This window comes from Lissotriton helveticus, chromosome 5_1 (assembly GCF_964261635.1).
Source record: "Lissotriton helveticus chromosome 5_1, aLisHel1.1, whole genome shotgun sequence".
Lineage (NCBI taxonomy): Eukaryota > Metazoa > Chordata > Amphibia > Caudata > Salamandridae > Lissotriton > Lissotriton helveticus.
The window spans coordinates 1997289577-1998335633 of record NC_136065.1 but is presented as its reverse complement, the minus strand read 5'-3'; the positions used below and the strand labels follow the sequence as shown (position 1 = coordinate 1998335633).

At 47.3% G+C, this 1046057-nt stretch overlaps 2 protein-coding genes across 3 annotated transcripts; both read right to left on the bottom strand.

Annotated features, from left to right (window-relative positions):
• Window positions 1–93133: 93133 nt before the first annotated feature.
• LOC144756151 (E3 ubiquitin-protein ligase TRIM39-like) lies at window positions 93134–620058 on the bottom strand. Of its 2 annotated transcripts, XM_078645728.1 has the most exons (8): window positions 619710–620058; window positions 587348–587768; window positions 469799–469894; window positions 380510–380740; window positions 359211–359233; window positions 351701–351813; window positions 206614–206640; window positions 93136–94063 (listed from the first exon to the last, which is right to left on the bottom strand). In XM_078645728.1, exons 1-8 carry the CDS (start codon window positions 619763–619765, stop codon window positions 93498–93500), a joined length of 1533 nt encoding a protein of 510 aa, XP_078501854.1. In that variant the 5' UTR covers window positions 619766–620058; the 3' UTR covers window positions 93136–93497. The 2 variants fall into 2 exon arrangements, with proteins under 2 accessions (XP_078501855.1, XP_078501854.1); XM_078645729.1 differs by lacking the exon at window positions 206614–206640 and having other exon boundaries at window positions 93134–94063.
• Window positions 620059–749335: 129277 nt separating this feature from the next.
• On the bottom strand, window positions 749336–920072 carry LOC144753941 (E3 ubiquitin-protein ligase TRIM39-like). Its single transcript, XM_078641469.1, has 10 exons — window positions 919851–920072; window positions 917431–917555; window positions 912907–913199; window positions 885152–885247; window positions 872814–873043; window positions 870470–870493; window positions 868662–868774; window positions 832112–832138; window positions 815037–815609; window positions 749336–749512 (listed from the first exon to the last, which is right to left on the bottom strand). The coding sequence occupies exons 1-9, from the start codon at window positions 919904–919906 to the stop codon at window positions 815065–815067; spliced, it is 1509 nt and encodes a 502-aa protein (XP_078497595.1). The 5' UTR covers window positions 919907–920072; the 3' UTR covers window positions 749336–749512; window positions 815037–815064.
• Window positions 920073–1046057: the final 125985 nt, after the last annotated feature.

Here is a 1046057-nt window from a genome sequence, read left to right as displayed (position 1 = left end):
TGTAGAGGAATGAAGTACTTGTTTCTTAAGGATGGGGAAGAAGTCAGCGAATTTGTTAAGATCCATGTCAGATGCTTGGATCATGACGTTGGCGTTAACCTCTCTGTTACTAGTCTGTGATTTCCTTGTATGGGTTTCTAGTTCCTCAGCGCTGGGCCACCTTCATTCCCCTTTCACCCTCCCCTTGATGCCTGAGCCGGTCTGCTTCCATCTGTCTCATGCAGGATCTCACTGCTTTGTTGTTGGCTTTGTTGCTATGTTCACCGTCAGGGCAGAGGTCGGAGGTCACAGTCCCCTCTCCCCCAAGAGCCACGCAGCAGGGGATTGTCAATTCCTCACTATGTGCCTGTGAGCGTAATAGTGCGGCAGACCCCATCTGGCACAAGTTTACAAGGCCCATCTCGCCACCAACTTGGAGTCAGGCACTAGATGTTACAATCTAGGGCCTCTGCCGGGATTGATTCCTTAGTTGGAGTTGCATCGGCTCCCCGTCCCACAACCCAGCAGTCCCACCACCCACCCCTGCTCCTGTGGGTCATCACAAAGGTATGACTCTGGACCCTCAGGGTTGGGCTGTGCATTCCGCCATTTCTTGCTGTTTCTAGGGGGTGTTGCACACCTCTGATCAGGGCCTCAGTGCTTTACTGCTGCACTCACTACAGCGGAGAGGGTAGGAGGTCCAGTCCTTTCTCCCCGGGAATCCCACTGCAGGAGAAGGTCAGGTCCACGTTATGCACCCAGGAGCAGTAGAAGCATGCCAGTGTTTGCGGTGTCAGACCGACTGGAGAAAGTTCATGGGGCCCATCTCGCCGCCATCATAGAGTCAGGCAATGGCCGTTACAATCCTGGGCCTCTGCCGGAACTGAATCTCCAGTCGGATCAGCACAGTATCCCGTTGCGCACTCCTAGCAGTCCCGCCACGTACCTCAGTTCCTGTGAGACCTCACATCAGGTAGGGTTCTCAATCACTCAGGCTAGGTTTTTGTTGGCCAATGGAGCTAGGGGCTCTTTGGTTAGAGACTGCTTACGAGCAGGCCACTCGTGTAGGGGAGCAAGCTCCTGGGGTTAAGGTCAGCACTGCAGGGACCAAAGATCAGCACAGGAGCTGCACCAGCAGTGGTAGTGGAGCTGCCGGGTGCGTCAGGGACCCTGTGGTTTACAATGGAGACCTTCGGTTCGGCAGAGTTGCTGGAATCTCGGGCAGGGAGACTGCCTGAAGATGACCACTGGCTGGAGAGGTAAGTTGCCTTCTTGGGGGATGCCTGACACCGTCGGTTGGCACACCTAAGGCCCTGGAGCATTGGGTGCTGTGTTTTTCTTTCGGCGTTTTTTTTTTTACCTGCTCCGGTTGCGGTCGGGGGGACCCTTCAGGTTGACGCTGCAGTCGTCGTCTTGAGGCTTGAGGGAGGTCGGGGATCACCAGATCGCTGGTCAGGATCACTGAGAAGACCTTCCTATGGTGTTGGGCCACTCGAACTCGGGCCATGGGCGTCGGGTGCAGAGTGGTGCAGAATCGCGGAGTCGCCTAGATCCGGATTCTGTAGTTGAGTCTTGGGTTGAGCAAATCCGGTGCTCAAGGGAGACAGAGTCTGTAAGGTGAGTGTAGGGCAGGTCCTCCAGGCTCTGGGGGCTGCTGGATATACCGGTTTCTTCACTGTAGGCAGCTCTGAGTCGGGACAGGCCGGTAGGGCTTCGGCCAAAGCAGTTGGTGTCCTCTTCTTCCTGGGTCAGCACGGCTCTTCGGACCTTCTTCTTTCTTTCTCGAATCTGAGGAGGCAAGGTTTGGGGTTGCTCCAAAATACTAAATTTAGAGGCGTTAAAGGGGTGTGCAGGTCGGGACAAATAGGTCCCTTCCTTGGGGTGGGTACACCCCCTATTATGCCACCCTCCAATGGGAGGGGGCATGAGCCTCTCTTGAATTGGCTAGGTCCCCTCATCTTCAAGGTAGAGGGGACTGAGATGTGTTCTTCACCTCGCCTCCCCCACCTGAAGGGTTGGGTTGGCAAAGGTGGCCATACCTCTCCTCCTAGCTTGGTTTTCCCGCCGATTCTCCCACCCAAAGTGGGGGGCAGAACTGGAGGGAGACAGTTGCTGGGGGCAGCAAAAGGCAGGGACAGCTTCTATAGATGGCAGGCCTTTGAAGCTTTCCCTTCGTGGACCCAGCCCATCCTGGGGCAGGAGCCATGACACCTCTCCCCAGGATGGGCTTTGTTTCTGGACCCAGAGAACAGAGGCTCTCTACCCAGAGGTCCAGAAACCTGTCTGGTGGTACCAAATGGCGGGCAGCTATTCAGGAACCACACCAGGGCTGCTCCTCTTTCAGGGGACATCTCCAAGATGCCCTCTGAGTGCTTTTTACATGAAATCCCACACAGGCATCAGTGTAGGTTTAATGTGCTGAGACGTCTGCAACTAAACTTCCCAGGTTTTAGTAAAGCCATTATGGAGCGGTGGAGTTTATAATGACCAACTCCCAGACCATATATTCTTTATGGCTTTCCTACACATACAATGTCTAAGAATGGACTTAGACACTGCAGGTGTTCAGGGCCCATGCCACTATACCCTCACCTGAGGGCTAGTGCACCCTGCTAGAGGGGTGGCTTACCGAGGCCTCAGGCATTGGGTGGTAGGCATGGCACGGAATTCAGGGATATGTGCCATGTCGATTCATCACTTTTCTCTGCACCAAAACACACAGCCTGCAATGGCAGTGTGTGGGTGAGTTCAGCACATTAGGTTCAGCACATTAGGCAGCAGCACATTAGGTGCTGCTGCCCTTAGAGTCCTTGCCTGGTTAGAGGGCCTTCCCTGGTCACAGTACCTTTGGTACCCATGGTTCCATTTACCAGGGGCCTACCTGTTGCCACAGAAGTGCCAATTGTGGGTACAAAGGTACAGTTTTGGGGAAAGAACAAAGGCCCTGGTAACATGATTGGCAGGGACTCAAGGCCCATCAAGTTGTTTGCATAAGATGTCAGGCAAAAAGTGGGGATAACCATGCAAAAAGGGGCATTTTCCTACACCTGGCCACTCATCCCTGACATCCGCCGTTCCTGGAACCAGACAGGGCCCAGACTGGTCCAGAACTCGGACACACAAAGGGCGAAAAAGCCAGGGGGAACTCAGGCAATCACAAACAGATCTACAGCACTGCAAAACAGAAGACCTTTAGAAGAGAGTATATCAGTTCTCCATTTAAGAGACCTGATGTCAGAGTATTGGGTTGTGTTATATATGGCTTCATGATGTCACTCCTGGGTCCACTTTACCACCTGGGAGAGATTTATAAGGCAAGACATCTGCAGGCAGGAGTATTCATAAGTGCTGTGCAGGTGAATGGTAATGTGTCCTTTACAGATGATGGCTATGTAGAAACTGGGCATACACTCTAATTCTGACAGGTTTTCACATTAAAAAGTGTGGCTATATCTGAAGAGGGTCCCTATCTGTCTAGCACACAGAGTAGCTTACTATGAGCCGAAGCTAGACAACTTTGATCTGCACCCTCTGGCAGCAGTATGCACATAACAGCATCTAGTTGATAGTGTACAATTGTATTCAAGCTATAACAGCAGAGGAACAAAGATGTGCACAATAATTTTCCTGTATTTACTACGGCTTATTTATCCTTGCAAATAATGGACACTATACCAGACTGTCACTGTACTACTACTATAAATACAATCATATTATTAATAAATGATGCAGTATTATTTCTGTTATTATCATCATCATTATCATTATTTGGAATACAAGTAGTTGGTGACGGTGGTTTAACTAAATTTTTTGGTAAACATATAATTTTGTTAAAACTGTACTCAAAACAAAGTATTCAAGTGGGGGCAGAAAGGGCGGGACAGGAAATCGGAAGCAGCCCTGTCACAAAGTTAAAACTATCCCTCTCTTTCCTATCTTTTTCGATCCATTCCATTCTGTTTCTCTCCTCTCTCAAAACTTGCTGTATCATCTCTCTCTCTTCCGGTCTCTCTTCCTATTTCTCTTTTTCTCTCACTCCCCCTATATCTTTGTCTCTCTTTTCCCTGGGAGAGCTGGAGAATGTGTCACATGCGTCAGCAGTGACCTTCACAAACCGGCCTTGAGTGACACCAGCCCACCGGAGAAATGTCAGGTGGAATAAATGGGCAGTCCTGCCCTGGGGATGGTGCCTGTAGTGATTCATGGATGGAAGCTGAAGATATGCCACCAGTGAGAACATAAACTGTGCCTGCTTTTAGTAGTTCCTAAATGATCATTGGTTGGAAAAAGGCCAGCTTGTTCCTCTGCTTCTGTCAAACGCGCTGCATCCCGTTTACAGGTGGGGAAACTGCTGGGTTTCCATCAGTGGAGACGCAGCTGACTCCATCCATGCAAAACCTTCTCCAGGTGGCCTTTCCAAGATAATGCAAGTGTTATATGGCCATTAGGGTCATTGTCAACATTGGTAAGTTAGCATGAGATCTGCTGCCATGATGCTGCTTGTGCGCACATTACTACATGACTTTATTTTGAAAGACTCTGTTTATGACTTTCACATGAGAACTGTCTGATTTTCGCTTTCCCTGCTAGTTCCTGAAGTTTAGTCTGAACACGATGTGCAAGGTCGATAAACAATGCCCATTGTTATTCTGATCTGGTCAGTACCTAACACCTAGACAAAACATGCTAAACACAGCTGCACTGCTGGAAATACCTGCTTTGACCTTACGGGGATGCGTGTTGTTCAAACATACACTTGGAGAGAGACCTTTCCAGGGAGAAGAGCTATGCTGTGCCTATGAAGTTAAGCTTCTATATAGGCACTAATGTATGGTGTCTGCTGACAAAGCCCAGAGATCTTCCTTTATATAATAAAACTGGACCTTACCAAGGAAAGGGTGGTTAACCCTTATAGTCCTTTTTTCCACTGTCTGTATATGATAACATCCCCCTTTATATTCTATGGAATTGTAACAATGCTAATTGTTCTGAGTTTATGCATTTCGCTGCTGCTAGTGGCTCGTATACTGCATTATAGAGCACAATAGTTAAAATAAACATTTTGAACTATTACAGTGACTGTCAATTCTTATTGGGGACAAGGTCGAGTGAGTGAGCGAAAGGGTATGTCTTGCTACCGTGTTTACTGAGAGAGTCAGGAGTGTTGTACAATCATTTGTAGCTTTGTGATTATGTAGGAGAACGAATGAGACACCATAGCTAGTCGGTTTTGGGATTTTGGGCACTAAGGTGGTAGCAAGATACAACCCCTATATACCGAGGTCCTGTTTTCCTGCGCATAGTTCTGTGTATGAGCAGAATCCCTGCAACATGGTACTGCCCACGTTTGGTCTGGTTCTTATCTGAGAGACTCCTGAGTAGTGCTTGTGCTTGGCCACAAAACCATCACTTCTGCTTCCGGAGACGCTGGTGGCGATGTTGCCTCCTATATTCTGATATTTTATAGGTTTTTCAAGCTTTAATTTGGTAAGGTCTTTTTCTTTCCTATTACCCCATAATTGCACTGCCACGCATAGGTTGTTATTCTCTAACTACTGACCATGGTTGTTATTGCTCCGCCTAACCGAGCAGCAGTCACAGGTTATTTGACTCAACATGGAGTCCCTAATGCTGGTGTTCCGCTCATTATTGTTATGGAAACGGATGCAGCTTACCGCTTTGAGGTATTTTATTCTTGGGTCACCTTTCCGGCAGTCAATGGAACAGATAATTTGTATCACAAATATACTACCACAGCCCTTCCTCAGAATTATCGTCTTTGTAGGTCTCTTTGTAGGTCTCTTGGAGTTCCGCTTACGGCTTGGCAACACCAAATATGGTTTAATGGCACTCTTCCTGACAGGATAACACCGATCCGTTTAGTATCGATAGATGGGGCTGAAGGACTGGACTTTTAACAGTACCAGCGGTGCCAGGGAACAACACCTATAACCTTCATGGGATACCTGTTTCGGCGCACAAATTACAGAGACACGGGACACTTCCTTCGGCGTCAAAGATCTGCGTTTATTACTGCAGGGAGGCAAAAGTCACAAGAAGTACAACAGTGTGTAGGTTCTGAGAGTCTGCTTCAAATTGTATACGTTGGTTGCTCTCTTTTATACAGAATGTTGCCATTGCATAACATGTGGACAAAAGATTACAATCCGGTTCCCACAGTAAACTTCAAAAAGGGTCGCTTTCATGTGTTCAGAACCCCGGAACATAATTACAATAGCCATGCCGGTTCCCAACTGTAAAAGTACATCTTCCCACCAGTAAGCACACCCATTAGAGTTGTAAATGACAAGGAAGAAGAGACAAGAGCAGCTGCAAGGAAGTCAGACACGTGTAGAGAAAAAGAGTGTGGGGGTAATATCGGAAACATGATCGTAGGATCAAAGAGTTGGATCCCATCTCCTGCACGGCTGTCACAATAGGCCGGCACGACCAGATTACCCTCAAGCTGTGCCATCTGCCTTTGCTGTGTCATTCCTCCGGCCATAAAGACGCATGAAAGGAATATGCGTCTTCCGCAAGGCTTGGGAACTAGAGGGTCAAGGGGCGAACAGTTACCTGCTCGCTGACTACGTGAGGGCAAGAAACAAAATGGATGCCGTATCTAAAATGGAACCCAAGGGTTCAGACGAAGAACATGTAATATTAGACGAACCCTGGCAGGTAGTGTAGCGAAAATTCGCACACTTGCTGAACTCGTCATTTGCGGTTCGTAGATACCAAACTCGTCTATATTCGGCAATGCCCAGAACATCGTAATAATTTTTACGGAACCTCAGACGGTCCTTTTGCCCTCATGTAGGCAAGCACTAGTCGGAATCATAATCGATTTCGATACTCATCAGATCACTCAGATGTTGTTGATACATTATTCTATCCTTCAATGCCTCTTTGGTGACAACAGGCTGTCTTATACACGTCGTAGCACAAAGGCCACATAAGGCAGGACCACATTGCACACAAAGACAACATGAGAACAGAAATGTCACAACAACCCCTATGATCATCAGAATCTTCCAACCCCAAGTCGATATCAGACCCCAAAACCATCCCAGAAGCGTCCAATTTCCTTCGTCCATGTGTATGGACTCCGAAATTTTGTGCAACTTAGAGATGGCTTGATAAACCGTTGGAGCGTTATCAGGTATGAATATGCAACAGCTCGAATGGATGACAGTACAAACCCCACCTCTATCTGCTAGAATGATATCTAGAACCATACGGTTCTGCAACGTCATCAGTCTGTCCGCTTGGAGCTCGGTTGTCAAATTACCAAGGGCATTTGCAGTTATGTTGGCAGTTGATTCTACTACACGAGTTAACTGCCTCAGGTTCCTGCTATTAACCATCGGTCCCCAGAACGGTAGGAAACCCTTAAAGAAGTCTCCCGCTTCTTGTCCGGAAGTATCTTCTTTGCTAACCACACCTCTTACAATTCTATTTCTGTGATAATCAGAGGCCACAGTGAAAGTTGGAGGCAAAAGATTTGCAATATAACAGGTACCCGAGAAGTCATGAGGTAACCACGTATAAGCTCGATCATAACATACAAAGTAGGTACCCTTGGCAGGCAGGAAGACAGGGGAAGAGAGTGTCGGTAAGACATATGTCTCGGTACAAGCACTCTCCCCAAACTGAGCTCTCGGATTTCGACCAAGACCTTTTAAGCAGAAATTACCAAGGTGAGGTACAATCCATATCGGTGGCGAGCTTTTAAGCTGTCTCTCACCCACTGATAAGCTGTACTCAGCTTCACTTAGTTCCTTATATGCTCGCACCTCTTCCTCTGGGATGAGCGATGCGTCAAAAATATCTCTATCTAAGTCTGCAATAGCTCTCGCCAGAGTCTTGTGGTACGGGCCAGGACCAGAGTTTGCTGAGCGCGGTTCTCGATGGGGGTAGGAATCTAGTGCGCTACGAAACATAGTTTGTAATGCTCGAGCTGACCCTTGTGCACTATAAGGCAGAACTAAGTACGGAATACCCTTATCCATGGTATGTGGCATTAATCCACACACCCAACAATTGGTAGTGTTTACCACTAACTGATGCTGATGCAAGAGTTGAATAAAAGAGTTGTTTCTGAATTCCGCACGTCTGACTTGTTCGTGTTGAGGCAGAGGATAAAAGGAATGTGGAGAAACAGTAGAAACGAAATATAGATCACGAGATGGAAGAGTAGGTGTAGCAGAAGACAATAAGAACTGAGACCCATAATATATTCCTCCTACTAATAGCATAGATATGGTGAGAAACAGTATGATTATTTGTGAGAGAAACCATTTTGTATGACATATTTTCTGTAAGGTAGATCTTTGCGCCAACATTTCTTCCCTTCTCGACAGCTCAAATGATAATTCCATCCCCTAACGACCGTCCGCGACGTTCTTGACGCACTTCGTTCTGTGTAGCGGTTATCAATTCCCAGGAGTTCCCAGAAATTGATAATAGAAACCAACCTTGTGTCGATAGCTGCTAAACAGAAGGAAGTACCCGCACGGCCTTACGGTCAACCTGGATGGTAGGTTCTAACTAAATAATGTTCTTGGCTGTACGGAAAAGAAAAAGATACACAATATATAATGTCCACTGTTTTCAGAGCAATGTAGAACCTAGAAACAAAAAAAAATCTTTTTATTTATGACTTGTTCGAGGACGAAGAAAATATCGGCTACTTCCAGAGCGAGTCTGATCTTCAAATAACGGGTTGGACGGCAAAGGAGTGTTCAATTGTTCAGGCGATTGTTCAACAGTCAAGTTTTCCAAGGTTGACGTAGAGGAAATTGTTTGAGGGGAATCAGCAACGGTGTCAGATACAAGCCGAGCTTCACTGAATGGAACAAAATGTGGTGTAGTGTCGGTCTCACAAGAAGAAAGACCTCTTTTCATCCAGATGTCTGACGGCAGAGGAAGCGGGACTCGCTTGGTGTGGGTAGCATGTACCCAGTTCCGACGTCCGTGTAATCGAACCGCCGTCCTTGTAGCCAGCTGCACTTGAAACGGGCCCACAAATCTTGGTTCAAGGTTTCGTTTCCGTCCGTAGTTTCTGACAAGGACCCAGTCCCCTGGTTGAAGTCGATGACCAGGACCCTCTGTTTGTGACGGCAAAGACTCAAAGACCTGTTGATGAATCAAACTCAATTTAGCAGTCAGATCATAGAGATAATCAATCAACATAGGGTATTCAATTCTGTCAAATTCCTTTGGTCTTGGGACTCCCCATACATTAGCAGGACGGCCGAACACAATCTCATATGGGCTGAGCCCTACTCGAGAGTGTACAGTTGCCCTGGTCGACAGGAGAGCCAGAGGCAAAGCGTCGGGCCATGATAAACCAGTTGTTGCCTGAATTTTAGCAATTTCAGTTTTAAAGTGCCATTATATCCTTCCACCAATCCTGCTGATTGTGGATGATTTGCACTATGAAATTTTTGTACAATCCCTAACCCACGACACACACTCTTCATCACACTCCCAACAAACTCACTTCCGTTGTCCGACCATACAACCCGAGGCATTCCGTAGCGGGAAAAATACTCTTTGAGCAAAATTTTTGCCGTGGATAAAGCCGTATTATCCTTAAGGGGGTAGGCCTCAATCCACCTAGAAAATGCACACACCACAACCAGCACATACTTCAAATTATTACATCTCTCCATGTGGATAAAGTCCAACTGGATAACTTCGAAAGGGTACGTAGGAGGGGCAAAATGGCCAGGTGGAGTGGGAGTGCCCTTACCAGGATTTTGCATCAAACACACCATACAATTCTTAACCACTCTCTCGGCGCACTTAGTAATCCCATCATTCTTCCATACATGTGACAACAACTTGCATATGCCTTTCGTGTTGATGTGCGCCATACCATGAGCCATTGTAACAACAGCGAGCACATACGCATCCGGTAACATCCATCTCTGCTTCTCTGATAGATCAACCCAACATCCATTCTCATCCAATCTTCCCGTGCTCTCTCTCCATTTTGTCCTTTCCGTCTCAGTGGCTTCATTCTGTATTCCTTTCACACTTTCAAATGTGTCTTCACACATACCAGTCTCTGTTGGCCATCTTACTGAGCTCGTAACATACATTCTGTTTGTCAAATCTTTAGCCGTCTCTTTAGCCGTTTCATCCGCAAACGCATTTCCACGACCCACATCATCTGTTACTTTCTGATGTGCACTACATTTGACTATGGCCACCTGTTTAGGTAATGTGAGTGCATCTAAAAGATCATTTACAAGCTGACCATGTTGAATCTTCGTGCCATGCGACGTAAGGAATCCTCTCTCTCTCCACAGTCGTCCAAAACTATGTGCCACACCAAACGCGTATTGACTATCTGTAAACACATTCACCCGTTTATCTTTAGACAACACACACGCTCTCGTCAAAGCAATTAACTCAGCAGCCTGAGCTGAATTCTGACTTAACCTTGCGCTTTCCACAATCGTTCTCAATGTAACTACAGCATACGCAGTTGTCACATCACCATTCGGTAACTTAAAACAGGAACCATCCACATATAAAGTACCATCGGGATCTGTCAATGGAGTATCTTTTAGGTCAATACGACCCTTAGTTTCCTCTTCAGTTCTGAGATAGCAGTCATGTACTGCTTCACCACTTGATTCTGTGTCGATCGGCAGCAATGTTGCTGGATTCAACACATTACATCGTTTTATCCGTATGTGACTGGCCAGCAACGTCAACTCATATCCAGACAATCTTGCGCTCGTCAGATGTTGAGTTTTCGTTCGATTCAATAGAGTGTCGACTGCATGCGGAACCATTACCGTGAGCATATTATCCATGACTAGACCTGCGGACTGTCGAATGGACGCCGCAGCTGCCGCTGTTGCCCTTAAACAACTCGGCAAGGCTCTAGCTACTGGGTCTAAAGTTGAAGAAAAATAGGCACATGGGCGTTGCTTATCACCAAAAGGTTGTGTCAGAACACTCAACGCGCAACCATCCCTCTCGTGAACGTATAGTGTAAACGGCTTACTGTAGTCAGGAGTGCCCAACACAGGAGCCGAACACAACGCATCACGCAATTCCGAAAAACTTTTCTGACATTCTTCAGACCAAGGTACTGGGGATGGGACATCCTTGCACGTAAGGGCTATCAATGGTTTCGCCAACAATGAAAAATTTGGAATCCATTGTCTGCAATAGGACGTAATACCTAAAAAGGCACGAACATCTCTCTGAGTTTTTGGCACAGTCATTCGGGAAATCGCTGCAATTCTCTCTGGGGTCAACCTTCTCCCTTCTCTTGACAATAAGTGACCTAGATAGGTAACTTCTTGACAACAATACTGTAGCTTTGAAGGCGATACCTTGTGGTGTAAGTTATGTAGATAGTGCAATAATGATACTGTAGTCGTTTTGCAAATAGCTTCTGTATCAGCTGCCACTAAAAGATCATCAACGTATTGAATCAAAGCTGCACCTTTAGGTAATACAAAGGCATCAAGCTGACCTTTAAGTGCTTGGCTGTAGATTGACGGACTCTCACAGTAGCCCTGTGGAGCGCGTTTTAGCCTAAAACTGCGACCACCTAATGAGAATCCGAATAGGTCTCTGCTTTCCTCTGCAATCGGGATGCTAAAGAAAGCATTCTTTAGATCGATCACTGTGAACCAGGAGGCAGATGCCGGAATCATTGTTAGTAAAGCCGTAATGTCAGGGACCACGGGAAATTGTGGAACCACTATTTTGTTCACCTCTCTTAAATCTATAACGAAACGGTACACAGGAGGTTTAGTTGGGTCAGTTCGTTTCAGAATTGGCAATACAGGGCTATTACACACATTTCCACGAGTTTCTTCAACAACACCTTTTCCAATGAGATCATGAACGATTGCTAACAGCGCTCGTTCACCCTCAAGAGAAATACGATACTGAGGTAAACGCGGTAATCGCGCATTTGGTTTTAATTGAATCACATAGGGTGGAATGTCTAACAGGCCTACATCATTAGGACCTGTGGCCCATAAGGACGCAGGGAGGGAACTCAATTCCGATGGGAATTTATCGACCGATAAATACATTGGAGAGATCACTCTCCGTCCCAATGTAAGCTCCACTCCTTCGGGGGAACAATACAATGTTGCATATAATCGTTTCAACAGATCCAGGCCCAAAAGATTTTCACCACAACCTGTAGATAGAATCAGTGGAGCCGTTAGCTCACGAGGTCCAATCATAAGAGGCAAAGGACTAGAGACTGGGTTACTAACAGGGGCGCCAGAGAATCCAACGGAAACATTCGTTAAGCCAGACAAAGGTGCGCCAGGGAGTTTTGAATGTATGATGGAACTTTTTGTCGCACCAGTGTCTAACAGAAAAGGCTCAACTACACCCAATGTAGCCACTGCAACGTAAGGCCCACTCTGATCGACCGGAACTGACACTACTCCCTCTCTTTGTCGTTGGCTGTCCTAGTAATGGTCATTTGCAACAGTCTCATGCTCTACGTAATAATCATCCACATTATACTGTGCAGATCGAACTGACCCCGCATTTCGCTGGTCAAAATAATTATTTGCATCCGATTGATTTTGATGACGATCAATCTGATTGTGGAATGAACCACGACCTCTACCACGTGGTGCCTGTTGAGGACCACCACCACGGTTTCCACGTGTCGACACACCATTCAGACGGTCTCGTAAGGCAAGACAATCATATTTTAGGTGTCCCTCTTTCCTACAATATGCGCACTGATTATACCCAAGTGAAGATCTATAATCAAAGTTGTCAGAGCGCGACTGTGTCCTATCGGGCTGTGCTCGTGGTCGATACTGCTGTTGTGAATCATTTTGGTTTGATCGTGGAGGGTATGCTTGCTGCAACAAAACCTTTGTTTTGAGCTCCTTAGTTTTCTTTTCTACACGATCACTTTCTTCCTTTTCCCTATTCTCATAATACTGGGCCGTTGCTAGTATTTGCGCAGGGGTTGAAACTGCCCACGCACTCTCTGAATTCTTCAATTTGTTGCTTAGTTCAGGCAACAAATTCGACACGAATTTGTCAACGAATAGTCGCTGGCCTCCCTCAGCGCCCATGTCCTGGCCGCTGTGGTCGACAAACGCTTCCTCAAACCTTGTAAAGAAATCTGAGACACTCTCGTCTTTCTTTTGCTTACAGGCTGATAACTTATCCCAGTTCACCTTCATCGCTGGCATGAGAGTTTTCATGAGCGTAATTATTTTCTGAGGCAAATCCAAGATCAACTGCTCAGGTTTAGCCCCACCGACTTGTAATGCATCAGCTGCTAGCAGTGCAGCCCAATCACCCCCTAATTCAACTGCGTGATTGGCTTGACGAATTTTAGCCCAAACTGGTTGCGGTACAACATTGCCAAACAACATGTCGATGTCGGCAATATTCATAATAGTAGCTTCCACCAGTTGTGATAACTCCTTATAATAACCAGCCGGATTTTTACGCGGATCGGGTAAGGATTGCTTCACTTGCAAAACTTCTGATCGTTTCCATGGAAGATGTATCCACACTCTTCGAAAATGCGGTAGCACCACAGGGTTACCCTGCGGATCTCCAGGCACCCAAAGTGGCGGAACCTCTCTCATGGGATACTGACCAGGAACCGCTTTCCAGTTCTCAGTGGTATCGTCTGATGACACCCGAGAATGTGCTGTGGGTCTGAACGCTAATAAGCGTTCCACGGCACGTCGTACATCGTCTCCTATAATCATACCGTTCGAAAAGTGACTTTGAAGTTCAATTATGTCGGACGGTACATTATCTACATCATCATTATACCATTCTTCCCTCAAAAAGTTACACATCTCCTCAAACACGAATCTCTGCGTAGGCTCATTAAACTGAGAAAACGTATCAAAGACTACACGTGGAGTGTAATTAGCAGGATGTCTTATCCACCTATGTGCCATTGTTACTAACGTCTCTTTCTCCCTACCACTAGGGATCTGACTCCGTCTCTGAGGAGTTTCAGATAAATTAGACGAAAATAACGGACCAGAAAGAGGTGAATAAAGGGTAGCAACAGAGTTAGGAACACGCTTACGAACTGAAGGGGAAAGAAAAACAGGGGCAACAACACTGGAGGTGAAGGAAGGCATAGTAGAAACGGACAAAGTAGTCGGAGTAGCAGAAACAACAGTCTGCGAAGGTACAGGTACAGGAGCAGTAGGAACAAGAACAGGTGGTGGAACAAACATAGGGTTAACAGCGGGCTGACCCGCAGCCGCTGGAGCAACAAGAGGACCAACAGGGGGAGCTACAGGAGCAGCTACAGGAGCAGTAGCACCCTGTACATAAGGAGGTGGTGATTTCATCAAATATGATAACAAGGAATCCTCCTTTAAATCTTCTTCTTTCTTTTCTAATTTATTCGGTAAAACTGGGTAACATTTATCTATTTTCATGTGATGCAGTCTAGTAGAGATTTCCATGTCTTTTTCTTCTTTGTCTTGTCTACATTCTTTTATAGCTTGCATTATAGGAACGAACTCTTGCTTTTGATCCTTTTTAAGTTGTTTGATTTCTTTCTGCTTGGCCTCTTTACGCCATATCCGAAAGGAATCAAACATAGCTGGCCTCGCTTTCCTTAAAAATAGTTTAGCCTCAAGATTATCTAAAATCGAAAGTTCAAAAGTTCCATGTGGTGGCCATCTAAGATCACCGTCTTTCTTTGTATAACGGACCCAGTAATCATTATATATTATAGGACCCACCCCATGTCATGTATCGGAGTTCCAACTGGAGGTATCGGACACGAGTCCTCCAACCGGGAATCCATCGCGCAACATTTGAAAATACGAAACAAACCACTATGGCTAGGCATCATGCACACTAACCTAGTATCAAACTTCAAGGATTACCGAAGCAATGAAGCCTCGTGTAAGTCAAAACCCTCGGTTTTTGGCAATTGCAACTGTCAAATAATACTAAGGACCAATACTAAGAACCACAAATGCAATGGAACCATGCAATACAACAAAGCCTTAAGGCTATCACAAAGCTCGGAGAGCTAACCACAAAGCCTGAGGAGGCTATTACAAAGCTCGGTGAGCTATTACAACAAAGCCTTAAAGGCTAACAACAAAGCTTTCAAGAAGCTAGAACAACCACTAAGGACTGGGAGCGACCCACAAATACTTAACTCAGAACTTCAATGGCGTCACCAGGAAGGCCCGTCTATCGTCTCGCTTGTACATAAGGTCTACGCCGGGCGTCGAAGACAGGTCGACAGTCAGGGCATCGGTCCGTCGCAGCCGTCAGGAGGCGGGAATCTTCGCAGGGAAAAACTTCGGGCCACTTATTTCGACAACACGATCGATGAAGCGGGGTGCACCTTCCCTCGGAGATTTCACACGAAGTTCCTCACGATCATCAGGCTTTGGACCGGTACCGCTGAAGTCGCCTCACGTTGGGCGCCAACTGAAGGACTGGACTTTTAACAGTACCAGCGGTGCCAGGGAACAACACCTATAACCTTCATGGGATACCTGTTTCGGCGCACAAATTACAGAGACACGGGACACTTCCTTCGGCGTCAAAGATCTGCGTTTATTACTGCAGGGAGGCAAAAGTCACAAGAAGTACAACAGTGTGTAGGTTCTGAGAGTCTGCTTCAAATTGTATACGTTGGTTGCTCTCTTTTATACAGAATGTTGCCATTGCATAACATGTGGACAAAAGATTACAATCCGGTTCCCACAGTAAACTTCAAAAAGGGTCGCTTTCATGTGTTCAGAACCCCGGAACATAATTACAATAGCCATGCCGGTTCCCAACTGTAAAAGTACATCTTCCCACCAGTAAGCACACCCATTAGAGTTGTAAATGACAAGGAAGAAGAGACAAGAGCAGCTGCAAGGAAGTCAGACACGTGTAGAGAAAAAGAGTGTGGGGGTAATATCGGAAACACGATCGTAGGATCAAAGAGTTGGATCCCATCTCCTGCACGGCTGTCACAATAGGCCGGCACGACCAGATTACCCTCAAGCTGTGCCATCTGCCTTTGCTGTGTCATTCCTCCGGCCATAAAGACGCATGAAAGGAATATGCGTCTTCAGCAAGGCTTGGGAACTAGAGGGTCAAGGGGCGAACAGTTACCTGCTCGCTGACTACGTGAGGGCAAGAAACAAAATGGATGCCGTATCTAAAATGGAACCCAAGGGTTCAGACGAAGAACATGTAATATTAGACGAACCCTGGCAGGTAGTGTAGCGAAAATTCGCACACTTGCTGAACTCGTCATTTGCGGTTCGTAGATACCAAACTCGTCTATATTCGGCAATGCCCAGAACATCGTAATAATTTTTACGGAACCTCAGGGCCACTTGGCCTGTTTTAGCTGGGTACACACACCGCACCCGAATTAGCTCACTGCTACAGTTGCGGAGCTCCGTGTATTACATACTTCCTTAATACGTATACATAGAACTGTTATTAGGTTTATGTTGCGCAACTTCCAGGTGGGACCACCTGGCGTTTCTGCGCAACCACCTGCACCTGGTGTGATCATCAGTCCCTTAATGATACATTCTGCGATGTGCAAGCATCCACAAAATAAGGATGAACTTCCTTATTGGCTTGCTGAGAAGCTGTTTTTCCAAATACCACACCTGTGGAGAAACACAGAATATTGACCATGAGTCTGCCTAAAGGCCTTGTTCCCGAATTAGCTGACACTTGGGGTAGAGTGTTTGCAGCGGTATATTCAATGTGTTTCGGCACCCCCTCAATGACCGTTCTTCCTTCCATGATTACACGTGTTCAGTATGAACATGGGGCAGAGGTGGCCCTGGAGTTGGTAATGAGACTGGTGGGTGTGTTCAATACTCCTATATGATCCTTGGTGATGCTGTAAGCTTACAAGTGGCACAACGCTTGGAGGCTGTTGCTGACGCAGACAAACAGCGCATATTGCCGAAGATTACTGCTAAAGCTTATAAAACCTTAGGGCGCAATAGTCTGGGAATTAAGCCTTTTACTCAACCACACACGCAGGCTCAGAATCAACAAAAAGCCCAAACTGATAAAGATGGGCGCTCGTTATTTCCTAAAAGGAACTGGAGAAATAAAAAAACAGGGGCAGCAACATCAGAAGCAGAGTTTCGATGCTGGTTCACCGACACCCGAGTCTTCCGAGCATACTTATGACTTGCGAGACCGTGCGAAAATTAAGACTCCTTTTAGATTTCAAGTCCCTGATCAGCGCTCTCCTCGTTCTTTACAGGACACATCAGACTCTCAAGTCGGTCGTGGGGAATGCCAGGATCATGGCACGCAACAGGGACGGGATCAACCTCAACAGTTTGACGTTAAAACCAAACAAGAGGATCTGCCTTGATTAGGATCCCCGTATCAGAAGAAGAAAGTTGGCGCTTTAACAGCGAAGTGTGCCTCAGACGGTGAGAACGTGTCTTCTAGACTGGACATTTGGCAGTGACTCTGCTCGACAGCGCAGCAGAGGTTACCATAGTGCGGGAGGCTCTGCGTCCCTCTCTGGAGGCAAGAGCAACTCACAGCAGATACACGATTTGCCCCCTGGATAGACTGTATGAAATTGTCTTCCAAATTGAAGGTGATATACAGTGTACAATAACAGCGTTTTTTTGGGAAGATCTCACCTCTTCATATGACATTTTATTGGCAGAGGTAGATTTGCCTCCACCATTTGTGCTAGCCGCTTTTAGAGGGGAGGGCGTGACACTTCCGAGTTTTTGTCGTTACGTCACACGCATCAGAGTGGGCTTTGGCCCTTTCCCCAGCAGTGTACCATAATCAGGTGGGCTGGGATCACTGTTCCCGCTAATGTGCGCGCACGCACACCTCTATTAAGGCGAGCGTGCACTTACGTATGTGCAGCACGCACACACAGGACATCCCGCGAAATAGTCGCGCCGTTCGGTGTGCCAGTGGAAGAGTCGGGGTAAGGCTGGCTTTTGGGCCTGGGGGCCTGCGGCTGTGGAAACTTGCGGGGCAGATTGTGGGGTTTTGTCTAAGTATTCATGCTAATCACAGCCCCTTCACGAGATGTGATTAAGATGAATACTTCGACAAAAGCCCACAATCTTCAGAATGTACACGCTGTTTTTTTAACTTGCTCTGCTCTTTTGTTTGTAAAACGCGGTGCGGGGGAAGATTGTGGGCTTTTATCGAAGTATTCATGTTAATCACAGCTCGTGATTAGCATGAATACTTAGACAAAAGCCCACAATCTGCCCGCACCGCTCTTTACAAACAAAAGCGTGGAGCAAGTTTAAAAACACAGCGTGTACATTCAGAAAGTACACGCTGTTTTTTTTTAACTTGCTCTACTCTTTTGTTGGGTTTGTTTGTAAAACGTGGTTCGGAGGAAGAAATTAATAGGCCTCTGTAGACATAGCTGCCAAGGTTTCAAGAATGCTATGTGTGACATTTTCATAATTTGAGTGTAATTATGAGTGACATATCCACAAATATGAGTGACACTTTATAGCAAGCAAATGAAGACAAGGTAACATATAAATATCAGAAATTACAACCATTTAAGCACAGCTGGTAACGTTTCAAATTTTTCTTATGTGTGACATTTTTATGGATTCAGTGGATTTTTTAGAGACATTCAGTGACTAAATGTGTGACACTTGAAGTGACTCTTTCTTGCAACCAAAATGATGCAATGAAGTCCATGAAAACAGACAAAAATCAGAAATCACACTCATTTGTGCAACAAGAAAGTCGAACTATGCAGCAGGTGCTTTTAAAGCTATTATTTAAATTTTAAATAATCAGCACCCTGCACCCCAACCTCAGCTCCAGGTGCGGCTGAACCACAAGTACGAAAGGGATCTCTGTCACAAAAGCAGAAACCCACTGAGCTATCCACATACAATACAGTTCTGTAATGGTGGCAGACTTTCTTTATATCAAGCATATTAACAACCCTCTACACTACTTATGGTGAGAGTGAAAACTGCCAGTAGAGAAAACTGTGACCTCTCTCCAGTGGGAACATTAATCACAGGACTTATCTGTGACTTTCACTAAGCAAGTCTCTTAGTGCTGGAAAATTAAAGCCTTCTGCTTCGTACTGTCAAGCAGGGATATTAAATCTTTTGAACTAATAAGTCAGCAAAACTACTATTTCAATTAGACAAAACTACTGCATTAGATGGCCCTGCATTTATAGCACAGACAAACAACTTTAGTGTGCGCATTTGCAGCATGGCGCTATGCTGTGCTGGAGGCACCTCCTCATTCTCGTACTAAACATTCTAACTGTCAACAGCAGTAAATTATATTAAAATGTGACTTACTAAAACCCTTGATGGAATTATCCACTTAGAGGAGCTGCTGGTGTGGCATTGTTAGTCTGTCTCTTCTTGAGAGTCAGCGAGCGAGCCGTTCTGCACTGCCTTAGCGAGTGCCAACAGCTCTCACTGTGTGTCACGGCGCATTCTCGGCGCCCCAAGAGAACACTGACGACTTTCACGGCTCCGTGTAGACGGAGGCGTCTGTAACGGAACTACAGTTCCCCTGAGGCCGTGGGGGACGTCCCGTTGATGACGTCAGGTGCACGCTGGAAGCCAGATTTAGTGCTTCCTGAAACCCCCGTCTCTGCCACTAATTCCTGGATTGTTTCCTGCATTCTACCGCGTCTTCTGGATCGGGTAGGGGTGCCTTGCACCACTTTCTTGGTCCCGCATTTATTCCTGGGCTAGGTTTCCGCTGCTCTCTTGAGCGGATCTAGCCTTTTGATCAGCCCCGTTGGTTGAGTCTCTTCCGTGACTCTTGCGGGGCTGAGTTTTCGTTTCCCGTGGTATCCCCGTTGGAAGAGTCTCTTTCCTTGACTCATTGTGGGGATACGCTTGTTGTAGAGAGCGTTTGGTAGCATTCTCGGTAAAGGAAATTAGGGCAGCGCAGCCTCGTTGGTTGAGTCTTCGTGACTCTTGCAAGGTTGCTGCTTGTACTCTAACCTTTTAGTGGTATGTACCTCGCAATCTGATTACTAAGCTCTGCACAGCTGTGCAGGGGCTTAATGGATAACATTGCCTTTTATATTATTGATTCGTCCTTGGCAAGTATGATGTAATACAGTAAGGACCGGCAATTTCCTTATAGTACTATCGAGCATTTCTCACTAAGAATGAGATATACAAAAACTGTTACGGGCTGCTTATGATTAATGAATCTGCCAAGACTTGCTGATAGCCTATGTATACATGATTCTGCAGCCTATTATACGTTCTTTGGGCTAAGCTCATTGGCGTTTCTCTCTACTTGTAATCTTATTTAGCAGGGGCAAGTCGAGCTCCGTGGAAGTTAGCTCCTCACCCCTGTTATTAGCCACTAAGAATCTCTAGGTAGGCCCAATGTATGATCTCACTTAAATGTTTGTTTGCAGGACAAATGTATAATGTTGTTCTTTCTCCAGATCTAGTAGAGACAGTGGCTTAAGCAATTCTACCCTGGAATAGAGTGCAGTTATTTTACTTAACAGGTATTAAGGAAGGCAATGCCATATAAAGTATACTTATGTTGGTAACTAGAAACACTGTCACAGTAGGAAGTAGTTATCATTGTGTGTTTCTCGTTACAGATCTCCTTCCCTGCAGTTCCCTCCCTTTCATTCCCTCACCTGATCGCTCAAAAGAGTCTGTGACTATAATCAGACCTGAGAGATATCAGGAGGTGGACCACTCATAGCATCGTAAGTCTCCGAGGATTTTAGGACCTGACACTGTGAGACTCATCCAGTGGTAAATCTGGGTACAAGTTAGAGACTCCATGGGCAGGGCACAGCAACAGTACATGGCGAGGTCATGAGGAGGTGAGCAGGTGATCGGTTCTCGAACACCGGCATCTCCTTTAACTCTCAGCCATGCAGCAAGATGATGTGCCGCAGAACAGCAAGGAATTCCTGGGTGCCTTACTGGCTGGCGTGCAGTAAAATGAACATCCTTCCACAGCCTGGGCCCACCGGACACGTCTCCTCCCCAACCAACAGTGTTTCCACGTGGGACTTGATGGTACCTGGGGAACATCAAAAGATGGAATCAACTCAACTTATCAAGTGGACCAATGAAATCACACCTAGGGTATTCATTCTTAGTGAACAAAATTCCCATCAGTCATCGACCTCCCCAAGACAGCCCAGAGGGGCGTCTGGAGTACCGACGGGAAGAGCGCTGCTCCTCTTACCTGCGCTGCAGCCAGGTGAGGTGGAAAGTTTCTCTCCTGCCACAAAGTCAGGAGAAAGGTGATTCAATTCACAATCAGGTGATACAATACCTTTTTATTTGTTTTTATTATATAGCAGTAGCGCTAATGGTCCTGATGAAGCAGCAGGATACCTTTTGGCTCCGTTTAGTCTGCAGAAACATGTTGACCTAACATACTCATTAGTAGTCATTTGTTTATACTACTATTCTCGCACTCTTTTTATGGTTTGGGAGTGAAGAGGTGCACATTAAAGTTTTTTTCACCTACTTCACGATCCAATTTTACTTGCTGATACACATTTTTCACTTATTAATTTTGTCACAATTTTTTTGCACTGGAATTCAGTATATCAAGTATAGATAGAATCCACCTTGAAATTCTCGGAGTCACACCTTCTAATCCCTTACCTCCTTTAAATAAATGCACAAGTGCTTTATGATCAGTTCGAAGTCTAAATGGCAAACCCCAAACAAAGGGGCTCATTAGGATGGCGGACGGAAGAGCCACCGCGGCCCTGGAGTAGGCGGAAAAAGCCTTTTCCGTGTCCGCCTGCCGCGGATACTCCGTCCGCCATATCAGGATAGGAAAACGTGTCAAATTTCCGTCCGCGACGGAAAAGCACGCTCCGCCGCCGAACTACACACGAGACCGTGGCGGACGGAACACATCCGGAGGCCACGCCGTACGGACTGACGTCGAAGACCGTCCCCCAAATCAAGATGGCGGAAAATACACATAAAACCGCAGCGGAAAAACAACCTGTCTGAACACGGCGCAATCCCCACTGCGAAGACAGGTGACATAGCAGAGATACCCACCGCAAGCTGACCAACACCATGGACCCAGCGCTACACGCTTTCCCGATGCTCTTCGCGATCCACCACGTCCTAGTCATGGCCCACCACGGACGACGACGCAGGTAAGGCACAAACCATTGGCTGTCTGCAGGGGAATACCAGTAAGGGACGTGACGTAGGGAGGGGGAGTGTCATGTTACCGAAACCACTGATGAGAAGCAAATACAAATACACATTAGTAGTACGCAAGCAGGAATGACAACGACAGACCACGAGACCTGATAGACTACCTTTATTGTACAAAATAGGGGTTAAATCACAGTGTATGCGTGAGCATGGGCAAAGTGGGCACCACAGCAGCTACATCATTGGCAGTCAACGAGAGGGCAGAATGCAGTATCAGAGCATCAACAGGGCATTGTGCAGTACAGAACAGGTACATCATAGGCAGTAAACGAGAGGGCAGAATGCAGTATCAGAGCATCAACAGGGCATTGTGCAGTACAGAACAGGTACATCATAGGCAGTAAACGAGAGGGCAGAATGCAGTATCAGAGCATCAACAGGGCATTGTGCAGTACAGAGCAGGTACATCATAGGCAGTAAACGAGAGGGCAGAATGCAGTATCAGAGCATCAACAGGGCATTGTGCAGTACAGAACAGGTACATCATAGGCAGTAAACGAGAGGGCAGAATGCAGTATCAGAGCATCAACAGGGCATTGTGCAGTACAGAACAGGTACATCATAGGCAGTAAACGAGAGGGCAGAATGCAGTATCAGAGCATCAACAGGGCATTGTGCAGTACAGAGCAGGTACATCATAGGCAGTAAACGAGAGGGCAGAATGCAGTATCAGAGCATCAACAGGGCATTGTGCAGTACAGAACAGGTACATCATAGGCAGTAAACGAGAGGGCAGAATGCAGTATCAGAGCATCAACAGGGCATTGTGCAGTACAGAGCAGGTCCATCAGAGGCAGCACGTGAGAGGGGCTAAGTGCATCAACAGTCCATTGCACAGAACAGGTCCATCAGAGGCAGCACGTGAGAGGGGCTAAGTGCATCAACAGTCCATTGCACAGAACAGGTCCATCAGAGGCAGCACGTGAGAGGGGCTAAGTGCATCAACAGTCCATTGCACAGAACAGGTCCATCAGAGGCAGCACGTGAGAGGGGCTAAGTGCATCAACAGTCCATTGCACAGAACAGGTACATCATTGGCAGCACATGAGAGGGGCTGAGTGCAGTATCAGAGCATCAACAGGGCATTGTGCAGTACAGAGCAGGTACATCAGAGGCAGTAAACGAGAGGGCAGAATGCAGTATCAGAGCATCAACAGGGCATTGTGCAGTACAGAGCAGGTACATCAGAGGCAGCACAACTACGTGTCCCTACCAAACCGTCACAGGGACCACAAGAGTGCCACGCAGTTCTCAATGGACACACCATGTGAACTAACATTTGAGTGAAGTGTACAGCACCTCACATCACAGAATCAGGGGGACTGCGTGAACTACCTGCCTCGGACACACTGCCAGCACCAGCAACAGGAGTGTGAGACACAGCCACAGCCCGAGTGACACACACATGGGCCACGGACCCAGACACACTGGCAGCACCAGCAACAGGAGTGTGACACACAGCCACAGCCCGAGTGACACACACATGGGCCACGGACCCAGACACACTGGCAGCACCAGCAACAGGAGTGTGAGACACAGCCACAGCCCGAGTGACACACACATGGGCCACGGACCCAGACACACTGGCAGCACCAGCAACAGGAGTGTGAGACACAGCCACAGATGTAGTCACTGACACGTGAGCCACTGACCCAGACAGACTGCCAGCACCAGAAACAGGAGTGTGCAACACAGCCACAGATCTCCTAACTGACATGTGAGCCATAGACCCACATACCCTGCCAGGATCTGCAACAGGAGAGGGCACAACTGACACTGTGCCACCATCTGATACATGAGAGTCAACTGCACCAGCGCCACTGGGACAACTGAAATGATGAGCCACAGGGCTGTATGGGCCAGGAGGCAGGGTGGGCCTGGGAGCTGGGGATAGCTCACCTAGAGCCAAATCGGGGTTGGCAGGTGTCAATGGTGTGTGTCTGCGTTTCTTAGGGAGGTGTGAGTGCACCCTGGACAGGACAGGACTGCCAAGTGGTGGGGACTCCAAAGAATCACCACCCAGCATAGGTGGAGCAACTGCTGCCGGGGATCTGGTTTCGGGGGACGTGCTGGAGCCTGCTTGTCGTTTGCTCTGTGCCTGCCGCCTGGACTCGGAATGATGTGTAATGGGGGATGCAACAACAGGGGACACCCTCCTCTGCTTCTGACTGGCCTGGATGGGAGTGGAGGTATGGGGGGACTCCGCCGCGGAGACATCAGTGTGGCGTTTAGTAGAAAACATCAGCCTCAGTGCAGCCAGGGGTGAAGTATGCCTGTCCTTGATAGCGCCATTGTCCATGCTAGATGCCTTGTCCGTAGGATGTGCCTTATCCTTAGGTGGAGTGTTGTCTCTGGATGTAGCCTGTGCCCTGCTCGCCGCCCTGTTCCTGCCAGCAGACTTGTCGTCTGTGGTGCACCTGTCTCCAGCAGACACCTGCTCTCTGTGTGTGTCCCTGTCCTTGGGAGTGTCCCTTACCTCTGCTGTGGGCCTGCTCTTGGGAGACTCCCTGCTCTTAGTAGGTGCCTTAGTCTTCTCACTGTCCTTGGGAGTGTCCCTTACCTCTGCTGTGGGCCTGCTCTTGGGAGTCTCCCTGCTCTTAGTAGGTGCCTTAGTCTTCTCACTGTCCTTGGGAGTGTCCCTTACCTCTGCTGTGGGCCTGCTCTTGGGAGTCTCCCTGCTCTTAGTAGGTGCCTTAGTCTTCTCACTGTCCTTGGGAGTGTCCCTTACCTCTGCTGTGGGCCTGCTCTTGGGAGTCTCCCTGCTCTTAGTAGGTGCCTTAGTCTTCTCACTGTCCTTGGGAGTGTCCCTTACCTCTGCTGTGGGCCTGCTCTTGGGAGTCTCCCTGCTCTTAGTAGGTGCCTTAGTCTTCTCACTGTCCTTGGGAGTGTCCCTTACCACTGCTGTGGGCCTGCTCTTGGGAGTCTCCCTGCTCTCAGTAGGTGCCTTAGTCTTCTCACTGTCCTTGGGAGTGTCCCTTACCTCTGCTGTGGGCCTGCCCTTGGGAGTCTCTCTGCTCCTAGTAGGTGCCTTTGTCTTCTGACTGGCCTTGTCCAAGGAACAGTCCATGGACATGTGAGTATCCCTTGCCTTGGGAGTACCTTTCGTGTTGAATGCCTGTGTAGCTCCGGAAGGCATGTCCCCCAACAACACTTGTGGATCCTGTGTGTGTACTCCAGTGCATCTGACGTCGTCTACGTGAACAGATTTAGCTGATCTAGGGGATGGGGTCTGTGCCCTGCGTGCCCTGACGTGCTGTCTGACGCTGCTTCTAGTGCAATAACCTGTATTTGAGTCCTGCTCAGAATAATCACTACCCCCTGAGACATCCAGCGGTGTAGATGGTGAAACAGAAGTAGCACCCTGTTCGTTCGACTGTACTATTGCAGACGACACACTGCTTGCCAATGACTGCACTGTCCTGTGTAGACCTGCAAGATCGCCATGCATCCCTTCCATGAATGCCACCACCTGCCCCAACTTCCTATCATGGTCCTGGAAAGCATTTGTCATATTGGTCTGCCCCACACACAGCTGTCGCAGCAGATCAACGGCCTCAGCACACAGTGCATTTTGGCTCACCGTGGCAGGGGCAGCGGTGCCTGCACCGAACGCCACTCTGCTCCCCCTACTCCTCCGGCCACGAACAGTACATGGTGCAGTTGGCGGAAGTGTGGGCCCTGTGTGCTGTCTTACGACAGAAGGTGATGAGTGCCCACTCCCAGTCTGTGACAACAGTGCAGGCTCACCAAGAGTGTCCGACGAGGAGGACGATGGTGTCTCCACATGCGAGTCCTCAGGGACGGTCCTGTCCCCCTCTCCGGCGCTGGCCTCCTCCGTGTCAGTCTGCGTGTGTGCGAAGTCTGAGCCGGACTCATTTCCTCGGCTACTCTCCACCGTCTGTGGCTGAGTGTCCTCTGTCAAAGCTGAAATGCACAGAAAAGATGTGTGAGTCATGGGCACACTCACGTACAGAAGGAACAGGATAGCCAAATCACATAGCAGACAAAGGTTTAGGAGCCCTCATCCTGCACATGGCCCACCCCTACCAGTCATCCTCACATTTTCTGCCATGGGGCCATGGACCACTAGGGGATGTGCTTTTACACTCAACTACTAAGCAAGTGGCGTGTCAACATGGCGGACCTGGATGTCAAATGAGTACCACCCAATGGGACCAAAATGGCATCACAGGCATACATACGCAACACGGAACTCAATAATGTGTCTGTGCACCAATACATGCATAGCACTCACAAGTTTCCTACACAGACAGTATGCTCACCGCTAGTTTGCTGTTGATCGGCACTCAGACGTTCGGCCAGTTCAGGATGCGTCACTGCAATGATACGGTGCATGAGAGGGGTCATGGAGCGTCGGGCCAGACGGGGCGTCCTTGGAATCAGGCCCAGTGTTACTTCCGCTACATTCTTGCTCAGCCTGGAAATGTCGTCCCAGCGTTTGTGGCAGTGTGTATGTCGTCTGTTGCACACCCCCAATGCCCGTACTTCCCGTGCTATGCTCCTCCACAGGTCCTTGCGAAGGTGCAGCTTGACCTACCATGATGGGAGACAAAAGGGTGTAAGTCAGTGGACAGGTGGCCTGTCACACACATAGGGGCAAGACGTTACTGTCAGCAGCCATGCACAATCAGGAACATATGTCTAGCCCACACTACACAGCTAAGATAGAAATAGTATTTACAACAAGGGGTGGTAGGGTATACTCAGATGTGAGTCCCTTGCTCATTGCACCATCAGGATTCAAGCAAGCTGGGCCGAAGACGCCTGAAATGGCAGAAACCGGTCCCCGGAAGCTTGTTTCCTTCCCAGTGTAAGAATTGGCTTTTGTAGTCTGGTCTGCCCTGTTCCCATGATGCACTGGGCCAGGGACAGACTAATTTGCATACAGCCAGGTTCTGAAACTGGGATGGTGCAATGAGCTAAAAAACGGTGTTGGATCTAGCCCTGATCTCTTGACTGGGTGAGAGTACTCTGCTTAATTCAGAGACTCTGTCCATCACCACCCCTTGTTGTAAATAAGATAGAAATAGGCCTGATCATTTGGCCCCCTCATGCACACCAACATGTCCCACACTGCACTTACCACCCGTCCCGGTGCGCCGTAGAGGCGTCCATAGTTGCGGAGTACACCGTCCACGAGGACATCAAGCTCCGCGGCGGTGAAGGGTCGAGACCGGATCTCTTTGCCTCTCGACATGGCAAGATCACGGAGTATGGCACTAGAGCAGCAGTCGGTGGTCAGCTCAGCAGCAGCAGCAGGTCGAGGTGATGGTCACAGGCAGCAGTCGGTGGTCAGCTCAGCAGCAGCAGCAGGTCGAGGTGATGGTCACAGGCAGCAGTCGGTGGTCAGCTCAGCAGCAGCAGGTCGAGGTGATGGTCACAGGCAGCAATGGTCCCCAGGGTAGGAAGTTTCATTTTGGCCAACACACATATATAGGGCCCTCAGCACGTGTCAGTGGCATACGTCGCCAGCAATTGGTCAGCCCTGGAAGCGTGATCGTGAAATGGGCCAATGACTGGCCCTGTTGTTGCGGTGCACAGCTTCCGCTACTTGCGATTGGCCGTATGCGGCCAGCGTCCCTCTTCCCATTGGCTGCATGTGCAGGGACCGTCACGGGCACACATCGGCAACCGCACGTGCAAGCCTCAGGCACGGATGCTTCAGTTGCAACAATGTACTATCACTGGCGCCTCCATGGCGGTGCACGTACACAGCGGGGGAGGTGCAGGCCTATACACCCTGTAGATGTACTCAATGGACATGCCAGTTCATGACCCCCCTTACAGTCACCTTGCATCATCCACCGTACACCGGCCGGAGCGGCCGGCCCATGAACAACCGCCGTGCCAGGCCCTGCCCAGGACCGCCGTGCCGGCCATGGCAACCACCGCCATTGCACGGCCCTTCCACTACCGCCGTGCCAGGCCCTGCCCAGGACCGCCGTGCCGGCCATGGCAACCACCGCCATTGCACGGCCCTTCCACTACCGCCGTGCCAGGCCCTGCCCAGGACCGCCGTGCCGGCCATGGCAACCACCGCCATTGCACGGCCCTTCCACTACCGCCGTGCCAGGCCCTGCCCAGGACCGCCGTGCCGGCCATGGCAACAACCGCCATTGCACGGCCCTTCCACTACCGCCGTGCCAGGCCCTGCCCAGGACCGCCGTGCCGGCCATGGCAACCACCGCCATTGCACGGCCCTTCCACTACCGGCGTTCCCTGGCGGTCCGTGCAATGGCGGTTGTTGCCATGGCCGGCACGGCGGTCCTGGGCAGGGCCTGGCACGGCGGTTGTTCATGGGCCGGCCGCTCCGGCCGGTGTACGGTGGATGATGCAAGGTGACTGTAAGGGGGGTCATGAACTGGCATGTCCATTGAGTACATCTACAGGGTGTATAGGCCTGCACCTCCCCCGCTGCGTACGTGCACCGCCATGGAGGCGCCAGTGATACAACATTGTTGCAAATCGACCATCCGTCCCGGAACCTTGCACATGCACTTGCCGGTGTGTGGGCGTGACGGTCTGTGCACGTGCAGACAATGTGAATGTCGAAGGCGGCCCGCGTATGCCCAGACGTAAACAGCGGATGCAGTGCACCGCCATGGCATGGTCAATGTTTGCATCTTAGCCGATGATGCACCTTGTACCATTGTCTGCAGCTGCCTGCTCACGGTTGTGTGCGTGATTGCGTGGCTACACATGTCATGCTCCATCCCATGTGTGTCCATACCATGGCCATCGGTGAGCCACAAGTGTCCATCACGTGTGCATGTCCACATCGGGTAGTACCCTACACAATTTTGTCGTACCTCACATGTACACAGTAGATCCCGTATGTATGGGCACCTGTGAATCAGTTGTCAGTGAGTGGTATGTGTCAGATGATGACTATGGTGGGGGTTCTGTTGTGTACTGTACATGTGTGTTGCCTATTGTGTCCCCATGCATGTGATGTCCGTATGCCCACCATTCCTGGTGTTGCCATTGGTGCATCATGATATGGGGGGGTGGGGGGGTGTTTAATTTAGTATGTGTGCATGTACTTGCATGTGTGCATGTGATGTTGGGCCTACACATGTGGGTCATGTCACATGTCTGGTTGGCAGTGATGTTGAGGTGAGACAGTGTGCATTGCACATGTTGCTAAACATCATGTTGCTAGTGGATGCACATTGTAGCTACGTCGATCCATGTTGTCCTGACAATCAGAGGAGTCACACATATGACAAGCATACACTGGATACTACATGTTGGTAGAGGGCGTTGACATGTGATTGAGGTGCACACACATGCGTTGTATGTTAATTGACTTCCATTCCATCTACTCCCACACAGGAGGGCTCCAAATGTCCATCGCCCATACACTGTGCTGGAGGATATGGTGGACGAGGAGGTGATCCGGAAATTCAGGCTGGATCGCCGTCGATTGTTGGAACTTGTGACCCTATTGTCTCCTCACCTGCAGCCGCGAAGAACCTATCCAGGTTCCATGACACCCACGCAAAAGGTGATGGCGGCACTCCATTTCTTTGCAACAGGCACATTCCAGTACACAGTTGGAGATGCCGGGGGAATGTCACAGGCCATGTTCAGCACGGTACTCCGGGATGTACTGACAGCCATGATGCTGTACAAGCATGACTATATACATTTCCCTCAGGCGGCGGACTTGGCAGCGGTCAAAGCTGACTTCTATGCCCTGGGTCGTATACCACACGTTGTGGGTTCCATTGATGGCACGCATATCGCTATCATTGCACCACGGGCACGTGAGCAGGTGTATAGGAATCGGAAACACTTCCATTCCCTGAACGTGCAGGTGGTGTGCCAGGCCGACAACATCATCTCACATGTGTGTGCAAGATTCCCTGGCTCTGCACATGACGCCCACATCATGCGGAGCAGCATGGTCCCCCAACTGATGGCTAATCTGCGTCCAGCACAAGCGTGGCTTGTTGGTGAGTATGCTGTGGTGACAGGAGTGATATCTGTGTGGCATGGTGTGCCCCACAATGCAGGTTGTGATGTTTCTCTCTCTCTCTCTCTTCCACCAACACAGGCGACTCGGCTTACCCAAACAGGCCTTGGCTGCTCAGTCCCTTACGCAATCCCACTACACCTGGAGAAATGAGATACAATGATGCCCATGGTAGGACACGTCGAGTGGTAGAACGGACATTTGGCCTGCTCAAGTCTAGGTTTCGGTGCCTGGATAAGACTGGAGGGGCCCTGCCTTACTCACCAGGCAAAGTATGCAAGATCGTGATAGCGTGCTGCATGCTTCACAACCTGGCTGTGCGCTATAACATTGAACTGCTCTTGGACCCTGATGAACTGCAAGTTCCTCGCCCTCCCGACCCAGCCATGTCAACTGATGAGGATAGTGGTGAGGAGGAAGGTGTGGACCAGAGGCGCCAGATCATTGATCGCTACTTCCCTTGATTGTGAGTGTGCTCCTCTTGTGCTGCTTGGGTATGCCCTGTGAATGTGTGCTGGTGTTGTGGCATAGTGGTGTGCTTCATCTCTGTGTTCTGCTATGTGATGCATGCATGTGTGTGTGTGTGCTAAATTGTGGCCAATGCACGTCTCCATGATGTGTGTCGTCTCATCCATTACTGTTGTGATGCGTGTGGGTTGTTAAATGTTGCACTGCAGTGTGTTCTGATGAGTGTGATCATGTTTCCTGACGTGTCTTTGCGGTTTCTATTTTCCCTAGGTCACTCCCGCAGCGCCATGATTCTGTACCAGTTGGATACCTGTACCTAGTAACATCTGTTTCTGATGCATTCATGTGAATAAACATGGAGGCAACACATGATTGAGTGAGTAAGTGGCTTTTATTTACAAATTGTGCATGGGTGTAGGTGCATATTTACAAATGAGTGAAGGGGTGGGGGAGTGAGAGTAGAAGGTTATGGCAGATGAAATGTCCGTGCGGACACCACATAGGGTGGTGTCTGCCTAGTACAGCAGGCCTGTGGCAGGTGGGACCGGATAGTTGGCAGGGTGAATGGCATGCGCAGGTACTGGTACAGTCATTTTCTGTTCCTCTTGGAGCGTGTGGCAGCTGCTTCCACACTGCTGTCGCCCACTTCCAGCCTCGGTCGGCCCCTCCGTCTTAGTGCCGGTACGGTGTCAGCTGGTTGCGCTGGGGCATCGGGTACCACATCCGCCGCAGGTGGCGGTGGTGGTGGCGTTGGCGGTGGCGTTGTTTGTGGCCTGATTGTCCTGGTGAAGATGTCCACTAGTTGGCCAAGCCGCCTCTCAATGGCCCCCAACATTGCAGTGTTATCTACAAAGTCCTGGTGGGCCCGGTCTGCCTGTGCCTGACCACGTTGGTAGCTCACCTCCACCCTGCCCAGTGCCTCCAATGACTGTTGCACTGGATTGGGTGTGTTGGTATCCTCCCGTCTTCTTTGGCGTATGCTCCTGCCTGCCGGATCTGGCCTTGCATCTCTGCCTTGCCTCACACTCTCCCTGCGTGGCTGGGATGGCGCTGGCACGGCGTTGGCCGTTGGGTTGGGCAGGGTGGCAGGGGCAGGAGTGGTGGTAGTAGTGGTGGTGGTGGAGGTGGTGCTGGTGGTGGCTGTGCAGGTCACAGTGGCCGGTGTTGTCACAATGGCAGAGGCCGTAGTTGTTGGTGCAGGGGTGACCTGGGAGCCAGATGGCCCTGGCTGGCTGCTTGTGCCGGGATCATCCTCTGCCCCGGAGGTGGCTGGCCAATCATCCCCTGAGACGTCTGTGATTGGCGAGTCTGGAGGGCGGGTGTTGCTTCCAGCTGTCAGATTAGGATGACCTGCAAAACCAAAATGTGAGGATGAGTAATGTGGACTTGACAGGTTGTTTTCACTTTTTTGGCCGATTCTGTCTGCACTGGTACTCACCCCACCCACCACCACCACCGCCATCCCTATGGACATGGGGGCCTGTTGGGAGTTGTAGTTGCATCCCCTCACACCCACCACCACCGCCATCCCTATGGACATGGGGGCCTGTTGGGAGTTGTAGTTCCATCCCCTCACACCCACCACCACCGCCATCCCTATGGACATGGGGGCCTGTTGGGAGTTGTAGTTACATCCCCTCACACCCACCACCACCCACCACCACCACCGCCATCCCTATGGACATGGGGGCCTGTTGGGAGTTGTGGTTCCATCCCCTCACACCCACCACCACCGCCATCCCTATGGACATGGGGGCCTGTTGGGAGTTGTAGTTCCATCCCCTCACACCCACCACCACCCACCACCACCACCGCCATCCCTATGGACATGGGGGCCTGTTGGGAGTTGTGGTTCCATCCCCTCACACCCACCACCACCGCCATCCCTATGGACATGGGGGCCTGTTGGGAGTTGTAGTTCCATCCCCTCACACCCACCACCACCCACCACCACCACCGCCATCCCTATGGACATGGGGGCCTGTTGGGAGTTGTGGTTCCATCCCCTCACACCCACCACCACCGCCATCCCTATGGACATGGGGGCCTGTTGGGAGTTGTAGTTCCATCCCCTCACACCCACCACCACCCACCACCACCACCACCACCGCCATCCCTATGGACATGGGGGCCTGTTGGGAGTTGTGGTTCCATCCCCTCATACCCACCACCACCGCCATCCCTATGGACATGGGGGCCTGTTGGGAGTTGTAGTTACATCCCCTCACACCCACCACCACCCACCACCACCACCACCACCGCCATCCCTATGGACATGGGGGCCTGTTGGGAGTTGTGGTTCCATCCCCTCACACCCACCACCACCGCCATCCCTATGGACATGGGGGCCTGTTGGGAGTTGTAGTTACATCCCCTCACACCCACCACCACCCACCACCACCACCACCACCGCCATCCCTATGGACATGGGGGCCTGTTGGGAGTTGTGGTTCCATCCCCTCACACCCACCACCACCGCCATCCCTATGGACATGGGGGCCTGTTGGAGTGATTTCGACGTTGGTGAGTATGTGGACTGCATGCATGGGTTGGGGTCTGGGAGATGTGTCTTCACAGTTGTGTGAGGCACACCATGTAGTAGTGCTCGTGGTGCTTGGTTTGTACTTACCAGCCTCTTCTCCCTCAGGAAGTCCATCAAGGGTCTCTGGGTGGATGATGGTCATCACCTTGTCCTCCCACTCGGTGTAGGGTAAGGGCTCCGGAGGGGTTCCACCGCCTGTGTGATTAGCCCGGAGATAGTTCTTGGCTCGTATGGCTTTGACTCGGGTCTTTAGATCGTGCCACCGCCTCTGGATGTCCTGCTTCGTCCTCGGGACGCTCCCGGAGGCATTCACCCTGGTGACTATCCGGTCCCACATGCTGTTTCTCCTGGCTATGCTGGTCTGCTGCACTAGGGCCCCGAATAAGTGGGGTTCCACACGGATAATCTCATCTACCATAACCTTCAACTCGGTGTCAGTGAATTTTGGTTTTTTTTTTGGTGCCATGGTGTGTGGTGCTCGGGGTGTGGGTTTGCGTGGATGGGGTGGTGCAGGTGTGTGGTGTGTAAGAATGGTGTGGTGGGTGTTTGTGTGGTGGGTGTGTTTGGGTGTGGGTTGTGTGAATGCTATTTCTCTTTGGTCTCAGTTCAGTGGTGTGTCCTGCTAGCAGCTATGCTGTGATGCAGAGGAGTTGTGGAGTGGGTGGGAGTTCTTTTATGGTGTGTGTCTAGACCGTGTCTGAATGGTTATTGGCAGTCAGGTGCTAGGTGGGAGTGTTGGCAGGTGTGGATTGTGTGGTGCTTGGCGGTGGATCATTGTGTGTTGTGATTGGTTTGGATGTTTTCGGTGGGTGGGCGTTTTTTTTCGTGTGTTTGGTGATAAACTTCCGTGCCAATGTATGGCATTGGTTTGACAGTAGGGATGTTGTTTGTGTTGTCGTTCCGCTGTGCTGCACGGATTCTCGGTGCATTTGTACCGCTGCGGACGTGGATGGCGGTGACTACCGGGGTACTTGCGGAGTTATCCTAATTGCGGACACGGACATTGCGCAGGTATCGCGGGGGTGGTGGATGTATTCGCGGTCATGTGCGTACGCGGCGGTCGGTGTTTTTACTGTTCCGTCCGCCTGCCGCGGACTCAGGTGTACTCCGACCGCCGCGGACGGGGATTGGAGTGCTCCGTACGCCGCGGTCGGCGTTTTTTGCATGTTTTATCCTAATTGCTGTTGCGGATTTTCCGCGGACAGGTCCGGAGTATCTTGCCACCTTCCGCGGCGGACGGTACACGTTTCCGTCCGCCATCCTAATCGACCCCAAAGTATCTAAAATGTTTAATTCCCCAGCAGCATGCTAACGCCTCCTTCTCTATTATAGAATATGATAATTCTGCACCTTGTAACCTCCTGGATGAGAACCCTCATCCTCAATCACTTGTGTGAGAACCGCACCAATACCAATTGCACAGGCATCTGTAGTAATAAAGGTCCTGTCCAAGACTAGGTGCCCGTAGAATACCTTCTTTAACACACATGAATGCCTCTTCACACTCATCACTCCAAATAAAACTCACACCAGATTTCATCAACGCTCGTAATGGTTCAACCCTTTCAGTAAATTTTCTGACAAACTTTAAGCAATACTCCGCTAGGCCTAGATAACTCTTGAGTTGATCTTTATTAATAGGAGTGGGAGCATTTTTAACAGCGTCAACAATACTTTTGTTTGGTCTGATCCCTTCCTTGGATATCTCATGCCCTAAATAATTCACTTTCTCCTTCTTCAGTTGACACTTTTCCTTCTTAATAGTCAGTCCATTCTGACGCATACGAATCAGAACTGCATCCATCACCTTGTCATGATGATCATGATCTTTCCCCACAATCAACACATCATCTTGGAAACAGCGGACATCTTTTATTCCTACAAGAACCTTCTGCATGACTCTTTGGAACACTGCAGAGGCAGACGCCAACCCAAACGGCATTCTGCAGTAGCGGAATGCACCCAATGGTGTTACAAACAAAGTGAGATGCCTGGAATCCCCATTGAGGTCAATTTGGTGGTAAGCTGCAGACATGTCGATTACGCTAAATACACTTCCTCCACCCATGGCAGTCAGCATTTCTGATATGTTTGGCAATCTACCCATATGTTTTTGTTCAAATCGCGCAAGTCAATGCACAAACAAATCTTTTTACCGCCATCCTTAGGTGTGACAACAATGGGGGCCAACCATTCTGAAGCCTCTATTTGCTCAATCACCTTCATTCTTATTAGCTTATCAAGCTCTTCCTGTAGTGGACCTCTCATGAGATGCGGTACTGATCTAACTTTGTGGACAACAGGTGTAGCATTGCTTTTCAAAATAATTTAGTGAGAGAAATTTTTTAATTTCCCTAGTTCTTCAGAGAAGACATCAGGATATCTTCACATTATCTGAGCATCATAATCATCAACATCGTGTACTATAATGGAAGTTACAGGTTCAACAGCATTAGGATTCAAGATTATTCCTAGATCATTTTGGTGTCGTCACCCTAACAAATTGGACCCCTGTTTGGTCAAATAAACACGACCCCACACTTTCTTAGTCTTAAATCCAATCACCATCCCCTCGAGACCCAAAATATCTATACTCTTTCCCTCATAGCCTACAGCTTGGGGAAAGAGTATAGATATCTGGAGTACTCCAATCTTCCTTATAATTCGATACATTCCAAGATTTAAAATACGTATCCTTAGACAAAAGGGTATACAAACTGCCAGTCAATTAACATTCTTATACTCTTAGAATCTAAACTAATGCTATAATGCAGCTTTTCAAGCTTGTCAGTACTTTTGGACATGATGTTATTATCCACACTATCATCAGTAACAGGGTTGCATGAGTCTACATGAGAAATAACTACGTCATCAATGCAAGGTATAATCTCATGTATGCTCTCGCAGAAGTTATCAATATCTTGTACAGAAGACAATTTCGTCCTACATACTTTAGCAAAGTGGCATCTCTTCCCACACATCATGCAAATAGTGTTCCTACCCATACATTTTGTACTGGAAGCTATGTGTCCCGGTGCACCACACCGATAACATTTAATGGGACGTACTCCAGAAGTAGGAAACTTATTATTTTGAAAAGAATTGCTAGTTTTTAAGACTCTTGCTAAAAGCTTTTTGCTTAAATGTTACAACTGTCTTCGCTACTTGTGTTTCCTCAATGCATCCATGAATCTCAGAACCCTTGGATGTTACAACTTTGGATTCAGAATCCTTAACTACAATAATAGAGTTTGTGCACTTATCCATCTCTTTGATCCACTTATCACTATGCTCAAGACCCTTAGCTATCTGTATTGCTTCTTCCAAACTAGGATCCTTTATAAGTAATTTCTCCCTCACTCTCTTATTGTTTGTACATATAACGATCTGATCACGTATAAGTGAATCAGTTAACTTTTCGAACTGGCAAGTTAAAGACAAACCGCTTAACGCAGCAACATAGCTTGCAATATCTTCATCACACTTTTGAACCCTACAAAAGAATTTATGTCTCTCTAAAACTACATTTATTTTGGTAGTGAACCTTGTCTCTAACATTTGTAAACTCATGTCATAGACATTGCTAGATTGCCCATCACCAACTCCAAGCGAAACGTCTGAAAGATTTTCATAGAGACGACGTCCTTCCACCCCCAGATTGTGTAATAAAATGGCTTGCTTACGAACTGGACGGTATTTGTCCGCACCCGACGCTAAGATATATGTTAAAAATAATTGTTTCCACTCCTTCCATGGAATGGCAGGCTCTCCAGGTGTGGGAAGGAAAGATGGGGGAGCAGACAACCCTTGATCACCCATTGTAATAAGCAAGTAATGTTAGCAAACAGCTAATAATGATTACAGCACATGAGCAATAAATAATGACACCTTCCAATAAATTAGTTGTCCTGCAAGAAAAATGTTAATAATTTTTTTTTTTAAAACGAACTAATAAAGTAAATTAAAATAAAAACCTCTCGAGTCCCCTTCAGCTGTAGGTTGGTATCCTTCAGTTCAATTAGTTGTTTTCATTCGTTATTTAGCATCTAATTAAAGAACCGAGAATAATGTTCCTCCAATAGCGTATACGCTATAAAAACCAATGAGGATTTTCCCAAAGTTGTAAAATGGTCACCAAGTTCACGCAGCGTCGTCACGCTGCATCGTCACACTGCGTCGCTACGTCCTCACGCTGCGTTGTTGCTCCGTTGTTTCTACAGCCAATAGAAGTAAAGTTCCTTTGACCTCACGCGTACAGTCAGACCAACGTGTAGAGAGATCTGAATGCTCGCGCTGAAGTCGGGCTACACTTTTAACGATGTTTTGACAAACTCCAGGCTTCACAGCTCATACAAAACTTTAGATATACTGCTAAGTAGCCTTGCACAAATTCACTAGTAACTCCAAGATAATGTGGCAGGCATAATCAGATTGCAGGTTCAAAATGACCATCCAGTCTTGAAAAACAGGATTTGCAGATAGAAAATTTGAAGTATAGTAGAAAGTGTCTATAGTTAGGACGAATTTAAACAGTTGCAAGGTTTTTTCCAAGTTATATCAGAATTCAATCCACTTACTTACAACGTAGAGGATGATTCTTTAGATTTCTCTATAATCCAAGGGTGAAGGTATAGGTTCAGTATCTGCCCCTTGCGCAGAAAGAAATTAAATCCAGTTTCCCTCGTCGCCAATGTAAAGATGAGCTTCACAAAGAGTTGCGAATAATCTTTATTGAGAGCTGACATCTAGTACCTCCAGCTTCATCCAGCATCTGCTCACAGCCGCACTACTGTTTCCAATCATAACATTCCAACACCATAGAAACAAGAGTACATTCTAACTTGCAGAACTCTACACAATTCAAAACTACACTGGATATTTCCTAGCAGCATACCAAAATGAATATACAGAAAACAAGCAATCATCTGGGATAAATACATAATAACTGCCGGGAAACACAGGGATTATATCAACCATCACAAAGAAAAGACAGATAAAACAAAGGGAAAGGAACATAAGTAGATAGTTATTGCTTCTCCTTCCAGGTAGAAATGGGTTCCCATATACACTTTCCCAGCCTTCTCCCCCTTTTGCCCTTCCTTGCGTAGATCCCCTTCTCAAGGTTGTACACTGAGAGCAACCTAGCAAGCCATTGTTGAAAGGTTGGTGGTACTTTGTGTAGCCATGCTGTTGCGATGCAGATACGCAGAACCGACATGGCCATAAATATAAAATATCGTGAAGGACATTGCATATCTTCGCCATTTAGACCTTGTATTATTATGGACGGTGTAAGAGAAATCTTAATTCCTAGGGATCAGTCAAGAAATGATTCTATAACACTACGCAATAGCTGTAGCTGGGGACAAGATGCGAAGACGTGAACTATTTCTGCATATGAACTATCACATCGGGGACATCTAGTGCCCATTGTTCCTCCACACTGTGCTATCCTTGCGGGCGTATAATACAATGAATACATTGTTTTATAAGGTTGGGCCTGTAACCCTGCAGAACATAGGATAGTTCGTCCTAACTCTAATGAAAGTTGAAAACAGTCTTGATCTATCCCAAGTTTATCAACCCACTTATTCTAGTATTTTCTGAGGTCATCCTCTTTCATCGCAGTCAGCTCAGTATAGAACCTTCATATGGTGCCATCTGCACCGCCCTCAATAACATCCATTATTTTGTTTTTCCCAAAGCCAGCTGGCCCACCCTTTTTATTTGCTAAGAAACTCCAAATTTGTAAGTACTTAAAAAAGTTCCTTCTGTCGATACCATAGACTCCCTGTATGTCGGAGAACTGGCATATTCCATTGGGCCCCATCAGATCCTCCAGTTTCCGAACTCCACGTCGCCCCCATTCTGCCATTACTGAGTCTGCGAAAATTTCCACCGGGAGGGTATGATTCCTACATAGCCTAATATAAGCATTAAACCTACCAAGTCCACTTTTTTTCCGGAACAACGCCCATACCTTATAAGGAGCCATCAAGGTTTTAAACCTAGTTCTCTTAAAATAGCTAGGATCAGTGTATTTTAGGAAACAGTTCTCTGCCTCTCCGCCAATCAATATCGAGTATATCAATAGACCCTGATTTGACCTGCGGATCAGCCGCCGCTCCCCAAACAGACCACTCATGTACTGAAGGGCTGCCTCCCAGTAATACATCGTAAAATCAGGGACGGCCCAGCCTCCTCAAGCCCTAGGTAAAGATATGAAATGTAAAGCCCTCCTGGTTTTCCCATGTGCCCATATAAATCTGTTGATCAACTGCTCCAGTGCGGCAAACCATTTAGCCTCAAATGTAAGTGGAATTGCCCTAAAGAGATAAAGAAACTTGGGCAAAAGAATCATTTTTACTATGTTACAACGCCCTATTATGGAGAGATAATGCATTCTATCCAGATCTTTTTTAGCTTTAGCTATTATAGGTTCGATGTTCCTATCCACAATTTTATCCAAATCTGCCGAAATGTTGATCCCTAGATATACAGCGGAGTCCACAACTCGTGTACCGTTGCAAACAGACCCCTCATTCTTAATTATCTGAGGCTCAGGCATATCCTGACACCCGACCAAAAGCCAGAGCTTCTAACTTCACCACAGCTATGGCGTCTGCAGATAACGGGGTTACTATTGCAACGTTATCAGCTTACGCCAATGTTTTAAATTCTAGACCTTGAACTTTTTTAGGAGGGGTCTTATTATTTGACTCCAGCTTAGGGATTAATGGGTCGATATATTGTGCGAATAGCAACCGTGAACATGGGCATCCCTGACGCGTGCCTCGCTTGATTTGCAGGGACGCTGTGTATCCTCCATTAACTGTGATTCGGGCTGTAGGAGCTTTATACAGAGCCTGAATAGCCTTGATGAATCCCCCCAATACCGCACCACGTTAAAAGTCGACCAAAGGTAAACCCAGGAGACCCAATCAAATGCCTTTTCGGCGTCCAGCAGCATAATCGCCATGGGATCTCCTGGGACTTCAGTGGCATCAAAGAGAGTAATAACCTTCCGTACGTGCTGCGTAGTAGCTCTCCCGGGGATAAATCCATGCTGAGTAGGACTGATCAATTTACCTATAACCTTACAGAACCTAAGAGCCATAGCCTTGGAAAAAATGTTTGCATCAGAATTCATCAAAGTTATTGGTCCATAAGACCCTGGTCTGTAGACTGTTTACCTATTTCTAAAATGACTACTATATCCGCACCCGCCCAGGAGCTTGGAACAGAGATTCCTAGCTGAGCCTACTGTACTGTATCAATCAAATCAGGAGTGATTGCCTCCTGGAAAACTTTATAAAATTCAATAGGGATCTGATCGGGACCCGCAGCTTTACCCGATGGGAGATTGTTCATAGCCGTGAAAATCTCTTCAGGAGCCAAAGGTGCGTCCAGTACCTCCCTATCTTCCTCGAAGAGCAATGGAGCAGAGATGTCCCTGAGGTACTCTTGGATTTCTGAGAGGTCTTTTGGCTGTTCATCATTGTATAACATAGCAGAAAATGGTCTAAAAACCTCTTGGATCCTATCCGGATCAATGACTATCCCCCCTTGCCGTCCGAGATCCCTTTAACTTCCCCATAAGCCGCTTTCTGTCTTGTACGTACCGCTAAGGTATGCCCAACACGCTCACTTAATTCGTGGCATTGCTCCCTTCTTGCCAATAAGGTAGCAGTCGCTTTACTAGCTATACTCTCCCCTGCTTCCGCACATGTAACTTTGAGCAATGCCTGATCCAGAGGTGCCCCCAAGATAATTGCTAAGTTTTAATTCCTCCTATGCATCAGTAACTGCTTTAGACAATTTTTTGGATCTTAACTCCTCCTGCTTTTGTCTGTATAAGCTAAAACTCAGCATCTCCCCGCGAATACCCACCTTAAAATCATCCCAGGATACCCCAGAAGAAGTGCTACCTCTATTGATTTCCCAATACCCTGCTATCCATTCCTTCATGTGTTGGACATATCTTTCATCTTTTAATAATCCTTTCTCAAAAGTCCATACTCGCTCGCGCCTAGCTGTCTTTGTAGTTTCTAATGTTAAAACTATCAAGTTATGGTCAGAAATAATCTGAGGCAATTTCTCAATCTGGCATCTTGACAATAAACAATTTGATATAAAAAAATAATCAAGCCTAACACAGACCTTATGTGGAGCAGAATAATAAGTGCTACCAGGGTCATTGGGCTTCAAAGCTGCCCAAACATCTACTAAAGAATTGTTCCGAGCCAAGCTAACATTTGTTCGACACGTTCTTTTTTTACAACCCAGATAACGATCTCCTGGTTCCATGCCCAACCTCCCCATCCCATTTATATTGAAATCTCCACAGAGGATAACAGGTATAGGCCATGAGGCTATCTCTAGGTCTAAAAATTCAAATATGTCCGGGTCATCCTCAGTTGATCCATAAATTGAACCCAAAGTAACCATTTCACCATTATTCATACATTCCACTAAAACCCATCTGCCCCACTGATCTTCCAATTTTCTCTTGACTGTAACATCATTTCTCCTAGAGACTATAGCAACCCCACTAGTTGTAGCCCCCTGTTTTGAATATGCTATGCGGTGGAACCCCAATTGCTCCAGTAAGTGCCCCTTTGTCCCCTCTATGTGTGTCTCTTGCAAGCATACAAAGTCGACCCACATTGCTCTTAAAGTTGCTGAAACTCGTTGTCTTTTAAGATGATCATTCAGCCCATATACGTTAAGCGAGACAATCTGTGTGCTCATTAAAACACATCAAATAGCTGTCCCAACCAGTTATCCACTAAATCAGTACTTAGATTCCTCTTCTTACATTATAAGTTCCCAATTTCTTTATTTTTAATCAGTTTAATCAGTTTGCTATACTTCCTGTGTCCAGCCACAAATCCCAGATGCCGTGCTGTGCTATACCCTGTGTCCCCACGGACTCCTCCTGGACCCCCCCCAAGCCCTCCCCTCCAGAGCCCCCTCCCCCCTTACAGGCAAATAGGTCAGCAATGACCTATGTGTGACAGCTTGAGCCGGCAGCTAAATCGCAACCCCCCCTCCCCTTGTGTCCACCTTGGTGCTTGTGCCCTCCTTAATCTCATATACCGAATTCCAAATTAACACCAATACACGACGGGTCTTCACCCTTGTTTCCCCTTCTGCTCCTTCAGCTCTGCCAAGTACAGTTGGGCCTTAATTTCGGAGAAAAACATTCTGACTTGCCCCTTAACTATCACTTTGAGTTGCGCTGGATACAGTAAAAAGGCCTCCCAGCCAAGTCCCTGAAATTGAGCCATCAGCTGCCTTAGCCTCCATCTCCTTTCCCCGGTGATATGGCAGAAGTCTGGGCGGGCAAAAAATGTAGTACCATCAAAAGCCTGTCTGGCATCGGGCCTTGCCTTGTCCATAATTTCCTGCCTGAGAAGATAGTTGTCAACATACACGAGGATTGCTCTGGGTCTGTCAGTTTGAGACGTAACATAGCCTTTCCTTTGGGTCAGGGGGAACTGGTGCACTCGCTGCACCTCCTTCTCCCAGTTCCAGGAAGCCATCTCAGGAAAGGCCTCCTTCAGGTGGGTGAAAACAAAAGCCCTAACATCCTGCCCTTCAACCCCTTTCAGCCACCCCCAGCAATCTGATGTTATTTCGCCTCTGGCGATTCTCAAAATCCTTGAGCTTCCACTGCACATCCAACACCGCCTCCTCTTGTGCCTCTTAATGTCTGCCACTTATTGACATCATCCTCTAGTCTTCCTGTTCTTTCCTCCACATGGGTAACTCTGTCCGCCATATCCTCGTACAATTTATTCATCTTTTTGAGAGCCCTGTATTTTCTTTGTTGCCTGCTTTGCTCTCCGGCTCTCTGACCTGGCTTCTCCCTGCATTTGTTTCAAAGTAGTGTACAGTACGTCTGTTGAGGGGGTCTGTAGTGGACTACTCGGGCTATTCTCTCCCTCTTGCGGATTTATTACACCATCTTCCTGATATAACTGAGATGTAGCTGAGTAATCCCAGAGAAGTTTTTTAGCAGCATCAATGCGGGATGGACTCTCTATCGATTTAGATTTTGATTTGGGCCTGCTTTTCTGGTGTGCGGTCCTAGGACCAGCAGATGCCCTTTGCACCGATGAATTTTCTGCTGAATCTGAGTCACCTGATAGACTACCCTCGCTTGAAAGAGACGAGTCCATATCATCATTGAGGGGAAAAAAACAGTCCCCTTCGGGTGAGCCAGTGATTGCTTTAGACTGAGCAGGTCTCTGTATCTGCCTTGGAACTGCCACCCCTGGGGTTACTGGAAGGATTTCTGAAGGGATTACTACCTGAGTGCCAGGGTTAATTTTAATGGAATCATACTCTTCTCCCTTTGCCTCCACAGGAATGTCCAACTCGGATCCCCCATTGTTATTACTCATGTTGTCCAAACTCAAAGTACTGAGAGCTGCACATCCTACCTCCACCTCCATCTCCACCTCCACCTCTAGGCTCAGTGTATCCTGTGCGCGAGGCCTGCCTGTCTTATCCGGGAGTTCTCCCTCGGCTCACTTGGACTTTCCAATGGCCCAGTTCAGGATTGCAACACTGTCATCACTCAGCCGAGCGTCAATGTTTCCGCGTTTTCTACTGAAGAAGCTCCCGAGGGCTCTGCCGGCGCCGCTGAAAAAGACTCAAACAAGGTAGGCTGACGCAGCGTATTTTCTTTAGATTTGTTGCCGCAATCCTGCAGAGTCTTGGTAGTTTTCCGAATTGCACCGCCAGCTGGCGCATCCTTGTTGCAGCTATTGAGAGCGCTGCTGCCGCTGAGTGTCCTCTGAGCCATCTGGATTCTTAGAGGCCGCTTTTCGAGCTTGCCCAGTGCCTCGCAGAGACGTAGCCGGTGCTGATGCATCCTTCTGTACTTCTTTAGGATCATTAGCGTCACTCTGCTCCTTCTGTTGTTTGGCTGCTCTCGGAGCCATTCTGCTATCAGCACTCCTCCGGCAGTAGTACGGCCAAATCTGCGGGGTACAGCTATCACGGACAGAACGACCTCTCGAGTCCAGCACCGCAGCAGTTCGTGCCCCAGAACACAGACAGGCAACCGTTTCAAACAGATAGCGATAACCAGCATCCTACATCCCCGCGTAGATCAAAGGAGGGGGGAGAGAACTGTGACTCCTTGCTACGGCCGGTCAGCGGCCATCTTGACGCATGGGTCTACACTGGATATTTCCAATGGTTTCTATAGTCACAACTTGGCTCCTGAGAGCCGTGACTTGACAGCATTTACCGCCGTTGGGAATCAGAACAAATTTACACGTTTGCCTATGGGGTATAAGAATAGCCCTGGAGCTTTCGCTGCATGTGTTATGTCTCTGACAGCATAGACACTAATACGTTCTCGTACGTTGATGATAATTATCTGACGGACGATGAACTGATGCCGCATCTTGTCTGAGTTGACCAAATGATTCTGTTGTTTGCCGACTATGGATACAAATTCAATTTCAAAATCACACAATGCACATTTTGCAGATCTTTTTTGGGGCTACGAGCTCAATAATGAGGGTAAGGGCAAGGCCCCCACTTTCTAGAGAAGTGTGCACAACTGCAACCTCCATCTACACTGAAGAAACTTCATTTTTGAATTTCGGGAGGATATATATCCCCGATTATGCCCAGTGTATCAAACTGCTTTATGCGTTGATACAACCAACATATTCTTCTGCTAGCTCGCTTCCAGGACATACCTCTCTACTACTATCTTTGCAATCAGATTTGCTAGCTACTAACTACGTGTTGACATGTGACAATACCACAAATCTGATATGTATAGTACCGGGGACAGTGGGTTTCACTTACTTGATGCTCAGAGGGAGGCACAGTATCTATTGCATACAAATCACATTTGTACACATAGGCTGAAATGCGATTTTCGAATGTTGAAAAAGTTTTAAGAGCAGTCCAAATGGCGATTCTGAAAGAATGCTCGCTGGCGCGGGGGAAACTTCTTATGATCACGCCTCTCCTTGCTTTAGAAGCAGTGACTGGCTCCATTTCCTCCACGAGATGTAGCCTTGGCTCCCAATTGTGGGTCATTCCTGAAATCTCTTGGGAGGAGTTTGACAAACTAACTAGGCAGATTAAATCAGGCTCTCCGGCTGATCCCCTTAAGCCTGCCCAGTTTAGAGATTCTTCTCTGTGCTGTCTGGCCCCGCTATTCAATCTTATTAATGCCTCTTTTTCATCTGCTATCGTTCCAGCTAAATGGAAGCAGACTTGGGTCTCTCCTATATTAAAAAAAAACACTCTAGACCCTCTGAAGCCTGAAAACTTCCGACCTATTTCCCTGCTTCCCTGGGCTGCGAAGATTGCTGAGTCCCATGCTAATTCAATCCTTACCAACATATTGAATGCCAACAACACACTGGATGAAACTCAGCATGGGTTTCACGCCGGTCATAGTACAGAGACGGCTCTCCTGGCTATGACGGAGCACCTTCGTTCCACCCTTGATCACGGTCAAACGGCGGCACTGGTCCTATTGGATCCTAGTGCCGCCTTTGACACTGTCTCCCATCAGATCTTGCTCCGCCGGCTCGAAGAGGCAGGGATCACGGATATGGCTCTTGCCTGGTTTAGATCCTTTTTGACTGAGAGATCATTCCGTGTTTCTACTCCCTCCTTCCTTTCTAGGGTTCATGCCATTGAACAGGGTGTTCCTCTGGGTTCGGCATTGAGCCCCACCTTGTCCAATCTTTACGTTCAACCACTTGCTGCGGTCGCCAAAGTGTGGGACCTTAACATCATCTCATATGCTGACGATACGCAGCTAGTGGTCGCCCTTACGCAAGGTACCACCATGGATCATGCTAGATTCAAAGCCGGTCTGGCCGCGTTGGCAGAATGGATGACAGCTAACTGTCTACAGTTAAATGCTGCCAAGACAGAGGTGTTATTGGTCGGAAGGAACACCCATTTATGGGGAGATCATTGGTGGCCATCTACCTTGGGGAAAGCTCCTATACCTAAGACGGAAGTGAAAAACTTGGGAGTCTGGTTAGACTCAGCCTTAAGCTTCTGTACCCAAACAAAAAAAGTCGCCGCCACATGTTTTGGCATATTACGCAGCCTGAAACCGATCCTGAAATTTTTAAATCCAGCTACTAGGCAGCTGATTATTCAGTCTACGGTGTTGTCCAGACTGGACTACGCATGTTCACTGCTGCTAGGTGCTTACCAGGCGGAAATTGCCCGAATGCAACACATTCAAAATGCAGCTGCCAGGGCCTTAGTAGGCCTGCCCCGATTCAGCCCTATCTCTGCCACTATCCGGAAACTTCATTGGCTTCCGGTAGTTCAGCTGATACAGTTTAGGACCTTATGCATTTCATTTAAAATCTTAAGGCTTGCCACCCCCAAAATGCTTGGTTCGCTGCTAAATTTGTATGTTCCTACGCGGGCTCTACGCTCGGCTGGTCAAAATCTGGTCGAAATACCCCGGTTCAAATGAAGCAGAGCGGGCGGACGCTCATTCCGCTTTCTAGCAGCAAAACTATGGAATGCTCTACCAGTCCACATTCGGGAACTGGAAGGTCTGTTTGATTTCAGGAAAGCCATTAAAACATATTTATTTCCTTTGAAATAACTTCGTGTCTGTATGCCTACCTTGTGGTTCCCAGTCTTTGTTTCTTTCCACTGGATTCAGCGCCGGGACGTCCCTTCGCTGGGGCAGCTGAGCGCTTTACAAGACATTATAACGTAACATAACATAACTTAGGCGAGTGTACCAATGGGCTACTTCTTTGACATCTGCTGTTGTCATGTTTATCTTTGATCCTGCTCTTCAGACACAGGAGTTTTTACAGTATGAACGTGTTCATCCTCCTCCGTTGTCGTTGCTTTCTTTAGATGAGTACAAATGTATCATTTATACTGGTGACTCGGCCCCACTGGCTGTTGATTCCAAACACGCTTATTCAGTGGCTTGCGCTATTATGACTGGTTCAATTGTCAATGGAGAATTTAAGTCTTCCATAGTGCATACACAGGCACTTGGGGACTGTACGGCGCTATTGGCGGAGCTGTATACTCTTGTTCTTGCCATCGAGTTTGCTGATCCTAATCTGAATACTCTTATTGTATGCGATTCTTACTACTGTGTTCAGTCTTTTAATGACAACGTATTCTTTTGGTCACAAAATGACTATAGAGACTCTAAAGGCAGCACAATAAAGCATAAAATGCTTTGGGTTCGAGTCACGGAACTTAAAAAAGTCTGCCATACGCACAGGTTATACATACTCATGGCCATCAGCATGTGGGAGCACATGCTGTTGGTAATTCTTTGGCTGATGAAGCAGCCAAATCTGCAGTAGCCACATATTCCGTAGCAGCAGTTACAAGGTCCATGACTAAGATAGATAATGAAATTTTGGCAGCAATTGCTGCTACAAAGGAGGAAACTGCTTATCCGCAGGGCTTCCCTTCGAAGTATTCTTATCATTTATCTCCCAAACAAGTTCCTTATGCTAAAATTCCATCAGTTGGGGATCGGCTGATTCCCAACAAGGACCGCAGGCTTGCTTTGATCATTGCCGCACACGAAGGCATGGCTTCTGCACATGCCGGGGTGTCTCCGGCAGTTTCTATTTTACAACAATGTTATTGGTGGCGTGGTTTAAATAAACAGACCCATAGTTCTGTACTTTCGTGTGACATTTGTGAGCAAATCAAACCGTCTACAGTCTCTCGCCCACCGCAAACACAGCTAAGTATTTCGAATCAGCCATTTGGCTGTGTATATCTTGATCACTGTGGTCCATTCTCTTATGATACTGCATATAAATACATTTTTGTTGGAGTTGATTTGTGCACTAGATTCCTTTGGGTTTGGCCAAAACGCAGTGCTGACAGCTCGAAATGTCATTAGATTTGCGTGTCTTTGTCGGGATGTTTGCCTGTGGCACCTTCCATTCTGACCCAGGTCCAGCGTTCGTCTCTAAGGCGAACAAGGACGCGATGAAGTAGATGGGGGTGCTGGTGCAGTTTTCGTCTCCAAACAGGGCAATTCTATAGTGGAGCGAAGGAACTGTAACATAAAGCAATTCTTTAACAGCTAGGGTACTTGCAGGAACTGGCTGGCCAATTTGTATGGTGTTCAAAGTGCACTTAATAATCTCCCTTGAAGATCTCTGGGTGGGCGGACCCCATACGAAATGCTCTTTGGCATTAAAATGTTTGTGCCAGACCTTGATGGTCTAGACGTTGTGGTGGCTGCCACAACTTTTGACGTAGATAATCATTCTACTATGTTACAGGACCTACAAACGACCTGTGAGAGCTACGGAACTGAACATTTACCCTCTTCCAATGATGCAGCACTACTTATTCCGGTTGCCGGCTGGCTTCCTAAGATTGGAGATCTGGTACGAGAAAAGCTGGAGAACATAAAATAATTTGGTCCTTCTTATTGTACACCAGTTCCAGTACTTGGATTGAAGGGTACTCTTACAGTCATTTTACCACCTTTACCTGGTCGCAAAGACAACAGAATAGTGTATCAAACAAGGACCCCCTGAGCAAAAGATTATTTGCACTCCTAGGTCAGGGATAAATCATATGTGTAAACAACAACCTAGGCAGGCTAAATGCTTGTCAGAAAAACAATTTAAAGGCAAAGACCATTCTCAAAAAATGCGATATTAATTTTTAAGACAACAGATACAGCTCGGTGGAGAATGTCAAGCTACACCGTCTGGCCGATTCTGAATAGTGTAACACCTGCAGTGTCATACAACGCTATCTCTTTGAATCCGGTAGCTTCATCCTCTTTGACCAATCCTCGCATCACTGATGGTGAGATGTAAACTACTGTTGACCTTTTGCCTGTTCTGCCTCCATCCTCTTCCAATGCAGAAGTTGTGTATACCTACCCTGCGGATGAGTCCCAATGTGGAGGGCAGAATAGCCCTCGACATCACGCTGATGCTGCCCTACCACCTCTACTAAACATGGGTGCAGGCGGTTATTTTGGGGACTGTGGTAGCTTCTCTTATGACTCATCCTCCTTGTCTTCCACTGTGGCACTTCCACCAACAAAATTAGGTATTTTCATCTCTTGGTTCAAAAAGACTTACCTGGTCCCCCCATGGACATACATCTGGTTGGTTTTTATCCTGATTTTCCTCTTCATGTCGACTAGATTAGTGACAGTCTTTTTCTTACTCATCAATGATCATTATCTGCCAGAATGCTCTGCTGTGAACTTGGTAGATGGTATTCTGGGCCCTCATACATCGTCCCATATCATGAAACGTGACCAGGGTCTTGTGAACATTTCGGCTTTCCCGGTTGCAGGTGGCATAGTTTCGGATAAAGTAGCTTTAGAAATTCACAGCCCTACTGAAGTCCTCAAGATACCATACATGTTTTGCGTCTCCTTAGGAGATGTGGTAACACAGGACATCCATTCTGATGATTGGGATGTGCAAGCAGAACATTCATTGTTTTCTCATTTAAAGTATTGTGCTGCTTTTGATGCTGAAGATTTGTATTTAAATTCTTCAAATTATGCCCGATTTATTCTATTATCAACACTATGGGCATCATTTCTTGCATAAAACAAACATGTTAAGAACATTGTCCTACTCCCGTACAGGGGAGTTCTAAAATCCTTAGAAATAAATTCACCTATTTCACAGATTAGGACACGTCTAATCCGGAATCCTATTTTTTCAAATTGCAGTTGTCATCTGGACCCAAATTTATTTTAACCCACACTAAATTAATCTATTCCAATTCCTTTAGAACTGAATTGGTCACACAGGGTTATGATCACTGGAAAGATACCATTGATTTAAAATCAATTTGGGGCACTAAGGCTTGGCAGGTTCAGGGTACTGAAGTTTTACATCATGCCTGCCTAATCCTGTCTCAAATATTATTTCTAAGTGATACAGTGCACTAAACCACTTGCTTTGGCTTGGCAACTGCAAAAAAATTAAATATATACCATCCATTCCGTCTTTAGCGGAATATGACAATTGGCGCACTCGAATTATACGATCGATGTATTCCAAGCTTTGTTTCGAAATGACACTTTGTGTCTCTCAGGTTAACCCATCCGGATGGTTGGTGTGGCAAACAAATTCAAATGCATGTCAACTGTGTTTTTATAATGTAACACCTGGTTTCACACAGACTATGCCGGATCCTCGTTATCCACATTCACATTCGGTCACAACATACTCGGCGGGTAAATTATGCCATCAATGGTTGGAACACTCTACTTTGTCATCAGTAAAACAACACTTGTCACTCTTATCGAGCGACATGAATTTGGCTGATTTTATCTTGGGTCCTAGAATTCCTAGAACAAAGAGGTTTATTTATGCAGCTTACAATGAAGTTTGGAAATTTTCGCAGATTGAGGCATCGCTTTGACTGCGCAATATTGATCTAGCAAATTCAGAAATAGTCTTTGCTGTGGTTGACAATCGCATCAATACACTTTCTTCACGCATTTATACCCTGGATAATATGGTTTCATCTGTTATTGATATTGTTCAGAATGATGTATCTGTGTTATTTCATGGTTAAAATCATTTACGATCAGTTATGCAGTTTGCATGGACGTTACAGACTCTCAAAATGGGAAAAGTCTCTTGGGATTATTTGAATGCTTCTGCTTTGTTTTTACCATTTAATCTTACTGATAAACAGAGATTTATGTCCATGAAAGATGCTACATACATGCTATTACACATTGAACAATTGGAACCCTTGCCATCCTCTTTGGCGGAGACAGATTCAGCTGTTAGGTTAATTCATGGGGTTATCTCTCTCCCATTCTCGCTGTTTCAATTTAAATCATGTATGAAACATTTTACGATAGGCCGCTTTGAACCCCTGGGAAGTACATTTCTCCATGAATTATGGTCCCTGCCTTTCACTTACAGATGTCAACGGGAAGATAATGACGTTTTCCTAACAGAGGAGGACTGTGATTCAACAGTAGGACATTCCTTGGTTTGCAAACACATTAAGTTGCATGGCACTTGTAATGTATCAGCGCCTAATCTTGCTTGTTGTTTGAAAGGGACTCACTTCCCAGCAATAATTCCCGCTTTTACCTTGCTTACTAATGGCAATTATCTTATTTTGAACAACCATGACTGCAGTGGTTTACAGACAGGAATCCCGTATTTAGTAACAGTTTCAAAACGTGTTACTTGTTGTAGCACTGTGCTTTTTCTGCCCCAGCATGGGAAAGTAAATGGTTCTATTTGGCCTTCTATTCCGACTTTGAATACAGATTTCAACAAATTAAGCAGGCTCAAAGCGCTATTGTTTCAACAAGAAGTGGCTCTCACTTCAGCTCGAGAGACCTTCGAGTTGCAGGTGACTAGAAAATCTAGCAAGATTCAGTCACTTCTGACCTCAAAGCTCCGACTTCATTTTGGGGAGCTTATACATCAAATATTTATTGTGTCGGGGGCGTGGCTAGCGACGGAACATGGCGGTGGCATAGCCGTGAAGTTTCGTGAGTGAGGCGGCTTCCCCACTGAAATCCGCACACTAATACGACAAGCTGTAGCCTCCAACCGGAGGAGCCTGGGTCTAGGACCGAGCGGAGTCCAGCCGGCGAAACCCTGGTGAAATTCGTATGCCGGGGAGTGAAGCTGAGGAACCCGGCTCCTGAGGGCCTTGAGCTGGCGGATGCACCGAGCACCAGTATCCTTAGAGCCGGGCGGAAGTGCAAGCGACGCGGCAGGAGGAAGCCGGAAGTCCGCGCTGGCGGTGGACTCCCGATAAGTCTCGGCGGAGGCGACGACCGGGACCCTCCCTCTCCCATTCACAGTGCCACCGAAGCCTACCAGCGCCGGTGCGAGTCGTACCGACGGGACTGAACGGCGGGGGAGCGCCCGATGTAAGACTGATCGGGGCCCTGGAGAACTCGTGGCCCCTCACGCACTGCAGCGGTAACAAAGGAGTAAGGGGCAATTACCCGACCCGGGGGACATAACCGACAGTCGCTCCCTACTATCACCACTGGAGACTGCGGTGAAGTCGCAGTGCGACTTATCCGGACGCCGGGGGCAAGAGACATAGCGAACTGCGGTGACGCAAAGCAGCCGAGGGTCAGTGGCGAGCCATTCAGCAGTACTGTGGAGGCACCACACTGCGCTATTTACCAACACGGCCTCGTCCTGGTGCTCTTACGGGCTCACGCCCGAGTGGGGAGAAGCCACTACATGACATAAAGACTGCGGAGAATCAGGCGGAAGGGCACGAACGACGTGGGGGGGACACAGGGCACCCTGACGCAGCAGGCGGGCCTACAGAATCTTCCAGCAGCCGGAGTGCGACGAAGAAGTGCTCCCACGAGACAAATACAGTCCCGGCGGCATTAACAGAGGAAGTGGCCATAGACGGCCCTGGTGGGAAGGGGGACTGAGGCCAGTGATCCTACAAAACAAACGCCGGGTAAGACCTGAGGCGACGGCCACTAACGACATCCTGACGCGCAGCCATTGGTCAAAATTTCGGTGCTCTGGGGTGGTAGGAGGTCGTGCAAACTTCAGCACGGCCTGGATTCGGACTGCGAAAGGCACCCCTGAAAACGCACTGCAGAGACAGCGGCTAACATGCACCACTGGAGGTAATCATGGCAGGAAGGGGCTCAAGAAGCAACGCATCGCAATCTAGGCTGGAAAAATTTGCCTATGACAAACATGCCCCCTCTCAATCGGAACCTCGCACATCCACAGGGAAAACGCAAGAAGGTGAGGGATCCAAGAAAGCAACGCTCGAAGATGTAATGAAGGTATTGGCACAGGTACAAGCGACGGTGGGATCCACAGCTACAGAGGTCTCCCTGATGCGTGCTGACTTTCAGAAAATGGGCGAGAGAGTGAAACAGGTTGAGGTGGTCACAAAATCCTTAGTGGAGGATGTATCGGAATTACAAATAGCAATGGAACGTGTTGCGGCGGAGAATAAGGTGCTAAAAGGCAAGCTGGATGATCAGGAAGGGCGCTCCAGAAGAAACAACGTAAGGATTATTGGGGTGCCGGAATCGGAGGGCACCCACGCCATCGACCTATATGTGGAAGAACTGGTCAAGACGCAGCTTCAACCGAAGGGACTGTCGCAATTCTTCTCCGTGGAACGAGCGCACAGAGTCCCGGGGGGAAAGCCCAAGCCTGTGGCCCCCCCGAGACCAATATTGGCGAGGCTCTTCAACTTCCGCGATTGCGATGCCATCCTGCAAGCGGCGAGAGTGGCCACACCGATTCAAAACTCCACACTCGCTTTCTTCCCAGACTACACTGCGGAGGTATCGCGTAGGAGGAGGACCTTCCTTGAAGTCAAGAAGGAGTACTCTATGCTATTTCCAGCACGACTAAGAGTGGTGGCAGGCAGTAAGGTATGGTTTTTCAACACACCTGCGGCGGCCCGGGATTGGCTGGAGGGATGGCAACAAGTAGGGTTGCCCCGCCGCTCGAATAGGACTAACCGGAACCAGCAAGGAGGCAGCCAATCGAGATCCCAAACTTCGGGCGGAGATGACATGGCCCGGTCTCCTGCACAGGAACACCTTGAAGCAGAGGACGGGGTGGAAGAATGAGCTCCCGACACAGTGATGACACTTTTAAGAGACATTGCCGGTGGGGTCAAGCTTGGACACTGACCTGGGGGAATCCGGAGAGGGCAGGGGAGCCATCTGCTCCGGAGGACACTTCACCCCAGCAAGCAAGTAACTGTTTATGGGATGGGAGAAGAACTCTGCTGAGTTGGGGGGGCGGGCAGTTCCAGGTCCGTTAAGCAGGGAGGCATGGGGGGGTTGTTTAGTTGTTAAACAGAAAACGCAAGTTAAAACTAGGAACACAGTTGAACACACTAGGGAGGGGGGAGCGGGGGAAGTTAGTTTTGCTGGTTTTGGCTCAAGATGTACTCGCTATGATGCACCACGACACACTCTACCCACACAGACTCACAGACGGCAACAGACGCAAGATACCACAATTGAGGCGACCACCGGCCGTACTCATAGGACCACATGATGACGCATCAACCCCAAACAGCAGTCACTGAAGATGTGCCGCGCTCCATGGCGGTGCCTCCTCTTAGGCAGCTTACATGGAATGTTAGAGGTTTAGGGGACAAAATAAAGAGAGGGCTGGTCCTCCAAGCAATTAAGCGCCAAGGCCCCGCAATAGTGTTACTACAGGAAACACACCTCACGGGGACGGCATGTCGTGCACTCGATAGACGAGGCTACAAAATGGCGGCGCATGCGGAGTTCACGGCGGGGTCACGAGGAACGGGTGTCCTAGTGAAAAACTCTTCCCCCTTTATTGTGCTACAACACAAAGTAGACGATCAAGGCCGCTTCGCGGCGGTTCATGGGCAATGGGAGGGTAAACTCCTGAACGTAGTGTCCGTTTATATTCCTCCAGCACTACACTCCATAGCATTGCCGGCACTAGGGGAATTCCTTCTGAATCTCCCGACGGGAGATACGATCATAGGGGGGACTTCAACGCCATTGTAGACCCAGCGCTAGACACGTTTCCCGTTAGGGCATGCGCGTCGGGCTCCTCTGCCTTCCCAGGCTTCATGGAGGCATTGGTGCTGAAAGACCCTTGGGGCCATATCCACCCCACAGCGAAACAATACACATATCACTCGCAGGTACACAATAGTCTGTCCCGTCTTGATTACTTTTTGATTCTCGGCGACGGGATGAGACATATAGACACCATCAACATACTCCCCAGAGGAATTTCAGACCACTCTCCTGTTTTGATATCCCTCACCACTAAGGAGAAGAAACGCGCGAGAATCTATCCCATCTATCCCAACTATCTCACGATCCCCCAGATCAAAAAAGACCTTAAATCTGCAACCAAATTCTACTTTGCAGAAAACAAAACGTCGGTGAACTCCCCCTCAATTCTGTGGGAGGCATATAAGACGGTACTGCGGGGGCGCGTGATTGCTTCAGTCACAAAACACAAACGAACATACCAGCAGGAACTCTCGGAACTGGAGCTGGCACTCCAGGAGGCTGACACTACACACATGGCTGATCCCACGATGCAAACTGCACACATACTGAAATTGCGCCAACAGCAATACCGAGCCCACCTCGAATCGCAAGTCAGGGACAGCATTTCTAACACTGCACACAGGATTTATGACATCGGGGATAAGGCGGGGAAAATACTGGCGTGACTTGACACGAGAAGAGGCGGTAACAGAGGAATACACCACCTGCATACGCGTGAGAGGCAGTTGCAGACACACCCAGAGGACATAGTGCACACTCTGGCGGAACATTTTCGTGAAGTGTACACCCCAGAACAGGCGATCACGGAGCAGGCAGCGATGGCCTCCCTCAATGGCATAGATATCCCCACACTTCCGCCAGAGGCTATACAAGAGCTTGAGGCGGATCTGTCAGGAGAGGAAATATAACGAGCAATCCAGGCGATCCAACCTGGGAAAGCGCTGGGCCCCAACGGGATACCCATAGAGTGGTATAAAATCATGTGAGAGACTCTTAGTGGAGAAGTGTGGCTCAGGGGTTAGAGGCAGCAGACCCGGAAGCTGAGATCGGTCCTGGACCAGGGTTCAATTCCCCGCCTCGGCGGGTCTTGGGCTAAAAATTCCACTGACTCGATAATTCTCGCCCCGGTGCCTCCTCGACTCACGGGTTCACACTCTGCGACTCTGGGCAATAGCTTGCTTAATCTCCACAACGGCCCCTCGCGGCGGGATGCCTGACTTTCACCTTGTGGATACCCTGCTATCTCACAGGGGAATACCAGGAAGGGTTCCCTAAGCAAGCGCCGGGAAACCCACTGCGGGTAGCTGTGCGCTATATAAGCTCAACTACATTTACATTTACATTTAGTAAGCCTCTGCTGGCAATGTACATGGACAGCCTGGAAAGGACGGAACTTCCGCTAGACCAACGTACCGCGATGATTGTAGCTAAACCAAAACCCGGAAAGCCACCGGCGGAATGCTCCACATATCGCCCCGTTTCCCTTCTCAACGTAGAAGTAAAAATTCTAGCGAAGCTATTTGCTAGCCGGCTGATGAACCACCTGCAACGGTTGATCCACCCAGATCAGTCGGGCTTCATGCCCCACAGGAGCACGGCCCTTAACCGTAGGCGGGTACACGGGGTGATAGTGCGCGCCCACTCACTATCGGAAGCGGCGGTGATCCTTTCTCTAGATGCCAAGATGGCGTTTGATTTGGTGGAGTGGGAATACTTATTTGCTGTCCTGACCCGTATGGGCTTTGGCCCCAGGTACATTTCCTGGGTCAGACTCCTCTACACTAATCCAGTTGCTCAGGTTATCGCCAATGGTCACATTTCGCACACGTTCCCGCTGTTGCGAGGGACAAGACAGGGCTGCCCCCTGTCCCCCTTGCTCTTTGCCTTAGTACTGGAGCTACTGGCGATACTGATTAGAACGACACCATTTCTTAAAGGGATAGGATGGGCGGACGGCTGGGAGGACCGAGTGTCCCTCTATTCCGACGACTTGCTGATTTACTTAACAAATCCCGGCGCTTTTAGCGATATGTGACACCCACGGAAAGACGTCGGGCTATACATTGAACTGGGCAAAATCAGTGATTTACGTGTTGAAGGGACCGAGGCCGGTACTGGCACCGGACTGCCCCCTTGCACTGACATCGGACTCCTTTAAGTATCTGGGCATCTATATCACACATAACGCCCCAGACTTCTTCGACAAAAACCTGAGGCCCCCCTTGGAACGTCTCCGAAGAGATGTCAGACACTGGGCGGCCCTGCCATTGACCCTCCTTGGGCGAGCGACCTTATACAAAATGATGGCACTACCAAGATTCTTGTACGCCCTGGAGAATACACCATACTTGATCGCACCGCGTTACTTCAGGCAAATAAAGGCGTTAGTGTCCAACTTGATATGGAGTAATGGCCCGGCGCGCATTGCACATGACAAATTGACAAGAGACTGGTACGAGGGGGGCATAGCCTTGCCGGACATACAATTATACTACTGGGCGGCACAACTCAAGATTGTGAACCAGTGGGTGCACGTGCCGAGAGATGACCCGGCATATAGAGCCAATTGGGCGCAGCTAGGAACGGACTGTATGCTGTCACCGCTGTACAATAAACAACAAGTCTCGCGACTATGGGGACCCACAAAACACACGATCACTTTATGGCACACGGCGCAAGCAAAACTGGGGTGGAAGGGGAAAATTACCAAACTAACCCCTCTCTGGGACATGAAGACCCTGGGGCAATTGAGATACAGCAAGGGATTTTCACAGTGGGATTGTATAGGTATCTCCACAGTGGGTGATTTGTGGGAGAAAGACACAGTAATCCCGTTAGAGCGGCTACAACAAACATGGACTAGGCCCGAACGAAACTTATAGGTACGTTCAAATCAGGCACGCGCTACTACAGGCGATACCGTCGGGCACTACGGTGCCAGAATCCTCACCACTGGAAGATAGTTTACTTACTGACTACATGCAACAGAGGGCCTCCTCGCTCACATACAAGAAATTGATTAACAATCTGAAGGACCCCACAATGGCGTTACGAGAGAAATGGGTGGGAGATGTAGGAGAAATTGACGACACAGAATGGAATGCGGCGCTAGCCTCCCCAAAAGTGGGCATATCGGCAAAATTCAGGTTAGTACAGCTCAAAATCCTACACCGCATGTACTATACACGGTGCATGAAATACACAGAGCACCGCACCCCTTCTGTCTTCGCGGCTGCGGGGAGGAGGGTACACTGTACCACACGCTTTGGGACTGTCCCCGCATAGTGGAATATTGGCGGCAAATCATGCGTACTATCTCACAAGCACTTCAAATCTCCCTCATTCCTGAACCACGCAAATGCCTGTTGAACATTTGGGGACCGAACGATTTGACCAGGTACAGGCTCATATGGGCCACATTAGCTATTATGGTAGCGAAGAGAGACATTGCACAAAAGTGGGGAGCCTCAGACATACCCACGACATCCATGTGGAGTAAGAATATGGACTTCTTAATGTTTACGGAAAGGGCGGTGTATAAGATTAGAGCCTGCCCCCGTAAATTGAACAAAGTATGGTCCGCCTGGAATGTATACAGAGGAGAGTTGTGTGAGGATGACGAATTGAGCTCGGATGAGGACGAAGAGTAGGTCTAGAGGGCGCGGGTGGGTGACTCAGCTCACAGAAGAAATAAGAGAGAACCGTGAATGGGGTATGGCTGGTGGTTAGTCGAGGTATATAGAGGTACTAATCAGTGGATAGAGGTAGTGATGGAGATAGCCGTTGAGTGTGAATAGCGATATGAGCCGCAGTTTTGAGTTATGGTAACTGACATGGACATTATGAAAATTAAAAACGATAAGGCCTAACCACTGTTAAACACGTATTAGAGGATGTTATGAAGGACAGGATTGTATGACGCGCTGCCGGACCCCAGGGTTGTCGGTCATATGGCTGTGTACTACTATACAAATTGGATGTCGAATACGTATGTGGCGGCCGGCCCGATGGGTTGTAGGCCCTGATGTGTAACTATTCCCTCTGTGAACAACTTCAATAAAGGTCTTTGGGAAAAAATATTTATTGTGCCTGACACCAAAGACCTTCAATCAATCAATCAATCAATCAATGCATTTATATAGCGCACTACTCACCGAGAGGGTCTCAAGGCGCTGGGGGGGGGGGTCCGCTACTGCTCGAACAGCCAGGTCTTAAGTTGCTTCCTGAAGGCGAGGTGGTCCTGGGTCAGGCGGAGGTGGTTCGGGAGGGAGTTCCATGTCTTGGCGGCGAGGTAGGAGAAGGACCGTCCCCCTGTGGTGGCTCTTCGGATGCGGGGGACGGCGGCGAGGGCGTGGCTGGTCGATCGAAGCTGGCGTTTGGGAGCGTAGAAGTTGAGGCGGCTGTTGAGGTATCCTGGGCCCTGGTTGTGTAGGGCTTTGTGTGCGTGGGTGAGGAGTCGGAAGGTGATTCTCTTGTTGACCAGGAGCCAGTGCAGGTCTCTCAGGTGTCTGGAGATGTGGCTGCGATGGGGGATGTCCAGGATGAGTCGTGCTGAGACGTTCTGGATCCGCTGGAGTCTCTTCTGGAGTTTGGCGGTGGTTCCGGCGTAGAGGGAGTTGCCGTAGTCCAGACGGCTGGTGACGAGGGCCTGGGTGACCGTCTTCCTGGTCTCGGTGGGGATCCACCGGAAGATCTTCCGTAGCATGCGCAGGATGTTGAAGCACGACGAGGCGACGGCGTTGACTTGTCTGGTCATGGAGAGGGAGGAGTCCAGGATGAAGCCCAGGTTGCGTGCGTGTTCTGTTGGTTTGGGTGCGCTGCCTAGGGCGGGGGGCCACCAGGAGTCGTCCCAAGCGGAGGGTGAGGATCCCAGGATGAGGACTTCCGTCTTGTCCGAGTTCAGCTTCAGCGGCTGTTTTTCATCCATTCGGCTACCTCTTTCATCCCTTCGTGAAGGTTGGCTCTGGCGGTGGCGGGGTCGTTGGTGAGGGAGAGAATCAGCTGGGTGTCGTCGGCGTAGGAGATGATGTTGAGGTTGTGCTGGCGTGCGATGTCTGCGAGGGGGCTCATGTAGACGTTGAAGAAGGCAGGACTGAGCGAGGAGCCTTGAGGGACGCCGCAGATGACTTCGGTGGCTTCAGATCTGAACGGGGGGAGGCGGACTCTCTGTGTCCTTCCGGCGAGGAAGGAGATGATCCACTCCAGTGCCTTCTCCTGAATTCCGACGTTGCTGAGTCGCTGCACTAGTGTTCGGTGGCAGACAGTGTCAAAGGCCGCGGAGAGGTCTAGGAGGATGAGGGCTGCTGTTTCTCCGTTGTCAAGCAGTGCTCGGATGTCATCGGTGGCTGCGATCAGGGCGGTCTCGGTGCTGTGGTTGGCCCGGAAGCCAGACTGCGAGATGTCGAGGGATCCGTTCGTCTCGAGGAAGGCGGCCAGCTGCTTGTTGACGGTCTTCTCGATGACTTTTGCAGGAAACGGGAGCAGCGAGATGGGGCGGTAGTTCTTGAGGTCGGTGGGGTCGGCTGATGGCTTTTTTAGTAGAGCGCTGAGTTCGGCGTGCTTCCAGCTCTCCGGGAAGGTAGCGGTGTCGAAGGAGGTGTTGATGATGTCCCGCAGGTGGGGTGCGATGACAGTGTCTTCGGTGCTGATCGGGGTCCAGGCACGGAGGGTGGTTGTGGGGGGCGGTGGTTCGGTCGTGGCGAGCGTCGGTTGAGTGCTGAAGCTGTTGTGTATGTCCGCGATCTTGTTGTGGAAGTAGGAGGCGAGGGAGTTGCAGAGGTCTTGCGAAGGGGTGATGTCGTTGTTTCCGGGGTTGGAGAGCTCTTTAACGATGTTGAAGAGTTCCTTGCTGTTGTGTGCGTTGTTGTCCAGTCGTTCCTTGAATGCGGTTTTCTTGGTGGTGTTTTCGGGTGGCGAGCTTGAGGGCAGTCATGTTGTCCGGTGTTGGGTCTCTGCGCCAGGTTCTCTCGAGGGCTCGGCAGTTCTTCTTGGAGCTCTTGAGTTCGTCGGTGAACTATGGGGCTTTCTTGCTACCGGGTCTGCTGGGCGGGGTCTTCAGGGGGGCGAGGTCGTCTGCACAGTTGCTGATCCACTTCGCGAGGTTGGTGGCCGCCTGGCTTGGGTTCGTTGCGCTGGTGGGAGGGTTCATGCTCAGGGAGGTTGCGAGCTGGTCGGCTGTGATCTTGTTCCAGCTCCTGCGTGCAACCTGATGCTGGTGGTGGTGGATCGTGGTCCTACTGAAGCTGAAGTGAACGCAGCTGTGGTCCGTCCAGTGGAGTCCGGTGGCGTGGCTGAAGGCGATGTCCTTGCTGGATGAGAACACGGGGTCGAGTGTGTGTCCGGCGTAGTGGGTGGGGGTGGTCACCAGCTGCTTGAGACCGAGGTTGGCGAGGTTGTCCAGCAGGGTGGTGGTGTTGCGGTCGTTGTTGTTCTCCAGGTGGAAGTTGAGGTCCCCGAGGAGGATGTAGTCAGCGGAGAGGAGGGCGTGCGGGCTGATGAAGTCGGCGATGTCTTCGCTGAATTGTGTGCGTGGTACCGGGGGTCTGTAGATGAGGGTGCCTCTGAGGGTGGTCTTGGGGTTGACGTGGACCTGGAAGTGCAGGTGTTCGGCGGGTGCGAGGGTGTCATCGGTGTTGGTCGTGATGCGGATGGTGTTCCTGTGGATGATGGCGATGCCTCCGGATGATCTTGTAGCCGTCTGGGATGGCGATGGCGATGTCGGGCGCTGAAAAGGCGTTCATCCAGGTTTTCGTGAGGAAGGCGACGTCTGGTGAGGTTGTGTCGAGCAGGTTCCAGAGCTCGACGGCGTGTCTGTGGACGGAGCGGGTGTTGAGCAGGATGCATTTCAGGTGGCTTCTGCTGTTGCTCGGCTTGGTCTTGGTCGGTGCTGGAGTAGTGCAGGTCCGGATGCAGGTGAACTTGCAGGCGTTGCAGCAGAAGGGTCCGTGGGTGCGTCTCGGGGTGGCTCGGTAGCATCCCGGGATTCGGCCGGTGTTGAGTGCGTTGAGGGTGGCGGCGTCGTACGTCCGGCGGGTGGGCTGGGGTCTGCGAGGGCCAGGGGTCCTGGCACTGGGCGCGGTCCAGCGCAGACGGGCTTACCTTTGGCGCACCTTCGGCGCTCAGTCGGTGCTCCCGCTGCGCGCGTCCGCTGCGCGGTCACTCTGGGGGCGTCATAAGAAGGGGGACGTGAGGGCGGGTCAGCTGGGCGGCGGGAGCGGCTCGACCAATGGGCCGGTGGTGGGCAGGGCATGTGGCGAGCAGCGGTGGGAACTGGCGAGCGGGCGGCTCTGCTGTGGCTGGGCCGCTCGGGGGACCAGGAGGGCGTCGGCGGTGGAAAAAAGCGGCAAGGCTGGCTGGCAGGAGCAGGAGGCGGCAGGAGGAGCAAGGGGGTGACCCGGCCTGGTGAGAGGTGCAGCGGTCACTCCCGAGCACTCTTAGCTGTCCCCTTAAGAAGGGGGACGTGAGGGCGGGTCAGCTGGGCGGCGGGAGCGGCTCGGCCAATGGGCCAGTGGTGGGCGGGGCCTGTGGCGAGCAGCGGCGGGAACTAGCGAGCGGGCGGCTCTGCTGTGGCTGGGCCGCTCGGGGGACCAGGGGGGCGTCGGCGGCGGAAAAAAGCGGCAAGGCTGGCTGGCAGGAGCAAGGCTGGCTGGCAGGAGCAGGAGGCGGCAGGAGGAGCAAGGGGGTGACCCGGCCTGGTGAGAGGCGAGGCGGTCACCTTGCTCATTTTTTTAAACTTGTGGCATCCGGCCTTGTGACTTACTTTCAGACGATATTTGGAATAATGGCGGCTTTTATTCATTCTATTTTTTCTAGCGTCTGAGTTTCCCTTGTTATAGGCAGTAGCTGATGGAATCCTGCTTCTTCTGTCCCTGCTACGCAATGGCAGCTCATCATGTGGTAATGCACAGACCAGGCCAATTGCCACTGTACCGTGATCGGATGCAGCAACTTTTTAAAAGCTTTCCATTAGCAACGCTTTGCGTGAGTTATGGATTAGCTTTTCGCTTTACCTACTTCACTTGCACGCAACACAACCTGTGTTTTATTGTCAGCGGTGCCCCTTTTATTAGGCCTTGGATTTATGCCTCTCGAATAAGTCAGGTTCAGACCCGGATTTTAACCAGTTAATGGGTCCCTTAGTCGCCCATGAGCAGGCCTGTTCTGAGAATGGCCGTATGGCGCGTGCAGCTGCACTTGGAGTCTTGGCCGAATGGGATATCTGTGCAGCTGCGCAGAACCTCTTGTGACGGAGTTTCATTGAATATCACGCACGTTGTCTGAATATGCTCTTGAAGCATCACGATACGAGGAGCATGTCTGTTCCCTCAACCTACTTAACTGGATGGCATCCCTGTTTTCTACTAACGATAGGGATGACCTTTTGGAACGAATTGCTATCTTAGGTTCATGGACTTTGATGGATTTACCACCTCCATCCTAAATCACATTTACCATGAAAACAACAGAAATGTTCTAAACGACGTACAATTATTATTCTTTTTTTTGTTAAATTTTTCCAATTTGTTTTTTTGAGCACCTTTGAACTCTGCTGAACTTTGAACTCTGTTTTGGTCTTTTGTCTAAATGCTATGACCTTACCGGGAGATGGGGATGTTATATGGCCATTAGGGTCATTGTCGACATTGCTAAGTTTGCATGAGCTCTGCAACCATGATGCTGCTTTTACGCATGTTACTACATTTATTCTACTGTTTATTCTGCAAGACTCGGTTTATGACTTTCACATGAGAACTGTCTGCTTTTCGCATTCCCTGCTAGTTCCTGGAGTTTAGTCTGAACAGGATGTGCAAGGTCGATAAACAATGCCCCTTGTCATTCTGTTCTGGTTAGGCCTTATAGTCCTTTTTCCGCTGTCTGTATATTTCGACATCCCCCTCTATATTCTATGGAATTGTAACAATGCTAATTGTTCTGAGTTAATACATTTCGCTACTGTTAGTGGCTCGTATACTGTATTATAGAGCACAATATTTAAAATAAACATTTTGAACTATTACAGTGACTCTGCAAATTCTTATTGTGGACAAGTACGAGTGAGTGAGAGAAAATGTATGTCTTGCTACTGCAATTCCTGAGAGAGTCGGGAGTGTTGTGTTCTGGGTTGTCTAATCATTTGTAGCTTCGTGATTATGTAGGAGAACGAATGAGACACTATAGCTAGTCGGTTTGGGGATTTTGGGCACTAAGGTGGTAGGAAGGTACAACCCCTATACACTGAGGTCCTGTTTTCCTGCACATAGGTCTGTGTGTGTGCAGAATCCCCGAAACACAATCTGGTCACAGTAACAGTAACCCTGACCTATTTAAGGTGGAGCTAACACTACAGATTTTTCTCGACTGGAATTGCCATGCGAAGAGTGGCAGTTTTGGGTAGGAAAATCAAAAACAATTCTTTAGTACTCAGGGAGAAAACCTCCTTGGCTCAGTAGAATGAAACTCCGCTCTGGAGGTTTCAATTTGCAGAATAAAACAGAATGCAGAGTGACTCCAAGGGCTAATTGGCTGGCCTCCTTATCTGAAGCTTCAGGGACACAACAGGCTTCCATTAACCTTGCTTCTGCACCTGGACTCTTCCATCTATGAGTTTACTCAACGAAGTGGTGCCACTCCAGTCTTGACCCCTTGGAAGTGGTCCTAAGGTGCTCTGTTAGCCTCTGTCTATCCTGCAGAACCGATGTACCTCCTCTGCTTCGTGGCGCAATCATGAAGCAAAACAGATAGTTTGCCGCTGTTGAGTGGATCGACCCCGTTGCAAGGACCTGCTTCACCCTCACAGCATTCAATTGCCTCAGAACCACTGCTGCACGACGCATCCTCGATGTAGACCTCTGCATACCTTGTCGACAGCAGTCTTGGCACCAGATTCCGCATTGAAGGTCTCGACTGCATGATGCAACCTCGATGCCAGACTTCGCCATGCAAACCCTCTTCCACGGAATATTTAACACCGACACAAGACCGTGCATCGCCGCCTCGCCCGACCTTCGAAACCAATGCATCGCTTCAACTGCATCACACATCTTCAAAGTGGATCCTTGCAACACTCCACAAATCAGGATTTCAGGTACTCTTATTTAGCAGGTCTAACTGGGTCCCCGTAGCCAGTCTGCAATTCATCGCGGTCGGACTGAACTTCCAACTTTGTCCCGGTCTGGTGTGATCAGACATCCACACTTGGCACTCATGGTTGCATATCTCCGGTCCTGATGATTGGATTTTGTCATGTTGGTCTTTTATATTTTTTAAATTACTCTATTTTTCAAAATCTGTTATGAGGTCCTTTTGTTGTGTGTTTTCACTGTGTAACTCTTGCAGTATTGCACAAATACTTTACACATTTAAGCTTGACTGCTCTGTGGATTGAGCACAGTAGCATGAGCGACGTGACCTGTGCTGAAGCAGGAAACCAGGAAGCAGAAAGCCGGGGGGCGGACCATGGACCTCTGAAGCAGGTACTCAGGAGGAAAAGGGGTTGGGAGTCAGATAGTTTGTATAGCTACTGCTGCTGCCGCTGTTGTCTTGGCAGCAATCGACAGCAGGCTGTAGTCAAACCGCAACAGCAGCGTTCTACCCAGAAGTGACACACCAGCCAGCCGGAGCAACGCCTTTGTCATACCCCTCTGTTCCTTCCTCACCTACACCCGCACCTTTCTCTCACTGCTGTATCTAGCCAAGCTGCCATGACAGTTCAGCAGGGATGTATGACGTTACAACACATGCTTTTACCACGCATGCTGCTACAACGCAGGTTTTACTACGCATCCCATTACAACGCATTACACTTTGGGGTGCTGGATAGTGAATAGTTTAATTTACTATTCCAACTTCAGTCCCCGTGGACACTAGGGAAGGTGTTGGATAGTAAATTAAACTTATTCCTTATCCTAGAGCGCCCCCCAGTGTAATGCGTTCTAATGGTATGCGTAGTAAAACCTGCGTTGTAACAGCACTGCGTGGTAAAAGTTGCGTTGTAAAGGATGTTTCCCGTTCAGCAGTCTCTGTGGCTCCCCGTCTGACAAGAGGGCGGTCAGCGAGATTCACTTTTGACGGTTTGCCTGACGGATTACCCAACGGAACTGAGTAGGAGAAAGGGGAGGTAAGGTCAGAGTGTGGTTGTAGTAGCTACAAGCAGCTGAGAGTGAGGCCTTCGCGGATGTGGTGCAGCTAGGTCTGGGTGCGGCTTGCACTAGACCCGGTGAGCTCCCGCACAAGGGCCGCTTCCTCTCCTTCCTTTTCGCCGAGTCATCTTAATTGTTCAGTCACTCTTGCTCCAAGGAATGCCTAGGGACTGATGGTTTCTCTATCAGAGTGCCTTTGGATCAACCCTGCTGTTGGCTCGAACGGACACAATAGTTAAAATAAACATTTTGAATTATTACAGTGACTCTGCAAATTCTTATTGTGGACAAGTACGAGTGAGTGAGAGAAAATGTATGTCTTGCTACTGCAATTCCTGAGAGTCGGGAGTGTTGTGTTCTGGGTTGTCTAATCATTTGTAGCTTCGTGATTATATAGGAGAACGAATGTGACACTATAGCTAGTCGGTTTTGGGATTTTAGGCAATAAGGTGGTAGGAAGCTACAACCCCTATACACTGAGGTCCTGTTTTTCTGCACATAGTTCTGTGTGTTTGCAGAATCCCCGAAACACAATCTGGTCACAGTAATCCTGACCTATTTAAGGTGGAGCTACCACTACAGATTTTTCTCGCGTGGAATTGCCATGCGAAGAGTGGCAGTTTTGGGTAGGAAAATCAAAAACAATTCTCTAGTACTCAGGGAGAAAACCTCCATGGCTCAGTAGAATGAAACTCCGCTCTGGAGGTTTCAATTTGCAGAACAAAACAGAATGCAGAGTGACTCCAAGGGCTAATTGGCTGACCTCCTTATCTGAAGCTTCAGGGACACAACAGGCTTCCATTAACCTTGCTTCTGCACCTGGACTCTTCCATCTATGAGTCTACTCAACCAAGTGGTGCCACCCCAGTCCTGGCCCCCTGGAAGTGGTCCTAAGGTGCTCTGTTAGCCTCTGTCTATCCTGCAGAACCGATGTACCTCGTCTGCTGCATGGCGCAATCATGAAGCAAAACAGATAGTTTGCTGCTGTTGAGTGGATCAACCCCGTTGCAAGGACCTGCTTCACCCTCACAGCAGTCAACTGCCTCAGAACCACTGCTGCGCGGTGCATCCTCGATGTAGACCTCTGCATACCTCGTCGGCAGCAGTCTTGGCACCAGATTCCGCATTGAAGGTCTCGACTGCATGATGCAACCTCGATGCCAGACTTCGCCATGCAAACCCTCTTCCACGGGATATTTAACACAGACGCAAGACCGTACATCGCAGCCTTGCCCGACCTTTGGAACCAATGCATCGCTTCAATTGCATCACACATCTTCAAAGCGGATCCTTGCAACACTCCACAAATCAGAATTTCAGGTACTCTTATTCAGCAGGTTTAACTGGGTCCCCGTAGCCAGTCCGCAATTCATCGCGGTCGGACTGAACTTCCAACTTTGTCCCACACTTGGCACTTATTGGTTGCATAGCTCCAGTCCTAATGATTGGATTTTGTCATCTTGGTCTTTTTTTTTTTTTTATTACTCTATTTTTCAAAATCTGTTATGATGTCCTTTTGTTGTGTGTTTTCACTGTGTAACTCTTGCAGTATTGCACAAATACTTTACACATTTAAGCTCAACTACTCTGTGGATGGAGCACAGTAGCGTGAGCGACGAGACCTTTGCTGAAGCAGGAAGCCAGGAAGCAGAGAGCCGGGGGCCGGACCATGGACCTCTGAAGCAGGTACTCAGGAGGAAAAGGGGCTGGGAGTTCCTATAGCTACTGCTGCTGCCGCTGTTGTCTTGGCAGCAATTGACAGCAGGCTGTAGACAAACCCACGACAGCAGCGTTCTCCCCAGAAGTCACACACCAGCCAGCCGGAGCAACGCCTTTGTCATACCGCTCTGCTCCTTCCTCACCTACAACCGCACCTTTCTCTCACTGTTGTATCCGGCCAAGCAGCCATGTCAGTTCAGCAGTCCCTGTGGCTCCCCATCTGACAAGAGGGCGGTAAGCGAGCCTCACTTTTTGACAGTTTGCCTGACGGATTACCCAACGGAACTGAGCAGGAGAAAGGGGAGGTAAGGTCAGAGCGTGGCTGTAGTAGCTACAAGCTGCTGAGAGTGAGGCCTACGCAGATGTGGTGCAGCTAGGTCTGGGCGTGGCTTGCGCTAGACCCGGTGAGCTCCTGTTCAAGGGCCACTTCCCCTCCTTCCTTTTCGTCGAGTCATCTTGATTGTTCAGTCACTCTTGCTCCAAGGAATGCCTAGGGACTGATCGTTTCTCTATCAGAGTGCCTTTGGATCAACCCTGCTTCTGGCTCGAACAGACCCTCAGTTTTCAGAGTCGCAATGCAGCAGGCAGTATAGAGTACAAGAGTACCCACTACGAACCACTATCTACTCCGAGCTGTAATTTATTCTTGTCACTTTCACAATCCAGCGCCATTTGGGGTCAGAAGCGGCTGGCCTAGGAGAGAAAGAAAGGCAGTGCTCTGTCTACGACCAGCGAAAGTGAACAGGTGCGTGGATAATGACCGCCCAAAAACGTCATTCTGGGAGATTTGTCTCCTTAAGAGTCTGCAAGAAGACTAAAGCGAACCCCTTGAGAAATATGTAGATACAGCCAAACATCGTGAAAGGTCTCAACGGTATTTCTACCTTCTTCTCCATAAGGGAGTCAGGGCTCAAAAAAGCGGCTACACTGGTGAATAAGTCGCCTCGGGGGAACATGCAGGTGGATGTTGTAGCTAAAGTGGATAGCCGACCATATTAAATTAAATTTCCACATTAGCCGCAGATGATGAGTCTAGGTTCGTGGCAGGAAATGGTATTGCGCCCAGAGAGGGGGGCACTCTACCTGAAGATTTTACCCTGCCTGATCTAAATATGGCCTTAGTCGCTAATCGCCCTCAGGCATTTAAACTACCCTCTAATACCTCTCCATTCCCTAATCCAGGGGTTGTGGTTTGGGATACTCCATCTGGCCTTACCGTTCAGATGCAGCTTGTCAGTAGCACAACGAGTGGATTACCTCTATTTGGCTCTAGGGTGTCAGTTACCCCTGATCTATTTCTAAGTCTGCATCTGCCATACAGTCAACCTGTGAATAAAGCTCTTCTGATTCCTTGCACTGTTTGGAAAGAGTCTTGTCCTATATACTGGCTCTTATGGAGAGATCGATAGCCAGCTCCGACAGCATATTGGACTCTCTTTTACCTCTGACCAAACTTGCTCTCCTAGAACAAAGAACTCGAACAGGCAAAGCTACCTCACCTTTATCTAATCTTTCAAAAAAGTTTGTCTCCTCCGTAGAAGAGTGCCTGCCGCCTTCAAACCATCATATTACTGAATCAATCAATCAATCATAGCATTTGTAAAGCGCACTACATACCCATGAGGGTCTCAAGGCGCTGGGGGGGCGGGGGTGCTGCTACTTCTCAAACAGCCAGATCTTGAGTAGCCTCCTGAAGGTTAGTAGGTCTTCGGTCTGCAGTAAGCAGATGGGGAGGGTGTTCCATGTCTTGGCAGCAATGCCGCCGGCGATCACTCTTTGGATGCGGGGGATGGTGGCGAGGGTGCGGTCTGCGGAGCGGAGCTGGTGGGTGGGGGTGTAGAGGCTGAGTCGGCTGTTGAGGTACGCTGGTCCGGTGTTGTGGAGTGCCTTGTGTGCGTGGGTGAGGAGTTTGAAGGTTATCCTCTTGTTGACAGGGAGCCAGTGCAGGTCTCTTAGGTGGGGTGTGATGTGACTGCAGTGAGGGATGTCGAGGATCAGGCGTGCAGAGGCGTTCTGGATGCGTTGTAGCCATTTCAGGAGTTTGACCAGGGCTCCTGCGTAGAGTGCGTTTCCGTAGTCCAGTCTGCTGTAAATGTAAATGTAAATTGATACTTGTATAGCGCACTACTCACCCGCAAGTGTCTCAAGGCGCTTGTACGAATACCGCTGTGGAACCCATCCTGGCTTTCCCTGTGAGGTGTCCACTCCTGGGCACCCCCAAGGTGGAGGCCAGGCATCCTTAGGGTTGTGGGGGCCGTTGTGAAGATTAGGCTAGCTATTACCCAGAGTTGCAGAGTGGGACTCCATGATTGGAATAGGCACTGGGGCGAGAATTATCAGGTCCGTGGAATTTTTGAGCCGAAGACCCGCCGAGGCGGGGAATTGATTGCTGGTCCCGGGCTAGACCTCTGCATCAGGGTCTGCCGCTCTAACCATTGAGCCACACTTCTTCTCCTGCTGTTGACGAGGGCCTGGGTGACCGTCCTCGTTTCGGTGGGGATCCACTTAAAGATCCTGCGAAGTATGCGGAGGGTGTTGAAGCAGAAGGAGGAGACAGCGTTGACCTGCTTCGTCATGGAGAGGGTAGAGTTGAGGATGACCCCTAGGTTGCGTGCGTGGTCAGTGGGTGTTGGGGGTTTTCCTAGTGCAGTCGGCCACCAGGAGTCGTCCCATGCCGAAGGGGTGGATCCGAGGATGAGGACCTCTGTCTTGTCCGAGTTCAGTTTCAGTCAGCTGTTCCTCATCCATTCGACGACGGCCTTCATTCCTTCGTGGAGGTTGGTTTTGGTGGTCCTTGGTGAGGGATGGAATCAGCTGGGTGTCGTCTGCGTAGGAGATGATGTTGAGGTCGTGCCGTCGTGCGACGTGGGCGAGCGGTGCCATGTAGACGTTGAACAACGTTGGGCTGAATGGCACCCCAGATGGGACACTCCCCCACCTTACGCGCCGGCGGTGCGTAGCAGCCCTAGTCCCCTGCCACAGCCGGACGGACACTCATGCGCATCCACAGGAACGTTGGGCTGAGGGATGAGCCTTGGGGTTCGCCGCAGATGATCCCGGTTGCTTCAGAGCGGAAGGAGGGTAGGCGGTCGCTCTGTGTTCTGCCGGAGAGGAAGGAGACGGTCCAGTCCAGGGCCTTCTCTTGGATTCCGCCATCAAAGAGGCGTGTTTGTAGTGTGCGGTGACAGACAGTGTCGAAGGCGGCTGACAGGAGGATGAGGGCTGCGGTTTCTCCATTGTCTAGTAGGTTTCTAATGTCATCGGTGGCGGCGATGAGGGCAGTTTCGGTGCTGTGGTTGCTGCGGAACCCAGACTGGGACGGGTCCAAGATGCTGTTCTCCTCGAGGAAGCTGGTCCGTTGTTTGTTGACGGCCTTTTCGATGACCTTCGCCAGGAACGGGAGCAGGGAGATGGGTCGGAAGTTCTTGAGGTCCGCCTTGGGTTTCTAGAGTAAGGCGTTGATCTCTGCGTGCTTCCAGCTCTCCGGGAAGGTCGCTGTCTCAAAGAAGATGTTAATGGTTTTTCGGAGGTGGGGTGCGATGGTGCTGCTGGCTTTGTTGAAGATGTGGTGTGGGCAGTGGTCTTCTGGGGGTCCGGAGTGGACGGTGTTCATGATCTTAATGGTGTTGTCATCGTCATTGATGTTGGTCCAGGCGAGTAGGCAGCTGGTGCGGGTGGTGGTGGAGGGAGCGGGGGACTCCGTGGTTGCCGGGGTGGTGCCGGTGTTGAAGCTGTCGTGGATGTCTGCGATTTTGCGATGGAAGAAGGCGGCCAGCGAGTCGCACAGGTCTTGTGAAGGTGGGATGGGCGTTGGAGGGCTTCTTGAGCGGGGCGAGGGTGTTGGCGCATTCGTTGATCCACAGTCTGAGGTTGCGAGCGACAGCGTTAAGGTGGGTCGGGTCTGCAGGTGGGACCCGGGCGAGGATGGTGGAAAGCTGGTCTTTGGTGACTTTGCTCCAGCAGCGGCGTGGCAACTGCTGGGTGCAGTGGTGGGTTTCCGGAAGGTGAAGTGGATGGATCGGTGATCGGTCCAGTGAAGCTCGGTGGTGTGGTTGAAGGAGATGTGGGAGCTTGCGGAGAAGATTGGGTCAAGCGTGTGGCCAGCGGAGTGGTTGGGTGTGGTGATGAGTTGTCTCAGTCCGAGGTTGGCGATCAGGGTGGTGGAATTGGTGTTGTTGTTGTTCTCGAGGTTCCAAGGCATATGTTGACCCCAGCTGTGCCTGTAGGGACTTTAGTAGTCAGGCTGGCACACCCTTCAGCAGTAGGACGATTTGTAAGGGGGAGGATAATGTAGATATGTTTGAAATAAACCAGCCCTTCTCACTACAGCAGTTTTTCGATCCTGAGGTTTCATTACTTCAATCTATGAATATTACAGGTTCTAATGTGACGAAAAAAATGTAGCAATTTGCTGCAGAGGTCATAAAAACGGAAAGGTAAAATAATTGCGTCCAAATTCAGAAGAAAAAAAGGGAAAAAGCTATGTAGAATAACTAAAATAAAGTAGAGATTGAATTTCAAAGACATCATAAGAGCTCTCCACCCCTCTCAAGGGGCTTTCATGACTCAGCCTCATAGTCTTAACCCCAATTCTGATATATTTTCCTCATTAATAGGGGTAAACGCTATCTATAACCCTATTGGGGATTCACTCTCTGGGGTTAGTCTGGCAAACAGTTCGAAGTTAGTGCCTTTTTCTCTTGATTTGTCTTTTATCTTTGATCATGAGCTAGTCATGAATAGGTCTTTCCTTTTAGGTTGTTTCTCAGACATCCCGAATTACAAATTGTGCAGAGTAGTGATGTTTTTCTGGTCCAAATATTAAATCGTGGTAATTATGGCGGTGCAAGTGTGACCTTTTGTTCAAAGGTTATGTTATGTTATTAAAATTTGTAGAGCGCGCGTTTACCCGTAGGTGTCTTGGCGCTATGGTCGGGCGAGGAGGTCTGCACTGTTGGCTAGTTCTGGAATAGCCAGGTTTTGAAACCTTTCCGAAAGCCGATGAGAGAGGAAGAATTTCTGAGCTCAAGAGGGAGCGTGTTCCAAAGTTTGGAGGTGTAAAAATGAAAACTACGCCCACTCCATTGCACAGTGCGGGTTATTGGTACCTGGAGAAGTTTAGAGCCAGAGGACCGAAGATTCCTGGTGGGTTCATACCAGGAGAACAGGTTTTGAAAAAAGATTGGCCCTTTGTTGTTGAGGGCCTTATAGGCTATGGACAGAGCCTTGAATTTTATCCGTTGCTCCACCGGAAGCCAGTGCAACTTGCGGATTTCGGCGGTGACTGAGTGGGTTCTAGGGATATTGAGAAGCAGCCTGGCGGCCGAGTTCTGCACACTTTGGAGTTTTTTGAGACATTGTTTTTGGGCATTTCCTAATAATCCGTTGCAATGGTCCAGTTTGGACTGGATCAAAGCTGTGACAACAGTTTTTCTGGCATCTACTGGAATGTATGGGAGACTTTTTCTGATCTTTTTAATAAGAAAGTGGCTTGCTGACACAATAGCATTGGTGTGATGAATTAAAGTAAGTTTAGGATCAAGCCACACCCCTAGGTTCTTAACTTTTTCCGCCGGTCTAGGGGGTTCACCCATCTCCAATGGCCACCAAAGGTTGCCCCAGCATGGTTGAACATTGCCAAAAGTCAAGATCTCTGTTTTAGAGGAGTTTAACTTGAGGCAGTGGGTGTTCATCCAGCAATTGACCGTACGCATGCAAGTTTGAAATTGTGCAGAGGGAGATGATTCTTTTTTTTGTATTGTTATGGCAATCTGAGTGTCGTCAGCATGGGTGTATGTATCCGATCGATAGGCATCCAACTCAACCATGAGTCTACTATCTTTGAGGAAAGAGGATAGCAGAGCCAAAGCTGTGCCCCTGATCCCTATTCTCTCGAGCCGCTCATGCAAGAGAGAATGGTCAACCGTATCAAATGCGGCTGATAGATCGAGGAGTATGAGCATGGCTGTGCCGCCCTGATCCATCGCCATCATGATCTCTTCTGTAGCTTTAATCAGTGCTGTCTTCCGTACTATGCTCCCGGCGAAAGCCGAACTGAGATGGGTCCAGCAAGTTGTTGTCATTAATAAATTGAGTCAATTGAGAGTTCATAATTTTATCAATTATTTTGGCTGGTAGAGGAATTCTGGCAATAGGGCGGTAGTTATTAGGGTCAGTGGGCTCCAGTGAGGGTTTTTTGAGCAATAGGAAGATGGAGGTATCTTTCCAGATTGAGGGAAAACAGCCAGTCCTGAACATGGAATTGAAAATATCTGTGAGACCTGGGCTAACCACCTCGCCGATTTCTTTAAGAATTATCGAAGGGCAGGGATCAAAGGGGGATCCATATTTGGAGTCTTGGATGTATCTGGCTACGGTCTCAACAGAGACGGGAGAAAAGGCAAGCAGAGTGTTGGTATTATGCCCACTGCAAGAGGAATCTGTCAATGGTAGAGGGGTAGAGTTCTGAAAGTTATTGAAAATGTTCAATACTTTAGTCTTAAAGGCTGTTGCAATATTATCGCAAAGCTCTTGGTCGCACTTAATTGCTGGACCTTTTAACGAAGTGAATATGTTCACCACTAGGAAGAGTTCCTTAGAAGAGTTTTTTGCTTCCTTGATTTGTCTGGTGTAGAAATCATTTTTGCTAGCTATTAGATGATCTTTATAATGCGATAGTGCTGTTTTGTAAGCAGATTTCAAGTTGGGGCAATACTTTGTGGGCCAGCGTCTTTCTAATTGCCAGCAGCGCTGTTTTTCTTGCCGAAGATCTTCAGAAAACCAAAGAGCTGATTGGTTTTGTCTATTTCCTGAAATTTTCTTTATAGGAACGGTAGTGTTAAATGCGTCGTTAAGCCATTTAGAGTATTTTGGGGCTGAAACTTCGGGGGACCCTAGGAATGAGGGGCAGGACTTTTCTAACAGGGAGTGAAGGGATTGATTATCCATGAGATCCCATTTTCTTTTGGTAGTAGTAGCGGTCTTTGGTAGCTTGGACGATCCCAGGGGGGTAAGAGGAAATGCAAATTTGATCAATGCGTGGTCAGACCACGTTAGAGCCAGCGTTTCCATAGGCGCGAGGTTATTAATAGAAGAAAATAAACTAAGGTATGGCCAGCCTCATGGGTGGGGGGTCTGAATTTTTTGTTAGAGACCTACTGCTTCCAGGGTCTCTAGTAGTGCTTCTGTCTCCCTGTTGGCTTTATCCTCGAGATAGAAGTTAAAGTCTCCGAGGATGGTGAATTCATCATTTTGTAGACTGGATTCTAAGAGGCTGTCCACTACAGAGATCTGGGCCTAAATCTATTTGCTCACCATGCCATTCCAGTTTGGACCCAGCCATATGCAAATCATTCTTGACCCTGCGCCCAATGGGAACAGACCAGCCCGAACTGCCAAGCCAGGTCCTCCCTGGACGACTGGAAACAAGACTCCTAGGGACGGTTTCGAGCTTTCAGCTCTCATCAGCCAGGATAGCTTGACTCCAGTGGCATGGAGAGCACGGGACCCATGTCTGGGCATACCCGTCCCACTCGGGGTGACAAATGCAAAAAGAACAATTGATGGACAGAATGCAGAACAATGTCATACATTCACCCCAGTACAGACATCTGGGCCTAAATCCATAGTTTTTTTGCTCACAATGCCATTTTATTTATTTGTACCGCGCTAGAATTGACTCCCGAAGGAGTATCTCTGCGCCCAAGGCAAAGTGACAGACCAAGAGTGGAAGAACTAGAGATCTTGGGGAGGTGCTGGGATTGGAACAAAAAGTTTTTAGTAGTTTCCTGAATACCAGATGGTCCGTACAGTGCCTAAGGGAATCGGAAAGATTATTCCAGAGGCATGGGCCAAGATAGGAAAGTGCCTTTCCACCCTGTTCCGCCCTTCTGACAGTAGAGATTTGAAGAAAGGACTGATTACTGGAACGGAGGGTACGTACTGGGTTGTAGGGGACAAACTTTTCCGCCAGATACGTAGGACCCAGGCCGTGTATGCCCTTGTGGACAACACAGCAGGTCTTAAATTTGATCCGTTGACGGATCGGCAACCAATGGAGTTTTTCCAGCAAAGGGCGTGATGGAGATCTAGGTGGAGCATTTAGGACCAACCTAGTATTTTGTACCACCTGGAGCCTACTAAGTAGGCTGTCATTTGCTGATATCAACAGTCCGTTACAATAATCCAGGCGACTGAGCACCAGGGCCTGAACATGTGTTTTCCTAGTTGTATCCGGTAGTAGAGGAAACACTCTTCGGAGTAGTCCTATTACATGAAAACAGGACCCGGCTGTTTGGTTTACGTGTTCTTTTAAAGAAAGACCTTGGTCCATCCACACACCCAGGTTTTTCACCGCCTGCTTAGGGCTGGGGACGGGGCCTAGATCTATGGGCCACCAGTCCGGAGTCCACAGCAGTGTGGCTTCCCCAAAGAGCATTACCTCCGTCTTTCCCACATTGCACTGTAGGAAATTCGAGGCCATCCATTGCGAAACAGCCTTCATGCCTTCTGAAAAGGATTGTTTAACCACCGAGCTGAGTGACTTAAATGGGAAGAGGAGCTGAGTGTCATCAGCATATGACACTGGTATGAATCCGTATGATCTCATAAGGCTGGCCAGGGGGGCAACATAGATGTTAAAAAGTGTAGGGCTCAAACATGAGCCCTGTGGCACCCCCTTTGTAAGCCCTACAGATGCAGATCGAAATGAGCCCATACTAACACACTGTGTACGGCCTGATAAAAAGCTCCTCATCCAGGACAGCGCCGAACCCTCAAGCCCCACCTCTTCCAAAAGGCTGAGCAGAATGTCATGGGATATCGTATCGAACGCTGCTGACAGTTAAAATTGCACCAAAATCATTGAGTTCCCCTTTTCCTGGAACATTTAGATGTCATCCGTCACCGAGAGGAGCGCTGATTCGGTGCTATAATTTGGCCTGAAACCCGACTGGGAGTAATCCAGGCCTCCTGTTCGCTCGATAAAGCTCGACAGATGGGTATTGACGTGCTTTTCCGTTAGTTTGCTCAGGTACGGGAGGAGAGATATGGGTCGAAGGTTGGACAATTCCGTCCAAGGGATGGTAGAATTCTTACAAATGGGTCTCACCTAAGCCATCTTCCACTCCTGTGGTACACGACTCTCGGAAAGGGAGAGGTTGACAAGGTACTGGATCATGGGACCGAATGACTTGCCTAAAGATGGCACAACTCTTGCAGGAATAAGATCTAATGGGGATCCACTCTTGATTTGACCAACAGAGGTGGAGGTGAGGACCGTTTGCGGAGTTTAGCCATGCCAAGCATGGCAAATTCTATGGCAATATGGTCGGTCCAATTCACCTGTTTAGGAGGAGTTGGACAGAATCATGTCTAATGTATGGCCCACTAGGTGGGTGGGGCCCTTATTATGCTGTGTTAGTCCTAGTAGGGATAGATCGGCTAGAAGGGACTGAGCCTCTACGTTATCCACCAAATCACTATGTACATTAAAGTCCCCCAGCAATAGAAAGTCATTGCCAGATTTAATGTGCGGGGCCAATGCTTTGGCTAATGAGATGGCAAAAGTCATACAAGGGCCCGGTGGGCAGTAGACTAAGGCCCCTTTCCAGCCAGCCTTTGTGGGGGTATTGATCCTAAAGACTATTCCACTTTGGATCCAGCCATATGCAAATCAGTCTTGACCCTGTGTCCAATGGGAACAGTCCAGCCTGAACTACCAAGCCAGGTCCTCCCTGGACGACTGGAAACAAGCATCCTAGGACCGGTTTCGGGCTTTCAGCCCTCATCAGCCAGGATAGCTTGCAAACAATTTCCTATGCACACAACATATCAATTTAGGTACAAAGTATTATGAACATGCATCCATTTGGTTTTTAGTCCTAGAAATTAATATTTCAGTTCTTCTTTTTGAGCAATTTCTGTGATTTATTGCTCGAGAGACCTTACGCCAGCCGACACGTGTTTCATCAGAGTACAGATTGCTCTGACTCTTCAGGGCTTTCTTGTAATGATGGCGTATGTTGTATTTCCACTTAACCGGTGATAATTCCAACCCGGTAAGGGTATCTTGTGTGCTCACTCGTTATAACTCTTCTTCCCTCGTATCTTAAAAGACAAGTAATTATCAAATGAATGCCGTATCAAAGGGCGCATGGGCGGAATAGTAGTGATCACTATGATCCAATCGTCACGTTTTGTTTAAAACCGGTCCAGAGTAGACTAGAAGATCTCCTAAGGCCGTGTTTACGTATCACCAAGAAGTCCGAATGTTCCTGGACCTTTAGTTATGCCCAGCCGCGAGTCCGGCGTCCTTTTCTCAATGGTGTAGCATCGATGCTACACCATTGAGGAAAGGACGCCGGACTCGGGGTCTAGTCTACTCTGGACCGGTTTTAAACATCATTTTTCGTACTAAATACAATCACGCTCTTCTGACATCAAGAGGATGAAGAGCTCTTTCTGCTGCCGAATCAGGTTGAGGAAAGAACACAGGTAACTCAACTGATTGGTTGATATGAAAAGCAGAAACCACTTTGGCAAGGGATTTTGGGTTGGTGCAAATAACTACTTTATCTTTATAAAGTTGCAAGAAGGGTTCTTCTAAGGTTAATGCCTGTAGCTCATCAACTCTCCTCAATGATGTGATCGCAATGAGGAAGGCAACTTTCTATGAAATAAACTGTAACAGACAGTTGTATAATGGCTCAAAAGGTGGACCCATGAGCCGTGTAAGCACAATGTTTAGATTCCAAACTGGTGCAGGAGGTACCCTGGGTGGTATTACTCTTTAAAAGCCCTCCACAAAATCTTCAATTGCTGGAACTTTGAACAAAGATAGATGTTGCCTGTTTTGCAATTATGCGGCTACTGCTGCAATATGCAAATCGAATGGAAGTGTAGGCTAGGCTAGCATGCTGTAGATGCAAAATTTAACAACTGATGTTTTGAATAGAGGCATCTAGTGGATCAATATTGTTGTTCATACAAAATATAACAAATCTTTTCCATTTTGCTGCATAAAATGCTCTGGTAGTAAACTTTCTTGCTTCCTTAAGAAGTCATACACTCTGGTGGTAAGTTTAGAAACTATGACTTCAGGAGCCAAATCGCTAGATTGAACTTCTTGGAGTTTGGGTGTCTGACTTCTCCATGGTTCTATGTGAGAAGGCTGGAATTGAGATGCAGCTTTTGATGTGAAACTACTAATAGTTCCAAGAGTGTTGTGAACCACGGTTAACGGGCCCGAATGGGAGCCACTAGAATCAGGGTAAGGGATGTTTGCCTGAGCTTCGGAACCAAGAAGGGAGGGAGAGGTGCGAAAGCGTAGGCAAATATCCCTACCAATTCATTCATTGGGCCTTGCCTTTGGATAGAGGGTGTGGGAACCTGGAAGCGAAGTTTGGGCATTTTGAGTTGTCCACTGTGGCGAACAGATCTATTTGTGGGAATACCCATTGTTGAAAGTATGGAAGGATAACTTGGGGATGTAGTACCCACTTGTGTATTTGTTCCCTCCTTCTGCTGAGGTCGGCAATTTGATTGTTCACTCCTGGGAGGTGCTCTGCCAGAAGATGAACTCTGTGATGAATTGTCCGATGCCAAACGGACTGAGAGAGCATGACAGTTGCAGAGAATGTCTCCTCCCCTGTTTTTGTACATAGCTGTCATATTGTCCGTGCGGACTAGGACAACTTTCCCAATGAGGTGAGACTGTAAATCTTTCAGTGCTAGATACACAGCTTAAAGCTCTAGATAGTTGATGTGAAGACTTTTGTACTTGTTGTCCCATAGACCTTGAATTGTGAAATTGTGAAGATGGGCACCCCAACCTTTGAGAGATGAGTCTGCTGTTAGCACGATCTGTGGAACAGGGTTGATGCAGGGCTGCCCTTTTGATAAGCTTTGTATGTTACACCACTGCAGAGAGCGATGGGTGCGGCTGTCTACCAACACTAGATCTGTTAATTGACCCTAAGACTGATTCCACTCACTTGCTAAACATTCTTGTAGAGGACGTTTAACCTTGCATGAAGCACTATTGCACTGCATCATTCCTAACAGTTGCATGAAGGTCCAGACTGCTAAGTACTGATTGGTCTGAAACTGTAGTAGCAGAGTTTGAATATTTCGAATTCTGGCTGCAATGGGAGAGGCTAGAGCTGTGCAAGTGTTTAGAGTAGCTCCCGGATAGGACTGCATTTGAGAAGACTGAAGTTGAGACTTCTGTGCATTGACCGTGAAACCTGATTGGTAGGTCTAATGTAGTCTGAGTGTATTGTAAACAGTTTTGGTGTGTGCTGGCTTTGATGAGCCAGTCGTCTAGGTATGGTAAGACATGAATCGGTTGTCTTCTGAGATGTGCTGCCTCTACTGCTAGACAATTTGTGAATACCCTGGGAGCAGTAGTTACTCCCTATGGGAGTACTTTGAACTGATAATGTTTTCCTGCCATCACAACTCTGAGATATTTGCAATGTGCTGGGTGGTCCGGTATGTGAAAGTATGTGTCTTAAGTTCAGTGTGGACATAAAATCCCCTTCCTGTAGAAGTACTTGTTGAAGCATGACCATGTGGAAATGTTCTGATAGTATATATGGAGAACGACCTTTACAACGCGGTTGTTACACCGCGATAGCTTTACAACCTGGTCATTACAATGCAACTTGTTACAACAACTTGCGTTGGATGGCGTGCTACACTAAGGAATAGTATGATTTACTATTCCAACACCTTCCCTACTGTTACGTAGGCTGGAGTTGGAATAGTAAATCATACTATTCCTAAGTCCAGCGCCCCTAGCGTTTTAACGACTTGCGTTGTAACGAACGCAATGTAAACTACTGCGTTGTGAATGTATGCGATGTAACATCATACATTCAGTATGTACAGATTTAACGTCCTTAGATCCAGAATTGGTCTTAAGGAGCTGTCCTTTTTGTGGATTAGAAAGTACAGAGAGTAAACCCCTGAACCTTGGTACTGTAACGGAACAGTTTCTATGGCTCCTTTTGCTAAAAAAGTTTGTACCTCTTGTTTGAGGAGCTGCAGGTGTTCTGATGAGTTTGTGAGTGCGAGGTGGAATATTGGGAGGGTTGCTGGTGAGCTCAATGCAATAACCATGTCGGATAATGTCTAGCACCCATTGGTCTGATGTTATTGATTGCCAAATAGGGAGAAATTGTTGAAGTCTCCCCCCAACAGGTGTTGAACGATCGAGGGGAAGTATAGGCAAGTCACTGTTTATTGGGGGAAGGGGAGTTACGCATTGGCGTGCTTTTGCCCCTGCCTTTGAAATTGTTTCCTCTGTACCCTCCTCTGTAGAAGCCTCTAGAGGAAGACGGTTGCGTGTTTGACGTATTTGAGGAAGCGTTAGGGTCTGAGGATGTAATTTTGGACCCTCCCCTATAAAATAGGCAGAGACAGGAGCCTCTGCTTGATGCTGACTAAAGCGCTCCCATGGATTTTGCCATGTCAGTGTCTTTTTTCATCTTTTCTAAAGCCTCGTCAAATTGAGGTCCGAAAAGATGTTGTTTGTCAAAGGGGTATTTAAAATAGATTACTGGACTTCTGGTTTGAAACCTGAAATCCTAAGCCAGGCATGTCAGCGTAAAAGAATGCTGGAGTTAACTTCTCTCGCTGCAGGGTCAGCAGCATCTAGGGCATATCTAATAGAAGAATTAGGTATTTGTTTTCCTTCTTGGACTAGTTCTTGTGCCTATTTCTTGTGTTCTTCTAGGAGGTATTAAATTAGGCCTGCCATCTGGTCCCAGTGTGTGCTATCATACTTAGCTAGTAGGCCCAGTGTGTTGGCAATGTGCCAATGGTTAGCGGCTTGAGCAGCCACTCTTTTACCCGATGCGTCAATTAATTCAGACTCTTTATCTGGGGGAGGTGTGTCCCCAGAGGTCTGCGAGTTTGCTCTCTTAAGAGCATTAGAAATTACCAGTGAGTCTAAAGGTAGCTGTCCTGTAATAAAAACAGGATCAGATTGTGATGGTTTGTATTTCTTCTCAACTCAGGGTGTTAAATTACGGGCATGAACAGGGTCCTTAAAAATCTCATCTGCATGCCTCATCATGCCTTTCAACATAGGGAGACTTTGACTAGTCCTATGTGAAGACCCTAGTGTCTCAAATAAAAAACGGTCATCTAAAGCCTCTTTGTGCAGTGTCACTCCATAATAAGCTGCTGCTCTTGAAATCAGCTCTTTATGAGATCCGTTATCATCTGGAGGTGCTGGTTTTGTAGGGTATATATCTGAATCATTATCCATGGGAGGATAAATATTATAATCGTCCCATGTATCTGTTGGTAAAGTAACATTGTCATCATCATCTACTAAATCGGGCTGTGTATGAGGAGACCCCTGTGGTGTTATGTGTAGGGTATCTGAGCCTGGCAGTGTGGTAATGGTGAAGCAGGGGGAGGTGGAGGGGATGGCAAAGTAGGGTAGGTAGGACTTGTAGCAATGTCCTTCTTCTTAAGAGGAACCTTATACCCATATCCTCTGAACAAACTTTCCTTTTTGAAGGCGCTTTAGCTAAAAATGTGTCCAGTATCTGAGTTGATGTATAGCTTTTTCTGTTTCTGGTCTAATCGGTCCTTCATGACATCTAAGATCGGTTCCGGGTGATGAGGGGGATCTTCTTTTGATTTCGGCACCACGGGTTTCGGTGCCCAACCAGACTTGTCCTTTTTGTCCTTTTAAGCGGAAGGTTTTAGCTCTAAACCGGCCTGAAGCTGAAGATTTCAGCTCTGAACTTCAGCTCTTCAACTCTTGCTCCACTTGCACATCCCGAACCGGTCAGCCCCCCTGAACATGGCCCACCAGAGCTCATTTCCAGTCATACAAATAGGCATTTAGCAATTTGGAACCCCCTCGATATCACTTCGCTATGCAATATTATCAGTACTATCAAATCTGGGTCTCCTATGGATCCCATCCCCCCGCAAATCCTACATGCTTTGGACACCACAAGCCTCAATCTCATTGTAGAATTGCTAAATATGTCCCTTAGGGAAGCCGAGGTACCTAATTCATGGAAACATGCTATGATAGTCCCTTTGTTAAAAAAGGCAAATGCGGACCCGGAAAATCCCACCAATTTCCGCCCCATTTCCCTTCTCCCGGTTTTTTCTAAAATCTTAGAAAAACACATTAACACGCAACTCACCATATACACTGAGTCAAGAAACCTCCTACATACCTCCCAATCTGGGTTTAGGGCAGGATTCTCTACAGAATCTACACTCTTAGGTGTTTCTGAGATCATTCGTAGACAGGTCGACAAAGGGGAAACCGTGGCACTCATTTTGCTAGACCTAAGTGCAGCATTTGATAAGGTTTCCCACTCCATCGTTCTCAATACACTCCACTCCTGCGGGATCACCGGTTTAGCCCTCAAATGGCTCTCGAGCTTTCTCTCGGACAGAACTTTTCAAGTTCTCTCTCCCACATCTACCCAATTCACAAATCGCAATATGGTGTCCCTCAAGGCTCTATCTTGAGTCCCTTACTCTTTAATCTGTACATCAGCACGCTAGCCACCTTTGCGGAACAAGCTGGGCTTACAATTTACTCTTACGCTGATGACACCCAGCTTATCTACTTACTTTCCGCAAACTCACACTCCACTTCATCCTCATTACGTTCTGGACTCAATGACATTGCCAAATGGATGTACGACAAAAAAACCTCAAACTTAACGGGGGTAAGACCGAACTCCTTCTCTTTGGCAATAACACCACTCTGTGGGGCCCCCAACATTGGCCTCCTCAGATGGGTCCTTTACACGCACACTTCAAATCTGCTCTCAATCTCTGCATCATTTTTGATGACCTTTTGACTATGAAGCAACAAGCTGTCAGAGTTGCCTCTACCTGTTTTGTCATCCTCAAATGGCTCAGGAAGATCATATGGATGCTTCCTCTGGACACACAAAAAACCGTAGTCCAAGCTCTAATAACATCTAGACTGGACTACGGTAAGGTTCTGCACCTAGGTTTCAGTAAGAAAGTCATTCGCAAACTTCAGGTAGTACAAAATGCCGCAGTCAGATTACTCTGCAAACTACCTAATAAATCCCCTACTTCAGCTTCCTTACGAAACCTCCACTGGCTCAGAATTGAAAATCGCACTAAGTTCAAAGCCATGTGCTACATGCACAGAATCAACTCTGGCACTGCTCCTCTCTATCTAAAAACCCTAGTTCACCACTACTGTCCCCCTCGTGTCCTTCGTTCTTCCAATCAGCACAAGTTCCAGATACCCAGGATAAAAAGAGCTAGAATGGGCGGTCGCTCCTTCTCGTACCTGGCTCCAGCACTCTAGAATTCTCTCCCCTTTCACCTTTGTACTGAACCTAGCTATCCCAAATTTCGCAAAGATCTAAAGAGTTGGTTGTTCAATCAATAGGCTTCTTAATTACTTGGCCCTGTGTTCCATTTCTGCTTTGTCCTTCACTCGTCTTGCTCCTAGCGCCGGGAAACCTTCGGGTAGCTGTGCGCTCTATAAATTTAAATATAATAATAATAATAATAATAACCAGACTTGTCTTTCGGAGTGAAATCTTTCAGATCCGAAGACGATCTGTCTCAACTCGATCCTGAGCTGGAAGGCTTGACTATTTGTTTCGGTGCCAGGCCAAAGGGCTGGGTGTTGGAAACTTCGGCTCGGTGCCGACCAAGGCCCAAAGTCAGAGGTGGTGCAGAGGCCTTATGTTTAGTAGAAGAGAGTTTATGTGGTAAGGGGCTTTAGTACTTCCGGCACCCTGTCCTTCTGGAATCCTATTCTGGCACTGAGAAGGCCCCGTCTTCTTCCGCAGCTGTAGCTTCTTCCTATTTGGATGCTTCTCCGAAGATGTCTGGAGTGTGTGGAGTGGTTTGGCGATGCATTTCTCTTCATAGAGTCTGGCGATCCTGAACAGTCTTTTTCAATCGGAATGACCGACAAGCCTCACAATCTTCTTCCTTGAGCTGGGGTGAGGGGCACAAGTTGCAGACTTGGTGTAGGTCGGTGCTAGGGGACTTGGATTGGCACCAAGAACAGCATTGCATTGGAGCCCGTTCCATCTGCAGAAGGCTGGACTGACACAGCTATGTCCGAAGGCCACCCACAATATTTTCGACCGACGATGAAGACTTTCCCGAACGCATCGATACGCGGAGAGAGGGAAACACGTACAATAACAATACCGCCGAGGGTACAGTGGATTGCGTACTGAGGGGAAACCGAAGGACGGTTTCGATCCGGGGCGCAGCAATACACGTCCAAACCCGATGGCAGAAGGAAAGCAATCTTCAAAGATACGTCTGTAGGATCCAATCAAACAAATGGCAGAATGGACTGGAATAATGAGGCAGCCTCTAAATTAAAAGAGACTCTAGTAATAATAATAGATGACCATCAAATATCAGGAAACCAACAATCTTCTCAGTTAGATCTCTAGTTTTCTTTGGTTGAAATATGGCCACTCTGGTCGCAACTTGTGATGTCAATTCAGTGCCTCCTCGGCGAAGGCCTCTGCCTAGATCTTTACTTCTCTTAAATAGGGAAATAAATAGCCTAGTGAGGGCTCAATTCCTGAACTTCTCCCCTGATCGCTGCAAACTAATCTTCCCACTAAAGAGGAAAAGATTCAAGAAAAACGCTCTCTTAGGAAGGTAAAGGAAGACTTTAATTTGATCCGCCTAAAAGAGGTACTGAATAATGCCAAAAAGTACTGGGAAATAACATCAGATTGCTGTGGCTCAAAGGCAAAAGCCCTCCCTATCTCCATAGGAGAGGAAGACTGGAAATGTTATCTAATAGATGTGGCTGGAAGATGTACCTTCACAGCTGAATGCGTCAACCCAGACTTAGCCAATGATAGTATATATGGCAAAAGTTGATGAGGCAGAGATTTGTAAGGATGGAGACCCTGTCTCTGACACCATATGCAGAACCTCTTCCATTTTGCCTTGTAAGTTTTATTAGTGCTCGGTGCTCGAGCCTGGGACAAAACTTCTCTACATTCCTTGGAGAGATTCAGATGGCGGAACTCTCTGTGTTCAGGAGCCACGCTGTCAAGTGCAGCGATTTCGGATCCGGATGGAAAACTTGTCCCTGATTCCTCGACAATAGGGACGGAATTGGTCGTAAGCGAATTGGATGAGCCTGGGAGAGCTGAAGGAGTTCAGTGTACCAGAATTGCCGGGGCCACGCCGGTGCAATGAGAATCATCCTGCATGGTTCCGCCTTCATTTTCCTGAGTACTCGAGGAATGAGGGGAATTGGCAGAAAAGCGTAAAAGAATGCGCTGTACCAGGCCATCGAAAGGGCGTTCCCCAGAGATCCCTGATGGTGAACTTTGCTTGCGTAAAACCGGCATTTGGCGTTCACCGGAGAGGCAAAAAGGTCGATGGTTGGTGTCCCCCAGACCGAGAACACACTTTCCAGAATGGACTGATTCAATTCCCATTCGTGAGTCACCTCTGTCTGGCGGCTCAGGGCATCCGCCCTGACATTGAGAGAGCCAGCCAGGTGTTCGGCCCTCAAACTGATGCTGTGAAGAATCGCGTAATCCCAGATCCTCTGAGCTTCTTTGGACAGAGTTTGTGACCTCGTTCCTCCTTGCTTGTTGATGTAGTGCATGGCCGTCGTATTGTCCGTCCGGACCAGCACTCTATGATTTTGGACTCTGGGAAGGAAAGCTTGCAAAGCCAACCGAATGGCCGTTAGCTCCAAAAAATTGATATGGCACTGGCGCTGTTTTGGACTCCAGTGACCGCTGACTTGAAGCTCTCGGAGCACCGCTCCCCAGCCTTCCAGAGAGGCATCCGTGGTTATGATCAGGGGAGATGGCGAAATCCTGAATGTCAGACCTTGTGCGATATTGTCTTGTACTAGCCACCATTCGCATGCCTTTCTCATTTCTGATGTCACCAGCACTTTGTCGTTGAATGATCCCTCTGCTTGGCACCATTGTTTGTCTAGTTCTTCCTGCAGAGGACGCATTCGCAGCCTGCAATGTGGTATTAATGGTATGCAGGATGACATCGACCCGAGCAGGGACTTGTATTGTTGGACTGAAAGGCATTTCTTGTGGAACACTTGGCGAGTTGATACGATCAACTTCAGTTGACGGTCCTCCGAAGGACGAGCTGTGCATTGCGTCGAGTCCAAAATGGCCCCAAGGAACCTTGTGGATCTGGAGGGCCGTAGAATTGACTTGTGTTTGTTGAGCTGAAGGCCCAGGTGACTGAACAACTGTATGCAAGTCGAAACAGCTTGAGAGGCCTCCTTGAACCATGGAGCCTTGACAAGCCAGTCGTCCAAGTATGGTAAAACCTCCAGGGATTGCTTTCGTAGAAAAGCTGCTACTGGTGCCAACACTTTGGTGAATACTCGAGGTGCAGACCGAAGGCCAAACGGAAGCACCTTGGATTGGAAATGGCTCTTGCCCACTGTGAAGCGCAGATATTGTCTATGAGCTGGGTGTATTGGTATGTGGTAATACACATCTTCTAAATCCAGAGACGCCAAATAGTCGCCTGGGTTCAAAAGAGGAAGAATTTCTTGGAGAGTGACCATCCTGAAAGAGAGCTTGATGAGATAAGTGTTGAGCTCTCGTAGGTCTAGTATGGGCGCCACGTCTGCCGTTTTCCGAACCAGGAAGAACCTGGAATAAAAACCTCTGACCCTCTGAGAGAGAGGCACCGGCTCTATTGCCCCCTTGATGAACAGTTGGTGGGCTTCGAGGTGGAGCAGTCCCAGATGTTTTGAGCGGGTGGTGCCCGGAGCTCTTGTTGGAGGAAGATCTTGGAATTCCAACGTATGGCCACTCTGAACAATATTCAGGACCCACTGGTCCGATGTTATACACTTCCAGCTGTTCAGACAAAAGGATATCCTGCCCCCCACTGATGTGGCTGAGAGGGGAGGAACAGTAGGTAGAGCCAGGAGGCCGCTATTGCCTCTTGGCATTGTCTCGTCCCTGACGGTTCTGACGCCCTCGCGGAGGTTGCCGAGAGAAAGACGCCGATTGTCCCTGCCGTTGATTGGAATATTGAGTCTTATAAGACTGCGAGGAATATCTCTGTTGGGTGTTGCCTCTATACGAAGAGAAACCTCTGCTACGAGCGACTCTAAATGGGACCTTACGGTAGTTGAGTGATCCCAAAGACTTCGCCGTGTCCGTATCTTTTTTAATACTCTGCAGGGCATCATCAACATGCTTACCAAAGAGCATCTCTCCATCAAATGGGAGGTCCAGGATCTTATTTTGGACCTCCTGACGAAACCAGGTGGCTCTCAACCAACCCTGGCGACGCAGCACTGCTGACCCTGCTAAGGCACGAAAGGCCGTGGAAGCTATATCCATAGCACAGTCAATAACCTCCGAGGATGATTTTTCTCCCTCCATCAGTACTCTCTTGGCTTCTTGCCTCGTTGAGTCTGGCAGTTGTTCCACAAACGGCTCCATGTCACACCACATCTGGCGATCGTATCTGCCTAGAATGGCGAGAGCGTTTGCTGCTCGAACAAGCAAGCTGGCCATGGAAGAAAACCTCTGTCCCACGCTATCCAGGCGCCTACCATCCTTGTCTGGAGGCGTAGTTAAAGGCGTTGATGGGTTTTTGGATTTGCTTTGAGCGGCCTGTGAGATCACCGAATCAGGCTTCCGCTGCCCAAGAAGACAAGCTGGGCTGCCCTCTGGAGCCTTATACTTCTTTTCCAGCCTGGGAAGGACCGGAATAACTGGCTGGATTTTGCATGATCTTTTTACCTTCCTCCCACACATGCTCAATTATGGGAATGGATTTGACCGATCTTCTGTATTGTTCCTTGAAGTCATATAGGAAACATTCAGTCTCTTCCCTCGTAATTGGCAGGCCAAACCTCTTTGCTGCTCTTTCCATGAGGTTATGGAACCCCCCTATATCAACTGGAGGGGAAATTGAAGTATCCCGGCCAGTGGCGTGTGGTTCTTGTTGCCCACTATCACCTTGATCCAAGTCTGGGTCCGGCACTGGATCATTGAAGGGATCCACCTATACATCATCATCATCCGAAAAGGTATCCTGCTGAACAGTAATGGCAGGTTCAGGATCCGACGTTCGGGAAGGGACCATAGGTATGACCGCTGGTGGTGGAAGCGGCACCACTTGCGAAGGAGGCGGCACGACAACTGGTTGCGCTTGTGGCAACACCTGTGGTGAAGGTTGCGCAGACTGCATTGAAGGTTCCGAAGGAAACCTGGTTCTATAGCCCTGCAGCATCATCTGTAGATCAGAGATTAGAGAGGCGGGCATGGCCACCATGTCCTGTCCTAAAGCTGGTGGACGTCGCTCCTGAGGAACATAGTGATGCATCTGTTGGTCATATGTATTCTCATAATATTCCTCTGTGTCAGTCTCTTGTAATTTGACATTTAAGTCTGAGGGACTGTAGGCATCCCCATAATGGCCTCCATCTTCCTCTTCCTCCTCCGACTCGTCATCCAGAAGCATTGTCGGTGGAGGCGAAGAAACTCGTCTAGAAGAAGCCATTTCAGGTGTAATTTTCATCTTCTGCAGAGGAAAATGCATTTTTTGACCCGTCGACGGAGCCGTGGTCGACAGTGCGGCCGTCGTCGATGGAATCGTCGACGGTACAGTGGACCTCGTCGACGGAGTCTTGGATGTCGTCGATGGAATGATCGTCAACGGTTTCGTAGACAAACTCGTCGTCATTACCATCATTGTCGTCGAAGTCGTTGTCGTCGTCGACGAGGCCGTCGACAGAATCCTTCCGGAAACCAACATCGTCGACATGGAAGAAGTTATCGTCGACAAACCGGGAACCCTGAACGACGACGAAGTCGTCGACACTGAGACCGCTACCGACGACGAGCCCGTCGACGGAGCCAAGGAAACAGCGGGAATTTTCATAGAACAATCGTCGTCGACGTACCTGATGTTTTCGGCGTCGACGGACGCTGTTTTTTCTCCGGCACGGTCCCCGGACTGACTGTAGAGTGTTTGTCACCAGTCTTTTCCTCTTTGGACGGAGGAGAAGTGATAGAAACCTCCATTTTGTCCTTAGAGGCTGTACCCAATCCAGCAGCCTGTCCCGGCCTCTCCTTTTCACTTCTGTGAGGAGATTTAAGGGGACTAGCCCTGTCAGACCTGTCAGAGATCTTATGAGGGGCTTTGATGGGGGGCTCGGCTGAAGAAGAACAAGGGGGAGACCTACCCCTCTTCTTGGATCTGTGAGAGGAAGCCAGAGATGTTGAATCCTCTTCATCTGACGAGAGCACCTCCTTCCGAGTCTTCATCTTCTGAAGCCAGGTCGAAAGCCGGCCCTCCCTGTCACGAAGTGTCTTTGTAGAGAAGGTTCTACAAATCTTGCAGTCTGCGGCCTTGTGGTCCGGGTATAAGCAATATATACAGCTCTCATGCTTATCTTATACAAAAAGTCGCTTTTCCCCACAAGATGCACAGGACCTAAACAAGGCCTTCTTCTCCTTGTCAGACATGTCTTGATTGTAGTAGAAAACTGAAGAAATAACCAGTAAGAATGAGAACACTGAGCAGAGCTCAGTGGAGACTCCCTAGCACAACGTGCGGTAGAAAAATCTGAGGCTCTGAGCTCTCTCAGGAAGGTTCTATGGGGTGAGGCTGCTCTGATTGGTCCGGACAAAAATGTGTTCTCTTTTACACAAAGAGAGCGATAGGATACAAAATGAGATGAGGCCTAGGCCTATTTTTTCTCTTTTGTTTCTATGGTTGTGATACTACAGAAGCTCCCATTCCGACAACGGGGAATGATACAAAGCATGGGAATCTATGAAAGTTCCAATACTGGGGCAACATTGATTATATTCTGTTTGTACGCCCAGCCCAACTACCTCATCGCCTGCGTTTGTTACGTCCACTGTTCATACATAATACCATCAAAACTGTAGCAAAAGCTCAAGAGCTTCTTCTCTTCCCAAAGAATGAATTACTTTGCTCAAAAATATTCAAGTTTAAGTTTTTAAAGGTGTTTTTAAATTTGTTTTAATCTGTTTATTATTTTACTATTAGATAATAAGTTAAGTCCAGAGCCTCATAATAGAACCCTAAATTATCCCACCTAGGTAGGAGGATTAGGGGGCTTTGGCTCTGTCCATCAGTTACATACTTTTTATTCCTATTCGATTCATTGATTTTTTTATTACTCACTTTCTTCTATTATTCCTATGAAATTAGGTACATAATTTATTCTATTTATTTGTTATGGGAAAGGAATTATAACTGTATTTTAAAATCCAGTTTCATTTGTTATCTGTTCTCATCCTCTTTAGTATTGTTTCTTTTAGTATCCCTATACCATTCGCAGACTTTGGCACTCATCTGCTGCTGCTAGGTTGAATAAAGTTTCTGTCACAAATGTACATGCTCTTTTTTTGTTTTAAAACAAGTTATATCCTCTGTTTTTCTTATGGCTGGGACCTTGTGTGTATGAAATTGAATTTTCACGAAATGCTTCTGCATTTTTTTCTCTACAATTTAGTAATTCGCTTTTTGACATTATTATGAACAATTTTTTATGGTAAAGGTGGGTTTTATATGTATAATGTAAAATTCTGTCTTGTCTTGTGATTATCTTCGATAATTAAGTGGGCCTCATTTCGAGTTAGAAACCTTAATAAAGAATTGAATGAAAAAATATTGAGCACAGGCTAATTTAGGGGTTGCTTGAAAGTTCACCCTAAGAATTATGGTTGCTGGTTGGGAAGGGTTTCACCCCCCTCAACCAGTAACCCAATTTCTTACACAGCAAAACACACTTTGTATCACCCTCAATAAAGGCTGCTGAAGATAAATTAGTTCAACCAGCTTCTCTAAGAAGAGGTTTAACCTGCCAGGCTGCACACTCTAGGCTGATTTCCGGTCACAGGATGTAATGTCCTCTGAAGTATGAAGAGGGATGCCAATGGTGCAAAGTCTACAGTCTCAGGTAGGAGGGGGCTCAATCTTTGGGGACTGTGTTTGGGTTAGCTCAGAGAAAGGAACATTGCCAAGATGGAAATAGAGGCTTATGAAGCAGGGGAAGTTGGCAGGTTGAGACGCCAATCGGGATGTGCTGGGAGGGTCTCCAATGGGTAGCAGCAGCTTACTATCTGCGTCTCACAGCTCCCTGCTGCATATCAAATAGTTTGTCACTGCTGCAATGAGCTGCTAAGGCGGAGATTTTTTTATTTTTTTAACTTTTTAACGAGAAGTTGAAAGTTGTCCGAATTTACAACTTTGCATAACCCTAGCTGAAATATCAAGGCAGGTAGATAAAGCAGAATGTTGCATAGTTTGCCGTTCCTTGATGCATAAGTTCCTATTGCATTGCCAATTGATGCCAGTCGGCTTGCTCATAATTGAGGCTCCCGGTTTTATGGTATTTATATTTTTGTCTTTTCCCTCTGTATTTATCCATATTAATTTTTTGCTAATTTTAGGTTTTGTGAAAAAGTGAAGCTGAAATGTGTATATTTCAGCATTTATTTAACTAGTTAATGTGTACTTGTGCCTAAATGTCTGGCATGTTTCAATGATATAGGCACACTGAGATGATAAAATATGCACTTGTTAAAATATGCACTTGTAAGACAATATGTCAATTTTAGTATCACGGTTGTGCAAATCTAAAGCTGTTTAAGGCTCTTTACTAAAATCCCTATATTTTTTTAATCCCCTTGTCAGTCAATCCGCACAGCTATTGTCATGCAGTCATGATTGACAGCACATAGAATCATTCAAAAACAACCCAATTTCCGTTTTTATCCACATTTAAAAATAACTAGAGATAGGAAAATAAATGGTTTTCTGTCTGTAAAAATCTGTAAAAAACAAAAACAAGGGAGCCTTACTTATAATGCTCAGCATGTAAAGTAATTAATAGTAGGTACTAACAATATTAGCACTGAGGTTTAGACATTATCAATAAAAACGTTCACACACATCGATCTCTGAAGTTTTTTACAGGCTGACCTGCGTATGTCAGAAATGGTGTACAATCTGCACAGTTTTTATTGTGCAGTAACCCACACAATTCTGAAATTATCCAACAGGTAAAACCTGTCTAACAAAAGTGAAACCAAAATGATAGACATACTTTTGAAGTAAGAAGTAAATATTCTTCAAATCACCAGAACGAATTTCATCTTATTAAATCTGAGCCACTTAAATTATGTGGTAGGAGAGCACCAAACTATGCAGCAGGGTTGACTAAATTATGCAGCAAGAAAAGGCAAATTATTCGGCATAATGCATCACAGTTTTTGGTAGTTTTAATGAATTATTTTGGTATTTTCCTACATAATAATACTGTCTGGGCAAAGATTTCACCTTATTAGTATCCGTTTAACAACTGAATTAGGCGCATTAAAGGTGACTAGTTAGTTATCGTGAAGGGTCTTCCCCTGCCAGGAACAGGTTGCCACGGTTTTAGTAACTTTTGATCCGTTTGAGCTAGAAATTTTTTTTTGTTAAAATCTGCATATTATGCAGCAGATGATGCATGATGTTGCAAATGCAGTAAATCCATTTTTATGCTAAAAAAGCCAGCGTAGCAGAATCACCTAATTTCAGTGATCTTTATTAGATCTTGTAATGTTATTACATAGTCATTTTTAATCACCAGAGCAAAGTCTCTGCCTTTAGAAGCAGAATTGTGTTTAGTTTTTCTCCCTCATCTGCTGCCTGCAGCACACATAAACTGTGCTCTGGCAGCTTCATGCTCTCCTACCTCATAGCTTCTGAGGCGAGGTAGCCATCAGCCCTGTGCCTGTATGCAGGTGATAGGACAGTGACAGGAAATTACACTATGCACAGCATCTTTACCTGAAGACAGGGCATACTATTACTGCTCCATTATCTGGTGACAGTGGCTGACCTATATATCCCTCTCATCTGCTGCGCTCCCTCCTGTCACCGGCAGGATCTGCACTGGCCCCGCATTCATTCCTTTGTCGTTGAATCCTGGATTGAAGAAGGGCCGCAGGGTGGGGGGGGAGGTGGCCCCGGAGAAGGTGAAGAGCAGAGACCGGTCATCCACATTGTACACAGAGAGCCTGCCCGCCCCATAGTCCAGGAAGAGACCCACAACCCTGGGGGGCACACAGGGGGTCAGGAGGGTAGGAGGGTCAGTGAGAGCTTCGTATTCACCATCACTGAGCCTCACTGTCCAGAATCCACCCTCAGGTGCAAATATCAGGTTGTCCTTTCTGCTCACAGCCTCGTCACACACTCCCAGGGCCCAGCCCGTCTTGTCCCCCACCTCCACCTCCCAGTAATGCTTCCCGGAGCTCAGCCTCTCTCTCCCCAGGACAATGAGGTATTTAGTGAATCTCTGGGGCGTGTCCGGCAGATCCTGTGCTTTGTCTCCCGTCCTCACGCTCCTTCCGTCCTCAGACAGGATGAGCTGGGAAAGAGCAGTGTCCGGATCCAGGGTCACCGCAGCTGCAAGAGAGAGAGAAGTCGATATCGTTAACCAGTCATTCACAGCAGCAATTACACTTCTCCCAGTCACAGAGAGCTCCCAGCCAGGCACTTATAACAGCGCACAACCTCAAAAGTCTTGTAGTTATCAAGGGTGGGGTGTGACTTTCATAAAATAACAATATCGCAATATTCAACTCAAATATCTTAAGAAAAGAGATGCTCAATGTCAATAGAATGGATAATTATTTGTATAAATAATGAAATAATGACATTGATTAAAAAGGAACCCATTTCCAAGGTTTTCCTGTGAAGTAATAAATAATAGCAATCATTTCTGCAACCATATTCTTGGCCACAATAAAGGCCTTTTCTCTGCATCTTACTGACGTAGATACAGCTCTCCGGGAATTCCCCAGCTGTTTCTTTTTTATGTTTGAAAGCTTTATTGAAGTAAAGTTGTCAATACAATAAGGTTACATCAGCAGAACAACAAGAGAAAGGGAAATTATGGGAGAGATGAAACATAAGCAGCCGATGGCACAATGAAAAAATCAAAGCATTTTTGAATTTTAAGGGGGGGAGGGGAGGAGAAGGGAAGGGAGGGAAATAAAACCATGATAATATAATACAAGAATGAAACAGAAATAAGCATAATGAATGTTGGCAATAAAGTACAGTAAATGCACAAATATCTAGCGAATATATGGAATAAGAACGTTAGAAAAACATGAATAAAGAAAAGAAACTGCATTAGTGAAATTTAAAACCTGTAACTACAAGCAGGAGTACAATCCCCGGCTGTTTCTAAAACAGAGGAGAACCAAACATCCGTGGCAGAAACAAATGGGACTTTAATGACTACATTCAGTTTAACAATTTACATTGCATTTTATTATATAATTGGTACTCTAAAACGCCTAGCAAAAGTTGTTTTTTGTTGGTTTTCTAATTTCATATTCTTGCAACTTTTTAATGTAAAACTAATCTCAGTGCCACAAGCTTCTTTTACAGGAATGTTCCTGCAGAGTGGGTCGAATTCTTGACACGTTTATTGCAGCCATTTTGATTAATGTGACCCTGCATATTTAGGAGATATTAATAGCATTACATGACGAAAGTGCAGTGCACGCGAGATAGCCAAGGAGCAGTGGAGTGCTGTACTCTCAGACATGAGGCCCAGGAACAATATGGGTTGTGGTGTCTGCCTGAGACTTGATAAAGGAAACCAGAATGTGCTGTGTTGACTCCAGCCTATAACAGAAGAAGCCTGAGCAAAGAGTGGTTTTCTGCACAGACAAGAGAGCTGTGCTGGGAAGGCTGTGTATAACAATTGGAGAACGCTTGCCTTTGCATGAAATCCAGGGCTCTGCAGGAATTGAGACTGTGCAGAGATTTGGCTAACCTGGGCAAGGGTTGGGGCTGTGCATAGATTGGACAGTGCTGTGTTGGGATTGGGGCTGTACAGACTGGACTGTGCTGTGCAGTGACTAAGGCTGTGCAGAGACTGAATCATGTTGTTCTGGGATTGAGACTGAAGACTGGACTATGCTGTGTAGGAATTGAGGTGGTGGTGCAGAGATTGGATTATGCTGTGCAGAGACTGGACTATGCAGTGTAGCAATTGAGACTGTGCAGAGATGGGAGTATGCTGTGTAGGGATTCAGTGGGTGCAGAGATTGGAATATGCTGTGCAGAGACAGACTGTGCAAAGATCTAGCTATATTGTGTAGAGATTGAGGCAGTGCAGAGAGTGGACTATGCTGTGCAAGGATTGTGCTTGTACAGAGACTGAACTATGCTATGTAGGGACTGCCGCTGTTCAGAGATTGGAATGGGCTTTGTAGGGTTTGAGGCTGTGCAGATTGGACTATGTTGTGTAGGAGTTGAGACTGTGCAGAGATTGGAGAATGCTGCACAGGGATTGAGATGGGGCATAGATTGGACAGTGATATGTAGGAATAGAGACAGTGCAGAGATTGGAGTATACTGTGCAGGGATTGAGGCTGTGCAAAAATTAGTCTATGCTATGTAGGGACTGGCGCTATTCAGAGATTGGACTGTGCTTTGTAGAGTTTGAGGATGCGCAGAATGGCAGAATGATTACCAGAGAGTGAACAATGTGACACAGTGGAGCGACCTCTGCAATAAGTAGAGAACAGTGCAGTGTAGAAGTCTGTGCATTTGTTTAATTTATTTATTCGCTGTGAAGAGTCGAGGGTTGTGAAGAAGCATGGTAGGTGTGTGGAGGTGTATGCACTGAAGGACAAGTGTGCACAGGTTTAAGGACTGGGCAAAGTGGAAGTTTTAAAGATAGTAAAAAAATGTGGATTGTGAGGATCTGAGCCGTGTTGATGGCTGTTGAGAATACTGCAGAGACGTTATAACGCCTTCGATGCCTTGGACGTAATGTTTATGTCCCGACACCTACCTGTAGGGCAACCACCCACATGCCCCCACTGGTAATGGCAGTGGAAGCGCTTCTGCTGCGGCCCTTGATCCCCCCCTCCTCGACAATCTGATGACGTTGGCGTGCCAACGTCATAAAGTGCAGCCAGGGACCAGCTGGAAGCCGTTTGCTTACCGTGCGTCGAGGGAGATGAACAATTGTTACTTACCTGTAAACAGGTGGTTCTCCAGTATTGGTGTCTTTCATAGATTTACATGCTTGAATATTCCCCGTCGTCGGAGTGGGAGTCCCACGGTAAATAACATAGCAATAACATACTAATAATACTAATTGCACTGACTCTGCCTGTTGTTGTGGGGGCACTTTGTATTGGACGGAGGGACCAGCAAGGCTACAGGGCTGCGAGCGTGCAGGGACTACCTGACCCAGGTGTCCCTGCGAGACCGAGTCCACCTTCCGGTCCGCTCTCCCTGTAGCTCCGCCCCCCGCCCTTTACCAATTACTATAAACAGTGTTTGTCTCCCGCAGCGCGGGACGCAGCCCGGGGCGAAGACCGGGCTAAGAGCGGGCCGTTCGAGGTCTTAGAGGTCTGGGCTGGGCCATCCCCCTTGGGTCTTATCAGCTTTGTTTTATTTGTGTTAAATTTTTCCTGTGCCCTTGTTCCCTGTTGTTTTCATGATGTGTTCACGGGGCAGTCGTAGCAAAACTGCCATGGGTCTTAAAAAACCTAGTGGGACCCTGGATGACTTCCTCACAAAGACCAATTTGGCCATTGATGCGGAAATAAATAAAATGCAGCACAGGGTTTCCCTTGAACTAGATGCTGCACGTAAATTGTCTCTAGACATCGCTTCTTCCAAGAAATCATCCCTGGGAAAACTGGCCTTAGCGCTAACCCCCGAGCGCACATCTGGTCCTCGCCCCTTGCTTACAGTGGCTGATATACACCACCCGCCACCTATATCTCCACCTAATGAAGTTAAGGACTCTATCCCAACCCTTCTGGAGGAGCCCGCACCGCCTACTTATGTGGCTGGGAAAAGATCACCAGTAAAAATTGTCATGCCCAAGAGCGCTGCTAATGCTAGAAAGGTTGCCCTACAGCGAAAAAAAAGTCTGGCAAGGTCTATCTTTGCTCGTAAAAAGGCAAAGATTGCCCGTTCCCAGTTTTTTAATAGTCGACGACCATTGGGTACATCTGGGCTCAGGGAAGTAAAAGATAAAACTACCTCAGCTTTACCAGGTTGTGACATCAGCCCTGTTCCAAGTGGTGTTGTGTTTGTTCCCTCAGTAGAAATTTTCCAGGATAAAAATAAAGAAGGGCCAAATGTGGGTAGATTGAGCGGGGTAGAGGGGGACAGGAGGAGGGACGAGGAATTCTTACAAACTGTTTGGGACACACTTAAAAAGTTACTCGCCCCCCTGGAACTTAGACTTTCCCGTATGGAAAACCATTTGCTAGAAATGGATAGGACTATAGTTACACTGGCTAGCTTTAGTCTTAAGCAAATGGAAGCTAGGCTTTCACAGGATGAGGGTTTAATTTCCCAGCCATTAGAGTCAGATCCCCCGGCCCCCCCACCCCCAAGATCTAAACCTGTACCAAAACCTCGCACAATAGTTCGGGATAGTGCCATTACTTCTCCCAACCTTAGTGTTTGTCCCCTGCCCCAGGACTCAATACCACCCAAACCCAGACAACAAGCTTGCCCAGCCAAAAATATAACACCATCTAATGCTAGGGCTCAAACCAGCTCACAACAGAACGTAACACGTTTTAAACCCAGGCCACTATCTGTTGTACAACAGCCTAATCAATTGACTAATAAGAACCTGCCATTCTTAGAATCTAGCCGACTGAATTTCCGTGGTGGTTACATCGATCTACCACCAGAGGCCAGTCCATATGTCGTCGTATTAGCTGGTGTACCCACTCTCGACCTACAAACAAAAGAGAACCTCTGGTCCCTTAAAAATAAGGTCATTCATTGGCTAAACAAGAATAGACAGCTACCTAGTCACCTAAGAAGTCAGATCTTAATGGTGCGAAGAGTACCATGGGTTGGACGCACTTACAAATCCATTACTGGTGACTGTATAGTGGTGTCATTTGCTGACCCCCTTACAGCACAGCATCTTTGCTCATGGGCCCCTTGTGAAGACGATCTTTCAGTCGTTGTTAGACCCCTCACTTTTTTCTATCCTCCTCAACGGCAGGTTGGCTTGGGAGGGTCTTGGACGACAATTCAAAAGCCCAGGCATAGAGGATTTGGAAATGGTGGGCCCACCCAGAGCACCAGGTGGCAAGGTGTTTCTACATCAAACATGTTTGGCTGCTTGGATGAGGTCGATTGACAGGGGGGGGTGGATGATTTAAAACATCCTGTAGATCTCATTCCGCCCACCCAGGCACCACCTAGTACAACATGTCCCATGTTGCCTTCAGGCCCACGTTTAACACCGGACATTGTTTGTGATCGAATCTCGGCTGAGTTAGGAGTTCTAGGACACACTGAGACTCCTAGCTTTAGTAATCCAGTTAATGAAATTAAAATGGCCTCTTGGAACATAGCTGGATTAAGGGGCCGCCTGGATAACGATGATTGGGTTGACTACATCACTACTCACGATATCATCGCTTTCCAGGAAACTTGGTCAGTTGACCCCCTGTATAGAGTAGGTTTTCTAAATTTTTATAAACCTGCATTGCAAGGCCCCAGGGGTAGGGCATCGGGTGGTTTAACCATATGGATAAAAAACTCACTTGGTTTTAGCGTGAGGGAAATCCTGGTGAAGAACCCCGATCTCCTTTGTTTATTCCTAAGCAAGGAGAATTGTAAGGATATTGTTCTAATTAATATCTATGCCCGAGGTTGCCAGGGTGGTAAAAAACAACCCATCCTCAATGACTTGGAAGTCCTCCTAAATGAGCAGAATAATGAGCAGCTCGTTTTAGTGGCCGGTGACCTGAACTGCTCATTCGAACCCATCCTGAACTTTGTTGAGGATATAGGGATGGAAGATGATATTGTCTGGAACATTCCCCCGCTGGCAATAACTAAGGGAGTCAGGGGTACGGAGGCTGCTCTCCATTGGCTCGGACTCTGCCTGGAATGGGGGTTCCGGGCGGTAAACGGGCGTAGCCTATCAGACAAGGAGGGTAAACCAACTTTTAACAATGGGTCTAGTGCGAGTCGCATTGACTACATATTGGTCAATATTGACTCCTGGGATGTTGTAGTGGATATGTCAATTGAAACAAGGCCAGAGAGCGACCACAACCCACTCTCACTTGTATTTAAGGTCCCGGGTCTAGGGCTCCCCCTGGCAGAAACAGCCTGTATTACATCAGACCTAGTTTTGAGCGACAATAGAAGACGGGTTAAATGGCCGAGGGTCATAGCTGATCAGGAGCTTGTCCGTCAAATAGATGAACTGGTCCTTGAAACCAGAAATAAGATGAGTGTATTATCATCTAATGACAGGGCAAAGCCCATTATTGTTGATCTTCATGAGGCATGCTTTGTGGCCATTAGAGAATTGCTCACTAGGCCATGTAGAAAACAGAAAGTGAAGCAACCCAAAGGTTGGTATAATAAAAATTGTAGAGAAGCCCACAGTATCTTAATTGCTGCTGTTAAATCTAGAAATACTCCAGACATTAGGACAGCGAGACAGGCCTACAAACATATCATTTGGGAAGCCAAAAGGGAATGGGATGATTCATATTGGCTTGAACTCCTTAAAGCCTGTGAATCGTCCAACCAAATTAAGTTTTGGGAGTTAGTCAGGTGGGGTAGGGGTTCTGACTCACTTACACCGGAAAATTATGTTTCCTCAGTGGATTGGGTGGAATTCTTTTCCTCACAATTTAAAGACCCTAATATTGTTCAACTGGCAGATGAGCCCGTGGTGGGGAACATACCAGTAATTTATGGGGATAGGCTTAACTTTTGTACCTCGGACACTGAACATGCCTTAGGCCTAATCCAGTCTGGGAAAGCCCCAGGTATAGATGCTGTTCCAGCAGACCTTTTTAAATTGAATTTAGAACTATGGGTCCCTTATATAACAACTCTGGCAAATTCTATTGCTGCAGGGGCAAGGGTACCACAATCCTGGAAAGGGGCTGAAATACTTCCTGTCTATAAGAAAGGGGATCGATCTTTACCGAAAAACTATCGCCCCATTAGTTTGATTGATACCATTCAGAAAGTGGTATCAAGAATGGCCCTAGCTAGAATACAGGGGTGGATGGAGCAGAACAATATACTCTCCCCCATGCAAGCAGGGTTCAGATCAGGTACCAGCACCCTAGATCAGGTGTTTCGCCTAACCATGTTGTATTGGAAGGTGGTTCTTTTGGGCGGAGGTGTCATCTACGCCGCCTTTGTCGATCTTAGGTCGGCTTTCGACCTGGTTCCCAGGGCTAAGCTTTGGGATGCCCTTAGACTTATGGGCCTCCCACCTGAACTATTAGAGCTGGTTAGGCGTTTACATGAGGATAACTTTGCCCGTGTAAGATGGGGGAAACAGGGCCAGGTGACCGCTAACTTCCCTGTCGAACGTGGGGTCCGGCAGGGTTGCGTGTTGGCACCCACCCTGTTTCTCCTGTTTATTAATCGGGTGGTTGCTTTCTTTAGTGAAACACAAACTGACGCTCCCACCCTGGGGGGGTCAAAGTACCCCATGTTAATATTCGCCGATGATACCCTGCTCCTTTCTAAGACCCGGAGTGGCCTACAAGCAGCTTTAAACAGATTTGCAGAATTTTGCACAGAAAATGACCTTCAGATCAATGCTGAAAAAACTAAATTTATGGTTTTTAATAAAAATAAACAAATCAAAAGTTAATTTTTATTAGGAGGTGTCCCAATTGAACAGGTCAAAGTCATGACCTATTTGGGCGTGACTCTTGACCATCAACTTACTTGGAATCCCCAGTTGGAGGTTTTAATTTTGAAATTTGTTCGCCTTACAGGATGCTTGCTAAAGGAACAAAAAAACACCTTGACCAAACGCATTACACCAGCGTTAAAAATCTATGAGGCCAAGGTTAATGCAGCTACCCTGTATGGCGCGGACATATGGGGCTACAAAGGCTTGTCAGCGCTAACCATAGCTCAGAACAGGTTCTTTCGGAACTTAGTTGGGCTCCCGCAATCGACACCCATAAAACCTTTGCTCTTGGACTTAGGCTGTAGACCCCTGGATGAGATGGCACAGTATCGTCTTGTTGCTCTTTGGCGACGCCTTTGGACGACCCAAGAGCTTAGTCTTTTTGCTCATGAATTGTGTGAGATTAGATCATTGTGGGGTGCCCAGAAAATCCCTTGGCTGCGGGAGGTCAAACAACTTTTGCACTCCATGGGCCTCTCCGAATTATGGTCACATCCCGAATGTTCTAGGTTCCCTTCCAAAGTGGAATTTAAAGAGTTATTTTGGGCTGAAAAGAAATCTGCACTGGTCTCACTATCATCAGAAAATAGCTTAACGGGAGTGTTTTTAACACACAAGTTAACACCATCCCTTGAGCCCTATTGGGATTTTATTTGCAAAACCTTTGACCGTAAGCTGTATCATCAGTTTCGGGTGGGTACTTTGCCGATCAATTCCTTTACTGCAAAATGGGCTAAGACCTCAACTACCAAATGCCGTTATTGCCCCGACCAGGTCGAAAGTATTGGCCATCTGTTTTTTGCTTGCCCAGCATATCGATTGCCCCGACTAAAATGGTTGAAACCAATTTGTAAAACCTTAAATTGTGTGGGTAATCGTACAGCCCTGTTGAAATTACGTGACATGCGTACTGAAAAATCTGTGATGCCAAATTTCTGGGGTGGGTGTGGCTGATACGCGCAAAGAACTTGTAACCCTGTTTTGATTAACCTGTTTTTAATGTTTGTATGTTGCTTAAAGGGTAAATTCTTTTTATAGCTGGGGTTCCAATGTAAAATGTAAAAATGTTGATACTTTGCAAATGTTTTTATTCTGTGGTCTTTTATGAATTTTATTCGAAATAAAGACTAAATGAACTGATGTATATATATATATATATATATAAAACATAACAGATGAAATATACATTAGAAAAAAGGCAGTAAATGCCTAGACATAATTCCTCATAGGAATACATGAACAGAGAAAAAACACTTGTAGCCTATTCCTGTCATTATGTTGGTCCAAACTGTAGCCAATCAGGCACCAGCAGCCCTCCAGAACCTTCTCCTCAGAGCTCAGTACTTCAGATTTTCGTAGCACAAGAGTGACCAGAGAGTCTATGAGGAGGAGAGAGGATCTGAGCGAGGAGGGCGGGTCGCATGTGAATCTATGAAAGACACCAATACTGGAGAACCACTTGTTTACAGGTAAGTAACAATTGTTCTTCTCCAGTATTAGGGTGTCTTTCATAGATTCACATGCTTGAATATAGAATAGAAAGCAGTAACATCCGAAGAAAGCTTCCCAGCCATGACACACATGAACAGACTTATAAGACCAAATATGTATATAGTCATGCAAGTCATACAGTAATAAAGTAAACCATAATGGAAGAGGGAAGACAGAGGCTCACCTTATTGAAAAAGATTGCAAAGCACAGCCTGTCCTACTGCAGAGTCTGCTTCATTGATGGCACCCAAGCAGTAGTGTTTCGTAAACGTGTGCCTGCTGGACCACGTGGCTGCTCTGCAGATCTGATGCAGCAGCACACCAGCGAACAGGGCAGTTGAAGACATCGCCCTGGTGGAATGGGCCCTCACTGAAGACTGTAGAGGCTTGCCTGCCTGTTGATGGCAGAAAGCGATGGCCGAGGAAACCCAACGAGCAATTGTAGGTTTGGTAACTGGACGCCCTTTGTGGAAACGTCCATAAGCTATGAACAGTTGATCAGCTTTGCGAAAAGGGGCTGTTCTGCTGATGTAAAATTTCAAACACCATTTAATGTCCAAGGAGTGCAAACGCTGCTCCGCTGGAGACTGTGGATTAGCAAAGAAAGTCAGGTTCGTTGATGTGGAAATCTGAAGGCACCTTAGCAGGAAGGTGGGATTAGTACGAAGCACTACACAGTCAGGTTGAAACTGCAGAAATGGAGGATTTATAGTGAAGGCATGGATATCACTTACGCGACGTGAAGATATCAGCGCAAGGAGAAGAGCAACCTTCCAAGTGAGAAACTTCAAGTCTGCCTTGTGTATAGGTTCAAAAGGTGCTTTCATACGTTGTGACAAGTAGGTGGAGGGCGCCGAATCGGTGGGAATTTGCGAAATAATCCTTTGAAAAATTGGCGTATTATCCTGGAAGAACAGAGTGAGGTGACGCCATGCTGGTGGAAGCGGGAAATTGCCGCCAGAAAAACTCTCAAAGTTGAATGCGAGAGTCTGCTTCAAATTCTACCTGCTGTGGCCATAACTGCTTAAGGTCCAAGACCGGAATCTCGCCAGACACTCTTGTGCTTAACGGTCCCCCCTGCCGCCGCTAGGAACATCGCGGCCGCTGAGCGGGGGGGACCACAACCCCCAGGAACCTCCACGGCACGATCCCGCCCAGTGACGCGCCCGGAAGGCGCTTGAAAAGAACGTTGCTCCCACCGTGTCGCGGGACGCGCGCTGGTAGTCACCGGGCTGAGCCCGGGCAGAGGGCGGGCCGCCTGTGGCCGTCCGGGGCCAAACTAGGCCGGGCTGGGCCCATTCTCCTTTCCTTGTTGGTCGGGACTGGTCGAACATTAACTCAGTAAGCTGTCATCTTTCTACTATTGACTTTGGTATCCCCTGTAATCATTGCACTAGTCGCATCACTGTTTGACATCACCTATTTAGTGGATTAAATTGGTTTAACTAGATTTTTATTTTTACATCACGCATCATGGCCTCGGGCCTGTCTAAAGATAAATCTGCCTCAATAGGAGGGTCAATTAGAGGAACACTAGACAATTTCATCACTAGGGCCACCTCAGAATTAGAAAAAGAAATCGTATTGGCTGAGCAACGCTTGTCTGTTGAGCTTCTCAAACACAAGCGTTCATCTCTGGGCTCAATACAACTAGCTACCTCACCACACACCAGCAAACAAAGAGAAAATGAGGGGCACGATATATCTAGTGATGATAGTATTCCACTACCCCTGCAAGACAGAACTCCTCCAACTGACATAAACAGCGAGCTAAATATAAACGCTTCAGCCTCTCTTTCTAACTCGTTATTAGAGGTGGAAGTGCCAGCAGAGAAGCTCCCACCCATAGTAGAGACCTCCCAAAAAGAGCCTAAGCTCCCTAAGAATAACACACGAGTCCAAGGACCACCATTGAAAAAAAGAAGAAAGGGGGGGAGCGGAGCTCAAAATAATCATAATAACCAAAACAATTATGGCAAATCTGCTAAAGGCCTCTTAAATAATGCAACTATGACACCTATTTTAGTTACACCTCAACAACACCTAATAAAAGAAACACCTAGTAATGATCAAATGTGAAACATCGAACAATTACTTAGATCCCTCTTATTGCCTCTTACTGAGAGAATGAAGAAAATAGCGCAGCAATTGGGGACCTTGGAATTAGCAATCGAAAAAAATACTGGGTTAATTAAGGACTTATCAAAGACTAGTTCAGTACCTTTAATTACTGCACCACCTTTACAATCGACTGTACATAAGGAACCAAAAATAAATAAGTCAAGTAACCCACTACCTAATAAACCTCCACCTCCCAAAACACTGATGCAGAAGGAAAATATTGAAATAAGGACTAAGGAGGCACAGGTGGGAGGGCAATTCCTTGCTCCAGGAAATCCCCCGAACTTTCCTGCCCGTGAAAGTCTAGATGGGGTAAAAAAGTCTAAGAGGCTACAAGTAGATTTACCACCAGAAGCGGTTCCGTTTGTGGTGGTACTCACGGTCCCAGTATTAGAGGATGGGAAAAGAGAAGGTTACTATCAGTTAAAAAACAAAGTCGTATACTGGCTACGACAGAACTGACCGCTTCCTCCCAACATGAACAGGGAAATTCTACATGTACGGCGACTCCCCTGGGTGGGTCATAGAACAAAAGAAATTCAGGGTGATCTAATTATCATTATATTCAGAGATCACAGAGCAGTTAGATACATCACAGAATGGTTCTCAGAAAATGGAAGTAATGGCATAATTCCACACGATCTGACCTACTTCTATCCCCGACCCCTGTTGACAAATATAATGAATCCCTGGGCTCCACCCCGACATCAGGATGAACGACCCAATTTCCCTATCCCTGTCTACAATCGCTTTGCTGCTCTCTCGGGTATGGAGGGAGTGGACTGACTTCATTTCCTGAGAGCAGCGAAGGGGATTGTGGACAGAACACAAAGAGAATTATTGACGAGCAGTGACCTAAATCCATGTCATAACTTTCCTGAAATCCATCCCAACCATACGCAGGCCCAGGTCACAGCCATAGACTCTCTGGATAAGGCCATCGGGATAAATCAGGTTCACCCTCTCCCCGGGCCACCAGCGGACCTAAATCCTAAATTAACTGTCAAATCCACAATAGGCACTGCGGGATGTACTAGGAATGGAAGTAAACCCCATATCACTGCTTTATTTTGGAATATAGCAGGCCAACGCTCAAAGTTAACAAATGATGTATGGAATGGTTTTATCCACAAGTTTGAAATTTTATGTTTCCAGGAGACCTGGTCACCTGACGAGATTCACATAGAAGGGTACAAAACCTATTTTTCAACTGCCCAACCTTCGACATCGGGCCGAGCAAAGGGAGGACTAACTATTTACATCTCAAACCTACTTAATATAATTGAAATAATCCCCATTAAACTGGAGGTAAATTTTCAGGTTCTTAGTTTAACCCTAAACAAAAGAGATACCTTCCTCATAGTAAACTTCTATAATAATCTCCCTGATGGAGATGCAGTGACCTTGGTATGCCTGATCCGTTCTTTATTAATATCTTAAACAAGGAAGACAGCTAAAGAGGTGACAATTATTTTGTGGGGGGGGGGATTTTAACTTGGGACCATGCGCAGTTAGCAATCGTAACATCTGTGGGATCCTCGATGAGAGAGATAACACCATCCAACATTTCAGACACTCAACCCTAGGTAGTTCCCTAAATGAAATTATGTTCGAACTAGGCCTGGTACAAGCAAACAAATCGGACAACGCAGATATACCAATGGCTCCTACATTTCATGGGAGAGGATATCAAACTACCATAGATTATATCCTGGTTTCCAATGGAGAGAGGACTATAGATATATTATTTACCACACACGCAATCGCATTGAGTGACCACTATCCACTCAGCATTACTTTGCCCCTCTCCCATAATCCTAAAAGCAGTCTTGGCACTATCTTGGCACAAAACAACATATCACTTAATAGGTTAAATGGATATGCGTTAAAGTTGGGAAAAGTAGACCCTATAGCAATCACCAAGTCAGTGATATTAAAGGCCTTCCCCCCCATTCTGAACTGTCTAGCACCAGACACACCAGATGCAGAAGTTATTTCTAATTTTGGTATGATCATAAATGCTATAAATGAAGCCCTTTGGGTAAGAGTCAAACACAAACCAAAGAAGAGGAAGGGATGGTTCAACCATGAGTGTACGGTCGCCTACTCAAACCTAAAATCTGCTCTAAGGAAACCAGTCAGGATCCCTCATGAGATAATAAGTCTAAGGAAAATATATAATACTGCGTTAAAGGACAGGAAAGCAAAGTTAAAGCAACAACTCTGGGACCAACTCCATGAAAGCTGCACCCATAAAAACAGTACTGCTTTCTGGCTAGTGGTCAAGTCCCCTTTTCTAGCTGATAATACCAACTACCCAAAATTAGAGGTGGCAATAGATGAAAAGGATTGGGTCCACCACTTTTCTAGGATCTTTGCGATTGACACAGGGGTTGTTAACTTACAGGAACCCGATCCTGGAGACCACATAAACACCCCCTATCCCATTGACCTAGAGTTCTCAATGGAACAGGTTGCTCTCGCTTTGAGAGCAAGTAAGAATGGGAAGGCACCGGGTCCAGACGGTGTACCCATTGATCTTTTCAAAGCTCAGATGGACCTCTGGATCCCCCTCCTAACTAGAGTCCTGAACGCAACATGTGCAACAGGCCTCATGGAATCATGGTCCAAATCCATACTGGTCCCTATTTTTAAAAAAGGGGATCGGGGTTGGTAACCTGTTATCGTCCAATCTCCCTACTAGACTCTCTTGGTAAAGTGGCGGGTCGAGTTGTCCTCGAGCGTCTGCAGGATTGGGCGGACGATGGTAGGATCAATTCAGATCTCCAGTACGGGTTCCGAGAGGGATTGGGGACCATTGACCAAGCCTTAAACCTGTCTCTTTTGATGGATAAGTATGTTCACATCAAAAAAGTAGACCTGTATATGGTATACGTGGACTTATCGTCCACGTTCGATTGTGTCTCCCATTCCAAACTCTGGTCTCTTCTGTTGGACATGGGGGTACCATCGAACCTAGTCAAGTTCTTGAGGGAACTCTATTCAAACGCGACAGCAAGGGTGCGTTTCGGGCTGGGAGGAGAGTTAACAGCGGAGTTTGCTATAGAGAAAGGGGTTAGGCAAGGCTGCGTCCAGGCCCCCTTCCTCTTTACATTATACACTAACGGATTGGAGAGGGAGATGATCAAGGGGTGCCAGGACCTTCCAGCAAGGAATAACCGCCAATTTCCCGCGTTACTCTATGCAGACGACACTGTGATACTAGCCCGTACCCCCCTTGAACTTCAAAAGGGATTGAATAGATATTCCACATTTATGGCAGGCCTTGAACACAGTATTAATATTAGTAAAACCTTTGTTATGAGGGCAGGCACTGGTCATAAAGGTAAAATGAGGGACATTTTTTTGAAGCAGGAAAAACTAGCGTCCACACAGAAATACCCGTATCTGGGCATAATGATAGATCATAAACTATCCTGGAAACCGGCTATAGAAACTTTATAAGAACCTGTAACCGGGAAGGGGGGCACCCCCCCCCCCCTACACCCCGGAGTGTGTCTATAATCTGTGACCCCCCCCTCTTCTCTCCACAGGTGGCCGAAACCCCGAATTGGACCCCGGGGGCGGTCCAGTATAGCTGCGATGAGGATGACCTGGAGCGCGACCCCTTTAACTGTCCCAGCGCAGGTGAAGAGGAGGAGGGACTGATCTTTCCTTTAAAAGACGCCCAAAACCCGGACCAGGTGTGTCTATACACCGGAGGAGCGGTCAGAGAGGATCAGAGCGGAGGAGAGGCGTGGAGCAGTGGAATCGAGCGGAGAACGGAGTGCAGAGAAGAAGAGACGGGGAGAGGAGGAGAAGACAGGAATCGAGGATTTCCTTGGAGAGCGGGAACAGAGTGGTTCGGCGGATCCGCTGGTACCTCTAACCGGGCCGGGACCAAGACTTCAACGGAGGACTCCGCCGAGAGAGAGGGCGACGGCGCGGCCAGGGGAGGAGCGGACTGCGGAGAGGAGGAAGACCCGAGCAGCCGACTGCAAGACGGGCTGCGGAGACCGGCGGCAGCAACGAACCCAGGAGGGCACCGGACCCACGATTCGCCCAGCCACTCCCCAGGAGGGGCGTGGCTAACAGAGGTGGAGCCTGGGGCGCGACGGAGCCCGAAGTGACTGGGAGGCGGAGCCCGACCCGACGCCGGGAGCCAGAAGGAAACATCAAACCCCGACGGGAAAGAAGCCGGTCCCCTCGGCCTTTACGTGTGCGCCCCACTTGTACGGACAGACTGCTTCAATCATTAAAACCTTGTTTGAACCCTACCAAGACTCGCCTCTTGCCTATTCCCACCCAAACCGCCACAGAACCACTACAGCCCTCGTTAATTTTTCTAGGAAGTTGGGTAAGAGAGCTCCCCCAGAAATTATCAAGATTTATAAAGCAAAATGCCTCTCTGTGGCATTGTACGGGGCGGGTGTCAGGGGTTTTGCGGCCACGGATAGCATACAGAGGGTGGAAAACACCTTTTTGAGGTACCTTCTCTCGGTCCCTAAGAGCACGAGCACTTTTTCCTGTCACATGGAGTTGGGACTTTCCCATGTGACGGACATAGCAAAGGCCAAACCTCTTTTATTGTGGCGTCAAATTTGGACATCGGAAAAAGCAACCCTTACACAGACAATAATTTCTGATTGCATAGCCATGGAGAATGAGCATAAATCCAGGTGGCTGTCGTACGTAAAAAGGTTCTTTCACGATTTAGGCTGGAATTTTTTTTATTATGACCCTCCCCTTAATTCGTGAGGTTCCAAGGAAGGTTTTACAGGCGAAATGTCTCGCACACCTTGAAGAACTGCGACTGTTGAGCGAGGTTACGAAACCATCAGTTGTACACAGCCTGATTATCCAAACGACAGTCGCCATTCAGCCCTACCTCACTTATAACATCACGAGCTATGATCGCTTTCTTCTGGTTAGGTTTAGGATGAACCTTTTCCACCGACTCGTTGCATTCCCAATTCGAAATAACTGGGCTAAAGATCTTCCGCCCTGTCCTTGTGACGACACCTCTACACAGTCCACTCTGCATACCATCCTCTTTTGCAAGTTTCACAACGATTTTAGGAAAAAATGGCTTATTCCACTGTTACAGCAAACAGGCCACAGAACCTGTCGCCCGGCATTTCTTTTTTTACAGCTCTTGGAGGGCGAACGGCTGGTCCTTACAATAGTTAATTTCCTGAAGTGCATTGTTCGTCACCGAATGAACCTAGATTGAACTTGCCCACCTAGGGGTCATTGCAATTTTAAATATAAAAGGCGGTTTTCCGCTCCACTAGGTTATAAATTTGTACGTTTTCTTTTCTTTGGATGTCGCTAAGTGTCTTAATTAAGCGACTGTAAGTTGCAAAGGAAAAAGCTTTTACTTCCATCTTCTAAAACAGAAAGCTGCTTAAACAATGCTTTTAATTGTACAATGATGTTTTAACCCTCGAAGGTATATTTACAAAATTCTATTTCCTCCTCAAACGATTTGAGGTTATATATAACACACTTTTATGGAATGACAACTTCGTGTTTGGTTTCTCTTTTTAAATTGTAAATATTGCATTTTTTATCTTAAAGTATGCTTTTTTATTGTATAGAATTGTGTTATTGTATGGTTTTATGATTTTGCAACTTAAAATCGAATAAAGCTTAATTGAATTGAATTGAATGCGAGAGTCCAGATAGAGCAAGTTGCAAAAAGAATGGAAGGAGCTGCGCAGGCGTGGAATGAATGGGATGGACCCCAGCAGCTGCGCACCAATGGCAGAATTTCTTCCATTTAAGTTTATAGGTTTTAAAAGTTGACGGAGCTCTGGTCTGAGCGAGAATGTCTCTACAGTCTGGCGGGATGGCTAGGTGAAGCAAATTCAAGGTGCTCAGGTTCCAAGCTGACAAATTCAGAGAGGAGGGGTCTGGATGGCAAATCTGACCCGTGTCCATCGTGAGAAGGTCCACCCGAGGATGAAGACGGATGGGCTCGCACTGGGATAGAAGAAGTAGGTCTGAAAACCACGCCTGACGAGGCCATCTGGGGGCAATCAGAAGAATGTGGCAAGGCTGTCTCCGCATCTTCCACAATACCAGAGGTACCAGAGGGATTGGAGGAAAAGCGTAAGCAAACAGATTGCACCAATTCATGAAAAGGGCATTGCCCTGTGACCCTCGGTGGGGATGCCAGCTTGCGTAAGATGGGCATTTCCGGTTCTGTGGTGTGGCAAAGAGATCCAGCGGTGGATGCCCCCATCTCCGAAAAATCAGCTCGAGTGATTGTTGATGCAACTCCCACTCGTGGGTCGATGACGTGGTCCTGCTGAGGGAATACGCTAGGATGTTGGAAACTCCTGGTAGATGGACCGCAGAGAGAGTGACTTGGTGATTTAGAGCCCAGTCCCAGATCGCCTGCGCCAGATGCAACAAGATTGGAGACTTTGTTCCGCCCTGCTTGTTTATATAATGCATGCTGGTTGTGTTGTCTGTCTGAATAAGGACTGACTCTCCTTGGATCAAGAGATGAAAGGACTTGAGCGCCAGAAAAATGGCCATCAACTCCAGCCTGTTGATGTGCCAGGCTCTCTGAGGCAAAGTCCACTTGCCCTTTATGGACAGGCCTTGAAGATGAGCACCCCATCCTTCCAACGAGGCGTCCGTCGTCAGAGTAAGTTCCGGAATGATGGAAAGGAACGACGACCCTGTCGAAAGATTGGATGGCCGCGCCCACCATTTTGAGGGCCGCTCTCATGCGGGTGGTGACCCAGACTATGTCGTTGAAGGAACCGGTGACCTGACGCCACTGTCCATCCAGTTCCTCTTGACTGGGACATGTCCGTAGTCTGTAATTTGGGATCAATTGTGTTATTGTATGGTTTTATGATTTTGCAACTTAAAATCGAATAAAGCTTAATTGAATTGAATTGAATGCGAGAGTCCAGATAGAGCAAGTTGCAAAAAGAATGGAAGGAGCTGCGCAGGCGTGGAATGAATGGGATGGACCCCAGCAGCTGCGCACCAATGGCAGAATTTCTTCCATTTAAGTTTATAGGTTTTAAAAGTTGACGGAGCTCTGGTCTGAGCGAGAATGTCTCTACAGTCTGGCGGGATGGCTAGGTGAAGCAAATTCAAGGTGCTCAGGTTCCAAGCTGACAAATTCAGAGAGGAGGGGTCTGGATGGCAAATCTGACCCGTGTCCATCGTGAGAAGGTCCACCCGAGGATGAAGACGGATGGGCTCGCACTGGGATAGAAGAAGTAGGTCTGAAAACCACGCCTGACGAGGCCATCTGGGGGCAATCAGAAGAATGTGGCAAGGCTGTCTCCGCATCTTCCACAATACCAGAGGTACCAGAGGGATTGGAGGAAAAGCGTAAGCAAACAGATTGCACCAATTCATGAAAAGGGCATTGCCCTGTGACCCTCGGTGGGGATGCCAGCTTGCGTAAGATGGGCATTTCCGGTTCTGTGGTGTGGCAAAGAGATCCAGCGGTGGATGCCCCCATCTCCGAAAAATCAGCTCGAGTGATTGTTGATGCAACTCCCACTCGTGGGTCGATGACGTGGTCCTGCTGAGGGAATACGCTAGGATGTTGGAAACTCCTGGTAGATGGACCGCAGAGAGAGTGACTTGGTGATTTAGAGCCCAGTCCCAGATCGCCTGCGCCAGATGCAACAAGATTGGAGACTTTGTTCCGCCCTGCTTGTTTATATAATGCATGCTGGTTGTGTTGTCTGTCTGAATAAGGACTGACTCTCCTTGGATCAAGAGATGAAAGGACTTGAGCGCCAGAAAAATGGCCATCAACTCCAGCCTGTTGATGTGCCAGGCTCTCTGAGGCAAAGTCCACTTGCCCTTTATGGACAGGCCTTGAAGATGAGCACCCCATCCTTCCAACGAGGCGTCCGTCGTCAGAGTAAGTTCCGGAATGATGGAAAGGAACGACGACCCTGTCGAAAGATTGGATGGCCGCGCCCACCATTTTGAGGGCCGCTCTCATGCGGGTGGTGACCCAGACTATGTCGTTGAAGGAACCGGTGACCTGACGCCACTGTCCATCCAGTTCCTCTTGACTGGGACATGTCCGTAGTCTGTAATTTGGGATCAATGCAATGCACGATGATGCCATTCCTAGAAATGATTTCAATAGTCGGACTGAAACGGACTGTCTTGTCCGTGAAAGAGACACCAATTGAAGAATCTTTTGTTGTCGCTCCTGAGACACAAATGCTTTTGCAAGAGTCGTATCCAACGTGGCCCCTAAAAAGTTCTTGCAGGTTGCTGGATGCAACTGGGACTTGGCCATGTTGATGGATAGACCGAGGGAGCGAAACACCTCCTGACAAAGGCGAGTGTCTTGAAGCAGCTGTGTGCGAGACTGTGATTTTAGGAGACAGTCGTCCAGGTAAGGAAAAATCTGTACACCCTGAAGACGTAGATAAGCTACCACAGGAGCCAACACCTTCGTAAAGACGCTAGGGGCTGAACTTAGGCCGAAGGGCAGTACTCTGAACTGGAAATCCTTCCGTCCCACGCGGAAACGTAAATACGTCCGATGACGCGGGAGAATAGGGACATGGAAGTAGGCGCCCTGGAGGTCGATAGTGGTCATGAAATCCCCCATTGAGAGTAGTCGTAAGATCTCCACCAGCGTTAACATGCGGAAGGATTGGCACTATTTGTTGAAGGCTCGTAAGTCCAATATTGGCCACCAATCCAGCGTCTTCTTTATGACAAGGAAAAAACGGGAATAAAATCCCTTCCCCCCTTTGAGACTTGGGCACCACTTCGACGGCCCCCTTCTGTATCATAAGGCGAACTTGATGTAATAGTTTCCTGATGTGTGCTGATGGTGGACCGGAAGGTGAAGTGGGCGGAGGAAGTTTGATGAACTCCAGAGCATGTCCTTTCCCTACGATGTCCAAAACCCAACAGTCCGAGGTGATGGAGGACCATTGAGAAAAGAACAGGGAGATTCGACCTCCAACTTTTTGGGGTGAAGGCAAGTCATTGTCGCTTGGGAGCAGATCCTCTGTAAGAAGATCTCCCTCTATAGGTTTTAGAAGTCTGCTGTCGGGAAGACTGCTGCTGGGTGTTAGAATAGCGTTGGTTGCCTTGGTTGTAGGAACGGTATTGATTGTTTCCTCCTCAAAAAGTAGACGAGGTGCTGCGTCCACGTGCACCCCGAAAGGGCTGTTTCCGAAACTGCAAGGTTCCAAGAGAGCGAGCAGGGTCAGTGTCTTTTTTGATGGACTGTAACGCTTCATCAATATGAGCCCCAAACAAAGACTCGCCGTCATACGGCATATCCAGGATCTTTGCCTGCACCTCTTGTCGGAAAGATGTGGAACGCAACCAACCCTGTCTGCGTAGAACAGCCGCTCCAGCGAGTTGCCGGAAACCAGTACAGGCGATGTCAACGGCACAATCAATTATCTCTTCCAATGTTCTCTCTCCTTCTTGGAGATGTTGCAAGGCTTCGGCCTTTGACGCATCCGGAATCAAGGCCACATAAGCTGCCATATGTCTGCCCACATCTGGCGGTCGTAACGCCCCAAAATGGCCAAAGCATTGGCCGCTCTCACTGTGGTGGAAGCCATTGTGGAAAACTTGCGGCCTATAGCATCCATGCGACGACCATCGCGATCTGGTGGGGCAGTAACAGCAGACGCACGGTTTCGAGAGCGACGCTGAGCTGCTTGTGTAACCACAGAATCGGGTTTTGGCTGTCCAATGAGACACGCTGGAGTGCCGACAGGTGCTTTATATTTCTTTTCCAACCTGGGCATCGGAGCCGGAAGTGAATTTGGGGTCTGCATCAATTTTACTCCTTCAGCCCATATAAAGTCAATAATGGGCACAGTATGAACTTGTTTGAATGGCTGATTTTTAAAATCATAGAGAAAACAATCCTCCTCTCTCTGGACTCTAGGCAACTTGAAACGTTGGGCCACCCTATCCATCAGTTGATGGAAACTCGCAATATCTACAGGAGGAGAATCTCCTGGTGTGACCGGATAAGGGGACGGTGTTTGAACTTGGTAGTTATCCCACTCCGCCATATCGTCATCATCTTCATCTCGAACCTCACCATCTTCGCGGTCTGGAGAAACCTCATCCTCTTCGTCGGCATACACAGTCGTGTGTATCCGAACAGATGTTTGAACTTGAGGAGCAGAAGTAGGCAGAGGCGCCAGAGAAGCCGGAGCCGGTACAGTAACACGAGGCAGGATAGAAGGGACTGCAGGAACCTGTGGAGATGCCGGGAAACGTCTATTATAGTCGTCCAACATATGCTGGAGATTAGAAATGAGCAACAAGGGTAATGTCGCAGTAGGAACTTGAACCTGCGGAGTTTCCTATTGAAAATATTGGTCCTCATCATCGTTACTATAATCTTGGCACTTGATGACCAAATCAGATGGACTACGTGCTGCTCTAAAAGACTCGTGTACATCTTCCTCCGAGTCTAGCTCCGAGTCTGTGGCAATCAAGGGCGAGGGAGGCTGTGGATCACTGGTGATGGAAATCTGGTCCACAGGCACCTTGCGGTGTTGGTGAAGAGATTCAACATCGGCAGATCCAGTGGACGACAATGGCAACAATGGCAGAGAGGCAAACGTAGAAGAAGTCGCCGAAGGAGCCACACTGGCAGAATCCGGTATGGTCGACGGTAATGGCGTTGACGTTGTCTTCATCGACGAATTCGACGACGAAGATGACTTCTTTTTCGTCTATGGAGCGACCGTCGACGGGGCGGTCATCGACGATGACTTGGTCGTCGACGGGGGAGGCTTATTCGTCGACGACGATGCAATCGGAATGATAGACGGTACAGTCTTGAAACTAAGTGTTACCTGACGTCGACAAGACAGTCGTCGACGATCCAGAAGCAAACGTCGTTGTGACTGTCGTCGTTGACGATCCGGAGACGGGAGATTTCGTTGTCGGAACGACTGTCGACGCTCCCGTCGACGCAGAGGCATGTTTTTTCACAGAAACATGAGCAGAAGATGCAGTAGACGCTTGAGAGCCAGGTCTCGTGGGCGTGGACGTAGTAGGTAGTGGTGAAGACACCGCAGGGCCACAGAGAGAGACATCTTCTTCCTTTTAAGGAAAGGTGAGGGCAACTCCTGCACACTACCACGTTTAGATACTGCTTGGGAACGACCAGAAGTGAAACTTTCGGCATCAGAAAGTACACCATCCTTGTCCTTAAGTCTCTGAAGCCATAACAGTAGAGGGCCTTCCCTGTCCTTTAAAGTTTTTGTGGAGAAAGTTCTACAGAACTTACACTTTCCCACATCATGGTCGGTGTAGACAGTAAATGCACTTACTGTGTGGATCTTCTGAATAAAGACGCCGCTTTCCACAAGAAGAGCAAGGTCTGAAGAGAGATTTCTTACTTGTAGACATGTTGAAAAAAAAAAAAAACACATGAAAACCTGAAGAAAACTGAGCAGAGCTCAGGGAGAATCTGAGGTACTGAGCTCTGAGGAGAAGGTTCTGGAGGGCTGCTGGCACCTGATTGGCTACAGTTTGGACCAACATAATGACAGGAATAGGCTACAAGTATTTTTTCTCTGTTCATGTATTCCTATGAGGAATGATGTCTAGGCATTTACTGCCTTTTTTCTAATGTATATTTCATCTGTTATATTTTATATATATATATATATATATATATATATACATATTATTAGTATGTTATTGCTATTTTATTTACCGTGGGACTCCTACTCCGACGACGAGGAATATTCAAGCATGTGAATCTATGAAAGACATCCTAACACTGGAGAAGACTTGTTTCAGTAAGTCCTTCCCAGGGGAGGGGGGTGAAAGGGGGGACGGGGTTTTCGAGAGTACAGACACAGGGGGAAATGACTTTCCGCCTGCGTCTGTAGAGAGCGATTGCTGCTCCACGATCGCAGGTGAGGCCGCGATCCCGGAGCAGGAATCAACACCATTAGACACCAGGGTTTTTTTTAAGTGGTGTTTGGGGGAGCAACCTCTTAGCCAGGGGTTGGTTCCTGGGGGCATATGAGAACCATGTTTCGGCTGCTCCCTTGGGGATGATTTGGACATATTTTGTGGCTGGTGGGGGTGTCAAGACCCACTAGGCCTAAGGGATTACATTTAAATATATATTTATAAGGGAGCAACCCCTGGGCAAGGATTGCTGCCCTGGGGGTAGCATGTGTTTCTGTGCCCCCCCCCCCCCCCCGCCCCCCCCTGTGTGGACTGGCACTTGGCTGATGCTCTGTGTTGTTCTATCTATCCGGTATTTGTAAAGCTATTGCCCAGAGTCACAGGGTGCTGAACTGAGCTGCCGCCAATGCCGGGGATCGCACGTGAGCCCCGTTCTCCGAAGTCAGCTGCTCTGGCCACTGCACCATCCCTCTTCCCTTGGAGTTGGCATTTGGGTGGTGATGGGCAGACTTCATAGTGTTTGATAAAGTTAGCTGGTATTTTGGGTCATCATTGGAGATTGTAATTTTTTTTAATCCTTTTCATTCCAGTGCAAACCTTTTGTTTTTCTTGTGATCACTGTTTCGGCTCTGGTAGATCTTGTAGAGCTTGTGTAGTGCCAAGTGTTTGGTAAGAAGATGTTATTTATACTGTGTACTTCAAATGTGTATAAAGGACCTGCATGAATGTGTTTTTTGGAAATTATGTATTAATAGCAGCCTATTAAGCTTCTGTTTACATATCTGTGACATTTTCCTTGTATTTGTGCACAATGTGTTTCCTTGTATGTAATTTTCTTTCGTTTTTCTTTTCTAGTGGGATATTGTTGGTTCTTGCTGTATCTGTGCAGAGTAGATGCTGGTGAGTCTAGCTGTCTTTAGCAAGTGAGTAGTATTGTTTTACAGTATATAGGTCTCTGTGTGCTTTGTATTGATTCACTTTACCTTGCAATTGCTATATGCAAGTAGTTTTACTTTTTGTTTTATAAATCAACGCTTTGTTTATTACTTTTTTTACATAGTGTTGGGTTTGTTGACTTATTTGTCAAGTCACTTTTCTTGGTAAGGATTATGGCTAGCTGTAGGATTACTGCTCAGCAGGTTGTTGGTATGCTTTTTGAGTCTTCTTCTGACCATGAATATGAGACTGACTCTGCATCTGAGGCAGAGGAGGAAGGCCAGGATTCTGGCAGTGAATCTTCTGTTTGAGAGGAAACATCTGATGATTAAGCTACTCTCAGTGCGGTTTAAGTACAACTTTATGAGGAAGACACTTGTGTGCCTACAGTGCAGCAAAGAGGCACCTGGATTGCAGCCTGGGGCTGCAAGGCTTCTCATTGGAAGTGCTGGACTCTGGGTTGACCCAAACATGGGGCAGCCAGTGTTGCCTGCCTTTAGTGGTGTAGCAGTGTGTAGAGTGAATTCCGAAAATATTTTGCCTATACATTATTTTTCAGTTCTTTATGGACCATGTATTTTTGGATGGGATTGTTGGGCAGACTAATTTGTATGCTGAACAGTATTTGAGGGAAAAGAGTGCCAGACTTAAGACCCACTCTAGAGCTACTCGGTGGACTCCCACGAATTTAGAAGGGCTTAAGAAGTTCTTGGGTTTAACTTTTACTAATCCCTTGATGGCAACAGCTATATTTCCTGTAACCATGAGCGGTAATAGGAATTTGCTTCGTCTTTGGATGTTGCATTTTGTTGATAATGCTTTGGCTTTGCCACAAGATTACCCCGATTGTGACTGTCTTTTTGATAACCAATTTTTATTGATTTTTGGATACAACAAAGAAAACAGCACCATTCAGGACTACATCTTAAAAGGCAAGACCAAGGCACAAACATATCACATTGGCATAAAAGAATAGACATACATAGTGCCAATATAGGCATACCCTCTCCCAATCTAGAAACCATATAAGTCCAAATTAGTCTTCCATCACTCCGACCCACTTGCCCCACATTCGGCAAAATTTCTTAGGACAACCCCTGGCCGCATAAAGAGGCCGTTCCTGAGGGGCGCACCAGTCCACCCCTCTGCGGCAACGCGCCAATGTAGGTTGCAATGTCCCTCTTGGCTACTGCTAGTGCTGTATTAATGAAGAGTTTCTCAGCCCTGTTGCCATCCAGCCCCTCGGTGATGCCCAGGAGAACATGTGTAGGGCAGAGAGGAACCTCCAGCCCAAGACCTCCGTAAGCTCCCCCATTACGGACTCTCAATACCCCTGTATCACTGGGCAAAGCCCTACCATATGATAGAAGTCTGCCTGGGAGTGGGGACAGCGGGGGCAGAGGGCATCATGTTGAAGCCCCGCGTGGTGAAGACACCGCGGTGCAAGATAGGCAGTATGTAGGAAGTATATTTGGACCAGCCGAAGCCTCGCTGAGACCGCAATTATTGTAGGGGCCATCAGGGCGTCTCTCCAGTTAGCGTTTTCTAGAGTCCCAAGCCAACCATCCCACTTGTCCCGGAGTTGAGAGAGGGAGTTGGGGTTCTGTTGGTGGGTGAACGGTAAATACGGGAGATCCCTCCCCTTCCCAGATCGCCGGTCATGACCTGAGCTTCGGGTGGACTATACTCAGGCAATAAAGCGCCGTCCGAAATGTAGGAGCGGAGGCCATGGCGTAGCTGCAAGTATCGGAAAAACTGAGAGGAGTGGAGGGAGTGTCGGGCCTGCAAATCCTGAAAAGAGCATAGATGGGTACCGCTCCATACATCGCCCAGCAGGGAGATCCCGATGAGGTCCCAGGGCATGAACCCCGAAAGGGAAGCAACCTCCCGGAGCCTGGTGCCGCACCACAAGGGGGTATACTGGGTCAGCTTGCCCAGACCAGCGGGTATGACGTAGGGAGGCCCGCCAGGCCAGGAGCACTCCGCGCGTGACCGCCGCGAGAGCCTGGGGAACAACGTCCCATACAGCATCCCATGGATAGTGGAAAAACCTAGGGTGTGCAGTTCCAGACTGTACGCCGGGTCGCACCAGTCGCCGTTAAACCAATCGTGCACCGTAAGGAGCCGAGACGCTAAATAATTGAGATAGAGGCTCGTCATCCCAAGACCACCATCAAAGGGCGGGATTCGGCATTTGGCCAGGGCCAGCCTGGGCCTCTGTCCCACCCCATTAAAACTTAGTGGCCAAACCGTCCATCTCATAGAACCAAGACTTAGCGAAAGAAAGATGTGTATTTCGAAGCATGTGTAGAAAGCGAGGTAAAATCATCATTTTAAAAAGGGCTATCCTGCTTAGAGGGTTTAGGGGTAGCGTGCGCCATTTAAGGAGGTCAGCGCGGACCCGCTTAAACAGTGGGGTGAACCCGCTTAAACAGTGGGGTGACGTTGAGTGACCATGCAAGGTCGGGGTGGAGGGCCACCCAGATCCCTAAGTACTTGAAGGATTGCCGTCGAAGGGGGATCGTCGACTGCCAATCAAAGCATTCATGTGACAAGTGAAGGGGAACCAAAAGGGACGTGGCCAGGTTTAGCCCAAGACTGGAGGTGCGCTCAAAGAGGTCCAGTGCTCGAAGGCATCTGGGCCCCGATTGGGCCGGGTCCGCCAGAAACAGCAGCACATTGTCTGCATAGAGCGCGATCTTATCCTCTTCAAAGCCGGGCCACCTCCATCCAGTGAGAGAGTGGTCAAATCGAATAAGGCAGGCAAAGGGCTCCATTGCCAAGCAAACAGGATCGGCGAGAGGGGGCAGCCCTGCCGCGTACCTCTTCTAACAGGGAAGGGACGAGATAGAGCCCTATTGACAAGGACCTGCGCGCGGGGCCGACAGTATAGCACCCTTACCAGGTTGCGGAAAGGGATTCCAAAGCCCATTTGCTCCAACAGTGCCTCCAAATAACCCCAGTCAACCGAATCGAAAGCCTTTTCAAAATCTACAAGAAGGAGAGACAAATAGGGGTACAGCAAGTGTTGGTTCGCAAGAGCAAGATGAAGGCGTCTAAGACAGTGTCTAGTCCCTCGGAAAGGCATGAAGCCGCATTGATCTGGATGAACCAGACTAGTCGGGTGCGGTCTTAAGCGGTTGGCCAGGACAGAGGCGAATATCTTATGCTCAGTATTAATAAGAGAGATGGGACGATAGTCTGAACAGCAGCTCGAAGGGGGCTGAGACTTAGGGATCACTACAATGGTCGCTAGGTCCGCCTGGGCGGAAAGAGCCGCAATCCACCACTTCACAGTACATCGCCACTAGAGGCGAGACCAGGGTGTTTCGGTAAGACGCATAAAATTCTTGAGGGAGCCCATCCAGTCCCGGCGTCTTACCGGCCGCCATGCGTGAAATGGCATCTGACACCCCCTCAGGGGTGATTGGGAGGTCCAGTGCCTCAGCCTCAGATACACTAAGGCGCGGAGGGGGGAACCGTTCTCGCCGGAGGAGCTCGGGGAGCGAAAGACAAGGCGCCCGCACCAAACAGAGGTTAGCATAGTAAGCAGCAAAGCATTGGGCCACCGCTGTATCTCCCCAACCATACACTTGGGCCACGGAAGATCGCCAAAGCAATTTGGCAGCTTCCAGGGAATTCTGTCTGATTTCATCCCATAGGAATGCAAGCCTCCTGTCTTGGGCATCAGTTCAGTCTTCAGGGGGCAGTGTCTCTAGCTGGGCGGCCTGCACCTCCAAAGCGTGAGCTGGAAGTCATGCGCCGCACGGGTGAGTTTGAGTTGGCCTTTGGCGAAGCCCCAAATGGTGGCCTTCCCAGCCTCCCAGAGGTACGAGATGAGGACACTGAACCTTGATTAGTGGTGAAGCAGAGGCGAAGCTCGGCACCTACTTGGTCCTTGAACTCCTCGTCCAGGAGAAACCAGGCGTTGAGTCGCCAAATTGGGGGCGAGGACGGGGGGAGGAAGCCTATGTGCAGCATCACCGGAGAATGGTCCGACAAGCCCCTGGGAAGGATAGAAATCGTTTGAATCGACCGGCAATCCTGGGCCGGAAGGAAAACGTAATCGATGCGAGCAGGTGTGTGGTGAGAGGCCGAGGTATTGTCGCGCTGTCGGGTATCAAAGTCTCCAGGCATCCCAGAGACCCAGCCTGGCAGCCCATGTTGAGAGGAGGCCGGATTGGGCAGTCCTGGAGGCGGAGGGGGACGAGGCGGTGTCAAGGCCGGGGTCCGTAACTACGTTGAAGTCACCCCCAATAACAGTCGTTCCTAGGGGGAGGGCAGCGACCTCTGAGGTGAGTCTCTGGAGTGTGGAGGCCAACAGGGTGGGAGGAGAATAAACAGCCAGTAGATTAAGAGGGCGATCTCCGAGGGTCCCCTCCAGGAGAATAAAGCAACCCTGAGGGTCGTGCGTCACTTTACGTGTCACCAGAGGAAGAGTGCGTGCACCAGAATAGCCACTCCTCTAGACCCCCTACTAAATCCAGAGTGCCAGACTCCGCCATAGCCATGCCGCACCAGTAAGGGGCAATGATTGCCCATCAAGTGGGACTCTTGAAGCAGGAGTATGTCTGCGACTTGACACTGGGCATATCGCAGGACAGCTGCATGCTTGACCTTGTCTAGCAGGCCATTAACATTCTAGGACATTATATGGAGCGTTGGCGCCCCGTTAGAATCGCCAGACAGGGGGAAATCGTGTAAGGGACCGGGCAGCCAGAGAACATAGCAGAGGTCGTGGAAGTGGGACTGCTTCTAGAGCTCGAGGATATGGTGTCATGGTGTTGGGTGGTACGTGTTCACCTAGATGTAAAGGTGCGAGACTGGTGCGAAAAACAATAGACACAAAAAACAGAACAAACAGGGGCCACAACCCCAATACCCCACACTATACTTCAGGAACTGAAGCATCTGTCACTCGAACAATAAACAGTGAAGTGAAGGAACCAAACTAAAACGCTTGAAAACAGGGAAATTGTGGAGGACCCCTTCTCGTAGTAGGATGTTCATATCTATAGCCATCAGTGACAAGTTAGTCGTTAGGCAGAGTGCTAGCAATGGATGAAGCCAGCCAACATCTGAAGAGACCAAAGAAAGGTTTAGCAAAAAGCTCAAGCCGGCCCAGGGAGGAGCGTCGGGCTGCGGGAGAGATCAGTGTCAGGAAGGTCCAGCAAAGATGGACGAGGTGAAGCAGTTCCGGGGTCGGAGCAGCCAGAGGAGCCTGAGCACTGCCTGACAAGGGAGGTCTCACCAGGTGGCTCGGGCGTAAGTCACGTGAAGGGCCCAACGGAGAGTCTGAGCGCCTCCGTCACGGTCGATGGAACAGCTTGTCCCGCCAGGCACCCCCATTGCTGCTGGATGGGGCTCGTTTCTGGGCGTTTTGTCTCAGCGCACATTCCTCTGTTGCCCATGTCCATGTCTCCTCAGGCGTGCCAAAGAAGAGAGATTTGTCTTGAAAAACCACCCGCAAACGAGCTGGGAAGAGGAGCCTATACCGCAGTTTTTGCTTGACCTCTCTGAAGGAACGGCGCTGGGTTTGGACTTCTCGGTTGTAGTCAGGAAAGACCATAATCATCAGGTTTTTCATATTTAAGAGGATGCTTTTTGCTGGATTCGGTCAAAATAGCGTCTCGATCCTTGAAGTTGGGTGTCCTCTCCTTCTCCCTAACTCGTGGTGCCCTGAGTGTTATTTCTCCCTACCTGGTTCCTGTGCCTGGAGGTCGGTGAAAATACCTGACGCCGACTGGAGAGTCCCCCCGCCGCCGCTCTTTGCTACCTGCGGCCGCCGAGCGGGGGACTCCATTTCCCAGGATCCTTTGCCGGGGCGCCGCCTGATGACCGCATCCCTGCGCCCGGAGGACTGTTAAAACACCTGCAGCTCCCGCGTCACGGGATCGCACGCGGGTCTGCGCCGGGCTAAGCCCGGGCAAAGGGCGGGCCCTCAGAGGCCAGAGGAGGCTGGGCCGGGCCACCCCTCTAAGCTCCTGTAATAGGTGAGTCCGATTGATCATCCCCCACAATGGTGAAAAGAAATACTGTAAAAGTGGTGCCAGTCACCGAAGGATTTATTGCGTCCCAAACCTCACTAGAAAGCATGCTGGAAAATGCTTTCAAAATGGTCACCAATGAAATCGCAAACACCGAGAGGAGGATGTCAATGGGCTTAGCAAGTACACTTTCTGAAACATCTTTGCTCATTCCCAATAATGCCCCCTCACTGTCTCCCGTGGTTACGGTCTTGAAACAACCACCACCAGCTAGTTCCTTGGAACCATTACCAGGTGGGGGTATTTCCATTTCTATCGGCACAGTGGAAGCTCCCCTAGACTCAACTGCCCCTCTGACCCCGAGTAACAAACCGGGAGGTGAGAAAAGAAAAAGAGGGGCCTCCAAACCAACGGGAAAAAAGAGGAAGCAACCCCCTCGCAATAAGAGCCAGCCAACACCTCAAAGTATGTGGTCCAAAGTGAACAAAGAACTTCCAAGGGGTGGCACTGACACGAGCGAGACTATATCGTTTGATGACGTGGTTCTAGTTGTACCCCCTACAACCCCGGCAAATGATGCCTATACCTCTGTCTATACTCAGACAGAGTCACTACTTGATAGCACCAGCCAACCAAAAACCAATGGGAATTTGATTGAAACTATTGTAGACACTATTTTTAAACAAATGGAAAGTCAAATGATCAAGCAATTTAATACTATTTTTAAACGATTAGATAGGTTGGAAAATCTTGTTAAGAAGGAAGATGTAAAACGGAAGGGACAGATTAGCCTTGATCTATTGAGGGGAGATCGCCTAGCGAAAGACATAGAGTCTATTTGTAAGGTCCATATGGGGAAAGGGCCGAATACAGTCAGTACCAGTATATCCACTCCAACATCTGCACCTATTGTTACACCTAGAAGTAATACCACTGGGAAAACTCCTACTGTCAGGAAACCACAGCAAACCCAAGTTATGACAGCAGTACTTCCCAGCTCTACCAGTTCTACTAGTGTGGCTAGCAGGACGCCAAAGGATGTCCTCATTCCCGCTGTCCCAAAATCAGGTGCAACAACCACCACTGCCCCTGATAAAGGGCCGGCTACCACACTAAAGTCTGTGAAGCGCATGGGACCTACCCTACATTTACCACCAGATGCATGCCCATATGTCCTAGTCCTAGCCGGCGTTCCACCACTCAATGAAGGTCAAGGCGAGTCTTGGGTTCAGCTGAACAACAAATGTATAGATTGGTTGTGTAAATACAAAGGGGTGGGTCATGACATTTCAAATGAAATCTTGTCAGCTCGCCGTGTAAGTTGGGTTGGTCCACTATTCAAGAACATTAATGGCGACTGCATTGTGATTAACTTTCGCCACCCTGGGACAGCCAAATACATTCTTAATAACAATAATACTTACTCCGGCCCATCAACTGTCATAACTTCACTTTCACTAGGCTATTTTTATAGGCCCCCCCCAGAGATCATTTAATCAAGCACCATCACCATACCCATTGTTTAACAGATTCAGTGTTCTATCGGAGATGAGTAGCTTTGAATGACCATCACTTACAGCCCCCCTGGATACTATACAAATTGAGCAGCCGCCCATAACTGACTCTATAGCTGAAATGATGACCTGCCCTAATACAATAGTGCCCAACAAATCAGGAACACCGGTCCTACCAATTATTCCCCTAAGTTCTTCCCAGGGCACTAACATCTTAGCACCCACTGACAACTTGAGTATTTTGAGTTGGAACATCGCTGGCCTTCAAGCCAAAACACAAATTAAAGAGTTGACAGAGTGGGTTACTAATTATGATGTCCTGATGTTCCAAGAGACGTGGTGCCCTAATCCCTTACTCTTGGAAGGGTACAGCTGTTATAATCAAAATGCTCTCTCCCCTGCTATGGGCCGTCCTAGTGGGGGACTCTCCATCTGGGCTAAAATCACGGCAGGAGTTAAAACTGAATTATTATCTGTTAATGACAAAAGTTTTCAGGCTTTTGGCATACATTAGTAGGATAAAGCTATGTATAATCAATTTTTACAACAATGATTTTGTAACCCATCCTAATCCTAATTTTATTAGACTATTTGATTTTATAGATTGAATTGTGGAGGGACATAAATATGGCAACTTTGACGGCATCTGTATTGGGGGTGATTTTAATGCCCATATCCATCTAAGAACCCCTAGCTGTAAAAGAGGCTTAGAACTACTTGACCACTTAACCTCTCGTGATCTAATTAACGTAATGGATGAGGTAAAAATTAAGGAGACTGATGAACCTCAGGCCACCTATGTAGGGTGAGGGTGCTCAACCACCATAGATCATGTATTCCTATCCTCTATTTTAGGAGATCTCCTATTAAAGGCCAAGGTGGTTGATGTACCATATAGCGATCACAACCCCATCTTAATCAGTTTAAAATCTATTAAAAAACAGGGGAATGTGAGAGAAATTGGCGCACAAAATTTAGTAGCCTCCACAGACAGACTTAGGGTGGTTTGGAGGGGGGTGGATAATAAGGGAGTTTTAGCATGTATTATTAAAACGCATCCCCAACTAGTGTCAGTCTGTCTATCTACTGATAGCCCCGAACACGTAATTATAGAGGCCTTTACGGACCTTTGTAAGGCTATAAAAAAGGAAATCTCTAAACCAGTTCGAACCACCGACAATAAACAACCACGGTGGTTCGATTCCCTATGTTCTAAAGCTAATCGTGAACTTAGGGGAGCACTCACAGCGGTCCCACGTGATCAGTCTGCTGTGAGGAGATTGAGGGCTATTTACAAACATGTACTCAAAACAAGGACAGAGGAGCTATTAAGAGAACACTGGGACTCTCTCTCTCGACACTGAGGGATGTTACTGGATTTTGGAGTGAGGTTAAAAGTTTAAGATTATTAGGAACCAACATTACCCCGATAAATTGTAATATACCAGGGGATGACTGGGTGAAACATTTTTCGAAAATATATGAGGCGCCATCTAACATCATGGGCGCCGTCCCTCCACTAACCCCACTTAACATCACTTTAATAGAGGTAGAAGATGCCATCTCAGAGAGCGCAGGGAACAAAGCCCCTGGCCCCGACGGTCTGTCCATCGACCAAATTAAATCGGAACCAGATTTTTGGGCGCCACTACTCTGTAACATCTTTAACTATTTATCCCACACCCCACCGCCAGTAACTTGGTCAAATAGTACCATCGTGCCCATCTTCAAAATAAGGCAATAGATTAGACCCTGCCTGTTATCGACCGATATCTCTAATCGATAACACCTTGAAGATTTTAGGCAGGGTCCTTTTTAATAGGATAAGAACCTGGGCGGAAGATAATTCCATCTTACATCCATGCCAGCTTGGCTTTAGAAGCCACGTGGGCACTGTGGAACAATGCCTAAATCTAAATTTATTAATGGCAAAGTACACTATTGCAAAAAAGTCCCCACTTTATTTAGGTTTCATGGATTTGAGTTCTGCCTTTGATTTTGTTAATCGCTCCCGTTTATGGACAGTTTTGTTGAATTATGGTTTAGATGAATCCTTAGTTCACTTCCTGGCCCATTTACACAGCGATTTGAGAGCCCGTGTTCGTTTGAACACCCTTGGCGAGGTATCCAGTGACATTTTTATCGGCAGGGCAGTCAGACAGGGGTGCGTCTTAGCCCCCCTCCTTTTTATTTTGTACATAAATGAATTCAGTAATTGTGTGTGTAAATTAACATCTGATGTCCCGCAAGTCAATGGTAGACCACTTCCCGCTCTCCTTTATGCGGATGACGCGGTACTCATGGCCCGCACACCTAATGCACTACGAATTTTAATTTCCGGTTTTGTTACCTATATGGCTGACCTGGGGCTCTGTACTAATTTTACTAAATCGTTCATAATGTGTTGTGGCCCAAAAAAGCATAAGATCAACTGCATTTCAATAGAGGATAATGTTTTAAAATGCACAAGCACTTTTCCATATCTAGGTCTGTTGTTCGCTGACTCTGGCTCATGGCAACCGCATGTTGCACAAGGAAGAAATAAACTGAGCAAAGCCATAAACTCTGTTACCTCACTCCGCCAACCACAAAGTGCTGAGGTCAATATATCAATGCTACATATTTACAAGACCCAATGCTTACCAACAGGAACCTATGGCGCAGAGGTATGGGGCTATACAAATTGTACTAATATACAGACAGTGGAGAACCGGTTTTGCAGGAAGATCTTGGGAGGGGTTATCTGTGCCCCAACTTATTTGTGCCACCAAGAACTGAACATCAAGTATACAGAGGACTTTATAAGAACTAGACCTGCGTTGTTTTGGTTGAAAATATGGAGGAATGAAGCCGCGTCATTGACCCGTGACATCATTATGGACTGTTTAAAATGTGACCGGGCCAGTCACATACCATGGCTCGCGGCGGTGGAAAAAAGCCTAGTTGGTGTGGAACAGGGGCATCTATTTACATCTCCCCACATAATAGACTGTTCACACAAGAACTTAGTAAAAAGGGCCCTGTATAGCCACTACAACTGTGAGAGGGAAATGAAAGACCTTACAAAGCTGGTAGTTATATAGTACCTATCCTTCCAGATACCTAGTGAAAGGCCTTCTAACCTACCTGAAAGTTACTTGTGTAAAAAGATGAGTAAATGGAATAGAAGCCTGCTGTTTCGGTTCAGGGACGGAAGCATTAAAAAATTATTATGCTTCCCATTAGGATTTAATAGAAATTTGGAAAACCTAAACTGTCCCTGTACCCAAGGTGCCCAACAACCCCTTTTACACTTTATACTTTTTTGCGGCTTTTATGCTAAATACACCAAACATTTTTTAATGCCATACTTTCGCAAAACCGATCAGCTTGATTTTAGCTTTTTACGATTTACTAAGGTTGAGCTGTGACCAAGTAATCTTTAGAGTTAGTTGCTTTCTTAAATCTGCAGTCCGCTCAAGAATGTCATTGAACTTGTCCTGAAAAGTTTTGCACTTTGAATTGCTTAGTTTGCACATTTGCCTATTCTTGCACAAATAATTGCCCTTTGCACATATTATAGAAATTATTTTTGAAGAGTTGCCATTCACAGTTTCTTTTTAATGTGCATCCAAAATAGATTGATATCCCTACTCTTATAGTCGACTGTAAATACACACTATGATGAACAAGATGATTTTATTATGCGATTTTATTAATTCTTTTTATAAGTCTATTGAATCCTGTGTTTGTATGATATTGCATGATGCTGTGATTTTATGTACTTTTATGGATGTTCAATCCGAATAAAGATCTTTGACTTGACTTGACTTGAAGTTGAGGATCCGCAGGATGATCGGTCTAGTAGGGGCGCCAGGCTGCGGGCGGGGAGCAAGCAAACAATGTGCCCTCTCAACAATGAACCGGGGGAGAGAGAGCCCTCGGGCATCCAGGAGTGTAGCCAGTGCTCCACGAAGTCCGCCGCCCAACCTTGCTCCAGACCCTTCGAAAAACCAATCATGCAAAGGTTGTTGCGACAGGACCGTTTTTCAGCATCCTCGGCCCGCCGATGTAGCTCCTGCATGTGGGACTGGAGTTGAGTCACCTGTAGCTTGAGCTGAAGGACGTCGTCCTCCACGGTAGAGATGCAGGACTCCGTTTCTTTAATACGGGCAGTACCATTGCGAAGGTCCTGCCGGATCAGGGTCATGTCCACTCGAACTTCCGCAATCTTACCCTCGACCGAGGATTGCGATGTATGGATAGCCTGAAGAATGGTAGCGAGGTCCGCTGCGGCAGGAGTTTCTTTGTCTGTGGGACCACCAGTTGCCTCGGAGTCCATGGTGGTGAACCGATCCATCTTAATTTGGGTGGCAGGAGTCTTGGGCACCCTATCTCTGCCCATGGGTACTGTTGAGCAGCGAGAGAATGCAGCGTGGGCTCCGGGCGGTCAGGCAGGCTGGGGAGGGATGGTGGCCAGGAGCAGGGAAGGGTGCAAGGCACATCCAGGCCACACCGCTCCACGACCATCGTCAATGCCTTCAGCAGGACACCCACGCAGGTCAGCGGGAAGAGCTCCAGGTGCACGGATCCACAGGGGGCCAAGGTTGGTGTCAGGCCAGGACTCCCGGGCCCGCTGGAGCGGCAGGATCGAAATCAGCCACTTGGCGGCAAGGCAAGAGGTGAAGTCAGAGTCTCGGGAGGGACTAGGGCGAGGCCGGGACCAAGGAGACACCGCCACTCGATGTAGTGGAAGACCTACCGGTTAAGGCCGCAGCCGATCACCACCACCCAACACTGGGCTATCCAGGAGGGACACCCCCACAGATAGAGCCACCACTGCCCGAACCGGTATTCGAAACACCCCTTACACCCCACCAGAACACCAGGGGAGAAGGGGGGACCCCCACTGCAGCAGGCCAGCCGCCGCACTCAGGCACCGTAGCTGAAGGTCAGGCAGGGTGCAGGGGACCGTCTCGAGTTAGGGCTCCAGGACCACCTTGCAGCAGGAGAGAGGGGGGGAGCCCACATCAGCGAAGAAGTCACCCACCACCGCCCGATCACGGCCGATTCGCAGCCCCTCAGGTCAGCACTCCACCGAGCCGGATAGCAACTGTGAGCACCCCCGTCCGTAGCCCCACAACGGAGTCACCTCAGGCCCCAAGACTCAGGTTTCATGTGCGGAGTCTCAAACCAGGCGAAGGATCATGGCGGGGGTGGGGGGGGTGGAGGGGTCAGCAAGTGCCCAACGCAGATCCACCCAAGAGGGGGCAGCACCACAACGGAAGCGCCACTGCCCGAGATGGTAGTCGAGATGCCCCCTTTTCACTGCAGCACCGGGGGGGGGGGTCCACAGTCTCATGTCCCTGCACCCCGCAGTCCAAGGGCAAATAGAGCGTGGGACAACCCCAGGAGAGGGTCGCAGGATCACTCAGCTACCCAATCGACGGCCGACTCACTCCCCCTCAAGCAGGCACCCCCGCAGGCAGTCACTACTGCAGGCACCCCCTCACCTCGCTGCAGACGTCACAGGGCCCCAGACCTCCAGGCCTCCAAGGACGATTTTTGGGGGAAGCTGCCTTACCCAGGTCTCAGCGCCTGTCCAGGTGGCCAGAGAGGCCGAGAGGCACCGGGAACTCACAGCCACCACACAGCGGCGGAGCACGGCCTCTGTAGAATCCCCACGGTGGAGCCAGTGGGCGGAGTCAGTTCTGCGGCTGGGCAACCGCAGCCCCTAACGCCGCAGGGCCTTCGGCGGGAGACATGGACAACAGATCTCCTCCGCCCGATCGATGGTTGAACAGGCCTTGGGAATCTCAAATTGAAGGGGGACCGCACCGGAGCAGGGCAGGCGGCCCCCCAGGACCACCAGAGCATCGGAGTCGAGCGGGCAGCCAGCAGCGGGAAGACTGGGTCCAGGGGTCCACCGGGCAGCACCGAAAGATCGCCAACATCAGCACTCCTTAGGCAGAGCGTCCAGGGCCTGAGGCCGGGCGGGCATCCGGCTAATTCAGCACTGCCACCATTTTGAAAAGGGCGAGAGGCAGGCCCAGGAGTTCGAGGCCGCCCCTCTGTACCGCCCGGATAATTTGCCCTATTTTGGATTAGTGATGACTAATAGTCCACTGCCATCTCAGTATATTACTTTTCCTTTATTTCAGCCTATTTGTAGGGTTTTGCCTATTGGCTTTGACATAATTATGTGTCCTTTCATCATCCTACCTATAGTAGTGCCTTAGAGCGAGTAGAGGCTTTGGCCATAACCCAATTCTTTTCCGCGAAACCTTTGTTTATATAAGGGGAGGGCTGCAGTCCTCCGACTGACGCATGCAGATGGAGGATGCTTGCATTGCAATCTAACCAAGCTGTCTCTCTCTTCAGAAGCTTGGCAGACGCTTGGCTCTTTCAATGAGCTCAGCGTTGGCAGCGACCCAATTTTAGAGAGCAGAGAAGAGAGAGCAGCCTGTCTCCTGTTCGTTATGATTGAAACTGAGCCAGCCCCGGGACGCGGACGGCTCTGAAGGGAGGGGTAGGTGAGCAAGGAGTGAGACCGTAGCGAAGTTATCTCCCCAGCCCCTCTGACTTGTGTAAGAAAAATTTGGATTTTGCCCAAACAAATTTAGAGAATATAATGCAGGTAGTTTTCTTAAACTATTCCACAAACTCTGATTAGGATTTTTATAAATTACAGGGTCCTGAGAGGGACATACAAAAAAATACAAAAAAATAAAAAGAATGTGCTTTTGAATTGAAGTTTTTTCTTTTATAAGATGAGTGATACTTGTCTCTCGTTTCAGGTTGCTGGGTTGTGCGGGGGTGCATGGATGGTGCCCTTCCTTGCCCCGCCCTGTTTGTTATTTTGTCTTTCTTATTTTCAATTTCTTATGTTAGTTTGTTATTTTCTGAAATGCGGATCCAGCTGGGACCCAGACTACACCGGAGCTGATGGCGAGAAGCGGTGTCTTACGGCAGATGGCTGAAGTTCCATGGATGACAAGATCAGATGGGATTCCTCCCTGGCAAAGAAATAAATGATTCCTTTTGGAACTCTGGAGCGGTGTGTCTTGCACACTAGAGAACTGTTGGAACTGCTTTAATTTTTTTCCTTTTTCCACAAAAGAAGAGAACTTTCTTTTTGATAGAGACACTTTTAGTAAAATGCTTTTTAGGTTCAAAATTAAAATCTACAGTTGGCTGCCTCAAACATATCTGGATTTCCTAAACAAATTTTTTTTTTTGACAAAGCCAATAGTTCTATTTTTGAAAAAAAAATATATTAATTGACTTTTGCAAGTGATGATCTAAAAGGACCCATTTTTATTTGGTTATAATGATGTTTCTAACAAAATGAATTTGCAATATAATTCCTTGGCCTGCACTCTTGATTCTTGCATTTTTCCCATGTTTCCATTTCAGATGGACATTATGCCACTTTTGCAGTTACCACAAACAGGCCCCAATACTAAGTTAATTTTTCAGTCCTGTTCATGGTTTTGATTTTTCAGTTTAAAAGATGCAGTGCCACATTAATGATTTGGCCTTTGGTTCAATGATTCCTTTTGATATATGCAAATGATGTTGTTTGAAAGTCATAGGGTGCAGTATATACTTAGTGAGCTGCTTTAATAATCTGATGCCCTGTGATATACATCAATTACCATCATGATGTCCTGGTATTAGTATGCTATATATATATTGACTTTGCATTTATCTATCTCTCACTTATCTGTATAACAGTTTTGCTAAAGAATAGAAAGCAGTGTTGTGAATGATGGTGCACACATGTGCTCTACAGATTGATATGGAGGGATTAGGTGCAAACTGTTCCTTGAGTTACTACTACCTATTGCCTTTGGCATGGTCTACTATTACTTTGTTTCCTAAATTCAAATCTATTATTTTAGCTATTTTAGCTATAGGGATTTCTGGACAGCTGATTCATGTCCGGTTTATCTCGTAGAAGAATATGTACACCACATTTAGATAATTTTCTTTGATTTTCTTGCTTGATATGCATAGTGCTACACCAGCTATTTTGTAGGCATGGGGTTATTCTTGTTTTCCTACTATTCAATTGTTGTTTTGTCCACTGCCATCTCAGTATATTACTTTTCCTTTATTTCAGCCTATTTGTAGGGTTTTGCCTATTGGCTTTGACATAATTATGTGTCCTTTCATCATCCTACCTATAGTAGAGGGTGGATCCTGTAGTCCTGACTTTATATTATGGTTTGTGTAGGTACTCTGACAGAGCTAAGTGTCTATTTCATCCTTTTCGGGCCTACAAGGCCCAGAACCAGAGAGACTCCATTTTGCTTCCTGCCTCTGCAGACTGAGATGCTTGCAGGGTAAAGGTGATGTTTTTGTTATGAGGTGTTGTTCGCTCTTTGCAAACTGGAGAGAACCGGCCAGAGCTGAATCTTATCAAGAAGTGTCCCTGGGCTCAAGTCTCTAGACGAAACAAGCAGCTGATCACTGTTAGGGCGTCTGGAGCAGGGAGCCTGGTGCATGGATCTGGTGGGAGGAGGCTACTGGCTGGAACTTTCCACTAGAGGAGAGCATTCCATATTAGCGAAGTGCAGAGAGGCGGAGTTGTCAGATGGATCTTGGAAGAGAAGAGAACGGTCAGAAGGCTCTTGAAATGGCAGAGTGAGGTCAGATGGATCTTGGAAGAGAAGAGAACGGTCAGAAGGCTCTTGAAATGGCAGAGTGAGGTCAGATGGATCTTGGAAGAGAAGAGAACGGTCAGAAGGCTCTTGAAATGGCAGAGTGAGGTCAGATGGATCTTGGAAGAGAAGAGAACGGTCAGAAAGCTCTTGGGAGAGAAGAAGTAACAGTCAGATGGAGACTGGAAGAGAAGAGAACAGTTAAATGATTTACAGCAGTGGAGAAGTCAGAATGTGTTGAAGCAGTTGCCAGTCAGATGGAAGAGTTGGAGAGTAGTTAAACCAGTGGAGTGAAGTTAGCCCGTTGGTGATGGTGCAGAAGGAGAGAGCCTTGATTCCACCAGAGAGAGAAACAGACAGCAGCCGTTGGTGGTGATGCCATGGTGATGGACAGAGTCCTAAGTTCCACCAGAGAAGGACAGAGAGTTGGACCCTTCTTGATAGGGTGAGGTGTTCTTAAAATGTTTCTATTATATCTGTTCTATTATATCTGTTCACAATTAATCACTTTTCTTTCAGCTCACAATTAATCACTTTTCTTTCAGCTATCTATAGGCATGCCATGATTATTCACTTTACTTTTCAGTTCATTATATAAATGTATCATTGCGCTATATAGAGCATTAGTCATTTAGATCCTTGTTATTGTAATAAAGAGACCCCAGTCAAATTCTGTTTGTTTATTGTCTCTGAGAGAGAGTAAAGGGTTCCTTTTTAACCAGATGCTGATGTATAGAGGCTGGGAGACATCCCCCACTTGCGGGTAACTGTTGAAGACTAGGTACACTACTCAGGATCAAGGATGGTTGCAAGACAGAACATATAATTGACCCTTAGTTTCTGTGCAGGAAGGTCGGGCCCCTTGGTGCTGACAGAGAGATGGGTGATTCCTCTCTGGTGAAGGGAAATCGGCTCCTAAGCAGGAATGCCCAAATTGTTGATAGAGCTACCCCACATAGCCTAGACAGTGAGAAATAAATAATTAAATGGTTGCCGAACCTTAAAAACGAGGAGCCGACGGGCATTAAACGATGAATAGTCGGGAGGCTTGAATCCATTAAATATATAAATAAGTCGCCGGACGTAAAACGAGGAGCTGCCCTCCGACGCAAGAGGGGGTAGGTTGGCCCAGGGCAGATTACCGTGGGGCTATAAAGTAAATATCATAGGATATAAGACATGGAATTCCTTAGATGTTAGTTATATCCTTAATTGTACAGGCTTGTAAATAGCTAATAATCACCTTCTCAGGCAAATCCTCCATATACCTTGTAAATAGTCGCCTGGGAAGAGTGTGTTTGCGTGACGGCTGAGGTAGCCACGGTTGATGAGCTACCTATTCTAAAAAAAACTGTCGTTACACCCTCTCACTCAGGATCGCCAGGCAGCACTTCAGAGGAACACGCAGACTCCCAGGTGAGCAGCCGGACAATTAACAGGTCCCCGGGGTCCCAATGGCAAGCGATTGCAAAACGGATGACGGAGGGGTCCGGAGCACTCCTAAGGTGCGACCGCCATCTTGATGCTCTTGGTCACGCCCCCTGTGACCCTCTTTTTAAGGTTCGGCCTGTCCTTTATACTTTGTATATCGATTTTCCGAGATCTATTTGCCAGGGAAAGAAAAAAATGTGGAGTTGTCTTTGGTCCTGTTCAAGGGCTGATTGGTTTTTAGGCAGTATATTACTAGCAAGAGGGCATGTTATAGAATAAAAATGGATGTGCTGTCTGAGAGTAGTGCTGGATATGTCTATAATTTCAGGGTCTACACTGGTAGGGATTCTAGTATTGACCCCTAAGTTGTTCGTCCACTTTTGGAATTACAGAGGAAATTGTGTGGGAACTTGGTAGAGGACTTTTTAACAAAGGTCACCATTTATACGTAGATAACTTTTACACTGATGTGCCATTGTTCAGGGAATTGTTCAGAGTGGACACTAGCCTTTTTTTTCTTTTCTTTTGGTCCTCATACGCCAAAAGATGTTCTCGAAGTACATTCAATTGCTACCATCCACTACGCAGCGGATGTACCCCGGTCTGTGTTATAAGCTCCGAAGATCTTGTTGGAAGCACTTTTTGCAGATACCCTGATAAGGGAAAGGTCAATTCAGTTGATATAACTAGCCAGCCATGGAACTGATCCTAGGGTATTTTATTCTGCAAAAAGGCATAATCATTGGACCTTGTTTTAAAGCTTATCCAACCAAGCAATGCACGGAATCCAAAAATGCTTTTTCCTCTTCCAATGTGCCCTATCTAGATTCAATGTATGTTTAATGGCATTAATCCAGTCTAGATAAGTGGGTGCGATATCTTTTAACCAGGATTTACAAATTTCTCTGCAAGCGAGTGTAATTAAGTATAACGACAACTTGTTAACATCTCGAGAAAGTGATTCCTAATTCGAAAAAATACAAAAAATATTAGTGTTATACTAACCTGGATATTGAAATTAAACATTTTCCATACCTTCAGATACCGCACACCAGAAATTATACAAGACCGGACATGTTAAAAACATATGTAGATAGTCTGCTTTTTCCTGCTTGCACTTTGGACAACAGGGGGTAATACCTTTCGAGAATTTAAAGATCTTAGCAGGGGACCAATAAACTCTGTGGAGAGAGAAGACATGGTTGCGTTTTAAATTGGCGGGAGATACTGTAATGTGTAATAAGTCAAAGGATACTTGCCATAGCTGCTCTAGATCTACGTCCAAAATGTGATCTCCCCATAAGTGAACTGGCAAGGTGAAATCGCCGTCCTCTGCTTCTAGGATGGACCAATACAAAGTTGCTGTCTTTATCTTCCTGCTCTTCCCTTGCAACAGATTCTCCAAAACGTGTGTTACTCCCACTTGCGATCCCACAGCCTGACTCCAGCTCCTTATTTGAAGGTATTTAAACTTAGATAAATTATTGTCAGTCAAGATAGAGATCTCATCCCAGGATAAGAGCGTTCCATCGGGCATTAGCTGGAGCCAGTATTTTATGTCAGCAGCCAACAAAGGTTTTGCGAGAATATCCTTAGTCCACTCTGGAGAACCCGGAGAGTCCTAAATAGGAGCCATAGCTGTATAATATGCTAATTTCAGAGATTTCCTTACTCTAGCCCATGTAAGAGCCATATCGCTCAGCACTTTCAATCGGACCTTTTTGAAAAAGCGCGGGTCCCCATACTTATATAAGAAAACCATGTAATCCCCCTTGGATTCCTGTCAACATTTCCTTGAACATTATGCCTGCTTCCGATCCATCTGGGCAATTGAAAAGCATAATCCCTGCTTTGAGTAATAGAGTCCACGCATAGAGCTTCAGGTCTGGGGCGCACAAACCGCCTTTGCCTTTTTTCCTACCCAGTTTCCTCCATGAAATCCTGATACCCTTTGAGGCCCATACAAAAGAATTAAATTTAGCTTGGATTTTCCTTAGCTTATATTCCTTGAATGCTAGAGGAATATTCTGAAATAGAAATATTAATTTGGGCAGGAGCATCATTATTATGATATTTACTCTTCCAATTAGTGTGAGAGGAAGAAGAGAATAGGAAGATGTGTTTCTAAATTCCACACCATGCATTCGGATTTGGACAGGTTAATCTGATAGCCAGCGATCTGACCGAACTGGGTAGCTGCAGTATAGATTAACGGGATTGCCTGTATTGGATCCGAAGTATATATCAACATATCGTCTGCATAAAGTGAGACTTTTTTCCTCAATTTCTAAATTTGAAGGGCGCAATATTCATGTCTTGCCTGATTTTCTCAGCCAAAGGCTCAATATATAAGTTAAAAAGCAGGGGTGAAAGGGGGCATCCCTGTCTTGTCCCTCTTTTAATAGTTGTGTGCAGAAAGATTACCATTGACCAATACTCTAGCTATGGGATGTTGGTAAAAATAAGAGTTGACTCTACAGACATTTTTGCCCAGATTACATCTCTCCAATGCTCTAGTTAGATAAGCCCAGTTTACGGGATCAAACACCTTGGTGGCGTCAAGTGTAATAATGGCCATAGGCAACTTATAGAGAGATGCTAAATCAATTGCTCCCACTAGTGCTGGAGTCAGGTGGACACTGTAGCTTGTGGCTCACTTCACTAGTAGCATTTTTAGGAGACTGGGCCAGAGGTAAAGGCGAGGAGGCTTATCTGGTGTAGCAATGATGCCTGTTTTATTGGTATAGGTTTGATAACACAATAGACAGGGTTGGGAATCAAAATAACATTTCCACAAATAACAGAACTCATCCTCTTCTTATTTCTTTTCTTTAGTATGTTAGGTGTAGCTGGATCATCCCCGAGAGGTTCTCCATAAAACAAGAGAAAGTGAGCGGTAAGTAGGGGTTCTGAATTCCTCTCTATAGTTATCTTTCACCAACATCAGGCTGTAGGAGGAAGCAACACCCGTTTCTGTATTCGTGAAAAAGGTATGAAAGAGACAAAAAAAAGTCGAAAATTGGGTGTGTCCATTTGGAAATTATAAACTCTTGTTCAGCGATGCTCACTCTTTACTAGGGCAAAAATAAGGGGCCACAACAAAAGTATTTATTAAGAAGGATTTTGGTTACTCCTTCACCTCAGCAGTGTTGCCCTTGTAGCGGTTACAATCACTTTCCCTATTGACTTTTGGGACTAGTAGTCCCTATTTTCACTGTTATGCTCCAAAGTAAACCTGGGTATGCTGGTGATCCATAGTATGCTTTCCTCCACCTCCACCAAAGTGACCCATGCCCCAATTCACACTCTCCTCCCTCAACCCACTCCACAAAAGTACCCTCTGCCCCAGGTACTTACACGCTCAGCCGCAATGGCTAATCGGCATCCTCGAGCATCATCTACTACTTATTGGGTTCAGACTCAAGGTCCTACGGCATTGCACAGAGTGTCTCCTGCTGGGCTCGGACATCTGTTCCCTTCTCCGGCAGTCCCATCCTTTCCTCCGTTTTGGATGACGCTCTGCTCTTGGCCTCGGTTGTCTGTTTTCCTTCCTCCGGTTCCCAACTCAATATCCAGATCTCTCTTGCTTTCGGGTGTGATTCCTCCTTTTCTCCGTCCCTCACAAGCTCCCATTGGTTGCAGGCTTAGGCCGTTAAAAGAGAAAGGCGCCTGTTGTTTCTTTTTTCAACGGAGTCCTTACTCACTTTTCTTTATCAACAGAATGACATTGGGAAGTGAATTAGAAAGAGCGCTGCAATGTACCCGACCCCAGATAAGTGCTCCCTCACACCGCTCTAACGGTAAAGGTTACCCAAAAGAGCTGGTTTGTTAAAAAAAACTTGAGAAGTGACAGTGCAGTGCCTTGCGTAGTAATGGACTCTAGCTCTGACATTTTCTGACAAGAGAGATATCTATATGCTGACCACAATCTATGATGAAAGTACTTTACTTGTGAGTGTTTGGGGTCAAGTTGCTTAAAACTGTGTGCATTTTAGACTACAATAGGCACATGGGTGGTTTACATTAAGTAGATCAGAGCTTGGAACCTTACACTGCTGTTGGGAAGGCGTACGTTTGGTCTAAGAAGTTGGCCATCCATTTATTCCATTTAGCAAGCTACAATGCCTTAAGGATGCTTTAAGGATTGTTCTCCAAAGTCAGATGACATTTGTTCAGTTTCAGCAGTCTCTGATAAACAACCTTGTTTTAGTGGAACAGGCAGGAGTTCTTAGAGATGCAGTGGGGGAGGATGTGGCTAGATTGAAAGATCGCCACTTTCCTGATCACATTGCGCTCACAGTCAAAAAGGACTTTCCTGCTAAGAAATGTAGTCTCCTACTGAAGAGGTATCCGGAAGGAGAGTCATATGTAATACCCATATTGTCCTTCTAAGCCTGGGCTGTATGTGTCCACGTTTTAAATTGTACCACATGGAACAGAGTTATTTGTTCTAACCGTGAGCATAAAACTAAATTGACTGGTCTGTAACATTTTAAATGTTTGGTTCAGATTTCATGGTTGGCATTAGTGTAATGTTTAGTTAGAGCTGTTGTGTTTGTAGTTATAGTTTTGTATCTATTGCCAATTGGTTTGTGTTTTCATTTTTGCATAAAAAATGTAATGGCGGTGTGCATGGACTGGTGCTTGGCTGTAAGTGTGCATGGACTGGCACTTGGCTGACAATGTGCATGGACTGGCGCTTGGCTGGCGATGTGTGTGGACTGGCACTTGGCTGGCAATGTGTGTTGACTGGTGCTTGAATGGCGGGGTGCGTGAACTGGCACTTGGCTGGTAGTGTGCACGGACTGGCAATTGGCTGGCGGTGTGTGGACTGGCGTTTGGCTGGCGGTGTGTGAGTAGTGATTTGCTGCTGGTCACTACACACACTGCTAGCCAAACACCAGTCCAAACACTCCGTCAGCTGGTGTGGTTGCTGTGTCAGGCATGTGGGCGTATTAAAGTTATGGACCTTGAATTAAGCTGTCTGTTGATGTGAGTGTTCTAATGTGCTGGGCCTTCAGCTGGCATTGTGAATGGTCTTGTATGTGTCACAAATGGAAGGTGTATGAAAGGCCTGTAAAAAAGTTGGTGCCTTGCCGCAGACTCTTTTCCAAACTCAAACAACACTCTATGTCCCTTTACATAGAAGGGGCCTTACTTGGGTCAGGACTGGACAGGGAATCCAAAGCAGCCCTGGTAAATTTGGTCAGACAGCCCCCTGTATGTTGCGTAGCGAGTGAGCGCAGCGAGCTAGCTCAACCACTACAAGGAGGGTTTGAGGGGGTTCTCCCCCCAAGAAAATGTTAGGGGGAATTGGCAAAAAAGGTGCATCCTACAACACATTTTTCATTATATATTCAATTGTTTTAGCTTTTAAAGCATAGTCAATTGTAGGCTTACAGTGCACCAGGATACGAAAATCTTTATTGGGGCACTTCGATGGTTCCCTCACTATCACTCTCCAACAGTGCTCCACATCTCTCCATATCCCCTCTCTCACATGTATTTCCTTTGTTTTATAGCACCTCTCATAACAAATTATGCTGGTGGAGCACTTTAAATGAAACAAACATGCAGTGCAGGTACTTCCTTTGACTTTCCCATTGCGGTGCGTATTTCATAGGCACCGCCATGGGAACGCCAAAGAACCACACGCAGGCAGCGTGTACATGGGTTTTTGGCGGTGCGGTCTCCCAAACTCATAATAAGGTCCTAAGTGGTGTAGGCATTTTTTAGGTTGAGCCTAGCTTTGCAGCGCATGCGCTGCTCACTCTGAGGCATGCTGCAGTAGGGTATGGAGTGGAAGCTCTGTCCACTCTCCGCCCCAATTTGTCATTGGCTTTGTGTCACTGTCCTTCAAAAATGCTGGCTTTTGATTGATTATGAGGCTTGTTAGTCCCGCATTAGTGCCGCCCTGTCTCCATTTGTTAACAAATTACTGAGTCTTCAGACAGCACTCTCACCTGGTTGTGCACACGACTCCTGGCCAAATTTAGAGGGTCCTATTTCATGTAGGCACTGCCGGTTTCAAGCCTCCCACCTGTCCACTGTAGCAGGGTGTAAGGGGGGGGGGGAAGCACAGCAGGTGACTGGCTGTAAGAGTTTCCTATGTAATGTTCCCTCTCTATCCAAACACCATACAGAATTATGGGATCTTATCTCTACCGCCCAGCCCGAAATATGTTTCCTTACCGAGACCTGGCTAAAGCCCCACACAGTACCTGCCATTACGTTGGGTATCCCGGTGGGGTACAAAATTGTAAGATTGGACCGTCCCATTAAAATAGGGGGTGGCATCGCCATCATTTATAAGGAGGGGATTAATGTCTCAATAATCTAACAAAGAACCACCCCCAAATGGAAATGATGATTTTTCGGATCAATATTGGATCCAAAAACTTGTGGAAGGGAGCTCTTGTCTATCGCCCACCAGGGCCAAGTACTAACTTTGCACTAACTCTAGTGGAGGCACTGGCCCCGCATTTTAAAACTGGAACAGACTTCCTCCTCTTAGGGGATTTTAATGTGCATGGGGAGCTCTCTAATAATTCCGAGACATTATCTTTTCTCACAGATCTGTCACTATTAGGGCTTGTACAACATAATAAAGGCCCTACTCATCTAGCAGGTCATACTCTAGATATGATCTTTACAAATACATCCAAGATCGTATGCCATCCCTCCATCCAGGTGAATTTGTCAGACCATTTTGTCATTGATTTCTCCCTTTTAGGGATGGATAAGCCCAGTAAAAGGTCTTTCCTCCCCCCACTGTGGCGTAGACAATGGCACAAAGTGACCTCAGAGGACTTTCAGAGAACCTTTTGTTGAACCTTTCATAACTGCTTCTGATAATATCGAAGTGGCTTTATCTAAATTCAGCTCAGCCATCTCAACTGTAGTCAATACTCTGGCCCCTCTGAAATTATGCAAACAGCGCCCTCCCTCTCGTCATGAAATATGGTATACTGACCAACTACGTTTAGAGTAACAGGCCTGTAGGAAACTAGAACAAACATGGAGAAAAAGTCACCTGGAAGCAGACAAAAAGGGCTATTATGTTAGCTTGTCCACGTACCATAAAAACATCAGATTCGCTAGGAAAAATCACATAGCCTTGCAATTAGTAGAAGCGGGTAACTCCTCACAGGCCCTTTACCAGATTCTACAGGCCTTTACTAAACCTACGGCTTGTGAAAGCCTGGATGTTTTCTCACAATCTTTATGTGATGACATCTCTTCCTTTTTTAAAGACAAAATAGAGCTGATCTACGATAAAATCACCAAGACAATCTGTCCTATGAATTCCTCTCCTATAGTCCCCCGCAAGTCCCGGGTCATGGCTAGTGAGACACTCACAATCTTTCCAGCTGCCAACTTAAGTGATATTGAGGCACTTATGGGCCACATCAAGACAGGGTCTCCGCTTGATCTCATCCCGGCCAGAATTGTTTCCACCTTGGGCAACTTCCTTGTGCCTCTGATCCAAACTCTGGTTAATTGCTCTACTGCTGAAGGCCTGGTACCACAGGATTGGAAGAAGGCCATCGTAAACCCAATCCGGAAGAATTCGGCTCTTCCCTGGTCGGATCTATCCAACCTCCGCCTTATATCACTCCTTCCCTACCTGAGTAAGATGACGGAAAAACACATTAACACCCACCTGTCGAGGTTCATCGAGCGGTCTGGTGGTCTAGACCGCTCTCAATCCAGATTTAGGCCCAACTACAGCACGGAATCAGCACTCCTATCTGTGACAGATACCATCAGAATGTCACAGGATAGTGGGAGCTCTGTGATTCTAGTGCCGTTGGACCTCTCCGCGGCCTTCGACACGGTATCGCACGAAATCTTACTCAGTCGATTGAAGGAGATAGGGGTTGGGGGTTGGGCATGGTCCTGGCTGAAGAGTTTCTTATCAGGCCGCTCGCAGAGTGTCAACCTGGGCACCTTCCGCTCAGCCCCGATAGAGCTCACTAAGGGGGTACCACAGGGCTCATGCCTAAGCCCTACACTGTTCAATGTGTATGTGGCCCCCCTTAGCGGATCTTATGAGATCATATGGATTCATCCCCGTCTCCTACGCGGATGATACCCAGCTGCTCTTTCCCTTTAAAACCCTGACAGCTGCTGTTAAGCACTCAAGTTCAAGTTCAAAAGACCTTTATTCGAATTTCATAAAATTCATAAAAGTACCACACTTAGGGCCAGATGTAGGTAGGGTTTTACCGGTCGGTAACGGCCGAATTCGGCCGTTACCGACCGGTAAAAGGAATTTGAGATGTAGGGGGCAGAATCGGTAAATTTACCGTTCTGTAAATTTACCGATCTGTAATTTTACAGAATCTGTAAATATACCGGTCGGTAAATTTACAGAACGGTATATTTACAGATTCTGTAAAATCGATATGTAGGTGGGACTCTGATGAGTCCCACAAGGCCTAAGAAATCGGTATTTTACCATCAAATTCAATTTGATGGTGAAATACCGATTCAGGTGAGCATGCAAATGTGTGCATGCACACCTGTGCCATATGACAGACAGACCTGCCCTTAGGGCAGGTATGCCTGCCATATGGCCCCCGAACCTTTTTTGGGGGTGCTAGAGGGTGTCAAAGTGACACCCCCTGCACCCTTGCCAAAAATCTGTATTTACCGATCGGTAAATACCGACCTGTAATGCCCCATTCATTCCTATGGGCTTCAAAGCCCATAGGAATGAATGGAGCATTACCAGTCGGTATTTACCGAATCGGTAAATACCGACTTTTAAAGAATCGGTAAATCCACATCTGGATTTACCTACATCTCGGTACATCTATTTTACCGACTCTTAAATACCGAATCGGTAAAATTCGGTATTTAAGTGTCGGTAAAATAGATTTACCTACATCTGGCCCTAAAACAATTCAGTTACATAACAAATCAAAATTACAATCAAAATTACAGTGTTCATAATTGTAAAAAATCTAATACAACTCTCAAAAGACTATTTTCAGGGATTTTCCATCATTTTACGTACACGTGTTATAAGTCTCAAAAAAGTGCTAGTGCGGAAGATTAATTCATCTGTATCAAGGGAGAGCAGCATTATATAAGACTCCTCCAATGAAAGGGGTCTTTATTTTCTAAAATAGGGAGTTAAAAACCATTTGATATATTTTAAATAAAATTTACAGAAGAATAGAAAGTGCAGATCATTCTGTTTGCTAATGCCATCACATGGACATGAGTTATATTGTGTTGTGTGTTGGTAACCTAAGGGAAAGCCCAGTAGAAATTTCACTGAGCCCGCCCTTAGGCGAAACAACAATGATCTCTCCCAATTGGTCATGGGTAAAGTAAGGTAGGGCGGAAGTGGTCTCCCACATAATTCATTCCCCATGTAGCTCACAACAGATGATTTGAGAATTTCCCTTTCCATTCGTTCAGAGTTATACAGTGCGTACAGTGCTTGTTTGACCTCAATTTTGTCTTTGGGCTCAATCCTGCTTGGGTCGGAGAAAAGATCTCCTTTGTTCACGGCACTCAATGTTTTTCAAACGCCCGCAAGCCAGGGGATCGCCAAGCCATGGTCACATTTTAGACAGTCTTTTATAATATTTTGCGTTAAAGTGGCTGAATAGTTTCTCCAAATCCTGATCCAGAATAGAGCTAGTCTAGTTCTAATAAAGTCACATACATGGGGAGGTTTAATTCCTCATGATCGATAAATTCAGAAGATGAGATTGGGGCGCCCAGTATTTTCCTGCAAAATCGGCTTTCTTCTCGCTAGATACTTGGACTTTTTCCCAATCCCCAGACCTCAGCCCCGTATGTAGCCACAGGTAAGCACTGTAATTTTTTTTTTTTTAAATAGCTCTAGTGGTACCTATTCTTTTTGGTCGAGGGAGGCTCAAAATAGAATTGTTGGCTTTCGAGAACTTGCCCATGGCGTGGGCCAAATGCCCACGCCATGAGCCGTTCGCAGCGAAAGCCAACCCTAAATATGGGAATGTGGTTACAGATTCTAATTTATCTGTCCCTACATATATGGTGTTGAGCTTTCGTTTCCCGGGCCCACATGGCATAATAAAAGATTTTTTTAAATGTACACGCAGATCTAAGCCCTCCATGTATTGAACGAAACTTTTAACAAGTAAACGGAGGACATTTGGTGTGCGGCCGATAAGGACCGCGTCGTCCGCGTACAATAAAACTGGTACAGGTTGCCCCTGGATTATTGGTACGTCACTAGTCACCTGTTTTAAGGTTTTAGCTAAACCGTTAATATAAATAATGAACAGCAGGGGTGCTAAAACGCACCCGTCTTACCCCCCTACCAATGTTGATAGGTCCGGATACTTCTCCACCCATCCCAATCCTAACTTGTGCCTTGAGATCAGTATGGAGATAGGCCAGGAAGTTGACAAGGGCCTCATCCAGTCCATAATTCAAGAGGATTGCCCAAAGTTTAGATCTATTCACTAGATCGAAGGCAGATGAAGGATCCATGAACGCAAGGTAAATGGGAGATGATCGGGCAACACTATACTTATCAATTGCTCAACCGTCCCCACCTTGCTCCTGAATCTCATCTGACACTGGTCCAATATGCCCATGTCTTCAGTCCACTCAACCACCCTATTATAGCACTCATTCTCTGATGGGATGAGGGCAGTGTCCCAATGGATGGCCGCAAACTGTAGGGAAGACTGAGGTCATGTTATTTGGAGACGCACCCCTGCTGTGGTCACCGGACTGGTGGCCCTTAGACCTGGGCCCCGTCCCTAGCCCCAAGCAGACTGTAAAGAACCTGGGCGGTCGATTAGATCAGGGACTCTCACTCAAGGATCATGTCAACCAAACAGCAGGATCCTGCCTGCATGTAATCGGACTCCTTAGACGATTGTTTCCCCTGCTGCCGGATACATCCAGAAAGACTCTGGTCCAGGCCCTAGTGCTTAGTCGCCTGGACTACTGCAATGGGTTACTGATATCATCCACGGATAACTCATTGGGTAGACTTCAGGTGGTCCAGAACACCGCTGCTAGGCTGGTTCTCAACGCCCCTCCGAGAACTCCCTTGCGCCCTTTCCTGTATAAATTGCACTGGCTACCAATCCGGGCACCGGTGCAATTTAAAACCTGCTGCATAATCCACAAGAGCATTTATGGCTCATGTCCCTCGTACTTAGCTGAGAAATTTGTCCCATACAACCCAGTACGTACTCTCCGCTCCAGCAACCAATACCTACTTCAGGTTCCCTCAATAAGGAGGGCAAGACTGGGTGGAAAAGCTCTCTAATTTTTAGGTCCCACCCTTTGGAACAAACTGCCTCAGACAGTGTACCAGCCACTTGGCCTTTAGAAAAATGCTGAAGACCTTTTTGTTCTAATTCCATCGTTGTCTCAAATTGGCGAGCACCTCACTTGTACCTGTAGGGCGAACAAAGCGCAGAGATTCTCCTTCGGGAGTCGAGTCCAGCGCTATATAAGCCTATAAATAAATAAATAATAAATAAATAAACACCCATAAGGACTGGATCTTTTACTTCGCTCCTTACACATCATGCTTTATGTAGTGGGTGAGCACTAGTTCGTTTATTGACAATGGCTGCTTTTTGTTGTTGTATGTGCATGCTGAGCATGGGGCCTGCTTCAGGGACACCACACTCAGTTTATTTATTTGTTAACTTTTTCAGAGCGCGGTGCCCGCTTCAGGGACACTGCACTCTTTCTTTATTAAACTTGTACAATGCCAGACCAATAGCATTGTAATTAATTGTTTTTCTTGTAATCTTTTTTTAGTGCCTTTTAGGGTCCTCCCTCCTTTTAGAGCTGTGAGTCGGCAAAGCAACCGGACGCCAACAACCGCTGTGCACAATTAGCCCCGATTTTCAGTGTTCTATCTATTTGTGCCAGAACAGGGGTTGGTTTCACATTTTGTATGTTGCTGAGACCTTTTAACTGCCACAGCTGGTCTCAGTGATTGGTGAAATGCGGTTAAAGACAGAGTGGCATGAGTGCTCAGAATATTTTGATATTATGTTTCACGTTCACCTTGTTTGTGCTGTTTTTTTCCCCTTGGAAAGTGTCCAGTACCCTTGGCCCTTACATGTGTCTGTTCTGGGTTGAAAGCTCTCAGTAAAGGCCTACCACGGCTTCCACTACCAGAATAGAACAGAATAGAATAGAAGGAGGATTTATAAAGCGCAATGGCTACCCAGGGGCGTCCCAGCGCTGCAAAAGATTGGGTTGGGCAGGAGGGGCTGGATTATGTGGAGCTGAGAGAAGATTTAGACCGAGGTTTTGCTGAAAAGCCAGGTTTTAAGATATTTTCGGAAGGTGAATAGATTGGATTCTGATCTGATTGGGAGGGGGAGAGAATTCCAGATCTTGGCTAAATTATAAGAAAGCGAGCGGCCTCCGCATCTGGCTCTTCTGATGCGTGGTACTGAGATGAGGTGGGAGGTCGCGGATCTGAGTGGGCGAGATGGATGATAGGCTTTCACCAGGGGGCCGTTGATGAAGGGGCCTGTTCCCCAGTAAGAGCGATGTGCAATGCACATGCTCTTGAATTCAATTCTGGCTCTCACCGGGAGCCAGTGGAGGTCCCTCAATCTGGCTTTAACTGAGGTTCGACGAGCGATATCCAGAAGGATTCTTGCCGCGCAGTTTTGAATAATTTGAAGTTTGTTAAGGGTGGACTGTGGGGCCCCCAGATATAGGGCGTTGCCACAGTCGAGACGGGAGAGGATTAGTCCTTGGACTATGATCTGTCTTGAGTGGAACGGGAGGAGAGGGAGAATCTTGCGAAGTAGTCCCAACAGCCCGAAGCACGTGGCGGCAAGCTTGGTTGCTTGGTGGTTGAAGGTGAGAGTTTGGTCAAGCCAGATACCAAGGCTCTTGATTTGCTCCATGGGTTGCGGGGGGTTTCCCAAACAGAGGGGCCAGATGGAGTCAATGGATTTCATGATGTTATTTCCAAGGAGCATTACCTCTGTTTTGTCCCCGTTAAGTTTCAAACAAGAGCCTGACATCCAGACGGCGACAGCTTCCAAGCATTTGTATAGACTGTGGTGGGAGTTGAGGGGAGGGTCCAGTGCTACCACTAGCTGTGTGTCGTCCGCATAGGTGACAATTTTCACACCCAAGGGGCGGACGACATCAGCTAGAGGATTAAGATAAACATTAAAAAGGGTAGGACTCAGGGAGGAGCCCTGAGGCACCCCACAATTCAGAGGTTTACTGGAAGAAGTGAAATCCCTCTCAAATACTTGGAAGGATCTGTCCGTGAGAAAGGACCTCATCCAAGTGAGTGCTGTTCCTGACACTCCTATCTTATCAAGGCGGTGGAGTAAGGTGTTATGATTAACAGTGTCGAAGGCGGCACTTAGGTCGAGTAGGACGATGGCCGTAGACCCGCCACCGTCCAAGATCCTTCTTGCCTCCTCCGTCACTGCAATCAGTGCAGTCTCCGTTCCATGACGGGGCCTAAAGCCCGTCTGGGAGGAGTCCAATATGTTGTTAACTTCCAGGAAGTCGGTGAGGACAGAGTTAACATGCTTCTCAAGGAGTTTGCTGAGCCATGGTAGGAGGGAGATGGGTCGGTAATTAGAGGGGTTGGATTGATCGAGGCTGGTTTTTTTTTAATAAGGCTTTGACCATTGCTCTTTTCCATAGGGTCGCGACGATACCAGTATGGAGGGAGGAGTTGAGCAGGTCTTGGATGGTAGGTGAGATCTGACGGGTTATCTGGGTGAGAACGCTAGGGGGAGCTGGGTCGACGGGTGATCCAGATTTGACCTGTCCCATGAGTTTTTCTAGGTTAATTAGGTCAAGTGGAGGGAAGTTTTTGAGAACATTAGAAGGGATTGTCGTGGGGCCTATGTTGAGAGAGTCTGTGGGCGAGTCTGTGGGCGCGGTGGCGAGTGGGGAAAAGAGGAGTTGATGACTTCTATTTTATGGTGAAAGAACTCTGCTATTTCCTCACAATGGGTCTGAGTGTTGTTATGATCCTTTGGGGTCTCGGGAAGTTGCAGAAGGGATTTGGCTATCCGGTAAATCTCCTTAGGTTTAGACGCTGCCTTCTCGATTGTTTGTTCATAGTATTTGGCCTGCGCTGGTTGAATGTCTGCTTTGTAGTTTTTAATAGCTGTTCTATAGCTCACTTTGTCTGCTGGTAGGTAATCGAGGCGCCATTTCCTCTCGATTCGTTTGCAGGCACGCTTAGCTTCCCGTAGATCAGTCGTGTACCATGGGGCTGTCGGATTGCCCAGCTTGGGGTGGGTACTTTTTAGTGGGAGTACTAGATCTAAGGTGCTGGTGATCCATCTGTTATAATTCTCGTTACCTTGGATAGGATTGAGTGGACTAGTGGGTTTGGTGCGTTGTAGAAGGTCCTGCCACTCAGATAAAGGGATTTTTGACCACTTGCGTGACTGTTGAGTCTTCGGGGGTTTGGGAGGGAGGCAGTGGGGCAGGGTCCAAGTGAAGGGAATAAGAAAGTGATCGGACCAGGGAAGGGGGGAAGGGTTTCCAACGTGAAGGTCTTGGCAGTTACTGAAGATAGGGTCTAAAAGGTGTCCTTTTGAATGAGTGGAGCCACGAACATGTTGATGTAGTTCGAGGGCATTTAAGCTGGAGGATAGTTCTCTGGCGATGGGGTCGTTCAGGTCATCCAGATGGATGTTAAGGTCACCCAAGATAGTGAAATTGGCAAAACTGAGTGCAAGGTTTGCAGCTATCGAGGCAAGATCGGAAAGAAACTGACCTTGTGACCCTGGCGGGCGGTATATAAGCATACCAGAAAAGGTATGTGTGGGGCTGAGTTTTATAAAAAACGGAAGGCATTCACTGTCTGGAAAATTCACGGGGGTGCTGGTGACTACGTATTCTGCTTTGTGAATGACTGCTAGGCCACCGCCAATGCCTTTTTTACGATCAAGGCGGAGTATTTGGTATTCAGGTGGAAGTGCTTGTACCAAGTCAGGTTCAGAGTGTTCCTGTAGCCCTTGTCTCTGTGACGAAGAGAATGTCTGGGCTTATCTCCTCTAACATTAGGGAGATTTCCATGGAGTGTTTGGGGAGTGAGCGGCAATTAAGCAGCAGCATAGAAAATGATATGGGTTTTCAGCGTGGGGTAGAAATTGAAATCCACACTGGTTACAGGCGGAGTGTTTTATAGAAGGGTCCCATGCGTGTAGGCAGGATGACCCAACTGTCTGGTTTAATTGACGCAGGGATAGCGAGTTGTAGGAGATGGTCTGGCATGCAGGCTGAGCAGGGGGGGTGGCCTCTGGCCCCGGTCGGTCGCGGACGGCTTACCTTTGGCGCGCAAACGTCGCGCCCGCTGCGCGTCCGGAATATGCACATGATTTATACTGTTCCGAGGTGGGGACCGTGGGGGCGTGGCCTCCGGTCTTGGCGAAATGGCGCCAAGGAGTGTTTGGGATTAAGGTGCCGCTTCAGCGCTAACTCCGCTGCCTCTGACAACTCGTTCCCAGAAAGGTGAGTGCTTACAAACCCAGGAATTAAGTGACAGTAATAATTTTTTTTAAATGTAGCTCGCTCCCGGCTTCCGCCTCAAGAGCACAACACAATGCTTTACCAGGCGCCCTAAATCGGCGTCTTTAAGTAGTGGTCGGTTGTGGGCGTGGCCTCCAAAGGGGGCGTGGCCTCCGGTCTTGGCGAAATGGCGCCAAGGAGTGTTTGGGATTAAGGTTCCGCTTCAGCACTAACTCCGCTGCCTCTGACAACTCGTTCCCAGAAGGGTGAGTGCTTAAAAACACAGGAATTAAGTGACAGTAATAATTTTTTAAAAATGTATCTCGCTCCCGGCTTCCGCCTCAAGAGCACAACACAATGCTTTACCAGGCGCCCTAAATCGGCGTCTTTAAGTAGTGGTCGGCTGTGGGCATGGCCTCCAAAGGGGGCGTGGCCTCCGGTCTTGGCAAAATGGCACCAAGGAGTGTTTGGGATTAAGGTGCCGCTTCAGCGCTAACTCCGCTGCCTCTGACAACTCGCTTCCAGAAGGGTGAGTGCTTAAAAACACAGGAATTAAGTGACAGTAATATTTTTTTTTAAATGTAGCTCGCTCCCGGCTTCCGCCTCAAGAGCACAACACAATGCTTTACCAGGCGCCCTAAATCGGCGTCTTTAAGTAGTGGTCGGCTGTGGGCATGGCCTCCAAAGGGGGCGTGGCCTACGGTCTTGGCGAAATGGCGCCAAGGAGTGTTTGGGATTAAGGTACCAAACGCTTATTATTGTAAATCTTGATTATTTTCCCCTCTTATTTTGCTTATGTTTTTCCATTATAGTGAGCATGTGCTTAAACCTCATTCTTTTAATTCACATTAGTAAACAATGCTGTAATTGTTGCCTGTTCTGAAAGTGGCCGTGCAGTGAGAAGGAATAGCTTGGAACGTGTTGCTGTAGGAGGAAAAGAATCCCGCAGTTTAAACAAATGCACCCATAACATTTTACATTGTATCTATGCCCCTCAAACACAAAAGACCCCACTATATTGATTTGATAAGGCATCGGTTGTGTTCTGGAAAGCCAGGTTGTCTATGTGAAGGAGTTGGTTATGCAGTGGAGAGTATTTCAATTGGCACAGTACAGTAAATGTACTCTACAGTGGGCTTTCCAAACACATACAAATGTTTTGAAGGTTCCCATTCTCATTTTAACTATTATATGTGTGTTGCTTCTTATGCTGTTAATAGTAGGGCATTTTCTATTTGTCCTAAATGTTCAGCATATGTAAACAACACAACACACAATGTATTGTAATGATTTATTACTGTGTGAAATCCATATTTAAGAATGCAAATGCTTCAGCACAAACTACTTCCGAAGCAACTCCCTTTAGTACAATAGTGGTTTGCTCCGCCTCTTGGTATGGTATGGTATGGTATGGTGTGGTATGGTATGGTGCTGCTTCGCTTCGAGGGTTAAATGAAAAACTACATACTCTGTATAAAATACTCTGTGGAGGCGCTTACGGCAGAAAGAAGGCAACAATTATTTCAGGATAGATAATAAAGTCAGAAGGCTGAACTGACCAGGAAAGGCATGTTTCTTGATACAAGGTATGATGTTGGTGTTTGTGTAGCATTTACTACAGCTCGGACAGTATACATTAATGTACACGGCTTTAAAGGGACATTTGGTATTGCTTATTTCTTGATAGCACACACCATAAACCATAGCTGGGATAATTGAACAGAAACACTAAGGAAATTGTGGAGTGAGTTTATGCACTGAGACTATGTAGAGAAGCATCCTCTTCGTGATATTAGAGTGTCTCTCTTAGCGGAAGCATCTCCTTCATGATATTAGAGGAGTGTCTCTCTTTGCGCTCAGCATGATGGGAATGGAATAGCAATGCTATAAAGAGAAACCGATGACCCTGAGGAACCAGAATTCGATTTAGGCCTAGTGAAACATGTAGTCCCTTTCAAGTAATTAGCGTGATGCACCTACCAGGCCAATATAGAGATTCTACCACTAATCAGCACGCAATATATATATATATATATTAACTTAGGGATTAGTATACGCCATATTACACGTTTCTGCATCTAACCATAAGCAATGCAGCTTGACTCGACCTGCGCCATCTTGTGGCCTAGTCTATTTACAGTCTTAGAGAAAACCTATCATTGCATTTCTGCTAAAACCCGTTCTCCTGAGAAATAGTACAACTGTAGCAACCTGCTGCTTCTGCACGTTAGGCTTGTCAAGGTTGCAGGTGGGGTAGGCGGGATAAGTACATTCCAGGAGGCGCTGTGCGGACTCTCTCAGAGCTAGCAGAAGGGAGTCACCCTCTCGACCTTGCTATAACGAGCTGGGCTAAACTAAGGAGGCTTTGTCTTCCATATATGGTCTTTCCCCTGCACCAACCTGTACCAACTTGTATTTTTCTTTCTTAGGTAACGGTTTCGAAATGTAACGGTATATATGTGATCTCCTGAAAATGTGCCAGCAGTCTTCTTGGTGAACCTCGTGGGGTTAGGTCGCAAGAAGATCCTCTGGCAGAGTTTATGTTTGTTGTAATAAACGATTGGACCTTCTACACTGCCAACTGACTGATTATTGGTAATTGGTATCGGGGCTATTTGTAAGTATAGCTCTATTGGGTTGTAATTATTTTTTCGGTACTTCAGTTGGCGACTCCGCCGGGACTCCGTGTTGGGGTCGTCCCTCTGTAATCAGTAAGGAACGTGACATTGGATAGAGTGATCTTGATCGGGGGGGGGGGGGGGGGGGGAAGGGTTAGGATCGACCGAAGAATTTGGGGTCTGCTCCGCTCTCCCGATCGAGAGAGCCCCAGCTGCTAGTGACCCCACGCCGGAGTCCTTCGGGTGTAACCCGAGAACGGACCACGTTGGTCCACAGGAATTGGCAGTGGAGAACGCTCAATCGGACCGGAGTGCACCAGGTGAGTGATTTGTCTTGTCTTGTGTTGGATATCCTTGGGATTTGAATTTGGAACTTGGAATTTGGTGACTTCTGGTCACGGCGAACTCCAAAAGGGGGTCTGACGGGCAGTATTGAGACTGCACGGGCGGACGCCCCTGTTATGGATTTTGGAAATAACTAGAGATTGAGACCAGACGCCTCGGTGTAACTTGTGGGACAGGTTTATACCCGGCCGGACAGCTCTCGGAAACGCTGGCAGCTGAGATTGGGTAGCACTCGGACAAATCTGGAGCAGTGCTTGAAAAAGCGGGCTCAGCCAGAATAGTCCGGGAGGTGAACCATGAATGTTGCCAGATGGTCTGTAGGTAGGTCTGTGGTTTGAAGAAACCTGTGTGGCCATCCCTAGGCAGTCTAAGGACAAGACTGTTTGATTTTGGTTCTTGGGTCCTCCTAGCTTTGGAGGTTTTGTAAAAGAGTTCTCCATAGGTGGGAGTCGACAGGCTCCACCTTTTGCTCGGAATAAGTTTGTTTGTCTTTTCTGTCGATAAGAATTTGTGGTCGATTTGTTTGTGTAAGATTGAATATGATTGTAAACAGGGCCATGTGTATGAGAATGTTGTGGATAATTTTCTTTTTCAGCTAGAAGTAGTTAAATTTTAGAAAGGTGGCAATGCCGTGTTTTAGTAAGTTATGCTTTGGCTGTATTGACCCAGGAGGTACAAGACTGGACGAAAGCCAACCAGCCCCTCCAGAGGAGACCCCCCCAACCATGATTATTTATTCTGATTCTTGTATAGTGCATGGCTACCCGGAGGCATCCCAGCGCTTGCAGCTACGAAAGGAGGAGGTTGAGGAAGGACAAGGTCAGGTATCATTATTTTGTAGGAAAGAGCCAAGTTTTTAATTTCTTACGGAAGAAAAGATGGTTGGGCTCCTGTCGAAGCGGGAGGGGCATGGAGTTCCACAACCTTGAGGTGTTGTAGGAGAAGAGGCGACCACCCGTACGAGCCTTATTGATTCTGCTGACTTGTGCCAGGTTAAGCTCGTTGGAACGGAGATTTCTGGGGGTTCTGTGTGGTTTAATCAGATTGGCAAGAACGGGGGGGCCTTTACCCTGAAGATTTTTATGTGCTATACAGAGGGCCTTGAAATGTACCCGTTCCTGTATGGGTAACCAGTGGAGTGATTTCAACGCTGGTTTGGCTGAGGAGCGGTGGTTGGTGCTCGTCAGCAATCTAGCGGCGGAGTTTTGTACCACCTGTAATTTCTGGATTACAGAGACTGGGGCTCCCAGGTAGAGCGCGTTCCCGTAATCCAGCCTCGACAAGATCATGGCTTGGAGCAGAATTTTTTTGGCTATGTCGGGCAGTTGAGGAAGGATTTTACGGATGGATTTGAGCAAGCAGAAGCAGGTGGCCGCAGTTTTTCTGGCTTGTACTTTGAAGGTAAGATCGTTGTCTAGCCAAAAACCCAGGCTCTTAATCACGCTTTTGGGAGTAGGGCTAGCGCCCATAGAAGATGGCCATAGCGTGGGGGAGTTGAATGATACATTCCTGCCCAATAACAACAATTCGGTCTTTTGGTTATTGAGTTTTAGCTGGGACAAGCCCATCCACTTTGATACCTCCTCCAAACAGTCACTCAGACTCAGACATGATATGTATTGTAAACATGGTATTGGCCCCCTCCTGTTTAATACTCTATGGAATAAGTACACTAAAGATAATGTAGAACTACAGTGGCCAAAGACAGGATCTTTTGAGGAGAAGAAGATCCAGTATCTGCAAGATCGTCTGGTCGCTAAACGCAGCAGACAATCTATGTTCAATACTCTTAATAAGTGGCAGAAGGAGGCAAAGCGGAGACGCATACGGTCCGAGAAATTAATGAAGATACAGCAAGGACAGACTATAACTCAGAAAGCCATTGCCTATGATAAAAATCAGACTGAGCAAAATATCGAGTATGCAGGTAGGCAGTTTAGGTTACAAGTAGATAAAAGTTATGTGACTCGAAATGAAGTGGAAGATGAGATAGAGGATTTATTGAATGTGCGGCCTCCTCCACCGTATGCGTCTCAACGCATATATCCCGCTCTGCCTCTCCAACCAGCCACCGCTTCCCTAGCCTCCGCACCGGAGGCAGCCGTGTCTCTCATTTCTCTAGGTACTACTCGTGCCACTCCTACCTCATCGAGAGACACAGCTACCCTTATCCCTGACACACGACAACCCCCGGGAACTTCCCGTATCGTTTTGACAGCCCCGAGTCCCACATGGACCTATCAATCAGCTAGTACGACCCCCGACGATAGGGAGCGCACACCATTGGGGGAACCCGGTGGTATGAATGCGAGACGGTTGTTTACGAGAGCCTCTTTGGACTATAGTGAGAAAGAGGCTATAACAGATCAGGCAGTTAAATGAATGCGGAAAGATGTATATATGATAGCTGACTTGTGGAGTAGCATAAAGGATCTCGAACCGGTTATGCAACAACATGCTTTGCATCAAATATCCCGCTATCTTATTGATGCCTGGGAACAATGCTTTCAGGACGGAATGGCACCCCAGATATTGTATGATATCCGGGATCGAGCTCACAAGTTCGATCTTAGTCCAGTGGAAGTGTACAAAAACGTAGAAACCTTAGTAAAATATCGAGGCAGGATGTAAAAAGTCCCAATTGGGATTCTCAGCATCCCATGAGGGAAGTGCACTCTATTTTTCATCCCGAAATTCCTGAAACACGTGATGGTGGTAACCAGATTATAAGAGCTCGAGAATAGGCCCGGTTTCAGGAACAATGGGTGTATACTCCGTGGAAGCGAAGTGAGGTTCTTGCTTTAAAATCGCAATTACCTGATCCCCGCAAGAACCCCACCGCTTACTACAAAGAGCTAACTGAAGCTGCAGCCTCGGCTGTAATGACGTTAGCAGATGTTGAGCTGTTTTTCGGGTTATTGGTTCCGGTCGATATATGGCGACAGGTTCATGACACTGATCACGCAGCAGAACTAGGGGGAACTTGGAATGAGCTGAAAGATTGGGACCGAGATCGCAAACCCGGAGATAAGCCTAGAAATGAAATAACTATTTTCCCGGCCAAGATAATAGCTTATATGCACACCCTGATCCCCCCCGTAAAGTTGATTGGGATAAATTGACAGCTTGCAGGCAGACCAATAGCATTGTAATTAATTGTTTTTCTTGTAATCTTTTTTTAGTGCCTTTTAGGGTCCTCCCTCCTTTTAGAGCTGTGAGTCGGCAAAGCAACCGGACGCCAACAACCGCTGTGCACAATTAGCCCCGATTTTCAGTGTTCTATCTATTTGTGCCAGAACAGGGGTTGGTTTCACATTTTGTATGTTGCTGAGACCTTTTAACTTCCACAGCTGGTCTCAGTGATTGGTGAAATGCGGTTAAAGACAGAGTGGCATGAGTGCTCAGAATATTTTGATATTATGTTTCACGTTCACCTTGTTTGTGCTGTTTTTTTCCCCTTGGAAAGTGTCCAGTACCCTTGGCCCTTACATGTGTCTGTTCTGGGTTGAAAGCTCTCAGTAAAGGCCTACCACGGCTTCCACTACCAGAATAGAACAGAATAGAATAGAAGGAGGATTTATAAAGCGCAATGGCTACCCAGGGGCGTCCCAGCGCTGCAAAAGATTGGGTTGGGCAGGAGGGGCTGGATTGTGTGGAGCTGAGAGAAGATTTAGACCGAGGTTTTGCTGAAAAGCCAGGTTTTAAGATATTTTCGGAAGGTGAATAGATTGGATTCTGATCTGATTGGGAGGGGGAGAGAATTCCAGATCTTGGCTAAATTATAAGAAAGCGAGCGGCCTCCGCATCTGGCTCTTCTGATGCGTGGTACTGAGATGAGGTGGGAGGTCGCGGATCTGAGTGGGCGAGATGGATGATAGGCTTTCACCAGGGGGCCGTTGATGAAGGGGCCTGTTCCCCAGTAAGAGCGATGTGCAATGCACATGCTCTTGAATTCAATTCTGGCTCTCACCGGGAGCCAGTGGAGGTCCCTCAATCTGGCTTTAACTGAGGTTCGACGAGGGATATCCAGAAGGATTCTTGCCGCGCAGTTTTGAATAATTTGAAGTTTGTTAAGGGTGGACTGTGGGGCCCCCAGATATAGGGCGTTGCCACAGTCGAGACGGGAGAGGATTAGTCCTTGGACTATGATCTGTCTTGAGTGGAACGGGAGGAGAGGGAGAATCTTGCGAAGTAGTCCCAACAGCCCGAAGCACGTGGCGGCAAGCTTGGTTGCTTGGTGGTTGAAGGTGAGAGTTTGGTCAAGCCAGATACCAAGGCTCTTGATTTGCTCCATGGGTTGCGGGGGGTTTCCCAAACAGAGGGGCCAGATGGAGTCAATGGATTTCATGATGTTATTTCCAAGGAGCATTACCTCTGTTTTGTCCCCGTTAAGTTTCAAACAAGAGCCTGACATCCAGACGGCGACAGCTTCCAAGCATTTGTATAGACTGTGGTGGGAGTTGTGTGGAAAAGTAAATTTTGCCATGTTCTGTGTCCCTACGTGTTCCCCATCTTATGTTATATGTGCATGATTAATATGCATATGTATTCCCTATGATCGATTAAAGACGCAATTATAGTTGTGTCCAACTCTAGTGTGCCAGTTCCCAGTTTTCGTGAATACAACGAATATCAGGCCTATGTAAAGCTACGTTGCCACGTTTCACAGTGTGCACGTTATTCCATTGTAAAGTCCCCGTTTCTAGGCCTCAAAAGGGCCCGGACACCAGATTCAGCTCCTGTCTCCTGAATCCTCGCTGAGGAGCGATACAGCCCCCACCTGTATCCCTGACCCTTCACTTACTTCCTGCCTCACAGTGCCCGGCTTGGCCTGGCTCTGCCTCCAGTCTGCCAAGAGTATGTTATGATTCTAGTTATCAGTCCAGCCCTCCTTCCCTGCATTCCTAAGCTACTGAATCGCATCAATAGTTTCCGTCACAGTCCAGCTTTTATGTCTCCATGTAAGAGAAATACTGTATTAATGGTCATTTAATATTCCTCAACACGCACTACATGTAGAATTATGCATGCACCAGTCTTAGAGTCTGTTAGGCTTTACCCTGATAACTTTTGGATTCTATCAACATGTTCTCTAAACATCAGATACTAGATAGTGTTTAGGTACATGTCGCTCTGACTCTCCAGACTTCAGTCTCTGCTCCTAGCGCAGAAGTCATAGCCCCCAGCTTCTCCCTAGTAACACGTCATTGCCAGCTTGCGCGCACCGCTAGGTTAGAGGTCCCGGCTCCTTAGGTAGCCCCCTCCATGTTTCCGCCCCATTTATGACATATTCTGTTACGTTTACATCACATGTTCCTGTTCACGCCTCCTGTTACACCTACTTTCAGCCTTATCTTTCGCGACTGCTACAGTCCCCTCCCACTGCTACGCCTACTGTATCTACTGTAATGCAATTGTTTTAGTATATATATGTTGTACATTGTTATTAAAGTTAGAGCTAGCCATCCCAGATCTTGTCCGTGCAGGTTGTCCTGTTCCTGTCCTTTATGCTGTATTAAACCTGCAAACTCCTACTACCTCGAATCTTGCCTCTTATTTATTGAGCTATCTGTTATTGTTATATCCAGTCAAAAATAGAGGTATTATTTATTTATTTACCACATAATGGCGCCCGAACAGGGACTTGCCCTTTCCCCACGCGCCGGAGAAGCCACGCCAGCCCCCTGACCCTCTGCAGCCGTGACGGAACCATACCGTGCACGTGCAGATATTTCTGCTTCAAGTATCCCTCAGGCCCACGGAGGAGACGGAGGTTGCGGTCCAGCATCCAGACGAGGCGGTGGAGGAACGCGGCGAGTCCCGACCAGAGCCCAAGCCGAGAGTCCAAGGTCCGAGGTATCCGGAGGCCCACCCGTAACTGAAGTCCGAAGTTCGTCCGTCCGGCGTCGTAGCAGTCCAGTCCAGTCCGAGGCCTTCCGTTCTTGCTGCCCGGTGAGTACCGTTGCTGGGGTAGTATCTAGACAGGGTCAATCTAATTGTCTCTGGTCCGTGGGTTTGGGGTACACAGACCCAACACGAAGTATCCACTTAGGTGGATGCGGGTCCTGACGTGTCTCTTTATGAGACCGGTAAGTTTCGTACTGTTTAGCAGTGCATCTAGTTTCTGTTCTAGTCCGTTCTGTTCTCGAGAAATTCATGTATTCCGTTTTCAGTATTCCAGGTAGTATTCTCTCCGAACTGTTATTTTAAATGTCATTCATGTATTTCAATGTCGTGGTGTGAAAGTGGTGTATTTTCAAGTCATTATTGTGTTCATTGTGTATTGTATTGTGTCTAGGCTCCAGCCCAGTCATGCCTTTGTTTTCCAAATTACGTCAGTTAAGAACTAGAAAAGGTCTGTTAGAAGAAGCAGTTCCTGTCCCGCCTAGGGACAGTCCAGGTCATTTTATGTATCAAAAGCATGGCATAAGTGCCATATTATATCTAGATTTATGGGTGGAGTACACCAAGGAATTAGAGGAGAAGTATAGATGGCCCGTATCAGGTACGTGGGATGCCGAGTGCATCATGCGAGTAGAAGAAGTATTATGGAAAAAGAAAGCCAGACAGTCACAGAAAGATGCCATCGAGTTATGGCGCAAAGAATCTCATAAAAGAACAGAAAAAGAAATCAGGAAGTCAGAATTAAGTAGGGAATCCGCAGAAAGAGCCCAAGAAAGGGAACTAATCGAGATAGGTGAACGAGTTAAAACCGAACAGTCAGACAGACAGAGAAATGCCCTTATTAAGGGCATGTATCCTCTTCTTGCCGAGGGCTTGCCAAAAGCAACCCCGGAAGCATCCAGTAATTTTCCGCCATCATTAGTTCCGACCAAGCTACGTCACAAACCGACCTCAGCTGATATTTTTCTCTCGTCCTACTTGGACGACACAGTCCCAGAATATGCTAATCCTGTTCCGCCAGCTCCTGTAAATAATGCAATTCCTGCTCCTCCAGTCACCGGGGCACCTGTTGCAGTACCTGTTACGGTACCCCCGGTCCAGCCCGTAGTACAAATTCCCGCCACATCAGTCACCTTGTCAGCACGAAGAGTATCAGTCGACGATTCCAGCCTAGGGGCCGCAGGAGGAGGTCCTCCTTGTACGCCGCCGCCAAATAGACGTTTAGGAGCAGTCGAGTTACATGAACGTGCGTTACAGCGTACGCCCAAATATCAGTCCGTTGCAGAAATCAGGCGAGTTCTTACTGAATGCTGTTATGATCCAGTCCCAGGTGAGGATAGTATGGTTATATATTCCGTACGTGTGAGGCAGGTGTCCGAGTATTTGGTCACCCTACCGAATATGAAAGAAGATCTAGACAGAATGTATCGTTTTATTCGTACTGGACAAGATCCAGAAAGTATTGGCGAAGCCATGTCTGAAAGGAAAGCCGAGATTCAGCTCATGCTATTAAAATTTCTAATTAATTGTTTAATAAGGGAACAAGATTCCCCGACTAAAGATCAGACCGAAATGAAAGTTCTGACAAGGTGGAGTGATAATATAGCCGAGGGTAAGCACAGAACCATCAGTAGTATAGAGAGTATGTACAAGAAAATTCGTAAGGAAATAATAAGGTTACACGAACAACGCAGAGAAGCACTAGTCAGCGAGAAAGAAAATGACTTCTACTGAAGAGGTAGACGACGAGAATACCGCCAGAATAGCGTATGTAGGTAAATCTAGATTTCCAGACCGACATTTACGCCTGGAACAAAAGGAAGTCTTTCATCATCCAGCACCAGAGCAAGGTTCTCTAGAACAAGTATTTCAAGGTACCGATCACATTCTGAAATCACGAATTGGTTATAGTGAATTAAGTACTATGCATGAACAAGAACTAGCCCGATCAGCAGTCCGATGGATTACTGATTCTACCACTTTTCCAGACGAAATAGTGGCACAAATGTTTCTGAAACTGCCCCCAGCCGAGCAGCGACTGGTGGGTATGTATATGATCCAGCACCTCATTACACTGTATGCGGGTCAACATTCTGATCCAGGTCCGTTACATGATATCCTGAACGAGCTACTCCAGTATAGATGGAAAGGTTTAGGTACCGATTTAATTAGTGTCATACTAGAACAGCGCCATAAATATAGAACGTTTCTGAACCCGCATTTTGTTCACGTCTCACCCCCAGAGAGTAAACCGTTTTACATAGACAGACAGAATCCGTTACGAGAAGTACACCCAGTTAGGACAGCAGGTGGTGAAATGCAACGAGTATTTGTTTACACCCCAGTTACCAAGATGGAACTCTTAGAAATGAAGAAATTAATTCCCTGTCACGACAAAGATCCAGCAGGGTTCCACCGAGAATTAAAAGACATGCTCCGTATGGGAGAATATACGTATCCAGATATTATTAAAATGTTAAAAGTTCTGTTGCCTGCGGGCACATATGAAAAACTCAAGGAAAAGGATTGGGAGGTGGGAGAGAAAAAGATAGATTGGGCAGCTCTAGAAGCTGAAGAAAATACACGTGTACCAGGTACCGGTCTAGGAGGTAAATGTAAAGAATTACCGGAACTATTAATACAAGTTTTGCCAAGATTATTAGCCACTAAAAAGGAAGACTGGGATGCAATCTCAGCCTGTAAACAGAAACAAGACGAAGACACTAGTGATTTTTATTCTAGATTTGAGAAATGCTTTAGCATTAACAGTGGTCTCAAGACGAGTAGCGAGTCATACCCTCATCTCGAGAATTCAAGTCCACAAGTTAAGAATCGAGTTTTGAAAGTCGAAAGTACCTGGCAAGCTAATACTCCGTCCCAAATGCTCCAGATGCTCCAGTATCACCAGAATAGAATCAGAGAGGAGCAAGATCATGAAAGGAAACGTATGAAAGACACGAAAATGAAAGTACTAGTTGCACAATCTGTTTCTCAAGACAGTCAGAGGAGGGGTACGAATCAAGCCAGTCATCCTGCAGCTCCCGTTAAAGGGACATGCAATTATTGTAAACAGCCAGGTCATTTTATAAACGAGTGTGCAGTTCTGAAACACAATATAGCTACCGGTAAGACTAAAGAAAGACCACGTCCGCCTAGACAAGAACAAGTTTCACAGACTTCTCAGCCACAGAATGCACAACAGACAGTTCCAGCACCGCAGCCTATAGCTGCAACACAGCATGTTACACAGCAGATGTACCAGTATGCACAATCCGAGTATCCAGAGTACCAGCAGTATTCATGAAACAGCCTAGAGAGGGAGGTAGGCTTGCCTCTCATCGAGATACCTGTAGATCAAGAGGGTCCCTATGTTCACAGTCAAGTATTAGGGAAAGACAAAGTTTCTGATTGATACAGGGGCAAGTAGGACGACCAATAGTCACGACGAGGTTCCAGGGGCTCCGCTCTCAGGCTCAAGAAATGTTTCCCTTGGATTTTCAGGAAAGCCAATTGTAAACGAGATATCAAAACCAGTTACTCTAGAAGTAGGTCCACTGTCCCGAACTACTGATCTGTTACTTACTAAGTCATGTCCAGAAAATTTGTTAGGCATTAAGACACTGAAAGAATTAGGTGCAGTTATTTGCTGCTCCCCAGAAGGAATACGTTTGTTTTTACGTGACTTTAAGGGTCACTATGTTTTACGAGATTTTGATCCCAGATTGTCTAATGTTCCGCAGCATCTATGGGCACAAGGTCCAACTGATGTTGGTTTTATGCGAATCACACCCCATCGTGTGACTCTCAAGCATGGTGTAGTGTTACCACGAATCAGACAGTACAGATTGCCACCTGAGGCTGTAGCAGCCTTATCCAAAATTATTGACGAGCTTATGGCTCAAGGAGTAGTTGTAGAAACTGACTCCAATGTATGTAATTCTCCTATCATTCCAGTCATGAAACGTACTGATCCAAATGCACCCCCAGTATATCGATTAGTGATTGACCTTCGAGAACTCAATAAATGTATTATTCCACAGTACCCAGTTGTCCCAGATATTTCTTCTTTGTTGACAGCCATTGATTCTGAAGCCATATTTTTCACAGTCATAGACCTCAAGAACGCATTTTTCAGTGTCCCCATTCATCCAGACAGCCAGTTCCTTTTCGGATTCTGTTTAAATGGAAGGAGCTATAAGTTCACACGAGCTCCTCAAGGTTTCACAGAAAGTCCTAGTATCTACAGTCAGGCACTTAAGAGACAACTAGACAATATTCACATGCCAACTGACACTGCCCTGCTCCAGTATGTCGATGATCTACTGATCACAGCCCGTTCTGAACGTGCTTGCGAGCGAGCATCACTTACAGTTCTGTATTTCCTTGCCGAGATGGGGCACAAGGTGTCCCCTTCGAAGCTTCAATTCTGTGTCCAGCAAGTGATCTACTTAGGCCACTTACTGTCCAAGTGGGGTAGGCAGTTGACACCCGATCGTATCCAGTTAATAGCGAGTCTTCCTCAGCCCAAGACCCAGAAGGAGGTGCGTGCCTTTATCGGCCTTACTTCTTATTGCAGACAATGGATTCCTCAGTATGCATTTCTAGCCAAGCCACTGATACAGTTAACGACACAGGAGGCAGCCGTATCGACTGTTCTCCCTTGGACATCTGAACATACACTTAGTTTTAATGAATTAAAGAAAGCTTTATGTCAAGCTCCTGTTCTAGCAACACCGAACTACAGTAAGCCTTTTACACTTTTTGTCACAGAACGTGATGGTACAGCATTATCTGTTCTTACACAAGATCAAGCAGGACAATACAAGCCCTGTGCTTATTTTTCAAGCACACTAGATCCTGTAGCCCAGGCTCTGCCTGCGTGCCTCAAGGCAGTTGCAGCCACAGCACTAGCTATCAGACAAAGTGATTCCATAGTATTAGGACACTCCTTGACAGTACAAGTTCCACACTCCGTGGAAGTTCTTTTAAACCGAACACAGACTCAACACTTGACAATTGCACGTTTAACAGGTTATGAATTGACACTGTTCCAGCCACACATAGAAATCCGACGCTGCAATGTTCTGAATCCTGCTACACTGTTACCGTCAGTTACTTCAAATCCTGCCACACATGACTGTGTGGAAGTAGTTAACACCATGACCAAGCCAAGACAAGACCTGACAGACATTCCATTACCAGATTCCGACCTGACACTTTATGTGGATGGTTCATGTATGAGAACAAGTACAGGAGATCTAGTAGCCGCGTATGCAGTGACTACTGACACTGAAGTTATTGAAACACACCGTATTGACACTCTGTCTGCTCAAGCAGCAGAGCTAGTTGCTCTGACTCAAGCCTGCATACACGCCAAGAACCTGAAAGTTAATATTTACACAGATTCACGTTACGCATTCGGAGTTGTACACGACTTTGGAGTGCTCTGGCAGGAGAGAGGTTTCATGACTTCTCATGGAACCAAGATTCAGCATGGTCTCCTTATTCAGGCTCTGTTAGAAGCAATACATTTACCGACAGCTATCGCTATCATGAAGTGCAAAGCACATACTAAGGTCACTGACATTATTTCCCAAGGTAATGATCTAGCAGATCGAACAGCCAAGCTTACAGCACAGACACCAGACATACCAGTTAACAAGACACCGACATCCACTCTAGAACAGACTACTTGTATGACAGTTAAGGACCCCACTCAAGATGTCATAGATATCCAGTCACATGCTACCCCCGAAGAAATCAAGAAATGGTCCGAACAAGGAGGGGTCCAGACAGATCAAGGATGGTTGACGAAGGGAAAAGCCACATGGTTTCTCCCCGACTCAATGGTTCAAGTCATTATTAATACCGCACATAGTCCTGCACATTTAGGAGAAAAAGCCATGTTAGACAGTATCCAGAACATTTGGTTCAACAAGCATTTACGAGCTGCAGCCAAGCAGAAAGTCCGTACCTGTATGATATGTTGTCAGTTTAATCCAGGTAAAAGTGTCCCGGTGGAACAAGGTGGATTCCAGCCCCCTGACCACCCTTTTGAAGTCCTCCAGATGGATTATATTCAGATGGAGCGATGTCGAGGTTTCAAGTATGTCCTTGTAGTTGTATGCGCTTTGTCCAGGTGGACAGAAGCATATCCCGTTCCAGATTACACAGCCGCGACCACTGCCAAGCAGTTGGTTCGTGAATTCTTCCCCCGTTACGGACTCCCTAGAGTCGTGTATTCAGACAACGGCCAGCCATTCTCATCCGAACTCATGAAGCACGTTTCCCTTTTGTTAGGGTACCAGTGGAAGTTTCATTGTGTACGCCATCCTGAAGCAGCCGGTCTCGTAGAGAGACATAATCAAACCTTGAAAATCCGCATCGCCAAAGTCTGTAAAGAGAAAGGTGTGGACTGGCTAGTAGCTCTGCCAGTCGCTTTATTTTATATGCGCATGGTCGCACATTCCAGATCAGGTCTGTCCCCGTACGAGGTCGTATTCGGCCGCCCCCCAAATATGTGGGGTACACCCAGACCCCGAAGTATTACAGATGTTTCCAGTAATATGCTGACAGATTACCTAGCTTCCTTGATGTCTGCCCTACATTCTTGTCGTTCACAGGTTGCCGCCGCATTTCCAGACAATACCGAGGTGAAACCGCATGAAATCGTTCCCGGAAGTTTGGTTCTTGTGAGGAATTTCGATCGTTCAAGTCCGCTGGAGCCTCGCTGGAAGGAACCGAAGCAAGTCCTCTTGACCACCCGTACGGCCGTGAAGTTGGAGGGCCGTAAGGGGTGGGTCCACCTGTCTCACGTTAAGATATTTCACGGACTAAAACCTAAAACTTTTGCCAAGGACTGCATTTTACCTAAAGACTGCCAAAATACTATTCTCAAGGACTGTCCCGCAAATGACATTGATTCAAAGCCTCCCCTGTTAGAGGAAACTCCGCAACAGGAGTATAAAATGAAATTACGGTCTAGTAAAATAAGTCAGCCAGTTTAATTGTCTAAGTCCTCCCCTAGGTGAAACGGTTAGACAGGTTTCTGACATGTATAAGATAGACCCCCATAGTGAGAGAGTTAGTCAAAACTCAATCCGATGTATCGTTTTTCTAAGTTTCATATTATTTTTAAGCCTGATGATTACCTGCACGAGTTATGCATTTCATTTATGTTTTCCAATTTCTCATGTAAATAAGTTTTCTAATGCTACAGTAGAGCACACGTTTAGTGATCTGCCTCCTCATGAACTATCTTATCGTCTTGCTATGCGCAACAATTCATTTATCCGTATGTTGCATTATTCACACCAGACCAGCAATGCCACTAATTGTTGGGTGTGTGGTCGACTCCCCCCTTTCCAGACACCGAAGGGAGTTCTGCCACTGTTTCCTTATCCATTTTCACATAATGGTTCGTGTGGAGCATGGTCCACGTTAACGTCATCTTCAACAGATATGTCCTTTCTGAACAGTACATGTTTTCCAGACAAGCAAGGTCTTCCCCACAGAACAGGGTTAGATCTAGAAAATGAAGTGTATAATTTGGGTAATTATTCTTCGAATTTCATGGTCCTGAATGTTCAGTCTGATCCTACTCCAGACTTACCTGCTATTTCAGTACTACCAGTCAAAGGCGAATTATGTGTCAGAAATAATGGTTCCGTACATGTAGGACATAGTGATTGTACTACTATTATCAAGTATAGTAACAGTGGGAAATCTATTTTCAAAGCTTCACGTCATTCTTATTTTGTTTGTGGTCAGACCGCATATGTTCGTCTGCCCCTCGATTGGGAGGGAACCTGTTGCATTGCCTTCCTACTACCACCAGTTTTCCTAGCCCCATCTGATTATCATAGAAACACACATCTAGTACACATTAGACATAGAAGGGAGATCGAGTCCCCGATTGTCGATCAAACTGAAACTGCTCTAGAACAGTATACAGATTTTAATAAAGGATTCTTCTTCTTTATAGGACCTGTCCAGAACAGTAAGTTAATACGTAGATTACCCAGAACCCTTGAAGCAGTAGTTAATGAGACTGCCTCTGCTCTAGGTAACTTAGCCAAAGAGCAATCTGCTATGAGATTTGTCGTGCTCCAAAATCGTCTCGTTCTTGACGTCATACTGGCCGATAGAGGAGGAGCATGTAGAGTCATCGGATCTAGTTGCTGCATTTTCATTCCTAATAACGCGCCGTCTGTTTATTCAGCTATAACCCGACTCCATAAAATTGCCCATCAGTTACACCAGAATCCAGGCACCTGGACATGGTCCGGTTGGTTCTGGAGTATAATTTCTGCCTGGGGATGGAAAGTATTGTCATTTCTAGGTATTGCAGTAGCGATCATATTCAGTTGCTGCCTCTGTATACAATGTGGCCCTGCGATTTGCGGCATTTGTGCTACCTCTTGTATTCCTAGTCTTAAGTCCCGTCCTAAATCCCGTTCCAAAACAATTCGAGACGAACAAATGATACTGTATGAAATGATAGATGGTATCATGAATATTGATGTTTCCTGATGGAAACGTAGTGACAAGGAGGGAATGTGGAAAAGTAAATTTTGCCATGTTCTGTGTCCCTACGTGTTCCCCATCTTATGTTATATGTGCATGATTAATATGCATATGTATTCCCTATGATCGATTAAAGACGCAATTATAGTTGTGTCCAACTCTAGTGTGCCAGTTCCCAGTTTTCGTGAATACAACGAATATCAGGCCTATGTAAAGCTACGTTGCCACGTTTCACAGTGTGCACGTTATTCCATTGTAAAGTCCCCGTTTCTAGGCCTCAAAAGGGCCCGGACACCAGATTCAGCTCCTGTCTCCTGAATCCTCGCTGAGGAGCGATACAGCCCCCACCTGTATCCCTGACCCTTCACTTACTTCCTGCCTCACAGTGCCCGGCTTGGCCTGGCTCTGCCTCCAGTCTGCCAAGAGTATGTTATGATTCTAGTTATCAGTCCAGCCCTCCTTCCCTGCATTCCTAAGCTACTGAATCGCATCAATAGTTTCCGTCACAGTCTAGCTTTTATGTCTCCATGTAAGAGAAATACTGTATTAATGGTCATTTAATATTCCTCAACACGCACTACATGTAGAATTATGCATGCACCAGTCTTAGAGTCTGTTAGCCTTTACCCTGATAACTTTTGGATTCTATCAACATGTTCTCTAAACATCAGATACTAGATAGTGTTTAGGTACATGTCGCTCTGACTCTCCAGACTTCAGTCTCTGCTCCTAGCGCAGAAGTCATAGCCCCCAGCTTCTCCCTAGTAACACGTCATTGCCAGCTTGCGCGCACCGCTAGGTTAGAGGTCCCGGCTCCTTAGGTAGCCCCCTCCATGTTTCCGCCCCATTTATGACATATTCTGTTACGTTTACATCACATGTTCCTGTTCACGCCTCCTGTTACACCTACTTTCAGCCTTATCTTTCGCGACTGCTACAGTCCCCTCCCACTGCTACGCCTACTGTATCTACTGTAATGCAATTGTTTTAGTATATATATGTTGTACATTGTTATTAAAGTTAGAGCTAGCCATCCCAGATCTTGTCCGTGCAGGTTGTCCTGTTCCTGTCCTTTATGCTGTATTAAACCTGCAAACTCCTACTACCTCGAATCTTGACTCTTATTTATTGAGCTATCTGTTATTGTTATATCCAGTCAAAAATAGAGGTATTATTTATTTATTTACCACAGTTGAGGGGAGGGTCCAGTGCTACCACTAGCTGTGTGTCGTCCGCATAGGTGACAATTTTCACACCCAAGGGGCGGACGACATCAGCTAGAGGATTAAGATAAACATTCAAAAGGGTAGGACTCAGGGAGGAGCCCTGAGGCACCCCACAATTCAGAGGTTTACTGGAAGAAGTGAAATCCCTCTCAAATACTTGGAAGGATCTGTCCGTGAGAAAGGACCTCATCCAAGTGAGTGCTGTTCCTGACACTCCTATCTTATCAAGGCGGTGGAGTAAGGTGTTATGATTAACAGTGTCGAAGGCGGCACTTAGGTCGAGTAGGACGATGGCCGTAGACCCGCCACCGTCCAAGATCCTTCTTGCCTCCTCCGTCACTGCAATCAGTGCAGTCTCCGTTCCATGACGGGGCCTAAAGCCCGTCTGGGAGGAGTCCAATATGTTGTTAGCTTCCAGGAAGTCGGTGAGGACAGAGTTAACATGCTTCTCAAGGAGTTTGCTGAGCCATGGTAGGAGGGAGATGGGTCGGTAATTAGAGGGGTTGGATTGATCGAGGCTGTTTTTTTTTTAATAAGGCTTTGACCATTGCTCTTTTCCATAGGGTCGCGACGATACCAGTATGGAGGGAGGAGTTGAGCAGGTCTTGGATGGTAGGTGAGATCTGACGGGTTATCTGGGTGAGAACGCTAGGGGGAGCTGGGTCGACGGGTGATCCAGATTTGACCTGTCCCATGAGTTTTTCTAGGTTAATTAGGTCAAGTGGAGGGAAGTTTTTGAGAACATTAGAAGGGATTGTCGTGGGGCCTATGTTGAGAGAGTCTGTGGGCGAGTCTGTGGGCGCGGTGGCGAGTGGGGAAAAGAGGAGTTGATGACTTCTATTTTATGGTGAAAGAACTCCGCTATTTCCTCACAATGGGTCTGAGTGTTGTTATGATCCTTTGGGGTCTCGGGAAGTTGCAGAAGGGATTTGGCTATCCGGTAAATCTCCTTAGGTTTAGACGCTGCCTTCTCGATTGTTTGTTCATAGTATTTGGCCTGCGCTAGTTGAATGTCTGCTTTGTAGTTTTTAATAGCTGTTCTATAGCTCACTTTGTCTGCTGGTAGGTAATCGAGGCGCCATTTCCTCTCGATTCGTTTGCAGGCACGCTTAGCTTCCCGTAGATCAGTCGTGTACCATGGGGCTGTCGGATTGCCCAGCTTGGGGTGGGTACTTTTTAGTGGGAGTACTAGATCTAAGGTGCTGGTGATCCATCTGTTATAATTCTCGTTACCTTGGATAGGATTGAGTGGACTAGTGGGTTTGGTGCGTTGTAGAAGGTCCTGCCACTCAGATAAAGGGATTTTTTACCACTTGCGTGACTGTTGAGTCTTCGGGGGTTTGGGAGGGAGGCAGTGGGGCAGGGTCCAAGTGAAGGGAATAAGAAAGTGATCGGACCAGGGAAGGGGGGAAGGGTTTCCAACGTGAAGGTCTTGGCAGTTACTGAAGATAGGGTCTAAAAGGTGTCCTTTTGAATGAGTGGAGCCACGAACATGTTGATGTAGTTCGAGGGCATTTAAGCTGGAGGACAGTTCTCTGGCGATGGGGTCGTGCAGGTCATCCAGATGGATGTTAAGGTCTAGTGAAATTGGCAGAACTGAGTGCAAGGTTTGCAGCTATCGAGGCAAGATCGGAAAGAAACTGACCTTGTGACCCTGGCGGGCGGTATATAAGCATACCAGAAAAGGTATGTGTGGGGCTGAGTTTTATAAAAAACGGAAGGCATTCACTGTCTGGAAAATTCACGGGGGTGCTGGTGACTACGTATTCTGCTTTGTGAATGACTGCTAGGCCACCGCCAATGCCTTTTTTACGATCAAGGCGGAGTATTTGGTATTCAGTTGGAAGTGCTTGTACCAAGTCAGGTTCAGAGTGTTCCTGTAGCCCTTGTCTCTGTGACGAAGAGAATGTCTGGGCTTATCTCCTCTAACATTAGGGAGATTTCCATGGAGTGTTTGGGGAGTGAGCGGCAATTAAGCAGCAGCATAGAAAATGATATGGGTTTTCAGCGTGGGGTAGAAATTGAAATCCACACTGGTTACAGGCGGAGTGTTTTATAGAAGGGTCCCATGCGTGTAGGCAGGATGACCCAACTGTCTGGTTTAATTGACGCAGGGATAGCGAGTTGTAGGAGATGGTCTGGCATGCAGGCTGAGCAGGGGGGGTGGCCTCTGGCCCCGGTCGGTCGCGGACGGCTTACCTTTGGCGCGCAAACATCGCGCCCGCTGCGCGTACGGAATATGCACATGATTTATACTGTTCCGAGGTGGGGACCGTGGGGGCGTGGCCTCCGGTCTTGGCGAAATGGCGCCAAGGAGTGTTTGGGATTAAGGTGCCGCTTCAGCGCTAACTCCGCTGCCTCTGACAACTCGTTCCCAGAAAGGTGAGTGCTTAAAAACCCAGGAATTAAGTGACAGTAATAATTTTTTTTAAATGTAGCTCGCTCCCGGCTTCCGCCTCAAGAGCACAACACAATGCTTTACCAGGCGCCCTAAATCGGCGTCTTTAAGTAGTGGTCGGCTGTGGGCGTGGCCTCCAAAGGGGGCGTGGCCTCCGGTCTTGGCGAAATGGCGCCAAGGAGTGTTTGGGATTAAGGTTCCGCTTCAGCACTAACTCCGCTGCCTCTGACAACTCGTTCCCAGAAGGGTGAGTGCTTAAAAACACAGGAATTAAGTGACAGTAATAATTTTTTTAAAATGTAGCTCGCTCCCGGCTTCCGCCTCAAGAGCACAACACAATGCTTTACCAGGCGCCCTAAATCGGCGTCTTTAAGTAGTGGTCGGCTGTGGGCGTGGCCTCCAAAGGGGGCGTGGCCTCCGGTCTTGGCAAAATGGCACCAAGGAGTGTTTGGGATTAAGGTGCCGCTTCAGCGCTAACTCCGCTGCCTCTGACAACTCGTTCCCAGAAGGGTGAGTGCTTAAAAACACAGGAATTAAGTGACAGTAATATTTTTTTTTAAATGTAGCTCGCTCCCGGCTTCCGCCTCAAGAGCACAACACAATGCTTTACCAGGCGCCCTAAATCGGCGTCTTTAAGTAGTGGTCGGCTGTGGGCGTGGCCTCCAAAGGGGGCGTGGCCTCCGGTCTTGGCGAAATGGCGCCAAGGAGTGTTTGGGATTAAGGTACCAAACGCTTATTATTGTAAATCTTGATTATTTTCCCCTCTTATTTTGCTTATGTTTTTCCATTATAGCATGTGCTTAAACCTCATTCTTTTAATTCGCATTAGTAAACAATGCTGTAATTGTTGCCTGTTCTGAAAGTGGCCGTGCAGTGAGAAGGAATAGCTTGGAACGTGTTGCTGTAGGAGGAAAAGAATCCCGCAGTTTAAACAAATGCACCCATAACATTTTACATTGTATCTATGCCCCTCAAACACAAAAGACCCCACTATATTGATTTGATAAGGCATCGGTTGTGTTCTGGAAAGCCAGGTTGTCTATGTGAAGGAGTTGGTTATGCAGTGGAGAGTATTTCAATTGGCACAGTACAGTAAATGTACTCTACAGTGGGCTTTCCAAACACATACAAATGTTTTGAAGGTTCCCATTCTCATTTTAACTATTATATGTGTGTTGCTTCTTATGCTGTTAATAGTAGGGCATTTTCTATTTGTCCTAAATGTTCAGCATATGTAAACAACACAACACACAATGTATTGTAATGATTTATTACTGTGTGAAATCCATATTTAAGAATGCAAATGCTTCAGCACAAACTACTTCCGAAGCAACTCCCTTTAGTACAATAGTGGTTTGCTCCACCTCTTGGTATGGTATGGTATGGTGCTGCTTCGCTTCGAGGGTTAAATGAAACACTACATACTCTGTATAAAATACTCTGTGGAGACGCTTACGGAAGAAAGAAGGCAACAATTATTTCAGGATAGATAATAAAGTCAGAAGGCTGAACTGACCAGGAAAGGCATGTTTCTTGATACAAGGTATGATGTTGGTGTTTGTGTAGCATTTACTACAGCTCGGACAGTATACATTAATGTACACGGCTTTAAAGGGACATTTGGTATTGCTTATTTCTTGATAGCACACACCATAAACCATAGCTGGGATAATTGAACAGAAACACTAAGGAAATTGTGGAGTGAGTTTATGCACTGAGACTATGTAGAGAAGCATCCTCTTTGTGATATTAGAGTGTCTCTCTTAGCGGAAGCATCTCCTTCATGATATTAGAGGAGTGTCTCTCTTTGCGCTCAGCATGATGGGAATGGAATAGCAATGCTATAAAGAGAAACCGATGACCCTGAGGAACCAGAATTCGATTTAGGCCTAGTGAAACATGTAGTCCCTTTCAAGTAATTAGCGTGATGCACCTACCAGGCCAATATAGAGATTGTACCACTAATCAGCACGCAATATATATATATATATATATATATTAACTTAGGGATTAGTATACGCCATATTACACGTTTCTGCATCTAACCATAAGCAATGCAGCTTGACTCGACCGGAGCCATCTTGTGGCCTAGTCTATTTACAGTCTTAGAGAAAACCTATCATTGCATTTCTGCTAAAACCCGTTCTCCTGAGAAATAGTACAACTGTAGCAACCTGCTGCTTCTGCACGTTAGGCTTGTCAAGGTTGCAGGTGGGGTAGGCGGGATAAGCACATTCCAGGAGGCGCTGTGCGGACTCTCTCAGAGCTAGCAGAAGGGAGTCACCCTCTCGACCTTGCTATAACGAGCTGGGCTAAACTAAGGAGGCTTTGTCTTCCATATATGGTCTTTCCCCTGCACCAACCTGTACCAACTTGTATTTTTCTTTCTTAGGTAACGGTTTCGAAATGTAACGGTATATATGTATATATATGTGATCTCCTGTAAATGTGCCAGCAGTCTTCTTGGCGAACCTCGTGGGGTTAGGTCGCAAGAAGCTCCTCTGGCAGAGTTTATGTTTGTTGTAATAAACGATTGGACCTTCTACACTGCCAACTGACTGATTATTGGTAATTGGTATCGGGGCTATTTGTAAGTATAGCTCTATTGGGTTGTAATTATTTTTTCGGTACTTCAGTTGGCGACTCCGCCGGGACTCCGTGTTGGGGTCGTCCCTCTGTAATCAGAAAGGAACGTGACATTGGATAGAGTGATCTTGATCGGGGGGGGGGGGGGGGGGTGTGGTGGAGGGGGGGGGGTTAGGATCGACCGAAGAATTTGGGGTCTGCTCCGCTCTCCCGATCGAGAGAGCCCCAGCTGCTAGTGACCCCACGCCGGAGTCCTTCGGGTGTAACCCGAGAACGGACCACGTTGGTCCACAGGAATTGGCAGTGGAGAACGCTCAATCGGACCGGAGTGCACCAGGTGAGTGATTTGTCTTGTCTTGTGTTGGATATCCTTGGGATTTGAATTTGGAACTTGGAATTTGGTGACTTCTGGTCAGGGCGAACTCCAAAAGGGGGTCTGACGGGCAGTATTGAGACTGCACGGGCGGAGGCCCCTGTTATGGATTTTGGAAATAACTAGAGATTGAGACCAGACGCCTCGGTGTAACTTGTGGGACAGGTTTATACCCGGCCGGACAGCTCTCGGAAACGCTGGCAGCTGAGATTGGGTAGCACTCGGACAAATCTGGAGCAGTGCTTGAAAAAGCGGGCTCAGCCAGAATAGTCCGGGAGGTGAACCATGAATGTTGCCAGATGGTCTGTAGGTAGGTCTGTGGTTTGAAGAAACCTGTGTGGCCATCCCTAGGCAGTCTAAGGACAAGACCGTTTGATTTTGGTTCTTGGGTCCTCCTAGCTTTGGAGGTTTTGTAAAAGAGTTCTCCATAGGTGGGAGTCGACGGGCTCCACCTTTTGCTCGGAATAAGTTTGTTTGTCTTTTCTGTCGATAAGAATTTGTGGTCGATTTGTTTGTGTAAGATTGAATATGATTGTAAACAGGGCCATGTGTATGAGAATGTTGTGGATAATTTTCTTTTTCAGCTAGAAGAAGTTAAATTTTAGAAAGGGGGCAATGCCGTGTTTTAGTAAGTTATGCTTTGGCTGTATTGACCCAGGAGGTACAAGACTGGACGAAAGCCAACCAGCCCCTCCAGAGGAGACCCCCCAACCATGATTATTTATTCTGATTCTTGTATAGTGCATGGCTACCCGGAGGCATCCCAGCGCTTGCAGCTACGAAAGGAGGAGGTTGAGGAAGGACAAGGTCAGGTATCATTATTTTGTAGGAAAGAGCCAAGTTTTTAATTTCTTACGGAAGAAAAGATGGTTGGGCTCCTGTCGAAGCGGGAGGGGCATGGAGTTCCACAACCTTGAGGTGTTGTAGGAGAAGAGGCGACCACCCGTACGAGCCTTATTGATTCTGCTGACTTGTGCCAGGTTAAGCTCGTTGGAACGGAGATTTCTGGGGGTTCTGTGTGGTTTAATCAGATTGGCAAGAACGGGGGGGCCTTTACCCTGAAGATTTTTATTGGCTATACAGAGGGCCTTGAAATGTACCCGTTCCTGTATGGGTAACCAGTGGAGTGATTTCAACGCTGGTTTGGCTGAGGAGCGGTGGTTGGTGCTCGTCAGCAATCTAGCGGCGGAGTTTTGTACCACCTGTAATTTCTGGATTACAGAGACTGGGGCTCCCAGGTAGAGCGCGTTCCCGTAATCCAGCCTCAACAAGATCATGGCTTGGAGCAGAATATTTTTGGCCCTGTCGGGCAGTTGAGGAAGGATTTTACGGATGGATTTGAGCAAGCAGAAGCAGGTGGCCGCAGTTTTTCTGGCTTGTACTTTGAAGGTAAGATCGTTGTCTAGCCAAAAACCCAGGCTCTTAATCACGCTTTTGGGAGTAGGGCTAGCGCCCATAGAAGATGGCCATAGCGTGGGGGAGTTGAATGATACATTCCTGCCCAATAACATCAATTCGGTCTTTTGGTTATTGAGTTTTAGCTGGGACAAGCCCATCCACTTTGATACCTCCTCCAAACAGTCACTCAGACTCAGACATGATATGTATTGTAAACATGGTATTGGCCCCCTCCTGTTTAATACTCTATAGAATAAGTACACTAAAGATAATGTAGAACTACAGTGGCCAAAGACAGGATCTTTTGAGGAGAAGAAGATCCAGTATCTGCAAGATCGTCTGGTCGCTAAACGCAGCAGACAATCTATGTTCGATACTCTTAATAAGTGGCAGAAGGAGGCAAAGCGGAGACGCATACGGTCCGAGAAATTAATGAAGATACAGCAAGGACAGACTATAACTCAGAAAGCCATTGCCTATGATAAAAATCAGACTGAGCAAAATATCGAGTATGCAGATAGGCAGTTTAGGTTACAAGTAGATAAAAGTTATGTGACTCGAAATGAAGTGGAAGATGAGATAGAGGATTTATTGAATGTGCGGCCTCCTCCACCGTATGCGTCTCAACGCATATATCCCGCTCTGCCTCTCCAACCAGCCACCGCTTCCCTAGCCTCCGCACCGGAGGCAGCCGTGTCTCTCATTTCTCTAGGTACTACTCGTGCCACTCCTACCTCATCGAGAGACACAGCTACCCTTATCCCTGACACACGACAACCCCCGTGAACTTCCCGTATGGTTTTGACAGCCCCGAGTCCCACATGGACCTATCAATCAGCTAGTACGACCCCCGACGATAGGGAGCGCACACCATTGGGGGAACCCGGTGGTATGAATGCGAGACGGTTGTTTACGAGAGCCTCTTTGGACTATAGTGAGAAAGAGGCTATAACAGATCAGGCAGTTAAATGAATGCGGAAAGATGTATATATGATAGCTGACTTGTGGAGTAGCATAAAGGATCTCGAACCGGTTATGCAACAACATGCTTTGCATCAAATATCCCGCTATCTTATTGATGCCTGGGAACAATGCTTTCAGGACGGAATGGCACCCCAGATATTGTATGATATCCGGGATCGAGCTCACAAGTTCGATCTTAGTCCAGTGGAAGTGAACAAAAACGTAGAAACCTTAGTAAAATATCGAGGCAGGATGTAAAAAGTCCCAATTGGGATTCTCAGCATCCCATGAGGGAAGTGCACTCTATTTTTCATCCCGAAATTCCTGAAACACGTGATGGTGGTAACCAGATTATAAGAGCTCGAGAATAGGCCCGGTTTCAGGAACAATGGGTGTATACTCCGTGGAAGCGAAGTGAGGTTCTTGCTTTAAAATCGCAATTACCTGATCCCCGCAAGAACCCCACCGCTTACTACAAAGAGCTAACTGAAGCTGCAGCCTCGGCTGTAATGACGTTAGCAGATGTTGAGCTGTTTTTCGGGTTATTGGTTCCGGTCGATATATGGCGACAGGTTCATGACACTGATCACGCAGCAGAACTAGGGGGAACTTGGAATGAGCTGAAAGATTGGGACCGAGATCGCAAACCCGGAGATAAGCCTAGAAATGAAATAACTATTTTCCCGGCCAAGATAATAGCTTATATGCACACCCTGATCCCCCCCGTAAAGTTGACTGGGATAAATTGACAGCTTGCAGGCAGAAGAAAGACGAGAGTGTTTCCGACTTCTTCACTCGGTTTGAAGGAGTTTTCATTGATTTCAGCGGACAGGACCTAGCCACAGAAGGCGGGGTCCGGTTGTTTGTAAATCGATTTGTAACCAACTTGATACCCGAAATTTCTGCGCGGTTACAAGCCGCTGAGAGTACCTGGACTACCTCTACCCCCTCCGTTATACTAAGCATGGCCAAATATTACGAGCACAGGGAGAATGAGAGCAAGGATAAAGTGGAGAAAAAGGCCAAGGATCTTAAGACTCAACTATTGTTACAGCAGGTCGTTCGAGGACAGGGAGGAGGGAGAGGAGTCCGAGGGCCTGTATCTAGAGGGGTGGGAACAGGCAGAGGCGCAGGCGCGGGCCAGCCGTTAGGGTTAAATCAGTGTGCTTATTGTAAACAGGAATGACACTGGAAAGCTCAGTGTCCGTTACTGTTCGCCCAGAACGGAGCGGTTCGGGGACGAGGCCGTGGACGAGGGGGCCCAGACCGGAGTGATATGCATAGGGAAGAGGCGGCTCAAGGCAAGTCTGAACGGAATCATTTTGATAACCCTCAGGGTAGACAATACTATAATGAGGATTACGCATTTGGTGATCAGGATGGGTACGGTCACCCATAGGACAGCCAGGGACAGAGTAGGGGCCAAGTGTCGATCCCAGTCAATCAACAAGGACCCTATGTGAAAGGGGAATTGATGGGGACTTCTGAGAATTTTCTAATTGACACAGGAGCAATGAATAGTTCAGTTGCTCGATCATTGGTTCCAGGGGCGGCTCTGTCCGGGCAAAATAATGTGGGATTTTCAGGAGTTCCGGTGATAAGCCCCATCTCTAAACCCCTCCCCTTCACTATTGATCCCGCTACTATTGACTCGCCTTTTCTATTGACTTTGCATTGTGGTGAGAATTTATTGGGTCTGTATATGTTCAAAAAGCTGAATGCAAAAATCTATTGCTCCCCAGACGGTGTTTATTTAACAATACAACCCTATGCTGAAAGTATGAAACAATGTTTTGCAAAAAATGAACCCCTTCCACCTGAGTTTGATGCCGTCCCTGCCACACTATGGGCCACAGGGGATGCGGATGTCTGTAAATTAGATATCCCGCCCGTCCATATTACGTTGAAAACGGGTGTGAAATTGCCCCGTATACCCCAGTATAAGATTTCGCCGGCTGGCGAGCGAGCCTTGCTCTCAATCATTCAAGACTTGATTGATAAAGCGGTGGTTGAGGAAACAGCTGCCAATGTTTGTAACAGCCCGATTCTTCCGATTTTGAAGAAATCACCCGAGTCAGGATCTCAGGGTAATATCGATGCATATCGTTTTGTGATTGACCTGCGGGAGGTCAATAAGATTTTCGTACCACAGTACCCTGTAGTAACTGATATCACCACTATACTTACGATGATCCCACCAACTGCCCAATATTTTTCGGTCATCAATCTGAAGAACGCCTTCTTCAGTATCCCGATTCATCCTGATAGCAGGCAGATCTTCGGCTTCTCGTTATCTGGTCGAAGCTTCAGATTCTGTCGTGCACCTCAAGGCTACACTGAGAGTCCGAGCATCTATAGTCAGGCCCTTAAGGCTCTGTTAGATGATTTGGTGTTGCCCAAAGGCAAAGAGCTCTTGCAGTATGTGGACGACTTACGGATAGCATCCGACACTGAGGAAGGCTGTAAGGAGGCTACAGTTAAATTGTTGCACCATCTGGCGTCGAAAGGTAATAAGGTGTCCTTGTCTAAGTTTTAATACTGTTGACAGGAGGTGACCTACTTAGGTCATCTACTGTCGAAGGAGGGTAGGCGCGTTTGACTCCTGAACGTATTACTACTATCTCTAACATGTCTGTCCCTTGCACACAACGTGAAGTTTGTGCTTTTCTTAGCATCACCTCTTACTGTCGCCAATGGATACCTAATTTTTCTCTTCTTGCTAAACCTTTGTTGCATTTAACCACTAAAGATGTGCATGAACCCCTCCCTTGGACAGACGAATGTCAGCATTCTTTTGACTCTTTGAAATCTGCTCTTTGCTCTGCTCCCGTCTTGGGTACTCCTGATTACCGTAAACCCTTTGTAGTATATGTGCATGAGGTCAACGGTTGTTCGCTTTCAGTGTTAACGCCAGGATTTGGTGGTAAGCAAAGACCTTGCGCTTATTTGTCGGCCACATTGGATAATGTTGCCAGAGCACTTCCTAGCTGTCTGAGGGCCACAGCAGCTGTCGCGGTGGCCATCCGACAGTCGGAGGGACTCGTTCTAAATTCCAGCTTAACAGTGATGGTGCCGCATGCTGTGGATGCATTGCTAAATAAAACTAAGACACAGCATCTTACGAGTGCATGCCTCACTGGTTATGAATGGACACTATTTGCTCCACATATTACGAATACTCGATGTGCCACGTTAAACCCTGCCACATTGTTACCACTCCCTTCGAGGGAAATTACAAATGATGTACACAATTGCATATTCCGAACTGAAGAAGAAACGAAGGGTAGGATTGACCTCACAGACATTCCTCTATCTGACCCTCAGGGGGAGTTCTATGTGGATGGGTCTTGTTTCAAGTTAGCAGATGGAACAACAACAGCTGCATATGCAATCACCACCTTAAAAAACGGTAGTAGAAACATCTTGAGTTCCCCATCGATCAGCCCAGGCTGCTGAACTGGTGGCATTATTACGTACGAGCCTGCGAATTAAGTGAGGGACTCGAGGTTAACATCTACACAGACAGCCAATACGCCTTTGGCGTAGCCCATAGCTTTGGGCGACTGTGGAGGGAGCAGGGTTTCCTCACTTCTCATGGTCAGAAAATACAGAATGGCCCCCTGGTGTTACGATTGCTCGATGCCCTAACCTTGCCCAAAAAGCTAGCCATAATAAAATGCAGTGCCCATAAGGCAGTGGTGGATGAAGTGGGCGAATGCTTTTGCCGATCAAATTGCTAAGCAAGCGGCTCAGTCTACAATATCAAATATGTTTGTGATGTCTCCTGCAAGATGGGTGGAGGAATCTGATTTGTTTGATAACACCATAGTGATCGTGAAGGAACTACAGAAAGAAGCCACTCCAGCCGAATTGGAGCGATGGGAGCAGGAAGTGGGGAGATTGGATGAGAATAATTGCTGGATTGACTTGACAGAAAAGCAAGGATGGCTATTACCCAATGCTTTGGTACAAGCCGTTGTAAGTATGGTCCAGCCCATATTGGAGCTAAAGGGATTTGTGCTCTGTTGGACCCAGTATGGAATAACCCCAACATACAAAAGACGGCTGTCCGTTTGATTCAATATTGTATGGTCTGTTTACAACACAATCCGGGAAAAGCAGAAAGCGTTTTGAGTGGAAGTTTTGCACCCCCATCTTTACCGTTTGAAGTACTCCAGATGGATTATATCCACATGGAGCGCGTCAACAACCTAAAGTATGTTTTGGTGGTAGTTTGTGCCTTTAGTAAATGGGTTGAGGCCTACCCAACTAATGAGAACACTGCGTTGGCTACAGCAAAGGCTCTTGTCAAGGAATATATACCAAGATATGGTTTGATTTGGTCAGACAACGGGGGATACTTTCATGGGGCCCTCGTTAAACACATCTGTGATGGGCTACAAATACGACAGAAATTCCATGCAGCCCGACACCCCCAGTCAGCAGGAGTAGTGGAAAAATATAACGGTACATTAAAGCTAAAAATTGCAAAAATTCAAGAGAGCACTGGTTTAAAGTGGCCTGATACCCTACCCGTGGCCCTCATGTCATTACGAGTTACTCCTCATTCACGTTCTGGTCTCTCTCCCTATGAGGTCGTTTTCGGGCGTACAGCTAACATATGGGGGGTACCCAGACCACAGTCTTTCACTGATGTTGAATACCCTATGTTGATTGATTACTTGTATACCTTTACTAAAGACCTTTGTTCTATTCATCAGTAGGTGGCATCTGTACTGCAGCCTCCGCCAGAGGGCCCCGGACATCGATTGGAACCCGGCCAGTGGGTATTGGTCAAGAAGTACGAGCGGGACACCAGCATGGCCCCGAGGTGGTCTGAACCTCACCAAGTCCTGCTTGCGACGCGGCGGCGGTAAAGGTGGATGGGAAGAAACATTGGATACATGTCTCCCATCTTAAACGACTGCCACTCCCGCTTCCTTATGATCAGCAGCATTCTGGTGAAATTTTGACCCAGGAAACAGAGAGCCACTGCATTTGTTCCCTTTTCCGATGCCTGCGAAACAGAGCAAAGGCAAGAAGAGGGAGTGACGGGGTCGGGCGAACCGGTCCCAGCTGAATCCGCAATTGCCCTTAATCTGGTCATCGATATCCCAGCGAGCAGAGGTTCGGATGAAGGGAAAGTACCTTCTTTGTTATTTCCTGATCAGGAAGTTCCGGGTCATGTGCGATACAACCTACGGCCAAGAAAACATCACAGTGCCTCAGACACCACTGCTAGGAGATAAGGAAAGACTTGAATAGAAAGGGTTTGCTAGATTCCAAGTCTGAGGTACTGAGCGAGACACTGGACTGAACCCGTTGAGAGCTGGAACTTTGTTGTTGTGCTCTGTTCAGAAAGAAAGACTGACACTTGTAAACGGCCAGGTTGTACATCGGATTCCCTTGGGAACGACGTTTTGTTTTCTTGAGATGAAGTATAGGAGTCTGCCTGTGAGACTCTGACGGACACAGGGATAAGAACCCTCTGGCAGGACGGACTGCTGCGCCAGAGTTTAGTTTTGGACTTATAGTTAGGAATCTACCCTTTTGGTCGTATTGTACTCGAAGAAGAACGTCCCATTGCACCACAATATTTGCCATTTTATGAGCCAATGTTTTCTGCTTGGACCATGCGTGTGAAAATAGCCTTTGTGTTGGTGATAAGTTATATTAGCCATCTTTATGGGTGTATTCATATATTTAGAGTACAAGTATCCCATGCAAGCCATGATGTCCTCTACCGCTGCCCCGCCTGAACACTTGATGTTCACCTTAGCGCCACATAAGGGAAGACATCGCCAGACTTATGCAAAGAATGTATTTGAAGAAATGCTCCACCAAACCCACAGTACTACTAATTTGACCGATTGTTGGGTTTGTGGGCTCTTGCCATCAGTTATGCATAAGCACGATTTATTCCTTTCTCTGCCCTTGTCCTACTTAGGTAGTTGTGAAGCATGGTTTCAAATTGTCTCTGCTATGTATAACCATTATGTGGAAAACCCCAAACAATATTCGGAAAAGGACTACAGCATCATCCTAGCATACATCGAAACACACCAGGGATTTGACCCAGCTGGAAATGGGGGGGGAGGGATCACTGGACCCAGACGCTTGTATGAATTTGTATACTGCTAATGAAAACAGCACTTGGTTGAAGGACGAACTTTATGACTTTGCTAGTTTTAATCATTCTCAGTACTTTCAGCATTTCGTTACCAGAAATGTCACTAGTGAGCACAATATGCCCGTCCCTATTTTGAATACTTCCTCTGATTTTTGTGTGCAGGGTATGGGACATGTTCAAGTTGGAAATAGCATCTGCAATTATACTTATAGAATGAAAATCTTCAGCAGCCCTCCACTATTGACACCACCAAACGTGTACTTTGTTTGTGGGGAAAATGCTTACACTTGGCTACCACGGGGATGGGCGGGCAGTGCTATCTGTCCTTCTTGTACCCCCCTGTATACATAGCACCATCAGACTACCATAAAACCCACCAACTTCATAGCACCAAAGTACTTCCCAATAGACAGCGAAGATAGCTCGAAATGACAGAGGTTGACCAGACGGACACCTCCTTGCAACAGTTTACAGACTTTAGTAAAAGATTGGTCCCCTTCTGGGGGCCGATATTCAATAGTAGGGAAATAAGACGATTGTCCAGAATAGTAGAGAATGTCATTAATATCACCACCGAGATTGTGACTAATATCACTGTAGAGCTTCAGGCCACGGGACTCATTTTGCTCCAGAACCGGATGGTTCTTGACGTCATCTTGGCTGATCGAGGAGGAGCATGCCGAGTGATCGGCAGCTCCTGCTGTGTGTATATTCCAGACTCCGCCCCCACGGTTCATTTAGCTATTCAGAAATTGCATCGCATTGCGGCAGAAATGCACACTGAGAATGGGTCCTGGTCACTCTCTAGCTGGTTCTGGGGGCTCCTGTCGACCTGGGGTTGGAAACTATTGATGATAGTAGCTGGAGCAGCTGGTATCCTCTTTACTTGCTGCCTTTGTATGCAATGTGGTCCGGCTTGTTGCTCCTATTGTGCTACCAAAGTAACGGCCATGTTCGTCCCGTCCCCTGTTCCTTCTGAAACTCAGATGCTCCAGCAGGAGATTCGTGAGTTAATGGCCATCGATGAGGAAGTTTTCCAAGATTAGTACTTCCTTTAGTTAGCTACATCACGCTAAAAGGAAGGTTTGAGGAACCAGAATTCGATTTAGGCCTAGTGAAACATGTAGTTTCTAGTAATTAGCGTGATGCACCTACCAGGCCAATATAGAGATTCTACCACTAATCAGCACGCAATATATATATATATTAACTTAGGGATTAGTATACGCCATATTACACGTTTTTGCATCTAACCATAAGCAATGCAGCTTGACTCGACCGGCGCCATTTTGTGGCCTAGTCTATTTACAGCCTTAGAGAAAACCTATCATTGCATTTCTGCTAAAATCCGTTCTCCTGAGAAATAGTACAACTGTAGCAACCTGCTGCTTCTGCACGTTAGGCCTGTCAAGGTTGTAGGTGGGGGTAGGCGGGATAAGCACATTCCAGGAGGCGGTGTGCGGACTCTCTCGGAGCTAGCAGAAGGGAGTCACCCTCTCGACCATGCTATAACAAGCTGGGCTAAACTAAGGAGGCTTTGTCTTCCATATATGGTCTTTCCCCTGCATCAATCTGTACCAACTTGTATTTTTCCTTCTTAGGTAACGGTTTCGAAATGTAACGGTATATATGTGATCTGCTGAAAATGTGCCAGCAGTCTTCTTGGCGAACCTCGTGGGGTTAGGTCGCAAGAAGCTCCTCTGGCAGAGTTTATGTTTGTTGTAATAAACGATTGGACCTTCTACACTGCCAACTGACTGATTATTGGTAATTGGTATCGGGGCTATTTGTAAGTATAGCTCTATTGGGTTGTAATTATTTTTTCTGTACTTCAACCCTAGATACTATGGAACTTAAGTAGTAGGTTTCACGTTTGACTCTCGGACACCCAAGACTTGTCTTATTGCTTTGAAGAATTATTCAACATATTTTCAAGTTTCAAGATATGTGTTTCTTGCCATTCTAGCACATTTATCCATATAAATACTGCGACCAGTGCACCATAGAGTAAATAATAGTTTGACTACTTCTTACGTTGATGCATATGTTTCTAGACACATTTCTCAATGAAGGTCTAATAGCAGTAGGACTTTGAAATTATAGTTGTATAAATGTGCTAAAACAAAATTTAACTCCTATGATTGTGGCACCATTTAACTCAGGTTGCCTTTGCCAACCTAAGGGATAGAGGAGCTGCTTATACAGTATTTACAGTTGTGCCATTTCTGACTTTCCAGCTTCACTTTTATCTGACTCACTTGATAGAAGTGCAGTTTAGGTAGAAACCAACCAGAGGCTTGCAGTTGGTGTACAGTAACCTGTACAGCTTAGGTTTCTCCATAAATCTCAATTCTCTAGTAAACATGTGTAAAATGTACAGCTTAGGTTTCTTCATAAATATCAATTCTCTAGTAACCATGTGTAAAATAATACAGTTCTCATTTGGACTCTGATAGACGCTTCGCTTCAGTGCTTCGACTGTTGTTTGGAGGAGATTAGGCCATTCCCCCCCAAAAAAAACACCTGTAGTGTAACCCAACACCTTAGTACAGGGGTCTTCGAACAGGGACCCTAAATGAACCCAAAGGAGTGCGCCAGGCTCTGGCTAAAAGAAGTATCATGTTAAGTGCTTTATTTTAAGCTGAAAAAAAAACATGCGGCAGTAAGCCACTCTGTAATGGGCCATCACTAAAATTTTTAGGGTCGAGCCTGGGCAGCGCATGAGCTGCTCTGCGAGGCATGCTATATTAGAGTATGGACTTGAAGCTCCGCTCACCCTCCACCCATATTTTTTATTGGCTTGTGTCATTGTCCTTAGTAAATGCTGGCTTCTGATTCGTTAATAGGCTTGTTAGTCCCTCCTTAGTACCGCCATGTCTTCATTTGTAACCTTCTAGGAGGACTGGACCGTTTACATCTGCTGTTACCCGGTATGTCTTATTTCGTCTGTAACCACTATTTTCTTTAATTAGTTTCTCCTACTTGAGGCACAGCATGCTTTCCTGTAACATTCAGTTCCCTATGCACGCTTTCACTTTCCAAGCAGCTCGAGACAATAATGGCCACTTCTTTGTAATGAAATAGGACTCACATTTACAAGAGTTTAACCCCTTGGCCGCGGCGGAATTACCGCTAGGGGGTAGGGGGTCCGCGCAGCGCCGCCATGCTCGTGACGGAACCGCTCCGTCACAAGCCACGGGCACGCTGTGCTGGCGACAGAGTGGTTCCGTCACGGCTCCGCCCGCTCATTAAAACTGCCGCGCAGGCGCGGAATTCCAGCAGCATGGGCGTGGCAGCCGCTCCATGACGGAACCACTCCGTCACCAGCACAGCGCGTCCGTGGCTCGTGACGGAGTGGTTCCGTCACGAGTACGGAAGGGGTTAAGCAATTGGCACTGTAAATGACAATGCCTTTTATTTATGTGTTAATTATCAAAACAGATAAATAAAAGGCATTTATAATGGGAATAACAAACTCTCGCAAATGCGAGACCTATTGAATTGCAAATGCTTGTTAAGCGTGGTTGGTCGGGAGAAGCACAAACTCACAAATCAAACCTCAACACAGTTGTTAGGGTACATTTACTAATAAGATTATTTTTCTATGCAAACAAACCCTTTTTAGCAATATTAGGATAACAAAAGATTGGAAAAAACAACTTTCTAACTCATACTATGCAGTTTGCATGCAGCTCTTGGATGGCAGTTACATAGTTTACTGTGCTAGATTACCATTGTAACTTGTGGACTACGCAGTAGCAAAAGGATCTCTCTGACAAAAGCGGTAATCTGCAGAGCTATGCACATAAAATATACTTATTTGATCTGTGTGGTACACATTCTTTGCATCAGGCACATTACACCTCTTCCCTATCTTAGAGGAGTCAAAACTGCCACTAAATAAAACTCCAGATCACTCCAACAGGAAGATTATTCACCAGAGTAATCTTGACACTTTTATTGTCCTTCTGCAGCAAGTGCTTTTAAAACTATACCATATTTAACAAGCATTTGCAATGCAACAGTTCTTGAATTACTGAAAGTTTGAGCTATTGGCGCTCTTAATATTAATGCATCGGCAATAGCTCAAACTTTCAGTAATGTGAAAGTTACTGCATTGCACGTGTTTTTTTTCTATTTATTTATTAAGTCGAGCCTAGCGTTGCAGCGCATGCGCTGCTCGCTTTGCGAGGCATGCAGTATTCAGTATAGTGTGGAAGTTCCATGGCCGCTCCACCCACTCTCCACCCATCTTTTTCATTGGCTTAGGTCCTAAATGCTGCTTTCCAATTGTTTAGGCTTGTTAGTCTCTCCTCATGATGGTCATGTCCTCATTTGTATCCTTCCATGGCTACTGGCCCCTTTACTCCGAACACTATTTTCATCCCGGTCTCCCCACCACGTCCCCCACAGCAGTCCGTGACTTCTCACCCCACCACTTCCATTCGTGCCTTCTTGCCCGCCCACACTCCTGTTTCCAATGCAATAGGTCTCACGTAAATGAAAAAGCAAAGTGGGCAAAGCTACAGCATCAAACGACGAGACTGGGAGGAGATTAGAGCTGCAGTACCTGGAAGAGAGGGATGCTACAGCACAGGTGAGACGCACATGAGACGGAAAGTGTAATATCTTGATGAAAGACAGGAAGAAAGGAGTTACAAGCTTTAGACTGCCAATACAAGGCCAAGAAGAGAGAGAGAGACGACAGAAGAAATAGTATTGGGAGACAAGGATAGAAGACAGTTGCTGTTTATCTTTAGTAAGAGAGATTTAAATCGAGACAGCAGGAGGCCGTAGGTACCACTAAACAGCACTTGTTTTATCTGTAGGAGAAGGGGGCAACAGACAGCCTCTAAAAAATAAAAAAAATCGACACAGGCCAAGGCTTTCATCGTATTGAGTGGATAGGCAGGGAACTACTGGACAGTGGCTGGTGGAAGGTAGATGGATTGGAAAAATACGACTGTGAGAACAGGAGACCAAGAGAACAATGTGAAGACCAAATAAATGTGACTTTAGAGAAGACAAACACCTTTTGGAGACGAGATCAAGTGGCTGTGGACCAGACCGAGATGCACGAGACAGGAACTGGGGTGCACAGACGTCTATGGGACAAGAGCGGCCCACTGGTGCTGAAAATGTGCATAGAAGACAGCTGCTTGCCTCAGGTAGGAAATGTATGCAGCACTCTAAACGGATCATACTACCCAATATGGAAGTAGAGGGTGAGGCGTAGCATAAAAACTCCTGTGGGACCAGGGTGAGGAGGGATCATATACTGACTGCAGTGAGACCAGACGGAGGTTAAAGCATCCATGTTGTTGAGGGATCAGCATTTTGTCGGCAGTGCTGCTTATGCTAAAGGACCTCGTTGTCTTGGGTCACTGCTGAAGTAGACTACACACATTGTTTGATTTTCGAAGCTGGGAAAACAGAAGTCAATTTTGAGGGGAAAAAGGTTTCTAATGTGATCTCTTTGGTCTGGTCCCTTTAGCAGCCTGACATCTTAGTGACTCGGGCTTCCTTTTTTGTGTGATAGATGAGAGAAAGGTGTTTCTCTGTTTGCTTCCTATGAGAGCTTACAGTGGATCTCTGATAGATTTCCTACGAGCGATCTGCTATATCCGTCCCATGTGCTATTAGAATATGCAGTGAACCAGGGCAGCAATAAGAAAAGAATATACACAGCCCAATTATTACTTTTAGGCGCACCATTCTTTTATTTTTATACAATAGATTAAGTTTTAGTTTGAGCATGGCTGGTGGTGCATGTAAGACCCCTTCCTGATCAGTGTAGCAAACCTAAAACTGCAATTGTTCAAGATGTGAAACCTACTGTCACAGTTTCTGTGGTCCAATAGAAATCTTCTGCACACCCAGCACACTTCTCCAGGTACATTCCCAGACATAGGCCATGCTCACACTGTTTAAGACAACGATTGGTATACAAAATTGCAAAATACATATGATCTACTTAGCAGCCAGAGGCATTGGGTGGAGGCTGAGTATATCTTTTATTGTGGAGTCAGAGTGCACATCTTTCCTTCACTCACAAGTAAACAGAGGGGGTGACTGCAGCCCACCATTTTCTCAGTAAGGACTAGGGAGCTGATCAATATGCGAGTTAGCAGATGGTGAAGGTAGAACATGGCTGTTGCACAGCACTGTAGTTGCTGAACCTACCAACTGCTGAGTTCACAGACTGGGAGAACAAGTAGAAGACCTGTGGGAAGCATAACATAGTGCTCTGAGGGGTTAAAAACCACATAACTCCTTTGAGCCTACAGGGGGCATTAGGTTGGGTTATCAGATTGATTGCTTCAAGTCACCAAGGGCAGACTGCTCTAGTCTAAAGTGGTCACTACACAGACAGTTGTAGTTTCCTACACTAGCCAATAGGTTCATTTAAAATGGACCAGTATTACTGCTCCGCGACTGCTTTAGGTTGTAAAATGATAACCAGAATCTTCACACTAATCCTCAGTCACATGAGTTCATCTCTTCACTGTAAAAAGCAAGTTCACAGTGATCTCTGATCTCTCTCAAGCTCTTTCAGCTCATGCAGGCCTCTTCTTTAGGTCGAGCATAAAAGAGCTCTTGTATTTACTTTAGTATGTACTTCTTTACTTTAGTATATACTTATATGTGTATGTACTTTGTGGGCTCTGGAGATCAGTCCTAGGACTGGACTGCTTCCCCTTATGGACTTTTGTTTTCTGTTAGACTGCCTCTATTTAACTGTCTTGATATAAAACGACCAGCAGAGGTCAGTAAAATACCAGACTTGCTTTCTACTGAGGGACTTTCTTTTTTTTCCTGCTAACTGCCTCTATTTGATTGAAAACGACCAGCAGAGGTCAGTAAAATACCAGAATCACTTAAGCATTCTCTATAGTCCAGTCCATAGAAATGGTCTTCCATGAGCACCTGTAGATAACAATATTTTTTTCATGACCATCGAAGGCCCTGATTTTATATTTTATATTAAAACAGAGCTTGGACTATACCATTTCCCGCTGAAAGGCAATATTTCTCTCCATGTGTTCTCATACCTGGCGTGTCACGCAGTTTCGTGCTTACTTTCCTTCCATGTTAAAGAACAGTAGTTGTTTCAGCACCCAGGCTAATGTGCTGCATAGCTAAATACATATAAGGTCCCAAAGGCGAGACCAACTGTTTTGTAAGGAATTGGGGCACCCGTGCTTATTGCCTAAAAAACTGTTTTCCAGACAAAGACTCTTGAGCTGTATTTACACACTATATACAACTAAACATCCATTCAAATATACCAAAAGCAGAAAAGAAAAGGCCAAATATACCCAGAAGATCACAGAAACCCATGTACGAAATATATATAATTTTAATGAAAAAAGGGCGCTCAAATAGTTACACTCTTTACCATACAAAATACAGCACATAACATCTAAGAATTAATAAAACACACACAATGGCAGAGGAAAATATACATACAACAATTAACACAGTACACAATCAAACAATAATGTCCTCTGAAATTTAGTCAACGTCGTTTCAACCCAAGGTTGTTTAGAGGGTCATCACCAGGACAATGAAACTTCAAGAGTGGTAAGCGACCACTTAATAAAGTTTTGCCTTTATGACTGCCCAGATATGTTCGGTAAGGCTCTAAAACTTATATTATATTACGCGAGGCAAGATAATTTATTCTTTATGCCTCACACACAGATCAAATTTTTACGTGTGATGTCCTTTATGACTGATCTGATATGTTTCGCAAGATACTGTATTTTCTTTTATTTTCAGACGTATTTTGGTATGCACAGGAATGGAATCAGCCAACGCGTTTCGCCCAATAAGTGGGCTTCTTCAGGGCAAAATAATGTCGGTGAAGCAGATAGCTCTCCAAAGTGTATCCAAGAAATGCGTAGTTGGCAACAGTCTGATTTAGAAAGCGGGAACTCCCGTGTTGGAGAGTGTTTCTTGTAATAAGCAGAAAGGACCTGTAGAGCGTAATATCTGGGTCTGTAGAAAGGAGCGGTGTCCGGTTTACGTCCTTCTGCCAGCGAATCTGAAGCGCGATTCCGATACCAACTACGCATTTCCTGGATACACTTTGGAGAGCTCTCTGCTTTACTGACATTATTTTGCCCTGAAGAAGCCCACTTATTGGGAGAAACGCGTTGGCTGATTCCATTCCTGTCCATACCAAAATACGTCTGAAAATAAAAGAATACCAACACAAGACCCACTTCGTCAGTCTAATTATGTACATGTAATTTGTCTGTTTTATATTGCCTCTCCTCCACAAAAGTGCAAGATGAAGAATGTACCGTGGGAATGATCTTTGCCTGTCTGAGAGATGACGTATGAAATCTGCAGATGGGTGGAGGCATCCTTTTGGAGAATGCTTGACTGCAGTTGGCGGAAGAGAAAGTCACGCCACATGCTTTGTAACATTATTATTATTAGATAAACGCACTCTTAGTTAGGAGTTTCAGAGAGCAGAGGGAGAGAGAGGAGAGAGAAGAAGAGGAGACAGGACGCTTTTCAGCACACAGGCAGGAAGACTTTAGGAGCCCTTTGAGAGAGACAGAGATTTAGGCTGCAAAGGAGTTACAGACTCCGATGCAGAAATGGAGAGGGCAGAAGTGATTTACAGATGCAGTGAAGGAGAGGGCAGACCTTTGATGGAGATCAGAATGTAGGCAGACGTAGGTAGATTAAATGTAGGTTTAGTTCCATTCTGATTTGTGCTTTGATTAATTGGCTTTGCCAAGGCTTATATGCTCTATCCTTTGTTTCCCTTCATGGGAAATTCTCCAATTATTAATTATTGATTGGCTTATGCAAACTCACTCTTGCTTCTGGAACTTTTCAGGAGTTCTGACTGACATCATTTGAGCCCCATTGTTTTTTGAATAGGGATTATTTCCTTTATGGAACGCGCTGTTTGCAAATTATGATGCTTTGTGCTAACCTAATTTTTCTGTTATCAATTCTGTAACCTGATTGATACCCGACTACTGAATGAAGAGTCAGAGATTCTTAAATTTTGATTGGAAAATAAATCCCTTTAAAACTGCTCATAACTCTCATTATTGGCTAAAATGTTTATTTGCATTTTATGAACTGCTCATGTTTATGTAGAAACTCCCTGGTCATAAACGGTGGCAAAGGTCCATTGACCTTTAGCGGAAATCAGGGTAACGGTAATCAGAGGTAATGGTGCCACATTTCCTAGATTTTCCAAAGCGAGATTACCGTGGGATTTCTACTGGAACAAGATGGTAGCAGAGCTTTGGTTCACCCGTTGACCAGAAGGAGCAGAGTTTAGGTTAATGCCCTGGAAGAAAACTGCCCAAGTTAGAATAAGGGCCATGCCCCCAAAAAGTCCTGATTCCTAATTAAAATGCCCAGAACTTGAAGATTGGCAAAGCGGTATTAGAAGGCGGTCCAAGAAGGCAGTTACTGAAGAAGGTGTGAGTATTAATAGGGAGCAGCGCATTTGCGGTAATTTCTGATTGCGGTAAATTTTGATTACGGTAATTGCATTTGCGGTAATTGCTTCTGATTAGATCACGGTATGCGGTAATGGCATATGCGATACTTGCATTGGATTAGATTGTGGTATGCAGTAATTCCAGTTGCAGTACTTCCAGTTGCGGTAATGGCAGTTGTGGTAATTGCATTTAGTGTGCTAGATTGCGGTGGTGTACAGACTGTGCAAGGTCTTGCGGAGTGGGAATGAGTGTTGAGTGAAAGGAGATTAGGCTGTAAGCGCGCGCAGCCCGGGAAAATCTTAGGCTCAACGAGTAGCTTAAATGGTTAGGGTGTAGCAGACACCCAGAGTAATTGTCGACCATTGATTGGGGATTCGTGAGATGTCATCGACTACCCGGATCGAGATAGGGGGTGAGAATGTGTGAGTGCGTGAGTAACCGACGCTGGTCGTAGGTTGCTGTAAGTGGAACATTAAGCGATTGTAACCTATCAGTTGAGGAGATTGTCCGGTCGTTTCGTGGACAGACAGTTGCCAGTTTGCGGTAGACAATTACACGAGACTGTGGACGTACAGTCAGACTGTGGACGTACAGTCAAAAGTGATTGCTTGGACATACAAGCGGTTATTTCAGCGTATGAATGGGACATGTGAGTGAGTACGAGAAAATTGTAAAGGAGGGTGAACTGTTGCGAGCGGGGGGAAAGTGACATCAGAGTGTGCGGCGCTGTGATAGGTTTGTTGTGTGATTACCGTATTGAGATTGGATGAAAGTCTTCAAAAATTTAAACTGTAACAGGATTGGAGGGAAAAATTTTACGTTTACGGAATTGAATACAAATATTGAATTGAATTATGGCAGAAATGAAATTGTTTAAAAGTTTTAAGACACTTTTGAGAGGTAAATCAACAAACTGGATTTGGGTCGGTGACGAGACCCCACCTGATGGAACGCCTGCACATTTTATGTTAACGAATGTGGGATTGTTTTCATGTTTGTGGATTCGCCAATGGTGCAAGGTTACTGAGAAAGGGGTCCTTTGAGTTTTCCAAAATTTGGTACTTTTGAACTGCACATTTTTGACAGATTAAGAGAAATGTTATCTGAAATAAAGTCCCCATCTAGAGCTGCACAATTTGAAGCCTTAAGCTTGTGGGAATAGATGGCAAGAGACAAAGAAAGAGAGGACAAAAGGGTAAAGAATCAGATACAGGAGGAGGAAATTATAGATGATAAAAAGCCTCAAACCGATTTGGGGATGGGATAATGGATGCATTATTAACTGAGTGTCCTCCGCCTAATGTGGTCCCCAGTACAAATTCTGTTAATAGTGTACCAGCAAGTACAACAGTGGCTACTGCTTCTGTTGAACCAAAGGAAATGCAGATTGAGGGAACTCTACAGACGTTCCATATTGCCCCACCACCTGTTGATTCGGTACAGATAGTGATAACTCCAGGTGTTAATGCTCCAATTGTCACTGATGCGGTACAAATATTACAAACCGTAGCTGCACAAACAATGCGTAGACACATTTTGACTGTCCAAATTATTATGGCCTCAACTCAAGAAGCTCAAAGAATTGTAGAAGGAGTATCAGGATTTATCTCAACATCTCAAAATTCACAGACTATAGAACAGAAACTGCCCCAGACAGTTCAAGCATTGAAAAATAGACAAGAAATTGTCTTTACAGCACCAATAGGTAAGGGAGAAACAAAGTTAATTGAAGATGGGATTTTTCGACCATGGTTTGAGGAAATAGCAGGGATTGAAAGGACAGAGAACATGGTAGAAGAAATTAACCCAGAACCTAAACAAGAGAGACCACTTAATGTTTCAAATTTAAAAATGTAACTTGTCATGGAAGGTTTAGATCTTGGGAATTTGAACCAGTATCAGGAAAAAGACTTAATTTACTGGAGTATGGAAATTACAAAATGTGCAGAAACTATATGTGCTAAACAGAACAAAGTGGCTGGTCCGGTTCGTTACTTAGCAAATTTACGCCCTACCTAGCCTATCAATGCTACGTGGGCCACTCTTTGTTTAGAAATTATTTATTTTTATTTTTCCGACATAGTTTTTGTTGATTTCTCATATGACATGAAGGACACAGTTGTAAAGCAGTTGAATCAACAGACAGACATCGGTGTGCACAATATATACAAGTGACAAATTAATTCAGAAAGCAAAGTAAATCACAATACATTCTCAAAATTGAAAACACCAAGAGCCACATTATTATATACAAAACATATAGAAACATACAAAACATTCCATAAAAGCAACACAGTCCATTAAATTATATACCAATGGATAGGCAGAAACTGACAAGTGATGCGAACTTCCTGCCTATTTCAAAACACTGTGAAAAGGTATTTTTTAGGATTGGACAGCTGGGGCAGGGCCAATGATACTATTTATTCCCAGCTGCACCCTTCTTCCTTATCACAGGTTGGGGGTCAACGCGTTTCGAACCGGTGATAAATTCGAGGTTCTCCTCAGGACGTGGACTGTAAGGGTCCTTTTTCTGTAAAAAATGGGACTTGGTGTAAGTATTGTGTAACACTGGTAAAGTGATGACCTCTCTGACTGGTCACGAGAAAATGAAGGGGGTTACCTGTGGTCAGCGCACTGGGGCTGCAAGTCCAGTAACCCGGCAGTACTCCCAGACCTAGCGACTCAGACTGCTCAGCCCTCTTTCTATTGCCACGACATGGCCATCCCAGCATCCCCGGTGAAATAATAACAACGGAGACAGACCGCGGCTATTCATGCCACACGCCGGCGGCCTCCGAGTGATGTGCTTGCACTTTTGAAATCGAGTGAGTACAATTTTCAATCCTTCCGCCCGTATTACAAATGAGTTTGTCTCACGCCTGGTAGTAACGCACGTTTTTCCAACAGCGTGCCCTGAAAGAAACCTACAACCCTGGTGACCCCCGGACCCAATCCCGGCCGGGGCCCCCGCTGTCCGCCCACATTCAAGATCATTGGCAGGTAGGACTCGTGCTACCAACACCCTCACCTTGTTGTTATTTTAGACAAACACCATGAACACTGACATATAGCAATCCTCTAAACAACTCTTGCTTTTGCAGAAAGTCAATACTGCTCCAAGCCCTTTTCCACGTTCCACCCGCCCAGCAGCCCCAGTGCGCTGACCACAGGTAACCCCCTTCATTTTCTCGTGACCAGTCAGAGAGGTCATCACTTTACCAGTGTTACACAATACTTACACCAAGTCCCATTTTTTACAGAAAAAGGACCCTTACAGTCCACGTCCTGAGGAGAACCTCGAATTTATCACCGGTTCGAAACGCGTTGACCCCCAACCTGTGATAAGGAAGAAGGGTGCAGCTGGGAATAAATAGTATCATTGGCCCTGCCCCAGCTGTCCAATCCTAAAAAATACCTTTTCACAGTGTTTTGAGATAGGCAGGAAGTTCGCATCACTTGTCAGTTTCCGCCTATCCATTGGTATATAATTTAATGGACTGTGTTGCTTTTATGGAATGTTTTGTATGTTTCAATATGTTTTGTATATAATAATGTGGCTCTTGGTGTTTTCAATTTTGAGAATTTATTGTGATTTACTTTGCTTTCTGAATTAATTTGTCACTTGTATATATTGTGCACACCGATGTCTGTCTGTTGATTCAACTGCTTTACAACTGTGTCCTTCATGTCATATGAGAAATCAACAAAAACTATGTCAGAAAAATAAAAATAAATAATTTCTAAACAAAGAGTGGCCCACGTAGCATTGATAGGCTAGGTAGGGCGTAAATTTGCTAAGTAACGAACCGGACCAGCCACTTTGTTCTGTTTAGCGCTTGTTGAGGTCCAGGCTGGTCAGGGATAGGACCCATAACCTCCTTTTGTTGACTGTTGTGTAGAGCGGGCGTCGGCTCGCAAGGTTTCTCCATTTTTCGACACAAAAAACTGCTGGTCGATTTTGTGTATTAAGTACTTTCAGGTCCTGTGTGACCTGGATATCCAGTATGGCTGAAAAGGACACGTTGTCATTCAGTGAGGATCATATCCAGAAACTCCTCTCTGACCCCACACTTTTTTCTTCAGTTAAGCTCAGCAGCACGGCGAAGCAGCTCAATGTTGCAGACAAACTCATTAGACTTAAAAAAAAAACATGCGAGAACAGAACTCCATGGCCACTTTCTACTGGCCAATCTGAAAGCAGGCACTATACCTTGGGGCCTACAGATTAAGAATGTCCCAGTTATATTCACGGACGATCCTGTTTATAGAAAAGGATTCAGCTTTATCAGCACAAAATGTAGCAGAGACCTGATGGTGCACACTATCGAGACGGCCCAGAGAATTTGCAAAAAGGAAGAGGAGGAAATTGAAGACCAGCTACGAGCTATCAAAGACAATCATACCGAGACTGAAGCGAGAATCCTCCTTGACAAGATCGAAAAGGAGTTGGCGACATTTAGAGATAACACTATCAATTTCAAAACCTCCAAATTCGAAAAGGACCAAAAGAATTTCAACATCGAGATTGTGTACCCGTATCTGAAAGATGAATTCTATACCAGGGCTGATTCCACCAGGTACCTCAACACGAACCAAGGGAGATCTAGGAGAAAATTCACCACGTTTTCGGAAACTTCCTCTTCAGAATCCACGGAAGACTCTGATGCTGGGGAAGGAACCTCCAACAGAAATCCACAGAATAGGAATACCCCCAAGAGGCCTTTTTTAGGCCAGGGCCAACAACAGAAGAGGACGAGATTCAAACCGCAGTGGGAGATGACAACGCGAAAGCAACATTACAAGTCATAAACTCCTCTCCCATCATCAATATTTCCAATAAAACTTTATCAAAAGCGGAAAAGGAGGTGCTGGAATTGGGCCTCTCGTTCGTCCCCGGAACAGCAATGGATTTCACTAGGATCAAACTTGAAGTTATGGAATTCTTCAGAAAGGTTCGCCTACGGTGGTTCTTCCGGGAGTCACCCAATCAAGTCCAAACAGAGGCCTCCGGCCTGAGGAATAAGTCCACGTTCTGTCCACCAAACCACAACACTTCTAAGAATATCATTGCATTTGAACATTCTGTGATGTCGTCCCTCAATGCACTTGAGAAGAAACGTCCATTCGTACCTGGGAACTTGACAAAAATACAAAAAGAAGCCATCCACCAATTGAAGAACCAACAGGAGGCCATCATAAGGCCTGCAGACAAAGGCGGGGCAGTTGTCCTATGGTCCAAAGAGCTCTACAGGACAGAAGGCAGAAGCCATGTCTACAACCAGGAATGGTATCGCCTGATTACACATGACCCCACACCTCAGATTCAGGCAGAAATCTTCGTAATAGTGAAAAATGCCGGAGAAGCGGGCATACTAGGACCGAAGGAATCAGAATATCTCATGAAGAAACACCCTAGGACCCCCCATCTGTACTTTCTTCCGAAAGTACACAAAGACGCCACAAGACCCCCCGGACGCCCCATCGTGTCGGGATGTGATTCAGTCCTTGAGCCAATCTCTCAATTTGTGGACATTTTTTTGAAACCCCTTATTGTTCAGGTTCCATCGTATTTGAGAGACACCACGGACTTTATCAATAAAGTCGAGGGCCTTAATTTCGATCCTTCTTCCCAACTGCTAGCTACAATGGATGTGTCCTCATTGTATACACAAATACCCCAGCAGGACGGTTTGGATGTCATCGAATTGTATCTGGACACCAGACCACGTCCTCACAGGGTGCCTACTGACCTCATCGTTTCGCTTGCATCTTTGGCTCTGAAAAAAAACTTCTTCACCTTCGAGGACGAGATGTTCCTACAAGTCAAAGGCTCAGCTATGGGCTGTCCCTTTGCGCCTGAGATGGCGATTCTCTACATGAAACATCTCCGGGTTTGCCGACGCCAACATCTCACAAACTATTTCCCAGACAGGGGATTGGGAAAAACATTCGGAAATGAAAAGAAACAGAATTAGAACTATACTACACGGAACCATTCTTAAGGTGTATGTGACTAATAACATGGCTCCCAAGGGCCTCCTGGTAACCAACGCCCCCCGAATCTTTCTTGAAGATGCTGCTTTCAGGAAGGATTGGGCTCTAATAGCGTGGCACTGCACGCATGATTGGATTATGCTGATTCTGAAGACAGCCTTACGACTATCAGAAACTATTCTAATCGAGATTCAAAAAACAGAATCTCATATAAAGACCAGCATTTCTGGGTATAAAAAACGATTAGATGAAATAAATAAAGAGGTGAACGAGTATAAGGAAAACCTTACACAACAAATAGTGACCAAATTCCAAAAAGACCTGAAAAGGGTCTCCTTTGTAAAGACCTATACATACTCCGACCCCGATTTTGTGCCAGCAGATACACCTGCTTCAGACACCGATGCCTCTAGCATCTCATCCAACAGTAGCAATGGTTCAACCTCAAGCACAACTAAGCAGAGAGCAAGAGGAGGCTTTAGAGGCCAAAACCGTTGGCCTGTTTTCAATCCACCAATGTTTCCAGACCCTTATGGCCAACCACAGCCGTTCCCGGTGTACGGCTGGCAACCGCCATTCCAACCTCATTTCCAACCTCCTCCCTTCCAACCAAATCAATACCGTCCTCCTTTTTTAGGCAGAGGCAGACGGGGAAAAGGGAGGAGAAGACAACAAAACCAAGTACACTGGGAAGAGGACGAGGCAGTGAGCGGCCAGACCAGGAGCAAGGCAGGAACGAGCAAGGCAGGAACGAGCAGTGTGAGGACATAGTTACCAACTTGTCCTCTAGGGAGCTATCACAAACAGAAATGAATGTGCTAAACAAGGGCTTAGGATTCGTACCAACAGCACGCCTGGATAAATTCCCATTACACTGCGAATTGGCAAACTTTTTTAGGAAGCTTAGACTCAAGGCTTTCTTTGAGAAGCAAAGAACTACCACCAATAGTGAGAATCTCAATGAGAGCGGACTTAAGAAGAAATCGTCGTTCACTCCACCTACACATGCAGTCCCAGTGGAGATTATCGCCTTTGAACAGGCAGTCTACAACGATGTAGAAAGAATGAGTCACGCATCACTGTTCCAAAATCTAAGCCGAGCAGAATGCACTGCATTGAATGATCTCCGCTCATGTGACAACATCATAATCAAACCCGCCGACAAGGGGGGTGGTCTAGTGGTAATGGACATGAGTGCATATCGCGAAGAATGCCAACGACTATTGAGTGACACCAAAAACTACCAGATCCTTGAAACGGATCCAACTAGCGTTCTCCAATCTGAAATTAAGGAACTAGTGGAATCTGCTGAAACAATGGGAAGGATCTCTAAACAAGAGGCTGATTACCTATGCGATACTGAATGTAAAGTACCATACTTCTACACCTTACCCAAAATGCACAAGGGGAGACTACCACCACCGGGACGCCCCATTGTTTCTGGCATTGGCTCCTTATTGGAACCACTATCTAGGTTCTGTGACTTCTTCCTCAAAACTATTGTGCAATCCACATCGACCTACCTACAGGACACAAAAAGCCTACTGAGTCTACTTCAGGAAATCAACGTGGATGAAAACACAATCCTGTTGAGTTTTGACATAGAGAGTCTCTACACGAGCATACCTCAAGATGACACACTGTCAGTCCTGGAGAAAACCTTAGGGGAGATGAACTGGACATTCAATACACCAAGAGCATTCATCATTGAGTGTGCGAGACTGGCACTAAAACGTAATTTCTTTGAGTTCGAAGGGTCCCTTTACCTCCAGACAGGGGGCACGTCTATGGGAAGTGTCTTTGCTCCCAGCGTAGCTGGACTCTATGTCCATGATTTCGAACTAAAGTACATTCTCAATGATGACAATCCTTTCAGAAACAATTTGAAATTTTGGAAACGCTATATTGACGATGTCCTTGCCATTTGGCAAGGACCTGTAGACCAGTTGATCGAGTTTACAATCTGGATCAATACGTGCGACCAAAATCTGATATTCACTCACTGTTTCAGTGACAAAGAAATAGTGTTCCTTGATGTAGTCATCACGAAGGAAAATGAACGTCTAGAGACCAAAACGCACTACAAGCCAACCGCCAAGAACAACCTCCTCAAGTTTGAGAGTTTCTATCCGCGTCCCCTAAAGGAAAATCTGCCATACGGACAATTTTTGAGGCTCAGACGCAACTGTAGCAAACTAAATGACTATAAGAAACAAGCATCTGACCTAACAGAAAAACTACAGGTCCGAGTATATCCAACTAAAATCATAAACAAATGCCAAAAACGTGCCAGAAACCAGCCAAGAGAAGCCCTTCTTGAGAAGAAACCACCCAGAGGAGAGGAAATCCCACTCACCTGTGTAACCACCTTTAATGCCATCTCTAACCAGGTGTCCAAAAGCATCAATAAACATTGGTCTATCTTGCGAACTGGCAACCTCTGCTGGGACAAGCCTTTATTCTCCTACAAAAAATCGCCCAGCCTGAGAGACAGTTTAGTAAATACAAGACCAAAAACTAAACAACAAAACAACAGCAACTCACTTACAAGAATCTGGGGTCTACCTGATGTCACAGGACACTTCCGCTGTGGCAACTGCAGCGTGTGCCATCTAACGAGTGACACCAAAACTTTGAGTATTGAGATCGGCAAAATATGGAGACAACAATCCCACACGAATTGCAATAGTTGTAACGTTGTATATTTGATAGAATGCACCTGCAACAAACGTTACGTGGGAATGACGCTGCAAGAAAAATGCAACTAGACTCACAGACCATTTTCTCGAAAACAATCATACACCCAACGACATGAAGTGGACAGTGATTGAGCAAATCACTCCTGGTCCAAACCTGCAGAAACGTCTGTTCGAAAAAGAGCAAAGATGGATATACAGGCTGTCCACCCATGTCACAGGATTGAATGATAATATTCCGTGGGCCAGTGTCATGTAACTGATGCACATTTCCTTTGTGCTCTTCCGAATTTCATATCAACGCCCTGCCTCTCCTGTTGCCTTTATTATTAGCGAATATACCCGGAACAATATTGGGTTCCACACTGTCCTATCCAATGTATCATCTACCTTTGTAATTAATTTTTGGTACAATGGTAATACTGCTACGTAATCTGAGTACTATAATTCACTTCTACTCCTAATCAGTTAGCGCTAAATTGACTAAATTATTACATTTCAAAGCGCTCTTAGTTGCTTCATTCCCATTAATCATTTAATTTCACTGCTCGTCATTACCCCTTCCTCGAAGCACAAGCGTTACCTAGCAACGCATTGCTTAGTCTTTTTTCCCTTTCACTTGACGTCTCATCGCGCCAACACGCATGTGCACGACCCCGCCCTCCCCGGAAACCAGCCCGTCCCTACTAAACCCTACCGGGGGCGGCTTAACCTTAGCGGGGATGCACAGAGAGGCGAGTAGGTACTCGGCAGTTGTACCACGCAGTAACTGTAAGTGATCCTACCCTCCTTTTGGCCCGCACTCGGATCCATTGACCTGCTGCGAGCCCCGTTTTAAAACAACCACTTTTTTCCCTCTACAGAATACGTTATTTCACGTGGTTCCTTCCCTCTACCCCGTGAAGCCCTAAGACCCAGAATAGAAGTAAGTCCTGTTCACTTTGTGGCCTCCGTGTGTGTGGTTGATGTATGTTTGTCGGATGTGATTGTTTGTATAAATGAATAATACCTCACGCCGTTATTTATTCACGCTAATATTGCTGTGAGGAGCCGAGCCACGCACTACTTAAGCGAAGGGTGCTGCCGACTGTTGAATTAACGGCTTATTGATCACTGAGCACGCCGATATTGATACAGTATGCGTGTTCCAGCCTCAGGCAGGCTGTTTATATTACACAATGAGTGTGGGCACCATCATTAGGAATCAAATGATGTGTAGTTTTACACACCACTACCGTCTGTAAATTCTTCTGCATGGGATGTACAGTGAGCAAGCAGACACGTGAGAATCAGCACGGCACGACGTTACAGGCTTGTAACATGTACTTTCGTGACCCCCTTTCTCTTCTTCCACAGGTCTTTTTGCTTTTTTCACCCCTACTCGGGTGTGAAGACCCTGACTGCGACAGAATTTTGTCAGTAGTCCCAAGGAACTTTGGACTGGCAGGGCGTTAGTGTGTCCTGACCACCCACTTTCCTCTTTTTGGTCCTGATGAAAACCCGACACTCCTACATAACGGGTTGAAACATGTAGACCGTACACATAGCGATACACTTGGTCATAATATACCTCTTTTTTTTGTATCCACACACTTGATTTTAACATTGTCCAGTAACTTATAAATAAAATATTCTTTTCACACAAGTATACCAGGACAATTTTTAACACAATTTTTTCACTTCTCACACACAAATACCCGCTCCACTGTAATTCAGGTGTCGCAGCACACCCTGATGGCATTCGGCTATCAGGGTGGACCCCGATGATGAAGCATGTCACCAACTAGGTTGGTGAGTGAGGGGTTTTTAAATAAAAGAAGGACTCTCTTCTTTCAGTAGTCATCCCACTCAGAACGTTCTTTTAATCGCTTCTGATGGTACTCCTCTTATGTTTTTGTATACTTTGGACCTAGGGGACCAGGAGTACACTCCGTTCGCTTTTGCGAATTGATCCCTTACTCTCTCTTTGTTTAACTAGATTCTCTACATGGGCCAGTATGAAGAAAAGTTTGTGTTTAACAACAATCCCTATCGTGACCATATAGGGCAATGGCTCAGATATATAGACGACGTTTGGTGCGTCTGGACGGGGACTTCTTGCCTGTTGGAAGAGTTTTACAGGTGGCTGAATAACAGAAGTCCGGACATCAAGTTCAGCCTTTGTTATGACCACAAATCATTGCCATTTCTGGATGTAGAAGTATCTGTGACATCAGACGGTCTGTCATGCTCGCTATATCAAAAAAAGACTGACAAGAACAATGCTTTGCATTACAGCAGTTATCATCCGAGAAGTTTAAAAAACAATCTCCCCTACGGGCAGTTCCTCCGGGTGAGGCGGAACTGCTCGTCAGTCCAGCAGTTTGACATACATGGTCAAGCATTGATTTCAAAACTACAGGAAAGGGGATATCCTCGCAAGCTGTTGAAGCACTCCTTGAAGAGAGCAAGATGGACTCCGAGGGAGCACCTGTTAGAGAAACGATCAAGACCGCCGACCCAGAGGATAGTGTGTGTGTCCACTTTTGGCCCCCACACTCATCCTCTGCAGAAAATCATCAGGAAAAGCTGGCACCTGGTCGAAGAAATCTTACCTGATGTCGGTCAACCACTTTTTGCCCTGAAGAAGAATCGGAGCATTGGCCAGTTGATAACATCCACTCGTCCTCCGGACAAAAAAGAGACTGTCAACACCATTTTCGGTGCCAGCCCGGTTATGAGCCATAGAACATGTGGGACATGTACCGTCTGTGACCTCACAATGGAAGGCACCCTCTTTTCACATGGCAGCAAATTTTGGCGTCACAATGAACACACCAACTGCAAAACGAAGAACACAGTATACGCCAGTATACGGGTTTGAGAAAGTCCAAAAGATCGATGGTACTCTGTCGGAGATATCCAGCACCTGAATGGTCATGTTGCATGGACAAAGCACTGAACGTCACAATAGATGAACTGTGTGATGCAGGATTTGAACTGTATAAGCCACCTTGATTTCAAGCTTGAGAAAAAAGAGAGAACTGAACAAAGCTGAAAGAATGACTGAGAACTGTCAAAAGCTGTAAAAAAAAAATTAGTCAATAAAAAAAAAAAGAGGGGAAAAAAAAAGAACTGTTCTGCTGAAAACTAACCGTTCTAAGAAGCTTCTAATAGAACTCTGCACTGAACTTTTGAGTTTGGCTATATATGATCTTATTGATCTCACGTGTGAAATGAACTTGGAGTGATGATTACAAATCCTCAGAGGTGTGATGATTTAAATCATCAGAGGGAGGATTGAAAGAGCCTAAACCTGTGCTTTCTTTACTGATGGAAAACCTGCCTTTGCTTCAGAAATAAAGAACTGCATTTGAAAGGTAACACGTACATTTCTGTGCCGCAGAGAAATAAACATGAGCTCTTGAAATTCACAGACTTAAGCCAGACACTTTTATTTAGCAATTGAGTTAGATGTTGTTCTCACTATGAAAAAATGTGACTCTAACTTGTGAAAACTGTTAAATCTGCATTAGTAGAAAATAACTTGCATTTGAATTAGCACAGCATTTTCTAATGTGGTAAACAGAACCAGCTCTTGATTCAGCTTGCTCTGTTAGTTTCTGTTGACCTTAAAGATAAGCAAAGGAATGTTTTGCTCTCTGTGCGAGAAGAACAGTGGCATGATTTGCAGCTGTGGCCTTGGTCTGAGCTTTATCTCTGTAGTTGCTGGTAATGTTAAACAAAGCCACATTTAATTCTTTGCTTTAGTGGGAGTAGAAAATCACGTATTTTAAAAGTGCATTACCAAGTTTAATGTTTCTTGCTTAATTAAAAAAGGTTCTTTTACAGTTCATGTTATGTCTCTTTTAACCCCTTCGACGCTCATGAGGTAGCCTCCTCGCACGCTCATGACGAGCCCAGCTCGTCATGAACAATGGGAATCAACAATTTTCAGCATAGGAGGGGAATCATTATAGCACCCATGTGGTTAAAAGGAAGGTTAGGAGATGAAATTGTATTAAATAAGATGTAGAATGTACAGTGGGAAGGATATTTGCCTGTCTGAGAGATGACGTATGAAATCTGCAGATGGGTGGAGGCATCCTTTTGGAGAATGCTGGATTGCAGTTGGAGGAAGAGAGTCACGCCACATGTTTTGTAACATTATTATTATTTGATAAAAGCCCTCCTAGTTAGGATTTCCAGAGAGCAGAGGGAGAGAGAGGAGAGAGAAGAAGAGGAGACAGGACGCTTTTCAGCACAGAGGCAGGAAGACTTTAGGAGCCCTTTGAGAGAGACAGACAGAGATTTAGAGATGCAAGGCTGCAAATGAGTTTCAGACTCCGACGCAGAAATGGAGAGGGCAGAAGTGATTTACAGATGCAGTGAAGGAGAGGGCAGACCTTTGATGGAGAGCAGAATGTAGGCAGACGTAGGCAGATTAAATGTAGGTTTAGTTCCATTCTGATTTGGGCTTTGATTAATTGGCTTTGCCAAGGCTTATTTGCTCTATCAGTTGTTTCCCTTCATGAGAAATTCAGCAATTTTTAATTATTGATTGGCTTATGCAAACTCACTCTTGCTTCTGGAACTTTTCAGGAGTTCTGACTGACATCATTTGAGCCCCAGAATCATTTCCTTTATGGAACACACTGTTTGCAAATTATGATGCTTTATGCTAACCTAATTTTTCTGTTATCAATTCTGGAACCTGATTGATACCAGACTACTGAATGAAGAGTCAGAGATTCTTACATTTTGATTGGAAAATAAATCCCTTTAAAACTGCTCATAACTCCCATTATTTACTAAAATGTTTATTTGCATTTTATGAATTGCTCATGTTCGTGTAGAAACTCCCTGGTCACAAACGGTGGCAAAGATCCATTGACCTTTAGCGGAAATCAGGGTAACGGTAATCAGAGGTAATGGTGCTACATTTCCTAGATTTTCCAAAGCGAGATTACCGTGGGATTTCCGCTGGAACATGATTAATATCGAAATAACACAGAGAGACTCTTAGATACTCCTCATGGCAAATACTCACATAACGTGAACAAATGAAAGAGAATTATGAAGTGAGGGATCAATAAGGATTGTCTAGTTACCTGCAAAGCTGCGGGCCCATCTCCAGTCTAGAAGAAAAACAAAACAAATATATAAAAACAAACAGAAAATGCATTATTATGGATCTACAATCAGTGTCTAAAATTATAAAGGCAAATTTTAACTGAAATCTAATTTACTAAACAAGGTAATAACTCTTACCCAGCCAGGTCACCATCCCTTAGACAAACTCCCAAGTATATGAAAAGGGATATCTCAGATAGTGTCTGGATTGGCTGGAGTATCCACACAGTGTCTCTGCAAACTGGGCCAGTGTATCAAGCTACACATTATTACATTACACTGTCCTGGTCCGTCTCAGATTGGCTATAGCAATGCATCTCAGTGTCAGAAGATGTCAGGGTAGACAAAACACTACCTTTCTTTCTGTTAGCCTTGTTGCTGCACCACTAGAGGCTAAGCCCTGGCTCCTTAAATTTGCTCGGAGCCTCTAGAAAGTGTTACTTACCTTTGGCAATGACATTCGGAGAAATTGATGAGGGGCCTGCACTGTTGCCAGCCGTGGTGCAATCTTCAATGCCAATGCCTTGGAGTTTTGACAAGCCTTCAACTGCAGAGCGGAAAATGTTGGGTTTGAAACGGTGAAAACCGTCCGTCTGAATCAAACTGGCGGTGGTTTGGCATAAGATGAGCCCAGAAACTCCTTAAGGCCCTATGGGGACATAGGAAGGAGCTGCAGAGGACCAAGGTTTGCCCATCTGATCAGTGTCATCACTAGGTCTCGAAATAACCCAGGAGAGGATCTGGCAGTACTGGGCTCAGTGCCAAAGCAGAGCTAGGCACCGGCTCAACTGGATAGGAGCAAAGTCTGAAGACAATGTCAAAGTGGAGTCGGAGTCAATGGACGACTCTTAACAGTCTTTCCCAAAGATAAATGTGACCTCTGGAGCCTCTAAAGATAAACTGAACCAACCAGAGGGGGCTCCTCCCGCCTCCACCTGCCTAAAAACGAAAAAAAACAAGCATTTGCAATGCAATAGGTCTCGCATTAGAAAGTGTGAGCTATTGGTATTGTAAATGACAAATGTTTTTAATATGTGTTGGCTTTGAAAATATATAAATTAATAGCATTGTTATTCACAAAGCCAATAGCTTACACTTTCCTAATGCGAGTCCTATTGGCTATGGCATTGCTTGTTGGTAGCAAGCAAGGACAGTGCTGAGTGATGTGGTTGGGCTGAGTGATGTGGTGTTGTCCCCGAGTGATGGAGAAGTGTGGCTCACTGGTTAGAGGAGGCAGACCTGGAAGCAGAGGTCAGTCCAGGACCAGGGTTCAATTCCCAGTTCGGCAGGGTCTTGAGTCCTAAAAAATGTCCATGGACTCGACAATTCTCGCTCCGGTACCTACTCGATTTACGGGTTCACACTCTGCGACTCTGGGCAATAGCTTGCTTAATCTCCACGACGGCCCCTCGCGGCGGGATGCCTGGCTTTCACCTTGCGGATACCCTGCCGGGGTTATCTCACAGGGGAATACCAGGACGGGTTCCCTAAGCAAGCGCTTAGAAACCGCTCGGTGATTTGCGCTATATAAATTCCTGTACATTCACATTTACATTTGATGTGGTGGTGCCCCTGAGTGATGTGGTGGTGTCCCCGAGTGATGTGGTGGTGTCCCCGAGTGATGTGGTGGTGTCCCCGAGTGATGTGGTGGTGTCCCCGAGTGATGTGGTGGTGTCCCCAATTGTTGCCCCTGAGTGATGTGGTGGTGTCCCCGAGTGATGTGGAGGTGCCCCTGAGTGGTGTCCCCGAGTGATGTGGTGGTGTCCCCAAGTGTTGCCCCTGAGTGATGTGGTGATGTCCCCGAGTGATGTGGTGGTGTCCCCGAGTGATGTGGTGGTGTCCCCGAGTGATGTGGTGGTGTCCCCGAGTGATGTGGTGGTGTTCCCGAGTGATGTGGTGGTGTTCCCGAGTGATGTGGTGGTGTTCCCGAGTGATGTGGTGGTGTTCCCGAGTGATGTGGTGGTGTTCCCGAGTGAGGTGGTGGTGTTCCCGAGTGAGGTGGTGGTGTTCCCGAGTGAGGTGGTGGTGTTCCCGAGTGAGGTGGTGGTGTTCCCGAGTGAGGTGGTGGTGTTCCCGAGTGAGGTGGTGGTGTTCCCGAGTGAGGTGGTGGTGTTCCCGAGTGATGTGGTGGTGTCCCGAGTGATGTGGTGGTGTCCCGAGTGATGTGGTGGTGACCCGAGTGATGTGGTGGTGCCCCTTAGTGATGTGGTGGTGCCCCTGAGTGATGTGGTGGTGTCTCTGAGTGTTGTGATGGTGTTCCCGAGTGATGTGGTGGTGTCCCTGCGTGATGTGGTGGTGTTCCTGAGTGATGTGGTGGTGCCCCTGAGTGGTGCCCCTGAGTGATGTGGTGGTGTTCCCGAGTGATGTGGTGGTGTTCCCGAGTGATGTGGTGGTGTTCCCGAGTGATGTGGTGGTGTTCCCGAGTGATGTGGTGGTGTTCCCGAGTGATGTGGTGGTGTTCCCGAGTGATGTGGTGGTGTCCCCGAGTGATGTGGGGGTGTCCCCAAGTGATGTGGGGGTGCCCCCAAGTGATAAAAGGGATGCTCCCAAGTGATGTGGGGGTGCCCCCAAGTGATGTGGGGGTGCCCCCAAGTGATGTGGTGGTGCCCCCGAGTGATGTGGTGGTGTCCCCGAGTGATGTGGTGGTGTCCCCGAGTGATGTGGGGGTGCCCACGAGTGATGTGGGGGTGCACCCGAGTGATGTGGGGGTGCACCCGAGTGATGTGGTGGTGCCCCCGAGTGGTGCCCCTGAGTGATGTGGTGGTGTCCCCGAGTGATGTGGTGGTGTCCCCGAGTGATGGTGTCCCCGAGTGATGTGGTGGTGTCCCCGAGTGATGTGGTGGTGTCCCCGAGTGATGTGGTGGTGTCCCTGAGTGGTGCCACTGAGTGAAGTGGTGGTGTCCCCGAGTGATGTGGTGGTGTCCCCGAGTGATGTGGTGGTGTCCCCGAGTGATGTGGTGGTGTCCCCGAGGGATGTGGTGGTGTCCCCGAGGGATGTGGTGGTGTCCCCGAGGGATGTGGTGGTGTCCCCGAGGGATGTGGTGGTATCCCCGAGTGATGTGGAGGTGCCCCTGAGTGGTGCCACTGAGTGGAGTGGTGGTGTCCCCGAGTGATGTGGTGGTGTCCCCGAGTGATGTGGTGGTGTCCCCGAGTGATGTGGTGGTGTCCCCGAGTGATGTGGTGGTGTCCCCGAGGGATGTGGTGGTGTCCCCGAGGGATGTGGTGGTATCCCCGAGTGATGTGGAGGTGCCCCTGAGTGGTGCCACTGAGTGAAGTGGTGGTGTCCCCGAGTGATGTGGTGGTGTCCCCAGGTGATGTGGTGGTGTCCCCGAGTGATGTGGTGGTGTCCCCGAGTGATGTGGTGGTGTCCCCGAGTGATGTGGTGGTGTCCCTGAGTGGTGCCCCTGAGTGATGTGGTGGTGTCCCTGAGTGATGTGGTGGTGTTCCCGAGTGATGTGGTGGTGTTCCCGAGTGATGTGGTGGTGTTCCCGAGTGATGTGGTGGTGTCCCCGAGTGATGTGGTGGTGTCCCCGAGTGATGTGGTGGTGTCCCCGAGTGATGTGGTGGTGTCCCCGAGTGATGTGGTGGTGTCCCCGAGTGATGTGGTGGTGTCCCCGAGTGATGTGGTGGTGTCCTGAGTGATGTGGTGGTGTCCTGAGTGATGTGGTGGTGTCCCCGAGTGATGTGGTGGTGTCCCCAGGTGATGTGGTGGTGTCCCCGAGTGATGTGGTGGTGTCCCCGAGTGATGTGGTGGTGTCCCCGAGTGATGTGGTGGTGTCCCCGAGTGATGTGGTGGTGTTCCTGAGTGATGAGGTGGTGCCCCTGAGTGGTGCCCCTGAGTGTTGTGATGGTGTCCCTGAGTGATGTGGTGGTGTTCCCGAGTGATGTGGTGGTGTTCCCGAGTGATGTGGTGGTGTTCCCGAGTGATGTGGTGGTGTTCCCGAGTGATGTGGTGGTGTTCCCGAGTGATGTGGTGGTGTTCCCGAGTGATGTGGTGGTGTTCCCGAGTGATGTGGTGGTGTTCCCGAGTGATGTGGTGGTGTTCCCGAGTGATGTGGTGGTGTTCCCGAGTGATGTGGTGGTGTTCCCGAGTGATGTGGTGGTGTTCCCGAGTGATGTGGTGGTGTTCCCGAGTGATGTGGTGGTGTTCCCGAGTGATGTGGTGGTGTTCCCGAGTGATGTGGTGGTGTTCCCGAGTGATGTGGTGAAATGAAATGAAATGAAATGAAATTTAGGTCTTATATAGTGCATGGCTGCCCGTGAGCGTCCCAGCGCTGAAGTTGCAGAACTTCTGAGGGTGAAGACGGGGAAGGGAAGAGGTTATTGCGGGAAGATGTGGTGGTGTTCCCGAGTGATGTGGTGGTGTTCCCGAGTGATGTGGTGGTGCCCCCGAGTGATGTGGGGGTGCCCCCGAGTGATGTGGGGGTGCCCCCGAGTGATGTGGAGGTGCCCCCGAGTGATGTGGAGGTGCCCCCGAGTGATGTGGTGGTGTTCCAGAGTGATGTGGTGGTGCCCCTGAGTGATGTGGTGGTGTCCCCGAGTGATGTGGTGGTGTTCATGAATGATGTGGTGGTGTCCCCGAGTGATGTGGTGGTGTCCCTGAGTGGTGTCCCTGAGTGATGTGGTGGTTTTCCCGAGTGATGTGGTGGTTTTCCCGAGTGATGTGGTGGTGTTCCCGAGTGATGTGGTGGTGTTCCCGAGTGATGTGGTGGTGTTCCCGAGTGATGTGGGGGTGTTCCCGAGTGATGTGGGGGTGCCCCCGAGTGATGTGGGGGTGCCCCCGAGTGATGTGGGGGTGCCCCCGAGTGATGTGGGGGTGCCCCCGAGTGATGTGGGGGTGCCCCCGAGTGATGTGGTGGTGCCCCCGAGTGATGTGGTGGTGTCCCTGAGTGATGCCCCTGAGCAGATTCGTTTTTGCTTTCTGTAAAGAACTATTGCTGTGCAAACAGTGAACATGCTGCCGACAATATTTACTTATGACTGTTTGCTGTAGGGAAACAGATCAAAGGAGTTTAAAAAGGTATCAATTTCTTTGTTCAAATAGCAGTGTTAATTCGGTTGCCTAACCTTTTATACAGTTTACTGGCTCTGGCACCACGGATTGTGTCCTTGCACTTGATTAGATACGTAATCTCATTACAGACGACCAATAAAAACTGTTAGGGAAATTTTAGACAGGTTTTATATACGGAATAAGGCTTCCATTCATATAAGGACATTTTCAAATATGTTTCTTTTTGAAGTTTTATGAGGCACGACTAGGCCAAGGAGCCTGTCAGTAGAGTGCTGTGCAACAACACATCCGGGCCAGTAGTACCGAGTGAGAAACATTCTCCTTGCACAGAGATGAAGTAATGGAGAACATGCAAATAAAGTATGTTTTGTCATAAAATATGATTGATATGCACAAAACTATTATTTCTGCAGAAAGTAAAGCAAAAAAATCATTACAAATTCTAGATTCTTCTCAAAGAGATGTCACCTTGTATTGTTCATGAAGCGTTCTAAGGAGGTTTACAATCGGTGATTTAAGAGATTTCCATAGCAAGATGGAAAAGGTTATCATATGGCTATTGCTGGCTAACCTATATAATATAGTTAATAACATTGGCAATGCCTGTTATTGGAGCCCTGCCTTGGACTGCAGTGAATGGCATCTGCTACAAATGCTGTGAATATGTGCCTCTGTTGGCGTCACTGGTGGCCTGCATTCACCCATCACACATGTGCTCTCTGCATGGTACCACTGCTCAGAAATAGGATATTCTACTGTCCTCGTGTCAGAAGTGTCTGGTTTTCTTCTGTAACCTTTCAATCTGTCAGGGCTGGAGATCTATTTTAAAGCACCCTCTGAATCCCTCCCTGCCTTCAGCTGCTAGGGCCAGGGGTGGCTGCTGGTTTTTTGGACTAAGGCAGGTTGCTAAACAAGTTAATTAGATCAAGGAGATGGAGGAGAGCCGCTGAAAGAAGGCCCCAACTGTCAGGCTAAAGGAGTTGTGAAAAACTTAATTCAATTAAGTTTTCTCCTCTAAACTAATTACGCGGCAATCTGTCACGCGAGCTGCTGCTGGTTTTGCAGCCCAGAATCGGGCAGGATAGCGAAGTGAGGGGGCAGGAGGAGAGGGAGGTGAGGGCAACGGCTCGTCGAAGGATATAGTAGACCAGGGAGTGTGGGAGAGGGGAAAGAGGGAAAAAGGAGGGGGGAAGAAAGGGAAAGAAGAAGCAACACAGAGAGGGTGAAAGGAGGGGGAAACGAAATTAGGAAAGAGACTGGAACGAAAAAGGCAAAGAAGGACAGCATTGAAAAGTGAACCTGTAGAAGCAACGAAATTAGAAAGGAAGAGGCAATGAAAGAAACGAAGGTGAGAGAGAACGACAAAGATAATAAAGAAGAAACCCATCACAAAAATATAAGCAACTGAATTACAGGCTGAATGAAAAACGTTAACCAAGAAAAAGAAAGAAGGAAATACATGTTTAAATAAGGAAGGGTTAAACGATCAAGGAATAACGAAATGGTGAAATAAGACATGTAAGAAATATGAAATGTAAGGCAAGGAGGAAGGGAGCTAGGCAGGGGAAAGGTAGTAAATGCAAGATATGGATATGAAAATTGTGTGGGAGGAGGGGGCTGGAAATGCGAGACACGGCCAGACCAACGCGAGAGCAGGGAAAGACACTGTATAGGGAGATGCAGCGGGCGGTGGAGCGGCAGCTTTGAAGTCTGATGCGAGGCACAGACAAACGGTGGAGTGAGAAGTACACGTGCGGGGTGGGGGAGCGGCAGATTGACCTGCTGCAGAGGGGCAGCTGGGGAGGCCTAGACACTGTGTGGGAGGAGGGGGCTGGAGACGCGAGTATAGGGAGAGAAGCGCATTGCTTTGAAGTTTGATGTGGCGGGCGGGGGAGCAGCAGCCTTTGAAGTCTGATGCGAGGCTAATCCGCTGTTTTGGTAGACTTTTCAGACCGCTTACTAGAATCTCAATGCTTTATGTCGAGACCTAAAAAACTTGTTTATTATTGTTGTATTTTTCCTTCCTGTGCTGAGTCTTTGGGGGCGGGGCCAACGGGGTAACAAGAGAGGGGGAGTGGTGGGCACTGTTGTCAGTGCGCATGTCGGTTTGGCAGCTGTCTTAGGATGGCCAAACTGACTTGCGCACTGAGCTGCCTACAACCCAAGCTGTGTTGCCGGTTTGAGACAGCAGGCACAGGCTCACAGTCTCTCTGGGAGAGCAATCGAGGGTTCTCAGGCCAATCCTGACGCTGCTCTCATGCAGCAGGCAGGTCAGTTCCTTTGTTTTGTTTAATATGTGTATAAAAACATGCAACTGCGCATGCATTTTCTTATGTACTTTTTGCATCTGCATTTTCTTGTTATTATTTGTATTTAGCTGTTATGATAGTGCCTCTGCCGTGTTCTAGATCCTACAGGAGTTTGGACCGGCAGATGCAAGGAAACGGAGCAGGCAAGGCTGCGTCTGGTGCTCGCGTCGTATACAAGTGTTCAAACTTAATAAAGGAGTTTAAATTTTCATTTCTTTGTGAACTTCATCTTTACAATTTGACAATGGGTTGGTTGGAACACCATGAATATGCAATATCGGAGGAAAAGGGAGTATTTGCATTTTTTTCATTTTCAAGGAAAATTGGGATTGCCCTGGAATTTGTGAGGATATTTCGAGCATTTCTACTAAAATAACTACTGGAGTATTCGTGCGCTAGACAGTACCTTTTGGAGCTCTGCAGCATTTTTGAAACCACTTCAATGTTCCTTCACTGTGGCACTCCAAGATTCGTTTCAAGGATTGAGGGATTGGCAAGTAATGTTCAATGTCTGGAACATGAGGAAGCATAGATAAACAACCGTATTGTGACTAATCATGCTTCTATGCGGAGGCTGTGGAACCCTCTGCACTTGCTTGGCATATTGGGGGACGCAGCAGAGCACATATTTTTCACATTTCAGGATCACGCAACGTGAGATGTGTCGCTATCTTTGTTTTGCCCAAAGCCTAAAGGAGAGCTTATCATTTGCCGATAAGCAGCAGATTTAACGGTGAACAACCTTTACGACGCAACTTTTACAACGCAAACCATTACAACGCATTGCGCTGGGGGGCGCTCTAGGATAGGGAATAGGTTTAATGTACTATCCAACACCTTCCCTACTATCCACGGGGACTGGAGTTGGAATAGTAAATTAAACAATTCACTATCCAGTGCCCAAAAGCACTATGCGTTGTGAAGGCATGCGTTGTAAAAACAGCGTTGTAAAGGCATGCGATGTAAAAGCATGCGTTGTAATGTCATACATCCGATTTAACAGCTTTAACCCTTTGTTTTGTAGTGTATTTTCATATGCGTCTCAGTATGTGTGCCTGCAGGGAACAACATACAGAAACTGGGTGAAGTACAAGTTTTTTTGTTATTTCTTTTGGAACATTTGGGCAAATGCTGGTAATCATTGAATGCTTATTAATTGGAATTGGACATAAGTGAACTAGTCCTTACTGGGTGAAGTGAAGACACTTGTCCAGGATTTATGCTTCAGCTTTTACCCTACGCTATTTCAGCGAACTAATCACATTTTTTGGGTGAAGAAAAGACGCTGAATTTCCTTTAGAAAGTTCACCATGACCAAACAGATTTTTTCTCTTCAACCATCGCAAGTTTTTTGACCAGCAGGGAGAAGCCCATGCATGAAATGAGTGGAGTGGAAGGCTACCTTCCTAAACTTCCTCGACTCTATAGATGAGAATACAAAAATGGCTACAGGACAGGAAAATAAAATAATTTCACATTCAGTGGGGCCAGAGGGTTTGAAGGTTTATGAAGAAATGTCCAAAACACCCGGTGGTGGGGATGAAAATGTCTTTAAAGAAACACTTAAGGATTTTGATAACCATTTTGCGACTAAAGTTTGTATAGGTATTGTGAGATATACTTTTTTTTTTAGAAGCAAGCAAGAAACATATGAAACCGTGGATGAGTATGTGGGTGTGTTAAGAAAGCTGGCGAGAGATTGTAAGTTTCACCATTTGCAGGAGCAGCTCATTAGGGATCGAGTAGTTATGCAGACCAGAGATCCAAACATGCAGTAAATGTTATGGATAAATGGAGATGCCAAGCTTAAGAATATTTTACCCATTGTAAGGAAGGTGGAATTATCTAGTCGTGGGCTAGAGCATTAAAAATGGATCTAAGGAGTCATCTAAGGAGATTGAAACTAAGATTAGAGCCAAGGCAGTGAGAAAATCTAAGGAAGAGACTGCGAAAGGTCAAGAGTACCCTAAAAAGAAAGTGACTTTTACGTGCTATCGATGTGATAGCTGTTCACATTTTGCATGCAGTAAACAAAAGTGTGCAGCATGTGGTGTAACAGGGCATTACGCTAAAATTTGTAACAAAAAAGAAGGGTAATAAGGTTAAGTGTGTGAATGAAGGTTGCTCTAGCAATGAGGGAGGCAAAGTGAAAAGACTTACTATTTATGATTCCAATGAGAATGTGGAGAATTTTGAGTAGGAATTTTGAAAGTTAATGACAGAAGCATAGGGGGAAGGAAAAAACCCTTATGTTTGATGATTGGAGGTGTAGAAGTACAAATGTACGCAGACTCTCGATCTCTTTACACAATTGTTAATGAGGATGTATGGAGGAAAAATTTGTCAAACTGTTAAGAGAGAAACTTTGACAAACAGATATTTACCCAGAAAAATTATCAGGGTGAAAAAATAGGCATTATTGGGTACAGACCTTTCGTTTTCAGGTTTAAGAATAGAGAGTCTTGCAGGAAGTTATACATTTCAAGGAAGGGTCCCTCTGTTCTCGGTTGGCGAGATCAAGGAGAGCTAGACATTAATTTGAATCCTAACAATCCTGACCCTGTCATGATAGTGGGTGTGGGTGAAAATATTGGTGCAGAAGTGTTAAAGAATTTCCCAGAAGGGTTCTGTAGTGCCATTGGTAAGCTTAAGAACTTTGAGCATTGCATAATTTTGAAAAATTATACGTGTCCTAAAATACACAAATTTAGGAATATTCCCATTTCTTTCAGGGAAGAGGTAGAAAAGGAATTAGAGAAAATATTTAAGGCTGACATAATTGTGCCTATTGAGTCCTCAGAATGGATTCCTCCAGTCGTGGTTACAAAACGAAGTAATGGCAAGATAAGATTATGTATAGACTTGCGCCATTTAAATAACAGCATTGTTGCGGACAAATTTCTTCTCCCAAAATTTCGGAAATGTTAGCCTTGGTGAAGGGTGCAGGATGGTTTTCAACTATCGATCTCTCAGAAGCATATCACCAAAGACAGTTAAATGAAGAGAGTAAGTGTTACTGCATTCATCACCCCCATAGATCGTTTCCGATATAAAAGGATGCCCTTTGGACTAGCATCCGCTGCTGCCATCTTCCAAATGCATATGTTTTAACTTTTTGGTAAACCTATGAATGTCAGATGCTTCCAAGATGACATATTGGTGTTCAGAAAGTACAGAATGAACAATACAAAACGTTCAATAAAGTTTTGAGTATTTTGAAAAAAAACAGTGTGACTGTGTAGCGCTCTAAGAGCACGTTTGGGGTACAGTCTGTGACGTACCTTGGTCATGTCTTGTACAGTGAAGGTTTCTCCACCAAGCCATCCAAAATGCTCCACACCCAACCAATAAGGATGAAGTGAGATCCTTTCTTGTTTTATTTGAATTTTATGCTAAGTTTGTCAAAAGTGTCTTTAATAGGGTAGTTAACAAGACAATTGTAAAGTGAAATTTCTTTGGACAGATGCTTGCAATTTAGAAAAGGCAATAAAGGAAGCACCAATTTAAAAAAGGTTTGACCCCGAGTTGGAGAATGTGGTCAGCGTAGACGCAAGCAACAAAGGTTTGTAGAGTGTACTCTCTCAGATAACGTAGAGGGGAAGAAGAGCATTATTGCGCATGCTTCTCATGCGCTGCCCCCTACTGAAGAAATATTCTCTGTAATAGAAAAGGAGACTCTTGCTTGTACTTGGGCCTAGAAGTATTTTTGATCTTATATTTGTGGTAGGCTTAACAAAGCCCACTTTGATCACAAGCCTTTGGGTAAGCTGGTTACTACGGAGGGTCTATTTAAAGCTTAGGCCAGGATAGCAAGAATGTCAATGAGGCTTCAGGATTCCATTTATACAATGTAATATGTGCCTGGAAAGAAAAATGTATTGGCTGATTGTTCTTCCTGTAAGCCTACTGCAATGCAGGAATGTCAGGAAAGTGAGTGGGAAGATTTTCAAATCACATTGGTCCATGATCAAGGTATGACACCAGTTGATTAAGGAGAATGGAAGAAACAATAATCATTGGGTTCTACTTTACATCAGCTAATTGTTTATGGAGAACAGGGTTGGCCCATGGAGCATAAAATAGAGAAAGAATTAAAAGTTTTTTGGGAAGTAAGAAATTAGTTGTCTGTGGCACGGGGAAATGTGTAAAGAGGAGATAAAGTGATTCCTCCTGCCCATTTGCGAGTCAGAATTGTAAAACAGTGTCATGAAGGGCATGCAGGCATTGTTAAATCCAAACAAAGAATTAAAAGATGGTACTGGTGACCTGGCATCGCCATGTGTGCTGAAAGAATAATAAGAAGTTGTGCGTGGTGTGCAAACTCAGAGAAGACTCTTAAATCTTTGAGACCAAACATGTGTGAACCTACAATTCAAAAAACACCATAGCACAAAGTGGCTATTGATATTATGGACGACATTGGCTCTTCTCCCAAGTACAATATTGCACTTATTGATGTGTGTTCCACGTGGGCTGTAGTCAAAGTGGCAAAAATGGTAGATTCTGAAGAAGTACTGAAGTTCCTTGACAGAACCTCCGTGGATGAGGAGTTACCTGTGCAGATAATTATCGATAATGGGGAACAGTTTGTATCTAAATTGGCTCAAAAATATTTCAGTAAAATTGGTGTCAAGCATAGGACCACGTTTTTGTTAAATACCTCAATCATACCATTCACACTAGGATTGTACAGAGTACTTAAGAATGTTATTCATCTTGCTACCAAGAGTGGAGGCGATTGGGAAATGCAGATGTTTACGTTTTAAAACCCTGTGGATGTACAGGACCACTACCTATGAAGCTTTGGAAGCTTGCCCATTTGAATTTATGAGGGGAAGAGAAGCCAGGACTAAATGTAATCCTGAATGGTTGATGCAGGCTAAAGATTCCACCACATAGGTTGAGATGGTAAGGGAAATATTGTGGCTCAACATCTAAAGTACAAACAGAGGTTTGATCACAAGAGAGGATCTGAAAATGTTTTGATTATAGAGGGTATGTGGGTCAAAGTCAAGAAACCTTAGAAAGTAAAGAAAGGTTAGAGTCAGTTTTCTGATCCTTTGCAAGTTACCAATGTTTTGAGGAATGCAGTGTTATTAGGGGATGGTAAAGTATGGAACCTGGGGGGCGCTAGGTAGCGTCGGACGGAGATGGCCGCGCTTATGTGAGACTCCTGCCCATCTGAGCAGATAACTATCTTACATACCATCCTGAAGCATCTTTGAGGTTCATGCTTCTCACCAATGTACTCGTGAGAGTGAGAGGAACTCGCCGATACCCTACAAGCTGGGCTGCCTGCAGTAGACGTCCGGTTGCGGGCGCCGCGACCTGTCCGCGAGCTACAGCTGGATACCATCGTCCCCCTGACTCGGCTGCTGCCTTCACGCTGGGCCTGGGATTGGAGGCCTGCGGGGGCAGAAAGATGACGCGGCGGAGGTGAGCTGCGGGAAAAACTGCCCTGCATGTCCAAACTGCGAGCGGGGAGTGCCTTGGAGGTGCGGCTGGCCAGAGCTAACAGAGGGCACTGAACTTTGCAGGCAAACGCGGTGCTACTGGACCGCGCACTGAGGCCCACCCGCGGACTGGCTCCCGCCCGGCCACAACAGCTACCTGAGACCGGGGATTAAGGGCCTGATTTCGGCGGGCGGACTAAAGCGGACATTTCGTCACCGGGTAGGTGCGCACCAACCCGATTAACGAGCGGCCTCCGCAACTGCTGACCTCGTCACAGGGTGCCCCGCCCCCCCACCCCGACTGCTGCCTAAGCTGCTCCTTGCATTACTCTCGCTGCGGGTGGCGAGGACGCTGCGGCACCTGTGGCCTCCCCTCCTACCCTCTTCCCACCGAGGAGTCGGGCCTCTCTAATTGTGTACATTTGGTGCCACTGAGTAAGCCCGGACCCGTGGGGCTGTCGCTGTGACACGGACACTGCCCCTACACACGCCTGGATCGATCCAGAAGAGCGACAATGATTGTCACCCCGAGGTGCAACTGGGCCATTTGAATTTCCTTCAAACGACGTGAGGGTGGCTGGTGCTACTTTGAGGTGATTCCCGCTGGGGCGGAAGAGGGAGACGAACGCTCCAACGCCGCCATTTTGAATTGCTCACCATTTTGAAATTCTCACCCCCCCCCCGGCACTCATAGGGAGACGTGCTGGACACTGGCGGCTACCTAGTGGAGGACAGCATCACCTTAGCTGCAAACACGCGGCACAGAACTTGAGCCTTCACAAACCCATTGCCTCATTGCGCCTACGGTCCTGCCTTGCTGGCAGTGGTGTCTAGATTACTTTATGTGGGGCATCGAGCCTGACGGCCGCCTCCGGCCCTCTGCGTGCGGCTAGGCCTGCCATCGACTGGCTGTGAATTGAACTGTGTACTTGGGAGGGCCTCTCCCTTCCCCCTCACACACCCCCTGCAGCAGTGGAACTGTTTATTCTTGGATGCTCACCCAGGGACACTTTGCTGACTGGTTGCTGGACCGCATCACCCGTGTGAAAGGATCCCTGAGGCGAGGGTAACCATTGTCTACGCTCCACCACGCGTGCCGCTATTTTGCACCGGACTACACACATAAAGGTCTCCTAGAGCTTGATTTGATGCCTAATACCTCAAGGCCTAAACAGTCACTTACTGCGATTTGAGGGCCCACTCCTGGGCACCAACACCTACTGCCAAAAATGGGGCGAAATGATGCAAAGCAATCCAAGCTTCCATTTGAATCCCGCAAAAACCCCAGGTCCCAATCTGTGGACCGTTCGGAGACGGGAGCTGAAGCCCCGCCAGAGAAAGACTGGAAAGCGCTCTTACTAGGGATGAAGCACAGCTTAACATCAATAGATTCTAAAATTGACGCGCTAAATAGCAGGATGGACACTGTTGTTGCCAAACTGAGCCAACACGACAAGCTTGAAAGAGGCGGAGAGCAGAATTTCTGACCTGGAAGACAGCGCGACAACAAACGGCCGCCAAGTCACGCAAATGGACAAACTGCTTAAGATAATAGCGGACAAGAATGAGGACTTGGAGGCTCGTTCCCGCAGGAATAACGTGCGCATCTTGGGCCTTGCAGAATCTACCAACACGGGCCGCATGGAGGACTTCATAGAAAAACTTGTGGCCGACTTGTTCGGCAGAGACTCCTTCTCCGAACACCTAACCGTGGAGAGAGCTCATTAGCGGACCGTCCTCCTCCCGGTGCATCACCCAGGCCCATCATTGCTCGTTTCTTTAATTACCGAGATCGATACACGGTCCTTCGCCTGGCTCACGAAAAGCAACAGGTACCCTACGAGAACACGTCACTGGCGTTTTATCCCGACTTCACACCGACGGTACAGGAAGCAAGACGCAAATTTGCTGGAGTGAAGAAGAAATTGCAAACCCTGGAAATCCCCTACGCCATGCTCTACCCGGCCAAACTGAAGATTACACATGGTGGGAAGCAGCATTTTTTCAACACGCCGCAACAAGTCGAGGACTACTTAAAGCGGCACAAAAAAGCATCTTCCAGAGAGGCTGAATCCAGTGGCCGCTCCCGATCGCACTCTCCACTCTCACAGCATGATTTACACACTTTGAGACAGAAGCCTCCAGCGGGGCACCTTACCTCTTTGATGCGACAAACTGAACTACTTTGGTGATGTATATGACTGAATTACTTTGCTTAAAAATGCACCCACTACCCTGCTCAGACGTTCATTTCCGTCCCATGTCCGAGTACCTAGCTCACAGCTGTGGTACCTATGGGTGAAAGTAAAGAGATGAATGGGCAGGTCGGTTCCCCCTAGCGGCTCCTTCACCTTACAGGGCGAACCCCCGATTTCTCCATCCCCCACCTCTGCTTGGGTGGGAGTAGTTCTGTTACACGATGTGGTTTGTTTCAAGGGGTGGGTACTTAATGCACGGCAAGTTGGGGAAGCCGGTGTGGGAGGTGGGATGTATTGTTGGGCACATTGCAGTTAAGTATGCCGAGGAGAAGCCAGTATTTGATTCGCACACGAAGTTCAGTATAACGTACATGTTGTTGCAATTGGATGATGGACAGGCACACACTCAGCAAATGATGTATAACAAACATTGGTATGGGTCCCCCGGGTGAGACGAGGGCGCAGCAGACCATAAAGATGACCTCCTGGAACATTCGGGGCCTTAACGACCCCAGGAAGCGCAGGCAGATCTTGGGGTACCTAGATAGTCACGGGATAGCCATTGCCCTACTTCAGGAGACGCACTTAGCACCCAGCAACACTATACAGTTTGCATCTAGATGGGCTACGTTTCGGACGTTCTCATATTCTAGCTACTCTAGGGGAGTTACCATTTTAATGAAGCGTGGGATAGCTTTCACCCCTAAATAATAAAGGTATGGACACTGATGCAGAAGGGACATTCTGTTTGGTATGGGGGCGCCTACACTCATGAAGTTCTATTCGCCAACTACTACGGACCGAATGTAGATAATAACCCTACTGCTCTGCTCCTGCTGTGGGGGAAAATCCAAACGTTGGGAATAAGATATGTCATCTTAGGGGGTGACTTTAACACTGCTTTGCGACCCCAAATTGACAGGTCGAAGCCACTTCCAGCACACTACACAGTCACGCAGAGAACACTGTGCGATATAGTAGATAACAATGGGCTAGTAGATGCCTGGAGACATGCTCAGCCCACTCTCAGGGAAGGAACACACTACTCGACCATACACTCTACCTGGGCACGGATAGATTATGTCTTCATACCTACGGGAATGGCACACTTGCTGACACATGCAACTCACCTGGCCCCAACGTTTTCTGATCACTCCCCGGTCATTGTGGAACTCTGTGTCCCTATGGACTGCCCCCCTATTTGAACTGTCGCTAAACCCGCTCACCTTAGGGATACCGTGTTTAAAGCAGAGATGGAGCCGGACATTAGAGACTTCTTTAACCGCAACATATCGACCGTATCTAGTCTCACGACAGTAAGGGAGGCTGTCAAAGTTACGGTAAGAGGTTGGTGTATAGCCAGAGGTGGTGGGATCCTGAAGTCCTTCCGAAACGACCTGCATACATTAGAAACTGAACTGCGTGAGTTGGAGAAATCGTTCGCCCGCTATCCAGACGATGGAGGTATCCAGGCCCATATGCGCAACAAGATGACTGACTACGAAACAGTGGCGGATAGGGAATGCAACTTTTGAGGGAAATCACACGCTGCGCTGGTTTATGGGGAGGGTGACCGACCGGGAATGGCGCTAGCAAACTCAATCAAGCCCCCCAGATTTGCCAATTATGTCACCGAAATACAAGATACTCACGGCAATACGTATTTTTCAGGAACACTATAGTACACTTTACTCCTCACATAGAGGGGAGCCTTTAGACCTCCCTACCTATTTCAAGGACGTTGTACTGGCTTGGCTAGGAGACACCCAGCAGAAATTCCTCAATTTGGAATTGGAATTAGATGAGATCACAGAGGCTATCATGTCGATGCGCTCTGGTAAGGCCCCTGGGTCGGACGGGCTTCCGATCGACTTTTATAAAACCTTTGCTCCCCTCTTAGCGAGGCGCTCATAACTTCCCTGCTCAAACCAGGCAAACCCCCGGATCAATGCGACACCAAGATTTTAGCAAAGGTCTTGGCGACGCGCCTTAATCTACTTATGGAGCGCCTGGTTCTGCCGGATCAGGCCGGATGTGTCCCTAACCGAGCAACATTGCACAACCTTTGTACCCTACATGCGGTACTACAGGATATTGATCCAAATGCGAGGCAGTGGCGGTATTTGTGGATGCCACCAAGGCCTTTGACTCTTTAGAATGGGACTATCTGCTAGGTACTTTAGAACACATGGGGATGCCCTTCAGTATCATAAATTGGGTACGGCTGCTGTATCACCAACCGACAGCCATGATACTACTAAATGGAACCAGATCCACCCCATTTACCATCCATAGGGGTACACGCCAAGGATGCTCCTTATACCCCATTCTTTTCGCAATAGCTATTGAGCCTCTAGCTGCGAAACTTCGGCAAAAACACAATCACGGTGCACTTGTTTACCCGACAAGCCAGCTGCTCATCTCGCTATACGCGGATATGACGTTGTACATCAAAAAGCCCCGGGACAACCTTAATCCAGTGCTGCGGGAAATCACAAAATTTGGTGGCATTGCAGGTGTGCAAATTAACTGGGCTAAGTCCACAGTATTCCCGTTAACGGATAGCACGCACCCGCATCAGCTAGACTACCCCCTTGTCTGGGAACTAGAGGAATTGAAATATCTGGGTATACAAATCACTAGACAAAAAGATGCTATGATGCGCGCTAACTACAGAACAGCAATTGATAAAATAACAGACAGTGTCACCAAATGGATACGTCTTCCACTCTCAATGGCTGAACGGATTGCCCTCACTAAGGTGGAGATACTTGCAGAATCTATTGCATCTTTTTGTTAACATTCCGTACAATCCAGGAAGATTCTTCTTCGGTTCACTGAGGACTCAATTAACAAGGTTGATCTGGGGTGGGAAGCAGGCGGGCCTTAGCCTCGACACACTTATGCTACCATACCAACAAGGCGGGTTCGAAATTCCCAACTTCGAGAGATACTATGACTGTGCCCAGGCACACTTTGCCGCATATTGGTTCCACCCGCCGCCATACATGGCACACCTTGTGGTAGAAGATGGTCATATGGCCCCACGGGGGAAGACAGGATATATATATATACGGCGGTAGGGCCCAGAGGGAACGTGACCCATCCACGGTGGATTGCACCGCAGCGGCTTGGCACTGTATAGCTCGTGCCATGGACAGCCCGTTTTTATATTAGCCTAGAATGCCGCTGGAAAACGATCCCCAACTGCTAGTCACCTGCGAGACGATTTGTCGTAAAATGCTTAAAGAACTGAAGCTTCATTTGTGGGGAGACCTATATGTGCAATTTTTTGGTGAGCGACTACCCTCCATGATGGAGACCTTCCTATATACCCGCCTTCGACTGCCCCCTCATTCCCGGAGGAGCCTGAGATCTTTTCACCTCTGCATGCCATACTGCAAGCCGACGCACCGTGTCATGTTATCTCCCTGCTTTACAAACATGTACAGAACACACCGATGGCAACCCCACTACGGGCTCGTTTGGAATGGGACAGGGACCTAGACACACCGTTGACAGACGAGCAATGGGAATGAATATGCTACTTACCAGTATGCATCTGTTCTTGGCATGTAGGGCTGCTAACATTCATATCTTAGCATTAGATCGCCGCCTAGTGTTGGGTCCGGATGATCGCACATTGTTGTCCTGAAAGAGTCTTCGAAGTATCCTGAGATGGGTGGCTCCTCCCCTGGACTACAGTGCGCATGGGCATCGGCTCCATCCCCAGATTGTTTTTCGCCATTGTGGCAGAAGATGGAGTGAAAAGTGTAAAGGATGTCCATGCTAATGATTGAATACAATAGTATATCTGCAGCTGCGACAGGCACCGGGGAGGAGGGTGGGCGATATGAATGTTAGCAGCCCTACATGCCAAGAACAGATGCATACTGGTAAGTAGCATATTCAGTTCGAGGCATGTGGGCTGCTAAATTCATATCTTAGCATAGAATACATAGCAGTCCCTCCATCAGCGGCGGTTGCCCGTGCCAGCTGCAGAAACCTGAAAAAGCGTTTTGAGAACAGCCTGTCCTACAGCAGCTTGCTGCTTGGAATGCACATCAACACAGTAGTGTTTTGTAAAGGTATGTGGTGTAACCCACGTGGCTGCTCTGCAAATGTCCTCTAAAGGAATGTTCCCTAGGAAAGCCATGGATGCCCCCAATTTGCGTGTGGAGTGCGCCCTTGGGGGTATTGTTAAAGTGCGCTTGGCCTTTTGATAACAGATTTGGATGCACTTAACAATCCACCTGGCTATTCCTGCTTTGGAAATAGGGTTGCCTTTGTGTTGTGGTGAGAAGGCAACAAAAAGTTGTTTTGTTTTTCTAAAGTGTTGAGTCCTGTCTATGTAGTACATCAACGCCCTCCGTACGTCTAACGTATGGAGCATTCTTTCCGCCACCGTTTGTGGGTTTTGGAAGAATGCTGGCAAGTCAATAGTTTGGTTGAGATGAAACTGTGACAGCACCTTCGGAAGGAATTTGGGGTTAGTACGTAGCACTACCCTATTTGGATGAATCTGGATGAATGGCTCTTGGATTGTGAGCGCTTGTAGCTCACTAACACGCCTCAGTGACGTAATAGCAATTAGGAAAGCTACTTTCCACGTTAGGAACTGGAGTTCACACGAGTGCAGTGGCTCAAATGGTGGTCCCATCAGTCTGGTGAGGACCACATTGAGGTTCCACACCGGAGCTGGCGGTGTTCTTGGGGGAATGACTCGTTTCAGACCTTCAAGGAAAGCTTTAATGGTAGGCACTCTGAAGACAGAGAGATGCTGCCTATTCTGAAGATAAGCTGCGATGGCGGATAGATGTATCCGAATAGAAGTGAACGCTAGATTGCACTTGTAAAGATGTAGCAGATAGCAAATGATGTTAGGGATTGATGCATCTAGCGGGTTGATGTCATTGGCTGTACAGTAAATGACAAAACGCTTCCATTTTGCAGCATAGCATGCTCTGGTAGTTGGCTTCCTTGCCTCCTTGATGATGTTCATGCATTCTGGAGGCAGGATAAGGTATCCAAACTCTAGGACTTCAGGAGCCAGATCGCCAGGTTGAGCTGTTGCGGATCTGGATGCTGAATTTCTCCATGGTTCTGCGTCAAAAGTCTGGGCGTGAGGCGCAGTCTTTGATGCTGCACCACTGAGAGTTCGAGGAACGTGGTGTACCATGCTTGGCGCGCCCACGTTGGAGCAACCAGGATGAGAGTCATCGCGTGCTGCCTTAGCTTTCTTGCCACTAGCGGTATCAGAGGGGCTGGCGGAAAAGCGTAAGCAAATTTGCCTGACCAGTTCATCCATATCGCATTCCCCTGCGACTGTGGGTGAGGGAACCTGGCGGCAAAGTGTTGGCATTTTGCGTTTTCTTTTGTTGCAAACAGGTCTATCTCCGGATGACCCCACTGCTGGAAGTACGGGTGGAGTACAGATGGGTGTAACTCCCACTCGTGCATTTGATGGCTGTATCTGCTGAGCAGATCCGCCATCTGATTGTCCTTGCCCGGGAGGTGTTCTGCCATGAGGAAGATGTTCCTCTGAATGGCCCACCGCCACATGCCCTGAGCCAGATGAGACATCTGTGGCGAGTGGGTGCCCCCCTGCTTTTGAATGTAGTACATCGCGGTCATGTTGTCCGTCCGGACTAACACTACCTTGTTGCACAGATGTACAATGAAGGACTTGAGCGCCATGAAGATTGCCATCAGTTCCAGATAGTTGATGTGCATCTTCTGTTGCTGCGTCGTCCATAGTCCCTGCACTGTGTAAGTGAGCAGATGAGCTCCCCATCCCTGGAGAGATGCGTCCGTTGTCAGGATAATCTGTGGCACTGGCTCCTGGAACAGTCGGCCCTTGCAAAGGTTGTGTGGAGTCCACCAATGCAGAGAGTCGTATGCCCGACTGGTAACCAACACTAGGTCTGTTAATTGTCCCTGAGCCTGTGTCCACTGATTTGCTAAGCACTCCTGGAGCGGGCGCATATGTAACCGTGCGTGAGGGACTATGAAGATGCAGGAGGCCATCATGCCTATCAACTGCATGAACACTCTCGCTGGGAGTGAGTGTTGTGGCCTGAACTTCTGGATTAGAGACTGCATGCTGTCCATCCTGACTTGGTTTGGTTGAGCCATGGCCGTCAGGGTATTGATCGTCGCACCTAGAAACTGCCGGACATGTGCCGGCTGAAGATGCGACTTTGGGTAGTTCAACGAGAAACCTAGGTTGTGAAGGAGGTGAAGGGTAGTCGACATGTCCGCGGCGCACTGTTGTTCCGACTTGGCTTGAACGAGCCAGTCGTCCAGATAGGGGTAGACATGGATGTTCTGCCTCCTGAGGTGCGCTGCTACTGTCGCCAGACACTTGGTAAACACTCTTGGGGCAGTGGTGACTCTGAAGGGTAGGACCTTGAACTGATAATGCCTGCCTTGGATAGTGAACCTGAGGTATTTCCTGTGGGACGGGTGTAGTGGAATGTGGAAATAAGCATCCTTGAGGTCTAAGGTTGCTCAGAAGTCCCCTTGGTTTAACAAGGGAAGAATTTGTTGCAGTGTAAGCATATGGAAATGTTCTGACATTATATACAGGTTGAGGGGACGCAGATCCAGAATGGGTCTGAGAGATCCGTCCTTCTTTGGAATAAGGAAGTACAGGGAATAAATCCCCGTGCCTTCCTCCCCCACTGGCACGAGCTCGATTGCGCCTTTTTGCAGCATCACCACCACTTCCTGCTGCAATAAGTGCAAGTGCTCTGCGGACATAGGTCTTTGCCTTGGTGGAATGTTGGGTGGAGTGGATTTTAACTCTAGACAATAACCGTACTGGACAAGTTGTAGCACCCACCTGTCTGTGGTGATGTTTCTCCAGACGGGCAGGAACTGCTGTAGTCTCCCCCCGACAGGTGTTAAGTGGTCGGGGGGCAGTGACAGAGAGTCACTGTTTGCTTGGGGTAGAGGAGCGGGAGTTGTTGTTCCCTCTGCCGCGTCCTCTGGTGCTGTTTCCTCGGTAACCCCCCTTGTTCTGCTTGGGGTACGAGGATTGTGCTCCACCTCTAGAGAATTGTGATTGTTGACCCATCTGTCCTCTGGTGACTCCACGTGCACCTGAGCGACGAAAATTATTGCCACGAAACTGTTGTGATTGTAGGGCCCCCATAGACTTAGCAGTTTCGGTGTCTTTTTTAATTTTTTCTAGGGTGGTGTCAACATCTGGCCCAAATAGTCTATCAGGATTGACTGGCTGATTAAGTATGGTTGTTTGAATGTCAGGTTTAAACCCCGATATGCGGAGCCACGCTTGTCGTCTCAGCATGACGCTAGTGTTAATGGCCCTAGCTGCTGTGTCTGCTGCATCCAGTGCACACTTGTAGGAAGGGGGAGTCTCTGGTTGGCGCAGTGTAACACTGGCGACAAGCAGGGCCTCTCTCTTCCTCGTCAGGGCTGAGGGTTACCTTCAAGACAACCTCTGCTTACCCTCTAGGTAGTGTGGCTTAAGCAGTCTTAGGCTAATCTCTGGGGCATGTAGGGTTAAACATTTGCAATATTACACCAACACCACCAACCCACCACACAATGACACCAAACTGTATTTGTAAAAATATATGTTCTTTATATAAATCTCAAGCAGGCTTGTAAATACAGTCTTGGTTACTTTAAATGCAGGTTCCAGTTACTCTTTATGAAAAAGGCACAGTTCTTGAATAAATGCGGTCTTTTGGGCCTTCTGCCCAGCGTTAGAAAGGTTCCAGTGTCTTATAGCGCTTCAAGGCGCTTCCCGCTGTCTCCGCTCTCGAAATGAGTCACCCTTCGGGGCTCGACTCGGGGAGAGGGGGCCGCGGGCCTCGGAAAGCGTCAGGCGGGGCCTCGGGGGCCAAGAGCAGAGCGCGCCTCTGACTCTGGGGCGGCTCGCGCTGCCAAGCAAACAGCAGCTGCGAGGCTCCCGGGGTGCCTGAGATCAGACCGCGCGGTGCGAGCTCAGATTGCAGGACGCTCGCGCCGCGGAGGGGCAAAGACAGTACCTTTCACTTCTTGTGGTGATCCTCGGAGAGGGCGGCTGAAGGGGGAGCTGTCCCACGTCGCGTTGCTTCCTTGACGGGCGATGCGAGCTGCGGCTCGAGGCAGCAGGTCACGGGTCACCCAGGGCGGCGGTGCTCGATGGGGGCTCAGGTCCTTTTACTCCGTCTTCTCTGTCTTCCTGACGGCGGCGGCTGGGTGTGGCGCAGTGGCAGTACGGTCCCCAAGTGCGGGACGTACCCAGCCAAAGTGCCGGTCGCGGTGATGTCCCTTCAGCGGGGCAGCAGGCCAGGCGCTGATAGCGAGGGAGATGACAAGGGCGGCAGTCCGTCTTTGCGGGGGAATCTACGGCGCTTGTGCCCAGTAGACTCCGGTGCTGGGACCGGACGGGTCCTCCGTTACTTTGCTCTCGTGGGGCCAGGTGCAGGTGCCGTCACGGTGTTCAGGCCAGCGGCGGGCTGGGCTTCACGTTGTTATGGCGATCTGCTCACCCACGGTCACGGTGTGCAGGGGGCTTGATGCTCTCGTCTTCCTCAGACAGCGCTGCAGCGATAAGCAGCACACACAGCAGATGCTTTGGTCAGGGGTTAGCGCTCACTGTTCCTGGAGCGCTGGTCAGGGGGCAAGTTCAGCAGCAAGCCCTTGGAGATCTTTTTAGCAGAGTTTGGCACAAAGTTCAAAATAAAGCAAAAGTCTCTTGTAGTCTTTTCTTCTCCTCTCCTTTGGCAGCAAGGCACCAGACACAGGCCAGAGTCAGCACTCCTCCTTGTAGTCCTTCCAGGTCCTTCTCTTCGGGCAGAGTTTCTCTTGTAGCACAAACAGGATCTAATTTACAAGGAGCAGGGCTCCTACTTTTATACCCAGTTTCTTTTGTTCTAGCAAGCCAGGGGGGCCTCTGCATAACTGCTCCAGTCTCTGAGTACTTGTTGTGGGTACTTATGACTTCTGTATTCAGTGTGAGGGCAGGCACATCAGCCGCTCCCCAGGGGGGCGGAGCCGGCATTGAGAGGGCAGGAGTGGCCTGAGCACTTTGTTTACAAGCTTCGGTCCTTCCTGGGCCAGGTGCAGGCTGAGTCATCAGTCGCTCCCCAGGAGGGCGGAGCCAGCATTGTGGTGGCAGGGGCACAGCCTGATGCATCATTCAGGGGAAACTCCCACCACCCATTAAGGGGTCCTCCTGCTAATCACTACCTGTCAACTCCCAGCCCTGTCACTCACACACACCAGACAGTCAGATCCACATCCAAGCAGAGGCGGGCTGAAATGGTTAGGCAAGCAAATGCTAACTTTCTAAAAGTAGCATTTGCAAACACAGGATATTAAAATAAACTTTACTAAAAGAAGTATTTTATTATTCTGAGTTCAGGCATACTAAACACGAATTTCTACCATGTTCCCTGAGCCTGCTGGGATTATAGAGTGTAATAATTCCAGCAGCTCATCTGGCCTAGAAGGGAACAGGTAGCCTTACAATAGTGAAAAACGACTTTGGCAGTAATTCACTATTAGAACATGCCACACACATCAGGGCATGTTCTACCTTACACTTACAATGCACCCTGCCCTCTGGCCTACCATAGGGGTGACTAATATGAAGGTTAAGGGAAGGTTTAGGGGCTGGCAAGTGTGTGCACTTGCCCAGCCAGGGTGACAGTACCAGACTGCACGCAGGTTCTGCAATGGCAGACCCTAGACACATTTTAAGGCTGCTTCTGTGGGTGGCGCAACCAGCGCTGCAGGCCCACTAGCAGTATTGGCATTCACAAGCCCTGGCACTCCTGGTGCACTTTACTAGGGACTAACAGTGAATCCAATGAACCAATCATGGACATCAATCATATGTACACTTTACAGTAGGGAGCACTTGCACTGCGGCACGGGTTGGCCGTGGCGCAGTGCCCCGAGTAGCAGACACCATCAAAACATTGGAGGCACAACAGCAAAAAGTGGAAGGGAAACTCACGCCAAGGTGCCAGGTCTAACACGTGTCCCCTCCAGCTGAAATGTGGGGAGAACTACCCTTCCCCAGGGAGTTCCTCATCACTAAGGCGGAAAAATCTGGACAGACCATCAGCGTTGGCGTGATCTGTGCCAGGGCGGTGTTCCACCGTGAAGTCCATACCCTGTAGGGAGATGGACCACCTCAACAGTTTTGGGTTCTCACCCCTCATTTGCATCAACCATCTGAGGGGCCTGTGGTCCGTCTGAACCCGGAAGTGAGACCCAAACAAGTAGGGTCTTAGCTTCTTCAGCGCCCAGACCACAGCAAATGCTTCTCGCTCTATTGCACTCCACCTACTTTCCCGTGGAAGTAACCTCCTACTGATGAGGGCTACGGGTTGGTCCCAGCCCTCCTCAGTCATCTGTGAGAGAACAGCCCCTACACCATGCTCTGAAGCGTCTGTTTGCACTATGAATTCCTTGGAGAAATCAGGAGCCAGGAGCACGGGCGCCGTGCACATGGCAGTCTTCAGGGTGTCAAAAGCCTTCTGACAGGTGTCAGTCCAAATCACATTCCTGGGCTGCTTCTTAGAAGTCAGTTCTGTCAAGGGGGTCACAATAGTGCCATAGCCCTTGACAAACCTCCTGTAATACCCAGTGAGCCCCAGGAAGGCTCTCACTGCTGTCTGGGTCTTGGGGGGTTCCCAAGCCAGGATGGTCTCAATTTTGGGCTGCAAGGGTGCCACCTTGCCACTCCCAACTTGGTGTCCCAAGTACACCACTGAACCCTGCCCAATCTGGCACTTGCTTGCCTTGATTGTGAGGCCTGCCTTGCGCAGCGCCATCAACACTTCCCAGAGGTGCCGCAGGTGTTCTGGCCAGGTGCCACTGAACACTGCGATGTCATCCAGGTAGGCGGCACTGAACTCATCCAGCCCAACCAACACCTGGTTGACCAACCTCTGAAAGGTGGCAGGGGCATTCTTCATCCCAAATGGCATCACCCGGAACTGGAAATGCCCATCTGGTGTGGAGAATGCTGACCTCTCCTTTGCCCCATCGGTTAAGGCGATCTGCCAGTACCCAGACGTTAAATCAAACGTGCTGAGGAACCGGGCAGCCCCTAGCCGATCAATGAGCTCATCAGCTCTGGGGATAGGGTGCGCGTCAGTCTTGGTGACTGAATTGAGTCCTCTGTAGTCCACACAGAACCGGAGTTCAGGTGTGGCTCCCGGCGCAGCAGCCTTTGGGACCAAGACCACGGGGCTGGACCAAGGACTGCTGGAAGACTCAACCACCCTAAGAGCAAGCATCTTGGAGACCTCCTCCTTGATGCAGGCCCGGACCCTGTCAGTTACCCTGTAAGCCTTATGCTTCACAGGTAAGCTGTCTCCTGTGTCCACATCATGGACGCACCAATCTGTGACACTAGGAACCAGGGAGAACAGGTCTGGAAACTGCCCCAGCAACTGGCGGCAGTCTTCCTGTTGCTCAGGGGTCAGGGTGGGTGAGAGGTTAACTCCATCCACTGACCCATCCTTCTCACAGGCCACTAAGAGGTCAGGAAGAGGCTCAGACTCCTCTTCCATTCCATCATCAGTGGCCAACAGCATGCCCACTTCGGACCTTTTCAAGTGGGGCTTGAGGCGGTTGACATGTAAGACCCTTAAAGGATTCCTGGGCGTCTTCATGTCCACCAAGTATGTCACTGAGCTCTTGCGCTCCACAACCTCAAATGGGCCTGTCCACTTATCCTGAAGTGCACAGGGTTCCACTGGGGCCAAGACATACACCTCCTGTCCAGGCTGAAGCTCTACCAGAGTGGCATTCTGGTCGTACCACCGCTTCATCTCCTCCTGGCTTGCTTCCAGATTTGCCTCAGCAAGTTGTCTGAAGCGCCTGGTTTGGTTTCTGAAGGCCAGCATGTAGCTATATACATTCTGGGGAGGTTTCCTGGGAGATTGCTCCCAGCCTTCCTTTACCAAACTCAGTGGTCCTCTCACGGGGTGGCCATACAGCAGCTCAAAGGGGCTGAACCCTAGAGACTTCTGTGGCACCTCGCGGTATGCAAAGAGCAGGCATGGTAAGAGGACGTCCCACTTACGCCTCATTGGACCTTCCAGGCCCATGATCATGCCCTTCAGGGTTCGGTTGAATCTTTCAACCAACCCATTTCCTTGGGGATGGTAAGGTGTGGTGAACTTGTAGGTTACACCACACTCTTGCCAAAGGGACTTCATATACTTGGATATAAAGTTGGTCCCCCTGTCGCTCACCACCTCTAGAGGGAACCCCACTCTGGAGAAAATTCCCATTAGTGCACGCCCCACCACGGGGGCCGTCACTGTCCTCAGAGGGATGGCTTCAGGGTACCGGGTGGCATGATCCACCAAGACCAGGATGAACCTGTTGCCCATGGCTGTCTTGGGGTCCAGAGGCCCAACAATATCAATACCCACTCGTTGGAATGGCGTACTGACCACAGGGAAGGGTTGGAGGGGAGCCTTGTTCTTCCCTCCGCTCTTCCCACTTGCCTGGCAAGTTGGACAGGTCCTACAATGAGCATCTGAGCTCTTGTGCATTTGGGGCCAGTAGAAGTGGGTGACAAGCCTGTCATAGGTCTTGTCCATCCCCAAATGTCCTGCTAAAGGCACATCATGAGCCAGTCCCAGTAGGAAGGCTCTGAACTTCTGGGGTACCACCAGCACACGGGCTGACCCAGGTTCAGCAGCCTTAGGCTCTGAGTACAGGAGGTCATTCTCCCAGTACACATAATGTGTTTTGGCCTGAACACCATTGGCCTGGTCTGCAGCCTGCTGCCGCATACCCACGAGAGAAGGGCATTCTTTCTGCTCCCTGCAGAATTCCTCCCTGGAGGGGCCTCCTTCTTGCTGCCAATGGGTCAGCTCAGGCAGGTCCCCCAGTTCGGCAATCTGTTCCCCAGTAGGCTCCAGGGCATCCCCCTCAAGGTCTGCTTCCTCCTGGACCGTGGGAACTTCAGGGGCCGGTTTCCCGCGCGCCCTGCGCCTTCTCCCTAAGGCCGGTTCCTGGGCCTCTCCGTCAGGCCCCAGGACCTCTTGATCACCCCTACTGGCTGCCATTGACCGGGTGGTCACGCACGCCCAGTCAGGTAGACCCACCATCTTCAGGTGAGTCGTCTTCTCCACCTTTTCCCAAGGGGAGTCCTCCAAGTCATTCCCTAGCAAACAGTCAACAGGCATGGTTTTCCTCACACAGACCTGCAGAGTACCAGAGACCCCCCCCCACTCGAAGGGAACTTGAGCCATCGGACACTGACTCTCTGAATTGTCAGCGTTGACAACCCTACAGTAGGCATGGGGTACAACCTGCTCTTGAGACACCAGGTGATGCCTCACTGCAGTCACACTGGCTCCTGTGTCTCTAAGAGCCTCAGCTTTCTTACCATTGATGGTAACCACCTGCCCATATTTTTTAGTGTTAGAGGGCAGGTAGCTTGTAGGGACCATCTCACTGTCTCCTAGTGAGACTAGGGTCATCTGAACAGGATCTCCACCCCCCGGGACCATCACTTCTTCTCCTAAGTGAACACTGGTCACTTGTCGGGGCGGAGCACCAGTGGGTGCTGGTTTTCCAAACAGGCGACACTTGGGGTCACTGGCTATGTGCCCCGGGTCACCACATTTGTAACAATTGAAGGGCCCCTTTGGAACAGGTCGACCTGTCGGGGCCCCATTCTGCTTAGGGGGTAGGGGAGGCTGAGAACCTTTCTGCTGGTCCCCTTGGGGATTACTTTGGGGGCCTTTTTGGAACCCTTTCTGTTTTCCCTTGTCCCCCCCACTCTTCTGCTGGGGACCCTGCCCACCCTTGGCGGAGTCTCCCACTGGACCCTTGTGGACCCTGGTGCTGAGCCAGCGGTCCGCCTCCTCAGCAAGTTTCCTCGGGTTGGACAACTTGCTATCAATCAGGTGCTGGCGTAACTCAGGAAAACATTGATCAGACAAGTGCTCCCATGCAATTAAATCAAAGAGACCTTGAAAATCATTCACTTTGTTACCCTTCACCCAACCATCCAGTGCTCTGCAAAAAAAAGTCACAAACTCCACATACGTATTCCCAGGCCGCTTATTACACCCCCTAAACTTCTGCCTATACATTTCAGGGGTAAGCCCATACCTGGTCATTAAAGCTTCTTTCATATGGGGATAGGATCTCTGGTCTTCAGTGGGCAAATCTAGCAGGGTGTCCCTTCCTTCGCTAAGGAACCTTCCCCATAACCCCGCTCCCCAATCCTTCTCAGGGACCCGGTGGGAAAGCATGGCTACCTCATATGCCCTAAACCACTGTCCTATGTCATCCCCCTTAAAGAACTCTTTAACTACATCTTTGGGGATGTGCACTCTTGACTCTACCTGCACCGGCGTTGTGCTGCCACCAGAGGGAGGATGATCCAAGGCTTTCTCTTTTAGACTCATCTCCCTCATTTTCACATCATACTCAAACTGGAGTTTTCTTTCTTCCAGAGCCATTTTTTTGCTTTCAAGCTCCATTTGGCCCTTCAAATTCAATTCTGCCATCTTGATCTCATGATCCCTGGTTGCCTGTCTGTCTGCCAGCTCCTCTGGCGACAGGCCTCTGCCAAAGCTAAGAACGCTGTCTGGTTTTTCCAGACCCACAGGATCCACAGGTGCATTCTGATCCTCAGGTGCCTTCCTGGATTCAATCCAGGCTCTCATGGCCTTGTAGAACTCAGGTTTGTTTCTGCATCCTGCGTGTGGAACCTTGAGTTTCCTGCAAAAATAACTCAACTGCTTCTTTGTGTAGTCATCCAGCTTTGATGCATCCCATTCTAGCCCCTGCGTACTAGAGGCTATGGACTCTCCTCCATCAATGCTGTTTGTGCCAGGCATGTTTGCAACACTAGGGATCTTCTTCTTTAGCAAAATTAAAAAATCAAAAAGTCTGTGGCTAAGTTACTGGACTGTAATCACTATGCAATGGTCAGTAGCTAAGGTAAAACACTGCAAATGTAAATTCGCGAATCCTCACCGCTGCGTCCAATGTAGGAAGGGGGAGTCTCTGGTTGGCGCAGTGTAACACTGGCGACAAGCAGGGCCTCTCTCTTCCTCGTCAGGGCTGAGGGTTACCTTCAAGACAACCTCTGCTTACCCTCTAGGTAGTGTGGCTTAAGCAGTCTTAGGCTAATCTCTGGGGCATGTAGGGTTAAACATTTGCAATATTACACCAACACCACCAACCCACCACACAATGACACCAAACTGTATTTGTAAAAATATATGTTCTTTATATAAATCTCAAGCAGGCTTGTAAATACAGTCTTGGTTACTTTAAATGCAGGTTCCAGTTACTCTTTATGAAAAAGGCACAGTTCTTGAATAAATGCGGTCTTTTGGGCCTTCTGCCCAGCGTTAGAAAGGTTCCAGTGTCTTATAGCGCTTCAAGGCGCTTCCCGCTGTCTCCGCTCTCGAAATGAGTCACCCTTCGGGGCTCGACTCGGGGAGAGGGGGCCGCGGGCCTCGGAAAGCGTCAGGCGGGGCCTCGGGGGCCAAGAGCAGAGCGCGCCTCTGACTCTGGGGCGGCTCGCGCTGCCAAGCAAACAGCAGCTGCGAGGCTCCCGGGGTGCCTGAGATCAGACCGCGCGGTGCGAGCTCAGATTGCAGGACGCTCGCGCCGCGGAGGGGCAAAGACAGTACCTTTCACTTCTTGTGGTGATCCTCGGAGAGGGCGGCTGAAGGGGGAGCTGTCCCACGTCGCGTTGCTTCCTTGACGGGCGATGCGAGCTGCGGCTCGAGGCAGCAGGTCACGGGTCACCCAGGGCGGCGGTGCTCGATGGGGGCTCAGGTCCTTTTACTCCGTCTTCTCTGTCTTCCTGACGGCGGCGGCTGGGTGTGGCGCAGTGGCAGTACGGTCCCCAAGTGCGGGACGTACCCAGCCAAAGTGCCGGTCGCGGTGATGTCCCTTCAGCGGGGCAGCAGGCCAGGCGCTGATAGCGAGGGAGATGACAAGGGCGGCAGTCCGTCTTTGCGGGGGAATCTACGGCGCTTGTGCCCAGTAGACTCCGGTGCTGGGACCGGACGGGTCCTCCGTTACTTTGCTCTCGTGGGGCCAGGTGCAGGTGCCGTCACGGTGTTCAGGCCAGCGGCGGGCTGGGCTTCACGTTGTTATGGCGATCTGCTCACCCACGGTCACGGTGTGCAGGGGGCTTGATGCTCTCGTCTTCCTCAGACAGCGCTGCAGCGATAAGCAGCACACACAGCAGATGCTTTGGTCAGGGGTTAGCGCTCACTGTTCCTGGAGCGCTGGTCAGGGGGCAAGTTCAGCAGCAAGCCCTTGGAGATCTTTTTAGCAGAGTTTGGCACAAAGTTCAAAATAAAGCGAAAGTCTCTTGTAGTCTTTTCTTCTCCTCTCCTTTGGCAGCAAGGCACCAGACACAGGCCAGAGTCAGCACTCCTCCTTGTAGTCCTTCCAGGTCCTTCTCTTCGGGCAGAGTTTCTCTTGTAGCACAAACAGGATCTAATTTACAAGGAGCAGGGCTCCTACTTTTATACCCAGTTTCTTTTGTTCTAGCAAGCCAGGGGGGCCTCTGCATAACTGCTCCAGTCTCTGAGTACTTGTTGTGGGTACTTATGACTTCTGTATTCAGTGTGAGGGCAGGCACATCAGCCGCTCCCCAGGGGGGCGGAGCCGGCATTGAGAGGGCAGGAGTGGCCTGAGCACTTTGTTTACAAGCTTCGGTCCTTCCTGGGCCAGGTGCAGGCTGAGTCATCAGTCGCTCCCCAGGAGGGCGGAGCCAGCATTGTGGTGGCAGGGGCACAGCCTGATGCATCATTCAGGGGAAACTCCCACCACCCATTAAGGGGTCCTCCTGCTAATCACTACCTGTCAACTCCCAGCCCTGTCACTCACACACACCAGACAGTCAGATCCACATCCAAGCAGAGGCGGGCTGAAATGGTTAGGCAAGCAAATGCTAACTTTCTAAAAGTAGCATTTGCAAACACAGGATATTAAAATAAACTTTACTAAAAGAAGTATTTTATTATTCTGAGTTCAGGCATACTAAACACGAATTTCTACCATGTTCCCTGAGCCTGCTGGGATTATAGAGTGTAATAATTCCAGCAGCTCATCTGGCCTAGAAGGGAACAGGTAGCCTTACAATAGTGAAAAACGACTTTGGCAGTAATTCACTATTAGAACATGCCACACACATCAGGGCATGTTCTACCTTACACTTACAATGCACCCTGCCCTCTGGCCTACCATAGGGGTGACTAATATGAAGGTTAAGGGAAGGTTTAGGGGCTGGCAAGTGTGTGCACTTGCCCAGCCAGGGTGACAGTACCAGACTGCACGCAGGTTCTGCAATGGCAGACCCTAGACACATTTTAAGGCTGCTTCTGTGGGTGGCGCAACCAGCGCTGCAGGCCCACTAGCAGTATTGGCATTCAAAAGCCCTGGCACTCCTGGTGCACTTTACTAGGGACTAACAGTGAATCCAATGAACCAATCATGGACATCAATCATATGTACACTTTACAGTAGGGAGCACTTGCACTGCGGCACGGGTTGGCCGTGGCGCAGTGCCCCGAGTAGCAGACACCATCAAAACATTGGAGGCACAACAGCAAAAAGTGGAAGGGGAACTCACGCCAAGGTGCCAGGTCTAACAACACTTGATGGCTGCGTTGGAGATCAGTTTTCCCTCTTCTATAAGCAGTCTGGTGCCCTCTTGAAACTGCGAAGGCAGGTGTTCTAAAACCTTCTCTAGGGTGTCGTAATGCGCCCTATCATAACGTGCCAAGAGTGCCTGTGTATTTGCAATACGCCAGAAATTGGCAGCCTGTGCAGCTACTCTTTTGCCTCCTGCCTCTAGCACTTTGGACTCCTTATCCGGGGGAGGAGCTTCACCCGTTGTTTGGGAGTTGGCCCTTTTTCGGGCATTTGCGACCACCAGGGAGTCAAGCGGCAACTGTCCCCGAATGTATGCAGGGTCTGCAGGTGCTGGTTTGTACTTTTTTTCCGATACGTGGATTGACCACTCTCGCCCTGGTAGGTTCTTTAAAGATGTCCGCAGCATGCTTGAGGACCCCTTTGAGCATAGGCAGCGTCTTTACTGTCCTTTCGGAGACTGAAAAAGTGTCAAATAGAAAGTCCTCTTCTACTGGGTCAGCATGCATGTCCACATCATGATTAGCAGCTGCCCTCTCAATGAGTGCATGAAAACCTGCAGAATCTTCTGTCGGGGATGCACGTGCACTGAAAGGCTGTGGGTCTTGCCCCACATCTTGGGCGCCTTGGTCACCAATGTCATCATATGAATCTGGCTGTGCATCTGGTTCATTGATGGGGAAAGTGTATTGGTCATCTTCATCATATCCCTCACCATCAGAGTGTTCTGGGGAAGGAGTTGGGCTCCTTATTGGAGGAGGCTGGATAGGTTCCATGAGGCCTGAAGCGTCCTGGGGAAGCTTTTTCTTCTTCAGGGGGATGACATAGGAGTCCACTGGCTGTGAAGTGATCCTCCTCTTGTACAGGGTCAGTTTGCCCGTGTCTGCGTCGATAAAATGCTCAGAAACCTCTTCTGAGTCGAGTACCCGACCTGAAAGTGCCCCTGCCGTTGAAGAATCCGCCTTCTTTGGCGTCGATTTTGTTGAAAATGCCTTCGGCGCCTCTTTTGGCGGCAGAAGGAAGAGAAGTTTACTTGCAGGCTTCACCGGAACGTCCATCGGCTTCTGTGGCGATGGCATCGGAGCCGACGTAGCAGAGGCCTTCTCCCTGATTCTCTGTAGTGAAGAGGCAACAAGGGACGCGTCACTTACAGTGGCCTTTGGCACCGACGAGGAGGTCTTGACCTTGCCGTCGGATCCGACGTTTTGTTGGCCCTTTTGATTTTTGGACGATGATGCCGCAGCCGCCGACTCAGAGTCCTTGGACCGATGCGCAGACGTTCCAGCCTTCGATCCGTGTGATTTTGTTGGCTCTGTTTCCACCCCGCGTCCGACTAACGAAGTCCCAGTCGGAACCGGAGCCGTGTCGCTGGCTTTTGCGGGCTTTGCCGGTGTGGCAACGGTGGACCCGTGGCGGGCCCCCTTCTTCGAGGAACCCTCCTCTGGCGCCGACTTCGACACTGTGGAATCGACAGATTTCTTCGACTTCTGTGGACCGGAGGCCGACGGAGTCGATGAAGCAGCGGGTTTAGTCGTTTTTGGTGGTACGGCCGCCATCTTAGGGACGCTCGAATCCATAAGTTTCGGGTCGGCCATTTTAGGTGTAGTCGATACCGTAGGTTTCAGTTTCGGTTTCGATACTGGCTGCGCAGCAAGTATGTCCGTGGCCGGGCCTGAAGGCGGGGCCGTGGCTTGCGGTACGGGGTCTTGGGTAAGGCCGACAGGCGATCCCGTGACCCGATCTCTATCTGTGTAACCTTCGGGGCATAGCTCGTCCCCTGAGCTATCTTCCGCGGCCCCATAAATTTCTTCGACGTCCCCTACCTCGTCGACGTATTCAAGGCCCTGACCCACGACTCCGTCGTCGTCCTCCGGATCTGCCTCGACCTCCGTCTCGGGCGGGGAGATTTGAAGATGATGGCTCTGGTCCTCCTCTTCTTGTTCGCCGAAGATGTTTTCTGGATCCGGGGCCGCTTGTCTGGCCTCAAGGCGCACCGCGCGCCGAAGCTTGAGTGTCTTTTTGGACCTGAATCTTGCGCAGGCCATGCAGTTGTCCTCGTTATGGTCTGGTGAAAGGCATTTGTTACAGACCGGGTGCACGTCTATATGTGGGTATTTGGACCCACAGAGCGGACAGTACTTAAACGGACTCCGCTCCATGCTGGAAAGTTGCGGTCGTGTCGCAATGAGAAGGCCTCGACGTCCGAAGAGTGCAAATACTCCGCTGATTCCGACTCCAAGAGACGGAAGAACTCGAGACCGTACGCAAACAATACCGACGCAACGAATACAAGGCCTTTTGGCCGTTTATAGTTAGTTTTTTCTCGGTTCCGACAGAGAGACGTCGAGACCGCATCCGAACCCAATGGCGGAAAAAAACAATCTGGGGATGGAGCCGATGCCCATGCGCACTGTAGTCCAGGGGAGGAGCCACCCATCTCAGGATACTTCGAAGACTCTTCCAGGACAACAATGTGCGATCATCCGGACCCAACACTAGGCGGCGATCTAATGCTAAGATATGAATTTAGCAGCCCACATGCCTCGAACACTAGCTGCACACAAACCAATGTATTCACGAGTAACAATAGGCTGTGTCTTATACACTACAAGTTTCTACACCGCCTATATCACAGCCCCGTTAGACTGCATAAGTTCCGCCTACGTGAGACGGACTGTTGCCTGCGATGCGGGGAGGCTGGGGACGACTTTCTTCATCTAGCTTGGACTTGTCCTAAAGTCGCTGAATACTGGTCGCTGGTATTCAAAGGTATTTCTGATATGCTGGGCGTATCTATTACTCCCTGCCCACTGAAAGCGCTGCTGGGTTTGACACATTCCGTAGAGACAGTGCATAAAAAGTTCCTGGCGATGGGTTTACTGCTGGCTAAACGAATGGTGGTGTGCCGGTGGGGAGGGGAGCGTGCTTCCAAGTTTAAATGCTGGATTTTGACCATGTCCACATGGCAAGAACAACAGCATACATATGCGGAACTACTGCCCCTGAGGTCAAGGCCGAAAGACATTTGGGGGCCATTATCGTCCTACCTTCTTCTGCAGCAGGAGAATGAGGAGGCGGGCCAGGGGATCTAGACATTGCAGTTGAAGGTGACTCTCAGCCCGCTGCCTAGTACTACACCCAGGGCAGAATCAATACAGCACCATTCGGCGCCAGCTACTGGCTTGAGCAAGTGTCTTTAGAAGGGCTGTTACAGTGTCAGAAGAACTTGGGGTTGAATTAAATGGTTTGCTTAAGCATGATGTGGAGAGGGGTCTCCAGATTACTGCAGGATGATGCATGTCCATTACCAGTCTTGTAACATGTGCCTTTGACTCTCTGTCACCAACATCATGGACTCCGCTAGCTTCGGATTTGTTATTTGACTCGGCATAATATGCAAATGGTTTAGAGGGAGGGGAGGGAAGGGAATGTTTCTGTTTGGTATATGCACTTTTTTCACGCAATACAAGATGCTATGCATGAGAAGATGCTACCAGTTTGTATGACTATATATTCAGGAAATGCCCGATTTCATTGCATTGATGTATCGTGCTTTATACATAACTAGCAGCCCGTCCCGACGTTGTCCGGGTATGAATTGCAGCCGGCCAGTAGTATATTGTTTTGTAGGATTTCGTTTTGATAGCATTTCTTATCTGTGACAGGCCTGTGAAACGCTCTGATTCACAGTGCACTGCTGATGCACTTAAGAGTGTGCGCGTTCAGTAGCGTGTGAACTCGAGTTTCCCTACTTTATTTTTCCTTGCAATATTATATAGTGCGAAATCGACAACATGGCATGAGAACAATTTACATTACAGAAGAACACATTCATTTGTGGTAGGCACGGGGAGACAAAGCGATTTGCCTGGAATCACAGGATGTTGAGCTGATGCCGAGATTCGAACGTAGCTCCCCAGCTCTAAAGTTCGCAATTCTAGAACTTGTGGTGGGAGGTGTGTCTAAAAGTGTATGTCAGTGCTGGCCATCAATGAGGGAGACCTGTGCGTTTTTCAAATCGGTGGTGAAAAAATATGAGTATGTTGCAGGAGATGTGGGCCGCCGTGCCACCAATGTACTTTCCGGGGGAGGGTAAACACCCATTATTCCGCAACTTTCTTTCCGCATACCATCACTCCGCATACTTTCATTACGAAAGTACCATGACTCCGCAATGCCATTCTAACGCATTATATGCTTTTACCACGCATACATTTACAACGAAATTCGTTGTAAATGCATGAATGGTAAAAGCATGTTTTTTTTTTAATGTTTGAATAAGGTAAGTATGGGTATAGGGGTATAAGTTTTGGGGTACTGAGGTATATTTTTTGGGGTGTTTGGGTATTTTAAGGGTTCAGATATCGTTTTGGGTTATGGGGTACAGGGGTAGTTTTAGGGTTTAGGGATAGGTATGGGTTTTGGGGTACAGGGGTATTTTTAGGGTTATGGGCTAGGTTTGGGTTTTGTGGTATACCGGTATTTTAGGGTTCAGGGGTAGGTTTGGGTTTTGGGGTACAGGGGTATTTTAAGGGTTCAGAGCTAGGTTTGGGGTACAGGGGTATTTTTAGGGTTCAGGGCTAGGTTTGGGTTTTGGGGTACAGGGGTATTTTAGGGTTCAGGGGTAGGTTTGGGTTTTGGGGTACAGGGTTATTTTTATGGTTCAGGGCTAGGTTTGGGTTTTGGGGTACAGGGGTATTTTTAGGGTTCAGGGGTAGGTTTGGGGTTTGAGGTACAGGGGTGTTTTAAGGGTTTAGGGCTAGGTTTGGGTTTTGGGGTACAGGGGTATTTTAGGGTTCAGGGGTAGGTTTGGGTTTTGGGGTACAGGGGTATTTTAGGGTTCAGGGGTAGGTTTGGGTTTTGGGGTACAGGGGTATTTTTATGGTTCAGGGCTAGGTTTGGGTTTTGGGGTACAGGGGTATTTTTAGGGGTATTTTTAGGGTTTAGGGCTAGGTTTGGGTTTTGGGGTACAGGGGTATTTTAGGGTTCAGGGGTAGGTTTGGGTTTTGAGGTACAGCGGAATTTTTAGGGTTCAGGGCTAGGTTTATGTTTTGGGGTACAGGGTTATTTTTAGGGGTTCAGGGGTAGGTTTGGGTTTTGAGGTACAGGGGTATTTATAAGCTTCAGGGCTAGGTGTGGGTTTTGGGGTACAGGGGTATTTTTAGGGGTATTTTTAGGGTTCAGGGGTAGGTTTGGGGTACAGGGGTATTTTAAGGGTTTAGGGCTAGGTTTGGGTTTTGGGGTACAGGGGTATTTTAGGGTTCAGGGGTAGGTTTGGGTTTTGAGTACAGCAGTATTTTTAGAGTTCAGGGCTAGGTTTGGGTTTTGGGGTACAGGGGTATTTTTAGGGGTATTTTTAGGGTTTAGGGCTAGGTTTGGGTTTTGGGGTACAGGGGTATTTTAGGGTTCAGGGGTAGGTTTGGGTTTTGAGGTACAGCGGTATTTTTAGGGTTCAGGGCTAGGTTTGTGTTTTGGGGTACAGGGTTATTTTTAGGGGTTCAGGGGTAGGTTTGGGTTTTGAGGTACAGGGGTATTTATAAGCTTCAGGGCTAGGTGTGGGTTTTGGGGTACAGGGGTATTTTTAGGGTTCAGGGATAGGTTTGGGGTACAGGGGTATTTTAAGGGTTTAGGGCTAGGTTTGGGTTTTGGGGTACAGGGGTATTTTAGGGTTCAGGGGTAGGTTTGGGTTTTGAGTACAGCAGTATTTTTAGAGTTCAGGGCTAGGTTTGGGTTTTGGGGTACAGGGGTATTTTTAGGGGTTCAGTGGTAGGTTTGGGTTTTGAGGTACAGGGGTATTTATAAGCTTCAGGGCTAGGTTTGGTTTTTGGGGTACAGGGGTATTTTTAGGGTTTAGGGATAGGTTTGGGTTTTGGGGTACAGGGTATATTTATAGGGTTAAGATGGGTTAGTGTTTAAGGGTGTTGGGGTATTTTAAGGAGTAAGGGTGGGTTAGGATAATGGGGTGCAGGGGTATTTAAAGGGAGCAGGGTGGACAACCGGAGCTGGAATGTACAGAACCTGGGAAGAAAAAACAATGAAATATTGGGCACAACGCTCGCGTTTTTTTCCATAATCCCGCGCCCCGCACACGCCCCCAGCACACGATATGGACATGGCATGAAGGGCGGAACGTACCACACGCCCTCAGTGTTTGTAACGCCCCCAGCACACACCCACAGCACAACGCAGACACGCCCACAAGGGACTACTTTGCTGGCACGGTTCTTTTCCTATTAAATGTATATGGTGGGCGTCTGCAAAGCCTATGTCCTTCTGCTGAAACTGCCCTTTCCAACGCTGTATTGGGTGTTGTGATTGGTGCTTTGGTTCCTGAGATTACCCGCCTCAAAGGTTTGGGCTCTCTCTTTATTATATTAGTATAGAAGTATAGATGTAGATATAGATCGATAGATAAAGGTTTTTGAAATAAAAAAAATTAAAAAGTATGGAACCCGGAACCTTAGGAGGTTTGCTATTTTAAGAAGTGATTGCAATTCCTGGAATACAGCTGGTGGCAGTGGGTGTGCAAGATTTTAGTTGGATGAGGAATTAGTATAGAAAAACAATATTGATTCTGAGTCAAGTTCCAGGAATGATTACAGAGTGGAGGATGTACAGTTGGAGGAAGGAGTTAATGTGAAGGATATACATAGAAGTGAAGAAGTTGTTGAATCTGATCAGGGATGTGAAGAGGTTATGGAGTCTGAGGCTGTTGAGAAGATTGGTTGCAGAGAGACAGTAGACTCACACTTCGGTCGTAACAAGAGAGTTTGGGTTAATCCCTGACAGATGTCTGATTTTGTGTGTAAAAACAGATTTTATTGAAAGACTTTTAGTTTCATTATTGTAGGTATGTTTTCCGTTATTAAAAGGAGGAAGATGTTGAATATGCTACTTACCAGTATGCATCTGTTCTTGGCATGTAGGGCTGCTGACATTCATATCTATAGCATAGATCGCCGCCTAGTGTTGGGTCCGGATGATTGCACATTGTTGTCCTGGAAGAGTCTTCGAAGTATCACGAGATAGGTGGCTCCTCCCCTGGACTACAGTGCGCATGGGCATCGACTCCATCCTCAGATTGTTTTTAGCCATTGTGGCAAAGATGGAGTGTAACAGTGTAAGCGATGGCCATGCTAAGAGTAAATGCAAGAAAGTCTGCAGCCGCTACAGGCACCGGGGAGGAGGGCGGGCGATATGAATGTCAGCAGCCCTACATGCCAAGAACAGATGCATACTAGTAAGTAGCATATTTAGTTCGAGGCATGTGGGCTGCTGAATTCATATCTATAGCATAGAATACATAGCAGTCCCTCCATTAACGGCGGCCGCCTGTGCCAGCTGCAGAAGTTTGAAAAAGTGTTTTAAGAACAGCCTGTCCTACAGCTGCCTGCTGTTTTGAGTGCACATCTACACAGTAATGTTTAGTAAATGTATGTGGTATAGACCATGTGGCTGCTCTACAAATATCTTCCAAAGGAATATTACCCAGGAACGCCATGGAGGCCCCCAACTTGCAGGTGGAGTGGGCTCTGGGGGGGACCGTTAAAGTGCGCTTAGCCTTGTGGTAGCAAATCTGAATACACTTAACGATCCACCTGGCTATCCCTGCTTTGGAAATGGGGTTGCCTTTGTGCTGGGCTGAAAAGGCAACAAAGAGCTGTTGTGTCCTTCTAAAGTCTTTGGTCCTATCAATGTAGTACATCAACGCTCATTTGACATCAAGAGTGTGGAGCATTCTTTCAGCTACTGTCTCAGGGTTTTGAAAGAACGCGGGCAGTTCAATGGTCTGATTGACATGAAACTGCGAAACCACTTTAGAAAGAAATTTAGGGTTAGTGCGCAGCACCACCCTGTTGGAGTGAATTTGAATGAATGGCTCTTGTACAGTGAGCGACTGTAGCTCACTAACATGCCGTAGAGACGTAATGGCAATGAGAAAAGCCACTTTCCATGTTAAGAACTGAATCTCACATGAATGCAGAGGCTCAAAAGGTGGGCCCATCAACCTGGTGAGGACCACATTGAGGTTCCATACAGGAGCTGGCGGGGTCCTGGGAGGGATGACCCGTTTTAGCCCTTCTAGGAAGGCTTTAATGGCAGGCACCCTGAAAACGGAGAGATGCTGCCTGTTTTGAAGATAAGCCGCTATGGGGGATAAGTGTATCCGAATGGAAGCATATGCTAGATTGCATTTGTAAAGATGTAACAAATAACAGATGATGTTAGGAATGGATGCATCTAGCGGGTTGATGTGATGTTCTGTACAGTAAATGACAAAACGCTTCCATTTTGCTGCATAGCAGGCCCTAGTGGTGGGCTTTCTTGCCTCCCGGATGATGTCGATGCATTCAGGAGGCAAATCAAGGTAGCCAAACTCTAAGACCTCGTGAGCCAGATCGCCAGATTGAGCTGTTGCGGATCTGGATGCTGAATGTCGCCATGGTTCTGCGTCAAGAGCCTGGGTGTGAGGTGCAGCCTTTGATGCGGTACCACGGAGAGTTCTAGAAACGTGGTGTACCATGGTTGGCGTGCCCACGTTGGCGCAACCAGGATGAGTGTCATCGAGTGTTGCTTTAGCTTTCGTGCCACCAGCGGTATGAGAGGTGCTGGGGGAAAAGCGTAGGCAAATCTGCCTGACCAGTCCATCCGTATTGCATTGCCCTGCGACTGGGGGTGCGGGAACCTGGCGGCAAAGCTTTGGCATTTTGCGTTTTCCCTGGTGGCAAACAGGTCTATCTCTGGATGACCCCACTGCTGGAAGTACGGGTGGAGTACTGATGGCTGTAACTCCCACTCGTGCATCTGGTGGCTGTACCTGCTGAGCAGATCCGCCATCTGATTGTCCTTGCCCGGGAGGTGTTCCGCCATGAGGAAGATGTTCCTCTGAATGGCCCACTTCCACATGCTCTGAGCCAGATGAGACAACTGTGGAGAGTGTGTACCTCCACAGTTAGATCCTGCTTTTGGATGTAGTACATGGCCGTCATGTTGTCCGTCCGGACCAACACGACCTTGTTGCACAGATGTACTTTGAAGGACTTTAGTGCCATGAAGATCGCCATCAGTTCTAGATAGTTGATGTGCATCTTCTTTTGCTGCGTCGTCCATAGTCCCTGCACCGTGTAGTGGAGTACATGAGCCCCCCATCCCTGGAGAGATGCGTCCGTCGTCAGGATAATCTGTGGCACAGGCTCTTGGAACGGTCGGCCCTTGCAAAGGTTGTGTGGATTCCACCAATGCATAGAGTTGTATGCCCGACCGGTCACCAACACTAGGTCTTTCAACTGTCCTTGAGCCTGAGTCCACTGATGTGCAAAGCATTCTTGGAGCGGACGCATATGCAGCCTCGCGTGCGGGACTATGAAGATGCAGGAGGCCATCATGCCTATCAACTGCATGAACACTCTTGCTGGAAGTGAGTGCTGCGGTCTGAACTTTTGGATTAGCGACTGGATGTTGTCGATCCTCACTGAAGTTGGCTGAGCCGTGGCCGCCAGAGTATCTATCGTCGCGCCCAGATACTGCCGCACATGGGCTGGCTGAAGGTGCGACTTCGGATAGTTCAGTGAGAAGCCCAGACCGTGAAGAAGGTGAATGGTGTGGGACATGTCGGCGGGGCACTGCTGGGCTGACTTTGCCTGAACCAGCCAGTCGTCCAGATAAGGGTAGACATGGACGTTCTGTCTCCTGAGGTGCGCAGCCACTGTCGCCAGACATTTTGTGAACACTCTGGGGGCTGTGGTCACTCCGAAAGGAAGGACCTTGAATTGATAATGCCGATTCTGAATGGTGAATCTGAGGTATTTCCTGTGTGATGGATGGAGTGGAATGTGAAAGTAAGCATCCTTGAGATCCAAGGTTGCGAGGAAGTCTCCCTGATTGAGCAACGGAAGAACCTGCTGCAGTGTTAGCATGTGGAAGTGTTCTGAGAGAATGTACTGGTTTAGGGGCCTGAGGTCCAGAATAGGTCTGAGGGACCCGTCCTTCTTTGGGATTAAGAAGTACAGGGAATACACCCCTGTGCCTTCTTCCTCCACTGGCACGAGCTCTATTGCGCCTTTTTGCAGCATGACAAGAACCTCCTGCTGCAATAAGTGCAAATGCTCTGTGGACATAGGACGGTGTTTTGGTGGTATGTTGGGTGGAGTGGACGTTAGCTCCAAACAATAGCCAAACTGGATAAGTTTCCTGACCCACCTGTCTGTGGTGATGGATTTCCAGACTGGCAGGAACTGCTGGAGTCTCCCCCCGACAGGTGTTGGATGGTCGGGGGGCAGTGACAGGGAGTCACTGTTTGTTGGTGGCGGAGGAACGGGAGTTGTTGTTGCCCCTGCCACTGCCCTTGGTGCTGTTGCCCCGGTATCCTCCTCTATTCTGCTTGGGGTAAGAGGATTGCGCCCCACCTTTATTGAATTGTGTTTGTTGGGACATCTGGCCTCTGGAAACACCTCTATTGCCTGAGCGACGAAAAGTGCTCCCCCGAAACTGTTGGGACTGGAGGGCCCCCATGGACTTGGCAGTCTCGGTATCCTTCTTTATTTTTTCCAGGGTGGTATCCACCTCTGGACCAAATAATCTGTCAGGGTTTACCGGCTGGTTAAGGATGGTAGTTTGTATTTCCGGCTTAAAACCGGAGATCCTAAGCCATGCTTGACGTCTTAGCATCACACTGGTATTAATTGCCCTGGCTGCAGTGTCCGCAACATCAAGTGCACACTTAATGGAAGCGTTAGAGATGAGCTTCCCTTCCTGGATAAGCATCTTTCCTGCCTCTTTATATTGGTCTAGTAGATGCTGCAACAGGGTCTCTAGTATGTCGTAGTGTGCCCTGTCGTATCTAGCCAAGAGTGCCTGCGTGTTAGAGATACGCCAGATATTGGCCGCCTGAGCTGCTACTCTCTTTCCTGATGCCTCCAGTACTTTAGATTCTTTGTCTGGGGGAGGAGCTTCACCAGTGGTCTGCGAATGTGCCCTTTTGCAGGCATTAGAAACTACCAGAGAGTCCAATGGCAACTGGCCCTTGATGTAGGTAGGATCGCCAGGTGCCCGTCTGTATTTTTTCTCAATTCTAGGGTTCACTACCCTTGACCGTGTGGGTTCCTTAAAAATGTCCGCAGCATGCTTAAGGACCCCCTTCAGCATTGGAAGAGTCTTTACAGTCTTTTCAGCAGTTGAGAAAGTGTCAAAGAGGAAGTCCACCTCAACCGGGTCAGCATGCATTTCAACGTCGTGGTTTGTAGCTGCCCTCTCAATCAAGGCATTAAATGCCGCAGAATCCTCAGTGGGAAAGGTCTTGACGTTGTACACCTGAGGGTCATGGTCGGTGTGCTGATCCCCTTGGTCACCTGCCACAACCCATGAGTCCTGTTGTTCATCAGGCTCTGTGTTGGTAGGAAAATTGTATTCCTCGTCCTCTTCCCGGGCATCCTCTCCATCAGAATAAGTGGGTGAGGGTGTTGCAATTCTTGGAGTCTGAGGAACTATTGGTTCGACCAAGACTGGTGATTCCGAAGCAGGCCTTTTGCGCTTTAGAGGAATTGTGTATGACTCCAAAGGCTGCGAAGCTGTGATTTTTTTTTTGTAAAGCGTAAGCTTTCCGGTGTCGGCATCGATGAAATGCTCCGACTGCTCCTCTAGTAAGGGCGGACGATGCTTCACGCTCCCAGCCGGGTGAGTCGGCTTCGACACCACAGAGTCCTTGGGCACCGATCGTGGTGCGAAGGCCTTCGGCGCCACCTTCAGCGGCAACGTGAAGGGGATCGGCGTCGAAGTCTTTGGCGTCGGAACAGATGGCTTCGGGGTGGAAGGTGTCTTCGGTTCCGCCGTAGAAGCCTTGTCCCCAATTCGTTTGAGGGAGTCCGAGACCTGCTTCGTAAAGGAAGCCGATGGTTTCGTCGACCCGACAGCCGACCTCGGTCCACCAACATGGGTAGACGCGAGCGTCGATGACCTTGGCGTCCGAGGCGTAGGAGCATCCTCCTTAGGGGCGCTACGATCTCTGTTCGTGGCAGCAGACGTCGACGCCGACAGTTTCGGATCGGCGGTCTGTACTACTGGCTTCGGGGCCCCAGGCTTCGGCTCGACGCCCTTGCTTGCCTTCGGCTCGACGCCCTTCTTGGACTTCAGCTCGACGTCCTTGACCATTTTCGGCACGACGCCTTTGCCCGACTTGACCGGGTCGATGGCTTTCTTTGGCTTCGATTGCCCCGACACCTCGGAAGACGACGGTGTCGAAGGGGGAGCAGACGTCTTCGGTTTCGATGGCGCCTCAACCACTTTTGTTTTTGTCGACACCGATGGTTTCACTTTCGGTTTCGTTTTCGACAATGGCGGCTCCGCCGAAGTGTCCGTAGCCGGGCCGGAAGGCGGGGCCGTGGATGCTGGTATAAGGTCTTGGGTAAGGCCGTGTGGCGATCCCTCGACCTGAGCCTTTGTAATTGTTCGAACGGGGCATAGCTCTTCCTCTGAGCTATCTTCCACGGCCCCATAGGCCTCATTGTCGTCTCCTACCTTGTCAACGACTTCTTCTTCGTCTTGGCCTTCGACATCCGCTTCGTAGTCGTATTCGATGTCCACCGTTGGGGGTGAAATCTGCAACTGAAACTCTTGTTCGTCTGCTTCTTCGTCGTCGAAGATGTCCACCGGTGCCGGGGCCGTGCGCCGGGCCTCGAGGCGCGCCACGCGCCGAACCCGAATCGTCTTCTTCGAACGAAACCTGGAACAAGCCATACAGTTGGCTTCGTCGTGGTCCGGCGACAGGCACTTGTTGCACACCGGGTGGACTTCAATGTGGGGATACTTAGATCCACACACGGGACAGTTTTTGAACGGACTCCGTTCCATGCCGTCGAAAGTCTTGCTGCGTCGACTGGGCCTCAATCACCGAAGAGTCACACGACTCCCTGGATATCCGACTCGAACTGAGTTGGAACAGAACCGGGCACCGAACGCAAAAAATACCGACGGTTCGAAAAAGGCCTTCGGGCCTCGAAAAAGTTTATGTTGATTCCGAACTGGAGATAACGAAATTACATCCGAACCCAATGGCGGAAAAAAACAATCTGAGGATGGAGTCGATGCCCATGCGCACTGTAGTCCAGGGGAGGAGCCACCTATCTCGTGATACTTCTAAGACTCTTCCAGGACAACAATGTGCAATCATCCGGACCCAACACTAGGCGGCGATCTATGCTATAGATATCAATTCAGCAGCCCACATGCCTCGAACACTATGTTTAGTATGTATATTAACGTGCACGACTGCTTGTGCATTTTCTTATGTACATTTTGCACATGCATGCTCTTGTTATTATTTGTATTAAGCTGTCATGCTCATTCCTCTGCTATGTTCTACGGGTGTTCGGGCAGCCGATGCAAGGAAATGGAGCAGGCAAACCTCCGTAAACTGGTGTTTCAACTCAATGAAGGAGTTTACCTTTCATTTTTAGTGAACTTTATCTTTCCATCTTTTTTTTTTTGTATTATCCACCTCCCCTCCCCCCTTCCCAACGCCCGGACACCAGCCGCTCCTGGAACCATCAGAGCCCAGACTGGTCCAAAATTCAGACGCACAAAGGGTGGAGAAGCGGGTGGCACTCAGGCAACCACAAACATGTCTACAGCACTACAAAAATTCTTCAAAACTGAAGACCTTCAGAAGAGAGAATATCAGATCTCCATTGAAGAAACCTGATGTTGGAGTACTGGGTGATAGTATATTTGCCACTCTTCCACCTGAGAGATTTCTATGATGAGACATTTGCAGGCAGAAGTATCCATAAGTGCTGGACATACACTTTACCTCCGACAGGTTTTCATATTAAAAAGTTTGGATATATCTGAGGAGGGTCCCTATTTGTTTGGAAGGCAGAGTAGCTTACTATGAGCAGAAGCTAGACAACTTTGATCAGCACCTTTTGGCAGTAGCATGCACATAAACGCATCTATTTGGTTGTGTACTATTTTATCCCACAAACATTTTAACAGGCTGTAACCTAGTAGAAGAACAAAGAGGTGCACTATAATTTTCCAGTAAATACAATGGCTTATTTATTCTTGCGAATAATGGACACCGTACCAGACTATCACTGTACTACTGCTACTATAAATACAATAATGATAATCATAAACAATGCAGTATTATTGCTGTTTTGATTATCATCATCATCACCGTTATCATTATTAGGAGGGAAATATAAGGAGTTGGTGTTGGTGGTTTAGCAACATATAATTTTGTTAAAACTGTACTCGAGGGGTTCAGACAGGGCTGGAGAGGGAATCAGAAGCAGCCATATCACAAGTTAAAGCCAGCCCTCCCCTTCCTGAAACAGAATGGAATGGATGGAAAGAGAAAGATATCTCTTTCTCTTTCCATCCATTCCATTCTGTTTCTCTCCTCTCTATCTCTCATCTTGCTTTCTCTCTATTATTTCTCTTTCTCTCTCACCCCCCTATATCTTTCTCTCTCTTTTCCCTGAAAGAGAGGAAAGGGGGGCCGCTCGGCCCCGACGCACGCATGGCTGGGCCCGGCCCCCCCATTGCCCCTTCTAGATACACCGCTTCCGGGTCAAGGGTGGGACCAGCCTAAGTCCTTCCAGATCAAGGGGCGGGACCAAAAAGGGGGGGGGTTTAAGAGCCTGGGGAGCGCGGGAAGCATCCTCTTTGTGCCCGCGCTTCCCAGGCTCGCTCCTCGCCCCGCTGTGGGGCTGTTAATTTTCTCCTGTTTTGTTTTTCAGGTTACTATCGCACAGCGGCGCAGGGTGGACGGGGCTTGGCAGACAGGAGCGGCTGTCGGCGTTTCCAGACGATCGACAACCTGACGTTCTGAGGAGAAGGGGGCGCGAGTAATACGGAGCAGTGCACCGTCGAGGCGCCAGGGACCCGGCACACCCGAGGAAGTGCTTGGCAGGGCGGAGAGTTGTCTGGGAAGCTGTGGGACACGAGGTATTGTCCGAGTTAGGCGGGGGCGGCTGCAGAGCAGGAATCGGCCCATCGGAGCACGGGACTTGGCTCAGTGCAAGTTTCGAGTTAGAAAGCGAAGCAGGGTCGGCCCGGGCAGCAGTTGGATGGGGGACCACAGGGGTTTTAAAGGAGAAGTGGATAAGTGACCCTTAATTGTGTGCAGACTCTGTCCTGATTTTGTTTTAAGGTGAAAATAAACCCTTCAAGGTCTTTTATTAAGCGGAGGCAGGTTGAAATACAGCATTACAGCCATATTACTTCAGTACCGAGCCTACTTGTTGCTACCCTTAATTGGGTGCAGACTCTGTCCTGATTTTGTTTTAAGGTGAAAATAAACCCTCCAAGGCCTTTTTTAATTAAGCGGGGGCAGGTTGAAATATAGCAATACAGCCATATTATTACAGTACTGAGCCTACTTGTTGCGTGGCTAATTGATTGCGGATTCGGTCCCAATCTTGTTTTTACGGAATTAAAAACCCCTCCAGGCCTGTATTAAGCGGGACTGGCTTGACTAAAGCAGTACAGTCACATTATTTCAGATACTGAGTCTACTGGTTCCTCGACTGTTTACAGTAATATCATCATTTGCAGCAAAGTACTTTGGAGGAGATAGTCATATTTGGGGGACTGTGGTAGATTGCTGGGCAGAGCGAAAGCTAAAGTGTTTGTTACCTAATTGCAAAGGACTGTCTCGTAGAGCCAGGATTGGTTTTTAACGTGTCTTTCATCGTAGGAATACTGAAAAGGGGCGCTGAGGAACAAGTAGCAGAGGGGTTTTCGGTGGACGGCGGAGTCAGAGGACACGGGCAGGCCTGCACTTCACTGCTCCTGGCGGGCCGTGCGGCTAGAGTTCGCTCGCCCAAACACCCAGGCTAGCTGGGTGTGCGGTCACAGTTGCGTGGTGCTTACGGCCAGCCTGTGAGCCTCCAACTTGGACCAGGTACAAGGCAGATACAGCCTGATTCATGAAGCGAAATAGCGCCCGCAATGGCTGCGAAAACGCAATTGCGGGTGCAAAACACGGAATCGGCATTCAAGTACGAAATAGCGAAATCGCTAAAAAATAATAGCGAGCGGAATAGCGATTACGCTGTAAAAGTCGCAGACTCCGGGAAGTCGAGCATTAGCGTAAATGAAATAGCGACCAACCACGGAATCTGCGAATTGAATAGCGAAACGCAATATTGTCTCAATCGGCATTCATGAAAGAAATAAATTAGCGAAAAATCGCTAAATCGCACATTAGCGCGGCGCAATTTAAGGACAACTCAAAGCAGGTGGTAACCATAAAAGCCATGATTAACCAAATTTTGAAAAACTGTTAGCCAATCACCAACAGGTCCAGGCCTGACCAATCACACATAAGGACATTCAGCAGCAGCAATAGGCGTTCCACAATGCCTGGGATGTACATGGTGGTGAGGCGGCGAAGGCTACAGCGAGCAGCACGGAGGAGACGCATGAGGCAGGCACGGATTTACCGGCAGCGGGTCACCTTGCTGGGGCAAACCAGAGAACAGATTTATGCTAAATACAGGCTGAATGGGGAAATGATCACCTGGCTGATACAAGAACTCGACCCCATCATGCAGCACCCAACAAGGCGAAACAATTCTGTGCCCACACATGTGCAGGTATTGTGCAGCCTGCACCTCCTGGCATCCGGCAGTTTCCAGGGCATAGTAGCCGCTGCTGGGGGGATTTCCCAGCCCACCATGTCACGCTGCCTCCACACTTTTGTTGACGCCATGCTCACCCAGCTCCACCAGCACATCACATTTCCCACGAGCCAACAGGATTTGGACCTCACAAAACTACAATTTTATAATGTTGCCCATTTTCCCCATGTCCTTGGCTGCATAGACTGTACCCACGTCGCCATCTGCCCACCAGCTGCCACGGAGTATATGTACCGCAACAGGAAGTCGTACCACTCCCTCAACATACAGATGGTCTGCAATGCCAAGACCATCATCACTGACATTGTGGCACAGTACCCAGGGAGTACCCATGATTCCTTTATCTTCAGGCACAGCGGACTCCACACACGACTGATCAGGGGAGAGTTTGGGGAAGGACACCTACTTGGTAAGTACACTTTGTCGACAATGTCACATTGCTATGAAGTAACTGCGCTGCACAGGCAATCAACATCTGCTCCTCTCATTCAGGTGACAGTGGCTACGCCCTACGGGAATACCTCCTGACCCCTTACCTCAACCCTGCCACACCTCAGCAACGCCGCTACAATGTTGCGCACATCCGGACAAGGAACTGTATTGAAAGGACATTTGGCCTGCTCAAGAGCAGGTTCCGTATACTGCACAAGACAGGTGGGGCCATGTATTACAGTCCTGCAGCGTGCTGCCGCATTGTGGCTGTCTGTGCAATGCTTCATAACATTGCAACCAAGCGCCGGATACCAGTTGACATCTCAGGCAGTGAATCTGAGGGGGACGACCGGCCACCAGCACATGCGCACCATGCACGCGGGGAGAACCCAGCTGAAGGCCACAGACGTCGCAACCACATCACAGCTAACAATTTCTAGCCCACCCCCTTCCCCCACCCCACATATCACAATTGCATGCAAACTGTAATGATTACACAAGGCGTATGTGTGCACCAAAATAAATGTATTTGTTTGAATCACAAAAAAATAAATGGGTCTTCGTAACAACTATATACAAAAAGCAGTATTCATGCATACTGCATGAGATGCTCCATTGCAGGCTTAAGTTCAGCCTGCGCCTGTGTCCCTGTCACAATGTCATTGGCGTCTCCGGCGCACAATTCCCAGGCGCCTGGGAGCCTCTTCCTCTTCCTGGGCAGCTGGAGGTGGGGCAGCCCTTGCGCTGCGCCTAGGTGGGGGGGCCTGCGTGGCAGAGTGGCTGCTGACACTAGAGGCACCCTCACTAGCATCATCACCCCCCACAATTGCCGGAATCACAGGTGCGTGCAGTGCGGTGACCGCGGTTGTCAAATGCTCCAGCACCCGGGTAATATCCTCGCAGCACTGGACGAGTTGGTGCTGCTGGGTTAAGGAGCGGCGCGCAAGCAGGGTGGTGGCATTTGCCGAGGCATAATTTGAGCGGCTGTAGGTGGACAGCCGGCTCAGCAACTGGTGGTGGCGCCTGCTAGCAACACTTCGGTGCTTCACCAGCGCAGCAGTGTTGTGTTCCATAGCCGTCGTCATGCGGTCAATGGCCGCCGTCATGCGGTCCACCCTGTCGCCCACTCCCGCAACATTGCGGCCGATCTTCTGCAGCTGGAGCTGGATGGCTCCCTGCTGCTGCGACTGGCGCTGGTGTAAACACAGCATGCGCCGCTCCACACTCATGCATGCGTGGAAGTGGCCATTGCCCCTCCTGGTGGTCGGCCGCTGTGTAGCCGATGTGGCTGGCCCAGATGGTGGTGGACGAGCTGCAGGTCTTGCAGCAGCTGGTGTTGCAGGTGCGGCAGGTGTGGTGGGTGGCCTGGCCTTGGCAGCCGGTGGGCCTGAGGCGGATGCAGCAGGCAAGGTGGGTGGCCTGGCCTTGGCAGCCGGTGGGCCTGAGGCGGATGCTGCAGGCAAGGTGGGTGGCCTGGCCTTGGCAGCCGGTGGGCCTGAGGCGGATGCTGCAGGCAAGGTGGGTGGCCTGGCTGCTGGTGTTGGCGCTGGCGCAGGGGCTGGTGGCTGGGTAGCAGGTAGGGATTCCTCCTCCTGGGCCTCCTCGTCGATCAGCAGCCTCTCACTGTCGCTGCTATCTCCTGCACCTGTGAGGGTAAGTGGATACTCATTAGGTGCATGTGACTGACAGACGTGCAGATGTTACATGCATGCTGGGTGTCATTCCCTGGGTGGCTGTGTATTTGCGCACTTTGGAACCTTTCGGGCCGCATTGTGGTAGTACTACATTGTGGACATACTACGTCTCCCACAATGCTTCAGGGCATTTCCTGATGCACGGCATGACTAAGGGCCAATGAGTGAGCCTATTTGGTCATGGGCGGTCATAGGGACAGGGTCGCAGTCGCATGCCACTTACCTTGGGTGTCTTGGGTGGGGCGGGAGGAGTCCAGAGGGGTGACGCCAACACACGCCTCCCTCTCCAACGTGTCCTCTACCCGGTCCTCCAGGGGGGTGTTGGGTGGGACAGTCGGGCCACCTCCTCCGGTGCCTGATGCCTCACCAAGGCGCTCCGCAACCCTCTCCTTGGCACGCCCTCGGAGGTCGTACCACCGCTTTTTTAATTCCTCCAGGGACCTGTCCGCAACTCCCACAGAGTTCACACTTGCGGCAATCCCCACCCAGATCCTCCTCTTCTCCTGCTCCGGGACCCTCCGGGAGTTTGCACCAAACAGCTGGTCGTGGTTGGCCACCACACCCTCTATGAGGTTCTCCAGCTCCTGTTCAGAAAATTTCAATTTGCGCTTTCGGCCAGCGCTGTTGCTGGGTCCGGGCTGCGGGTCGTCTGACATAGCGATCGCTATTTCGGCGGGGTCGGGATGCGCAAACGGCGGGTTGGTGGCAGCTTTCCGTCGTGGACAGTCGACTGTTAGCGTCACTGTGGTGTTTGGGGGTGGGATTTGGCTGCTTCCTGGTTGTGATGTCATCACGGTGCTCGGAATGCGTCTTCCCGTTTTCCTGATCCCGCGAGAATGCGACTCGCAATCCCGTGCAATCGGGATTGCGAGCGCAATCTCGTGCGATCGGGATTGCGAGTCGCAATCCCGATCGCAGGTAGCCGGAAATAGCGATTATTCTGCGTTTTTTGTGGGTCGCTAACGGCTTTAGCGCCCGCATGCGAGTCGCTATTTTTTCTCAGAAAAGTACATGAATGCCGTTTTGCGTTTCCTCAATAGCGAGTCGCTATTGATCGCTATTAGGGACACGCAAAACGGCCCGTACATGAATCAGGCTGATTGTGCCCATAAATAACGTATTGTGTAGTCCAGGTGCTAGTACTAGGAAATGTCTAGTAAACGGGGTACGGGGAATTCGCGCATGGAGCTAATGTTTCAAACCATGATGCGCAAAATGTCTGCGATGGACACGAGATTGGGGAAGGTGGATGAATTGGGTAAGACTGTGGCGGAATTGGGGAAGAGGGTGGATGCACAGGCAGGGCCATCAGGAAGGCCCAAGCGGATAATAGTGCCACCTAGACCAAGAGGGGAATTTGAGTCCCTACCTAAGCGTGCCAGAGCTAAGAAGGGTTATAGTCGCCCCCCCCCCCCCAAGCCCCGTTTAGGAGGTCTCCGGGCCAGTCCCTATCGGAGCGCCGGCATCACCTGAGGCGCCCACGCCAGCCCCACCTATCCCGATAAGTGTACCAGTAGTACCGGCGCCTGCCACGCCACCTATAAATTTAGTCCCCACAGTGGTCCCACCAGAAATTCCGGCAAGCCCATCCCCTGGGGCGGGTCAGGTACCTCCAGAATTGGCTGCACAGATAGCAGCAGTGCTTCCTTGGCTGGGGATCGGGGGAATGTTACCTTCCCCAGCTGACCCCACGGCCGAGGCACAGAGAATGGTCGCAAAGATCATGTAGCTAGGGGCGAGGGTAGCTTGCCAAGCACACCAATTTCTCCCCAAACAGGTGCAACGAACAATGCAGGCACAGTCAAGACCGTAGCACCAACGCAACTCGCTGAAAGTGGTAAGGAGGTTGCCTTGCCAGTATTGGGCGAAGGCACGATACCGTCCAGGGGGGAGAATTTGTCACAACATGTCTCACAGAGTATGAAGGAATTGATTTGGGCTGACAAATATGTAAATATTTTCTCATTACTGATTGACAACAGGGAGTGGGAATATGCCAAGTTACAGAAAGATATGATGTTGCCTAGTGAATGGCGGTCTCAGTTGTATAAATTTAGGGTGGAAGAGACGCTCATCAACTGGATCAGGGCTTTTTCTGTGTTAATGGCAGTTACCGCTGAACGTTCCCCTGCAATGCAAGCGGAGATGGCTTGTTATCAGAGTAGGATTACAATGTACAGTGATAATCATGGGGGGGATGCATGGAAAGAATATGACAGCCTGGGACAAAGTGGACTCAATTTCTTGGCATTCTCAGTTTGAAAGGGGGCAATCTGCAGGTGCTAGCACCAACTGGAACAAAGGATATTCGCCCAAGCCCCAGCAGCCCTTTCAGCAGCCCTTTCGGTCAGCGCAAGGGGGGGGGGGGGGGGGGGGGGGGGGAGTGGCCAATAAGACTAGAGGTAATACGAGCGGGAAGGGCGTGTGCTGGGATTTCAACAGGCGAACATGCACCAGGGCACCGGGCACGTGCAAATTCAGACACGCGTGTTACATATGCGGCCACCCTTCCCACCCTGAAACGACATGGGTAGCACTTCAGGTAACAGGGGGAGAAGGAAACCAGAATAACAGAGAACACCCCCAGGTCGCACACTCCCCCATTGACGTGTCGGCAATGATTCCTTGGCTCAATAGATAGCCAGATAACACCTCCGCAACGATGCTGCAAGAAGGTTTCACACACGGTTTCCAGATTCCAGCTGTGGGGTATACCGGGACACCGCAGTGTAGGAACCAGTTGTCAGTTAAACATAATCCTGGGGTGGTAGCAAAGAAAATTGAAAAAGAACTGCGCCAAGGTAGAGTAGCGGGTCCTTTCCTTGACATCCCAGTACCGAATTTTGTCTGTTCCCCTCTGGGAGTGGTGCCAAAGAAAGAGAAGGGCGAATTTAGACTCATACACAATCTTTCAGCACCTAGGGGCTTATCATTGAATGATGCGATTGACGAGAGCATTTGTATTGTGAACTATGCGTCATTTGACCAGGCAGTGGAGATGTTGAGAGTACTGGGCCCCGGGGCATTTATGGCGAAATCAGAGATTGAGTCAGCATTTAGACTACTGCCAGTGTACCCATCTGACCAGCACCTGCTGGGTTTTTCCTTCGAAGGCAAATATTATATGGGCATGTGTACACCTGAGGCGGAAAGCCGGGTGTTAGGCGATCTGTGTGACTTTTAACTTTTATTTGAAACCCTTATTAAAGAACTTGATTTGCGCCGTATTTTAATCAGAATCCAGCACATTGGGTAACATCCTACACTGACCCCTGAGTTAAGAGTGGTTTGTGGCGGCCATATTGAGGGAACAAGTAAGTCTCAGCGCTCTAGCGCTGTAACTATAAAAGGAGATGATCACTCCTGCGAGCAGCGGCGCCGACATCGCGCCGAAGTCAAGCCTAAGTCCTGCCCGTCTGCGCCCGTCCGTGCTGAGACCGGGCCTAGGGCCAGAAATTCTGCGCTGGCAACTACTTATGCCTCTCCCACTAAGAACTTTATTCTATCCTTGAATACTCACTCTGTGCATTGTCCCCAAGCTCTTGCAGTAGATAAGTGGGCAGGTCCCATAGGCTGTCAACATTGTAAACAAAATATTGTACCTTTCATAAAACAACAGATTAAAGATACTGAGAGGACTCTTAGGGGAGGTCTTATAAACGCCCGATCTATGTGTAAGAATACTCAACACATATATGATCTGATTACGGAAAAACAACTAGACTGTTTATTTGTAACAGAGACATGGCTTAAGGATTGGTCTAACCCTGACATCGTCCTGGCTCTACCCCCGGGCTTCTTCATACAGAGGCTGGATAGACCCCACCAGCGGGAAGGAGGGCTGGCAATAATCCATCGGGACTCCTTTAAATGCACAACTATGGAATTACCAGGCATAAAAGGAGCAGAATGTCTTGGTTTCAATCTTCAAGTCCATGACTCTTTCACTTTTTCCGGGATGTTAATATACCGACCCCCTGGACAATCAACCCAGTTTCTGGAAAGTATAGGAGAGGTACTTGCTAGTCTGATTGTGTGATTCGCAAATTTTACGTTGCTAGGAGATATAAATATTCATCTGGATAACATTAGTGACCCTAACGCACTGTGTTTTAAAGAAATCTTACAGATTTTAGGATTGACAATTCAAACTGTAGAGCCAACTCATACAGCTGGACATATCCTGGACTGTATTTGCTCTAATCTAAATACAATTAAAGTGGATTCACCGCAAACCCAAACATGGTCAGACCATAAGTTTATAGGTTTCAACTTTAAAGTTGACAATAAAAAGGAAATTAAACTAACTTCAGGTAATACAAAATCAACCCCCCGCTGGGGGGAAATAATAGAACACCCAGATCTGAAAAGCTGGGTGGAAGTAGAAAAACCAAATATATCAGGGGATACGATCACCGACAATGAACACTATGAGGGCTGGATGAGAACTATTGGGGAAAGATTGAAAACTCGTGGACCAAAACCTAAAACTACCCAAGGGGAAAAAATCCGCCCCCTGGTACACAAGCTCACTAAAAGGTACATTGAGAGAAGTGAGAGTATTAGAGCGTAAGTGGCGTCGCCACTATAAAAGTGACGACCGGGAAAGATACAAAAAGGCCAGGAGAAATTACCATATTTCAATCAAACTTGCCAAAACAAGCCACTACACAAAACTGATTGAATCTACGAATAATAAGCAAAAAGAGATATTCCAAATGGTCAACAGTTTTAGGAAACCTAAAATACTGTCCCAAGAAATTCCGCCATCCCAGTCTCTCTGCAATGAAATCGCAGTTTACTTTGAACATAAAATCACCAATTTCACAAAAGATTTCCCACAGGTTAATCAGGAAGAGCTAGAAGAAGATTTCAAAGCTCTAAATGTTAAAAGTTAGGCTGAAAACCGTCAACATTATCGGCGCCCTCTTGCTCTCCTTAAACCTTTTGTGCGCGTAAAACAGCCGCCATTTTTGGACACCATGGCTTCCCGGCTCTCGCCGAGAGCCAGCGCGTCTCTCTCTCTCCCTCCAAACTTCGCTAGCAACCCCCTGCTTGCACCTGCCTTGGGTCATAAACCCCTCTTCGGCGCTGCTCTGCCCCAGGCCCTCATCCTGTTCCCAGCGCGACACCTCCCTGTTTCCCCGTCATGATCTCCGGCCCTTTTGATGCAAACCCCTTTTTCCCGTGTGCCCGTTTGTCTTCCCCGTTCCCAGACCGACACCTAGCTCTGCCGATACCAACCTCTTGCCCCTCCCCATACAATAGGAAGCTTCCCTCCTCAAAGGATCCCCGAGGTGATCAAAGCCCCCCCCACCCCACGAGATCCGATCGAAACCCGCACACTCCGTGAATCGGCGGAATACCCAGCTGCGCAATGATCACCACCTGTTGTGAACGGGGCGGGGACTTCCACTATAGCCTTGCATGGGAACAGGCTGGGAAGGGGGGATTCTGAGGATGTCTTTCCGTACATCAAAGTATCAACGAGAATGTGTTACATGTAATAAAGAGATAAACTCATGTATAAGAGGCCAGGCCTCCGGGATGCAGTTAGAGCACCTCAGAACGATACCTTCTGTCCGTTTCGTTGTGTTCTCCTCCGGAGAGAATAAAAACCCTTGTTTCCTGCCTTCCAGTCTCCAGCGCCTGCCTCTTCAATAGTTTAACTTCTGTGTGGGTTCAAGAGGCGACATCGCCGGGCAATAATTAAGGATCTTATATTCTGGTTGGTAGTGCCCCCCAGTTTGAATTTTTCCACAATTGGCGTCCCAAGCGTGGGGCCCATCAGCGACCCATGGATCCAGTGGGAGAGGTCCTGACGACAAAGTGAACGACTGCAACGATCGGGAACGCGTCTGTCCGATAGACCCTCGTCTGACAGCCGATCATCCGAACTTCACTGGTTCCGAACAGACCTCTCTCGAGTGATCTACGGTCCTGACTGGGAACCATCAGGAGTGCCGCGAGGATAACGAAGAAGAGAGGACGATCGGGCGCTGGATTCGGAAGTCAGGAAACTGTCCATGCGGTCCGGGTAAGGTCGTGTTACCACGACAAATTGCGGAAAATTTGCTTGATTGTTAAATACTAGTATTGCTCTTTTTTGTTTAATTGGAGATTCACTGTCTGCAAACGGAGAGACAACAGGCTCTCCCTTTGCGAGCAGTGGAGGATAGGTAGGGCAGACAACCGTGCTTATTTTTCTCCCCCACTCAATAGTCACCTGAAACTGAGCTGTTGTTCGCAAACTATTGTTTCCTGGAGATTCCCTGTCTGCAAACAGGGAAGAGACCACCCTTTTTGCAGATAGTGAAAAAGGTAGGTAACGCAAATCTTTGCGGACCTACTCACTCTCCCCATTGTTATTTGTCGGTCTTTTGTTATCTTGATCCACGAGGGATTCACTGTCTGCAAACGGAGAAACAAAGGTCTCTCTCTTTGCAAGCAGTGGAGGATAGGTAGGGTAGCAGCCGTGCTTATTTTTTTCTCCCTCACCCTATAATTGCTTGAAACTGAACTGTTGTTCGCAAAATTATTGTTTCCTGGAGATTCCCTGTCTGCAAACAGGGAAGAGACCACCCTTTTTGCAGATAGCGAAAAAGGTAGGTAACGCAGATCTTTGCGGACCTACTCATTCTCCCCATTGTTATTTGTTGGTCTTTGGTTATTGTGATCCATGAGGTATTCACTGCCTGCAAACAACGTAGAATAGAAATATTCTGTCCAGTCTTTGCACCTAGTGATAAGATAGGCAGTGCTGACTTTTTAGTCCCTCGTTACGAGCCGTCATGTCTGTCTTCTCCCCACTGATTGGTAGCCTGTTTAGCCCGGACCGCTTATTAGAGATGGACCATCCAGCCCCACTGGAAGGCACCCCTAATAAGGACATGTTCATGAAGCATGGATTGACCGCTATTGCCTATAGTAAACTATGGCATAAATATACAAAACAGGGTCAAGAAAGTCAATGGCCCCTGACAGGATCCTTCGATGATGATAAAATAAAAATGCTAGAAACTGCCCTAGGTAAAAACAAGACAACACCCACTATGCTTGATAGCTTCGGCATGTGGCGAAAAGAAACTGAACAGCGTAAAAAGAAAACTGAGAGTAGGTTGGAAAAAGAGCTGCAAAAAGCAGCCCACCTAGCTGCTCAGAAGCTAAAAAAGGAGATAGAGGAAAGAGAGAAAGCTAAACAGAAACTAGAAAGGGAAACGCCAAGCCAGTGTCCGGTTAGAACCCCCTCCATGCTCTACCCTGATTTACCCTCAAAACGACAAGCCAATGAGGACCTGCTGTTAGGTCCCCCTATCATCTACATGCCCCCTCCATATGCCCCTTCTCGGCCCCTGGCGCAGCACGCGCCACCCCCAGGTACAAACGAAGGTACCGCCGCAGCGTCGGCCCCAATGGCCTCTGTGCCAGCCGAACCCCTTGTATTAAAACCCACATCAACGACAACGTTAGACGAGCATGAGACTCGAGGGGCTGGCCTTGCAAGAACAAACAGGCTAGACAAAGATGAGCGAGCGGGGATCGACAAAATAGCAAGGACACTGGTAGAAAGGAAGGATGATGAAGAGTACATCACAGATATGTTCAGCTCGTATACAGGGAGTCACAGACGACATTTTACCGTACGACTGTGTTATCATGTCTTGAATGCATACGAGGACCGATATCGAGACAAAGGTCCCGAGAGCCTAAGGACCCTGTACCGGAAGGTCGATATCGGGGATGAGGGCGAGTGTGATGTGTCGGACCTCTTTACGCGTACGCTTGAGGTTTTCCGCCACCTCACTGAACGAAAGCCGGGAGCTAAATCCGCGGCCCCCGTAGTGACCGAACCGCCAACCGAGCAATCTAACACCATGATGCCGATACGTGAGGCTGCCCCTTACTGGGTTCCTCCTCGGGGTACGGGGACTCACGATGATGCAAACAACCAAGATGCGAAGGGAAGGGTAGTATACAACTGGGTCTACCAGCCATGGGACCGGCAAGAGATACTGACATTCCGGAAATCTCTACCCGACCTACGAAAAAACCCCACTGCCTTCTATACTGAATTAGGTACAGCCCTGGGTTCGACTATCATGACCCTGGCTGACATCGACTTGTTCTTCGGGTTATGTCTACCAGCTGATGTGTGGAAGCAAATCCGGAAAGTCGACCACCTTGAGCTGTTCGGACATACCTGGCCACAACTCGATGACTTGGACAAACAACGGGGACCAGGACAAAAGCCGTTGAAATCCATTCTAGACCTCCCAGATAAAATTGTAGAGAAATTAAAAACCCTAATCCCAGAAAAGAAAGTGGACTGGTCGATAGTAACAGCCTGTCGCCAAAAACCCCAGGAGGATGTATCGGAATACTTCTCCCGGTTTGAAACAGTGTTCTCTGATTACAGCGGCCAGGACATGACCACTGCAACCGGACACCATCTGTTTGTCCAGAATTATGTTAAGGGCCTATCATTGGACATCTCCCAGAAACTACAGGCCAGCGAGAGTAGTTGGGCAGCCTCCAAACCTACAGCGATTCTTCAGATGGCCCAATATTATGAGCATCAGAAAAATGAAAACGATAGGGCGACAGAGAAAAAGAAGAAAGACTTAAAGGAGAGGGTGATGATTGCCAAACTGCAAGGGGTGACTATAGGACGAGACCAATACCGGGGAAACTACCAGACAAACGTCCCTAAGACTGCATTACCCCAGGACCGCACTCTGACTCCCTACAGTGGACGCACAGACCTTAGAGATGACCAGTGCGCTTTCTGCAAAGGGACTGGCCATTGGAAATCCCAGTGCCCAGTTCTCCTGGAAATGATCAGGAACAGAGACCCCAGGGAGGTAGCAAACGGACCGAGACCTAGGGGAACACAACGAGGGCCCCCAAATGACGCGACTAATGACAGATCAAGCAGACCGAATACGTTCGATCGACCCAGACAGAACCAATATCAACAATCTGACTATGACGACACTCACACCTTTGCATAGGACAGCCAAGGGCGAGGGAGGGATCCAGTCGAGCTCTATGTTGACCAGCAGGGCCCTTATGTCACTGCTAAGGTCCTGGGTACCAAGTCTCCATTTCTGGTAGACACTGGCGCAACACGTAGTGCGTTATCTAAACGACTGATTCCAAGGGCACCCTTGTCTGGCTCACTCATAACATCGACAGGTTTCGATGGAACGCCCTCCACCAACCCTTTGTCTGCCCCGATTCTCTTTGACGTAGAAAACAACACCACCGACACCACGTTCTTGCTCTCCTCCAATAGCCCTGACGCCATTATGGGACTTGACTTACTGAAACACTTCCGAGCGACGATTAGGTGTTCTCAAGATGGAGTTCGAGTGTTTCTTTACGACAACCCCGTTCTGCTTAAACATTGTTCCCCCCGACACATGTTTTCCATCACCGACGTCGACGCGTCCCTACTTGACACCCTGCCTCCGTATCTGTGGGCCAAAGCGGATTCGGACGTAGGGCGTATGTTAATTGACCCAGTGCACATTACTGTCCGACCAGATGCAACACTCCCAAAACTCCCACAATATCGGATATCGCCAGAGGGCGAGAAGGCATTGGTAATGATTATCCAGTCACTGATAGACGCAGGAGTGGTAGAGGAAGTGGTTAGCAACGTTTGCAACAGCCCTATCTTGCCCATTATCAAGAAGCAGGGAGAGGGAGATGAGAAAGCATACCGTTTCATCATCGACCTCCGAGAGATCAACAAAGTGGTAGTACCCCAGTACCCTGTGGTCTCAGACATCACCACCATCCTGACCTTGATTCCATCCACTGCAACCACCTTTTCCGTCATCGACCTCAAGAACGCATTCTTCTCCATCCCCATCCACCCCGACAGCCGATATCTCTTCGGCTTTACCCTAAAATCCCGCTCATATAGATTTTGCCGAGCCCCTCAAGGCTACACGGAGAGCCCTAGCATCTACAGCCAGGCCCTCAAAAGGCAACTAGACCAAGTCCGGTTACCCGACGGGGTGGTGTTGGTACAATATGTCGATGACATCCTTTTGGCAGCCGACACCACCCCTCTAGCGGTTACCGCCACCATTCAACTCTTGCACTTCCTTGCGGAAAATGGCCACAAGGTCTCCAAGAAGAAGTTGCAATTCTGCCTACCCCAGGTCACTTACCTAGGCCACCTTCTGTCCAAAGATGGAAGGAAACTCACCCCTGATCAAATCCAGACCATTCTAGACACCCCTGTCCCTAAAACCCAGAAGCAGGTTCGCTCCCTATTAGGCCTCACCTCCTTCTGCCGACAATGGTTGCCAAACTTCAGCCTCGTTGTAAAACCACTGCTCTCTCTCTTGAACAAAGACGTCCCTTTCCCACTCCCTTGGACTCCTGAGTGTCAAACCTCCTTCACAGAACTACGAGATGCCCTTTGCTCAGCCCCTGTCCTGGGTACCCCTGATTACAGAAAGCCCTTCTCCCTTTACACTCACGAAAGGGAGGGGTGCGCTTTATCTGTCCTGACCCAGGCCATCGGTCCTAAGCAACGACCGTGCGCTTACTTCTCTGCCACTCTTGACCCTGTCGCCAGAGCCTTGCCTGCCTGCCTTCGAGCTGTAGCTGCTGCTGCAGTCTCTATCCGACAGAGTGAGGGGATTGTACTCTCGAATTCCCTCACGGTACTGGTACCCCATGCAGTCGACACCCTCCTGAACCAAACCAAGACGCAACATCTGACGAGTGCACGACTGACTGGATACGAACTAACCTTGCTTGCCCCCCATATCACCCTGAAAAGATGCACCACACTGAACCCAGCAACTCTGTTACCCCTGCCAGAGAACGACCCCAATGTGCACCCCGTACATGACTGCGTGACTCTTACGGACGAACAGACCAGGAGTAGGGTCGATCTCAGAGACACAGCTTTCCCTGACCCCGACGGGGAGTTGTGGGTGGACGGTTCTTGCATCAAGCTCTCCGATGGTACCACTTCCGCTGCCTATGCAGTCACCACAGCTCGAACTGTAGTAGAAACAGCCCGCATCACCCAGCGATCTGCCCAGGCAGCGGAACTGATTGCTTTGACGAGAGCCTGCATCCTGGCAACAGGAACCACGGCGAACATTTACACCGACAGCCAGTATGCCTTCGGGGTGGTTCACCATTTTGGGCTCCTCTGGAGGGAGAGAGGATACTTGACCTCACACGGCACACCCATCCTGCACGGGGATTTAGTCTCCGCCTTAATCGAAGCTGTCCTCCTCCCCAACAAACTTGCCGTTATCAAATGCCAGGCACACAAGAAGGTGACAGACATTATTGGACAGGGAAATGCACTAGCCGACATCACCGCCCGAACGACAGCAGAAAATAGAACGACAACACGTATGTACGTGACCAGGTCACAAGCAGAAAACTGGACTGACGCCAAGGACACAATTAGAGACATACAAATGGCTAGCACACAACACGAATTGACTGAATGGGCACGGGTGGGATTGAAAGACGATGAAGGCTGCTGGCGGACAAAAGACACGAACAGATGGTTACTACCTGATTCATACTTGATTCCCATATTATCCATGGCACACTCCCCAGCCCACATAGGATCAGCCCCCATGATCAAACTTGTCTCCAGGGTTTGGCACAATGACAAGATCCCAGATTCCGCCAAACGCCTGGTCCAACAATGCTTAATATGCCTGCAACACAACCCCGGGAAGGGAACTGTAGTACCCCGGGGGGGATTTGGGGTCCCAAACCACCCATTTGAAGTCCTGCAGATGGACTACATCCAGCTAGACAGATGCCAAGGCCTGAAATATGTACTTGTTGTGGTGTGCGCATTTAGCAAATGGGTGGAAGCATATCCGACCCGTGACAACACCGCTATGGCCACTGCAAAGGTCCTGTTAAAAGAGTTTTTCCCCCGTTATGGCCTCTGTCGTGTTTTATGGAGTGATAATGGCCCCCACTTTGTAGCCAACGTTATCCAGCTCATCCTAAATGGGCTGGGTATCAAACAGAAATTCCACGCAGTCTTCCACCCTCAATCTGCTGGGCTGGTCGAACGACACAACGCCACACTAAAGCTTAAACTGGCCAAAATAGTGGCTACGACGGGCCTGAAATGGCCAGACGCCCTCCCATTGGCATTGCTATCGATGCGCTCTACCCCCACCCGACATCACTTAACCCCTTATGAAGTTGTCTTCGGCCGACCCATGAGCGTCTGGTCTGCCCCGAAACCAACGTCCATTCATGACGTTCCGGATGTCCTAATGTCTGATTATCTGTACAAATTGACTGAAACTTTGTCTGTCCTTCATCAGCAGGTGCGGCAGGCCATCCCCGATGCTTCCAGGGGTCCGGGTCACGCCATCCAGCCGGGGGACTTCGTGCTGATCCGAAACTTTCAGCGATCAAAGAGTTTGGAACCCCGGTGGACGGGCCCCTGGCAAGTGCTGATCACCACTCGGACCGCACTTCGAGTGGAGGGGAAGAAACACTGGCTGCACGCCCATCACTGCAAAAAGGTCTCTCCAGCCCTGGCCACGACAGACACCGTCAACACCCAAGAAGAGCTCCTGAACCGGGACCGACCATCGTTGAACTGCTACCCTGATACAGAGACACTTGAACTTTCAAAACATCCTGACCCCACTGTGCCATCTCGAGAAGGGTATTTCCTGCGTCGAAAGGAGGGAGCTTCGGCTAAGTAGGCCACGGACTAGGTTAGAGAATCTCAGAACGGTGACCCAAACTACCAAGGGTTACCTGGAGAGAAGCTAAAACTGAGTCTGTGGTCCTGCCCACTACCGAGCACCTTGAAGACGAAGATGATGGAAGCGCCAGATAAGAAGATGATGGAAGCGCCAAACAAGAAGCCGACTGAGATAACAGGAAATACCCACTACAGAAATCCGAGAACAGACAGACTCCATAGCTCAAAGACAATTGCACTCTTCATCGTAATCCTCCTCTGTTTTCTCCTCATGACTACGCTCTGGATTATGGAAGAACACACACCTGCTCACGAAACATTCCTAACCACTGCTCAGCCTACCACCATGAAGGAACATTATCTAATTTCGCTCTCTCCTCAACTAAGAGAGAGGCGAAAGGAGTTCTGGAACAACTCTTTCGTACAGCTACTTCACCAGCACAATCTTGCCACCAACGCCACCAACTGCTGGATCTGTGGGTTGCTACCCCATGCCACCGGACATTCAATACCATTCATCCCTTCACCCTTCTCCGTCCACGGCTCCTGCCTTGCCTGGCTGATCCTCCTGCAAGAGAGCTATACGGAAAATGCCACCTCCAGCAGAGCTGCAGCACATTCTTCTCATGGGGCCGGGCGAAACAAGACAAAGACACACTTCTGCCCGCTGAACCCCAGCGACTCAATCCAAATGGACATTCCGGCCAAAGAACGAATCGAAATGCAGGTATTCAACAATCCAACCAGACCCACCTTCTCCTATCTGCGGAAACGAACGGCTGCCACTCTGACTGTAGCCCTGACGGTCATCAACGTCACAGGCCACATGTGTGTAGAAGGACTTGGGACACAGCTGGTGGGTCACAGCGCTTGCCGCTTTACCAGAACTTTGGACTCCACGGATCCACCTTCCTTTGTGTCCTCCCCAAACATGTATTTCATCTGTGGCACGAAGGCCTACACCTGGCTCCCCAAAGGCTGGGGGGGCACTTGCTACATCTCCTTCGTCCTTCCTCCAACTTATGTGGCCCCAGCGAATCACCACAGGCAAAAACGAGCAAAAGACGTTGAGCAAGCCGACTCAACAGGAGCACAGTTCCTCGATGCTATGAAAGGACTCGTCCCCCTCTGGGGCCCGATGGCAAACAGCCGTGCCATCCGACATTTGACTCAGGCAGTCGAGACAACCATGAACATCACAGCGGGCATCTTTGCCAACAACACTGCCGAGCTCCAAGCGGTCCGTTTGGTGGCCCTTCAGAACCGCCTCGTTTTAGATGTAGTTCTGGCGGACCGTGGAGGAGCATGCCGCATTATTGGGGCCAGCTGTTGTACATACATACCGGACAACTCACCCTCAGTGTACAAAGCCATCGAACATCTTCACAGACTCTCTTCGGAAGTCCACCAAGAGCAAGAAGAATGGTCGCTTGGTGGTTGGTTCTGGGACACCGTCAAAAGCTGGGGCTGGAGACTGCTCACCATTATCCTGATTCCCGTAGTTATAATATGTGGCCTATGCTTAGGAATTAAATGTTTGCCACCTATGTGTTCTTTATGTGCGAGTTGTATTTTTCCCAAAACTGTGGACATTGGAAGCGAACATATGAGGGCATTATATGATACCGAAGTTAGGAATTTGATGAAAATCGACATTGAATAAGCAAGTTGGCTAGATATGTTGAAAAGGGAGGACTGTTAAAAGTTAGGCTGAAAACCGTCAACATTATCGGCGCCCTCTTGCTCTCCTTAAACCTTTTGTGCGCGTAAAACAGCCGCCATTTTTGGACACCATGGCTTCCCGGCTCTCGCCGAGAGCCAGCGCGTCTCTCTCTCTCCCTCCAAACTTCGCTAGCAACCCCCTGCTTGCACCTGCCTTGGGTCATAAACCCCTCTTCGGCGCTGCTCTGCCCCAGGCCCTCATCCTGTTCCCAGCGCGACACCTCCCTGTTTCCCCGTCATGATCTCCGGCCCTTTTGATGCAAACCCCTTTTTCCCGTGTGCCCGTTTGTCTTCCCCGTTCCCAGACCGACACCTAGCTCTGCCGATACCAACCTCTTGCCCCTCCCCATACAATAGGAAGCTTCCCTCCTCAAAGGATCCCCGAGGTGATCAAAGCCCCCCCCACCCCACGAGATCCGATCGAAACCCGCACACTCCGTGAATCGGCGGAATACCCAGCTGCGCAATGATCACCACCTGTTGTGAACGGGGCGGGGACTTCCACTATAGCCTTGCATGGGAACAGGCTGGGAAGGGGGGATTCTGAGGATGTCTTTCCGTACATCAAAGTATCAACGAGAATGTGTTACATGTAATAAAGAGATAAACTCATGTATAAGAGGCCAGGCCTCCGGGATGCAGTTAGAGCACCTCAGAACGATACCTTCTGTCCGTTTCGTTGTGTTCTCCTCCGGAGAGAATAAAAACCCTTGTTTCCTGCCTTCCAGTCTCCAGCGCCTGCCTCTTCAATAGTTTAACTTCTGTGTGGGTTCAAGAGGCGACATCGCCGGGCAATAATTAAGGATCTTATATTCTGGTTGGTAGTGCCCCCCAGTTTGAATTTTTCCACATAAAGGAAAGATCGGGTACCACAACTTGGGAAAGCTTTGCCATGATTAGCCCTGCGGAATCTTCCCAGGCTATCTCCAGACTGAATTCAGGTTCCCCTTTTGATCCTTGCCCCCCGCTGCTACTAAAGGTCATAAAAGATTAAGTTAATCCATTAATTAACTCCATACTCAACTCCTCACTCCAAACGGGAGATATTCCAACATGCTGGAAGGTCGCAGCAGTTAGACCTCTCCTGAAAAAAGCCATTCAAGACCCTACAGTATTATCAAATTTGCGGCCTATTTCGCTGCTTCCAGCGGTATGCAAACTTGCAGAGACCTGTATTAACAAACAGCTCACAACATACCTGGAGTGTAATAATCTTCTCCATCCAAATCAGGCTGGCTTCAGATCCCAGCATTCGACTGAATCTGCTCTCTTATTCTCTACTGAAACAATTAGAGCTGCTTTGGATCAGGGCAAAAGAGCAGTCCTGATCCTGTTAGACTTATCTGCAGCCTTCGACACGGTGTCCCACAATATCTTGATACATCGCCTTAGGACAGTGGCATAGTGGGCACCGTGTTGAAATGGTTTAACAACTTTTTGAGACAAAGAAAGCAGATTACTATGCTGGGGCAGTACTGTTCAGAAGAAAGGGAAGTCCAGTCTGGGGTACCTCAGGGCTCCAGTCTGAGCCCCATTTTATTTAATCTGTATATGGTCCCACTGATGGAGCTCATCTCTTCCTTCGCCATCATCTCTATAGCATACGCCGATGACACCCAACTTGTCCTAATTTTGGATGAGGATGCGGCTATTGCCGAATGTTCTTTGAGAAACTGTTTGAAGGCCACCTTTGAGTGGATGAACAGGAATCATCTGAGATGTAACACCGCAAAGACTGAAATCTTACCCTTTGGTAAAAATAACCCGTACTCCCCCCAAACTTGCTGGCCGATAGAGGCTGAGGCGCCGCCTAATACCATCACCGCGGCTCGAAATCTAGGAATCAAATTTGATGAGACATTAACCTTCAAACAACAGGCTAGTGAAGTAGCAGGATCGTGTTTTAATGTAATAAAGGGCCTCAAAAAATTCTTTACCTTTCTTCCCCTGTCAGCCAGACGAACGGTAGCAGTGGCATTAATCATATCCAGGTTGGATTATTGTAACAGTTTATATGCTGGGGCAAATAAAGCAGTTCTACATAAACTACAAATGGTCCAACATGCTGCAGCAAGATTAGTGCTGAAAATGCCTAGGAAAACTTCAGCCTCTGCCGCACTCGATATGCTACACTGGCTCCCCATCCAAAAGCGGATCCTAATGATAACTTTTAGGGCCTTCCACAAACAAGGACCACAATATCGGTCTAAAAATTTCATGGGGTTGCCCAGGGGGAGGGGCCACTGGTCTCTCCTAGAACTTCAGGGGCAGGATATCCGCTTGCTTGGAAGGGTGCGGGGGAGGGAGTCACGCTTTCCTTGGGCTGCTAGCCACCCCGCACATACACTGTGACGTCAGTAAAGGGCGCGAGTGTAAGGGCCCTCTTGGTTAAATGGAGTTAACGGAGCGTACGAGGGTAACCAGGAGAGGGACAAACTCTCCCGTTAACCGGGCCCTTGTCGCGCATGCGCACTCAGGCGTGAGGGCGTAGCTGGAAAAGGATCTGACACCGGTTAACGACCTTGCCGTAGGCCCAGAAATTATTAGAATGCAAAATTGATATGAAGGATGTTAGATTTGGTTAGGAAACACGCTGTATTAGACATTTGTTAAGGTTAGCCCTTCATACCTGTCTACCTTGCTGTAAATCTAATGTCTGAATTTTGCATTTTATAATTGTGTAAATAATGTTTATTTTACTCATTTTAATTGTTTTCATATTTTAATAAATACGGCCGGGGGGTCGTGAGACCCCCCTGCCTTCCAAAGAATTCTCTTGCATGACTGATTACTACGTTGATTGTTATTTCTTGACATGATGAAGGGGGGGTGGTCGTTAGTCCCAGACCATGCTGGAGAAAGTGACACATGCCTCAGCAGTGGCCTTCAGAAACCAGCCTCCATTGACTCCTACATGCTGGGGAAATGCCTGATGGAATAAATGGGCAGTCTGCCCCCGGGATGGCACCTGTAGGGATTTATGGATGGGAGGTGAAAAGAGGCCACCTGTGGGAACAGAAAGGTGGTCTGCTTTTAGTAGTGCCTAAATGATCATTGGTTGGTAAAGGCCAGCTTGTTCCGCTGCTTCTGTCAGCCGCCTTCATCCTGTTTATAGGTGATGGAACCGCTGGGTATCCAGCAGCAGAGACGCAGCCGAGTCAACCGATGCAAAACCTGCACCAAGTGGCCTGCCCACGAGAGGGCCACCAGGTCACAGTAACAATAGTCCCGATCTATTTAAGGTGGAGTTAACACTACTGATTTTTCTCGCCTGGAATTGCCATGCGAAGAGTGGCAGTTTTGGGTAAGTAAATGGAAAAGAAATTCTCTAATGCTCAGTAAGAAAACACATATGGCTTAGTAGAACGGAACTCCGCTTTCAGGGTTTAATTTTGCAGAATAAAAACAGAATGCAGAGAGGCGTCCTGATCAGGATTAAGCAAACCTTAATTACGTCTATTGTGGGCAAGTCTTCCGCCAGGGCGGTGGAAGCAAGGGTGTTAGCTCCCCAGTAGCCAAACTTCCTGCTTGCTAGGGTCTAAATGATCCCTTTTTGTATTACATTAGATGTATTTAATGTGCATGTAATAAGTATTATATTTATTTTAATTACACTGCATATGTACTTTATTATGACTGGCTAGGGAAAGGCTGGATTTTCCCCACCCATGAAACTGTCAATACCAGGGGCCCTGGGAGCTCTGGAGGTAAACTTTATTATTACTGAGTTTTATATAGCGCCTGGTTACCCTTGGGCATCCCCGCGCTTATCCAGAGAGGTAACGCCACCCTACTAAGCACAGAAAATTAGGCAGGAAAGAGATAGGTTTTTAAAAGTTTACGGAAACGTAAAAAACTCGGTTCCGAACGCAAGTAAAAAGGGAGAGAGTTCCACAGGGTGGCCACGTTTATGGAGAACCTTCTACCACCAGTTCTTGCCTTCCTTACCCTCAAAACCTGCAATGGGTGTTGATGATCAGAACGGAGGGAACGGAAGGCCTTGTAAGGTTGAACCATATCCCGAAGGATCGGAGGGCCTTTCCCCTGCAAACTTTTGTGGGCCAAACAAAGTGCCTTAAAGCTCACCCTCTCCCTCACAGGGAGCCAGTGTAGCGCCTTCAGCGCAGGGCGTGCTGACTGACGCCTGGGAAGGCCCGTCAGGAGCCTGGCGGCCGCATTCTGCACATGCTGCAATTTGGTTAGGGTGGACTCTGGGGCTCACAAAAACAGCGCGTTGCTGAAGTCCAGCCGCGAGATGATAAGCCCCTGGATAAGTAGCCTCCTAGAGGCGACTGGGAGGAGAGGTAAGATCTTCCGAGCTGATCGGAGCAGACCAAAGCACACGCCTGCGGTCTTTTAAACAAAACCTGAACCATTAAAAGCTTGTCGGTCCATTAGGTCCAACACACAACAAGGGACTGCTGTGGGAATGTCTACTTCCCGATTCAATTTCCCAGGTAATTTCTTATTTTTCCTCAAATTTTTATACTGAGATTTCAGTAGCCAAAATCTGGGAAAAAAGCGAAAGAACTTCTGATGGTGCAATTATATGCAGTTACCACCACTATTGGAATTAAGAGGACACTCATGAGGGCCGGTCTAATTTTCCAAGTGCTAGCTAGAAAATCGTCCCAAATACATTTGAGCCAGGATCAGCAAACCAGCATTTCAGACACCCAAGGCCTAGCAGCTCAATACACATCTCTATTGGTAAAGGAAGACCAAATTTACAAACAGGAATTGGATTCAGTTACAGGGTATCTCTAATGTTATGTTATTTAACCACTTGCGCGCTAGCGGTTTTCCCGCTGTGCGCTGGATTTTTTTAAAACCCGCGTTACATGACGAGCTCAGCTCGTCATCAGCATACGAGCGCCGTAGCTGATGACGAGCTGAGCTCGTCATCAGCGTCGAAGGGGTTACATTTATATCTGGGCGCAACAGCTACCCAAAAGGGTTTCCCGGCACCCGGTGGAAACAACAACAGAGTAGGGGAATGGAGCTTACTGATTAAAGAACCAGGTTTTGAGGGATTTACTAAAGAGTGTGACGTTCATCTGAGTACGTAGAGACAGCGGAAGAGTGTTCCATAAAACAGGGCCCAAATAAGAAAAAGAACGGCCACCCATGCGGGATAGTCTTATCCTTGGCACCTGGAATTTAGCCTGAGTAGTGGATCTGAGAGTACGGGAAGGTAAATGGAGATGGACCAGATTTTGCACATACATAGGAGCCATGCCGTGCTTAATTCTGAACATATAGTTCAGAGCTTTGAACTTAATCCGGTTCTCATTTCTCAACCAATGAAAGTCTTTCAGAGAAGCGGAAATAGAAGCAGTTCTCGGGGTTCGACAGAGCAATCTGGCCGCTGAGTTGTGTACTCTCTAAAGCTTTCGGATATCATCTTTATTAGCTCCAAGATAGAGGATGTTACCGTAGTCCAGTCTAGATGTGATAAGAGCCTGGACTACGGTTCTCTGAGTAGGGCCAGGGAGAATCCACACAATTTTAATCAGCCACTTTAGAATGGTGAAACATGTTGCAGCAACCTTCATGGCTTGATGACGCATAGATAAAGAGTCGTCAATAATAAAGCCAAGGTTGCGAACATAGTGAGAAGGCTGCGGTACTGCACCCATTTCCGTGGACCAATGTTGGACTCCAGAGCTCTTTGTCTTTCCCCAGTACGTAGACCTCATGCTACGAGTTACAACCAATGATAAAGATTCCACACCCACCTGGGGTTCTAGACCAGGAATTCCATTTCTGCTTTACTACAGCAATTCAGTACTATGGCGGTAGCTCCCACCAATGTAAAGGATTGTTTTTTGTGGCTCACCTGTGAGCACTGTTTGGTCATGCAGGTGATCGCCTCAAGTGTGGGATCAACAGGTCAGTTCAAACTGTATCTTGCTAAGAGCTCGTATTTGCTTTCAAGGCAGAGTGCTGTCTGGCGTTCCTGCAGTTCTGCTGAAACATTTGGAGTTACACTGATGAGTCGAGGTTGTGGCAGCAGCCTCACCATTCTAGTCAAATCAAAACTGCAGCACGGCAGGCAGAGACTCAGCAGTCATCTTTTCCTTCACAGTTGAAGCGTACGGGCTCTGGGGAAGTCCTCTGCTACAGCAGTGGTGACATCTAGATGCCAATCCGATTGGCAACAGCAGGCAGGCTCCTCAGGGCTTGGTAGGAATCCTGTAAGGCCTGCCAGTACTCAAAGTTGATGTTGCTTCACATAGATCACCAAATGCACCACTTGGAGAGGCCAGGTGTCCCCCCTCAGCTTGTGATGGTGCTAGCTACCACTCCTAAACGCACGTTGTCTTCTTCTGGATGTTATACACACCAGCAACGCAACTGGGCTTCTCCTGGAAAGATTCTCCTCCTTCAGGGCCCTCGATCTCAAAGCATACTTCTATATGGTTGAATGACATTACAGCGGCATGCGTTTACCAGGTATCCTTTATCATGCTTTGCCTTTTTTTAAACGTGTGTGTGTGTGTATATATATATATACACAAGCACAACTCACCTGTGCAATGGATTCTGGGGGGTGTAGTTCCTTCGAATCTTAAACAGGGTGCTGTATTCTAATGAGGGGGTGTGACGATCTGCATCCAATGAGGCTGTGAAGTGAGACTTAAATGAAGGACTGAGTCACCTGAAAGTAATTTGACGGCATCTGAGGAAGGCCACGCCTTGGCCGAAATGCATTATGCCTGATGTCAAATAAATGTGCTTCCTCCTACGTCCCCGTGTTGGTCTCTGCTTCTTCACGAACGGTGGGAGGAGTTGTTCCTGATATATATATATACATATATATACATATATATATATATATATATATATTCCTTCCAATCCTTTTCTCTTGATCAAAGAAACAGGCACCAACTCCGTGGGATGTGAAACAAAGAAAAGATTTATTCCATGCGATACAGTTAAAAAAAAGACGCATTTCGACGGACGGAGCCGCCTTGCTCACTTCATCTGAAGGCATCATGCATTAGTGACATTTAAATACTGTTGCTCTCGTGACCCCCAGAGGCATTATCGCGTCATGACCTCTAGAGACAGACATAGAAAAGTTTGTTTTACATTTTGACTAATCATGTAACACGTGTTGGTTAACACCCAAAAACATAATAAATTAAATTAAACTAAAAGTACTTTCCCTCTCCTTTGTAAACGAAGACACCATTATCCTTGTTAATTCTTATAATAACTTAATGGAAAACGACTTCCTCACTTTCGTCGATAATATGCAGGAGAGACTAAGATCCCCCCAACACGGGGAGACTAATTCCAAAACGATCCATCTTATCTGGGGAGGCGACTTTAATATACATCCGTGTCCAATGGCAGACACCAAAATTTGCGGATTTGTAGACGACAACGATGCCCCACTAGCACATTTCGTCCACAATAAATCCGGCAACGCCCTGAATAACACTCTCTCAGAGTTTGACTTACTCATCTCCAACTCTCCGAAGGCTGAGAAAAACCAGTTTAATCCAACCTATGTAGCTAGAGGCCACCAGACAACAGTGGACTATATCATGCTGTCCCACAGTCTCGCCGCAAAAGTCACAGATCATCAAGTAATACACAACCTACTAAGTGACCACTATGCATTAAAGGCTGAACTTCACCTATCGGAATACAGATCCAAGGTCACGGACATCGCAGCGGCCCTCACCCAAGATAGCCTGCAACTGCGCAAACAAAATGGCTATTCCATAAAATGGGAAAAGATTGACCCACACAAATTCACAAAACAATTAGTCAACCAGGCATATCCACAAATCATTAACTGCCTGGACCTAGCCCTAAATTACTCCGAGGTCCTGTTGAACTTCGCAGAAATTCTGACATTAGCCAAGAGACTACTTACGGGGAAAGTAACCAATAAACACACAGTAAGGAAAGGTTGGTTTAATCACAACTGTACGAGAGCTCTAACTGACCTAAAGACCGCCCTCCATAAAAAACCAAGGGATGCGGGCCACATTCAACTTCTGAGAAGAAAATACAATCTGGAACGTAAACTAAAATTACAACAAATGAAAGAGAAACTCTGGAACGACCTAGATAAGAGCTCTCTATCAAAAACCAGTAAGGACTTTTGGAGAACGATCAGATCCCCCTTCTTCTCGGATAATAACCTTCCCAAGATAGAGGTGGCTATAGATGAGCAAACTTGGATAGCTCACTTCGAACAAATATTCAAAGACCAAGGAATCACAGACCATCCACCTCACCACCACAATGAAGTACAATACCCAATCTCAATATCTTTCGACATCTCAGAAATCCTGGTGGCCTTGGATAAAAGCAAATCCGGAAAAGCCCCGGGTCCGGATGGCGTGCCTGTGGACCTTTTTAAATGTAACCAGGAGCTTTGGGCACCCATCTTAACGAGAGTATGTACAGCAGCAGTTAGTGAGGGCATCTTGGACTCCTGGACTAGATCAATCATGGTCCCCATCTTTAAGAAAGGGGACCGACAGGACCCAAAATGTTATCGCCCCATATCCCTCCTGGACTCCCTTGGTAAAGTGGTGGGAAGGGTTATTCTGGAGAGACTGCAATTGTGGAGTGAGGAAAAGTCCATCATTTCGGATTTACAATTCGGATTTAGAGAAGGCCTTGGGACAGTTGAGCAGGCACTTAACCTCAGCCTCATAATGGCCAAATATATGCAAGCAAAGAAATCGACGGTATACATGGTCTATGTAGACCTGTCTGCCGCTTTCGATTGCGTTGCACATTCAAAACTATGGACAGTCCTAAGAGAGATGAATGTGGACCCCTCATTGCTGGATCTTCTCAGAGAGCTGTATTCGGGGGCCTCGGCCAGAGTCCGGTTCGGAAAGAACGGCGAGGTGACAGCACCATTTGGCGTGGAGCGAGGAGTTAGGCAGGGCTGCGTCCTAGCCCCCTTTCTCTTCTCGCTCTACACAAACGGCTTGGAGGAGGCGATGCTGAGGGGGGCCCAGGACCTCCCAAAAATGAAACAGAGACCGATTCCAGCGCTCCTCTACGCGGATGATGCTGTCATCCTGGCCCGAACCCCGCGTGAACTCCAGCACTCTCTAAATAGATATACCACCTTTATGAATTCCCTGGATCTAAAGGTTAACACAAAAAAAACTTTTGTCATGATCACGGGGAGGGCGAAGAAAGGCAAAAAAAACATCTTTCTTGATAGCCAACCTTTGGAGAACGCCACACAATACCCATACCTCGGGATTATGATTGATGATAACCTAACATGGAAACCAGCAGTAGAAGCGAGATGCCACATTTTTAAGCGCTCAATAGCAGCCCTGCAGGCCTTTTCTCGGAAACTGGGCAGGAGGCGCCCAGCTGAACTGTTAAGAATCTACAACGCCAAGTGCCAGGCGATAGCTCTCTATGGAGCAGGGGTCTGGGGCCACATAGACGTTGGAGCCCTCCAAATAATCGAAAACCAATTTGTAAGATTTCTTCTTGCTACCCCAAAAGGCTCATCAAATTACGCCTCCCACATGGAATTGGGAATTCCTTACTTGCAGGATCTCCTTAAAATTCAGCCATTGCTTTTGTGGAGGCGTATTTGGACCTCAGAAGCCAACACACTAACACAGTCGATAGTGGCCGACATAATGTCACTTGACCACGCCCACAGAATAAAATGGCTTCGCTACATTAGAAACTTTTTTACTGACCTTGGCCTCGAAAAACACTACCTCCATCCAGAATCATTAGTTGCTCTCCCAAAAAAGGAACTTAAGGAACTTGCACTACGGCACTTGGAAACATTAAGACTGTCAACCGAGTCAGCAAAACCTTCAGTGGTTCACGCGAACACAGTCCAGCAAACGTTTGGCATCCAACCGTATCTTACCCTCGATACCAAAACATACGAGAGGATGCTGCTTACCAGGCTCAGACTGAACCTCTTTTTTAGACTGGTCGCCTTTCCCCTAAACAAAGCCTGGGACCCAAACCTGCCTCTGTGTCCTTGTGACGCGAAATCAACCCAATCCAATATCCATGTCATCTTATTCTGTAAATTTTATCATCCCCACAGAAAATATTGGATACTTCCGCTATGCAGGCGATGGGGCCTCAGACAATGTCGACCGGCCTTCCTAAGACTGCAAACCTTAGAGTCTGAAGAAGTCTGTTACCTGGTCTTAAACTTTTTAAAATGTATTTTGAATCACAGAAAAAACCTTTAGCAAATTGCACCAGGGAAAAGAAAGAAAAAACATAATGATTCAATGATTGAAGACTCTCTGAAACAAAAACTTCTTCTCCTTATTGTTTAAACAAAGAATACTCACTTCCCTTTTGCCTAATTGCACGAATGTTTTTTTATGAAATGGTCTTTTTAAAATTATGTATATATGAACTTTTATGTTGATTGTTTCTTTTATGGTTTTCTACGTGATTAACCGAATAAAGAATTATTATTATTATTATTATAAACTAAAAGTGGCATTTATTTTATGTTCCTCAACCCGAAAATAACATTCGCACTGTGCATCGCTTGTTTCCCAATGCGTATGTCGCTCTTGAGCAATGTTGAGTGTGTGACTCAGCATTTGCATGGTTGTGACAAATGAAGAAATACTACTATCTAGTGGTTTGGTAGTATTTATTGCGCGCGCAGGTTTTGCCTCGTTGTTGATGTACAGAGTTATGCCCCGTTTGTTGCTGTGAGGGGAGCGTCTGTTTTTGATTGATTGATAGGCTTTATTTCTATATAAAATTTTTATGAAAGCTTGAACAACAGATATAAAACAAAGCATTTGTTACAAGCACATTCTATTTACAATAAAAATAAGGACAGGGAAGAAAATGTTAAAACAGTTCAAACAGAATTAAATTGACAATGAAAGCCTTCTTGCACGATTCAACCATGACCACTTTAAAAATGTTGACACTGCGCAAACAATAACGGTGGACGTATCGGACATTAAGATACGCAGCGCCACTTTATGTTGGCGGGTACCTAAAAGTCTACATAAGGGTTTTAGCCAACGGCTCCTGGGTGCACAATAATCCGGACATTCGAAAAGAATGTGAGCTACCGACTCTACTCGGGAGGGGCAACGCGCACAAAGCGGGGAAGACTGGGAAGAGGATTTCCAGCAGGCAACTAGTTCACCTACTGGAAGAGTCCCCACTCTAAACTTAAAATACAGGGCATGGTCAAAAGGAATGGAGATGATGTCTAGGTAGGGTTCATAGGCCACCGCATCTTTAATCCTCACAAAAGCTGCTGTAGAGTTACAATGATGTGAGTCTGAGTGTAGATTGGAAGAGACCCAATTCCAATACAACTTCTTAATCATAGCTTTGGGTGGGGCGGTTCTCAGTGCCCATGCTTCACCTATCCCTAACTCCGCTAGAAGCCATTTAACATCCCTCAACCATTTAATCCTAGACCAGCCTTCCATGGCCATAACCTCTGATAGCGCTTCCGCATAAGGGGCTAGTTCGGGCACCCACCACAACCGGGCCCAAAGAAGCAGGGGGCGGAGTTGCGCTTGGTCCTTAATTGGTCTGCAGCCTAGATCCAATAACACTGGTACAGTAGGTGTACTCCACGGGAGAGCCATCAGATCTTTCAAAAATTTGCTCTCCGATTTTGCTAATACATCCAGGTTGCAGGTACCCCACAACTCCGCCCCGTAAAGGGCAGCACTAACCCCTCTGGCTTTATACATTTCCACAACTGGGGCTATAGGTTTACTTGTGAAGGAGCGTTGTTCCTTAAGTAATGCTCCGCCCACCCTTTTGTGGCCAAGTAGCATTTTTTGAATGTGCGGGTTCCAGCTAAGAGAATCATTTAGGCGGATACCCAGGTAGTCATACTCGGATACCCTCTCCAATGGAACAGAATTCAGGGCCGGGGGGCGACCAAGTTTCTTGGGGGGATTCATAACCAAAAACTTGGTTTTGTCGGTATTGATTACCAACCCCCTCAACAAACAAAACTCCTGGAAGCTATTCAGGAGGCTCTGGAGACCCATGGGAGACTTTGAGATAAGAAGAGTATCATCTGCAAAAAGCAGTGTTGGGATCTGTTTGCCCGCCAGGGATGGAGCGTCAGAAGGGTTTCTTAGCAAATGCTCAACCACACCGTTTACATAAAGGGAGAACAGAGTGGGGCTAACACACAACCCTGGCGGACTCCCCTTCCCACAGGGATCCGGTCGGTTTTTTCACCCTTCGTGCCCCATCGGACCTGCGCAAAATTGCCAACATGTAGTCTCACAAGGAGGGAGAGAATATACGCGGGCAACCCCAGTTCTGACAGGACCTTCCACAACTCCTCCCTATGTACCAGGTCAAAGGCAATCTTAAGGTCTATAAAGGCCAAGTACAGACTGCCTTTGCCCAGCACCACCACCTTCCAATGTAAGAGAGCCAGTCTGAAGGCCTGTTCAATGGTCCCAGTACCAGAGCGAAAACCGGCTTGGAGGTCCGACAAGATGTTATTGTCGTCCACCCACTGGAGCACCCTTCCCAGGATCACCTTCCCTGCTACTTTTTGGGATGAGTCAATGAGACTTATTGGCCTATAGTTGGCTGGGTTGTCCCGACACCCCTTTTTGAATATAGGGACAACCTCAGCCCCCTTCCAGGATTCGGGTACGGGCGCACCTTTACTAATAGCATTTAGCAAAGATGAAACTAGCTTCCCCCACTCCTTAGGGTTTGCACGTAGCAAGTCGCCCGGTAACCCATCAGGCCCTGCTGCTTTCAAGGGCATCAAGGTTTTAATTACACCTTCCACCTCTCTAGCGGTAAAAGGAACACACTCAAAACCCCCTGAACAGACAGCCAAAGAGAGGGGGGTGTCCGTAGTCAACTCAATAGAAGTATAGAGGGACGAAAAGTGGTTAAACCAGTTCTGGGCAGGAATGTTACAAGTCATCATGGTGCTAACTGGCCTATCCCTAGAGCCTATGAGGTTCCTGAAGCCTCTAGCATCCCTATCCGAGCTAGCTTTCATGAGGTCCGCCCAGAACCTGTCCTCCCATTCTCTCTTTGCTGCAAACGTGGTCTGAGAGTACTCTTTCCTTGCTAGTCTTATGGCAACCAAGGATTTACTTTTGACGGCACCAATCAGGGAATTTTTCTTCTCCCTACATTTTTTAGTGTAGGCGATTTCGACAAGTTCTTACTCCTGCCAAATCGAGAGGCCTTACATGGGAGAATGAAAAGGTCACTCAGGGCCTTAGTAGTGTCACAAAAAAGCACTGAGACTTCCTCAGACTGGGGAATCATCAAATCCAATTTAGACTGAGCACTATCTAAGAGTGCCCCAATAGCTAACACTTTCTCTTCATCTATAATAAGCTTGCTCCATTTCAAACGTCTACCACAGTTGGAAGGATAATCTTCCTGACGGGTAGGCGCCAAATGAGTCGCAAGCACCCCCGGGTTTCCAGTCCACAAAGGACGGAGGGCGAGAGAAAGGGGATTGTGATCACTCTCAACTGAAGGAAGTACCTCCATTTCCTGCAGGGAGCTCCAGAGTTTTTACGTCAAGGAGGATGTAGTCTATCCTAGACGTGTGGTTCACCCTGTTGTAGGTATGGGCTCCGAGTGAATCTGACGTCGTCCTTCCGTTCACAGCCCTAAGGCCAAATTCCATAATTAGGGAGTTAATTTGGACCACCACTTGAGTCCACCTCCTAATGGGGGGTATAGTTAGGGCTGGTATTCCTCTCCTAATATCTTCATCGACGGTCCCCAAAGTGTCCTCCAACCCAAGGGGCTCAAACGTGCAGTTTAAGTCCCCTGCAACCAAGACATGAGAACTATTAGTGCACTGCCTAAGCAGAGATTCCAACTCTGATACTGTAGGTGAGTGCGAACCTCGCTTCGTACCCCTGGAATAGATATTGAAAATGTCCAGGATCAGCCCTCGATTCGGTCCCTTGATTGAAATACTCAGAAGATCAGGTGAATTTGACACTTTCTGAGTAACTTGGCAACCAAGTGTAATGGCGACCCATATAAGGAGGCCTCCTGAGGGGCGGCCCTTCCCCGAAGGGGGGGATACTGCTGGTACAAAAAAAGATGAGTAACCTTCCTTGTGACAAGGCTCCCTACTCCAAGTTTCTTGGAAAATACAAATAGAGTAACCTTCCACAAGGGTATTCCATTCGGGAACAGCCAGCTTCCTCGAAATACCCGCAACGTTCCAGCTGAGAATCCTTATGCCTGGATCCTCCACAGCAGGCTCGCTGCTAGGTACGGGGCAGGAATCCCCCTCCCTCTCAGGGGGTGTCCGAGGTGCACTTGCTCCTTGTTGAGTCCCGACCACCAGGTTAAAATCCTGTACTAGGGGACTACATACAACTGGTGAGGGAAGCGGACTAGCGTTGGTGATGACTGGGACATAGGGCCCCAACACAAGTCCCAGACTCGGGGGCGAGGGGACCACCCGGGGAAAATATCGATTCAATATCCTGGCATCCTCCCATATGGCCCTGGCCATGTAACTGGCTGATAAGGTATAGGGATGGAATCATTCCCGGGGGGGATAAAGTTGTGCCTCCTTCTTCCATCCAAATTAGTACCACAATGGTTGCCAACAGATCTCGGGTCGAAGTAGGTCAAGTCTACTACTCCAATGCCAGCACCACCAATCCCCAGATTCTGGTTGCAAATTGTCTGGACAACCCTGACGTCCTTAAAATTAACCACCACACAGTCACCCTCAAATTGCTTATGCCCATGACCCACCCACCCTACCCTTCTAACACCCAGGATCAAACCATCTAGTTCCCTAGGGAGCGGTCTATTTAACTTTAGCCAATGCATGGTTTTATTTTTTAGCATTTGGTAGGATTCTAGCAGGTCAACCTGCAAGGGAGGTACATTCGTAAGAATGGCAACATAGGGGTAACAATCTGGGGGTAAGTTCATGGGTGGTATTCTAGGTGCCTCCTTCGGGGGTAGCGCATCAGGCTGGGAAACAGGTGGAGGAATGGGACTAATTCTTCTAGGTTGAGCTAGCTCAGGGCCAATACCAGTGCCAAAATTTCTTAGATTAACAGAACCATTTTTGCCAGCAACCTCAGAACGCACAGGCTTCTTGGCATGGATAGTGGTAGCCCTTGGAAGATTAGGATGTTTAATATTGTTTTTTGTGGCCAGCCCGGGGTTCCGATCGCCCCCATTGGAGGCTACAGCAAGTGCAGCGTGAGCATCTACCGCTGCCGCCCCTTTGGCCGTTCCAGTTGCATTAAATAGATTCTGTTGGGAAACTATGGTCGCCCCAGCAACAGATTCCCCCCTGGATCCTCATCCCTAGTTCTACAATGTAATTTGATGAGAGATTTTGTGGAAAATTAGTTGTCCAGGGTCACTTGCTCAAACCTGTCCAACCGCTCCACCAGCCCTTTAACTCTCTCTAAGACCGGAATCAATAGAGATTATCATTTTCTCTATTTGGGCGATCAAGGGGATCTCGTGGGGTGTGACCTCGGCAGAACCTGAGGTCAGATCAGCGCGTAAAGTTGTTGATGTCGCGCTGAAGGGCACACCCCGTGTGTCCCCCCCGAGGGCAACTTGCACCCACCCCTGCGCTCTTGTGAAGCGCACCCACCCTAGTGCCAAGTTTCCTAAATTTCTTGTAGGGTTTGAGATGACAACCTTTGCGCGGGCTAACAATTCTTTTCCTTTTGGTATGGGCCGCTCTAGCTACTACCCGCGAAACCAACACTGGTGGGGGAGGGAGTTCCCCGTGACTAGAAGGAATATTGGAAGAAAGCGTAAGGACAGGGGCGTTACTAGACCGCGAAGCCAAGGCATCATCTTCGACGGGTGGGACCACGTCCACCATATGCTCCAACCCGTCGGACTTAACCCTCAGAGCGGCCGCCATTGGCTGATCCAAGGGGGGACAAACATTCAGCACAGAATCAATTGCACATGCTGGAGAAAGAGCTAGCGCCGAGGAACCCAAAGACAGCCGCTTCTCTGGGGGATGTTTAAGAAGATCAATGGATAACCGTCTCTCAGCACGTCTCTCAGCTAGGGCAATTTCTCTGTCTATCTCACGGGTAGCCCTGGTAAAATATTTATCTAAAGGTCCTAGTATTGTGACCCCTACCGTGGAAGGTAAGGGATTTGGTAAACACGTAGTCATTCTTTAGCCAACAATCTAATGGTAGAAACCATCGTAGTCACCGAGGACCACAGTGTAAGGAGTCCCGGAAATGTGGGGAGCCTTTAACACATACAAATCGTGATCTCAAACGGGGAACAGATCAATGTTTCAGAGTCATGACAATATAGAAAGGTTCTGAGGCCGATGTTAGGGAGTGGGCCCAGCCCAGCCTCCTGCAGCCACAGACGGCCCGCCCTTTGCCCGGGCTTAGCCCGGCGCACTCCCGCGCGCTCCCGCGTCGCAGGGACCAGAGTCAGATAAATGGAGTGCACTGGGCCAGTGGGCGGGGCAGAGCACGAACACTGACCAGGTGTTGTGGGTCACGCAGGGACTCCTGGTAGATGGAGTCCCTGCAGCGTTCCAACGGCCCACAGCAAGCCCTATTCGGCCCACAGCACACCAGCGGTCCCACGAGTGTCAGCACCTCCCTCGGTGCACGCAGCGGCACCCGCGCAGTGGGTGCGGCAAGGCGTGGGTGCAAATTCCAAGGTCCGAACTCCAGTAATCGATCTTCAGGCTCCTCCTCAAGTGTCCGCAAAGAAGTATCCCAAGGGAAAGGGCGAAGTGGGCGGATTAATACCTGTGGCGGCCAGTGGGCGGGGCAGAGCACGAACGCTGACCAGTTGTTGTGGGTCACGCAGGGATTTCTGGTAGATGGAGTCCCTGCAGCATTCCAACAGCCCACAGCAAGCCCTATTCGGCCCACAGCACACCAGCGGTCTCACGAGTGTCAGCACCTCCCTCGGTGCACGCAGCGGCACCCGCGCAGCGGGTGCGGCAAGGCGTGGGTGCAAATTCCGAGGTCTGAACTCCAGTAATCGATCTCCAGGCTCCTCCTCAAGTGTCCGCAAAGAAGTATCCCAAGGGAAAGGGTGAAGTGGGCGGATTAATACCTGTGGCGGCCAGTGGGCGGGGCAGAGCACGAACGCTGACCAGGTGTTGTGGGTCACGCAGGGACTCCTGGTAGATGGAGTCCCTGCAGCGTTCCAACGGCCCACAGCAAGCCCTATTCGGCCCACAGCACACCAGCGGTCCCACGAGTGTCAGCACCTCCCTCGGTGCACGCAGCGGTGCGGCAAGGCGTGGGTGCAAATTCCAAGGTCCGAACTCCAGTAATCCATCTCCAGCCTCCTCCTCAAGTGTCCGCAAAGAAGTGTCTGTTGGTCATGTGTCGGGATGATTGCCCGGGGAATTGTAGCAATGATTTGTTATCTTTGTTTGCTCGAAGCCTTTGTTGGTCTTGTCCGTGTGTTTTGGCGTCTTTATTGGAACGATCGCGTCCTTCAATATCTGGCGTGTGCCTCAGACGCGCCCATGTTTTGGCTAGTAGTTGTGTACGGTCAATAATCCTGGCGTCTGGCAGGTGTTGTGCCCAAGTGGGCCTGTGTTTGCTATTATATTAATAGAGGCTTGATCTATGTTTGTGCGCTAATGACACCATGTATTACGAGATAAAAGCGATCACAACGGTCAGTAAAATTGTTAATTTCTTTGCGGAACATAAAGTAAGTTGTGGGTGATTTAAAGAAAGGGATGCTCGTGAAAAACGAGAAAAACAGATTAAGTATATACATTTGTTAAGATGGGTGGTCAGATGTTTTTTGGGGATTGGGTTTACAAGAAGCTGGAGGGACCATGATATTTGTCTCCGTGTTTGTGACCCTTTTTGTTCATAGGTGCACATTTAATGCTTCATCTGCAATGTGTCCATGTGGGGCTCTGGTATTTAAGAGGATTATATATCTGGATTCCATCCGCCTCAATGCAAGCTGTCTATTGCCCCCTCTGGGATTTTTCTTGACATTGTCTATTACATAGTATGTCAAGTCTTCCGTTTTGCCATTGTGTACGCAGGGTAGGAGTGATTGTCATTTGCGATTGCCCATAGGTGTTGAAGTATCCTGACAGGGGCAGGGTGAATGGTGCGCCCGACAGAGTTTTTGGAGAGTGCATTGTAATACGTACACCGCATGGTCTGATTTGCAGGTGTAGTGCTCCCTTATCTCTATTGGGCTTTGTCTGAGGGGGGTACTGACAGATTTTGTGTTCTTGCCATGTGTACATGCTTTGCATTTAGAACAGCGGAAAAATCCCTTTTGTGCCTTGAACCAGCTATTGCCTTTGTCTAAAGAGGGTGTATTGGTGGTCAGTTCTTGTTGCATAGACTTGGCCCGTCTGAAAGTTAGCTGGGGTAACTTGTTTTCAATGCGTTGCAGTCGTTGTAAGTGTTTGGCCGGGATTCCTGAGTAGAGTGCGTTGTCGTAGTCTAGCCTGCTGCTGACAAGGGCTTGGGTCACCGTTCTTCTGGTTTCGGTCAGGATCCACTTGTAGATTCTGCGGAGCATGCTGGGGATGTTGTAGCAGGAGGAGGAGATGGCGTTGACCTGCTTCGACATGGAGAGGGAGGAGTCGAGGATGAATCCTAGGTTGTGTGCGTGGTCCGTGGGCGTTGGTGCTGTTCCCAGTGTGGTCGGCCACCAGGAGTCGTCCCAGGTAGAGGGGGTGGGGCAGAGGATGAGGACCTCCGTCTTGTCCGAGTTCAGTTTCAGACAGCTGCTCCTCATCCACTCGGTGACGGCCTTCATTCCCTCTTGGAGGTTGGTTTTGGCGGTGTGTGGGTCCTTGGTGAGGGAGAGGATGAGCTGGGTGTCGTCGGCGTAGGAGATGATGTTCAGGTCGTGCTGGCGGGCCACTTGTGCGAGGGGGGCCATGTAGACGTTGAACAGGGTCGGGCTGAGGGATGAGCTCTGGGGTACGCCGCAGATGATGTCGGTGGCTTCGGATCGGAAGGGTGGGAGGCGGACTCTCTGGATTCTGCCGGAGAGGAAGGACGGGTCCAGTCCAGGGCCTTCTCCTGGATTCCGGCTTCTTGAAGGCGTGTCCTTAGTGTGCGGTGGCAGACTGTGTCGAAGGCGGCTGACAGGTCCAGGAGGATGAGGGCTAGTTTCGCCGTTGTCTAGTTGGCGCCTGATGTCGTCCGTGGTGGTGATGAGGGCTGTCTCGGTGCTGTGGTTTCGTCTGAATCCGGATTGGGACGGGTCTAAGATGTTGTTGTCCTCGAGGTAGCGGGCCAGTTGCATGAAGGCGATTTTCTCGATGACCTTCGCCGGGAAAGGGAGCAGGGAGATGGGCCGGAAGTTCTTGAGGTCCTTGGGGTCTGCCTTGGGCTTCTTGAGGAGGGCGTTGATTTCGGCGTGCTTCCAGCTCTCTGGGAATGTCGCTGTCTCGAAGGAGATGTTGATGACCTTCCGTAGTTGGGATGCGATGGCTGCGTCTGCTTTGTTGAATACGTGGTGTGGGCAGGGGTCTGATGGTGATCCTGAGTGGATGGAGTTCATGACTTTGCGTGTCTCGTTGTCGTAGGACCAAGAGGTCAGGCGGTTGGTGCAGGTGGTGTTCGCGGGGGGGGATAGAGTCTGCTGTAGTCTGGGCTGTCGAGGTGTTGAAGCTGTCGTGGATGTCGGCTATCTTGTGATGGAAGAAGGGTGGCCAGTGAGTCGCACAGATGAGTTGGGACCGTTGGGTTAATGCAGAAAAGGATGATGTGGTGTTCGGACCAGTCTACGGGAAGGATGTGGTCAATGGTGATTGCATTGCTTTCGGCAATATTTGCGTCAAGTGTTGCTCCTCTGTGGTGAGTTTCTTCTGAGCAGTGTTGGGTCAGATTGTTTTCTAGTAGGAAGTCGCTTAGGGATTGAATGAGCGGGTTTTTTGTTTCATTCCATCTTAGATTGAGGTCACCTAGAATTATATGGTTTGAGTTAGCGAGTGCACAGTGTGCAATCAAGTCTGAAAGGTATTCCCCGAATTCGGAGGAGTTGCCTGGAGGGTGGTAAAGGAGATGGCAAATTGATGGCCTGTTATCGCATGTCTCGATGTTGACTGAGATACACTCAAAGGTGCTATACAGGCAGGATGCAATTTCCGTGATGTAGATTATATTCTTGTGAATGATAGCTATGCCCCCTCCCCGCTTTTGCTCTTGTCAGTCTTTGTTGATCATTGTGAATCCCGGAGGCACCAGCATGTCCATGTTCGGGTAAGAGAGATTGTTGAGCCAGGTATCCGTGATGAATGCTATGTCGATGTCATGGGAGAGGAGAATGCTAGTTCAGTTGCATGTTTAGAGGCCGATCTGCAGTTTAGGAGCATGCAGTTAATGGGGGACCCTTCTTTGCGCGGATTCTTAGTAGACGGGGCTCTGGGAAGAGAGGTTAGGTGGGCTGGGGGTCTAGGGTCTCTCGGTTGAAGGTGTTCTCTTCAGACTCCCGTAATTACTTGGATCATAGATTTGGGTGAGGAATTAGAGGGAGAGTCATAGGTTGAGGCTAGGTATGCCGCCTTCTGAGAGGAAAGTGCGGCTTTTGCTCTTCTGGGTCTCTCAGAGCGATTTGCAGTATCCATTCAGTTGGTTGAAGGCCAGGGCCTGGAGGGGGCGGGGGACCCGCTAGAGGGCATGAGAAGGTGCTGGCGTCTCACCTGCCATGGAAGGCTTGCTGGTGGGGGGCGGGGGGTCAGGCCATGTCGCGTTATGTGCCAGGGTGCCTTTTTAGCGAGAGGAAGAGGGAGTCAAAAACCTCGAGGTTATCATTGTTAGCCTGTATCAGGACTGTGCCGTTCGAGTAGATGTTTATGGAGATATTACCACTCAGCGTCTGGTGATTCGGGAGAGAGGATGTCAATTTGCGGCTATGGGATGTGATGGCGGTTTTGGATGTGGAGATGTGTGTTGAGGATGGTAATCCAGGTGTCAGATCTTTCAGTGTGGAAGATGAGGTCCATTTTGATCTGCCCTTTAGAGGAGCAGTGGAAGGTGTCTGCGAATAGTGTTTCGGGGTGCTGTCTGATCAGTCTATGTTTGAAGTGTCTCTTCGCTTTGCCAGTGAGGTTGGAGGGGAAGGAGATCGCAAATGAGTTCGGCCCGTGGGTTGTCAGATACTTCGGTGTTCGAGGGGTGACAGCCATTCGCGTGGGCGATGGCATTTTGTCTGGGTTATGAAGGATCCCTCGGGGTTGTAAAGGAGAGAATGTCATGTGAAGGGGAGAGTGCTAACTAGTCCGGTGGGGGGTTGGGGAGCTCAGGAGTTACCTCCTGGTGGGGAGAGACCGGGGGGGGGGGAGGGTGGAGTAGGACTTCTTCAAGAACCAGGTTAGAGCGAAGGTGTTTGTCTGGTATCTTGGGGAGGGGTCTGTGTCGTTCAAGGTCTTCTCAAAAGGTGGCGGGGACACCTCTGCCGCAATGTGACGGTGGTTCGGAGATTGGGTCCTGGGTGGGAGTTTCAGGAAAGGGTATCTGGAGGTTACCTACACTAATATGTGGGTCCTGGGAGCGTTAGGGGGCAATGGATCAGGACTCTAGAAGCTAGTCCAAGTATAGTCCCTGGTAGCCATTACGGGGACAGGCCCTTAGGGGTTGCCTACACTGCCCTGTGAGTCTTTGTAGCAGTGTCTGGCGCGTTGGAAGGGCATTGGATCAATGCCCTCTTGCGTTCGGTCTTAGGCGAGATCTTTGAGGCTCCCCAGAGTTAATCATGAGAGATTGATGAGTTCAACCGAGGGTGGCAATCATGGTGGCCATTACTGAGTCGGGCAGCACGGGCTTATAGGGTGTCAAGTCCCAGGGCTCCTCTCCCTCCTCGGGGCAGTCTAGTTATCGTCGAGAGACGCAAATGACCCTTCTTCCGGTGATATGTGGTTCCAGGCTACCGGGGGCTTCTAAATTTAACTTAGTCTATATTCTCCCCGATTGTCTGGTATTCACAGGAACGCAGGCAATAAACTTCAACTGTCTGGGAATGCTGTATCCACCCTCCATTTTGAGCCAGACTAAACAAGGGTAAACCAAAATGGATCTCACTTGTCCCAGCAATCATATGCTCACCACACACTCAGTCTTACTTTCATACCTGTGCCACACATCCATTATGGATAAACGCACTTAACAAGCACACAGTATCTCAGAACTAGAGTCTCAGTGTAAAATCTCATCAAAACGTTATAGGAGTAAGTGCAGTAGACTACACTGCTCCTGAAACAGAAAAAGATCTGCTTTGGACTAGGAATGTCCAAATATCCATATGCTGACACCACTACTGTATGCCTATAACCCAGGATATGGATGGTAGGCTCAAATTCATTGCAGAGGGTGCATGGTGTGCATCTTCATGTCACTGGATCTTGGCTTTAAAATCCTGAGCAAAAAATACACCAAGATAACAGTTTGATATGCAATTGTGAAGTGGCGGCCGGTAATTCAAGGGGGTCGTGCCACACATGTACATTCACATCCATGCATTAACACCAGCACACATACACACTCATGCACACACACCTATTCACAGCACGTACTCACAAATGCACATACATACATACATACACATAGGCACGCACCAACCATTAAAAAATATAACACTGATTGGGCCACAGCAATGATGCTAGGTGGCAAGAGGGAAGTTATTTTTGTTATTTGTTATTGCGGGTTTATATCGCGCCAAATCACCTGCAGGTCTCAGGGCGCTTTTACCTCATGACATAATAACCAAGGTACTGAGAAGGGTAGAGGAAAGGACAGGATTTACGCTAGGTTGTGTGCTGTTCTGAAAAGGTTAGTTTTCAGGGCTTTCCTGAAACGGAGTAGGTTACCCTCCTTACGGAGTGCCTCAGGCAAGGCGTTCCATAGGTTCGGTAGCACGACCGAGAAAGATCTCCCTCCCATTGTAGCCAGTTTAAAACGTGGGCAAACAAGGAGTTGGGCGTCTGAAGATCTGAGGTTTCTTTCCGGTCTGTATATCTCAATCCGTTCCTTGATGTAGGCCGGGGCCTGCCCATAGATGGCTTTATGGGCTATACAGAGGTTTTTAAAGGTGGACCTTTGCCCGATTGGCAGCCAGTGTAGACTCTTTAGTAATGGGGAGGCATGCGCTCTCCTCGGGAGATTAAAAATGAGCCTGGCGGCATCGTTTAAGACTACTTGGAGTCTATTAATTAGCGTCTTTGGCAGGCCTAAGTAGAGCGCATTTCCATAGTCGAGTCTCGACACTATGGTGGCAGAAACCACTGTGCGAAGCATCGACTCGGAGAGGAGAGGAACTAGTTTGCGCAGCTGTCTTAAAAGACCAGTGCAGGTACCGACCACAGTGGAAACCTGGTTGGTCATTGAAAGAGCACTGTCTAACTTAATGCCAAGATTTTTGACTGTAGTAACTGGCTGTGGAGTTGGGCCCAGCTCCTGAGGCCAGAACATGTCACTCTAGGAGGAGCACTTGGATGGTACTATCAGCACCTCTGTTTTTTCCGGGTTAATTTTTAGCTGATTAGTAGCCATCCAGTGAACTGTGTATCTAAGTATGTCCTGGGCGTGTGACTGGGCTTGTACGGTGTCATCTATGCCCAACAACAGCTGTGTGTCGTCGGCATAGTTGAACACCCGACAGCCCATCTCCGCTAGTGTGTTAATCAGAGGCTGCAGATATAGGTTAAACAGGAGTGGGGATAGCGCTGAGCCCTGGGGGACACCACAGGTCAGACCTCCCACTCCTGATATGCTATCTCCCATCTGGATTCTCTGGGTTCTCCCAGATAAGAAAGATTCCAACCACCGAAGTCTTGTTAATCCTGACCAGTGGGACTTCCGCCTCCTTTCAATGGCTGACCTAATTATGGGTCAATCAATGAGCGGAGGCGGAAGTCCCTTATACGTCACAAATTGGGCTGGGGTCTCCTAGACTGTTGACCCCCACCTTACTCTTGGACGAGCGATACTGATAAGACACTTAGCCATGGGCACTTCAGGGCTTAAAACTGGAGGACCCAAGGTTCGAGGCCCTCTGTGATGCTCTTGGGAGGAACACCAAGCTCTTTGCAAAGGCAGAGGCCAGGCCTACAGAGCTGTGACATCTTCTGCTCAGCAAGATTCGGCTCAGGTAGTCAGGTGCCTGCGCATGTACTGCACCAGGCTGCCAACCTGAATATAAAGAGAGTCTGTCAGGCTGACCTTTACTCATCCTGACAGAATCTTTTCATATTTGTAAAAAGATGAGGAGGCAGGGCTCCTCCGCTCTTAAAGATCGGCCACCGCTGCATTTGTCTCACTTAAAACAGGAGTACACACACATAGGCTATGCAGGGGACATTCTTGTTCCAAAAGAGGATAAGAATCATGGAAGTAAGGACGTATTAGTGTTAGTGAATCTAAGATGGAGATTAAACGCCATTGAAGGAAAGTGGAGGGATCAGTGCAAGAAAGGTATTAGGGTTATTTTAAAAGCCTAGGAGAAGGCCAAAAAGGCAAATTATCACGAAGGGGAGGGGAAGATAGGAAGAGAAAGTGAAGAACACCTGAGCATCCAGGATGGTTGAAACAGAATGCCATGGGGGGAGAAGAATAGGCTATGAGAGAGAGATGAGCATAAAGCAGTATTGTTACCTGGAGTCACTATCTTCAATTCATGATTAAGTTAATCATGGGAATAGTGCATTATGATGAAATAAGAGATAAAGGGTAGATGTGGATTTATTGCAGAATCAACATTATTCCAAAAAGCTCTTTAAATGGTAAAGTAACTGAACGATAGATAAGACTTGAGTGGCAGCCTGTATAGATGAAAGGACTCAGACACAATTAAGCTATAATAGCAAGGAATAGTTTGTAATCAGTAAGCTTAGATGTAGCCTGAACATGTGAAGCAGCAAGAGATGGTCTAGAAAACAAGCAGGAGGCCAGAGAATATCAAGCCCTCCTGCGACAAGCAGATCCAAATATGCAAAGCCTTTATCCCAGTTGCCCTTTCCTCAAAGAGCTTCAGTGAGAAGTAGATGATGTTTAATGAAGACGTGCCCTGATAGAAATGGACGTGCACGTCCAGTACTGTCTGAGGCATATAGTGGGAATAGGCCAGCATTGCTGAAGCATCTGAGATGGAATGGAGAATGAGGTCACTGAGACCCTGTTAGATTGGTGGAACACCCTCTTGAGGCTTCAAGTCTCTAGGCTATGAACCAGAGGGTAGGTGCACACCTGCAGGCCTTGCAGACATTACAAAGTGCACACCAATGGAAATGGCCCTGTTGCTTGACGCAAAATCTGAACAGCCAACTCCATGGATTCTAGAAGATAATAGGGTGGGGGGTGAGAGGAAACAGCAATGAAGAAACCACATAGAACATTAATTTCATTAGTGACCATAAACGGAGCCAAATTGCCCATTTGCCTGTCTTTTACCATACACTAAAAACACAAATTACTATTACATATATGAGCTGTTTTGGCTTGGAAAAAGTGCAATGGGTACAATTTCGAAACCTTAATTGGTGATATGTAAAAAAAACAAAAAATCACAAGTGATTTTGCCACGCTAGCAGACCAAACTGGTGAATGACAGCGTGATATTTTAAGGATCGGGTCACTCTTTTTGCATAGTACTGCATGTGACTAATCCTTGTTTTGCTCCATGATGTGTGTTCTAATTGGTCACCAGGGCCAGCTTTAGGGCTGTTGGCACCCAGTGCGACAATCATTTTTATCAACACACTCCATGACCACTTCCTCAGATTCCCTTGCGATCACCAGGCAAAAGTACCCCTCATCTCCTCATAGGCCCTCTCTCACATACATTTCATTTATTTTCAAGTACTGGTAATGGGTGAATTCACCAATAAGGTATATTTAACCAAACAAACCCTTTTCAGCAACATTAGGAATAGATAATGAAAGACAGGGGGGGGGGGGAAGAATGTCCTAACTTATTTTATGCAGTTCTCATGCAGCTCTTTGATGACAGATCATAATAGTCTCTATTCTATATTAGGGTTGTATATTATGAACTGGGGTAGCAAAAGGATCCACGTGACAAAAGCCGGAATCCATTTAGCTAAACACATAAAATACAGATCTGTTATGTGCACGGTATGCCTTCTTAGCAGCAGGCATATTAATTCTCTGCGCTGCCTTATGGGGAGTCAAAACTGCCAATAGACAAAACTCTAAGAATTATCTTGAAATTTTTAATTCTGCTTGAAAACTGAGCGCACAAAATTGTAAGTTATTGCTAAACACAGCGCCCCTTTCCTGAGGTCAGCGCCACCCTTCCCAGGTCAGCGCCCAGTGCTGCCGTACCAAACGCACTGCCCTAAAGCCAGCCCTGTTGGTCGCTGCATGAAACATCCACTCAGATGGATTTGCACAAAACCTGGCTCATACATATTAATAAGACTGCATTCCCTCTGGAAAAACCTTTAATAGCTGTGAACACCACGATGGAGACCGAGCTCTGTCCCAGCATTTACAGTCCCAAAATACTGACATTGCAGCCCCTATCCATTAAAGGGACAGGGACCCAATAATAAAAAAACATTTCATAACATGAAAGAACATAGGGAAGTAGCATCCAGCTGACAGACTTAAAGTAGAAGCTTTCCCTCAAAGACAGATACCACTTTACGAATAAATACCACCACCACACTTTGGAGTATACAATTATTGGATTGCAACTGCAGTAAGGGTCACAAGCCATTGAAACGTATTCTTGAGAGCCACAATGAAATATTGAACACCCATTTCACACTCTTTTTTTATTGTGACTCACAGGGACCCACTTTGATCGTCTTTGTAGGACGGTGCCAACTGTAGCTCAAAAACCCTTATACTTGTAGAAAGAAAGAACCCCCAAATAATTATTCGCGGGGAGAACACTACATGTTATAGACCTACATCCAGCATGTTATCACAACAAGTCCTCCAACAAAATCTTACTAAGCAAAAAAGTGAGTATTTGAGAGATACTTCTCAATATGCTCTATAATTTATCGGATAAGTTCTACAGAGGGAATGCTCACTCAAAATTGTGCTTGGATTCTAATGTGACACCCTATCTGGGTATATTTCCAGTAAATTTGAACTGAAAAATAATTCCGTATACAGAACTCTAAAATTGTAAGCTTTAATGCCTGTATATTGTATTTATTATTTCGCTTGATTTGTAATGTCTTTTTAATACATAGTAGCTGTGGTTATTGAACTTGTTAAAGCATGACATTTTGCACAATGTAGGCTTGGTGTGTGCAAATCAGTTTCACATGTGAGGGACTAAGGACCCTATTTAGAGTTTGGCAAGGAGTTGCCTCTCCGCCACACTGAAGGTCGGCCCACTTCTTTTAGAGTTGGGCGGACCTATAGCATTAGATGGCAGAGACTATTATGTCTCCACCACCGACATACATCTTTGACGTCTAGACAGTGTAAGGGCTGTCAGAGGTTTTGCCATTCGTCAGCCCCCTGTATTTAGAGTATTTAGAGTGGGTGCACAAATGGCAAGTTTTCACTGTCCATCAATGGCAGCTAAAACCTGGAGGTAAGGGGCAGTGTAAACCGCAAAATGATCCTAATGCTATGGAAACAAAACTCCCATGGCGAGGGAGTCATTGCTTTTCCTATTTTCAAAAACAAAATTAAAATAAAAGATTGAAAGTTTGCCATACCATCTCCGTCATGTTGACGGAGCCGCAACTGCCATGATGCTGGTACCTGGCAAGACCAGAGATATCTGCTGGGCCTGCGGACAGCCCTAAATTTGGCATGCATGTTCTCAGTCAGGGCAGCGGAGTACATTACTCAGTCACAATGCCGAAGTAAATCCCGTCTGCCAAAGTCAAAATCAGGCTTTAAGTCAACAATTTAAGGACTGGTGGGCAAGGTTGAAAGTTTGAAAACTTTTTGGCTGCTAACTCCTCAAAAGAGGCTCGCACTTTGGGGAATATTTCCCCAATCAGTTTTTTTCTTAACACAATAGAGGACATGGTAGCACAGAAAAACATTTGGTGTGAATGGTGTTAAGGAGAACCGCCTAAAACAGGGCCACAACGGGTCTGATGTAAGGTTTGCTACGGTCAGAAAACTATGTTTCTCTAAATGAGGCTAGGAACTGAGAGGATAGGGGATGAGATATCAGCAGGTTTTCTGCAAGAGTCTCATGTCCACCTTCCACTAAATCAGGCCTCAGGCATATGTTTGGGATTGAGCACAAGAGGCCCTGTTCACAAAGAGAAATTTAAATGTATAGATTTACTCATGTGTAAATTTACTTTTACTCTTTGTATTAACTGTACCTCATCTCAAGTTTCAAGTTTATTTTTATTTGCATAGTTTGTTAAAACCATAGCAACACAATAATATTTCATTACAGACCAGTTTTTGTACATAAAAACTCCTTAAATATAAAAGTGTAGAAAATTCTAATGAAAAGACTGTACATTGAAGTTCGAATATGAACAGACACCTGTACAGGCACGTTATATCAAGATTCTTTACACCACGGTAATTCTTGGATAGAATACTTTGTTTATAAGTGCATAAGTAAGTTTTAAAATTAGATTTCAATCAATGTTTTAATTTCCGGCAATTTCTTATAGCATTCTGTCAAATTTTTTACAAAGGCACAGTTTAGTTGGGGATCACTTGGAGCAAGGCAAGCCAAAACTGCTTGCCTCCTAGATGCAACAGGTCTTCCGATGCTAACCCGCAAAGGCGGCACCTAGGGTCCACCTTCTCCTTCAGCCAAGGCGGTGAATGCTGAGTGCCAGGCAGCAAGCCAAGTCTAAACTTCATGAAGCTAATTTTTGTATGCTTGGCGTAACCCGTGTTAAAGTACTTCTGGGCTGCTTGCTCACAGTATGTGTTCAGAGTCATCCAGCCATGAGACCTTTCAGCGAGTGAAGCGTTATCCTCCAGCCATGATAGATATTTGACTGATTTCCAAGTTAATTTCTTAAATACACCAGAGCTGGTCCCAGTTTGTATAGCCCTTCTTTGAGGTATTTCGATGCGGGTGAGGTAGTGTGTCTGCATAACTCTTTCCACAGCTGTGCATTTAGTGACCCTGGAGCAGCTTTTCGTATTTTGTCCCACATTATGATGTATGCCCCATGTCTCGCAAGATATTGCTTCTGGATGCCAAACTCGAGCCTTATTTGCGAGGGGGAGGTGTATTTGGGTAGTCCAAATATAATCCTAAATGCGTTTGAAACTGTGGAGCCCAGTAATTTGGCATCTCTTCCTTTCTGGACTTCATTTCCATAAGTTCTTGTTGGCAATAACTTTGCACGAATTACCTTAACTATGGGCAGAATCGACGGGCCAGTTAATTTGGAATTCAAAGATTTTAGAGAGATTGCCGGAGAGATGCCCTTGCGCATAATGCTGTTTCTCTGTGCAAGGAATTGACCTCCTTTGTCGATCTTTACACCCAGGTATTTATATTCCGTGGTGCTCTCTATTCGGGTATTGTACTACATCTGGTTATTCACTATTTCAGAGTGTAAAGTAACTAAAAAGTGTACACAATCCCCACATCCTGAAATGAGGTTGTGGACATAAACGTATAAGTGTAAAGTAATAATTAATCACTTTTTTTAATGTAGGAGGAGGTCTCTGCCACACTGGGCAAAGACCTCCCTATGGTTAAGGAAAAGGAAATTTGAAAAGGTTCTTAAACTTTTATTAAATATATTTTTTTTTAAATGTGTATTTTAAATATTAATGTAAATGTATTTTACATATTTATGTAAAATGTGGAACAAAAGAAAAACACCATACCACTATTAACTTAATTATGAATTAACCAGTTCATTTATTTATATATTAAATGTAAAAAAAATATTTTTTTAAGATTAAAAATATCCCACCTGAAGTAAAATGTGTATAATTCTCTATTATGTAGTAAAAGTTACTAAGATATATGTATAAAATTAATTTAAAATAATGTTTTTTTCCAATTTAGCTACGTTTATTTTTAAATTGAAAAAGGTTATAAAATAATGTACGATAAAATAATGTTTATGTTTTATTGATATACCAGCACTAGTGGTTGGCCATGTGCAGTGCCGGACTTACTCCAGGTCTAAGATGGAGTGCGTTTATGACTGTTTTGGGACTATTTTGGCTGTAGTAGTTTTAAAAAAGTGTAGTATGAATATCAGACTGGGATTACTCTTTTTTTGGGTGAGTGCATGCCCCTACCTAAACCCCTACTTACCTTTCTCAAAATTCCTCAAACTTTCTAAACCCGACCTGTTTAGTAGTTAGTATTCCCTATTTACCAGCCACTTGACCTGTCCCATCCCTCATTTACAAAAAAAATTGATACTTGGGAGGAGATCTCTACATAGAAATGAAAGGCGGTGGCAGACTGACGTAGGTGGGTTCGTGAATATCATTTTGTAATACAGGAGTAGTACTATTGTAGTACTCCTTAATATACAATAAAGCGCAGTTTGTGAATAGACCGCAAGTTAGTTCTTATTTATGAGAAATGAAGTCATATATCACTTGGTACAGGCTGAATCATTTGTCAACTGAAGGACAAATATTTTTTATAATAGATGGATGTCAACTACATAGGTTTGGCAGAAAGCTCTGTGCAGAGGGAGGTAAGGAATATGCTACTTACCAGTATGCATCTGTTCTTGGCATGTAGGGCTGCTGACATTCATATCTGTGCATAGATCGTCGCCTAGTGTTGGGTCCGGATGATTACACATTGTTGTCCTGGAAAAGTCTTCGAAGTATCACGAGATAGGTGGCTCCTCCCTCCGACTACAGTGCGCATTGGTATCCTCTCCATCCTCAGATTGTTTTTCGCCATTGTGGCAGAGATGGAGTATGTTACAGTAATAGATGTCCATGCAAGAAAGTAAGAAAGTAAAAATGAATGCTACAACTGCGACAGGCACCGGGGAGGAGGGTGGGCGATATGAATGTCAGCAGCCCTACATGCCAAGAACAGATGCATACTTCTAAGTAGCATATTCCGTTCGAGGCATGTGGGCTGCTGAATTCATATCTGTGCATAGAATGTATAGCAGTCTCTCCCTTAGCGGTGGCTACCTGTGCCAGCTGCAGTAGTCTGAAAAAGAGTTTTTAGAACAGCCTGACCAACAGCTGCTTGCTGTTTGGAATGCACATCTACACAATAGTGTTTTGTGAAAGTATGCATGGTTGACCATGTGGCTGCTCTATATATTTCCTCTATGGGAATGTTTCCTAGGAAAGCCATGGATGCCCCTAGTTTGCGCTCTTGGGGGAACTGTTAAATTGCGTTTTGCTTTTAGATAACATATTTGGATGCACTTAACTATCCATCTGGCTAACCCAGATTTTGAAATGGGGTTGCCTTTGTGTTGTGGTGAGAAGGCAACAAACAATTGTTTAGTCTTTCGAAATTCCTTAGTTCTATCAATGTAGTATAGAAGTGCTCTCTTGACATCTAGGGTGTGAAGAGCCCTTTCAGGTACTGACTGTGGATTTGGAAAGAACACTGGCAGTTCTATTGTTTGATTGATATGAAAATGGGATACCACTTTTGGCATGAATTTAGGGTTTGTTCTAAGAACTACTCTATTTGCATGTATTTGGATGAATGGCTCTTGAATAGTTAGGGCTTGTAGCTCGCTAACTCTTCTAAGTGAAGTAATTGCTACTAGAAAAGCCACTTTCCATGTTAAAAATTGTAATTCACACAAATGCAATGGTTCAAATGGTGGTCCCATTAGTCTGGTTAAAACAATGTTTAGGTTCCAGACAGGTGACGGTGGGTGTTTTGGGGGGATTATTCTTTTGAGTCCCTCCATGAATGCCTTAATCGCAGGTACTCTGAATAGCGAAAGATGCTGTCTGTTCTTAAGATAAGCTGCAATGGCAGCTAAGTGTATTCTTATAGACGAATATGCTAGATTGCAACAATGTTGGTGCAAAAGATAGCAAATTATATTTTGCGTTGAAGCATCTAGTGGGTTTATGTCATTGTTATTACAGTAAATGACAAAACGCTTCCACTTTGCAGCTTAACAAGCTCTGGTAGTAGGTTTTCTTGCCTCCTTGATAATGTTCATACAGTCAGGAGGTAAATTTAGGTACCCAAACTCTTAAGATTTCAGGAGCCAGATCGCAAGGTTCAGTTGTTGCGGGTCTGGGTGCTGTATGTCTCCATGGCTCTGCGTGAGTAGAGTGGGTTGGGTGTTAGCCGCGGTCTTTGATGAGGCACCACGGAAAGTTCTAGGAACGTTGCGTACCATGGTTGCCTCGCCCATGTTGGAGCAACCAGGATTAGTGTTAGTGAATGCGGGCGTAGTTTGCGTGCTACTAGCGGTATTAACGGTGCTGGGGGAAAAGCGTGCGCAAATCTGCCTGACCAGTTCATCCATATCGCATTGCTCTGCGACTGCGGATGTGGAAACCTGGCGGCAAAGTACTGGCATTTTGCGTTTTCTTTTGTGGCGAACAGGTCTATCGCTGGTTGTCCCCATTGTTGGAAGTATGGTTGGAGCACCGTGGGATGAATCTCCCACTCGTGAAGCTGTTGGCTGTGTCTGCTGAGCAGATCCGCTACTTGGTTGTCTTTCCCTGGGAGGTGTTGTGCCATGAGAAAAATGTTTCTTTGGATGGCCCACTTCCACATGTTTTGTGCTAGATGTGATAGCTGTGGAGAGTGTGTTCCTCCCTGTTTCTGTATGTAGTACATTGCTGTCATGTTGTCCGTTCGGATCAACACAGCTTTGTTGCATAAATGTACTTTGAACACCTTCATTGCCAGAAAAATTGCCATCATTTCTAGCAGGTTGCGGTGCATTTTCTTTTGTTGTGTTGTCCATAGGCGCTGCACTGTGTACTGAAGGACATGGGCTCCCCATCCTATCAGGGATGCGTCCGTTGTCAACACTATTTGTGGTACAGGCTCTTGGAACAGTTGTCCCTTGCAAAGGTTTTGTGGATTCCACCAATGCAGAGTTGTATGCACGACTGGTGACCAACACTAGGTCTTTCAATTGTCCTTGAGCCTGGTTCCACTGCCGCGCTAAGCACTCCTGAAGCGGACGCATGTGTAGTCTGGCGTGAGGGACTATGAAGATGCACGAAGCCATCATGCCTATGAGTTGCATAAACACTCGGGCAGAGAGCGAGTGTTGGGGCTTGTACCTTTGGATTAGTAGCTGCGTACTGTTTATTCTTGCAGCATTTGGGTATGCTTTTGCTGTTAGATTATTTATTGTTGCTCCCAGGTACTGCTGTACCTGGGATGGTTGAAGGTGAGATTTTTGGAAGTTCAACGTAAAGCCTAGGCTGTGCAGTAGGTGAATTGTTTTTGACATGTGGCTGGCACACTGCTGGGCTGACTTTGCATGTATTAGCCAGTCGTCCAGGTACGGATACACATGAATATGTTGTCTCCTTAAATGTGCAGCCACTGCCGCTAGGCATTTTGTGAACACTCTTGGAGCTGTTGTTACACCAAATGGAAGGACTTTGAATTATTGGTAATGTTGATTTAGTAACGTGAACCTGAGATACTTCCTGTGAGCAGGATGTATTGGGATATGGAAATATGCGTCTTTGAGGTCCAAGGTTGCGAGGAAGTCTCCTTGCTGCAACAGTGGTAACACTTGTTGTAGAGTGAGCATATGAAAATGCTCTGATACGATGCAAGGATTTAGGGGCCTGAGGTCCAATATTGGTCTGAGCGACCCGTCCTTCTTGGGGATGAGGAAGTATAGTGAATATACCCCTGTACCTTGATGTTCTAATGGTACTAGTTCTATGGCCCCTTTTTGCAGCATGCTGATGACTTCTTGCTGCAATAAGTTGAGGTGTTCTACAGACCTGGGACGGTGTTTTGGAGGTATGTTGGGTGGTGTGGAGGCTAGCTCTAGGCAATAGCCATTCTGGATAATTTGCCTTACCCATTTGTCTGTAGTGATGTTTTGCCAGACTGGTAGGAATTGCTGTAATCGTCCCCCGACCGGTGTTATGTGGTCTGGGGGTAGCGCTAAGGAGTCACTGTTTTATGTTGGTAGAGGATTTGGTGGTGTTATTCCCTCGTCCTCTGCCTTTGTTGTTATTGCCGCGGTATCCACCTCTATTGTTTTTATTGTAGGTGGTTTGTATGGTTCCCTTGTAGTTTGTGGTCTGCTGTGATGAGTTGCCTTTTGCAGCACCCCTGTAATTTGAGCGACGAAAGGAGCCTCTATGTTGTTGTGACTGTAGTGCTCCTATAGACTTAGCTGTCTCAGTGTCTTTTTTCATTTTGTCCAGGATTGTATCTACCCCTGGACCAAATAAGTAGTCAGGATTGACTGGCTGGTTTAACAAAGTGGACTGGACTTCATTTTTGAAACCAGAGATACGTAGCCACGCATGTCTCCTGATCATAACACTGGTGTTAATAGACTTGGCAGCAGTGTCTGCTACATCCAAGGCACATTTAATGGAGGCGTTAGTGATTAGCTTTCCCTCCTGTACTAGTAGTTCAGCTTGTTGCTTGTAAGGGTCAGGTAAATGCTGGAGAAGCATTTCTAAGGTGTCATAGTGTGCCCTGTCATACCTAGCTAACAGGGCTTGCGTGTTAGATATTCTCCATATGTTAGCTGCCTGTGCGGCTACTCTTTTCCCTGATGCCTCGAAGATGTTTGATTCTTTGTCAGGCGGTGGAGCTTCTCCAGTTGTTTGAGAGTTTGCACGTTTACGTGCATTTGCTACCACCAAAGAATCCAAAGGCAGTTGTCCCTTAATATATGTAGGGTCTAATGGCGCTGACCTGTATTTCCTCTCTATTCTTGGGTTAATGACCTTTGCCCTAGTGGTACCTTTAAATAGGTCTCCTGCATGTTTAAGTACCCCTTTTAACATTGGTAGTGTCCTAACAGATCTTTCTGATGTGGCAAAGGTGTCAAAGAGGAAATCGTCCTCCACAGGGTCTGCATGCATGTCCACATTGCGATTGTGGGCTGCCCTTTCGATTAGTGAATTAAAAGCAGCTGTGTCCTCTGTAGGAGAAGGCCTAGCAGGGTATGCAGATGTATCAGGAATGGGTTGAGAGTCACCTGGATGTACTGGGTCAACCCACGGTTGAGTGTTACTGTCCTGGTCAGTGTCTACTGGGTAGTTGTATTCCTGATCATAATCCTCATCCACCTCTTCATCTGAGTGTGTGGGTGTATACGAGTATGGGTTAGGCCCAGTTGGCTGAATAGGCTCAAATAGAATAGGTGAAGTAGAACAGTCCCTTTTCTTTTTGAGTGGTATAGTATACGTTTCTTTCTCAGTCTGTGGTCTGATCTTCCTTTTGTAGAGAGTGAGTTTCCCAGAGTTAGGGTCAATGTAAAGTTTTGACTGCTCAACTGGGTCTGGATGTAAGACCTTCTGATCAGCAGTTCTGGGTGTTTTCGCCAATGTCTTTTGTTTGGTTTGCTTCGGTTCGATGCCACTTTTTGGGTCGACCGCCTTTGTCTTCGAGGAAGGTGGGAGGCCAAACTTAATCGGTCCGATGTCCCTCTGTGGTACTACAGTTTGTTTCGGTAGTGCCTGTTTCTTCGGAGCCAAAGTTTTTTCCGTTTGGACAGTCTTTTTCGTTTCGACTATGGCTTTGTGTCCTTGTGTCGATTTTGGAACCTGTGGTTTCGGATCGACGCCTTTTTGTTTCGGTTCGATGGCCTTTTTCGGCTCGATTTTCTTTGGCTCGACTGTTTTGTTATGCAGAGACATTGGTTTGTCGCCCTTTTGTTTTGGGTCAATGACCTTCGGATCGAGTCCCTTTTTTGTGATGGTTGCTGTCGGCGCCGACGTTTTCGGTTCAACGACCTTTTTCCTCGGAGTAGATATCGGGGCGCTTGTTTTCGGCTCGACGATCCTTGTAGTCGACTCCGATGGATCGACATAGTTTGGCCCGAAGACCGTATTGTAGATGAGTTTCTTCGGTCTCGACTCCGATGGATCGACGTAGTTTGGTTCGAAGACCGTGTAGTCTATCAGTTTTGGTTTCGTTTTACCACCTTTGGTTTCGATATTACCAATTTTGGAGTACTTTGATCCGATGGCTCTTTTGTAATATTCTTGGCCAAGCTGTATTGCGGGCTATAGAATGTCTTGAGATCTTGGCTAAGGCCTTGTGGCGATGCCTCAACCTGAGCCTGTGGAACCATGGAGGTATGGGTATGGGTCGCCGTACTCCCGGTTGGCCCCGATTCATCACTGGAGTCGTCCTCTACGGCTCCGATCCCTTGTTCGTCGTCCCCTACCTCGACGATGTCTTCTTCCTCGTCTATGTAGTATTCGGAGTCATGCTCCGAACCTTGATCTGACTGTTGTTCATATTCTTCGGCTTCGACAAGTTCTTCTTCGTCGTCGAAGATATTTTCTGGCTCTGGCGCCTGTCTCTGCATGGTTAGTCTAGCGGCCCGTCGAGTCAGAAGTGTCTTTTTTGAACGAAATTGGGCACAGGCTAGGCAGTCGGATTCATTATGTTCTGGGGATAAACACTTGTTACATACAGGGTGTTTATCGATATGTGGGTATTAAGAGTTACAATGAGGGCATCTTTTGAATGGGCTCCGTTCCATCGACGACTGGTCGCGTGTCGCCGAGAAGGCCCGCGGCCCGATTCGACGTCCCAAGTTGAACAAAGTTTGTAAAGAAGTTGTCGGCACCGATTCGAGACAATACCGATGATCCCGAAGGCCTTTTGGCCTCTAGAAAGTGTAGTTTCTATTCCGAACTTCGAGTAAAGGAAAATACATCCGAACCCAATGGCGGAAAAAAACATTCTGAGGATGGAGAGGATGCCCATGCGCACTGTAGTCCGAGGGAGGAGCCACCTATCTCGTGATACTTCGAAGACTCTTCCAGGACAACAATGTGCAATCATCCGGACCCAACACTAGGCGGCGATCTATGCACAGATATGTATTCAGCAGCCCACATGCCTCGAACGTCTATTTATAGGCTGATCACCATAGGATTAGGTAAATAAATATAAAGGCATGTTACAGAACTTCCAAGGTCCTTGTCTGTATTTTAAAGTAGTCTTTGATTACTGCACTAATTTTGTTAATGTTTGATTCACTGATGCTCTTTTATAGCTTGAGCTTCATATGTTTTAGAAGGTAAAACACCTTTACTCAGCAATTTTCACTCCGCCTACATTCACTCCTCATACCATTACAACGCAAGTACTATTACTCTGCAATACTTTTAAAACGCATTCCATTACATTTATATGCTTTTACCACGCATGCTTTTACAACGAAATTCGTTGTAAAAGCATGAATGGTAAAAGTATATGTTTTTAATATTTAAGTTTAAGGTAAGTATATGGTTTTAGTTTGGGGGTGTTGGGGTATATGTTTTAGGGGTTCAGGGGTATTTTAAGGGTTGGTTTGGTTTATGGGGTGCACAGTGTATTTTTAGTGTATGTTATTTTTAGATTGATTATAGGGTTGGTTTTGGGGTGCTTGGGTATTTTTAGGGTTAAGGGGGTACGTTTAAGTTTTGGGGTGTAGGGGGTTTTATTAGGGTTCAGGGTGGGTTTTGGGATTCAGGGGCATTTTTAAGTTTTAGGGATAGGTTTGGGTTTTGGGGTACAGGGGTATTTTAGGGTTCAGGTCTAGGTTTAAGGTTTTGGGGTACAGGGGTATTTTTAGGGTTCAGGGCTAGGTTTGGGTTTCGGGGTACAGGGGTATTTTTAGGGTTCTGGGCTAGGTTTGGGTTTTGGGGTACAGGGGTAAATTATGGGTAGGTTTGGGTTTTGGGGTACAGGGGTATTTTTAGGGTTCAGGGCTAGGTTTAGGTTTTGGGGTACAGGGGTATTTTTAGGGTTGAGGGATAGGTTTGGGTTTTGGGGTACAGGGGTATTTTAGGGTTTAGGGGTAGGTTTGAGTTTTGGGGTATTTTTAGGGTTCAGGTGTATTTTAGGGTTCAGGGGTAGGTTTGGGTTTTGGGGTACAGGGGTATTTTTTCGGGTTCAGGGCCAGGTTTGGGGGAACAGGGGTATTTTAGGGTTTAGTGGTAGGTTTGGGTTTTGGGGTACAGGGGTATTTTTAGGGTTCAGGGCTAGGTATGGGTTTTGGGGTACAGGGTTATTTTAGGGTTCAGGGGTAGGTTTGGGTTTTGGGGTACCGGTGTATTTTAGGGTTCAGGGGTAGGTTTGGGTTTTGGGGTACAGGGGTAGGTTTGGGGTACAGGGGTATTTTTAGGGTTCAGGGTAGGTTTGGGTTTTGGGGTACAGGGGTATTTTAGGGTTCAGGTGTAGATTTGGGTTTTGGGGTACAGGGGTATTTTTAGGGTTGAGGGATAGGTTTGGGGTACAGGGGTATTTCTAGGGTCAGGATGGGTTAGTTTTTAAGGTTGCTGGGGTATTTTAAGGAGTAAGGGTGGCTTAGTATTTTGGGGTGCTGGGGTATTTTAAGGGACTTGGGTGGGATTAGTTTTTTAGGGTGAAAAAAGTTATTGAAAAAAATATATTATATATATATATATATATATATCTATATATATATATATATAGATATATATATATATATATTCACTGAAAAAACCATAGGCTTCACACCAGTTATAGTTAGCTGAACATTTTACTCATACAAAACCATTGAAATTCCCACGTTATAGTTAGTTGGACTCACTATAACTCACGCGCCCGCAATCCACTGCTGATGATGTCCCATATTACATCATTCATGACATGTCAGTGACAGCACTGATGACATCTCAAATGACATCACTGATGACATCGTCCAGTAAATGTGTGTTCCAGAAAATTTAAAATTCAAAATGTGTTTAACATATTGTAGAATGAGTATGTATGAGTGTTTGGATGATGGATTTAGTAGGTGTATGACTGACTGTATGAGTGGGAGAATAAATGTGTCTTACTGAATGCATGGGTTATAGACTAAACTGTCTGAATGTGTGCATCATTATGTCTGTTGTTGTGTAAGCTGCTGCATGTGTTGATCAGTAGCTATATGAGTGGCTATATGGGTTATTGATTGGTTGTCCAAGTATTTGTATGTGAGGGTGAGTGTGTGTGTGGGTGGCTGGGAGGTGTGTGACTCTGTGCATATATGTGTGTACAGTTGATTCACTTGGTATATGTGTTCAACAGTGCATGTGGAAAGAGCTGTATGGGTGGTTGACTGTCTGCATGGGTGTGTTCGTGAGTGAATAGCTATCTCAGTGCTCCATGTTCAAGTAAGTGAATATGTAAAACACAGTGCTTGTGAGAGTTGGCATATATAAATGACTAAACATGAGAGCCTGTGATTGCGTAAGAGACTGTATGGATCAATGTGTACTTGTATCAGGGATTGTAAAAGAGAGTAAGTATGTGTTAGTATATGTTTGAATAAGTAAGGTTTAGTGTGTATAACTGTGTAGTTGAGGAAATGGGAGTGTGATTGATTCTTTGCATAACTGACTAGGTGTTTGAGTAACTTTGTGGATGAGTGTCAGCATGTGAGTGTCTGTATAGGTGTATGAGTGGATATGATGGTGTTCTATTGATGAGTGACTGTGTGTATGAGTGATTGTATGTGAATGAGTGGATGAGTGTGTAGACCTAGGAATCAGTGAGTGCGTATGTAGTTACGGGTATTGGTGTGTCAATAATTTCAGGAATGGTAGTTTATATTTAACACTGGGTGTATCAAAGTTTAGATTAGAGTGTGAGGAGGTGCATCGTATTATAACATGGATGATGTCATCAGTGATGTCATTTGAGATGTCATCAGTGATGTCATTTGAGATGTCATCAGTGATGTCACTGACCATGTCATGAATGATGTAATATGTGACATCATCAGCAGTGGATTGCGGGCGCGCGAGTTATAGTGAGTCCAACTAACTATAACGTGGGAATTTCAATGGTTTTGTATGAGTAAAATGTTCAGCTAACTATAACTGGTGTGAAACCTATGGTTTTTCCAGTGAATTTGAAAGGTTTTTTAAATGCTAATTCCTAACTATAACGAGTGTGAAACCTATGGTTTTTTCAGTGAATTTCAAAGGTTTTTTAAATGCTAATTCCTAACTATAACGTTTCTGAAACCTATTGTTTTTTCAGTGAATTTAATAGTTTTTTTTAAAAGCTAATTCCTTTGTATATCGACTTTGTAACCTACGATTTTTTTTTATTAGCTGTTTTTTACAACAATTAATTATATATATATATATTTTTAAAATTATTTGTACAATGAATATATTTTTTTTTTTTTTTAAATTCGAGAGCGCACCGAGAGCGCTATTTCTGCTTTCGTAAAAAAAAATATGTATAAAAAGTAAATAATAATGCAAGACATTTAGTACCATACTTATAAAAGCAGTATTTTTGATTTACGAAATGAAAATGATTTTGCATTTCCGTAAAGCTATCAAAACGTCACTCAGGCGCGCCGTGTAAGCGCCCCCGGAAGCGCCTACGTTCGCTTCGCGTAAGCGCCCCCAAAAGCGCTCCGGTGCGCGCAGCGTAAGCGCGTCAAGTCATGTGACCATAAAATAACTCTTTTCATTGGTTGCTAACAGTTTTTTTTACAAAGAATGAAATCCCCACACATTTCCTTCACTTCTTCTTTCACTTTTGTGACTGCAAGACCTGTCTTTTTGCTCTTGAATCTTTGTTGGATTATCATGGCCTATTATCTAGGTCTGACTGCAAGGGTTCTATTCGATCTTCACATAGACCCTGGCCTAAACTGTCCCTTGATGGTCTAACCACTGCCCTTGAGCAATCTATTTCTGCCCCCCCCTCGAACCCCCTTGAAGCAGATCGTAGTTTCCACAACTGGCTATTAGGAGCACTGGATCTAGTGCTTCCCAAGAGGTGCAGTACCAAGAAAAGTAATGGGTTTAAAAACCCTTGGTACACATCTGAACTTCGCGACCTTAGAAAAGTCTGCAAACGTCTGGAACGCGCATGGCGTAAAGACTGGTCTACTAATAGTAAAGTCCATTATCAGGAAGCCATGAGGGCATACAAGTTAGCCTGTAACCACACGAAAGCGACCTTTTATGAAGAGAGAATTAGGACTGCCTCCAATTCCTCAAGAGAAACATTTACTATAGTCAAGGAACTCCTGAACACCCCCTCTCCTTCATTGCCACAATCAACGAGCAGAGCACGGTGCAATGAACTTGCACATTTCTTTGACAATAAGGTCAGAAAAATCCTACAAAGTATTCCTCTCAGTGCTCCCCCCTCTGAGTCCTCAACGCAGGTCGTGAGTGGTGTGAGCCCTTTGTGGGAAGTTATCACTCCCATAACTGAGGAAGACTTCCGCAAAGAATTAGCTAATCTCAAAAGTGGCTCCCCCTCTGACCCTATGCCCATCCATATTCTTAAGCGTATTGCACAGACCATCTCCTCGCGGGCTACGGACCTTTTGAACGCCTCCTTCGGCGGTGGGGAAGTTCCCCCCAGCTGGAAGAAGGCGATGGTTAAGGCTCTCCCTAAAAAGTCGGGACTTGACCTTGACGATCTGGCGAATTTCCGCCCAATTTCTTTGCTGCCAGGCCTGAGCAAAATTGCAGAAAAGGTTGTCAATCGCCAGCTGTCCTCGTTCCTAGAAGGTCATAACCTGCTCAAGAACTCGCAAACAGGCTTTCGCCCTGGGCAGGGTACTGACTCTGCCCTGATTGTAGTAGTAGAGGAAGCCAGACGCATTCTTGATGCAGGAGGCTCCGCAGCTGTGGTCCTCCTTGACCTCAGCGCGGCATTTGATACTGTCAACCATGGTATCCTCATTCAGCGCCTTACTAGGATGGGAATATCCGGCCAGGCTCTAAGCTGGATGACTTCCTTTCTGAATGGTCGGTGCTACCAGGTCTGCGATGGCACGAACCTCTCCGAGTCGATCCCCCTCCAGTGTGGAGTCCCGCAGGGCTCCTCGTTGAGCCCAACGCTTTTTAATATCTATATGGCCCCACTGGAGGATGTGGTTTCACCTTTCGGGGTGAAAATAGTGACCTATGCGGACGACACCCAGCTTGTCGTCTCACTATCCCACCATGAAAATGCGGCAGAAAGATTCGGGTGCTGTCTGACAGGTATCATGGCTTGGATGACAGAATCACGGCTGAAACTCAACGGGTCCAAAACGGAACTTATGATGTTGGGTAACCTTTCCACCTCCCTTCCTAAAACCTTGTGGCCCCCCTGTCTGGGTGAGGCGCCCCAACCCAAGAATGAGATTAAGAGCCTGGGGGTATGGCTGGAGCCCGACCTGACGTTCAGAGTACAAACTAAGAAAGTGGCAGGGATCTGCTATGGTTTGTTACGCTCTGTCCGGAAGGTGTTGCCTCTCCTTCCCTTCAGCTCTAGGAAACTCTTGATCCAGGGGCTAATATTGTCAAGGTTGGACTACAGCAACGCCTTGCTGCTCGGTGCCCCTGAATCAGCCATTAACTCCCTTCAGCGAGTACAAAATGCGGCGGCCAGAGTACTGACCGGCACGGCGAAAAGAACTTCGGCCAAACCCGCTCTCAGAGCACTCCATTGGCTCCCCATCCGGGAGAGAATTAAATTCAAGGCCCTTTCCATCGCCTTTAAGTCTCTCCAGGGAATGGGTCCCCCTATCCTCAGGGACCTTATATGCCCCTACAAGTCATCACGTACCCTCCGCTCTGACGGGAGCAATTTACTGACCATCCCCAGAGTGAGGAGAGCACGTTCAGGAGGACAGAGGTTCTCTGTGAATGTTGCCAAGACCTGGAATGATCTTCCTGCCGCTCTCCGCCTGGAACCCTGTCTCCAGAAGTTTCGGAAATCTTTAAATACATTCCTTTTTCCACGAGGAGTATGAGCCCGCTGTTTGAGGATCATGGAAGCTTGCGGTGTGTACTAGCGCGGGGACGCTCTCGGGCAGCCATGCGCTTAAGAAATCTATTTTCATTTCATTTCATTTCATTTCATGGCTGCCAGAGCATCAAACAGCAATGATGACTCTGATGGATTCATTGATGAAGAGGTTCCTCAGCCGAGAGCTGAAATTTTTTTGACATTCCTGAGGGACATAAGAAAGTAAATGCTGCAAAGGTGGAGTGCAAGATCTGCCATACTGTGCTTTCCAGACAAGACCCCACAAGGAAGTACAGTTTTGGTAATTCTACCATGATTCGCCACGTCGAGAGAAGGCATCCCCAGAACTATGCCCGGGAGAGTGTCAGGGCTCTGGCACGAGAGGCTCCCAGGGATGGTGCCTCTACTTCAACCGGAGGACCAAATACATCGGTGAGGGGGCGACCAGAAGAGCTGATCCCTAACATTCAGCCTGCTTTTAATGAAGCCGTAATTAAATGCAGAAAATGTGATCAGCTACTTTGTTATGGGGAACAAAGTGTTATGCTCATGGTTCGAGCATTAGAGAACCACCGCTGCCGTCCCCAGTCCTAATTTTGATTATTTTTTTTGCTCCTGTTGAGCAGTTTCCCATTCCCTGTTTTTGTTGAAGAAAAAGGAAAAAAGAAGAAAAAAAAAGTTCTTTTCAGAACTACCTCCAATTCTCATTAAAGAGCTGTATTCTTAAAAAAATGAAAAATAGTAACTGAAGTGCAGTGCAGTGAGAGAGGAGAGGAAAATGAGTGAGAAAGCAAAGAAAGGGACGAGAAGGGAAGTGAAGTAGGGGGACTGAAAGAAGGTGAATGTGGGGAAGGAGAGTGAGGAGAAGGAGAGTGAACATGGTGAATGTGGATAAGTGAAGAAAATGTAGTAAAGGAACGGGGGTGTGGAAGGGTAAGAAAAGAGCAGTGATGTTTAGGAAAGAGTGGAGACACAGACTGGATAAAGACAATTGAGTGTGAGACAAGGTAAGTAAACTATAAGTAGTGCGCACATACACTGTGAGCGCATCCCTGTAAGTCGGCACACCATAGGTTCTTAAACAAAGACTCCTTTGTAAGTTTTTTTTTTTTTCACAACAAATTTTTTGCAGGATCGAGCAAGGAATACGTGTGGCTCCCCACATTCAGGAGAACACCACCAAGCATTGTGGTACAGTTACAACAGAGGACCAAGCGTCCAACCAAGTAGTCAAGAGAAAGCAATTATAAAGGAATACAACTATACCCTCTCCTACCCCTATGAACCCCAACTACCCAGCCCTCCCACCTCCACCCCTGTGTCCCACCCTACCCCCGTGCACGTGTGTACAGATAGCCTCGGTATGTAATCATGATATGATACTCGTGGCGTAATGCAAGGACTTGCAAATAACATGAGACTAAAGATCTTCCTCCAGTTCTGCCGGGACTCCTTTGTAAGTTTGATAAACAATGTTCATTTTATTTAATATCTTGGTTAGATATTCGTATTCATATCCATTTTCTCCTTATTTATCCAATAATTCATAGTGCTTTTCATACAGTTATGTTTTCATTTAAACACTCCAATGCATTTCGGGCATCCCAGCCCTTTATCCAGGAGCACTATAAGCAAAAATAAACAAGACATCCCATGTAATACGTACGTTCATATATCCTAATATGCAAACAAGTTTATACATGCGCAGTTCAGGTGATTTCTGGTGTGTGTGTTTCATGCATATGGCGACTGTTCAAACCCAGCGTGCGGGGCAAAAAACGTGGGCACAAAAAAGTGAAACCGGCGTGGCTACTGTTAATCAGTATCGACGTCAAATCGTTGTACACATCGATCCCCCATGGAGGGGGTATAGAGGCCATTGAGAAAACGATTGCTAATAGTGAGATTGAAACTCGGATGCAACTATTCCTTATGGAGTTAATGATATTTACACTATATCATAGCTATTTTGAATACGAAAAGGTATGGTACAGACAACTATCTGGAATGTCTATGTGCAATTGCGCAGCACCTACATACGCAGACCTTTACATGAAAGAATTCGAGGAAACACACATTTACAGTAATGTTATCTGGTCCAATAATCTAAAAATGTATGTAAGATACATAGATTACCTGTTTTTCATCTGGAAGGACACCAAAGAAAATCTGATTGATGCACTTACTCAACTCAATACTAAAGATGATAGGATTGAACTAACATGGTCGATAAATGACCACACGATTACATTTCTGGACGTTTCTATCTCAAAAACACCAACAGGATTTGAAACAGATATTTTCCGTAAGAAAACTGACCGTAACAATACATTGCATTTTGCAAGTTTTCATCAAGGCGCTTTAAAAAACCACCTTCCATACCCTCAGATGTTAACACCTTCAATGCTAAGGCAATTCCCGCTGGGCGCTGAGGAGCTTGGATTCCCATTGTTCATGACAAGGTCAGCTCGTCATAAGCACAGCTCTAGTAAACTGCATGACGAGCTGGCCTCGTCATTAGCATGGAAGTGGTTAAGAGCTAAACGGATCATTTCAAACACAGAATTGAGTGAAAAACGCATCAAAGAAATGGGTAGTAGATTTGCAGAAAGAGGATATCCAAATGAAGTTATACAAAAAGCGGAAAAAAGAGTGTCAACAATAACCAGAGAACAAGCATTGAGAAGATCAATGAAACCTAAAGACACTATTATTTATTTATTTAGTGTGTTTTATATAGCGCACGGCTACCCCAACGGGTTGTCCCGGCGCTTCTGAGAGTGTAGATGAATCTTACTCCTGAGGGAATCAGCAGAAGAGGAGTGGTTTTAGGGCCTTGGGAAAGGGGAGCTCATCAGGAATAATCCTGATGGAAAGAGGCAGTTTATTCCAGTGAGAGACGGCACAGACCTGGAAGGTTTTCCCTCCAGAGCGAGTTTTGTTGAATCTAGGAGTGATCAGAAGATTTTTGGTGTCAGAACGGAGAGATCTCACATTTTTGTAGGGGCACAGACAGGATGACAGGTAAGCTGAGCCGTGACCTTTTATAGCCCTGTGAGCCAATGTGAGGGCTTTGAATTCAACTCTCTTCTGTATTGGCAACCAATGGAGCGAGCCGCGGTGAGAGGAAATATGCTCTCTTAGGGAAATGCCACATACTAAACGAACCGCTGCGTTTTGAACTGTCTGTAGTCGATGGCATAGCCCTGCGGTCAAACCGATGTACAGACCGTTGGCATAGTCCAAGTGAGAGGTAATCAACGCTTGGACTATAGCTCTCCTGATGTTATTGGGGAGGAAGTTGATGAATTTTTTTACCATCCTAATTTTGGAGAAGCAAGCCGCTGATACTGTCTGTACTTGGTTTTGAAAAGAGAGGTTGGAGTCCCATCTGACACCCAGGTTTTTTTACAGATTCCTTAGGTGAAGGGGGGGAGCTTAAATCGAGTGGCCACCAAAGGTTGGGGTCCAGGGGGGAAGGCTGATGGAAAAAAAGGACCTCGGTTTTCCCGGCGTTAAGGCGGAGGCAGTTGTTGTGCATCCAGAGTGATATTTTACGCAGGCAGTCTTTTAAAGGATCGAAGGTGGAATGGGAGAGTTTATCATAGGCGAACATAAGTTGGATATCGTCCGCGTATGAGGTGGCTTTGATTCCGGACTGGGCGATCATCTCGGCAAGCGGGGAAAAATAAACATTAAAAAGAAGGGGGCTTAAGGAGGAGCCCTGAGGGACTCCCCACTTAAGCGGCCGGCTGTTGGACGTGTACGGGGGAGTGAAGACCGCCTGAGTCCTGTTAGACAAGAAGGAAGAAAGCCACTTCAAGGCCTGGCCTTGGATACCCTTGGAGTGGAGTAGATCTAGCAGGACAGAGTGAGAGACGGTGTTGAATGCTGCCGACAAGTCTAGCAGCACCAACACCGCCTTCGCACCTCCATCAAGTTTCCAGCGAACAGCATCGGCCATCTCTATCAGAGCTGATTCCGTGCTGTAGCCGTGTCTGAATCCATGTTGTGAGTCATGGAAGGCCCCGTTGAATTCCAGGAAATTTGCAAGTTGTTTTTGTACTCGTTTTTCCAATACCTTGGCTGGAGCCGGCAACAGAGATATAGGTCTATAGTTCGCCGGCTCATTGGGATCAGCATTAGCCTTTTTCAGGATTGGAACTAGTCGTGCATGCTTCCACGAATCTGGAAAGATGCCAGTCTGGAGAGAATCATTCCAAATGCCGTTCAGGATAGGATTGAGTAGGGGAGCCAAGGCTTTATATTGTTTCGCCGGCCATGGATCGGTCGGTGAACCCGATCTGCATTTGGATAATTCTGCCAGAGAAAGATCAGTGGAGATTTCTTCAAAGTTGGTAAGAATCTTTGAAGGTACTAAGTCGGGGGTGGTGATCAGTGTGGACTTGTGGGAAGGGTCAGGGCGATTTTTACTGGGTAAAGAGTCATAGATGGTGACAATTTTCTCCTCAAAGTAGTCGGATAAACGATTGCAAAGGGATTGAGAGACAGGGGACTGGCGTTTGAGGGCCAGAGGATTGGTAAATGATCTCACCATCTGAAAAATCTCCCTTGCGGAACCAAGAGTTTTATTAATTTTCTCCTCAAGGTGTGTTCTTTTATGATCTATGATCTTTTTCCTGTACCTTTTAATTGCTAGTTTATATTCTATTTTGCTATCGGGAAAGTATGAAAGTCTCCAGCGCCTTTCCAAAAGTTTGCAGGACGACTTACATTTACGTAGTTCTTCAGAGAACCACGGTGCGGAGGGGGCAAAACGAAATGTTTTAATTGGCCTAATAGGAGCAATTGAATCAATAGCCGAGGAAATCCAACAATTAAAATTGTTCAGCCTAGTGTCTAGATCAATGGCCTCCCTCGGGGCTGTGGTACCCAAATAGGCTCCAAGACTGTCTGGAAAGATATTACTCCAGTTACGCCCGAGGGTTTTGGCCTGAACACAAGGTTGTTTTTGATGGGATAAACAGAGAGAAAACGGAATAAAGAAATGGTCGGACCAAATCACTGGGTAAGGATGACCCATGATTAAGTCTGACAAATTAGAACAGACCAGGTCGAGAGTATGTCCCACCTTGTGAGTGGGGTAAAGGATCCATTGTTTTAGACCACCGTCCAAAAGTGTGGAGAGGATGTTGTCAAATCCGAAGTATCCTCCGCATGGAGATTAAAGTCTCCAAGTAGGGTGAAATTTGCGTAACGCGAGCTGGCCTGAAGAATGTAGTCTAGAAAGTGTGGCAGGGAAGAGGTCTTGGACTTAAGGGGTCGGTAGACTAGCAGGCCTGAGAGGGTGATATTAGCCGTAAAATGAATGCAAAAAGGGTGGGCCTCAATAGAGTCAATTTGAGTATCGGGGAATGAGGAAATGGGCCATGCTGATCTATAGATTATGGCAATGCCGCCGCCGTGGGTGCTACTGTTTCTGTTCTCACAGAAAATGTTGTATCCTACAGGGATGGCAAGGGCTAGGGCGGGGTAGGAATCCTCTCCAAGCCAAGTTTCCGTCAGGAAGAGAATGTCCCAGTTATTATCTGATCAGAATGATACTATATCAAGAGAATGTTTTACTAAAGAGCGACAATTAATGAGGCCTGCCTTGATCCTGACGTTTTTATTAATGGGAGTAGACCGCTTACAATTCATACTAAGGGGACAGCGGGATACAGGAATGCCATCTGCCTGATCGAAATAGCAGGGCATACACGGAAAGTTAGAAGTGATCAAATCAGGGGGAGGGGAGGGAGAAAAAACACAGTGGGAGGGTCGTAGATTAAGTAATGTATTCCTATCATACCTATAGATGAGAGGAACGGCATGGTCAGTAGCCCTGGCCACATTCTGGTCGCAGACGGGCAGGACTCTGGCACGACTCCGGCGCAGGTCCAGCTCGTCCGCAGTGCGCGTCCGCTGCGCGGAGTCATGCCTTTCCCTTTTTATAGTCTCCGCTACATAGCGCGAGTAGGCTTTCCCCAAACAAAGATGGCCGCACTACAATTCAGCCCGACCGGACCACTGACTCAGCCCTGAGTCGGCTGATGTAAGTCCGGGTCGCAGGGCGAAGTGGGGGAGGATCGGAAGGCTCACCGTGCTTCTCAACATCAAGCAAGCGGTAGCTGATGTTATATTAAGAGGTAAAAACCGCTTTCAATGTCAGCGGATTTGCAATGAGCAAAGTGAAATATTTAAAAGCTTAGTAATTAAGCAGATAGAAATGCAGTGCAAGTTGTTTTAAAAACTAGCAATAATTAACAGAGTACAAGCCTCAAGAGGGATTATGAACACAGCTGAGATGGTCTAGGATGGTCGTTGTATCAAAATTTTCAACAGCGAGCTCAACATACAGGAAAATTATCCTGCGCCATTGTGCAATTCTTACATCTGAAACTGAATTTAATAATATCTTCAGCCAACCTCCGATCTTTGCGTATATCCGAAATAAGAACATTAAGGAAATCCTATCGAAAGAACCTTTGTCCTATGAGAATTCAAAAGGAACAGTCCCATGCATGTACTGCAACAATTGTAACAACGTCATCAAAGGCAATTCCATCTCACACCCGATGAAAGGCCAGACAAACTTCACGTGAATGCCACATGTGATTCTTCAAATTTAATATACTTGCTGAAATGTCCCTGCGGGAAAATTTATGTTGGAAAGACCGAAAGGAAAATAAAAGTAAGTCTTAATGAACATAAATCAAATATACGCACCAAAAACATGAAATCCAACATCGCAGCACACTTTCAGCAAGAAAAACACAATATCTCACAACTCAAGTATTTGGTCCTTGAAATAGTTGAGAAATGTGAGGGAAGAGACAACATTAGGACATTACTCCAAAGAGAGATAGCGTGGATATATAAACTCCAAGCAATGAAGCCCTACGGGCTCAATGATCGTACCGAATTTAGCTGCTTCATTTAACCAGTTATCTGGTATTTTGACTCATTGTATCTCTGCAGCGCACTGTTTATATATGTTGTGCAGTATTTGTGTTTTTAAACATATGCATAATACCTTCAGTGTTATCATCACCTATTACACTACACACACACCGGGTTACATACCCACAGATATGATGGCGCAGTTTAGCGCTAGTCCGTTTTTTAGTTTTTTTTTTGTCTTGGCACCCACGTGATACATATCACGTGATATACGCCCATACTTCCGGGAATGCCAGATAAACACCGCGAGCCCCCATAGAGCCTTACGAACACTGCCGATGATCACCGCTACTAACTGGGAAGAAACGCGTCACGTCTCTCTAGTAAGTGCTACCACGCAAACCCAACCTTTAACTTTAATATCGAGCAAATGACGTTGCTCTGATCTTTTTGTGACTAATTGTATTCTAGGACTCATCTGCCAGCCGCGACTGAGTTCCTGTAAGTGCTTTAACTTCCATTACCCTCACGATACTGATTAACAGTAGCCACGCCGGTTTCACTTTTTTGCGCCCACGTTTTTTGCCCCGCACGCTGGGTTTGAACAGTCGCCGTATGCATGAAACACACACACCAGAAATCACCTGACCTGCGCATGTATAAACTTGTTTGCATATTAGGATATATGAACGTACGTATTACATGGGATGTCTTGTTTATTTTTGCTTATAGTGCTCCTGGATAAAGGGCTGGGATGCCCGAAATGCATTGGAGTGTGTTTAAATGAAAACATAACTGTATGAAAAGCACTATGAATTATTGGATAAATAAGGAGAAAATGGATAGGAATACGAATATCTAACCAAGATATTAAATAAAATGAACATTGTTTATCAAACTTACAAAGGAGTCTTTGTTTAAGAACCTATGGTGTGCCGACTTACAGGGATGCGCTCACAGTGTATGTGCGCACTATTTATAGTTTACTAAGGACGTAGCAGGACGGCTTCGTCACCTGTTGGAGCACCCGAGCTGTATTTAAACTTGTTTTGGAAAAAAGATGATACCCTTTTTTGGAAGAATTAGGTTGTGCACCTTACCCACATCAACAGAGACAAGGTAAGTAAGGCAGTGAAGAAACAGAGAAAGTGAAAGAAAAAATAAGAGTATAAGACTGAAGGCCTCTTTTATGAGACCATGCGTCACTTTTACGCCGCCGGTGCGTCACTTTTTGTGACGCACCAGTGCTGTAAAAAATGCACCTTCTTGAGTCATATTTACAAAGTGACGCATCACTTTGTACACCCCTGCGCCACATTATACCTGCGCCAGGTGTAATGTATGCAAAGGTGGCGTATTGACGCAAGAAAGGGTCGTACAAGTGACGCAGTGAAATCTATGAGATTTCACTACGTCACTTTTAGGATACCATTGCGTCAAAATCTTGCGCCTGCCTCACAGCAGGCGTAAGACGGACGCAGGCCTTTCACATGGGGCTGGCCCCATGTGAAAGGATGCATTGCTGGAGTTGCGTCACTTTTGTGACACACTCCAGCAATGCATCACTTTTGCGCTTACAGATACGTCAGAAATACTAACGTATCTGTAACTCCTTGAGACATAAAGCGTCATACATTAAATATGACGCATGAGTAGAAGACTGAAGGCCTCATTTATGAGGCCATGCGTCACTTTTACGCCACCGGTGCGTCACTTTTTGTGACGCCCCAGTGCTGTAAAAAAATGCACCTTGTTGAGTCATATTTACAAAGTGACGCATCTATGTAGATGCGTCACTTTGTAAACCCCTGCGCCACATTATACCTGCGCCAGGTGTAATGTATGCAAAGGGGGCGTATTGACGCAAGAAAGGGTCGTAGAAGTGACGCAGTGAAATCTATGAGATTTCACTGCGTCACTTTTACGATGCTGTTGCGTCTAAATCTTGCGCCTGCCTCACAGCAGGCGTAAGACTGACGCAGGCCCCATGTGAAAGGATGCATTGCTGGAGTTGCATCATTTTTGTGACACACTCCAGCAATGCATCACTTTCCTCTAAACACTCTACTTTATTTTTTTACTATATTTTTTTACACTGTTTTTCCCCGTGGGGCGCTCAGGGTGCGCGTACAGGAGCGCGCACCTGGGAGCGCACCCAGCGCTTACCCCGCAAAAATAAAAAAATAAAAAAGTTTTTTTGCCCTTCAGGGTCCTTCTAGGCCCCCCTCAGAAAACCTAGGGGGTCAGGGGGTGTCTACTCTGCCCCCTTTTAATTATTTCCCCCTTTCTTTTTCACCTCTTGTGTCTCGATTCTACCGAGACACAAGATTGCGGAATCTCCGGACTGTTTAGAATGTTGACAGACACCCGACAGCCAATCAGCTTTGCGCTCGCGCGTACTCCCGTAGCGCGCCGGGTGCGCTCCCCGGTAAGCGCACCTGTGAGCGCTCGGAGAGCGTCTATAGATATATATGTGTTTTTGAAGTTAATTTTCAAAAAAACCACTGGAGCAATTTTCAGCAAATATAGCAAAGGCACATCTGCGTACCAGTCCCTACAATTTTGCCAAGTTTGGCGTAATTCCGTTCAGCGGGTCGGGCTGTAGACTTGTCAGACCGTCCTATGGAAATTAACATGGGGAAAACACGTTTTGGGACCCCCCTTTTTTCTCAGCCCCCACTTCACGAATTCCCCCGAAACTTTCAGGGAAGGAGCGGAGCGGGCCAAAATTTTGGAAAATTACACGCAAATTCCTCAAGCGGCGCCAGAGTTATTCCCAATAGAATGTTGCGGATTTCCTATGGTAGCCAATCCTAACTATAACTACCTACTGGCGACCGCCAGTAGGTAATTAAAAATATGTATAAAAAGTAAAAATTTAAAAAATATATATTTTTATATACATATGCATTATTAAGTGTGTGTATATATATATATATATATACATATATATATATATATACACATATATATACATACATATATATATATATTCACTGAAAAAACCATATAACCACTATAACTTGCGCGTCACTGACCATGTCATGAGTGATGTAATATGTGACGTCATCAGCAGTGCATTGCACGCGCAAGTTATAGTGAGTCCAACTAACTATAACGTGGGAATTTCAATGGTTTTATGCGAGTAAAATTTCCAGCTAACTATAACTGGTGTGAAACCTATGGTTTTTTCAGTGAATTTAATAGGTTTTTGTAAATGCTAATTCCTAACTATAACTGGTGTGAAACCTATGGTTTTTACAGTGAATTTCATAGGTTTTTTAAATGCTAATTCCTAACTATAACTGGTGTGAAACCTATGGTTTTTTCAGTGAATTTCATAGGTTTTGTAAATGCTAATTCCTAACTATATATAGGGCCTCAAACCTATGTTTTTATCAGTGAATTTCATAGGTTTTTAATAGCTAATTTCTATAGCTATGAAATATAATATTTTTTATAATAAATCCTATATTGTATATTTATGTAATACTATTTTTTTATGTATATTTTTCTCTTTTTTTTAAATGTTTTTGCCTTGGTGCGCTCCCGGTGCGCGTACCGGTGAACTCACGGATAAGCGCAGTGTTATGCCGCGCCCCGGTGCACGTACCAGTGAGCGTCCCGTTAGCGCCATTGCCGCGAACGAAAACATCGTGACGTATCGCGTAGGCGCGTGGTACGTCTTATGAGCGCACCCGGAAGCGCCTGAGCGCATACGATTGCGCAACGTAAGCGCCCCCGGGCGCGTAGCGTAAGCGCGTCGGGTCATGTGACCTGAAAATAACACTTTTCATTGGTTCAGGACAGTTTTGTTTTCCAAATGATGAAAGCCCCCACCTTTTTTCTTCATTCTCACTTTGTTCTTTGAGTGAGGAAGACCTGCTTCTATTGATAGAGAAATGGCTACATTAGCAGCAGCAGCTGGAGCATCTGCATCACCACCACCACCACCACCACCACCACAACATCTCATAGGTGGTCAAGAAGAAGAGGAGGAGGAGGAGGAGGAGGAGGAGGAGGAGGAGGAGGAGAGAAGGCAGTTCCTGTCTGAAGACAATCCCCCATATAAACCTAGGGAGCACTTTATATGGGAGTTTTTTTAAAATGCCAAGGGGTGCAAAGAAGGTAAACGCTGCAAAGGTGACCTGTCTCATCTGTGGCGCTGTACTATCCAGGGGGAACCCTGCCAAAAAATATTCATTTGGGAATCACACAATGATTCGCCACATGCAACGGTTGCACCCCAATAACTATTCTGCAGCAGAGGTGAGAGAATTGTGCAGAAACCTTCCCCAAACATCTTCCAGAGCTTCAACAAGCAAAGAACCCACTCCATCGGGTCTAGAGGCAAGGGAGATGATCCCAAACATTCAAACCAAGTTTGGTAGATACAAAATTGTTTGTATATATTGTGGTAAAACAATTAGCTATGGTGAGCAAAGTATAAATCTCATCAACTTTGCTGGTGATAACTACAAGTGCCCAAAGAACCCTTAAATTTTCCTGTTTTTTTTTTTTGCTCCAGTTGAGCCCTTTACAATTCCCCGTTTTTTGTTTCTCCCCATAAAAAATACAAAAAAATATAAAAGTGTTCAGAAAAGCCCAAAAAAGTTTAAAAAAATAAAAAAAACAATAAAAAAATATAAAACAACAAAAAGAATAAAAAAACAGTTCTTTTTAGAACTACCTCCAATTTATAAAAAAAAACTTCATTTTTAAAAAATGAAGTCATTCTTTTTTTTTCCAGGGTACGCGCACCGGTACGCGTACCGGGGCGCGCACCCAAAGAAAAAAATAAACGAGTGAGCATGAGGGAAAGACTGAGAGGGTGATGTTAAGAGAAAGAGAGCTAGAGGAAGCAACACAGCGGGACTGTTTATTACATAGTAAGACAGAGAGAAGGTGTAATAGGGTGTAAGTGAGAAAAGGAAAATGAATAAGGAAGCGAAAGAAGGGAAGAGAGAGGAAGAAGACTAAAGCAGAGGTACTGGGAGAATGTGAGTGGGTGTTGAAAGTAAAAGGAAGGACAGTGAAGGATGGGGAATGACGGGTAGTGACGGAACCGGAGTAAAGGAACAACGGTGAGGGAGGGTTAGAAAAGAGCAGTGAGTGTAACTAAAGAGGGGTGAAAGAGGGTGGATAAAAGTGAATAAGGGTAAGACATGGGGAGTGACAGAGAGAAAAGACAGAGAGAGTAAAGGAAGGAGTGACTGAAAGGGTCTGAGTGAAGCAGCAAAGAAAGGTAAGTAAGGGAGTGTGGGTCAGTTGTAGGGAGTGAGCATGACGAAAGAGTAGTGACAGAGTGAAGGGACAGAGACAGCGACGGTAAGAGAGACAGAGTGAGGGAACGGAAGTGAGGAACTGTGAGGACAGAGACTGAGAGAAGGAGTGAGAGGAGTGAAGTAAATGAGTAAGAGAATGAGTGAGGGAGCGAGGGAAGGGAACAGAGGGTAAGGGAAGTAAAGCAGGGGGACTGAAAGAAGTTGAATGCGGTAGGAGAGTAAGGGAAAGAGGAGTAAACATGGAGGATAAGAATAAGTGAGGGAAGCAGAGTAAGGAAACAGGAGTGAGGTAGGGTGAGAGAATAGTAGTGAGGTTAAAGCAAAGGGTGATGACAAACTACATTTTTTTAGTCACACTTACCATATAATTAATGTATATTTAATTACATGTTTTAACTACACTTTGTATCTGTGAAAGAGAGAAAAAAAATAAGTTATAATTAGTAAAATATATATTTTAAAATAGAAGAGACAAGTCAAGAGGTTAAAAATCATGAATGTGTACTAAGAAATAAAGTAAGAGCGAAGGACACAGAAAGGGAAATAAAGTAATGTAGAAGGACAAAAAGAGGGAAAAAGAAATAGAAGGAGAGCAAATTACTAAGAGTAAGGCAGATACATTCAGTGACAGAGAGGAAGAGAAGAAGAGAAGAAGAGAGAAATGAACTGAAGGTAAGAAAGATACTAAAAGAATGTGAGTTAGCAAAACTAAATCAGGAAACAGGAGTAAGTAAAAAGGGAATGACTGAGAGGGAAAAGAGTCTGATTGAGGATGCATTTACAAGAATGAGGAATGGAAGATGACTGAGGGTGAGTGAAGGGGAGTCACAGAGTGAAGGGATGAAGGGAGAGAGAATAATATAGAAGGATTGAGGGAAAAGGAGTGAGGAAGTTAGTAGACAGAGGGACTAAGGGAAAGACTGAGTGAAGTGCCGGGTGCAGGCAAGTGAAAGAACTGCGCTGAACACTAGCGTTTTTACTCTGCGCTGAACAATAGCGTTGTAAATCTTGCTTTTATGCCTTAATCGTGTTGTGACTGTTTTTACTATTGATGAATATTCTTGGCTGACTAATAGCCCTGTGTTCTTTTATCCTTCCCTTTGTACTTTGCACATCTCTCTCTGGGCAGGCACCTGAGGCGGAAAGCCGGGTGACCTGAGTTTATTTTAAAATTGTTCCGCTTTCCCCCTACCTCTGCCACCTTCTCTGTTGGCACCGCGCTGCCCTGCCTGCGGTCTCCCCAGCCTCCTGACGGCTCAGCTGGCTGCTAGGGGTTTTCCTCGGGACCCGCAGACGCGCGTTTTGGTGCGGCTATATTGGGGGTAGACAGACAGTCGGGCGGCAGTCTAGTGGCGCAGTCCTGCCACGGACAGCCAGCTCCGCCTTAAAACTAAGTTCACTTCCCTCCGCGCAGCGGACGCGCGCTGCGGAGGCGCCTAAGGAGCGCCGAAGGAAAGCCCGTCAGCGTCCCGGAGGCATCCGGGCGTCAGGACGCTGGCCAGAACAGGCGTCCTGCCAGTAAGATGTTAACCTACTCCAAAGACGCCCTTATCTCCCTTTACTCCCCACCCACTTCCTGCACTAAAGTGTTTTCTAAAGCTCCACGCTCCAATATCAGATGCCCGGGTTGTGGCTGGTTACCGGACCTAGGTCGGATTGCCTCCCTCACCCCCCCTTCCGTCAGCACCAGCTGCCTGCTGCTGAATACTAGATCTCTAGCCAAGCACGCGCTTGATATTTCCAATCTCCTTACAGATTCGAAAGCTGACTGTCTGTTTTTGACAGAGACCTGGCTGGGAGAGGGCTCCGGTCCGGATATAGCCACCGCCATCCCCCTGAGCCACGTGATTTATAGGGCAGATAGAGCCAGCGGGAAGGGGGGTGGAGTAGCTCTCATCATTAATAAACATATCGCCTGTACTATCCTTCCTTCTGACAAAATCCATGGGAGCGAAACACTGGCCTTCTCCCTATCTCTATCCCCCCAGCAGTCCTGTATAGGACTGCTGGTCTATAGGCCTCCTGGTCATATAGGCACCTTCTTTGAAGATCTCCACTCTATGATTTCCTCTCTATGCCTGAGATCGAACCATTGCTTGCTCCTTGGCGACTTTAATTTTCATTTAGATAAATCAGATGACCCTCATAGTATTAAGCTCAATGACATCACTTTATCCTTAGGATTGGTCCCCTACCTCCAGTCCCCCACCCATTTTAAAGGTCATATATTAGATCAAGTCTTTTCAACTGTCCCAGTAGCCGTCACGGCCCTTGCCCCGGTCCTCTGGTCTGACCATTACCTGGCAGAATTTAAAATCCCTTCCTTTATAAAGAACTCTGATTGTGGACATAGGGACAAGGTGCTGTCCTCTAGAGCCTTTCACCGAGTCTCACCAGCAATGATACTGAAGGAGTTTGAGATCCATCCTTGCAGGCTATCTGACTCGCTGGATACGGACCTCGACCTCCTACAGGGCTGGCTGACCCAACGCTTCTCTGACCTTGCCCCTCCTACACCCGCCAAGACATCTTTGGTAAAATCCTCTGCCCCCTGGTTCTCCTCGGCCCTGGCAGACAAACGCCGGCAGTGCAAAATAGCCGAAAGGAAGTGGCGCCAACACTACGACGCCAGCTGCAAGGATTCATACAGATCTCAGATTAGAGACTACCATCGCGACATCATTGTCAATAAAAAATTATATCTGGCCAGCCGTATTGAGGAGGCCACAAACTCCTGTAAAGAAATTTTTAGGATTGTCAAGGACTTTATTTCCCCCTCCTGGACGAACCCCAAAATCATGCACTCCGAATCCTGGATTACTAAGCTGGCTGCCTTCTTTGCTGACAAAATTAAAAATATCCAGCTATCCTTTGATGTCCCCAACATGATTCATACTTCCTCTCCCGTTTCTCTGGTTCCGTCATCTCCTATGTCAGAACCTTCCCTCTGTAACTTCCTGGATATGTCTTTGCAGACGTCACTGGACCTTCTAATTAAGCTGAAATCAGGTTCTCCCCGGGACCCTTGCCCTGCCAAAACCCTCGCCCAACTAGCCCCCACCCTCAACCATCTCATCAACCCGATCCTCAACCTCTCACTGAGCACAGGGGAAGTCCCGCAGCCTTGGAAACATGCGCTGATCCTACCACTATTAAAGAAATCCGGACTTGCACGCCAATTACCGACCCATCTCCCTTTTGCCTGCCCTCGCGAAAGTGGTTGAAAAGCATGTGCACACTGCTTTGTCCCACTTTCTTGAGGCCAATGATATTCTTCACACATCCCAGTCAGGCTTTCGCTCTAACCTGAGCACTGAAACTGCTCTGCTCGAGGTCACCGAAGTGATTAAGTCCACCTTGGATAAGGGAGGGAAAGTCATGTTGGTGATGCTCTATCTCTCTGCGGCCCCCACAACCTCCTCCTTGCAAGACTCTGGGAGGTGGGTTTGAGGGGGACGGTGTTCAACTGGTTCCGTTCTTTCCTCTCTAACCGTCAACATACTATCTGGGCCCCACCTTTTTCCGCCGCGATGCCACCTCTGGAGGTCGGAGTTCCGCAGGGCTCAATCTTGAGCCCTTCGCTCTTTAACATTTACATGACCCCTTTGGCGGCACTCGCGGAGGGTTTTGGGGCCCAGATCGTATCATACGGTGACGATACACAGCTCCTGTTCACCTGTGATAAGGACCACGACTTTGACGGAACTTCCATACGGGACTGCCTCGAGGCGGTGTTTGACTGGTTCAACCGACACTGCCTCAAGTGCAATTCCGAAAAGTCGGAGGTCCTCTTCTTCGGCTGCCCGGCCGATTCCAGGTGGAAGGAGTGGTGGCCGGCCGCTATGTTTCCACCTGACAGTGACTCAGGGTCGGCGAGGAATCTGGGAATCCAGGTCGACAACTGCCTCCCTCTTAAGGGGACAAGTGTCGGGCCTGGCCGGTAGATGCTTCGCGATTTTAAAGATGCTGAGAAAGTTTCTGCCCCTCCTATCCATCGAACAAAGAAGGACCACTGTGCAGGCCCTGATTGGCTCTCGCCTGGACTACGCCAACATTCTGTACCTTGGCCTCCCGGACTATCTTATATCGCGTTTGCAGATAGTACAGAATTCGGCAGCCCGAGCCATCTTTGGCCTTAACAGAAGGGCCAGAGCGACGGAGCTCCTCAGAACCCTCCACTGGCTGCCTATTAAGAAGCGGATCGCTTTCAAGGCCCTGACCATCGCCTTTAAAGCCCTGAATGGTCTTGGTGCCCGCTACCTTCGAAAGTGGATCACGTTTTATCTTCCATCGAGATCCCTTCGCTCGTCGTCTCAAGCTAGGGCAGTCACCCCTAGAATTCATCGAGCTCGCATCGGTGGCCGCGCCTTTAAACATCTGGCGCCCCAACTGTGGAGCGATCTTCCTCTCGCGCTCAGGTCCTGTTCCCATCTCCTGACATTCAGGAAGGACTTGAAAACCTGGTTGTTTCAGCAATAAATCTCTTTCATCTCTGGTCTTTTCTCTGGACCTACACTGCCTGGTTTTTCTTCTGCTCTTTTCCTTGACTTGTGAGGCTCCAACAGCGCAGGGACACTCCTCGGAGTAGCCGTGCGCTATAGAAGCACCCTTTTAACATAACATAACATAACAAGTGGAGTACAATGAGTGAGGAAATGAAAATGAGTAAGGGAGCAAAAGAAGGAAAGAGGGGGAAGAGGACTAAAGCAGCGGAACAGAGAATGAGAATTTAAATGACACAATACAAGCTATAGAATAACTTGTACAACATGTTACATAGTTTATTTTTGCTGTTGTCAGAATATATTGAATTTCACTAAAAATAGTGACTTCAAACTACTCATCATATGACAGCGGGGAAAAAAACACAATCTAAAAGATTGTGTTTAAAAAAAAACATATAAACTTACAAATCACATATGTACACTAATCTTTGATTCACTTACTTTTCTTTTAAGCCAAATAGTACATCATGAAGGTCCTTTTCGTTGGAAAATACTCTACTGTTCTCTAAAACTTCCATTTCATCGACTTTCTATAAGAAAAGCTCCAAGAACATGTGAAATATTTTTCAATGTTTTCATTTCCTTCTTGTGTTCAGTCATGACTCTTTGCTTATTCCTTCACTTTTGCATAAGGCCAAATAGTGTCAGATGTATCAGTATGTTTTCAAATTACTCAAAACAAAGTCTGAAATTACCGTTTTCCCAACGTTCTGAAAGAAAAGCTCCTACAACATTTTCACAATGTTTAAATATGCATATATCCATCTCTGGCTCACTGATATTCAACATTTCCTATAATACTGATATCACTTACTATGAGATCCATTTACAGAACCTATATGACAACTAGAAATTTTATATTATCTTGAACACTTTTACTCACAATATAATTTTAAACAGCAGACTAACTTTTATTAACTGCTCCCGTCTTCATAGGCCAATTACCTTTACTTAAATTTTGGTTGTAAAAACACTAGGTATGAATTTTTTAAGTCAAAAGGCAAACGTTGTTTGAAAGTCAAATGAGTATCATTACAGTTAGTCCAACCTTTTCGACATTTTAAATAAATTGTATAATGCCCTGATGTTGTTGAAGGACCGTCATGATAAATAATAGCTACAGTTGCAAAAGTTCTTCCTGAAATTGATAACTGAGAAGCCACAAAATTTTTAATAGAAGTTGTCAATTTAGTTCCATCAGGTCTACATTGTTGGAACATTAAAAAATTAATTACTGACCATCATTTTGTATAAATAATGTGGACAGCATTGCAGACTTACATTGGGTACACACCATATTGTGATCAGCTGCTTTAACTAGATTATTAAAAGGCACTGATTTGCAGTCTGGTAAAGTCAAATATATAAATCTTTCGGTGTCTATTGTAGTTTGAATTTGAATTTGTTTATTGTACAGTTAATAAAAACTCACAATATTACACAATAGATAAAAAGTCGTTGACTGTATAAAAAAAAAGCTATTACAAAAAATGTATTGCACATTGATACAATCACAAGGAGTCTATAGTAAATTAATGAGTCTTTCCTGTTGGTCACGGACTTAATACTTGTAGTTCTTATGGTTGTAAGGCCGTTGGAGAAATCACTTCTCCTGATATGATTAATTGTTTCACCCAACTGTCTTTTCATTTAGTTTTGTGAGTGATTTCATATGTTATTAAAATTGCTGTGGCTTTAGTACTTGTGGGCCTTATAGTTTTAAGGCCATTAGGGAAGACTACTATTCTCCTGGTGCGGTTGGGTTTTCGCACCCAAGTGTTATTTCGTTTCGTTTTTTGGCCACTATTTCAAAGTATTTGACTGTTCTACAGTTTAACGGAGTCTCTTCGGGGTTGAAACAGAGCATCACTGCTTGCCTGCAGGTTTTTACGCCCTTCTGGTTCCATAGGGGCCGAAGCATGGAACGCCTTATATCCACAAGAGCTTTACAAATACAAATGATGTGTATAAGATCCTCCTTCGCAGATTATAAGATCCTCCTTCGCAGTGTCTATTGTAGTAGTACTTGATAAACTACAGTTGTCGCATTCATGCTGCCATTGATAAGAAAGGCTAAAAAGATTTTTTATATCTACACCTTCATCTTCCAATACATCAAAAATATACATTAAAAATTCCTGACAATCTTGCTGAATATTCTGTGAAAATTGTTTTTGACCAGAACATATGTCTAAAAGATTTCGAATTTCTGAAACACTTTCTATTTTTGCTCTATCACTGCTACATTTCTCAAACACAGAATTCAACAAACAGAATCTTTGATCCCGATTTTCAACAATCTGTTCTTGTAAAGTTTGAAGAAAAAAAACAACATTAACCACTACATTAGCATAGCAGTTGACACCAGAACTGTTTTCAAACTGAAATCCAACAACATCTTCAACAGAATCCTTTTTCTTTCTGCTTACAATTACATTTTCATCTACTTTTTGTCTTTTTGCTACTACCTCACTGCAATTATTCTCATTTCTTCTTTTTCGGCCTACCACACGTTTTTCAAACAGAGGATATTGAGGCAAATGTGGAGCATACTCTGTTCTTAACCTATTGTATTCTTTAAAACAATCTAGATCTGCACAAATCTTTGTTTCATCACACTCCATCAAGTACAATCCTGATAAAGTTCTGACTCGTGATAATGCCACATATGCCATACCCTCTTTAAACACAGAACTTCCAATGTTCACCAAAGCGCTATCTACACTTAAACCTTGAGATTTATGAATTGTCACCGCATATGCCAAACAAACAGGAAACTGTTTTCGGCGAACATATAAGTCTTTCACAAGCAAAAATCTAGCTGAACAACGACAAATTTGTTCATTTTCGTCAATGCCATCAAATTTAATTTTTAAAATTTCAATTCCATCTCCATTTTTGTAATTCACAAAATCAACATGACCCATTGCTCCATTTACCAGACCTCTTTCAACATTTAAATTTCTTCTCAAAATGATACGACAATTTAAACACACATTCAGAGTCTTTTCAAAACCAGCAGTTTAAGATATAGTCTTCTCTAATGAATCCAATTTTGATTTCAAATTTTCAGACAAAATAATTGTTGCTCCCATATGCTCTATTTTATCTATAGCTTCCAGTTTCACTATCTCTTCATTTTCTAACTTTAACATTTTGTTGTTGAAGATAAAACATTCTTGCAGAGTTGGCATCAAACATATCCCAGATTTGTTCTCATTAATTTTCTTAAAAATATTCTCTGGAAGAATGTTTTCATTTGGATACAAATTTGAAATTAATCGTGCATGTAAAGCTTCTTTCCCATGCTCACTTACTTTTCCGATTCTTACATCTTGTAGAATATTTTTATAATCTTCATCCTTTGCCTGTCGCATATTTTGAAAAGTTCTGCATATTTGAAATTTAACCATATATTAACGTTTCCAATGCTTCCTAGGCACTTCCTGGTATCTTCATGCGTGACCATTTTAAACACTGGTTGTCCTTTCACTGGAGTCAACTGCAGTAGATCTCCAAAAACAATAATGTGTTTCCCTCCAAATAACACATCATACTCTGTTCTAAGAATTTCTTGCATTCTCAAATGCACAAAAGCAAGCATTAGATTTGAGACCATGCTTACTTCATCAATGATAAGAAGTTTCATTTTCTTCAGGACTCTGGAAACTTCGGAACACGCATCTCCAGATAGCTTGTGGTATTGCAATTTGTTATCATGCTCAACTGGTAGCATCAGTAAATGATGTAAAGTAATCCCTTTAATGTTATGTGCTGCCAGCCCAGTTGGACCGGTAACACCACAAGATAGCGGTGATTCAGTCCTTTTTTGCAGATAAGTTGCAATTGCTTTAATCAGAAAACTTTTTCCAGTTCCCGCTTCTCCACTCACGTACAGTTGGACAGGCTTAAATGATGTACATGAGCACTTTTTTCTCATGACTGAATCCATGTTCAATCTGTTCTGTGACTTCGTCATATATCTGTTTCTGCTCAAGGTTTAGTTGTTTCACCAAATCTTCTAAGTTAACTACATCATCTTGAGCTTGTTCCATAGCTCTTTCCACCTCATCCATGGCAGTGGCAGCTTCATTTTGGATAATGGTCCTCCTAGTGGATCCTGACTCAATGAAGTAGAACTCTGACTGTCTTGAGAACTGTCTTTAGCAATCTCTACAGCAATTGTGGCTTCTTGCTCTATTTCTTCGCTCAACATTTGCAGATAATTTGGAAAAACAGGACATTCTATGGTATCCTTGGTTGCATTAAAAGAATCTTCATAACAGAGAAAATCTCCAAGTAGTTCCTCTTCTGTACGCCATGGCTTAAAGAGTTGCAAAAGAGCTAAATAGTAAAATTCCATTTTCTCTGGATTTTCGCAACTCAATTTTCGATGATTAATCAAATGGCCTTTTCTCTTCTTCACTAGACATCCTTCACACCCAATAACAGCATATATTCCATTATTGATATCTTCTCTGATGTTCCTCTTATAAATATAGTTTTGCAGAACTTCATACAAACAACTGTTCTCAAGATGACTACTTCTATTTGGATAGTATGTATCCAACATGTTTGTCTTCAAAATATCTGTACTGTTTGGTTCTTTCTCCGCCAAATACTAAATTTCTTGTACAGATTTCAAAAGTCGGTTTCGTGTTGTAGCAAGACCTAGACTCAACTCTGACAAAACGGAGGTGCTCATCCTAGGATCCTCCCCCTCAGCTTGGGACGACTCCTGGTGGCCTTCCGCTTTGGGATCTGCGCCTACACCCACAGACATGCACGTAACCTTGGCTTCATTCTAGACTCCTCCCTCTCAATGTCCAGAAAAGTCAACGCCGTATCGTCCTCCTGCTTCAACGTCCTCCGCATTCTCAAAAAGATCTTCCGCTGGATCCCCCTCGAAACAAGAAAGACTGTCACCCATGCACTGGTCACGAGTCGACTGGACTATGGCAACACACTCTACGCCGGAATTACAACTAAATTGCAGAAAAAGCTCCAGCGCATCCAAAACACATCAGCGAGACTCATATTAGACATCCCGCGCCGAGAGCACATCACCGGTCACTTAAAAAACCTCCACCGGCTTCCCGTCAACAAAAGAATTACCTTCCGCCTTCTTACCCACGCACACAAGGCTCTCTATAAGCTAGGACCCGAATGCCTCAACACCCGACTGTCTTTCTACAATCCCACCCGCCAACTAAGATCATCCAATCAAGCCCTCGCCGCAGTCCCGCGCATCCGAAAAACCACCATGGGTGGCAGATCCTTCTCCTTCCTAGCTGCCAAATCCTGGAACTCACTCCCCACCCACCTCCGCCTTACTCAGAATCACATCTCCTTCAGAAAAGAACTGAAAACTTGGCTATTCGATAAACAGTAAACCCCTCCCCCCAGCGCCTTGAGACCCTCTGGGTGAGTAGTGCGCTTTATAAATTCATGAACTTGAACTTGAACTAGACTTGCCCAAATAATTGTTCTAGACTTGGCGTAGAGACTTGCTGATGATAACCGATCAGAACATTCATATGCTCCAATTTCTCGATGCGACATCTTCAGACTGAAACTGTAATTTTTTTTACTTATACTCTTTTCATGTGAAATGTCCTCCCACATTTCCTTCAGTCCTGTCTTTTCTTTTTTTGTGATATAAGACGTCACATATCGAGCCACAGCAATAGAGTTGTCAGCAACGAACTGAATATCCATGTTAGCATTCCACATGGACAAAATCACTGGGTTGTAGTCGATGTACTTGGACTCGTTTCTTTTTAAATTTTATGTATTTTTTGGTGATTTCCTCGTCACAGTATGTCGCAGAGAAGACATCAAATTATTTACTCTTCCTTTACAAATCACTGGTCGTGGAAACCCGAAACGACATTTTGTGTAGAACTTGTCCTTGTTTCTGAATTTTCGACGACAGTACTTTCCACAACGATGGGATTGAAAGCGTAAAACTTGTTGCCTTAAACTGTTTTCTTCGGTAGTTTTCGGAACAGCACATGTTGAATACTCTTCAATGAACCTCATCACTGTCTCATCCGTATCTGTTCCAAATTTGGGTGCATCTTTAATCCACAACAACATATGTATGTGAGGAGCACCTCTCGCTTGATACTCCTTTCTCCAAAAGAAATCCAAAACCTCTCCAAGGGGAGGATTTTTTTTGTTGGTAATAAAAGACATCATAGCTTCAAATCTATGATTGAAATATCTGCATAAATTCACTGGATCCAAAGAACACAGTTCTCCAGGAGTTTTGAATTCTATATTTTGTATATTTGCATTTGCCTCTCGTAGAAATTGAAGTAAGTCGTCCCATGCATACTCAGCACAGCTAAGAGTGAGGAACCATGTAGGAGTTCCTAAGTTTCTTAGCATACATTTCAATTCCCCATGACGACGGTACCAATACTCGTTTGTACCACGCTGACATGCCATGAGATTGATTAGATGAGATTCCAAAATATTATCTTGCAGATCCACTTTCTCCATAAAGTCCCTCGCCAAAACCTTTTTGCAGATGTGCTCCACTTTTCAGTATATGGTTTACTGCAGAAGAAAGCCCAGACAAGTCACTTTCATACAGTAGATGAAACAAATATGGAATGCATTGACGAAACCTTGGATCTTCAGCATATAATCTTAAAGTTCGATATTCAGATGCAGGAATTTGAAGTGGTCGATCGTCATATCGTCCACCTCGACCTGTTGGAAATAAATGTGGAAAACAACGAGCTTCCAAACTTTCTTCCCATACACTAATGGGACTTCCTTTTGCTGCTTTCATTTGAAACAAGTCAATTGCATTCCCCATTACTTCTTTGGAATACAAAGGATGAACAGTATATTGTTCATATATTTCTTCACTTCTAGACACATCAACTTTTTCAATTTGGCCAGCTGAACAATCACGGTCTTCATCTGCAGCTGTTTCCTCTGCTCCAACACATACATGTTTGTAGTACTCATTGTTTTTGACCAAATACAATGTTGCCTTTTTGACTTTCCTAACATCCACTAAATCTTGCCAGATTTTCTTACTCTTTGTCGGAACCCCATTAACTAGAATAACCAGAGGTTCCTCTTCCACTTTCTCTACACCAATTGTATCAATATTTTTCTTCAAATCTAGAGGCAAATAAACAACTCTTCCCTTTAATCCTCTCTGTAAATCTGAAGGAGGCAATTTCCCTATCTTAGGCTCCATGCGAACAATTGCCTGAAAAGGATGGACACATTGAATCAAAATAGACTCATATGTATTTAAATCCATCAATTCAGGAGGAATGTCTACCAACTCAAGATTATTATGAACAGCTCTAGCAGGCATTCTGTTTTCATTTAATTTATTATAACAATATTTACAAATACGCTGATCAGAACTCAAATCAAATGAATTCTCCACCCACAAATAAGTTGCAAAATCCTTCCACTCATAATTATTTATCTTTTCACTTTTTACGTATAAATCAACTAATCTAGTTTGATGCTTATAATGAGTTCGTCGAAAACATACACAAGTAAAATTAGGCCTTTCACTTGATTTCACCTTAAACTTGGTAATTTCCTGGTCAAACTTTTCTGTACTTTTCTGTACTTGAAATCTGTACATTGTCTTCCACATTACCTTGAATGTCTGTGTCAATTTCTACACTGTCCTCTTTTTCACCAAAATAACAAATCTCAATTTCTTCACAAATCTTCTTCACATCTAATTCAGTTCCATGCAAAAGAGCACTGTTTAATTGTTTAAGCTTAAGTGCTGGACTTTTTGCATAATACAACCTTCTCACTAATTTCCTCATTTTGTTATGATGCACTGCTAACATCCTAAAATGATGAAAAACACTCTGACATACTTTTCTAGAAAGACAAGCCAGTGAATGCCCTTGCAAACCTGTGTTTTCTCTCACTCTGCAAGGATCTAACTCTTGCAACATCTTCATTTTCTGTTTTAGACTTTTCTTACTATATGTACATAAGAAATTACGAAACAAATCGACTGAATCCTGTCGCACACTACAAATACTACTACACTTCCAAGTGAACACTGGACCCTTAGTACGTCTCCCTAAAACTTCATCAGTTAACACCTCTTCTGCATCTCTAGGCACAAGTTTCTCTTTTTCAATCGGACAACCGTCTTTCACCTCATATGCTCGACCACTGGTGTCAACTGCATGCACCAAATCATTCTCCTGGAAGTAACTCTCCTCATTAAAAAATGGCTCACAACTTGAACTATGCATCCATTCTCCAGAAAAAACTTTACAAAAATTAATCTGATTAATTACTCTGTTGCATCTACTGTTTGATTTGAAAACATCAATTGTCTTGTTAAGTGTCCTAATTCTATTGATTATTAAAATAAATAATTTTTTCTTAACTTCAAAAGCCTGATCAACAATCTTCTCTACACTTTTCTTTTTCTTATAAAAAGCAGCGCTCTGTTTACCTTTCTTAATGTTTTTTAACAAATTTAAAACCACCCTATTGCGAAACATTCGTTTACGTATGTCCCTAAATTGATTCTGCCTTCTATTCCTATACATATTATTCTCTCCTGCTCCAGTAGTAACATTTTTGGGGGGCCTCTCCTTCCTTTTCAAATTTGCTCTCTCCTTCTCTTTATTCACATTCTCATCAACATTTTTTTTTTATCTACATATGTTCCGTAAGAAAGACTTAGTTGTCTTACCAGGAGCTTTTTTACTGGTTTTTGAAGTATTTGTTATAGAGGAGTGCTGTAATTCCGTTGCTATTTTTGATTTTTTCCGCTTGGCATCTTTCCTTCTCCTCTGCCTTGAGGGCATATTTCCTTACTATTGAAATCTTGATTTCAATCTGTGGTAAAGAAAAAAATAACACATTATAGACCACTATTACCAAACAACAAAGCAATGACAATAAGCAAACGATATAAAGACTAGTTTACAACATATCTAAGTTTATACCACAGCAACTATGTAACTAGGAGTAAGACAGAGAAAAAGAGCTAGAGGGAGTAACACAAAGAGACAGAGAGAGTCAGACAAAGAAACAGTTGGAGGGAGTAAAACAGAGAAGGAGTAAGACAAAGAGAGTGTATAATATGTTGTAAGACAGAGAAAGGATGTAATAGGGAGAGGGAGTAAGTCAAAGAAAGGGCGAAAGGGAGTAAGTCAGAAAAAGGGTGTAACAGGATGTCAGAGAGAGGGTGTTAGAAGGGGAGAGGATGTAAAAGAGACTAAAACAGAGAGAGGCTGTAAAAGGGAGAGAGAGAGAGTAAGTTTGAGAGAGGGTGTAAGAGGAAGTAAATCAGAGAGAGGATGTAACAAGGAGTAAGTCAGACAGCGGGTGTAACAGGAAGAGAGGAAGAGAATAAAAAAGTCAGAAAGAGGGAGAGAGGGTGTAAAACAGACAAAAGGTGTAATAGGGAGTAAGTCAGGGAGAGCATGTTACAAAGAGAAAGGTTGTAAGACGGAGTACATCAGGAAGAGGATGTAAGCGAGAGTATGACTTACAAATTGCTGTAAAAAAGAGAGAGAGAGGGAATAAATTAGAGACAGGGTGTAAGAGAAAGTAAGTCAAAGAAAGAGTGTAACAGAGTGTAACACAGAGTCAGGATGTAAAAAGGAATAAGTCAGAGAGTGGGTGTTAGAAGGGGACAGGTGGAAAAATAGAGTAAGTCAGGAAGAGAATATAATAGAGACTAATACATTGTTGATAATCCTTGGTAAAGAAATGTTAGTGCATAAAGGAATTGTATTTTCTAAATGAGTGAGGTTTCAGTAGTGTAATCAAATTCTTATACATATGACCTCTGCTCTGTTTTGTAAATGTTATTTAAAAAAAGATTTCGGGCACATGAATTGGTTTTACATTATTGACAAGGATTAGATAGTATCTGCATGATTAAAAAAATATATTAGCACATTTCATAATCATGTCACCTGTGTTTCCTCAGATTAGTAAGCAGATTGTGCAGATGAGGTAAGGCCTGTCCAGGGGTGCAAAGGAGGTGAGGCCTGTGTCCATGAGTGCAGTGGAGAGGACTGACCTCCTCTGACCCTTGGACAAGCCTTACCTCATCTGTGTCCTCTCGACAGGCCTCAATGTATTGGGTATAATTGATGGTAACTGGGTGCAGATGAGGTGAGGCGTGTCCAAGGGTATAGATAAGCTGAGGCCTGTCTACGGGTGCAGATGAGTTGAGGTCTATTCAGGGTTGCAGATGAGGTGAGGATTGTCCAGGGTTGCAGAGGAGGTGAGGCCTGTGTTGAAGAGTGTAGTGGAAGAGAGGTCTGTCCAGGGGTGCAAAAGAGGTGAGGCCTGTGTCTAAGAGTGCAGTGGGGGATAGGCTTCATGAAGTCTAGTCCACTGCATTCTTAGACACAGGCCTCACCACCTATGCTCCCCAGGAAAGGCCTCTCTCCCACTACAGTCTTGAGCACAGGCCTCACCTCCTCTGTACCTCTGGACATGCCCCACCTCATCTGCACAATCTACTTCCTAATCCGAGAAAACACAGGTGACAGGATTGTAAAAGGTTGAAATATATTTATTTAATCATGCAGACACTATTTATTCCTTCTCAAAAATATAAAAGCCATTGATTTGCCCCAAAATCGTTTTTTAAATAACATTTTAGAAACAGAGCGCAGGTCCTATGTACAAGCATTCAATTTCACTACTGAAACCTCACTATTTCACAAAATACAAATCCTCTACCTTGCAAATGTTGATACCAAGCATTATCAAAAAACATGACACAAACCAACAGCAAAGAAGCTCAATGTGCTTCCTAATCTGAGCTAACACAGGTGACATCATTGTGAAAGGTTCAAATATATTTATTTAATCATGCAGACACTATTTATTCCTTCTCAAAAATGTAAAAGCCATTGATTTGCCCCAAAATCGTTTTTTAAATAACATTTTAGAAACAGAGCGCAGGTCCTATGTACAAGCATTCAATTTCACTACTGAAACCTCACTATTTCACAAAATACAAATCCTCTATCTTGCAAATGTTGATACCAAGCATTATCAAAAAACATGACAAACCAACAGCAAAGAAGCTCAATGTGCTTCCTAATCTGAGGTAACACAGGTGACATCATTGTGAAAGGTTCAAATGTATTTCTTTAATCATGCAGACACTATTTATTCCTTCTCAAAAATGTAAAAGCCATTAATTTTCCCCAAAATCGTTTTTCACATCACATTTAAGAAACACAGCACAGGTCCTATGTACAAGCATTCCATGTCACTACTGAAACTTCACAATTTTACAAAATACAATTCCTCTATGCAGTAAAATCTTTTTACCAAGCATTATCAAAAAACATGACACAAAGCAACATTAAAAAACCACAATTTGCTTCCAAATCTTCTCCATAGAGTATACAAGTCTCGATCTATATTAAATGAATCATTACTCACCTTTACAAATGCTTTGGGAGATTGAGAACAGTGTCAGACACACACACCAATATTTCTTTAGCAGAGCAAAAGGTATGTACTCCAGGCACTGCAACCATGAATGGCACAGAAAACCTCTAATTCTACACACATATCCCTCATGTTAACCAATTAAAATTCTTCCCTCTCTATTTTCAAACCAACACCCTTCCCCCCCCATCAGCCCTTTCTACCTGTTACCATAGCAACTCCCTCCTCACTGAGCTCTCAGGTTTAAAAGTTTATTCTACAATGTTGCAAATGAACTCAGCAAGGATGTTTGACCTCTCAATACACCAGCTTATCCGGTGCAATGTTTCTTTAAATTACTTTTTCTTAACCATTCAAATTACTTCTTTCAGAGAACAGAACCATGAACCCTAACTTTTAGTTTTCAACTATCTGAATCCACCTATCATTGCTTGTGATTCAAGAGCACTGAAACTCCACAGTTTTTTTTTTTTACAAACTCCTACTGTTCCAACTGCCATTTCATTCCCACACTTCATCTGACTGCACCAGAACCTCCTCTTACCATGTATTCTGTCTGGATTATTGGACATAGCTACACCACTGGGCTCAAAGGTTAGCAGCTACCAGAAATTTTCACAACCTTGATTTACCAAATGTAGACATCAAGTGGATTGGCCAAAGAGGATTGAGATGTCATCAATTGATACCATTGGTGAAAACCTTATTGCATCTGCCACACCCTCACCTCATAATTCTGCACTGTGGTGGAAATGACTTAGGCACTTTGACTGGGGTAGGTCTGGAAATGCTTTTAAAGGACACCTTTGAGCAATTGATGGCACTTTTTCCTCAAACTGCCTTGGCATATTACAATATATGCCAAAGACAGAAATGGAAGTGGTCCAACCAATTTTGTCCACAATTTGAGAAAGCACGGAAACATGTGAATAAATCTGTTTCTGCTTACATGAGAGACTATGGAATGGGTTCAATATACAACAATAACTTGCGTTACAACATGCAAGATATCTACAGAGGAGATGGTGTGCACTTCTCAGATGAGGGGAATAGAATATTCCACCTGAATTTAAGACTGTGCATTGGAACCTACTTGTAGGTATCTAAATCAGCCACAGAACCCAAAAGCTCTTTTCAGGGCTACCCTACCTCGGATCACTCAAAATGATTATTTTACTCTAACTTTTTTCACTAAAGTACGCTCCCCGGTACGCGTACCGGGCGCTCCCCCCGCGAAAAATAAAAAAATATATAATTTTTTTGGCCTATATGGGTCTCCTAAGCCCCCCTCAGAAAACCTAGGGGGTCAGAGGGTGTCTACCGTGCCCCCTTTTACCCATTCCCAACGTTGTTTGTCCTCCATCTTGTGTCTCAAATCTACCGAAACACAAGATGGAGGACTCCCGTAGCGCTGCCGGTACGCGTACCGGGACGCGCACCAGTAAGGGCTCCCTAAAAATGTTAAAACTTAATTTACATAAAAACCACTGGAGAGACTTTCACCAAATATAGAATAGGCCCTACTACATACCAGTCCCTATCATTTTCCCAAATTTGGTGGAATTCCATTGAGCCATTTGGGCTGTAGCCATGTCTAAATATCCTGAGGTAAATTACATGACAAAAACACATATGAAGTGTTAGAATTTACAACCAATTAAAATGTTACTTTCATTTTCTACTTTTATTTCCTGACATTTGATTGGTTATGTACATGAATATAAATGAAAAATGAGAGGGAAACACAGCCATTTTGACTACAACTACCTGAGGTACATCTTTAAAGGATTTTCTCATTTATCTTCATCACCTTTCTATAAGGTAAGTTGTTAATTTGTATGGGGCACTTTAAGTTAATTTGTAAAAATGTTTTCTGATAGTTATTTACTGTCCCTCTGTTATAGTTATAGATCGAGATAGGCTTCTCTGTTATAGTTCTAGATTCAGTTAGGCTTCTCTGGTATAATTATGAATTTACTTAGGCTTCTTCACATACACTTTTTTATATTTCTACTTCCTGCCTGATACCATACACTGCCCAAAGATAACTTCACTGTTAAAAACTCAGAAGTACCTGTCTGAACTTAAACCCAACAGTGCCCTAACTCTACTGATATATTTATTTTGTATGCAATTTACAGCAAGAAGATGGAAGGAGAACAAAACAAAATTAATATTTCTTTCGAAATTGTTATGGAGAACAATCCTGAGGAAAATATTGATGACTGACTTAATGGATCAGTCTCTGGACCAAGAGTTACTTAATTGTGTGGAAGAAATAGAATCATGTAATCAAAATGAGGAGATTCCAGATGATGTAATCTTGGAAGTTCTTTTACATTTTGAAAAATCACAACAATAAATGTATATTTAATAATTAAAAATTGTTCGAGACATTATTCATTTTTATATGTAATTCATGAAATAGTACCAACATGATTATAATATAAAGTAAGACTTATAGTATACTGTGCAACTTTTTTGTGTTACATAGTAATTTTGCTCATAGTTACTTCCTTTCTCCCACTATATTATCTCCAATGAGTATTTCACATCTCTTTTTCTTCTCCTGCCTCCATGTTGTTTCTGCTTTCCTGACAGACTATGGTACAGATTCCATATACCACAATAAATTATCTACAGAGGAGACGGTGTACATTGAATTTAAGACTCTGTATTGGTACCTACATGCTGGTACTTAAATCAGCCACACAACACAACAACTCTATTCGAAGCTACCCTACCTCTAAGCACTTTAAATTATTATTTAACTGTTTCACTGGGTTTTCCCCTTGGTACGCTCCCCGGTACGATCCCCGGTGCGCGTACCGGGCACTCCCCCCCGCGGGTCCCTTTTATAGCCCCCACATCAAACCTAGGGGGTCAGGGGGGGTCTACCCTGCCCCCTTATGGTCATTTCCCCCTTTGTTTTTGCCACCTCTTGTGTCTCGATCCTACCGAGACACAAGATGGCGGCCGCTCCGGACTGTCTGGAATGTTGACAGACACCCGAGAGCCAATCAGCTTTCCGCGCGCGAACTCGCGTTACGCGCCGGGGGCGCGTACCGGGGCGCGCTTATAGATATATATTTTTTGAACCTAAATTACTCAAAATCCTCTGGAGCACATATCTTGAGACATAGGCACATCGGGCTACCAGTCCCTACAATTTTGCCAAGTTTGGTAGGAATCCATTCAGCCGTTCGGGCTAAAAGTGAGTCCAACCGCCCTATGGAAATTAACATGGGGAAAACAGTTTTTGGGACCCACCTTTTATCTCGGCCCCCGCTTGACGAATCCCCCCCAAACTTTCAGGGAAGGAGCAGAGCGGAGCGGGCCATCTAATTTGAGAAATTCGCGAGAATTCGTCCACAGGCGCCAAAGTTATTCCCAATAGAATGTTGCGGATTTCCTATTGAAACTAGGTCCTAACAATAACTACCTTATGGCGACCGCCAGAAGTGTATGTGTGTATATATATATATATGTGTGTATATATATGACACCGAAGAAGGCTTTTTGCCGAAACGTTTGTCTGTGCTAAATAAACTGCACGCTGCCTAGTAATTCCCCTGAGTGCTGCTCTCTTCTTTTACACCACGGAGAAGTTTTTTGAGCGTAATATATATAAATATATATATATATATATATATATATATATATATATCAGCTCCAAAACACCAAAGCACTGCACTCCCAGGCGGGTGCTTCCGTTGCGAGGGTGCACTCGCAAATCCGATACTGCTCCACCTCCCAAAGCCGTAGACTCCCGTAGGAAGGAAGGAAAGCACTCACGGAGGTATACTTATCCAATTTATTTAAACACAGCAAACTGACGCGTTTCGGTCGTAACCTTTGTCAAAGTTTACCAAACCGACACAGGCGTGTACTTTTTATGCATCCGGGTCAACAAAAATCAACATAGGACATGCCTTCGGGGATGGAAAAAGAAAAGGGAGTAAAAGGGGGGGAACATGAGCGCCATATTTGAATGCTCAAATGTCGATGAATAATATCACATTAGCTCCCTCGATGGGCAATTCCATATAACAGTGCAAAATGAATTCATAAATAAACACTGCCGTCAAGCGCCCCTTCTCAACTGTTAAATGCATTAAAACATGAATATACAGTGACCAAAGGAAATCCACATCCATTCTCCATGTCTCCCCACAATTCTAAGGTATATAGATCCTTAGGATGCAATCAAGCCCTGGATGGGCTACTCAAATAAAATAAAAATTCAATCCTAGAACCAAAGAGGACCCACACTCTATATATAATCTAACAAAACAAAGCCAAAACCAATAACAAAAACAAGAGCAAAGTTCATCACACTTATCATCAAAATCAAAATCAGAATCAATAACCATTTCAATAACATTTATCATACATGTGTAAGAGATTGAAAATAATTGAAATTAAAATAAAGTGAGATAAAATAAAATAAAACGAAATGAAATGAAAATCTATCCTGGAAACACTACAAAACCTAAAAGTAGATAATGCAGCCAGATTCAAATATCCGATACCTAGGTAAATTCATACTACATGTGAAAAGTAACCTTAATGGTCATAGATTAAACGTGACCGGAACAAAAACAGACTTCTAGTGGAATCCGAGCAAAAACATAGGCATATCAACAGGTTAAATCATCAATCCCATAATGTCAATCTTCATAAGGGGTTGCCTACAAAGGTACCCAGTCGAGCATGCATACAGTGACAGATTCAAATGCATAATCGACAAAGGTGTCTTTAAATAGATATCTGCCGGCAACCCAGAGGACTCTACTCCCCCAAATGAGATGACAGTTCTTCATGTATATTCATACCCATAGGCATTTTGGTTTGTAAATCGATTATGTACCTGGACTCGAGTCTACGGAGTCGGACAAGCCTGTCGCCTCCTCTCGGGTTCAAAGGTACATGATCCAGGCCAAAAAAGCTTAACTGGTCCCTATTGCGCTTATGTGCTAGATCGAAGTGGCGCGCCACAGGGTACGCCTCATCGAAGTTGGCAATAGCACGCATGTGCTCCAGGACTCTCATCTTCAGTGGATTAACCGTGCTGCCGATGTACCACAGCCCGCAGGGGCATGTGAGGCAGTAGACGCAGTAAGGAGTGGAGCAGGTTATGAATTTATTGATCCTACGTTGTATCCCGGTATTAGGGATAGTGTAAGACCGTACTCTCTTACTAAACTTACACGCCTTACATTTCCCACAAGGGGAAAAACCACAGATTTCACCAAAGGTGTTGGTCTTGGGGGACTCCGTGGAATGACTCTGTACCAGATCATTCTTGATGGAACGAGCTTTCCGATAAGTAATCTGGGGATTGGTAGGTAAATCATCTTTGAGTAGATGATCAGTCTGTAGAATATGCCAGCTTTTCTTAAAGATTTTATTCAGGAATGCAGCATCTTGAGAAAAGGTAGTTATTAACCTAAATTTGTCCCCACTCTTAGCAGTCGTATTTGCACTTTTACTTTTCAACAGATCTTCTCTATGTGTCGAGTTCGCTCTTTTATAGGCATCATTGAGGATTTCACCCCCATACCCTCTCGACTTGAAGCGTTCTATGCACTGATTGGCTGCCATTTGAAATTCCTTATCGTCCGTACAGTTACGCCTTATCCTTAGTAACTCCCCATAGGGGATACTCTTCACAAGGCTGACAGGATGACTGCTAGTGGCTCTCAAGATACTATTACCCGCTGTGGGTTTACGGAAGAGTTTGTTTTTAAGTGTCCCTCCCTCTACATAGATAGTTACATCCAGGTAATTAACAGTGGTTTGGCTCACCTCACCTGAAAATTCAAGGTTCACACTGTTCTCATTCAGTATCCCCATGTACTGTTTAGCACTCTCAGTTGTGCCGTTCCAGACAATAAATAAATCGTCTATGAAACAATACCAACTGATCAGGTTGCGAGTCCACGGTGCATTATCTGCCCCCCAGGCCACCTGCTCCTCCCACCAACCCACGAAAAAGCTGGGGGCGAAGCAGGTGCCCATCGCAGTCCCTGACAACTGCCGGAACAGTTCTTGCTGAAAAAGGAAAATGTTGTTCGTTAGGCAAAAATTGGATAAATTCCATTAACATTTGGCCATGCCTCATAAATCTCATAGGTCTCTGGTCCAGATAGTACTTTATGGCCAACAGACCATCACCATGATCAATAGCGGTGTAGAGGCTAGTAATGTCCAACACCATCAGTGTATAGCCTTCCTTCCATTCGATCTTACTCAGTTTATCGAGAAAATCTGTAGTGTCACGAATATGTGATTTCAGTTTCAGAACAAAAGGTAGCAAAAAATAATCCACAAACATGGATAAATGTTCCGTGAGACTTCCCTGTGACGCCACAATAGGGTTCTTGTGCACCTTTGGGAGATGATAAAAGGTTGGGATAATGGGGTTTAGGCGTCTCAAGAACATAAATTCATCCATTTCAAGGAGGCCTTCGTTGTGCCATTTCGTAATTAGAGCATGATAGTTGTTTATGCTCATTTGGTATTCTTTTTCAGTGATCACCTGATACGTTGATTTACAGTTCAATTGTCTTTCTGCCTCCTTATTATAGTTCTCCTTAGTTTGCAACACAATGTTACCGCCTTTATCCGCGGGCTTATACACTATGTTTTTATCTTTGCATAAGGTTTTAAGGGCCTGATTCTGTGCGTTAGAGAAATTGCCCTCCCGATCATTCTTCATGAAGTGCTGTTTATTGCGGAGTGTCTTCAAATCCTTAAGGACAGAATCCGCAAACACATCGATGGCATCATATGCCAATTGAGGGTTAAAAGTGGATACAGGTTTGAAAGGGGTTGTTTCTCCTTCTCGTGCCACTCCTGTGATGGAAACTTGTTGTGACACACTCAATGCAGTGTGATTCTCTGTCTCATTCTCATCGCAAAGGTCCTCCAATACCATAACCGTATCAAGGTCTCTACTCATAAGACTGTCTCCAAAGGTCTCCTTGTTTTTCTTTTTTGTGTGGTAGATTGCACTTTGGTCTTAAAAAACTTGTGCAATTTTAGCTTGCGTGTAAACTTGTAGAGATCGATCCGAGTCTGTGCAAATTCCAAACGTCTTTGTGGGCAGAAGTTCAAACCTAAATTCAGGACTGATTTCTCAGTCACAGACAAAGTTTTATTGGTTAGGTTTACAATGGTGTGACTCTTACCTTCCATTACTTTCGTTTGTTGTACACCCTTCTGCTCCGTGTTACCGGTGGTGAGGTTGATCTTTTTGCGTCCCCTCTGCCCCCTCCTCGTTTTCCTCCTGCTCCTCTCTCCGGGGGCTTGCCCGCCCACCCGCCTCTCCAGGACTGGCGGATCAGCTTGAACTCCTCGTGAAAAGGAGTACGGACACGTCCTGATCGTAAGCGTCCTGCAGTATCATCCTCTGAGGATTCGTTCTCTGCCGCCGAAGATTCTGATGTGACAGGTACCTCAGATTGTTCTGTGGGGGCTGGTGATGTCTTCTTTAGTAGTTCCTTCCGGGGTGCATCATACTTTTTCGCAAAAGTGAACACCCTACCCAGGGCGTAGTCCTCCTCGTCTCACTATATATATATATATATATATATATATATATATATATATATATATATATATATATGTATGGTTAGTATATTTAATAAGTTTATAACTTCACCACACATGCTTTTGCGTTGTAAAGGCATGCGTGGTAAAGTTATATGCGGTGTAATATATTGCGGAGTGATGGTACTGCGGACTAATGACTCATGCGTTGTATTAAATGCGGAGTCATGGTATGCGGTATAAATGTTTGCGGAATTTTTTTTTTTTTAAGGATACTTGTAAAGCGCACTGTTACTCTACCCGAGTGTCCTGGCGCTGTAGACCGCTGGGGAACCCATCCTGGTTTTCCCTGTGAGATGGTCCCTTTCTGGGTATCTCCAGGGTGAAACCAGGCATCCCCGGCGTCTGTGTGGGGCCGTTGTAGAGATGAGGCAAGCTTAATGCCCAGAGTTACCGAGTGTGTTCCCTGGTTAGAGTAGGCACTGAGGCGAGAATTATCGAGTCCGTTGACCCTGGTCCAAGACCCTGCCGCGTCGGGAATTGAACCCTGGTCCCGGGCCGTTCTCTGCTTACAGGTCTGCCGCCTCTAACCAGTGAGCCACACCTCTCCTCCAATTACGTCATATATTCGTTTTAGAAGCAACACAACTACATACCCAAATGCCTACTGAATATTTAGGTAATCTCATAAATACAGGCATTTAAACTTTACTGTTAATTCTTTATAGTAACACTAGGACATGTTTGTAGTTTCTCACCCAATGATTCAATTATCTCTCTGTGCAGGTCCACTTCCTTCTCCTTGTTAGTCATCTCTTTTATCCCCGTCGAGGTATCATAAGCAGCATGCTCAGCTTTCACATTTTCATACCTTGGAAAGAGACAGGTAGGGATGATATCAAAGTTGGTAGTTGGGAAATACTATATTGTGTCAGATAAATGAGAGGTAGCTGAATAATGTAAACAGGTAGGGAGCGTACAGTAAGCACCCAATTTGTGAAAAATGAAGAACGGGACACCGGGATACAGGAATATAAGAACTCTTGACTTTATACAGTGCATTACACACTTCTAGAGTTTCTAAATGCTGCAAATAATGAGCACTCTAAAGCAACTTAACATCAAAAGGATGGAAACCCGAGTCTGTCTATCAGGGATTCAAACTTCTGACCTTTCAAACACTGCATGGCAACAACCATTGCACTCAGTGAGCCATACCGTAATGTGAACATCAAAATACTGCGTTATAAAATAAAGTTTGAAAATGAAGATGAAAACAGAAGCTCAGAAAGGGATATAAACGTAGAAATGATGAACTAAAGAATGTATTAAAGAGAAAAGGCAAAAGATAGACTAGAAACAAAGAGAAAGAGTGGAGTAAAAATGAAGAGCAAATACAAATATATAAATAACAGCAAAAAGTAATCCACAAGCCACATGAAAAGAATGGATACTAGTGAAAGAAACTTAAAAATATATATTAATGAAAAGAAAACTAAGATAAAGGCAAAAGAAAGTAAAAATATCACATAAGTAAACAACATAAAAGCAATAGCACACATCTAACATGAGACACAAAGTGTCAGGTTGTAACTACCTGAACTACAACTCCCAGGTGTAACGGGCTTTGAACTACGGCTCCCATGAGCCTCTGCTTGCGGGCGGAATATAGCCAGTTCCGGCTGGGAGGCAAGTGTACTTGATTCGCGTGGATTCCTTGCGGGAGCGGCTGCTCTCACACGGGGAGATTCTCGAGGCGGGTTCTGGTAAGAGCAGGCGTCCGTTGAGTTAAGACGTTCTGCAGGATTTACCTTTTACCGCATTTCTGCTTTGGCGTTTGTTAAAGAGAAGCGTGGCTCAGTGGTTAGAGGCGGCAGACCCGGAAGCTGAGATCGACCGTGGACCAGGGTTCGATTCCACGCCTCGGCGGGTCTCGGGCTCAAAATTACACAGACTCGACAATTCTCGCTCTGGTGCCTACTCAACTCACGGGGTCACACTCTGCGACTCTGGGCAATAGCTTGCTTAATCTCCACTACGGCCCCTCGCGGCGGGATGCCTGGCTTTCACCTTGTGGACACCCTGCCAGGGTTTCTCACAGAGGAATACCAGGACGGGTTCCCTAAGCAAGCGCCGGGACGCTTACGGGCAGCTGTGCGCTTTACAAGTCCAGCACATTTACATTTAAACATTACGAAGAGCGAATTGCTCATGAACCTTGGTGAGTTTTCAGTGGTCTCGCTTGTTTTTGAGATTCCTAGGGGTTCCTCCTTTCTGGATGAAAGTGAACTTGGTAGAAAGCTGGTTATTTGGAAGTTGAGTTGGTTTTCAAGTGGCGGAATGCAGGGGGGGCTCCTCCGCATTGCCGTCATGAACACATGACGTTTGGATTGTACCTTCTGGTGGATTACAAATACCAAAGCGGGCGGCGGTGGTGTTGTAACTACGCCCTACCGTGTTTGGTTGTATTTGAACTTGAATAATTACACATTGTTTTCAATCGGTTATGATGAAGGAATCCATACCGGTTGCATAGATACAGCTTTGGATATCTCTTTTGTTTTGCGTTACTTTAATTCCAATTTCCAAGAACGCTGGATTGTAGTCAAGACAAGTGACTACTTATTATTGGCGTTTATATGTATGAATTCATAACTCCTCAAGGGAAGGAAGGCGCTGGGAGCATGTCATTGCATGGATGCTCAGAAGCATAGACAGCTCGGGTGATAACCCATCCTATTAGCGAGAAATTTAATGAGAGTAGGTTGATGAAATGTACTAACCTGTTTTGCATTTGTTTTACAGCTTCCATTTCCCTGCTGTCCCCTTCCTTTCCTTTTCCCGGGTTTTTTCCCCTTTGGAGTTTTTCCCTCACCGTATCGCCTGAACACCCTGTGTTTATCTATCGGGGTGTTCGGGAGGTCCGGAGGTGGAGCTTTATTACGGCGAGCGGATCCTGCAGAGTGCCATTCCTGACACAAAGTACACACTAAACAGAATGGAAACTAGAGGAGTGAAGTATAGAAAGAAGAAACAAAAGTATAAATAGAAAAAATAGAAGGAAAGAAATAAATAAGATAAAATGTACAACTAGAAAATGAAAGACAAATATAAGAACATAAAAAGAAATTTAAAGCAAAATAAGAAAAGATTAGAAAAGAGAAATCATAAAAGAACACACTGGTAAGAAAAGGTGAATATAAAGAAAAGAACCAAGAAATAAGGAAACTGAAGTAAAACATGAAATAAAAAAATAAAATGGAAGAAAAAATGAATTAGAGAATGACAAATAAAATAATAATAAATAAAATCAATATAGAAGTGCAATAAACTAGACGTTCTTTCCGCGTGGAGTAGAAAGACTCCAAAGAACTCATGTTTAATCATTTGTAAATATCTAGGGCAAAATTAGTACCTTTCAGGGTACAAATATTGCAAAAGCTATGCTCCTAATTAGAAGATGGTGAGATATGAAAAATGGGCTCACCTGAGAAACACAAATACATAAGTAAAAAGTAGTGTGAAATAAGTAATAGTAAAGGCTCCTCATACATTTGTTGAGCTGTTTTTTTTAAAACTCTTTATTCATGACTGTATCAAATATTACATGTTACATTTGACCATTTTATCATCTATCAGTCTTTTCACGTTTTCTAACCTTAACTGTCGGCGAATTAACAAGTATTCTCTTCCATTCTTCCCTGTAATCTCTGGTGTATCATTCTATTATATCAATAATCTTTTGCATTCACATTACAATATCGCCTGTTGATTTAACTTCATCCCACCCAAGTCCCACCCACCCCTCACGTCTCCTAGCTTTACCATTGTGTACACTCTGTATTCCTTGGCATAATGACCTTATCCTGCCCAGAAAAAACATCAGCAACTGGCTGGTTTAACCCTTATACTCAGCATTCATCTCCCCACCCCATAAGTCCACCGCTCTGCAGCCTGCATATACGATCATGTGTTGTTCCCCTGTGATAATTCTAGATCTACACCCTCCATCTCTATCAACATTCGCTCCCAGTCTTGTGCTATGGGATGTTTACGGAGCCCCTTCTCCTCCTCCCTACGCAAGATCGCACTTTCCGTCCTGCCCCATTTTAACAAATCAGAGCGCTATACCTCTACACTCGGGGGTCTGGTTGATTTCCATCTCATAGTTATAACTCTGAGTGCCAACATGAGTGCCAGGTCCAAGAGTTTCAGTTGTGCTTTGTGGGTCTTGGGTCTCTTCTTGTGTCCTATCAGGCAGGGCAGTGCCCCCTCAGGAATTTGCAGGGCTGTGATAGTGTGTGTCGGACCGTCCCCCAGTAGTTGCGTATTCTCGGACATGCCCACAGCATATGGAGGATATCAGCCTCATCCTCCTGACATCGGGGACAGTTGTGGGAGGAAGCCGGGAACATTCTATGGAGCCTCTGGGGGGTAAGATACGCTCTGTGTAATATCATAGCCTGTATGAATTTGAATTTGACGTTTCTAGATACTCTCCTGTGGTGTTCTAGGATAATCTTCCATTCCCCATCTGTCATAGCCTCTCCTGTGTCCATAGCCCAGGCATCCCAGAGTGTGGTAAGGGGCAGAGCAGCGTGTTCCCTAATGCCCACATAGAGCAATCGTACCATGTGTCCTCCCGTTCCCATGTAGTGGAGGAGATGTACCATTTCATGTTGTTCTGGTTTGGTGCACTGTGGAGCCCATGTACGTCGTACACAGTGAGTCACTGAGGCGTGTAGGAGGTACATTCGCAGTGGGGCTACTGTGGACTGTGCAAAGGAGTCGTGATCCATCAGTGTGTCGTCCCCAAACAGGTCGCCCACTCTATCTACTCCTGCCTCCGTCCAGGGCTGCAACCTGCGTTGTGTCAGACTTCACTGCGGTGTTGGGAGCCCTAACAGGGGAATGTTATCGGCATAAGGAATGGTCCCTGCCGTGTACGCCAGTGCTTTTCGCCAGCACCCCAAAGCAGTGCGTAGTAGGGGGTGGCAGTCTCGGGGAATCTTGGCTGTGGTCAGCAAAAGGGAGTGCAGTTCCCCGCGCGCTAGCCGGTCCTGTGTAAAAGCGATCTCATGTAGGTTCCTACCCGCCACCCAATGTGTCGGCCATTGTAGTTGGCTTGCATAATAATAACCTCGTAGGTCTGGCACACCCAGGCCCCCCTGTCTGGTGTTCAACTGTAGTTTTTTTAGGTTTATTCGTCGCCTCCCCGGACCCCATATGAGGGCAACCAATAACGTGTTCAGCGTGGCAAATATTTGTTGTGGGAGAAGAACCGGCAGGTTTACGAAGTAGTACAGTATCCGGGGGAGTAGGACCGTCTTTGAAATCGCCACTCTACCCTATTGACAGATAGGGGTAGGGACGTCCAAAAGTTCACACTACCTCGAAGACCATTGATTGCCCTCCGTACGTTACCCTCGATCTGGTCCTCCTGACTTCGATAAACATTAATGCCTAGGTATTTAAATGTGGTCGGTGCTATTTGGATCCTGTAGTCACCAAATTGTATGTGAGAAGGTCGTTGTCAGACTCGGAAGTAGAAGCCCAGGGATTTCGTCGGGTTTATAGCCAGGCCAGAGACGGTCTTAAAACGATCAAAGATGATCGCTAAGTGTGAGTGGTTCTCATTCAGATCTCGGAGGTACACTAAGATATCGTCGGCGTATATGGAGATCAGATTATGTGTGCCTCCAACGGAAATGCCCACCTCAGCCGCTCGAGTCCGGAGTGCGATAGCCAGAGGCTCGAGTGTTAGTACGAACAGCAGAGGCGATAGCGGGCAGCCTTGTCGGGTGCCTCTGTAGATGTCATAGCTATCCGAGGTATGAGTGCCCGTAGGTGCTCTAGCCGTTGGATTCGTATATAGCAAGCGAATCCACTTTATCAGAGTGTCAGGGAAGCCGAAGCGTCTTATGACTTCAAACATAAAGCTCCATGTAAGGGAGTCGAATGCCTGTCGGAGGTCTAGGGCGATACAGCCGGCCTGGGGCAGGTCCAGTGGCGTGGCCGACATGAGGGCGTGGAGTCGTCTCGTATTCTGGGAGGTGCTCCTCTCCGGTACGAAGCCGCATTGGTCTGGGTGGATTAAGGCAGGGAGATGGGCCTGTATGCGCATAGCGATAGCTTTGCTAAGTATTTTATACTCCGTGGGGAGCATGGAGAGAGGTCTGTAATTACTTACATCAAGGGTATCCCTGCCCGGTTTTGGAATGGATATTACCGAAGCCTGCATGGTCGTGACAGGTAGATGACCAACCTCATAGGCAGTCTTGTATATTTTCTCTAAAACGGGTACTAGCGTTTCAGAGTAAGTCTGATAAAATTCCGCCGGTAGCCCGTCCATGCCAGGGGTTTTGCCTCTATTAAGGGAGTGGATAGCTAATTTTATTTCCTGTTGTGTTATGGGTCCGGCTAGCTCAGGCCGTACCTCCCGGGTCAGGGTTGGGAACGGTAGATCTCGTAGGAATTCCATCATGTCATCTCCAGCGCCCTCAGGGGGAGGGGCATATAGCTTCTCCAAGTGAACCTTAAATGCAGTATTCATTTCCGACTGTGTGTTCACCTCCCTGCCTGCTTCGTCTCTGATGCACGTGATCACAGGGACTTCGGGAGTGTCCCGGATCAGACGAGCCAGCAGGGCTCCAGATCTATCCGCTTCCGCCTGTTGGCGTCTCAAATGGTCCCTATACTCCATAATCCTCAGAGTCTCTAGGAGTTCTGCATGTTCTATGTTGCATACTTGTAAGTCTCCCTTACGCCCAGGGTCTATTCCCGCTGCCGTCTCCCGTTCTTTCAGGCGGTCCTCAACCTCACATAGTTGCCTGTGAATTTCTTGTCGGGCACCTACCAGTTGGCCAATCGCATCTCCTCTTATCACAGCCTTCATGGCATCCCACACCACTAGGTTCGAAGACATGGAGTCCCAGTTCTCTCGGAAATAATTAGAGTGTCAGATAGTTGTGTGCGGAATGGGGCATCCTCTAATAGTAAGGGTTTGAGCCTCCAGGTGGGTACTGGTGAAGCCACCCTCCCCCAATGCAGGTCAAGTGTTAGTGGTCTATGATCCGAAAATGTTTTGGCAAGGTAGTCTGAGGACGTACACTTGGTCACTAACCCCTTCCATGCTCATGACGAGCTGAGCTCGTCATGAGTTGCGCCGCTCGCATGCTCATGACGAGCTCAGCTCGTCATGTAACGCGGTTATTTTAAAAATGCAGCACAGCGCGAAAAAAGCCGCCGCATGCATGCGGTTAAGGAGTTAGTACACAAGAATCTGTCTAGGCGAGTGTGTAGATTATGCATTGGGGAGTAGTATGAGTACTCTTTGTGTGTAGGATGCAGTGTACGCCATACGTCTGACAGCCCCCATCCCTGAAGCCATGTTCTAAATGAGTCGGCTAGCTCGAGTACCCCCGTCGTCTGGAGGGGGGGGGGTGCGATCTGTCTAGGTTAACATCCAAAACCATGTTCCAGTCTCCCCCCAATATCCAGGGAATATCTATCCAGTCAGTTAAAGCCCGTCCTACATTTGCAAGGAACCTATCCTGATCAAAGTTCGGGCGTAGATGCTTCCCAGGACCAGCATTGTACCGTCTAATGTGCCTCTCACTAGGATATATCGTCCGTGGACGTCTACCTTCCTCTCTAGTTCCACGAAAGGGGTGCCATGTCGTACCCATATGGTGGCCCCCCCTGGAGAAGGCCGAGTACGTTGTGGAGAAAATATTTCCTCTCCACTTTTTCCGCAATGTGTGTGCTTCGGACAGTGTTAGGTGGGATTCCTGCAGGAATACTATTTGCGCCTGTTGGCGAAGTAAAAAGGCATGTATTCTATGTCGTTTTTGTACTGCACCTAGCCCCGTACATTCCAGGTAACCAGCCTATATTTCCCTTTCGTATCAGCCATGCTCAAGTACAAGTGTCACAATGAGTATTTTTTCGCGTTGCAATGAGCGTATTATCATTGCTAGCCAAGAGACGTCACCCACCCTTTCCCAAACTCGAACTCTATAGGCGCAGCCTTGGAACTTTGCTGTGCCGAACCAAAAAGTGTAAAACATCACCAAACAATCTACGGTGCATACGCCTTTGGGGGGTCGACTAAGCATGAGCCGTGTCCAGAGAGCCATACTTTGTCTGCGCTGCCGGCTCAACGGCGCCGCCGGGAAAGGTATTAAACAAACATCAGGTACTGGTAGACTTTGGGGGGTTGGGGGGGGCGATTTTTGTTGTTGAGCTGTTAATAGCCGATAATCGTACCTGCTCAGTGTGCTCTTCACATCCTGGGGAGAGAAACACAGACACATCAACATAAAACTACTAGAAGTTGACTTCACAGTAAAATGTATTCACAAGTGCAGTAATTGTAAACAAATATATACAAATAAAACCAAGTATATTAATAATGAATACATTCTTTTTTTTATTATTGCTCTTTGTAAATAAAGCAAGGGTTAACTTATGAATGCAGTCAGTGCAGTATGAGTCTTTCTTTAAAATAAGATTAGCTCAGTTAAACAGAAGACTGTTCTGCTTGTTGGGTTTTCGTTCTTAAAGATGCACATTTTGGGGGGAAGAATGCAATCTCTTTATGTTGGAGATCCCTGTACACCATAGATCTTGTCAATTTGAAAAAAAATGTATAGTTCCTCAGATCATGGGGAAAAAATGTATACATGCATTGGCATGCAATTAAATAATTCATACACTGGTAAATCTGCCCCAGGAAATTACTAACTTTTAAAGCCAGATGATACAAGTGGCCAGACCGGATTGAATACCTAGTCTATCTGTCCTAGGCTACTGGCTGCTCTCTGACATACAACATTGTGCTTGGCCCCTATTATTCGATGTGCTACAATTTACTTTCCAACCCAAAAAATGTGCAGCGAAAAACGTTCTTCTATTTGAGAGGAAATTCGGCCCGCAGATTTTTTCCATATTACAAAGAGTCGCTAGCCCATGTTCTCTGTGTGTGTCTAGCTTGTATCAAAGAGAAGATGAGCCATCTCCATTCAATATTTTGTGAAATGAATGTAAGGAATTGCTCATTAGCTATCACTCACTGTTTGCAGAGTACAGATGGCCAAATAATCAGCATATTTGCTAAATGTATCGGCAGTCTCTGTATGACATACGTAGTATACTGTAGGCAACTTGACTAAGAGTGGTGCTATCTCTATGACTGGTCTTTCAACACAGTCCATGGTTTTTTTTTTATAAACCGATTTTACTGAATTTAAGGCAGCAAAAAATGGCACACACGCATTGCAATACAGAATAAAGTACCACGTGTAAGCAAGGCAGTAACACTCAAGTAATACATCAAAATTAGAGCAAACAACGTCCAAGAATGCATATCCATGTCTTGGGTAAGTTGACCCAGCCATTTTCCCCAAACCCGTCTGTGTTTGTGGGGTCAACCCCTGGCCTCACAGACCACAAGTTCATTCTTCACAAACCAATCCACACCGCGTCTCCATCTCTACAGGGTCAGAGGAGTATGACACATCCACCGTGTAGCAATGTCCCATTTCGCAACTAGGATGGCTGTGCTTGAAATGCCCTCTAAGCCCTCATTCCCCAGGAGCCCTCAAACACACCAAGTAATATCAATAAGGGGGAAAGGGAAACGTCCCGCCCAGGGGCATAAGACAAATCTCAGATCACTGGTCCAATAATGATGTACCCCCGAACAGGACCATACTATGCGATAAATGTCTGCTGGTTCAAAGCCACAGCAGCGTTAGGCAGAAGTTGGCCGAAGGCCTGCCCCACACAGGTGGATTGGAGAAAGATATGCAAAATAAAGGTAATATGTTTGTACCAGCCGCAGCCGAGAGGAGATGTTGAGTTCACTAGGGGCCATCAGGGTATCTCGCCAATCTTGGTCTTCCATGGGACCCAACCAGCCCTCCCAATGGGTTCTAAGATGGTCTAGCGAACCAGGGGAATGGACTATGAGGATTCTGGGAGATTCCTCCATGGCCCTGGTTACCAATAAGAAGCTTAGCCTCCAATGGGTTAAACTCCGGGAGGGTTTCAGCTGACTGGATGGGAGTGTGGAGAGCATGTCTGAGCTGAAGGTATTTTTAAAATTGAGTATTTGCAAGGGTATATGTATGTTGAAGGTCCTGGAAGGAGCATATATGTGACCCAGACCACACATCTCCCAGTTGTGTGATAACAATAAAGTCCCTAGTTTTGAAACATCAGAGTACCATCACCTCTTTCAACCAGGTACCATGCCAGTGAGGGATGTATTGTGTAAGTCTAGTCTCCCATTGCACGTGTCAAAGTAAAGCTCTTCATGCAAAGGAAATCATCCTGGGATACAGAAAGAGAAACCGGGATACATAGAGCATGGGCTGCAAGCAAGGGAAACCCAACAACAGGAGTTCTAAGTGATAGGCAGGATCGGACCACCCCCCCCATTAAACCAATCATGGATAACAAGAAGGTGGGAGACTAGTAGTAAAGGTAAAGATTAGTCATTCCTAGACCACCATCATAGGGCCCCCATTGACAATGTGGGAAAACCAGGTGCGGTCTGAATCTATTTGTGGTTCCATCCAGATTGCAATACCACGCCAGAGACAAATGAAGTGGTAGGTTCTGAAAGATGTGGAGTAATCATGGAAGGATCATCATCTTATATAGAGCGATGCGCCCCATTACAGTGAATGTCTGCTATCTGGTGAGATCTGCTTTAGGGGTTGAAGATTAAGAGTCCAAATAAGTTCCGGGTGTAAAGTAACCTATATGCCCAGGTATTTAAAAATAAGCCGCGTAGAGGGATATTTGTTTGCCAATCGAAACAGTCTCTAGATGGTGCCAGGGGAACAATTCATCCGAAGGCCTGAGGTTGCCTAAAAAATGTTAAGCAGTTGAAGACTATGAGGCCCACTCACGGCAGGGTACGTGAGCTATAAAAGAACGTCGTCTGCGAACAAAGCAATGCGGTATTCATTGCCAGTGCTCCAAAAGCTTCCAGAATGTTGGGGATCTGTATGGATAAGCTGGGCCAAAAGCTTTATTGTAAAGGCAAAATGGGGAGGGGACAGGAGGTAACCCTGCCTAGTCCCTTGTTCTATGGAAAAGGTTGTGGAGAGGAGCCCATTGACCCGCACCTGAGCAGTAGGGTAGGTATTGACACGAACCATGCTCTGGAACCGAGATCCAAAGCCAGTGCGAGCCAACACCAATTGGAGGTAGCTCCAGTCCACCCTGTTTAAAGCCTTCTAAAAATCAATGAGCAGTGTCAAATCCTGAGGCAATCGATGACGGTGGGCCAGGTCCATGTGTAGCCGATGAAGGCAGTGTATCATATTCTGGGATGACATAAAGCGACATTGGTCTGGCTGCACCAATTTGGTCAGGACATGTTTGAGCCCGATTGCCAATACTGGGGCAAAACTTTTAACTTTGCAGTTATGGAGTGATATTGGGCGATAATTTGTGTATGAGGAGGAGCGGGCTGCATCTTCGGTATTACCACAAAGGTGTCCAAATCTAATTTGACGGGAAAGGGGCATTAGCAACAGACCTCTTTATATAGGGACAAAAGATAGGGGATGAGAATTTCCCTAAACTTAGTATAGTATTCCGTAGGAAAGCTGTCTGGGCCAGGGGTCTTTACAGATGCCAGACCGGAAAACGCTACCCTAATCTCTTCAGCCAGGAGGGGTTCCTAGAGTAGATGGGATTCAGTGGGAGATAGGCAACGAAGAGGGACAGTGTAAAGGAAAGCCTCAGAAGCGACTGTATCCCTGTCCACTGGAGTTGAATATAACTTCCTATAATATTGAGCAAAAGTCTGTACTATCTCAGGAAGAAAATGTCTTGAACAACCAGTTTCGTCTATGATTTCGGGATGATTCTATGTATTTGTTGACAAAAGGTCAGCCAGTAAAGTTTTTTCCAGTTTTGTCTCCCCAACTGTAAATCTTACCCGTTGTGGCCCATCAAAGATGCCTGACTGCCTCAAGGGAGTGCATACAAATGTCGCGGAGGAGACCTAATTGACGGGAGACATCTTCTGCACTGTTCCAAGCAAAGGGCGCGTGCCTGTAACAGGGCAGTAAGCAGGAACTCTGACACTCCCAAGTTCTAATAGAACTCTTGGCAAAACCCCACAGTGTCACTTTACTAGCAGCCCACAGGGTGCCAACTCGTGCAACTGACCCTTCATTGCTATGAAAATAGGCTCGAAGTTCAGTACTGAGGGACTAAACGAGCGTCCTATTCTGAAGATACCAGGCATTAAGATGGCATATGGGGTGGAGTCCTGATGAAGGGTGTCCAAGATGAAGGAGCAAAGGAGAGTTGTCTGAGAGTTCACGTGGCAAGATTTGAATTTGGGTCAAGAATCAACAGTCCGGGGCAGGCAATACAATTTGTTCTATCTGGGAGTGAGTATGATGAGCTGCTGATTTGTGTGTGAACTGACGTAGTAGCCAGTGTCTAGACTTCCAGGCATCACAGAGGCCTAGAGTAGTGGTACAGTCAATAAGACGGCATGCCTCAGTATGTCTAGAAGTGGTAGGGGGTCCCGTGATGTCTAAGTCATGGTTCAGCACACCGTTAAAATCACCCCCTATTACTGTAACCCCTGTGGAAGGTGTAGAAGAAGTTCAGAGAGGTCGCCAAGACTGGCAGCCAGAGAAGCGGATGGTGCGTCAAGGCACACTAGGGTGACCACCTGTCCCTCCAACGTGCCCTCTAAAGCCCCTGTTGGTTGTGCCTTACATGAGAAACCGTAAAGGGAAAGGAACAGTGCGAAAGGATAGCGCTCCCTGCATGAAAGACCCTTACGTAGCACTTACGGGCGAGGAAGGTACAATGCTTTCCCAGAAGGTGAGTCTCCTGAAGCAATAGCACCTCAGGGAGAAGACAATTGGCAAAGGTGAAGACTACAGCTCGTTTCACTCGGTCTAGATGACCGTTAAAATTCCAGGACAAAACTTGATAAGTCATGTAGATGGGGGATGAGAGTAACTATGAAAAGTGGATAACCCAGGAACGAGACCCGTCAGGGTATGGTAGTGTGGTAAAGAAGGTAACAATGGTGCGCTACGAGTGATCACCACCCCAAGGGTGTAGTCACAATCATTGCAAAGGTGTGTGTCAAAACCTGAAAGGGAAGGGAAGAAGTAGAAAAATACACAATACAAAACACAAGATTGAAAGAACAATGTCTTGCAAAGAACCCCCAGCCCCCCACTCCAGCCCAACCACACTTCCACCCTAGAATTATCTGCAGCCCTGAAAAAAATATTCTTTGGAAAAAACAATATACATAACAATGTAGAAATGTAAAAGGGGGGTAACCCCCATCATAGTAAGGATGATCCGTTAAGACAGTAGCCGCCATTTTGAGTCCATGGAAAGACCTTTGGAACTATTGGGCAGGTGTTTGAGTAAACACAACTGGAAAACAAATAGGACAGTACATGGCACATGAGTATATGCAGCTGTTAAGAGTTCAAACACAGTCAAATCGCAGGGCTGTGGGAAAGATCAGAATCTGTGCGAGGAACAGCCGGATAGGCAAAGAGTGAGGCCAACTGTCTGTCAGCCCCAGTCCCTCATCCTCCACCAGTCCCTCAGAGGTAGGGTTCGAAGTAGGGGGTTCGAAGTAGGCAGAGATAGTGGCAGTAGTTGTATCTGGGGTGAGGGATTGCGAGGGTGATATCTGTCGAACAGTTCTTAGTCACCTCTGGCATAGAGTGTACTGCCTGCGGGGTTTAGGCAGCGACCATGATTCCAGGTTATCAGCAGTGTCCCGTCTGTGTGAAGAGGAGATAGTGGATCCATGTAGTAGACAATCCCCAATAAGCCACTGCCATGCAGGCTCAGGACCATTACAAAAAATGGACTTGTTGAGATGGAGGACACTGTGTCTAGATGAGAACAAAAGGTGATATGGAAGTCCCTTAACCCTCAGTTTCAGTTTAACCTCAAAATAGGAGAGCCTTCGTTATTGCACCCTACAAGTGTAATCTGGGAAAAGGAGAACCTTATTGTCACCACATCTGAGGTCTGAATATAGTCGAGCCTCCCTGAGGCTCACATCCCTGTTTCTGTAACTCAGAATGCGCGTTATTATTGGTCGGGGTGAAGCTCCCGGTGGAGTTTTAGGGGTCAGGGCCTAGTGTGATTTCACAATTGCAAACCATGAAGACAGGTGATCAGTGGGTATCAAGGATTTAATCCAGTGTTCCATTTAGTCTGCTATTTGTTGGGGTTCTGCAGCCTTGGTATTCTCGGGAACTCCAATTAGGCGTAAATTGTTATGCCTAGAGCGGTTTTCTGCATCTTCGTCGTGTCTATGGAGCTCCGCCATGTGGGTAAATAAAGTGAAGACCTGGGTCTTGAGAGTGAAAACATCGTCCTCAACCGTGGAGATCCAAGATTCAGCTTCAGTTATTCACGCAGTGGCGTTTCGGAGATCCTGGAGCAGCAGTGCCACATCTATCCGCACCTCACCAATTTGTTTTTCCATCGCGGCTTGTGATGTCTGGATAGCTTGCAGTATTAAAGTAAGCTCACTAGGCAGAGAGGTCGGTTTATCACTGTTTGAGGGGCCTGGAGGGCCATTATTGGAGCCAGTAGTTTATTGGTCCATGCGTCTCTGTGTAGGGGCAGACTGGGTGTTTTATCCTTGCCCATTACAACACAAACATTGTAGAGATTTCCCCTTAAGCTGAAGTCAACATCTGGGAGCCTGTGAAGTAGCAGTCACCCCAAAAGGGGGGAGCAAGATCCCAGATCAGCTTAAATAGGCCCCACCCAAACGATGACTAAAATAAATGGAGAGGTGCCAAAGGAAAAGGAGAGATAAGCCTCAGCGGCAATCACAGTTCTCAGGGCCAAATACCAGGAAGGGCTCAGCCAGTCATAAACAGAGTTCCGGCAGTGACTGGTACGAAGGGCGCAGTATCAATAGTCCCCAAAACGATCTGTGAGGTCAACCACAGTGAGACCCCACGCATAGAAGTTCAACACACCAGGGCTCTTGCGGGGGGATGTTTGGGCTTCACAGGCAGGTTGATCAATGGCTTCAGCACATGATGAGAAGGCAGGTGGGTGAGGGTGCTCCCAGTAAATCCTGCGCAGCAATCCACCAAAAGTCTTGGGCTCCCAAGGGAGGTGGACTAGGTGTCTGGTCACTGGGCCTCTGCCGCAACTGCTCCAGTAGCACCCCAGGAGGTGAGAGGCCGCGGCCCGTTTACAGCCGCGGCACAGGCAAGATGGATGGCATTGGTAGCCGCAATGTGGGACTGACGCGCCCATGGTCTTGAGCAAGAGAGCAAGCTAGTGGGGCTAGCACTGATACAGGGCCGCAACTCCACATCAGTCCCCAAGCGCCACAGCAGCAATCAGACGGAGGCCAGATTCCCAGGCCCTGACACCCGAGGCAACTGATCCAGTGGCACAGAGGGAGATAGCAGCAGGTCTCTAGTTCTAATGCCCGCTCAGGTTCGGAGCCCGGCTCTTCCAAGCAGCGGCCCAGGGCATCTCCTCAACATGTAGGCCTCCTCGGGCTCCACCACCCATTCCCCGATAAGTCTCCCTCAGCGGTTATACCACCAGCCCTCAGAAACACCACCAGAGTATCTAACGAGGTATAGCGATCGTGTGGCTCACCGTGCTCGGAGCTCCACTGCGGCGTTACCACGCCACAGGCCTCACAGCTCCATCAGGTGTCTGGCTCACTCTGAAGGGCAGTGGTGGGCAGGAAGGTAAGGGCTTTGTGGTCAGAATCCTAGAGTTTACTAGGGAATACACGATGGCAGCAGGTACAAGTCGGGCTTCATGCCGGACAGAAGTGGTTGTATCGGAGCTGCACTAAAAAGCGACCGCCATGTTGGCCGTCTAGGTCAAGCCCCTATAGTCCATGTTTTAATCTAACTTGTCCACATTTTATACATCTCCGTGTGTATATTTTTGAAAGACTGCAATGGCAATAAGATGAAACAATAGTGATCTAAGCTATTTATTTTGAAATATTTTATCTTTTTATGATGTCAACCTTTAATCATGATGTGTTTTATAAGATTGCGCTAAATTGCCTTTAATAGAGCTAAATTGCTTTGCTAAATTGCCTTTAATAGAGCTAAATTGCTTTTTTGATAATCAACTTTATTAGGTTTTAAAACGTGGACACGACATTTCCTAGCACAAGAACACACAGTGCATTTCATAATTATTGTGTGGTATTTAGGAAGGATCCGCATTCACATTACATGCTGACAGAAGGTATACCAGAGTCACAGAAATAGTGGGAATCAATACACATCTATAATGCTTTTAGCCCAGTAGGTCCAGCCATTTGTCCCTCACTCGTTCGTATTTGGTCAGCACCCCTTTTCCTGGGAGGCGCACCAATCCAGTCCTCTGCGCTAACGTGACACCATGGGGGGGCAGGGTCCTTCCACTTGGCCCCTATGTCGCGCTTGGCCACCATGGTGACCATACCCAGAAATGCTCAATCGGAATTGTTAACAAGAGACTGGTAGATCTGGGACACCAACCTCACCTTCCCCAGGTCTCGCATAAGAAGTTTGGCCTTGAATGGACTAAACTCAGGAAGGTTAGTGCCCACAGGAATGTGCAGGTCATAGGCGTGCTAGAGCTGTAGGTATTTATAAAAACTGAGTGGAATTAAGGGAGTATGAGCCCTGCAAGTCCTGAAAGGTGTGCAGATGACCCCCCCGACCAAACATCCTGAGTTGCGTAATGCCAATAAGATCCCATTTCTGGAACCCTTCTAACGCCTTCACCTCCCTCATCTAAGTGCCATGCCACAAAGTTGTCTGAAGTGTGAGTTTAGCATTGCAGCTGGGTGTAACGAAGTGCGGAGCACCATGCTCTAGTCACTGCCGGAATAGCATGGGGAATTGGGGAGCCATAGAGCATTGCCTGGATCTGCAAGAACCCCAGGTTGCTCAACTCTAACTGGTAGGCAGGATCAGACCATCCCCTGGAGAGCAAGTCATCGATCACTAGAAGGTGCACTGCAATATAATAAAGGAAAAGGTTGGTCATCCCCATCCCACCATCAAATGGGGCTCTTTGGCAATGGGCCAGAGCCATGCGTGGTCTCAAGTTACCCCAGAGGAATGTTGAGGCCATTTGGTCTAAGACACAAAAGCACAAGTTACTACTTGTGTAACGATATATCTGTAAGAGACATTAGTTAGTGATAGATTCCTTACCTTAGAATATCCCCAGGCGTCAGACTGGATCCGGAATTTGTTTTGCGTAGCAATACCCCTGCACGCCGGCAGGCGTCGTCCGCGGCCGTCGTCGGCATCGTTAGCGCCGGAATGACGTCGTCGGAGTACTTAGACGCCGCCCATGCGCACTTACGTCAGTTCTGATACACAGCTTTTCCGCGCCAGATACGCAGAGCCATGATAGAACCAATACTGGTGCCATGAAACTGGGGCCCTGAAAGGGGATGACCTTAACCCTACATATCGGTTCACAGAACGGGGAGGATGGGTGAGTCGGTAAAGAATCTATCACTAACTAATGTCTCTTACAGATATATCGTTACACAAGTAGAAACTTGTGCATCTGAAAGAGACACGTTAGTGATAGATTCCTTACCTTAGAATAGATACCCCAGCAATACCAACCCCGGTGGTGGGTCTGCGAACCAATAATCACACCAGAAAGTCCTGGAGGACGGAACGGCCAAAGAAGCCATCCCTCCGGACTTGACTGTCCAGGCAGTAGTCTCTTGCAAACGTGTGCAGCGAGGCCCACGTAGCTGCCTGGCAAATGTCCTGCAAGGGCACTCCCCGGCCCAGGGCAGTTGTAGTCGCCGTGGCCCGGGTGGAATGAGCCCGCAATCCAACAGGGGGCTCCTTTTTAGCCAAGGAGTAACATGCCTGGATGCACAAGATGATCCACCGAGAGATGGTCCGCTTGTGCACCGCTTTCCTCTTCTTAGCGCCCACGTAACTAACAAAGAGTTGGTCATCCACCCGGAACTGGCGTGTGCGATCCAAATAGAATGAAAGCGCACGTTTTGGGTCCAGACGGTGGAGCCGCTCTTCCTCTTTAGAGGGATGCGGTGGCGGAAAGAAGGTGGGTAAGGTGATAGACTGCCCGATATGGAAGGCCGTGACAACCTTGGGCAGGAAAGATGGCTTAGTACGCAACACAACCTTGTCCGGATGGACAGAAAGGTAGGGGGGGTACATGAAAGATCCTGGAGCTCACTCACTCTCCTGGCAGAGGTGATGGCAACCAGGAAAGCAGTCTTCAAAGTAAGAAGACGGAGAGGACAGTTATGGAGCGGCTCAAAGGGAGCACACATCAGAAACGTAAGAAAAAGGTTCAAGTACCACTGAGGCATCACAAACGGAACAGGAGGGAACGTGTGAGTGATGCCCTTCAGAAAGCGATTTACAATAGGGGACTTGAACAAAGAAGGTTGATCAGGTAGCCTTAGAAAGGTTGAAAGGGCAGAAAGGTAGCCCTTGATAGTGCCCAGAGCAGAGCCCTGCTGGGCAAGAGAAAGAAGGAAGAGAAGAACCTCAGAAAGAGGGGCAGCAAGAGGATCCACAGCCTTTGCTGTGCACCATGCCACAAATTTGTTCCACCTGCAGGCATATACCGACTTTGTGGAGGGACGCCTGGCTGCCAGAATTACATTACAGACTTCAGGAGGCAAGTCAAATGGCCTCAACTGTCGCCGCTCACCCGCCAAGCATGGAGGTGGAGATTGGACAGGTTTGGGTGGAGGACCGTCCCCTGCAGCTGCGACAGAAGGTCCTCCTGAAGAGGCAGACGGACCGGGGGATCGACTGACATACTGAGTAGCTCTGGATACCAGTACCTTCGTGCCCAGTCCTGAGCCACAAGGATGACTTGTGCCCGGTCGCGCTTGATCTTCTTCAGCACTCTGGGCAGAAGTGGTATAGGCGAAAGGCGTACAACAGACCGCAACTCCACACGCGACGAAAAGCGTCGCCGAGCGAGTGCCGCCTTGGAAATTCCAACGCGCAAAACTGATGACATTGCGCGTTCTCTTCGGTGGGGAATAGATTTAACCAAGGCTCTCCCCATCGCTGAAAGAGGCCTTGCGCCACGTCTCAGTTCAGACTCCATTCGTGATCCATCATGCACCGACGGCTGAGTTCGTCCGCCCTGGCATTCAGAGAACCTGCCAGGTGTTGAACAACCAGGGTCACGCCCTGCTGTTCCAGCCACTGCCAGAGGCGCAGAGCCTCCTGGCAAAGGGTCCACGACCCCACCCCGCCCTGTTTGTTGCAGTACCACATGGCGGTGGTGTTGTCCGTGAACACCTGCACTACACTCCCCCGGACAGAGGGGAGGAATGCCTTCAGTGCTAGACGAATCGCCCGCAGCTCCAAAAGGTTATTATGGAGCCGGGACTCCGCCGGAGACCAGAGGCCTCTGATCTCCGCATCTCCCATGTGGCCTCCCCAGCCCTGGAGGGACGCGTCCGTCACAACTACGTGCTCCGGTTGGGGAAGGGAGAGGGATCTGCTGCTGACCCAATCGCGGTCCGTGAGCCACCACTGCCGCTGTCTTGCAGTGCCCTCCGAGATCAGGACATGGTCGGAAAGGTTGCCCTGATGCTGGGCCCACTGAAACTTCAGGTCCCACTGCAGAGCCCGCATCCGCCACCCAGCGTGATGCACCAGAAGGATGCAGAAGGCCATCAGCCCCAGAAGCCGCAGCGTCAACCTGACCGAGACCCGGGCTAAAGGCCGAAAGAGTGGAATCAGAGCCTGTATATCCCGGACCCGCTGTTCGGGAGGATAATCCCGAAACTGCGAGAACCGCTCCGATGAAGAGGAGCTTCTGAGAGGGACACAGGTGTGACTTCGGCACATTGATGGATAACCCCAGCTGATGCAGGATGTCTGCCGTCGTCTGGAGGTGGCTGACGACTGTCTGGGGCGAGCCTGCCTTCAACAACCAGTCGTCGAGGTAGGGGAAGACTGAAACCCCTAACCTGCGCAGATGAGCTGCGACCACTGCCATCACCTTTGTGAACACCCGTGGGGCGCTGGTAAGGCCGAAGGGGAGCACGGTAAACTGAAAGTGCTCGTGGCCAACCGGGAACCACAGGTAGCGCCGGTGGGCCGGCAGGACGGGGATGTGGAAATAAGCGTCCTGCAAGTCCAACGCTACCATCCAGTTTTCTGGGTCCAGGGCAGCTAGGACCTGAGCCAGTGTCAGCATTTTGAACTTCTCCTTCCAGAGGAAGCCGTTGACGTTCCGTAGGGCCAAGATAGGGCGTAGGCCCCCTTTGCCCTTCTTGGGTACCAGAAAGTAGTGGGAGTAACAACCACACCCTACTTCTGGCCCAGGAACGCGCTCGATGGCCCCCTTGGCCAAGAGGGCCGTAACTTCCTCTGGCAGAAGTCGCAAATGATCCCCCGATACTCGATGGCATTGCGGTGGCATGGCTGGAGGGGACGCCTCGAAGGGGAGAGAGTAGCCCCTTCGGACGATTTGCAGCACCCACCTGTCCGATGTGACATTGCGCCAGTGGAAGAGGTGATGGCGAACCCTGCCACCCACCGGCGTCACATGGGCCTGAAAACACGGACTAGGAAGGTTTTGAGGCAGGTGCTGCGGAGGGAGGTGTGGCCTGGCCTCGCCATTGTCCCCGACCACCGTTACATCGGTTTCCACGGCCGCCACCACGCTGTTGAACATTCTGCGGCGCGTGGCTGGCAGCTCGTGTGGGGGCGCCCCTTCCGTGGCCACGAAAGGAGCGAAAGGCACCTGATTGCTGGCGTGGGGCCGAGAGGCCCAAGGACTTGGCCGTAGCTCTGGAGTCCTTAAAACGCTCAAGCGCATGGTCTGCCTTGTCGCCAAAGAGGCGACATCCATCGAACGGCATGTCCAGAAGAGTGGACTGGAAATCGGCTGAAAAGTTGGCGGTCCTCAACCAGGCGTGGCGTCGAACCGCCGCCGTCGTTGCCTTCGCCCTGCCCAGTGAGTCCGTGGTATCCTGCCCACACCGGATGGAATATCGCGCTGCATCTCTACCCTCCGCAAGGGCTTGCGCGAGTTTAGCCCGGACCTCCTCCGAGCACTGTGGCAGCACGTCCGCGACCGTGTCCCACAGGGTGTGGGTGTAGCGGCCCAAGAGGCATGCGGTATTGACAGACCGCAGTCCCAAACTCAGGGACGAGAACACCTTCTTCCCGAACTGTTCGTACCTCTTGAATTCCCGATCGGGCGGGGCCGTCGGGAATGCGGTCTGGGAAGCAGAGGCCTGGATGACCAGGCTCTCGGGGGTGGGATGGGTGGACAAAAAGCAAGGCTCGTCCGGAGCCGGGCGGTAGCGTCTGGCCACGTTCCTATCCACAGGCGGACCTGTGGCGGGCTTGGACCAAGTGCCCACAAGAACGTCACACAAGGCCTCATTAAACGGCAGCAGAGGCTCACTGGAGCTTGCCTGCGGTTTAAGGACCTCAGTGAGGAGGTTAGTCCTCACGGCCGCAACGGGGAGTTCAAGGTTTAAGGCCTTGGCTGCCCTCATCAACACTACACTGTAAGCAGCCCCCTCCTCCGTAGCCACGGTGGGAGGGGAGACAAATCCAGTGTCTGGCGAAGTGTCAAGACGACTGGCCTCCCCAAGCTCATATGTCCAGTCCTCTTGAGACTGGCATTCCTCTGCCAGAGGGTCCGCAGACCCCTCCCAATCACCCTCGTCACCCATCTCCTGTAGAACAGGGTCAACAGACGGGGCCTCCTCATGGAAATAAAAATCTCCAAAGGCCGCAGCGACGCCGGCGAGGTCGCGAGGTCGACCGGAGACCGGATCCGGAAGCAGGTCCCGTGAGGTCCTGCGGCGCCGGGACCGAAGACGCCGGCGGCGTCGGGGCCGGAGCACCCGACGGTGTCGGGCCGGAGCACCCGACGGCGTCGGAGCCGAAGCACCCGACCCGCTAGGGCCTCCAGCCGGGGCCGTTGGGCCCGAAGCGCCACGGAACCCGGCAGAGGAGGGAGGGACCTCATGGCCATGAGGTACCGCTCGACCTCCTCTGGCGTCGCGCCATGCCCATGGACCCGAAGGTGTGGGGCAGGTGGCGACGCCTGCGACTCAGTCGGAGCCGCGTGGGTGGTGTCACCCGAACCCCCGGCCGCATCGCGCGAGTGTCGTGGTGGGTCGGAGGAACGATGACGCCTCTCCGACCTCTCATTCCTCTTACCTGACGACTTGGATCCCGATGACCGATGTCCACTCCCGGATCTGCGAGGAATCCGACCCCGCGACCGGTCCCTCGACCTCCCGTGGGACCGGGACCTGGAGAGGCGCGGGGCCGACTGCCGGAGCTCGAGCCGCTTGCGGGACCGCTCCCGCCTAGCCTTCGACGTCAGGGCCCGGCAGTCGGAGTAGGTACCGTCGTCGTGGTCTAAACACTTCAGGCACCGGCGATGGGGATCGGTAACCGACATCAGTCGGTCGCACTTGGAACAGGGTTTGAACCCGGGCATCCCTACCGGCACCGTCTGAGTCGAAGACTCGAGTAGAGAAATGATCAAAAAGATCGAAAAGTTCAGTGAAAAAAGACTAAGAAGTAGAGCTTCTCCGGATCTGCGCTAGCTGGCGCGGAAAAAAGAAGAACCGACGTCAGTGCGCATGGGCGGCGTCTAAGTACTCAGACGACGTCATTCCGGCGCTAACGACGCCGACGACGGATGCGGAGCCGCGGACGACGCCTGCCGGCACGCAGGGGTATTGCTACGCCAAAAAAAATCCGGATCCAGTCTGACGCCTGGGGATATTCTAAGGTAAGGAATCTATCACTAACGTGTCTCTGTCAGATCTAGTGGTGCGGGAGATGGAGTGGCAGATTTAACAGTAAATACAGAAATCAGGGGAGTTCCATCATCTTGTACAAGGCAATTTTCCCCAGTGGATTCAAAGGGAGGGCCTGCAATTTTCGGGGGCCTTCCTTGGTTTTCTTTAGTAGCGGGGTAAGGTTGAGGGACCAGGTAAGCTCCAGATGAAGAGCTACCCATATCCCTAGGTAGCGAAAACTAAGGTGTCTAATTGGTATGTCAGATTGCCATGCCATACATTCGCGTGAAACGTGTAAGGGCACCAGAATCGATTTGGCAGGGTTAAGTCTTAAACCTGACATTTCTCCAAAGAGCTGCAGGATATGGAGGCAACCGTGGCATACATTTTAACCTCAGTGTTAATGAATGAAATCGGACGGTAGTCCGAGCAGAGGACGAGGGAGGGTGTGCTTTAGGAAGGACTACGATCGTGGCCATATCGACATCCACCAAAAGGTACCTCTCTCTACTGCTTCTGCTTAAAGCATGAAGCTGTGGTATCGAGACCTCCTTGAATGCAGAGTAATATAATCCACTGGATAGCCGTTGGGGCATGGGGTCTTTCCTGCCGCCATCGCAGAGATGGCTAGGTCTATCTCTTTCACCGATATGGGTTGGTCAAGCAGTCGGATGTCAGTTTCTGAAAGCTGTGGGAGAGAGGTACCCTTGTATGAAATTGAAATTAGGTCCTGGGTCCAGGGTCGAGGCCGCTGAGTAAAGGTGCCTATAATATATAGCAACGGTCTGCGCAATGGCAGTGGAAGCGTGTTGAGTGCACCCTGATTTTCGGGAATAATCCGATTGGCCAGAGGGTGAAATGCCAGCCAATAAAGGAGCTTGCCATTTTGATCTCTCCAGCCGTAGACTCAGGCTGTAGAAGACCCCCACATTTTCACAGCCGATTCTAGGGAAACATAGTGTATTTCTTCAAGTAGAAGCTCGAGCTGGAGGGACTCGGTGTCCCCATCCGTTGCGCCCGTGGCCTGCTCCAACCGGAGGGAGCAGGCCTCCAGTTGGAAAAGGTGCTCTTGTAGGGCCAAGTATTTATTTTGAAAGAATGAAAGAAGAGGCATAGGAGAATCACATCACACCCCAGAAGCCTAGTGTGAATCCGGCATGGAATACCCTTCCATATCCTTGGCGTGCTAGGAATGGGCAGTGGTTACCTAGGGGATAGGTTTCCTGCAGCATTAGGGCATTAGGGAGGGATCTCTGTGAGAATTTCAGGAGAGCCCGTTGACATTCTATTAAAAGGTTGTGAAGGGGTTACAGGTCTAATTGTGGCAAAGTCATAGTTGCCATTGACAGATAAAATGAGCCTACCTATCAGAGGCATCCGTAGAGCATGGGAGCAGGGGTGTCTCCGGTTTATGCAGTCTGTAAGTGGGTGGTACTGAAATGTCATGTCAAGTGCTGTGTACAACTGGAATTAATACAATATTAAGAAAACAAATTACCAAACAATCTCCCTTACTAACCTCCCTCCCCTTACTTCTTCCACTGAAGCATCTGCCACCCTAACAAAGAAAACAGTAACCAGAGTGATGAACCCCTCCATGTTGTGGAGAAGTGTGGCTCACTGGTTAGAGGAGGCAGACCCTGAAGCAGAGGTCAGACCCGGGACCAGGGTTCAATTCCCGAAGCGGCAGGGTCTCGAGCCCAAATATCCACGGACTCGATAATTCTCGTTTCGGTGCCTACTCGAATCACGGGTTCACACTCTGCAGCTCTGGGCATTAGCCTGCTTAATCTCCACTACGGCCCCCGCGGCGGGATGCCTGGCTTTCACCTTGGGGGTGCCCAGTAAGGGTATCTCACAGGGGAAAAAAAAGCCGGGACGGGTTCCCAAGGCAAGCGCCGAGATGCCTACGGGTAATCGAGCGCTATATAAGAACGCATAATAATAATAATATTAATAATGTTGTAGTATTTGGAGAGCGTCAGCAGTCTGGGAATGTCTGATTGTTAAGGCAGGCATGAGGCCTTGTCTGCTACCTCGGGAAGTCTCGCCTCAAATCGCCGGAAAGATCTGTGTCCTCCGATCTATCTGCAGGTGGGGTCAGAGATCATCCCTGAGGTGCCACCTCGCTTGGCTCCAGCTCCTGCAAGAGACTGTGTGGCTCAGCATTCACAGGGGATCTGGACGTGCCCGAAGCAGGACCTCTGAGTGACGAAGAAGCCTTTCTTTGGGCGTGGCACCCTCAATGGCAGCGGGCGCATCACCTCTGAAGTTTAGCTGCCATGTCCGTTGCAATTCTAGGATGTGTCTGCGTGGGGGAAGAGGAAGCAGTGCTTTGTAGGAAGAGAGGTCACTCTTTCATAGCCCAGGTCCATGCCGCCACAGAAGAGTCGAAAAAGTAGCTTTTGTTGTTGAAGATCACCCTGAGCTGGGCTAGGAACAGGAGCAGATATAGGAGGTTGAGGGCCTGCAGTTTCTGTTTAACTGCGTTGTAGGATTGTCGTTGCATCTGCACTTCTCTGGTGTAATCAGGGAAGATCATCACCTTACTTCTGTGACAGGAGAGGTTAGGATGAGATCGAGCCTCTTGCAGAATGGCATCTCTGTCCTTAAAGTTGAGGACGCAGGCTATGATTGGCCTGTGCAGGGCTCCGGCGGTGGTTTAGGCAAGAGTTTGGTGGGCCCACTCCACAACAAACCATGGTGAGAGGCGGTCGGAGGGCATTCACATCTTGATCCCGATGTATATGAAGGATGCAGCATGCGTGGGCTCTGTTCCCTCCGGGATGCATACAAAACTAATATTGTTCCAATGTGAATGGTTTTCAGCATCCTCTGCACACCTATGGAGCTCAGCTGTGTAGGATAGGAGCCGTGATATCTGCCCCTTCACTGTTGCGACGTCGTCTTCCATGGTAAAGAGACAGGATTTGGCCTCCGAAATTCTGGCTGCAGCATTGCAGAGATCTGTCTGATGAGGGCCATGACTATATACACCTCTCCTACCTTGGTTTCCACAGAGTCTTGCGAGGTGCATATGGCTTGTGGGATGGTAGCAAGATCTCCCTCTGGTAGAGGAGTCTTAGGTGGAGCCACACCACCAGAGCCAGAGCCGCCCGTAATGTACTGGTCATTGAGGTCTGGGAGGGAGGCGGCTTTGCTGCTCTGTCTTTGGCCATGGTTGGACGCACTCTCACCACGCAGCTCACATTTGAGAGGGGTCAGTCCGGTCAGGACCAGTGAAAACCTGGGGTCCAGGGACGTTGGAAGCTACCGCCCCTCTCACTTCCCCAGCCCCCCTCTAGGATACGCGTCAAGATCCTCTCTCTGGGACAGGGCCAAAGGGGGGGTGGAGAACCCAGGTGAGCATGGGTGGGGTTCCAGCTCCAATTTTCCAGGCCTGTCCCGATGTCTAGATCCCTCCACATCCACCAGCTGTGCAGCTTCACCAAGTCCAACCCCACGGCCGGAGACAGGATGGTGGCCCCTTCAAGCTCTGGGTCTGCGTCCTTATTAACCAGTTTGGAGGACTCAGCCTCCTCCACCAGGCCCCATTTTTGTTATCTGCACCCTATTGGTGTTATCGAGTCCCAAAGGTGAAGGGGCTAGAGATGTCCATAGGATGAGGGAGCCCCGCCCAGCCTCCCCGATCGCCAAGAGAGTCACCAACGCAGGGCAGACACAGCTCCGGTGTTGATGGTTGAAGTCAGAGCCAGGGATCACCAGTGTCTCTCAAGGCTCTCACTCCCTCATAGTAGCAGAGGCCAGGCGCAATCTTCCCCCCGCCATCTTGACTCCTCACCCCCTCACCTTTCAGGACGCAGGTAACAGACGGTTTGTACCCAGAGTGCAGCCACCAGCTGTCGCCGCGGTGCAGCCACCAGCTGTCGCAGCGGTGCCCCACTGTGTGCTTGTCCCAGCTGGAGGGCCCCAGCCGGCCTCACGGAGTCAGTCTCTCGGGTGCTGTACGGCTGGCAGCTGGCGGGGGAACCCCCTGCCAGTCTTCTGGCAAGGACAAGGACCGACAGTGGCCCCAGCAGTCGCTTGAGTGTACGCGGGAACCGCAACAGCTCAAAGCAGTCGGCCGGCATCCACTTCTCTCCCGGGTGCCGCCATTTTGTGTGCGGGTGTATTTCAGATTATCTGCTCCCACCTTCGATGCCAGCCGACCCCAGTTGGTCAGAAGCCTCGGCACATCTCTGCGTTACCACAGGGTAACTAGAGTTGTCCACAGCTCCACACTTTCAGGTAGGATGCGAGCCGATGACGGAGGGGTCCAGAGCACTCTTAGAGTGAGACTGCCATTTTGACGCTCGTAGCCACGCCTCCTCCATATATCAATCTTAATATGCAAATATTGAAAGTCTAAGATAATGGTTAATAATGCTTTTTTTAAATTATGCTGGTTTTAATTAACTATACAAGTAAGGTTTATACACTAACTTCCTTCGCTGTGCCCTTCTGCTTGAGTGGTACTGCTGCTTAGGGCCCTTGATCTCACAGTCACTCATCGCCAGGCACAGCCTCATAAAAACTGTATGAACTGCCTACTCTGCTCCAGGTCAGACTCTTCTTCTCTCTTTCTCTCTCATATCACCCAGAAATCTCACATGGCTCTGTGTGGGCAAGACTTTATTCACCCAGGCACTCAATCACTCGCTGAAGAACATCAGGTCACCCCATAATATTACTTTTTCTTCAGATACAGTTCACTGGGAATCCTGGAATTTGTAGTGTAGTTCCTATTATCCCAATAGGCTCTGCGCATTGGAATAACATCTTCAATAGTATAGACGTAGGACAGAGGTCAACTAGGTCTTCTACTGACGATATTAGACTTAAGTTTTGTGTGCCAGCTAGCTCAGAGTTCACTAGAAACTTTCTCGAATAGGCAAGGAGGAGTTTAACCTCCCTGGATAGACAAGAAGGGATTTAGTTTCTGACAACCATAGAACATGACAACTTTGCTCTCCCTAATCAAGAGTATATCTCCAGAGTCGTGTGAAAACAAAAGACAACTATTTTACTCAGTCAGTACGTGCATACTTAGTTCCACCAGATTGTAGAGAAAGAAGAGATGGGCGTGTTCAATAAAAGGTGTTATTTATTGATCAGTCTCTTTTTCTCATACAAGAGAAATGAATCGCTACAGTTGCAATACTTAAGGTTAAGTAAAGTGCATACAGTAAAAGCAGGATTATAAAATAATACTGTAAAAGCATTGATATGGTTTCTTAGCCATATGATACTTTAAAATGGATAAAAGATATACATACATATATACATTGACTAATCGTACTCAACTGGTGCTTCTAACTACGCCTACCCCGGTGTACCTGACCTAAGCCTAATACGTGGGAGGGAGTAAGTAAGTAGCAGTTTAAGTTAAGTTTGTTTTGCCAAGAATCTGACTCAAGAATTCTCTGTAAGGGGTTAGTCAGTTCAGTACCTGGGATTTAGAAGGCAGGAGGGCTGGTATCTCGGTCTCAGGACTCGGTATCCCAGTTCCCCGCGAGGGCAAGCTGGAAACGCCGGAGGCTGGATTTCTCGGCAGGAGAAAAGACAGCGTCTCTCTCAGCGCGTCAAAAGGGAGGGGCAGCGTCCGTGTGCTTCCTGCATCAGCTGGGCTCTCCGGCAAGTAGTCACTGCTCCAAGCTCATCACCACCGTGTGTTTGTTTAGGGCAGCGTCGGTATATTTATACCTGAAAGGTGCAGAGTTTGACGTAAGGATGGACATAAGACGTCAATAAAAGATGTCATTAAGAACTGGTCGTTCTTACATTCTTTACAGGAGTTCTCGAACGAAATCAAAACAATAGCAGCGGGGATTTCCCAGGTTTGCTGGAGGCTTGGTTTGTTTAGAGAACTCGTTGTGCTTTCTAGGGGGCTGGAGGAATAGTGCTTGCTCAATGTGACAGCATGCGCTATGACTTAATCTGAAAACGGGTTTCTGTGCCGTTGTATGGACATTAGTGAATAATAACCGGACAAGGGTCAGAAAATAGGAGTATCGATACAGGTCCCTAGATAAACATACTACAAATTCACATCACCCTGTCAGGCTACAAGGCTGCCTGTATTGGAGTACATCATATCTATGAAACTGGCATTCTAAAAAAGCAAAACTGCCCTTTTTCAGATTTTTGTTTCTGTGAGGAAATAAAGAAACAACACACACCCATTCGTATGGTATTAAAGGTATGACAAAGGGTGGAAAAGTGATTGCGTTTGTCAGGTAAAATCTATATTACAAATGTTATTTTTTATGTTGTTGTTTAAGAAGCAGTTGATATGAACGGAATTCAAATCACAGCGCATGGTTATATTTCCCAGAAGGTAGTAGCCTATAATAAGACCGTTTCATCAACCCTTAGAGAGCTGGAAATAGTGATTGTTTAAATGTATATCATATACCACATTAGAAATCAGGTGGTGTTGCAATACCGAAGAATCACTATAGTCTTTCTCCTGTCGTCAGATAGCAAGGCTCCCCCAGTTGGAGACCGTGCCAAGCTATGTGACCAGGCAGAGTAATAATATCCAGTATCTACGTTTCTCTCTCATCCCAGTCCCCTTTCTCCAGGTCTACTGCAAACCAACATATTATTTCCGGTATAGTTTGCAATGGGTTCAGAGAGGTGTGGAAGCATACATTGCTCCTAATTTATTGAGTTTACAAGGTTAGTGATTTCTGACATTAATGAAAGTATGCTACTCAGCTTGTTCTCTAGATTTATAATATTTTCCTACCTTTAATATCTCCACATCCTCCTGCTGACACTTAACGTCAATCTCTCTAATCAGGCTGCTAAGGACAGATTGCTGGTCTTCTAATTTGTTCACTGCCTCCTTGATGCTCTGCAGACTTTTCTTCTCTTCCTTCTCCAGGGTGCTGAGGCGACACATTTTTTCATTCTCCAAAAACGTCTGCAGCTTCTCGAACTCATTATGGATTCTCTCTCTCTGGCTCTTGAACTGCGACTGCAAGATAAAAAATAAACCCCATAATCAATTTGCTAGCACTTCAGAATAAACGTATCAATCAATTATTTCAGCCTGACGCACGATGCAGGTTTTTTTTTTAAATCATTCACTGGGTGATAGAGGGTCACAATATATCACCAGAGAAAGAGGTCTCCAGATGTACAGCAGAAGTTAGAGCAGGTTGTCCTTTCCTACACATGGACCATTCCTAAACTACTATTTGTAATCTTGGAGGAAGAGTGTCTGTGTTTTGGTGAATTAGAAGAGCATAGAACAACTGTATTTCGAGCTTAATTAGAAAAATAGAAAATCAGATATATTTATGGGTAAATTGTAATGGTTCCACAGCGCTTGCCATTTTTCTTGAATTGCAGATTGAGAAGTCACAGATCGGAGGTTGGTCTTAGGTGCGTTAGGTTGTCTGCTTTGGTAAAGAGTTTTGGATGTCAGGAGATGCTATAACTTCATAAGAAATACATTGGGCCGTAAAACCCATGTCTCTGATCCGTGGGAAGACCGCTGCGGAGCTGTGGTCCCAAGCAACGGCAGCAGACATCTCCACATAGAAATATGCATCATGTGTAATTTATGTTTTTTTTGTGGCAGCCCAAGTTTAATGGCTGTAAGTTGCAATTATTTATAAGCTATATGAAAGTAGAGAATATGTTTTAGCGGCTGCAGTTAGTGAAAGAAAGGTCTTGTTCAAAGGACATCTCATGATTTGAAACTGACTAGGTTGGCCAAAAAACCTTATATAAGACAGTCTGTCAAGAGTTTCTATCTATATATATTGTTTCTCCTTTGTACTAAAACTAAAACAAAGGTAATTCTGGTTCATCTAACATGAGTATAAATATTTTAAATGGAAGGGATCCTTTTAGTGAGAAGTACCTTTGGGTATCATCAGCATACATGAAGCTCCGTGGCATATGCTTTAACATACATGATAAACACATGCATGAAATATGAAAACTGACCATAGACTCAATTTGTTTCCCAAAAAACTTGCCTCTTACAAGTAGGCTGAAAGGCATCCAGTGAATTAGCACAAACCCAAGCCTGGTGAAACAAGTTTCTAATCACTTGGGTTACAATATAAATCCCCAAAATTTCTACATATCAGACCATGTATGATTGTAATTAGGCCAAGGGTAATTCGAAATAGCTTGTGACGTGGGTCAGTGAGTTGGCACACCCATGCTTTTCTATTGGCTGGATCGGCCCAGAGAATAAAACGACCATGCAGACATTTTTGCTAACACAAAGCCAACAAGCAAATTGGTGGACGTCTTGAAACCTGGTAAACTCTTGCGAGTGAGGCCTACCCTGGACAGGCCATTGGCTGGAACCGCCGGACTGCAGGAAGCGGGACTCCCAGATAAATGTCATGGCAGCCATTCATGGGAGGTTATGGGAGCTGATCGGCCTGCAGGAGCTCCAGGCTCCTCCCCGGTCCCACGCCACCCTGTCCTGGGTAGGGAAGGTGACCCTGCCCAATGCCTGGGGCCTTGGCATGCAGGAGCACCGAGAGGCAGAGGCGGACCGCCAGCTTGTTCCCAGTATCCACCTACAAGCTTTTTATTTACAGCAACTTTAATATAAGCTATGGGAGCTGGAATTACTGTGGCTCCCAGTAACATACTTACCCTTGTTATTAATGGATTTAGAGTGTACTGATTTCAACTATAGGGCCTCAAGAGTTCTGTATTGCTATTATTCATCACTATCTTTCTGAGTCCGGAGTGGGTAATTTGCATGCCTGCTGCCTTACTTGGATAACTATTTCCCAGGCTCCCACTCTCAAAATGAACACTGATTCCCCGTTAACCATGGTATAAATGGTAGGTACAGAAAGTACCATCCAAAGTTGGTAAAGACGACATCCGTATGTGCTGTCACCATCACAGGGAAAGGTGGTTGGCCCTACTTTATGTAGAGTCACCAAAGTGGCCAGGTGAGCCTGGATTGGCCTTGGTCTGATAAATGCACGCATCCCGTGAGATCCGCTCTAGTTGGCATGCATTAGCTCTAGAATTACGACAGTTATTCAAGTAACAGAGGGAGCCATCAAAGCAACCATAACTGGTTTAATGGGCCATTCACAGTTTCACTGGAACGGCAATGCGTGCTTACAGGAACATGGACCAACCAGGTAGGCTCATCTCCTGAACAGGAGGAGGAGCTGTGTGCCTGTCCCGAATGCACCTCCACACCCCTTGGGAGCATGATGCAAGAGTCCCTGCTTGCCTGCAGCGAGCTGGTGTGAGAGGGTAGTCACACGGGCCCTGGCAGACCCAACATGCTCTGCGACAACAGAAGGGAGAGACGGGCAGAGGTGCAGCCTGAGTGAGACACAGACACCCAGGACACCCCACTGAATGATTATTCCGAATTGCTGCGGAAATGTGTTGAGTGGAGAAGGACAATGGACAGATGTGCAACACCCAGACAGCCAGGCAGGATCCAGAGCTGGCGCCACTTAACTCCATTCAATCTGGTTGGATCACTGGGTGGGCACAATCTGCCAGGCTTCACACTACTAAGTGGCCTCCACAAAAGGCAGACCCCAGCGTCAGGCAGTCTAGGAATGGTGGTAGCTCTTTCCTTTAAACAAAAGCGGAGGCTGGCCAAGTAGTCCATCACTAAATGAACCTACATGACAGCACCCGCCAACACAATCCGATCCCAAGGCATCAACTTTATCTCCTACGCTCATGACACCCGGCTCCCCCTCTCCCTGACATACACTAACAGCACCAGAACCAACGTCACAGACTGCATGACCATGGTAAAAGAATGGATGAGAACCAACTCTGACAAGACGGCAGTACTAGTCTTTGGATGCCAATTATTGGCCGACCGAGCTAGGACAAACCCCATTACCAACAAACCACACCAGACTAGAAACCTGAAGATCACCCTCATCATGATGTTATAGTAAATGGGTGTAACCCGAAAAAGTCACTGGGACCCGGTTAGCTATAGGTACAAGAGAGAGAGGTCCCAGGATAGATGCAAGGTAGTTGTGATTAATAATTAGTAGAAAATAGAGACTATGAAGTTGAATAGGGAGTATGTTTGTTATTTAATCACAAAGTACGGCATTAAAAATTAGCGAATATCGCATCAATGCGTAAATCAACATGTCATAGTGCCCAAGGAGGGTGGAAGGGAAAGGAACAGGGAGGGGAAATCCAGGTGAGGGTAGATGTGGTGAGTAAAATATAAAACAGTACAGGTCACAAATACTCCTTTGTAAGATACTTGGAGACTGGCTGAGGTTGGCGCCAGGCCCACAATAACACATACATGACACTGTATTAGATAGACAACATGCTTCCACAGAGAGCCAAATTATTTGTAGCTAAGGCAGGAAGCTGCTGAGGGATCCAGTTGTTGATGTTTCGACCCCATACATAGGTAGCAACAAGTTGGCCCTTACAAGAAGGTCTTCATCAGGACACGAGGGGTGGGTGTGGGTTGGTGGGAAGGCAATCGATCGTAGTTATGTACGAGTCTCCAAATAGTTATAATCTAATAATCCTGAATAAGGACCATTAGGGAATGCAGTACAGGTGAAGGTGCAAGCGTCATTTCACCAGTGATCGCTGCTTTCCAGCTAGCCACACAATAAGAAAAAAGTGTTGTGAAATCGTCGTTTTCGCCCGTAATTGGTGCAGTACATCTAGCCATGGAAAACGTATTTGCAATCGAGCGTAACGTCCCGATGAAAAGAGGGCACCGCACCCAGTGAGCTCACTTTAAATGAAAACTGTGACGGGGGACCTCATTCAGTCTCAAAGTATATTACAACGGAGTATTTGTGACCTGTACTGTTTTATATTTTACACACTGGAGCAGCACATTTAACAGCCAAATACACTTCCACTAGCCAGCCAGATACCTACTCTCAGGCTCACTCTAAATCGTATGCCCCCACCCCCATTCACAAGGGGAGAATAGGAGGGCGCTCCTTTGCCTTCATTGCACCAAAAACAAACTCCCACAGAACATCAGAGCCACCTCCTCACTTCTTGAGTTTCGCAAGAAGCTGTAGACCTGCCTATTTTAATAACCATGGGGGTTATTGAACAGGCCTACACACCTGTCCAAGCACTTGGATACCCTAACGGGTGATTAGCGCTTCTCAAATCGACAAAACACAATGGACCAAGTGTGCCCAATCAGAGTACAGTGCTGGCTAAACTACCCCCTTCAGGAAGGCAGGCACAGACGAAAATGTCTATTGGACAAGGCTGGAAGGCAGCCACGGACCTGTTCTCTGAGGGCCTGGGGTAAACCATTCTGGGGTCTTGCGGCCCGGGAAACACTATAAGACAAGGGGGTCAAAAGCACCTTGTCTCTACTACTTAGGAGGAAGCCTATTGGTCTTTCTTGTAATCCATACACAGAGAGTGACAGAGTGGGATATTAGACAAAATGTATCAGACCTACTTGAGCCGTAGCTGTATTCAAAGAGTCAAATGAATCCACATCTGGACTTCCAGGGCAGCATGGGCATCTAGGTGCACCATTCATTCCTACGCCACGTGTAACCAGATGGCTGGGCAAAGAACAACCAGATGACTGGGATTGAAAAATGGCCATCTGGTCACATTAGGTCTGATGAATCAGATTTCGTTTGCCCTTGTAGGGCCCTCGCTGTACTGTGGGGCCCCCAACCAGGGTGCTTTCTGACACAACGGGACAGTAAAGGTAGCCCTAGGGCCCTGGGCTTCAAATCAAAATCAGGAATATTTATTTAGCGCACATATCACCCGGAAGTCTCATGGCGCTTTGCGGAATACTCAGGAGTTGGTTTGGGCAGAAGCCAGTTAGGAGTCAAACAGCCATGTTTTTAGCTCCCTGCGAAAACAATTATAATCTGAGATAGCGCGCAAGTATAAAGGCAGTTTATTCCTGAAAGAAGGTGTGAGGAAAGAAAAAAATCTCCACCCCTTTCTTATAGCACAAATTTTGATGGGTGTTAGAAGGAGTTTGTTGCTGGATCTTAAAGCCCTGCATGGCCGGTACCAACTGAGTTTCTTTCTCCAGTAACCGGGACCATTGCTGTATATGTTCTTATGGGTTAGGCAGCGAATCTTGAAACGGGTACGCTTCCTGACAGGAAGCCAGAGAAGAAGTCTTAAGTTGGGTGCAGAAGGGGATCCCGAAGGAAGATTTAGCACCAACCTGGCAGCAGTATTCTGCCAAGGGTTGGAGGCCACCAGTCACTTGACCAGTGTTCATGTGCTTTGCCAAAAATAACTATTTCAGTTTTTCCTCCGTTTAGTTGTAGGTGATTTAGGTTCATCCACCTGTCGATATGGGTCATACAATTTTTAAAACATGATTTAGTGTCTGTTGGATCTGGGCCAAGAGTGATCAGGACCGGAGTACCATCAGCGTATGACACTACTTCAAAGCCATAGGATCTGATCACCTTGGCCAGTGGAGTTAGGTAAAGATTAAAGAGCGTCAGGCTCAGAATAGAGCCTTGAGGCATTCCCATCCTTACTGGCCTGTTGCTGGAAACAATGTCATCAATCTGAACAGCAGTGACTTGATCAGTTAAATAGCTCCTCAGCCATTTAAGGGCTTTCCCTCGGACACCAATCTCCCAGGGTCTTAGATCTAAAATGCTGTGGGAGATAGTGTCGAAAGCAGCAGATAGGTCTAGCAGGACGAGAATAGATGATTGTCCTCTGTCCAATGCTAGCCTGATGTTATTTGTAACTTCTACCAGTGCTGTTTCAGTACTGTGTGCAGCCCTAAAACCGAACTGTGACAAATCCAGTAATCAATGGCTTTCCAGATGAGTGACGAGCTGTCTATTGACGAAATATTCAAGCATTCTCCCAAAATAGGAGAGAAGCGAGATAGAGCGATAGTTTATTGGAAGTTTAGGGTCAGCGTTAGAGGTTTTTAGGATGGGCCTGACTGGTAACCTTCCATATCTTTGGGACAACAGCTTGTGACAGCGATCTATTAAATAGGTCAGTGAGATGATCCACCTAATGGTCTGTCGAAGCTCTGACCTGGGTCCCCATCAGAGCTTCTTGACCCGGACAGACAGGAGACACCTTCCCTGGGCACCTGGTGAAATGTTGAGCTGGAGAACAGAGCCTAGTGCTGGGGATTCCACTCCTGAGCCTGTCCAAGATCCAAACCAGGACCCTGTCAGTGCTTGCTAACTCAGCCAGGTAGGTGAGACATTCCCAGGTCATCACTCACCTCGCATCCCATGGCCAGCCAACAGCAGTGACTTGGAGTCTGGTCAGAGCTTCTTAACCCTGGCAATGAGGGGAGGGCCTTCTTGTGCCTGCCGAACGCTATACCAGGCAATTTGCAACATAGCAGGCTAGAGAAAGGAGTCCAGGGCTGGGGACTTACATTCCCAGGCCTGCCAGACCTCTGAGCCGGGGCCCGTACAGAAATGCTTACCCTGTCCAGGTCTGGGAGACCTTCATGAGCCGGTGAGATCCCGTCCCAGGGACTTTGGGACACAGCAGGCCATGGAATGGAGCCCATGGGCAGGGGTTTCGACCCCTCAACCTGCCAGAGCTCTGGCCCAGGGCACGGTCAGAGCTTCTTAACCCGGGCAGGCAGGGAAGACCTTCCCGGGCTTGCAGGACTCCACCCCGGAGAGTTTGCAATACAGGTGGCCAGGGTTGGGAGACCAGAGGCTTCTACTCCTGGGTCTGTCAGAGCTCTGACCCACAGACCAGTCAGAGATTCTGAACCTGGGCAGGCAGGGACAGTCTTCCAGGCCTGAAGGGCCCCCTCTTGGGCACTCTGCAGGAACGTGAGCTGGACAACAGAGCCTGGGGCTCAGGAATTTCACCCCTGTGCCTAAAGGAGTTCTGACTTGGGCCTGGTCAGAGCTTGATAACTCTGGCAGGCAGGGGAGACCTTCCATGGCTGACAGGACCCTATACCGGGGCACTTTGGGGCACAGAGGGCAGCACAGGGCCAGGGACTTTCCCCCACCAGGCCGGCCGGTGCTTTGATCCAAGACAAAGTAAGAGCTTGTTAACCTTGGCAGGTATGGGAGACCTTCCTGGGTCATTGGGATCTCATCCGAAGCACTTTGGTACATGGTGGGTAGGGGGAACAGGCCCAGGGCCCGGGACTTCCATCTCTGGCCTGTTGGAGCTCTGACACAAGGCCCAGTCAGACCTTCTTAACCAGAGTAGGCAGGGGAGACCTTCCTAGGCTGGCGGGACCCATTCCCAAGCACTTTGTGACACAGCAGGCTGGGGAAGAGATTCCAGGGATGGAGGCTTCTACCCCAGGGCCTGCTGGAGCTCTGACTTAGCATTTGGTCAAATCATCAATCAATCAAACATAAGTAAAGCGCTGCACGTCACCCGTGAGGGTCTTGAGGCGCTGGATCTATTTGCTGCTGTGTGGAGGTTCAATCAATCAGGGGTTCATAGAGCGCACTACTCACCCGTGAGGGTCTCAAGGCACTAGTTCAGCAGGGTTGTTGGTGCTTACGGGGACCAGAGGTCAGAGGCGTGTATCTTCATAACGCTGGATGCCAGGGGAGGCCTTCTTGAGTCTGCAGGATGCTGTCCCGGGCCGAGGCACAGAACCCAAGGCCGGGGGCTTCCACCCCTGGGTCTGCCAGAGCTCTGAACTGAGGGCTGGTTTCAGCTTTTTAACCCGGGCAGGAAGGGGAGACCGTCCAGGGCCTGAAGGACCCCATCCTAGGCACTTTGTAATATGGCAGGCCAAGGGAACGGAGCCCAGGGCCGAGGGCTTCCACCCTTCGGCCTGCCATAGCTCTGATCTAGGGCCGTCAGAGCTTCTTTACCCGGGCAGACAGGGGAGACCTTCATAACCACTGGCAATGCATCCTTTGAGGCACAGCGAGTTGGGCTCCACCTCGGGCCTCCTGGAGCTTTGACCAGGTTTTGACCAGGGGCCTGGTCAGAGTTTCTTAACCCAGGCAGGCAGTGGAGAGCTTTCCAGGCCTGCAGGACCCTGATCTGGGCACTTTGTGATACAACAGACCAGGAGAAGAAAGCCCAGGACTTGGGGCTTCCACCCTCAGGCCTGTCGCAGCTTTGATCCAAGGCCCTGTCCAAGCTTTTTTCCCAGGCAGGCAGAGGAGACCTTTCAGGCCGGAGGAATTCAGCCCTGTGCACTTTGGGACGTAGCCGCCCAGTGAACGGACCGCAAGTCCTGAGATTCTCAGCCTTCGCCCGCTAGAACATGACCCATTCTGGTAATCAGTGCAGACTGAGTGACAGAGGGAGACATTAGAGAGAATGTATCCGTCATCCTGGGACCCTGACTGGGCATGAAATTCGGACTATGGATTCAAATGAAGGAAGTGACGCGCTTTATTTAGTTTTTTTGAAGTGCAAAACATCACCAGTTACGTTGGCATCGCACTTTTTGCACCACCCATGTATGCATGGTTGAAGACCCCTAATTATAATTTTGCACAGCTGTAGTTATAACTGATCCTGAGCACTGAAACAAGCATTGACAAAATCAGTAGGTGCTATGCTTTTATTGTGAGAAAGGTGAGACAGTGTGTGTTTTCTCATACATAATAAACTTACAAACAACCCTCATGTTTCATACTGGAAGCTTAACTCAAAGCCAAGATTAGCCTAATTTAGCTGAATATGTACAGCACATGCGGGGTGCGATCGCCCATTATTGGCAAGAAAACCTTGTGACAAACATGGACGCGACGGTGGTCTGGGAAGCCATGAAGCCCACGTTAAGGGGGATCGACATAGCGTGGTGCGCGGCGGCCCGTCGCCGACGTCGGGAGGCCATAGTTGCGGCTGCGGCGCGGGTGGAAATTCAGGAGAGACGGTGTCAGAGTGAGGGAGACGGGGTGGCGGTGCGGCTGCTCCTACAGGCACAACAGTCCTATGCGTCCGTGTTGATTGATGAGGCCCGACAGGCGTGGCTAGCCACGCGGAGTAGAGTGTATCAATGGGGAGACAAGTCCTGTACCATGCTCCATAGGCTATGTCAACATACCTTGCAATCTCTTATCCTACCTGGACTCACGGATGGGGATGGTGTCACGATGACGGACCCAGTTGAATTGGCAGCGAGTTCCGCCAGATATTATGTGGGGCAATACGCGCCGCAGGACTGCTTCCCGGTTGACGCAGTCGACAAATGTATTGCTGACCTGCCCCCGAGGGCAGTCTCCGCGGAGACGAGAGCAGCATTGGACCTTCCCCTTACGGCGGAGGAGTTGGGGGACGCGCTGGGACAGCTTAACACAGGGAAGGCGCCCGGGCCGAGCGGCTTCCCGTGCGAATTCTACAAGAAATTCCAACTCCAATTGGGGTCCCATTACAGGACGGCACTGGAGGTTGCGCGGGAGCGGGCCGGCTGCCGGCGGACTGGTGCCATGCTGAAGTGGTGGTTTTTCAGAAGCCAGGTAGGCCCCCAGACCGGCATGACTCGTATCGCCCTATATCGTTGCTTAATATCAAAGCTAAACTGCTGGCCAAGGCATTGGCGAACCGCCTTCTCCCCCACGTAGCTGACCTGGTCCACCCAGATCAGGCTGGCTTCATGCCATGTAGGGAGACACAACACAATATCAGACGGGCGCAGACAGCTGTGGACACGATGGGGGCCTCTGGGAGCGAGCAGCCCTACTGCTGGCTGATATAGACAGGGCTTTTGATTCTGTGAGTTGGACCTAATTATTCGCGCTCCTGCCACATCTTAATCTGGGCCCGGTGTTTATCTCGTACATCAAACTGCTATATACTGACATGACGGCATCCGTGCGTGTCTCCGGAGCGGTGTCGGAGAGGTTTCCAATCGGTCGGGGGACCAGTCAGGGGTGCCCGCTGTCCCCGTATTTATTCGCACTAGCCATGGAGCCCCTTGCCTCTTGGGTACGCATTGACGCGCAGCTACGGGGCTTCGTGTGGAATGGGGGACTTACGGACAGGATCGCACTCTATGCGGACGATGTCCTTTTCTTCCTCACGGACCTGAATAGATCGGGGCCCCGAGTATTGGAGATAATGCGCATCTTTGGCGAGGTGTCGGGCCTCTGTCTTAGCCCGTGCAAATCCACCCTATGGGTGCTGGGTGGCGGGGCGGTGATGGAATCGTGGGCGTCGCCCCTGCAGGTGGCGGCCGGGGGCATGATGCATCTTGGAGTGTTCCTGTCCGAGTCCGCGGTGATATCATGGGAGCGCAACGTGATACCAGTGTGGGACAAGGTCCAGACGGATATTAAAACATGGTCCCGGATGCTTCTTACCATATATGGTAGGTCTGCGATCTTTAAAATGGTCGCGCTTCCACGCCTTTTATATCAGCTTCAAAATCATCCGCACAGAATTGCGCCCCGGTGGTTCTGGCAGGTAAATTCGGTCCTTGGCCGTTTCTTGTGGGCTGGGGGTGCGGCTAGGGTGGCGCTGCATACCTGCTTCCTATCCACATATTGCGGTGGTCTTGTTACATCGGACTTACTGTCATATTACCAGGCCTCCCACTTGTTAGTACTTAACGAGTGGTAGTACGGGGACGGAGGGGACCCGGCATATGCTCTAGAGCGATTGCTGATGGGGAAACACACACTGCACACCATCCTATACTCGGCCGGGCTGCGGAGACGGCTACCGCGCGCCACGCAAGTGGTTTTCGAGGTTTGGCGACAAGCTCTGCGCCGCATGGGCTGGTGGGGTAGATTGACAGCGGAGACCCCGTTGTGGAACAACGGGCGACTTCCAGCACTGGCCTCCCTAGCGGGGTTTGGCGGATGGGATTCGATCGGGATCTCCACGCTCGGAAACGTTGTGACCAGAGTGACCCTTAAGTCCTTCCAGGACCTTAGGGCCGAGTTCCATATGCCCCAGGCCCAATTTTTCAGGTATCTGCAGTTACGCCACGCGCTCGCGCCTAGTCTGGTTGGTTTGGAGTCACTGCCGGAATTCAGCCCGGTGGAAGCAAAAGTTTTCATGGGAGACCTCGGGGATAAGAACGTTTCCCGTATTTACCAAACACTAGTCACCCACTGTTCCTCTTCCCTTCTTCCATTAAAGGAGACCTGGGAGAAGGACGTCGGGCCCCTTGATGACGATGACTGGAGGGAGGCCTTGGAGTCCCCGCGTGGGACCGCTATCGCAGTACGTCTCCGATTGATCCAATTTAAATACCTACATAGGGCTTACTATACACGGGAGCGGCTGTGGAGGGCAGGCCTGATTGCGTCCCCGGTGTGCCTGCGGTGTGGGGCTGAGAGGGGTACTCTGTTGCATACTGTATGGTCCTGTGCTGGTTTGACTAGGTTCTGGAATGGTGTATGGAGCTGCTTGTCGGAGGTGCTGGGCTGGGGCCTTCCCCGTACTCACCGCTTGGGCCTTCTCCATGTACTGGAGGGTGTGGGAGGGAATGTCTATAAACGTCACCTTTTGTTACTGGGTCTGGTTGTGGCCAAGCGGGACTTGGCGCGAGCATGGAAGAATGAGTGAGGCCCCCCCCAGTGTGCGCATGGAAGGCTGGACTAGACTATTTTATGGGGTTAGAGCGTCCAGTGTTTGAGACCATAGGTTGCCCCCGCAAACACTATATCATTTGGAAACGATGGGCCGACTACAGGGATTTGACTCTGGAGCCTCCAGCAGAACCTGACGACGGTCTGGATTTGGACATTGGACCTCAGGCATAGGATGGCGCATGGTGCCTGGCATGATGCACACTGTTACGGGAGGCTTACTGTGATCACGTGCACTGGGTTAGGGAGGGATAAGGGGTGGGTAGAAGGGTTGTTGGGTGGCTGTGGGAGGCGGGGGAGTTTGGGGAGACTCGTGCCCTTTTCTTCTTTATTTGTTTATTGATTGGGTATACAAGATGCTGAGACAATTGTTGATATTTGGCAGTGATCTCCTGACTGTGGAGAGCTGTGTATATGCCTTGACCTGATCGATTAATAAAAAATTTGTTGTGAAAAAAAAAAAGATTAGCCTAATTTCCTCTTTCACGCTTAAACATAGCACTCCTTACCTTGAACCATCTTCAATTTTGCTCTTGTTGGGCACAGACCAGGCAGTGCCATGCCTACTCAGTGCTCTACGTCAAACAGCTGCTTTACATCAGGGGACGTCTCAAATTGTTTGGAGCATCTTATGCAACAGTTTGACACAGGACTGTTCCTTCGGGGCGAGATGCCAAAGTATCATTTCAAATAATTCTTAGGCCTTTACCTAGCTAGATTTCACAAAGTCAGGGTGGGCTACAAACAGTCTGATCGACCTGGGGAATACCACTACTTATGAGTGTGGGACCTTACAGTTTCATGGATTTAGTGTGTGAGAAACCCTGATGGGCCAACCATAGTATTCTCACCAAGAACAGGTGGTCAGGGTGCTGTCCAGACGATTACGTTTATATTGATGGTGTATAGCCAGCAGAGATCAGTCCAGAATCTTGCAGAACCCTCTACTTCAGCAACTGTCCTAGCATGAAAAACAATGAGACCAGATTGTACATGGACCATGTCTCTCTTAGGAGAATAAAATCATACCAGTTTTTCATAAGAACAATGCCCTGGCAGGATGGTGCTGGTTTTCCTTGTTGGACCAGAGAAGCAAGTGGTACCAGAAGACAAGATTCAGCTACTTTGTGGGTTTCTACAAGTTCAGAATCAGATACACACGAAGTGTATCAGGAGCACCAACAATGTTTGAAAAACTCATGCAGAAACAGTGCATGACATGAACTTACTTGAAGTATGAATGTGCCTTGAAAACACTCCGTGCAGGTACACAAGGCGAGACTGCTGAAGGCTACTAGAAGCCTGAAGGACGAAAGCTTCAAGCGGTCTCTGGACAAATGCTGCGTACACGTCTCAACATTCATAATGCCTTTGAGAATGGAACGGAAGTGAACCCAGCAATGATGGAGGCTCCAAGCAGTCGTCCTTGGTGGAGCAAACTGGAAAAATGTATTATGGCTTCTCAGATTTTAGCAACTAAGACATTTTAATTGGAAACGTTTTAGAAATCAATGATGACTGATTAACATATTTTAGAGTAAAGTGGACTAAAGTCCCTTGTTTAATGCACAACCTTACGTAAATTGGCAGTGTGATTCTTTAAGTTGAATGGGTAATTTCTAGTTGGCTTGAGCAACGGGGACAACCATGCTAATGCCAAAATTTTAGTCAACATGCGACCGACCCTCCGCACAATGTGTCTTTTTGTGTAACGCGTAGTACTAAGTGTTTTTTTTGTTGTTGATCAATCTTGTTTTGAATTTTTTGTGTCTTTATTTTAAAGCAATAATACTCCTATGTTGCTTATTCATTGTTTTTCCTTTTATTGTATCGCGGTCAGGTGGATTAAAAATACTTTAAAAGTGTTCCACCCACGCGTCACAATTTACATGCAAGATTAATTCAGGAAATTAATCATTCTTTAGGAACGATGAATTGACAGTTTCCCAGAATTACTTACTATTAGCTGTATCTGCTGCCATGGTTAACTTATCCCACACTAACTCTTGGAGCTTATTTCTTCTTGCCTTAAGAACCAATTTGTAATTATGGCGTAAGTTTTTAATGGTCTCAGTATTTCTAGGTCTACTACCCAGGGTTTGTTTAAGTTGGTTTAGGGCCTGGGTACAGTTATGATCGAACCAACCTCTATTTTGTATGCTATTTCCCCTAAAATGTGCAGTCAATATTCCCTCAATTATGACACTATTTTTTTGAAAGTTGGTGTTAGAAATGGGGGTGTCTAGTTGGCAGTGGCTGGCCACAGTCCAAGTAGGGACCCTTCTTCCTAAGTCAGAGTACGGGGGCTACACCCTTTGATAACCCCTGCTCAACCCTGTGGTAACGTAGCATGAGTAGTTAGGCTGATCTCACAGGCAGGGTGTATAGCATTTATGATCATACACAGTAACACAATGAAGGACACTACAAAGGGACACCACACAAGTAGTTATAAAAAAAAATAAGTATCTTTATATATAGACTTAACACAAGACCAATAACGGTAAAAAGCCACAATACTGAAAAAGGGGGTTACTCTTGAAGGGATGGAAAAAGAGTTCAAAGTGTTCAAATAGAGGTTCAGGTCAAAGCAGGGGCCTCTGCGACCCTTTTACTCACAATGTACCCAGATTTCATAGCAACACTAACAAAAGGTCGCAAAGGAGCTGTAGCGATGATTTTTACCACGCTAGGCCGGCGATGCGTGAAATCCGGGCCGCAAGGGAGGATGATGCGCCGGGCCTGTTGCGGGTGCGATCTCGTTGCGATGAAAGAAAATGGCGCTCCGCAAGGAAGCGACGATCCGGGTGCGATGCGAGGAAAATCGCGGACACGCGGCGATGATCCGGGGTCAGCGAGCCTTCGAAAAGCCCGCAAATGTGCGATGTGATGATCTCTGGGGTTAGCGAGCACTTTGGGGCCCGCAAGCGTGCGATGTGATGATCTTTGGTTTGCGAACGCGCAGCGGCGCATGGATTTTTCTTACGCTCTTGAGCTGCGGCGGCTCGCAAACGGCGTTTAGTGACTATTTTCAGCATTCTTTTCTCTGTAGTAGAACTAGAGGCCCTGGAACTCACAGGGGCCTCACCTGCTGATAGAAATCCTCGCTGGGAGGAATCAGGAGTCTGGTGGGGGAGTCAGATGTGCCTGCGACTCCAGCAGGATGCTAGCTCTCTTCTAGCCTTTGGGTGATTGCTTCATCAAAAATAGTCTCTCAAAAGTCCTTTTTCCTCTTCTTCCAAGTCCAAGGGGAATTACTGCAGGCCAATCCAAGAAACAGCACACAAGCACAAGGACAGTCATCTCCTGCAGATTCCTTCAGTAACACGGACAGAGGTTCCTCTTGACATCCAGGAGCAATACAAATTGTAGGGGTTTGGGCACAGATATTTATACCCCAAAAGTCTTTGTTCTCAAAAGTCTCTAGTCACTGAACCAAGCCAAAACCAGTTCTGCTCAGGCCTGGAGCACTTTGTTTACCAGGCTGCAGTCTTCTTTTCAGAAAGAGGGGGTCTGCCATCAGACGCACAGTAGGAGGTGGAGCCAGCATTCACCTTGCCAGGCACAGCCTTATTCAGGACAAGGAGCTACCCCTCCCCAGTACTCAATGTAGATCTCTCTATTCAACCCAGGTCTGACTCAGCCTGCCTTAGCCCTCTAAACCCAGACAGCCAATACACAACAGCAGAGCACACTGGAGGCTTAGGCAAGAAAATACCTACTTTCTAAAAGTGGTATTTTCAAACACAGAATATTAAAACCAACTTCACTAAAAGATGCATTTTATTATTCTGAGCTCAGCCATACTAAATTCGAATTTTCCACCATGTTCCCTGAGTCAGATAGGACTATAGGATGAAATACCCAGTCTGCCCATTCTAGCCTATGGAGAACAGGTAGCCTTGCAGAAGTGAAAAACAAAATGGAGGGGGATTCACTACCAGGACATGCTACACATATCAAGCCATGTCCTACCTTACGCACACAATGCACCTACCATAGGGGTGACTCACATGAGGCTAAGGGAAGGGTCAGGGGCTGGGAAGTGTGGGCACTTCGCAGCTAAGATGGCAGTTCTGGACTGCGCGCAGACACTGCAGTGGCAGGTCTGAGGTACATTTTACAAGCTACTTCGGTGGGTGGCGCAAACCAGCGCTGCAGGCCCACCAGCAGCATTTGGGTTACCAGCCCTGGGCACACAGGCCACGCTACTAGGGTCTAAATGGTAAACCAAATAAGCCAATCAAAGATATACCAATTCATAAGCATATTTACACAGGGAGCATTTGCGCTGTGGCACTGAATGGCAGTGGCCCATCGCCCAGAGCATCTAATACAAGCAAAAACAGAGGAGACAACAGCAAAAAAAATGTATGGGAGCCTCACGCCAATGGTGCCAGGTCTAACAGTTGGCTAATAACAAAGGGGGGGGTTAACATCCTTGTTAAGGCAATAACAAATCTCAGGCTCGCATTTAATGATAATTTCTTTTAAAACTTTTGCGGGGTGTTCGCCGACCCATTTAATACGTGTCCCATTAGGCCTGATGGGGGTAATACTAGTCATCAAGTCATGATTTACTGTCTTTTTGGAACCCCAGCATAGTGTTGACATGGAGATACTATTATGGTCACTCCTTACCTGCTCATTAATCCATGGAGTAGAGCACAGATAGCTACTGCAAGGTGTAATAAGCATATGATCAATAATAGAAGCCGCATTTCTGCCAGTAAATGTGGGAATTGAAGCACCATTAATATCACATGCACATTGGAATAATTCTAGGTCATACTTGGGCATAAATAAATTAAGAGCTCCTCCCTAATCGTTATGTATAAAATGCATACTTTCGTCTTCCTCTCCATGGGTATTCCCGCAGACCTTGGTCATCGATAATGGACCAGGTTGAATGTTAAAATCCCCTACCCAAATTATAATAATGGATGTCCTGATGAGGCTTAACAATATGTCAGGCTCCTTATCCAAATCGGATACAACATTACTACGGGTTGAATCAAACACATTATTGTAGTAATTAACCAGGACCATATCCCTACCGTCTTTGCAATGTAACCATAGAATTTGAGAGTGTGTTCCTACAGTAATACTTATTTTAACCATAAAAACAGATAGCTTATTAGAAATAAGTGTCAGAAGCCCCCCCTTTGGCTCTACCTACTAGCAAAGGCACGGCCAGGAGCCAATACGATGTAAATCCTTCTACGTATATAGGTTCGGTACACCACGTCTCTTGTAGACAAATTATATCTTGGTCGGCGGTAATAAAATCCTGCCAAGAAGGTGAGTCCTGTTTTCCCCTTAGGCCTGCGACATTCCAGGTGGTAATAATATAACCATTCTCGAATGTTTTCCCAGTGATGTCTCCTGTTAACTTGCCATTACTTCCTTTTACTATATTTCAGATGGGGCCTCAGGGGGCATACACACTGTGTCTGTAGTGTCTGAGATGTCTATGGACTCGGTCTGGAGTAGTTCAATTATAAATAAATCCCCTACATATTTGTAATTAACCTTATCTTCATTAGTGAGTGGCTCCAATCTAGAAAGGTTAATACCCTTATGTCAATCGTTTTGTTCAAAGGGAACTCAGGACTAGGTATCCATTAAAAACTAGTACATCTTGATGGTATGGGGTTGATAAAAATGAGTTTATACTCCGGGGATTTATGTCGTTATCCCTTGGTTGGCTAAACCGTAAATGCCTATAGAAGAAACCAAGTGGTAACAGTTTCATGATCGATTCAAATGTAGACAGTGGGGGTGCTCTAGCTACGGTATTTCTAGCCCAGCTAGGGGTTCGAAAATTAACAATTATACAGTCTCCTTTAAGATTCTTGTGTAGGGGGACAATCCAACCCACTCTGCGTGTCAGGAGAATCTCATTAGCTCCTGTCACAGGGAAAGTCATAATTCTTAATCGAGCCAGTGTACTATTCTATTCTTTAAGGAATCATTAACCTCCGTTTGTCCTGGTTGTAAAGGTGGCACATTCACCAGAGCAGCAACATACGGGCAGCACTCTGGGGGAAGGTTGATGGGGACGTCTACTCTCCTCTCTAGGCTTGAATTATAGCGTGCCTTATTTGAGGTAGCAATTGGATGATCTACAGCCGTCCTCTCCATCCTGGTCCCTTGAACAAATCAGGATTGGTTAATCAAGGCTTCCTGTTTTAGTGGAATATGGGTTGTTGGTTCATTAGTTCCACTGGTCAACCCTGCACTTGCCATATCATTTCGGCCCCAGGGAATTCACTACCTATTCTTTTGTTTGTTCTGTTAACACTAAAAATAGTTGTCTTGGGCGCCGGCTCATTTATGCCTCCCCTGGATACATCCCTGTTTGTCCTGTCACTGGTGTTAGTGTCCCTCAATACGCCTCAAATCTTGGTTACCTCGCTAGATAGTTTATCAATTTTCTCATGGACCGGCCTACGTAACTCCTCTATCTTGGAAGAAATTGTGGCTATACTTAATGAGGTTAGTGGGCTGGCAATATTGTTTTGGCCATCTTGGATATCACATGTCGGATCTTTAGGGTTCTGCATGGGGTATTTCTTGCCTTTAGAATTGCCCACCCCGGTTTGTCTCTTCTTGCAGCCTTTCTTCCTCTTCAGGGCTGGCAATCTATCGGGTGCATGCAGGGTGGGGGAATCGGGTTGAGTAGGCAAATCATGTTCAAGTTCTAGTGCATTTCCATGGGGCCCTAGGTGTACCATGGGGTGCGCTGGCGGCAGCTTCTGCAAATTGCATAGGATCGCCCTGGTGGAGTCCACTATCGCTACATAGCTGTTCCCCAACCATCATACTAGAACCCAGCGATAAGCGGCGTTCTGTCACTAGTCCAATGGGTTTTCTACTTACAGATTATACACAATGTTTTCTTTTGGCCTTTTCCTTTGTTAGATTATGACTCCCCGCCAGATGCAGATTTTTGGGGGTCTTGAGAAGACCTCTGGTCTTTACCCTCTTCCCCACGCTTATCAGAGTTCTTAGAATCTTGCTTCTTGGAGTCACCTTGGTTCTGAACCTTCTGCCTCACCCTGGTTCTGACCCATTTGTCGGCCGTCTGACCCAATTCTTGGGGAGAGGTCAGATCAGAGTCCATCGGGTACTGATGCAATAGCTCATTTTGACAATTATTTAGGATCTGCTCCCATATAATTAAGTTGTACAATCCTTTAAAATCACACACCTTACTGCCAAGTAACCAGCCCTCCAGAGCCTTAGTAGCACAATCTACAAAGTCAACCCAGTCTGGAGTCTGTGCCTTTTGGGTGTCTCTGAACCTAATCCTGCATTGCTCAGTGGTTAAGCCAAACCCATCAATCAGAGCACTCTTCAAGACAGTATAGTTATCAGCATCTTCTTCTCTTACAGTGAGGAGTTTGTCTCTACCATTGTCTGCAAATGAGAGCCACAAGATTGCTGCCCACTGCTCCTGAGGGACCCTCTGTACTTTACAGGCCCTCTCAAGTGCGGGTATCCATTTGTGGATGTCATCCCCACTCTGGTAGGGAGGGACAATCTTGTTCAGGTTCCTATGGTCATGAGTATGTTCTCTACCTCTAGGGACACTGTTGCTGCCACCATGGGGCTCCAGCCCCAACTTTTTAGAAGCTCTCTGGCGCTCCAGGGATTCCCTGTCTAAAGCCAACTGCTCTTTCCTGATCCTGACTTTTTCTTCCTCAAATGTAAGCAGTCTGCAATTTCTATCATGCGATGACTCTCTCCTGTAGGAGGATGAGGTCCTATGAGACACAGAGGTCCCTACAGATGAATGAGAATGGTTAGATTCCGGAGTCGGAGATCTAGATCTTCTAGGTACACTGCTAACTCTTCCTGGAGGGGTGAAGAGAGGGCCACAGGGGCTGTCTCCTTTATTCCCAGAGAGAATTGGATTGTCCAGGTTAGAATCATCATGTACTTCCTGGTCAGCATCAAGATCTAGCTCCTGGAGGTTTTCACTTCCTTGCCTTTCCGCTTTTGCTGCCCCACCCAACCTGCCTGCCTCATCAGACTATGGGGTCTTTCTGAGGTCATCTAAAAGCAATACCTCTAAGAGGCGTTGGATCTTAAGATTTTTCTCGGTCTTCAATTTCCTAGATGCACACATGTTCCTCTATTCTGGAAATGGGACATGGTCATACTTAGTTAATCTGGAGCCACTGGCTTCAGCCCCTTTGAAGACATACTAGTATGGTGTGGTGTCTGCACCTACCAACTCTAGTGGGACTACTAAACTCTCTCTTGAGTTGTAGAAAGGGTGTACTAAGCCCTTGACACACACCTCTAAGTTCAGTAGAACTTACTTTATTCTATGCTTGGTTTATATGTACCTATGTACCTATAGTGGTTTTCAGTTAGTCACTCAATGAGATTATCTGGTAAAGCAATAGCAAGCTTGAATCCAACCGCTGCACACCAATGTGAGAAGTTTACCTGGCATATGCTGTCCATTAGTTTTAGTGGGCACCTTGCACCAGTCCAAACAACCCTCACTGATGACAGGCTTACAGACAACCTTTATTGAAAGCTATCCTAGTGGTAGCTATGGAGAGCAGCATTCAGGCTAAGTCTTGAAGGAGTGTAAAGCAGCTTGGATTTCTAGATTATAACCTCTTGAATGTCCAAATGAAAGGAGAACCACACATGGTATATAGAAATTATATGTATTTATTATTAAACACTCTCTAGTAATCTCTTTATGAGATTACAGAGCAAAAGTACACAATTTAAACAATAGAACATCAGTAAATAGCACAATATACCATGGGCCCCAAGGGAAGACCAAACCATATATTAAGAAAGTGATATAAGAACCACGACTTGACAAGAGACAGTGCATAGAGCACGTAGAATCGCTGGGACCCCAGGGAACCACCCAAGGTAGTGACACAGGGGACGTGTGCAGTGTGAGAACACAGCCGTGAGATCAGTTAGCTTCTATGGGTAAAGTCACGGTTGGAATTTTAAAGTGAACGGACACTTAGGAGAGGACTTTGGGCAAATCCTTTTAGACTTAAAGGGTTCTAGGGCCAACACCCACGGGAGCACCAGACTACTTGAGTTACCTCTCCCAGGGAAGCCAGGTGCATAGGTGTCACATGATGTCGGGAATCGTCGTTCATTTCAATAGCGATCTCCTGCAAAGTGATGCTGCCGTGAAGAAGGAAAGTGTCCGGTGTGATCCAAACCTGTGTCGAAGATGTGAAGAACCTGAACACAGAGGGGACAGTGTCCGGGTCACTTGCCAGTGACCAGGGGCACGATAGACGAATGCCCACCAATGTCGGGTGCTTCAGGTGTGAAGAGGTGAAGCTTGACTCTGCAGCCACGAGGACCAGGAGGCGTCGACGACAACCAGGAGCTGGATTCGAGCTGTCCCACGAAGGATGTCGAGTGCTTCTGCGTCGGTGCTCGGATTGAACACGACAATCCTAGGCAACAGCAACCCAAGCAGGAAAACAAAAGATGCTTCGGTGTGGACCAGCAAGGTCCAGGGCACTCCCCAAGTGATTGAGAGTCAGCGCACGTCTGGAGCAACCAGGGAAGTCCAAGGAAAGTTAAAGTTGCCTTCCTAGGGACCGACGGACCAGGGATCGCGAAGGTACCTCGATAGAAAATACAAAGGGCAGGCTCACGGAACACTCGTGGAGTGTAGTCCGGCAATCTTCACTGAAATTGCTGCTTGGGGTCTGGGCTACAGGTAACACAATGCACAGCCTCAAGGATTGTCAAGAACCATATGCACTTGCAAATGTGCACAGTGTCCAGGGGTTCTGGTTCCACGGTCCCCTGGAGGGCGACGGGTCTCCGCTTTGCTGGGAGCTCGGGTCAGCCTCTGGCAAGTCTGGGAACACACCTCCTGTGTTGCACATTATTCAGAGTCCGGCGGGAGCTTCGGAGATACAAACCGGTCAGATGCCTCTTTGGTGCCTGCCAAGCAGGGGAGTAACTCCTTTACTCCAAGGGAGATCCTTCAGGCATTCAGCACCTTGTAGATAGTCAAAGTTCCAGTATTCAGTATCAGAGTTTCGTCCAGGTAAATCTAAGGTCCTGTAGTCAGGGGTTCCTACTTTATGCCCCAGGAAGTGGTGGGACAAACTCTGGGGGACCCACCTATGGGAGGGTTTGAAAAGAGGGGTGGCTACACCCATTTCCTTTGTCCGGTTTCGCACCAGAGTAGGGGATGGTAGCCCCTGCAACCAGTTTGAATTGGGCTATGCACAGGGACACCAAATGTGCCCCCAGTGCATACTTCAAAACACTCTTGGAGTGCACCCACCCAGCCCCAATACACTAAAGCCTGTCTGGGACGTGGTTACACCTTCCTGTGACAGGAAACCTATTGTCCAGGCCTCCCCTGCCGGAGTTTTGTTCAGCAGCAGGAGGCCAGACTTGTGTCTGTGACGGCAGCATCCATTTTGTGATGCCAGGGATCTGTTAAGCTGGTACTGGGTGTACCGGTGTGGCCATGTTTCTCCCTCTAGGAGGGTGAAATCATACCTCCGCCGCCAGTACTGGCGGGGAGGTATGATTCCAAGGTGTTTAACACCAAACACGGCATGCTTCCTTGCAGCCATTCCAAAGTTAGTATTTACTGCGAGGTTATAATGCACTTAAGAGTATATGGTCTGGCTGCATCACAGAACAACCCAGGAGAATATATTCCGAAGGCTGCACAGGGGCCCTGCTCATGCATGGGCACCCTCTCACACAAAACCCAGCACCCTGCCTTCAGGATTGATAAGTACTGCCATAGGGGTGACTGATAGGTTTATATGTGCAGTGATAGAAGGTAGATACAGGGAACCAATATCTAAATAAGGAGTGCATACACCACCTTACACAGGCTGCTGTAGCAGACCTGTGGTGTCATTTTGGAAGGCTGCCAAGGGGTGGCATAATACACGCTTCAGCCCCTGGTAGGCCTCTGGGCTACCTATGCCCTGGGTACCTAGTGTACCATATACTAGGGACACATCCCAGTAACCAATCTGGAGTGTACCTAAAGTACATGGAATCCTTTTAGAGAGGACGCTGCTAGGCTAGGGTCCTGGATAGCAGGGCTTCAGCCAGACTAAAGTCGAAAAACAGTGAAACAGCAGCAAAAAGTGGGAGTAACTAGAAGAAGCAGATCCTACTCTCCTACACAGGGCATTTCTGCTCCACATGTAACGCTGAACACAACATTCTTAGGACCTCATTATTAAAATGAGTTCCTCGGTCTGACTCCAGAGAAGTTCAAACCTGGGGATAAGTTCCCTCAACAACAGCTTAGCTACTGTGAGACTATAATTTCTCCTGGTTGTGTAAGTTTTAATCCGCTGTGAAAAGATGTTCACAGTCAAGAAGATATCTCCAGCTGCATCCTGTTAAAGGGACCTCCTGATATGACTGATGTGACTTAATGTAACTGTAGTCCTTTTCCCTACATTTAATCAATCAATCAATCAATCATATCATATCATTTGTAAAACGCACTAATTACCCGTGAGGGTCTCAAGGCGCTGGGGGGTGGGGAATGCTGCTACTGCTTGAAAAGCCAGGTCTTGAGGAGTTTTCTGAAAGTCAGCAGGTCTTGGGTCTGCCGTAGATAGATGGGGAGGGTGTTCCATGACTTGGCGGCGTGATGGGAGAATGGTCTGCCGCCGGAGGTCACTCTTCGGATGCGGGTGACTGGGGCGAGGTCGGCGGAGCGGAGCTGGCTGGTGGGGGTGTAGAAGCTGAGTCGTCTGTTGAGGTATGAATGAAAGGGAATTTATAGAGCGCTAACTAAGCCCAAGGGCATCAAGGCGCTATAGACAGACGGGGCTCAGCCACAAGCAGCATCCATACTGAGATTTACTTCACAGAGAACATCCAGGTCTTTAAGGACTTACGAAAGACAGAATGAGTTTGCTGGCCCGAGAGGAAGACGGTAAGAGCGTTCCACGGGGGGGGGGGGAGGAGCTTGGCGGGCATCCGTGATGGCCGCGTGAGCACAGTGCTCTCCGGACCCCCGCCACTCCCGGCATGATATCCTGAACATATCCTGATTCTTCACGAGGATTTATGTAGAGGACGCTGGGCTGATCTTCCTGTGATTTTTGGAATTTGATTTGGACCCGGGGCGCCGAAGATATGAACTTTCGGGGTCCGCCCTTGGGGTGTGCCCGGGACTGGGTGAGGTTCTCTGGCCGACTCGGAGTTGAACAACAACGGCAGGGGGATTGGACTTGTGGGTCCCCCTCTTAAGTTTCGGTTTCGATTCTGCCTCAGACTGAGACATCTGGCAGGGGAGTCTGGCCTGGGCTGGGTCCGGCACACGGTACGGCTGTCGGGCCTTTGGCTGGCTTATTCTCCTTTCAAGCTGGTCCTCTCCTAGTGGTACCCTTGCAGCGGCCTTCTGGTCCCGACGCCCTACTTTCCTGTGGCCATTTCCATCGGGTCGAGTGAGTCTCCTGGTGGCGCGGTTTCCGACATGGCGGGCAGAGGGGACCGAGAGACACGAAAGACCAAGACGCCCCTGCGTGGGGTCTGGTCCAGTCTAACGTTATGGACCGTTACACCCATGCGAAGGGGTCCCCCGGAGCCGCCCTGCCTGGCCCAAGTGCGGTTGATCACATCGTAGACGCATCAACGGAACCGTCCTTGCAGGACATCATGGGCGCCATTTCTGGCATAAAGGAAACGATAGGTCAACAATATGAAGCTTTGGCCCACAAAATCGACACCGTGGCCATTGATGTGAACTTGATTCGGGCCGACCTATCTAAAACCAATGAGAAGGTGAAGTCATTGGATCTCAAGTCATCCAGCCTCACGGCAGACGTCTCGGAGATACAGACAGAGATTGGCAATCTCCGTAGGGTGAACGATTTCATGACCCGGCGCTTGGAGGACTTTGAGAACAGGGCACGTCGCTGTAATGTGCGTGTGGTCGGCGTTCCGGAGAATTCAGAACCGCACTCTGTTGATCTCCTGCTTGAGGACCTGATCCAGAACTACCTCTCTCCGTCTGGGCTGAGTAAATTCTTCGCAGTGGAGCGTGCCCATCGTGTTCCGGGAGGCCAAGGTAAGCCTGGCGCCCCGCCGAGGCCTATTGTTGCGAAACTCTTCCACTATAGGGATCGGGACGCTATCCTGCAGGCATCACGTTTGAAGGGCCCGGTGGCCTTTGAGAATGCCACGGTGAACTTTTATCCGGACTTTTCTCAACTGGTGCAGAAACAGCGTATGGGATTCCGTGGAGTCAAGAAGCGTCTCCGGGACATGGGACTGCGCTACGCTATGCTTTTTCCGACCAGGCTGCGAGTTGAGTACAATGAACGAACCTTTTTCTTTGATCGGCCTGATTCTGTGAATGACTGGCTGGACTCCCTGCCGGACCGACCTCCTGCGGCTGAGTCCGCCGCCCACCCGGTGGTGCTGAGGGTGGTGTAGAGAGCTGAACTGTTTGTTTATGCCCGGGTCCTCGTGTCAAGTAACTTCTTCTGGGATTCTATGCCCAAGTGCCTCTGCTGTCTGAGTGATCTCTTTGTTATTTTTCTTGTTGGGGTGGCGGGTGGGTCAGAGCCTTTCCTCCTCCGGGGTCTTTTTGTAGAATGGGGGTTCTTGGGCGACAGGCACACTGCATGTTGGGGTGGCTTTTTAGCTTCTTGCAGGGGTGCAGGGTGGGGGGTGTTTTCTTGATTGTTGGGGGGTGGGTGGATGGGAAGTTTGATGTTTGTGTGTTGTGTTCTCAAGGCGATTCTATCTTGCTAATGATGTTTTTGATGTCATGCTCATTGGAGGGGGGTTGCGGCGTTACTTTATGGGATGGGGGGTAGCGGGTTGAGGTTTATTTCGTGGAATGTGAATGGTCTGGGGGATCGTATTAAGCGGGGTGTGGTGTTGCGATGTATACGACGTTTGTCTCCAGATATTGTTTTTCTGCAGGAGACTCACTTGGTAGGCAATACATGTCGTGCAATGAATAGGTGGGGCTATCGCCTCGCCGCACATTCGGGGTTTACCACGGGTTCCAGGGGGGTGGGTATCCTTGTTCGGGCTTCCCTCCCCCTAGCTATTGATGATGTGATCCTTGATGATCGGGGGCGATACGCCGTCCTCGTGGGTCGCTATGAGGGTCGAACCCTTTCCTTGTTTGCCATTTATGTGCCCCCCGGTCTACAGACCTCTACCTTTTCCGATTTGGGCCGTGTGTTGTTGAACCTCCCTGATAGTACTCTCTTCATAGTAGGTGACTTTAATTCTGTGCTCTCCGGTCTACATGATCGTCACCCCCCTAGGGACACCCCTTTGTCCCAACAGTGGCTGGGTGGGTTTCTGGATACGTTCGGCTTGGTGGATTGCTGGAGACTTATGCATCCTACTCAGCTTCAATACACTTTCCACTCTGGGGCCCATGGGAGTCTGTCTAGACTGGATTATTTCCTGATGCCTGCGGCGCAGTCGCCAGCGGTTCGTGAGATTAGGCACCTTCCCCGGGGCATCCCTGATCATTCCCCGCTCTGGCTTTGTTTTGAGGTGGGGGTGGAGGCGGCGGGCCGGGTGGCTCCTATCAACCCATGGTACCTCACCTCCCCCGAGACCCGCAATCTCTTGATTAAGTCTTTGGACAATTATTTTTTGGACAACGAGGGTTCCGTCTCCTCTGCTGTATCCCTGTGGGAGGCCTTTAAGACAGTGATTCGCGGGCAGGCCCTCGCCCTTATTGCCGAATCCAAGAAGGCGAGGAACCGGGAGGTGGTAGACCGTGAGAGGGAGATTGCTGAGATAGAGGCTGACCTAGAATCGAACGTTACATCTGATAAACTCCACGCCCTGGGTCTGAAGCAATTTGCTTATAAGTCTTTGGTCACAGATGCGGCTAAACTGATGTTTCGGGAGCAACAGGGTCGTTTGTATGATGTGGGGGACAAAGCGGGTAAATTACTGGCATGGTTGGATAAGACGGAGAGGGCGAATCGTGTGGTGCCTGTGATCAGACTTCGAGTGGCGTGGGAGTGACAGACCCGGTTGAAATAGTTGAATGTTTTGCGGATTATTTTCGTGCGGTTTATACCCCTGTGTCTAAACGGGATGTTGATGACTCTCGCCTTTTGTTGCGTGATATAGCTCTGCCCAGTGTTTCCGATTTAGACCGAGTCTCTTTGGAGTCCCCTTTTACTACGGACGAGATAGCGACGGCCATTCGCTCACTCCGTTCGGGCAAGGCTCTGGGCCCGAATGGATTGCCAATTGAATTGTACAAGCTACGTCCTGACAAGGTGGCGCCCTATCTTCGTGCCATGTTTTTGGAATCCCGCGAACGGGGTATTCTCCCATATGATCAGCGTTTGGCTACGATAGCTGTTATTCCCAAAGAAGGTAAACCTCGGGATCTTTGTTCGTCTTACAGGCCCATTTCCCTTTTGAATGTTGAACCCAAGGTCCTGGCTAAGCTCCTGGCAACCCGCCTCTTGACGGTCATTAGTGGCTTGGTTCATCCGGATCAGTCCGGATTTATCCCACATCGCAACACGGCTCTCAATCTACACCGTCTCCACGGAGCTGTTGCGAGGGCGGGGCTACTGACGGAGCCGGCCATTTTGGCTTCGCTGGACGCCTCGATGGCCTTTGACACGGTAGAGTGGCCCTATCTTTGGGCAGCTCTTGAGAAATTCGGTTTTGGGCCCGAGTTTATTGGTTGGGTGAAGTTGTTATACGCCGAACCCTTGGCACAGGTAGTAGTAAACGGTCGAGTTTCTGTCCCCTTCTGTCTTGGTAGGGGGACCCGTCAGGGGTGCCCCCTGTCTCCGTTGCTTTTCGCGCTTGCTCTGGAACCGTTGGCTGCGTGGCTTCGATGGGAACCTTCACTCAAAGGGATCCGTTGGTCACCGGATTTTGAAAACCGCGTCTCGCTTTACGCGGATGACATTCTTCTGTATCTTACTTCCCCGCGTAAATCTTTAAATGTCTTATTCGACGTTCTTACTTCGTTTGGTGCTAACTCGGGTCTGGTTATTAATTGGGCTAAGTCCTGTGTATATGTTCTCTCGGGTGTTTTGCCCCCATTACCGGACAGGTTTCCTATCCAGGTTGTCCACTCTGGCTTCAAATATTTGGGGATTTTTATCACGCTGGACTCCTCACTCCGGTTCGAGCGTAACCTCCTTCCCCCGCTTTTTAGACTGCGACTGGATGTGGCCCGTTGGCGTAAGCTACCCCTGTCTCCTCTGGGCAGGGCTGCCCTTTTTAAAATGATGTCTTTGCCGCGATTCCTATATGCGCTTCAAAATTCTTATGACGACATTCCCGCTACCTATTTCCGGGAGATCGAGAGTCTTCAAAGGCAACTGATCTGGGACGGGCATCCACGTATCGCCCTTGCGAAACTTACTATCCCTTGGTATGACGGGGGCATGGCGCTCCCCGATATCAAGAGATATTATTGGGCTGCCCAGCTATCTGCCATTAACCACGTAATGTATTCCCCGGGTCGAGATCCGGCCTTTGAGATGGATAGACTCCAGCTGCCGGGAGGGGATTTTAATAGAGCGCTTTATTCCAGATCGGCCGGGCGCCATCTTGTGGGCCCGTCCAGGATCGCAGTCAATGTGTGGCGCGCCGCGAATGTGAGTTTGGGATGGGAGAACCGACTGACAATGGCGACCCCGCTTTATGCTTCTGAACGTTTGGGGTGTCTCTGGTCTACCAAGGGCTTTGACCGCTGGGATATGATTGGGATATGTAAAGTGGGTGACGTCTGTGTGCAGGGTAGAGTGAAGTCTTTCCAGGCCCTTAAGGCAGAATATGACTTGAGTGATAGAGATTTTTTTCGGTATTTGCAGGTCCGGCATGCCCTGGCCTCAGTTCTGACTCCTGATGTGACCCTGCCCGAGTCCTCTCCCCTTGAGGATCGTATACTGGATGGACACCTGCCCGATAGCACTATCTCCCTTATCTACAAGAAACTTATTAATAATCGCGCTGACTTATTGGTCCGACTTCGGGAGGTTTGGGTCGATGACGGATTGGACTTGGATGACGAGGATTGGCAGTCGGCACTCTCTTCTCCGAAAGAGGTCGCCATCCCCGCCCGTCTCCGTTTGGTTCAACTTAAGATCCTCCACCGGGTGTATGTAACTGGTCCGCGTCTGGTTGTGATGGGTTTTTCCCCGGATGGTTTATGTAAGCGTGGTTGTGGGATGAGTGCCACATTTCTGCATATTCTTTGGGAGTGCCCGGTGGTAGCAGCCTACTGGATTGATGTGCTTGCGGTGATGACTGTTGTGACTGGTATTACCCTGCGGCCTGAGGCCCGACGATGCCTGTTGAACGTGTGGGAACCCACCGACTATTCTGTGGCCCAGACCAGATGGGCGACCTTGGAAAACATGGTCGCGAAGCGGGACATTGCGCAACTTTGGGGCGCATCCAGACCTCCCGAAGTTTCGGTGTGGGAGGATGACATGGACTGGTCCATGTTCCGAGAGAAGACCGTCTATGTGGCTAGGGGCAGACCCAGGGCGTGGACGAAGATTTGGGGTCAGTGGAATGCATATCGTGGAGATATTTGTGCCCCTCCCCTGGTTGACGCTCCAGATGTGACCCTATCTCCCTAGGCTGACGTTCCCGAAAATTTTTCATATGGTTTTAGGATTTTCCTGCCCTCCCCGCTGGCCCCCCCCCCCCGGCCATGCCGAGTTTCATTGCTTTGCTTTTGTCTTCCTGATTAGTTGCTTTCCCCTCCGCCTCCTGGGCTGACTTGATTACTGTGCATTCGCCTTGTTTTAGAGTTTGTTGTTTGTATGATTATTATAAAAATTGTCATGTCCTGTCCTATGCTTCGAGCAATAATTGGTACCTTCCTTGTGCCCGGCCACGGGAATGATCGTTCGCTACATATGTTGTGCGTTGCTACTAGCGGCCAGCCCGTGTGGTTGTAGGCCCATCTCTGTAACTCCTATTTTATTGCTCAATAAAAGTTTTTAATTAAAAAAAAAAAAAAAAAAAAAGAAGAAGAAGAGCGTTCCACGCCCTAGCCGCCAGAAGAGAAAAGGTTCTTCCCCCCCATTTCATCTTTTTAAAACTAGGAACCACGAGCACATTTTTATTAACTGACCTCAGATTCCTAGCGGGGACGTCCCTGTGGAAGATCTTCTTTATATCCACCGGGCCCTGTCCATAAAAGGCATTATGGGTAAGTCCGGAGGAGCACTTGGGGAGATCCAATACAAGCCTAGCCGCAGCGTTTTGTACCAATTGTAGACGGCGTGACTGGGCCTTGTCTATACCCAAATAAAGGGCATTACAGTAGTCCAGTCTGACTAAAATTAGAGCCACCACAACCTTTTTTCGGGCTTCGATGGACAGAAACTGGGCGATCTTTCTGATCACCCGAATGAGGCCAAAGCAGGTAGCGACTGTTCTGGATACCTGGCGAGACATAGAAAGGCCAGTATCAAGCATCACTCCTAGATTTTTTCCCTGGGAGACAGGGGTAGGACTGAGACCCAGGGAGATGAGCCACCATTTACTGGACCAGATGTCCGACCTGTCCCCAAAGATCAAGATCTCCGTCTTCTCACCGTTGAGTTTCAAATAATTTTGAACCATCCAGGTCGAGACAGGAGTCATGCAGTTCTTAAAATTAAGCGCAGCATCACTGGGATTTTGGGTGATAGATACCATAATCTGTGTGTCGTCCGCATAGGCCAACACCTCAAGTCCGAAAGAATGCACCACCCTGGCCAGCGGGGCCACATAGATATTAAAAAGGGTAGGACTCAAAGACGAGCCCTGGGGCACTCCGCAGACCAGGGGGCAGGACTCTGAGTAAAAGTCACCTAATCTAACGGTTTGAGACCGTTGGGTGAGAAAGGAAGCAAGAAGGTCCAAGGCCCGTCCACCCACCCCAATCTCACTGAGACGCTCCACCAATCTCAGAGGGGAGAGGGTGTTGAACGCAGCAGTAAGATCGAGTAGGATGAGGAGAGTGGTAAAACCTGCATCCACCTGTACTCTTATGTTGTCCAACACCGTGGTAAGAGCCGTCTCCATGCTATGCGCCTGCCTGAAGCCATGTTGGGAACCATCAAGGATATTATGGTCCCTCAGGTAAACACTCAGGTATGACTTCAGATGGGATTCAAGGATTTTTGCAGGGAGAGGCAGCAAGGAGATAGGGCTAAAAAATTTAAGATTGTGTGGGTTTAGGGAGGGTTTCTTGAGGATGGGCCAGACAACCGCAGCCTTTCTAAGTTACTGGATAGTGGCCCGAAGAGATGGCTAAATTCAGGACCATCATGAGATGAAGGATCAAGGCTTCTTTAGCTATTTTTATAACTTTTGGGGGACAGGGGTCCAAAGGGGAGCCAGAATTAATGCCATCCAGCAAAAGGTTAACCGAGGAAGGTGATAACTTGGGGAAGTCACAAAAACCTGCTGAAATGATGCTGTTGGAAGAGCTGTTCAAGCAGATCTTAGTAGGGACATCCAAATCCAATGTGGCATTGAGAAGTTTCAGTTGATCATAGATGTCGGAAATTTTGGAGCAGAAAAAGGAGGATAAGCGATCACATAGCTCCTGTGACGGTTCTACTTTATCCGAGACTGTCGGGGCCACTAAAGAGTTACAAATTTTAAAAAGCTCCTTAGGGGAAGTAATAGCCCCGTGATCTTTGATTACTGTATTTTCTTTTCCTCCATTATAGCTGCTTTATATGCCTTCAGACATTTCTTATGGGATTCCCTACCAGCGGGTGCCAGGTCCTTCCGCCAATGTCTTTCCACCCTTCTGCACTCTTGTCTCATACTACGAAGATGGTCAGAGAAATATGGAGCGGAAGGCGTTTTCCTAGCCGAATAACACCTTTTTAAAGGGGCATGCGAGTCCATCACCGCCGTGATTTTATTAGAAAGACACTCTGCTGCCATGTCTACATTAAGAGGGACTGGTTGCTGGAAGTCCGCAAAGGCGTTCATGACTGCCTTATTGGAGATCTGAGTAAAATTTCGTTTTTGGATCATTTTCTGGCCAGAGCTCTGTGTTAACCAGGGAAATAGCCCTAAGAGTAAAAGAAACTGCGAAGTGGTCGTACCAAGAGAGGGGAAGGGACGCGCCCACTAATAGGCGGTCATCATTTGTAAAAAGCCCATCAAGGGTATGGGTGGAGGTGTTCACTAATTGAGTAAATCCATAGCCCTTCATACATTCTAGCAGAGTGTGGGTATCCTGATTTGCGTGATCCTCTAAATGAAAATTAAAATCACCAAGAAGCGTAAGATTAGTACGCTCAAGGTAAGGCTCAGGAAGCTTGCTGAAATTATCCATAAACGAGGCTCCAGTGCCTGGGGGCCTATAGCATACAATACCCGAAAAACTCTCAGTGTGGGTGAAGTTTAAGGAGGAGACAGCGTTGACCTGTTTAGTCATGGAGAGGGTGGAGTAGAGGATGACCCCTAGGTTGCGTGCGTGGTCGGTGGGTGTTGGGGCGGTTTCCAGTGCAGGCGGCAACTTGGAGTCGTCCCAGGCCGAAGGGCTGGATCCAAGGATGAGGACCTCCGTCTTGTCTGAGTTCAGCTTCAGTCGGCTGTTGCTCATCCATTCATCAACGGCCTTCATTCCTTCGTGGAGGTTGGTTTTGGAGGTGTGTGGGTCCATGGTGAGAGAGAGGATCAGCTGGGTGTCATCGGCGTAGGAGATGATGTTGAGGTCGTGCCGACGGGCGACGAGGGCGAGCGGTGCCATGTAGACAGAGTTGGGCTGAAGGATGAGCCCTGGGGTACGCCGCAGATGATCTTGGTGGCTTTGGAGCGGAAAGGGGGAAGGCAGATGCTCTGTGTTCTGCTGGAGAGGAAGGAGGTGGTCCAATCCAGGGCCTTCTCTTGGATCCCAGAGTCGTGGAGGCGTGTTCGTAGTGTGTGGTGGCAGACCGTGTCGAAGGCGGCTGAGAGGTCCAGGACGATGAGGGCCGCTGTCTAGCAGGGTCCTGATGTCATCAGTGGCGGCAATGAGGGCAGTCTTGGTGCTGTGGTTGCTGCGGAATCCGGTCTGGGAAGCGTCCAGGATGTTGTTCTCTTCGAGGTAGCGGGTCAGTTGCTTGTTGACGGTCTTCTTGATGACCTTTGCCGGGAACGGGAGCAGGGAGATGGGCCGTAAGTTCTTGAGGTCCTTGGGGTCCGCCTTGGGTTTCTTGAGTAGGGCGTTGATCTCTGCATGCTTCCAGCTCTCCGGGAAGGTTTCTGTCTCGAAGGAGATGTTGATGACTTTCCGGTGATGGGGTGCGATTGTTGTGCTGGCTTTGTTGAAGATGTGGTGTGGGCATGGGGATCCGGAGTGGATGGTGTTCATGACTTTGCTGTTGTGCACGTTGTTGTCTAGGCGGTCTTTGAAGGAGGCCTTTTTGGCAGATCTGATGAGGGGATAGTGTATGCGGGTGGCGTTCTTGTGGGCGGCGTTCTTGTGGGCTACGTAGTTGTCCTGTGTTCGTTCAAGGAGAAAGATTTTCTCCAGCTTTCAGCAGGTTTGCTTGGAGGCCCGGAGGTCTTTAGTGAGCCAGCTGGCTTTCTTGGTGGTGTGACTGTTGGAGGATTTCTTGAGCGGGGCGAGGGTGTTGGCACAGACGTCGATCCACTGTCTGAGGCTGCATTTTCGGGGTCGACGGGTGGGCTCTGGGCGAGGGTGGTGATTAGCAGGTCTTCGGTGACTTTGCTCCAGCAGCAGCGAGGCATCTGTTGGGTGTGGTGGTTCGTGGTGGGCTTCTTGAAGGTGAAGTGGATGCTGCGATGGTCGGTCCAGTGGAGTTCAGTATCGGGGTCGGTGAGTGTTGTGTCCCAGCATTCATCTGCTGGCACACAACATACCTGTGACACTAAGCTTCAGCCATCAGTCTGAACTTGGGATTAAACCAGCTCTGCCTGAACAACCTTCCCGCATGCATTGGTCCAGTATAATGTCTAGCCATAGGAGGCAACAGACTATTAGGCAGCACAGGTCTTCCATCTCCTGAAACCCAAATGTCATCATACCTCTTCACACAACCTGCTATGATCCAACTCTGCTGTTCTGCCTCTGTAACCTCTTCTTGCAATCTCTTAACTTCCTCCCAAGTATCAGCAATTGTTAGTAAAAGGTGGTAATCGGCTCGATCTGCTCCTTCATTTGTGTACTCTCCATTAAAGGTGCAAGCTTGGAGCAAGGGACTCGACAAAAACTCCACCTTCTGCGGCATGGCATAATTTAACAGCACTCACCCGCTAGTGAAGAACACCTCCTTAGCGGAACCTGTAGTCACAACACTGTCATTGTATTTCCAAAGTCCTGTTGCATGGATGATCAATTAGGATCATCATCGGAGAGCCCTGTGCTCGGTATGCTGCTAAATCTAGAGAAGAGAGTACCGCTGCGTCAGGAGGTCTGTTCATCCTTTACTACCTAAATGCATTGCAGTGAGAGCTGGGCCTGGTTTGTGCACATTACTATGTTAGCATAGGCTTATTAGAAGTTTAAACGCCATTTTACCTTTTGCTGCTTTTGCACACAACACTGCATATAGCTGTTTTTGTAAGTTAGGCTGCGTGAATATCTTCACATGAGAAAGGCTTGTTTTCATCATCTCTAGACTTACATCGCGACCCTCGTCTGCAGAGTGAGTGCTAAAGCCTCCAAGGTTATCGTAACAAGGTAGCTTTTGTTCGGACTAATCGGCTCACGTTTTTAGACATAACATACAGACCGCTGCAGGCCAACGGAGATTCTGGCGCCTTTAATACTGCATCATGGGCATGATTTCACACAACACTTGGAAGATTCTCAGGTTTCCAGGAAGATTTTCAGTTTCGAGAAAGATAGAGAGCTTTTGCAGATCCTGTTGTGATTCACTCTTGCTGATCTTAGAGGTATGGGGTCCCCCGCACAAGCCTAAGAGAACTTCTATATTTTATAAAAACATAGTTCCTAGATAGGGAGGTGATATAACTAGGTGCTATAAGACCTGTTTTCACCATCATTGTAATACGATTTCTCCTTTTATGTTTTATGGAATTGTAACAATGCTTATCATATTATTTCTAATTAGATGTCTGCTTATGTTAGCAAAAATACTGCATCTTAGAGCACGTCGTTAAAATAAATATTTTAACCTTTCCCGTGTCTCTTTTTACTCCTGTTGTGGACTGGTATGAGAGTATAATGAAAGCGTGTTCTTGCTTCCCACCATTCCTGAGTATAACCTAAGTCGCATGTTCTGGGTTGTCTAATCATTGGTTCCTTTGCTATAGGACAAAGAGCTAATGTGACACTGATGCTAGCTGGTTAGGATTTCTAGGTACTGAGGTGAGTTATTTGGTCCACCACAATTCACTGAGGTCCTGGCTCTCTGTGCACAGATCTGTGTAGGAGCAGAATCCTTGCAACAGCATCTCAGTTCCATTATGTGGTCATTTCTGTATGTGATCGATCGTGCGCAGTGCACCTGCTCACAACTTGGCCTTGCTCATAAAATACCTTTGTGAATAAGAACAAATCATAAACTTACACAAAAGTGTGAGTTTACCTTTGTGAAACAAGCCCCAAGTGATTTGCCTAGAATCACAGAATGTTGATCCAATGCCAAAACTTGAACCTGGTTCCACAGGCTACAGCTCTGCCCATAACAGCACATCCCTGGTAGAAGGATGGAGACAGAAGCCACATGAAACTCAGTTTGTTATGAGCTTGAAGTTCCAACAGGACCTTGAGCTGAGCCAGAGCCAGGCTTCAAGCTGGAGCCTGGCTCCAGCTTTTAGCGGCTGCCCAGCTCTAGTAATCATATAGATATATTGGGATGGGTGTACTCTATGTTGCACTTTCTAATCAATATTTTGATATTATCAATTATGGACAAATCGGGTTTAGGGCATCTTAATTTGCTTTCTACTCATTGTGTAACACTTTTTGTTTTATGCAAAAATAGGAGAGAGATGAATTGGTTGTGTTGATGAACCTGCAGGTGATGCATGAGCATGCCGAGCTCAGCGCCCTACTGAGGAAACCAACAGCGGACCCCACGGACCTCAAAAACATCCGCCCCATCTCGCTCCTCCCTTTCCCTGCCAAAGTCATCGAGAAGATCGCCAACAGACAGCTTGCCGCCTTCCTCGAGACGAATGGATCCCTCGACCCCTCGCAGTCCAGCTTCAGAGCCAACCACAGCACCGAGACCGCCCTCATCGCAGCCACCGACGACATCCGAGCCCTTCTCGACAACGGGGAAACAGCGGCACTCATCCTCCTGGACCTCTCCGCCGCGTTCGACATTGTCTGCCACCGCACCCTAGTCCAACGCCTCAGCAACACCGGCATCCAAGAGAAGGCACTGAAGTGGATCATCTCGTTCCTCGCTGGAAGAACACAGAGAGTCCGCCTCCCCCCGTTTCGTTCCGAGTCCACCGAAGTCATCTGTGGCGTCCCGCAAGGATCATCACTCAGCCCCACCCTCTTCAACGTCTACATGAGACCTCTCGCAGCCATCGCACGCCTACACAACCTCAACATCATCTCCTACGCCGACGACACCCAGCTGATCCTCTCCCTCACCAGAGACCCCGACACCGCCAGAACCAGCCTCCACGAAGGGATGAAAAACGTCGCCGAGTGGATGAAGAACAGCCGCTTGAAACTGAACTGAGACAAGACGGAAGTCCTCATCCTTGGACCATCACCCTCCGCCTGGGACGACTCCTGGTGGCCACCAGCCCTGGGCACCGCCCCCAAGCAGACAGACCACGCACGCAACCTGGGCTTCATCCTGGACTCCTCCCTCTCGATGACAAGACAAGTCAACGCCGTCTCCTCTTCATGCTTTCACACCCTCCGCATGCTCCGCAAGATCTTCCGATGGATCCCGATCAAAACCAGGAAGACGGTCACCCAGGCCCTCGTCACCAGCCGGCTGGACTACGGAAACACCCTCTACGCCGGAACCACAGCCAAGCTACAGAAAAGACTACAACGCATCCAGAACGCCTCCGCCCAACTCATCCTGGACATCCCTCGACGCAGCCACATCTCCGGCCACCTGAGGAACCTGCACTGGCTCCCCGTCAGCAAGAGGATCACGTTCAGGCTCCTCACCCACGCACACAAGTCTCTCCACGACCTGGGCCCCAAGTACCTCAACGACCGCCTGACCTTCCACACGCCCACCCGCCAGCTACGGTCCGCTAGCCTCGCCCTCGCCGCCGTACCACGCATCCGAAGAGCCACCGCCGGAGGCAGATCCTTCTCCTACCTGGCGGCCAAGACATGGAACTCCCTCCCCATCCACCTTCGGCTTACCCAGGACCACCTTGCCTTCAGGAGACAACTCAAGACCTGGCTGTTCGAGCAGTAGCGGCTCCCTTCCCCCAAGCGCCTTGAGACCCTTCCGGGTGAGTAGCGCGCTATACAAGTGTTATGATTGATTGATTGATTGATTGATTATGCATCTCCGATGTACAATGGATCCTCCAGTTCTTAGGCTATTATACCTTACGTATTCTTATCTTATATTTTGCCTTTGTAGTTTGTATCCAAGTATTTGTAATTTGCATTTGGGGCGATACACTGCGCCTCTAGCCTTTCCTACTCCAAGTTGGTGTCTGAACTTCACAGTGAAGAGGGAGGGCTCTCTGGGTCCTCCTCGCTATGCAAGACACCATCTCCATCATGAACTCCATGCACTCGGGAGCACACGTGGACCCATGCCCCCACCACCTCTTCAACCTGGGAACCAAGACAATCTGCGACGAGCTTAGGAAGTTCCCGAACACATCCATCACTGCGGCCTTCTTCCCTGAGGACTGGAAACACAACGAAGTGAGGCCCCTCCTTAAAACAAACATCCGCCAACCCAGCTGAATGAAGGAACTTCCAGCCCATCTCTCTGCTCCTGCATCCAGCAAAAGCCCTCCAGAAAGTGAACAACCAGCAACTCACCCAACATCTAGAAGACCACAACCTCCTGGACCCCTCCCTATCTGGATTTCGAGCTAAACATAGCACCACCACTTACATCAGAGCCCTCCAGGACCACAGAGAAACAGCAGCCCTCATCATCCTGAACCTGTATGCCACGTTTGACACCGTCTCCCATCACATCCTGATCAATGCACTCCACCACATCGGGATCCAGGGAGATGCCCTCAAATGAGTCACGTCATACCTCACTGGTAGAACCAAAAGGGTCCATCTCCCACAGTTCACCTCAAAGCCCAAGGCGATCATCTGTGGAGCCTCCCCCTCCCCCCAAGGATCATCCCTCAGCCCCACCCTCTTCAACGCCTATATGACCACCATGGCTGACACCGTCAGATCACTTGAACTCAACCTCATTACATATGCTGATGACACCACGCTCATCCACTCACTGTTCTAAGACCCCTCCTCCACCAAAGTCAACTTCCTCAGATGCATGAGGAATGTCGCAGACTGGATGAAGCAACTGTATCAAACTCAACAAGGACAATACGGAAGTCCTCATCTTGGGGGACAGCACCTCACCATGGAATGTTTAAACTTGATGTACCCACTCCTATCTCTTTCTATATGGCAGAAGTGAAATACGCCCTGTTGCAATATAAGGGCCCCAAAGCCCCAGGACCGGATGGGGTCCCAGTTGACCTTTTCTTTGAGACTCCAGATCTCCGGGTCCCACTCCGAAATAATTCTTTCAACGCAATCATCTCGGCGGGCCCTCCAGTCTCATGGAAAACGACTATTGTCCCAATTTATACAAAAAGGGGATAAATCTCTACCTAAGAATTATTGGCCCATATCAGTTTTAGATGGAACCCTAAAGTTAACGGGTCGTCTGCTTTTAAATCAGCTAGAAGAATAGGCAACTGAAAAGAATATTTTAATACCAGTGCAGTATGGTTTTAAAAAAGGGATGGGCATCTTAGACCAGTGCCTAAACCTAAATCTAATTGCAGCTAAATACACCCAAATTAAGGAAGGGACCATTTTTATGGGGTTTATGGACCTCTCGGCAGCTTTTGATTCTGTGTTGCATAGTAAACTGAGGACCATTCTGAAGGATATGGGGGGTTGACTATAGTATAATATTATTTATTCGTCAACTGTACTCCCAATGTACAGCCTTTGTGAGGTTTGGTAGTCAAGGCAAATGCACTAGGTCATTCCCTATTCTTAGGCGGGTCAGGCAAGGGTGCGTGTTAGTCCCCTTCCTGTTCACCCTGTACACAAATGGTATTGAAACAGCAGTTGGTCAATCCACAGGGGACGTCCCAATGATTAATAGAAAACGGGTCTCCATTCTGCTTCATGCAGACGACGCAGTTTTAATTGCAAGAACGGGTTTAGCTCTGCAAAAGCTTTTAAATAACTATGCATCTTACATGGCCTTCTTTGCAGTTAAAAGTAAATGAATCAAAAACTTTCATTCTGATAGCAGGAAAGCAACCAAAAAAATATCCTCCTTTATCGCGGAACGGAAAGTAGAGATTACCAAGTCCTTTCTATATTTGGGTGTACTTTTTAATGCCAGGGGTACATGGACTAACATGATATTAAACAGCTGTAATGCTTTGGAAAAATGTATGGTGGCGCTGTTCTCCTTTATAAAAAAAAAACTGGGAAGCCACTAGAGCCAATAAAGAAAATCTATTCTGCTAAGGCAGTTTCTTCTGCGAGATATGGAGGGGGGATCTGGGGAATTTCAAAGGTGGATCATCTCCAACATCTAGAAGATCGCTTTGAAAAAAATGATTGTCTTTACCTATTAGCTGCTCAAGTTTTACAATGCACCAGGAATTGAATGTACCTCATATTTCAGATGTCATATCACTTGCCCCAGTTCTATTATGGCTTTCAATTTGGAAAAAGGATACACTAGACCTAACCCAAAGTATTATTAAGGATTGCTTGGCGTCCGAAATGGCCAAGAAGGTACCTTGGCTCAAATATGTAAGAGAAACATTAGTAAGCCTGGGCTTAGAAACTCTTTAAAACAACCCTTTAAATTGCCAATCAATCCCTAAAGCTAAAATCAAAACCTGCTTTCAAACTCTTAGGGAAAATAATAGATATGTATCTAATGGTAAAAAAACTACGTTAGCACTATACCTGGGTCTGCCTTCTGTGCCCGAAGGTTTAAACTCATATCTGACCGTGGTGACTAATATGCGTCATCGATACGTGCTAGTTCGCTTTAGACTAAACCTCATTCCTTGTATGCTGGGTTTTCCCGCAGGAGCATACCCAACGAGTGACCTACCAGCGTGTCCGTGTGACTGTATATCCCCTCAGTCCAATCTCCATTTCATATTTTCTTGTACATTTTATACCCCTGAGAATTAAAAGTATGTGTGTCCCATTTTCCGGAAATATAAGTTTGTTCAATGACGCCCAGCCCTGTATTTTCTTCAAATGTTACCTGACCCATTTGTTTGTTTTTCCCTTTCATCTTTTTTATGTACGTCCTTAGCATAGCAGAGATCCATCAGTCTGGAAAGTGCCCGAAATTGATGATCACTCTGTTCAGTTTGTAGTTTATATATCTAAAAGAATATATTAATATGCTATCAATTGTATTTTTTAACCTCACTTTTCATAGTCTATTTTATCTGTAATTATTGATGCTCTATTAAGAAAATGAGATGTTTTACCTGATTGGAAGTTTGTCTTTTCATACTTTTATGACCTTATTGCCAAGGCCGAATAAAGTTAATTAATTGATTGATTGAATGTCATATGGTGGCCTGCAGAACTTGGTCCAACCCCAGCACCAACAGAGCATGAACGCAACCTCTGCATCATTCTGGATAGCAAGCTATCCATGAGGAAAAAAGTCAACACAGTGTCATCTGCCTGCTTCCACACCCTTCACATGCTTCGCAAGATCTTCAGGTGGCTCCCAGTCAACATCAGCAGGACCATCACACAGGCCCTCATCACCAGCAGACAGGACTATGGGAACACTCTTGTTAGACTTGGCATCTTTTGGTGTGTTTCCTCCGTCTTTTTGCTTTCTGACCTCCCGGTTTTTGCTGGTTTAGTGTCTCTGCGGACTTGCTCACTACTGTTCAGTGTTAAAGTGCAAGTGCTCCTGTTGTAAATTGTACTATGGATTGGTATTTCCATGATTGGCATCTTTGATTTACTGGTAAGCCCCTAGTAAAGTGCACTAATGTGCCCGGGCCTGTGAATCAAATGCTACTAGTGGGCCTGCAGCACTGATTGTGCCACCCACATGAGCAGCCCTGAAAAGGTATCTCAGACCCGCCACTGCAGGGTCTGCGTGCAGTTTACAACTGCCATGTCGACCTGGCAAGTGCACCCACTTGCCAGGCCCTAACCTTCTCTTTTCTTGCATATAAGCCACCCCTAAGGTTGGCCCAAGGTACCCCTATGGGCATGGTGCTGTGTATGTTAATGATAGGACAAGTACTGGTGTGTGTAACCTGTCCTGGTGGTGAATTAGTGTTTTTCATTTTTCACCACTGCAAGGATATCTGTCCCATTGGAAAGGATGGGAGTTTTACTTATAATATCTTATAAGCATAACTTCCCACTGGGACAAGATAGGGAAATGGAGTATAGTATGCCTGGACTCAGAATGTAAAAATGCATCTTAGTAAAGATGATTTTTATGTTCTGTGTTTGAAAATACCACTTATAGAAAGTAGGTATTTTCTGGCTTAGCCATCCTGTGTGCCTCTGCTGGGTTTGTGGTTTGACTGTCTGCCTTTTGAGTGACAGGAGCTGGGGATGAGCAGTGGCTCCAGAGAGTCTGGGTGAGCCAGGACTTGGCTGAATAGACCATGGCTGCATTTAGAGTAGGGGGAGGAGATTTCCTTTCACCGGAATGGGCCTGGTCTGGCTCTGACAATGCTGTAACCACCTCCTGCCAGGAAGCTGCACCAGAGATGACAGAACTGGTTCTGGCTGGGCAAAGACACTCTCTGCCTCTAGAGAACAAAGGATTTTTGGTTATAAAAAGTGGGGCCCAAACCCCTAAACTTTAGAACTCGCTGGAATCAAGGAACCTGTCAAGAAGAAGAGCTGGAAGAGCTGCCAGGAGGAATACTACCCCTTTGCTGTGTTGTTGCTTTGTTCGGTTGGCCTGCAGTTGCTGCTTCTGCTTTGGGCAGTGAAAGGACTGGACTGAACTCTCTTTACTTGTGCTGAGTCTCTCCAAGGGCTAGAAGTAGAGCTTGCCTCCTGTCCTTAAGTCCTCAGGGACTGCAAAGACTTCACCAACCTCTGCGGACAGCTACTGGAACTGCTGTTTCAGTTGCCACAGAGTAGGGAAATGCAACCGACTACGTCACCGACGCCAGCTCTGTATTCTGACGGAACCGCAGAAGGCACCGTCCGAATCTCGCATGGCAACCCTGGTCTCACCGCCGGCGCCGCCACCGAGTCACTGCTTGCACCTTAACCTGTGGGCACCGCACTCTGCACCGCCTCGCTTCACTTTACTTCACCATCCTGGTTTCACCGACGCCGTCGCTGCTGCTGACCTCAACACCCTTGACTGCATCGTGGCTAGGGGCACCGCTCGTAAGTTTCATGGCGCACCGCCACATCCCACCCAGCAGTCTGGGCTGACCGACGCCACCTCCCGCTAAACCGGCTCTGTCGCTTGCACTGCAACCTGCCAGCACCGCCTCACCCTGCACCATAAGCCTTGGTCTCACAAATGCCATCTGGACGATTGTCACCGTCCCGCTGTCTGAACCGTATCAAGAGGGCACCGCACCCTGCACCACTTCTATTTTGCAACGCAACTGCGATGGGTGCCACAACCGGCTCACATCAACGTACCAGCCGCAATGAGAAATTATACTGTTAACGAGTTTGTCCACGCTTTCCCTGGCCCATACCGACACGGTCGGCTGGAACTGTTAGACTCTGTTGTTTTCAGCATCATAGTAGCCCCCGGAATGAGCTACTGGCTCGTATGAACTGTGTTTTAAGGATATCTTGCAAAGTATATATTTCTAAGGACTGTATGTTGGAATCTAAGCGTTTTGGTCATTTTAGATTTATAAAAATATTACATATTTTTCTAAACTGCTGTGTTGTCCTTTTGTAGTGCCTTCACTGTATTACTGCCGGTTATGTGCAAATGCTTTACACACTGCATCTGAGAAAAGCTGACAACTCTTGCTCGCCTCCTTGAAGCTTAGCATGAGCAATTTTAGGAGTGTTACTTCCTTACCCTGACTAGGAAGAAGGGTCCCTATTTGGACAAAGGTACCTACCTCTGCCAACTAGTGACCCCCATTTCTAACACAGGTTGTCAGCGGTGAGGATAGACTTGTGTTTGCACTTGACTTACAGTGATTGGTGATTGGTGTGCACTACTACATATCGGTTCTATTTCTTTTTGGCCTATTTCTGTTCTTGCCAGTTTGAACTTTCTACTTCATCATGCCTGAATCAAGAGCATCATCTGTTGCATCCTTGGAAATTGCCTTTGATGAGGATATGTTGGAATCCTACAACGTGAATGAGTTGAAGGCTATTTGAAAAAACCTAAAGGTCCAAGTCAGAGGCCTGATCAGGAAGGAGGAGCTACAAAAGGTGCTGAGGACCTGGGTAGCAGCCAGACATACCAGTGACAGTATGGAGTTCTCAGTGGAGAGGAGGAGGAGGAGCCTATTCCTAGGGTGGATGTGCTTTTGGGAGGAAGGGAACCCTCCAGGACAGGCAGCAGTGGCCGTCCCCAGAGGAGCTGGAGGACAGGTGGGAACCAAGGAAGTTAGCGTTGGAAAAACTCCAAATGGTGAGTGAAAGGGAAGACAAAAGAAAAGCAATGGAGGAAAGGAAGATGATCTTAGATTATGAACGTCGTCTTAAGGAGCTAGAGCTAAGGAGCTGGAGCTAAGGAGTAGGCCCAGCTCAGATGGTGGCAGCAACTCATCAGTGCAGGCAGATAGGATTGTGCACATCCCCAAGAATGCAGGCAAATAATTCAAGAAGGGGAGGACATACAAAGGTGGCTATGAGGCATCTATTCACATGAGTGGGGTCCACGAGACAAAAATGGGGGGCAGTATTGTGGCCTCTTTTCCCAGAAGAAGCAAGGGATACTTTAGTAGCATTGGGTAAGGGGTGTAACCTTGTCTATGCTGACATGAAAGAGGCCCTTCTCACAAGGTTTGGTCTTACTCCTAAAAAGTACAGGGATCAGTTTAGCTCAAGTAAGAAAACTGATGCCAACACCTGGTTGGAATGTGTGGATTCATTTTACAGGTCACTGGATGGCTGGGTGAAGGGCAGTAATGTGACTGAATTTCAGGGGCTCTACAATTTGATTGCATGGGAGCAGTTGTCTAGTCTATGTTGCAGCACTTGGTTGAAAGTAAGCTGACTGACCCCTGAAAGCTTGCTATGGAGGTGGACCACTGGGTGAGTACCAGGGGTCACAAGAAAGTGTTTGGGGGAGACTCGGTGGGGACAAGGGTAAAACACAGGAGTCCTCTAAAGGGCCCCAAACTAATAACCAGGGTAAAGGTTCCCATCCCCCAGGAGACAAGAAATCAGTGGTCTCTTCAGGAAAGCCTGAAGAGGCCAGCCCCCACAAGTGCAATGCCTGTGAGCAGGTGGGTAACTTTAAGGGGGACCCCAAGGTGCCCCAAGAGGGCATAGCTATCCACCGGTGGGCAGACGAAGGTGTTGGCTAGTGTAGCGCTTGAGAGAGGGGGTGCCCACAGGAGGGTGGGGATCCCGTAGAAATAACCCTCCTCTCATTAGGGGACAGTGAGATGGTGTCTAGAAACAAGGAGCCTAGAGGGAATTAGGGTCATAGGTCGCCCTCCACTCAACAATTTATTCACAAGAAAAAACCTATACCCAAGGCACTCAATACATTTATAAACTTAATGGTGTATCCTATGTCGCTAAACGTTGCAACTATCCTCCCCTCTTTCAATTAATGGGATAGGAGATACATCCATGTTGTGCCATAATTAAAATTCGCCCAAACCCTCTTCATAAAATAACAGCTGTAAGACAACAGACAACACACACCCCAGTGTCACGTATAGACAAGAAAGGAAAAAAGTGTGTGTAGGCAAGATGGCACCTCACGGGCGAACCACCAACGGGAACCTGGAAGGTACTCACCAGGATTGCCCTGTTCTCATCATTGGTGCCATCAAGCCAGGAAAAATGTGTCCAAATCAACAAACAAAAGTAGTGTTTGTGAATACATGCAGTGTAAAACGAACGACAATGACACGATTTGAAGTCAAAAACAACATAAATACCACAAACAACACGGATCTCCAATTTTATTCTTTCTCCTTAGTGTTGGTTGTGGAGAGTTAAAAAAGTGAGTGTGGTTACTACTTATCCAACCATACTCCACTTGCCGACATGTTTCATTGCCACTTGACTTTTTGGCAATTTCTTCAGGGCACTATGTATTTTAGCCACTGCCTTGAACTTCCATCGTCTTCACAACCTCTATCAGCATACCAGCTGAGAGGTAGAACCCTTTTGTGATTCTAAACAGACTCCAACTATGAGTCCCCTTTCTTCCCCATCGGTGATTGTCACGGTATGGGGAGAGGACCGCCGGCGTTACCTCAGCCCGTGCACGACACGACAGTGAGATGGTCTCAGGAAACCTCGGTCCAGAAGCATAAAAAAATGTTTTGCGATTCCCTAATTGCAAATCTTTGCGATTCGCAATTAGGGAATCACAAAACGGCATGCATGAAAGTGTGCAGTACACTTTCTGCGATTCCTAAGGGGTCACAAATTACCTACCTCATGAATATTAATGAGGTAGGTCACAATTTGCGACCCCCTAGGAATCGCAAAAATCACAGGGATGGTGACCTGCTGAGATCAGCAGACCACCATGTCTGTGATTGCTTTTAAATAAAGCAGTCACTTTTTTCCGTAAAACAACCTGTTTTCCTTAAAGGAAAACGAGATGCTTTACAAAAAGAAAAATGAAGGTTTTTTTTCTTTTTTTAAGAGCAGGCAGTGGTCCGTGAGACCACTGCCTGCTCTTGAAAATGCTTTTACAAGCATTCACAAAGGGGAAGGGGTCTCTTGGGGACCCCATCCCATTTGCAAATGTCTTACCACCTACTTGAAGTAGGTGGTAATATGCAAATGTTTTGCAACCGCATTCACGGTTACAAAATATTCATGCAGATTGTTAGTATTCGCTATTTGACAGGGACGCCCTAAACACGCCCCTTCCAAATAGCGAAGACCAAACTGATTTTGCGATTCAGTAACAGGTTACCGAATCGCAAAATTGGGTTAAATGCATTGCGAAAGCCTATTTTCGAGGAACAAAAATGTTTGATGCATCTGGCCCCAGGTGACTGCCAACACTAAAAAATACAGCGCTTGGGTGACCATCAATGGGAAAAGGGTAGAAGCTCTCAGAGATACTGGAGCCATTGTGACCTCAGTCCAGTGTCACCTGGTCTCTGAGGATCAAGTAGTCCCCGGGGCATTCCATATAGTAGTTGCTGTGGGCAACTCAGAGCGCCAGGGTATGGTGGTGCAGGTTCCCTTTACATGGGAGGGGGCCTCAGGTCCCTTGAGGGTGGTTGTGAGCCCTACATGCATGTAGATTGTATGTTAGGTAACGACCTGGAGCAGTCCTTGTGGAAGGATGTTGGAGATGCTTGGGTTGCCAGAGTGGGCATGCATGACCAGTTGGCCAATGGCGGCCAGAAAGGGTGATTAGAAGGACCTGGAGCCTGAAACAGTGGCATAGGTTCCTGCCAAGAGAAATGGCAGGGGGCGCGGGAAACCCACCCCTGAGGTTTCCACAGTCCTGTAGGAGGCTGACCTTGAGGGGGACTCCACGGTACCTACAGGGGAGTAGGTAGCTGAACTGAGGGACTTATCTGAGCTGACACATTGGCAGCAAGAAGCTGGTCCCCCCAGGGAGAAAGTCTGCAGGGAGCAGAAAAATGCGATTCTCTGGAGGGTTTGCAGCAGCAAGCTGCAAACCAGGCAGCTGGAACACATTGGTTCTACTGGGAGAATGGTCTCCTGTACAGTGAGCCTAAGGTCGCTGAACCTTGGTCAGTCTGTGTGCTGGTGGTACCCCAGCACTTCAGGACCTACATACTGGGTCTGGCTCCTGATGTGCCTTTGGCCGGACATTTGGGGCGGGACGAGACCTTTGACAGGCTTATCACTTTTGGCCCCAAATGCGAAGGCAGTCAGATGGACATTGCAGGTCTTGCCAAACTTCCCAGGCAAGTGGTAGGAGTGGAAGGAAGAGTAAAGCTCCTCTCCAACCTTTTCCAGTTGTTAAAACCACTTTTGAAAGGGTTAGGATGGGCATTGTGGGGCCACTAGATCCCAAGACAGCCATGGGCAACAACTATATCCTGGTCTTGGTGGACCATGCCACCAGGTACCCAGAGGCAATCCCTCTCAGGACAATGACGGTGCCAGTTGTGGACCGGGTGTTAATGGGGATCTTTTCCAGTGTGGGTTTCCCCAGAGAAGTGGTTTCTGACGGTGATACAAATTTCATATCTAAGTATATGAAATCCCTGTGGAAGGAGTGTGGTGTAACCTACAAGTTCACCACTCCTTACCACCCACAAGGTAACGGTTTGGAGGAGAGATTCAACCAAACCTTGAAGGGCATGAACAAGGGTCTAACAGAACCCATGAGGCATATGAGACGTCCTGTTACCATGCATTCTCTTTGCATACAGGGAGGTGTCACAGAAGTCTCTAGGATTCAGTCCTTTTGAGCTTCTGCATGGGTACCCTGTGAGAGGACCTCTTAGTTTGGTCAAGGTAGGATAGGAGGCACCTCCCAGGAAAACTCCGCAAAATGTATTTAGCTACAAGCTGCTCTTCAGGAACCAAACTGCCTGCTTCAGGAAACACACTCAGGCGAACCTGGAAGCTAGCCAGGAGGAGATAAAATGCTGGTACGACCAGAATGCCACTCTGGTAGAGATTCAGCCTGGCCGAAAGTGTGGGTCATGACTCCAGTGGAATCCTGTGCCTTGCTGGACAAGTGGAGTGGGCCGTTTGAGGTGGTGGAGCGCAAAAGTGATGGCACCTACCTGGTGAATTTGCAGACTCCTAGGAACTCCTAGAGGGTCCTCCATGTGAACCGCCTCAAGCCTCACTTTGAGAGGTCCGAAGTGAGCATGAGCTTGGCGACAGATGATGGAGTGGAAGAGGAGAGTAAACCTCTTCCTTACCTCCTGTCCACCAAGGAGCACGATGGGTCAGTGGAAGGTGTGATCCTCTCCCCTACACTGGCTCCGGAGCAGCAGGATGAATTCACCAGTTGTTGGAACAGTTTGCCACACTGTTCTCTCTGTCCCCAGGTGTTTTTCACTGGTGTACTCATGACGTGGACATTGGTGACATCCTTCCTGTAAAACTCAAGATTTACAGGTTGACTGACCAGGTCAGGGCCAGCATCAAAGAGGAGGTCTCTAAGATGTTGGCATTAGGGGTGATAGAGCCCTCCAACAGTCCTTGGGACAGCCCAGTGGTCTTGGTCCCGTCCAGTGGTATTGGTCCCAAAGGCTGCTGCACCAGGTGTCACTGCAGTACTAGGGTTCTGTGTGGATTACCGTGGGCTCAATGCCATCACCAGGACGGATGCACACCCTATTCCCAGGGCTGATGAGCTCATTGATCAGTTGGGAGCTGCCAAGTTCCTCAGCGCGTTTGATTAGACAACTGGGTACAGGCAGATTGACTTAACCGATGGGGCCAAGGAGAGGCCAGCATTCCGAACCCCAGAGGGGCATTACCATTTCCAGGTGATGCCCTTTGGATTGAAGAATGCCCCTGCCACCTTTCAGAGGTTGGTTAACCAGGTGTTGGCTGGACTGGACCACTTCAGTGCCGCCTACCTGGATGACATTACAGTTCAAGCTGGGAAGAACACTTGCAGCACCTCTGGGAAGTGTTGAAGGCTCTGCAGAGGACAGGCTTCACGATCAAGGCCATTAAGCGCCAGATCGGGCAGCGTTCTGTGGTGTAACTGGGACACCAGGTAGGAAGCAGCCAGGTGGTGCCCCCACAGCCCAAGATTGACACCATTCTGGCTTGGGAGCCCCCCAAGACCCAGACAGAGGTGAGAGCCTTTTTAGGTCTCACTGGTTACTACAGGAGATTTGTTAAGGGCTATGGCACCATTGTTGACCCCCTAACAGAGCTGACTTCGAGGAAGCAGCCCAAGAAGACGATTTGGACCGAATCCTGCCAGAAAGCTTTTGATGCTCTGAAGGCAGCCATGTGCATAGCGCCCGTGCTCCAGACACTCGACTTCTCCAAGGAATTCGTAGTGCAGACTGACACTTCAGAGCATGGCGTGGGAGCGGTGCTCTCACAACTGAACAAAGAGGGCCTAGAGCAGCCTGTAGCCTTCCTTAGCAGGACACTACTCCTCAGGGAACAGAGGTGGAGTGCCATAGAAAGAGAAGCTTTTGCTATGGTCTGGGCACTGAAGAAGCTAAGACCCCACCTGCTTGGGAGAGGGGTGAGAACCCAAAATTGTTGAGGAATTCCATCTCCCTACAGGGAATGGACTTTACGGTGGAACACCGCCCTGACACAGAAAATGTCAACGCAGATGGTCTGTCCAGGTTCTTACGCCTTAGTGAAGAGAACTCCCAGGTGGGTGGGTAGTTCTCCCTACTTTCAGCTGGAGGGGACATGCGTTCGACTTGGCATCTTTTGGCGTTTCCACTGTCTTTTTGCTTTCTGACCTTCAGGCTTTGACTCTGTTTTTGCTGTTTTAGTGTCTCTGTGCACTTTCTCACTGCTGTTCAGTGTTAAAGTGCAAGTGCTCCTGTTGTAAATTGTATTATGGATTGGTGTTTATATGATTGGCATATTTGATTTACTGGAAGCCCCTAAGTGCACTGAGTGTGCCAGGGCCTGTAAATCAAATGCTACTAGTAAGCCTGCAGCACTGCTTTGCCACCCACATGAGTAAAAGACACACGAATGATGGACGGAATGCAGAGCAAATTAATCATCCATCCCCAGTCAATAGGGCTGGGTTAAATCCATTGTTCTTTTGCTCACCATGCCACTCTAGTTTAGCCCCAGCCATATGCAAATCAGTCTTGACCCTGTGCCTCATGGGAACAGCCCAGACCGAACTGCCAGGCCAGGTTCTACCTGGACCGGAAACAAGCCTCCTGGGACCAGTTTCCAGCCACTGGAGCTCCATCAGGTTTGTATATATGAGTACGGAATGGGACCTTGAGAGTGATTATCGCCGCCCATTTCTAAATGATCATCGACGTTCTGGTGAGTTTTTTTATGATCCCAGCATAGAGGGTGTTCCCGTTGAGCAGCCTGCCAGTGAAGTCAGCATCTTCAGGGCATGGAAGCATGAGGTGGTGAGGGCCCTGATTTAGACGGTCATGTCAAGTTTGCGGTCTTGGTGATCCCAAGGTTCTTGGAGTGGGTGGTGGGGGGGTCGGTCCTCGCTCTGTTAGCCACAAGGTGGGCTCCCACCATGAAGTGCTTTTCACAATTTCGGTCTTGTTGGTGTGCATCTTCAGACAGCTGGTCTTAATCAAGAGGGTGATTTCAATCATGCAGGCAATGAACTTGATCCAAGTATTGGGCATCTTGTTTGTGAAGGAGAGAAGGAGTTCTGTGTCATCAACATAGGAGAGAACATTCATGTCATGAGAGCGGATTATGCTGGCAAGTGGGTTCATGTATGCGTTGAAGAGGGTCAGGCTTAGGGAGGATCCTTGCGGAACTCCGTAGATGAGGTTGCAGGAGGATGAGGAGTACGGTGCCAGCCTGTCTGGGTCCTTCCAGTGAGGAAGAAGCAAGTCCAATGAAATGCATGCCCATGGATTCCAATGTTGTGTAGGCGTTCGATGAGGATGGAGTGGTTGACCATGTCAAACACAGTGGAGAGGTCCAGGAGGATGAAGGTTGCCATGTCTACTCTGTACAGAGTTATGCAGAAGTAATCTGTGGAGGAAATAAGGCCTGTTTCTATGCTGGGGTTGGGTCAGAAACCAGACTTAGTGGTGTTGAGGATTCGGGGGTTCTTGAGGTATTCAGTGAGGTGTCTTGATTTGTTTCTCTAAGACCTTGGCAGAGATTGGCAGCAGGGAGAATGGTCTGTAGTCGGCGTGTGTTGAAATGTCCGCAGAGGGTTTCTTCAGCAATTGGGCAACAGTTGTGTATTTCCAAGCATCTGGGAAGGTTGTGGAAGTGGTGGAGGCATTCAGTATGGCTGTGAACACAGCGCTGATGGGTTGCAGTCCTCTGAAGTAGGCTCGGTGGGGGCAGGGGTTCAATGGAGCACCTGAGTGTAGGCACTTCATGTTGGTTGTGGTTTGTTCTGGGGTAATGCCAGACTATGTGGTCAGCATTGGTTCTTCAGATAAGATCGGGAGACGTTTGGCTGGGTCTGTTCCTAGTTTCTGGTTGAAGTTGCTGTAAATGGTGGTGCTTTTCTTTTTTTTTTTTAAACAAACTTTATTGGTTTTCTCCAGAACCAGTACAAAAGGAGTAAATGTTCAATGTTACAATTACAGATGAACATGTGTATACATACGAACAAGGTAGTATTCATATTTTCTAACAGACACTACAAATCGTGCCCTCATTCAACTATATTGGTCCCATTGCTTCTGGTACCTGTATAATGTTTATCACTATAAGATACAATTTCTTCACTCTATACTGTGTAAAAAGCTGTACAATTTCCTGATTAATTATCTACAGAATAACAAATGTTTTATTAACTCACTCCCCCCCCACCCTGTTGACCAGCCTTCACAGAAGTGTAACAAACCCAGTAATACATGAGGTTAATCCAGGACTTAACTTTAGGTTCATCTATATAACAGGGTGTATATACTTTGTGCCCTCATTCAACCATATTGGCCCCATTGCTTCTGGTACCTGTATAGTGTTTATCACTATAAGATACAATTTCTTCACTCTATACTGTGTAAAAAGCTGTACAATTTCCTGATTAATTATCTAAAGAATAACAAATGTTTTATTAACTCACTTCCCCCCCGCCCACCCTGCTGACGAGCCTTCACAGAAGTGTAACAAACCCAGTAATACATGAGGTTAATCCAGGACTTAACTTTAGGTTCATCTATATAACAGGGCGTATATACTTCAAGCGGTCAAAGGTAGTGAAATCTCAGGAACCCAGCATTTGTCAGCTTAGATTGTCAAGTAATGTCGATGTGCAGTTCAAGTTGAAAGGCGAAATAAGTTATCTCATATATACAAACCTGTGACGTAAACGTGTCAGATACTTTAAAAGATTCCAGTAATTGGTCCCAGTGCAGTGCTATTGGCTCCTTTCTAAGGCCTTTTCTTTCCTCTCTACGAATCACCACACTTGTTGCCAGTCCCCACCCCTTCCTCTTTCCAACTAAGTAACGTGGGGGGTCTCGGGAATTTCCATCTTCTAGCGATACCTCGCTTAGCAAGGAGTAAAGCTAAGTGCGCAAATCTGGTCTGCACTTTCAGTTCTTTGCACTTTTTGTATAGACCTAGTATACTTGCCTCAACCTTAGACCATCCGAACTCTCTACGACCTCTTTTAAGACGGTTAATATACACTCCCAATAACTTTTCAAAGCTGGACAACCCCAAAGCATATCTAATAAGTTTGTGTCTTGTTCCGGGCATCTAGGGCAGTGTGGCAGAATTGCTGAAAAGATGGTATGTAATTTGTGCTGTGTTAAATACGCTCTCTGCGTAATCATATATTGAATAAACTTGAAGCGGGTGTTACGAGAAATGCGTTTTGGATATTCCTGTATTGTTGCTCATTCCTTTTCAGTCAGTGGCCTGTCAAGACCCTGTTCCCATGTTGCACGGGTTGCAGCAAGGGGAGTGGGACGGTGTGTGCGTATGCCCTGGTAGAACAAACGTGTTAAGTGACTGCCTGTCCCCATGAGGTACAGTAAACAAACAAGTTTGTGAGCGTCCGATTCAGCTCGATCAGGTGGCCAATATTTTTTAACGGATTCCAATAAACTTGCGTGCATCATAAACAAGGCATCCATGACCCACGCTCATTTACAAAGTCTGTGTGAGTAGCATTTGGTCGCTAAATACATCTCATATGGTTGTTACCCCGGCTTGCAACCATGGGCTTAACTTACGAGTGGTAAGTATGCCTAAGTTATTTGGGAATCCATAATATCACATTCTGAGCATATGCCGTAAAAATATTTGGGTATGTTAATGCCGGTTTCCAATATGTATATGCAGTTCTGAGAAGTGGACCCGCTGCATGTGGTAATGTTCCACTCGGGGAAGGAAGTCAGTGCAGGGTACCTCGAGCCAACATTTGGTCTGTGAATGCCATTTCCTGCACGTTACGGCCAGCTAACCAACATGATAACCACAGCAGCTGCGAGGCCAAACAGTATGCATAAAAATCTGGAGCTCCCATTCCCCCAGCGTGTGAAGTAAGTTGTAACTTCGTTAAGCTCAGGCGTCTGCGGCCCGTTCCCCATATTAATGAAATTAACAATGTATTGAGGGTTGTAAATACAGCTTTTGGGATTACTACTGGAAGATTTACAAAATAGTACAATAGACGTGGAAGCATAACCATTTTAGATATTGCCAAGCGGCCCACTATTGACAGCAAGAGTGAAATCCAGAACGCTATCTGTGTCCTCAGTGAGCGGTTCGCCTTGTGTAAGTTGCCATCTATGAGATCCGTTTTGTTCTGTATATCTGTATCCCTAGATACAAATTTCAAATTCAAAAACTTTATTCGACAGCATTGTCATAAAAGCATTGACACCCTAACCTATACATCAATAAATACTACTCTAAAATACAGGCACATTTTAAAACAAGCATTAAATACAGAATGCTGACGAATCATAACTAAAAGGAATGCACTTAATACTAAAAACTCCAGTTCACCAAACATGATTGAATAAATAGTTAATCTACATGAAATCACGATACATTTCTTCTTACTCCACTAGCTAAAGTGCGAGTACGAATAATCCATGCCCATCCTCAATATTTTGCTATCCCTAGATACTTGAAAGCGTGATGACCTATAGTTATCTCACGTTGACCGAATGGGATAGATTGGTCAGTTATATTGGAACTGAAGGGGAAGGCATAAGATTTTTCGTAGTTAATGGCTAATCCAGCAATGCGTTCAAATTGACCAAACAACTGTGACACAAGGGTGAAATGAGTTCGCAAGTTCCTGGTGTATACGATGATATCATCTGCATAAAGAGATACAGCATGATGCGTGTTGTGAATGTTTATCCCCCTCTCCATAGAGGGCGCTCATAGTCTGTGAGCTAATGGTTCCAGGGTGAACAGTATAGGTGAGAGGGAGCAACCCTATTTCGTGCCCCATTGTATTTGATAGGGTTCTGAGATATGTGAGCCTGTCCGCACCCTTGCTGTGGGAAGTTGATGTAGGAGTTGGATCCAGCATATATATTCATATGGGATCCCACATTTCACTAGTGTGGCCGTCATGTAACCCCAGCTCAGTGTATAGAGCGCTTGAGTGAGATCCAGTGTGATACAGCCTGCTTCTGTGGTCTCATCGGTGCAGGCAAACATAATGTCTACATATATTCAAAGATGTGCGTCCAGGGACAAAGACACATTGATCAATATGTACCAGTTTTGATACTAGAGGTTGTAAGCGATTAGCCAGGATTTTACTTCCAATGTTTTATTCTGTATTCAGCAGTGAGAGCGGGCGATACAATGATAATTGAGAATGGTCTCTCCCGGGCTTAGGGAGTAAAGTTATCAGTGCTTGTGCTGAAAAGATAGGCTGTGCACCCCTCTCGAGAGACTCATTGTATAATTTATGAAGTTGTGGTGCCATTTGTTTTACATACGTTGAATAGAATTCTGCAGGAAGACCATCCAGGCCCGGGGTTTTATTCCTAGGGAGATCCTTAATTGCTGCTTTTATTTCTACCATTGTTAGGGGGTCAGCTAATAATTTATTGTTTTCGTCCGATACTTGTGGCAGCTCTATTGAGTCCAGGAAAGCAGATAGTTCCGAGTGGTCGACCTGTGGAGGACCGGTATATAGTGCTTTGTAATAACCATAAAAGGCTGCATTAATATCAGTTTGTGTAACAACTTTAGTGTGTTCGGAGGACCAGATTTATGTTATTGGAGTAGAGGGGGCAGTATTTCTCAGTATGCGTGCCAATAAAGTACCTGGCCTATCTGATTATGTGTGTGTTTTATGCAGGTACGATCTATGGTCAATTATGAGCAATTGCTCCAGTAGTTTGGCGTACTTAATACACGCTTCTTGGAGATCAGGTATAGCCAGGGGATCTCGGGCTACCCTAGTTTCTAGTGCGTATAATTTATCTTCTATACCCTGCAAGTCATGGTGAATCTGTTGTCGGGCTCCAGTGGATGTGCTAATGGCTGTACCTCTGATTACCACTTTAGACTCCTCCCATTCTATGTCTGTCGAGGACGATATGCCCACATTTTCTGGAAAATAGTGAGTTATAGTGGACACAAGCATCGCATGAAATACCTCATCTTCTAAATGAACAGGGTTAAGGCGCCACGTGGGTACCAGCGTCGGAATGTGGCTACAGGAGAGGGTAATCTCCAAGGCGCTAAGATCCGATATGGTTTTCCCCACATATGCGTCTCGAGTAGTCTGTGTTATAATGGATGGGCTACAGAGAATATAATCAATTCGTGTATGGAGATCACTACTGAGTAGAATGAATATTCCCTCAGACCCTTATTGTGGTTAAGCCATAGATCCGTCAGGTTCCATCCCGGAGTCCAAGTAAGTAAAGTTTTGGAATAGCGCATAGATTGTGCCCCAGCTAAGAGAGGGTGGGATCTGTCCAAAACAATATCTGCAACCGCATTTAGGTCACCTCCAAGTACCTATCCAACATCTGACCAGTCAGTCAGACCGGGCATAGAATGCTTCCTGATCCCAGTTGGGCGCATACAAGCTACCCAGTACTATTGAGCTTCCATCCAGTTTGCCGCACGCAAGTACAAATCTACCCTCCTTATCGATTCTTGTTGCCTGCTCTACAAATGGGACCCCAGCTCTGAGCCAGATAGACTCCCCTCGGGCAAAGACTGAATAAGTTGCGGTATATCATTGTCCCCTCCATTTATGTTGTAACTTAGTCGCTTTCTGCGTAGTTAAATGAGTCTCATGTAAGAACACTATCTGTGCCTTTCGTTTAATCAATTGGGCGTGCACTCTATGCTGTTTATGCGGTGAACCCATCCCTCGGACATTCCATATGTAACAAGTATACTGTTGCATCGTGTTTGATCTAGCCATCAGTAGATGTTAAAATAAACCAGTGAAGTATCAGTTGTTGTGAAATCTGGCTCGTCAGCACCCCATTCAAACACCCCAATACACGGTCCGAATGCGGAACTTGGTTCGTCCAAATTACAAGACCAACACATTTAAATACAAAAAATTTAACTTTTGCTTTTGCAACAGGGGTCTTGGCTAAAACATACTCCAGGAGCCAACAATACTCTATAATGATTGCATGGCTTTAGCCAAACAGAGGAGGGGTACCGCCACCTCCCGGCCCTGGGATCACCACCAACCATACAACAGTACTACAGTTTCAGCTAATCAACGGAGCACTGGCACCCATCTATATCAGGGGGGAATATAGAATTCCAACAAAAAACAGCGGTGGGCTGCATCCCGATTCCGACTGAGCTGCCTCTCCTGTGGAGGATTCATCGTCCGTAATTATTCTCGTGTCTCTGGAAGTGGAGGCAGAGATAATAGCCCTCCTTTGATCTTCCAGGGCCTGTGCTGGTGTTGGGGTCGTGTACCCATCATATCTCTTGGGTTTAGTTCGCTGACGCTGGAATTGCCTCCTTTTAAATTGAGATTCCTGCGACTGCCGGTGAGCTGTATCAATAAGGAGTTCTGGGAAAGTATGTTCTATCCATTCCCATGCTTCTGTAGGAGTATTGAAAAATTACTTTTTTGGTCATGCATTATTTTAAGTTTTGCTGGATATAGGAGTGCTTACTTTGCATTTATTGTCTGCAGTTGACGCTGAACCCCTTGATATTGAGCTCTCTGCTTTTGCACCTGGAGAGTGTAATCTGGAAATAGGGAGATGCCTGCGTTGTCTTTTGTAATGGGTGCTTTCTCTCTCGCAGTCTGTAGAATTGGATCACAATCCCTATAGTTGAGCACACAAGCTACAACAGGGTGAGGTGGCATGCCAGGTACACGATGTCGTGCAGGGACCCTGTGTGCCCTTTCGATACAGGTGGTGGTGGACAAGCTTCCCGGAGCCATAAGGGATTGGAGCCATGTTTCTATGTAGAGTGTAGCGTTTTGACCCTCAACATTTTCCAGCCGACCTATAATTAGCACATTGTTGCGACATAACCTTCCTTCTGCATCTTCCACCCTTTCTTGCAGTATCTCGATCTGGTGTTGCAGCCATTCCAGCTCAATTGAGTGTTCTTTTTGCTTCAGAAGCAGGTCCTGAACTGTCAATTCGTTGGCACAGACTTTTTCAGCAAGTTTCTTATGATCGCCGCAAATCAGGGCTATATCCGCCGTCAGGGCTCCCAGTTGTTGTTCCATCAGTGCCCGAGACTGGCGTATCTCCTGCAAGATTAAATCTAATTTGTTTGGTTTCGTGCCATCTGCTGTGGGTGGAACCATTTCGACAGAGGAAGCAGTTGAGGCTGGACTGGTGTCTTCAATGTTCTGATTCTTGCCCTTTGTGCGTCCCATCTCGCTGTAAAATAATGTGACAGGTTTTGTTAGAAAGTATAAAGAGTGTGATATTTGGATGGGCAGCGCTCAAACCGTTGTACTGTCGCAAGTGTAACTGCTTTTCCTTTTCCCTGGGGATAATGTTCTACACAGGATCTTAGAGTCCAGCGTTTCAAATGTATCTACCCCAGCTTAGAAATACGCCCGATATTTTGATCGCACTGTAGTTGGTACCCCGCCTGCAGGCACAATGACAAACCAGTGCCGGTTAGAACTTCACCCTGTTGAGCCACGAGCTATAATTTCAGTACCAGTGGCGCAGTGTCAAGGTACTACCTTGGCTATCATGGTGCTGGCAACAGGAGAGTCAGCGTGGCGCACATCACTGTCACTGTAAAAATGACAGTGACAGAACAGCGCACTCCAAGCAGGGATAGGCAAGCTATATTCAGTGGCACTCAGTTACACTCATTCGCTAATCAGTCCGGGTTTTAGTGTGTGCCCAGCAGTGATCGACACTGTGCTCATGCTGAACGGGGTGAACCATAAAGTTACAACACCTAAGGAGAAGCTTTGGTCAGGCTCAGCAAATCCCAAAGGTGGCAAGTGTGATAACCCTATGATATGGTGTGTGCACCATCAGGGTGAGTGGAGCTGTTGCCTCGGTGTGCGAATGGTGTACTGTGAGTGTTCCAGAGCTCAATACATTCTAGGCAGCAGTTCAGACAATTGCGGGGGCTCAGTTCACGGCAGATTCGTATCTCCCAAGCCGGGAACTGGAGACAATGTAAGCGTCTCTGGGTTTATTACTGGTAAAAGTGTCACAGAGGCTTCCCACATGTTAGTTCTGGGTGCCAGGTGCAATCAGCGGGCCGGCGCCCGCTCCCGTCAGCAACAGTGTCAGGCCCAGGCCGATGCAAACAGTGCATCCCAAGCCTCTCACCTCGCTGGAGCTCCCCAGAGCGCCCCAGCCCTCCGCCTCATTAGTCTCATCAGAGTACGGCTCAAGGAGTCGCAGTGCTCTGGCAACCTAGACAGCCGCCAATACCAATCCGGTAGCCCACCGTCGGTGCCTGCGGGGCACACCAAATGGTCTCGCAGCAGCCCCTCGGATGGAGCATCACTGTTGGGGCAGGGCGGCGTTCCCCATCTTCTTTCGGGCTAGTGCTTGAGCACTTCTCTCGTTGTGACCGTGTTCGGCAGTCACAAAGGATTCCAGCACCAGCACCGCCTCCGCTAGGATGTCACAGCCCCACACTGTTTTTGGGCGCTACAGGGTGCCGTCGTTCTGCTCTAATCAGTGTTGGTAGGGGTCCTCGGCAGGGAGCCAAGCGATTATACAGCCGCCATGCACGGCGGTTAGCCACGTCCCCCTTGGTGGTGGTGCTTTTCTTCCTGAAGAATTGAGAAAGACTGTTGCAGAGTTCCTGCGAGGGGGTGATCAAGTTGGAGGCAGCCACTGATGAGGTGAAATTATTCATAATGGTGAAGATTGAGGCTTACAAAGGGAGAACATGGTGGCCGCTGTTTGAAATGGTCGCTTGCGCGCCGGATGCGCCCGCATCTTTACCGCCATGAAGTGGCCGTTTTTCCAGCCAGAACTGCATATCGCACACAGTAAGCATAATTCCCCCCTCCCCTGTATAATTATATCACACCTTTTTCCTTTGTTGGATATGTACCGAGTTGAGCCTGCTGTATTGGCTGTTTTTGCCGCAAATACACGCTGGGAGGCGGCCGCCCTGGATCTGAGGAGCCGCCGCAGGGCAGTAGCGCGGGGTCTGCTCCGGGGCAACATGCGCATCAGCAGCACACGTCCCGTTTGTTCAGCCCTGGAAGCAGGGGGCAGAGCAGCCAGTGTGGGAAGACGGAGGAGCCACAGGAGGTACTGGAGATACAGAGGCAGCTCCTGTGTGCATCTCAGTGGGATTGAGGACCCTTCAAACTCAGAGCTGGTGAAAGAAGGTAAAGGGGACAAGGTAGCCTTTTTGAAACCGATTAAATCCTCCACCCGAGGGGAAACAGCAAGGCTTTACAAGGGAAAAGGCAGCCAGTAGTGGGGAGTGGGGGGGGGGGGGTCCTTTCCCTCCGCTCACCCAAGGACCCACACAGGATTCAGGGGAAGGGCTTGTTTTGCATACCTTTCTGCAGTGAGAGATAAAGGGCCATAGAATTAAAACAGGAAGGCGGAGAAAGAAAATTGAAGACCATAAACTAAAAATTACCCCCTCCTTTAGGTCCTACTTTAAGGTACAACCCATAATGGTGGACAGTACAAAACAGGCACAGGCACTTAGAAAGGGGTCAGTGGAGAAGCCTATAACAGAGTAAATAGCTGCCAAGGCCCCCCCCTTCCATTAAACCTTGTAAGCAGTCAGGAGCAGGCTCCCACAGATGTGAATGGCGAATAAGCTGTGCCGGAGGTCTTAAAAAAAAATATATTTAAAAACTTCCAAGGGCGGTGAGATTGAGCCCAGTACATGTGCTACAGAAATGGATACCTCCTTGGGGAGATCACCAATACCCATGGAAGCCATGTTCTATACCCCCTCGTAAGTAATCAAGAAGGGGTTTGCAGTATCGGAGTCAAACCAGGGAGAGATAAGGTGTTTCTGCGAGTCCCTGGAAAAGAAAATAGGTCTCTTAAATATGAGGAATCAGACTCTGGATTAAACTGTAGGGGAGCTAAAAGATTAATTGAATGCTGCAAAAACAGATAAATTGGTTCTTAAAAAAGAACAGGAGATTCGTGAAAAATTCGAGCAACTGGAGAACAACTGCAGGAGGAACAACCTTTGTATTTTGAATGTTCATGAAGGAAAGGAAGGAGAGAACCTCAGGGCCTTTATCAATGAACTAATTAAAGAAGCGGTACAGATTAAGGAGGCCGAGGAAGTATTAAGTAAAGACATCCAAAGAGAAACACGGATAAATTGGTTCTTAAAAAAGAACAGGAGATTTGTGAAAAATTGGAGCAACTGGAGAACAGCTGCAGGAGGAACAACCTTTGTATTTTGAATGTTCATGAAGGAAAGGAAGGAGAGAACCTCAGGGCCTTTATCATTGAACTAATTAAAGAAGCGGTACAGATTAAGGAGGCCGAGGAAGTATTAAGTAAAGACATCCAAAGAGTACACAGGGACCCCTTTAGAAGGAACCCCAATAATACCATGCTTTGATAAATCCTACTTTACTTTCACACATATTCTCTAAAATAGAAAATCTTGACCATGGCTCTGAAAGCAAAGTCGTTAAGGGGGAAAGATTTTTCCTTCGAAATTAAATCTGTCCTCGCCTGAGCCACTTTAGATAGACAATGAGAGTTGGGGAAAAACTTGATGAGTTCAAAAGTTAGGGGCATTGGCCCAACTTAAATTTCCTGCCTCCTTAAAAGTTATGCATAAATATAGAATGCTCAACGTAAGAACTAAGCAAGATGCTGATGAGCTTCTAGAGAGCATAAAAAAGGAGACAGTTAATATTTTAGGGGTAAACTTGGATTTCTTTGAGGTGTTTCTTTTTCCGTTTTCTAGTTCTTTTCAGTCCCCTTTACACCATGAAAAAAAACCACTTTTTAGCTAACTCTTGGGGGGTGGGCGATTGGGATGGCGTAGAGGGGGTAAAACAGTGTAGCTACTTATTGAAATTGATGCGGTTGCAGATATCGCACAATAGATGGTTATGGTGGCGGGTTGCCTTTGGGCGTAGCAACTAGGACTAACATCACGTTCAGGGATATATTAGGATGGGTTCTCCAGGGTGAAGCGTAGGGGTTGGGGGCTGGGATGGGTTCACTGGGTAGGGAGCATACAGGGAAGACACCCCCCCCCCCAAAAAAAAATCCTTATTTGCCTCAGTCAGGCTGTTTATCTCTTAAATAAATGCAGTTGTCTGGCCTGTATGCCTCAAGTATGAAATGTTTAGAGAATGTTCCAGTTTTTACCTTGGAACGTTAACGGGATACACATTAAAACGGAGAAGGGCAACATTTCTGCAATATCTCAGGGACTACCCAGCCCAGATAATCATTTTGAAAGACTCATCTGATCAAAAACTAATGTATGACGATTTTTAAGAATTTAAAATGGGTTGGACATATGATCTGCACTGATCACAGCGCTACTATAAGAGGAGTGGCGATAATAATCAAGAAGCAAGTTAAGGCACACCTAATTGACTAGCTAGTCGATACTGGTGACAGATGGGTCATCCTTAAGATGATACTGCTGGGTAACTTAATTACATTGGTCGGTTATTATGGTCTGAACTAGGTTTCCCAGTCCCTGTAATTATGGCCAGCGATTTTAATATTGGTTTAGACAACAACCTGGATAAATCGTTAAACATTAGAGTGGTGGTAGTTCCTAAATCGCAAGTATATCTTCATTCGATGATGAAGCAGACGGGGTTAAGTGAGGTCTGGTGGGACAGATCTGGCCTGCAGCTGGGCGCCTCCTACTACAACAGGAAATATGACCATAGACTCAGCTTGAGAGAAGAAATCCAGGACATTGGCTACCTGGCGTCCCATTTGTCTGATCACTCAGGGGTGTATATGGACCTGGACCTAAAAAATAGGAAGGTTGGGAGAGTCTTGACGGACCGGATGCTGCTCCAGGATACGGATGAAATTAATCATCTGCATCTTGAGAAAAAGGAATTCTATATCGGCAAGGTCTCCACTCTGATAGTTTGGGACACCTTGAAGCCATGTGTAAGAGGGAAAATTACCAGCTGACCATGCTTTAGAGGTAGGTGGTATGGAGAGGAGGTTGTCCAAATAGAAACAGAAATGAAGATCTTGGAGGCTGGCTTGTGGCATACAGGAGAAGAGGAGATGAGGCAGGGAGATGCAAATAAACTGAACCAATTGAAGGAACAGCTAGATGCTATCTTACAAATGACAGTTACAAAGCGCTAGGAGGTGAGCAAGCTGGCTCATTTTGATTACGGGGAAGGGGCATGGAGATTATTGGCCTGGAAAGCAAAAGCAGATAGAATACGTAACTCGATAAGGGAAACAAAGGATACTCCGAGCATGCCAAATTAACTACGGACTCAGAAACAGAGGGAACTTTGTATAACTTCCTTCAAAAGTTATACACGGAAGATAGTGAAGCTAAGAAGGATGAAGTAGAGGATTGGCTGAGCTCTAACATACATAAACCTCTAGATACACTACAGCAGCATCTCTTAGAGTAGGAAATCACTCAGGAGGAGGTAAAGGGAGTTGTACTCTTGAGTAAAAGTGATAAAGCTGCAGGGCCGGATGGGCTACCAATGGAACTATAAAAAAATCTGGGTGCTGTTCTAATTCCGGCTATGACCCTGCTGTTTAACAAGATTTTAAGTTCAGGTGTACAATTACCTGGTTCTTGGGGCGAGGCAACGATCACTTTAATACTAAAGCCAGGGACAAATCCCGCCAACTGTGAGTCATACAGACCAATATCACTGCTTAATGCGGACTATAAGATCTTCGCTAAAGTTCTAGCATATAGGCTGGGCACAGTAGCTGGTGAAATGCTGCACTGCGACAAGAAGGGATTCGCCAAGGGCAGAAATCTGTACGAACTCACATACAGCCTTATTGATGCGATAGATCTTGCTTCAATGTACTCGCTCCCCCTAGCAGTTATGACTCTCGATGCCTCTAAGGCTTTTGATAGAGCCAACTGGGTGTACTTGGTGGTCGTGCTAGAAAAATACAACATAGGTAAGATTTTCCGTAGAGCCATCCAGTTGATCTACCAAGATCCATCAGCAAAAATGTTGGTTAACAACAACTTAACTAAATCTTTTAAAATAACCAGGAGTACCAGACAGGGCTGCCCTCTATCCCGTCTCCTTTTTAACCTCTATATTGAGCCGTTTGCCCAGGAGCTTAGAGACAAGGTGAACATTCCATACTTTAGGTATGAAGGGTGGGAAAGAAAAGTAGCCCTTTATGCTGACAACATATTGGTTTACAACTCGGATCTCTCCACCGTCCTGCCAGCCGTCTTACAACATGCAGAGGAGTTGGGGAAGGTGTGGTATGAAGTAAACTCAGGAAAAACAGAGATTATAACATGGAATCTAGAGGGGAGTCAACACTGGACTAAGAAATAGATGTGATACCTCGGGGTGAAGATAGTACAGGAGATAGACTAAATCACAGAAGCCAACATGTCAAATGCCACAAGGGAATGCTCGCGGCTTATGAAGTTCACTTTCCTCTGTCAATGTTTGGGAGGGTGAACTTGGTTAAAATTATAATATTGCCTACGATCACTTTCTTTTTTAACACAATCTCTCTACATTTTGGCACGCCTTCCATCGATAAACTTCAGCAGGCTATACACTCCTTTATTTGGGCCTATAAAGGAACTAGAATTGCTTGGAAGAAGTTGCGATGCAGAAGAGAGAAGAGGGGTATTATACCTCCCGGACTTGCAGTATTATGTATGGGTCTTTCAACTGACCCACGCTAGAATGCTGTTAAAATTACCAGACTCTTCCAGGGTGGGGCTCCATGTTTTCAGCCATATTGAAGGGGGCCAATTTAGGCAAGGATTGTTTTCATGTCGAAGTACGGAGACCCTAAGTTCTTTAAAAAGATAAGGCTTAAGTGTTACAGGCCATTGCCAGAATATGGGCAAGCATCAGTCAGCTGATGGGTCTTAGTTATTTCTCTAATCTCGCCCCCCTGTGGGACTCCCCCGAAACACCGGACTGTCTAAAAGATAAGCTAGCTCAGCCACTGAGAAATGTCGGCCTCAGCGTATAGGGGGCCCTTGTTCGGGAAGGTAAGATTCAACCTTGGTTAATGCTGCGCAGCACTCAGGAGGTGGAAATATCCAAATTTAAGTATATCCAACTGAGAAGGTTGGCTCAAAACCTAAAGTCTCCAATTTGTATAGGCAACCTCTTAGAAGAACACTTGGTTGAGCAACCTCCAGGGAAAAAAGAGGTATCCATCTGGTACTGGGAAATCGAAGAAGCAATAGATAGGAACTTCAGATTGGCAGAAGATCTGTAGGGCGTTTGCCTGCCGGGAGTGCAGTGGGAACAACTCTGGCATGTATCATTGAGCACTTTGTTCTGTATTGTCAAGCCAGCCTGGTTAAGGAGAAATCATCTCTTTTCAATTCACAGGGCTTACTTAACTCCACAAAGGCTGTCAATTTCAATTTCAAAAAGCTTTTATTCGATTTGTACATACAAATCATACAAGCAAAAAGTACATAATTAAAATATTAAAAATCACCATATAAACTCTCCTAGAGAGGCGAAAAAAAGGCTAAAGTGCAGCAAGTAGTAAGTGATCATGTCTCTTTGGGTCGGCATATTATTATAAAATACAAAACATTCTTACATAAACAAACTGGGGATCAGTAGGAGTTACTCAATAGGCCTTTCCTGGGAGCTGTACATTAAAATTACTGAATAATCATACAATACTGTGGACGTCTACAAATATATAAAATATATAAAAAATACCTTAATTACAGAAATTGATATAATTTAAAATTGAAGGCATATATATACAGACAGGAGTGTTAACGGTAATAGCATCATGAAACAATTCCTGGCAGCTGTATAACGTAAATACAGACAGGTAAGTAAAAACATTATTATAGTACAATACTTTTCCTGGCAGCTGTACATTTTAAAATAAAAGTAGCCAAAAAGAAACAAATCTCCTCGTTCTCTAATGAGGATAAAAATATCAATGCTGTTTGTGTAGTACGAATATTATATTTGATAAAAATTGGCTTAAGGTATTTTAACCTAAGAAACTGAAAAAATTTACAAAAAAGTAAGAAATGGCAACTACTCTGCCGAGAGATGCTGTCGCACGGACAGGGTATGTCTGAACTGGTTTTTATGTTTGGAAAAGCAACCAAGTGGTGAACAATACCCAATCTGACCCGTGTTAAAACATACTGATGGGAGGGACGAGTCACATATACAAGATAGGGTTGGAGTCCCGAAATTAGATTTAAATCTTTATAGAATTTCACAGTGACAAGTTTGCCAACAATTTTATCTCGCTCAGCCTTACGGAAGTTTAGAAACGTTGTCTTGATTTCTTTTTTTGAAATAGAAACAACATTTTCAGGCTCACGGAGCACATCAATGTTAAAAAGAAGGAGATACCAGCGGTGAATGTATCTTAACCACAATATACGAGCAGAGTGGTCCAAACCTATACAATCAAGGATAATATCCTGAGTGAATCGAGTCTCTTGCTTAGCCCAAATAGAACGCCACAATAAGAGTGGCCGAACTGCTGCTAAGTCAGAAATGTACTCGATCCCGACTTCTTCATGAATCAGCTGGATGGAGGCAGAAAAGGGAACACATAACAACCTCCTTAAAAACTTATTTTCCTCCTTCAGCAGGGAAATACCCTCGCAGTGTCCCCATACCCCTGCCCCATACAGAGCAGAGGAGACACAACATACATTGTATATGTTCATCATATCTAAAATACTTCGTGAGCCAAGTTTAGAGGCAAAACGAAAAATACTACTAGTAGACCGTAGCATTTTTATTCTAACAGCATCAAATTCCGCATTCCAGGACCCACTGTTGTTGTAGGTTATTCCCAGATAACAAAAGGACTTAACAGAAGTCAACTTTTCCTTATCTAGAAAAAAAGTATGCTTTACCTGCTTAGCTGCCTGACCACAGGACATTACATACGTCTTGGTTTTATTCACACGTAGCCGCCTAACTTGAATAAACTGCATAAAATTATCAATTAGGCGCTGGAGGCCCATCTGTGTTCGAGATAAAAGAACAGCGTCATCCGCATAAAGTAACAGCGGAACAGGTTTACCACCAATCAGGGGGGCATCTGCTGGGATGTCGGCCAAGGAACGGTCGACACCGTTGATAAAAAGGGAAAATAAAAGCGGAGCCAAAACACATCCCTGGCGTATGCCCCGGGACACTTTAAAGAACGGGGTACATTCGCCAAGGGTGCCATAGCGGACTTTACATGAAAGTTTTTCGTAGAGTCTAGCTAAAAAATGAACTATTTCCCTTGGGGCCCCTGCATCAAGCAAAACCTCCCAGAGAATGTTATGGTTAACCAAATCAAAAGCGCTGCTCAAATCAGCAAAACATAAAAAGAGGTTGCCTTTTTTAGCCACAGTATATTTATTGATTAAAAGGTCCAGATTTACGCATTGATCCAATGTGCCCAGGCCTTTCCGAAAGCCATATTGGACTCTAGTTAAGATGTTAAAATCAGTTGCCCAGTCTTCCAGCCTCTTCAGCAAAATCCTACTCATCACCTTTACAGAGGCGTCTAATAGTGAAATTGGACGATAATTAGAGGCCTCTGATTTATCACCTTTCTTATGTAAAGGGATAATAGTCGATTGGCCCCAAGTAGATGGAAATTCGCTTTCAGCCGCACAATTAAAAATCCTCACCAAGATGGGAGCCCATAAAGCCGTTTCATCTTTATATAGATCCAGCGGGACCCCGTCGGGGCCAGGGGCCTTGCCTCCTTTGCTTAAAGAAATTGCTTCATGGCATTCTTCTAGTGTTATACCCATCGAGAGGGGCAACCATGGGGTTATATCTGGTGATGGTGACTCAGAAATTGACCCTTCTGGATTGAATATTTTGGAAAAGTGACTGACCCAATCGCTACATGCCACATAAGAAGTTAGTTCTGGGACATTTTCTTTATTGAGAAACGGGCTATTAATTGTTTCCCAATACAGTTTACTATTTTTAGTCTCAGCAGCCTCCTTCAACTTATCCCACGCCTCAGTCTGTAATACCCTTTTCCTTTTGTTAATTACTGTTTTATATCTAGCCCTAAAGTATTGTATGTCCGTCTTGACACGTGGTTTGGAGCCTAAAGCATTCTTTAAATCGCGGAGGGCGACTATACAAGTCTTATCAAACCACCCCTGCTTTGGACCTCTATTGGCTGACGGGGTCTTAGTGAAAATACCATCGATAATACTATTCATAGATACAAAGTAATCTATTAAGCAGCCAGAATCACAATCATCATCCAAACAGTAGCTAATTTGATTCTTGCATTGAGTAAGAACCTCCTTCTGCTTGACTTTGGAATTAAAACCAGTCCATTTGACCCTTAGGCCCTTTGGTCTAATAGGCACTATGTCGGTTGTACATTTTCCACCTGAAACTAATGAGGTACCATGCCCCAAAAGAGTAACACGAAGGCTGTTATGGTCACTGAGACTTTCTTCGTTAACATACAAATCAGTATAGTCTCCACTGCTAGACAGCAAAATGTGATCTATAAATGATCCTGCATCTCTGCCTGTAAATGTAGGGCATGTTATTGCCCGATTGTTAGTGTTGCAGTTTAACAGGGTCATGTCTAGCGTGACTAGCATATTATTTAATGTAGAACCATAACTGCTGTGTTGGAAGTGGGGAGAATCCTCCCTCGCCCCCAGGCCTCCCCAATGACTACTCGTTGCTGCGCCGAAGCCACAGATGTTCCCGTTCGACAAATGGCAGGGCTGCAAGTTAAAATCACCGGCCCAAACCACCTCGGCCTTTCTTTTCGAGATACCGAGGGCCTTGATAATTTCCCTTTCTAGAGGCAGTAAAATGTCCCCTCTAGTAGCATCAAAAATGTTGTTGTAGAAATTTACAATGACTAAATCAATATTCTTCCTACACTCCACCCTTATAACTTGACTGTGTGTCCCCACGGTTGTACTGTATTTGACCGTACAATCACACAGCTTGGTTGAGAAAAGCAACAAAAGGCCCCCCTTAGCCCTGCCCGAGCTAGATTTGGTTGCTCGAAGACAGTAGGATACATACCCTTCGATATTAATGGGGTCCGGGCACCAAGTTTCCTGCAATAAAATTAGGTCAAATCCCTCCCCTAAAAAGCTGGTCCAGAAGGGTGTTCCTAATTTGCGGGTAAGGCCAGCAATATTCCAGGAAACAAGAGAGAGTCCTGCTGGTTTACCAGAGTCATCAATAACAGACGACTCTGGCTGAATTGCTGATGGAAATAAAGCAGGACCATCTTCCCGAAAGATGGTAACTGGGCTCAAGCTAGGGCTAACAGTAGTTGTACCCCTTTTTCCTATATATAGGGGAGATGTTGGGGGAGGTGTTAGGGATGTCACTGTTAAAGATTCGGGAAGTGCGGCTAAAGGCGTGGCAGGAGAAAAAGAACACACCTTATCAAGATAGGGCGTAGAAATGTTTAAATCCAGAGCTTCGGGAGGGCTGAGTCAATCTACCTCATCTAGCACGGCATATCTATTTGGATGGGCGAATTGTGAGAACAGGGGATCTTGGGAGTGGGGCAAGTCCTGCCTTGTTTGTTGCCACAGATGTTTATCTAATTGTGGTGGCTGAAAGAATTGCTGCCACTGATGAGCAGACTGAGGTGGGGGTGGTAGAAAATGAAAAGGATGTTGCCAGTGAGATTTAACTTGATGCATGGGATAGGGTGGAGCATTTGATAGCTGCTGCTGAAAATTAACATAATGTGGAAGAAAAGGAGGCGGATAAGGTGGTTGTAGCCAAGGTTTGGCAGCTTGTTGTGGAGGGTACCCAGGTCCACTGTTACTTTGAAAAGTGGAACAGGGAGGGTTCGACCTTGAAGACATTGGTAAAAAATAAGACAGAGGAAGTGGGTTAATTTGAGTCGCAGGACCACTATTGGGTGCATTACATATATAGCTTGCTGCCCCTACATCCCTAAAATTAACTGTGATTACGTCCCCTACTATTGTTTTCTTGCTTCTGCCCACCCAATCCCCTCTACGCACGGTAAGGATTTCACCGTTCATGCTATTAGGTAGGGGTTTATGTAGATGGAGCCATTGAGCACATTTATTTCTAAGCTCGGTGAACGTTTCTTTAACTCCCTCCTTCAATGGGGGGACTGCTGTCAACACAACAACGAAAGGGGAAACCTCTGGTGGTAAATTAATGGATCTAAAACGTGCCTGCTTTGACTTAGGCCTTTCAGGTTTGTTCGTAGAAAGAGATGCAGAGGATGGATTCGATTTCCCTGCAACATCTTTTACTTGAATGGTGGTGGTGGTATTATTATCAACAACTGGGTGTTGGTTAGTCAGAACAGGAGCCCTCTCCTTCGAACTGGGGATAGTTGTAGATTGGACGGAGTTGTTCCCTGTTTGCGACACAAGAGATATAACTGGGTTCCCAGGTACTGTGATAGCTTGAACCTTGTTTGATACATCTATAGGGAGCGGGATACTTGATAAACATTTAGGGACTAATTCTGTAATCCCTTGTAACTGATCAGGCCCTTGTCCCTGCTTTTTGTGTGGCCATTTAGAGTGTATTAAAGATGTAAGCCTGTCCACTTTAGAAATTAGAGGCTTGATTTGTGCTGCTAAAGTGGCTTCAAGGTCTATCTTTAAATCTGTTACCATGTTTTGCACCCAGCAAGGAATACCTGATGTCATTTGTGGGGTAGGGGAAATCAAATTGTGATTCCTTACAGGTGCTTTTACTTTATTTTTACCCTTTGATGTAGCCTTTGGGAGATTAGGAGCCCTTCCCCAGGGAACTTTAGGTGCAGGAGCTGTTTCCGCATCGTTAAGCCCGCTCAGACTCGGCGCCGCTTTGTCAGGTGACTGACAGGTTTCTAGATCTGGTGTAGCCTCCAGATCTTCAAAAGACGGGTCTGAGTCTGATAGGGCAACCGATAGATCAACAGTATTTGGTACAATCGGGGCACTATTAGTAGGCATGGTTGTAGGTAGGGAGCAATTATTCAAAGTCTGCAAGGCAGGTGATTTTACATTTGCCAGGGGACCCAAAGATGAGCGCCTAGCATTTGCAAGGTCCATAGAGACTCTCTTTTCCAATAAAACAATACTTTGGTCAATAGTCTCATGTACACGTGAAATAAAAAGATCAATGGGTCCGGTCACCTGTGCTACCGCCGTAGCTTTTTTCGCGCAACTTCTAGTTCTGTTGCGTATGGTCGACATCTTAGACGTTATGGTTATCAAGGGCGAGGATGCAGGGGTTCAGGGCCAGGGCCGTCCTCTGCCGTCCTTGAACGGCCTTAAACGGCCCGCTCTTTGCCCGGTCTTCGCCCCGGTAGTCGCCCCACGCGCGTCCCGCGTGCGCGTCAGTGCCACAGCTTATCTAAGGAGAGATCAGGAGGAGGGGGCGGGAAGAGGACCAGCTGCGGCCGATCCGCGCCGCTAGGCAGGCTGGTCCTCGCAGTCCCGCCTCAGCCCTTGCTGGTCAGCTGTTCAATCCTGGAAGCGCGCTGGTGCACAATGCACGACGAAGAACAGGAAGCCAAGTCCGCACTGGACACAGTCTTTGCCTGCGAGCGGTTCCCGCGAAGCGGGAGCCGTGAGGCGCTGCGGTGTGGCAGAAGGAGAACGGAAAGCAGGAGCTGCACTTCTGTCAGGTAGGGACCCAAGGCGCACTCACTCCGATAAGATTTTAAGTGGAGGAGGGGCGGGAAGAGGACCAGCTGCGGCCGATCCGCGCCGCTAGGCAGGCTGGTCCTCGCAGTCCCGCCTCAGCCCTTGCTGGTCAGCTGTTCAATCCTGGAAGCGCGCTGGTGCACAATGCACGATGAAGAACAGGAAGCCAAGTCCGCACTGGACACAGTCTTTGCCTGCGAGCGGTTCCCGCGAAGCGGGAGCCGCGAGGCGCTGCGGTGTGGCAGAAGGAGAACGGAAAGCAGGAGCTGCACTTCTGTCAGGTAGGGACCCAAGGCGCACTCACTCCGATAAGATTTTAAGTGGAGGAGGGGCGGGAAGAGGACCAGCTGCGGCCGATCCGCGCCGCTAGGCAGGCTGGTCCTCGCAGTCCCGCCTCAGCCCTTGCTGGTCAGCTGTTCAATCCTGGAAGCGCGCTGGTGCACAATGCACGACGAAGAACAGGAAGCCAAGTCCGCACTGGACACAGTCTTTGCCTGCGAGCGGTTCCCGCGAAGCGGGAGCCGCGAGGCGCTGCGGTGTGGCAGAAGGAGAACGGAAAGCAGGAGCTGCACTTCTGTCAGGTAGGGACCCCACAAAGGCTGTCAAAGTTGACAAAAGGGCCTCCCGTAAAATGCATGAACTGTGGTCTGGAGAGGGCAACGGACGGTCACATGTTCCAGAAATGTCTGGCTATTCTCGAATTTTGGGTGAATGTCGGTAATACCCTCTCAAACATCCTAGGGTGGCAAGTCATGTTAAGCCTCTCTATGATTATCTTTGGAATCTCTGACAAAATCAAAGATCCTGCGAGATCGTTTTTCTAAGCCATACTTTTAACAAAAAGGGAAATTTGCTGTGGGATTTTAGGAACGAACGGAACTCACAACAACATCAGGCATGTATTATTTGCCGCCATCTTTTTGGTGTTTTTATGAACCATGTCTCTGTTCCCGATTACTTGTAATCAGGTCTTGTTATTTGCCTTGAGGTCATGTCTTGCTTTTGTATACTAAATCATGTTTAGTCCTTTCTTGTATAAAAAGTCAAGCCCAAGTGTTTTTATTGTTGCCCTAAGCATTACCAATGCTTGTTTATTGCTTGACCAATGCTTGTTGAGCCATTAAGACAAATGCCAAGAGAAATTTCTAGTAAAGCGCTTACAAATCGCTTACCTAACAGCCAACGCCCTGCTGTTGGGTATAAATAACCACACCAAACACATCACGAGCGCTTGGCTTTTTGTTTCCATCCCCGAGAGAGCAGGCGTTCTGTCGTCAAGGAAACCCTCCGGACGCTTTCAAGACTTTTCAACGTGCATTGAAAGACCGTCAGGGATTCCAGAACTTGTGTCAAACTACAGAAGGTTCTGCAACGATTTCAAGCTAAGTACAGATTAGCTAGTTTGTTTTACAGCGCATTGACTGATTAATGGCATTTAGTTCTAAGAAAGAACATCACGCTTCTGTTAAATAGAGTTAGAACTTTAGCGCAAGTGTTTATAAACGCTTGGTGAACATTTTGAAAATGTTCTCCTTTATTCTGGCACATTGGTTATTTCTAATGCATCGCATATGAACCAAATAGCGCTGATGCTTTAATTTAATCACTCGTTGTGGATTGTAGTGAATATTAAAAAGACAGTAAACCAAAAGACTTTCTTTCTATCAAGATTAACAAGACTTTGGACATTAAGGCTTTGAGGTTTTATATTTTGGTCAAAGTTGGAACTTAGAGAAACCTCCTAAACCCCCCCGATTACAAACTCCAAGGTATTTGAACTCATGTTAAGGAAATCAGTGATTCCAGTTGATTAGGAATACGTTGTTTAATGTATGTGTGTCCTGATTCCCTATAGTGTGATTTAGGTACATAGAGAAAATCTCAAAACAGTCCAGTCTCAGCTAAAGCTCCCTAAAAGGTTAAAGAGTGAAATCTAGTGCGACCACCAGTATATTGGAGGCAAACCTAATAAGCAGAAATTGTTAATGTTAAATATGAATAAGCTGTAAACTAATACACATTATCAAGTTTCCTGCTTGGTTACAGGTTGACAATAAGGCGCAGCACATCCCGGTGAAAATTGAAAACCTGGCTGGTCCAGACGGTTGCTGTCTCTGGTCTTCTCTCTGTTGTCTTCCCAATTCCCCTTCCCTTTTGGAACATCTCCTGTTCCCATTCGGTAGCGCTGAGAGTTGTTCCAAGAGGAATGGAGAACTACCATTGCCCCTGCAAACATCCCCGGACTTCGGGTGAATGGCTGGAGTCTAAACTAACAAAGCCAAGCCAAAAAATCTTAGTTTGCCTGGGCGATGAATATCCCAGTAAATAAAGACTTTTCTCTACAAGAAATTCTCAAAAGCTTTTGAAGCTTTACAACATGAGATAACGGTTCTTAAACAAACCAACCATAATTTACAATCTGAATTTCAACGGTACAAACAACGAGAATCACCTTGGGAAGATGATTCAGTTTGTCCTAAGCAGGTCCTCCAGGCACCACGTTTTCACTTTACACCACGCCCTCCAGATACTACTACATCAAGCCCTTCTGACACATCTACATTTAGTAATCAGCCTGTTACTGTTTCAGTCACCTCGCCCAATGCTGTTCCCTTGGCATCTCCTGAGCAGTTTTTTGGGGATCAGTATAAATTTAGTATTTTCATGAACCAGTGCCAATTGCATTTTTTATGTCGCCCTTTAGCCTTCCCTGATGATTCCACTAAAATAGCGTTTATCGTTTCATACCTGGACGGTACAGCTGCAACTTGGTCAATAGCATACGTGGAAAGAGATGATCCTATTCTACATAACTTTCAACGATTCAAGAATACTATGCAAAAGCTTTTTGCCAAACATCGTTTTGTTCAAGCTAGTGACAATGAGCTTTTGAGTTAAAAACATGGAAAACAGGATCTGTTAACCACATGGATGCTGAAGGTATTCATCTCCTGTGCTGAAGGTCAATGGAAACGGGTGTGGTCTGAGCACAGCTCCACTGTACCTCTGAGCATGGAAGGGGTTAATATATATCGCTACCTTTATTAGACTTCTTGCAAAAACTGAATGGTCAGAGGAAAAAAGAACTTCGCTGTTCTATCGTGGCCTCCGAGATGAGTTAAAAGCTGTCATTGCACAATTTGTTTATCCTGCCACAGATTGCACGGACTTTATTGATTTAATGGTTCGCCTACATCATCGTTTAGGCGAACGTTGCGGTGAAAAAACGTGGTGGGATTTTACACGGGTAGTGGTAGTGAAAACAGAGAAGAAATAAGTACCCATATTTGGACTTTGCAATGCTCCTGCAGTATTTCACTTTTTTATCAACAAGGTATTGCAGGACTTTTGGATGACTTTGTCATCTGTTACATCGATGATATCCTTATTTATTTCTACTCTACTGAGAAGCATGTTGGTCATGTCCGGGCATTATTACAAAGAATGCGAGAACATCATTTGTTCGCCAAATTAGCCAAATGTGTCTTTCACGCCACCAACATCGAATTCTTAGGCTATGTATTTTCACCAGAAGGTATTGCCATGGATACTTCCAAAGTACAAGCCATCCTGCGCTGGGATGCTTCAGGTTCTGTAAAGGACATTCAGCGAATCCTGGGTTTTGCCAATTTCTATAGGCGTTTTATTCCCCAGTTCTCTTCCATAGTCTTTCCTATTACTCAATTACTAAAAAAAGGAGTTAAGTTCAATTGGACCCCAGAGGCTGAACATGCTTTTCAATGACTTAAAACAGCTTTTACTGAGGCTCCCATTCTGTATCATCCAGACCCTTCACAACCATTCTTCGAAGAAGCAGATGCCTCTCAAGTTGCTGTTGGAGGAGTTCTTTCACAAAGAGACCCCGATTCTTGACACCTCCATCCTGTGCCCTTTTTCTATAAAAAACTCTTAGCTGCTGAACAAAATTACACTGTGACTGAACGGGAACTATTGGCTATTAAACTGGCCTGTGACGAGCGGACTGAACCGATCGGCAAAGACGACACATCGGAGTACCCTGGGGGCACTTCCCAGCACCACCTTGTGGGAACCATGCTCACAAGTCCTGGACCGGGCATGAGCAGAGAAAAAGGAGTGGTAACAGCCGAGCTAGGTGTGGGACTGGAGAGCAGAGAAGGCAGCGAGGCGGAACCATCGAGGGAGACAGACGAGAGGGAGACGAAGCAAAAGACCGGAGCAAGTCGAGACGAAGCCGAGGAACAGGCGGAAGTGAACCAGGAGACTGGGACGGTGAGAGGCGAACCCATAGAAGCCCCTGGAGAAGCCGGGACGTGGTCCGAGAAAGGCGCTACGGACGGTACCGCCGGGATCCTGAAAGCGGGTCCCGGCCTCAGGCAAGTGCTCAAAAGGGCTGGGAACACGGTGGTGGGTTGGTGGGGAGTCCAGGCCAGCTACTCAGGGTTGTAAGAGGGGCAGGTAGAAAAAATTCCGGTTTTGGCGAGAGGAGAGGAGGAAGAAAAGAGAGACAGGCTAAACTATTCACAGGGACCGCCCGGTTAGAGTCCCCGAGTCGTAGTGAAGAAAAGCCGGTTCATCTCACCTAAAATCCCCTTTTGGGTTTTGAATAAAAAAAACTCAGGGAAGGGGTATTGTATGATTTAACTAGCAGGCTAGTTTCTTTTCATAGGGAGATTTGGCCAGAAAGGTAACTGTTTCCTTTGTTTGTTTTACCGAGGGCCCGTCCGCTGGAAACCATAGGCGGAGAAGGAGACAGCAGCAACAGAGAAGATGCCAGATCACTGGAATCTTTAAAGAGACATTCGACCGCTCCTTTGTGTATCAAAGAAATAAAACCTGTTTCTTTAAAACCGCATCAAGCCTCTCCCCTTCTTGTGCGACGTGACAGTGGTGTCAGAAGTGGGATCGAAGGAAGACCATCACGCCGCATGGAGCGAGAGAAAGGCTACCAGCAGGCGCTCCTAACCAGTAACAATGGCACAACCAATTGGGATAGACGAGATGCTAGCCCAGCTGGCCGAGGGCCAGCGTCATTTACAGCTGGTGGTGGAATCGCAATCCACGGAAGCAAAGAAACATAGGGAACACCTACAAGAAGCACTGCAAGCACAAGCCGGACTCATGGCTCAAACCCAGACCCTACAAGACTCCGCCATACAGGGGCTCACCGACACAATAGCTGCAACAAAAGTACATCCGAATGTGCCAAGTTCGGTGCTTCAAAAATACAAAACCGGTGAAGACCCGGATTTTTTCTTCACAAACTTTGAGCGGGTAGCGAGTACTGCACAGTGGCCAGAAGAGAGATGGGGTCATATGGTCACGCCCTTACTATCGGGAAAACTCCAAACAGCCTACCAGGCTGCAAATCCCGCTGGTACCACTCCCTATGCAACCATAAAGAAAACAATATTAGAGAGACTTGGGTGCAACAAGGAGCAGTACCGCACCCGCTTTCGCAAAGAGAAATGGCAAACATAGGATAACTCCAGGGCGTATTTTTATCGCATACAAGATCTAGGCACGAGATGGTTACAACCCCATACCTCGACTAAAGGGGAAGTAGTCAAAAGGGTCCTGCTAGAACAGTTAATTGAGGGTCTCCCTGCCACCACCCTGGCCTGGGTAAAACAACATCCTAACTTGACCGTCAACAATGCTATTGAATTGGCTTGCGCTCATCAGAGGAACACAGAAGTACGGCCATTTACACCCCGTATACCCAATACAGTTACACACCGGTGGAGAGCCATAAACCAGGCTCCCCATCCACCCCCACCAAGGCCTCTTATAGACCCCAGATTCCTACCCCGACCCCTCGGAAAAGAAGGGAATCAGATGCCTCAATGCTTTAATTGCGCACAATGGGGTCACATCGCTCGTAACTGTCCACAAAAGACAAACAACGTGGAACCCATGGAAGTAGGGTACACTAAAGTCAGGGTCTTGTGGGCGGGAGAAGGCAAGGAAACCTATCGTCTCTCCCTCAAAATCAACGGCGTCATGACTCTGGTCCTGATCGACTCAGGTTGCCGACATTCCGTTATCGCAGAGGACCGGGTCCAACAGACCCAATGGCAAGAGGGAGAGCGGGTATCAATTACATGTGTCCATGGGGACCACAAAGAATACCCCGTGGCTATAATCACCCTAGAACACAAGGGCCAGAAGGACCGTTTAAAGGTAGGAGCCATCCCTCACTTAGTAGAAGAGATGATCATAGGAACAGACTATACCGACTTTCCGGTTCTGCTTACAAAAGCCATTGAGGAAAGAGAAACGCCCCGCTGGCTACAGGAGGCCCCGCTGTTCTCCTCTGAAATGGTTTCGGGTGCGTATAAAGAAAAGAAGACTCGCAGGGAGAAAAGGGAAGGGAAGAGGATAGCAGTGTTGAACGGCCAGGTTAACCCATCCTCCGCTTCCACCTCCCTAGGTACCGACACGGAAACCAAAACACCAGCCTGTCTTAGAACTGAGCAGAGGGAGGATCCAGCATTGGGCCATGCCTGTGCAAGGAGTGTAACCGGCGAAGAAAACCAGGTAGGACCTTGTTTTGTTGTACGTAAGGGTCTGTTGTACAGAAGAGTTGTTAAGAATGATGAACCGGTATACCAGCTTCTAGTACCCCTAGCGTACCGCACTGAGGTACTGTATCTGGCCCACAACCAAGCAGGGGGGGGTCACTATGGAAGTGAAAAGACGGAAGAGTATCTGCTCAGACGGTTTTACTGGCCTGGGGTTTATTCCGATCTCCGTAAATATTGTTCTGCCTGTGCCAAGTGTCAGCTATCGAATCCTCCCCACATTCCTAAAGCCCCTTTGTGTCCCTTCCCTATCATAGACGTCCCTTTCACCCAGGTAGGGATGGATTTGGTCGGACCATTAGTTACATCTGCCCGAGGGTACCAATATATTTTGGTCCTATTAGATTATGTAACGCGGTATCCTGAGGCTATTCCCCTGTCCAGCATGACCACCTCAGGCGTAGCCCATGCCATGATCACTTTCTTTAGCAGAGTGGGTTTCCCAAAAGAACTGCTCACCGACCAAGGGACACCTTTTATGTCCAAGCTCATGGCCCAGATATGCACCCTACTGGGGGTCAAACAGATCCGCACCTCAGTCTACCATCCCCAGACAGACGGCCTGGTAGAACGCTATAACCAGACTATAAAAACAATCCTTAAAAAGACTGTATCAGAAACAGGCAGGGACTGGGACAGGCAGTTGCCCCTCGCATTATTTGCTATAAGAACACACACTCAGTCCTCCACTGGCCATAGCCCCTTTGAATTGGTTTTCGGGAGGAAACCCCGGACTTAAGTTGATATGGCCGCTGAGAGATGGGAGGAGGAGGAGGAGGATGAGGGGAAGATCGTACTAGAGTATGCAGCAAAGCTTAAAGACAGACTAACAACCCTCTGGGATAGTGTCCGAGTACACCTCGAAGCAGTCCAAGGAAGACAAAAAGCTGGCCACGATAAACAAGCCACTCTTAGACAATTTCTTGTTGGGGACAAAGTCTTACTCCTGCTTCCTTCTTCTGACAATAAGCTGTAGACGTCCCCCATACAGGTAGGATAGGTCAAATATACCACATACACCTATTAAAGAAATGGAGAGACGAACCAGAAGTACCTGTAGAGGCGCCACCTAACCTGTACGTCACAAACTGTACACCCCTGGATATCCCGTTTCCCTCTAGGTCTAAAAACCCTGATCGCACAACGATACCTCATGGTACCCAATTAACCAAAGAACAGAACACAACTCTTAGTAGGCTCCTCCATGTCCACCAGTATACTTTTTCGGTAGTCCCAGGAAAAACACAGATAGTACAACACGATATAGACACTGAGGGAGCCCGCCCTATCAGACAGAGACCATACAGGATCCCAGAGGCCAGACGAATACTCGTAGAAAGGGAGGTAGAAGACATGCTCCGTATGGGGATTATTGAGCCCTCCAGCAGCCCATGGTGTTCCCCTATTATTTTGGTCCCGAACCCCAATGGGACCATTCGTTTTTGTGTGGACTATAGAAAGCTAAACGAGGTATCCCGTTTTGACTCATACCCTATGCCCCGAGTGGAGGAATTACCGGACAGGTTAGGGAACGCCAAGTACATGACAACGTTAGATATGACGAAGGGATACTGGCAGATATCACTCACACCCAGGGCTCAGGAGAAGACAGCATTTGCTATCCCATCCGGACTGTACTAATTCGGGGTCCTTCCCTTTGGGTTACACGGAGCCCCTGCCACCTTTCAGAGACTGATGGACGTAATTCTGAGACCCCACCATACATATGCAGCAGCCTACCTGGACGACATTATCATCTAGAGTGACACCTGGGAGGAACACCTTAAACACCTCGGGGAGATATACACCTGTCTACGTACGTCTGGTCTGAAGGCCAACCCTGAGAAATGCATGCTAACTACAGACAATGTCCGTTACTTGGGGTATCACATCCAGGGTGGGCAGATCCGTCCCCAGGTGGACAAAGTAGAAGCCATCTCTCCCTAAAGAAACCCACTACAAAAAATGGTATAAGGGCCTTCCTGGGTTTAGTGGGATATTATAGACAGTTTGTTCCCCGATTTTCAGAAGAAGCAGCACCACTCACGGACATGCTAAAAAAGACACAACCCAATACCATCACTGTGTGGTCCCCGGAACAAACCCGAAGTTTTGAACGCCTCAAAGCCCACCTAAGTCATCATCCCGTGTTGAAGTGCCCTGACTTTTCGTCCCCATTCACATTACAAATGGATGCCTCTGACCTTGGCCTGGGGGCTGTCTTATCCCAAGAATCCACTACAGGCACTTTGCAACCCGTGGTATTCCTGAGCCGAAAACTGTTGCCCAGGGAACAGAAGTATTCCACTATCGAGAAGGAATGCCTGGCTATACGCTGGGCTGTCCAGGCCCTACAATACTATCTCCTGGGCCACCCTTTTTCCCTGCTTACGGACCATGCTCCCCTGGTTTGGTTGGCTAGACATAAGGATACCAATGCCAGGATACTTCGTTGGTTTTTAGCTTTGCAACCCTTTTCGTTCCAGGTTACTCACCGCCCTGGAGCGCTGCAGACTAACGTGGATTTCCTTTCCCGTACCCCTGTGTCTATATAGCCCGATCGGCCATGACTGGAGGGGAGGCTCTGTGACGAGCCGACTGAACCGATCGGCAAAGATGACACACCCGAGTACCCCGGGGGCACTTCCCAGCCCCACCTTGTGGGAACCATGCTCACAAGTCCTGAGCGGGGCATGAGCAGAGAAAAAGGAGTGGTAACAGCCGAGCTAGGTGTGGGACCGGAGAGCAGAGATGGCAGCGAGGCGGAACCATTGAGGGAGACAGACGAGAGGGAGACGAAGCAAAAGACCAGAGCAAGTCGAGACGAAGCCGAGGAACAGGCGGAAGTGAACCGGAGACTGGGACGGTGCGAGGCGAAGCCATAGAAGCCCCTGGAGAAGCCGGGACGTGGTCCGAGAAAGCCGCTACGGACGGTACCGCCGGGATCCTGAAAGCGGGTCCCGGCCTCAGGTAAGTGCTCAAAAGGGCTGTGAACACAGTGGTGGGTAGTCCAGGCCAGCTACTCGGGGTTGTAAGAGGGGCGGGTAAAAAAATCCCGGTTTTGGCGAGAGGGGAGGAGGAAGAAAAGAGAGACAGGCTAAACTATTCACAGGGACCGCCCGGTTAGAGGAGTCCCTGAGTCGTAGTGAAGAAAAGCCGGTTCATCTCACCTAAAATCCCCTTTTGGGTTGTGAATAAAAAAACCTCAGGGAAGGGGTATTGTATGATTTAACTAGCAGGCTAGTTTCTTTTCATATGGAGATTTGGGCAGAAAGGTAACCGTTTCCTTTGTTTGTTTTACTGAGGGCCCGTCTGCTGGAAACCATAGGCGGAGAAGGAGACAGCAGCGACAGAGAAGACGCCAGATCACCGGAACCTTTAAAGAGACATTCGACCTCTCATTTGTGGATCAAACAAATAAAACCTGTTTCTTTAAAACCACATCAAGCCTCTCCCCTTCTTGTGCGACGTGACATGGCCTTTCAGGAATGCCGACATTATCTATTAGGAGCCCGTCACACGGTTACCATCTATTAAAACTGAAGATTACGGCAGTCTGATCAGAAGGTGAAAGCATTGCCATCACGCCAATTATGGTGGTTATCATTCTTTAATGAGTTTGACTTCATAATCAGGTACAGACCCGATAAGGAACAACAAAAGGCAGACACTTTATCACGATTAAACTACCCAAATGCTGATAAACCAATAAAATCTTCTACTCCCATCATTCCTGAACACAAAATTATTGATTATGCGATTCTTATGCTGTTCTCACTCTTACACAACAGGGACTAAAGACTGCACCCATACCACCGGATACCATTAAAAAGGATGAGTTGGTATACTTTAAAAAACGTTTATATGTTCCCAATACCAACTTACGCAATACGGTTTTATTCTGGAATCATGATACTGTCCTCGCTGGTCACCCTGGTTTTAGGAAGACATTCGAACTATGTGAACAAACTTTTTGGTGGCCTACTTTATCAGATGATGTCAGATATTATGTACAATCTTGTCTCACCTGCATACAATCCAAAGCTTCCCATGTAGCCCATGCCAGTTTACTACAAACTATGCCCATACCACCCTTGCCCTGGCATACCCCAAGTATGGATTTCGTCACCGACTTGCCAAAATCAAATGTTCATTCCATTATATGGCTGGTCATTGATTATGTGAAAATGGCTAAATTCTATCCATTAAAACAAATGCCCTCTAAGGAACCAAGCATGTTGGTCTTACACCATATTGTACGGGCACATGGCCTGCCAACCACCATAATTTCCGATCGGGGTCCACAATTAGTCTCCAAATTTTGGCAAGCCCTCTGTTTTTCCCTTGCCATTGATGTCCGTTTGTCTTCCGCTTATCAACCTCAAACGGATGGTCAAACAGAGCAATTAAATCAGACCATGGAACAAACTTTACGTTTTCTAATTTCTACCTGGACAACAGAATGGGATAAGGCTCTACCTATAGTGAAATTTGTTTATAACAATACCATACACACAGCCACAGGAGTTTCCCCTTTTTTCTGTCTTTTGGGTTATCATCCCCGAATGCTTCCTATACACTCACCTGTTTATTTAAAGTTGCCGGCAGTACGGGACCATCATGATAATTTGATAAATATACAGACACAGGTAAAACAACATCTACAAACATATCAGCAACAAATGAAAAAGCAAGCAGACAAACATAGAAGACCAGCTCTCCCTTACACCGTAGGAGATCAGGTGTGCCTCTCTGTAAAAAATCTTAGGTTGAGTGGTTCCCATAAATTGCATCCACAATACCTAAGCCCTTTCCCGGTCAAAAGACTTATTAACCCAGTAACTATAGAATTAGATCTCCCTGCTGATTTCCAATTTCATCCTGTGTTTCATGTATCCTTAGTAAAACCATCCTCCAACGATACTCGAGCAGGCCCCCCAACCCCTCCTGTTAAGGTCCATGAACACTGGGAATTTGAGATAGCCAAGGTACTCGATTCTGCTCGTATTCGAGCAACACTAAATTATCTTCTGGCATGGAAAGGTTATGGTCCAGAGGAGAATTTGTGGGAACCAGCTTCTTCCGTGCATGCCCCACGATTAGTCAGACAATTCCATTAAGAGAATCCCTCTAAGCCACGTCCAGGATTGGGACCTTTGGGGGAGGACTGTTAGGAACTCACAACAACATCAGGCAGGTATCATTTGCTGCCATCCTTTTGTTGTTTTTACGAATCATGTCTCTGTTCCGGATTACTTGTAATCTGGTATTGTTATGTGCCTTGAGGCCAACGCCCGGCTGTTGGGTATAAATAACCACACCTAACACGTCACGAGCGCTTGGCTTTTTGTTTCCATCGCCGAGAGAGCAGGCGTTCTGTTGTCAAGGAAACCCTCGCGACGCCTTCAAGACTTTTCAGCGTGCATTGAAAGACCATCAAGGATTCCAGAACTCGTGTCAAACTACAGAAGGCTCTGCAACGATTTCAAGCTAAGTACAGATTAGCTTGTAGGTTTTACCACACATTGACTGATTAATGGCATTTAGTTCTAAGAAAGAGCATTGCGCTTCTGTTAAATAGAGTTAGAACTTTAGCCCAAATGTTTATTAACGCTTGGTGAACATTTTGAACATTTTGTCCTTTATTCTGGCACATTGGTTACTTCTAATGCATCGCATATGAACCAAATAGCGCTGATGCTTTAATTTGATCACTCGTTGTTGATTGTAGTGAATATTAAAAAGACAGTAATCCAAAAGACTTTCTTTCTATCAAGAGTAACAAGACTTTGGACTTTAAGACTTTGAGGTTTTATATTTTGGTCAAAGTTGAAACTTAGAGAAACCTCTTAAAACCCCCTGATTACAAACTCCAAGGTATTGAACTCATGTCAAGGAAATCAGTGATTCATGTTGATTAGGAATACTTTGTTTAATGTGTGTGTCTCCTGTTTCTCTATAGTGTGATTTAGGTACATAGAGAAAATATCAACAGTCCAGTCTCAGCTAAAGCTCCCTAAAAGGTTAAAGAGTGAAATCTAGTGCGACCACTAATATATCTGAGGTAAACCTAAAAAGCAGAAATTGTTAATGTTAAATATGAATAAGCTGTAAACTAATATACATTATTAAGTGTCCTGCTTGGTTACAAGTTGACAATAAGGTGCAGCACACTCCTGGTGAAAATTCAAAACCTGGCTGGTCCAGACGGTTGCGGTCTCTTGTCTTCCCAATTCCCCTTCCCTTTTGGAACATCTGTCAGAGCTCCTGTTCCCATTCAGTAGCGCTGAGAATTGTTCCAAGAGGACTCGAGAACTATCATCGCCCCTGCAAACATCCGTGGACTTCAGGTGAGTGGCTGGAGTCTAAACTAACATAGGTAGGTGGAATGCTCACCCACCCCTCCCCTCCAGCATGCGGACTGGCTAGAATCCGTAATTTGAACATCCAAGTTAGATTTGAGGGGGAACCCATCCAAGAGGAAGAAGGTCCTTTGGCACTTTCTATTGAGATGGCTGGATAAAGAGGCGGGAGAAAATGGAGTAGAGTCTCGCAATCTCAACGAACTTGCCCTACGATTATACCTCTCTGGATCTCTCTAGGCTGCGTTGGGCCCCTCCATTTCAGTTTCCTTGAGTTTTTCTAGCAGCTGCCGGTCTATACCCAACCAAATTTGAGAGTGACCTTACCCTTTTGGGACAGTACCTTCCGGTATCTAAGTGTAGCACAGGGGAGAGGCTTCCTAAATCTGCTACCAGGGCTTCTTAGGAACAGACGTTTGCAGTGATTATTGTGGTCAGAGGTGAATGAGGATAAAAAAAATTACAAAATAAAAAAAATAATGGTGAATATTTCTTGGTTTCTTTTGGGGTCCACCAGAGCACCATGTTTGGTGGTCAGGATCATTTGGTGGCAGCGTCTCAGGGCAGATTTGAACTTGTTTCTGTCTGCATCGTACTGGCTCATTATACACTTGTGCTCCAAATGTTAGTGCCATTTCATCAGTCTTAGTTCCCTTGTGTAGCACCTGGCCTGGGATCTTGATCTTGTTGAATAGCTGTGTTTGAGGGGGGCCAGGGAGCAGGCACAGAAGGCGATCCAATTTTTTTAATTCTGGATAGCTTTAGGAAGACTGTTACTGTGTACGGGTCGGTGGTTATTGAGAGCAGTACTCGAGTCCTTGTCAGTGATGCTGTTTGATGTTCGGCAGGCCGGTCTTGTGGTGATTTATGTGTATTAGGACAGGGATGCTAAACTTGATGAATGTGTGGTCTTTGCAGAAGGCAGGCATGGGCTCATCAACTCTGCTGTTGTTGAAGCTGGTTACAATCGGGCCCATGAGGTGTCCGGCAACGTGGGTAGGTCCCTTTACTTGTTGGGTGACGCCCACATGTCCCAGTTATTTGATGAGAGCTTTCGAGTTGAGGGCAGGCATGGTCTTCCAATTGGAAGTTCAAGACTTTGAGTAGTATTTAATTGCTAGTGTTGAAGGTGAGTTTTGCGATAAAGTTTGTGATAGTGTGGGTGTGCAGTCCTGGTGGTCTGTAGATGACAATGCTGCCTAGGGTGAAGTTGGATGTGATATGGGGCTTGATCGGCAGGTGTTCCATGTTAGGGGCTGACGTGTCTATGGCAGTGCTGCAGCCGACGGTGTTCTTGTGGGTGATGGCAATTTCACCTAGGGCTTGAAGTCTCTCTTGCCTAACAATCTCATAGATGTGTAGGGGTGGGTCACTGTGGCGATATCAGTTGCCAATGAGGGCTTCAGCCAGGCTTCTTTGAGAAAAAGTAGGCCTGGGACGTTGTTATGCAGCAGATCCCAGATCTTTGGGGTGTGTTTGGTGAGGGAGTGGGTGTTGAGGAACATGCATCTGCGTTTGAGTGTTGTGTTAGTGGTTGCGGACTGTGTGAAAGAGAGGGGTGGTGTTGGGTGCTGGCGATACAGTTCCAGTGACTGTTTGGTGTGGATTAGAGCATGGAACCTCCAGGAAGCCCTCTGTGTTGTTTGGTGTAGCGAGCAGCAGCGTGGGGAGCAATGGCTGTTATTGAGGGCACAGAGGATCACAGAGGGGTAGCGACAGGAGAATGGAGGACCATGGCATCTGGCACGAAGCACGGTCCAGGCACGGACGGATGCAGACGTGCTTTCCTTTCTAACTCTGGTTGACCATTCTGTCATGCAAAGGATTTTTCTGTCCTGGTGGATAAAGGTGCTAATATGTAGCAGTAGCACCACTTACCCAGAACTGGATTTGGAGCTGATAAAATAAAAGGAGCATGGGTTTGTTGGTCAGATGGTTGGTGCAGGCCAGTCCTCTCAGTCATTGCTGCAGCAGACAACCCAAGCACTGCACTGTAGGTTAATACTCTGAGAGTGTTAAGCAGGTTAGTGGGTGGGTGTTAGAACTGGGGGGTCTCTAGTTGGCAGAGGCAGGTGCCACTGTCCAATAGGGACCCTTGCTTCTAGTCAGGGTAAGTAGGAAACCCTCTGAGATAACCCCTGCTCACCCCCTTGGTAACTTGGCACGAGCAGTCAAGGCTAATCAGAGGCAATGTGTAAAGTATTTGTACCAAAACTCACAGTAACACAGTGAAAACACCACAAACTGACTCCACAACAGTTTAGAAAAATAAAGGTATTTAATCTAAACTACACAAGACCAAAACGACAAAAATCCAACATACACAGTTCAAGAATATGGTTGCAAAAGAGTTCTTAATGTTAGCAACAAAATAATCCACAGTTGCCTGAAAAGTTCACCGTTGCGTCACGTTTAGCCAACAGTATCTTTAAATGCGACAAAGTTCGAAAACAGAAGCTGGTGCGGTGGAAAACAAGCGATGCACACTCCTGAGACCTTGGGGAGGCGATGCGACAATGCCGCTGGATGTAGCAGCGTGTTGAGACGAGTCCGGTCTGTATGGGGAGGGTTGCGATACCTTGTATGGATTCCAGTGCATAGGTTTCATAGGAAGTTTACTCCTGCAAAGGCACGATGCAATGACTCTCGGGGGTAGCGACGATCTCCGGGGCGACGATGCGCGATCCAGCAGCGATCTTCCTCTCGCAGCTCCTCGATGCGATGGCCCTGCGACGATCCTCGCAGCGACGTGATGTGGTGATCTCACCCAGCGATGACAGGCTCTGCGACGATGTTTGCAGTAGCAGAAATCTTCACGCCAACGAAGGATGCGACGTCTTCAGGCAGCGGCAAAAGGCGCTGCAACGATCTCGGTCTTCGTAGCGGCGGGAATTTTCTCGCTCAGCCGGGTTTGCGACAAAACTTGCAGAAAGTTCTTTAAAAGCTTGATTTCCAGCTTCCCAACACAGGTACAACTTCCAGAGGCACTACACACGGGCCACACACTCCAGGAAGGACAGAACTCTCTCAATAGAGCTCAGGGAAGCTGGGGGTGAAGTCCTTTTGTTCCTGGGACTTCTTAACAGGGAGCCAGCTCTTCTTCAGGCCCTTGGAGATTCCTTAAAGCAAGGGGACACAGCACAAAGCAAAGTCCTTCCCCTCTCCTTCGCAGCAAAGCAACAGCAGTCCAGTCCAGCAGAGCAACAGCAGTCCAGTCCAGCAGAGCAGCAGCAGGACAGTCTGCCTTCTTCAGTTTCAGCTTTCTCCTTGGCAGAGGTTCCTTCTTGATTCCAAAATGATCTAATTTTCTGTGGTCAGGGGTCCTGTACTTATAACCTTGAAAGTCTTTGTTCCCTTTGTGCAGGAGGGCTCTGAGCCCGGTCTGAACCAGTTCTGGGTGTTCCTTGAGCACTTTGTTTTCCTGGCTTCTCCTTTCCTTTCAGAGAGAGGGGCAGGGTCTTCAGTCGCCCAGCAGGAGGTGGAGCCAGCATTGTGGAGGGAAAGCACAGTCATGGAGCACTTTGTTGACATGATTCCTTCTCTCCTTTCACAGTGCAGGGCAGAGACCTCAGTCGCACCACCGGGGTTGGAGCCGGCACTGTGGGGGGCAGGCACGGTCTTATTCAGGTCCCAGGTGCAACTCCTCCCACCGCTCTAGATACAGATGGAGCTATTCAGCCCAGGGATGTCCCACTCAGCCTCTGGGAGCCACCCAGCCCCTGTCACTCACAAACCAGACAGTCAATTCACAAAACAAGCCAAGGCACACAGAAAGGTCAGACAAGAGAACAACCACTTTCTAAAAGTGCTGTTCTCAAACACAGGATTTAAAAACAAACTTTCCTAAAAGATGTGTTATTAAATTCTGAGTTCAGGGATACTAAACGTTTATGTCCTACTTTGCTCCTATGGGAAGATATGCTGGTAGTCACTGTAGCCAGCATTCCCCAGGAAATCCTATGGGGCAAGATAGCTTTATAATAGTGAAAAACGAACATGGCTGTCATTCACTACCAGAGCATGTCACCTGCACTAGTACATGCTCTACCTTTCACATACACTGCACCCTGCCCAAGGGGGAACCTTGGGCCTTCCATAGGGGTGATCAATGTGTACAGAAAGGGAAGGGTTCGGCCTGGTCAGTGGGGACACTGGCCAGGTTGACATGGCAGTTCACAGACTGCACACAGGCACTGTGGTGGCAGGCCTGAGACACCATTTTAGGGCTACTCGTGTGGGTGGCACAATCAGTGCTGCAGGTCCACTAGTAGCTTTTGAATTACCAGCCCTGGCACACTCAGTGCCCTTTACTAGGGACTTCTTGGTGATACAAATATGCCAATCATGGATAACTAATTACAATAACAATTTATACAGAAAGCATATGCACTTTAGCCCTGAACAACAGTGGTAAAGTGCCCAGAGTCCTATTGCCAACAACCACGGGTCAGGAAAAATAAGGGAGGAAGAAGCAAAAAGTTTGGGAATACCCTGCAAAAAGGGTCATTTCCAACAGTGGGGCAGAGCAAGAAGGCAAAACCTATGTGGTTGAAAGGTGACAGCTAAGCCTCCACTCTTAAGAATTAGGTACTAAGCAAAGAAGTTGAACCACATGTCACCTACTCCCTACAGAGGCTTTATATAAGGCAATTAGAATAGGACTGTGTCTGCTATTGAGACTAAACACTTAAATCGTTGAACACAGCCTGGTATACATACCACGTCTGTTAAGTAGAGATCAATGCCTGTTCTTACCATATTGCAACGAGCACCTACGAGTAACTGATAAAGGCTGACCGCCTCAACCATATTCATACTGAGTATTAGACAATGTTGATATTGAATGATATATTATTGTAAAACATTATAATTACGGATGTTACAGTGGAAGCTCGAGCAATGCAGACCTTCCCAGTGACCATTGTCAAACTACACTTACAGGAAAATCCACCAAATACCAGGAGGAGAACTATAAACTACACTAGAGACTACACAACCATTCCTAAACATGTAGAAATATACTTTAATGATACCCTTGTTACCATCACCCCTTTAACTGTGGTTAATGCCACTCCAGAAGGTATCTAAGAATAAGTAAGGGATACAATTAAAGCATATCAAAACAAAAACTCTGGAAAACCCTGGTCCTTAACCCCTTCGATGCTCATGACGGAACGGTTCCGTCATGAGCGTCGGTTGAGCTGTGCTCATGACGGAACCGTTCTGTCATGAGCCCATAGGCTCAATAGAACGCTCAGCACAGCGCGAAAATTCGCGCCGCACTGAAGCGGTTAAAGTAACATTATGCTTCTGTGTACATGGAAGTTGCAGATTCAAAGCCTAGTCAGGACGCCCCTAACTCAGATATGTCCGACCCCGACATGAATGCTGTGGCTCTGTTGGAAACTGATACAACAAGATAATGTTTGGTTTCCTTTTTCCATAATACTGGTGTATCAATTTCTGTTCCCTTACCTCCAGGTGTCTCACTTTCGTCTCTTCTTTGCGATGCAGTTTGAGAACATCCTTCAGCTTCTTCTCCAAAGAGTCTAGATAACTCTGAAACTTCTCCTAAAAGAAGAAAGTCTATATTTTGAAGCCATACAGATATTGTGTTATAATAACATAGCACAATGTACAAATATCCTTCAGAGGCTGAGATTCTTGTTCTACATTTATCTTTTGATACCAATATTGTAGCCTGTTACTGACCACAGACAACTGCCAAAGATCCATGAAGATGCCCTGGCATGTTATCAGGGCAACACAGCTGAGGACATACTACAAGGGCACTAACCCCAATGGTGCGCTATTTAGGAAGTTACTTCGAGGCTATACTACCTGGCAATAACTCTGATGGCAGACCTATTAGTCTAATTGATACCATCCAGAAAGTAGTTGGCAGGGTCATCATAAACCGGACTGAGATATGGTTAATGGAAGGGGACATCTTGACCCACTTCCAGGCGTGGTTTAGGCGCAATGTAGGCGCCATGGATCAGGTTTTCCAGTTCTGTGCAGTCTATTGGAAGTCAGTGTCTATTACCAGGGGTAGTTTATACCTGGCTTTCATAGACTTGAAAACAGCTTTCGATGTCATCCCACGTGTTAAACTCTGGGAGGTCCTCATGGATAAGAGGTTCCCTAGTTATTTGTTGCAGTTTATTATTAAACTCCATGAAGAAAACTATGCTAGGATTCGATGGGGGAATCAGGGCCAATTGACCAGGAGGGTTCCAGTCAGTAGAGGGGTGCGGCAGGGATGTGTGATGGTCCCGACCTTGTTTTCTCTCTTTATAAATGGGGTGGTGGACCATTTGAGGGAAGACCCAGCGGATGCCCCTGTCCTTGCCGGGGAGAAAACACCCACACTCCTCTTTGCTGACGACACCCTCCTGATGTCCAAAACCCCCAAGGGCCTGCAAAAACGGCTTGATCATTTTAATGTCTTTTGCAAAGACCGTGGGTTAACGGTGAACACTACGAAAACAAAGTTGATGGTTATGTCTGCCAAAAGAAACTATAGGAAGGCTTCTCTCTCATTGAATGGGTCCCCTTTAGAGGTAGTGGATAAATTTGATTATTTAGGGGTTAGGCTCAGTAAGAATATGAGCTGGGAATCCCATTTGTGTAAAATGGTTTTAAATCTTAAAAGGGTGTCTGGTGCAATACTAAAGAATCAGTGACTTTCAATTAGTAGACCAATAGCCCCCGCCCTGGCAGTCTATGAGGGGAAAGCATTAGCTTCTGCCGTCTACGGATCCGAATTATGGGGCGCCGAGAACACTAAGGCATTGGTAGTGACAGAACAAGTTTATGAGACATGGTCTCACTCCCTCTCTCTACCCCCCTGAAACCATTATTTCTTGACATGGGCAAAAGATCGATTGCTGAAATAGTTCAACTCCGACCATTGCTATTCTGGGTGCGCCTTAGAAGGACCCCGGAATTAGCGAAATATGCTCTAGTGTTGGACGAGCTAATTAGTCTGAATGTTTCAAACAAAATAAAGTGGCTAAACAATTTAAAGAAGCTTGTGGTATCTATAGGCTTGAGTGGCTCCTGGGCCTCCCAATCCCCCTCACCCAAACAAACAGTAAAAAAAATTATATTGGGAGTGGGTAGAGGCCAAGGATTTGCATAACCCAAACTGGGGTCCCCTAACAAACAAATTTTTTTGAACACCAGCTCCTTGTAAAGTTAGAGCCATTTCAGGATTTAATTCAGACCCCTCGAGACAGAACCCTGTTTCTGAAATTAAGATATGGCACCCTTCCTCTCAAAAATTTCATGGAGGGTTGGAAGGATAGGAGGGAAGATGATTTAAAATGCCCAGGTTGCCCATGTCCGGAAGAATCTCTAGGCCATTTTTTCTTTGGATGTAAAAGCATACAAGCAGGCTAGAGTTAGATGGTTGAAGCCAGTCTGCAAAGTGTTAGGAGTTAGGGACCATAGATCAGCTCTCCGTATTATTTTAACTAACACTACCTCTATGTTTATTATCTGCGGGGTTGCTAAGTTCTTGGCTAGCGCCTGGATTATTCGGTCAAAATTGTTGTCCCACCCATGTACAGATCACCTTTTAGTATGAATTTTAATTACGATATTTTCCCCCCAGCTCTTAAATGTTTGTATTGATGTCATGTTTTTAGGAGGAATTGTAATACTCGATAAACTTTTTTATGTACCATTTATGTTTGTACTTTTATGATAAATGTATCGAATAAAGTATTACAACAACAACAAATATCCTTCAGAGGCTGAGATTCTTGTTCTACATTTATCTTTTGATAACAATATTGTAGCCTGTTACTGACCACAGACAACTGCCAAAGATCCATGAAGATGCCCTGGCATGTTATCAGGGCAACACAGCTGAGGACATACTACAAGGGCACTAACCCCAATGGTGCGCTATTTAGGAAGTTACTTCGAGGATATACTACCTGGCAATAACTCTGATGGCATGTTATTTTGGCTCTCTGGGAAAACACCTCACATGGCATGTTCTCCCCGAAAGGGGACTCACATGGTGAATTTAATGGTGAAATAACTGATGCACAAAAGTTGTGAATATCGTCAATCACTGGAACAGATTTTCTCAGGCGTGGTCAGACTCACTGACATTTCCCTTTCCCACTTCTGTATCCCCTTGCAAACTCAGAGCGCTATCGGTGTATGCCACTGTCTGTGCCCACTGCCCACAAGAGCCAAGTGTTACTGATTCTTGCTGCAGGGCTCTATGAGGTAATGGTCTGTTTCTACCGAGCGCTAAGCACACAATTTTCTAAGGTAAAGATAGTCTATACAAAGAAAACAGAACCAGCACGGAGTTTAGCAAGCAACTCTTCCCAACACAATGATGAAATTTGTGTAAGTAGGTAGTCATACCCACAGTAACATGCTGAATTGCTGAAGCAGTTTTGGCATCTCATTTGACAATGACATTGTGTTATATGTGAGGCGGGTCCCCTTGCCAGGGTACACATGATGTGTGAAGCAGAATGGAGAGTGAAGTTATTGCTGTGCAAGTTACGACTGTCATGACTCTACAAGGGGTGCTTATCCATCCACTTGGTTTCAATGCACCATGAGGAATTAGAAAGACAGGGTATTATAGCTCTGCATAACACTAATCAATGTGTTACTGAAATAGAGATACAGCTTTTGAGTTAATAACAATCCTATAAATGGATCAGGGGCACCGTGGTAACAGTAACCAACCTATCTTGTTATTCGTAGTATCACACCAACTCCACACACACTCCACTAAGAATTAACACTTTTAAGGCAAACTCTGTTTCTCAGTACATCTAAAACAACGACACAGACTATGATAAAAACAGCAAGAAGACATGTTATAAGTAACCAGAATAAAATGACAATTTTTAACATGTTTAAAATTACATCTAGAGCCTAATACGCGAACATCTACTTCTATACTATAATAAGGAAGCATGGAAGGCAGAGCAACTTGCAGTCTAGAGCTTCTTAGAGGCAAGAGAAGCATCACATACCTTGTTGACAGCAAAAGCGGTCTTAATCAGTGGAGGTGTGAAGATAGTGTTCCCCACGAAGGGCAAACACAAGCTGCAGTAGCAGTCAGTCGGTCTTTCTTTCTTCGGGACTTAGCTTTATCCGCTTCAGGAGAGATGTAGCATTTGCAAAGAGTGAAGTGTGCTGGCAGCAGGTGAGACCATCTGGCAGAATCACAGGCAGAATTTTGGGCGATAAAATGGGCAAAGGAAGTCGCCTGACACGTGGTAAAGTGGGAGTCCTTATATACTAACTCTTATCAGAAATTGGAATTTCTGACATAAGTTTAGGAATGTCTCACATAGTTTATGTGCTTCAAGGTGTGCGTCCCAGAAGTATCCTTATGAACATATAAGGTAAAAGGACATTAATTCAGACTAAACTATTTTGGCTAAATGTCTTTAAATATTCTTATTTAACCTTGACATTGAGAAAAGTAGACATTTGTCCCAGATGAATGTTGCATCAGATGTTCTATCTATGTCATTGATTGAATGACTTGGAGATGTCACAGTTCTTAAGATCAATAACATTGGGCAACATCTGTGTCTAGCGGCAGACAATGGTTTTGCACACATCAGGTAATATGGCGACTTCTGTGTCCAAGATAGGAAAGATGGTGGGCTCCATAAGGTAAGATGGAGTCAGGACCTACATAAGATGAAGCCGGATCTTAGGGACTTTACAGCATTATAAAAAAAAACTCTAGAAATACATCTGGGTTACGATGAAAGTATGCTTGTGAGCAAGTGCCATCTGATAGTCTGCCTACTATAATATTTCTCTTATTGTTTTGAATGTCTTAAAGAGTGGTATACATCAGTGGTTCTTAACCAAGGCTCTGGACCCTTGGGGTGCCTACTCAAGGGGTGCACAACTACTTACAAAATTAAACAATATTTACCAATTAATAAAATGTCTGTGAATAAAGAAGCAAAATGCAAAATTAAACATGTTAAAATGTTCTGTAAATATGAAGGACTGGGAATTGGAGACTAAAAATGAAGTTGGCATCCTGAGATTGAATTATGGGAGCACAGCAAGTGCACCAAATAGAATGTTATATGGATAATGGTGGCCTTAATTGAGCTCCAACCTTCCTATAGTTTTTTTATTTTCATATTTGTATATAAATTTAAAATTTTTAATAATATGTGTATTTGTTTGATGAATGCTTGTTTCTGTGTTTTTGTGTATTGTTTTGCAGTCGAAATCAATGAAACTGAGTAGGCCGGGATCCCTGGATTACAATAATGACACAGTGAAGGTCCCAAACTTCCAGTGAGGATTAAGTAGGGGTCCACAGTAGTCAAAAGGTACACAATTACTGGTGTACATGTTTTGAGTATTTTTAGTATGCTTCTGTACTACACAATGTGGTACAACAGACTACTGCGAAAGTGCTTTAATGAATAAATCTGCAATTGGAGAGGGGTGCAGATAGTGAACAATGTGGCTGTAATTTATTTTTCAATGACCTGCCTTATATAGACTTTCATCGTTGGTGGGTCCAGGTGCTTGAATTAGCTGTGCACACTACTGAAATGGAGCACCTTTGTTTTATGACTGCTAATTCCCCAGACATCCTACATGAACCCTAATGAATATTGAGACACGCTTTCTTTAACAAAAATAGTATGTGGTTCTGGTGGATATAAAATAAATAAAAATGAATACTTGTTAAACGAAATGTTAACTAAGAATCTAGTGCTAGATGTAGTTTTACTGTTCACAAAATACTGGTCATAATCTGCAAGCAGTAAACAATTTTTATAACCAATTTATTTACTAATAGGTCATACAAAAAATTCGGAATCATTAGTGGGTCCGAATCCAAGCTACCTCAGGAATATTAATGAGGTAGGTCATCTGGATGGCATCACAGAGACGGTGGCCATCTGGGGTCAGCTTACCACCATGTCTGTGAATGCTTTTCAATAGAGCAAACATGTATTTTTTTTTAATGCAGCACAGTTTAATTAAAGGAAATAAAAAATAGGTTTACTTTTTTATTTTTAATGTTTTAGAGTTGGCAGTGGTCCCCTGAAACACTGCCTACTTACTCTTCAACAAACTTTTTGTTTACATTCAAATTTGGGAATGCATTACCACCTTCAATTAGGTGTGTATGAAATTTCAATGTTTTGTAACCAGTTGGTTGGAAAACTTCAATACATAAGATACCGGTATTTGGAAGGCAAGTCTTCAACCTCCCCCTTCCAGATACCAAACCGGTTTCCATTTAGATTCCCATTTTAGGGGTCAGAAAAACTTTTCGGAGTCCTAAAATTAGATTAGTCCCCATGAAAATGCAATTTAACAGTCGCAAATGCTGAATAGAAGTGTTTGCAACCGTTAAAATGCTTAGTACATCTGGCCCCTAAATTGAATTTATAAAGGGCTGTTACTTCTAACATTGAATAGTTGCCTATTGGGCTCTATTGGGATTATACATACTTTGGGAATGCCAGCAGAAGCCGCCTGTGCAATCCAATGGGAAGGATTATAGAGAGAGTAGAATGAACACAGATAAGGGGGAATTAATCTTCAAGGTGGTGCACACACGTCTTCTGATGGTCGACTTCCACAGCACTGGTACCAGGAGTTTATGACTCCAACACACATGTACAAGATTTCACACGAAGCCTGCACACTTTTTAGGGCACTTAGACTGCGAAGTAGACACAAACACCATGCACTCTGTGATTGGAGAAGCACCATAGAAAGAGAATGCTGTAGGAGAGCTGATTGGCTAGTCCTCATCCTGACAACTGGGGATCACTATCTTGTTCCAGGACAACAGAACTGCACACGAGTTAAGTTGGAAAGGACTGTGATCCAGAGGGTGAGTGTTTCCAGACTGCTACTTTTCTTCCAGACGTGAGGGGTGGGTCCTTGTTAATGAACAAAGCAAAACCAAAGGAAATGATGGACGGAGCGTTGACAATACAAGCACTCACCCCCAGTCAACTGATCTGGGTTTAATCCATCACCATTCTTTAGCCCACTCTGCCACCCCAGTTCAGACATGGCCATATCCAAATCAGTCTGACCCTGTGCCTCATGGGAACAGTCCAGCCCGAACTGCCAAGCCATGCCTTCCCTGGACCGGAAACAAGCTTCCCAGGACCGGTTTCTGGCATTGCAGCCGACTTCAGCCGGGCTTGCTTGAATCCAGTGGCAAAGTGAGCAAGGGACTCATGTCTGAGCATACCCTGCCAACTTATGGCGAACAAAGCAAAACCAAAGGAATTGATGGACGGAGAGTTGACAATACAAGCACTCACCCCCAGTCAACTGATCCGGGTTTAATCCATCACCATTCTTTAGCCCACTCTGCCACCCCAGTTGAATGCTGTAGGAGAGCAGATTGGCTAGTCCTCATCCTGACAACTGGGGATCACTATCGTACTCCAGGACGACAGAACTGCACACAAGTGCAGTTGGAAAGGACTGTGATCCAGAGGTTGAGTGTTGCCTGACTGCTACTTTTCTTCCAGACGTGAGGGGTGGGTCCTTCTTAATGAACAACTGATGGATGGCCCTGCAAGGAGATCGCCGTACTTGCTGAGGAGCAAAGATACTGAACTGTGCATTAAAGAGCAAATCCTGCCAGTTGCCTTTGAGAATCAATGTGCTGTCTGCACCGCTCTAGGACATGAGGTAACCCAGCTACCCAACCTGAGCACCTGGGGTCCAAGGAAGAGTCATTACCTTACAGCAACTGTTGGTGAATGTGCTTCATCCTGTCCCCCTCCAGCAGGGCCGGACTGCCCGTAGCGGGCATCAGGCGTTTCCCCGGGAGGCTGGAAGGGTGTGGGGCGAATTTGCAGCACAGGGGGCGTTTATTACTATTGGCCGCATTTTGCAGCACTGCTGCTATATCGGCCCCCAGTAACAAAAGCAGCAGGGGGAATGCCCAATAAAAATTGCCAGGGCTGCTCTGGGTTCCCAGTTTGGTCCTGCCCTCCAGACTGGCCTCAAAAAGCACGCATGGTCCTAGAAACCCCTCACACTGTATGCAGAAGTTGTCTTTTTGAAAGAGCAGAATGCCGTCACTCACAGTTAAGTTAGTCAGTGGCTAATGTTGGCTGATCCCTTGCCCCCATTCTGTATGGGGTGGAAGAAAAATGTGAATGACACAATAACAGACCAATGGATGAACAGGGCTGGCTGAAAGACCCTACAAACAGAAAGCCCCTACGAGTAAGTATAGTATATTATTTTAGTAAAATCAAAGGGTATTGGCTAATGCCAGGTATTGCTAGGGCTCGAGTCGGGGTACCACGCTGGGGGACGGCGTCACTCCACTTATTTTACCGGGAGCTCGATAACTGGAGCAAATGGAGTCACACATTCACTCTTTGGCCTCTCTGGGGCGAGATCTCGCCCCAGAGAGGCCAAAGAGTGAATGTGTGGCTCCATTTGCTAAGGGGTGAGTGAGGGGAGGCAATGAGTCTGATGGTGCAAGCCACCTTTCGGGACGTCACTTCCTGTTGTGACATCAGCGTCCCCTCCATTTCTTTTTTTAGGACTTGTGCCCTGGGTATTGCATGCCTCTATCGCTACCCCAGCTCTATAACAAACATACCTAGGGTGACCAACTGGCATGGGTGCAAATTCAGGACGGTGAGGGTAAAAATTCAGGACAAAGGGTCAAAATTCAGGACAGGAGGTCAAAATTCAGGATAAAACTTTGGTTCAAAAGGTAAGTTTTACAGACATCAAAGGAGGTCGCATAATAGTATACAAGTAATCCCATCTATATCCAAACATTCATCCATTTGCCAAACTATCCATCATGTATCCTTCCATCCATCATTTCACTCATCCATCGCTCCATCCACACTTTCACTCATCCATCCTTTCACCCTGTCCATCCGTACACTCATCCATCCACTCTTCCACCCAATCATCCACTCATCCATCCAGCCATTTATCCACTCATCCATCCAGCCATTTACCCTTTCACCCATCCAGCCACCCTTTCACTTACTCATCCATCCACCCGGTCACTCATCCTTCCACCCATTCACCTTTTCAGTCATCCAACCATCCTCCCTTTCTCTCTCCATTGACCCTTTCGCTTAGCCATCCTTCCTTCCATCCATCCACCCATCCTTCTATTCATCCACTCATGAATCCATCCATTGACCCTATCACTCATCCATCATTTCACTCATCCATCCATTTGCCAATCATCCACCCTTTCACTCATCCATCCACACTTTTACCATTCCATCTACCCTTCCACCCATAAATCCATCTATTTACCTTGTCTCTCATCCATTCACCCATTCATTCACCGATCATCCACCCTTTCACTCATCAATCCATCCTTTTGCTCATTATCCATCTATTCACCCTTTCATTCATCCATTCACCCTTTCACTAATCCATCCAGCCATACACCCATCTCTTCACTTACTCACTCGCCCAACTTGTCATATTAATTATGACTGGAGCCTTTGGCTGCAGACTTGCAGACAGAGAGGCCCATCAAGAATTTCACCCTTGCTTTAGTTCATAAAAGAAGGAGTGGGGTGGGGGGGGGGGTGGAGGGTTCACTATGCCCCTGCACATAGGCAATCTGAAAAAGTAGAAGGCATGAGCCATGCATGTTGCACAGTGCCATGCCATGAGGTGACTGTGACATGGTGTTGTTTCCAGGGTTTTAGGCAGGATGAAAAAGGGGTGGGGCTCTCAAAAGGGGGTGTTTGATGTAATTAAGAGTGAGGCTTAAAACACCTAAGCTAGAAATCTCTGCTTAGCACAGTGTACCACCCGACTGGTATTTTGCCTCTTCTGTCATTGCATCCAGATATAGAACACAAGTAACGTTACACCTACAACAAGCCAGTACTATTGGCTTTGTCAATTGTTGTTAGTTGCATAAAATAAAAATGCAGCAACCATGGCTTCGTTGAATATAATATTGAAACTGCACTTTTCTAAAATGATGAAACTGAAAGAACTCTAGCCCATTATTTTCAACTTGTTTCACTAGCTTTTTTTCACGAACTGGATTCTGTAGAGGCATTGGCGCGTTTGCATATTACTTCCATCTGCCCTAGCCTGTGGCAGGAGGAGGCCACCACATGCAGTAAGTAACACTCCAAACTGGCCCATTGTCATTCTGTATGTGGCAATCAGCCGCATACAGAATGAAAATGGGCGGGTGGGGGCTACTTGTGCTCCGAGGAGGAGTGTGAGGCGGCCCCATCAGGGGGCTGAGGCTTCACGCAGGGAACAGCGCTGTTCCCTGCAAAACCCAAAATTACGGACAAAAGGCGTCCGTAAAAAGGATCCTCACAAGAGCGCGCATGCGCGTTCTAGCAAGCTGATCACCAGCAAGGTAGCACTTGCAACTACACCTCTCAGTGACATACTCTCCTGGCAGCCAAATGCAGTCAGGCGCCCCTGTATACTTTTTTAGTTTGAGGCGTAGCGTAACACTGCGCAGCAGTGTTTGCGCAGCCGAAGATTTCATGTTTTGGAGTAGGGGGCTTAAACCGCCCCTCTTCTCCATTGGCTGGCTTCCTAAACGGAGGCCAGCCATTGGAGCAGAGGGGCGTCACTCCATTTAAGCCCCGTCCGTTTCGGATTGGGGGGCGTGTTTTTGGTTCTTTCTATCCGTGACATCATCCGTCACTCACCCAAAAACACGCCCCCAGTCGAAAAATGGCGGCGCGTTTCACCGTGGCATTTCTGCTTTGCCTCGGAGAAACGTGGTGGTGTGGAGCACTGCTCGGGGAGACCGGCGCACTGGCCCGCTTTTTCAATGCAGGTAAGAGCCCCTTTTCTGCCCCCCTTCCCTCGTTGTGCTTGCTTTCCTGCCCCCTCGTGTTTTTCTGCCGTCTGTCCGTTTTTCTTGCCTTCTGCCCCCGATTGTGCAGTTTTTCTTGCCTTCTGCCCCTTTTCTTGCAATCTGCCCCCTGATTGTGCTGTTTTTCTTGCCTTCTGCCCCCTGATTGTGCCATTTTTTCTTGCCTTCTGCCCCCTGATTGTGCTGTTTTTTCTTGCCTTCTGCCCCCAGATTGTGCCGTTTTTTCTTGCCTTCTGGCCCCTGATTGTGCCGTTTTTTCTTGCCTTCTGGCCCCTGATTGTGCCGTTTTTTATTGCCTTCTGCTCCCTGATTGTGCCGTTTTTCATGCCTTTGCCTTTTTTTTCTCGTTGGTTGTGCTTGTTTGTGATCCTGCTTGTGCCTCTGCTCAATGCTTTTGCCTCTGCGCCCTGCTTGTGCCTCTGCGCCCTGCTTGTGCCTCTGCGACCTGCTTGTGCCTCTGCGACCTGCTTGTGCCTCTGCGACCTGCTTGTGCCTCTTTGGTTGTGCGTGCTGTCCTGACCCCCCCCTCTTTAGTTATGCTTGCTGTCCAGCCCCCCTCGTTGCTTGTTGTGCCTCTGTGCCTGCCTTCTGCCCCCTGATTGTGCCTTTTTTCTTGCCTTCTGCCCCCTGATTGTGCCGTTTTTCTTGCCTCCTGCACCCCTGATTGTGCTGTTTTTCGTGCCTCCTGCACCCTGATTTTCTGTTTTTCTTGCCTTCTGCCCCCTGATTGTGCCGTTTGTCTTGCCTCTTCCCTCGTTGGTTGTGCTTCTGCTTGTGCCTCTGTGCCCTGCTTGTGCCTCTGCGCCCTGCTTGTGCCTCTGCGCCCTGCTTGTGCCTCTGCGCCCTGCTTGTGATCCGGTTTTTGTGCCTCTGTTCCCTGCTTGTGCCTCTGTTCCCTGCTTGTGTCTCTGTTCCCTGCATGTGATCCGGGTTTTTGTGCCTCTGTGACCTGCTTGTGATCCGGGTTTTTGTGCCTCTGTGACCTGCTTGTAATCCGGGTTTTTGTGTTGCTCTCCTGCCCCTGCTCCCCCTCATTGGTTGTGCGTGCTGTCCTGACCCCCCTCCTTAGTTATGCTTGCTGTCCTGCCCCCCCGTTGCTTGTTGTGCCTGCCTTCTGCCCCGATTGTGCTGTTTTATTTGCCTTCTGCCCCTTTTCTTGCCTTCTGCCCCCTGATTGTGCCGTTTTTCGTGCCTTCTGCCCCCGGATTGTGCCGTTTTTCTTGCCTCCTGCCCCGATTGTGCAGTTTTTCTTGCCTCTTCTCTCGTTGGTTGTGCTTGTTTGTGATCCTGCTTGTGCCTCTGTGCCCTGCTTGTGCCTCTGTTCCCTGCTTCTGCCTCTGCGCCCTGCTTCTGCCTCTGCGCCCTGCGCCCTGCTTCTGCCTCTGCGCCCTGCTTCTGCCTCTGCGCCCTGCTTCTGCCTCTGCGCCCTGCTTCTGCCTCTGCGCCCTGCTTCTGCCACTGCGCCCTGCTTCTGCGCCCTGCTTCTGCCTCTGCGCCCTGCTTGTGATCTGGTTGTTGTGCCTCTGTTCCCTGCTTGTGCCTGTGACCTGCTGGTGATTCGGGTTTTTGTGCCTCTCTGACCTGCTTGTGATCTGGGTTTTTGTGCCTCTGTGACCTGCTTCTGATCCGGGTTTTTGTGCCTCTGTGACCTGCTTGTGATCCGGGTTTTTGTGTTGCTCTCCTGCCCCTGCCCCCCTCGTTGGTTGTGCGTGCTGTCCTGACCCCCCCCCCTCCTTGGTTATGCTTGCTGTCCTGCCCCCCCCCTCGTTGCTTGTTGTGCCTCTGTGCCTGCCCCCTGATTGTGCCGTTTTTTCTTGCCTTCTGCCCCCTGATTGTGCCGTTTTTTGTGCCTTCTGCCCCCTGATTGTGCCGTTTTTCTTGCCTTCTGACCCCTGATTGTGCCGTTTTTCTTGCCTCCTGCCCCCTGATTGAGCCGTTTTTCTTGCCTCTTTCCTCGTTGGTTGTTCTTGTTTGTGATCCTGCTTGTGCCTCTGCTCTCTGCTTGTGCCTCTGCTCCCTGCTTGTGCCTCTGCTCCCTGCTTGTGCCTCTGCTCCCTGCTTGTGATCTGGTTTTTTGTGTTGCTCCCCTGCCCCCTCGTTGCTTGTGCTTGCTGTACTGCCCCCCCCCCCCAACCCCTCGTTGGTTGCGCTTTCTTGTGATCTGTTTTTTTTTGCTTCTGTGCCCTGCTTGTGATCCGGTTTTTCGTGCCTCTGTTCCCTAGGGCGTTACTGGGCAGAGAGGTGTGTGTGTGGCTCTCGGTGTGTGTGTGGCTCTCGGTGTGTGTGTGTGGCTGTGTGTGCCCTGTGTGTGTGGGCTCTGTGTGTGTGTGGGCTCTGTGTGTGTGTGGGCTCTGTGTGTGTGTGGGCTATGTGTGTGGGGGGGGGCTATGTGTGTGGGGGGGGCTCTGTGTGTGTGGGGGGGCTCTGTGTGTGGGGGGGGCTCTGTGTGTGGGGGGGGCTCTGTGTATGGGGGGGCTCTGTGTGTGGGGGGGCTCTGTGTGTGGGGGGGCTCTGTGTGTGGGGGGGCTCTGTGTGTGGGGGGGCTCTGTGTGTGGGGGGGCTCTGTGTGTGGGGGGCTCTGTGTGTGGGGGGCTCTGTGTGTGGGGGGGCTCTGTGTGTGTGGGGGCTCTGTGTGTGTGGCTCTGTGTGCGTGTGTGGCTCTGTGTGTGTGTGTGTGTGGCTCTGTGTGTGTGTGTGGCTCTGTGTGTGTGTGTGTGTGTGTGTGTGGCTGGCTCTGTGTGGATAGCTTTTTTTGTAGGTGGCTCTATGTGTGGATAGCTTTTTTTGTAGGTGGCCCTATGTGTGGGTGGCTGTCTGTGTGAGGGTGGCTCTGTGTAGGTGGCTCTATGTGAATGACTGTGTGGGTGGCTCTGTGTGGGTGGCTCTATGTGTGTGTGGGTGGCTTTGTGTGTGTGGCTCTATGTGGGTGCAAATGCAATAGGTCATGCATTTGCGAGCGATTAAGCTATTGGCATTGTAAATGACAATGCCATTTATTTAACGATTAAGCTATTGGCAATGTAAATGACAATGCCATTTATTTATGAATTAAAACATTTTAAAAAGTCATGAGCAGTTGTGGACCCGGTCGAGATAGTTGAGATCTTTGCCCAGCATTTTCGGAAGGTGTACTCGCCGGTCTCGGACAGACCCGAGGAGGACTCGCATCTGTTGCTCCGCGATATCGCGCTGCCTAGCCTGTCGGACTCGGATCGAGAGCTTATGGAGGCGGATTTTTCTACCGATGAAGTAGCGCTCGCTATTCGTGCGCTTCGCCCTGGCAAGGCCTCGGGCCCGAACGGTTTGCCAGTCGAGCTGTATAGGTTGTGTCCTGACAAAATGGCGCCACACCTTCGCCGGACGTTTTTGGCGTCACGTGACCTCGGGCTTCTTCCCAGAGATCAGAGACTGGCGTCCATTGTTGTCATTCATAAAGATGGGAAGCCCCGGGAGCACTGCTCGTCATATCGCCCAATCTCGCTCTTGAATGTAGAGCCTAAGGTTCTTGCTAAAATTCTGGCGAGCCGCGTGATCACGGTGATCGGCGATCTGGTGCACCCTGACCAGTCTGGGTTCATCCCCCACCGTAATACTGCACTCAATCTTAGACGCCTTCATGGTGCCTTGGCGAGGGCGGGATCTCTTGCTGAACCAGCCATTTTGGTTTCCCTTGACGCCTCGATGGCCTTCGACACGGTGGAATGGCCTTATTTGTGGGCCGCCCTCGCTAAATTTGGCTTTGGTCCCAAATTTATCGGATGGGTTAAACTTTTATATGAACAACCGCTTGCACAGGTGGTGGTTAATGGACGGGCCTCGGAACCTTTTGTTCTTGGGCGTGGCACGAGACAGGGCTGCCCTTTGTCGCCTCTCCTTTTCGTGCTCGCTCTTGAACCCCTTGCCGCGTGGCTCCGTTGGGAGCCTTCGCTCAAGGGCATACGGTGGTCCCCTACCTTCGAAGATCGAGTGTCCCTTTACGCTGATGACATATTATTGTACCTCACTTCTCCCTCTAAGTCGCTGGGTGTCCTGTTTGATGTCCTGAGCTCTTTCGGCAAGAACTCTGGTCCGGTAATTAACTGGACTAAATCCTGTATTTACCCACTCACGGCTGAACTACCTTTATTGCCTCTTTTTTGCCCTATACCTGTCTCCAGCGTTGGTTTCAAGTACCTGGGGATCTACATTTCTATGGACCCTAAGATCCGCTTTGAGCGGAATCTGCTTCCTCCGCTTGCCAGACTTCGGTCGGATGTGGCGGCATGGAGTGGATTGCCTCTTTCCCCCCTGGGGAGGGCGGCCCTGTTTAAAATGATGTCTCTTCCCCGATTCTTGTATGCCATCCAGAACACGATTGATCTGGTTCCAGTTGGCTACTTCCGTGAAATCGAGGGCCTCCAGAGGAGGTTGGTCTGGGGCGGGCGGCCGCGCATTGCGCTGGCGAAATTGACTCTGCCCTGGTACGACGGTGGTGTAGCATTGCCCGATGTCAAGCGCTATTACTGGGCGTCCCAGTTGAGTGCTATAAACCACGCCATGTATGGACCTGTCCCTAATCCCGCTTATGATATGGATAGGTGGCAACTGCCGGGAGGCGATTATAATAGGGCGCTTTATTCTAGGATCGATAGGAGGCAACTGACGGGCCCCACTGCGGTGGCGATACGTGTGTGGGATAGTGCAACATCGGCCACGGGCTGGACTGGTAAACTCACTAGGGCGACTCCCTTATATGCATCTGAAAGATTGGGTGGTTTATGGTCTTCAAAGGGATTCGATAGATAGGACCTTATCGGTATTAGCAAAGTGGGGGATCTTTGGGCTACCGATAGAGTCAAAACTTTTGATGAATTGAAACGGGAATACAAACTGTGTGATAGAGAACACTTCCGATACTTTCAGATCCGCCACGCGCTTGATTCGGTCTTCCCCGCCGGTACCTCGATCCCTGAGTCATCTCCCTTGGAGGATAGGGTGCTGGATGGGCATGTCCCTGACAGCACTATATCCCTCATTTACAAGAAACTTATTAATGCCCCTTCTTCTACAGCTGCGAGAGGCGTGGACTAATGATGGACTGGAGTTAGACGATGAGGACTGGCAGGCTGCAATATCCTCCCCAAAGGAAGTCGCTATTCCGGCGCGTCTCCGACTGGTGCAGCTGAAGATTCTTCATCGTGTCTATGTCACGGGTCCACGTTTGATGCATATGGGCTATTCTGTGGATGGATTGTGGGTGTGGTTTGCTTGCTACCTTCCTCCATATTATATGGGAATGCCCTGCGGTGGTGGTTTTCTGGCTCCGTGTGCATGCGGTTATGAAAGGTGACGGGCGTCGAGCTGCTTCCTGAGGCCCGACGCTGCCTGCTGAATGTTTGGGAGCCGACTGACTGCACCGTTGCTCAGACACAGTGGGTTACGTTGGGTTATTCCATTGCGAAAAGAGATATCGCTCAGCTCTGGGGATCTAATAGGGCACCACTGATCTCTACCTGGGAGGAGAACATAGACTGGTGCATGTTTCGAGAAAAAATCGTGTATGTCTCCCGAGGTAGGCCTAAGAAATGGGATAGGATTTCGGGTCAGTGGAATTCGTATCGTGGAGAGATTTGTGACCCTCCCCTGGTTGAACCGCCTGATCCCACTGGATCTCCTTGACTTTGCGTTCCAGTATTTTACTTTTCGGTTCTTGTGTGATATTGCTTTCTCCTGGTCCCCGCATCACACTTCCATGATCCTTTGATGCTTGCCTTTCATGGTCTCCCCTTACCACATGTAGCAGCCTTCATTCTGATAATTTTGCCTCGACTCTTCTTGTGGGTTTTTTTCTTGTTGTTTGTTTGTATTAAAATATAAAACCTTTTATTTATCCTCCACCGTCAGATGCTCCTACTTTCATCCTGCTCTTCCGCTGCCGGACCCTCGGGTTGTCGGCTGATGAGCTGTGTTTTGATTTGCTTTTGTTGAACTGTATACCGGACCGGCCTTGATGGTTGTGGGTCTGTATCTGTACACTTTTTATGCTAATAAAGGTTTTAAAAAAAAAAGTCATGAGCAATGCCTACCTTTAATAATGCCGAGACCATTGCATTGTAAATGCTTGTTATTTTTACACTATTGCCGGCTTCGCGAGTGGTGCGCGCGCACCCCTGCTTTAACTTTTGCCGTCTTGTTCAGCTTGGTGCAGCTCTATTGCCAGCACAAAAAAGCCTTGTAAACAGACGGTCCCCACTGGCTTTGATGGGGGACAGCAGACAGAGGCGCTGGAGTCAAGAAGGCCGTCACGCGTCACAAGGTGACTTGCAGTTATTTTGTTTGAGAAACCCAACACGGTGTACCCAGGCACCTGACTCTGGGGTCGTCACTGGAAGCCATCCGAGAGGAGCAGGCGGAGGCGCCGAATATCAGCTGTCCGCCCGGCTTCTGGTTTTTAGGTCTCGCCTGTCGATGCGCATGCGCATCGAGCAAGGCGAGAGTATTGCGAGTTATCCACTCTTTATCCACACTGCAAGGAATCGTGGCGATTCCTTGCAGTGCCCGTGACTTTTAAGCTCAATGCGCATGTGCATTGAGCTTAAAAGCGCGTGCACAGCCGCCCGCATTCCTCCGACACCTTTGAAGTGAAGCTTAGCTTCACTTCAAAGGCCCGGCTTCTTCACACCCACATGCCGCTCTGCCCCGCTCCGCCCCCTCCCCTGAGTCATCCTGCCTGCCCCTTCCCGCCGTGTCGCATTTCTCCTCCCCCCTCCCCTCTCTTCCCTCCGTCTTGTTTTTAAAGTTCCGTTGTTTGTAATGTATTTGTTTTAATCATGAGGAACTAGCTTGTATTAATGTCTCCCGAAGACATAGTAACATTGAACCTTGCTTTGTATTTTCTGTTGTTTGTTAAAGTTTAAGGTATTTGTAGTCGTTTTATATTCTTGAATGTATTCAATAGGTATCGCGAGATTTAAACTGATAGCATTCTCTGCTTGTTAGGCTATCATAAATCAGATTATTAAATCAAATAGTTAGTCTTTTAAGAACGTATTTTGTACAATATTTCACTTGCGGCTGCATTTAAGGAATAGCCAGATTGCCTTTTAAATACAGGTAAAATAAGTTCGTTATTCTTTACTGATCCTTTCTCCACGCTTCCTATCTGCTCCTGAAAACATCTTAATTATTTGTTGTAGCAGTGCACTTATGTATTCATTTATGTAGTTGAGTACGTGGTTGAAAGGTCTATTCAAGGACATTCGCTGCATCTGAAGTCAGGCACTTTTAGGCTCTAAACGCGCGTTTCACGGGAAATGAACTTTATCCCGCACAACAGTGGCACGGCCACAGAACAGAAGACACTGCTTTAGGCTTGCTTTAGAGGAGTGAAAATGCATGTCTGTGCTTGGAAAGGGGAAGCGGGGGCAGAAGCAATGAAGATAAAATACCATAATCTGCTAATCATAATAATAACTGCCAAGAGCAGAAATGTAGCCAGTGCTTTCATGAAATGCTTTCTACCTTCCTCAATTACTGGCTAAACAGGATTCTTGAAGGTTCATGTGCTGAAACTTGTTCTTGAACAGAGTTGCTAAGTTCAAGGTGTGCGACCCTGGGTGTAAGAATGTCTGGCATGCGGAGTGATGAGATGTACTTACATCTGACCAGTTTGGTCAAATACAAGAAGCAAAACAAATAAATCCAATACGAAGTAATTAGAACTGTTTGAATGTATGAGACTACTTTTTGCAGGTGATTAGTCAATCGAGAAGCAACACGTCCTTTTAAATTATTTTCTTTCCTAGTCGGTCAAACATTTTTTTTTAAAAACATAGTTTTATTGTTTTTCAAAGTTTATACCTTACATACCGTGGCTTAAGCGTGCACAGTAATTCCAACAAACGTCTTACAATATTACTTGCAACAGGCTCCAACATTTCCTATTCGTCGTCTTGCAGGGACATATTTGAGTGTCGTAAATGTTGTACATTTTACAAGTCCATTACGATGTTACTGTCGGTAGCCCAAATCTGCCAATAAATAACACCCTTTTAACTTTCGCATCTGTACTACACTCCTGTAGTCGGTTATAACAATTCTCATCACAGCAAATAATATGTCAAACCCTCAACGGCCCCTCCCCCTCCCCTTCGTCCTGGGTCCCTACAAAACTTCTAGTGTCAGTCTTCGGCACTTACATGATTGTATCTTATATCATAAACTTTGCATATTACATACTTCCATATACGCTCCCCTCACTCACCCTCACTCACCCTCACTCACCCTCACTCACCCTCACTCACCCTCACTCACCCTCACCCACCCTCACCCACCCTCACTCACACTCACTCACCCTCACTCACCCTCACTCACCCTCACTCACCCTCACTCACCCTCACCCTCACTCACCCTCACACAGTGCAATAGGTCTCGGAGCATTTGAGTTAGAGCTTTTAGAAATGTTTATGGCTTTTTTTTTTTTAATTCTTTAGCATTGGCTACAGGAAACAAAAATGCTTAAGATTTACAAAAAAACCCATAAACAATTCTAAAAGCACTAACTCTAATGCTGCGAGACCTATTGCATTTCCAATGCTTGTTATTCTTTCTTCTCCTCCTCGGACTGTCTTCTCTTTGAGCAACGAGAGTTTTCTTTTAATTAGCACGTTTTATTTCCTGAACACGGTTCCAGGGAGTTTCCAGCAGTCCTTCCAAGTCACGGCACCGAAGCGTCAGGCAGTAAACGAGAGAAGATTCGATGGATAGCAGCCGTCTTGGGGAAACATCATTTACCACGAAGCAAATAACACGCATAACGTTTACCACGCGTCACTCACCACGCAAAGGTCTTTCCCACGCGTAAGCCTTCAACGACTGTCTTTACCACGCGAGTGGTATTCCTTCCTGTCGTCGTTCTGCAAGTACGATCTGCGTTGGCTTTGGGGGGCTGGGGGGAGGGGGGGATTAAGGGGCTGGGGGGGGGGGGACTGGGGGGAGGCTAGGGGGGGTTGGGGGGGGCTCCCCCCCATAAAAAAAAAACCAAGCGGATATGAATAAATAAATAAGAAGAACATTTCAAAAACGTTAAAAAAAACGCTCTACAATGCCTCAAAACGCTGAAGGAAAAGAGCACGTCATAATAGAAGTCCGTTATCAGTTTTGATAGACGTGTTTTGACGCTTGTTTCCGTGGTCGGTGGAAGAAAGGGCTGATGGTGAAAGACGTACAGGGGTAAGATATAAATCAAAACTTTGTAAATTAGGGTATTAATTAAGCGCATTATGAAAAAAATAAAAATATAATGTAAGGGAATCTGTTTATTATTGTTTAAAACATCGATCTTTTCCTTCGTACTGCATGTAGCCTATCAGTATCATTATGTAAATGTAAATGGGACGTCAGATGTTTCGTAACGTTATGATTGCGGAGTAAAAACATGCGTTGTCAAATGCTGCGTGCAAAAGACACATGCGAAGTAAAATTCGCGTGGTAAAGGCATGCGTGGAACTTGAAATCGTTGAATAATCATATATTCCCGTCTTGGGAATTATCTCCACATGTGCGCTCTGTTTTCCTTTGCAGAGAGCAGTCAGTCCTGCGGCTGAGCGGTGCTGAAATGTGCTGGGAATGGGTGAGCTTGGAAGTAACCTAAGTGGCTGGCAAGGAGTCAGAACTGTCAAGCTGCTGTGTTTGGAGAACGAATGGAACCAATTCGAGTGGAGCAGCACAGCACCGGCCATCCGCAGCCCAGCTCCCTGTCCCCTCATCGCTGCCCCACACCCGCAGCCCCTGTTTTGCGATCCAGCCAAGTCAAAAAAGGTGACAAATCATTTTAGGTGGACAGTGCGCATCTGACGAGGGCCTGTGACTGTGAGTCCATACGGCGAGGTAAAAGTCCACCAGCAGAGGCCAGCAAAGAGCGCTGAATTGCAGAATAGACCGTTAAAAAAAAGTTTAGAGTAATGTGACGGGAGGCAGCCATCTGGAATGCTAGAGCACTGCATCTTTGTTTACCCCAGTGCCTGTTTATGGTGATCAGAAAGTTTACTTGTTGGATGGGGTGACTTGCTGGTGTGTCTGCTTCTTATGGGTCAATGAGGGGTATGAACGGTACCCAGATATTCTCAAATATCTGGAGTTTATCCTGCATCTTGTATACACATATTTCATAAGTGGCCAATATGAACATTTTAATCGTCCATTTGAGATGTGTTGGCAGTTTTAGGGTACGTCAGTGCCTAAGAGTACATATCTTTGCTGCAACAGAGGTGTAGACATCCATATTTTCCAAGGGGAAGTGGCTTCATCTGTGTATGGCCAATTTCACGAATTCTACAAAGGGATTAAGACTGGTGTTGTCCATTGTGTGCCAGATGTCTGTCCAGTAGCCATGGAGTCATGTACAATACCCCACTATGAAGTAGAAATCACATTCCGGTTATGTGTACCTCCAGCTGTGATCATCTGGAGCAAGTCGGGGTCTGGTACCAGTTATGAAGCACTTTATAGTACTATACTTCATTCTGGCCTATCCCAGTGCACGGTCTTGGGTTTCAAGAAGGTCTGCTCAGTCCTTGTCCGTATACTGTATACTCAATTTCTTCTGGAGAACCCCATTTAGTCCGGAGAGAATCAAAATCTGACTTGGGCCTACCAAACATTCTGAGGGGTGCCATCATTTCGCATTACCATTCGGAAGTGCCCCCCCCCCCCCCCCACCCCGAGCCGTCTCTCGATAAGCACCGTGTATTAATTTTGAACCGTCATTTTAAGAGTCTGCGAGAGCCCGCGGTCATTAAAGCACAGCTTGATAAACGAGCCCACGTTATTTTCGTACCTGGAGATAATTAAACTAGAACCAGGTCTGCTGGTGTGCCATGCGCCTTTTTGTTTTTGAACAATTAATTGAAATGTGTCATTGAGAGACTGGCAAATTCAGAGTCGGAAGTCGAATCTTTGTCTACCGAGTGTGGAGTCTTTCTGTGCACAACGAAGCATTTCGGCCGAGCTCAGGTCAGGTAAACAATGTCGGCGTCCTAATTAAGGGACATGCGTAGGTTTGCCGACAAGACATTCGTTATTTTATTTTTATATAGGCACCTCTGATGCTGCGAACGAACTGACGGGTGAGGCTGTAATGTGCGGAGCTCCGTTCAGTCACACACCATTCTCCAAGAGTCTCGCTGCAGTCCAGCCACCGCTTTCAAGCAACGAAGTTAAAGCAGACATTTCTAAGAAATACGGTCTGCTGCTTGGGAATCTCTCGCTATGCAGCTTTACAAAGTGTAAGAATTCAGCCATTGCAGAAGAAATGCATTTGTGTTGCAATGATGCTGGCTCCATGCATGAGCCTTCCTGAAGCAGTAATCAGGGACACACAAAAAGACCGGCCCTGCCTAGATATTTCCTCACCTTGAACAACAGAAACTGCAGCCCCACAACTCACCCTTACCATCTACCGAATGGCAATGCCCAGAAAGAACCAAGCAGCAGACTTGCTAACAAGGCCCTCCATGAACTAGTAAAGGACGCAGAGTCTCCATCGTCCTTCACTGCAGTGTCCGGGTCTCTCCCTCCAGCCAAGGGGTGTAAGCAGTGCACTTACATGCTCAGAGGAGTGATGACTCAACCAGGCTGTGCCGGCGGCCAATCATCAGAGGACGCCGCATGCATGTGTCATCTCAAACAGGCTGTGCCAGCAGCCAATCATCAGAGGAAGCTGCATGCATGTGACGTCTCAACCAGGCTGTGCCGGCGACCAATCGTAGCTGCATGCATGTGACGTCTCAACAAGGCTGTGCCTGCAGCCAATCGTCAGAGGAAGCCGCATGCATGTGACGTCTAAACCAGACTGTGCCGGCGGCCAATCGTCAGAGGAAGCTGCATGCATGTGACATCTCAACCAGGCTGTGCCAGCAGCCAATCGTCAGAGGAAGCTGCATGCATGTGACATCTCAACCAGACTGTGCCGGTGACCAATCGTAGCTGCATGCATGTGACGTCTCAACCAGGCTGTGCCATCAGCCAATCGTCAGAGGAAGCTGCATGCATGTGACATCTCAACCAGATTGTGCCGGCGACCAATCGTAGCTGCATGCATGTGACGTCTCAACCAGGCTGTGCCAGCAGCCAATCGTCAGAGGAAGCTGCATGCATGTGACGTCTCAACCAGACTGTGCCAGCAGCCAATGTTCAGAGGAAGCTGCATGCATGTGACGTCTCAACCAGACTGTGCCAGCAGCCAATGTTCAGAGGAAGCTGCAGGCATGTGTCATCTCAACTAGGCTGTGCCAGGGGTCAGGCGTAACGGGTCCCACTGCTCCCTTGTTTAGCCATGCCGCGCAGATCAACCTGTCTGCGCCCATCTCCCGTGCCCGCTGCTGCAGAGTATTTCGAGTATTCAAGGCCCCTCTGGGCTGCCGCTGGTATTTGTTTTTGACTGTGTTACATTTTAATGTCATTGTACCCTAATTGTATTGTATTTTCACTGCCCTTTCCCTCCGCTCCGTTGTCGCTGTCCCTTCTCCCGCCGCTGCCTCCTCTGCCGCCCCGCACCCTTGCCATCTGTTTCCCTCGCCGTTTCCTGCCGCTGCGTCCCCTGCGGCCCTGCCCCCCACTCCCATTCACTGTTTTCCCACCCTCCTCCCAGCTGCTCCTCCCTACTTATGGCGGCTGCTGCGCGGCAGTGAGAGCGACCCTTGAACCTTGTTTAGGCAGGTCGCTCCCCACGCCGCGCAGCTCCACCTGTCTGCGCCCGTCTCCCGTGCCCGCTGCTGCAGAGTATTTCGAGTGTTCAAGGCCCCTCTGGGCTGCCGCTGGTGTTTGTTGTTGACTGTGTTACATTTTAATGTAATTGTACCCTAATTGTATTGTATTTTTAATGCCCTTTCCCTCCGCTCCGTTCTCGCCGTCCTTTCTCCCAACGCTGCCTCCCCCGCGGCCCCGCTCCCTTGCCATCTGTTTCCCTCGCTGTTTCCCGCCGCTGCGTCCCCACCCCCGCTCCCATTCGCTGTTTTCTCACCCTCCTCCCAGCTGCTCCTCCCTACTTATGGAAGCCGCTGCGCAGCCACACAGCGGGCGCACCAGAGGCAAGCCCGTCTGCGCCTGGACCGCGGCCAGCGCCAGAACCCCTGGACCTTGCGAACGCCACGACGCCAGACTCCGCTAGAACGCCAGCACCCTCCACGCACTCAACACCGGCAGAGACCGCAACTGCTTCCAGGCCGCCCCAAAACGCACCCTCAGACCCTTCTCCTGCCGCACCTGCAGCTTCACCTGCGACAGAGCCACCAAATCTTCAAGGCCAGAACCCAACCACCTCCGCTGCATACTCCTCAACACCCCCTCCGCACGCAAACACAACATCGAACTATGGGACCTGCTCGACACCTCCACCCCAGACGTCGCCTTTCTGACCGAGACCTGGTGGAATGACGCCTTGGTACCGATATCGCCATCGCCATCCCGGACGGCTACAAAATCGCCCGCAGAGACCGCACCAACGGAATCGTAGGAGGAATAGCCGTCGTCCACAAGTCCACCCTCAAGGTCTCCACCCACTCAGACGACACCCTCAGCACCGCCGAACACCTCCACACCAACTCCAACACCACCCTCAGAGGAACCCTCGTCTACAGACCCCCCGGATCCCAGCCACAGTTCAGCGACGCAATCGCCGACCTCGTCAGCACCCACGCTGTCACCTCCACGGACTACATCCTCCTCGGGGACTTGAACTTCCACCTCGAGAACAACAATGACGCCAACTCCACCACCCTGATCGACAACCTCGCCAACCTCGACTTCAGACAACTCGTCACCGATCCCACCCACGCCGCCGGCTAAACGCTTGACCCCATCTTCTCCACAAGCAACCACGTCTCCTTCGTCCACACCACTGAACTCCACTGGACCGATCATCGCTGCATCCACTTCACCTACAACAAGACCACCACGCCCAACAGCTGCCCCGTCGCTGCTGGAGCAAAGTCACCGAGGGCCAACTGGCCGCCACCCTGTCCAGAACCCACCCACCTAACCCACCGACCCAGACGCCGCCGCCCGCAACCTCCAACAGTGGATCAACGACTGCGCCAACACCCTCGCCCCGCTCAAGAAACCCTCCAACAGCCGCACCAGCACAAAAGCCACCTGGTTCACCGAAGAACTCCATACCTCCAAACACACCTGCAGGAAACTGCGGAAGAAGTGGATCCACGAACAAACAGCGGACAGCCACGCAGCCCACAAGGATGCCACCCGCAGACACCACCACCTCATTAGACTCGCCATGAGATCTGCCTTCAAAACCCGCCTGGACAACAACGCACACAACAGCAAAGAGCTCTTCAGCATCGTGAAAGAACTCTCCAACCCCAGCGCTAACGCCAACGACATCCCGCCCTCACAAGAACTCTGCGACTCGCTGGCTACCTTCTTCCACAACAAGATTACCGACATCCACTACAGCTTCAACACACCGACCACCCCGACAACTCCAGACCCCACCGCACCCGCGTACCCCACCCGCATCCACAGCCTGACCTCTTGGACCAACGTCAACGACGACGAAACCCGCAATACCATGAACTCCATCCACTCAGGATCACCGTCAGACCCCTGTCCTCACCACATATTCAACAAAGCCGACGCAGCCATCGTACCCCAACTTCGGAAAGTGATTAACACCTCCTTCGAGACAGCCACATTCCCGAGAAGCACGCCGAGATCAATGCCCTCAAGAAACCCAAGTCGAACCCCAAGGACCTTAAAAACGTCCGGCCCATTTACCTGCTCCCGTTCCCGGCAAAGGTGATCGAGAAAATCGGCAACATGCAACTGACCCGATACCTCGAAGACAACAACATCCTGGACCCGTCCCAGTCCGTATTCCGGAGAAACCACAGCACTGAGACAGCCCTCATCGCCGCCACAGACGACATAAGGGCCCAACTGGACAGTGGCGAAATATCGGCCCTCATCCTCCTGGACCTGTCAGCCGCCTTTGACGCGGTCTGCCACCGCACACTTAAATCACGCCTTCAAGAAGCCGGAATCCAGGAGAAGGCCCTGGAATGGACCACATCTTTCCTCTCAGGCAGAACCCAGAGCGGCCGCCTACCCCCCCTTCCACTCCAAAGCCACCGTCATCATCTGCGGCGTACCCCAAGGATCCTCCCTCAGCCCAATGCTGTTCAACATCTACATGGCCCCCCTCGCCCAAGTCACCCGCCAGTACGACCTCAGCATCATCTCCTACGCCGACGACACCCAGCTGATCCTCTCCCTCACCAAGGACCCACCACACAGCCAAAACCAACCTCCACGAGGGAATGAAGGCCGTCACAGTATGGATGAGGTACAGCCGACTGAAGCTGAACTCGGACAAGACAGAGGTCCTCATCCTCGGTTCCACCCCCTCAGCTTCGGACGACTCCTGGTGGCCGACCACGCTAGAACAGCACCGACACCCACGGACCACGCACGCAACCTGGGTACCTTTGGAGTAGCCGAGCGCTATATTAAGACAACTTTAACATAACATAACATATCATCCTCGACTCCTCCCTCTCCATGTCGAAGCAGGTCAACGCCGTCTCCTCCTCCTGCTACAACACCCTCCGCATACTCCGCAGGATCTACAAGTGGATCTCCACCGAAACAACAGGAGCGGTGACCCAGGCCCTCGTCAGCAGCAGGTTGGACTACGGCAACGCACTCTGCGCAGGTGTCCCGACTAAACACCTGCGACGACTGCAATGTATCCAAAACGCCTCTGCCCGACTGATCCTCAACGTCCCTCACCACAGCCACATCACCCCCCACCTGAGAGACCTACAAAGGCTCCCCGTCGAAAAGAGATCACCTTCAAGTTACTCACCCACGGCCTCAAGGCCCTCCACAACACCGGACAAGCATACCTCAACGACCGACTCAGCTTCTACTCCCCCACCCGCCAGGTCCGCTCAACTCGCCCTCGCCGCTGTCCCCCGCATCCAACGAACAACCACCGGCGGCAGATCTTTCTCCTTCCTCGCCGCCAAGACCTGGAACACTCTCCCTACCCACCTACGGCAGATCCAAGAACTGCTCACCTTTAGAAGACTTCTCAAGACCAGGCTCTTCGAGCAGTAGCAGCACCCCCTCCCCTCAGCGCCTTGAGACCTTCACGGGTATGTAGTGCGCTTTACAAATACTTTGATTGATTGATTGATTGATTGTGTGTATTTAAGCCCAACTGGTGTGTCCTAGTTAGATGAAACATTTCTTGCTGTCTCATAGAGGAAACATCGCAGAAATTCAATAAAAAGAACATTTGTCCGGAATCCAGTGAACCACCCACAAACTTCAGCAATCTTAACTAATCCAAAAAGATGCTCTAAGAAAGTAAATAAATAAATATACATATTCACTTCAGGTGAGGGGAAATCATGGTTCAAACTAATAGATGGATGCCACTAAAAATGCCCAACTGTGATTAGCGATGCAGGGTCAACTTGCTTTCAGATGCACTGCTCATGACCTAACAGACGGCACTAGTTACATCATCCATAATATTACTGCTGCCATCACATTTGATCTCACCATATACTTCTTTATGGATACACAATTGGTTGTATATGTGCCCTTATTTACTGATTTTGCTTTGCTATATGCTATTATTGTTATCGCATATCACCTATACGCAGGTGTGGACAAAAACACCTCTTCTGGGGTTGATCACAGGCCCTGCCCAATGACCTTATCCTGCAACTTCCTCCCTAAACCCTGTTGATAAAATGCACAACACACCGCTATCAAATGTACAGAGTGGGGGGTTTCACCAGGGCATGTGCTGTAACCTGCGAGCTGGTGTGATTCTTAAAGATTTTAAACAATTTTGTACTTTGACCATGTATATTTACAGTTACTGATTCGGTATGGGGCACTTGATAGCCTTGTATGATGTTATTTGTGTCTTGTATTGCTCATGACTGGTTGCTTTGGTGGTGCTAGTTCAGAGTCGGCCTGCTGGGTTTGGAGAGTGCCTGTAGCCTGCATGGCGCACAAGGGCTTGCTTAAACATCAGCGGATTGTAGGTTCGAATCCACAGCGTGGCCGACTCAACCTTTCTCTTTTTTAATATCTGACGCTTTCAAGGCTCTGATGCCGAAAAACGTGTGCCATTGTTAGGTAAAGTATATACGATATTCTAGCAATTAAAGTATTTAGAACATTCACTAATATTATTGTTCGAGGAATTGCAATGCCTGTCTAGGTAGCTTGTGCTACCAAGCTAAACGTTATCGTTTGAAACCTACATATTTTATATTTCAATTTTCTTTATATAATACATTGTACCGCAGAGCTAAGAGTTCAACCCAACCGCGCAAGAAACGATCTTATTTTATCTGTTATATCTATTGTCTGCCTTGTCCCTGTTCCATGTTGATATTTGGCAAAAGGTGTTCTTGTCTGATAATATTTCAAAATAACACATGCCATGTTCTCCCAGAGGGGCATTCACTTGGCACAGAGCCCTCCCCTGTTAGGCTCAATTCAGAACACCATGCCTGAGGTGCTAAAACTTTGGTGCGTTTCCAAGGGTAGTGTTGCACGAAGTTTTAAATGTGGGTAAATGAACCAGCCCACAGGGAAGATGCAGTCCTGGTCCGTGTGCTGGAACCCAATCTACCAATAGAAATGAGCCGGAAGCACATTTGAACTGGCCTACCGGGCAACCAGGTGGTTCCCGACGGGCTGGCCTGATGTAGTCACACCTTGATACAGACACTCAAGGACTGCCAAAGGGACTCTTTTCCTCAGACCCTGCGCTTTGACAGCACCGGTGCTTGTGCTATAAAATTTATGCCTAGGTTCTGAAGCTAGCATTTTGTATTTTTTCATGTCAGCTTATGCATTTGAAATCATTAGTTGGTGGACACTGGAGCTACTGTGTTTTCCCTTTCCCATAACACTTTATTTTTAAACTTCGAAACAGGAGCTTGTGACTTGGTCCCCTGCATAGTTGTTTGTATAGGTGTCCGTAAAAACTAGGCCTGGTGCTGCTAGACGCTCCTCATGCTCTGCCTTGCACCCTTCTACCCCTCTGCCTTACACCCTTCTACCCCTCTGCCTTGCACCCTTCTCCACGTCTGCCTTGCACCCTTCTCCCCTTCCACCCTTCTCCACCTTGCACCATTCTCCCCCTCCGCCTTGCACCCTTCTCCCCCTCCGCCTTGCACCCTTCTCCCCCTCCGCCTTGCACCCTTCTCCACATCTGCCTTGCACCCTTCTTGCCTTGCACCCTTCTCCTCTCTACCTTGCACCCTTCTTGCCTTGCACCCTTCTCCCCCTCCGCCTTGTACCATTCTCCACCTCCGCCTTGCCCCCTTCTCTGCCTTGCACACTTCTCCCCTCTGCCTTACACTCTTTTCCCCTCTGCCTTGCACCCCTCTCCTCTCCTCTCCGCCTTGCATCCAAGCATTGTCATAGCCAATAGGTCTCGCTTTTGGGACCTTCTATTTAAACAAGGATATTGTGCTGCTTAACTAAATACTTATAAGATGGTATATTCTGCTTATGATTTAACTTTTCTGAGTGAGGTGCAAACTAGACTGGGCTCAGTAAATATTTTTTCGAATTGAAAAAAAAATTGATCCATTCACAATAGATTTGTCTGAAATTTGCTATTTCTATGCTTTGCAGTTGAAGTAATTATCGTGTGGTACAGGTTTCAGAGGTTTACTTTTTATTTCAGTACGATAGGAAGGAATCATGTATTTATGTATATTGCAAAATTTCCAGAACTGTACGAGTTCGTAAGTGTAATTTAAATTTAACCCAGACCTACCCGAAAGTTTGCAGAATAAAGCCATATGCAATTTGCTTTAGGATAGAAATAGTCCTCGTAATTCACCTACCAGCTACAGTGTTTCCTGATGGTATTTCTTGATGAAGGCCTTTTGTACGAAGGAGGTGTAAGAAACAATATAGGCATCTATATTGTGCAGTAAACGGCCTCCTAAGGGGTTAAGGAAAGCAAGAAAATAACCAAGAGTTTCAGTTAGGAAGGCCTCGATTTCTATCATTGAGCTCTAACTCCGATAATCTGCAGACTGCATCGAAAGAGTACACTGCATAATTATAAAAGTGACTTTTCAAGGATGGTGCTATATCATCTTGAACTCGAAAATGATGCATTTTGCATTTTAATAGCATGGGTGTAATCAGCTGCAGATTTTGTTTGTGCATCTCACTCCCTTCTTGGATGCTGTCAGTCCCATGCTGAACTTCCTCTCTGTTGGAAGGTGTGTTGGCAGCAGTATCCACCCCCACTCGGAGAGACTAACCAACTCCAAGGGCTTCAGTACCCTGATCTGCAGTCCTGTGTTTTTGACATGCACAAGTGTGCATTTACTGGTCTGCGGCTGCCCATTCTAAAGTTCTGACTAGAGTTTTCTCTCAAAGAAAATTCCGACATCTCCAACTGATGCATTGCGACCACGCATTTTCTTTCTTTGCAGCAAAACACATCGCAGCAAATTCAAAGTTGATTCAAACAGGGTGCTGCGTGACTTCATGTTTTGGTGCAAAATTGTTTTATCGCCCTGCGCTTTCATGTTTATATCACATGCACTACCTGCAAAGCAGGGGCGGTTTAAAATACACTGTTGTAAACGCAGTCATTATTTCAATAGGGTGCTCATAATTAGATGAATCCTAACGTCTCACATATACTTTTAAGAAATGAGGAGTTCCAAGCCAAAATATATATTAAAGGGGAATACTGGTTAAGGATTAAAGAGAATGACCATACTATACCACTTTCTTGGACATAGATATGCCTTTTCCTAAATATCTGTATTGTTGCCACATCCAGGAGTACTGATAAGACGATGAGGTGCGTCATTTCTTAAATAGGGATTCGGTCATGTGTTGGAAATATAAAACAACAGCATTAAATTAAATGTGACCTTCTTAGCTTTTCGAAGAAAATAGCTACAAAAAGTACAAAGTCAGTAACCTCATTTGATTAGTCTTTTTTCTTAAAAAAGGTTACATAAAATTAAAAAGGACATTGCATTCAGGTATTATGTTTTCTAATGGGTTTGCTCCTGCAAAATCTCTATCCTCTGTTGCTAGATGGAATTCAAGTGTGTTTAATATGTTAAGTGTGTTTAAGGCTGCAGTACCACCGCCTGTCTACAGGGGCAGAGTGAGCAAAAAATAAACACACCTGGTGAAACACAGGTCCTCACAAGGCAATTTAAAAAAAAAGTTGTAAACATTGGAACACATGTTTCTGAAGTCATTTCTAACCATTTAGAAGACTTTACCTTGTGGGGACTTGGGTTCAGGTCCCCACAGTGCAATCAAGTCCCCACAGCGTGAGTGTGTTATCATACTCAAGTCCCCACAAGGATAGTAACACAAACACACACAACCACACCCACACACCCACAACCACACACACAGTCAGTGCACGCTTTCACCAGGCACACACACCACCAGCCGTCAGTGAACGCTTTCACCAGGCACACACACAGCACAAGCCATCAGTGCACACTTCCACCAGGCACACACACCAACAGCTGGCAGTGCACACATCAATTGTTAACGCATCCACAATTAACTATTGTAGCAATCGCAGTATGGCACACTTTACTTTCAAACATATTCATCTAAAGCGCAGTATGCCACCATTGCTACAAAAATAAATACACATTCTTTTGGCCTACAATTTATATACTTTTGTTGCAATTGGTGCTCAAACTTAATTAATGGGAGACCTATTGCATTCCAAATGCTTGTTTTTTAGGACTTGTGCCCTGGGTATTGCATGACTATCCAGGTCTATAACACACATACCTTGTACTCCTGGGCAGCCTCTTCAATGGGGAGCACAGAGTGAGGCTTGTGATCACGTGGCATGCTGCAGACCACACAGATGGGCTCCTGGTCGTCTTCACAGAACAGTTTCAGTTTCTCTTCGTGTTTTCTGCACATAATCCAATCGCGGGAGGTCACAGTTTGTACAACCAGATGTTTCAGAGTTTCCACCAGGTTTGCCAGTCTCTTGTTCGATCGGAGTCTCTTACTTTGGGACGTTTCTCTACACTCTGCCAGGCTGCCCCGTGGCCACCTAAGAGGGCAGCCACCCTTAGTGCCACAGGATGGCACAGACCCCGAAGAGCAGTCTAGTGTCGGGGACTAGGAGGGTCCCCCCAGTGATGTCACTTCCGGACGGTTAGGGGTCAGGGGCCGAGGGTATATGACCCGGGGTCGCGGGCCTGGCGCCCTCTTTGTCCCCTGATCGGCGCGTGGATGGATTCTCTCCCCCCAGGTCCTGGACGAGTGTTGCTGCCCAGTCGCTGTTTTCGAGTTGAGGCGAGTGGTTTCCCTCCCGGGCTCCGCTCCCCTCTCCCTGTCCTGCGTTTCCCCCCCCTTTGATCCTCGCTTGCCGTGTGTTGCCTGAAGAGGTGGGGGGGGGGGGGGGGGGGGTTGCGGTCTCGGGGTTAGGAGCGGGAGGGGCCAGGGTGACTGGCGGTGTGGTCTCGTGTTGCGGGGGGGGGGATGTGCGTCTCATGCGGTTACCTCATGTGAAGGGGGGGGATGTGATGCTCTTGCCGTGGTGCGGCGGGGTGGCTTGGGACCGGCGCGGCCGTCCTGTAGCTTGCGGGTCGGGGGGGGGGGAGGGGGACCTTTGTCTCATGATGTATTCGCTGATTCCGGGTAAGGGGGACCTGTACCGGGGCGGTCGGGCCCGGCGCTGACGTCCGTCTGCCTGCAGGCTTTTGGGGGGGGTCAGGGGGGGTGCATGTGAACCCCTTGCGTGGCCCCACTTTCCGGTGCCTTCGGCCCCTCACCGTCTACCTTGTGCCGTGTCCCCCTACCTCGGCTGCCTCCCTTTCTTCTTGGAGGCCTAGTTTCCTGGTTACTCCTTTGTCGGGCCGGAGTTTCAACTGCCTTGGGGGGTGGGGTGGCTGGGGGGAGGTGCGGCGCTTGTGGAGCTGTGAGGTGGTGGGGCCTGCCGCGGGGCGGGGGGCACCCTCATTCTCGACCTGAATTTCGCACGGAGCATTGGTGCTCTCGCTGCCGCCCCCTGTACGCCTTCGCGAGTTAGCCCGGGCCATGTGTAGAGGGGGGGGGGGGGGGGCCTGCGTCTCCTGCCGGCGGTTCGAGAGTCGCAGCGAGAAGGTTGGCCCGTTCCTTCTGGCTGACTTCTCTGGGTGCCCGTGCCCAGTCTCGGGCGGCCTGCACCCCTTCCCCCGCCTGAGTTGAGACTTTGGGGACGGGTCACGGTTCAGGCGCGCGCACAGCTGCTCTCCTCCATGAGTTCCAGAGCCGGATGGCGCAGGCAGGGGGATGGGCGGGCAGAGGCATCCTGGGGTTTAGCGGAGGAGCGGGAGCGAGGAGGTTAATTTGGGTATTGCAGCGCGTCTGTTGCTCGGAGGGGCCGAACTTATTAAAGGATTAGGGGAATTTATGTGGCATGCACTGCTTCTCTCGCGCTGGGGGCAGGAGTAGTGCTGATGTTTTAATGGAGAATTTACATAGCAGGAACTTACCCGTAGGTGTCAGAGGGCTTTACATACAATCGGTGTACGTGGCAATGGAGATTGAGTTAGCATAGAGGCCCAATTTGCTGTAGCTGGAAATGTACAGTGGCAGCTGTGCCTAGGTGCCTTCTTTATGGGCTGCTTAGCGTGACCATTTGCCGAAGGTGCCAGAGCACTTTGCACAGGATCAAGATTGGCATAGGATTCTCTTTTGAAATTGCGTTGATTAACATGCCATAATGGGGAATTTGGAGGCACTGTGGCAAGTATAAGCTTTTCTACGCACACAGGCAATGTTACTGCTGAGGTGGATGTCCATCGTAAGAGCCAGGTATAAGCCTTCTGGCAAACCTCTTGTAGGTTCGATGTCACTTAGCAATGATGCGGATGTGAGGCCAGAAATACACAAATCCATGTGAATATTTTCATTGCATTGTCTCCTAGCTCGTCCAGCCCCCCTGGTGCCTGGTATGATGTGCGAGTTGGGCGGGTTGGGGCTATGGACAGCTTGCTTTATGTCCATGCAGGCAAACACTCAAGGACGACGCCCGGGCACGCCTCATGGAAAGTCACAGGAGTGACCAGGGGTAAACGAGTGTCAGCACACTGGGGTCAGTGGGCCTAATATAACGGAAAACAGAGTGGTTTGAGGCTAACGTGTTTTTCGAATTACAGATTGTATGTTGGCAAAGAATTAGAAGACAAGGAGGACTTTGGGATTTGATCTGGTGTGCCTTCCACCGAAGCTGCGGATCTCAGGGGAGTCTGTAAAAGAGAGTAAGGCCATGGCATGACTGGCAGTAGGCGGCATTGATGGCCCTGGCTCATTGCAGAGGTTACATTTTGTTATACGGAAGGGGGCAGGGCTTCTAATCGATGTTTAATGTCTCAAGTGCAGGAACCGCGCTAGGTAACCACCCTACTCACTTGGAGGCCCACCTGATCTATCAACAGGTATAAGGGTCATAGCACGCTAGGGGCAGGGTGCTCGGGTCTGGGACCCCCAGGTCCTCCCCAGGTGTCAGGAATGTCCCTGTTGTGGGGCACACAGGTTACACCCCATGGAAGTATTACATTCATAGTCAACTGGTGAATCTGAACTTAGCAGATAGCTCATGTACAATAATGGGAGGATTTCTCTTGTAAAACTTTAAATGAACCTGGGCAATTTGTTGATTTAATGGGCAATAATTTGAGTGTTCTGTCAAATGCGTTTTCGTTGACACATGTGATGCGTCTGGGCATATCTTACAGCCAATGTGCAATAACGGAATGTGTTCTTTTGTACAACAACGGGTGCGCAAGAACAAACAGACTTGGCCTTAGGAGCGTGGGGGGCACTGATAGCCCCTGTCTCTTTGCAGAGAATCCATTTGGTAGATGAGGGGGTGTGAAATTTTAGTTCGTGTATTGAACATCATCTACGCCATCTTGCAGACCCACGTACGAGCATACACGACAGCCATTTTAGGTACCATGGTCTCCCTGTTCACGATCGCTCATCATCGCACTTCCCTGACCCTGCAAGCGTCCCCCATGCACCCTGACTGCCCCCGCTCTCTCATGCACAAGTCATGAGCCCTCCCCTCCCATGATTCTGTCCCAGAGAATCGCACCCCGCGCCTGACCAACACCTCCGTGTCCCTCCATGAATACCCCTCCTTTGATGACCCCTTCCTCTGAGCCTAAACGTCAGCACGGACCGCTGGTCATCCTTTAGCCCAAGGATACAGTTTATTGCCCATTTACTGTATGCACTCGCCTCTCCTGAAAGAGGCCACTATTGATCACGACCTCCCCATCCCTGAGATTCGATCAGGCGCACATTCCAAAGGAATCGGCAGAACACTCAGCTGCATGATAGCCCCCTCCCGACCACATGAGGGGGAAAGAGCCTCTACTGTTGTCATGTGTTGGAACGGGCCGGAATTGGGGGGGGGGGTGCCGGGGATGTCATTCTCATGCTCTACAATGTCCCTGTTGTAATAAAGGACGTTCACATGTCTAAAACCAGTGTATAAAAGACCAGCTCTCAGAGAAGTTGAGAGAGCACCTCGAGACGATACCTTGCTGTCTGATCTGATGTGTTCTGATCCGTCGGAATAAACTTGTTTCCTGTCTCCAGCGCCTGCCTCTTTATTGGATAACTTCGTATGGTATTAGAGGCGTTTACGCCGGGCAAATTTTACTAAGGAAACATCTTCTGAAATAGCCTGACCATTTTAAATTGATCTTTATCAATTGGCGTCCCAAACGCGGGGCCCATCAGCGACACGTGGATCCAGTGGGAGAGGTCCCGACGACAGAGTGAACGACTGCAACGATCGGAAGAGCTCCTGTCCGATAGACCCTCGTCTGACAGCCGATCATCTGAACTTCACTGATTCCGAGCAGACCTCTCCCGAGTGATCTACGGTCCTGACTGGGAACCACCAGGAGTGCCGCGATAGCAACAGAGAGTAGAGGACGATCGGGCGCTGGAAGCGGAAGACGAGAAACTGTCCATGCGGTCCGGGTAAGGTCGTGACACACGACAAAATTGCGAAATTGATTGATTGATTGTTTGAAAATACTAGTATTACTTATTGACCGCTTCTGAGAAATTCTCTATTTGCAAACAAACACAGAATCGCCATACTCTGTTTAGTCTTTGCAGATAGTGGAGGGTAGGCAACGCAAAACTTTAACACGTCGTGCCTATTCTTTTTTTCTCCCCATTGATTGATTGATTGAATCGAGCATTGAATTGTTCGAAGTTGGTTCTCTTAGGGATCTTCTCTGCCTGCAAACGGGGAAGAATAGGAATATTCTCTCTCCCTTTGCAGAGAGTGAAGGGTAGGTAACGCAAACCTTTAACACGTCGTACCTATTATGTTCCTCATTGATTGATTGTTTGACCAAACATTGACTGTTTGGAATTGGGTCTTTCGGGAGGTATTCTCTGTTTGCAAATAGTGTAGAATAGAATATTCTGTCCAGTCTTTGCAAATAGTGAAAAGATAGGTAGTGCAGGCTTTTGCCCCCCCATGGTAATCCGTCATGCCTATCTTCTCCCCATTGGTTCATAGTTGGGTCAACCCGGACCGCTTATTAGAGATGAACCATCCAGCTCCACTGGAGGGCACCCCTAATAAGGACATGTTTACTAAGCAAGGACTAGTCGCTATAGCTTATAGTAAGTTATGGCATAAATATACAAAAAAGGATCCTGAAAACCAGTGGCCACTGATAGGTTCTTTTGATGAAAATAAAATAAAAACACTAGAAGCAGCTGTAAAAATAAATAAGGTAACGCCCACTATGCTCGATAGTATCGGCATGTGGCGCAAAGAAGCAGAGCACCGCAGGAAAAGAGAGGAAGCAAAAACAGTGAAAGAATTACGGAAAGCAGCCCATCTGGCCGCAAAAGGACTAGATGAAGAAATAAGAAGAAGGGAGGAAGTTAAACAAACGCAAGAATCAGGACTGACAGGTCAATGCCCTGTCAGGACCACCCCTACGCTCTACCCGGAGGTGCCCTCTAAACAACGGGCAAATGACGAGTTACTGCTCGGTCCTCCAATGATCTACATGCCTCCTCCTTATGCTCCCTGCCAGCCTCTAGCACAACACTCACCAGTCCAGAGTACAGTCGAGGGTAACCCTAGCGCTAGTGCCCCGACTCTTACGGCCTTCGCACCAGCCACATTGGTAACAACACCAGATGAACTTGAGACTGGCAAACAGTTAACAGCCAGACCAAATAGGTTGAGCAAAGATGAGCGGGATGGAATCGACCAGATAGCAAAAACCCTGGTAGAACGGAAGGAGAGTGAAGAATATACGATGAATATGCACAACTCACATGCCGGTAGTCACAGACGGCATTTTATTTTACGGTTCAGCTACCACACTCTGAACGCATATGAGGATAGGTACCAGATTAAAGGTCCTGCTAAATTGACGACTCTATATAGAAAGATTGATGTCGGAGATGGGGCTGAAAGCGATATGACGGACCTCTTCATGCAAACGTTTGAGGTCTTCCGCCACCTCGCGGAACAGAAACCAGAAGTCAAGCTCACAGTCCATGAGACGATTGAGCCCTCATTAGGAGCAGCCAACACTATGATGCCTATCAGAGAAGCCGCCCCCTATTGGGTTCCCCCAAGAGGTCAGGGAACAAACGATATCAACCATGCAGATGCCAAAGGGAGGGTTGTGTACAACTGGGTCTACCAACCATGGGATCGGCAAGATATTTTAACTTTTAGACAAACCCTGCCCGATTTAAGAAAAAACCCTACAGCATTCTATACCGAATTAGGCACAGCCTTGGGCTCAACCATAATGACTCTAGCGGACATGGATTTGTTTTTCGGGTTGTGTCTGCCGGCTGATGTGTGGAAGCAAATTCGGAGAGCCGACCACACAGATCTGTTCGGACACACCTGGACAAAACTCGATGAACTAGATAGGCAGCGAGAGCCCGGAAAGAAACCTGTAAAAGACATACTGGAACTCCCCGACAAAATAGTGCAGAAGCTAAAAACGTTGATCCCAGAAAAGAAGGTAGACTGGTCGATAGTCACGGCCTGCCGCCAGAAACCTCAGGAGGACGTATCAGAATACTTCTCACGATTTGAAACAGTGTTCTCCGACTACAGTGGCCAAGACATGACCACCGCAACCGGACAACACCTATTCGTGCAGAACTATGTAAAGGGGCTATCGCAAGAGGTCTCCCAAAAGTTACAGACTAGCGAAAGTAGTTGGGGAGCCTCTAAACCTGCAGCTATCCTTCAGATGGCTCAGTATTACGAACACCAAAAGAATGAGAACGAAAGGGCAACTGAGAAAAAGAAAAAGGACCTAAAGGAACGAGTAATGATTGCACAACTACAGGGAGTGACCACAGGGAGGAAACGGTATAGGGGGAACTACCAGTCAAATGCCCCTAGGAGTTCGACCCCTAGAGACCGCAACCCCGGCCCTGGCGCTCCACGAACCGACCTTGATGAGAACCAATGTGCATTTTGTAAAGAATTTGGACATTGGAAGTCTCAATGCCCAGCCCTTCGGGAACTGATTAAGAATAAAGAGACAAGGGACATGGCAAATGGCCCCAAAACTGGAGGGCAGGGACGAGGACAGACCCACGACACCACCAATGACCGATCTGGTAGACCAAACACATTTGACCGCCCCCGACAGAATCAGTACCAACAGTCCGATTGCTACAATGATCACGACTCTGCATAGGACTGCCAGGGGCAAGGGAGGGATCCAGTCGAGCTCTATGTAGACCAGCAAGGTCCTTATGTCACTGCTAAGGTCCTGGGTACAAAGTCTCCATTTTTGGTAGACACCGGAGCGACACGTAGTGTATTATCAAAACGACTGATTCCAAGGGCACCCTTGTCTGGCTCACACATTACCTCGATAGGTTTGGATGGGACGCCCTCCACTAACCCCCTGTCTGTACCTATCTCCTTTGACCTAGGAAACAATCCCACTGACACGACGTTTCTGCTCTCCTCCAACTCCCCTGACGCCATTATGGGTATTGACTTACTGAAACATTTCCGAGCTACTATTAGGTGTTCCCCAGATGGAGTCCGAGTCATTCTGTACGATAACCCAAGCATGTCCAGACCCTACCCCGCACGGCATATGTGCTCTGTAACAGATGCTGACCTATCCTTGCCCGATACCCTACCCCCGTACCTATGGGCCAGAAACGACTCGGATGTAGGACGAATGATAGTCGATCCTGTACACATAACTGTTCGACCAGATGCGATACTCCCGAAACTCCCACAGTACCGAATATCGCCCGAAGGCGAGAAGGCATTGGTAGCGATTATTCAGTCCTTGGTAGATGCAGGAGTGGTAGAGGAAGTGGTTAGCAATGTCTGCAATAGTCCTATCCTACCCATTGTTAAGAAGCAAGGTGAGGGGGATGAGAAAGCGTACCGCTTCATTATCGACCTGCGAGAAGTCAACAAAGTGGTGGTGCCACAGTACCCCGTAGTCTCAGACATCGCCACCATCCTGACTCTCATCCCGTCCACTGCCACCACCTTCACCGTTATTGATCTCAAGAATGCATTTTTCTCTATCCCCATCCATCCAGACAGCCGTTATCTCTTCGGCTTCACTTTAAAAAAACGTTCATACCGATTTTGTAGAGCTCCCCAGGGCTACACTGAAAGTCCCAGCATTTACAGCCAGGCCCTAAAAAGGCAGCTGGACGCCATCCAGCTACCAGATGGAGTGGTGTTGATCCAATATGTCGATGATATCCTTTTGGCGGCCGACACCACTCCACTTGCAATCACAGCCACCATCCAACTCTTGCACTTTCTCGCGGAGAATGGCCACAAAGTCTCCAAAAAGAAACTGCAGTTCTGTCAGCCCCAAGTAACATACCTAGGTCATCTCCTGTCCAAAGAAGGGAGAAAACTTACACCCGACCGAATCCAAACCATCCTAGACACCCCTATTCCAAAAACACAGAAGCAAGTCCGTTCATTAGTAGGCCTCACTTCTTTCTGCCGACAATGGCTACCAAATTTCAGTCTCATTATAAAACCCCTACTTTCCCTGTTGGCCAAAGATGTTCCGTTTCCACTCCCGTGGACTCCCGAATGCCAAGCATCCTTTAAGGAGTTGCGAGATGCCCTTTGCTCGGCACCCGTTCTAGGAACACCAGATTACTCCAAGCCCTTCTCCCTCTACACTCACGAAAGGGAGGGATGCGCATTGTCTGTTCTAACCCAGCTCATCGGCGCCAAGCAGCGCCCTTGTGCCTACTTCTCTGCCACTCTTGATCCAGTCGCCAGAGCTCTACCAGCCTGCCTTCGAGCAGTAGCCGCTGCTGCTGTCTCTATCCGACAGAGTGAGGGAATTGTACTTTCGAACTCTCTCACAGTATTAGTACCCCATGCAGTTGACACACTTTTGAACCAGACCAAGACTCAACACCTGACTAGTGCACGACTGACAGGATACGAATTAACTTTACTTGCGCCCCACATCACCCTGAAGAGATGCACGACATTGAATCCTGCTACACTGTTACCCTTGCCCGAAAATGACCCCGATGTGCCCCCTATACACGACTGTGTGACCCTCACGGACGAGCAGACTAGGAGTAGAATTGACCTCCGAGACATTGCTTTCACAGATCCTGACGGAGAACTATGGGTAGACGGCTCTTGCATCAAACTCCCAGACGGCACCACTTCTGCTGCCTATGCGGTAACGACTGCTCGAACAATAGTTGAAACAGCTTGCATCACACAACGATCCGCACAGGCAGCAGAACTAATTGCCCTCACACGAGCATGTATCATAGCAGAAGGAATCACGGCAAACATTTACACAGACAGCCAGTACGCCTTCGGGGTAGTTCATCATTTTGGGCTCCTGTGGAGGGAAAGGGGATTCCTGACGTCCCATGGTACACCCATCCTTCACGGAGATCTAGTCTCCACCCTGATTGAAGCAGTTCTCCTCCCCAAACGATTAGCAGTAATTAAATGCCAGGCACACAAGAAGGTGACAGATTTAGTTGGACAGGGAAACGCACTAGCCGACATCACTGCCCGAACCACAGCTGAGAATAGGGCCACGACACGCATTTATGTGACCAGGTCACAAGCAGAAAAATGGACCAACGCTAGGGAAACGATCAGGGATATCCAATCGACCAGCACATCACACGAACTGACTGAGTGGGCACGGGTGGGTCTAAGGGACGATGAAGGCTGCTGGCGGACAAAGGACACAAACAAATGGTTGCTGCCTGATGCATACTTGATCCCCATACTGACAATGGCACATTCCCCTGCACACATAGGTTCTGCCCCCATGATCGAACTCATTTCCAAAGTCTGGCATAACGGCAAGATCCCCGACTCAGCCAAACGGCTGGTCCAACAGTGCCTTATCTGCTTACAACACAACCCCGGGAAAGGAACTGTAGTACCCCGGGGAGGGTTTGGGATCCCCGACCACCCCTTTGAGGTCCTCCAGATGGATTACATCCAGCTAGAGAGGTGCCAAGGCTTGAATTACGTATTAGTCATTGTATGTGCCTTCAGCAAATGGGTGGAAGCCTATCCGACCCGTGATAACACTGCCATGACTACTGCCAAAGTACTACTGAAAGAGTTTTTCCCTCGCTACGGCCTTTGTCGAATTTTATGGAGCGACAATGGCCCCCACTTCGTAGCTGAAGTTATCCAACTTATCCTGAAGGGGTTGGGGGTCAAACAAAGGTTCCATGCGGTCTTCCACCCCCAATCCGCTGGCCTGGTTGAACGACACAACGCTACACTGAAACTGAAACTGTCAAAAATAGTGGCCACCACAGGACTTAAGTGGCCAGATGCCCTTCCACTGGCATTGCTATCGATGCGCTCCACCCCCACTAAGCACCACTTGACCCCCTACGAAGTTGTGTTTGGACGGCCTATGAACCTCTGGACTGCCCCCAAACCAACCTCCATTCATGACGTCCCTGACGTCCTGCTGTCAGATTATTTGTACAAGTTAACTAAAACGTTGTCTGTCATTCATCAACAGGTGCAGCAGGCCATCCCCGATGCTTCCAGGGGTCCCGGTCACGATATCCAACCGGGTGACTATATCTTGATACGGAACTTTCAACGAGCAAAGAGTCTGGAACCCCGGTGGACGGGCCCCTGGCAAGTACTGATCACCACTCGGACGGCTCTTCGAGTGGAGGGGAAGAAGCACTGGCTGCACGCCCATCATTGCAAAAAGATTTCCTCGACCCTGGCCACGACAGACAACGTCAGCACCCAAGAAGAGCTCCTGAACAAAGACCGACCATCACTGAACTGTTATCCTGATACTGAGGCACTTGAACTTGCAAAGCACTCTGATCCCACTGTGCCATCTCGAGAAGGGTATTTCCTACGTCGAAAGGAGGGAGCTTCGGCTAAGTAGGCCACTGACTAAGTTGAAAATCTCAGAACGGTGACCCAAAGCAACCAAGGGTTACCTGGAGAGAAGCTAAACTAAGTCTGTGGTTCTGCCCACTACCGAGCACCTTGAAGATGAAGATGATGGAAGCGCCCGATAAGAAGATGATGGAAGCGCCAGATAAGAAGACATCGAAAGCAACAGGAAATACCCACTATAGGAATTCAAAAACTGACAATTTGCACAAATCAAAGACAATGGCTTTCTTCATTATCTCCCTGTTCTGCCTCCTCCTCATGACTTCCTTCTGGATCCTGGAGGAAAGCACGCCCGCTCACCAAATGTTGCCGACCACTGTCCAGCCGACCACCGTGAAAGAGCACCACCTGATCACCCTTTCACCTCAGCTTCGAGAATGGCGTAGGGAATTCTGGAACAATTCCTTTGTACAACTGTTGCACCAGCACAACCTTGCTGCAAATGCCACAAACTGCTGGATCTGTGGGTTGCTCCCACATGCTACCGGACACTCCATCCCCTTTATTCCTTCACCTTTCAGTTCACGGCTCTTGCCTCGCCTGGTTGATCCTCATGCAAGAAAGCCACAAGGACAACGCCGCTTCCGGTCAGACAGTGTCACACTTCTACTACGGGTTCTGGCCGAACAAAACCGGAAAGCCCTTTTGTCCCGCAATTTCAGGTTCAACCTTCCTTACGAACATCCCAGCCAAAGAAAGAGTCGAAATGCAAGTGCTCCACAATCCAGCCAGATCCACCTTCTCCCACCTACGGAAACAAACGGCTGCCACCCTGACTGCGGCCCTGTCCGTCATCAATGTCACAGGACTCGTATGCCTCGAAGGACAGGGAACGCAGCTGGTGGGTCACAGTTCTTGTCGCATCACCAAAACATTGGTCTCAGCTGACCCCCCTTCCTTTGTTGCTTCCCCGAACATGTACTTTGTTTGTGGCACCAAAGCTTACACGTGGCTCCCAAAAGGCTGGAAGGGTACGTGCTACATTGCCTTCATTCTTCCTCCCACGTATGTGGCTCCAGCCAACCACCACCGGCAAAAGCGCGCTGGAGATGTTGAACAAGCCGACTCCACCGGAGCACAGTTCCTGGATGCAGCAAAGGGACTTGTTCCTCTGTGGGGACCAATGGCCAATAGCCGCGCAATCCGACACCTGACTCAGGCATTGGAAACAACCATTAACATCACCGCTGGCGTCCTCGCCAACAACACGGCTGAGCTTCAGGCAGTCCGCCTGGTGGCTCTTCAAAACCGTCTTGCTCTAGATGTGGTCCTGGCCGACCGTGGAGGTGCATGCCGTATCATCGGCTCCAGCTGTTGCACCTACGTGCCAGATAACTCACCTTCAGTCTATAAAGCAATCGAACACCTCCACAGACTGTCCTCGGAGGTTCACCAGGAACAGGAAGGATGGTCGCTTGGAGGCTGGTTCTGGGACACTTTGAAGAACTGGGGATGGAGATTGCTCACATTTTTATTGATACCGATCATGATACTGTGTGGGTGTTGCTTAGCTATTCAAGGTTTACCACCTTTATGTGCACTCATTTCCAACTGTATGTGCCCAAAGACTTTGAACTTTAAACCTGACCACATGAGTCCCCTATACGAGGTAGAGGTGCGTGGTCTCATGGGGATCGATCCGAACTGACAAGCTGGCGAGACATGTTAAAGGGAGGACTGTGAAATTTTAGTTCGTGTATTGAACATCATCTACGCCATCTTGCAGACCCACGTACGAGCATACACGACAGCCATTTTAGGTACCATGGTCTCCCTGTTCACGATCGCTCATCAGCGCACTTCCCTGACCCTGCAAGCGTCCCCCATGCACCCTGACTGCCCCCGCTCTCTCATGCACAAGTCATGAGCCCTCCCCTCCCATGATTCTGTCCCAGAGAATCGCACCCCGCGCCTGACCAACACCTCCTGTCCCTCCATGAATACCCCTCCTTTGATGAGCCCTTCCTCTGAGCCTAAACGTCAGCACGGACCGCTGGTCATCCTTTAGCCCAAGGATACAGTTTATTGCCCATTACTGTATGCACTCGCCTCTCCTGAAAGAGGCCACTATTGATCACTACCTCCCCATCCCCGAGATTCGATCAGGCGCACATTCCAAAGGAATCGGCAGAACACTCAGCTGCATGATAGCCCCCTCCCGACCACATGAGGGGGAAAGAGCCTCTACTGTTGTCATGTGTTGGAACGGCCGGAATTGGGGGGGGGGGGTGCCGGGGATGTCATTCTCATGCTCTACAATGTCCCTGTTGTAATAAAGGACGTTCACATGTCTAAAACCAGTGTATAAAAGACCAGCTCTCAGAGAAGTTGAGAGAGCACCTCGAGACGATACCTTGCTGTCTGATCTGATGTGTTCTGATCCGTCGGAATAAACTTGTTTCCTGTCTTCCTGTCTCCAGCGCCTGCCTCTTTATTGGATAACTTCGTATGGTATTAGAGGCGTTTACGCCGGGCAAATTTTACTAAGGAAACATCTTCTGAAATAGCCTGACCATTTTAAATTGATCTTTATCAGGGGGGCATGGCTATTAATGGATGTTTTATGTCTCAAATACAGGAACCGCGCGGGTGAACCGCCCGGCTCACATGGGGGGGCCACCGGTAATATCAACAGGTGGAAGGGTCATAGCACACTGGGGGCAGTGTGCTAGGGTCTGGGATTCCCAGGTTCTCCCCAGGTGTCATTACTGTCCCCGTTGTGTGGCGCACAGGTTACACCTAATGGAAGTAATATATTGGTAGTTAAATGGTGAGTCTGTGCATAATAGGTAGCCCCTGTGCAATAATTGGATGTTATATTGTAAAGACAAGTGATGCGGCTGGGCAATTTGTTGTTTTACTGGGCAATAACTGGGGTGTTATCTCGGTAAGCAGTGGCAGAGTGTGGGCAAATCATGCATTCCCTGTGACAAAGAATGAAATATGTTTTCTTTTACACAACTGGTATCCGGCATATCACGCATCTCGTGTGCAATAAGGGAAGGTGTTCATTTGTACAGCAACTGGTGCGCAAGTAAGGGGCTCTGATCCTGGCAATCGAGCGAGCAATAGGCTTACCTGCCAATGCTGGTTAGGGGCTGTTTTCAGGGATTTGTTAATTCTTCCAGAAACGCACGTGTTTTGTTCTAGAATGGTCAAAACACGCCTAGCAAGCTGGCCTGTCTGGGCTCAGAGCTGGGACAGGGGCAGAACGCACTGGGGCCAGTGTGTGGGGTTCTGGGTCAGCATGTCGAGGATTGGAGTGTAACCTTTTTTCTAATTTCAGGACAATCGGATCAAGTACACAGGCACTACTCTGAGAGGGACAGGGAAACGGAAGCAGGAATGGCCAGGGGTGCTTCGGGCTCGGAGCCTGAATGCTGTTCTTGGTTAAGTGCTCTCAGGGGGCAAGGTGACAACCCGCTTCGGACTACTTGTAGAGGAGAGTAGAAGCAGTGTTACGGGTAGAGGTTGTGCAATTACCATGCCCCCCCTTACACATCAGCCCCAGTTGTGCTCAAGTACCTATGCAACTGCTGGCCTCAGCTCATAGGTGACAGGAGGGGTAACAACAAGGGGAGATGGGCAGAAGACTGGTATGGTTTTCAGTAGGGGGAGCACAGGGGTCTTCTCCAGAGATTATCTGAAAGCCAGCACTTATGTCACACTATAGGGTTTGTAGCAAAACAAAGCAGGAAAAACCTCTTACAGTGACCTAAAACTAGTCAACAATATTGGCAACCAACTCAATTATTTATACAGAGGGTGCATCTAGAGACACATTAGACTTCTCTCATATTTATTGTTTTTTTATTTAATCTTCATTATGCAAAAACATTTCTTTTGTATATATATTTTTAGATTTTTCAGCAGTTTTCATTTACATGACATACATACATAATACATTTAAATAACGATTCACATCCAATTGTTCAAGTGCATGATATTTACTAAAATAGATGTTCTAAATAGAACCCCTTTTCCCAGCAAGTGTGAGCATTCATTCTAACATACATACACACCCTTTCTCACATACAAACAGTGACAAGATACATAAAAATTTGCAGGCTTTATAATGAAGTGTTATTGTTGTCCAATACAAGACTCCTCGTAATGTAGTCTCAGTCTGTCAAAAATCAGGAAACAGTACTTGTAGAGTCGTTGTGATCTATCTTTGTATTATTTTACACCTTTAGTTTTTATATGATTTCAATTTATCATATCCGAGGGTCTTTGTATGCGTACAGCCTACGTACGTTTCGGTGATATTAAATTCTGAATCACCTTCTTCAGGACACTATAGGGTTTGTGCACAGCAGGGTGGAGGGCCTGTCCAGGGGCTAGGGGCTATGGTATTGTCAAGTCTGGACTTCCGTAAGCACAGCTAGGGCCTGCCAAGATCATGAGGGACAACTGCCTGCGGCCCAGGGCATGCCTTTAGCCGTGAAGGGGCCTTGTTGGCTTCTTTTGTCACTCTGCTGTGAGATACAAATGGGTCAGTTCTGGGGGACGTATGCTCCGTTGGGTAGAGCTCCTTAGAGTAAGGCGTGTGCAGCATGGACCTGGGGTAACCAGCTCAGGCTTGCTCCTGGGTTTGTATAAGTTGATTTGATGGGCCAAGGGGTGCTGCACCATATGTAAATGATACGGTACAGCATCTAGTTAACAGTTCTGTAGGGGACCATCATTAGCAACAGCAGCTGCTCATATGGATAGCAGTATAGGCTCCTTCAGTTCGCCCAGGGTTGGGGCGGGCAAGGTCAGCAGTTTGGCAGCCGGAAACGGAGTAGAGAAAAATCATATCCGGGACAGAGCAATGCGCACTCGGCAGTGAAGCAAACTATGTTTCAACAGAACACTGATACACTGGAATAAATGCACGGTTATGGCCTACACTTATTATTATTATTATGGAGTTTTATAAAGCGCATGGTTACGCGCCCCGGCGTGTCCCCGCGCTGAGAGCGAAGTGTGGAGTATTCAGATCAAGAGGTTACAGCAGTGCTAGGCAGAAGAGGTAGGTTTTGAGGGCTCTGCGGAACTTGGCCTCAGAGGATTTGAGGCGAAGTTCTATTGGAAGCGGATTCCAGTTCTTGGCTGCGAGGAGCCTGAAAGATCTGCCCCCCATGCGAGCCTTACGGATTTTGGGGACAACTGCCAGACCGGTGCCAGAGGATCTAAGCATCCGCTCTGGTCTGTAGGGGGTAATGAGGCTGTTTAGGGGGGCAGGCGCCCTGCCTCCAATGATGCGATGACACATGCATAGTGCTTTGAAGGTAATCCTTTCTCTGATCGGAAGCCAGTGAAGGGACTTCAGGGCAGCTTTAGAGGGCGTTCTCCTAGGAAGCCTCAGCACCAGCCGGGCTGTGGCATTTTGAAGTACCTGGAGACGGTTGAGGCTTCTAGCTGTTATGCCCAGATATAGAAGATTAGCGTAATAGAGTCTGGATGTGACCAAGGCATGCACAAGAGTCTGCCTGGCACCAACTGGAAGTAGGTCCAGGACCTTACGTAAGCTCTTGAGTATTCCTAAGCACATTACGACCACCGATTAACCTGGGGAGCAAATGACAAATCGGAGTCAAATAATACCCCGAGATTTTTGGCCTGTTGACAAGGCACTGGAGTAGAGCCCAGGCAGTCTGGCCACCATGCCGAGGACCACACAGTCGGACCACCTCCCACCACAAGCACTTCAGTTTTGGACCCATTCAGCTTCAGGCAGTTGTTAGACATCCAGGAAGCAAGCTCCTGCATTCAAGCACTGAAGCTGGATGCCGCAACTTCAGGTGCCCGTGACAGTGAGATGACCAGCTGTGTGTCATCGGCGTATGACACTAGTTGGATACCATGACTTTCCACAATGGTGGTTACAGGGGAAGCGTATAGGTTGAACAAGGTGGGGCTCAGGGCAGAGCCCTGAGGGACCCCTTGGTCGAGGTTGAACACGCGGGAGTAGTGTTCTCCCTGTCTGACCTGAAAGCCCCTATCAGTCAGGAAAGATTGGATCCATCTCAGCGCTGAACCATTTACTCCGCCTTTGTTAAGACACTGTAGCAAGGTGAAGTGTGCTACAGTGTCAAAGGCGGCACTCAGGTCGAGTAGGATGAGAGCCATAGTATGCCCCTCATCTACCCCTTGCCTGATGGTCTCAGTGGCCATGAGCAGCGCGGACTCCGTGGAGTGGCGTGAGCGAAAGCCAAACTGAGTAGGATGGAGAAGGTTGGCTTTCTCCACAAATGCCATAAGTTGAAGATTTGCCACCTTTTCTGCCACTTTGGCCAGGTAGGGGAGGAGGGAGATGGGACGGAGATTGTCCAGCCTGTCCCAACTGAGGTTCGTTTTTTTTTTAAGCGGGAGCACTATCGCTTGCTTCCACCTTTTGGGTATGGTGCCGGACCCCAAAGAAAGATCCAGAACATCCCTAATATAAGGTTCAAGGATTTCAATACTCTCTCCAAGAAGTTTCGGTGATGCCGGATCACGGGGGGATCCTGACTTAATGGAGCGGCATATCTGCTGAAGCTCATTAGGGGATGGGGTGACAAAGTTGCCTAGCCTATTAGTACCTACATCCACCAATATATTCTCACTGAACTCTGTTACCTTTTCCATTCCCCCTGAAAAAGCGGAGTAGATAGTGGCCACTTTATCAGAGAAGAAAGTGGCAATGCGGTTACAGGATTCCTCTGAGACCGAGGATTGGTCAACAGATGAGCCGCAGAGAGAGATTTCCTTATACATTTTAAATAGCTCCTTGGTTGAGTTTTGAGCTTCTCCTATCCTACCTGAAAAGTAGTTAGTTTTGGCACGCCTGATCAAGCCATGATATTCTCTACGTTTGCCTATATATCTCAGTTTTGCTTGATCAAGGTAGGCCACCCTCCACTGTCTTTCTAGTTGTTTACATTCTGCTTTGGCTAGGCGAAGTTCTTCGCTGAACCAGGGGGCGGATGTATGGGGTCTACTACAGGGTTTTTTATGACAAAGAGGGGCTGTGTCATCCAAAGCATTAGTAATGCGACCATCTAATCTATCTGATGCAGTAACAGCATCCTCACCTCCTGGTCTGCCGCCTTTGGTCAGAGCAGTATCGAACTTAGCTTTGGAAAACGCAGTCCATTTGCGACTCAAGTATTTAGTATTGGAACGCTTTGGGTATTACTAGCAGGGATAGTTATTATAAAAGGTACTAAGAAGTGGTCTGGACAGGGACAGGGGACTTAACTTCTATACCTTCCCAGTTGGCAAAGATGGGGTCCAGCAAGTGGCCTTTTTGGTGGGTAGGGGCCTTAGATCTAATATATGGTTGGAGGGACTGTAGCTGCTGATAAAAGTCAGTAGCTCCTTTGTCTGAAAGATCGTACACATAGATAGTCCTTGCTTTGTGCATGGTGCGTGAGTGAGCTATTCACAGGAGGGTGCGATTGGCCTTGGCAGTGCTGAAATGGAGGGGATGGAGCACTAATGGGGACATCTCCTAAGCATAGTTTGCAGGGGTAGTTGAGGGTCTTGGGACTTTACTGATACAGTTCACAGTCCTGTGCAGAGGCAGAACTGATAGGGTAATTTGGTTGCTGGATAGCACAGCTGTCCAGAGGTGGAAAGGACATGTCCTTGCTTGAGCAGAGGGAGGTCTCCGGATGAGCAGGCTGTAGGTCACTGGGTCTAGAGGGCCACTCACTCCGCTTTAAAGCAGCTCTCTTTTCAGCAAACTTTTGCGCTGACTTTCTTGGTGCGCATAGAATGGGGGAGCTAGTGGCGAGTTCCAAACAGGACACATCAGGAGTAGAAGTGCGCAGACGGGATGCAGTCCTGACAGGCGAGGTCCTGACTCTAAGGTTGAGGAGATCTAAAACGGACCAGGAAGGGGAAAGGACAGTTATATTGTTAGACAGGTTGGAAGGCCAAGTAGGGCCCAGTGCGCCTAGTTGCAAGATACCTGGCGCTGTGCCCCCCCAGGCGAGGGGCCTCCTCGTGCATGCTGATGGGACCCTTTGACCAAATACCAAGTACAGCGCATAAGGGAGGTGTGTTTGGAATTCGCAAGCAACGAGGTCCAGGGCAAGCGCTTTTGCAGCCACACCTTTAGATTAGGGGCATGAGCCACGGCTTTCCAGGAAGGCTTGCCAGTGGAACACATAAAACAAGTGGAGCGTTGAGAGTCAAGTTGCTACAAGAATTACATACGTCCTTAAGAGGCAGGTTTAGGCACAGACCTCAATTTTGATGTGCCGTTGTTGTGCGACCTGGAGTCGTTATCAGAAGTGGGGATGGCCCCCTTCCTGCTAGATTCAGCGGAAGCACTAGTAGCAGCAGGTCATAAAGAAAGAACTCTAAAAGGTGGGGGCTCTGGGGCGGCGGCGGCCACACCCAGAGCCATGGCGGAGTTACAGGGCGATCCAACGCAGGAAGGTACAGAAGAGTACCCTCTACAGGAGCACAGTAAGGGTGTGAGAGCAAATTATCCCCAGGGAGATCCACGGTGGGATCCTGGAGGAGTGACGGCGCCCAGTTAGTCCTTCGGGCGGTTGTGGACCTGAGCAACCGGGGGTTGCCTGCAACGCTCTGCCCCCCGTAGGGGGAGGGGCGAGAGTAAGGGGTGGACTGGAGGTCCACCGGGGGGAGGGGGTTAGACCTTCCCCCCAATATTGACAAACGCCCCGCGGCTAACACAATAGGGGGTTGATGGCTCATCAGATGGGCAGGTCGCGAGGGGCAGCCTGACCCTGGATCGCCCGTAAGGTAACCCAACATGTTGGCATAATGTCTATACAAATAAAGTTGCAACAAATTTCTCCAACAAAAACATTGTGTTGTGTCTGTTATTCGGGAAGTTGTTGTGAGCGGGTTGGGGTCTGGGCCGATATTGGCACTATGCCAGGCTGCCCCGTGGCCACCGAAGGGGGCCATCTAAGAGGGCGGCCACCCTTAGTGCCGCAGGATGGCAAAGACCCCAAAGAGCAGTCTAGTGTCGGGGACTAGGAGGGTCTCGCCAGTGATGTCACTTCCGGCCGGGGAGGGGTCAGGGGCCGAGGGTATATGACCCGGGGTCGCGGGCCTGGCGCTGTCTTTGACCCCTGATCGGCGCGTGGATGGATCCTCTCCCCCCTCCCAGGTCCTGGACGAGTGTTTCTGCCCGGTCGCTGTTTTCCCTCCCTACCGCTAACCCGGCTATTGGGCAGCAGGGGGAGGGGGGGGGGGGAAGTTACCTAAGGAATATGCTACTTAGCAGTATGCATCTGTTCTTGGCATGTAGGGCTGCTGACATTTATATCTGTGCATAGATCGCTGCCTAGTGTTGGGTCCGGATGATTGCACATTGTTGTCCTGGAAGAGTCTTCGAAGTATCACGAGATAGGTGGCTCCTCCCCTGGACTACAGTGCGCATGGGCATCCTCAGATTGTTTTTCGCTATTGTGGCAGAGATGGAGTATTATACAGTAAATGATGACCATGCCTGAGAATAATTCTGAGTGCTACAGCTGCGACAGACACCGGGGAGGAGGGCGGGTGATATAAATGTCAGCAGCCCTACATGCCAAGAACAGATGCATACTGGTAAGTAGCATATTCCGTTCGAGGCATGTGGGCTGCTGAATTTATATCTGTGCATAGAATAAACAGTAGTATCCTCCTTAGCGGCGGTTGCCAGTGCCAGCTGCAGCAGTCTGAAAAAGAGTTCTGAGAACAGCCTGACCGACAGCAGCTTGCTGTTTGGAGTGTACATCCACGCAGTAGTGTTTGGTGAATGTGTGTATGGTGGTCCATGTGGCTGCTCTACATATATCCTCTAGACGAATGTTACCTAGGAAAGCCATGGATGCCCCTAACTTGAGTGTGGAATGCGCTCTTGGGGGAACGGTTAATGTGCGTTTGGCCTTTTGATAACAGATCTGTATGCACTTAACAATCCATCTGGCTATACCTGATTTTGAAATTGGGTTGCCTTTGTGCTGTGGAGAGAAGGCAACAAACAGTTGCTTAGTTTTCCTGAAATCTTTAGTCCTGTAAATGTAATACAGGAGAGCCCTCTTAAAATCCAGTGTGTGCAGTGCTCGGTCTGCTACTGAATCAGGATTTGGGAAGAATACTGGCAGTTCAATAGTTTGGTTAATGTGGAACTGTGACACCACCTTAGGCATAAATTTAGGGTTGGTACGCAGCACTACCCTATTAGCATGAATCTGAATGAAAGGCTCTGTGGTAATTCAATCCAAACGCAGGTTCTGAGTTACAGCTTTTAATGAGGAAATGACAACTTGACATCCACAAGAAGGAACAGGCAGTTAACACAGGAGCAGCTCACAGCAGAAAGAGCTCAAGACACCCCAGCATTCTAAGTGACATCAAAGGTTCTGGAAATGACATCAAATAGGAATACTACACATCTCCCACCGAAAAACAAAAAAAAAAAAAAAAAAACAATAAACCCAATAACAAAAAGAAAGAGAAACATAAAAAGTAGAAACTTAAGAGCAAACGTAGTCTTTGAGCTTAACAGGAATATGCTTTACACGAGAACTACAGCGTTGATTAACAGGTTGAACTGAGCACGCCTGAGAAATAGAATTTGGAGAAACAACATTAGAAGTATTCAGAGAAACAGTATCATGAATGTTTTGGGAACCATCATCATGGGTGTCGGACGAAGCAGTCTGAAACGGAACATTGTTGGGACAGAGGGGAAGAGGAACCTGGGAAAAATGCAGATTGTCAAAAGCTTCATGGGAACCATGAAAACCAGATCCAGATGGATTGGGGTCAGACTGGACAAACTTCGCATTGATGTCATTCGACCTGCAAACAGAAACACGCCTAAAATTCCAAATCTTACCGCCCACAACCCTGACAGCTTTGCTGAAAACTTCCGTAACCTTGACAGGGGAAGACCACCTGGAGCCACCTTTAGGGATGATACCACCAAACTTTACTCTGACTAGATCGCCAACAGAGATTTTGGGCGAGACGAACTTGGGGGGAAAGTTCCTGACCATTTTTTCTTGGTATTTACCAACGCGGTCTCTAATTCTACTCATATCCAATTCTAAATATCCAGAATCCTTTGACTTCAACCACCAAGGAAAAATTTTGGTACCAGGTTTCCTGCAACGCAACATTTCGAATGGTGACAAACCAGTGACAGAGTTGGGGGACATACGATAGGTAAACAGAGTAGCTTGTAGGGCTTTTTTCCACTTTAAACCACTCCGCAGAGCCAATTGGCAAGATTCCTTAATAACTCTGTTAAAGCGTTCTACCTGGCCATTAGATTGGGGAGAATAATTGGAAACTCTCTTGTGGAGGATACCACAAGTTTCAAGAAAAGCAGAGAAAATTTCACTGACAAACTGCGGACCATTGTCAGAGATAATCTCTTCAGGTAGACCTTCTCTACTGAAAACTTCGTTCAGAAATTCAACAACAACTTCAGAATTAACTTTATCAACAATTTTAAGTTCGGGCCACTTGGAGAAGTAATCCACAAGTACTACAGCGAACATGTCCTTTCCTGATTGGTAATTAAAAGGGCCGATGATATCAACACCTAACTTCCTCCAAGGTCCAGAAACAAATTCAATGGGGGAAAACCCAGAGGAAATGGGTTTTACAGACTTGTCGCTTAAAGAACATGGAGAACAATTCCTTACCCACCTATCAACCATAGCGTCTAAACTGGGCCACCAATAATACTCTCGGATTCTTCTTTTAGTGGTGGACATGCCCATGTGACCTTCGTGGGCCAATCTACAAATGGATTCACGGACGTCAAAAGGCGGGACAATTTTGTCATCTCTGTAGACCATGTCATTGATTACTGACAATTCGTCTTTTACTTTGAAGAAGGAAGCTAAATCTCCACCCAACTTCCGCTCTTCAGGCCAACCAGCACACAAAAAGGACTTAACTTTGGTGAGAACCTCATCGTTACACATGGCATCAGACCAAACACTTTCGGTGATGGAATTATCTGAACCTTTACCACAAATTAGATTAACATCAGAAAGGGAAAAAGCAACATCGCATTCGTCAGAGATAACCGTATTGGAAATTTCTTTGACAGGAAGACGTGACATGCAGTCTGCATGTACATTAAGTCGTCCTGGAACATAGACAACTTCACACTGGTACTCTTGCAGTTTAGCAGCAAGACGGGCCAAACGAGCGGTGAGAGTTCTGCCACCCCCAGCTGACAACATGTTGACAAGGGGTTTGTGGTCGGTCCTCAACGTGAATTTCGTACCCCAAATAAATTGTCGAAAATGCTGAGTAGCCCAAGTGCAAGCAAGGAGTTCCTTTTCTATAGTAGAGTAATTAAACTCGGCATCTCTCAGGGTCCTAGAAGCATAGGAAACAACATATTCACCAAAACGATCTCTTTGCATTGAAACAGCGCCAAGTCCTACATTGCTGGCATCTACGCATACAATGCAGTCTTTCTGAACAGCGAAGGGTTTGAGGAAAGGGGCATTAACAATTTTGCTTTTCAACAAATCAAAGGAGGTTTGCTGTTCTGTACCCCAAACAAACTTGGCTTGTTTCTTTAACAAAGAGCGTAATGGATGTACAATGGTAGAGTAGTCTTTCACAAATTTTCCATAGAATTCGGTAAGACCTAAGAAGGATAATAGTTGTTCCTTCGAAAGGGGAGTAGGGGCATCAGTGATACTTTTTACATGATTTAGTTTGGGTTTTATGCCATCACAGGAGATCTCATGCCCTAGATATTCAACTTTAGATTGTCGGAATTTGCATTTGTTGAACTTTAGAGTGAGACCTTTCTTCTGCACATTGGACAATACACAATGCAAATTATGATCATGTTCCTCGACATCAGCACCAAAGATTAAAATATCGTCTTGGAACGCAATAGCCCCTTTACAATTAAGAAGAACCTCTTTCATCAGGCGTTGGAACACCGAAGCAGCACTTGCGAGACCGAAAGGCATGCGCAAATACTGGAACATGCCTTCCGGAGTGACAAAAGCTGTGAGTTTCTTCGAGTCTTGGTGTAACTCCACCTGATGATAGGCGCTAGCTAAATCGATGGTTGAGAAGACAGTAGCACCAGTGAGAGAGGAAATTAACTCATGAATGTTGGGAAGGGGATGCTTGTCTACCCAGATCTCCTTATTCAGGCTGCGGAGGTCCACACATAGACGAAGTTCGCCAGAACTTTTTAGTGATAAAACAATGGGGGAAACCCAAGGGGAAGATTCTATGGGTTCAATAATTTGTTTGGATACAAGATCACTCAAAATGTCTTTTAACTTCTCCCGATAGGCCAGTGGAACATTCCTGACCCTGTGTCTGACAGGAATAGCGTTGTCATTAAGCATAATTTTATGCTGAAAGCCAACAAATTTACCCAAAGTGTCTTTAAAAACATCAGGAAAACATTTTTTTGTATTCTCTACAAACAAAGAATTATCTTCAGCATCGCAGATACTTAAAACATAGGGTTCTCCCAAATAGACTGGAGGATTTGCATTGGGATCAAGTTTAATGCCGAGTAGGCGTTGATGTGGCCAACTAAAAATTGCAACACCTTTGGTGGCGACATAAACTTTCCCTTTAGCAAAGCGATCAGCAACTTGAAAATCAGCCCAGAAGAAACCTTCAATATTTATTCTCTTACCAGTGTAACCCCCAGGAGATATGTCTGAGGTCAATAATTTCCTATCCCCCCAGAGACTTTTAAATAGATTCAAACCAATGATGGAGTACCATGAACAAGAGTCCATCATTAAAAGGATAGGCTGGTTATCGACTAGAATGGTGAAAGAAGGAAATTCTTTTTCTTCTGAGCCATCAACAGATAAAATGCAGTTAAAGCTTTGTAAGACTTCTTCTTCTTCTTGAGAGATGTAATTGACTCTTTGGGAAGAACGACAGACGTTTGAAAAATGTCCTTTTCTTTTACATTTTACACATACTTTATCCCAAGCTGGACATCCTTTATAATTTCCAACATGGTTAGAGCTACCACACCTGTAACAGTAAATATTTTTCCTGTAGGAAAATTTATTTTCAGCAATAGTTTTATTCTCAACTACTTTCTTCTCATAGTCTTTTTTGGGAAATGACCAGTTGGAACTGGATGAAGTATTGTGATTTCTTACTAAAGCGACTTCAGTTTCAGTGATTTGAGGCTTGGGTGGTTGACCTCTGATTTCTGAAACAAACAATTCGGATTGTTCAATACCTTTGGCAATATTGATGACAGAACTTAAAGAGGATTCTGTGCCCAACCAGAGTCTTTCTTGGATTTTCTTACTCTTGGTGCGCATCATAATTTGATCTCTGAGCACTTGTTCGTAAGAGATGGTTTCAAAAGCACAAGAACAAGCTAGAGATCTTAAAGCTGAAACATAATCCTCAATGGATTCATCTTGTTTTTGAATTCGAGAATAAAATTTAAAACGTTCCATAACTGTATTAATTTTCCTTCCAAAACGAATTTTCATTTGTGCACATGCTTTTTCAAAAACATCTAAGTCTCCAGCATCATCAAGTGATGGAAGATTGTTAAATTCTTTAATGCCAGCTCCACCAAGGCAGTGTCTGAGAAGAGCTAATTTGCGTTTAGCGGAGCACCCATCTTTCTCCAGCACCTCAACATAGGCTAAGAACATTGGATGCCATAGGTCCCATTCAATATTAGGATCACCAGCAGTTTGTAAAAAATGAGGTGGCGCAGCAATGTTAGACATGTTTAAATAATTGTTATAACTGTCTGGAGGACGATGGTAAAATTAGTGCAAGAAGAGAAAAAAAAAAAAAAACAAGAAAATAAAGTAAGGTTATTTTCCAGTACCTTAGTATTAATGAACTGCAGGAAACTGAAACTGCTTGAAAAACGAGGTAAAACAAGGAAGATATGAGGAAAAGAAGAGCGTCTTCGTGAGTACAGCTTTCCGATGTAGAATGTAAATAAACAAAATGGCAGTCGGCACGTCGTGACGTCAGACGTCACAAGGTTGAAGGTGATACCCACAATGCAGCGCGTTCAGGAGGATCGGAGAACGAAGATGGAAGCTTTGGATGTTGCTAGGCGCTTCTGAGCTGCTTAGATGCTGCGGGTGCGTGCAGAACGGGTGCAGAGATTCCACGCGATTTAAAAGATGCGTGTAACGGAATCAAATACCCGGTAAGAGCAAAAAGCGCTAAATTGAAGAAAAATTTTTAAAACTCACGGGTCGCTTTCTTGCATCGGGAAATGGCACCATTAAAACGTCAATCCAGCGGTGTAGAGTTGTAGGCAGGGAGCAAACTTCCATAAGAGAGAGTGAACGTTGTCATAAAAAGAAGTCTTTATGTTGAAAGTTGTAGCTGTAGTTACCCAGTCGTCGCCAGAAATTATGTGGTAATTCAATCCAAACGCAGGTTCTGAGTTACAGCTTTTAATGAGGAAATGACAACTTGACATCCACAAGAAGGAACAGGCAGTTAACACAGGAGCAGCTCACAGCAGAAAGAGCTCAAGACACCCCAGCATTCTAAGTGACATCAAAGGTTCTGGAAATGACATCAAATAGGAATACTACAGGCTCCTGAATAGTGAGGGCTTGCAGCTCACTAACCCTCAGCGATGTGATCGCTACTAGAAAAGCCACTTTCCATGTCAGAAATTGTATCTCACAAGAGTGAAGCGGTTCAAAAGGTGGACCCATGAGTCTGGTGAGGACTATGTTTAGATTCCAGACAGGCGAAGGCGGGTGTCTTGGAGGAATCACCCTTTTGAGTCCCTCCATAAAAGCTTTAATGGCAGGCACTTTGAAAAGGGAAAGGTGCTGTCTGTTTTGAAGATAAGCTGCCATTGCAGCTAAATGTATCCTGATGGAACTATATGGAACCCAGTCAGGTTTCAGGGCGGGTTTTAGCACCGAGACCGCTCTGATAGAAGTGGCGGAGTCGATCAGGTGGTCTTTAGATTCAGGAGCATCGGCTATGTTGGTGCTCCTGGATCTATCTGCCGCTTTTGATACTGTGGATCATGGGAGGCTACTGTTAAGGCTAAAAAACACAGGCCTGGAAGATAAGGCTCTGGGCTGGCTACAGTCTTATCTCACTGATCGTACCCAGAAAGTAGCCTTGGGCCCCCTTTTTTCAAAACCCAAACCCCTCTGGTGTGGTGTCCCTCAGGGCTCGGCCCTCAGTCCATTACTTTTTAATATTTATCTGGCTCCACTCTTTTCTCTTATTGCTAAATGGGGCGTCAAGGCGATTTCATACGCCGATGACACACAACTAATTTTCCCCTTCTCGGATGTTTCAGAGGCAGCCTTCAGCAATATGAAGGGATGCTTGCGAGATGTTGCCAATTGGATGAATGCAAACAAACTCAAACTGAATGCGAGTAAGACTGAGGTCATCTTTTTTGGCAAACATACTCGGCCCCCCCCAAACCTGTGGTGGCCCTCCGAAATGGGTTTCCCTCCTCTACCCAGCACCAATGCGAAAAATCTGGGAGTAAGATGGGATGAGAGTCTTTCCTTCTCTCCACATATACAGCAGGTCTCTGCGTGCTGTCTCCATAAACTAAGAAACCTACGCAAATTTCTGTCCCTTCTGCCTGAAGACTGTCGCAAGACGGTGGTCCATGCTACAGTCACTTCCAGACTGGACTACGCAAACGGCCTCTACCTTGGCCTACCCAAATATCTGGTGCAACGATTGCAGATCGTGCAGAACGCGGCTGCGAGACTGCTAAAAAACATCCCTTTTAAACAGCATGTCTCTCCGCACTTGCGCAATCTGCATTGGCTCCCTGTAGCCTGCAGAATCAAGTTTAAGGCTCTAACTCTGGCGTTTAGAGCCCAAAAGGGGACCTGTCCCAACTATCTAAAGCTTAGACTCCCCAGATACTATCAGGAGAGATGCTTGCGCTCTAATTCACGACACCAGCTTTCTATCCCCCGTGCCAGGAGAGCCAGACTCGGAGGCAGATCTTTCTCTGCCTGCACGGCGACACTCTGGAACGCCCTACCGGCCAACATCCAATTGGCTCCAACGGAAGCCAGTTTTAAGAGGCAGCTAAAGACTTGGCTCTTTTCCCAGAATAACTAAACACTCCCTCCCCTTTCTCCGCCCTTTTTTGCCTGGAAAAATGATTACTCAGCGCCGGGACACCTCCTTGCGAGGTAGCTGTTCGCGCTATATAAATATCGGTATTATTATTATTATTATTATTATATGCCAGATTGCATCTGTATAGGTGCAATAAATAACATGATGTTTTGCGTTGATGCATCTAGCGGATTTATGTCATTATTGGAACAGTAGATGACAAAACGCTTCCATTTTGCCGCATAGCACGCCCTGGTTGTAAGCCGCCTAGCCTCCTTGATGATGTCCATACAGTCAGGGGGCAGTTTGAGGTAGCCAAACTCTATGACCTCAGGAGCCATATTGCAAAGCTCAACTGTTGCGGATCTGGGGGCTGAATGTCTCCATGGCTCTGAGTGAGGAGACTGGGTGTGAGTCTCAGTCGCTGGTGGGGTACCACTGAAAGTTCTAGGAACGTGGTGTACCATGCTTGCCTTGCCCACGTTGGAGCAACTAGGATGAGGGTCATGGAGTGCTGCCGCAGTTTGCGCGCTACCAGCGGTATGAGCGGTGCTGGAGGAAAAGCGTACGCAAATCTGTTGGACCAGTTCATCCATATCGCATTGCCCCGAGACTGCGGGTGTGGGAACCTGGCGGCGAAGGTGTGGCATTTTGCGTTTTCTTGTGTGGCGAACAGGTCTATCTCTGGATGACCCCACTGCTGGAAATACGGTTGTAGCACTGAGGGATGTATCTCCCACTCGTGCATTTGATGGCTGTGTCTGCTGAGCAGGTCCGCCATTTGGTTGTCCTTGCCTGGGAGGTGTTCCGCCATGAGGAACACGTTCCTTTGAATGGCCCACTTCCACATGCACTGTGCTAGGTGTGACAATTGTGGAGAGTGTGTCCCTCCCTGCTTCTGGATGTAATACATTGCAGTCATGGTGTCCGTCCGGATCAGCACGACTTTGTTGCACAAATGCAATTTGAACGCCTTCATTGCCAAGAAGATTGTCATCAGTTCCAGTAGGTTGATGTGCATCTTTTGCTGTTGCGTTGTCCATAGTCCCTGCACTGTGTAATTGAGGACATGCACTCCCCAGCCCTGGAGAGATGTGTCCGCCGTCAGCACTATCTGTGGCACAGGCTCTTGGAACGGTCGTCCCCTGCAAAGGTTTTGTGTGTTCCACCAATACAGAGAGTTGTATGCACGACCGGTCACCAACACTAGGTCCTGCAGTTGTCCCTGAGCCTGGTTCCACTGTCGCGCCAAGCACTCCTGAAGCGGACGCATGTGCAGCCTTGCGTGTGGGACTATAAAGATGCAGGAGACCATCATGCCGATCAGCTGCATGAACACGCGCTGGGAGTGAGTGTTGGGGCCTGAATTTTTGAATCAACACCTGCATGCTGGTGACTCTTGCTGAGTTTGGCCGTGCTGTTGCTGTCAGAGTGTTTGTTTCTGCGCCTAAGTACTGTTGTACAGGTGCGGGTTGGAGATGAGATTTCTGGTAATTTAGTGAAAATCCCAGACTGTGTAGGAGGTGAATTGTGCGGGACATGTGGCTGGCACACTGCTGGACCGACTTTGCTTGGACAAGCCAGTCGTCCAGATATGGATAGACATGGATGTGTTGTCTCCGAAGGTGCACAGCTACTGTTGCCAAGCTCTTGGTAAACACTCTGGGGGCTGTAGTGACCCCGAAAGGCAGGACCTTGAACTGGTAATGCTGGTTGTTGCTGGTGAACCTGAGATACTTCCTGTGACTGGGGTGAATGGGAATGTGGAAATACGCATCCTTCAGATCTAGGGTTGCAAGGAAATCCCCCTGACTGAGCAATGGTAGAACTTGCTGCAAAGTGAACATGTGAAAGTGTTCTGATAGGATGTATTGGTTCAAGGGTCTGAGGTCCAGAATGGGCCTGAGAGACCCGTCCTTTTTTGGGATTAAGAAGTACAGTGAGTACACCCCTGTACCCTGCTGTTCGAAAGGCACAAGTTCTATGGCTCCTTTTTGCAATCAGCATGGAGATGACTTCTTGCTGCAATAAGTGCATGTGCTCTGCGGACATAGGACGGTGCCTTGGGGGTATGTTGGGTGGAGTGGAGGTTAGTTCTAGACAATATCCGTATTGTATAAGTTGTCTCACCCACCTGTCCGTGGTACTGCCTTCCCAGACTGGCAGGAACTGCTGAAGTCTTCCCCCGACCGGTGTTATATGGTCTGGGGGCAGTGACAAGACGTCACTGTTTATTGGTGGCAGAGGATCTGGCATTATTATTTCCCCGTCCTCTGCCTTTGGTGCTGTTCCCACGGTATCCACCCCTATTGTTCTTGTTATAGGTGGCTTGTGTGCCTCCTTTGTTGTATTGGGCTTGCAGCGACGCTTGTCCCCTAGAAGCTCCCCTGTTACCGGAGCGACGAAAGGAACCGCCCCTGAACTGTTGTGACTGTAGAGCTCCCATGGACTTAGCAGTTTGTGTATTTTTTAATTTTTTCTAGGGTGGTGTCTACCTCAGGACCAAATAGGAAGTCAGGGTTAACGGGCTGATTAAGTAGAGTTGTTTGGATCTCTGACTTGAAACCAGAGATGCTGAGCCAGGCATGCCTTCTGGGCATTACACTAGTGTTGATGGCCCTAGCCGCTGTGTCAGCTGCATCTAACGCACATTTAATGGATGCGTTTGAGATTAACTTCCCCTCCTGTATTAGCATTTCTGCTCCCTCCTCATAAGCATCAGGCAGGTGTTGCAGTAGCTGCTCTAACATGTCGTAATCAGCCCTATCATATCTTGCTAATAGGGCCTGTGTATTTGAGATTCTCCAAATATTAGCCGCTTGAGCTGCTACACGTTTGCCAGAAGCTTCCAAGATCTTGGATTCTTTGTCCGGAGGAGGAGCATCACCACTTGTTTGAGAGTTCGCTCTCTTACGAGCATTAGCCACCACCATGGAGTCCAACGGGAGCTGGCCTTTGATATACGTAGGGTCTACAGGCGCAGGCCGGTACTTCCTTTCAATCCTGGGGTTTACAACCCTTGCCCTTGTTGGTTCTTTGAAAATGTCACCAGCATGTTTGAGCACACCTTTAAGCATATGTCACCAGCATGTTTGAGCACACCTTTAAGCATAGGCAAAGTTTTCACTGATCTTTCTGAAGTTGAGAAGGTATCAAACAGAAAGTCTTCCTCCACTGGGTCAGCGTGCATATCCACATCATGGTTAAGGGTTGCCCTTTCAATCAATGCGTTAAACGCAGCAGTATCCTCAGTAGGCGATGTTTTGACCGCATAGGACTGAGTGTCAGGGGTGGTGTGTGGTTCATCAGGGTCAGTCCATGGTGGGGACTCCTCTTGATCTGTGTCAATAGGATAATTAAACTGTTCCTCATTGTACCCGCCTTCCACATCCTCGGTGGCAGGTGTGGGAGAATAGGTATATTCCTGTCCATAGGATTGTAGAGGTTCAAAAAGAGCAGGGGAGGTAGCAGAGTCCCTCTTCTTTTTGAGTGGTATTTTGTATGACTCCATAGGATTTTCAGGAAGGATTTTCCGTTTATAAATAGTGAGTCGTCCTGAATCGGAGTCGATGAATAGTTTCGACTGATTATCATAGGACGGTGCCTGGAACAGAACGTCCTCCTCCATGGGCTGAGTATTTGAGGCTACCGACGATGATTTGGATGCGTCGGTGCCCTTTGGGGGCTGGACCGCCTTAGGTCGTGCTGTTGGGGGCAGTCCGTATTTTATCGGCGCCGTATGCATTGGAGACGGACTGACCTGCTTCGAGGTAGGCGTTGTTTTCGATCCGACCGACTTCGACTGTTCAGCATGTTGTTTGTGGCCATGCGTCGACTCGAGTTGTTGTTGCGTAGCAGGTACGCTCTTTTGCTTCTTTTGCTTCGACATGCTATGTTCTTTCGGGCCGAGTTTGGTTTTTGACTCGAAGGCCTTGACTATTAGTGGCTTCCGAAGCTTCGGATCGAGGGTCTTTTGAGTGTCGAGTCCCTTGGTAGAGTCGCCATCTTTGGACCCCGACGTCGACGACGTGAGCGTGGCGTGCGGGACTGTAGACACGGCCTTCGGCGCCCCGATCTTCGGGTCGACACCCCCTTGCGACCCAGAGGGGTCGATTACACGTTTTGACTTGGTTGGGTCCGAAGTCGTCGAGCCGATGACTGTTTTCACCAGTTTCGGTTTCGATTTAGTGTATTTAGGTTTCGGTTTCTACCGATGGCTCTTTGGAAATGTTCTTAGCCGGGCCCGGAAGCGGGGCTATAGAACGTGGACGAAGATCTTGGCTAAGGCCTTCCGGCGATGCCTCGACCTGAGCCTTGGAAGAGTCTTTATTGGGTCCCGCTACTGCGGTTGGGCCTTGCTCATCGCTTGAGTCGTCGTCGACGGCTCCGATGGGTTGTGCGCCACCTCCTACCTCGACGATGTCTTCATCATGGACGTAGATTTCCTCTTCGTCCTCATCATAGTTCGAGTCTTGCTCTGACGCGGGATCCGACCGCTGATCAGTATCCTCTTCTTCTACACCCTCTTCGTCAGCCCCGAAGATGTTCTCTGGGTCGGGCGCTGACTCCCGCGCCGACTGTCTTGCAGCGCGTCGAAGCCGAAGAGTTTTCTTCGACCTGAATCGAGAACAGGCCATGCAGCTGGCCTCGTCGTGGTCCGGTGATAGACATTTATTGCACACCGGGTGCACATCGATGTGAGGGTATTTGGAGTTGCAAACTGGGCATAGTTTGAACGGGCTCCGTTCCATCGTCGATCGTTGATGGGGCCTTTGGTGTCGAAAAGGCAAGCAGCCTTCGACGTCCGGCTCGAAGAACTGGAACACGTACGAGGCACCGAACGAAAGACAATACCGACGCCCCGAAGGCCTTTTGGCCTTGAGAAAAAGTTTGTATATATATTCCGAACGCGAGTTAAGAAAGTACATCCGAACCCAATGGCGGAAAAAAACTATCTGAGGATGGAGAGGATGCCCATGCGCACTGTAGTCCAGGGGAGGAGCCACCTATCTCGTGATACTTCGAAGACTCTTCCAGGACAACAATGTGCAATCATCCAGACCCAACACTAGGCGGCGATCTATGCACAGATATATATTCAGCAGCCCACATGCCTCGAACTACCAATTTTCTTTGTGTTGCAGGGCGATCCAACGCAGGAAGGTACAGAAGGGTACCCTCTACAGGAGCACAGTAAGGGTGCGAGAGAAAATTATCCCCAGGGAGATCCTCAGTGGAATCCTGGAAGAGTGACGGCGCCCCGTTAGTCCTTCGGGCGGTTGTGGACCTGAGCAACCGGGGGGGGGGAGGGGCGAGAGTAAGGGGTGGACTGGAGGTCCGCCGGGGGGAGGCGGTTAGACCTTCCTCCCAATATTGACAAACGCCCCTGCGGCTAACACCACAGGAGGGTTGATGGCTCATCAGGTGGGCAGGTCGCGAGGGGCGGCCTGACCCTGGATCGCCCGCAAGATAACCCAACATGTTGGCATAATGTCTATGCAAATAAAGTTGCAACAACTTTCTCCAACAAAAACATTGTGTTGTGTCTGTTATTTGGGAAGTTGTTGTGAGCGGGTTGGGGTCTGGGCCTAGATTGGCACTAAGGACAGGGAAGTCTGTCTGAAGTCCTCCCCAGCACAGAGAGATACAGGACTGACAGAAGGTGTGTCCGCACTACACAGACGTGGGGTCTGAGAAATACTCCAGGCATATGGAGCAGGTGGCCTCCTCCTTCAGGCTCCGGAGCTGGTTTGCTGCAGCCATGTTCCTGCTGATTACATACGACTCGAGCCGAGGTTAAGTTTCGATTCTCCCAGTTTGTGAAGTGGGAGTGTCTGTCTTTACTTCCTTATACATCTTCCTGGAGCATTTCGGTTTGTTTTCATTGGCTGTTTCTCATGCATATAAAGCTGTCCTCGGAGTTTCTGCACCAGAGTAGGGAGTGTCTGCGGTGAGCTGGGAGCGTCCTCAGATAATGTGCTCTGTCTGTAGGTGACCCCAGAATATTTGGGTGTGTAGTGAGGGTCTGCTCTGGGAGTGTCAGAGTCTCTGCTGTGCTGCATCTAGAGGTGGGCGTCGTTGCTGCAGAACAAGCAGTGTATGCCTCTAGGCTGTTCACTGAAACACATTTCACACGCTGGCGTTGAATGGTAACAGTAAAACTACAAGTTCCAGACTGCAAAGCGCTGCAGTCTAAACAATAGGGACAGACCTGAAGGTGTCATACACGGCATCGAACACTTGTCAGCTCTGTAGTTGGTGGTGTCTGGGATTGTGCTGTGAGCATCTGCAATATCACCTATGTGTGTGACTGCCTTTAAAGCGGTTTGCATGCCACCAGTGCGTTTAAGTCTGTGAGGGCAGCGTCAACAACTTACCCGACAGTGTCTGCGCCTTTTTATATAGGGAGTGTCTGTGCTCTGGAGTGGGAAATCAATGGAGAACAAACACTGATAAAGCCAATAGGTCTGGCCAATTGCTAAGTGAAATTAATTCTTCGAAGATTTTTATAGTGCCTAATCACCCTTTAGGGTATCCTGGCGCTTAACAGGTGTGTGGTGCTTGGCTTGAGGGGTCTTACTGGGAGATCCGGTTCTTTCGCTTCTTGCAGAAGTCACAAAGTGTTGAGGAGACTAATGTGATGTGGGGAGTTGTTCTGTTCCACAATTAAAGAGCGATGTATGAGAAAGCACAGCACCCTGCTCTGCCTTTGCATAGGCATGGCACGTCTATTGAGAGTCCAGCTGAGTGCAGGTGCTCGGTGGGTTAGTGGATCTGCACGCAGCTGTTCAGGTAGGCAAAACCTGTGTTGTGTAGTGCTTTGTACCTATCTGTGGGTCAGGAGTTTGAACTGCGTATGCTTATGTACATGAAGTAAGTGTATCTCCCTTAAGTGTGGGGTAATCTGAGCAGTTGCATAACGAAACTTGAGGGGGCCCGGAGGAATTCAATTCTTAAAGCTTCAGAACTAATGTTTCCCAAAAAATCGCCACTCCCAATGCATTTCGATGCAAGGCACTTTCGTCGGGGGAATACTGTGGAACTGTACAGAATTTACATGTTTCCGATTCTTAACAAATTTCCAAAATCACAAAACTAATCTATGTACTATCATCTGTTTCAACAGAAAGTTCAGAGCATTTAAAGGATAAAAAAAACACAGTTCTTATCAGAGAAGTGTGTAAATCAAAAGATGTGTACATTTCGTTCTGAAGCTTTAAAAATCGAATTCATCCGAGGAAATAAATCTACAGTGCATTGAACTGTGAAGACGAGTGCATCATTTTGTTTTTATCTCCGGGAGTCATATGTTGAGAATGATACTGTGATTTTCTGTTTTTTGCATTTTTTTAAAGATTTTCGATTTAATGAAAAGTTTTGATTTAAGAAGAGAATTGTATGTTATAGGTTAGGGAACAAGTATTTATAATTGTTAAGCAAGAATTATAGTAAATGTTACTGACTGTATACCTTATAGGACAGGTGAACAGTGCGTCCTCCTATTCAAGCAGTTTTTGTTTGAAATGATTTTATTTGAATGTGTCCTGGGAGAGGCTAACCAGGTTATCGTGGGGACTGCACCGCAGTACACTATTTGAATACATTAATCAATTCACTAATATCATTAATATTACTAATACTTAAACTGGAGTGCAGGTTACCTACATATAGAATTTTATTGTGTTGTGCCCGTCTTCTGTCTTTTTGCTATTGTGCTTGTGTTTTCTGTCTTTTCTGTTATTGTGCCTCGGTTAGTTCCTTTCTGTTATTTGTCACTGTTATTTGTCTGGTTGTTTTTTCGTGACTTCTGCTATTCCCTTCCCGTTGCTGCTGCCCCTCCCCCCTGCTACTTCCCGCTACTGCCTTCCAGCTGCTCTTCCCTCCCCCTTCCCTACTTAATGGCATCCACGTGCAGAGGGCGTGTCGCAAGGCAAGCCCGCCCCGACCGGGAGCAGAGCCAGGGCCACAACTCAGCTGTCCTCCTCGCACTCAACCCTGGAAGGAACAACAACTGCACGCTGTCCACGGCGAACACCAACAATGGCCATTTCTCTTGCCACAACTACCACGAACCTTCATCACCCTCCGGGCCCCCACAGCCGCTGCCCCCCGCCAACACCAAAGAAGCCCTGAAGTGCATTATCCTCAACGTGCACTCCCTGCACAGACATGCCGTTCAGATCTGGGAACTCCTCAACACCCTCTTGCTAGAAGTAGTTTCTTCACGGAAACCTGGACCAACGCCTCCTCCGCCCCTGACATCACCAACGCCATCCCCAACAGATACAAGAACCTAGAGGAAGGACCACATCAACCGCCCAGGAGGAGGAATCGCCATTGCAAACAAGAGCTCCCTCCAAATCTCCACCTTCACAAGCGACTCCCCCGCCACCACCGAACACCTCCTTTTCCAGATCCAGACCAGTCCTAGAACCACTCTTTGCTGCACCCTCACCTACAGACCACCCGGCCTAGTTCGCCACTACCATTGCTGACCTCATCACACCCCACGCCATCGCCTCCATGGACTACATAATCATTGAAGACCTGAACTTTCACCTCGACATCCTCAGCGACCCCAACTCCACCATCCTTCTGAACAACCTCACCAACATTGGACTGAAACAGCTCCTCACCACCCCTACCCACAAGGCAGGACACACCTTCAACCTCATCTTCGTAGGTGGGAACAACATTCACTTCAGCCACACCATGCAGCCCCTCTGGACGGACCACCCCTGCGTACACTTTTCTTTCAACACCACCACCACTGTCAAACCCACTCCCCACTCGCGCAAAGGAACAGGAACAAGGTCACAGATGAGCACCTCTACTCCACCCTCAGCCGCGACCCTTTACCCACCTCGACCGACGCCAACTCAGCAGCCAAAGTACTACACCACTGGATCACCAACTGCACAGACAAGCTCGCAACCCCCGCACCACCGACAGACAACGCCCCTGAAGGCCACCTGGTTCACCAACTACCTCCAAGAAGCCAGACGCTCCTGCAAACATCTCGAAAAACGATGGAGAAACAACAAAACTACAGAAGACCTGACCACCTACAAGAACGCCGTGACAGAATACCACCAACGCATAAGATCCACAAAGACGACCTTTATCCGAAACAAAATCCTCACCTACTCCAGCAACTCTAAGGAACTCTAACATCATCCAGCAATTCACCAAACCCCCCCAGCGAAGCCACAGACGTCACTCCCTCCCAGGACCTCTGCAACAAGCTCGGTCCTACTTCCACCAGAAAATCAGCCCTCAACTTTAGGGAGCAGACTCCAGAAACCACCCTTTCCTCCTGCAACGACAGCCGGGCCACCATTTCCACCTGGACCCCGGTCACCTCCGAAGATGCCACCTTGACCATAAAGAGCACACTCAGGAGCCCCCACTAACCCCTGCCCTCCGCACATCTTCCACAGAGCCACCAACCATAGCGCCCCAGCTACTACGCACCATCAAGTACATGAGTTCTTTGACAAATCAATATTCAAGCAAGGGGAGGTCCCTGACTGCTTAAGCCGATTTTCCAAGAAATCGTTTTGACGTTTTTGGTACGGGTGGAAGTGGCCATGCCTGTATTTGGACTGCATGGGCTATGTATAAAGACGGGTATGATTTCTATGCCTATATTAGGGCAATGTGAATTGTACCTATATAAGGGCATGAATCGGGAAATTTCGCTCAGATCCTAAAACGCCATACAACAGTTGCTTCAGTTTTGAACACTGAGCAAAATAGCTGCAGAATAGGTTTGATTGTGGGTCAGTTTAAGGAACAACGTACATTAGAAACAACCCAGCGAATGGGAGACTCTGCAACTGAAAGTGGAAGTCCCTTCAGACATCAGTTTTTTTGGGTAAGGCATGCTGAACTCATCAATGCCAACGAGAGCCATAGGTGGCTGCCAGGGCTGGCTAATCCTGCAAAGTATCTTCAATTACTGTAGTACTCCAGGCTGCCGGTTTGTGCTGGGCTGAGGCGCCCGACCGGAGGCATTGGACAGTGATCTTCTGTCTGCAACAGCAGCCAGCTGCTCTAGTTCCAGTGTGACTGTCATTCACACTGAGCCGCTTGGAAGAGCTGAATCATTGGAGCTTAGGGCAAATACTCTTTTAGGTGCACATTTAAACTGCAAAATTTGTTAAAAGAAATATGATGTAATCAATATTTTTAAGTAAGGTTTGGGGTGCTCCCAAGAACATTAGTCAAGCAGTGCATTTGGAAGCACTTTGCACCAGGAACATAGGTAACATATAGATCAGACTGAAAGACAAAGTCAAGGAAGAGGTATGGTATGCCCCAAGGAATTTTGATTAAAAAAAATGTGGCAAATACCACATTACAAGGACACTTGATCTGAAGCATTTATAAGAATGAATAGTATTAAAGGTGGACCTGGAATACGTGCCCCTGCCAGAGCGGACCATATTTACCTGCGATGGTTGGGGGGAGAGTCGTGGGGGGCAATAGAGTGAAAATAAAAATACACTTACCTGTCTGCTGCTGCCGCCACCTCCTTCTCTCGGCCCTCTTCACCCGCAGGGCAGGAAGCACCCAACCCCCTGATAGTCAATCACAATGCTACAATGCAGCATTGCGATTGGTCTGAGCGCCGCGGATCGGCGCTCAGCCAGAGAATAGGAGGCTGGGCATGTTCTCCATGCAGACTGTAACGCAGCCTGCAAAGAGATAATACAAAGTGCGCATGACGGCTTGACTGGCCCGAGATGGCCGGCCAAAGCCTCATGCACACTAGGAGAAGGCAAACCCACTCCTCCACTGCTCTGCTGTGTGAGCAAAGCAGCCCCGCCCTAGCTGAACAAGGATGTAAAAATGAGATGATAATAACAATGAGTTATCATTTTATTTTTACCTTTTTGACCTCAGTGGTGCGACTCTCCCCCGCCTTAGCGGTGGAGCCACCACTGGGCATAATATTAGCACTATAATGCGGTGCAGCTTCCCCCCCCCCTGCCCCGGCACTGTGCGTGGACGGCAGACCCCTGGCTTGAGAGCTCTTGACTGGGTTCAGGGCGTGGGGGCCCTCAATGAAGCAGGGGGTTCAAACGCGTTACTCACCCATGAGAGTCTCAAGGCGCTGGGGGGGGGGGGGGGGGGGGGGGTGCAACTCCGAGCCCGCAACTCCGAGTCCGCCGAAAAGCCAGGCTCTTCCTGAAGGTGTGCACAGTAGAGGAGCATCTGATGTTGATTGGGAGCTTGTTCCAGGCTTTGGCTGCGGTGTAGGAGAAGGCTCTTCTACCCGCTCTGGTTCTGCAAATGCACAGGGTTTCTGCTAGGGCGAGGTCGGCCGAGCGGAGGTTTCTTTTGGGTACGTGGAAGGAGACTCTTTCGTTGAGGTATTTGGGCCCGGTGTTGTGGAGGGATTTGTAGCCTTGGGTGAGTAGCTTGAAGGTTACTCTCTTCTCAATGGGGAGTGAGGTATTTGGGCCCGGTGTTGTGGAGGGATTTGTAGGCGGGTAGAAGAGCCTTCTCCTACACCGCAGCCAAAGCCTGGAACAAGCTCCCAATCAACATAAGATGCTCCTCTACTGTGCACACCTTCAGGAAGAGCCTGGCTTTTCGGCGGACTCGGAGTTGCGGGCTCGGAGTTGCACCCCCCCCCCCCCAGCGCCTTGAGACCCTCATGGGTAACACGTTTGAACCCCCTGTTTGATTGAGGGCCCCCACGCGCCCTGAACCCAGTCAAGAGCTCTCAAGCCAGGGGTCTGCCGTCCACGCACAGTGCCGGGGCAGGGGGGGGGGGGGAAGCTGCGCCGCATTATAGTGCTAATATTATGCCCAGTGGTGGCTCCTCCGCTAAGGCGGGGGAGAGTCGCACCACTGAGGTCAAAAAGGTAAAAATAAAATGATAACTCATTGTTATTATCATTTCATTTTTACATCCTTGTTCAGCTAGGGCGGGGCTGCTTTGCTCACACAGCAGAGCAGTGGAGGAGTGGGTTTGCCTTCTCCTAGTGTGCATGAGGCTTTGGCCGGCCATCTCGGGCCAGTCAAGCCGTCATGCGCACTTTGTATTATCTCTTTGCAGGCTGCGTTACAGTCTGCATGGAGAACATGCCCAGCCTCCTATTCTCTGGCTGAGCGCCGATCCGCGGCGCTCAGACCAATCGCAATGCTGCATTGTAGCATTGTGATTGACTATCAGGGGGTTGGGTGCTTCCTGCCCTGCAGGTGAAGAGGGCCGAGAGAAGGAGGTGGCGGCAGCAGCAGACAGGTAAGTGTATTTTTATTTTCACTCTATTGCCCCCCACGACTCGCCCCCCAACCATCGCAGGTAAATATGGTCCGCTCTGGCAGGGGCACGTATTCCAGGTCCACCTTTAATACCATTCATTCTTATAAATGCTTCAGATCAAGTGTCCTTGTAATGTGGTATTTGCCACATTTGTTTTAATCAAAATTCCTTGGGGCATACCATACCTCTTCCTTGACTTTGTCTTTCAGTCTGATCTATATTTTACCTATGTTCCTGGTGCAAAGTGCTTCCAAATGCACTGCTTGACTCTAATGTTCTTGGGAGCACCCCAAACTTCACTTAAAAATATTGATTACATCATATTTCTTTTAACAAATTTTGCAGTTTAAATGTGCACCTAAAAGAGTATTTGCCCTTAGCTCCAATGATTCAGCTCTTCCAAGCGGCTCAGTGTGAATGACAGTCACACTGGAACTAGAGCAGCTGGCTGCTGTTGCAGACAGAAGATCACTGTCCAAGGCCTCCGGTCGGGCGCCTCAGCCCAGCACAAACCGGCAGCCTGGAGTACTACAGTAATTGAAGATACTTTGCAGGATTAGCCTGCCCTGGCAGCCACCTATGGCTCTCGTTGGCATTGATGAGTTCAGCATGCCTTACCCAAAAAAACTGATGTCTGAAGGGACTTCCACTTTCAGTTGCAGAGTCTCCCATTCGCTGGGTTGTTTCTAATGTACGTTGTTCCTTAAACTGACCCACAATCAAACCTATTCTGCAGCTATTTTGCTCAGTGTTCAAAACTGAAGCAACTGTTGTATTGCGCTTTAGGATCTGAGCGAAATTTCCCGATTCATGCCCTTATATAGGTACAATTCACATTGCCCTAATATAGGCATAGAAATCATACCCGTCTTTATACATAGCCCATGCAGTCCAAATACAGGCATGGCCACTTCCACCCGTACCAAAAACGTCACAACGATTTCTTGGAAAATCGGCTTAAGCAGTCAGGGACCTCCCCTTGCTTGAATATTGATTTGTCAAAGAACTCATGTACTTTACAAAGAACTACTATTCCCTTGGGGTTCTTTACTGACGTTATTATGCCCGACTTTACGTCAAACTAGGCACCTTCAAGGTATAAATATGCCCGCACTTGCTCTAGCAAGACACAGTGGTTCGGAGCAGTTCGACTATCTACTTGCCCGACGCAGCTCGCTACAGCAAGTGCCGAAGGAAGTCGACCCTCCAGCTGACGTACTGATCGAGAAGCGGTCCTTTCTTTCGCTGAGAATCCAGCTCCAGTGTTTCCAAGCTCCCCTTGCGGGGTGTTGGGAAATCGAGTCCGAGACAAAAATACCAGACCTCCTTCATTCTAAACTAAGGTGTGGCGCCGATTAGAACCTAAGAGAAATCTTGGATAGATTCTTGGCAAAGAAAACCAAACCTATGCTACTTGTGTAGCATAGGTTTGGTTTAAGTGCGTTTAAGTATTGTACTTACTCCCTCCCGGGTACTAGACTTAGGTTAGGTACATTGGGGTAGGCGTATTTTAGAAACACCAATTAAGTATTTTATTCAATGTTATTTATGTATGTATTTTTATATGGCTTACAAACCATACAATGCTTTTACAGTATTATTTCATAATACTATTCTCGCTGTGCGCATTATACTTTGCAGCCTGCATTACGATTGTAGCAGTACATTTCTTTTGCATGAGAAAGAAGACTGTTCCTTTTTATTGAAAACGCCAGTCTCTCTATTTCTCTGCACCTCTGTTGAAACGAAGCTTGCACAATTAACTGACCGAAAGATTTATCTATTGTTTCCGCGACTCTAGAGATACATTTCTTATTCCCCTGACCCAAACGCCAACCCTTACCCCCTGCCCTGCGCCCTAAAACTCTGCCTCCTAAATTAAAACCTACCCTGACCCCAGCTCCCCGACTTGAGCCCTAAAACTGGCTTCCTCCCTTAAAACCTTCCCTCCCAGCCCAATTTACCTGCATCCCTCTCCCACGTGCTCCCTTCCCGCCTCTCCCGTCCGCTTAGTAAGCAGATTGTCTTAACCAAGCATATGCTTGGTTCAGGCATATGAGTGGTTAAGGCAAGCGTTGTTAAGCTTGAGGTGAAACGGACTGCATGCTTGAAACAGCGTTGTAAAAGCTGTTTTCCCAAGTAAATTAGTGAGCGGGAAATTTACATTATAAGGCCTCAGTTAATACAATTATGGCAGATGGAAGGTGCCTGGCCAGGCGCCAATGTAGTCAGACACGGGCTGCGGAGCTCCGACCAGGGATCACCCATCATCCTGAATCTCAAAGCCCTGCCCGATAGACTAGAGCAATGGGGAGAATCCTGGGGATGCCAGATAGAAGGTCATACGTCTTTAAAAAAAAAAAAAAAGGAAACTAAGCAAAATCAGTGGAGCGGCGCGGACCTGAGTCGGCCTAATCAAAAACGCGGCAGCTGCCGATCCCAAATGGTAGTGGGGGAAGGGCAAATGGCACGAGAGCGGGCAGACCAAACAAGCAGAGCAAGCCACGGGTAGCGGCAAGACCTGAGAAGAGTACCGAAGCCCCTGTGCGGTCAAGTTCAAGTTCAGGGATTTATATAGCGCACTACTCACCCAGAGGGTCTCAAGGCGCTTGGGGAAGGGGGGTTCAAATTTTGTCAAATAGCCAGGTTTTAAGTTCTTTTCTGAAGGAGATGTGGTCTTGAGTAAGGCGGAGGTGAGTGGGGAGTGAGTTCCAGGTCTTGGCCGCCAGGAAGGAGAAGGATCTGCCACCCATAGTGGATTTTCGGATGCGCGGGACTGTGGCAAGGGCTTGATTGGATGATCTAAGTTGGCGGGTGGGTGTGTAGAAGGACAGTCGAGTGTTGAGGCATTCGGGTCCTAGTTTGTAGAGGGCCTTGTGTGCGTGGGTGAGAAGACGGAATGTAATTCTCTTGTTGACGGGAAGCCAGTGGAGGTCTTTTAGGTGTCCGGTGATGTGATCTTGGCGAGGGATGTCCAATATGAGTCTCGCTGATGCGTTTTGGATGTGTTGGAGTTTTTTCTGTAGTTTTGCTGTGATTCCGGCGTATAGTGTGTTACCATAATCCAGTCGACTCGTGATCAGTGCGTGGGTGACAGTCTTTCTTGTTTCGAGGGGGATCCAGCGGAAGATCTTATTGAGAATACGAAGTACGTTGAAGCAGGAGGATGAGACTGCGTTGACTTGTCTGGACATCGAGAGAGAGGAGTCTAGGATGAAACCCAGGTTGCGTGCGTGGTCTGTGGGTGTGGGTGCTGTGCCCAGAGCGGAAGGCCACCAAGAGTCGTCCCAGGCAGAGTGGGAGGATCCAAGGATGAGCACCTCCGTTTTGTCTGAGTTGAGTTTTAGGCGGCTATGTTTCATCCATTCGGCTACTTCTTTCATGCCTTCGTGAAGATTGGTTTTGGCGGTGTTAGGGTCTTTGGTGAGGGAAAGGATTAACTGGGTGTCGTCGGCGTAAGAGATGATGTTAAGGTTGTGTTGACGCGCGATGGAGGCGAGTGGACTCATGTAAACGTTGAAGAGGGTGGGACTGAGTGATGATCCTTGTGGTACTCCACAGATGACTTCAGTGGCCTCTAAGTTGAATGGGGGAAGTCGGACTCTTTGAGTTCTCCCGGCGAGGAATGAGATGATCCAGTCCAAGGCTTTTCCTTGTATGCCGATGTTGCTGAGGCGTTGTATAAGGGTGCTGTGGCAGACTGTGTCAAAAGCGGCCGAGAGGTCGAGTAGAATGAGGGCCGCTGTTTCTCCGTTATCCAATAGTGTTCTGATGTCGTCTGTTGCTGCAATGAGGGCGGTTTCGGTGCTGTGTTTGGCCCGAAATCCGGACTGAGAGGGAGAGGGAGAGGGAGTTGTTGGATTCAAGGAAGGCGGCGAGTTGGATGTTGACGGCTTTCTCAATGACTTTGGCGGGGAAGGGGAGGAGGGATATGGGTCGGTAGTTTTTAAGTTCAGAGGGGTCTGCTGTGGGTTTCTTCAAGAGGGCGCTGAGTTCGGCGTGTTTCCAGCTTTCTGGGAAGGTGGCAGAGTTGAACGAGCAGTTGATGACATTACGGAGATGGGGTGCGATGATGGAGTCAGCTTTGTTGAAGATGTGGTGGGGGCAGGGGTCGGTTGGCGAGCCAGAGTGGATTGAGTGGATTGAGTTCATTAAGCGGATGGTGTCTTCGGTGGTGATTGGGTTCCAGGCACTGAGGTTGTTAGTTGGCGGTGTGGGATCTGAGGAGGGTGGGGAGGGTTGTTCGCAGGGAGTGTTCTCGAAGCTGTTGTGGATGTCGGCAATTTTGTTGTAGAAGAAGGAGGATAACGCATCGCAGAGGTCTTGGGAGGGAGTGAGGTCGTTAGATGCCGCGGCGGGGTTGGTGAATTCTTTGACGATGTTGAAAAGTTCCTTGCTGTTGTGGGCGTTGTTGTCGAGACGATCTTTGTCAGGGAGCTGGGCCAGAGGTACTAGTGGCGTGGCGAGGGAGCAGCGTCATCTGGAGTACCTGAGCGGACTCCATGCACAGGGAGTGCCGTGGAAGGAGCGAGCGTGAAGGTAGGCCACAGGAGTTCCGCTTGGTGATCACTCCGTCCTACCTGGAGCTGGGGGCGTAGAACCATCGACTTGCCCAGTGGGAACCAACTCCTGGAGTGGCACATCTGAGCCCTTGGAGGCGAGGTCTAGGGGAGGCGAGGTCTAGAGGAGGCGAGTGGAAGGCGCGCTCAGGTGAATATCACCCATGGGAGGGACACAGAGCTGTAGCGAGGCCCCGAGAGCTCGTGCTGGAAAGGCCCCAGAGAGAGAAGGGACCCCCGAACTGCAGAACTACTAGAGGCCCCAAGAGGATCAGGAAACTGGATTAGAACAAGGATTGAGGCAGGAGCCAGCGGGACAGCAGGAAACACAGGCCTGAATTGTTGAAAGTGAGGGGCTGTGCGCAACCCAGTTGTAAGATCTTGAGGGGCAATTGTTGAAGGGATCCCGGAGGGGGAGCAGAGGATGCGGAGAGGCCCTGGAATGCCCAGCTAGTGGTCTTACCCCACAAAGAAACCAAGAAGCAATGGAGAGGGCTGGGCTTTAGGGAGAGCTGGAGAGACTAGGCCTGCCAAATCTCCATTTAGGAGTAAGAGAATCAGAGTAGAGCACAGAAGGGCAACGGCCCCTTATATAACCCCAGCACGTACACATCATATGGCACAGGGTCAAGACTGAATTGCATATAGCTGCGTCTGAACTGTGGTGGCGAAGTGTGCTAAAGAACAATGATGGATTCAACCCAGATCTGTGACTGGGGGTGAGTGTCTGAAAGGTTTCAGCACTCCGTCCATCATATCCTTGCGTTTGCTACGTACACAGTGAAGCTCTACTCCCTTGTCTGGCGCTTGAGGTGGGGTCAGTCCTGCTCTACAACTCCAGTCAGTGATCAGGTGATGCTGAGAATCGAAGCCTGCGCTGCAGGGACTACTAGCTGAGCAACTACTGGCATTACCAAACACTCCCACAGGATGCTAACTACCAAGGAGACAAACTATCCCTCACTGGGAATGGGGAAAATACCCAGGAAATGAGGGTAGAGCGCCTTGATCCGAGCATGGTCTTCACACAGACTGATGAGGAGGACGACGACAATGGTGGGACAGCGAAGGAGACCGTCCAGACACAACCAACATTAACAGACAGCATGGAGGCTATCACAGTATCACATGAAGTATTAGAAGCAAAGATTGGTGCCATTTGCTCTGACCTACGCCTACTCAAAGATGATCATCGTCGCCTGGCGGAAAGAGTGACAAACACTGAACGCACAATATCCGACATTCCCTCAGATTGCAGAGCTGTGACAGTCCCTATCTACTATGGAAGGGAAGACAAGGTATAGACCCGGGAAATGAGAGCGAAGGACAGCAAAAGTAGATCCCGCAGGAATAATGTGCACATCATTGGTGTCCCAGAATGCGCAGAGGGGAACGATATGGGGCAATTCCTGGAGACGTGGCTGCAAACGGAAGTGGCACCAAAGGGTTTCTCCCCATTTTATGCACTGAAAGGGCGCATAAGGTTCCAGCGCGGCCAAAGCTGGGCGCTCCCCCACGCCTGCTTGCGGCTCGACAGCTCCACTTCAGAGATCGGGAACACATCCTGACACAAGCCTACCAGAAAAATAATCTAAAGATTCAAAATCGGAAAGTCATAGTGTTCCCTGACTTCACTAGAGAGGTACAGAGACAGCGGGCCACCTTCTTAGCAGTGAAGAGACGCCTACGACTGATGCAGATGCCATATGCAATGCTATTCCCAGCCCGACTAAGAGTCGTCACGCTGACTGGTGTTCAGTTTTTCCAGATGCTGCAGAACTCTTGGGCTGGCTCGACTCCGTCCCAGATCGTGGATCACGCGGGGGCTCCTCAAGAATGGCAACTCGGAGTAGGAGAGAGGACTCGGGCAAAGACAGAACACCATCTCCAGCAGAGGCCAGAGACGAATAATATAAAGTCCTTGAGGCAGTCTTAGAACTCAGCCAAGTCGAAGCTAGTCCCAGATCCTCACGAAGCGACCATAAAGAGCGTCAATCCAACCACTACCAAGAGACTACCACTGCAGAGGACTTGGAGGCAGACCTGCATAAAGTCACTCCGAAATCAGTTGATTATCTGAAAGCGACAGCAGAGAAAAAAAAAATGAACAAAGGACTTTATAGCCTGTATCTTTTTGGTTTTACCCTTCAAGGGCATGCAGCGTCTAACTGTGATACGCATTGGCAATAAGAGGGGAGTTGTGACTACATGTACACATCCCTGGATTGGGGGGCGAGGGGGACTGGGTTGGGAGGTCACCCGCGCTCGCTCGCTGAATTCACCCCCCCCCCAAATACAACCGCATGGGTCACCCACAGGAAGATACTAATTGGTATTGAGTTTGGATCGGTCTTGGACTATCACCTGTCCTGGGTAAGGGGAGTTAGTTATATACAGGGTTTTCAGTTGGGGCTAGGTGTTCCTGGGGTAGCAAATGTATTAAGAAAATGATAGCGATACTTATATCAGTGAGAGTGGGAGTCCCCTTCCAATGTACCAGACATATAGTGGACCCCGAGGGACGGTACGTAATGGTAATTGTAAGCTGGATGGAAGGGATGTGACAATTGGAAGTATCTATGAACCCAATTTTTGACCAAGCCTCATTCTTAGCGACCCTTTCTAGAACACTAGCACCATTTCTAGTAGGTTCAGTGATACTGAGAGGGGATATGGACCGCTCCCACCCACCCCTGTGGGACTCCACCATTGTTATGACAGCGGAAGCACGTGGGAAATGGCAACATCAATGGGGGCTGATTGATTCTTGGAGGGCGTAACACCCGGGGGATAGGGATCATTTATTCTTCCCATATTTGCACGATTTACATGATAGACTAGACGCTATCCTTTGCACCTCTGATGTATATGAGCACATTTCAACCAACGAGTACCTAGCTCGGACAATCGCATACCATAACCCCCTTTTGGTAGGCCTTAATTGGACGCGAGTTAGGCCGAGCATCCCCATTTGGTGATTAAGACCGGAAGAACTGCCTTAGAACAGGCACAGCCACAAATCTCATGATGGTGTGGGATGCATTTAAAATAGTGATTAGAGGAAGGTGTATTTCTGAGGTAGTGGAGATACGAGGGACCCTATTGAGGGACACGCTGGAAGCGGTACAAAAACCCAGGGCGCTTGAAAAAGCAAGACTGGAGAATAGAGAGCATCAAGAGGGGTAGTTGGCAGCTAAAGAGACAGTGGCGAAACATGTAGAAAGGCGGTGCTGCTTTGATTAGAAGAATTATATGACCAAAGTGCATGCAGAAAGGGACAAATCTGGGGCACTGCTAGCATGGTTAGCTAACCCAGCTAAGGGGGGGGGGGTCGATTATTCAAGAAAGTAGAGATGAGCACAATGGAGTGCACTTCCAACAGCAGGCTATTAATAAAGTGTTTTTGAGTTGAGTTGTATAGTACTATGCTGAGTTGTATAGGAGCAGCTATCGACCACGGACGCGGACATTGACTCAGTTATGGTTGTCAATCTCATGGGCCCTATAAAGGAGGAGGAAACGTAGACCCTGGGGAGGGATATAGAGATATGCGAGGTTAGACCCAGTATAAAGTCTTTGGCCAGGAATAAAATGCCTGGGACAGCTGACTTCTATTCAACGTACATTGATATTCTAGGGCCTCACCTGGTTGAAGTATATAACCAAGCGAAGCGAGGTGGGAAACTACCGGGATCCACGAGGGCGGCATGGATTATCCCGCTGTTAAAGCCAGTAAAGTCGGCATTTGATAAAACAGCGTACAGACCGCTCTCCATACTTAATCTGGAATCTGAGTAAAATCTTAGCTACGCGTCTCCCGCCGCACATGACGGGCCTTATACACCAGGAACAGGCGGGGTTCATACCAAGCCACAACACAGCAACGAACATCAGGAGGTTACTATGCATTCTGGAAGCAGACTCCTACTGCAATGAGGAACCAAGGAGAAGCTTTCTTTGTATGTCACATGGAGTAGCGCACCGATTAGCAGATCGATCGTGTGTGGCGCACTCGTAAAATGTGCTAAATGGAATATAAAACCGTTAATTACTAATATGATATTGTGTTTCAAAGAATTTCAATGCCAAGTCTTTAGGCAAAACAGATCTCTAAACTTGGAACATGGACATTTGAAACTTTATACAATTACGCCGCAGTGCTAAAACCTGGACCAACACCACCTCAGGACGGGACATCACCATCGCCATTCCGCGAGGATACAAGATCTTCAGGAAGGACCGCCCCACCCGCCCGGGAGGAGGAATTGCCATCATCCACAAATCCACCCTCCACCTGAGCACACTCCCCACAAGCCCACAGACCTGATGGAACACCTTTACTTCAAGATACTGGCCAGCCCTACCTGCACCCTCCGAGGAACCCTCATCTACCGATCCCCTGGACCCCGCGTACTTTTCACCACCTCCACCACGGACATCATCTCCCCGTATGCCATTGCGTCCACCAACTACACCCTCAACTTCCACCTCGTCAACCAACTGAACCCCAGCACCACATCCCTCCTGGACAACCTCCACAACATTGGACTCTGCCAGATCGTGACCGAACCCACGCACTCAGCAGGACACATCCTCGACCCCCTCTTCACAACAAGAAACTCCATCACCTTCAGCCACACCACCGAACTCCCATGGACTGGCCATCGATGCATCCACTTCACCTTCAGAACACACACGTTATGTTATGTTATGTTAATAACACTTCTATAGAGCACAGCTGCCCCAGCCAAGGGGCGTCCCGGCGCTTCAGAGAGAGTACCCAAACACAACACAGCAGTACAAGGGCAGAAGCGCACAGATCAGAGTACTAAGATGTATGAGGGAACAGATGCGTTTTAATAGCCCTCCTAAACTTCAGAAGCTCATCCATTTCACGAATGTGGGACGGAAGAGCATTCCACAATTTTGCAGCCAAAACCCGGAAGGACCGACCTCCAGCCCTGCACAGCCTGAACCGTGGGACCACCACCAAGTTTTGACCCAAAGATCTCAAGGAACGCGAGGGCACATAAGGCACCAAAAGATTATCAAGGATCTGGGGAGAGGCCAACTTGAGGATCTTGAAGGAAAGGCACAGGGTCTTAAAGTGGATCCTCTGTGCCATAGCTAGTGCAGAGAACGGATGGTACTTTCCGCAGAGCAGAACCTCGGTAAGCCTACCAGGGCTCTAGCTGCGGCGTTCTTGACACGTTGCATCCGGGCGATTTCAGCCTGGTTGGCCCCCAACAGGAGCGAACTGGCGTAATCAAGCCGGGATAGTATGGATGCCTGTATGACCAACTGCCTGGTAGGAGCATCAAAGAACCTCAAAATAGGTCTCAACCCTCGTAAGATGCCAAAACAGGTGGCCGCCACTTTTTTTGTGTGGCCACAAAAACTGAGGGCAGGATCTAACCAAACCCCCAAGTTTTTTACCTCTGAGACTGGAATAGGAGTTACACCCAGCTCAGGGGGCCACCATATGTCACCCCAGAGATCCGTCCGCTTGCCCACAATCATGACCTTAGTTTTTTTAGCGTTTAGCTGGAGACAGTTGGCATTCATCCAGCTAGCTACCGCCAAGATTCCATACCGGAATCTGGGGGCGTCAAGGTCGGAGTCCCCACTCAGGGCGACCGCCAGCTGCGTGTCGTCAGCATAAGAGACCATAGTCATGCTCCAATGCTTGACGACAGCCGCCAGTGGTCTCACATAAAGGTTGAATAATGTGGGACTCAACGACGAACCCTGAGGCACACCCAGCTCCAGCGGGTAGGACTTGGACTCAAAAGGCGGGGTAGCTACCTTGAAGGTCCGATCAGCAAGGAAGGAGCTAAACCAGTCGAGTGCAGTGCCCGTAACACCCGCCTCTCCAAGAAGTTGGAGTAAGATCCTGTGTGCGACCATATCAAACGTGGCACTAAGATCAAGTAGTACTAGTGCCGCAGTCTGACCAGAGTCAAGCACAGAACGAAGATGTTCCGTCATTGAGAGCAAGGCTGTCTCAGTGCTGTGACCAGCACGAAAACCATTCTGGGAGGGATCCAGAATACCTGCCCTCACAAAATGTTCAGACAGCAACCCATTCACATAGGCCTCAGCAATTTTAGCGGCCCAGGGGAGGAGAGAAATCGGGCGATAGCTCTCGAGTTTAAGGGGGTCCATTGTAGCCTTTTTCAATATGGGTGTCACAACAGCCTGTTTCCATTTAAATGGAACAACATCCGAGGCGAGAGAAAGATTTATAAGGTGGCGCACTGGAGGAAGACAAATAGCAGCAGAGTCTCTGAACTGAGCTGGTCTCAAGGGATCCGCTGGCGAGCCAGATTTTATCTTATAGGCCAGCTTATGAAATGTCTCCATCGACAGACTAGGGAGTGAAGCTAAGGCCTCACATATGGCCAGTGTAGGGCTAGTGGGCTCAGCTACCGGCTCAGTGATGGGAAAGGCGCGATATATAGCTTGGACCTTTTCAATGAAAAAGCGGCCAGATCTTCGCAATGAGTCACTGAACAGATTTCCGCCGCAGGAGCTCTTTTGGCAGTCAGGTTCTTAAGGACCTTAAAAATTAACTTGGACGGATTGAGGCTATTTCTAAATTCCTGGGAATAATAGGCTGCACGGGCTCTACACACAGCTCTATGATATGTTTTAATTTTAGAGAAATACAGAGGTTTTTTTCCAGCCTCATAGGATTTCCGCCAGTCCCTTTCTGCCTGTTTACAAGCTTTTTTTAACGGCACCAGGGAACTGTCGTACCATGGGCTGGGTTCTCTGGAACGACATTTAGTCCAGACAGTGGGGATCAATGCATCCAAGGCCCGAGAGACCCAATCACAGAAAAGGTCATACCCAGATTCTACATTGAGAAAAGGGCCTAGTGGGTTGACATCCAGGAGATGATGAAAATCCTCCAGTTTGAGTTTCTTCCAGTGGCGTTTATGCACTACTCTATCCAGGGGCTTAAATGGGTGCTCTTTGATCAAAAGAAGAATTTTCACTAAAAAGTGATCGGTCCAAGCAACTGGGCTGGGCCTAGCCACCTTGGCCCCAGTCAAATTCATAAATAAAGGATCAAGGATGTGGCCTCCCACATGAGTGGGGAAGGTAACCAGCTGATTTAGCTGAAGAGCCTCCAGATCCGCCAGAGTACGGCTAATGGCAGAAATATGACCGCAATCAAAATGAAGGTTAAGGTCTCCAAGTATGCTGAAGTTTGCGCAGCCCATTGCCAAAGAACTGACACATTCCGGGAGAGCCTTTCTAAAAGCAGTGTCACAACCTGGAGGACGGTAAATTAAGAGGCCAGAGAAAGTAAAATGATGGCTAATAGAAATTCTGGAAAACGCGCTTTCACATCCTACCAAATCCACTACCCTCCAGTCACATGGGTAGCAGGACTTTACGGCCACAGCGATGCCACCTCCCCTAGATGCCCGATTGTGAGTGAAGATGGAATACTCAGGAGGGAGTGCAAGATTCACGGCTGCCGTGTCCACTTCCTGAAGCCATGTTTCCGTCATGCAGAACACGTCAGGTGTCTCATCCCTTATAAGATCATGAAGTTCTGAGTGGTGCTTCAGAAGGGATCTGATATTAAGATTCCAAATAGTAATATCTCGAGAGACCAGTGGTCTACTGCGAGGGGGTTTGACCGGAGAAGACTCCGTCAGGGCAGAGATCGAAGAAGGGGCATTATTCGGGCCACAAAGGGGACTAACAGGCCCATGCAAACAGCATGGGACCGACTGCCTAATGCCCAGAAGCTCATCCCTGGAATATCCACTCACCGAGGACATTACCTAAGAATATTCCGATCTCCCACGTGCAGAGTACCGCCACGCCTCACGCCTCCTTAGCGCAGACGGGCGCAGACTCAGGCACGACTCAGGCACGACTCAGGCACGACGTGGAGAAGTGTGGCTCACTGGTTAGAAGAGGCAGACCTGGAAGCAGAGGTCAGCCCGGGACCAGGGTTCAATTCCCGGCTCGGCGGGGTCTTGAGTCCTAAAATGTCCATGGACTCGACAATTCTCGCTCCGGTGCCTCCTCGATTCATGGGTTCACACTCTGCGACTCTGGGCAATAGCTTGCTTAATCTCCACAACGGCCCCTCGCGGCGGGATGCCTGGCTTTCACCTTGCGGATACCCTGCCGGGGTTATCTCACAGGGGAATACCAGGACGGGTTCCCTAAGCAAGCGCTTAGAAACCGCTTGGTGATTTGCGCTATATAAATTCCTGAACATTTACATTTACATTAAAATCAGGGGAGAACAAGCTAAAAATTAACAGAAATACAAAAACGGTGATTTAAAAACGCAGCGCACCTTTAGCACAGCGCTAAAGCACGCGAGTCCTCAAACGCTCTGAAGACTAGGGTACCTTATCCAGGCTGACCCCCTTGAGGAACCGCCTTAAGCAGGATTACCGCGTGTCTGCAACACCACTCGACCGCTCAAAATGGCGCCCAGAAAACGTCACCACCACTCCCAAGATGGCGGCCGATTCTCCACAGTATCGGAACCCCCAGAACCAGACCCGCTAAAGCAGCGGTGAGTCAGCAATTAAGGTGCAGGTAAGAGAGAAAATGCCCAGTATTAAAATTAGGGGAGAACAAGCTAAAAATTAACAGAAATACAAAACGGGTGATTTAAAAACGCAGCGCACCTTCAGCACAGCGCTAAAGCACGCAAGTCCTCAAACGCTCTGAAGAGCTAGGGTACCTTATCCATCCACAGACACCAGCACCTGCTCCTACGACGAAACTGGACCAGAATCACCGACGATCAGCTAACCTCATCACTCAGCAACTCCACCCTAACCATCGCAGAAAACGCCAACGCCAACACCGCAGCCCCAACCCTGCACAGATGGATCTCCGACAGCGCCAACACCATAGCCCCCCTCAAAAAAAAAAACTAACACCCATGCCAAGAAAGCTAGATGGTTCACCACCGAACTTCGGGAGTCCAGACCGCCACCTTGAAAAGACATGGAGGAACACCAAATCCACAGAAGCCCACAAGAACTTCGGAGCCGCCACCAACTCGAGGAAAAAAGCGATTGAAGACAGAATCTCCACTCATGCACACAACAGCAAAGAACTCCGCATCAAGGAGTTTGCTCAACCCACCAGCGAGTCCACCGACATCCCTCCCTCACAAGACCTCTGTGACAAACTCTGCACCTTTTTCCACCACAAAATCAAGAGCATCTACGACAACTTCGACAAAGACAACCAACATACTGAACCCTCACCAACCACCACGACACCATGAAGCCAACGATTGACAACTGCACAGCCCTCACCACCGAAGACACGCTGAAGACTATGAACTTTGGTGACCCCAACTCATTTTTAACAGAGCCGCCGACACCATCACACCCATGCTCTACCACAACATCAACGGCTCCCTGGCAACCACCTCGTTCCCTCACTGGAAACACGCTGAGATCAAACCCCTCCTGAAGAAACCCTCGGTGGATCCCACCTACCTCAAAAACTATAGACCAATTTCCCTGCTCCCGTTCCTAGCAAAAGTAATCGAGAACGCCATCAACAGCCAACTCGCCACATTCATCAAAGAGCACAACATCCACGACTCCTCTCAATCCGGCTTCAGAAAATACCACAGGACGGAAATGGCCCTCCTCGCTGCAACAGACGACATCCGTACCTTAATGGACAAAGGAGAAACAGCAGCCCTCATCCTCCTCGACCTCTCAGTGGCATTTAAAACTGTCAGGGACTGTCCGTGACTATGTGGGGAACACAGTCATGGACTTGGGCAAGGACTGGGTACTGGGTAGAAAACTTACACAGGAAGAGGAGTACAGCGCTGCCCAGGATCATACAGGAGTCAGAGGAGAAAAAGGGATCCAAAGGGGAAGCCTGTACAAGTGAACAAGATGGGTAAGACTTAGAAAGGAAGGGCACTCACAAAGCAATTTAGCATTCAGAATAGCTACACCCAGGATGAATGTGCAAGACATATATATGAAACAACATTAACAATAAAGGGGGGTGTGGTGTAAAGCACTCAGGAGCTCCACACGGGAAGACTGAAGCTCAGTACGTTTCTTACCCACAATTGCTGTTACAGATACTGACTGCAAATACCCACATGTAGGATATGGATACAGAGGCAGGGTCTGTGGAGCTTATACCTATGGTGATGTTATACATGTAACTCAAAGACAATACTCCCAGTGAACAAGAAACACCACCTAGGTAGTCAACTGTGCCCACGGATCCTGGCGATCAAACAGGAACACGCAAGGCAGTAACAGCAAAGGGGTGGAACTAAACACAAGCACAATAGACAAGGAGCTAGCAAGGAGGAGTGCTTAACAGGAAAGGAAGGAAATGACCGGGCACACTTGGCAGAAAGCAGGTAACAAACATACAAGGTAACAGAAGTAAGACAGCAGAATAGAAAGACAGCAAATTAGAACTGGAACCAAGGAAATGGGAAGTAAGGCAGGGACTGGAAACGGATATACAGAAGGGGAGGCTACAAGGGTATACTAGAATAGTGCAGGTTAAGGAATCAAGAAAACAAAGAAGCATAGAAAGCAGTATTGGGGTAGGAACAAGAAGTGGGGTAAGGCTCAGGAGTCTTGGCAGCACTGCAGACAGTGCTGGTTCAGGAACAGGGAATTACCAAAGCTTCAGGAGTCAAGGTAGCACTGCAGGCAGTGCTAGTTCAGGAACAGGGAATTACCAAAGCTTCAGGAGTCAAGGTAGCACTGCAGGCAGTGCTAGTTCAAGAAACAGGACATAGCTACAGCTCAGGAATCAAGGAGTCAAGAGAGCACTGCAAGCAGTGCAAACCAAGAACAAGAAAATAGCTGAAGCCCAGGAACAGGAACACAGATTAACTATAGCTCAGGAACTCAGGAAACAAGAGCACTGCAGGCAGTGCTAATTCAGGTACAAGGAATAGCTATAGCTCAGGAAACAAGGGAGCACTGGAAACAAGGATCGGTCTCACCAGTAAAACAGTTACAATGACCAACCTTTGCCTGAAGGGAGCGGGGGCTTAAAAGAGCTCACAGTAATCATATGCATCAGGTGTGAGCAGGCTAGCAGCAGCCAGCCATAGGTGAACTGAATTCCTCCACCCATCCTTGGCCTCCAGGGGTGGAGACAAAGCAGTGAGCAGGGAATTCTGGGTAATGGAGTTTCAGGCATGAATAGGCTGGCTTCAAGTATAAGCAGGCTGGCTTTCACAAAACCCGGCATGGATTGGGAATGGATGTCAATTCCTAAATGATGTCCAAATGCCTGGAAGTCAGGATATGCATACAGGGGAGTATCTGGAGGCATATTAGAACACTGGAAAGCCCCACAATTCGGCCCCCTGGTGGTGGGCACGAGAGCACAAGGAGCGAATCGTGACAAAAACAGTCTCACACCGCACCCTAATACGCAGACTCCACAACACAGGGATCCAAGACTAGGCCCTCGACTGGATCCGCTCTTTCCTCTCTGGCAGAACGCAGCGGGTCAGACTCCCCCCTTTCCTCTCGGACCCTACACCTACCACCTGCGGAGAACCCCAGGGGTCCTCCCTCAGCCCTACGCTCTTCAACGTCTACATGGCTCCGCTCGCCCCCATCGTCATAACCTACGGACTGAACATTGTGTCATACGCAGACGACACCCAACTCATCCTCTCCCTGTCCAACAAACCCAATACCGCCAGACAACTTTCGAGAAGGCATGGAAGCTGTCGCCAAATGGATGAAAAACAGCTGCCTAAAACTAAACATCAACAAAACTGAAGTACTCATCATGGGCCCAAAACCAGACGCCTGGAACAACACCTGGTGGCCCCCCGCCCTCGGAAGTCCACCCACACGCACGGACCACGCAAGCAACCTGGGAATCATCCTGGAGATCAAAATGGACTGCCAGATCAAATCATCCTGGACTCAGTCTCATCCTCCTGCTTCCACACCCTCTGCCTCCTATGTAAGACCTTCAAATGGATCCCCCTTGAACACAGAAAGACCGTCACTCACGCCCTGGTCACCAGCAGGCTTGACTACAGCAACGCACTCTATGCTGGAACAAAAATCTCCCCCGCAAGCTACAAAACATCCAAAACGCCACTGCAAAACTGGTCCTCAACCTGCCGAGACACTGCCACATCTCCCAGCACCTGCGCAAACTCCACTGGCTCCCCATCGAAGCTAAAGTCACCTTCAAAATGCCAACCCACGCTCACAAGGCCCTCCACGACACCGGACCAGCATACCTGAACAGCAGACTCAAATTCCACGCACCCCAAGGGACCCTGTGATCAGCCCAGCTCTCCTACGCCGTGGTCCCCGCACCAGAAAGACCAGATCGGGAGGCCGCTCCTTCTCCGCGCAAGAGCCTGGAATGACCTTCCACTCCACCTCAGACAGATAACATCGCTCCCCATCTTCGCAAGAAATCTCAAAACCTGGCTCCTCAACAGACCCCCTCCTTGATGTATGGAACCTGCAGACCACCCCCAATCACCCCCAGCGCCTTCAGACCCTTACGGATGAGTAGTCGCGCTAAACACCTGATTTGATTTGGCGTTCCCTATGCAAACCTGAAAATACGTGTGGTGCGCTGTGGAACCGCGCCGATCTAAATGTGCTTCAAAGATATTAAAAATATTGCAGAAGAACAGTGGTACTCATTTTTAGTATTGATTAATAAATCTTTGTAAAAAAAAAAAATAGTTTTATTTTAAGTATGCATTTTAGAATTACATTTGTGTAACAGTTTCGTACACGCAGCACATAGATCGCATCCCCAGAAATCGGTTTACATTTTTTTTAAACAAATGTATAACTTCTTTATTAATATTATAATGTACTCAATAATAAAATCTGTATGTTAAAAAATATATTAATTCTAAAGGTTTGTTTTAACTGATAGTTCTCCAAAACGGATCCGCACTACCACCTAATAAGTTTTCAACCCTTTTACTTTAATGGCATAGTAGAGGGCGTGGGGGGGTTGAAAATGCTCTCTAGCACCCCTTGCCAGTAACACACACCCTGTCAACTATCATACTATTAAAAGTAATTATACAAAATCAAATTTATCAAAAAACAGTTAAAAAAAATAAGTTAAATATTTTTCTCTAGATTCTTTCATTTCAAAAATCTGTAATGTAATATCAAAGATTATGAATGTTAGCTCAGCTATGTCATATGCGTTTTAAAAAGGTTTACAAATTTTAGATTTTTTTTTTACATATTTAAAAAATGATAAACCGGCAAAAAAGAAAAGTATTTCATAATTCTTTTTTTTTTTTAAATCAGTAGAATTTCATTAAAACATCACAGATTTCAGGGACGTTACAGTTAGGAATTTGTAGTTAAAAACATTAGAAATTGACAGAAAAAAAACATAGGTTTCAGGGACGTTATAGTTAGGCTATCATTCCACTCGTACAAAACCAGAGAAACTCGGCAGTTATAGTTGGTTGCGCTAACCATAACTCACGCCCCTGCAATGCACTGCTGATGACGTCACATATTACATCACTCATGACATGGTCAGTGACATCACTGATGACATTAAATGCTAATTCCTAACTAAAACGTCCCTGAAACCTATGGATTTTTCCAGAGAATATATATACAAATAAATAAATAAAGCATATCTCCAGTTCCCCTTATTGGATTCTTGTCAATTTGTTTATAAAATGTTACTCAATTTTTTCTAAACAGTTTGGGATTTACATTGTGTTGCAATTTTTTATTACTGTTTTGGCACTGCACAAATACTTTGAACACTGTCATAAGTTAACCCAGTCTGCTCTGTACCATAGCTACCACAGCTACCACAGGGTTGAAAGCAGGGTGATTTATGGACTATAAGGGTTCACCCTGACAAGGATTGTGAATATTCCTTGAAGTGGGTATTTGCTTGCCTAAAATAATAATCCAATTTCTTAATAAATCATAAAACCTTTTAAAAATAAATAAATCATAAAACCTTTTAAAATAAATAAATCATAAAACCTTTTAAAAATAAATAAATCTTGCTCCGTGGGAGTATGGAAGGGGGAGTGCAAGCGCCGGGGCAGCTTCTCCTGGCGCAGCAGTCCTATGCGTCCATGCTGATGGACGAAGCGAAGCAGATATGGCTGGCCACGCGCAGCCGGGTCTATCAGTGGGGAGACAAATCAGGGACGCTTCACCGGCTGTGTCAGGGTACGTTCCAGGTCCAAGTCTTGCCCAGGATATTAGATGTGGCAGGGTCCCCGGTCACGGATCCAATGGCATTGGCGGAGAGGTTTGCCTCCTACTATGTTGATCTTTATGCCCCACATGAATGTCTCACAGCGGCAGTGATCGATAGGTTTCTGGCGGACATGCCGCCGCGTGCAGTTCCAGATGAGGCGAGGGACCGCCTGGAGCGCCCCCTCACAGAGGAGGAGCTGGGCACAGCATTGGGTGAACTCAATACGGGCAAGGCACCCGGGCCGAATGGGTTCCCCAGCGAATTCTATAAGAAATATCACCTACAGCTGGGGGCACACTATAGAGCTGCAGTCGAGGAGGCCAGGGAGCGAGGCAGCCTTCCCCCCGATTGGAGGCACGCAGAAGTGGTGGTTTTCCATAAACCCGGTAGGCCCCCCGAGCAGTATGCCTCATACCGCCCGATCTCCCTATTAAATGTTGAGGCAAAAATCCTAGCTAAGGCGTTGGCCAATCGTCTTTTGCCCTATGTGACCGATTTAGTCCACCCAGATCAGGCTGGCTTTATGCCCCAGAGGGCAACCAGACATAACATTCGCAGAGCGCATGTGGCGTTGGCGGCAGTTCGGACCGCCGGGGTGCCTGCGGCACTTCTTCTGGCGGATATGGACAGAGCATTCGATTCCCTTAGTTGGGTCTATCTATTCGCCCTCCTGCCGCGGCTGAATCTGGGGCCCAGATTTCTATCGTACATCCAGCTGCTGTATTCAGACCTGATAGCCTCGGTCAGGGTGGCGGGCGTTGCCTCATCTAGATTTCGTATTCAAAGGGGCACCCGACAGGGTTGTCCCCTCTCGCCTTATTTATTCGCTCTGGCCATGGAGCCGCTGGCCATGTGGGTACGCATGGATGCGCGGCTACATGGTTTCGAGTGGGAACGGGGCCTGTCCGATAGAATAGCGCTCTATGCGGTCGATGTCCTCTTCTTCCTTACGGACATTGATAGGTCCGGACCCCGTATCATGGAAATCATGCAGATTTTTGGCGAGACATCCGGTCTCTATATAAACCATCGCAAATCTACTCTCTGGGTTCTGGGGGGCATACCCAAATAGGGGAGTCGGCGTCAGTGCTCCAAAGGGCAACGGGTGGTATAAAATACCTGGGTGTCTTCCTATCAGAGGTCCCAGGGATTGCTTGGGAGCAGAATGTAATGCCAGTATGGGAACGGGCTAAGGCAGATATCATACTCTGGTCCCGCATGCCGTTGACTATTTATGGAAGGTCGGCGATCTTCAAAATGGTGGCCCTCCCAAGGTTGCTATATTAACTACAGAATCACCCATACCCGGTCCCCTCCCCCAGTGGTTCAGGCAGGTTAACGCGGTCCTAGGACAGTTCCTTTGGTCAGGGGGCGCAATACGAGTGGCGTGCAAACATGCTTCCTCTCCTGCTATTGTGGCGGCCTGGCGACGTCTGATCTCCAATCCTATTACCAGGCATCCCACCTACTTGTGCTGAATGATTGGTGGTATGGGGACAGGAGGGACCCTGCATATGCGTTGGAACACCATCTCATGGGGACCACCTCGCTTCACACTTTACTGTATGCGGCGCAGTTACGAAAGCTGCCGCCACCCGGCACGCAGTTCGTTTTTTCAAATTTGGAGGCAAGCTCTGCGGCGCATGGGTTGGTGGAACAAGTTGACAGCTGAAACTCCCCTTTGGTGAATGGTAGGTTCCCGGGACTAGCCGCGTTACAAGGATTTAGGGGATGGGATAACATTGGGATATCCACACTGGGGGATGTAGTATTAGGAGTGACTCTTAAGCCTTTTCTGGAATTAAGTCAGGAGTTTTGTATGCCCGCACTCAATCCTTTCGCTACCTCCAATTCCGCCACGCCCTTTCCCCGAGCTTAGAGGGACTGGAATCTCTCCCCGAGTTTAGCTCTATAGAGGCCAAGGTATTTATGGGGGAGCTAGGTCCCAAAAAGGTATCCAGTATATATCAAACTTTAGTTACGCATTGTTCCACGTCATTACAGAAACTGCACGAGTCCTGGGAGTCAGATGTGGGGGCCCTGGATGAGGATGATTGGAGGGAGGCGCTGGCGGGGCCTCGGGGTGCGACCATTTCAGTACAACTTTGGTTGATACAATTCAAGTACTTTCATAGGGCGTATTTCACCAGGCATCGCTTATGGAGGGCCGGTCTTATAGCGTCTCCGGAATGCTTGCGGTGTTGACAGGAGGTGGGGTGTAGCGTGGGATCAGGGTCAGGCTGGAGACTTTTTCTTAGCAAAGAAGGTTTTATTTTTATAAGCGTTCTCCTGCAACGTGAAGTCAGTCTCTCCCTTGCAAACTCGGCACGATCCGTGGTTGCGACTTTGTTCCTCAGCTGGGCTGGATTCGCCTTCTTCTACGTCGGTCCGCTCACCACTCGGGTTCTTCTGATCCTTGGTCTCAGCCCGAAAGGAGAACCAACAAATGGAGGCCGTCAGTTTCAGTATCAGCTTGTATGTATCACCACCGGGACCGGGTGCTTGTGAGGGAGGACACTTAGTGCTACACAACGAATTATAGTGCTCGGGAAGAGTGAGGAACGGCTGTGAGGGGAAGGAGGGAGGATAGGACGCAGGAAGGGCAGGGTAGGGATATTTACAATATTATACACGAGCACCTCCTCCCTTGCTCCCGACCCAGGCTGCCCAACGCCGCCGTCCCTGTGACAGCCACACTCCTCCCTCGGGAGTGTGGCACGGCGGTTCACCGGGTTGTTGGCCTCCTGGCACTCCACCACGGGCTTCTCTTCCGCACTCCTCGCTTCCTCCCTTCGGCTCTTCGATTCCTCTGTTCTTGCTCCGGACCTCCGTATTCTCCTCCGCTTCCTCCTGGGTGTCGACGCACCCCGAGTAGAGGACTTCCGGGTACTTGACCTGTCCGGGCCCTCTGATGTCAGGCGTGGGCGTGGTCTTGTCTTCTTCGTAGGCCCAGTTAAAGGCGCCCTTCTCATTTTCACCACCGACGTAGGAAATCAGCAGGCAGCTGTCCCAGGTCGTCTGAGGGGAAGGAGGTGAGGCAGAGTCAGCGACCCACCAGTCACTAGATGGCCTCTCCGTTACCACCCCGTTACATGGGGACCTTCTTTTACACGGTGTGGAGCTGCCCGGCACTGGCTCGATTTTGGAGAGGAGTGTGGGACTGCTTGTTTGAAGTGCTGGGGTGGGAACTCCCTCGTACACCACACTTTGGGCTCCTACATGTCATGGAAGGGGTAGGGGGTAGTGTGTACAAAAGGCACTTGCTTCTCTTGGGCCTTACGCTGGCCAAGAGGGATGTAGCGAATGCCTGGAAAGATACCAGAGCCCCGGCGATTGTGGAATGGTAGAGAGGGACATGATTTTTGCATGTTACTGGAGGAACCAATTTTCGTGGCCAGAGGTTGTCCACAGAAACACTATAAAATTTGGAAGAGGTGGGCTGACTTTAGATGCCTCTGGCTAGAGCCTCTTGTAGATCAAGACCTGCCTGCTGGTAGAGATGGGATGAGTGGCTGCCGACAAGTACATGTATAGTATTCAGGGATTTATTACAGAATCAGAGACGGGGAAGAAGACCATGCGACGGGGGAGGGGTGAGACCGGGGGTAAGGGGTAAGGGGGGGGAGTTTGAGGTATGGGAAGGGACTGGGGGGGGTCATGTTTCATCTTGTATTTTGTAATAGTGGACTTATTCTTTCAGCTGCAAATAAGATTGTGCACTATTTGATGTGGCATTAATGTCCTGCGGTTACCTCTGGAGTACAGAGGCCTGCACCTTGTAAACAATCTTCAATAAAATTTGTTTAAAAAAAATAATTTAAAAAAAATCATAAAACCTTTTAAAAATAAACAATGTGGGGCCTGGCGTTGAGAATGACCCAAGTAGACAACAGATAGGAGTGAGACTGAGAAATGCTGGAGAGATAGTGCACTGTTTTACTAGTGCTGGGCTTTCAGCCACAATGATGCAGGGCTCCTAACAAAATGGGTGGGTTAGAGCACCCAATTCGTATGCCCGATAACCAAGATGGCCTGCCCAAGGTCTGCTTGGTCTACTTTTCCAACCCGACCAGCAGCATAAGAATCGCATGAAGTATGGCAGGACAACTGATGGGCCATTTAAGGAGGCGGTCATCGCTGCAAAAAGCAAGTGACAACAGGGAGGTCAGATGACTCAAGGCTGTAAGCGGTGAGGTCACATAGTTACCATTCTTCAGGTGAACGGAGGGATTGAAGTAGGGCTTTTTCCAACGTTCTCACATGCAAATACTACATTCCTGCATCTCATCACATCAGCTGTACTTGAGGCTATGCTACGGTCCGGACAGATGAGTGTGGGCCACACTTCTGTATATAGACTGCACTCTTGAATATGAAGTGCCTAAACGGAGTCAGAATCTCTCCACCTGTCCAATGTATGCTGCCTCGCAAAGCCAACAAAGAGAGACCATAGCACAACATCATCATGTGGCAAAACAACCAAAGTCTTCAACGTTAAAGAAAGGCTGACCGACCCAGAGCCACTATCAATGAAGACAGAAGAACCCTCCCCTGATCCTTTGGATAATGTCAATATGGAAGCCCCATCCATGAAAGGTGGCATCTGCCTACTGATACTGGAGCTCAAGAAAGAAATCGGGTCCTTGAGACAGGTATTTGTGAAATCTAGATCAGAAATAGAGCACAAATTGCAAAAAGAAGAAACAAGGGTACATTGTACCTTGCAACACCAGAGGGTTCATACAAAAGAGAAATGAACTAGACAGATGTGTTGAGGAACTAAATAGGTGGCTTCAAGACCTCCTTGACAGGATAGATGATGGAGAAAACAGGTCCAGACAGAATAAATAAGTTAAAGGTGTTAATTTAAGTCCTGTTTTGCAGTCTACTGCATAATCAGCATGCTTTAATGCCATACATGTGCTTTTTGCCAGGGTGTCACCACCTGGCCTTTACTGGACTCATTTCATCAATGACATATGTGAGAATGTTATGCTGCATTTCCTTGTGATCCGGAGTGTGGCTGTTTATCTGTGACTTTGGATTGTTAAGAAGTAATGGCTAACTATTTGAGGCAATAGACAACTCAGTATATATAAACAATCACTCCATTGTGTCCTTGTTGCGTAACACACTGAATCAGTGGAGCCCTAGAATCCAGAGCAGCCCACAGAACTTGTCCTGACATACAGGGTGAATTGGTTTTCCTCACCTTGTATACAATTCTGTACTCTATTTTCTGAAGTGTCAACCCTTTTTGAGAGGGTCGTTAGGTACTCATGTTGATTCTTATTCTAGAATGTTCAGGCAAGGAACCCCACAGACTGAGTGATGAACAAGTTACTTACCTTCGGTAACGAGATATGTGTAAGAAATATAGATTAGTTACAGATTGCTTACCTTAGAATTACCCCAAGGAGTCGGACTGGATCCGCAAAGTTTGTCAGCAGTACCTCTGCACATCGAAAGGTGGAGTCTCCGCGTTAGTCTTTGCCGTCGTGGTCGCCGGGATGACGTCGCAGTAGCTACCTAGACACCACCCTCGCGCGCTGACCTCAGTTCTTTCTACACGACATTCCACGACAGAAGCGCAGAGCCATGCAAGACACTGACCACTAGTGCACAAAACTAGGGCCCTGAAGCGAAAGCATTAACCCTAGAAATTAGTTTGCAGAACGAGGAGGATGGGTGGGGCGGTAAGGAATCTATAACTTATCTATGTCTCTTTCAGATATATCGTTACCGAAGGCAAGTAAGTTGTTCATCTAAAAAAGACAATTAGTTATAGATTCCTTACCTTAAAATAGATACCCCAGCAATACCAACTCCGGAGGTGGGCCTGCGAACTAAGTTCACACCAAAAAGTCCTGGCAAACAAAACGGCCAAAGAAGCCATCACTCCAGACTTGACTGTCCAGGCAGTAGTGTTTCGTACACGTGTGCAGAGACGCCCACGTAGCTGCCTGGCAGATGTCGTGCAGAGGGACTCCTCATCCCAAGGCAGTAGTGGGTGCCGTCGCTCTGGTGGAATGGGCGCCTAGCACCACTGGAGGCTCTTTCTTTGCCAGTGAGTAACAGGCGTTGATACTCAAAACAACCCACCTAGAGATGGTCCGTTTGTCAACGGCCCAGCCTTTCTTAGCACCTACATAGCCAACAAAGAGTTGGTCATACACCCGGAACTGCTTGGTGCGATCCAAATAAAAGGTAAGCACATGTTTTGGGTCCAGACGGTGGAGCCTCTCCTCTTCTTTAGAAGGATTCGTAAAGAAGGTGGGCAAAGTGATGGTTTGTCCAATATGGGAAGAAGTGACCACCTTGGGAAGAAAAGATGGACCAGTTCGGAGGACAACCTTGTCTGGATGGACAGCCAGAAAAGGAGGTTTAGAAGAAAGAGCCTGGAGCTCACTCACTCTTCTGGCAGATGTGATGGCAACCAGGAAGACAGTTTTTAGAGTTAAAAGCCTGAGAGGACAGTTGTGTAGTGGCTCAAAGGGAGCACACATGAGATAAGTGAAGACTCAGTTCAAGTCCCACTGAGGCATTACGAAGGGAATAGGAGGAACTAGAGGAGCAATGCCTTTTAGAAATCTATTTACAACAGGTGACTTGAAAAGAGAAGGCTGATCAGGGAGCCTAAGCAAGGTGGAAATGACAGAGAGATAGCCCTTAATAGTGCCCAGAGCAGAGCCCTGCACAGGCCAAAGAAAGGAGGAAAAAGAGAACCTCAGAAAGAGGGGCGTAAAGGGGATCCACAGCCTTTGCTGTGCACCATGCCACAAATTTGTTCCATCTGCAGGCGTATACCATCTTAGTGCAGGGATGCCTGGCTGCCAAGATAACACTACAGACTTCGGAAGGCAGGACAAGTGGCGTAAACTCAATCGCCACACAAGGAGGTGGAGGCTGGACAGATTCAGATTGATGACGTCCCCTTCTGCTGCGACAGAAGATCCTCCCAAAGAGGCAGACGGATCGATGGCCAGATGCAATAGCTCGGGAGATGGCCAGATGCAATAGCTCGGGAGATGGCCAGACTCTTCGTGCCCAATCCGGAGCCACAAAGAGGACTTGGGCCCAGTCACGCTTTATCTTCTTCAGCACTCTGGGCAGAAGTGATATAGGCAGAAAGGCGTATAGAAGACCGCACTCCACTTGCGACGAAAAGCGTCGCCTAGCAAGTGCCTGACAAGCGAAATTCCAACGCTCAGAATTACTGACATTGCACGTTATCTATTCAGTGGCGAATAGATCTAACCAAGGCTCTCCCCACTGTTGAAAGACCTTGCACCACATCCGAGTTAAGACGCCATTTGTGATGCACCAGTGGCTGAATTCATCCACCCTGGCGTTCAGTGAATCTGCCAGGTGTTGAACCACCAGGGAAATGCCCTGATGTTCCAGCTATGTCCAGAGGCAGAGGGCCTCTTGACATAGGTTTCACGACCCCACCCGCCTTGTTTGTTGCAGTACCACATAGCAGTGGTGTTATCCGTTAACACGTTCACTACTCTTTACCCAGACAGAGGGAAGGAATGCTTGTAGTGCAAGACGGATCGCCCGGAGCTCCAGAAGGCTGATGTGGAGCCTGGACTCGCCAGAGACCAGAGGTCTCTGATCTCTGCCTCCCCCTTGTGGCCGCCCCATCCCAGAAGTGATGCATCGGTCACCACCGTGAACTTTGGCTGGGGAAGGGAGAGGGATCTGCTGTTGACCCAATACTGGTTCATGAGCCACCACTGCAGTTGGTGTGCAGTGCCCTCAGAGATCTGGATACAATCTGACAGATTCCCTTGATGTTACGCACACTGGAACTTCAGGTCCCACTGCAGAGCCCGCACATGCCATCAGGCATGATCCACCAGCAGGATGCAGGAGGCCATCAGGCCTAGTAACCAGAGGGTCATCCTGATTGAAACCCCCCATAGAGGCTCAAAGATCAAAATCGTAGCCCAAATATCCCTGACGCGCTGCTCAGGTGGATAGACCCAAAACTGTGTTGTGTCCAGAACCGCTCCAATAAATAGGAGATTCTGAGAGGGAGTCAGGTGTGACTTCAGCACATTGATGGAGAATCCCAGAGAATGCAGGAGGTCGGCCGTAGTCTGGAGGTGGGAGAAGACTGCCTGGGGCGAGCCCATCTTCAACAACCAGTCGTCTGGATAGGGGAAGACTGGAACCCCTGATCTGCACAGATGAGCTGTGACCACCGCTATCACTTTCATGAACACCCAAGGGGTGCTGGCAAGGCCGAGGGGGAGCACGTAAACTGAAAATGCTTATGACCTACCGTGAACTGCAAGTAGCGCCGGTGGGCAGGCAGAACAGGGTTGTGAAAATAGGCGTCCTGCAAATCCAGTGCTACCATCCATCCCCAGGGTCGAGGGCAGACCGGACCTGAGCTAACGTCAACATTCTGAACTTCTCCTTCCGGAGGAGGCGGTTGACACTCCTGAGATCCAAGATATGACGCAGGCCTTTGTCCTTCTTGGGCACCAGAAAGTAGTGGGAGTAACAACCATGACCTACTTCTAGGGCAGGAACGTGCTTGATGGCTTCTTAGGCCAAGAGAGCTGTAACTTCCTGTTGGAGAAGGGCCAGATGATCCTCTGGCGTGCGATGGTGCTGAGGTGGCATGGCGGGGGGATTAGTCTCGAAGGGGAGGGAGTAGCCCCTTCGGACTATCTGCAAAACCCACCTGTCCAACGTGATGGTGTGTCAGTGGGGGAGGTGATGGCGGATCCCACTGGTGTTAGGTGGCCCTGAAAGGTTGGACTAGAAAGGTTTGGAGACTGCTGCAAGGGGGGGAAGGGGGCCGGCGAGAGTCCTGCCTAGAGATTCAGTGGTGTCCAGCCCACAGCGGATGGTAAACTTTGCTGCGTCTCTCCCCTCAGCAGCTGCACAGGAGAGCACGGCCCGGGCCTCCTCCGAGCACTGAGGCAGCACTTGCACCACCATGTCCCACACAGAGGGAGTATAACGGCCCAACAGACATGCAGAGTTTACCGACCGCAGTCCCAAGCTGGTGGAAGAAACCATCTTCTTCCCAAGATGGTCCAGCTTTTTGGATTCCCTCAGGTGGAGCGGAAGGGAAAGCACCCTTGGATGTAGAGGCTTGGACCGCCAAGGTCTCGGGGTGGAGTGTTGGGGGATTAAAGTGGGGTCGCCCAGAGCCGGGCGGTGGCGTCGGTCAATCATCCTATCCACAGGAGCCACTGTGTTGGGCCTGGATCAGGTGCTCAAAAGGATGTCAGTGAGGGCTTCATTAAATGGCAGGAGGGGCTCCGAAGACTCGCTGCCGGTTGAGTACCTCTGTCAGGAGTTTAGTCCTAACTGCCACCGAAGGTAGCTTTAGGTTGAGAGCTTGGCCGCCCTACGTAATACCACGGCCTATGAAGCTCCTTCCTCTGTAGCTACTGTAGGAGGAGACAACATGCCAAGGTCTGGGGAGGTATCTAGACCACTGGCTTCCCTCAGTTCCTCTCTCCAGTCCTGATCATAATCCAGTTGATCGGTTAAAAGGTCTCCTGACACCTCCCAGTCCTCATCACCTTCCTCTGGGTGCCAATCTGGCCTGAAAGGGACCCCAGAGGTGAACAGGGGTGCAAAATTACCCACCGATGCCGGTCCGGATCGGTGTCCACATCAGGATGGAGGCCAGTGCCGAGGCCGGCTGGGGGCACAACCGGCGTTGGGTGCGGTGCCGGAGGACACCGTGACGGTGGAGGTGTAATGAGGTCAACCAGTCCGGATCCAGGGCTGTATCGATGGGGGCCCTGTGGTGCTGGTGCCGCCTAGGGCCCCCAACCGAGCCCGCGGGTCCTGAAGGCGCGCCACGGAGCCAGGCTGCCCAAAGACGGCGTACATCGCTTCGTAGAACTCCGAAGCTGTTTAGGGGTCGCTCCGGCTCCTGGGAAGGGAGGGGCACTGCCCGCACCCCCCCCAGTCGCCTGACCGACGAGGAGAAGTTGAAGAGCGACAATGCTTCGACTTCTTCTTGTGCTACGACTTACCTGACCCTGAGTGCGAAGACTTGGATGAATGATGGTGGCTCTGCGACTGGTCCCTCGACCTCCATTGTGACCGGGACCTCGAACGGCGCGGAGCCGACTGCCGGCACTCAAGAAACTTTCGGAACTGCCCCCACAGAAACTTGGGATTCATGGTCCGGCAGTCGGAGCTCGTCTTGGTGTTGTGGTCACACTCCAGGCAAAAGAACCGCACACGGTGTAAATCCGTCACCGACATCAGTCGGTTACAGGAATCACAAGCCTTGAAGCCAGGCATCCTTGGCATGCACCAGGAGTGGAAGACTCAAAAGGATGTCGACAAAAAGCCGGTCCAAAAAAAAAAAAAAACTGTCAAAAAGTGACTGGAGGTACCGATCTATCCGGAACTGCGCTGGCTGGCGCGGAAAATGAAAGTACTGATATCAGCACGCGAGGACGGCATCTAAGTAGCTACCGCGACATCATTCCGGTAACCATGACGTCAACGACGAACACGGAGCCTACCAACGCCACCTTATGACGCGCAGACGTACTGCTGACAAAAAACTTTCGGGATCCAGTCCGACACCTGGGGGTAATTCTAAGGTAAGGAATCTATAACCAATTGTTAGTTATATGCACATTTATTATTGGATGGGCCGATAGCCCACTGGAGACAGGTGAAGTGGACATTCTAAACCATGTTTTTGTCCGAGGCCGTTGAAGGGATTCTATGCTACGCTGTGGCCTGACCTCGAGAGACTAGTTGGAATAATTGCTAGCTACCTCCTGGGTATCCACGCGCATTCGAAATCTTATAGTATAGAACAACAGAAACTGTAGGAATGGCTGCTACCTCTATTGCCATCTTCCTGTGAACGGGCAGAGGTGGCTGCGCTGATTTGAGAAGCTAGCTAGCTCCATAATGAACCTCTCCTTTGACCAATAATATATAGGTTTAACTTCCTTGCAGTCCTGATGCTCCCCCTCCCCTATTTGGTCACATGACGCGGTCTGATTTAAACACATTATATAGTGATGTGCACCAAGAGTGTTGAATTGTGTTGAAGAACTAGGCTTGCCTTTTATTACGGACACAATTAAATTGGCCCCTTTGCTATTATGGTTGTCCATTTGGAAACAGAAGATGGTCCAGCCAAATCAATGTATTTTAAGGGATATTATGAACTTGGAGCACGCTTCTAAAATCTCATGGTTGCACTTTATAAGGCGTACTTTTCAGTCTTTGGGGGACCTTTAGGAGCACCCTACTCACTGCGAAACCTTCCCTAAGGCGAGATTAAAAAACCTTTTCTTAGAGAAATGTGCACAAGAATGATGGAATAGAAACAAAGAAAAAGCCACAGTACCTGCATATAACGCTATATACCCCCCTCATTGCATGGATCATTTTCATATCTTGCTTTTGTCGGACATAATCGTCATTGATATACCTGGACAAGATTTCGTTTAAACTATCTGACAATCATGTTGGGGTATCCTGCAAACGTGGTGATTTCATCTCAAAATAATCGATTGTACATATTTTTTGTTTCCAGCTCAGACATCTCCACACAGTGGAAGACCCTTTGCAAATGTCGACAGGTCACATTTCTCTTGCTCATTGCTATGTTAGGGTGTTAAACTGGTTAGAATGAGGTGCAACCCATGCCTAGACAGTACTAACAAGTGTAACAAGCATTGGAATTGCCAATAGGTCTCGACTTTTGGACCTTATGAGTGTTTAGATAACTTTGAAATGTGGCTGGGTTGGAATTTGCTCATAATCATCAGTGTAGTTAATTAACTCATCATAATTTCACTTTAATTGCTCAAAGCAACAACACAAACAGCAGATTGCTACCAATGAAGACACAGAACACACACATGTACCTACTATAACCAGAATAGGTACACACTATTGATACTGCAGCCAGGGTGTGTGTGCACACAAAGGAAATACTGCCACTAGCACTGCAGTTAGTGTGCGCACACAGCACTACAGGAAGAGGTGTGGTGCAGCGGCCAGGGCGACTGACTCTGGAACCCGGGGGCTCACGGCTAGATCCCCGGTGGCAGATCAGCCAAGCACCATGTGACTGAGCAATAGCTCGCTTATTCTTCCCGACAGCCCCCAGTACCTTCACACCCTCGGGTAATTGTTTGTGCTTTACAAATACTGGACATTTACATTTACAGGACACCACAACACAATACTGCACTTAGATTGCGCAGACACAGTGTTTGTATAGTAGCTAGAGTGAACACACACTGGAACGGCAACCACACCCGACCACCGCCCTTCTGCAGCCATGGTCACTACTATTAGCAAGCACATAAGACAGGGCAAACACATGCAAGAACAGGCACATGCTGATAAAATACACTACACTCGAGCTGACAATCATTTCCCAGGCTCTAGATTGCATTCACCTGTAGCGCCTACACTGTCATTCCAAAGCACAAAACTATGCGCATCCCCTTCTCGCTGGCAACATGGGGTGCTGGGGAATGGAGGAGGTGTGGTGAGAGGAGAGGCTGGAGAGGGAGCGAGTTGAGGAGAAGCAACAGTGAACCGCGGGAGAAGGGAGATAAAGGGGAGGAAGTTGTTGCAGGGACTGAGTTGAGGCATATACATTCTATGTGCACCTAACCAGCTTGATGTCTGTGGCATGAAGAAAGAGACGTTTCTAGGCACAGGACATCCAGGCCGTCATGTCTATCGCTGCCTACTGGCCGGTGGCCTCATGAACCCACTAAAAAGAGCTACACAAGTAGAAAAACACCAGAAGGTGAAAAAAAACTGACCCAGGGTTTGAACAATGTTAATGTTGTTAATGTTAATGATGCTTTTAAAGTGCACTGTTACCCTAGGGTGTCCTGGCGCTGAGCACTGCTTAATTGGTTGCTGGAATGAGTGGACTGTTCAGGGAAAGAGCCAGGTTTTCAGCCCCCTCCTGAAGGGAAGGAGTTCGTTTGCATGTCTGAGACGTAGGCTGTTCCAGGCCTTTGCGGCACAATTGAAGAAACTCCTGCCTCCTCAACTGGCCTTTTTGACACGAGGAATAATCACTTGTTTTGCCTCAGATGAGCGCCGCTGGGAACATACCATTGTAAGCGTTGTCTCATGTAAACAGGACCAACACCCTTAAGGGCCTTAAAGACCATGCAAGGAGCTTTACATTCTGCACGCTGTTCACTGGGAGCCAGTGAAGATTTAGGAGTCCCTTCTTCACCGAGACGAACCTTGGTGTGCCCGTTAGCAGCCTGGCTGCCACATAAGCTGGGGCTTTTTTCTCTTTTTAATGCTTACGCGACATGGCGCACCATAACCAACAGGTATCGCTATTTATCATATAGAGGGTTATACATTTATATACTTTCCCAGGAGGCAATCTAGCGTGAAATCCCGATACAGGGTGCTGATTTTTTAAGAAAAATGAACATTCCATTCACTTATTGGTATATACAATGTTGCACCTTCTGTACTTAGTCCTTGTAATGACGTCCTCGCACATAGACGTTGACTTAATTATACCAGAACCTTTCCATCCTGTTAATTTAGTGTGCAAATGCGGACCAACTCGAAATTCTGCGTTGTTTCACTCATCGCTCCCTCTTGTCTTAACCTTTCCCAGACTCAGCCAGGCGGCCTGATTGATCGGGCACCCCGAGATGGCATATTAATTACGTCATTTGATTGGAAGCGAATAGAAGCTTGGGAACACGGCGATTCTTTACGGGTTTCAACAAAGTCCACTCCTGAGTAAGTCTTACCCCTATTGAAACCACTCTGAAGTCGCTATAACTCAGGGTTGTCCCCTTATGTATTAATGGGCACCTTCCTCTTCCATTTTTAGAGATCAAGATAACAAGCGAGGAACTTACCAAAGGTCCAGTACTGTCGGGCATTTGTCGTCCCCACTTGAAGTAGGTATTCAGCATGTCGACATGCAATTACTATGTTAGTTTTCATCATAGCCAGCCAATAGACTGAACACATGTTTTAATTTTAGGTGCTCTCCCCTCATATTGTCCTGATGAAGACCCCAGAATGAGGCGCGATTAACCCTTATAACAAGCGGGGTTGAAACGTAGACTACAGCATCACCTCACACTAGTGGGATTTAACTAGAATTGAGGAATCCACCCCTTGTGTGAAGAGTTTTAGGGAACTTTCGATCTTGTTAGTCTGTAAAGGTCTTTCTTCAATTGTACTGTGATTGTGTTATTGTCACACTACCTTTACCCAGTCCCCCACGTACCCAATCACCCCATCTTACCCAATTACCTTTTCTTTACCCTCACTGAGAGCACGCTCAATTTTAATAGTATAGTTAACTTTGATTAATAAGAGTTATGTTTGTATTTTGTTGATTTAATATTGTGAATAATACTTCTTGGAGCTATAGAATTGATTGTGTGTATCCACTTTATTCTATGCTCATTAAATTCATTGTGTGCAAAAGCTATGAGATGGCGATATGATGAATTTAAAAAAAAAAAAAAATTCCCATTAATTCTTTGATGTCTTTTTGGGAATCATTCCGTACTTGAATGATCAAACACTGACCCTTTCTCTTATGTACCTAATTAATGACCCAGGTCAGGTAGTTTCAAGGTAGACCCCGTTGAAACTTCACACTAGAGTCTGTTATGGCGTCTCTTTTGGATGTTAATGTAGAGGCTGTTACAGTAATCCTGTCGTGACAAAATGAGCGCTGTGACAGCTGTCCTGAGGCTGTCCTCTGGAAGGAGACATTTTATTTCTTTAAAATTTATTTTTAAAAACATGGTACTAGTCCTGCAGGTCTAGTACCTTGAAAAAAACTCCTCGACCTAACTGCAACCTACTTGACCTCAGTCTCTGAAAGCGGAGCAAATGTGACAAGATAACAAGATATCTTCATTGCTCATTAACTTTGTAACCAATAAAAATGCCTTTAAATCCTGTTATCTTGTCACATATGCTCCGTTTTCAGAGACAGGGGACAAAAGTTAGTTTGTCTTCCTACTCGCCAGAAAGGGTGAGTAGGACCTAAAAACAGTTCGCCCTTGTTAAATTTGGCTCGCATATGCGACGGGTCGAGTGGATTTTTCAAGCCCTGTGACCTGGCCAAGGGGGAATAAAAATTCCTAAGGGTGCGCACAGTGGAACACCTCAAAGAAGTGCATTTGACAACATGAATGCAAAAAGCCGCACAAACCACAAATGTGCTTAAGTGTGAATAACATGACCTCTAAATTATGCAGATGTGCCCTCAAGGCTCTCACTGCTAGCGGCGGTGATGGGTGTCACAGTGATGCCGGGCGCATTATCATGGAGAGGTGTGGCGCCGCGGCCAGGGCGACTGACGCTGGAATCTGGGGATCAGGGTTCGATCCCCGGCTCCGGCGGCAGGTTAGCCCAGCACCATGCGACTCTGGGCAATAGCTCGCTTAATCTTCCCGACGGCCCCCTGCGCCTAGAGACCCTAACGGGTGATTGTGCGCTATACAAATGTGGATTATTATTATTATTATTATGGACTTGCACGATGATTTTACAGGTGGCAGACGGGGGTGGCACCCAAGTCCTGCGCCAGAAAATCAAACTCATAGGTCGCATTGATTTCAAAGTCTACCTGTTCGTCCAGAGTCAGCCGCCCTGTCCTGGAGTCCATTTTAAAGAGCTCCCAGACCTCGGGGGACACTTGAGGGCTGAAGCCATAGAGCATCTGTCTGTTCACCCAATCATTTCATTTTATCTCACCGGGACTCTTTCTGTCGGCTGCTTTCCTCCACGGACCAGAGCCCACGCCTCGCGGAACCCGCTTCGCGGGTCCCGCTTCGTCTACAGGGGGAGATTGAAGGATTGCCAACAGCTGGGTGTTGGGTGCGAGACAGGGCTGCGAGCGCAACCGGGACTCGATAGTCCAGGAGCCCCGGTTGCAATCAGGCCGTGTCAGCTGGCCCGCTCTCCCTGACCGCCCCGCCCAGCCCACCCCGCCTTAAAAGACTGTGTTCTGCTTTACTGGGATTTCATTTTATCTCACCGGGACTCTTTCTGTCGGCTGCTTTCCTCCACGGACCAGAGCCCACGCCTCGCGGACCCCGCTTCGTCTACAGGGGGAGATTGAAGGATTGCCAACAGCTGGGCGTTGGGTGCGAGACAGGGCTGCGAGCGCAACCGGGACTCGATAGTCCAGGAGCCCCGGTTGCAATCAGGCCGTGTCAGCTGGCCCGCTCTCCCTGACCGCCCCGCCCAGCCCACCCCGCCTTAAAAGACTGTGTGTTCTGCTTTACTGGGATTTCATTTTATCTCACCGGGACTCTTTCTGTCGGCTGCTTTCCTCCACGGACCAGAGCCCACGCCTCGCGGAACCAGCTTCGCGGGTCCCGCTTAGTCTACAGGGGGAGATTGAAGGATTGCCAACAGCTGGGCGTTGGGTGCGAGACAGGGCTGCGAGCGCAACCGGGACTCGATAGTCCAGGAGCCCCGGTTGCAATCAGGCCGTGTCAGCTGGCCCGCTCTCCCTGACCGCCCCGCCCAGCCCACCCCGCCTCAAAACTTATTACAAGAATCAGCATCTCACGCAGCGCGGGAGCGCGCGGGAGCGCCCGGGGCTAAGCCCGGGCAAAGGGCGGGCCGTCTGTGGCCGTCCGGGGACGCCCGAGGACGGGACGGGCCACCCCCTTAACACCGTCAACTTAGGCTCGAAGGTAGGATCTCATCACTATGGCAGCAAATTGTGATAATTCTAGTACTGTTGGGACCAGCAAAAGAACACTAGACAATTATTTCACAAGGGCCTCTGTGGACTTGGACAAGGATGAATCTCTCACTGAGCGTAGGATTGAACGTCGCCGCTCTATTGAGTCTCTGAAAAATAGACCACTGATCGATCTAGCGCCTACACTTATCCTGTCGGATACCATTACCGACACCCCCTATGAAGATCCATTGTCTCTGGACAAATTCCCTCTACTCCTCAGAAGCACTCCACCGCCCACTGGCCCACTATCTATTGACTCTCCATCCAATGTTTCGCCTCCATGTGCCCTAAGTCCAGGCCTAAATGTAGAAAATGTATCTTGTCTTCCTGCTAGGGAGTTGCCCAAAAGGACGGGTAGGATTCCTAATACGACGAAGGCTCCCGGACCACCTCCAACCAAAAAGAGGAGGGGGTTAGGTGCTCCCCAAAGGGGCAAGCTTAGCCATTCCGAGTTTGGCAAAGCACTAAAAACCAAGACCACTGGCCCAATTGTAACTAAGGCCTCTGTACCAACTGATATAATGTCAATAGTTGTATCTACCCCAGACCGTAATGTTACATTGTCTGTTAACAATGAAGGGAGGGGAACTGGGGTCGGTTCGGCCCTATGTCAAGAAATTTCTCCCTCTACTGATTTTGTGCGGAACACTGTTGAGCAGCTGCTTAGGTCCTTTATGTGTCCCATATTGGATATACTAAAAAGGGTGGAAAACCGAATAGGTAATCTGGAGGTATTGTTTGCTGATAGAGATAGGACAACCTTTCCCATGACCATCCCAAGGTCCCCTACTGCGCCGACAATTCTACCCCAGATTTCAACTGCCCCTGCTCCTACCCTGGCTGCCCCTGACGGTACTAAAAATTGTAAAAATGGAGCCACTAAACCTTCTGGTAACAACACACTGAGATCTGTAGATCCTCCCAAGACCCTTGCTAAGGTTAATATTGTAGCCAGCAAGCCCCCTAGTAACATCCAGCGGAAAAACTTGGTTTCTCAACAGGCTCAGGCTCCTGTGGCAACAGTGGTAAAATCTATTGCCCAGGATGCAAGAGAATCCCAGAAGGGTAGAGCAAATCCCAGTGCTAGGAGCCAGCAACTGGGTAGGGGGAGGTTGAGCTTGTCCACCAATGATAAATCACAGGGATATAATGTTGAATTACCCCCTGATGCCTTACCATTCGTAGTCGTACTCACAGGCGTCCCTACCCTAGAAGTAGGCAAAAAGGAGGGGTATCCCCAACTCAAAAACAAGATTCTGCATTGGCTAGGACAAAACAGACCTCTCCCATACTACATCGATGGGGAGATAGTCCATGTCAGGCGCCTTCCCTGGTTGGGCACCAGGGAAAAAAATATAGAGGGAGACATTGTTGTAATTAATTTTAGAAACCCAGAGGCAGTTAGATGCATATTATCAGGGTCCTCTGGGAACTTGAATACCGCTATAGCCACATACGATCTAACTTACTTCTATCCAAGATCGTTTGCGACTCCTGCCCTTTTCCCTGGGGGGTTAGTTGACCTCTATTGTACCAGGAATGTGCATGCGCCCTCCCATAATAGCCACACGAGCCACTTCCCTAGGCCCCTGCTTACTAGAAACATTCCGGGGTGGAACTCAGTCCCTGTTAGTGGCCGTAGTATGTCTTCAGGGGGGCTAGATTACTCCCATGTGAGCAGGAACATGGAGCATCTGATCCCCTTCACTCCATTGGAAATCTCCAATAGATATGGTGCTCTTTCCTGCTTCGATGGTTGTGACTGACTCCCTGTTCTTGCTATCCCTCCTATAATCGGTCAAAGGGTGGGTGGGGGGGAGCCAGCTAGGGAGGATACTCTAAGTGGGATAAAGCTTTTACCCACACCCTCCCAATCTGGCATTCCCCCCTTTTGTACACATGAGGACAACCGCACCATACCTGGCCACGTTTCCTCTAAGGGACAGATGAATGCAGAATCTGCCACACCTTCTAACCAGCCACCTGACCAACTGACTAGCAAAAATAGAAACTTAGTACTCCTATCATGGAATGTGGCGGGTTTGTCTGCAAAACTAGATAGCACCGACTGGTGTGATTTTGTGGATAGCCATGGCATCTGTATATTCCAAGAAACATGGGCCATGACTATCCATCACAGAATGGGCTTCGCTACATATGCTGAGCTTGCAACTAAAGGACCTAGAGGTAGACCATCTGGTGGCCTGACCATATGGGTGGGTGTTCATCTTGGGTTTTCGGTTAAAAGGATTAACACCAATTGCCGTGATATATTATGCATTCTCTTAACTCGTTCAAACACACCCAAAATACCAATTATTAACATCTACTTGCGCCCTGTCCAAGGGGGAGGGGTTTCACAGACTCTAGAGTCCTTAATCGTTTTATTGAACAGCTTCTCCAGTGAGATCAAGGTGCTAATGGGGGGAGACTTTAACTGCCATTATGAACCACTTGGGGAGGTTTCTCAGATAACATCAGATGAGGACGACATTTGCCAGATTCCATCCCCAATGTCTATCAAACCAAATCTTGGACACCTATGGTCATGCAGCTCACCTCATTGACGTATACATTCTCGCTCAGAGCTTGTAATGGTCGCTTTCCGGGGGATAGCCCAGGAAAGAGTACCTATAATGGAATGGGTCACTCATCAATAATAGATTACCTCATGGCTAGCCTGTCCTTGTGGCCACTGATCCGACAATTCCATGTCCATGATCGTTCGGAAAGTGGCCATAATCCCCTGGTAGCAGTTTTGGACTTGCCACATTCCGATGGGGCGCATCAACAGGACGATATGGCCTCTAGTAATATTAGGATCATACAGGGTGGCAAAAGAATTCGATGGGCCTCTATTAAGTCTTCGCCGGACAATTTGGTTTCACTGTACAAAAGTGTTATCCCTCAGTTTGAGCGGCTGATAGCACTGCATGATAGCGTCCCAAACCATGACAAAGGTGCTAAAATCCTAGTTATTCATAAAGAACTAACAACGGCCTTGGCGGATAGCTTTCACAGACCATCAAACCAGTCCCAGCGGCAGATACGGGACACTAATCCCTGGTATAATCAGTCTTGTAGGAGGGCGAAAACCCCTCTAGTATTCGCTCTTAAAACAGGCACTAGAACCTCCATTATGAACGCAAGGAATGCCTACAAGAATCTCCTGTCCCATGCAAAAACTGAATGGGAAACAGAGAGATGGTATACAATCAAACAGGCATTAATTGCGAAAGATGCCCGAACCTTTTGGAATTTGGTTCACACTGGGAAGCAAGAGGGCAAGGTAAAGATTGATCCTAACATTGCTGAGGAAGCCTGGTGTGACTATTTTAGTGATCTTTACTCTAGTCCCGCTACTCAAAACAAAGTCCTACCTAGCTCGCCCTTGATTATGGTACCGGGTTGCCACCCTCCATCATTTACTTTGTTGGAAGTTACATTTGCGGTACAAGCACTGAAATGTAACAAGGCCCCAGGGCTGGATAAGATCCCTGGTGATCTTTTTAGGGACGAGTTGAAGATCTGGGTTCCCTACCTGACCGTTTTATTTAATGCCATCCTTGACGGACAGGAAGCTCCAAGTACCTGGCTGGGGGCCGAAATAATCCCGATCTATAAAAAGGGCTCTCCGCTGGTCCCGTCAAATTATAGGCCTATTAGCCTCATTGATGTTACCCAAAAAATCTATGCTAGACTGCTTCTACAACGCTTGCTAGATTGGATCACCGAGAATAAGATCCTCTCCCATCTGCAAGCAGGGTTTAGAGCCAAAACATCAACTATCGACCAATTACTACGGCTCCAGGTACTATACTGGAAGCACGTGGTTTTGGAAGGGGGCAGTTTGTACCTAACATTTGTGGACCTCAAATCCGCCTTTGATATGGTGGACAGGAACCAACTGTGGAGCCTATTAACTACAATGGGGATTCCCCCCTATCTGTGTCATCAACTTAAAAGACTCCACGAAGGAACCTTTGCGAAGGTACGATATGGCAAATTTGGACAGCTGACACGAGCTTTTCCAATTGAGAAGGGAGTTAGGCAGGGGTGTGTACTGGCCCCTACCCTATTTTCTCTCTTCCTAAATGGCCTTGTTGATGACCTGACTAGTGTAAATAACATTGACGCACCAAATTTAGCTGGTGGTAAATTTCCTGCACTTATGTTTGCGGACGACACCCTGCTGCTCTCAAAAACACCAATGGGGATGCAGCGGGTGTTAGACCAATTCACCGAATTCTGTAGGAAAAGGAACTTGGTGATCAATATAGACAAAACAAAGTACATGGTGTTTAATGCCAGCACAATTAATTGCCCTCGCCCGAAAATGGATGGACGAGCACTGGAAAGAGTAAATAACTTCCCCTACCTAGGTCTGACACTGAATGACAAAATGGGTTGGGATACCCAAATGTCTAAGGCTAATCTAGGGCTTACACAGTCTGCGGGGGGGATTCTAAAAGTACAGAAATCCTGAGTCCATAAATTAGTGAGCGCACCGCTGGAAATATACAAGGTTCAAGCCAGATCTTCCACTATTTATGGGGCGGAACTCTGGGGGTACCGACCAGCGAGTGAGATTAGCACAACCGAGAACAATTTCATTAGACAGTTGCTCTCTTTACCTAAAAATACCCCACTAATTCCATTAAGGCTGGATTTAAATCTGAGGCCAATTGCAGATGCAATTGCCTCACGCCCGCTTCTCCATTGGCGTAGATTGTGGAGTGTCCCGGAGCTTGAGTGCTATAGAGAAGAACTGAAGATTGTGATGGCCTGTCCGGGTGCAGGAAGGATTAAGTGGCTATCATTTATAAAGGGGCAGGCGTCTAGGGTTGGCATGGAGAATCTCTGGTCTAATCCGGAGGTCGCGTGCCAAGCCATCTCGAGGCGAACCCTGGCAGAGTCCATAAAACAGCATAACTTACACGAAGTTCTCCGATCAGCCAGGCCCTCGAGCCTTACTGATAGCTTTCTGGATTCGAAGAATGTTTACAGCTTTGAGCAGGAACTAGACACTATAGAACCGGTCTTAGCAAAGAAACTGTACTTACAGTTCAGATACGGCACACTACCCCTGCATTCTTACACAGACAAATGGAAAGTGGGTCCAGCCCACTTCTGTCCAGGCTGTGAGGACCCAAATGAGTCGTTAACGCATGTGATTTTGTTCTGTCCTGCTCACTCCGCTAGCAGAAAGAAATGGATTATACAGCTATGTGTGAACCTAGGAGTTAGGAACTACTTAGAGTTTTTTAGAATTTTAAAATCTGATACTAATGCACTAATAGTTACCGCTATTGCCAAATTTCTGTTTTCCATGTGGTTAACAAGACGGAGAATGGTTCGGAAGCAACAAAGCACCCTGGGTGTAGTCAGATAACTAGTCTCAAGAAAATTTGGGCTTCCAATGCGTTCTAAATTTTTAACTTGTCTATGTATAAATTATTGTTTTAGTATCCTAATTGCTATTCCATAACCATATGTTAACCTATTGATTGTATATATGAAATGAGATGTAACTTGTGTATTGGTTTACTCTTTCAAACGTATCTTTCTTTCTGTTGTACTTTTATGGTTCATAAACAACCGAAATAAAGTTTGGAACGACGACGAAATCCCGATACAGGGTGCTGATTTTTTAAGAAAAATGAACATTCCATTCACTTATTGGTATATACAATGTTGCACCTTCTGTACTTAGTCCTTGTAATGACGTCCTCGCACATAGACGTTGACTTAATTATACCAGAACCTTTCCATCCTGTTAATTTAGTGTGCAAATGCGGACCAACTCGAAATTCTGCGTTGTTTCACTCATCGCTCCCTCTTGTCTTAACCTTTCCCAGACTCAGCCAGGCGGCCTGATTGATCGGGCACCCCGAGATGGCATATTAATTACGTCATTTGATTGGAAGCGAATAGAAGCTTGGGAACACGGCGATTCTTTACGGGTTTCAACAAAGTCCACTCCTGAGTAAGTCTTACCCCTATTGAAACCACTCTGAAGTCGCTATAACTCAGGGTTGTCCCCTTATGTATTAATGGGCACCTTCCTCTTCCATTTTTAGAGATCAAGATAACAAGCGAGGAAATTACCAAAGGTCCAGTACTGTCGGGCATTTGTCGTCCCCACTTGAAGTGGGTATTCAGCATGTCGACATGCAATTACTATGTTAGTTTTCATCATAGCCAGCCAATAGACTGAACACATGTTTTAATTTTAGGTGCTCTCCCCTCATATTGTCCTGATGAAGACCCCAGAATGAGGCGCGATTAACCCTTATAACAAGCGGGGTTGAAACGTAGACTACAGCATCACCTCACACTAGTGGGATTTAACTAGAATTGAGGAATCCACCCCTTGTGTGAAGAGTTTTAGGGAACTTTCGATCTTGTTAGTCTGTAAAGGTCTTTCTTCAATTGTACTGTGATTGTGTTATTGTCACACTACCTTTACACAGTCCCCCACGTACCCAATCACCCCATCTTACCCAATTACCTTTTCTTTACCCTCACTGAGAGCACGCTCAATTTTAATAGTATAGTTAACTTTGATTAATAAGAGTTATGTTTGTATTTTGTTGATTTAATATTGTGAATAATACTTTTTGGAGCTATAGAATTGATTGTGTGTATCCACTTTATTCTATGCTCATTAAATTCATTGTGTGCAAAAGCTATGAGATGGCGATATGATGAATTAACCCCTTCAGTGCTGCGCGAATTTCGCTGCAGTGCTGAAGGGTCATAAATCACATTGACTCCTGACGGAAATGTTCCGTCATCAGCACCGGAGCACCGACGCTGATGACGGAACCGTTCCGCCATGAGCATGGAAGGGGTTAAAAAAAAAAAATTCCCATTAATTCTTTGATGTCTTTTTGGGAATCATTCCGTACTTGAATGATCAAACACTGACCCTTTCTCTTATGTACCTAATTAATGACCCAGGTCAGGTAGTTTCAAGGTAGACCCCGTTGAAACTTCACACTAGAGTCTGTTATGGCGTCTCTTTTGGATGTTAAGGTAGCGGACAGTAATCCTGTCGTGACAAAATGAGCGCTGTGACAGCTGTCCTGAGGCTGTCCTCTGGAAGGAGACATTTTATTTCTTTAAAATTTATTTTTAAAAACATGGTACTAGTCCTGCAGGTCTAGTACCTTGAAAAAAACTCCTCGACCTAACTGCAACCTACTTGACCTCAGTCTCTGAAAGCGGAGCAAATGTGACAAGATAACAAGATTTAAAAAGGTATCTTCATTGCTCATTAACTTTGTAACCAATAAAAATGCCTTTAAATCCTGTTATCTTGTCACATATGCTCCGTTTTCAGAGACAGGGGACAAAAGTTAGTTTGTCTTCCTACTCGCCAGAAAGGGTGAGTAGGACCTAAAAACAGTTCGCCCTTGTTAAATTTGGCTCGCATATGCGACGGGTCGAGTGGATTTTTCAAGCCCTGTGACCTGGCCAAGGGGGAATAAAAATTCCTAAGGGTGCGCACAGTGGAACACCTCAAAGAAGTGCATTTGACAACATGAATGCAAAAAGCCGCACAAACCACAAATGTGCTTAAGTGTGAATAACATGACCTCTAAATTATGCAGATGTGCCCTCAAGGCTCTCACTGCTAGCGGCGGTGATGGGTGTCACAGTGATGCCGGGCGCATTATCATGGACTTGCACGATGATTTTACAGGTGGCAGACGGGGGTGGCACCCAAGTCCTGCGCCAGAAAATCAAACTCATAGGTCTCATTGATTTCAAAGTCTACCTGTTCGTCCAGAGTCAGCCGCCCTGTCCTGGAGTCCATTTTAAAGAGCTCCCAGACCTCGGGGGACACTTGAGGGCTGAAGCCATAGAGCATCTGTCTGTTCACCCAATCATTAGGGTCAGCTGCACTCAGGGCCAGCAGCAGAGATCCTACAGGGCCGTCTTCCACCAGCCACACAGTTACCAGGGGGCGCTCAAACACCCGACTGTGGTCACTGAAGTCCAGCGCACAGACGGCGACACCACCCATCCATGGCGATTTCCAGGGGAGCACTTTGACACATGTAGTGGGATCTCGGTTCTGGGAAACCGGGGTTGTGTTGTCATTGAAGTCCCTGACCGCAAACTCCGGGTGTACAAGCCAGAACTGCTCCTTGGAGAAGCTGACCACGTCCAGGGTGCTGTGCGGGGCCTATTCGCAGACCTACTCCTAGTCTATGCACTCCCCAATGGAGAGCTGCACGTCGCTCTTCCACATGTCGATCATGGACACGTTGGGCTGCTTTATTAGGCGGAAGCTGCGGTCTTGTCTGTCCGCTGAGTTAAAGAATGGGTCATCCTCATAGGTGAAATAGCTGGAAGTGTCTGCCAGGGACAGGGGGGAAAATCAGAGAAAGGATCAGCAGCCAAAAGTGGAGAGCAACGCCCAGAGGGAGCTCTGACCAGAAACCAGGTCTGTCTAACTGGAGCCTTCGCCTCTGGCCTGCAGGACAAGCAGTGTGAAGAGCACAGGGCTTGCAAATGTTTGGTTTAAGTTAGAGCTGTGCTCACTGGCTGAACATCCCACAAAGGCAGCTCAAAGTTCAGTGACTGCAACCTGAAAACTTAACAACCGAGGAACACCTTGTTCCTACCTGCACAGAAGCCACAGCTGTGCGTGAGGGTGTATCAGGTTGAGCCAGCGGGCCGTTATTTTACAGTAAGTTCAGCATGGGTCTTTTTAAAAGACGCCGTTTCTGAGAAAACCCTCAGCACATGGGTTTCCCAACAACAGAGGCAAGCTAGAGTGGATGCTTCCTTGTGCCCCGGGGGGAACTGGAGTGCGTACTGATATAGTAGCACTCTAGTCAGTCCCTGCTTGTGCCCCAGGGGCACTGTAAAGTGCACGATACATGAGAGCAAAGGAATGTGAAGACACGAACCGCGCTGGAAATGGAAAGGCGGGGTGGCGGGAGTACAGCTGTGTGTAAGGACTGTGTGCGCGTTGCTGCTCGTTCCCGAGGCAATACTCCTGGGCAGGCAACTTCTAAAAAAATTAGGGACTTGCACCAACCATTAGCCCATTAGAGGCTACCATTTTTAAATGAAACAGGAAAAAAGCCAATCAAAAGCTTGGGAGGGGTCAAATCCCACAGAGTACAGACAAGAGATTGCTTAACATTAGGCTCGACCTACAAATGACAGAATAATGAAGTAATACTATCAAAAAATGTTCCGCACTATTTGCCCTTTCTTGATGCATAATTTACATCACCCTATTGCATAATTTAGCCCTTCTGGACACAATTTCTGTAGCCCTGTCTACAGTTAATCCAATTTCAATAATCCCAATAGCTATATTTTCACAAACATTGCACAAGAGAGTATTGTTTTAACTCTGTGTAATAATGACATTTTCAACCACATTGTACTTTTGAAATGTTTTCTATGTTTGGTATAGGACAATGGTCTTAGAATCATTTTAATGAAGCTCCCCCTCATAAAAAAAAAAAAAAAAAAAAAAAAAAGAGTCCTTGCTGGCCCCAAAAGAATAAACCTGCGTTTTTAAAATTATTCTATACCATATTAAATACTGCAAGCAAGCTAAAACATTTAGCTGGCTTGAGGGCACATCCTCTAACAAATGCACAAATAAGTCATTCGCAGTAGTGTTTTTAAATTCATGACAACTAACTATATGTAGAGAAAAATGTATCAAACCAGACTGGATCTTTTGCATCAAAATCATATTTTTAACTCTGTATTATTGTTTGTTCCGAGCTATACTGGAACTTTTGCATTAAAATGTACAGCTGCCAGGAAAGCACTTTGTGTGACAACTATATATATTCCTGTCTGTACATGCATGGCCTTTTTTAACTTATTAGCTTCATATTTTACCTTTAACCATGTATTGTTGCCCAGCGTATGCCATTATATGTTCTCTTCCTCTCTACGTATTATTCCCGAGATTATTTGAGTCACTTTGTATTCAGAACAAATATGTATATAATGAATTATTTTTATATGTTTTTATGCTTGCATGATTTGTATTTCTCAAATCGAATAAAAGCTTATGACTTGACTTGTATCACACCAGACAAATATTTCAAGTGAAATTGTAAGATAGAATGGTGTTTTAAAATAAACATCCTTGAGCAATGTTCTAGCCTAATTTTTAATATAACAATAACCCCACAGGCAAAATTGAAAATATATTGTAAGCAAATGGGTAAAAATAAAAAAAGTTAAAGAGATGTTGACACCCCCAGAAAATACTTTTTATTTTACCACATTATCTAGTACAGCTGGCAACTTGCCCCTTGGCCTGTGTGGTAATGTTGGTCAATACGTTCATTTCAGATACAATCCGTAAGTATGCTATGATATATGGTCCCATCCTTACAAAGTTAAAGATAAATCTACAAGTACCAAACTGCTGCTGTCTAAAATGCCAGGACTTGCTGAATGTGTTGCACATGACATGGGGCCATTTGACATCTTTAACACTTCAGACATTGTGGGTACAGTGGACTATCGCTTTTAAAAGCACACACAAATATACGTGATTGTAACACGTTAGCAGACCTTTCACCCTGGAGGGCCACTGTGATCTTTTATCAGGAATGACTGGAAATGTGTTGAGATTTATTTTGATGCTCTGGTTTTTAGGTGTGTCCCGTGGTTTAAAGACCAGTGGCATTAGGCACACCCATTAGAAATGCCATATGTTCATCGGCAGCCTCTTGAATGGCAAGTACTGTATTCTAGCCCAGCTCTAGTCTACAGCGTACATACCTTGTACTCCTGGGCAGCTTCCCGTATGGGGAGCACAGTGTGAGGCTTGTGATCACGTGACACGCCGCAGACCACACAGATGGGCTTCTGATCTTCTTCACAGAACAGTTTCAGTTTCTCTTCGTGTTCTCGGCAGAGATTCACCTCCTGTGGAGTCTCAGTCGATATCTGAAGCTTTTTGATGATTTCCACCATGTCCGCTAGGTGCCTGTTGAGCCGGAGGGTTTTGTTCGGAGAGATTTCTTTGCACTGAGGGCAGGGGAAGTCTGTCTGCAACCCCTTCCAACACTGAGTGATACAGGACTGACAGAAGGTGTGTCCACACTCCATAAACACGGGGTCTGTGAAATATTCCAGACATATGGAGCACGTGGCCTCCTCCTTCAAGCTCTGGAGATGAGCTGCTACTGCCGCCATGTTCCTGTCAGAGAGGAAGAGATGAAGTTAAGTTTGTGCAGAGGGAGCGTCTGTCTCGCTCACTCTCTCTCCTTACACATTCGCTCACTATCACCGATGATGGAGCAGGATTTCTCAGAACAAGACCTGCTCGAATTAACACCCCATCACATGTACTAACAGTAAGTGGTAATAGAAACTAACGTGCACCTTGTACACAAACACGAGGGAAATAGCTTTGCACATGTATGCACTAATGTGAAATAATATATGAAAGGACTAGAACCCATATTTTCAGTGTGCTTTGAAAGATACAAGAAATAATGCATTATTAGGCTGCATGTGCATTTCGTATCTGCATGTTGCATCTGCTTCCAAATAAAAAATATTGCCGCTTTTGGCTTAAAGCTTATGCTAGGTAATGGTAACAGGGAATAGTGCAAAGGTGGGTGGTACACAGTGAAAAGTGCATAATTATATAATGAAGACATTTTCGGTTCTATTTTGCCATAGTGAGCTGACTAAACGGCCATTCCGAAAAATATTACTTAGCAATGCCACCTAACAATTGTCATTTCCAAATATAGAACTTAGCAATGCCGCTATTAACATAACATCATGTAGCCACCATTAATGTAGTCTCTCTTCCCATTCTTACATATGAACATATGTGCCAACCACCAATAGACTACAGTCTATTGTCTATTTCGACACTCTGAGCCGATGCAAATAACGCCTGGAACGTGACCGCGTCACCCGGGAAACCACGAATAGAGTCAGAACAAGTTGTTCCGATGGAGCGCCGGTAAGCCATAAAGAAGCACACTCCTCGAGGAATGGGTAACCGTGAGTAAAAGGACACTAACCTGATTCCTCCCTTTTTTAGGTCTCGCCTAGAAGCGCGTTCTCGCCAGAGAACTATAGCTGTCGGCTCAGCCAACAACGAGTGGAGACAAGAGATGGCCACGCGCACATTAAGAAGCATGGCAGAGTCGGATTCCGACGCACGGATTGGGTCGCGCGCGTCGGAATCAGACTCTGCCATGCGCCTTGGGATTGGGTCGCGCGCATGAGCTTGTACCGTAGACAGCTCACGTTGCGCGGCTCGTATGTTTCAGTTTCGTTTTGAGTTGTTACTCGTGCGTGTGGCCGGTGGAGAGGAGGTGAGCGTCGGCGCCCGCGGAGGCACTGCTAAGCGCAGGGGTGAGACAGCGTCCCGGATAGCAGCACGTCCCCACGAGGTAGCGACCACCCTGTTGACGAGTACAGAGGAGTCGGAGCCCAGGTAAAGTCTGCGCTATATAAAAACGCAAGGATACTTTTCTTGTTGCAATTAAACAGCTTTTCATATTTGTATCTGTCGACTGGCATTCCCGAGCCGTGGAATGGAAGGCGCAGGCCACAAACGCGCTGTAAACAAAATAGTGAACTGGCCCGGGTGCGACGGGGCTGAAAGAAAGGCCGTCTTTATCACGGTAGTTGTTGATGGGACGCGCTGAGCTAAGCAGAGCACGTCACCACACGTGGGATGCGCCACTGCATAGCATGCGAGATGGCGCTACGAGACAGGGGTGCTTCAGGGCGTTGGACGAATGGAGAAGGGAGCTGGCACAGTGCCTACACACCGAAAACAGCAAGGCAGCTGCACACCCTGAAAGCTCTCCAGCGCTTACTACTTCTCTGCGCTAGGGAAGGACAAGACATCTGGGTGAGATGAAGCTGCCTAGGAGGGAAAGCTCTCCATCACTTACTACTTGTGTGCGCCTCCCTGTGCTTGTGTGCGCTACACTGTGCTTGTTATTGGTTAAAATGAACCCCAGGCTGGCAGGCATGATAGACTGTCTTCATCCCCCAGTCCCACTTATCTGCAATTCCTGCTCTGGAACACACATAGTGGGCTACATCAGGAAGTGCTGCTGCTGTTCCAGCTGGTGCTAGGTCCGAGTTAGCATTGGGGATTTTTAAGAATGGAAATGCTGAGGGACACATGCTCACTAGAGCATGTCTCCCACTCGAAAGTCCTGACTGCCTCACTCATCACAGAAAGTACGAGAGGAAGTCAGGCACTTAAGCAGCACCAAGCACGGGCTTACAGCCCTTATTTAATTTAAAAAACAGTTTATGGGGACGGAAATCGCTCTTTGCAATTACTATTCACATAACTTGTTTTTTTCTGTGTGCAGTTTCTGTTTGAAGTATGTAAGGTAAGGCCTAGAAATACAGGTTCTAGGCGACGTTGCTAATTTCTGTACCGGCTGGGACAGTAACATTTCGGTGTTGCGGGTAGAAAACCGGTCGGGTGTCAGTCCTGGAGTGAGGCACCTGGAGCAGAGAAGAGACGCCTCTCCGCAGAACTTTGTCGATTCACAGAGCCTTGTGCGCCCGTGAGCTGCGTCTCAGACGCACACCCGCCGTGCAGGAGTAGCCCATGTGTAGTGATATGATATATATCGAGAGCATTGTCATGTCAAATCAGGGCAGCACCAGGAGGGGAGCACAAACTGGTGGGTGTAGGTTAAAGTACTTTGCAGCAGAGACACAACACATCTTTTAAAGCTAAATGCACAGCAAGTACAACTACACACGCAGAAAGGGAGTCTCACATGTGCCTTACAAGAGTTTCACATTTAATCGTGGGAGTCTATAATCACTGCCGATTCCTACAAGAAGTTCTGGAATCTTTTGCGAATACTAGCGAGATCGGAATCTTACCCCAGTGCAGAAGTAAATTTTCAGTAGTAAATCTTCAAACTGACAGGAACCACGGGGCTTGTAAACAGCAGACAGAAACTATTGGAAGACGTGGAAAGATGCATGAACTTCACTAAAGAGCAGAGCGAGCCACTGAAAGCTCGAGCCAGGCTCAAGCCTGAAGCCTGGCTCAGCTCAAGGTCCTGTTAGAACCTCGAGCCCAGAACGAGCCGAGCTTTTATGTGGCGTCTGCCTGACACTCTCTGCCAGAGCTGTGACTGCGAACTGGGGAACCAAGGCGGAGTCTCTGCTGGGCTCAAATTCCTGTAATTCTGGGGAAATACCTGGGCCCAGTTCACGAAAGGGGCAGGATATGTGCTAGATAGGGAATGTTGTATATGAAGGAGTGTGAGTAAGTTGCTGGCTCCTAGTTTGTCAACTGTTGCATCAGTCAGTTTGCTGGATCTCACTACATAAGATGGGATAAGGCTGCCCCTTTCGCTTGAGTATAGAAGGTAGGGCACCACCCACTACAATGAAATGAGCGGTGCATAAATGGGGCTAGTATTTATATACACTATGCGAGTGAAGGGTGCCCCGTTTATTTCTATCCTTAGATTCCTCTTTTTAATGCACACATGAATTCCATCCCCCCACTCCATCCATCCCCCATCCATCCATCCATCCATCCACCCCCTCCATCCATCCCCTCCATCCATCCATCCCCTCCATCCATCCATCCATCCATCCATCCATCCATCCATCCATCCATCCATCCATCCACTCCATCCACTCCATCCACTCCATCCACTCCATCCCCTCAACTCCATCCATCCATCCATCCATCCCCTCAACTCCATCCATCCATCCATTCCCCACTCCATCGCTATCATCTTGCAAATCATCTTTATACAACAATACAGACTTTGCTAGAAATTTAATGCAACACATTGTCATATACAATGCCAATAACTCAAAACGTTAATGCTGCGAGACCTATTGCATTGCAAATGCTTGTTCCTAATCAGTAAGAGGTTCTCCTGACTCGGTGGTGTCCCGATGCAACATTTCACAACGAATTCGGAGGTAAAGATTACTTTCAATGTCTTACGTAATTTTGCTGACCTCTAGTTATTTCACGCACGAGAACACTGAAGATTACGAATCTAATTATTAAGCAGAAGACTGAGTGATGACCCCAATGTAACAATAAGCGCGCCAACCTCCCCCGTAAACAAGGCTTTTTTACACTCTTGCCGTAAGATAGAGAATTCACCATACATCATCGTACATGAGATAATAGCGCACACGATGTTGAACGTTTCATTATAACATCTACTCACACACTAGCCGTTTATCTCGAGTACAACCAAACATGTGAATATATAATGACTATTCCACTGTTAGTGCACACAACCACTGTCTCGCTAATAGTGCGCCATGACACTACAGCCATCTAATTACTGCACAGCACTTTTGAAGGAATGAGCCAATGTTTATTCACAACTATGTAATACCATTGGAACTTACACATATAAAGTTCTAGTAACCTAAAGGTGCTGCATAAAAACCTCTACCGTATCTATAACACGGAGACCATCTATCGGGTTTCCTATAACTGGCCTAACCAGTTTGCCACCGAGAACTTTTTTTACTTGACCTTTGCATCATTTCCCTGTTATACTCACCTCTAGTCCTGCAATACACACTGGCGCGAATGGAACGCCCATCGCCCTGTACGTATCCTATTCCAAATTGGATCCCCAGGGACAATACAAGTAAAAAAAAACGTCATAGCTAATTGAGTTCTAAAGAAACTTGTTACCAACTAATGACACAATGTTTTTCTGCAATGTTTCTCTATACTCTTTTCCATTTAGAAACAGATACCATAGATCTGACCGTAACCAACTAAGGTGGTGAGTAAAAACCCCCTTACTTCACCCTTAAGAGCAACAATTAGGCTCTTAACCTACTGGTCCGGACGAAAGCCTCTAGAGATCCCAAGAGGTTGAAACATGTTGACCATGATGACCATGATCACCAGTGCGATAGACCAGTAACTAAGTCTATACACGCACAACTTTGTTTTTAGTTTCCTATATCACATGCCTCAAGAATAAAACACGAGACTTGAATTTAGGAATTTTAATTCACTTTTTTGAGCACAAGCACGCCCTTTTTATTTCTGGCCACTACTGTCAACCCAGTTGGTCTTCCTCCATGTGGAGGTCAGCATAACGAACAAAGGAAAAGACCCAATGATCATGCTGTTACGGTACACAAAGGCGGAGAATCAACATATACCGCCCAACGCCTGTGTCCGTATAGGAGGGTTTTTTACAACGATGGTCTGCAATGTCATTTGAGACCCTGGTGACACAGGACAAGTGGTCCACTCTCCCCCCTACTTGATCATTACACAGTGGGAAAGACCCAGGGGTTGAAGGCCAATGTGATGGTCATTTGCCAAGGGATGTAACTGAACGTGGGACATGAAGACTTCTTCCGCAGACATTGCTTACATTTATGTGTAATTGCAACATGTTTTAAAATGTGTGAACGGAACAATTATGAATCGTGGGAATAGTTATGAGCCCAAAACTTGAGTGAAGTCATAATGGTGTGACAGAGCCATCTACCGATTCCACCAATCATCTGTGAAGATTCGAAAAATTTGTCTATTGATGTGGGACGGACATGTAGATTTTAGGGTATACTTGGGGTGCCTTTAGAGGTGTAGTTTAGACTTGTAGGGAGGAAGAGAAGTAGGGTGAATGAGTCGCTGATCGTCGCTTTGCAGAGAGGCCTAGCTGTTTCCGGTCCGTACCCTGCTCCTGGGTCCTGACTTCTTTGTTCCCTGATATTATTTCGGGGGACCCCCCACCATTCCCTAGGCCATGGGGGTGGTTTTTCCACAGACCTATTAGGGTTGTATTTCATTTGTCTCATTCATGCAAATTTATTTGCAAATATATTTATCTCTGAAGCTTTTGTCTCTTTACCTATCCACTCAATCATAAATATTGTTTATTGCATTATTTTTGCTGAAACTTATGTCTCGATCTATCCACTCCTTCATGCGTCTACCGTATAATTTGGGTGAGAAAGTTTTGCTCTGATTGCATTTAATGACAATTTCTCTCCCTTCATGAATTTCATTGTTTGTATTTGTGTCATATGCATGGAGCGTTATGAATTTTGAAAACACATGAGATAAACTTTATTAACCTCACCAAGAGTCTGTGGTTATTCAAATGAACTGAACAAATAGTTAGATGTGTCATATCAAAGGATAAGGAGATGGATAAGGAGATGGATAAGGAGATGGATAAGGAGATGGATAAGGAGATGGATAGATATAGATAAACAATAAGGAGATAGAGGAGGATAGACAGATAAGGAGATAGATAGATCGATAGGAGATGTCGTCTATGAATCTATAAACGATATTAAAACCTGAAGTCACGATAACAAATTTACCCCAGCACATCAGGGATTTGGGTGAATATGTATGGGCCAATATTTTGAAATATTTGTAAGTATTGATCCTTGAATAGGTATTGGTTTCGCGCTGGATCAGTTTCTTGGTAGCAGAGGACGGTTTAAATATTGATTATTTTGGTAATGATTATAGGTCTTTAACATGAAAAGTAAGTGTCATGTTCTAGGTTATCTAAAAGTACAGGTATGGAGTTGCCTGAGAAATCCCGGGAATTAAATTTAGCCTGAAGTAGGCAGAAGAAGAGTTCGGATAAAGAAATCACACTGCAGAAGTACTTTGTCTGTTGGAAATAATACCAAAAAGCTATTCAGGGCTGTAGGTGTTTTATGTTGGGAAATTTCGTATACAAAGTAGAGTGTCTCAAATAGCGAAGGGTCCACTTCTGAAACTCTAGCCTTATCCCCAGGGGAGTAACAAGACCTCTTTTCACACCAAAAAGTCCTCTTGTGAAACTTTGGCCTTATCCCTAGAGAAGTACTAGGTACTCCCGGAGCTTGTTAGAGAAGGGAGATAAGCCTGGTCATTACTATTGCTTGCAGTGTAAGAAATGTATTGGAAAGGGTGAAGACTATCTTTTTAAGTGGAACAGACAAGGTAGCATAGTTTTGTGTTGTCACTAATCTTATTTTTAATTAAGAAAACTTGGAAAAATATTGCCGTGATATTTTGTGAAGGGAGCGTCAGTAGAAGGAGTAATACGGATGTCACAATAAAGGCCGCTGGCATTGGTTAGGCAGCTGATGTGTACAGCCGCCAGCTGCTTCGTGCCTGCTCTCTTGCCACCCGCCTTGTTTGCCACTCCTTCCCGCTACTGCCCCCCTGCGGCCCTGCCCCCCTGCTCCCCATTGGCCACCCCGCTCCCGCTTCCCAGCTGCTCCTCCCTCCCTCTCCCCTTCCTAAGGAGGCCGCGCAGTGGCATAGGAGCGACCTCTGACCCTGCTCGCAGGCAGGTGGCTCCCCACGCCACCACACAGCCGCCAGCTGCCTTGTGCCTGCTCCCTTGCCGCCCGCCTCGTTTGCCTCCGTTTCCCGCTGCTGTGTCCCTACACCCCTGCTCCCAATTGGCCACCCCGCTCCCGCCTCCCAGCTGTTCCTCCCTCCCTATCCCCCTCTTATGAAGGCCGCGCCGCTGGCGCGCCGAAGGCGTGCTTAAGGCAAGCTTGTCCGCGCCTGGACCGCGCACAGCGCCAGAATCCCTGGACCCCGTGAACGCCACAACACCAGACTCCGCTACGAAGCCAGCACCCTCTACGCACTAAACGCCGGCCGAAACCACACCTGCTTCCAAGCCGCCCCGAAACGGACTCACGGACCTTTCTCCTGCCACACCTGCAGCTTCACCTGTGACAGAACAAACCTCCAAGGACTGGACCCAACCACCTCCGCTGCATACTCCTCAACACGCGCTCCGCACAAAAACACACCGTCGAGCTCTGGGATCTGCTCGACACCTCCGCCCCAGACGTAGCCTTCCTGACCGAGACCTGGTGGAACGACTCGTCGGCGCCCGACATCGCCATAGCCATCCCATACAGCTACAAGATCACCCGCAGGGATCGCGCCAACGGAACCGGAGGGGGAATAGCCATTATCCACAAGTCCACCCTCAAGGTCGCCACCCACACAGACGACACCCTCAACACCGCCGAACAACTGCACTTCCGGATCCACACCAACCCAAACACCACCCTCAGAGGAACACTCATCTACAGACCCCCACCGGACCCCGAGCCCAATTCAGCGACTCCATCGCCGAACTCGCCAGCACCCAGGCACTCACCTCCACGGACTACATCCTTCTCGGGGAACTGAATTTCCACTTCGCCACCCTGATCAACAACCTCGCCAGCCTCAGCCAACTCGTCACCACACCCACCCACGCCACTGGCCACACGCTGGACCCTGTCTTCTTCACAGGCACCCACGTCGCCTTCGACCACACCACCGAATTCTACTGGACCGACCATCGCTGCATCCATTTAACCTTCAATAAACCAACCATGCACCACCGCACCAAACAGCCACCTCGCTGCTGCAGGAGCAAAGTCACCGAAGACCAGCTGATCACCACCCTCGCCCAAAACCCACCCACCGACCCCACCAACCCAGACGCCGCAGCCCGCAACCTCAGAGAGTGGATCGACGACTGCGCCAACACCCTCGCCCCACTCAAGAAACCCTCCAACAACCACGCCAGCAAGAGAGCCACCTGGTTCACCAACGAGCTGCAGACCTCCAAACGCACATGCCGGAAACTGGAGAAGATATGGCTCCACGAACGCACTCCGGACAACCACGCAGCCCACAAAGACGCCAACCGCAGACATCACCACCCCATCAGACTAGCCAAGAGATCCTCCTTCAAAGACTGCCTGGATAACAACGCACACAACAGCAAAGAGCTCTTCAGCATCGTAAAGGAACTATCTAACCCCATACCGCCCTCACAAGAACTGTGCGTCTCACTAGCCATCTTCTTCCACCGCAAGATCGCTGACATCCATGACAGCTTCATCACCATGACCGCCCTGACTACACCAGATCCCACCGCCCCTGTGAACACCACCAGAGCCAACCGCCTGACCTCCTGGTCCAACGTCAACAAGACACGCAAGGTCATGAATTCCATCCACGTATTCAACAAAGCAGAAGCTGCCATCGCACCCAAACTATGCGATAGGTCATCAACACCTCCTTCGAAACAGCGACATTCCCGGAAAGCTGGAAACACGCCGAAATCAACGCCCTCCTCAAGAAGCCCAAGGTGGACCCCAAGAACCTCAAGAACTTCCGGCCCATCTCCCTGCTCCCGTTCCCGGTGGTCATTGAGAAAATCGTCAACATGCAACTAGCCCACCACCTGGAAGACAACAACATCTTGGACCCGTCCCAGTCCGGGTTCAGAGGAAACCACAGCACTGAGACAGCCCTCATTGCCGCCACAGACGACATCATGCGCCAACTAGACAACGGCGAAACATCAGCTCTCATCCTCCTGGACCGGTCAGCCGCCTTCGACACGGTCTGCCATCGCACTCTAAAGACATGTCTCCAAGAAGCCGGAATCCAAGAGAAGGCCCTGAACTGGACCATGTCCTTCCTCTCCGGCAGAACCTAGAGCGTCCGCCTCCCGCCCTTCCGATCCGAGGCCACCGACACCATCTGCGGCGTCCCCCAGGGCTCATCCCTCCGCCTGACGCTGTTCAAAGTCTACATGGACCCCCTCGCACAAGTGGCCCGCCAACACGACCTCAACATAATCTCCTAAGCAGACGACACCCAGCTCATCCTCTCCCTCACCAAGGACCCGCACACCGCCAAGACCAACCTCCACGAGGGAATGAAGGCAGTCGCCGACTGGATGACGAACAGTAGTCTGAAGCTGAACTTGGACAAGACGGAGGTACTCATCCTCGGACCCACCCCCTCAGCCTGGGATGACTCCTGGTGGCCGACCACACTGGGAACAGCACCGACACCCACCGACCATGCTCGCAACCTAGGATTCATCCTCGACTCCTCCCTCTCCGTGTCTAAACAGGTCAGCGCTGTCTCCTCCTCCTGCTACAACACCCTCAGCATGCTCTGCAGGATCTACAAATGGGTCCCGACCGAAACTAGAAGAACGGTGTCACAGGCCCTCGTCACTAGCAGACTGAACTACGGCAACGCACTCTATGCAGGAATCCTAGCCAAACACCTACGACGACTACAACACATCAAAATCGCCTCCGCCAGACTGATCGTCAAAGTCCCCTGCCGCAGCCACATCACCCGCCACCTGAGAGACCTACACTGGCTCCCCGTCGACAAGAGGATCACCTTCAAGCTCCTCACCCACGCACACAAAGCACTCCACAACACCGGACCAACCTACCTCAACAGCACTGAGACAGCCCTCATCGCCGCCCGCCAGCTCTGCTCCGCCACCCTCGCCGCTGTCCCCCGCATCCAACGAACAACCTCCGATGGCAGATCCTTCTCCTACCTCGCCGCCTAGACATGGAAAACCCTCCCTACCCACCTACGGCAGACCCAAGACCTACTCGCCTTCAGAAAACTCCTCGAGACCTGGCTCTTCGAGCAGTAGCGGCACCCCCTCCCCTCAGCGCCTTGAGACCCTCAAGGGTAAGTAGCACGCTTTACAGGTACTCTGATTGATTGATTGAATTCTGATTGGCGAGTTGGTGTGAGCCGCGCTGGTATTGGCTGAGATAGTAGACACGTAGTGAGCTGTAGTTGGACGGTTGGTGTGAATCGCGCTGGTATAGGACGAGAGTTGACAAATAGAATAAGTTGGATTAAGGAAAAGTTTCATTGTTTCGATTGAAAAGGTACATTAGCAACAGAAGTTGGAAAATGAAGTTGCTTAAGAAAATAAATACTTTTTTAAAATAAGGACAAAATAATTTGGACTAGAGAAGGAATTTCGATTCCACCTCCGAAAATGCCCGCTTCCTATATGATGTTGGAGCGAGGGTACCACATGTGTATGTGGTTAGAGAATTGCGTGAAATATACAAAGGATGATGGTGTTCTAGCTTTCCCGCAGCATGGTATGTACGATGTAAGAGTATTGCAGAATTTGAGAAATCATTAATTCACTAGAACCCAATCCTAGATTGACACAGTATGAAGCATTGGAAGAATGGGAAGTTGAGGCATTTGAGAGAGAAAGACAAAGAAGTGGTAACAGAAGTTACAGGAGTATGATGTTTAGATATCTTTTTAAGAGTAGGGAAGAAAAGCTGAAAAGATGGAGGAAAGCTGTTGTAACAGAAGGGTTGTATCCAGTTTTAACCACTGATGAACAGACTGGAGGCAAATGTATGGAAAAAAAGAAAAACAGAATGACTGCAAGTGTAGGGGGTGATATGAACGATTCTGATGACTATGAATTGTTAGAGGTCACTGTGAATGAATGAATGCTTTACTTGTGTGGTTAATAAAAACCAATACAAAAGCAACCAATATATAGATATAATCAAGAATAAAAATGGATAAATATATGTGACTACATATCCATAAAACCTCCTCTGCTGTTATTAATTATAAAATAACAAATAATAACAGTCTTTTAGGTGCAACAAATCACAATGTACACAACATATTCATAAAACCTCCTTTGCTGTTCTTAATTTAAACAATGGAAAAAATACGTTGTTTAGGCGCAACAGGTCAGTCTTTCAAATGGATGCCAAACTGGGTAGGTCCCTCACCTGGATGATTTCCACGGACAACCAATTTAGAATTATCCATAAGAGCTTAGCAAAATTGGCCATGTGGTTCACAGTGTCCAAGAGATATAAATGCTGGACTGCCTTGTTTGCTAGAGGTCATTATGAACAAAAGACCTCCGCCTTATGAAGAAAACGTAGGGGTAGTAATTCCAAGTGCACCACAAACGGGAACCCCATTAACTCCACAAGTTTCAGATATAGCAAAGGTGGTGCAGGAAAAGGAGTTGAATCTGCTGAATAAGGCAAACTTGGAGCAGGTACAGAAAATGAATCAGTGAAGTCTGAATGCAGACGCATTGACGGTACCGGTAACTATCGGTCCTGTAGTTCCGCTGTATGGAGAAAGATGGAATGTATCCAAAGTACATGCATTGGCTGTCCCAGGAAGAAGTAGCAGGAGTGGAACGAATGATGATTGACAGGCAAATGTGAATAATACTTAGTTAGATCTTCCTGTTTGCGAGTTGATAACGGAGACCCCTAGAAGAAGCATACAAATAGATCCAAGAAAGATAAGGCCAAATGTTGCTCCAGTAGCTGAAAATTCAGCAGGTCCTTCACCGGAAGAATTAAATAATTGGATAAAAGAAATTACAAAACCGAAACCTCAAAAACAGAGTATAAATGGGAGTCAGTTGAAAGCGGATTTGGAAGAAAGGATTATTGGTACAGTCAGTCCAGATAGATTAGGGACTTACCGAGATGAAGAACTGTTGTTTTTGTGTAAAAGTATTACTTGGAGAGCAAAGAATCTACATGAGAAAATATCAGAAGCTGCTGAGTATGGAGTAGACAGCGAAAAGATTGGCTTTTACTGACAAAGATCTAGAGAGTTTGGAAAGAGATTGCAAATAAAAGAACTGATGAATATTTTGAAGAAATGGGGAGATGTAGATCAATGGAAAATATGTGGGCGAGAAAGAAGGAAGAAGCAGCTGGTAAAGGAGCGACTAGGTTTCCGTTAAAAGAAACAGAGCAAGTAGAAAGGGCGTGTCCAATGAGAGAAGTTCCAGGTGGTGGATAGGTTCATGTACCTTGGACTAGACAGGATATATTGTCTTTTACAAATTATTTTCCCAGACTAAGGGAGAAGCCAGTTGAATGGTAGATAGGTTTGTGAAGGTCTCGAAGGCTTTGTTAAAAGATTTGGATGGCTTGTTTGAGATTGTCGTTCCTGCAGATTTGTGGACAGAGTGTAAGATCATTATTGATTGGCCAAAAGAAGAATATCCTAGAGATCCTACATCAGAGGAGGTAATGAAAAAGTATAATCAGGTAATCACATATTTGAAAGGAAAAATTTCTCCTAAGGAAACCAATTGGGTCAAGATTGACAGAACGACTCAAGAACCCAAAAAAAATCAGTACATGCCTACTATGAAAGGTTGTTACAGGCACTCAAACAGTACAGTGGGTTTTGTGTACAGTTTTGTATTTGGACTGAGACCAGAAATTAGCAATATGATTTAGCAGCATTTTAGACGGAGCGATTACGAGAGGTTACAGAAAGGGACTTGCAATCCTCAATGGCACACTGCGGTCTGCATTGGTTTCCCCACACCTCAAAGAACAAAATTACTAGTAAGTTTCTTGACCTGGGGTTGTTCTTAGCGAAAAGAACTATAACTTCCCAATGGAAGGCAAATAAAGGTCCCAGTGTAGAGAAATGGAAAACTGAGTTTGGTAGGTGGGCCCGCTGTGAAGGGGAAGTCCGGCTACAAATGGCACTTAGAACAGGCAATGAACAGGCACTAGAGAGGGCGAGAGCCTGGGACAGATTAGTCATAGAACTCACACTTCCGGCTGCTGAGGATGAGGAGACCCCCGCACATAGCCCTGTGACGCGCTTGCCATAGTGCAGCTTGAGGTCCGAAGGAAAGCTAGATTCTCGACTGCTGCCCCATTCCCGTGACAAACGATGACACAGTCTGCATGATTCCATTAGTCCCTTTGCTAGATAGACCTGGAGGGGTCGGCCCCATCCCAAGATAGTAGTACTTAGACACGCCTGGGGGGCGAGAGGGGGTGGGGGGTTGAGATGTTTGGTTTTATTGATGAAGAGGGAGGGAGGATCGGGGGGTAGCAGGGGGAGGGTAGGAGTTGGGACCGAGATTGGGGGAGAAGTCTAAGGGATATAGTCTTCCAACTGTCTGATTTTTCAGGTGATATAGCATGGACACTAGAAGACAGACTGTGCAACTTTTGAGGGAGGAGAGGCCCCACTGTACGAATGTATTATCATGGGTTGATGGCTATGAGGGGACTGTAATCCTGCTGTTCTGCCTTTAATTTAGTTTCTTATGCAATCAAAACAATAAAAATTGTGTTAAAAAAATGATTTAGCAGCATTTTATCTGCTGGCAGAGCAATACAATAGATGATATCTTAAGGTATGCAACATACTGCAGTGACGAAATTGATACTAAACATAAAAAGTCGAAAGAGAAAATGTTGTGGGCGCAAGTATAGGTAGCAGAGCAACAAGAGTCGAAAAATAATTCACTAGCAGTTCATCAAATGAATGGTCAAAAATGGTCAGATACCCAGTGGAGGTAGAGGTAGAGGGAAACTGAGCAGAGACGGAGCTAAAAAGAAATTTCCTTGTCATGCGTGCGGAAAGATTGGACTTTGGAATAATGAGTGTAGATCTGCCCAAATGAATAACGGGGCAAATCAAAATGTAATTCCAGAGATGCAGAATGAGGTGGGTGTAAATCAACAGCAGCAGCAGATAGTTACTCCATAGGTACAGGTGCCACAAACTCCCATGATAATAATGTGAATGCTCAAGTGCGGAGGTACTGTGTGAACACTGGATATCAATGAGGTGAAAAAGTCGGTAAGAATCAAGCCATACAAATGGTTCCGCAATACTTTTATTTATTTATTTATTTATTCAAAGTTTTATATAGCGCGAACAAGATCTTTACAGATATCAGAGAGCTTCACAGAGACAGGGGTAGGGGCAACAGGACTGAACAGAACTAATGGGAACAGTATAATAGTCACTAAACATAATAGGAAAACAGTAGTGTACAGAGAACATATCAATATACATCCAGGTAACAAGTAGTATAAGACGGCGCAAAAACATTGATCACGCTACAACAGAGTTCAGGTAAACTTTGGATGTAGGGATGGCTTATACCAAATTCTAAGGATAGAGCGAACAAGGGGTGGGGGCAAAGTGAGGGTGATTCAACAAACTAAAGTGTATCATATAGTGGTCGGTAGTAGGAGAGTAGCATAATAGTGTCACAAACAAATAAGAGTATAGTGTCAGGAGGCAATCAGGAGATCAAAAGTTCAAAAATATACAGCGATGCAGAGACTCTGATCCATCACCTATAAAGTTCAGGTGAACTTGGCCATGAGGATGGTTTTCACCTCTTTCTTGAAGAATGCAGTGGAGGGGATAAGCCTGGTTTCAGGAGGGAGTGCATTCCAGATCCTGGGTGCCATTCCTGAAAAGGAGCGTTTGTATGTTTTTTCCTTCTGGAATCTACGAGGTTTCAGGAGTAGGTTTTTTGTACTTCTGTTGGATCTCGAGCCACCTGATATAGATAACTTTTGAGCGAGGTAGTTGGGTGCCTTGTGGTGCACGGCTGAGTGTGTCATAACGGCAATTTTTAGCTGTATTCTGGCTTCAAAAGGTAGCCATTTTAGAGATTTTAAGTCTGGGGATATATGCGAATGTTTACGTGAGCCAGTGATGAGTCTCGCGGCAGCGTTCAGGGAGGCTCTTAGGGGTGCTGTTGTGGCTAACGGGAGTCCGCTGAGGGCCACAATTCCATAGTCTATGCGAGGGATGACTAACGCTTGTACAGCCGTTTGGAAGTCCTTGGCTGGGAGGAAGGGTTTAAGTTTCCTCAGTGTGTTGATTTGGAAATTAGCTCCTTTTGTTGCTTTGCTAACGTGCTGTTGCATGTTGAGCTTGGCGTCGAGTGTGATGCCTAGGGATTTCGCAGAGTCCACGATGGTAGGTTGGACATTGAGTGCGGTTAGGTTATTGAGCCAGGTTTGGGTGGTGGTAATTTTCGCTGGAGGTGAGATGAGTAGAAACTCAGTTTTCAGAGCATTTAGTTGAGGTGATTAACGGCCAACCAGGATTAAGTGTTACTAAGTGTAGAATTCAGAAGTTTGATATCTTCCGGGGATCGCAGCTTTAGGTAAAGTTGTGTGTCATCAGCGTACATATGGAATTGAACATTGGATGCTTGGAGCAAGGTGGCGAGCGGTTCCATGACGAGGTTGAACAGTGTGGGGGAGAGGGATGATCCTTGTGGCACACCTAGATCTGCTGGCACAGGTGTAGATAGCACATTGTCAATCTTGAACTTCTGAGTCCGGTTATAAAAGAAGGAAGTAAACCATTTAAGAACAGTTCCCGATAGACCCATTCTAGTGCTTAGCAGCTCCAGTAAGTTCTCGTGTTTGACCGTGTCAAATGCTGAAGAGAGGTCAAGAAGGATGAGGAGGCAGGATTCATTGCGATCTAGAATTTGGAGGGCGTCATCAATTATGTGCGTTATAGCCGTTTCCGTGCTATGATTCGCTCGGAAGCCTACTTCCGAGCGAATCATAACCTGAATATGTATTCAGAGTAAAGGAAACTTTACTCTGAATACAGCATTGAAATCTATTCCTCGGTGTGTGTGTTGTCATTTTCTTTCCTTAAAATCGCTAGTGTTTGCTACAAGTAAGCTTTTGCTGCTTGAGTACTCTAAAGTAATTTATAAACCCCAACAGAACCAATTGTTTTTGTTTAATACTTTGGATTCAGTGGCTGCAGCGTTACCAGGCTGTTTAAAAGCAGTAGCTGACACTTGTGTGAGTCTGGAGCAGAGAGATGCGATTGTGATGGGATATCCAGTCAAGGTGTATGTGCTACATTTAGTTGAAATTCTTTTGACCTGTACCAGGACCCAGTATCTGACTTCCAGTCGGCTGACTAAGTATGAAAGAGTGATTTTGGGTGCTGAGAATGTGACTGTGGTAAGGTGCACAAATGTGAATCCCGCTACCTTGTTACCAAATTCTCGGTGCGAAGAAGTGAGAGACGAAGTGGATCACGATTGTTTGGATGCAACATAACTGTGCACAAAACACAGGCCAGATATAGAGGATGTTCCATTGGAAGATTCAGACTGTGAGATATTTGTGGATGGGTAATGTTGGAGAAATGAGAGAACTGAACTATGTACTGCCAATGCCGTATACACACCATAGCAGGGGTTCTAGAAACATCCTGTTTAAAGGAGTAAACTCTGCTCAAATTGCTGAATTGATAGCTCTGACTAGAGCGTGCAAATTGCCAAAAGTCTAGAAATAACCATATTTACTGACAGTCAGTATGGGTTTGGAATTGTACATAACTTCGGTCAGCTATGGATGCAAAGGGGATTACTGACCACCTCGGGTTCTCCTATAAGAAACAGCAAAACTGTAAAAGAGTGATTGGATGCTTTTCAATTGCCTAAAAGAATTGCAGTGGTCAAATGTTGAGGTTCTTCGGTTTTCGACTTCGTCCCGTATTCGGCCGCCATTTTGTGTCCCGTCGCCATTTTGTGTTGCCCTCACTCAGGCAGCATGGCGAACTGAGTGTTTTTGCCTTTTCCAGCTGCTACGTGTCTCTTCTGCTAAAAAGTAACCCCCTGCCCTTGTTTACGAAACCGATGCCAGGGTCTGGCCGAGTCCACTAATCCATGTCTAGGTTGATTGATCCCTGTCTCGACTGACTATTTGGCTCTCCCTATTCTTTCCTCACTTTATCTTATCCGGCTGGCCTTCGCTATTCTCTCCTTGTATTCTCTTGTTACACAACTATCCTTTGAGGCATACAAATACATCCTGCCACCTGCAAATTGAATTGTAGGCACTAGCACTGATTAACTTGTAGGGACGGGTGACACGCAGGGTCTGAAAGAAGGGCGTATTTGGGATACTGGATAGCTTGTTTTCAACTTTTCCTATTGCTAGCCTTGTATGTATTGGGAGTATACGTTGTAAATATGTGTGTTATAAAAGATTGTGCGCCACGAAGTAAAGTGGCAGTCTCCTAAGAACCTACTCTGTACTTCTGGGACAACTGTGCTTAGCTGCAGCTAATAAACCTGATTTTCTACGCCCAACAGAGTGTCTTGTGTCTCTGTCCGACAAGGCAGGTGAACTCGGAGATTTAAGGCATGCCCTGCGCCGCCAGACCCATAAGGCCCGGTTCTCCAACTGGCGCCCAACGTGGGGCGGCTTCAGTGGTAGCGGTTCAGCCCGAGGGTAGTGAGGAGCCTCGCAGGAAAATTCCGGAGGATTCGCGAACCACGTCAAGCGACCCCTGCATGTCGAAGTGGACTGAAGGTCTTTTGCAGCGTGGCTACTCCTTTTCGACGGCTGCTGACGACTGCTGCCCTGACTGCCGCCCTGCCTTGGCCCTTTGGTGACGATCGATATTGCGAGACGTTAGACGGACCTCTGTTGGCGTAAGGAAACATTTAGTTAAGTATTCGTGGGTAGCACCCATTTCTTTGTTTTTGGGTTTGTTATTCGACCTTTGCAATAGCCGAAGCCAAGGGGTGAGTACGTTTGTGCTGTGTTCTTTGTTTTAACCCCTTTGAAGTTTGTAAGCAGACCAGTGAATTAAAGATGCCTGGTCTTAGCAAGTTTAGGAAGTTTTGTTGTTTTGGGTGCACTAGGGATTCCCAGCTGGAGGACTCTTGTCCAATTCCTCCGGTTGGAACTCCCACTTATGAGCTCTATTCGAAACATGGTGTTGGCCCCATTGCCTTTAACGAGGCATGGATCCAATACACAAAGAAAGATGGTGTTCTGCAGTGGCCACAAAATGGTAGCTTTGAGGCTGACATATTAGACAATTTAGAAGCAATTTTGTTTAAAAGAAAAGCCCGGCGGGCAATGTTTGACTCTTTCCGATTTGGCGTAAGGAAGCCAAACAGAGAGAAATTAAGCAGGCAAAAAGAGATAAGAAAAAGAAAAGTATGACGATTATACAGGCTGCCCAGCAGTTTAAAGACAATGAGATTGATCAGGCGATTGAAGTCTCAGATAGACAGCATTGTATGGCAATAGATAGATGTTACCCTGTGTTGCCTACTTCTCCACAAAGTAAGGATCTTGACGAAGACCCCTTAATGTCCCATTTGTTGAGATTGCCTCCGCCCTATGTACCAGGTGCTAATGCACCCCCATTGTTACCACTTTTCCAGCCACCTGTCGTTCTGCCATTGGTCCCGGCTCTTCCACAATTGCCCGGTCCAGTATGGCCACCCCCCTCCTTTGCCACAGACTCCTGTATCTCAGTCTTCTTTACCCTTGGTTCCTCTTGTAACTGCCAGCCCCTCTCCTGCTTCGCTTAGTGCTTTGTCTCCCGTTCTACTGTCAGATTCTCCCACGGCTCATAAACGATTGGTTGATACTGTTTCTGGCCTTTTCTCCCCCTTCTTTGGATCTTTTAATGTGTCTCCTGCTTTTTCTCGAAGGCAATCCCGTAGTCAAATCCCAGGTGCCGACGAGCGAATTACGCTGGACTCTCTTGCTCACAAATGGATCATGAGTGGTCCACAGTATAGCGTGCGCGATATCATGAATACTTTTCATCAGTGAGATGCGCCCACGCAGAGACATGTTTTTAATGTTATGTGTGACACTCTTGGTAAAGGATGGGAGGATATGGATTTGGGTTTAGTTCCCCAAGGTCTGTCTGTTAGACATACAGGCTAAATTTGATAAGGGACTTATTGTGGGTTCTGAGGTGGAGGACGCCGTAAGGACACTTATCGCTTTCAGGTCTTTATTTTCTTCTCAGGCTTCTCTTGAACCTGATCCTGCAGTTAGACAGAAAGTGAAACATTATCCTATGAGAGAAGTTCCTCAAGTATGGAGAGAAGAGGTTCCACAGGCAGGCAATATTCCCTGTGTCCCTGCCCATTTCCAGCGTATATGGGTACATATCCCCTGGAAACGTTCGGAAGTTTTGGCGCTTAAACAGTCTTTGCCGGACCCTCGTAAAAATCCCGCTGGGTATTATAAAGAGCTGTCCCAGACTGTTGATGCGTGTATCATGAATTTGGTCGATATTGATATGCTGATGGGAAATGTAGTCCCACAAGGATTCGTAGGGAGGACCACGATCAAGCTTTAGGTGGTAATTGGGCTGCTATAACTGCCGTGGATGCAGCACAGGTAGGTGGTGCTAAACCCGATGATTTGATTGCACAATTGCCCGGTAGGATCATCACTTTAATGAAGACGATGATGCCTGCTTTGCGTGTTAACTGGGATAATTTAGCTGCGTGTAAACAGAAGAAAGATGAGTGTCTCCGATTTCTTTACCCATTTCAAGGAGACGTTCATCGATCACAGTGGTCAAGATATGGGTACTGAGGGTGGACAGCGACTATTCGTGGATAAATTAGTATTTAATTTACTTCCAGAATTATCGCATAAATTGAAAGACTCCGGAGGAGGAGCCTAGCAGCAGCCGCGATGGCCGCCTGATTCCTCGGCTCCGCCGACCTTCTCGCTTTCCTCCCGTCTCCTGCCCTATCCTGCTCGTGATCCTGAATCTGACCGGCGCTACCGGAGTCGGGAGAAGAACCCGGTTCTAGGGATGTGCTTAACTTCGCGTTCTGGGCTGTAACAGTGACGGAGCGCCCTCGCCCTTCCCTGATGCCTCGCGGCTGAGCCCGGATCTTTGTTCTGCTTGTGTGGCCGACCCAGTGAACAACGACAGCGGCCATCTCGAGCTGGGCGGCGCTGACTGTTGAGAACGACTGCTGCCTTTGATTCCTCTCGGCAGCTCATCCTGCTCTATTGCCCCTCACGCTGCTTCCAGGCTGAAACCGCTACATTCTATCTTCGCCCCGGCCTCGGACGGCTACTCTCGCTACATTTGTTTCCCCCAGCGCGGTGACCGCCATTTTAGATAGCTCGCACTCGCTATTGGGGAGAGACTGCCCAGGGTGCTGCTGGAGCCCGTTTGATGTTGCTTTGTCCTGACATCGTGCGAGGTGCAGGAATGGATTGTGTTGCCCCTGTACCCCCAGTTTGGCTGTGTTGTGGTGGTCGCCGGCGGGGAACCTGGCTAACGGTGCAAGGAGATGGCGTCCGACATCAGTACTCGGTATACGCCTGTGAACGGTGTGTGCAGTGGCAACTCGGGGATCGCCTGGTCCCTTGGGACGACGACGCTCGTTCTCGAGCACCGAATTCTGCTGGTATGCCCGACGCACAGGGAATTGTTGCACCTTTATTCCCTGAGACGCCCCTGCGGATTGTCGACGTTTTGGAAGCCCTGGGTGAGCTACGTGTCGCCCACCGTACTGTTGCTCGAGAACTGGGGGACCGCCTGGACGCTATTTCATCCAATGTGATACCGACCGACCAAGCTTGCCTGCGAGTGCGGGGCGCTGCGCCACATCCTATGCCCTACTACTGCGGATTGTCTACTCCGATGTCCACGGTTGCGCTGCCGGCGCAAGATCCTGCTCCCACCGTGTCGCTACATGTACTAGCCTGGAAGACATCTGCTGCTCGTGGCCTTATGCGGCGGAGTGGGAACTCTCTCCAAGAGCCATGTCTGGCAGCCTCATTGGGGACTACTGTTGGAACTCGTCATCTTCCCCCGGAACTGATTCTACTGCTTGGGCTGACTTTTCTTTGTGCTCTACTGCTGCGTGGTCTTTCTCCTGCTGTGCTCGTGCCGTGCTGGGCTTTGTGTTGGACAGTTCATGGCGGCCAGTTTCCTACTCTGCTGAGGTCGTCTCGTCTGCTTGCCCCACCAGCGATGAATATCGCGCAGTTGGACTCTGTTGGCACATTGGACCGTAAGGGGCTGGGTTGAGGCTGTTTTTTTTTTTCTTCGCCTGCTGAAGTTCTTAGTGCTGGGACTATAATCCACATGCCGGGTAGTGGGGTGTTGGTTCTGTATTGGTCTTGGGGTTCGGGGATGGGCGATTGTGGTTGCGCACATTGATTGCTTTACTTTCCCTGCCTACGTTTATTTGAAATTTCCGGTCCTTCTTCTTCCTGTTGTATTGGCGGGGGGTTGTGTTTTGGCCCCAGGTTCTGGGTGTAACAGATTCTGCTTCATGTCTTCCGAATTTACTGTTGCATGTGGCGTAGATGGTGTATTTGGCCGGGATGTCCGGGAGATCCTGATATTGGGTGGGCTCCTCCTCACCTTTCCTTTTTCGGGGAGTAGTGGATTAGTTTATTCTTTTCTCGCTCCCTTTCTCTCTGCTGTTAGGGCTTTTTCTTCCTTTTTCTTCATTTTTCCTTTTTTCTCTCTTCCTTTCTTGTCTATATTTCGGGTTCCTTAGTGGGCGACAGACACTCTGCTGGGGGGGGGGTTGGCCGTAGCCTCCGCATTGCTGTAGGGTGGGGGGTTATTTCGTTCTTTTTGGTTTCTATGGGCCTTTATTTCCTTTTTATTTTAAGCCTTTTTCTTTCCCTTTTTCTGGGTCAAGGGTTTTAGCTGTCCGGGGGTGGGTAGCTATTGGCGCACGACGTGTTCTGCGAATGTCAATCCTTATGTATTATGTTGGTGCCGCCATTTTGACGATGTTCTCATGCGCGCTGGATCTTTGCTGTGAGTTGCCCGCTTCAATTCTGTTGTTCTGTCTGGTCCTTGATCCTTTCTAGTCCTTCCAACTTACTATTTTATTTACAAGCATAAAAAAGAAAACCTTTAACGATGGTCCTTCCCCTTCTCCTGTTTCCCAGTGGTATATGTCTGCCGATGTGATATGAATCGACTGTAATTTGTTTGACGTACTGCTGCGATGCCATGTTGTGCGCTTATGTGCTTCGAAACGTTGTTGAGGCCGGCCGGATGGTTGTAGGCCCGTATTTGTTTCTGACGTTTTACAATAAAGGTTTTAAAAAAAAAAAAAAAAAAAAAAAAAAAAAAAAGAAAGACTCCGAAAGTTTGTGGGCTGTTTCTTCGTCTGCCCAGATATTAGCCACTGGTCAGTATTATGAGAATAGGGATAAGGAGGAAAAGGATAAACTTGAGAAAAAGACTAAAGACTTAAAGACTTAGGTTCTTTTGCAACAGGCTTATCCCCCTCGTTCTGCTCAGCGCCAATTTCAACAACCTCCCCAGTTTCAGAGGTTGTTACAGACACCTGAACCCTTTGTTCCGCAACCTTTGCTGGGTCCTAATCAATGTGCCTACTGTAAGAAGGAAGGTCATTTTAAGAATAACTGCCCGGTTTTACTGCACCGTAATGGTGGATTGTCAGGACCGCGAGGCGCGTTGTCTCAGGGACAGCGTTCCTTTCCCACTCAGAATTCTATGAATTATTTTGACCAACAGACTGCTCAGTCTGCGCAATATTATAATGATGATTATGGTGTTGAAAATGAGGGTGAGGATTTTCACACTAGCTAGGACAGCCACGGACAAAGCAAGGGAGTCGTATCAGTTCCAGTGGATCAGAATGGGCCTTATGTTGAAGTTGTTGCATTAGGTGTTTCAGAGCCATTTCTTTTGGATACTGGTGCAATGAAAAGTTCTATCATTCACTCCAAACTCCCTGGGGCCCCTTTGTCTGGCTTAACAAACGTTTCTGTAGGATTCTCTGGCGCCCCAGTTCGTAATCCGGTTTCTTGCCCTTTGCCTATTTCAATTGGTTCTTATGATTTGGAGGCCCCGCTTATTTTAACGACTGGTTGCGGCGAGAATTTATTGGGTTTGGACTTATTGAAACGTCTTCATGCAACTTTGTATTGTTCCCCTTCTGGTGTACAACTTACTTTAGGTACAAAGCAGGTTTCTCCTATATATTTGTCTAAGGACCAATTCCCACCCGAATTGCGATCCCTTCCTGCTACGCTTTGGGCTACAGGTCCGAATGATGTTGGTTTGCTCCAAATTCCACCTTATGTGGTTACTGTCAAGCCTAATGTTAAATTACCACGCATTCCTCAGTATAAAATTTCCAGCGATGGTGAGAGAGCTCTATTGGCTATCATCTATGATTTGGTTCAGAAGGATGTGATTGAAGAAACAAGAGGAAATGTTTGCAATAGTCCGGTTCTACCTGTTCTTAAACGCACTGATTCTTCTCAGCCTCCTGTATATCGTTTTGTGATTGACCTTAGGGAAATCAACAAAATTGTTGTACCCCAGTTTCCTGTCGTCTCAGATATCACTGCCTTGCTTACAATGATACCTGCTTCAGCTGCTTGGTTCTCAGTCATTGATCTAAAAAATGCTTTCTTCAGCATTCCTATTGCTGAGGAGAGTAGGGATATTTTTGGCTTCTCTCTCGGAGGCCGAAGTTTCCGATTCAAACGTGCACCCCAAGGCTATTGTGAGAGCCCCTCCATCTATAGTCAGGCTTTGAAATCTCAGCTTGATGCTTTCACTTTGCCCTCAGGTGCCGTTCTTATCCAGTATGTGGATGATTTGTTGGTTGCTGCGGACTCAGAGGATGTTTGTAAGAACGTGACTGTTTCATTGTTGCGTCATTTATCTGATCTACATCACAAGGTGTCACCCTCTAAACTACAATATTGTCGCCAAGAGGTTACCTACTTAGGTCATCTCTTGTCGAAGGAGGGAAGGCGATTGACCCCAGAACGTATTCAAGCAATCGCACAAATGTCTGTACCATCCACACAAAGGGAGGTGCGTGCCTTTCTGGGCATTACCTCTTATTGTAGACAGTGGATTCCAAATTTTTCTTTGTTGGATAAACCCCTGCTGGCACTTACTCTAAAAGACACGCCCCAACCTCTTCCTTGGACTGACGAATGTCTGAAGAGTTTTTATGACTTACGTACTGCCTTGTGTTCTGCTCCTGTGTTAGGTACTCCGGATTACAGTTAGCCTTTCACACTCTACGTTCATGAAAGAGAAGGTTGTGCATTGTCAGTTTTAACGCAACAATTTGGAGACAAACAGAGGCCATGTGCCTATTTTTCGGCTACATTGGATCCAGTAGCTAAGGCATTGCCTAGTTGTCTTAGAGCTACAGCAGCAGCAGCGATCTTCATTCGTCAATCTGCTGGATTGATACTGGATAACACTCTCATTGTTATGGTACCACATGCAGTGGATACTCTTTTGAATAGAACAAAAACACAATATCTCACGAGTGCCCGTTTGTCTGGGTACGAGCTGACGCTTTTGGCTAGTCATATACACATCAAGCGATGTAATACTTTGAATCCAGCAACACTGGTACCCATTCCAGAATAGAAAGATAGCCAAGAACAACATGATTGTTTTCTCCGTACAGAGGAGGAAACGAAAGGTAGAATAGACTTGAAAGATACACCACTTGTGGACCCGGATTGGATCCTATGGGTGGATGGTTCTTGTTTTAAACTTCCTAATGGCGAGACGACTATGCTGTTACCACCTTGTATACAGTAGTGGAGACAGCACGCATTAGACAGAATTCAGCCCAAGCAGCTGAGCTTATTGCCCTGACAAGAGCGTGTGTGTTGGCTAAGGGAAAGAGAGTGAATGTCTACACCGATAGCCAATACGCCTTTAACGTGGCTCACGGTTTTGGTCGTCTGTGGAAGGAAAGAGGATTCTTTACTTCCCATGGGACCAAGATACAGCATGGTCAGTTGGTAACTGACCTTCTCGAATCACTTGTTTTGCTACCCAAATAGCAATTGTGAAGTGTAGTGCACATAAGGATCACTGATGATGTGGGCCGCGGGAATGCTTTTGCACACGAGGTAGCGAAAAAAACAGCGAGAGATGCTACAAGTCGCATGTATGTTGCAGGCCCTGCAAGATGGGTCAGAGAAGGAGGAATGTGTGAGGACACAGTAGAAAGTGTGAGAATGATTCAAGAGGAGGCTACAGAGAAGGAATTGAGTAAGTGGATAGAAAGTACGGGAATGTTGGACGCGACAGGGTGTTGGACGGAATTGTCAGAACACCAGCGTTGGCTGTTACCAGACGCCTATGTACTGCCTGTAGTTACTATGGCGCATGGTCCAGCCCACTTCAGTGGGAAAGGGATATGCAAACTTCTGGCTCCAGTATGGTAGAATGAAGGAATCCCTAAATGTGCGGAAAATGTGGTGAAACATTGTATCGTTTGTTTGATGCATAATCCAGGAAAGGGAACCCCCGATCCGGCAGGTCATTTTGCCACTCCTACATATACTTTCAAGGTATTGCAAATCGATTACATTCATATGGAACGTTGTAATAACCTCAAGTATGTTCTGGGAGTGGTGTGTGCCTTTTCCAGATGGATAGAGGCCTACCCCCTAAAGGATAATACTGCTTTGTCCACTGCTAAAGCCCTCTTGAAGGAATTCTTACCGAGGTTTGGTTTGCCGCGAATTGTCTGGAGTGACAATGGAAGTGAATTTGTAGGCCAAATTATGCAGAAGGTGTGTGCGCGTCTTGGTATTAGGCAGAAATTCCATGCGGCAAACCACCCTCAGTCAGCAAGGTTGGTAGAGTGCTATAATGGCACTCTCAAGCTCAAACTGGCAAAGATTCAGGCCAGCACGGGTCTTGCTTGGCCTGATGCTTTGCCTTTGGCACTCCTATCTACTAGAACAGCGGTATACTCTTGTTTGGGACTTAGCCCATACGAGGTCGTTTTTGGGCGCCCAGCTAACGTCTGGGGAGTCCCTTGACCTAAAAAGTACTCCGATATTCCATATTCTATGTTGATTGACTACTTACATGACCTCACCACTAAATTGCGTGTTCTTCATCAAGAGGTCCAAAACGCTTTGCCGGAGGCCTCCACAGACCCAGGTCACTCCATACAACCCGGGGACTGGGTCTGTTTGAAGAATTTTCAGCGAAAGAAGAATCTGGAACCTCGTTGGGGGCCGCTTCGGCAAGTTCTTCTAGTGACACGTACAGCAGTGAAGGTCGTCGGAAAGAAGAATTGGGTCCATGGCGTGCACTGCAAAAGGGTACCTTTGCCTTTTGACCAGTGGGTCCGCAAGGGTATAGGTGTTAGTGAGGGTGAAAGGGTCCCTCGACTGGTACCTTTCAGTAGTGCACGTCTGGATCGAATGAGGTTTGAAAAAGAAGACGACGACGTGTTGCAAGAAGCTGTACCATCACATTAGCGATTGGACACAACAAACTCAGAGACTTTGTTTCGAGAGCAAACGGTACCTGACAAGACTCGGTACAACCGGAGATCAAAACCAAATAAGAACAATTAAACTTTTTTTCCTTTTTCTGGTTACACTTTTAAGATACATTTTTCCATTATCCATCAAAGTTGCAGGGTCACGGTAGGAGTCTTAGGCTGTGACCTGAGTAGTGACAGTAGGTCTGCAGGACTTGCAGTGTCATAGGACGGCTAAAAATCACAACTAAGTGATTAGGTATTTATTTCATCTGTCTCGTTCATGTAAATTTATTTGCAAATGCATTGCTCTCTGAAACTTTTGTCTCTTCACCTATCCACTCCGTCATAAATATTGTTTTGTGCATTATTTTTGCTGAAACTTATGTCTCCTAATCTATCCACTCCTTCATGTGTCTACCTTATGATATGGGTGAGAAAGTTTTGCTCTGATTGCATTTAATGATGATTTCTCTCCCTTGATGAATTTCAAGGTTTGTAATTGTGCCATATGCATTGAGCATTATGCATTTTGAAAACATGAGATAAACTTTATTAACCTCACAGAGAATCTGTAGTTATTCAAATATAGTATGCGCACTTCGTGAAATTCACTCCTCTCCATTCGGTGGTACTTCCACCTTCCATATGCCCCAAGAACTCTCAGAATCAGAGCATGTTGTTCACAGCGTAGCATTTTATTCATATCAAACCAGGTAATTCATCACAGACCAACAGGTCAACAGGTGAAAACCATCCTGCTTGCTTGGATATATAAATTATGCACAGCATTACGCTATAACAGCATCAACCTGTCAAATGCAATAAGTACATTATGCACGACATTACACTTGAACTTCTGTTTGGCCGTACACTTTAGCAGCAACAACATGTCAAAGGCAGTAAGAAAATTAGGCACAACGTTACATCTGCACTTGAGCTTGGCCGTAAAATTCCACTTGGCTGACTGAGCCCACCAAGCTCCCCACTCAGCTGTGCACATTGTGCCGGCAGGCCTCAACGCGCTACAGCAATTAGTTGCATTACTTGAAAACCAGGGCACCGCATAAAGCCCTGGCCCACCGGGGTACCTGAACACAGGCAGCCTCTCCAAGGTTGAAATCAGTCCATACGTTGTGGGTTAGGGCAGTAGAGTCCAGGACCACCGGCAGGTCAGTCCCCCCTTTTCCGCCTACCATATGCACACATGGCTCCTACCCCCTACTGGGGTCCATCCGGTCACCGAACTTCCATTGTTGTTAACGGTCAGTGCTCCGCCAAACCTCGCTTTTCTGCCGGGTGGGTGGGTGGTCAACGACGCGCCTCTGCATCTTGCCAGAGGTCTGAAGGGACAAAGAGGCAGAATTCCTCAAGGCACCGTCTTAAATATCCTGCCAGGAATGCAGCGCACCCTGATGATGTTATGTTATAGTAATTTTTATAGCGCGCAGCTGCCCCAGCAAAGGGGCGTCCCGGCGCTTTGACAGGCAGAAGGAAGATGCCCAGACATAACAAACCAAACATTACAGGAAGTCCAGCAGAACTCTTACATACTGGGAGGGAAAAGGAATGTTTTAATAGCCCTCCTAAAGGCTAACAAATCCTCCAGGGCACGAATGTGAGCTGATAAGGTATTCCAACCCTTGGCCGCGAGGTAACGGAAAGACCGACCTCCGGCACGACAGCGTTTGAAGCGTGGAACAATGGTCAGATTTTGGCCCAATGACCTTAGAGAACGGGAGGGAACGTAAGGAGTAAGAAGATGTGCCAGAATCTGAGGGGATGACAGTTTAAGAATTTTAAAAGAAAGACAAAGAGTCTTAAACTCAATCCTTTGGGCCATAGGAAGCCAGTGAAGCTTATGGATGGCTGCCTTCGCAGAACAAAATTTAGGTAGACCATCAAGGCTCTAGCCGCGGCGTTCTGGACGCGTTGCATCCAAACAATTTCCGCCTGATTGGCTCCCAGCAGGAGAGAACTCGCATAATCTAATCGCGAGAGAATAGTGGTCTGAATAATCAGCTGACAAGTCGGAGCATCAAAAAATTTAAGGGCTGGTCTAAGCTCACGCAGTATGCCAAAACAAGTGGCAGCTACTTTTTTTGTATGCACAGAAAAACTAAGGGCGGGATCTAACCATACGCCCAGGTTTTTCACCTCAGACACCGGGATGGCAGTGGAACCCAGCTCTGGGGGCCACCACTGATCACCCCAGAGGTTGCTGTGCTTGCCCACAATGAGAACCTCAGTCTTCTTAGCATTGAACTGCAGACAGTTCGCCGTCATCCAGCCAGCCACTCCTATCAAACCCTCTCTGAACCTAGAGGCCTCGGAGTCGGCATCCCCGTTAAGGGCTACTGCCAGCTGCGTGTCATCCGCATAGGAAACTATATTCAGGCCCCATTGCTTGACGACCGCAGCCAGCGGCTGCACATACAGGTTGAACAACGTGGGGCTCAGTGCAGACCCCTGAGGCACTCCCTGCTCAATGGGATAGGGCTTAGATATAAAAGGAGGAGTAGTGACCCGGAATGTACGATCCGCTAGGAATGAACTGAACCAGTCCAATGCCCGCCCAGAGACACCTGCTTCGCCCAGAAGACGCAGCAGTATCGCGTGCGAAACAGTGTCAAAAGCGGCACTAAGGTCAAGTAACACCAGTGCCGCAGTCTGACCGGAATCAAGCACGGACCGCAGATGTTCCGTAATAGCAAGAAGGTGCTGTGTCCTTCCCGAAACCCGTTCTGACTAGGGTCCAGGATATTAGCGGTGTGAAGATGTTTAGATAAGGTCTCATTCGCATGTGCCTCGGCAACCTTGGCGGCCCAAGGGAGAAGGGAGATTGGGCATAGTTCTCCAGCTTAAGCGGGTTCAATGCAGGTTTCTTCAAAATAGGCATGACCTGAGCTTGTTTCCATTTATTAGGTACTATGCCGGAAGAAAAAGAGAGGTTAATGAGCTGGCGAATAGGAGGCAGACATATAGCTGCCGACTCTCTCAACTGCAAAGGTCTAAGCGGATCCGCTTGTGACCCAGATTTAACTTTCATCGCCAACCTATTCAACTCCACCTCAGAAATCCCAGGGAATACACATAGACTCACATTAGGGGTAAAATTGGGTCTCTGAACCTCACTCTGGGGGATAACGCTGGGGAAAGAGCGATAGATAGTCCGAACCTTTTCCAGGAAAAAGGTGGCAAGTTCTTCGCAAAGAGACTGAGCAAACCTCAGCTGCTGGAGCTCTTTTAGCCGTCAGATCTTTAAGAACTTTAAAGATCATCTTGGTGGGATTAGAGCTACGTTTGAACTCATGAGAGTAGTAGGCCGCACTGGCTCTACAGATAGCTCTGTGGTATATTTTAACCTTGGCTAGATATAGAGATTTTTTCTCGGTCTCATAGTTTTTACGCCAAGCTCTTTCTGCTTGCTTACGAGATTTTTTTTAGGAGCAATAAGTCACTATTAAACCAGGGGCTTGGTTCGAGTGAGCGGCATTTGCTCCAAGATGCAGGGACCAAGAGGTCAAGAGCCCGGGAAACCCAGTTACAGAAAATATCATAGCCAGTTTCGACGTCGTTAAAGGGGCCGGGCGGATGTTCGCCAAGCAGCCGGTGGAAGTCCTCGAATTTTAACTTCTTCCAAGGGCGTTTAAGAAGGACCCTGTTGATGGTTTTAAAAGGGGGTGCTTTAATAGCGAGATTGAATTCCACAAGATGATGGTCAGACCACACCATTGGCGTAGGTAGCCGAATCGTAACCCCAGACAAATTGGTAAATATGGGGTCCAAAGTGTGTCCACTCTCATGCGTAGGATGAGTGACCACCTGTCTTAGCTGCAGAGTCTCTAGGTCTGCAAGTATACTAGCAATACCATCCCTCCTCCTTGAATCCACCCTTCGGTCGTTCAGTCTCTCGGCGCAACTAAGGGCGCCCCTCCCCTAGGCGCGGGGGGGCGCCTTCTCAAACTGAATAGTTAGAAGTGTCAGATCATTGCCATCAACTCTTCAACTAAGTGGAGGAGTGTGGCTCAATGGTTAGAGCGGTAGACCCTGATGCAGAGTTCTGGCCAGGGACCAGGGTTCGATTCCCGCCTCGGCGGGCTCACGGCTCAATTTCCTCGGACCTGTTAATTCTCGCCTCGGTGCCTATTCTAATCACGGGCCCCACGCTGCAACTCTGGGCAATAGCTTGCTTAACCGGCGCCAACAGCGCTAAGGATGCCTGGCTTCACCCTGGGGGTGCCCAGGAGTGGACACTTCACAGGGAAAGCCAAGAGGGGTTCCACAGCGATATGAGCATCAGCGCCAGGAAGCCGAATAGGCGACACCGCAAGGTGACCGTCTGGTGACAGTGCGCTCTATAAGTACCATGACATTTAATTGGTCTATCGACCAAGTGGAAAGAAAGTTGATGTACAAGTTCGAGATTGATATATATATATTGGAGATGTCGACTATGAATCTATAAACGATATTGAAATCTGATGTTACGATAACAAATTGACCCCAGTGCATCAGGGATTTGGGTGAATGTGTATGTACCATTATTTTGAAATATTTGTAAGTATTGATCACTGAACAGGTATTAGTTTCGTGCTGGATCACTGGCTCTGAGCTTTCAGAAATCTAACCTGGGGATGCTTGCAGCAAAGCAGGGAGTTTTCTTTGACTGAGATGGGGCTGCATGCAGCGAGCAAGGAGTATATGTGAGCTCAGTGTCAGCCTTTGCACTCAGAGTGTGTGTGCAGCAGGGGGGAGTGTTAGCCTATCCTCTCCGAGCGCGTGTACATAGCTGCTGAAGTTTCAGATTGCCTATGTGACATTTCTGTATTTTTGGTGTGCTCATGTGTGACATGATTGCCTTGTGACACAGTAGCAAGTCGAAAAAAGCAGTTGTGCCATGCACCATTGTGCACACACACTGACCACAAACTGTAGTAATGGCTACCATTTGTTTTCTTAGGAGCTAGGGGTTGCAGCCCAGAAGACTGCCTCAGAAGCACATTTATTTTCACTGACATCAAGGGGGAATGTATTCACATGAATGGCGCCGTAATGTACTTTAGGCCAACAAATAGTTTAGTGGAAACGTGAGGGGTTGCAACACACCAAAACATTTTAAAAACACCTATATCATAGATGCATGATCCCTCATGCCTGATTTGCTATACTGATTTCGTACGCTTAAGCACTAACATATCTATAATTTCAGGGCTTGTGTTCGAGAGTTTTCAGAGAAATGTCAACACATGCCTGGTTTATTATGTCTTTTTATAACTTGCATTAATTTCTGAACACTGTTACTTAGGAGGGTTCGAGGTTTCCTTCCCAGTCCCCAAAAACGATTACTTAGGAGTGACTTTCTCGATCTACAACAGTCAACCAAGAGCGCCATAAACCAGCCGTACACATAAAATCCTTTAACGAATAACTTGACTTACCTTACACTGGTCCTATCACACTCAGCCTCTGCAGCACGCTTCCTCTTCGATGCCATTCTACGCTGCCTCGGTGTCAGTCTGCTCCACAAATACGTGAAGGCCTCTGAGGCAGCCGCTGCTCCACTAACTCCTGGGCCTTGGAAAGCCTCACTCGAGCTGGTAATGTATCGAGGTTACCGCTATTCACGGCCCAATCAGTGACTCCAATACTGACTCTTTTGCGGAGCAATGAGGAGTGAAAAACGGGCGAAGTTAAAAAGCGAGCACAACTACAACTACCAATCCCATGGGGGATAGGAATGCCGCGCAGCACTAAAATGCAAGTGCGTATACGCAGGCACGAGTTCCGGGAGACGTGGTGGGCGTGGTTACAGAGTTCAGACATTCCAATCATTAATGTGCAAAATTAAAACTTACCTCAACTACTATTGGCTGTTGCGACCCAGCCGGGCAATGTCAACGTTAGGAACAAAAGAAAAACAGACCAGCTTTTCTGTTTATCTAATTTTCGTGCCGTGATGCAGGAACGTGGCTTATAAAGCGGTACTATAAAACGTGGCACTTGGCGGGGCTGCATGCTCTGTGTGCGCAGCTTTGCTGAGAGTGTTAGCCTCTGCACTCAGGGTGTGTGGACTGAGCAGCATTGTTGAGAGAGTTACTTAAGCACTCAGAGCGTGGGCAGCGGTGCTGAGTGTTATCCTATGGCCACAGAGTTAACAGTTTACCTGGGACTCTGCAGCAGACCACAGATGTGCAGACCTGTACTGTGGTCGTCCACATCCGGGAGTGCCAGCCTGTGTTGTAAGTGTTGTCATCATGGGGCAGGAGCGCCTGCATCAGTCCTGTCCAGTGGCTCCATGTCACGTGTGGCTCCTTTTCCAGTTATGAGCTGTTGTGATTTGCTTTAGTATCCACTCTCGGACACCGTACAGCAGCTCCTCCTGTCACCAGCTGCCAGCATTGGCATGTTGACCTTCGGAGCGGAGGCGTCTGTTGCGCTCCGCACACCATGGAGCCTGTGTTGGTGCATTTAATACAGAATTCACCTGTTCAACTTCAGACGCTTTACGGAGGAATTCTTTACAAATTATGGCGACGAGGATGGGATTCGAACCCACATGTGCAACGCACAATGGATTAGCAATCCTAATGGATTAGGAAGCCTTTACTGAAAAAAGCACTGTGGGACCAATTGGAGAAAGCCCAGCATGCAAAGCGCTGTTTCCTAAAAGGGACAGACTGAAAGGTATCATACAGGAGGTGGGAACAGCCTTGGTTCTGGATATCTGTTTCTAGAATTGTGCGATATGAATAAAAAATTAGCTAGTATTCGCGCCAAGAATTTTCAATTCTATTAAGTACACGGAGGCGAGGATTATGCTATCTCTTTCTTTACTGTATAAATCACAGCAGCCAATAACATACAATTTGGTATAAAAACTACATTGTTCATGATGCGTTGCATCAGCCACGCCTCCTCAGCCTTCATAAGAGCCCTGGGAACAGTCCCATCATCCTCTTTCTTTGTTCGAACTGAAGAAAAAAGCCCACTAAACCAACAATTTGACGAACATCCTCCAACATGGAAGTTAACAGGAAACTCAGGTCCATCGCAATTCTTCAACTGGAAGAAACTTCTTACTCAGATTTCTTATCTGCGTCTAGGAAAAAACAAACACGAACAACCCGTAGTTCTTGCTTATTACTAGCATTCAGTATCTTATCAACGGGCGGGTAAGCATGAACAATCACATTGTAACATAGGGATAATCCTCGCCTCCGTATCCTTAATAGAATTGAAAATTCTTGGCGCAGATGCTAGCTAATTTTTGATTCTATTACAGGACCGGAGGCTTTGGATTATGCAAGTTTAACGCTTTATTCAAAACAGCAGATGTTATATCTCCCACAGGCTTATAATAAAATTGTTTGAAAGTCGATTCAGACGACCAATCAACACAACGCATAATGTTTTGAATATTAGCTCCTAACATATAGGACTTTGATGCCATGGCACCACGCACAGAATGTGCACCAAACATTTGAATATCAACACCAGCTTCTTTCATAATGTATCTAAGCCATCTGGCTATTGTCGGAGCAGACACAGGTTTAAAAGGTTTTTGCACAGCAATCAAAAGTTGGGTAGAACCCTCAGGCCGCAAAGGGCGAGTACATTCCTCATAAGCTTTCAAGCATTGGACAACACATAGTTTATAATTTCTAGGAAAAGCATTATACTCAACATGCCTGGAGAGAGTTTTTGTACGTCCTGTAATAGTAAAAGAAACTCCTTCCGGAGTAAATACTCTACCTGTATTCTCCAATGCGCGCACATCCGATGAACGTCTACAAGCTGACAGGCATAAAAGCATTGCTAACTTTGCAAACAACTGTTTTCGTGAAAGAAGATTATTGGATGGCCAACTATTGAAGAGATTAATGACTAAAGAGACATCCCATAAACCCGAATACTTGGGTTTGGGTGGATTCGCCACTCTTATGCCTTTAAGAAGTTTACATACCATAGGGTGCATACCAACCGGTTTCCCTTCTATCTGGGTATGCCCCGCAGAAATGGCTGAACGGAAATTATTCACTGACCTATAAGCCAAACCGCTGGCTGCCTTGTCTTAAAGAAAATTCACGATATTGGAAAGGCCTGCCCCCACGGGATCTAAGTGCCGTTCCACGCACCAACCCATACAGCCTTTCTAAGCTGAAGAGTATCGCATCCTAGTGGAAGGGGCCCAAGCCTGCTTGATAGAGTCTGAAGCTGTCTCCGAAACTCCTGGCAACTCCCCCTGTTGCCTGAAAACCTCCATGCCATCAGCGACAATCGCCCCAATAGAATCAGAGGGTGCTGGTCCCCGAGAGGTCCCAGGAGAAGAGACTCCGACCAAGGTAGCATCCTGGGGAGATCGCAGCACATCTCCAACTGTACCGGGAACCAAGGCTGCGACCTCCACAGGGGCGTCACTAATATCACTTCCGCCCCTTGTCTGAGAATGTGAGAAGTCATTCTCGGAATGAGAAGGAAAGGTGGGAATGCATAGTTCACTGACCCCGGCCAATCCTGGAGAAACGCATCCGTCGCTCTTGCTGCTGGATAGGGCCTCCAACTGAAAAAATAGGGAAGTTGCCGGTTCAGCCTGGATGCAAACAAATCAGTCTGACACGGACCCCATATTTCCTGCAACCATTGGAATATGCTTAGCATTAGTTTCCAGTTGCTGTAGTCCCTGAGATGTCTTGAGTTAAAAACCGCTATGACATTGGACTGTCCCGGGATGTATTCTGCTATCACTGTTATTTGACGACTCAGGTAATAATGCCAGAAGTCTTTGGCAATCTCCACTAGTGGAGACGATCTCGTTCCTCCCAACTTGTTTATGTACCTCACTGCAGACACATTGTCCATCCGAATTCATGTGCAATGCTAATTCCTGGGGAGACCACCTTCCGCCTGTGGAACCATCTCCGCAGCGCGCTCCCCAACCCCACTGACTGGCGTCAGATTTGATAACCACTTCGGGCTGCGAGCCGAAAATGGCTCTTCTGTTCCATTCTTCCACGTGGCCCAGCCACCAGCACATCTTGTCCCTCACCTCCTGTGAAAGGGGAACCAGGTCTGTATAAGCCAGACCCTTCTGCAGGTGTTGTATCTTGAGCCCCTGTAATGCTCTGTAATGCAATGGTCGTGGAAAAATTGCCTGAATGGACTACGCCAATAAACCCACTATTCTGGCGATCGCTCTGAGCGAAACTACCTGCTTGCCGAGCAGTGCCACAATCTCTTTCTTCAGGTCCTTGAGCTTCGATTTTGGAAGACTCAACTGTGCTTTCTGGGAGTCTATCACAAATCCCAGAAACTCCGCTGTCTGCTGACTTGGCATGATTGATTACAAACCCCATACTCTGTAAGAGAGAAATGGTCCTCTGTAGGTGTTGGGACACTAACTCTGGACTGTGAGTCATTATCAGGATGTCGTACAGATAAATGATCAAGCGCACTCCCTGCTCTCGCAGCTGCGTGACCACCGGCATCATCACCTTGGTGAAGCACCAAGGAGCCAAAGCCCGAAAACAAGGGCCAAATACTCGAACCTCCGACCTTTCCATTGAAATTGAAGGAAACGGCGGTGCGGAGGAAAAATGGGGATGGACAGATAAGCATCTTTGAGGTCTAGTCTGACCAGCCAATCCCCTGCTGTAACAAATCCGCCAAAAGGTGGATTCCCTCCATTTTGAAATGATTGTAGACTAGGAAATGATTGAATTCCCTCAAATTTAGGGTTGACACCTTAATACATGATTGTGTGGGGTTCTAATCTAAGCGTCTGGCCATCAAAGATTAAAGGAAACTGCGTCTTAGTGGGTCATAATGGTTTAGTATAGTCAAGCTAGAGCTGAGAAACCTCTCAAAAACTTGACAATAATTTGCAGATTTTAGTCAGGCTGGTGCAACTATCTCGGATATAGATCAACATGTCGTCCGCATACAGCAAGGCAATATGTGTCTCTCCTCCATCACACACCCCAGCTCGTCACCTAGGGCTCTCAGTGTCATGGCCAAGTGTTCGAGGTGAGAGCAAAAAGGATGAGTGACAATGGGCAACCCTGCCTAGTGCCCCAGGCAATACTATATGCTCCCAAAATGTCTCTTTCCATCTGTGCTCACGTCATAGGCGCAGAGTACAGCAGGTTGTAGTGTCTTGGTTTGGTTCTGTGTTCCAATGTGGAGTGCTGCTCCTAGTTGCGAGGTGCTCGCTCTAGAACATGGAACCTGAATCCTCTAATGACGTTTGCATAGTCAGTTGTCATTTGCTTCGTTACGTGCTAGATGGGGTTTCCTTTACCTTGGTCTTAATAAAGACTTCTTCAACCTTTCATCAGCCTCCTGGACTCATCATTCCTGTGCTGACACCCCTCTTACACAGGTTTATCCATCCTATTAGATTAGGTCCCAAGCCAATCCGAGCTAGTGCGGAATACATATAGTCCCAGCGTATTGTGTTGTATTTCGGAGGAGTGTGTTATACCCCAAACATCTATTTTTTACCGCGAGGTCGCGGGTAGCCATTAGCGGGTTGCCACGCGTTCCCGACAGTCAGCGCACTAGTCTTTGCACGCCACTCTCCCATTAACACATATAATGGGCAAGGATCGGACGCGCGCAGCGGGCGCGCCGACGGTGCACCAAAGGCGCGCCTAAGGCAAGCCCTCTGCGCCCGTCCGCGCTTGCTAATGACTATCTATTCTATAGTTTTAATTGCCGATCGCTTCCAAAACATAAGTCTGACCTCTCCGATCTCCTGATTAACGAACACCCTGATGCCATTTTCCTTACGGAAACCTGGCTACAAGAGTGCTCAGGACCTGACATTGCATATGCTCTACCTTCCAACTATTCAATAGTTAGAAGAGAAAGGACTTTAAATAAGGGCGGCGGTATTGCAATTATTTATAAAGATTGTTATACTTGCAAATTTGATAACCTCCCGTTTAGTGGTGGCGAATCCGCGTTATTTAAACTTATCGTTAGTCCGAAGGTTGCCTTCTCCGGTATCCTGCTCTATCGCCCCCCGGGTGCGGCTGGAGCATGGGTGCACTCCTTTCCCGATTTAGTTGCCCGTTTCTTTTGGATACTGCTAATTTCACTATTTTAGGGGATTTTAACCTGCATTTTGATGACCCAGTTGACTCTAAAAGGTCCTTACTTACTTCTGATCTGGCAGCTATGAACATTCTGTTATGTAACTCGGGCCCTACTCGTGTAGCCGGCCACCTGCTGGACCCAATTTTCTCCAACTTGTTGAACATCAACTGCTCTGCTGCTGTTCCTGTTCTCTGGTCTGACCATTTCTTACTACACTTCCGTGTCAGTAAAGCTTCTCTGGGCTCTGCCCCTCCTTCTTGTAGCAATCAGGGGAATTTTAGGAATTGTTCTAAATTGAACTTGTCAAAAAGAAAGGAGGTCTCCTAACAAGACCAATCAGGGGACGAGGAACAATAAACAAGCAACAAAACAGGTCCCTATGTTTCCATAAATGGAGAGAAAAGTAATATGCATCCACTGATAACTCAAGAACCCATTAAGGCCACAACCACATTTCTAATAAAACACAAATAAAAATTAAAATAAAATCAAGTCAATTTTAAGAAAATTGTACAATTTATTACATACGATACCAGATTGTTGTACACAAATATAGTGCCATTCAATACAGTTAAAAATGTGTCAATTCACATAAAAAAACAATAACAACTTGTATTTTATTGTTTTTTTATGTAAATTGATAAATTTTTTAATTTGGACACTTTTAACAATATTTTAACTGAAACAGCCCCTACTTTTAGTTCCTCTCTGGTAGCTAATGCGTACGAAATACATAATTGAATACTTAACTCGGTTGATGTCTGCCTTTCTCCTTCGGACAACAAAATGAGAAACCACCGACCTCCGGCCCCATGGTTCTCGTAGAGTTTAAAGGTAGAAAAAAGCAAATGCAAAGCCTCTGAGAGACATTGGAGAAAGAAGTATGCTCTGGAATCTAAATTAGCCTACAAATTATTCTTAAGGAACTATCAGGCACTCTGCAAAGTGGCACGAGCTGAGTTTGTGACTTCGACCATCACTAAAGCTCAGAATAATGCTAAAACGTTATTCAAACTTGTAAAAGAACTATCGGGTGCAAAGTGCTTGCCGAAATCTCCTGATTTTATTATACCTCAATGTAAGCTCTCCAATCCATGGGAGTATCTGGAGTAGCACTCAATTGGCTAAAAGACTTTTTGGCGGATCGTACTTTTCAAGTTTTTTCTCCGACTTCCAGCTCAAAATCGTACTCTTTACCGTATGGCGTGCCTCAGGGCTCTATTCTCAGCTCGCTGCTATTTAATGTCGACGTTAGGCCTTTGGCACTTATTGCAGAAAATGCGGGGCTTTCTCTTTTCTCTTACGCCGATGACACTCAGATTGTCTTCTCTCTATCAGCAGATAGAGCAACCAACCCATCCTCTCTCCAAGTGGGGTTGAGTAGAATTGCAGGTTGGATGCAAGCAAATATGCTTAAACTGAATGGAGAGAAGACTCAGGTGCTGATACTGGGCAGAGAAAAGAACTTATGGGGCTCCCTTCACTGGCCATTAGAGATGGGCGCTCCACCACTGCCCAGCCAGCAGGTCCGTAATCTGGGTGTCGTATTTGATGAACATCTCTCAATGAGGCAGCAAGCGGTGAAAGTTTCATCTACGTGCTTTGCCATCCTTAAATGGCTCAGAAAAATCCTTTGGATGCTACCTTTATCTATGCAACACACTGTGGTCCATGCTTTAATTACATCTAGGCTGGACTATGGCAACATCCTCTATCTTGGAGCCAATAAAGACGTGGTACGCAAGCTACAATTGGTTCAAAATGCGGCGGCTAGGTTGCTCTTTAAGATCCCTAAAAGTGCTTCAGTCTCAGACATCCTCCGTGATTTACATTGGCTAAGGGTTGAGAACCGTATAAAGTTCAAAGCCTAGAGCTATATGTTTAGAATCAATTGTGGCAAAACACCACAATATCTTAAGCTTTTAGTCCAGTGTTATCTTCCTGCACGTACGCTACGCTCAGCCTCACAGGCTAATTTTGTTGTGCCAAGGTTTAGACTGTCCCGGATGGATGGCCAATCGTTTTCTTATCTTGGCTCTTGGTTGTGGAACTCCCTCCCGAGTACACTACGGAATGAAACTAATTATGTGAACTATTGCAAGGGCCTCAAGACTTGGTTATTTAATGTGTAAGGTCGTTTTTCCTTTCTTGACCTTACAGGCGGAGCTGGGAAACCCTTGGGTAGCTGTGCGCCTAATAAGTATAAATTAAGTATAAATTAACAATAACTATAACAAGACTTATGCTATATCTATAGCAATATAGGCTGCATGGGGCCAGGTCGCCGGGGATTGTTCTATGATACTTCAAATTCAAGGATGTATTTCGGGACGGGACGAACACATTCTGGTCTGTATGGATGAGCTCACAAAGCAGTGGTAGTAGTCTGTTCACTTACAGCGTACTTTGGATCTATTAGTCTGGGTTCAAAATAGATTGCAAACTGTAAGAATCCAATGCTGCAGGGTTTCTACCGGGCTTCAAAATAGAGGTGAACAGCGCTTTCAAGCCAGTGGTAACATCGAGGGAGCCAGCCGTCTTCGCCGAGTTCAATATTATGAGTAGGCTTTCCTGTTTTCAGTTTCTATTTTTGGTAAATTCTGGTGGTGTTTTTTCAGTCTTTTCCTGCGATTTCAATACCTCAAAAAACAGTGCTTTTCAGTGGTTACTCATTTTCGCGCCATAAAAAACAACTGAAACAGTGTTTTACTGGTGTTTATGGAACACTTTGCTTTTATTATTGCTTACTTTCTTCATTGATGCATGGTATATAGACAGTGTACGTAGAGTGTTTATGAGGTCCAAATACATTTTTACAAGTCGAACGTATTGGAGTACACCATACAATATTTCTTCAGTGAGCCTTTGGTCATTCGCGCTCTCTCTTTCCTTCCCATGTAAACGTTTATTTGTCAAAAGGCCCTCTCAACTTTGGCACTTGAGACTGGCAACGCCAAAACAGCCAGTACACAATTTGCCAACTCTGGCCACTGACGTAGCTTTCCATGCCAATACTGGTGCACCTGAAGGTCTCTGCGACAGGTTCTGCAACATATGCGTTGAACTGGGTGCATATGCCCTCAGAGGTATTAAAGCGGTCAAAAATTAAGCTGCACTTTTCAAAGTCTGGAAAAAATTCCCCTTTACGGAAGGGATCTAATACTTGTGCAGAGTACCACAGTGAGGCTTCATTGACTTCAAATGACATGGTTGGGGAAGGGACATTTCTAGGCATCATTGCTAGCCATTTCTCATGCATAGTAAAATAACATTTCCTGAATTGGTCCTCAACACTTCTTTGCTTACCAAGTGGCAAGCATTGTAACACGGAACATGTTGCAGTGCCAAAGTCACTAAAAGTGTCGTCCAGCCTACTCTTGAGGAGATGTTTCACATCTACACCAATTATGCTGAACACTTGGTAGACAAGGGTGTTTCCTGACTCTTGTTTTTTTATTCTGTTCACTACAGCAGTCATGCTTTCCTGGAAAAACCTAACAATGCAGTAGAGTCAACTTTTTTTCACATCACTATCAATATGCGACCGAAGATCAAGATCAATACAAAAAAACACTTAGATACCGGTTGCGTACTGGAGATGTCACTAAACAGGCTCCCAACCAATTGGTGAAATTGAAGAACACTGTCGGAGGGAAGGTTGGAAGCAGAAGCGTGGAGGCCGTATGGGATCAATAATGAGGTATTTTTGTAAGGAAAAAAAACACTGGCTGGACAAGGTATAGTCGGGCAAATCAAAGTTCAACTGTCAAAAAGGAAGGTCTGTTGATCAGCTATGGCCAGGGCTCGGTATGAGCTTTCTCAGGACCTCAGTAGGGCTTGTTGATCAAGCTCCTCTGGGCAGTTACGAAACCTATTACGGGTTTCTGACTTCTTCTTGGGCAGTTCTGAAACCTATTACGGGTTTCCGCCTTCTTCTTGGCAGTTCTGTAACCTATTACGGGTTTCCGCCTTCTTCTTGGCAGTTTTGAAACCTATTACGGGTTTCTGCCGCTGTGCTGGGGTCCCGGAGTAGGCGCGGAAAAACAAAAGAAAAGCAGCGGTCAAAGTCTAGCCTTTCTCTATACCAGTGTACTGTCACCAAACCACGTGAAAGGGTGTCTAGTTGCGGTCTTAGTCTTGGGCATGGCAGGATGATTAGGAGATTCTGGGGAAAGTGGCAAGGCAGGTAGGCGTAAGTGCACGGGGGTTTACAACCAAATCGAGTCGCTTTGTAGGCTATTAAAAACTCTACCCGACCCCTAGTTTACTATCGCCACCCGCCGCCCAGTTCACCTTCCCACCCCCTCCCTAAGTCCCTTAGCCTGTCACGTACCGCTGTGAGCCACAACTCTCCTGAGTTGTGGCAGCTTCTGTGTCCTCCGGGATCCACCACTCTTCTGTCCACGTCTCGGGGTTCTCCTCTTCGGTCTCTCCCGCTTCGGGGTCCATGTTTCTCCTCTCCAGCTCCTGGGTCATTCGGCACTCTTCTTTTGGATTCTCTCCTTCCGATGACGCGCCTGCTGTTCCAGAACCTTCCTGCCTCCCTTGACCTCCAACCGCGGCTCCAGATTGGTCGGGAAAGTCTCCGATCCCGTCTACGTCCGGGTTACTTTCGGCGTTCTGTGGGAGGATGGAAGAGTCGGCAATTAGCTGCGCCAGCCCTGAGGTTTCGTAGTCTTCGTTACGGTAAGGAATCCATTCCGTAGGTTGTGGGACTTTATCCTCGCTGTGGTGGGCACGCACCCCGTCTATCTTACAAACACATATTTGAGGCATAGGCTAGCATAAGAATCCATTTTATCTTTAAAGCCTGATGACCCTAAACAAAAAGTCTAACCAGCCACCCAAAATGAGACTCTCAGTCCAATCACACATGAAAAATTAGATTTAAAGAAGGTCACATTGTGGCTCAGGTTCCTCGCTCTGGGACTCTCTCCCTCATCCCCTTGGCCTTGATTTGACTTAGGATTGGAAAGTCTTGAAAATAGGTTTGTTCCAATAGCTGACCTTGAAGCAAAACCTTCAGCCCTAAGGACTCTAACAGGCACATTCACGAAAACTGCCAAATTGCAGTTTCTAAGTGCTTTTGATTTAAAACTTTAAAAATCTGTATCCTTGGTACCCTAAATGCTTTTTAACCATCATGGTTTTTTAACAGAGGGACACTCAGTTACTTCTCAGAGAGACAAGACATAATGTATATCTTGAATTATTCATATCATAGTGTAGAATACGGGTGTCCAATGTCAGAAGAGGTTGTAACGCAACTGGTCCTTATGTAAAGCTCTCTGATACCTAGGGGTCTTGTTTGCGCTATATAAAACCCTTCCCCCTAAAAAACTATGGAGCAAGAATTCACACACATCAATTATAAATGGAACTCATTTACATGGTTAGTGACAGTACAGAAAATCTTGCACGGATTTGTTACTCCTGGGCCTAACTTGGTTTAGAAGAACTTGTGGAGGCTTTCCATCCATTTAACCATAAAAATGAAAAGCTATTAACCCCCAAGCTCTCTGACTTTGATTACTCTTAAACAAGATACATTATGTGAGCAATACTTGTCGTTACAGAATGCTTCATCTGAGGCCCTCGGAAGTGTATATGCAGATACTTCATTCTACCCAAGCCTGGCACTCTCTTCCGAAATGCTGCAATTTTCGTCCACTGGGTGAAAAATATTATTTTCAGGGAGTATTACTTCTGGAAACTGAGTGAATATGTCCAGCAGTTACATAGTATGCACTGCAGACGGAAACACTAGACAGGGCAGGGTGTTTCTGTGCAACAGTAGTGCATGGTCATGTTTGGCTTTTGAATAATGCACATTTTTAGCAACTGTTTAGTCTGTCTGTGTTCCTAAAGATTTTCCTAAAGGCAAGTGGGAGCTGTTCCTAGTGAGTAGAGCTGCCGACTTTGAAGCTGCACATTACAACAGGAGAACCAGGTGCGAATACCAGCTTCACCTCATCATCCTGTGATTCCGGGCAAGTTACAGAACCTCCAGCATGCCTAAAAATTAGTAATACTTGGTGCTTGACTTCCCTCAGCCCATTTTCATGCTTTATAAAATTGTAAAGAAATGCGGTGTATATACAGATGCAGGCCAGTTAACATATTGGCTGGAGAATGTTCAGCTTAATGAAAGGGGAATGTTGAATCCATTTGTGTCCAGTATGAAACATTCATATAGAGTTCTACGGTAATAAGGACCAGTGGCGAAAATATTCTTACATAGCTCCCAGAAGCGCAACTACTGTCAAATTTCGGGTGGGGGGAAAAGGAGAGATTATTTCAGCAATCGGCAGAATGGAGCTGCAGGGGCTCTAAGAAGGGGTGAAAAACAAGTAATCCTCCTTAAGAAGATGGTCTTTTACAGACCTGTTAAGTACTCGGGTGTGGCTGCAGTGAGACGAATGCCAGGACACAATAGCTCCTCTCCCCTCCCCACGTGAGCCAGACCGGGGGCCTGGTGTTGCTCTGGCCCTTTGGCCATTCACACTGTAATGTCGCAATATGTGGCGCGGTAGCCACGTCATGACGTTTGGGTCACGAGACCCAGAGTTAATAAACAGCTCACGTCGGCCAGTCGGCGACGGAGACGATATCCCATAGTTAACCAGCTCCCCTGTCTCCTGTGATTATTCAACAGTCTAGGCCATAGCTCCAAAGTACACGTATTGCCCCCCCCCTGGTGTCGACGCTGTCCCATCGCGCCCAACACAACAATTGGTGACGAGGGTGGGCGTGCCCTCGTGTCCCTGTGGCGGCCGCGAGCGTGACCTGGAGCTCGTGGCGCTCGTGTTGGTGCTGCGGCCCTGACTGGGGGATTGCTGTTCCCGATCGCGGGAGAAGTGGCCCGGCGCGGCCGTAAGGTGAGCCGACTGCGTGTGGGGTCCGCTGACTGTGAGCGCAACCCCCGGGAGCTGTGAGACACTGCGCCCCGTGTGGCGCGAAGATCGCCGGTGCGGCCCTCCCCTTCCGGGTGCCGCGTTTTCGCGGGAGGAAGGCCTGGTGTGCCCCGTGTGGCACGGACGTTGCCGGTGAGGCCCCGCCCCCGCTGGGTGCCGCATGCTTGTGGCTGGTCAGCCTGGAAGCGCGCTGTGAAGCGCTGCGCTGATTTGAGGTCCTCGCGCCCTGAGAAGGATAGGCGGGCGCTCAGCAACACCATACACCTGGTCCCCGATGCTCCAGGGCAGTGCTTGAAGGCATATGGAAGGGCCCAAGCACATGCTACAATCAGCTCCGCGTTGCCTGCAGAGGGTATAAAGCCAAGGGCCAAACGCTACGGAGACATCTCACACGCACAGTGGGTGCATTTCCCTACGCCTTACACCGTCAATACGCAAGGCTGGTGCCATCTCCAGTGTTCCTAGGCCCCACTCCTGGCATTCACACGGCCGTCGCCACTGGAATATCGGGGCGCAAAATACATCGCCCGTCCTAGGCAGTGGGCAGGGCAGGTAGGCCCGGTCAGTGGGAGCACGCAAGACGCACACGTGAGCCTTTCCACATCATGTCACAAATACCTCCCATAGAACCCTTCATAGTGGAAGGATCGCCGTCTTCTCTTGCGCCCAAATGGAAGGATTGGGTGGACCGGCTACAGATCTTCTTCAAAGCTACAAAGGTGCACAAAGATCAAAAAAGAGCCATGCTGCTCCATCTTGGAGGAAGGGACATACATAGTATCGCCAAGAACATAGTGGAAGCAACGCAAAAAAAACACCACACCCTGATAAATGTACTTAATGCTCATTTCGAGCCGATGGCCAACCAAGACTACAAGAGATTTATCTTTTGACAGGCTCGTACAACTCCCGGAAGAGTCTCTGGATACTTCCCATGCACGGCTAAAAAATCTGGCCTCAACGCGTGGGTTCCAGGATGAAACGGAAGAGATATGGGGACAGGTGATACAAGGATGTGCCTCTGCAAAACTCCATGAACGCATCCTGGAGGAGTCTGGCAAACCTCTTGCTGAAATCCTGACATTGGGGTGCACCAAGGAGCTGTCCAAAGCTTGGGCAGCCCACATGGAAGCGGCTCTACAAGCACCTGTAAAGTCGGAACCGGTGAACGCCGTCACCACGAAGCCGGCGCCAAAATGGAACAAGAAGGGGCCACACAACGCCCCTGCGGCATCAGCCACCACATGCGGATATTGTGGCGGACCACCACACCCGCTAGCAGACTGTCCTGCAAAAGGGAAAAGATGCTCAGGCTGTGGGCGATTCAACCACTTTGAAAAAGTGAGCAGGGCCAAGAACAACCGCAAGCCACGACAGAGAGTCAACGCAGTACCGGAGGGGGACAAGTCACCAAGTGATATGGACGATGACGAGGAGGAGCGAGTGGTGGACAAGGTGCACATGATTGGTAGTACCACCCGCGAAGCACAACACCTGCCCAAATGCAGCATCCAAGTGGGAGATCAAGAAGTTCGAGCTGTGGTGGACACCAGAGCTACCATTAACATCATGGCTGCTGATCTTCACCTCACGCTGCGACCGGCACCCCCACTGCAGCCATCCACAATCGTGGTGTTTGCATATTGGCAAGACACCCCTCTAAAGATTCTGGGACGTTTTAAAACCTCAGTAATCCACGGAGAACGAAGAATCCATACCAACATATATGTCACCGAAGATGGCCAATGTATGCTACTAGGGTGTCGGGCTACTGAAGATCTAGGGGTAGTGTCATTCGCCTTCAGCGTACATCAGGAGTCCATCCAACACCTACTGGAAGAATTCTCCGAGGTGTTTGAAGGCATTGGAAAGTTCAAAGGGAAGGAGGTTTATCTGCATATAGACCCCACCGTACAACCGGTTGCGTTGTGGCATCGAAGAATTGCTTTCCATTTGAAACCACAGGTCGAGCAGGAACTGAAGAAGTTGGAGGCTGCAGGAATTATTCAAAAGGTCACCGGGCGTACCCCGGGGTTTCGCCAATCGTAGTCACACGGAAACCCAAGCAACCAGGAGCAGTGCGCATCTGTGTCGACATGCGCCTCCCCAATGCTGCAATAAAGCGGGAGCGCCACATCACCCCGACTAGTGACAACCTCATTGGAGAGATGGCTGGAGCCTGTTGGTTCTCCAAACTCGATTTACGATCTGGTTACCATCAACTGGTCCTAGATGAGGCGTCATGAAATATAACCACATTCTCAACGCATGTGGGCTACGACGCTACACCCGGTTGAGTTTGGGAGTATCCAGCGGAGGTATTTCAAAATGTTATACAGGAATTGATTACCGACATACCAGGGATTATAAACGTCAGTGATGACATAATGATCCACGCCAAGTCGCTACCCGAACATAATGCCCGGCTCACACAAGTGCTGAGGAGGCTGCGAGAGGCTGGTCTCACCCTGCATCGTGAAAAGTGTGAATTTCTACGGACAAAGCTGCAGTTCTTTGGCTATACCTTTTCCACAGAAGGGGTCAACCCCGATCCAGACAAAGTGCGAGACATCAAGAGTTCCATTGCTCCTGCCAGCGTGACCGAGGTCCGTAGTTTTCTAGGAATGGTAAACCACTGCGGGAGATTCATCACAGACTTGACTACCCTCACACTGCCGCTAAGAGAACTGACTAAGGACTTCGTCCCGTGGAAATGGGGCCGCCTCAAGAGAAGGCCTTCGAAGACATCAAAAAAGCTCTGTCAGAATCCACCACGCTGGTCTTCTTTGATCCATAGAAAATGAACCAGATCGCCGTGGATGCTGGCCCGGTGGGCCTCGGTGCAGTTCTATTGCAAAGACGACGGCCAGACGAAGACTGGGCACCAGTGGCGTTTGCAAGCAGATTACTTACCGTAACCGAACAATGGTATTCTTAAATAGAGAAAGAGGCCATCGCCATCCATTGGGGGTGACGCCACTTTCACTTAAATGTGTATGGAAAACCGTTCGTAGTTACAACAGATCACAAGCCATTGGTAGCTCTATTTGCAGGCACGTCCACCAAACCTCCGCCAAGAATTGAAAAATGATTGTTACAACTTCAGGATTACAATTGTCGAGTGGAGTATCAACCTGGATTCCGCAACCCTGCGGACTATATATCACGACACCCTCACGAGGCCACAGACAAGGAAATGGAGGACGCCGAAGATACTGAGGAGTACGTTAAATGCATCACCGCCACATCCTGCCCACTTCCCCTGTCCATGCAGGACGTAGCTGAGGCCACTGCCAGAAATGAGTGTCTGCAGCGCGCCAAAAGACTACTACAACATGGCAACTGGCACAAGGCCAAAGAGGGCTGGAAGATACTGACTGCTCCCGCCCAGAGAATAATGGAAAGTCTGCACCATGTGAAAGACGAACTCACTGAAGACCCCACTGGATGTCTGTTACGAGGGCATCGTCTAGTCATCCCTACCACACTCACAGCGCGATGTGCCCAGCTGGCTCATGTAGGACATCAGGGCATGGTCAAGACCAAGTCAAGTCTTCGCACCAAGGTGTGGTTTCCCCTTATGGACGATCTGGTCGAGAACATGGTGAGATCGTGCCCTGCCTGCCAAGCCACCGGGGAATTGCCTCACCCTTCCCCCGTCATAATGAAACCTCGTCCGCAATCGCCTTGGTCGTGTGTGAGCATGGACTTTGGCAGCCTACTGGATGGTAGACACACGCTGGTGGCAATATATGATTACTCCAAGTACCCGGAAGTGGAAATTGTTGGATCTCCCAGTGCTCTAGAGGTAATTCCAAAGATAGAAAAGATAATGGCCACCCATGGTTTGATTCAGGAGCTACGCACGGACAACGGGCCTCCGTTTCAAGGTCAAGAACTATCTGAGTACCTTACTGCCCTAGGAGTCCGGCACCGCCGAATTACGCCCCGTTGGCCTCAAGCTAACTGTGAGGCGGAACGCTTCATGAGGACCCTCAACAAGGTCATTCGAATTGCCCATGATAAAAGGCAATCCATTGAACTAGCCATTTTCACATTCCTGCGCAACTATCGGCAGACTCCCCACACCACTACTGGGGTAGCCCCGGCTCAACTGCTGATGGGTCGGGTAGTTGCCGACTCGATACTCCATCATCCTCAGTGGCAGCCCCAGAACCCTGATGGTCCGTGGATTGATGCTCGACGGAAAAAGGCTCACGCACAGGCAAGTCAGCGGCGTCATGCCAAGACAAGCCGGATTGCAGAGGGTGATTTGGTTTTGTTGAAGAATCGCTGTCAGGCCGGCAAGTTTTGACTTCCCTATGAAAAATCGCCCTGGACTGTGGTGAATGTCAAAGGAACACGAGTAATTGCTACCAGAGGACGGGAAACTGTGACCCGCAGCGTGTCTCATTTCAAACTGTTCTACGCTGAGTCAATGACTCTCCCTGCTGCTGGTGCTCTCCCCTCGGGAACGGAGGGTGGAAGTTGTGAAGCCATGGACCCTGCCCCGGTTGATGGTGCATCCGGGAACACTGAACTGGATGAGTCCTGGTCTGGTGGTCCTGAGGGTGAGAGGTATCCTTATTCACCAGATGTGGCGGCCAGTCACCAAGCTGAGGTGATCCCTGAAGGCGATGGCTCTCTCCTCTTTGGTCGAGGTCTGTCCCAATATCACCTGCGCAGAAATCCTGAGCCGTCGTCCAGGCTGCGAGACTACATTACATAAGACTGTTCCATGTGCATCCATATGTTTGCTGTGTACCTGAATCGTAGTGGTGTTAAAAAGTCAGAATTGGACAATGACTATGTAATTTGTTGCTGATTAAGTTTGTGTTTGTGTTGTTCAAAACCTTGTTGGGAAGGAATGTAATGTCGCGATATGTGGGGCGGTAGCCACGTCATGACGTTTGGGTCACGAGACCCAGAGTTAATAAATAGACGGGCGTGCTCACGTCGGCCAGTCGGCGACGGAGACAATATCCCTTAGTTAACCAGCACCCCTGTCTCCTGTGATTATTCAACAGTCTAGGCCATAGGTCCCAAGTACACGTATTGCCCCCCCCGGTGTCGGCGCTGTCCCATCGCGCCCGACACAACACTCACCTCGGCTTCCCATTCTCGTGTCTGTCTTCGCCCCCTGCACTCTGTGTTGCACTAAGCAGTGGGACACTCCGTTACTTCTCCGAGAGACTGTGACGAGATGTAAATAATGTATATCTTCAATTATTCACATACTGTAGAGAACGGGTGTCCAATGTCAGAAGAGGTTGTAAGGCAACGGATGCTCATATAAAGCGCTCTGATACCTCCGGGCCTTGTTTGCGCTAAAAAATAAATTATAATCCAGCACTGATTTATTTCTCCTGGGCCTACCTTGGGTTAGAAGAACTTGTTGAAGCTTTCCATCCATTAAACCATAAAAATGAAAAGCTATTAAACCCCAAGCTCTCTGACTGGTCCTTCCCCGTCATCGCCTCTGTGGCATGTGTGGAAGGGTGACTGATCGATAACCATGACACACGCTGCTTGCCTGCATCCCTGGATGGCACGACAGCTGCACTGCCAACCCTGCTGTGTGCTCCTGGCTGCCCTGAAAGTTAAGACTGCAGCCATGTCATGCCCGACCCGAATACGCTCCAGTGAGTGACTAGGCTGACACTGACCCACAAGGTTGCCAAGGGGATTACGCTGCTCTGAAGATTAAGGCTGTTGCGGCAAGGCACTATATTCTGAACTAGCGCCTGGCAGCGGACGCGCTGTAGACCTCAGTGCTGCATCAGACTGCTGCTATCATGCTCCAAATAGCGCCTAGAAGTACACAGTCGTCACCGGGCTCCATGTCTGCAGAAAAGGGCAACAAAACCGCCCCTACCCCTACAGGTCCCAGCACGTCGGACAGGACTTATCAGAGGTTGCGACAGACCGCTGCACCCTGGCACAGAAAAAGCTATTGCCCAGAAGGCATAACAGTATATCTGTTTTCTGGACCATAGTGTGGCTTTCATAAGGTTAATGAGAGCACTCTTTGGCGGAGGTTGAATGAGTGGAAAAAACTTGAAACCCTTTTACTGCCATTCGACCCCTGTACACGGGTATCTCGTCAGGATAAAACTTGGTGATGGCTCCAAGTTGTCCAAGAAAGTAAGCACCAACGAGGGTCTGACAGAGCCGGATATGCCTGGCACCTGCTCTTTGTAAACGGTATACTGATGACCTTCAGCAGATGCTTCTAGGAAACAGGTCCCCCCGTACCTCTCCCCCTAAAATTGGCATCTGAACATCTTCCATTGTTTCAGTACGCTGACGATGCGTCACTTTTCGATGTAATCTGTAGTGTTGGGCCTCAGGCCCACATGGTGTAACAAATCGACACAGACACTCAGGAGTATGCTTCAGTAACAGGCCTCGAGCACGTGCACCTGGGCCCTTTTATTAGCGGGATCACGTCACTCGTGACACCCGTGATGGATGGGTGTGGGGGTGCAGTGTGCCCAGCCCTCAAGGGAGTGGCTGGGATGACAACTTCCTGCGGGACACTAGAACATGTCTCGCAGGATACTACATTCCTCCCCAACTTTATTGAGGAACAAACAAAAATGCTAGTCCAAACTGTGGGGATAAAACAAACAGTTAACTAGTTACCACAGGGTCCATCAGTCTCTATAGTCAGGTGGCAGGACAACAGCAGACTTGGATTGGTGTCTTGGTTTGCAGCAGAACCTTCTTGGCGGGCACCCGTAGTTTACCCTGAGGGCCTCAGGACACGATGGCTGGCTGAGAGACGTCCTTTGCATGCCGACAGTTCGTTGACGGTGATATGTCTTGCTGCCTTGCCTGGTTTCCACTTTGCTGACGTCCGTGATGGTCAATGGTGGGTCCTAACAGTTCATTGTAGTGGGCTGCGTCATAAAGATGGATGGAGTCCTACAAGAGAGTTCACAGAGGTGTGGCTGGGCCGACTGTCCTTGTTGAACGGCTGGGCTGTGACCGGAAACCTGGCGGTGGGGCAGAGTCTCTACTCGCTCTCCCGCATGGGGAGGCCCGTGGTCGGGGTTGCTGCGGGACAGTAGGAGGGCTGCGCTGAGGGCTGCTTATGTGCCGTCTGGGGGCAGCTGCAGGACCGCTGAGGAGCCGTAACTTAGTCGCACGCCCAACTCCCACGGGTGGATGAGTCTCGGCCAAGACTTGCCTTCGCTGCCGCAGTTTCGGTGTAGGCCAGGTTCACAGGTGGCCTCTGGTTTCTTTTGTCTGCTGGCGTGGTGAAAGGTGCAGGACTCCAGTCCGCCGATCTTCTGGGAGTGGTGATGTTTGATGCAGGTGATGATGACTGGCGTGATGGCGGTTGCCAGCCATGTGGTCACTTGGGATGACAGGTGGTGGTGACTTGCTGGGAGTGTTGGATGTCCGGAGGGACTTGGCAGCCATGTGCCTCCGCCTTGCTGAGCTGGAGTGTCTGTGGCGGCTTGACACGTAGAGTGTGGGGATCCTCTCCTGCCTGGCTTGCGGCCACTGCCGACTCCCATCTTGAGGCGGTGTGAGGACGGACACTGTGCTGATCTTCACCCTTGGCATCTGTGGACAGGAGCAGGGATGCGCTTGACTTAGACTGCCGCCGCACAGGGACGGACGGTCGCCTGGGGAAGCGTTAGGATGAGACGCGGTTGGCGCTTGCTGCGGCTTACGTTCGGTTCACCCATGAGGCTGTATCCAGGGACGTCAGTCTGCCTTGGTGGCTGTCTGGTGTGTCAGGGTGTGCTCTTGGCTGCCTGTGAGTCTTCAGTCTTCTCCCTTATTTGGCTTGTGCAGCCCTCCTGTGTTCCTCTGGTCTTCGGGTGACAGGGCTGTCAATCTTCTTCTTTTCTTCGAGGGCGTTGTGCTTGGACCTCGAGGCAGCGCTGTCATGGCGCCGGCTTCTGCCTTCACTCCGGCGTGCTTGTCTGGACTAGTCACTTGGTGACGTGCTCCTTGCCTGCTGGGCGACGTGACGTCCGGTCGTGTGTCGCTGTTTGGTGGAGCACATGGTGCTGTGGCGGCCTACCACGTGGGGTGTGCGACTCCGCTCTTGCCAATCTTGGGTCGGGCCGACTCAGTCTTGAGGCAGTGTGGGGGATGTGACCGTGGGTGGGCTTCGGCCTACAGCAGGGCTTCGCTGGGGCGGTGGAGATGTGGGTGCCCTCCTACCTGCGTTCAGCAGTGCTTCTTTGTGGAGAGGTCTCCTGGGTGCTGTCTGTGCAGTCAGGTGCACTGGCGCTGTTTTTTGCACGCTTCTGGCTTTGCGTGCACTGTGCATGCTCAGTCTCGTTCTTGGAAGCTTTCTTCTGGCACTTGAGGTGCCTGTGGTGGAGTTGCCGGTTGTGCCCGTCCACCAGTAGGAGCGGGTGGTGCGACTTCCTCCCTGGCTGTGGCGTGGTGCAGCCACATGTAGCGCTTGCTCTGCACCGGTCTTCCTTGTGCTGGTAGTGGAGGGTGGTTGCCTTGAGACGTTGCTGTCCGGCTTGTCCTCCACTCTTGGGGGTTGTATTTGGTGTTGCTGCTTGAGTTTGATCAGTGCTTGCTTAGGCTGGAGGAGCTTCAGACTTCCTGGGCTCTTGGTGATGTGGCACCACCTTTCTCTTTTGAACGTCTAGGCAGCCCATTGGGGTGGCGCGCACAAGCCCGTCTTCGTGTGCTTCTTTTGGGCTTGCCGTCTTTCTGGGTTTTTGCTGCATAGGGACAGGCAATGTAGGCCTCTCATGTACTTTCATCCTGCAGGGCAGCCGGGTGCTATTAGTTCTTGTGCTGGCCATGCTTGGGAGCCTCAGTTCTCCTTGGGCGAGAGCGGTGCAGGTTTGGGCTCCATGCAAGCTTTCTGCCAGGGTAATCAGTCTCTCTTTTGTGCCCCTTGTGTTGTCTCGATGAAGTCACACTTGAGTAAGCTAGTGCTTCTTCTTGTGTCTGGTGTGACTGTGCATCCACTTTGTGGCCTGACTTATGTAGCTTCCAGGGCATAGGTAGCCATGAGGTTTCTTGGCTCTCACCAGGGGCTCAGCTGCTTCTCTTCAGTCTGCTAGAGAGTCCTCAGAGTGCACGCTGTGCACCAGGCTATCGGCCAGCAGCCTCTGTACTGCAGCCTCGTCACCGGCTGTCGGAGCTCGAATTGTAAGCTGTCTGCGGGGGGTGGGGGGGGGGGGGGGCGGACGTGCCGGTCTCTTCTCTTGCTGGTATGGCCGGTGCAGAGTTTGTGTCAGAGTCTGCACGGGAGCTTAATGCAGCTGAAACGTTTGGTATGAAGGCAGCTGTCAATCTCTCCTCTCACTCCCTAGTGTGCGTGTACACTGGTGCTTCAGGCGCGGGGGCTGTACCACCCAGCTCTCTCACTTTCCAGTTGCGCCGCTTGGTGCCCTGAATGACCGCCGGAGGGGCAAGGACGGTGAAGATGGCTTCGTTTTGGGTAGGGTGCTGTGCGGTGTGGGGCCAGCAGGTGGCCCTGTGCCTGCTTATTTATTTATTTATTTATTTATGCATTTGTATATAGCGCGGACTTTACCCGAAGGTGTCAGAGCGCTTCACAATAGGAACAGAACTGATACATGAGAACATTACAAGTGAACAAAATACAAAAACAAACGTTACATTAAATGAAGCAAAAATGACAATTGTGAGCCAACAAAATACAAGAGGTAGCAAACGGTGCATTATAAAAGTGACAACCATGAACCAACAAAATAAAAGAGGTAGCAAACGGTGCATTACAGTAGGAAAAAGTGACGTGTGCAGGTTACAAAAGCGTACTACGTAAACATAGAGGTATAATACTGCAATATATGGAGGACACTCAAGCACAAGAACAAACGTTACGAAGGCACTGGTGGCACTTGTGCAGATATCAAAAATAAACAAATGTAAGAGGTAGAAAACAGTGTGTTACTAGAGAAAGTGACGGGTGCATGTTACACACGAGTATCAAACACAGGTAGAAAGATAATACTGCACTAAATGGCAGACTCTCAGACCACAAGAACACACCAGGAAGACACTTCCATAGTCATGTAAAGTAGATTATTCTATAATGGAAGGGCTTCCTTCAGTTAATAGAGAGGGCATGGATTACATTTGGAAGTGTCTTTGAAGGAGTAGAACTTTGAGGTTAGTTTTGAAGGCCTGGGAGGGGGTGGTGGTCCAGAGCTGCGGCGGAAGGGAGTTCCAGATTCTCACCGCGTTGCCTGAAAAGGATTGAGCCATCGTTCTTTCCTTCTTGAAAGTGGGAGGTTCAAGCAGAAGATTTTCCGCATTTTGTGATGGTCTAGAGCCTCCAGAGAGTTTCAGTTTATTCACCAGGTAGCGACGAGAGGAGGAGTGCAAGGCTTTGTGGGTGATACAAGCAGTCTTGTAGATAGCTCTAGCCTCAATTGGAAGCCAGCGGAGGGTGGATAACATCGGTGTGATGTGGTCGCTTCTTTTGGCCCCATAAATGAAACGAGCTGCTGAATGGAGAACAGATTTAAGGGGGAACAGGTGGGATTTAGGGAGGCCAGTAAGAAGAGAATTGCAGTAGTCAAGTGTGGAGAGGACCAGCGATTGCACTAGGGTTATAAGGTCCTGCTCCGGGAAGAAGCGACAGATTCCCCAAAGAAGGCGCAGATGGTATCGAGCCGACTTAGCAATGGAATTGATGTGGGGGGTTAGATTGAGTTTTTTGTCGAAAATGACACCCAGGGATTTTGCGCTGTCGGCAATCATGGGTTTAGTGTTAAGTAGATTCAACTGATCCATCCATGATTGCACCGGGGGAGGAGAAATTGAAGAGGAGAAGAGGAGGAATTCTGTTTTGGAGGGATTCAAAATCAGTTGATGAGTAAACATCCAATTATGAATGGAGTCGAGAGTAGAGCTTAGGATAGAGAGATCGTGAGTGGAGGCAACCTTGAGGTAGATTTGAGTGTCGTCAGCATAAAGATGATAGTGGATCCCGGATTTACTTAGGAGATTTCCTAGTGGTTCTAAATAGAGATTGAACAATGTGGGTGCAAGTATAGAGCCTTGAGGAACACCTTGACCTACCGCCACAGGAGATGAAAGACTGTTCGCTATTTTGATCATTTGGGATCTATTAGAGAGGAAGGAGGCAAACCATTTAAGCACAGTGCCCTCCATGCCCATTCTCTGTTTAAGAATGTTGAGGAGGGTGTTGTGATTAACAGTGTCAAAGGCTGAGGAAAGGTCAAGGAGAATTAGAAGACAGGACCCCCCCGAGTCGAGGATCCTCAGCGCGTCATCAACCACTTGCAATAGGGCTGTTTCAGTGCTGCAGTTTTGAATGAAGCCAGACTGGAAATTGTCAAGAAGCTCATTGTCCTTGATATGACGAGAGAGTTGTTTCGCTACACATCTTTCTGTAATCTTCGCAAGAAAGGGTAAGTTAGTGATGGGGCGGAAGTTGTTGAGGTCAGACGCATCAGCAGTTGGTTTTTTAAGAAGCGGGGTGACCTGCCCAGTTTTGAAGGAGACAGGAAGTGAGCCTTGATAGAGGGAGAGGTTGAGAGGCTACACACGAGAGAAGACTACTTCTGGGCTGCAGTAGTCTTCTCTCCGATCACGAGCGTGATGTTGGAGTCAGGCAGGCCTCTTCACTTTCTTGGCAGGCGGGGCGGCCAGCAGACATGTGGCGTGATTGTGGGACTCCTTCACGCTGGCCTACATTGACTCCTGCCGTGGACTGACCAGTCGGCGCTAGGTGATGCATGCGGCGTGCAAGGTTTACTTCCAACAGTAGGAGTTGGGGCCTTCAGTGGGGCTGATAGTGTGCAGCAGCAGTGTGGCTTAGGCTCGTCGGGACAGTCTGTTGGGGCCCTTTGTAGTGCTGTGGATGTGCAGCAGCAGCAGTGTGGCCTTGGCGCTTGTGCCGGTTAGCAGGGCCGTCTGTTGAGGCATGTGCTTTCACTAGTGAGGGGGGGCATATGGTGTGACTCCAGCAAGCATCCACTAGATGGCCCGGCTTGCGGAGTCACCAAGTTCCAGGCTGGGGCAGCTTTCTCTTTTCCCCCCGGGCAGAGAGATGTACCGCGAGCAACCAGTGAGGGATCTCCTGCGGCATTGCCGCTTTACCTCCCGGTGGCGCCTTCCGGGCAGCCATCGACGAGCAGGGACTGGCTGGTGCTTCTGGCTGAGGTGGTGTTTGCTTCCTTTGTGGGCAGAGAGACGCACCGCGATCAGCTGGTGCGGGCCTCCCGCGGCGCCTTGCCTCCCTGTGGTGTCTTCACTTTGGGCAGCCGTCAACGAGCAGGTACTGTCTGGTGCTTCGGGCGGCACGGTAACCGGGAGTGGGGCAGGGTCTCGCGTGTCTTTCTCCCATTGCCTGTGTGGTCACAGGGCTGTGGTCCTGTGGGGGCGGCCTTCCGGTGCGGCTGTGGGCACAGTTCCGGCAGTGCAAGGGGGGGGGGTTGTCACGCTCCCCAACAACCTTGGCAGAAGGCAAGATTGTTACCCCCTTTGCTCACAGCGCAGGCACAGAGTGTGGAACTGCCTTTGGACGCTATGGGTCTGCAGGGGGGGGTTCACTGACCTCTCGCTGTCGGGCTGGTCGGCATTGGGGTTGTGTCGGTGGCCGCGTGTGGGTGACCGCGGGTGCCTCCTGAGGTCTTCCCCATGATGCTGGTTCCGGTACCCAGTGTCTGGCGTCTTCAGCAACACGAAGAGGCTATGTTATGTTATGTTATGTTATGTTAATTGAATTTTTTGAGCGCACAGCTGCCCCAGCAAAGGGGCGTCCCGGCGCTATATCTGAGAAAGGTAACATAACTAACAATACAGAAAAAGTAGGGGGTAATTAATAAGACAAAGGAAAAAAATAAGTTTTAACAGCATGTGCAACCCCCTGTGCAGATAGTGCTGTTCTCCTCGGGGCAAGGAGGTGTGCATGGGTGGCAGGAGAGGCGAAGTTTACACTTCCGTCACTGGTGGAGCAAAAGAGCGCACCGGGGTGTCGCCTGCCGGGCTTCACTCTTCCTCCACGCGAAACGCTGAAGGTTAAAGCAGCAGGCCTGTGGGGTCAGTCATCCCATCCTCGTCGCCAGTGTAGTGTTGGGCCTCAGGCCCACATGGTGTAACAAATGGACACAGACACTCGGGAGTATACTTCAGTAACTGGCCTCGAGCACGTGCACCCGGGCCCTTTTATTAGCGGGGTCACGTCACTCATGACACCCGTGATGGAGGGGTGTGGGGGTGCAGTGTGCCCAGCCCTCGAGGGAGTGGCTGGCATGACAACTTCCTACGGGACACTAGAACGTGTCTCGCAGGATACTACATAATCCAAACTGGGCTACAAAGGGCTGTTAATGCTTGTTCTCGGGCCAAAATTGGAGCTTGGCTTGTAATGCTTTGGCTCCATCAAGTGGCCAAAATGTGCAAGTGGCCAAGTGGTGAATAAAATTAGAAAAAATCAACGATACTCGGTTTAAACCGAGGTGTAGTGTTGGGTCTCAGGCCCACATTACGTCAACGAACGACACAGACACCAGGGGTGTGTAGTGAAATAACTGGCCACGAGCACATGCACCCAGGCCTTTTTAATAGCGGCCACGTCACTCGTGATACCCGTGATGGATGGGTGTGGGGGTGCAGTGTGTCCAGCCCTCAAGGGAGTGGCTGGAAGTCTAGCTTCCTGCGGAACACTAGAATGTGTCCCGCAAGACATTACATTCCTCCCCAACTTTATTGAGGAACAAACAAAGTGTTAGTCCATTCTGTGGGGATAAAACAAACAGTTAACTAGATACCACAGGGTCCATCATTCTCTAGAGTCAGGTGGCAGGACGACAGCAGACCTGGGCTGGTGACTTTGCTTGCAGCGGAACCTTCTCGACGGGCACCCGTATTTTAACCTGAGGGGCTCAGGACACGACCGCTGCATACCGTCAGTTCACTGACGATGACATGTCGCGCTGTCTTGTCTGGCTTCCACTTTCCTGACGTCGGTGATGGTCTGTGGTGGGTTCTAACAATTTCTTGTAGCGGATTGCGTCATGAACATGGATGGAGTCCCAAGTGTTGCTGGACCGACTGTCCCTGTTGAACTGCTTGGCTGTGACCGATGACCTGTCGGTGGGGCAAAGTCTCTTCTCGCTCTCCCGCCTGGGGAGGCCTGTTGTCGGGGTTGCTGTGGGACTGTAGGAGGGCTGTGCTGGGGACCGCTTGTGTGCTGTCTGTGGGCAGCTGCAGGGCCGCCGAGGAGCCGTTACTTAGTTGCACGCAAAACCCTCACGGGTGGATGAGTCTTGGCCAAGACTTGCACTCGCTGCCGCGGTACCGGTGTAGGCCAGGTTCCCAGGTGGCTTCTGAGTTCTTTTGGTCGGCGGGTGTGGCAACAGTGTAGGACTCCAGTCCATCGGTACTCTGGTAGTGGTGGTTGACGCATGTGCTGATGGCTGGCGTGATGGCGGTTGCCAGCCATGTGGTGACTCGGTATGACAGGTGGTGGTGACTTGCTGGGAGAGTTGGATGTCAGGAGGGACTTGGCAGCCATGTGCCTCCGCCTTGCTGAGGTGGAGTTTCAGTGGCGGCTTGACACAGAGTGTGTAGATCCTCTCTTGCCTGGCTTGGGGCAACTGCCAACTCCCATCTTGAAGCGGTGTGAGGGCGGACACTCAGTGCTGATCTTCACCCGTGGCATCTGCGGACAGGAGCAGGGATGCCGCTTGACCTAGACTGCCAACGCTCGGGGACAGACGGTCGCCTGGGGAGGCGTTAGGATGAGACGCGGTTGGCGCTTGCTGCAGCTTGCGTTCGGTTCACCCATGAGGCTGTATCCAGGGATGTCAGTCCACCTTGGTGGTTGTCTGGTGTGTCAGGGTGTGCTCTTGGCTTGCTGTGTGTCCTAGGTCTTCTCCCTTTGTTGGTCTATTCAGCCCACCTGTGTTCCTCCGATTTTCGGGGTTACAGGGCTGTCACTCTTCTTTCTTCGAGGGCCTTTGCACTTGGACCTCGAGGCGGCGCTGTCGTGGCGCTGGCTTCTGCCTTCGCTCCGGCGCGCTCTTTGCTTGCTGGGCGACGTGATGTCCGGTCGCGTGTCGCCGGTTGTTGGATCGCATGTAGATGTGGCGGCCTGCCACTTGGCATGTGCGACTCCTCCCGTTCCTGTTTTGGGTCGTGGCCGACTCTTGAGGCAGTGTGAAGAGGACATTGTGTGTGGTCTTTGGCCCACTGCGGGGCTTCGCTGGGGCGGTGGAGACGTGGGTGCTCTCCTACATGCGTTCAACAGTGCTTCCTGTAGAGATGTCTCTGTCTCTCGGGCAGCTGCCCGTGCTGTCAGGTTCCCTGGTGCGGTTTTCTGCACGCCTCTGACTTTGCGTGCTTTGTCCGCTTCTTGGGTGCTTCCTCTGGTATTTCATGTGTCTGTATACCCAGAGGAGCAAGTGGTGCGATCTCTTCTCTGGCTGTGGCATTGGGCAGCCACTTGTTGTGCGCGCTCTGCACCAGTCTTCCTTGTGCTTTAGATGGGGATAGCTACCTCAAGACGTTGCCGTCTAGCTGGTCTCCCAGGTTCGCTGGCGGTGGCTATCTTGCGTGGTGCTGCTTGTATTCAGCTCTGGGTTTCTGGCGGCTCTCTGTGGAGTTTTTCAGTCTCTCCCTGTGTTTTGCAAGGGTTGGCAGGCAGTGCCTCTTCTTCTACTGCCAGGGTCCTGAGGCGTAGAAGTGCTGAGACTGCTCCTACATGAGTACCTTGTCGGGCTGAGCATTGCAAGCTCCTTCGTTCCTGGGTGGGTCACACAGGCCATGCGTGACTGTTTGGGCATGGAGACACTTGCGGTGACGCGTTAGGGCTGTGCCTGAGAGTTCCTTTTCTGTCTGTGCAGGTTACCAGTCATAGGTGGAACTGCCGCTGTAGTGTAAGGACCGTGGAGGCACCTCGTATTCGCGCTGCGGCGGTCTTGTGCAAGTGAAAGTCTCGTCAGAGGAACAATGGTGTCGCTGGATTGTGAGCGCAGGGGCCTTCGCGTGTGTGCTACTGGTGTCAGTTCAGACGGGCCTTCCTGTGCTTTTTTTACTCCGTTTCCGCCTGGTCTCTCAAGAGGCGGTGTGGCCCTGTGGCCGCTGGTTGGTGTTGTAGGGTGATTTCCGAGAGGACACAACAGCCTACTTGACACCGAGGGCTTCTGGAGAAATGCTGGCTTCTGCGGTGTGCTTCCTACTTCTTTGGTGTTGCTGTAGCAGCAGGGGGCTATCGGGGGCTCAGGATATTCTCTGCTACCATCCTGGTTCAGTAGTGACAGTCCCAGTACCAGGCGGGTCACTCTGCCATTTTCAGTGCTTGTTGCCTGGGAGGAGGTCGCTGATCCTGCAGGTACCTTGATTAATAGGATGGCGGATGCACATCCTTAGGCTTGTTTGGTGCAAACCAAGTGCTTATCTCCTTGGCCATGGCGGAAATACTGTGCAGTGGGCAGGTGCTATGTGGCGCTGTGGGCCTTTATGGCTGCCTCAGGCACTTTTGTTTGATGGGGCTGCGTGTCCTTCCCTGTTTGGATAGTTGCTGCTGGTTTCTCTTTTCAAGCCCAGTCCTGTACTGTGCTGCCGTACACCGATTTTTGGTGTGAAGGCGATGTGGCTGTACCGCCACTGGGTGGCAGTGTAGCATTGCAGTGTTCAGCCTGACGTCGTTTCACTGCTGTCTCGGGGCTATCGGGCAGGCAGGTGCCTGACAACTTATCCACGGCGTGAACAGCACAGGGAAGGTAGGACAGTGTTATTTCCTCCCCTAGAATTGTGGGCTCTTGTGGGGGGAAACATTGGAGTAGCCCTGCTTGTGCAGTAGGTCTCCGGGGTGCGTGCATGTGTGGGGTCAATGCGCTCCTTTCCGGTGCTCGTTAGTCCTTCAGGAGTAGATGCGCAGTCACCCCTGACGGCCAGGTGGTGTTGTCCGTACTTTGGCCGTTTCACTGAAGTTGATGGGGCATGGTGTGGTTCTGAAAATTCTGGACTCGTACAACTAATTCTGGACTCGAGAATTTTACTTCGTCGAAATATGACGAATTTAGTATCAAAAGACCGAGAATGACGAGTACACCATGTGCAAGCATTTTCAACCTATTCGAGTGACGATTTCACCTCGAAATCGTCATTATCGTTCAGAACCCCCGGCTTCCATTTTATGTATGGCAGCCATTTTGTGAGTTGCCCTTTACATAGGCTTATAATCCAGCTGAATTCGATCCCAAAAGGACACGTACACCTTAATCAACTTTCCTATGACCTGTGCAAGTTGGAACCATTGCCCCAGGCCGAACTCGTTAGGTCAGTTCCCCTCCCAGTGGCCGGACAAGATAGCATCAAGGCTCAACAAGCCATAAAACCATTTCAGCGCACACACCTGCCGTATCTTGCTCGCATCTGTCTCTACTCTTTTTGCTTCACTTGCTTTATGGTGGGGAGGTGCCTGTTTTATTGGGGGTCCACCGATATCTGATGAAATGTTGGGCCTTGCCGGGTGATTTGTTGTAGGCAGCACGAAGTGAAATATGGACATGTCATCATGACTCTGCCTTTTCTTTATAATTGAAATATGTCAATGATCCACCATAAAACCAAGAATGTTTGCCTGAAGCTTAAAACTCTGTATAAGAAGAGAAGCCTGACTTTGTGAATTTGAGCAGTCTCCTGAGAATATACTTCCCCGTGTGTTGTACTTCTAGGACACTTGTTACCTTGGTTGCAGCCAATAAAATCGATCCTTGACTTCACCTAGAAGACTCTGAGTTTCTGAGGTCTGAATCAGGAAGAACTCGAGGTCTCCGGGTGTACCCTGACACCGCTGGGTTACCGGCTCTGTGCCGGTTTTTAAAAACCCAGTACCTCAGTTGGCGCCCAACGTTTGGGGCGATTCCAGCGGTACCAGCCCAGCCAGAGGTTCGTGAGGAGCTTCGTGTGAAAATTCCAGAGGATGACCAACCACTTCATCGACCCCTGCATGTCGACGTGGTCCGAAGGTCTTTGCTTCGAGGTTCCCCGCTTCCCGACGGCTACGAAGGACTGCTGCCCTGGCTATCGCCCTGATTTGGACCCTTGAAGTTTGGTAGAGCGAAACACTGAGACGAGTCTTCTGGTGACGTCATCGATATTTCAGTTAAGTATAAGTGGAGCGTCTCCCAGTCCTTAGTTGGTCTTAGTCTTGGGTATCCTTTGGGATAATTTGTTGGTACTTGCAAGAACCAAAACCGAAGGACTCGTGTATTCACGAGAAATATCGTAATCGATAATCCTTTGAAGTTTGGAACTTGACTAGAGAGTGAAGATGCCTAATCTTAGACTTGGAAATTTGTTTTGTCTTGGCGGTAACAATAGGGACTCCCGATTGGAGGACTCATGTCTGGTTCCTCCGGTTGGAACTCCAACTTACGAGCTATATGTCAAACACGGAGTAGGCCCCATCACATACAATGAAGTGTGGATCAAATACACCAGGAAAGATGGTGTTTTAAAATGGCCCCAATATGGTAGCTTTGATACCGAAATCTTAGATAACCTCGAAGTTAAACTTTTCAAAAAGAAAGCCCGGCCGGCGATGTTTGACTCTTTCCGCCTATGGCGTAAAGAGGCCAGACAAAAGGAAATTAAATTAGAGAAGAAAAATAAGAGAGAAAGGGGTATTTCCGTAACAGATGAGTGAGCAGTTGCACAGGCAACGTAAAATGGCAATAGATAAGTGCTATCCAGTTTTGCCACGTCCCAAGCAGGATGCAGCGGAAAACATTGAAAAAGATCCGTTAATGGCACATTTATTAAGTTCGCCACCCCCCTATGCACAAACTCCTACAGCACCTCCACAACCCTTAGTTGCGCAACCTGTGATTGCATTGCCTCCTGCTCCTCTACAGCAATCACCAGCTGCTCCTCAGCTGGCTCCTGCTCCTTCGGTGCAGCCTCCTCAAGGCCCACCGACTACATCTACTTCACCTATGCCTTCTACGACTTTGCCTAGTGCACCTTCTATTTCTCCTAATGCTCCCTCTGCTATTGCCTCTACTTCTGCCTTATCTCACCCCGTTTTTCCACCTATTCTCCCTTCGGTTTCTCCTTCCGTTCGACAGAGAATGGCCAGCACTGTAACTAATATTTTCTCGCCTCTTTTCGGGTCGCCTACTACGACCCCTAACACAGGACCAAGACAGTTGCGAAGTCAACTGCCTGACTATCAGGAGAGAGATTCGTTGAATCGTTTAGCTCATAAATGGGTTATGGATACTGTAAAGTATGATGTCGAGTCTGTCATGGAAGTCTTCCGTCAGTGGGAAGCACCCACGCAGAGATATGTTTTTGAACAAATGTGCGTTTTCCTCTGCGAGGATTTGGAAGACAATGATCTGGAATGCAACCCGCAAGAGTTGTGTCGTGTATGGTTTAAGTTTGGAGAGGGTATGATCGTAGGTCCTGATATCGAGCGAGCAATCGAGATATTGTTATCATATCGGAATAAGGGGAACACTTCTGAGTCACAATCTGAGCGTAGTACATCTGGTAGGAAAAAATGCGCGACAGTACCCCATGAGAGAAGTTCCCCCACAATGGAGAGAGGGCGACACAACTGCTGACCCCCCCTATTCTGCCCCACTTTCAGCGTGTGTGGGTACATGTCCCATGGAAGCGAGCTGAAGTTTTAGCCCTTAAACAGACATTACCTGATCCGCGTAAAAATCCCGCAGGGTATTACAAAGAGTTGTCACAAACTGCTGGGTCATGCATCATGAATTTAGCCGATATCGATATGTTGTTTGGAAATGTTGTCCCACAGCCTTTATAGAGTAAGATTCGTCATACAGATCATGATCAGGAATTAGGTGACTCGTGGGCTAATATTGTTGCTGTAGATGCCCGACAAGTTGGTGGTGCTAAGCCTGACCCTTTAATAGCCGAACTTCCTGGCAAAATAGTTGATTACATGAAAACGATAATGCCTGCAATACGTGTAAATTGGGATAAGTTGTCTGCGTGTAAGCAAAAGAAAGATGAAACGGTCTCAGATTTCTTCACCAGATTTGAAGAGACATTCGTCGACCACAGCGGTCAAGATATGACCACAGAAGGTGGTCAGAGATTGTTCGTCGACAAATTCGTGCACAATCTGCTTCCAGAATTGTGTAAAAAATTCAAGGATTCAGAAAGTTATTGGGCAGTTTCGTCTTCAGCGCAGATATTAGCTACAGCACAGTACTACGAAAATAGAGACAAAGACGAGAAAGATAGAGTAGAAAAGAAAACTAAAGAGTTGAAAACAAAGGTTTTGTTACAGCAAGCATATCCGCCACGTGGTGGTGGTAATCAAAATAATAGTGGCCAGAATAACTATCAGAATAATTTTCAGCAGCCTCAACAGTATCAAAGGAACTCGCAAAGAGTCGAGTACACTCAGCCACGTGTCCCTGTAGGCCCCAACCAATGTTCATATTGCAAGGAAGAGGGTCATTTCAAGTATAGTTGCCCTATTTTGTTACAGCGTGCAAATGGTGTTTCTAGTGTAAGAGGTCGTGGTGTTCAGCAAGCACCTAGAGGTAGAGGACGCGGAAACGTCCCCCAAAACGCACGTCCCCTTCCACCACAAAATTCTATGAATAAATTCGATCAGCAAAATAATGCATCTGACAGGACAGCTCAATACTACGTTGATGATTACTTTACAGAAGATGAGCATTGGGAAGGTAATCATTGCTAGGACAGCCGTAGACAAAGAGAGGGAGTTGTTTCAGTTCCAGTAGATCAGAGTGGACCATACGTTGAGGTGATTACATCAGGTGTGTCAGAACCTTTTCTGTTGGATACTGGTGCTACAAAGAGTTCTATTATGCACTCCAAACTCCCTGGCGCACCTTTGTCTGGCGAAATGAATGTTTCTGTAGGTTTTTCTGGCGCCCCAGTTAGAAATCCGATTTCTGACCCTTTGTCTCTTTCTGTTGGTCAACGTGAATTAGAAGCACCCCTTATCCTGACAACAGGATGTGGTGAAAACTTATTGGGATTAGATCTGTTAAAAAGATTGTATGCGACTTTGTACTGTTCTCCTTCAGGAGTACAACTTACTTTAGGTAAGAAAGTGGTTTCTCCAATGTATTTATCAAGGGATAAAATTCCTTCCAGATGTTCTTTGGGCTACTGGTCCTAATGATGTGGGTCTTCTAGAAATTCCACCGTATGTTGTGACATTGAAAGCCAATGTTCAAATGCCACGAATTCCCCAATATAGAATTTCCAGTGAGGGCGAGAAAGCCTTGTTAGCGATCATTTACAAGCTCATTGAAAAAGATGTGATTGAAGAGACAAGAGGCAACGTTTGCAATAGCCACGTTCTGCCTGTTTTAAAACGAACTGATCCCTCTCAGCCACCAGTGTACAGATTTGTGATTGATCTGAGAGAAGTGAATAAGATCGTTGTGCCACAATTCCCAGTTGTCCCTGACATTACCACATTACTGACTATGATTCCAGCTTCTGCCTCTTGGTTTTCGGTGATTGACCTGAAGAATGCTTTCTTCAGCATCCCGATTGCTGAGGAGAGCAGGGATATTTTTTCCTTCAGTTTAGGAGGTCGCAGCTTCCGCTTTAAACGCGCTCCTCAGGGCTACTGTGAAAGTCCATCAATATACAGTCAAGCTCTAAAAACACAGCTTGATACGATTATTTTGCCTGAACGTGCTACTCTTGTACAGTACGTTGATGATTTGCTTATTGCTGCAGATAGTGAGGAAATTTGTAAGAAAGCGACGATGTTATTACTGCGCCATCTGTGTGATTTACATCACAAGGTGTCACTTTCCAAGCTGCAATATTGCCGACAAGAAGTAACCTACTTAGGTCACCTCTTATCGAAGGAGGGAAGGAAACTGACCCCTGAAAGAATTCAGGCAATAGCGAAATTGAGTGTGCCAAGAACACAGAGAGAAGTGCGTGCTTTCTTGGGCATTACATCGTACTGCAGACAGTGGATTCCAAATTTTTCGTTACTAGCCAAACCTTTGGTGGCATTAACGTGTAAAGACACACCAAATCCCATTCCTTGGTCTGAAAAGTGTCAGAAAAGTTTTTCTGAATTGCGCACAGCATTATGTTCGGCTCCTGTGTTAGGTAACCCCAACTACAGTAAGCCTTTTACATTATATGTCCATGAAAAGGAAGGATGTGCATTGTCAGTGCTGACTCAGGTATTTGGGGACAAACAACGTCCATGCGCGTATTTTTCGTCGACTTTGGACCCGGTAGCTAGAGCATTGCCAAGTTGTTTAAGAGCCACTGTTTCTATTCGACAGTCTGCTGGTCTAGTAATGAATAACACACTAGTCGTCATGGTCCCACATGCAGTAGACACATTGTTAAATAGAACCAAGACACAGCACTTAACTAGTGCTCGATTGTCAAGCTACGAATTAACTCTGTTAGCGAGTCATGTGCACATAAAAAGGTGCGGTACCTTAAACCTAGCTACGTTGTTGCCCATTGTAGAGGAATCAGATGCTTCAGAACTGCACGATTCTTTTCTTAGAACAGAAGAAGAGACGAAAGGAAGAGTAGATCTATCCGATACTCCTCTTGCTGAATGTGATGGTACATTATGGGTGGATGGTTCATGCTTCAAGCTCCCGAATTGTGACACGACTGCAGCATATGCTGTCACGACTTTGCACACAATTGTTGAAACTGCACGTATTCCACACAATTCAGCTCAGGCAGCAGAATTAATTGCACTTACAAGAGCATGTGTGTTGTCGAAAGGAATGAAAGTGACTGTCTATACCGACAGTCAGTACGCATTTGGTGTAACTCACAGTTTTGGGCGATTGTGGAGAGAACGTGGGTTCCTGACTTCGCATGGAGCTAAGATTCAGCATGGTCAGTTGGTGAACGAGCTTCTTGAATCACTGACCATGCCTCCGCAAGTAGGGGTTGTGAAATGTAGTGCTCACAAGAAAGTGACTGATGATGTTGGTCGCGGAAATGCATTTGCTGACGAAATCGCGAAAGAAATGGCAAGGAATGTGATGAGCCGAATGTATGTTGCAGGCCCTGCGAGATGGACTGGTAAGGTTGGAATGTGTGAAGACACGATAGAGAGTGTGAAGTCCATCCAAGCTGAGGCCACAGAGAAAGAGTTGAGCACGTGGATAGAAAGTACGGGTAGACTGGATGCGAATGGTTGCTGGATTAGATTGACAGAGCATCAGAGATGGTTGCTACCCGATGCATATGTGCTTGCAGTAGTTACGAGGGCTCATGGAATGGCTCATATCAGCGTGAAAGGGATTTGAGAGTTGTTGGCTCCAGTATGGCAAAATTCAGGGATTCCCAAGTGTGCAGAGAATGTGGTCAAGAACTGCATGGTGTGTTTGAAACACAACCCTGGTAGGGGAACCCCAACTCCAGCTGCTCATTTTGCACCTCCTACGTATCCGTTCGAGGTTTTGCAGCTAGATTTCATCCACATGGAGAGGTGCAACAATTTAAAATACGTACCCGTTGTGGTTTGTGCCTTCTCAAGATGGGTAGAAGCCTATCCCCTAAAAGACAATACTGCCTTATCCACAGCAAAAGCTCTTGTGAAAGAGTACTTCCCCAGATTTCGAATGCCTAGAATGGTCTAGTCTGATAATGGAAGTGAATTTGTGGGTCGTGTGATGAAGAGAGTGTGTGAAGGGCTAGGTATTCGGAAAAAGTTTCACGCTGCAAATCACCCCCAATCAGCTGGATTAGTAGAATGTTACAACGGCACTTTGAAACTTAAACTGGCCAAAATCCAAGCGAGCACAGGTCTTAAATGGCCTGACGCTCTCCCTTTAGCACTCCTATCCACCAGAATGACTGTGCATTCACGAGTAAAACTTAGTCCGTATGAAATCATTTTTGGCCGGCCAGCCAACATATGGGGAGTGCCTAGACCCACTAAGTTCAGCGAGCTTGAGCACCCTGTTTTGCTTGACTACTTATATGAATTGACGGCTAAATTGCGTGTTTTGCATCAACAGGTACGCGACACCCTGCCTCCGGTCTCTGGGACTCCAGGACATGCTATAGAACCTGGTTCCTGGGTGCTGGTAAGAAACTTCCAGAGGACTAAGAACGACCAGCCCAGGTGTACCGGACCGCACCTCGTCCTTCTCTCTACCAGATCGGCGGTTCGGGTGGAGGGGAAGAAGACCTGGATCCACGGGGTCCACTGTAAAAGGATCCCTCTACCTCTGCCGTATGACCAGTGGGTCCAGGAGGATGTTGGCGACTCAGAGACTGACACCGTGCCCCGTTTCCTACCTTTCAGTGACGCACGTGTGAAAGGAACTAACTCTGAACGTGAAAGTGAGAACATTTTGCAAAAGGCTGTGCCACCATCCAAGCGATTGAACACTGCAGAGCCTGAACCCTTGTTTTTGGATAAGACAGTACCAGGGAAACGAAGATACAATTTGAGACCGAGAAATATGAACTAATAAAAGCGATTTTCTTTTGCAAATTGAGACCAAGACCCATGGACTAATAAAAAATATTATTTTTCCTTCCAAACCCTATTGTTGAAAAGCGCAGCTCTCCCATCTGAGAAACTTGCTTATTTTTGTTTTTCAAACCGCCATCCGGGTTCCGCTGCTAGGGCCGTGGTTGATTAAAGTCTTTGGGGTGCAGCTGACGACGTTAGGTCGGTAGTTCTGGTTGGTCCAAGGGAGTTGCCCTAGACTGACAGAAGCATCCCTTAGCAGAGGCAACCTCCCACCGCGGGCAGCACTTTAGAGAGGATGGAGTTTCCCGATGTGGAGAGACCTGCCAAACCAACAAACTTTAAGCGCAAATTATGTAAAGTGATGACAAAGAAAAGTTTTATAATATTGTGAATTTGTATGTTATTCAGTATGATGATATTCTTTATAAGTTATGTTTTATTCTCTTTTCGTGTACTATTTGCACCCACTACATCACCCTTACCTCCTCCTACCGTTTCCTCTCACTCTTTCCACCCCCTTCCTGACCATGAATCCAATAGGAGATTGGAGTTCATTAATAACTCCTTTGTTCAGTTGTTACACCAACACCAACTTGTAATGAACACAAATAACTGTTGGGTGTTCGGTCTTATGCCCCACACCACGGATAAAGGTATCCCTTATCTGGTCCTGCCATTTAGCCACAATAGTTCTGTGTGGGCATACAGAACAATGTTCATATATGCATGTGAAATCTCCCCCCTACGCTCCATGAAGGACAACCCTAAGAATAACGCTCTAGTCAAAGGTATAGTTGACATGATTTAGGATGGTACTTCTTATGAAACTACCCCCGAAGATGAGATACGTGCCTATGTGGGATGGAACATGACCGGGTATGGAGCTATTCTAAGTGAGAAACAGCAAGCTAAGATATCTTCCCCGATTTGGATTGTGCCCCATCAGGGTCACCTGTGTCTGCAAGGTACTGGCAAGAATCCCGGAGCTCAGTTAGGGAAGAGTGTCTGTGCTGAAACGTATGTTTTTGGATCTCAGACTTCCCCAGCGTTTTTGGCAGCTAAGGGTACCTATTTCATCTGCCATGATAGAGCCTATACATGGTTGCCCCCTGACTTTTCGGGCTCATGTTTTGTTTTGTTCCTGTTGCCTCCCACCTACACAGCAGCGGCAGATTACCACAGGACAAGGATAGTTAGAGGTGTCTTGAGTAAAGAAGACACTGCAGGACAAGAGTTTGGGGACTTTGCAAAGGGTTTTCTGCCGTTCTGGGGATCCATGGCTAACAGCAGGAACATAAGGCAATTGACAAGGGTAGTTGAGTCCACCGTGATAGAAACTACTGGTGCCCTTAGTAACCTGACTCCTGAGCTCCAGTCGGATCGTCTTATGACCCTTCAGAACAGGGTCGCATTAGATGTAATACTCGTAGACCGAGGTGGGGTATGCAGATTGATCCAATCTAGTTGCTGTATTTTTATCCCTGATAACGCTCCAACGGTGTACCAGGCCATCTCCAAACTACATAAGATTTCCGAGTCTATTCACGTGGAAAAAGGAGATTTGTCGTTAATGGGATGGTTCTGGGAACTGATATCCGCCTGGGGGTGGAAAATTCTAATGGTCATTGGGATGGTCTTAGCCATTCTTTTCCTGTTCTGTCTGTGCATACAGTGTGCTCCTGCAATATGTGGCCTCTGTGTTACATCATGTGTAAGGAAGCCTGTATCAAGAGATGAACTAATACTAGAATGATGTTACAGCAACATCTCAATGACTTTAGGGATATAGATCTGAACTCAGATTAACATGAGGATAGATTAATTGCCTATGTAAGGGCAAAAGGAGGGTTTGTGGTTCTGAAAATTCTGGACTTGTATAACTAATTCTGGACTCGAGAATTTTACTTCGTCGAAATATGACGAATTTAGTATCAAAAGACCGAGAATGACGAGTACACCATGTGCAAGCATTTTCAACCTATTCGAGTGACGATTTCACCTCGAAATCGTCATTATCGTTCAGAACCCCCGGCTTCCATTTTATGTATGGCAGCCATTTTGTGAGTTGCCCTTTACATAGGCTTATAATCCAGCTGAATTCGATCCCAAAAGGACACGTACACCTTAATCGACTTTCCTATGACCTGTGCAAGTTGGAACCATTGCCCCAGGCCGAACTCGTTAGGTCAGTTCCCCTCCCAGTGGCCGAACAAGATAGCATCAAGGCTCAACAAGCCATAAAACCATTTCAGCGCACACAACTGCCGTATCTTGCTCGCATCTGTCTCTACTCTTTTTGCTTCACTTGCTTTATGGTGGGGAGGTGCCTGTTTTATTGGGGGTCCACCGATATCTGATGAAATGTTGGGCCTTGCCGGGTGATTTGTTGTAGGCAGCACGAAGTGAAATATGGACATGTCATCATGACTCTGCCTTTTCTTTATAATTGAAATATGTCAATGATCCACCATAAAACCAAGAATGTTTGCCTGAAGCTTAAAACTCTGTATAAGAAGAGAAGCCTGACTTTGTGAATTTGAGCAGTCTCCTGAGAATATCCTTCCCCGTGTGTTGTACTTCTAGGACACTTGTTACCTTGGTTGCAGCCAATAAAATCGATCCTTGACTTCACCTAGAAGACTCTGAGTTTCTGTGGTCTGAATCAGGAAGAACTCGAGGTCTCCGGGTGTACCCTGACACCGCTGGGTTACCGGTTCTGTGCCGGTTCTTAAAAACCCAGTACCTCAATGGCATGGAGGCAACGATCTCGCTCGGCCGGTGCGGCTGGGCACAGGCTCCTCTCCTCTGTAGGCTACCACGCTGCAGGTGTCCACTTGGGGCGCCGCACTCACTCCTCTGTGCAGTGACAGGGAGGACGTGAGTGGGCACAGTCTCACCTCCCCAGACTGTGGCACTCTGTCGTCTCTGACCAGCTGCTGGCGAGGGTGCAGAGGTGAGTGCCGGTTGGTGCGCCATTGGTTGTGGGATCCTGGCGGCTGGGATGCAGGGGTTGAGAGCGGGAAGTACAGCTTCTCCACGTACTCCAATGGGCACCTCAAGGTAAGGGGGTATGTCAAGGGTCAGGGCTTCGGGCGATTCCCGCGCTAGTGGCGGAAAGTCTCTGTCATGCCCCTTGGGCCACTGACCTTCTGCTGTCGGGTTGGCATCACGGCAGCAGTGGCGGCCGTTTGTGGACGCTGCCGGGACTTCTCCTGTGATGCCAGTACAGATGCTGGGTGGCCTTCTTCTCCTTCGGCACAGCCTCGATCTTCGTACTGGCCCGTAGTATGAGTAAACCACCGTGCAGGCAACACTGATCCTCCCGGGCTTAGGAGGCGGTGACCGGAAGGCATGAGGAGCTCAGTTTCCTCCGCAGTCACGGGTGGCTGGAGACTGCTCGTCAAGGGTGCCGCTTACCGGGCTTATTTCCTCCCCCACGTGGAACAAGGAGGCAGAGCAGTAGGCATGCTGGGCTAGCTACCCGCCTCGTCGCCAATGTAGTGTTGGGCCTCAGGCCCACATTACGTCAACAAACGACACAGATACCGAGGGTTTGTAGTGAAGTAACTGGCCACGAGCACGTGCACCAGGGCCTTTTTATTAGCGGGGCCACATCACTCGTGACACCCTTGATGGATGGGTGTGGGGGTGCAGCGTGTCCAGCCCTCAAGGGAGCGGAACACTAGAATATGTCCCGCAGGACATTACACGAGTCAACTGATTTGCAGTCCGTAGGGTAATGTCGGGCAGAGTCGGTTTTAACCGAAATCCGGACAGCCTAATTATGAGCAGTTTAGGGTCAGTAATGCTTTATAAGTGGCATCAAAGACTGTAGGTCGCTCATCTGACACAGGTGTCTTATTCTTAGCCAACTGTTGTTTTATTCTTGTTCTTTGAGTGGCAAAGATAATGTTCTCTTCTGGTCAAGAGATATTTGAAGAAGGGGAGGGTCCGCTAAGAATTACTCTCAGGCAGGGCTGTATAATCTCTCAGAATGTTCTTAAAAAAGCTAAGTTGATATTGCTTTGCTTTTGAACCCGTTTCCCGCTGCTTTCAATTATGTACGGGGTTGCGCTGCTCGGGTGAGGGAAAAAAGTACTAGGAATGTATGCTACAAGTTTATGGGTATGTGTGGTTGCAGGGCTCTCATTGGAATTAGAACTCCCTCCCCAAAACTCCTGGGTAAGCACAGAAACACCGACCTAAGCAACTTATCTCTATAAGTCAAACCATTGAAAGATAGGAGTACTGTGGGCAAAACCAATGTGTTAACAGGCCCTCGGGTTGGTGGTATCATACCTATCCTGCCTTCTAATTGTGGTACTCCTATCTTATCAATCAATCAATCAATCAGGATTTATAAAGTATGTTTATCACCCAATAAGGTATCCAGGCACTTGCAGGTCCCGAAGGCGTATTCTAACAGCCAGGTCTTGAGGACATTCGGAATTCCGTAAGAGAGGTGATGACCCGGAGGTGCGTGGGCGGGCTGTTTCAGGTCTTTGCTTTGATGTGGGGAGTATTGGCAAGTGAAAGGGAGGCAGAGCATAGTATTCACAATGGTTGGTGGAAGTTCAGGCGGATCGTTAATGTAGGCAGGTCCTTGGTTGTGTAGAGCCTTGTGTGCATGGGTCAGCAGCTTGAATTGGCATCTCTTCTGTATTGGGAGCCAGTGGAGTTGCCTGAGGTGGGGTGTGATGTGGGTTTGTCGGGGAAGCCTGAGAATGAGTCTGGCTGCGGCGTTCTGTATGGTCTGAAGTCTCTGTAGGAGGTGTGCAGTGATTTCTACATAGAGGACGTTATCGTAGTCCAGTTGGCTGGTGATGAGGGCCTGTGTCTAATGGTATCCAAGTTCAAGCTTTTATATCACAGAGTATCGAGACAAACAGGCAAAAACTGCTGGGGGGGAGCACCGGCAATGGCAACAAAAACAGTCACTCTCATGCTTCTGCTGTAGTCCTTTTGGGGTGGAGGCCTTGGGTACAGCTTCATGTCAGCCACAGGAGCAACACTTCTTAAGCAAATGTAGGGGGAGGCAGGCCGCAGTGTGCTCAATGTGGGCTGAGTCTCATTAGAGGAGTTTGTCTGCAGTTTGTGGCGTCACACTGAGCAGTCAATCCCAATACATAACTGCAGTATCTACCGCGCTATCTTCAGATGTGACAGGAATGTGGAACCCTCCATCTCTCCCAGGGCAGCCGCTCTCTGGATCGCTGATCTTCTACCCTCTCTGGACTGGTCCCTGGAGGGTGCCGCAGCAGAGCGCATTCTCCATCCCCAGTATCCAGGGTGCTGCGTACTAGGCTTACTCTGTGTCCAATCATTTGTGGGCTTGTTCGGGGGGCGCTAGAGAGCCTGGCTGCAAGATGGCCACCACCCTGTGAAGGCCCTGCAGGCTGGACGGTCGATTCGTACTTTATCTGTCAAGCTGAGCAGGACTGACACAGATTACTGAGTGGAGCTGATCCCAGAGTTGCCGGTGCTCAGGTGGGACCCATCCCAGCACGGCGAGAGCAAGGGAAGACAGTGAGGCGAGACCGGGCTGCCAGTGTGGCCTGGAGCCCTGGACCAGGTGAACCAGGCTGGGTGAGCTGCGGAGTCCTGTGCTGGGGACACCCCTACACAAAAGAAGACCGCAGTGAGCAGTCGCGGGTGACCCAGTGAGTTGAGCAGCCCCCCAGATGTGAGCAATGCTTGTCGGGTACCTACAGGCGCACGAAGAGGGGGAGGCGGAAGGAGTGCCCAGCAGAACCTGGAGGAAGCGGGCATGAGAAGAGGAAGCCGGAGGCGGAGGTGAGGCGTAAGGTGCTCCCGGGCTGCGACAGAGACAGCAGGAGAGGTTGGAGCGCCGGAAGGGAGTCGGCATGGATTCTGTCACCGGTGGGCAGAGAATACCTGAGCTGGCTGCGGTTACAGGTGAGTGGGGAACACACAGAAATTGAGGTGGTGGGGCCCTGCAGACTGCGGTTCACTTGGAGTGGCGGCATGGGGGCTGAGAAGTTACACTTGGGTTCTGCCGAGAAGGAGACTGCAGTCCAGGGCACAGAGAATGCCTGATTGAAGGGGACCTGACGGAAAGAGGAATCAGCAATGAGGCAGATGCAGGCAGCAGGCCTGCAGCTACCCTGGAGTTCAGCTGGGATCGGGAGGGGGCCTTAAGTGCTACTGGACAGAACTGCGCTACCTGGAGATATTAGGATCAGCACCCCACCTCAAAATTGGGCGCTTTTGGAAGGGAGAACCTAGAATTGTTCGGTGGCACAGTGGATTTGGGCCAGTGAGAGCAGAGTGGCAGCCCCATAGGACCCGCAATTAGAGTCAGCGGGTGCTATTGGCCGTGGGAACCCCTGATGTTACCCTGTTAACATGGGGAAATCTGACACTTGGCATTCCAAGCTGGTTTTCGAACAGGACAAGCCACCAAGGGGAGCGGCGCTCTTGGAGGATGGACAGCAGGAGGCTGAGGCGGGGGTGTGCGTCCTCCCAGGGAGTGCTTCCTCCCAAGACCCAGATATCAGGGAAATGTTTAATAGGGACCTTAAGCAGTCCCTCACAGCTATTGATAGCAAAATCAACTTCCTAACTGACAGATTTGACTGTTTCAACGAGAAGGTGTCTAGCCATGATGAACACATGAAGAGAAAAACTGCTCCACATGGAAAAAGTATGGAGGTGATCCACAACAAAAATGAGGACTTGGAAGCCAGGTTAAGGCGTAATAACGTTAGAATTGTGGGGTTTTCATAGTCTACTGCCATATCCTGTGTCGAAGATTATGTGGAGGAAATGCTGAGGGCCCTAGTTGGAGAATCACTGGGACCTGTATGCATAGTAGAAAGAGCGCACAGATCGTTGGGTCCAAGTTCTCCACCAGGTATGTCTGCCAGACCCATTATTGCCTGTCTACTAAATTACAGAGGCAGAGACACTGTGCTCAGGTTGGCAAGAGACTAGCAGACAATCACCTACCAAGGGAACACTGGGTCCTTTTACCCTGATTTCACCTTGGTGGTGCAGGCAGGAAGACAGGACTTCAGGCCGGTGAAACAAGCTCTCCAAAAGATGGCTGTCAAATATTCTTTACTTTATCCCGTGAAATGGCACTTACTCCTTGCTGGCAAAACCTCCTACTTCACCAACCCGAAGGTTGCTGACAGATTTATACGAGATCTCCGGCCGGCCAAGTCGACTGCACGATCAGAGCAGTTTTCAGAGGACTGTAGCCACATCAGTGATAATGGTTAATCTCGTTGGGTGATGCTGCGCCATAGTGGGAAAATTAAGTCTGCGACTGCATGATGGAGACTGCTGCTGTGGAGGAATGTGGAATTCCTCCCCTTTAATACCTTAATTGTTGATTGGCTGTTGGTGTTTGCTCTTCCTTAGCAGCTGGTCATAATCGTCTGGCTGCAAATTCCTGGTCCAGCCACCCAGCTTCCCATAGCTCGGACGAGCCTGGCAACTAGTGATTGCCCTCAGGGATGATTCCTATACCCTGTTCTGAGGTTAGCCCTTGCAGGCTTTGTTTGGGATGGGGGGGTTGTATTCAGTCTTTTTGGGGGCTGCAATTGCGGTGTAGATCTTGACCTGCTCAATTTTTTCTGTCCATTGCCTGTCCCTCCTTGCTTCACTGACCTCCTCTTACTTTTGCGCTGTTCAGGGGGACTCTCAAGTGAGAGAGCATGCTCGATGTTAAACAAATGGATGCATGAGTCCTATTGATGGCTTAGTTGAAAGCAATAACTTGAAATGTCTGTGGCCTGAATGATAGGCGCAAGGCGAGACTAGTAGCTGTTCATTTGAGTCGTTATTGGGCAGGTACTTGCTTCTTACAGGAATTGCATTTCAGAGCACACCTGCACGCACCTGCGGGCGCAGAGGATTGGTGAAAAACATGTGGTGTGCTACTCGAATTATGTGCTGGGTGGCTATTTTTATCAGTAGGGGATTGCCTTGGCGCACGCCAATGACCCTATGCGATACACAAGGAAAGTATGTGATGCCAGCTGGCACACTTAGGGGCATCCAATCGGACTGGTTTCAGTCTACGGCCCTAATGTAGCTGACCCAAAACTTTTTGCAGAGGTTTGGAGGCTCATTTATAGTCTGGAGCCAGGGGCAATATTATGGGGAGGGGACTATAATGTAGTACTAGATCCTAGGTGAGATAGGTCAGGTGGCTGCCGGCACGCGCATCCCAGAGCAGCGGCGCAGCTTCACTCTATTGTAGCAGACAATTTGCTGGTAGACATTTGGCAGTACAAGAATGGGGATACGGAGGAGGGGACATGTGTGACCTCCGCTGACCCCTCCTAGTAGAGGATTGATTATTGGCTTGCTTCTCGGGTCGCAGAGGCTTGGGATTCTCTTGCCACACACTTAGCTAGAACCTTATCGGACCAATCCCCGGTGCTCATAGAGCTCTCCTTGCCAGAGTGCCCGAATAGGGCGTTCAACTGGTGACTTTTGCCTTGGGCCCTGTGGGACAAGGTGTTTATAGAAACCATGAAGACGGCAATAATAGAATACTTTGAGCTCAATGTGGGCACCATTGAGTCCCCCTCGGTTTTATGGGAAGCGTTTAAGATGGTTATCAGAGGAGAATCTATTACAAAGCAGGCTGAGGGGTTCTTCGCTCTGCAGCTGAGAGCTTAAGCGCATTAAAGAGGAGATACAGGGCCTAAAGCGAGAATTTTTCGCCACTAACGATACAGAGGTGTTGAGCCGAGTCACAAGCAAGATCAGAGATTTTGAGGAGGTAACATTGCAAGAGACTCATTATCGTTGTAGGGAGGTGAGTTTGAGGAAATATGGGGAGGGAGTTTTGGCGGTAAAGCCTTTGGTCAGCCTTCTCAGGAAACCCTGGGCGAGTGATTACATTGCAGAACTTCATACATCCGAAAATGTGACGGTTTTAGGTCAGGAAGCAGTACAGGTAGAAATGATCTCATTCTACTCCTGTCTATGTGAGGTGAAACAACAGAGGCCACCCCTGACCTCAACGCGTTTTTTGATTCAATACAGCTGCTCTGGCTTGGGTTTGGGCACCATTGCTATGAGCCGTTTATGGAAGAAGAGGTGATCCAAGCAATCAGAGCTTTGCCAATGATAAAGCTCCCAGTCTAGATCGACTCTCTACAGCGTTTTATAAAGAAATAGCAGCCCGTCCCGACGTTGTCCGGGTATGAATTGCTGCCGTCCAGTAGTATATTGTTTTGTAGGATTTCGTTTTGATAGCATTTCTTATCTGTGACAGGCCTGTGAAACGCTCCGATTCACAGTGCACTGCTGATGCACTTAAGAGTGCGCGTTCAGTAGTGTGTGAACTCGAGTTTCCCTACTTTATTTTTCCTTGCAATGTTATATAGCGCAAACTCGACAACATGGCATGAGCACACATTCATTTGTGGTAGGCACGGGGAGACAAAGCGATTTGCCTGGAATCACAGGATGTTGAGCTGATGCGGAGATTCGAACATAGCTCCCCAGCTCTAAAGTTAACAATTCTAGAAATTAGGGCGGGAGGTGTGTCTAAAAGTGTATGTCGGTGCTGGCCATCAATGAGAGAGACCTGGTCATTTTTCAAATGGGTGGTGAAAAATATGAGTATGTTGCTGGAGATGTGGGCCGCCGTGCCACCAATGTACTTACCGAGGGAGGGTAAACACCCATTATTCCGCAACTTTCTTTCTGCATACCATCACTCCGCATACTTTCATTACGAAAGTACCATGACTCCGCAATGCCATTATAGCGCATGGCATTACATTTAATATGCTTTTACCACGCATACATTTACAACGAAATTCGTTGTAAATGCATGAATGGTAAAAGCATGTTTTTTTTTAATGTTTGGATAAGGTAAGTATGGGTATAGGGGTATATGTTTTGGGCTACTGAGGTATATGTTTTGGGGTGTTTGGGTATTTTAAGGGTTCAGATATAGTTTTGGGTTATGGGGCACAGGGGTAGTTTTAGGGTTTAGGGATAGGTATGGGTTTTGTGGTACAGGGGTATTTTTAGGGTTCAGGGCTAGGTTTGGGTTTTGGGGTATAGGGGTATTTTTAGGGTTCAGGGGTAGGTTTGGGTTTTGGGGTATAGGGGTATTTTAAGGGTTCAGGGCTGGGTTTGGGTTTTGGGGTACAGGGGTATTTTTAGGGTTCAGGGGTAGGTGTGGGTTTTGGGGTACAGGGGTATTATAGGGTTCAGGGGTAGGTTTGGGTTTTGGGGTACAGTGTTATTTTTTGGGTTCAGGGCTAGGTTTGGGTTTTGGGGTACAGGGGTATTTTTAGGGTTCAGGGGTAGGTTTGGGTTTTGAGGTACAGGGATATTTATAGGGTTCAGGGCTAGGTTTGGGTTTTGGGGTACAGGGGTATTTTTAGGGTTTAGGGATAGGTTTTGGTTTTGGGGTAAAGGGTATATTTATAGGGTTAAGATGGGTTAGTGTTTAAGGGTGTTGGGGTATTTTAAGGAGTAAGGGTGGCTTATGATTATGGGGTGCAGGGGTATTTAAAGGGAGCAGGGTGGGATTAGCACACGATATGAGACATGGCATGAAGGGTGGAACGTACCACACGCCCCCGGCGTTTGTCACGCCCCCAGCACACGCCCACAGCACAACACAGAACGCCCACACGGGACTACTTTGCTGGCACGGTTCTTTTACCTTTTAAATGTATATGGTGGGCGTCTGCATAGCCTATGTCCTTCTGCTGCAACTGCCCTTTCCAACGCTGTATTGGGTGTTGTGATTGGTGCTGTGGTTCCTGAGATTACCCGCCTCAAAGGTTTGGGCTATCTCTTTATTATATTAGTATGGATTTTCAGCACTACTAGCCCGGCATCTCATAAACATGTATGGGGAGTCACTAGAAAGAGGGGAGTTGACCCCGTCACTTAGAGGAGCGCTCATTATTACGATTCTAAAACCTGATAAAGTTCTACCGCTGTCCATGATTAATCTGGACAACAAAATTCTGGCCAGGCTTATTGCCTCGCGATCTCTCCCTCTGATGTCCCTCATAATGCGGCCTGGTCAGTCGGGCTTTGTCCCAGGCAGAGCTGCAACGCACAACTTACTCACCTTCTTCACCACAATGCAGGAGGTTCACCCTTCGCTGCAGGCGGCTGCTATCTTCTTGGACGAAACAAAGGCAAATCTCTCGAATTGCCGTATCTATTTGTGCTTTTAACCCGCCTGGGGATCAGTACTAAATTAATTCTGTTGGTTCCCCTTTTACATTCAAGACCCACTGCGAGGCTCCAGATTAATTGGGGATGAGGCAGGGGTGCCCAATCTCCCCACTTCTCTTCGCCATGGCCATGGAACCCTTGGCGGCTGTCTCAAGCAGCACCATGCACACCGAGGTCTGGCTTTCATGCCCCGGGTGATCCTTGTTTCCCTGTAGGCGGATGATGTTACTCTATATATGAAACTTCCAGCAGAGAACATAGATCCTTTGATCAGAGAATCGATTTCCCCCAGATGTTACAATCCATTGAAAATAGCTCCCTTCTTTTTTAAATTCCAAAAAGGATTCTGTCTAGGAAGAGGTACAGAATTTGCAATCATTGCCATCTGTGAAGACTTTAAAACACAGTAGCTCAGAACAGAGGTCACCACACCACTTCTCTTGGATCTTTCAGCTGCCTTCAAAACAGTTGATTACGACGCTCTAATCCAATGACTCTATGAAGACAGCATAGAGGAAAAGTTCCCAAATGGATCACGTCCTGTCTTCAAAACAGAACAAATGTCATCCATACCACCATTTCTCATACAAACCGTACTTCACAAAAGAAGAGGTCCTTCAAGGCTCTATCATCCCACCTAATAATTTCAACAAGTACATGAAGTTTTACTGGCAACGATAAATGAATTTCATTACAAGACAAGGAGGCTACATTATGCATTAATCCTTTAATGCCAACTCACAACAGCCGCTTACATCACAAAGGAATAACAAAGAACTAGATGACCTCACGCCATCAATATAAGCCATGAGCAGGAGTAGAGCTGCCTCTTTTAAATGCGGCTCCCAACAGATAAGTACTCTCTAACTTCTTATCTACCATTATTGTTAATTATCTTCTTGCAATATCTATTATGCCTTACTGATGCTTTATTGGATTTATTGTATTATACATTAATGATTTATATCACCCTTTGACTATAATCGCTCCTTCTACAAGCTTAACCTAACCCTCGACTTCCAATTTATGGTTGACGATCCCTCATGACCCCCCTCCCTTTCATTTCCATTAGGAGTTTGGTAGGGTTATCAGGGTTATCTCTACATTATTTCGGCATTATGTAATCCCCGCACTTTTTTTTACCATTGTCCTTAATCGCCCCGTCGTCCACATATCTTTGTCTTTCTGCTTGAACCCCTCCTTGAAGCTTTTTCAAATAAGCCGATTTTTGAATCTTTCCCTAGCTCCGAACTCCATCAGTAGGACCCCTCCAGCGCGAGCTCGTGAGCTGAGGCTGAGGAATGAACCTTGGCAACGGTGGCGCGACGTCGTATGCCTCCTAGGGTCCATTCCTCCCTCAACATGCATCGGCTGCTCGAGCGTATCGGTTGCTTTTATCCACTGCACTCCGATCAGCTGTTTCTGTGTTTGAGAGATCTCTTGGCATTTTCAACATCTTAAACCTGCATTCAGTCCCCGCTCCTTTACAGAAATACGTACTCACATAGTTTGTACATTGTTTCATAGGTTATAAATAGTTTTTCATAACTTTCAACCTAAAAAAAAAAAAGGGGGGAATTTTACTTAATCCGGGGATATAGACTAAATTTAAACACTTCTATTTTAGTCACCCCCCCTTTTTAATCCTTTCTTAGATAATTTGTTTATCAACATAAAAAAAAGGAAGACCTCATTTTAACATATTTGCGTTTTATATCTACCTACTTACCTGCCATGTCTGACATCGAATCAGACGATGCAATGGCTAGCTCGCCTAACCATAATAGCAACGCTTTTAAATCTTTCCTACAAAAGGAAATGAGATCCTGTATGTTAGATACAGTGAGAGAGGTCATGTCCAATAAAAGATCCCTTCTCCTTGATGACACTCCTTGCGACTCAGAATATTCAAAGGTCAATAAAAAAACAAAACACTGCCTAAGCACTGAAGGAGGTCGCGCTACCTCATACGACATGGGAGGTCCAAGCACCTCACAAGGCATGGGAGGCCCTAGCGCCTCAAAAGGTAAGGTTGCCCCTCGCGGCACACTCAGGTTGGGTGTCCCTAGCGGCACAAATTTGGCGGGTGCCCCAAGCGGCACATGTATTGACAGTGCTTGTGTTGATCCTAGCTCTGATGAAGACGAGTTCTTCAATGACCCAGACGATGAATTTCATCCTCGACCTCGATGAGGGAGACTTAGACGACTTGGATCTTAACACCTTTTCAGAGGCAGATTCCTCACCCTCTTCAAAAGAGGCGATTCTTGACCCCTTTGGTGGAGAAATGTTCTCCCCAACCAATATATCCCACCCTAACAGCTCAAGGTGGTATCCACATGACCACGTCGCGAAGTTTGTGACTAAATGGCTGAGGAACTCTCTCGAGATACAATCTCGCAACACTATGAGGTCTGAGTGTCCTAGACCATACATAGAAGATAAAGTATGCCAAACTCCTAACCTAGACCCGACCTTATAAAGTTCTTTTTCAAATTAGGCAAGGATCCCAGGAAGGGCCTCGAAAGGGCGCTTAAAGCCTGTCAGGATCGCCTTCTTGACCTTTTAGGCCCCTTACTAGAATCCTCGACTTAGCTGAGGAATCCTACATTTCTAATTCTCCCCTTGATACCAATTTAATAAGGGGATGGAGCCAAAGAGCAATAGTGCTCCTTGGTAACACAAATTCCTCGCTTAACATTGAGAGAAGGAGGACTGTCATTAATAGAATAAATCCAAAACTCGGCGATCTTGCCGAAAAAGAACCTTCGTCTAAGCCTAATGGCCTCCTCTTTGGAGAAGACATGATTAAAACGCTTGGTAAATATGTCGCAACCTTTACCGCTTTGGACAGAGCTCAAAATAACATGAAAAGAGTTTTCCCTACAAACCTTTTTGGTCAGGCCGGAAGAAGGGGCCGCTCTTTCGGCCGCGGAAATTTCCGGCCCTTCTCCTCAGGAAGAGGAAGAGGTTCTACCGGTAGAGGCTTCTACCCCTCCAACAACAGACAATACTACCCGCAAAGAGGAAGAGGTTCACGCGGAAGAGGCTCCCCCATACACCCCCGCCCCCGTGGTGCTTCCAACAACACTACTCAAAGTAAGTGCTTCTCTTTCTTCTTCCCCTCCCAAGGTCGGGGGCAGACTCAAACATTTCTTTCACGTTTGGGAGTCCTTGACACAAGACCCCTGGGTTCTCGAGACAGTCCAAGGTTTCAAAATAGATTTCATAGAGATCCCATATCAATCTGTTACTCCAAATCCTCTGGTTCTTCCTCTAGAACGAAAACAACAAAGAAGGACCCGAGGGTTAGTTTAACGACCCATTGGATACATACCCCCATGTACTGGACTCATCACACAAACAAGTAACCAAGGGTCAGGACACGAAGTGACTAACAACTGAACAAATTCACAATTGCGATGTGGCAACCAGAAATATCATCAATGAATCATTAAATCATTTTAGATGTGGCAAACAAAACCAGAGTAAACACCCATGTGTGACAGATATTAAGTGAACTCTAGCTCAAACACATTGGTAAAAGTTTCCCATCAGTAGCTGTCTTGTGCCGCCCTTGACATCATTTGGGTTCTCCTTACCCAGGAGGCAGAGTTCACAGCCTATATGTATTTTTTGGGGCTGTGATTTTACCCAAAAATAAACATTTAGGGTAAATGGTGCAGGACCTAAATATATTAGTGGCTACTGAATAAGCAGTGCAAAAGAAAAAAATGTGTGTAAGTGAATTTGAAATTGGGTAGAGCTATATAAACCACTACTTTAATATTTTATTAGCTCTCCCAAGCTTAAAAGATACTATGTGCAGATACAGATTTAACATAATATCTGTAAACAATAACGGTCCACATGTTTCAGCATAAAAGGCTGATGTGCCAATGCATTCCTCAGGACCAGATCATTGCTACTGCTATGTTTAGTGAAAAAATAAAACTTAAAAGATATCACCTGTTGGATGAGGCAATATACTCCACTACAATACTGTTGCCACATTGCGTCGCGGTCAGATGAACAGGAAAGACACACAAAAAACATAGGTTAAAATAGACCTAGTTCGAAAAGTAATTTAAGATAGCACATAAGAACAGATAGGTAGTGTCAATGCCTTTTGACAACACTCAGACAACAATCCAGAACTATCTGTTACTAAATATAATTCTTAAATCAACTAAGAAAAATATCATACATAGCCACTCACCCAATCGTTGTGGGGATGGCACCTCACCCCACCTGGCTGCAGCTCAGGTAAAGAGGAGCACCGCTCTATTATTAAAAACAACAAGGAGACCTTCAATACATAACATAGCTTGTAACATTTCCCAATAATTTTAGTAGCTTTCCTAACATATCATTTCTTAGTCAGCCTCTAGAGATAAGCCTGTACATTGTCAGAGATTTTTTTGAAAGAACAGGCTCACTACTGGCCGACTCATCGGGCTGTTATGTCACAAAATTTGAAGCATATTTGTCAAAGTGATCATCATTGTATTTGTCCTGCATTATTTGAAGAAGTGGCAGAAATTCTTTCTTTCTTTCGCTTAGTAGCCACCACCAAGCGCGGTATATTAATTAGTTAAATGCAAGGTCATCCAAACACGTTGTTCTAGTGCATAGTACTAAACCTTTCACACACGCTTCTACCAATGAGATTGAAAAATAGCGAAAGAGTGTAGAATATCTAAGCACTCGATGACGTCCTTAACTCTCTCACTCCTGCTTCTACCAGTGGAATGGAAAATGATGAAAGCAGTGGAATGGAAAATGATGAAAGCGTGTTAATTATCTAAGCACTCGATACCGCGCTTAACTGTCTGTGAATGCTTTTACAATCACCCGATTACTGCCCACTCCCGTAGTTAAGCTGCCGATGTGTTTTGCTCAGTTTCAGCTCTGATCGTAAATAATACTACAAAAGACGGCATGCATTTGTTTCTAAACTCAGAGCGAGAAAGGTTTCGGCAGGAAAAGGATTTATCTGTCCTACCTGACCGTCGGTGTCTCCAGACGATCCTCTGCTCTGTCTGGGGGGCACCGCGGCCATTACTCGTTGTCTATTTCATCTGTATTTCGCCTTCAGTCACATGACTGACAATCACATAGTGACTAGGGATTCTGGGACTAGTAGTTTTTTTTGAAAAGCAAAAAAGATTTCTGATGCAATTTGGCAGATTTAAAAGCCAGTTTGAATAGAAAATCAATAAATCTAAACTTAATAATAACAATCCGGACAAAACTCGTGTGTTTTATATACAGTGACTATAGTTTTATATAGTATTTATTCACGGATTTTTATACTCAGATGTCAAATTAGTATCAAAATTATATATAAATATCTATACAAACACTGCCATTAAAGGAATCAACTGTGCACAATAACCAGAAATATTTCGGGCATTACAGCGACATCCATGGTATTGGTTCATTCAATCCCTCCTTGTCACTGTTGAGTTTATAAACCCACTTCTGTTCTTTTTTAAAAAGAAATTTACTCACATCCGAACAGTGATTGGGTACAAAGGGCTGTTCCAAGACAGTCCATGCAAAATCATTAGGGCCGTGGCTTTTCTCTAGAAAATGTGATGTCAGACGGGTGGCTTGTTTCCGGCATCGTATTGTGCTCTTATGCTCCATAATCCTGACCCTCACTTTTCTTGTGGTCATACCCACATATCGTTTGTTAGATGGGCAAGTGATTAAATAAACTAGATTCTCACTGTTACAGTTTGTGAATCTAAGCTGTTGCCATGGTCTGTTGGTACCAATATCCACGCTAGTAGATTTACAAGTTTGGGGACAGACGGAGCACATACCACATGGGTGGTGTCCCAACACTGGTGGGAGGTCCCAAAGGGTGCCAACTTGTCTAACTTATCTGTCCTTTGGTCTTGTATGGACTAATTGGTCCTTCAAATTTCGTCCTCTCTTAAAAGCAAAGAGTGGCATGGGCATCACATTACTGCCCGTGTTTAGTATGGACCAGTGTTTTTGAATGACTTTTTTAACCTGATTTGATCGTGTGTTGAAAGTGTTCACAAAGGTAATCCTGTTGGATTTCTCTTTTGGCAGCGTTATCTCAAGCAGCGCCTCACGGTTATTGTTGGATGCTCGCTTTTTTGATTGACGGATGAGTTTCTTAGGATAGTTCTTTTCAAGGAGTTGTTCTTCCAGTCTCTCTGAGTGTATCAGAAAAGCCTCTTTATTCGAACAGTTTCTCTGTACCCTTAGAAACTGACCAAATGGCAGATTATTTCGAAGGGACCTTGGGTGACAGCTCTCATAGCTCAATAGAGCATTCCGTGCCATTGGCTTTCGATAGAGTTCTGATTCCAGACCCGTCTCAGTAACATTAATAGTGAGGTCAAGGAATGCTAGTTTGGTTTTGCTGAATTCTATGGTGAATCTTAAATAGACATTTTGTCTATTTAGCCATTGGTGAAATGCCAATAGATCTTCTTCCGTGCCCCGCCAGATTACAATGATGTCATCAATGTATCGCTTCCATATATGAAGCGATACAAAGAAGGGGTTGGTAGGTGTCAAAACTTCTGTCTGTTCAAAGTGATGTACATATAAATTAGCGAGACTAGGAGCAAAGACACTACCCATGCTGGTCCCAGATGTTTGTATATTGGTAGTGTCTTCAAATTTGAAATAGTTCTCCTTCATCGCTATTTCTGCCAGGCCCATAATGAACGGTACTGGTGTTCTTGATTGCAGATCTCTTTGCTCCAAGAGGGCACCAACTACTTCTAATGTTTCAGTTTGGGGTATTGAGGTATACAGCGACTCCACATCAAAAGAGACTAGGATATCTGTGGTTTGATCAAAATGTATCTCAGGCAGCAATCTCAAAACATCTTTTGTGCCTTTCAGAAAGGTGGGCATTTCTCTAACCATTGGATTTAGAAAAAAATCAACAAAGGTAGATAAAGGTTCTAAAACAGAACCAATCCCTGAGATAATTGGTCTTCCTACTGGAGGTCTTTGAGGCTTGTGCACTTTAGGCAGACAATAGAAGTACGGGATGGTTGGGTTGGTAATTTGGAGGTACTGGCCCTCTTGTGATGTTATCCATCCTTCTGAAGTTGCCTCCTCTACTAAGTGCCCAATCGTGATTTGTAGCCGTTCGGTCGGATCTTCCTTCAGAGGTTGATATGCATTGCGATCTCGCAATTGTCTGAGACATTCATTGCGATAGACTTCGATGTCAAGTAGAACTATCGCACCGCCTTTGTCGGCGGGTTTGACAATGATGTTTTCATTAGATGTTAAAGAGCGTAGGGCATCTTGTTCTTTCTTAGGTAGATTCATGAAGGATTTGTTTGGAGTCTTAAAAAGCTCCTGTATGTCATTAGTGACTGCCTCTTCGAAAGTCAATACTCTCGATGGTAAACCAGCTGCTGGAGGATTGAATGTAGAAGGTTTTTTTAAACCTGTGTTCTTGTCCACCAGTTCCATCTCAGAATTAGTTTCTTTGTTAAAAAAATGATGGAGTCTGATTTTTCTGAAAAATTTGACAAGTTCAACTTGTGTCGTGAATGGATCTCCTGATTGAGTAGCCACAAAACCAAGTCCTCTATTCAGAAGACTTTCTTCATCACTGGTGAGTGTGTGGGAACTCAAATTAATCACAAGGCTGTCGTGTTGCTTGGTCCCGCTTGTTGTTGGGGGGCCTGAGGTACCTTCTTCCCATTCCGTAGGTCCATTGTAGGCGTTAGTCCCCATCGGACTTGTTGTCCCACGCCTGGTCTTCTTCTGCCTCTTGTTCGTCTTGGGCCCAAGCCTAAAAAAGGCTGCATATTTGGATCTTGTTGCATTTGTGGTGGGCAGAAAGGTCCCATCTGTTGTGGAAAGGTCGGTCCGTACATCCAGGGATTGGGCTGCCACCAAGGCTGAAACTGGTTCGGGTTTTGAAAGTTACCCCTCCAGTTTCTTCTTTTATTACCACGTCCTTGATTGGAATTGGTTGTAGCGCCACTCTGGGAAGTATCTGAATCGCTTGTCGCATCCTCCCAGCTGGATGTGGCATATGTTGAGCCCCCTTTCCGACCATTGCGGTTAAATGTCGGTGCGATATAGGTTTCGCTGGTGTAAGGAAAGATTTTTTCAGTGGAAAATTTAGCCAAATCTTTTTTGAATTTTTCTAATTTGGCGAATAAGATACTCTCTTTAAACTCTTTATTGCTCTTATTATTGTCATCTTGTCCACTCTTAAAGAGAGAGCTTTTTAGTGTTGTTTTAATCTGTCCTTCTAATACCTGTATTTCAACTAGTATTTTGTCAGCTACCCTTTTCGCAGTCTTAATTATGAGCACTAACCAATCGCGCGTGCACCTCCATGCTATCATCGACCAATCTTTAACAAACTCCTTGTCGTCAAAGAACAGTCTGGGAGCGTTGTTGACAATAAGCCCTGAAGGTGCACGATTTCCGAGTAAATACTCTACCATGGTAATTCCATAGACGATAGTTCTTCCTTTAGAACACCGGGAAATCGTCAAAGAAGAGGTTTCTTCTATGTTGAAGAAGGGTGCTATAATCGAGGTACCTTGGTCTCAAAAAAACTTTGTAAGCACCCTCTTCTTAGTCGAGAAGAAGGACAAGGGTTGACGTCCGGTAATAAACCTTCGGGAGGTAAACAAATACCTTGTTTATCGAGATTTCAAGATGGAGGGCATCCATCTGCTCAGAGACCTTCTCCTTCAAGGAGACTGGTTGGTCAAATTGGACCTAAAGGATGCCTATTTCACCATACCCATGGCCATAGAACATCAACCCTTTCTTCAATTTATTTGGGACAATTGCCTTTTTCAGTTTCAGGCCCTTCCTTTCCACCTTTCATCCGCCCCTAGGTGTTTCACCAAGGTCATGAGAACGATCGTATCCATCCTGAGAGCAAGAGGTATTTGTCTCATTATTTACTTAGACGACATCCTTATCATGTCCCAATCTCATGCACACATATTAGAAGATCTGCAAACCTCAATGAACCTCAACGAGGATCTCGGATTCATTATAAACAGGGAAAAGTCCATTATTTCACCCTGCAAAGCCCTAGAGTTCCTAGGTTTCACTGTGGACACCTCCAACTGTCTCCTCCTTCTCCCCAAAAAGAAAATTGCCAAAATCCGCAAGAAGATCAGATTTGCTCTCAGGCAACAGTCTCTCTCCCTCCGAGATTTAGCCAGACTTCTCGGTCTCCTTTCTTCCTCGATCCAAGCTATTTTCCCTCGTCCGCTGAACTACCGTGCTCTTCAGAGAGTGAAAGCCAAAGCTCTCAGATCCGGACTTTGGTACGGAGACCACGTTTTTCTGGACGAACAAGCCAGATTAGAACTTTCTTGGTGGCTGGACAATTTGGATGCTTGGAATGGAAGAGCTATCTTCGGTTCGACTCCGACTTTGTTTTAGAGTCAGACGCCAGTCTTCACGGTTGGGGAGCACGTCTCCTAGACCAGGACACCGGTGGTGTCTGGACCCCCTCAGAATCATCTCACCATATACATTTCCTAGAATTGACGGCCGGACTCTATGCTTTGATGAGTTGCAGGCACTCTCTCCAAGGCAGATCCGTTCTCCTGAAAATGGACAACGTCTCTGCAGTCTCATATATCAACCGTCTCGGTGGTACGAGGTCTGCCGACCTATCAGACCTGCCCAAGAAACTCTGGATTTTCTGTTTGGAACACAAGATCTCTCTGACAGCAGAATAACTCCCAGGAAAATCCAATCTCTCAGCGGATTGGAACTCGAGATTCCTTCTAGACTTCAGCGATTGGAAACTCGATACCTGCGTTTTCAATTCCCTGGTTCACTTCTGGGGTCCCTTCGATGTGGACCTTTTCGCAAGCCGTTTGACCTTCCAACTTCCTCAGTATTTCAGCTGGATGCCAGACCCGGGTGCTCTAGCTGTGAACGCTTTCCTCCAACCTTGGGCTCCTCTCCGCCCCTACGCCTTTCCCCCCTTTGCGATGATCCAAAGGGTTCTACAGAAAGTGAGACAGGAACAATGCTCCCTGGTCCTGATAACCCCCTTTTGGCAGTCTCAAGCATGGTTCCCCACAGCTCTGGAACTTTCTTGCGACGTTCCCTTCCTGATTCCGGCTACTCAAGGGCTCCTTCTAAACGCAAACGGAGAAGATCACCACCTGGTTCTCTCAGGGAACCTGAACCTTCTTGCCTGGAAAGTGTCAGGCAATCTAACCAATTATCTGGACTTTCGTCTTCGGCTCTCACTCTCCTTGGAGAATTGTGGGCACCTGGAACACACTACAGATATAATAACATCTGGAAAAAATGGTCTAGTTGGTGCTTGGAAAGGGACTTGGATCCTGTGGAAGCTCCTATCGTCAATATAGTGAATTTCCTGGTGGAACTTTGACAGTGGTCTTTCCTACAGATCTATTAACTGTTTTAGATCTGCAATTTCCGCAGGATACTCTCTCGTCAACGGTAAGACGGTAGATAAGAACGTTATCATTTGTAGAGTTCTTAAAAATATCAGGCTTAAAAGGCCTCCTAGGCCCAAATATCAATCTGTTTGGGATGTTAAACTTTTACTTGACCTTTTTTGCTCCTGGCCTGATAACTCCCTTCTTAACAGATAAATGTCTTTCAATTAAACTTGCCTCTCTCTTATGCCTGATTTCTTGTCGCAGGGTACCCGACGTTAAAGCTTTAGATATCTCTTATAGATGTTATGACATGTTTGGTGTTAAATTTGAAATCCATAGAAGAACTAAGACTATGTCTGATTTAATTTTTTATCCTTTTTTTGATTTCAGCAAAAAACTTTGTGTAGTTGATTGCATGAAAGAATATGACTCAAGAATGAAAGACCTTCGTCCACCTGATGCAAATCAACTTCTTGTCTCCTATGTCAAACCATTTAAACCCATTTCATCCTGCTCTATTGCTAGATGGGTTAAGTTGGCCATGAACCTTGCTGGTATTGACCTTTCTAAATTTCAAGCTCACTCTCTAAGAAGTGCTATGTCCATCACATCCTTTTGGTCTGGTGGTAAGTTGGATGTTATCCTTAAATGTGCAGACTGGTCTAATGCTTCTACCTTTGCGCATCATTACTGCAAACCTATTGAACATATTTCTGATGCTGTTATTCAGGGCTACCAACATGCATAATGTAGCCTCTTTGTCTTGTAATGAAATTGCGATTCTCCTATTAACATGACCAGAGAATCTGGATTTCATTAAAGACACGGAGGCTAACATTATCCCCCCCTTCCCTCCCTTGTATGGAGGATATTTTGGATATTGTGTTCAATTAGACGTTAATAACATTTAAAGTTTTTCATGTGTATTCAATTTTCAAATTCAAAGTTTGCTTACATTGAATGTTATTGCTAACTTTCTGAATTCTTGGGGCGTGGCCACGGAGGCGACCAAGATGGCCGCTTGGGACTGAAGCTCCGCCGTCCGGGCGACCAGTCTTCACCATCCTGAGGTCCCTGGACTGAATTGACCCTGCACTACTCCTCCATCCTGCAGCCGCGGCATTTCGCCACCATCCGACACCTGCTTTGGGTTCGGGAGTGCCCCGGAAGGGTCTGTTTGGCGGAGGAGCAGGAGCGCCACCCCACCGGCGTCCACTCTCGCTGCGCCTGGCTTGCAGGTGAGTCCTGGGACTGGGGCGCTGCGCCTATCGCCTCGCGTTGGCTCGAGATGCCGGAGGCTGGGTCTCGCTCCTTGCGGTCTGGCCGGGGGCTTTGCCGCGCTGCCTCAGTGGCTCCGGGGCATACCGCGGTCCTAGGGCCTAGGTCGTGGCCGGAGCCGGGGGCTCGAGTGGCGGCTGCCCCGGGCGGGATTCCGGGGGTGCGTGGTCCGGCCCGGGTGCCGCAGGAGGACGGGTGGCAGTGGTGGGCGTCCTGGGGCCTGGGCTACTGCGAGGCCGGGTGGCCCGGCCTTCCCTTGGTGTCTCCCCCTGAAGCTGACTGGGGCGGGCTAAGTCACTCGATACCTGCGACCCTGGTCCACCATATTGTAGGAGGGCCCCACCAGCCTAGTCCGGGAAGTACTGGCGCCTTGAGGCTACGTATTGAAGTGGAGCAGGGGAATCATCCCCGGCACGAGAGCTACCACCGCTGCTGCCGAGGCCCGGATAACAAAGGCGCCACTCCATTAACTCAGACGTCCTGACTTGCGCGAGATCCGTCTACATCGCGGCACTTACTGGGGTATTGGGGCGCCTGGGCACTGTGCACCCCTCATTGGTCACCTGCTCACGTGCCCTGTGCCCACCCTAACCCTGTCCTACTGGCTATCGCTCACACCTGTCGGAGCATCGAGCAACATGGGAAAAAGGGACCCTAACCAGCGAAAACTCAGCTTCGACAAGGCATCCATGCTAAATGCGGACACTGCGTCTGGCCCCACAACGGACGCGATGCCCCCCCCTCCTCAGGACAGCACCGCTACACTGGTAGCGGCCATGATGTCCGAAATGAGAGCTGGATTTAAGTCACTCGATACCAGATTCGACTCACTGGAACAAAACCTCGCTGCCATGGGCTCTAAAGTGCAAGCGCATGATCGCCGACTGGATGTCGCCGAATCCCGCATCTCGGATCTTGATGACGCTGGCGTCAAATCACTGAAACGCCTTGAGCGAGTTGAAAAAATCCTAAAGGATGTGGCTATTAAAAACAAGGATTTAGAAGCACGCGGGAGACGCAACAACATTCGAATTTTGGGTGTGGCGGAATCGACCCAAACTGGCCGGATGGACGTCTTCGTGGAAAAGCTCCTTGTAGATCTGTTTGGCAGGATCAGTTTACGGCAGGATTTGTGGTGGAGCGGGCCCACCGATCTCTGGGTCCACGGCCAAAACCGGGACTGCCGCCACGCCCTATCATAGCCAGAATCATGAACTTCAGGGAACGTGATGCTGCCCTCCGTGCGGCTCGGGAAAAAGGGGAGATACGATGGCAGGGTGACTCCCTATCATTCTATCCGGACTTCACTCTTATGGTCCAAGAGGCACGCCAGAAATACACAGGAGTTAAGGCTAATCTGCGCAATTTGGGACTCAAATATGGAATGCTTTATCCTGCGCGACTTAGGGTGGAGGTGGCCGGCCGGGCCCGCATCTTCGACACCCCGACAGAGGTACAGGAATTTTGTCACTCCTACAAATCCGGAGGCAACTAGTCTGCGGGCGACTCCAGGGCGCCGGCGCCGGCTCAGGGAGACTCTCAACACAGCGTGGATCTGTTCTTGGGCTCAGGCCAGGGCTGATAATTGGATTCTTGAACATGACTTTCCTCACACAGCATAGACAATTGGTTAACTGTCTAAGGGACGGATAGATCGACTACTACTTAGATATTAGATTGGTTGGCCCGAATGGCAAGGCGTTGCCAGCCCCCATGGCGTACGCCTATTTATTTGGGGTATTTGTTACTTTAACTGTTGCGGTGGAAACAGTACACATTGCTCTTTTATTAACCATACAGTTCCATGATGCCGCTGGGTTGGGCTGGGTTTTCCTCTTCGGGGTTTGTAAGAGGTTGGGTGGAGGGTGGGAAAGGGGGTTGGTTTGGTTTTATTGTTTTAGAAGGTGTCACATAGTCATTGCCATTGCAGTCTTGGTGCTGAGCTGCTCATGCCGTAGGTCATTTACTTGCACACTGTACTCATGGCCAGATTAGGGTTGCAGTTGGGCCCCTCGGAACTCTCAATGATGTCCTGGAATGTTAGGGGGCTGAACAACGCCAGGAAATGTAAGCAAGTGTTTAATTACATCGCCAGGCACAGGATAGACATAGTATTCCTGCAGGAGACTCACTTGTCGCCGGATGCCACCTCACAGGTCGCCAGAAGCTGGGGCACGCACCGCTTCTTCTCTCACTATACCAGATACTCCAGAGGAGTGGCTATCTGTATACATAAACGAGTACCCTTTGTGCCAACTCACACTGTCGTCGATAAAGAGGGCAGATATGTAATCATCACGGGGACCCTCATGAGTCACAAGATCACACTCGCCGGAGTATATGGCCCTAACATTGACACTCCTACTTTTTTCAATGACTTACAGATACACTTGCTCAACTTGGAACCTGGTTTATTATTAATTGGTGGCGATTTCAATCTGCTACTTAGCCCGTCCAGAGACAGCACCTCAACTACCTCAGACACCAAGCCCCATTCGCGCACGGTCCTGCGTGACATCTGCTCACACTTCTCCCTCATAGACATCGAGGCGCAGTTGCACACCGCCACACCTTCTTATTCACATTACTCCAGGTTTCATGACACATGGACAAGGATTGACTATTGGCTGGTTTCCCCGGAGGTGGCTGGGTGGGTGGTGGACCTGCTTACACTACCGCGTACCCTGCCGGACCACTCTCCTACAGTACTGAAGCTGCGGGTACCACGGGCGGGGGGATATGAAAGACAGTGGCGCTTCCCGGGTAAGGCTTTATCAGATCCTGTTTTCACGGAAGAAATTAGGGGGGCCATTGAAGAATACTTTGAACTAAACACCGGTACTGTAGACACCTGGGCGGTCCTCTGGGAGGGATTGAAGGCCACCATAAGGGGAGTGTGCATCGCTAAACATACTGGTGCACTGCGCGAGGTTCGAGCGACCCTGTGCCAGGTAGAGCGCGACATAGCAGCGATAGATGCGGAACAACTTCGACAACATACAGAGGAGAAGAAACTCAGGCGCTTGCAGTTGATGGTGAAGTTTCGGGAAGAGGCCGAGAGGGAGATTAGATTTCTTTCCAGAGCATACACGGCTAGGCAACATGGTGAGGGCGATCGTCCAGGCAAGTTGTTAGCACACCTACTTCGCCCCCCACACAAATCTTCATACATCACAGAAATCAGAGGTCCGACAGGGGATACGCTACGCACCACGCCAGAGATCTGTGATGCCTTTTTGTCTTACTACACTTCTCTATAAACATCCACGTTGACGGACGACACCACTGACGGGGGAAACTACCTAAATGAGATTGCAATGGTGTTTTTGGACAAATGGATTATAGACTTTTTGGCTGATCCTATCACACCAGACAACGTCGTGGAGGCTATAGACTCCATGAGGGGGTCTTCGGCCCCTGGGTTGGATGGTTTTTCGGCTGATTTTTACAAAGCGTATAAAGATCTGCTGGTTCCCCGATTGGTGGAGGTGTATGCCGAGGCCCTGGCAACGGCCTGTCTGCCGCCCACTCTTAGGGAGGCAGTCATTGTGCTTTTGCCCAAGCCGGGCAAAGATGCTACTCTATGTGAATCTTATCGCCCCCTTTCATTACTGAACCTAGATTATAAGATACTAGCGAAAGTCATCACCATCCGTCTCTCGCTCCTGATGGAGTCCATAATTTCTCCCGCCCAATAGGGCTTTGTGCCGCATCGCTCCACCTCCCTAAACCTTCGCACCCTTTTCTCCGTTCTGCACCATGTTGACCCGGCCACCCCGGCAGCGGCGATATTGTTAGATGCCGAAAAGGCGCTTGATTCCTTAGAGTGGCCTTTCCTTATGTCTGTGATGCGCCGCATGGGAATTCCGGAATGCTTAGTAAATACGGTGGAGCTATTGTATACTCTCCTGGTGGCCCGGCTGCACCTGAATGGCACAATCACTGCCCAGTTCAGACTATCGCGTGGCACACGACAGGGGTGCCCCCTTTCACCACTATTGTATATATTAGCGATGGACCCATTGGTCCGACACTTTCAAGAGAGGCATTAACACCGTGGCCTCCAGTTCCGTACGGGCCCGCTCCTGATCTCGCTTTATGCGGATGACACCATCCTCTATGTCCGACAGCTCCAGATCAACCTGGAACCCCTGATCTTGGAAATAACCAGATTTGGCAAATACTCGGGCCTCCGGATAAATTGGCATAAATCTGTCATCTTTCCACTCACACCCGGTACAATTGAATGGCCCAACTCCTTTCCCCTGGCGCGGAACCGTGAATCTGTGAAATATTTGGGCATCCATGTACATTTAGAAACAGACTCGTTCATTAGATTGAATTATGGAACTGCGCTGACTGCCCTGGAGGGACAGGTTGAACGATGGAACCGACTCCCATTATCCATGGCTGGACGCGTCGCAATCATCAAAATGATTGTTTTGCCACGGTTTTTGTACTTATTCAATAACATACCGATACCCCTCAAGAAAGTATTTTTCACCCAGCTACGCTCTTTATTGTTGAGACTGGTGTGGGGCAACAAAACCCCAAGTGTGTCTTGGCGCGTACTGACGCTGCCCTATGAACGAGGTGGGCTGGGAGTGCCAGATTTTTACCTTTACTTTCTGGTGGCACAGTGATCATACGCGCACCCATGGTTCCATCCCGATGCCCGGATTCCATATTTGAAACCGGAGGCAGACTTGGTTTTGCCGGGATCGCTATCCACCACTTTACCATCGGGCTTTCCTAGAGACCCGCGAGACATACAAACTGTTTTGTCGACTTGCTGGGCATGGGGAAGGCTTGGCCGTCTTGTCGGCCTCCCACAGTTGTACTCCCCATCCCTACCACTGCCCAATCCCTCCTGGTTCCCAATAACTGGCGAATCTGTGGTACGATGCACACTGACCAAGTTTCAAATTGCCACCATTGGAGATCTATTCCCCGACGGGCATGCTTTCTCACTCACAGAAGATCAACGCTTTGCAGAGAGAACTTTCATGGACTCCTTTGTACTGACAAGATTACGCTCTATGATGCGAGTGTCGTTCTCTTCGTTCCCCCCCCTCCCTCCAGAGGAGATGACCCCCCTCACCTTTCTTGTTCAACACCCATCAGGCACTCATTTGGTATCTAAGCTGTATCATTTATGCGGCGACCTTCTCCCTTCACCAGACCAGGTAGTGAGGGCTGCTTGGGAAACGGATTTGGGATACACCATTTCAGATGATCAGTGGAAGTGGTGTTGCAAAGCGACAAAAGACATCTATCTCAACAGTAAGCATAAACTCCTGCATTTTAAATTCTCACGTAGAATGTATTTCTGAAGTACTGGGTTTTTCAGAACCGGTACTGAACCGGTAACCCAGCGGTGCCAGGGACAACACCCTATGACTTCGGGTCCTTCCTGTTTCAGACACAGAAACGCAGAGTCTTCTAGGTGAAGTCAAAGATCGAGTTTATTGGCTGCAACCAAGTAACAGGCGTCCTAGAAGTACAACACGGTGTATATTCTCAGGAGACTGCTCAAACTTCCAAAGCCAGCCTTCTCTTTTTATACAAAATATTATGCTTTAGGCAAACATTCTTTGTTTTACAGTTGATCATTCACATATTTTCACTACAAAGAAAAAGCAGAGTCATGATGACAAGCCCATATTTCAGTTTGTTCAGCCCACAATCAATTACCCGGCAAGGTCAGTATTTTCATCAGATATCGACGAAACCCCAATAAAACGGGCGCCTCCTCCTCGTAAAGCAAGTCATAAAGAAAGAAACAGGGGCAGGTGTGTGTAAGATTAGGAAGGGTTTGCGTGCGGTGAAGTGTTGTGCCTTGATACTATCTCGACCGGCCACTGGGAGAGGAACTGCCCAAACAGGTTTGGCCTTGGGCAGTGGAGTCAGCTTGCCCAGGTCGAAGAGAAGTCAGCAAAGGTGTACCTGTCCTTCAGAATCATGTTTTGGCCTTAGTCACCGGCCTATGTGAGGGCAATCACAAAATGGCTGCCGTTCACAAAATGGAACCCAAGGGTTCAGGACAGAAATTGCGATTTCAAGGAGAAATCGTCACTCGAATATGACGAAAATGCTTGTGCATAGTGTACTAGCCATTCTCGGTCTTCTGGTATCAATATCGTCATGATACGATGATGTTTATAACATGGGTACAGAATTTCAAGTACTACAGATCCTCCTTTTGCCCTAACATAGGCAATAACCTATACTCATGCTAATCTGAGTCCAGGTCTATATTCGTAAAGTCACTGAGATGTTGCTGTAGCATCATCCTATTACTTAGCTCGTCCCTCGATACAGGCTTCCTTACACACGATGTAGCACAGAGGCCACATATAGCAGGAGCACACTGTACGCACAGACAGAACAGGAAAAGGACGGCTAAGATCATCCCAATGACCATCAGAATTTTCCATCCCCAGGCGGATATCAGTTCCCAGAACCATCCCATCAACGACCAATCTCATTTGTCTACATGAATAGATTCGGAAATCTTATGCAGTTTGGAGATGGCCTGGTACACTGTTGGAGCGTTATCTGGAATGAAAACACAGCAACTCGATTGGATCACCTTACATACCCCACCTCGGTCTGCAATAATGACGTCTAACGCGACCCTGTTCTGAAGGGTCATAAGACGATCCGACTGGAGCTCAGCGGTCAAGTTACTAAGGGCACCGGTAGTTTCAACTATGGTGGATTCAATCACCCTTGTCAATTGCCTTATGTTCCTGCTGTTAACCATGGGTCCCCAAAACGGCAGAAAACCCTTAAAGAAATCTCCCAATTCTCGTCCTGCAGTGTCTTCTTCACTGAAGACACCTCTAACTATCCTTGTCTTGTGATAATCTGCCGCAGCGGTGTAGGTGGGAGGCAACAGGAACGAAACAAAACATGTGCCCGAAAAGTCAGGGGGCAACCATGTATAGGCTCTATCATGGCAGATGAAATAGGTACCCTTAGCTGCTAAGAACGAAGGGGAAGTCTGAGACGCAAAAACATATGTCTCAGTGCAGATGCTCTTCCCTAACTGAGCTCTGGGATTCTTGTCAGTACCTTGCAGACATAGGTGACCCTGATGGGGTACAATCCAAATCGGGGAGGATCTCTTAGCTTGCTGTTTCTCACTCAGGGTAACTCCATATCCGGTCACGTTCCATCCTATATATACTAGTGTCTCTTCTCTCGGGATAGTCTCATAGGAAATATCTTCCCTAATCATATCTACTATACCCTTAACCAGAGCACTATTCTTAGGATTATCTTTCACAGAACGTAGGGGGTAGACTTCATGTGCGTAGATGAACATTGTTCTGTATGCCCACACAGAACCATTATGGCTGAAAGGCAGGACCAGATAAGGGATACCTTTATCCGTTGTGTGAGGCATAAGACCACACACCCAACAATTAGTCGTGTTCATTACTAGTTGGTGTTGGTGCAAAAGCTGAACGAAGGAGTTATTAATAAACTTTAATCTCCTAGCGGATTCATGTTCAGGAAAAGGGTGGAAAGAATGCGAGGAAACAGTAGGAGGAGGTATGGGCGATGTAGTGGGTGCAAATGTCACTCGAAAAGAGAATAAAACATATCCTATTAAAAACATCATAACACTGAACAACATGAAAATGCATAGTATCAAAAAACGTTTCTTGGTCATCATTCTGCAAATTGTAGTCTTAAAGTTCATTTGTTTGGCAGGTCTCTCCATCTCGAAAAACTCCATCCTCTCTAAAATGCTGCTCGCGATGGTAGGGTGTTCTATGCTAAGGGATGCTTCTGTCAGTCCAGGGCAACTCCCTTAGACCAATCAGAACTGTCGACCTAACGTCTTCAGCTGCACCCCAAAGACTTGGGCAACCGCGACCCTACAGCTGAACCCGGATGGTGGTTCGAAAAACAAAAATAAAAACGTTTCTCAGATGAGAGAGCTGCACTTTCAAAATTTAGCAAAGAAAAGGAAAATTTTATTTGTCCATAGTTCTCGGCCTCAGATTATAGCGTTGCTTCCCAGATACTGTCTGGTCTTGAAACAGGAGTTCAGGCTCTGTAGTGTCCAATCGAATTGACGGTGGCACAGCTTCCTGCAAAAGATTGTCACTTTCTTGTTCAGAAATTGTTCCTTTTATGCGTGCATCACTGAAAGGTAGAAAACGAGGCACAGTTTCAGCCTCTGAGTCGGCGACACCCTCCTGGACTTACCGGTCGTACGGCAGAGGCAAAGGGACCCTCTTGCAGTGTACGCCGTGGATCCAGTTCTTCTTTCCTTCCACTCGAACGGCTGATCTTGTTGAGAGAAGAACTAGGTGAGGGCCGATCCACCGGGGCTGGTCATTCTTTGTTCGCTGGAAATTCTTGACCAGCACCCAGGATCCAGGATCGATCAGATGTCCTGGAGCTTCAGAGACCTGAGGCAGAGTATCGTGAACCTGTTGGTGTAAAACACGCAATTTAGCTGTCAATTCATACAAATAGTCAAGCAGTACAGGGTGTTCGATCTCACTGAATTTTGTCGGCCTTGGCACTCCCCATATGTTGGCCGGACGGCCGAACACAATTTCATACAGACTAAGTCCCACTCGCGAATGCACAGTCATTCTGGTTGATAGGAGTGCTAAAGGCAGAGCGTCAGGCCATTTAAGACCAGATCTCGCTTGGATTTTGGCCAATTTTAGTTTTAACGTGCCATTGTAGCATTCTACTAGTCCAGCTGATTGGGGGTGATTTGCAGCGTGGAATTTTTGCTGGATACCTAGCCCTTCACATACTTTCTACATCACTCGACCCACAAACTCACTTCCATTGTCACTCAAGACCATTCTCGGCATTCCAAACCTAGGGAAAAACTCTTTGGCAAGGGCTTTAGCTGTGGACAAGGCAGTGTTGTCCTTTAAGGGATATGCTTCTACCCATCTCGAAAAGGCACAAACAACAACGAGTACGTATTTCAGATTGTTGCACCTTTCCATGTGGATGAAATCTAGCTGCAAAACCTCGAACGGATACGTTGGAGGCGCAAAATGACCAGCTGAAGTTGGGGTTCCCCTACCAGGATTATATTTCAGACACACCATACAATTCTTGACCACGTTCTCTGCACACTTAGGAATTCTAGCATTTTGCCATACTGGAGCCAACAACTTACAAATCCCTTTCATACTGATGTGAGCCATTCCATGGGCCATTGTAACCACTGCAAGCACATACGCATCGGGTAACAACCGTCGCTGATGCTCTGACAATTCAACCCAACAACCATTCGCGTCCATTTTACCCGTACTCTCTCTCCACACATTCAACTCTTTCTCTGTAGCTTCAGCTTGAATAGACTTCACACTCTCTATCGTGTCTTCACACATTCCAATGTCACCAATCCATCTTGCAGGGCCCGCAACATACATTCGACTCATCACATCCCTTGCTGTTTCCTTTGCAATTTCATCAGCAAATGCATTTCCACGACCAACATCATCAGTCACTTTCTTGTGTGCACTGCATTTTACAATCGCAACTTGCAACGGCAAGGTAAGTGACTCGAGAAGCTCATTCACCAACTGACCATGCTGTATCTTAGCTCCATGCGAAGTCAGAAACCCACGTTCTTTCCACAATCGTCCAAAACTATGGGCCACACCAAACGCATACTGGCTGTCGGTATATATGGTCACTTTCATTCCTTTCGACAACACACACGCCCTCGTAAGTGCAATCAACTCTGCTGCTTGAGCTGAATTATGTGGGATACGTGCAGCTTCAACAATCGTATGCAAAGTCGTGACAGCATATGCTGCAGTCGTATCACCATTCGGAAGCTTGAAGCATGAACCATCCACCCATAAGGTACCATCACACTTCACAAGAGGAGTGTCCTGAAGGTCTATTCTCCCTTTCGTTTCTTCTTCTGTTCTGAGAAAACAATCATGCTGTTCAGAAGCATCTAACTCTGCTACAATCGTCAACAACGTAGCTGGGTTAAGCGTGTTGCATCTTTTTATGTGCACATGACTCGCTAACAGTGTCAACTCATAACCTGACAACTGAGCACTAGTTAAGTGCTGTGTCTTGGTTCTGTTTAACAACGTGTCCACTGCATGTGGAACCATCACAATTAATGTATTATTCATCACTAAACCAGCAGACTGTCCAATAGAAACAGCTGCTGCTGCTGTGGCTCTTAAGCAACTCGGCAACGCTTTAGCTACCGGATCTAAGGTCGATGAAAAATACGCGCATGGACGCTGCCTGTTCCCAAACAACTGTGTCAACACTGACAATGCACAACCTTCTTTCTCATGGACATACAATGTAAAGGGCTTACTGTAGTCGGGGGTACCCAACACAGGAGCCGAACATAATGCATTGCGCAATTCGGAAAAAAAATTCTGACACTCTTCAGACCATGGGAGGGGGTTCGGTGTATCTTTACAAGTTAATGCCACCAAAGGTTTGGCCAACAAAGAAAAATTCGGTATCCATTGCCTGCAGTAGGATGTAATGCCCAAGAAAGCACGCACTTCTCGCTGTGTCCTAGGCACACTCAATTTCGCTATCGCCTGAATTCTTTCTGGGGTCAGTTTCCTTCCCTCCTTCGATAAGAGATGACCTAAGTGGGTCACTTCTTGTCGACAATATTGCAATTTGGAAAGAGACACTTTGTGATGTAAATCAGACAAATGACGCAACAACGACAACGTGGCTTCTTTACAGATTTTCTCAGTATCTGCAGCAACAAGCAAATCATCAACATACTGAATAAGTGTAGCGCCATCGGGTAAGACAATCGTATCAAGCTGTGTTTTTAAAGCTTGACTATATATTGATGGACTTTCACAGTAGCCCTGGGGGGCGCGTTTGAAGCGGAAGCTTCGACCTCCTAAACTGAAGCCGAAAATATCCCTACTTTCCTCGGCAATCGGGATGCTGAAGAACGCATTCTTCAAGTCGATCACCGAGAACCAAGTCACAGAAGCTGGAATCATAGTCAATAGGGCAGTGATATCAGGAACAACTGGAAATTGTGGCACAACTATTTTATTCACCTCTCTAAGATCAATCACGAATCTGTAAACAGGTGGCTGAGAAGGGTCAGTGCGCTTCAAAACAGGCAGAACAGGACTATTGCAAACGTTGCCTCTTGTCTCTTGAATTACATCTTTTTCAATCAAATCATAAATGATCGCTAGCAACGCTTTTTCACCTTCACTAGAGATCTTGTATTGGGGAATTCGTGGCATTTTAACATTGGCTTTTAATGTCACAACATATGGCGGTATTTCCAAAAGACCCACATCATTAGGACCAGTAGCCCAAAGAACTTCAGGAAGAGACGACAATTCTGTCAGAAGTTTATCCCTCGACAAATACATTGGAGAGACTACTTTCTTACCTAGTGTAAGTGGCACTCCTGAAGGAGAACAATACAAAGTTGCATACAATCTTTTCAACAAATCTAATCCTAACAAGTTTTCACCACAACCTGTTGTCAGAATAAGGGGTGCTTCTAATTCACAAGGTCCAACAGAAAGGGACATAGGACTAGAAATCGGGTTCCTAACCGGGGCGCCAGAAAAACCTACTGAAACATTCATTTCGCCAGACAAAGGTGCGCCAGGGAGTGAGTTTAGAGTGCATAATAGAACTCTTTGTAGCACCAGTATCCAACAGAAAAGGCTCTGACACACCTGATGTAATCACCTCAACATAAGGTCCACTCTGATCTACTGGAACTGAAACAACTCCCTCTCTTTGTCTATGGCTGTCCTAGCAATCATTACCTTCCATATTCTCATCTTCTGCATAGTAGTCATCAGCATAGTAGTGAGCTGTCCTATTAGACGCGTTATTCTGCTGATCAAACCTATTCATTGAATTTTGAGGCGGAAGGGAACGCACGTTCTGGGGGAAATTTCCGCGTCCTCTACCTCTAGGTGCTTGTGAAATACCTCGACCTCTTGCGCTAGAAACACCATTCATACGCTGTAATAAAGCAGGACAACTATACTTGAAATGACCCTCTTCTTTACAATATGAACACTGATTAGGGCCTACAGGAACACGCTGTTGAGGATACTCGAACCTTTGCGAGTTCCTCTGAAACTGTTGAGGTTGCTGATAGTTACTCTGACCACCACGTGGCGGATATGCTTGTTGTAAAAGGACCTTCGTTTTTAACTCTTTCGTTTTCTTGTCTGCCCTATCCTTTTCATCTTTGTCCCTATTTTCGTAGTACTGTGCAGTAGCCAATATCTGTGCTGAAGAGGAAACGGCCCACGAACTTTCTGATTCTTTTAACTTCTTACACAACTCGGGAAGCAAATTATGCACGAACTTGTCAACGAACAACCGTTGACCACCTTCTGTACTCATATCTTGACCACTGTGGTCGATAAATGTTTCTTCGAACCTGGTGAAGAAATCAGACACGGTCTCATCTTTCTTCTGCTTACACGCAGACAACTTGTCCCAATTCACTCGCATCGCAGGCATTAAAGTCTTCATGTAATTAATGATCCTACCAGGGAGATCTGCTACTAAAGGCTCGGGTTTAGCACCACCAACTTGTCGGTCATTCGCAGCACTAATATTAGCCCATGAGTCACCTAACTCTTGATCATGATCCGCATGACAAATTTTTCCCCATAAAGGCTGTGGAACAACATTTCCAAACAACATGTCTATGTCGGCTAAATTCATAATGCAAGAGCCTGCAGTCTGTGACAATTCCTTATAATATCCTGCAGGATTTTTACGGGGATCAGGCAATGTCTGTTTAAGGGCCAAGACTTCAGCTCTTTTCCATGGAACATGTACCCAAACACTCTGAAAGTGTGCTGGAACAGCGTCAATATTACGACCCGCATCAGCCTGCACTTCTTCCTTCCATACCGGAGGAACTTCTCTCATTGGATACTGTCTTACCTTCTTTTTAACAGAGGAATCAGGCTCAAACAACGACCGAGAAAAAGTTCCACTCCTAAGCGATAACAATATCGCGACTGCTTTCTTAACATCTGAACCCACAATTGTGCCTTTCCCAAACTCGTACCGTACATGACATAACTCAGGCGGATTGGGCTCTAAATCATTCTCTTCTAAATCCTCACTAAGGAAAGTACACATTTTATCAAAAACGTACCTCTGCTTTGGTGCTTCCCACTGATGGAAGACATCCATAACAGATTCTAGCTCATATCTTATGGGGTCTGTAACCCATTTGTGTGCTAAATAATCCAATGTTTCCTTCTCCCTAGAATCAGGCAGTTGGCTACGTAACTGTTTACGCTCTGAGACAGGAGTTACACCTGTTGCTCCAAAGAGAGGATATAGAAGGCTAGCAACAGTGCTAGTCATTCTCTGGCAAACAGAGGGGGAAGTCGATGAAAGGACAGGCGGAAAAACAGAGTGAGGTAAGACAGATGCAGAGGCAGTGTCAGGAGGAATACCAGGAGTGGTAGTCGATATAGTGGTCAAAGTTGTAGGAAGTAAAGGCAGAGCAGATGTCAAAGCCGGTGGCCCTTGAGGAGGCTGCACCGGAAGAGTAGGAGCCAACTGAAGAGCAGCTGGTGGCTGTGGAAGAACTTGAGGCACAACAATCGGGGGTTGCACGACTAAAGGTTGCGGAGGTGCTGTAGCACTCTGCGCATGGGGGTGGCGAACTCAATAAATGCGACATTAAGGGATCTTTTTCAAGTTCTTTTGCTGCATCTTGCTGAAGAGGCGGCAAAACCGGATAACATTTATCAATCGCCATTTTACGTTGCCTGTGCAACTGCTCACTCGCTTGTTCTTCTTCATCATCTTTATACTGCATAGCAGCTTGCATTATCGAAATACCCTTTTCTCTTTTATTCTTTTTAGCTATTTTAATTTCTTTCTGTTTGGCTTCCTTACGCCATAGGCGGGAAGAGTCAAACATCGCCGGCCGGGCTTTCTTCTTAAAAAGTCTAACCTCTAGATTATCTAATATCTCTGTGTCAAAACTACCATATTGGGGCCATTTTAAGACACCATCTTTTCTGGTGTATTGGATCCATACTTCATTATATGTGATGGGGCCTACTCCATGTTTCACATAGAGCTCATAGGTTGGAGTTCCAATCGGAGGAACCGGACACGAGTCCTCCAATCGGGAATCCCTATTACAACCAAGACAAAACAAGTTTCCAAGTCTGCTAAGACCAGGCATCTTCGCTCTCTAGTCTAGCTTCAAACTTCAAAGGATTATCGATTACGATAGTCTCGTGAATACACAAGTCCCTCGGCTTTGGTACTTGCAAGTTCCAAATCAAAGATCCCACGGGGATACTTAAACTAAGGACTGGGAGACGCTCCACTTATACTTAACTGAGGTATCGATGACGTCACCAGAAGACTCGTCTATCGTTTCGCTCTACCAATCATCAAGGGTCCAAAACAGGGTGATAGTCAGGGCAGCAGTCCTTCGTAGACGTCGGGAAGCGGGGAACCTTGCAGCAAAGACTTTCGGACCACGTCGACATGCAGGGGTCGATGAAGTGGCGGCCTTCCTCCAGAAGTTTCACACGAAGCTCCTCACGAACCTCTGGCTTGGACCGGTACCGCTGATATCGCCCCACGTTGGGCGCCAACTGAAGTACTGGGTTTTTCAGAACCGGTAACCCAGCGGTGCCAGGGACAACACCCTATGATTTCGGGTCCTTCCTGTTTCAGACACAGAAACTCAGAGTCTTCTAGGTGAAGTCAAAGATCGAGTTTATTGGCTGCAACCAAGTAACAGGCGTCCTAGAAGTACAACACGGTGTATATTCTCAGGAGACTGCTCAAACTTACAAAGCCAGCCTTCTCTTTTTATACAAAATATTATGCTTTAGGTAAACATTCTTTGTTTTACAGTTGATCATTCACATATTTTCACTACAAAGAAAAAGCAGAGTCATGATGACAAGCCCATATTTCAGTTTGTTCAGCCCACAATCAATTACCCGGCAAGGCCCAGTATTTTCATCAGATATCAACGAAACCCCAATAAAACGGGCGTCTCCTCCTCGTAAAGCAAGTCATAAAGAAAGAAACAGGGGCAGGTGTGTGTAAGATTAGGAAGGGTTTGTGTGCGGTGAAGGGTTCATGGCATGTTGTGCCTTGATACTATCTCGACCGGCCACTGGGAGAGGAACTGCCCAAACAGGTTTGGCCTTGGGCAGTGGAGTTAGCAAAGGTGTACGTGTCCTTCAGAATCATGTTTTGGCCTTAGTCACCGGCCTATGTGAGGGCAATCACAAAATGGCTGCCGTTCACAAAATGGAACCCAAGGGTTCAGGACAGAAATTGCGATTTCAAGAAGAAATCGTCACTCGAATATGACGAAAATGCTTGTGCATAGTGTACTAGCCATTCTCGGTCTTCTGATATCAAAATCGTCATGATACGATGATGTTTATAACATGGGTACAGAATTTCAAGTACTAAATTTATCCCGGCGCGACTACATAGGATAGATCCGTCAAGGTCCCATGCTTGCCCCAAGTGCGGCGGATCATCAGCAGACTTTGCCCACCTTTCATGGTCCTGTCGTGAAATCCACAACTATTGGTCCCGAGTGCACAAGACACTTAGGGCCAGATGTAGGAGCCCTAATACCAGTCGGAAACGGCCGATTTTGGCCGTTTCCGACCGGTATTAGGGTTTTCAGATGTAGGGCATGCATTTACAGAATCGGTATTTTACCGATTCTGTATTTACTGATTCGGTAAAATTACTGAATCGGTAAATATAGACTCTGTAAAATACCGATTCTGTAAATGCAGATGTAGCTGGCACATGTCAGAGTGCCACAGGCCTTCAGAATTCGGTATTTTACCACCCAATCCTATTGGGTGGTAAAATACCAAATTCAGGTGTGCATGCACATCTGTGCATGCACACCTGTGCCATGTGGCACACATGCCTGTATTGGGGGTGCTAGAGGGTGTCAAAGTGACACCCCCGCACCCTTGCTGAAATCGGTATTTACCAAATCTGTAAATACCGATTCGGTAATGCCCATTGATTCCTATGGGCTTCAATGCCCATAGGAATCAATGGGCATTACCGATTCGGTATTTACAGAATCGGTAAATACCGAATCTTAACGATTCGGTATTTACCGAATCTGAAATACCTACATCTCCCCTCCTCTTTTTTACCACTTCTTAAATACCGATTTGGTATGAATCGGTATTTAAGAAGTGGTAAAAAAGATTTACCTACATCGGGCCCTAAGTGACATGTTACATCTGAATCTGGTTCCCATTCCTGAGATTGCCCTTTTGGGATATGTGGCTGACTTTCCGAAAACAGTGCGCAGACTGGCTGCGCTGTGCTTTTTGCTAGCTAAACGTGAAGTGGCACTACGTTGGTGTGACCGACGCCCCCCACTGCACAGCTCCTGGCTCCGGAGCATGGCGCACTGCAATGCTAATAGTGAGGAATACTCCACCATGGTTCCCTCTACTTCCAGACCCGTTGACATTTGGGGCCCATACCGCTCATATATCCCTGACGCCATTGAGGGACGTCAACCTACCCCTAATCAGGTGGCGGTTCCGGAGGGGATTGGGTGAAGTGTGGGAGGGGGTCCTGGGCCTTGACTACTGATTGTATAACGAAGAATGAGATGCCTCAGATCCTTTTGTCCATGTTTACAAGTTGATCGGGAGATCCAGTGATGTATGGGTCCTGTGGGGGGCACTGCGGAGAGGAGCTGCCTTGGAGGGTTACAACTGGTGCGACATCCCACTGAGTACCTCTGTTCTGCACCAAAAATTACATTTGAGTATGCTCCTACTATTCTGTATATGTGACTAGAATGACACCCTAAAGCTCATCTTCTTAACATGTATGTTTACCTTTATTTTTGTCTTTCTTTTGGAAATAATAAACAAAGTTTTTTAAAAAAAACTTTCTGAATTCTTCCCGTTTGTCAACGGTTCAAATTTTGATGTTCTTCATTTTGTTTTCAGATAATTCGAATTAATGGATCTCTACGGTTTTTACTTCACTTCCTTCCATGGATTTCAACCTCTTCACCATCCTCGTACCAAGTTGCAGCTTGATTGGACTTCTCATCGTTCGTTCGCATTTAAAAGAGGCAGCTCTACTCCTGCTCATGTTTTATATTGACGGCGTGATGTCATCTAGTTCTTTGTTATTCCTTTGTGATGTAAGCGGCTGTTGTGAGTTGGCATTAAAGGATTAATGCATAATGTTAGCCTCCGTGTCTTTAATGAAATCCAGATTCTCTGGTCATGTTAATAGGAGAATCGCAATTTCAGCTCACATGCTATAACTACACAGATAATAATCCACATTTGTAAAGCGCACAATCACCCGTAAGGGTCTCTAGGCACTAGGGGCCGTCGGGAAGATTAAGCGAGCTATTGCCCAGAGTCACATGGTGCTGGGCTAACCTGCCGCCGGAGCCGGGGATCGAACCCTGATCCCCAGATTCCAGCGTCAGTCGCCCTGGCCGCGGCGCCACACCTCTCCCTGACACACAGATATGTTTTAAATTAGAAAGCCCCAAAGTCTGTGGAAACTCAAAAATCTTCAGTTGCCTCAGAGCCATTGATCAGTGGATGACATCTAGCCATTTCAAATTGAATGCATCCAAAACTGAGATACTCACAAAAATTATGACCCACTCATAGCCTGTCCTAATGATCTGGGACCACCTCCTAAAGTTCTTCAAGATATTAATGAATCCCCATGTGGATAAGTTAGCTAGATCAAGCTTCATTACTATATAAATTCTGTTACGCATCTTCCTCCAAGCAGCCAAACTATGGAATTCCTTACCCCATACATAAGATCCACAGATAAGTAACTTATGCTTATAAGACTACTTACGAGTTGCCTCTTTCCTACATTACCAACATACTCAAAACACAAATGTACAGCATATGCCTTTCCTGCCAAATTCGGTCTAAGCCCGTCCAGCGGTTCGGGCTGTAGGTTCATCAACGCACTCCTATGGAAATTAACATTACAAACACCACCTTTTTTGCGCCCCTAATTCCCGGTCCCCAATGCACGAATTCGATGACAACCGGAACCTACTTTGACACTTTTGATTTGGAAAATATCATGAAGTTTGGACAGACAACGTCAAAGTTATAGCCAAGTCAAAAAATACTTTCCCTATGTAAACTTGGTCCTAAAGATAACTACCTACTGACAACCCTAACGGAAGCGCTGTGTTGCATCGCACTCCTCTTAGTGTTGACACTACAGTCAACAGTGAGGGGGCCACAAAATTGTGGATTGCATGTACCATGTTGCAAAGGAGCAAACATTTCTGGGATATGATGTAGCATCCGGACACACCCTTTTACCTGCCCCAACTGATTTTCATGACCTCCTCTACCATTTAGCACACGTTCCTAATGTTCCATTTTGTAAAAATTGCATTGCAGTCCCTTCACTACACTTCTTCCGGCCCGTGCCTGAAAGCACAGCCTGAGCTGGAGAATACAGCCCTGGTGCGGAAAGTACGCCCAAAGCCAGAGATTCCGGCCTGACTGCGTACATAAAAATACTTGTAAATCACTTATGTGAATACCAAAAAGTCATAGAGTTAGACTTTATCTCAGATTGGCTTTGTGAATTGGGCCCTTAATCTTTTAATTTCTTCTACTTATGATGCTGTGTTTTTCACTGAAACTTTTAAGGTATTTGTTATTAAATGGTTTTGCTGAGCTTAAGCAACATAGGGTAAGTGGTGCTTTTTTCCACAATTGAAATGTAAATTGGTTCTATGTGTGACCTTAGGTTCTGTATTTTTCTTGCTGATATACAAAAGCAATTCCAATTGCAAGAACTAATAGTAATATATTTATTGGTTGCATTAGAGTCCACTCTTTTGAAACGTATGGATTGTATACCTGTTGATTATGTTGCCTTGTAATTTTACTGTTTGATTATCAATTTTAAATCAGTTCTTGTGGCAGTATTATTATTTTCTATCAATTCAACTATTCCTGATCCTCCATTAGTCAATTTAGCATATCATAGCGTAGTTTTAAAGCAATATTCAGTGTGTGGTAAAGGTTAATAGTTTTACTTGAATCATTTGGTAATGTTTCCAATATCTTTTGTTTGACTTGTTTTACAAGATTGGAAACAACATTGTCATCTGCTGTAGTAGTAAAATGGATATTGTGTCATGTGTTACATTAAAACTGCTTTATTAATATTATTTACTTAATTATTAGTTGACATGATGTATAGGACTGTTTTGATGATGTTCTTAGCAGGTTTTATGTCTCTTTGCTTAATGGTTAAAGTATCTGCTATGGTATGTTTTCCTTCTTGTAATCGGTTTAGCAAACTGTGCAAAAGGAAGATCATTTAGTTCTCTCATAATTTCTGTTAGTTCATGTAGTTCAAAGTATGTTATCTATAATTTGGTAATTAGAGGACCATGAGAGCATTTTCAATCTTTAAAAATGTATGTATCAAATACTGCTTTTAAGGTTAAAACAAATGCAAAATGTTAATTCCTTCATAGCCTTGTTTAATGCTTTTATCACTTGTGATCTGTTCTATATAAAAACAGAACATATTTATACCTACCATTGAGATTTCTTCAATTATTATTACTTTGAGATGCATTAATTGATTTTGAGGAATTGTTCTTTGTTCATGTGATTGTGGATTACATGTAAATCCTTGTAGTACTGACATTCTGAATGTGCTGTGTTGTTATGAACCCCAATATAGTCCTGGGTAGTCGCCTAACCTTTTACCTACATTTACCCTGCCATTGTACTACATAACGGTTCTGGTGCGGACCTTGTACCTAGTTAGGTGCTGCTTATATGTCGTTTGGTTTTCTCCAAAAACTAGCCTCATTTATTATGCATGAGGATTCTCAGTATAACAGCAGGATTACCATCTTCTACTTAATAACTACGTATAAGGGTCCTCGCTATCGTCATCCTTGGCCGACATGACACACCTAGGTTGAACCCGAGGGTACATTTTGGGTATATAAGCAACACATCTTCGCTTGGAAAACCAGAGGAGAAAGACTTCCATGCTGACACGAGACGCTGAGGTCCCTACATGCAGATACTCCAGTATGCAGTGGTCTGACATCCCTCGCTGGGTGTCCAACTCGAGAGCAAGACGGGGTACTTAATTCTCTCACATCAGGTAATGGGGTTGGCTCTGTCCTAGGGTATTCTTGGCTATACACCTACATACATGCTAGGTACACTTAGGTACTTCTAGTTAGGGTTAGCATCGTAGGAGTATGCAGTATTACTGTCCTGTATTTGTATGACTGCATATATTCACTGTTTTAGCACTATGTTAGAATTCTACCATCTATTTACCCTGTTGGTGCTTATAACCGTATATATCTGTTTCTGTCCTATGGTTTTTGCAGCACACATATTTTACACTAGAACGACACTGGTTGAATAAATGCTTATTGAAAACATCCCCATCGTTTATTCTGTGTATCTCTCTGAGACAAAGTGAGCACGAGTGATTGAGCGAAAAGTACTGTACTGTTTCCACAATCCCCGAGGGATCAGGGTTGTCATGTTCGATAGTTGCCAGAAACTATTTGCTCCTTGGTAAGAGGGGCACATAGTGGCACTGTGAGCTAGCTGATCTAAAGGCAAACATAAACTATGGGATTGGTGTCCAGACTGATTCCAGACACCCCCACCGGATATGTTGTCTAAACGCGCAGATCCTTTATAGATTTATAGGAACTACACAACAGTGTAGTGTGTTTCAGTTAATATTATGTGCTGCTTTACAAGTTGGAGCAGTAATGTATAAATATGGACTGGGGTGTACACCAGGATATACGTTGTAATTAGGTAATAGAGTTTGATGAAGAGCAGTAATTGGAAAGCTTTTCTCTACTCCTGCACCATCAGTACAGAATGTACAGAATAGAATGTCTTTTGTTTTGAACCAGTGAAATGATGGTTATGAATTTTCTTAGTTCTCTTGTTAAATTATGCCCAATATCAGAGTATTGTTCATTGGATAAGATCGAGTTTGCAATGTTTTCTTCCATACTATTTCTTCTGATACCTAAATCTAGAGATAAATGCTTTTTATTCGTGATTAGTTTGTTTTGTAGTGTTAAATCTGCTTATAAAGTAGAATTAGGCTTATCAGTAGACACAGGAGAAAAAGGAGGTCTTATGTCATAGCTTATGGTGTTGTTATTATTATAATAATCTTATAAACCGTGCAGCTACCCAAAAAGGGTCTCCCGGCGCTGAGCACAGATAGGATGTTGAGATTGACAGATTAAAGCTGCAAGTTCTTTAGGCCCCTGCGGAAAGCGAGTAGACAGGTGCAGTTTCTCAGAGAAGGTGTTCCACAATCTCGGATCCAAAAATGCGATAGAAGCCCTCCCATGCAAGCGAAGCGCATCCTAGGTACAGTACAAAAGGCCTGGCTCAGTGACCTCAGCAAGCGAGTAGGCTAATAACGGATCACAAGATCCTGTATATATTGCGGGCCTTCTCCAGTTTTGTGGCTCCTATACTTGAGAATTCGAACCCAGGATCATGACTTCCATCTTGTCACAATTGAGCTTGAGCGAGTTATTTTTCATCCAAGAGGAAATTCGACTCAAGCCCAAGTTAAGAACGGCCGGTCCATTATCCTGTGCAGATGACGGAGACAAGATCATTGGGGTGACATCTGCATAAGAAAATAGGGTCAGGCCGCAATTTGCCACTACATCTGCCAGTGAGCGTACATAGATATTAAACAGCATTGGGCTTAACGTGGAGCCCTGGGATAATCCAGAAGGTAAAGCCCCAACTCCCACCTAACTTTGGCCCAGAAGACCTGGAACACCTGATTCTTTGAAAATTATGTTATCCAGGCCAAGGCTGTTCCTTCAAGGCCTAGTGTCGCCAATCTTTCTATCAAGATGGAGTGGGATACAGTATCACAAACCGTGCTAAGATCTAATTGAATAAGCACTGCTGTACAACCATCATGAAGGAGTCTAAGGTGTTCCGTGACACCTAGGAGGGTAGATCCCTTAATGTGTCTGACCCTAAAGTCCAAGTCAAAGGATGTAAGAAATGTTGGGCCTTCAAAGTTGTGAGCAGTATGTTCACATTCTTCTCCAGGATTTTGGAGAAGATAGGCAATAAAAGGGATTGGCCGAAAATTTGGTGATATCGAGATTGGGTTTTTTAAGGAGTGGAAGCACCATGGTATCCTTCCAGCTCTGTGGATTATAACCCTTCTGTGGAGAGGAGTTGAGGAGATTCACCACCACCTGCAATAAATTGGAATCCAGAGCTTGGTGGGAGGTAAAGGATCCAAAGGAGAGCCCAATTTAATTGACTGCAAAATGGCAAAGAGAGTAGAGATATTCAAAGAGGACCGCAACTTCAGTTTGGAGATTAAGCTAGACATATTCCTGGTGTCATTGTGCCCAGTTTGGATAGAATTTGCGGTGCAACTATAGGCAACAGAATCAGCAGAAAGAGCAGCCCCTCTTAAGGTCATTGGACAGCTATAGATGGATATCTGCCATCTTTTTGATCAAGAACTGGACCAACTCCTTCTATTGAAACTGAGAATGCGAGGGTGCTGGAGATGTTTTGCTGTGGTTGGATAGTTCTTTACCCACATTGAAGAGCGTTTTAGGACAGTTTTGAGGATTAACAATTTTATATGAGTAGAATTTTGCTTGTGCTTTTCTACAGAGTCCATGATCATTTTTGATCCCAGTTTTATATTTAGCTCTCATCATAAGAGTGTCTGCAAAGTATTTCCAGGCAAGCTTTTTCTCCAGCCGAAGTGTTTAATTAAACCAAGAGGCATGCAGATGGAGTCTTGCCAACTGATTAAATGTGGCCGGTAAAATTGCATCTAAGGAATTAGTAATCCAACTATCTATCAGACCCTGATCAGATTCAACGGTTTGCTTTAAAGCAGGTTTAGTACTCTGAAGTTGCAAGTTCAAGGCTGGAACATCCAATTTGGACCAATTACTAGACGCAATTGTTGTTACTATTCTCAAGGCACACAGAAATTAATTGAGGTTGTGGTTTCAAAAGTATTTTTATTCCTTGATTTTGGTGATACAAGCCCTTTTGCCAACACATGTTTCATCTCGGATGTATGACGTTACAACGCATACTTTTACAACGACTACCATTACAACGAATTTTTTACAACGCAAAAACTTTTACAACGCATACCATTACAACGCAAGATTTTACAACGCAAGTACCTTTACAACGCATACCATTACAACGTAAATATTGGTAAGTATATAATATTTTTTTTAATATGAATTATTTTAAATTATTAAAATATAATTAAATTTTATGTAATTTTATTTAATTAATTTAATTTAAATATAATTTTAATTTATTTTTACAAATTAACCCTGTACCCCAAAAACCCAAAACTGACCCTGAACCCTAAAAATATTTATTTTTATTTAAATTAATTTAAATTATTAAAATATAAATAATTTTTATTTAATTACATTTAATTAATTTAATTTAAATATAATTTTATTTTATTTTTACAAATTAACCCTGTACCCCAAAAACTGAAAACTAACCCTGAACCCTAAAAATACCCCTTTACCCAAAAACTGAAAACTGACCCTGAACCCTAAAAATACCCCTTTACCCAAAAACTGAAAACTGACCCTGAACCCTAAAAATACCCCTTTACCCAAAAACTGAAAACTGACCCTGAACCCTAAAAATACCCCTTTACCCAAAAACTAAAAACTGACCCTGAACCCTAAAAATACCCCTTTACCCAAAAACTAAAAACTTACCCTGAACCCTAAAAATACCCCTTTACCCAAAAACTGAAAACTGACCCTGAACCCTAAAAATACCCCTTTACCCAAAAACTGAAAACTGACCCTGAACCCTAAAAATACCCCTTTACCCAAAAACTGAAAACTGACCCTGAACCCTAAAAATACCCCTTTACCCAAAAACTGAAAACTGACCCTGAACCCTAAAAATACCCCTTTACCCAAAAACCCAAACATATAATATTTTTAAAATAATTATATACTTACCAATACTTACGTTGTAATGGTATGCGTTGTAAAGGTACTTGCGTTGTAAAATCCTGCGTTGTAATGGTTTGCGTTGTAAAAGTTTTTGCGTTGTAAAAGTTTCGTTGTAATGGTAGTTCGTTGTAAAAGTTGCGTTGTAAATGTTGTTTCCCGTTTCATCTCAGGCTGTTGGTGTCACAGCAAACTTCCTCAGGGTAAGATTTCGGTCTCTCCAAAAAAACTCAATATTATGGTCTTTGTCAGGTTCTATCAGCAGTCGTCAGGTCAGACTCCAGCTGTTAATCGGTATGCTTAAATTCATAATATATAAGAAGTGGATGTATTTTAAGTCGGTGTGTACGTTCCCTTAATTATCCTGTCCACAGCAAGTGTCGGCAACAAGTATATGGTGCATATACTTGTTGCTGACACTCTCTGCACACCGGATAATTAAGGAAACGTACACACCGAAAGGTGGCTGGCCTCATTTGTGTGAGCTGAGTTATATGGGGTCAAGTTCAAGATACCCAAATCGTCTATTAGAGTAAATCCCTGACTACACTTGGGATCTTCCAAGTGAATGTAAAAATCTCAGAGCAGTGTGAAATTTGTGTGATTTAAGAATATGTGAAGATTTCTTCTATGTTGCATTTATAGTCATTTTAAAGATAATAGAACTCCCCCACATGTGTTGTTCTGTATCGCTCTCCTTACAATAGAGTAGTTAGATGAGAGTGTAGCAATCACATCCGGTAACGATCCATCACGGAGCCATGTCTCTTAAAAACAGTGCATCCGGGTTGTTTTGCCCCAGGAAGTTAAATATATATTGCTGATGCCTAGGTAAAGAGCCACAGTTGATTCTAAAGAAATGAAATTAATTTCTGTAGTTTCTACCTTGTGTTGTTGTCATATCACATTTCTTATCAGCGTTTTGGGACATCTATCAAATGGTTGAAATGAGAAGCCGAAACTGTTACATGTTGGCATCCTCACCCATAAATCTGGAGTCTAGCAATTTTCTGGACGGTCAAAAGAAAGTGCCTTGAGTTGGGCAGAGGAGTATATTTGCATTTCTGATTGAAAGGGGTCAATGTTCCGGACCCCTAGCGGATGCAGGCGGGCTTGCCTTCGACATGCCAGTGGTGCGCGTCTGCTCCCTGGCCATTCTAAATAGGGCTTTAGTGATTGAAGCTAGACCGCTGACTGCCACAGACTAATGGCACCACCAAAATGGCAGCCCATAGATTGAAAGTGGCACTTAAACACATGCTCAACTTTTAACCAAAATTAAGAAATTGCAAAGAAAAAGATAAAAGGCTACAATATCACTGGACAAGCTACACATTTAAAAAACAGTAGTTAAAACACCCACACACTCATAAGAAACAATGTCAGCAACCGAACCCCCTGCCTATGAGGGATGGCAGCATGACGGATATTTTGTCCTGTGGGGAATGCTGAATTATTGTTTTTTGAAAAATGTATGGCTACTCATCTCATGGAAAAAGTGAGTTTTTAAAAAAGATTTGAATTCTTTTTTAACAGAAGACATGAGTGATCCTCACATGATGATTGTATAGGTCCTCATATGTTTGAAGGGCTGTTGCTTCCACATGTTCTGCGTGACTGAGTGGTTGCTGTATGATAGTGGACTTTACACGTTCTATGTAGTAGAATTACTTACGGCTGCTTTTAGATGGAAGAACTGAAAGTTGCTCTTGAGCTAGACCGTTGGCCTCAACAGGATTTTTTGCGTTATGATGCAAGTCAATATCTTTAACTATGAACGTCTTTCATAGTATGTGCTGGTAATTCCAATAACTTTGCGTTTTTCCCTTCATGGGTAGTAAATCATGAATATTTTTTTCCCTTTTAGGTCTGGCCTTTGAAAAAGCTTCAACTATTTTGCTGTACTATTGTTTTTTAAAATATATGTGTAACATTTATATATATTGGGCTTTTTGTTAAGGTCTTTATTCATTGGCTGTTCAAGTGCCATTCATGTTCTTTTTCCGCCCACCACAGTGGGTGGTGTGTCGATTAATAGGCACTGCTTTTTACTTTCTACTTTGCAAAATATAAAAATAAGATAAACTGGCATAGTTTGAACATTGCACACAAGTAGCTTAGTGCAAAAGAAATTCAGCAAGGGGTGGTGCTGACCTTGCCTAGGCTCATAATATTAGTTGACATTCACAAACAGGTAAGCATTCACAAATAGGTATTATACAAGTATGTCAAATCTGCCTTAGTGTACAGTCTTGCTCCATATAGGCCTATACAGTCCCGCAACATATAAACATGGGGTAAAGCATGCACGCTGAGTTCGAGTTAGCAGGTTCCCCAAAAATAATTATACATCTTAATGGAAACGGAAAGAATTGCCATATTTGTCAGCTCATAATCGGATTCCAGGCCTTTGTCTTATCAGGTGGGCCAAATTAATTACTCTACTACCCAGCTGAGGGAACAAAGACTTCCACACGCAAAAGAATAAATTATCAGTGATTGACTCAGTTCCTGCAAAGGAAGGGGTGATGAGAAAACTGGATCTGCTGATTAGCTGTCACACTGCACATCTACTAGGTCAGTACGGGCCCACTGAACAAAGGAGGAAGCCGAGACTTCCGGAGTCAACACAGATGGGGCTCTCTTTTGAAGTTTTGGTTGGAAGGTATCTGGCAGTGATGTCAACTAGGGATGGAGTGGAGGCCCTCAGGGGAGCCCTTCACAGAGAAAACTTGATCATACCATTTCGGATTGTCCCAGAATGCTGTGCTGTGCGGGAGTCTTGGGTAGGGCTGCGGAGATGATGTAGTATCCAAGAATTGGCATGGGGTGTCTGGCATCTACAACCCTCCACCCCAATTTTAAAACTCCTGCACGAGAGAGAGAGAGAGAGAATGAACAAGACCCTGAACCTGGAAGGCAACATCAACGGAGCAATGGGCAGCTGGAAGGAGAAGCTACCTGATGCCCTGCTAAGAACTTTGCCCCCTGCTGACCCCAAAGCTAGATGAGTCACTATAGGGCTAGTGATGGTAGCCCCCTAGGGCTCTCTAAATACCAGTTAGGGGAAGATCTGGATTCCACTGCCACACCAAATGCTCTACAACACATCCTGGAGGACTTGGGGCTTGGAGGTACAGGCAGGAGAGTGCTCGGCTGGGTGGTAGTGGAAGGGCAGCACAAGATGCTCCCAGCAGTAGGGGGACTCTAGAAGCCAGAAGAGGAGAGGGCTGGCGGAAGGAGCACGTAAAACCAAGCGCCGAACAAAGTGGGCCCGTTAGAGGCCAGGAGTACTGAGGAAAATGGTCCCGATGGCTAGAGCTAACCAACAAAAGTAAAATAGTCCAACGGGGGAGAGTTATGCTCTGTTAAAGGTGAACTTTAACCTTGTGCACTAGAAAAAAGAGCATGTAGCGCTCCGCTGTATTTTCTTGAAAGTCCCGGCCCATCAGTATTTAATTCAAATACCTGAAGTAGCGGGGATGCATGCCCATTCCCCCCGGACTCTAGATTGCCCTTAGAGGTCCCCATTTCTGCGGAAGCTGGAACATTGATGATGGGCACTCGGGCCCTATTGTCAGGGATCATAACACTACCAAATAGAAACAAAGGTGCTTTATTGGGAGCCACCGTGCTCACTCAGATCCTAAGGTGGCCAGAGCCCCGTGGGCAAAGCAGGACACGGTCTCTGCAACCCGTGCCCATGTCTTGGAGGGTAGAGGGCCATCCACAAGTTGCCCGCCCATGATCCACGCGGACGGGGGAAGAGAAAGAACAGACAGCGCTCCCCACCTGGAGCAACAGGAGTGCAGGCGGGAGGAAGCACGGAGGGCCAGATAGGCAGCGCATTAGTGGAGTCACCGAGCTGCCTCTAAAATAAAGCTAAAGACTGTGTGTGGCCTGGGTGGCACTGGGGCACCAAAATAAAGAGATCAATGGAACAGAAATGCAGTTTGTGCCACTTGGATATGCAGGAATCCGCTTATTTTTGGCGACTGTAGTGTCCCAAGGACGGGCACCTCCAACATGTAAGAAAAGTAACAGGGAGGGAGGGGGGTGGTCTGTAGGAGGTGCAGCAACCAACTAGAAGTGTTCATGAGAAAAAATGAACCCTATCTCTCCCAGGGAATGATATCTCTGACCCCAAGAGAGGTTATCCATTATTTTTGAGTACTCCCAAAGCTGGAGTTTTTTGAGCTTTTGCTCTAAAGTTCTGAAACGTTGGGATCTCTTGTGGTAGGTCCTATGGCTACATTGGGTGGCCTGATGAATTGTAAAGGATGGCTCTTACACATGCTTATAGTAGCTTTGAATTGATGTACGTTATTGGTTCCATTAGTCATAATGTTGAATCTTCACATGTAATTACTGTTCTATTAATCTGCTGACCCCTTGACAAAACCAATAGGTCTGCTTTATATATTTGTATGTGGTGACCAGGGACATGTGTTTGTCCACATTCACTCAATCAGACATGCATCATTGACTCAGTGACACACCATTGGACTGAAAGGCACAGTCACATAGTTTTTTTTTTTTTCAGATTTCAAAAACCTTTATTGTGCACAGGACTGTGTGATACAGATTCGTTTAGAGCTATCCGCTCTGCAGCAGCATGTAACTTACAATCACATATCAGAAAAAGAAATTCATCCACCCTCCCCCCAATCCCCCAACTCCAACATTGTCCCTGTCTACCCCAAAGTCCCTTCCCCCCAGCACACTAGAAAGAGCTCAGTCCATCAGTTCGACCATATATAGTGCAAGTTCCAAAAGTCCACTCGCTTGCGAGAAATTATCTTGTTTATTCGGCATGCAGCATACTAGGGTCTGCAGTCCTCCCGCCCTACGGCCCTCTTCATTTGTATCTCTGTACCCATTCACTCTTCTATTCTTTTCCAGCCTCTTACTCCATCTTCCCTATCACTCTCCTGCCGCGATAAATAAGCCATCAAGGGCCCCATATGTCTCGGGGTCTCGACCTCAGCGGTAGTTGTTCTGAATACACATGTAAGTACTCCTGCGAGGTGGACATTTCGTGGAGCCACGAAATGTCCACCTGGTAAACTTAGGGGCTCATGCTCTGCTCCACCTGCAAGCTACCTGTCTGCGCGCTAGTAGAATACCCATGGCAAGGAACTGCTTATGTGTTGTGCGTATGTCCCCTGGCAATTCCAACAGGGCTCTCAAAGGTGTCAGGGTCAATGTTTGGCCTACCATGCTGGTTAACCCCATGAATACCTCCTCCCAGAACGTACCAACGCGAGGGCACCTCCAGGCCAAGTGCATAAAATCCGCCTCCCCTTGTCCACATCGCAAACATTTGTCATCTTCTCTAAGGCACAGTCACATAGTTACGAGTCACACACAGGGACAAGTGTTTGCAATCACTGACTCAGACAGACACTCAGAAGCACACTGAGGGACTTGAACATGCTCACTGAGTGCCATGCACCAATGGAAACAAAGGCTCAATGATCTAGTCATATTCACAGACTGGCATGCATCCGTACGCCATCATTCACTCAGAAATACCTTGGGCAAGCATTTATAAGTACCTTATACTGTATTTCTCATTGTGGCTCAATAGTGTGTGTGTGTGTGTGTGTGTGTGTGTGTGCGTGTGTGCGTGTGTGTGTGTGTGTGTGTGTGTGTGTGTGTGTATATATAAATATATATATATATATATATATATATCCACCGAATCAGCTCTCAAAATTGCAGACCCCTGGCGCTCCACTCTCCGGTGCAATACTCCTCGGCAGAGCCAAGCCTTAATTTATTTCACACACCTCTTCGACTGAAGAAATGAGTACGCACTCACAAAGGTTCTCTTCTTTTTCCCAAGATTTTATTTCGCAGTTGTATATATTTATGTTTTTACTTTTGATTTTCTCAGGAACTACTGGATGGATTTACACCATTTAACCAAAAGGCACGACTCTGAACCAAGGGCTACCTTTTTGCCAAATTTGGTGTAATTCCGTTCAGCAGTTCCGGCTGTAGCTGCGACTAAAGGTTCCTATGGGCAATTGAATGGTGGAAACATGTTTTGGGACCTCCCCTTTTTTCTTGGCCCCTGCTTGACGAATCACCCGAGACTTTTAGGATAGGAGCGGACCGGAGCGGCCACCAGTTTTGAAAATTTCACGAAGATGCGTCAACCGGCGCTAAAGTTATTCCAAATAGAATGTTGCGGATTTCCTATGGATAATAGGTCCTAACTATAACTACCTACTGGCTACCTCCAGTAGGTAATATATATATATATATATATATATATATATATATATATATATATATATATATATATATATATATATATATATATATATATATATATATATATATATATATATATATATATGCCTGCTCCACTTACTCCAAATGATCCCCGCCGGGATTGAAGAAAAAGTAAGGCACTCACGGGGTTCATATATCTCAGCAGCAGTATTTATTTAGCAGACGCGTTTCGGGAGAACGCTCCCTTCGTCAGTGTTTCACCTTGTGCACTAGGGAGCGTTCTCCCGAAACGCGTCTGCTAAATAAATACTGCTGCTGAGATATATGAACCCCGTGAGTGCCTTACTTTTTCTTCAATCCCGGCGGGGATCATTTGGAGTAAGTGGAGCAGGCATTTTTGATTGCGGTGCACCACCGCGAAAAAAGGCACCCGCTGCAGGAGTGACTCGTAATTGGTGTACAGGAGCGAGAATATATATATATATATATATATATATATATATATATATATATATATATATATATATATATATATATATATATATATATTACCTACTGGCAGTCGCCAGTAGGTAGTTATAGTTAGGATCGTTTTCCATAGGAAATCCACAACATTCTATTGGGAATAACTTTGGCGCCGAATGAGGGATCTGCCTATAATTTTCCTTAACTTTGCCACGCTGCGCTCCGCTCCTTCCCTGAAAGTTTCGGGGGGATCCGTCAAGCGGGGGCCGAGATAAAAGGGGGTCCCAAAACGTGTTTTCCCCATGTTAATTTCCATAGGGCGGTTGGACTCACTTTTAGCCCGAACGGCTGAATGGATTTCCACCAAACTTGGCAAAATTGTAGGGACTGGTACCCCGATGTGCCTTTGCTATGTCTCAAGATATATGCTCCAGTGGTTTTTACGAAAATTAACTTTGAAAAAATATATATTGGGCTACATTGGGCTATATATATATATATGTTAGAGCCCAAATGTAGCCCAATGTAGCCCAAAGATGGCCACCAGAGACAAAAAAAAACAAATGTAGCCCAAATATCAGCCAGATGTAGCCCAACTATAGCCCAATGACAGAATGTCCCAGAGTGTTCTAAAGAACAACTAGAGCGCTAACAGTCTTACTTATGACATAAGTATGGCACACCTGAAGTCATCTTGATTGGAATAAAGTGTTAACACTTAAAACATTTAATTTGCAAAGGAACAAAATGAGGGGGTTCATTTTGCCATAGAAATTATGATTAGTGCTGAAGAAAGAAAAATTAGGGCACATTTTGAGTAACTTCTCAAATCCTCTTATATTTCATTAAAAAAAATTCTGATATGCAGTCTCCCAAGATGGCCCCCAGAGACAAAAGAGCCCAAATGTAGCCCAAATATCAGCCAGATGTAGCCCAACTATAGCCCAATGACAGAATGTCCCAGAGTGTTCTAAAGAACAACTAGAACGCTAACAGTCTTACTAATGACAAAAGTATGGCACACCTGAAGTCATCTTGATTGGAATAAAGTGGTAACACTTAATACATTTAATTTGAAAAGGAACAAAATGAGGGGTTTCATTTTGCCATAGAAATTTTATATATATATATATATTCACTGAAAAAACCATAGGTTACACACCAGTTATAGTTAGGAATTAGCATTTAAAAACCCTTTGAAATTCACTGAAAAAACCATAGGTTTCACACCAGTTATAGTTAGCTGGAAATTTTACTCGCATAAAACCATTACTATGACTCACTATAACTTGCACGTCTGCAATGCACTGCTGATGACGTCACATATTACATCACTCATGCATATATTTAAATATTTAAACATTACTCGCTAATATATGTATTCACTAAGATACACTTATGCCAGTTAACCAATCAATTTTTTTTTTTAAAAACACTGTCATGAGTGATGTAATATGTGACGTCATGAGCAGTGCATTGCAGACGTGCAAGTTATAGTGAGTCCAACTAACTATAACGTGGGAATTTCAATGGTTTTATGCGAGTAAAATTTCCAGCTAACTATAACTGGTGTGAAACCTATGGTTTTTTCAGTGAATATATATATATATATATATACACACACACACACAGAAATATGAAGAAACAAAACTACTGATAAAATACACACTAATGCGAACTTCATACACTACTATGAGGCCGTAACAAAAGATGAAAACGTGAATATAAAAGAAATCTAATACTAAGCAAGACCATATGAACTACACATTAAAAGGAAACAAATAATCAACAACTAACACTGAACAAAGGATAAACACACTGTTAATTCAGGAAAAAGCAAAAGGTTTTCTTTTTTCCCCATTTTCAACAAAACTTTTTTCCCGCTGTCAAAAAATGTTCTACTAACACAGAACTCCAACCTCCATCAACAGTTGATAAATAAATTAAACCACACTTCTCATACTAGCCAGGATCTGTTCTCTAAAATGTATTTCAACACCCTTAATTAAGAGCGTACAGACATCAAACCTAAATCAAAACAATAAAATGTAAAACAACTTTCAACAAGCATGTTGTAACAACTTTCAAAATTATTGTTTAATTTTCATCATTAGAGTGAGAAGGAACATCTTCAAAACAAAAGATAATTCAGTACCAAATAACAGTCCCATTACACTTCTCAGTGCTACTGTGTTCTACTCAGTACTCCACCATCAACACAACAAACCAACTCACACAATGCTTCTCAATAAAGTACCATCAAAAACAGAAACCATCAATAATGTCACCTACAATGTTAATTTAAGTTCTGGTACTTGCATGGTGTTCAGTATTAAGTATATCTGCTCTGATTGAATTTCGGAACCTTTTTTGTTCACTTCGGAAATACTGTCTACTGTTCTTCGTATTCTAAACTGTTGCCTAATAAAGGCAAGTTGGCAGTTACATCAGATTACAAATACTATATGTAATTGTTGGAATATATTACAGTATTCTAGCCTAACTATCTCAATGGGAATGATGGATTACAAGAAGCGTAGTCTCCCCGAAAGGGATCAAGAATTATATTGCTCTTGGTGAATACAGTCAGATTTACCCAAATGTCATAGAACCTGTTAGAAGAAAATTACCTGTAGATCAGCACCCAAGGAATATTGGAACCATTAAAAAAATATAAAAAAATAAAAAACCTTTACTGCTGAGAAAGACACTGCATGGATATTAGAGTACTACTAGTGCTGTTGAGAAGGTACTCATCTTGTAAGAGTACCACTCCAACCATTCAATCAATCAATTAGGGGTTTTAAAGCGCACTACTCACCCACAAGGGTCCCAAGGCACTGCGGGGGGAGGGGTGATGAGCAGTTCCGTAGGTCATTCGAAGAGCCAGGTCTTGAGGTCCTTTCTGAATTGGTGCAGTAGCGGAGTTCATTCCAGGTCTTGGCCGCGAGATAGGAGAAGGATCTGCCTTCTGCTCTGGCCCTGTGGATGCGGGGGACTGTGGCTAGGGCGAGGTCGACAGAGTGGAGGTTTCTCTTGGGGGGCTGGAAGGAGATCCGTTCATTGAGGTCCGGTGTTATGGAGGGCTTTTAGGTGTGCGTGAGCAGTCTGAAGGTTATTCTTTCGATGGGGAGCCAGTGGAGGTAGCGGTGGTGGTGGTTGATGTGGTCATGTCCTGGGATGTGGAGGATAAGTCTGGGTGCGGTGTTCTCAATGGTCTGGAGTTTGCAGAGGAGTTTTTGGTTGATTTTGGTGTAGAGGGTGTTTCCGTAGTCCAGTCTGCTGGTGATGAGTGCGTGGGTGACGGTCTTCCTGGCGTCGGAGGGATCCATTTGAAGGTCTTGCAAAGTATGAGGAGGGTGTTGAAGCAAGTGGAGGACATTGAGTTGATCTGCCGGTTCATGGTGAGTGAAAAGTCGAGTATAATGCCGAAGTTGCGTGCGTGGTCCGTTCGGGTGGGTGGGTTTCCAAGAGCCGGGGGTCACCAGGTGTTGTCCCAAGCAGAGGGGTTGGAGCAGAGAATGAGGAAAACGGTTTTCCCCGAATTGAGCTTCAGGCAGCTGCTTCTCTTCCAGGTTGCGACATCTTTCATCACGTCTTGGAAACTGCACCTGGTGATGTCGGGTTCCTTGGTGAGGGAGAGGATGAGCTCGGTGTCATCAGCGTATGAGACTTTGCTGAGTCAGCGTTGAAGGCTGCTGAGAGATCCAATAGGATGAGGGCTGGAGGGCTGCTGTGTGGCCTTGGTCGAGGAGGGCGCGGATGTCATTAGTGGCGGCTATGAGGGCGGTCTCGGTGCTGTGGAATCCGGAACGAGAGGTATCTAGGATGTTGTTGGTTTCTATAAAGTGTGCTAGTGGGTGATGACAGCTTTCTCAATGACTTTGGTGGTGAAAGCGAAAAGTGAGATGGGCCTGAAGTTCTTCAGATCCGTCGGGTCTGCAGGGGCTTCTTTAGGAAGGTTTGACTTCAGCGCGTTTCCAGTCATGGGGAATGTCGCAGGAGCAGTTGATAGTTCGGCGTACTTCGGTTGCGATGCTGGTCCTGTGGAAGATATGCAGCGAGCAGGGGTCAGTAGGTGCTCCAGAGCGGATGCTTTTGATTGTCTTTGCAGCGTTTTCTGTGGTGAGAGGGGTCCAGGTGAGGAGTGTCTGTTGGACGGCATCACAGGGGGATGGGGGAGTTGAGTTGGTGCCGTGGTCTTGGTCGTCGAAGTTGTCGTAGAGGAAGGAGCTTAGTTTGTTGCAGAGGTCTTGGGAGGGAGGGACGTCTGTTGTTTCGCTGTTAGGTTTGGCGAATTTCTGTATGATGGCCAAGAGTTCCTAGGAGTTGTGGGCATTGGTGAGGATTCTGTCTTGGATGAAGTTTTTCTCTGTTGATTTGATGAGTTGGTGGTGTGCTGTGATGGCTGTTTTGTAGGTGGAGCGTGCTTTCAGGGTTTCGCTATTTCTCCACATTTTCTCCAGTCGTCAGCAAGAGCGCTTGGATTCTCAGAGATCTGTGGTGAACCAGGTGGCTTTCGTGTTGTGTCGTCTCATGGTGTTCTGGCGGGAAACAAGAGTGTTGGTGCAGTTGGCGACCCATTGGTGGAGTTTGCTTGCTGCTGTGTTGGCATTTGGGAGGAGTGCAGCTGAGGGCAGAGGTGAGGTGTTCTTCTGAGATTTTGTTACACTTTCTGTGTGGGAGGCGTGCGCTTGTGTGTGGTGGGTTTCGAGAAGGAGAAATGGATGCATTGGCGATCTGTCCAGAGCGTTTCCATGGTGTGGCTGAAGCAAATGTTGATTCCTCCGGTGTAGATGGGGTCAAGTGTGTGTCCTGCTGTGTGTGTGGGGGTGGAGGCATGTTGCTTCAGTCCTATGTTGGTGATGTTTTCCAGGAGGGCAGTGGTGTTGGGATCGCTGAGGTTGTGTGGGTGGAAGTTCAGGTTTCCGAGCAGTGTGTAGTCCATGGAGGTGAGGCCACGGGGAGCGATGTAGTCAGCGATGACATTGGTGAAATGGGTGCGGGGTCCGAGAAGTCTGTAGGCGAGTATTATGTGGAGCGTCGTTCTAGGGATGGGCTGGATCTGGAAGTGGATGTGTTCCATGAGGGGCGAGGCATAGTCCGAGTTGGTAATTGTTTGTCGGAGGGAGCTTTTGTGGGCGATGGCGAGGCCCCTCCTGGGCGGTTGGGGCGGTCCTTCCTCAGGATCTTGTATCCATCGGGGATGGCGGTTGCAATGACGGGAGCGAGTGAGTGTTGAGGAGGTCCCAGATTTCTATGGTGTGTCTGTGCAGAGAGCGTACGTTGAGGAGGATACAGCTCAGGGGCTTGTATACGGTGGCGTCTGGTGGGTTGGGGGTGGCTGCCTGAGTCCGGAAGTGGGTGAAGGTAAGGCGGCAGTGTCGGCAGGAGATCGGACCCTGGTTGTTGTTCGGCGTTGAGAGCTGGCAGTTGTTGTTGCATCAGGGGTTGAGTGCGTGGAGAGTGCTCGGGTTGTAGTGGCGGGGGATTGGTGGACCAGGGCCCCTGGCGCTGGTCGCAGACGGGCTTGCCTTTGGCGCACCAGCAGCCGCCATTAAGTAGGTGCTGGTGGAGAGTTAGCAGCTGGGAGGCAGGAGCAGGAACACGCAGGGGGGAGGGACCGCAGGGGCAGCAGCGGTGGGGAAAACAGAAAAAGGAAAACAGAAAAAAGCCAAGACAGAGAAAGGCAAACCAGAAAAGGCAAGAACAGAAAAGACAGAAAAAGCAAAAACAGAAAAGACAGAAAAAGCAAAAACAGAAAAGGAAAAACTGAAGAGGACAGACACAGAGTGGACTAGCAGACGAGTAGGCTCTTTCACTAGACCACCAGGGATGAGGCGCAAGCAGGAGCCTGTGGGTGGAGGAGGGCCTCGAACACCTACCTGAAGCTCAAGTCTGTGCTGATGGCAGTGCCCTAATGGTGAAGCTGTATGGGGGGGAGCAGTGACTCCAACCAGGTGGTCAGAGGTCTTGCTCTTCTTGGCGTGCAGCAGCTGCCATTAAGTAGGGGTCGGAAGGAGGATGAGCAGCTGGGCGGCGGGAGCAGGAACACGTGGGGAGGGGCCATGGGTGCAGCTGCAGCAAGGAAAACAGAAAAAGGCAAAAACGAAAAAAAGCAAGACAGAGAAAGGCAAAACAGAAAAGGCAAAAGCAGAAAAGGCAAAAACAGAAAAGGAAAAAACAGAAAAGATGACAGACACAGAGCGGACTAGCAGATGAGCAGGCTCTTTCACTAGACCACTGGGGATGAGGCGCAATCAAAAGCTCATGTCTGCGCTGGTGGCAGTGCCCTAACAGTGGAGCTGCGCAGGGGGAGAGTAATGACTCCGACCAGGAGGTCAGAGGTCTTGCTCCTGTTAGGGAGGTACTCAATATGCCAGAGTACTGCTTTGCCTATTAAGGAGGTACTCATATACCAGAGTACTAATAGTCCCATTGGAAATGTACTCAATATAGGAGTGCTACAACTACATTTAAGGAGGTATTCAAGATGCCAGAGTATTACTGGAGCCATTAGGGAGTTTCTCAGTATGCAAGAGTACTAGTAGTCTCATTAGAAAGGTACTTATTATTGTAAGAGCACTACTTCTACCTTTAATGAGGTTCCCAACATGCCAGAGTACTAGCAGTCCCATTAGAAATGTACTCAATATGTCACAGGGTTGTTGATACCATACACATTCTTCCCATTCTTACAGTGCATTAAGGCCTTTTTACTGTGTTAATACGATTCCTTGTTATTATAAATTATTATTTTGTAAGACACAAGTTCTGAGAATAATTTCTGAGGTCTGTGGTGATCAGTCAGGTGTTTATGACCAGTGGTGAGAGATCAGTGATGGATCCTAAAGTGGTGATGAGGGTCAGTGGGAGGGATCTGAATCCAGTGATTAGGGTGGGATGTGAGTGAAGGGTCTAGTTTGTACTAGAACAGTTTTAGACAAGGGTGTCTGTGCAGTCACTTGTGTAGGATTTGTGTCAAGGTATCACTTATTCGGAGTCTGATTAAACTTGTTGCCATAGGAATCACTTTAGCATTTTTCAATATGCATATCTCAGCCAGGCTCTCTGCTTCTTTTGATTTCTCCTCAGATACATTTTTTGTTTTTAACCCTTTCGGCGCTGATGACAGCTCCCGGCCGTCATGAGTTACGGTGGGCGTGTGCTGATGAGTCAGGAGCCGTCATGACCACGCCCGCGATCGGAATGTGCCGCACAGGCGCAGAATTCCGACCGCAGCCTGGGGGTTAAATCTAAAGCATTGCCTTGAGAAAGTCCACATGCATCAAACCAGCACAGCCCTCCAACACAAGATGTTTGAAAGTCGTAGGTCTACACATTGGGCTGGAACTTTATTGCTCCTTCCTGCTGTGCTGTTAACAAGGTGTCTAACCTGAAAGTAGGGACACACAAAAGTGAAGGTTGTATTTCATGAATTAATGTCATCCAGTAATTGCTTTGGCCATAATTCATTCCACCAAGCCACTTCAGACAAAAACATCTAATGGAATGGTCTAGCCCGACCTACATAGCACCTTACACTTCACGACGGCAGCTTAAAAAGAACTCTGGCAAATAGCTCCCCTGTGGCGCCCGCTGGGCATTGCAGCACCGGCCCAACGAGGAGCTGCCCAATGATGAAGCATGACACCCCCTTGGGTGTGTGAGGGCTCTTGCTCCTGATGGATCAGATCCCCTGATTTGATTCTTCAGACACCTCCGACCTTGCGTTCCCTTTATCATTATCTTCTTCTTCAATAGGAACTGCACACCTCTGTGTATACTTGTCCTCCTGTACCTTCAGCTCTGCCACGTCAGCCGGCAACCAAAGTGGCAACCAGGGACTCTGCCATTGCACCAGTTCCACTTCTTTGCCTGGCATGCATTGGGCTGCTACAATATATTGAGTGTTACTGCACATGACAGATCCTTTTCAATGAAAATAAAAATGTGTTTATCGTTGGCAAAATAATCACACTTGCAAACTATATACTGTTATGCCCATGTAAAAAGTACACATATTTGTATTAATTGCATGTAGATTTTTACAACTTTCTCCTACATTCAATAATTATTTTTTTCGATTTTTTTTATTGTCATTTGTTATCTCAATACATTTATGCATAATACATATCACAGTCACAGTGTCCCTTCCCCCTCATGGGCTCCAGCACGCCCTTACAGTCATTGTCCACTTGTTTTGTTTCCAAGACTGTTAACATTTTATTCAGCATTTACTCGCCTATTCGACCTCAAGATCATTCACTTGAAATGATACTTCGTTTCAACTTCTACATTCCTCTATATAGGACCCATGCTTCCCACACTTTATCCCATTTTCTGGGACAGCCTCAGCTTTGGTAAATTACTTTTCCGGCTAGACAACACCAATCAAAGTCCTGTTTCCATTCCCGCAGTGATGGCGGCCAAGGTTTCCCCCATGCTCTGGCTATATTTCGTTTCGCGACCATACTAGCTAGCATTAACCATAATTTGGCATGTTCAGGCCAGTTATCTTCCCTTTTAACGCATAGCACGTGCCAACGGGCTTCCATTGGGACGGTTTGTCTTATAACCTCAGACATTGTCGCTACAACCTTCGTAGTACAATATAGGGCAGCTTCATATCGTGTGGAAGAAGGTACCTTCTTCCCCACAGCCCCTTGCACATATGTTCAAGCCGCTTTTGCCCATTACATAGAGTGTGGATCTTGTTGTGTAGGATCTGTGCACAATTGTGATTTGTACCAATCTAAAGTGCGCCCTTATTGCTACTTCTCTAGGACTTCAATGCCCAATTCTACCAGCAGGTTGCTCTCCCATAAAGCAGTGCACTCTGTCAGTTTCCCTTCCCAGAAACGTATTTGCTTCTCTTCTTCTCTTCAGCGCTGGGATGCTCCTCGAGTTACTACGCGCTTTACAAAACCTTTAAATATATAAATAAATAAATATCATACCCTTACTGTAGTCTGTGTGTGGGTTTGGAGCTTGTTGATCGCTCCCTTAGTATATAGATCTTTCAGGTAGTCACCCCTACCCAACGCCCAATGATCTACCCGTTAAGCTGGTTCATCCCTCTCTGCGAATACCCAGTCGTTAACTGCCACTAACTGCGCAGCCCAGTAATATTTACGGATATCCAGGACCGCCAAGCCTCCGTAGTAAGGCCCTCTCTGCAGTTTATTGAGCGCTATCCGAGGATTTCCACCATCCCACAGTAATAACCGTATCTCTGAGTCAATTTTACGAAAATAGTCAGTTGACACCCTGTACGGGGTGTTCTATAGGACATACAGTAGGCGCGGTAGCACCATCATTTTAAAAATCGCTGCCCTACCTATCAGTGAAATGGGCAATTTGCGCCAGTGTGCCACATCATTCCGAAGTCGTTCCAGTTGGGGAGCGAGATTCTCCTACATTCAATAATGCTCTCCCCCCAGTATGAGGAACTCATTGAAACAGGTATTTATTACATCAAATAGGGACATGATTTTCCCACATGCCATCTTAAAAATATTTGCTTGTATCCCCCTTATTACGTCCTTATCTTAAGTGATATGAAATGGGATTAGGAGGGAAGTCATAAATTGTAGAAAACAACATTGCTATTTCCTTTGAAGAGTCACTTAAGATATTACAAATGGCCACATTTGGCATAATATGGGTAAGTGAACTGCCTTTATTATAAGCTTTGTGTTCTAGATTAGAGATGATCTGGATTTTCAATCAATGAATTCATTATCTTGAACAGCGCAGCTCTGCACACTTTACTGCTTCAAAGCTCTTTTTGCACCGGAGTGGCTATGATAAGCGTTCAGGAAAATGAACATTCCTACATTTTTTCTGAAGGCTGGGGTATTAATCCAAACTAGCTGTAGGCAGAGGTTATTTACACTTACGTTTAAAGCGTCCCTTCCTCGAGTGCCTTGGTGGCCTCTGTTGCCATGAGACATCATCCGTTTTCAGGCATGGCAAAAGTAGAAAACTGACCCATGCAAGTGACTGACTGGGACAGGTAGCAATCCATATCTGCTGAGGAGTAACAATGGGTAATAAACAGGTTTTTTTAGGACTTGCCTACAAACCGCTGTAGATGTTGGAGACTTTGTGTTTCTCTCATAGTACAACATGCATATACCCTGTACAGAGAGTGGCCTTTTAATCAGCCTCCTTCAGCAAAGGGCTCTTCCCCTTTTTAGGTCTCCACTAGACAGCGCATTAAACATGTATTCAATATGTGGGATTCAGCTCGTCCATAGGATTCCCATTTGCTAGATCCATTGTCGCTCTCATATTTTCTTTCCATTTGTCCATAGCATGAATGCATCATGCCTATTCATTCACAAAATTCCACTTAACACCACACCATTCCACAATACAATTCCACTACACACCATATATATCCAATCCACAATACAGAATTCCCCATCATGCCACAAAATTCAACACCACATATTTCTACTTCACTACATGCCACTCCACAACACACAACACCACTCCACATAACTGCACCCCATGAGACAATCCCATTCTAGAACAATTTCAGTACACTTGCTATACCACATTATTCCTCCGCACACCATGCCACATAATTTCCCTACACATAACTCAATTCAACACCACACAATTCCAATCCAACCCACATAATTCCAATCCACGCTACATACATCTACTCCACAACACATGGCTAAAAAACATTGACAACGCCAACAGCTCTTGAATTACTGAGAATTATTGGCTTTGCCAATGCTCCTTTTTTGGTCAAGCCTAGCGTCAGCACGCATGTGGTGCTCTGGGAGGGTATACTGTATCTCCTTTATTGGCAGTCTGCACACCCATCTCTTTTGATTGGTTCCTACATGTGCTTTTCAAACTTCCTTTGTTTTCATTGGTGAATAGCTTACATTTGTCCCTCCTTTTGCGGTTTTGGCCAATCCCTGGAGACTGCCGCTGTTATATGTATTATTTCACGGTCGGCCATATATGTTAGTGTCGCGCACTCCTTTTTCTTTTGCCCAGGCTTGTTTTGTCAATTTCTTGCTAGTGCTCCAGGCTCGTGGAGGAGTGCGGTTCAATGGTTAGAGCGGCAGACCCTGATGCAGAGTTCTGGCCAGGGGACCAGGGTTCGATTCCTGCCTCGGCGGGGTCTCGGGCTCAGTTTCCTCGGACCTGTTAATTCTCGCCTCGGTGCCTATTCTAATCACGGGCCCCACGCCGCAACTCTGGGCAATAGCTTGCTTAGCCTCTACACCGGCCCCAACAGCGCTAAGGATGCCTGGCTTCACCCTGGGGCTGCCCAGGAGTGGACACTTCACAGGGAAAGCCAGGAGGGGTTCCACAGCGGTATGAGTATCAGCGCCAGGAAGCCGAATAGGTGACACCGCAAGGTGACCATCTGGTGACAATGCGCTCTATAAATACCATGACATATTTACATAAGCGGCGTTCATTTATGTTCACCACAGCCACTGTTGAAAGTAGAGCGACAATCATGAAAACAGTAGCCACGCCATCTTGTCCCTTTTAGGCCCCATCGCGAAAGTAGGTGGCAGCCATTTTTTTGTCACGACCTCTCTGCCCACTGCCAATAGCCTGCGCGCCTATCCCCCTCACACCCCTGCCTCGCAAGCATTCCCCCACGCCCCGACAGCCGCCGGTTTCTCCTGCTTGGACCATAAGCGCACCTCTAGCACGACCCTGTCTCCGAGCCACATCCCGTGCTGAACCCCCTCGCTCTTTCATCTCATTCAAAGAACAGGCCCTTCTTTGATAACCTCTTCCTCCCTGCCCGATTGTCCAGCCCGATCCCAGGTCATCACCTAGCCCGGCAGATGCAGTTTATTGCCCCCTACAGTAGGGCCCCGCCTCACATCAAAGGAGCGGTGGTTAATCAATACCCTCACACCTCTAGATCCGACCGATCGCCCCCTTTCCCGTTCCCAGCAGAATGTCCAGCTGCGCGACAACCACCACATGCTGAGGTCGAGGTGGGAACTCTACTGTAAATATGTGTGGGAACGGGGGTGAAGCGGGGATTCCGAGGATGTCTTTCCGTACATCAAGTATTGACAAGAATGTGTTTCATGTAATAAAGCAATAAACCTGTGTATAAGAGGCCAGGCCTCAAGGATGAGTCTAGAGCACCTCGAGAAGATACCCTGTTGTCTGATTTGACGTGTTCTGCTCCGTCGGAATAAACTCCTGTTTCCTGCCTTCTGTCTCCAGCGCCTGCCTCTTTGTTTGGTAATCTCGAATGGTATGAGAGGCGGCTAACGCCGGGCAAATACTGAAGGGTTCTTGGTCAAATTCGGCCCTACCTTTCGACAATTGGCGTCCCAAACGTGGGGCCCATCAGCGACGCGTGGATCCAGTGAGAGAGGTCCCAACGACAGAGTGAAAGACTGCAACGATCGGGAAGTGCACCTGCCCGATAGACCCTCGTCTGGCAGCCGATCACCCGAACTTCACCGGTTCCGAGCAGACCTCTCTCGAGTGATCTACGGTCCGGACTGGGAACCATCAGGAGTGCCACAACAATTACAGAGAATAGAGAACGATACGGCGCTGGAAGCGGAAGACGAGAAACTGTCCATGCGGTCCGGGTAAGGTCGTGCAAACACGACGAATTGCGAATTGATTGTTTGAAAATACTAGTATTACTCATTTGATTGTTTCTGAGAGATTCTCTATTTGCAAACAAGCACGGAGTCGCCATACTCTGTTTAGTCTTTGCAGATAGGGTAGGTAACGCAGGCCTTTGCCCCCGTTGTAACCCGTCGTGCCTACTTCCCTCTCCATTTGATTGATTGTTATCCAAGCATTTACTGTTTTGGAATTGGTTCTCTTTGGATCATTCTCTATTTACAAAAAAGCACAGAGTCGCAATACTCTGTTTAGTCCTTGTGAATAGTGAAGGATAGGTAACGCAGGCTTTTGCCCCCGTTGTAATCCGTCGTGCCTATTTTTATCCCTCATTTGATCGATTGTTTGACCGAACATTGATCGTTCGGAATTGGTTCTCTTTGGGTTATTCTCTATTCACAAATAAGCACAGGGTCGCAATACTCTGTTTAGTCTTTGCGGATAGTGAACCCGTCATGCCTATCTTTGCCCCGTTTGTTGGTAGGTGGTTCAGCCCGGACCGTTTATTAGAGGTAGATCATCCGGCTCCACCGGAGGACGCCCCTAATAAAAAGGACATAAATATATATAAAAAAATTGCGGGTTAGCCGCTGTATCGTGCTAGCAAACAAAAACATAAAAATCGTTAGGAAAACCAAAAGGAATCGAGTAAAATCAGTAGGCCACTGATGGGATCTCTTTTCTGACCTCGCTAAAATAGAAACATTAGGAACAATCCCTCATGAGAGATATGAAACTAATGAGAAGAATCGAGCTCGACACCATGATGGCTGCAAGACAGCTCGGCTCCACCGCCCACCCCGCCCAAATAACGACAAACCCTATGCAAGCATTATAAATATATACAACACTCCAGCAAAGTAACATGAAAACTTTTTATTAAACAACTATTTAAAACTTTTTATTAAACAAACTATTTACATGGCAGCCGGCTGCAACAACAAACCCAACGCATTCACCGTCTGCTTAACGCTGTTCCTGTCCCGCCTTCAATGTTGGGCTACTTTGAGCTACTTTTTAGTAGGCTTTGGGCTATAAAAAGTCTACAAAAGCCATCAGCCGGCGAGGTAGCGTCGGTAGCGGCCCGTTGAGCGAATAGGCCGGAGGCTACCCAACGCGCCAAGACCTTGCTGGCATCCATCGGCCGAAGAGGTCGTCGGGTGGACGGCCCGGAAGCACCACGGCCACGATGTCGTTGTACGGGCCTTCCCATTCGTCCGCCCTGAGGTGGCATCCGGACGGCGTGGGGTGCGCCGGGAGGGAGAGGCGGCGCGAACGAGCCTCCCCCACCTCCCCAGGTGGAGGTGCCTCAGCTACACCCCAGCGCGTCACTCGGCCAACTGAGTTGCGCCCGCTCTTGCGGCACAGTGCCTCGCGCGGCCAACTGAGTTGCGCCCGCTCTTGCGGCACAGTGCCCCGCTCGGCCAGCTGAGTTGCGCCTGCTCTGGCGGAACAGTGTCTCATCCACCATCCAACTGAATTGCACCCGCTCTTGCGGTGCAGCGACAGGCGGCCGCTACGGAGCTCACAAAATGGCGGCTGACACCCCGGATTTGGGCCTGGTCCATTGGAGTGGCGCTGGGCCGCCTTGGAACTCGGATGCTTGCCTGCTCGGGCATGAGCCCCACTCTTGAAGACGTCCTCTCAGTTTTAAAAATTCTTCGAAAGTCACTGGCCCTCGGCTCCCGCAGGCTTCCGGTGGGGGCCACCGCCACTGTTGCTCGACTATCCCCCATGGATATGCCACTGCCCCGGGCGACCGCCACCTTATCCACATCTGGTATCGAAGGAAAGACTGGTTCAACGTGTCGATGGAGGGATACACCTGCTGTCCCGCTCTCCGGAGTGGCCACAACATTGTCACAAGATGGTGGTGCTCTCGTGCTGACACCGGCCTTTGTGCTGCCAAACTCGATCAGCTCCGGTGGGACCTCAGCGGGACCCGGTAGGGAAGACTTTTGCCTTCCTCGCCTTTAAGCCGCAGTCCACGCCGCTTGTCCTCTCTGTTGGCGCTAACGAACTTTTTGGACTACCGAAAGGGGTTCTGGTCCGGCCGCTAGTTGTCGGAGGCATTTGAACTATACTCTGGACCCACCCGGCCACGCCCCAAAATGGCGCCAGTATAGGCGAGACTTGCAACTCCTTATGACGTTTTAGTTGCGTAGCCTTGATATTATGGGATATGTATACGGTCCTTGAGCACGTGGCGGGCGGGGAAGGGTACTGACTGGGCATGCGGACAACCCTGCTGATATTGGTTCTTATTCACTATTGATTATTGTATTTTCGAAGTAATGCTACTCATGATGTTCGCCCATGGTATGCGTATAAACGATTTTATTGTAACTGATCTTGTTTTACTTTCAATTATAAAATCAACCTTCATTGATCCTGCAACCATTTGTCTTGTTTGATTTTTTACAAGTAAAATGAAGCAATTTTGGTTATGAAAAATTAGAAAGGCATGGTACATACGAACAATGCGAAAAGAATAGTCAAGATCTGTCGTATTTTTGCATTTCTGCAGCATAAGCAATAGGTAAAAGACTCGGATATTTAGATATATCTATGAATAGGACGATAGACCAGTTCCTCTGGGCTGCAATGCCGAGATGCAAGGTACTGCTTCCCACAGACGATAAGTTAGGCACGTGGTAGGTAGAAACATTTTCGTGTCTTTGCGCACTGATGTGCTTTGTACGCTGTCACCCCCCCCCCCACCTTCTCTTTCTCTGCAGGTTAATATCGGAATTTCAGCTGGAGTATGGAGAAGACCCAGAATGCACCGTGTTACACGCAGAAAGAGGAAGAATTGTATGGTATGAATGCACGCGTGGGCCCCGATTTGTGTTGTATGAATGCTCATGTGTGGCGCACGTCTGGGTTGACGGACGAATGCTTTTTTTTGTATGACTGAGGTATGGATCGAGCGGTTAATGGAATAAGAAAAACAAGCCCGAACATGGTACCTGCATGTGAAGGACGAGAAAGAATATAGCACTTACCCTACCTAGGAACGACTCTCTCTCCCTCCCTGGAGCTAGTGAATGGGAGAGTGGCCTACGCCAGAAACTTAAAGGGTTATTGTAGTACCTCGGACCCCAACCGATATCCCAAATGAACGCCAGTGAGTCAACTTAATGTGCAGACTAGATGAGAAAAGTTAAGGATACCCCGGGTTGGGATTCATCTAAAATCCCCCCTCAGCCCAGAAATTAGGGATATTGTCATGTTTTAGATTCACCCCCTCTTCTTCCATCCTCATAGAAAAGTCAGAATTGCACCATCGCACATCCGACAGACACCCCTCCTTTACCCCAACTCGGATCGACATTTGTTAGATGTTGGAAGGCCCCACCGTGAGTATAAGCACGACTGGACCAGTGTCCGACCAATTAAAAGGAGTAAGTATTTATTAAAGCGAGGTTACCAACAGAAATTGTCTGCTATTAGGAAGGAAGGAGAACGAAGAGCTCGACCCCCGAATGAATTAAATAGAGTACTGAAAATATGCAACACGCATGAAAAGGCTCTTTCGCCAAAAATAGCCCTCTGTTTTATCTTAAGTTTTCGTACTTGATGTATGTACTGTCGCACCCTATCTGGTATTTGTGTTTACGTAAACTATGAATTTATGTTTTCCCTCAGCTTGTGTTCTTTTTTACGTGAAACTGACCCGTACTGATCTATATGTGTGTGCACTGAATAGCCTATTATTGTACACGTCTCTCCCTCTCTCCCTCTTTTTATGTTGTACGTGTACTAATAGCCTATTTGGTACGCACGGCGCTCTCTCCCTCTGAGGGCTCCCTCGCTCCCTTTTGAATAAATGACGACACTGTACCTCGCCGGTACGGGAATAATTGGCTCTTAGACACGACAGTGTTTGAACAAATTGACAGAAACAAAACGATCGTATTTTTGCCATATTACTGCCTCTCCTTTCTGTAAAATGATGAAACTTAATTGGCCGAGAAAGAAAGGACAGGTGAGAGGACTGATGTCCCCTAATCTGACCCTTAAAAAGGGAACTATATGTCAGTGGCTTTTTTCTTAAGTACTTTGGTAACACCACCCTCATCGTTCGGATTACCTCCGTCCATTGTACAAAAATAGAATGTCCGATACGTCCCCGTTCCTCCAGAATGGTCCCAGTTCTGTACCAGCCGTCCCAGAAAATCTTAAAGACTGTAGCTATAGTCCCATGATAACAGCATTTCACAATTTTTATAAATTAGCAGACCTTGAAGAAACATATAGCTCAACAGGATTTGTTTTAGACAAACGCGAGTCTCTACTGAAGGAGCCGGTTTGAATTCGATAAACTATGTAATTTTTAGACAACAGACTTCTTGCTACGTTCGCAACTATAACAAGAGTAAAACACCAGACAGACGTGTTGTTTGAAAATAAAAATGCTTGCCAACCTGCACTACAGCAATGATGCATGAGTAACAACATACACCGATGTAAGGATTACTAAGCATCCACCCTATCGTGACCAATGAACGTTTCCCCAACTACTTGGGGTTGGGAGAGAAATTAAAATGTGTAAACATCTTCCCCTGCCAATTCTCTAAAAAAAAAAATTTATACTCATTCAAGGATAACGTGCAGTCGTCGGGAGGAGAGAGGCCGGATGTGACGCACAGCCTGGCTGCAGATCGGGGAAAATCTATGACCTCGACCTAGAGCAAAGAGTTGCGGGACAAGGCACCGTTCTCAGCGTGGAAAGTGAAGGAAAGAAGGGCCACCCAGAAGCCCCTGCACGTTGATGAGCCCGTGTCGAAAGTCCCAGCCCATTGTGCCCGATTGATTGGCCCGCTTGCTTGAAATTTCTGCCCTCCTTGGTCCGTTTCAGATCTGATCCCACTCCACCCTCTCTTCCCTCGGCCTCCCAAAGCACGCCCCCATAACCCCCCCCTTTCTCCATATGGAATTTTTGAACTTGACTCTGAGGACAAACACAGGACTGTGGTCCAAGAGCAAAGAATGGCCACACCCTGCAACGCGAAATCTGAAGCAGAGCCGGACGCGTAGCTCCATCGCCGGTGCTCAACAGCGCCAACGAAAGAGGAAGAACGATGAGAGCCTACCAGTGATGGCTCGCTGTAAAAAGACACTGGACAGATGAACCCTTTTTGAACATTTCCACCCCTTGACTGTCCCTTGTCAAGTTGAATTTCTCTCCCAACCGCTTCATATTGATTACCACCCAATTGAGTTTTCATAACCTTACATCGGTCGCTTTTCAATCGTACAAGGATAACTAAGAAGGCGTTAACTCTATACCTTGATGATTGTAGAACACCAGTTATGCACATGAACATGCTGTTTAGTTTTGATCCCCATGGAGTCCAGACCTCAAGTGATAATAGCCCTTATTCTGCCAGAACATTTTCTGTATGACATCATGCTTGTATTCGAACGAATTTCCTACATCGTCTAAATAATGTCCCCGTCTCCAAGGTCTGACGTATGACACAGCTAATGTAATTTTATATGCACTGCCTCCTCGCCTATCGCATTGACTACATGTGGTTGTGTACGATTCTGTCAACATTTATAGTAGGATTATTTCCATCTGCCCGAGATACATATGGGCTACCAAAGACCTCGATAGAAAGCCCAGCCACATACCTCCCTTATTAGTATAACTAAAATGTCAGCTTGTACGTCCTTACCTCAGACATGAACAGAAATGAACTTACTCATGATAAAAACTGGGTACTGTGGAAAATGACTAAAATCGGTATACATAAGCGGCGTTCATTTATGTTCACCACAGCCACTGTTGAAAGTAGAGCGACAATCATGAAAACAGTAGCCACGCCATCTTGTCCCTTTTAGGCCCCCTCGCGAAAGTAGGTGGCAGCCATTTTTTTGTCACGACCTCTCTGCCCACTGCCAATAGCCTGCGCGCCTCTCCCCCTCACACCCCTGCCTCGCAAGCATCCCCCCGCTCCCCGACAGCCCCCGGTTTCTCCTGCTTGGACCATAAGCGCACCTCTAGCACGACCCTGTCTCCGAGCCACATCCCGTGCTGAACCCCCTCGCTCTTTCATCTCATTCAAAGAACAGGCCCTTCTTTGATAACCTCTTCCTCCCTGCCCGATTGTCCAGCCCGATCCCAGGTCATCACCTAGCCCGGCAGATGCAGTTTATTGCCCCCTACAGTAGGGCCCCGCCTCACATCAAAGGAGCGGTGGTTAATCAATACCCTCACACCTCTAGATCCGACCGATCGCCCCCTTTCCCGTTCCCAGCAGAATGTCCAGCTGCGCGACAACCACCACATGCTGAGGTCGAGGTGGGAACTCTACTGTAAATATGTGTGGGAACGGGGGTGAAGCAGGGATTCCGAGGATGTCTTTCCGTACATCAAGTATTGACAAGAATGTGTTTCATGTAATAAAGCAATAAACCTGTGTATAAGAGGCCAGGCCTCAAGGATGCGTCTAGAGCACCTCGAGAAGATACCCTGTTGTCTGATTTGACGTGTTCTGCTCCGTCGGAATAAACTCCTGTTTCTGCCTTCTGTCTCCAGCGCCTGCCTCTTTGTTTGGTAATCTCGAATGGTATGAGAGGCGGCCTCCAGGTACAGTACACATCTTTAGCCCAATCTCCAGACTTTCACTGCAACTTAAGCTCGTCTGATGCGTGAGCTGAAAAAGGTGGCAGATTCCACGTTGTACACTCGGGGCAGTAAACGTGATCTCTTAAGGAGCTCCACACAGCAGTAATAGTAACTGAAATACTGTAATTAGCCCTGTGCATGCCACACTTGTGTGTCCTAACTCTGGTGGCCTCCTGCTGCCATGACTGCCCCCTGCCGCCTTCAGTACTTCGATGACCTAGACCCATTTGTCTGCACTAGTTTCCCAGAGCTGCGGCAGCCACTGGCACACAACCTGTTGCTGAGTAGTGCTCCTGGGCAAGCAACCTGTATGCATGAACCAGACTCCAACCTAGCTTAGCAACATAACAAATTTGCCTGAGCCCCAAGCTCATGCTTTCTCGTCTCCTGCCTTTTGACCTGTGTGCCTCCTGCAATGCCTGTGCCAGTGCCTTAGTTCTGTGCCAGTGACTAATTTTGTTTTGATGTGGCATATCTATACTCACCTCCTCACGTTCTACTCCCTCTTTTTCGGAATGTTGGACCCCACCATCTGGATGTATCCTCTACTGGCCCTCACCTGCAGACAATGTGCTCCATGACTAAATACTTATAAGACCCCAAAGGCGAGAAAATGCATTGCAAATGCATTTTCTTTATGTTGTCCTCGAAGGTTTCCTGATTTCCATATTTTACAGTCAAATATATGCTTGTGGGATGTATCCTGAGGCTTCATGGAGTTCAGATGTGCACTTTTCCCCCACACTTGGCCCTATGATTTTTCCATGATACAGATTCATGAACTGTTCATGATATGGTAAAGGAGGAGAATACTGTTTGTTTCAGCCAATCAGAATTGTATTCGGTATTCAGAATTGAACCAGTGCCCCAGGAGAGCAGCCTGGTTCAGCACTGCTCTCCAAGAATGAAGACGCACCTGCAGATGCCTGGAGAAGAACCGGAGGACCATCAAAACAACCCATAATTACTCCACCTACAAGGACGCCATGACAGACTACCACAATCAAATCAGAACAACCAAAAGGAACTTCATCCACAACAAAATCCTCGCCAACTCCAAGGAACTCTTCAATGTCGTTCAGGAATTTACCAGACCACGCAGCAAAGCCACAGACGTCACCCCGTCCCAATACCTCGGCAACAAGCTTGGAACCTACTTCCACCTCAAGATCAGAACACTCTGCGACAACTTCGCCGACCACCCACGAGACGCCACAGCCAGCCCCCTGCTCCTCAGAGACGCCAGCCAGCCCACCATCTCCAACTGAACACCTATCACGACCAAGAACACTGCCAAGACCAAGAAAGACATCCACCTGGGGGCCCCCACCGACCCATGCCCCTGCACATCTACCACAGAGCCGCAGACACCATTGTACCTAAACTACAACGCACCATCAATACCACCTTCACAACAGGCACCTTCCCAGACTGGAAGCATGCAGAAGTCAGGCCTATGCTCAAGAAGCCCACGGCGGACACCACCAACCGCAAGGACTACAGGCCCATCTCGCTCCTCCCCATCGCAGCCAAAGTAGCAGAGAAAGCAGTCAACAGGGAACTGACTAGATTCTTCGAAGAGAACACCATCCTCGACCCGTTCCAATCGGATTCCGGAGCAACCACAGCACCGAGACCGAACTACTCGCCGCCACAGACGACATCCGCACCCTTCTAAACCAAGGCCACTGCACAGCCCTCATCCTGTCTGCCGCCTTCTACACTGTCTCTCACGGCAAACTAGTCACCAGACTACATGACGCTGGCATACAAGGAACTGCCCTGGACTGGATCCGATCATTCCTCACCGGAAGAAGCCAAAGGATCAGAGTACTGCCCTTCCTCTCCACCCCACAGAAATCACCAGCGGAGTCCCACAGGGGTCATCTCTGAGCCCGACCCTCTTCAACATCTACATGCCCCCCCCTCGCAGCCATCATCCGACAACATGGTCTCAACATCGTATCATACGCCGACGACACCCAGCTTATCCCTAACCAGACCACTACGTAACTCAACTTCCAGAGAGGAATGAAAGACGTCGCAGTCTAGGTGACCAACAGCTGCCTAAAACCCAACGCCAAGAAGACAGCAGTCCTCGTCCTGGAAACCACCCCTTCAGCGTGGGACAACACCTCGTGGCCACCGCCCTTGGAAGCCTGCCTACTCCCTCAGACCACGCCAAAAACATTGGCATTGTACTCGCTTCATCACTCGACAAGAACCGACTGGTCAACGCCGTCTCCTCCAGCTGCTTCAACACCCTCCGCAAGACCTTCAAATGGATCCCCCCTGAGTCAAGGAAAACAGTCACCAAAGCACTCATCACCAGCAGACTGGACTATGGAAACACGCTCTACGCCGGCATCAACAAGACCCTACTCCACAAACTCCAGACAATACAGGACAAAGTAGAAAAACCAAAGGTGATGATGGACGGAGCGTTGACAATACAAACACTCACCCCCAGTCAACTGATCTGGGTTTAATCCATCACCGTTCTTTAGCTCACTCCGCCACCCCAGTTCAGACATGGCCATATGCAAATCAGTCTGACTCTGTGCCTCATGGGAACAGTCCAGCCCGAACTGCCAAGCCATGTCTTCCCTGGACCGAATCAAGCTTCCCAGGACCGGTTTCTGGCATTACAGCTGTCTTCAGCCGGGCTTGCTTGACTCCAGTGGCAAAGTGAGCAAGGGACTCACGTCTGAGCATACCCTGTCAACTTAGGGCGAACAAAGAAAAACCAAAGGTGATGATGGACGGAGCGTTGACAATACAAACACTCACACCCAGTCAACTGATCTGGGTTTAATACATCACCGCTCTTTAGCTCACTCAGCCACCCCAGTTCAGACATGGCCATATGCAAATCAGTCTGACCCTGTGCCTCATGGGAACAGTCCAGCCCGAACTGCCAAGCCATGTCTTCCCTGGACCGGAATCAAGCTTCCCAGGACCAGTTTCTGGCATTACAGCCATCTTCAGCCGGGCTTGCTTGACTCCAGTGGCAAAGTGAGCAAGGGACTCACGTCTGAGCATACTCTGCCAACTTAGAGCGAACAAAGAAAAACCAAAGGTGATGATGGACGGAGCGTTGACAATACAAACACTCACCCCCAGTCAACTGATCTGGGTTTAATCCATCACCGTTCTTTAGCTCACTCCGCCACCCCAGTTCAGACATGGCCATATGCAAATCAGTCTGACTCTGTGCCTCATGGGAACAGTCCAGCCCGAACTGCCAAGCCATGTCTTCCCTGGACCGAATCAAGCTTCCCAGGACCGGTTTCTGGCATTACAGCTGTCTTCAGCCGGGCTTGCTTGACTCCAGTGGCAAAGTGAGCAAGGGACTCACGTCTGAGCATACCCTGTCAACTTAGGGCGAACAAAGAAAAACCAAAGGTGATGATGGACGGAGCGTTGACAATACAAACACTCACACCCAGTCAACTGATCTGGGTTTAATACATCACCGCTCTTTAGCTCACTCAGCCACCCCAGTTCAGACATGGCCATATGCAAATCAGTCTGACCCTGTGCCTCATGGGAACAGTCCAGCCCGAACTGCCAAGCCATGTCTTCCCTGGACCGGAATCAAGCTTCCCAGGACCAGTTTCTGGCATTACAGCCATCTTCAGCCGGGCTTGCTTGACTCCAGTGGCAAAGTGAGCAAGGGACTCACGTCTGAGCATACTCTGCCAACTTAGAGCGAACAAAGAAAAACCAAAGGTGATGATGGACGGAGCGTTGACAATACAAACACTCACCCCCAGTCAACTGATCTGGGTTTAATCAATCACCATTCTTTAGCTCACTCCGCCACCCCAGTTCAGACATGGCCATATGCAAATCAGTCTGACCCTCTGCCTCATGGGAACAGTCCAGCCAGAACTGCCAAGCCATGTCTTCCCTGGACCGGAATCAAGCTACCCAGGACCGGTTTCTGGCATTACAGCCGTCTTCAGCCGGGCTTGCTTGACTCCAGTGGCAAAGTGAGCAAGGGACTCACGTCTGAGCATACCCTGCCAACTTAGGGCGAACAAAGAAAAACCAAAGGTGATGATGGACGGAGCGTTGACAATACAAACACTCACCCCCAGTCAACTGATCTGGGTTTAATCCATCACCGTTCTTTAGCTCACTCCGCCACCCCAGTTCAGACATGGCCATATGCAAATCAGTCTGACCCTGTGCCTCATGGGAACAGTCCAGCCCGAACTGCCAAGCCATGTCTTTCCTTGACCGGAATCAAGCTTCCCAGGACCGGTTTCTGGCATTACAGCCGTCTACAGCCGGGCTTGCTTGACTCCAGTGGCAAAGTGAGCAAGGGACTCACGTCTGAGCATACCCTGCCAACTTAGGGCGAACAAAGAAAAACCAAAGGTGATGATGGACGGAGCGTTGACAATACAAACACTCACCCCCAGTCAACTGATCTGGGTTTAATCAATCACCGTTCTTTAGCTCACTCCGCCACCCCAGTTCAGACATGGCCATATGCAAATCAGTATGACCCTGTGCCTCATGGGAACAGTCCAGCCCGAACTGCCCGAATACAGGACACAGTAGCCAGACTCATCCTTGGCGTCCCCCGGCACGAACACATCAGCCAACACCTGCAGAGGCTCTACTGGCTCCCCCGTGCAGAAGTGTCACCTTCAAAATACTCACTCACGCCTACAAATGCCTACACAACAACGGACCCAAATACCTCAACGACAGGATAAACTTCCAAGTACCCAAAAGAAACCTCCGATCTTCCAACTTCGCACTGGCTGAAACCCTGCGCATCCACAGAGCCAGAGCAGTCAGAAGATCATTCTCCCATATTGCAGCCCAGACCTGGAACGAGCTACTGGCATGGTTGTATGTCTAAACCACTACTACTTTTACAACGAATGCCTTAACCACGAAGGCTAAACCACTACCAAAGTTAAACTACTACGTTCTTTACCACGACTTACTAAACCACGAAAAATAATAATTTTCCATATTACCTGAATCTATCACTACGTTCTCTGAAACTCATTTTTGAAAGACAGTTTAAAAATGTAATTATATTAAAGAAGTCTATTTATTTAAACATTTGTATGTGTTTAATCTTTTAATTTTCAGTCTTAAAAATCGTGTTTTTCATATACTTATTAATTTACAAAATGACACTAATGTACACTAATAATCCTTAAATTATTAATCCTGTAATGATGTATGTAGGCACCAATGATGACTCTGAGCCCTTGCTGTAGTTATATCTTCTTTAATGGTAATAACTTGCTAACAACCCAAAGAGCGCCGAGCCTCTGCTCCGGCGCCCGCTCTTCCCTCTGTGGTTTCGCGCTCTCCGCGCTCAGCCACGCCCCCAGCACCCACAGCCAATCCTGGCCGCCTGCACGTCACGTCCGCCGACGTGCCGTGCAACATCTAGAGCGTCTCTACATATCTCCCTTTTTTCACACAAACATTGCAACTTACAGTCCGTCGCTCAAATCATAGTCTCTGAATCTCGTTGGCCTCACCACAGCTCTACCACTCCGTGTCCGTCTCGCAGGGGTGGTGTTGTTCTCTTCTTCGCCTTGTCTGTCTCTGTTATCGCCGTTCTCCTCAACTCTTATCTCCTGCTCGCTGTTCCTTGCTTCTCCTTGTCTTTGTTCTCCTTCTTTCAATGTGATCTCGTTCTCCTGATGTTCTCGCTTCTCACTCTCGCATTCTTCTGATTCTCCACCTGCCCTTTCACAGTCCCAAACAAGGATCTTATTACATCTAGCCATGCGGTCTTGTGACCATATGTTGCCGTCACTCAGCCTGGCCGCTCTTCCCTTAATTTCCTTCACCTGCAGGGGCTTGCTGTATTTGCTCTCTCCTTTTCTTTGCAGAGTGGGCAGCTTCACTCTCACCCATTCTCCTTCTTTGAGTTCTGTGTCTCGCACGTTCCTCCGGGCATTATAATGTCTTGTGTATACTGCCTTGGCTTTCTCAATGTTAGCCCGCACCACAGCAGGGGACCATTCACTTACTATTGTCTTTTCCTTCCACACCCGATTGTCCTGGGTGAATGGTTCTCGGCCGCGCAGCAGCTGGAAGGGGCTGTATCCTGTACTTGTGGGAGTAATCCTGTACGCCCACAACATGTGCCATATGTCCTTCTCCCAGTCTTTGTTGTCCGAGATGGCTGCTTGGATCGACCCCATCACCACCCTATTGAAGCGTTCGACTTGACCGTTTCCTGCTGGGTGGTATATCGATGTGTGCTTTGCTTGGATGCCATTCCTTCCCAGAAAGTTGTCCCACTTTTCCGATCGGAACTGGGGCCCATTATCACTGAGGATAGACTTGGGTATGCCTTCCCTCACAAAAGTGTCTGCCAGAAATTTCACTATGGTATCCGTGTCCATGGCTTCCTCTATCTTGATCTCTGGCCATTTCGAGAACCTGTCAACAAGGACACACACGTACTTCTGGACCCCTTGGGTGTCTAGGACGGGGCCTAAGATGTCGACAGACAACTCTTCCCAGGGGTTCTTTGGTGTTTCGAATGCACCCAATGCTGGGCGTAGAGGTTTTAGTGTCTTGTCTGCGCCTTGGCACCTCACGCACTCTCTTACATGTCGTTCCGCTCTTATGTCCATTCCCGGCCACCAATAGTTCTGCTTGGACCTCAGTTTGAGTTTCCCTATGCCCAGGTGTCCTTCGTGCAACATGTCCAGCAGTCGGGGTATGATGTTCGTTGGAGGGACAACTTTCTCTCCTCTATATACAAATGTTCCTTGATTGTCCAGGGAGAGTTCCTCCCTCACCTCAAAGTAGGGGTTGAGTTCTTTCCGGACCCGTCTCTTATCCGGCCATCCTTGAGTGATGTAAGTTTTCACCTCTTCTAACGTCTGGTCCTCTGCATACGCCTGTGTCCATTCCTGAAGGCTGATAACCTTTTCATGATCCTCCATTAGTGCCACCCATTCTTCTGTGCATGACTTGTCCTCTTCACTAGGTTCCATAGCCGCCGCTCGGCTCAGGTAGTCTGCTACCTTGTTTTTGCTGCCTGGTATGTGTTCCACATCATACCTAAACTCTAGGAGCTTTAGCGACATCTTCGATATCCGGGGTGTCGCCTCTGCATGGCCACTCGATGTCAGCACTCTCAGTAGTGGTTTGTGGTCGGTCCGTAATTGAAATCTGGTGCCCCACAGGAATTGTCGAAAGCGCGTGGTGGCCCACACCACCGCCAGCATCTCCTTTTCAATCACACTGTACTTCCTTTCTGTCTCACTCAGTGTGCGCGAGGCGAAGCAGATCGTCTCCAGCTGACCTTGCCCTCGGTCTTGCATGAGGACTGCACCCAGTCCCTTGTCGCTGGCGTCTGTTGTGAGGACGGTTTTGCCTTGAGGGTCGAACCCTTGAAGGGGTATGGCCCCTGCCACTTCCTTTTTGATGATCTCGAATTCCCTTTGTGTGTCCTCTGACCACTTGAATTCCGTGTTCTCCTTCGTTAGCTGTCTCATATGATGAGTCTTAGAGGCAAAGTGCTGCACAAATTTTCCGTAATACTCTGCCATCCCCAGGAATGACCTGACCTCTTCCTTGGTGGAGGGGGATGGTGCCTCGCAAATCGCTCTGACGTTGTCTGCTTTGGGGGTTACGCCTTGCGCTCCTATCTCATGCCCCAGGTAGGTTACCGAGTCCATCCCTATTTTGCATTTGGACCATTCAGCCGTGAGTCCTTTTCCTTCTAGGATCTTCAAGACTTCTGCCAACTTCCTGTCGTGGTCTGGTATGTCCCTGCCCATCACCAGGATGTCATCTTGGAAGTATTGGACTTCCTTGATGTCCTTGAATAATTGGTGCATCATCTTCTGGAACACCGCCGCTGCAGAAGCTAAACCGAATGGCATCCTGCGGAATTGATAGCACCCAAACGGGGTGATGAACGATGTTAGTTTGCGGCTGTCCGGATGCAGAGCAATTTGATGATATGCAGAGGTCAAGTCTATTGTTGAGTACCACTTAATCCCCCTGGTGCTGGCCAGCATCTCCTCTATCCTGGGCAAGGGGAATCTTTCCACCACAATGTTTTTATTCAGTTCTCTCAGGTCAACGCACAACCGGACCCTTCCGTTGGGTTTCTTGACCACTACCAGGGGCGCCAGCCACTCGGCGCACGTGATGGGTTCTATGATCCCCTTGTTTTCCAGGTCTTGTAGTTCTGCTCTCACAGCGTCTCTCACTGCCAACGGGACATTTCTAGCCTTGTGGGCCACCGGGACAGCGTTCTCCTTCAGGATGATCTTGTGGGCGAACTTTTCCAGCTTCCCCACTGTACCCCCAAATACCTTTGGATATTCGCTTTTCCATTTGTCCAGACTTGGCCCCGCCACCTGGTCCGTCAGAAGAATTTGCTCCTTGCCACCCGGATCCAGCTTGATTCCTAGGTCGCCCTGATCCAACCAACCCAAGACTGACGGCCCTCTCTCCGATACATAGAGTTTACAGTGTGCTGACCGACCTCGAAATTCGAAAGTCAAGGGTCTGAATCCTGCCATGGGGATACGATCTCCGTTGTACGTGACCGGGCGGATGTCTAGCTTTTCTAGCTCTGGCCCGAGTCGTGGCGCAAATTTCTCCTCCCACACTGCTCTCTGGATGATGGTGAAGGGAGACCCTGTATCTGCCACCACGTTGATCTTGACACCGCCTATAGCCATCTCCAAACCGGTTTCATCGTGCGTCTACCTTCTCTGTCTAGAACTTTGCCCTCCGTGCTTAGTACCTGATCCTCAATGTAGATCACCGTGACTTCTTCTGGCTCCGAATCGCCGTCCGGGTCGTCGTTGCCTTGGCCCACACATCTCACCATGCTCTTGGAGGCCTTCTTCCTGCAAACCTTCTCGTAGTGGCCGAGTATTCCACAGAACGCACACTTGGCGCGGAACGCGGGGCACTTCCGATCGTGCGCCTCGTGCGACCAGCTCCCACACCTGTAGCATGACTTCCTATTGCTACCCGCTTGTTTACTCGATGTGTTCGTGCTGCTTTGCCACTTGCTGGGCCCTCTTTCTGTTGGTTTCCTGTTTCGGTACTCTCTGCTAGTCCCCTCGTCATCTACTTTGTTCACCATCGTGCTGGACGCCATATCCTTTTTCGTCACTTCAGCGCATCGCCGGGCTAATTCAGCTCTCTTCACGATGACCAACACCTCCTTCAGTGTAGTGTCTCCACTAGCCCATAGCTTGTCCTGCACATTCGTGCACGTGGTATGCATCACCACCTGGTCCTTGATGAATTCCTCTTCCCAGTTGGCGTACCTGCACGTGGCTGCTAGTCGTTTCAGTGCCGCCACATACTCCTCCACTGTTTCTCCTTGCTTCTGCTTCCTCTGTTGGAAATTAAACCTATCCACCGACACGCACACCGCCGGTCTGAAGTGTTCATTGAGGTCTTCAAGCGCATGTGCGTATACGTCGTCGTCTGTGGATGTCCTCTGTTTCGGGACCAAGCTCTTGTAAATCCGGAGTCCTTCTGGGCCTAAGTTCAGTAGCAAAATGCGTTTCTTCCTCTGGGGTTTGAATACCTCCTCATTCTCATCTTCCAGTACACCTATGAAATTGTCGATGTATTCTCTCCAGTCCTCCCACTTCATGAGGGGTTCTCCTGGGCGCGGTAAGAACTGTACCGGAGCCATCGCGTAGCCTGCTTGCGCACTCATCTTCTCGCTCTTCGCTGCAGGTAGTGATCTTACTTGGCCACGGGGACTCCCTGGTGCGTCGTCTTGTTCTTCTCCACTTGCTGGGGTTCGGGGACTGTCCGTGTCGGCCCCCTCGGCTCCTTGTGAACCCTCCAGCGCTTGCTCACTGGTCTGCTGCTCGCTGGGTGGGTCGGCGCTCTTCTCCTGCCTTACTTCTAGGTTTCCAGGGCTTTTCCTCCCTGTTTTCCTTCCTCTGCGCCACACCCTCCGGTGTACCGGGCTCTGCCGCGCTCTTTGGGGTACCTGTTCTCCTGCACCAGGTAGTCTTGCTCCCCTGTACCTCGTGGGGTGGTCCTGAAGCTTCTGGTGCTTGCTTGTCGCTTAGGGCTGAGTCAGTGGTTCTGCCTTGCAGGGGGGTCTTCTATCCCACCCTCGTCGCCACTGTAATGATGTATGTAGGCACCAATGATGACTCTGAGCCCTTGCTGTAGTTATATCTTCTTTAATGGTAATAACTTGCTAACAACCCAAAGAGCGCCGAGCCTCTGCTCCGGCGCCCGCTCTTCCCTCTGTGGTTTCGCGCTCTCCGCGCTCAGCCACGCCCCCAGCACCCGCAGCCAATCCTGGCCGCCTGCACGTCACGTCCGCCGACGTGCCGTGCAACATCTAGAGCGTCTCTACAAATCCATCATTTTTTTTTATTTAGACTCGAATGCAGACTAAATTAAATTAAAATAACACAAAGTGCACTATTTGTAACGATAGTTAAAAAGCAAGTTCTTTCCGGAAATATTCTTTTCAAAATTGATTTTTGATCATTTTTTCTTTTTTATAATGATTAGACTTAATTAAAACATTTAATAAAACGGCCAATCTCCATTTTGTCACCTTTTCCAAATGTGACAAACAGTCGCATTTTGTACAGATCGAGATCATCTTTGACTAACAAACTAACAGTGCCATCTACGGGCCTACCACAGTAATTTATATTAAAGACATATTTCGAAAGCCTGAGAACATTCCCAAAAACGCTGTTCCCTCGACTTGCCACCAAGCAGGAAGAAAGCTGGCTGCTTCCTCGCGCTCATTAGAGTCCGCCAGCAAGGAAAGGGGTAGACCTTAGCAAGCCTCCTTGGTTGCCGTTTCCAATGGTTAAAGAGGGGTGGGGGGCGGAGAAGAGTTATGTGCCACACAAAATTCCAGGACCAGGCACTACTGTTTCCAAGGGTTGAGTGCGATGAAAAATAACGTAAAAATGTTTTCCATAGAGAAGCCAAGCATAGTTTTGCCTCCCTAATTAAAACGAAGAGAGGTGGGGTGGTTTTGGAGCGTCGGGGACAGCATAAAGAAGATTAACGTACCACGTTTTACAGAGAGATGCCAAGCATAATTTTGCCTCCCTAAGTGGGTACAGCAGTCCGAGTCGTGGTTTAAGAATTCGTTGAAATGAAGAGTCGTGGTTTAGGACTTTGTTGTTCGGGATTCCTCGTTGTTCTGACTTCGTTCTTCAGGTAAGTCGTGATTTAAGCTTCGTTGTTTAGGATATTTCCCACTGGCATACATCAAAACACACAAGATGATGAACAAAATGTTGCACATTGGCAAAACATTCACCCCCAGTCACAGATCTGGGTTTAATCCATCGCTACCGGCAGATATCAGGCGCGTCCCTTCCTGAACACCTTCAGGAAGACCCTTAAGACCTAGCTCTTCAGCTGAGCGGATCTGCCTAACCCCCCCCCCCTCACTCAGCGCCTTAAGACCCTCAAGGGTGGGTAGCGTGCTTACAATTCCCTGATTGATTGATTGAACCAGCGCTGTAAAAATATCCTTATTAATTCTTCAGAGCTCTCTTAACTCCTTCAGTAATGCACATGTTTCAAAACTTCGGAACGGCTTAACAGTAACCCACAAAAATAACACATTCTCAATCAACCAATCAGGGGTTTGTAAAGCACGGCTACTCACCTGTGAGGGTATCAAAGCGCTGGAGTAGGGGGCTGCTTGAGGTCCTTCCTGAATTAGGTCAGTGACGCGACTAGCCTGAGGTGGAGGAGCAGGGTGTTCAAGGTGTTGGCAGCGAGATAGGAGAACAACCTTCCTCTGGCTCTGGTCTTGTGGATCCTGGAGACGGAGGCAAGGGTGAGTTGGGATTATCTGAGTTGTCTGGCGGGTACGTGGAAGGTGAGGCGTTGGTTCAGGTATGCTGGTCCTTCGTCATGTAGAGCTTTGTAGGCGTGAGGAGCTTGAAAGTGATTCTCTTGTTGACTAGGAGCCAGTGTAGTTGTTGGAGGTGTTGCGTGATGGGTCTGCGGCCGAGAATGTTGAGTACCAGTCTGGCTGCGGCGTTTTGGACGTTCTGTAGCTTCTCAAGCGGTTTCTGGGTGGCACCGGAGTAGAGTCCTTTGCCATGGTCAAGTACGCTGGTGATGAGTGCGTGGGTGACCGTCTTTCTGGATTCTGTGGGGATCCATCTGAATTTCTTTTTGAAGCAGGCGAAGTGTGTTGAAGCATTCTGAGAAAACGGAGCTGATTTGGCGGTTCATGGTGAGTGACGAGTTCAGTATGATGCGATGGTTGAGTGTGTGGCCCGAAGGGGGAGCGGTGGGGTGGGGAAGAGATCCCAGAGTGGCTGGCCTCCAGGAGTCATCCCAAGCTGAAGGGGTGGGTCCCAGGATGATACTTTGGTCTTGTCCGAGTTGAGCTTGAGTCAGCTGCCTTTCATCCAGGTAGCAACGGCTTTCATTCCACAGTGGAAGTTGTTTCGGGCGGTTGTGGGTTCGTCTGTGAGGGAGAGGATCAGCCGAGTGTCGTCGGCATATGAGATGATGTTGAGTCCATGGCTTCTGAGGATGGCTACGAGGGGGGCCCTGTAGACTTTGAAGAGGGTGGGGCTGAGGGACAAACCCTGGGGCACTCCACAGCTGATCTCTGTGGGTTCCGAGAGGAACAGTGGTAGTTTGACTCGCTGGGTCCGGCTGGTGAGTAAGGAGTGGCTCTAGTCAAGAGACTTGTCGTGGATGCCAGCATCATGTAGTCTCGTGATTAGGGTGCAATGGTAGAGTGTTGAAGGTGGCGGAGAAGTCTAGTAAAGCTGCGGTCTCACCCCGGGCCAGGAGGAAGCGGATGTCATCTGTGACGGCGAGGAGTGCGGCCCGTGCTGCAGTTACTTCGGAAGCCGAATTGGGAGGTGAACCAGTTCCAGGACGTGGTTCACTTCGATGAACTCAGACAGTTGGGCGTGGATGGCCTTCTCAATGACCTCGGCTTGGAAGGGGAGCAGATAGATGGGTCAGGTCCGAGGACAGTTTCTTCAGCAGGGGGCTGATCTCTGCCTGTTTCCAGTTATCAGGGACAGCAGCGGTTTCGATGGAGCAGTTGATGGTGCGGCGAAGCTGGGGGCAATGGAGGAGGTTGCTCTGTGGAAGATGTGGAACGGGAAGTGATCAGTCGAGGCTCCTGAGTGGATGCTCTCCATGTTCCTGAGCGTGTCCTCTTTTGTAGGCAGGGACCTGCAGAGCACAGTCTATTGGTGTGCGGCTTGGTTGTGTGCGATGGTGGCGGGCATAGTGCCCGGGTCTAAGGAGTTGAAGCTGTAGTAGATCTTCCTGATCTTGCGGTGGAAGAAGGTGCCGAGTTAGTTGCAGAGGTCTGGGGGGGAGGGGTGGTGGGGTGATAACGTCTGGTCTTGCTGTTGGGCCTGGCAAATCCTTTGATGATGGCGAAGAGTTCCTTGCTGTGGTGGGCGTTAATTCTGTCTTGGAGGGATGTTTCTTTTGTGGTTTTCAGGAGGAAGTGGTGTGAACTGATGGCGGATTTGAAGGTAGCGCAGGTTTCCGGGGTTTTGTTCTTCCTCTATCTCTTCTCGAGTCACCTGCAGGTGCGTTTGGGCTCGTGGAGGGTGGGAGTCAACCAGCTAGCATTCTTGGTGTGTTGCTTGTCTGGACTTTTCTTAAGGGTTGCTAGGGCATTGGCGCAATTGGAGATCCAACAGTGGAGGTTGCGTGCTGCTGTATTGGCATCTGCTGGCATTCTGAGTAAACTTATATGAGTGGCAGCAGAAGGTACAGCTGCTGGAGAGACTTGGCGTTGGGGCGTCTCCTACGGCCTCCAATAGATCGAAGCTGCAGCTGAAGGATTGTCCCCATCCTAACCAGGGAGAAAGGCAAGCAGGAAGCCCCCACCCCCTCCCGCAACAACAGCACTTCTCCCATACACAGCCAATCACTGGAGCAATACAGAAGAGTAAGGTCCGTGAAGGTCATATTGCATAAATGTTGGACGGCTCTCCCGAGAGTCCAATGGAGATGCACAAGTACCCCAGATGAGCTTGAGGGGAGTGGGTGGCCACGTTTCAAGCCACACCGGGGACTGGTGTGCATGACCCCAGAGAGAAAATATTCCTGGGCCATTGGCCTATCTGGACAGCTCTGCAGCGCCCAGAAGCGGGGGAAGCCGGCACTCTCCGAATGGTCACAATGATGCAACTCATACCATGTCAAGCCGTAACAAAAATGGACCTCGTGGAGAGCTTCCATGCCTTCAAATTAGTGCTCAGAGAGAGACTGAAAAGGCATATTTTGAGTATACTAGTGAAACTATGAACTAACCAAATGCAAATTTCAAGAACAAAGATTCAGTGGTGAGAGGCTGCTGGCCATGGAGACTAAAATTGAAATGATGTAAAAAGCACATGTGAGGGATTCCTTTCAAGGAAAAATCATGGAGCTGCACGACACTTGCTAAAACAAAACCCTTGAACATGTTCCTGCTGGGAGAATCTGAGGGTCGGGTACTGCTGGGGTACAAGCAAAAGGAGGTGCTGCTCAACAGGCTTCGCCACATGAGCCCTAGAAGATTTCCAGGTGTACTGAAACTAAAAAACGTATTGGCTAAATTTCGTTGCACAACAAAAGTGAGATCTCCTTTCAGGAACACACTTGCATCATTGAACAGGACAGTTCCCAGGCCATTCTTCAGCAGAAAAGTGACTATATAAAATTCCTACCTTTGTCCTCACTTTTGAGACCGAGAGAAAGCAGTTTCATGTGATGAACAAGTTAGAAGCTGCTCGATTCCTCAACCTCTCTCTTTCTCCCGGCTGCTAGCTCTGCAGGCACTGCACGAAGAGCTGACCCGGGCCTGGAAGATTGCCGCCAGGGCTGCATAATTTCCAAGCGTGGCTCAATTCATCAAGGACACAGTGTCTAAATCTGAGAAGAGACACACTGAGGCAGACAGAGGGGGATCGTTTTTCTTGTTCCCTTCTTCCCTTGGTTTCTGATTTTATTTTTGGAAGGAGGTGATAGTGATGTTTTGGTAAGACAAACTATGGAAAATGGCAGCAAGATATATGTTAATGCCAGGGCAGAGAGGTCCAACTGTACTCTCTTTGACCTAAGCAGAAGGCCCTATACTGAAGTGATCTTTGGGCTGCGGCGGTGCTGGCTGGAGAGATGAAGTTTCTTGCCCCAACTCCAGGTGACTCTGGGTTACAGCCTAGACTCTCGATCACTCTGAGGGAATTAAATTATTCCTTTTTTGTTCTGCACGCTTAGTTAAAAAGTTCTTTAGAGGAACTGTAAAGAGGGGAAAACCTAAGATTCTTCAGGGACCACATGAGCGCTCCTTGCAAACATATCTACCCTTTAGAGAGGCCCAATCATCCCCATCACTACAGGGGGGTCAATTGGAAAAGCTTAAAAAAACAGGCAGCCAGACATCCTGTACTTTGAGGAGACTCATTCATTTAAGTATGACCATTGCAAAATGAGACACGCATTATCCCACTACGTTTCACTGCTCTGCCACTCTAAGTGGGGCATATTTTTTTTAATGACTTTTCCACTGAGGTTTGAAGAACACTGCTCATGATGCACTTTCCTGTCAGTTTCTGGCGTTTTTAGTGATGGTAGCAATTGGGAGTATACCCTCATTGGGGAATTTAATGAGGTTAGGAACCCAGAAAGGGACAGGGAGCGGCGAGACCATGGTACGCTGGCGCTTTCTAAGACACTGAAAAAGACACTTTGTGAACTGGGGTTGACAGACACATGACATGAACTTAACAAAATTGAGACGTCTTTAAACTGAGTGGATTGGTCCTTTCTGCGTTATCCCCTAAGAGAATGGGGTTGGGATTGCATATTTTGGAATATGTTCCAATTTTTTTTACTTCACAGCAATAGTTGCCCTTAATAGCTGCAGGTTCCTGTGCATTCACTGAAGAGTGTCCCCATAAAAGGATGTCTCGTCTCACAGCTCTTCTTTACAGAACTTCTTGCCTGCCCTCTCTTAAGACATAGTCAGCAACAACTTTGACTACAAAGTCACTCTGTATACTGATGATGTACGTCTATTGTTAAGATCTCCACACTCATCTCTCCCGGCAGTAACTTAGCTCCTAAAATCATTCATACTAGTCTCAGAATATACGATTAACTATGAAAAATCTGATGTCTCAAACCATTTTGAGTGTGAGGCCCAAGAACTGGCATGGTTCCTCACATTAAGATAAGCTCACCTGGCTCTCAAAAGATCTCTTCGAAGCAAATTATCACTCTCCTGTAGCCACCATAAAATTACATCTTGAAGCAAGGGGTAAATTGATAATTTCATTGATGGGAAGGATCAACACTATTAAGATAAACATCCTCATAATGCTTTTGTGTGTGTTTTCAGTTCCCCCTGATATAGATTGACAAACCGTGCTAAAACCATACCCAAAATATCCTCTTGTGGTTTCTATGGGGAAATTTTAAAAAACCTAAGTTGCCTCAAGATTCTCACTCAAGCCAAGAACAGCAGTGGACTTGCCCTTCCTAGCGTCCCTCACTATTATGCAGAAGCACAATGGAGAATAGCTGTGGAATAGTCCAAATAATCACCTGGTAAAATATGGGGCCTAGATTTATAAATAAATCCATCAGTATATAAAAAAGCACTGTAAATCATCCAGGACGGTTTCAAGGCGCTGGAGTTGCTAGCCGCTTTGTGGTGCTTTGTTCATTTGAACAGCCAGGACTTTAATCCTTTCCTGAATCACAAGAACGATACGGTGTTCTTAAGGTGCAGGGGAAGGTTGTTCCAGGCTTTGACTGCCAGGTGAAAGAAAGAGCATCCTCTGCTGTTGGCTCGGCAGATCTGGGGGGCGGGGAGGGATCTGTGAAGAAGGGGGAAGCCGATCACAGGTGTCTGGTCAATTGGTGGAAGGTTTTTGGTTTGTTGCTGTATGCTGGTCCTTCGTTGTGCAGGGATTTGTATGCATGTGTTTTGTATTGTCTGAGTGCCTGTCCTTCTGGTGTTGATTGGGAGCAACCTAAAAATCCTACGGCGCACGTGTACGGTGTGGAAGCAGGCAGACAAGACTGTGTTTACCTGTTTCTTCATAAATAACTTGTTGTCCAAGATGATGCCGAGGTTGCGGGCATGGAGGGAAGTGCAGAGTTCAGCAGCCCACCAAGTGTCATTCCATGGCGAGCTGTTGCTCCCAAAGATGAGGACTTCCGTCTTGATCTTGAGATAGTTGTCTTTCATCCATTATGAATGGATTGCATTTCCCTTACCTCACGCACGGTGACAATTGCAACGCAATCGGTTAGATTTGCCGAGCCACACTAGCCCACCTTGTGTGTGTGGTCCTGCGTGGCGTGGTAAATCTAGAGTAACACAAGGTAGCACAAGTTGCAGCCTTCCGTTACTCTGCCCTGAGAAGGCGTTCCATGGGTGAAGCGTGGGAATTCCCACGCATCCACCCATGGATTCTGAAGCATTACCATATTTCCCAATACTGGTAGACCTGGGAATGCGTCAGATGCTATGCCTTCCCCCATTGGCCCAATATGGAGAAATATCATCATTTCTCCTCATTATTTTCTCTTTCTAAGTGTGCTGCATTTTGCATGATACTTAGGAAGAGGAAAAAGCCTCTGTATTGTTTTTGTGCAGAATGGTGTCCTGTACAAAAACAATCCTGCCTGCAACAAAAAGCACGGTTGCACCATTGTACAAGGGTTCCTGTATTGGCACTAGGCAGCAGATTTTGTGCCAGGGCAGGGAGAGAGCAGGAATGTGCCATATCTTGTCAGATATGGAGCATTCCTGCCCTCTTCTTTGCAAGCAGTGCAGCACAGCGTAGCATCTTGCATGAATAAATCAGGGCCCGATTTATATGAAATATCCAGGCCCTTTCGTTATTTTAACATAGGTCAAGAAAAAAACAGACCACCCAATGCCTACTTCAGTTAATGCCACTTTGAAGGCTTTGGATAGATTTGCTGAGGTCACCTTTCACCCCCCAACCATTTAAATGGTGAAGTTACCCCACTGTAGGAGGACACTTGTTTCAGCAATAGAAGAGTGGGTGATGCTGAATGATTTTTGACATGGTTACCTCACCTGAAACCTTAGAGCAGTGAAAGGCTCAGTTTCAACAAACTGAAAAGGAACGTCTACGATATGGACAGATAAGACAATGGATCACTCATGCCTGCACCAACCATGCATCCACTAGAAAGCAGACTCCTTTTGAGATACTTTTGCCCACAGTGACAGCAGGTTTTAACCTTTACGAGCAACTAAGTTGCAGTAGACAAACCACAACATTGGAGACATAATGGGGGGTGGGAACAAATCTCAGAAAAGCAGATCTCTTGCAAACAGTGGGAAGGGAAGTACACTCAAGGGGGTGTCTGACACTCTTAGTTAAGTGTTGGGGCATCAGATTCCAGCTCCCCACATAAAGTACTCATGGCCTTTAAGCTGGACAGTCTTGCAGCAATGATGTAGGGTAACAGCATATGGTTCTTCAGTGCCTAGGAACTGCAAAACTAAAATTGGCCTTTAAATAGAGAAGAAAAAAAATACATACACCAATCTCTTGACACTTGGGCAATCCTAGGAATGAAGGGGTTAACTTCATAGTCAAATGGAAGCTGGAGTATAAATTTACGTGTAGATGTCTCCTGAGCCACAAACGAGAGACTTAGATTTCTTTGACTGAATGTAACTAGCAAGACTATCTGTGTGGCTGATGGGGCGCCTGAGCTGCAGCAGCAGCAAGACTGTGTTGGGCGAAGAGACACAGATTCAATATATGTGAAGTTGGAAAGGAAATCGAGTTGGGGATAGTTTATTTGGATCAGTTTATATTTTCTATTACTAAGGCCTCCAATGTGTCACCCTATACAATTTATATTCTAAGGTATCTGGCCAATTGTCAAAAACAGTATCGAGCAATGTCAGTAAAGGAAAACATTGTCGAACATTGTCGGTATTAGAAAACTTTATTCAAGTTTTCTAAAATTGCATCTCATGGACAGAAAAGCCCACACAGATACAGACATTCTCCTAATATGCATGTACAAAACAAAACCAATGTATAACCCCCAACCTCACCTCCCGCCCCCTTTGATAAACAATTTAGAGGAAAAAAAATATTTTTTTACTTCCCCTTTGAATATGTCTCTCCCCACTCCTAAGTAGGCCTGGGCGGTAAATTCAGTTCCGCTCGTGGAATTTGGGTAATTTTGCACTCCGCGGAGAACGCAAAATTGCCCAAAATTCTGCATTCCGCAACTTCGTGAGATTTTTGCTGGTTCGGGTTCTCAAAATGCGTGTTCGCAAGATATTTCCCCCCGAGAACGCAAACAGCGATTGCGAACAGTAGAAAAGCATCACAAGCAATTCCGCGTGTTCGCAGAATTTCTGCTTGTTCGCAGATTTTTTAATGTTTCGCAGAAATTTGCGTAACGCGAGCATGCAAATTCCGCCCACCCCTACTCCTAAGTGTGTCCTTTCGAAGCTTGACTGAGCCAAACTAAGCTGAACATCCTCATTTTCACGCAAAGTTTGTACGGATTCGTGGAAGTTATTAGCAAATCAAAAAGGCCTTTTCAGTGAAAAGTACAAAGCAACCACGAAAACAGTCACACTTATGAATTTGTATTTATTAAATAAGCAGATAGTAGATGCAGTACTAGTTGCTCCGAATTTCTTTATTTTTGATTAGTTCACAAAATAAGTTCCACATAAAAAGGAAAATATATTGTAAATTACAGATGTACTCTCTTCCAATCTCGCCCCATCCATGTAACAGCTTGTGGGAACAAAAACTTGTCTGTACAATCGAGTCATAATGGATGCCATGTACTGTCCTGAAACACATTAAAGAGAAAATACATTTAAGTTACAGTTAGTAAATGTGTGTAATGTAAAACACTTAAAGGAACACAAGTTTGGGCCGGAGTTAGTTAGGCAGATGGAGTTAAGTTCAGGTGGCAGTTGACTTTGTTAACACCCTCCCTTTACCCCGCCTACCAAATTGATAGTTACCAGCTGGCCTTGCAGACAGCTCTATACATTGCCAGAAACTGCAGTCAGGCATGTTGCTTTGACGTAACGTAATCCAAGCTATAAGAAAAAAAACCTCCTGAACTCGTTCTATGTTTTTTAAAAAATAAAAAGCTAATGGCCTCCACACAATGTGAGCTTTGTCCTATGGTGTGAAGGTCATTATTATTTTGCGTGTCCCTTAATGCCAAGTTTAACATAACGCCATCCTAAATAGGCTCACCCTGCGGCCTCCATTAAGTAGGTCCTGAGAGGAGAGAGGGGCCATGGGCAGAGCTAGGCGGGAAGTATAAAAACAGTCTGCAGGAGGGAGCAGCAATGAGGAAAACAAGCATTGGCATGGCCAATAGATTTTGCATTTGGGACCTTATAAGTATTTAGTTATTCAGCACAATATACTTGGTGCAACAACATCAACTGATGCATGGCTAAACACTTATAAGGTCCCAAAGGTGAGACCTATTGGATATGCCAATGCTCGTTTTCGAGTGGTTAGTAGGCTAACATGGTGTAAAACAATTAACTCTGCTTTAGAGCTTTTTGTTTAAAAGACCTACGTTCTAAAAAAAAGTTTTCAAAAATGGGCGGTACTGTAGCCTCAAACTATATTTATATATATAGTTACAGTGAGTTTTGATGGCCTGGTTGCCTTCTCCGCACCTCTCCCTATGCCAACCGCCTAGTGTCGAAATGGCAAGTTCTTCTGCTAATGGATGTCGGGGAGCAGTGCTTTAAATCGGCCGGAACTCACCGGCACTTCTAAATTTGTGGCGCTTGAGTACCGGAACTTCTCTTTGTCCAAAGAGAGTACCGGTACTCATGGGGCCGTAAATCAAGTTCCGTGAAATTGGCATTAAACAAAAATGAGCGCCTCACAGCTGACAACGAGTGGGACCTTTTTCGTGAAGTACTCGGATCGAGTGCTAATCTCTCCTTGTGAAATGTCCTAATTGAGCGGCAGCCCGCGGTATTCATTCGGAGCTGGCAGGAAGTTTGGGAGGGGCCCGAGTCACACTGTGATTACAGACACGGTGTCCACTCAGGCTCTGTTGAGACAATGTGGGCAGGGCCTGCTAACAGGCATATCTCCTGACTCTTGGAAGCGAAGGCAGGAAGGTAGTGACAGTGACGCTGTAGGCTCAGCCCTGGGAATCAAGGTTTAGCAATGTGGGCAGCAGCTAATTATGCCGGGATTATTCTTCTGTTAACAGACAGGAAATGTCTCTTTCAAAAGTAATTCTCTTTTTTCCTGAAAAAAATATACGCGGATTGTCTAATTTTGTGTACGTGGAATGTTTTGGTTTTAGAATGCATACAATACTATTTCACGTGTAGTGTCTATGCCCTAGACTAGAGGATGCTAAGGAATGCTGGCTATGTGTGCGCAATGCAATGTGTATTTTTGGTGTTACGCCTACACAGAGTAAGATCATTCCCTTGTTCTACTCTGAAGGCTGTTTGATATTGAGTACAGATGAAGGCTGGTCGCCGAGTTGCTGGCTGTGCGAACAGAATAACTCGATGTTCACCATTTAAGCTCATTGTGTGATTCTGGGCAACTTGCTTTAGCTAACTGTGCCCCAACTCTTACGTGAAGCTTAATAACGGGCTAGGCATATGTACAAGCACTGTGCTTGAACACATCTTTACTTAGCGTTTGTAGTTAACTATTTGTGAGTTTCAGTAATTGCTGGGCCTTGTCTCAATGGTTTGCAGGCTTCCAGATGCATTTCCCAGGTACTTTCAAGTTGTGCATGAGTTTATTGCATATGGCGGACCACAAATGGGTGTTCTTGTTGCATTATTGTGGTTTTCCAGTCATTCCATACGTGTTTTTGTTGTTGTTCGTATACAGCTATGTTGCAAGTGAAGTGTTAGTCATCCTATCATACACTACAGCTTAGCCCTCCAAGTTATGGGACGACGTGGCTGCTCTTTCCTATGAGTGTTTTGCACGGGATTGCCTTCTGTATTATTCTCGCTACCCAATAGACTTTCATTTGTGTCTAAATTGACCTTTTAACAACTCCTCCCATTGGAAGGTGAAGCGCGTGGCAATGGGGAATGAGCTGGAATGGGGTGACATTGTTTTTGTGCTGTTGGCTGCAGAATCAGGGCTGTCTGTGTGGCTAAAGCTAGTTTATATACAATGTACCAAGGCTTATAAACAACGACAGTCACAAATGCTATTTAAATGCATTGTACACTTACATGCTGCTTATGACATTACAAAAAACACAGTTGATGGACAGAATGTAGAACAATGTCATACATTCACCCCAGTACAATGATCTGGGCCTAAATCCATCGTTTTTTTGCACTCCACACCACCCTGGGTTAGACACTGGCTATATGCAAATCAGCTCTGACCCTGTGCCTCATGGGAACAGTCCAGTCCGAACTACCAAGCCGTGTCTTTCCCAGACCGGAATCAAGCATCCAAGGACTGGTTTCTGGCTATCAGCCTTCATCAGCCTGGATAGCTTGACTCCAGTGGTGTGGAGAGCCTGGGACTCACGTCTGAGCATACCCAGCCCACTCGGGGTGAAAATTGCAAAAAACACAGTTGATGGACAGAATGTAGAACAATGTCATACATTCACCCCAGTACAATGATCTGGGCCTAAATCCATCGTTTTTTTGCACTCCACACCACCCTGGGTTAGACACTGGCTATATGCAAATCAGCTCTGACCCTGTGCCTCATGGGAACAGTCCAGTCCGAACTACCAAGCCATGTCTTTCCCAGACCGGAATCAAGCATCCAAGGACCGGTTTCTGGCTATCAGCCTTCATCAGCCTGGATAGCTTGACTCCAGTGGTGTGGAGAGCCTGGGACTCACGTCTGAGCATACCCAGCCCACTCGATGGATTTAGGCCCAGATCATTGTACTGGGGTGAATGTATGACATTGTTCTACATTCTGTCCCTCAACTGTGTTTTTTGCTTATGACATTACAGTTTGTCTTATGTGCTTTCCCAATGTTAGGAAAAAAGTAGCAACTAGCATTGACAAACCAAATAAGCCCCACTGTAGTGACCTATTGGCTTTGTCAAAGTTTTTTTTGCCACATAATGCAGCATCCCAGATGCAGCACAAAGTGGCAAAAGTTTTTAAAAAAAACGTTAATGGGGCACCTTATATGATTTTGTAGAAGTGCCCGCCACAGCATGTGCTCGCCTACAAAATTATGCAGTCATTTTTTTTTCTTTTTAGTTACTGATCCAGGTTGGATTGGTAACTAAAAATAAAATAAAAATGCAAAAAAGTGTTTTTTTCTTTTAAAAGCAAGCAGGAGGGGGGAGAATGGAAGCAACATAGAGAAGGACAGTGGAACCGTCAAAGCAACAGAGAGGGTGTGGCTTAAAGGCTAGAGCGGCCAACTTTGAAGCAAAGGAACCAGGTTCGAGTCTTGCCGGGACACTCAAGCATCCCGTGATTCTGAAAAAAATCACTTTATCTACCTGTGCTTAAAACTGAATTTGTCTGTCTGTAATGCAAGTGGTGCTCATGTAAAGCGCTCGGTTACCTTCGGGTCGAGTTTGCGCTATATAAAACTGCAAAAAAAAAAAAATAATAATAATAATGTAAGCGCTTCTAAAACACATGTACTAAATGCCCTGGGTGTGTGCACAGATGTCCCTGTGCGTGTTCTTGCATGAGTGAGTGTTGTCTGCAGTGTCCAGCACTGCAGATATATAGTTTGAAACCCAACAAGCCCTGCATTACCACACTCTGCTCATGAAGCTCATGTGAAAGGGTGCGCTTGTAGCTTGTGCAAGGCCACTCTCTCTTCAGTGCAGATCTACTTTCTCAGCAGTGTCTCAACACAATTGCATTTTGTTTTTTACAGGCCGTTTTGGGTTAATGGAGGGGCTCTGGGAAGGGTAGAGGTGGGTGAACTAACAAATTAACAAGGCTATACCAGTCAGAGCCGAACTAGGAAGTCTGGCTTGGCCTTAAAAACTCATACATAAGTTGAGCCCTGAAAACATTACTTTTGAAATAAAAGTGTATTTGTTTCATATGGAAGCATTTCACCTTGGTGCATAAGCTTATATTACAGCATTGAGAGGAGTTTGTGCTCCCACCATGAGGACGATGCCATTAGTGATCTAGGAAACAAGTCCCTATTCAGGTCTAAATCGTATATGGTCTATTTTCATTTCATGAATAAAAGCGACATTATAGTGTATTAAATCTAACACAAGATTTGATTGCACCGCACACATCTGGAACTTGTGCATTTGAATATACTATCATAGGTGCTAACAAAGAAAATGGAGGCTTGGTGAGATAAAACATTTGTCTGCTATCTCACAATTTGGTCAGGTGGGGAAGCTGGGATTAATCCCAGAATTTCTGCTATCACATTGTGCAATTCAGCCTCTAGATGGCTTCGTCTTTCTTTCTCTTCTGTATTGCAATTGAGGTCAATATTTAGTCTTAATTCTTTGCACATGAGATTAGTTTGGTTAGCAGGCACATGCACTATCACAGTTCAGTTTATTTTTGGCTTGAGGATGCTAGAGAGCCTGGAACAGAGCTAGACCCAGGCATCCTAGCTCAAGCTTTCAGCAGCTTGCCCGACTCCAGAAAGAGGGAATCAAACTTTACAGTAAGTAAGGAGCTTTGAGGCAAAGCTCTGCTGCATAGGAGGGACTGGGTGATGTCTGCTAAGTGGCAATGAGATAAGAGGGTTAACCATAGTTAAACTTTTCCAAAAAATGTTAAGAAAAATATCTTATGCAAGTCATATGTGCACCATGAGAAGCCCACTTTAATGATAAATGTACCCTTTTGTACGTATAAGGGAAATGGAATAATCAAAATATACCAGAAATGCTTTCATATCATTATGCACATCTGCACACCAATTAAATCTCAATCACATTAAATGTGTGCCCCTAGCCAGATCCCTTTGCACTGCCCATCGACCCGCCCCCAAAGCCCCACCCCCTAGTCCACGTCTCAATTTGGTGAGTATCTGCACTTATTTTTTTACATTTAAAGCACTGTCGGGGAGTGTTCGTGTGTGAGATGGAAGGGGCGGGCGGGGCTGTTTGCTTACTACTTAAAGCATGTCTGCCGAGACCCCGCTAAAGTGTAAGAGACAAATCACGTGCGAACCTGCGCCTCGCGCCCCGGGGCGATGTATATTTGCCTATTCTATTGATGTCTCTAACTCAATTACCAGGGAAGCCCTCGTTTTGAAAATAAATAGAGGCAGACTTCCGGTGGAAGCAAGCGCCCTTAAAAGCTTCTGTGTGTGTGAGATATGCAACAAGAGACCCCCAGAGGCAACCCAGCATCTCATGCCCCTGTGAAGCTGCGCCTGTCACTGACTCATGAATCAATACTGATCTGATGCTGTGCGTTACATTACATGTGCACTACGCTCGGCAGATAATCTGATCGATAAATATTGCAAGCTGCAAGACCTATTGAGAGGTCATGTTTACTTCACAGCCTGGGATGCCAGGGGATTATGGGTCATTCTGGGGAGATTCATGGGGTCATTCATGGGGAGAGGTGTGGCGCCGCGGCCAGGGCGACTGACGCTGGAATCTGGGGACCACGGTTCGATCCCCGGCTCCGGCGGCAGATTAGCCCAGCACCATGTGACTCTGGGCAATAGCTCGCTTAATCTTCCCGACGGCCCCCCAGCGCCTAGAGACCCTTACGGGTGATTGTGCGCTTTACAAATGTGGACTTTACTTTATTCTAGCTCCTTTGTAATAGTTACTGGAAAACAACTGTAACAATATATTTTTAAAACTCGACAACAGGCTTGACCCCCCCTCTCCCCAAATGAATTCTTAGGAACTCTCAAAAGAATATCTATACAGTGATTCAAATTCCTCAAAAGGCTCTTATCTGAAAGCAGTTATACAAAATATATGGAAGAAGTTAGACATTTACATTTTAATATTTGTAGAACAGTAGGAAACAATGCACCCATTAACTGAAAGCCTAAAATCCTCAAGACGTGCTATGGCACCTTCGATATAATGGCTCAGTGAGTTAAGCATGCTCTCTGTTGACATCTGTTCCAAGCTGCAGATCACAAGCTTGAATTCTAGCAGGCGTGGCTCAGCCTCGCATCCTTCCTAGGTTAATGAAATGTCTGTCATTACCTACAATGTACCTTCATTAAAGTTTAAATCTGACGCGATATGGCTTGAAATCGAACACGTGAGTGACAACTGCACGGCTGAGCAGCGAGCGTTTAACTCTCATCTTAGCGCCTTGACACTGTTTACATATGGACATTATAACTGCAATACCTATTTCATGAGATATGTTACCTCTTACTTGGTTGTAAACTGGAGACAGCAATGTCTCTCTATATTCCAATTTCGTAAAAGTGTACTTTAGAGAAAAAAAATTGTTGGTAAACATCATCACGAACGCTATATGTTTTTAATTCTAGTAATGGAACGCTTTTTTATACCAATAATGCATCATAATAATGTCACTCTTGTATGCGTTCCTCATTCTTTGAACATAAAGATGCGATGGAAATAAAAGATCGTAGATGCTACAATTGTTAAGAATAACTTTCGAGTTTTATTTCAGAAGCAACACTTTGTTGCTTAGTGCCGAAGGTGGTCACCAAAGCCCAGCTAAAGACCAAAGAGAGTTGGAGAGGGGATACTGTGGGGGCCTTACCTGCAGTCAGCATCTTCTTCCCACGGGTGGGTGGAGGGGCAGAGGGAGGGAGCCTGGCAGTGAGGGCGAGCAGACTGGCAGTGGGAGAGAGATGACAGTGTCTATAGGGGACGGACAAGAGTCATTAAGGATTTAGGTGAGGCCTGGAGAGAGAGGGAGGGGAGAGAACATACTGGCAGCGACGGAAGAGACTTGGCGTCTGCCTTCTGCTGTGTACTGAGAAATCAACAGCTGATCTTCTGCTCGGAGGATGGGGGAGGGCTTCTAAGGTGAGGAGGGAGGGGGAAAGCAAAAATCATAAAGGGGCAGCCATGGAAGAGAAATTTAAGGTGGGCGTGACATTGCCTGACCGATGCACCCATTGGGAGAATCCCGAATGCTTGTTTAAGCGCGAAGGTGGGGGGAGGGGCAGAGGCAGGGAGCAAGCAAGAGGAAAGACAGATGGCGCTGAAGGCTGGCAGTTCGCGCGTGCACGCTTGCGTGAAAGCAAGCTTGTCGCCAGCCAGCAGCACTATGAAAACTCACCTACTAAAGTCTCTCCGACTCAGCGAGACCTAAAAACAAGGCGATAGCTATGAAAACGTAGGCAAAGCAAGGAGAAAGGAGTGGGAATGAGGGAAAAGCATGGAGAAAGCACTCAAAAAACGGGAGAAAAGGAATGAGAAAGAAGTGAAAAATTAGCGAAAGGCAAGAAGAAAGCAGTCAGAAAACGGGGGGAAATTGGTGAAAAATGAGGTGGAAAAACAGGGAGAAAGCACTCAGAAAATGGTGAAAAAGCAAGGAGGAGACAGGAACAGAAGCGATGCAGCAGCGCATGGAAAGCTGGGCCTGGGACCTGCTCAATGAGGTTGCACTGCGACCTCCATTAAGTAGGTTCTAGGAGAAGGGAGGGATGCTGGGAGGCGGTGGGCGGGGCTAGGCGGGATGTTATGTGGCCCTCAATGTGTTAGAATACATTTTACTCTGTTGGCATAAACCAGGCCGTCTGTCCAACTTGAAATTGGGTGGGTGGACTAAGAGTTTGACAGAAAAGGTAAGCTCTAAATTGGCCCTTTATTCTGGTTTGTTTTAACTTTATCATATCTACATAATATGGTGCATTTGTCTTCTCCATTTTCAAACACCCCGCTCAACAAAACAGAACTTTCAAATTCTCTAATAATATGCTAACATTTATTGGACCACTCGAAAGTTGGGAGGAGGATCTGCACTAATTATTATAGTTTGAATCTGCTTTACTTGTATTATTTAACTATTGTTCAACAGAGCAGTACAGTCTAATCTTTATTAGGTCTGGCTGAAGAGAGCTTTAGTTCCCGATGGCAGCCTAATGCCCGTATAACAAAAAGTTTTCTGCAAATCAGAGAGAGGTGTTCTAAGTTTATTCATTCTTCTCTTGCAGACACCACGGTTCCTTGTGTTCCCTACAAAGAGCTCCAGCTGACTTCCAAAGAAGCTTCATCAATGGGTATGGTCAGAGGGTTCAGGCACCGTGGTAGCTGTCGCTGCTCCAGGCAGAGATGCTCACCTCGAGGCATCCAGTTGCACGGGAGGATACAGTCCCATCCATTGGGTTCTCCCCAACCCTTTTCATGCAGTTGCACAAGTCAGTGAAGGGATATGTTCGGAACGAGGTAGATGATAGATTATTTGTCCAGAGACAGCTAACAGGTTACTATCCAGTACAGATCCTCACTTAGGGAGGTTTCCTCTATTGTAGCTATGTGAGCAGATGAGGTCATAACTCTGGGGTAGAATGGTGCCTCCTTCACCTCCTCTATACACACTATTTTGCTGTAGGTGCCTCACTGTCAAAAACATGTACTTCAGAGAGAGGGGACTGAGCATCGGAGACAAGGGACTAGAAGAACAAAGACCTATTGCTGTCGAACACATAGGGAGAGATTCCAAGAAAACAGCAGGCCAGGGAAAATGGTGTTTGTTCATTGATGAACATGTCACTAGTGGACCACATAGACGGAGGCGCCAGCAGTTGCAAGATCTTCTCAACTGTCAAGCATTTCACCTCACCCTTTGTCAACATCCCCCACCACATCTGCAGCCTGGGATCATCACTAATCAGCATCAACCTTACCCACTTCATCAAGTCCACCACTTTCCTGGATGAATGGAAACTTGAAGAAATCAACGCCATCCTCATGAAGTCCATAGCTGACCCCAATCAACTAGGCAACCTCTGACCTATCTCCCTGACCGCCTATCCAGCCAAAGTGATTGAGAAGGCCATCAATAAGCAACTCACAGTCCACCTCGAGTTTCACCATCTTCTAGACTACATTCAATCAGGATTTCTAAAGAACAACAGCACTCATCACGGCCACCAACAACATAACATTTGAACCATCCTGGACCAAGGAGAAACTGCTTCCGTCGTCCTGCTCTACTTCTCTGCTGCCTTCAACACTGTCTCCCACAACACCCTCATCAGTAGACTCCAAGAGATTGACATACAAAAATTAGTTCTAAATTTCAGATCTGCTCCTTGCTCGCGGAAAAATCCCAAAGGGTCAAGCTGCCACCCTTCACATCGGAGACCAAGAAACTGATATGTGGAGTCCCACTGGGGTTGATCCACAGCCCCCACCCTTTACTACATATACATGACATCGCTCGCCAACATCATCCGATCACAAGACATCACCGTCATCTCCTACGCCAATGACACCCAAGTTATCCTCTCCCCGACTGACAAGACAACCACCACCAGAACTAACTTCATCTACTGCATGGCCATGGTAGCAGACTGGATTTGAACTAACTGCCTGGCGCTCAACTCTGACAAGACTGGTGGCTGTCAGATCTAGGACCTACACCCACACACCAATCAAGAAATCTTGGGATCATCCTAGATGACAAGCTCAACATGATGGCTCAAGTGAATGCAGTGAGCACCTACTGCTTCCACATCCTATGACTGCTACAAAGGATTTTCAAATGGCTGCCTCAGAACACCAGACGGATCGTCACGCAAGTACTGATCACCAGTAGGCTGAACTCCCAACACTCTCTACGTCGGAATCTCCAAACAACTCCTACACATTCTCCAGATCATCCAGAATGCATGCAAAAAGCTCATACTCTACCTCCCATGCTGCACCCACATCATACAGCATCTCAGAAAGCTACACTGCCTTCCTATTCACAAGTGCAGCCAATTCAGCCTTCTCACGCATACATACAAAGCCCTACACAACACAGGACCAGAATACCTAAACAGCTGTATACACTCACCACCCACCCAGACACCTACAATCTGTCTCACTCGTGCCCCACATCCACAAAAAGCTAAACAGGTCATCTATTCTCCTACATTGCACCAAGACATGGAACGACCTCCCTAAGCACATCAGAGCTTCCTCCTCACTTCTATCTCCCTACGAGCAATACATTGATTGTTTTCCATCCTTTGTAAAAATGATGTTAAGATATCCATCAAACTTAAAACATGGTACTAGCCTTAATAGTCTTAAATATCCTTAAGACAGCCATCAATGGCCATAGATTACCTCAACAAAACCAATGGATTTTCTATGTGCCTGTATGACTAAAATATATTGCAGCTTTAAAAAATGGTTTATATTTTTCACATTAGTGCCCTATGGAACATTCTCACTATGGCCACCTCAAGCAAAACTATTTCACCTAAGAAAAACAAATGAAATGCATTATTCTAAATCCCTTATATATTAAATACCTTTATCAGAAGTACCTTTTGTGCACAGAGGCGCACTACAGAGTACATTAATTTTGTAGAAAGTGAATCGTATGGTGTCACTAACAGGCATTATACTGATCCATTCATTATATTGAGACATTGATAATTCAGTGTCAAGTCAATCTCCAGTTACAATGATCCAATTAATAGCAAGAGACAGAATTTTAGGAGGGTAACTGTGAATAAGGTGGATGTTTTTCACAAAGGTGTTTGGAGTGGACAAGAGTGAAGCTCAAGTTGCCTATGATGTCCCTTGGAGCTCCTCATTAACTCTTTTACTCTGGTGGGTGAACTGGTCACATCCACTGCTCTTCACCCAACAGGCGAGGGGGGATTAGGGTGAGCCTCCAATCCTTACACCGGAGGCTTTAATCGATTTCAGCACTAATGGAGCCTCATGCAGATTTGCTTCACTGTCATTTTCTGCCTCCTCCTGCCCCCATCAATGAGGTCACCAAGCCATTAGCTGACTAGAGGTCCTCAATAGTAACAGGTAAGCGGTGTCCTGCACTTCCTGTGGGATTTTGCTCTCGCATCTTCCTGCCTCCCACTCAGGGCATCCTGAAAGATGGAAGAGGCATCTCTGGCAAGAGTAGGGTTTACCCTTTCCTGCAATGCCTCTCCAAAAGAAATACTTCTCAGAACCGCATCTAGGATGTAATCCCAGTGCAGGGATCCCCACTAAACACCAGGGATGTTTTTTTCCCCAGGACTCTATGCACCCCACCACACAGGCGCGGTGCGTCCATTGGGGCGTGGGTGCGTAGCCCCCCCGCTCGCAGCTCCTTCGGGTCTTTGAACTTAAGTAAACTGATTCAGTTAAGTAACTTAAGTAAACTGATTCAGTTCTTAAAAGTAAACTGATTCAGTTGAACTTAAGTAAACTGATTCAGTTTACTTAAGTTCAAAGACCCGAGGGAGAACCGACAATCATGTCAGTCAGCATGACGTCGGACCGCCCGGTCTGGCGTCATGTTGACTGACATGATTGTCAGACCAGTGGGGGGCAACAGGCAGCAGCACAACACAAGTGCGCATGAGTGGGGACGGAGGGCGAATTTTCGCACCGTTCCCACGCATGCGCACTTGTGTTTTCCCCTTTTTGCGCACGCCCATTAGGAGTAATGGGCGTGCTGCGGGCGAAGAATAGCCATGCCCTGGCACTGCTGGCAGCGCCAGGACTGGCCGAGAGGGGTTATAGGCACCAACGGAGAACGGACTCAGGGAGGCGTGGACCTGCTCAGGACCTCAGGTAGGTGTAGGATTTTTAAAATTAATATTAATACCCCCCCCTCCTTCCCCACGACGACACCCCCCGCGTGACACCCCCCCGTCCCCCGCGACAATCGCCCCCCCCCGAAGCCGCAACTGCAGTACACATGGCTGCTCACCCCTGCATTGGAACTAGTTGTGTCCATTTCCCTCAATAGATGACGTGTTTCCACTAATCACGCAGGCTCCTGCTGGTGCTAGAATGTGTATTTCCTAAAGTTTATCAGCTCCCACACCACCGAGCAACGAGGGCTTTCTCCTGCAAGCCAGCGCTATCTCTTTATATGTGCCCAAACAACCCGTGTTCGCTCTTAAAGACGACACCTTGCCACAGAAAACACACTGCTTCGCCATTACAAACAAATAAACCATAATTGTGACAGCGGGTGAATTGTCGAGGGAGAGCCACAGATACCTTCTCCGAATGACAGACGCAGAAACTATTTATTAACAGCCCGTGCGTCACTTAAAGCATATTGGCTTAGTCACGAGTGCAGTGATCGATGGGGCCCTCATAAAACGGGCATGGTAGCTGTGCAGGGTGTCAGAGAAATCGCACTGCGTGCCCTGTTCACCTCCAGTGAGCACAGAGAAATAACACCTTGCTGTAGTCCAGGAATTGAGAGATGTCGGCATGAATCACAGGGAATCTCTCAATTGCAAGGATCTACCTTCTAATGTATTCCTGATGAGACAACCTCTCTAATTATGTTGTGACACATTCCGTAGGCACTAGTCAATTGTTTTAGACAGACAAAATGTGATTTGGCGTATTAGCTCGTTAATAAAGGGAGATGGGATTTTAGAAGTTAGTTGTCCACAATATGGCCTCCTGCGCGCACAAGCAGAGATGCAGCTCGCTCCACCGGCGGCGGTCTCATTAGGACGAGAAGTAGGTTTACCAGTAGTAAACTAGGGTGTCAGAGAAGCCAGGAGAACTTGTCAGCTAATTAGAATGTGCTTGTTGTAATTGTCACCGCACGTTTTTTATGCAGATCTGGTGCCAGAAAGGTGCAATCTGGCTCGGTTTTCATCTGTTGAATTTAACATGTCACATGCGTAGAGCGGCTCCATCTGTAACTGGTAAACCCCCTGCGTGTAGACGTGGTGTTAGGCCAAAGTGCTGAGGACATATTAAAGCTGGTTTCTTGACCTTGTCTTTTTTCATCCGGTTATTACAGCCATGTGGTGATTTCTCTCATCACGTTTATGTGCCTTCGCCATTCTCAAGGCATGCTTCACGAGGCAGTAGCCTCTGTGGGATCCGCAATGTACCTCACTGGGGGTGGAGAGGGTGACTGGCCATCATTATAATAAGACAATAATGATCTCCTCTTTCATGAGTTACAGGGCTTTGACCTTCCGATTTTAGATGGCATCACTACAGCTCTTAAACCACCTTTCTATGTACCCCTCCTAAGCCTAGGCTGACTTGGAAGTAAAACGACGACTAAAGAATTGGAAAGACTGCAGGTAAAGGCCGCTCTAACCTGAGTTGTACACAACACGTGATAAGCTGCAAAGGCCCCGCACTTCACAACAAATGACTAGCTCATAGTGGCACTTACCCCTCCCCATATACTCATATCTACCCACATCTACAGTCTTACCTTAGCACTAGCCCTAAGCTACGTGCCACTAACCCTAATCATGTCCCCTACATTAACACTTGCCCTAACCACACTCCAATCATTCCTCCTCACCTCTAACCCTAAACATTTACTTATGCCCTCACATTTCCACCTATCCCAAGCCTAAAACTTTCCCTTCATTCACCACTACACTTCCCTTAACTACCTACATTTATTTCAGTTAAGGTAATAGGATTGGCTATGTTATGGTATTTCAAGGTAATGCAGACAATTAAAAGGTGCTCCCGCTCTCCCCAAGGTGAGTTACTCAAGTTGACTGATGAGTGGCATGCTTGCACCAGCACAATGTTAGCTGCTTGCGTTCAGAGAACTGGTCTAGCGAGGACGATATCTTCAGACTGCAGAGGAAAAACTAGGCTATGATATTTGTTCACGTAATAAAAGACAATGCTTGATTTTAACTGATTTGTGTCATCCATGTTAGCCATCCCAGATTGCCTCCAATCTCATAAGAAGCAAAGTGTGAAGGATTGGAATGTAAATAATATCTGGTATTAAGCCATTTATTACTTCCTTGACAGTAGCTGTAAATAGTTATTGGTAACCATTGAAATTATTTAGCTTTAATTTTATTGTGCCGTCATTTATTATGCCCACCTCTTGTTTTTATAATTAGTTCTCAAACCTGTATTGATTGGTGGTTACACTGCAAGTGTTTCGTAAGTTTATGACTTGCATTTAATAAAACTCTGCTTATTTTATATTCAAATGTAATAGCTTTAGAGTTTGTCACTGCAGACCCTTTCAGGAACAACATGTCTCAGTAAAGAAGGTCAAAAATCCTTGTTCTGACAGCAGAGAAAAGAGGATTCAACCTCACGACCCTTAGCTCCATCAGGCCCCCTCAGAGGCTCTCGTTAAAACATATTTCCTCAGCATGGTGCTCAGAGTCCAAGTATCTCCTAGGAGCTGTAGCAGGTCTTAGAGTCGCACTGGGGACTGAAGCCACTACCCCATCATTGAGCACTGTCGTGAAGTACTGCAGCGCTCAGTACACCATCAAGCACTGTGAAGGACGCCATACTGCCATAAAGTAATGTACTGCAGCGCTTATTGTTTTATTAATTCAGTGTGCATGCATAATATATTCACACTGTGAGATAGGGTAACAGATCTTGTTTTAAAAATGTACATTATATAATTACAAAGTATGCATTAAAGAAGATTTTAAATGGTTACAATAAGCAGGCCTCAATAGGTGACGTGCTGCCAACCGAGTGGTAGATTTCTGATTTGTCAAGACGAGTGTTACCATCGTGTATTGTATGTTGTGTTAAAGGGTTGCTCGAAGCCTCCTTTTGTTCTGAAGCCCTGGTCTTGTCCTAGCTAGTAGTAGGAGTCCCATAGATGGTTGAAATTAGTTGGGGGAGCACAAGCAGTTGCATTGTCACTCCACTTTTCTAAAGTTGTCAGAATGTCTGAGATGGTTCAAAATGTGGTAACAAAATGTGGCTTTTAATTTGGCACTTAAGGCTTTGAAATACAAAATGGACAGTTACATTGTAAATGTGTCCCATTAAAGATTGCATGATACGTAATATAATAGTGTGTTCCCCTTTGCAGGGTATCTTTTAGAGACAAAGCATATAAGTACAGGAAAAGTGTTTTTAAAGATTCACATGTCTAAACAGAATATTGAAATTATGGAGTTGACTTCTCATCTGTGTTTCTTTCCCCGGTCTTCAAATGCTTATGGTGTGTCTTTTTGTGTTTCTCTATTACTGTTCAATTTATTTATTTTTGTATTAAGTGTATTGTGTTTTTATGGTGCTTCAAAGAATTTGTTAAGGGGACGAGGGTCAGGAATTACCATTAAACAAGGTGAAATCTGCAAGTAGGGTTGGGTGGCCAGCCTATCAGTGTCTAAGATGTGCTGAGATGAGGAACTTGTAGATAAGCCTGTGAGGGCAGATTAGGCCCAGCACTAATTGCTTTATTAACCTTCCTGCTTCCTCAAATTTGCTTAAAAATGTACCGTTTGTCCACTCTTTTTTTCAACATTTTCTTGGGGGAGAACCCCCAACCCCCCCATAGGTTATTAGAGCTCGCTCGCTAGCCGTGGTACAGTACCACAATAATGTTACGCCCTACCACTTTCAAATGTCACCAGCCACCACTGTCTCCTGGCACTCTGGCCGAATCCCCCATGGGGGCTAAATGTTAAAAAGAATATTCCCTGCCCTTGGGCAGGGGATTGGGGCCCTCAGCAGGGTGTGATCGACCCCCCTCAGGTAATAGAAAAGTTGGCAGCTATTTTGTTTTTTTCCTGATCTGGGGCTTTGTGCCACCCCAAAGTATACCAAAAAAATTAATGGATTGAATGCTTGAATTAATCAAGCCACTGGTAATTACTCGGGCTAAATCAGTCTTGACCCTGCCTTTCGGTTCAGGTAGGACCTGGCTTAGCAGTGGGGGCTGGACTGTTCCGATTGGAGCATGATCAAAACTGATTTTCACATAGCTGGTTCCAAAATGAAGTGACATGGTGTGCAAAATAACAATGGACTGGAATCTGGCCCGAGTAATTATCAGTGGCTTAGATTAATTCAACCATTCAACCCATCATTTTTTTTGCACACTTTAGTGTGTCGCCCAATGTGGAACGGATATGCCCAGACGCGGGTCCTGTGCACACTGTCAATGGAACCACGCTGTACCCTGCTGATATGCCCATAACTAAGAAGAAACCAGTCCTGAGTTGCTTGTGTTCAGGTTTTGGAAGTACCTGGATTGGCAGTGTGGGCTGGACTGTTCAGACTGCAGCAGGGTCAAGACTGATTTGCTTATAGCTGGGTGCAAACTTAGGTGACATGGTGTGCAGAATAACGATGGATTGGGATGCGCCCGAGTAATTATCAGTGCCTTGGATTAATTGTATACTTTTGTTGTTACCACCCGCGGAAGGAATATTGACTTTTGGGCACTATGTAAGTGGGACGTTTCCCCAAAGACATGGATTTATGTTCAGGGATCACTGCTGGGAGTGTAATTTCTTAGCAGGAACAGGAATCCTATCACTGGGCCAATGAGGGGAGGAGGTTATCTGCCCACCAGCAAAGGAGCTGAACCCCACCCACAGGGGCATTTTTTTTTTTTTTTTTTACGAGACAGTAGGTCAGCCTTTCAGTATGAAGGACTACTTTGTCAACATCTGCTTTTTTAGATTGAGAACAGGCAGGCAGCTTCACTAAAAATAAAGTTTTGCAAACACCATGAATTTATTTATGTGGTGGCGGGCCCACCAAGGGGCATATATATATACATTTTTTTAACACTTTACATTTCCTGGAAGGGTTAATGGCCCCTCCGCGCCTAAGAAAGGGAACATTTGATTACATTTGAGTTCGCCTTATTGGGTGTGTTGCAATATTAAGTCATTCTTTATTTTCACTTTTAGGTGTTTTTTAAACAAACTGTTGAGCGCAGACTACAGAGTGCCAATTCTTTTTTCTTTTTGATTTAGGAATTAGTTCTTGCTGTCTGTCTTCTTTTGGATGAATGCTGCCCAAGCCCTAACTCAAATAATGTAGCAGAGCTCTGATGCAGGTTCTAATACAGAGTCTGCATCTGAACGGAGATGTTCATGGGCCTGAATCTGGAAGTAATTTTTCAGTTGTATGGCACGACACCTGATGATGACTTACCTTCAATTGATTCTGAGAACATATTCATGGCAGTCACGATGTCCCTCCGCAAGGATCATCACTGCAGCTGAGAAACCGTGGCAGCGTAGCCCAATTTGGAAGTTCAGGGAGGAACCACACGGAGAACAGGGAGTGTGCTCACTTTGCAGCCTGCTAATAGGTTCCAGCCACAAAGTAATGTCAGTGTTGCAGTTTTTTGGCCCATTGACTATTTACATAATTTTGTGGATGACATGTTCCTTGAAGCAACTGTGAACCAAACAAATGTGTGCGGAACAGTTCCCGAGGTTAGCATAGAGGCATTCGGGGGTCCCATTTTCGGGCCCACTTGTGGATTCCTACCTCACTTGGGAAGTTAAAAGAATGCTGGGGTCTTACTATTCTCAGGGGATAGTGTACAAACCAATGGACCAGTCTTACTGGTCTTCTCATATGGTTTGGGTAACATCCAACTTCATACTGGTCATGTAAATGTCCAGTATTTGTAAAGTGCGAACAATTACCCGAAGGTGTCAAGGCGCTGGGGGCCGTCGGGAAGATTAAGCGAGCTATTGCCCAGAGTCACATGGTGCTGGGCAGACCCCTGCCGCCGGAGCTCGAACCGTGATCCCCAGCGTCCGTCGCCATGGCCGCTGCGCCACACCTCTTCCAAAGATTGTTTTTTGAGTATGCAGTGTGTGCTGTATTTCAGTAATAACCGCATCTATTGCCACAGTACCATCCAGAACAATTTTTTTAATTGGCATGTATTACATTTATCTGCCAAGTTTTCACAGAAATACACTTCTGGGAAGAATATAGGGGCCCACACTTGGTTAATATTATACAAAGGGCAGTTGCTGTTCAGGCAATACATACCATGCAAAAGAAGTTACAGCATCAACTTGTACGAATGTTCCACTGGTTAACTATTATTCTCGAGAGTATATACTGGGAAGGACTCTGGTATAAAACCTGCAGGTTGCTCTTCCACATTAGAACTCAATAAAATTATTGCATGGGAGCTTGTGCAATCACTACTTCATAAAGGGTATAATCTTTATGTTGACAGTATCGGTACCGCAGTCCAGTGAGACGAACAATGCTGGCACTGTGGTTCATGGTACAATTCGAAGTTGCTGCAAAGGATTCCCACAAGGAGATAGTTTGTAAGAATTGCCAAAAAGGCCAGAACAGTGTGTTGTCTTGCAACAAACTGATGCCCTATTAAATTTGTAGATAGACGGTAAGTACATGTGCTCACTACAATTCACGATGAGAGCACTTCTCAGGTCACAGTTTGGGGTCAGTTGCACAAGCTCAACAAAATACTTGATTATAACAAGTAAGGGGGGGGAAGTGGTTAAAAAGGACCAGCTACTTCATCACATAATGCGACTCACACATGTTATAAGAAGTTGGCTATCCACCAGAACCAGCTGTTAACATGACAGTGCATATGTTGTGTATTGTCAGACTACGACATGAATAATGTCCTTCCTTGACTTCGAGTTAGCAATTATTGATAGTCTTACTGCTGTAAAAGCAGTATCCTCCACCTCTGTTGTAAAGGACGTTGTCAGGCTGCAAGATCTGCACTTTGACGAGTGCATTCCTGCTACAGAGAAAGAGAGTTGCCGGTATTGTCAATGCAAAGTTTGCGCTCTGCAAGGAAAGAGGGACAAAACTAGTTATTACTCTCCCTAGCGTCCATCTCAACCAGGCCTGTGTTTTCTAGCTTGCTTCACTTATGTCACACAAAAGTAAAGTTCTGGGAAAATGATTTAAGTTACATAGTATTAATCTGACTGCTTCACTTCAAACTGCTTGAACACATCTTCCATGGCCCATTACTTGGCTAGCTAGGCAGCCTTTCAAATTGTTTCATCTTATGTCGAAAATCTTTTAAATAGTTCACATCCAAAGAAGTACCATAATCCACAACAGTTGTTCTACCTAAATTAGATCGATAAACTGTATTTTTACTGATTCCAGTAAATAGGTACACATAAAATCATACTTGTGGTCTGCTTGACACTTTCATCCTGTACCAAAATGTGGTAGATCCGGTGTATTACAAGTGGACTACAGTCAATGCACTGCACATGATGGTGAACGGGACATCTGCCAAGTACTTGGTCTCCCAAACCCCAAACTTTTTTTTAAGTGCTTCTTAGAGAACTTAGGAGAATCTGACTCAGCATGTTTTGTCCAGGTTAAACTGGATTTTCTAAGTCAAACAATTAATGTTTACATATGAAGTTATCTTGGTTCCTTGGTTCTCTCCCCTCTTCTCCTCCCTTCTTTCTTCCTTTTCTTTTTTCTTCTTTTCTCCTTCTAAAAATCTAAAATGCATTTGACTTTGTATAGTTTTAGTTGAGGTGTGATTCTTGATCTTTCTTCTTTATGTTTTATTTTTACCTTATGGTTCGTTTTATTCGAGAATTGCCACCTCTCAATATATATTCTGTATTGATATTTTACTATGTTTATCACTTCAATAAAGCTTTCTAAACTTAAAACTGGATTTTCGTTCACATTGTCTGATGTATAGGTCTATAAAGACATCTTCAAACAAGTCTTTCTGAGCCCAAGCAAGCTAAAAGGGGGAGGTAATTGTAAAGGTTCATTGGGCACTGCACAATATTTGTCAGGACAAGCTGAACCTAAGCTTTTCTATAGGGACCTTGTGTAGGTAGAATGCAGATGGTCAAGGTCGGAGTGACCCACAGCTCACTGCACTTATCACTACTCACATAGGACCCCCGGTAACCTATGCACACTTTTGGAATTGGTGAGTTTCTTAAAAATGCCAGACTACACAAATGCTGGCTCGCAAGTGCTAGCTAGGAGGGAATTATGTTGAAGCATGTTGCATACACGGGAGAGGAATTCGCTTTTAATGTTGAAGCATGTTGCATACACGGGAGAGGAATTCGCTTTTAATGTTTTACACTGTCAGAAACAAAACAAATAATGAACTGACCTGTCACCCCTGAAAGCATGATGGGATACAGAAGGTCAGAGGGGTCTGAAAGGTACAGTGCCAGTTTTCACTTGTTATGCATTTCAATGCAGCCTACTGGCCAACAATGTCTTTGCTCTCCCCTGCAGCTTTTTCTCTTAAGTAAAGGCTGTGTTTTGAAATAATGGTCTCTCTTTCGGACTTCAGAATTGCTCGAGTCTTTTATGTGGTATATTAAAGGGAAATGCTAAGTATTGAAGACATATTTTAACCATCAACAAAGGCTGCATAGATATGTGTGTATATATATAATTTTAAGGTGCATCCATTCAGGAAATGAAAGGGCTATGTTAAACCTAAAGGCTGTGTTTGCAATTCTGCATATCGATTGATGCCAAACCATGGAACTAACATCCCCACCATGCACCTTACTGACCTTGAACTGTCCATGAGGAAGTGTATGAACGAAACGCGTCGGACTATGAAAGTCAGGTGTTTATGATTAACTCTGCCTACGCACAACCGTACCAATAAAAAGCTGAGGGGTAAAAGCTTCTTACTTCTGTGTGCCGCTCATTTGTTGGACATTACCCTGGTGACCGTCCTGAGATCCTCGAAGGCGGTTGCTCCCAGCCCTAACCTGGTATCGTAGCGCTGCTCGCACTGCTTCTGCTGCACTCGTTTGATTTAAGCTGATCTGCCATTGCCTAATTGAAGACTGCACACTGTTTCTTGATTAATTGGACATTGCTGCTTCTGCCTTCGATTTCATTGCCTCGCTGTGCCGCTAGACTGCTCATTGGTTATTTATCAATTGCACATTGCTGCCTGTGCCTGCTTGCCGATTCGTGCCTGGTTGTGCCGATTTCACTGGTGTTGTGACCGCCATTACCTTTACCTGTGCCCCAAGCTCGTCCTGGTCGCCTCTTGGCTTGCAGCCATTTTGTTGTTGTTGTTGTGACCCGCAGGCCGGCTCTCCGCCCCGCTCCCCGCCTCCCAGCTGACCCTCCCTCCCACTGAAAGTATTGAGCCCGTTCCCTCGCACTAAGTGCTGTGACCGTCCTGAGATCCTCGAAGGCGGTTGCTCCCCACGCTGCTCCCAGCCCTAACCTGGTATCGTAGCGCTGCTCGCACTGCTTCTGCTGCACTCGTTTGATTTAAGCTGATCTGCCATTGCCTAATTGAAGGCTGCGCACTGTTTCTTGATTAATTGGACATTGCTGTTCTGCCTTCGATTTCATTGCCCCGCTGTGCCGCTAGACTGCTCATTGATTATTTATCAATTGCACATTGCTGCCTGTGCCTGCTTGCCGATTCGTGCCTGGTTGTGCCGATTTCACTGGTGTTGTGACCGCCATTACCTTTACCTGTGCCCCAAGCTCGTCCTGGTCGCCTCTTGGCTTGCAGCCATTTTGTTGTTGTGACCCCCAGGCCGGCTCTCCGCCCCGCTCCCCGCCTCCCAGCTGACCCTCCCTTGCCCCTCCCCCTCCCACTATCCACATATGACAGATGCCTTTACGCGCAGCGTTCATGCGCAGCGATCGCGCCGCAAAGGCGCGCCAAAGGTAAGCCCGTCTACGCCCGTCCGCGCCTAGCGCCAGACCCCCTGGCCCCCACAAACTCCTCTCCACCCGCATAACGTACGACGCCGCTTCCCTCTCCCCTCTCAACCCCGGCCGACTCCCAAATTGCTACCAAGCCACCCCAGGACATATCCATGGGCCCTTCGCCTGCCACTCCTGCAAGTTCGACCACATCAGAACCCACACCAAATCCACAAACTCCAAACAAAGCCCCGACACCAACCACCTACAGTGCATCCTGCTCAACACCCGCTCAGTCCACAGACACTCCATTGAACTCTGGAATCTACTCAACCCTACATCGCCGGACGTCGCCTTCCTCACGGAAACATGGATGAACGCCTCTTCAGCGCCCGACATCGCCATAGCTATCCCAGAAGCCTACAAGATCATCCGAAAGGATCGCACCAACCAAATAGGAGGAGGCATCGCCATCGTCCACAAGAACACCATCCGCATCACGACCAGTTCTGATGATAACCTCGCTTCCGCCGAACACCTTCACTTCCAGATTCACACCGACCACAAAACCACACTCAGAGGCACCCTCATCTACAGACCACCAGGACCCCGCACACAATTTAGCGAAGACATCACAGACTTCATCAGCCCACATGCCCTCCCCTCCGAAAACTACATTCTACTGGGAGACCTGAACTTCCACCTGGAAAAGAAAAACGACAATAACACCACCACCCTTCTGGATAACATGACCAACCTAGGACTCAAACAACTGGTAGATACCCCCACCCACTACGCCGGTCATACACTCGACCCTATCTTCACCTCCAGCAAGCACATCTCCTTCGATCACACCACAGCTCTCCATTGGACGGACCACTGTTGCGTTCACTTCAACTACAAAAAATCCACGACCCACAAGCCTCCACTACCTATTCCCCGAAGAAATTGGAACAAAATCACCACCGAACAAATACTCACATCGCTTCAACAAAATCCCCCCACTAAATCATCGGACCCGAACCAAGCAGCCACTAACCTCACCCAATGGATCACCCATAGCGCCGACAAACTTGCTCCCCTCAAAAACCATCTTATCAAACAACACAGCAAAAAGGCCCCCTGGTTCAACGAGGACCTCAAGAAATCTAAGAAGCTCTGTCGTACCCTCGAGAAAACCTGGAGAAAAAACCCAACTACTGATAACCTAGCCACCTTCAAGAACGCCATCCGCAGGAGGAGGAGCCAAGCAGCAAACAAAGATGGCCGCATAAGCTCCCGGCTCCGCCGACCTCAGTCTGCTGCTTGATGATCCTGCCAGAAATCCTGATTTCACGCCCGACCCCCGTACGGGTCAACTATTACTGAAACTGGCGGTGTGGTCCCGAGAACTTTACCACCCTGACTGACGGAGTTTTGTCGTGTGGAAGATCTCGGCCTAACTTCTCCTGTGAGCCGGGACCTCGAGTACTGGCCCTGCCGGGTTACAGTTCAACAACAACGGCCGTGGGACTCAGACAGGGTCCGGTCGCTTGACTTGCAGAGTATCCTGTCCCTAGTTTGGTGGAGTGCCTTTGGTCGGTACACACTGCGGAGGTGCATATATCCTGTGAGTGGCTGTGAGGTCGGGGGTCCCTGTCCCGGCGGCTGGCGCCCACGCTGGGTTGGAGCCCCCGCCCGAGATGCCCTATAACTGCTTGAAAATGCACCTTCAGTCCCCGCCTGCCCTGCTCACGTTTCTGTCTCCGGAGGACCTGTGTACTCCGAGGGACACACAGATGGCTGGATTCGAGCAAGTGGAGGCGGTGCGGGGTAACAGCGAGCCGTCCTTGAGAACCGTAATGGCCGCCATTGGGGAGCTTCAATCATACATGGATGCCATTTTCTACAATACGATCGCTGGCAACATCGTAACTGAACGATCGTGTACGGGCCCTGATCTGTCTGGAGACTTTGGGTTAGCAGTTTTTCCCACGCTACCCGCGGAACCAGATGAACGAGACCCCACTTATGACAAAGCCTCGACACCATTGCCCAGACCACAGAGTGATAGCGGACTTGTTGATCTGGAGAAATGCCCGCCGGTATCGACGCAACCGTCTACTTTGGTGTTCACGGAACTACCCCTCCCTGGGACTACTGATATCAAGACTCGACGGATGCTGATCTCGTTTCTCACCCGAGTGGTTCTTTCATGGCGGTGGAGATCGGGATACTCGAACATTTGGCTGACGAAGGAGAGTGTCATGGCGGCGGATGACTGCGGAGGACTGGGGAGTTTGTTCGGACTCATAATACCGGTTCATGAACTGCCTAGGACTTTGGTTTCTCCTGGAGTTGTGATGGTACTGTTTGATAGACTCCGTCCGAAAAATCGCAGGGGTCAAGGGTGAGACTGTTGGCCTGGTTTTGATTTAAGGGGTGTGTGGAGGACGAGGGATCCGCCATTTTCTTGATAGCGGGAGGTGGGACGGTGTCAGACGTCTTCCCTGTGTGATATTGTTCATAACTTTATTGAGTGTTGGCTGGATTCAAGACTAGGGTTGTGCGTTTCAGACGGGGGGTAGTGTGATCTTCTTCTCCTCCTCTACTTTTCTTTTCCTTTCTTTTATAACTCTATATTCTTACTATATTTCGGGTTTTGGATACTGGGCGACAGGCACGCTGCTAGGGGGGGTAGGCCGTAGCCATCTGCAGGGGTGCAGGGTAGGGGGTTGGGGGGAGGGGTTTTATTATTTTTCCGTTCTTTGTTTCTATGGCCTTTTTTCTTCTCGTTTTTCTGGCTTTCCTTTCACTTTCTCTTTTTCTGGGATTGGGATCAGTGAATCTGGTTAATTTTTTTGGACTCATGGATATGTCGTAACCCGTGCCTCTACATTTACTGTGTCATCGACATCAATGGGCGGGCGCTTGCCTGGTGAACATAGTGACGGTATGCATGCTTATATTGATTCGCTCGTTCAATTGATATTGTTTACAGTGTTGGACTCGCTTATTTGACCCGCTCATTCGATGATTCTGTTCTACAATTTGGCGCCTGATCCCCCCCCCCTTTCTTTCCTATTTCTCTACTTCATATGTGAATTTCATTCGTCTTATTCGAACCTATCCTGATTTTAAAACATAAATTAAACCTCATGTATCCGGTACTACGATCCGTGTGTGCCGAAAGGTTTGTGCTTCTATTGTGCTGCCGTGCCCCCGGGATGTTCGGCTGAATAGCTGTGTACACTTTTTGCATAAATAAAGGTTTTCCCCAAAAAAAACAAAAAAAAAAAGAACGCCATCCGCAAACACCACCAACTAATCCGATCCACCAGGAAATCAGCATTCAAGGATAGACTCGACAACAATGCCCAAAACAGCAAGGAACTATTCAACATCGTCAAAGAATTTACCAACCCTACAGCCGGCACCAACGACATCTCTCCCTCCCAAGACCTCTGCGACTCTCTATCCTCATTCTTCCACAACAAAATCGCCGATATACATAACAGCTTTGACAACCAGCCCGAAGACATGTCCACTCCACCCATTTCCGATCCAACTCCACCCTCCAACATCCTTTACTCCTGGAACCCAATCACCACAGAAGACACCATCCGCCTGATGAACTCCATCCACTCAGGATCGCCATCCGACCCATGTCCTCACCACATCTTCAACAAAGCAGACTCCATCATCGCCCCCCACCTCCGCGACGTCATCAACTGCTCCCTCAACTCCGCTGCCTTCCCGGAAACATGGAAACATGCCGAACTCAGCGCCCTTCTGAAGAAACCCACAGCAGACCCCACCGAACTTAAGAACTACCGCCCCATCTCGCTCCTCCCATTCCCCGACAAAGTCATTGAGAAAGCCGTCAATAGTCAGCTCGCCGCCTTCCTCGAATCCAACAAGTCCCTCGACCCTTCACAGTCCGGCTTCCGAGCCAAACACAGCACCGAGACCGCCCTCATAGCAGCAACAGACGACATCCGAACACTACTGGACAACGGAGAAACAGTTGCCCTCATCTTACTTGACCTCTCCGCAGCCTTCGACACAGTCTGTCATTACACCCTAATACAACGCCTTAGCAACGTCGGAATACAAGGAAAAGCATTGGACTGGATCATCTCATTCCTCGCCGGAAGAACCCAGAGAGTCCGCCTCCCCCCCTTCAAATCAGAGGCCAACGAAGTCACCTGCGGCGTACCACAAGGATCATCACTCAGTCCCACCCTCTTCAACGTATACATGAGTCCCCTCGCATCCATCGCACGCAAACACAACCTTAACATCATCTCCTACGCAGACGACACCCAGCTGATCCTCTCCCTCACCAAAGACCCGAACACCGCCACAACTAACCTCCACGAAGGAATGAAGGAAGTAGCCGAGTGGATGAAGAATAGCCGGCTAAAACTGAACTCGGACAAAACGGAACTCCTCATCTTAGGATCATCCCCCTCGGCCTGGGATGACTCCTGGTGGCCACCAGCCCTGGGAACCGCACCCATACCTACGGACCACGCACGTAACCTGGGCTTCATCCTGGACTCCTCCCTATCGATGACCAGACAAGCCAATGCCGTCTCATCATCCTGCTTCAACATCCTACGCATGCTCAAAAAAGTCTTCCGATGGATCCCCACTGAAACAAGAAAGACGGTCACCCACGCACTTATCACCAGCCGACTGGATTACGGAAACACCCTTTACGCCGGAACCACAGCCAAACTACAGAAAAAACTTCAACGCATCCAAAACGCTTCAGCAAGACTCATATTGGACATCCCTCGTCAAGCTCACATTTCCGGTCACCTGAAAGATCTCCACTGGCTTCCAGTCAACAAGAGAATAACGTTCCGTCTCCTCACCCACGCACACAAAGCCCTCTATGACTTAGGACCTGAATGCCTCAACTCGAGACTGTCCTTCTACACCCCCACTCGCCAACTACGATCATCCAGCCAAGCCCTCGCCGCCGTTCCATGCATCCGCAGATCCACCATGGGAGGAAGATCATTCTCCTACTTAGCGGCCAAGACCTGGAATTCTCTCCCCACCCACCTACGCCTGACTCAAAACCACCTCTCCTTCAGAAAGCAACTAAAAACCTGGATATTCGATAAGTAAATACTCCCGCCTCCTCAAGCGCCTTGAGACCCTCTGGGTGAGTAGTGCGCTATATAAATTCCAGAACTTGAACTTGAACCCTTGGAGCTTGATATATATATATATATATATATATATATATATATATCTATATCTATATCTATATATATAAATTTGTATAGTGTGTATATATATTTTTGTATATATATATGCACACACACACATATGTTTGTGTGTATATATATATATATATATATATATATATATATATATATATATATATTCACTGAAAAAACCATAGGTTATAGACCATATATAGTTAGGAATTAGCATTTACAAAACCTTATTTTACTCACACAAAACCATTGAAATTCGCATATATAGTTAGTTGCACCAACTATATATCGCGCACCCGCAATCCACTGCTGATCATGTCACATATTACATCATTCATGACATGGTCAGTGACATCACTGATGACATCTCAAATGACATCACTGATGACAACATCCAGTGACTATGTTTCTGTAAAGTTAAAATATGTCTTACATATTGAAGAATGAGTGGATGTATAAGTGTCTGGATGAAGGATTTAGTAGGTGCATGACTGACTGTATGAGTGAGTGATTAAATGTGTCTCACTGAGTGCATGGGTTAGTGACTAAACTGTCTTAATTTGTGCATCATTATGTCTGTTGTTCTGTAAACTGCTGCATGTGTTGATCAGTAGCTATATGAGTAACTATATGGGTTATTGATTGGTTGCCCAAGTATTTGTATGGGAGATTGAGTGTGTGTGTGTGGGTGGCTGGGAGGTGTATGACTCTGTGCATAGATGTGTGAGCAGTTGATTCACTAGATGTATGGGTTCAAAAGTGCACGTGGAAACAGCTGTATGGGCGGTTGACTGTGTGCATGAGTGTATTGGTGAGTGAATGGATATCTCAGTGCTACATGTCAAAGTAAGTACATATGTAAAACACAGTACATGTGAGAGTTGACATATATAAATAACTGTGCATAAGAGCCAGTGAATGTGTGAGTGGCTGTATGGATCATTGTGAACTTGTATCAGGGATTGTATAAGAGAGTAAATATGTGTTAGTATATGTTTGAATAAGTAAGGTGTGTATAACTGTATAGTTGAGGAAATGGAGGTGTGATTGATTCTTTGCATGACTGACTAGGTGTGTGAGTAACTCCATGGATGAGTGACAGTCTGCGAGTGTCTGTTTACACTGAGTGTTTCTAAGGTTATATTAGAGTCTGAAGAGGTTCATCGTATTATCACATGAATGAGGTCATCAGTGATGTGATCAGTAATGTCAAATGAGATGTCATCAGTGATGTCATTTGAGATGTCATCAGTGATGTCATCAGTGATGTCATCGGTGATTTCATCAGTGATGTCATTTGAGATGTCATTTGAGATGTCATCAGTGATGTCACTGACCATGTCATGAATGATGTAATATGTGACATGATCAGCAGTGGATTGCGGGTGCGCGATATATAGTTAGTGCAACTAACTATATATGCGAATTTCAATGGTTTTGTGTGAGTAAAATAAGGTTTTGTAAATGCTAATTCCTAACTATATATGGTCTATAACCTATGGTTTTTTCAGTGAATTTTCAAGGTTTTGTAAATGCTAATTCCTAACTATATATGGTCTATAACCTATGGTTTTTTCAGTGTGTGTGTATATATATATATATATATATATATATATATATATATATATATATATATATATATATATATATATATATATATATATATATAACATTTCTATGGCAAAATGAAACCCCTCATTTTGTTCCTTTTCAAATTAAATGTATTAAGAGTTACCACTTTATTCCAATCAAGATGACTTCAGGTGTGCCATACTTTTGTCATAAGTAAGACTGTTAGCGTTCTAGTTGTTCTTTAGAACACTCTGGGACATTCTGTCATTGGGCTATAGTTGGGCTACATCTGGCTGATATTTGGGCTACATTTGTTTTTTTTTGTCTCTGGTGGCCATCTTTGGGCTACATTGGCCTACATTGGGCTACATTTGGGCTCTACAATATATATAGCCCAATATATATTTTTCAAAGTTAATTTTCGTAAAAACCACTGGAGCATATATCTTGAGACATAGCAAAGGCACATCGGGCTACCAGTCCCTACAATTTTGCCAAGTTTTGTGGAAATCCATTCAGCCGTTCGAGCTATAAGTGAGTCCAACCGCCCTATGGAAAACTCAATGTTAAAAACACGTTTTGGGACCCCCCTTTTTTCTCGCCCCCCGCTTGACGAAACCCCCCCAAACTTTCAGGGGACGCTCAGAAACAAAATGTGCCAATTTCCTGAAAATGTCAGCCAATTCCGTCCATCAACGTCAAAGTTATTCAACATAGAATTTTCAGAAATCCCTATTCAAAAAAATCCTAACTATATATACCTACTGGCGACTGCCAGTAGGTAATATATATATATATATATAACATTTCTATGGCAAAATGAAACCCCTCATTTTGTTCCTTTTCAAATTAAATGTTTTAAGTGTTACCACTTTATTCCAATCAAGATGACTTCAGGTGTGCCATTCTTTTGTCATAAGTAAGACTGTTAGCGTTCTAGTTGTTCTTTAGAACACTCTGGGACATCCTGTCATTGGGCTATAGTTGGCTACATCTGGCTGATATTTGGGCTACATTTGGGCTCTTTTGTCTCTGGTGGCCATCTTGGGAGACTGCATATCAGAATTTTTTAATGAAATATAAGAGGATTTGAGAAGTCACTCAAAATGTGCCCTAATTTTTCTTTCTTCAGCACTAATCATAATTTCTATGGCAAAATGAACCCCCTCATTTTGTTCCTTTGCAAATTAAATGTTTTAAGTGTTAACACTTTATTCCAATCAAGATGACTTCAGGTGTGCCATACTTTTGTCATAAGTAAGACTGTTAGCGCTCTAGTTGTTCTTTAGAACACTCTGGGACATTCTGCCACTGGGCTATAGTTGGGCTACATCTGGCTGATATATGGGCTACATTTGTTTTTTTTTGTCTCTGGTGGCCATCTTTGGGCTACATTGGGCTACATTTGGGCTCTAACATATATATAGCCCAATGTAGCCCAATATATATTTTTCAAAGTTAATTTTCGTAAAAACCACTGGAGCATATATCTTGAGACATAGCAAAGGCACATCGGGCTACCAGTCCCTACAATTTTGCCAGGTTTTGTGGAAATCCATTCAGCCGTTTGAGCTAAAAGTGAGTCCAACCGCCCTATGGAAAACAATGTTAAAAACACGTTTTGGGACCCCCCTTTTTTCTCGGCCCCCGCTTGATGAAACCCCCCCAAACTCTCAGGGGACGCTCAGAAACAATATGTGCCATTTTCCTGAAAATTTCAGCCAATTCCGTCCATCAACTCCAAAGTTATTCAACATAGAATTTTCAGAAATCCCTATTCAAAAAAATCCTAACTATATATACCTACTGGCGACTGCCAGTAGGTAATATATATATATATATATATATATATATATATATATATACACACACACATATACAATTCCAAATCGGTTCCAGTTTCCCAGGGACTGCAGCGCTAGTGGTCGGTGCGTTACCCTGCGGCTGAACCCACGCCGCTTCACATTCACCAACTCTTCCCCCGATGAGGGGGAAAAAAATGGGTCGCACACCCAAAACAGTTCCAAATCAGCTTTATTCTTCACATAAAGGGGCTGACAGCACCGTTTCGGTGTCTCTCCACCTTGCTCACGATCAACGGGCTGTGCCGCCCAACACAATTTTAAATGTTTTTTCTTTTTCAGTTTGTGACCATTTCCTGTCACGTGTTAACGCTAAAAGGGATTATGGTACTTGTAGTTCAATGTTCTCTTATACATAAGTAGAATTATTCTATTCTGTTCAGTTTCAACTTGTACATTTGATGGGAGTTTGTTTCGTTTCCTCGATTGTTGAATATACTCGCTTGTATGGAGTGTCTCTGACTCGGTTAACATTGCTTTTTTCAAGCAACTTTATTGTTCCATGGGTCTCCTTTTATCATCTATACGAAGTGTTTTTTAGTTTCTTCATATTAACCCGTCTTTTCATTGTATTGAATGTCCATTCTTTTCTAGACTTTACATCTCTTATTCTTTTTTCGAGTTAGATATGGATAGTTTATATTCCACTGTTTGTCTTTTTCCGCCTTCCAATAGGCTTACTGACTCTTATTACTCCTTTGAGTTTTTCAATCCTTTCTCATTAAACAACACTCGTTTCATATTATGATCAGGATTTGTCCCATTTCTCACCTTGATTGTCCCGAGCACCAGTTCCTTAGCATTTTAGATTAATTATCAATTGCCTTTAGCGGTTTCTTTACAAATGTACATATAATTCTTCTGACTGATTAAGGCCATTAGGGTGCAGCGTTCTCAGATTAAGTATAAATCTTGATTCCGTTTGCCTCAATTTCCTCTCCCGGTCGCCACCCCGATCTCCTTTTGGGATCGTTTGAATGCCATAGAATCTCATTTTCTGCCAATCTCCTTGATGGAATTGCTCCATATGTTTTGATATGGCATTCGATCGATCTTTGTGAATTGTTCCCTCATGTGTTGTAAGATCCTGTTTTTTAGTTCCACCGTTGTACTTCCCACGTACATCCTTGGGCATGGACATTCCACTATATAGACTGTAAATGGTGTTTTGCAGGTAATGCATTGTCTGATTTGCCACTTCTTTTTATTAGCCAGGGTTATTTCTTTCATTGGTTTCGCAATCTGGCACATTTTGGACGAGTGACATTTCACAAATCCCTTTGTTTTCAACCAGTCATCCTGTCTCTTTTTTTGAAAATGACTGTGTATCATGTGATCTTTGCGATTTCTGGCACGTCTGTATGTTATTGTTGGATGATTGCCCATGATTTCTTTGACAGTGTTGTCTAATTGTAACAATTTCCAAATTTTTCTTAGTATCTTTCCAATTTGAGTGCTTTCTTGGGAGAAATACATAATCATTCTGATTTTTCCTTTTTCTGGTTCCTCATTGTTGGTTTTTCTTTTTAGTCACTCCTCACGTGTCTTCTGATTCGCTCTTTCCCAACATTTTCTCACTGCCTTTGGGGTATATTTTATCCTCACAAATCTTTCCATCGTGTGTTTGCTGTTCCTTTCCCATTGTTCCTGTTTACTGCATATCCGACGGATCCTTAGAAATTCTCCATATGGTATACTGTTTAGTAATGGTTTTTGGTGGAAGCTGGCTGCTTCTAAGGTGGCATTAGTTGAGGTTGATTTTCTATGGAGTGTAGTGTGAACTTGATAGTCCTTTATATACATTTCCGTATCCAGGAAAATAACTCTGTCCTTACGGATGGTATAGGTAAATTTTAGATTTTTAGTACTGTTGTTCAGTATGTTGAAATACTCCTGGAATTCTTCCTCCGTGCCATCCCAAATTATCAACAGATCATCAATAAATCTTTTCCAACTGATGATTTTGTCCACTGCCAACTCATTTGTTGAATTCCACGCTCTCTCCTGCTCCCACCAGCCCATTGTTAAACACGCGTAACTGGGACTAAAGGAAAATCCCATTGCCGTTCCGTTGCGTTGTCTGAAGATTTCTTCTCCGAACGTAAAGATATTGTCCTCTAGGCAAGTTGAAATCATTTCTAACATCATTTTATTATGATTGCTGTAGTATAGATTTCTCTCCTCCAAGAAATAGTTACATGCCTGTTTACCCATATCATTATCTATATTGGTGTATAAACCAATCACATCCATCGTGATAAGATAATATGAATCTTGCCATGGTGTATTTTGTAGGATTCATAAAAGTTCACTTGTGTCTTGAATGTATGAATTCAAATTTTCCACATAAGGTTTTAGGAAATAGTCTATATATTCTGCCACTGGTTCCAATAGAGATCCCTTAGCGGATACGATGGGTCTACCAGATTTTTTTTTTGATCTTTATGTATTTTTGTCAAAAAATACATCGTCGCCATTATTGGGTGCGCCACTGTTAGAAATTTCTTTTCCATTTCATCAATAAGGCCATTCATTGACCATACAGATAATTTTTCATCAATTTTACTCTTTATCTCCATTATTGGATTTTTCCTTAATTTCTCATAGTATTGCGTGTCTCTCAGTTGTCGATGAGCTTCCATCATATATGCATTGCGTTCCATGATCACCACGTTTCCGCCTTTATCTGCGATTTTTATTTTAATCTGGTCATCCTCCGATAAATTCTTTAATGCTTCACGTTCTGCCTTTGTAAGGTTATCATGATTCCACTTTAGTTTGTAGAGTTCTTGAATTACAGACTCTTGGAATAGGTCAATTTTATTGCCTGGTCCCAATTGCGGGTAGAATTTCGATTTCGGCTTTTTCCTACTTAGGCCAGCCCCACGTTGATTCACTGCTTGTGTTAATGTTAGTTCTTCTGTGGGGTCTTGATCTATGTTCATCAAGGTTAGGAACCCCTCCGCATTCATTTTTTGTCGACCACTTTCAGATGATTCCAATTGGTTTTTCCTTCAGAGTACGTTCTTTAAAAGCTTTAGCAAGTTTGATTTTTCTAATGTATAAGTAAAGGTCAATCCTGACCTGTGCCAGATTCATGTGACTTTTAGGACAAAAATGTATTCCTCTTTTTAATAGCGTAGTTTCTGTGGGACTTAGTTGTCTATTTGATAAGTTTACTACTTGTAGTTCATCTTATATTATTTCCTCCTCTGGCGCATATTCCTCGTTTCGACTCCCGTTTTTTCGGTTCCACCGTTTGCTCCTTTTGCCTCTTCTGATGTGCTTTTCCCGGGCCATTGCCTTCCCCTGCCTCTTCGCGGTTGGAACTGTGGAATTGGGCGATTCTGTTCCCAATATCGCTGTTGCAACATGAGGTGCCTGTCCCCTAAAAAAAGACATCTTTATGCTTCCATTGGATTCATTTCCTTGTAGTTGTTCTGTAGACCCCAGTGATGATGCTGAACTCGAAACACTCGACATGCTGGCCCATGTCATTTGCTCTTTTAGTCCATCAAATTTCCTCGTAAAAGTAAAAATGCGACCTTCCGCATAGTTGTTCGTATCTCTTATGAATTTAGAGTGTTTGCGGTCCATTACAATTTCTTCATGTTTCTCTATTTCAACTTCCAAGTCTTCTTTGAATTTAATCAATTCTGAAGTTAGTTTCACTTAAGAAAATTCTTTATCAATTTCCTTTAGTTGGCTCTTTAGTTTTTCCAGGGATATATCGATGTGTTTTATCAAGATTTCAATTAGGCCCAGCGAGGAGTGTAGTACAAATTCACCCCATTCCTGTAATAATTCGTTTGTTGCATCTTGATTATTAGGCATAAGCATTATGCGCAATCCCCTAGGGACACGTTTTGCCTCCAGGTATTTCTTTAATGTGATGAGTTCCCATGATTTGTTAATGTCTTTGCGGCTTAATTTTTCCCATGTTTTTAGTTTACTTCTAGCGTCTGTTTTTCCTGATGTAGCCGCTGCATTGGTCCTTTTTTCAGTACTGCTTTTGTCAAACAACTCTGTTATCCGTGCATTCCTTTTAGCTTCCCTTTGTTCCATGTTCGTGCTGTCTTATTTGCCCCACACTGTAGATCGCTAATTTTTGTTCAAACGATTTTACTGTCTTGGTCGGTATCTCTGATTAACTTGTAAGTAGTTAAAAGATTGCCCGCACGTTTCTGGATTGAAACACTCCTGCGGTTTTACAACTCACTTATCAGATTCCCCGACACCAAGCCGATTTAGCAATTGCTATCACCAATGCATACGCGTTCATTTATCCACACGCTTACCAGAATTTCCTGCGTGTGTCTGTCTCCTCCGCGTTTTATTCTTTTTTTCAGTCGGCGGTCATTGCTCCCGGTTTAACATTATTCCAAATCGGTTCCAGTTTCCCAGGGACTGCAGCGCTCGTGGTCGGTGCGTTACCCTGCGGCTGAACCCACGCAGCTTCACATTCACCAACTCTTCCCTCTCTAATAATCAAGATGCAACAAAGAATTATTACAGGAATGGTGTGAATTTGTACTACACTCCTCGCTGGGCCTAATTGAAATCTTGATAAAACACATCGATATATCCCTGGAAAAACTAAAGAGCCAACTAAAGGAAATTGAAAAAGAATTATCTTCAGTGAAACTAACTTCAGAATTGATTAAATTCAAAGAAGACTTGGAAGTTGAAATAGAGAAACATGAAGAAATTGTAATGGACCGCAAACACTCAAAATTCATAATAGATACAAATGACTATGCGGAAGGTCGCATTTTACTTTTGCGAGGAAATTTGATGGACTAAAAGAGCAAATGACATGGGCCAGCATGTCGAGTGTGTCGAGTTCAGCGTCATCACTGGGTTCTACAGAACAACTACAAGGAAATGAATCCAATGGAAGCATAAAGAGGTCTTTTTTAGGGGACATGCGCCTCATGTTGCAACAGCGATATTGGGAACAGAATTGCCCAATTCCACAGTTCCAACCGCGAAGAGGAAGGGGAAGGCATTGGCCCGGGAAAAGCACATCAGAAGAGGCAAAAGGAGCAAGCGGTGGAACCGAAAAAACGGGAGTCGAAACGAGGAATATGCAACAGAGGAGGAAATAATATCAGATGAACTACAAGTAGTAAACTTATCAAATAGACAATTAAGTCCCACAGAAACTACGCTATTAAAAAGAGGACTACATTTTTGTCCTAAAAGTCACATGAATCTGGCACAGGTCAGGATTGACCTTTACCTATACATTAGAAAAATCAAACTTGCTAAAGCTTTTAAAGAACGTACTCTGAAGGAAAAACCCAAAAACCAATTGGAATCATCTGAAAGCGGTCTACAAATAAGGGATGCGGAGGGGTTCCTAACCCTGATGAACATAGATCAAGACCCCACAAGTACTAACATTAACACAAGCAGTGAGTCAACGTGGGGCTGGCCTAAGTGGGAAAAAGCCAAAATCGAAATTCTACCCGCAATTGGGACCAGGCAATAAAATGGACCTATTCCAAGAGTCTGTAATTCAAGATCTCTACAAACTAAAGTGGAATCATGATCATGATAACCTGACAAAGGCAGAACGTGAAGTAATAAATAATTTATCGGAGGATGACCAGATTGAAATAAAAATCGCCAATAAAGGCGGAAACGTGGTGATCATGGAACGCAATGCATATATGATGGAAGCTCATCGACAACTGAGAGACACGCAATACTATGAGAAATTAAGGAAAAATCCAATAATGGAGATACAGAGTAAAATTGATGAAAAATGATCTGTATGGTCAATGAATGGCCTTATTGATGAAATGGAAAAGAAATTCCTAACAGTGGCGCACCCAATAATGGCGACGATGTATTTTTTGCCCAAAATACATAAAGATTTAAAAAAAAAAAACAGGTAGACCCATCGTATCCGCTAAGGGATCTCTATTGGAACCAATCGCAGAATATATAGACTATTTCCTAAAACCTTATGTGGAAAATTTGAATACATACATTCAAGACACAAGTGACCTTTTACGAATCCTACAAAATACACCATGGCAAGATTCATATTATCTTATCACGATGGATGTGATTGGTTTATACACCAATATAGATAATGATATGGGTAAACAGGCATGTAACTATTTCTTGGAGGAGAGAAATCTAGACTACAGCAATAATAATAAAATGCTGTTAGAAATGATTTCAACTTGCCTAGAGGACAATATCTTCACGTTCGGAGAAGAAATCTTCAGACAACGCAGCGGAACGACAATGGGATTTTCCTTTAGTCCCAGTTACGTGTGTTTAACAATGGGCTGGTGGGAGCAGGAGAGAGCGTGGAATTCAACAAATGATTTGGCAGTGAACAAAATCATCAGTTGGAAAAGATTTATTGATGATCTGTTGATAATTTGGGATGGCACGGAGGAAGAATTCCAGGAGTATTTCAACATACTGAACAACAGTACTAAAAATCTAAAATTTACCTATACCATCACTGAGGACAGAGTTATTTTCCTGGATACGGAAATTTATATAAAGGACTATCAAGTTCACACTACACTCCATAGAAAATCAACCTCAACTAATGCCACCTTAGAAGCAACCAGCTTCCACCAAAAACCATTACTAAACAGTATACCATATGGAGAATTTCTAAGGATCAGAAGACACGTGAGGAGTGTCTAAAAAGAAAAACCAACAATGAGGAACCAGAAAGAAGAAAAATCAGAATGATTATGGATTTCTCCCAAGAAAGCACTCAAATTGGAAAGATACTACGAAAAAATTGGAAATTGTTACAATTAGACAACACTGTCAAAGAAATCATGGGCAATCATCCAACAATAACATACAGACGTGCCAGAAATCTCAAAGATCACATGATACAGTCATTTTCAAAAACAGAGACAGGATGACTGGTTGAAAGCAAAGGGATTTGTGAAATGTCACTCGTGCAAAATGTGCCAGATTGCGAAACCAATGAAAGAAATAACACTGGCTAATAAAAAGAAGTGGCAAATCAGACAATGCATTACCTGCAAAACACCATTTACAGTCTATATAGTGGAATGTCCATGCCCAATGATGTACGTGGGAAGTACAACGGTGGAACTAAAAAACAGGATCTTACAACACATGAGGGCAACAATTCACAAAGATCGATTGAATGACATATCAAAACATATGGAGCAATTCCATCAAGGAGACTGGCAGAAAATGAGATTCTATGGCATTCAAACGATCCCAAAAGGAGATTGGGGTGGCGACCAGGAGTGGAAATTGAGGCAAACGGAATCAAGATTTATACTTAATCTGAGAACGCTGCACCCTTATGGCCTTAATCAGTCAGAAGAATTATATGTACATTTGTAAAGAAACCGCTAAAGGCAATCAATAATTAATCTAAAATGCTAAGGAACTGGTGCTCGGGACAATCAAGGTGAGAAATGGGACAAATCCTGATCATAATATGAAACGAGTGTCGTTTAATGAGAAAGGATTGAAAAAATCAAAGGAGTAATAAGAGTCAGTAAGCCTATTGGAAGGCGGAAAAAGACAAACAGTGGAATATAAACTATCCATATCTAATTCGAAAAAAGAATAAGAGATGTAAAGTCTAGAAAAGAATGGACATTCAATACAATGAAAAGACGGGTTAATATGGTGAAAAAACTAAAAAACACTTCGTATGGATGATAAAAGAAGACCCATGGAACAATAAAGTTGCTTGAAAAAAGCAATGTTAACTGAGTCAGAGACACTTCATACAAGCGAGTATATTCAACAATCGAGGAAACTAAACAAACTCCCATCAAATGTACAAGTTGAAACTGAACAGAATAATTCTACTTATGAATAAGAGAACATTGAACTACAAGTATCATAATCCCTTTTAGCGTTAACACGTGACAGGAAATAGTCACAAACTGAAAAAGAAAAAACATTTAAAATTGTGTTGGGCGGCACAGCCCGTTGATCGTGAGCAAGGTGGAGAGACACCGAAACGCGTAGATCAAACGCGCTGTCAGCCCCTGTATGTGAAGAATAAAGCTGATTTGGAACTGTTTTGGGTGTGCGACCCATTTTTTCCCTCGTCGGGGCTCTCTCACATGGGCTTACCTTTTGTTTGATGGATAAATGCGGCTGAAGCCCAGCCGCGAGAGAAGCCCACTGCATGGAAGCGGGCCCGAGATGGAGTCATGCCGACTTCGTCTGAAGAACGGGAGGCGGTGTTGTGACAAAGCGGCTGGTGAAAAGCGGCAGACAACGAAGCCAGCTGTTCATCAACCCACTGGGGGAAGATTTTTGAACTATGCCTGCACATCTGACAAAACTCACATGAGGACACTTTCCTGACACTACAAGGACCACAAGGCCAGAGTGCTGGCCACGCCCACTGGGGCAGGTTCCTTTAAGTAATGGGTGCAGGACTTGAGTTTGGTGTTTGCGGGGAGTCACGCCACTGAGGAAGGGAACTTTGTTCCAGAAACGCGTCTGGGTTGACTCTTATGCACGATGAAAGTCTGTGTTTCCTGTTTGCCTGCAAGCTGTTTTGAATAAAGAATCACGCATATTTACGTGCCTGCGGCTCTCTCACAGGGGCTTACCTTTTGTTTGATGGATAAATGCGGCTGAAGCCCAGCCGCGAGAGAAGCCCACCGCATGGAAGCGGGCCCGAGATGGAGTCATGCCGACTTCGTCTGAAGAACGGGAGGCGGTGTTGTGACAAAGCGGCTGGTGAAAAGCGGCAGACAACGAAGCCAGCTGTTCATCAACCCACTGGGGGAAGATTTTTGAACTATGCCTGCACATCTGACAAAACTCACATGAGGACACTTTCCTGACACTACAAGGACCACAAGGCCAGAGTGCTGGCCACGCCCACTGGGGCACGTTCCTTTAAGTAATGGGTGCAGGACTTGAGTTTGGTGTTTGCGGGAAATCACGCCACTGAGGAAGGGAACTTTGTTCCAGAAACGCGTCTGGGTTGACTCTTATGCACGATGAAAGTCTGTGTTTCCTGTTTGCCTGCAAGCTGTTTTGAATAAAGAATCACGCATATTTACGTGCCTGCGGCTCTCTCACAGGGGCTTACCTTTTGTTTGATGGATAAATGCGGCTGAAGCCCAGCCGCGAGAGAAGCCCACCGCATGGAAGCGGGCCCGAGATGGAGTCATGCCGACTTCGTCTGAAGAACGGGAGGCGGTGTTTTGACAAAGCGGCTGGTGAAAAGCGGCAGACAACGAAGCCAGCTGTTCATCAACCCACTGGGGGAAGATTTTTGAACTATGCCTGCACATCTGACAAAACTCACATGAGGACACTTTCCTGACACTACAAGGACCACAAGGCCAGAGTGCTGGCCACGCCCACTGGGGCAGGTTCCTTTAAGTAATGGGTGCAGGATTCGAGTTTGGTGTTTGCGGGGAGTCACGCCACTGAGGAAGGGAACTTTGTTCCAGAAACGCGTCTGGGTTGACTCTTATGCACGATGAAAGTCTGTGTTTCCTGTTTGCCTGCAAGCTGTTTTGAATAAAGAATCACGCATATTTACGTGCCTGCGGCTCTCTCACAGGGGCTTACCTTTTGTTTGATGGATATATATATATATATATATATATATACACATACATACACATACATACACATACACACATTTTTTTTAACCTATACACAAATTTCTGAACAAGAACAAAGCTTACAGGGATTTTATAGTTGCGCTCAGATTTCCCTCATACAAAACCATTGAATTTCGGCAGTTATAGTTACCTGAGCTAACTATAACGTATCCCCCTGTAATGCACCTGCCCACATTCCGTAAACAACTGAAAACTTCTCTTCAACCAAAAAAAACATCTAAATAAACCCTTCACCGGCGATCCACCCCAGCAGAAGTTCCTCTACCCACCAGCGCCTGGATGCCTCAGGGTAACTGTCCGCGCTTTACAAAACTCCTTTCCATTCCATTCCACTGCTTATGACCTCACATATTACAGCACTCATGACATGGTCAGTGACATTGCTGATTACATCATCCACAGAACCACTCACAACACTATACAACCTCTTGTACACCCACTAACACCAACACAACCACTCACATATCCATTCACATGACCCACACCAGTACTCACATGCCCACTCACTCACACAACCATTCACTCACCCATAAAGCCACTTATAAAACCAGTCACTTACCCGTACAGCTACTCACTCACCCATACAGCTATTCAAACACCCACTTATTTACCTAGTCATTTCCACACCCACTCACTCACCCATACAGCCTTTTAACACAGCCACTCACTCACCCATACAACCACTTACATACCCATTCACACATCTATATACGCATTCACACATCCGCTCAATCATCCACACAGCTATTCACAGACACTTACTCTCCACTACAGCCACTCACACACCAACTCATTTAACCAAACCCCAACTCAAACAGCCACTCACTCACCCATTCACTCACCATTACAGCCACTCACACAGCATCTCATTCACCCACACAGCTACTCAAATATTCACTTATACACCAATACAGCCACTTACACACCCATACACACAAAGAGAGTCACACAGCCACTCACATAATAAATGTTTGAAGTAGCATCACTCAGTAGAAGTGCACCTAGTATACTAATGTAAACTCTGAGTAGGTTCCTATATATGTTTAACACACATAAACTCTTAAAAACACACACACATATATATATATATATATATACACACTGAAAAACCCAAAGGTTAGAGGGACGTTGTAGTTAGGCTGACATTTCACTTGTACAAAACCAGAGAAATTCATCAGTTATAGTTAGAGGAGGTAACTATAACTTGTGCCCCCGCAATGCACTGTTTATGATCTCAAATATTACATCACTCATGACATGGTCAGTGATATCACTGATGACATCACAAATGACATCACTGATGACCTTCAGTGACTGAGTGTTCAAAATGTCCGAGTATATATATACATCAAGGTGTATAGATGAATCTGTGGGTGTATGTGTGCCTGTATCAATTTATTTATTTTAGAGGTTTTATATAGCGCTGGCTGGACCCAGGGGTATCAGAGCGCTTTACATTTTTGAGACAAGAAGGTCAATAAGACAGGGAACATACATAGCACCAGTGTATATATACAACATATAAGTCTCCGCATGACAGATTTCAAAATGATAAATATGGGAAATAAGCACACCAAAATGTGGAAGAAGTGATAATCAAAAATATCATAAGGCACAAATTGAAAAGAGCCGGAAAAATTGCAGAGTCAGGATAGGGAGATAGTGGTCAGTTAGGATGGTAAAGCAGAGAGAGGAAGGGGCAGAAGTGGGTGGGGTTGGAGGGGATGAGGGCTGAGGGTGGACAAGGGAAGGGGGGGGTGCAAGGAAAAGTGAAGGTGGTAAACAGGGATGGGGAAGTGACGAGGAGGAAGGGCGAGTAAGGCTGATAAAGAGAGGGCGGATGCATCTAGGGTCGGACAGATGTGGCAGGTGGAGAAGAACAGATAGGGATTAGGGGCATTCCAAATGCAAGGAGCGTTGCCGGAAAAGGATCGTGACTGAGTGGTTTTCTTTTTTAGAAGGGGGGGGATAAGAAGGAGGGTGTTAGTACTTCTCAAGGAACGGGAGCATCCGGCTTTAGTGAGTTTGTTAGCGAGGTAGGTCGGAGTGTTCTGATGGAGAATTTTGTGTGTAATGCAGGCTGTTTTGTAAGTGGACCTACCTTCAATTTGGAGCCATTTAAGGGGTTTAAGGGCAGGGGAGATATGGTCGAATCGCTTGCAGTCTGTGGTAAGCCTAGCTGCAAGGTAAAGCACAGATTTAAGAGGTGCTAGGTGGATCTTGGGACTTCCGACGAGAATGGCATTTGCCATAGTCGATGCGAGAAAGAACAAGGGATTGGACTGCTAGTTTGAAATCATGAATAGGGATGAAGGGCTTAATTTTCTTAAGATGGCAGAGAGTGAAGAGGGCTCCTTTGGCAGAATTGTTGATGTGTACCTTGAGGGTTAGGGGGTTGTCAAGGGAGATCCCTAGTGATTTGACTGAGGACGACAAAGATAAGGAGCAGTTGAGGGCATTGAGGTCTGGGATCCAATTCTGAATGGGGAGCTGGTTATTTTTAGGGGAAAAAAGAATAACGAATAGTTTCTTGCCTGTCGGTGTAGTTTTGCAGCTTGAAGATCTTTCTGGATTCACTATGCTGTGCATATTCCGCAATCTGGTGGTTGGGTCCGGAATCGTAGTCTTTTTTTTTTTTTTTTTGTCGTAGCCCAGGTGGGCGTCGACGTCCCACCATTTGGTGTCCTGTCGGTGACGTCGGCGTGCTTCCGGCGGAAGCTACCACCCTTGGGCGCCATCTTCGGATTCTTTTTTCTGTCTCTTTTCCTTGTTTGTCTTTGTAGTGAATCCATGGCTATGTATGTTAATCGTTTTTTCAACGTTCGTGTTTTCACGTATTTTGTAATTGTTCCAACTTGCTTTCTTTTCCATGTTTTTCCACCCTCTTTTCCAGCCTCATCTTTCTGGCGGAGGCGGATGGGTTCGCTAGTGAATCCAGAAAGATCTTCAAGCTGCAAAACTACACCGACAGGTAAGAAACTATTCGTTTTGCAGCGTGAATCTTTCTGTATTCACTATGCTGTGCATAGATTTTGTAGCGGTTTTCGTTACTTTTGTGGCGGTTGGGTGGAAGATGAGCGTTGGTTGCTAAAAATATGTTGAAGCACTTTTTGTCCCACTTGTGCTTCCTTGTTCATCTGTACATCCACACAGTAGTGCTTCGTGAAAGTGTGTGCTGAAGCCCATGTTGCCGCCAGGCATATATCCTGAATCGGTGTGTTTGCCAGGAAGGCAATTGTTGCTCCTTTCTTCCTGGTGGAGTGGGCTCGTGCCCCTCCTGTTAGCTCCTGTCCAGCTTGCTTGTGGCAGAACTGAATCGTCTGTGCGATCCATCGGGCTATGGTGTTTTTCGTAACTGGTTTGCCCATGTAACTGTTAGCGAAGGACACGAAGAACTGTTGCGTCTTCCTGTGGTCCTTCGTTCTTTCCATGTAGTGCATCACAGCCCTTCTTGCGTCTAGGGTGTGGAGCGACCTCTCAGCGCTTGTAGTGGGGTTTTGGAAGAAGCTAGGGATCTGAATACTCTGATTCATGTGGAACCTTGACACCACCTTTGGCATGAAGTGTGGGTCAGTTCTCATCACGACCCTGTCACTGTGTATCTGTATGTAGGGTTCCTGCAGTGTGAGCACCTGTAGTTCGCTCACCCTTCGTAGTGAGGTGATCGCCACCAGGAAGGCCGTCTTCATTGTCAACATTTGCAGTGATGCTTTGTGGATGGGTTCGAAGGGTGCTTTCATGAGCTCCGTCAGTACCACGTTTAAGTTCCAGGCCGGTGGCGGCATTCTCTTTGGCGGCGCTATTCTTTTAGCCCCTTCCAGGAATCTTTTCACGACTTGAGCTGTGAAAAAGCTTCTCCCTGTTTCTCCTCTTGTGTATGCCACAATCGCTGCTAGGTGCACTCTCAGTGATGATGAGCTTAGCTTTGCCTTGATTAGGTGTGTGAGGTACCTTAGCACCGTGGACTCCTTGGTCAGTCTCCTTTGGAGTTGTTTCTTGCAACACCATTGAGTGAATCTTTTCCACTTTTCCCCATAGCACTTGCGTGTGCTGGGCCTTCTTGCCTCTCGCAGAACCCGCAGGGTGCTCTCTGGTAGTTTCAGGTGTGCAAATTCTAAGTCCTCAGGAGCCAGGCCGAGAGGTTGAGGCTCTCTGGCTCTGGGTGTAGGATTCCTCCGTTTTCCATGGAGAGTAGGTCTCTTCTTTTTGGGAACTTGTGGGGAGGCCCCTGCGCCATCTCCATTATCTGAGAATACCACGTCTGTCTGGCCCATTGTGGTGCCACCAGGATGAGCGTCATGTTGCTCTTCATGCATTTGTTGAGCACCCTGGGGATCAGTGGTATCGGGGGAAAAGCGTAGGCAAATATTTTTGACCAGCTTATCCATAGGGCATTCCCCTGTGACCGTGCCTCTGGTTGCCTGGATGCAAAGTGTTGGCATTTCGCATTCCGGTGTGTTGCAAATAGGTCTATTGTTGGGGTGCCCCACTTCCTGAATAGTCTCTCTGTTTCCTGACTGTTGAGTTCCCACTCGTGGGATGCTGAAGTTTGCCTGCTGAGCCAATCCGCTTCCACATTGTCCTTCCCTGGCAGGTGTACGGCTATCAGGTCTATTTTTAGTGGTATGGCCCATTTCCAGATCTCTTGTGCCAAGTTTGACAGCGGGAACGATTGAGTTCCCCCCTGTTTGTTTATGTAAAACATCGTTGTGGTGTTGTCTGTTTGTATTAGCACCTTCCGGTTGTGTAGGTGTTTCTGAAAAGCCTTGAGGGCTAGCAACACAGTTTTCAGTTCTAGGTAGTTGATGTGCCTGACTGCGTCTGTAGGGTTCCACAGACCTCTCACTCTGAGCCTGTTTATGTGTGCGCCCCACCCCTTCTGGGATGCGTCTGTGGTGATGGTCACTGTTGGGTCCGGTGGTGTTAGAGGTTTCCCTTCTGTTATTCTCTCCTTGGTCCACCACCTTATCTCTTCCTGCACCCTGTGCGTTACAACCACTAGATCCTCCCAACTTCCTGTAGCTTGTGACCATTGTTGTTGCAGCCACTCTTGGAGTAGTCTCATTTGTAGGCGTACATTGGGGACCAGGTGGATGCATGATGCCATCATTCCCAAGATCTTGCTCACAGTCCTCACTGTCAGAGATCGCCCCTTCTGGTAGTGACGTTTCTCCCTCAGTAGGCTGAGCGTTCTCTTTTCGCTCGGTAAGACTCTGCATTGTATGGTGTCGATCTGTGCTCCCAGGAAGATCTTCACCTGCTCTGGTTCCATTGAGCTTTTGCCCCAGTGTATGGAGAAACCCAGGTTTGCTAGCGTTCCCGTCACCTGTTCTGCATGCTCTTTGTATGTCCTGTAGCAGTTTGCCTTCACCAGCCAGTCGTCGAGGTAGGGGTACACGTGTATCCCCCTTTCTTCTTAGGTGCGCGGCCACTGCCGCAAGGCATTTGGTGAACACCCTTGGTGCGGACTTTAGGCCGAAGGCTAGGGTCGTGAATTGGTAGTGATCCTTGTTTACCGTGAACCTTAGCATGTGCTTGTGCTGCTTGTTCATGGGGACGTGCAGGTATGCATCCTTGAGGTCTATGGTAGACAAGAAGTCCCCTGCTTTTATCTGAGGAATGACCTCTTGCAGGGACGTCATTTTGAATTTTTGAGTCTTGACGTATGTGTTCAGGAACCGTAGGTCCAGTATGGGTCTTAGGCTTTCGTCCACCTTTGGCACTAGGAAGTAGTTTGAGTACACTCCCATGTTCCGTTCTTTGAAGGGGACCCGCTCTATGGCCTCTTTGAGGAGGAGTTCTTGGGCTTCCTCTTGCAGTAGTTGCAGCTCCTTTCCTGAGTGCTGTCTTTTCTTTGGTTTTCTGTTTGGTGGCCTTTTTTCCAACTCTATGCAGTACCCGAACTGCATAATATTGAGTATCCACTTGTCTGTTGTTATTTTTCTCCACTCCTGGAGAAAAAAATCTCAATCTTCCTCCTACCGGAGTTGTATGTTCCTTTGTGTCTAGTCCGTGTAGCCCTCTCCTTTTTGTTTTCCCGTGCTCCTCCCCCGGAGGGTGTGGGTGGTGGAGCACCTTTTCTCCTTTTCTCGTGTGAAGTCACTTAGAGGGGGGCTGTTCGCCGCCTCTTCTTCTCTGGCCCCGTCCATTTCCTCTTGATCGAAAGGACTGGCCCCTGCCTTGGTAGTTCCAGTTTTGCCTCTGCTGGCCCTGGTGGGCTTGGCTGTCACTCTGTTGCCCCTGGTGGAAACTCTGGTGAGAATCTCCTCGTTGGCTTCCACCTCTGCCGTTCGGCCTCCGCGACGGAGTGCCCCTTCTCATTCCTCTGAACTGCAGGGCTCCCATGGACCTTGCCGTCTCGTTGTCCTTCTTCAGTTGGGTGAGCTTATCATCCACTGGGGATCCGAACAATGTTTCACCGCTGAAGGGTGTGTTCAGGATGTTGTTCTGGACTTCAGCCTTGAATCCTGAGATCCTGAGCCATGCTTGCCTCCTTTCAGTGATGCCCCGTCCAAGGCTGTCTTCAGGCATGAGTTGGTGATGCTCTTCCCTTCTTCTACCAGGTGTGCTCCTCTGTCACGGTATTGTTCCGGGAGGTGCTTGATCAACTGTCCCATTTCCTCCCAGTGCTGGTACTGATGCCTATTCAGGAGGGCGTTGGAATTCGCCATCCGCCAGTGCGTCGCAGCGTTCCTCTCAATTTTCCTGCCCGTTAGGTCCATCCTCCTGCTTTCTTTGTCAGGCGGGGGTCCGGACGTTGTTGGGACGTTTGCCCTTTTCCTGGCCGTTGCAGCGATGATAGAGTCCGCTGTCACGGAACCCTTGATGTAAGCTGGGTCTTCGGAGGAGAATTTGTACTTCTTCTCGGTCCTCGGCGTCACAGATCTGCATGTAGCCGGGTCTTTGAAGGCCTCCTTTCCCTGGGCCGTGACACTCTTGAGCATGGGCAGGAACTGGTTCCTTGTTTGTATGGGGAGCAGTGTCTCGAGTAGGAAGTCTGCTTCTGGCTTCTCCTCTTCCAGCTTAATCCCATAAGCTGTTGCCACCTTCCTTACCACCTCATTGTATGCCCCAATGTCATCCGGTGGCGAAGGCCTCGAGGGGTATGTTTCTACCGCCTCCTCTGGGTTTTCGGCCTCGATGTCCTGCCATTCCTGGTCATGGGTCGACGAGGAACCTGAACCGTAGCTCGACTGCTGTTCCCCGTAATTCCCCTCTGTGTAGTAGAGGTCCTCCTCCTCTTCGTGCTCCGAAGGCTCCGGAGTTTTCGGTGGCTCTTCGATGTCGAACTCTTCGATCGCCTGTACCTCAGCGACGGTCTGTGCCGGCTTCGGGGGAATCTTGTAATTTTTCATTTTTTCGTCGAAGTCCTTCCTTCTCTGAAGGATGTTCTCCATTTCGGCCTCGAGCCTTCTCTTTTTTCTCAGCATTTCTGCGGCCTGTTCGTCGTCGAGTGTTTCGGCCGCCCTTTTCGGCGTCGTCGTCGAAGCTTTCTTCGGGTCTTTTTCTTTCGACGTCGTAGTCGAAGTCGAAGGACCTTTTTCGGGTGCTTGCTTCGATGACCTTTGCTTTTCGCTGGTCTTCTGCCTTCGGGAGTCCTTCTCGGAGGATCCGCTGGGCTCTTTTTCGGAGGACGCAGCTTCGGTCGTCGATTTGCTCGGCGCCGGTGCTCCTTTCGAGGCTCTGTGCTCTGACTTTCGAGAGTCTGCCTCAGGCTTTCGAGGCCCTGTGGGGGTTTTCGGGGTCGTAGACTCTCCTACCTTATCAGGCGTATTCTTATCGGTCTCAACGACCGTGCAGTCATCTGGTCCTTCGGCGATGTTGTCCTCATCGTCGGTGGAGAGGCCAAGTTCGTAAAGCGTCGGTGCTTGGCCTTTTCCCTGCATCGTGTGGTGAGCCGTCCTCTGTCTTTCTCGAACTCGGAGTGTCTTCGGCTTGAAGACGGAGCAGGCGTTGCAGTCTCCGCTCTCGTGGTCAATTGGCAGGCAGAGGTTGCAGACTGGGTGCTGGTCCCTCTGTGCGAACTTGTGGTGGCAGTTCTTGCAGAATTTGAACGGCGTCTTGTACATCCCTGCGCTCAGGGGGCCCCCTGTGTGCCCATTCCTTCAAGGGCGTCTAGGATTTCGAAGTTTTCTCCTTCCTTCGTCGTCTCCTCGCTAAAGGCCCTCTTCTGTCGATGTTCTCAGGTCTTCCCCTGTGAGTTTTTGCTGATTTTTCTTCTTTCCTCCTCCAAAACTTCTGGAGCTTCACGCGACGATCCAGACCCAACGGCGGAAAAAAGAATCTGAAGATGGCGCCCAAGGGTGGTAGCTTCCGCCGGAAGCACGCCGACGTCACCGACAGGACACCAAATGGTGGGACGTCGACCCCCACCTGGGCTACGACAAAAAAAAAAAAGAAAAAAAAAAAAGAGAGAGAGAAAAAAGACTACGATTCCGGACCCAACCACCAGATTGCGGAATATGCACAGCATAGTGAATCCAGAAAGATTCACGCTGCAAAATTTCAGTTTTTTTAGGGTTCAGTTTGAGGTGGTTAATGTGGAACCGGGCTTGAATCTTGATGAGGTGAAGGATGTCAGCATAAGTTTTAATCTTATAATAGAGTTCGGTGTGTTCGGCGTAGAGATGGTAGTTGATCACGGCTTGTTTAAGAATGAGTGTGAGGGGTTCCATGAAAAGGTTAATGAGAGAGGGAGAGAGGATGGATCCTTGTGGAACTCCTAAGGAGATGGAGGTAGGGTTAGACAGGCAATTTTGGACTTTGATTTGTTGAGAACGGTGTTGTAGGTATGAGACGAACCATTTGTGTGTCGTACCATTCAGGCCGAATCGATCTCTAAGAACATTGAGTAGAGTAGAGTGGTTAACAGTCTCAAATGCTGCAGAGAGATCAAGGAGGATCAGAAGGCTAGATTTGCCATTGTCAAGTGAGCGGTGGATGTCGTCAACAATGTTTAGCATGGCGGTTTCAGTGCTGCATCCTTTCCTAAAGCCAGATTGGAAGGGGTCTAGTAAGTTAAAGTGTTCAATGTGTCTATCTAGTTGGAGAAGGACACATTTTTCCAAGGCTTTAGAGAGAAAGGGAAGGTTGGAGATGGGACAAAGGTTATTGAGGTCGTTTGGGTCTGCCAAAGGATTTTTGATAATGGGGGTGATTGGGCCAAGTTGCAATGAAGTGGGGACACAGCCGGTGGGAAGGGAGCTGTTGATAATAGAGGTCCAGGAAGGGGTGATGATGTGTTTAAGGTTTTGGACAAGTTTGGAGGGGAGAGGGCCTTTGGTGTGGGAGGAAGGCTTGAGTTTGGTAATGATGTTAAAGACATCTTTCAGTGACTGGCTGGAAGTTATGCCATGCGGCATTGTTTTTAGGAAGAGGATTAGGATGGTTGGAGTCCAGGAGATTGGAGGGCAAGGGGGGTGAGGGAGATCAGAGTTGTGATGGGCAGTGGTGAGTGTAGGGGGAGTTGTGATGGAAGGGGGGATATTCGGATGTTCAGAATGGCGGTAGGGATCGCAGTAGAGAGGAAGGACTGCTCAATTTGTTTATTTTGTCTGAAAAAAAGAGAGCTATTTCTTCACATCTAGTCGTCGAGGCCAGTGGGACAGTGGAAGCAGTTTGATTGCGCACAATGTTGAATAGTTCTCTTGGCCTATTCTGTGCTCGATCTAGTTGGGTCCTGAAGAAGGAAGTTTTTTGTCTAAAGATATGTTTTTTGTAGGATGATCTAGCAAGTCTGAGGCGGGCCAGGTTAGAAGGAGAGGGGTGCTGTCTCCATAATCTTTCCGTCAGTCTGAGTCTGCGTCTTTCATTATTTAGCTCTGTGTTAAACCATGATTTGGAGGGGATATTTCTTTGTTTTTTGAGTTTGAGAGGGGCTAGAAGGTCGAGGGTATCAATGACTGCTTTGTTATATTGTTCGGTTAGTACATTAGTGTTAAGGGAGGGAGGGATAGCGAGAAGTTGGGCATGTAGTTTGGATTCAAGTAAGTCGGGAGGGATATGACTGAGATTTCTGATCAGTTTAATGGGTTTAATAGTTTTGGTAGGAGGGGGGAGGCAGAGGTAGTTATGGAGAACAGGATAGGGTGATGGTCGGACCAGTCAATGGGAATGATATTAGATAGGAGGGCTAGATCCTTGCAGGTAATGATAGCGTCAAGGGTGGCTCCTTTGGAATGGGTTGGTGACTGACAGATTTGTTTGAGGTCATTAATTTCGAGAAGGTCAGAGAGGAGGGAGATTGAGGGGTCTTTGGTATCATTCCAATGGAGGTTAAAGTCTCCCAGGTGGTCATTAAGCCAGGATTCTGTAAGGAACATGATGTCGATGGATTCTCTAAGGATGGTTTCAGCGATTTCTAAGGCATGTCGGGCAGCGGAGCGGCAGTTAACAAGCATGCGCTTGAGGGGTTTGGGAGAAGGGAGGGCATGGATGGAGGTGGGATGAGGGGGTCTAGGTGAGAGGGGAATACGACTAGTCCCCAATATGACGGGGATGCTTGAGAAGGGGGGAGGCGTGTTCACTGTGGGTGAGTAGGGAGGGTAGGAATTTTGTAGGTCGGAAATCTCCCGGTGGGAGAGGGTGCAAGAGGTGCGGAGTGGTCTCTGAGCCCTGCAAAGTGACACATCAACGCATGGTACCTTCAGGACAATACCATCATCCAAGCACTGAAAAAAAGAGCTCCAATCCTACTTCTTTAATAACTCTGGATCAGTGGCCCGGGTGAGCACACTCTGGTCCGCCAGCAAGGCTTCCCTCAGTGGATTTGTGAAACACTTTGTCAGGCCGCAAGAGCGGGAATGCCTTTCCCTTTTCACTCAGGTAGAAACAAATAGTTTCCGAAGTAATGGCAATGTTCTATTCAGGTGATATTTTATCGCTTTGTACCTTCAAAGTCTTTTCCACTTTTTCTATTTCCACCTCTTCTCTCTCCAGCCTCATCTTTCTGGCGGAGGTGGGTGGGTTCGCTAGTGAATCCAGAAAGATCTTCAAGCTGCAAAACTACACCGACAGGTAAGAAAACTATTCGTTTTGCAGCGTGAATCTTTCTGGATTCACTATGCTGTGCATAGATTTTGTAGCGGTTTCTCATCTCCGTGGCGGTTGGGTGGAAGATGAGCGTTGGGTGTTGAATATGTGCTGCAGCACCTTCTGTCCAACTTGAGCTTCCTTGTTCATCTGTATGTCCACACAGTAGTGCTTCGTGAACGTGTGCACCGAAGCCCATGTTGCCGCCAGGCATATGTCTTGTATGGGTGTGTTAGCCAGGAAGGCTATTGTAGCACCCTTTTTCCTAGTGGAGTGGGCACGTGTCCCCTCTGCTAGCTCTTGTCCTGCACGCTTGTGGCAGAGTTGAATTGTCTGTGCGATCCATCGTGCAATGGTCTTTTTGGTTACTGCTTTTCCCATGTAACTGTTGGCGAATGACACAAAGAACTGTTTTGTTTTCCTGTGTCCCTTCGTCCTCTCAATGTAGTGCATGATTGCCCTTCTGGCGTCCAGGGTGTGCAGAGCTCGCTCTGCGGCAGTTGTTGGTTTTTGGAAAAAACTCTGTATCTGTATAGACTGGTTCATGTGAAATTTAGATACCACCTTCGGCATGAAGTGTGGGTCAGTCCTCATCACAACCCTATCATTGTGTATTTGTATGTAGGGTTCTTGTAGCGTCAGAGCCTGAAGCTCGCTTACTCTGCGTAAGGACGTTATTGCAACCAGGAAAGCTGTTTTCATAGTTAGCATCTTTAAGGACGCCTTGTGGAGCGGTTCAAAGGGCTCCTTCATGAGTTCCGTTAGGACTATGTTCAAGTTCCATGCAGGTGGCAGCACCCGCTTGGGTGGTGCGATCCTTTTCGCACCTTCTAGGAATCTCTTCACCACCTGTGATGTGAAGAAACTCCTGCAAGTTTCTCCCCTTGTGTAGGCGACTATCGCTGCCAAGTGAACTCTCAAAGAGGATGAGCTAAGGTTCTTCTCTAGCAAGTGCGTCAGGTACTTTAGCACTGTGGAGTCCTTTTTCATTTTATTGTGAAGTCTTTCTTGTCTGCACCATATTGTGAACCTTTTCCATTTCGCAACATAGCACTTCCGAGTGCTAGGCCTTCTTGCCTCCCGCAGGACCTTCAGGGTACTTTCTGGCAATCTTATATGTGCGAACTCTATGTCCTCAGGAGCCACGCTACTAGGCTCATGCTCTCTGGCTCTGGGTGTAGCACCTCTCCGTTCTGCATGGAGAGTAGGTCTTTCCTCCTGCTGAATCTGTGGGGTGCACACTGTGTCATCTCCATGATCTGCGAGTACCATGTCTGCCTCGCCCACTGTGGTGCGACCAGTATCAGTGTCATGTTGCTCGCTCTGCACTTGCTCAGTACTCTGTGCATCAGTGGTATCGGGGGAAAGGCGTAGGCAAATGTCCTTGACCAATCTATCCATAGGGCATTCCCTAGTGACCCTTCCTCGGGCTGCCTGGATGCGAAGTTTTGGCATTTTGCATTCTGGCGTGTGGCAAACAGGTCCACCGATGGAGTTCCCCATCTGTCGAATAGGCGCCTTGTCTCCTGAGCATTGAGCTCCCACTCGTGGGATGCCGATGTCTGCCTGCTGAGCCAATCTGCTTGTATGTTGTCCTTCCCTGGCAGGTGTATGGCTAGCAGGTCTATCTTGAGAGGGATGGCCCATCTCCATATCTCCTGCGCCAGCGTTGAAAGCGGGGCGGACTGTGTGCCCCCCTGCTTGTTGATGTAGAACATCGCAGTGGTATTGTCTGTTTGTATCAACACCTTGTGTTTGTACAGTCTTGTTTGAAAAGCTTTCAGTGCAAGGAAGATTGTCTTCAATTCTAAGTAATTGATGTGCTTTGTCGCATCTGTTGGTGTCCACAGTCCCCTCACCTTGAGCTCCTCCATGTGGGCGCCCCATCCCTTCAGGGATGCGTCTGTGGTGATGGTCTCTGTTGGCGTTAGAGGCTTTCCCCTTGCTATGTTCTCCATGGTCCACCATGTCATCTCCTTCTGCACTGCGTGCGTTACAACCACTAGATCCTCCCAACTGCCTTTAGCTTGTGACCATTGCTCCTGTAGCCATTCTTGAATGGGTCTCATGTGGAGTCGTACATTCGGTACCAGGTGGATGCATGATGCCATCATCCCCATGATCTTGCTCGCAGTCCTCACTGTCCGAGCTCGTCCCTTCCGGTAGAGGCGAGTTTCCTTCACCAGCGCTCTCGCCCTCTTTTCGCTGGGGAACACCTTGCCCTGTAAGGTGTTGATCTGTGCTCCCAGGAAGATCTTTACTTGTTCTGGCTCCATTGATGATTTCTTCCAATGGATGGAGAACCCCAGGTTTATGAGCGTGCTTGTCACTGTATGTGCGTGCAGCTTGCATTTCTGGTATGAGTTTGCTTTCACCAGCCAGTCGTCCAGGTAAGGGTATACGTGTATTCCTTGCCTTCGTAGGTGCGCTGCGACTGCTGCGAGGCACTTTGTGAAGACCCTTGGTGCTGACTTTAGTCCGAAGGCCAGTGTCGTGAACTGGTAGTGGCTTTCTCCGATGGTGAACCTGAGCATGTGCTTGTGCCTCTGTTCATCGGAATGTGCAGGTATGAGTCTTTGAGGTCTATTGTGACCATGAAGTCCCCGATCTGCAATTGTGGGAGCACCTCTTGCAGGGAGGTCATTTTGAATTTCTGCGTTAATATGAATTTGTTCATGAACCGTAAGTCGAGAATGGGTCTCATTGTCTCTTCTACTTTTGGTACCAGGAAGTACGTTGAGTATACTCCTGTGTTTCTTTCCTTGAAGGGTACCCGTTCTATGGCCTCCTTCCGCAGGAGTTCCTTTGCCTCCTCCTGCAGACACTGCAGCTGATTGCCTGCTAGTGGCTTTCTTTTTGGTTTTCTGCTTGTTGGTCTCCCCTTCAACTCTATGCAGTATCCGAATTGGATAATGTTGAGGATCCATTTGTCTGATGTGATTTCTCTCCACTCTCGGAGGTGAAATCTTAATCTTCCTCCCACTGGTGTCATGTGGTCGTAGGTGTCTAGTTTGTCTTGACCCATCTGTACGTGCTGCCCCCTGGGATCTTTTTTGTGGGCGGGCACACAGAGTTTTTTGAAGTCACTTAGAGGTGGGCTGCTGCCCCCCCTCTTCTATTTTGTCCCCGTCCATTTCTCCCTCAAAAGGACTGGCCTCTTTGTTGGTACTGCCAGGACTGCTTCTGTTGACCATGCTGAGTCTGCGAGTCTGCCTGGTGCGTTTGCTGGAAAGCCTGGTGTGATGTACCTGGCTGGTTTCCGCCACTCCCGCCGGGCCTCCGTGACGGGGTGCCCCTCTTGTTCCCTCTGAACTGCAATGCTCCCATGGATCTTGCTGTTTCGTTATCTTTTTTCAGTTGACTGAGTGTGTCATCAACTGTTGTTCCGAAAAGCGTGTTGCCGTTGAACGGTGTGTTCAGGATGCTGTGTTGCACCTCCGGTTTGAAACCGGATATCCTGAGCCAGGCGTGCCTCCTTTCCGTGACGCCCATCATCATGAGCCTGCTGGCGGTGTCTGCCCCATCCAGGGCCGTCTTAAGGCAAGAATTTGCCGCGTTTTTTCCCTCTTCAACCAGCTTTTCGGCCTTCTGCCTGGCATCCTGGGCAAAGTCCTTCACCAACTGCCCCAGCCCCTCCATGATTTGGTACATGTGCCTGTTTATCAGGGCGTTGGAATTAGCCATGCGCCAGTGGGTCGCGGCATTCCGTTCGATCCTTCTGCCCACCAGATCCATCCTTTTGCTCTCCTTATCTGGTGGTGGGCCCGAGGTAGTGGGTATGTTAGCCCTCCTCCTTGCTGTGGCCGTGATAATGGAGTCTGCGGAGACCGTGCCCTGAATGTAGGCCGGGTCCTTTGTGGAATGCTTGTACTTCTTCTCAGTTCTGGGAGTTACTGCCTTGCATGTTGCGGGCTCCCTGAAAGCTTCCTTCCCCTGAGCCAAGACGCTCTCGAGCATTGGAAGGAACTGGCTCCTCGTTTGTGTCGGGAGCAATGTTTCTAGAACGAAGTCTGCTTTCTGCTTCTCTTCGTCGAGCTTGAGCTTGAAAGCTCCTGCGGCCGCTTGTATCACCGAGTTGTAGGCCCCGATGTCGTCCGGCGGCGAGGGCCTCGAGGGGTAAGTGTCGACCACCTCCTCCGGGCTGTCGGTGTCGACATCTATGTAATCTACCTCCTGTAGGTCAGAGGGTGTCGAGTCTGCGTCCGTCCTGCTTTCCTCTTCCTCCCCATAGTTGTAACTATCGTAGGGATTCTCGTACTCCTCCTGGTCGTCGATCACCTCGACGTCCTGGTCTTGTTCCTCGACGACTTCGGCGATCTCTTCCTCCTCCTCGACTGCCTCCACCACCGGTGGCTTGGTCTTGTGAGGGATCGTGAAGGCCTTCATCTTTGCATCGAAATCTTTCTTCCGCTGCATGATGTTCTCCATTTCGGCCTCGAGACGCCTTCTCTTCTTCTCCATCTCTGCCGCGTGTTCCGCGTCGGATGGGTCGGCCGTTCTTTTCGGCGGATGGTTCGTCGCCGTACCTTTTGGCGTCGAAGTTTTCGACGTCGGACCGGATCTTGGGTCTCTGGTCGTCGTGGCCAGTTTTGGGTCTTTCTCCCTCGGCGTCGATCGATCCTTTTCGGGGACGATTTTCGACTTTTCTGCTGATCAGCAGCCCTCGGCGCCGGGGACTCCTTCTCGGAGGATCCGCTGGGCCTGGGAGTAGTCGCGGACGCCGCATTTTTTGGCGTCGGCGCTTTCGGGGTCTTGCCCTCGATTTTTCTAGACTCAGAGTCTCTCGGGTTCTTGGGGGCCGAAGAGTCTCCTACCTTGTCAGAAGTCTTCGTGTAATCGGTCTCTACAACCGTGTAGCTGTCGTCTTCGGCGGCAGCGTTGTCTTCTTCCTCGGAGGACATCCCCAGCTCGTAGAAGAACGGAGTCGGGGCCTTCCCCTGCAGGGTGGCGTGTGCTACCCTCTGCCTCTCTCTCACACGAAGGGTCTTCGGGGCGAAGGCGGAACAGGCGTTGCAGTCTCCGCTTTCGTGGTTCACCGGTAGGCAAAGGTTGCATACCGGGTGCTGGTCTTTCTGCGCGTACTTGAGGTGGCAGTTACGGCAGAACTTGAATGGCGTGTTGTCCATCATCGAGCGTTCAGGGCCTCTCTGGTCGCGTGTTCGTCGACGGTCGTCGATGATCTCGATGAAAAAACGCCTTCTCCTTGCCGGCTTTTCGTCGATGAAGTCCCCTGCAGTCTTCAGATGACTTCTCCTTGTCTTTTCTTTCTTCTTTCTCCAAAAATGTCTGGAGACCCAAACGGGAACGATCCAGACCCGACCGCGGAAAAAAAGAATCTGAAGATGGCGCCCAAGAGTGGGAGCTTCCGCAGGAAGCATGCCGACGTCACCGGAAATACACCCAGAGGGGTGTGACGCCGACGCCCACCTGGGCTACAAAAAAACCCCAAAAAAACAAAGAAAAGACTACGAATCCGGACCCAACCACAAGACCGCGGAATAATGCACAGCATAGTGAATCCAGAAAGATTCACGCTGCAAAACCCAGGCTTCACGCCTTGAACAGCGTTTCTTCTATGACCCGCAGGAAGCAATTTCCCACCAGCTGCGCCTTGTCCAGGAGAACAGACGCTTACACTGCCTAGAAGCGGCCAAGCCCCTCTGGAGAGCAACGACGGCTAACATTTACAGTTGGGGTGAAAAAAATGGTAAAATGCTGTATTGGCTTGCCTCACACCAGCAGGTCAACAGAACAGTCCCAGAGCATAGGGATGAAACGAGCTATACACACCTTGCCCTGCCAGACATCGCTCAGGCATTTGCCCGTTACTACAAGGAATTGTACTCCCTACCCCGGGATAGAAACTTGACACCAAGTTGCCGTTTCCTAAACTCGATCGACCTCCCTTCCCTCTCCAGGGAAGACTCCCAGTTGCTCGATGACCCTATTTCGATGGAAGAGGTAGGGGACGCCCTCTCATTACTGCGTCCCGGGAAATCTCCCAGCCCGGATGTGTTCCCCCTGGAATGCCTGTTCCAAAAACAAGACTTCCTTCTCGCTCACCTTCTCAACCTGTTTGAAGAGGCGTGTCACACGGGGCCCCTTCCCGGAAGACTTGAACTCCGCCACTATAGTAGTGATCCCCAAGATGCAACCTCTAGCCTCCTTCTGCACCCACTTCCGCCCCATTTCGTTACTCAAATGTGAAATTAAAATTTTTGCAATGATCCTGGCCACCAGACTGAAAAGGGTGCTGCTGCTGCTCGTCCACACCGCCCAGTGCGTCTTCATGCCGCAAAGCACGCGACATTGCATTCAAAGGCTACATGTGGCCCTAGCTCACCGTCACTCCTTACCGCAGGACCTAGCCCTATTTCTTATTGATTTTGAGAAGGCGTTCAATACGTTAGACTGGGCCTACCTCCAAATAGTGCAGACCCGCTTCAGCCTTGGTCTGCATTGTCGGGGCATGGTTGATGTTCTCTACTCCCATCCCTCAACTCGGGTGTGTGTGAATGGAGTTCTATAAGACTCCTTCCCCATTAGGCACGGCACAGGGTGGCCCCTTGTCCCCCCTCCTCTTCGCCCCTCCTCTTCGCCTTAGTAATGGAGCCCCTAGCCCAACTCATCTGTGGCAATCCGCTAAGTGAGATGCCAACCCTGAGGATCGCATCGCCCTATATGCGGAGAACGTCCTCTTGTACTTGGCAGACCCAGCGACGAACGGCCCCCTATATCTTCACCTGCTCGAGGCCTTTGGACAAGCCTCAGGCCTGAAAGCGAACCCCTCCAAATCAGTGCTGGTTCCCCTGGCCCCCTCGAGGGACTGCTTTGACTGGCAGTCATCCATCCCTCTACGCAGACTAAGCTTCAAGTATTTGGGTGTATGGATGGCTCTGCACCCAGAACTCACCTGGTCCCTGATTCTACAACCACTGCTCCGCAAAGTACAAGAGGACCTAGCTAACTGGCAAAACCTCCACCTTAACGTGATGATCTGCATAGCCCTATCGAAAATGATATTACTCCGCTTCATATATATCCCCCTAAACATCCCTTCTCCAGATTTTGAGGTCTTGGTTCTGAAAGCTGGAAAATGACGCACAGACCTTTTTATGGTGGGGATCTTGGCCATGACTTGCGCGTATCCACTGTCAGCCAGGCCCCTTTGACAGTGGGCTTGGCATGTCCAATTTGTACCTCTAGTACCTTGCCTCTTAGCTCCTCGTTGCCCATGACTGGTTCAATAGGAGATGGTAGGATCTGGCCTAAAAGTTAGAGCTTTCTCACAAATCTACTGCAACCTAATAATAAACTCTCCTGGCTCACTAAACCATCTCCAGACCCAATGGGAGGGTTGGATGGGCCCACTGGAAGAGGACTGGCGTAACGCCCTGATATCCCCTTCCGAGCTCACCATCTCCTCCACATTAAGGCTAATACAAGCCTACTATCTCCACGCAGCGTACCTCCCCCCCTCACGCCTGCATAGGGCTGGTCTCAGCCGGATGCCACCTGCCCCCGGTGTGCAGCTACGCCTGTAGATTTCTTCCAAATGGCGTGGTCTTGTGAGGCAATGCAAACTTACTGGACCACAGTCGCCAGAGATCTGGTGCTGTTGTGGACAATTCTCCTCCCAATTTGATACTTCTAGGAATAACCGAGGGTGCAGGGGGCACCAGAGCCAAGAAGGTCCTTTAGGTACGGCTCTCCTGGTTGCAAAACGTGGCATAGTGGCAAAGTGGCTAAATCCATCTCCTCCCACCCTTACTTTGTGGGGGCGCAGAGTAGACTGTTGTGCCCAGCAGGAGAGGTTGGTGTTTGAGGCGAGGGGCTGTCCTCAAAAGCATGACCATCTATGGGGGAAGTGGCTGCACCTCTGGCCTACTCTTTCCGAGCTCCTACAGATTCACCCATGTATACGACTTGGTTGCAACTTATACATGTGATATTATATGCTAAATGTGTGCCTTGTTTACACGTTGGCCACACCGTGGCTGTTAAAACATTAAATCCTTTAACAAAAGAAAATCCCTATGGAAAAATGCATGGGGAAAGCGTGTTTTGGGAACACCCCTTTTTTTCTAGGCCCCCGTTTGACAGATCTTCCTGAACCTTTCAACACAGCAGTTGAATCTAAAAGGGAAAAGGTTTTGAGAATTTAGTGAAGATTCGTCAAGCGGCGCCAAAGTAATTGGCAAAACAAAACCGTGGGCTGGAATATTCAATGCTTATGACGTTCATAAGGATCCCTTGGAAGAGAAGCAGCACATTCCAATACTCCTTTATGCTGAGGACACTGTACTGATTGCGCACACCGCTTTGGGTTTGCAACTCCTTTTAGATAGCTTTGATTGATGAATAGTTTGGACAAATACCAAATTACAAAAAAAAACAAAAACATTATGGTAACAGGCCCAAAGAACACAAAATCTAAAAAGGTACATTTTGGTGAAAGAGGAATTTACTAATATAGAGACATGCTCCTATCTGGGCACCATTTTTGACGATGAAGGCACTTGGACACCTGATCAGGCAGCAAAGAAACTTGTTATGAGTAGATGTGGCGCAGAGATTTGGGAACAGACCAATGGAGGCACTTTTCAAATTATTTCAATCCAAAGGGTTAACTACAGTTCTATACGCCGCTGACTTATGGGGCTATACCAAGATGCCCGCCCGACAGGTAAAGGAAGGAATATGCTACTTACCAGTTTGCATCTGTTCTTGGCATGTAGGGCTGCTGACATTCATATCTGTGCATAGATCGCCGCCTAGTGTTGGGTCCGTATGATTGCTCATTGTTGTCCTGGAAGAGTCTTCGAAGTATCACGAGATAGGTGGCTCCTCCCCAAGACTACAGTGCGCATGGGCATCCTCTCCATCCTCAGGTAGTTTTTGCGTTTTCGCTTGTGGCAAACAGATCTATTTCCGGGTGTCCCCACTTCCGGAAGAATGGTTGGAGCACTTTGGGGTGAATTTCCCATTCGTGCATCTGTTGGCTGTGCCTGCTTAACAGGTCGGCCACTTGGTTGTCCTTGCCTGGGAGGTGTTCTGCCATGAGAAAAATGTTCCTCTGAATGGCCCATTTCCACATTGCTTGAGCTAGGTGCGACAGCTGTGGCGAGTGTGTTCCTCCCTGTTTTTAAATGTAATACATAGCTGTCATGTTGTCCAGGAGATTGATATGCATTTTCTTTTGCTGTACAGTCCAAAGTCCCTGCACTGTGTAATGTAGGACATGGGCTGCCCATCCTAGTAGGGATGCGTCCGCTGTTAACACTATTTGTGGGACAGGCTCTTGGAACAGTCGTCCCTTGCAAAGGTTTTGTGGATTCCACCAATGTAGAGAGTTGTATGCCCGACTGGTCACCAACACTAGGTCTTTTAATTCCCCGCGAGCCTGGTTCCACTGCCTTGCTAGGCATTCTTGTAGCAGACGCATATGTAGTCTGGCGTGAGGGACAATGAATATGCACGAGGCCATCATGCCTATTAGCTGCATAAACAATCAAGCTGGTAGTGAGTGTTGGGGTCTGAACATTTGTATTAGCGTTTGTATTCCCTGGACCCGTGCTGTGTTGGGATATGCTTTTGCTGCCAGTGTATCTATTGTTGCTCCCAGGTACTGTTGGACGTGGGAGGGTGTTAGATGTGACTTTGGGTAGTTTAGTGAGAATCCTAAACCGTGCAGGTGTATAGTCTTTGGCATGTGGTCGGCACATTGGTGGGCTGTTGGCGCATGTATTAGCCAGTCGTCCAGATAAGGATACACATGTATGTGTTGCCTTCTGAGATGTGCTGCCACTGTAGCTAGACATTTGGTGAACACCCGTGGAGCTGTTGTCACCCCAAATTGTAGGACTTTGAACTGATAGTGTTGTCCTTGAATGGTGAACCTCAAATACTTTCTGTGAGCAGGGTGTATTGGTATATGAAAGTATGCATCTTTGAGGTCTAAAGTTGCTAGGAAGTCTCCCTGGCGAAGCAATGGTAAGACTTGCTGGAGAGTGAGCATGTGAAAATGCTCTGACAAAATGTACAGGTTGAGGGGCCTGAGGTCCAATATTGGTCTGGGAGACCCGTCCTTCTTTGGAATTAGGAAGTATAGGGAGTATACCCCTGTTCCCTGATGTTGCAGTGGGACTGGTTCTATGGCCCCCTTTTGCAGCATACTGATAACCTCTTGCTGAAGTAGCGTTATATGTTCCTGTGACATAGGACGGTGCACGGGTGGTATGTTGGGTGGAGTTGAGGTGAGCTCTAGGCAATAGCCATGTTGGATAGTTTGCCTGACCCACTTGTCTGTGGTGATATTTAACCAGACTGGCAGAAATTGTTGTATTCTTCCCCCGACTGGTGTTGTGTGGTCTGGGGGGAGTGTCAAGAAGTCACTGTTGTGTTAGTGGAGGATCTATTGCATTGCCTCCACGACCTCTGCCCTTGGTATTGTTTCCTCTATAACCACCCCTGCTGGTGTTCTTGTTATATGTGGATTGTGTGTTACTCTTGTAGTTGGAGGATTGCTGTGATGTTCCTCGTGCTCCTCCTCTATAATTGGAGCGACGAAAGGAGCCCCAGTGTTGTTGGGACTGACGAGCTCCCATAGACTTTGCAGGTTCTGCATCCTTTTTCATTTTGTCCAGAATTGAATCAACTGCTGGACCAAATAAAAAGTCTGGATTGATTGGCTGATTAAGAATTGTAAATTGGACTTCATTCTTAAAGCCTGATATACGAAGCCATGCGTGGCGCCTTATCAGCACACTGGTATTGATGGATCTGGCAGCTGTGTCTGCCGCGTCTAGGGCACATTTAATGGATGCATTGGTGATGAGCTTTCCCTCTTGTATAAGTTCATCTGCCTGCTGTTTGTAGGGATCAGGTAAGTGTTGGAGAATTTCTTCCAAACTGTCGTAGTGCACCCTATCATATCTGGCTAGCAAGGCCTGTGTATTGGCTATTCTCCAGGAATTTGCTTCCTGAGCCGCCACTCTTTTGCCTGATGCCTCAAAGATCTTAGATTCCTTGTCTGGAGGTGCGGCCTCACCAGTAGTCTGTGAGTTTGCACGCTTACGTGTGTTTGATACCACTAAGGAATCTTTGGGTAGCTGTCCTTTGATGTATGTAGGATCTATAGGTGCAGCCCTGTATTTTTTCTCAATTCTAGGGTTTATGACCCGTGCTCTAGCAGTGTCCTTAAAAATGTCACCTGCATGTTTTAACACCCCTTTTAACATTGGGAGTGTTTTAACGTGTCTCTCAGATGTTGTAAGTGTATCAAAGAGGAAGTCTTCCTCAATAGCATCAGAGTGCATCTCTACATTGTGGTAGGTTGCTGCTCTATCTAACAGTGAATTAAATGCAACTGTATCCTCTGTGGGTGATGGCTTAGTAGGGCATACTGCAGGGTCTGTAATGGGCAGAATCCCTTCAGTGTCTGGTTCCCCTCCTCCACCCCATGGCTGTGTGTCTGGCTCTGTATTTGGGTTTTGTGGATAACCAAAACCTACATCTGCGTCCTGATCTTCATCAGGGTTGTAGCCAGAGCGTGTTGGTGAGGTTATGGTATAAGGAGTAGTAGGCATAGCAGGAGTGATAGGTTCAAAGAGTATAGGAGAGGTGGCACAGTCTCTCTTTTTCTTTAGGGGGATTCTGGAAAAGTCTTCAGTTGGTAAAGGTCTTTTCTTTTTGGTATACAGTCACTTTACCAGTTTTTGGATCAATGTAGAGTTTTGACTGGTCCTCTGTGGAAGGATCTGGGTGAAGAAGTTCCTCTTCCACAGTCCTTGGTTTTGGTGCTATAACCTTTGGTTTTTGTTTCTTCGGGTCGACGCTTTTTGGGGCTTTGACCGTTTTAGGTGTTTGGATCGGTTTGGGGTGTTTTTCAACAGGTTTTGTTGGTTGAAAGTCCTTTGCTGGCTTCACAACCTGTTTCGGACCGAGCGGTTTTGTCGGTTCGACAGTTGTTTTGGAGCTTGTTGTTTCGGCTCGACGCGCTTTTTCGGTTCAATGGGCTTCGGCTCGACCGATTTCCTTTCGTCCACCTTCGGTTTCGGTTCGACTGTAGTTCTGGTCGTAGGCCTTGTTCTGTCGTCGACCGGTTTTTCCCCTTTGTCGATACCTGAGGCTGATTTGCTCGATTCGACGTGCTTTTGTTTTTGTGTCGAATCGACGTGTTTTGGCTTCTAGGTTGACTCGACTGCTTTGGTCTTCGATGTCGACTCGACGGTCTTTGGTTTCAAAGGTTGCAGTGGTACTGTGGCCTTCGGGTCAACGTAATTCGGTCCGAAGACTGTATTATCGATTAGTTTCGGTTTCGATGGAACCGATGTTGTGTGACGTGTCTCAGAAGGCTCTTTTGATACATTCTTAGCCGGGCGGTATGGCGGGGCTGTAGAACGAGGTTGTTGATCTCGGCTAAGGCCTGCTGGCGATGCCTCGACCTGAGTCTGATAGAGGTGTAGTGTCTATATGGGGCGGTGTACTCACGGTTCGCCCCTCGCCATCATCGGAGTCGTCTTCAACTGCTACGATGTCCTGATCATAGTCTTCGAGATCGACGATTAGTTCTCCCTCTTCGGGGTAATATTCGGAGTCTGGCTCCGAGTATTGTCTGTCGTCTTGATCTGAGAATTTGGCGCTCGCTAGAACTTCTTCGCCATCGAAGAGGTTATCGGGCTCTGGCGCAGATCGTTGTATTTCTTGCCTCGCTGCCCGTCGATTCCGAATAGTCTTTTTTGATCGTAACTGGGAACAGGCTAGGCAACTATCTTCATTGTGATCTGGAGATAGGCATTTATTGCACACTGGATGCTTGTCTGTGTGCGGGAACTTTGAGTTGCACTGAGGGCAGTACTTGAATGGACTTCGTTCCATCGACGGTCGGTCCACGTGGTGTCAAGAAGGCCTCATGGCCCGATTTAATGACTGGAGTGCAACAAAGTTGTAAAAAGTGTATCGGCACTGAGCGCTGAATACCGACGGATCCGAAGGCCTTTTGAAAAGTTTTCCTTGATTCCAAACTTGGAGAGTAGGAAAGTACATCCGAACCCAATGGCGGAGAAAAACAATCTGGGGATGGAGAGGATGCCCATGCGCACTGTAGTCCGAGGGAGGAGCCACCTATCTCGTGATACTTCGAACACTCTTCCAGGACAACAATGTGCAATCATCCGGACCCACCACTAGGCGGCGATCTATGCACAGATATGAATTCAGCAGCCCACATGCCTCGAACAATAAATTCCTGAGGCGTTTGTTATCCCAGCAATACCAGGTAAAGAAGGTCACTAGAAGGTAGGGTGTTGTTGAAAGGTCCTTTCCCTCAGTCAGCAGGAAGATACCGGGCTGAGCGGAGATATGGAGGTAGGAGGTGGAGGCGAGGTGGGAGAAGGGAGAGACATTAATAACAGCCTAGACTCTCTTGCGAAAACGAAAAGACACTCCTTGAAAATACCCTATTAGTACACTCAGCGCTAAGAGAAATAACTGCAATAGACTGAAATGGTTGAAAGAGACATCAGCTAAGCACTCGTATAATGTTTCACACTGTAACTGGAAATTCACTTTGAACAAAACTAATACTCTAATTATCTGGCTTTGTGTAATCCCTCTCTGCGAGTCCTGAAGCTCCCTTTTATAAAAATATCCTAGCCCTTGCTTGCTAAAATACTTTTATCATCCTTCACCCCTTGCCCAGTCTCCCTCTTGCTTTTAAAAACACATTAAAAAAAACTGTATCCATAGCTACCTTTTGGGACACCATCATCGCTCTCGCACTTTTAAGCCAGGGTCAATGTGCATGCTCGTCTTTGAGACTAGAAAACAAAACTATATTTTCCACAATGCATTTGCTTTTAGGTTTCAATAAACCCAAACCTGTGAGGAAATATCACAAGACGCTTGGCAGCTGTTCGGTTTCAAAGTCTTTCTCTTCCCCTTTCTTTCTAGTCCACCTTTGACACCCTCTTTCCTAAATCACGTTGAGTCTCAGCATCCATTAGTTTTTCTCAGCATCAGACCCGCAGAGGCAGATTCCAAGACTGCTTCCATCCTTACTGAACGGTTTGTGCCGTGGGCACCGGAACGGAGTCTCTGTACTCTGGAAGCAAAAGGGTGTGTTCTGTTTTTCTTCCTAAGCTGCTGCTGGCCTACGCCCATCTCAGCTTCTGAGGGGGAGGCAGCTGGCAGCCCTGAGCCTGCTTGCAGCAGGAGGTCACTGTGCTATCACTGCTTGCTTGTAATGATGACACGGTGTCGTTACTGAGCTTAGTGAAAATTACTTACATTATACGGAGCTCTGTTGCACAAGGACAGTAGGTTCCTTTACAGCTTATGTATCTGGTGACATTGAGAGTGGCTCTGTACACTGCTCTCTTACCTGACGTTAGTCACAGTAACTTACAGTATACACAGCTCCTTTCTCCGGTGCACATCTTCTATACCGAACAGCAGTGGGTACCATTACTTATCCATTACCTGGTGACAGTGAGCAACATGAAACCCACCTTTATCTGGTGGAAAAGGCATTATACACAGTCCTCTTACCTGGTACAGCCAACAGTCTCGACTGCTCTCACTCCTCTCCGGTCCCCGGCAGGATCCGCAGCGCCCCCGCATTACTCCCTCCATCGCTATACTCTAGACTGAAGAGGGGCCGCAGGGTGGGGGGGAAGGAGGCCCCGGAGAAGGTGAAGAGCAGAGAGCGGTCATCCACATTGTACACCGAGAGCCTGCCCGCCTCATAGTCCAGGAAGAGACCCACAGCCCTGGGGGGTAAACGGGGGGTCAGGAGGGTGGGAGGGTCAGTGAGAGCTTCGTATTCACCATCCATGAGCCCCACTGTCCAGTATCCATCCTCAGGCGATAGTGCGATCTCCCCCTTCCTGCTCACAGCCTCGTCACACACCCCCAGCTCCCAGCTCGTCTTGTCCTCCACCTCCACCTCCCAGTAATGCCTCCCGGAGCTCAGCTTCTCTCTCCCCAGGACAATGACCACAGGATCGAATCTCTGGGGAGTGTCCGGCACATCCTGGTATCTGTCCCCGCGCCTCACGCTCCTTCCGTCCTCAGACAGGACAAGCCAGGGACTCGCAGTGTCCGGATCCAGGGTCACAGCAGCTGCAAAACGGGAATAGGCAGAAAACAGAGTTCAGCAACAAGACAACCACAGTAGTAACTACAACTCACCCAACCACACAGTACTCACAAGCAGCCAATCAGAATCCCAACAGAACAACACTAAGCATTGAATCCATTCACATTACTAACAAGCAATGGCAAAGCCAATAAGTTTCACAGTCACCAACTTTCACCTATGCTAATTCTATCGAATGTCATTTTTTATCACATGTTGCATATGCTCTGTAACCAGGATTAAAGTAATGACACTAGGACAATGCTAGCTGTGTCATAGGGTTTTAAAAAATGTTTGAGTTGTTACAAGAGATTTCGTGGCAAAACCTAAACGTGATGTTCTATACTATTCCATAAAAAAAGGGGGAGCTGCAGAGTGTAACCGTTTTAAAGCATGTTTTGCTTGAGTGTGTCTTAGAGAGCTACTAAAACATGTGAATCAGGGTAATCACTCTTTGTACCAGCCTGTCATGTGGTGCAGGAGTGTGTAGTTATGTAGGGACGAAGGGTTGGGTAGTAAAAAGTTTCTGGTGAACCTGGAGTTCTGCTGCTCCCAGGGCACTGAGACTAGAATGCCAGCCTGAGGCTGCATGTCTTTATAAGATGGGATAAGCACCCCCCCAAACACCTTCAAACCCCCCCTCTCCACCAAACACCTTCAACCCCCCCGCCCCTCTCCAACCTGTTTGGACACATGCCCTACGTATGAGGTTGCTTGCATCTGTTTCAGTTGTTATGGCCAGCAGTCGAAGTGTGTTAAAGAAAAGTATGGGAATTGGGATTCTGCTTGCAGCTGGGGCAGGGTCATTGAGAATGGGGTGGGGTCATTGAAAATAGGGGCGGGGTCATTGAGAATGGGGGCGGGGTCAAAGGTGTGGCTAAAAAACATATTCTTTGAGGTTAATAGATACTCGGAGTAGTGCTTCTGCTGGTCCGCAATACACTTGCACCATTTTTCTGAGACGTCCGTGGTGGGAGGGCTTGGACTCCTCAGTCTTTAGGGTTCCCCTATTGCTGAAGGTTTTCAAGCTTGAAGTTGAAAAGGTTTTAAACCCGTTTTGTGCTACCGTTTGTTTCCATTACCTTTCAGTGATGGCACGGCTGATTCAGATTCCGGCTCATTGTCGCGCTGCTCTCACTCAGCAGTTGTTGCAGCATGGAGTCCCCAATGCGGGGTCTCCAGTTGTCATTGTAGTCGAGGCGGATCCTGCGTACCGTTTTGAGGTGTTTTACTCCTGGGTTACGTTTCCTGCTGTGGATGTGAATGATAATTCTTTCCATGCTTATACCCCTGCCACTGTTCTGGCTGCTTATTGTCCATTTGTGGTTGTTGAAGTTATGGCTTTGGATCTTCAGATTTGGTTTAATGGCACTCTACCACATCTATCCTGTTTATATGGGCCCTTGAGTATTGATGGTGCCACTTGGCATCCTAATCATCTTAATGCGAATTTAGCGGAGGTTTGTTTGTTATATGGTGATGTTGTTCTTTATAAACGCCTGATCTTGTATCGCCACCTGGGGCAGCGCCTCTGGTGTAGGCTGCACATGGTGGTGGTCTTGTGATTAGCCCCGTTATGATTAATTTGGTAATGGGCAAACGTGCTCAAAATCGTGAGGATTTGCCATTTAGGACTGATACAATTTTTCCACTTACTGGTCCTGTTGGGAAGCATAGGATCCTTACTCTGTGCTTACCGAGTGGTCTAATCCCTCCTTCGGCCGACTGCAACACATGGGGGGCGGGGTTTGCCTCAGTGTATACACTTTACTATGGCACCCCCCCTCCATGAGCGTTCTTACGAACGTTCTTAAAAAGATACAGGATAAAAATGGGTCAGGTCCTGCGCTGGATATGAAATTGTTGGGCATTTTTTCAATAGTATCTGGTATGATTCTTTCTAATGTTAAAGGTGAAGCAGCGGCTTTGATGGTTCGTGAACGCCTTTTGACGGTACATAAACTGGATCGGGAACGCGAGTTGCCGATTATTTTTGCTGACATTTATACGTCCTTGGGGCGCAAAAATTTAGGCGTTAGACCTTCTCCTTTGTCTCAGGACAAGCTCCTTCCTGTAAAAGAGGGACGTCCAGTTTTTCCTAAAAATACTTAGGGCAAAAATAAGCAGCAACAGGAGCCTATGTCTCGTAGTGGTTCGCCACCACCTGATGCTTCTGAACATAGATATGATAAACGTGATCACTCGAAGATTAAAACTCCTGAGAGGTTCAAGGTTCCTGAAACTCGTTCCTTTCAGGAATTGTCTACTCAACAGTACGACAGGGGAGGACGACAAGATTACAGACAAGGACGAGTCCACGCAACCCCATATTGTTGTATTTATATATATTTTGAATTTCACCTCGGCTTGGAGGACGAGAGCCAAGATACCGAAAGCACCATTCCATATATCCAGTTGATCTGCTCTCCCTGATTATCAACCGTGAGCAGCAACAGGAGGGAGGAGGTGGGGGAACAAGGAAAGCGCAACAAAAGGAAAAGCAGTGATGGAGTTGGGGAGGGGACGATCTGTGGATGGGTCAATCACCAGGAAGTGCAAGGAAGAGAGAAGCGAAGGAAGAGAGAAGCGAAGGGAGGGAGGCGTTGGGGAAACAGGGAAAGTGCAACAAAGGGAAAAACGGTGATGGATCATGGAGGAGGTGATCTGTGGACGGGCAAGCACCGGGAGGTGTGAGGGAGCAAGAAGTGATGGGAGGGAGGAAGTGGGGTAACAGGGAAAACCAGCAAAGAAGGGAAAATCAGTGACCGAGTCGGGAGAAGGGGTGATCTGTGGACAGGGAAAGCAACGGTGGCAGTGATGGGAGGGAGGTGGCGGGAACAGGGTAAGAAGCAATGGAGGCATGCGGGGTGGGAAGAGAGAGCTTGCAAAACATGCACTCTAATGGACTGTTACAGTTCATAATTTTTTAGGTCTCGGCCTAGCATACACTGCGCTGCAGTGTTTGCGCAGCCGAGATTTTATGTTTTGGAGTAGGGGGCTTAAACCCGCCCCTCTTCTCCATTGGCTGGCTTCCTAAACGGAGGCCAGCCATTGGAGCAGAGGGGCATCACTCCGTTTAAGCCCCGTCCGTTTCGGATTGGGGGCGTGTTTTTTAGTTTCTTTGGCTCTTTGACATCATCTGTCACTCAACAAAAAACACGCCCCCCAGTCGCAAAATGGCGGTGCGTTTCTCCGAGGCATTTCTGCTTTGCCTCGGAGAAACGTGGTGGTGTGGAGCGCACCTCGGGGAGAACGGTGTGCTGGCCCGCTTTTTCAATACAGGTAAGAGCCCCTTTTCTGGCCCCCCCCCCTTCCCTCGTTGTGCTTGCTTTCCTGCCCCCTCGTGTTTTTCTGGCATCTGTCCCCTCGTTGTGCGTCTGCCCCCTCGTGCTAGCTCTTCTGCCCCCTCCCCGCCCGTAATCCGTGCACCCCTCTGAATGTGCCGTTTTTCTTGCCTCTGCCCCCTGATTGTGCTGTTTTTCTTGCCTTCTGCCGCCCTGATTGTGCCGTTTTTCTTGCCTTCTGCCCCCTGATTGTGCCGTTTTTCTTGCCTTCTGCCCCCTGATTGTGCAGTTGTTCTTGCCTTCTGCCCCGATTGTGCAGTTTTTCTTGCCTTCTGCCCGCTGATTGTGCAGTTTTTCTTGCCTTCTGCCCCCTGATTGTGCCGTTTATCTTGCCTTCTGCCCCTGATTGTGCCGTTTTTCTTGCCTTCTGCCCCCTGATTGTGCCGTATTTCTTGCCTTCTGTCCCGATTGTGCAGTTTTTCTTGCCTTCTGCCCCGATTGTGCCGTATTTTTGCCTCTGCCCCCCTGATTGTGCCGTTTTTCTTGTCTTCTGCCCCCTGATTGTGCCGTTTTTCTTGCCTTCTGCCTAGATTGTGCCGTTTTTCTTGCCTCTGCCCCCCTGATTGTGCCGTTTTTCTTGCCTTCTGCCCCGATTGTGCAGTTTTTCTTGCCTTCTGCCCCCCGATTGTGCCGCTTTTCTTGCCTTGTGTGTGGGGCTGTGTGTGGGGAGCTCTGTGTGGAGGGGGGGGCTCTCTGTGTGGGGGGCTCTGTCTGTGGGGGGCTCTCTGTGTGGGGGGGCTCTGTCTGTGGGGGGGCTCTGTCTGTGTGTGTAGCTTTTTTTGTGGGTGGCTCTGTGTGTGGGTTGCTCTGTGTGTGTGGGTGGCTCTATGTGAATGACTGTGTGGGTGGCTCTGTATGTTTGTGTGGGTGGCTCTGTATGTGTGTGTGTGTGGCTGTATGTGTGTGGCTGCAAATGTAATAGGTCTTCCATTTGCGAGCGATTAAGGCATAGGCATTGTAAATGACAATGGAATTTATTTATGTTTTAAAAACAAAAACATAAATAAAAATAATGTCATGAGCAATGCCAATAGCTCTAACTTTAACAATGCCGAGACCATTGCATTGTAAATGCTTGTTTTTAAAGTACCTCTGCAGGCGCACAAAACAGACCGGAAGCAGTACTTGGTCCAAGCTGCACGCCAAGGACACTCAAGAACCTGGGGAGGACGCCGGATGACAGGAGGAGGCACTGTCCAATAGAAAGTAAGAAAAGGAGTGCGACGTGGGAGCAAACCTAAGGTGAGTAATGGGCGACCTCTAAGCCCCTTCTAAGATGTTTTTTTTCGTTACAAGAGATATCTCAAGCACAGGGCAAGCGCTGTGTAGGGGAGCCTAAAAATTAAGACACATCATCCTATAAATCATACAGTGACTCACACTTCTGCTCGGTGGCAAGTTTCTTTGCTTGTAGTTTCTGCAACTTTAAGGTAAAATCAAGATAAAATAAAGTACTTTAAGGCTGAAAAAAAAAATACTGTCCATTTTTGGGAAAGGATTGTCAGACTCTGTAGCGTTGCACCTCCGAGGTTTGGGATAATGCAGTTCTTGATTGTAATACCGAGGGGGTGTAACTTTTATAAACTAATAACAGAAAACTCAATTCAAATGACTAAAACAGATGGTCAATGTAAATTGAGTAAATATTTCATATAAATACATTTAAATAAATATATGGGTTATGGAAGTAAATTATCAAGACTAATAAAATAAAGAGGGATACACTGTTCCAAAGACATTTTTATTTTTCCAGTGAGAAATAATTCCCTTAGCCCATATTCTTCGCCCGCTGTCTGCTGACCACTCTTACTGATAATTATACAGCTCTCCAAGAAAAAACAGCCTGTTATTTCCCGAAAGGAGCAAATCCAAAAGTTAGGAAACGGAAGAAACAAATCCATCTCCTCCAAATTGTAAAGGGCTCCCTCCAATGTAACTATTTACGTTTCATTTTGTTAAATAATAGACAAGACTAGAAGCCTAGGAAACTTTTTTTTATTTTTTTTAATATTTTTATTTGCATTTTATCCATGAACAATAAGAGCACATCACCATTGAATATCACACCCCTCCCCCAAGCCCACCCTCCCCCCACTCTTCCCAGCACAAGAAAAACAACAGTTCGTGATTTAAGCCATATCACGTGCGCTGTCCACATCTTATTCCACAATGTCATATCGTCATGGTACTGCTCTCCTTACGCGAGCCCCACTTCTACTCCTCGTCTCATAATCCTCCATCAAGGCCATGGTATTTCCTCCATTTGTTCCACACTCTCCCAAACTTTTTGGGGCAGCCCCTTGCCTTATATGTGACCCTTTCCGCTGCCATGTACAGGTCTAGGCCTCTCCTCCATTCCTCTATTTGTGGTGTCTCAGCCGCCCCCCAGTATTTTGCCACATCCCTTTTAGCAACAACTAGGGCCAGGACCAGGAATATCAGTAGCGGACGTGTGAGATCTAGGTCATTAGTCATCCCCAGTAGGACAAGTTTGGGCTCTACCGGCAAGGGGACCTCCAACACCGCCCCCAGCTCTCTCATAATCTCCCCCCAGTAGATCTGGATCATGGGGCAGGACCAGATATGATAAAAATTCCCTGCCTCCCGGCCTCATCTCAGGCAATTTGTGTCTCCTATCTTCCCTATCTTATGTAGTCGTACCGTATCAAAATAGGTCCTATGTAGAACATTAAACTGTATCAGTCTTAGTCGCGACTTAATTGCCATCTCTCGTGGGTGCAGGAGGACTGTGTCCCAATCTACCAAGTCCATCTCCCCTACATCATCCTCCCATTTCTTCCTAAGGATAGCCAGACCGTCCGGAATGTTATTCATAAGGGTCTTGTATGTGAGTGAGACTGCCTTCTCAAGTATCTGTTCTTGCAGCAGTCGACCCTCCAGGGGTGCATATTCCGGTAGTACAGACCCTAACTCCCCCTCTGCTTGCCACGCATGCCGCAGCTGAGCATACTTCAGATATTGCGTGGGTAATAGTCCGAATTCCGCCCTCAAGTCTGGGAACGACTTTAGCTCCCCCCTAGTGGTCACGTCCCCTATTGTCGAGATCCCTATATTATCCCAAGGCCGGAACCCCCTCAGCTTATTCAGTTCTCGCAGCCAAGTGCAGTTCCACAGAGGAGTTTGCCTAGTGGGCTTCTTCTCCCAGCCGATAGCTTTGGTCGCTTTATACCAGATCATCAACGTTAATCTGGTAGCAGGCAATAGTCTTCCCCGTCCCTTGCCCCCGTTTAAATAATAACTGTAAGGGCGGGTTCCCATTGCGTGTCTTTCAAGGGCATATGTGGGGTGTGTGATTGGGGCATGAAACCATTTGTTAATAACCACCAGATGTTCCGCCCAGTAATAAGCCTCAACATTAGGAAGAGAAATGCCTCCACTGTACTGATGCCTCTGCAATGTGGACAGTGCTACTCTAGCCTGTTTACCAAGCCACAGAAAAGCACAAACCTCCGAGTTCAGTTCTCTGAACACCCTCAGGGGGAGCGGGTAGTATTCATTTTGGAATGCGTAGAGGATTTTATGCAGAGTCACCATTTTATACATGGCCGCCCTGCCCAGCAGCGTAAGGGGTAGGAGCCTCCATCTAGCAGAGTCCTCTACAAATGTATGCACTACCCGTTCGACATTCCTGGTAAAGGAGCATTGCCGGTCCCGTGTCACAAACACTCCCAGATATTGAAATCCCTCCATGGTCGTCTGCAGTCGATGTGGAAGGTTACTCCATATTCCTTGGCTGCTCGGGTCATATAAGACGGATTTGTGCCAGTTAATCTTATAGCCCGCATGGTCCCCGTACCTTTCCAGCTCTGCAAAGAGCGTCGGTATTGTCGTCTCCGGGTGCGTAATGTACAACAGGACATCGTCTGCGTATAGGGATATTTTCTCCTCTGTGGCATCATGCGGTCCTAATCGAAATCCTCTGATATCCGAGTGCTGTCGGACCGTCGCGGCGAGAACCTCAATCGTCAGTGCGAAGAGCAAGGGTGACAGAGGGCATCCCTGCCTAGTTCCCCTCCTCACCGAGAAATCGGAGGAGAGTGTTCCATTCACCTTGACCCTAGCCCTAGGGTCCGTGTATAGGAGCCTAATCCACTGCCTATAGATTGGGCCAAAGCCGAACCGCACTAGTACTCCCTCCAAGAAGGGCCAATGGACCGCATCGAGCGAAAAAAAACAGTGGGGGTCCAGCCTCTTACCCACTTCCTGCAACCAGTTGTGTGCCCGGCGAAGATTAAATCTAGTGGCCCTACCCGGGAGGAATCCCGTTTGATCCAAGTGAACCAGGGCAGAGATTACCCTCCGTAGTCTGAGCGCAAGGACCATCGCCAATAGCTTAGCTTCTACATTCAAAAGCGATATGGGACGGTAGGAGGAGCAATCCTCCGGTGGTTTACCGTCCTTAAAAATAGGGACAATCGTGGCCATCCGAAGATCCATGGGGAGTACCCCATCCTGTACCGCCCCCTCGAAGAGACCCAGGATGTGTCGAGCCAGGAGATCTGCTGTTTTCTTAAAGAACTCCGCCGGGAACCCATTTGGACCCGGCGACTTCCCTGCGCGCAGCCTAATTATGGCCCCTTTAACTTCCTCTAGTGTGATGGGAGTCTCTAAATCTGCCAGGTCCGCGTCAGCCAGTACCGGAAGTTCCAGGTGCTCCATATAGTGTATGGCATCTTCCAGAGTCCCCAAGTCTCTTGCCTCGTAAAACAGCCGGTAGTGCGTAGCGAAAGCTTCAGCGATCTTAGTATTTGACACTGCAAGGTTACCCTGTGGGTCCTTGACCTGCTCTACCCATCGGGCGTACCTCTCCTTCCTACTTAGCCATGCCCGCAATTTGACAGATTTATCTCCTACATCGTAGAGACGATGTAGCGTCGCCAGCGCCTGTGTTTTAGCCTCTCCCATCACCAGGCTTCTATAGTGGGACTGAACATCCGACAAGGTACGGAGAGTCCGTGGGTCTCTGTCACCCTGGTACTTCCTTTCTAGTGCCAGTATCTGTGCTTCCAGCGCGTCAAGCTCTCTTCGGGCCTCCCGATTCTTTTCTGCCACCCTGTTCTGGGCTCTGTCCCTCATCACCGTCTTAAAGGCCTCCCATAGGACGACAGTGGAGGAGACCGAACCCACGTTCTCAGCCAGGTAGACTTTAACATCCGCCCGGAGGCCCTTCAAAATGGCCGGGTTCTGCAGGTCCCATGCCGCCAGTGTCCACAAGCCCTCTCTCTGCAGCCTCTGCCCCCTCACCCTTACCACGAGCGGAGAGTGATCCGATATCCCCCTAGCTGTATAGTCCGCTGCATCACTCCTCGACACTACGTGACGGGCCAGAAAAATATAGTCCAGCCTCGAGTAAACCATATGTGCTCCAGAAAAGAAGGAGTACGTCCTATCGTCTGGGTGTAACCACCGCCAGACATCCGTCAACCCTACAGCATTAATTGTGGTAGCCAAAGCGGTTGGGGCCTGGTCCCTAGGTCTAGCTCCAGTTCTGTCCAGTGACGGGGCCATGACGTCATTGAAGTCTCCCCCCCAAAACCTGTATAGTGTCTGAGGTATCCAGTAGGACCTCCGTGATCCCCTTCAGTGTGTCCGCCTGTAATTTGGGTGGGGGGGTAAGGGGGGGGGGATATGCCAAAATTATGGTATACTCTTTCCTCCTCCAAGTGCCTCACACCCCCACATATGTCCCCTGAGTGTCTATCCAGGTACGGGAAATCTTAAAAGGCTGATTCTTTCTTATGAGGATGGCAACCCCTCTTGAGCCCTTTGTAAAACCTGCATGCACTAACACTCTATAGCACCCCCTCGCCAGAAAGCCACAGCTCGTGCCCATAAGGTGTTTTTCTTGTAATAGGACAACGTCGGCCCAGCCTTTTCACGTGGGCATTCACTAGGCCTCTCTTGAGTTTACTGCCCAGGCCATTCACGTTCCAGGTTAGTATGGAGAAGCCCTCTGAACCCTGACTCATGGGTACTCGTATATCCGACATCCCACCACAACCTGTCAATCTGCCCGAGCTGGCCCATCATGTGTGGAGTGGTCTGCTGTGCGGTGAATGTGACCCTGATGACGTGTCCTGACCCACTCTCCCCCTGACTCCTCCCCTCCCCAACCCCCATCCCCCCAACTGTTCCCCCCCCAACTGTAAAACAATCGCAACCCCCCCCCCTTTACCCCCCTCCCCACCTCTCCCTCCCTCTGGTCCCATCTGCCACTGAAATAGGACTGTCGGCAGAGAAGGTCTGTCACCCTCCCGTAAAACCCCCCTCAACCTAGGCTCAATATCTACGCAGGAAACATGCAACCTCCCTGCCAACGCAGCCCACTACTGCAACACTGGAATACTTAAACAACAATACACAATAGGTTTAAAGGGGGGGGGGGGGTGGTAGATGAACTTGCGTGCCCCATGGCGTTGAGCTGAAAGTTCAAGTGTCCAGGTCCGCCACCGCTCAGGAGCGTGAGTCCTGTGTCTCAGTTCTCGGGCCCTCAGCTTGGCCGGGTGCATCCTGCTCCAGTTCCCGGATGGCTACCACCAGGGGGTGCATCGAACTCTCCTCGTCTCCCTCTCCTCCAGATGATCGGCCCCCCGTTTCTTCCTCCCCTTCGGAGCGCGCGTTCCTCCTCAAAGCGTGGAATCTGGACCCCACTGCATCCCCTCCGGTCGGCGATGTCGAGCGCCCCCTCCGGCGGCTCACCGCAGAAGACCCCGGATACGGCGTTGACTGCCTTAGTCTCACGCTCCGTAGTCTCCCCGATCTCCGGGGCTTCGGCCAGCCCCATTGGGACCCGATAGTCTCCCTCCGGGCGGGCGCCCCAGGGTTCCCGGCATCTGGCCTCCCAGGTGGTGGACGTTTTTCTAACCATTACCACGCATCATCCGGATGAGTAAAGAAGTGTGTCTGATCCTTGTATATTACTTTAAGTTTTGCTGGAAAAAGTAGCATGTACTGAATATGAAGGTCTATTAGTTTCCCTTTCACCATATCAAAAGAGCGCCTCTGCTTCTGAACTTCCTGGCTGTAGTCTGGGAAGATCATAATATGCGTATTTTCTAGTCGGATCTCTGCCAGCTTTCTAGCCTCCCGCAGAATCAGATCTCGGTCCGCAAAGTTAAGGAACCTGGCTATGACCGGCCTCGGTCACGCCCCCCTCCGGTGGCTTCACCAGCAGCGCCCTATGAGCGCGCTCGATCACAAAACAAGCAGAGAACTGAGCCCTTGGGAAAGTCTCCTTCAGCCAGTTGAACAGGAAGGTCACCATATCGGTCCCTTCAATACCCTCCCTAAAGCCCACAAAGCGGAGGTTGTTACGTCGGGCACGGTTTTCCGCATCATCCACCTTCCACAGCAGTTGACGGTCAGAGGCCTGGAGGTCTGCCATATCCTTCCGAAGGGTAGTAAGTGAGTCTTCCGCTTCGCCTATCCATCTTTCCGCCATGGTCACCCTTTCAGTCAAGTTACGGAAGTCCTGTCTCAGGAGCGTCACTTCCGATCCCACCTCGCCAATTTTAACTTCTAGCGCCGCTCGGGACTCTTGTATATCCGCCCTGGACGCTTGGATCGCTCCCATCAGCAGGTCAGTATCAGAGCGGGAGCCGGAGGCTCCTGTGCCCACCGGGGGCGGTCCCGTGGCATAGTGGTCCATTGTCCCCGGTCTAGGCGGTCTGGCGGGTGTGTCCTTTTCCCCCATCTTGTCCTCTTCTCGGGGGCCTCTCGCGTAGTCAGGCCGTTTGTCGGTTGATGGCTGCGGTGGGTCTCCCTCCAAGCGGCCCAATCTCACTGGATCTCCAAACTATCTCTCAGCGCGTCAAATCCCCTCAGCACCGCACGTCCAAAGTCTCGGGCCGTCTCGTCTCACCGCTGTGCCACCACCAGTTGGGGGCCCCGTCCTGGTCTAGTCAGCCCTAGGCTAGTTTGCCTCTGACCAGATGCAGGCCTCCGTCAACCCATGCGGGCCTGTTGCTCAGCGGGCTCTGATGTCCACAGAGGCCCTCAAAAGTTCCGGCCGAGCTCACCTCCACTCGTGGCCCGCAGTTTTCAGTTCAATAATCCCCAAGGATGGGGCTCCAGGTGCAAATCCCCGAGATAGACGCTCTAGTTGGTTGCCATGGCCAGACACTACCTCCGGTGACCCTAGCGTTCTGGGCCGCGGTGCGCAACTCCATCCCCTCCGACCTGAGATCGCCGTGTCTGCCAAAGCACGGGTGAGCAGTCCTCCCGAGCCAGTCCATCCCCCGCAGTAGGGGGCCCAATCCTCGCTGTGGAGCACTAAACCAAAGGCCTGCCAATTAAGTCCTCCTCAGGGCTGAGATGTTACAGGGTGTACGATGGAGGCTAGGGGAGTAGGGCTTCAGTCACCCATCCCAAACACTCACTCACCGATGGCTCCAAGTGGTGCTCCCAGCGGCTCCACAGTCCTAGCGCCCCCCACCCCCGTGACCCCCCCCGTGATCAGGGCTCCAGAGTGTCACCGAGGCCCTCCCCCCGTCGGACAAGGCCCAGCCAGGCTCCGGCAGTCCTCCGCCCGCGTTTACCCTCGGGAGGTGAGCTCGTTACTCCCACGGCTCTAGTCACACGACTCCGGCACGTCCTCCATCTCAGTGTTGTTTCCGGGAAGGGTGGTGGGGTGGGGGGGGGGGGGGCCCCGTCCAGCTCCCCTATCTCTGTCCCCGAGTCGTCCCTCCGCAGGATCTCCAAGCGCCGTCCCGACACCCCAGTTGATTCCGCACTCTGCTCCGGTATGCTGATCCCCAGGGCCTCGCCAAGACAGGCTCAGTCGGGCACCGGCGATCTCCACTGCACGCACCTCGGGTGTGAATGGGGTCGCGAAAGCCGCCAAGCAGGTCCGTGAACGACCCCACAAATGTGCGCAGCTCACCACCGTGTCTCCGGGTTCTGGCAATCCGCCTCTGTCCCGGTTCCGTTTATGGCAGGCACCTTCACCAAGTCCCATCCGGGTTCAGGGCTGAAGGACAACGTCCAGGCGCCGTTTTCTTCGCCTCCCTCAGGTACGGTCCTTCCTCCTCATCGGCCCTCTTATATGGTCGGGGCAGATGTTTCAGCAAACTGGGTGGTCCGCAGGCATGTCGGGGTTACTTAATCTCGGCCTCACCTCTGAACGGGGCCGTAATATCCCTGGTTTATGACGGATCACGGACAGCTCGCCACGCCCCCACTTGGTTTGTTTTTTGATGTAAAAATTGCTTATTTGTGCTGCTTTCAAATGTAAAATTATTCACCAAGTTCATTTTTATGGAATGTTCCTGCAGTGAAAGTCAAAATCGAGACAAGCCTATTTCTGCCATTTTTATTCATGTGATCCTACTTGATATTAATGATATAATATCAGATGAGATAAGTGCACGCAGGGCACGTGATATAGTCAAGGAGCTGTGGAGCGCTCTAACCTCACATACGAGGCGTTTTACCAGTTAGGTTTGTGGGGTCCAGCTGAGACTTGATAAACAAAACCAAAATCTCAATTTCTTTAGTCTCATTTCATTCAACTCATGATACACTCTGGGAAAAAGTAATGTTAAATAACAGGAACCTACCCGCTTATTTGGAATAGTGAAATAAGCGATTTAACCACAGCAATGTTAAATACCTCTAAACATAGGCTAAAAAGCAAACATATTCTTTGTTAACTATAGAACTTTATCGGCACCCACTCACTCCTATTATTCTTGAAGCTTCCCAATCATCATGTTTCTCACACATCATGCAAATAACCCCCTTCTTCCCTTGATTAATTCTAAGTCTAGGATGCTTCTTCTAATTTCTAAATCTCTTCATTTCTTCCTGTAAACAAATCTCTAGTTTCTTCAGTGTTTCTATTAAATTTAATTCTCTTTTCATCAAATTCTCTAAATTGAATTACACTCCACTTCACCCATATTACACACAATTTGCTCGTTAGTAGTATTAGATATTTGGTAAAGCATAATGGGCCTATTTTTCTTATTAACCGAAATCAAATTCTTCATTCCAGGTAACTCATAAAATGGTATTTTGTAGCCCATCTAGAACTCCACCAATAAATTATTTTTCAATTAAAGTGTAAAATAAATACGACAGGCCGCTGATAGGTCTAGGAGGATAAATAGGCAGCATCTGTATGTGTCCAGCACCTTGTGTGTGTCATCGGTTATGTTCAGTAGGGCTGTTTCAGTGCTACATCCTTTTGTAAATCCTGACTGTAGTGATTCAAGAAGATTGTTGAAATCAATGTGTTGTTTGAGTAGGGAGAGAACGCATTTCTCAAGTATTATTGGGCAGGAAGAGAAGGTTGGAAATGGTTCTGAAATTGTTGAGGTAATCTGGGTCAGTACCTGGTTTCTGTAGTAAGAGAGTGACTTGTTATAGTTTGAGGCAGTGGGGCATCAACCAATTGCTCAGGGAGCTGGTTATCTTGGTCCAGAGTGGTGTTAAGGCATTGTTGAGGCTATGCCATGGAGGCCGGAGGAGGATCTGCAAGGTGAGAGGAGGTCTTGGAATTCGCTCCTGTGAGATGAGGGAGGTTTGTATTAACTCCATCATTCTCTGGGTGGGGGGTGGGGGGTCGCCCCTTACGAGTTCAGCAAAGATGCATACTGAGAGGAGGGTTTCCAGTCGATGGCTGAGTATGGCGTTATAGGGAGACATCATTCCGTCTTCTAGATCATCCATGGGAATCTAACTTGTGTTGTGGGTCCATTCTATGGTTTTTGAGCATGAATTATTGTTTGGTTAAGGTGGAACAGAATGATGTGGTAGTCCGATCAGTCGATTGGAAAGAAGTTGTCAATACTTGCTGCTTCATTGCGGGCTATAATAGCGTCCAGACCTTTGAACGGACAGTGGTATTGAGCTAGGTGAAACACTGCCACTCAGGAAAATTGCGCATATATTAGTTTCAATAGATCCTGAATTCTGGACGGTGCTGTAAGGTGAGGAGAACCACCAACCTCCCCCAAAATTGCAGCTGAGACCACTGAATAAACAAAGGAAATCCTCAGCACACATCTCTAGTGTATCTAAACATTTATCTGCACTTTGTATGCATAAATATTATCACAGTATTTTGAGTTTCTTGTTTTTCTTTCTTTATTCTTATAGTTTCTCTTCAGCCGACACGCGTTTCGTCGCATACACTGGGAAACCATCCCGCAACTTTCTCAAGGCTCTACAATCTTTGGTATATTCCTTCCCTATGTGGTGATAATTCCCACAAAATATATGTCTTCTGCGTTAAAATCGGTTCTTCATTCAGGAAAAGTCTCCGTCTGACCAATCCACAGGCTCGCAAGGACAGCTCTGTCATCAACATGGCCCACAACCATGACTATCGAGTGCGAGAACCTCACTCGTAGAGCCTTGAGAAAGTCGTGGGACGATTTCCCAGTGTAGGCGATGAAACACATGTCGGCTGAAGAGAAACAAATAGTTTCTTACCTGTCGGTGTAGTTTTGCAGCTTGAAGATCTTTCTGGATTCACTATGCTGTGCATTATTCCACGGTCTAATGGTTGGGTCCGGAATCATAGTCTTTTTTCTGGGGGTTTTTTCGTAGCCCAGGTGAGCGTCGACATCCCACCTTTTGGTGTCCTTCCTGTGACGTCGGCACGCTTCCTGCGGAAGCTCCCACCTTTGGGCGCCATCTTCGGATTCTTTTTTTCTTGTTTTTGTCTGATGTCCGTTCATCCGTTTCCAATCTTTTCAAGTTCTTCCTTAATGTAGGGGTCGGTTTTGAAAGGGTTTGGTCCATGGCGTTTCAGGTTGCTGGACAGTGTAGAGGTGGGGGTATACTGTGGAAGCTTGCATGTTTGTGCCTTCGTTGATCTTGGAAATTAAAAAGGAGTCTTCATTTTTGCTGCAGCGAATAAGAAATTCTGACTTTATCGTTATCAAGATATAGAGGCTGAGAAGTTAATTCTCAATTTAGATTGTGGGGACATTAGGGTGTGAGTACAGTAGAGTTAAAATTAGTGTGCAGCTAGCCGATTGAGGATGGCCGCTGTTCTTGGTGTTTAGTTGGTGGAGTGTGGCCAATCCAAGATGTCTGCTGCTTTTCAAGTTTTAGTCTTCTTTCTAATGATATGCCCAAATCAAGATCACTGTTGATCTTGGTGATTTGTGTCTGCTATTCTTGGTGTTTAGTTGGTTGGAAGGCGTGTACCATAAGATGGCCACCACATCTATTGTTTGCCTTCTTTCTATTGTTTCAGTCTTCTTTCTATTGATTCAGCCCGTTTTCATTCTTACTGCGGTCCCCTCATGTAGGTGGCAAAATGGCAGCCCAGAAAGTGGGGGGGGGAATGGGACCCCAGACCTCAACTGATGATGCACAGACAATGCTGTTTTACAGAGGTCTAGCCCACAAAAATGGATTTATCCCAGCGAGGAGCTGGCGAGTATCAGTAAGCTCGTCCAGTGGGTTTTCCTTGTGAGCGCCTGTATTACCTTAGGCGCAATACTCAATTGACTGCTTCAGTTGTACCCAATTACTTGAGGGCCATGTGGTAGCCTGCAGCAAGGAGTTGGTAAGTATCAAGGGGCTCGTAGGGTGAATTTTTCGAGCGATCTCTCGGTTTTCCCGATTCAACCCAGATCTGTGACTGGGGGTGAGTGTCTGAAAAGTTTCAACGTTCCATCCATCATCTTCTTGTGCTTGTTTGGTTCGCCCTAAGTTGGTAGGGTATGCCCAGACGTGGGTCCCTTGCTCACTTTGGCACTGGATTAAGCTAGCCTGGCTGATGAGGGGTGTAACTCCGAAACCAGCCCCAGGATGCTTTTTTTCGGTCCAGGGAAGACCTGGCTTGGCAGTTCGGACTGGACATGTGGTACAGATTCAAAACTGATTTGCATATAGCTGGGTCTGAACTAGGATAGATTCAACCCAGATCTGTGACTAGGAGTGAGTGTCTGAAAAGTTTCAGCGCTCCGTCCATCTCCTTGTTTTTGCTGTGCTCTATTGCCAAAGTATGAATAATATCAGAACAGGAAAAAATAGCCCATACGTTTTACAGCAGAGACCCTCCGACACAGAGGCTCGGAGATGCAGATCACTGGAAAAAGTTACAACACAAAGAAATATGAAGAAGCTAGGAATAAAAAAACAGAAGGACCATCTTCAGTTACCTGCAAAGCTGCAGACCCATCTCCACTCTAGAAAAAAAACACAGAATACAAACTGTAAAAAAAGAAACAGCACATATACTACTTGAGAACTTAAATCAGAAATTGGAATACAAAAGATGCATTTAAAGTGGCAATGTTTTGAAATCTAATTCATAAAAAAAGGCAATTACCCATAAAGCATACTCTAAACTCCAACAGTTCACCATCCTTTAATCCAATCCTAATTAATCCATAAAGATGACCTAGGCTGAATCTATTCCTATGCTTTAGCCTAAACCCACCCTTACAATAACCCTAACCTTGTGCCTTACCATAACAATTAACCTAAGATGACCCTTTATCCTAACAAACCCATATCCTTAACCCTAAACTTTATCTATAACCCATACCTACTCCCTTACTACGTCCTAAACCCTACCCTTGACCTTACCCTTAAACAGACCCATTCAAAAATCACTTGCACTTCAAAGTAAACAAACTGTTTTTATAAAAACACATTTCATTAAAAAAAGTTTTAATGCAACCATTTACTTGAAATATTTTTTTTATATAGTACAACTTCTTTGTGCTAAGACTGCTCGCATTTTTACAGCAAACATACAATATAGAACATCATTCGAGATCCTATGCACATTACTTAGTGTAAAGATGAGTGTGTTGTCTGCAAGACAAACAAATACTTTTGATTTCCACTATATCCCTGTACTAACAGGATTGTGGAAGAGTTACCAGAAAAAACACTCCCTGCACAGAGAATAGCATGGTGGATTTGGGTTAGTACTGCAGTCCACTGGGTTACTTTAACTTGGGACGTTATTATGATGTCTGTTGGAAAGGCTCTGAACGGCATTCGGTTTGTCAGAATCCATATCGGAACCTGTGTTTCCGACCGACTCAGAAACATATCTGACCGACCGATTACGATAGTCTGAAACCGTTCAGATTTTCCAACTCGGTTCCGAACGGCATTTGGAGAAACAGTCGGTCGCAGCCAACTCGTACAGGTCTAGGGACCGCGTTTCCGACTGATGTATTATGATTTCGAATTCGGAAAGTCTTTCTAACTCGGTTTGTCCGACACAGATCGGATGTCAAACAGACTTTAGGGGCTCCTAGCAGGCCTCCCTTCACCCGGGCCTCCGGTTGGGTCCGTCGGGGTACTGATGGGTCCCCTCTTTCCAACCATGCACGGTGTGGCAGGCACCATGGGGTGCCCGCCACAGGCAACATGGTTTTCCGCAACCACCCCTTTTAGCAATGGGAACCTGTGTTGTCGGTCGAACACAGGCTCCCATTGAAGTCAATGGGAGTCCGACCGAACGTTGTTCGGAGACATCGTAATCGGTCGGACGGTCTACCCGAATCAGATTCAGTCAGAAACTATTCCGACACAGAGTCGGTCAGAATGCTTTCCAACTGACATCGTAATGAGGCCATTAGTGTGGGTTATGTTGATTTATATAGTGCACTACTCACCCACAAGGGTATCCTGACACTTTGGCAGGTGTGTAGGTGTGTGTGATCCCATGGGAATAATCGAAAAGCCAGGCCTATAGCTTCTTGCACAATACAAGAAGTGAGGAGGAGGCTGTGATGTATTGAGGAAGGTCTTTGTGTTTTGGGCATGTAGGAGAAACAGTGGCCCCCTGCTCTGCCGTTGCGGATGTGGAGAGTGCATGCGAGTGAGAGTGTGGCAGTGTGTAAGGAGGCTGGTGGAACTGTATGCAATTGTTCAGGTATTCGTGTCCTGTGTCGTGCATAGGAACTTTGAACTGGCTGTGCTTGTGAATAAGGAGCCAGCGAAGCATTTTGAGATCGGTGTTATGGGGTGCCGCTTGGTAGATGTAGGAAGCTGGCTCTCTATATAGTAAACCAAAATGAAGAATACTGCGCAGAGAGTCCAAGTATCCCTTACTAGTGAGCAAGAGCTTGCTCTAACAATCCCAAGGTGCTCCATTTGTGGTAGTGTGGTCGAGCAGCCTAAGGATTATCAGAGGGGAGTGTTAGACATTTTTGTATACACAGACTCAAAGTAATGACACCAATTTGTAAAAATAGTACAGATTTTTATATCATTTTAGACAACAAGATTATCAGAATCTAGTAAGTACTTTTGGAGTTACAGATTTTTAGTTATTTGAAAAATTAGTCAAATAACTGTTTTGAGGAATGAGACTTGAACATGGTACTGGTATCCTATAGGAGAAACATACACTGCATAGGTACACTTGCAATCAACTTACAAGACTGTTCTTCTGGACTTGAGGTTAAGTAGGGGCCTGGGCCCAAGAAAGCACCATTAGTTCAGTTTTACCTGCCCTGGTGTGTCTGGGTGCAGAGGTGCTTTACTGGGTAGTGGCTTGAGCGCTACATGGTAAAGTGAATGGGAACAGTAGATGTGGGAAAAAGGCTGCAAGTGGGAACTGGGGTCTGGCAGAACCGAAAGGATGCTCGGCTCTTGAGGGTCTCAGGGGCACAGCCCGTTCCAGTGAACTCAGCCTGGCGGGGGGCTCGGGTGCATAGGTGTTGTTTTGGCCTTTGGGTTATGGGCCGAAACACGTTGACTGTTCTAGAATTGGAGAAGTCCTGCTTTTGAAATGTAAATAAACGAAAGGACTGTGGTACACACATCAAAGCTGATGAGGGCCGGACATTGCCTCATGTGTGGATCCTAAATGTACTACCTTCTATATGGACTGCCATTGATAAACAATAGTTGCAGCCATACTGTGTTATAAATGTCTCCGAGACAGATGAGAATCACATACATTTGATGTACAGTGAATTTGTGTTTTGTTATACCCCCCTTTTTGTGTGTAAAATAATGTGTTTTTTTTATATACTAATGTACATTTGAATTGTTTAATGTACACACATTTTCAGAGTGAGAAATGTTTTTTGCTTCTGAACAAGTCAAAATAAATGATGTTTTGTGAAGTTATATACAGTGCAAGTCATGGAGTGATATTTTCACAGCCGTAGTTGCGATATTTCTTCCAACATTATACCAGTTTTCTGTACCCATAGCCCAGGTTTTTGTGGGATTAAAAGGTCAAACCCCTAGATTTTTGGTGTCTGTTTATTATATATACATAAAAGGATGTGGCCTTAACATATGTAAAGGAGATGTTTAAACTCCAAGTCGCAAGGTCTTCTTCTGATATACAGTTGCTACTCCACACTAATGTCCCACTACATTTTGAGGAGCTTGTGCAAAGCATTTTTAACATGTATCAGCATTTCTTATTGATGAGTTCAAAAGCATTGGAGAGGAAAAATGGAACAAGTGTGAGGTTAATGATGTTTATATTACAGACCATAAAAAAACATGTTTTGGATGGTTAGCCTAATAAGGTGGCTATTTCAGAGGAGCTTGTGTCATTCTGTGGGGTTGCTGAGGTAGTAGAAGTTGAAGGTGATTTGCTTTTTTAAGAAGGGAAGTGCATTCCACCCTAAGACATGCAAGAGGTTATTCTACAATTAGCTCATGAAGGGCATCCAGGTATGCCTTTTATGAAGAGGCTAATTCGTACATGCTTTTGGTGGGCAGGTTTTGATGGGATGGCAGACAAAGTTGTAAGGGAAAGTGATGTTTTTTGCAAACAGTGAAAAGATGCCAAGGCCTACTCCGGCTCCCTTGGAGCATCTGGAAGGGCCTACCTTGCCATGGCAGAATCTTTGTTTTGACATTTCCGGGCCATTTTGCTTGTTACCCAGTGAAGCCCGTTTTGCATTAGTCCACTCGAAGTGGCCTGAGGTAAATTAGTACCTCGTTTCACTTGTGGTGCTCTCATGGAGTTCTTCAAAGAGGTTTTTGCCAAAGACAGCTGTCCTGAAGTATTGATATCAGATAATGGAGCGCAGTTAATATCCAAAGAAATGCCAAGTTTTCTTAAGTACAGTAATATTTGTTGCATCACCATGGCATTATATGAACCACAAGGTAACAGAGCGATTGAGAGGTTCAACAGTGTTTAGAAAGAGTGTAGTATGGGCGCGTGGTTGTGGTAGCAATTCGAAAGATCAACAGAGAGAATAATCGTGGTGGTATCGCATCACACCTCAGGGTACTACAGAAGTCAGTCGTTTTAGGTTATTGAGATGGAGAAATCCTGTTTCTAAATTGTGTCAGTGATGGTTTAGGAGGAAGCCTGGTGAGGGCCATGAGAAGATTGAGTTGCGAAGTATAGTTAGACGATTAAGAGAAAATAGGAGAATGTAAAGCAAGCCTATGATGCCAAATGGAGGTCAAGGTACCCCCTTTTGTAATTGGGGACTGGGTGAGGGTGCGCAAGCCTGGGTTGGAGAACAAAGGTGCACCTAGGTTTGGAAAGGCTGTGAGGATTGTCGAACAAGTTACTTACCTTTGGTAAAAATATATCTGTAAGAAACATTAGTTAGTTATAGATTCCTTACCTTGGAATTACCAGGAGTAAGACTGAATCCGGAAACTTTTTTCGTCAGCTGTACCTCTGCTCGTCGGAAGGTGCAGTCGGTCGGCTCTGCGTCCGTCCTTGGCTCCGTGGTTGCCGAGATGACGTTGCAGTAGCTACTTAGACGCCACCCTTGCGCGCTGACTTCAGTTCTGTACATGACTTTGCTTGCCAGAAACACAAAGCCATGCAATACATTGACAAAGGTGCACAAAACTAGGACCCCGAAAGGATTTCCTTAACCCTAGAAATCAGGTTGCAGAACCGGGAGGATGGGTGGTAAGGAATCTACAACGAACGGATAGTTTCTTACCTGTCGGTGTAGTTTTGCAGCTTTAAGATCTTTCAGGATTCACTATGCTGTGCATTATTCCGCGGTCTAAAGGTTGGGTCCGGAATCGTAGTCTTTGCTCTTCTTTTTTTTTCGTAGCCCAGGTGGGCGTGGACGTCCCACCTTTTGGTGTCCTTCCCGTGACGTCGGCACGCCACCCTTGGGCGCCATCTTCGGATTCTTTTTTTTCTCTCGTTTTGTGTTCGGTTTGCGAATCCTTGGCAATGTTCAAGTAAGTGATTTACCCGCTTTGTCCTTCAAGGTGTCTGTTTCAGTATTGTCCTTGTTTTACCACCTGCTTCTCCAGCCTCATCTTTCTGGCGGAGGTGGGTGGGCTCGCTAGTGAATCCAGAAAGATCTTCAAGCTGCAACTACAAAGACAGGTAAGAAACTATTCGTTATGCAGCGTGAATCTTTCTGGATTCACTATGCTGTGCATAGACTTTTAGCGGTTTGTTGCGTTTGTGGCTGCTGGGTGGAAGATGAGCGTTGGTTGTTGAATATATGTTGAAGCACCTTCTGTCCCATTTGTGCTTCCTTGTTCATTTGTATATCCACACAGTAGTGCTTAGTGAACGTGTGCACTGAAGCCCATGTTGCCGCCAGGCATATGTCTTGAATGGGTGTGTTAGCCAGGAAGGCTATCGTTGCTCCCTTTTTCCTAGTAGAGTGGGCCCGTGCCCCCTCTGCTAGTTCTTGGTCTGCTTGTTTGTGGCAGAATTGTATAGTTTGTGCGATCCATCATGCGATGGTTCCCTTTGTTACTGGTCTACCCAGGAAACTGCTTGCGAAGGACACAAAGAACTGATTTGTCTTCCTGTGTTCCTTGGTTCTTTCTATGTACAGCATTACTGCCCTTCTAGCGTCCAGAGTGTGCAGTGCCCTCTCTGCACTTGTGGTCAGTTTCTGAAAGAAGCTTGGTATTTGCACGGTCTGGTCGATGTGGAACCTTGACACCACCTTTGGCATAAAGTGTGGGTCAGTTGTCATCACCACCCTATCATTGTGTATCTGGATGTAGGGTTCTTGTAGCGTTGGCGCCTGTAGCTCGCTCACCCTGTGCAGCGAGGTGATTGCCACCAAGAAGGCTGTTTTCATTGTTAGCATTTGTAGGGAGGCCTTATGAATTGGTTCAAAGGGCGCTTTCATGAACTCTGTTAGGACTAAATTGAGGTTCCATGCCGGAGGCGGCATCCTCTTTGGAGGTGCGATCGTCTTTGCCCCTTCCAGGAATCTCTTTACTATATGTGATGTGAAGAAACTCTTCCCCGTTTCTCCTCTTGTGTAGGCCACTATTGCTGCCAGGTGTACTCTCAGTGAGGATGAACTTAGCTTTGCCTTCAGCAGGTGCGTGAGATACCTTAGCACCGTTGACTCTTGTCATCTTGTGTAGCTTCTTCTTGCTGCACCACTGTGTGAACCTCTTCCATTTCGCCACATAGCACCTTCGTGTGCTAGGTCTCCTTGCCTCTCGTAGTACCCCCAGGGTGCTCTCAGGTAACCTCAGGTGCGCGAACTCAATGTCTTCAGGAGCCATGCTGCTAGGCTGAGCCTCTCTAGCTCTGGGTGTAGTACCTCTCCGTTTTGTATTGAGAGTCAGTCTTTTCTTTTCCCTAACTTGTGGGGGGCGCCTTGTGCCATTTCCATTATCTGTGAGTACCAGGTCTGCCTGGCCCACTGTGGTGCCACCAGGATCAGAGTCATGTTGCTGGTTCTGCACTTTTTGAGTACTCTGTATCAGTGGTATCGGGGGAAAAGCGTAAGCAAATGTTTTCGACCAGCTTATCCATAGGGCATTCCCCAGGGATCCTTTCCCTGGTTGCCTGGATGCGAAGCTTTGGCATTTTGTATTCAGGAGTGTTGCAAATAGGTCTATTGTCGGTGTTCCTCACATCCTGTGCTAGGTTGGATAGCGGAGCGGCTTGTGTTCCTCCCTGTTTGTTGATGTAGAACATCGTTGTTGTGTTGCCTGTTTGGATCAACACTCTCTGGTTGTACAGTTTCGTCTGGAACGCTTTCAGGGCGAGGAACGAATAGTTTTCTTACCTGTCGGTGTAGTTTTGCAGCTTGAAGATCTTTCTGGATTCACTATGCTGTGCATTATTCCGCGGTCTTGTGGTTGGGTCCGGATTCGTAGTCTTTTCTTTTTTTTTGTAGCCCAGGTGGGCGTCGGCGTCACACCCCTTTGGGTGTATTTCCGGTGACGTCGGCATGCTTCCTGCGGAAGCTCCCACTCTTGGGCGCCATCTTCGGGTTCTTTTTTTCCGTGTTTCTTTCGTTTCCGAAGTAATGGCAATGTTCTATTCAGGTGATATTTTACCGCTTTGTACCTTCAAAGTCTTTTCCACTTTTCTATTTCCACCTCTTCTCTCTCCAGCCTCATCTTTCTGGCGGAGGTGGGTGGGTTCGCTAGTGAATCCAGAAAGATCTTCAAGCTGCAAAACTACACCGACAGGTAAGAAAACTATTCGTTTTGCAGCGTGAATCTTTCTGGATTCACTATGCTGTGCATAGATTTTGTAGCGGTTTCTCATCTCTGTGGCGGTTGGGTGGAAGATGAGCGTTGGGTATTGAATATGTGCTGTAGCACCTTCTGTCCAACTTGAGCTTCCTTGTTCATCTGTATGTCCACACAGTAGTGCTTCGTGAACGTGTGCACCGAAGCCCATGTTGCCGCCAGGCATATGTCTTGTATGGGTGTGTTAGCCAGGAAGGCTATTGTAGCCCCCTTTTTCCTAGTGGAGTGGGCACGTGTCCCCTCTGCTAGCTCTTGTCCTGCACGCTTGTGGCAGAGTTGAATTGTCTGTGCGATCCATCGTGCAATGGTCTTTTTGGTTACTGCCTTTCCCATGTAACTGTTGGCGAATGACACAAAGAACTGTTTTGTTTTCCTGTGTCCCTTCGTCCTCTCAATGTAGTGCATGACTGCCCTTCTGGCGTCCAGGGTGTGCAGAGCTCGCTCTGCGGCAGTTGTCGGTTTTTGGAAAAAACTCTGTATCTGTATAGACTGGTTCATGTGAAATTTAGATACCACCTTCGGCATGAAGTGTGGGTCAGTCCTCATCACAACTCTATCATTGTGTATTTGTATGTAGGGCTCTTGTAGCGTCAGAGCCTGAAGCTCGCTTACTCTGCGTAAGGACGTTATTGCAACCAGGAAAGCTGTTTTCATAGTTAGCATCTTTAAGGACGCCTTGTGGATTGGTTCAAAGGGCTCCTTCATGAGTTCCGTTAGGACTACGTTTAAGTTCCATGCAGGTGGCGGCACCTGCTTGGGTGGTGCGATCCTTTTCGCACCCTCTAGGAATCTCTTCACCACCTGTGATGTGAAGAAACTCCTGCAAGTTTCTCCCCTTGAGTAGGCGACTATCGCTGCCAAGTGAACTCTCAAGGAGGATGAGCTAAGGTTCTTCTCTAGCAAGTGCGTCAGGTACTTTAGCACTGTGGAGTCCGTCTTCATTTTATTGTGAAGTCTTTCTTGTCTGCACCATATTGTGAAACTTTTTCCATTTCGCAACATAGCACTTCCGAGTGCTAGGTCTTCTTGCCTCCCGAAGTACCCTCAGGGTACCTTCTGGCAATCTTAAATGTGCGAACTCTATGTCCTCAGGAGCCACGCTACTAGGCTCATGTTCTCTGGCTCTGGGTGGAGCACCTCTCCGTTCTGCATGGAGAGTAAGTCTTTCCTCCTGCTGAATCTGTGGAGTGCACACGGTCATCTCCATGATCTGCGAGTACCATGTCTGCCTCGCCCACTGTGGTGCGACCAGTATCAGTGTCATGTTGCTCGCTCTGCATTTGCTCAGTACTCTGTGCATCAGTGGTATCGGGGGAAAGGCGTAGGCAAATGTCCTTGACCAATCTATCCATAGGGCATTCCCTAGTGATCCTTCCTCGGGCTGCCTGGATGCGAAGTTTTGGCATTTTGCCTTCTGGCGTGTGGCAAACAGGTCCACCGATGGAGTTCCCCACCTGTCGAATAGGCGCCTTGTCTCCTGAGCATTGAGCTCCCACTCGTGGGATGCCGATGTCTGCCTGCTGAGCCAGTCTGCTTGTATGTTGTCCTTCCCTGGCAGGTGTATGGCTAGCAGGTCTATCTTGAGAGGGATGGCCCATCTCCATATCTCCTGCGCCAGCGTTGAAAGCGGGGCTGACTGTGTGCCCCCCTGCTTGTTGATGTAGAACATCGCAGTGGTATTGTCTGTTTGTATCAACACCTTGTGTTTGTACAGTCTTGTTTGAAAGGCTTTCAATGCAAGGAAGATTGTCTTCAATTCCAAGTAATTGATGTGCTTTGTCGCATCTGTTGGTGTCCACAGACCCCTCACCTTGAGCTCCTCCATGTGAGCGCCCCATCCCTTCAGGGATGCGTCTGTGGTGATGGTCACTGTTGGCGTTGGGGGCGTTAGAGGCTTTCCCCTTGCTATGTTCTCCATGGTCCACCATGTCATCTCCTTCTGCACTGCGTGCGTTACAACCACTAGATCCTCCCAACTGCCTGTAGCTTGTGACCATTGCTCCTGTAGCCATTCTTGAATGGGTCTCATGTGGAGTCGTACATTCGGTACCAGGTGGATGCATGATGCCATCATCCCCATGATCTTGCTCGCAGTCCTCACTGTCCGAGCTTGTCCTTTCCGGTAGAGGCGAGTTTCCTTCACCAGCGCCCTCGCCCTCTTCTCGCTGGGGAACACCTTGCCCTGTAAGGTGTTGATCTGTGCTCCCAGGAAGATCTTCACTTGTTCTGGCTCCATTGATTTCTTCCAATGGATGGAGAACCCCAGGCTTATGAGCGTGCTTGTCACTGTATGTGCGTGCAGCTTGCATTTCTGGTATGAGTTTGCTTTCACCAGCCAGTCGTCCAGGTAAGGGTATACGTGTATCCCTTGCCTTCTTAGGTGCGCTGCGACTGCTGCGAGGCACTTTGTGAAAACTCTTGGTGCTGATTTTAGACCCGACGGCCAGTGTCGTGAACTGGTAGTGGCTTTCTCCGACGGTGAACCTGAGCATGTGCTTGTGCTTTCTGTTCATTGGAATGTGCAGGTATGCGTCTTTGAGGTCTATTGTGACCATGAAGTCCCCGGTCTGCAATTGTGGGAGCACCTCTTGCAGGGAGGTCATTTTGAATTTTTGCGTTCTTATGAATTTGTTCATGAACCGTAAATCGAGAATGGGTCTCATTGTCTCGTCTACTTTTGGTACCAGGAAGTACGTTGAGTATACTCCTGTGTTTCTTTCCTTGAAGGGTACCCGTTCTATGGCCTGCTTCTGCAGGAGTTCTTTTGCTTCTTCCTGAAGGCACTGCAGCTGCTTGCTTGCTAGTGGCTTTCTTTTTGGTTTTCTGCTTGTTGGCCTCCCCTCCAACTCTATGCAGTATCCGAATTGGATAATGTTGAGGACCCATTTGTCTGATGTGATTTCTCTCCACTCTTGGAGGTGGAATCTTAATCTTCCTCCCACTGGTGTCATGTGGTCGTAGGTGTCTAGTTTGTCTTGACCCATCTGTACGTGCTGCCCCCTGGGGTCTTTTTTGTGGGCGGGCACACAGATTTTTTTGAAGTCACTTGGAGGTGGGCTGCTGCCCCCCTCTTCTATTTTGTCCCCGTCCATTTCTCCCTCGAAAGGACTGGCCTCTTTGTTGGTACTGCCAGGACTGCTTCCGATGACCCTGCTGAGTCTGCGAGTCTGCCTGGTGCGTTTGCTGGAAAGCCTGGTGTGATGTACCTGGCTGGTTTCCGCCTCTCCCGCCGGGCCTCCGTGACGGGGTGCCCCTCTTGTTCCCTCTGAACTGCAATGCTCCCATGGATCTTGCTGTTTCGTTATCTTTCTTCAGTTGGCTGAGCGTTTCATCAACTGTTGATCCGAAAAGCGTGCTGCCGTTGAACGGTGTGTTCAGGATGCGGTGTTGCACCTCCGGTTTGAAACCGGATATCCTGAGCCAGGCGTGCCTCCTTTCCGTGACGCCCATCATCATGAGCCTGCTGGCGGTGTCTGCCCCATCCAGGGCCGTCTTAAGGCAAGAATTTGCTGCGTTTTTCCCCTCTTCAACCACCTTTTCGGCTTTCTGTCTGGCATCCTGGGGCAAGTCCTTCACCAACTGCCCCAGTCCCTCCATGATTTGGTACATGTGCCTGTTTATCAGGGCGTTGGAATTGGCCATGGGCCAGTGGGTCGCGGCATTCCGTTCGATCCTTCTGCCCACCAGATCCATCCTTTTGCTCTCCTTATCCGGTGGTGGGCCCGAGGTAGTGGGTACGTTAGCCCTCCTCCTTGCTGTGGCCGTGATAATGGAGTCTGCGGAGACCGCTCCCTGAATGTAGGCCGGGTCCTTTGTGGCATGCTTGTACTTCTTCTCAGTTCTGGGAGTTACTGCCTTGCATGTTGCGGGCTCCCTGAAAGCTTCCTTCCCCTGAGCCAAGACGCTCTCGAGCATTGGAAGGAACTGGCTCCTCGTTTGTGTTGGGAGCAATGTTTCTAGAAGTAAGTCTGCTTTCTGCTTCTCTTCGTCGAGCTTGAGCTTGAAAGCTGCTGCGGCAGCTTGTATCACCGAGTTGTAGGCCCCGATGTCGTCCGGCGGCGAGGGCCTCGAGGGGTAAGTGTCGACCACCTCCTCCGGGCTGTCGGTGTCGACATCTATGTAATCTACCTCCTGTAGGTCAGAGGGTGTCGAGTCTGCGTCCGTCCTGCTTTCCTCTTCCTCCCCATAGTTGTAACTATCGTAGGGATTCTCGTACTCCTCCTGGTCGTCGATCACCTCGACGTCCTGGTCTTGTTCCTCGACGACTTCGGCGATCTCTTCCTCCTCCTTGACTGCCTCCATCACCGGTGGCTTGGTCTTGTGAGGGATCGTGAAGGCCTTCATCTTTGCATCGAAATCTTTCTTCCGCTGCATGATGTTCTCCATTTCGGCCTCGAGGCGCCTTCTCTTCTTCTCCATCTCTGCCGCGTGCTCCGCGTCGGATGGGTCGGCCGTTCTTTTCGGCGGGTGGTTCGTCGCCGTACCTTTCGGCGTCGAAGTTTTCGACGTCGACGTCGGACCGGGTCTTGGGTCTCTGGTCGTCGTCGTCAGTCTTGGGTCTTTCTCCCTCGGCGTCGATCGATCCTTTTCGGGGACGATTTTCGACGTTTTCTGCTGATCAGCAGCCCTCGGCGCCGGGGACTCCTTCTCGGAGGATCCGCTGGGCCTGGGAGTAGTCGCGGACGCCGCCTTTTTTGGCGTCGGCGTTTTGGGGGTCTTGCCCTCTATTTTTCTAGACTCAGAGTCTCTCGGGTTCTTGGGGGCCGAAGAGTCTCCTACCTTGTCAGAAGTCTTCGTGTAATCGGTCTCTACGACCGTGTAGCTGTCGTCTTCGGCGGCAGCGTTGTCTTCTTCCTCAGAGGACATCCCCAGCTCGTAGAGGGACGGAGTCGGGGCCTTCCCCTGCAGGGTGGCGTGTGCTACCCTCTGCCTCTCTCTCACGCGAAGTGTCTTCGGGGCGAAGGCGGAACAGGCGTTGCAGTCTCCGCTTTCGTGGTCCACCGGTAGGCAAAGGTTGCATACCGGGTGCTGGTCCTTCTGCGCGTACTTGGTGGCAGTTACGGCAGAACTTGAACGGCGTGTTGTCCATCATCGAGCGTCCAGGGCCTCTCTGGTCGCGTGTTCGTCGACGGTCGATGATCTCGATGAAAAAACACCTTCTCCTTGCCGGCTTTTCGTCGATGAAGTCCCCTGCAGTCTTCAGATGACTTCTCGTCTTTTTCTGTATTTTCTTTCTTCTTTCTCCAAAAATGTCTGGAGCCCAAACGGGAACGATCCAGACCCGACCGCGTAAAAAAAAGAATCTGAAGATGGCGTCCAAGAGTGGGAGCTTCCGCAGGAAGCATGCCGACGTCACTGGAAATACACCCAAAGGGGTGTGACGCCGACGCCCACCTGGGCTACAAAAAAAAAAACAAAGAAAAGACTACGAATCCGGACCCAACCACAAGACCGCGGAATAATGCACAGCATAGTGAATCCAGAAAGATTCACGCTGCAAAACATGGTCTTTAGTTCCAGGTAGTTGATGTGTTTGACCGCATCCGCTGGAGTCCACAGACCCCTCACCCTGAGCTTGCTCATGTGTGCTCCCCATCCCTTCTGGGATGCGTCTGTGGTGATGGTCACCGTTGGGGTCGGTGGTATTAGAGGCTTCAGTTCTGATATGTTCTCCTTGCTCCACCACGACATCTCCTCCTGCACTGCGTGCGTTACAACCACTAGATCTTCCCAACTTTCTGTAGCCTGTGACCATTGTTCTTGCAGTCATTCCTGGAATGGTCTCATGTGGAGGCGTAAATTTGGTGCCAAATGTATGCAGGAGGCCATCATGCCCATGACCTTGCTCGCTGTCAGAGCTCGCCCGTTCTGGTAGAGGCGCGTCTCCTTCAGCAGTGCCAGTGTCCTTTTGTCGCTGGCAAACACCTTGCTCCGTATTGTGTTGATCTGTGCTCCTAGGAAGATTTTTACTTGCTCTGGTTCCATGGAGGATTTCCCCCAGTGAATGGAGAAACCCAGGCCCACCAGTGTACTTGTCACATGCTCCGCGTGCTCCTCGCTTGTCCTGTGTGAACTTGCCTTTATTAGCCAGTCGTCCAGGTATGGGTATACATGGATCCCTTCCTAGGTGCGCTGCCACTGCTGCAAGGCACTTGGTGAAAACCCTTGGTGCGGATTTTAGTCCGAATGCTAGGGCTGTGAACTGGTAGTGATCTTTGTTGAAGGTAAACCTCAGTAGGTGTTTGTGCTGCCTGTTCATTGGGATGTGCAGGTAGGCATCTTTGAGGTCTATGGTGGCCATGAAGTCTCCGTTCCTTATTTGAGGAATGACCTCTTGTAGGTACGTCATTTTGAACTTTTGTGTTTTTATGAACTTGTTCAGGAACCTTAGGTCCAAGATGGGTCTCAGTGTTTCGTCCACCTTTGGCACGCGGAAGTATGTTGAGTACACTCCCTTGTTCCTTTCTCGGTATGGTACTGGCTCGATGGCCTCTTTTGAGGATGTCCTTCGCTTCCTTTTGAAGTAGCTCTAGCTCCTTTCCTGACTGCGCCCTCCTTTTTGGTTTCCTGTTTGGTGGCGTCTTTTCCAGTTCTATGCAGCATCCAAACTGTATGATGTTGAGTACCCATTTGTCTGTGGTTATCTACTTCCATTCCTGGAGGAAATGACTTAGCCTGCCTCCTACTGGTGTTACATGGTCGTTGATGGTTGGTCCATGTAACCCTGTGTTGGTCTTTTTTTGCTCCACCCTGGGAGGAATTGCGCGGGTGGGCACGTATTGCGTGAAGGAGTCACTCAGAGTTGGGTTGTTGGCCCCCTCTTATTTTGACCACGTCCCTTCCCCCTACCGCTAAAGGACTGGCCCCTCTGCTGGTGGTGCCAGGTTTGTCTCTGGTGTCCTTGCTGTGTTTGGCTGTCGCCATGTTGTGACTGTTGGAATGTCTGGTGTGACGTTCCTGGCTGGTTACCCCCCTTCCGTTCGGTCTCCGTGACGGGGTACCCCTCTTTGTTCCACTGAATTGTAAGGCCCCCATGGACCTTGCAGTTTCGTTTTCTTTCTTCAGCTGGGTGAGATTTTCATCCACCGGCGGCCCAAATAGTGTCTTCCCATTGAACGGCGTGCTAAGAATGTTGTGCTGTACCTCTGATTTGAAGCCCGAGATCCTGAGCCAAGCTTGCCTTCTCTCGGTGACTCCCAACATCATCAATCTGCTGGAGGTGTCTGCTCCATCCAAGGCAGTTTTGAGGCAAGCATTTGCCACATTTTTCCCCTCCTCCACAAGGTGTGAGGCTCTTTGTTGGTACTTGTCTGGGAGATGCTTTATCAGCTGTCCGATCTCGTCCAGAATTTGGTACTGGTGCCTGTTCAGCAGGGCGTTTGAGTTTGCCATGCGCCAGTGCATTGCAGCATTTCTTTCTATCTTTCTCCCAGTTAGATCCATCCTCTTGCTTTCTTTGTCTGGAGGTGGTCCCGATGTCGTTGGCACTCGCCCTTTTCCTGGCGGTCGCCGCAATAATGGAATCCGCAGCAACTGATCCTCTGATGTATGGAGGATCCTTGGGCCATGACACTCAAGCATGGGGAGGTACCGGTTCCAAGTGTGCGTGGGGTGCAGGGTCTCCAGGAGGAAGTCTGCTTTCGGTTTATCCTCATCTAGCTTGACTCCAAAAGCTGTTGCCGCGTTCTTGATGACTATATTGTAGACCCCAATGTCATCTGGCGGCGAAGGCCTCGAAGGGTACGTGTCCACAGCCTCTTCTGGGCTCTCGGTGTCGAGGTCCTGCCACTCCAGGTCCTGTATCCCAGAGGATGCTGATCCGAGGGTCGTCCGCTAATCGTCTCCAACCTCCTCCTCATAGTAGAAGGCTTCCTCCTCGGGTGTTCCAGGGTCTCTGGACTTTTCGGCGGCTCTGCTGCCTCATAGTCATCCTCCTCTTCTATGTCAACGATCACCATGCTTGGCTTAGACTGGATGTTGAACCTTTTCATTCTTTCGTCGAACTCCTTCTTCCTTCGCAGGATGTTGTCCATTTCGGCCTTGAGCCTTCTTTTCTTTCTCTCCAGTTCGGCTGCCTGTTCGGCGTCGAACGGTTCGGCTGCTCTCTTCGACGTATACTTCGATGTCGACATTGGCTTCGGGTCCTTTGTCGACGCCGAATCGACCTTCGGGTCCTTCTCTTTCGAAGTCGAACGTTCCTTTTCGGGGACGTGCTTCGACGACCTTGGCTTTTCACCGGTCTTCGCCGCCTGGGAGTCCTTTTCAAAGGATCCGCTGGGCTGTTTGTCCTTGGATGCAGCTGTGGCCCTCGAGATTTTCGACACAAGTGCTCCCTTCGAGGACTTAGACTGTTTTTCGAGAGTCTGCCTCAGACTTACGAGGCTCTGTTGGGGGTTTAGGGGTCGTCGACTCTCCTCTCCTTAGAAGTCTTCTTATCGGTCTCTATGACCGTGTAGTCGTCGTCTTCTCCGGCGACGTTGTCCTCCTCGTCGCTCTAGAACCCCATGTCTCGAAGGGACGGCTGTTGGTTTTTGCACTGCATGTTGTACTTGTCCTGTCTCTGTCGCTCTCGAACCCGGAGAGTCTTCGGTGTGAAGGCGGAGCAGGCGTTGCAGTCCTTGCTCTCGTGGTCGACCGGTAGGCAGAGGTTGCAAACCGGGTGCTGACCCTTCTGCGCGTATTTGTGGTGGCAGTTACGGCTGAATTTAAATGGTGTGTTGTCCATTTCGTGCGCTCAGGGGGCCCCCTGTGTGTGCATTTTCTGTTGGACGTAGAAGATTTCGAAGTTCCCCATTCTTCTTATTCGTCCCGCCTCGATGGGGTTATCCCTCGTAGTCTTCTCAGTCTTTTCCTTGCAAAATCGACTTTCCTGTGTCTTCTTTGCTTCCAAAACTCTGGAGCCACTCGGGAACAATCCAGACCCAACGGCGGAAAAAAGAATCTGAAGATGGCGCCCAAGGGTGGGAGCTTCCGCAGGAAGCGTGCCAACGACACGGGAAGGACACCAAAAGGTGGGACTTCGACGCCCACCAGGGCTACAAAAAAAAAAAAAAAGACTACGATTCCGGACCGAACCACTAGACCGCGGAATAATGCACAGCATAGTGAATCCAGAAAGATTCACGCTGCAAAACGAATGTTTCTTACAGGTACATCGTTACCAAAAGGTAAGTCACTTGTTCATCTGAAGAAACACGTTAGTTATAGATTCCTTACCTTAGAATAGATACCCCAGAAATACCAACCCCCGTGGTGGGTCTGCGAACCAAGATCACACCAGTAAGTCCAGGAGAACAGGACGGCCAAAGAAGCCATCTCTCCGAACGTGGCTGTCCAGACAGTAGTGTTTCGTAAACGTGTGCAGTGATGCCCACATAGCTGCATGACATCTGTCATGTAGAGGGACTCCTCTTCCCAAGGGAGTAGTGGCTGCCGTCGCCCTGGTGAAATGGGCGCGTAGCCCCACTGGAGGCTCCTTTTTTAGTCAGAGAATAGCATGCTTTAATACACAAAACGACAGGCGCGGCCCTTGGAGGGAGTTCCGAGGGGCAGACAGGTGGGGTGGGGGAGGGAGGGGAGTGGTAAACAACGGAATATGGATGATTGGAGGTAAGTAAACAATTAAATTAATAAAACGATTTTTGTTGCGTGCCCTGCATTGCCAATCTGGCCAAAAAGGGACCCAAGGGGTGAACAGAGTCACAGAATTCCCTTCTGCGTCGGGTGGCGCCGGTCTGGCTCCTGGTCCACATTGGGATGGAGGCCGGGGTCGACGCCAGCCGGGGACACGACCGGCGTCGGTTGCAGCTGCAGTGCCGGAGGAAGAGGCACCGGTGGAGGTGTAATAAGGTCAACTGGTGCTGTTCCGGTTCCAGGCCTGGATCCAAGGGGGGCCAGCGGCGCCGTGGCTGGAGCCGAGGGCTGAGAAAGGCCAGGCCATCGACCGGCAGTCGGGCCACGACTTGGGGTTGTGGTGACGTGCCAGGCAAAAGAGGCACACGCAGATCGGTAACTGACATCAGTCGGGGACAGGAACCGCATGCCTTGAAACCGGGCATCCCTTCTGCACCAGGAGTCAGATATCGACAAAAGTTGGTAAAAACAGTCAGTCAAAATGTGACTGGAGGTACCGCTCTCTCGAGCGCAGAAAACAAAAGAACTGACGAATTTTGTGCCTCTGTTCACCCCTGGGGTCCCTTTTTGTCCAGATTGGCAATGCAGGGGGCGGCATCCAAGTAGCTACCGCAACGTCATCCCGGTGACCACAACGCCAACTACAGACACGGAGCCAACCAACGCCATCTTCCGACGAGCAGAGGTACTGCTGACGAAAAAACATTACGATCCATTACCGTGGGGTAATTCGGAGTTAAGGAATCTATAACTAATGGGTTTCTTTCAGATAAGGTATACAACAAAAGTGTAGTAACGTAGATGGCAAAGCATGGAATGTGAGAAGATTGGCTAAACGTAAGGGAGATATTAAGGAACACCCTGATGGTGATGAGTCTAGTTATGAGTTAGGCTCCCTGTCTTCCGTTTTTACAGATAAATACAGACCGAAAACAATTTATTTTCTTGTCTGTATTTATTTTTAAATGTGGATAAAAACAGAAATTGGGTGCTTTTTGGGTGATTCTAAACACACTTTGCCATGACTGCCAGGCCAATAACTGTGAGGATTGATAGGTAAGGGTGTTAAAAAAGAAAGGAATTTTTGTAAAGAAGCTTGAACAGCAGTAGATGTGCACGAGGCTGATACGGAAATGTGCATATTTTCATATTAGTGCATTGATTTACCATCTGCGGGTGTTCACATCACTGAAACCTAGCAGGCATTCAAACATGACTTCATATTTATTGGTTATATAAATGTGGAAATATACCAGTTTCAGTGTGATTTTTTTCACAAAACCCATAATAAATATGGATAAATACAGATAAAGATGACAAAAAACAAATATGGATAAATACAGACAAATGTAAAAAAAGGAAATACCATAAATCCTTAGTTATGAGTAATCGGTGAAGAATTGGGTTCACTACATGCAGTTGTGGTAAGGAGTGATTCATTTAATGGTAGTGGTGGAAGGGTGGTAAATGGAACCTGCAATTCCGATATTTTAAGTAGAAATGATTCTGTAGCTTCACTTGTGATGGAGCAAGGTTTCGCACGTAAAGAGACTTGCTCGGACTCAACCCTCTCAAAATAACGCATAATGTTTTAATCAACATGTTTTGTATTACTAATAATGCACCACACAACATTGCTAGCATCGAGGGGAAGGTTGACAATGTGCTTTTACTAACAGTAACTAAAATGGCCGCCGCAACGCGGGAATTTCATTGCGCGTGTGTCTGTCACACTCACGTGACATGCCGTCTTCTCTGCTTGGTGGTAAAACTTTGCAGCTGCGCACTAGAATTAAGATGGCTGCTTCACATCTCACATACTAATGCATCTGCTGCTGGTCTAATTAAACATTGTTCGTTCTGCTCAATAGGTAACGCTGTAGTTTAAATAAAGTAATGGGAATAGTGTAGAGATAAGTGGTATACAGAGTATTCATTTATACATTGTTCTAAAACCGTTTCTCTTTAACAGTATCACTAGTTCGTGTTTGGGCCTGGGATGTGTCTAAAACTCCATTTTGAAAACCCACACTGTGCATGAGCTGGAATTCTGAAGAATCCTCAAGAAATGGCATTGAATCTGTACCAGTGACAGTCATGCCTATGATGCAGATGGGAAACTCACCTCGTGAACTCTCCAGAGGAAGAGAACGATATAAAATGTTAATAAATTGTACATCTTTTGATACAGTAATGCTGGGTGGAATAAAATCATGGGAAAATAAATCATGCGCGGGAACCTATATTAAGTATTTGAATGAAATGATCTCATACTGGTATGGTGTGACGATCACTCCTCGTCTTTTGACCAATCAAATTGAGGGAATACACGAACCCGCAACATTTGGGGGTGGTACATTGTCCTGGAAAATGGTATAACTAAGGTAGGCTCAGTTACTTAGATTGTTCGACTTGTCAGAATAGCTGATCTGTCACTGACACAACACACTCATTAGGGAATCAAGAGCAGAGGTGCTGGCGGAGCACTCTGTCAGAACAATCGATAACCCAATCGGGGTTAATGAGGAGATCGATAACCCAATCGGGGTTCTGAAGGAGAAGAATCGATAACCCAATCGGGGTCCGACTGTTAGCCGCAGAGAGGGGTGTGACGCTGGCATTGCACTTTAGCTGAGGGTACCTGTTCTGACCTGCATCCATCTTGATTTGGTCTTCACCTGTCCTGATCTGAAACTGTCCTATCCTTTGAGCACCTGAACTAACAGAAAGTTCTCTGTGGGTATGTTATTGTATGTTTCCCTTTCTCTCCCCTTCCTCTGTTTCAATACCTTAAAGAAGCCTCGTAACATTTCTACATATCATTGATTTAATCAACATCTTCCAAATTGAAAGGGCTTTAATTTCATATGTATGGACTGGAGGTGTAAGTCCTAAAATGTTATAAAATTCCTGGTAAAGCAGGGTTACCTGGTCAAAGTGTGTATGTTTGGGGGCCCAGGTGAGTATGATAATTGAGCAGGTGACCCGCACGCTCTATCACTTGTCAAATGTGATGCTAGGTTGAGACGTCCACCGACTAGGTTGGGTGATTTCGTGTAAGCTCACTATGTATACGCATGTATTTTGGTGATATTCTCACCTACTAAGTTAGGAAGAGTAATTATATTTTGGGTTAAGTTATTTTCTTTCTTTTTCATTGTATGTGTTTCCTTAAATATATAGCTTGACCTGTGCAGTACTGGAATGCAATGTGGGGTGGCTATTGTACAATGCTGTACTGATCATTATCTGGTGGGACCAGTACCTTGCTGCTGGAAATAAAACCTACTACTGAACATTACATTTGGTCTACTGGATCATTAACTACTTAACAAGATACTCGCCTCAAAATTTCAGAGGACAGGTCAGGCCTCGAGGGAGTTGCAGATCCCCAACTGTGTTGCTGAGCCTTTTGAAGTCTGTGGGACCTCAGGAGCAGCAGGCTGGTCAGCTTCATTGCGGTGCCTGCAGATGCAGTGAAGTGACTCCTTCACTTAAGGGAGATTATTTCGGGTGTCCTTGATGCCCACAGGTCTAATGAAGATCCAGGAAGAAGCACAGGCGATGAAGACGACTTGCAGAACAGCAAGACCATGGGCAGCAGGAGTCTTCCTAGATACAGTCTTGGTTCCAAGCGACAGCCAAGGGTCCAGGCTGTCGAAGAGTGATGTGGTTTCAGGCTTGCGTCTTGTCCCATGACAAATTTGAAGAGCCACCCACAGATAAGCCATTAAGTACTCTAGGGAGATGGCTGGACCCACTCCGGGGTCCCTCCCGAAGGAGGTGCTGGACAGGGGGGAGAATACTCCAGGTCCTTTGTCCAGTTTCATGCCAGAGTGTGAGCCAAGGGCTCCCTGAACTGGCTCAAACTGGAGTATGCAAGGAAGGCACCAGATGTACCCTTCAAAGCAGTCTGGTGGTGTTGGCAAGCACCCAAACCCCAGCCCAATACAGTAAGTCCTGTCTGGGAACTGGTCACACATCCCTGAGACAGGAAACCTTTTAGTCATGTAAGTTCTAGTAATGCATTAAACAAATTCCTGGTCTCTTGGCAGCTTGAAATCAGAAATGAATTAAACATATCTACTGGTGAGCTGGACCCTACTTTTTACATGGCAGGGACATGTTCCCCTATTGACTATTTAATCTCCTCTGATACTCTGTAGGCTGTGTGTTGTCCCTCCTGAGGCGGAAAGCCAGGAGGTTGTGCTGTGTGCCTGCGTGTCTGGACCTGTGTATTCCTGCCCTCACCTTCCTCTTTTTAAAATTCACCGCATTTTAGATTGACGTAATTTGCACTTTAAACAGAGGAAAATACTGCACCTCGGACCCTACCTTGCCCTCAGCTGACCTCTTGGCAGTTGTTGGCCCCGTGCCCCGCATTTGCTGCTGATTTTCCGGTGCTCGGCCGACTGTGCTGAGACACACGGACCCGGAGCATAGCGGCCGCCTTCTTGGGGGGAAGGTCTAACCTGCAGTGCTCTAGTCCACAGCGCATAAAAGAAACTGGCATGCCTCCGCGTAGCGGACGCGCAGCATTAGCGCCGGAGTCGTGCCAGAGTCTAGCCTGTCTGCGCCCGTCAGCGTTAAGGAAGCGCTGGAGGCCGGGCAGGCCGCCCATACAAGTCCCCATGCTCCTGATAGCTCCCTATACTCCCTACGGACTTTGTTATCCTATAAACCCTCGCTCAAACCCCGTCACCACACGTTCCCTCCCGAGGATTTACCGGATGCCCTCAAGTGCCAATGCACGGGGAGGGAGGAGAGCTCCTCCCTCCATATCCCCCGCAATAGGCACTCTAGAACAGGAATGCACATGGCCCCCCGCCCGATTAGAGAGACTGGGTTTCTTATGAACACCAGATCCCTCATTAAGAACAATTTTGCCTTCAGGGATTTTATTTCCGATAGAAAACCTCCCTGGGCATTCATTACGGAGACCTGGGCTGCAGAGCATACTGGGCCAGAGCTCTTGAATGCTATCCCGGAGGGGTATTCGTTGGCAAGAATGGACAGAGAGCGACGAAAGGGGGGGGGGGGGGGGGGGGGGGGGGCTGGGTATTTTTTCCATAGATCTTCCATAAGTTGTCGAACCGAACATCTTTCCTCACCACGTGACTCCTTTCAGGCTCTATAGTTTACTCAATCCTTCCCCTACAATCTCTTTTGCTGGGATCCTCACATACAGGCCCAAGGCCATCCTTCTGTCAAAACCTACTTAAGATACTGGAGCCCTATATTGATAGACCCAATTTTACCATTCTTGGAGATTTTAATTTCCATTTGGAGATGGTTAATTCCTCAGATACCGTCCTTCTGTTGGACTTATTAGCTTCCTGCGGTCTAACACAAAGAGTAGAGGGCTCCACCCACACAGCTGGACATACTTTGGACGGGGTCTTAACCAACGACCCTAGAGTAGAGATCGGGACTCCCCTTCCTCTGTCTTGGCCAGATCACATGGCTATCCCCCTGGACTTCATATCCCCTAATCATATCACTCCCCTAGCAGATCCCAGTAAATGGGAATTAAAAAGGAATTTTAGAGGGGTAAATAGTGATTCACTAGCTCCCCTTTTGTCCAGTTACCGTTCGTCATTAGCAAGGGATACTGACAGCACAGCTCTTGACCTGCATAATTCCATTCTTAAGGCAGTGGACAAGCTGGCCCCGGTCAAGCAGCATTACTCCGCCAGAAAGCGCCCGTCGGCGCCTTGGTACTCTGACACCCTCAGGTTACTAAGGCAGGGATGTAGGAGACAAAAGAGGCTCTGGAGATCTAATCTCGATCCAGATGAAAAAACTTAAAACATAAGCTCTTAGTTAAAGAATATAAAACCGCGGTGCTTGCGGAAAGGAAAGAACAATTCTCCCAAACTGACTGCCTCCCTTAGCTCCTCTAGGGAATTGTTCAAATCGTCGAGTCTTTGTCGGCTCTGCAATCCCCTGATCCCACAACAGCAACTCAGGAGCTCTGTGATCAGATTTCAACTTTCTTCAGTGAAAAAATAACTGACATCCACTCTGGCCTTGAAGCTCTTAATCAAGAACCAGGACCCTCAGCTGCCCAGTGTTACATCCCGCGAAAGAAGATCCAATTGAGTCATCACAGGGTAATCTTAACATCTTCCCCCTGCTCACTCTAGAGCAACTCAAACCTGCATCTAGACAAGCTTAAATCAGGATTCCCCCTTGACCCTTGTCCCCTGAAGATCTTTAAAGAATGCAGAGAGGTTCTTCTTCCTGCTTTTCTGGAAGTCATCAACTTGGCAATCCCAGGAAGGTGTCTTCCCGACCCTGGAAAATGGCCATAGTTAAGCCCCTCCTAAAAAAGGCCTCGTTGGATCCTGGGATTTTAAAGAACTTCCGCCCTATCTCACTACTTCCTGCCCCTGTAAAAATATTAGAGGTCATTTAACCAGATCGATGCTATGCATTTTCCCCTCCTGTGCTGGGATTTGATCATTCCCATGTTTCATGACGAGCTGGGCTCGTCATGAGCGTGCGAGGAGGCTACCTCATGACGAGCCCAGCTCGTCATGAGCGTGGAAGGGGTTAAACAGCCATCTGAGTGCTTTCTTGGAGAACTCCAGCCTTCTTGACCCCTCCCAGCACGGTTTCCGGAGGGCACATAGCACTGAGTCCGCCCTGACAGTTGTCACAAATAACATCTGTGCTAAGGTAGACAGTGGCCAGACTATTATGGTCCTGCTCGACCTTACAGCCGCATTTGACGCCTTATCTCCCTCCATTCTTACCAAACGCCTTAGGGAGATAGGAGTGGACGGGCCGACGCTTAGCCTCCTGAAATCTTTCCTGGATGACCATGCGCAGAGGGTCAAACTGGGTGATTTTCTTTCCCCAGCTAAACCTGTGCAGTGCGGGGTGCCTCAGGGTTCGGCCCTGAGCCCCACGCTCTTTAATATCTAAGTAACACCGCTCGCCAGACTTGAAGGATCATTTGGGCTGGAAGTCTTATCCTACGCCGATGACACCCAGATCATGGTTTCTCTCTCACAAACTGCGGAGATCACAGCTCGGAACTTTAAAAACTGCATGGAAGCAGTTGCTGGGTGGATGGTGAGGAATTTCCTCAAATTAAATGGGGGAAAAACGGAGGTGCTGATCTTCGGAGGCAAGGAGGAGATCTGGTCAACGGACTGGTGGCCCTCCGCCCTTGGAGCTTGTCCTACGCCTTCTCAGTCCGCTCGGAACCTGGGTGTTATTTTCGATACCAAGCTCTCCTTTGACAAACAGGTCAGCAGGACGACTTCCACATGCTGCGGTGTCCTTAGAACCTTGAGGAAATTAGTACACTATCTGTCCACCGAGGCCCGCAAAATGGTTAAGGTGGACTAATTTCCTCAAGGTTAGATTACTGCAACGCGCTGTACCTAGGAATGAATAAACTACAGTACAGCGCCTTCAAACAGTACAAAACGCAGCAGCTCGTTTTGTCGTAGATGCCCCTAGATCTGCCTCAGGCACCTCAATCAGGAAGGATTTGCACTGGCTCCCCATCCAGGCTAGAATAGAGTTCAAGGTCCTTTGCCTCACCCACCGGGCTTTACAAGGTCTTGGATCAGAAGACGTCAGATCCTTGGTGACTTCTCTATGTACCTGGCAGGGCACTTCGCTCAGCCAACAAATTTCTTGTTGTACCCAAAATCAACAAAGCCAGATGGGGCGAGAGGGCTTTCTGCTCCCTTGCTCCCAGGATTTGGAACACCCTGCTGGCCGAGATTAAAGGACAAACCTCCCATTCTCTCTTCCGAAGGGCTCTGAAGACCTGGCTCTTCAGGGAGGCATACCTGTAACCGGCACTTTCTACCTTTTATTACACAGCTTTTCCATCCTCAGCGCCTTGACGCTTACGGGCAAAGTTGCGCTTTACAAGTCCTGTCTCAACTCAACTCTTAGTGGTACCCCCCCCCCCCCCAAAAAAGGTAAAGATGGCAGGTCTTAGTGACCATGCACTAATGGCCTATAGTTTCCCATGGGGAGCGAATAAGAAAAAGAATGATAAACACTCCCCAAAACCAATTCTACAAAGTAAGAATGGGTATGCTCTACGATGGGACAAAGTCGAGGTAAATACCTCACTTAATGAGATTGTATTGAACAATAAAAATGAGGTGGTGTTATATTTAGACCCTCTAGCAAATGATAAACAGGTAATGAAGCATTTGGAAATATCCTCGAATGCAAGCGACTCAATTTAATTGTTCCCACCCCAAAAATAGCTCCCCCTTAAATAGGTGGTTTGAAAAGAACTGCTCTATAGCGGCGGCTAATCTTAAAAAAGCACTAAAAAACAACCAAGAAATAGAAATCTAATTAGTGGCTGCAGGACGGCATACAAGCTAGCCATAATAAAAAGAAAGAAGTAGCTTAAGGCAGAAGCGTTGGAGAATTGAATGCAAGCATCAATTACTGGGGATAGTAAAGCTTTAAACTCCCCCTTCCTGCAGGAGGAGGGGGGTCCATCACTAGACTCTTATTTAGACGAAGAATCCTGGGTAACTTATTTTCAGATAATCTTCCAAAGGAGGGGAAAGCGGAGTCCGGGTGTCGATAATCTAGACCAATGGGAAAGACCCATGCTGGCTTTTGGAATCAAAGAAATAGAACTCGCTTTTTCCCCATTCTCCTCCATGAAGGCGGCTGGACCAGATGGGGTCTCAGTAGATCTTTATCTTGCTAATAAAATCCTGTGGGCTCCCCTGCTGACAATTGTATTTAATGCAATTAGTAAAACAAGTCCCCTACCCTCATGGAAGCAATCTGTGATCATTCCGGTAAATAAGAAAGGGAATGGTTCGAACCCAGCTAACTATCTCCCAATTTCTCTAATAAACAGCTCAGCAAAATTAATGGGCAGACATTTGCTCAACCGATTGGAAGAATGGGCACAGGATGAAAACATCTTAGGTGAGGTCCAATATGGCTTCCGAAAGGGCAGGGGGACACTCGATCAGTGCCTGAATTTAACCCGATTAGCATCTAAATATGCAATAGCAAAGGAAGCCAACTCCACGTGGCCTTCATGGATCTTTCAGCGGCTTTTGACTGCGTGGCCCAAGACAAATTATGGTCCATTGTAGAGGGCATGGGAGTTGACTCAAGGATAATATTTATTAGACAACTATATGCCCAGGCAGTATTGATGATACACCTTGGGAAGCAGGGGGAGTGTACAAAACCTTTTAAATTTGAGAAAGGAGTAAGGCAGGGGGGGGGTGTCCTTGCTCCATTTCTTTTTTCTCTGAATACAAAAATTAAATAAGGTTATGGTTGAGTAAAGAAAAGACGCCCCTCATAGCGTTGCTACACTTCTTCCAATTCTGCTATATGCAGATGACACAGTATTGGTGGCTAGAACATCGATGGCCCTACAAAGTTGTATAATGACATTCAGCCTTAATGGCAGTTTTAGATTTACAAGTGAATAAAACAAAGACCTTCGTACTGACAGTCGGTGGGGGATTTGAAAAGACTGAGGAAGCTCCACATTGAGGCCAGAACCATAGAACATGTGGAAACCGACCTTGTAGCGCGCACAAATACTCAGGCGTGTCCTGGCGCGGAAGTGAGCTGGGGTGAAGCGAGCTGGAACCATTATCAAGACTGACTGAACAGGTGCGTCTTTAGATCTTTTTTGAAAAGACGAAAATCTTGCATGAGCTGCAGAACAGGGGGGAGCGCATTCCAAGCTACTGCAGTTTTGACAGAGAGCGACTGGCCCTCCAAACGTGATCTGCGGAAATGAGGAGTAACCATCCACCGCAGGGAAGCGGACCGCATAGATCGATTGGGCACATACAGAGTAAAGCGTCTCCTGAGATACACAGGACCCTGGCCATGAAGGGCTCGGTGCGAAAGGATAAGGGCTTTAAATTGTACCGTCTGTGCCACCGGCAACCAGTGCAGATCCCGCAAATGCTGCCGCACACTAGACCTCCTGGAGATGTTAAACAGGACAGGAGTCTGGCTGCGGCGTTTTGTATGAATTGCAGTTTTTTCAGCAAATACCCCGGAATGCCAATGAACAAGGCATTGGCATAATCGAGGCGGGAGAGAATCAGGGCACGGGTTACCGTCTCCATGGGCTCTCTGGGGAGCAAAGGAAAGAACCTTCTCAGAACAAGAGGGTGCCAAAGCAAACACCCGTAAGTTTCCTGACATGATCAGCAAACCGAAGGTCCTCACTGAACCAAACCCCTAGGTTTTTTGCCGGGCCTCCCTCAGAGTTAGGACAAGGAAAATCCGGCAGCCACAGGGATTGTCGAAAGGCCGGAGGAAACTGGCCGTACAGGAGGACCTCTGACTTGTCCTCATTGCACTTTAAATGGGCCTGTGCAAGCCAGCGGATTGCGGACGCTAGGCACGGTGGGGCGATGTTGGTGTCCAGATCAGGTGAATAACAGCTGAGTGTTATCCGCATACGCTATGATTTTAGCCCCTAAATCTTCTGCCAGATAAACCAGAGGGGTCAGATAAATGTTAAAAAGCAGAGAGCTCAATGTTGAGCCCCGAGGGACCCCGTCGAAAGTTTCCTGATCGAAGAAGAAAAAGGAGCCATACAAACCTGCTGTGTACACCCATTCAAAAAAGAGTTGACCCACTCCCATGCAAGGCCGCCGTGCCCAATGGCCGGTAGCCGGGTCAAAAGCAAGTGATGAGGCACCCTATCGAAGGCGGCAGAGAGGTCAAGTAAAACCAAGGCCGCTCTGCCGCCCCCCGTCAAGGCATTCCCTGATAGCCTCCGACATCTCCACCAAAGCGGTCTCCGTGCTATAGGTTGCTCTAAACCCCGAGTGAGGTGTAAGGCACCTGAGGACTCAACAAAGGGTTCGAGCTGACGGAAAACCACTTTCTCACAAATCTTGGCCAAAGCTGGAAGAAGAGAAATTGGCTGATAATTAGCTGGGACCAAAGAGTCCAGCGAAGGTTTCTTGAGAAGGGGTTTAGCCTGTTTCCATCGAGCGGGAACCGTGGCGGTCCATAGGGAAAGATTGAAGATCGCCACTGCTTCAGGACAAAACCACCTCGGCTACACCGGCAAGCACTCGGGCTGGACAGGGATCACTGGGAGAGCCGGACTTTAGTGATCTCAAGATAGCCAAGATATCGGATTCTGCGGCTGGCGAAAATAGTGTAAAATCGAGGGGCCGAAATGCTGGAAGTGGGGGGGAGATACCCTCGGGGAAATCCCTAGTTCACTGGCATGTAAATCCACGCTGTCCTGAATCCTAGATATCTTATCGACTAAAAAGGATGACAGCTCCTCGCACCATTGTTGCGAGGCAGGGAGACACCTTTGCACAGGGCGCTAAAAAGCTCTTCACAATGGCAAAGATCTCCTTGCTGTTATTGCTGGCCAGCGCAATCCTCCCAGCGTAATAGTCACTTTTGGCTTTCCTAATAGCCATATTGTACTCCCTCTGAACTGTGCGGAGGGCTGCTTGGCAGAGTGACAGTACTTCAGTCGCCAGAAGCACTCCAGTTTTTACAACCCAATTTCAGAGTCTTGAGAGCACTCGATAACCAAGGTTTCGAAGGTAAGGTAGCTGTGGACTACAGCGGGCAGGCTTGGAGCAGGAGCTGAACCCCCGCCCAATCCAGCCATCAAAGCTGTCCACCGCCCCTTCCAGACCAGGAGTAGGACCTGGGTGTGCCAAAAGCAAAGCCTCTGAAAAGGCTGTAAGATTAATCTTTCCAGGTTGCAGGTCAGATGGCATGATAGGGCTAAGAGAGGACCTTCCCATAGGCCAAGAGAACCTGATCAGATAATGATCAGACCAAGAAACGGGTTCTGGATACTCTACCTCTAAAACAAAATTAGAACACACCAAATCAATAAGATGGCCACCCGCATGCGATGGCTTCTTAACCCATTGATTCATTTGGGCCAGGTGCAGTGAATCCAAGAAATCTGCAGAATCCTGTGCATTAGGACCGTCCAGGTGGATATTGAAATCACTCAGGAGTAAAAACTTAGAATAGCGAAGGGCCCATAATATGAAGACATCGAGCACTTTAAGAAAGGCTCCAGAGGGACCAGACGAGTGGTACACCACCATGCCACCCAGCATGAAGTGGGGGGAAAGGGTAAAGGTGAGATCCAGAGCATCCCCATCCACCCAATCACCCGAAACTTCACAAGAAAAAGCCCATGAACACCACTGCCGTGCCCCCGCCTCTCCCGGTTCTACGGTCCCCCCCGAGCAATTTTATGACCCCTGGGACTGGCAAGCTCCACTACCGGAGCACTAGACTCACTCAACTAGGTCTCCGTTATAAAAAGAACATCCAGGCTAGCATCTGACAGAAGCTCATAAATATCCGGTGCCTGCTTGGCCATGGAGCGGGCATTAATAAGTGCTGCCTGAAACCTGGGCTTACCCACGGCAAGGGTGGAAGGGTTCAAATTGTTGGTATGCAGACAGAAATTACAAGAAGAGCACTTTCTAAAAAGGTTGTGGAGAACAGCCCACTGCTTCCCTTCACACCCCTTGGAATCATTAAAGACCAGCAGTTCATCCAGAGTATAGAACCTCCTACAACCTTGAGGATCGGGCATAGCCCGACTAGCATGGCTGGCGCTGGTCGCAGACGGGCTTGCCTTATGCGCGCCTTTGGCGCACCAGCGGCCGCCCGCTGCGAGCGTCCGCTGCACATGTGCAATTTATACAGCAACCCCTCCCCCAGCTAGACCGCTGCCTACGATCTCGCAGAGCTTCGTGACTCACCCCAAGATGGCGCCCTGCCCTCCACTCAATCGGCACAGAAACCCGTGGTGGAACGGGGCAAGGGAAGCACACCTCCTGCCCAAGGTGAGTGATCAGTGCAAAGAGCAATTTTAAAATACAAGCGTTTAGATGTGCAATTCAAAGTATTAAAACAGAGTAAAAAGCAAGGCAAAAATCGGTATAGCAGTCGAGTTAACACTAAATAACAGCTCGACTCGCAGACTGCCCCAGAACACAAGCGGGTAGCGTGGGAGCTGCCACCACGAATGTATGACGTTACAACGCATACATTCACAACACATACCATTACAACAAAACTTTTACAACGCAGTATCCATTACAGCTCCCAGCACAAATCATGCCGGTCTGTCTTAACAACAAAAACATCCTGCTACTAGGGGATTTTAACATACATTATGACAACAGCAACAATCCCCTGGCTAAACACCTAGCAGAGGATATGGAAATATTACAATTGACTCATAAAATTAAACAACCAACACATAGGGCAGGACACATGTTAGACCTCATGTTTTCCAATATAGGATCCATCCTCATTAAAGAGATAAAACCACTGACATGGACAGATCATTACATGATTGAGTTCACCATCAATCTGTCCGTTAAAAACACCAGACCACTAGCTCTGGCGGCGGCAAAAACTAGGAGCTGGAAGAAGTTCTCAGTAGAGATATTCCAACAGCATTTCGTCCACACAAACACTGTAGGAACTTCCATTGACGACGAAATACACCAATTACAGAACAACATCATGAATGAACTAGAACACTGCTCAGTGCTACGCTCCAATCACAAACCCAGACGTACTATGTCAGAAGAATGGTACGGGCCAGAATTAAAGTCACTAAAGAGAAAATGTACAACACTCAAACATAAATGGAGACTTACGAAAACCCAAGATGCCCGACTCACATATAAAAAAGAACTCATAATTTACAATAAAGCCATTAGGAAAGCGAAAAAAGAATACTTCACACGCAGAATAACAGAAAATAAAGACTCATCCAAAGAATTGTTTAAAATAGTCAAAGAACATTGCAGTCCCACAAATCTCTCATTAAATCTCACTCCATCACAAGAAGGTTGTGATAAAATAAGTGACTTTTTTTGTGACAAAATAGACAAAATTTACACCTCGTTCTCCAACAAAGAACTGGAGCACATAGATCACTATGTTACCCACCTCGCAGGCCGGTTGTTCCAGATTTGGCCCTTTCTCAGAAAAAGTGGGTAAAGTCATGTTAGAAGTCAAATCTGGCTCCCCGTTGGATCCCTGCCCGCATCATATTTTCTCGCAATTAACCCCGATAATCTGTCCGGCAGTAACACAAGTACTCAACCACTCACTAAATTCTGCGTAATTTCCAACAATCTGGAAAATTCGGTAGTCACCCCACTGATAAAAAAAGCAAGTGTAGACATCAATAACCCCGCCAACAATCAACCCATATCACAACTACCCTATCTATCGAAAGTCTCAGAAAAATTGGTTAACAGGCAGCTTTCTAATTTCCTTGAAACTAACAACTTATTGGATGTTTCTCAGACGGGTTTCAGGGCCAATAATAGTACAGAGACAACACTCTTGGCCGTGCCGGATAGCATCAGAACACAGGTAGATCGGGGGAAAACAGTCGCCCTGATATTATTAGATCTCTCGGCGGCGTTTGACACCGTACCACACAACCTGTTATTAGGAACCCTCGCAGCAAAAGGAATCCAGGCAAAAGCATTAGGTTGGCTGCAATCATTTTTGTCAGACAGAACTCAATCGGTGCGCATGGGCAACTTTTTGTCTCCCCTCCGGAACATCAAATATGGGGTCCCACAGGGGGCCTCATTGAGCCCAACGTCATTCAATTTGTTTGTATCTTCCCTGGCAGAGATAGGAAGAAAGTGGGGTATCGATATCTGTTCATATGCAGACGATACCCAACTAATGGTAACCTTAGACGGGGAAAATAACCCGAAGGACCGGCTGCTAAACTGCCTCATCGAACTATCCGGCTGGATGCACAGCTACTGTCTAAAGCTTAACGCAGATAAGTCGGAAATACTGCTGTTCGGTGGACACAAACAGTTATGGGACAACAGCTGGTGGCCCATTACCCTGGGTACCCCCCCCCCCCCCCAATCCAACACTGACAGCAAGGAATCTAGGAGTTATTATTGATAACACCCTGTCTATGGAAAACCATGTGTCAACAATTTGCGGCAAAGGTTTCGCACTATTAAAAATGTTCAGAAGAGTCTTTCCTTGGATCCCCACTGAATGTAGAAAGATTCTAGTCCAGTCACTGCTGATGAGCAGGCTGGACTACGGAAACTCCCTGTTTGTGGGCATGGCAGACTACCTCTTCACAAAATTACAATTAGTGCAGAATGCAGCGGCAAAGGTAATCTGCAATAGAAGAAAATATGACCAAGCCAAGAGTTGCCTAAGAGAGCTCCATTGGCTCCCAATGAGACCAAGAGCCACTTTCAAAATGCTTTGCATAACACATAGAGCACTGTATAACACCGGCCCTTATATCTTAAAAAATAAGATCAAGTTTTATGCATCCACTAGGAATATCCGCTCTCAATCAACAGCGAGAGCAACAACTACCCGAGTGAAAAGAGCCAGGATGGGAGGACGGACCTTCTCCCACCTGGCCGCAACCAGATGGAACGATCTGCCCAAGGATCTCAGACTCACGGACTGCCACCTAACTTTCAGAAAAAATTTAAAAACCATTTTTTTCCTAAACCCGACTAACTCTGTATCACTCAAGTATTAGCCCACCGCTTATTACAGAAATCATAGCGCCGTGATATCCTACCCAGGATGATTGATTGCGCTTTAAAAGCAACATTAACAACGCATGCCATTAAAACGCATGCCATTACAACGTAAGTATGTGTAGGGGTTAAAATTACTATTCTAACTCCAGGGGGGTGTAATGGTAGGGTAAGTGTTGGATAGTGTAGGATAGTGTAGGGGTTAGAATAACTATTCTAACTCCAGGGGGGTGTAATAGTAGGGTAAGTGTTGGATAGTGTAGGGGTTAAAATTACTATTCTAACTCCAGGGGGGTGTAATAGTAGGGTAAGTGTTGGATAATGTAGGGGTTAAAATTAATTAAAATACTTACCCATACTTGCGTTGTAATAGTATCTGCGTTGTAAAAGTTTTGTTGTAATGGTAGTGCGTTGTGAAAGTTGAGTTGTAATGGCTTTTTCCCCGCCACCACCCACACTCACCACAGGCATTCCATTTGATTCTAAATTCAAATGGATTGAGACGGTGTCAATTAGGGCGATTCTCAAGAGAAACAGTATAGGTGCCCTATTCATATTTGCAAAAAATGTGGGCAGTAAACCAATTGAGGAAATTATTAAAGTTTATTTAGCAAAAACCATCTCTATAGCCACATATGGGGCTGCAATATGGGAAGCCACACTAAAGGAAGAGTTACAAATTACTGAAGAGAAGTTTGCTAAAAGGTTACTATCAATTCCAGGTACCTGCAGTAACTTTATTCTTCATAAGGAATTAGGATTGCCTTACATTAGTGATACTATCAAAATGGCCCCACTACTGCTGTGGCTATCAATTTGGAAAAGAGATATGGTCCAACTCAATCAGCATATCTATCTATATATATAAAAACTAAAGTATGTCTGTTTGTCCTTTATGCATTACTACACCATTCATCCGATCGGCATGAAACTTTGAGAAGTTGTTGAGTACACCCCGGCAAAGGTTTCTGCCCAAAAAAAAAAAAAAACGAAAAATGTGTTAAATATCGGCACCCCAGGGACCTCATAATCTTTCCAATACTGAACGTTTACAGTTTCCGGTGCGACTCGCTTTTGCAATGACCATCAACGAAGCACAAGGACAATCGCTGCAAGTGTGTGGACTAGATTTGGAGAATCCGTGCTTCTCACATGGACAACTATGTGGCCAGCTCACGCGTCGGAAAACCTTCTGATTTATTCGTGTACGCACCAGACGGAAAAACACAAAATATCGTGTATCCACAAGCACTCGAATAAATAAACAGAATTAAAACAACACTTTAAAATGTTTTCCATATTAAAATGAATGTTTCAATAAAAATGACACAATGTAAATTAAATGTTATCATAACAAGTTTCCTTACATTTCCTTTCTTCCGAGATCGCAGCAACACGCGACGGGTAAGCTAGTCATCTATCTATATATATATATATAAAAACGAAAGTATGTCTGTGTGTCCTTTATGCATTACTACACCATTCATCCGATTGCCATGAAACTTTGGGAAGTTGTTGAGTACACACCAAGGTTTCTAGCAACAAAAAAAACCAGTTCAAAGTTGTTGAGTACACTCCCACAAAGGTTTCTTAAAAAAAAAAAAAGAATGAAACATTTGTTAAATATCGGCCCCCCGGCCCCTCATAATCTTTCCAATACTGAAACAGACAGTGAATTTGCGAGCATCGTCGACAGTTATGACCCCGAAACGGAAATCGATTGGTCAATCTACATCAGAAGCACGAAAGAAAAAGGCATTAAAAGCTTCAGAAACAGACGAGCAACGAGAAGCAAGATTACAAGCTGTTCGAATACAAACTGCTCAAGCCCGTAATTCTCAAGCGAGCAACGAGAATCAAGATTGGAAGCCGATCGAGTACGCACTGTTCAAGCACGTTCTTCTCAAACAAACAAGCATTGAGAATCAAGATTGGAAACAGATCGATTACCCACTGCTCAAGCCCGCTCGAATGAAACAGAAGAGCAACGAGAATCAAGATTGGAAAACAATCAATTACGCACTGCTCAAGCCCGCTCGAATGAAACAGGAGAGCAACCAAAATCAAGATTGGAAGACAATCGAGGAGGCACTGCTCAAGCCACACTTAGAAATGTTTTAAAAAATAAAATGAATACGTTTCAATAACAAGGACACAATGTAAATTTAATGTTATCATAACGAGTTTCCTTGAATTTCCTTTGTTCTGAGATTGCAGCAACGCGCGACGGGTAAGCTAGTAATATATAAAGAAACTTGATCTTGCTGCAACTATCCCCTGGTTAAATTATGTCAGACAGACCCATATCTCTATGGGCCTGGAGGATCTGTATGAAAATACAAACAGCTGCGAAACCTATCCTAAATCAAGACTGAAAGAGCTATTTTTAGCAAAAAGTGAACAGATAAGATGGGAAAAAAATGAAAGAAAAAGTTCAATAATTACTGTGCTACGTGGTCAATTTTCTTTTATTTCTTTTGTTGTGAGTTCTCAGCACCGTTATTTACCGACAAGATTTAGATTAAATTACGTTCCATTAATGTTGGGCTTCCCGGAAAACACATACTCACGGAACCATCAATCCGTATGTCCTTGTGATGCCTTATCTAAACAAACAATCTCCCATTTTTCTTTTTTGCGTCATATGTGACAGAGAGAAAAAGGTTTATTGTGCCGCTATTGTGTAAGCTCACTCGGACTAATCATACCATAGCACTTTCAGTTCTTCTGCAATAGAAACACCATTTGTATGCTTTATGATGGTGAAGTTTTTACAAGCTGCCCTAAAAACTAGGAAGAATACAATATAATGATATCTTGATTTGATAATACTGAATAGAGATGGATTTAATCATATGGGATTCAAACAGTGAGATAAATGTACTTATACTCTGCTGCTACATAATATTTAAGTGATTAAAACTTGCTGTATGCCATTTACCTCAGGAGTAGAATATTTTATAAGCATTTGTATAATATTTTAAAGATTTTAACGAAAGGATGATTTACTTAATACAAATTAGATGGTTTTTTAAATATTTATTTTTAGTGTTGTATCAACTGAATGAAATCCTATGTACTTTTATGCATTCTTTTAAATGCGAAATAAAGTTATGATTGATCGATTAACAGGAAACCTATTTTTCTACCTTCCCCTGCTCGAGCTTGGCTCAGGAGCAGGAAGACAGAATCAGGTGTGTGGTCGGCAGCAGCAGTAGCTTGCTGTCAGACCCTGAAAGGCTGTTATCGGTAGTACAGGGGGACACCCCAAGGGAGCCCCCCGGTACATGGGATCATCGGTGTTGGGATATAATACCAAACATGACTGGGTTCTGTGCAGCCACTATATAGTTTTTGAGTTATACCAATTTGTAAAATAAGATAGGTCAGTTCAGAGGTTCTCCATACAGCCACTATATAGTTAGACATCTTGTAATGATGGATGTCAACTATATGTATTAAAAAGGCTGACTGAACTTACAAAGCCTGGAGAATCGACTCCGGGGTTTACAGGGGTGCCCTGCACATGCAGGGGCACCCTCACACTTATAATCAACCACCCTGCCCTAAGGACTGAAGAGCCTGATATAGGTTTTAAGTGTAGTGACCCCAGATATAAAGAAACACATATCTGTTGTGAGAAGTGCGAACACCAACTCGCGCAGGCTGCAATGGCAGGCCTGTAGTCATAGTGGGCTTCCATGGGTGGAACAATACATGCTGCAGCCCATGTGAGACTCCTGTTTACCTATGCCCTGGGTACCTCAGTACCATATACTAGGGACTTAGAAGTCTACACCAGTAGACAACTATGATGTTTAAAAGCACAGTAACTGGGGTTCTGATTGTCAGGATCTCTGTAAGACTATTCAAAAACATACTGACACCTAGCTTAAAGTGGGGGTAACCAAGAAAGCAGATCCTTCTTTCCTACAATTGGGATTTATGTTTCTTCAAAAATAGCACATATCAATATACCCAATACCAAATGAATTCAGTGGTGATCTGATAAATACAGCCATTTACAGTTTACTTGAATTTTTATTTTTAGTAACACTAGGTCACGTTTGTAGTTTCTCACCCAATGATTCAATGATCTTTATCTGCAGGTCCACTTCCTTCTCCACATCTGTATTCTCTTCTTTCCCCTTAAAGGTATTATAAAATGCATCCTGAACTTTCATGTTTTCATACCTAGAAAAGAGCCAAATGGAAATGCTATCAAATCCCCATCTGTTCAGGTAAGGACAGTTGAGAAATCCTTTATTCTGTCAGATAAATTAGAGGAAGTAGAATACAGTAATTACGTAGGGAGCAGGCAGGGAGATTCCCCCTGGTAAAAATGGGGAATGGAATACCTAGGTATGAACAAAAAGTAACTGTACACCGAGATGGATACAAAACTTCACATTTTTAGGATCTAAATTGGACTTCTTTGGTGAAATAAAAAAGGACTAGAATACCTCTGGCTATAAGGATCACACAAGGACTGCACCTCGGCAGATAAATACATGAGGAATTTCTTAAAGGGAACGGTTTCGTAGTCAAAAAATTGTAACAAATCAAAGAAATGATTACACAAAAAAAATAGAGGCAGGAACACACATTGAGGAAAATCACACTTTCATTTCTAGCATACAACTACAAACACGTTAATTGTCTAAATATTATTTACTGTCATATAATTAAACAATATACCAATGCTCTGAAAGAGAAATAGTAACGGAAAATAAATGTGAAATCTGACTATTACCTTGTTTTTATATAGCACATTAGACCATATTTGTTCACTTTTTAAATGCTAAATATATGGAGCATTATTGACCCCTTGAATAGTATACATGTTAGCAACGTCAGATGGATGGATGGATGGATGTCAGTCTGCCGTGCAGGTATTCAAACTTGTGAACTTCCAAGCACGGCGACAACTATTCAACTCATTGAACCACACTGTACCAATGAATAATAAAATACTGATTTATAAAATAAAGTTTGCAAATTTAGAAATTTACAAATGAGAAAAAAAAGATACAGAGGCAAGACAGTGGAGTAAACATGAAGCACAAAGAAAGACAGAAATAGAGGAAACAATATGAACAACACAAAGATTTGGACATGTGTCACTTAGAGCGAATTGAAATTAGTGAAGGAAAGAAAGGAAGTTAAGATACAGGAAAAAGAAAGAAGAAAATAAAGTAAAAGTATCTAATAAAAACAGAAAAAATAATTAGACACATAGCTAATTAGAAACATAAGACAGTAAAATAGAATTGAAACTAGAAGAGGAAAGAATAAATAAGGTGAAAGTAAATACATTAAAAACAAAAGTCACAGAAAACAAAACGCACAAAGGTAAGAAAATGATAAAATTGAAAGCTAAGCAAAAAAAAAAAAGGAAAAAAAAGAAGATTATACAAGAACACATAGGTAAGAAAAGGAGAATATAAGGAAAATCAATTAGGGAAACAAAAGTAAAATATAGGATAGAAATTAAATTAAAAATGAAACAAAGAAAGAAAATTAACATTAAGACGAAGGAGTGAACAATATCAATGAAATAAACAATTAAGGGCAAAATTAGACAAAGTAAAATCTAAAGAAAATATATGATTCACTATCTCGCTCTGTTGAGTAGCAAGTCAGAAGGAAGAATATCCACTAGTGTTTCATCATTTCTAAATATCTGAGACAAAACAAGTACATCTCCTGGTACAAATATTGTAAAAGCTATGCTGTTAGCACCTAATCTGACCTATTAAAAATGGGTCTACTCATGGGGCACAAATACATAAGTAATAAGTATAGAAACTACAAAACTATAGTATGATATAAGTAGAGGTTGCTTGTTAATTTTTCATATGGTGAGCTGTTAATAGAGACTAATCATACCTGTTCAATGTGCTCTTCACATCCAGGGGGGGGAGAAAAAACACAAACCGCTCAAAACGGAGCTAATAAAGCTTACATTTGCAGTAAAATGCATATTTTAAAAGTTACGCATAAGTGTAAAAATTACAAATAACTATATACAAATAGATGAATAATGACCTCTGACATTTTTATTACCAGCCTTCACAGACCAAGCACCAAATGCAGATTTGCCTGATAAACTGTTCAATGCAATAGGAATCAAGATAACAACAGTGGTACACAGGATACCCAGATAAAGGGATGGTTGTATGGAGAAGGAATACATTTTGCTTGCTGTGTAATCGGTTTCTTCCCCAGGGCCTTTGGACATAGTATGGAGCAGGACATCTTTCTGTAGGCACAGGAGCAGTAGCCCGTCCCTCAATACGGGGTACAAAGCATAAAAGCATGATGTCCCTAAACCCTTACGTACCACACCTTGTGGCCCCACATCAGAATCCGTCACCTTTGTGGTAATCTTTGAAAATCCTAGACAGGACTGACTCCACACTACCCAATCGTGTGCCGCATAAGTCAGTACGGTAACCAGCTAGACCAGAATATTAAATGTTATATGCTATGGTCCCAAAAAGAACCACCAATTCGTAGTGGTAATAAAATGGTAGTTAACCTTTTTTACCTATACAGTAAAGCAATACAGGTCTACTTTGCTACTCACTATGTACATAAAACCAATAGCATCAAATCGCAATAAGAGAGTCAGGGTATGTTACAATCCCTCTCTACCCCAAACTAAACAATAATGAAATAACAACAATGATAAATATTGAATAAAACCAATAGCACCTCAGTAAATTAGGGAGAAAGAGAACAAGGCAAGGTAACACAATAAGAAATAGTCACCCAGCCACATAATAGACAAGAAATTTAAACTAAACTAATTTTGCAAAATAACAGGGTGTTTGTTACTGAACATTAATAACTCTCAAGTAGAAAACTGGAGGATGAAGTGATGGAGGAAAAGGTGCCCAGTAACTATAAAGCTCCTTAAAATGTGGACGGCAGACAACAGTAGGTCTCAACCATCTCATGAATCTTAGACCCTGGAGTTGTTAATCGATCATCCACCTATCCATTTTTTTGCAGAATTAAACCTTGCTAGATAGGCTATCGTCACTATGAGAGCATTGATTTGAAACCAGCATGACTATGTTGACTTCTGAACATGTATTCTCATAATGTTTTAGCTAGACTTGACTCTTGTAGACCTCAGCCTTTGTCTTCATCTCCTAACATCGGTCTGCACAATCTGGTATTGCTGGTATCTGGGAAGAAATTGGGATTCCTCTAAAGCCTGATCCCTTTCCTGTTGAAATCTTACTTTTTTAGTTGAACTCTTTTTCTAAAAGCTGTTTTTACAAGTCTGGTACATTCATAGTTCAACTATGTCCTTCGGCAATTCGGTCTTCAAAGTTTCGTACCTAGCACATTTTGTCTACAGATTTATACACAGCACCAGACCTAGAATTCCTTCTCTAGATACCCAGTGATGTGTCAATTTGGTCCTTGGTTTTCTTTTGGACTTGCTTGACAATTGCTGGCTGCCTTTGCAATCGTTTTCAACTAAGCTATCCATACTCTTCTGCATTGGTCACTGGAGTTTGTTGTTGTTGTCCACTGTCTAAGGCTGCTGCTCCAGAGGAGTAGATGTTCCAAAATATAAAAATTTGATTTTTGTAGGCTAGTGCCATGCAATGAAAAGGCTCGGACTCTAACCTTAAGGTCTGCTTTGGAACCACTGGGGGATTAGTATTCCTTTTTTTCTTTTACTTTCTAATTTTGTTTAATAAATCATTTAGTTTATAAAGTGAGTGTCAAATCATAAGCATCTTTTTTTCTGAAATGAATTAAAAGGTCACACACAGCTAGAGAAAAGAGATGGAAAACAGATAGTTGGAAAATAAGCTAAGTTTTAATTTTGTTTTTAAACTTTAGTTGATTGTGCAGGGATGATCAAAGAGAACGCATTTCTGTTCGAGCAAGTTTGATCATTGGTACTAGTCAGAGCAGTAGAACAATTGATCATAAGAGGCGAGAGGTCCTGGTCTTACAAAGTTTAAATGCATGCTTTTTTTAAGCCTAAAATAATTTCTTAATCACACACAAACACACCTACACAATATTTGACGTTGATATGTCCCCCTGGGCAGAGACAGACACAGCAAAGTTAGGATAGTGCTGCCTAGTTGATCTTTTTTTTAACATATATTGCTCCTGCTGGTCCAGATTACAAATGTAGTGCTTTCTGACACTAAGACAGGTATGCTGATCTTGTTGTATCGATTTAGAACCCTTTCTTACCTTCAGTAACTCCACATCCTGCTGCTGACACTTGGATTCGATCTCTGTGATCATGCTCCTGAGGTCACATTGCTGTTCTTCCAATTTAGTTAATGTCTCCTTAATGCTCTGCAGAGTGTTCTTTTCTTCCTGCTCCAGGTTGTTTAGGTAACAAGAGTTTTCCATCTCCAGAAACTGCTTGAGCTTCTCATACGTATTAGCAATTTGCTTTCTCTGGCTTTTGAACTTGGACTGCAACATAAAAATGAATAACTTATTTACATTGATAGGTCCTCAGACATACATGATAAGTATATCAACTGACTCGGATGATAATCCACAATTACATTTTTCCTACCATTCAATGCTTGTCTTGTATGTCATAGAGAACAAGCATTTGCAATGCAATAGGTCTCGCATTAGCTATTGGTATTGTAAATGACAAATTTTGTATTTATGTGTTGGTTTTGAAAATAGCTAAATTAATAGCTTTGTCATTTACATTGCCAATAGTTTTAACTATCGCAAATGTGACACCTATAGCATTTGTAATGTAATCTGTGGTTGAGTGTGGTTCTGTGTGCGTGTGGTTCTGTGTGTGTGTGGTTGTGTGCGTGTGGTTTTGTGCGTGTGGTTGTGTGCGGGTGGTTGTGTGCGGGTGGTTGTGTGCGGGTGGTTGTGTGTGAGGGGGGGGGCCTTGGGGGGGGCGGTGTGGGTGTGTGGAGGGTTGTGTTTGTGGGGTTGTGTGTGTATGGGGTTATGTGTGTGGGGGTGTGGGTATGTGTGGGGTTTGTGTGGGTGGGTTGGGTGTGGGTGGGTTGTGTGTGGGGTTGTGTGTGTGGGGGGGATGTGGGGGGTGTGTGTGGGGTTTGTGTGTAGGAGGTTGTGTGGGGGTTGTGGGGGGTTGTGTGTGTGGGGTGTTGTGTGTGTGGAGTGTTGTGTGTGTATGGGGGGGGTTGTGTGTGTGTGGGGGGTTGTGTGTGTGCCCCTAAATCTTTTGGGGTTGCTGATATATATACCCAACTGCATCAAATTTGCGCTGCAGAAAGCTTCCATTCACTCCCGAAATAGGCACACTCAAAGGTTTATTATATGAAAAGCATGTGTTTTTATAACCAATTATAAAACGACATTATAACCCTTTTTGAACACCTCTTTTTGAAGAAGCCATGTGATAGTGATACCATAGCAAGGACTTTACACACAGCACAATGCACAGCCCTGTAAAACAGAATTGCCAGAGGAAATGCAGAATAACTAAACACAATTCGGTAGGGGACTTCTTAATACGTTTTGCCACAAAATAAGATCGACAATTATGTATGAAATGAAAGCGAACATTGCTGGATGAAATGTAGATAAGTAGTGCTAGATAGGATTATACCCTCCAACCATGATATTGAAGAGCAGTTTTAAAATATGCAGGGCTCTGCAATAGAACACACCAAGAAATGCTCTACGATGTCTACAATGAAATCTTGAAAATATCCCAACAATAGACAGCGGAGAGATTGCGCGAAATAGACCGTATAAATCTAGAAAAATCTCTAGCAGTAGTAGACAATGGCTACATTGACCTCCAGGATATATTCCTTAGGCAACATTGTATCATCTGCGCTAGACATACTAGAACAAGATTTGTACATATTAAAACACTGGCAATAACAATTGCGTTCTATTATGTTGTTACGCTGCACACTGCAATCTTTGCATACAGGCTATGTGCCTTGGTGTTTTATCAACAGTACGTCAATGATTTCCGTCTACAATTTAATAAATAAACAGACAGAAATGGCACAAAGGAGAGCAAAATATACAATGGCGCGTATTGAAAAACTGAATACCATGTGCCATTTACAGAGGCAGAATCACCGTCCACAGAATGGCTAATCCATGGTCACATAACTCTACCGGTCACTACTTTTCAGTTTCAGTATTGCCCTGCACAAAAGCAGGAAGGCAGATATGAAGAAGTGTAGGGAGTAAATCAAGGAATCATGGGAATTACCTTACAGATTTCAATGCCAGAGTGAGGATAATGAAGTGTTCCTAAGTATAACTAAATGTGAAAACACTGAGTGGATCGCTCATATGTCAGGATATAATACTGTACAGAGCTTGTAACGGTTCAGTTGCAAACTTGTCCTGTCACATGAAGGGTGCCCCAGCTGCAGTGATCACTCCAGTATTCAGGTTGCTTTCAAATGGGAGTTAATTGATGGTGAACGATGAAGGCTGCTGCGGGATGCTCAAGGGCATTGCATATCTAGTCACCGTGAGTTCCAGGGTTACTTGCTGTATGCAAGTATTGTTTCCCCCGACAACAACAGTTAGGGAGGCGCTGTTATGGCTGTCACTGAATGTTTCTTTAATACAGTTTGATACTCTCAAGCAGAATGAAAGCCATGCTCCTACAGAAGTCCGTGCCCTTAACCTCCGCTCGAGACATTTGATCTGCAAATAGCAAGGTCTTCAGCAGAGATACAGGCGCTCATACGTACAAAATGCCCCTTCAATTTACAGAAATGGTCAATCGTATCTTTAACATGTCTGATAAGACAGGCATCATCTACCTATTTAAGACCATAGGCTCTGGACTTCTAAGTGCCTTTCAGGCGGTACTTGGAGTTATACCAAACTTCATTAATTCTGTGTTTGGAAGCATCCTTGGAGGACTTACGCTAATCCGGTTTCTAATAGCAGGTATCCTGATTGCCATCCTTCTGCTATGCAGTGTACGGCCCCGTCACCAAAGAGATTGAAAAAACACTCCTGGAATGTAAATACCGTGAACGCATGGTACAAAATCTTGACACATCTCGCCTAAGAGAACCAACACCTGATGGTATGGACATCAGCTCTCCCTCTGACACCGAGGCTTTGGACAATGCACAGGTTGCCCCAACACCAGCTGTGGTTAGTACAGAGACCATCTGTGCTCGATTGACTTAATCTGTGAGATGCTACAGGGACCGTCGACTGCGGAAGCAAGGAAAATGTTGCGTCTACCAGTCAGGACACAAACATTTGACTCATCGTGTGCTGGTAGAAAATCGCCAGCAAAATTTGGAACCCACAACAAAATTGACATTCCTTTCAGCTTTAGGACATACATGGCTTAGCTATGCTTATAGTGGTTCGGACTATACCTACGAACAGTTTAGAGCTATAGCGTAAAAGACACTTTCTTTTAAAGACATTTTAGAATTGTTGAAAGTTTTAAATATTTTTAGCAAAAACAAATGTTTTTATACAAACTTTGTGCGTACCATTATCTAGTAGGCCTAGTAGTACGTTGATAAATTAACTAGGTCGACCAGTCGATGAGTAGGTGTTATACCCTAGAATAGGCGCAGGTAATATTGTAACCTTTTACGGTCATGTATTTTATATACCTGTATGTATTCATGACTATTGTAAGATGGAAGAACTATACCATCCTTTTACTTTCACTGTATGCTGATCATGCATCTCTGCTACTGTTTAACTGTTGTTGCACCACATCTATTTTACACTAGAAAAACAACTGTACAATAAATTCTTATTGTAAAACACCCAACTGTTTATTCTGTGTTACTCTCTGAAACAAACGAAGTGATCACGAGTGACTGAGCAAAAGTTGGTACATTGCTAACACGATCCTGAGTTATCAGGGTTGTCATGTTCTGAGGTTGCCAAGAACTATTCTCTCCCCGATAAGAGGAGATTCTAGTGGCACTATGAGCAAGCTAATACAGAAAAACTAACATACCCGGTGGGGGTGTACGGAACCAGTCTTTCACCAAACCCACAGTTTATGTTATCCAAACGTTACAGAATATATTCAGGATCTTGCGGGCACATGCATCAACCTATTTAGGAAGTGCAAACGGTGCGAATCGGTAAATTCGGCCGTTTGCACTTCCTAAATACGTTTTTGGGATGCATCAAACACTTTTTCAATATTCGCATTTTTTCGCATTTCTTAAAAATGCGAATGCATTTAAGGAATTGCATTTGTGCGATTCCTTAAATGCAATGCATCAATTAAAAAAAAATGCGAATTTTTAAATTGGAAGTGCAAATTAACACGAGGTTGACCCTCGTGTTAATTTGCGAAAATCTTTCAAAATGCAAAAAAATTCATTTTTTACACTGTCATGTTACAGACACACATGTCCTTAGGACATGTGTGTTTGAAACATGCACTTTCAAATACATTTCAGGGGTGCAGGGGTCCTTTGGACCCCCCCTGCACCCTTGGAATGCATCAACAAATTGCAAATTCGTAAATGCCTTCCCATTGACTCCTATGGGCCTTTCGGCCCATAGGAATCAATGGGATTTGCGAAAAAGCAGTTAGGAATTCGGTATTTATTTGCGATTCGGTAAAAATTGCGATTTTTACCGAATCACAAATAAATACCGAAAAAAAATGCATAGCATTTTGCAATTCTTAATTTGCGATTCGGTAATTTTCGCAAATTAAGAAATGCAAAATGTATGAATGATGCATGTGCCCGTTGGTCTCTTAGTGAATCAATCCAAAACCTTTGTTACGAAATGTGGGCAGCACACTGCCAATTGCCGACCGATTAAAATAGACAGAGCATCTATTGATTTCACCAATACTTTTCCTAATTGGGAATTTTATTTGATAACTAGCTTACCCGTCGCTTGTTGCTGCGATCTCAGAAGAAAGGAAATTCAAGGAAACTCGTTATGATAACATTAAATTTACATTGTGTCATTGTTATTGAAACGTATTCATTTTATTTTTGTAAACATTTCTAAGTGTGGCTTGAGCAGTGCGTCCTCGATTGGCTTCCAATCTTGATTCTGGTTGCTCTCCTCTTTCATTTGAGCGGGCTTGAGCAGTGCGTAATCGATCTGTTTCCAATCTGGATTCTCGATGCTTGTTCATTTGAGAAGAACGTACTTGAGCAGTGCATACTCGATCAGCTTCCAATCTTGATTCTCGTTGCTCGTTTGAGAATTACGGGCTTGAGCAGTTTGTATTCGAACAGCTTGTAATCTTGCTTCTCGTTGCTCGTCTGTTTCTGAAGCTTGTAATGCCTTTTTCTTTCGTGCTTCTGATGTAGATTGACCAAATCGATTTCCGTTTGGGGGTCATAACTGTCGACGATGCTCGCAAATTCACTGTCTATTTCAGTATTGGAAAGATTATGAGGGCCCCGGGGGGCCGATATTTAACAAATGTTTCTTTTTTTTCCAGAAACCTTTGCGGGAGTGTACTCGACAACTTAACAATTTTTTTTATTATTATTTTTTTGTTTGTTTTTTGCCAGAAATCTTCGCGGGAGTGTACTCAACTTCCCAAAGTTTCATGGCGATCGGATGAATGGTGTAGTAATGCATAAAGGACAAACAGACATAGTTTCGTTTTTATATAGATAGATGACTAGCTTACCAGTCGCGCGTTGCTGCGATCTCAGAAGAAAGGAAATTTAAGGAAACTTGTTAGAACATTTAATTTACATTGTGTCATTTTTATTGAAACATTCATTTTAATATGGAAGACATTTTAAAGTGTTGTTTTAATTCTGTATATTTATTCGAGTGCTTGTGAATACACTGTATTTTTTGTTTTTCCGTCTGGTGCGTACACGAATAAATCAGAAGGTTTTCCGACGCGTGAGCTGCCCACATACAGTTGTTCATGTGAGAAGCACAGATTCTCCAAATCTAGTCCACACACTTGCAGCGATTGTCCTTGTGCTTTGTTGATGGTCATTGCAAAAGCGAGTCACACCGGAAACTGTAAACGTTCAGTATTGGAAAGATTATGAGGTCCCTGGGGGGCCGATATTTAACAAATGTTTCCTTTTTTTTATGCCAGAAACCTTCGCGGGAATGTACTCAACTTCCCAAAGTTTCATGCCGATCGGATGAATGGTGTAGTAATGCATAAAGGACAAACAGACATACTTTCATTTTTATATATAGATGAGGGCTTATCAAATAAGGCTATTGCGAATAGGAAACTGCAACTTGTTAAAGCTTGTATGGCTCTTAGAGAGTGTGCTAGACGATTGGGTTCTAACCCACCAGAGTTGATGATGTTGATTTATAAAGCTAAATGTCTCAGCGTTGCATTATATGGGGGCGGCCGTCTGGGGTCATAAGAAATGTAGTAATACAATTGATAGAGAACAACTTCTTTAGGTACCTTCTTGCTACCCCTAAAAGTGCCCCAGTTTATGTAGGTCATGCTGAACTTGGAGCTCCATATATCACTGACCTAATAATGTTACAACCAATTTTACTCTGGCAATAAGTATGGACGTGCGAACACACTGATTTAAATCAGTGCCATAATTAGGGCCTGCCACAATTCAAGTAAATATCAGTGTATGCCGTGGCCCGCATATATAAAATGTTTCTGCATCGTCCTAGGCTGCCCAGAGTATTTTAATAAACCCGAAACAGCGCTTGCGACTTGTTCAGCTGAAAGTCCTGCACCGTGTCTATGTCACTGGTCCTCGACTGATGCGTATGGGTTTTTCTGATGATGGACTGTGTCGGCGGGGTTGTGGTATGCTTGCTACTTTCCTTCATATTGTATGGGAGTGCCCGGTGGTTGAGTCCTTCTGGAGGGGAGTGCATGACGTGATGAATGAAGTCACGAATGTTCGACTGATACCTGAACCTAGGCGCTGTCTCTTGAATGTGTGGGAACCGACCGACTGTAATGTTGCTCAGACTCAATGGGTGACCCTAGGCAACATGATCGCAAAGAGGGACATTGCGCAGTTATGGGGGTCTCAGAGGGCTCCCTTGGTCTCCGGATGGGAAGACAACATGGACTGGTGCATGTTCAGAGAGAAAATTGTCTACATTTCCCGTGGCAGGCCCCAAAAGTGGGGTAGGATATGGAACCAGTGGAATGCATTCCCCCCTGATACTCCTTGTTCCCCTTGACTGTACACTCCGGCTCTCACATGTACAGATTTATCGATATTTTCACCGGCTCTGGGCTCCCGTTCCATCCCTCCCTCCCTTTCTTTTTCCTGTCCTGAACCTTCTCCTGTCTCCCTTATTGATTTCTGACCGCCTCCTCCTGTCACACACGAAACGACCATAATGATCGGAGTGCAGCCTTGTTTCTTTTGTTGTTTGAATGTTATAAAATGAAACCGCTCGTATCCTGTTGTTTGGAACTCAACGATGCCGGACCCCTGGTTGTCGGCTGATGAGCTGTGTATTATGTTATACCTTGTGATGTTTTCCTGGCCGGCCCGAAGGGTTGTAGGCGAGCATCTGTACTTCCATAATTTTGCTAATAAAGGTTTTTTCAAAAAAAAAAAAAATGAAAAAAAATAAACCCGAAACACTTGACCTGACTAGCAGGAAATTTTAAAAAAAACGAGGCGATGACACACCGGGAAAATCTGAGGCTGACAAGTGAATTCTCCAAACCAAATGCATTGAAGAATCAAATGATTTTAACTACTTTTAATATGCATTCCTAACTTAAAGCAGTTTTAAATGCAAGACATATTTTCCTCTTGAGTCGTTTAAGACTGGACATCTTTCACCGACTGGACAGTTTTCTAAATATGAATGACTGGTCTTTATCCTTATTTAACTGTCTGTGCGACGATGCGATGGCACTGGATACTATACATGTGGTGCTCTTTTGTAAATTTTATAACCACCAGAGGAAGCACTATATTACACCGACCAGTAGACCCCTACACTTTACGCAATGTCGACCTGCATATCGATATATACAATCTTTGCCTTCCCTGCAGGTTTGTTGTAGTGTGGCATCCTTTTAATGGGCATTGTCTTATGCCAGAAAGAATATGCCCCTAACCTTCCAACAGTAAAGTGATACAGGCATTAGAATCACCATGATCTTAGGAGAAGCTCTGTGCATCCATGCTGATATTGATTGGTACCTCTACGTCCTTATAATTGATTAAGGTTTATTTATGCCTGCCAGGGTAGGTGGGGAGTGCATAGCAGACCCTACATGAGGATTTTGTCCTCCCTCAGTATTCTGGCTCCACTTAACTGAAGTTAAGCATCTTATAGGGATTTTGTGCGCATGGTTCTTCCCTTACTGGATGGACTATGAACTTGGGGAAGGAACTTAATTGGTTACGATTATTCTTTTTAATTCCTCATTATTACACTCTGGCATACTGTTGTATTACTCATCGATTACAGATTTGGTCTTATTCTGAGTTTTATTATATACTTATGAACATATTTGAAATTGCTATGAACTGTATCCTTTAAAAAAATTTTTTTTTGATATACCACTTTTATAGTTGGCTACCGGCCTCCGAATAAAGATATATTCATTGACTACATGTCAGAACTATTCACATCAGAACAGTTAACATTTACAGGTCAGCTATAGCTGCAGGGCACTCCTCGACGGTGTCTCCGTGGGTCAGCACTCATTGACTAAGAGAATAATGAGAAGTATGCGTGTACTAAACCCACCAACTGCAAAATACACTGACCTATGGGACATTAAAGACGTTTTACGGGTTCTAACTTCCTGGGGCAACAACTCAAACATGCTCTGCCACACCATCAACGACTCCCTGGCAACCGCCTCCTTCCCTGACCACTGGAAACACGCTGAGATCAACCCCCTCCTGAAGACACCCTCCGCGGACCCCACTGACCTTAAAAACTACAGACCCATCTCCCTGCTCCCGTTCCCAGCAAAAGTCATTGAGCAAGCCATCAACAGCCAACTGGCCACATTCATCGAAGACCACAACATCCTCGACTCCTCCCAATCTAGCTTCAGAAAAAAACACAGTACGGAAACCGCCCTCCTCGCCGCAACAGACGACATACGTACCTTACTGGACAAAGGAGAAGCAGCAGCCCTCATCCTCCTCGACCTCTCAGCGGCGTTCAACAGTCTCTCACCGCACCCTAATACGCAGACTCCATGTTGCAGGGATCCAAGACAGGCCTACCACCTGCAGAGTCCCCCAGGGGTCCTCCCTCAGCCCTACGCTACGCTCTTCAACGTCTACATGGCTCCGCTCGCCCCCATCGTCAGAACCTATGGACTCAACATTGTGTCATACGCAGACGACACCCAACTCACCCTCTCCATATCCAATGAACCCAACACCGCCAGAAGACTTTCGAGAAGGCATGGAAGCAGTCGCCAAATGGATGAAAAACAGCTGCCTACAACTGAACACCAACAAAACAGAAGTACTCGTCATGTGCCCAAACCCAGATGCCTGGAACGACACCTGGTGGCGCCCCACCCTCGGAAGCCCGCCAACCCCCACGGACCACATGCAACCGGGGAATCATCCTGGACTCAGAGCTCAAAATGGACCGCCAGATCAACTCCGTCTCGTCCTCCCGCTTCCACAACTTCCGCCTCCTACGTAAGACCTTCAAATGGATCCCCCTCGAACACAGAAAGACAGTCACTCATGCCCTGGTCACCAGCAGGCTCGACTACAGCAACGCACTCTATGCCGGAATAAACAAAAACCTCACCCGCAAGCTACAGAACATGCAAAACGCCGCAAGAATGGTCCTCAACACTGCCACATCTCCCAGCACCTGCGCACACTCAACTGGCTCCCATCAAAGCTAGAGTCACCTTCAAGCTGCTAACCCACGCTCACAAGACCATCCGCGACACCGGACCAGAATACCTGAACAGCCGACTCCTATTCCACGCACCCCAAAGGACCCTATGAACAGCCCAGAAAGACCAGATCGGGAGACCGCTCATTCTCCTTCAGCACGGTCAGAGCCTGGCACGACCTTCCGCTCCACCTCAGACAGATAGCAGTGCTCCCCATCTTTGCAAGAAACCTCAAAACCCGGCTCTTCAACAGACTCCCTCCTTGATGGCCTGGAACCTGCGACACCACACCCTCCCCCAACCGCCTTGAGACCCTTCGGGTGTGTACTCACACTTAAACACCTGATTTGATTTGATAAACTTACAGTGATAGTCTACCTGGTGTCCTTTAGGCGGACTTCAGACGCAAAAGCCTTAGATGTCACTAGCAGGTCCTATCAACATGAGTTTGTTTCTACCTCAAAAAGAGAACCAAGACTGTCATCTTCTATTTTCTATCCTCTCTTTCCATAGAATGAAAGACTTCGGATTGTGAAATGCTTGAAAGAGTATGAAAGGAGAGCTGAAAGCTTGAGAAGAAATGCAACACAATTACTTATTTTGCATAAATGGCCTCTTTAAACAGTTTCTTCCCTTACACTAGAGAGATGGGTGAAAGAAGGTATGAACAAGAGAGGTGTGGATGTCTCGGTTTTCGGGGCACGCTCTCTTAGGGGTAAATCAGCTTCCAAAGATTTTATCTTCGGCGGAGGCTTGCAAGATATTCTTAGAGCTGCAGACTGGTCGAATGAAAATATGTTTAAAAACTTTATTTTCAGGCCAATCATACATGTGATTGACAATATGTTAATTGTACTTTGAACTAGCATTATGTTAAATTCTGTGACATGCCATAAAATTTAGATTTTTCACAACCTGTTGGGCAGAAAATCGGGATTTTATTAAAGACACAGATGCTAAGATTCTCCCTCCATATAACATTGTTGCCCAACCCAGTGGAATCAAAAGTATTAGCTAAAATGTCTTGGTTTTTCCTTTTTCAGAATAAGAAGTCTCATCTATTTGAAATTGTTAACGGTGAACTGTTTTCCACTGAAGTTTAAGTTTTTCTATGGAGTTATCTTATTCGCTGGTTCAAAAGAAGGAAGATGGCTACATGTGAGGGGACTTTATAGTGACTTAGAATGTCCAGTGAAGTTCTATATTCTTCAATTGTTGCTGCTGTGAGCTGGCAATAAAGGAGATTTGCATCATCTTAGCCTCCGGGTCTTTAATAAATTCCAGATTTTCTGTTGAAGTTGAAGAGGTTGTTTCTAGTTGGCTTGTGCAATGGGGACAAGCACACGGATATAAAAACCTAGTCAACATGAAAACCCAATTACAGCACATTACTCTGCGCCAATCTTGTTTTCAATTTGGTTGTTTCTTTATTTTATTGCAATACTCATTTGCTTTTTTTCATGCTTTCCCAAAGAATCCCTAGAAACTCAGAGCTAAAATATAAATCTTGCAACAAAAAATTCGCAACAAATTGGGGGTTTCACTTAAATATTGCCTCAGTTTAATAACCAACTTAGTATATGTGGAGAGAACATCGCATACTTCATCTCGTCAATATGGAGACTCATTTATTATGAGTGAAGAAATATAAAATTACTTACAATAAAACGTAAGTGTGACACCGTTTATAAAATTTGGAAAATTGGTATATACAAATACCTCAATATTTCCAAATTATGTAGTGTTGGAGTGTTCAATGGACTGAATTCTTGACCTTAAGGACCTCGGCCGTCAGCCTCATTCCTCTATTGGATCCTGGAACTCCTCGGTATCTTGCAAAATTCTTATAACTTACGGTAAGTGTACTGTATCCGATACACAAAGGGTTTATCAAGAGATGATGTTCATAAAGCCACAATAAGTAATGGATGCTTCTCTCTGGGGGTCTCAAAAGTGCCAGCAGTCATCAGACAAAGCAGTTATGGTTTGTTCTGTACAGTAATGAAGGGATGTTGTAGCAAAAGCTGGAGAAATGCAGAGACTGTCCCAGTGATCAGTGTCAAATTACCCAACTAGGCAAATATACCAAATACCAGGAGGGATACTGTGCAAACCTTTTCAATAAGATGAAAAAAGGCACTATTGCATCTGGGTTTTATAAGGGCCGCTTACTTCACTAGCTCTCATCTGTGGATTTACACCCATGGATGGCAGTACCATCTTCTGAAATTTCAGCCATGCTGAACATCAATGACTAGTCCTGGATGTCCGGGTGGTTGAGAACAGTAATGAATGAAGGCTGAGGTAGAAGCTGAAGGATACAGACTGTACCAGTGACAACTGTCAAACTACACAAACCGGCAAATACCGGAAGACAAACTATATACTCTAGTGAGACACCCCTGAACATGTTGTGAAGCACTTTAATAATACCCTTGCTTGCATCGCCCTTGGACTACCGCCATGCCCCCATGAAGATAGCTAAACATAAATTAAGTATACAGTTAAAAAAAGAAAAAAGGTCCTGGGAGTTGATCATCTTTACACACCATCCAAATAATAACTCTGTCAAACATATAGGTACTTCGAGTGACATTATGCATTTAAGTTTCAGGAAGATGTCCGTGATATTTTCAAAGCATAGTCAGGACAACCCAGACCCATGTATAGTGGACGCCTGACATGAATGCTCTGGTTATGCTGGAAAATGATAAAGAGGGACAATGTTTTCAGTTCTCACACCATGGTACTGGAATATCAATTACTATTCTTACTTTTTGCTGTTTCAATTTCATCTCTTCTTTTGGATGTAGTTCAAGCATATCCTCCAGCTTTTTCTTCAAAGTGTCTGTATAACTATGAAACTTTTCCTAAAAGAAGAAAGTCTATATTTTCAAAACCATAAAGATATTGATAAAGACAGTGTGCAACTCTCAGGATTGGACTGGCCTATAGGGTAATCAGGCAGTGCCCCATGGGCTGTGTGTGGGGCATTTTTGGCCTGTTTGTGGGATGGTTTTATGGTCTGCTCAATCACATTTTACAGTTGTTTTCTCTGACATTAAAACAAACAATGCTAGAAGCAAGCTTAAATCCATGCCGTCTTCATATCTTTCAAAACCCTAACACAGCGAAAGTTTACACGTTTAAAACTATCCCAAGTTGAATAATAGGCGACAAGTTTATTTATTTTTTTTGGGAGATTTATATAGTGCGAACGTGACCCTAAAGTATACGAGCGCTTTACATGAGCACCAGTTGCATTACACAAGGACACTTTCATTTTTGTTAGGCACTAGAAGATTGAGTGATTTCCCCAGAATCATAGGATGTTGAGCATCAATGCAGAAACTCGAACCCTGTGCCTCAGATTTGAGATCGACCTTCCTAGCGTTAGGCCACATCCTCTCCCTAATTTGGCGCCCAGACCTATTTTCTGTCATAGTCTGAGCCTGACCACTATTATGTGTCTTTTGTAGCAGGATTGGCATCTCTGGACATACAATGCATGTTCGTGGACATGTTAGGTGGCACATCATTTATGACATGAATGTTGTGATATCATGGCGATGGCTAGTTAGCAATCATTTGGATTATGATGGGCATGACCTCTGGCTAGTTTCTGATAATAGGCTTGCGCCCTGGCCACAACTCCTGATGGTGGGCATCTTCTCTTGGCATCGCTGTGATTAGCCTGGTCTTTTCCACCACTGGGGTGAATGTATGACATTGTTCTACATTCTGTCCATCAACTGTGATTTTTGCAATTTTCACCCCGAGTGGGCTGGGTATGCTCAGACGTGAGTCCCAGGCTCTCCACACCACTGGAGTCAAGCTATCCAGGCTGATGAAGGCTGATAGCCAGAAACCGGTCCTTGGATGCTTGATTCCGGTCTGGGAAAGACATGGCTTGGTAGTTCGGACTGGACTGTTCCCATGAGGCACAGGGTCAGAGCTGATTTGCATATAGCCAGTGTCTAACCCAGGGTGGTGTGGAGTGCAAAAAAACGATGGATTTAGGCCCAGATCCTTGTACTGGGGTGAATGTATGACATTGTTCTACATTCTGTCCATCAACTGTGATTTTTGCAATTTTCACCCCGAGTGGGCTGGGTATGCTCAGACGTGAGTCCCAGGCTCTCCACACCACTGGAGTCAAGCTATCCAGGCTGATGAAGGCTGATAGTCAGAAACCGGTCCTTGGATGCTTGATTCCGGTCTGGGAAAGACATGGCTTGGTAGTTCGGACTGGACTGTTCCCATGAGGCACAGGGTCAGAGCTGATTTGCATATAGCCAGTGTCTAACCCAGGGTGGTGTGCAAAAAAACGATGGATTTAGGCCCAGATCCTTGTACTGGGGTGAATGTATGACGGCTTGGTAGTTCGGACTGGACTGTTCCCATGAGGCACAGGGTCAGAGCTGATTTGCATATAGCCAGTGTCTAACCCAGGGTGGTGTGGAGTGCAAAAAAACGATGGATTTAGGCCCAGATCCTTGTACTGGGGTGAATGTATGACATTGTTCTACATTCTGTCCATCAACTGTGATTTTTGCAATTTTCACCCCGAGTGGGCTGGGTATGCTCAGACGTGAGTCCCAGGCTCTCCACACCACTGGAGTCAAGCTATCCAGGCTGATGAAGGCTGATAGCCAGAAACCGGTCCTTGGATGCTTGATTCCGGTCTGGGAAAGACATGGCTTGGTAGTTCGGACTGGACTGTTCCCATGAGGCACAGGGTCAGAGCTGATTTGCATATAGCCAGTGTCTAACCCAGGGTGGTGTGGAGTGCAAACAAACGATGGATTTAGGCCCAGATCCTTGTACTGGGGTGAATGTATGACATTGTTCTACATTCTGTCCATCAACTGTGATTTTTGCACTTTTCCACCAGCACACCAGTGAAGTTGATGTGGCAACCATGTATTGTTGCCCACTCATAACTGATGGGAGGAGCTTTGAAACGGGCGAGGGGCATAGAAAAATGGTGTCCCGGCCCTTGATCAGTACATGTTTGTTGGAACGGGTGTAGTGGTGCCTTGGCTGCAGATTTACTCTTGCCAGCCCTTGAGTGGGAATAGGGAGCTAGAGAGGAGGGTGCCTTAGACTTCAGAGTGAGTTCCACAGCCACTGGGAAGGGTATCTTGGGAAATGGCTAGACTGTTCGAGGGCAGACTCATGCCATATCCTGTTAGCAAGGTTGCGAAGCTAGAGCTGAAACAGGGTGCTGGAACACTAGCCTCCCTTGTGCTCGACAGACCAGGAGAGGAGTGAGAGCAGTATTCTTGAAAAAGATGGGGACTCCTCCCCAGGGAAGGCTTGATCCTCAGACCCTTTTCTTTTTTTTAAATATATTTTATATTCGTTATCGGGTAGAAAAAAATCCATAACGCCACAATTTGCAGTACATCGGTTCATCAGTTAGTACAAGTCATTCGCACAATATAGACAACTAACATCGATAAATAGAGGAACCCAAGGTTAAAGCCACGACACAAAAGGGAGGGGGCAGGGGTATATTCCATTGAGCACTGATGCATCATTCCTAATTCATTAGTTCACTGCTACAATTCATGGTACTTGCGTGCTCGCATTATTATAGCACCTACAATCATAAAGAAAATCTAAAAAACAGAAAAGGTGAGCAGTCAAGTCCCAAGCAGAGACCCATATGCAAACGGGAAAGACTCACTCTTGCGCACTGCCAGACGGGCCGAGGGGCCACTAGGCTTACATAACACAGTCTAATAGTTGGAATCCTGATCCAACACTTCGCACAAAATATCCCTACATTTTTGGAGGGCCGTAATTGCTGTGGGAACAAGCGATACCAATTGCCTATTCCAGTTAATACATGCACAAAGTAAGCTTTGCTAATGGTTGCTGCTTGCAATTTTGTTGTCTGTGGATTATTCCGCATTGAGTGGTTAAATTGTACATAGGAAAACACTAGTTTGGGGGAAGGGGCGGGTGTGGCGCAGAATTACTGGCAGGCAGCTGATTTCATTGTCCCCGCCAGCATAGTCGCCAAGCCTAGAAAAGCCCTCCTTTTCCCAACCCCTTATAACTCTGTTCTTTAAATGAATTCCCCAAAAAGCACATTCCTTATATACATACCAGGATAGAATTGGGGGAACTGAAATTCCTTTTTGTATTGGGTGTATCTAAAGGCCAAGATTTGTGGGAACTTACATCTGGTGCACTTCGGGAATTTAAGAAAAACTGGAAGCAGAATATCAGCATCCCGTAGCATTAACTGGAGGTATAAACAACTCGACTGGTTACTCCAGGCTGCTGCTCAGATAAGCCAGTCAAGGAAGGCAGCTTGATAATACTTCATGATGTGGGGGGAGCACCATACTCGGTTTTGAGTTGTAATGCCCTCAAGTTGGTACAGGCTTTCTTCCTCTACGACAGAAAGTGACGTCGTTCTTGGTCTATCTCGCTAAAATAAGTCAGATTAACTTTAATCATGACATTACAGAAGATAAAAAACAAATAGCATGAGAATAGCCATTTTAATAGGAGCAATGCGCCATACAATTGTTAGGGGAAGGATTACCATTACAAAGTAAATCATACACCTTATTAAGCAGACCCTCCAGCTTATCGCAATTTCGCAATTTGCCAAAAAATCGCGAAATCGGCCGATCCGTGCAAATGCCGCGATATTTACACAAACGCCCGCGAAATCCGCTGTTTCCGTGAGCCGCCAATCAATGGAAAGGAGGAGGGTGTGTCTGTCTCCGCCGCTTCTTAAACTCCGCTTCTTAAATGCCCATTCACACGATCCAGCATCCAGCAGCGGCGAGAGGAGAGGAACAACCAGCAGGAGAGCAGAGAGCAGGAAGGAGACCAGGGGGAGAGAGAAGCGGCAGCGGACACGAGGAGAACGGAGAGCAGGAAGGAGACCAGACACGACGACTCTTCTTCAGCCCACAGCCCAGGAACACGGAAGCGGCACCTAGGCAAGCAGGAGACAGCCGGCGAACAGCGAACAGGTACGTCCTTCACGCCGTACTTAATAAAAGTATTTTTTCCTTTTGTGGGGGCCCGCCGCACACTGGGCACACGGCGGGCCAAAAATCATTTTCTTTACTTTCCGGTGGGGGCCAAAAATCCTTTTCTTTCCTTTCCGGTGGGGGCCCGCCGCAACCTGGGCACGCGGCAGGCCCCGGGGGGCCAAAAATCCTTTTCTTTCCTTTCCGGTGGGGGCCCGCCGCACACGGGGCACGCGGCGGGCCCCGGGGGGGTCAAATCCAGGTTTTTAACTTTGTTGTGGGGGCCTGCTGCACACAGGGGCACGCAGCGTGCCCGGGGGGGCAAATTCATGTTTTTAACTTTGTGGGGGCCCAAATTCATGTTTTTAACTTTGTTGTGGGGGCCTGCTGCACACAGGGGCACGCAGCGGGCCCAAATTCATGTTTTTAACTTTGTGGGGGCCCAAATTCATGTTTTTAACTTTGTTGTGGGGGCCTGCTGCACACCGGGGCACGCAGCGGGCCCCGGGGGGCCCAAATTCATGTTTTTAACTTTGTTGTGGGGGCCTGCTGCACACAGGGCACGCAGCGGGCCCTGGGGGGCCCAAATTCATGTTTTTAACTTTGTTGTGGGGGCCTGCTGCACACAGGGGCACGCAGCGTGCCCCGGGGGGCCCAAATTCAGGTTTTTAACTTTGTTGTGGGGGCCTGCTGCACACAGGGGCACGCAGCGTGCCCCGGGGGGGAGGGGGTGGTCAAATCCATGTTTTTTAACTTTGTTGCACTGTACAGAATTTTTGTCCTGATTCTTGACCCTTTGTCATGAATTTTTACTTTCACTGTACTGAATTTGTCCTGAATCTTGACCCTTTGTCATGAATTTTTACTTTCACTGTACTGAATTTTTGTCCTGAATCTTGACCCTTTCTCATGAATTTTTACTTGCACTGTACTGCAGTTTCAAGACAAGAGCCATTGGGCCAGCTGCCGCAGCGCACTGGTAAGTTTGGGGTTCTGGGCACCTCTGGGGAATTTCATAATTGTTAATTTTGGTTTGGGGCAATTGTGTTGTCTGTGGGGAAAGGAACTGCAGTTTCAAGAGCCATTGGGCCAGGTGCCGCAGCGCACTGGTAAGTTTGGGGCACCTGGTGAGTTTCCTAACTGTTTATTTTGGTTCTTTTGCAGAGCATCACAGGGAAGAATCTGCTGTTCCAAGAGCCAGAATTGGGCCCGCTGCCACAGCGCACTGGTAAGCTTGGGGTTCTGGGCACCTCTGGGGAATTTCATAATTGTTAATTTTGGTTTGGGGCAATTGTTGTGTTGTCTGTGGGGAAAGGAACTGCAGTTTCAAGAGCCATTGGGCCAGGTGCCGCAGCGCACTGGTAAGTTTGGGGTTCTGGGCACCTGGTTAGTTTCCTAACTGTTTATTTTGGTTCTTTTGCAGAGCATCACAGGGAAGAATCTGCTGTTCCAAGAGCCAGAATTGGGCCAGGTGCCGCATGGTTCTGGGCACCTCTGGGGAATTTCATAATTCTTTACTTTGGGGCAATTTTTTCACTTCCTTTGCACGTGGCTGACCGGGCACTTTTTGGTTCATTTTTCACCACCCATGAAACCTTTGGCATGTTTTTTTTTTTAATTCAGGCACTTACTTGGAGTTTTTCAACAAGTGCAATGGCTTTTTTCCCCCTTTGAACCACAGCTAACACCGAATATATTTGTAGGCGGCTGCCCATGCGGTTTTCACACTGCCTGTTTCCTCAACGCTGTTCGGGGACTGGCATTTACCATTGCAGGTATGGCCCAACAATTTTGTCACTTTACTTAGTGCTTCAGAGTTGCATGCATTTTTGCCTTTTTTAACATTGAGCACCGGCACTTTCTGAACTTCCCATTCAACAATTGCCTTTCCCCCCTTTGAGACGCATTTTGTAATACCAACTATCTTTGTAGGTGACTTAACTGACTGCGCCACAGCACCTAGATCTTCTGTATTCCAAGGGAGCAACAAGCCACCACAACAAAAGCAGAATGGAGAAGTTTATGCAGCATGCGAAGGGTGTGAAGCACAGATCACATCTGCCCACCCAGATAACCGCAGCAGATCGGGCCAGAGACTACAGCACCGTGATGCACGCTGACGGTGGGGTGCTGTTTTGCAGTGTATGCAATGTGGCGGTGGACCACATCCGGAAACACACTGTGGATATGCATGTGCGGTCCCAAAAACACTTAAAGCGCTGTTCAGATGATCATGACCTTCAATCCTCGCCAAAACGTGCACGCCAGATGACAGTGAACTCGCTATTCACAAAGAGTACAGCTGCCGGTGCCGCAAACCATGAAATGATAAGTGAGTGGGTTAATGTCTGCACTGCGGTGAACATTCCGCTGAGCAAAACAGACCACCCTGTGTTGTGCAAGTTCCTACACGAGCGAGTACGGAATGGTGGAACGATACCTGGGAGTCATCAGCTGCAAGAACGTTAGCTCCCAGAGAGATATACAAGTGCCAAGAACGAGCTGTAAGAGCTATTGAAAGATCAGAAGATCAGTGTTATCTTTGACGAAACACCAGATGTCGAAGGGCGGTGTGTTTTGAATGTGCTAGTTGCAGTAGTCTCTCCGCAGGGTGCCCGTCAGATCCATACCCACCTGGTGGACATAGTCTTCCTATCACAGTGCAACCATGGGACTGTCGCGCAAGCTGTTGTAAAGGTGCTCACAGAGTACAGCATAGACTTCCAGAACGTTATTTCCTTCAACAATCACAACGCGGCATACATGCTCAAGGCATACAACACAGTGTTGAGGAATCTGTACACAAACTCCATACACATCACCTGCTTGGCACACATAATGAATCTTGTTGGAGAGTCATTTAGGAAGCCTTTTGTGGAGCTAAATGCTTTCCTTCTGTACTTCTCCCGCATCTTCTACATGGCCGGCAGCAGAAAGAGAAGGTACCTGCACCATCTTGCAGAGAACCATGGGATGAAAGCACGGGTGGCACCTGACCCTTGCAGTCCCCGCTGGAATTCTTGGTTTGCCGCTGTCCAGTACCACTGCAAGCACTTTGAGGCCTATGCTGGGTTTGTTGAGTCTGAGATGCAACTCAGCAAGTCTCCCCCAGATTCCCTTGAAAATCTACAGAAGATTTTTAACAGCGACCAAAGGGAGTGCATTAAAGTCCAATTGGACATTGTGGCAGAAAAATGCCAAAGCATTTTAAACCTGATGGAGTTATTCCAGAGTCAGACACTGTGAGAAGTTGGCCTGATATATAATGTTCACTATTCTAGTGAGCACTTTGTATCAGTCCAAACAACCCTTATTGATGATTGGTTGTAAGTCAACCTTATAGACCAGCTATCCTAGTAGCATGGATACGAGCAGTCTAAGGCTAAGACTCTAGAGGGCGTGTTAAGCCAGCTGTTTTACCATCACATTACCCCTTGAACACCAAGTGAAAGGACACCACACAAGTTGTTATGAAAATAAACAGATATTTATTTATAACAAGACTACCCTGAACTCTTTATGAGTCAGGGAGCTAAGCACATAACAAAACTCTTAAGAAAATACTTTAAGTCGCACAATTTACACAAATGCCCTAGGGGCACGAAAAACCATATATTACAAAAGTGGAATGCGAATTACTAGCAAGTAAGTAACTATTCTCATAGACTTAGGAATCGCTTGGCCTACAATTCTAAACACTTAGATTAGATGCAGGGGGCCTGTGGACGTCGTGTGCAGAGTGGAAACTCTCACGCGTAAGGCGGGAAAAAGTCTATGGAGGCTAGCAGTTGCAAAGTTACTGTTCTCGGGCGAACCCGACTAGGTGGGTCGAAAACAAGAGTGGATCCGAACACTTAGAGTGTTGGACTATGCTGAAGCACCGGAGTACTTGGTTTACCTAGCCCAGGGGCTGCGGCTGCATAGGGTTGAAGTTACGTCAGAAACCCTCGTTGAAGAACCAGGAGCCTGAAGAAAGAAGTTGCTGGCAGGCGGCCAGTGAAGAAAGTTCGTGGTGATCCAAGCCTGGATCAGGGAAGAAGAAGACCTGAAAGCAGAGGGGACCAAGTTCTGAATCACTAGCCAGTGATTTAGGTGGGCACCAGAGTGGCACCGGACGAAGTCACCTCGACCAGGTGAGTGGGCGCTGCTGGGCTCTGCAGTCTCTCGGACCAGGAGGCGTTGTCGGCGACCAGGATGGAGGTGCGAGCTGTCCCACGAAGGTATCTGCTGCTGACGTCGCTGGACCCAGGATTGGGCTACAAGTCTTGGCAAATGCAAGGCCCACGCGGTGGACCTAAAATGGCGTCTTGAGTGGACCAGGAGGGTCCAAGGGGCTCCTCTGTTGGAGGGGAGCAAGGGCTAGTCTGGAGCAACCAGACCAGCAGTGTTTGTCGTCGTGGAGCGTCGTGAGAGGGCCACTAGCCAACGGGCAAGCGACCTGGACAACGCGGTGAGCAGCAAAGAGCAGAAGGGCCCCACGCAGATCTCGTGGATGCAGGGGGGCTGAACTTCGGTGCTGGAGCTGCTCTGGGTCGGGGCTTCTCTTACCCCAAAGCACTCAGTCGAGGGTCACTCGGGAGTCGTGCTGGACAAGCGTTGTGCAGTCTTTAAAGATGGGTTGGTCCCTCGAGGTCTCGTCACACCCACGGATCACAGCTGGGCTGATGATGCAGGTTGAGGTCAGAGGTGCCAGGGAAGCCGGTTCTCGTCGTGCTGGGTAGTCTTGATCCGGAGGAGAGACTTACAGCAGACCGCGATGCTTGGGTGGTGCCTGCTGCTGCAGGGTGACTACTCCTTAGTCACAAGGGAGAAAATCTTAGGAAGAGTCTTGAGTTCCTCTCGTAGAAAGTCGGTTCAGGATTCAAAGATTGATCTAATTTTGAAGGGGGCCAGTTCCTACCTTTATCCTGAAAAAGGGGGCTGGCACGCAACTAAGTCCTGCCCTATGGGTGGGACTAGGAGGGGGGTGGTTACACCCCTCTCCTTTGGTGGGCTTTCCCCAGATCAGGGGCTGGAGTGCCCCTGGAACTGGTTCAAGCCGGCCTATGCACAGTGAGCACCGGGGTGCCACTTGCAGTCACCTTCCTCTAAAGCCCTGCCTACCTAGGATACACAAAATCCTGTCTGGGACGGTGCTGGCACCGCCCCTGGCAGGAAACCCTTTGTCCTTGCCTCCTGTGCTGGGAGGACTCCCAGCAGCAGGAGGGCAGACTTGTGTCTCGGTGGCAGCATCCATCTTGTGGAGCTGAGGCTATGTCTGACTTTAACCGGGGTTACAGGTTACATACATGTCGTGTCCCTCTAGAAGGGTGGAATGCTAACCCCGTCGCCAGAATTGGCGAGGGGTTAGTATTCCAATTCGTATGACACCTTACTCGACATGTTTTGATAAAGCGATACCAGAGTTGGCATATAACCGCGAGGATTATAATGCACTTAAGAGTATATGGTATGCGTTATCATGGAACAGCTATTAGGACTTGGTTCCGCAAGCTGCAAACGGGCTCAGCTCATGCCAGAGCACCATTTCACCTTATTCCACGCACTCTGCCTTCAGGATTGTTAAGGCCTGCCATAGGAGTGACTGATAGGAATACATGTGTCCATTTTAGGGTTAGATATAGGTATACTATATCTAAAGCAAAGGGTGATTACACCACCTTGCCCCAGCTGTCAAGCAGCCAGTTGTGTCAGTTTTGGATGGCCAGCCAGGGGTGGCATAATACATGCTGCAGCCCCTGGTAGGCCCTGGGTACCCAAGGTACACTGTACAGGGACTGATAAGGTGACTCAGTATCCAATTGGATATGTACCTAGGGTACATGGAATCCATTTTAACAGAGAGAGCAGTGGGCCTGGGGTCCTGAATAGCAGGGCCCCAGGTCAACTAAGTCAGAAAACCAGCAAAACACCAGGCAAAAAGTTGGGGGCAACCATAGTCAGGGATCTACCTTCCTACAGACACCAGTGACCATGAAGGTATATGATTATTTGGAGGACCTCCACATAAACCTAACCAACAATTCAGTCCTCACTGTGGAGTCACTACAACCATTTCTACAGACCACTGCAGGGGCAAATTTAAGTCTGGCACAGAAAAAAAAAGATAACAGCCCAGCTTAATGAAGCTTTTGAACATTCACTAGAAAAGGTGGGCAAATACATGGGGGAGGCCCAGCCAGGCATGCAATTCTTGAAACAAGTGCGCCTTTTCAATCCTGCGCGACTCTGCATCCTGCCTAATGATAAGTGCCTATTCAGCCATCCCTGGTTTGAGCGAAGTTCCCGATCAGGAGCTTCGCCTCTACTTTGAAAATGTAGGCCCAGAAGCAGTGCAGGCATCCGTTTCTGGAGTTATTGACACGGACCTCTTTTGGCGTGGGCTGGCTGGCCGCATTCCAGCTCTTTCCCAACTTGCAGCTGTGTACAAGGACTGTGTGACCAGTTCTGCAGATGCTGAAAGGAGCAACAGCATCTACAAAATTATTCTCTCTTCCAGACGACGGTCCCTTTCAGAGCAATCGATCCGGGCATTATTGTTTTTACATTATAACCAGCAGCACAATACTGGTCTAGATTTGGAGTGCTCAGAAGAACTGAACGTACATGGCCAAGATTAACATGCCTTTTAACCAAAACAAATGGGCTGAATTGTAAATAAACCAAATGTACATGGCTCCATGTTGTCAAATAACTCAAACAGTAAGATATCTGTGTTTGTTGTCGAAAAAAACCCAAAATAAAATGCCGCTAAATTTTCATTTTTGTGCCGCTAAATTTGCCAATCCATGCCGCTATATCCTGGGGGGTCTGATTAAGGGTGGCCATATAGTTTAATTGGAATCGATCTGGAAAGTGTACGAGACTTGAATATCCAGATATCGAATAGGGCAAGTAGCAGAGTAGTGCAGCCACATTTCGGCAGGTAGGACTGAAGAGGTACTTGAGGACCTCAGATTTAGTCTGGTTTCTTTTTTATCCCCGATATCAGTGAAGGTCTGGATTTTGGTAAGCGCATTGAAGAGGTTTTTCTCCTCTGCGGCTAGACAGAGAATCATATAATCCGCAGAGTTTAACCTTAGCTGCTCCTTGGAGGGGGGCCTTGACCTACGGATCTTGCTGCCAAGGGTTTCATAAAGAGGGAGCGTGGCCGGCTGCCGACTGTAGTGACCTGGGATCAGGGGCACTAGGACCCCGCACCCGGACCTAGGGGAGGGGACAGAGACCGGACACCACTTCCGGTCAGGGAGTGGGGGCGGGAAACTTTACTGGACGAAGGTAAAGGGAAGAAACATGCATGTGGGCATGGCGATACCAAGACAATAAAGAACAAACGTATCACCTACCAGTCTCGGTGTGGGTCATTCGGAGAACACAACTACTGGCAACGAGTGTGGGATCCGGAGCCACCACAAGAAACTACCTCACCACCATGTCCACGTGGAGCCAGGACCCACCCTGGTCCGCCGATCGACGAGACGACGTCGGAGTACATCCGACCACAGAAGAGGACAAACCAGGAGCCTACCCTGGCCCGTCAGGCCCCAAAGAAGAGAAGACGCGAAATCGGGAACCCACCCCGATCACAAAGAAAACTGAACTAGGAGCCCACCCTGGTCCATGTGCAGCATCTACAGCAACATCGGGAGCCCACCCTGGCCGCATCAAGGAGAGTGAGGTGAGGAAAGTGCAAAAACAAGCGCCCGATCGTGGAAGAGCCACACGCTGTCATGCCTCAAGCCCCCTCTCAGTGCGCTGTCCCTTTAACTTGTGCACTATTTAAGATTCCTTGACCCAGGGAGCGACGCTTCACGTTCTTGCGTCTAGCTCCGTCGGGTCCGTTTGCTGCCTGACTTCCTTTGCCTGACTTCCGTTCCTGTGACCTGGTGTGCTATCTGCTCGTGAGAGTCCTCGGCTCCGTGGGTTCATTCCGAGCCTCCGCGGTCTCTCTCTCTTTGTTAGCAAGCGCCTTGCCTCTGCGCTTGTTCTTTTTGACACGGACCGTGTCACTTTCCGTTTCTTATTGCCTCCCCATTCATTTTGGTGTCCCGCCCGGCGGCCGGGTTTTACTCCGCCATCCGGTGGGATTCCTCTTCCTTCTGTTAGCCCTCCTTGTTGCTCCGCTTGTCAGCCGGGCTTGTTCTCCGCTGACGAGCCGGGCTAGCCTTCCCCCTTCATTTTACCACACCGGGGTGCTCCGCTTGTCAGCCGGGTTTTCTCTCCGCTGGCGGCCGGGTTTTTCCCGGTGCATTAGTATTAGTCAGTTAGGGTCCTTCCCTTCCTTGTTCCAATTTCCCTGCCCGTCCCTTCTCCCGGCATTCCTTGGGGTTATTGTAACACTTGTGGAGTATCACGTATTTGGACTTGGTATCTTGCGTGGACCAGTGTGGATCGGGCTACAACTACACGTCCCAGAATCACGGTAACAGCGCATTATTGCGCTGCACATATGTATTGGTATAAAAAAGACTGTATTGTAGTGTTTGAATTCCTGTTTTGTTTGTTGTAGATGTTTCTCCAGCTATCAAGAATATTGGCAACCGAGTTATTGCATTCTCTCAAACCTTTGGGGTGTGCTTCTTGGATGTTAAACCAGAAACCAGAGTGAGCAGTATAATTTTTAGTCGCTTGTATTACCAGAAACATAGAGACGCTAGACTTATGTATATTTTGCCTCCTTCACTGCAGCTCCAGATAAATCCCTTGCCAGAGGTTCTTCCATATCCATTCAGGGACATTAACACACATAAATCTAGGTATTAAAGGATATTATGTATAATTGTGAATGTGATTGTCCTATTCAGACTCAAGAATATTACTCCTTTGCATTGCAGTCTACCTTGTTGCCAAGCCCTCAAGAAGGTTGATACATCCAGTCTGAAGACCCTCATCACACAATTGTTACCCCCTACCTTTCCTTGTCTTGTCTCCCTGTTTTCCCCTGTTCCGCCCGCCTCTTGTGCTCTAGTGTTCGATAGAGTCGGAAGGCTGCAGGGGAAGGCTGTGGATTATACTTCGGATTCCTGACGCTCCTGCGGAATCGACTTGTATCCTTTACAGAACGTGAAGCCGAAGGGTTGTGTTCTGCCTGAGCGTCATGGATCTCAAAGCGGTCACACTGGCTGATGTGGCAGGTATGTTGGGGAGTCTACAGGTTGAGACTCAGACATTGATGGCCAGAATGGACACCCTACAAAGACAGCATACTCCTGGCGCTACAGGAGGAGGGACATCGGTTGTGCAGGTGACCACTCCGCCTTCAATACCTCTGGCTCCCCCTGAGCGTTTTGCAGGAGAAACAGCGCGATGCGCGGCTTTCCTCAGTCAATGCCAACTACACTTCTCCTGTAAGGCTCCATGTTTTCCCTCTGACCAGGCTAAGGTAGCCTTTGTAATTTCTTATCTCAGTGGTTCTGCAGCTGATTGGGCTATTCCCTTAGTAGACAGAGATGACCCCCTGTTACATAATTATGCAGCTTTTCTACGAGAATTCCGTAAACTCTTCGATCGACACATGTATACACATTCTGCCGATACAGAATTATTAGAACTAAAACAGGGTACTCAGGATCTAGTAGCCTATATAACTAAGTTTCGCCGGTTGGTGATTGAGTCCAATTGGCCGGAGGAAAAACGCAGTACCATGTTCTACCGGGGTTTGCGGGAGGAACTGAAAGACGCCTTGTCCCAGATAGTTGATCTTCCTACCTCCTGCACCGCTCTCATTGACTTGGTAGTGAAGATTGACCATCGGTTGCATGAAAGGAAGAAGGAGAAGGGGAAGCATGAGTATCGGTATGTTGCTCTGAAGGAGAAAAAGAGTGCCCCAGAAAAAGCCGCTGACGACAGTGAACCCATGCAGATAGGCATAGTCCGAGGACCTCTGACTTCCGAGGAAAGACAGAGGAGAAGAACGCTTCGGCTCTGTTTATATTGTGGGAAAGCGGGACATTTTCTAAGAGAATGCCCAGTTAAACCCGCTCAGTCCAAGTTGTCGGGAAACTAGTCAGCCTGGGTCCTTGTGAGACGAGGAACTCAGGTAGGTCCGGACTAACAGTCTCTTCTTCCGATTATACCTACACTCCTACCAATCATTTATACATATCGGCATATCTAACACAAGGCACTCTTGGTTTACACGTTTTGGTAATGGTGGATTCTGGGGCTTCTGGAAACTACATGGACATGGAATGGGCTAGGGAGAACATGATAACCAGCACCGAAAAAGAGATCGCCAGTAATGTCACCACCATCGATGGCAGCCCCCTTCTTTCTGGTCCTGTTACACGTCACACCAACCCAATGCACATGGTTATAGCACCTGACCACCATGAAGACTTAATGTTTGATTTAAATAGTTCCCCACAATTCCCGGTGCTCCTGGGTATTCCATGGTTAAGAACGCAAAACCCTGACATCAATTGGGAGACATCCACTATATCCTTTCCTCCTGTGGCTCCAGGGCCCTTGGTAGGGGCTACTAAGGGAGAGACACACGCAGCCAAGGAGAGTCCTGAGGTCTGTCCTGTTCTCCCACCCTGCTACCAGGAATTGCAGGCGGTCTTTGATGTACAGGAAGCAGATGTTCTTCCACCACACCGAGTCTACGACTGCCGTATTGATTTTGAGGCAGGAGCCAGAATACCCTGTAGCAGAGTGTATGCACTCACTGAAAAAGAGAATGTATACTTACGTGACTATCTCGACTCTATGCTCGAGAAGGGATTCATCAGACCATCGCGATCCCCAGCCTCTTCTTCGTTGTTCTTCATTCCTAAACGGGAAGGGGGCCTGCGATGTTGTATCGACTACAGGAAGCTCAATGAAGTGACCATCAAGAACCGTTATCCTCTTCCTCTTATAGCCTCCCTCCTTGACAGAATCCGCAATGCCCAGTACTTCACTAAGTTGGACTTGCGGGGCGCTTATCATCTGGTACGAGTCAAGGAGGGAGACGAGTGGAAAATGGCGTTCTGCACCAAATATGGTCTCTTCGAGTACCTTGTAATGCCCTTTGGGCTTTGTAATGCCCCGGCGGCATTTCAATTCTTCATAAATGAAGTTCTGAAAGACATTCTTGATGATTATGTAATTGCCTACATTGATGATTTGTTGATATTTTCCTCTACTTTGGCGATACACCAACAGCATGTACGCAACGTGTTGGAACGTTTACTAGACAATCGCTTATATTGTAAGTTGGAAAAATGTACTTTTCATACACAGGAGGTTCCTTTTTTGGGATATATTGTTTCCCCTAGGGGCCTTCGCATGGATCCCTCCAAGGTGGAGGCTGTTCTGGCATGGCCGGCTCCACGTACGATCAAGGAAATCCAAAGTTTTGTAGGGCTGGCCAATTTCTATAGGAGGTTCATCTGCAATTTCTCTGACTTAGTGTCACCCATTACATCGTTGTTGAAAAAGGAGGTTCCTTTTGTTTGGTCCTGTGAGGCAGAGCGATCGTTCCAGTTGCTAAAGGAAGCTTTCACCAGTGCCCCGGTGCTACATCATCCTGACCCCGCTCTGCCCTTTGTGGTGGAGGTAGACGCTTCTCAAGTGGCAGTGGGAGGTGTTCTATCTCAGGCAGATGCCGTGTCCGGTGAGTGTCATCCGGTGGCCTATTATTCTCACAAACTCTCCCCGGCTGAATACAACTATGCGGTAGGGGATAAGGAACTCCTAGCAATCAAGAAGGCATTCGAAGAGTGGCGGCAGTATCTCCTAGGTGCCAGACATCCCGCAGTGGTATATACTGACCATCGCAACCTCCAATATCTCAAGTCGGCAAAGGCACTTTCCATGAGACAACTGCGTTGGTCTCAGTTCTTTAGTGAGTTCGACTTCACTGTCCAGTACAGACCTGGCAGACGTAACGGGAAGGCAGATGCTCTATCACGTTTGGGATTCAAGACCCCTACAGATCCCATCGAACCTACACTTATTATCCCCAGAATGAATATTGTAGGAGGAACACAGTCAGAGGATGAATTTCTGGCACAGGTTAGGTGTAGTCAAGCGTCAGCAGACATGCAGACTATAGTGGGTTCACAGGACACGTCTAGGAAGGGAAAACTTGTGTGTGTACAAGGGGGAGTGGTTTTACCGACGAGGAAATTACAGGAACAAGTCATGCAGTGGTATCATACACATCCTATAGCTGGTCATCCAGGGATTAAGAAAACCATTAGCACTGTGCGTGACCGTTTCTGGTGGCCTAATATGTTGGCAGACATAGAACGCTTTGTTAAGACATGCTATGTGTGTGCACAAACCAAGGTTTCTCACCTCAACCCTGTGGGCCTTCTCATGCCATTACCTTCCCCTCCCGGTCCCTGGCATACGGTGTCCCTTGATTTTATAGTGGAACTACCGCTCACTAAGGCAAAGAACAATACGTTGCTGGTGGTGGTGGATATGTTCACCAAAATGGCTCATTTTGTACCGTTACAGCGTTTACCCACAGCAGTTGAATTAGCCTCCATATACATGCAACACATAGTGCGACTTCATGGTTTCCCTTCTGCCCTGGTCTCCGACAGAGGAGCCCAATTTGTGTCAAGGTTCTGGAGGAGTTTGTGTTCTTTGCTCCAGATAGACGTCCGTCTGTCCTCAAGTCACCATCCACAGTCAGATGGGCAGACGGAGAGAGTCAATCAGTGTTTCGAGCAATACATAAGGAATCAGGTGTTGCAGTCTCAAGTGGACTGGGATGAGTTGGTTTGGGTGGCAGAAATCTCATATAACAACAGCACACACTCCTCTATCAAAGTCTCGCCATTCTTTTGCTTGTATGGTTATCACCCTAAGTTGCTACCCTCAGGTTGTTCTACAGATTGTCCAACCCCTGCCGCTGCAGATAGAGTAGAGAGGTTACTCGAGATACATAGGAAGGCATTAGAGAGTCTTGAGATGGCTAAGGTGAGATACACAGAAGGGGCGAATCTACACAGAAGATTGGAACCCATATACACACCAGGGGACGATGTTTGGCTCTCCACTAAATACATTGCTCTTGGGGGTCCACGCAAGTTCAATCCCAAATACATAGGTCCCTATAAGGTGGAAAAGATAATCAATCCTGTTGCCATAAGAATACAGCTTCCACCTTCATTCAAGATTCATCCGGTATTCCATGTTTCCCTACTAAAGCCGGTTGAACCAGGGACTAAATTGCCGGTGAAACCTACTCCGTTAACCCTGCAGGACTCGGAGGAATATGAGGTCGAAACTATCCTTGATTCCCGTAGAGTGAGGGGTACGGTCCAGTATTTGGTTCATTGGAAGGGATACGGTGTGGAAGAGCATACATGGGAACCATTTTCTAATATCCATGCACCTCGACTGTGAAGGGCATTTCATCAAAGATACCCTGACAAGCCCAAACCGGTTGGGGGTTGTTGTGGGGGGAGTGTACTGTCATGCCTCAAGCCCCCTCCCAGTGCGCTGTCCCTTTAACTTGTGCACTATTTAAGATTCCTTGACCCAGGGAGCGACGCTTCACGTTCTTGCGTCTAGCTCCGTCGGGTCCGTTTGCTGCCTGACTTCCTTTGCCTGACTTCCGTTCCTGTGACCTGGTGTGCTATCTGCTCGTGAGAGTCCTCGGCTCCGTGGGTTCATTCCGAGCCTCCGCGGTCTCTCTCTCTTTGTTAGCAAGCGCCTTGCCTCTGCGCTTGTTCTTTTTGACACGGACCGTGTCACTTTCCGTTTCTTATTGCCTCACCATTCATTTTGGTGTCCCGCCCGGCGGCCGGGTTTTACTCCGCCATCCGGTGGGATTCCTCTTCCTTCTGTTAGCCCTCCTTGTTGCTCCGCTTGTCAGCCGGGCTTGTTCTCCGCTGACGAGCCGGGCTAGCCTTCCCCCTTCATTTTACCACACCGGGGTGCTCCGCTTGTCAGCCGGGTTTTCTCTCCGCTGGCGGCCGGGTTTTTCCCGGTGCATTAGTATTAGTCAGTTAGGGTCCTTCCCTTCCTTGTTCCTATTTCCCTGCCCGTCCCTTCTCCCGGCATTCCTTGGGGTTATTGTAACACTTGTGGAGTATCACGTATTTGGACTTGGTATCTTGCGTGGACCAGTGTGGATCGGGCTACAACTACACGTCCCAGAATCACGGTAACAGCGCATTATTGCGCTGCACATATGTATTGGTATAAAAAAGACTGTATTGTAGTGTTTGATTTCCTGTTTTGTTTGTTGTAGATGTTTCTCCAGCTATCAAGAATATTGGCAACCGAGTTATTGCATTCTCTCAAACCTTTGGGGTGTGCTTCTTGGATGTTAAACCAGAAACCAGAGTGAGCAGTATAATTTTTAGTCGCTTGTATTACCAGAAACATAGAGACGCTAGACTTATGTATATTTTGCCTCCTTCACTGCAGCTCCAGATAAATCCCTTGCCAGAGGTTCTTCCATATCCATTCAGGGACATTAACACACATAAATCTAGGTATTAAAGGATATTATGTATAATTGTGAATGTGATTGTCCTATTCAGACTCAAGAATATTACTCCTTTGCATTGCAGTCTACCTTGTTGCCAAGCCCTCAAGAAGGTTGATACATCCAGTCTGAAGACCCTCATCACACAATTGTTACCCCCTACCTTTCCTTGTTTTGTCTCCCTGTTTTCCCCTGTTCCGCCTCTTGTGCTCTAGTGTTCGATAGAGTCGGAAGGCTGCAGGGGAAGGCTGTGGATTATACTTCGGATTCCTGACGCTCCTGCGGAATCGACTTGTATCCTTTAAACACGCTGACTAAACGAGAGCCCGAGCGTCCCGCGTTGAGATTTGACCCGAAATCTTACGAGAGCGACAGCCATCTTGAAGTGAGGCGGGACAGCCAATGAATTGCTGAGGAAGACCCGGCCGCCATTTTAAAGTCTGGCAATGCAATAGATAGCAAAACTCCCCCACAGAAATACCGGCGGCCATCTTAGAGTCAAGCGGGACAGCGAATGAGAGAATGAAGAGGGCCAGAAGCCATCGGAAAAGGAGAAAACAAAGAACTAAAGGGAAATTACAACACAAAAAGGAAAGAAGGAACACAGCATAACAAAAAGCTAATGGGAAGACAAAGGAAAGAAGGAAGATGGCCAGAGCACAGGCAATATTTCGCAGACCACTACCATTCAAACTATCAGAACCACAGACAAGCATCAGGTGGGAACACTGGATTCTGCAATTCGAACGCTACATGCGTGCCACAGACATCACAGAGGCAAAACATGTTTACCTCTTTTTAAATTTCGTAGGAGATGAAGTGGAGGACCTGCTCACAACATTCCCCAGCGACATACAAGGGACTGTGATACAGTGCCTCTCGGAGAAGTTTGACCCGCAAAGAAACATCGACTTCGAGAGGTACATATTTAACACCGCGTGTCAACGAGCAGAGTAGTCCCTGGACGATTTCGCAACAAGACTGCGAAAGCTGGTAACGTATTGAGAATCTGATATGTTCGACAATGAACAAGTGATACGACTGCGCATCATCGAATGTTGCCAGTCCGTGGAGTTCCGCGCACGTATTTTAAAGGAATCAATGACGCTGGAGAAGATACTGACAATGGCCCGAGCAGAAGCAAGAGCAACAACACATGCCAAAGAGATAGAGCTAGGAAAAGATAGAAGGGCGGAACAAGCGAACAACGTAATGGGAAGCAACAAGAAAAAAGACAGCACACAGCCAACGAAAAATCAGGAAAGACCGTGCTACCAGTGCGACCTCGAGCTCCCACACGTCGGTGCGTGCCTGGCAATGGACCAGAAATGCAGAAAAATGTGACAGGGACAATCACTTTGCGAGTGCTTGCACGAGTAGACAGTTCAGAAGTGAGCAAGGAAGACCGGCAAGACCACGAGCAGTAACGAGCAGGTATGCCAGGCACATGGTGACGGCAAATCGCAGCTCCTCAGATTAATCCGAAGGAACAGTCGCATCACAAAAAACGCAACGGTTGTATCTGATGTCAGATGCACCGAGAGAAGAACGAAGGCCAGAGCACATTAACAATGTGGGGGAAGTATCAGATCAAAAAAATAGCAACAGTGGAGATTGAAGCAGGAGACCACAGCACACGTTTCGTGCTTGATAGTGGAGCGGCGTGCAACATCATGTGCGCATCGGAGTACGAGAAGATTAAGATAAGACCGCCACTATCATCATCTACTGCTGATGTTTTCACCTCAGGCTCGAAGAAGCCGGTGGAAAACATGGGGAAGTTCATACAAACACTGACGTACAAGGACTGGTCATGCAGAGAAAAGATACATGTGCTACGGGGAGACATCCCAGCACCATGCCTACTGATCAATGTCACGGCGCATGTAATGGGTCTCCAGGTTATGGCATACCACGTCAGAGAAACTGAATATTCTGCAAGAACATCCAGCCATACTACAAGGCTTAGGAAAACTAAAAGGGAAACAAATAACATTGCACATCAACTGTATGTATGTATGTATGTATGTATGTGGTCTTGTAAAGCGCACTGCTGCCCTGAGGCGTCCTGGCGCTGTAGACCGTTGGGGAACCCGTCCTGGCTATCCCTGTGAGATGGTCCCTAACTGGGCATCTCCAAGGTGAAACCAGGCATCCCCGGCGAATGTGGGGGGCCGTTGTAGAGATGAGGCAAGCTAATGCCCAGAGTTGCAGAGTGTGATCCCTGGTTAGAGTAGGCACCGAGGCGAGAATTATCGAGTCCGCTGACCCTGGTCCACGACGCTGCCACGTCGGGAATTGAACCCTGGTCCCGGGCCGTTCTCTGCTTCCGGGTCTGCCGCCTCTAACCAGTGAGCCACACCACTCCACTGTCGGGATCCAGCTGATGCGCCTGCCTAGACAGGAATTAAGAAGCCCGAAGAACTAGGGACTACAGGTCCCAGAAAGCTTAGGGGCAGAAGGAGGTAATTTAGGCACCACGCGCGCACGTAGTCGTGCGCGTAATTCTGAGTTTGAATTCATCGGCGCTCCAGGTGGAAGACGCCGACTTCAGGAGGGTGCCGTTTGGTCTTCGTGTTCTCGGATAGCGGGATTCCGCCTGCTGGGAGAGAAAGGACTCGACGGAGAAAGCGGCTTCAGGTAAGAGAGCGGAGCAGTGACTTTCTAGAACATATAGAGACGGCTGCAGTCGGCTTCGTGAAGTAACGAAAGGCCCGAACAGCAACGGTGCTCTATTGTTGCACTGAGAGCGGAAGGCTGGAAACAATTCCGTGAAAGTGAACGGAGGGTTTTGGGAGCCTTGTTGGTTTGTTTGTTCACCAGACTTCATTCTTACTCTAACCGTAGTGGAAGCGTGTTGATCTCCCAGAGAGGAGGAGCGCTTGGGATAAGGATTGAATAGAAAGACTCTTCCCTGGAATGCGTGTTGATTCCCATAGAGGAGGAGCGCCTACGTTTTCATACTAACTGCAAGTGCTTCTCTTTGGAACTTGGTACTCTGGCATATACCTATGGAGAAAGTCCACTGGGAGAACTAAGTGCACTATTGCTAGTGGACAAGACGCAGAATTTATTTGTTGCTTATAACTATCAAAGGAGGGAAATAACATTGGGTCTTTCTGATGAAGTAATCAGAAAACTACATATGCAGGTTGATTAGCATCCCTGGTGGTGCTGATTTTTGTGTTGTTTTTGGTATCAGAGGATCTGCATTTAAGGTACCCTATTATAGCGAGAATAACTGAGTAGTATTTGTTGGTAGAATGAGAGGTGTGTGCTAATCTTGTTCTGCTTACGTTTTACAGATCCTTTGTCCCTGCTGTCCCTTCCCGTCCTTTGTCCCCTGTCCGATCAGACCTGAACTCAATGTAATTCATAGTGAGTTTGGAACGATCGAGAAGTGGAACCCTTATAGCATCACATCGATCCTGAGGAGCAAGAGGAGCCTAACATCAACGAGGCAGTCAAACCTGTGGCGCAGCATCATCGACTAGTGCCCATACATCTACAACCTCAGGTCGAAGAGGAAATACAGAGTATACTGGCACAAGACATCATTGAGCCTGTGGAAGGACCGACTCCCTGGGTGTCTCCAATAGAGACGGTTCCGAAAAGGAACACCTCAAAGATTTGCATATGAGTGGACATGAGGATACCAAACACAGCCATTGAGAGAGAACGACACCCTGGGCCACACCTAAATGATATATAAGCTGTCTCACTGGTGCAGGTCGATTCTCGAAGCTGGACCTGTGCAAAGGATACCATCAACTGGAGCTCGACGAGCAATCAAGGTACATTACCACGTTCTCCACGCACATGGGCCTGTTCCGCTACAAGCGTCTGAGTTTCGGCATATTATACGCTGTGGAGATATTTCAGGAAACAATAAGACAAGTGATATGGCCGGTGTAAAAGAGTTTAAACTACAGCGATGACATCCTGGTATTTAGTCGGTCCGATGAAGCGCACGACAGTGCCCTACATGAGGAATGCCTTCAGCTGGAACAAGCAGGACTAACATTGAACGCTGACAAATGTGAACTGGGAAGAAGTGAACTGGTATTCTTTGGGCATATCTTCTCCAAGAAAGGAATGAGGCCGGACCCCAGCTAAGTAGAGACCTTGAAAAAGGCGATTCCTCCAATAGATGTTGCCGAAGTGAGGTTGTTTCTTGGTCTTGCCAGCTACTGTGCCCGCTACATGAAGGATTTCACCACGGTGAGCACACCACTGCGGGACCTAACAAAGCAGGGTCAGAAGTACATCTGGTCACAAGAGTGCAGCTGGGCATTTTAAGCCATCAGACAGGCCGTGATGGTCGTAGATCACCTTGCCCATCTCGATCCGTTGCAATGCACCGAGCTGACCGTAGACGCCAGTGCGGTCGGACTTGGGGCAATCCTAGCACAACACCTGTCAGGTACAGACTCACCAAGAAAAATGGTTGCGTAAGCAAGCAAAAGTCTGTCTGACGTTGAAAGAGCATACTCCCAACCTGATATGGAGAGTTTAACAGTGGTATGGGCGTGCGAGCACTATCACATGTTTATTTACGGCAAACCGTTCCCCATCATAACTGACCATCAGGCCCTAGTGAAAATATATGGCAATCCATAAGCAAAGATGCCACCTCGCATTGAGCGCTGGGGCCTAAGACTGATGGACTACGATTTAAAGATAGTGCACAATCCAGGCAAAGAACACAACCCGGCTGACTACATGTCTCAGCACACCTTACCACAGGCATCAGAGAAGACCTCAATGGCAGAAGAATATCTCAACTTAGTACTAAGACAGCAGACGCCGGCGCCAATAACACTGGCTGAACTAGAGGAGGAGACAGCAAAGGATGACACGATGCAAGGGCGAAAGCGACAAGACAGCAGAGATGGAGACACATCAACGACAACTGCACAGTGGAGACGGAGTCAACAAGGAGGAAATGATAGCATTCAAAAAAATATATGACGAACTATCAGGGACTGAAAATGGTATACTAATACGAGGAACAAGGATAGTAATACCAAGAGGGCTACGTCGAAGGACTGTTAGCTTAGCACATGAGTCACACAGAGGCATGGTCGCAACAAAGAAGATGCTACGGGAGAAGGTATGGTTCCCTAGCCTAGACAGAATGGTGGAAGACACCATCCTGAGCTGCCACATCTGTCAAACAGGCCAACCAGCAAAGCCAGAACTATTACATATGTCCGAACTTCCAAAGGCAGTATGGACAACGTTAGCAGCAGACTTCTATGGCCCCTAGACACGAGCAACTATCCGCTCATGATCACTGATAAATACTCGAGGTTTCCCATAATACGCCACATCTCCACGACATCAGCAACTGAGACACTACCAATATTAGATGACATATTTGCAGCCTGGGGATCCACTAAAGACAGACAACGGTCCTCTGTTTTCAGGGGAGGAGTTCAAAAAATTCATGTCCTACCTAGGCATTCATCACAGGAAGATAACATCACTGTGGCCACAAGCGAATGGCTTGGTGGAGAGATTCATGAGCAACATAAAGAAGGCGGTCCAAAAAGCAAAGCTGGTGCAGATTTCTATAGGACAGGCGCTCTGTCGAGTGCTACGGGACTATGGAAACAAACCCACAGCTACACAGGACGATGTCCAGCTGAATTAGTGCTGGGGAGGTCAAGCAGAACGAGGCTACCACAGCTAGAGGCGAAGAGGTCACCAGAACACAGCAGTACTGCTGTGAGGGACCAGGAAGCAAAGGAGAAGATGAAAGCATACGCGGACGACAGGCGACATGCCACTCCGGTGCACCTCAAGCAAGGGGACCAAGTGGTGGTGCGTCAGCGGAGAAAGTCGGACAGGCCATTCTCCAAGGACCAACTAACAAAGGTCAAGGGGCCAATAATCATGGCGGAGTCGGGCCCCTACTGAATAACAAGAAACAGTTCTCACTTCAAAGGAGTGAAGACCATCGATGAAGACAGAGAGGACACTGCGGCGGAGAACATTGGCGCACAAAAGATAAACAGAGCAATAGAAAATGAAGAAAGATGCACAGACAAGAGTAAAGAACAAGAAGATGAGTCACAGGATGGAAAAGAAGGGACTTGTCCTAAAAGAGCGTGCAAAAGGACAAAAAGACTGATTGAAGAAATGTAGTGATGGGGTGAAGGCATGTCTCTCCATTCTTCCCATTTTCTATCTATCTCTCTCTCTCTTCTTCTCGACACATACATGGGATCCATCTCTCTCTCCTCGCATTCTTTTTGTGACAAAGGGGGAGATGTAGTGACCTTGGGTCAGGGGCACTAGAACCCTGCACTCGGTCCTAGGGGAGGGGACAGAGACCGGACACCACTTGCGGTCAGGGAGTGGGGCGGGAAACTTTACTGGATGAAGGCAGAGGGAACAGACGTGCATGTGGGCACAGATATACCAAGACAAAGAACAAACGTATCACCCACCAGTCTCTGTGTGGGTCATTCGGAGAACACAACACCAACCAAGATGGCCACGCAGAGATGAAGCTCCACCAGCAATCCCAACAACCTCCACCATCCTGGCCGCTTTCAGTGCGGGGCGACTGGCCTGAATGCATGAAAGTGCCCACGTAAGTCGGAGCCGTCCATGGCAGCTGGGCGCCTGAAATACCGCAAGCGGAGGCCTCCAAGAGCGCCGGGACAGTGCTGGAGCAGTGAGCAGGGCATGGCCGGAGGGCAGCGCCAAACAGATTAACAGTGCGCAGCTCTCCAGCAGCCTTACCTGACGGAGACGCGATCATACGGCCCCCAATCCAGAGCGGTGCAGCACATTAGACACAGGACATCATGGGGAAGCCCCCAGCCTTTCCAGAAGCAGCCTCAACCATGGAGCATGAGAGGTGCTCTGAGCTGCTGTCACTGGCTTGTTTAGGCAAACTGCCTTCAGGCATTGGCTTGCTGGGTTGTCTCTCCGGTTTTATGAGCAGTCCAAATCATTAGCAAATATGTACATTTTCTACTACAGATTTTCAATTGGTGAATATGTAAAGAGACGCCTGTCTCTGGTATTTGTATTTACTAAGACTGCCTTTTATGTCAATGTCATGACTTAACAACCAACTAACACGAAGAGATTCTGCTTGAATGTTTCCCTATGTGCGGTGCCGACTCGGCAAGCGGATCTATGGCAAGAAACAACCCCATTAATCCGTCTTAACCCCCACATCATGGCTGTGGGAATGTGTCTGTCCTGTGAATGTACAATACCAGAGAGACATTCAGGAAGGGGATCTCTTTCTGGTTCCCTGCCCTGGCAACAACTAATACCAACAATTACAATGTCAAGATGCAGAGAACCAATGAGAGAAGAAAGAATAGGGAATTCTCTTTCCTCCAACAGCAAACTGAAACACGCCTCGCCTCATCACTGACCTATAGTCAGGGACACTGGGATTGTGTGGCTGTAGCATCTTTGGGGTAATATTATGGGTATGTCACAGAATCAATTATTTGCTGCATAATCTTCCGATTTCAACAAAAACATTGTTTCTAGCGCAAACAGTTTCAAAGTTACTAAAAATGCAGCGGCACGTGTTTCCATTTCCATTTGCTAATGTGGACTGGTCACATTTCTCTTTCTTATTGCTATGTTTGGGTGTTAATGTGGCAATAATGAGGTGCAACCCATGCCTAGACAGTACTAACAGGTGTATAAATGTCAAAATAATAAATTAATACTATCGGGAAATGTGCCGCATTATGCAGCATAATCTGCCTTTTCTTGAAGCATAATTTAGTCAATCCTGACGCAAAATGTAGTCCTACCCTGCCACATAATTCCACTGGGTTGCCTTTAGTACACATACTAAGGCCACTTTCAACAATCCCAATAGCTATATTCCCACAAGCATTACACAAGTAAGTATTATTTTAGCTCTACCATGTGATAATAAACTTTTGAAGTTTCTATTTTCTACGTTTGGTATAGGATAACGGTCTTCAATTTTTTTTAATGACGCTCCCCCTCAATTCCTCATAGACCCCCAAAAGTATATGCTTACGTTTTCAAATTTATTCTATATCATATTAAACACTGCAAGCAAGCTAAAAACCATTTAGCTAGCTTAAGGGCACATCCTCTAACGAATACGTCATTTGCAGTGGTGTTTTTAAATTTATGATAACTGACTATATGCAGTGAAAACCATATCAAGCCAGATAAACAATTCAAGTGAGTTCATAAGACAGAATGTATTAAAATAAATATCCCATTGCAATGTTTTAGCCTAATTTTAGTAATACAATACAATACCTTCACAAGCGAAATTGAAAATAAATTGTAAGCAAATGAGTCCAAATGTGTCAAAGACTTTAGAGGGAGTTAAAGAAATGTTGACCCAAAAAACATACTTTGCTTTTATTTTACCACATTCTCCAGTACAGCAGGCAACTTGCCCCTTGGCCTGTGAGATAATTTCGTCCAATACTGGCATTTCAGATACAATCAGTATACCTGCTATGATATATGTCCCATCCGTACAAAGTTAAAGATAAATCTACAAGTCCCAAAATTCTGCTGGTTAATATAAAAATGTAAATTGATACTTGTATAGCGCACTACTCACCCGCAAGGGTCTCAAGGCTCCGTTTTTCCCCTCGCTCGCATTCGTCAATGTTAAGTTGGCAAAATCCACTTTCTGGCGAGATTTTTCCTCGTTCGCGATCGCCAACGCGAAATTGGCGAGCGTGGACAATCAACCTCTCAGCGGAAATTCTCAACATGGGCGGTCAGATTTCTCATTGCAAGTGGTTGCGTATGCTTGCAACCGCTTGTGTTGAGAAACCATCCGTTCGCGTTGAGAAAGCTGCCGCTCAAGTGAAAATCTACTTGTGCGTCAGAAAGGAAGTAGCGCCTGCTTGCACAGTGCCGTTCGAGATTATTGCGCAGTGCAGACAAGCACCTGGCACTGAAAATCACTGCAAACAGCATTTATCTAACGCACTGTGCCGCTTGCGGAGCTCCGAGGGGCGCCGCAGGGTTTTTTTTTTGCACTTTGCATAGCGGAACTCCGCCCAGTCTAGCCCACCACTGACCCAGCTTTAGTCTACAGCACACATACCTTGTACTCTTGGGCAGCTTCTCGAATGGGGAGAACCATGTGCTGCTTGTGATCACGTGACATGCTGCAGACCACACAGATGGGCTTCTGGTCCACTTCACAAAACAGTTTCAGCTTCTCTTCATGTTCTCTGCACAGATTCACCTCCTGGGGGATTACAGTCGATACCTGAAGCTGTTTGGCGATTTCCACCACGTTCGCCAGTTGCCTGTTGGGCCGGAGGAATTTGGTCTCAGAGACTGATCTACACTGAGGACATGGGAAGTCTGTCTGCAGCCCCTCCCAGCACTTTACTTTAAACCATTTTATAACGCGCTCCATTACTGGGGAGTATCCTGGCGCGAGACAAGGGAAAAAGAAACAGACATCAAGACTCAGAGAATGAAAAAAAAACACATCAGATTGTACTCTTGAAGAGGTGAGTTTTTAGATGTTTTTTGAATGCAGCCACTGTTGGCAAGGAACGCAGATGGAAAGGGAGAGCGTTCCAGGCCCGGGCCACAATCACAGAAATCGACTGACTACCAAGTCTGAACCGTTTAAAACGTGGAAGAGACAATTTAGACAGAGTAGAAGATCTCAGGGTACGTGCAGGGACATATCTGACAAATCTCTTTCTCAAATAGATGGGGCCTTGATCATGGGTTGCCCGGAAAGCCAGCACCAGAGATTTAAACATAATGCGCTGTCTGACCGGGAGCCAATGGAGCGTGCGCATCTCCACGCGCACGCTCTTCCATCTAGGTATGTTAAATAATAGACGGACGGCCGCATTCTGAATAATTTGCAGACGCTGCACCAAATAGGCGGGTATGCCACTAAACAGTGCATTGGCATAGTCCAACCTAGCCAAGATGAGCGCCCGAGCAACCGACTCCCTCGCATCCCTAGGAAGTAGGGGGAAGAATTTGCGTAGCATTCTCAAAGTGGCGAAGCAGGTGCCTGTAAGCTTCTTAATGTGATGCTCAAATTTTAGGTCCTCCGTGAACCAAATGCCAAGATTTTTGGCAGGTCTCCCCATCTCACTAGGGCCGGGAATGTTAGAAGGCCACAGTGAGCTCTTGAACGAGGGGGGAAAGGAGCCATGAAAGAGCACCTCTGACTTGTCCTCATTGCACTTCAGCTGGGCCTCCGTTAACCAGCGAAATACAGAGGACAAACACAGGTGGACCGTGGATGTATCCAGATCGGCATCGGGCCAGGTAAACAGCAGTTGGGTATCGTCTGCATACCCTATGATCTTAGCCCCAAACTGTTCCGCTAGATAAACCAGGGGGGTGATATAAACATTGAACAGTAAGGGGCTAAGAGTTGACCCCTGCGGAACACCTGTGCACAGAGGTTTAGGCTTCGAGGCATGGGGAGGCAGCCAAACCTGCTGGGTCCTATTAGATAGAAAAGAGGACAGCCAATCCAGGACTACACCCCCGATGCCCACAGCCGACAGCCGGCCGAGGAGGAGGTCATGAGGGACAGTGTCGAAGGCAGCAGAGAGGTCCAATAAAATTAGGACCGCTCTGCCACCCCCGTCTAAACAGTCCCGAATAGCCTCGGTCATTTCCACCAAGGCCGTCTCGGTGCTGTAAGCAGCCCTGAAGCCCGATTGAGCGGGATGGAGGGCCTTAGAGGTTTCCACAAAGCTCTCCAATTGTTGGAATACTACCTTTTCACAAATTTTAGTAAGTGCCGGTAGCAAGGAAATCGGACGATAATTCCCCGGAGTCGCCACATCCAGTCCGGGTTTCTTCAGGAGCGGCAGAAGTTTGGCCCGTTTCCAAACAGAAGGAACAACGCCCGAAGCCAGGGAGAGGTTCACTATCTGCGTGGTCTCATCACAGACCAAATCTGCCACCTCCGACAGCACCCGGGCCGGACATGGGTCAGATGGAGAGCCAGATTTTAGGGACTGAAGGAGGGGCAGAACAACATCCTCCTCAGTCTGCATGAAATTAATGAGTTGCTGTCCCGAGTATGGGCAGTAGGAGGGTAGTGGGGAGATTGCGGAGCTGTCACTGGGGAGAGCAGCTAGCAGGTCCTGCTGGATCCTTGCTATTTTGGTAGAAAAAAAAGTTGACAGCTCTTCACACCAATGCGCCGAGGGTATGAGAGAAGCAGCCTCAGCGACAGGTGCAACAAAGCTTTTAACAATGGCAAAGATCTCCCTGCCATTGTTATCTGCCTTGGCAATTCGCCCCGCATAATAGTTCCCCTTAGCCACCTTGATTGCAGCATAGTAGTCTTTTTGGGCAAATCGTAGGGCAGATTTGGCCTCAGGGCTATATGCACGTCTCCACACGCGTTCGAGTTTTTTGCACCCCAGTTTCATTTCCCTCAGGTCAGGGGAAAACCAGGGTTGAGAGGGAGCGCGTCTAGCTCTGGCTAGCGTGGTTTGTTTAGTGGAGGCAGCAGCCGCCTGCCGTATCCACTCATTAAACCCGCCAACCGCATCATCCAAAATTATCCCCGAGTTTGGACGGGTTTTTTGCAATGCCTGTCTAAACAGAGGTAGATTAATTTTTTGGGAATAACAGGTAAGAGGTGGAAGGCTAGGCTCTTCCATCTCCCACATAAATCTAACCAATGAATGGTCGGACCAGGTTGTTTTTTCAATGGCCACCGATTGAATAGGGAAATTGGAACACACCAGATCAAGCAGATGGCCGCCCGAATGCGTCGGGACGGTCACCCATTGCTTTAGCTGAGCGAGCTCAAGGATTTCACCTAGCCTGCGTGCATCAGGAGAGTCAGGAGTATCCATATGAATATTGAGGTCGCCAACCAAAAGAAACTTAGGAAAACCCAGGACCCGCGGCACAATGTATTCTTCCAAGGAGTCTAAAAAATGAGTGGCCTGGCCTGGGGGCCTGTAAATTAAAGAACCACCCAAAGTAAAATGGGGGGAAGTCACAATAGAGAAGTGAAAGACCTCACCTCCTGCACCCTCAACCGGGGGCTCAGAGGTAAGACTCCACCCCTCCTTAAAAATAACTGCAAGTCCGCCTCCTCTGCCTGAGGGACGGTCAACTCTGGCGATCTTGAACCCCCTGGGGACAGCCAATTCCACAGAGGGAGCGGAGGAGCTGGTCATCCACGTCTCCGTGAGGAACAGCAACTCCAACTGACCGTCCACCAAAAGCTCAAAGATCTCAGCTGTGTGCTTCACCGCCGACCTGGCATTTATCAGACCCGCCCTAATGTTAGTGATTGTATCGTTACGATTTAAGCGTAGGGGGGGGAATGGTTGAGGAGAGAAACCACAGGTAAGGCAGGTATCCAGAGCACATTCAGGACCCGCACGTATGCACGGCAAACCCTTAGCGGGGGGTGCGAGTTTCAGGAGATCATAGCGCGAGTACTTGCGTGTCCCTAGTAGTGCCCTCCCCGGGGATTGACAAGCAGACTGGCAGGCCCTGGGCCGGTCCGAGGCACGGACGGGCACAGACGGGCCCTCCTTTGGCGCTCCTTCGGCGCGCAGGCGGCGCGCCCGCTGCGCGCGACCGCTGCGCGTCCTAGGAGGCATCTTTATTTGATACACAAGCCCCTCCCCGAGCTGGAGCGCTAACTCCGGTCCAGTAGGGGTCCGGGACTACCAAGATGGCGCCCGACCTGTCCCTCCACACAATCGGCACAGACAAGCCGCGGTGGACCGGGGAGCAGGGGGATCAAGCAACAGCAGTTAGGTAAGTTTAAAAAAGCAAACAGTTGATATCAGCACTCCACAATTATTAAATCAATTGGGTCAAGATCGTTCTTTAAAAATATTAAAAAACGACGTTTAAAAGCGCCTGCTGCATTCGTTCAGTACAGAGAAGGAGGGCAGAAGAGATTCAACTCGCAGTCTGCACGCCTTGTTTGTTTTCCCCAAGCGCTGTCACAAGGCGCTGCCACCACCTCGCTCAAACGCCCAGAACTGACTGAACAGGTCCTATTTGATACACAAGCCCCTCCCCGAGCTGGAGCGCTAACTCCGGTCCAGTAGGGGTCCGGGACTACCAAGATGGCGCCCGACCTGTCCCTCCACACAATCGGCACAGACAAGCCGCGGTGGACCGGGGAGCAGGGGGATCAAGCAACAGCAGTTAGGTAAGTTTAAAAAAGCAAACAGTTGATATCAGCACTCCACAATTATTAAATCAATTGGGTCAAGATCGTTCTTTAAAAATATTAAAAAACGACGTTTAAAGGCGCCTGCTGCATTCGTTCAGTACAGAGAAGGAGGGCAGAAGAGATTCAACTCGCAGTCTGCACGCCTTGTTTGTTCTCCCCAAGCGCTGTCACAAGGCGCTGCCACCACCTCGCTCAAACGCCCAGAACTGACTGAACAGGTCCTATTTGATACACAAGCCCCTCCCCGAGCTGGAGCGCTAACTCCGGTCCAGTAGGGGTCCGGGACTACCAAGATGGCGCCCGACCTGTCCCTCCACACAATCGGCACAGACAAGCCGCGGTGGACCGGGGAGCAGGAGGATCAAGCAACAGCAGTTAGGTAAGTTTAAAAAAGCAAACAGTTGATATCTGACTGACTGATACAGGACAGACAAAAGGCATGGCCACACTCCACAGACACCGGGTCTGAGAAATAGTCCAGACATATGGAGCACGTGGCCTCCTCCTTCAGGCTCTGGAGATGAGTTGCTGCAGCCATGTTCCTGTCGGAGAGGAAAAGGTCACGTTAAGTTTTGTTTCTCCCAACTTGTGAAGTTAAAATGCCGGTCTCTCTCGCTCTCCTTATACATTCTCCCAGTTTTACTGGTTCTGCACTTTCAGAAATCTAACCTGGGAATGCCAAAAGCAAATCAGGGAGTGGCCATGACTGAGCTGCGTGTAGCAGAGCAAGGAGTCTACGTGAGCTCAGTATCAGCCTATGCACTCAGGAGTGTGTGCGCAAGTATCATCCTATGCACTTCGAATGAGAGAGAGCGTGAGAATGTGCGCACGTGTATCACCCGATTCACTGTGTGTGCAAGCGCGGCTTAAATGGGAGTGTGTACAACATGCTTAGTCAACCTATACCCCCCCACCCCCCGTCGTGTGTGGCAGCCCGAGATGAGACAGATCCCGGGCACACACAGAGCCGCACCCGAACGTTTCACAGGTCTTTCAAAGCCCATTTGAATGCTAATTCGGCCTTGCAGGTGTTTCACCCCTTCTAAGAGCCCCTGCAGCTCCACTCTGCCTACTGATGAAAGGTTCACACCCCCCCCCTCCCCCGAATTTTTTTCTTAGACCCCCCCCCCCCCCCCGAAATTTGGCTCTAGTTGCGCCTCTGACACCCTGCGAGAGTAGTAGTCTATGCACTCAGAGTGTGTGCGGATGAGTTGAGAGTGTGTGCAGCCGAGGGGGTTAGCTTATTCACCAAAAGCTTGTCTGTGGCTGTGTGCGCACTCGGAGCGTGTGCACAGCTGCCAAAGTTTCAGACTGCTTGTGTGGCATTTTTGGGTTTCGATGTGCACATGTGTGATATTTGTTTGCCTTGGGTCACTGTAACATGCATTGCACCATTGTGCACTCACAGACCGAACACAAACTGTGTATAAATGGCGCAGTGTTACCATTCGTTTACTTTAGGATCTAGGAGTTGCATCCCAGAATACATAATGCTGCTTTAGAAACACATTTATGTTAGCTGGCGTTAATGGGGAATGTATTCACATGAACACAGCGCTGTTGAACTTTAGACTAACAAATAGTTGAGTGGAAGTGTGAAGGGTTGCAACACCACCAAACACCTATTAAAAACAACCCAGTGTCATTGATGCATTATCACCCATTCCTGATATGCTCTACTAATGTTCTACGCCTAGATCCTAGCATATCTACAATTACATGGTCTGTGCTCGCGAGTTTTAACAGAGTAAAGCAAACACGTGCCTGTTTTGTTTCTGCAAACTGTTCCTTAGAGGTTTCCTTCCCAACCCCAAAAACGATTCATAGGGGGTGACTTAGTCAGTTTACAACAGACCGGAAGTACTGGAGTCAACCAAGAGCGCCATAAAGCAGCTGTACGCATAACATCTTTGTACTTGCCGGGGGCCAAAATGTTAGGTCTGTGATGTGACTGATGGTCACACTGATACCAGCAGGGTGGCGGAGGGAGGCTAGGGGCCGTTGGTGGTAAGGTGAGTGGATGAAAGTGAAGCATAATGTGAAACCAGAAAACGTGGAATTGATCCCGGCTTCCCCACTTAATGTGCGATCCTAGGCAGTTTTTTTTGTGTCACTTCCCCTCACTATACTTCATTGTCACATGTGTGGGGACCTCGAAATACATGAATTTGAAATGTGTGCTGGACAAAACATTCTCCTGGTTTGATTTAATAAACTATAATGCTGTTCAGAGGCGCAACTAGGGACACATTTCAGGGGGGGCGCTAATTCTTCCAGCAATAAGCAGAGTGGAGATGCAAGGACTCTAAGGAGGAGTGAAAACACAACAAAGTCTCGTTAACAAGTGAGCCCAAATGGCTTTGCGCGCCTGATGCCGTTCGTGTGAAATATGAATCCAAGCCATCCAGAGTACACTATACAAACGACTTGCGCCTTAGTACACTATTGGCATTGTTTTCTTCGGGGAGGGGAGAAAATGAATGTTTCTCAATTTATGTTAAAAAAAATTCACTTTAAAAAACATACTGCTCAATGTACTGGTAATGTGTCCCACTAAGGTGAAACGGTTCTGCAGGTTAATTGAATACACTTTTTTTTAAATTCCGAAGAGGTGTTTACACTTTTGCTGCAAGATGTCTTTAAAATGAAGGTGCTCCTAAAGTTAAGAGGTGCAGGACACTCTTTGTTAATTCCTTTAACTTTAATTAACCATTAAAAAAATTATTGCCGGTTTAGCTCATGACCAGGGTGCAGCATGCGAAGGTCAGACGGGGCGCTAGCGGCTACCGGGCCGTACTATATAGAAGTATCGCTGGATAATGATTGATTCGTCTTACCTTATACAGGTCCTATCACACTCAGCCCCTGCAGCACGCTTCCTCTTCGGTGCCATTCTGCGCCGCCTGTGTCCGCCTGCTCTAAATTTGTAGGCCTCTGATGCAGCCGCGGCTCCTGTAACTGTGGGGCCTAGGAAAGCCTCGAGCTGGTGATGTCTCGCGGTCGTAGTTATCACGGCCCAGTCAGTCACTCCAACACGGACTCTTTTGCTGAGCAATGGCGAATGAAAAACGGAAGTGAGAGTGCACAACTGCAAACCCGATGGGAATGGCGCGCAGTACTAAACTGCAAGTGCGTGTTCACAGGTAGCAGGAGGCGATGTGGGCGTGGCTACAGGATTTTGTCAGTCCAATCAGTGTCGGATTGGGAAAGCCCAGAATGCAAAGCGCTATTTCCTAAACAAGCATTTGCAATGCAATAGGTCTCGCATTATTTAAGTTTGAGCTATTATTATTGTAAATGGCAATGTTTTTTGCTTTATGCTATAGTTTTCTTATGTACATAAAAAGCTACATATAAAGTATTTGTTGTTAAAATTATTTATGCAGTATTTAAATTTGTTTGCATAAAAGATTACAAGAATATCTTAGCAAAAAAGTTAAACTTTTTAATGGTAATTGACTAAATGTCCATTTGTACATTTTAATTTCAAATAGGTAAGTGTAAACATCACAAATATATTGTGCAAACAGTGCAAAATATTTTAGCCATAAATATTTTTGTTTTACGAGGTAGTTTGTAAGAAAATGATTGTAAAAGGCAAACACTGTAATTAAAATGTAACATATAACAGTACAGTTATGGCTAGTAAACATACATTAGTAGTATAGTATAATTGTAAACAAGATGTAAATAAGACTACAGAAATTAGCATGAATTATCACTTTAATATCAACTTTACAAACATTTTGAAAACACGATCACAGCTGGTAATCATGCATTGGCTTGTTATTACAAGCATTTCATTTTAATAAATATTTCTGATTCCCAAAAACAAATATGACAGTCTCTCAAAATAATGGCTTTTCAGTTTTAGTTGTATCTTTGATCTCCATGTCATCAAGTACTCATGAATATTACTGCCCCATGGACAGAGTCTGGCTTTACATGTCTACATATCAACATCCAATTCCATGAACACCCATCGCATGCCAGGGATGACCATCACCGCTGGTGAAGAGAAGCACAATTGGGTCAAGAATGCCCACAATACGTTGTGGTCCCATTATACCAGGGATGGGCTCAATAATGCCAAAGATGCCAACATCATGCCAAGCATTGCTAGACTAAAAGTGGGAATAATTCTAACAGGGACACCACCAATAAATTAAGAAGGAACACCATTACGCTAAGGCAAGCATTACCGCCTTCGGGTAAAGTCCGCGCTATATAAAAATGCATAAATACATGAATAAAGAAATACCGCCTTCGGGTAAAGTCCGCGCTATATAAAAATGCATAAATACATAAATAAATAAATACCGCCTTCGGGTAAAGTCTGCGCTATATAAAAATGCATAATTAAATAAATAAATACATACCGCAAAACATCCTCGTTACTCTGCCGGCCTGCGACCAGGAAGTCAGGCAGGCCGGCGCGACACCCGGAAACAGGAAGTAGGAGGGCGGGAGCCTACCCCGCCTCCCATGGAAGAGCCGCGATTGGAGCCGTGTTGGGAGCAGGGAGCACCGGAGCAGGCAGGAGCCTACCCTGCGCCCCGGTGCCGAAGGAGGGAAGAAGAGTCCTGCTGCCGGGCCTTGCAGCTGAGGAGAGGAAGCCGGTGAGTGCGTTGCTGAGCGGCGGGCGGGCGGAGGGAGAGGAGCATGTAGGCGCGGGGGGGGGCGGCCTGTGTATGTGTGTGTATGTGTGTGCGTGCGTGTGTGTATGTGTCTTGGAGTGCGTGTGTGTGACTGTGGGGGAGGGGGTGTGTGTGTGAGCGAGTGTCTGTCTGCGACGTGTGTGTGTGTGTGTGTGTGTCTGTGTCTGTGTGCATGCATGCATGCGCGGTAGGCTGGGAGGGCGGCGCATGCGCAGTAGGCTGGGAGGGCGGCGCAGGACGGAACGTGCGCGTTCGCGCAGCCAAATCCGAATGCTAAAAATCGTGCCAGTTTTGTGTCCCTCATTCCCCGGCATCAGCCGACTATAAGTCTCCGTCCCTGTTCCAGGGCGAGACCTAAAAAGGACAGGCTGAAGGTGTCATGCATTGGGGAGGGATTGGGAACAGTCTTGGTTCTGAATAGCTGCTTCTAGAATAGAGTGTATACGAATCTCTGACGTCACTATTAGCAGTCAGAGGTAAGAATGTCTGCCACTGACATGGGAATATCTAACAAGCATTTACAATGCAACGGTTTCACCTTTGCCAAAGTTAGAGCTATTGGCATTGTAAATGACAAAATTTTTATTTATGTGTTGGTTTTGAAAACAGATAAATAAATGGCATTGTCATTTACATTACCAACAGCTTAATCTCTTGCAAATGTAAGACCTATTGTACCCTACTGGATTTCACTAAAGAAATTCAGAGTCTGGTCTGCAGGTGTCACGTGACAGACGGCCAATTGACAGCTGAGGGGGTTAAACCGTGCTGGGGTGGCACATTAAGGCGACGCTTGCTGTCCGTGCTTGTGAGGAGGTAGTGCACCTGTTGAGGGAGAGAGAGTGTGTGTTTGCATATGTGCGTGCATGCATGTGTGTGTGTGAATAAGCACTTCCAAGATTTAGTGGGACTAGAGTTTTTATCTACAAATCATTGTTTTCAGCTGTGTTCTAATGGAATCAAAACAACACTACACCCCCCATAATGCATAGTGTGATCACATAAAAGTACAGAACTGGAAAGAGTGTCCATAATGACCAGCTAGACGGTTGTCACCCTAAGAAGGATGTGCTTCAGTCTCCAGTGCCACGGGCGAGTGGAAACACACACTGTGCTGGTGGAGAAGTAGAAGAAGTACAAGTGTCCATAGAAGAGAAGTAGAGGGGATGCACTCTCCACTCTCTATCCACTCTGCACTCCCTATGCACTCTGCACTCCCTATGCACTCTCCACTCTCCACTCCCTATGCACTCTCCACTCTCCACTCCCTATGCACTCTCCACTCTCCACTCCCTATGCACTCTCCACTCCCTATGCACTCTCCACTCCCTATGCACTCTCCACTCCCTATGCACTCTCCACTCCCTATGCACTCTCCACTCCCCACTCTGCACTCCCTCTGCACTCTGCAGTCCCTATGCACTCTCCACTCTGCACTCCCAATGCACTCTCCACTCCCTATGCACTCTGCACTCCCTATGCTCTCCACTCTGCACTCCCTATGCACTCTTCACTCTGCACTCCCTATGCACTCTGCACTCCCTATGCACTCTGCACTCCCTATGCACTCTCCACTCCCTATGCACTCTCCACTCTGCACTCCCTATGCACTCTCCACTCTGCACTCCCTATGCACTCTCCACTCCCTATGCACTCTCCACTCCCTATGCACTCTCCACTCCCTATGCACTCTCCACTCCCTATGCACTCTCCACTCCCTATGCACTCTCCACTCCCCACTCTCCACTCCCTCTGCACTCTGCAGTCCCTATGCACTCTCCACTCTGCACTCCCTATGCACTCTCCACTCCCTATGCACTCTGCACTCCCTATGCTCTCCACTCTGCACTCCCTATGCACTCTCCACTCTGCACTCCCTATGCACTCTGCACTCCCTATGCACTCTCCACTCTGCACTCCCTATGCACTCTGCACTCCCTATGCACTCTCCACTCTGCACTCCCTATGCACTCTGCACTCCCTATGCACTCTCCACTCTGCACTCCCTATGCACTCTGCACTCCCTATGCACTCTCCACTCCCTATGCACTCTCCACTCCCTATGCACTCTCCACTCTGCACTCCATATCCACTCTGCACTCCCTATGCACTCTCCACTCTGCACTCCCTATGCACTCTCCACTCTGCACTCCCTATGCACTCTCCACTCTGCACTCCCTATGCACTCTCCACTCTGCACTCCCTATGCACTCTCCACTCTGCACTCCCTATGCACTCTCCACTCACTATGCACTCTCCACTCCCTATGCACTCTCCACTCCCTATCCACTCTCCACTCCCTATCCACTCTCCACTCCCTATGCACTCTGCACTCCCTATGCACTCCCTATGCACTCTCCACTCCCTATGCACTCTGCACTCCCTATGCACTCTGCACTCCCTATGCACTCTGCACTCCCTATGCACTCTGCACTCCCTATGCACTCTCCACTCTGCACTCCCTATGCACTCTCCACTCTGCACTCCCTATGCACTCTCCACTCTGCACTCCCTATGCACTCTGCACTCCCTATGCACTCTGCACTCCCTATGCACTCTGCACTCTCCACTCCCTATGCACTCTGCACTCTCCACTCCCTATGCACTCTCCACTCTCCACTCCCTATGCACTCTCCACTCTCCACTCCCTATGCACTCTCCACTCTCCACTCCCTATGCACTCTCCACTCCCTATGCACTCTGCACTCCCTATCCACTCTGCACTCCCTATGCACTCCCTATGCACTCTCCACTCTGCACTCCCTATGCACTCTCCACTCTGCACTCCCTATGCACTCTCCACTCACTATGCACTCTCCACTCTCCACTCCCTATGCACTCTCCACTCCCTATGCACTCTCCACTCCCTATGCACTCTCCACTCCCTATGCACTCTCCACTCCCAATCCACTCTGCACTCCCAATCCACTCTGCACTCTCCACTCCCTATGCACTCTCCACTCCCTATGCACTCTGCACTCCCTATGCACTCTCCACTCTGCACTCCCTATCCACTCTGCACTCCCTATGCACTCTGCACTCTGCACTCCCTATGCACTCTGCACTCTCCACTCCCTATGCACTCTGCACTCTCCACTCCCTATGCACTCTCCACTCCCTATGCACTCTCCACTCCCTATGCACTCTCCACTCCCTATGCACTCTCCACTCCCTATGCACTCTCCACTCCCTATGCACTCTCCACTCCCCACTCTCCACTCCCTCTGCACTCTGCAGTCCCTATGCACTCTCCACTCTGCACTCCCTATGCACTCTCCACTCCCTATGCACTCTGCACTCCCTATGCTCTCCACTCCCTATGCACTCTCCACTCCCCACTCTGCACTCCCTATGCACTCTGCAGTCCCTATGCACTCTCCACTCTGCACTCCCTATGCACTCTCCACTCCCTATGCACTCTCCACTCCCTATGCACTCTCCACTCCCTATGCACTCTCCACTCCCCACTCTGCACTCCCTATGCACTCTGCAGTCCCTATGCACTCTCCACTCTGCACTCCCTATGCACTCTCCACTCCCTATGCACTCTGCACTCCCTATGCACTCTCCACTCTGCACTCCCTATGCACTCTCCACTCTGCACTCCCTATGCACTCTGCACTCCCTATGCACTCTCCACTCTGCACTCCCTATGCACTCTGCACTCCCTATGCACTCTCCACTCTGCACTCCCTATGCACTCTACACTCCCTATGCACTCCCTATGCACTCTGCACTCCCTATGCACTCTGCACTCTCCACTCCCTATGCACTCTGCACTCTCCACTCCCTATGCACTCTGCACTCCCTATGCACTCTCCACTCCCTATGCACTCTCCACTCCCTATGCACTCTCCACTCTGCACTCCGTATGCACTCTGCACTCCCTATGCACTCTCCACTCTGCACTCCCTATGCACTCTGCACTCCCTATGCACTCTCCACTCTGCACTCCCTATGCACTCTGCACTCCCTATGCACTCTGCACTCCCTATGCACTCTGCACTCCCTATGCACTCTGCACTCTCCACTCTCCACTCCCTATGCACTCTCCACTCTCCACTCCCTATGCACTCTCCACTCTCCACTCCCTATGCACTCTCCACTCCTTATGCACTCTCCACTCCCTATGCACTCTCCACTCCCTATGCACTCTCCACTCCCTATGCACTCTCCACTCCCTATGCACTCTCCACTCCCTATGCACTCTCCACTCCCCACTCTGCACTCCCTCTGCACTCTGCAGTCCCTATGCACTCTCCACTCTGCACTCCCTATGCACTCTCCACTCCCCACTCTGCACTCCCTCTGCACTCTGCAGTCCCTATGCACTCTCCACTCTGCACTCCCAATGCACTCTCCACTCCCTATGCACTCTGCACTCCCTATGCTCTCCACTCTGCACTCCCTATGCACTCTTCACTCTGCACTCCCTATGCACTCTGCACTCCCTATGCACTCTGCACTCCCTATGCACTCTGCACTCCCTATGCACTCTCCACTCCCTATGCACTCTCCACTCTGCACTCCCTATGCACTCTCCACTCTGCACTCCCTATGCACTCTCCACTCCCTATGCACTCTCCACTCCCTATGCACTCTCCACTCCCTATGCACTCTCCACTCCCTATGCACTCTCCACTCCCTATGCACTCTCCACTCCCTATGCACTCTCCACTCCCCACTCTCCACTCCCTCTGCACTCTCCACTCCCTATGCACTCTCCACTCCCTATGCACTCTCCACTCTGCACTCCCTATGCACTCTGCACTCCCTATGCACTCTCCACTCTGCACTCCCTATGCACTCTGCACTCTCCACTCTGCACTCCCTATGCACTCTCCACTCCCTATGCACTCTCCACTCCCTATGCACTCTCCACTCCCTATGCACTCTCCACTCCCTATGCACTCTCCACTCCCTATGCACTCTCCACTCTCCACTCCCTATGCACTTTCCACTCCCTATGCACTCTCCACTCTCCACTCCCTATGCACTCTGCACTCCCTATGCACTCTCCACTCTGCACTCCCTATGCACTCTGCACTCCCTATGCACTCTCCACTCTGCACTCCCTATGCACTCTCCACTCCCTATGCACTCTGCACTCCCTATGCTCTCCACTCTGCACTCCCTATGCACTCTGCACTCCCTATGCACTCTGCACTCCCTATGCACTCTCCACTCTGCACTCCCTATGCACTCTGCACTCCCTATGCACTCTCCACTCTGCACTCCCTATGCACTCTGCACTCCCTATGCACGCTCCACTCTGCACTCCCTATGCACTCTCCACTCCCTATGCACTCTCCACTCTCCACTCCCTATGCACTTTCCACTCCCTATGCACTCTCCACTCTCCACTCCCTATGCACTCTGCACTGCCTATGCACGCTCCACTCTGCACTCCCTATGCACTCTCCACTCCCTATGCACTCTCCACTCCCTATGCACTCTCCATGCACTCTGCACTCCCTATGCACTCTCCACTCTGCACTCTCTATGATGCTCTTCAGCGCTTTGCAGTGCGGTTACGATATGAAGCGCTATATAAATTCAACTGTAATGCATTACGAAAAATGCCAAACCATGAAAAAACTCCCTGTTGCAAATCTTATGAGCAGTTTTACAAGTGTCTCACTAGGGGCACGAGATGCTTAGCCCATACGAATCTATTTAGGTCGTTTGGGTACTGAACACCCGCAGTTTTAAGGACATTATTAAAACGGACTGTAAAGTCGAACTGAAAGAATGAAAAGTTATGCATGCTGCAACAAAGGGGATCAGCCGAGCAATTTCACATCAGACAAACCACTGCGTAGTCCTCACTACAAATAAAGGGGCAAAAATTAGTTTTAGCGCCCATGCACTTGATGAACAGCCAGATCGTGGCCTGTGTCTTCATCGTGTATTTTTAACTAACGTACACTGAATTCACGTGCTCCACCACTAAAAAACAAGCAGTCACCTGGGCTTCCTCGCATGGAATGACCAAAACAAACACAGAAGGAAAAAAATGAAGCTCCGCCCACCGCCGCGATGACGACATCGCACAGGCGGAGAGGGAAAAAATCGCGGGAACGCCCCCGAATCTGGTCCGGCCTTGACGGACAGATCCGGCTCCCAATGGCTAGCCTCCATTCATGGAGCTAGCCAATGGGAGGTGGGGGACGTTCCAATAGCCAATATGGTAAACAAAAGATTTCACCTGCGCGAACTGCTTGCGCAGATCGCCAGGTCGAAACCTAAAAATGTATAGTGGAGGCATTTCACTTCTCGAGTTGGGAGTGTCGACCCCTGACGATGTCTGCAACTTGAAATGGGAGCGCCCGCAGAGAAGCCCCGACGAATTTTTTACGCAGCTAAATTAATTATTTCCCGGGGTTCTGACCCTGGCCTGCCCAAGCGCAGATTCAAACCAATAGCGTTAGGGCGGGCACGGGCTTTACTACATTGACATCAACTGGAGGTGGAAGAGGAAAGGGCGGAGAGCCGATGTCATTTCCGAACCCAATTATGCCCTTTACGTTATTTCATGCAAATTGTTCATAAATCCACATGGAATCCTGTGTTTGAATATAGCCTTATAGCCCGCCGGGCTATACTGGCTATTAAAGGCCCTCTCCAGCAATGGAAAGAGCCGGTATAGCCTAGCCTCGAAGGGCTATAAGGCTATTAGAACTTTCTGCCACTTGAGGGCAGAATGTTCTAACAAAAAAAAAAAGCCTTAATGGAGCGTGAGGGGATTGGAATCCCCTCAGGCTCCCTGAAGCCTTTGTTCACAGCCAGAGCTGTGAACAAAGAAACAATGGAATGTTGGAGCTCCAGGCTTATACCAGCCATTATTAGCCCAGAGCACTCCATTTTTTTCAATGGAGCTCCCAACATTCCAATGTTTTTGGAATTGCAATAATAGGTGTTATTGCTGTATTTTTATGCCAAGACAGGCAAAACAAAAAACAAGAATTCATGAAGGTACGGTATTTCCCCTTGAACAGTGAATTAGGCACCAGAACCAGTTAGAGCACTTGGGGTTTGAATTTGCTGTTCTTTTGACTGCTTTACTGCAACTCATCCCGAAGGGCCCACATTTATTGAGTAACCCATCTACAAACTGGGGCAGAGGTCACACATCAAAGCCAAACTGATACATTTTATATCAGTACATTCCACTTGACTGCGCTGAGCTAAATGCTTGTAATGTATTTACTGCTACGCTGCATTCTGGACTATTCAACTTCTCTACAGCTGGAGAGTCAAGTGATCACTGGGAGCAACTTGGTTTTCTAATTTGAGGGCCTTCGTACTTTCAGATCTGGGACACTAGTGGTAAACGACAATACTCACTGAAACCACTGACTACCCCAGCACCCACACAAAGTGTAGACCCGTAGGATTGTTTTGTGCTGAGTGAAACTTAGGAATTACATTGTAGTTTGTCTAAATCATTTAATGTTTATGTAACAGAAACTCACCACTAAGGAGTACATCATTACATTATTAGGTCTCGACTACGCAGCGCGCATGAGCCGCTTAGGAAAAAGACCTTTAGAAATCGCTCCAGTTTTGCAGGCAAAAACGTGCACGAGTTGCATTGCTTTGAATGGCAATGTGTGCACGTTTGGTGATTCCCTTGTGGGAGTGAGCGGCGCCATGTGTTGGTAATTATCGCGCTCGCTCCTGCAAGGTAAACGCTGCGTGTCCCTGCCGCGATTGAAGACGGCTCAGATCTTTTACCGAAGACACGTTCCCACAAGGCTGCTGGCCTGTCAGCGGCCAGCATTCACACTCTGGCTTTTTTTTAAAAGCTGTCTGCTCCTATTTTCTTTATTGGTGCGAGTATCTGTCCGCAGGCTTTCTGTTGAGAGTGGAGGAAGCACAGAGAGCAAAGCACAGGCCCCGCAGGCATTGGAGCCGGTTTCAGAAGCTCTGTATTCCATGGGGACAGACATTAACCAATTACAAAGCAGGTGAGCTGTAGAGCGCGGGCCATTAGTGCAGAGAGGGGGAGCAGTGTCTGCTGGCACATGCTGACTGACAGCTGCGCACTGCAGATCCTAATCCAGAGCTTAATTTACGCCTTTGGAGGCCACCACAGTTATTTTTGGGGCCAGTGGATCACTGGCACTTATTTTTCCTCATCAGACAGTCTGAAAGAGGGGAAACACAGGAAGAAAAAGAGAGCAGGAGCCTGTAAAGAGAAATAATCAGGAAGTGCCTGGAAGTGGATTAAAAGGGAGCGAGGTGCATACAGTAATACACAGACGTTGCATCGGGCGCAGGGCGATTAAATATCCCCGAAAGCTGTATTTTGGGCAATGCTTTGGGCACTGGCACTCATTATATTATAAATTAAGCACTGCCCTGTATTGCTGTGCTTGTTTCCCCACCTGTCGCTGCACCAGGGATTCCTGCTTAGTCTCCAGCTTTTACTGTCGAGGGGAACATATTCTGTGGTACTGCAGCACTGTGGTATTATGGGTCGTCGACTACATCTCGATTATATCTGTCTTTAACCACCATACTAAATGAGGGGGACCCATTTTACTTGCTTGCATGGGGGCCAATGGCACCCTTGCTACGCCACTGATCAACTTGACTTTTGTCACCTCTGTTAAAGACTCTCCTTATCTGTTTCGTCCCCGCTCTACGTGAGACCTACCTGATGCTGAATTTGGCTCTCACGCAGCAGCTCTGTCGACCGCGCACTGAGACGCTTCTACCGCAGGAGAAATAACTCTATACCAGAACCAGTTAGAGCACTTGGGGTTTGAATTTGCTGTTCTTTTGACTGCTTTACTGCAACTCATCCCGAAGGGCCCACATTTATTGAGTAACCCATCTACAAACTGGGGCAGAGGTCACACATCAAAGCCAAACTGATACATTTTATATCAGTACATTCCACTTGACTGCGCTGAGCTAAATGCTTGAAATGTATTTACTGCTACGCTGCATTCTGGACTATTCAACTTCTCTACAGCTGGAGAGTCAAGTGATCACTGGGAGCAACTTGGTTTTCTAATTTGAGGGCCTTCGTACTTTCAGATCTGGGACACTAGTGGTAAACGACAATACTCACTGAAACCACTGACTACCCCAGCACCCACACAAAGTGTAGACCCGTAGGATTGTTTTGTGCTGAGTGAAACTTAGGAATTACATTGTAGTTTGTCTAAATCATTTAATGTTTATGTAACAGAAACTCACCACTAAGGAGTACATCATTACATTATTAGGTCTCAACTACGCAGCGCGCATGAGCCGCTTAGGAAAAAGACCTTTAGAAATCGCTCCAGTTTTGCAGGCAAAAACGTGCACGAGTTGCATTGCTTTGAATGGCAATGTGTGCACGTTTGGTGATTCCCTTGTGGGAGTGAGCGGCGCCATGTGTTGGTAATTATCGCGCTCGCTCCTGCAAGGTAAACGCTGCGTGTCCCTGCCGCGATTGAAGACGGCTCAGATCTTTTACCGAAGACACGTTCCCACAAGGCTGCTGGCCTGTCAGCGGCCAGCATTCACACTCTGGCTTTTTTTTAAAAGCTGTCTGCTCCTATTTTCTTTATTGGTGCGAGTATCTGTCCGCAGGCTTTCTGTTGAGAGTGGAGGAAGCACAGAGAGCAAAGCACAGGCCCCGCAGGCATTGGAGCCGGTTTCAGAAGCTCTGTATTCCATGGGGACAGACATTAACCAATTACAAAGCAGGTGAGCTGTAGAGCGCGGGCCATTAGTGCAGAGAGGGGGAGCAGTGTCTGCTGGCACATGCTGACTGACAGCTGCGCACTGCAGATCCTAATCCACAGCTTAATTTATGCCTTTGGAGGCCACCACAGTTATTTTTGGGGCCAGTGGATCACTGGCACTTATTTTTCCTCATCAGACAGTCTGAAAGAGGGGAAACACAGGAAGAAAAAGAGAGCAGGAGCCTGTAAAGAGAAATAATCAGGAAGTGCCTGGAAGTGGATTAAAAGGGAGCGAGGTGCATACAGTAATACACAGACGTTGCATCGGGCGCAGGGCGATTAAATATCCCCGGAAGCTGTATTTTGGGCAATGCTTTGGGCACTGGCACTCATTATATTATAAATTAAGCACTGCCCTGTATTGCTGTGCTTGTTTCCCCACCTGTCGCTGCACCAGGGATTCCTGCTTAGTCTCCAGCTTTTACTGTCGAGGGGAACATATTCTGTGGTACTGCAGCACTGTGGTATTATGGGTCGTCGACTACATCTCGATTATATCTGTCTTTAACCACCATACTGAATGAGGGGGACCCATTTTACTTGCTTGCATGGGGGCCAATGGCACCCTTGCTACGCCACTGATCAACTTGACTTTTGTCACCTCTGTTGAAGACTCTCCTTATCTGTTTCGTCCCCGCTCTCCGTGAGACCTACCTGATGCTGAATTTGGCTCTCACGCAGCAGCTCTGTCGACCGCGCACTGAGACGCTTCTACCGCAGGAGAAATAACTCTATACTGGACGAGACATATTAGTGACAGGATACGGCATGGCTGCAGATTATATCTTTGGGGCAATTCCTCTAATATGGGCAGCAAGCCTTGAGTTTGCCATCCGGCATCTGTGGGGACAGTGAGGTGTTTTGGTTGACTCCTGCCGGGGGAAGTTGACACTGCAATCTTCAGAACACATTGGACTTCATGCAAAAATGTAAATCTATTCTCTCTAGAATGGTGGTGTCCAAACGATGTCCAAGAGTGCCGATTTAAGACAGATGTTCATCATATCCACGAGACAAATTTGCATATAATGATCTAAATATTACTCGGTTACAAAGTTAAGTGGCACTCCTGGAAATCTGACACAAATCCGGCTCCCCCTACCCCACCCCTCATGTCCTACTAAACTAGGAGATAGGTTGTTGCAATATCCAAGTTCTTCTGACACCTTCCTCCTCACAGACAGACTTGACAGAACAGTTTAATCACTTTCTGCAACACAAGAAACAAAAAAAGGGAACTAAAGTATAAATGTTAACTCACCCACAGTCCACCCAGGATACCGTAGCTATTCCTTTCACAGCTCAGGATACGTCAGACAGAAGCTTCAGATGGCGTTCAGCAGTAGCAGCTACAGGGAAAATGTTAAAGAATAAATACAAATAAAATATTTCCTTCAAATGAAATAAAAATCACTGATGCTGGAAACGAAGTTTACAAACCGGGCGGCACCAGTTAGTGTAGCATACTATTCATGGTCAGTACAAAACAAATGTAGGCCAGGTTATCGTATAATTATTTAAGAAACAAATTGCTTGATCAACTGAAAAATTGTTTTTGAAATATTTTCTATCACATACCATAGCCATGGTTCAGCAACAAATAGCATAAAGAAGCTCATAAAATAATATTAGAAAAATAGATCAATGTCACTATGGCGTAGTTAAATTACAGTGATACATGTCTCCTCTACAATGAGCATTACCTCAGAAGCAAAAACCGAAACATTACCCATGTCAGGCTCGTGCGCTCATTGCTCTGGGTGGTAGTGCTTGGCAGTTTCTCATAATTCCGCATCTGACAAACTGTGGATGGGAATCCACACCCTACATCGGTATCAGCATGCAACCTGCAGGTCTACGTTCAGAATTTGGGAGACAGTCCAATTGTTTGCTCCACTCTGGGTTTTCATCCAGTCAGCACATTACATTCTGACCATTGTAATCTTAGGGAGACAAATCGCAGGCCTGAGCTGGAGAGCTGATTTGCTATGAGCGCAAGGGAGTAATCAGAAAATGTAAGTACCCCTCACTTTTAAATAAAAACTCTGGAGGCTAAAAGCAAGTGAGCCCGCCCCTCCCTAGAAGAGCTCCGCTGTCTCGTTTATCTAGCCATTGATCCATTCATCCTTCCATCCACCCACTAATATACACAATTTCACCTTTACATTCTTACATCCATTCATTGTTAGATTGTATCAGTTAGTCAGTCTTCCCCATTCCATCAATCTATCCACCGATCCATCCACCCACTCTGCCATCCATCCACACTTCCATTCATCCATCTATCCATTCACTCTGCCATCCATCCATGCTGCCATCCTTCCACTCAGTACACTCGGTCATCTATATGCTCATCCTTTCCTATCCACCTATCCATTCACTTATTATTTCACCCATTCATCGGCCTACTCATCCCTCCATTCTTCCCTTCACCCTTCCTTCTATTCAATATTCCGTCCTTCGTTCCCTTTTCGATTTATCATCTTTTGTTTTGTTTTTACTTGCTCCTGCACGCTCTTTTATTGACACTGAATTCAATCACTGTTTTAACAATGAGATTTTGTCACCCCTGCTGCAGATAGAAGAGGCCCATAAAGTGCCCCACCCCCGCTGTAGCTGCCAAAAGGGGGGAGGGAGGGATCACAACCCCCGTGTGTGCGCTGCACTGGATGCAGCCCAGCCACACTAAATGTCGATATTTAAAACACTTAAAAGATCTCCCCTCACAGGAAACTCACTGTTCCAGGAATTGTCTCTCTGGAGGATTTCCTTAACCATGTTCCTTTGCCGATTTGCCTGGCACATCCGGATTCCGGTTGGCCACTTCTGGCTGCTCCCATATTTGCAAACCTTTTCCCTCTGTTAATGATCCCATACTTTCTCTGTGATTGTTACCTACTATCTGCTTTATTTTGAGTCGGTTAGGATTTCCTGTAGTTCCAACTGACATCTTTAGGTAGCCCGTGTTCCCATTCCCATCCTGTTAGACCTCACGGCTGCGTTTGATACCCTCTCTCCCTCGGTGTTAACATCTCGCCTGAGGGAGATTGGGGTGGAGGGGTCCGCACTTAGTTTGCTGACCTCCTTTCTGGACCAGAGGGAACAGAGAGTGAAGCTGGGGGAGTTTCTATCTCCATCCCTGCCTGTGCACTGTGGGGTCCCTCAGGGGTCGGCACTAAGTCCGACCCTTTTCAACATCTATGTGACCCTACTTGCCAGACTTATTAGATCTTTTGGGATGGAGGTAGTCTCCTATGCCGACGACACCCAGATCTTGGTCTCTCTCTCCCAGCCTGTCAGCTCGGTTGCCTCCAATTTTAGACTCTGTATGGAGGCAGTCGCTCAATGGATGATCTGCAATTCATTGAAATTAAATGGTGAGAAGACGGAGATCCTGGTGTTTGGAGGAAAGGAGGACATTTGGTCGGCGAATTGGTGGCCCGCATCGTTGGGAACATGTCCGGTACCTGCTGCCTTAGCTAAAAATTTGGGAGTCCTGGTCGACCTTACCCTCAGTTTGCGTCAGCAGGTGAATAGAACAGTCTCCACCTGCTGGGGTTTAATCCATATCTTGAGGAAGATTAAGCACTATCTATCTCAACAGGCGAGAAAGCAAGTCGTGGTTGCACTCATAGGCTCCCGACTTGATTACTGTAATGCGCTGTATGCAGGACTCAACAAGGGGTTGCTTCTGCGACTACAAATGGTCCAGAATGCGGCGGCCAAGTTTGTGTTAGACCTACCCAAACGTGTGTCAGCCACTTCTGCAAGGAAATCTTTACACTGGCTCCCGATTGAGGACAGGATTTCCTTTAAAATAATGTGTCTGACCTATGGGGCCTTAGCAAGAAATAGGTCAGGTGGGATAAGAGACCTTTTGGTTCCTTATATCCCCTCCAGAAATCTGCGTTCCATTGATAAGTCGCCGCTCCTACCTCCAAAAGCTGATAACACCTTATAAAACCCTACGGCCACTAAGGTCATCGGACATGGGAAATTTTACCATGCCAAGATGGAAGCTGACAAAAATGGGCGGTCGCTCCTTCTCCACCCTGGGACCCAAATATTGGAACTCACTCCCATTGGCTCTAAAATTAGAGACCAATTTGTTCCGCTTCCGTAAGGCCTTAAAGACACTACTTTTCACTCAACGTGCCTAATAGTCTGCTGTGGCTCAATTCAGGTGAAGCTGCCTTTTTCTTCTTTAGTCTATCCCTTGCGCCGGGAAACCCACTGTGGGTAGCTGTGCGCGATATAAGCTTAAATAAATAAATAAAATAAATTAGTACCCCGCGTCCGCAGAGCTAAATGGGGTGGCAGAGCTTTCTCTAGTTTAGCACCGAAAATGTGGAATGCTTTAGCTGTGGAAATTAAGTCCCTTCCTACTATGCAGTCCTTTAGAAAGGCCCTGAAGACTCGGCTATTTGCCAAAGCCTACCTGTAGTTTTGTTTTGCCTTCTTCTGAACTTTTTTGATAGGCGCCTTGATGCCTTCGGGTTTTAGTTGCGCAATACAAGTTATTTTTCATTCATTCATTCCCTAGCCTGTTTTGCCTCAGACAGCTTGCACTGTCCTAGGTTGAGCGGAGTTTGCAGTCCCCAAGTTGGGGAGGTGTTACAACATTGTGAGCTTTGTCTTTTGTCCTCTGATTTCCAGACTATGCTGTGTTGGCAGCATTCCTGTAAATGTGCCAGCGAGCACTAGCTAGCTACCCATATGCTTGTAAGCCAGGGCACTGCTGCTTGGGTTCGCTGCATTTTTATGCTTTTACTGTATTGCAGCACACCTTGCTTCTCGCTCCTACCCTCTGAACGAGTTTACTCAAGCCTTTTCTTGTATTTTATTTCAATTAATCGAATTTATATTTATTCGATATGCAGTAGCAATCATAAAAGCACAGTACAAACAGTTAAAACAGTTAAACAGCTTCAGTGAATACATGAGCTAGCCAGAAGCTACAATTTCATATGTAACCATAAAACACCCTCGATAAAAATCTAGAAATTTTTTATTTTACCTTATGTGTACTGGATTTCATCTATACTTGATTTCTAAACCACAGAGGAACGCTTTTTCTTTTTATATTGCTCTTTATTATTTTTCAAATTAACTCATCCATGCCATTACCAGTATTCATAAGAAAATACTGTGTACTAGTCATTATAAATGAACATCATAAGTTGTAGTAGCATATGTTATGAACATGGTACAAAGAAGTATAATCAATATAAAATTTCAACTACTAACTTCCTCCTGCCTTCCCCCAATCAGAGCTACAGAGTCCAGGAGCTAATCTCTACTCCATTCCTATGTATAAACATTAAATATGATCAGCTGCATATTTATTCTGCATCACTATGTTCCAGACCGTAACTGGGACAAATGGGACCTTCATTTATCTGTTGTAATCACTCGGGTAAGTGACCCCTGACGGACTTCATTAGTAGACGGCACTTCTTTTTTTTTTAAAACAGATTTTAGTTGCATGACAGAAATACATCGCGGAATTCTCTGAGCACCAGAGACAATCACTAGAGCAAATGATCAATAATACAACATGCAAACATTTTCATAGGCGGTGAATCAGGAGAAGAGTGTAATCAAAGAAATGTCCAATAGTACCAGAAACCCCTCCGCCCTCGTCCACCCACCCTCAACTCACCCCCCCCCCCACCCCCCACGCGTGCTGCTGCCTGCTCCGTCCGTTTCGTGCCATGCGCTGCAGATTGTTCGCCAGTACAAAGGCCGTAAGGCTGTCAGACATACTGTGTGGCCTCCTCCTCCAAGGGTGGGTCCAGGTCAGGGCCTCGATAGTCTGCCCACCTCTTCCAAATTTTATAGTGCTTGAGGGGGCACCCCCGTGCGACATAGACAGGCTGCTCCAGACCCATACAAAAATCCATCCCATTCTGCCAAAGCTGCAAAGGTGGGAGCATGAGGGGCCTTCCAGGATCTCGCTATGTCCCTCTTTGCCAAGGTCAGACCCAGAAGTAGTAAGTGACGCTTGTATCTGTTGCCCCCTACACCAGCCAGCACATGAAGGAGCGCCAGTTTGGGGTCCCTCTGCAGCTCCCAGGCCAGTACCTGACTCAAACACCGGAACACTCTGTCCCAAAACCTCTGAAGAGCCCCACAGCTCCACACTGTATGCAGCAGCGTACCCACCTTTGAGTCGCACCTAAGACATGTCGGGGATGCAATCAAACCCGCCCTCCACAAGCGCTGCCTAGTGTAATATGTACGGTGTAGGTACCGGAATTGTATCAGTCGCAAGCGCGTGGAGACGGCCGCTCCCCTAGGCCCTTCTAGAGCTTCCACCCAATCGTCCTCGTCAAGCTCCCCAACATCCTGCTCCCATTGGGTCCTAGGTGGGCAAGGTCAGTAGACGGCAATTCTATTATGGAAGCAGAGCCCTGAACCCTAAATTCTAGTACCCCAAAATGCTGATTCCTTTGAAATTCCACATTAGTGGTTCTACTTCATCACCCTTGATCTTGCGATAACAGAACACCCTTCTCAACATCAGACGGCACATCAATTAGCAGAGTAATAAATTAAGTAACTTTGCCTGCTCAAACACTGAGTTGTAGATCAGGGAAAGGTTAAAGGGTTTTACTACAAAATCTAAACAAGCATTGACATGGCCAATAGGTCACGCCTTTGGGACCTTATAAGTGTTTAGTTGTCCTGCACAATATCCTTGGTGCAACAACATCAAGTGTTGCATGGCTAAACACTTATAAGGTCCCAAAGGTGAGACCTATTGGCTATGCCAATGCTTGTTTTTCATAGCTGTTGGATGTATATGTTTTTAAAAAGCAGCATGTTAGACCTGTAAGCCTTAGGGAGGTCTTCCCAAAACTCTTTTTGCCTTCTCCTCCACGTTTTTGCTGAATTCGTTTTTGCTGTCATTAGCATTCTGCACACTTTACCACTGGTAACCAGTGCCAAAGTTCATGTGCGTCCTCCTCAAAATATGGTAACATTGGCTAATACCCAATTGGCATATTTAATTTCCTCATAAGTAACTAGTAAAGTGGTACTATATGTACCCAGACCCTGCAAATTACTTCTAGTGGGCCTGCAGCCCTGATTGTGTATCTCACTTAAGTAGCATTTTCAAACATGTCTCAGGCCTGCCTCTGCAAAGCCTCTGTGTGCAGTTTAAACTGCCATTTCAACCTGGCAAAATAAACCTTTTAATGTAGAAAAACGGGGGATGAGATGCACTCCTGTGTACTCAATATTAATCATTTTGAACTTGCGTGCAAGTTTGCTTCGCGCTCCGCTGAAATGCGCTGCAATCAAACTGAACAACGAAGGGACCTAAGTTAGGTACCAAGTCAAACTGCACAGCCACGACCATTGTAGAATGAATCCAATCAATCAAAGCTACATAATTATTTTCCTCTTCGATTCTTCAGAAACTTTTACTTATCTTGCTCAAAAATATTTTTCAATTCATTTTATTCATCCAGGTGCCATAAACAGATGTAATCAAAACGCAGGAGACGTAAAATCAATCCACATGCCACGATTTTATTAAAAAATGTCCCAATGCATTTTGGGAAACTTCCCTTCGTAAGGAGATTCTAAGAAAACAGAAATAAACACCACCATCAACAAAAATAACATATCTCGCTATTATATGCGAATAATGTTTTAAACAATTATTGTGTTGCTTATTTGAGCCTGTAAACGATGCCCGCCAACCCACATTTAGTAATAACCTACTGTGCTTCTCTCAATTTGACACTCAAAAGCTCGCACTGTTAAATCCCGCCCGAACCATAATGAACCAACGCTTATTAATCGTAGAAACCTCCCGTACCTCAGTAACACCCACCTCCCGCGTGCTCAAAGTACTCCCACTACATCCCCATCAGCATATGTATCAACCACAAACTTACCGCGGCATATGCTAAGTTATTTCTATAACAAAGGACCTGACCTCACACGGTATCCCACTTATGAATGCAGTACTTACCACATAATCTATCATCTGACGCAGAATTTGTATATTTCAACCCAAAAAATTGTGCTTCTAGCTTAAAGGGCAAAGTTACAAAAAATGCAGTCACCTATGTTACTGTGCAGTGGAAAGGTCCTTCCTGAGGGTTGCCACCATCAGAGGCTTATTGCTGTATTAAAGTGGCACTAATTAAGTGAAACCTTTGCTAAGACATGTTTTTTGGGAGGAGTTTTATATACCACTTTAAGTGAGCACAGGTTGCGTTACAGACAGACACATTCATTTTGTTAGGCACAGGGAGATTAAGTGATTAGCCCAGAATCACAGGATGTCGAACGTCCCTGCTGAGACTCGAACCCGGTTCCCCAGCTTCGAGGTCCACCGCTCTAACCGTTGGGCCACATCTTATTAACAAGGGTTAAAAATGGCAAAATTAAGTAATACTGTCGTAAAATTAGTTGTATTAAACTGCATCATATGCCTATTCTTGCTGCATAATTTAGTTCAATCTGCCACATAATTTGATCCCCTCTTTCTGCATAATTCCAATGGACCTGTTTATAGTGCAAGGGACATACCCTCTATGCCTGCTGCCTTCTGACATCATGTGCACAGTGACGTGCAGCACTTTGCAAAACTTAGCAAGTCATACATTTAAAAAAAAACTATTTTTGCCCTGTGTTTCCCTGTTTAGCGCCTGTTAGAATCCCGTCAGTGAGCTGTGCAGGTCCGTCTTGTGGTTTGGGCAGGGCCGGTCCTAGAACTTCTGGGGCCCTGGGCGAAAGGAAAGATGTGAGGCCCCTTGAATTTGCATGTAACATCAAATCGCGGCCGGCCTGATGCGCGAGTGGGGGGTCACGTAGGTGTTCGCACGCGGGGGCGTAATTTAAAAATAAAATAAATTACCTTCTCAGGTCTCGCGTCGTCTCTGCTCCTGACCTGCTCTCCTGCAACAGGAACAGGAGCAGAACAGGAAGCCTCCCTCCCCTAAGCCAATCTCAAGGCTGCAATGGCAGAATTGTGATTGGTCGGTACGCAGACAAGCTAGACCAGCCAGGCGTACCTTCCAGCCAAGCCATTCTTACAGCCTTGGGGGCCTGAAATAGTTCAAATGATCGCGCTTGTAGTAGTGTGATGGTTAGTAGCTGTGTTGTTACTAAAATTGGCAGCATGGCGAGGGCAATGTGTGGTGCAAACTGCAGTGACTGCCTGATGAGAGCCCTGGCACTTATGTTGTTACAAATTAAGCACTCACTGCTCTGCTCTTTGAAACTATTCTGCCAGCTATAAATAAACTACTGCAGACCACTGCTGGCTGGGTGTGTTTATTTTTGTCTCTTTTATTGAAAGGCTGCATGCTACATTGTGTGTTTTTGGTGAAAGGACAGGCCCAGTACCAAGGAGCGATATACCCGCTTAATACATACATGCAGATGGTATTGTCAGACTTCTCTCTTTTTAAATTACGGACAAAAAGCCTCAGGCAAAGCTCATTTATGCAGATCAGATAACTGGTCTGGGACCACAGGCTCCTAATCCATGACTCAGCGAGAACCACAAGGGACATAATAATTAAATAGGACTGCAAAATAAGAGTCTTTGGAAGTTCAAAAATTAATAAAGAGGTGAAGTTGGTCTCTCACTTGCAGTGCCAGATGTCATGCAAGGCGGACACACTGTGTGGGTCAAAGGTTACACAGGAGGATGAGTATGCCATGATAATTCTCACTGAGTAATTGTTATGGATGATTTCAGCTCCAAAGGTGGACAGTGCTATCACTGGCTCTCTGTGCAACTAATATGCTTAACTAGACTTAGTGGGCACGCATCAAGCAGATACTTAGAGCTCTATAGTTGCCTCACACATGTGCATTCTGGGACCTGTAGTTTTACTTCCCTTCTGCGGCGCTCGGAGTGCCAGAAGGAAACAAGCATTCACAATGCAATAGGTCTCCCATTTGCGCGAATGTAAGCTATTAGCATTGTAAATGACTGCCTTTTATTTATGTTTAAAAAAACAAAATATAAATAAAAAGGCATTGTCATTTACAATGTCAATAACTCAAACTTGCTTAAATGCGAGACCTATTGCTTTGCAAATGCTTGCTTTACATGGAGCACAAAGATTGAACATTTAATATTAAATCAATCCCAAAAACCATTCAGTTCTTTTGCTGTTCAAGGACAATCGAAAAACGAATTATTTATATGAAAATGGGCAGTGGAAGAAGCTGCTGAGGCCTCTCGAGTTCACAGCAGCAGAGCAAGCCTCAACATAAATGAGGAAAAAAAACGGCCCTCTTAAGCCTCAGGGACTGGGCCTCTCGCACCAGCCGAATAACTCCCTTCCCAATCCAACCCTGGCACTGCATAATTACTACAAGGCCCAGGGAAGGGGCCCCCACACCTGAACCTTGCAGCTTGATCCAGTGCTTCAAGGCCCAGGGAGGGGGCCCCCTCCCCTGGGCCATGAAACAGTAAGGACACACTTTGCACAACACACAGTTTATACACAAAGAAAGGTAAAAAAACAAGTTGATCTGGCTGCCCCCCCCCCACCCATCAACCACCTCCTCTTACCTGTGTCCGCCTTCCCCTGGAAACAAAGGGCCTAGAATGGCTGATACTTAACTGAGGCGCTGCCTGCCTCTGACACTGAACCAAGATAATTGCTGGCCCAGCTGGTGTGCTGTCCCCCATTCAGTTTGTACCTTCCCCCACCCCTGCACCCCAGGAATGTCACCACGCCAGCAAGTTCATGATGTAATATGATCGGCAGGGGGCCTCGCAAGAATAGGTTGGCTAATGTGAAAGTGTGGCCTTTCACACTGATGGGGTGGCCCCCTAACCTTTGGCAGAGCGCGAGGCCCTGGGCGGCTGCCCACACTGCCCATGCCTAGCGCCGGCCCTGGGTTTGGGTCCAGGGCGCCTGTACCCTCTGGCGCTTTGAAAATGGCGCGCCTTGGTGCTGATGGAGGCGCTCTGTTCCTCGTCCCCGTTAGTGGCGGCACAAAGCAGGAAGGATTTCCTCATCCGATGCCCTTTGATGCAGGCTTTGGGAAAAGGCCTTCCTAGCCACAACTTCTCTTCCGCGCTCCTGTGCTAACAGATGAACGATATGACACAAAACCACACTTGTTGTGGTTCTACCTGGCTGCGTCCCAAAACATGACAAGAAAAATATAGCAGGTTTTTTTATTTTCCCAGCCATAATTTTGGATGGATGCTGCATCTCTGTTTCCAGCCCATCCTGGCGACGGAGCAAGCCTCCTCTCTGCAAAACATAACGCATAAACGCTATGGTCTGTTAATGTGAAAGCTCTGTGAAAACTTAAGAACTCCCTTATGAGAGAACGCAGTGCCGCAGTTTGTTAAAGTGAATGCGGCATGGTGAACTAGAGACTCTCATATCAAACAATGAACATCGAGGCTTGGTAAAAGGAAAATGCAGCGAAAATGTAAGAAGTAGCATATGGAAGAAAGTTGCGCTGCTGTTTGTAAAAGTGCAAGCTCCATAAAGATGGAAAATGTTAATATGAAGAATGTTGCGCTGCTGTTCGTAAAAGTAAAAGTGCCATAAAGATGGAAAACGTTATCCAACACACAATAAACGCAGCGAAACGCCGTGAAGTGTAAGAAGTTACATACCGGAAAATACAGCGTAGCTGCTATTGTCCCGGAAAGTATGTGTATAAAATAGTACTGAGGCAACATATACATCCAACCAAGTTAAGCCCCGAGTGCAAAATCCAGTCCGTATAGGCGAGCCGAAAAGGAGACAGGCAGGGAACAAACAAGCCTCACTCCAAATCAAAAGCGAGCGTTTAGCATAAAGTGTGACGCGCGCCAATCAAAAGCAAGGGCCGGGCTTCCACTCCACTTCCAAAATCAACTCGACGACAATAGATCTCGCAGAGCAAGCGGCGCATGCGCTCCAATGCTAGCCGAGACCTAAAAAGTATGACATATGCTTTGAAATTTTAGATGTCCTGGTAGTTAAAAATGTATAAATGTGTTTTTTTACAACTGCCAGGCCTACCTCTCCCATAAGATAACATTGACGTTATTTTATTACATTTAATAAGCTATAGCTTCCAAATAGGAATGTGTTGTTTGGTGTCTATGGGATGGCGACGAAAAATCCTCTTCTATGGTAAAGTCAGATTTGTAATGACAATTTTGAGGAAAAGGCCACTTTTAGAAAAGTGTCATTTCCTGCCTTCGAAATGTGGTGCCTGCAGCCTGTCTCTGGGTCATATGCATAGGTATACTTGACAGTTAGGCTTTGTGTATTCCTCCTAGACAGCCACACACAGTAGGACGCTTAGGTGTGCCTGGATGGGCCATCACTGGTAGGATGGGAGGGAGGAGCCAGGCACAGCCTTACTTACACTTGAATACTCTATGTTGTGCCTCCACACATAGGGCTGCATACCCCCAGTAGGTAGCCTGGAGGGCAGTAGAGGTAGGACACCTGTGCATTTCAAAAGGGAACCTGTAGTAGCTGCTCCCACTTCAAAGGCAAAGCTAGGTGTATATATACTTGAGCTCAGACACCAACTCTTCAGTACACTTCTGCCTGAACGAAGGACTGCTGTATTGTTGAAAGGACTGTCACTATTCTGGACTGAAGCTGCTGTGCTGACCTGCTGCCCTATTGCCTGGGTAAGTAGAGCTGGACTTGCATCTCTTGATTCCAGGACCCCAGATTGACTCCATAGGCTAGTTGGCTGGCCTCCTGATCTAAAGCCTGAGGAACACAACAGGCTTCCAACAACCGTGCTCCTACACCTGGACTCTGCCATCTATGAGTCTACCGTGCCAAGTGGTGCCACCTCAGTCCTGGACCCTTGGAAGTGGGCCTCAGGGGTCTGCCACCCTCTGTAGAGCCAGCAGAACTGGTGCACCTCCTCTGCTGAGTGGCGCAACCCTGAAGAAAAATGTACTCATTCCCGCTGTTGCGTGGATCTACCCCATCGTAAGGACTGGCTTCACCCTCTCAGCCCACAACCGTCTTGGAACCGCTGCTGCACAACACATCCTCCATGTAGGTCTCTGCATCCCTCATCGTCAGCGGTCTCGATGCTGATGGCAGACTCTGTATCACAGGCTTCGCAGCTCCTCATAACCAATTAATCGCCTCAACTGCATTAGTCATCTTCGATGCTGGACTTTGCCTCGCAAGCCCTTGTCCACTGGATACTTGGCGCTGATGCTAGACCGCCCATCGCAGCCTCACCCTGCTTCAGAACCAACGCATCTCTTCGGCTGCGCGATGCACAGTTGATGCAGAGCCTTCCAGTGTTCCACAAACCAGGATTGAAGGTACTCTTATTCAACAGGCCTAACTGGGTCCTTCTCCATCGGGGTCGGCCTGAACTAGCGACTTTGTCCCGGTTTGGTGTAACCAGATAGCCACAGTTGGCGCTTTGTGCTTTTTGGCACTATCTTCACTAAAATCTTTCAATTTGCATATCTCCGGTCCTACTTATTAGATTTTTGTTGTTTTGGTCTAGTTTTATTTTTTGAAAATTACTCCTATTTTTCTAAATCTGTTGTGGGGTCCTTTTGTGGTGTGTTTTTACTGTGTTACTGTTTAACGTGTTGCACAAATACTTTACACATTGCATCCAAGTTAAGACTGACTGCTCTGTGCCAATTTACCCGAAGGTTGAGCACAGGTTAATTTAGGGTTTGCTTGTAATCTCACCATGAGAAGTATTGTGGTTGCTTCTTGAGAAGGGTTTCACCCCCTCAACCAGTAACCTACATTTCTTACACAACACAACAAACTTTTTATGACCCCTAACAAAGGCTGCTGAAATAAAGGGCTTCGACCAATTTCTCTAAGAAAAGTTTTAACCTGCCGGACTGCACACTTTAGGCTGATTTTCAGTCAAAAGATGTAATGTCCTATGAAGTATAACGAGAGATTTCAATGGAGCAAAGTTTGAGGTCTCAGGTAGGAGTTGAAAAGGAGTCATAGATTCAAAGTTGCTCCAAAGAGGGAGGCCCAAAATACATCATGTCTGGGGCTTTATAAATCCTTAAGCTGTTATTGCTTGAATACAGAGGGCGGTGCAGCTGGCGCAGCACCACAAAGAGTGGACGTATGTGCTGAGTGGATTGTCTGTTGAGGGCAGTATTGGTATTGTAGATGTTCCGTGGTAGGAGGATGGTACAGACAGCCCTGCTCAGGGTTAGAAGATGATGCAACTGTGAGTGCTGTGAAGAGAGTGGTGATGTATTGTGAGTGAATAGCTGTGCAGAGGTAAGAAGAGTGCCACCGCTTGCAGAGATGGCAAACTGTGCAGAGAGTGGGCCTGAGACAGAGGTACAGAGATAATGAAGAGCTTTTGTGGGATTGTAGGGCAGTGCGGAAAATATTGTGCGGGGTGCAGCACTCCCCAGTCGTAGCGCAAAGACTTGAACCCCTTGCAGATGGCTTCTAGAGAGTGGTGGTTGTGCTGAGAGTGGAGAGATGTTTAGGGTTGAAGCTTGTGTGTTAGTAGTGTGCTAAGAGTGAGGAATGTGAGATGTTCTGTACAGTGGAGCGATGTGCAGAGGGGGGCCTGCGAAGAGAAGTATGCAGGCGGAGGACTGTGCAGAGAATAGAGGATTGTCCAGAGAGACAGGGGCTGAGACATCAGGGCTGCCCAAAAGGCAGTGGTTTTGTAGAGTATAGAAATCCTTGAAAAGTGGACTCTGTTCCTGTGAAGCAAGGGGTGTTCAGATAGTAAAGGTCTCATCTGGATGGGGCAGTGCTGCTGATCAGTGACTGGCTCTACAAAGAGAATGAAGTGCTGTGGTGGGGCCAAGGGCTGTGCTGGTCAGTGAATGGCTCTGCAGACAGCGAAGGACTGCTATTGAAGTATTTCAAAAAGTGAGCCCTGCAAGTGCTTATCTACAACACAGTCTCTGTCACAGTTTTAGGCTGGCTGGTGTGTTAAATAGCTGAAAAGCTGCTGATGTGCTATTTTACCACCTTAGACAGTGGTAAGTGATTGTCTATCACAGGAAATGAAGAGGCTTGTGCTGCACAAAACTTCACTTTGCAGTGATGCAGCACAAAAAATATGATGACATACAAATCAACAAAGCAATTCGCACCATTAACAAAATGCCACACAACACATATGCATAAACATTCCTGTGACACATTAACATCTCCAGAAATCTTCTTTCATAATATGACAGTAAAAGGTGTTTACATCAAGCACTGCCTTAACTTGCCACCAAGGGCATTAAATAGCCCCAGTCAAATTATTTTTGAGATCCAGCCAAGGAGCTCTACATTGAGCATATAGTGTAAGCTCTGGTATTATATGCATTGTATGGTTTCTACTCCAGGAACTCCATGATCAGCCATTAAAGACCCAGCAGCGCTGCAGACCTCCGCATCAGTGCCAATACCTGCTGCAGTATAGACCACAGCAACACCACAGATCCGAGAAGTTCTACAGACCCCAGGAGTGGTGCAGGCCTTAGCAGTGGCGCAGACCCCAGAAGTGCTCCCAATCTGAGCAGCTCAACAGACTCTGGTAGTGCTGCAGGCCCCAGCAGCAGCGCAGATCTCAGCAGTGCTGCAGACTCTAAATGTGGTGCACTTCCTAGAAGTGGTGCACATCCCCAGCAGTGGTATAGACTGCAATGATGCTCATTATCCGCTCTCTGCGAAAGAGCTGCTATATATTATGTCTCTATTGCCAAAGCATCAACGACACCAGAACGTGCAGAAAGAGCCTAGCTGTCTACCAGTGGAGACTCTCCGATATGCTGCTCATTGTTAATATATGATTGATATCAAACTAATACAGAGAGACTCTTAGATACTCCTCATGGCAAAAAGGATAGTCTAGTTACCTGCAAAGCTGCAGGCCCATCTCCAGTCTAGAAGAAAAACAAAACAAATATATAAACAGAAAATGCACAAATACGGATCTACAATCAGTGTCTAAAATTAAAAGGGCAAATTTTAAGTGAAATCTGATGTACTAAACAAGGTAATAACTCTTACCCAGCCCGGTCACCATCCCTTAGTTAAACTCCCAAGTATATGAAAAGGGATATCTCAGGTAGTGTCTGGATTGGCTGGAGTATCCACACAGTGTCTCTGCCCACTGGGCCAGTGTATCCGGAGTACGTCAGGGCTGCATCCTTGCTCCCTTTTTGGATTTTGTTTATATATAAATGACTTGGAAAGCCAAGTCAAAAGAGGGAACGTGGATGCACCACTAGTAGGTCGCAGATCGCTACCCGCACTGTTATACGCGGATGACTGCATATTGATGTCCTGAACCGGGGTGGGGCTGCAGAGGCTTCTAACTAGATTTAATAACTTCATGAATGATCTTGGTTTATTTATTTATTTATTTCTGACATTTATTGAGCGCGAACGAATACCCGTAGGCGTCTCGGCGCTAGACTATTCAGCTATCTTTCCCCAAGATGTTAATAACTTCGGAAGATCAATGGGCAGTGTCACTGGTTAAACAGCTAGGTTTTTAGTTTCTTCCGAAATTGCAAAAGTGAGGGGCTGGTTCTGATATGTTGTGGCAGGGTATTCCATATCTTAGGAGCCGCAACTGAAAAGCGGCGGTCACCCCAGGAGACAGTTTTAGAACGTGGGACCACTAATTGGTTGAGAGTTAGGGATCGAAGCTGTCTGACCGGTTTATAGGGTATACGCTGGTCCTTGATCGTGTAGTGCCTTGTAGACTATACAGAGTGATTTAAACTTGATCCTGTTTTGGATCGTCAACCAGTGGTATGTCCTTATGGTATCGGAAATGGGTGCAAACTTGGGTGTTCTAGACAGCAGACGTGCTGCTGCATTCTGTATTGTCTGCAGCATCCGGTAGAAAAGGGATGATTTTCCTTATCATTCTGAGTTTATGATGGGCTGTGGCCGCTACTTTGTTTGCATGTGCCATGAAGTTGAGATGATCATCAAAAATTACTCCCAAATTCATAACCTTAGGGGTCGGGCTAGGAGGGGTACCGAAGGCTGGTGGCCACCAGGATGCAGACCAAATCGGGGAGAGGGGTCCGAAGATGACCACCTCCGTTTTATCAGAGTTGCGCTTCAGGCAGTTACCTGCTATCCACTCTCCAATAGCCATCATTCCATTTTGGAAGCGCTCTGCCACCTCCATCCCGTCACCTTTAATGGCCAACACCAATTGCGTGTCGTCAGCGTATGAGGTTAGGCTCATCCCATATGCTTTGATCACACAAGCAAGGTCCGACACGTAAATGTTAAATAGTGTCGGACTAAGGGATGAGCCTTGAGGAACCCCACACGGTAGTGACAACTTGGCCGATTGGTATGGCCCCAGTGTGACCGCCTGCGTTCTATCGGACAGGAAGGAGAAGAGCAAATCTCTCGCAGTGTGGTGAATGCCCAGCCTTCCGACACGGTCCACCAAGGTCTTGTGGTCGACCGTGTCGAAAGCTGCCGAGAGATCAAACAATACAAGTAATGCTGTCCCTGCAAGGTCACGGATAATTCTGATGTCATCTGCTGCTTTGATAAGGGCGGTTTCCATACCGTGATACTTACTGAAACCAAACTGTGTGTCATCCAATAGATGATGTTTCTCTATATACTCTGATAGCTGCTGGTTCATGGCTTTTTCCGCCACTTTAGCTAGGAAAGGGAGGCTTGCTATGGGCCTATAATTCTTTAGTTCCTCCTTATCTAAACTGGGTTTCTTCAGCAAAGGTTTAACCAGTGTATTTTTTAAGGAATCTGGATATGTCCCTGACCTCAGTATAGTGTTGCAAACATGAGTGATGACCGGAACAGTAGTGTCCATCACCATAGAAAGAACTGAGGAGGGGCAAGGGTCCAGAGCCGATCCCGTTTTAATAGACATGACAATGATTTTTGTTTGATCGGTGGTCAGAGCCTTGAAACTAGACAAGGTCTTTCCTGAGGATATGTAGGAGGGAGGGGCTCTAGTGATATTAGTTTTTGAAGTAAAAGCTTGGTAAATGTCGTTGACTTTAGAGAAAAAGAACTCGGACAATGCATCGCAGAGTGATTGTGACGGGGATGGATTAAGATTTAGAAACGAATGTAGCAAAATCACATATCATGGTGGTGGGCAAATCTCCCAAGATTTTAAAGACATGTTGCATAAAAAATGAGAAATTGTCTTATATGGCGACTTTTTCTTATTTAGGGATTTTGTTTGATCAAAAAAGTTCTTGGCACCATCTAGTTGAGGCTAAGATTAGGGCTTTAATTAAAATGTGGAGTCTATCTTCAGATTCACCAAAAAGTTAGGCTCTAGGCCTATGAAAGCATTTATTGACATCTATAAAGCCCGCACATGTGCTGTCACTCTGTATGGCCCGGGAGTTTGGGGCTCCAGCAATATCAAGGGCCTACAGATGGCAGAGAACACGTTCATGAAACGACTTGACAGTCCCTAATAGTACTGCTGCCACTATTTGCCATAGTGAACTTGGTGTGACACCGTTGTCCTTTTGCATACAACTAGCTCCTTTATTGCTATGGCACAACATCTGGGCAAAAGAAGAAGCAGCCCTGAATCACGCTTTCATTTTAGAATTTTTAAATTTAGATTAAAAAAAATCCTTTGGATTACCTATATTAATGACCAGCTTGAGAAATTGGGATTGTTAGACTGCCTCAAAAGTCCTGAAAACATAGCCAAAATACCGAGAGCCAGGCTGAAAAAATAGTTTTCACCCATTTGCATCTGGCTAAAGACAACCTGGAGAGGGGAAAAAAAGGGTTGTTGGCCATTCTTTGTTAGTTTGCTCCCCCTGTATTTCGCCCTTCTATTTCAACCTTGCTAAAATGTTTTTATCTGATACGGTTCAGGATGGGCATTTCTCATTTACTGGTCTCATACCCTTATGATGCGCACTGTGATGCTAACCTGGATCTGTGTCCATGTGACTCAGTCAGTTCAGAGCACTTTGCATTTTATAGTTTTTTTGTAAACTTTATACTAAATCAAGATGTGCCTTATTAAAACCACTTTTATGATTTTGAAACATTCGAAAGTGTCGGGCGGCGTTACATCATCTCCAACTTTTAAATTATGAATTTATTTGCTTAATGGTCTACAAGTAAATCTCCACGGCTGTTCGGCATCGGAATTTTGTTGAAAAATGATTGCCTTGTATTGATCATATTATCAGGCCTGGGACTTAAGACTCTTTTATCTTGAAATATAATACAATATTGCTTAATTCTGAAACTTGAAGCGAACATTTATATGGACTTTGTCTATAGGTGTCCTCTTAACGTTTACAATCAACCTGATTGAAATGTGGTTATGTTTTGGATTTATAGCCCTCAGTGATGAAACTGTTACAAGAGATTGACATTGGGTTACTTGTAACCGCTATTGCTATGGATTTATCATTTGTTTGTATTTTATTTTATGAAACGCTTTTATGATGCTTTCTTTTATGGCTAGTATATAGCCGAATAAAGATTTTGACTGACTGACTGACTTATAACTGAAATCTAACTTACTAAACAAGGTAATAACTTTTACCCAGGTCACCATCCCTTAGTCAAACTCCCAAGTATATGAAAGGGGATATCTCAGGTAGTGTCTGGGTTGGCTGGGGTATACACACAGTGTTTCTGCCCACTGGGCCAGTGTATGAAGCTTCACATTGTTTCATTACACTGTCTTGGTCCAGCTCAGATTGGCTATAGCAATGTATCCTATTGTCAGAAGATGCTGGGGTAGACAAACCACTAACTTTCTTTCTGTCAGCCTTGTTGCTGCACCACTAGAGGCTAAGCCCTGGCTCCTTAAATTTGCCCAGAGCCTGTAGAAAGTGTTACTTACCTTTGGCAATGACATTCGGAGTAGTTGATGAGGGCCCTACACTGCTGCCAGCCGTGGGTCAATCTTCAATGCCAATGCTTTGGAGTTTTGACAACGCTTGAACTGCAGAGCGGAAAATGCGGAGTTTGAAACGGTGCAAACCGTCTGTCTGAACCCAACTGGCGGTGGAGGGGCATAAGATGAGCCCAGAAATTCCTCAAGGCCCTAAGGGGACATGGGAAGAAGCTGCAGAGGACCATGGTATGCCCAGCAAACCCATCTGAGCAGTGTCATCATTAGGTGTCGAAATAACCTAGGAGAGGATCTGGCAGTACTGGGCTTAGAGCCAAAGCAGAGCCAGGCACGGCCCAACTGGACAGGAGCCAAGTCTAAAGACAATGTCAAAGTAGAGTCGGAGTCAATGGACGATCCTGAACAGACAGCCTTTCCCCGAAGGTAAAAGCGACCTCTGGAGCCTCTAGAGATAAACTGAACCAACCAGCGGTAACTCACCCGTCCCCCTTCCCAGCAGCCTAAAAACAAGAATATAGAGTGATGGAGGTGGATTGGTGGGCACTGTTGTCAGTGTGCATATCGGTTTGCCCTCTCTCTTAGGATGGCCAAACCGACTTGCGCACTACAACCCAAGCTGCCTTGCCAATGAGGAAACAGCAGGCACAGGCTCACAGTCTCTCTGGGAGAGCAAATCGAGGGTGCTCAGGCCAATCCTGACCCTGCTCTCATGCTGCCAGAAGCATGAGAGCAGCGTAGGTTTGGCCGCAGGGGAGTGCAGGAGCCTGTTTCTGCAGTGGAGAGGAGCAGAAGATGTGGTGGACAGCAGGTACGTTCTTTTGTTTTGTTTAATGTGTGTATTAACAGGTCTGTGTGTGCATTTTGTTATGTACATTTCGCATGTGCATGTTCTTGTTATTATTTGTATTTATCTGTAATGCCTGTGCCTTTGCCGTGTGCTAGATCATACAGGAATTAGGACTAGCAGATGCAAGGAAACGGAGCAGGCAAGGCTGCGTCTGGTGCTCTCTCCGTATACAAGTGTTTCAATTTAATAAAGAAGTTTAATGTTCATATTTTATGGACTTCATCTTTACAATTTGACAAGGAGCTGGTTGGAATGCCAAGAATATGTGATTTTGGAAGCAAAGGGAGTATTTGCATTTTTTTTGTTTTCAAGAAACATTGGGATTGCCCTGGAATTTGTGAGGATTTTTTAAGCATTTCGACTGGAATTTGTCTACTGGAGTATTCATGTGCTACACCAGAGGTCTTCAAACTTTTGTCGGCTGAGCCCCCCCATCTAAAACTTTTTACACGTCGAGCCCCCCCACCATCACAACCACCTGACAAAAAAGTCATTGATGGCCCTTCCCCCCTGCAGAGCCCAGGACGTATAGGGCAAATAATATTAAATAAATTAAGAGTGTTTAGTAAACTGAAGTTTTTTTTAGTGCTTGTGCTTATTCTAAAGTCCAAATTAGCAAAAACATTTATACTGGTGCTTTATTTTTCACATAAAACACAACATTTAGGATAGATTAGCAAAAACACTCCCAAAACACAGGTGTGGGGTGTGCCTGTTTTTCTCCACCGAGACAGTCAATGTGTGGATGGAATCTTGCTTCTGCCATCCTTTGGTTGTGCTCCACTTCCAGTATTGAGCAGTATCTGGAAATGTGAGTGCTCACAAATTATTATTTTTTTTTTATTTTTTTATTTTTGAAAACCTTTATTGTGCGATAGCAGAAAAACAAATACAGGCCCACAACCATCCGGCCGGCCACGATACCAGTTGAAGCACTTTTGCAAACAATACGGTGACTCAGTAGCACCTCGAAACAAATTGACCGTCAAGCAGGGTTACACTGGACACCACCGTGTTACTGAGAAACAGGAGCAATGAAGGTTAATTTTAAGGATTTTACCCCCCAATATAAGCGTTTTTAATTATAATAAACAAAGATAAGGAAAGTCCGTACAATCCCCCTACAACATGAGTGGGCAACATCGTGGAGTGAATATCAACAAACAGTAGAATCCCCCCAAGCAGCATGGTGGCACAGGGATATATGCAACAGGATTATCAAACCAACATTATACACCATGTCTACCGTTACCCACCTCGTACCAAACCAACCCACGGACCCAGATTAGAAACAAGAGAAGAAAAGAGTGTGAGAGAGAGGAGAAAAATAAGGCCCATAGAAACAAAAACGTAAAAAATAAAAATCCCCACCCCCTACCCCCCACCCTACACGCATGCAGAGGCTACGGCCTATCCCCCCCCCCCCCCCGCAGTGTGCCTGTCGCCCGATAAAGAACCCGAAATATAGAAACTAAAGCAAGAAAGAAAAGAAAAAGGAAACCACAGAAGACCGGAGGAGGGCCAAATCCAAATTCTCCCGGACTCCCCGCCATACATTTGAACTCTACCCCATTTGTAAAAACAACAACAAAATGAATCAAGCACAGGATAGAATGGGGAGAATCATCACAGATCACAGCAGTACGCGTTGTGGCAGCGCTCCAAACCGAGTCCCCACCGGCGAATCAATCACAAGTTATAAGGAGGAATCTCCTAGCCCTGGCCAGTTCGTGGGCGTCCCCCTAAGCATAGCTCCAGAAGAGGACCCGCCCCAGACAGAACAAAGTAACAAAATGGCCGCACTCGGCCGAGGAGGTGTGCACCAAAACAAAATGGACATCGCCAGTCACAAATAGTTCCATTGACCCAAAGGAGGGGTGTCTCCAGGTTCGCCCGATGATGTGCAGTACATTGTAGGGATAGCCAAGCTTGCGAGACGAAGGCAACAAAGGGAATCAGTAGCTGTACTAGCGGCGTCAGAAACAAAAGTAGCGATATCACGGGTGAGGGCGCAGGCTTCAGTAGAGAGGGAAACATTGTAGCACCGCTGAGGTAGGCGGACGGCAGTCCGTAAGCACCAACACAGCCAAAAGACCGCTCCTCTCTGCACTCGTGTGGCAGCACTGTAGCCCAGTCAGAAATCAGCGGAGGCAGATCAGCGCATCGTTGAAAGCAGGCTAGAGGCGCACATCCCAGAGCGAGCGTAGCATCATCAAGCTTCCTACTCAGCACTCGGTAGCACTCTCCCCATTCAGATCGCAAATCGGCAAGAGCGGCAAGAACAGATCCACAAGTTAACACAGGCTGCTGTTCCAACAACTCCATGGTACCAGACGTGACACACGGTCTAACACACCGCTCAAATCCATGCAGGGCGACACAAGCTGGAATCGATGTGACACTCACCCTCACAACCAAGGAGCCAGCCGCCATTGCCACCCCGTCACGGGATTCACAGGAATGTGGGGGCGAAACCGGCACCGAGAGGCTGGAGTGAAAGCTGCCGATTTTGTCCGGACACGCTAATAATGGGCAACCAACAGTGAGAGTCATCCCCTTTGCGGCTCAAGACGGGGGCAAACTCGGGGGTGATCCGCGGTAGCCAGGCAAGCGCCAGAATGTGGTCAGCACAGCACAGCTCACCTTCAGCGTTCCACAAGGAGAAAGGAACAGAATGAACTCCCACTTGGCCGATGTGCACAGTTAGCAGAAGGGTCCATCTATTTCCCCCACAGCAGGCAGCGTGTCCCAAGGTGCCAGCTCCGCCCCGGCTCGACCGTCCGTCGTCACCCCCGCAGCCTCCGGCGGCGTACGGTAACACAGGTCCCGGCTCCAGGGCTACAAAGGCCGCCAAACAGTCTCGTCGATATCTCCGGCTATCGGGCAGGCAGGGACACCGGAGGAACGCGAACCACAACAGCGCACTCTCATAGTCGTCCCGCTGCAGCGCTATCGCAGGATGAAGGTCAGGATATCGTTGCGGGAAACAAAGGCTTGCGGAGCCGGGAGCCTACACGTCCGTCTCAGTCGCCATCTTGGCTCCTCGCTCACAAAATTTTTTAATATTTTTTTTAAGTTTTATATAGTGCGAACATGACCCAAAGGTCATTAGAGTGCTTACAGGAGCATCTTTTACATTACACAAGCACACATTCATTTTTTGTAAGCACAGGGAGATTAAGTGATTTGCCCAGAATCACAGGATTTTGAGCAGACACCAAGAATTGAACCTGGTTCACCAGCTCTACAGTCTTGAGCACTGGCTGTTGCGCCACATCCTAACCCCTAAACAAGATATCAGAAAAAGGGGTGCCACAAAACATGCTTTCTGACACGATTGAAAAATCCATGATTATTTGGAGTATGGCCAGGTGTTGCCATGTCAGTAGGAGGCCAGCCACAGTTTTCCAAGAAAGCCAAGGGGACACTTACATCATGCACATGTGATATAAGTGATTCAAGAGGATATATACATCTTTATTCTCTAGCAGCATCAAGAGTCAATGTGTTGGCATAGTTGGCTTATAAAGAAGATTGCCTTCCAAAGCGTCAGAAATAGCTGCACAATATTTTTTTTTAGTTTGGTCTACGAAAGAAGTGAGGACAGATGGTAGGCATACTTCACTATATTTATTATATCAGGCTTGTGGACTCAGCTCTAGGGATTGGAACATGTCGTACAAGCACCAGCGACTTTAATCAAGGTCAAATTCATTTTTCGTAAGTCACTGGTAAATTAAGTGATTTTGCCCAGGATCACATGATGTTGAGCTGATACCAGGACTCGAACCGGGGTGCCCAGAATTAATGCCAAATCAGCTGCTCCTTGAAACATCCAACGTTCCCACTAGTAGTGGGATGAAGGGGAAAGGAGCGAGGCTTTAAAAAATATTACAAAAAGCTTTTCACTCCTACCTGCCAGAGAATGGAATGTTCAGGAAGGATGCAACGATTGTAAATTCCTTGCAGTGAAACGTACTTCCGACGTGAGAAGCAACATGGGGTGCAACTAGACCCGAACTTTCGGGGAGGGACTAAGACTCCCAGCCAGGCCTGGCCCTAACACTGATCGCACACCTGAGGGGTACAGGTGAGTGAAGTGACACATGAGCAGGGTGAGTAGTGTGCTTGTGTGACTGCAGGGTGCAGTACAGGGTGAACTTGTGTGACTGCAGGGTGAGGTACAGGGTGAACAGCGCAAGAGTATTGTGAGTGTAGAGTGCAGAGTGATCACTGAGAGTGCAGAGTGTGTGGTGTGCTCATGTGACCGCAAGCAAGTGGAGGGAGAACGGTGTGAGTTCATGGTGAGTGGCACAAGTGCAGTGTGGTCACTGTGAGTGCAGGGTGAGCGAGTGGTATGAGTGCATGGTGATCAGTGTGAGTACATTGTGATCCCTGTGAGTGCAGGGTGAGTTTGAAAAAGAAGGGCGAGAATGAGGAGTGAATTGTCTGAATGCAGGGTGCATTCCCAGACACAGTTGAATTACTCAGCATATTATTGAGGCTTGTCTTAAGGTTTGAGATATAAGTTAAACTATTGCTTTTATGGCATTATTCAGGCTCCAGGGATCGATGGTGGAGGAAATAAATATTGTGCCTATTCTGCACCAAACTTCCAATTTTGCGATTAGCATTGCCAGCACTTTATATTGATGCCCTAGATGGTACAAAAATAAGCAGTCACCTAAAGCGTATTTTCAGCACTTATCTGGGCATACTTGGAACAGCAAAAATAAATAGAAAACATTTTTAATTGTGTTAAGGCTGCCTGAATGATCCATGACTGATAATTAAAGGGAACAAAGATTGAAAAGTGACATTACAAATGAATACATACTATTTTATTTATAACCCTATTTAGTGTTAAGACAAGGCCTTTGCAGGCTCTTTTACCGCACGCGTGCGGCGGCTTTTTTTGCCGTACGCGGCGATTTTAAAAAGCGCATTTTACGTGACGAGCTGGGCTCGTCATCAGCGTGCGAGGAGGCTACCTGATGACGAGCCCAGCTCGTCATCAGCGTGGAAGGGGTTAAATAACACATGGCTGGCATTTTTCTTCTGGGAACCCTACTTTATATTCATAAAATGTATTCTCACACTAAGACAGTATAATCTTATGTTATGTTATGTTATATTTATTTTTATATAGCGCGCGGCGACTCAAAAAGAGTATCCCGGCGCTTTAGCAGCGAGACCTAAGACGAGATAACATAACACAGCAGTAAAACAAAAAAAAAAGGGGAGCTCAGAGAAAAAAGGGAACAAAGCCTATAAAGTAAACAACCAGGTCTTTAGACCCTTCCTAAAAGCAAGTAGACTGGTGGCGCCCCGAAGTGTCAGCGGCAGAGAGTTCCACAGCTGTGGTGCCAGCAGTCCAAAGGAGCGACCTCCAATGCGAGCTCTTTTCACACGTGGCACCACCGCCAAGAACTGTGACTCCGATCTGAGAGCGCGGAATGCAAGGAATAGGCAGAGTGGGATCCCAGGGGGTACTGGAACCAGAAAACAAACTTGTGTAATCAGTTTACAAAGTGTGTAAATATACACATGGTCTTTAAGAGGCGTGCAACGCCCATAGGGCTCAGAGGGTTTCAGCCACCCCTCCCCCCATTAGATAGCCTTTCCTTAAGTTTCTATGACTTGTGAGATAAGTTATGGACACATATTTTATCATCATGTTTGAACTGACAGTATATGAATCGGTGGTGGCATCCGTGTCAAATGCCTTAAAAAAATACAGGATCTCCTGTCGGACCGGTTTGGACTTGCAAAAATCTCAGTACGGACACACTCTCTGGGTGCAGGAGGGTCCCTAAAGTGTGGATCAGAGATAAGAGATAATCAGAGCAAAGGCATACTCTTGACAAGTTACAGTTGCGAAAACACCCTCCAAATCCTCCTACTTGTATTTCCATTTTTGTTTGAGACAGGCCACCGTTACTAACATGGGTTCAGTCTGCCGCTCCATGTGTGCAGTTGCATGTTTGACAATTGCTGCACCCTCCTGTTTGTTCCAGCCTTCTGGAAGGTAATAAAATAGCATTGAGCCTTTATCTATGTTAGTTCTGTTGAAGTAACAAGGCCTGCAGTCACGGTCCCAGCTCACCGCCACTGCAGGAGCGTGGCTCTGAAGAGCCTGGGTCGCTGTGCCTGCTTCCAATTCGAGGGACACCTGCACAGTGAGTCCGACTACTTCGCTACATGCAGCACGGAACAGGCAGGAGAGCATAAATAACATGATCTGCTTTTATCATTTACTGTTGAATTCTACCCAAAGGTATTGGCTTTTTACATGAGCACCAGTATCATTAGACATGCACTATTTTCTTGGTAGGGACGGGGAAATTGTGATTTGCATATGAGCCGAAGCAGAGTCTCAAACCCCAACTCCAAAGTCGGCAGAGATATAAGGGCAGTGACGTAGTGTAAGAAATAAATCTACATTGCTGTGTTTTTGTTGCTAGTATGCCACAAAAACACAGCAATGTAGTTTTCATTTCTTGCAGAGATGTAAGGACAGTGACGTAGTGCAAGAAAGTAAATCATCATTGCCGCGTTTTTGTTGCTGGTATGCCACAAAAACACGGCATTGTAGTTTTCATTTCTTGCAGAGATGTAAGGACAGTGACGTAGTGCAAGAAATTAAATCATCAGTGCCGCGTTTTTGTTGCTGGTATGCCACAAAAACACGGCAATGTAGTTTTCATTTCTTGCAGAGATGTAAGGACAGTGACGTAGTGCAAGAAATGAAATCATCATTGCCGTGTTTTTGTTGTTGGTATGCCACAAAAACACGGCATTGTAGTTTTCATTTCTTGCAGAGATGTAAGGACAGTGACGTAGTGCAAGAAATTAAATCATCATTGCCGCGTTTTTGTTGCTGGTATGCCACAAAAACACGGCAATGTAGTTTTCATTTCTTGCAGAGATGTAAGGACAGTGACGTAGTGGGTGGCACCCGCCCCCAAACAGGCTGTAAAGAACCTGGGGGTCTGGCTGGACAATGCCCTCAACTGCTGAACTCAAACTAAGAAGGTGGCTGGGACGTGCTTTGGGCTGCTGCTTAAACACTGTCTGGGCTTTTTTGATCCCTCAGTCAGGCAGGTTGTTGTCCAGGCTCTGGATTTTGTCCAGACTGGACTATGCTAGCTCCCTCTACATCGAGGCTAATCAGACTAATCAGACCAAGATTGTTAGATTTCAAAGGGTTCAGAATGCAGCTGCCTGAGCGCTCCTTGGCTTGCCAAGGCGTTGTCCTATTTCAAATGCTATTCACAGCCTTCATTGGCTGCCCGTTGCTAGGCGTATTGAATTTAAGGCCCTTTGTATCACCTTTAAAATGATCAACTCCTCATCGCCCAGCATTTTGTCTGACCTGCACTCCTTCTATACTCCCTGCCGCCAACTTCGTTCCATGGGACAGAACCTGGTGGTTGTCCCTAGGGTGAGGAGGGCGCGTGCTGGCGGCCGCTCCTTTCGAGTGTTGGCTATTAGACTTTGGAATTCGCTCCCCATCTTCATAGTTTACAGTTTTATTTGCCCTTCTGTAAAGCGATTAAAACGTTTTTGTTCCCTTCGTTATAAGTTGTTCTGTTGTCTTCAGCAGTACTAATCTGGTTTCAGCGCCGGGACGCCCCTTTGCTGGGTCAGCCGTGCGCTTTACAAATCTGCCTAACATAACATAACAAACAGTACAGTACCAAAATCAGCGAGCGACATGTCATCAATAAAACAAGGGGATGAATCAACACCGTGGAGACCTTTGCGAAGCTCCTAGGGAAGACCCAGAAATGGCAGCGCAGGAATCCCCTTGACCCGTAGGTTTGTCATCATCTGTTTGATCCTGTACTGTCATATGAACCGAAGTTTTGTGATTGGCTGCATTCACCTGAGAATTTTTATTTTTGTATTGTTTCTTAATATATATTAAAAAGAGTTTAAACAAAAACAAAAAACAAGGGGAACAATTCAAACATGGAGAGAGCCAAGCAATAAAGAAGATCATGCACTGAAAAATAGGCCATGAAAAGGCGGAATGCACAATAAAGGAGAGTTATTGGAGGAATTTGCTTATTAGGAAGGTTTTCGCTTTCTTTTTGAAGCGCGAAAAAGTATGAACTCTTCTGATGGACGGAGGTAGCAAGTTCCAGATTCTTGGCGTGGCCCCAGAGAATGCTTGGTTATACATTTTTACATTGCAGAAGCAGGTGGCTGGAGCACGGGCTCTCGCGGACCAGGAGTTTCTTGTTCTCCCAGATATCACAATTTTCTGGGCAAGATACTTCGGAGTGTTCATGTACAAGGCTTTGTGAGTAATGCAGGCCAGCTTGAGCTGTATTCTGCCTTCAAGAGGAAGCCAGTTCAAGGTCTTCAGATTTGGTGAAATGTTTTGAGCCAGATCAGAGTCTAGCTGCTGCATTGAGGCAAGCTTTTAGCGGGGCCATCGAAGTCTTTGGTAGGCCAGATAGAGTAGAGCAGCCGTATTCAATTCTGGAGATAACTAATGCCTGAACTGTGGTTTTTAGGCCGACAGTATCAAGGAATGGTTTTAGTTTTCTCAAGTAGCTCAGATGGAACCTGCCAGTTTTGGCCATCAAATTGATGTGTCCATGTATATTCAGGTTGCTGTCCAAGGTTATCATGAGCGATTTGGCAGAATCAACTATGGTAGGCATGCAGTTGAGTGCTGTGATCGAGTTAATCCATTCAGGGATGTCATTAGATTTTTCTTGGTGGGGAGATGAGAAGGAACTCCGTTTTTTGGGCATTCAATTTGAGCTGGTTGTTGGCGAGCCATTGAACAGTCAGAATTCAGGGCATCATTCAGATAGGTAATCTCCTCAAGAGAAGAGATTTTGATGTATATCTGAGTGTCATCAGCGTACATGTGGAAGGAGATGTTGGCCATGTGAAGAATTTCAGCTAGTGGTTCAAGGTAGAGATTAAAAAGGGTAGGGGGACAGAGTAGTGCCTTGAGGGACACCGAAAGAGATCGGGGAAGGAGCAGATAGGTTGTTGTTGACTAAGAATCTCTGGGTGCGGTTTTGGAGGAAGGAACCAAACCATTTGATGACAGTACCTCCTAGGCCCATCCTGTGTTTGAGGCATTCAAGAAGTTTCTCATGGTCGACTGTGTCGAAAGCTGAGGAGAGATCCCGGAGGATCAAGAGACAGGTTTTGCCTTAAGGGCTAGGAGAGCATAGTCTACGAATTGAAGAATAGTGGTTTCAGTGCTATGCCCAGGCCTGAACCCAGATTGGAAATCGTCAAGTAGTTTGAAATCAGCGATGTGTTGGCTTAGTTGTAGCTGCACACATTTCTCCACCACTTTCGCAAGAAGAGGAATATGCGAAATAGGTCTGAAGCTGTCTGGAATTTCTGGGTTCAGAGAGGGTTTTTTTAGGATGGGGATGACTTGCCCGGTTTTTAGGGAGTCTGGTATGGACCCTTGAAGAAGGGAAGCGTCCATAATTGTGGTCCAGATGCGAACGAGGAGAGGGGTGAAGTCACTGCCAAGCAGTTGGTAGGGAGAGGGTCACTGAAGTGGGTGTTCAGTTTTAAGGAGTCTAGAATTTTAGAGACGGACTGGTCATCATAAAGTTCGAAGTTGGACCAGTGAGCCTTATTTTTGGGTGGTGTTTGGAGGGGGCGAGAGGGGAGAAGGGCCATTTGAGGTGGCATTGAGTTACCTAGCGAGTTGAATTTGGTTGTGAAGAAGGAGAATTCATCACAGGTTATTAGGGATTTAGTTGTTTCTTTTGATGACTTCGCTAGTTTGTTTGATTGAAGTCTGACTATTTTGAAGAGTTTTGCGGGGTCTGTTCTTGGCATTTTCCAGTTCTGATTTGAAGAACTCTTTTTTTGGACATGAGGATATTCTTGTTGTAGGTATTTCTGGCCTGGCGGAGATGGGAGGCTGAGGGGTGCTGTCTCCAGTTTCTTTCTTTAAGTCGGAAAGCTCTCCTTTCGCTATTGAGCGGTCCGCTGAACAAGTGGTTTTTGTCTTTGATTTGATACCCTTTGAGCCTTAAAGGGGGCAGATCATCCAAGATGTTAGTCATAGTCGAATTGTAGTTCTCTGTGAGGTCGTTGACCTTAAATAGATTGGGGGTGGGAGGTAGGTCTTGCAGTAAGCTGTCTGCTTCTCAAGGTCAAGGTTCTTAGTGTCTCTGAGCCAGCATTTTGGTTTCACAGGTTGCCAAGGCATTTCAGGCGGTAGTCCCGTAATGTGAAGGTGATGGCGTGGTGGTCCGACCAGTCGCATGGCTCAATTGAATTCAGCCTGGCCGCTAATGCCTTAGCGATTATCCAATCCAAAGTGGCGCCTTTTTTGTGGGTAGGTAGGGTGCATGCCTTGGTGAGTGATTGGTCAGCGAGGGAGACTTTGACAGCGTTGACTTGGGAATCAATAGGGTCGTTCCAATGCAGATTAAAGTCACCAAGGAAAATGTCATTTGACTGGGAGGAGACCGTAGCAGTGATGATTTCCATGAGGAGATCCGTGAAAGTGCCATTCTTGCCTGGGGGATGGTAGAAGATGTGCAATTTGCATAACTGAGTAGTGTTGTAACTAATGGAGAGAGCAAGATAATCACAGAAGTCCTTGGGTTCTCAATGGAGTTCTGTGACAAGGAGGTCTGAGCGGTAGATGCATGCAATGTCTCCCCCTTTTTAGGTCTCCCCTATTCTATCCCGAAGGGATAAATAGGACGAGAGTAATGTGTTTGAAACAAACTCACTTGAACAAGCATTTCTCGGCGGATTTCTCACAATTCATGTTAGCTGTTGAAGCATGAAGCTTCTCCAGCACGCGCTTGGCCTCGCACACCACATCAAAGGCTTCTGCTCCCCCTCATTCACACCCAATCCCCATATGCTCCTTCCCTCCCTCCCACTCGCTGGCTCCCCCGCCCCCCGCCAGGCTCTCAATGCTTGTTATTCGTGGAAGCGCCGGAGGACCGGTCTTGGTTTCAATCTGTGTGAAAGTTGTGCGTTTGAGGCGCGCGACCCGTGGCATTTGCCTTCAAAGGCTTCAAGTTAATTTGCTTTCTCGCCCCCGGTGTTTCTGGCTTTTGTCTGCTCTTCCCTGTCGCCCCTCCCCGAAGTTTCTGGCTATCATCTACTGTTCCCTTAGGCTCTTTCCACCCCTTCCTCTGTTTCACTGCGCTTACTGTGTATTTTGTTGTTCGTTTCGATTTGCTTTCTCGCCCCCTTGTTGTTTATGGGTTTTGTTTGCTCTGCCCTGTTTTGCTTTTAGTTGTATTCATACGTATACACAGACACTAAGATGCACTGAGTATCACATACATTTAAACACACTATAATGTCTCTGTGGTCACTGTTACCCACAGCCTCTGATCCCCCTCCTTTTCATTATGTCTTCCGCCTCCTACAAATTAATCTATATTTCTCCCGGGGATTAACGTCTCGAACAGGGCATGTTTTTGCATACGCTGACGACAATGAACCTCATTCGTGAGTCAGGGCATGTTAGGCGAATGATGGAGTATAAGCATGTTCCAATTCGTGATAGAACATAACGTGATATCACATGCGCATGCAGCACTTTGACATGCACATACTAACAAAATGCAGAGATATCTGTATGATAAACAAACAGAATAACATGGCTTGCATCACAGATGCTCTCCTCAAACTGCAGTTATTTGAGCTTTAAAGTCACACTAGAGGAATCATAAGTATGAGAAACGTACATAACGAATATGAACTTTAATATCCTTTCCCTTTCACAAAATTAACGTTCCCTGGTTGTTTGCGCTCTAGCAGAGACTTCACAGAGCGAACATCCACTAAATTATAGTATAGCATTATTAAAGACGAAAGGGGGCTACTCGGGCACCATTTGCATTCGGACATTTAAATTTGCAGCCTTCTACCAGTGGATTATACCACAATATATTGCTGAGGGTGAGCACTTACAAGCCACATCCCTAAACAAACTCATTAGAATTCTAATTGGCAGGAGATACATGTGTCTTTTAGCAGATGTATGAACGTGGCCTCGCGCAGCCAGCTGGGATTTGCCATGTTTTCACCCGTGGCCTCTAATCCCCCTCGTTTTCATCATGTCACACACTCCAAATACCACTCAGTGCCACATAATTACACGCCACATAATTAAACTGCACTCAATGCAACACACACTCCAAATATCACTCAGTGCCACATAATTACACGCCACATAATTAGACTGCACTCAATGCAACACACACACTCGAAATACCACTCAGTGCCACATAATTACACGCCACATAATTACACTGCACTCAATGCAACACACACTCCAAATACCACTCAGTGCCACATAATTTCATGCCACATAATTACACTGCACTCAATGCAACACACACTCTAAATACCACTCAGTCCCATATAATTACATGCCACATAATTAAACTGCACTCAATGCAACATACACTCCAAATCCCACTCAGTGCCACATAATTTCATGCCACATAATTGCACTGCACTCAATGCAACACACACTCCAAATACCACTCAGTCCCACATAATTACACACCACATAATTAAACTGCACTCTATGCAACATACACTCCAAATCCCACTCAGTGCCACATAATTACATGCCACATAATTACACTGCACACAATGCAACATACACTCCAAATCCCACTCAGTGCCACATAATTACACGCCACATAACTACACTGCACTCACAGCAACATACACTCCAAATCCCACTCAGTGCCATATAATTACACGCCACATAAATACACTGCACTAAATGCAACATTCACTACAAATCCCACTCAGTGCCACATAATTACACGCCACATAATTACACTGCACTCAATGCAACATACACTCCAAATCCCACTCAGTGCCACATAATCACACACCACATAAATACACTGCACTCAATGCAACACACACTCCAAATACCACTCAGTGCCACATAATTACACGCCACATAATTACATTGCACTCAATGCAACACACACTCCAAATACTACTCAGTGCCACATAATTACACGCCACATGATTACACTGCACTCAATGGAACATACACTCTAAATACCACTCAGTGCCACATAATTACACGCCACATAATTACACTGCACTCAATGCAACACACACTCCAAATACCACTCAGTGCCACATAATTACACGCCTCATAATTACACTGCACTCAATGGAACATACACTCCGAATCCCACTCAGTGCCACATAATTACATGCCACATAATTACACTGCACTCAATGCAACATAATTACATGCCACATAATTACACTGCACTCAATGCAACACACACATTCCAAATACCACTCAGTGCCACATAATTACACGCCACATAATTACATTGCACTCAATGCAACACACACTCCAAATACCACATAATTACACGCCACATAATTACACTGCACTCAATGCAACATACACTCAAAATACCACTCAGTGCCACATAATTACACTGAAACATACACTCCAAACAATAACACTCAGTGCCACATAATTACAAGCCACACAATTACAGTCTACTGAATACAACATACACTCCTCATAATAACAATCAGTGCCACATAATTATATGCTACATAATTACACTGCACTCAACCCAACATACACTCCAAATACCACTCAGTGCCACATAATTACACGGACATAATTACACTGCACTCAATGCAACATACACTCCAAATACCACTCAGTGCCACATAATTACACGCCACATAATTACACTGCACTCAATGCAACATACACTACAAAAACCACTCAGTGCCACATAGTTATATGCAACATAATTACACTGCACTCAATGCAACATACACTCCAAATACCACTCAGTGCCACATAATTACACACCACATAATTACATTGCACTCAATGCAACACACACTCCAAATACCATATATTTACACGCCACATAATTACACTGCACTCAATGCAACATACACTTCAAACAACAACACTCCGTGCCACATAATTACACGCTACTGAATACAACATACACTCCTCATAATACCACTCAGTGCCACATAATTATACGCAACATAATTACACTCTACTCAATGCAACATAAATACACTCCACATATCACAGTGCAACATAATTATATGCTACATAATTACACTGCACTCAATGCAACATACACTCCAAATAATACCACTCAGTGCCACATAATTACACGCCACACAATTACACTCTACTGAATACAACCTAACCTCCCCATAATACCACTCAGTGCCACATAATTATATGCAACATATTTACACTGCACTCAATGCAACATACACTCCAAATACCACTCAGTGCGAGATAATTACACAACACATTATTACACTCTACTGAATGCAACACACACTTCACACAATACCAATCAGTGCCACATAATTATATGCTACATAATTACACTGCACTCAATGCAACATACACTCCAAATACCACTCAGTGCCATTTAATTATATGCTACATAATTACACTGCACTCAATATAACATACACTCCAAATACCACTCAGTGCCACATAATTACATGCCACATAATTACACTCTTCTGAATACAACATACATGCCCATATTACCACTCAGTGCCACATAATTACACGCCACATATTTACATTCTTCTCAATGCAATGTAAATACACTCCACATAATACCACTCAGTGCCATATAATTACACACCTCATACTTACACTCTACTCAATGCAACATAAATACACTCTATCTATCTATCGCCCTCACTCTATCTGTCTATCTATCACACTCACTCTATCGCCATCACTCTATCTATCTATCGATCGCCCTCACTCTGTCTGTCTGTCTATCTATCACACTCACTCTATCTATCGCCCTCCCTCTATCGCCCTCCCTCTATCTATCTATCACCCTCACTCTATCTATCGCCCTCACTCTATCTATCGCATCACCACAGCATCACTCAGCACCACCACAGCATCACTCAGGGGCACCACAATATCACTATGCGCTACCACAGGATCACTGAACGCCACAGCATCATTCGTCGCCACCACAACATCACTCAGCGCCACCACAGCGTCAATCTGTGCAACCATTCAACAACTGTTTCAAATATGTTCTCTCAATGTTTCAAGCTTTATTACAAATGTCACAGAAAGATGTCAATATTTCACTTCTGTTCTTGTTTTATTTGTCTATCTAGTCTAATAATGTTATAGCCTAGGTGGGACCAATAAATCAAGGTAAGGAGACGAGGAATCATTGAGCCACGACTCGGAAAGGATAGCTACATCCTTTTTATGGCTTAGGATGAGGTCGGCGATGTCCGAGGCGTGTCTCGCAGCTGAACGACATTTGATAAGGAGGCCAGAGAGTGGAGCATCGGTACGAGTGTTGTGAGAAGGGAAGGTTAAAAGTATTGGGTTAAGTAGTTGTTGTTAACCCCTCCATTGTGGATGGATGACGATCTATTGGAGTTGATTGCGATAGTGGGAATCAGGCAAACGACTTTCATGTTGGGAGGACGGGAGTGTCGGGGGAGGTCATGTAGGATATAAGGAGGGCAGGAGTTTCCTCCTCCGAGAGGTAGCTTTGAAGTTTGCGAGGGCGAAGGAGACTGCTGGCCAGTGCCATGGACTGGAGGGTGGGGATGGTGAGCAGGGGAAGGGCTGAGGTAAGGGAGGGCTTAAGGGTGGTGATAGAGTGTTCAGTGAGGAGCAGGATGTTCTTCAAATCAAATCGGGACTTCTGGATTTTCTGAACTATGATGGATGCTTTGGTGTTCAGGGTTTCAAAGTCCAGAGGTGTAAGTTGTGCTTACGGGCAAGGGACCAGGGGACAGGAAAGGGTCTGGATGCATGAGCGGTCGGGCCGGCGGGGGAGGCCGACCCCCCTATGGCTAGGTTACTGGGAGGAGGGGGGAGAGGAGGGCTAAGCAGGCTCCGAGAGGAGGAGGTTCCGGGACTGTTGCGGGAAAAGATAGGTGAGCTGGAGGTGAGGTGATTGTTAGCTGTTAGTTGAGGGGTCGAGGATAGGAGGCGAAGGCAGCAGCAGAGACATATTGGCGGATGCTAGGGGTTTGTGGGGAGTTCTCTGAACGCAATAGGGGATATTCTATCTCTGGATTTGGACTGATTGGAGGACACGTTGGGAGGGTTCGTGCCAATCCGACCTGTGTGAGTGAGAGAGGGAGTGGAAGGGGGAGTTGCAGCAGCATTATTAGGTCAAGATGGGGGGCCCTCACTCATGGAGTTGAGTGGCCCGGCGCTGCGAAGGGAGTCGGGGGGCGACGACAGGCCCAGGGGGTGCATAGAGGAATGAAGTCAGCGAATTTGTTGAGATCCATGTCAGATGCTTGGATTATGACGTTGGCGTTTTTGAAAGCGGTAATGGTAAGGTCGGCTTTAAGGGTTTGGGAAGGCAAGATCGTGAGTTTAGACCCATGGGGGATGTTCCTGGCATTGTGTACGCTAAGCACGTTAAACATGGTAGTGCACCATAGTGCTGTTTTCCTTGTATAGAAAATAAAGTCATTGGTAATGATGCCCCTGTCGGCGTTGAAATACAGGTCAGAGATCAGAGTCTCGGGGTGTCTTCTCAGGAGGGACTTAGAGAGGTTAGGAGGGTAAGTGATGGTGAAGGAGTTGCATACAGTAACAATCAGGTCAGATCCAGCCATCATGGGAGGATGGGTTGAAAAGGCCAGAGAGGGCCCAGCGATGCAGATGTGGTAGGCAGTATCTACTCGGGGAGCGGGCAGTACAGGGAGAGAATCTGAGGGCAGTGATGCTCAGAGGCTGCAACCCAGAAGCTACGCGGAGGCCAGTGATATGGAGCGGGCCCCATAACCGTTAGGGGCATCAGGTAGATGTAGGGTACCAAGACGCATCGTAGGAACAGAGGCAGAGTCACTCTGACAAGGAATAGGAATAGGTGGCAAGCAGGGGGCAGCGGGGGATGGAGAGTAAGCAGTCCAAGCAGACGGTCGAGTTCTGAAAAATGTAGAAGGAGATAGAGTAGCAGAATAGGAACCGTCTAGTATGGGGTCAAAGTGTTGCCTGGGGCTCGGGATGGATACGTTTGTGGTGTGACCATCCGGGCTCGTTTCACTTAATAGCAGTTATAGTCACCTCCTGATCTGGTCTTTTACTCCTATCTCTGTTGGGGCTGACTTAATGTCATGCTGTTAACCTCTCTGTTACTAGTCTGTGATTTCCTTGTATGGGTTTCTAGTTCCTCAGCGCTAGGCAACCTTCATTCCCCTTTCACACTTGATGCCTGAGCTGGTCTGCTCCCATCTTTCTCATGCAGAACCTCACAGCTTTGTTGTTGGCTTTGTTGCTATGCTCATCGTCAGGGCAGAGGTCGGAGGTCACAGTCCCCTCTTCCCCAAGAGCCACGCGGCAGGGGACTGTCAATTCCTCACTATGTACCTGTGAGCGGAATAGTTATACAGCTAATCACTGCGGCAGTCCCCATCTGGCGCAAGTTTACAAGGCCCATCTCGCCACCAACTTGGAGTCAGGCACTATATGTTACAATCTAGGGCCTCTGCCGGGATTGACTCCATAGTTGGAGCTGCATCGGCTCCCCGTCGCACAACCCAGCAGTCCCACCACTCACCCCCGCTCCTGTGGGTCATCAGAGAGGTATGACTCTGGACCCTCAGGGTTGGGCTGTGCATTCCGCCGTTTCTCGCTCTTTCTAGGGGGTGTTGCACACCTCTAATCAGGGCCTCAGTGCTTTACTGCTGCACTCACTGCCGTGGAGAGGGTAGGAGGTCCAGTCCTTTCTCCCCCCGGAATCCCACTGCAGGAGAAGGTCAAGTCCATGTTATGCATCCAGGAGCAATAGGAGCATGCCGGTTTTCGCTGTGTCAGACCCTGACTGGAGCAAGTTCACGGGGCCCATCTCACCGCCATCTTAGAGTCCGGCAATGGCCATTACAATCCTGGGCCTCTGCCGGGACTGAATCCTCAGTCAGATCAGCACCAGTATTCCGTTGCGCACTCCTAGCAGTCTCGCCACGTACCTCAGTTCCTGTGGGACGTCACATCAGGTAGGTTTCTCAATCACTCAGGCTAGGCTTTTGTTAGCCAATGGAGCTAGGGGCCTTTTGGTTAAGGATTGCTTACGAGCAGGCCACTCGTGTAGGGGAGCAAGCTCCTGAGGTTAAGGTCAGCACGGCAGGGACCAAAGATCAGCACAGGAACTGCACCATCAGTGGCAGAGGCTCGGCCGGGTGCAGGGTACTAAGAAGACGTCAGGGACCCTGTGGTTTACAATAGAGACCTTCGGTTCGTGAAAGTTGCTGGAGGCTCGGGCAGGGAGACTGCCTGAAGATGACCACTGGCTGGAGAGGTAAGTTGGATTCTTGGGGGATGCCTGACACCGTCGGTTGAGACACCTAGGGCCCTGGGGCATTGGGTGCTGTGTTTTTCTTTCTGCGTTTATTTTTTTTTTTACCTGCTCCGGTTGCAGTCGGGGGGACCCTTCAGGTTGACGCTGCAGTCGTCGTCTTGAGGCAGGTCAGGGATCACCAGATCCCTGGTCAGGATCACTGAGAAGACATCCTCATGGTGTTGGGCCACTCGAACTCGGGCCGTGGGTGTCGGGTGCAGAGTGGTGCAGAATCGCAGTCACCTAGATCCGGATTCTGCGGTTGAGTCTTGGGTCGAGCAAATCCGGTGCTCACGGGAGACAGAGTCTGTAAGGTGAGTGCAAGGCAGGTCCTCCAGGGTCTGGGGGCTGCTGGATATACCGGTTTCTTCACTGTAGGTAGCTCTGAGTCGGGACAGGCCGGTAGGGCTTCGGCCAAAGCAGTTGGTGCCCTCTTCTTCCTGGGTCCGCACAGCTCTTCGGACCTTCTTCTTTCTTTCTCGAATCTGAGGAGGCAAAGTTTGGGGTTGCACCAAAATACTAAATTTAGAGGCGTTAAAGGGGTGTATAGGTCCCTTCCTTGGGGTGGGTACACCCCCTATTATGTCACCCTCCAGTGGAAGGGGGCATGAGCCTCTGCCTAATTGGCTAGGTCCCCTCATCTTCAAGGTAGAGGGAATTGAGATGTGTTCTTCACCTCGCCTCCCCCACCTGAGGGGTTGGGTTAGCAAAGGTGGCCATACATCTCCTCCTAGCTTGGTTTTACCGCCGATTCTCCTACCCAAAGTGGGGGGGGGGGGCAGAACTGGAGGGAGACAGTTGCTGGGGGCAGCAAAAGGCTGAGGCAGCTTCTAAAGATGGCAGGCCTTTGAAGCTTTCCCTTCGTGGACCCAGCCCATCCTGGGGAGGAGCCGTGACACCTCTCCCCAGGATGGGCTTTGTTTCTGGGCCCAGAGAACGGAGGCGCTCTACCCAGAGGTCCAGAAACCTGTCTGGTGGTACCAAATGGCGGGCAGCTATTCAGGAACCACACCAGGGCTGCTCCTTTTTCAGGGGGCACCTCCAAGATGCCCTCTGAGTGCTTTTTACATTAAATCTCACACAGGCATCAGAGTAGGTTTAATGTGCTGAGACGTTTGCAACTAAACTTCCCAGGTTTTAGTAAAGCCATTATCGAGTGTGGAGTTTATAATGACCAACTCCCAGACCCTATATTCTTTATGGCTTTCCTACACATACAATGTCTAAGAATGGACTTAGACACTGTAGGTGTACGGGGCTCATGCCACTATACCCTCACCTGAGGGCTAGTGCACCCTGCTAGAGGGTTGTCTTACCATGCCTCAGGCATTGGGTTGTAGGCATGGCACGGCACACAGGGATATGTGCCATGTCGATTCTTCACTTTTCTCTGCACCAAAACACGCAGCCTGCAATGGCAGTGTGTGGGTGTTTAAGTTCAGGGCCTCTAAGGGTGGCACATTAGGTGCTGCTGCCCTTAGAGGCCTTGCCTGGTCAGAGGGCCTTCCCTGGTCACAGTACCTTTGGTGCCCATGGCTCCTTTTACCAGGGGCCTACCTGTGGCCAGAGAAGTGCCGATTGTGGGTACAAAGGTACAGTTTTGGGGAAAGAACAAAGGCCCTGGTAACCTGATTGACAGGGACTCAAGGCCCATCAAATTATTTGCATCAGATGTCAGGCAAAAAGTGGGGATAACCATACAAAAAGGGGCATTTTCCTACACCTGGCCACTCATCCCTGACATCAGCCACTCCTGGAACCAGCCAGGGCCCAGACTGGTCCAGAACTCGGACACACAAAGGGTGAAAAAGCCAGGGTGAACTCAGGCAATCACAAACAGATCTACAGCACTGCAAAACTCTTCAAAATAGTAGACTGTTAGAAGAGAGTATCAGCCAGATTCATCAATGTCCCGATTTGTGAGTCCTTAATAGCGATTATTAAGGAATCGCTATTAATGACTCGCAAAACGGGGTTCATGTAGAAATCGCAATATTATTTGCGATTTCTACAGCTTCCTTATTTGCGATTAGCAAATTGCTAATCGCAAATAAGGAATGACTCCCCATTCATTCCTATGGGCTAGGCCCATAGGAATGAATGGGGAGTCATTCCTTATTTGCGATTAGCAATTTGCTAATCGCAAATAAGGATGCGATTTCAAGGGTGCCAGGGGTTTCCAAAGGACACCCTGTAGCACCCCTGAAATGTAAATGTAGACTGATGTTGCGCACACACATGTCCAAAGGACATGTGTGTGTAACATACAACTTAGAAAAATGCACTAAAGTGCATTTTTCTAAGTTTTTGCTATTTACCACGAAGTCAAACTTCGCGGTAAATAGCAGCCAAAAATAGCGAATTCGCAATTTTTCAAAGGTTCATGAATAGCATTTAAGGAATCTCTATTTGAGATTCCTTAAATGCGATCGCAATTTGAGAAATCGCAATTATTTGCGATTTTTCAAATTGCTTTTTCTTTTTATTATATATTTTTATTGAGAGTTCATAAAAACTAAATCAACATTACAGAATACATTTGTAAAAGATTTAGTACAGTACATGGCATGTAAATATAAATAAGTAATCGGCGTTCAAGTATCCACAGCATAATTATAAAGTACAAAATAGAATTATAAAGTGCAGAGTGCTTAAAAGTGCATAGAAGCAGACTGGTGGTTATGAAGATATACTTTACGAATCAAACACACTCCAAAACTTTTCATATTTCTTGAGCGCCCCTGATCTAAGCGCGTATTTTCTTTCCCTGCCCTGGATTCGTTATAGTTTAGCCTTCCAAGCCTGATAGGTCGGTACTTGGTTGGTTTTCCAGGACTGCAGAACAAGCGATTTAGCTATTAGTGAGGCTATAAAAAGGAATTCGTCGTATTGGGTGTTGGTCGCTGAACAGCCTAGAACAGGGACTAGATCATCGAATATTATAGAAGCTTTAAGCTCAAGAGAGAGGTATTTTTCGATTTCCTTCCAGAGTGGCTGAATTTTAGGACATTCCCAGACTCTGGGGCCGATTAGGATGGCGGTTTTTCCGCATCCTCCGGGCCGGCGGAAGTGTCCGCCGGCCTGGAGGATGCGGAAAAACCGCGGCGGAGACTCCAAAGACCCACCGCCAAATTAGGATGGCTGGTGGGTCTGATAATCTGTCCGCCGCTTTTCCGCCGCGGTCGGAAGGCGACCGCGGCGGAAAAGCACTAACATGTCTGGTGGTGTCTATCAGACACCGCCAGGCATATTAGGATGTCTGAAAATATATGCTTTTCCGCGGCGGCTTTACCGCCGTGGAAAAGCATACGGACCTTCACTTCGGGGGCCCGTTGCGGGCCCCCTGGGTGAAGGTGGGGTGGGGGGTGCACATGGGGGGTACCTATGGTACCCCCCTGCATTTGCGTGCACAATGCAGCAGGCACCGCGCGGTGCCTGCCGCTTTGTGCACGCAAATGCTGTGCATGGATTTTTTACATTGCGGCGGGTGCAGCTTGAAGCTGCACCCGCCGCAATGTTAGAGATAGAGGATGTGACCGCCACCCTGGCGGTCACATCCTAATTTGATCGGAGGGAACGCCGCAGCCCATGCGGACGTTCCCTCCTCCTCAGGGGTTGCGGACGGACTCAAGTCCGTCCGCGATCCTAATCGACCCCAATGTGTTTCCAATTCCCTTTTTCCTCACAACGGAAACATTTGTCAGCAACTAGGGGGAAGATATTATGGAGATAAGAGGGAGTTCTGTAAATCAGCCATTTACTATAAAATTGCATGCGTTTAAAGTTAGCGCCGCGGATAATTGTTTTATTGAATTTATTTATGTTATCCCATACTTGTTGATTGATTTCGATATCCTCCCTCTTTTTCCACCTCTCAATAATCTTACTAGAAGATTCCTGCTCCTTGTCCTCTTCTAGTATTTTAATCCAAATGCTCATCTTTTTTGGAGTTTTATTATTCAACGCTGTAGAGATAGTTTCCTTAAAATAAAGATTTCCTATATCTAGCTCCCTGAGTATTGGATTAAGCATGAGAAAAGACAAATTCAGGATGGAATGAGAATGGTGCACCTGTCTGGCTATTTGATCCCATGACTTCAATTTTCTCAAAACCATTGTCTTTCTGGAGATTAATTATTTTAGTGTTCACACATCCCTCTTCCCCTAGGTTAAAGTTATTCAAGTCCGTTGTGTTACCTATTCTAGGAATAGAGTGGAATTTCAAAAACTGGATTTTCTGTCTGAAAATCCACTGAAGGGACTTGTAGCAAATTTTCTTTGGATCTTTAGTGACTCTAATTGGATCAGTTATTTTTACCTCTGGCAGCATCTTCTTCATAAAAAAATTGTCTGCTTCATTAGTGTCTAAAAAGAAAAACCTAAAGCTGTGGAGAGCAAAGGACGCAAAATAGTATTCTCTGATATTTGGGAGGGACAACCCTCCTTGTGCAGATGTAAGATATAAGGTGCTAAGTGCGAGCCTAGGAGTCTTTTTGGCCCAGAGAAATGAGGAAATCAGGGCATCCACTTTTTTAAAGAAGGAGACCTGAATTACACAAGGTGCTGCATTGAATAAAAAATTAAAAAGAGGTAAAATCGACATTTGTATCAGTGCTGCTCGGCCCATTAAAGACAGGAGTAATAAATTCCAACGTTCTAAAAGGGACTCAACCTTTTTTAGCAGCGGTGAATAATTAAGTGAAAACAAGTTGTCTAAGTTGTCCGATATAAATATTCCCAGGTATCTCTTCGGGGTTAGGTTGTAAATTTGCCTAAATTCTGGTATTAAAGTGTCTACAGTGCAGTTTATTAAAATAATTTCCGTCTTGTTAACATTAATTTTGTAACCCCCTAGTTTTTGGAAGTCAGAAAATATTTTTAGAATTTTCGCTTGACTTAAGGGGTTAGAATCTAGAAAGAGGGCAATATCATCGGCGTACAATTTTATATTAGTCATGCCAGCTACCGGGACTGTATCGGTTCGTGAATTCCTAATCGCAATCGCCAAAGGTTCAATAAATAATGCAAATAATACTGGCGACAGAGGACAGCCTTGTCGGTTACCTCTAGTAATCTGGAATTTGGAATTTAAAACATTTGTAGAGCGCAGCGTTTACCATACGGTTTCTTGGCGCTATAGTAGTGGGACCAGCAACTGGCATGTCCCTATATTAGAATTGTTGATGATAATTTGTGCCCTAGAATTCATATATAGTTGTTTTAAAAGAGAGATAAAAACATTCGGGAAACTAAAACTGTGCAAAACAGCAAACAGGCAGTCCCAGGACACTACATCGAATGCTTTCTCCGCATCTAAAAAACAGATTTGGGCCTTCACTTTATTAGTTTTTAAAAAATCTAGTGCCTCCAATACGAACTTTGTATTTGTATGGAGGTGGCTGCCTGCAATGAAACCGCACTGATCATTAACTAACAGACCTCCCACTATTTTATTCAGTCGGTTTGCTAAAAGCTTTGTAAACATTTTATAGTCTTTATTTGCAATTTCTACAGCTTCCTTATTTGCGATTAGCATTCCTATGGGCCTAGAGGTCCATAGGAATGAATGGGGAGTCATTCCTTATTTGCGATTAGCAATTTTCTAATCGCAAATAAGGATGCGATTTCAAGGGTGCCAGGGGTGTCCAAAGGACACCCTGTAGCACCCCTGAAATGTAAATGTAGACTGATGTTGCGCACACACATGTCCAAAGGACATGTGTGTGTGTAACATACAACTTAGAAAAATGCACTAAAGTGCATTTTTCTAAGTTTTCGCTATTTACCACGAAGTCAGACTTCGCGGTAAATAGCGGCCAAAAATAGCGAATTCGCAATTTTTCAAAGGTTCATGAATAGCATTTAAGGAATCTCTAATTGAGATTCCTTAAATGCGATCGCAATTTGAGAAATCGCAATTATTTGCCATTTTTCAAATTGCGAGTTCATGACCCATTGATGAATTCCAAATGCCATTTTTGCGGGCGCAAACGGCCGAATTTTGCGAATCGCACCGTTTGCGCTCGCAAAAATGCTTGATGAATCTAGCTGTTTATCCGTTCTCCATTGAAGAGACCTGATGTCAGAGTATTGGGTGGTGTCATATATGGCTTCATGATGTCACTCCTGGGTCCACTTTACCACCTGGGAGAGATTTATAAGGCGAGACATCTGCAGGCAGGAGTATTCATAAGTGCTGTGCAGGTAAATGGTAATGTGTGCTTTACAGGTGATGGCTAAGTAGAAACTGGGCATACACTCTAATTCTGACAGGTGGGACAGGAAATCTGAAGCAGCCCTGTCACAAAGTTAAAGCTAGCCCTCTCTTTCCTATCTTTTTCCATCCATTCCATTCTGTTTCTCTCCTCTCTCTAAACTTGCTTTATCATCTCTCTTTCTCTCTGACGGTCTCTCTTGTTATTTCTCTTTTACTCTCACTCCCCCTATATCTTTGTCTCTCTTTTCAGAGTCATTACAGTGACTCTGTCAATTCTTATTGTGGACAAGTACGAGTGAGTGATCGAAAGGGTATGTCTTGCTACTGCATTTACTGAGAGAGTCAGGAGTGTTGTGTTCTGGGTTGTCAATCATTTGTAGCTTTGTGATTATGTAGGAGAACGAATGAGACACTCTAGCTAGTCGATTTTGGGCACTAAGGTGGTAGGAAGGTACAACCCCTATATACCGAGGTCCTGTTTTCCTGCGCAGAGTTCTGTGTATGTGCAGCATCCCTGCAACATGGTTCCGCCAATGTTTGGTCTGGTTCTTATCTGCGAGACTCCTGAGTAGTGCTTGTGCTTGTCCACAAAACCCTCACTTCTGCTTCCGGAGACGCTGGTGGCGGTGTTGCCTCCTATATTCTGATATTTTATTATTCTCTAACTACTGACTATGGTTGTTATTGCGCCGCCTAATCGAGCAGCAGTCACAGGTTATTTGACTCAACATGGAGTCCCTAATGCTGTTGTTCCACTCATTGTTGTGGAACCGGATGCAGCTTACCGCTTTAAGGTATCTTATTCTTGGGTCATCTTTCCGGCAGTCAATGGAACAGGTAATTTGTTTCACAAATATACTGCCACTTCCCTTCCTCAGAATTATCATCTTTATAGGTCTCTAAGAGTTACGCTTACGGCTTGGCAACACCAAATATGGTTTAATGGCACCCTTCCTGACAGGATAACACCGATCCGTTTAGTATCGATAGATGGGGCCATATGGCCTGTTTTAGCTGGGTATACACACCACACCCAAATTATCTCACTGCTGCAGTTGCGGAGCTCCGTGTATTACATACTTCGTTAATACATATACATAGAGCTGTTATTCAGTTTATGTTGCGCAACTTCCAGGTGGGACGCCCTGGCGTTTCTACACAACCACCTGCACCTGGTGGTGTGATCATCAGTCCCTTAATGATAAATTCTGCGATGGGCAAGCATCCACAAAATAAGGATGAACTTTCTTATTGGCTTGCTGAGAAGCTGCTTTTCGAAATACCACACCTGTGGAGAAACACAGGATATTGACCATGAGTCTACCTAAAGGCGTTGTTCCCAAATTAGCTGATTGTAACACTTGGGGTAGAGTGTTTGCAGCGGTACATTCAATGTGTTTCGGCACCCCCTCAATGACCGTTCTCCCTTCCGTGATTAAACGTGTTCAGGATGAACATGGGGCCGAGGCGGCCCTGGAGTTGGTAATGAGACTGGTGGGTGTGTTCGATACTGTTTGCGATATGATCCTTGGTGATGCTGTAGGCTTACAAGTGGCACAACGCTTGGAGGCTGTTGCTGAGGCAGACAAACAAATTACATTGCCGAAGATTACTGCTAAAGCTTATAAAACCTTAGGGCGCAATAGTCTGGGAATTAAGCTTTTTACTCAACCGCACACGCAGGCTCAGACTCAACAAAAAGCCCAGTCTGATAAAGATGGGCGCTCGTTATTTCCTATAAGGAACTGGAGAAATAAAAAACAGGGGCAGAAACATCAGAAGCAGAGTGTGCGTGCTGGTTCACCAACACCCGAGTCTTCTGAGCGTACTTATGACTTGCGCGACCCTGCGAGAATTAAGACTCCTTTTAGATTTCAATTCCCTGATCAGGGCTCTCCTCGTTCTTTACAGGACACAACGGACTCTCACGTTAATGGTGGGGAAAGCCAGGATCGTGGCACGTAACAGGGACGGGATCAACCTCGACAGTTTGACGTTAAAGCCAAACAAGAGGATCTGCCTCATTTAAGACCCCCATATCAGAAGAAGAAAGTTGGCGCTTTAACAACGAAGTGAGCCTCAGATGGTGAGAATGTGTCTTCTAGACTGGACATTTGGCAGTGACTCTGCTTGACAGCGCCGCAGAGGTTACCATAGTGCGGGAGGCACTGCGTCCCTGTCTGGAGGCGAGAGCAACTCTCAGCAGATACACGAGTTGCCCCCTGGATAGACTGTATGAAATCGTCTTCCAAATTGAAGGTGATATACAGCATACAATTACAGCTTTTTTGGGCGAATATCTCACCTCTTCATATGACATTTTATTGGCAGAGGTAGATTTGCTACCACCATTTGTGCTAGCCGCTTCTAGAAGGGAGGGCGTGATACTTCCGAGTTTTGGGCGTTACGTCCCACGCATCAGAGTGGGCTTTGGCCCTTGCCCCAGCAGTGTACCTTAATCAGGTGGGATCGAATTCAGATTCACCGGCACATAAGATACTGTTACGGTCTATGCTACAGCCACAGCTGCAATATCCAATCAGACGAGAGGTCAAGGCTCCCGTTTGTGACATTCTAACTCAGTTGGAGTATCAAGGTGTGTTTGAATCCTGCATATCACCGATGAATAAACCTCTTTTTCCGGTATCAAGGTGTTTGAATCCTGCATATCACTGATGAATAATCCTCTTTTTCCGGTATCAAAACCTGACGTTTCATATCACATTGTATTGGATTATCGAAACTTGAATAGTCATTGTCGTACATTTGCAGTACAGAACATACATAGCTCCGAACTAGTGAACAGTCTTATCCGTAAGAAATTCAAAACTACACTGGATATTTCCCTTTTTTTAAAATATTGTTATTGGATTTTCATCTTTTCAAGCACAGCAGCATACCAAAATGAATATCAGAAAACAAGAAATCATCTGGGATATATACATAATAACTGCTGGGAAACACAGGGATTATATCAACCATCACAAAGAAAAGACAGATAAAACAAAGGGAAAGTAACATAAGTAAATAGTTATTGCTTCTCCTTCCAGGTAGAAATGGGTTCCCATATACACTTTCCCAGCCTTCTCCCCCTTTTGCCTTTCCTTGCGTAGATCCCCTTCTCAAGGTTGTACACTGAGAGCAACCCAGCAAGCCATTGTTGAAAGTTTGGTGGTACTTTGTCTAGCCATGCTGTTGCGATGCAGATACGCAGAACCGGCCTGGCCACAAATATAAAATATCGTGAAGGACATTGCATATCTTCGCCATTTACACCTAGTATTATTATGGACGATGTAAGAGAAATCTTAATTCTTAGGGATCTGTCAAGAAAGGATTCTATAGCACTACGCAATAGCTGTAGCTGGGGACAAGATGCGAAGACGTGAACTATTTCTGCATCTGAACTATCACATTAGGGTCATCTAGTGCCTGCTGTTCCTCCCCACTGTGCTATCCTTGCAGGCATATAATACAATGAATGCATTGTTTTATAATGATGGGCCTGTAACCGTGCAGAACATAGGATAGTTTGTCCTAACTCTAATGAAAGTTGAAAACAGTCTTGATCTATCCCAAGTTTTTCAACCCACTTATTCTCGTATTTTCCGAGGTCATTCTCTTTCATCGCAGTCAGCTCAGCATAGAACCTTCATATGGTGCCATCTGCACCGTCCTCAATAAAATCCATTATTTTGTTTTTCCCAAAGCCAGTTGGCCCACCCTTTTTATTTGCTAAGAAACTCCAAATTTGTAAGTACTTAAAAAAGTTCCTTCTGTCGATACCGTAGACTCCCTGTATGTCGGAGAACTGGCTGATTCCATTGGGCCCCATCAGATCCCCCAGTTTCCGAACTCCACGTCGCCCCCATTCTGCCATTACTGAGTAGGCAAATATTTCCACCGGGAGGGTATGATTCCTACATAGCCGAATATAAGCATTGAACCTACCAAGTCCACATTTTTCCAGAACAACGCATATACCTTATAAGCAGCCATCAAGGTTTTAAACCTAGTACTTTTAAAATAGCTAGGATCAGTGTGTTTTAGGAAACAGTTCTCTGCCTCCCCGCCAATCAATATCGAGTATATATCTATAGACCCTGATTTGACCTGCGGATCAGACGCCGCTCCCCTAACAGACCACTCATGTACTGAAGGGCTGCCGCCCAGTAATGCATCTTAAAATCAGGGATGGCCCAGCCTCCTCTAGCCCTAGGTAAAGACATGAAATGTAAAGCCCTCCTGGTTTTCCCATGTGCCCATATAAATCTGTTGATCAACTGCTCCAGATCGGTAAACCATTTAGCCTCAAATGTAAGTGGAATTGCCCTAAAGAGATAAAGAAACTTGGGCAAAAGAATAATTTTTACTATGTTACAACGCCTTACTATGTAGAGATGGAGATTATGCATTCTATCCAGATCTTTTTTAGCTATTGCTATTATAGGTTCGATGTTCGTATTCACAATTTTATCCAAATCCGCCGAAATGTTGATCCCTAGATACACAGTGGAGTCCACAACTCGTGTATCGTTGCACACAGCCCCCTCATTCTTAATTATCTGAGTCTTAGGCCCGTTGAAGGCATATCCTGAGACCCAACCAAAAGCCAGAGCTTCTGACTTCACCACAGCTATGGCGTCTGTAGATAATGGGGTTACTATGGCAACGTCATCAGCATACGCCAATGTTTTAAATTCTAGACCTTGAACTTCTATAGGAGGGATCCTATTATTTGCTTCCAGCTTACGGATTAATGGGTCGATATATTGCGCGAATAGCAACGGCAAACATGGGCATCCCCGACGCGTGCCTTGCTTGATTTGCAGGGACGCTGTGTATCCTCCATTAACTCTGATTCGGGCTGTAGGAGCTTTATACAGAGCCTGAATAGCCTTGGTGAATCCCCCCAATACCGCACCACGTTAAAGTTGACCAAAGGTAGTCCCAGGAGACCCAATCAAATGCCTTTTCGGCGTCCAGCAGCATAACCGCCATGGGATCTCCTGGGACTTCAGTGGCATTGAAGAGAGTAATAACCCTCTGTACGTGCTGCATAGTACCTATCCCAGGGATAAATCCATGCTGAGTAGGACTGATCAATTTACCTATAACCTTACAGAACCTAAGAGCCATAGCCTTGGAAAAATGTTTGCGTCAGAATTCATCAAAGTTATTGGTCTATAAGACCCTGGTTCTGTAGACGGTTTACCTTTTTTTAAAATGACTACTATATCTGCACCCGCCCAGGTGCTTGGAACAGAGATTCCTAGCTGAGCCTGCTGTACTGTATTTTTTTTTGTAAAACAATTTTTATTGCAGAAGTAATGTGAATTATACAACATACACACCAGATTGTTCTCGGTGTCGCAAGCAAGGTCTCTACAACCAAGTGTCATGTACACAGCCTCATAACCCACATCCCGGAGGTTGGGTGGCGTAATATCACAGTGTAAGGTGCCGCAGTATCCATTTACATGTGTTCTCATCGATACATCTCCTTCCGCTTTTAATTTTCAATGCATTCCGTTTCCCTCGTTCAGTGGTGGTACATGTACTTTCCATAATGTCTGATGTGATGCAACTCTAAACTTCCCCCCCCCACCCCGTCCCCCTGGTGTCTGGGCCTCCGTGTTAATGTCAGAAACATACTTGAGTTGGTGGTTCTAGGATCAAGGTGTCGATTATTTGGTGCGTGTGTCCGGTGGTAGGGCGGGGCCCAATCCCTCCTCCTCCGGGGCCTCCGTGTTCCCTACGTCCCCCTCTTCGTCCCTCGTTCCTGTGCCGTCCCTAAGCGCATGGACTAGGATCTCCCACGCTAGCGCCGCTTCCTGAGCCTTCTCATCTGTTCTGCGCCTGGCCAGCTGGTACCTAAGTGTGCTCTCTGCCGCAGCCCATTTCAGAAACTCCCTCAACCATTTTTGATGTGTCGGTGCTGTCTTAGATTTCCAACCCTTGGTGAGCTCCCTCTTTGCGATAAGTAGACCCATGTCTATAAATGTATTCGTCAGTTTGGTTTTGCGTGTATGTGGAAACCAATGCAGAAGGACAACCGCGCTATCATAGTGCAGGACTCTATCTGTAACCTCGTTCAGGGTGTCCCCCACCCCTTCCCAGTATTCTTGTAATTGTGGACAGTCTCTGAGCATGTGTAGTAAGTCAGCTCCTGTTAGCGCGCATCTGGGGCACGCTGCATCTACTGCTCCAAAGTATTGTGCTATTTTATTCGGAGTGAGGTAGGCCCTGTGAAGGATGTAACGCTGTATTAATTGGAAGCGGGCGTTCCTAGTGCATTTCTTGGCTCTCTGAAGCAGGTGGGACCATGTTGTGTCAGGGATTTCTTTTTGCAGATCAGTCTCCCATTGTGTTTTGAGGCGTGTTAAAGGTGGTATGTTTCCCGAGTTCATTCTGGAGTAGAGACACGTGACCGCTTTGATCGTTCCGGCCGTCATCATCGTGTATTGGCACGCCAGTGATGTTTCAGGTTCAATCAATCCCTCTCCCCAATGTGCCTGAATAGTCCTCACTACCGCCGCATGCAGTAAATAGCCCCCTCTCGGTAGGTCTTACTGCTCCTGCAAAGTCTGGAATGTCGTCAGCACCCCGTCAGTATACAGGTCTCCCACCATCTGCAGTCCCGCTTCCTCCCACAATTGGAGGTTCGACCAATCCCCTCCATGCGGAAGCGCCGTTATCATCCCTAAAGGTATCTCTGGTGCATATGGGTGACCAGGACCGGCACGCTTCTGCATGCGGTTCCAGCACAGCCGCAGCGTCCTCTCCTCTTGGGTCAACCCACTGAGTGTCAGTTTCTGCTGTAGGGCTATATATGCCAGCACATGGCAGGGAGTACCCGCGTCCCTCTCTTGATCAGGCCCCCGGTACACTCTCGCCACCTCTTGCGTGAAGAATTGCAGTTGCGCGGCCAAATAATAGAGCTCGAAGTCTGGGACCGCTAGGCCGCCCTGATCTTTCAGGCGCATAAGAGTCGCCAACGCGATTCGCCGCCTACCGTCTCCCCATAGGAAGGATATTATGCTAGATTTCAGGCGCCTGAACACTTCACCCGGAATCCATACCGGGAGGGTCCTGAAGAAGTACAGTAAACGTGGCAGGGCTATAATTTTAAGGAGGGACACTCGTCCCGTCATGGACAGGGGAAGGGTAGCCCAGAAGGACATGTTGCCCTTCAATGCATGGATACATCGTCCGACGTTCCCGTCCAACAAGTTGGTGGGATCGTGGTAGATGTATACCCCAAGGTAATGCAGACAGTCTGGTTCCCATCGCACGTTCATGTCGTCCGATGGGCATTTCTCCGACTTCCGGAGCGGAAAGAGGCAAGTTTTCGCCCAATTCACCTTTAAGCCCGAGAGTGCTCCGAATCTCATCAGTAGTTCCTCCGCACCCTTAACCGCCTCCCCGGCATTGTCTAAGAACAACAGAAGATCGTCCGCGTACAGCGAGATATGGTGGTGGGTACCTCTAGTCTCAATTCCCTGGTATGCCTCGCCCCTTCTAGCCATCGTTGCAAATGGCTCCATCGCCAGGGCAAATAATAGAGGAGAAAGCGCACACCCCTGCCTCGTACCCCTGTTCACCTCATAACGATCTGATATTAAAGCGCCTACTCTCACCCTCGCGCCTGCCGATGCATAAAGCACTTTGGTCCACTTTATGTAGTCGTCCCCCAGCCCAAACCCCTGCATTACTGTGTAGAGGTAGACCCATTCCAGGCTATCGAATGCTTTTTCGATGTCGACTGATAGCACCATAGGGGCTCTTGCAGTTCGCGGAGGGTCCGCTATTAGTCTAAGCAACCGTCGAATGTTGTGTGATGTGTTTCTAGTAGGGATGAAGCCCGATTGGTCTCCATGAATCAGACCCCTCATATGGGCTACCAGTCTCGTGGCCAGGATCGTGCTTAGTATTTTGTAATCTGTCGTCAACAACGGCCGGTATGAAGCTGGATCTGCGCTATCCCTGCGCGGTTTTAGCAGTGGGATCATGATCGCCTCACGCATCGATTGGGGCAACTCGCCCCTCTCCTTTGCTTCGTTATACATCGTTCAAAGCCTGGGGGCTAGTAAATCCATATACTTTGCGTAGAACTCAATAGGTAGCCCATCCATCCCTTGTGTTTTGTTACGGGCCATACTCTTTATGGCCCCTCTAATTTCCGCGAGGTCGATCGGGCCTCTGATGGTTTTGGCATGTTCCGGGTCTAGCCGAGGGAGCTGGATCTCTGCTAGCAAGGCTTCTGTCGCTTCGGGTCGAGTCTCCAAGCCCCTCCTGTATAATTTGCCATAATAGGCCTTGAAGCACCTCACTATGTCCAGTTGGGTGGTGTACACTTCCCCGCCCGACCCTTGTAAGGATAATATCGGCGTCGTACCCCGATTGGGGTTGGCCAGCCAGGCTAGGAGTGTCCCCGTCTTATCCCCCTCCGCGAGAGCTTTAGACAAATAGTCTTTGTGATCAAAGCAGCGTAGGCGTTCTACTTCAACAGCCACCGCTTCACGCGCCGCACATACCCTACCCTGCAATTCGGGATGATTGGGTCGCGATTTCTCAGCGTCCCGTAATAGCCGTTCAGCTCTGTCTACGTCCTCCACCAACGTCCGCCGCGCACCTGCAAATTTCCCGATACAGTGTCCCCTCACCACTACCTTGAATGCGTTCCATTCAGCGGCTCTTGAGGAGGTAGTCTCCTCGTTCTCCGTAAAGTATTGGGTGATTCTAAGTTCTAAGTCTGCACTGAACGGGGGGTCATCCAACGTGTCTGGCCAGAGCCGCCACGTCGGGATCGGCGCGGTCTCAGTCATCCAGGCCAGTGTGAGTAGTAGGGGGTTATGATCTGATATCGTGCGTGTCAGGTATTCTGTATGGGCAACCATCGGTAATACTTGCTGGGAGGAGAGGAACGTGTCTATACGGACGTGTAGGTCGTGCATGCTGGAATAGAATGAATAGTCCCTCTCTACCGGGTGTTGTATGCGCCACACATCAGTCAGGTCCCACTGCTCCTGACAATTCAATCTGTGTTTCGCCAGTCTATGCACTGGGGAAGCGTGCAGCGGAGGGTGAGATCTATCTAAGGTGGTGTTCTCAATAGAGTTGAAGTCTCCTCCCATCAAAAGAGGGCCAGCGAAATAGGCAGCTAAGTGCTTGGATAGCTTAGTGAAGAATGCCGCTTGTTCAGTGTTCGGCGCATAAACGCTACAGAGTGCTATATCACGGCCCCTGAGTAATCCCTCAAGAGCTACAAATCGCCCTTCCGGGTCTACAGTGTGCTTAGTGACTTGTAAGGGGACCCCGGCCCGAATCCAGATGAGTGTTCCCCTGGCAAACGCTGAATATGTGGTGTAGTACAGGTGACCCCTCCACCTCCGTTGTAGTGCGGCTCCTTCCTTTTTAGTTAAATGAGTCTCCTGTAGGAAGGCAATGTGAACCCCCCTGCGGATCAGGTAGGAGTGTATTTTGTGTCTTTTAGACATTGAGTTCAGACCCCGCACATTCCAGGACACACAGTTTAACAATCCCACACTACCCATCATCTCGGTGTTGTCGGCTAAGAGCCCTGATTAACAGTGGCCAGACACCAGTAACGACCCCTCTTGCGTCCATCCCCAACAGTTCCGCCCCCTCACATTCCTCCCTCCAACCCCTCCCTGCACCGCCCCTCCCCCCATCCCCCACCCCAGTCCTGAGATACCCCAACCTCCAGACATCCCCCCCCCCAGAACAGGACCTAACTACAAAAGAGTTACCCCCGTCCAAACAATTGAGCAAAAGTGCTCTCAAAACTTTCTACTCCACAGTCTGTACTGCGGCGGCCTTATGGGCCTCTGGGCGCGTGAACTAGCTTCCTCTGTGGAATTCACCTCCCATTTCCCCCCCCCACCCCACAAAAATGCAACCAGACTCACGAATGTTCAAGCGTACGTCTGCCTGCTCCCGTAGCCGGCCACGCCATCCCGGCCAGGCTGTCGCCGCCAGACCCCCCATCATCTACAGTTCAGCTGCCAAAAACGTCCTCCGCTGTTTGTGGCGTTACTGTCGGGCCTCTTGTGCTGTCCACCTCCGACAGGTCGGTATCCGACCCCGTTTTCCTGCTCTCTGAGATCGACTCCCCCCCCAACTGCGGCGACACCATGCCCGATACCTCCTTCACTGCTTGTAGAGCTGCTCTCCGCTCCGCTTCCGTCTGCGATTCCGTCGGCTTCTTCCGATGTTGTCCACGTTTCCAAAGTCGCTTGGATCTTCGTACCGAGCCCTGCTGGAACTCCCCCTCAGCTCTGAAGCGGGCCCCATCCGTTCCAGCCTTGTAAGTGTCCCACCAGGCCCAGGCATCCGCTGATGACGTAAAGAACAATGCCTTCCCATCCAGTGATATTCGGAGCCGTGCTGGGAATAATAGTGAATATTGCAGTCCCTCCGTACGTAGTTCTTTTTTAATGGATAGGAACGAAGCTCGTTGTTTTTGAGTTTCGAAGGTGTAGTCCGGGAACAGCGTGACTTTACTATTATCAACCTGGAATGGCCCCGCCTCCCTCGCTCGTTGCAGAAGCCAGTCTCTGTCCCTATAGTGGAGCAATTTAATCACAACCGGTCACGGGGGGAGCCCCGGTTTCGGAGGCCGGGCCGGTACTCGATGTGCTCTCTCCAATGTAAAGAACGGGGACAGGCCCTCTGGCGCCACTACTGTCCGCAGCCAATTGTCCACGTAACCCATCATGTCTGCCCCTTCCGTTTTCTCTGGCAGGCCCACCAGGCGTACATTGTTCCGCCGGCTTCGGTTTTCCGCATCCTCCGCCCTTCTCTCCAGTATCTGGATGCGGTCCAGGGCGTCCGAAAGTTTTCCTTCCAAGGCTTTATGTCCCGGCACTATTTCTTTCAGGGTGGTTTCCACTTCTTTGACCCTGTCGGCCAGCTTCCCATGGTCAGCTCTCAGGAGCCCCAGGCTCGTTGCCACCTGGGCTATGTCCTGCTGCAGAGCGACTTTCGTGGCCGTAATAGCTCCTAGGATCTTGTCCTGCATCATTTGCAACTCTGTTTGGGGCTGTTGCATGGCGTCAGGAGCCTCTGTGGTCGGTCCCGCCTCACCTTTCGGCCCTTTAGGTTTCCCCATGCCACCTACGGGTGAACAGCCGGCCCGATTTGGGCAAGTCGTGATAGACAGAGCACACGCCGGGATTCCAGGCCGCCACCTCCAGTTAGATCCGTCACTCGCCGGATGGTTGCGAACTGCGTTCCGCGTGGTCGGGGATCACTCACCGGCAGTGGTAGTCGTCATGCCCCAAGGGCCCCCCGCCTCTGTACCCTCGCGTGCCCCTTGTGACAGCATGGGGGAGGGAGTTCGTGGTCGTCCTTCTCCACGATGCAGCCCTGCGATGTCTTTTACGCAGATACCGGTCAGCACCGGTTCCCACACCGCTCCCCGGGGCCGCACATGCGCTCCTTCTCCCACCGTAGGCCACTGCGCTGTTAGCTGGTGCACCAGGCCTCCGTGTGCATGCTCATGTCCACCTGTCGAGGCGGCTCCCTCGACGGGGAATCGGGTCGTCGTCCCTGGGGCCGTGCAGCCAGGCCTCGCCGTCACTCTCCACCTAGGCCGCACACTGGACCGGCTCAAGGTCTCCAGCCAGTCGCCACGTCCCCACTGCCTGGAAGTCCGGAAGGCTCACCGCCCCGGCCGGGGGCCAATTCCCCCGAAGGTGTCGAAACTCGCGGTCACCAGCCCTCCTCTCTGCCGGAGCGCCGCCCCGTCGATCTGTGTAGTGCCGAGAGCACGTCCGGGTGGGTGCAGGGTACCGAGTTCTACTGCAGGCGCCCCCGGGAGCAGCACACCGGAGCGGGCCCGCAGAGCGTCGGGGCCCGGTCACAGGATTTAGGGACCTTCACCTAGTCCAGTAGTGCCAAATTGGAGCTCGCCGGGTCTCCCCTGGGCCTCATGTGATGAGTCGGCTGGGCTCCGGCCAGGCTCCGCTCACCTCCCGCCGGTATCGCACTCACCCCACCTGGGCTCCCAACCGCCGGCCGCCGCTGTCGCCTCCTCACCGCCGCAGGTCTGCAGCGGAGATCCGCCTATGATCTGGGCGCAGCTTCTCTCCCGTTGCTCGAGGGGAGTGCCGCTCACTTTTGGCCCACAAGCGCCGATGTGCCGGCGCCAGAGGGGTTGTAGGCCCACAAGCCGGGGCATTGATTTACGGGTGCTCCAGGACCGGAGCCTCCACTCGGCACCGCAGCTCCACACACGCCCCCTCACAGCTCGCTTCCGCCGGGGCGCCTGGCAGGGGGCTATCTCCGACGTGCAATTCCACCAGCCTCGGGTAGCTGTGCTCCAAGCCTTCGCCGGCGACGGTCTGTTGTCCTCCGCCTCCCCTATGCCGCCATCTTGCTCTCCGTCCTCCTGGGAACCGGACAGCTTCCAGCGCTGGCCGTGGACGGTCTGCGCGCCAGCCACTCACCCTGGGCAGGCACTGACGATAGTTGCGGGATCGACCCGAGTTGCACGGGGATTCCGCTATTAATTCCGGATATTTTCACGGATAATGGGGCCGAGGGCCGGGAGCCTCGCTAGGCTTGGTCCGCGCACATCGGCTGCTAGCCACGCCCCCCCCCCCTGCTGTACTGTATCATTCAAATCAGGAGTGATTGCCTCCTGGAAAACTTTATAAAATTCTATCGGGATCTGATCGGGACCCGCAGCTTTACCCGATGGGAGACTGTTCATAGCCGTGAAAATCTCTTCAGGAGCCAAAAGTGCATACAGTACCTCCCTATCTTCCTCGGAGAGCAATGGAGCAGAGATGTCCCTGAGGTACTCTTGGATTTCCGAGAGGTCTTTTGGCTGTTCTTCATTATATAACATAGCATATAATTGTCTAAAAACCTCTCAGATCCCATCCGGATCAATGGCTATCCCCCCCTTGCCGTCCAAGGTCCCTTTAACTTCCCCTAAAGCCGCTTTCTGTCTTGTACGTACCGCTAAGGTATGCCCAACACGCTCACTTCATTTGTGGCATTGCTCCCTTCTTGCCAAAAAGGTAGCGGTTGCTTTACTAGCTATACTCTCCTCTGCTTCCGCTTATGTAACTTTTAGCAGTTCCTGATCCAGAGGTGCCCCCAAGATAATTGCTAAGTTTAAGTCCTCCTCTGCATAAGTAACTGCTTTAGACAATTGTTTGGATCTTAACTCCTCCTGCTTTTGTCTGTTAAAGCTAAAACTCAGCGTCTCCCCGCGAATACCCGCCTTAAAAGCATCCCAGGATACCCCAGAAGAAGTGCTACCGCTATTGATTTCCCAATACCCTGCTATCCATTCCTTCATGTGTTGGACATATCTTTCATCTTTTAATAATCCTTTCTCAAAAGTCCATACTCGCTTGCGCCTAGCCGTCTTTGTAGTTTCTAATGTTAAAACTATTGGGTTATGGTCAGAAGTAATCTGAGGCAATTTCTCGATCTGGCTTCTTGCCAATAAGCAAAATAATCAAGCCTAATACAGACCTTATGTGGCACGGAATAATATGTGCTACCAGGGTCATTGAGCTTCAAACCTGCCCAAACATCTACTAAAGAATTGCTCCATGCCAAGCTAACAATTGCTCGACCCATTCTTTTTTTACGACCCAGATAACGATCTCCTGGTTCCATGCCCAACCCCCCATCCTATTTATGTTGAAATCTCCGCAGAGGATAACAGGTACAGGCCATGAGGCTAGCTCCAGGTCTAAAGATTGAACCCAAAGTAACCATTTCACCATTAATCATACATTCCACTAAAACCCATCTGCCCCATTGATCTTCCATTTTTCTCTTGACTAACATAATATCTCCTAGAGAATATAGCAACCCCTCCAGTTTTGGCCCCCTGTTTTGAATATGCTATGAGGTGGAACCCCAATTGCTCCAGTAAGTGCCCTTTGTCCCCTCTATATGTGTCTCTCGCAAGCATACAAAGTTGACCTGCATTGCTCCTAAAGTTGCTGAAACTCGTTGTCTTTTAATATGATCATTCAGCCCACACACGTTAAGCGAGACAATCTGTGCTCATTAAAACACATCAAATCGCTGTCCCGACCAGTTATCCACTAAATCAGTACTTAGATTCCTCTTCTTACATTCTAAGTTCCCAATTTCTTTATTTTTAATCAGTTTAATCAGTTTGCTACACCTCCTGTGTCCACCCACACATCCCGGATGCCATGCTGTGCTATACCCTGTGCCCCTACGGACTCCTTCTGGACCCACCCTCCAGAGCTCCCCCTTACAGGCAAATAGGTCAGCAATGCCCTATGTGTGACAGCTTGGGCCCGCAGCTAAGTCACAACCCCCCTCCCCTTGTGTTCACCTTTGTGACTTTGCCCCTTAACTATCACTTTGAGTCGCGCTGGATACTGTAAATAGGCCTCGCAGCCAAGTCCCTGAAATGGAGCTATCAGCTGCCTCAGTCTCCATCTCCTTTCCACGGTGATATGGCAGAAGTCTAGGCGGGCAAAAAATGTAGTACCATCAAAAGCCTGTCTGGCATCGGGCCTTCCCTTGTCCATAATTTCCTGCCTGAGAAGATAGTTGCCAACATACACGAGGATTACTCTGGGTCTGTGAGTTTGAGACGCCACATAGCCTTTCCTTTGGGTCAGGGGGAACCGGTGCGCTCGCTGCACCTCCTTCTCCCAGTTCCAGGAAGCCATCTCAGGAAAGGCCCTCTTCAGGAGGGTGACAACAAAAGCCCTAACATCCTGCCCTTCAACCCCTTCAGCACCCCCAGCAATCTGGTGTTATTTCGCCTCTGGTTATGTTATGTTATGTTATGTTAATATTATTTTTATAGAGCGCAGCTGCCCCAGCAAAGGGGCGTCCTGGCGCTTTAGACAGGTACTGTAACATAACACAGAAAAGGAATAGGAAAGAAAAAAAGGGACAACTACTCAGAAGCAGAAAACAAGAAAGTGCAGGGGCTGGGACAGGCGGTAGCTCGCCTCGCGGCGGATGATTCTCGCCTCGCGGCGGTGATTCTCAAAATCCTCGAGGTTCCACTGGACATCCTCCACCGCCTTCTCTTGTGACTCTTTGAATGTCTGCCACTTATTGACATCATCCTCTAGTCTGCCTGTCCTTTCCTCTGCATGGGTAACTCTGTCCGCCATATCCTCGTATCATTTATTCATCTTTCTGAGAGAGTCCTGTATTTTCTTTGTTGCCTGCTTTGCTCTCTGACCTGGCTTCTCCCTGCATTTGTTTCAAAGTAGTGCACCGTAGGCCCATTGAGGGGCTCTGTAGTGGACTACTCGGGCTATTCTGTCCCTCTTGCAGATGTATTACACCATCTTCCTGATATAACTGAGATGTGGCTGAGTAATCCCAGAGAAGTTTTTTTAGCAGCATCAATGCGGTATGGACTCACTATCGATTTAGATTTTGATTTGGGCCTGCTTTTCTGGTGTGTGGTCCTATGAACAGCAAGTGCCCTTTGCACTGATGAATTTTCTGCTGAATCTGAGTCACCTGATAGACTACCCTTGCTTCAAAGAGACGAGTCCGTATCATCATTGAGGGAAAAAAAAACAGTCCCCTTCGGGTGAGCCAGTGATTGCTTTAGACTGGGCAGGTCTCTGTATCTGCCTTGGAATTGCCACCCTGGGGTTACTGGAGGGATTACTGGAAGGATTTTTGAAGGAATTACTACCTGAGTGCCAGGGTTAATTTTAATGGACTATTCATACTAGTCTCCCTTTACCTCCCCAGCAATGTCCAACTCAGATCCACCATCGTTATTACTCGTGTTGCCCAAACTCAAAGAACTGAGAGCTGCACATCCTATCTCCACCTCGAGGCTCATTGTATCCTGTGCATGAGGCCTGCCTGTCTCATCCGTAAGTTCTCCGCTCGGCTCACTTTGACTTTCTGATGGCCCAGCTCGGTATTGCAACACTGTCATCACGCAGCCGAGCTTCAATGTTTCCAGCGTTCTCTACTAAAGAAGCTCCAGAGGGCTCTGCCGGCGCCGCTGAAAAAGTCTCAAACAGGGTAGGCTGTCGCAGCGTATTTTCTTTAGACATCCTGCCGAGTCTTGGTAGTTTTCCGAATTGCACTGCCAGCTGCTGCATCCTTGTTGCCGCCATTGCGAGTGCTGCTTCCGCTAACAGTGTCCTCGGAGCCATCTGGATTCTTAGAGGCCGCTCTTCGAGCAGTGCCTCGCAGAGACTAAGCCGGTGCCACTGCATCCTTCTGCACATCTTTAGGATCATTAGCGCCCTTCTGCTCCTTCTGTTTTTTTGGCTGCTCTCAGCGCCATTCTGCTATCAGCACTCTTCCGGCAGTAGTGCGGCCTCAATGTATGGCCAAATCTGCAGGGTACAGATATCACGGACAGAGCGACCGCTCGAGTCCAGCACCACAGCAGTTTGTGCCCCAAGACCCAGCCAAGCAACCGTTTCATACAGATAGCGATAACCAGCATCCTACATCCCCGCGTAGATCAAAGGAGTCAAAGGAGGGGGAGAGAGAACTGCGACTCCTTGCTACGGCCGGTCAGCGGCCTTCTTGCCGCATGGGTATACACTGGATATTTCCAATGGTTTCTATAGTCACAACTTGGCTCCTGAGAGCCGTGACTTGACAGCATTTACCGCCGTTGGGAATCAGAACAAATGTACGCGTTTGCCTATGGGGTATAGGAATAGCCCCGGAGCTTTCACTGCATGTGTTGTGTCTCTGACAACATAGACACAAATGCGTTTTCGTACGTTGATAATTATCTGACTGACGATGAACTGATGCCGCATCTTGTCTGAGTCGAACAAATTTGCCGACTATGGATACAAATTCAATTTTGCAAAATCACACATCACAAATTTGGCTGAGCTTTTTTTGGGCTACGAGCTCAATAACAAGGGATTAGGGCTTGGCCTCCACTTTCTAGAGAAGTGTGCACAATTGCAACCTCCATCTACACTGAAGAAACTTCAGTCTTTGCTGGCATTTTTGAATTTCGGGAGGATATATATCCCTGCTTTATGCGTTGATACAACCAACATGTACTTCTGCTAGCTTGCTTCCAGGACATACCTATCTACTACTATCTTTGCAATCAGATTTGCTAGCTACTAACTACTTGTTGACATGTGACAATACCACGAACCTGATGATATGTATAGTACCGGGGACGGTGGGTTTCACTTACTTGATGTTCGGAGGGAGACACAGTACCTATTGCATACAAATCACATTTTTACACATAGGCTGAAATGAGATTTTCGAAAGTTGAAAACGTTTTAAGAGAAGTCCAAATGGCAATTCTGCAAGAACGCTCGTTGGCGCAGGGAAAACACATTCTTATGGTCACGCCTCTCCCCGCTTTAGAAGCAGTGACTTAGGCGAGAGTACCAAACTCTAAGGCATTACATCCCCGTTGGATACAATGGGCTACTTCTTTGTTTTTACAGTATGAACATGTTCATCCTCCTCCATTGTCGTTGCTTTCTTTAGAGGAGTACAAATGTATCATTTATACTGGTGGCTCGGCCCCACTGGGCGTTGATTCCAAACACGCTTATTCAGTGGCTGTTGCTATTGTGGCTGGTTCAATTGTCAATGGAGAATTTAAGTCTTCCATAGTGCTTACACAGGCACTGGGGACTGTACAGCGCAATTGGCGGAGCTGCGTGCTCTTGTTCTTGCTCTTTAGTTTGCTGATCCTAATCTGAATACTCTTATTGTATGCAATTCTTACTTCTGTGTTCAGTCTTTTACTGACAACTTATTCTTTTGGTCACAAAATGACTATAGAGACTCTAAAGGCAGCACAATAAAGCATAAAATGCTTTGGGTTCGAGTCACGGAACTTAAAAAAGTCTGCCATACGCACAGGTTATACATACTCATGGCCATCAGCATGTGAGAGCACATGCTGTTGGTAATTCTTTGGCTGATGATGCAGCCATATCTGCAGTAGCCACATATTCAGTAGCAGCAGTTACAAGGTCCATGACTATGATCGATAATTACATTTTGGCAGCAAATGCTGCTACAAAGGATGAAACTGCTTATCGGCAGGGCTTCCCTTCAAAGTATTCTTATCATTTATCTCCCAAACAAGTTCCTTATGCTAAAATTTCAACAGTTGGGGATCGGCTGATTCCCAACAAGGATCGCAGGCTTGCTTTGATCATTGCCGCACACGAAGGCATGACTTCTGCACATGCCGGGGTGTCTGCGGCAGTTTCTATTTTACAGCAATGTTATTGGTAGCGTGGTTCATATAAACAGAGCCATAGTTATGTACTTTCGTGTGACATTTGTCAGCAAATCAAACCGTCTACGGTCTCTCGCCCACCACAAACAAAGCTAAGTATTTCGAATCAGCCATTTGGCTGTGTATATCCTGATCACAGTGGTCCATTCTCTTCTGATACTGCATATAAATACATTGTTGTTGGAGTTGATTTGTGCACTAGATTCCTTTGGGTTTGGCCACAACGCAGTGCTGACGCTCGAAATGTCATTAGAGATTTGTGTGTCTTTGTCGGGATGTTTGCCTGTGGCACCTTCCATTCTGACCAAGGTCCAGCGTTCGCCTCTAAGGCAAACAAGGACGCGATGAAGTAGATGGGGGTGCTGGTGCAGTTTTCGTCTCCATACAGGCCAGAGGGCAATTCTATAGTGGAGCGAAGGAACCGTAACGTAAAGCAATCTTTAACAGTTAGGGTACTGGCAGGAACTGGCTGGCCAATTTGAATGGTGTTCAAAGTGCACTCAATAATCCTAGAAGATCTCTGGGTGGGCGGACCCCATACGAAATGCTTATCATACACCAGTTCCAGTAGTTGGATTGAAGGGTACTCGTACAGTCATGTTACCACTTTTACCTGGTTGCAAAGACAACAGATACATCTCGGTGGAGAATGTCAAGCTACACCGTCTGGCCGATTCTGAATAGTGTAACACCTGCAGTGTCATGCAATGCTATCTCTTTGAATCCGGTAGCTTCATCCTCTCGCTGATGGTGAGATGTAAACTACTGTTGACCTTTCGCCTGTTATGCCTCCATCCTCTTCCAATGGAGAAGTTGTGTATACTTACCCTGTGGATGATTCCCAATGTGTATTGCAGAACAGCCCTCGACACTGATGCTGCCCTACCATCTCTACTAAACATGGGTGAAAGCGGTTATTTTGGGGACTGTGGTAGCTTCTCTTATGACTCATCCTCCTCGTCTCCCACTGTGGCACCTACACCAACAAAATTAAGTATTTTCATCTCCATGGACCTACATCTGGTTGGTATTTATCCCGATTTTCCTCTTCATGTCGATTGGATTTGTGACAGTCTTTTTCTTACTCATCAATGATCATTATCTGCCAGAACGCTCTGCTGTGAACTTGGTCGATGGTATTCTGGACCCTCCTCATACATCATCCCATATCATGAAACGTGATCAGTGTCTTGTGAACATTTCGGCTTTCCCGGTTGCGGATAGCATTGTTTAGGATAAAGTAGCTTTCGAAATTCACGGAACGACTGAAGTCCTCAAGATGCCATACATGTTTCGCATCTCCTTAGGAGATGTGGTAACACAGGACATACATTCTGATGATTGGGATGTGCAAGCAGAACATTCATTGTTTTCTCATTTAAAGTATTGTGCTGCTTTTGATGCTGAAGATTTGTATTTAAATTCTTCAAATTATGCCTGATTTATTCTATTATCAACACTATGGGCATTATTTCTTGCATAAAACAAACACGTTAAGACCTGTTTTTAATTACACACAATGGGAACATTGTCCTACTCCCATACAGGGGAGTTCTAAAACCCTTAGAAATAAATTCACCTATTTCACAGATTAGGACATGTCTAATCCGGAATCCTATTTTTTCAAATTGCAGTTTTCATCTGGATCCAAATTTATTTTAACCCACACTAAATTAATCTATTCCAATTCATTTAGAACTGAATTGACCACACAGGGTTATGATCACAGGAAAGATACCTTTGATTTAAAATCAATTTGGGGCACTAAAGCTTGGCAGGTTCAGGGTACTGAAGCTTCACATTGTGTCTGCCTAATCCTGTCTTAAATATTATTTCTAAGTGACACAGTGCACCAAACCACTTGCTTTGGCTTGGAAACTGCAAAAAATGTGAATATTCCATCCATTCCGTCTCTAGCGGAATATGACAATTGACGCAATCGAATTATACCATCGATGTATTCCAAGCTTTGTTTCGAAATGACACTTTCAATGTCTCTCAGGTTGACCATCCGGATGGTTGGTGTGGCAAACAAATTCAAATGCATGTCAACTGTGTTTTTATAATGAAACACCAGGTTTACACAGACTAGACCGGATCCTCGTTATCCACATTCACATTCGGTCACAACATACTCGGCGGGTAAATTATGCCAACAATGGTTGGAACACTCTACTTTGTCATCAGTAAAACAACACTTGTCACTCTTGTCGAGCGACATCAATTTGGCTGATTTTATCTTGTGTCCTAGAATTCCTAGAACAAAGAGGGTTATTTATACGGCTTACAATGAAGTTTGGGAATTTTCGCAGATTGAGGCACCGCTTTGACTGCGCCAAATTGATCTAGCAAATTCAGAAATAGTCTTTGCTGTGGTTGACAATCACATCAATACACTTTCTTCACGCATTTATACCCTGGATAATATTGTTTCATCTGTTATTGATATTGTTCAGAATGATGTATCTGTGTTATTTCATGGTTAAAATCATTTACGATCAGTTATGCAGTTTGCATGGATGTTGCAGACTCTCAAAATGGGAAAAGTCTCTTGGGATTATTTGAATGCTTCTGCTTTGTTTTTACCATTTAATATTACTGATTAACAGAGATTTATGTCCATGAAAGATGCTACATACATGATATTACAAATTGAACGATTGGAACCCTTGCCATCCTCTGTGGCGGAGACAGATTCAGCTCTTTGGTTAATTCATGGGGTTCTCTCTCTCCCATTCTCGCTATTTCAATTTAAATCATGTATGAAACATTTTCCGATAGGCCGCTTTGAACCCCTGGGAAGTACATTTCTCCATGAATTATGGTCCCTGCCTTTCACTTACAGATGTCAACGGGAAGATAATGATATTTTCCTAACAGAGGAGGACTGCGATTTAACAGTAGGACATTCCCTGGTTTGCAAACACGTTAAGTTGCATAGCCCTTGTAATGTATCCGCGCCTAATCTTGCTTGTTTTTTTAAAGGGACTCACTTCCCAGCAATAGTACCCGCTTTTACCTTGCTTACTAACAGCAGTTATCTTATTTTGAACAACCAAGACTGTAGTGGTTTACGGGCAGGAATCCCGTATTTAGTAACAGTTTCAGAACGTGTTACTTGTTGTAGCACTGTGCTATTTCTGGCCCCGCATGGGAAAGTAAATGGTTCTATTTGGCCTTCCATTCCAACTTTGAATACAGATTTCAACAAATTAAGCAGGCTCAAAGCGCTATTGTTTCAACAAGAAGTGTCTCTCACTTCAGCTCGAGAGACCTTCGAGGTGCAGGTAGCTAGAAAATCTAGCAAGATTCAGTCACTTCTGAACACAAACCTCCCACTTCATTTTGGGGAGCTTATACATCAAATATTTATTGTGTCTGACACCAAAGACCTTGCTCATTTTTTTTAACTTGTGGCATCCGGCCTTGTGACTTACTTTCAGACGATATTTGGAGTAATAGCGGCTTTTATTCATTCTATTTTTTCGAGCGTCTTCTGAGTTTACCTTTGTTATAGGCGCTAGCTGGTGGAATCCTGCTTCTTCTGTCCCTGATACGCAATGGCAGCTCATCTTGTGGTAATGCGCAGACCAGGCCAATTGCAACTGTGCCATGATCGGATGCAACAACTTTTTGGAAGCTTGCCATTAGCAAAGCTTCACATGAGTTATGGATTAACTTTTCGCTTTACCTACTTCACTTGCGCGCAACGCAACCTGTGTTCTGTTGTCAGCGGTGCCCCTTTTGTTGGGCCTTGGATTTATGCCTCTCGAATAAGTCCGGTTCAGACCTGGATTTTAACCCGTTAATGGGTCCCTTAGTCGCCCATGAGCAGACCTGTTCTGGGAATGGCCGTACGGCGCGTGCAGGTGCACTTGGAGTCTTGGCAGAATGGGATATCTGTGCGGCTGCGCAGAACCTCTTATGACGTAGTTTCATTGAATATCACGCAGGTTGTCCGAATATGCTCTTGAAGCATCACGTTACGAGGAGCATGTCTGTTCCCTCAACCTACTTAATTGGATGGCATCCCTGTTTTCTACTAACGATAGGGATGACCTTTTGGAACAAATTGCATTCTTAGGTTCATGGACTTTGATGGATTTACCACCTCCATCCTAAGTCACATTCACCATGAAAACAACAGAAATTTTCTAAACGACGTACAATTATTATTCTTTTTTTGTTACATTTTTCCAATTTGTTTTTTTTAAGCGCCTTTGAACTCTGCTGAACTTTGAACTCTGTTTTGGTCTTTTGTCTAAATGCTATGACCTTACCGGGGGAAAGGGGTGTTATATGACCATTAGGGTCATTGTTGACATTGCTAAGTTAGCATGAACTCTGCAACCATGATGCTGCTTTTGTGCATGTTACTACATTTATTATGACTTTCACATGAGAACTGTCTGCTTTTCGCATTCCCTGCTAGTTCCTGGAGTTTAGTCTGAACATGATGTGCAAGGTCGATAAACAATGCCCCTTGTCATTCTGTTCTGGTTAGGCCATATAGTCCTTTTTCCACAGTCTGTATATGTTGACATCCCCCTCTATATTCTATGGAATTGTAGCAATGCTAATTGTTATGAGTTAATACATTTCGCTGCTGGTAGTGGCTTGTATACTGTATTATAGAGCACAATAGTTAAAATAAACATTTTGAACTATTACAGTGACTCTGCCAATTCTTATTGTGGACAAGTACGAGTGAGCGAGAGAAAATGTATGTCTTGCGACTGCGATTCCTGAGGGAGTCGGGAGTGTTGTGTTCTGGGTTGTCAAATCATTTGTGGCTTCGTGATTATGTAGGAGAACGAATGAGACACTATAGCTAGTCTTGGGATTTTGGGCACTAAGGTGGTAGGAAGGTACAACCCCTATACACCGAGGTCCTGTTTTCCTGCACATAGTTCTGTGTATGTGCAGAATCCCCGAAACACAATCTGGTCACAGTAACAGTAACCCTGACCTATTTGAGGTCGAGCTAACACTACAGATTTTTCTCGCCTGGAATTGCCATGCGAAGAGTGGCAGTTTTGGGTAGGAAAATCAAGAACAATTCTCTAGTACTCAGGAAGAAAACCTCCTTGGCTCAGTAGAATGAAACTCCGCTCTGGAGGTTTCAATTTGCAGAACAAAACAGAATGCAGAGTGACTCCAAGGGCTTATTGGCTGGCCTCCTTATCTGACGCTTCAGGGACACAACAGACTTCCATTAACCTTGCTTCTGCACCTGGACTCTTCCATCGATGAGTCTACTCTACCAAGTGGTGCCACCCCAGTTTTGGCACCTTGGAAGTGGTCCTAAGGTGCTCTGTTAGCCTCTGTCTATCCTGCAGAACCGATGTCCCTACTCTGCTGTGTGGCGCAATCATGAAGCAAAACAGATAGTTTCCCGCTGTTGAAAGGATCGACCCAGTTGCAAGGACCTGCTTCACCCTCACAGCAGTCAACTGCCTCAGACCTCTGCATACCTCGTCAACAGCAGTCTTGGCACCAGATTCTGCACTGAAGGTCTCGCAAGTCCTCAGAACCAACGCAATGCCTCGACTGCATGATGCAACCTTGATGCCAGACTTTGCCATGCAAACCCTCTTCGACGGGATATTTAACACCGACGCAAGACCGTGCATCGCAGCCTCGCCCGACCTTCGGAACCAATGCATCGCTTCGACTGCATCACACATCCTCAAAGCGGATCCTTGCAACACTCCACAAATCAGGATTTCAGGTACTCTTATTATGCAGGTCTATCTGGGTCCCCGTAGCCAGTCCGCAATTCATCGCGGTCGGCCTGAACTTGCGGCTTTGTCCCGGTCTGGTGTGATCAGACATCCACACTTGGCACTTATTGGTTGCATATCTCCGGTCCTAATGATTAAAGTTTTGTCATCTTGGACTTTTTTTTATTTTATCATTACTCTATTTTTCAAAATCTGTTATGGGGTCCTTTTGTTGTGCGTTTTCACTGTGTAACTCTTGCAGTATTACACAAATACTTTACACATTTAAGCTCGACTGCTCTGTGGATTGAGCACAGTAGCGTGAGCGACGTGACCTTTGCTGAATCAGGAAGCAGAGAGCCAGGGGCCGGACCACGGACCTCTGAAGCAGGTATTCGGGAGGAAAAGGGTCTGGGAGTCAGGTAGTTTGTATCGCTACTGCTGCTGCCGCTGTTGTCTTGGCAGCAATCGACAGCAGGCTGTAGACAAACCCGCAACAGCAGCGTCCTCCCGAGAAGTCACACACCAGCCAGCTAGAGCAACGCCTTTGTCATACCCCTCTGCTCCTTCCTCACCTACACCTGCACCTTCCTCTCACCGCTATATCTGGCCAAGCTGCCATGCCAGTTCAGATGTCTCTGTGGCTCCCTGTCTGACAAGAGGGCAGTCAGCGAGCCTCACTTTTTGATGGTTTGCCTGACGGATTACCCAACAGGACTGAGCAGGAGAAAGGGGAGGTAAGGTCAGAGCGTGGTTGTAGTAGCTACAAGGTGCTGAGAGTGAGGCCTTCGCGGATGTGGTGCAGCTAGGTCTGGGTGCGGCTTGCGATAGACCCGGTGAGCTCCCGCTCAGGGGCCGCCTCCCCTCCTTTCTTTTCGCCGAGTCATCTTGATTGCTCAGTCACTCTTGCTCCAAGAAATGCCTAGAGACTGATGGTTTCTCTATCGGAGTGCCTTTGGATCAACCATGCTGCTGGCTCGAACAGATCCTCAGTTTTCACAGTCGCAAAGCAGCAGCCAGTATAGAGTACAAGAGTACCCACTACGAACCACTATCTACTCCGAGCTGCAATTTATTCTGGTCACTTGCACAATCCAGTGCCCTTTTGGGTCAGAAGCGGCCGGCCTAGGAGAGAAAGAAAGGCAGTGCTCTGTCAACAACCAGCGAAAGTGAACAGGTGCGTGGATAATGACCGCCCAAAAACTTCATTCTGGGAGGTTTGTCTCCTTAAGAGTCTCCAAGAAGACTAAAGCCAACCCCTTGAGAAATATGTAGATACAGCCAAACATTGTGAAAGGTCTCAACGGTATTTCTACCTTCTCCATAAGGGAGTCAGGGTTCAAAAAAGTGGCTACACTGGTGAATAAGTCTGAATCGCCTCGGGGGAACATGGAGGTGGATGTTGTAGCTAATGTGATAAGTCGACCATATTAAATTAAATTTCCACATAAGCCGCAGATGATGAGTCTAGGTCCGGGGCAGGAAATGGTATTGCGCCCAGAGAGGGGGGCACTCTACCTAAAGATTTTACCCTGCCTGATCTAAATATAGCCTTAGTCCCTAATCGCCCTCAGGCATTTAAACTACCCTCAAATACCTCTCCATTCCCTAATCCAGGGGTTGTGGTTTGGGATACTCCATCTGGCCCTACCGTTCAGATGCAGCTTGTCAGTAGCACACCAAGTGGATTACCTCTATTTGGCTCTAGGGCGTCAGTTAACCCTGATCTATTTCTGACTCCTTATCTGCCATATAGTCAACCTGTGAATAAAGCTCTTCTGATTCCCTGCACTGTTTGGAAAAAGTCTTGTCCTATATACTGGCTCTTATGGAGAGATCGGTAGTCAGCTCCGACAGCATTTTGGACTCTCTTTTACCTCTGACCAAACTTGATCTCTTAGAACAAAGAACTCGAACAGGTAAAGCTACCTTGCCTTTATCTAATCCTTCAAAAATGTCTCCCCAGTAGAAGAGTGCCTGCCGCCTTCAAACCATCATATTACTGAATCTCACAATCAATCAATCATAGCATTTGTAAAGCGCACTACATACCTGTGAGGGTCTAAAGGCACCGGGGGGGGGTGGGGGTCGGGTGGGGGTGCTGCTACCGCTCGAACAGCCAGGTCTTGAGTAGCCTCCTGAAGGTTAGTAGGTCTTCGGTCTGCCGTAAGTGGATGGGGAGGGTGTTCCATGTCTTGGCGGCGAGGTGGGAGAATGATCTGCCGCCGGCGGTCACTGTTTGGATGTGGGGGACGGTGGCTAGGGTGCGGTCTGTGGAGCGGAGCTGGTGGGTGGGGGTGTAGAGGCTGAGTCGGCTGTTGAGGTACACTAGTCCGGTGTTGTGGAGTGCCTTGTGTGCCTGGGTGAGGAGTTTGAAGGTTATCCTCTTGTTGACAGGGAGCCGGTGCAGGTCTCTTTGGTGGGGTGTGATGTGACTGCGGTGAGGAATGTCAAGGATCAGGCGTGCGGAGGCGTTCTGGATGATTTGGAGCCTTTTCAGGAGTTTGGCCGGGGCTCCTACGTAGAGTGCGTTTCCACAGTACAGTCTGCTGCTGACGAGGGCCTGGGTGACCGTCCTTCTCGTTTCTGTGGGGATCCACTTGAAGATCCTGTGAAGCATGCGGAGGGTGTTGAAGCAGGAGGAGGAGACAGCATTGACCTGCTTCGTTATGGAGAGGGTAGAGTCGAGGATGACCCCTAGGTTGCCTGCGTGGTCAGTGGGTGTTGGGGGTGTTCCTAGTGCAGTCGACCACCAGGAGTCGTCCCAGGCCGAAGTTCAGTTTCAGTTGGCTGTTCCTCATCCAGTCGGCGACGGCCTTCATTCCTTTGTGGAGGTTGGTTTTGGAGGTGTGGGAGTCCTTGGTGAGGGAGAGGATCAGCGGGGTGTCGTCAGCGTAGGAGATGATGTTGAGGTTGTGCCGTCTTGCGACATGGGGGAGCGGTGCCATGTACACGTTGAACAACATTGGGCAGAGGGATAAGCCTTGGGGTACGCCACAGATGATCCCGGTGGCTTCGGAGCGGAAGGGTGGTAGGCGGTCGCTCTGTGTTCTGCCGGAGAGGAAGTAGACAGTCCAGTGCCTTCTCTTGGATTCCGGCGTCGAAGAGGCGTGTTTGTAGTGTGCGGTGGCAGACAGTGTCGAAGGCGGCTGACAGGTCCAGGCGGATGAGGGCTGTGGTTTCTCCATTGTCTAGCAGGGTTCTGATGTCATCGGTGGCGGCGAGGAGGGCAGTTTCGTTGCTGTGGTTGCTGCGAAACCTGGACTGGGACGGGTCCAGGATACTGTTCTCCTCGAGGAAGCTGGTCAGTTGTTTGTGGACGGCCTTTTCGATGACCGTCGCCGGGAACAGGAGCAGGGAGATGGGTTGGAAGTTCTTGAGGTCCGCCTTGGGTTTCTTGAGTAAGGCGTTGATCTCTGCGTGCTTCCAGCTCTCCGGGAAGGTCGCTGTCTCGAAGGAGATCTTAATGGTTTTTCGGAGGTAGGGTGCGATGGTGCTGCTGGCTTTGTTGAAGATGTGGTGTGGGCAGGGGTCTTCTGGGGATCCTGAGTGGACTGTGTTCATGATCTTAATGGTGTCGTCGTCGATGTTGGTCCAGGCAAGTAGGCAGCTGGTGCGGGTGGTGGTCGTGGGAGCGGGGGACTCTGTGGTTGCCGGAGTGGTACCGGTGTTGAAGCTGTCGTGGATGTCTGTGATTTTGCGATGGAAGAAGGCGGCCAGCGAGTCGCACAGGTCTTGTGAAGGTGGGATGTCGGTGTTGGAGCTGGGGATGGAGAGTTCTTTCACGATGTTGAAGAGCTCTTTGCAGTTGTGTGCGTTGTTGTCTAGGCGGTTTTTGAAGGAGGTCCTTTTGGCGGATCTGATGAGGTGGTGGTGTCTACGGGTGGCGTTCTTGTGGGCTGTGTAGCTTACCGGGGTTCGTTCACAAGTCCAGTTTTTTATGAGTTTTCGGCAGGTTCGCTTGGAGGTCTTCGGTAAACCATCTAGCTTGCTTGCTTGTGTGGGTGTTGGAGGGCTTCTTGAGCGGGGCGAGGGTGTTGGCGCATTCGTTCATCCACAGTCTGAGGTTGCGAGTGGCAGTGTTGGGGTCAGTTGTGCTGCGGGCAAGGATGATCGAAATCTGGTCCGAGGTTGGCGAGGTTGTCGATTAGGGTGGTGGAGTTGGTGTCGTTGTTGTTCTCGAGGTCCCAAGGCATATGTTGACCCCATCCCTGCCTGTAGGGAGTTTAGTAGCCAGGCAGACACACCCTTCAGCAGTAGGACGATTTGTAAGGGGAAGGATAATTTAGATATGTTTGAAATATACCAGCCCTTCTCGCTACAGCAGTTTTTCGATCTTGAGGTTTCATTACCTCCATCTGTGAATATTACAGGTTCTAATGTGACGAAAATGAATCAAAAAGTCTGTTTTTCCTATTTTCCAAAAAAGAAAGGACAAAAAAACGGAGCAATTTGCTGCAGAGGTCATGAAAACTGAAAGTAAAAATAATTGCGTCCCAATTCAGAAAAAAAGGGAAAAAGCTATGTACAATAACAAAAAAAAAAGTAGAGATTGAGTTTCTTTTTTTTCTTTTGTTTTAAATTTATTTTTTAGTCCTCATCTCACCATTAGCGTCTGCAAAACTAACAATGAAAAACCCATTCCGACCTGGGCACCCTGGGCCTCTGTTATTGCATTGGCTTTAGGCCAACCAGGCCAGCTTCTTTGTACGAGGATTGGTGTAATCATTGGACCATAGAGACCTTAGACCAGCCTCATTTCCGTACCCCAGGATAGCAGTGGTGACCAGATGATTTTATTGCTATCATTTACGTGTCCCTGGTCCAATCGAGCCATGCCCAATGCCGCACCCAGCCAGTTCTCATACAGCGGGGGTGTGACGAGGGGGACCCGGAAGACCCGGTACAACGAGACTTGAACCACTCTAATGTGAACGGAACCCTGTTGCTCTCACCCTTTGTCACGCAGCACCCGGAACACTGGAAGGAAGACGATCACCTCCCTGACCGGCCCGAGACTGACCCGCGAGACGAACACTGTTACTTTAATTGGGCGGAACTAGAACTGAGTCACGCCCACGAGACCGAGGTAAAACCCTGCCCTGACCACACACAGGGGTGTTCATCACCCGGAGGAGTAGGCAGTTGGAGAGACGTGGAGAAGAGCGACGGAGTGGAGAGAAGTATCTGAGGTGCTGACGAGAACAGAAGGAGAAACTGAAGCGGCGAGCAGTGACGGCGGAGGAGCCCGGACCATCGAGGAGGAGGGGGCGGCTGGAGGCGAGCCTGGAGCGAGAGACGACGATTACGGCAGCAAGCCAGGAGGCCAACGGGAAGGCGCGTTGCCCAGCCACACTTCAAGGGAAGTGTGGCTTGCAAGGGTACGATCTCGCTTTTCGGGTTGGGTTGGACGTAGGTGGAATAAACCACCCTAAAAACGCACACGGCATCCTTTGCACTAACCCCAACCCTATCTGCACAATACCGACACCTAGGACTTTGTGGTGTGTTTATGCACATGTGACCCTCACTCCCCTCCCTACTCACTGTGAATATATACTCGAGGACTAAATCTGCCCCATATCTCTATTTTTCGAGCTGGAAGGTGCCAGAGCAGAGGACCGGACTACCAGTCCCAGAAGCCCTCGGGAAAGAAGAGGAACCGGACCGGAAAGACGCAGGGAGCGGCGTTCCGCCACAGAGGCTGCATCTGAAATACCCCTTCCTTACTATCGCAAACTGATACATCGCAGACGTATTCTAAAAATAAAGCCTGCGTTACCCACAGTACCCATCTCCGTGAGTCTGTTCCCATCGCAAAGCCCACAAGGGGTCTAGAATCTTTCCACAGTTTGCAGACCTCCCTGCGGGCAATTGAAATCAGACAAAGAAATAAACCCACTTGCACGCCAGGGAGCCTACTTATAAGGTCGTTATCCAAGCCAATAATAACTAAAGCAAAATTTAACTTCAACTTAACTTTAAAAATGCCTTCCAGGGCACGCTCCACATTGTGCCAGAATTCTCTTAAAGAGACACATTCAAAAAATATATATTCATGTCATCTGCTTCAACAAGTTCACATCTAGGGCACTTGGCGGATGGGTAGGGAGCAAATCTTGCATTTTTCTTTGGCATACAATACAATCTATTAACAACATAGAAGTGATGGGGCGCTAGAGGGCGCACTGCGGAATGGCTGGCTAGTGTGTCAGCTCCGCCGGACGGACGCGGTACTAGCGGCCTTACACATCCAAATCCACCGCCACTGACCCGAAAACGCGAGCAACGGATGTCAGAATAGGCAGCTGACACAACCCCGACACCAGCATGCCGCATTAGGAACCACTAAAGGAAATATCGGCGAAAATCACCGCAGAGGCGAGAGGCGCTTCAAAATGCCCGCGCCCGACGATCTGCGCCGATGGCAACTCGGGCAGCTCTGAAATAGAAGCAGGAGTGTTTTTTGCCCGGCTCGATACTGCACCGGGCCAGGGTCCGCTCCGTGGCGCTGTGAGGAGGCTGGGGCCAAATGCGGACGGCGAGAACACCACAACATGATATGCGTTCCAGCGACCACAAAATGGCGGCGGTGCTGGAACGCAAATGAAACACAGCGACGACTGCCTGGGACTACGGCGCGAGGAGCTGCGAACGCGGCAACTCTATGGCGGCTATTTGGGGCGACAAGCACTGGTGGAGGTGAGCGGGGAGAGAGGTACCCCCACCCTGTACGCATGAGATGGGTCATGATTCCAGGTGACTCACTGCGGCGCTAATGAACAATTGCGGTAGAGAGTGGCAAACGAGCTCGGAGGAGCCAGCTGGGCAACCGAAGCAATCACCTGCCCTGGGAGACGCTCACCGACACAAGTATATATGCTGGCGTTGCACGAACTGACAGATAAGTAGCGAGCTGTGTGCGGAGTGTGCGCCATAAGCCTTACAGCAACATAGGGGTCAAGCCTACCCCGAGGGCTGCAGAGTGTACCTTGCCTGGAAACGGTAGCACGTGGCGTCCTCTGGAGGAGCGATTCTACAGGCACCTAGGCGCCTGACTACTGCTTGGCAAGCGCAACGGGACGAGCTCACCCTTGTGAAATCTGATGAATAAGAATACCTCACAGGGGGGACTGAGAACACAGGCACGCCGCAACCTATCGTCTGCAAGCCCACCGACGGCGAACAGCCCGAGAAAGACTAGACGAAGTCCACCACCACCGTCACATAATATGGGAAAGCCAGATAAGCAACAAACAAAACTCCCATTCGAGTCCAGGAAACAGGTCAAGAATAACGCGACCATCTCAGAAGTGGAGGGAGAGCAAGAGATGGCAGATGGAACCGGCATGGAGACAGTACTGCGGGCAATCCAGCAAAGTCTACAGGAGATGAATGGTAAACTGGACAACGTGATGTTACGAGTAGACAACATGGCGGCGAAGATAGAGAAGCACGACGAGCGAATCGTGGAAGCGGAACAAAGGATCTCTAAGGTGGAAGACGACTCCAAAAATACAGCGAAGGTCTGCGGCGCCCTAGACAAAACGGTGGAGAGCCTACGTGCCAAGGTGGAAGACCAGGAAGCGAGGTCCAGGCGCAACAATGTCCGCATATCGGGCCTGCCGGAGTCCACCAACACTGGTAAAATGGAGACTTTCGTTGAGAAGTTAATTACCGAGATCTTTGGTGCTGACAAGTTATCACCGGTATTCCTGATTGAACGAGCACACCACTCCCTGGCGCCAATACCAAAACCGGGGGCTGCCCCGCGCATGATCATTGCTCGAGTGCTCAACTACAGGGACCGGGACACGATCCTCCGACTTGCCAGGGATATGGGCACGATCGCATATCAGGGAACCACTCTGGAATTCTATCCGGACCATACCGTGGCGGTGCAGTTGGCGCGCAAGGAATTTGCCCCAGTGAAAAAGAAACTGCGCGATCTCGGACTGGAATATGCCATGCTCTACCCGGCAAAACTCAAAATCACGAACGCGGGGAAGCCGGTTATTCTTCCAACAGTCCAAGCGGCACAGGAGTACCTAAAAAAATTGGGAAAACGGCGAAAGGCGCAGGATCGAGGTGAACCAACGAGTGATATCGACTGACTCAACAGGACATTGTAACACGTTCTGCACTGCAGGACGACCAGACCAAGAAACGTCTGACTATCAACTTGAGATGGCTCAAGAGTTGACGAACACTACAACGACGAGAAATCAAGGCTCTACACATGGAATGGATAGGTGTATAGCAACGAGAACACATATGACTCATGCACACATACCTTACTACTGAACTAGCACGAGATGGGCCTTTACACAGTGAGTAAACAGATGGTACATTGTGAGCTGGGGTTGTCGAACAGGCCTCATCACCAAGAGCGAGATACACGTACCCCTCTTGAGTACGATACTCTGAACACTTTGGTAAAGGGGGTGGGGGACTCATGAGCCCGGGGGGCACTGATGAGGAATTGAACCTAACTGCACTGTCCCACGGGGCACTATGTCTGTGATATTCTCGCACTGGTAAGACTTGCTGAATTTCACGCTAACAGTATGGCGGACGTGCATGTATATGAATGTATTGCGTACCACTGCCGATAAATGTTGGCGGGAGGCTGAGGGAAGATAATGATTACAAAGTTATGACGAACGCACATGCGTCTATCCACATCCACTATGTGGGTGGAGATGTGTGTACCTGGCGACACCCCCGAGAGGGTGCGCCCCAATTCAAGTTCTATACTGAGGTTAAATGTTGAAAGGGGAAGGCTTTGGCAAAGTTTGGGAGCTAAAGTGGGAGGAGGGTGGGAAGGTAAACTGGGTTTTGTTCACTTTGAATCACTGTGTCTAAGAAGCATGGCGACCTCCTTATTCATATTTTGCATTACACCAGATGGTATACCCCATTTCAAGTCATTGATGTTCAACTGTGAACTAGAGCACCTTACAGACCTACCTTATTTGCAGACGGCACCTAGCAAAGTACGACTGACAATACACCCAGTGCCGTGATGCGACCTAACACACTAAAACTTCTCACGTGGAATGTTCGAGGTCTAGGCAACCCGAGAAAAATTCGGCAGATGTTAGCATACTTCGATCGCTTACACATTGACATAGCTTTCCTGCAAGAAACGCATGTGGCACCCAACAGTATGTCCACGCTAGGCGCTAGATGGGCGGAATCTGTCTCCAGCTCGAACTACTCCTCTTATTCTAGGGGGGTCAGCATTTTGGTGCGGAAGGGGGTACACTTTATGATATCGCACATACACAGAGACATTGACGGTAGAAGCGTCATTGTGGTGGGCACGGTGAGACAGCGGCAGATTGTACTGGTAAACACTAATGGCCCTAATGTAGACGATCCTGGGTTCTTTAGGAGAGTGTGGCAAAACATAGCGGACATCCAAGCAGACCATGTAATTTGGGGTGGCGATTTCAATGTGGCGTTGCAAGATGGGCTTGACAGGACGATACATACGCTGGAACCAAATGTTAAGGCTAGGGCAATGCTTCGTGATGGCATGGATGACTTACAGATGGTGGATGTGTGGAGGGTCAGCCACCCGGAGGAGACGATAGCAACACACATTAATGCAGCACACAACAGCTGGTCCAGACTGTATTACTGTCTGGGCACGCGGGAATTACTAACATGGGCTACTCATATCACACACCTCCCACGAACACTTTCCGACCACAGTCCTGTGCTCCTAGAGATCACTATCCCACACTACCACCACCATACACATGGCGTTTCAACGCGGCGGCATTACGTGACCCGCTATATGTGGACACCATACATAAGGTGATGGTAGATTACTTTGACCTGAACTGCCCCACGACTGATGACCCATGTTTACTGTGGGAGGCCTTCAAAGCCACGATACGGGGAGTGTGCATCAGTACGTCCACGGGTATACTAAAGGACATAAGGCAACAGCTGCAGACACGTGAGAATGCCATACACACCTTAGAACAGAAATACACGCAGACAGGAGACACTAAGATATTAGGAGAAATACAGGCCCTACTGGTAGAGCATAGACAGTTTTCCACTGATGAGCTAAGATATGTGTCCAAGCGTAAAACTGCCCGATTGTACGGAGAAGGAGGCAGACCAGGTAGAGCACTAGCCGAACGAATTTGCTCTGGGCGCGTGCCCCAACACATAACGTCAATACACACTCCGACAGGGGAGGTAGCCAGGGACATTAAAGGGATAACAAACGAATTCATGACTTCCTATGGTAAGCTTTATGAGGCGCGTCCTTCGCTCCCACGGGAGGACCTGCTATCGTATATGGCAGACGTGGAGATTGCATGGTTGGCTGATGGTCACAGGGAATATCTGGCCCGTCCTATCACCGTGGAAGAAGTCAAGGATACTATTAAGCGATTACCGAACGGCAAGGCACCGGGGCCAGATGGCTTTGTGACAGAATTCTATAAGATGTTCGCGGACTTGCTAGCCCCGCACTTAGTGAGACTATACGGGGCTGCACACGAAGCCCAAACTCTACCAATGTCTATGAGGGAGGCTATGCTTATTGCGCTTTTAAAACCGGGTAAGGAAGAGGATAAGTGCGACTCCTATCGCCCCCTCTCACTACTAAATGTAGATACGAAAATAATAGCAAGCCTACTGGCAGAGAGACTGAAACCGCTGATGCCCTTGTTGATATGGCCTGACCAATCAGGCTTCATTCCGGATAGATCAACAACACACAACACGCGCACATTGTTTGCATTAGCTCACTACCTGGCACCGGACCTAAAAGCTGTGGCAGTCCTATTAGACGCTGCTAAAGTGTTTGACACAATCGACTGGTCCTTTCTACAAGCGGTTCTGATACGCATGGGGTTTCCCCCTGTCTTCCTGGGATGGGTCTCGATGTTAAATACAAACTTAACGGCACGCATTAGAATAAACAAATATGTTTCGGAACCCATCTCAATCTGTCGAGGCACTAGGCAAGGGTGTCCACTCTCGCCGATGCTATTTGCTCTAATATTAGAACCCCTGGCTTGCAAAATCCGACAGCACCACCATTACTCAGCCATACAACTTCCAGCACGCCCCATACACATCTCGCTCTACGTAGATGACATGGTGTTATATGTAAAGAATCCGGATCAGCATCTCAATCCACTCTTAAGGGAATACATAAAATTTGGTCAACACTCAGGGTTACAGATAAATTGGGATAAATCTCTCATTTTTGCGCTGACGGACAGCAACTCCCGACACCCATAGACTACCCACTGAAATGGCAAGATGAACCGACAAAATATCTGGGAGTATGGTTTCATAGGGATCCTGAACTGGTCATCCGCACTAACTATGGCAGAACAATAGCATCCCTAGAAGATAAAGTTAAGCGATGGAATAAACTGCCACTCTCCCTGGCGGATAGAACAGCGATCGTTAAAATGGTGCTTTTGCCAAAACTCCTTTATTTGTTCAATAATATCCCAATAAAGCCGCCAGCGGAGGTATTCCGAAACATAAAAACACTGGTGCTTAGCCTGCTCTGGGCGGGAAAACATGCCAGGATGGACCTGCACACTATGACGCTGCCATATGCTAAGGGGGGTTTCAAGGTCCCAGACTTCTATCTTTATTACTTATGCGCTCAGGCGCAGTTTGCGCATTACTGGTACCACGAAATACCTTTCCTGACCCATGTGGCTGTGGAAGCAGGAGACGCAGACCCAATCCCACTAGCCAACATACTACTGCACAAACGACCTAGACTGCACGACCATGACATTAATCCTGTCAACACTACCACAGACGCATGGAGACTGATGGGGAAAGCAGCAGACAGCCTACCACTTTACGCACCCGCTCTTCCGCTGGCTAATCACCCGGCGCTTTTGGTCACACAAGAACAGGTTGGTATGGATATGTTAAGGCGGGCAGGGTTAGACAAACTAGGAGACCTATACGAAGAAGGAGTCTTTCAGACACTAGACAAATTGGAGTATATTAGCAACCCAACACCGCTATTCAGTTTCAATCACTACAGACTGCAAAGGGCGATAAAGGAACACTACCCAAGGTACCGCGAAGAGCCCAGAACGCTGGCACCCCTGCAGTTGGTTCTCACCACGCCCACAGCCTCCCACTTGGTTTCCAAACTATACACAAGCATACAACAGGATATAGGAGGGAACACTGACGGGGGAGGGACAAATGGAGTGCAGTATTGGACGAACCACTTACTGAGGGTGAATGGACAACCACATGCCTGCTCACCGGCATGCTGACACCAAACGGGAACTTAAGGATCATACACTATAAGTATCTGCACCAGATGTACTATACACCCCAGAGACTGCACAGATACGGTCTCAGAGATGACTCCAAATGCATTAGATGTGGACAGGAGAATGCGAACTTCATGCATCTGGCATGGCACTGTCGCAAGGTAGCAGGGTACTGGGTACAGGTGATACAAGTGCTGAACGACATGCTTGGGGCCTCACTTGAATGCAGAGCAAAGGTCTGTCTGTTGGGTATTGTTCCACAACTGAGAGCGCAAAGGCGCAAATTTTGTGTAGTGGCACTATTGCTGGCCAAACGTAGGGTGTCACTACATTGGAATAGTAGACGAGGACCAGGGGTCAAAAACTGGCTAGAAGATTTAACGTACTGCCGAGACACACTGATCACATATGAGGAAGAGTTGCCGATCAGGTCGCGCCCCAGGGATTATTGGCTGTATTTGCGTACCTATTTACAGGAACATGCCAGGACGGAGACAGATGATGATTAATGACAAGGTCCTTAACAACATGCAGGGAAAGGAATAATAGACTATCAATTGAGGATGAGGGGGGAGGATGCTGTGACACAGAGATCCTAATTCTAAGGGTTTTCTTTGTTTCTAATTGTTTTGTTGATATACTAGTATAAATGTTCAAAAAACAGTAAATTCACTGGCATGAAAGTCAGCATTTATAGCACTACTGTATGTTGTGAGAGCTACTTGCCGCAACGCCGCTGGTCCTATGGATGTCGGCTGATGGGCCGTGTACAACAAAACATACTCTGTGGAATATATGATTGTGAAGCCGGCCTGTTAAGGATGTTGGCGCGATAACGTGTATTATTTATCTGCGAAGTGCAATAAATTTCTTACATCAAAAAAAAAAAAAAAAAAAAAAAAAAACAACATAGAAGTGATTCTTTTTGAGGGAGGCTGGCTTAACATACTTATATAAGGTTTGAAGGGATGAAGCATATAAATTAACAGATGTATCTCCTAGGACAGATGAATTCCATGCTAGGTGAGAGGGGGGGAGCTCTGCGTCATCAGCGTCCAGTAGACTCCTGTACCAAAATCCAACCTCCTTTTTGATTGGCTTTGTATTCTGAAGTCTGTACTAAATATCCCAGTTTCCGCCTGTATGCTCCTTCTCTGCTGAAAACCAGGAACACAATTGCAAATATTTGAATCTAGAGAAGGAGCAACCTATTTAGATCTTAAAACATCCCGAGGAAGAACTCAGTCAGTTGATATAAGGTCAGACCAGATCGTGATTCCTGCCTTCTTAATAGGGGAGGCTAAATTGTCTTCTAGACACACTGGCAGTCCAGGGGAGTCCCAAATTGGAGCAAAGTTCGAATAGTAACCCATCCCCCATCTCACTCTAACTTTATACCACACATTAAGTGATGAATACTTTTAGGCGAACTTTCTTGAAAAACCTTGGTGCCCCAAACTTCTAAAGGAATCAGACACCCCCGCCCTCAAAACTAGCCATAACACTCAGAATCCTCCCCTAGTTGGTTTCAACAGGACTAGAAAGTAAGCAGAGTATGTTTTTAAACTGGAAGGTAAGAGAGTACCAGAACACATCTGGAAGGGCTAGGCCGCCCTTTAAAAGTCTCTGTTGCAACTTCTTCCAGGATAACCTGGAGTTTTTATTGGACCAGATAAAGCTGCCTATTTTACTTTGAATTTTACTCAAGAGCTTTCCCGGGAAATCAAGGGGAATAGTGCTGAATAAATATGTCAATTTAGGCAGAGTAACCATCTTGACAAGATTTACCCGGCCATAGATGGTAAGGGATAAATTCTACCATCTAGAAATGAGATGGTCAATATCCTTAGCCACTTTCCTCAAATTAATTAGGGGAATATCGATTAGATCTTGTACTATAGTTATCCCCAAATACCTGAGCTCCTTGCTACAGCTTCCAGTCCAGCTGTCAATGCCCCAGCACATTACCTCAGTCTTGGAGGAGTTGACTAGATACCCAGAGTACAGACAAAATTCCTTCAGGGTAGCTTCCACCTTAGGGAGTACCTCAGCTGGATTATTAGCGTAAACCAGCAGATCGTCAGCATATAAGGCTAATTTACACCTGTAATCTGAGACTTGGAATGGAGTAATTTGATCATCCAGTCTCAAGGCTTGAGCGAGAGGTTCGATGTAGATGTCGAACAATTAGGGCGAGATAGGACACCCCTATCATGTTCCCCTTTTTATACTGAAGCTTGATGTCGGTGAGCAATTCAGGAGAATGACTGCAGCGGCGCCCTAGTAGCATCTAATGAGGGTTTGTATAAACGTTAAACCAAATCCCATAATTTTTATAGTCTCCCAAAGGAAGACCCAATTGACGCGATCAAACACCTTGGCTGCATCATAGGCAGCCACTGCCAAGGGTTCCGACCGGTCAACGCTAAATCGATGCTACCTATTGAGGTTCAAAGACTTCATGAGAAGCTCTCCACCCCTCTCAAGGGGCTTTCATGACTCAGCCTCAGTTTTACAAGAACCCAATCCTCCAGTTTAGTCATCAATGGAGCGCACACCGCTAGCCCCTCCTCCGGGTCGCCCCTCGGGACTCTGGTACTTGTAGTTCTTTAGTGGATCACCCAGGTGGGTGCAAGTCGGTACTTGTTGGACTGATGAATCTCTAGACCCGATACATGTCCCGGGTTTTAGGATATCGCCCGAGACATGTCTCGTGTTTCGGGATAACTTCCCTCATCAGTAGAGAAAGATCGTTAGGGGTGGAAGAGAAGGCCGCCACACAACAGTCAAAGGCCTCGATACCAGAACCGGCACGCAGGTGCGTCGTCCAAGAGCCCGTCGGCCCAAAGCTCAAGGGAGCCGTATTGTGTTTAGTCATCAATGGAGCGCACACCGCTAGCCCCTCCTCCGGGTCGCCCCTCGGGACTCTGGTACTTGTAGTTCTTTAGTGGATCACCCAGGTGGGTGCAAGTCGGTACTTGTTAGACTGATGAATCTCTAGACCCGATACATGTCCCGGGTTTTAGGATATTGCCCGAGACATGTCTCGGGTTTCGGTATAACTTCCCTCATCAGTAGAGAAAGATCGTTAGGGGTGGAAGAGAAGGCCGCCACACAACAGTCAAAGGCCTCGATGCCAGAACCGGCACGCAGGTGCGTCGTCCAAGAGCCCGTCGGCCCAAAGCTCAAGGGAGCCGTATTGTGTTTAGTCATCAATGGAGCGCACACTGCTAGCCCCTCCTCCGGGTCGCCCCTCGGGACTCTGGTACTTGTAGTTCTTTAGTGGATCACCCAGGTGGGTGCAAGTCGGTACTTGTTGGACTGATGAATCTCTAGACCCGATACATGTCCCGGGTTTTAGGATATCGCCCGAGACATGTCTCGGGTTTCGGGATAACTTCCCTCATCAGTAGAGAAAGATCGTTAGGGGTGGAAGAGAAGGCCGCCACACAACAGTCAAAGGTCTCGATGCCAGAACCGGCATGCAGGTGCGTCGTCCAAGAGCCCGTCGGCCCAAAGCTCAAGGGAGCCGTATTGTGTTTAGTCATCAATGGAGCGCACACCGCTAGCCCCTCCTCTGGGTCGCCCCTCGGGACTCTGGTACTTGTAGTTCTTTAGTGGATCACCCAGGTGGGTGCAAATCGGTACTTGTTGGACTGATGAATCTCTAGACCCGATACATGTCCCGGGTTTTAAGATATCGCCCGAGACATGTCTCGGGTTTCGGGATAACTTCCCTCATCAGTAGAGAAAGATCGTTAGAGGTGGAAGAGAAGGCCGCGACACAACAGTCAAAGGCCTCGATGCCAGAACCGGCACGCAGGTGCGTCGTCCAAGAGCCCGTCGGCCCAAAGCTCAAGGGAGCTGTATTGTGTTTAGTCATCAATGGAGCGCACACCGCTAGCCCCTCCTCCGGGTCGCCCCTCGGGACTCTGGTACTTGTAGTCCTTTAGTGGATCACCCAGGTGGGTGCAAGTCGGTACTTGTTGGACTGATGAATCTCTAGACCCGATACATGTATCCGTCCCGAGGGGCGATCCGGAGGAGGGGCTAGCGGTGTGCGCTCCATTGATGACTAAACCAATCCTCCCGTTTCCAGCCGTCAATGGTCACTTTACATAGTCTTAACCCCAATTCTGCTATATTTTTCTCCTCAATAGAGGTACATGCTATCTATCACCCTATTGGGAATTCACCCTCTGGGGTTAGTCTGGCAAACGGTTCAAAGTTAGTGCCTTTTTCTCTTGATTTGTCTTTTATCTTTGATCATGAGCTAGTCATGAATAGGTCTTTCCTTTTAGGTTGTTTCTCAGACATCACGAATTACAAACTGTGCAGAGTGGTGATGTTTTTCTGGTCCAAATATTAAATTGTGGTAATTATGGTGGTGCAAGTGTGACCTTTTGTTCAAAGGTGATCTCTAACCTTGTACTTATGAATAGTGATTAACAGCAAAGTCGTGGAATTGATGTTTTCGCCCCTTGAAAGGAGGGAATTTTTAAGAAAGTAACATATAATTCCAAATGTTATAATGGTCTGCTTAATGTGCTTCTGAACTTCCCCCAGTAGCTGCTCCTTACCCGGAGAGAGAAACAGCAATGGGGGTTTCTGCTCTAAAAAAAAAAAAAAAGTGGTAGGAGATTTTCTCTACTTTCTGAGAGAGCGATTAATGAAACTATGCCTGAAGTAGAGGAAGATAGAAAATGAAACTGAATAGCTAGGGCCATTAATACTAACAGCTCTAGAGGGCTGAGGTATGGGAAAGATACCAAGTAATGGTTGTGAATTGATCACCTGGAACGCGGCCGGCCTATTCACTGTTAAAAAAAAATAAAAAAAATTCAAAGAACAAAAAGCGGATATAATATGTATACCAGAATCTTGGTTTACAAAGGTCTGGTCTACGGAGGATTTTATATATATATATATATTATTATTATTATTTTTTTTCAATTTGGGGAGTTTTATATACCGCAAACTAGACCCAAACTGAATCTGGTATCAGAGCGCTTTACATAGCACAAGTTACGTTACATGAGGACACACATTCATTTTTTGTTGTTGTTAGGCACGGGGAGATTAAGTGATTTGCCCAGAATCAGAGGAGGTTTTTGTTTAGCGTCGTTACCGAGACTCGAACCCAGGTCCCCAGGTCCGAGGTCGAACGCCCTAGCCGTTAGGCCAACTCTTCTCCTATTGTGTTGGGCCGTCCTGCGCTCCCGGTAGATAGAGGACATGCTAAAGGAGGTATTGTCATTCTGTTCAGGACCAACACTGAGTGAATGTATAAAGATATGTGTCACAATTCTAATCTAACTCAGGCAGTCAAAATTGATTTTAAGAAGTAATTCTAAAGTAAGGTGACCTTGCCAACTGTAAATGCTTATATTCCCTCAGTTCCTCTTATTCCTATCTAATCGGACAGCTTTTCGTTTTCATCTCTTCTACTACAGCAAGAGAACATTGTCTGCATCCAATTTTGGTAGGCGACCTAAACGCGAAAGTCTCAAGAAACGGTATAAGGTTGTTTGCCAATACGTAAAAGAATTATGCTACATAACCTGTAAGCATCTGGTCTTGGCATGTAGAGTTGTAGATTCAAATGCGTTGCATACTACTGCCATCTAGTGTTGGGTTTGCATGTTTGCAAGTTGTTTTTCTTCGAAGAAGTCTTTCCCACTCATGAGGTAAAGTGACTTCTCCTTTCGGTGATAGTGCGCATGGGCATCGACTCCATTGTTAGATTTTTTTCCCGCAAGAGGGTGAGAATGGAGTGAGTGAGTCTAGTACAGAGATATCCATGCGTATGTGTGGAAAATTAGTACGGTTTGGTAAACATTATCTGCGCCATCTTGCCTTTTCCCCTGATGCCACACTTTTTGTCGTGCGCACCCGCCATTTTAGGTGCCTCGATCAGAACCACCCTCTGCACGCCGCTGGCCCCCAGCACAGCCCTTTGCTCTCACAAACCCCCCCCCCCGCTCTCGCATGCCTTGGGTCATAAACCCCTCTTCAGCGCAGCTCTGCCTCAGTACCCCATCCTGTTCCCAGCGCGACACCTCCCTTCATTCCTTTCATGGTCCCAGGCCCTTTGATACAAACCCCCTTTCCTGTGTGCCCGTTTGTCTTCCTCGTTCCCAGGCCGTCACCTAGCTCTGCGGATACTGTTTATTGCCCCCCCCGTACAGTAGGAAGCTTCCCCCAATTAAAGGACCCTCGAATTGATCAAAAGCCCCCACCCTATGATATCCGATCAACCCCACACATTCCGTGAATCGGCGGAATGTCCAGCTGCGCGATAATCATCACCTATTGTAACCGGGGTAGGGACTTCAACTGTAAATGCGTGTGGGAACGGGCCTGAAGGGGAGATTCCGAGGATGTCCTTTCATACTTCAAAGCATTACAAGAATGTGTTACCTGCAATAAAATTCATAAACTGTGTATAAGAGGCCAGGCCTCAGAGATGCGGTTAGAGCACCTCGTGACGATACTGGCTGTCTGAACTGATGTGTTCTCCTCCGGAGAAAATAAACCTTGTTTCCTGCCTTCCAGTCTCCAGCGCCTGCCTCTTCATTGATTAAGATTTTGTGGGTTAAAGAGGCGATACCGCCGGGCAAATATTGATTGTCCCTGACCCTGTTTTTACAATTGGCGTCCCAAGCGTGGGGCCCATCAGCGACACGTGGATCCAGTGGGAGAGGTCCTGACGACAGAGTGAACGAATGCAACGATCGGGAGAGCTCTTGCCCAATAGACCCTCGTCTGGCAGCCGATCATCCGAACTTCACTAGTTCCGAACAGACCTCTCTCAAGTGATCTACGGTCCTGACTGGGAACCATCAGGAGTGCCGCGAGGAATACGAGGAAAAGAGGACGATCGGGCGCTGGATTCGGAAGACAAGAAACTGTCCATACGGTCCGGGTAAGGTCGTGTAAACACGACGAATTGCGAAATGATTGTTTAATGGTTCGGAAAATACTAGTATTACTCTTTGTTGACTTATTTGGAGATTCACTGTCTGCACACGGAGAAACAACAGGCTCTTTCTCTTTGCAAACAGTGAAGGATAGGTAACGCAGCCAGCGTGTCTATCTTTCTCCCCCACTGATTGGTTATTTGTTCACGGATTGTTTTCGGGAGATTTCCCTCTCCCACACTGATTAATTGTTTTTTTTCCCCGAACTACTGTTCGCGGATTGTTTTCTGGAGATTCTCTGTCTACAAACAGGAAAAAACAGGTTCCTCTTTGCAGATAGTGAAAGGGTAGAGGACGCAGACCTTTTGCGGGCCTACTTATTCTCCCCACTGGTTGTTTATTGACTATTTGATATTGGTTCATGAGGTATTCACTGCCTGCAAACAACGTAGAATAGAAATATTCTGTCTAGTCTTTGCACGCAGTGATAAGATAGGCAGTGCTGACTTTTTGTCCTCGTTGTGAGCTGTCATGTCTGTCTTCTCCCCACTGATTGGTAGTTGGTTCAGCCCGGACCGTTTATTAGAGGTGGACCATCTAGCTCCGCTGGAAGGCACCCCTAATAAAGACATGTTCACAAACTATGGATTAGTTACCATAGCCTATAGTAAGCTGTGGCACAGGTATACCAAAGAAAATCAAGAGAAACAGTGGCCACTGATAGGATCCTTCGATCTTGATAAAATAGAAACGTTAGAAATAGCCCTTTGTAGTAATAAGACAACGCCTATTATGCTCGACAGTCTCGGTATGTGGCGCAAAGAAGCAATGCAACGAAAGAAAAGAGACGAAGTCAGAGTAGATAAAGGAATATATCGACAGGACAACCCCAAGACACAACGACCCGAAAGTAATCTCCCGACACTACGCACAGGACGACCAGACTTAGGGCAAAACCAATGTGCTTTTTGTAAATGTTCCGGGCACTGGAAAGCCCAATGCCCGACTCTACTGAACAAGGGTAGGAGCAGAGGGCCGACAGGAATAACAGGCCGGCAGAAAGGGAAAAGGCGCGAGACAAAGACGAATCAGACTGACATGGACAGGCCAGATAGAACCACCACGTTTGATTATGCCCGATGGCACAGATTTCGCCAGACCAATTTCAGCGACATGTTTGAGTCTTCATAGATCGAACAACACTAAGACTGGAAACCCAGTCTAGCTCTAAGTTACCCGGTGACGAACCCCGTACTACCGCTACTGTTCCCTAACACAAAAAGCCACCCTTTTCGGATAACCTACAGAAACAATACACAGAGTAGTCTCGGACAGATTAGTATACATTCCATTAATGAGCTCAAACTTCGAGTGCAATGGGACTGATTACTCTCTGCTGCCCCCCCCACTCTGAGAAAAAAAAAAGGGAGCAATTACAGGCCAGCATAGACAACCCCCCATTACCCAGACATGCCTGTCCAAACAAAATACCTACCCCCACTCCGGAAGTTCCCGAAATGCCGCAGGTCACCGGTCACGCCCATCCGGAAGGTGAAACACACAGCACGTGTGGGGCGGGGCCTGCCGACAGCCATCGATCGAATCGCCAGTGGAATGTCCAGGAGGCACCACGGGCCCGGCATGAAATGGCTGTCCCATCCTCTTCTTCGTGGAGTGGGCTGGGAGGGAGAGGCGACGCGAACGAGCCTCTCCCACCTCCTCGGATAGGAGGTTTCCCAGCCCCGGTCCGGCCATCACAAATACCTCTGCTGAAATTGGTACAGGGTGGGCTGGGAGGGAGAGGCGACGCGGACGGGCCTCTCCCACCTCCTCGGATAGGAGGTTTCCCAGCCCCCGGCCCGGCACCGAAATCCTCCAGCCGAGCGGTGCCCATACTTGCGCAGCACCGAACATGCAACGGTGCCCATACTTGCTTAGCACCGAACATGCAACGGTGCCCATACTTGCGCAGCACCGAACATGCAACGGTGCCCATACTTGCGCAGCACCGAACATGCAACAGTGCCCATACTTGCGCAGCACCGGACATGCAACGGCGGCCATACTTGCGCAGCACAAGACATACGATGGCCCTCAAGAGTACTTGTGGAGCACGGGATGTGGAGTGGCCATCATGTATGCCCGTGAGAAGGAGCGGCGTGGGGTGCACTGGGAGAGGGAGACGGCGCGAACGAGTCTCCCTCGCCCCCCCAGGTGGGTGTTCCATTTCTTTCACCCCAAAGGGCCTCTTCCACTCTTGCAGACTCGACGAAGGGCGGCTGCTGCAGGGCCTCAAAATGGCGTCTGGGCCCCCTGGAAGGCGGGTCTAGGCCACTAAAGTAACTCTGACCAGCAATGTAACCCGGACGCTTGCCCACCGGGGCACGAGCCCCCACCTCCGACAGCATCCCCACAACCATGAAGATTCTACAAAAGTCCCAGGAGCCCTCGGCCCCTGCCGGCTTCCGGTGAGGAACAACTGCCTTGGTCGCTAACGAAATAACCACGACGTAGCCACCCCTTCTGTTAGCATGAATTTTTGAACTGCCGAAAGGGACTCTGGTCCAACCGCCGGTTGTAGGAAACATTTTTTTCCCTGATGCTACTTCCGGACTAACCCGGCCCCGCCCAAAATGGCGCCGGTATCAATGAGAACTTACGAACACCTCGTGGTGTTTTTAGCTAAAAAGACTCGATGTTCTGAGATATATATGATCCTTTGTACACTTGACGAAAACGAGGGAGGGTTCACTCGACGAACATGTAAAAGGACCTCGTGAAAAATGTTGTTTTCAATGTACGATTTATTATGATATTATTGTAGCCGATACATAACCTCGCTTGTGACACACGCCCACGGTATGCATATAGGAAATTTGATTACAACTAGCCTGACTGTGCTTCCAATTATGAAATGAATGCTCCTTGATCCCTCACCTATCGATAGACCTTTTTAGTTTCCTGCAAATGCCTACATAAACCCTTTTTAATGTTCTCAATGCTGCAAAATACCCCCCTTACTGTACGTGCTTCAGCCATCGCCGTGTCCGGCCAAATACGATTACACTCTCATATCTACATGCTGAACGATTGTGCAAATAAAGGTTTTCCAAACTATGAACAGGTATTGCATTTTTTTTAAAAAATGTGGGATCAGCGGGAGAGTTTTTTGTGCACCCTGCTTTGTTCTCTTTTTTTAAGGTTATTAGAAGATGGTTGCTCAGCCCCAGATGGAGGATCGAATCTAAGACACGATACTCTGCCTCCAAGTATGCGACTGGCACAGGAACTAACGCATGGAGAAGGACCTCGACTTCTGAGGACGGGTAAAGTGAAGCGGTGTAAATGATAGAATGTTATAAAGGTACGGCACTCAAAGGTACTAGGGAGCAGAGTTGGCCGAAGAGCTGATATGCCTTAGAACATCACAGCGGTGAAAAAGATTTAAGGACCCCGACAGCTAGATACATCTACCAACTAGATGCCTCGCACTAAGTGCCTCCGATTTTTTTAACGTTTCCCTACACACGGCCTATAAGGACACACTGCCCCCCCCCCTGGCTTCAGAAACCAAGACCCCAGGGATTCTATCCCGAGGAGATAAGACGAGTATGTGGTAAGTAAAGGACTTTCGTGCCCATGCATTTGATATGCTCGAATGTTGTCCCCCTCCTTTCCCCTCCTTTCCTCCCTCTACAGGTTACATTGGAATCACGACTGAGGTATGGTGAAGATCTGAAGCCTCGCCATGTCTGAAACATGAAGTGGACTAACGCTGCAAGGTGGCACCTAAACACGCCCACAAACTACTCTTGTAACAAAAGAGCCAATAAGTTGTATGACATGATGAAACACGATCACCCCCTAATCCGTGTTGCGTGAATGGGCACATGTCACGTATGTCTGAAACTATGAGAGAATGTTTTTGAGTGACTGAAGCGTTGACTTAACTGGTCAAAGGACCGAGAGTGCGAGGAGTGCGACACAACGGTGCCTTCTTACTCAATGCATGTCCCCTGTACCCGGCCTAATGCTCGTCCGTCCCAAACTGCATGCTTTCAAAATTCTAACACAGACCCGTAATGTCTCATGTTGTGTTAATACACGATCACTCCCTATGTCGCACGTGTACTATTTAGCCTATTGTTGCACATCTCTCTCTCTCTCTCTCTCTCTCTCTCTCTCTCTCTCTCTCTCTCTCTCCCTCTCCTCCACCCTCTCACTCTCCTGAACGACTAGCACCTAATTGGCAAAACCGCCACCCCTGGTGCACCACCCAATTGGCTCCAGCTACCGCAAGTATTTGCGAAAATTTGTCTTAAATAAAAATCACCTTGATGCCGTGTCACTACCTCTCCTTTCTACTAAATATTGATGAAACCTAGAATTGGCCAAAAAGGAAAGGACAGGTAAGACGACTGAGGTTCCCTAATCTGACCCGTAATAAGGGAACTACATGTCAGTGGCTTCTATGATAAACAAAAATGCCTCAGATAACGCGACCTTCCCCGTCCCGAATTGTCTCAATACCCAGACAGTAAAAGTGACCGAAACATCCCCATCTTCCCAGAACGCCCTCGGTTTTGTATCAGCTGCCCCGGACGAGAGTTTTTAAAATGTCCCTCACCCCCGGTTGTAAGAGATGGGTCGTCTTACGACTAACACAGGCCAGCCGTTGTTCCTAGAAATGATTTGTTGATGAGCAAGCTACAGAGTTTAGAATTCGAGAAATGTCACTGAACGCTTACCAACTGAACTGTGGCCTTCTGCTAGATAACGCCCTCATGACACAAAGCAAGACGATAGTCCCTCACCACAGTTTGCTATGTTCCTAGTTGTTTTCCATAAGACCTCGGTTTTTTAATGAAGTAGTCAGGTTGTAAGAGACCATGTAGGAATTAGAATGATGTTTGCAAAGTTAAGGTTAGACCAAAATGAAGAAAATTGTAGCAATAAACCCTGTTAGAAGTAAAATGTTTAGCTGAAAGGTAGGATGCATTGATCGAATGGAAAATTGTTTAGCCTATGTTCGTTCCTCATTAAGATACCTATCAGACCATGGTGATAGCACGTTGCACTTTTTTTCGTAAAATATAAAGCCCTGGAGAACGGTATAGCTTCGTAAGGCTCGTACTAGGAAAGTGGGTCTCTGCCAGAAGAGCTGACGTAATTGTAATAAACAAAATGCAATGAATAGGTACCAGATCTCGTACCACGACAATGAATGTAACACCAACAAACACCAAAGAAATAGTTACGAAGGAAAGTTATAGTAAATCCAGCAAGCCCATCATCAATTATTTATATGTAAATGTAAATGTAAATGTATTGCGACTTATATAGCGCACGTATCACCCGAAGGTATCAAGGCGCTTGCTTAGGGAACCCGTCCTGGTATTCCCCTGTGAGATACCCCCGCAGGGTATCCACAAGGTGAAAGCCAGGCATCCCGCCGCGAGGTTGTGAACCCCAAAATAACGGATGTTTCTCATTTACTTGGAGCTGGGAGAGAAATAGACTTATGTGATTACCTTCCTCTGCCAATTCTCTAAAGACTGTCTTTTCAAACTCATTTAAGGGTACCACTGTCGGTGGAGAGAGAGACCGGATGTGGGAGCACGCGGACTGACTACAGATCGTGGAACATCTGCGACATTGGCCAAGGCGAGACCGCGACAGTAAGGATTTGCAGGACGAGGCACTGTTTCCGACAAAATGAGAGGAAAGGGCTGACCTGATGCCCCTGCTCGACGATCAACATGTGCCGAAAAGTCCTCGCTCTCTGAACTCGGTCATGGGCCCGCCTACCAAAATTTTCCGTCCCTCTGGTCTGTTCCCGCTCTGGCCCTGCTCCATCCCTTTTTCTCCGACCTACCCTAAGGACTACTCACACACACACTTCTTCCACCTGAACTTTTTGACAATCGACTCAAAAGGACACAGGGCGAAAAGGACCTTTTAGACCAGGAAAGCGAGGAAAAGGTCATGCCCTGCAACGCGGGACCTAGAATAGAGCTGGACACATAGCTCCACCGTGCCAACAGAAGACGACAAAGAATGCTGAGAACTCACTAATAATGGTCCATGACAATAGGACCTCCCCTTCGAACAATGACACCCCTGATTATTGTTTTTTTCCTACGTCTCATTTCTCTCCCAGCCACCATTGTATTGATTATGCTCCAACCAAATATGAACAGAACTTACATATGTAATAACCTATCAGTTCACATTCCGAATGACTATAAGCATCTATGAAATGTACTCAATGCTCTCACTACAGAATCGTTTTTTTGTCCGATATTGCATTACTATGACTTTCCTGCAAACGAGTTTATCGATAGACCCGCCTCCTAAGACGAAAGATTTTAAATGTAATGTTTATAGCTCCTCCACCTAGGTTCCTACTTCTTTACTTATGACCGCCACAGTAGACAGGGATAGGAAATAGGCCAGCAAGATGTCTTGGATATGTTAAAGGGAGGACTGTGGAAAATTAGTACGGTTTGGTAAACATTATCTGCGCCATCTTGCCTTTTCCCCTGATGCCACACTTTTTGTCGTGCGCACCCACCATTTTAGGTGCCTCGATCAGAACCACCCTCTGCACGCCGCTGGCCCCCAGCACAGCCCTTCGCCCTCACAAACCCCCCCCCCCGCTCTCGCATGCCTTGGGTCATAAACCCCTCTTCAGCGCAGCTCTGCCTCAGTACCCCATCCTGTTCCCAGCGCGACACCTCCCTTCATTCCTTTCATGGTCCCAGGCCCTTTGATACAAACCCCCTTTCCTGTGTGCCCGTTTGTCTTCCTCGTTCCCAGGCCGTCACCTAGCTCTGCGGATACTGTTTATTGCCCCCCCCGTACAGTAGGAAGCTTCCCCCAATTAAAGGACCCTCAAATTGATCAAAACCCCCCACCCTATGATATCCGATCAACCCCACACATTCCGTGAATCGGCGGAATGTCCAGCTGAGCGATAATCATCACCTATTGTAACCGGGGTAGGGACTTCAACTGTAAATGCGTGTGGGAACGGGCCTGAAGGGGAGATTCCGAGGATGTCCTTTCATACTTCAAAGCATTACAAGAATGTGTTACCTGCAATAAAATTCATAAACTGTGTATAAGAGGCCAGGCCTCAGAGATGCGGTTAGAGCACCTCGTGACGATACTGGCTGTCTGAACTGATGTGTTCTCCTCCGGAGAAAATAAACCTTGTTTCCTGCCTTCCAGTCTCCAGCGCCTGCCTCTTCATTGATTAAGATTTTGTGGGTTAAAGAGGCGATACCGCCGGGCAAATATTGATTGTCCCTGACCCTGTTTTTACATATGTAATGTAAATATTAAAAACTGCAAAAACTACAGCTGCCCAGGGGGGTAGAAGGGTGCATGTGAATCTACAGATCTACATGCCAAGAACAGATGCTTACTGGGTAAGTAGCATAATCCATTCAAGGCATGTGTGCTGTAGATACACATGCTTTGCATAGACTACAAAGCAGTATTCTCCCAAAGTGGTGGCTAACCGGTAGATGTTGAAGCTGTTTGAAAAAGTGTCTTTACCACTGCTTGTCCTACATTGGGCACACGGTAGTGTTTGGTAAATGTGTGTGGTGTGGACCATGTTGCTGCTTTACAAATGTCAGCTATAGAGAGGCTACCTAAAACTGCCATAGATGCTCCTAGTTAATGAGTGGCATGTGTTCTAGGAGGTATTGATAAAGTTATTTTAGCTTTAGCATTGCAGGTTTGAATGCTTTTAACAATCCATCTTACAATACCAGAGTTAGAGATACGATTACCTTTATGAGGTGTAGAAAATACAAATGCAACAAACAGTTGTTTTTTTCTTACGAAAATCCTTTGTCCTTTCAATGTAATACAATAACGCTCTTCTGACATCAAGAGGATGAAGGTCTTTCTGCTGCCGAATCCGGTTGCGGAAAGAACACAGGTAACTCAACTGATTGGTTGATATGAAAAGCAGAAACCACTTTGGCAAGGGATTTTGGGTTGGTGCAAAGAACTACTCTATCTTTATAAAGTTGCAAGAAGGGTTCTTCTAAGGTTAATGCCTGTAGCTCACCAATTTTCCTCAATGATGTGATCGCAATGAGGAAGGCAACTTTCTATGAAATGAACTGTAACAGCCAGTTGTATAATGGCTCAAAAGGTGGACCCATGAGCCATATAAGCATAATGTTTAGATTCCAAAGTGGTGCAGGAGGTACCCTGGGTGGTATTACTCTTTTAAAGCCCTCCACAAAATCTTCAATTGCTGGAACTTTGAACAAAGATAGATGTTGCCTGTTTTGCAATTATGCGGCTACTGCTGCAAGATGCAATCGAATGGGAGTGTAGGCTAGACTAGCATGCTGTAGATGCAAAATGTAACAAATGATGTTTTGAATAGAGGCATCTAGTGGCTCAATATTGTTGTTCATACAAACTATTACACATATTTTCCATTTTGTTGCATAACATGCTCTGCTAGTAAGCCTTCTTGTTTCCCTAATAATAGTCATATACTCTGGTGGTAAGTTTAGAAACTCTATGACTTCAGGAGCCAAATCGCTAGATTGTTCTTCTTGGGGTTTGGGTGCCTGACTTCTCCATGGTTCTACGTGAGAAGGCTTGAATTAAGATGCAGCTTTTGATGTGAAACTACTGATAGTTCCATGAGTGTTGAGAACCACGGTTAACGGGCCCGAATGGGAGCCATTAGAATCAGGGTAAGGTAAGTTTGCCTGAGCTTCGGAACCAGTAAGAGAAGGAGAGGCAGAGGGAGAGGTGGAAAAGCATAGACAAATATCCCTACCAATTCATCCATTGGGACTTGCCTTTGAGAAAAGGGTGTGGGAACCTGGAAGCAAAGTTTGGGCATTTTGAGTTGTCCACTGTGGCGAACAGATCTATTTGTGAGAATACCCATTGTTGAAAGTATGGAAGGATAAGGAGTAGTTTCTGTCCTGTAACTCCAGTTCCAGAATTTAAAGACAGATAATGCAGCCTAAAAAGGCTACACTGTCCAGTACTTCAACTAGAAATTCCACCACAAAAATCCACAAAACAGCAACACCTGTACAGATTTCCCTTGCTTTAACAGCAAAATCCCTCAGGAATGATAGAGAGAAGAACCTGGACAGACAAGCCCCATAGGCTGCCATTATGTGGCTCAGAACAGGATACTGTGCCTTTAAGAGAACTTTCCAGAACTTCACAGTATCCCAGAATGCCCTGCAGGTCCCAGTTACTTTCAGTTCTTTTTGAAGGCGCAACACACCAGACCTGTAGCATTCCGTACATGAAAAACTCTCTCCACCGGGGAGGAGGGTGGGCGCTTATGACTATAACAGAGATACCCCTACTACAGAACTGGAGTTACAGGACAGAAACTACTCCTTCTGTAGTAGGGGATCTCTGTGTATAGTCATAATCTAGTGAATAGAATGGCAAGCCCATCCCCACACCAAGCGGTGGTGGAGAAAGAAGAAATAACGCCACTATTGCGCGAACAGATTCCGCAGCGAAGCCTGCCCAACCTGAGCGTCTGCCCTGGCATCAGCATCCAGGCAGTAATGCTTAGCAAAGGTATGGACCGACTTCCAAGTGGCCGCCTTGCAGATCTCTGCAATGGGAACATTACGAAGCAACGCTGTCGTGGCAGCTTTGCCCCTGGTGGAATGAGCCTTAGGTTTGCCCCCTAAGGTCTTATTAGCTTTGTAGTAACACAATTGTATGCAGGACACAATCCACCTCGAGATGGACTGTTTAGAGGTAGCAAGACCCGTCCTGACTGATCCATAATTGATGAACAATTGGTCTGACCTACGAATATCCTTGGTTTTATCCAGATAAAATTTCAGCACCCTCCTAACATCCAGGGAATGCAAAGACCTTTCCGCTGGAGATGAAGGATTCTGAAAGAACGTAGGTAAAGTTATAGTCTGGTTGATATGAAAATCATAAATAACCTTGGGAAGAAATTTTTAGGGTGAGTAGGCATAACAACCTTAGCAGCATGAAATACAGTATAAGGTTCTTGGCAACACAACGCCTGAATTTCACTCACCCTGCGGGCCGATGTAATGGCCACGAGGAACGCCGCCTTCCAGGACAGGTGCTGCAACGAAGCCTTATGAATAGGTTCAAAAGGCTCCTTCATCAACCTGGACAGCACCACATTCAAGTCCCATGAAGGCGAAGGAAGCCTGACAGGAGGGAATACTTTCTTCAAGCCTTCCAGAAAGTCTTTGATCACAGGGATCTGGAAGAAGGAAGTCTGTGAAGGGCATTTCCTGTAGGCAGTCAAAGCAGCCAGATGAACCTTAATGGAATGGACATTAAGGCCAGACTGCGCCAGATGTAGCAGATATGGAAGGATGACATCCTCCTTGCATGTCGTAGGGTCATAGTTCTTAGACTTGCACCAGATGCAAAACCTCTTCCACTTGTAAGCATAAGAAGTCCTAGTGGAAGGTCGCTTAGCCTCCTTCAGTATGTCCATACAATCCTCTGGGAGATTCAGATGGCCATATTGCACTATTTCAGGAGCCATGCCGCCATACTCAAAGACGAGAGGTTGGGGTGCACCATTTGCCCCCCGAACTTCGTGAGAAGGTCCGGCCTGCACGGCAGCTTCATGTGAGGAAGGAGAGACCGGTGAAGCAGGTCCGTGAACCACCACTGTCTGGGCCACTCCGGGCTAATCAGAATCATCCTCGCCCTGGATTGGGACAGCTTGATGAGAACCGTCGGGATCAGGGGAATGGGTGGAAAAGCGTACAGAAAGCTGTTCGACCAGTTGATCCATAACGCGTTCCCCAGCGTCCCTGGCTGGTAGTACCTGGAGGCGAAGTCTCGGCATTTGCTGTTTTCGGCGGTGGCGAACAGATCTACGTCTGGAGTTCCCCACCTTGCGAAGACTTCTCCTAGTACTTCGTCGTTTATGACCCATTCGTGGTTTTCCTGAATCAGTCTGCTCAGTTCGTCTAAGAAAAACAACCGCAAAGGTGCACCACAACAAGCAAGATAATAAGTGCAAATGGTATTTAAGCACAATGAAGAAAAATTTCATAAAGATATGTTGTTAGTCTTCTTTTATTCTTTAATTTTCAATTTGCAGTGAAACATAAACAGCCGACGCGTTTCGTCCCAAGCCGGGACTTCTTCAGGGCTGTCGGTAAAAAACATATACATTCAATCAATTTTATGTACAACAAATAGCTTACAATCTGACAACATAAACAACAACAAACATAATAAAAACCTTCCTACGATAGACATGGAGCTTTATACATTAATCCTAAGGAGTCAGCCCTCAGACAATCTACAGCCTAGGGGTTACATCCAAACATAGGAATATGTACAAATGTGTAAACATTGTTTAAAAATTAGCATTATTTACATTTGCAAAGGATTATTTTGTAGTATTTACATTTCAACCAAACAAATTATATCAAACGGGGGATAGGTATGTACAAAAGGCCTGCAGTATGTACATAAAGCACAGAAAGGGACCAGAATGAGAAAAAGAAGAATGAAAAAAGCAGAATAAACGAGAGGGAAACCCCATATCGGGAGTGGGCTAATTCCATATAATAAGGGGCCCAACGAGATAAGGATCCAACTGCGTCCAGCATCAAATACCCTTGTTACACCGAACGCAAAGCTCATTTACCTTTGAGTTTATAATACGTCGCTTTTGGAGACAATGTAGAAGGAACCGGAGTCCAAGGATCGCCTTCCCAGATACTTTAATCCTGATGTGAATTAGTTCATAACCATGTCGAATTAACAGGTTTGGACCTTTAGCGGGGACATGAGAATGTAAAAATCACTATCTTGGAATCTATTTGTGTTATTACGCGATGCTTAATACGAGTTAGCAGCAGACAAGGGAGGGGCAATAACTACCCGGTCGTTAAATCTAATATTCCTTTGCTCCAATCTACTTACTGTAAGCATGCTAATAGGCGAAGAGGGCAATGCTTATCAAAAGTTCCTGAGTGGTGAGCACGGTCTTGCCACCTTAGTTGTATACCTGTCTTAAGCCATCTACTGAAAGACATTAAAAAGGAAAGCTTGGTCATACTCTATGCAAGGTAATTTAATTAGGAAAGCCACAAAGACCAAAAATGGTATTACATAAATTTTACCTGAGTGGTCTATAGATCTAGTGATGGACTGGAGGTCCTATTTATCCAAGGGAGAGGGGTGTAGGCACTGTGTTCCAGCAGGCCTAACAAATGGAGAAATGGGTATAATGTTATGTAATAGTCGGGTGTAACCAAAGGATTATAAAAATATATTAACATACATTTCTGTATAGGTTTCCAAAGTTGTGTGTGACCATTTAAATATAGTCAGTGATATTCACCCCAGGTTATTGGTCCAGTTGTATGAACAATATTAAGGAATACCTGGTGAACTAGCTATTTTAGTTTGTTGAATAAGGGTACTAAGCAGGATGATAAGCTATTTCAAAGTATAAGGAAAAATTTCATCTGTAAAAATGCAAATCCCCTTAAGTGAAATGCATTAATAAGCAATAGTGCACTTGGTCTTAAATAAAGACAGAACCTTCTGAGAAGGTGATACAGGAAAGGACCTTTACTTAGTGCCAATACTGCAAACGGATCCTAGCAGAGGGGATAAACAAGTTACACAGTTTACAAACAAACTCACCGTTCCTGATAAAACGGCCGGCGTCCATCTACAGCCCTCGTCCCACCGAAACACCCACAGCGACGTCGTGTTCAAATGTAGTGAGCCCATCGTGTCTGTTATATACTGTGAGCAATTAAGTAAAGGGTCTGCACCTGAGAAAACCGCGCCGACGCTAAAGCGCCGCGATTCGGTAATGCGCGATAGAAGCATGTGTGATGGTGGCGGCCATCTTGAAATGGCTAAGGGGAACGTGTGTATATACACTCTTTCCCACATAATCCTCGTTGTCCGGTGGGTGTCCGCCCTTCTTAGCACCCACGATAGCAGATTCGGTCCTATAATCGGCCCTGTATGCTGTAAACACATATTACGGTAAAAAGTAATCGAAAATGATCACGCATGATGCTAATTGAAGCGCCAGGTGTCGGTAATGCGCTATGAAAGCCTGTGTAATGGTTGCGGCCATCTTGGAAAGGCTAAGATGAGCGTATATATCCACACCCTTACCCACATAATCCTCGTTGTCTGGTGGGTGTCCGCCCTTCTTAGCCCCCGCGAAAGCCGATAAGGTCCTGTAAACAGCCCTGTATGTTGTAAATATTTTAATACGGCGAAAAGTGATAAAAAAGATTCCGATTTTTTTAAATATCGGAAGCGATCACGCATGATACTAGCTGATGAAGTTATTCAAGGCGGAGGGACGAGTAGTCAAATTTATAATGGAAGAGGAACATGGGCATATTTTAAAGAGGTGACATATACCATAATATAAAGGATAAAAAGTGGATAGGAATTCCGGCGGCCATCTTTGCCTGTGTTCCCACAGATAATGTAAACAGCAGGCATTGCTATGGGATTACATTACAGAGATGCTGTAAAACCCTAAGGGGGGAACAAAAGGACATATAATGTGCAGTCTCATTAATCCTAATCAAATAAACTAGGATTAATACAGTATATGGACGATGATACACGTTGCAAGAGGTTTTGGTGTCAAGGTAATAAAGCGACAATATACTAGACCTTGTAACCACAAACAAATAAGTCCAATTCAAGCAAATCTGCTCAGGATGTCTATCCTCAATCCGAGTGAGGCAAGCATAAATTTTAGCCCGCTTAATTTTGTGGCCCTGAAGCCCGGGTAATTAAAAAGCGACTAGTTCATGTAAGCAGGAAAGAGATGGAGGACAGCAAGGTACAGAAGGACAGAAAAGAGACAACAGTGATATATAACAATGGTTGGGGCCTTTTAAGTGCCCGCCATGATAAACGGAAAGGGGAACCAAGTGCCATTGTTCACTGGGATTGTTAAGTGGAGCTATTTACAAGTGTGCTTCAAAAAAAGAATGCGATATTTACATGTTCTCTATTTACAAATTGACAGTCCAATGTTTGGATCTTCTTACAGAGTATGGGGACATGTCATCCTAAATTTGTTTGAATGCACAAAGAGAGACGTCACCTATATGGCGAGCATAAGCAGAGTGGAGAAGGGGATCAGATTAAGCGGGCTAGGCAAGGAAATGATGTAGTTCATCCTCGGTGTTATGACCGAGTTCTATGCATCGTAGTCTACATATCTAGCCCGCCTCCCTTTGTCTTAAAGGAAGTTCCCTGTTACCTCCTCTTGGGTGGTTAGGTTGATGATCAATACCCATAAACCACATGTTATCTGTGTCTTCATGATATTCCTGCATGTGATAGGACATGGGGTACCTCATGTCACCATTACGTCTGGCACGGACATGTTCCTGGATGCGGACCTTTAGAGCTCTCTTGGTGCTACCAACATAAATCTTGTTGCAGCCACACCCCAAGATATAAACAACATATTTGGTATTGCAGTTAATCAGGTGATCTATTGTGTAGGATTTGTTTGTATTGAAACAGAATTCCTTAGTTCTATTTCTACCTAGTGCACACATGTTGCAATCGCTACATGTGAAGAATCCTTTGGCGGGGGAAGTTAACCAGTTAGTCCGCTTTTTAGATTCTATATAGCTCGGGCAGAGGATGTTACGGAGGTTCTTTCCTCTCCTGTAGCATATTTTGGGTGTCCTGGTGATCGAATCCTGAAGACTCGGTATATCCGCAATCAAATGCCAATGCTTTCTTAGGATGTTGAAAACTTTGCTACTTTGGTCAGAGTACTGTGTGTTAAATGAAAGGGGTCTGCTAATGTTTGTTGGTCTTGTTTTAGGTGCTAAAGTACTTTGTCTTGATATGTTTTTAACTTTTTTATTAGCTCTTTCCAGGGTCTTTTTGGGATAGCCCCTCTCAAGGAATCGTTTTTCAGTTTCCTGGATATTATGAAGGAAAGAATCCTCCGTGCTGCAATTCCGGCGCATCCTAATCATTTCCCCATACGGGATGTTCTCGATTACATGTCGGGGATGTGCGCTCTCATAGTGTAGAATACTATTGCAGGCTGTCGCCTTGCGATGAGTGCAGCTTTGGATTTTATTGTTCTCTACAAAGAATTTCACATCAAGAAAGTCGATGGATTTCTGATTGTGTGTCATCGTGAAACGAACATTGAACGGATTATCATTGAGGTAGCCAAAGTAATCCAAAAGCTCCGGGGTAGGTCCATCCCAGAACATGATCACATCATCGATGTACCTACCCCAGAAGATGATATTGTTCATCCACCTGGATGCGTGGCGACCCCATGCATGCTCCCGCTCAAACCAGCCCATAAATAGGCCGGCGTAAGCGGGAGCAAATCTGGAACCCATCGCAGTCCCTTGTGTTTGGTGATACCATGTCGAATCATGTAAGAAGAAGTTTTTGGACAGTAGAAAGGTTTCCAGGGCCCTTATTCCAAATACTTTACATCTCGTCACCCTTGATGTAGTTGGGCTTTACACCTGTATCAAAAAAGAATTTGGAATAAGGGCCCTGGAAACCTTTCTGGACAAACGTTCAGCAGACCACATGTTACACAATGGTGTCCTCCTCGAGATGACAGAAATTATACTGTCCAAAAACTTCTTCTTACATGATTCGACATGGTATCACCAAACACAAGGGACTGCGATGGGTTCCAGATTTGCTCCCGCTTACGCCGGCCTATTTATGGGCTGGTTTGAGCGGGAGCATGCATGGGGTCGCCACGCATCCAGGTGGATGAACAATATCATCTTCTGGGGTAGGTACATCGATGATGTGATCATGATCTGGGATGGACCTACCCCGGAGCTTTTGGATTACTTTGGCTACCTCAATGATAATCCGTTCAATGTTCGTTTCACGATGACACACAATCAGAAATCCATCGACTTTCTTGATGTGAAATTCTTTGTAGAGAACAATAAAATCCAAAGCTGCACTCATCGCAAGGCGACAGCCTGCAATAGTATTCTACACTATGAGAGCGCACATCCCCGACATGTAATCGAGAACATCCCGTATGGGGAAATGATTAGGATGCGCCGGAATTGCAGCACGGAGGATTCTTTCCTTCATAATATCCAGGAAACTGAAAAACGATTCCTTGAGAGGGGCTATCCCAAAAAGACCCTGGAAAGAGCTAATAAAAAAGTTAAAAACATATCAAGACAAAGTACTTTAGCACCTAAAACAAGACCAACAAACATTAGCAGACCCCTTTCATTTAACACACAGTACTCTGACCAAAGTAGCAAAGTTTTCAACATCCTAAGAAAGCATTGGCATTTGATTGCGGATATACCGAGTCTTCAGGATTCGATCACCAGGACACCCAAAATATGCTACAGGAGAGGAAAGAACCTCCGTAACATCCTCTGCCCGAGCTATATAGAATCTAAAAAGCGGACTAACTGGTTAACTTCCCCCGCCAAAGGATTCTTCACATGTAGCGATTGCAACATGTGTGCACTGGGTAGAAATAGAACTAAGGAATTCTGTTTCAATACAAACAAATCCTACACAATAGATCACCTGATTAACTGCAATACCAAATATGTTGTTTATATCTTGGGGTGTGGCTGCAACAAGATTTATGTTGGTAGCACCAAGAGAGCTCTAAAGGTCCGCATCCAGGAACATGTCCGTGCCAGACGTAATGGTGACATGAGGTACCCCATGTCCTATCACATGCAGGAATATCATGAAGACACAGATAACATGTGGTTTATGGGTATTGATCATCAACCTAACCACCCAAGAGGAGGTAACAGGGAACTTGCTTTAAGACAAAGGGAGGCGGGCTGGATATGTAGACTACGATGCATAGAACTCGGTCATAACACCGAGGATGAACTACATCATTTCCTTGCCTAGCCCGCTTAATCTGATCCCCTTCTCCACTCTGCTTATGCTCGCCATATAGGTGACGTCTCTCTTTGTGCATTCAAACAAATTTAGGACGACATGTCCCCATACTCTGTAAGAAGATCCAAACATTGGACTGTCAATTTGTAAATAGAGAACATGTAAATATCGCATTCTTTTTTTGAAGCACACTTGTAAATAGCTCCACTTAACAATCCCAGTGAACAATGGCACTTGGTTCCCCTTTCCGTTTATCATGGCGGGCACTTAAAAGGCCCCAACCATTGTTATATATCACTGTTGTCTCTTTTCTGTCCTTCTGTACCTTGCTGTCCTCCATCTCTTTCCTGCTTACATGAACTAGTCGCTTTTTAATTACCCGGGCTTCAGGGCCACAAAATTAAGCGGGCTAAAATTTATGCTTGCCTCACTCGGATTGAGGATAGACATCCTGAGCAGATTTGCTTGAATTGGACTTATTTGTTTGTGGTTACAAGGTCTAGTATATTGTCGCTTTATTACCTTGACACCAAAACCTCTTGCAACGTGTATCATCGTCCATATACTGTATTAATCCTAGTTTATTTGATTAGGATTAATGAGACTGCACATTATATGTCCTTTTGTTCCCCCCTTAGGGTTTTACAGCATCTCTGTAATGTAATCCCATAGCAATGCCTGCTGTTTACATTATCTGTGGGAACACAGGCAAAGATGGCCGCCGGAATTCCTATCCACTTTTTATCCTTTATATTATGGTATATGTCACCTCTTTAAAATATGCCCATGTTCCTCTTCCATTATAAATTTGACTACTCGTCCCTCCGCCTTGAATAACTTCATCAGCTAGTATCATGCGTGATCGCTTCCGATATTTAAAAAAATCGGAATCTTTTTTATCACTTTTCGCCGTATTAAAATATTTACAACATACAGGGCTGTTTACAGGACCTTATCGGCTTTCGCGGGGGCTAAGAAGGGCGGACACCCACCAGACAACGAGGATTATGTGGGTAAGGGTGTGGATATATACGCTCATCTTAGCCTTTCCAAGATGGCCGCAACCATTACACAGGCTTTCATAGCGCATTACCGACACCTGGCGCTTCAATTAGCATCATGCGTGATCATTTTCGATTACTTTTTACCGTAATATGTGTTTACAGCATACAGGGCCGATTATAGGACCGAATCTGCTATCGTGGGTGCTAAGAAGGGCGGACACCCACCGGACAACGAGGATTATGTGGGAAAGAGTGTATATACACACGTTCCCCTTAGCCATTTCAAGATGGCCGCCACCATCACACATGCTTCTATCGCGCATTACCGAATAGCGTCGGCGCGGTTTTCTCAGGTGCAGACCCTTTACTTAATTGCTCACAGTATATAACAGACACGATGGGCTCACTACATTTGAACACGACGTTGCTGTGGGTGTTTCGGTGGGACGAGGGCTGTAGATGGACGCCGGCCGTTTTATCAGGAACGGTGAGTTTGTTTGTAAACTGTGTAACTTGTTTATCCCCTCTGCTAGGATCCGTTTGCAGTATTGGCACTAAGTAAAGGTCCTTTCCTGTATCACCTTCTCAGAAGGTTCTGTCTTTATTTAAGACCAAGTGCACTATTGCTTATTAATGCATTTCACTTAAGGGGATTTGCATTTTTACAGATGAAATTTTTCCTTATACTTTGAAATAGCTTATCATCCTGCTTAGTACCCTTATTCAACAAACTAAAATAGCTAGTTCACCAGGTATTCCTTAATATTGTTCATACAACTGGACCAATAACCTGGGGTGAATATCACTGACTATATTTAAATGGTCACACACAACTTTGGAAACCTATACAGAAATGTATGTTATTATATTTTTATAATCCTTTGGTTACACCCGACTATTACATAACATTATACCCATTTCTCCATTTGTTAGGCCTGCTGGAACACAGTGCCTACACCCCTCTCCCTTGGATAAATAGGACCTCCAGTCCATCACTAGATCTATAGACCACTCAGGTAAAATTTATGTAATACCATTTTTGGTCTTTGTGGCTTTCCTAATTAAATTACCTTGCATAGAGTATGACCAAGCTTTCCTTTTTAATGTCTTTCAGTAGATGGCTTAAGACAGGTATACAACTAAGGTGGCAAGACCGTGCTCACCACTCAGGAACTTTTGATAAGCATTGCCCTCTTCGCCTATTAGCATGCTTACAGTAAGTAGATTGGAGCAAAGGAATATTAGATTTAACGACCGGGTAGTTATTGCCCCTCCCTTGTCTGCTGCTAACTCGTATTAAGCATCGCGTAATAACACAAATAGATTCCAAGATAGTGATTTTTACATTCTCATGTCCCCGCTAAAGGTCCAAACCTGTTAATTCGACATGGTTATGAACTAATTCACATCAGGATTAAAGTATCTGGGAAGGCGATCCTTGGACTCCGGTTCCTTCTACATTGTCTCCAAAAGCGACGTATTATAAACTCAAAGGTAAATGAGCTTTGCGTTCGGTGTAACAAGGGTATTTGATGCTGGACGCAGTTGGATCCTTATCTCGTTGGGCCCCTTATTATATGGAATTAGCCCACTCCCGATATGGGGTTTCCCTCTCGTTTATTCTGCTTTTTTCATTCTTCTTTTTCTCATTCTGGTCCCTTTCTGTGCTTTATGTACATACTGCAGGCCTTTTGTACATACCTATCCCCCGTTTGATATAATTTGTTTGGTTGAAATGTAAATACTACAAAATAATCCTTTGCAAATGTAAATAATGCTAATTTTTAAACAATGTTTACACATTTGTACATATTCCTATGTTTGGATGTAACCCCTAGGCTGTAGATTGTCTGAGGGCTGACTCCTTAGGATTAATGTATAAAGCTCCATGTCTATCGTAGGAAGGTTTTTATTATGTTTGTTGTTTATGTTGTCAGATTGTAAGCTATTTGTTGTACATAAAATTGATTGAATGTATATGTTTTTTACCGACAGCCCTGAAGAAGTCCCGGCTTGGGACGAAACGCGTCGGCTGTTTATGTTTCACTGCAAATTGAAAATTAAAGAATAAAAGAAGACTAACAACATATCTTTATGAAATTTTTCTTCATTGTGCTTAAATACCATTTGCACTTATTATCTTGCTTGTTGTGGTGCACCTTTGCGGTTGTTTTTCTTGTACTAAAATTCCTTAGGGAATAGGCACAGTGATGATGGGTGCCATTCAGTGTGCACACAATCCCCTTCATTAACTTAAGGGTCAACGAAGATTATTGGGAGAAAGTTAGTCAGGTGCTGACTCTAGGAAGGGTCCATCATTGCATTTTGTTGTCTGCTCAGTTCGTCTGCCTGAACATTCTGCACACCTGGCAGATGAGTGGCCGTTATCGACAGTCCTCGGGCCAGAAGCCAGTGCCAGATCGCTTGCGCCTCCTGCGACAGAGTGCGGGATCTCGAGCCCCCCTGCTTGTTGAGGTAATACATCGTAGTCGTATTGTCCGTCTGTACAAGCAGAGAGTTGGTCCGGAAGGACGGGTGAAAAGCCTTCAATGCCAAGTGAACAGCTCTGAGTTCCAGGAAATTGATGTGGTACGTGGACTCCATAGGGGACCACGTCCCTTGAATCTGTAAGTCTCCGGAGTGCGCTCCCCATCCCTGGAGAGAAGCATCCGTCACGATAGTCTGTGTGGGAATGTCCTTGAGGAAGGGAACCCCTCTGAGGAGATTAGCCGCTGAACACCACCACTTCAGAGACTGCAGAGCATGCAGAGACAGTCGTATTCTGTCATCCCAAGATCCTCTCCTCTGGTCCCACTGATCCTCTAAGCACTCCTGCAGTGGTCTCATGTGCAGCCGCGCATGTGGCGTCAGGAAGATGCAAGAGGCCATCGAACCCAGCAGCGAAGACACGGTCCTCACTGTCGTAGATGGAGTGTTCATGAGAGCCTGAGCCTTCCGAAGGAGTGATAATCGTCGCTCCTCCGAAGGAGACACGCTTGCTGACAGCGTATTGATGGAGGCTCCCAAGTACTGAATACACTGGACCGACGGCGACCTCGACCGCCTTGATGGCGACCTCTTCCGCCTCGAGGGCGACTTCGTCCGCCTCGACGGCAATCTCTTCCGCCTCGACGGCGACCTCTTCCGTCTCGACGGCGGCCTCGACGACGAAGATCCCTTCGACGACGATAGCGTCCTTTCCGTCAACGGCGATCGGCGGTGTCGCCTCGAGGGCGAGCGCCGACGCCGGGTCCGTCGACGCCGATCACTCGACGTCGAAGACGACGACGATGAAATCGTCAAAGGGTTCGACGGCGGCCTGTGCAACTCCCTCGACGTCGACGGACGACGTTTCCTTGACCCAGAGCCCTGGGGAGACGGGGAGCCTGCCTTGGACCTCCCTCTCGACGTCGTGGTCAGAGCCACTGATCCTGACAGAGAATGGGGACGTTTGCTGGACTTCCTGCCCCTGAGGAGCCCCCCAGAGGCCTCAGCATGGGCAGATGAAGCCCCTCCAGACCCACCTTGAGCCTTCAGCCTTCTTTCCTCGAGGCCCTGAAGCCTGATCTTCATTCTGTCCTTCAGGGTCCTGCCAGAGAAGCCTTGACAAATCTCACACTCCTCTGGGATGTGGGAAGAGGGAAGACAGAGGATACACACCTCATGGGGGTCTGATTTTGCCTTCTTCCTGGAACACTCCGGGCATTTGTCAAATAATGCAGGCATATTTGACATCAAAAGGGAGCAAAAACCAAGAAGAACAGCACAAAAGTACTTAGGAAGCACTCAAATCGAATTTAAAGTGAAAAAACACCAATAAACCCTTGAAAAGGGAGAGCTCAATGCTCCAGGGTCCTGCTTGCAGGAGCCGGAAAAAAGAACTGAAAGTAACTGGGACCTGCGGGGCATTCTGGGATACTGTGAAGTTCTGGAAAGTTCTCTTAAAGGCACAGTATCCTGTTCTGAGCCACATAATGGCAGCCTATGGGGCTTGTCTGTCCAGGTTCTTCTCTCTATCATTCCTGAGGGATTTTGCTGTTAAAGCAAGGGAAATCTGTACAGGCTTTGCTGTTTTGTGGATTTTTGTGGTGGAATTTCTAGTTGAAGTACTGGACAGTGTAGCCTTTTTAGGCTGCATTATCTGTCTTTAAATTCTCTCTTAAGTGTCTGTGCAGTTCTGCATTTTTCGACACTGTAAGAGATCATTTTTGATTACTCCGGGGTCCACGCACATGGGCGGGACTATTCACTAGATTATGACTATACACAGAGATCCCCTACTACAGAACTTGGAGATGAAGTACCCACTTGTGTATTTGTTTCCTCCTTCTGCTGAGGAGGTTGGCAATTTGATTGTTCACTCCTGGGAGGTGCTCTGCCAGAAGATGAACTCTGTGATGAATTGCCAGGTGCCAAACGGTCTGAGAGAGTCATGACAGTTGCAGAGAATGTCTCCTCCCCTGTTTTTGTACATTGCTGTCATATTGTCCATGCGGACTAGGACAATGTTCCCTATGAGGTGAGACTGAAAAGCTTTCAGTGCTAGATACACAGCTAAAAGCTCTAGATAGTTGATGAGAAAACTTTTGTACTTGTTGTCCCCTAGACCTTTAATTGTGAAATTGTGAAGATGGACACCCCAACCTGTGAGAGATGTGTCTGCTGTTAGCACGATCTGTGGAACAGGGTCGATGCAGGGCTGCCCTTTTGATAAGTTTTGTATGTTACACCACTGCAGAGAGCTATGGGTTCGGCTGTCTACCAACACTAGATCTGTTAATTGACCCTAAGACTGATTCCACTCATGTGCTAAACATTATTGTAGAGGACGCATGTGTAACCTTGCATGAGGCACTATTGCACTGCATGATGTCATCATTCCTAACAGTTGAATGTAGGTCCAGACTGCTAAGTATTGATTGGTCTGAAACTGTAGTAGCAGAGTATGAATATTTCGAATTCCGGCTGCAATGGGAGAGGCTAGAGCTATGCAAGTGTTTAGAGTAGCTCCGGATAGGACTGCATTTGAGAAGACTGAAGCCGAGACCTCTGTGCATTGACTGTGAAACCTAATTGGTGGAGTAGGTCTAATGTAGTCTGAGTGTATTGTAAACAGTGTTGGTGTGTGCTGGCTTTGATGAGCCAGTCGTCTAGGTGTGGTAAGACATGAATCGGTTGTCTTCTGAGATGTGCTACCTCTACTGCTAGACAATTTGTGAATACTCTTGGAGCAGTAGTTACTCCCTAAGGAAGTACTTTGAACTGATAATGTTTTCTTGCCATCACAAATCTGATATTTGCAATGTGCTGGGTGGTCCGGAATGTGAAAGTATGTGTCTTTTAAGTTCAGTGTGGACATAAAATCCCCTTGCTGTAGAAGTGGAAGTACTTGTTGAAGCATGACCATGTGGAAATGTTCTGATAGTATTACAACGCGGTTGTTACACCGCAATAGCTTTACAACGTGATCATTACCATGCAAGTCGTTACAACAACTTGCGTTGGATTGCGCTCTACACTAAGGAATAGTATTATTTACTATTCCAACACCTTCCCTACTGTTACGTAGGCTGGCGTTGGAATATAAATCATACTATTCCTAAGTCCAGCGCAAGTCGTTTTAACAACTTGCGTTGAAACTAAGGCAATGTAAACTACTCCGTTGTGAATGTATGCGATATAACATCATACATTCAGTATGTACAAATTTAACGTCCAGAATTGGTCTTAAGGAGCTGTCCTTTTTGGGGATTAGAAAGTACAGAGAGTAACCCCCTGAACCTTGGTACTGTAAAGGAACAGTTTCTATGGCTCCTGTTTCTAAAAGAGTTTGTACCTCTTGTTTGAGGAGCTGCAGGTGTTCTGATGAGAGTTTGTGAGTGTGAGGTGGAATATTGGGAGGGTTACTGGTGAGCTCAATGCAACAACCATGTCAGATAATGTCTAGCACCCATTGGTCTGATGTTATTGATTGCCAAATGGGGAGAAATTGTTGAAGTCTTCCCTCAACAGGTGTTAAACGATCTAGGGGAAGTATAGGCACGTCACTGTTTATTTGGGTAAGGGGAGTTACGTGTTGGTGTGCTTTTACCACTACCTTTGAAATTGTTTCCTCTGTACCCTCCTCTGTAGAAGCCTCACGATGTAGAAGGTTGCATGTTTGACTTATACGAGGAAGCGTTAGGATCTGAGGATGTCATTTTGGACCCTCCCCTATAAAATAAGCAGCGACAGGAGACTCTGCTTGATGCTGACTAAAGCGCTCCCATGGATTTCGCCATGTCAGTGTCTTTTTTCATCTTTTCTAAAGCCTCGTCAAATTGAGGTCCGAAAAGATGTTGTTTGTCAAAGGGGTATTTAAAATAGATTACTGGACTTCTGGTTTGAAACCTGAAATCCTAAGCTAGGCATGTCAGCGTAAAAGAATGCTGGTGTTAACTTCTCTCACTGCAGGGTCAGCAGCATCTAGGGCATATCTAATAGAAGAATTAGGTATTTGTTTTCCTTCTTGGACTAGTTCTTGTGCCTATTTCTTGTGTTCTTCTGGGAGGTATTGAATTAGGCCTGCTATCTGGTCCCAGTGTGTGCTATCATACCTAGCTAGTAGGCCCTGTGTGTTGGCAATGTGCCAAGGGTTAGCGGCTTGAGCAGCCACTCTTTTACCCGACGCGTCAAATAATTCATACTCTTTATCCGGGGGAGGTGCGTCCCCAGAGGTCTGTGAGTTTGCTCTCTTATGAGCAATAGAAATTACCAGTGAGTCTAAAGGTAGCTGTCCTTTAATAAAAACCGAAACAGATGGTGATGGTTTGTATTTCTTCTCAACTCAGGGTGTTAAATTACGGGCATGAACAGGGTCCTTAAAAATCTCATCTGCATGCCTCATCATGCCTTTCAACATAGGGAGACTTTGACTAGTCCTATTTGCAGACCCTAATGTCTCAAATAAAAAGCTGTCATCTAAAGCCTCTTTGTGCAGTGTCACTCCATGATAAGCTGCTGCTCTTGAAATCATTTACAACAAGGGGTGGTGATGGACAGAGTCTCTGAATTAAGCAGAGTACTCTCACCCAGTCAAGAGATCAGGGCTAGATCCAACACCCTTTTTTAGATCATTGCACCATCCCAGTTTCAGAACCTGGCTGTATGCAAATAAGTCTGTCCCTGGCCCAGTGCATCATGGGAACAGGGCAGACCAGACTACAAAAGCCAATTCTTACACTGGGAAGGAAACAAGCTTCCGGGGACCGGTTTCTGGCATTCCAGCCGTCTTCGGCCCGGCTTGCTTGAATCCTGATGGTGCAATGAGCAAGGGACTCACATCTGAGTATACCCTTCCACGCTTAGGGTGGACAAAATTATTTACAACAAGGGGTGGTGATGGACAGAGTCTCTGAATTAAGCAGAGTACTCTCACCCAGTCAAGAGATCAGGGCTAGATCCAACACCGTTTTTTAGCTCATTGCACCATCCCAGTTTCAGAACCTGGCTGTATGCAAATTAGTCTGTCCCTGGCCCAGTGCATCATGGGAACAGGGCAGACCAGACTACAAAAGCCAATTCTTACACTGGGAAGGAAACAAGCTTCCGGGGACCGGTTTCTGGCATTCCAGCCGTCTTCGGCCCGGCTTGCTTGAATCCTGATGGTGCAATGAGCAAGGGACTCACATCTGAGTATACCCTTCCACGCTTAGGGTGGACAAAATTATTTACAACAAGGGGTGGTGATGGACAGAGTCTCTGAATTAAGCAGAGTACTCTCACCCAGTCAAGAGATCAGGGCTAGATCCAACACCGTTTTTTAGCTCATTGCACCATCCCAGTTTCAGAACCTGGCTGTATGCAAATTAGTCTGTCCCTGGCCCAGTGCATCATGGGAACAGGGCAGACCAGACTACAAAAGCCAATTCTTACACTGGGAAGGAAACAAGCTTCCGGGGACCGGTTTCTGGCATTCCAGCCGTCTTCGGCCCGGCTTGCTTGAATCCTGATGGTGCAATGAGCAAGGGACTCACATCTGAGTATACCCTTCCACGCTTAGGGTGGACAAAATTATTTACAACAAGGGGTGGTGATGGACAGAGTCTCTGAATTAAGCAGAGTACTCTCACCCAGTCAAGAGATCAGGGCTAGATCCAACACCGTTTTTTAGCTCATTGCACCATCCCAGTTTCAGAACCTGGCTGTATGCAAATTAGTCTGTCCCTGGCCCAGTGCATCATGGGAACAGGGCAGACCAGACTACAAAAGCCAATTCTTACACTG

Bases quoted from the DNA above. Each gene is read 5' to 3' on its own strand.
- LOC144753941 (XM_078641469.1), bottom strand. From the start codon at position 919,906: ATGGCACCGAAGAGGAAGCGTGCTGCAGGGGCTGAGTGTGATAGGACC. The intron at 885,248-912,906 runs GTATGTGTGCTG...TTCTTCTTTTAG, and splicing joins AAGCTGCCCAAGAGTACAAG to GAAAAGTTTCATAGTTATAC. The intron at 832,139-868,661 runs GTGAGAAACTAC...TTTTTTTTCTAG, and splicing joins AAAGATCATTGAATCATTGG to AGTGGAGATGGGTCTGCAGC.
- LOC144756151 (XM_078645728.1), bottom strand. From the start codon at position 619,765: ATGGCATCGAAGAGGAAGCGTGCTGCAGAGGCTGAGTGTGATAGGACC. The intron at 587,769-619,709 runs GTAAGTCAAGTT...CCTCTCTGACAG, and splicing joins TGTGATAGGACCAGTGTAAG to GAACATGGCGGCAGTAGCAG. The intron at 469,895-587,347 runs GTATGTACGCTG...TTCTTCTTTTAG, and splicing joins AAGCTGCCCAGGAGTACAAG to GAGAAGTTTCAGAGTTATCT.